Raw genomic sequence first — 1,122,164 nt, 5'->3', positions numbered from 1 at the left:
GTGGCTCACAAAAGATGGCTTCACTGAATCAGTCGGGTGGGTGCTAATTTATGTGAGGCCGATGAAATAGAAAAGGGCACTTTTGCTCTGCACGTCCCCCTCTCTGCTTCCCTCCTAGAGACGATCTCAAGCTCCCCGTACAGGCTGTGAAGAAAACAATATGTTGGATGACTTCAGTGAAAGAGTTAACACAATGTGAAAATGAAACTCTCATCGTCATATACAGGCCGCAGGGCTTTGATAAACTGATCTCGCTCCAGCACAAAGTGCAGCTTTATTGCCTTGAATGTTATAAAAATAAAAGATGTGCTAATGATTCTGAATAAGACAAAGATTTTAGTATTTAAAAAGTGAATGCATGTAACCTGTATCAACTGAAGTGGCTTGCACAATGCAGCTGAGTTGAACATCTAACAAACTAATGTCGCCATCTGTTGGTGATAAAGGGCAATGCCTCTTGGGGTGTACGCCTGAAACTTGAATGTTACCAAGATGTTTCCTTTGAAGATAGTAAATCCAGAGGGATGATAGTTTAATGCTTTTTATCTGATCAGCCTTCGAAAAATGCCAGAAACCATATCTTCAAACATCGATAGGACAGTAGGACAGGTCTATTCCTTATGTGGAGGTAAAACTCTTAAATCAGGTATAATATGTGGTATATTGTTAAAACGTAATACAAAATTACAGTGGACGTAGTCATTATTTGGCTGTAGTTTAAGGTTTAAGAGGGATTTAAATCTATGTTGTCTAAAACAAAAAAAATGAAATCATCTCTGCTGTGTCCTGTAGAAATCACTTTAATACCACCAGATGTCACTGTAACTTAAACCTGCTGCACATCTGGTTTAACACAAGTTGGAGGTTGTAGAGTTTAGTATGTGGCCACATTTCTACAGATCAGATTACTACACTCATTTCTAAAAGTTCAAATCTTTTACTGTGTATGATCTTATGAGGGCAACACCAGTCTTGTGTCAAAGGTGTCATATCTGCTTCAATGCATTTTTAACAGCAGAAAGAGGGTTACTGATTATCTGACAGACAGAGGAGGTCAATACATCCTGTAGGAATCAAGTCTAGTACATGCAGACATGCTATAAGTTTGTAAGTAATGCAGACAGGTTAGCCACTTAAGAACTGTTCGGCCACCTGAGACGATGAGTCTCAGAAAAACAAATCAAAATGATATTATACTGAACAATTTTCAAAGCAAATTAAATGTAAGCTAATATATTTGACAGATTATTGATATGGCTGTAGACTGTAATGAGAAAGAGATATTAATGTAGATATAAAATGTTCTACAATATGATTTACATTTAATATACATTAATTATTTTTGATGATCAAAAGCAAGTAAAAAGGTAGTAATATTGTGATTTGATATAGTGACATCTTTTACCAGTAGATTTTAGATTATACCCTTTTAATAGTTCAGTCATACAAATTGTTTACCTGTAGTGTGAGGGTTTAAAAAAATGTATATACTCAAAAGCTTACCCTGAAATTCCTTCAGTAAACCCTGAAGGTAAAACAACCTGTAATTATGTGGCCTATGAGGAGCTTGGATAATACATACTGTGTTAAAGTGCACTGGCTTCTAAGGGAGGCTGTTAGAAAGTAAAGAAACTCAGTGAGATAGTTGCTGCTTATCTTGTACATCTCTGGTGGGTATGTTACCACAGTGTTTGCATGTTGATGGTGAATGATGATGGTGGTTTGTCTTTCTCACGCAAAACGTGATCGCATTAGCTGTTCGAAAGTAACTGTTCAACAGAGGTTTAATGATCAGTTCATACATAAGTAGTATAGCAAGCTCCAAAAATATGTCTGTGTGTGATATTTTATGTTGAATTTGAACAGGAGTTTCACCCATAAAAAATATATATTGCATCATAACAGAAGTTACATCAGGACTTGCAAAACCAGAATCCCCAAAGTCACTGGAAGATATGAAATGTGGATGGGAATCAGACGGTCTGATATCTTTTTAATGACACCTATCTGGAAGACAAGTAACACATTTTGTTTTAATGTATGCAAACATAATGAATGGAGAAAAGTGCTTGCTTCTATTTAAACTATTTAAACTGTCCATCTATGATCAAGATATGACTTTAAACTTGTCTGATCCCACACAGGGAAACTGAAGTGTCAAAACAGCAGTAAAAGAACATACAGTATGCTTAGTATAGATGAGTAACGTTATGCTCATCTAAAACCCATCTACAACATGAAGCATTAAAAAACAAGCCACTTAATGTTGATACATATAAAAACCAATAACCAGAAGGTGTATTAAAGCTCAGAAATATTATAAATAAGTGATGAAATGAGAAAATTGTATTACATAATTTAATAGAAAAATGGCACATGAGCAGAAATTTAACTTGAAGGAACAGAATCCTGTGAAAGGTCAATTGTCTTATGTCTGCAGATAACAGTGAACCAGCAGCAACACCAAAGTTTGTCAAGAGTGTTAACCACAATGCAAGCAGTTTGATGTCGATAAAATCTGAACAAACAAACAAGCTGGCCTCTGTTGCAAGACAAAAAAAGAAACACATTTCCAAGAACATTTTGACTTAATGTTTTTATTAAGTATAAACATCATGATACTGCTAAAGTGACAGGATGCTATGTACAAAGATTTGTTACATTTAAATGTTATTCAAACAAGCTATTCAACAGCAAAGCTGTTAAGGTATGAATAAGGTATAAATGAGCAGTATTCAATGTATCTATTATGCTTGTTATAAACACACTTGGGAAATCATTGACAAAATAACATTCTCAGGTAAAATATTACTCTCTAAAAACACTAAGATTATATACAACATGGTGCATGTCTATGTAATCCAGTGGAGTATGTAACAATGGTGCACAAAACCAGAGAAGAAGATATCTGACAGGGTGAAGAAGTTGCCGTGGCAGGACTTCAGTAAGTTGAAGGGATTGTTATTATATATCCACAACATTTCCCAGAGTTCAGTTTTCAGAATCATTGAACTTTGAAGTCTGAACAAACCAGCACAGACCTAGTGTCAATTTACTTCTGAACTGACTTTATTTTAAAAAGAGCTCTTCTCTAGGACTATCAAATTGTTTAATGGAAACAAGTACAATAAAATAAAAAAATATTTATGAAGTGATCCAAAGGGAACAATGTGGATGAAGTCCAGTATTAATCTACCTCCACACTAACGAAATGAGTTCTCTCTTAACCTGAGTACAAACTGCATACACCGCTGCATTTAAAACAAGCTTAAAATCATAAAATCACATTTCAGTATTGAAGACCCTTAAAACTGTGTTATGGACAAAAATAAAATAAGATCCCCTCCCGCATTCAAACTGAGTGAACGGACACTTTCCTCTCTCATCAATCTGAGTTCATTCAGTTAATGACACAGCTCTGGCAAACAGTGGTGCTCACCACCTGGACAGGGATCAAAGGTGAGAGGGCTGCGGGGTCAAATGGGCTTGGTGGTGCTGTTGTAGACGAGATGCTCTCTGTCTTCCATTGAGGAGACTGGGACATTGTTGACGGGCACACGGTGGTGTTGTGAAGACTTCTTCCTTCCCTTCATGAAGCAGTACACCAGGATACCCAGAAGGATGGCGATAGCTACACCCAGGAGAGCAGCTATTACTATAGTGCCTGTTAAATAAATCAAAAGGAAATTCAAAAAGTTAACTTAGTGTTTGATCACTCCACAAAAGGGCTGTAAAACTGAAAAAGCAGATCACTAAATCAAATCTTGCAAAAATGAAGGGTTATATACTTAGGTCGTTTCCAGACGTCATGCGCTCAAACTCCGCCTGTCTTGCAAACACATCTTTTTCTGAAATAAGGAATAAAACATGATATTGTTTTAGAATTTTTATATGGTACATTTCATGCAAAACATGAAAAGTGTCTATTAAACATAAATTTACACTCTGCTATGAAGGGAAATTAAACCGGCAATAATTATTATTTTGTTTGAGGTTTGTAGCCACTTGGGGGCAGTAGAGAGAGGCTGACCTGATCACCTGTCAAATTGAAATGGCAAGCTTGTTAGCAAACAGCTGCCAATTTACACATCCAGCATACATGGAGCATCGTTAGCATTCATTTGGAGTCATGTTCCCCTGAAATTAAATATTCACTCTCCTTTAAGTTTTTGGTCTCCATTAACATCTGAGGGAAATATCTGCCTCTTGAGCAGTTAACTGCTTCACTACGTTCACCAGCTAGTCACTAACTATTTCTCTGAATAGATGGTTTATCAGGGGTTTTTTGTTGTGCTCAAAACAGCTGCCTGCAGTGAGAGTGAGCCAAAACAGCAAAGTTATGGGCCATTAAACCCCCCCAAAAAATATATATATATATATGTGTGTGTATATATATATATATATATATATATATATATATATATATATATATATATATATATATATATATATATATATATATATATATATATATATATATATATATATATATATATATATATATATATACACACACTCAATAGAGCTGAGTGGAGCTGCAGACTCAGGTGACAAATCTATGTGGGTTTGTCACTGCAAGTTATGGCTTTCCCATTATACATATTAATTTGATCCATTGTTATCATAAAAATATTGAATATATAGAGCGGTTTTCCTGTTTATAATTTGTTTTTTTTTGCGTGCGTGTCTGAACTGTCATCTGTTCCCCCCTGGGCCACCACAGGTGACATGTGATTTGAAAACAATCTCAGAAAATAGCCTGAGGAGGTAAAAAACGCTGGCACCTTTCTGACAGATGTAGAAGAGAATGTCAACCCAAACAAAACCACTGTATCCCCAAAGGTAAAATACCATTAAAAATCAGGAGTGGCAATTGGACTGACTGGAGAGTAAGAATGGGGAAAATGATACCATCTTCTCCACCCTCCTGTAGAGGCCTCTCACCAGTGTGTCTGGGTGATAGAAGTCTGGGATGTGTGGCATTCTGTTATTTTCTATGAGGTATATCTCAGTGGTAAAAACAGGATGGCAATTTATGAGGAGTCAATGCAAAAAGATGCAAATGTGTAAATCTGTAAAACGGTCACTTGAAGATCATTAACAACCCACCTGTTACACCTCGGCAGACTTTCATACAGGAGTCCTTGGTGTCAAATCTGTTCTCATTTCCCTGGCAGCCACCGTAGTTGAAGGGGAAACAGTCCTGTGCTACGGGGTTGTAGTACCACTTAGTGAGACTGTGCCTGCAGCTTCCCGTGTCAGGAGGCTCTGTGCAGCGTACTGTGAACAACAATAAATGAGATCGTAGTTTGTATTAACAGATCACAAGAAGATGCTACACTTATAATACACTGTAAGTAACAAATATCATCATGCCCAAAGGTTTGGAAAGCACAAATCTACAAAACACAAAAACTAAAATTTCAAATCACCTTTTTGTTCATCCACTGGAATCTGCAGCAGAATCCGAAACTTGTTGTTCACTGATAAGACATATAGGACATAATTCAAGTTAGCAAGTCTTTCGAGGAAACATTTTATCAGTATCATATCATTGCTGCATGTATAATTCCATAAGCCTCTATGAAAATGAAGCCTAGTTTGCATAGTCGCTGCTTACAGTCCTCGCATTTCTGCTCATCTGATCCATCGCTACATTGTGGGGTTGAATCGCACTCCAGGCCTGGATCCAGACAGCACCCATTCCCACAGGTGAATTCCTCTGTAGTACATGGACCATTACATTTTTCTCCTGCACACAAACACAGAGGAAAATGTCACTTGTACGGCACCGGAGCTGCTCCTTCAAAGAGTAGCTTCAAAAAAGATGTAATGATTAAAACAAATATCAACTGTTTAATGGAACAAATTGTGTCATAAGGTCAAATACACAATATTTCTACCACTAATTAACAGTATTTACATACCTGGTGTTGGAACTGGTAAACCTCTACCAGTACCCCTTTTTTCTGAAAGAAAAAAAAACAACAAAATATGATTAATATTCAATAATTTGTTAAAAATGATCAAGTTAACTTATTATTACCAGTCAAGCGACAGGGACATTCAGTGTGTCACTGGCCCAGCCAAGAAATAGTCCAGAACATAACCCTGCATAAAACCAAACTGTGCTGTTTTTACACTTCAGTTATTGTACAAATTAAACAAACAGTATATAATGGACAGAGCCAGGCTAGCTGTCCTAAGTTAAAGCTAACCCTCTCCTGGCTGTCTCTCAGCAAGAAAGTGAATAAGTGTGTTTCCCCAAAATGTCAAACTATTCCTTTAACTGATGAACATTTCTAATGTTGTAATTCCAGCTATTTCAGCAACTGTTGCACTGGACACTTTCAGGTGATCTCTGAATAAAAATGTTAAATGATTGCTGACAATATAAAAGCCAACATGAGCAGGATTTGAACATTTCTGACTTTGGAACACGCCCAAAAATACACTGTGGAAGACAAAGCGACACATACTGTTGCCTGCACCTATTCTCACGATGCCTATCTCCTTTTTCAACAAACAGAAACTTACACAAACAGTATTGTCTGAAAGGTGCTATATTTGGAAGTATGGCCTTTGTATTCCTGCTCTTCTTTCTGTAGTTTATTGAATTATTAATTGCTTTGGGTTATTTATCACCCTGGGCGGTTTGGATGGTTAACCACACCTGTCATCATAGAGCGTGTCAGCCTATTGGTGTGCATGATGTATAAATATGAGTGGGTTTTCCATTTTTACAAACATTCCGACCTGATGAAGATTGGAGTAGGATCGAAATGTTCAGATTAAATTTTGTGGCTTGGATTTAGTGCGCAGGTGTTACCTTTTTTCACTGAAAGGTGCTATAATCACAAAAAATGTATATCTAAAAATACCTGTGTTCAAATATCTAAATATCAAATATCTACAATCATTGTGGTGAAGTCATTACTTACATTCTGTGGTGAAATCATTGCTCACATTTTGTAACATATCCCCTTCAATAAAAAGGTCTCATTTTCAAAATATACATATATTCATGCTGCAAAAAACACCACAGAGCACAGATACCTCTGCCATGGCAGGCGTTGGTGCACTCATCCTTGGAGAGATAGTTGTTGAGATTTTCCCTGCAGCCCCCGAACATGAACTGCTCACACTCTTCTGAGGCTCCGTTGTAATGCCAGCGAGGGAAAGAACCGCGACACGGCCCAATCTTCATTGGAGCCATACAGTGGTCTGGTGGGACACAGAATTGAGGGTTATGTTTGACTCACAATTAATAATAGTTGCTTTGCTTTTTGATACTTCCTGGAAATCTGCAAACCCTATTTTTATATTTCTAGGTTGAAAATTTGAATGTACCAGTGCACAGCGACAGGACATTAAAATTCTATTTCTTTGTGTGTAAAGAGGGAAGAAGAAGCTATTTCTTGTTTTATACACACACACACAGACACACAGACACACACACACACACACACACACACACAGTTGTGTTTCTATCACTTCAGAGGACATCACATTGACTTAATTTCCTCATTTCCTGGAGACTTATCCTAACCTTAACCACCACATGCCTTACCGTAACCCTAAACTTACCTTAACTTTTAACCAAGTCTTCAACCTAAATTAATGATTTACATTAAGGGGATTTGCTTTTTGTCCCCATAATGGAGGCGAGTCCCCACAACATGACTGTGTAAACAACACCTGGACCACACACACACACACACACACACACACCACAGAGTTTCCACCATAGTGAGAATTCTTGAAAGTTTGAGAGTTAATGATTTAACCCTGCCCCCCACAGTGTCATGATTTGTTTAGTCGTGCAACAAAAACTCTTATCTAAGCTTCCTTAATGCAAAATCTACAGACGGGGGGGGGGGGGGGGGGGGGGAACCTGAATAAAAACATGGAGAAACAGATCATATGCAGGTGCTTCCATGCACCAGGGCTCACTGAATGGTTTGGTGATTATGAAAAGTCATCAGATATCAACCCAGTTGAACACACAATGCTCCCACCACCATCTCCATAAGACCAAATGATGTAATATAAACTTTCATCTTCAAATCTATTTAGTTTTGTCTGTCATTATCTCTGATGCTACTGTATGTGTCATTTTGTTATTCCTGGCAATGTTTGTTTTTCATTCTATCTGCTGTACTCAGGTCTATCCTTCAAAGGAGATCTTGATCTTAATGCAATAACCTGATTAAATAAAGGTTATACAGTATATATAAATGTGGGAATATGGTGTTCATCCCTCAAATAGAGTTCCACAGACTTGGCAAGGAGCACTGAAGCTCTTCTGGAGGCTTGTGGTGGCCTGACTCCATACTTAGCCATGTCATGTTGGTTTTTCCTATAATTTGTCACCATCTGTAGTCATATATATGCAAAGTTGTCTTATGTACTCAGCACACTTCTTTTGAAGTAATCACTCCAAATACATGAAAATACAGATGCACGGTGCATCAGATGACCTCATGAGAAACTTCACAATGCAACACTTGTTTCAAATCCATAAATAAGTTACCACTAACCATTAATAGTTCTGTCTCATATCTGATACCAGAGATGGTGCCATTATCTTTTGTTGTCTCTCCTATTTTTGGTGTCTGTCTCATGAGAAACAGACACTTAATGACGTAGTAAGTTACCATGTTTACTGAAGCACAACTAAGAAAAGGAAGTGGCCTGTTTCGGTAGACAGTGAGGTTAAGGAAAGCGCTGTAGTTCGTCTGTCTGCGGTTGATGATACACAATACAGATGTCACCATGGTGCAGGTGTAAAGTACAACATTTACAAATATCACATTACAAAAAAGTTCCCTGATTGCACAATTATCTAAGGGACTGAAAGCTACACTGCCATTACCAAGTTCTTATTATCTGATTGGCATTCATGACTGAGTTGGATTGTTATTCAATCCATTCATTACTGTGTTGCAAATCTGCAGCATTGACATGTAGAGGCACTGCCATACCCATGCATATTCCACTGAAGCACATTCCTAACACTATTCAGAACATGATGTTAATGGGTAACTCAACCAAAGAATGGTTAAAAGTCTTTCCCTGTCCTTCAGTCTACAACATATAAACACAGCCATAAGCAAAAGTGCTATTGTAGAACAGAACTTTAAGGCTTTCAATAAATACTGAAGAAGATCTCGATTGTGACTGGAGTCATCTTGTTTGTGTAACGTAAGCTGGAACCAGACTGACAGGTTTTGTTGAGTCGGGGGTGGAGAGAGTGGGTTGGTAGCAGTGGAGCAATAAAAGCCACACCAACTGCAATTCTCACACCAATTTTCTACAGAAACTTCAAACATAAAAGGTGGAGTGCCAAGAGACCCTCACTGTAGCTTTCTGTGTTGTGTTTCAAAGGAGGTGACCTGGATACTTGATATGACACCAGGGTTAACAAATCACTTTCCTATGAAAGAATTAAAAAAAACCCCAACTAGTTCCCTATTTCAGTTTTCGCCACAAACTGTCTTCCCTTGCAAAAGCTGAACCTGCTCTAATCTCCTTTTATCTGTCTATCTTGGTGCTGTGCCATCATTCAGTCAACAGGAATTAGGTGGACAAGCCATGACAGGTTTGATCACACAACTTAAATGGGAAGGCTCACTCCTGTGACAAATACAAAACAGTGGCGGAGCCACCATTGAGTTGAGCTACACAGAAATCTATCCTTTTAGGTTGACGTAAGACATGACGACATGAAGACATGAAGAAACACATCCTGGTTGGAAAACGATCCAAATTTCCAAATTGAGCTCTTCATGTGCAAAGCAAAAACAATAGATCAATAATGTGAATAAAAGGGAAGGAATTAGAGTCCATAAAATTTTTAAGGACAGACAGTTCTCACCCCAATCTTAACTATGTCCCAACATAAAACCCAAGACAGGTGATGGTGAATAAGCCAAAAGAAATGTCAACAAATACAGCAGACATATGAGTCATATTTGGCTGAAACTCAACTATGACTATTAAATCTACAGCACCTAACTGTCAATGTTTATTAAGTGATATCATAAAAGATTTAATTTGTGTGATATTATTGTTATGAAGTTTTGGCCTATAAGACGTAATGTTTGGTATGCATTCAAATACCAGCAGCAAAAAACAGACGTTCTGCGTACATTAATATGTTCAGATCATGTTGAGGTCTTAAGTCATGTGATTTTTGGTGAGATTCTCAATTTTCACTATAAGACACAGTTTAGATACTCACGCTCTGACTGTTCAGGGGTAAGGACCAGGACAGTGACCTTGGTTGAGTCTGACTGGCCGATGGTGTCTGTGACAGTCAGCTGGAACTTGTACATCCCAGATGTCAGATTGGACACGATAATCTGGTCTTTAAAAGTGGTTTTCTACAGGACAAAGAGAGACAAACATTTCTTATTATCAGCAAATATGACTCTCTGTATATATATCAATGCAAATAGGTTTTCAATTAAGTGACACAAATAAATAACTTTATCGTGGACATTTAAAAAGACACACAGACACAGGATCACAAATAATTCTAAACTCTGCCCTAATTTCTAAATTGCCTCAGACTGGATGCTGATTGAAATAATTGTAGCAAGAACAGCTTTGCAATACAATCTCTTTACTCACCTCAATGACAGCATGTGGATATGAGGTGAGCATTTGCCACTGGTAGGACACAATCCCCTTGTCATCTTTGCTCGCGATGCCATTCAGCGTCAGGCTGTCCTGAGGCTGGACCACCCGGTCCTGGCCTCCATTGGCCACCGGTGGATGGTCATTTTCATCTGAAATGACACCACAAGATCAGTTTATACATATCTACAGCACTTTTGAGCATATTCCAGACACAAATACAGATGCAACACCTGTAGAGGCCAAAACAATCTGAGATAGAAACAAAAACCTCTGACTACACCAAGGGCCATAATGGTTTTGGCGTGTGTGAACATGCTGAAGTGAAGGTTTCTGCCAAAAATCTGTTGCCTCACATACCCTGAATAGAAACTGTGAGAACAGACCACTAAAAAGACAGTGAAAGAAATGATTTAAGTTCACTCACAATGTTGAGGGAATACTGGATTCCCATTTTTAACAAGTAAATTACCCCAAAACATTTAATTAAGTGGTATGTGACATACATATACAGTCAAATCAAGGGTGAAACTAGACTGTAATTTCAATCTTCAGGAATGAAATAGGCCATGAATCGTATTAACTGGAATTTATCAGATAGAGTTCTACAGAAGCAGCATTGTGATACTACAGATAAGGGGTGCTTCATGAGTCTTTTTAAAAAGGGGCCAAAACTGTGATGTGTGTGTGTGAGTGAGAGATATACATATTAACTATTAGGATCTCCTGATATGCATATGAATTTTTTATTTTTTTTAAGTGTAATAAGGGGTCTGGTCTTACTTGATGGGACATCCACTTCCAGGTAACTGTCATAAACGGAGTCCAGGATGTAATTGACGTATCCCTTCTTCCTGACAAAGCGGCAGGCGTATTTCTTTTTGTACAGACAATCAAACAGAAAGCATGATTTGATGGAGCCCTCCTCCTCCCCTCTCTCCATGAAGGCGACATTGCACTTCGGATCTTTGCAGCAGGAGACCACGCAGTCCTTATATCGGTCCAACTTCGGGGACGAAAGGAACGTCGCTCCGTCTTTCACAGACTCGTCGGCATCGAGGACAAAATCCTCCTTGCCATTCTTAAACTGGTTTAAACATTCCTCACCAGTTTTCTGGCCAGCCCCGGAGTGTAGCGATACCACCAGGAACAGGAGCACTCCCAATGAATTCATTATAAGAATTTAAAGTCCTGTAAAGATTTCCACACAAATAATTTAAAAAAAACTGTCCACCTGTCCACCTGTTAAGGCAGTGACGTCTGTGGGAAAAAAAAAACTTGATAGTGAAAAAAAAGTCCTCAATGAGTGTTTAGGCCGCAAAAGGGCCAACAACACACTCTACCTCTGTTCGCAAATCACCTTTCAAGACACTGACGTAAAATTACCTTCTTACTTTCTCATAAGAAGCCAGAAAAAAGAAGTTCCAACCTTCCTCATAGGTTTCCGGGTTGATCTGATCTCCTACAACTCTGAAACTCTCACAAGAGAGTTAATCGTTTGATGTCGACAGAAACCTGTGCAATCGTTCAACCACATTGCCCAGGTGAGTCATCTGAGAGATACAGGAAGTGAAATTCCGTTCTTGCCATGCCACTCCCTTCTGGAGTCTCAAACAAACAAGCACACAGCTTTGTGTGTGTGTGTGTGTGTGAATGTGAGGCATCTTTAACACATGCAAACATATACAATATTGAGATGATAAAGATTTGACCCTTTGTTTTTCAGAGCGTTTGTCATCTTTTCACTGAGCCAGTGACCATTGTGCAACACATACTTATTAGTTTAGGAAAGCTGATATGAGGTTTATCATTATTATATGACCGTTTTTTTTTCCGTCTTACAATATTTTTCTTCTTCGTTAAAACATTATTTTGTTCAAAATAGGGACAATTTTAAGCTTTTTAGGGACTGGACTAAGGTTATTTACCAACTTCTACAGTGAGCAATTCTCCTGATTTTGTAATAATACCAATACAACTAATAAAAATGACATAAATCATTATTTCCCCCAAACAAGTCCTAAAGAAATTGTACAAATACAACTATATAAATACAAAAATCATACAGCTACTGGAGGTTAATGGAAATGGTTTCCTAACAGGATAGGATTACGAAAAAAAAGAAAAAAAGCTGTGTACAAATAAGCTTGCTAAATCCGGTTTAATACCACAGCAAAATAAAATTAATTTTGTTTTAAAGTATTTTTTTAATTTGATGCTTATAATATGGAACAAACTTAATGTCATTTCCCCATTTAAAAATGTCAAAAGTGCATTTATCTTTCTGAAACAGACATATTTCATCACATGTGTGAGTTGTGGACTTCATCTCTCAGATTCAGATGCTACCCAGCATGTTTATCTTTAACCCAGAAGGTGGCAGTATGATCCCACTTACAGCTGAAGAAGTTTGAAGAGGGGAGTTTATGATTCTTAAAGCATTGTAAAACATGTTTTATGGCAAATTCTTTCTCACACATATTGAGTAACATGGCATTTAAATTCACAAGATCTCAATCTTCTTTTTATAATAGTAGTGATACTGAGCTACTTCATACTCTGAGTCATCCAATTACAGTACGTGATGAGTCATAATACCACACATGAACCTGTCAACAACTAAGACTGGGGAGAAACAGGAAGTGGTCGCTCTGTCTTTGACAGGTAGATTAATTAATTTTGTGTTTACGCTGAATCATAATTCCAGCAAAATTAAGCAAGAGAATAATTGGCTTTTGCCAAAAAAATATGGTAATATCCACATGCAGCTACCTGACAATCTTGATGAGCTTGTTATTGTCATACAGTGAAGATAAAACAGTAGAGGTCAGGATTTACTTATTCTGCCTTCCTCTCCTCCCACCTACAACAAGTCCCTCAGGCAAGGTCTCCAGCACACGACTCCAGTCCACATCCCCCCTCCCCCCTTTTTTTTTTTAGACAACTCGGCGGTGCAGAACCAAGTAGCAAAAGATGAGATGAATGAATTTGTTTGCCTGGAAAGGTGAGCTGCTGGAGGCCACTCAATAATTCAGTGTTTGTAACAGACGGTGCATCAGTGGGTGAACACACGCAGCAGCTATAGCTGATTGATAGTCCCTGCCAAAACAAAAAACTGAACCCCATTATTCATATTGTAATAGGATCTGTGGAAACTCTGCAGCCTGTTGTCTCTGTTGTCTCAGCTGTAATAATTTGGTACTGGGATGTAACACTATGAATTTTTGACCTTAGATTATTTGCTACTGTTGATATTTGACTTTGCAAACATTAATAGGTTTCAAGACTTTTATTTGACATTTGACTTCTCAACAGCCATAAATAGTGCTTTCCTATCCATCCATTATTTATGGTAACTGAGGATGCCAATTTGACTTCAAGGCTTATTAAACGTACACCTGATAATGCCTGGTATAAAGGACGGGGCAGGTATCACACTAGAGGAACCCTGGCTCACCTGTCAGGGGGACCCAGCTATTGTTGGAAGTGTTTGCGAACACAAGAGCCCTTAGCACGTCAAACCCTTTTGACTTTGTGAGCAGATAAATACTTTAGACACTCTTACTGGGTGAATAATAAATGCTGTGTTGGTATGTAGATGTCTACATATCAAAACATCAATAGATAGGAGAACAAAAACAGATCTATAGTAAGATTTTCCTTTTTATGACGTCAACAGTGCCATGTTGCCATATTTTTAGTAATAATCCTGACTTGATTTTTATTGTCGCCCACTCACCCCAGTTTTTGTTGCTGTAATTGACCTATGCTCTCCCACCTGCTATAACACAGAGGAAGAATGCAAACAGCAAGCACACACCCTATAATGTCCATGCGCTCACACACGCAAATGCTTGCACAAGCACACATACACATAGAGGCATATCTCATTACCATCCTCCTGATGGTGCAAGCAGTGGGTGTTGCAAGAGGAGGAGGGAAGGAGAGCAAGACAGTGAGCTTTGGAGAGAGAGAGAGAGAGAGCGGGAGAGAGGACGAGGACAGGCAGAGAACCAGAGCCATCATTATATAGAGGGAGAGCACAAACACTCAACAAGATAACAGGAGATACGCGTGGGAACAGCAGCCCACTGGAAGGCAGAAGCAGAGATAGAGACAGAGAAGAGACGTGCAAGACGAACGTGTGAGAGCCTCTGTTTGTCTGTGTGTGTAAGAGAGAGAGAGAAAGAGAGAGAGAGAGAGAGAGCTCAGTGTGTTTCCACGGTTCTCCTGAGGGCCGTGGCAGCCATGGCGTCAGAGCCAAGCACCCAGTCCAGGGTGATGTTCCAGGCGACGGACAAAACAGAGGAGCCGGCGCACCGCAAGCTGGGGAAGCTGACAGTCAAATACAACCGCAAGGACCTGCAGAGGAGGCTGGATATCGAGGAGTGGATCGACGGGCAGCTGCACCTGCTGTTTGACTGTGAGGTAGGTTAGGGTTGGCTCACACACACACAGACACACACTGTGTTCGCTGCCTGAGGAGGAGGTGAGGGAAGGGAGCGAGGGAGGCACTGAACTGCTCATAGGTGCCTGTGGTGGGCTATCCATCACGTATGAAAGGGGGGAAAAAGATTACAGCCACCTAAAAGAGGAGTGGGTAGGAGGCAAGAGGCTTCGCTTCATGGCTGCAATTTTTGGCACACAAGCCCTCATGTGTCATCAAACTAACCACATCTATCAGCTGTTCGGTGTGTACCGTGATCTTTGACCATAGTGATAAGACTATTTTCCATAACGTGATGTCTGAAGTCATTAAGAAACATTTCTAAGCATGTTGCAACCTTGACAACGCAACACCTCGATCTCATTAAACATATGGTTGCCATATGGTCACATTTATATTGAGGCATTTAGAAGATGGTTTTACACTGTGTCAACTTGAAGAGCTTAGATTCTATGATCAGCAACAACCAGTATTGAGGAAGAAGAAAGTATATTCATGTGACTTCATAAGTGATAAAGTAATTATCAGTAAATGTCATACAAATAAATGCTTAGGGCAGGGTTAAAGAGGATATTTTTTATTTTTAAATGTTCTCTAAATGTTGCAGTTTTTATATCCTTGCTATCATGATGGCATCTGGGACATTATGTCATCATTTTAAGGTCTGTGTCTGTTCGCAGACATGTTCTTGTGGACACAATGACTCAATAACTGTGCATGATAGAAACTAATATATAGATGATGATTAATGGTGGTGGTAAGTAGATATTCTGAAACCCAGGCAAAAACATCGGTGCTTTAAGATACGGTGTTTATTTTAGCACAGTGCATGTCTGAGGACAGGAGTTATAAAATGGAAATGTGTGCTCATTATTTCCATTGTGTACCTAATTAATGGCCTCATTGCATAGATGATTATGTTTAATATGTACCAGGAATTACAGCTCACAAGACACACACACACACATACACACACACAAACACAACCTTCAGAACTCCGCTCCTGTACAGTGGGATACAATCCAATTATGTCAGAGGCTCCATATTGATTTGCTTGGCATTCTCCAAGGGGAAACCATGGCAACAGATGTCTCATCGCCCACGAGGCAGCTTGGAATCAGGGGTGTCTGTTCAGGAGCACGGGCATCCTAATGATGATGCAGATCAGATGACAACACCGCCTCTGTTTCATGCCGGAGAAGGTAGAGACAAAGTGTTTCTCATTTAATTCTCTAACCACACAGAGACCATTGGCTGTAGATGGCCTGTAGCCACCCCTACATCTCTGTCTGGCATCTCCTTACACTGACAAGCAGCCCTTTGTATATGGCATATACAGTACTAATAATGGAGACCATGACCATGCGTCCACTTCCATATGACAGACTAACAAGGAGCAAATCAGGTGACAGACAACTAGCATCTGCAGTTATCTCTGCTCACCTTTTTCTAAACCAATAGATGGTGCGAGCAGGCCCCAGTTGGTTTCATTTTAAAACACTTCAGTCACAGCTGAGTGCTAGAGATTTTCAATATTGTGCTATTGTATTCCTCATCACAATACTTATTTCATGAGCTTCATTCCGTCTACACCCAAAGCCTTCTTCCCTGTGGTAATATATGGTAATATGCCTGTGAAGCCGAGGGTGGAATAAATCACATTTGAGAAAACCAGGACATCCGGATAACAAAAACAGATCTCAAGTCTTTCTCTGTCTACTTTTTTGATCTTGTCCCAGAAACATACAATTATTTCACATTTGCAGTACATAGCCTTTTCATATTCCGGTTCTAATATAGTTTAACATTAGGATTAACACGCAGTACATGTGCAGCACAGATAGTGGATTTGCATGTTTCCCCAGATAGCTGAAGGATGGGTTCTCAGTGTGATTGATGAGATGACAAGAGATAGCAACAACAATAGTAATGATAACACCCGTCATCATACACTGAAGCTATCTGAGGTACCTCTTCTGTACATTTTTCCTAAGGATAGCCAGCTAGTCTGCGTCCTTTGCCCTGTGAACATGATGGTTTTACTTTCTAGTCGGGATAGACTGGATATTTGCATTAGCCACTTCTGTGGAATTAAGCATGGCCTGTCCATGTACACTGGCCAGTGTAATAAATTTTGCATGGGCTCAGGAGAAGGTTACTCTGTTGGTTCTCCGAGTCTTCTGCGTGGAAGCATTTACCATCAGTCCCCTGTGTTGCCACCTGAATTATTTAGCTGCATCTCTAATTCATACAAGTGCTGCCTTGGTCTGGAATGGCTACCTTCTTAACAAACTTCACACCTTTTGAGACATGATAAACTAAAAAAAAAAGGTGTGAAAAACAGTTGATAGACTTGAAAATGGTGAGCAACATTCAGGCCTGTGTGTGTACAGCACAGATCAATGTTTTCCAGAGTGGTTTTGTCAGTGACCGCCAGTTTAATTGAAATACATAGACTGCAGGATATTAACTGACAGTACGTTACAATAGCTTCAGATTAGTTGTGGGCTCAGAGTAATAATATCACACTTTCCTAAGTTTTAGCCCATTCTTGTATAATTAGACAATTACATTTGGATATCTTTACATTCTGTTGGCCCTCTTTAAACTTTAGTTAATGAATATTTTGATCTGCGGGCAGTTGCGCCTCTAACAGGAAAAGGGAAGGGTCTGATAAGTTTAACACACACTGGCATCTTCTCAAAACAGCTAGATTTCCTGGGCATGGTTTCCTTATCATCAGAACAGCCAAATCACAGCGTGGGTAATGGAACCGCGCTGTGTTTAATGTTTGATTTCACTGTTCACTAACTAAACCTGCTTTAAATAGTAACAGATAAAAAAAGGCTAACTGCTAGCTGCCTCATTACACCCGTGATACATAAGTGTCGGACAGACATCCTGAAGAGGGGATTAGAAATAGGTTGACTTCTGGGGATCACGACTATCCACAGCAAATTTTCAGTCTGGTTTTCAATATACCTGCCATGGATCAAAATATTGATAGAGGGGAAATTTTGACCTGATGGTGACCTGGCCCTAGATGGAAGGTCAAAGGATCATTAAAACCATACAGAATAATTTACTATAGACCATGAATATCAATACTTAATTTCATGGCATTCTGGCCAGTAGTTTGGATAAATGAAAGTGTTGAATGGACTGAGAGACTGACTAATATGCAATTTTTAGACATATATATAATACATGTATAATAAACAAGTATTTCTTGGAAAAAGAAAAATCCAACACATCACAGTGTAATAAAGATGAAGAACTACAAGTACTTGGAAGAATTATACATATATATATATATATAAAGTATAGATAGTCTTTCATATAACTACATTTTGAAAAGACACTTACATGATCATGCTGCTACTCTGAAATTTGAGTTCTTACCTCTGAGGAGTCCTAAGAGCAAAAAACAGGTCAACTCCTAATTATGATGAAATATTATGAATTATTCTGAATTATAAATTCTTGCGGAGGTCATCTTCCCTTGACAAAACTCAACTGCTTATTTAGACTGCATCTGTACTGCCGTCTGAAGCTGCAATCCACTGAGAACCACTTTGATATTCATGAATTCCAATATTAGTGCCAACATTCATTTTAGCTTCTATTGCTTTTAACTTCAAAAAGTGCTGCTGAAGACATTTCTGCCCAGAGGCCTCATTAAAATGCTATTTTCCTTTGACAATGAAGGTAACTCTGAAGCTGAAAATTATGACTAAATGCAACATGAAACGCTGAGAAGTTAATGGAAGGGTCATATAGCACTTCCTCATGATAAATGTACATGTTCTCTTACTATTCAGTGGTTGTCTGCATGGTGCTGCAGTCACAGGCAGACAGAACAGGTTTAAGATCAGTACAATTAAAGTTTTGAATTGTTCCCTGTTTTATAGTCACAGCTGACGTGGCACATATGGAGGTTTCATTTTCATATCCATCCTTCACTTGCTTTACAAGGAGCTCTAGCTGGCCAATCACAGTTTCATGTAATTAATGGAGGATAAATAAACAGTCCTCATTCACTGCAAAAAAGAGCTATTAGGCTCAGCCAAAGCTAACATGATGCTGCAGCAATCAGAGCGGTTGTTATTAAAATTTACTGTCGAATGCCAAGAGGGTAAAGAGAATACACATAATTTGGCATCAGAAATAGCAGTATATTTATCACTAAATTCTATTACAATAGCCTGCTGTAGCTTCATATTAATTTCAGGTTTTCGCAGAAAAAAGTACACAACAGTCATCTAGAAGTACTTGGACTAACCCAGTCAAGTACAAAAACCACAACCAAAAAAGTCCATCCACAGCCTAACACAGAGCTGGTAAAAAACGAAGGCCACACAACACAGAAATGAACAGCACGGACCGAAAAAGCAATGCTAATGCAGACATCAGCAGAATCGCACAGGGTCCAAACTGGCAGCATGTATCAATTAGAGGGGGCACAGGGGACTCAGAAGGTGGGCCCATCTATTCCGCCACTCAGCACTTCCACATTGATTAGCTCTCTCCTCATCCAGAAAACTGTGTGAGCCCCATCCTCACCAGCCATGGAAACTCCCCAACCGGAAAATATTCCTCTTAAAAAGAGGCCCCACTTGTCAAATATGAGTGTATACCTGCTGACTCCAGATATCTCAGTGTTCAGGATTCCTCCAGTAAGCACTCCTCCTTCCTCTGAAATTGTAGCTGAAAGCCGTGGAAAAGAGCTTGTGATATGAACTGATTACTTTGCTATATTTACTTTTTATAACTGGAGACTCTGTGCCATGTTTTACAGTTTTTACATGAGGTTGGCGTTAATCTTTCAATGTGCTGCCAGAAACTGTTTAGTTAATGCTAACATTTTTGAAAAAAGGGTTTGTATGGATTTAGAAAATGAAGAGTTAACTATATTACAGTTGATTGTGTCCTTGGGTTCGTGTTTTAATTTAGGTACAAAATGTGGGAAAACCTTTCTTAGAAGCTGAGATGAATATATTCTTTAGAAAACATTTACAGTGGAAATAATCTCTCAGTAATAGTTGAGTTAAATGCCAGCTGGGTAATCCATCCATAACATCGGCTGGTGGCATGTGGCAAGTTTGGCCTCCTGGAGCATTGTTTCCTTCATGCCTCACTTCTCTTCAGCTTTGCTCATGTGCACATTATCAATCATATCACTGTTATATCAGGAAGAAAAAGACAGTATTTAGTCTTATTTCTACCTTAGAACCAACACTATAACTCTGGCATTTTGACTGCTTGTAATAGTAAGGTGTTGACGTTTTAAAACTTAATACTAAAGTATACATTCTACTGTGCTGGCTGTAATAAAATCCATACTATGTTGCATCACATCTTCTTTTCCATCTGAGTGACTCTGCTCAGTAGTGCGGAAAGTCCTACCACTATGATCAAGGATTGGCGAGTAGCCCACATTATACAATGTTTGCATGAGCTTTTGTACCATGCAGGAATACAAACGTGGGACATATGGTGATAACTTCTTATTCCTATATTTTATTTAACTTTTATTTCTCTCTGTTCTTACAGGAGGAAGATATCCCGGAGTTAGAGATTGACATAGATGAGCTCCTGGAGCTGTCGGATGAGGGGCAAAGAACCCGACTGCAGGTGAGTGTGTGTACAAAAACAATTACATTTTACACCAATCTCTATTTATTTGTTCAGACGTTTATTTCAGTTCACTGTTTTTGCTTACTTCATGGAACTGGCACCCAAAACTGCAGCTCTGCAAACAAAGGACAACCTGAGTCCCAGGAGTGCAACATTCAGGGCAAAGAATTTGAACGTTTTAACACTTTGTTCCTACTCGACCTAGGTACATGCTTGACTATTTGCTATGTGGGCTAAAAGCTTAACAAGCACTTGACCCTTGCTGGAATCCAGTGTTGCAATGTTTGAGGTGAAAAAGCAATATCCAATGTTGTAACTGCGCCTTTTGGTTTCTTCCCTCTTTTTCTTTTGTTAGGAGTTGTTGCAGGAATGCGGAAAGCCAAAAGAGGTGAGACATTAAAAAGTTCAATTACATATGAGATACTACAGACAAGCTTAATAGAGATGAACAATTTTGCAATATTTATTTACAGAGAAAAATCATGTTATTGTTTTATTGTTTTATTTATTACTGTTGTCTTCTCTAGTTTGTAAAAGTTGCATGCAGAAAAAAATATTGTGTCCATGTTCTCTGTAGGATTTTATCAACGGGCTGCTCTACAGGATAAAGGGTCTACGCAAAATGTCAGGTCCCTTGAAGAAATAATAGGTCAAATAAAGAATTGAGACAATATGGAACCTCTTAACTTCTGATTGCCTACGTGTTAACTGTTTGGATGCCCGTACATGCGGTTCACATGTCAGTGGGACTTCTCTTCCTGGGTCAGCATCAGTCTAACACCGAGCAGTTGGGTTTTGAATGTTTTTTTTTTGTATTTCACTTTAATGTATGGACTGCTTTAACATTTTGTCTCCCCTAAACATACCAATAATGTACATGTGATAAAAGATGTACTGACTATTACTCAGACGGACTGTTTTTTTTGTTTGTTTGTTTGTTTTTTTGTGTAAGACTGTACATTTTCGGTTGAATATTTATGTACATAAATATTTTTGTTCTAATAACAGTGTTGTAGGTCAAAATAAAACTGAACATTTTCAAGACATGGGTGTTGATGTGTTTTAAAAGGGTTACATCTGATTTCACAGAAACAGTCAAGAAAGCGACTGAGTTTGATATCATCAGGTATTATTCATTCCACACACACACAAACAAATATTGACATGTCTATTAAATCCATCAATTTACAGTACCGATTTAACTACCCCATTACCTCAACTGCCCTTTATTTCTGCTCTAATAAACTGATTTGCCTTTAAAGAACGATTATGTCCTACTGCCCAGAGACAACTGTGAGCCTTTACTGTAGAATGGCGGTCAGGATATCACTCCCTAAAAGCAAGGTTTTGTTTTCTAGCGTAAATTTTTCAACAGAGTGATGGAAACAAAGGAGACGATGACATGTCATGTCTAAGAGTAAACACAGTGAAATCAGTAGCAGGAAGGGCCATTAAGTATGCGTCCATTATCCCCTTCCATTTCCTGTCTGTGGTCCGTGTATGACATGGCCAGAAAAAAGGCAAACACAGTAACGGTATCCATACAAACCTTAATGGAACAAGCCCCCGGAGGAGAGTGTAATTATGGTTTCTGCTCAGTTGGCTAGACAGTAATGCACACTGATGAAACTGCACTCTGGTCTTCTGTCTGTCATACACAGAGGGTCTTCTGGCTAAAGGCTCCATTATAGTAATTTGCTTGGTTCGCCCCCACTTCCACTCTTGCCTCTCTGACACAGACGCCATCTATACTGTAAGACCACACTTCCGACAAGGCTTGCCAGACTGCGACATTTTTTTGTCGAGTGGTGATATCTGTGATTAAAAAAAAAAAAAAAAGGCTGCAGAGTTAAAAATATAACTTAAAAAAATATCCTACACTCGCTAAAAGATGTGACACAGCGCCTAACGCTAGTGCATCCAGTTATAATGAAATTACACGCAAGGACAAGAAAGGCAATATTCATGTCAGACTCGCAGCCAAACATAGATTACAAGAGTGACTGCAGTGGCTGCCAAAAGAAAACAAAGCCATCAGTAATCCTTTTATACTGACTCCTCTGTACTTTGTCAGTCCAGAGCTGACAGTAGTCTGGGATCGTACATCATCCCAGATGAGCTCGTGATGCGTCTGCTTTCTGTATGTGTTGTCAAAATTGAAAAATAATCAAACGGTGAGAAGCGGAAAGTGCATCTAAGATGAGGCTTTGTTGCTTTTTGGGAAGTAGGACAAGTGACACAGAAAAACACTTCAAGCTTCTTATTCAGTTGGACGGTTGCAAACAGAAGCTGTGCAGTTTTATGAAGGTAGCTACACTGTCTTGCAGCCTCTGCTAAATGTACATACCTCTATTTTTTGTACATTAAAGAAAAATAAGAACTATCTTTCACATATCATACATATCGTACTACATTTACATTAAGGTTTATGTCTATGTCTAGTCTTTGCTCTGCCATAAATGTTACCCATTGTTTCTTAATTTCATCATTTTGATCAGCATTTGCAGTTACAGAAAAAAGATGCTCTTCCTTTGAATGATTGGATATGATAAGTGACGGGTTAAAATGAGGTTTTCTGGCTTGCTTTGAAGAGGAAGTAGCGTTACTGTGACACTGTTTTATTAACAATAGGTGGACGCTTCAGGCTCAAGCACTAGTTTAACAGTGATGACTGACCACAACCTGATAAGGCCGACACCAACAGCACAGTCTCACTATCATGTCTTCCTCTTCTTCTTTGGCGCGGTGTAGTTAGCGGTGCGATGCTCCATCCTGTCATATTTATCATGGCCTTCCCTGGGGAGATAATGGAGTGTGGATTGATAATTCATCACACTAAATACTTTATATTCATGCTGCTTAACAGTTTGGCAGCAGCTTGCCTGTAATTTATCTGGGTCATGGTATGCATTCCAAATCACATGCATCTTTATTGGGCATCGGAGCACAGACTTCCATGCAAAGCTCTTCTGCGAGTGGCAAACCAGAATTGCAGGTATTATTATGATGTGCTACCTGAAGCAGCGGTTGCAGTACAGGTCTCCATCACAGGTGTGACAGCGAAGGGTGGCGTCTTGGTTACAGATGCAGCACCATGGAAGTTCATCCTCATCACTGTCTGATGGCTGATGTGCAACGGCCGCTGGGGAAATCCTACTCTTGGCTGTTGGAGTCTTTCAAACACATCAGATAAACAGAGAATTATACTTAATTCTGTCTTATAACTTATTAAAAAAGTCAAATTTATTTTTTGACTATTGTTTAGTACCGGTTTCTTAGAGGTTTTTTTCTTTTCCGTGTTCCTGGGTCCACTCTGTTCTAAAGGTATGTTGTAGCCACTGGCCTCATCCAGCGCAGCTTCTTCTGAGAGCTACAACAAAAAAGATACAGAGCAGAAAGTCTTTAATTGATATTACAAATTATTAAAATGACAAAATAGCAGCCCCTTGTGGTAACCTTAAGTAGTCTCAAGATCATCTTTACATGTGTTATATGCACTTAAAAACAAATGTATTATGTAAGATGCACTATCATCTACAGTGAGGAGTTTATTTAGCCATAAATCCCAGACCTGTTTTAACACCCTCCTCACAGCTTCTTCCTCAGTCTCTTCATCACTGTCGGGATGCTTGAAGTCCTCCATAGTAACTAAAAGTGACAAATAAAGCAATGACAGGTTTCTGACACACTGAGGCATTTGCATTTCTGTTGAGGACACTTTTTTTTTTTACATTGAGTAGAAATCATCTTATCATATTTTATGACATTCCGATGTGAACATATAGATAACAAACACAGTTAAGTAAGTGGAACACAAAGATCTTTATTTTCATACTGTAGAAACATGTCAAACACAGATTGTACTCATAAAGCATCAAGTATAACTGAAATGTGTGGTACCTTTGTCTGGGTCCTGCCCTTTCAGCTGTGCCAGCCTCTTCGCCATGTGGAGGATCTGATCTTGGGAGACGTGCTCCTTCCTCAGCTCCTCCATTGCCTCGTCAAGGAGACGGGCCTTCTCAGCCTCAAGCTGCTTACTTGCATCCTGGTTCTCCTCCAAATTCTCCTCCAATGTCCCCTCCTCCCCCTTGTTGAGGTCATTCATACGACCATCTACACCTGCAGAGGAAATTATAGGTTTGACCGTATTTGGAAGATTCACATAATTGCTGAATAAGGTAAGTTTTTGGAGTCTGAATCTGGCCATAACATAATCTTTAATTACATTGTTATGGCTACACAAAACTATAATATTACTGTGTCATTAATTATTAATTGAATGTGGATGAAATCAGTGAGATGAGTAACATCTTACTGCATTCAGGATTTGATTGCTGGTTGTCTATAGCAACTTCATCTGTCATCTGGGTTATCAGATCATTGGCTTGTTCAGTCTGAGTCCTGTTGTCTGGAGGTTGGTGCACCTGTTTAGATGAACACAGTAAGCAAATATACTTGTAAGCAATTATAAAATGTAGCATATTTAGCACGTGTTTCCTTCTAATTAGCTGCAAATATGTTATGCTGTGTATCAGCTGCACTGTTAGGCCAAAGACACAACAAACAAGTCAGCAGGTGATTGGCTCACAGGTGGAGGAGCTTGTGAAGGTGGGGGTTGACCCCTTAAAGCTGCCAGACGGTCCTCCATCTCCCCTGTGGAAGGCACTGGCCGGCTAGGAGCTTTTAGAGCAGCAAGGCGAGATTCAATCTCTCTCTCAGATGGGATAGACTCTGTACAAGAGATAAAAATTTATAACGTGTAAGAATTTGTTACAATTCGTAAGATCAAACTGGTAGCTGCCAAAAATATAATGACATTACTTGGTGTAGTGTCCTCTTTCAACTTTTGAAGCCTTTCAGCAATAGCTTGATCTTCCTTACTCAGGCCTTTGGCTGGGAGAAGACCTGCTTTAGCATTTCTACTGCCTCCCTGTGCAAGAGGCTGCATCGCCTGTCCTTGTTGTTTGGCCTCAAGCGCAGCAACTCGTCTGTGGAGCGAACCATAAACTTTTTGATATTATGAAACTGCTGTGTGTGTGTGTGACAAAGGGTCATGTTTACAAATTTGATCATATACTGACTTTTTGTAATTTTCAGGAGGGGACCATCTTCCACCACTGTTAGGAGGACCCCCACTTACAACACAGAAATTAAAGACAGGTAAGAAACTATCATGTTAATAAATGTTAATTAATAATGACAGTTAGTTTAACTCCCTTAGCATGGTTTGACTTTTACCTTGTCATATTATCATGACACTGCTTGCAGACCTTCTGATGGGTGTTGCCACAGCGAGGCACCACAGCATTGAAAGTCAGACAGCTGGAGCAGAAGGAGCGGCCGCAGTTCTTACATCCCAGCTGTGAGCACATTTACAACGCAAATCACACCGTTTATTATCCGTAAAACGTTTTAACGTGCAGATATAGTGAATAGTGTTAGCCAGCAACGTCTTACCTCCTTCTTGAAGAGGCTGAACTTTGATGCACAACAGTAACAACGGTTGTCCATGACGACACGTGCCAAAAGTCATGAGACACGCTACTATAATTTCCAATATTGCAATAGCGGGTAAATATGTAAAGGCAGCTATTTGAACAATAATTTGGCAGCTAACTATCTATTTCAACCTTTCAGCGTTGACACAATCCAAACAGGGAAACATCCCGGAAGATGCGGTGTGACGTCATTTAGCGTTTTCCTGTTTACGATTCCTCCAATCAGCTTTCTCCAAATTCTGTCGCGGTCCTCGTTCAAAAATACTGAAGCGTCAACGGTGAAGCTGTAATAATCCGAAAAAAGACACAAAGGAGGTGTGTGAGCGGTATGAAAAATGCCATTTTGTTGACTCGTTGTTTTGTTTTTTAACATGTAGCTGGTTTATTTTGGTAATATTGTGAACAACGACAAAAAACGATCGAGCTAATGTTGGCTAACGTTAGTTAGCGTGTTAGCTCACCACGTCATGCGCTCACTAAGTAAGATAAATAATAATGCAGTTTACACATTACAATAGCTTCTGGGTTAAATGTTGTTATGTTAAGTAAGATGAAAACATTTTACCTCTTGGTTGTTAATTCAGCGTAACCAATTATCTTTGAGATGCAATCCCTGCACTGGTCACTTTCATATATTTCATCAAACTGGACTTTGTACATTTTACAATGCACCTCCACTGTTGCAACATTTATTGCACATATCACATTTAGGTTTTGCTCTTGCCACCTTCATATATTTCATACACTTCATTTCAGTGTACTTACTTGAGTCCATATTTCCTTTGTACAATCAATATTTCATTTCAAGTTTTATATCCCATTTCAAAACTATTATTATTCTATTATGTAAATAGATTTTGAATTTTGAATGTTTCATTTAATTTTTCTACTACTTTGTTTATTTCATTATTTTATTGTTATTGTTATTACCACCTTACACTTGTTATAATTTTATTCTTCTATGTTGTGTTTGTGGGAGAAAACGGCAAGACATTCTTTTGTATGCTTACATACTTGGCTAATTAACAGATTCTGATAAATTATGATCTAAGTTATGTACTGTTATTACACTGTAACATTTACATACAATCATATTATTGTCCTTGTATCATATGACTGCCATGACTTGAATTCTAGTCAGTTTGTTCATTCAAGCACCAATCTAAGCCCTAAATAATAATGATAAACTATATTTATATAAAAGTGCATTATGTGATGGTTTACAGCTATAGTTTAACAACCCTGATAGCTAAATGTAAAAATGATTGAGGCACAAGTAAAGCTTTTTATGTCATCCCAAAGCTTTCCATTTTAATAATGGTGCTACTTTAAGTCTAATGGAATACAATCTAAAACAACTTAGGGCTGCAACAAACAATCATTTTCATTATTGATTAATCTGTCGATTATTTTATCGATTAATCAATCAGTTGTTTAGTCCAGAAAATGTTGATCACTTTTTCCCACAGCCCAAGGTGACGTCCTCAAATGCCTTGTTTGTCCCAACCAACAGTCCACAACTCAAAGATATTTAGTTTAGTGTCATAGAAGACTAAAGAAGCAAGAAAATATTCACATTTGAGAAGCTTGAATCAGAGAATTTATTTTTCTCAAAAAATCACTATCATGTTCATTATCAATTTAACCTGCCATTTATTTCTTTTTAGGTTAATTAATTAGTCATTCATACAACACAATGTCAGTGAGAAATGTCCATTACAGTTTCCCAGAGCCCAAAGTGACGTCTTCAAATGTCTTGTTTTGTCTGACCAACAGTCCAAAATCCAAAGATATCCAGTATACATTATAAAAAAAGAGAAAAACAGCAATTTTCACATCAGAAAAGCTTGAACCATAGAATGTTTTCTTGAAAAAAAAAAAGGCCTAAACAATTAATCCATTATCAAAATTGGAAGTCAGAGGAAAGTAGCCTCCTACATAAGTTATATTCAGAGAGTGCAAGAGGAGATTTTAAACAAATTGATGAAATCAGCCTCAAAATAAATTCTGAAAAACTAACATACACCTTTGTCTATGTTTGTGTGTGTGTGTTTGTGTCTTTAGGTATCTAGTTGTGTTAGTTTCCACAATGGCAGAAGGAGGAGATGTTGAATGGGAGCTAAGCAAAGAGAACATTCAGCCACTGAGGCGGGGAAGAGCCATATCAGCCTTACACCAGGCGCTCAGTCAACAACAAGATGGGCTCAGCTCTGCCATCAACCAACAGAGACAGTATGGATGAGCTTTAAAACATTACACCTTTAATGAGGTGATAACAATTTCACAATACAACCCAGCGGTTTTCACATGTTGATGGATGTTTTGTGGCTTTTTTTTTCCCCCCCTCAGGGCCTTTGAGTCTGAACTGCGAATGTATGATGGAGATGATCCACTTGATGTTTGGGATCGGTAGGTAGATTGAAACAGTAGATTGTATGTGTGAAGCTTTGAAATCTTGAGTTTTTAAACCATTTAATCCTCCTCACATGTCTCTGTGTTTAACAGGTATATAAAATGGACAGAGCAGACCTTCCCTCAAGGAGGAAAGGAGAGCAACCTTTCCACACTCTTGGAGCAGGTTGTGGCCAGATTCACTGAGGAAAAGAAATATCACAACGACCCTCGCTACGTTGACGTTTGGATCAAATTTGTATGTGTGATTTTTCAATCAGTATGTTGCTACTTTGACAAACTGCTGCAGCGGTAATAACTTTTGCTATAAATGTGTGTTTTGCTTAATTAGGCAGAGAACTGCACGGAGCCCTTGGACATTTACAGGTACATGCAGGCTCAGGGAATAGGGATCACACAAGCATCCTTCTACATCGCCTGGTCCGAGGAATACGAGAACCAGGGCAACTGTCGCAAAGCAGACCTCGTCTACCAGGAAGGATTCAAGAAGCATGCTGAGCCGTATGATAAACTCCAGCAGTTTCACAAGTATGGATTCATCCAGTATAGTTTGAGATAGATAAAGATGAGAAGTTTGAAAAAGGAGTATTTTTCTGCCCTCAACATTTTGTTAAAATCATAATTTTCTGTGTTGTTATTCGTAGGGCCCTGCAGGCACGTGTGTCCCGGCAGGTGATGATGAACGTGGAGGAAGATGACAGCGATGATGAGCCTAAACAACCAGAGAGAATTTCTCTAGCTGACCTCAAACACAGAGGGAAGAAAAAGGCCGTCGCTCCCATCATCAGAACCGGGCCTGCAATCAGAAGTAAGCACATGAATATACAAATGAAAGGTACCATGTGGAGTTTTTGGCCACGAGAAGCAATGTGAGGAAGTGTTTTAATGAGTGGGTCCCTATTTTATTTGTATCATGCATGAGCATATGGACAACATGATTCACAACCTGTCGCTGGTGTCATGCTATTCCACAGACTGACAATTGCAAAGAAATATTGTATTGCAGCAACAAAACTAGTGAGCCAGACGACTACAAGCAAGTACAAATTGATATAAACAGTCTATGATTTAAAAAATGTTTTAAAAAAATTGGCTTTAAGTGTTCTATGGAAATGTTTAAGGAAATGCACCCAACACATTTGATAGATCTCCATGATGTACACGATGAGTTTTGGTGAAAAACACTGAATGTAAACATAACTTTTTGTTTACGATAAAACTCTACAGGGCATCTTTAAATGTGTAGTGAAAGGTGGTCCAGCAACCTTTAAATAGAAACGGTATTATTTGAAAAATGTTTTTAATTTTGATGTTTGATGGGTTTGTGGACAGGTATCTCTGGAGGCCTGCAGTCACACGGTGCTCCTGTCCTGGGCAATGCTACAAACAGTCGGATGGTCGTCTTTGATGAGAACAAGGCTCAAAGTGCTGGTCCTTCAGAGCCTAAATTTGAGTCTTGGGTAGCTCCTCCTACTGGAAGGGCAAAGGAGAATGAGAAGAGGCCTGAAAAATGGTGTGATGTTAAGGTATGAGAAAAACATCAACAAGTCATGTTAGTTCATTTAAATGTGTGTATTGTAACACGGTGTGGTCAGTTTAATTTTTTTTCATCCATTTGTGTTTATCACAGATGCCCCAGAAGACCAAATTCGGACATACTGTTACGGCCCCACCGCCTTTAAAACCCACCTTCCAACCGTTTGTTGAGGAGTCAGACCAGCCTCCGACAATGTGAGTGTTTACAAGAATCAAATCTTCGCTGAACATGTTACACACATAGTACGTTCAAATTCATGATAATAATAAGAAGTACATTCCTGAAATTTTACGACTTGTTTGGAAAAGATTAGTTACTTGCTGGTTACAACATTTCAAATGTGTGGATTTGCTGCATTTGTTTGCTTTAGATTAACAAATACAAATGATATATTTTTGTAAGCTGTCTAGACATAAAATAAAATAAAATAAAAAATTAGGACATCACTTTGGTTTCTTGTAACTTGGCATTTTATAGGATTACATTTTTTTTCAATTACAACATTTAAAAAAAAAATAGATGCTCACAAATTAAAATACTGTAGATGTTAGTTCAAACCTAATCCATGACTCATTTTATAAACAAACCAAAATGTTATGCCTGTGGTGTAAGTTTATCCTCGTTGGCCTATGTGAGTAAAGCTTATTTGATTTTCTCCGGCATCTTGCCTCCCTCAGGACTCCATGTAAAATCAACCCAGCAGTGAACACAGTTCTATCCGTGCGTAAGCTCGGCCGAGAGGAAACTCCTCTGAAGAGACTACAGGAACACAATCAGCAACAGAAGGAGGCAGAATCAGGAAAATTGCAGGAACAGAGCATGTACTGTAAAGAGCTGCTGCTCAGCGGCGCCACCGAATTCTGCTTTGAGGAACTACGTGCTGAACGCTTCTTCAAAAAGATGGCACAGGAATCGCAGGAGGTCGGAGGTCATGAGGATCAAGCCAGTGCCAGTGCTGCAGTCTGATGCATCTATTAAGACTAACAATGTGACTGCTCTTTTTTATGGATTTTTACCTTTGTTTTGACAAGATGTTATTTGAAGTATCATGTAATAACTGTTACGTATCGTTTATTATCCTGCTGTTCATATTCTGTCCATAGAGTTCAGTTACTCTGAACGTGAAAAGATAAAAGGGGTCAAGCTTTTTAGAATCCCCTTTTGAAGTGACGATACAGTGGGTTAATTGTGTTGGATTCATGAAAAATACAGGAATGCCTGTACATTGTAAAGTAATCCAGTACAAAACACCACAAGCTGCAGATGCAAATACTAAGAATAGAGTTAAATAAACATCTACACTATTTCAGCAAGCTTTATAAACTATATAGGCTTCACAGTAGTATTTATAGGGCTACTGGATTGTTTTATATTGTTGTGTCCACACTTGTATATACTGAACATGTTTGTTTAACACTGCTTACATGAGTGGTTCTCAATCTTTTGGGCCTGTGATCCCTTAAAATGAAGCAAAGTCTACCCGGGACCATTTTTCACATGTTGCACTGTCTACCAGTTAAGTTACCATTATTGTTCTGATTCATCGGTTAGTCGTTTTGTCAGAAAATAGTGAAAAATATCCATTAATGTTCCCCACAGTCCAAGTTACATCTTCAAATTTCAAATAGTTTTGTCAGACTAAGGGTCCAAAACTGAAAGATATTTAGTTGATCGTCATGTTCAACAAAGAAAAGCAATAATTTATCACATTTGAGAAGCTGAAACCAGCTTATTTATTTAATTTTTGCTTAAAAATGGCTAAAATGACTAAAATCAATTATCAAAATAGTTGCTGGTTAATCTGTCAACTGATTAATCAACTAAGCTTGCAGCTCTAGAAAGAGGACTTGTTTTATGTGTCATATGTTGTTTTTTTTTCTGTATCCTATCCTGTTCTATCATCTCTAGCCCCTTTGATTTATCTAGCGACCCCTTGTGGGGGTCCTGACCCCCAGGTTGGGAATCACTGGCTTACATTACATCTCTACTGCTAAAACCTGCTCGCATTTATTTCTACTTTCACTCTTAGTCCAGTAATTAATTTTTCTTATTGCTTTGTTCTAAGAACAATCGTTCCTTCTCAAGTTGATTTGTCTGATCAGTATTTTTTGAGCAGATGTTTTTGTACAGTTCCAGTGACGGAGAGAGTGGTGATTCAGTCTTAGTCTGATGAAATGTCCATTCTAGGCAATGTCATTGATCTTCAATAAACTTGTTAAAATGTCTTGCTGATGACTAGTGGGGGTTTTGTTTTTTTTCTCGGTTTTTTTTTTGGACTGAGGGGGATTGTAGTAATGCACTGTCAGCAAGGGGGCATGCAAGGGAAAGCATGGATTGCATTCCTGCTAATGGTATTTGGATTACTAATGGGGCGCAAGAACAGTTTAGTGCTGACTGTAATCTGTTGCTGCAGTTTATACAGTCAACACTGGTTGGCATGAGTAGAAACTACAAACAACATTGCATTCAGATGTTCATAATGTCATCATTATTACTACTTATTCTAATGAAGTGACTTCATTTATCTTTCTCACTGCATGTGATCCTTGTGGTTTTAAAGGAACCCCAACATTTATTAGACCTTTATGAGCAAACCTTTCCTTCGGTTAGCCAAATGTTAATCATTGTCCTGGAGAGGTTACCCAGAAGCCCACTAACTAAAGTGGTGGGAGTAAACCTAATCTACTGTGATGATGGGATCCACTTCACACACAGGCAGCTTGCAGGGCAGACTGTGATGAATGGCTGGAAGATAGGTGGTTGGCTCATTAGCAAGTGAAATCCAGCCTTTGCAGTTGTGGGCAGAGCAGGCCTTGGTTATCCCCTAGAGGCCACTACACTGATGCACTATGGCACAGTGTTGCTGCTTTTACGTCTGCATGGATCACTGCAAGAACTGACTTTAATGGCATACTGGAAATATGACACTGCCCGCCAAGATCCTCTCAACTGGTGAGTTCCCCAAACTGTCTACTTTGAATTTTGGCTTAGCACTGAGAGCAGCTGAAATTTAGTGATAAATGATAGGCAACATGATGCACTCCCGTCATAATAACACAGCATAACCACATCATAATGCATCCTCTATGGCTCGCTATTTGGCAGGACTTATTAAAAGCTCATCCCATGAAAGCAAGCAGCCAGCGACTCCGATAGCACTTCAGACAGAAAATCCATAGCTCCCTTTCTTGCTGCAATGGGGAGATGGTACAAGCGAGCTACCTTTCCTTAATGTGCTTTAGACAGGCCCTCAGAGAAGAGCTTTTGTCCAGCGCTGTTACTTTGATAGACAAGAACACTCAGACTCTGTATAGGCCTATGGCTTTTACAGGCAGTGCTCTTAACCTATTTGTATGGTTTGTATTTATGTGCACCAGTTAACAGAAAGTTCTCTGCCCGAGACTGCTTCACTTTCAGAAGCCACTAGTAGATATTTTGTCCAAGCACTGAGGTGAAGCCTGGCGTGGAAAGGGAAAATATTCCAAAAGTGCAGTAGCATATCATTAGTGCAATTTATTGCCAAATTCTTTAACCTTGGAAGTTCATTTCTGCCAGGAAAAGAAAATAATTGGTGAAAAGTGAGTCATGATAAAAATAAATATACTCTGAGTTGACTCACTATACTTAAAGATTGTAAGTCAAACGTGTGGCTTATTATCTCATAATTTAAAATCTTAAATACTGTTTTTTACTTTTTCTCTCATAAATTTGACGTACAATCTCATAATTTTGCCTACTTATCTCAAAAGTTTGAGTTGCTGTGTCATAAATTTCAGTTAGTCTACTAGACTATTATCTCATATTTTTGACTTAGTATGATACAATTTTGACTTTTTATCTCGTAATATGGATTTACTATCTCATAATTCTGACTTTTTATGTCATAATACTGACTTACTATGTCATAATTTTGACTTTCTATCTTATATTGTGACTAACCAATAATATTTTTATTTTCATTATGTCTAACGTCTCATCTTTTTTTTAACAATTTATTTTTTAATTGATTTTTGCTATATAAGCAAACACAAGCAATCTCTATATTAAGAGAATTATAGAAACAGTTTTTAAAAAAAAACAAAACTATAGACAAAAAAGAAAGAACCTATACTCAACCTCTAAACTTCTCATCTTTTTTTTCTTTTCCTGGTGGAAATGGGCTTCCGCTTTTATCACTTTTGGTAGCCACACAGGGAAATGACATGAGCTTTGATTCGATAGTTGTCTCACTCTTACAGAATAAAAATAGGTTTATAGGTCACCTGGAAATGTTAATGGATTTGACAAGAAATTACATTTGCTTTAGCTCTATAGGCTGAGCCCTGATAACACGCGGTGTAATCCTTACAGATTCATCCTAAACAATAGAATGAATTGAAATGCAGAAAATGGAGGCAGTATCACTTTATGCAGCCTCTGGGCTTCCTTGTTAATGACACTGTGATTTAAGACTACTATTGTCATTCTGAGCCTTTTTTTTAACATTACAAACCAGTTCACCTCTATTCATACAAAGTTTGAGTCAGTGTTTGCAGCAGGGGTCGTCAAGCCTGATAGTAAAGCTTAAAATACATTTAAATAAAGCATTTAGCCTGTGATGATCGGAACAGAAATTTAAGTTGGTGTATCATTATAATATCTCCCCATTGTGACAAATAATAAAATATTTGATTACAGAGACAATAAACAAATTATATATAGCTCACATATCCAGAACAACCAAAACAAAGAAAAAAAATTTTTTTTAATGAAAAAATAAATAATAACTTGAATAATTCCATCTTTTTTTCTAGACCTGACCTTAATGCACACCATTGTTAATAAAATGGTGTCTGATAAATAAATGAAAAGGCACAAAACTCAAGCTTGCTTTCTTCTTCAAATCAAAAATGAATTTCCTAGTCAATAGTAGAACAGGAGGACAGAAGAGTCATGCTGTCCCCTTTATGAAATATTGTGCATTTACTGTATTTATTGAAAAAAAAAGGCCAAGTTCCATCATAAGCTCTATCATAAAATCGGATGGAAGAGTCACCAATTGACCTTTCCTTAATTAAGATTTACTTCATACAGGCAACACAGAGATACAAGTGTGAGTACATAAATGGCTCAGATAGCCTGAGTAAACAGCAAAATCACCATTTGTAGCTCTAAACTCGAAGGAAATCAGGCAAATAAGTCATGCGAGGCAGTAAAATATAACCAAGTTAACATCTGTGACAATAATGCTGACAAGTGAAAGAGAGGGAGGGGTCGTGTAAGCCATACCCCCTGCAGGGAGCCTTTTTTCACTTGAGTTTATTTGATGTGTAAGGAGGAACATCATTATTTAAGCCTGTTATAGTGCCTTTGCAAGCATATCATGTATGCCCCAAATCTGGCTCACTCTGCTAGCAGTTTCTGCATGACTTGACCCTAATACATTTTCCTGCTTTGTGTCTGGTCGTAGCTGCTGTATAAATTATTCAGGAAATGATTGTGGTGAAAGGAGAAGGGAATGTTTCATTCAAGTAATGAGGATGCTGGATCAGATGTAGGACCGGGGCAGCGTTGCAACTTCAGTTTCTTGTGTCTTCATCCCCTAAAGATTTTTTTTTTGGGGGGGGGGTCACTGTGGTCTCAAAAGAGATTGTGAGGATGAGGATTCTCTACAGAAATAGCTCCACATTGTGCCCCCTCCACCCTTACACACACACACTCACACACACACAGAGATATAACTACCCCATCTGCCATCCCTGACTCTGTCATTCCATGGCTGAACAGCAGCACCCTCGTGTTCTCATGTCACCCACATTACGTGTAAAGGAGACAGAGGGTGGGGGGGGAGATGGAGGGCGGGCCCACGGATGAAAGGTATCCCACATGATGAGGTGTAGAGGAGCTCTCCTCTCCTTACAGTCACTGGAAACCAGCTTAAAACACACACACGCACACACACACACACACACACACACACACACACACACACACACACACACACACACACACACACACACACAGTAAGAGACACATGCACACGCTGCTATCAATTCCTTTTGCAAAGACAGCCCATTGAAGGAGTGGGAGGAGGCAGAGAAAGAGGGAAGTGATAAAGAGAGACAGAGAGAAGGAGAGAGAGAGAGGGAGAGAGAGGTGGGAGGAAGGGAGTGTGTGTGTGTGTGTGAGAGAGAGAGAGTGTGTGTGTGTGTGTGTGTGTGTGTGACAGAGAGAGAGAGAGGGAGAGAGAGAGAAGCCAGAGAAGAAGAGGGAGAGAGGGGGGGGGGGGGATGGAAGGAGCTGTATGGGGCCGTGATATTCTCTCCTCCTGGATGCTGCCTTTCCTCTTCATGGCTTTGTCCCTCCTTTGTACGGTCACCCTGTGTCCCCGGGAGCAGGCACCGGTACACGGACCAGCACTCAGCCACAGAACCGGGGATGAATCAGCCCCAACAAAGAGCCTTTGAGATGGCAGTGTGTGCGCCTGCCTGGAGGGAGGAACGCATCAGGCTTTCCCAGGCAAGCGGCAGCCTGCAGTGCGCGCTTGCTTGAGAGCCAGCCCTCCTCGTCGTTGTGTGCATGAGAGAGAGAGAGAAAGAGAGAGGGAGAGAGAGGGAGAGAGCGTGTGTGTCCGTGTGTGAGTGTATGTGTGTGTAAATGTGAGCGTATAATAGTGTATGCCAGTGTTTATGTGCGCACTCTCGCTTCCAATCCTTCCTGGAGGAGAGAGGCTCTCCTCTTCACTGGACGGCAAGGTAAGGGGGATGACTGATTTTTTTTCTCTCTCTCTCTCTCTCCTATAACAATGATTTATCCCTCCAAAGCCCTGTTTCCTCTCTCCACAGCGAGGAGAGTGGAGGGGGGTGAAGAAGGAGGGGGTGGTGGTGATAGGGGGATAAAAAAAAAAAGGAAAAGAGGCTTAACGTCATTGATAAAGAGCAGGCTAGTGTATGCCGTCGGTAGGCATCAGCCGTGGTGGAGGAAGAGAAGAAGGAGGTGTTGAGGCTGTGAGCAGAATGCAGTGCAGCCAGGTGTTGATGTGGGGCTGGGAGACAGAGGGAAAAAAAGAGAGGAAGACTGAGAAGGTTGCTGGATGCGTTTAGTGACTGCATCTCAAAAGAAGAGCCTTCACCTTCTGCTCACCCCTCCTCCTCAAAAATCCCCACATCCTCTCATTCCCCTTTTCTGTCTCTGTCGCTACTGTCCTCCACCTCTAATTTCAAGGAAAACACCACAACAGTCCCTGAAACATTGAGGTCGTCTTTCTCGAGATGGATCACACTTGACAAATGCAGACTGAGCCATCGCTATTGGGCACTGTGGACAGAAGCTTCCTGTTTATTATAATTGTGTATTCTGGTGTATGTGTGTGTGTGTGTGTGTAGGTTGAGTTCTCAGGTGATCTTACTGGTCCTACCACAGTGCATGAGGATTTCAAGCTGCTGTATACACACTTCAGTAGATGAATGCTGTGGGAAAACAGGCACAGGAGAGGAGAGTGACGTGATATTTTCTTAAAAACATCCACTTTGATCAGTGAATGCAATGGCTGGAAGACCTGTTGTAAAAGAGTTTGCATAAATGTAGGAGGCGATATTTGATCTGTGATCTGTTTGACTCTGAATTTAAGACATAAAGAAGCAAAAAATTTGCTCAGTGTTGTAGAAAATAGGTTTGTAAAGTCTGTCTATTCGATGCTTAATCTCCAGCGAAAATCAATGTAAGGCAAAGGTGTTTTTAAGAAGTGTATAGATTTTAGTTTTAGTCCAATGCTTTCACATCACCATTACTCTCATTCGTCACAGCAGCATCACAACACTCATGCACTTGCTACTAAAAACTACTCTTGACCCCCTGTTTTGAGTTGGGACTGTTATCCAGGCATGTGCCATATTAACAACACATCAGGGATTAACTGCTCCGTGACATTTTTGAATCAAAAAGAGTCACAGATTCAGTAGTGATCAACACAAGCAGCATCCTCAAATTTAGTGTTTTTATTTATGCATTTCATCAGTCTGATGATGATGTAACTGAGGATCTGCAAGTCTAAAACTACCATGTGTCTGTGTCTCAGGTTACTCATTGATATTCAAGGGGAAGGAGGAGGGAAAGGGTAGAGGAGGTGACAGAGAAGGTCTCTTTGGTGCACAGACACACACACACACACTCACACACACACAGACAGCTGGACATCTGCTTCACTGAGGGTGATGTGTGCACTCCTGTGTCCTCCCAAATCGTTTCATGTCGCCCATCTTCCCCGTACGCACACACAGGCTCACAAGTGCAACTCAAACTGGTAGCAAACACTAATATAAGTACAGGGACGCTGACAGGAAGTGATAGGAGCCTCACATGAACACAGCACAAAGGTGTAGGTGGTACATCATTTTCACATGCCCTGCTTTGTTCATGATTGTTTTCAGGAACGCTCGTGTCCACGTCAGCCGAAGGAGGGGACAGTGTGCATTACCAGCTTAGCGTAGCCGCCATCCGTGAGACGGCAAGCACTAAGGATTAAAACAGGCTCTGAGTCCAAATTAGGACAACATGCCATGAGTCCCGACTCTGGGCTGAAACAGCACCCATGCTGGGTGATGGAGAGGGACGGCCGAGTGGGTGCAGATTGATACCACAAAGGAATCTGAGGTTAAAAATGGTTGCCGCTTTGCCCCTGGGAGAGATACGCTGAGGCCTGGGCTGAAAAAATATAAATCAAAGCTTTCATAAGCACATGCATGTACAGTTAAGCTTGCACAGAGGCCTGGCGCATCAATAAATTAGTCCCAAGAGAGAAGAGTTGGGCTCGTACCATTGGTCCAGGCTGATCATACATCTCTATCAGCACGGCGTCAAATTGTTCAAAGCCTTTGTGAGAGCCAAGAGGATCTTTAATTAAACAGAGTGTTGGTCAGTGCTGCATCCCTACTCTCCTGACTTGGGCCCTCAGCATACATATTGTTACACTGCGTGGACAAGCATACTTGCTGAGTTAAGTGTGTGTTTTTCTGGTGATGTGTCAGCATCAATAGAACATCCCATAAAAGCCCCAGGACACTGGAAGTGTTGCTTTTACAATGTCATTATGTTAAGGTATTTGGAGTAGATAGAGACTATAGCTTTTACTGCACATTAATGCTCGCTGCAGCGCAGAGCAAACTAGTTTTCTTGTCCATTTTCTCATCCCCGAGAATCAGTGCCAATATGTCAGGTGACAGAGTGATGTATGCTCTCTGTTGATGCAATTGTCCTGTCCTCAAATCCCCTTTTACTGTGGCTTGTTTACTGCAGATAAAGCCGGCCAAGATTATGGAGAAAAGAGGTTACATCCTCAGAACAGAGAGGGCCACAACATTGTGACAAAAAAAAAGCATGTGAGACATTATTTGTGAAGGCATTGATAGCTTTTATTTTTTCTTTCTTCTGTCTCTACATCTGAGTGTCCAGACTCTGCTTTTCCGCCCCCCCACTCTTTCTCCTCCTGTCTTGACCTCTCATTTCTTGTTTCCTCCTGTCAATATTAACACAGGACCGATGTGCACTCCTGCGCAGACGTCTGCCCTTGAAGAACTGACAGCCCACATTGTTGGACGCAGACATCATATTTTACTAGACTTATCCCGAAGTCTCCTCTTACTCATCCAGTGCATGAGAAAATGACAGACAAGCTCTTTGATTGTTTACTTTCTCAGAATCGGATTGCCCTGCGTCTTTGAAACATTTCTGACTCGCACTACTTCATGCGAGGTTTGAGTGAAATCCAACACATGACGCATCGCTGTGAGTTATGTGACATTTGAAATACCCCAAGATATGTCACTATCAGTGAACTCGCTGGACGAATATGGGTCATCCCAGCTTAAGCTCCAATGTTACAGACTTAAATAGAAATACAGAATTTGGCAAGTTCATTGAATATTATTTGCCTCTGACCATTTATTAACATAATCATTCGCATACTTTCTGCACTCTAACTTCCTGTGGTACTTGGCTTGTCATGAACTATATACTGAAAGTAATCCATAACAGTCACCTCACATGCCCTTGGGTGTGCTCTACATTTTGTCCTTAACCCTTAGTGGAGCTTTTATCAGAGATACAAATTCATCAAAGACTGAGAAAGCTCCTGAACCTCCTTCAAGTTCATGCATGCCCTATCTTTAGAATGATTTACTTTTACAATGTTCGATTTACAAAACCCTGCTTGCGTCTGTGGTCACATTTTTCGCGATGTGTGACTTTACAGAAGAAGAAGTAGAAGCGTGCCATTCTCCAACATTCCTTCTATTCCAAGCACTTTTGTGTGCATGATGTATCAGACCCCTAGCATGAAATATTCATGGAAGCAACGTGTTATTCCACGTCATTGAATGCAGCTTATTACATCACTTGTCGTCTCCTATTGACAATCTTTCCATGTCTGCAGAGGTGACTTCAAAGAGAAAGCAGACATCAACTTAAATCATAAACGCTCCTGCTATTGTACTGTCCGGTCACGTCCGGCGCTTGTGTACCTTTTTTAATGCCGTCAGATGGTGTATGTGTGTGTGTGTTTTACAAAGCACAAGGAAAAGATGACCAACCAAGACCCCCCTCCTCCCTCTTGAGAGGCAGTCTCATTACACTCAAAGGGCAAAACGGTCATCATAATGAAGCTGATAGAAGAGCAATCTCTAAGCCCTCACTACTGCACTGCAGAGTCCAAAAACAGCAGTTAAGACCTTGATGCTATCTATGCCACTATGAAATAGACGTGGCCCCTGTAATTCAGTATAGCTGGATTATGCTCATACATGCATTGACAAACACAAAAAGAGGATTACCTCATTTCCATCGTCTCCCACCCTCACCTCACTATTTGACATGAATCCTGTACAAAATAAACACGTGTCTGGTGCTAGAGAGGGGGGGGGGCGTGTGTGTGTGATGTGTCCTAAAATTAGATCAGTGAAGGACTGAACACCATACTAATCCTGCAAGCACAGTCACCTGCACACTCACTCCATTTCTGCATGCACGCCAACCAAAAAGATAGAAGCAGAAATCAGGGCAAATAGGAAAAAAAAAATCGTTCAACAGAGCTGGGAGCACTAACATCGAGCAAATCCAATATCTCTCTTATCTCTCGATCCCCTCCCACTCATCCACAACTCTTGCTCGGGGTGATTTGAACATGAGAGGAAGGTGAACATGCCCTCCCCGCTTCAGTCATGTTGTCTGTGGGAAACATATGGATTGCCTGGTTGCATTTCTCCATGGCATGAGAGGCCCGGCCGCGCTGCCAGGTGAAGAAGCTTTATCCAGTTGGGGGGTAAGGCTGTGATTGGACCTTCATTTTAGCCTGGAGTAAGAATGTAATTCTGTGATTAAGTGGTGACTCTCTGCAGGGAAATGGGATCTACTGTTTTTCAACATTTGCATGCTTAATTTTCTTCTTTTTTTTTTTGAAGGTTCATGTTTAGTCAGACTATACAAGCAGACTTTTTTGCTTGTGATTTTCTGTCTTTGTGCGTTTTCAGGTCATGCATTTGGATGCATTTAATTTTTTGCTCCTGCACACAGTCGCAGAGATGGAAATACCCAATGTAGCACAATTTCGGAGTGACCTCATCCTCTTGATATCCCTGACAGCAGCTGGATGAGTTTTGCCTCAGCACTTTGATAGATTCAAGACAAGCCACTGAGGCATAGGGTCAAGTCCCTGCAGTTTCGAGGGATGTGACCAGAAAGCGTGATTATGCACTGTGTAAGTTCAGCTCTGTGCATACGTATTATACCATGGGTTTAGAAATCAATAGAATATTGTTATCAAGACAGTCATAAGCTTGGCAGAGTCAGAGGGGTCAATATAAGTTGCATGTGATTAAAGCTTGTAAATCAATAATTACATCAACTTTTCAATTCATTTCGCCGGGGCATGAATCAACAAAGTGTATGTGTGTGTGTTTCTACTTGCCTCTAGTATCACAGTGGTTAGTTTGTATTTCCAGAGTCTTCAGAGGGGAACAGTGGTCCAGAATGAATAATGAATACTGTGGTATGTTCTGTTCTCTGCTGCTTTGAACTGATGAAGCTTGATAAAGTAGCAGACAAAGCAGTCGTCCTATTTGTGTTGGTATCGCCCCATTATTGCTGGCAGTGGAGGACTGTAGCAGTTTGCATTTCGCTCATGAGTAAATATTGATTGATCTGCTTGTAAAAGGATACATGAGCGCTATGTGTAAATATTTGTTCAGGCAATGCCAACATCTGCACGTTAAACAGCTATCTAAGCAGTCTCTTGTGCAGCGGAAAAGATCATAATCTTCTGTTTTGCAGCTTGTTTTCTCAGGCGTTCGTTATTCAAAAAGCAGCCACAATTGTTGGTTAAAAGCCTTTCTGTGTCTGCAGAAAGGAAACTGGGTCCCTGTCTCTCTAATACATCCAGGTCTGACTGAAGTCTTGGCCCCAGTCCCTCGCTCCCCCACCTTCTGAGAGCCCTCACACCATAATGTCCCTGTCAGATAGAATTAAAGTCCTTCCCAGCACCACATTATGTACATACGGAGAGCACAGAGTGATACGCTTATGCAACACTTAACATATTAGCCTCGTGATTGAGTTATCCTCTCAGGGTGACATGTCTCTCCGAGCAGTGTTCCTCCCTTCCCCCTGTCCTAACCCCAACTTTCCTCAAAGAGGCAGGTATGGCTGATGTGACCGGTAGCCCTGACCTCTTTTTACCCTCTGGTGATGTTGTGGGGCCAGTGGCGTGGTTAGTCACCGATACAGCTCATAACAGGCGCCGTTGATGCCGATTAGAGCCGTGCTGGTCTGAGGGCGGAGGTGGGGAGAGGAGAGGCTGCCGGCGTGATCGCCTGCTGAGCTGCGGACAGCTGCAAAACTCATTTCCTCAACTCCCACCATTTCACAGTGCATCATGGGAGATTGTATCTGGTCCTCTCAGGGCACCTTGTCGGCCTCTGCATTGGCCACATAGAGTACGTGTTAGCTTTTTGCATGTTAGATTGTTTCTCTACATTTTGCTAAAATGCCAGGGCACTCTCCATATACAGTGAGCTACATGAAACAGTATTAATACTAATCATGAGACTTAGATGTGAGTGATTATCTCCCAGTACAGCTGTGCAGCTGAGGAAATGAGATGTAATGTATTTAATTATTTCCCTGCACTTGAATGGAAAATAAAGCTGAACATACAGTAAACCCGAGTTAGTGGCTCGCCAAACACAGGACCATCCATCCAAGGATTAAGTGGTTACCCTCCCTGCAATCAAGGACACACGAGCTACTAATTAGGATAGAATATGAAAGGGTTATAAAGGGGTTATGAAGGATATCCTGCCATAGTATATTTGTTTTTGTGTATGTGTGTGTGTGTGTGTCAAAAAGTGTGTGTTTATGTGTTGTCCTGCTAATGCACTGAAAGCCTGTGGGCGCTGGCCAGCCCTGCCGCGTGCTCATCAGTAAAAGGGCACAGAGAATGAATAAGCCTTAATTGACCAGATATCCTTCATTAGACATGTGCTTACAAATCCATCCGCCCTCCTTGGAGCCTTTCTCTCAGGCACAAGCTCATGACAGCCGGTGAGGCAGCGTGGACATACACATCTCAGATATGAAACCGCTTTCAGATGAGCCATTTGAATATTTTCTCCTAGTGTTCCCATATGGAAAGATCATCTAGTGGCAGATTTCATTTGGATGCAGCTGGTCAGAAAGTGGAGAGTAAAGGAGTGGTCAGTCAGGGGCCACATCTTTTTTTACTGAGGCAGAAGAAATTTGCTTATATTCAAATGTTAAGATTACAGTTATTTCAACATGTGCTGTATGTAATGTTGGGTGCAGTTTACTAAAGGCTGAATTCATTTCTCTACAGGGACATTTTGAAGTGGGCAGGCTGCCGCCCTTGTGGACCTGAGGATGTTTCGCAAGAAGAAAAAGAAGAGGCCTGAGATATCAGCGCCCAAGAACTTTGAGCACCGTGTCCACACCTCGTTTGATGCCAAGCGCGGCTGCTTTGTGGGCCTGCCAACCCAATGGCAAAGCCTGATAGAGAACCTGCGCAGGCCCAGACCCATGGTGGACCCTTCCAGGATCACAGAGGTGGAGCTGCGGCCAAAGAAGGTATACCACACCTTCCATTCAACTCTTGATTGATTCTCTCACCTTACCTTGAACTAATCCACTAATGACTTGCACACCGTTGACCATGCCCTCAGTTAGCTATCACAGTGAGTTGTTATTCCAAAGGTTTAGCTTTAATCTCAAAGAGATTGAAGCAAGATAGCTGCTTGTTGTTTTGATGCAGTGGAAGTGTCCCTCGGTGCTGCAGAGGGATCCTGCTGTCTCAGAAAATGCCATAATCCAGTGATGACAATGTAGAAGGCCTACTCCCCTCCCCATCTTTTTGTCTTCTTATCTATCATGGGGCTGGGCTAATGACCCTGCTGTGTACACTGACTGTGCAATGTTGAATACTCAGAGGGGCCACAAGATTTATTACTCCATGCAGGCAATTAATAACAGTCTATGTGCCTTCCCACAGATGTCAAGCAGAAGGGATAAAAAATGCAGGTACAGCAAAGGAAATGCCAGTGAGTGATAAAGCCTGCAAATCTCAGGATTTCTACGCTTCAAGAAGCATACTGTCAATGCTGTTTATGTCCCTCCAGAAAAAAAAATAGAGAAAACACAAACCGCCTTGATGTGATTGGCGCTGTGCAATATGAGAACCATCATATCAGCATTTCGGTCAGATTAATGGTTTTAATGACGTCATCAAGATGACACAAAAATTGGTTTCAGATTTCAGATCAGCTCTGATTCCAACAGGAAAAGAGGAAAAAAATGTTTGTCATTTCAAACTATTATTACAGCATCTTCTAAAATGGGATATCTCACCAAGGCCATTATCACCTGCTGTTCTCTCCTCTCTGAGAGGTGCTAGGTGAGATGTCATCTGACCTCTACCCCCTGTGCAGCTGTAATGGCACAGAACGACAGAAACAAGAGAGGCTGTTGACTGGCTGTGAACTGAACATGACTCTACCCTGAGACTGACTAATGAGCCACCATGTACTCTCTCTTAGTGTTGCAACAGTAAAACTCTATTCTGGCAAAACATCTGAAGTTTGCCTTATCATTTTCCATCAGGGAGGGTTTAAGCCCCTTGCCTTTTACATGCATGCTTAAAATGCTTACCATCTTAAAGGTTGTAGAAACTGTTCATTGTTATATATGAATTTGCAACACTGAAACAATTATAGAGGCTCTATCTTTGTAGTGTGTCTCCTGAGACATTTGTGTAGTATATTTGTCAGTGTATTGTCATAATACTGAGGAGATGATTTAAGTTGCTGTCTTTGGAGAATGACAAAGATGTCCTTTACAGATTCTCAAGTCTAAATTTAACTTGGCTCTGAGCAATGACTATGTCACCCTCATTATTCTTTTCAGTCCGAAATCTTTCTATAGTTTGATCATGGCATATGCAATGAGATGCAATGATAAACGCCTCTCTTCTTTCAGACCATTGTGCGTGGGAGCATGATCGGTCATGGAGACTACATCGCAGCTATGATCAATGATATGAGCCGTCTGTCTGTGACCAGTTCCAACTCTTTGAGGAAGAGCAGCCCCTCAGCCAGGAAGAGAGCTCAGTCTCTGGGAAGGCTGGGAGAAGTGAACGAGGGAGACACCTACCAGTATGAGGGCCTGACCCAGGACGATGAGGATGATGAGGATGTGGCTCAGGACCAGTGGAGAGACAAAGCCAGGAACATCCACAGTGAGACCAACACCCCCTACTTGGGTATGAAAAAGAGCATCACTCTGCAACTTAACGGGATCTTGCCAAAGGCCAAGTCCACCTATGAAGTCAGTGTCAGCTCCCTGGAGGGACCCTCACAACTGGCTCAGCTTCAGAACATCCAGATGCCAAGCCACGGGTCTTATATGAGCAGTGAGGTCGGCAGCCCTCAGGAGAGAGTGATATGGAAGAGAGATTTCCAGCTGCCCAGGGGAATGCCACCAAATCAAAGACCTATAGCGTGTTTCTACAGCCCAGCTATGACTGTACAGCAGCCACTTGGAGATCAAGGGACAGTCACCACTGAGCTCCGGCCCAACGTACCGATGTACATGCACCCCCAAAACAGCCCAGGGAGGCCGTTCTCCTCCTATGACCTGAAAGTAAGACTGACATTACAGCAGTTTCTTTGCACATCTTTGTGGCCATGAAGTGCACTGATAATACATTATTCATAGAACAGACAATATATGCATATCTCTGCTAATGTTATATACATTATATTATTAGTGCTCAGCCATGAATCCATTAAATACAAGTATTTTGTCAAGAAATCATTGGGGATCATTTTCACGCTTAGGTTGTGGAAACTTTATAGAAGCAGCATATTGATTGGCTTTTCACTAAAGGTGGTTAAAGTTCTGGGGTTGGGCATTTTATCTAATTCTAGCGTTAAAATATGACATATGGGTTTATGGTGCCAATGCAGGTGTTGTTAATGTTGAGAGAAGGTGTGTTTGGCAAGATCTCAGCGGGACATTCGGGTCCCTATAGCAACATCTTTACATGGGTCATATCAGGTGAAGTGGATACAGAGTGAGTGGGGAGGACTTGATTTACATTCCGTTTTAAAGCAGGTCTTGAACCCCAGGCAGGCAGCCAACTCCCTTTCAGCTCTCTCTCTCTCTCTCTATGTTCCTCACCCTTTTTCTCATATCGTACAGGCAGAGACGGCAGTGAGGTACCACTCCGGCTTCCTGCCCACTGGCACCAGCAGTCCCCTTGTGAGTGGCATCAGACCCCAGCGGACTGTGCGCTCTTCAGCTAGCTACACCCTGGGCCTGTCTCCTAACATGGGACTGAGACCCAATGGGCCGGACCCTTTCCTCAGACACTCTGGATGCCCCAATCCTCCTTACCCCCGGCAAGACAGCCCATCCCAACCTCGACCCTCCCCTACAGGCTCACTAGCCACCAGTCCTCCAGGCACCTGTTCCCCTGCCTTCAGACCGCCACAACACCCTTCACCGAGACCACCGCCAGACCCGCCAAAGGTGACCCATGAACAATTCAAAGCTGCCCTGCAGATGGTGGTAGACAAGGGCGATCCACGCTCTTACCTGGAGAACTTTGTGAAAATTGGGGAGGGCTCGACGGGGGTGGTGTGTATTGCTACAGAAAAGCACAGCGGCAGGCAGGTGGCGGTGAAGATGATGGACCTGCGGCGGCAGCAGAGGAGGGAACTGCTCTTTAATGAGGTACGGTATGCAACTAAATACAAAAAAGATACCCACAAACAAACACAAATAACATAATATACATACACACATTCAATGCTCATTTACAGCAACATATCTGAGAGTTCAAGACTGTTGTTCTTTGTGGTTTAGTCAGGGGGATCAGTTTACTTATCATAGGGACTACTCCTCAGCTGGTGTAACAGTTGTATGATGTCTTCTGTGGATATGAAGGGAGCAAATAACCCTGATGATGTCATCAGAAACCCTGCAATTCACACTGGGGGTGTTGAATTTGAAAGACTTGGGTGTTTACCATCTCTAATGAAGTCATGACATGTGACTGACAAATGTTTTGGGCTCTGCAGGTGGTAATCATGAGGGACTATCAGCACAGAAACGTGGTGGAGATGTTTAAGTCCGCCCTGGTGGAGGAGGAACTCTGGGTTATCATGGAGTATCTGCAGGGTGGAGCACTAACCAACATTGTGTCTGAGACCAGGTATGAAGAGAAAACAAGAAAACTGCATGCAGTGCATTCTGTCTGGTCATCATCTTTAATAACTAATTCAACCACAAGGGGGTAGTGTGGTATTAAGTGGTGAATGATCACTGTTGATCCAAGCAGCACAAAGACTCACAAAGGCTGTCATTCAGTCCTCTTGCACAGTACGAGCTTGATGCTTTCTCTAAGGAAAAGTAATAATTCAATAACATAATCAAATTTGTGCATGTTTAGATGCAATGTAGAAAGTTAATTTTGGGTGAAAATATGATTTACCAACACTGTGACACTGTTCAGCAACGCATACATCAAAAACAAGGGAAACATATTAACCAACAGCATGGAGTTGAAGTCTGTTGGGGTGTATTTGTTTTGAGCTGTCAATGTATTTTATATTATTAACAGATGGCTGGCTCGATCTCCATAGGATGATCCAAGGGTCAGATCTCTTGACTCAAAGGGATGAAGAATTTTCTCTCAAGCCAGATGACATATAAAATGAGCCAGCTGTCACAGCCACTGCTTGTTAAAGACTATATAAAGAATATAATCAATATATTGACAGTGCAATTAGAAATAAGACTCTTTTGCTTCATTGATTTTTCTGGCTGCACTCTGGTGTCATATATTTTTTAGATTCATTAACATCTTCCTAAATTCAGAAGCAGTGTAATTACCTAAAATTATGCAGGAAGTGTTTTTCCTAATATAGTTTTAGAAGGTTTGTTTTTTTATCTATAATGAGAGTAATGTCCTGGAGAATACAGCACTCTGTTGGGTAATTGTTACCTTGTGTCATTTTCCTTTTCAGTGGGCACCTGACCTTGCTAGCTGTTTAAAATTGGCTTTTTGACTCATGGCTGTTAATTTCTTTATGATGTACTTGTAAAATATTGAAGACAGATTAACATTGTAGAGGAATGAACATGTTTTGTTAGTCATTCTGCTGTGTGGGAGTTGTTGTTTTGAACCTTGCACTCTTTATCATTGCCTTTAATGTGCGGTGATTCATGAATTTCAACTTCCAGAGCTGTCGTAACTCATAATGGAAAAATGTAGCTGCAGAATGATGAAATGTTAATGTACAATCTGTGCGTGTGTGCATGTGTGTGTGTGTGTGTGTGTGTGTGTGTGTATGCTCATGTCTCTGTTGTCCCACAGGCTGAGTGAGGAGCAGATTGCCACAGTGTGTGAAGCTGTTCTGCAAGCCCTGGCCTATCTCCATTCACAGGGAGTCATCCACAGAGACATCAAGAGCGACTCTATACTACTCACGTTAGACGGAAGGGTATGATATGTTATTACTCAGTCTGAATTTCTTTCTTTCATTCATTTTCCAAGTTTTATCATTGTAATAAGGTGTCTCTCCTGTCCCCCTCAGGTCAAGCTTTCAGACTTTGGCTTCTGTGCCCAGATCAGTAAGGATATCCCTAAGAGGAAGTCTCTGGTGGGGACACCCTATTGGATGGCCCCTGAGGTCATTTCCAAATCACCATATGGCACTGAGGTGAGGAGGTTGCACACTCAAATCCACTCATGCTGGATAACAGTGGAGATCTCTGTCACGAAGCATACATGCCAACAGTGGCAATCTGTGCTATAATGTCATGTGAGAGCCACTTAGGCACATTAATATTTGGTGGGTTGTTTCTGTTGTGGTCATGTGCCATATATGTTCTAGTACTGTTTATCTTCATGCAACAGTTCATCCACAGTATATGTACAGGTCAAATGTATTTTCAGGATTATAGGTGTAAATGCTTGGAACCTCTGTATTCTTGGGTGCCAGAATGCAATAACATACATTTTTGGTGTTTGTGACAGTTGATTGTGCCTTAAGGTAATTTTATTGTGCTTGTGCAATAATGCCCTAAAAACATGCTACTAGGATGTAGAGTAATCTGCAGATAAGTTTGGATTGAAACGTGTTTTTGATCATGTACAACATGTAACGTACAATGTGTATAGCTGTGTACAATGTGCTTAATGTGTACATTGAGATAGTGGGTGATGATGTGTGTGTTACAGTTTGAAATACAACATCAAGTCATGGCACAGGCTTTATGTGTCTTCAAATAAATTTTCATTCAACATTTTCCCTGCCTCCTGCAGACTTGTGAGTACTCTGGGATTTAATTAACAGGTCAAAACTAAAATACTTTGCAGAGTGGCCTAGGATCTTGGAACATGGTAAAACAGCCACTATAGTCTGGTACATAACTTTACTGTGTGATGGTGCTCCAGGTGGATGTTTGGTCGATGGGTATCATGGTGGTGGAGATGGTGGATGGAGAGCCCCCGTACTTCAGTGAAACTCCTGTTGCAGCTATGAAGAGACTGAGGGACGAGCCGGCTCCTACTGTTCGAAATGTCAGCCAGGTATGTGAACACCCAGAGGGTTAGGAGCAGATACGCATTCACAGACTCACAACACTTTCTTTCTTTAAAGGGTCAGTTCACCCTTGATTACAAATAACATATTTTCTCACTTACTCACTGTGGTAGCCATACAGATGGGTTTGGTTTAGGATTTATCTGCCTGGCTTTCTGGTATCATTCACTCCAAGATATACAGTACAGTAAAAACAGTAAAGATAGTAAAAACACAGCAGCAACATTTTTCTTTTCATAAATAGCATCCATCTTGCTCTGTAGATTCCAGACACCTCGCTGAAAAGTTAAAAGTTCAGTACAGTTCTCTATCATCTCATAGTGGTGTTTTAAGTTCTTGTACAGCGTTCCTTATTTCAAATGTATCAAAATGACTGCTGCAACAATTTATGATATGCCCATCGCCCCACCCTCTGGTCCAGGTCTCCCCAGTTCTAAAGGACTTCCTGGACCGTATGCTGACTCGGGACCCTCTGGAGCGGGCCAGTGCCACTGACCTGCTGGAGCATCCCTTCCTGCTGCAGAGCGGTTCACCTCAGTGCCTGGTCCCGCTGGTGGAGCAGTACCGCAAGCGCATGTCCCGCTGCTGACCCTGTGGGGCTCCCGGTCCCCAACACCCACCTTCAGTCTGACCTGTCCAGGCCTCAGATGAGGACCAGCACCGGGGGGTTTAACTCCTCTAACACCCTAGCCAATGGGCAATCAGCTCCAGAGAAGCAGACCCAGACAGCGTGTTGCCACCAGAGTGATGGTGGCAAGGACGGCAAGTTTGGTTGAAAGACACCGCATGGTCTCGGGCATGAGAGAAGCACTTTAGGAGTGAGTTAAGGGCAGCATGCAATTTCTCACCTCTCAATTCGGTTCGATCCGAATATTGATTGGCTTCCTGTAACATTCAGTGGGATTCAACACAACACAACACGGTGCATATCAACTGAAAGTCAATATTCCACATAACTATATGTAATGAACATGTGCTACTCTGAAGATCCTTTATAGTGTTCATAGTGGGCATTATTGCTAGCCATGTGAAGCTTAAAGAGCTGGTGTTAGGCTCAAACCACAGTAGCTCATTGTGACAATATTAAAGAAGGATAATGTTACCTCTGCACAGTCACACTCCCTGTTATGGAAACTGGACAGCAACCCTGTCAGTACACTCGACAAACACAGACAGTAGACTCTTTGCATGGCCAAACGGAGGCACACCTGGCCTGATGTGAATGCTTGAATATGGACCAAACTGGGATGTGAAAGACAATTCTCCTTTATTAGCATAATACATGGGTAGATGAAAGCCCAGCTGCTATTATTGGGCTATTGGAAAATCACCAGTACCATATTCCTCTTTTTCACGTTTATTCTTTATTTCAAAAAGGTGTTGTGGGTTGTTTGTATGATGTGAAGTTGAAAATAAGGTTTCATTATTAATTATGGACTTGAAGCATAAGCAGATAAATTAATAATGTAAATAAAAACACTGAATATTAGGTCCTTATACCTGCTGATCTATTGCAGTAAATTATATGAGATGAATTCAGAATTTTACTTTCTTTACTGAAATGTGAGTGTATAGTTGTGTGTGTATGTGTGTGCATGTGTGTGTGTGTGTGTGAGAGCACATGGGTGTGTGTGATGACATCTCAGTGTTTGCTTCTGATACAACCCTCTTTGTATTGTGACAGACTTTTTAAAAAAAAATACCACAAGATGTGTGTGTTGCTCCTCATGATGTGTATGACTGTATTTGCATTTGTTTGCCTAGATAAAGCACACAGGCCTGGCATGTGATGCTGCAGGACGTCCACCTGCTGAGAAACACTTTGCACATAGTCTTTGTATTCTGACACGGATACATGTTGACATGTTTCATGTATTTCTATCTCTGTGTGGATCATTCATGAAAAAGAGAATTACACATTATTTTAATTTTGTATAAATTAATAAATGATGCATATTCGATTTCAGCTTGATAAGAATTCTTTTAATCCTGTGTTTTCCTCACTCCCACACACACACACACACACACACACACACACACACACACACACACACACACACACACACACGCACACACACACACATGCACAAATACAGGTTGAATGGGCTGCTGTTTAAGGCATTTATTAGGTATTCAGCATGAATCATACAGTGCACTGTCACTGAATATATTTAAGCAAAATACATCCATTATTTCTTATAAACACAGAAGCAATATCAAATACAATAAATTTTTGTACAATATAAATCTCATATATGTGAAACTATAATAATTATATTCGGTAGCTCGCAGACTGATAGGGTTAATCTATAAATTATTTTAAAGATAAAATAGCAAAACCTAGCTTGAAACATCTGAGTTTTCATTAATGAACATTGCAAATACCAATAAACTTAAACATAAGCATTAGTTAATAAGTATTATTATTTCTGTCAGTATATAGAATTTATCACCAAGCTATCAAACTGCATTGTCAGAATTGTAAATGCTGTAAAAGTGTCACTACCAGCCGTTTCTGTTGCTTGACATCGTCCTCATTCTAATCGAGGGTGGATTGAGACGAGCAGCTTTCAAACTCACACTTCACCCCGCTGATGCTGTCAACGCTCGGCTGGCTGTTGACCTGCTGATGTGTGTGAGAGAGAGGGAAGGTTTCGGAGCGGGACATCCTTCCTCTGCCGTTTGAAGAGCCCGGCGAGCAGTCTATCACCATCCTCATGAACTCTGGTGCGGTGAATCGACGTAGCAGTCTGGTCCCCAGGCCCATGAACCCTGGCGTGTGGCTGGGGATCTTCCCTGACTCCATCTCTCCTCTGGCAAACAGCAGTTTGTTGTGTCTGCCGGTCGGGGCAAAGCTTCCCCTCTTCTGCTGTTCTCTCCTGCTTGATGGAGCTATGTCATCAACCTCTTCTTTCTGTGATTTTACATTCTCCTCGAGCACTCTCACGGGCTGACTCTTGCTGTTTAAAAGAGGTTTCGGCACTGATACAGTTTTGTCAGCATTGTTTGTCAGGTCCCGGGTGTTCCCTTGACATTCCATCTTGTCTATCAGGCATCTCTCATCCTGTAGCGAGGCTCTTTTTAATTTGCTGGCTGATAGACTCATGTCACGCACATCACCCTGATAGGACTGCTTTCTGCTGCTCAGAAGGTCCAAGTTAAATGACTTTGCCTTTCCCCAGAAAGGAAAACTCTCTGGTGTTTTCTCTTGGAGTCCAGCGTCTCGGTTGACATCTTTCTGGCTTGGCTCAGGCAGAGAGTTCAGTGTTTTAGCCCCTCTTACCACTCTAAGCTGGCAGTTTTGCAGTTGTTTGGCAGTGAAGAGAACACTGTGATCCCCCTCGATCTGGCTTTTCTCGAGCTGAGTAGGCAGAGCCCAGCTGTGGCGGTGGTTGTCCTCTTGAGACTGGCTCCTGCGACACCTGAAGCGGTTCCACAGCCCACTGCTGTCCCCAATCTTCAGTTGTCTCTGAAATACCCCAGGCAGTTGGTCTTCATTGCTATTCAGCTGCTTGGAGAACCTCTCCAGAATGTGCCTGGGGAGCCTGTTGGGCAGCCGGCACTCTCCATCTCCATTGGTGCCAACATCAGCAAGTGGGTCATCAGTGCCTACGCTCCTTCTGCAAGGAAAGTTCAGAACCTGCACACACTGGTTGTGTCCAAAGAAGTTGGCCACCTCGATGGCTGAATGACCGGCATTATTGGTTCTGTCCAGCCTCAGTCCCAGTCTTTTGAAAGCCCGAACCAGGAACTCCAGAACCTGGCTGTGCCCAGAAAAGGCAGCATACATCAGAGCGCTGTTACCCCAGGAGTCAGAGATGTCCGGATCTGCATTGAACTGCACTAGAAGCTTGACCGCGTCCAGATGACCCATCTCACAGGCGTGGCTCAGGGCTGTGCGACCATCCTCATCCTGACAGTTGACATCGGCCCCTTTCTCCAGCAGCAGCCGGGTGAACTTGGATCTGGTCCCGGGGTCTTGTAGGCAGACAGCGTACATGAGTGGGGTTCGGCTGTTTTCTGTCATAGAGTTGATGATGCGTCCATCCAAGGCGTCTAGGATGAAGCGTGCAAGGTGAACTTTACCACCATGCATGGCATCTAGGAAAGTCTTGGTGCCAGAGCCCTGGCGTAAATCTTTTGGTCGCATCATTCTTGAGAAGCTATTTGTGCTGAAAGAAGAAGGTGACAAACAGGGAGAGAAAGTGTGTAGCAAGTTCTCCGAAGCTTTCCGTGTTGACAGTGAGTGCATTTACCTCAGAGTAAGACTCGGAGAGGAGCTGCCAGTGTTTTTATACCTCCCTCTCCACATGCCCTCCCCACGTTGCCTAGGAAACAAACGTCTGAGGACCATTCTGCAGTGGCAGCATCCATTCAGCCCAAGCACTCTCTGCCTGGAGAGAAATATATGCTATTTGAACAGAATAATTACTCAAGGAGAAAAACATGGCCAGTGTTTTTCATGTGAGGTCTGTGAGGTTAACTTAAATGCAACGTTTTCACTTTTCTTTGAGGCAAATCAACTACACTAACAAATTCCTGCTGCTGATAGAATGGGAAGGACAATCCAGCATTTTGTGAAATCAATGAATAGTGCACTGTGTTGAGTCCTATTTACATTCAAGACCATATTGTTATCAGGATTCTTACCAAAGGTTTGAGGGAAGATTGAAGTCAGTCTTTGAGATCTTGCTTCAAAGGGAAGGAGAGAAAATTAACATTTACCTTTTTTTCTCCCCAAAATGCCTTTTAAATGCTACATTCATCAACCCCGTATTTCTGCTGACAGTTTGCTTCATCCACAAATCATGATACAGTGCAACAAGTTCAAATTATGCTCCACTATTGTACCTTGACCCTCTCAAGGTTTTATAACAATGACTTTGCCTAAAGGATTTTTTTTTCATGGAAAATGGTAAATCCAATGAACTCCACAAGAAAAAGGCGAAACCCTCGTTTTTATTAGCTTCTTGAAATGAAGAGCTAAAAACATTGCCCAGCTCACGTGGCGAGGCAGCTTTTCGTCAAACAATCCAGTCTTCTCACTGACTTGGATCCCTTTTATCACTTAGAATTTATGGACAAGACTGCTATTAGTATGACAATATCAGCATGATTACCTGTTGCTTTCTGAAGCAACACAGAAAATAAATGTCAAACGCCCTTGTGATTATGAACTGTTCCTCTAAATATAACAGTTCACAGCATAAATCATAACAGCTCTGAAAATAGTGGTGCTCCTTCCTGTGCCTTGTTAAACACACAGGTAATTCTGCTCTATTACTGTGTTTTCAGGTTGAATTAAATAATTCACATTTCTTCAATTCACTTAGACCCCTCATACATTTTTGATTTTACTAAATTTACCACTATTGACCTCAAAAGCACCAAATTTAAACATTTTGCTCTTGCATGCTTTGTCAAGCAGCTGTTTCTACTCCACAAGACCAGAATTTAATTTTAATTGCTAATATAAATCTCAGCAGGACCCAAACTGTGCCAAACAGTGGAGGTGAGAGAAACATTGCCACCTTTCTTACTGTTCACCATCCGGCTTCATCAAACCCTCAGCAGGGCCTTTATACAGTAGCGAGCGCCTCATTCACTCATCCAAATATGGAGGAAATTCATCAGCAGACTGGCACATCCTCCTGCGTGTCTTTCATTGGATGGAAGCTATTCTGTAAACACAGACACATCCTTTTCAGCATAAAGTCATATCATTGCCACATCTTTTTATGACAAGGTCATATCATGGCAACGTCTCAATAGATTTAAGTTCTTATAATGCCAGAGATGCCACTCTAGATTAAGCTTCACAATGCCCAGATCCACAAGTGTTATGTCCTCAGGATTTATGCGCTGCCTTCAAAGTGTATATATCATCAATGGGAAGGAAGTCATAACTCAGCTAAAATGATAAAATGATCAAACTGAATTACTGATAGAAGAAGGCCTGCACGCTGAATGGAACATAAAACTTTGAATATGATTAAAGATTTATGAACTATATTTATATAAAACAGCCACTTTATTGGGTTACAACTGCTCACTAGTAGGAACTCTTTCCTCCACATAATCTATTCCACAAGAGAAGAGGCATATTTATAAATCAGTCAGTAAATGTATTGCATTTTTTTTTTTTACCATTTTCTGCAAAACATTCATGCAGCATTACTGTACCTTCCACATTCGTCTGGGTTGAATCTGGAGATTGAAAGCCGTTGGAGTAAACTGAAATCACTATCATGGTCCTTTTTGGTGATGACGGCTTTGTTAAATTGTGCATTTTCTTACTGAAAGTACACTTTTGAAAAATAATAGAAGTAATAGACTTTGGCCTTGAAGGGATCCATGTACTCTGTGCTGAGCTATTCATCACCATGTACATCTTCACAAAGATGGAGCCATACAAGCAATGTCAGATTCTGACTCTGTACCACCAGCATGTCATAAGAGAAGTCAGGATTTGTTGGACTATGTGATTACATTTTTTCACTTTGCAGTTGTCCAGTGTTGATGATTGCACTTTATCTATGTTTCTGATTTTGGGAGAAGATCCTGGCATGGTCATCTGCTGTTGTTGCCCACCTCAAGATCTGATGAGTTGAGCTTTCAAAGATGACATCCAACATGCTGCTGTTGCTCTGATCTGTTCATTACATTTTTTGTGGTCTTTTTTGTGGCTGTTCCCTTTCATTTACAAAATGTGTTTGATCACAGAACTCTCCGTGAAATCAGTTTCTCAGACAATTGAGCCAACAGTCGTATCACATTCAAAGTCACTTCAAACAAAAATTGAACCTCTTGGTTTGAAGCATGGATATATTCAGGCAGGGGTCAGCAATTAGGTTCAACCATGGGACACATTTTTCAGCACTATTTATTGGGGGGCAGATGTTGTGCAGGCATGGAGAGAACAGCCCTGTATGTTTTTAATATGTTAATATTTTTCTTTTTGTTTATTTCTTTAAATTCAGTCAAGAATAGAATTGATTTATAAAATGATTTTACTTTTATTATTATTCCCATTATGAGGCATAACAGAGTTACAGCAGCTTATGTTTATACTGATCTGGCAAAAAATGACTGATAAACATGAACATACTAGACATGTAATTGGCCTATCCTCATGCAATAAACAGTGGCCTGCTTCATTTATAGTTGAAGTACTGTCATTGACACAAATCTGTTCTGGTGGAATAGGCCAAATTATGCAATATTTAAGATGTCATATTTATTGGATATTACATGAGCCTTGTGCTTACATTGTTATCTACCATAGATTTATGAAAAAGGTTTGATTTAATCTATAGAAGGGAAAAATTCACCTTTCATCAGGGGGCCAAATATGTTTTTTGTAGGGAGCCAGATTTGGCCAGATTTACCTACCATTGTATTAAGGGGTATGAACTTACAGTTGATGCCATCTTTGGAGCCAGGACCTTCCAGATAAGGAGTACGGGGTGTTTCCTCACACGCTCTGGAAACATGCCCATTACCTTGGACCGACAGGAGCATTAGCTTACTGGAGACTTGGTTGGTGCACACTTTTGCTTATGTTAGCTACTTTAGCCTAATTGTGCTAACTGGGCAGGTATCATAATGAAGTTATATTAAACTTACCACAAAACTGCAACAATAGTCAAGCTCAGTGCGAGTCCTGGAGCCGGGGGGGGGGGGGGGTCAGCAGGTGAGTGATCTGTCAATCACAGTCAATCAGCACCCACATGGCACAACAAACCTACTGCAAATCTTCAAATCTTATTAAAAGAGCAATCATTTCCAAAATGACCACCAGCACACTTATTAGAGTGCCCATAATTAACAATTGAGACCATAATGACTTGTTGAAAAAGATTATTGACCTGGTATTTCTAGAGAGAAGTCAACCATTTTTGAATGGGAGTCCATTGGAGGAGCCTTTGTGGCCTCAGCCTCAAGCTGTGGTAGTTGCTGCTTAGCTGCTTCCAGTGGGCCATTTAACTCTTTAGTCTCAAGAGTTGTGTTGTATTGTAGAGGTGATGTGGTCCTTCATTTCAAACATGCATGCAAGTGCAGTTAGGTTCTTGACTGTGACTGTCCCGATGTTTCCAGTCACCTCTTACAATAATTAACTGTAGCACACTTTCCGTGACACCACACTTATGGCTGCCTCTTTCTCTGCCTCCTACACAGTGGGCTTAATTTTATTAGATAATTTTTCCAGTCTGTTGCACTCTACACTATTTCGATACAATCATAAGAACACCTACAACTGTCAGCAGAATTACATACTAAAGACTGTAAGGTAACTCTATAACAAAAAGGAGGCCACCTCTAGGATAAAACTGGTAAAACAAACATTGAGGGTTGATAACTCTCTTATCAGGTGTTCCAGTTTGAATGCTCTGAGACTTTGGCTGCTTTGTCAGAGGACAGTTCATCCAGAAATAGATTTGAGTTGCCTGGACTCCAACCTCGCAGGCAGGCCGTGAGATGTGCTTGAGTTATTGTGTTGGCCCCAAAACTTTTGGCTACTGCAGATTATCAGTATGTGGGTTGACAGTCTCTGCTAGGGCTGTTATAAGACACAGTGCAGGATTAATAGACTATCCAGATCTGAAATACTGTAGTTCACAGGGTGTAGTTGTATGAGTACTATATATACCTTTTTATCTAATCTTTATTTCAACCATATAAAAACAGAATAATTACATTTTGTGATGAATTTAATGTTTGGATGAAGTCTTTTAGCATGCACATATTTGTCATTTGAATAAGTTGCTGAGCATTCATTGTACAGCACAAATGAAGTCATTTTTATACTTTTTTTTATACTTTATTAGATTAATTCAACCCCAAAAGTGACAGTAACATTACTTAGTTATCGCTACAGTAATAACAGCATATTGTCAAAGACCTATAGAAGCCATGGTCAGTATGTCTCTGTGCATAACATAAAACCAGTCTATCATCCATTCACACAATGTGAAAATGGACTGAACAGAAATGAATGAAATGTGGGAGAAATATTCAGAATGTGAATGAGTTGGTGCCATGAGACTTGCTAATTGGACACATGTATGCAATAAAGCAGAGATGTCATGGTAAATACCTGATCTCCCATTCATTGCGGACCTGGCCCAAGCAGGAGCCACTTTGAATGCCTGATTAGAAATTAAAGCCCGTGTCAAGTTAAGGTGTTATCTGCAGCCCTAAATGTCTTAATTAATCTTTGGGGAGAATGCACTTTCAGTGTGACAAAATCAACACATCTCTCAAGGTTCCTCAAGAAAAACTTGTAAATGGAAACAAAACACTGTGCTTAACTCCCTTGGTAACCCCACTTAGCTACTAACACCTGGGACTAAATTAGTGTATAAGCACAAGGTAGGAAATGGCGTTCATGCGGGACCAGATTCAACAAGGCCCATTCATCGAAACTAAAAATGTTTCCTTACCAGTGACTCAACATGCCCTCATCCTCCATGGACTACTTCATCTTCTCCCTGCTAATTGAGCACACCTGAGAATGATGTGATAAAGGCTATCACCTGCCTTGCACTGTGAAAAACAGCATGCAACTTGTGGCGACCTTCATTTTCCGTTCCCCGAACAAATTTGGCAGCTAAGACACAATTAACATAATGAAGTTATAATCTCTAACCTGAAAAGACGTCGCCTTCCCTGGAACATGTCACCATTATAACAGACCTCTTTTGAGATTTCTTGTTTCCGCCTCATGTCCAAATATCAAATCACAACAAAACACAATCTGATTTTGTTTCCTCGCGGTTACATAACATCTTAACATAGGTAGCTTTGTCATTTGAGCAGTGGGGGATAACAACTCCTGCGGGGACAAAAGCACTAAATGGATGCATTTGTATTCAGCAAGAACAATCTTGTGTCTGTGTGCCCATTCGATTCTTCTAATGCCCTTTGATTTGATACAAGGACAAGAAACCTTAGGTTGAATGTAGATTTCACACGCCGTTCCAGGAAAAAGGCAGCAGCTGGCCTGCTGTCACAGCGTAACCATGGTGTGTTTGTATATTGTCTCTAAGGTTGAGGCAAGTCCACTGTGGTTGTCCCATAGAAGAAAACAAATGTCATGTTAAACAGCTGAATATCTTGAAACGAACTCCCAACATTAATGAAAGTCACTTGTATTCAGCGTTTGTTTTCCAGGGAAAAAAATATGCCAAAGTGGGACTTTTTCATTTCTGTAGACAGATAGCAAGGCAAACTGATGACATATCAAGGCAGAGCTGAATGAGAGAGGACAATTATACTGAGTTACAGGGTTGCAGCTGAAGACCCTGACAGCACACCAGGAGCTGCCAATCACAGGGGCCACTGATATGTTATTGGCCATGAGGCGGGTCCCTCAGTGCCTTTGCTCCCTCTGCTCTCATCAATTATTGCCCTGACTCAGACCTGCCAGGCTGACACAGCCAGATGGTAAACAGTAGGCTGTTCCTTCAGCCTTCGGATTTAGGGGGCTCTAATATCAGTTCTCAGACGGAGACATTTTGGACAACGGAGAATTAGCATCTACAGTGTGACTTGCCTGTGTCTTTTGCCACAGCCCCGGGTGGATGACAAGAGTTCAAGAGGGAAAGAACGTGACAGAATTTTTAGATCATCATAGATCACACAATTAATTAAATATTAAAAGAAAAACTGAGGGTATCCACATGCATCTGTTTTAGCCACATACACAGCAGGACTCTTGGAAAGACAATGACAGTCAGTTGATCCCACCACTTTGGCCTAGACATAAATATTTCTTTTGGATTACCATGAAATTTTACACAGACATTTATAGCTACTTAAAAATAACAAATGTCCTGACAGCTCAGGATTCATCCATACAGTAAAAGGCTGCTTTATTACAAACAATTCCACCATATGAACCTGGAATCTGTGTGTAACAGCTGACCTGTGTAGATGTGTAGCAGAACACAGAACATTAATTACAGTCAGATCCTGACCGATCTGGTGTTAATGAAGTTACTGCTGCTGTGCCGCTTTCATAAATGCACACAGCCTCTTTCTCAGTTTGGAGATGCACTTATTGTTTCAGCTGCTGTGTGATGCTGCAGCCAGCTGTGACACACAGCAGCTGTGGGCAACAAACAGAACATCATTACTGATGTTCCTGCAAAATCCTGGATACATTCAGCAACACCTGAACAACATTATTGTAAGATTTAGACATCAATCTAACACGTTTCAGACCTGCCTGAGTCACATTAATAGCTGTACTGTGACATTTGACATTTCAGTTGATTATATTAAAGATGTGAAATACTAGAGAAGAAAAAGAAGCAAAATACATGATACTTTCTTGAATAATCAGAATTTATATCATAAAGTCATAAAGGCCAGATTTATTAAGAAGGTGTTAATAAATCAGGCAAATTCAGAAAGAATGTGTTCTTTTATGATGTTTATCTGTAAACACACAACATAGCATGTCTGAGATGTCTGGTATTCACACTGGTTTCCTGCTGAACAAGAAGACTTGAATCTGTGTCAGCAATACCTTTCGCCATGCTGAGCCTCAGTGCTGTTTCCCATGAGCCACCTGTACCCCCCTCCTTAATCTATCAGGTCTGATGGAAATTCCTATCCTGCAATGATGCGGAAGAGATAGAGGGCCTGAGAGCTCCCTCTCCATCTCCCATCTGACAGGCCCTATTTGTGGCCTTGCAGGCCTGCTCACCTCTGACAGCTCAATAAATTGTACAAATGGATAACAAATGTATTTGTTTGATGGCCACATTGTGCGGAGATGGGTAACACTCAGTCGCATCTGGAGTAAAGATCTGCCATACAGTCATATCCGCAAAGAAAGCTGCAGCAAATGGCAGGTTTGGCTGGGTCAGTGGAGAAATCAAAAAAGCACCAGGAGGCTTTAAGACAATAACAGATGCCAGGTTTCATTTCACATGATGTCTCGACTGCTGATGTGTCACATCTCTTGTCTATAATGCCCTCAGTCTGTTACTTTAAACTCTTAAGTGTAAAGAAGAAGACTTCAGCTTAGAAGGAAACAGATTATTATCATTTATTTCACATAATTAATACATTTTATACAGAATGTTGAAGGATAACAACATGACCAACAGAGGAAGACTGTATCACTCAAATCTCACCTCAAGACACAAAAGCTCTGTTAATGGCAACCCTCTGTGCTCCCTGGAGGAGCTTCACTTCTTTTTAAAATGAACTAATGGCCCTGAGGCCCACGGCTATCCGTTCTCTCCCCCACATGCTCTGCCACTCACGTTGCTCAGCATCCACCTTCTAACTGCTCACACTGGCTCCTGTGGCTCTTTTTTTAGCCACACACAATATACAGTACATGTAGTTTTGAGTAAAAGCATAAGTTCTACATCAAAATGAACCCCCGGTAAGACTGTTATTACTTTCAAAAGAGGCACTTGGTGACTCACCTGTCTTAAGTGCATACCATAATGCATGTAGTCATGATGTTGTGGGTGTTACTCTGGCTCATGACCTCTCTCACACCCACCTGTCGGCTGCTGCCTCATGGAGAGAAAATGCAAAAAACAAACAAGTGAGGAAATGAATAGATGAATTGTGGAAGCTTGAACTGATGCTGCAGCCACCTGTTGTAAAATAAATGAGTTCATGGGTGTATTGTCAGTGCACATTATAGGGCAACTTCTCACAGAATGAATGTATGCTGGTTCACGATCAGCAGTGAGAGTAACAGTTTTAATTTAAAGATCCCCTCCAGACATGTATTAAGACATATAAAAATACTCTGCTTGGAACAATAATGTGTGTAATCCGGTTTTTCTACACAAGCATAAATATAATTACCAAGTTAAAAACCTCAAAATGACATCTCCATCTTCTCCCTCATTAAAAATTCAAGAATCTATGAATGTATAAAATATTTGTCTCAAAAGTTTAACTGTTGGACACAAGATGTCTCCTACTTCACTATAAAGTCTGTTCTCAGTCTATGTGGGACTACAGATGGAAATGAGCCAGTAGCTAAATCTGGTACAAAGCATCTTTTCTCTTTGTTTGAAATTTTGCATATGGTCCTAAACTAAACTAAACTAAACTAAACTAATGTTTCCACATCACACTTATATAAGTTGAAAACAGCCTTCCAGTGTCAAACTGCACATACATAACTCTGCACAGTGAAGCTCAAAAGGGGGACTTTAATTTTTAAATTTTGAGTGCTTGAGTGCTTCTATTGTTAGTTATTAGATTGCCAGCACTGCCGAACAACGCATCTCACCATTTATGAAAATTCAACAGCCATGTCTCACTTTACTTCATACCATCAACTTATTTAACACTGCAGAAACAAGTGGACTGTGTGGATTTGCAGTTCAAATCAGGCATCTTTAAGATTACATAACATTTTTAGTCAGCTGCCGGGGTTTTGATGCGACTCTCATGTCTCCATCCTCTTGAACTGCATGGTAAGACAGATGCTCTCACCCCAAAGAGATTGGGTCTGTAATGGGGACATCACCAGGCAACAGTATGTCCAAATGGTACTAGAGCCAGTGCAAGAGCAGAATAAAACACCTGACCTGGGTTTGATGGCTTGGATTTTAGCACCAAAAAACTGCTGGCGAACATGAGAGAATCACAATTCAAGTAGCCATGAGAGTGCTGTCTGGTGAAGGCTTATGTGGGTGTGTGTAATTGTAAGTGTCTGTATGACTGTGTTTGTCTAAATGTAAGCCCTGTTATCAACACACGTTATCATTTGCATCTCTGAGAAGGTAGAGGTGCCTCTCACAGGCCCTCAGTGCTCCTGTGACACACAGGAGAGGGTGACTGACTGCAGGGAGACGAGCCTCCTGAAATACTCATTAAGCTGCTAATCCCATGCCATAATCATGATTTTAATGGTATTGTGTAAGATATCCTTAAAAAAAAAGAAAAAAGAAAAATCTCCCTGTAGCATAGTAAAAGCATGCAAAGCAAGAGAGTTCTTTACCTCTTTAACTTTAGTAGTGGCATATAAAGTACAGTAAGTAAAATGATCCAACACACACACACACACCCACATACACACACACACACAGCCTGTGACAGTACAGCCTCAGCAGGTGGTGTATACTTATGTGGGTGGTGTGGGTGCTTAATATTCATCCAGGATGGCACCCACTTCAAGGCAAGATGGACTATGGATGCTGACTCTCCACCTCCTGTGGGTCAGACCTGTTTTCTCACACAGGAAACAAGAACAGGAAAAGAAACGTACTTCACTCTTCACACAGTATCCTCATTTATGTGCGTATCTGGCCAAAAGTACACTATTTCTATTTTCTGCTTAATATACTTCTAATCTTGCATGGTAAACTAGAACATTGTGCAGAATTGAGTCTTAAATTGCAGTGTTTAGTTTCTCAGTTGTTTTTGTGGGATTAAAATAGACTGACTGAACAGGCTGCAATAGACAAAAGCTTGAACTGTCTTTTCAGCTGCTGCCAAGATTCAGTTACACTGACGGCTGGCATTAACAGTTTTTATGCTTTTCATTTGTGATATTTTCTCTAAAAAAAGGTTTTCTGTTGAGATGAGATGAACATAAAGTCCTATTAGGTAAATTATATGGTAGAAAAAGAGCACAAACTATATTTTAAAGCACTTATTTTGAGGTTTACCAAGCATTTTACAACACAGTCATGCTCCATTTATTCTGTATTTTAATATTTTGGCTTGATCATCTCTTTTATCCCCACTTTTACTTTCGTTTACCTTTTAATTTAATCTCATTTTTCATATTTCTTTCTGAATTTGCATGTGGCATTCTTTTTGGACTCAATATTGAATTTTCCATCTGAACATCTGCTTTAGTGCTGTAATTTTTTTTGTGTGTGTGTGTGTGATCCATGGAGGTGTGATCAGAAGCAATTCCTTCTTCTTTTATCTTTCCCTCTAGTGTCAGTGTGCAGCCAAGTGTTGCCTGGTGGTTAAAGATCCTGCTCAGGCCATCCCTCTCCAGCTGGTATGAGAGAGAGCTGCCGGAGTTGTCTTCTTATGTAAGATTATCAGCCAAGTGATTCAGGGCTGACTAGTTTCACACTCTAGAGCTCACAGTTCATTTGTGTTGTGCATGAGATGGCGGGACTCTCAGGCACAAGCTGTGTATCCCAGACGTCCTCCACTTTTAAATATCAGTCATGTCATTTGATTCAGAAGAAAGGTGTCACAAAAAAAGGAAATAAGAGAAACGGACAGATGGCTTTGGATGGTGAGTCAGAGAAAAGCTGTGTTCATTAATGAATGCATGCACGTGTAAAAACTTGAAGAAATAAGTGCCTGTCATTGATGTGACAGATTGCCAGGTTCCTGTCATTTAATGAATCATATATAGAGCTGAAATTTAATTGGAACATATCTCAGTTTCTGAAAGTTTTTCACCCAAATTAAATGAATTTTCTGTGGTCCATGTGCCTATATCATGGCTCTGTTTTTAAAAGAGCACTTGATCCATTGCAGATATCGTATTAGTTGGAGAGGAAAAGACATTGCTATTATGTGATATTATGAGTCACTCATGCCATAATGTGCCTAATTATGGCCAGTATAGAGGTTTGATGCAATGCACAGTGAGAGAGAGAAAGGCTCCTCAGCAGTCATCATCAGTCTCCATCTAACGACTCTTTGTTCATGTTCCCACCACTGATTAAACCACTGGACACTGACACTCCAGTTACAAAATAGTCTTTTGTGCAGATTCTGCATCTCTTGTCTTCAGTTTTTGTCATTAACATGTGCTTTTTCTAATATGTACCTACTTGCTGTATTTCATGATGTTTGTGGCTTATCATTTAATAACACATTCACAAAATGAATTGAAGGAGTGATGAGATGGTGTTCTGGGGAGGAAAACAGAATTTCAGAAGAAACACAAAATTATTTTTATTATTCAGACTTCCTTCCTTTTATCTCTTCAGGCCTCCAACAGTTGGAGCAAGGAAAATCTCTCTGCAATTGAACTGTTCACATCTCAGACATGCACCGTCTGAAAAGGGGTTGCAAGTACAGTAGGCATTGGTCTGTATTAAGGTGTCACAAGTCCAAAAAAGGTTGGGGAAACAGTTTTGTTAAAGGGTATGAATGAAAAAAGAGTGTGTGAATGTGCACATTATCCTGCTTATGATCAGATTTCAGAGTAAACCTTTCATATTTTGCATTTGTAGACATGATTTCCTGGCTAGCTGCTGTACTCTGACAGAAACCTTGAAGTTGTGGCATGTAAACACCTTATCTGGGTTTCTGGTCATTCTCTGCCATGCACACAAGTGTCTGGCATGTAGAGAAAAAATCTTACTGTTGTTCTCATCTTCCGTTACTGATGTTTAGATGGAGAAGTTAGATCTAGAAGAATGATAAATACAGCAGAGTCCAGGAAGAAAACTGTTGCTGTAACTCATTTAGTACAGAAATTAGTCAAAAAAGACACACCTGCTCAGATGTAGATGATCAGAAACCTGGATATTGTTATAATCATGTAAACAGTGCTATGAATAACTGGATTTCACTGTGTTCATTGTAAACAGTATATCCTGAATTTGATTAAAACCAGACTGAAGACCAGGATGCTAAATGTACTCAGTGAAACAAAGGGCAAAACACACATTAAAGGGTAAATTAAGAACTTTTCATCACAGGAGTAAATAACAAAAATTCTTCCTGCAAAGGGAATATTAATGTATTGGTGTTGCATGTTGTGTATTTCCATGTATTATGCCTCCAGAGGACCTTTGTCCTACTTAAATTTACCTTTTTTTCTATTAAACCTTATTCAGTCACAACACACCTCAGTCTCAGAATGAATGCTCTGCTCTGGCTTTGTGGAGCAGTAGAAGCAAGTTTAAGTTGAAGTGAAGTGTGACACATCAACTCATCATCTCAATTCAGCCTGCGGACTCTGATAACTCGTTTTTGCCGCTATATTGTTCTTGGTACATTTATTCCTTCTTTTGAACTGGAAGATATTTTGGGTGTATAGCCGAATTTAGGATGTTAGCAACAGAAATAAAGTCAAATGGAAAATTGAAATAATTTCCAAATTGTCTAACCTTTGGTCTCCATGACATCTATTAAAACATCATTATAGCTTCAAACTCCAAAAGAATAGAATGAATAGCACCTCTAAATTAAAATTTCACTCAGTTTCCCTAGTTGATTAATCTTCTACAAAATGGGAAAAAGTTAGGACGGGGCTAAACCAAAGGGTCAGGGATACAACGGCACGTCTAACCCAAGAAGACATCTCCATAGAAGCCCACTCCTTCCACCTTATTGTCCCCAGCCTGGTCGACAAGTTTGGGGAAGTGAGCCCCCACACAGGCATTGACAGCCTCCCTCACCTCGGCTGGCAGAGACCTCATTTTCTGCTCGTGCTCCCTCAGGGCCTCCTGATTGAGCTGCAGACACAGGAGCCAAAGGTTAGTTAGAGGTTACAGACTTGTCGAAAGGACGGGTTGACATTTTTATAATGTCTTTTCTCCGCAAGGTGATTATCATAATCTTTAGAGGATGGATTTATTTATTGGCATGAGTAAAAGTAAAGATCAATGCTACTGTTAAGCTATAGGGAACTGGCTTGATTTATTTTAAACAAGAGTGATAAAAGAAAATGGCTCAACACTTAACCAAGTAATAGTGAAGTGATGTTAAATACATACTGCAAAGATTAACTTGCACGTTTAAAGCAATAAGATATCCTCATTTGTCACTTTATCTCTTAGCCCTCGCTTGGATTCCTCCCACTGCTTCTCTCAATAACAAATACTGTATCTGTAAGTTAATGCTACACACCATCCATCTGGCATTCACGCGTCAATGTCTAAAATATTTAACACCTCTTTTCTCCATATTAACTGCCAAGATTTGCCAAGGATAACAACATACATATTTTGGATAGGGAGGACAGACGGTTTGAAAGACGAGTGAAGGAGGTTTTCTACGTCCAAGTAAAGAAACCATCCCTTGACAGAGGAGGTATAATAGACCACTTATCCCCCACCTACAATGCTGTCCTTTCATCTCCTTCCCAGGAGATTTAACAAGAATTCACATTTGGCCCCATGTAACAACTCCAACAACTGTTGTTTACGCTTGGCCTCAGGTGACAATTCAACTCTAATGATAGTCTTTACAACAGCCAGGAGCACTAACGAACGAAGCAGTGTCAATGACCTTGATAACGACCCCACAGAGGTTGGAGCCAAAGAAACCCATTGGATGAGAGGTGAAACGTGTTCAAGTATCTACAACCAAATCCAGTTGCCCTTGATTCAACCCTCCTTGGATGCCAAGATTTCACAAATTCAAAGCAAAGCATTGTCATAAAAAGTGCTCTGATATCATTTACAGCGGTGGGAGCTTTGCTTCTACTTTCTCAATCACCTAAACAGATGACCACAGTTAACAATGTTAGTGAAAAACAGGGATTTGTTGGCGTTGATTGCATTGTAAATGCCTGCATTTGATTGAGTTTCAATGGGCAAAATCCTTTACGAGGACAAAAATCAGGTCCCCACAAGGTAAACCTTTAAAGTTAAAACTTGCCTTTTGGTTAAGGTAAGGGTAAAAGTTGGTGTTAGGCATTTTTTGGGTATGGTTAATTGATGCAATGTCCTCCTTAAGTGACAAAACCAAGTGTGTGTCCTGTTGTCAGTGTTTGTACCTGATTAGTCAGTGCCTTGATCTCCTCCAGTGTAGCAGCCTGCTTCTTGATCAGAGCCTCTTGCTGAGGACTGTAATCTGAAGACTGTAACAATACAATAAAGTTCAATACAACATGTAGCCACTCAAAAACACTATCGATTTGTAGTCTATAAGCAGTTCATCTGCTCATGTTTCCCTCTGAGAGGGTGTATGTGTGTGTATATCTGGAGAGGAATGCTCCCATGGGATGCAACCTGAGCGAGAGAATCAATACAGTTAAGTCACAGCAGGTTGGGCTTGTCCAGTTTAGTTACACAGCCCTTATTGCACAGGGCTATTCATTACTGAGGCTGTGCTGATTAAACAACTGATTGTGTTATAAATAGTTGCCGTAATTAATGGGCAAATGCTGATTAAGTAGATCGAAATGAGCTGCAATGTGACCCTAATGTGTGGAGGGTTGAGGGCGGTTTGCTGCCATCCAGACGGAGTCGAACGGAGAGGAGCAGAGTGAAATGGCCGGGTCTTTAACCTAGATACAACAGGTCTGAATCTTGATGAGCCAACAGAGGAACAAGAGCAGAGCTCAGTGAGTCATCGACCATGCATGGATTAGCTCGATCCCTGTAAACAGCTTCTGAGTAATGGACAAGCCTGGCCTATGGTCAGGGCCTTCTGCACTTTACACAGTGGGTAAAAGGGTCTGCGTGCATGTGTGTGAGTGGTTTGTGGGTGAATGGGTGTGCGTACTCACGTGTGTGTGGGTGTACTTACAGTTCGACACTGTGTGTTTGTGTGTGTGTGCGTGTGTGTCAGAAAGCAACATGTGGGTGTATTTGAACGTGTCAAGACGTATGAAAGGAAAACGCTATTACATGCATAAGGTGATATTTCTTTCATGTTTTGTTCAAATCTTTAGACATTTGCTGCTTCTTTGTAACCATAGTTACTCTGTTAAATATAATATGTGTTGGATGTTAAGTGTGAGCTGTGACATTAATACTGTTTCAGGTACACGTGTACATGGTACATGCAGTAATGCACATGAGTGTGTAGCTTCAGATTTCATTTCAAATGAGATGGGGATTTCCATGTGAATTGCCATTTGCTTAAAATGAAAAATTCTGGGAAATATGCTTAGAGTTAGATAAGAAGTTTGACACCAATCTCATAGTACGTTAGTTTATGTTAGCATAAAAGCTGAAAATGGGTTTAAACAGGTTTTTACTTTGATGTCTATCACTTTTTCATAAGTGTAAGTGGTGAAAAGATGGAGAATCAGCCACTAAATATCATTATTTATGTTTCCCTTTGTTCTCTCAGACAACTGCCAAACAGCCAGTCAAAGGCCGTGGTCATTATTCTATGTGTGACCAATCAAAGGAGTGGACTGTCTATTCTGCTCGTGCATACTATTCTGTGTGCTTGTATCATGTGTAAGCACCTGGTATGTATGTGCACAGCTTTTGAGACTAATTAAACGCCATAAGCCCGGTTCAGTCCAAAGGTAACAAACAACAAAAACAAAAAAAGAGTAATAAAATTGTTTTACTGTTACTGTTTATTGTTTACATTCTGTTTTGGTTTTTTTTGTACAGATGAAGCAAATTAGATATATCAGGGGTTTTTGTTACTTGGACAGAACCAGGCTAGCTGTTTACACCTGTTTCCAGTCTTTATGCTAAGCTAAGTTAACCGGCTGCTGGCTGTAGCTAACGTGAGAGTGGTATCATCTTAGTCTTTGTAAGACAGCGTGTGTGTATTTCCCAAAATGCCAACCTATTCCACTGACTGTACATACATGCTTGAAAAATTTCTAGATTCACTACTTTCAATGAGTTTAAAAGAGACTGGGTTTATACTTACTCCACCATCAGAGTGACTAGTCTCATCCAACAGCTCTGTACTTCCTGCCTTTTTCAGCCTGAGAACATAATTATAATTTTCAATTAGACCTCTTGTAAATAATGCCTCAAATTCATCAAATCAAGCAAATCTTAACATGAAATGCCATGTGGCAGAGGAGTAAGACTGAGCAGCTCTTCATTATTTGTCCTCTCTGTCCTCCCTATTTCTTTTGATTTCTAGGAAGATGTGGTAACTCAGTTTGAAGAACAGTGATGAATGGAAACACATAAAATCACCAAAGGCAAAGTCCTGCTGTGAACTCACTTTGCTTTCTGTGAGGATGAGAATTTTGAGAGCGTTTTCTTCTTATTTTCTTTGCTTTCACTGCAAATAAGACAAAGAGAGACAGTAAGGATCCCTACCTGATTAAAAAATTTAAAATGAAAAATGACCCTATAAAAAACCTTTTGCCTTTAAACAAGAGTTGCAGGGCTGTGTGTGTCTGATGTGACCTTTTCTTTATAGTGAAAGGAAGGCTTAAATGCGATGTTATATTGTATGTGTGGACAGGTAGATGACCGGGGCTGCCTTCGCTTCCCCACTGCTGTTTAAACACCTGTTGGATAATGGTTGTCCTGAGCTAACCATCTGCCAGCTGGGGACTTGGGATAACACACACAGAGACTCAGAACGCCATAAGCCAGCCAAAGGACACTAGAAGACCCGCACATTGAGGTGATTCATTCATTATTTGAGGTATTGTCGTTGCAAAATGTCAGATGACACACACACAGAGGCAGTGTCACACCAAAATCTCGGATTGCATAGACTCATCAAAGCCCTCTGCACTTGCAATGTGTACAGCATGTGTACAAATGTGTTGTATGTGCAGTTACACCTCTCCAGAGTCTTCAGTTCACTGGTGTGTCTCTCTGTGGCCATCTCCAGCAGTTTGGCCAGTCTCTGTCACAAAAAGGAAGTGTCACAATCACAGTCAAAATAAGCTATAAAATGAGACTTAAATGGCTCTCAATAATAATGTCGATATTGTAAATTCCCTTAAATTCAGTAGTCTGTTGTTAATTTGCATGAACTCTGGTTTTACGCTCAGCCCAAGACCTGTATGTGAGATGCTGTCACCTCACTCCACAGCACTTCTACAGTACGGTTTACACTCTGTGTAGTGAGGTGGCAACCTTTGAAAAATTACCTGATTGACCTCTCAGTCTCATGCAGATTCAAAGCTTATGCTAGAGCGCCTCAGAGCACCTGGGTCTGATGTATAATCAATAGGGCCTCTACAGTGCTGGCTGTTCGCCCGTGATCCCAAACACCCAACACAGAGAGGTAAAATGATCGCCTCCATGAGAGATGTGAATGTATCCCAAGCCATGGAAATCAATCCATGGCTATTTTGGGGGTGAATCATTAGATTTAATAAAGACAGCCCAGAGCTGGATATGAGGAGGGTGATGGTTGGATGAGGAGCACATGGGAACAGGTTGCTATAGGACAAGGAGCAGATCTTGACTTTCAGGTATTGAAAACTTTCATATCTGGATAGCATGTAAAATTAAAAGAAATGGATGATGCATTTGAGAAAAAGAACATTGGAAAAAGGACATGGTCTTCTAACAGTTCCAAAAAGTCTTGCAAGAAATGTGCTCTTAATTTGAGAAACTGTTTTCTGAAATTGTTTTCCACTAATAAAATCAGACATATAGGCCACTCATTAATGACTTTCAATGGTAGAGGAAGTGTTTGGGTCCTTTACGGGAGTAAAAGTAGCAGCACCAAAATGAAAGTATGATCAATTAGAAAATTTAAATCCTGCATTCAAAGTGTCAGTATTACCAGGAAAATGTAGCTATAAGTATCACATGTAAAACCACCCATTATGCATAATGGCCCCCTTGAGTGTGTGTTTTTTTTCTTATTCTTATTACTGATTCATTAATATCTAAGTCTAATTTTTATGTTATAGTTGATCATGGTAGAGCTGATTATTTATATACTGTTAGGTTATGTAATCTATCATTGTATTTTTAAAAAATTAAAATATGTTATGTGCATAAATATTCATCTGCAAAGAAACAGCTATAGCAGATGAATGTAATGGAGTAAAAAGAACAATATTTCCCTCTGAAATACAGTGGAGAGGAAGTTTAAATAGGCAGAAAATAGAATAACTCACTAAAATTTGCCTCGAATGACTGATTTAAACACAACATAGACATACTGTTGGCATGGCTAACATGTTAGAAATTGTTGTTTACACACCCAGCAGACATAGACCAACATTCATTTGCAGAAATGTTTCCAGCTAGTCGTTTGCAACTTTTTTGCAGAAATCCGTTGCCTGCTTTGCCTGGAAATTGAAACGGCACAAATGAGAGCCAGGAGAGTAAAACGATAAAGCTGCGGGGCGTAAAACTGAAATAATGAACTAAAAGATGCTAAAACATTTCACTGAGTGTTGCAACTACAGTGTTGGGTGATAAATCTTTCACTTCCCTTTCAAATACTGTACATGTGTAATAATTTGATCCATTGCTAATATAACAGCTTTAACTGAACCTACATTAACTGATTTTTTTGGCCCCTTGGGGGCAGCGGACACAAGCTGCAAATACAACATTGACATATAATATTTTAATATGTAATTACATATTTTACACTATGAGAGCAGTGAGAGTGAACCAAAACAGTAAAGTTGCGGGCCGGACAGCTAAACAATTAAATGAAACTTGCTATAAAGCTCCGTAAAACTGAGAGAAGCTGCAGAGTCGGGTGATAATTCTTCAGCTGTGGAATGACTACTGTTCAGCTTTATGCTCGCTGTTGCTGCGATTATTATTAGTCGTATTTCTATTATTATTATTGTTGTTATTGTTATTATTGTTGTTGCTGTGCTTCACTGTGTCTCTCTCTCCCCCCTGCCTCTTTCTCTCTCAACCAAACTAGTCACCATCCATCTAGAGCTCGGTTCTGCTTGAGGTTTCTTCCTGTTAAAGGGGAGTTTTTCCTTGCCGCTGTCACCAAGTTCTTGCTCATGAGGGAACGTTGGGTCTAAATTAAAGATATGGTCAAGATCTGTTCTTTGTAAAAAGTGCCCTTTGATAACTTCTGTCATGATTTGATGCTATATAAAAAAAATCGACTTGACTTGACTGTTGGCTCATCACTGTGAGCAACACCTTTGACATAACACATTGTCATTTGATACATTCTTATTATGAAAAATATCAGTTATAGCTGCTTTAAGTAAATGTAATTAGTTGCTCTCCACCACTAGTGTCTGTTTTCTGGTTTTAAATGGGAAACTACATTTTAATGAGCCACCTTTAAGTGTAGTTATAAACATGAACCTGTATTCTACCAACCTCTGTGGCACACTGCTCTTTCCTCTTTTTCAGCTGATCACACTGCTCCCGCCACAAAGCTTGCAGCTCAACCTGCATTTTTTCCTTCTGTTCCTGCACCCGCTCCGTCTTCACACTGGAGTCAGATGTGTTTCCCCCTCCCCTGCAAAGACCCACAACATTATTCAACACAACAGGCCATATGCAAGGGGAATAGAGTTTATCGACTAACAGTCACTGTCCCTTGATGTACAGAAATGCGAATAAACTCGAGTAGTTACTGGAAATCATACAGCAATGTTCACTCGGCCTTGAATAACACATGTTTTGTCCTGAGAGCACAAAAAGCACTACAGCCCATATTAATTTACTTGATCTCTTCATCCTCTAATATTCAGCTTCAGCTAGAAAAACACATTAGCCGAGGAATACTCTCTGTACATCTAAATATTATGTCATTAATGACACTGATCAAAACAACAACAACTTGATTAGTGTCAGTATTAATATGCTGTACTCTGAAATGATTACCCTACCCTCTTTTGTACTGTAAAACATTTTTCCTCCTATATTTCAGCTGGATACTGACTCTGAAATGAATAATGACAACAAATACAGAAAAAATAAACCGCCTTACTCTTTTTTCTTCTCTGAGGTCTTCTTCTTCATGGCCTTGAAGGAGTCAGAGTATTTCTGAATTAGATCCTCTCCTTTTTTCAGATATTTCTTTTCTGCTTCTTTCATCTCTCTCTCTTGACGCTTGATGACCTTCAGATAGTTCTTGTGCTGTGTCAGTTCTTCAGTAGTCACAGTTGAAGGCTCTACAGCATAAACACACAGGGCTTTGTTGTGAGAATCCTCCTACTTGTGTTGGCAGTGGATATGCCTTTATAATAAATCTACTCAACAAAAAAACTCTGGTCTGTATTTTCCTTCTCAGGGTCCTTTATCTATAGCGTAAAGACAGAAGGGAAGCAGTGTTGAGTGCAGCACATGAAGCACTTCAGTATTACCTTCGCTACATGTTGGCGGGTGAGATAAGTCATCTGATCCTGCAGGCTCGGGAGATGCACTTGCTGGACAGGGTTCAGCCACAGCAGTAGGCTCTCCTTGAACCTCGTCAGCCGTGCTGGCAGTTTCTGTGCACGGTTTTTCATCTGAAACAGGCTCAGGATTTGCACTGGAGTCAGTGTCCGGCTCCTCTTTGTCTTCAGGAGTTGCCTCAGGCTCTTCCTTCTCAAGGGGAACTTCTTTAGGAGATTCACGGGGAGTTTCAGATGTGGTGTTTCCTGCATCCGGTGCTACATCTTCAACAGGAGGGGTATCAGGAGTTTGAGGAGGCTCTGCTGCAGGTTGTGGAGTCTCTGGTGTGCTCTCTTCTTTAGCTTCTTCTGCACTTGTTTCAGATGGAGACTGCAATGATTGTTCATTGGCCTCAACGGGTGTTGCAGGTTCAAATGATGCTTTTTCTAGTAAAGGTGGAAAGTTCAGCAAATCAGTGATCACAGATACAGCCTCTAAACCCAGACCTGAAGCTACATTTCAGGAACCTACTACAAGAGAAATTTAAAGCTCCAAATATTTTCTTTCACAAAGCGTCATTACCTGTAGCAGGGGCTTCATTTTTCTTGGCCTTCTCAGTGGGGGTTTGTACCACGAGAGGCAGCTCATAAGGAGAAATGTAGTCAGAAGATGACTGCGTGGGCACAAAAAGGACAGGAACATCACAATCTAGCAAAGCTGGTTGTCTTCCAGGAAGTTAATTGATGCTGTTAAGGTTTTATGGAAGAACTGGGGACATTGCTGATATATCAATTTTAGTAGATGATAGCTCATGATCAGTGGTGTAAAGTAACTAAGTACATTTACTCAAGTACTGTACTACAGTACAATGTTGAGGTACTTGTACTTTACTTGAGTATTTCAATTTGATGCTACTTTATACTTCCACCCCACTACAGAGGGAAACATTGTACTTTCTACTCCACTACATTTATTTGACAGCTTTAGTTACTTCTCAGATGAAGATTTGACACAATGGATAATAAAACAAGCTGTTAAAAATACAACACATTGTTAAAGATGAAACCAGTGGTTTCCAACCATTTTGGCTTTTGACTTTGTACAAAAGCAGTGTGTTGTCCGGGTCACATTTCAGATATCTATGAGTTGTTAACAGCTCCACCAAATAGTGATTTTTCCCTCTAAACTTCTCACATGATTTCATTTCAATAAATGTTCAAATGATCCAATATTTCACCACAAATCAAAGATTAGAGAAAAAGTCCAAAAACTGAAAATAGATTTGTGTATCAGAACATTGTTTTTTCTTCTTTCCTCTCCCATCAATCATCTCACGACCCCTCAGATTTACCTGGTGACCCCTTGGAGGGGCCTGACCCCTCGGTTGGGAACCACTGGACTAAGCTTGCTAACTGTATATAGAGTAGTTCAAACTAGCTCCATCTCCAGCAGCTACAACAGTAACATGCTGCTTACACACTGATGCTTCAGTATTAATAATCTAATGATGTCATATATAATAATATATCAGTCAGAGGGACCAAACCACTACTTTTACTGCAATACTTAAACTACATTTTGCTGCTGATACTTATGTACTTTTACTAAAATAGGATTTTTCATGCAGGACTTTTACTTGTGATGGAGTATTTTTACTTTGCTGTATTGGCACTTTTACTTCAGTAAAGGATCAGAATATTTCTTCCACCACTGCTCATGGTTAAGTTTCCTTTAGCTGCTTTTTGTTACCTCCTTTGTGGTCTTTGCAGTCTTCTCTGTGCCCTTTGTTGGGTTAAATAAGGCATCTGTGAAATCTGAGACATAATCCAATATGTCAGTGCACAATAATTCATAATAAAATTTTTACCAAATTGAAATGGTTATGAAAAAATTAAGCTACCAAGCTCCACACAACCAAACTAAATCAGAATCTTGTCCCTGACTGTCACTCTGGCAAAATGGATTCAACTGCTGCAGTTTTTTTTTTTGTTTTTTTTTTTCAAAATCACAAAATGAAAAGCCAAGCACCTGCGAAGGCAGCAGGGATGTAGTCCTTGACCTCGATGTACACAAAGAGAGCAGGCAGAGTGAGCAGCATGTTGCTCTCGCTGCGCAGGCAGATGTGATGGAAGCCTGCGGGGCATAAAACCTCTGTGAATTGAAAACAGGGCAGCAGTTTCCCTGATCGACAAGCTGGCTAAAACAAGTTAGCAAACATCCTGAGGCCTTGGATGACTCAGTGATGGTTTAAATTATGTAGATGATGAAGCATCAAGGTTTTTTATCTCCATTTTACCGACCTGATTGGATAGCATCAAGAGGGATGATCCGGTGCCCCACGAATTTACCGTTTTCTTCATGGACTACAATTCTCAAAGAGGCCATTTCTGGGAGCAGAATCTATCAGTGATAACAACAACAGACATATTAAGACCAACAGCAGCAGCACAGCAGGTCATGAGCTCACACAAACACATTCACTCTTATCTGTACTTATGTGCATATTTGAACATGATCGGTGCACTGACACACACCTTCTCAAAGACAAAAGGCTCCTCATTCCACACAGGGTTAATGGCGTTGGGTGTGGTGGACCACTTGGTGCGATATTTCTTCTTGGGGTCCCCCGGCAGCCCAATCACCTCCACCTCAACCCCTGTTTTGACATTCTTGTCAGATAGAAACTGGCCGGAATAGATCTGGTGAGACAGGTGAGGAAGACTTGATGACCTACATGTACGAACTGATCAACAGAATGGACGTGCCCTGTGGATCCATGTTCAGGACACAGTGGATAAAAATAGAGCTCAGTTTTTCAGTCATGCAGAGTCTGCTGAATACCAGGAACCATGTATCAGTCACAGCAGGAAGCCTGTATTAATAATGACTAGGAGGACAACCAAGCAAACATGGCTTCACACAAACACACTTCCCACGGCTGTCTGGGATAATTTATTTATTATTATTTATTAGAGCAAAAACAGCTATCAGATATACACATATTGCCGTTTTTTATTCATCCCTACAATAGAATGCCATAAATGATAAAATTTCAATATGTGAAAAAAATAAACTGCAGCTTTAATGTGGTTATTTTCACTTTTATACTTATTTTCTTTTTGTTTTCAGTGTTGGGACTACATGTGGACCACACTTTACCACATGTTTCAAGACTCCAAGACTCACAGCAGACACACACAATCTTCTTTGCGGCAGAAGACGCGAGAGTATGCCTAAGACTCAGAAACTAAGTTTCCTTGTGCCAGCAGCTAACACACAAGTCTGCTGGCCAGTTTAACAAGTACAGGAGCCGCGAAATGGAGTTAGCTTGCCACTAACTCTACACAAAGGAGTGACCTGGGCCCTCTGCATGACTGGAGTGCTGTCTCCCCAGCAACGCCTGCATCTTTCAGCTTCAGAGCCAAAGCCTTCACAGCCTGACTCACCCATGGATTCACCGGCTACAAAGCAGGACGCCACAAAGCATCTCTTCCTTCATGAACTGGTAACAACTGGGCATAGCCTAGCAACACAGTGAAGCATAGTACGTCTAAGTAAGAATGTGTAACTCAAACAATGTACTGTACATGTATTGATTTGGTTAAGGTTATACATTGAACTGTTGTTGTGATGTCCTTGTTGCTTATAGTCAGGTTACTGCATAGCCGCACCGCTAGGTTAATGTTAGCAGGCTTAACACATGTTACCTCCAGTAACCAGGCCTTGCATGCAACTAACCTCCTTTTAACCTGGCACTTTTAGCATACACCAATTGGCCTTGAACAGAGAACCACACAGTTAAGAGGTTAAAACCTAGTTTGGCAAACTTTGGTTCAGGCAGCACATGTGGTTCAAGACACCACATGGTCTGGCCTTTTATCCCTGTAGTTCCCTTTATCAACCAAATCGTCGGCATGCCATGTGCTCAGTCACCAGCCATCTTGCTATTGTCTTCCCTACACACACACACACACACACACACACACACACACACACACACACACACACACACACACCCCTGCTCTGTAAAGAACTCCAAATCCGTCAACCATAACTAACTACTGATATGGTGATTTTGTTTATAGTTATTAAATTAATTATTTATCAAAGTCCCAAATTCATAGATTAGTACACTTTGAGACTGAATTGGCTATCTTTTTCCATTTTTCCCAGGGTGGTGCCCCGTTATTATTAATTCTGATTAATAATTTTATTGATTTTAATAATTAACGATTATCTTTGATAATGGTTAACAAGCCAAACTAGTAGCCACACCCCAACATCAGATTTCACAGATTCTTGCAGCCCAATGGTCAGTAATGTCAAGGCTGTGAACCTGCCTTTATGGTCAGCGTGCTTGCCACAACGGTGTCGATCCTGTCACAGAAAGGGTCAAACTTCTTGTCACTGCGACGCAGAACATCATGCTTGAGCAGGTAGCCCGTTCTCCCGTTGAATTCAAACAGAGCCATGTTCAGCTGCATGGGGAAATCTGAAAGTATACACAGCCCATTCATGCCCCCACCCCTCTTCTCCTCAGCACAAGGAGGAGCAGTGAGCGTTTGGGATGCAAGGCACAGACAGCAGAGGCCTGTGCTGCTCTAAAAGGTGCAACACTGACCTTCTGTGGTGAAAAACAGAAGCTCGGGTTTAAAAAATAGAACAGAACATTGAATATGTCAGATTCAAATTGTAACTAAACAGCTACTGGGAATGGTTACATCCTTGCAGTCACGTTGTATTTTATGTTACTGAAAGAGGTCATCAGTGTGCATGTCTATTTATACCCATCGTCTGGTAGTTGAGCGCCACCATCTGGCAGCCTACGTTCCAAAACGGCTGGGGACTGTAATTGGATGAGTCCATTCTTGTTCCTTTGGGGTAAATCCTACTCATCTGCCTCTTGTTGTATCTGGGACATAGTTAAAGAAGCATGGATTTATATCACTGTATTTATGTGTCTAAATATACTTGTCTGATTGTGCAAGACAATATATTTCTGATGAATTTAGGTTGCTTTTTGAACAAATTCACCCCACTTAAACATAGGTTGCCATATTGTGCAGGATGACAACATCTGCAGCGCTCTTAAAGGATACTCGACAAATTCAACAGCAGTCTTGGAAATCATTGCCTCCCCTTTAGTCTCCACAAAAGATGAGATGACGTAACTCTTGTTTTTCTCTGTGAAGGGAAAGAAGACTTTGATTTATTTACCTGTGCTACTTCTTTTTTGAAAGTACATGTTGTGAAATCTATTTGTTTTGGGTTAAATTTAGGAAGCAAAGATGTACTTCTGGCATTGTCAAAAGAGATGAATTTGTGGGGTTGGATGTAGTTGACCAGGGCTGACATTTCCTCATACGCTGTTACTTCTTGTCCAGCTGTGCCCTGTGGGGGATTGACAGGAAGTTTACTGATGTCTGAACTGTTCTGGCTGGACACAGATGATGTAAGGCTGTAAAACTGTCACCACAATTGTCATTTCTCAACCTCATCGGATGTCTTCATTTTCTCCTCATCCTGTTCCTCCGTTTCCTCCTGCTCCTCGTTGTCCTCCACAGCTGCGTCCCCTTCTGATTAAACATATAAACACAATGTCAGTAACACCTAAAATAGCTAAAACAAGCCTATTTCTGGAACTTAATCTGATTTGGCTTGAGGTTCATCCTGTTCACCTTGGTTCTCCTGGGTGCTGGGTGCTGCTGGGTTAGCAGGATCCTGGGACATGGTTTTTGGGTCCGGGGTGGGCGCAGCTGTGGCTGTGGTCTGGTCACTGGCTGCTGTGCTGGTTTTCTTAGTCTGGCTTGGCTTCTCATGGCTGCCCTTTTTATTCTTGATAAGGATCTTGCCCATGAGCTCAGATGGGCTGGGGATTTGCTGGCCTGGTTTAAGCTAAATATTTGAGACAAATACGACAAATACCTTCAACTAACTTGGGATAAACAGGGGCAAAACTATACCTGAGGACAACAAAGTCATGTTCATATTGTCTTTGTGAATGTGGGGGTTTATATAACCTCAGGAGACCTTTACATTCAACAATTAAACACAAATTACACATGGTAGTTTTTAGGCTAATTTTGATATTTCTGACTCAAAATATTTACAGGTAACACTTTTGACAAAGTTGTTGCACACCATTAAGTCTTACTGACATGTGTTAAAATATTGATGCTCAATATCTTGAACTTTGAGTCAAAAATGTTGGCAAAATAGATATATCAATAAAATTGTAAAAGAAATTTGCTGTTTCTTTACCAGACTTGCATTTCTTACAGTGTAGGGAGGGCTTTGAAACAACATTTACATTAAATTAACAAAAAGAAGACTAAGTTACCAGTTATTATCCTCTAAGGACGTTAGACATCTGTAGAAAAGGTCCTGCCAACCCAAACCCTCCGTTGCCAAGATATTTGATTAAACACCAAAAATGTCAAACTCATGGTGATGAAAAGTTAGGAGGTCACCAAAGTCAAGTGGCTTAACGCATGAAGGTCTACACCAAATTTCATGGCATTTTGTCAGACAGTCGCCCCCCCCCCCCTCCGCCCTCTCCAACACACACACACACACACACACACACTCACACAACCAAGAGGGGGTGAACAGACTTTGGCTCTTGATATAGATCAGTTAGACTGGTATGGGAACCTATGAGGGTCATGTCTAGCAGAGATAAGAAAGAGGACAAATATGAAACTTGAACTTTCCCATTTATTGCCTTCATACTAATATGGTTAGACTGCAGACATCAGCTGAGTCACACGGTATGATAAACCTTCATTTAATTAATCAGGCAAACTGTTTTGTTTAAATACAAATCTGCCACATATAAACTTTATCTAACTCTATTATTTCGACAGGGAGCCGTGTTATACTCACAGGGTATTTGTCCAGCGGGTCTGTCAGCAGGGCATCACCAAATATGGTTTTGCAGTAGTTTGCCATCTTCTCCTGCTGTTTCACCCTGAAACAAAGCACCGTAACACCTGTTACTGTCCGCTGCCAGAATGAAATATTCAATTACATCCTCAATCTGTTCCATCAATATTCCATGTGGGATAATGGCATTAGAACATTATTACATTGTGTTAATAGCATTACATGGCATGAGTTCATGGGAAAAACTCAGTCTTACGAGTCAACGTGGTTCTCAAATGAGAGGATAACAGGGTACTGTGAGGTCTTGAAGGCACTCTCAGCAATGGCCTCAATCACATCCTGTCACACATCGCACACAAAGACATTTTGTGTTTGATATAAATATTTAACCAGACTTTTAGTTTGGTTGAGATTAGGGAGGAAGAGAAGCAACAGAAAACAAAAATGAGCAAATGATGCAACAGCAAAGAGCATGATACACATACATTGACATACATATACTCACATGTTTTACACTCTTGTTGTTTATACTCTTATCTATTACTATTGCTTTTACTATTTTAAATATTTCTTTTTTTATCCCTTACTGCATTGTTGAGGAATTGAAACGTAAGATTTTTACTCTCTTATACTTGTTTAATGAGATGTAACAATAAAGAATTTGATTAAAAACACAAGGAAATCATAAAAATCCCCCCATAAAACATGAGACAAACAGACTAAGCCAGTCATGACACTTCTCTCAAAGCATGAAGAGAGACAATATGACAAACTGCAGAGCTATTGCCTGTATGCAGAGGCCCTGCAGTCCGCTCCAAACCTATCACATCTAGAGGCTGACAGTAAACTGAACTGAGGTGTTCTGTCTGGACCATTGGGACTGTGAAGCTCTGGCTGCCCTTAAATGGAAGTGTTGAGTGCGAGAGGATGACGGGGGTGACTGCTTGTGTGTGTACGTGTGTGTTTGTGTGTTACTGTGTGCCTTTGAGCTTTCACGCTCTTTTGCTCTTTGTTGCACATGAGCATGAATAAATGGGTATCAGTTAATCTGTCTTATTATGATATTTATACCCTGGAGTCAGCTGCTGGCAAGTGTTTACATGAAGATGTCATGTTGAGATAATACAAACTGTGATCACAGGAAGCTAAATGTTGTCCATTCACTAGAAAAGGCCCAAGATTTATGATAGAGGACAGAAAGAAAATATTTACCAGACATGGGTAGGGCTTAAGTCAAGAGCTGTTAGAATTTGTCTGTACTGCTTCATTTTCTGGGTTGAATTGTTTTCTCCTTCCATTTATACTCCTCAGAAGTATATATGTAAGTTTAGCTGTCCGCAAACCCAGATGGAAATGAATAGTGGAAATAGAACAAGAGGTCTGAACAGTGGGAGTCAAAATAGTATTAGGCCATATTGCAAGATTTTCTTTAAAAACTGGAGGTTATTTATATATAAGGAAGAGGTCCAGATGAATGTGAAGTTGGTTTGAAATGTCCATGATAGAAATTTAGAGAGCTTTTGACAAGAAAAAAAGTTCTCATGGCCTGTTGGCATGCACTAAAGGATGTTATTCATGCAGTGGGAGCAGGTCCAAATGAAAATAAAGTTGGCATGGAGCAGCCATGAAAAAATGAGAGAAGACTATTGACAAAAATCTGAAAAGCTTGGCCTTTTGACATGCACTTTTGAGAGTCTTTGACGCTTGTCAGCTTCACATCTAATGACAAGTTGAACAAGGTCTATGGCTTCAATATCTGATCATGAGGGGAAAAGTAACTGCAATTACCACAAACAATCTGTATCTCTATTTGTTCAGAGAGTGTTAAATATCCAAATAATGTATTTGCATTCTGAGAACACACACAAGGTGTGCCCAAACTATATGTAACCACCTTGTAGAGAATCTCAGTCGTCATGGTGAAGCCGTGGGTGATGATGGGCTCTTCATCTGGAGGTTTTCCCTTCCAGCAGTCCAGCTCCAGACACCGGCAGCCGGACAGCAGACACTGACGGTACATCTCCGGAGAAGACACGCCAGAAAACTGACCAGCTGCAGGGGGAAAGACAAGTTCTGGTGATCAGGTATGAGAGTTTGTAAGCTAAAAACAAAGGGATGTATGTAACCTGTCAGGTATGTGTTGTGGGAGGACTTGATGAAGTAGTGGGGTAAGGGCTGAGTCATGTCCTGACACTTTGCCAGCCTGTCCTGCATCACTACTGATGTCTCCGGCCCCATCAGGAAGCATAAAAGGCCTTCTGGAGAGATCAGGCCTGTAGATGAACAAGAAATACACATCGAAGGATTCAATGCAATTACAAAAGCAATGTCAAGTTTGTCGGTGCTCCATATAACAGAATCTTACCTCTGTTGGAATTAGCAGAGAGAGGTTCATATTTGTCTATTAAAGCCTTGATCTGGTCCTGCCGCAGTCGTGGAAACAGCTCCTCGTTGAGGCGGGAGTCCCTCTGTTTCTCATTGAGGAACTTGGTGAAGTTCTCCTTCGTCATGGTGGGTTTGGTGGAGCTGGAGGGCACAGTGAGGCGTGACAATCACATCACCGCTGCACTTAATATTGCTCATGCCCATGATGGCCCACTATCTGCCACCTGAGCCCGTGCCAGACAGCTAATACATAAACTGAAGGTTCAGACTGGCCAAGCATGAGGCCGGCATGATGTAATTTACACCAGGTGTCTCTGGCTTTGTGCTATCAAATTAGAATAAGCAAAAAAGCATGTTTCTGGCTTCATAACCATTAGATACAAAGTTACCTGAGTCTTTTAGAGTATTTTAGTTAGATGCCAGATGGAAGGGTTCACCAATCACCACAAAGAGAAAAATAATGATGATGAAGACAACCATAACAAAATTAAACAGATTTTTTCCCCTGATACTCTACATTTGTCCTAACACCAAGTGGAAGTGATCCCAAAGAGTTAAACGTAAAATAACATGAAACAGACCAATAATTTAAGCAGTTGTAGGTTATTATACAGAAAAACTACTGATTATTATTTAACAATAAATCAATGATTATTCAGCCATATAAGGAGGTGATAAGGAAGGCATAGTAGAGGTTGACTCACTAAGAAGTGAAGATCTCATAGATCTCAGGTCGAGGGCAGAGATTTGACAGGAAGGCCTTGAAGGCAGCTTCAGTGAAGACATCAGGCTTCATGGTGTCATACTGAAGATACATGTAACAGTCAAAGGTCACAGTACACATCATCAAGGGAAGAAGTGAATACAGAAATTTTAAAATGACCACCAAACAGCCAAAAGGTCTCATTTCTAACCTTTCCTTTGGGGAGGTGTGCTGACGCCAGGGCACTCTCTACCCTCTTCTTATCCGCAGGGAACATCTTGTAAATACTGAGAAATGCACAGTGAAACATTGAGAAGGAAATACAGAAATCTACCACACAAACAAACTACTGTGCCAACTCCAGCCAACACCTTCAGAGGGTAGCAACCTACTTTTTCACAGGGATCTTGCCATCCTTGTTGGTTTGAAGAGAAATCCGGGTGTATCTATGAGATTAAATGCACAAAAACCCACCATGATGATAACTCTGTGTTACACAATCAAATTAAATGGTATCGTGTTCACTCAGACATGATGTCATGATGCCCACTTACATTTTTTCCAGGAAGACTTGTCTGCATGCATTGTTTCTTGCAGCGTTGTAGGCAATTGCAAGGATGTCATTTGCCCAGTTCTGGTGCACATTTGATTACAATACAATACATACAAATATTATATTCAACATGAGCTGTGCTTGAAATATCATTACCCTTAAAATCATTATAAAAGCTTTTAAAAGAACACCAACTCACCACTAGAGGCATTAACACAATTGTACCTCAGGAAATGAGAGTGGTGCATGTGAAGTTTGAACAAAGCACAATTGTGATTTCATTGCAGCTGATTAAATCCGGATATTGGAGTCATGAAGTCTAATAAAGACTAAAAGGGAGAGAGAGAGCGGCTTTCTGGAGGAAGCAAAGGCTCACTTTATGCAGCTAATGTCCTGCGGGCTGTGTTTGAACAATCAGAGGGGATCAGTGACAGAAAGGGAGAATTGTAAACAGCTAGAGGAAGTACACAGCACAAATAACACACAGTCAGTGTGTACAGTGGTTTATTACCTGTGTCACTTTCTCCTTGGATGCAAAGAAGTTATGATAGGTCAGATTCACTGTGTCTGGACCTGAGACGATGGTCAGGGTTTTGGCAAGGTGGTTGCTGTCTGGGAAGTCCAGGTTGAACACATTGCGGACCTTTGAGTGCTGTGAAAAGCAAAGAAGGAACAAGAGTTAAGTCATGTAAAATATGTCTGCCATACGTTTCATAACCAATTAGATCTCTTTGGCTCATGCATTTTTAATATTTTTCAGCTATTTACTTGATTATTTTTTGTTTTTTATCTTTCTTTTTTTTTTTTAACCCTTTGTTTGCTTAAAGAAGAAAAAAAAAATCATGTCTGCAGCTCTTGTATTCTGCACTGATTGGACACCTGGCAGCACTAGCTTTATCAACACAGGCAAATTTGCTGACCACGACATGCAAACATATGCACATACACACTGAGACTCTCTCTCTGCTCTCTCTGTCTCTCTCTCTCTCTCTCACACACACACACACACAGTCATGTTTCCATCACTTGAGAGGACATTACATCGACTTACATTAACTTCCTGGAGACTTATCCTAACCTTAACCATAACCACCACATGCCTAACCCTAATGCTTACCCTAACCCTAACATGACCCTAAACTTACCTTAACCTTAAACCAAGTCTTCTACTTAAAATTGATGATTTACATTAAGGGGACTTGCTTTTTGTCCCCATAAGGAAGGCTAGGAGGCAAATTTGTCCCTGAAAGTAGCCTATGACAGACCCACACACACACACATACACACACACATATCAGATCGTGGTCACTTTTGGGGACATTACATAGACTTACATTAATTTCCTGGAGACTTACCCTAATCCTAACCATAACCACTACTTGCCTAACCTGTACCCTAACCTTAACCTAACCCTAACTTTAACCACTGACCCAAAAATCAGCTTTTTCCCAACTGGGGACACAGCTTTTGTCACCAACTGGACAAGCCACCCCCAATTAGCTGGTCTGAAGCCTGAAATTTGTCCCTGAAAGTATTCAAACACACAAACATACCCATATACGACACAAACAGCAGCAAGAACACCCATGCAGACACCTCCCTGTATCTGCTATTCTACAATCCATCACTTCTACGCTACTTTCAGCATCGCAGAGTTGACACCAGCACTGAAGCCAGCTTCCCGAAACTCCTCAGGGGCTGGAGAGTAGGATGTGCTGGTTTCCAACAACGCTCCAACTGGGATGCTGCAGTACTCTGCTCTCTCCCTGAGGGGAACAGATTTCAGATTTCACCTCTGAACCCTCAGTGAGAGATGATGATGTGTGCATACTGCAACTCTCTGCGGAGGCCAGCGAGGAGCGGAAAAAAAACCAAAACTACAACTGTCAGCTCTCGATATGAAAAAACAAACACGAGCTCGCTCACAGAAATCTCAGATCATGACTCAGTGTGTGGTGTGGTGTGTGTTTATGTTTGTTTGTGTTTGTGTTCATCTGTTTGTTTCTGCAGTGGGGGAGTAGCCTGGGTACATGTGTCCAATGCCATTTTTGCAATGCAAATATGCCTCTCATACTAATGTGCAAACTAATGGCTTGACAACCTATTTGCATGCCTGCAGAGATTTCGCACAATGAGCACACTTCTTTGACGTAATTGGATCAGAGAGGAGGTTACTACATCAAACAATATCATCATACTCACTTTGGGAAGTTTTGCATATTTCCCTGTTCTGGTATCTCTGATGGTAGCAACATCCACGAATGTTGTTTCCTAGAAACAAGAAGCAGAGAATCATCTCCATTACTGAATTCAACATGTAGGCGCCAGTCCAAATATGGATCGTGATACAAGTCATCCTTTGGCAAAGTGCAAAAACTTTGTTTGTGAGAAGAATATTTGACTGGATTGTCTTGAAATGCCATGTTGCTTTTTCATTTAAAATGCACATGAGAATTTTATAGTCCACAACAGCATGACAGCATGATTGGAACCCAGACGCTTTTGATGTAGGGTTCACTGGTTTTCTAGTGTGGCAAAAACCAGAAAGTGCCTCATTGAGAAAGAGAGAGAGAGAGAGAGAGAGAGAGAGAGAGAGATGGTGCATCACGGTTCAGCTGCTCAGTGCAGTAGGATGGTGAGCCCACATCAGCACCAATCAATAATCTCCCCAAGCTGCTGGGACCGAAAGATGTTCTTGGTTATCCCACAGCTTTGTTAGATCCAATTTACATGCACATTACACACACACACACACACACACACACGCACACACACACACACACACACACACACACACACACACACACACACACACACACACACACACACACACACACATTGTCCTAGGTAACTTTTGGGGACATTACATATTTCCTGGAGACTTACCCTAACCCTAAACTTAGTCATTGAGCCAAAAATCAGCTTTTTCCCAGTTTATCCCCGAAAGTAGCCTATGACACACACACACACACAGACAGACACACACACACTTACACACACATACACACACACACGCACACACGACTTCCTCTATTTGATATATGTTTTAATCTGTCAGGTTGTGCCATCTCTACTACCAACTGAATGCTAGTTAGCACTGATCCACACCTTTGACATATTGAGGGCAGTTTTTTTTTTCTTTTACAGACTCTTGATATTGATTACCTTGCTTTGGTTGATCCAGTAGAGATAAAACCCTTTCAGATCCATCTTCATGGTGACATGATCAGTCTTCGTTGAGTCCTTGATGGAGACAAGGGAATTGGCATTCACACATTTCGGACAGTTTAAACCCAGAGCGACTTGATAGTGATGTACTCATGTTAAATTATATAATTTATTAATTGGACATCAGTGGTTAAAGTTGATCAAACTTTGTTATGATGATATTTAAATTAAACTTCCATATTGCTCATCAAGCAACAAAAAGAGTCACTCTTGGAGTTGCACACATTTGATCTGAATATATATCAATATTTCCTTTCATTTGATGTTAAATAATCACCAGCTCTGATTTTCTTGATATATTCACTTGTCATGTCAAATTGATGGATGGCAGTTGAAGAAAACACCAGATCAAAAACTGCTTTTTGATGATAAAAATCAGGAGTCAGAGGTCCAAGCAGCAAAGTGTTCTTTAATGCCGGCAATAAAGGAGAGCAAATTGAAGGTTAAATTGAGAGGAAATCTGAAGGTTTTTTCCTTCAGGACATAGTTTTTATACCCTTGGGTCGGCATAGGTCACACCTATCATCCATCCTCCTTATTTTTGGCCAATTACACCATTATTTTTATCTTCGTCACTCGTTGTTGGTCAAAACTCTTCAAGACAGGTTTTGAGCTGTCGTGGATATGTACTGGCATATTCAATTCTTCTCCAGAGAGTATTTTTAAAAAAGGTGAAGACTTTAATGCAGACCCAAACAAAGTGACATGTAATACAAACACACTCAAATTTCTCCAGTGTATGATTATGATTCTTTGACCGTGCTTCTATACGTATGTCGTGATTAAATGTGATTCATGAGATTACAAATACATCATCAATAAGATTCTAACACACAAGCACTTATTGCTTATAAAACTTATAAAATCAATCTGCGTAGCTTAATATTGTCTTTAAGCACACCAATGACACTTAATGAAAATACACCACACACTCACCTCTGACCACCTGGTAAATCTTTCTCCTTTGACCAGATAGTCTTTGATCTCTGGAGGATCCAGAAAGTACCTTTTCTTATTCATTTTGTCCTTTTAGAGTGACTTTTTTTCCCAGTAATGCTATAACTGATGTATATCCATTACATGTACACCATGGTCGTGACCAATGACTGGCTTAACCCTCCATCTGTAGCCAAAAGATGCACTAAACTGAAGTTTAGCTGATAGACTCTGACAGTCCTCAGGAGGACGCACCCCAAGAAATATGCATTGCAAATGAAGTTGACAAAAAAAACATGTAACATGAGTAAAGGTGAATGTGCTGATGTCAGAGTGTCTCCAGTCAGAGCAAACTGAATGAGAGAAAATATTGTTTTGTTTTTTATTATTTTTACACTATAGAAAAAAACTGTAAAATATTAAATGGTTGGTTCACCCAAATAACACATTTTCACACTTATTGGAATCTGTGCATATTTGTGCATCTGCCCAGGTTGTGTGTCTGCTGCTGTATTTGCATAACATCACCTAAGTATAGAATTTCAGTGTTATGAAAACAACTAAACTATCTCCATGACAAGTGAGCAACTCCACCCGCTGATTAAGGTGACGTATGAGATGTAGTGGAAAGTTCCAGAAAAAAAGAAGTAAGGTTACCTTGTGATAAGATTTATTTATTTATTTATTTTTATTGGTAATTAGGGTGAACTGAACCTTTAAGAAGTATTTTTTTTTTGCAGTTGCTTTTCATACACTAATTCTGACTTGTAGTTTGCTATCAGCATTTCAGTCTTAGGTTTATAGCTGCAGAATAAATCATTAAAATAACTAAACTAATAAAGTCCAGATGCAGGCCTTTGACTTAAACTGTGCACTACTTGGTTGAAAGTTCACCTAGTTCACACTGTTTTATTTGTACAATATATCTGAACTGCTCCACTTACATAATAACTTACATTAACAGCAAATCACCCAGAATTAATTTGCTCATCAACTTATTATCTTATCAAATTATGCCACCACCATCTGTTCAGGGTAATAATGTGGTGTCATTTATTACTCAGAGCAGGGCACTGGCTGCTGTTTCAACAAAGAATTCTCAGTCATTTAGATGTCATCATCATCATCAAATAAACCTTCAGACCGTGCAATAACTAATGCAAACATTCAGCCAGTGAGCAGCCAGAGGAGTGACATCTGGGAAATCGGCACAGGGTCAGTTTGTAAATGAAAAGAGACAAGACCATTGCAGTGTCTGTGCAGGAATAACCGGCAGAAAACCCAAATCACAGCTGATCAATCATTTTCCTCCCGACATTATTGGCAATAAGCTGAGAGTCCTGTTTGTAGCATCGCACTGCACTACTAAAAAATACTTTTGTTACAGCCAGGGGCCATGTATTGTTTTTAGCCATCCTCTTTGTGGAGTTGTTGCAACACAGTCATGTTTATTATAAATTTATTCATATTTTATATGGATTTTGTGATACTGGAGACACAACATGATACATAATGATCCAGTGGTCGGATGCTTAGATACAGTGATGGAGGGTAAACACATTTACACGTAAAATCTTATATTAATGCTGAACACCTACATGTAGACTATATGGTGAAATAATTAGAATGAACCTAATGTAAGCCAGGCTATTGTAGGATAAATGTTTGAATAAGAAATCAAAGGTTGTGCTTTGGACGTTAGATTCATGTTCATCACCACCTGGAGGTCATAGTTTGCCATTTTTTAATTTCACACATCGCTGGTCAAATGTTGCTTCTTTCTGTCTTCACCTGTTTCACCTCCTCTGTTTCCTAGAGAGCATGCGCAATAATCAAACCCTGTCGCTGTCCATTGTGCTGAAATGACGCGCTGTAAGTCAATCAGCCAACAGGTAGGATGAAGTCAAAACTGATCCGAAATGAACCGCGTGTCTGTGACAGGATCTTGGTTTCTGGTTACTAATTCAGTAACAGATTGGGTAAACATTACATAATTCATAAATTTCGGTCAACATTGCTTAATTACTACTTTATTGGCTCATTTCTGTATCTGACACATTGTTTCCACTTGGGTGCGCACAGTGTAAGGTAAACACTTCACAGCATCACTTACGACACGTATTCATCCCCCCCTTACAACATCCTGCTCTCCATGTGCAGCACAAGCGTCCTGGTACGGAGGTGATGTGTGGGTTTTTCTTTTTTTTTTTTTTTTTTTTTTGTGGTTTCTTCTCGGGCTGCTGCACAGCTGCTGCTGCTTCTTTAAGAGCCACCGCCCGCCCCCTCTCCTGTATTTTTAGCTGAGCCAGCCACTTCATTTGCTGGATAAGACAGACAGTTGTGTGCCGTATGATCTCACTTAATCGTTTTAATAAATGACATCAAATCTTATACTGCGGATTCACCGTGGGCCTACAGCCAGCTGTTCTCTGGAAATGTCGTATAGGGTTGACATTTGTCCCGCCGCTGTCGGATGCTGAAACGCGCAATCAGCCTGTGGATGCTTGATGTCCATGATGAAACGCAATGCTGCACTGGGTACCGAATGTTAGGCGCAGTGTTTTTGAGATCAAATAAATTACAAGAAATCAATTTGGCAAAATTCTCCTGCGGTGCGGACGGTTCAAGGTGGTCCAGCATCTTTCTCCTCAGCCCTCTGCTTCCTGTCTTCTCTTGGATTGTGGATAACAAGAAGCCTTCAAGACGGAGGGGGTGGTGGAGCATCGAGGAAAAAATAGGGGCAATATGAGAGAGCGGGACTTCATGCCCAATATGGAGAGGGGCAAACCTGCTACTTATACAGGGGACAAAAAGGCTAAGATGGCTGCTAAGACTAACAAGAAGTGGGTGAGACTAGCCACTGTTTTTGCATATGTATTGTCCGTGTCCTTAGCAGCCATTATCCTGGCAATTTACTACAGCCTGATCTGGAAACCGACCAGTGCATCCTCTTCTGCGGGGAAGCCGGGGGTGCCTGGAGAGGTCACCCCCTCCGCAAACATCTCAACTAATATTTCCACAAACAGCAACGTCTCAGAGTGGAACTCTACACAGACAGGGATGCTATCTTTCAACCAGACCAGGCAGGGCACAACCCCGCACAGTCCTTGGGTCAGCACAACCGAGAGTATGGCCGTCTCCCCGCGCGGTGCTGGAGCAGAAATTGCGCACTCACAGCAGGAGGAAGGACTCTACGCATCTTCCCACGGTCACACAAGCGCGGGAGCCACAGAGAGATCGGGCACTTTGGGTAGAGAGACACATGCGTCTCAGCCCGGAGTGAGTCACTACGTGCCGTCAAGCTCCGGGGAGTCCGGCGCTGCGCTTAATGAGGACGCGGAGGCGCACAGACAGGGCGACGGGGCGACTGAGAAACACGACCCCGATCAGGCGTCTGCAGATGCTGTCACTGTTCCTCCAACATCGCCGACGAGCGGAGCCGGCCAGAGAGGAGACTGATCGGGCCTCATCCCCTCCACCACACCCCCCACCCCCCTCCTCCCCTCACACACACAAACTGATCCAACAAGTAGGCTAGTGTTTGACAGACTCAGTGCCGCAGGTCGGATAAAACACATCTATTTTGCAGAGCCCCTTATGGATGCTGAACTGCACATATGAACTGATATCCTTCTCTGAACACAAGAGGAGACCTCGCTCTGTTCCCCTACAACACTAACTAGGCTATGCTGTTTTTTTTTGTTTTGTTTTGTTTTGTTTTAGGCCATTTGTATGCCTTAAATCAATGTGTGTCTACTTTACCTCGGACAGCTTTTGAGGCCACTAACCCGCCTGTACGTGTGGACAACACTGATATTTTGTTAAATTAATCGAACACAGCCTCCAGAGATGCTTCTGGTTTGCAAGACATAAACATGTCTCACAGGCATACAGCGCTTTACATCATTGCCATTCATGGGCTGGTCTAAATCAATACTGCATTATCGCATTTTAACATAGGCTGTGTTTTCTTTCATGGATCAAACCTGGATTCCGAGTAGAAGAACCTGCATTATTGAGTTATGCTCAGGTATGTGCATATAACCATGTAAATGTATTGTGTATTTGGTTATGTACATATAGGGCAGGCATACATCTTTTTGGCCTTGATGAACTTTTAGTGTAATTATATGATTTTTATTAAAGGTACAGTATGTATAATAGGTATAACTATATCACAAGGTACTAATAAACATCCTTAGAAAATGATTCATTTCTATGGTTTTATAATAGATCTATGTAAATCATGATTTAATCACTGCCGTGTCACTGTATGTTAATAATATTTTATTTATTCAGAATTAGAATATATATTCAAATAAATGTTAGGTTTTCCCTAACAACTCACATTTTGTTTCCAAAAAGAAACGTAAATGAATTGTGGCTCACTTTTTCAGATTATTAGAGAGAGTAACTACAACAAGCAAAACCCACATTTATTGATTGATATGAAGAGGCAGGTTCAACAAAAATAACAATCATGCCAGTACAAAGAGCACTCAGTTTATGGTCAATCTTTTGATATTTAATCAAATCAAAATAATTACAGCAGGAAACCTGTGTGAAGTGTCCAGTGTGTGATCAGAGGGACTGTCTGCTCCTCATGGAAAGAGAGGCACTCATGTCCCAGTCCGCCACAGTTCAGTCACTGAAACATTTTCACACAGTCACATGTGGTGAACTATGAAGTGGAAACAAGACCAACCACCCCGTGCGCTTTCTCGGCAGCATGTGAGGGAGGTGTATCGATTCGAGAGCTCTGTTGTTGCACTGTTCAAAACAGAGAAGAACACATTACACAATACTGCTTGGTGCTATTTTGATCAGGCTTTGAGCAGGACTGTTTGGCTGAACGGTTTATTTCTCATGCAGGCGGTGACAAGCATCATTCACTATCACGCTGAAAATGAAACCACTTGATTTCCACTGAGCAGCCAGCAGCTCAGTGATGTTGCACTGTGGTGTAAACGGTGATGACACGCACTGCTGTTTTAGGTGACAGATTTTCAGAACCAAAGCCAAGGTATGTGTGTCTGCTGCGCTAAACAGGAAGTCCATTCATCAGGGAGGACAGCACAGGACACAAACATCCCCCATCACAACAGAAACCATGTGTATCGGAAAAATGTAATACAGAGTGAGCATAACACAATGAAAGGCCTGTCAATGCTGCAGTGGCCTTTGTATTAAAGGACGGCCTTGACAGATGTGTTTCCAGTGCCACTTATGGCTTCCTGTGATATATGAGAGGAGTAATGGCCGAGCTATTGATGAAGGAGTTCATCAGTTCTGACAGTTATTGCTGGGAGCTCAGGACATGGCATCTGACCTTATGACTCTTGAACCCAGTCACCCAGGCAGATTACATTATTTGATGTGAAATTAGATACATGTTATGTTAGAGTTCATCTTGTTTGTAGCTCAAGCCAGGCAATAGATCACATGCTATTTTCAAACAGGAAAGACTTCAAATAGATTGTATTTGTCGAATCATAAAAAAAATATAAAAGCTAGTTGTCATAACTGCTCATGCTGGCCTTTTCATACTGCAATTGTCTTTGTGTGGTGGGAAGTGCAGCTGTACTGGTCACTTAAATGCTCGATTTGTCAAGCAAAAAACTCTAAATTGCAGCATCCACCAGACTCAGTTTGGATGCATAAAGCAGACTGTAATCCAGATGTATTATCTGAAATGTTAATCATAAATTCATATCAGGATAACGTACAACAAACTGTAGAGAAAGGCTTTTCAGGGATAATATAACTGTCATTTGCAAGGCAAGATAAAATATACAAAAAGATGATTAAAGTTCTACTTTCAAGACATTGTTTTCCTCATCAGATTTGACAAGCATGAGGGTGACACACTATGACCAACAAGACACTTCCAACAAAGCTGGAGGAATTAAAGGCCTTTCGATATAGCATTTTTTGAGTGAGACACCGTCACAAATAGTGTGAAATATTAACATGTAGTCTTGCAATACAGGAGAACAACACAAAGGCAGGCAACAATAGCTTTTCAATGAATAAAAGGGCAAAAGTATATGAAGCGATGCATAGTAAAACAAAAGAGATGTGTGTATAGATAATCACCATGTTGTTACCTTTCAGGTAGTTTAATAACAATTGAGTTTTATTCTTTTTTTAAAAAAACACATGGCAATCAGTCTCCATTCATTGCTGGTTTTTAAAGCACAGAAACACTCAGGTTGAGGTGACTGACAAACCAATAGCTTTGTTTTTCTCAGATGCCGTGTTGCAGATGTTCAAGATGGATCTATATGCACAGAGATATGTCAAAGAACAAACCAAACAACATTGTGTTATAACAGGATCCTAAAGAAAACTAGAAAGAGAACATTAGGTCTATCTGTCAAGGTCAAAAGGTCAACAAATGGGCCCAAACTGGAACACATGAGTCTAAAGCTATACTGTGTATCTGAGACGCATGATTATGTCTGGATTATGTCTGAGCACATTTTCAAGCATCTACTGATTAAAATTTGCTTCATTAGTAAAATTAGGTCACAAGCTAGCTCTAATTTGGCTTTATTTGTACTGACATGCTTTTGACTGGGCTTATTAGATAATGCTAACAAAAAGGACCAATCCCAAATCAATATGGCAGACAGCACATGGGCACCATGTCAGCCTAGCCTCTTGTCTCCAGGCTGAGGGGAGGAAAGAGAGGGGGGCCAGAGCACAGTCTGAGGTGTGTTTGTTACATCCTGAATCATGACAGGGCTGGGGGGGAATGACGCACACACTCAGTGGGGACTGCCAACTTGTCTGTGTGAGGTTGTGAATGGGTCGCAGAGTCGGGCCAGATCTCGCCTCCACTTAACCTACATCCATCAACTGTAATGAAACACCTCAAGAGGCTCCGACTGTTACCTCGCTGTGTTTAAAGCATGGCTGACAGAATTTAGGCATCACAGACCCAAGCAGGATTTGAAATTTTAACCCAAACTAATGGTTTCCCACAGCAGGCAGGTGTCATAGCTTAAAGGCCATTTCATGAACCAAGCCATACTGCAATCAAAAGTTAACATTAACCCTAACATGGATTTATTAGCAGTATTTTGGAGCATGGATGTGAGAGAGAGCTCCAGTCCAAACATTTCAAATCCAACACATAAACAAAAAGCCTATTGTTGTACATAAAAACATACTACTGGTATTTGATCTGTGATGACAGGCCAAAGCGTCACCTTGCTTGCACCAAATCCTGAACTCTTTTTTGGATTTTTTCCTCAGAGAGGCAAGCTTCTAAAGCTTCTCTCTGCTGCAGAGTGCAGCTGACATAATCCTACACTGCACTTCAATCCTCTAACACATCCTACAGGACTTATTTCCATAATATCAACACCCCCACTGTGGTGTACTATTGCGTCAGACCCTTCAAACTATTAGCTTAGCTTACCACCGAAGTCAACCAGGGGTGTTGGGGACTGAAATGCTGGGTTTTATCATCTCATTTGCAGGAATCAAGAACTTTCAGGCTTGCGTAAAAAGATATTAACTTTGTCAGTTCATTTTAAAAGAGAGCTGCAGTGCACACTGTACAGCAAGTCTGTGGCCTCAGTGACAGAAGGCTGCTATGGAGATAGCCTTGGGAGGAGATAATTAAAATAGTAGCACCTATGGGAGGTCCCACCTGTAGGGCTGAGAGGGAGCTGTTTCCAATTCAACAGCTCAGCAGAGAGCTCATCTGAAATTAATCAAATCCAACACGAAGGCAGAGTCACTCAACCGAGGTCAAACTTCATGGGCTGTTGATGCTGCAATGTGCTCTACATTTCTGTCACATCTGTCCCTTTTCTCTCTGAGACTCACTACACTGACCTTGTGTTTTTTCATGTGGAGCCATAAAAACTCATATGCATCTGTGGTGTTATTGCAGGTGCATGGGTAGGGTAAGAGAGAAGATGACAGTGCAACAACAAAACAATGCCAGTCATGATTAGAGTCTGAAATACAGAAAAACTTTATTGATGTTCTGTATGCCTCCTTCCAAATGGTTCTACAGTAAGTTTGGCTATGTTGCACACAGATTCAAATTAGCATGAGCACTCTGAACGGTAAAAAGCTGGGATCACACTCATACATAGGCACACACAATTATTCCTTCCTTATGAGTGTATGTGAGGACAGCAACATGGAGGACAGCAGTGGACACCCAGATAGAGCAAGACAACCACCCCTTAAATTTGACATTTAAGCGAGGTGATAATGTCTAATAACTAAATTAAACTAAACAGGTGCTGCTAAAGGACAAACTGCTCTATGGTTGTAGGTCATTCTAAATTTCTAAATGTCATTTCACTAAATTGAATCCCACAAGGAATTTTAAATATTTCAGAGGTAAAACTGTTCGACCTGCTTTTCAAACAGATGTCTCCTTTACCATTAATTCAAATTCCATATATAATATAGAATATAGAATATAGAATAAGGCCCCTACTCAAAAACACATTTTCTTCCTTGATTTCCCCAGTGTGCTTCTACTAGATTCCTGATGAATTGTGTTTTATGTAACCACAGTTGAAGCTGACAAGACCCTGCTGGTCAGAGCACATCCAGTACATTCTCTATTAATGGTTACATAACTGTTTACTATACTGTAGCGTTAACAAAAGCCAAAAACATCAACATTTGAGGACAGAGTTCTTGTAAGGCTTCTTATTATAGTTGTCACTTGATACCAAAAACAAAATAATAGAATGGCAATAAATAAAAAAAAAAATCCATATATGTCACAGAGGAAAAAAATCAGCTGCTACAATGCACACAAATATTATTTTAAAACAGTTTTAGATTTGCAAAATCTTCCTAGTTAACATTCTGTTGTCCAAACGGAGAGGCAAATAAATAAAATCAATACTGATGCTGCACTGTTAGTTCAGTACATGCAGTGTAACACTATGTTACGATACAAACTATGAAATAAAGGTACAACTTCAATATTTGAAGAGGCCAATATGCAAGGCACAACAACTGATGGGATTCTCAAGGATACTTTCTAAAAATATGAGTTGTCTTTTACAATTATTAAACTGAACAAATGACAAAACTGAATTGCAGCTGAATCCCAGTGTTTTGACTGTCAACTAAATGCTGAACCCTCTTGGACCTGGATGATGTATTTCAACATCTCAAGTCAGTCGGTCCCAAAGGTGCTAAAAGCCTCAATGGTGAAAAAGGTTGAAGACTGTTCGACCCTTCTGTACCAGCAGTGTTAACACTGGCTATTTTAATACAGCAATAACAAACTATAAAAAAATAAAAGTTTCCAAAAATCCAAAATTGTTTTTTCTGCCTGTCCATTGCTTAAGTTTGTAATGTTACAACTTCATATTAAGTGCCTAAAAACATTTGATGAGTGGCCTGAAGAGTCTGAGGAAGACGAGATAACTGGGATTCAGCTGTAAAGCTGTGCTGACTTTAGGGAACACAATAGCAATGCCTTAAAGGGCAAATTTGAGTTTTTAATTAAATTGTGTTAGTGATCACTTATCAAAATTTCTTTTATTTCTTTTTCTTTTGTAACATCTTAAAGTTTTCATGCCAGTAATGTGTCTTTTACTATAAACCAACCGTTACCTGGGACTTATTTCATCAAATTTGCAACATGTAAGCTGCGATTTTCAATATTGACTAATTTTGACAAGTTTCACTAAACACAACAAACGTCATACTTCCAAGGAATACATGAGCACGCCAGAGAGGATTTGCAAATCTATATGCAGTTTCCGAGCGACAGTAATTTGTGAAATGCCACATTTTGCTATTTGCATGTAAGTAGTGCTTGCAAAATCTCTTCTATCCCCCAGTTATTTAGATTTCCTCAAAATCAAAAACATATACAGTACCAGTCAAAACTCTGAACATACTTTCTCATTCTCTTGAATGAGAAAGTATGTTCAAAGTTTATAGGTCAGTGGTTACATTTCCAAAATGTAACAATGTCTTGATCAGTGGCCAAAAACAATACGTCTCAAATGTGCCCTTTAATAGTTTACTTGTATTGATTATAAAAGGCCACCCAGACAGCATATGGAAGTGGGCCACACCAGGCAATGATGCAGCACTGCTGGCCTTCTTCTGGCCCAGACAATTTGGATATGAGCCTGAAATGGCCCACGTGTAAAATAGCAAATGTGGCCCAAATATCCCAAATCAACTATGGGCCTTTTTTGGTAAAGATGTGGTGCTCTCGGTCTCGGGTATGTGTATTCTGGATGTGGGCTAGTTCTGGTTTATGTGGTTTTTCATGGTTGACATACGGCATTGTTATGACTTGCTTGTGGCCCAGATCTGGGAAACTGGAGCCGAAGAACCATCATTCCACACAGTATGAGTGCTGGACGAAAGTGCCGAAATCGTTAAGTGTGGGCCAGCTCTGGGGTACAGCAATTATGCTATCTGGGCATGGACTGATGCTGGAAGCAGTTAATAAATAATATCTAATCACACAGTTTTGAGTGTACAAATACAGACTCTGCTGTAGGTCTGTAACTACTGTATCATCATATAATACAGACTTTATTCCATTATTGAAAATACCTCGAAGGCAGAATCAGGCACTAATAATTGGACTGTGGCAGAAGTTTATTGTCAAGGTCTCAGATAAACTAAACTAGCTAAGTCAAACTGATTAGCTAGCCTCCTGATATGTACCTTGAAAATTTCATACAAATGTAAACATTCAATGATATTGCACTCAAGCAGCATACTAAGATACTGAATAATGTGTCAGTACGCATGCTTTTATACTCATAAAGTGCTTGGATGTAAAAAAATATTTGAACAGGGAAAATGTTCTGAAACACTCCTCACCATTCTTATGTCAAATTGTAGGTAAAACCTCACCAGGTGGGACATGCCACAGCAAAATGAAACCATGGTTTTGTGTGTAAGCCATAAACACGGTATCTCAAATGAGCTACCTGAAGCAAAACGATGCGTCCGAATACAAAGAGGCGAGGCGAGGCTTTGTGTCGCTGTGTTTTGGTTTCAGTATTTACATCCTGAAAATGTCAAACAATCTTCCCGTGCTCTCTCGCCTGCAAAAAAAAAAGAAACATAGACAAAAATGAATAGTTAAAACTGTGATTTCTTTTCAATAATTTGCATAGGCAATTTATGTATCTCAGCCTCACTGCTTCTCTACAGTATATGAATGATATAAGTAGGCGGTCATATATTATCAGGCGGTTCCAGTGGTGGATGAGATGAAGAAGCTTTTTCTCATGAGACTATTTCTCCTGCACTCCAACAGGTCTCAGAGGTGGTGCCTATACTTAAACTGAAATTGGATATTACACTGCAGATATACTGCCCATCTCTCTCTTCATCCATTTAACTCATCATCCATTTGCACTTTCCTCCATCAGTCCATTTACACATCTATTGATTCCCCCATCCCTCTTCCTGTCTCTTGCACTGACCTTGTCACTGCTGGTGGAGTGTGTTGGGTGTGTTTCTCCTGACTCCAGACTCAGGACAGACAGACCGGAGTCTATTAGTTCTTCTGTGGAAGAAAAACAACATTAGCTCAGTTACATACCATCCGGATATACTGTCAGGAAAGTCAGCGACACTGAAGCCAAAGCATACCTGTGTTTGTGTTGCTAATGTTGCACTTGGCAACTTCTACAGGCTGGACAGAGCTCTCCTGTAGAGAGGCACAGGCTTTTTCAGTAGGGGGGGAGCTGGGAGCTGTGGGGGGGGTGCTGTCTTTTTTAGTACATTCAGTTTCAGTAGCCTGCTGCTGGGCAACGGGAGCAAAAGGACCATCTCCCTGATCCTGAGGACTACCGCAATCCTGCTTGGCACTTTCAAGAGGCTGCTGGGACCCCTGCACCTCGCTTTTGATTTCGCTAGGTGAGGAAGCTTTAAAGGAGCTTGGACTTGATTCTGAGCTGGCAGACTCCTGAGAGCTTGTGATTTGACTTGTATGAGCCCCCTGGATGAGTTCCTCTGAGAAGCGTACTTTCTTCTCCGAACCCCGAGGGGATGGGGTTTTTGTCTTCCCCTGAGTGGGGGTGTCCTCTCTCAAGCTAGCAGTTGACACAGAACCTGTGGATCCACTCACTTCCTCAGATGTATTCAAAGAATCTGGGCTGGGCGACAGCTTAGTTTTTGAGTCCTGATCTTTCTGATCTTCTACCTCTGCATCCGTGAGGGCGTCGAGTTCCTCCAGGAATTCCTCCAATGTTGTGTCAGAAGACTAGGGGATGAGATTTAGAACAAATAATCAGGTATTTTTACTTTTTTAGTGAAATTTATCAACCAACGCACACTTCATATTAACAACAACTCTGATTAAACCTCTCACCCGAAGGTTATCTCCTTCTTCATTTGCCTGCCACCTGAAAAATGAAGGAACTTAATTTAAGAAAAATCTAACATTGTAGAAAGTATGGGTTGCAAACATGTTATTCTTTTGCCCTTTACAATGTGCAACTTACAGTGAATTACACTGAAAGCATTAATATTTTGGGAAATACTTGCTGAGAGTTAGATGATACAATACCACTGTCATGTCTGCACAGTAAATATGAAGCTACAGTTAGCTTAGCTCAGAATAAAGACTGGAGGCAGGGAAACAGCTAGTCTGGTTCTGTCTAAAGGTAAGAAAATCTGCCCACCAACATCTCTAAAACTCACTAATGAACGCATTATATCTCATTTGTTTCATCCGTACAAAAACCAAGGAAGGAGGTCACTGCATCCAGCCAAGAAACAAATAACACCCCGCAAAAACACAGATTAAACAAACAAGACATAACAAGTTAACTAGTAAGCTCAAGAGGCGCTGATAGGTGGATTATGTTACCTTTGGACAGACATAGAGACAGAAAATCATCTGGCATGTTACACTATCTCACTGAAAGTCTATAATGTCTCACTTCCAGGTTTGTGGTCTTGTGGCTTTTTTGGATTATAAGCAACAATTATGTAACGACACACCCTGAAAGCCTCCTCGCCCCCCAACACTGGAGCTTCTTTCACAACAAAGCTAGAGGGAAAAATGGAGGCAGTGAGACATGAATGAGGCCTTCTGGGCTATTTAGTCAGCTGCCACAACTTCTAAATCAAGTCTCATGACATCTAGGGGAATTTGTACATTAGGGCACAGTGCAAGAAAACAACATGCATTCCCACATCCGTTTTTATGTATTTCATTAGTCATAGTGTGTTTTTTCATAACACTTAATTAAGGCTCTAGTGAGTCACATTCAGCATCTCGTTAGTTGAATCAACTTTAAACATCAAGCTGTTGTGTGTGCGACCAAACTAGTTAAATGTTTAGCTATTACTGACCTCCTGGCCCTCCCAGTCAGACGATCTTTGCCTTTTGCTTTACTGCTCATCACTAATACATTTTTAGCTCCCTTGTCTTTTCCTCGCTTCTCATGACCTAGAACAGAAAAATACAGAAAGTTAGGTCACAATGAAATGACATTTTACATAAAAAGCCATTACTTTTTCTTCCAAAACAACAGTGTATCTTTAAAGGGGTACTCCAGCGATTTAGTATTTCACATCCAGATTTTTAGTCTATGTCAAGATCAGAAAACACTGGATCCTACAAATTCTATAATGCAAATAATGATATGATAGAGTCATGATATCTGTCAAAATCAAAAGTTTTAGATTAGAAATATCTGTTGTAACTCAGGCTTTCTGTTATAAACTTGTAGTTTCCATGACCGGGCTGAGATGACCCTAATGACATCATCAGGGTTATTTCTTCAGACTTGACAGAGGTCTTTCAGAGCCACAGAGGACTTAATGCAGCTGTTTTCACAGGCTGAGTAGTATTCCCCCATGAATAATAAGCTGATCTTGATGTGTAAAGTCAGAGTACCCCCTTTAAGTCAAGTCAATTTTCTCTTGTGTAGCCCAATATCACAAATCATAAATTTGCCCCAGGGGGCTTTACAAACTGTACAGCAATACAACATCCTCTAGCCTTAGACCCTTGATTCTGATAAGGAAAAACTCTACAAAAAAGCCTTTAACAGGGGAAAAAATGGAAGGAACCTCAGGATCCCTTTTCAAATACAAGCACATATGCAATAGATGTTGTGTGAACAGAATAGACCAACATAGCAGATTACAGAAATACAGCACAGAAAAACTCAACCTTTCACAAGTTTCCAAATGTACAATTCTAAATTGCTGGAGTGCTCCTCCTCCTTAATCCTTTTCTCTAGATGTACCATTAAGATTAATGATCCCCTCCCCCCCCCCCCCCCCCCCCCCCACCCCCCACCCCAAATTACATTTCACACAATATCTTGTTTGAACATAAATGCATAAAATTGTGGTGCCAAGATTTTCCAGAAATCCAGTTTTGAAAAAAAAAAAAAAAATTTAACTTTTATTTCTAAAAAAGGTTTCTTTGCTTTTATAAATAGTGTGTAGTGACGTCAAGGCACTGAACAGATTAAAATATCTGTGTGCATAACCTTAAGAGATACCTCGTGAGTCAGCACTTGACCTGGGTTGGCCTCTTCTGGCATTTCGTCCGCCTGGAAATAAAAAAAAAAATTTAAAAAAAAGAATAAATAAGAGTAAAGAACAAGATACCAATAAAACCCATTATAACTGGTATCATAATGTTTTATTGTATATAGTCTCACCTCTGCTGTGAGGTCCCCACTCTCTGTCCGGGAGGGATTTATCTGAAAACCTAAAAGCAGAAGCTCAGTTTAGACAGGAACGTAAACCAACACTGGCAGTGTTTTCCAAAAACAACAGTGCCAGTGGAGATCATTTATTTCAACTTTTTGTTACCTAACAGCACATCTACATCCCATGAACAGGCCATTCTGTAACTTGAGTATCATCATTGTGCTTTTATTATTGACCAGAATTTGAGTGAGAAGTTATGCTCCATGTTTCACACCCCTACATTTCACATCCACTGAAACGGTCTCAATTGTTGAATCAAAAACACATTTCCTATTCTATTCTTGCTAGAGGGCCTTGTTTAAGCCTCACCAAATAAGGCAAGGCATTCCATCCCTTATCCCTGGCTAAAAATAGCCGTTCCTCCCTTGTCTCTTTACATTTTGATGCTTCCTTAAACAGCACATTAAATTACTCTGCAACTTGGTCACTCTGAGTACTACAGCTGGCCTTGTTTGAAATCTAGCAAACACAAAAAAATGAATGGGCTATATTTTTTCCTCCAGGCACTTTGGGGTGCTATTGTATGATTTGACAAAGCAGTGTGATATCAGGCTTTCAGATCATGTATTGTGTTCAGCTTGATGCTAAATTTAAAGTGAGCCAATTCATTTTAAAAGTAGAGGAAGCTGTGATCAAGATTTGAGTCTAACACACCCTCACATACTGCTCATACAATGATACAATTTGTCTGACGAGTAATTATTTGGTGATGCAGTCATTTTACAACATCCTGTGATCTGATGAGATTTAGTCTTGGGATCATGTGGTGAGACATGTTGTCCAGATACCTCATCTAATGGATTCTTCCACTGACTAACCAAACTGGAAAGGCATAAGCTGTTCTTCAAGGGAATTTTGTCATCTTATCGGCATCTGCACCACAAGAGAATGGATCCATTCACACTGAAACTGGACAATCTGGACGCAGTGGCAGAGAGGAGGATGAAGGACAAGATTAATGCCATCCTTGACGACCCTTCTCATCTGCTCTATGGTGAACCACAGAGCAAGACAAAGCGTTTCAGGCACTCATTTGTACCCACTGACATCAGACTGTACAAGAACTGTGACAACAGGATAAAACATCTGTGAAGGCCCACCACCACCATCCATGTATATGTATGTATGTGTATGTATGTATGTATATATATATATATATGTGTGTGTGTGTGTGTGTGTGTGTGTGTGTGTGTGTGTGTGTGTATGTATGTGGATGTGTATATGTGGTATGTCTGTGTGTATGTATGGTGCCAGTCAGAGGTTTGGACACACTTTCTTAGTCAAGTGATTGGGAGGGGAGGTGTGTCCGGACTTTTGACTGGTACTGTATATACAGTATATACTGTATGTAGGTAACACTTCTGCATATTTAATTTATTTTGTATGCATTAAATCACCTATATAACATATACATATATTTTTACAGCTACATCTACCAGAAACATTTTTTTTTTTCTGCACAAATTTTGCACAACATTTCTATTTTTACAACCCACAAGTCAGGTCATGTAGCCTAAGTATTGTAACGTGTATAATGTTTATGTGTATAGATTGAATTCCATTTACTTGACTTTTTATATTGTTGTGTTTAATACTCCTAGTTCTTATCTGTTACCTTGTTTCCTGCACTGCTGTAATATATGAATTTCCCCTCTGGGGATCAATTAAGTCTTATCTTATCTGGTCTTATCTAGAAGAGAAAGTAAGAACAAATTAAGGACTAGCAGGTGATTAGTTAATTTGCTGGTAATCTAGCAGAACACCATACAATAAAGTTACTATGTTTACTAAATATGTGATTATACCATATTCATAGTTCAATGTTTTATTCACTTTCTTGTAGAGAGTTGTGAATAGATTGATGTTACTCTCATGTCTGATTAGCTTAGCTTAACCTAAAGACTGGAAGTGGGAAATTATGTTGCCTGGCTCTTGAAAAGTGCAACTGCCAATATCAGCACCACTATATATCACTAGCTAAGACGTTATATAGGCCTATCTTTAATTCATAAAAACGTAAGTGTAAAATCAACAGTTTATGTTTTGACGTATAGGTCCTAGAGCAATTTCCTGACTGGGTACAGTGACTTCCTGTGTTTTGTCATCACCATTGGAGACCTTGGAAAGTCACTGGTCCAGCCAAGAAATAGTTCCAGCACATAACTCACGCTTAAAACACAAATCTCCATTTGTACATTTCTGTATGTGCACAGATAAAACAAACAAGATATATAACGTGTTAATTAGTGAGCTTTAGAGGTGTTGGTAGGCAGATTTTTTAAACCTCTGAACACAGCCAGACTAGCTAGCTGGCTCCAGCTTCATATTAAGCATACAGATTGTAAGTGGTATTAATCTTCACATTTAGCTCTCGACAAGAAAGCAAATCATTTCCCAAAATATAAATGTATTACTTTAAGAAAACAACCTGAGTGGAGAATATTGTCTAACAAGACAACATTATTAAATTAAATAAAGTGAGACTAGGGGGAAACATAATGAGGATATGCATCTTATTTTAAAAGAAACTGTATTACTAAGGGGATTGAAGACTAATGGTTAGGGAAGTAGATTTGAGGCTGGAAAGTCACTACGTCATGAACTAGTGGGGATAAGATGGTTGGGAAAACTGGATAAATAACACCCTGCTCTCCTTTACCAACGACAACCAAGTGGCCCTCAACAAGCATTTCATCCCCCTCTGCTCAGTGGCCGATGGAAGGATAAGTGTGACGCTTTGCAAAGCAGTGCTAGAGAAGAATGAACATGTTTGGTCAACACTCACACACAAACTTTTTAAACTAAAGATAAGAGAGTTCTCCAATGTGAAATAGTACATAGACGGAGCCAATAAATATAAATATATATAAATAAATAAATAAGTGGAACAACAGCTGTGAGAAATCTAAGACAGCAGCAGACAAAGGTCCTTGGGAAGGGTTGAGTGATGAGAAGTCTTACATGTTATCAGTTTTGTCCATGTCCCACGCCCGCCTCCACTGGCCCTTGGCGTTCTTGTGACGTGCCACTCTCTCCCTGTCGATCTGCTCACGCTCTTTTTTCCACCGCAGGTACTCCTCCTGCTCCTCTCTCGACGTGGGGATGTTGAGGTCTGTGCTGGCCTGTGGGCTCTCAGGCTCCTTTGCAGATGAAAATTCAGAGTGTTTTAGTAAATAAAAACAAGAAGCTTCCTTGATGCATGTTTACATCAGGGTGGTCTCCACTCATCAGTAATGGAGCACTGGCTTTGGAACATGGCTAAACTAAACACCCGCGCCACTTAGAGTGTCACATTATAATACATTTGAAGCATCATTCTTCACACTAATCAGAGCAGTGGAGGGAACCGGCTCAACATTAAACATGGGTGGTCATAAACAAGAACAGATCCTCATCTCTAAATGATTAAATAGCAACAGGTAAATATACAGATTAGTAGGGTTCAAAAAAAAAGGGGACAAACAAGGATTTCTCTGGTATTTTCATGCACTCTGCATTATTGTAAATACCAATGGCTGCCTCACTGTAAAAATTAATGGTTGCCTCTGGGTGTCAGCTCATTCCAGTCAGCTCCCATTTGATTACAAAAACCTTCTTGTTTGTCTACCATGATGACAGCGAGGCAACACAATCAAATTCTTTGAGATAATATTACCGGAAAAGTGCAGTGTACAGTAAATGCAATTATGTCCCCTTCCTCCGCTCCCCTCTTAACCTGTTTATTGATTACTGTGATGAGAGCATAAAGGGTTTGCTTGCTAATACTAAAGGGAGATCTGATGCAGGCTCTTTAACACATCAAAGGGGACAGAGGCTGTGTTCTCTTGTTACAAAGCCCTGGAGCGAACCAGGGCCACAAACAGCACCGTGATCCGAGGGAAATCACGTAAAAGCAATCGCTGCGAGAAAGTGCTTCTCAGTGCCTGTGTTTTTTTTATAAAGCGGGAGGGAGGGAGTATTGCTGTCTAGAGAAAAATTAAAATGGTGGGATTCTGAGTAAAGGGGGGCGGGGAATCTACGTGCTGCCTGGCATATAATTTCTCACAGCAACAGTAAAAACAGTGAGAGCCAGCAGAGTACCAGTACGACACTATGATGGGTGATGTTTTCCCCTCAGGTGTGTACCAATCAGAGCCAAGTAAACATGTTGCCTTGCTAGGTACAATTATTGGAGAACATAACATCTGTGTTCAGCCCTCTGTTTTCCACCTCCTCTCCCCTCCCTCTCCTCTGGCCCCCGGAGGACATTGGGAGCCACAAGGGAAGGCGCTTCTTGCATGTTCCAACAGGCCATCGCCTGCTGCCACCCCAGCCGCCCTGCTAATTAGCACTTTTCAATTTCTCGCCTCCATGTGGCCTCGCAGGGAGGATTGTCAATGGCCAAAGCAGGTAGGGTGGATGTTACACAGTGCTGACAGAGAGCAGGTCTTGGTGTCAAACTGTGCTTGCAAATTTAGATTAAAAGGTAAATAGTGAAAAAAAAAATGTCATGTCTTTGTTCTGGACTGCTGAGCTGCTACTTCTCATCCTCCAGCAGCTGCACTGGATCAGGCCTGAAATGCCTGAGGAGGTTTACAGTATATTTGTTAACCAAAACAGTTAACAATCCGAGGGCTGTCTGATCTCCACCTCTTATGCAACACCTAAAAAAAAGCTGTCCTTGGACACTCACTGGGCCCGTGCGGCAAAGCAGGCAAGGTACAGAGAGGCAGAGAGTCATGAGCAGCATCACTTGTGAAGTGATGTATTCGGCGGGCCTTTGAAGATCGTCCTCCCTGCCTCCCCAGTCAGCCTGTTTATCACACGCTTTATCTGTGAGACAGCTCTGAGCTACTCCAGCAACGTTAACACGCAAGCCAGCAGGAGGCAGATGGGGACAAGCACTAGGAAAGGGGGGTGTGCATGTCAATGTGTCGTGCCTGTCTGCATGTGAGTGTTTGTGATGAGGGTACAGCGCATATTTGCATTTCTCCGTGTTTTTGTGTGCTCTCACTTAGTGCCGCTGTCACATGGAAATCTTGTATTTGAAATTTCTGCAAATCATGTGGTCCTTTGGCTTACGAGTTTTCCTAAAACTTCAAGAAGAGATAGCAAGAACGTGCATGTTAATATGTTATGTGTATTAATGTAGATGTGTGCCTGTCAACTAAGGCACTAAGTACCTGGCAATGCTCTGAAAGCCTGTGATGCTCCTCAGTGTGCTTCTGTCCTTGTTTAACCTCATCCTGTCAGAGAAGAGAGATAAGAGAAAAAAGGGGAAAGTGAACACATCAACAATAAGGGTGACACAGCAACTTGTTGCCAGCCAATTAAATATGGCTGTAAAGAGTCACATTATTGCTGCCATAAATAGTACAAGCAAATCAGGGGAGTACACAGACTTGTCCACTGAGAAAGATTTAGAGGCCTACACTGCCACCAAGTGGACTAATGGTGATATAGCGTGACTTAGCAATAGAGGCTCAATTTTAAATGTGCACTGCAATGGGGTCAACAGAGCAGAGTGCAGTTTGCAGGTGGGTAAACGTCATTGGCTTGAAAATGGAGCTCATCTTATAGCAGTAGGAGAATTGTGTGAATTTTGGCCCTGATGTATTTCTGACTGCAGGTTGTGCTCCGGTGAACTCAGTGGATGAGTCATGTTGCCATTAACAGCAACACTTGCACGAACAGCCGGGGGGGAAATACAATAAGCCCTGGACAGAGTGTGCACCCACTGACAATGACACCCACATACACTCACACTCTCCTACCCACACCCAAATGCAGTCTGACACATACAGTACACAAACACAAAAGACCCTTGACAACATTGCTGCTTTTCTTCTTTCTCCTCTCTCTTCTGTCTCACACTTCTTCTTCCTCCTCTCCCTCTCTCTGACCCTCTCCTGGCACCTAGCCAGGCCTGTCTCTTTGGCAGCATAATGAGCCTTTTCAGAGTGAGAGGGCAGCCGAATGTTAATTAGATCGAATCGGCCTTTTCAGGATGGTGGGAATGGCAAAACAATCGTGCCAGAGGAGAGCAGACCACTTAAGGTTTCAGGGAGGAGAGGCTGGAAACAGACGGTGGGCTGCCAGGAGCCTCCCCCTCTTTCTTCCCCGGTTTTTTTTTTCCTCACTCCCTCCTTCCCCATTTCCTTTCTCCTGTCTCTGTCTCTCTCATGAGTGTGAACTGACAGTCTAGTCATGAAGTACTTCTGTTTCCAGGCATTACAATCTGCCTGGGATGCTGCCAGATAACCACACCCCTCTCACAGAGTCATTATTTATTTCCACGCACACACACGCATCAGAAACATATTTTAGAGGCAAGGCGAAGCTACAACATTGCACAATAAATCATCAGTAAGTTTTTCTAACACTTGCCAGATAAATATGTGACATTTTCTTCCAACGTAACACCCCTTCTCAGTGTTTTCCATGCTGCTTTTGTTAAAAGATACCAGTTATGTAAACAGCGACCACATGGAAACCAGGTCTCTGCGATTCACAGTTGACTGGTGCACTGGAGCCCTGGCTACTGTTCAAGTGCTGATTCAGTCCACATGATAAATAAAGGGGACAGACCAAGCGGGCCAGAAATAAAGGCAGGAGAACAGCATGTTCAGCCCATATATTTAGTGCACATTAACTCAGACAAGCCAGTGAGCAGCGCCCGGAGTATCAGCCAATCATTTGCGCACATATAAATACACAAACTGAGCCTCGACTGCTGTTCCCCCTGGTTTTGTGTCCAGAGACCCCTTGTGCGACCAGACTGTGTCTGTGTTTACAGTGGTGAGGATCAGCTGTCTCTGCTGTGCATCAGCATATTGATTGGGCAGCTTGTGAGTGTGTCTCTTTGTGTGTGTGAGTGTGTGTATGTGTGTGTCAGGCTTCAGACTGAGGCAGAGCAGCTGTTTCAGAGTCTCTACATACTTGGTGGAGGGGGGGCTAAGGTCAGTGACAGTGTGGCATTTCACAGCACACTGCATGTGCATATGTGTCTCTGCCTATCTGCGTTAAACATGAGATCTCACACCAACAACATACAGTAAAGCTATTCATGTTAAATGTGATATCTGCACTGTCATTATATTATCAATAACGAGGCCTTTTGTTCTACAGTTTTACAACACCTATTTATCTTTCATGGCCCTAGAGGGACTCTGTGAACTTTACAGCCTGTTCCACATGACCAAAGGCATCTACACCCAGAGGTGGAATGATTTTTCTTTAGCTAAAAATACAACAAAAGCTCCTCAGCGGGAGGAGAAAAGATAAATAACTGTCAAACCTGGGTGGGATTACACAAAGATTCTCAGTTTGTTCAATTTCGACTCTACAGAGTATCTACTCCGCCAACAGCTCTATTAGCAGCCCCCCCCCCCTCCCCTCCTCTCCTCTAATCCCACACCAGGCAGTCACAGCCCTGGTCCACCTCCTGTCCACCAGCCTTTGTGCTCCATCACTGGAGGGGTGTGGCCGGTCGACATGTCTGACATCTATGTAAAACAGCTCGGTGCAGCACGAGAGGGGGAACAAAGGGGGATGTGAGAGTGGAAGCAGACAGGACGGAGCTTTTAAATGCTTCAGCGTATGATCACCGGAGTGTTCGATGTGTCTTATCCAAACCTGAGCTGCTGTGTCTTTCTTGGTCGTGTGAGATTGCTTCTTCCCCCTTCCAGCTGACTCCACACGCCTCGCTTGTCCCTCGTCAGTAGGGCTCTTGACATCTGCAGGGCCTGGCCTCTTCTCAGGCCTCTCACTCACCACCCTCTTACCCTGGAAAGACAGTTATGTATATTGGAGTACCATAACTGCAGCAAGGTGCATTGCAATGCGTGCTGGTGCTTATCATGTCCGAATGGTGCACAAGAATTATTGACTTGAAGGTACAAATTCGTAATATGAAATTATAATTGTAATTTACCCCTGATACCTCTATACTGACCATTTATGGATAGTAGGCTTTCTGACTCCAGCTATTGGATGGATTGCCATGAGATGTGGTACATATATCCAGAGTGCACAGAGGATGTATCCTAATGACTTTTGGTGATCCTCAGACTTTTCATCTGGCATCAAATATCTGCTTTTGCAGGTATTTGGTCATAAACCTATTGCACAAATTGAAATTTTAGCCTGATGATGGTGGTGGACCAACTGACCGACCAACATTGCCATCCATTGCTGCTAGCATGGCTAAAAACCTGTAATCTAAATTCATTAAATATTAAATAGCCTTTTTGTAAAAATGAGGTGGAGTAATCTGAACTGCAGAAGCTCCACCTGAAATCTGAAAATTTTCTAACAGTGGCAAGAATGTCTAACTATAGATCTGATATATTTACAGGTCTTATTAATTGTTTGTATTATAAAACACTGCAATATTTTCAATTCACTGGCCTCAAATTTTGTCTGTTGTCTGACCTACTCCAGCCCTGAAAGAAGGCAGACTGTTGTTGTAATGTCAGCTAATGGAATAAAGTCTAAGCTGAATATCCATCACTCTGAAGTGTTCCTAATTTCTTTGCTTTCAGTTAGTTTTTCTTATTGATTTGAAAGAGGAATTGATTTGTGTCTGTTTTTCTTTCATTAAAATGAAACTACAGGTTTTGGTTTCACCTATAGTTTTCCTCCCTGTTATTTGATTCAGAAACAGGTATTGCATAATCCTTGCCATGCATTTACCTTTTTTCCAGCCATGGTGACCATTAGCTGCTTCTTGTGGCCTTTGCCAGCACCCGGAGGAGGACCTTCTCCCCCCTGGTCAGGCCCAGCCTCCTGCTGTCCTTTCCCAGCTGGTGAACCACCGCTGAATGGCTTAGTCACCACCACTCGACTATCCTGCTCCAAAGAAAAGAGCATGTTATAAAATATTTATAGAGCTTATAGCATCATTTTCTGAGAAATGACAGTATTGACAGTACTGTGGGGTGTGTTAGTCTGATGATAATCATTAAAATACAGTTCTTATGTGTGTCACCTCACATTGTCGACACTCACACTGGGTGACTTGCTGATTGTGATACTAAGGTCATCAGCTTTGCCCTTGCGGCTCTGCAGAGCCATTCCATCTTCTTCTGCCCTTTTCTTGTCCTCCTCCACCTCCTAAATGCAACTCAAGGAAAACAGAGAACTAATCAGGAAGTGTGTAAGAGTTCCAAGCTTTCAAAGGAAAGAGACATTCCCCAGACATCATGCATTGCTATATCTGATAATAACCAGAGCCCTCTCTGCCTGCAGGCACTTGCTCTTACCTTGTACCTCTTCATGAGTGCTTCATTCTTCCTGCGGAGAGCCTCGATCTTCTTGTCCAGCTCCAAGTCCCTCTCATGATCCCTTTTGGGCATCATGTCACTGGAGGTCTGTGAGGACACACATAAGATCATTAATCAAGTGGATCACTACAATAATAATTAAATTTAAATCAAATTGTGTACTATTTTTCTTCAATTCTTCATTTCATTTTCAGCTTAGGTCTGGATATCCTTAGTTGAGCACCTCTCTGGACCCGCTGCAGTTTGCCTATCGCCCTCAAGTTGGAGTCAATGATGCCATCATCTACCTGCTTCATCGAGAACAGGCAGCACTGTGAGAATCATGCTCTTTGATTTCTCCAGTGCCTTTAACACAACTACAGCCTGTACTGCTGAGAGAGAAGCTCCAGAGCATGCAGGTAGAAACATCGATAACCTCCTGGATTACTGACTACCTGACAGACAGACCACAGTTTGTGTGGCTGCGCTGATGTGTCTGAACAGGTGGTTAGTAGCACAGGGGCACCACAGGGGACTGTCCTCTCACTTTTCCTCTTCACTCTGTACCCTTCTGACTTTCAGTACAACTCTGACTCCTTTCATCTGTGGACATTTTCAGATGACTCTGCAGGTGTGGGGTTGCATCAGTGGTGGGCAGGAGGCAGAGTACAGAGAGGTGGTGGACCGCTTTGTGGCATGGTGTGGGAATAACCACCTGCTAGTGAATGCGGCCAAGACCAACACCATTTCCATTCTTGGAAAGGTGGTAGAGGGATACAGATACTGGACTGGAAGTGCAACACAGGAAGAAACAGAGCAGACTCTACTTCTTGAGTAAGCTTAGGTCTTTCAGTGTGTGCAACAAGATGTTGCAAATCACTTACGAGTCAGCTGTGGCAAGTGCAATATTCTTTGCTGCTATCTGCTGGGGCAGCAGCATCAGAGCCAGGGACACTAACAAACTGATCAAACTGATCAGGAAGGCTGGCTCTGTGCTGGGGACTCCTCTGGTTGTGGAGAGGAGAATGCTGCACAAACATCTTGCATCCCCTCCATGACCTGCTGGTCAAACAGCAGAGCACTTTCAGTCAGAGAGTTCTTTGGGTCCGCTGTCACAAAGGATGCTACAAGAAGTCATTCTTGCCAGTTGCCATCAGTCTGTACAGTGACTCTCCTCTGTGTCAGGAGAGGGGACTCCTTTGACAGTGAAGACAGATTGCTCACCTGAACTTTTGTTTTATTACATTATCCATCACATCTGTTATCTATCTATCCATCTATCTATCTACTGTTTGAAAAGTTTCAAAACTAGTGTGATACCTGAGTTTCAGAACTGAGTTACTTTTTAATAATACTATAATAATACTATAATAATAATAATAATAATTATTATTATTATTATTGTTATTATTATTATTATTATTATTATTATTATTATTATTATTATTATTATTATTATTATTATTATTATTATTATTATTATTATTATTATTAATAGATAATTAATTATCTGATCAAAGAATACATTAACAAGATTACAAATCTTGAGTTTAATCTATAGTTTAATCTATATATACATCTATATGCATATATAAACTCTAGAATAGATAAAAAGGTCTTAAAAGGTCTAAAATGATCCATAAAAGCAATACTAAACTCTAATATGGTTCATTTATAAACAGAGTATAATCTATGACAAAGAGCTGATTGACTAATTGCTGATGGATGGACAATCAGATTGAAAATGCTCTTGTGTCCACACCACTGCGTCTGCTGCGATAACGCACAACCCAGTAGCACACCCTCACACCAACAGATGGACTGTTCATTACACAGCTCAGTTACACAGGGAGAATGCATATGCAGAGCATCCTAAACATCCCGATGTGGTCAGCAGGGCACGCCTCCTCACACGACAAGAGGAACCATACAGAAAAATTCCACGTGCTCTCAAGACTATCTCTCTTTAACCTGCTATGCCAACTGCAAACATGCACAACAGAGCTGCTGAGTTGAGGGAAACTCAATATTCACAACATGCAAGATTAGGATAGTATTTCAGAATGATAGTGAGGGACCATCAACCATTTCCAGCACAGATGTCTTGCAGTAACTTAATGTTCCCCCTCTGATCGTGTCGGTCTAGTCTTTCTTGAGGTGGCAGGATGTGTGTGGTGGTGAAACTGTGGTTTCTTTAAGTGGCTGCGGAGCAAACCAAAGGGCGCATGACTCAGAAGGTGGTGAGTGAGGAACTCCCCTCTGCAGTAAGGGAGTTAGGAGAGCATGCTGCCTTCTTATAAGCACAGATCACTATATCAGGTGCAAAGAACAAAACTGTAGCATGTCAAATTTGCAAATTGCAAACAATCGCTCCCAATAATCTGCCTTCTTTAAATCAGTTGGCACTGCAATAAAACAGCTATATGGGCTGTTTCAAGTCACTCTCTTGCCAAGAGGTAGATAAGAAGATTGATACCACTCTCATAAGTGTGGTATTGATCTTCTTATCTAACTACCCGCAAGAAAGTGAATAAGGATATTCCCTAAAATGTCAAACTATTTCTTTAAATTTATGCACCATGCCATCACGAGGACTGCTCACAAGGCAGCTCCTACTCCATATGAAAAGTAACATATTGTTAAACCACACATGCCCTGGGCAAATGAGATGATACTAAAAGAAAAAAGAAACTTAGCAGTAAGAATAATCTGAGATGTATGACAGAAAGATGGTGGAATAGATAAATAAGTGCCAAAACTCTCATCCTTTCTTAATGTTTTCTTATTGCAAATCAGCACCTTACTAGAAGAGGTGTGGGAGTTTTTCTTTTGTTGTATCCTCAGTCAGATTTCATTCAGCACACAAACAGGAGTGCTCAGTCAATACTCAATGAATGACAGTCACTGTCAAAAAAAAGAGCTCTCAACTCATTTAGCTAAAACAAGTGTTTCCCCACTTTGAATCAGTACTGGCATCATCTGTTGTCACTCACAGCTGAAGAGAAGTGATAATAACGCTGTCAAATAGAAAAGTTGCTGCCGCAGCTTGTTGAAACTGTGAGAAAAAAAAAAAACAATTCAAGAAAGGATCCTGTTTTCTACACTTGGTATAAATTATTCTGAGGGGTCAAACCTTCTGGAAAGAGACGGTCAGAAGACGCGCAAAAGCATTTGTGAGTCAGTCATCCTCCACTGTTGCCCCAGTGACGACAAGAGAGTCATGGCTGCTTTGATATGATATACTAGCACAGAGTGATGACTCACGGCTAGTGAGCGCATAAAGACCATCACAATGGGTTCGCAAGAAATTCTTCCATGCTTTTTCCAGCACCGCCACTGTTACGCATGCAAAGAATGGCTGCCACTGAGATGTTGTTGAACAGTCAACTATCACTTTTTTTTTCCTGTAAGGTGTCAGTCAGGAAAGCGCAAATAACAAACATCCATGAATCCAGCTGTGACTCCAACCTGTTTCAAACCTGCAAAGAGCAAAAAGAAAAGTTGGGACTCACTCAGAAGGGCAGCAGGCTGGAAAGTAGTTACCTCACAGCTTCTAGTTGTCAGGGTATCCAAACACAACAGACCATGAGGACATACCACCAAGAATAGGCGCAAGGAAGAGAGACACGCTGCGGACTCTGAATCTCAGCAGGGCCAATGTCGGAGACTGAAGAACACCGGCCTTCACAAACCAAAGTGGGGAGACTCTGCGTGGGGACGCTACCCCTCTGGGTTTGGCCAGGCAGTTCTGTGATTGTGCAGCAACAAGGCTAACATGCACACAATCACAAAAAACACAGAGACGTTGTGGGTCTGCCAGCGGACGGCACCCATGCCCGGACAGGCAGGCAAGCAGGCAGAAGGGGAGGGGGGCCTGCAGAGAGAGCGGTGCCAAAGCTTCCTCCCTACCCAGCGTTCCTGCCACCTACTGGAGCTACAAACAGGGGAGAGAAAGAGCCAGAGACACAACTGAAATGCTGCATGTAGCCACAGCTAAAACTGCGACAGAGCAGAACCTAATACCAGAGAGAGCCGGAGAGAGTGTGGGATGAGAAGAGAGAGTGGGGGGGGGGGAGGTGGAAGGAGAGACGGCACTCACGGGTCTTTCCATGTCAGCGGTGAGAGCTGGGCTGGGTCCAGGCGCGAGGCAGCCGAGGCGGCAGAGAGGGCTGCCTGGAGTCGACGATCATGCCTTGATTACAATGAGCCAAGTTGGGCAAGCAGCCAAGACGTCTAACAAATGCACAGAGCTCCCCTGTTAGCGGATTTCACAGCACCCACCCACTTGTCCTTCCTCTCCCTCTCCCTCTCCCTCTCCCTCTCTCCCACTCTCTCTCCCCCCCTCTCTCTCTCTCGCTCTTCCTCTACCTCTCTGTCTCTCTCTCCCTCTCGCTCTCCAACTCTCCCACCCTTCTGCACATATATGCTCTCTCACTCCCTCTCTCCCTCTTTAAAGCACTTGCTCTTTCTCCTCCTCACTTATCCTCTGCTCAAAGCATGCTAGTTAAATCTGGTCACCCACCGTCACACACTCAGTGAATTTTAAAGTAAATTAGCAGTTTTGCTCAATTGAGTCTACAATAAAAATCACACAATTGATTTTTCTGTCTGTATGTAAATATACTGTATATTATCATATACTTGGCAGCCACAGTAGATCTTTCTTATTACTTAAACATTTTTTGTCTTTTTCATGTTTAAAATGATGGAATTGCAATATGATAGTTTTATTATGTCATTTATTCTTTCTTTCTTATCTGCAGCCATGTTGTTATAGATATATAAGACTATATAAGGCTTTGGGTCTGTATTTACGTTGATAATTTGCTCTGATTTCCATATTGTAAAGATCTTCAAAAGAGATGTTTTTATGTCTGTTGCTGATGCAAATGTTGGCAGGTATTAAATTATGGAGTAAAGTTCTCTGTATGCTTTCAAATCAATTCTATGCTGTGTCCTTGTGTCCTGAGCAAAAGAGAGGGGGAAAAAAAGAAGAACTGATCACAAAACTACATCTTCGAAAAGCTTCTTGAATCACTCCCATTCTGAAAGAGTCTCATTCACATCTGAGCGTGCCACCATAGAAATCCAGACGTCACAAATGAGATGCGTGTCTTGTTTGTTCCCACTGTGATTTCAACAGCTGCGTTGCCTATGAGCTCCAGACTACATGTTTGGAGTACTAAAGAATATATAAGGCTGAGAGCTAATGGCATGCAACAAACAGGCAGCCTAGCAGACAAATGCCACAGGGAGCAGAGGCAGTCACTTGAGACTCGGTGTCAGTGCTCTGCAATTTCCAGAGAATTATGGAAACAAACACATCATTGAAAGTTACCAGTCTGAGCTACATTTTTAGCATACTCGAGGCCACATAGCATACATTCTACATGGAATAATCCTGCTAATGAGCAAAAGCTCTCAACAAAATATTTTAGTCTAGGACCTTTAACTTGATTTTAAGATTAATATAAAAAAATATCTCATGGAAATATTAATATCCTATAATGTTTATGATCAGCTATGAACTCATAGCAGTTCAGGCTGTCTATCATCTGCTATCAAAATGACAATGAAAAGAATCAAGTTTAAGTGAATAGTTGCATTATGAATACGTATAACTTAATGATCATTTTACCAATTAATTCATTTTAACCTTAATCCTACCAACTTGGGTACCTGCAGACCTCAAAGGTATACTTTTTGTCATATCTCACAGGTGCTTTATTCTATCATTCCAATTTTTCATGACTTTGTCAATAAATTTGCTCCTCATGACTTCATATCATTGTTTTCTGTTTCTGTTTTAATTAGTGCCTTTAAAAATGTAAGGGGAGTCCTGGGACCCCAACCAGAAGTACCCTATTCCATTTATGCAGTTTTACTAAATGGAACTATTTATTGAGTTTATGTTTGCCATGGGTCCTAATTTAAAGCATCACAAATTATCAGGCAGGTAGGAACACTCTGTCAGTGATTTTGAAGGATTTGTGGAAAGACTGTACGTGGGATAAAAGCTGCAATTTGTATTAAAGAAAAGTATATATTTTTGTTTTACACAATACACAAATTAACTGTAACTTTCCTAAAATCCACCTGGAGAGCCGGGGCTAACCTTAAGTGGGAGATAGAAGCACGACCAGTTAGCTTCCGCTAGCCTCTCAGCTAGACCCAGCTCTCTGTTTGCAACCAGACCACCGAGCCCCAGTTTGTTATTCAGGTTAAAGTGGGAAGAAGCAGCTGAGTGAAGTGAAACCTGCGGAAGAAACACCAGGAACATCAGGGTGAAACAGTCCATAGTAAAAGTCAGTGTGTAAAACAAATTAATTTCCTAATTTTCATCAAGTTTATTTTTAGAAAAATAAAGACTTTTAACCCACATGACCTGGTCAAAGTTTGAAATGTGTACTGTCAGGTGTGGAGAGACAATAAGTAACTGCAGCTGGACACAGAAAAATACTCATATATTTGAATGGAGAGTGTGAGCGAACCACTCAGTGCTTGGGCCCTAATAAAGGAAAAACTGTAGTACAGAGCTACAAATTTTACTTTTGATTTTATTTTTCTGCAGCACTTTTTCACTAAACTGTCACTCTCACTCAATGAGCTCCATTCCCCCCCCCATTCTCTCTCTCACTCCCCCTCACTTGGAGAGGAGAATGTCACTCTTCTTGTGAAATATCCTCATAAATCCCAGGACTTTGGCCAAATCCTACATTAAAAATCACTTTTATTTTTGTAGGAAATTTTGTCGCAAATCCATTGATACAGGTTTCAAAGTGGTCAGACTTATAGTTTAGACATCAGAACCATTTGTTTGACACAAAGTTCATGCCTAGAGATTGCCTCCCCATTGGTTTACGTTGTAAGGTGTGATGTGGCACTCCAACTTTCAGGGCTTATTATATCTAAACCGTTCGAGTTATTACAAAGTTTTTAACAACTTTTGTTCAGCACAGTGTCATAAGTCATGTATTCAAGTTTGAAGCCGATACCATTAACGCCCTAGGAGGAGATAGCGTCTCTTGGGGGTCCAAAATTGGCGCAAAGTCGTACTTTGTTCTTGTTGGATTTAGGTCAGGGGTGTCAGCATATGATTTGTAGGTCTTGATGAGACAAATAATTGAGTTTTGGTTCGATCTCTCTACAACATTCCTACGGGCCGTGGCAGCCATATTATTCATTTTTACATTTTATCAAATTTTTCACCAGACCTGATATGTGTGCCAAATTTGGTGAGTTTTTGAGCATGTTTAGGGGGTCAAATTAAGGGTTGAAGTGGCGTAATAATAAAGAAAGAAGAAGAGGAAGAAAGAAACAAACACACGCCCCTTTGGAGCTCAGGCCCTAATAATGTTTTGAGAATAAATAACGTTTTGCATGGTTGTTTCTTACAGTATTTATTCTTGGGTCCCCAGGGACCCCAGTTGGTAGTCTGTGTATGTTAAATATGCTAGGATGAGGGTTAAAAATAATTGTATTCTTTATACAAATGCAGCCAACTCTTCTTCTTTTCATTATGGCACTTAGAGCCTATCCCTGCATGTATGTACAGGGGCAGGGTCCAATATAGTAAAACAGCCAAACCACTTTCTGTGAGGCAACAGCACCAGGTCAATATGCAGCCATGTCCTCCAGATGTCACCACTGCTGCGCATTTTGCATTTGGTAAAAACACTGCTGATTCAGATCTTGAAAAGGAGCATTTGAGTCATTTTTGAAGTAAATTCAGTGTGTGATTTGGGTTCAGAAGGATCAATCCAACATCTGTTCAATTTGTATGCCACAAATTATGTGTGTGTGTGTGTGTGTGTGTGTTTCCTTTTGTTTTGTCTGTTATGTTTTTGTTAAATTAACATTTTTCATGTTGATTACAATGATATAATGATTGTAATGATATAATGATATAATACAGTTTACAGTTTGCAGCTGTGAGGACAATGCAGCTTGAGTATCAGATTATGAGAATAAACTGGCAGCACATTAAATTGAGGCTGACTACGTTGAGAGGTTAAAGTAATTAGCATTTCTAGTGGTTTTTAAATAGATAGATAGATAGATAGATAGATAGATAGATAGATAGATAGATAGATAGATAGATACTCACCCCCACATTAGCTAAATTCACCGTCATCAATAAAATGCTGTTTCCATTACGTCCATTAGGTGTCGCCATGTCTTTCGTCAACATGGAGTTCCTGGTCTAGAGGGTAGGCAATATGGATGTATAATATATACATCCATAGTAGGTAACTTGTACTTGCCAGCCTGCTTTCCTTTTTTTTCTTGCTCCGTTCACAGCGTAACTGTAACTGTATATTATCAAACTTTGTCCTTATTTTGTCCACGGTCAAGAGGGGACTATGAAGCTCTACTACAAAACTTTTTTTTTTTTTTTTTTTTTTTTTACAATATTTATTTAAAATATATACTATAGTCTAGTAGTAGTACACCTATTCCATTACAATATCAGCATATTTACTTAAATCAATTATGGACTTATATTGCCCATTTTTTTAATCAGAAAAAAACATAAACTAATGTACAACAATATATTACATACGGCAATATTATCACAATTTCATATAATACATATGTACAAATATTATCAAAATGAAAACTATATTCATTTAAAAAATAAAATATACTGGAGGAAATTGGAATAAATGAAGCAATAATTCAATTATTTTTTTCAAAAAGAAAAATGAAAATGAAGCAGGAAAGGAATGAACAAAAGACAATATGGTTGTGATATATTTAAATAGCATTTGCGTTATAAACATTCTGTAGTGTCACTGTCTTATATGATCATTCATTTCAAAGCTTTTATAGTTCTCATTGTGGCATAATCTGCATACCCTGAGCTGTCCTCACCACCAGAGGACCCTGTTTACTGCAGACTGGGATGATCAGTGTCCTCTTGCAGCAGGAGACAGAGTGAGATTTGATGGGAAAATAAAATCTACATTAGTACCTTTCTGTATTTTTCTAGCAAAGAATCATTAAAAACAACAGATGAAATCATTCAACTAGAAAAGGACTGCTTGTCTTGGAAGCCTGAAATCTCAGCAGCCATCATAGTAGCAGTGGGGTGATTAGCAATGATCAACAGCAGCTGTGAGACACATATATATGTCTGGTTTACACTTTCATCAGTTTATTTCATAACCTGATTCGTTGACATTATCTGAAGTCATGAAAGTGCAATTATGTACATTATGAGATGCAGCACTGACTTTTCAGTGTCCTGCACAGTGCTTAACAGCCCACAAATTCATAACATTTGACAGTTTTTTTGAAGATAAGGCATGTAGACTACAGTTTGCAAATAAGTAAGGTATGCACCAATAACATTCAAGCATGTTCAGATGGAAACGAGATGAGACATTCCTCTGCCCAAGGCACACATATGAGCCTATATTAGCTAAGTTTCGTTGAGTTAGTGCACACAATCAAACTTTCTTTCTGATCATCAGGTTTGATATGATTATTAAGACCTAGATCAAAATATAAGAAGGTGACAAGTCACATCAACTTCAGAAAACAAAAGACAGGCCGTTTTGGGTCATAATAATTTTGGTGTGTCCTATAAAACTCCCCTTCAGTCATAAGACATCAGACATCCATTAGTCTGTCTGTGAGCACACTACCTAGATCACCTGATGTGATATTCAAGACTTAGTTTTGTTTGAATGCCTTAAGACAGTGAAAGGCATCCTAGAACTGTGATCTATATAATTACTGTAAATAGACAGACTGTGAGGGTGGTGTTACTATTGTTGCAGTGTGAACTGGTGGTGACTGGTAAAAACAAAAGATGTATCAGGATTACCTCAATTTTTTGCAAGGGAGATCTGGCCAAGATGGCAGCATAGTTACATTGAAGATTAGGATTTTTACATACAAAATATATGATCAGTTTATGAAATGTGATACTTTATTAGCTTAGCTTTGAGTACTTTTTGCTGCTGATACATTTGTGCCTCTACTTAAGTAAAATTACAAATGCAGGGCTTTTGCTTGTAACAGAGTGGGTGGTATTGCTTATTTTACTTCATGATTTCAATACTTTATCCACCTCTGTTGCACAGTGAGGATTTGCAGTTGAGATTCAACATTGCGCGTTCAATGCAGATGCTGTTGGATAAGGCTACTGTACCTTTCAGAACCTGTTTACATGAAACAAGACTGCTATGAGTCATAATCATATAATTGCATCCGTAATAATGATCCCTCACTGGTGACATGTAAAAATAATACCTGCACCTAATAGCTCACAGTGTGGGCTGCTCTTATACAGGATTTAATCAGAAAATAGATACAATAGTCAATACATTTAGTGTGTAAGTTAGAATCAGCCACCAGCACATTCAGAAACTTAACATCATGTTTTTGTTTCATTTACAGCTTGGCACTACAACACTTGTTTTAGTCTAAAATGTGATGACCCCTGTGATGTTATTTGTTGTGTGCTGTGTTTGCTATGCAGTTTATCTGGTTGCCTGATTTGTTTTGCAGGTGATCGAACACCTGAGGGTGTTGGTGTTCCCAGGTTATTTAATTCTGGGCTGCAGCACAGCTCAGTGTCTGGCTGACTCTCTGGCATTTGGCTGCTGCTCGAGCTCTCCCATCTTCCCCACAGACGCCTTTTTGATCTGGTTATGTTGCTTTAGTTCTTTGTTTTTGCTTTTATGCACCATACAACACCCCCACACACATCTGCTATTACTGATTATACTGACATCCACACCCCATATTGTAAATGTTAAGTTAATTTGTTTAATTTGATTTAATAAATTAATTTTTGTTAAACATTGACATGGTGTGCTTCCATTTTGTTGTGGCCACTTGAGTGAGGTGATAACAAAAAGAATCCCTTAAAGCAGAGCAATATATCAACATTACCTGAGACCTGAGACTAACAGCATGAAACTGTGTACTTAAGATGTTTCCCTCTCTTAGGATGCGACAGGAAAGAACCTACCGGTGGTGGAAGGGAACAAAAGCTCTGGTTCAGAAGGAGTAAGGTATCTTCCAAATGTATGCTTTATACTACGTTGCTTCACTGGTTGATTCAGTAATTTCACAGAAACCATGTGTTAGTTTCACTTTTTTTTTTAAAAAAAAGGTTTACCAACCTTTTTGAATTACAATCATACTGTTTAGTCATTTGTCTGTTTTCATATTCGTTCATTGCCCTTACAATCATTTACAGCACAAGAACAAGAGCGTAAGGGTGAACATGGAAAGGGAGGACAAGGAGGACAAGGGCACAGACATGGAAAAGAAATGAAAGGAAAACATGGTTGTGGTCCCAAATAAATAATGAAGAAATCCTTGAATAACTATTCTGTGATCATGAATGTGAAGCATTAAATATATCCCTAATAAACCAACTGAGAAAAACAAAAGACTGCTTTATTGTTTATTCACATCACTTAAGTCAGTGGATGTCTCCATATTAACACATTTATCCAAAACAGATGCATGTAATCTTTTATAGATAACTAGGTCAATGTTGCTCTCAGGAATGTGATGATGTGGGTTTGTTATGAATATTTCAGCCATGACAGCAACATCAAGTGGAAAACAAATACCTTCTCCTTCATTTTGAGAACATCTGCATGTTCTGTGCACAAACTGAGTTGTGAAATAAAATACAATAAAAAAAATTTAAAAAAACAACATAATTCGAAAATTTAGCATTAACTCACTGTTAAGTGGCTACAGCAGTGTGGTAGTGTTAGACATAATATACAATGATGGAATGAAGTTGAATAAATAAACCCAAATACTCAGTGACATAAACATAAAAGAATATAAAATATCTTAAGTCATCATAAAGTACAGGAGTCCTGGGTTTCTAGTGCCCCGATAAATAAGTTGTCAACCTTTCCCACTGACATTTGGTTTAACACCAACTGAACCACAAGACTACAGTTTTAATATGATTCTTTGAAAAACTCTACTTTATAGCTACACTGGAAAGATAATGCAGCCAAAATGACAGAGCAGGCTGTATGAAAGCCATGAATACATTAAATCCATCAAAATACAACATTGAACAATATACTACCAGCAATGGGGGTGAACAGTTGTCAAAACAGTTTGTCTACTGGAAGCCTGAATGTGCTTAAACTTCATGGTAATTTAACCTTTTGATTGTAATACCTACTGAGTTAAAGGTGGTGCAAGAGAAAAGTTCATGAAGCATCTAAAATAGAAAGAGCGCTGTGTAAGATTTAGGGGGATCAATTGGAAGATTGAAAATAATCATAAGTATGTTTTAATTAGTGTATAATCACCTGAAAATAAGAATTGTTGTGTTTTCATTAGCTTAGAATGAGCCTTTTATATCTAAATAGGGAGCGGGTCCTCTTCCATGCCCGCCATGTTGCACCACCATGTTTCTACTGTAGCCCAGAATGGACAAACATCAAAAACTGGCTGTAGAGAGGGCCATTCATGTTTGTTTCTGCGGAAAAACAGCCACCATAGGTTCTCCTGCACACTTGGAAGGGGACAGGAGGGCGAAGGGTATTCAGTTGGTTGCAATCTGCAACCTCACCATTAGATGCCACTTCTACACACTGGTCCTATGCTTGCCAACACGTTTATGCTAATTGAATTGAAACATTGTAAAATAACATACATCACTAAAGCATAATATCAACTGAACTGATATAATAAGAGCCTTAAGGGGGTTTCTGCTTTATTTTCTAATCTTGAGGCCTCCTGTTCAAATAAAGTCAAAATCTAGTTTTAAAGGAAAAGTGTGATATTTTGGGACATAGACTTATTTGCCTTCTTGCTGAGAGTTAGATGACAAAATAATATGAGCAGCCAGTTAGCTTAGCTTAGCATAAAGACTGGAAACAAAAGGAAACAGCTAGCCTGGTTTTAAAGGTGGCAAACCTACCAGCACCTCTAAATCTCACTAATTAACACATATCTTGCTTGTTTAATCTGTACAAAAAATGTACAGATGTGTCGGACTATGTCTTTGCCAGGACATAACTCCCATAAGACAGAAATTGCTGTTTTCCCACTTAATGAACATTGTAACTTCGGCATGTGTCAGTGATCAGTGGAAGCTACTTCAGAAACATACTGTATTGTGTGTGCAGCACATCTTATTGTAAATAATCTTTCTCATTACTTTACTTGGCAGTCATATGGTATATCCACCTCTGGTCAGTGTCAGCAATCCAGATGGGCAGCAGTATCCAGCTGTTCTTCTTCAAACAGTTTCAGTGCAGTTTTTATGGCAACTTGAACCACAAAGCGTGCTGTTTGTAGCAGGAAGAGCTCTCTTTCCTCACACTGTTGCTCAGCATTTTGCTCTGAGTGCACCATCCTTGCATAAAAACTGCTATCAGACGTGTCTATGTCTAAATTTTCCATAACTGCGACATTTTCTGTCACAGTGCCTGCTGGCATTGTGTTTCCCATTGGACCCATGGCATTTTCTGCAACAGCATTGTGGTGAATTGAGTATGAGTCACTGTTGAATGCTGCATGAAGTCTGATCTCATCACTAAATGTTGGATGCTCTGGCGCAGTTCTCTTTGTGTTGACATTAGGGGTGTTTATGCTTTCTCGTTGGGGTAAATTGTCCAAATTAGTCAAATGATGGCCAAAATCCTGACTCAACGTGCTATTCCGAGCAAAACGGGACTTCTCGGAAGAATGTGGGCTAATCTGATACTCTTCACTACCAATCACAATCCCACCACCATTTCCTCGAGGTCCTGCCATCACATTCATGTCATCACTCGCATGTGATGTTTCGAAAGCTTCTCTGTCTTCATTACTCATCTCCGATGTTATATCAGTCACATCTACACTCACAGTAAGCACATCAGGACATTTTATCTCATTTGGGTATGTGCTCGAGGTTCTGCTCTCATCAGTGTGTTTATTAGCCAGCACTATCATCTCCAATGGGATGTACTCCTTACTTTCTCCAATACACTCTTGGAAGAAAGGAGAAGCCTTTTTTGGTCTCTGCCTCCAACATGTTTTCAGCTGCGAAGAATTTTCTGGCCGTGACGACTTTGCTTTTGACTTCAGTTTAGTAACAGTAATGAGTGGATTGAAGTGAATTGCTTCCCTCTCTTCCACAGATGACTTATATTCTGCAGTGGTGCATTGCTGTATTTCTGTAGCTGAAAAGCCATCGACAGCTGGCTGAGTTTTTAGGTCCACAGAGTCTCTGGTGTGTGTGTTGAAGATTGTAACTGCACAATATTCACCTTCATCGTGGTCGGATTTAAAGGTGCATGTGAAGCAGTCGACTGATGTTGAGAAAATTTGCTTTAAAGCAGTCAGCTTTTGTGCAAACCGATTTTGGTCCAATTGATCAGCTTGAGGTGATTTTCTCTGACGTCCTGTTTTAACTTCTTCACTGATTTTCTCTTCACAGCTTTGTACTGAAATGTCAGTCTTATTACAGCTGTAGTTTATGTCACGGTGTCTTCCAGTTTTAATCTTTGATTTTCCTGGTAGAAGATGTGAAGGAACTGTCAGTTTTCTCCTAAGCACTTTCTTAACTGAACTACCAGTTTGAGCTTCTTTCACTGACATGGTACTTTTCAGATCATCTATGGTCTTCAACTGTTTGCCTGCTAATAGGAGAACATTTGTTTAATCAAACATGTACCCCCAAATATCAAAAAACACAATTTATATGCACTTTGCAGTTTGTCACACTGGTATACCATCCATTATTGTTTCACAGCAGCCAGTCTGTGCATCAGTGAGTCACTCTCTGTCAAAATGCTGATTAGACCTTTCTGAACACTGCTGTCTGATTTCACCTCAATGATTCATACATTCATGTATATTTATAGTCATAAAATATGTTACTTTTCAATAAAACATATTTCCAAACAGTCCAGTGTAACCTGGAGGGGCTTTTCAAAAACACACATTAATAAATCACATTCAGTTTTTTGAGGAAATATGCAAGTTTCAAATTTTCAGTTTCTATCAACATATTTCAGTTGAGCATATTAAGCTCAGTTAATAAACTGCATGCAAAATTGCTCCTTACCTGTCAGTTATGTCTGTTTATTCCTCTTATTCCACTACATAATACTGCATGTGGCACTTCTTTGAATGTGCCTCTACCCCTCAGACGCTCAACGGAGCTGTAACAACCACACGGCACACGAGTTTCCATAGTGATGCAATGAGTGACGTGTTGCCAACCACCCCCTACCCTTATAAACAGATACAAAGAAAAGAAGGAAATAAGATATTTATTAACAAAAATATTACACCATCAAAATGTCTTGAAATGCATTTGAGAAACAATTTCCTGATTCATTTGCAATATTGATTTGTCTGTGTGTGAAAGAAAAGTTCCCTGCATCAGTGTGCAAAATTAACTTTTTTGTCCATCAGCCAAATGCTCAGTGAATGTTAAAATTTTACCAGCTGCTCAATAGATTACCATTGGGTTGTTTTTGGCTGGTGAGTAAAGCAAATCTACCGGCCACTTATGTATTTTTACCAGCATTTGGCTTGTGGCTGGTGCTAATTTTGTGCCCTGCATGTAATCATGCCACACTCACCTTCATTTCTATCAACAGGTATCACTCAGTGTCTGGAGATCCACAGAAAAACAGTAACTACATTCACTCTATCATATGTTCTACTGATATTAACTGTAGAAAAAAAGTGAAAATGACTGATAGAATAATAATAATACAGTAAGAATAAATCTAAAAAAAGAAAGAGATTGATATGTGGTTTCTATCAAGGAGATTTATTTGCCAAGAAAGTGGAAACCACTGATTTACAACATCATGACAGTGTATTCTCACATCAGTGCCGATTGGTTCAATGTTATACATTGTTAGAAATATTTAATTAGAATTCATGACAGGCAAAATAGGACTTTTGACAGGAAATTAGACAAGATCACTCAAAAAAAAATTACAAAACATTTTGTAAGACAGTATTATTTTATGGTTAGACAACATTTTCTAATAGTGAATTTATCGGAAAGGCATTTTTTATTCAGTTGATTATCAATGACAGTGGACTGGAATAGATGCTCCTGATGTAATGGACACAAAATATACACAGGTAGTTAATACAAGAGTCCAGATCTACCACTTTAGAGTCATGGGGGGGGTTCTGGGATGTGAAAACATAAGCAGGGCTTGATTTTTCTGCAGCCAGCAATGTAACTAAAAGAAATTTCAACAGGATGTATAGTTTCCCCCTTGCAAAAAGCCTTTCACAGATTTGCAGCGTCAGGAGGATAAACCGTTCTGTGACTAAATTCCTTGATTTACCCATCAACAGCCCTCTGGGCAAAGCAAATCAATTATTTACAGATGTCAGTGGCTCAGTGAAAAAGAACAAACAAAAACAGCACCAGCAGATGAGCTCGAGGCGCTTCCCGTTATAACAGCAGTCCATCACATTTCATTAAGGCTCAGAAGCTGGGCCACATCTATACACTGAGACAAAGAAAACAAAAAGGGCAACATATTAATAGTTATCATACATTCCTACCAACTCCTGTGTAAGATTGATATCTGAAAGTCTTAATTCCTCTCCTTACCATCATACAGAGCAGAGCCCTGTTTTAGAAGAGCCCGTTGACCTGCTCAGTCTCAGGATCCAGGTCAATATCATAGAAACATGGCCTGGTTGGCAGACCAGGGATTGTGGGCATCTAGGAAGAAAACACAGAAATAGAAAATCTTTTTATTATAGACAATTAAACAGTATGTAATTGATATACTGTACACATTTCTGGTGACATGGAGACTCAGATGTGTGCACTGGGATGCAGTTGGATGGTGCAGAGCAGTGAAGAGTCACACCCTTGACTCTCAGAAATGACATCTTTGGCAATTCTGTGGAAAGCAATTGTTTATTCAACATAAATAAAAAAAGCTTACCGTCCCAACTAGCGGGAAGAGAAAGCCAGCGCCCACACTGGCACGGATGTCTCTGATTGGCAGGATGAACCCTGTGGGCACACCCTTCTTGTCTGCCTCGTGAGAGAGAGACAGGTGTGTCTTCGCCATGCAGATCGGCAGATTGCCGAAACCCTGAGGGGAGACAAGTAGACCAAAACAATCAATTTCATGGATCTTTTACAAAAAGCCTATTCAAGCATTCTCCGTCCAATTATGATGACCTCAACTGACAGCAGCAACCAATAAACAGGCCAAACAGTGCAGTAGAAAGAAACATATAGACTAGAAGAGATGGTGACCTGTTTGGTGTAGAGCTCCACCTTCTGCTGGGCCTCCGGGAGAAGCTCAATATCATCCGCTCCATAGATCTTCTGGGCGATTATTCGAATCTTATCAGCAATAGGGAGCTAAAATGGAATTATAAATAATATACACACTACCGTCAGTGTAGTCCTTCAGTTGATATGCCTGCACATGAGTGCCAACCAGACAAAACTTGTACACATGCAGTTCTTGATTTCAGTTTACATGGACGTTATTTTTAATTACTTATTTCACTGAGATACTGGATACATGTATAAGAGAGCATTTCCTTGTGGATAAGGACATCATTTTTTTCTTCAAGTATCAGATGGCTGATATCTTTAGTAACACTTACAGACAAAAAACTGAGAAACAGAAATAGCAATGGACTGCCCCAGTAAAGGTAAGGGCACATACCTCCAAATCATAGAGGAACTTGAAGCTGCTGGGGGCCTCAGAGGCCCTCTGGACGGCCTGACCCAGGGCCACTGCGCCGGCTCCACCCTCGGCCCAGTGGGAGCAGCGCACGGCGTCGAAGGCTCCGGCAGCTTTGGCCATGTTGCAGACCAACTCCAGCTCAGCCATGGTGTCGGTCCTGCAGGATGGGAAAGCACAATGAAAAGCATGAGAGATAAATAGACAGGGAGAATGTTCCCATACGTAAGGGTTAAGGGACATAAACCGGCAGATTGGTCATTCAAGAAAAACCCAAAAATGTCTTTACTACATATATATATATATATGACACAACACATTTCTATCACTACTTTTTGCCTTATCTATTTATTGACACAATTCCTTTCTGCCTTAAACAAAGGTTATATATTTGAGATAATAAGAAATTAGTAAATGTCATTCAGCCTAATGCATTCTAATTTGTGAGAAAAATAATTAAACAGATTCACAACCACTTTATCCTGCTTTAAACCTGAATTCATTGATGTTTGTTTTGGCCATTTGGGGGAAGCACAACAAGCTATAAACACAACATTGATCATTCTCTGTGGGTTCGTCACTACAAGCGACCCCTTTCATGTCACACAGTCATTTGATCCTTTATAAGTGGAAATATATTGATTAAAGCAGCTTTAAGTAGAATAAAGTTTTCTGTATCAATGTTTGTGGTTGTATAGTTCTTTTTAGTCTTTTTTCCTACCATATCGTCATCCTTCACTTACTTGAAAGCATTGACGGCCACCACCACAGGCACGCCGAAGTGCTTTGCGTTCTCTATCTGCTTCCTCATGTTGCTGCAACCCTTCTCCAGCAGCTCCAGGTTCTACGTGCAGGTACACAAACACTTTTAAATTAGCTTGTGAGAAAGTCGTCCACAGAAAAGTTCTATGTTGATGCTTATAAAATGTTTACTGTATGCTTACACAAAGCTGTTACACTTCAGTTGCTGTTCTGACATATTATTAAGTGTGCAGACATGGATCCATACAAACTAATAACTTAAAAGAATCTCGATGACGAGATGTTGATCTACAGCTCATCAACAGAAAACAAAATCATTTTTTGACATTTGGTTCTTCTTCATTACCTCCTCGATATATTCCTTAGGCAGAGGCATCCCAGCAGTGACCTGAACAAAAATTAGTAAACAAAAAAGTAAAATATTTCAGTTAATTTAATAAGTACGAGAATGAGCTCATCAAATCTTGCATAATGAGACCATTCTTAAGATTTTTTTCTCAGTTGTTTGCCTCACAATTATTAAGAAGCAGTGTGAAAACAGGACAGTATGAGTGAGTGATTGCTCTGTGATGTCCACTCAGCAGGAAACATAATTGCACTCCCAGCAGTGCGATGTCATTCACTGAAGGACATGCAAAGGGAATATTTATTGTGATTGTGTGAATGCTGATGTTGTGTTCAGAATTCACAGTGGAGAAATGTGACAGTAATGCAGAATCGTACATTTATGTAAAAGCATGAGTGTTTGTTTTTCTCCCTAAATTAAAGTCACTATAGTAATTATCTTGTCATTAGGAAGTAGAAGAAAACTCACCGTTGGTCCTCCTCCGTGCATCTTCAGGGCTCGCACAGTGGCCACCAACACCACCACATGGGGCCTTAGGCCTGAGTAGCGGCACTTGATGTTGAAGAACTTCTCCATGCCGATGTCAGCACCAAAGCCAGCCTCCGTCACTGGCAAAATCCACAACAGTTGTGTGACAAAGAGAACAGGAACAGAATCACAGCTATAATATCTTATATCTACTCACATGTACAATCAACACATACAATACAAGCCAACATTTACTGCAGCACTTCAGTGCTAGACCAGGCACAACATTGATTAGCATTGATTAAATAACATTGATTAAATAAAAGCTATCATCGAGCCATTTTCTCAGCTCCACTCACCTACAAAGCCCTCGGGTCCGACCAATTTCAAAGCAATTTTATCGGCCAGGATGGAGGAGTTGCCATGGGCGATGTTGGCAAAGGGGCCCGCATGGACAAAAACAGGGTTTCCCTGTGGATTTAGACGACTCACATGTGACACAAAACTCAAGACAACGTAACCTCTCTAGTACACACTTAGGTTTGGATAACGAAAGATTTAGAGAAAATCAACACTTTGACTAAAAGCTCAATGTGTTTGCTTGTGACAGTTATACCAACAACAACAACAAACAACAACAACAGTAAATGTCAAAGAACTGAGCTTTGGAACATGTGTGTTGAGTTTAACCTACCTCCAAAGTCTGCATCAGGTTTGGCTTGATGGCATCTTTCATTAGCACAGTTAGAGCACCACACACACCCTATAGAGACAACATTTTATTACACAGACAGCTTCATTACAAGTGGCATAACATGTGCGGCATATGAGTCTTTTCTTAAATTCAGAAAGTCACACTTGGAAGGAGACTCTAGAGCACTGACCAGATCCTCGGTGGTGATAGGCTGTCCGCTGCGGCTGGTGGCCACGACCATCTTGGCTAGACGCTGACGCATGTCCTCCAGGCTGCTGGTGAGGGCGAGCACTGCCATGATTTCACTGGCCACTGTGATGTCAAACTGGGCCTGGAAGACAAGGAGGTCACCGCAAAGGTATATCCCTTTATCAGCAACAGAATAGTTGTTCACATTAGGGCTGGGCAATATATCGATATCATATCGATATCGTGATATGAGACTAGATATTGTCTTAGATTTTGGTGATGCAGCAGGGCGGCTTTGGCTCAGGAGGTAGAGCGGGTCATCCACTAACTGGAAGATCAGCAGTTCGATTCCTGGCTCCTCCAGTCCACATGTCAAAATGTCCTCGGGCAAGATACTGAGCCCAAAATTGCTCCCGATGCTGTGCCATGTGTGAATGTGTGTATGAATGATTAGTTCTAACTGATGTGCAGGTTGGCACCTTGCATGGCAACCCCTGCCATCAGCATATGAATGTGGTGTGAATAGGTGAATGTGGCCTGTAATGTAAAAGCACTTTGAGCAGTTGGAAGACTAGAAAGGCGCTATATAAGTGCAGTCAATTTACCATGAAGTGATGTAATTTTATCAACTTACCAGACTGTTCTAGCTGTTCTATTATTTGCCTTTAACCACTTAGTCATTATATCCACATTACTGATCCTTATTTATCAAAAATCTCATTGTGTCAATATTTTGTGAAAGCACCAATAGTCATCCCTACAATATTGTCACAATATTGATATCAAGGTTTGTGGTCAAATATATTGTGATATTTGATTTCGTCCATATCGCCCAGCCCTAGTTCAAAGTGTCTCATTATAGTAACAGAAGCTAAACTTAAGTATTTTTAACTTTGCAAACTCCCCAAAACTCTTTCTGGGTCCTTCTTTCAATCCAATGCTTAAACCGACTAAGCGTAGAGTTTTTATGTGATTACAGCATCTACTGAATTTTACTGAATAAGAAACAGCTTTGTGGATCTTTTCTGTTACCTCTCTTGTGTATCCCTTTTCAGTAGGCGACTGGCCGATTGTGATCTTCCTCAGGAATCGATCATTGGTATCCAACACTGAATTGACACACAGAGACAACAAAAACATTTTATAAAACATACATAAAGTCTGATCAATACACTCTCATACATACAGCAGAACTACTGAGGATGAAGAGGCCTCTCAGATGTTCGTACCTCTCTGCCAGGTGACAGAGCTTGGTTCAATGTCCAGACGGGCAAAGCGGGTGATCTCTTCCTCAGTCAGAGTAGAGGGATCGGTCTTCTCTATGCCCAGTTTCTTAAAAAAGTAGAAACCTTAAATGTCAGAGGTGCCCTGTACTATAGACTGTGAGTTAAATCAAACCTGCAAGTCTATGAAGCGATTGCTTACTTTTAGTCTGTTAATCTGGACGGGGGAGAACTTCCTCTGTCCTCCACTGAGGGGAACCAAGCGATTGTACAGGGCCTAAAGATGTATACGGAAGCAAAGCTAATCGTTATTAACTTGTAAGAAGTGTATTTTTATAAGAAACCACTGACAAAATAGAGTACCCACCTTGTCAGTTTGTGTGTACTCGTGGAACATGCGGGCATCGATGGCAGCAGCCACCAAGTTGTTGGCAGCCGTGATGGCGTGAATGTCGCCCGTGAGATGGAGGTTGAACTAAAATGAACAGACTTGTTAATTCAAATTTCCTTTGTATTATTATAATAACAGTTTATAACTTTAAACAGGGATGCAGTACCTCTTCCATCGGAATGACTTGAGAATATCCACCTCCTGCGGCACCCCCTGCAGACACAAGACAAAACATAATAATAATAATGAAGATAAATATATCAGTACAGAACTAAAAATTTACATTTCAGCAGTTCGTAACATGTGCATCCTGTCACTGAGTGTACATTTTTCCAAAGATCACCTTTAATGCCGAAGGTGGGTCCCTGTGAAGGCTGTCGGACACAAGCGAACACATTGAGCTTCATGTGGGCTCCCAGCGCCTGGACCAGGCCGATGGTGGTGGTGCTCTTTCCCTCCCCCAGAGGAGTGGGTGTAATGCTGCAGACAGAGATTATTGTCAGCACTGCACATATTTACCAGTAGGGCCCAAAGTTTGGCACTATATGTGTGACTTAAACAGAGTATGTGGTGAGAGGTACACATGAGAATGGTCTTTTGTAATTTTGAGTTCTGCTGTATGACGAATTAGAAGACTTGTCCACTGTATGAACTCACTGAGCAATATGAAAAAAATTAATATTACAACCATAAATAGTGATTCTGAGTCAGTATATAGTATCTAACAGCTAGTGTGAAAACAAATCCCATTAAATAATCAAATTATTTTAATGGAATTGACCTAAAAGATAAAATTAGGTTAAGTTTAATTTTGTGAGCGATTATCTTTATTACTATTAGTAATTAGTGCTATTAATTCAAAACACTGAATTGCTTATCATAATAACTTCATACTAATTTCTTTGTTATAATATGATTCTTTATAAAGATAATAAACAATGCTATTAAATTACTTCCAAGAAATAAGCAATTGACATAATTGATAAATTACATAAATTACTCTTGGTGAGTAATTTATGTAATTTAACCAGTTCTTGGCAGGTGAGAAAAAATGATTTCAAACACTATGAGTATATTATTACCTTAAAATGAAGACTAAAAAATAGGGAATAATCAAAGAAATGCTATAATCAGAGACAACAACAGTAGATAAAAGTGCTGACAGCATACCCAGTGACCACCACATATTTGCCGTCTGGTTGACCCTGCAGGCGTTTGATAATATTCAGTTGGACCTTGGCCTTGGTCTTGCCATAGAGCTCCACCTCATCAGACAGAAGGCCCACCTCCCTTGCTAGATGGCCAATGGGCTTGGGCACACAGGAGCGAGAAATCACAATGTCACTGTTGGAGTTACAAAAGACACAAAATTACTTTTTTATCTGAGCAAAGGTGTAAACAGCATAGACTGTAAGAGAAAGACCACATTATGAGATTCCTAACATGTGATAAAGAATTAAACCGGCTCCTCTTGCATGTTGGTTATTGAATTTAACAAATCCTTCATGAGAAGTTAAAGCACACATGACTAAGAGAGGGGGAAATGTGACGCAGGAGGAGAATGAGACAAACCTTGGCACGGGCTTCTGGAGATTGAGTTTGGTGTACGAAATGTCCCACTTCCCTGGTTGATGGCTCTCCAGGAAACGCCTTGCACTCAGCACTGTGTTCTACACACACATACACAAACACAAGTCATTCTTTTATTATTTAGGATACATGAAACCAAAGAACAAAAAGCATACATTTTCAACCTTACATACTGCTCCCACCTAACATACTTATGCTAGTGATGAAAATACAAAAAAAAAAAAAAATCTTTCAGCTGCAATTAAAATGTCATTATTAGACTATTGCAGTAAATCAAGACAAAAGCATCTGAGAGAGCAGGTGTGTCCTGTGTAAAAACCAGCAGGTTCAATAAACAGTGTTTTTAAATAGCACTGATAAGGCTGCTCTGATGAACACTGCGGCATATTCAAGGAGAACTCGACACTGTCACAGAAATTCTACCTAAATGAATGCTAAAGTGAAATAAAGTTCAGGATTCACAGATGGACCTTACCGCCATCAGCATGGCCACAGTCATGGGTCCCACACCGCCAGGCACCGGGGTGATGAAGCCAGCCTGCTCCTTGGCTGAAGCATACTGGACATCACCCACTACCCGCTTCCCACTAGGTTTAGTCTCATCTGAATGACACAGAGAGAAACTTTGAGGTAAATAACATACAATTACCTCTGAAAAAACACAAGAAAAAAACCTAAAACTACAGTAGACAGAAAAGCCTGCAGAAGCAAACCTGGAACATGGTTGATGCCACAGTCGATGACCACTGCTCCTTTCTTGATCCACTCTCCTTTTACCATCTCTGCTTTCCCAATGCCGACAACCAGAATATCTGCTTTGCCCACCTGGACGAAAACAATGATGGACATGAGTGAATGCTTACCGAAAAAGAGAAAATCACTGATTCTGTGCTTGGCAGATATTACTTCTTACATGACTCAATAGCAATGTCCTAAATATTGTAATACATGATATTATAGTTTCTACCACTTAGCGGCAGCAAAGATCTATAATTGCAAGTATGCCCTCATTAACCAGTTGTTTATGGAGCACCTGGAAAAGTTTCATTAAAAATACCTGCTAATTTGTCAGAATATTCAACATTTTTTTGTTCATGATTTATTACATTATCATGTATATATTCCACCTGGTTTTATGCACTGAAAGCAGAAGCTGAATTGAGTTGAAGTCTCTTTAGTTTTTTTTTTTTACATCAGGGATTTGTGAATCCTAAAATTAAACCAACATGTCAGATTGGGATTTTGAATAGCTGCTACTTGGTGTATAGAGAAATGTAGTTTGCTTGTAAAACAACACACCAGATCAGTAGTAAAATTATAGATTTTTTAAGATAAAGTGTTATGTTTGTACCTCCCCAGCGAGATCAGCGGTTTTAGAGTGACAGGTGGTGACAGTGGCGTGGTTCCACAGCAGCAGGTCATGCATCGGTGCACCCACAATCTTGCTGCGACCAATCACAACCGCTCTCTTCCCTGCCACAGACACACCTGTAGAGAAGCAGTCGACCCATCAGTTCATTCAGACCGTATTCAAAAAGCACAGACTGCCTTTTTACTTGACAACGCAGCTTTGAGGATATCAAATTGTTGTGTTTACCAGTCTGTCTGATCAGTTCCATGCAGCCGTTTGGCGTGCAGGGGATGAAGCAATCGCCCAGGTCTCCACGAGACAGCTTCCCTGCATTTATGCTGGTCAGTCTGTGAATGGACCAAAACACACACAAGAATTAAATATTATAAATTAATTATATCTTAAAACCTAAAAGTATCCAAGTGAGATTTGTCTCACTTGGATATTTTTTGAGAATTAAAAAGGAAGCAGAGAAACACATCAGCTTGATTCAAAAGAGGAGTAAACAAACCTTCAAATGAAGATGATCCTTAACTTATGTCTTTGCTTACCCGTCTACATCCTTCTCTGGGGCCACGGCGTTGGTGACCTTCTCTGTGTCGATCTTGTGGATTGAGTCTAAGGGCAGCTGGACAATGAGGCCGTGGATAGACGAGTTCTCATTCACCTCTGTGATACTGTGAAGAATCTACAGACAGACAAACAGACAGATGACTTTATACTTTCAGGTACACGTACTTCATTGTCATTTACTGTGTTCTCCTAGTTTCAAAACATCAACCTCCTCCTCACCTCCTCCTCTGTTGCAGTCTTGGGGAGTCTCATATGTGTGGCATTTATTCCAATCTGTGTACACATACAAAGAGATTAGGTCTGAAGTTAGAAGTGACTGTGAACAAATTACAGTAGAAGTGAAGTGAAGATAAAAAAAAACAATGATTTTGTTTACCTCTGCTGCTGCCTTCAACTTCATGCTGATATAGAGATTTGAATCATCACGGTCTCCAACCTGCAAAGACAGATAGAATCACTTTGCGTGTATGTATTACAGACATGTGTCTATCTACAAAAGGGAGACTTTAGTAGACATTAATAGTAGTACACATTTATAAACTGTGTATGCATGCAACAGCACACAATAACACAAAGTCAAGGATACACAGTAGATCCAAATCCTTACCTGCCGACCATCTCCAGGGGCAAGCCATGAGAGAGTACATGGCAAAATAAGCTGATATGAAACATCCAAAAATGTTTTTTTTACCCTTTCATGTGATAGTTCCCAAACTTCCCATCTTGCACTCACCTGTAGAACCACTAGACCAGGTCTGAAGTTGGGGTCCTGCAGCTTCATCTGCTCAACTTCATTCTTCAAACGCTGCCTCACCTGCCTGAGAAAACACAATAGAATAAAGTTTTCAATAATGGTTTAAATCTCTGTGCAGTGATTGTTGTACCATTCACGCAGTTTTACAATTACTACAATAAGCTAGGATCATATGGTACAAACACCAAAGGCCCAACTCATTCCATTTCCTCGCAGTAGTTACAGACTTTGTGAACATGCCATCTGGCTATCTCATTGTTAAAATGATAATCATTTTCCAGTCCTCAGTCATAAAGCCCAGCCATCAGAGTCCCTCCAGGAAAATGATTGTATCTTTGGTCTTTGTCTTTGCTTTATCTTTACTTGTTTAACAATTTGGAGAGTGGGAAATATTCCAGTATTTTGTGTTGGGGGAACAGATAAGTCACACCTGAGATAAAGATTAGGCAAAATCAATTGAACAAATCAAAGAAAAGACAGACAGCTGTGACACTAGGTAAACTGGACTTCAGCTCACAGCAATTAAAAGTAATCTTAAGATCTATCATGTGTGTCTGAACAAAGCAAAGACCTGATTGCATTTCTTTTGTATTGTATTAACACAATAAACCACATATCTAATCTGCTTTGTTGATCTTGTCCACTGCGGATGAGAATGAGAGCAAGGCCATTCAAAAATATGTAAAGCTAGACTGATGATCTTGTTTAAAACTCTAACCTACAAAAGTGATTTAGATTAAGCCTGCATCTTCTCTGTGCATCACTTTAACTTAGAAATACACCAAGTGCTTTCTACTGATTATAGATGCATGACACCAATTTGAGCTACCTTTAAGCAACCTTAGAGTGTTTTTGCCAAAGTGATCCTGCAAAAAAGAGCTTTATATTCTCAAATCGTGGATGATCTGAAGGTCTACGAGCCCCATTTATAACATCAGGCATCCCAATTGCATAACATTAGCCTCCCTAAAGGCTACAATGGAGAGGAAACAATTATACAATACATATTTTAAATGATTTAATGATTTAGTGCAAGTAATATTAAAAAAAAAAAAAACTGAACCCGGTATTGCAATTTTGTTTTTTAGGAAAACAATTTTCCATATGGCCTGAGGACAGATTTAATATAAAGCAAGATTTGCTTTATATTTATTAAATCAGGAGAAGAGAGAAAATGAGGACTATGACTATGCACACTAGTAAATCCAATCATTATTACATATTGCATCATAACAAGAATACTCATCACATAAAGAAGCCTTTGAGACATCTCAATTCCTGGTCACTGATCAACTCAATTAACTCCTATAAACAAAAGCCATTCATACAACAAACAGTACTGTAGTAGTTATGCTCTGATTGTGATGCTTCTTAATAGAACACACTTTTGGATAACTGACTGTAGAAAACTACTTTTCCTGAAAGGCAAAGAAAACCTCATCAATAAACCTGAATCCATAAAGGCTACTTGTCCAGCACAGTAAATGGTATGCCAGATTCAGAGATAATGAGTGTAAATCTTCCAACTGAAGGGACAGCAGACCTGTGGCGAGACTGTACAGCCCCTTTGTGTTGCATGAAATAATTACCTAATGAGTTCTGTGAGGGGCAGTTAACAGGGTGCAGGCTGTTAGGTCTTGTGACAGGCACATGCAAACTAAATGTCCTGCACTTTTTTTTGGATTCAGTCAAACTTTAAAACATATTTTGAAGATTGTACTCAAATATTAAAAGAACGACACAAGTAGGGTTTTCTGAATGTCATGACTGGTGTTTGACAGCCTCATCACCTGAGTTCGGTGGAGGGCAATAGGACAAAGATCATATCACACCACCACAACTTCTTACATAATACTGCAGGATTTGTAATCATTCATGCCACAAATTTTAATGGCTGAATCATAATGGATTTTTACCAAATTTTGACAGTTGCTCAAAAACCAGCATTGCACATTTAGACTAACCTACATGACTGTCAGGAAACACATATCACATGCACCTTGAGAGGGGTATCCACTGTGATTTCTCGGCTGATTACCTATTATTAACAATGACAATTGTTGGCACACTTCATTCACGTGGCCAGCACCATGTAGGGCGAATTAATACTAAGTTATTAAACGTTTTTCTGCTGCCTGCACTGGGAAGAGCAGTTCCTTGAAACAAAAAACAGCTGCATGTAAAATGTGCATAAGGCTGGCAGACTGCACAAAAGTTGTTTTAAACTAACTCAGTTGGCTAGTTAGCTTCCTAGTTAGCCAGCACTGAGATCCATGCTTCAGGCTGGTTACGTCTATCTGGATACCTGTGCATTCATAAACGTGCTGAATAAAATGTGATACTTACGCTGAAACCTCTTTCCCACTTATGATTTGAGCTGACATCTTCGGGCCTGACAGTCTGCGTTCAAATGGTGTTTAGAGTTCGTCCCTGCAGCACACTCACTGCGTGACAACAAGAATGAGACCGCGGTGGCCACCAAAAACTTAAGTTTATTCAGAAACCCGTCAGTAGTCGAATGGGGGGTGGCGCAGGCTCCGTTCACAAATACAACACTAACGCAAAAAAATATCGTATTAACTTTCAGGAATAGCGACGAATGCGGAACGTATCCTCACCAGTGGGCATGACGACGGAGAGGGGTGGGGCTATCGAAAAACCGTCAACCCTGACAGCCAATCATATACTTCCTGTAACACATTAGTAGATTCTATCCACCAATAGAATTCCCGTTCATCTACGACACCCACGAAGGGGTGGGGAAGGGCGGAGCTTCAGTTGACGTAATTACGCTATGAGTCAGCAGGTGGCAGCACGTACACACATCTTAGCTTATCTGTCAAAATAAATAAATAACAGCAGTGTTTATATGTGCTCAGCTTGCTTACGCGAAGGTGTTATCGTTTACATATTCAATAGAAAGTGCTAGAAATACTATAATTAGTTATCAGGCTTTGAGTTCGTTGTAAGACATGAAGAAACACAGAGAGCAATGGAGAGTAGATTCTGCGTTTTGAACGACACTGAAGACCTCCAAACGCAAATTTCAAACACTGAGAACAGTTTTCACTTCGAAAGGTAAATGAATACCGGCTGCTCATGTACCGTATTAAGCTAGTAGGTTTTTAGGGGTTCAGTCTAATCTCTGGAGAGTAATTATACATTTTCGTCATTGCGTGGTTTGTTTTGTTCCTGTAAGCTAACTCAAATGCACTTGAATAGCCTCTGTTAACGTAGTGCTAAAGTAGCCGTCTTTCAAACTGGATGTACACGGTAGTCCAAGTCCAAAATCCGAAACCTCACTCACATTCAGACCACTAAAGTCTAATCCTCTGCTGACTCTTATGCATATGTCTCTTCAGGTCTAAGACACTGTTTGAGGAGATTCGTGCCTCCATCAACAACAATGACGAAGAGGACCGCTCCTTTTGGAGGCCTGTGCTCCCATGGGGCGGCGTCTTTACCATCAAGGCAGGGCGGAAGGCTATATCATGCACCCCTCTGTACGTCAAAATCAACCTGAAAAACACCTGCACCATCGATGGCTTCCTCATGATCCTGTATGTGATCCTGCGGGACAACCAGGGCTTTCCCCAGGAGTTGGCTGTCTTCCTGGGCAAGCACTTTGTGGATCATTTCCTCTACCTGATGGACTCCTGTGACTACACTACAGTCAAGATGCTGTGGATCTGGGGCAGGATGTCTAAACGACAGTATCGCTCAGCGATCCACCAGGCAGCACTGGAGATTGACTTGTTTGGTAATGAGCATGAGAACTTCACAGAGAACCTAGAAAACCTCATGTCCACCATACAGGAGAGCCTGTGCACTAACTGGAGCTGTCCATCCCGCTTCCAGGAATTCATCAAGACTACAATAAACATCAGGTATACTGCACATAGGCAGTGTAATATCCTGATGCAACCAGTTTCACCCTGTCAACATTAGCAAAGTGTCATGACTTACAATTTCAGATGTCTTTAGCTAGTATTTTTCAGTTTTGTCATTTCACTCCTTTTCACTAATTGTGAAAACAAATTGACTTATTTTTTAATTTCATTTTTTTCTCCAGCCCTCCTCATGAGCTGCCTCACAGAGACCCTATTCAGTCGGCTGTGGATGGGTTCTTCTGCCCCAAGCTCCTGCTCTGCGCAGAACTGGGGTGAGACGTAAAGATGATGGTTATCAACGTTTAATTCAGTTCAGTGTCATTCCACTTCCTTGACAAATGGATTGTTTTTGTAACAGGTGTGATGGTCTAAGAGAGTTCTCTCAGAGGGTTTTCTGCAATGGACCCCCACCCTTTGTCATTCTCAACATGCAGCAGTGGAAATCAGAGGAGCTGTCCTATGTCCCCTACCATCTAGCCCTCTGCCAGCACAGGTGAGAAGCTTCCGTAGTGGATACATCCCAATTTCCTTTTTTGATTGTTCCTCCCTCCCGGATCGTTGCTTGACCTGGAAGCCGTTTCAGTTCACCATTACAAAGGCCGTCCCAAAGTGCTTATTTCTGCTCTGAGCAACAAGGAGGGATCTCAGAGCCATCAACGCGCCCAGTTATTGGATATCAGTCATTGATTGGATGTTGTAGCCGATCAGACTGCTCTGATACATCACAACATCACTACAGTTTTATACCAGAGTGGACAGACAAACAACAGATAAACTCAAGTGTATCACTCCCAAGTTTTATATTTTGTTTTCTGATTCACCATCTAGTTCAACAGTGTATCTGTGTTAATTGTAACCATATATTGAATGTATATTGAACCATAAAAAGTTTTCTTTTCATGATCTGTTATTTCCCCCATTAACTTTTACTATGGATAAAATTAAAGTTAGGGAGAGTAGGAGAGTCTGTCTGTCAGCAAGAAAAACATTTTAAACACATTTATATTTTACATAATTTATCATCATTTCTATTTAGTCACATGTAAGGCTGAAAATTCCTGAGCATCAGGTTTGATATGAGTCACATAATTTCCAATTTCCCTGAAACATTTAGTGAAATAAATCATTTCCAGTGTTCAAAAGACACCCAAATCATATTTTGGGTTATTAAATAATGAATTCACAAGTAGAATATCAGTAAATACAGATGCAAATAATTAGCAAATAAAACAAATGCATTATGCCAGTAGAAATGGTTCAAGTGCCTCTGAGCAGAACATAGTATAAATACTGAATGCATGTGCAGGTGTTTGTTGAACAGGTAACAGGCTGCGAAGAGAAAACACTGCTGCTCCGGCTGTGATAACTGTGAGCCTTTATTAGTATTATCACAGTGCATATGTGCAAACACAAACTCCATCAAAAGTCGCTACAGCTGTTAAAGCCAACTAACAGCTGACCCAGCTGTGATCAGCTGCTGCCGTCATCAGAAACGGAAGTTGCTTCACATGACTCTTCAGAGGAAATTACATTTCATTTCTCTAGAAACGTATTTACTAGTTTCCCTCACTTGCATCTTTGCCTTGCCTCTCTCCTTGCATCTTTTAGTGGGAGGAACTAAGATGCAAGGGATGAACCCAGTATGTTTTCTTTGGTTTAGTACACAGTAGCACACTTTGGCCACACAGGGGTGCAAGTCACAATCATCTCTGCACTGACTGGTAGTATTATGGCAAGGGTCTTGTCTCCATAAATCAAGCCGAGATATAAAAACAATTCCAGAGTCATAAAAGGGAGGGCAAAAACAATAATAAATAGTCATTACATTAAAGAATATCATTAAAATTTTCTAGAAAAAATTGTAGAAGTGAAGTTTAGAGTCTATCCATGATGGCAATGAACTGACTGCCTGTTTTTTTTTAAGTCAGAAACAGACAGAATCTCAGCTGCTGTGTTTTGTATGTACAAATTGAATAAGAGAGACATAACTGAGGCAGGAAAACAATGTTGGTAGTCTAAGCAATACAAGATAAAAGCAAGATGACTTTCTCTATATCAGTCAAGGAAAAGGGAGCTAAGAGTTTGTTTTTGCAGACTTTATACCAGCAACATGAAGTATGTAGTGAAAAGTTTTTTTTATTCATTATGCTGTAAAAAAAATTCTGATATCTAAACTCAATTATCTGCAAAGTGGCTGTTATTGATGAACTTTATTTCAATATAAAATGTTTTTCTCACTAGTATTTACACTCCTGCTTGCAGTTTTCTGGAAAGTATAATGAAAATGGTATTTATAACTTTCTTCTCCACAGGTACTTACTAGAGGGCGCCACACTCTTCAACAGGGAGGAGCATCACTACTCTGCAGCCTTCCAGATAGACGGCTGCTGGATGCACTATGACGGCCTGAGGAGTGACAATCTGATCCTGTTACACAAGCCACCAGAGCTCCTGCTGCTGTCCTCTCTGGTCTACATCCGTGCCTCCGACAAGTGAACTCGTCTTATCTTAACTGGACATACAGATGAGCAGGAGTCACAACAAGCACAAGAGTGAAAGCATTCATCCCTTCCTTCCTTCCTTCCTTCCTTCCTTACTTCTTTTGTTATTTTGTCATGACCCTATAGATGGCATTACCTTAATGTAATCATGTTACTCTTCCTATTAGGATTTTTAATTAATATGTGTCAGCAGTTGCTTCCTCCGCTAGCTTTAAGTGTGCTGAGTGACACATGCTCCATTCCACCCGAAACGCTTGCAGAAAGCTTACGATGCAAAATGAAAATTACTTATTTCTAGGCATGCTTGGAATCCAAGAATATAATGGACTATAATAGTTCTGGGTTGATATGCATAGATGACAATACCAGTGAATAACTCTCAGTATAAGCACATACATCTGGTGCATTTGCTATAAAGCAGCCTTTTATAAATGGTTGTTGGGGCTTAACATTGACATGTAAGTCACATTTCTATCCAAATGAAAAACATTTCTGCATATCAACCCTTTCCTAAAATTGAACTGGTGCTTTTTCTATTTACACTGTGGTTTGAGGACAAGATACAACCATAAAATGTCTAAATCCATGTCAGGTAACTGTTTTTTTTGTTTAATTGTAGGCAAGCATTTAATCCAATGAGTGAATGTTAAAATACAAAATCCTTAAATTATATAAATGTTTAATGCAGTCTGGAATATGTCTTTTCTTACACAAGTAGTATAAATATTACCTCTTTGGCTTTCAGGACACTAAGCTGGCACTATGTCCACACAGCTCAGCATACTCCGACACAGGAAATATGTAAATCTACAGGTGATGTTGTAGCAGTTTTTAACTCAAAGAATATCACACAGTGCCTCTGCCAAGGAAAGTTTCAAAGTGAATCCTGTTGAGTCCTTGGTCAAGTTTCCAAATGCTGTTTTCTATGCAGACACTGTCTTTAAATGCAAATACAAATACATTGTAAAGTACACTTGTACTGATTTATTTTGTTGCAATTGTGCATTGCATGGACGGGTATAACAAGAGCCACATAAGAGCAGACGGTACCTTTTAAGGCAGGCATTTATTTTAAACTGGGTACAACTGCACCACACAAACTGACTAAAATGTATGTAAAATGTCTTCAATCAAAACATGATAAAATGTGAAAAGCTACTGTTTCTACACCTAAGGTTATCTTGTACTTCCAGTATTAATCCACAAGATATAAAATTCAAGATCATTACCTTACTCCAGACACACGATGGGAAATGTAAAAGAAGCAGAGTGGTAATTTGGCTAACATTGACATCAGTTTCAAAGGATTTTCTTTCAGACACAAACATTAGAGTGGCAGTCCATTCCAGACCAGGTGGTAGTCAGCCATCGGCTTTCTTTGAACAAGCACTTTGGTGAGAGTGGTGGCAAAACATGACGTTGGTTAGGCCATAATAAAAATGCGTACAAACTCAGTTTCAGCATCCCTTCTTTTTGCAGATTCACGTTTGCAGATTTTCATCAGCCTCTCTCCAAAATTCATTAAAGTAGTAGTTAGTATACACATCAGAAATCATGACATTGTATGTAACATTGGTGCTAGGTGAAACATGGCGGCAGCACATAATTACGCCTGCGTGATTTGTGCTGTGGCTGTAGTAAAGTGACCAACAAAATCTATCACAATAGACTCAAAACAGAAAACAGGAATTAGCCAACAACAAAAAAAAAAATCAGGTTACAGAACATGAAAAATACAAATTAGAATTATAAATACAAAACAATTCATTCACATCTTTCTAAAACAAAATTACATATTTGCAGAAACGCTTTGAGTTCCTATCATTTGTGTGTTACTCATTCAAAATGAACAGGAAATCAAACAGGAAAAGTATGTTAATGCAAACAATGTGCAACAAATTAGATGTCTCACCGGTGACACCCTGACCAATTTGCAAGGCAAATGTTATTAAAGTTCCCATCATTAGTAATGGTTCAGGAGAAGTAATGCTCAGTAATCATTTTACAAGCACATCAAGCTCAGACTACAAAGATAATGTCTAGTGTTTTAAGTACAAGACTTCTATGTGGTGAAAAAAAGGGGGGTACACCCCAAATTTGGCCATTCTTGAATAAATTGTGAACCATCCATTTAAATCTGCCCTAAATAAACATATGCTTTGTAAAATCAAACAAACATGCACAACAAAATGACAACACAAGATGCCTTGTAGGATGAGGCAAAGTCAATGGTACCATTTGATGTTTCATTAGACGACGACGTTACCGGCCAACAGTGTGAATCAACAGACATGCCATGTGGGGTTCTGTTACAGCAATATGAGATGCCTTGGCTTTTTAAAGAGACAAACACAAAACATAGTAATCCACAGAGGGAACGTAAGTCTTATTGCATTATCTAAATGCTATTAGCCTAAATTAAAATATATGTACAACTTACAGTATGTATCAAATAGTTTGGTAACTTCAATGCAGAGCTTGGTTAAAGTTTCCACTTGTGTGCAAACATCAGTGCACAAAGCAACTCAAACTAGACTTGGAACATGAACAGTGACTCAACCAGACACACCACACCTAGCCTTTCCTAGTCTAGTGCCCCCTCTATTGCTGTGCGTTGCTTAGCCCCAGGCAGCGGATGCCCTCACCCATCCTGGAGTCAAATGCACCCAGGGGGGTTCTCAACAGTCTGTAGGTCTGGTTTCTTTCCCAGGACACAGGACTGGTGAGAGTGGCAACTTGGCCTGAGTTGGCTAGCCGAGCCCTTGGTGCTTTATCGTCCATCTCCATACGAAAGCATGGAAGAATGTAATGCTAGTCCATTAGCAATAAGGATGAGAAGAGAATCTTTAAATTGTGGCACAAGAGCGATGCTTTTTTCTAGCACTGTGGGGGGGTGGGAAAGATGCGGAGGGAAAAAAGAGGTTATGTTTTGGCACTTCACATGAAGCTGTGAACAGTTCACCTGATTTTGCAAGCAAGACCTTGGCCACATGAGGATTAAATGTTTGGTGGCAAGCCAAAGAGCAAGTGTCAGACACACTCACTTGTTCATAGCCATGAGTGACACCTTAGGGGCAACAGGCACTGAGACAATGACAAAGCATACTCATATCCTGCAACACTGCCAATGTGTCAGAGGAGCCAGTGCTCTTGGTATCTCTTCAAAAAGGGGAAAGTTAACTAAAAACCAAGAAAAGTGCTAATTTAGCCTTTTACAAAATTATGAGGACAGAAATTTGTGGTTGTCCAACCACAGGCTTCCCTTTCAGTAGGACTTTATTTTATTGCATGCTTGGGGGGCTTTTCGATTTTACGCATTTTATGCACATAAATCAAACAACTAACATCTAACGCTGTAATGTAGCAGAGACTAAACAGAGGTTGACCTAATTGTGTGAGGCAACACAGACAAACAGCCGAATCCTGATTCCTAAATATAGCACCAGTTGGTATTTTGTACAGACCAAAGGGTGAAAAGAGGGCCAAGGTCGATTTCAACAATTGTGAAAAGTAGCAAGTGCATGACCTGACCTTAGGTAGATGTAACAGAAGCTATAACATGTTTTTTTTTTTTTTTTTTTAAATGGCTCCTAGAATGAAGCAGAGACTAGTGGCAAACAATCTCAGGAGAATTTGTCATTCACCTTTACGTTGTCCCTTGGAATCAAACTACACACACATCCACATCCGCGCACACACACATACATACATACATACATACATACGCACACACACACACACTAGTGACCCAGTGCAGTAAAACATTTACAGGCAATGCACTACAAGATATATTCATATCTATATATTTCTTTTAGACTATTTACAAGAGAGAAAAAGGCAGCCCTTTTTGAGAAAATATAAAGATTTCAACTTTTCTCTTTTTTGTGAAGCACTGATTTTGATGCAGAACTCCTGTGTCGCTGAGCCCGAGCATCAGTTCTGCACGCAGACACGAAACAAAACAAACAATCCTATTCGACATGCACATAACCCTCGAGCATACACACGGACATACACACTACATGGCCAACAACCACATATTCATACAAATACACAAGCAAACTGCAGTGTTCTACAAAATCTGAACACGGTTCTAGTTGCAGCAGGGAAATAAAAAAAAAAAAGATTTAAGTGTTAAACACAATTAATGGCATGACGGAAAACAAAAAACTATGTCTGCTAACATAACACAGAATTTTGAAACAAAAGTGACAATTTTCTCCCACAATCCTCTGGGAAATGGCTCAGAGTCCTCATTGTGGTCCAGCAGCAGTAGAGCGGTCGTCTCCTCGTGCCCGTGACAACAGCTGTCCAATCATCTTCCTCTCTTTTCTGCACAAACGTGCAGCTCTTCCTCATCTCTGCAGCCATGTCTGTGGTCCCCTCTGCCAGCCAGCTAGCCCAGCACATCCATCCACCCAGCAGGCTACTTCTCCTCTGGTGTTCGCGTCAGTGTGCAAGTGCTCCTTTGCACCTGGAGGACGAATGTGGGGGAGGAGGAGACAACAAAAAAGAAAAGTCTTTGTGTCTAAGTTCTCTTATTGGGTTCTAGCTGGCTGGGCCATGGGTCAAAGGGCAGTCAGACCAAAATTACAACGGCAATACATCATGCCGCTCGAGTCCAACCAGCTGTCTGAGATAGGGTCATAACGCTGGACAGTGTTCAGGTAGGATGACCCGGAGTGACCTCCCACCACGTAGAGGTAGTTGTCCACAATGGCAGAGCCCACACCTGCAAGACAAACATCACAGTCATGTGACCAATTACAAGCTTCACTAACTGTTTTCTACATGCAATACCAACAATAGGTTCAAATAATACAGAGTCAAAATATGTCAGTGATTATTAGATTATCACTGTTAAATTATTGAATAGATTAAAATTATTAACTGACAACACAGGAGATGAGGGGCTTGTGGTGTCAACTTTCCATAAATGCACTGTGGTTTGGGTGTAGTACTGGATTAAATCACTAGGTGGGGCCTCTGATTAATGAGATAGAGTTACAGATGTGTGTCCTAACTGTCTCTAAGGACTGCACACATGGAATAAACTGCTCTCCATAGATGAAAATGTAATTGCTTCATGCTGTTCACTGTGCCAGTGAGCTAGCTAACTCCCCAGTTGGAATTTATCGTGACTCCTCCAATATATAAAACAAACAATGGAAACTTCAACAAGTTGTTTGACAAGCTGCCCATTTGACTAGCTATCCTGAGCATGGATGGAGTATAAGATAAGTTATTTATACTACAGCACAATATACAAATTATTATACAGAACCATTAAATAAAGCCTGAGTTGGCAGATTAATATTAAGAGACTGATTATTCACTGCTCAAGTGTCTAATGTACTTGGATTTTACGACGATTAAGGGCCACATCAGTAGTTTAAATACACCATAATTATGGAATAACGTGTGCTGCCATTATTTTTTACATAACTAACCAACTAAGGTTTGTTTACACATCCAATAAGTAATTAAGGAAATTTCATCCCTACTATAGAATCTGCATACACAGGCAACTTCCACCTTCTGAAGTCCCCATGTGCAACTTTTAAGTAATTATAGCCTTTTGTCTTTCAAATTACTCTGATGACAAAAGGTTTTTGTTTGAAGAAAATTTGATGATCTAAGTGAAAGCTGTAGTATTGGTCGCTGTCAGGCCCTCATTCTCAAAGAGTAATCAGCCTGCATTGCTGTCTGCACCACAGTACCTTTTTGGATACTACCACCAAAGATTGCCAGTGTCAAAATTTTAAACCCTACGAATAGGGGCTTTAATAAAAATTTTTAAAAAATCACATAATTTCCAGGCACAATGTAAACTTACCAGTGCGCGGTTCGTTCATCGGTCGGCAGGCGGTCCACTGGTTCTGATGTGGGTCGTACCTCTCAATGCTGGAGAGGTGAGAAACTCCGTTGTGTCCGCCCACCACAAATATGAAGCCGAGCATGACGCCGACTCCAAAGTTGATCCTCTTATCTGCCATGGGGGCTACCATTTCCCAGGCATCCTTGCTGGGGTCGTACCGCTCCACACTGTGTAGAACAGATGCAGCATAATTAACATGAACGCATAAAAGTTAACAAGACTTTAGAGTTTACAGCCATGCTAGCGGCTCTGTGAGGCTGTACTTAAGACACAGGAATGCTTTGTGCTAAATCCTAACATGCTGCTGTTATCTTAGACTATGTTCATCAATTAGTGTGTTAGTATAGTAACATTTGCTAATTAGCAATAAAGAAAAAGTACAGCCAAGGTTGATGGGAATGTCATTAGTTATATTATTTAGTTATAAATCAAAGTATTGAGCAAATTTAAATGTTGATCTGATGATGGTGCTAGATTAAGTTAAGGAGTCACCAAAGTTATAACAATTCATCCTGAGGGAGACGTGTGTGCCAAATATCATGATTATCTATTCAACAGATGTTGAGACGTTCACTCTAAACCACAAATGTGAACCTCATGGTGACATACAGGAAAATTAAGGGGATCACCAAAGACATTAGGATTCCTACTTTGGGGACTGTCTGTACAAAATTGTATGCCAATCCATCAAATAATTGTTGAGATGTTCCAAAGTGGTGGACAAACCGACAGGCCAACACTGCCATCCATAAAAAATGTTCTCAGTCAACACTGGTTGTACAAAATCCTGAGATTTGTTGATTTGTTGATTTATGTTTGATTCTGAAACGGCTTGTGACTGATCTCAGATGTCCTTGAATGCACCAACGAGAGTTTTTCCAAATAGTTCCTTCTCACAACTCCATAACCACATGCCAAAAAACCATGTCCGTATTCTAAGTCATCGATTTTGCAGTCAGAGAATGAATATATATCATATGGATATACACATGATAATCGAGCAGCTACCTTACTGCTGCCAAACTAAAAAGTTTGGGAGGTAATGAAGTACTGCGGTCTGTTTACTACCAGTTTAATACTAAAGTACTTTAAACTGCAATCCCTTTGCGAACCTCCAGCTTCACACTGCATTCGAATTCAAGCCTCTAAAAGTAGATTTTTATAATGTACTACTGGAATAAACTGAAACCAATGTCTGTCTGGAGAATTTCAGAAGTAATGTTAAGTGTATTCAACTTGTATACAACATGCAAAACCATTTGTGTGCTCCTTCAACATATCAATTTCAGGGATAGAAAACCTGCTGTGAAATGGGTCAAATGAAACCCCTAACAGTCACTGGAAAACCAGCAATTTGTTTTGCAGCACGCAAGGACAAATGAGCCATAAGCCATTGGGGAGGAGGGGAGGGGGGGAGAAATCAGTCCCTGAAGATTCTCTGTCCAAACACATTCTCCTGAGGGGTTTCGGGAGTCAAGGAAACAAGCAACAGAGACGCTGCTCTCTAGAGATCCACAGCAACAACAGAGGTCTAACCAGCAGCACACAGGCTCTATGAAACTTCAGCTACCACTTCTGTTATGACTCCTCTTCACTCATTAACAGGCCCTTGGCCATTTTCTCAGCAACATTTGACATCCTTCACTTGATTGCCAGTTCTATTAAATAACTAACAGAACCTTGAGAGACACGGCCTGGTTAGGAGGTCTGAAGGGCTAGAAGCTTTTCACTGGGATATCAAAGACTTTTCCTTTTTTTGGAAGGAGGTGTGGTAGAGCACCACAACCTTATGTTACTGATGTCAAATGTCATCTGTAGGAACAAAGAAAGGTTAGGTGCATGTTTTGATCCTATGTGGCTTTCTACAGTCTTCACATTATAGAGAAACATCAGAGGGAGTGGTTACAGGTGAAGTAAAAGTGGAGTACTATAACATACATGGACAAATAAACAGACCAGCTACAGAGGAGGTATATGAATGAACAGTGAGTAGTTAATTATCAGGTCATAAACTGAACAGCATACAATATTTACTGTATGTTTGAGATGCATGTTTTCACTATTTTATAAATTACACACACACACACACACACACACACACACACACACACATTAGAAGTGTCAAATTATGTCCTTCAAGTTTTGGCACTTTCATATAAAGGCTATTAGTATCTTAGATATATAAGTAATGGAAAAATTACCCATCCTTAATTTTGAGCACCTCATATTATAAAAACCCACTAGCAGATAACATACTAGATACTAGATAAAACAATTCAGTGGTAGTACCTGTTCATATGGGCTGGGCCATAGCCTCCAATAGCGTACACCATGCCATCCAGCACAGCGGTGGCAAAGCAACTGCGGGACTTTGTCATGGGTGCCACAGGCTGCCACTCCTTCAACTTGGGGACGTATTTCTCCACCGACTGGAGGTAATACTGGCCGTCATAGCCTCCCAGGGCGTACAGCTCTCCAGCCAAGACCACCACGCCAAGTGTGCTGCGGCACTCTGCCATACGCTCCACCGAGGACCAGGTGTTGCTTTCGGGGTCCCAGCTTTCCACTGTGCTCTCGTGTCTCCTATAGCTAATGCCCTGTCTCATGTGTGTAGCGATGCCTCCCACCACATACACCTTGTGGTCTAGCACCGCCACTCCAAACTCATATCTGGGTACACTGAGCGGGGCCAGTCCTATCCATGAATCTGTCTGAGGGAAATACATTTCCATGCTGCAAGAGAAAGAGGAATGATACCCAATAAGTCTGTTTGTTTTTAAATACAGAACATGAAGAAGACAAAGACAATACAGAAGTTTTGAGTGTTGCTTTAAACTATTATCTACATAATTTTGGCATTACCTTTCTAATGTGGCAAACAGTCCAGCCTTGCCTCCTACTGCAAGCAGCACCTTCGGGGCACACCTGGGCCGTGCAGACAACACAGTCTGATAGGAGAGCCGGTGTTCAGGCATAAAATGATATTTCAGGGCCTCATTGAGCAGGTGCTTGCACGCGTGGTCATCTCGTATAAGGTGGTTGGCTTCATATAGGCGAGTGAGAAATTTGACGCTGAGGAGTGGAAGGCGCACACAGTGCAGCAGCTGAGCTAGATGCTGCTGTCTCTCAGTTACATCATATTTGATCCATGATTCCAGGGCGTAAAATACAGTCTCCTCTGTGACCACCTTAAGGCAGTCATTGGACACAATTTCATCCAACTCGGCCCTTGTCAGTTCAAAAAACTCCTCTGTCTGACAAACTTCCTCAAAGTTCTCACAGATGAACTTAGTTGCAGCCAGGCACAGATCATGACAGCCATATGTCTCTGCAAAGCGGGAGATGCCTATACAGTTCCCAGCATCCAGCTGGCTCTCTAAGAAGGAGCAGCACTCCTTAAGTACTAGCTTGACCTGGAGTAAGTTGGCAGCAGGTAGCAGAGATTCCACTGTTTCCTGGGAAATAAACACTGTGCCCGTGTAGGCATACTCAACGATGGCCTAGAAGAGAAAAAGTAATGTCATATAAACAAAAACTGTGGTACAGCAGTTAATGGGTGCACTTAATGTCTGCTGGCTCCATGCCTTACCTGTAAGGCAGTCTCGTCGATGCACTGGAATTCAACCTCAGAGGTCTCCTTTTCTGACAGGTTACCTGTGAACATGGCCTTGAAGTATGGACTGATGCTGGCCAGCACTACTTTGTGGGCATGGATCTTGGCATCACCCACACGAAGGACAATGTCACATAGTTCGTGATCCTGCCGCAAGAGCTGGAGGCCTTGCAGCAGCTGCTCAGAGTGAGGCCGTGTGAGACTGGCAAACATATAGGACTGGTCCTGCTGGTCCATCTGAGAGCAAGAATACACAGATCAGTGCCATGTTGACATTTTGTAAAGGCTGCAGCATCAGTCAAAGTCTCTTATTAACTGACATGTGACCAACAACCAATGGAAATACTGTAAATCGAGGAAATAAACGACCTGTCATCTCTACCCTGAGACAACAAGCCTGTAAAGTAAACTAAACACACAGTAGGTCTATGCAACATTACGTAAACACAGGAAGCGTACGGAAATATGCCTGGGCAGTAGTAGTGGGTTAAAAGCTATTTTGGTGTTAATCCAGCAATTATGCAGAGCCGTTCTGTTAGCAGTCTACAACAAGGCAAGCTACAGAATCATGATCTTCTTAATCCACTGCTAACGCTGCATAAAGTTAACCAACCGTACCAGCTACAAAGCATACACATTTTTAGGTTAGCCTCAAGCTGATTGCCCGATTGCTGCGGCGCGGCGGTGCTTTATGACATTCACTCACAATAGCAGTAATTGTTAGTTTGTTGACAGGGGCCTCGGATTGATTTGTGAACGGAGGACATGGCCAGATCAAAAACTCGCTAGCTACCTCTTTAGCTTCACATCAGCAGATAGCTACTGTGCTAGCTAGCACACTGCAATACCCACCAGCAGCTTGCATTTTGCATAAACATCCTCTCCACTGATGAACCTATTAACATTTACATCTGTTTTAACGTACATGACACCGTTGTATCGTCAAACAATCGTTCGTTTCCAGCAAATACTCACCACCTATTTCTGTGTCATTGCACTGCAGTCAAGCGCAGGTTAGCTGCTAAAAATAAACACGGTTACTGTGGCTAGCTGCATCATTGATTGATATACAGTAACATGGCTGACAGGTACAAAACGTGACGTTATAGCTGGCTTTCAGATAACATATTTATATCTTTAAACGTGGAAAACAAACCTGTAACTTATAGTCCGTCCGATGCGCCGCTGTAATGACCAATTTTGCAGTGGCCGAGTTCAGCGGAGACGAGTGGGAACCCCGGACGACTATCAGGAAAACAACCTACTGCCAACCAACCCAGCCACAAAGCTACAGATGAGCTCTTATAAGCACAGAGCCAGCACGAGCCAGCAGAGCAGCACACCCACGTCCGCTGTCGTCAAAGTAAAAGGGTTTTCACAACTATTTACTAGGAAGAGTCAGAGTCTGATTTATTCGCCAAGTAGCAAGTACAAGGAATTCAATGCTGACCAGATGTCAACAGAGAAAAAAGCAATAAACATGAACATTAAACAATAACCATAAAAACAAATATAACAGTGCAAGACAGAGAGGGGCAGTAATTTACAAAGTTTTTGTGTAGAGGGGGTGGACATTTGCATGCATGTTGACATGATTCAAAAAAACTGTGTGCAAAAAAAGATTATATAAATAGAAGTATAAAGACTATGTTCATGCATATTGACATGATAAAAAACTACAAAAAAAACTGTGTGCTAAAAAGCAGAAATATAAATAAAGTTTACATTTGAGTGTAAATAAACTGTGTGTGTATATATTAACAGAATATATATATATATATATATATATATATATATATATATATATATATATATATATATATATATATATATATATATATATATATATATATATATATATATATATATATGCACAGTTAGCAATGAAAAAATATCTAGATGCATCTACACAGTGCAGGACAGACAAAGACACAGTATACGCAATATGAATTTGAATGAGATATGGAGGTGAAGTGGTTTACAGTCTTTTAATGTCCTTGTTAAAGATGGCTCTTGCCTGGGGAAAGAAGCTGTGAAGGTAGCGGGTGGTCCTGGATCTGGGGGCTCTCAGTCTGAGTCAGTCAGAAGAGTCATGCCACATTCATGTCAATAAGCAAAATGCAAATGATAGTGAACTTCGCCAGTATTTTTAGACCAAATAAAAACATTGCCCTGTAGATCTTTGGGATAATAACAAAGTACATGCACCACAGTATTGTGGAATAAGTGGTGTAATGTTGTATAAAACATTCTGAAAGATCAAATTAAAACTAAAAATACCTATATGAATCCTTATTTATATCTCACTTGCATAAAACAAATGAATACATCAGTCTTACTCTTATCACTTGATTACAGTGGTGGAGTATTCAGATTATTTTATCAAGTAAAGCAATACAACAAGGTAAACATACCCCAGTACAAATAAAATCCTGCATGAACTACTTAGCTTCAGTAAAAGTGCAAAAGTAATATCAGCAAAATATATAGGTCAGGATTTTTTTGTCTGTCTCACTATGTGCTATATTAAGATGGACTCTTCTGTATTTCTCTATTTTTCTCTCTGTGTGTGTGACAGAGATTTATTGGCCCATGCAATGTTATATTTTGCATTAAATTATTACTAATGTATTAATGTGTAGCCAAAATTTTACTGTAGCTTGTCCAGATGGAGCTAATTTTAACAAATGTATATACTATTGGGTTTAACCATTAACGGCATACATAATATTTTATAGACTCATCACAAAGATTTGTATGTACAATCGTAATCTGCAAAGTATGTAGTAAAAAACAACAACAACAACAAAACAATATTTGCTTCTGAAATGCAGTTTAATAATAGTATACAGTTGCATAAATTGAAAGTACAAGTGCATCAAAAGTGCACTTAAATACAGTATTAGAGTTAATGTACTTCATTTTTACCACTGGTTTATTAAGTAATTTTACGGTTAAATGCTTTTTAGCATAAAAAACAAATAATATAAATCTGAGCCTCATTTGTGTTGTACAGCCAAGTGAACCCATGGGTGCAACCCTGGATAGAATGAAGTCATTCTGGATAGAATGAAGTCCCCCTCCACAGAAAAATATTTTCTTCTTCTTGTTCCGACACTCGAATATTTTAGCTTTACTGTGTGGATTATGTCTATGCAGAGTTTGACTCTAAAAGGCTGTTTTCACATTCATCTACTGAAAGTGGAAAATTTCTCTGTGTTCATTAAAAAAAACAGATTTTAAAGGACCAGTGTGTAGGATTTAGTGGCATCTAGTGGTGGGTTGCAGACTGCAATCAACTGAATACCCCTCCTCTTCCAAGCATGTAGGAGAACCAAGTGGGTAGCTCACAGTCTTAAAAGTGAAGCCAATGCAGAAATACCTTAAACCTGCATTCTTTCTAAAGGCCAACAAGGTCGACTCCACTGCATGCAAAAAGAAGTCCAATTGTATGGAAGTGTATGAGAAAATGACCCTACTTCTCACTTGATTTATTATCTCAGTAAACGATCCTCTAATGAGTGTATAGTTTCAATCATTTGTTTCAACTCTTCCTCAATACAGCATGATGTTCATTTTGTAAATTATGGTCCCATTTACAGTAAAATAGACAATAGTACTAACCAAGCTAGCAGCTAGCGCTAGGGTCAGCTCCACCCTCTCGTCCAAATATGGTCACTTCACATGAAAGGCCCTCTCTACAGCCAGTGTTTGGTTTGTCCGTTCTAGGCTACTATAGCAACATGGTGGTGCAACATGGCAGCCTCTGTGGAAGAGGACCCACTCCCTATGTCAATATAAAGGGCTCATTCTAAGGTAAAAAAAACAATTCTTATTTTCAGATGATTATACACTAATTAAAAAATACACATGAGTATTATATTCCATTTCTGCCAATATTTCTACCAATATAGCCCCCTAAATCTTACACACTGGTCCTTTAAGGGGCGAGTCTAACAAGCATGATTTGTGACACCACAAATAGTTTGGAAACCAATCCTGATCCAATATTCAATTTACACAAGTGTGATGTGGAAGCTTGAAGCTTCCAATGCACAAACACTGAGAATGGACTTTACACTGAGGTAGGAGACATCTTGTGTCCAGCAGTTAAACGTCTAAAATAAAATATTTATGCATATTTATAGATTCTGGAATTTTTAATGAGAGAGAAGGAGGAGATGTAGTTTCAAGGACAATTTAACTTTTTGTGGAAAAACCGTATCAGACAAATTATTATTCAAAGTAGAGTATTTTATCCATCTTAAAACATGTCTGGAGGGTCTCTTTAAATATTAATAATGTATATGACTAGAACATAGTAGCTATATACAATATACAATACTAAAATATATTTGAGCAAATATTGACTTTTCTACGTTAGAAACCCCAAAAAGCATTATGAACTAACAGAAAACTATGTATTTTGAATGATATTCATGCTATTTATGATATTTTATACATATGGGGAGTTCTAACCCAGACTACAGTGCATAAATGGAACATGATATGCATGTTACATGTAGTTTTAAGCGTGTTATATGTTAATTCGTCCACAGTGTCTCCTTTACTTTCCCTCAGTCAGCAGCTCTATGATGATGATGATGCCGCCTGCAGGAGCCTGGAACTCGCGTCACCATGGAAGCGCTCCTCAGTTTGCGACATGTATTCGCCATTTTGCTGCCTCGGTGTGTGTGTGTGTGTGTATATGTCTGTGTTTGTGTGGGCGCCCCTCGATGTGAATACCTCTGTAGCGCCCAAACATTCAACACTCCAGACACCAGCTAAAACAACCAGGAAAAATGTCTGCACTCGGAGAATAGCAACTGCCGCAGAATGACATGGAAACTTGGACGACGTTAACATTAGATAGACTCGACGAGCGTCGCCGAAGAGGACCAGGGGGAATGAAAGGTCTATTTTCTTGCTGTTTTTCCAACTTTGCTAGCCCAGTCAGCCAACACTAACCACTAACACAATTAGCAGAGTTAGCTTAGCAACGTTTAAACGATGATAGCTGCTCAAGGTTCTATGTAGCTAGGTTAACCAATTAGGCTTCTTAACGGTAACCAGTAGCAAGGGATTGATTGTAAGCCCTTTGCAGGCATTATACTATCGTATAACTGGCTAAGACTGTAACCGACATTTATGACAGTTATTTAATAGAAAGTAATGTTACATTAGCAGGGAATAACGTACAGTAGTAGAGGTTATCTGAATCGTACTGGAGATAACTGGAGTGGCAGAGAGCCACAAGTGGTTGAGTATCTATAGGCTCCATTATAAGGTAAGTTAGTTCATGGTGATTTATCATGATGTTGGGGAACAGATGAGTGCGTTTACATGCACACTGGTATCCTGGTTATGTTTTGCGCATGTAAACAGCTTATTCCGAAAAAAAAACCTGGATAAGTCCTTATCCCGGTTTTGCGAAACCTGGAAATAACTACTATTTCCGATAGAAACCAGGATACTGTGGCATGTAAACACCATATCCAGGTTTCAGAACCACTTCATAGTGACTGAGATGGTGAGAAATCAAGACACATACAGGCAGACGATCAGAAACCTGGGTACTATTACGATCATGTATACAGGGATATGAATAACCATGTTTAATGTTCCATGTAAACGCCATATCTAGAATATAATCAAAAACAGGATAAGGCTCAAAACCAGGATACTATGCACATGTAAGCGCACTCAACAAGAGACTCTCTCAGTTAAAATATGTAATGTTATGTGATTCATTGCTGTAACATGTTTACATACATTGTTACTGAAGCTGTCACAATGTCTTTTTGCTCCTCACTATGTTCATTCTGCTTCACTGTAAGCAAACGGGAATACTAAATCCTGTATCTACTGTTAATTTTCTGTCTTTTGTTTTCACAGCCTGACTAACAGGAGAGTGGTTCTCCATCACCAACCCACTCAGGATGAAAGCACATAGGAAAGAAGAGGAATATTATTGTCCTCACTGGATTGTGTTTGCTTTTTTGAATTCTCAAATTTGACCACATCCATAAGACCATCAATAATGATACTTGGATTAATCTCCCAGGAGTTACACCAGCAGCTTCTGGACCTGAAGAATTACCAGAATCGCACAAATGGGGTGGAAGAGCTCAAACACATCCTCTCAGAAGTGGACATGAAATCAGTCCCATCTGACAGTATTGAAGAGTTCATAAATTTTCTTCCCCGACTTCTGGATGACAGTAATTTTAAAGTCTTGTATGGTACCTTACAAGTTTTAAACTTACTTATTCAGAAGTTAGATACAAGTGCAGACAAATATATCAAACAGATAGTCTTAGTGGCTCTCAAGGCCCTTGGGGACACTCGCACCGTCACCAGGAATGAATATATGAACGTGTTTCGACAGATCATGAAAACTGTTTCTCCGCAACAAGTATTAGATCTTGTCATCGGCAATTTGAAACACAAGAATTCCAGGGTTCGGGAAGATGTCCTTAACATTATTATTGCAGCTATGCTCACTCATCCAAGGAAAGATTTCAACATCCCCAAGCTTTGTTTTGAGGTTGCACCATATCTGACAGACAGCAAAAAGAAGGTCCGCCATGCTGCTCTTGAGCTGTTTGCTGTTTTTGACTATTGCCTTGACACGGGAAAAAAACAGCCTCTAATGAAAGCTGTCGACATGGTTGAACTCAATGAAGATGCAGAGGGTCTTATGGGAGCTGTACAGGCGAGACGAGCAAGGCACGTCCTACCAAAACTCTCCTCAGAGGGGATAGTGGAGTATGGCCTGGTGGTGCCCAAACCAGGGCAGAGGTGCTCCCCACAGTATGGTTCTGGAGCAGATCTGGACTGGGTGATGAATGGAGGGCGGATTAGCAGCGCCAGGAGCCACAGAACTGAACCAGACTGCGAGCGCTTGTATGGCTATGGCAGTTTAGGCTCCCTCACTGATGACCCCCCACTTCAAAGGAGGATTGTCAGTGCAGGTAAAGGGAAGAACAAACTACCCTGGGAGATGTCAAGCTTCCCATCCACTGAAAATGACCAGCAACGCAGAACCCCCAATGGAAAGTACTCTAAACAGGTGGGGCCCATCACCACTGTTAACTTGCTATATTCTCACTTATCTCTCATGCTAATTATGCCATTTGGAAACATTCCTGGATTCAATATATGTTTTCACCAGCTTTATGATTCTCAGTCAAAGTAAGACATACAGCTTAGAGGGATACTCTGGGAAAGGTTAGATTACCCGAAAGAACTGATGGAAATTTTGTCCTTTTTGTTGTCATTGATCAACATTAATGAAGCAGCTATTGACTCAACAAGCTGTGTTCTCCTTTTTGTTTGAAAGGGCATCTAAAAATATTCTTTGAAATCCAAAGCAATTAGCACTTAATCAGTCAATTGTTAACTGCCTGCACAGAGGTTCTAGGAGCACTAGTGTTTTTCTCATTGACTTTGAAATTGCCGTGCATCTCGGTGGCGAGGCGGTTATGTTGATTTGCCCCCAATCACTCAGCAAGTGCAGTCATTGCAAAGAGAATGAAAGGAGTGGTTATGTGAAGTTGCGCTTGCTTTCTCTGCTTCCTTTTACTCTTGCTCAGTCCCCATTGAAATGATAAAGCTCAACCTCGGTAAGAATTCATTCATTTGAATAAATCTGGAGTCTTGACAATTTGCCATTTTAGACCTGCAGGTTGAACAGGCTGAGTCACACCCGAAGGCACCAGTCCACAGAGACAACAGAAGCACCTTCCTTTGAGACAGTTTTGGGGGAGTGGGAACCTAAATATAGCTATATCTCACATGCTGCAGTATGGAAGGAGTGCAGCAGAGAGGATCAGTTGTCCCAGAAGCCCTGTTCACACCCAGCATTAACATGTGTCTTGGATGATTCGATAACAGCTCAGTGTGTCAGTTCACACCTGGCATTAGAATGTGTCTCCAGATGCGTCTGAGTGACCGCTTGTGATCGTATATCACTTCCCCGCTCAAAATGCAAATAAGCACGTAGGCTACATCACTTCCGTTTGCAAAGACCAAATGTGTTCTTTTTTTTCTTTTGTACTGACTCTTCAGCCCAAATGGAAATCATTTGGGCCTCGCTCGGGAGAGACACAGCAGCTAACGTTTCTCTGTTATCTGTATAGGGATAGGAAAGATTGTCACTAAATGAGAATAGCTGATCCATCTTAAAAGTCAGTCCACCTTAAGGAAGGGAGCGAGTGGGTGTATGACGGTGAGGCTGGCGACCTTAAGGTCGAGTCACGAGTTTTTTACATTTTAATGCCCGGTGTGAACAGGTTCTTACACATCTTATTACACAGAGTTCAATGATGTCCTCTTCAGTCAACCAGTGTCTTATGTGCATGATGCAGCCCATAATGCTTGATAACTTTTTATTTATTTATTTATTTTACATTATTTGAAATTAATCTGTATCTTTTGGCAGAGTAACTCTGTGCTAGGTTGTGTCACTGAAATATACGGCTCTTGAATCATAAAAAAAGAGAAGGATAGATGAATAACATTGCAGAACACTCAGGGATCACTGACACTATTCCTGGAAGAAATAGAGTAGGTGACTCATTTTTTTTTTGAACAGTGACACTTTGGCTGCAAGGATAAGCTTTTGCTGTCATGAGAATTAGCTTTGTATTGAAACACCGGGTAAACATACCACTTTGTAGGGTTAAAGGATGCAATGTGGAACATGTACTATATTATACTTAATCAGCTAACACCCTAGAATAATTAAAATGAAGCTACTGTCAGCCTTGTTCTAATAATGTGCATGGATTGTGATGAGTGGCTTTGTTTCAGGAGGTATTAATTGACCATATTTTGTTCTGGGAACTATTACCAAGCTTAGAGGCTTTCATTTGAAAACCTTCTGTTTACAGCAGTGTCTGTCTCCCAGCAACCCCATTACCACACAGCACACTTATTGTAGGGGGCGTGAAACATAATTGCTAATATCACAGGGTTATGCTTGTAAAACATGGCTTATTTACAACTCTAGTGTTGATTGCAATCACACCGAGTGCTCCGCAGTGAGTGTTGATCTGATTGGCGGCAGTGGGAATAACCTCAGCCTAAGACTCTCTCAGAGGTTGAGATGTTAGCACTGATCCAAAAATCTCTCGTTACTCTCTCTGTACTTCATGTATTTATCTTAGACTAAGGTTTCACAGGTTGCACTGTGACAGTAAGACTTTAATGAGAACAGTAGACGTCATGCACATTAAGTTAAGTCTGTTTACAGTAGCAGAACATCCATCCAAAGGCCAGTTTCTCTTGTCTGAGCTATTCAAATATCTGGTTTGTTTCATGTTAGGTATTTGAACATCATCCTTTATTGTTATATTGTAATATTTTTCTGTCTACTTGTAGGTGGCCCATGAGGATTTCCTTCCCCTGTCCAGGAAGCTGAGTCCAGAGACCTACGTACCCAGTTTTAGTAAGTGTCAATACTTTGCTTCTCCGATACTCACATAAATTCCATATGAGGTGACAAGTACAGTTGAATGGTTGCCACGGTCAACTTACGCTGAACTCAAATTAGAGCAGCTTTAAATTGGATTAGCATGCTGAGTCAAAGGAGTCACAGTGCCACATGTCACCAGAAGCCCTGAGAGATGAGCAAGGTTGAAAGGTTACATGGCAGATGAGTGTCATACCAGTCTCACAACATGCCGGAAGAAACCGTTACACCATACCACCATACTCCACTCACCAAATGTTTAGTTATCTAAATTCTAGCCTGCTGGTGTGAATACTCACAGACATTTGTCCCCACACTCTTTAAGATTTTACCTGGCATTGTTGTTCTCGCATCTGTTAAGTTACAATGAGTAAGACAGCAGCATGCATCTTACAACATATCTTGACAGTTTCCTTTTTTCTCAAGTTATTTGTTCAGTGCCTAAATGAATGTATTTGCAAGGCTTTGTTAAGGCTTTAAGAATTTGATTGTTAAGATTAAGATTTTACTAGTAAATACAAATAAATATCGCATGCTCTCCATGGAGCAACTTTTCCCCGAGTGCATTTAGTAAACAGATTCAGTCCATGCCTCATTAAAGGCTAATTGTGAGAGAAATGTCCTGCCCTAAAGAGAAAAAGAAGGTGAATACCTATGGCAAGACGTCTTTGCTATTATCCAGCTTCAATAGAGAAATATGCAGTGTTACTGTTGCTGTAACTATAGAAAGGGGTCGTAGGTTTATAGCTGCCTGTCAGTGCAGTCAAGTAAAAAATCACCTGTGAGGAGCTGGTTCAAACTGACTTCAGCTGCAATTTATTTACCATCACGTCCAAGACCTGGGAAGAGTAGAACTGACCACAAGGAGATTTTTTTTCAACATTTAAAAATTAATTTTCTGTTATATTAACATATTAAGTACAAACTCTGAATTACATTAATTCCTTAATTCATTGGAACAGTCTATAGTGCAGAGTTTGTTCTCTTTTGTCATTAAATGTGTAGTAACAGTGGTCTGATAATTTTATCCAGCCATTGCACCATACAGATTATTTAACCACTGGCGGGTTGTGTTACTGCCATGTTAGTTGACTATTGTGCAACCCTGTTAACATTGCAAAAATATACTTTTCATCTAGGTTCTGCAGAGCCACAGAAGCCACAATCTTCCACTAGGAGGGAGTCCCCTGCACGCATCAGAAGAAGTGGAAGCCTCAACTTAGACCCTGACATCTTTAAAACCACCAACTTCACTGACTCAGAAAATGGTAAGGAGTTATCACCTCAAAATGATTTGCTAATTTTTCAAAAATCATAAAAAGCGTAGTCTGGATGTCTTTACATGTATGTGAAAATTGTATTGACAGTTGATTTGTGAACACTTTGTCTCACAGTGGCATCCAAGGGACGTGTGCTCCAAAGGAACCCCAGTGTTGAGCGCACGTTTTCTCTCCCCTCTAACCCCACTACACCCGGCTCCTTCCTACTGCCCTCCTACCCACTTGCTACACTCCCGGGAGGCATGCTTACTCCAACACTGTCCCGCCGTCATGCCGACTCTTCCCTCTCTATGTCGAACACCTGGCCCAACAAGAAAGAGAACAGTCCTCATCAGAGAGACACCAGCCCCTGGAGAGACACAGCAGGCACAGCAAAGGGTAATCTAGTAGAAAGATGTCAGTATATGTGAAAGGTTGTCAGCTGGATGTGAAAATGTTGTTGTGTTTTGTGTCATCAGTTTTTCTTTCTTTCTTCCTTGCCCTACCCCCTCCAGGAGACCTCTCTAGCAGATGCTCTCCCAGGCCTCTTCGCGCCTCCCTCGTGAGTTCTTCTTCCACTTCGTCATTCCGTCGGGCTCTGAGCAGCACCAGGGCAACCCTCTCTATCTCACCAGTCATCCCTCCAGCAGAACAGGCCCAGTCTCATAACGGCCAGAGGTCTAATGCTCCAGGCAGCCCTCAGAACCAGCAGCTAGAAAGGGACTTTCATCTAGACCCTGTTAGCATCAATTCAATGCAAGATCCTCAAGAGGAGGATCCTCTGGACATGCAGGAGGTCAGCAAACTGCCTGTAATTTTGTTTATCATCAATGCTGTAATGAGGGTTTTATCTGCTAGTCCAGGGTATCACAGTTTAGATTCATCAATCCTCTTTATGCTCATATGTGCCAATATGTGTCTTGCTTACAGATGCTGAACTCACTGCGCTCATTGCGCAACAGTGCTGCCAAGAAGAGGGCCAAAGTGAGCCTTAGCAGTTCAGACCCAGACAGCCCTGACTCAGCTGTGAAGTTAGACCTGGGTCTGGACTCACCATCACACACGTCTCCCATGCCTACTAGTTCAGCCAGTGAGAGTGGTCTTTTCAGTCTGAGCTCAGTTGCCAACTCTAGCTTCAATGGCATCAAAACCAGGTAAAGGATCCGTTACTTTTGGACTCATTAGTTAAATTTGCTTATGTTTCATTTGTAACGAGGACCACCATATGTTGGGGTATTAGTCAACAAAAGCCTGATATATTTCAGTCAGAGTAAATGTTATAACAGACCTGGTGCCAATGTTGAGCAGTGGTAACCATCCGGTGTTTAATAACGATGTGTTGAACAGTGCTAGGCAGTTTTCCAGGATAATTTCTCACTTGTCACATCTGTCAACAGTCCCGGAAACTCTACCTCTTCAAGAATGAAGCCTCGCATTGCAAGAAATCCTTCTGCAAAACTGAGATCTTCCGTGTCCATTGACTTCAGCAGCCTTCAAGGTATGAAAAAGGATCAAAAAGTCTTGGCTGTTGTGTTGTATTGATTTGCATCTAATTCTCGTTTTTGTTTTTGCTCTGTAAAGGATTATCTCAGAGAAACGAACTTTCACCTGAGGTGGGTGTTGTGGGACAGAGAGTCACTTACTCCAACGGAACAATCAAAACTGAGGAAGAGACCATAGGGCCCTCCCCTCCGTTGGTCAAACCAGCCTTCCGGGAATCAGTCAGAGCTCTGAAACCTGCCAAAGGTAAGCCAGTGATAACATCAAACAGAACAAGGCTTTCTCCTGGATTCATCTTGTGATTATATTTTTTGTGCTTAAATAATTAAATCAGTCCTTTCTTTTGACCTTTAGGATCTCAGAGCCACAACAGCAGGAACTCACCAGCCATGGACATGCCTGAAGGCGTCATTGGAAGAGGTCAGTGTGCTCATAAGTCATTATTTAGTTATCCAATAATTTGCTCTGTGGCTGAACTAGTATTTTAGCTCAGTGTTGTTTTACAACAGACTGAAAGGCAAAGCTTCCCAAAGTCCTGTTTGAGTTTCAAAGAAACACTACAAAATACAGTTTGTAATAACCCTCATTTAGTAATGGTCTTGAATATAAATACATTCTTTCCTTCATGATCACAGTTAAATTGCACTGTTAAAATTTTAAGCAGACCTTATTACTAATTCATTCAGCAGTTGAGACAGTATGGTGTCCACCTCTCTGGTCATACATTTAAATTATCTGCAAACACCACCCTCATGTTTCATAGGCATGTTTGAAACTGCAGTGTCCTCCAGTCGTCCAGGAGTGGCCTTGTCACTTGAGCAGGGTGATTCAGTGGCCAAACCTCCTACTGATCCCTCAGGAGGCATCTACAGCCATGCTCTCTCTGCCAGTCACCCAGACAGTGATGACAGCCCTCGTCCAGATGAGGTTAAGGTTAGTCACACTTTGTCCAATGGTAAATCATAGCACATGATAGAAAGTTTCCAGTTACCAAGTACCACTTGGTGTGTTTTCTACTGATGCATGTGCAGGAGAGGGTGAAGAACACAAGGTTTAGCCGGGATAAGATGCGGCTGCAGCGCCTGGATCAGTCGGAGGGGCAGCTTGGTCACGGGGACAACACACGAGACAAGATTCGCCACCGTGTGAGACAGATGTTATCAGATTCACCTACAGAGGAGAACAGCATGTTAATCATCAAAGGCAAGAGGCGTTTTGCATAAATTCATTTCATCATAACGTGGAGTTTCAAGTTCGAATTGTAGCCAGTTTTACTGTTGGTTGGAAATAAGCTATTCCAAGGATCCTCTTTGCCCCTTATGATAAAATAAATACATATCTTACCACCCTTTATATTTAACAAATGCAGTACATTTTTGTGGCTCAATACACATAATAGTTATTTATAATAGTTATTCATATGTGAAATGTTCAGACAATCAATAGCAAAAGAAAAAATGTTTTCAGTTTAGAAAAATGTTTAAATTTGTCTTTATTTACTGTATTTGTATTTATGTATTTTGTTTTTTGTCATAGTCTTTAAAGAAATGAAATATGAGCTTACAGTGTTTGTAGCCAGAGACTTGAAATATTTCTCTTTTCTGCTGTAGATCTGCATCTGAATGGCAACACACTGACTTCCACCAAAGCAGACCCTCCCTCTGACGAGTCACCTATCAGCCCCACCAGTCCTGTCAGCCCACCTGGCCCCCAAAGCCCCATCAAGTGCTTCACTCCGCCCCACCAGCCAAGCCCCCCCACGGTGCCCCCCAACCCCAAAAACATGTCCCGTCTTAGGAGGGCTCCTAGCCTCAGCAGGACCCGACCCTCACTGTCCCACAGCTCAGGTCAGTGGATCTGAAAGCCCAATGTTTCATCTTTGTGCACAAAATGTCAAGCTTAATTTTCTACTTTTTAAACAACCAAAGCGTGTCCATGTCACTGTATCATTATTATGTTGCTCTGTGTCTTGAATATTTAGCAATATTCCACTGCATTATAAATAGATGACCCACAGTTTTAACAAGTCTTTGTTTATAGCAATAGAAAATGTTGGAACATTAATTAGACTGTCAAAGCCATCAGAGCATGGCTGAATAAGATGTTTGCTTTGGATAATGTGCAACAATGCTTTGTTTTGACAACCTGCTGTTAATGCACCGCTGCCCACACACACTGCTTGTTTTCAGACGGATAGAGATGTAACATGAGACTGAATCTGTGTGTCTGTGTGTTGTGTGGTATCTGACGGGCCATTTAGATGAGCTGTCTCCTGGCGCTACAGGCCACAAGAAAAATCTCTCTGAGCCTCCGGAGCTATGTCCTTTTTCCAAGCCTGAGCTGGCACTGACACAGAGTTTCAACCTGCTGAGCTCAGAGGACTGGTGAGAAACATTTGCAATGTTACAGTACCCCAGTTTCACTGCTTCAGAGGAGAATAGTTTTGATCCTCATATTGATAACTCAAATCCAAGGGTCCCACAGAGGTTAATAGAATGTAGAACAAGAAAAAAATAATTAACTAATTACCAACCTTGTTTTTTTGTAAAGGGAGAAGAAGATCGAAGGTCTGACGTTCCTACGTTCTCTGGCCCACTACCACTCAGACACACTCCAGGGCAGGCTTCATGATGTCTGTCTGTCTCTCATTCAAGAGGTAGCTATTCTTGTTGTATAACCTGCCCACATCACTTTTGACACGTATTACTCTCTCTGAAATTGAACTGCTTCTTTTCTGGTTTACATATTGATATCTGATTTTGCAGAACAATTTCATTTGTCAGTGTCTTGCATTTATGCGGTGCCTTGACTTCAAAGTGCATGTGTGAACTCCTTACTGTTTTTGTTTGTTTATCTTTAATGCTGTGTCTTTAATCTACTGTATATGTCCAATGTTCTGTTGTCCACTCGCATCAAAAATGTCTTTCTTATTCAGGTGAAGAACCTGCGGTCAGGTGTGTCCAGGGTTGCAGTGTGTACACTGGGTGACCTGTACAGCCACCTGCAGAGGGCAATGGACCAGGAGCTGGAGGGGACAGTGAAAGCCTTACTGCAGAAGGCTGGGGAGACTAACGCCTTTATTAGGCAGGATGTTGATGCAGCACTGGACTGCATGGTACAGCACTGTACCCCCACTCGTGGAATCAATGCTCTACTCTCCGGGGGACTCAGGTCAGTATGCACTGGCCACATTCACACACAGTAAAGGGCTGTTTCACTAAACTTAGAATCTATCTATCTTGCACACTATCCTAAAATGGAATCGTTAAACATTTTTAATCTTTAATTTCTGAATTGGTTTTCCCTCTGCTGTTAGTCATCTCAATGCAGTGGTGAGGAAGTGCACCGCCCAGCATCTGGCCAATCTGGTGGAGAAGGTTGGTGCTGCCCGTCTCCTTTCTGGAGGTAAAGATCTCACTGACAGAATCTTACCTGCAGTCACCAAGCTTGCGCAAGACTCCTCACAGGAAGCCAGGTATGTAGAGGGATTTCAGTTATGTTTTTACAAATCTTGTATGCACAGATTTAATCTAAATGTTCGTGTTTTGCACAAATTAAGAACTTCAGATTCATTAATATTTTCTGAATAGCAAAATGTTCAACAACATTTATGAGAAGTTGGATCCACAAATTGGTACCATGAAATCCGTATTACTAGCCCATTAAAAATATATATAAAACACAGATGATTCCACTAGATTTTGTGCTTTAAACATTTCCCATCGGTCCAGATTAAAAGAAAAATAGCCAAGAGATTTGCTTGATATGAGAATACGTCATAAAATACACAAGGGACATACTGGTAGCTTAGTGGTTAAGACGCATACCACATAAACCAACTAACCAACTTTAGTACAATGCAATACAACAGTATAACCCAACATTCTGCATATAACAAACCTTTATTTAGTTTGTTCTAGTTGATATGTGTCTCACCATAACTGACATTAATATTAAAAACGTTAAATAAAATAGGGCTGTGGTCTCCTGGTCGATTAGTTGGTCGATAGGCTCTTGTCCGACAAAATTCTCATTGGTCAAATAACTGCCGTGTTACTTTCATAAGGAGAAAAGTGCTACATCAATAGCTTTCCAGGATTAATCCATTATTTCCTGCAGCAGGAGGGACAGACTAACAAATTACCTGAAAATGGGGGTGTATTCAAAACACCCCCGTTGTTTTCACAACTTTGAGCTTGCCCAACCTAATGGAGACTGCTAGGTCTAACTGTACCCAATGTTTACTAAGCGTTTACTGAATCACTATTTCTCCTATAATTATAACAACAAGAACTCCCGCCAGGCCAAAAAAATATTTTTTTAATGTAAAAAATAACACCAAATATCCATTCATTCGGAAATCAATAGTGTTTGGGAGTGTCTGCAGCGCTGTTCCATTACGTGAGTCTACCTCCGTGTCGTTGCCTGGGAAACTATCGGTAGCGTAACTCTAAGGAATACGGCATTGTGTAGTATGTTTGCGTAGCGAGCGAGAAAGAGTGAGCGGTAGATGAGTGACGGTGGATGCGAGCTGAGCAGATGAAAAGGTTAGCAGTAAGTTGTCCGTCTGGCAGTATAGTACAGACTTCAGTGTAACAGTTTATAAATGCTTATTATGTACGATTTCAGTTGACCCAAGATTTTCTTTGGTTGACTACAGCTCTAAAAGAAAAAAACAAAAATGATTGTCTTGCTTTACTAAATGCTGCTTATGGCCTGCGAATCCAAAAACAACAATACTGCAGACAAACAATAATTCACAAAGACTGTTGATACTGGCACTCAGGTTGTATATTCTTACACTGGTTCAACCCATAGGTACTACGGGCGTCGAATGCTGCTGTCCCTGTCGTCCCACCCAGACTTTGACAAGATCCTGGAGAAATATATCCCCACCAAAGACCTGCCAACTGTCAGAGACACTGTCTTCACTCTCAAGACAAAGGTTCAGTCTTTGCTACTGCATGTGAATACAATGTTGGTGTTTTTGCTAGAGTTCAAACACTGTCATCTTACCTCGAGATTGTGGGTGATTTTAGGGTCTTGGTGAGATGCCCCAAGACACCCAATCAGCCAGAGGCAGACGCTCCCTTCCAGGCAGTGGCACAGTCAGGGCCTCGTCTCTCACCAGAGAGCCACTCAACCAGACCAACAGGTGGGTGTAATTATCAACCAGTACGGCAGAGAGACCTGTAAACACTGAATTCAGCCTCAGTAGTAGAGGTGTAGCTGACATAAACTGCATAAATACATATGGAAAGTAAGTTACTAATATTTAACTGACAGGTTTATAAAGATATAACATTTAATTTGCTTCATCTACAGGGAGACCAATAGCCATTACAGCTGTAGATCTCAGACACAGAGTATTGCAGACAAGACCGAATACATCAAGCAGATCTCAGGTCTGCTGGGTTCAAAGGACTTCAGAGAGAGGATCAAGGGAATCGACCAGCTAGTGACTGACTGCCAGCACAACCCCAACATGGTCATCAATAGTATATTCCCAGTTAGTAGAAATTTTATTCTAATTACATCAATATTTTTATGTACCTTTTATCATGGTTCTTAATTTTAATCATAAAAATCACCAGGAAAACATCACTAAACTGTCTCTCTTCCACCTTTTACCCTTTGTTCTTCTCTCTCTGCTCTCCCTTCTTTCAGGTGTTTGATGCTTTCAAGTCAAGGCTGCAGGAATCCAACAGCAAGGTCAATCTGTATGCCCTCGAGTCTCTACAGAAAATCATCCACTTGATGAAGGAAAACTTGTCCCAAGTGGTCAACATCCTTGTCCCAGCGATTGTGGACAATCACCTCAACTCCAAGAACAACGCCATCTACTCTGCTGCTATTGGAGCTATTAATGCACTGATCTTAAATCTTGGTACTCATTTCCAGAATTCAGAACTTTTGATACAGGTGAAATTTGATGCTTGGTCTGATTTGAGAAATTGTATTTGACTTTTTCTTTGTTTTCTTTCCTTGGCAGATAACATACTCCTTCTCCAGCCTTTCTGCACCAAGGCTCAGTTTTTAAGCGGCAAAGCAAAGGTGGATCTTATTGAAAAGGTTGCAGGTATGTCTGTTGTAATCATTCTGAAACATGTAGCAAGTTTTAGCCTCAGCTTTTGAACTGGTTTGTATATCTGACCACCTCTTATCAATTCTCACTTTTTATATCCAGATCTCGTGACAGAGCTCTACCCTCGCAAGCCCCAGATGGTGGAGCAGAAAGTGCTGCCCTTGCTGTGGCACCTCCTTGGCACCTCTACCCACAGTGGGACCATTCATGGCCGGGGCGGCAGCGTGCGCGGCGCTACCGCCAACCTGTGCCAAGCCCTTTATGTCCAGATGGGTCCCAGCCTGACTGAGTTTGCTGCCTCCCAACCTGCCAATGTCCACAAAGGTTTAAATGAGGTCCTGAGGACTTTGTCCTAAAGGTAAAGCAGAATCCAAACACTACCAAATGTTGGAAGAGAAGAAAGAGCATTGACACAACACTGACCTTACTTGAAGACAGAGATGTTCTACATTTCTTACAGTGCCTGCACTTTTATATCAATAAAGAGAAAGTCCTTAAAGATTAGGAGCTCTTATTCTTATCTCAGTGAGATTTCCTCTGGTACAAAGCATGGACAATTGTAACATACTGACATCAGGTCTTACACGTACTCAACCTGCTCTCTTTGCACTTTGAAAAGGTAGCTCATTATCATGATAGACGTCATGAGTTTTACATTTTACCATCATATGATTGTCATCCCTTTTTTTTCATAATCTAAACATGTACTGTAGACAAATCAGAAACACTATTGCAGAATGTAAAATTGAAATGCACAAAAAGAAGGAAGAAGACAGGGATCTGAAAGGTGTATATTTTTGCTGTTTCATCATATGTGATGTGATATTTTTAAGATGTCTTATGTAGTTGTTTTAAAAGGTTTGTGAATTGAGATTAACAAGAATAGTACAAAATAATTTTGTACAGCTCAAATGTGTATTTGCACAGTATTAGCTTGGTCTGTAATCGTATGCTGTATGATGGTACAGTTAATTTATCTATTGTGTAATGGTTTAAAATCCTGTTAATGATGTGCTGAGTTTTCTTTTTTTTTTTCTTTTTTGCATGACCAAAATTTACTGGCGGGATCAAAATTGTTTATATTTTTGTTAAGGAGATATATATCTATCTATGTACACTGATGCCTAGATCAAGGTTGGTTTCGAAAGGAAAAGGAGTTCAGCTTTACTCCTGGGGTTGCCTGAGAAACAGTGAAGGCCCAGATCGATGATTCTGTCTCAGTATAGTGCCAGTCTTCAAGTAGCCTTTTAACTCATCTATTGTTAAATTATATTGAACTTGTTTGTGAACAAGAGCAAAGACAGACTGATATATATTAAAGTGTTTTATTTCTGTAAAACTAACTTGTGTGTGTGCCTCTTTCGAAATTTAGTGGAACTGGGATGGAGGGAGTTTTGTCCTTTAATGAAATTCAACAGCATATTTTATTGAACTTCCTTAAAACACATATTTCAAACTCCATGCAGCCAATTTTAAAGCAAGCTTTCTGCTAAAAAGCCCTGATGATTCCATCGGTTTTTCAGACTTTCCAGAGCCACAGAAGACATTATACAATCGTGTTCACAGGCTGTGTAGTACTCTATGTGACACGGAAACTTCATATGCAAAATTGGTGGAATCCCCCTTTATATCTTGACAGTTACATTATGTTGCTTTTCAAGATGAAAGGGGAATTCACTTCTGTCCAAAAAAACACATATTGTCTGCCTCTGAAGTTGCCAAATTTGCATTTATTAATGGGTGCAGTCAATGAATACACAAGAGAGAATCTTTAGTTTTCTCTTTCAGTTGTGCCTATGGCGTTTCCTCTAAACTCGTCTTCTGACAAACTTTCCCCTAACATGTAAAATAACAGAAAATAGCTGTGTAGGATCTTTTATATAGTGACAAGAAATGTAGCATGTCACTACAGAGGCTATCCAGGCCGAGGCCTTGGAAAAGAGGTAGGCTTAGCAAGCTGTACAAAAGAACAAAAGACTGGTATTACGTTTTTAATAACTGGATGTAAGATGCTTTGAGAAATTACACGGTACGCTTTCATTCCTCTGATTTCAACAGTAATGTCACTTTAATAGGCTTGTCTGGGATTACATATTACGGCCAAGTTTGGAATTAAAATGCAAATCATTATCTCACCCCCTGAACTTTTAAACATGAAAGTAGCTGCCATTCTGAAATCAAATTGTACAGATTTGTGCCTGCTGAATCTCTATATGAACGTGCTATTCAACACAGTGTCATGAGAGAGGAGCGGATGTCGGACTGGACAGAGTCCCCGTTGACCTACGTGTTACAGTAGGTGATTTTACAGCATTTCAGTAGCAGGGTGGACTAGCTTGTGCTTGAAGGGATGCTGCTGCTGCCCTCATTCACAAAAATAAAGATAGTCCTGAAGAAGCACTGACAAAATCCTCCAACTCGAGTTCCATATTAAACCATCACATACAGTAGCTGAGCTGCACATTTGCAAAACATCATATCAACCATTTTACATTTAACTTAATCAAATATTTTGTACACAAGGTCTCCCCCCATTGTCCCTTTAAATGCAGTTATAAGAATGAGTCTCCAGCTTTTATTAAATCCAGTTTGTTCCAGTAATAAACTTTTAGCAAAGATATAAAAATGAGGGAGTGTATTCAGAATAATAGCAAAAGTGAAAACTCCCATAAAACATCTAAGCTAACCACAGTGTTGTCGACAAGGGCCAAATATGTTTGCTACGTTAAATATGTCTAAATTTTCTGAACCTTTCCTAACAGACATGTACTACCAGGCATAACATGAAATAAGAAAACACAATATAAATTCTTAAACGTTCATGAGATGTGCTTTTTGTAATGGAAAATAGAAAACCAAAGATTATACTCACCTGGATTCAGATATTTGTTACCCAATGATGTAACAAGTAACTGAAACCAAGTTAGTCAACAATAACAACATCCTTTGACTTTTGACACAATGTTTTCCTTTCACACAACTGTTCGGTAAACCCGTCGGTCATTTCTTGTGCTATGAATGAGGGGGTTTATGATTTTGGTTGGCGTGTTCATTTAATGCTTTGCTGCTTTGAGTCACCGTGTTGTTTCCTCGCCTTCACTGAACAAATGGAAAAAAAAAATAGCCCCTCCTCCTGTGGATCTTTCCATTCTGTTACTAAGGCAGCTGGATCAATGCCATGGCAACCTGGACTGGTTGGATGTTGTGAGAAGATGAGTGTGCACGGTTGCCGTCCTCCACACCTCACTTTGTCAGGGACCAGATGTCTTGGGCAGGTCCTGGTTCTCAGCCAAGTGGAGCTTTTGTCTGAACACGGACACGTTAAGGATTCACACAGACGGACTTTGAACTGAATACAGATTATTTAAATCCAGTGTTTCCGATAAATAAACAGTCATTTGATTAGAGAAGGATACATTGATGTGCTGAGCTCCTCCAGCTGCAGGAACAAATGAAAGACACAGTCGCATGAGAGGTGTGTTGAAAATAGAAACAGCCAGAAAAAGAAAATGCTGTGGTGCTACAAGGGACTAATCACTAAATTTGATCACATTACATAACAGCCTGTGGGTGTGTATGTGTGTGCTTGTTCGGTCAATATTTGAATTCAGCTCCCATCATCCGACTACAGTGTTTACAAAGGCAAATTCTCAATTTCCCTTCTTATTCACACAAAGGAAACTCACTTCACAGCCCGTCTGCTCTGTGGCAGAATTATCCACCGCTGCTGCTGCTGCTGCTGCAGCTCGCAAGTATTCCTGGCACTCGTGTCTGTAATGAGCTGACAGCTTTTTCTCGCCTCCCTCACACATACTCTAGCGCTGCGATTTCCACAGCCAGCATACCAGCCTCAGGCGTGGGTAACTAGGAGCCACACAACAACTACAGCTAACAATAGAAAGTCTTTCAAGGCATTCTTAGACTACACGTCATTGTTTGTGCTGGATAATATTTAACATTTAAACATGCTCAGTACCTTATAACAATTTTAACATCAGTGTATGATAAATCTAATCTCAGTCTTCGTTATACAGCATTGTATTTATATTATTTTATCACAGCTAAGAGTGAAAGGGAGGAAAAAGTGGTCACACGCACTCAGTAAATCATGAGCTTGAACCATTAACAGTGCATACATGTGATAAATATCTTAATCTGCTGAACGATGGAGCATTTAAAAAGATTAAAATAAATGCACACTGTAGTGTTTCACTACTGACCCAATCATTTAATTTCCTCTTGGTTTTATATCATTTTAAAAGGGTAAATTGATAGTTTGAGCTGCTGAACATGCTGTGGATAAAAACAAAGAAAACTGACTGCAACCAGTGTTAGGAACAAGTTGGAAAATACGTTCTGGTACACAGGTGTAAAATGCCAAAATGTTCCTTGTTTGAAATACACTTTATTCAATCCATCAAATGGCAAAGGTTCATTTAAGAAAAGGGACATATGGTTTAAAATAACATACTAGTTTACTGATGTGTGTTAGTCAAAAGCTGGGTATCTGGGTTTATCTGAAGATAACATGGGGCTTCAGCCGTCTGAGTAAATCAAATAAAGTGGATATCTTCTACAGTACAAAATTCCCTTTTTATGTCTCAATTGACAGTGTTTTCCTGTTCAGCTGCAGCGGAAGGATCATAACAGAAAAAGGAATTTGGTAACTTTGAAATATATTGACTTCATTTGACTAACACAGACCAGGACTGCTGCTTTGTGCTTACATTGCAAAGGAGGTGCTCCAGGTTGTGGTCGGAGGCACACTTCCTCTGGTCCTCTGAAAGCTCCTCCACATGGCTGTCCAGGCTGAAGTGCAGTCGCGCTAGTTTCTCCTGCATCTCACGCACATGCTCCAGCTGCTCGAAGGAGCACACCTTCCCTAGAATACAAGACAGCTGTTTGTGAGTTTCCTATGGTACAAAGTGTTGTATCTTATGTCGGGGATTATAGCAAAGTCAAAAGTATTTCCATGGCAGCAGATGTGCAAAAATAGCACCACAGTAATTGATTTCAGTCTGTTTCATGTAACAAAGCCACTTTTCAACTGGCTTTACTTTAAGCCTGTAACAGAATATTCCCTCTGTGGCCTTTCTAATCAAGGTTGTCTTACCGAAAGCCTGCAGTTTGCCTGAGTGGAAGTCGTTAAGGAGGTTTAAGAGCCCTCCCTCCATCTCTCTCACGTCTGAGACATCTGTGAGAAAGGAGTGCTGCAGGGGGGAAGACTGGACTACTTTACTGGGCCCTGCTGGCTGGGGGGCCCGGGGCTTCTCCTTGTGGGGCCTGACAGATAAGAAAACAGGCAGAAAACATCAGAATCATGTGTAACCTGCTTCTGTAACTCAATGACAAATTCCAGAAAAACAGTCAAACCTTCAATCTTTTCATTGCATGCATACAAAGTATTATGTCAATAATTATTGATTATTTCTTTAATTACATTTTAAGGTGTAGTGTAAACTGCCTCGTCTACTTCTGTTCTGATAGTTTTGCAAAACTTGCCAGAATGGCTTCTGACAACATGTAAAAGACAAGTCTGATGTAGTATAATGTACTTTTTAAAGTGAGTGCAATATGGTGAGTGTGGCGTCTTTAATCCTGAGGTACTCCAAAAATTTGGTGTTTACATATTTTTACTCACTACTATATTCGCTACTATATTCAGATGCAGCTGAGTGCATTTTGTGATCTCACATTATCTAATTTGACCAGTTATCTGCATGAAAATTAAAAATAAGCCACAAAATAATTAGATGGAACCAAAAAAAAATGCAGAAAATGTTTTCAGGAGCATTTTCCTGTTACTTTAAAACACAAACCTGGTGGTCTTTGGTGGAGCTACAACGGCTGTGAACACCTCTCTGGGCTGCCCTGGTGCTCCTATGGACCTTTTGTACTTGCCTCTGTTCTTTGGAGAGGGAGGCTGCGGCAGGCCGAGAGAGAAGGTGGCACTTTTGCTGGCAGGCAGGACGGAGAGCTTGCGGGGGTTGATGGGGGGAGGAGGGGGCTGAGGGAGAGACACCTTTGGGCTCCGCTTCTTGCGTTTGTCTTCCATTATTACTTATGTTTTCTTTAAGTGAAGCTTTCTGGGGTAAGATGAAGGGGCAATTCCTTCGCTGATGACCAGGATATCCTGAAACAAAGGTAGGAAGTTCAAAACCAGCAGGTTTCCCCCTCCTTCAGAGAAGAGCTCTGCAGGATTTGGACTGTGCCAAAATTAGTCCTGCAGCTCAGGATTCTCCACTCTGCAGAAAAATAAACATTTGCTGATGCTTTCATTAGTTAAACAGCATCCCAAACTGAACACCTGCAACAAACATCCAGTGTTAGTACATTTTAGTAGCAAGTAACAACGAGGGAAGAGTACACCATTAATCTAATTAAATAGGATAGCACCCAGAGGAAAGATTTTAATAGAAGCAATTTTCTGGCTTTTTTTTTTAATGAAACAGTAACCTAGAAAGAATATTTTTAGACAAGCTTAAACTGGAGCCGTGTGGATTAATGTTTTCATGACAGTTTCCTTCCAAACAAACCAATTAAATATACTTTTTTTAAAATTCCCCACGAAAAAAACTACAGCACACTAGATTTGTATCTCTTACTGCGTGAAGAACTGAAATGCATAGACAGACATTTGATTGGTTTGCTGCACCAAGATGCACAACATGCCTCCTCAGAGGAGCCTATGTCATACAGATGGACCTAATGTTTATCACTCAGACAAATGGCTGGATGAGAAAATCAATATACTGCATTATTACTGAGACTTATCTGTGGTAAGATAGAGGGATTTAAATACCTTCTCTTATCTATTTACATTACAAAAACACTTCTATGATGCAATACAGTGCAAAACAGTGCAGCATAAATAATGTTTTAATATAAAATTAACTTCACAAAGGAACTGTATTAAATTGCATTACAATTTCTGTGTTCACCTGCTGTTTACTTGGTATTGTAGACTACAGTATTCCAGTAAGGAGCGCAGTTTTGCAGTGATACTGCTACCTTCCAACTATTACAGCAGTAGAGTGGTTGTTTATCATTATGGCGCGTTTTTATTAGACCAAGTGAGCACATTAATGCTATTATCATCTCGGGCACTGGGCGTATAACGCTTTATCCCATTACAATAGATGAAATGACTGTAATAATAGCTGTTACCTCCTCAACACTGCACCAGCCTCCGTTCAAAGTACGATCCAAAGATGGCCACTAGACGTACACAATGCCAACTTTATACGCTAAAATCTGTCTTTGTTTGGGTTTTATCAACACTGTAGAAGCTCCAGTTTATGAGCGCTATTCAAACAGGGAGTTTGTTATACCGTATGGTTAAATAAACAGTAAAAAAAATACGTGTAAACAGATTTATCGTCTACAGATGACACAAATAAGACTTACCGAATCAATTACGCACCGGAGAGCACATCTGCTGGGCGCAGTGTCACATTTCTCCTGCCGGGATTTACACACGTTTGACTTCAGAGGAATTCGCCTTTAGAAAGCACGAAGATGATGAATTATCCTTGCAGCACCGGTGTAAATGCCTGGTGGGATATAAAGCGCGGCATCGATGCGCTCGGCTTGTGCGGAGCTGTCGTCTTTATCCCCCTTAAAGGGCCAGTCCGCCCCGCTGTGCGCCAGAGAACAGCAGCCCTGCAGAAAACCTGCTGCCGCTTACTATCTGTTTACTACAGGTGCGTTGAGAAATATGCTGTGTCCTGCTCAACACAGCCGATGATAGCTCTTTGCAGACGTCCTTCTTGCATGAGGTGATTCTTTTAATCCCCTGTTGTTGAGGGTTTGCTGTTACACAGTTGGAGCTGACGATGCTGCAAACAGGCCACACGGTGACGCCAATGTTCTTCATAAACATCTCACTGATACCTCACTGATGTGTTTATGTGACTGCCGGGTTTCTAGATGGTAAACAGGGGAAATCCTCCACCCGGATGAGTGACTTTACTTGTAAGTTGAAGGGATATTCCTCTGATTTCACAAATGAAGATGATCTGTTTATTAATGACTCATTGACTTAGGACATGTGAAACACTCTTTATTAATAACCGACCCATTCGCAACTGACTCACACTTTCTGATAAGTCATCTGGTCTTAAAAGTTATTAATAAATGGTGAGTGTAAGTCATCAGGTCTGTAGTTATATTTAATTATTTATTTTAGTCATTAATGAAAATAATTAAAGTCTGCAGGTATAAATGTAATAAACGGATTTTCATCTTCCTAAATCTTCTCAAAGAAATAGATAAAGCAAATGTTATGAGGGTATAGAAAGGGGGTATTTTTCACCACCTGGCAACCCAAAAATTATGCGTATTAATGGCTTATAAATGATTTATAAAGCATTAGTAGATTATTCATTAATCATTACTTATAAAGGGTGTCCAGTGGTACTGAAAAACTCCCATCAAAGGAAGAAATCTCAGGAAGAGCAGCAGAGGAGGTGTCCTTTTGGTTTCAAAGGGAGTTATCAGAGTAAACCCTGATGACATCAGCAGGGTTATCTCAGCTTGGGTTGGCAGGTTGCAATTTTCCTATAGAAAAGCCGCATTTACAACTTAATGCATGGAGTTTAGAAGAAATGGACGTTTTCAAAGCCTGGAGTCTAATGCCACGTTTACATGATAAGCGATAGATGTTATTCATGTATTACACAACTCAAGATGGCTGCATGGTCGCAGAGTTTGTCATGTGAAGGTTAAAAATACTGTGCAGGTACAATATACACCTTTATCTATTAAACTTGTGTTTAATTACTTTAAATGACAAACTTTAGCTAACATTCAGCTAAATCAATTTCCTAGTCCTAATCATGACCTGGATGTTGACATCAGAAACTTGGAATTACTGTTGATTTCAATATAACATGAACGCATCATAATATGCTATTGAGTTGTATTATGGGAATTGTAGCATCATTGGAGCACCTATTCTCTACAATTTCAGATATCGCTGCATCAGTTTTGACCATTGTTGTTGGGTTTTTTTTTTTTTGTTTTTTTAAAAATCTGTCTATCATGCTTTATGCGAGTGCAACACAAAATTGCTGGAGAGCTCCATTAATAACGCAATATATGAAATGTCCTAACAAATGTCCTAACAACCAAGATCCAATTAGAGGCCTTGTAGTCAGACAGGACACATATTTAGAACCAAATGAAAACAAACATTTAAAGTAATACAAAAATATTTCTTTTTTTATTATGGCAGATCAGAACAAAAATGTGACACAAAATGCAGTTTGTAGAAAAAATACAGAGCTCTTAGACATGTTTGTCTTGTTCCAAAGTGAGTATGACCAATAATAACTTGGGTCTAACTGACTTTCTGGTCTGATGAGCTGTTTGAGTACGAGTATGCCTTTCCTAGGACTATTCTGTCTCTTAGAAGCTTGAAGAAGGCGTAGTAGTTACTGAAGAGAATCAAAGCCAACGATATCGTCTGATGCCATTTTTCTGAGCATATCAACGAGTAGAGCTGGTAGAATATCATGGCACCTTCCAGGATGATGAGTATGTTCAATATTCGTAAAGGCTTATTGAAGAAGAACTAGGGGGATGGAAAGAGACGGAAGCAGTCAGTCATCAGATAAATATTTGCAAATAACTGCTTCTTTAAGTACTGACATACCACAAATACCATGTTTGCTATTTAGTGACTCAAATAAAAAAGCTGCCATCTCTTTAGTCATGTTTGCTCTACATGACCTGCTCATCAAAGAATACTCACATAGAAGCGATAATGGGACACATCTGATGGCACTGCAACATTGTAGTGACCCATGGCTTTGTAGACATTCTTATTATGTTTGACCAGGACTCCCTGTGGCCACATGTACTCCTCTGTCCATCTGTGAGGAAAAAGAGGCAGCAGAGCAAGGTGAAGATTTGACTAAAACGGTCTAAATGTGTTACTCATCTAATCTGATTTTACTGGAACTACTGTGACGTGACTAATTTTGTTCACCTGACACCAATAATAAGCTGCGAGTGGTACGTACATGTGCTGAAGAACGTTGGAGCAGAGCGAGGGATCTACTTTCTGCCAGCAGCCCAGGTGAGCCGCAGCTTTGTGGAGCAGGTCACAGTAGCGAGGTGGCAGTAAGTGTCTCATGAGGATGACTGATGTACTGACTGACACAAGGATGAACAGCTCACAGGACCAGCGTTTGTCTACATACTGTGTACTCTAAAAGGAATATAAACAAAAATTAGATGTTGTAATGCATTTAGGTGATGAAGAAAACATTCTTCTTGTATTGTGGTACGTAAAAAGACACTAGTGATACCATACTGAGACAATCCAGGCCCAACGGTTTCTCACCTTGACAAACCACACAGGCACAAAGGCCACATAGTAAGCACTGAGCATTGAGCTGACCAGCACCTCCTTCATCCTCCAGTTGAAGTCCATCTTCAGATACTCCACCTCTTTGCGGATGAGGTCTGGAGAGAGGCAGCAGGCGTGCGTTGGCATAGCCTGAACGCCATACAGCTGGCTGGTGTGCTGCTTCCATGTCTCCTTCAGTACGGTCAGGTAGTCCCTTCCCCGGCTGACGCTACCCACCTCCTTGGAGCCGATGCTGGCAATGGGGGAGAGCGGACCTGCTCGCCGGAAGTCACAGCTCAGCCGAAAGAACGGAATATACATCCCAAACCTGTGGGAAAGAAGGGCAGGAATTCATATTTTACTAGACGTAAAGTCCTGCATCGACACTGCCGGGATAGTTAAGCAAATATTCTCGCTGATGTAAATTAGTAAAGCAAATACTGGTTGAGCATGTAAATTGCTTTGAGCAACTGTGTGCCTTTGTCTTATCAGATCTAAATCATTCCATGATTTACCACATCATTACAACATTGTCCTCTTTAGGATCAACATTCAACCTGACCACTGTCTGCACTTCAATGTCCGTCAACTGCTTGCTAGGTGTTACCACTGTGGCCAACCATGCTGAAACTGTTTGCAAACACAGACACTTGAGAACAGTATCCAAGCAAAATGCTATCAAGCTTAGGAAATGATGGGTGTCGTAAGTAAGTAAGTCCAATTTCAAACTGCATTAAATTATAAATATTTAATGAAGCAAACGTTACAAAACAGTGTTTGAACTGAAGCACTACACAACAATGCAGACAAACACCAAACATACCAAGTTAATAAGATTTGAATTATTACAACTGAGGAATGCTTCAGTTTAAAGGATAATTGGTTCAGACAAGTTCTTGGTAGGAGCCAAGTTTTTGCCGACCGTATCCTGTGGCAACAGCTGTTTTCCAACACATTAAACATCCAGCTGAGCGATGAGAGAAAGCACGAGATCAGACACGCCAGCAGAAACCAATAAGGTTGGAGTGATATAACACAGATAAGCAAACAACATTGAAACTTCACTAGTAAACACTGAACATATATTTTAAGTTGATTTGGAGGACAGGCTCATGTTTTAGGGTTGCTAAGAAAAATCAGGGGAACAAGACTGTGGCTGCAGCGCATGCAGGTGGTACAAATGCAACTCCCTTTGTTTCCCCCGAGGATACTTACGGGTAGCAGAGGAAAAGCAGGCTGAGGACAGAATATGTTCTGAAAAGGTAAATGAGGGAGCGGCACAGGCTCCAGCCTGTCAGTGTTAGCACAGCAAACCGCGCCATCACTAAAAAGATCGAATGAGGGAAGGACAGTTTCCCACTCTGTGATGCCTGCAGGAGATAAGAGGAGGGAGGCAGACAGGAAGAGTTATATGCATTAAAATTATTATACCCTTCCAACTTTATTCATCATGGAAACACAGAAACACAATAAAAGATGTATGAGAGAAACAAAACAGTAACAAGGTCAAAGCACAGTCTTGCACTGGGTCTGGTACCCGCAGGTTCGCAACAGGTAACCTGCAAAAAAGTTGTGTAATGGGTAAAAAATATAATTATATAAATTCACGGGCAAAAATAAACTAAATGCAGGCGGATAGCAAGTGAGAGCAAAAAAAAAAAGAGAAGTCAGAAATGAGAACAAAAAAGAGAAATCAGAAATAAAGATGATTTGCAGTATATCTAACATCTTAATCAGCTAATATTATCAAGTCTAATTAGCTGCCAGACTTTTTTTTTTTATTATTGGGAAGTAAAGTGGAGCATGTCAGTGGATTACTACTTCAGAGTGTGTTGCACAATGTTCTGAGGCATACAAGTGAGCAGTATGCAATCATTGTTGCGTGTGTGTGTGAGAGACAAACTGCTGCGGTATCTGCGATTGCATATCTGTGTGTGTACTGACGTGTGAATGTCAGTGAATGTGCAATACTGCCCTTCTTGCAGAGACACAGATTATGATTGTGCAACAAGTAAAAATAAAGCACTTTAAAGTGAGTGACTGTGCAGGCTATGTGTTTAATCAGATGGGTTTGACATGGAGATAATCGCTGGTAACGGGTCGATTTCAGTACTGAGCTTTGTGGATGTGGGTTTGCAAAATTGGACCTGTGCAGGCGTAATTGCATATTTACATATTTTTGGATGGTGTATTCACTTTGATTATGTTATTATCCAGTTTCAGCTTACCTTGGACTCGAATGTTTAAAAAAAAAAAGAAAACAAACAGGCAAGAGTATAATGAGACTTTTAGGTAGGTAGTTAGTTGAGTGCTTTCGTGCTGAAAATGTGGAAGTCAAAAATAGAATTCTTACCTCTTTAACAATTGCTGCAATTAACCTTCTTGCCAGTATGATGATTGTGAACACTAACATGTTATAATCAATCAGGTGGAAGTTCTGGAAATAATAAGAATGATTCAGGATTATTGCTTCCACCACACACACTAAATCAACAATACTTTCAAATGTGTCACCTTCTATTATTTTGTAAACATAAATAAGCAGATAGTTTGACAGTAACATCCACAAAGCAAGACATAAAAACTCAGACACAATAAGGAGACTTTAAAGACAGTGACTCTGATACCATGATACTGATATGATCATCAGTTATCAGCTAATCGCTGAGTACTCACCAGTGATGTGTGTGAAGGAGGGTGTGACGGGGGGTACCACCATACAGTCTTGTAGATGTTGACATAGTGTACAAAGAGGGCAATGAGGTGGCAGAAGAACAGATGGAGCTCGAACAGCACGTTACGATCCACGGACAGCTCTGGGATCTTACAGTGCTTCAGAGGGACCACCGTCTGTGCAGCCAGCGGGGGGCTGGACATACATGTCCCTGAACCATTCCTTCAGACAAAGCAGAAGACGCTGATTATGCAGAAAAAGCTACTTTCAAACAGTTTATTGTGATGTATATTGTTTTCATAGGGTGTATGATAACTGGGGCTTAGCTCAAAGGAAACTCTCTTACCTTGTACGAGATCGCACCCCAGTGACCGGGGAGCTGGTTGAGTGGTTGCCGTTGCTGACCGAGCCCTGCTCATTGCTTAGTGGAGGTCTGCAGTACGTGGTACGATTCGCCCCTCTCCTTCCACCAGCCATTGCAGACACACCCACGGCTCACTTCCCTCAGCTGCGTGTCTAGTTTTATATCTCTCCTTGATCTGGGACCTGTTTACATGCAGGGAGAGGGACAGTGAGGGTTGATCTGGTGCATTCACATGAAATAATATTGATTGACTGATGGATGTAAATAATTCAAATCAAGCTGTGGTATGTATAAGATAGGATAGAATTTACTGGCCCAGCATGAAGATGTGTTGGTCAGTGATTGGATTATAGTTAGAAACTGTGTTATGAAAGGTGTCAAAACAAACAGCAAAAATCAAGCAACCTCAAGCTGTTTTGCTGCCAGTCAAAATGCGTACAATGCCAAATAAATCTAATGACCTGCACTAATTCTCCCTCATAAACATGTATTACAACACATGTTTTCTCTAGCTGCATAGCATCCCCTAATATAGTGCAAGTTTTTTGCGGAAGCTGACATAACAAGCTAGCTTAGTAGCTACAACACATCATCTCTAATCGAGTCAAACATCTCTTGGGGGAGCCTTATGTGTTAGAGCCATGAGGCAGCAGGCGAAAACAACGTGGAGCTGTACAATGAGGGACGGACCCCAAGCTGTCTGCCAAGACCATGCTTGATTAAATACAAAGATTGAGGCCTAGCTCAGGCTATTTTGACTAGCTAGCTAAGTTAGCTCCCAACCAACCTATCAAACAGGTTAGACAAGAAAATGTGAGCTTACCTGCGCCAGTGTCTTCAGTGTGTGTGTGTGTCAGATGCTACTCTGGTGCATAGATAATCCGCTAAACGCAATACAATTTCAGAATAGTTACTGAAATGCTGGCGGTGTATACACTGAAATCAACGAAGACAGTCATTGTTGATGTGAAACTAGCCGCTGCTAGGGGCGCGGATATTCTTCTTCTTCTCTAGTGGTTATTAGTGGTTGGCAAACCAGCTTTCGAGGTGCTTTACCTCCACCAAGGGGCGCAGATATGTCAGCGTCCTGTGGGAGGAGAGTCGTTTTAAAGGGACATTCCGCCGATATTTCAACCATGAAGCACAGGGAAACAATGTGCTGTAAAGAAACTGTTATGTAATAGACTCAGACGTTTCACTTTCTTTGTTATCATAACAGTGACCTGATTGCAGGATGTGTTGCTGCGGTTACTAATACTGTGTGTTTACAATAATGCTTGTAGTGTATGTGAAACTAGCTTTGATGCAACCTCTGTACTAGAAATGGTCTTCTATTTGGGGAATTTCATTATTGTCCATCAACAAAGTTACTGGGATGATGTAATACCAGAGCTGCAAAGATTAGTTGATTAATCAATTTGTCGATAGACCCAAATTTAATCAACTATTTTGATGGCTGGTTAATTGTTTTGAGTCTTTTTTTTTCTTTTAAGAAAAAGACCTGGTTCCAACTTCTTAAATGTGAATATGTTGTGGTTTTAGTCTTCTATGATAGTAAACTGAGTATCTTTAGTTTGTGGACTGCTGACTGAGACAAAACAAGACATTTAAGGTTGCATCTTAGGCTTTGTGAAACAGTGAAATTTTATAGACCCAACGCCTAAAAGATTGAGAAAATAATTGATTAATTGATAATGAAAATAATCATTAGTTTCAGTTTCAACATCTACTTGAAAGCACCAGCCCTGTAAATGTTTTAGCCCATTAATTCAAATCACATCAACTGAAGGATTCTTTGGTCTTTTTGTTGACCTCAAATCCTACCTCCACTGCAGGCTCAGATAGAAGATAGTCTAGTCAAGAATATCAAATTGAGGCAAAAGAACTGCATATCAGCACCTACAGCGTCTATGGGCCTCCACACAGGGAGGTATGTAGCCTTCAATATGACACAGTCTGGTCAACACCTCATTTCATAGTTCACCTGTGTTGTATATCTCTCAATGAAATTAGCTGTTGCACAGAAACCTGCTTGTCTTCAGTCAGTAGCATGTAGTTGACAGGCACATCTGATGTAGTCTGTTTTGGCGACCTCATACATATTGCTGCATATAAAGAGTAACAGAAATAAGTGCAACAGTAACAAGACAACATACGGTAAATCAAATAAAGAATGATTAGATCTACAAAGACTGAACTGAACAGGAATATGAAAAACTGCAAGATCAGACAAATTATTCTGCTAATCCTGAGAATTCACTTTTGGGGATGCTATCACATGTTCAGACAGACTTCTTATATCTTAATAAAAAATACACAATTTAGGTACAAAACTTTATTTTTCATAAAAAGCCAGTTTAAGATGTATTGTTTAAAAAAATATCGTAAAACTGAATACATTCAATAAAAAGATAAATGATCAATAATGATACAAAACATCCTCTTATAAAGAAAAAAAAAAGATTCTTTTATCATTACAGCAATATTTCAGAAGAGCAGAGCATGTTCTCAGCTGTGATGGAGAAAGCTCCCTCTACACTGTTTTGGTCAGACAAATCCCTTGAGGGATTAGTATTGATCAAGAAGCCATCAGTCTCAGAGACACTGCAAGGCCTCTGCTGTTTCCAGGGACTTTCAATGGACATGACCTGTTAAAGACAGCGAGAGTTCATGTTAGCAGCACAATTCAAGGTTTGTGTGTCACTTTAAAAAAAAAAAAAAAAAAAAGCACTCAATTCATGTTCCAATCAATAGCTGGTGATAAACATTTTAGGGCAACATTATTTGTATGTGTCCATATGGTCATTGAGTCTTTAAATTTCATACAGAGTCAAAAAAAGCCCATCAGGTAGAAGAATTTCAAGTGATTATCTGAAATTTTTGTTCAACTGACCGTAAAAGGCCTGGTAAGCTGGAGTTCATTGTCTCAACTGCACCTACACAACTCTCTGACAACCTACGAAGAGAAAAAGAAATGAGATCTCTGACACACCAGAGCCTGCATGCACACAGTGGACAACACACATGCAAAACTAACGTTATACTACAAAAGTATCATGCAACTCAAGCTGAAGGGTTTTGTCCACCAATGGGATGTTTTAACGCTTTGAGTGCAACTACTAATTTTCAGTAATCTACATTCTACAGAAATTATCAAGATGGAAATTGGTTAAGTATCGAGTGAAATGGATGGACCATTGTTTTTATTTGAGCAAGAGTTGCATCACAACCATTTCTGATTGTTTTGTACGGCTTATTTTGCTCGGAATAACTACTGATAGCATATTTTGTACTTCAATGTTTTGGATGTTTTGGATGACTTGCATTACTTGATGTTTTTCCACATAAAACAAAACAAAAAAGTCTAACAAATGAGTGTTGGGTTAGTTTTACCTTCTTGTGGCGATCTTTAGGCTTTTAGAATCCTCTCCTCTGCGATTTTTTTCTTTTATAAAAACCAGCCAGCATGACTTTGCATCAAAGTCAAGTAAGATCCCTGCAAGCTTGATTTGAAATACTGTTGAAATTCAGTTATTTCAAGTGGCTGAAGATACATTGCTCTCTTGAGAGCTTGAAGAGATACACTAACTAAAGGTTGATGACAATACATGTTCAAGCACTATATCATTCTCAAGTCAAACATGTATTTGGCAGCACATTACTTCAAGGAATGATGAGCTTTATTTTTTTTTTTTGGAAGGTGACATTACAAATGTAATTTAGAAACGTTTTGAAGACAGACGAAGAGGATGAGCTCTTTGTCAAACACCGCTTTTTCTGTTTTTTTTTTTATAAATAACGCTGACGTATATACATACAGCTATTTCAAGCTTTGAGAAACACTGAGGACCACTTTCACAAACCGAAGGCATTCCTTTGGTACAACAAAGGCAAAATACCATGTTTAGATTGATTAAAAAGAAACTAGAAACTTTATTGAAACAACGCACTGCAGAAAAACATTTTGGGATATATTTAGTATCCTATTTAGCCAAAGGTACACAAGCATTATGCATTTTGGAGACGGCACGGCTTAAAAGCATACACAGTTTTCCTACGGTTATGTACAAAATATTGAGTTGGCTGCAGCCCTGCTCACACACAGTAAGAATTGTTAATCCTTCAAACTTTACAAGAATTAGTCGATCAATGATGATTTTGAAAGTAATGGTACGACAGATCAAAATATACCAATTGTAAAGGTGGCAAAAAGAGGCATTTTTCTTTGTCAAATGGATTTCAATAGTATTTTAGGAGACTCTGTAACTTGACACAAGACTAGATTTGAATTGTAATATAAACAAGTATATAAGACATACTTTTTGTTTTAATCAAAACAGCTCAGGGCTGTATTGAGTTTGCAACTAAATCCATTCTAGTTATAGTGAAGTTACATTGAGGCATTATGAATAATTTTTGTCCAGTCATGAAGGACTTTAAAATGCAGCCTAAGTGAGAAGAATTTATCGCCACAATCACATTTTGTAAATGAACAACTAACTGAAAGATAACCATCAAATATCACTAAAATGTCAATGTTGTTTCTTAGTTCGGTTTATGTCATTAGGACCTTGACTGCCAACTACGCAACTGAAAACAAACATTAAATGGAAACAGATAAACAATGAAAAACCTTGCGTTCATGTTCTCCTCTGGCACTCTATGATACATCCAACAAAACGTCTCTACCGAGTTTTTAAAAAAAACAACCCAAAAAAACAAAAATAAAATCAAGCATAAAAAAAAGGGAACAAGCGTGACGGGAATTACTTTTGAAAAGTTAAGTGAGTTACAATCGGAGACAGTTGCCATTGCAACTCTCTACCAGTAGCCGTTCAGTATCTTCCGTATGGATGCTCTCTATAGGACCCCTTCGTCTGCCTGGCTGGAGCGGATTTGCCTCCAGCCCCGGAGCCGGACCATGAGTTGTCCCAATCATCTTGAGCTTAAAAAACAAAAACAAAAACAAAAAACACACAACAAAAAGGACAGATAGGGAAAAAAAAGTCATCATTCTGAGTGAGGAAGAAATGAGGCCCAATCACTGCCTTGTAAGACTCTTCAGTGAGTGTGTTACTTTGTTAAAAAAAAAAACAAATGTAAAATCAAAGTCTTACCATATGGCACATATGAGGTTTCCTGAGCCTCTCCGTGTCCGTAATCATAATATTCAGTGTCCCTGAGGATAGATTGTAAAGAAATGTCAACACAGCACCCTTTACATTTAAGAACTATAAATGAAAACTGAGTCACTCTAGAAATAAATATAAAATCCATTTTGACTTACGCAGGTGCAGATTGCTGACTATAATAACTATCATATCCCTCATAGGCAGGCTCTGCGTAGGATTCTTCATATGGGGGCTGGAAGGAAAACAAATCAATGATTGTCAGTCAACTACAAAAACTACATAGCACTCTCCAAGAAATCACTTAAGTGAGAGACAAATATGTCTAATGGAGAAACCAAGGCTCAAAAAAAAACAAAACTTACATAATCGTCATAGCCATCAGCTTTGGGCTGCGATGCTGAAGGGGGAACCTGGAGCTGCTGGTGGGAAAGGGCAGAGGAGGGGAGCATCCTTGGTGCTCCTCCCGAAGGGGGTCTAGCACGGGAAGCCGAGCCACCTCTGTTAGGGACTGAAGGTGGTCCACCCCTACCAGATGGTGCACCTCTGGGAGCGCTGCCCCGTCCCAGTCCTCCCCGTGGAGCTCCACCACGCATTGCACCGCGAGGGGCCCCACGTGGCATTCCTCGCCCCCTGTGGGGAATTAGCCAGGTTGTAAAATGCAATCATAGAAAACCGATCAGCGACATATGGCGTTTGTGTTGTGTAAGCAATTTGCTACATGATAATAATGTATGAAAAGTGCTATATAAATAAAGTTATCATTATTCATACATTGTGCTGTGGCAGAGGTCAATGTCAGCATGAATATGGCTTAAGTCAGAACCACCAAGACTCCTACCTTGGTCCTCCAGCACCAGGTGGTACACCTCTGCCTCTTCCTAGGTGACCGCCACGTCCCCTGCCTGAACCGTCCTGTGATCCGTTCAGGAAGTGAGGATCCATGTACGGGTCCTGCTCACCGGGTTCCTTCAGACAAAAACAGTCTGTTAAGTAGGGGTTTGGGGTGGCTAGAGAGGAAACTGCTTAAATATCTGCAATGCAAATGCTACGTTTAAAGAGCACAATCCATGTCTGTGAATGAGAAATAAGAGTCTGTTGGACACATACGGGGATCAGGAACTTCTTGACCTCCTCCATGGCATGAGCCATGCGCAAGTAGGCTTCTGGAATGGGTGCCGTCACCTCAATGAACACGTGCAGCTCCATGGCAAGGTGGGCATATTTAGCTTCACCACCCTTCCTCAGCTCTTCTTCCTAAAGAACATTAAATGCAAATAATAATAGTCTGCCATACAGGGTAACATCCTTTGAACTGTGCAGCAATGCAAACTCTCACATACCTTATTCTTGTCCCTCATGGAACCTTTACCGAGGACTGAAATCTTTGCACCTGTGTCCTCTTGGAGCCTCTTGATTGTGCTGCCCTGAGGTCCTAAGAGCTTACCGACAAAGTTGACCTGTAGAAAGAAGTGAAGTGAAAAGAGTCAGTATTGTATTGCTTCTTTCTATTACCATTACAGAAAAGTAGAATAACAGTGAATAGAAGAACCTGGTTTCATGTCTGAGCAGACATGAAACCAGGTTATGACAGTAATATTAAGCACAAGTTCCCTTCTTGTCTCCACAGTAGGTGCGAGAGTCACTCATCATCCCACACTGCATTGTTACAACTACTGCAGACTTGCTCATGCAGAAGCTTAGTGGGGCACTGGACGCATGACTTAATTCTGGGACAGTAAAGCTGGCGGAAGAGATTTGGAAATGTACGACACGCTGTTTACATTTAAGGTCCAGCACTGAGGAAGATTACTGAAGAGTCACTAAACAGTTTTGCAAGTTGACCTCATTTGCCAGGGTGAGCCAGCTCTTGAGGAACACATACTGTGGTCAGACTCATAATCAAGAAGTAGAAAAAAGGAAATACTAACCCTTGGGTACTGCTTGGTGGGAATGAGTACTCGTTCTTTGAGTTTGAGATTCTTGGTGGCAAACAGGTCCAGATACGCCTCTTTCTCTGGTTCTTTCTTGTTTTCGCCTTTCTGGATCCTTTCAATCTCTGCAGGCGAGAAAAATGTTTGAGAGCATGATCCTACACACACATGCAGTTCTGCGGGCTAACATAAACAGCATTTGTAATGTCAATGAAAAAAGGAAACATCTCAGGTCATCCTGCAGGAATCTGCAGAGAGCCATAACAAAGCTGTTCTGCAGTTTTTAACTGAATTCCCGGCATCTTAACCATTTTCCCGCCATATAAACTGTATTTTGTGCCACATGCAACCCACTTTTCATTGCATTCGTGCATTTAATGAGCTACAACAGGTAAATGTGCCGCGAGGCGCGATGAGCCATTCAATTAACTTGGGTGTTACATAACAAGGCTGATTCATGCATAAAGCTTGAATATTTACGTATCCTATGGAACAAGCTGTCTGTCTGGTGAGTTAGATAAACAAAACCTGACACTTATAAAACCAGAGGCTTTGACCCACATCGCTAACAACCACGTGTTTAATACGCCATTGTTCAGGCCTCAGTCCGCCGCTGAAGACTCGGACAAGGAGGAAGAAAAAAGACGCTAACTTAGGCCTCACGCCGTGCCACGGTTTACTAATCTGTGTTAGCTTTGAGAAGATAGCAAACAATCTCAGTACCTGCAGAAATAAGTTTCATGGCGTGGGTGAACGATGAATCCAAGCTGTCCTTCTCAGCCAGGAGCTCCGGGAGGTATTTAGTGTCTTCCATTTTGCTTTTCTTCTGTGCGGGGCTTGACTCTACGGCGTACTCAGTTTTGTTCTTGTTAGCATTCGCCTGGCTCATAATGTGCTGGCACGGCCAGATTAAATTAAAGCTTCTCCCTAAACGAAACTGCAGCTAACTCGATAACAGCAGTTTCTGGAGTGTAGTAAAGGGTGATATTCGCAGAAAAATCCACCGGTATCTTTCCGCCGCAGGCTGCCGGGCTCTCTTCAGTGGACAAAGGAGGGATGGCGCAGCTGTATTTGAGCTCAACGGGAGGAAGAGACGCAGTAGGAGGCAATGACGTCACGACCAGAGAGCACCGGGGTCCACCAAATACTGAGCAGCAAGTGTACAGATATAAACGTAAACATAATATAGATACAATTTCTCACCTATTTTTTATGTGAAATATTTCAAACAATTTTGGACAGATCTAGAGTCTCACTTTTTTGAAGCTGCTAACTCTGTTTACTCTTTTAATCTTAAATATATTATTTGTTACTATGATAATCCAGATGATGGCGCTCTTGAATATCTGATTAATTCCATTATTCTTTAATATGTAAGGTTTTTTATTCACAAACAGATTTTCTAAATCACTGCCTAAGATCTCATATTTTCTCCTTAATTCTCTACTTAAATCACTCAACAAAAAAGTAATAAGCTATTGAAACATGATGCAACCTTTTTCACTGAAACCTCTGACTAAATATATGTTTGTATTTGTAATTGTCTTTTAATATTTTCATTTTATGTTCTTCATATGTGTTTGTGTCATTTAAATTTGATTTATATGTGCTGATATTGTTTACCTTAGTGTTTGTATATTATCCTTTTGTTAATAATAAAAAAATACTAAGCAGATTATTTTCTGTCCACAATGTCTCCCCCCAACTATTATATGGAACAATGAGTACATTATTGTGTCGTGCACACAATAGCATGCCCAGCCCACATGGGCTTACAAGACACCATAAATTCATACAAGCCACGACCCAGGGGCGGATCTAGAGAAATATTCATGGGGTAGCAAGAGGGTGGAATGAAGACTTTAAGGTGTGGCAGATATATATATATATATATAGTGCAAACTTCCAGGTAAGCTTTGAATGAGCTGTCACTGTATTGTTGACTAATATGGCATATGGCTTTTTGTTTGGGGCTATAGCAAGTAATTTTAGTGCTTTTTAGACTGGGTGCTTTTACATGTTGCACTTGCATGACTGATCTGAAATTTGGACATTTGTCTGCAGAATGAGCAGTTCCAGAGATGTTGGTAGCTGCAGGCAGTCCAGAGACACTTGTAGGCACTGGTGAATATTTGGGTTTATTCTGGTTCAAATATATTTCTGCCACTCCTTAAAGTCTCTGGATCCACCCCTGCCATTGTTCTCCTCTGGCAGTCTTTGAAACTATAACTCCAGCTGGGCTTGTGGATCTGGTTTGATGGGAGGCTTGATGTAATGAGCTGCAAGTTCACTCCTGACCTCTGGACTGATGATCACATGGACTGTAACTTTAAGCAGTAAGACACACTGGGTATTAGTGGTATATCCATGAATTCATGAACCCTGTAGGCCCCAACAAACCCAGGTCCAGCTGGGATACAAGGGCCAGCCAGAGGACTATAGGCTACATCATTCATTCCAACTTAAAGTATTGTAAAAGAACCAGAATCACATCAACCATTTCCTCTCTATACAGGCTCAATATAGTGCACCCGTCCCTGACAAATCCACCTGTATGATTTACAATATGGCATATTTCCAAGATCACAAACCTGTAATTGATTGTAGAAATCAGCTTGTTACACTTTGGCATTCAGCCAATAACCCACAAAAGAAAATGCCCTGCTCTCCCTCTGCCTCAAGTCACTGGAAGCAATCTTCGTTTTAATGTCACATATTCTCCAATTACAGTCCTTTGAACAGGCATGAACCTGCACCATCAAGTACACAATGTATCTTTAGCTTTCTGAGAAATTCAAGAGTAGAAATGTTGAATCTCTGTTGATCAGTCTTTGCAATCATTTTTATGTTTAACAGCTTCAAACAAGCCTGGTAGTTCTATATGGAATTAACAAGAGAATAGTACATATATACTCTACATTTATGTATAAGCTTGTACTGTATTGTGTTGTATTAGCATTGTATATTAGTAGTGTCAGTTTACTCTTAGAGAATGGGTTTAAACAAAAGGAGATAAAAGATCTGATGGCAATATGTGATAGTTCATAATGTGTTACACTTAAAAATGTGTCAGTTATGAATGATTTTTGGTGTTTTTTTCTGACATAACACACACCTACAAAAAATGCTTAAGAGAGACCATTCTTTTAAAGTACTAGTACTCATTTAATCAATCCGACTGAAAAAATAAATGTATATTGATTTGTTTACAATGATTAATAAGGCATCAACACAATTTCAGTTTTGTGATAAATAAGAATAAGAATTTGCTAAAGCATTTCAAGTAAAGCTGGGTCAGTAAATGTGTTAAAAACCATCACATCATTTTAAAGTGATGGTTTTGTTTTGTTTACTATTCAATAATGACCCAAGAAAAAAGTTATTTCCCTGAATCCAACGCATTTTAAGCCTTCTGAACGCATGTAAATTATGTATATGTCAATGTCATATTATTCTGCCATGGAACTCTTTCATTGCATTGTGTGCATCCACATCACTATAAATATAGAGAAATGCTCATGTTGGTAGACAGTTTAACCTACAAGTATGAAACAAGATTTTACAATTCTATAATCATTGCCTCAGATAAAAAGGCCACTTAAATTGGCCATGCAGGTATTCCAGCTCCATCGAACCAGGACTGTGATCTCCCTCTGGAGGTGTTGTCAGATATCAATGATGGCAAATATCTCTGGTTTTTCTTTATCGTGGATCTGCATTGCGGAGTATGTAATGGCTTTCACTTCTGTACCCTAGAATGACAACACAGTGCATAACAGTTAGAAATGAATCTTTTATTTATTCTGTACAGCATTATATCCTGAACAATCTTTAAGCAAGATTCTTCTTATGCATGCTGCATAAATAGACATCCTGAACCGACTTACCTGCGGATGCTTTTCCAGAGAGAATTCTTCACCCCACCTTTAATAAACAAAAGAAAAATTACCACATGAGAGAGCAGATGTAGCTAAAAAAAAAAACAAATCAAGTAGATTGTATAACTGGTTTAGACTCTTTCAGGCTACAGGAGGGCATCTGAAACCCAAACCATTTACAACTTGGTGATACATATGCTACATGAGTATGTATTTCTATAAGAAAGACAGAATAAGATTTTTTTTTTACAAAGATCTGAGACATTTTGGAAACACAGCATATGTATGGATTCAACAGTCTCACTAAAAATTTAATGAAGACAGTCAATAAACAAACAAAAGACACAGTGTGAACACCCAATGGAAGTTACATTTTCTGTATTTCAAAACATGTCCACTTCATATCTGAGGAATAATTTTAGGATCTCTATCTGCTATAACCTTCATGTTATTACTAAGAGGTACCCAAACTTACCCAATGGAGCGGATTCTGAAGTGCATTCTGTCTACATGCAAAACTTTGACCTCCTGCAACAGAACATCAAGAAAAAATAAATCATTACTAAATAATTAAGACATATAGTATATAATGAAGATCTTTACACAGTCTGCATCAAACAAGAATCCTATACAAGTTTTAAGCAGAAATGCACTGCAGTGTACAAAAACTCTCTCCCATCATGCCTCCTGTGAATGTTTTTATCACTAAATGCAAGCAATATGTTAAGCACCCCGTAACTGACTTCTGACCAGTATACTCACCCTGGGAATAAAGAAGAGATCTGCACTAAATTTGTATAACCAGTCATCTAGGAAGTGGAAGAGAAGAGACTCCATGTCTTCACCTTTTGAGAAGGAGTTAAGTTTCAGTGATTTGGTAACAAAGTGATATGAATAGGTATAGTTGAGGCGACACATCATCTGTTCTCTCACCCTCTGACTCCACTTCAACAGTATCTAAGGGCTCCACAGTCTCTGTGTCCGTCATGTAGCCAAACATGCCCATGGCACACTGCTCAAAGGCTTCCTCCAGAGAGTCTCCCCAGGAGTGGATTCTAGCAAGAGAGATCACATCAGACGTTATGATATTTGATCCCTAATGAACAACAGAGAAACATGACATCTGACACTTTTACCAAGATAACAAACCACACTCACTGTACATCTGCTGTGTGATCCAAGTCTGTAATGATAATCACACATGCTATTAGACCAACTCCGCAGCAAAGTAGAAATGGTGAGTCTGTGTGTGGCATATGTCGTTTAATTTAGATAAACAGCTTAATTTATTTCAAGAATAAACCAGGAGGGTCGCTTATAGTTAACTCGGCTGTAAAAAGAGTCATTTTTCACACATAAAGTAATGGCAAAAGAGCTAAGCTATCTATATTATTTATCACAATTTCAGACTCACATTCATATTTCTTGTTGATTGGCGGATATTTTGACTTGGTAGCTTTCTGCGCCTCAGTCAGGTCCAGCTCACGGTCGTCCATTTGAGCTGTAAGTTTGTTTAAGGTTTGAAAAAATGAAGAAAACTTTACCTTACCATGTCGCTGTTTGGTCACAACATGGTAGTAAAATAATGAGGAGGTGGTTCCGGATGTGCCAATAAACACCAAAGAAGAAGAAGGAGGAGGTGGTCCCGGATGTAGCGGTAACGGCTTCCTGTCTGTTTTGGACAACGCTGATTGGCCGGTCGTCCTTCTATGGAGTTGGCGCCATTGCGAGCCTCTCGTGCTGTGCTGTTTCCAGAGTGCTCTCCCCCAAATTACTCCCCTTTTTCATCGGTATTAGCTGTTTAACGGCGACATAATGACCGATAAAGACGGTAAGAGTGTTCACCTGTCTGAATTGGGTGGTTCAAACTGCGTGTGTGTTCTCCAGAAAGATAAAAACTACGAGTCAGGATGAACCGGTGTCAGTTGGCGCGCCAGTCAGCATCTCCTTTCATTGTTGCCAGCTAACTGTTAGCTGACGTTAGCAGCTAGACAACCCGAGTTAATTGTTATTATTAATTTACTTATTGTTCCATGTGGAGTGAGGTATCGATTAGGATTATTGTATTTTAACTCTAATAACTTGTACTCATGCCAGCTTATCAGGAAAATAAACCATAGTGCCAGTTAACAAGGAAACGACTTTGCTGGGTGGAGTATAACTTTAATGTCACCTTTAATATATTCTGTTCAGTCCAGGTTGAATTAGATGCTGCATGACATAAGTTCTGACTATCATTATAACATGGCTCTGTGTTGCTTGTGATTATTATGTGAACACAGCTGCATTTGATGATGCTGTGGAGGAAAGGGTGATCAATGAGGAGTACAAGATCTGGAAGAAGAACACGCCTTTTCTTTATGACCTGGTCATGACTCACGCCCTGGAGTGGCCCAGTCTAACCGCCCAGTGGCTGCCAGATGTCACCAGGTAGGAGGAAATCTTCTGCACCTTGACATGCGCACAAAACATGCCAGGTGATAGGTGCCTGCCTTTTTTTTGGGAATGAGTGAGTGAATGAATGAAAATGTGTGTTTTTGTTTTGTTCCTCTTCACAGACCAGAGGGGAAAGACTACAGTGTGCACCGGCTGGTTCTGGGGACACACACTTCCGATGAACAGAATCACCTTGTGATTGCCAGTGTTCAGCTCCCAAATGATGATGCCCAGTTTGATGCCTCACACTATGACAGCGAAAAAGGAGGTGAGAGATTATATATGCATTTTAAGCACTTTTATGTTTAAAGTTGTGCCCAGCAATTCGTTATACAAAATACATGAATCAATGGATAAAGTATATTGTCAATATCACATTTGTCATTATCATGCAACAATTTCATAAAGGCTGGGTGACAGTTCAGTATTAACTATTTAATTTCAGTGCAGTCATATCAACAAAAAGTTCATATATTGTGGCTTACAGTTCTCACCTCTACTAAAAGTTAAATTGGATCAAAATCTGTCACAGAATTAGATCTTTAATGCTACAATAATAGGTTTGTGTTTTTGTTATAGGTACATTTTAGGAGATTAAAATGCAGTTTAGCAACTTCATGAGATTAAGATGAATTACAGGTTAAGTTGCAATAGTAATGTTATGTGTTTGTCATGCATTGTTTCAGAGTTTGGAGGATTTGGATCAGTAAGCGGTAAGATCGAAATTGAAATCAAAATCAACCATGAGGGAGAAGTGAACAGAGCCCGCTACATGCCCCAGAATCCTTGCATCATCGCCACCAAGACCCCCACCAGTGACGTGCTGGTCTTTGATTATACAAAGCACCCCTCCAAACCAGGTGGGATTAATGCTGTGTTTCACATTCTCTGTTGAGTCCATGACAGGTACTTTTTCTGCAACATTTTACAGCACTGATGCTTTTTTTTTTTTTCATTCTAGACCCTTCTGGAGAATGCACCCCTGACCTGCGGTTGAGAGGTCACCAGAAAGAAGGCTATGGCCTCTCCTGGAACCCGAACCTCAGCGGCTGCCTCCTCAGTGCTTCTGATGACCATGTGAGCAACCTTTCAAAGCATACCTGAATTTTCTGTCCTATGTTTCTGTTCCCGTTTTACAAATGTCTTATTTTATTTTACTTTGATAATTAACCTGTTTGTTACTATTTTACTTAACTAGCTTAACTGATGTGTTGACATGTCTCCTGCTTTCTTTACAGACTATTTGCTTGTGGGACATCAGCACAGTACCCAAGGAGGGAAAAATTGTTGACGCCAAGACAATCTTCACAGGCCACACTGCTGTGGTTGAGGATGTCTCCTGGCACCTGCTCCATGAGTCACTCTTTGGATCTGTCGCTGATGACCAGAAACTAATGATGTAAGCTGTTTTCAACTTGACAACAATATCTTACAGATGACTTGTGAGAAACAAAGTTGTTGCTCAGTTTCGACTTTCTCTTGAACAATGGTGCCTTTGTTTTGGAACAGTTGGGACACGCGGTCCAACAACACCTCCAAGCCCAGCCATGCAGTGGATGCCCATACCGCTGAGGTCAACTGCCTGTCTTTCAATCCCTACAGCGAGTTCATACTGGCCACTGGCTCTGCAGATAAAGTGGGTCCGCTCTCTGTACATCTGTTACACAGCACATTACCGTCCAAGGATCTGTTCTTATTTACTCTTGTTTGTATAATGGGTTGAATCAGTGGAAGCTGACTACTTTTTATTTTTAGACTGTTGCTCTGTGGGACCTGAGGAACCTGAAGCTGAAGTTGCACTCTTTCGAGTCACATAAAGACGAGATCTTCCAGGTAAGAAGTGAACCTCAGTTCAGTTAAAGTTGTTTAAAATTAGGTTTGTTGCATAGTTATTGTTTGGCCCATCTGGAGTTATGCTGGCCTTTAAATGTTGGCTGTAGTTATAAATGGAAACAGATGATGAGTTGAAAAAGCAGGCTTTGGCTGCACGTCATAATATAAACACTCACCTTTTTGCATAACCACTAACTAGTGGCAATAGGAAACCCAGCATACTATAATTGTTACCCATATAATCAAACTCAGTAGCATCATGATGAATCCAGAGTACTGACAGAACAAGCTACAAACAACAGTCACCTGACTGGACAGATTTTAGTCTTTATGATGGTGGTTATTCATTTTTAGTTTTATGTTTGTGAATCACTCTGAAGCGAATGTGTAACATCTGGCCCATGTCTCCCTAACAGGTTCAGTGGTCTCCTCATAATGAAACCATCCTGGCCTCCAGCGGCACAGATAGGAGGCTCAACGTCTGGGACCTCAGCAAGATCGGGGAGGAGCAGTCTCCTGAAGATGCTGAGGACGGCCCTCCTGAGCTGCTGGTGAGTTGTGACAAACATGATATTTGATGCTTAAAGTTTGTGTGTGTCAATGTCAAATGTGAATATTTTCTGGTTTCTTTAGTCTTCTATGATAATAAGCTGAATATCTAATAAACTAAATATATATGTCACATTGGGCTTTTGGAAACACTGATCAACATTTTTCACCAATTTTTTTTTTTTTTTACATTTTATAGACCAAATAACTAATCGAGAAAATAATTTACAGATTAATCGATAATGAAAATACTTGTTAGTTGCAGCCTTAATTTTAAATTAAGCGTTGTATTAATATTAAGTGCCATACAAATGCCTTTTTCTCTGCTTCTTTAGTTCATCCACGGCGGACACACAGCTAAGATCTCAGACTTCTCTTGGAACCCCAACGAGCCATGGGTCATTTGTTCTGTATCAGAGGACAATATCATGCAAGTCTGGCAGATGGTAAGAGCTTTGTTTGCTACATTGTTTTTATTTAATTATATGGGCTCATAATTTTTGTAAAGCAGACAGAAAGATAAGACATACTTTAAAATTGTTTCTTCTACAGGCTGAAAACATCTACAACGACGAGGACCCAGAAGGTGCTACAGATTCAGAGGTCCAGGCATGATTCCCGTATCCACATCCCTTCCTTCGACCTGCTTGTTAAAGATGGACATATTTTCCAGTGCTGGGTGCATAAGCAGTGATGTCTTTTTAATTAACATTTTTGGCAGCAGTGTTTTTTGTAGAACATGAAAGAATAAATTGCTGAGCTGTCATCATGTTGTGAAGTATTTAAAACAAGTCTATCGTCAGATTTTTAGGTCTTTTTAGTTTTCCAAACTTCCAGTACTCAACTCTGACATGTGATGAAACCATCAAAGATGTGTCCATCATCATTCAGGTTTGCATTTTCATGGTTTTATTTCTCTCCTCTGGAATTAGTTTTCTGCAAAACATTTCTACCGAGATCCATTTTTATTAAAATTGTACATAACATAGGTTGCTTGATACACGTAGTATGACTTTTCCAGATTGTGTGTTGCGTCTCTTGTATGTCTTTTTCTCTGCATTTTTTTGTTTGTTATTCTGTGCTGCATCTGAACTCTTGTGTACTTAAATATATTCATAATAAAATATTTACAGTAAATCTGTCTGCTCGGTTTCTTGGCACAGCATGTTAGATGTTAATTTCTTATGCAATATGAGTTGATGAGAAATTGAATGAATACCAGGTTTGAATTGTGCAACATATATTAGATTTTATCTTTGACATTAAATATACATGCAATGCTGTACTTTGGTCTGGTGGAGATTCTGGTTTAAGAGTGTCCACTGAAAATAGAAAGTTAGGGATCCTCCTCTGCAGTGGTTTCACTGGGTTCATCACAGCCCCTATAGAACAAGATATCTGTTAGTCATTTCATTTTTTATCCTGCTGCTTACAGTCTATAGTAAAACGGTAAAAAAAAAAAGCCTACCTGAGAAATGTCAGCTCTGCTAAAAGGCCATCCCTAAGCACCTCCAAATCTTTCTTAGAGTTTCTTTGAACTTCAAATTCTTCTTGTAACTCTCTCAGAGTCTCTTCTAGTTTCTCCACAGTCTCCTGTAGTAAAGTGGATAACCGTCTGAGTTGGCAGTTTTATCAAACACTCCGTATGTGATATACCATATCTTACTTAGATCACTGTACCTTGTGTTGAGCAATACTCTCCTCCCTCTCCCTTTCCATCAGGCTGATCCTCTCCTCCAGACAGGACCTCTGCACCTCCATTCTCTGTATGTTCTCTCTCAGTGGCCCCAGGCTGGCCCTCAGGTCTGTCGCCTGCTCCCTGCTTATTCTCAAGGCATCCTCCACAATCTGCCTCCTCTTCAGCAGGGCCATGAGCCGAGGCTCATACCAGCCCTCCAGTACCCTCATGCTGCCGCTGAGCCGCCGCTGTAATCTGACAGAAGCCTGCCGGCACTGGCTGATGTCGCTCATGGCTCTTGGTCTGTAGGGCTTTCTGGCCTGGTCCCTCAAGGAGTTGAGCTGGTTCTGGTGGGCCTCCCGGAGCTGAGACAACTCCTGGGTCAGACTTTGAATATGGGCCTTGAGCTCCTCCTACGGACAGATGTAAAACTGATTTTAAAGAAAAAAGAAGATTCCCGATGCTGTCCACTTGGGACAGATCAGGATAAAACTTGACTTACAGCCACAACAAAACAAATAGCTCTCGAAAGGAAATACTTCTCAAACTGCAGAACACCTCACACTGAATGTGCCTCAGTAAATTAATCATCCAGGTATCACGAATCCAAAGAGGGTTACCTGTGTAACAGCAGACTGAGCCACCTCATACTCTTGTGCAGTCAGTGTCACCTGGCTCTGGATGCAGTGTCTGGCTGTGGCAAACATTTTCCTCTTCACCTGCTGCAGTTCCTCATAAACAGCGAGATAATCCAGCTGAGCCAGAGTGAACAGCCTCCGTGTGTCTAGCAGCTTTCCCCTCAGGTGCTCCACAACTCGCAGCATGGGTTCCTGCAGTTGCATGAGCTCCTGTATCAACTCGTCCCTCTGCACCTCTAGATAGGACACATGCTGGATGCAGCACTCGAAAAGTTGTCCTAAACTGTCCATGTCCCTCTGGTCTATTTGTATCATGGGGAGTTGTGTGCGCTCCTCTGTGGCGATGACTGTGTCCACTTCAGAGTCAGTATGGCTACTTTCTGTGACATTTTCAACAAAGCTGAATTCCATGTTTGAGTCTTCAGTAGATAACGTGTCATTTCCGTCCTCTGTTAATCTTTGATTGTCCATGACCTGTTAAGAAGCTAGAAGGAAAGAGAAGAAGAAAACAAGAGAGCTGTTATTTATCAAAGGACCGACAACAATTGATTAGATTGGGGTTTTAAAATCTCTCTACTCAGGTCATCCATTTCAGGTTGTTTTGCATAACAGAGAAACTTAATGTAAATGTAATCAAGTTTACAATTGTGATCGCTGTTCCCCCAAAAAAGCCATCCAAAGATCACACACAGGCAACCTTAACATCCCTCAGTCGTACACTCATCAGTAATAACTGATATTAACACATAGAGCCTATTACTACTCACTTTGTTTGGAGGTGGCAGCTCCAACAGGTACAGCCGGCTATGAACTCAGTTTGCTTTCTGCTTTAAGGATCTCTCTGCTGTGTGTCTGTCTCCATGAAAACAGAGGCACACTTTGTGTTTATTAATAACAACTGGAGTCGTGGTGGAAATACTATCTCTGAGTTCAGAGGAAGACTCACATGCCCCCACATGGGAAGACAAACTGTCAGTGCTGGGAGCAGACTGGCCTACATGCTTTGGATGCATTAGCTAACACATGTTTGGATCAGCCTGGATGCCAGCGAGAGTTATATTTATACAGCTTGTTTTTACATGCATCTAAGTAGGTAGTGACATCATGGTTGAAAATGGTGTGAGCATTAACTTTCCTCAACTTTCTACCTTGGACATTTTCCCCCAGACTACAGGCCCAGGTGGTTTTATTAGCAGGCCTGTGCAGCCTTTTCTTTTAATAGCTTCCTGCAGTATTAAGGTCAGCTACCCATAAAGTTTGCATGGTTTATATACAGTATTTGTTTGTAGTGCTCTGCATTCCTCACATACAAAACTACACTTACAAGGAATGTAATGAAGGAGATTAGATGTGAGCATCTTCAAAGAGTGAGGCTTATTTTTGTATAATATCCCATATTTTACATTAGAAATACACTAAAATACAATAACATATGCAAACAATAATGGCTCTGTTATGAATGGGCACTGTATGTTTATCTAGACTGCCTTTATGATAACATGACTGTATCAGCTATGTCCACAGCAACGTTGGACCCTTGTCACCCAGTTAGCTAAACCTCATAGTTTATGAAAATGTATGCAAAGGACTATGTGCTCCTTTTTGGGGTGAGACAATTCTAACAGTTCTTAAGCTATAAATACACAGTTTTTAAAATAACTGGAAAGCCAACAGCCCTTATTAACTTATTTATATTTTTAAATTATTATTATTATTAACTCATGAAAAATTGGTGTTTTGAAGACATGGTTTTCACAGGACAGAGACGTATATGTATTTGGTGCATATTTACTGTTGTGTATCTTCTATATTTTGCATGATTTTGTACTGTTCAAAGGTTTAAACTACTGTTTGGAAGTATTTTGCTCACATATTGTCTGCTGTGACCTGTCTGGCTTGTGCATATTTTGTTATTTGTAACTTTGCATGGAGGACTAATCCGCCCTCTTGAGATTAATTAAATTATCAAATTTAATCTAATAAAAAATAAAGGAAAAAATGGTCAGATCTAAGAAAAACATTTTGATTTAACATTCAAATTGTAATTTACATGAATGTATAGGCCTATCTATTCTATTGTCAGATATAGCTATTCATAATATACCTACTGTATCTTGTGTATGTAAAAGTGCATATACAGAAAAAGTTGGGAATCTTGATTTGCAACTTCCAAGTAAAAGTAAAAATATTTTCTTCTTCAGAAAAAGTGTTGACGTCACGGTAATAGTGACATGCAAACTAAGCGTGGAAAAAGGAAATTCCCTATCTCGCTCACTTGTTCAGATGTAGCATGTTGTTCCTGCGTCCCGCCACTAGATGTCCTCACTGCACTGACCGCAGCGCAGCACGCGTCTCGCACCTGAGCGCGCGCGCCCAGCCTCCAGGTGGGAGCTACAGGTCGACAGCAGCGCAACTTCTCTTCATTTTCCCCTTAATGCTCCACTGGAGCGTCCGCAGACAAAAAAGACAGACAGCGGGGAAGTCTGTTTAGCTGACATCCAAACAAACGGATCTGTACCGGCTGGGTACAAACAAATCCAGACTCCAGTCGCTTCCTGAAGTGTTTTTCACGGAAATGGTTCACCTGAAGTTTTCCTCCGGACGGTGAAAGTTTGGAGTTGGAGAGGAAAGACGCAGCAGGGAGACGCTTCAAATGGAGAGAGGCTGAGGGTAAATCAACCCATCTGGATCATTTAAGTTTAACAAGGTATGATCACCAGTTGTTTAGATTGTTTTGTCGTTATGTGAAGTTTTTCAAGTGTCAATGTCTTAACACATCTTATGTAATTTCCTCTTAATAACTTCTTAAACTATACGTAGACATGTTAAATGGTTGAAAATATAGTTTAGTATTCTTGCAAAAAGTTTAAATAATCTTAAAATGACAATAGAGTCGAATGAATCATCTTTTTCAAAATGTACAGAAAGTACTTTTTTTTTTTTTTTTTTTTTTTAACATGTTTTCTGATTAGTCTACCAGTTGCTTTGGTTTTAAACTATAAGATCAGACTACAGAATAAAGAAAATTGTTGCCTCATGTCTTAACCAGCGTTATCAAATCTACATGGGCGGTTTTAGTGATTTGAGGGCCCCAGGAAAACTCTGTCTTGCTTTATTTTCACCCTTTCTCTTACTAAATGTTGGTATTGGCAATAGTAAAAGAAGTACTCAAAACGTTTTCTTAAGGAAAACTATATATATCACACAGTAAAAATACTGTAAAAGTAAGTCCTGCATTAAAATTTTTTGGGGTACAATGAGTTAGAATACTAACATAATTCAATATTTTTCACATCTAAACATCATAATAAATCCATAGCTGTTTGGGGCCCTTTTAGTTAGATGTAGGGGTAGTTGCCTACTTTGCCTAATGGTAAAGTCCACCCCCTGATTAAATAAACTGAGCTGCCAACGGATGGCAGGAGATTCAGACTGAGTATAGGTATGCATGAAAAACTAGGTGTGGGATATTTGCTTAGCTTGGCCTTGAGGGATCTTAAATGAAGGTAATTTAAGACCTGTAGTGCTCCTCTCAGCTATGGAGCTTATGACAATGAAGACTATTGTGTTATTTCCCATCACTGACCCAGTGTCTGCTTGACAGCATGGTACTCTGACACCTGGTTTAATCTATTCCAGTCAATGACAGTTCGTGTGCCCTCCATAATGCTAAGCCCACTGCTTGTTTATTAACCTGACAGAGATAACGTGACCATCTGAGGACCTCCTGGGGGTCCCCCTTCCCTTTTGTTTGTCTGCCGCCTCTCCTGAACTTTGGAATCGGAAGTGAGGTCCACACTTTACTGACAACTGTGCAGTTCTTCCAGCGATCAAGGGTTGAGGGCCGTTTTTTTTAAGCACCATGGCTTCAAGTTTATCTCTTGTGCCCTCTGGTAGGTTAGCCTGAGACAGAGCCATTTGTTTAGAAAGGGTGTGTCTCATACTGGTGCTCCGTCTTCGCCGGCCCGCCATGCCAGGGCTTGTACCCATGGAGATTACAGGTGTGTTATGTAAGCACAAGAGGCAAAGCAGAACCTGGTAGATACCTGAGACTCAGAGGACGATCCAGGCAGACATCAAGGTAGAGACAGGATGATAACACAGAGGTATTGAGAGATGAGGGATATAACAGGATAAGGATTTCACTGAAAAGAGGACTGTTCTAAGGATATGGTGCATCCACCACCTGAGACAGGCAGGTAGGTAAAACAGTTTTAAAACTTTTTGCAGGACATGTTTGCTGTCAGGGATGAAGTGCCAGCTCAAGTGTTGGAGAGGTGAAAGATGCCGCTCAAGAGAGCAACAGGAAGTACAATTGATGTTGTAACAGTTAAAGACTCGTGATTATGTGTGTGAATGTTGAGTAGGCTAAATGATGCATGTGTGTGTGGGTGTGTGTTTGTCATGCAGACCTGCAGTGAGAGGAAACTGCTGGCTGATGAGTCGGCTGTTAATCAGTGGGATTAGTTTATGAGTAACTCATCAGTTTATTCTTATCAACACTTCTGAAAATGTAATCAATATCTGTAATTGGGCTTTAGTGTGAATGCAAACAGACATTTATTTTTATTGTGAGAGTTCACATAAATTCTGGTCCAAATTGAGGATTTTTTTCCCCCCACACTACATTTTTCTTTGACTGCCGTCCACTTAGGCGACTGTCAGACTGAGTGAGCTTCAGATTGAAAGGATTTCAAAGCAGCTACAGAGTTTTTGTTTTGACTGGGGCTGAGCAGAGACACTGAGATGCCAGGATGTATTTTTAAACCGCAGCGTCCAGCTGTGTTTGCCTTCGCTGCGAGACGGTCACTGCTGCCGCATAACAGTTTCTTTTTTACCCCTGTCTGACCTGTCAGTTCAGGGGTCTTAAGCTCCACAGAGGCTGCGGTCCTGGCTTAGACCCCTGGCAACCTCTGGCAGCAAAGCAAACTGTGCAAAGTCTCTGTTGGCTGCCATCTCTGAACACTGCCAGAGCAAATTTAAATTTCCATTATGTCTCCATCCTGTTTTTGGAAAGAAACAAAGGAGTAAACAATGGAAACTAAGATCATACGGACTGAAACAAAAACATTGAATGATCTGAGGGTCCTGACTGTGCATTTTATTTATTTCAGAACATATATTTAAGATATTTATCATAATAGACATTTTACACAAAATGTGTTCGTACATTTAGATCACATGTCTGGAACATGTACTTTCACAACTACAGTTACTCATAATATTAGAACTGAAATTTGATAATTGATTATTCATAATAGTCATTTTCAGGCAAAAATGCCAAACATTCGCTAGTTCCAGCTTGTTCCAGAGCAAACAATTGGAAGACCTCACCTTTAGCTTTAAGAAACTGATTGTAGAAGTATTTTCTCATATTTTTGCCATCGACTTAAGAATACATTTTAGATACAGTATGTCTCAAAATAGTCAAAATGTATACCAGCCACTCAAAATATATTGAAAAAACTCTTATTTATATGTGAAAATCCATCATTTTCCATATTTTGGTGTGCACATAATTTCCACTGAGCTAAAATATTTGTGACTCCTCTGTGAAAAGCATACACAGTGAACAATAATGTCAGCCAGTGCACACAACCACGTATTATAATGTTATCTCAAAATGACTCTCATGCGCCAGCCATTATCCGTTTTCTTTCATGGCTCGGTCTCCTAGGCCACTGAATTAGGGATGTGTGGCAGGGGAGTTGGGGAGGGGGGGGGGGGGGGGGGGGGGGGGGGGGGGGGGGGCAAGAGGAGGGGATGGAGGCGGCGATGGTGGTGGTGGGAGGGTGAAAGCAGATTTGGAGAGAAGAGTTCCTCAGTTGGTAATTATCAATCTCTCAGGAATGCAGCCGCTGCTCTTACCAGACAAGCTGCTGCATGGCTTCAGTGGCCTCGCAGCACGCCAATTTGCATTACCTCGTCCACAGATCTCTGCATGCTACCACCACGCATGCACACACACAACCTCCTGAACCCCCTGTGAGTTCAGTTACATAGCATTTTGGTTTATTTGTGTCATTATTGTCTTACAGTGTTGTTGTGTTTATGCTATGTTTATTTTTATCACTGTCATTACTTACATGGTCTTTTTCTGAAACTTTATCCTCTCTGCACCAAACAAAGGAACCACATAATGTCAGTAAGGGGTTGTCTTTCAGTCCAATTCCTTCACCACTGTGTATTTATGCTGATATGTTGGTTTAGAATCAAATTGTAGGAAACTTGTGGCCACCCTGGACTCTGGCTCTTGAGATGAAATTTTCATGAGCTATTCAGCATCATCATCTTCCCTGCCAATGCAAAAATAAGTTTAGTGTGAAAGAGGAGGCCAATTCCCTTAAGATCGGAAATCTTTCATTGATGCCTGACTCCTGCAGGGCTCAGAGTTGCTGGTATTCATTGTAGAAGCTCCTCAAGTATTTACAGTTCGTGTCTTGGTGGCCTCGTCGTCCATCACAGTACAGTTATTGTACATTAAGTGTTTGCTCATAATTGTGAGGAGTTCTAGCCCAGACAACGTTCCTTAAGTCTACTCTTGAGTAGCAGCGCTCTCCTTTGTTTGATAATGCCCAAAGAAGACGGGGCAACGCCCTGATTGATGCCTGCAGGTGCTGCACAGTAACACCAGTTTTCACAGTGCTTAAACACTTGCCATTTGCTCATTCTTAGAGTAGTTTAAAAACTTTTATTATCCAAACAAGCCGCTACTTTTCCGCTGGTCTCTGCAGGAGGACTAGAACAGATCCAAAACATCCCGTTTTTTTCCCCCCAGAGAAGAGAATATTAACCTTGTTAATCTGTTATTTCCTTGTTGCAGAGACTAACTGTATTCAGCCCGACTTTAACCTGGCTCGCTGACAGCTAAGTCATGCCATGTCAAACTCTGCAGCTCAGACGTACGTAGATGTGAACGACCTCCTGGTTAAACTGAGCCGGTCCTAATTCAAACAAAGGTGGCTGCCTGTATCACCGCCACTCCCTCTTGGCTTTGCCTTATCCCTGTGAGGCAGTGGAGTCTGCTCTGTCAGCTTCCCTGTGTGCAGTCCAAGATTCAGTTCCTGGACACCCCCCCCCCTTCCCTTCCTACTTGTAACTGCAAAATTCACATTATTTATATTTGCTGGTGTCGATAAGGGTGTGATTACACTTCATTTTCAAAATGAGTATTGTGAGAGTCCACTCAAAGGATAGGATAGTGTTTTATGCAACATTTGAACCTACTTTCTTACCACGTGGGTGCAGCTTGTCACATAAAACATTAGAGTGGGTAAGAAACTATTTCAAAGTCAACTTCAGGACAGTTCTCTAAATTATACCGTGGTGTAAATCCCCCCTTAAAGGCATTCTGTTTAAAAAATAATGACAGAGAATGACTGTATTTGCGGTTCATCTTTGACACAGTTCAGTTTAGGGTGTGGACACTTGAGTCACTTGGACTTAAGATAGTTTTCAAATATAACAACAACTGGATTTCCCTCTTTTCATTTACTCACCAGTTTGTCAAAGAAAGGTACAGTCGAGCCCAGTGGGAGATGAAGATCTGTGGTTTTTAATCCTGGATTTGGGCTCTGGCTTAGTCTGTGCAGTAACCCATGCTTCTGTGCTTTGCTTTAGGCGAGGCAGGTGTCAGTGCTTTGCGCTGATTTAACTCTGTTGACCTGCCTGCGTAAAAGTGGAGAGGAGACCCAGATTTGCGCTGGAATTTATGTCCTAGAGCTCCACGACATACAGTATAACTGTCAAAAGTACACAATCAATACCTGTCGTTTCCGGAGTCTCAACATCTATTTCATGACAGTGTGTAAACTGCTATCAGCTCCAGTTTACTTCAAGTTGATGTGTACACACAGCTGTCAATGTCAGATAATCAGTGCTTCAGGTATTGACACTGCGTTGAGGTTAACTTTGTTTGAGCTGTACCTCCTGTCCAATGTGAGAGCCTGACGTCTTTTGTAAAGGATAAGTAAACAGCATGTTGGAACACATGCTTGCTCCAGCAGGACTGGGCCTAGGCTAGAAAACCACAGTGGGTTTAGTGTGTGTGAGAAAGACAGAGAGAGAGAGCATGCAACTTTTTTGTTTGTAAATCAGCTCAGAGCTCATGACCGAATTATGTTCTTTATGATAACGTGATACACTATGATGTGGTATGGTGTAGGCGATGCTGGTTGAGGTTTTTCATCAGGTTTGTGCTACAAATCTCCAAAAAAGGTCAGATTTGAAATCCTTCTTCTGTGCGCACATTGTGTATCAACTTTTATGAATTGAGAGGTGTGGTTAGGGGTTAAGTAATTGCTGGGACAATGAAACAAGTCTGTAATTAAGTTGTTGGTGCTATAACTTTGAAACTTCTTACCCTAAAGAAACCTAAGAGATGTGAAGTTTACTTGAGTAAAGCTTTAGACAAATTGTAAATAAAAGAAGGGCACTCATCTGCATGCGTCACGTCATTAAATTTGTTTGCAAAACTGAAAATTGCAGGTTGTTATGTGTAACCATGGAAGTGGTAGTATGAGTCAACTCCTTGTGACTGGACTAGAGGGCAGTCCTCTGGGTGGTCCTCTGCCGTGTTACAGAGGTTTTAGCATTACTCTGGTCCCTCTGATGGAAATAATACGGGGAACTGCTACACTCCTGGCAGCCTGTGGGCTATAAATGAATGAACCAGCCCCCTTTTCCCAAGAGAGGCGTCTGATTATTGGCGACTGTTGCCAATACAGATGCACAGATCTTAGTCATGCCCAAATGACTGTAATTTGGAGCAGGAGAAACACAGGGCTTAGTGCAGGGAGAGGCCTTGTGCTTTTCTCTCAAGAAGATGGATGCTCCATCTTGTTAAAGGCCTTTCACTACAACTCACTCCTTGTAGTGTGTCTACTCTGTACAAGATGTGCCACTTCAGATGTGCGGCAGTGAAGAACAAGTTCAACTTGGCTACATGAATATAACAAACGACTTCAAAAATGCCCACATATGTATAATATTTAGAAAAGTATTCAAGTACTTAGAGTACTCATCTTAAGCCTTTCATACATGTGTTTGGATGCAAACCTCCCTTTCTGCAGAGGGCAGAACCATATTTAATGTTTCTTTATGTACACAGTGATGACTACCGCCTGGTCTGGGAATGATACTCTGCAAATTCCAGCGGTGAGATTCTGACGTTTTCAAGATCTGACTGATAAAAGGTTAATTTATGACTAATGTATGTCAGGCGCCTGGCTTTGAAAAGTACACATCTGTCTGAACATCTTCCATATGATACATCCAAAATAGGGTTCTCTTACTTCTCATCCCTCCCCGCCTTGATGACAGGAAGCAATTTGGAAAAGTCATGTTTGTAATCCTCGCAGTACATGACATAGGTTTCTGTGGTTTAGTTTCATATTCTTGTCTGGGGCAGAAGAGTATTCCTATAACTCTGTTGCTAAAAGATGGTTTGTTATGTTGCTCGCGTATTGCTTGTGATAAAGTTTCTCTGCATTGTTTTTCACGCATGACTGTGAAGCATCATAGCAGCCAAAAGCTTTTCATGAACTTTTCTTGACAGCGAATCATAATTCTCTCACTCTGACTCCACTCCCACCATCCTTCAGTCTTTGGCTGCTTATTTACAAGCTCTGACTCCTGTCATTCTAAGAGCCGGTTCCTACTTTTAGCCTCTGATTTGAAGATAAGTATCTAATAAAGCATGCAGCTGGAAGACACTCAGTGTAAGCCACAGATCTCCTCGAGCAAGGCTTGGAAATCTGCCTCAAAGTAGAGGACTTTAGCAAGGTGAAGGGCGGAGGAAGGAGGGAAAGGGAAGGCGATGAGCTCATTGCACTTAGACTGAAAAAAACAAAGGAAGACAATTAAACATAACAAGGAACATGAAACAGAAACTGATGTGAATGGACACTATTCGTTAAAAGAGCCTCAAAGCACATTGACGACTATTTATTTTTCCGTTCTTTAGCTCTTCCTAGTGTGTGCTGTTTTTCCTGTGTGTAAAAGTGCATGAGCCTACGGGTGTGGCTTTGTGAATTATGACTCCATGTTGTGGAATGAAGGGAGCGGTGCCAGGTCTTTCTTTGCAGAACTGTGAAGTTTGGTTTAGAGGCAGGAGGGGGTCTGTGTAGGCTGAGTGTGTAGGCTGAATGAGCAGTGCCCACGGAGACGCACAAACACAAATAGACACACATACCAAGTGGAGTGGTCTGTAGAATAAGCAACACTATGGATACGTGCATCGCTGTATTTATTAGTACAACTAGATTTGTCAGTGTTTATTTAAAGGCCAAGCATTTGCTGTAACATACTTTAAACTGGTTTTAAACCTTTAAAACTAATTTCTTTTAAGATGAACGTCACCTGGCCAAATTTGGCAGCTTCTTGAGTTTAAAAGGTTCCTTTGCAGCAACCAAATCTCCAATATTGGATGTTGTGATTCCTTTAACATAACAGCAAGCTTGGTTTTCATACCAGGCCCTGCTTGCAGCTGCACACATGACACATGACAGGATAACTTTTAATGACAAATAATACAATCAAAGTGAACATTTCAGCTGCTTGTTTTGACTTTTCACTTTGATGGACTACCTAAAGCTAGTCTTAAGTTTCTGCAAGTTGATTTTAATACTGCACTGGCATTAATTGAAACCAGTGGATGACAGTAATGATAGAAATCAATCAAATGGATCTGTTATGATCCTTTAGCAGACGGCAATTATTACCTTTCTTCGAGTGCCAGCACATGTGGTACTTGGATGATGATGACTAAAATTGTATTTCTTCTTCTCTCTCTCTCTTTTCTTCAGGTTTTAACTCCAGGGTGAGGTGGTATGTCAAACCGTGACTCGCTGGGGTTTGGGGACCTGATTCCCCAGGATGTGGTTGAGATTTTTGCCCAGGAGAAGCATAGCAAAAGGGGGCGGAAGAAGCGCAGTCACTCCCTGGGCAGGGCTTTGGGCTGGCTGAAGGGCAAGAAGAGGAAGGATCTTAGGGCTAACGGGCAGAGCCTGGGCCTAGGTCCTGCACTTGACTTGGCCTTGGATGGGCACCCTGCTGGGCATCAGGGTGGACACAAAGGAGGACATAAGTCAGGAAAGCAGGGCCATCCACAGGGAAACAGTCATGGTAAGAACCCACAGGATGCTCGATGGCCATTTTATCCCCTATAATATTTTTTAAGGGTGTTTACATCTTCTCAGTTGTAGTGTTGTTATCCATTGTTAAAGAATGACTTAGACAGTAGACTATTTTTAAAAAATGAAATGAAATGATGCCTCCACAGCAGTTAGAACAGCAGTTAACTATTAACTTGCCTATATCCTGCATATTACAAAATAATAATTTCCCAAAGCAAACCATGGAGTACCTAGATTTATTTCCCGCCTTCCAGAACGTCTTTATTTTTAATTTCACTGCAGAGTTAAAATCCGCTTGCAGTCTTGAAACTTGTTTGAGATAGTTAATCCACTACAGTTAATGAAAAATTTGATTTTTTTTTTTTTTGGTCAGTTATATTTAAGCTGTTGAAAGCAGGGTTTTGAAAACACTCTCTGATGGTGCATTTAAAACTGGGTTGACCAAATTTATATTAACCTCTTAATGAATTCTGTGTCTGCACCCATAACATAACTCAGTGAGGCAGTTTCATCAGTTTTTGGATGTTAAAGCACCCTTTAATGCATCACCACAGGGAGTTTAGAATATGGTCACTGTTGGAAAATATAATCAACTGCACAAACTTGCCAAGTGAAGCAATTTGTTGTAACAGTCTGAAACCCACCAGTGTGGTCCTGTAATGTATCATAGCAGTGAGCTCTTTGTAGGTACATTAAAATGAATTTCCATAGAGAGCAGTTTTGTTTTGTTTTGTTTAGTAACCTGACATCTAAGAGAAGGAACAAGTTGCTGGGAACCAGTTGAATATCCTGCTCCTTGGCTCCCAGGCATGTGTGTTTGTTCACTCGAGGGATGTTTGAACAGACTAACTTCCTACTCACCCTCTGACCCTCAGCTGGCTTTGTTTGCTGTGAAAAAAATCTCTGTCCGTCCTGTTCTGTGACACCATCACTTACTTACCTGGTCTTCAGGTTACATGGAGGGTAAGGGGCTGCACTGTGGCTGCCATCCACATGGGACATACAAGAAGGGGATTTTATTTTACTTATTGTACATTCACACACATTATATACACTTGAACAAAAACCCCACTCACACACATCGTGAACACATAAAAACTTATTCATAGTGTCCCAAGAAAATTGCAGCAACACTGACTTTTCCCAGAGTTGTGCTCAGCAGATCTTGTCAGAGCTTGCACATGTGCACTCATATGTCAGCGCAGTGCACAATTCCAATCCGGTTTTGTCTTTGCTCTGTGCAACAAGTTGAGTGAACACAATGTTTTTTTCTGTTCAGTTTTCAACTGTGAGTACAAACTTTAGTTTTATACCCTCATTAATCATACCTTTTTCTCATTGATGCAATCAGACCTCAAACATAAAAACATCTGACAAACAAATGAAACCTTGTCCTATAGAGTCGGCTTATGCAAAAGCACAAAAGTAGCAATGGCGTTTGGTTAAGGCTGTTTTATGTGTGTTTGTCTGGCAGTGCTTGTGCAGTCTTCGCTAATTGCTTCACAGACAGAGGAGGCTCCGCCTGTTTCTCTTGCTGCTGATTCTCCAAGTGGAAGCCCAGAGCTTGTAGTTCAGCGGGAAGGGTGTCTTGGGGATTTCCACAAGATCCAAATACATTCAGTCTCACATAGACAAACTCTACCCACAACAGAAGATGAATATGTTGAAATTCTCAGTCATATCTCTGGCTTTGGTAGATGATGAATGCATAGACAGTGTGTCAGCATCAGCTAGCGCATACGTATGTAGACTGCATTGCACAATCTTTTCCCTATATTGAGCTACCCATGGTTATTTACAACAGCAGTGAAGCTGAGAGTTTTGTAAGAAAAAGTAAACTGTGAAGAGAGATAAGGTATTTCTCCCCTGCCAAGGTTAACTTAGAGGTTGCCTCCCACATCGGGCAGAGGCCATGAATTCTTCTCCTTCACTTTTTCACACGTCCACTCAACTAGAATTACTGCAAGGTGTAAATTTCTGGATTTTTCAAAAGGTTGTGATGGCAGCCGCATTGAATATTCTTGTAAATGGAATATGAATTGCCTTAATAGGCCTTAAGGTTACAGAAATATATCAGTATAAAGCAGGAAGTGTTGGCTATTAAATGTGATTTATGTGCCAGGTATTAACGTGCTGCTATTGAGCTCTCAGCAGTGAACGTGTTGTGTATGACATGCAGATTGTTGGTGCTGGCAACAAGCACAGCAAACTCTTCGCCAGACGCTTCCTCTGATTAGGAAGAAGCTCAGCAATTCCCAAAATGCAATCAGAGGAGGTTTATTACAGGAACGGAACATGGTGCAGTGTAACACACTTGCCCAGAAAATTGAATACCTCCAGCTGAGCCCCTGATGATGATCTGTATTGATGCCAGAGGGGCCTCCTGCCTGCTAAATGCCTGGTATGGCAGGCACAGTGCCAGTTAATTAAAAGCCATGCCAGGACCGTTACAGTGCAGGAGGAACAAGGGGTTCTGTTTTTCCTGACCCCTCCGCTCACACTGTTCCTGCTGTTCCTCCTCCTCCATTTATGTGACTAGTATGTAGGCCTTGGTATCGAACCTCAATAATGAAATGTAACAAGTTCTGACTTCGAGAAACACACACACACAGCGAGGTGCAGGCTAGTGAGAACATCAATGAAAGTCCATCAAAATTAAAACACATCACACAACTCTTCTCCAAATGTTTTCAGCTGACGTGCCTTCGTCAGGGTGGTGTCAGTGGTTGTTTACAGTTTCCTGATATATAATCTATAGTTTATCAGTCATGTGACTTAAAATCAGCATAGATACTAAGTAGGGCTGCACCTAATGATTATTTCCATTATTGCTTAATCTGCCAATTACTGTCTTAATTAATTGATTTGTTGTTTTGGGGACATGGGGGGAAGAGGAAGAGGACGAGTTGCTAATAGAGACGCTGAAAGATCTGTTGGACCAATATGAAGAGAACCGGTTTAAGGCAGAACCAGAGACTCCCGTCCATTGGTTTAACCTGTGAACGAGAATCAAATGATCTACTGTGTCAAAGGCTGCAGTTAGGTGTAGGAGCACGAGGACGGAGCAGTTATCTGAGTCAGCAGCTAGAAGGAGGTCATTAGTTGTTTTTAGTAATGCAGATTCAGTTCTGTGAAGTGTTCTGAAACCGGATTGGTATTTTTCAAAAATGCAGTTTTGAGCCAGGTGGGACAACAGTTAAAACTACTTGTTCAAGGATTTTAGAAAGAAAGGGGAGTTTGGAGATTGGTTTGTAGTCATTGAGTTGATTAATACTACCTTCAAATTTTTTAAATATTTTTTATAAAATACTAAAATACTAAAATTTACATGAGAAATTTATATTGCATATTTATCAATATGCCATTTTACAACCATCTTTTCAAAATACTCTTCATCTCAACAGATCTTCATCTCCCAATGGGCTCTTTTACAGAATACAAAATTTCATCTTAATGTATCAATAAGTAAAAAGGTTCAATCTCCATTTAACATCCCTCCTTCAACAAAAGTACATACTGTTTTCAAATATTCCCTACTTTTTAGAACAAATGCATGTTCTCAGAAAACAAATGCAATGACTATAATGTGTCTATAGCACTTTATTTAAAACTGTCAAGTGCCAAAAGCTGGTACTGAATGTCTGGTCAGATTCCAAATCTTGATTACTTCTATCTTCAATCAGATTGTTCCTGATTTTAGACTGAATTTTAGACTATTTTCATTTAGGCCAAGTTCTTGCTGATTTTTAAAACTTTGGCCTCTTTTGTAGAAAACCCATTTTCATAATTATCAAAGTAAGGTACTCAAACAAGTATTGTTTTGGTATCAGTAGTAGTACTGAAATTGATCAAAGAATACCAAGCCAAACAAGTATGCGATCAGACTGATGTGATAGGTCTTCAATCATATAATAAACCAAACAAAGTAACCTGCTAATAACACATCAGATAATTGAATCTCTTCATGTGGTGTCTTTTCATTTTCATTTAGGGATGACATCTGGATTATGTTTCAGATTGAACATCCAAACTCTGTGTAGGTTTACCTTAACCTTCGCTCTTTGCTTGTTTTGTAGTAATTTTGTAAACAAGGCTTATGGAGTTTGACCAGAGGGAGAACTGCACAGTAGCAGGTTTGTAGCGATAAACTTTGGCCTTCTGGACCTTTCAGTGTGGTAAACCCACTGTCCTACTAACTCTGCATTGTTGTCTTCTGATAATTGCGATAGTATGAGCGAAAAAGACACAAGTCATTTGTCTTTACATGTTAATTTAGTTTCATGTGTCTCATACCTTTAGCAGTTAATGTGAGCCTTTCCGTACCTGTCTGACAGTGATTTATATTCTCGCTGTGCTGTCAGTTTACTCGATCCTGTGTAAAACTAGATGACAGGTCTTTCTTATGCAACCTTCAGATCCTCTTACCTTCATAATGGGCTTTAAGAGGAATTCCCTTAGTTTGGTTAAATGGAAATAAGGTGAAGAGAAGACGGATTAGGTCATGCAGTTCTACCAAGGTACCCTTTTAGAAAGGTCACCTGTTTGCTTGAAAAACACTCCCTTTGAGATTCCTCACATTCCTGAGCTTTATAAAGATATTTCTTTGAGGAAGCTAGATATAGGGAGCCCTTTGTATGCGTGAGTGTGTGTTTGGCATGCATGCCAGGTTCAGATCATACGAGCCATTTCATTTGACTTCCTTTGTCATAGACACGCAGGATTGTTAATCCTAAGTGTATTTATCTGTTTTATCTGATTTACTGTATTTTCTGTCTGTATATCATGTGGTGTAAATCTGTGTCAGTTAAAGAGGCTTTGTGTTGCATGTGGACACTGATAAACCATTGTCACATACGTTTTGATACAGTTGCAGATTAGATACTAATGCAGGTATCATCTAGTTCATCACCAGGTTTCTTTTGTATCAAATCTGCTAGATTAAGGCCCAAAGGCAGAATGCATTATAGCATAAAAAGGAAGGAGGTGTGTTTTTTTATGGCAAGTAAAGCTTAAGTTTTTCACTTTGGGACGGCAGATAAAAAATAACTTACAACACATTTGCCATCTTTAGGAAAGTGAGAGGAAAACAATCACACCAGTATGGAAGGGGATGAGGCACAAGTTACAGCATCCTTCACAAAGGAGCTTTGGGGCTCATGGGAAATGTAGTTTTTTTTTAACTAGCCATAACAAATTTCTGAAATAGAGCCCAAAAGTATTCTTTACCTTAGTTTTGTTTCTTTAACAAGTGAATCCAATGAATTGGAATTATATTGCAGCAAAAAATGTTTAAAATTTACCTTGAATAATGTTTGTAACACTGTAGTTTATTGCTTTTGCGGGACACAAGATGTCTTATTGTCATTGTGTTGAGATGATGACACAATAAGAATGAAGGGCAGGAGAACAGGTTTGAGAAGCCCGACAATAAAAACAGAGTTTCACTTTCTTCTTTTCATGGCGGGAAGTAATCAACTGCCTTTCATACACTGTCACCATGGGGAGGATTATTCCTCTGAGAGATGTTCTCATTATTTTGCCTTTACATGAAAAGCACAATGTTGATTCTATCTTGTGCTTTTTTGGCAAATTAGAGGGCCTTTGTGTAGAAAGGATGAGGTACAGTTTTGTGGTACTGGGGAAATGATTGAGAGCTTTGTCACTTTAAATGTGAAATATCTAAAAGGTAAATTCAGGCTGAAAACTCTCACAAGCATGTACATAACAAAAATGCAGGTACATGTGTGTTTTGTGAGGGTAAGAATCGAAATTGTGGGAATTTTTATAGTTTAAAACTTGACTGTATAGTAAACAGTTGCACAAATACTTGTTTATAATAACAGGGTTTTATGGGCATTTAGGAGGATTTTGTTTCAATAGGTGAAGAGTCACCACACCCAAATGACAGAGGAGATCATATTCAGGTCACTCATATGGTAAGAGAGGTTTACTAAGTGCCAGTGTGCCCTCTGGTCCCATTTGAATAATGTGTTCGAGTTTCATATCATCAAGTTCCTTTTTATTCTTTGCAATCTTCTAATGTTTGGTGTCAGTGTTACCAAACCTATCAGGACAGCCAGCAGCAACAGTCACTACTTATGAACTCATACATTGTTTCACTGTCAAGATATGCAGATATGTTACAGTGGCTTCGCACCAACTGCACAGACTATTGTCACGAAAGGAAAATGTTTGCCAACACATTGTAGCAAGTCTACAGAGAGACTGATAAATATGTGCTTGGAAAGTTTTGTGAGTCACCAGTCAGTACTCTCAAACAAGGCTGGTTTTGGGGAAATAAGACTCACAGTAGAAATCCATGGTACTATTACAAAAGATAAGTTTGTACTCTACTAGTGCAGAAAGATTCAGTAACAAAGGTGGTCACAGTGCTGGTTGTTAATGTAGTTTTCCTCTCCCAGAACACACTGTTCTTTCTGTATTCAAGGACTGAAGCATGCAGTGATAAGCTGCATTCCCTTTGTATATAATAGAGCAACTTTACATTGCACAACCTGCTGTTCTAGTGCCCAAAAGTGTGGTGATCTACCATTTAATTTATTCAGAAGATGTAGAATAAATGCTAAACAAGACAACAACTAACATATCTGTGAGACGTGCTATGGCACAGAGGTGCTTTGAGCTAAATGCTACTGTAATGCTAAAAAGCTGACAATGACAATGCTAACATGCTGATGGTTAGCAAGTATGTTTTCTATGTTCACCATTTTAGTTTTACATGTTAGCATACTAACATTTGCTAATTAGCACTTAACATAGCTGAGGTTGATGGAAATGTCTTTGGTTTATGTCCAAATACCCGCAAAACTAAAACACTGGGCAAATTAAAGGTTTCATCAAGTGTTAGATGCACAGTTAAGGGATCACACATAACAAAGTTTTGTTGTCTGTAATAACATACAGTAGAAGCCTGTAGCAAAGTTGTGCTTACATTAAACAGGCACTAGCAGGCCTGAATATTTTACCTTCTCCTGCACTGTTTTTTGATGGGATTTGATTTGTTGCTTATGGCTAAGCCTATCCAGAAAGGCCATATTGCTATGAAGCTGGCAATATGGCCAGTTTCCTCACTCCTGACCTTTAAACTGTGAAGTGACAGATGAAGGCTGTTGATGTATATATGATATATATATATATAATAACCATAAATATGCATTTATATGTGTGTGTCCTGGGGATATTTCTGGAGGTATATGATATATGCTGGTTTGCTGGCATACAGATTGTGTTGTCTGACTGAATTGGAGTGTAGCTGGGGGTGCCAGGTGATGCAGGTATATGTGTTGCCTGGATTGTTGTCCTTGTCACAACACACCTCTTCCTTCCTTTTGTCCAGCTGTGACGTTTATGTTTAATATATTGAAATCCAAGGGTGTGAAAATAGTCAATGGAGCACACCATTAACCAGGATACACTGTGTTGACTGTACATGTACATGTACTTTAACTCACAGAGTCATAGTGAGCCTGCAGCTCTTTCCCACTGTCATTGCACTGTGTTCAGTTGGTTTTGTGCTGATTAGAGAGGCTTAAGCACCTGGCAGACAGCACCCTCAGAGCTGGAGAGAATGTTTCTGCATGGCTGTCTGCCTGGTGGTGCAAAACAAGAGAGAGGGGCAAGTTAGGGCAGGGACATGAGGTGTGTGTGGGGTATTGCACCTGATTTGACTGTTATCCACCTATTGAATAGACATTATCATCACACATCTGTCCCAAACATATGGGCTAGTAGGAACCTACTAAATCTACTAGTAGGTTCAGGAGGCTGTTATCACACATTTATTTCAGTGAGCCAACGTTGGTGGAGCCCAGTAGGTGCAGAGGGCCTGTTATCAGGCATGTACTGTCACATGACTGTCAAGTTTCTCGGCAAAAACAAACAAAATGGCTGACGTTCCTTTTATTCTCAGTGGAAAATGCAATATTTTAAGATAGTTTCAGCATTAAATTGCATTTTGATAGCATTTCTAGCGTGAAATGTGTGTTTTATTTTCATAATCTTCGTTCAATGAATGTATATGATGTTTAGTTTGTCAGTTATTACAGAGTTTCTTTCAGGCTTTCTATCGTTACTATGGTGGTTGCTATGTTTACATTGTCAGAAAGGTGATAATTCTACTTTATGTTTATTATTGAGGTCATACTGGGTGGTGGTGGTGTGCCTGGGTGCATTATAATGAATGGTGTTCCTAATATTTTGTCCACTCCATTAACATACATGAGGGGGGCAAAATAATAGGAGCACTTTTCAATATAACGCACTACGTTGTTGTATTTTTATTGCATTAGATTGCATAGGTGTTCCTAATAAAGTGGCCGGTGAGTGTATCTTTTTACGACTCTTTATTTACAGCCCTACTTTGCAAACCGGAAGAACTACAACTGTGGTGCTGATTTGTATCAAGCAGCTCTAGGGAATTGTAGTTTTAAAAAAATATTAGTGTTTTTCTTAGAATTGGAATTTTTAAATACTGAGTTGAGAGTACACTGGGGAGTATAAGGGGATGGTAAACACATTTGTTTAATCAGATTAAAAGTACTTAATTGTTAATTGTGAGGAAAATACGTCCGGGCAGGTCCTCTGGTCAGTAAATCACATAGCTTCATATATATTTGGGACAGATGTGTGATGATAATGCCTATTCAACAGGCAAATAGTCAAATCGGGTGGGTATTTGCATCTGTTTGATTCCCATGAAGTGGTTCTAGGAAGAGTTGCACATCCTTGTTGTCTGTTTTGATGTGTATGTGTATGGTGCTCTATCTTAAGCAAGGGTCTCCCTTGTTACCAGCATGCTGCCCTTTGTGTTTAGTAGAGTAATGCCACTTGAGATTGTGTTGCTGGAGAACAGTAACTTCAGGAAAAAAAAAAACTGTTTGAAACTGTGTGTGCTCGTCACCTAACTTTTGGATTTAGAAAGAGGCATTTTGGTCTCAGGCAGGGCTGTAGCTACAACTGAGGACAATGATATCATGTCATTTGTCATTTTGTTATTTTTTCTGGGAATCTGGGGCTTTTAGGGGAGTTAATTTACTACGATTAAAATTGATGTACATACATTGCTATTTTGTAGGCTCATGCCAGTGTTTCTATAGATGGAATAAAGTTTTTAAAAAATCTCTTTTAGGTCAACAAAAAAATAAATGAATGATGGCTTGAAAACTGCATTTAGACCCTCATGTAGATAACATTTTTATAGTAGATGTAATCTAGATGTAATAGTTCACTGAATGGAAAAAAAAAAAAGAAAAATCCAAACAATGAAAATATTTTTCAGTCCTGGCTTGGCTCTGGTATAAGACATGCTGTGGTAAAATCAGTGTTTATGTAGACTGGTTGCACAGTTAGTCACAGCTTGCTAAATGTCAAATATGAGATAAAAAGCCAAAATATGTACTCTGATGCTCTGATTTGCTGCCTTATTAGAAAATTAATTACTCTAAAGTAAAAATCTAAATGGGGGAAAAACATAATTGGCTAGATCCAACAACAAATTCAAACATGTGATCTGGCTCCAAGGCAGATAGTTTGAGACCCCTGATCTCAATCTACTACTCCTGTACATGTAAATATATTTACACTAGTGACTGCCCTTCATCATGTGCCAGTTAAGCTTAAATTTCTGCTCTGATACCTCCTGAATAATTTCTGTGTCTTTTTTCAACATATTTTTTAAAAATCTTAATGAATCACGGAACAGTATCGCTCATCTGAAATGGGTAGACATAGCTTCAAGTTAATAAGTATTGCCATTGTTGCAAATTATAAACACTCCTCACAGCTGTCAGTTTGGCTGTTTACAGTAGTAACATATTTCCTTCTGTCTCTGTTTATTTCCAAGAATCCATATTTTATCAAAATGAAACTTGCCAACAGCTGTTTACTCATTTAAAATGTTCTCCTTTAAAGTCACTATTATTTACAGGACATCTGATAAAATTTAATCATAATTCCTTGAGCGGATTTTCTTTTACACTTTGTTTTTCCTCTCTGGAGGATGGAGTCGGCAACTTGAATAAACTGGTCACGCGGTATCACATCCATTAGATTTAGTGTGTTTATCCAAATCCGAGATGTAAACATTAGTTTGGGGTTCATACATAATCACTTCCAGCCCGCTAATGCCGCCAGCAGTCCACCAGTGACAGATGGCGTCTTTAATATGTCAGTGATTAATATGGACACAATTACAATGTGATCACAGAACCAGTGATAATTTGAGCCCCTCATTAACGTGCAGTCATGTCCCATCCACCACTCCATGCCTCTCCAGTAAAGTGTGTTCAGTCATGGTAACTAGATACTGTAAGTGTTGTCCCAGACTGATTTTACCCTATACACACATATCAACTTTCTGTCGATATCTTTAGGCTAAAGTATCCACTTTAGTAGTGAATTCTGTTGAATGAGAGATCTACAGTATTTCTGTGTGTTACTAGGTACTGGTAACACATGAGATTAATTTCTCCTCCTCTCTTTGTAAACTGCTTTTGTTTGAGTCACTCAGTTTGATCACCATGGGAATGTTTTCCATTTGTTCAGATGTCATACATTCCATGTCATGTCTGCTCAGCACACCAGGAAGTGAACAAAGCCCTTTCACTGCAGATGAGTTTGAGGTGTCCTAAATAGAAAGTGAAAAAAAGACAAAGTAATTACCACAAAGAATCTGTCCCAACATCACAAATTTGACTCAAGAACAAGTTTAATAAATGTTTGATGCTTTTACAGTTTAGAAAATACATTTCTAGATGTCAGTTCTTGATGAACTGAGAAATTAATCTCCTGTTGTCATCTGTATTCTTACTGCATAATAGCTGTTCTAACGTACTGCTGCTGGAAACAATAGGGAACATATTTCACATGTGTGACCATGTGCTGTGGAGCTGCAGGCCTCCTTTTAAACATGTTTTTAATCTTGTTTTAGGAATGAATTAGTTCAATTCACTTACTCCCCCTTGTGGCTAAATGATAAAACTAGATGTCTCTTAATGAATGAATGTGGGGTAGTTAATACATTTTCTTTGTTAGATTTCTATGGTGACAAAGCAGTATAGTAGCTATGAACACAACTCAAGCTGTGGCTCAAGAAAGAGGGAGCCACCCGTGTCGCCCTGAAATCCTTGACTACAGCTTTCTCTTCTCAGTGTTTACATGTATGATCTCAGTTTGATCTGTGTGCTGACTGACCAATCCCGGGGCGAGCATGTTTGCAGATGGGGAACAAGAGGGATGGCAGGAATTAGGCTTCTGAGGATTAGTGTCTGAGCTCTGATTGTGTATTGGCTGTTGAGAACCTCTCCTCTCCGCATGGACCTGAACAGGCAAAAACAACTTCATCAAAAAAACAAGCAAGATTATCATCTTGTCTTCAACTGTCCAGGATGTTGTTGTTTTTTTAACTGACGGACAACAAACTGTACCTGTAGATCTGACAAGACTTTCTTCAACTTCATTTAACACAACTTTAGCATAGTTTTGGTACACTTTTGGATTACTTGAAGAGATATAAGAGAAGTCATGGTGGTGCTTCTGACTAATGACCTCAGTACTAATTTCTACTGCTTTCCAGCAGTCTTCAAGAGGAAAGGTGAGTGAAAGCAGCAGTTTCTGATAATCAACAGATCTGATTGGTTTATGACTCAAACTAATTGCTCCTGTCCTGATTGTTGAAATTTCTTTGCTATTAAAGTGTGACCAGGTCAGGCTGGATCAACTGGCACTCCTAAGACGAGCAATAAAGTAATTTAAGTGTTGACCATAAAAACCACTTTCCACTTGTAGTGTTTACTCTGCTGATATATAGTGTGCTGTGATTCATATTATACCTGCTCTAAATAAATAAATGCAGGAAAATAAAATAAAGAATTTGAATTGCATATTTATAGATAATTGCTTATTGGGATTTTCTATACTAGAACAGCTCTAATGCTGTTACAGAGGAGACAGTGGTAATAATTAGTAGCGATCACTGAGCACATGGCTGTCAAGACTAATTCCAGCATGGTCTTACAGCGACAGTGTGGACAGTAGAGAACAGTAGGTGGCTAAATGTAGAGCAGCTGTCACCATTACATAAAAGTGTCTTAGCAGGTTGTTAGCCCAATGATCCCAGACTGTGGCCTGGAAATGTGAGGGCACCACATGCATTACAGAGTTGCATCACATGCCAGGTGGTCAGTCAGCCACAAAAAATAAAGTTACTGTAATGTTATCTTTTATTGCATTTTGTTAGGTTTTATTGAATTTCTTATGTGATGTTATTAAGTATTTTCAAAATTTAGCCAATATGCAAAATTTACAATAATTCTTTCTGAGTTTTGCACGTTCTAACACTGCAATATTGAAACCAGTAACTTTACTTGATTATTTATGACAGTAAGGCATAACAAGAGGTTATTCAGGTTCTCGTCATGTTTCACATGTTTTCACACATGACTGAATGCAATTTGTATCTCAAAGCAATTTTTTTTTTTTTGGCTGGTGCTCATGGTTATGACATGTTACTTCAGGTATTTTGAGTGCAAGCAGTTGTGACACCAATTTTAGTTTCTTTCTCACTGTCTAATTAAAGGGAACCTATTGTGCTCATTTCCAGCTCTGTATTTTTATTCTGGGACTCCACTAGAGTACCTTTGCAGTATTCACTGTTCAAAAAGCTCCTTATTTATATTATACTGGCCATTTATACAGCCCCTCAGTTCAGCCTCTGTCTCAAACAGGCAGTTTTAGTGCCTGTCTCTTTAAGGCCCCCCTCCTGATGAGCCCACTTTGTTCTGATTGGCAAGCTTTCAGGAAGCCTGCTGAGGGGCAGCTGTATCAGAGTCATGTTAAGTTACTGTTGATGCAAACCCAACATTTCTTGCTTTATTGCTTCATATGAAAAGCTTTTAAATAAACAGTGTGAGACTTTCATTGTGAAGAATTTACAGGAAATTAAACATGTTCCTCACTGAATTAGCAGAGCTTCATTAGCAACACTAAAAAAAGGTCGACACAAGATATGGAGATATTTCGAGCTATTTGTTCAGCGGGTCAGTCAGAAATAATGCAGGGAGGAATAGTACAAGCAGAAACAGCCACAGTGATGATGATGTTTGATGAAGCACTGCAGGCAACTAGCACACCTCCAACAGGTAAACTACTTATTTTACTTTGCTGTGCTGTGTAATGGAAAAACATTCACAGTGTGCCAGCTCGACTCGAGTCATGGCTCAGCATGACTTCCCCCAAAACAATGGAAAAATGCCATAATGTTAGCGGAGTGGAGCACTGAACTCGCGCACTGTGCGTGGAGCAGATGACCACATAAAGAAAATTGTTATGAGCTGACGTCGGCTCAAGCTGAAAGCAAAAAAAATATTGGAAACCGAGCATTCAGAGCTGTCTGAAGTGCTTTTTGCTCACTGGGATTACTTCTACATATGTTTACCTCATTATTTGACACTTTGGCCAGGTTTAATATGAATATCTGACATTGTAAAATTATATATACTGAAAATTATAAATACTGAAAATAAGGAACAACATAATAGGCCCCTGTAATACTGAGCAACCGTTGCTAGTTTTAGATTTTTGATATAACCCCTTCTTGGAAGTCATTGTCAAAGTCACTAGAGTTTAATCCTGCATGGGTGCAACTGGAATTCAGTCTTAAGGATATTCTGTTTATCATCATGCACTCACACTTTCATGTATTAACTCTCCAACATTATTTATTGTTTCTGGGCTTAAATGTGTCCAGCAGACACCTGAATGCTCTTGATCTGTCCATATGGCCTCCTTATCTACTGTTACAGTAACCCAGAGCTTTGAGTTGATCCCTGCTGATCCCCTCTCCCCCCTCTCTCTACTTCAAGCCGCCCCAAAGAGAAATGATGATGACAAGACCCCGGCACCCCCATCGTTGCAGGAGAATGTGTTCATTGAGGCCAGCAGGCCAAAGTACCTGGAGGACCTTCACACAGAGGCCCTGGAAGGATTGAAAATGATGCAGCAAGAAGGTACAAAACACTAGTGACGCAATCTTGCAGTTCAGCACTAAATTAGAGGTGTCCCATGCCAACATGTTGATAACTGTCTGCTTATTTTTAAGAGGGTGTGTACCAGAGGGTATAAACACTACTAAGAATTTTAAATGGCATTGTAAATCTGCAGAGTTAAATGTTGCTCTCTTTGCAGAAACCAATAATGGAGTGGTGTACCAAGATAATGAAAGCACAATTGTAAGTGACACATCACACCCAGAATTGCTGTTTTTTGCACACACTGCAAATGCACAGTTGGAGTGTTTTTTTATCTCCAGAAAGATTAACAGGTAATTGTATTTCTGCTTCTGCCAGTCCACAATCACAGTCCAAACAGATGGCAATGGTGAAGGGTTTATGACAGACAGCACCATTCCTGACACATCTTCGGTTGTCTCGGTACAGTCATCTGTGTCCACAAGATCCTCCCGCTCTGGACTCACCAGGCAAGGTAACTTCATCACAAGCAAAATGCTGTTTATGTCCACTCTTGGTCATTATACAACAAATGGTGAGGTACATACAAAAATGACTGATTTAAAGTGTGAGACGTACAGGTTGGATTTAGTTTAAATTTGGCATTTTAAGGATTTACCAAAGGATTGTGTTTGTAGCTAATATCCTCTTTTCTCCCCTGCTTCTGTTTGCCCAGGATCAACATTCAGGCCTTTAAACTCTGGGAGAAAGTCAGAAAAGGCCAAGACAAGAAGACGACACAGGAAGACTGTTGGGGGTATCCCACACCATGTCCAGAGAGAGCTGGGTAAGTAGCTTATGTTTTGTGAGTGTATGACTTACAAAAGAAATCTGTGGATGAAATGATGTGAGTGGGGAACATTCTATATTCAGGAATATAATGGTATCAAACAAGGTTAAGTTATTGTCTTTTGTTATTAAATTAATGTCTTATTGTGATTGTTTTATCCCAATGACCCTACACAGGATAAATGGGTGTAGACAATGGATGGATGGTTTCTTTACAAGTCCATTCCTTTAACTGTTAATTTGAACTTGTGTTAATTAGTCCTCCTGTCTTCCATCAGGGCTGGATAGAGCGGGCTGGACACTGTCTTCAAAGTTAGAAGAGGAACAGCTTTTTAATGGTGAGACTGACGACAGCACGACCACTGATGGGCCACAGATGGCAACAGAGTCACAAAAAGGAGCAAGTGCCAGCCTTCAGGACATGAAAGTCATCCAGCCCCTCAGAAAACACCAAGATGAGCAGCTCTGTGCCACCCATGCTGGTCATAGGGATGACCTGGCCCTGCTGCATCGCTTTGGCCCTGACTTGTCAGGTGGGCAGAGGCCTCGGTCCCTGGCCGTTCCCTGGATGACTACTGCCAACAGCCTCCAGCAGGAGCCGCCCAGCCCCGTCATGTCAATGTCTCCCCAGGCCGCCTACATGTCCAAAATCATTCCCAATGCTGTGTTGCCACCCTCCATCGAGGTGGTGGAAATCAGTCGTGGGCGGAGCCGCAGCAGCCTCCGCACTGTCAGCAAAACTAGCCTGCTGCTGTCCAGCCCGGCTCCCTCCCGTGCTTCCTCTAGAGCCTCTTCCTCCAGAACTACTTCCTCCAGAGCCTCCAACATCACCTCCGCCTCCCGCTACAATGCCTCCCATCTGTCCGACAGCTCTTGTTGGAGCAACTCTGAGTCCTCAGAGACCTTGGTATCCGACTCCTCAACCATCTCCAGCAGCAGCACCCCCAGACAGAAGAGGTCACAAGATGGAGATGCCTCTGCTAAGGAAGACAAAGTCAGTATACACTCCTCCATCAGCAAGGCTTCAAAATGCACCTCCAACGGCAAGCTCATTAGTAAGGGAGACAAGACTAAGAAAGAGGGGCCTTTTGTGCGTAGTTACTCTGTCATGAAGCCAAAGCGGGCTCCTCCTCCTCCAAACCGCTCCTATTCCCTTTACAATAAGATGAAGCGACGGTCACGTGATCTGGCAGAGGTTAGGATCATTTCAGGGGAATCTTCTCCTCGTAACATCTCAGCCTCAGGTGAGGAAAATGAAAAAAACAAACCTGGATCTTCTCCTGTGTCTTTGAGGATCATAGACAGCCCTGACTACAATGCTGACACCAGCTCTCTGGATGACTCTACAGGCTCTGTGTCATTCAGTCCATTTAAATCCCAGCTGCAGGCATTGAAGACGGAGGGGGCTGCAAAGGTAGAGGAATCCAAAGATGCTACAAAAGAGAAGCAGGAACCACTTCAGGAGAATAAGCTAAGCAAAATGATCTCCCCGTCCAGTGGCTACTCAAGTCAAGATGGCACATCCCCACAGCTTTCTAAGCAGACCCACAGCTCATCTCCGAGGCACAAGAGAGGCATCTTAGCTAAGCTTCAAAGGTTATTTCCTGGATCCACTCCTGCTGGTTCAGCTCCATCCCCTCTCACACAGCCAGAGGCCCCTGAAAACACAAAATCCACTGATGATCCTTCAGTCGACACTACCAGTGCCAGCCCCTCTGTAAGGGCCTTGAGAGAACTCTTTAACATCCCTCCGCCACCTAAAGTTCATGCACCTCCCCCTCCTCCCCCAGAGGTATGGGCTCACAACAAGCGCACCTTTGAGTTGCTGCTGGGACCTCCAGCCCCTGATAACACTTACACCATCATAAAGAAGAACCCAAAGGACAGGCGACAACAGAGGCAGTCTCCCTCTGCATCTGCAGCAGGCTCTGTGAAAAGCTTGGGGGGAGAAAGAAAGCAGAAGAATGGGACTATAACAGTAGAGAATATGAATGGATCCCCGCATGTACTGGAGACAAAGAAAGTTCAAGAAAGTGGGCCTTTGAATGCAGAGATTTACAAAGAGAACAATGAAAGACTGGTTGAGCAGAATGATTTGAAAGGAAGTAGCAAAGTGACAGAAAAAGATGAGACCGTAAGAGTAAGTGAGATATTAAGTGGCATGTTAGTTAAGGCTGTAGAGAAACGTGAAGAGAGGATGGCAGTTATGAAGGAAGAAGACGTGAAGAAGACATCCACACAAGCAACAGAAGTAAAGACTAATATGGATACATTACCTGCCATTTCATTAGTACGCATTTCTCCTACTCCCTCTCCTCTGGTGCACCATCCTTCCCGGCCCCCCACCCAACAGACCACAGAGGTTGCCTCTGACACAGTACAAGCTGTTGTATCCCCTGAGTTCTCCTGGCCCCCACCACCTCCAGCAATGGACCAAGTGGGTCTCAGTGGGCATGATGACATAGATTTCCCCATTCCACCTCCCCCGTTATTTTGTGAGGAAAGGTTAGTTATACCTGTGCAGGTGCCACCAGAGAGGTCAATTCCTGGTACAGCAAACATTGAGCAGGTTAACTCCTCTTGCAAAACTAGGTCTGTTGTTTCAGTTGTGAAAACAGAAGGTGTTAAAGTGACCACAGAGGCTGAAACACTGAAGACAAGTTCATCCCTGGATATCCCTCCTCCGCCACCCTATACAGCTCCCCCTCCACCAGTTAAAGCAGTCTCTCCTCCTACAACAAAAGAGGTCATTCTTCCACCACCTCAAGAATTTTCTCCTCCGCCACCTAAAGAGGTTTCTCCTCTGCCACCTAAAGAAGTCTCTCCTCCACCACCACCCAAAGAGGTTTCTCCTGTGATGCCTGAAGAGTCCTCTCCTCCCCTGGTTCAAGTCCTTCCTCCTCCTGTTACAGGCGTCTCCCCCACATTGGTTAATGTGGTATCTCCTCCACTAGTTAAAGAGGTCTCTCCTCCTCCGGTTATTGAGTGCTCTGTTCTACCTACTGAAGAGGTTGCTCCTCCATCTTGTCAAGAAAATGCACCTCAATCTTCTGAAGAAGCAGCACCTGTTAGCAAACTCTGTCCACCACAAACTATTTCACCTCCACCGCCCATTGAACCTGTGCCACCCCTGCAGTCACAACCCCAGTCAACAGAGCAAGAGATTGATGTTCCACTTGACAGCATCCCATCCAAATCTGAAACTAACCCTGTTTCCTGTACCAGTATTCTCACTCCCCCTCAAAGTATTCCACCTCCGCCTCCCTTAGAGTTTCTCTCTCCATCTCAGGTTGCACCCTCGAACACTGATGGTCTGGAAACCCAGGAGGCCTCTCCTTCACTACCACATGAAGCCTCCATCCCACCAGCTCTTGAAACCACTCCTTCTCCAGAGGCAAACATTCCTTTACCTCCACCTCTCCCTGTGCAGGGTCTTGCAAGCATTGAGCACCAGCCTAGTCCTGCAAGCACAGAAAACCAAAGCCCAGAGCCACCCTCTGTCCCTGCTGTACAAGAGGAACCCACTCCCATTGTCACCCCCTCCCTACTTCAGATGGTTAAGCTGCGGTCTGTTAATAGCAGCCCCGAGCCTCCCAAAGCTCCGGAGCCAGCCCAGGCTGAGGTCAGTATGAGGACCCAGCAGCCCAGCAATCAGGTGCCATGTCCATCTGCCAGTGGTGAGGCTCCTCAGAAGCCCATCAGAAGATCTCTGATCATGACCTCTCCCACATCCACTTCTCCACCTGTCATAATCACTTCAGAACCAGCTCTGCCCAAGTCCCAGTCTGCTGTGGTCTCATCTGCATCTTCAACCACAGTCCTCTCACCTACGAAAAAGTCACCTCCTGCCATGACCACCTCTCCTTCCATGAACCTACAGGAGGCCATCCGCCTGAGGACAGCAGCCAGATCAAAAGATAGCCCTGCATCTCGCCTCAGCCTGCACTCACCTACATCTCCAGTAGGCTCCCAAAAGTCCCCCTCCAGCACAGCGAGCTTTATCTTCTCTAAGAGCAACAACAAGGTGGCAATAGAGACCAAGCCTACAGTGGAGACCACGGAAACCTCAGAGAAGAACCTGGATGTTTCCTCCGTAACAAAGGGAGTCAAGATGCCACCACCCATCGCAAAGAAACCCAAAACAAAGGCCAAAGAGACGGAGACCAGTGAAGGGACAGAGCAAACTGCAGGACAGGAAGCACAGCCAGAGAGCATCAGGGGTAAGAGAAATAATCTACTGCAATTAATACACATCAGACTTAGACGGTAATGATGTGATGTCTTCGTTTTTTTTTTGTTTTGTTTTGTTTTGTTTAAACAAGAGCATGAACAAGGCTAAGAGTCAAGAGCCACATGTGGCTCTATGAGGCTGTACTTAGGCACAGCAGTTCTTTGAGTTAAATGCTAATGTCAGCATGCTAACATGCTCAGTGTTAACATGCTTATTGCCATTTAGCAGGTGTAATGTTTACCATGTGCACCATGTTTGTTTAGAGTGTTAGCATGCTAACATTTGCTAATTGGCACTAAACACATCTGAGGCTGATGGGAATTTGGTTTATAACCAAACACCTGCTAAACTAAGTACTACACAAATTAAAATTTTGACCACCTCACCAAATGGCAATCCATCTAATAATTATTGAGATATTTCAATCTGGACCAAAGTGGCAGCCTGTTGTCAGACAATGCCATCCCTAGAAAAATCTAATCATTCTTTTATTGTACAGTTCTCTCTGCACTCCATCAAACTAACTCTGCCTATATTCTCCAAACTTATCTTACCAAACAGATACTTCAGAGAAAACAAACAGGACAGCAGCAGGTACTGGTGAAGGAGGAGACACATGATGATATAGACTGAAGAAGACGATGACCTGGGAAGGACCTTCCAGTAACATTGACTTTGCTGCAAGTTGGTGTTCGTGTGAGAGACAAGGAACTGGATTATTTCAAAAATATTTTGAAAAGTTAAATCTGATGTTAATGGTGTGGGTCTTAATTTTCTCAAGTACACATTTTACTAAGAGTAAATACAGTGTATTTTCTTTGCCAGACGGTCCACTGAGCTTTTGCTGTTGCAAAAGATGGGAATATACTGCCCTCTAGTGTCTAACAATGATTGTACCACTTATGTCCTGCTGAATCAGAGCTTGTAGTCAGTACTCTTGACAATGGGACTTTTGGGTGCTCATCTGTAAATATAGCATACATTTGTAAATTCAACAGTAATGTCGAGTTCTGCTCTGTATTTTCCCAAAGGAGTTTCCGCACCATTTATGTTTGTTAAAAAATATTAATTATCTTAAGTTATTTTTCCTGTTACGTTCAGAGGAGGGTCTCTACAGACATACAGTGATGTCTTCTTTGCAAAGTTGATAATTAATCAGTTAATCATATCCAAATTTATGTTGTTTTCTAGAAAATCCCACATCATTCTTTATTATTCAAGGCTTTCTATGTGCACAACGATTAATGTAAATCACTGTCACAGAAATAATGAGCAGACATGTCAAGTTATACTAAAATCATTATCTTGGAGCATGTTCTCTGCTGCTTTTAGTTACTGATAGTGGAGGCTTTGCCTTTACTTGTAGTTATGGCTCAAACAGTGGGATATTTCTGTTTGACTTTAATATATTTCAAACTGGTTTCAGAGACTGTAATGTAATAAATGATCATTTATAAAAGAATAAAGATCTATGGAGAGATGAAATTGGGTCAGTGGCTGAGCAAGATCCTGTTGTCAAAAATTTCTTGTCGGTTTTATCCAGTGTTGCATTTTTCCTGACATGTTTACAAGCATATTCTTATTTCAGCCTTCTATTCTAAGATGAGTCTGTATGGCACAGTATGATACAAAGTATGTAGTTTGAGTCACTGATATTTCTGTTTTTGACATTGTTATTCTCAGGAATAATTTTGATCTGGCCTAGTTGATCATTGTCAGCTACTATTAGCAATCTTTGAAAAATTCATACAATTAAACATTTAGAAAAGACTTAGTTTGCTCTCAAGTTATGACAAAGTCCATTGACTGCATTTTCATGTTTCTTTTTATTGAAATAAGTCACAAAAGCCTTCTGTTATGAAGAGTTAGAACAGTATTGATTCATTAAACTAATACTATCTCCATGTGAAATACCAGGTCAGCTGCCCATCATCCACAACATCTGCCAGATCATCATCGTTCGTCTTCTCTACCTCAGAGGCTCTCGTGTTCTCAACCTCTTCACTTCTACCTGTGTACTTCTTGCGCTCTCCCTCACCTTCAGAGTTCAGTGGCTGTACCTCTCTCTGTAAGCCGACATGTGATCGTAACATTTGCTCCAACTGTGCCCAATTATGCAACACTACATCTTCCTTCTGATGACTCAGGTGGACCAATTGCTTATCTTCCTCTCCCTCAAATCTTTCCTCCTCTCCACTCTCTAAAAAATCCTCTTCTACTTCATACCCTGACCCATCCTCTCTGAACACCCTTGAATCCTTCTCTTCAGACTTTTTCCTTTCCTCCACTAAGACTCTCTCCCTGAAAACAGATTTCTCTAGTTCAGGTTCTGTCATCATTCCAAGGATAAGCCTTCCTCTGCTTTCTTCTTCATCTTTAAGCTCCTCTTCTTCCTCCATGTAGCCTTGTTCTTCTTCACCGTCGTCATACGCGAGTACATCTGCATTTTCCCACAGGTTCTCATGACTTGTGGTCTTGCCCTCTCTTCTCATGCTGACCAAGGAGGGACTGACTGGGAAAAAGCCATCTTCTGCTGTGTGTGGCTGATCAGAGACCAACAATGACCCACTGCTGGCAGAGCCTTGGAAAAATTAATGTCAGATGTAATTTTTAGTGATAAGAAGATTTTGAATCACTTTGCATTGATGCAACTCATTTTTTGGCTACTAAAAATATGACACTTGTAGTCTTAAGTTAAAACCACTAAACCTCCAATCTGAGTAGGAATGGGTACATAAATAAAAATGTAATAAAGGCTAAAAAAGAAATTCATAGACCTTCCATCATGGCTCTCCGGGGCTTAGAGGTCACGCATTGTGAGTCACAGCATTCACATATAGAGTTGTCACCAGCTAGGGCCTCCCACCTAGTATCATGACAGATGTAGAAATATGCTCAGTCTGGTCATATTCTGCTTATAGTCCTGGTATGTAAATTTAGTGTCAAGACTCACCTGTTCCCTCTATAGGTGCATGACTTTTGTGCAGGACCCACCTTCCCTGATGTTGCAAATAATTTGCAGTGAAGGTCAACCTAAAAATGGAGACATGATTAAGCCACAGTTGAAATTGTGTGAATTCAGAGAATCCTATAGCTACTCGACACTCACCTCAGTGTCAGGGTCAGAGATGAACTGGAAGGCCTTCATGGAGAATCTCACAGTTTTGTCTGTGCGAGAGATGAACTGAGAGGCCCCCGGGTCCCTCTTGCTGTCCAGCATACAGCTATGGATGGCAACAAGATCACACTGATCTCAGCTGATTGCAAGTCAGAACATCAAGGGCAAAACCAATAAATTTGTCCACAATACATACCCAAAATTGTCAATGATTGTGTACTTGAGGGATGATTTAGAGCCACTGGATGGTGCGGCATAGCAGCTACTGATGTACAGTTTTCCACCAGTGGGAAGTTGAGGAGCAGACACTTGGAAGTTAACTGTCTGCCCAAGCTGGTACACCTGAGACTTGACTGGTCTGCTCCATGAATCTAAGAGTTCATTAAATAGGGGCATCATATGGAGCCACTTGATTGACATTTGACAAAAATTTAATATGCTGAATTTGCTATAAATAATGCAATAGCTTTAAAACTCCACAATCCACGTCTCTTTACGCATACCATTCATCAATTCAATCTGGAAGTCATTGGGACGTCCTTTCAGCCTTTTACGCACAACAGCAGTTTGCCAGGTAGGCTGCACAGCCAGTTGGTACACATGATGGTTCCTGAGCAAGGTGGAGGTTTTAAGTAGTGGGCCAAGCCTTAAAGCACACAAGATGTTGAACATGGCTAATAAACAAACCCAACCTTTGATAACGGCATTCAATCCCGACATCAACTCGATGCGCTCTGCTTGGGAATCGTTTTGGCGAGGGCTCATAATGGAGCAAGAGTTTGTAGACCAGATAACCGTGGGTCAGCTGTCAAGAGGGGTGAGAAATTGAAATTTAAAAATGGAAGAAGCAGGTATACTCTGGGAACAAATAACACTCATGGACACAATACCTCACGCTGGGAATCGCACGCTGTCAGAGGATATGTGAAGAGCAGGTCGCCGTATGGTCTGAGAACTCCGTTGCTTTTACAGGTGCTGCCTAATTTCAACTCCGCAGCATCTGCGCCCAGCCCGTAGAAAGCTGGTTTGACCCGCACGACAAAGTCAGATGTGGAGCAGGTCACAGAAACGTCTGGAAGGGAAGCAAAGTCCGACTGGATCTTTGCATCAAGCTTTCCTGAACGCACGGATCGAGGCGTTACAGGTGACGTTTGGAAGCTGAGTTGAGACAATGGAGAGGTGCTGCTAGATAACCTCTGGCTGGACTTTCTCTCGCCTGTTGTTGACAGTTTGATTGCGTCAGGTTTGGATTTCGGAGTGCCAAGTTTGATGATCTTTTTGTTTCTAAGAGCAGATGTAGATTCATAAATGTCCGCTGCGCAGCTAAGGAGGGCAAGTGATAAAACACTCCACGAAATATAGAGATGCCACTTTGTTTTCATCGCAACAGACTGCTGCTGTCCTTCTATCTTTCCTTATCAATCTGCGCGTAAAACCACCGCTCAGTCACAGCTGGAGGTAATTAGTGGCGATGATAAATTGGCAGCCTGCTGTCAAACGAGCGAAGTTAAGCTTCGTTTCAGTTGATTTCAGCCTATAAAAGATACCACTGGTAGTTTTCCTTGGCTACAGATGTCTTTGTGTAAACATTTTCTTGATTCATGTCATAATATCTTGATATAAAGGAAATGATTTCAGACATTTTCATATTTAAATTAATTAAATAAAATGAAGAAAATGAGGTTGAATGATAGATAAATTATCTTTCATAGTAATATGGTTCATTATGGAAAAGAAAGCTGACCTTTATACCAACTTACATGAATTTAATGCAGCTAAATATATCTGAAAAATAAACACACAAGTAGTAAGGTGGAGTTTTTGGTTTTTACCTACAGTATTGACCTTTTGCTGTCTTACAAAGCAAAATGAAACAGATTTTTACTGTTTTGACAAACTTTATTCATAGACTTAAATTACAAATTTACAGCACATCATCTCTTCACTGATTCATATATTGCTCATCATGGCCAAACATAGAAAACAGTATTTACAATTTATACATACAGCAGCATATAAGTACCAAGGAGTGTGTGTGCTTCATCAGTGTGCTTCATTCAGTTTACTTAGTGCAATTTCAAAGCCCTAAAAATGAAAACTATGCAGGAATGTACTGGTAGTAAGATTTATAGGTCATTTTTGAAATCTTAATAACCAGTAAGGATTTAAAATCATTTGAGATTATATCATGTCATCTAAAGTGAGGACTAATGTCTCCTGCATAATACTGTAAATGCAGCTCATTTATCACATTACAGCACGTTGTGGTGTATAAAATCCATCATTCTGATGATCAAAATGTTTTTCACAGGACTTGAGAATCACTCGGTTGCAGCCACCAATAACCGTATACCATTCTGAACTGTTAATAAATTATTATACACATGTGCTTTCATAAGAAAACTAGAATCCCTTAGATAGTTTGTTTAAATAAATAGTTAAATAAAGCGTTTTTTCCTCCCTTGGGAAGTGAGAACATGCTAGGTGAAATGACTTCATAATGGAGTTGACTTCACTGTAAAGCACATTCAGAAGTGTATATTAAACCTGATGGAGACTGGCTGAAATGTTAAAGCACAAAAAGGTGTGATGGGAAAACCTTCGCAGTAGCAAAAAGAATAAAATAAGATAAACCAAACAAGTTTAACAGAAAATCTCATTGCACATAATTACATAAGCTGTGTTTGTAAGGCAGTAATTCAGATAACCTACATTCAGTAGGCTACATCATGCCATGAAGTGCCTTTTCCCCTTCAGAAAATTCAAGTACACTTAAAGTTGTTTGTCTTCATAATGTGATCTATAGGAAACAACAACACCTAAGAAATGTAGACATTGTAGCACAGCTCCATACAACTCCGATTAGTGAACAGTGCTGGTATGCCCGTTATATATAAGGGCTGATAGAGTATATCTCCTTCACAGCACTGTCTGAATGGAAAGTCAATCCCAGCTGAACTGGACATGGTAAACATCAAAGGTAACATCACACTGAAGTCGGCACAAGTGAAGGCCTGATCTTGTAAACCAGCAAATAAACACTTTACAGACAATAACACAAATCAAAAGCTGTGTCCCAATTGCAACCTGTTCTAACCTGGTTTTGAGTTTGTAGTGTAACCAAGTCATTGATACACCATTGTCCCACAACACAATGCACACAAGAAAAGGACTGCTTACAAAAAAAGTAACAAATCTTTGGAAAACAGTCTGCTTTCTTTGTTGAGTTTCCACCTCGACTACTGCTCCCACAAGTCTTTTTCATGGGTCTTTACAAGAGTTGTGGCTGTTGAAAATGCAAACAAAAAACATGTTCTTCTTTGTTAGATTGTTGAGGTGGTAAGATTTTACTGTCCAGTTCAGTAGTAGATACCCATTAGGTTAAAATATGGACAGATCCCAGTAGTGTGTTTCAGCTTTTTAGAGTGAACAATGAAAGAAGAAAACCTCTGTTGGGAAATTAAAAATACATGACGAACTGAAATCAAGAAGAACAGAAGCTAGCCCAGGACTTTGGCTCTACACTAACTGACCCAATAATAAACTGTGAAGATTTATATATTGTGCATACTTAGGAAATACAGTTCAATTGGGACATGGCTAGAGAGGACAACAGAAAATACTTGAGCCCCACACATGACACTTCCTGGCCAGTAGAGGGCGAAATACACCTGTGTGATCCAAGGCTAACGTGTGGGCTCAGCAAGGCGGCAATGTGGTCTGTGGTCCCTCTGTTGGTTCAGATAGCTGGTGGTCTTGTCCCTCTTCACAGCCTGTGCAAACGTATAAAACAGTGATGCTACCGCTTCTACACGCTGCTCCCAAGTGCTGAAGTTTCAGACTCAGAATCTGCTTCAGAGTCCCTGTTGGATAGAAAACAGCCAGTAGTCACAACCAAAGGACTCGGCTTGTTCAAACTGAATGAATGAATGAATTTGATGATTTGAGGATGAAAACACAAAGGCTTATTTCCATCATCCTCTGGTATAACACATAACACACCATGAGATAAAAGCAAAAACAACAGGACAGCAAACAAAGACAATACAATCAACATGTAAACAGCTGGCAGTGGGGTAGCTATGGCAACATGCTCATGTTTTCTTGGTCATAAAAAGTTAGAATTAAAATTGAATATGCTGCATGGTACTTTGAGGCCACTTTAAATGAGTCCTGTGAAACACTTTCAGATTCGTGGGCAGATTATTCCGCTGTACTGCTGCACTGTAGAGAAATGAGTTTTTGCACATTAGGCTATTGAATTGTTGGGGTGCATAATATATGCCAATACTGGGGCAAAACGTTTTTTTTTTTTTCAGGGTTTCATTTGAATTTAGCTCAGGTAAACAGAACAAAACTCAATTTAGCATCTGACTGTGAAGCATTGGTTTGTTTACTGTGGTCATGCAAGAGTCCTGCTGCACAGTAGACACAGTAGATGTCATCCTGGATCAAGTTTAAACTTCCATGTTGTTGTTTGGTGCTTGTGTGTGCATTTCACTCTCACTTACAGCATTCGTTGCAGTATTTTTTGGTTGTACTGCCTCCTTTCCTCATCGATAGGGTAGGTCTTGATTATTAACAGCCCAACGGCGATAAGAACCACTGGCACTGGAGAGACCAGCACCTTTAGGGTTGAGCTGACTGCCGCGGGTTGTGAGCAGTCCCCGGTCACATAGCCTGCAAATCTTCAAAAAAATGCAGATAAAGGGAGAGACGTTGAGCTGATGTGAATACAGTTTGGCAAGATTGTTAGTGGAAGGATTATGTGATTGTTAAACACATGACCAGTGGGCTGATGAATGAATGTTGAGCTAATCTCATATACTGTTGGAGCAAAATAGTCTTAAAATTCCTGTCTTCTGCTCTAAGATCACAGCAGACTCAGTATTAACAAAATTTTAAGGATGACAGTGAGGGTGAAAACAAAAAAGTACACAATATGGGTAGTAAAAAAAAATTAGCAGTGAAGATTAACTTACTCTAAACTGAGGGTCGAGATACCCAAGGATACTCCAGAGGCAAACTTGATAAAGAAGACATAGAAGGAGTAGAAGAGGGCTTCATGACCATGAATGTCTGGGTTCTTGATCTTAAAGTCATCCACAACATCAGGAAGCATTGACCTGTGAGCATAAAACACAACATTTGGAAGGAAAAAATTAGATGCAATCAACAAAACTCCCCCAGTGATACATCTACGTGTGGATCCAGGGAAGGACAAACTCGTGCTCACCATGGCAGGAGGAAAGCTGCTGCCACGCTCACACCTGCTGCCACCGAGACCAAGTAGGAAATGACCAGATTGCTCTTAATGGAGATGATCAGGATCATGAAGGGTACTGCCCACTATGGAGAGACAGAAGGATCATTCAATAAGAACACATTGACAGAAAATTATTCAGCAACAATTAATTGTTCAGTCAAGACAAAAAAGGGGCAAACATTCTCTGGTTCCAGCTTCTCAAATATGAGGATTTGCTTATTTTCTTTGGGTTTCAGACTGTTGGTTGGACAAAACAAACAATTTGAAAACATCAATTCAGGTGTCACACATCAAAAGCATCCTCTACTAACCGTCATGCCGAAGTAAACCGCTGTCTTCTTCCCAAACCGTGTCAGGAACCACTGCCAAAACGGGATGGTTAGAGTGCCAGACACCTGAAAAATAGTGACAAAGAATTATCAGTATTGTTATTCCATTAGATGTCCTTATGTAAGCGTTCAGAGGAGTAAAAGAACAAGGGATGTGCACAGTTAATTGAGGATTGATTATTACAATGAAAACATCTGATTCATCTAGAATGACTCAATAGCCAGATTAGCTTTTTATTTTCAAAATGAAAATATTGCTATGTGGTTGTCCATGTTCAGATGTGACTGTTTAGTGTGTTTGTAGCAATATAGATTATTCTATTCTATTATTATAGGTATATTCTATTGTATAGCTATTCATATATTATTAATAAATCCTTTGTGTTGCTGTGTTTTAAAACAGTAGAGGATAGAGATGTTCAATTCTGTAAACTTTATTTTAAGGAGCCTGCTTTCTTTGTTCCCATGTATGTATGTTCTTGGTAATATTTCAATTAAATCACAAATGAGGCAAAAAACTAAAAATAATGAAGAAACATATTTTACACTGAAAGCAGTTCTGACTAAGCCTCATTAAAGATTGTGGAAAATGTGGGAACCAGAAGAGGAGAAAAAGTGAAGTCTGGAGGAGGAGTTCAAGGGAAAAGGGCACAATATGCCATGTGGGGTCTTGACTTAACCCTGCAGGGGAGAGACAACCTTTGACCTCTTGGCCAAATGACCACACAAGAACAAGCTTGCCACTGAAACCTCAGCAGCCTGAGAAAGGACATGAGAATCAACTGTGAGCAAATACAGTGGAAAATAATTCCTTTCTCCCCCTACACTCCCACCTCTCCAAAATATGATACACGGTGCCCAAAAATGTTTCCACTCCTAATCAGAGGGAAAGGCAACAGAGCAGAAAACAGCGGGAGGAGGATGGAAAGGAGTGTGCAAGCATGGTGGCAGTTCCCATGGTGGCAGTGAAGGATTGCCAGGGCAACAAAAGCTCCACTGTGTGCCTGTCTCTCCCTTGATCTGCTGCTAACACGGAGTGAGTGTGTGACTGGGAGATAGGTTCCCAGGGGCCCAAACAACATCTCCTCTCACCCTGAAAATCTGCCCTTTCAGCCCCAGTGCCATGCCTGTCCTCTTGTCAGGAAAGGCCTCTGAGTATTGGTCGCAGATTGTACAGATGTCCTCCAAATCTCATGCTGATTATGGATTTTACAAGCAGAGGAAAATAGAAACACTCACCATGATTACCAAGAGAATATTCTGATAGTCTTTCCGATGGCCGAGGGCGTATGTGATGAAAAGGGCAAAGTTTCCCTCCAGTAGCTGTAAAAGACAAATGAAGAAAGTTACTTTTAATTATGACAACTTCAACATCAAATATGAGGCAGATAATGAAATGCAGTATTACCATGAAGGCAAGAGAGGTGAAGAGGAAGCCAATGACCAGTTTGACATACGGTCCGTGACTCATCACCACCCACAGGCCCTGACGGAAGGTGAGGGGCTCTGTTTTTTTTTGGCCGGTGTCTAGAATCAGACATGGAGAAGAAAACACAGTTAAGACAGCTGAAAATCTCTGCTGTAAGGAATCTAATACACAAAACGGAGCCATTAATGTTCAGGTATTTGTGTCATTGGTAAGTAGGAAAAACGTGTTGCACACTCTGACTCCATATGCATCTCTCTGTTATTTAGATGATGTTTCAGCCCTCAGGCCTTCTTCAAGATCAGTGGTATGGTATGTTATGTAGGCCACACCATAGTAACAAATCTGATGGTGATTAGACAATCATGTTCCACCAGGGTGAGAAAAAAAATCAAGAGGCCTTTCAGCGAAGCAAAACTCTTAACAAACTATGACAGGAACTACAGCCAATCAAATTACTTTAAACAAAGTGACAAGAACCATTACTTCTCATAACACATATAGAGATTTAAATTCTACATTACAATACTTTGGTTACTTCCAGCGGCAGTTGCCCTCAGGGATAGGTGTTAAAGTATCTTGGGTAGGTATTGATTGAGTAGGAGGTAAATATGAGTGTGTTTTTACCTGTTTTATACACCATGAGAGGACATTCTTTGAATACACCATTGAGTTAACAATCAGAATCATATATATAACAATGTTTTGCTATTATTCCCATTATCTGTTCTGCACCCTTAGAATACTCTGTTGTAAAAATTATATGGTCATTTGATTTCACTGTAGGTTAATTTTTTAATAGATCAGACATAGGTCTGTCTTAATTCTAGCAGCAGTGTCATTTAGGACAGATTTCTTGTATCCTCTTCTTGAAAGTTGTTTTTCATTTCATTCATGTTCCTGTCAAAATCATCAGTTTTCTGGCAAGTTCATTTTAATCTGCTAAAAGGGAGACTATTTTTTAACGGTAAGGGATGATCAGAGTATGCCCATAGTAAGGTATTTCTAGCTGTTTTCTCTCTAATGATTCATAAATCTAGAAAACGGATGTGTTTGTAGTCATATCCATAGTAGAAAATGAGATAGAAAATGAGGGTAAGAAAGTAAGTATTGCAGGGCCTCAATACCTCCATCTTGTGGTATGGATGTATACATAGCATTCTGTAACAGATTCTCAAGTGCTTCATGAGAAATGTTCTTAAAAGACTGTTTTGGGTCCCCTGTAAAGTTCATTGTAAAACATCTCATCAGAAAGTTGTCTTAGACATTCATTTACATAGTCAACATTACTCATGACCACAGTAGAACCCCCTTTGTCTGCTTGTTTAATGATAATAGATTAATCTAACTGAAGTCCTTATTGGCTGCCCTTAAGGAGTTGGAGTGAGATTTTGTCTCATTTCTATCTTGCAGAGACATGATGATGATGATATTTTGCAAACAATTGGAGTGATGGAGGCCAAGTGTAAGGACGACAGATAACAGACTGATACAAACTTCAAATCAGAGGAGGTACAAAATCATTGTCCCAGGTTAAGACCAAGTCCTAAATTTTGTGTTTTGAGTCCTACACAATTGATCAAGCACTCTTCACTGAAGTTTATTGCCATTTAAATTTTTATCTTTAATCATTACTTTCAAATAAACTCCAAATAAACTACAATCATTTGTCATTTCTGAGCTCAGTGTTTTGCATATTTCTGTTTTGTTGACCACCGCAGAATCATTACGTGCAAATGTGATCATCTGAAGTTCATCTGCTGTCAGGAAAATAAAGACTTGACTGGTATGGATATCTTTTTATAGCATAATATTCCATGTTTGGGCTTGGGGATGATGTGAAGTCATTCCAAGGTCAAAGGCTGAAGCTAAAGTCTGATTGAAGTCACAAGTCACTGGTGTTAAAGTGCAAGTCACAAGTTACAAGTTTTTTTAAAATTAAGTCAGACTTAAAGTCATCAGATTCATGTGTCTCCACCGAATATTATAAATATTCCACAGTGGTGTTTGGTAAATAACAACTTCTCTAATGGATTCATACCTTTTTTCTCCTTGACGCCCAAAAACAAGATTGCAGCACAGAGGATGTAGATGATGCATATCACCCCTGAAGCAATCAGGTAAGCTTGTTTCTGAGGACAGAGGAGACAACATTAGCTTGGACTAACACTCATGTACGCGCTGCATCAAACAGTTACACATATCATAATTTATCTGACACAATGACTAAAAAAAGTCTCACCGTCTCATCCAGTGAAACTCTGGATGTGTTGATTGAGGAGTTTCTGCTGTCTGGGGCATCAGGCTCAGTGGGGCAATCTTGGGTTCTACCTACTATCTGTCCCTGGATGGCAGTGCCCAAAACCGAACCGAGCACCTCCACCATCATACCTGAGAACAACAGAGGAACAGAGCGTCAACGCATGAACAACATAAGCCATGTATAACTATTTGATCACATAGGAGAGCAGGCATACGGTAAGCGGTGGCAGAATCTCTCTCTTTCTGCTCGCTGCTGATGAACATGGTGAGGGCTGAGTAGGGCACATGGAAGCACTGAAAAAGGTGCACAAACACACAGTTAGCATACACAATGGGACCAAGGGGAACAAAGTGCTGGGGAATGGTCAACATGAGGTACTAACCGTCTGCATTGACTGGAAGAGGCAGTAAAAGATCAGGTACCAGATGACCTTCCCTTCCTCAAACGGAGGCACGTACCAGATCATGAAGTAAGTCAACACAGCAAAGGGAGTAGAGAGAAGGATCCTGGAAATAAAGGAGTGGAGGATTATTTAGGACACAGACTGATGAAAACATGTTACAACTTGCAGTGTTCTCAAACAAAAAGTGTGTTTTTTCTAATTTGAGTCACTATAAGCATTGCATTCTGTGCTGTTAACAAAAAGTGTGCCTGCTGTTTCACGCCACTAAAGAGTGTGTTTACTGAATTCTGCCAACTGCTACTGTAGCTTTACCCCTCTGACCCCCCTTTACATTTTTCTTTCCTTACAGTCACTTCTTTTTCCACTCTATCCCTGCCGCTTTGTGAATAATCCACTTAATCCTGCCTTGTTAGAGCTCGTGTGTGGAGAAAGGGCTGCATAAGGAGATGAGGGTGGGCTGGTGGGGCCACTCTGGCCCACCTCGCTCTCACCCCACTCACTGTCACAGCCGTTCTGTGGCTGAGTCTCAAAAGCCTTTTTCCTCTGCTTTGTATGCCCTCCAGCTGACCTCAATGCCAGACCTCAGTGGAGAAACTGACAATACACAGGACTTCACCCAAACAGTACAGCTAAAAATCCACAATGCAGATGAGAAAATTGAAATGTTATCGTCAGGACTCGGGCATGGATGCAGAGCAGTGAGGAGAAAAATTGAAAAATATTTCCGTGCCAACAGGAAACCGTGTCTCTTGCTTGCAGTTGCATCAATAGCAAACATCCCGACAAGTGCTAGAGCTGAAACAACTTGTAGATTAATCAAGTAGGCAACAGAAAATTTATCAGCAACTATTTGGTGATTAATTAATCATTTAAGTAATTTTTCACGCAAAAAAGCTACACACATTCTCTGACTCCAGCTTCTCAAACTTGAGGATTTGCCATTTTTCTTTCTGAGTGAGAGTAAACTGAATATCTTTGGGTTTTGGACTGTTGGTCGAATAAAACACACAATTTGAAGATGCCATCTAGGGTTAATGTAACTGTGGAAATGTGTGACTTTTTAAAACTGTTTTCTGATGTTTTATGGATGAAACGATAAATTGAGAACATACTAGTTGCAGCTCGTAAGTAAAGAGCTACACTTTTTAAATTCATCCTCTGCAGCGCTGCGAAATGAAAACATAACATCTAAACCAATATTTTTGTCTTTACTTTGTTTTTGAGTTGTTATGCAGTAGAGATAAATGACGATTCTCACTGGGGGCCATACCACCAAACACAGAGAGATGTTTCTTTATTAAATGTAACACTTCCTCACTCATGCCTGGTCATATGAAACCACCTAACAGACCTTCTTGTGTGACACACACACACACAGAGGAAATAAGAAAGCCCCTCTTGGTTCCTTCTAATGTCTGACTGAATTAGGTTAATGGAAACTAATTTATCTTGAAGTAGAAGCCAGGGAGTATTTTGACTGACAGTTTCGCACACTGACATGTCTAATTGAACACCGATTACAGACTCTGTATGTGTCACATTTGGAGGTCAGTAACACACAGGAAATAACATTGACTAACATTTTGTATATGTACATAATGTTATAAATGTCTCAATAAGAAATTAACAGAGTGCATTCACAAAAGAACTGCTGTTTCTTTGTCAAATAAAAATACATTTCAAAAAAAAAAAAAAAAAAAAGCAAAATGTTCTGGTGTCCAGCAGTAATATCTTCATGTGAAATGTTTTCAGCATGAATAGACGTCTGTCTAATGACCTCAGTTGTTCTGGCAGCTGGTTGACTCGCTTCCATTTGTAAAGCTAAACAGGCCACAGAGGATCATGTACATGTTGCCTTTTTAAGAATGACTTCCATTATTTCAACCATGTGCCACATCAATGCTCTTGACCCAAGGTAACCTCTATCTGCTTTTGCTAAACCCCCCCCCCCCCAAACAGTTTAGGACATCAAACGAGCATACACACACACACACACACACACACACACACACACACACACACATCTACACTTGACACACCCCTCCTATTGGTTTGGAGCTGATGGTGTGTTGTGGGTTGGACCAATCACAGCAGAAGCCGGTAAAATCTCCCCTCCCCCCACAACATGCAGCTTAATGTGCACAGCCACATTTCTACTTTCTAGTTTCTACTATGTAAGATTGACAATATACTCCATCCTGTGAGACAATAGGAATTTGTTAGCAGAAAGATTGTGCTATACTGTTTATGTCAAGTTACGTTATGTTAAACATCTTTATTAGATCTTTGTAGTAAGATCAAATCAATGAGCAGAACATTGATGAGCAGAACACTTGTGGCAATGATTTACAGGATTTTTGTCTTAATGGGACTTAATATTTGGATTTATTGGGAGCTGCGACAATTAGTCGATTAGTCGATCAACAGAATATTAATTGGCAACTATTTTGATAATCGATTAGTCTTTCTTTAAGCAAAAATGCCAAACATTTGCTGGTTCCTGTTTTTTTTTTTCAATTGTGAGGCTTTGCAGTTTTTCTCTGTTTTATATAATTGTAAATGTAATATTTTTGGGTTTTGGACTGTTGGTCAGACAAAACAAGACATATGAACATATGAAAATTATAACAAACATTTTTCACTATTATCTGACATTTAATAGACTGAACGATTAATTGATGATGATTTATTTATCATTATCATTCACCAGATTAGCCAAAACCTTCCAGTTATTTGAACTATAAACTATTTCCACAAAATTAACTACTTTGGATATAATTGTGACGTACTATAATAGCAGATTTTATCCATTATGCCAATCAATATACACACATACAGGCAACTGAAGGTACCCTGTAGAGACTAGTAGTGCTACGGAGCAATGTTTTTATGAGTGTGTCCCCATTTTGTTTGTATTACACATGCGCTGGCGGATGCACAAACATGTGCACAACCACACAGGACACTATGGTTTCACACTATTCCACTCATCTACAGGTACAGGTAACACGCCAAGAAACACAGCAATGCACAAATAAATGCACTCATGGTTTCTGCAAGGCTCACCAACTTAAATATAAAACTTTTAAAGACCTTATTAATATCACAAGTTATTTTTAATATTTGTATCACAATCATACTGTCTGTATGCAGGCTGTAACCAGACAGCCTACAATTGAATACAATTTTTTAAATAACTAACATTACAAGATAAAGTATTTAGACTTCTGTAAATTAAATATAAGACTTTTAAATACCTTTTCCTTTTTTGAGGAAACTGAATTCAGTGGTTTTTAAGACTTTTCAAGACCTGCAGATACCCTGAGGCTTCAAGGATACACATAATGAGTTTTGGTGAGTAAGACTCATTGTAAATTTACTTACAATTTGCTTACAAGAAAACTCCAGAGGGCACCTTTAAAATATGCCTTCCAGCACACATGGCTAAACCTAAGAGTCACTTCCAAAAAATGAATAATGAGTCATAACTAAAAATTTTAAAAAGCTGGTAGATTTCATCACACATCAGCAACCAGAAAGAGGTGAAAACAATCAGCTGCTGTTTGTGCATTAGCAAGGTTACTGCTGCGGCTATAATATGCGTCATAGGGATTTCTGATGCACATATTAAATGCACCATTTCATACAGACTACATTGCACCACTTATTCTTCCTGAGTAGCCACTTCAACCTTGTTGCCAAGGTTACTGCTAATGGCTCATGAGCTGGTCATCCTTACATTTCTCTCTCCACTCAATATGCTACCCACTCATTTTCAGTATTTTCTTATTATTGCTTAATTTCTGTCATAAAATGCATGTGCTGCTTGTGTGAGACTCCTACCAGGGCATCATGCGGCCAATGCTGGTCCATCTACTCCGGCTCACCAGGAAACCCACTGTTGGGTCTGTGACTGCATCCCAAGCGCGGCCCACAAACAGGATGATAGAAGCATAGAAAGGATCCAACTAGAGGGAGAATAAGGAAAAAAGAGTGAGACATGAAGCCAAAATAAAGAGGATGCCAAATACTACCTCATATGGCACTGCTGACTGGCTTCAGTGAATGGTTCAAAAGAGCCGGAACACCAAGTAGGTTATGGGGACATTTTGAGGCTTTGTAACTGCTTAGAGTACAACAGCAGTGAACTATACAACATTGTCATTTATCTAAGAACAAAGTAGCATTCAGTGCCGCTTTAATGATCTCATTCCCTGGGCTGAATGGCCTTTATTTAAGTTCTTGCTGTGTACAGTGGAAATCTCTAATTAATTGCTAATTGAGTAACAAAGCAAAGCAGTAGGAGTTCAGGTTAATGCGCTTGACCAGCTACTGCAGGATGGAGACTGTTAAACTGATACTTGGCTGAGAAAAAAATACAAGCTTTCGCCTTGAAGCTTATCAGTGTGTGTAGCTACTAGAATAATGCAAAGATAGGAGGACAAGTTTACAACTATCTTCGTGGAATTCACAGATAACCTTTGTTTGAAAGAGTAGTTTTCTGGTTATACAAAATGTCTTTTTTGTTAGTGTGTCGAAAATGTCAAGAAAATCCTGTTTTCTGGCTTTGACAAATGACGTCCCAAAGCGTGTGTCTTTGTGTAGCATTTGTGTAGCTCTTGTCAATCACCTGGGCAACATCCAGCAGGTAGATCTGGAGGAAAAAGCCGAGAGCGCTCCCTGTGATCTGGTAGGGAGCCCCACCGATGGCATAGCACAGTTTGCTGAGCACGGACAGACGACTTCTATGGCGCGTCTGCTGGAAGACAAGGAGAGGGGAGGACGTCTTGTTAGTTTGGCTTTAAAACAGGTCGTGCATCTGTCTGTGTAAACAATGAAATGCTCATATTCCCAGGGGCGCTACGAATTTAGGTAAAGTGAGTTTATTTACTTCTATTCCTCAGTCTGAAACTCTTGGCAAGATTAATGCCGTGTTAAACAACCTGTTACTGTGAGGGACTGAGATTGGCTAAATTCCCTCACCCCACTGCTCAGAATGTCAGATTAGAGATAAATCCCCAGTAATGATGCAGTCTGGGCCTATACACCACAGTCAGAAAGTGATGTGAAACGGTGAGGTTACTGTAGTTCACACACATGCCACATCATAAAGAATCCAGCTCAGCCATTGGCTCTAGCGATAGGATGTTAGAGGTAGTCTGACATTTCATGCTGAGTAGCCAATAGCCAGCAGACAGACTGATAGACAGCAGTCCTGTCACATCGTGTGGCTACGGCTAAACACCTGTCTGATGATGTCAGCCCGCAGGGGTTTATAGACCCCGATTCACATCCGCCAAAGACACAAAAGCAGCATCACCCGATGGTGGGAGTAAAATGCTGCCTTGTCACAAATCCAGAATTATGCTGGCAATTATCATGTGAAACTAAAAATAAAACAAGGGTAAAGTTACATGAAGGAATGCACCCTGTGGTAATGGAAATCCCACACAGGGTAAAATGGATTTTACAGGACTGGACAGACAAGCTCAATGGTCACAACTACATGACTCAAGATTCAAGGAAAAACTTACAAGCAACTTTCAAGAAGACATATTAGGGCTGCAATAGGAAATTATCTTTATTATTGATGAGCCTCCTGACTTTTTTCTCAGTTAAATGATTATGTGTTTTGTCTAAATGTCACAAAATTGTGATACAAAATCCCAAAGCCCAAGGTCATGTATTCAAATCCCTGCCCAAAACAAAAATACATACAGTTTATTAAAACTGACAGAAAATGACAGGGAAAAGCTTCAAATTCTCACAGTAGAGAAACTGGATTCAGTGACTGTAATGATGAATAAAACTAGTTTTGCCAAGCTTTTATTTTTCCATGTTCTAAATAAAATCTAAAGCTGAAATTTCATGTGACCTGTTATCATAGATGTAGAGATGACAGAGAATGTATTTTCAGCTGTAGATGTATAAAATACAGTAGAGTCCCTTTTCTTTTATGAAACAAAAAAGAGACTAGAACCGTTTTTCATGTAAAAATTTAACAGCTGGTAATTATCTGTTGGTTATTAGACACACACACAGTTGCCAACTTGAATCCTCATAATGCTCTGATACACATAAAATTCACTGCACAGCCACTCCAAAAGGTTGGCTGAGATGCCTTTAAATATGACCAATCCCACTGACGAAAAAACACTCAATCTCTGTCGTCTCCCAAACCAAATGAATCATGCAGGTCTGAAGCAGCTACATCACATCTCATTACTGCAGCAGCACATCTGTCAGCATTAAGGCTGCTATGTTTGAAAATACTATACACTTAAAGTGGAGACTTTAATTAAGATGTGGCCTCTTTAAACCTGGCGTATGAGCCTCACAAGCAGCTGCTCTGAGAACAGATGGACAAGCCGGGTGAAATTCAAATATCGAGAACAGACATCTAAAGGAAGTAACCCGCTTCATCTAACGTTACCTCCAATTTATGCGGCTTATCACTCCCCTGAATAAACAGGCGCATCACAGAAACACACATTTTTACAATGAGCTAAAAAAAAATCAAATAAATAAATCCTTTCACTTACCTTTGCTGCCTTTATCTCTGTATTTATAGGTTTAACTGGTAATAGAGTCGCGGCGTACTGCTCTGCGCCCTCTCCTCGTGCCATTGTGCTTTTTAAGATGATGAAATTTAGTTTTTGTTTTTCTTTTCAAAATCAGTAATATTTTTAGTGACAGAAAAAAACCCGCTTCACATCATCCAGCTGTGTCGTGCTCTGAATTTCAGGTTCAAGTGTCTCGTGCTTTCCCTGGCCATTCATTCTACTACTACGCAGCTACGTCACCACTATACGAATGACGTATAACATGGCGTGGGCTGCTTCGTTATGTGCTGAAGGAAAATGATGCTGTCAATTAAACCCTGTGGTGGAAATAATATAAATTAAAAAAAAAAAAAAAATAGATGCATACATAATTTGTACCGCACTTTTCATTCATTGTGAAACTCAAAGTGCTACAGTGTTAATAATATAGAACACACAACATATAGAAAATAATAATAAGAGTTAAGATAATAAAAAAAGCTTTCCTTAATAGTAAGGTTTTTTAAGTTTGTTTTAAAAGAGTCTAGGGTCTGTGCTGCCCTCAGATGGTTAGGAAGGCTGATCCCTGCATGGTGCGGAGCTTAGTACTAGGGGCCCAAAGGAGCAAGCTGCTGGCAGAGCTGAGGGTGCACCACAGTGGTGAAACATAATGTGTGATGTGGCTGTGGTTTTTGTTGTTATTGTCAAAAATAGTCTATTTTTCACTCTCAAGGCTTTCTAAGAACATTATGAGAGGTTTTAAGCTTTCAAAGCAAGCATGATTTCTCCTTGACATAGCTTCCAACCTGTAGGAGGGTGTTAGAGCTGTCTTTGTCCTCTCTGATAATGTAATTGTTTCACTGTTAGAGGAAAAGTAGGTGTCAGAGGTTGACAGTCACTTTTCTCACAATAAATTCACAGTATCACAATGTAGAATAATTTAATACTTAATCATCATTCATTATGCATAAAGCAAGGGAATAACATTTGTGAAATAGGCCACAGAATACTGTAAATGAACCAATTCACCTGAATGACAGACATAAACATTTCTGAAACATGGTTAAGTTTCTTCGAGGATTTTTCCCCATCCTGCAGCAGAATTCCTAAACTGTGTGCTGCCATACAAGAGAAACTGACTACTTATGGTCAACTGCAGCCAGAAAATCAGTTTTAAAATCCACAATTTTGGCAGACTGCATGAAAACTTCCTGTCAGAAAACATTCCTCTTCCTTGATTTACTTATTTTCCAACTCGGTTCTGTGGTCCAGCAGTGAAAAAAACTATTCTATCTGGTACAGCTATGTCGTTAGATCATAGACTCAACATAGGATTTTTCCAATTGGAAGAATGACATGTGAACACCATCACTGCCTTGATAACTGAATTCAGCAATTTTGCAGGTAGAAGTAGTAAAAGCAATAAAAGTATCATGTGGTAACAAAATCTTCTCTTGCTCATGTGATTTCAGTAGATGTCACAATACAGACTGTATAAAAAGACAAGTCAAGTCCAGAGAGATAACTCGCACTTAACACTTTGTGTGTGCAACCGCAAAGCTTTTCCTGAAACCCGATGCCGCCTGTTTGCTTTCACTTCTGCAATGCATAAAATGGGTCACATTACAGCATTTTATGTAATGACAGATTTCAGTAAAGCTGTGTTTGGTTTCCCTTTCAATACTGGACTTAAAGCGGTGAATGTAAGGAGGTTAAATAGGAATTCAGTCATTAAGTTGCACAATGCTTTAATACCACTGCCTTGAACAGCACTGCATTTGATTTGTACTTTGTAGTTTTTACTTGTACCATCTTTATTTCTTTTCCAGCAAAATGTGGTGATGGAGCATTTCTCATATTGTCTCTCAGCTTGAACACTGAGCCTTGTGTCCCCTGGCTATTTACTGTTGTATTTTATTTGTTTATAGCCTCCTTTTTAAATATGACTCATTGTTCTTCCACTTTCCATGTCTTAACACATACACAAACATCCTCTAACAATTTGTACACACCCAAACATCCAACACACCTCTATTATTTACACAGCACTGCTAGCCAGAGGTAAACTAAAAAATCTTCTCTTGCACTGAGCCTCTGTGCTGATTCTCCACTGATGGAGAGACATACTGCAGTCCCCACTCTGTCCTGTAAAACTTGACTGTAGGAGGAAAATGCTATCCAGGTGAAAGAGAGTGAATATAACTCATCCAGATTTCCTCTGTTAAAAACAAAGAAAAGGGGGAATCCAGAGGAAGTGTGAGTAAAGGTTTTGATAAAACATTTACATTTATTCATTTGCTTTTGTCCAGAGCGACATACAAATTAGGACCAATCCAAGCTATAGTAGATCAAGGAGAACCCCTGAGAATAATTGACTCAACACTCGAAGCTTCACAAGTGCCACAAGGCACGAAACAACACAAGTGCATCACAAATGACAATTTCTGGTTATACCCTCTCTTGGCCATCTCAATTACCATCTGACTGGACTGATCCTGAACAACATTCTCAAAAGACACTAATAAAAGTCTGCTCCTTTAAAAGTTTTAAGCTGTTTTGGAGGATAGGTCTACTTATATCACTCTTTTAAATCCCATTTATGGCAGACTACATACTCTGTAGGCACTAAATAAGTAAGAGCATCTGTCTTTACTTCATTTATTTTTCCAATTAAAATCTAGTTTGATCTCAGTCCCATTCATCCTTTTTCAGTTGAATCACATCTCACATGAAGTCCACCATAAGTTTGACTTTCATTACATTTAAAATTTTATATTCATTCAAATTCAAGCAGGAAGGTGTTACACCTGTAACTTCTACCAAAACGCAGTTGAGTCAGATGCATTTTTGAATAACCTTACTCAGCTGTTTACAGTACATATATGCATAGGCTTTGTACTAGCAAATAACCACTTAACCTTTTTTCTCTCTTTCCCTGGGGATATTTGAATTGTATTAAATGGCAAAACCCTCACACACGCATTCACACTGCTCAGCTGTGTAAAAAGGAGTTAAATCTACTTTTTTTGTTTTTTATTGGTGGAATAATATTTTTCTTCTGCTGCCTTGGTGGCCAATTTGATGGCCCTTCACTTACTGGCCCCTGTGATACCCAGCATGTTGTAGGCCCTGCAGAGGGACTGGCCTGTGAACCCTCTGCATCCTGCCTCATGGGCTTGCACCTTGCTTGCCACCCATTGCTTTAGCATTCTTCAACCAGTGTACTTTGCCCTCTTCCTCTCATTGACCACTTCAGTGTGGTCCTCCCAGGGACTGGTGAGCTCTAAAAGAATGACCTGCTTGGATGTTTCCACCTCAGCCTGGATCAGTGAACTCTTGTCCTTCCCCTGTGCCTTGTCGTAGCGAGGTGTTAAGCTACTACCCAGGCCAGCCCTTCCATGAGACACTGCACCCACCCGCACCCTGTGCCTTAGCTGAGACTAAACAACATCCACGGCCTCTGCTGCTCTCCACTTCCATCCTGTCCTGACCTCGATGCCAGCCTGAGAGACTTAGGTTGCAGGACTCTCAGTATTGCAGCACCTTCCAAGTACTGGTCACCATAAATTCTTCATTCAGGCTGCTGATGGGGAGCTTGAGCTTGCTGCTCCGCTGTACAGGGTGATGCTGCTCAGGCTCTGAGGTAGTCCCAGACACATCATTAGGAACCTGCTGACCCTCCTCTCAAAGCCCTCAACTGTGGAGATCAGGACTTCATAGACCAAGAGTGGCCAGAGAATCAGTGGGAGGATGCCATGTTGGTATATCCAGGCCTTAAACTTGCCAGGTAGGCCTGACTTGTCCACTGCAACTAGCCAGACTTCTAGCTCTTGCTTGATTGCTCGGCTGGATGCTGTGTCTCTCAGTCTGCACTCACACACCCTCCCTTGGCTCTTCACTGGTTTCTCAGTGATTGATGGTATCTGTATTCACTGATAATCGTGGATGGATGTGATTTATGCTTGTTTTAATTTCACCAAAAATGGACAAGGTGTGATGTGGCACCTTGAGGCTGACAGTGATGGAGGAAGTAGTTACTTATAGATGATAGTCTGGATGACAAATTTTTCTGGTCTTTTCATACTTGTATGAAGTATTTGATATGGTTGATGCTGGTTTGTCTGAGCACCTGAATCTGAAACACACGTGTGTAGATGTACATTTTTCATCTTTTTCCTCAGTCAAACTAGGAGAACAAGTCTCTTCTTTTTGAGAGTCAGAGGAAAGCTGTGGCCACAGGGCGAAGTATCCTGCTGGGAGCTGATGCAGATATTTATGGGTTTGGGCATTACTTAAGTGCTGCTCATATCTCATCAGACCATCATATGTTTTGCATATAAAATGTATCTGCAAAATAAGAAATGACTTTAGCTGTCAGATAAATGAAGTAGAGTAAAAAGTACAATGTTAGCATTCGAAAAGTAGTGTAGAATCATAAAATACCACAAAAATGTACTTGAGTAAATGTGCTTAGTTACTTTCCACAATTTGCACCTGAAGAATATCTGTAGTCTGTAACCTTCAAGTAACCTGATGTTAAAACTTTCATCATGGCGCCATCTACTGGCACCATCAGCGCAACATAACCAAATACTTTGCCATAGGAATAAAAACAACTGACTGTGTGTAACTTCAGTGTCTTATTAGATAAATACCTGTGTGATTCACATCAATTTTAATCCTGGGCCTCTCTGCTGTTCATATCATGTTAACACAAGATGAGCTAGAAACTAAGGCTGAGTCTGGGTGAAGCCAGTTCTCTGATAATGAGATTTAAAGAGGAAAACCTATAAGCTGTGTGTTGTCTTTTCTGAAACAGTATAAAAATGTGTAAAGAACACACAAGCAGTAGCATTTAAAGATAATTAACAATAACATTTACAATTACAATTACAATAAATAACTCATCATTATAGAAAGTCTGCTAATTCAGGACATCACCAGATTTTATCCCAGGGACTTTTCAGGCTTCCCTGGATCCATCTTTAAAAGTATTTTTTAGGCATGTATTTTTTAGACAGTATAAATGACAGAAAATGAGAAAGAGAGAGATGAAACAAATCAAAGCTGTATTAAAACCAGAGATGTGTAGGCCATGGTCAAAATCTTATCCCCTGATCCATGAGGGCTCCTTGGCCTGTGACCCTTTGAAGTGGAACCATGTTGTCTTTTGACCTCTCAGACCAGATTGCATGTGTTTATAAGTTGGGAGCAGTTTAACCAAAGCGATTTTCCCTTCTCAGATTGTTTCATTTTAATGGTCTTAATAGGTAAAAATCATCCATATTTCACAAATTCAAAAAGTCAGAAAAAGTAAATAATTTGTATAGCAGGGAAAGATTTTTTATTTTTCTTATCTTGTTATTCATCTCATGACCTCCTCAGATTTATCTTGCAGCCTCTTGAACATCCCCAACACTAGGTAGGCAATGGTGGAAAGCAACTAAGCACATTTATTCAAGTACAATTTTGAGGTATATGTACTTTATTTGATTTTTTTTTTTTTTATTATACGCTACTTTATACTTTTCATATGCTCTTTTATGCTACCACACTTATTAGATAGCTACAATTAGCTACTAGTTACTTTACTGATTAAGACTGTGCATAAAAAACATATGATTAGCTTACAAAATATAGTGCATTTCATAGATTAAAACATTTGACAAGTAGATGAAATTAGTTCCACACCAACCAGCTACACCATTAAAATGCTACTTACTCATACTAATACATAAGAAAAAATAATTTAGTAATGTAATATATAATAATATAAAACTCACAAAAGCTGTTTTTACACAGCACAACTACTACATAACTAAAACAATTAGTTTTAGTTTAGTTTACTTCAGTACTTTTACTTAACATTTTGAATGCAATACGTATACTTACTTTACATTGTCGTGATTCTGAGCACTTCTTCCACCACTGGGCAGTCCCACAGTTAGTAGTCTGAGTAAATCAGGTTTTTACACAAAGCAAACACCAGGTGGCAGCCTCCCTCAGCCCATATGCTGCAGTGAACCAATTGTTGTATTCAGCAGTCCGTGCAGTGGAATGTGTCTGTGATTCAGCTGTTACAATCATGTTAGTACTTCACATAAAGTTCTCACTTCTCCTAACCTTTTAAAAACATGTACTTTTTTTATTCCCAGTGTGCTTTGAGTTGCACTACTGTAATGTGTTGTAAAATTCACTCTTTCATTGGACTAGTGTAAGAAACCAATATATTCATGGCATGTGCATGGCCTCTAATAATTTGTAAGTTGATACTAAGGTCAAGTCAGGAACTTAGACCGTAATCATGTTTGATAATCAGTGGTGGAAGAAGTACTCAGATCCTTTATTTAAGTGAAAGTGGCCTACCAATACAGCAATGTAAAAATACCCCACATAAAAGCCCTGCATGAAAGTAGAAGTATAAAAGTATTATGAGCTTTATGTAGTTAAAGTATTGCAGTAAAAGCAGTGGTTTGGTCCCTCTGACTGGTTTATTATTATATATGACATCATTAGATTATTAATACTGAAGCATCAGTATGTAAGCAGCATGTTACTGTTGTAGCTGCTGGAGGTGGAGCTAGTTTCAACTACTTTATGTACAGTCAGCTGGTTTAGTCCAGTGGTTCCCAACCTAGGGGTCAGGACTGTCCAAAGAGTCACCAGATAAATCTGTGGGGTTGTGAGATGATTAATGGTAGAGAAAAGAAAAAAAAAGTTCTGATACACAAATCTGTTTTCAGTTTTTGGACTTTTCTCTAATCTTTGATTTTTGATGAAAGATTGGATCATCTGAATATTTATTGAAATGAAACCATGTGAGAGGTTTAGAGGGAAAAGTCACTATTTGGTGGAGCTGTTAACAACTCAACATCTGAAATGTGACCCCGACTACACACTGCTTTTTGTAAGTCATCACAAGCCAAAAGTCAAAAGTTTCATCTTTAACAATGTGTTGTATTTTAAAAGCTTGTTACATATTATCCATTTTGTCAAATCTTCATCTGAAGAGTAATTGAAGCTATCAAATAAATGTAGTGGAGTAGAAAGTAGAATATTTCCCTCTGAAATGTAGTGGAGTAGAAGTATAAAGTAGCATCAAATGGAAATACTCAAGTAAAGTACAAGTACCACAAAATTGTTTTTAGGTACAGTACTTGAGTACTTAGTTACTTTCCACCTCTGCTAATAATCTTTCATAGCACGGACTTTGCTGAAGAGAAAATGAAAAGACAAGTCATAACATGAACAGTAAAAGCCTGATGTAATGCATTGCAGATATAGATGTTTGGTATGTGAAAGCTGTTAGCAGGTAAAGCTGGAACCCTGCTGGTCGGACTCTCATGGTATTTGGGTGGGTGTGTCTGAATATGGTGTTTTACATCCCCAAGGAGCAATAACACTTGTGTGAATTATTTATGTCTTATTGTCTTTCTAATCTGCATTGCTTTTCTCTGAGCTCTGGTTGACTGGTCCCATTTTAAAACCTGCTCCAGATTGTATCTTTTTTTTTCTTTTAGATGGGAGGAAAAGGTCAGAGATCAGGGTTAGGGGTTCCTGTGTCATGGAGGTCGTGGGGAAAAGGAGGACACCCCTTGTATAGCACATGGTGATGATTCCACAGACAGTCCCCCCAAAAATCATCCAAATTCCTTCACTTCATTGTGTCCAATATTCTTCAGGCACCTGAGTGGGTGTTGGAGACTACATGAGTACTCTGCTGAGGTGGATCCTGACCCCCCGCACCATTCTCACACATATGCTACTATAGCAATAAAGGACAATGGCGGGTACTTGAAGTTAAGCTGGGAGATGACTTGGGGAGCAGGCCATTGTTAGTGTTAAGCATTGTTACCCCAACAATGTCCCTGCTGAGGTAAAGATCTCAGAGTTTTAATGAGGGAACATAAGAGAGGAGAAGGAGGAGGGCCCGCATCTGAGTTTTATGGGACCAACGTTTCTTCTTTCTTCTCTTTGGCAGGGATGAAATATTCCTAACATAGCAGATTGAGGGTTGGGCCACTGTGTAATTATGGGATGTGAAGTTACAGGCTGTGATCATCGCTCTGTGGGCAAAAGAACTCACAATCACATTTGGTGAAGTTTTAAGTTAGCTCAAATATCTCTTTTTTTAAATGTTAGATTCATTTCAGTTTCAAAACATAATATCATACTCTTTAAAACCTCACATCTCGAGGTTTGCATGTTTTAGAACTGAGTTCATACCATGAGTCTTCCAGCAATACTACTATTTTTTTTAAAATAAAATGTGGGTTTATCTTGCCAGAGGTGGGACGAAATTAAAGTTTTGCATGTCAAAAGTAAGTCTTGAGTCCCAGGTCAAAATAGGTCAGTTCCAAGATAAGTCTGAGTCCTTGTAAACATTGTGTTTTTACTTTAGATTGTAGTTTGAGATTGAAAAAAAGGAAATGTGAATACATATAAATTTATGGTAAACAGACTTCATCCATGGAGGAAGATCTTATAATATGCTCAAAAGCTCCAGAACAGCTACTACACTAACCTTATGGTAAGACTGTTTTGTCAACTATTATTTTTCAAAGTATGACTTTCAATCTCAATCTCAACTTTTAAACCAACTTTCAAGAAAAATGGAAATATAAACGTTTCCATGTTAACATTTCTGGGCAAACTCTACCTATAAAAGAAGATGATGTGTTATGATCAAAAGCTCCAAAATTCTGCTGAATGGACCTTATTGTCAGATTGTTTTGTCACATTCAGGCGTGCTGCCAAATAAACCTTTCACTCCTGCTTGTGCAATATAATTGGCCACTGTGGAGGTGAGTCAGAGTAAAGTTGCTGTCAGGAGAACACAGACTTGATTCCCCTGCACGCTCTTTTATTTTCATCTTTTGCTATGTCTGATATGATACTGAACAAATTGATTGATGTCGCTTTCAGCACACTTCAAACCTTGAGTGGCCATGCAATCAGGGACATGTGTCTGACCTCAGGCCAGTCGCTGACAACAGATGTCCATCACTAATCAGTGTCATTAACTCGGCCTGAGTACGACCAGGGATGCTGAAGGTTTTGTCTTGTCCACTGAGAAGCTTAATTAAAGAGAAGATGTGCACACTGTGGAGCAAACTGATCAATATGTTAGACAGGGAGAGGCTTAGGCCAGAGGTGGTGTATGATTTTGACCTGGCATTGTCTGGTCATGAGACGTTGGTGAACTTTGACCTTTAGCTTGCGAGTGAACATAAAGCATTTGTTCACGCCAGGCAACACGTAGACAAATCATGTCTCTACTTAATCATTGCCTGGTTCAAGATGGTTATGTCATGTTTAGTGTTCAAATAATTAAATGTTTCAGGCCGTGGAGTGCAAGGGGGTTTTACCAGGGTGGTCTTTTCTTCCCCCTTTTTCTCTGGCAAAGCTGTTACTGTGGCCTGTAAACAGACCAAATACACTAGTGTTTGTTTGGGACATTAACTTGTTTGCTGTGGAAGAAGAAGATTACTCACTTCAGCACCACCTGCAGATGTTTCAGCAGCTGAATCTCGACTGCTGTGTGCACTTTTGTGTTAAAATGCACATCATTCAAAGATGTACCACACACTCCACCCTTCACTGTGGAAATGTTTTGCAATGAAGGCAGAGCGACCTTTAATTACCATTACCTTTTCTCTGTCAAGATGTTGAATATGGAAATGAAGGTCTATCTGCATTGAATTCCTGTCATTTGTAATACACATCGGGAGACATGCTACTGCAAATCAGCAACTTTGTACACCAATAGAACTTTGTGAAACTGCTCTACAGCTGCTTCTTCTACTGTTGGTTTGAAAATATCTGCCTACAGCTGGTTATTACAATAATGTTTAAAACCCAGCCAGATCAACGTAAACATCAGGAACTATTTCAATTAGTCAAAAACAGCCTGAATCAACAGAAAAGGGCATATTATCAGCTGGAGATATTAGCAAAAAAAGGAGGTTTGGACCCTCTTTTAGAGCTCATAGGTCTGCTGATTTTAACAGGATTAGGGGAAAGAGGATCAGCTAAAAACTAATGTTTGGCGGCAAAGTTGAGACATGACAGCTTTACCCCAGGATGAGGATCACAGTGATGTCTCTCAGTGCAGAGACTTAACGATGAAGACATCGGGACAAAATCACTTTGTCAAATGCTGAACCTGAAGACAATCTGAAATGCATACTGTTGTAAATCAAAGTATGAATTTAATGCTATGTGTTGTATCATTTGTTAATGTGTGGATGTAATTAGATTTACGTGGGTAAAAGTAGCAACCTGACCATCTCAGAAACATTCTGTTACAAGTAAAAGTACTTATTGTGCAAAAAATGGACTGTTTATAGTATCACATGTTATAAGGGCTGCAAGTAATTATTTTTTAATATTGATAAATCTGGTGATTATTTTCTTGAATTATTTATTCAGTGTTTTATCTATAAAATGTCAGAAAATAGTAAAAAAAAAAAAAAAAAAAAAAAAAAAAAAGTTCACTATCACTTGAAAACAAAGAAAAGCAGCAAACCCTGATATTTGGGAAGTTGGGAATATATTTGGCATTTTCTCTTAATAGATCTCTCAAAATTGCTGCTTGTTTAGTTTTCTGTTGATCAACTAGGCAAATCGATTGAAGCTCTCCAATTTATATTATTGGATCATTATTCCTGATGCATTTATATGTAAGTAGTGTTTTACTGCTGTAGCTGGCAGAGATGGAGCTCTATAGCATATATATATATATATATATATATATATATATATATATATATATATATTCAGTATAATATGTATCTTTGTGTGTAAAATCTTCGTATACAAAGTAATTTTGCAACCAAAGCTGTCAAAGAAAATTTAGTGGAGTAAAAGTTAAAATAGTACATTTCCCCCTTAAAGTATAAAGTAACATATAATGGTAATCGCCGATTCAAGTAGGCCTAGTTGTGTACATGGTTAATGGCTTTATTATTCAGTAACTACTACTGCTGCTGCTATGTGGAGCAATAACAATAATATTGATCCTCACAATATGTCAGTTATTGTGACCATAATTGGTGTTGTAGACGGGGCGGGGCTGAGCGCCTCCCCCCGCCTCTGATGCAAATGAAGGGGCTTACCCGGATCTACCGCTGCAGATATTTCCGAGGCTCCTCCCTGCACTTTTTTTTATCGCCTTATAACAGGATATCTCACTGGCGCGAAAAACGCACTGTGTGGCTTTCTATTACACATTGTGGGGCGGAACTAGTGCCTGTTGTTGGAGCCCCGGCGTTTTTTTTTTTGCTTTTTTTCTGCTAAACTAAAGCAAAAGTACAGACTGCGTCGAAACACCGCATCTCTGGATCCAGCAACAACTCAGACAGCTTTTATCCGCTTGATCTCCACCAGTGGACACTTTGCTCTTTGGCTGCTGAGGGATTTTCCATGCCCTGAATTTCGCATTAGGATTTTGCGGAGAGCCGGTGAGTAGTTTTATTCTAGTGTATGCCTAGGAAAGTTTCAATTGAGGAAATGGAGGCTGAACTCTCCTTGTGACTGTGAGGCACTTTTCTGCTTTTGCTTGTTCATATATGGAACAAAGCGCAACCTACATTTCAGGAGATGAAGCCATGTGAGTTTTACGCAGGATAGTCCTGCAAAACTAAGTCTGCAGACAGCCCATGTCCTCTCCTGTCTATGAATTATAGTTGACGCCTATATATATAACTAGATTATATAATAACCTTGTGTGCCTGGACAGTTTGAGTCCATCACTGCAAAGAGAGCATCCGCAAGATGCAATCAATTATTAATGTGGTCCCATTTGTAGAAAGTATGCTGTTAGAGGGATGATATCTTAATAGCCCATTAGATGGATACTAGAAATGTGATCATATCTGATAGAAACTAATTGAAGAGAGATCATGGCTAATTACTGTGATATTTCCCCTCAGGTTGTTCTTCAGAGGCCACTGGTGTCATTTGATCATTTCTGGGGATAAACTCTCGAGGATTTTATCAGCTTGAAAATGGAGTTAGACTGGTTCCAGCACTATTTTCTCGATGATTTTGACACTGAGGAGGATTTTTACAAATCAACCGCACCAAGCGAGGACATTTGGAAAAAGTTCGAGCTGCTGCCCACCCCTCCCATGTCTCCCACCCGGACTCTGAGCGGTGCTGCTCTGCACCCCTCGTCGGGAGACAAGCGGAGCTGGCTGTCCAAGGTCCTGGGTCAGGACGAGGAGTGCGAGGGTCAGTTCATTCCGGACACGGAGGAGCTGTTCGGCAACCTCAGCTCTATCATCATCCAGGACTGCATGTGGAGTAGTTTCTCTGCAAGTAAGCAGCTTGAGAAGGTCAACGGGAGGCTGTCAGCTGCGGCACAGACCAGCGTCCCTCCGGTGGCACAGATCTCCATGAGACCGAGCAAAGCGCAGTGCGTCTCGCCCGGTGGCCCGCTCGCCACCTCGGCGACAGACTGCGTCGACCCCGCGGCTGTTCTCACCTTCCCGGCAAACAGCTGCAGGAAGCCGGCGTCGTCTGGCTCCGAGTCTCGCTCTGATTCCTCTGGTAAGGAAGCAGTCATGCTCTAAATTGCCCCACCCTGCCCCTGCCTCAGGATCATATTGCCCTCTAACAATGCGTAATTTGGAAAGCTGCTCTGCTGTTGCATAATAACTGTGGTCTGTGGTGCATTGGGGTTATCAAGTGCAGCACAGTCACCTCAAGGCAGAATGTTACCCTCGCTTTGCCAAGGACATGCTTATTCTGAGTGCCCATGCAGTCTTTTAAAAACCGCGCCCCCATCACTTTTGCTTGAATTTCCCCCTTTCGATATCTTCCGTTGGCTCTGTATTACATTCAGAGTGCGGTAGAGGGGCGGGGTGACCGCGTCTTGCTGATTTATTACTACTACACCATGAGAGCAACTCTTTCAGATTTCCCAAATTAGGGAATGCCCCCTGCCCGCAGATCTCCTCATTTAAATTGTTGATGAATGCTCTGTGCTCCATGACAAAAGCTTGAATTCCTGCAGGCTTTGGCATGGATGACCACTGCTGTTAACACCTCAGTTCCTGCTCTGCCCTCCTCAGACTGGGCAATGGTGATTTGCATGCTTGGCTCTGAAATGCACTTCCTTATAGCTTCTTTTAGTTAAATTTTGATTTAGCTTGACTTTGCTCTTTCTAATGCAGACATGTGAAGATTGTGAAATATTTTGTAAAAAAAAAGTTCACGTAAAACCTTCTTCTGTATGTGTATTGATGGGTATATGGTTGTTTTTCTATATGTGATCACAGATGATGAAGAGGAAATTGATGTGGTCACTGTTGAGAGCAAGCAGAACCGGGTGCGGCTGGTGAACGTCCGAAAACCAGTGACCATCACGGTCCGTGCAGACCCCTGCCCAAAACGCTTCCACATGTCTGTGCACCGGCAGCAGCACAACTACGCCGCCCGCTCCCCAGACAGTGAGCCAGAACCTGAAGAGGAAGAGGAGGAAGAGGAGGAGGAGGAGGAAGAGGAAGAGTACGAGGAAGAGCCCCAAAGCAAACGTACATGCACAGCATCCAGTCAGCATCTGGGCTCATTGTCTTGTGTCTCCCACCTATCCTCCCCCTCGGAGACTCCTCAGAACTCAGACACAGAGGACACTGACCGCAGGAGGAACCACAACTTCCTGGAAAGGAAGAGGAGGAACGACCTCAGGTCCCGCTTCCTCGCCCTGCGGGATCAGATCCCCGGTCTGGAGTCGGCCAAGACTCCAAAGGTGGCCATCCTGACTCAGGCAACAGAGTACCTCACAGAGCTGCACACCAGGGAGAAACGGCAGCTCCAGGAGAGGAAACGCCTCAAAGCCCGACAGCAGCAGCTTCTCCGCAGGTTATCTGAGCTGAAGCGCTCTTGAGGCGCAAACGAGTGTGCTTCCAAAATAAACTCCTTTACACAGTCCAGAACTTTATTCTCAAGTTACCTGTCACTTTTGAAAAGCTACCGTTTTTATATAACAACATGCCTCATGTAAATAGCTGTGATTTTTTTTGTTTTGTTTGGAATACATTTAAAATGCTGTGGGCTTCCTATGAATTGACTGTGCTGGCCTATGAACCTGTTATTGGGGAGGAGCAGTTAAATCTCAGTGTGTTGTGTTGGTTTTTTTTAATTTGCACAGTGTTTTAGTCATGGACAGGGGTTAAATTGAATTGATTTTTTTTAAATAGCTATGACCAAGATATTTCCTGGTATGCTGTGATGGGAAATGAGAGCAGAGTGTGTTAATAGTTTACCAGTGTGGTAGTGAATTTGTAGCCTTGAGAATGGGTGTGGAGGTTGTTTGAGATGTCTTCATTTCATCATTGCACACTTACATTGGAGTGAAGTGTAAAGGCCTTGCTGTGTACATATGGGTGAGTGAGTCAGTTGTAGGTTTGTTTGTTTTGTTTTTTTTTTATGACTGACTGTTTGATGTACAAATTGTTCTGTAAATTAGAGCTTATCACTCCTGGTGAAGGAGGCAAAAATCAAGAGTTGGCACCGAGCTTTTCTCCTCCTGGATGACGTGCCACCAGGCATCAAGGAGCATCTATTTTGTTAAGAAAATAAGAAAAATTGACAAAAAAAAGTAATAAGTAGCACTGCTGTACTTTATATTCACACGTCACTTTGTGATTTCAATGCTTCTTCTGATTTTGGTTGATTTTAAAGCATGCTAATAGCAACATTAAATTTTATACCACATTTGCATACAAACCCGAATTCTTTGTTTTTTATTTAAATAAAACACACTACACTGTTGGACATAAGTTCCTGCATTTTTTTTCTGAAATAAACATCAGAACATTTTGGCCTTGCCATCAGATTGCATTTGAGCTCATTGCAAAACTACAAGTGTCTAGTTGTTTCTGTGTCAACCTAAAGAAAATTCACACCAAAGTGAAACCCTGATATAAATGTTCCAAGCAGATGTAATCACACCTCACACTGACAACGTGGGGAAGATCCACCACACGCTGATGTGGTAGGGCCTCTCTGTCACCCAAACCAGCTGTAAATGAGGGAAGATCATAAAAAATGAGCCAACTGGTTGATATCACCTCTCTGTGTCACTTTGCGGTATCTGTCGTATAAACTAGTGTCTCTTATGCGCCAGCTGCTTGTTTGAAGAAGGTTAGACAAAGCTTGTCCTTGAAATTTGCCCTTGAAGTGTGAGTGTGTGATACTGTCGTAGATCCTCCCCTCTGCAGTGGCTGCTGCATGCTGGGCACCTGATGTGCTTTGAATTAGGTTACACTCACACACACATACACCACAATCGGTATCTTTAGAACAGTCCCCTGGGTCTTGAGACAGAGGTTGTGTGGACTGCTACCTGGATCCAGTGCAGTGCTATTCACACAGGTATGCAGTCAGAGAGGAGCACTGCTGTATGCCTGTGAAGCATAAAGTGGCTGTAAAATGGCCTGTAAATGACAAAAAAAGTGAAAATCTCTAAGTGATTTCTACATTATTGGATGGGACTGCCCTTATACTCACTTGTATTTATTATGTGATGTGTCTTTTACTAGCATTTGTTGTATACTCTGCTGCTTTGTGGGTTTGCGTGCCAGTTAGATGCAGCTCCCCCAAAGAGCGACTTGTGTAACGGTGTCTAGTAAAGGCAGATTTCATTTTTGATAAATGAACTTTTGTGTTAATATAAAGATGCTTAGGTTCAACGTTTAAAACTCCCCTCCAAGCATATTTTAAGACATATTAAAATACACTTCTTTGAATAATAATTGGAGTCTGATATATATGGTATTTCCACAAAAAAGTTCAACTTACCTACTTAAAATTTCTTAAAATGTCTACTGTTTTTGTGTTATTGAAAAATTCAGAATCTATAAATTTGCAGATATTTTTCATATCAAAAGTTTAACTACTGGACACAAGATGCTTCCTACTTCACTGTAAAGTCCTTTCTCTGTTTGTGTGCACTGGAGGTTTCCACATCACACTTATGTGAGTTGCATATTGGACCGCAATTGGCTTCCAAACTGGTTGTGATGTCACAAAATCAAAATTTCTACGTACACATGTTAAACTGAGATATCAGGTAAGCACAAAGTAACTTTCCCCCTTTCAGCAAATGAATGTGAAATCAGCCTTCTAGTGTCAAACTCTGCACATACTGTACATCATTCTGCACAGTGAAGGTCGAACATCCAAGTGAAGAAACAAAAAGAAAAGCACATTTTTTTAGCAGACGCGGACTTTTAACAGTAATCCAAGAGTACACAGAAAAACGGTCTTGGTGATGACAATCTGACAGAAGATTTCCTTGTTTCATTCCCTGTGGAATTTATAACTGTCATGACAAGATCCCCACACAGACATACTGTATACTGTGGTTACCTTTACAGGCATGCCAACACCCTAAAACTAACACTAACCTGGCTTCACAGCATTTTGAGTCTGTAAGTAAGACACAAAGCCCCTGTCTGCTCCCCTTGTGGAATTCACTCTGGATAAAACTGAACTGAACGGCCTGGCATCTACTAACTTCTTGCATTTGTAATTCCTTATATAAGAAAGTGAGTTCCTGCATGATGCTGCCCTATTGATGACCTCACCGACGAGTCTCTGCAAGCCTGGATGATTCAACTTTGAGTCCTGGTTTGTATAATAAACTCAAAGCAACCATTTCGTTCAAGTAAAGCCTGACAGAGGAGCCAGGCACACCCTGAACTCCAACCGTCTCACACCTCGCTGGTGTTTGTTATGGCTGGGATTGGTTGGTGTTTGACCTGCCTGCATGTGTTCACTCTCAGGGCCCCATTTTCAGCCCTTAGGGCACTATTTCCTGGCATAGTTGTATATTTCCTTTACAAAATCAGCTTTTTCGTCTCAGGAGGCTCAGTTCAGGGAGTTAGACGATCCTAACAACAATAGATTATAATTAGATTATAGAAACTCTGCAACACACGAGCACAACAACTTTGAGTTTGGTAAATTCTTATTAAGAAATCTTTATTATATTCCTGCAGAATTCAGTGTTTTGTCATCCTTATATTCTCTTGGTGAATTGAGAGGAGTTCATCCAGCATATCAAGTAGCACAGACTTTCATGGATTCATGTCTAGTCATAGTAAACGAGTGAGACAACTCCTTCGGTTGACTTTAGCTGCAGATGCCGGGCTGTTTGCACTGTATACTACATCAGGAAGTGAAAGCAAAATGCAATCAGATATCAGGTCCTGGACCAGATAGGAGCAACCTGTCTGATATGTTTCCTGTAACCAACCAACCGCAAAATTCATCTGAAGTGATGCCACACAAGAGTAGGAAATCAATAATTAACTTAATAATGCAGTCAAGGTTCAAAGACTTTCTCCAGGAGATACACTATTAGTTGCTGGTTCACATTGGGACAATAAAATTATCCAACACCAATATGCAAAATATTCAGTCCATAGTGTGTTTCTGGGGATACAAATGAGAATATTGCTGGTGTTTGGGGAAAGATCATATCTCTACATTGTCAGTTTTTCGGGAACTAAAATAAACAGGTTTGCTTTCAAAATGCCCAGAGAGATTTCTAAAGATATGGTCGAACAATTTTCTCGACTCATAGATTGCAATTGTTCATTTGGAGTTAAAAGATAAAAATAACCAAAACTGGTATGAGGTTCTAAACAGCAGCTGTGTTTGTGTTAATGGTGACCAAAAACACTCAGTGGTCATGATGATCCTAAGTTTCAAAAAACAGGGAAGTTTTTTCCTGAAGGAAACAATGAGGTAAGAGGATCTCTTTGTCCTGTGGGATGCTCTGCTCTGCTCTGACGGTTAAACTCCACTAACTTGCCAAACCAGATTTTCTGCTCTCAAGTTCACGTCACGCCCACACAGAGCAACTTCTGAAATGTATGTGTGATCACTTTCACACACATATTGACAGCGTGGGTGTCTCCTTTTACCCCACATGTGTTTTATTCTCTCACATCTGTGGGCTACATTTCTTTTCCACTATAAAGTTAGTCCCAAACAGCTGCAATCTTGCTTTCCACTATAGTATATATCCGCTATGTAAGAGGAGATCCGTGCATGGCTGTGTCATACATATTCCCAAGACGGCAGGACGGCATGTGAGAGCTTTACTGGTGGCCAGTTAGATGTGTGCGATCAGGGTGGGACTGTGGAGAATTGATGATTTGGCTGGGTGGAGCGCTGCCTCTCTCTGATTTATACTACCTCTGTCTAAACACACACACACACGTAAAAAGCAATCACATTGATCTTTCCTTTTGTTTTTGAGATTATACTTTCCTTGGCTGTAACACTTGGGAAGGTGCGATAGCATTTAAAGTGCAGTTACCTGTTAGAATTAAGGCCTTATAGCTCACTCTTAACTAGCTATAAAGGAGCATGCTGCATTAGCATGTAATGCTGCCCAGGAATTGTTTTGATTGAATATTTAGCTTGTACGATTAATGGGCTAATTTATTCAAATTGTGTTTAACAGAGCAGATCGTAGCTGTGTAACTACGAGATAAGACAGGAATATTCCCTGGAAGGCTACTACAACACTGACTATACATTCATGTATGTATGATGGTGTGTAACCCTCCCTAATTTACTTCATCACATACAGCTGTGTGATAATTTCACCCTTATATTCCTATGACCTAACATGAGAGTGTATATTCAATGTGTTTATGCATGCATCACCTTTGGCACACACTGCATCACCTGAGAACAGTGACTCGACCTGCAAAAACTGACAATAAAAGCGGATGAGCAAGGAACACTACCAGTCATACTTGCCGCTCCGGCATTTCTTGCTGATAAAGCACCAATCAGGTCACACAAGTGCAAATCTGCAGTTTGAAAAGTGTGTGTGAAAACTGCAACTTACCTTTGCAGGCATTTAATTGAGCAACTTATGAAGTACATCTGTGTTCCTGGAAAGAGGGAGGATAAACTGTTGCAACTGTTAACATCCCCTAGCTGTCGCTGTGATGAATCTCTTACCTCTGCACTTTAAAAGAGAAAAAAACACACAGACACACAGGCACATTGAGCAATATTTCCACCATGTTAACTGGTTGGGTTCTGACTGGCCTGGCTTGTATGGCGTGTATACATTGCATGTTTACACAGTGCGGCAGAGGAGGAAACGGACCATAAACACACTGCACTGGTTTGTGATTCTAAGAGCATGGTTGAACTGGCTGCTTATCTCTGACCTACATGTGGATGAATATAGGACATATAATATAGGCGGAAGAGAGACAGGCTTATCTTATGATAACTTGTGATCTCCTGTGTAAGAATGAGCTGTAGTGGAATTGAATAATCTCCCATTAGCAGGCTTGGTTCAGGTTGTGTGAAAAGATTTTATTCAGCTACATACTCAGAGGGAATCGTATAGTCAGCTGGAGAGAAGTGCACTCACTGTCATCCCAGTCTTACTCAAGAGTGAGCACACACCCTTCCCCTTCTTCTATTTTCAAGTAGCTGACGGTCAAGGAAGATGGGGAAAACACAAGAGCGAAGGGATGCAGATACAGAAAGGACACACATCTGCTTGTGAAGGCACACACACAAACACGCTTACAGAAACTTTCCCTCATCGCAGTCCTCCATCTCTCTGCCTACTGACCCACATTCCAGCTTGATTGTGTCACTGGAACTCAGCCGGGCTTGTGCGGCTACTGTCCATCTGAACCTAATGAGGCTGTGAGCCTACCACTGAAAAAACCCACGAATATGCCGGCATGCAAGAAGTTGCATTTTTTTAACCCCCTGACTTCCTGTTCTTCTGTCTTTGCTACTAATCTCATATTTCCCTATCTTTCTCTATACATTCCCTCTTCCCTGACAGTCCCCCTCAGAAACGGTTTGCTGGCTCTTGCCCTCCCCTCAGGTACTTATCTCCACCATTTGCTGATCTAGGTCAGTCTTCTGAGCTCAGTTTCTCTCACTGTCTGTGTTGCTCACCCTCCCCATCCTAAGGCCAGTGTTACATAACAGTGATGATTCAGTGGGAACAGGCTGTATATGTTCTTCTCTCTCTGGATACATCTGGCCCCAGCTGAAACCAGTGTTTTGCTTTAAACCTCAGCCAGTCCAACAAATTGGTCTGCCTTAAAACCAAATAAACACACTAGGTGTCACTTCCTGTGCTGCACAACAGGTGCAGCACAAAGGTTTCCCAGGCATTGTTTTTGATTTTTTTGTGGTTGTCACTTTCTGAGAGCCCCTTCCTTACCCTTCACAGCTGACAGCTATCTTGTCTGTTCTTAGCTGTTAGTTAGCAGTATCTTAGATAAATTCAGAAGGGTTAGCGTGGGGCCAGGCGGCCATGTTGTGTCAGTGGAGCAGGCCTTTCAACTCGCCTGTCTAATCTGGAGCTAATCCTAATCCCGTTAGTGTAAACACCACTGCCATCTGGGCCCAGACACACTGCAGCTCTGATTATAATGAACCCATCAAAAGGTCTTCAAACCATCACAGTGCGTGAGCTGTCAGTGTCTCACACTAAACTCTCTGACCTGAGCTTATGACACAACCACGCTAAAGACGGACAGGCAAACAGTTGCAGGATAAACAAACAAATAAACAGCCAACACTGTGCATGAGCTGGTGATAATAAAGTAGGCAATTAGGATGGGTGACAAGACAAAAATAGGACACATACATTTTGTGTTGGGATCTATGGAAACAAACATGAGTAATTTGTATCTATAGGGTCTTTGGCCACTGGAGATGTAAGAGGGAGCTTTGGTGATGTAACCATAGTGCTGGTTAATGGATAAGCAGGAGGAGAGAGAGGGGGGGGGGGCCTCAGTAGTGACAACTGGTGTGCTGCACTCACCCTGGCAACCCCCCACCCTTCCCAACACACACACACACACACACACACACACACACACACAGAATGGGTGAGAGAGGGTGAGATCACTTGTGAGTAACTGACTTAAGCTGACAGTATCTCACAATATATATTTAGATGCACACTAGTGTTCTTGTTTTAATCATATTCGGGATATTGTGGTCACATTAAACATGAAACATGTTTATTGATATGCCTGTATACATGATTCTAACAGCATCCAGTTTTTGTCTGGATCTTTGCAGACATGTCTTTGACTCCTCTGTTTTCGGCCTCTCTCTGTCCTTTCTGTGCCATCTGAATTACTTCAGCAGGTGGGGATGAAGCCACTTGGTGTCTGACAGCCTGGACTTGCTGCGTTAATCTCCTTGTTGGGTTTGGCTTCGGCTTCTCTGTATCACCAGTACTGTAAGAAAAGAACAACAAGCAATAAAATTCAAATAAAAATATGCTTAAAGCTGCTTTAAACAACATTTTCATATTAACAGTGGATCAAATCACTATATGTCATGTGAAAGGAGTTGTGTAATGGCAAATTCACAAAAGAATTAATACTGGCTCTGTAGAGCCGAGGGGAGTTGTAGAGCTTTTTTTTTTTTCTGGCCCACAACTTTTCTGTTTTGGTCCACTTTCACAACTCTCGTAGTCAGTCAATGGTAGACAGGCAAGGCTAGCAACAAGCTGGAGCATCTAAAAAGTTAAGTATCACCCCATTATCACGTGTTGGTGTTGGCCATAACAGAGCTTAAAAGAGAATAGTGGACATACATACTTCAAGTGGAAACAATCCTATATGAATAATAATGTTGCTCCATGTCTGCTTGATGTGTCAATAAGCCACTGTTTGCTAACACATTAGCCAAGCATTTGAAGTGATAATATGTTAATGTTGTGTTTACATCTTGTTGCACTGCTGAATAACTATTCCTTATCTCATTATATGCTCCTGCACACACAGCAGATAGTGCTCAGAAGTCTGGACAAAGATGTTTGTATGTCAACGTATCTTGGCTATCATCTGAGATGAGTATCATTCTCAAAACTGGGGAAAAAAAGCTTATCCAGGTGTCTGAATCCAGGACATGATGTTTAGATGAACAAACTGGGATACAATTCAGCATGTTCCTAAATTGTTTTTGAATAGAATCAACTTACACTCAACAGCACATTTAAAAAGTATTTTATGCTTTCAAAATGAGGTGAAGCAATCTATTCAGACGTGCCAAAGGAAGTGATTCGAAGCCAAGTATCTATGATCTCGGAATATGTTGAAACCTGTTGCTAATGTTGGGGTTTTTATCCACCAAGTAGCAGTTTAACACGCAGCCACTGCTGCTCTCACAGTGAACTGCCAGCTTTGTCAGCCAGCAGATGTTCCATTGTTTGGCCCGGCGGTGTAAGGTTGCTTCAGTTGAAGTTGGGACACTTGCTGCATCTTTTGAATTTAGTCCCATTAAGTTCCGTCACCACCAACCCCCACCTCCTTCTGCCCCCTCAAGCTACTGAGAGAGGGGCTTTACCCCTCCCCCCGTCCCCTTTAACCCCCTGCAGACCTCATCGTTGTCGCCCCACCACCACTATAACCCCCTCTAGATCTCTCTACTTTAGTGCTTTTGCTCTTTGTCTCCCCCTCAGTCGGGCCTTGACTAATCAGCACCCCCCACCACACACACACACACACATCAAAAGCCAATTTATTGACCAATTACTGCAGTGTGAGAGTGTATATGGAGAATTCATTTGCATCAATATACATTTAAATGCTTAAAATGCAGATACACACACACACACACACACACACACACACACCCATGCAATGTGTGTTATCAGATCATCTGATATCAGATGGTGGATGTATAGTGTATAGATGCCTCTGTTTGTCCTGCATGGTTACAATTCCTTCTTTTCAGTCCGCGTCTGAATGTAACTGCTGTTGTCGTCAAGGCCTGAGTGACCACCACTGTGAAGCTTATGTAAGAATTGGTGCCCTGCTTTCCCCTTCCCCACTATGGGCCTGTGTGTGAATCACAGAAAGACAGACACTGTTATAAGGCCTAGGAAACACACAGGCAGCACACACTTCCTGTTTTTGTGTCGAACCCATTGGAGGCAGGAAGTGAGAGGAACCACTGCTCTGCCTTTTATGCTCTCTGATGAGTGAATGTTGCCTGACGAAAAGAAACTAGTGCTCAGTCAGCTGCCACCCACTTACACTAAAGATTTAGGAGGGTGGGGTGGATCTAGACTGTTGCCTCTCTGAAAGCCAATAACAACAAATCCAATTATGTCACTTGAGTGCTGTGTGGATGCCGTTAATGGTCTGTGATGCCACTTCAGCAAATGACCTTCATATGGGGTCCTTTACCATGGCGGTGGACGATTGCCAACTCTTATTCCGGAGTAGGCCTCTACTTGTGTGTAACAGCATATGTGTGTGTGTGTGTGTGTGTGTGTGTGTATGTGTGTGTGTAGCTGTGCATGGAAACTGGGGAAGGGTTCAAGCCAAAACCGAGTAGAACCCCATAGAACAAAGAATCTGGTGGTGGAAAACAAGCCTGAGTGGTCGCTTTGAAGGACTGATTAAGGTTATAGTCATCCGTCTTGCTTCCAGCCTCCAGGCTGTGTGTTTGGGGGGTGGGGCCTTGATAAGAAGTAGGGGGTAGTCCAGGCTGCTACCCTCTTTGTTCTGGCCTGCTCCACTCATGCCTGCTTTTGTCTCCACCCACAGTCTACCACTGAGAGAGCATTATCTCTCTATCCGTCTCGCGCCAAAACAGGGAGGGGGGCGTGTTGCTTTTTCTTCCTACTTTCTGTTTCTCTGTCCCTATTCTAAAGTACACTTTGTATCTGACACCTTTCTAGGGCAACCCAGTGACTGCAATTACAAGAGTAGGTGTTCAAAAGCTCATTGAGTCCAGTCAGCGCAGATATATTTCTCTATATTTCAGTGTCTAGCATTTCCCGCCACTCCAGGGTGCACGGGGAGGGGAGTGGTGTCACAGCCGGTATGAAGAAAGGCTGGCTCCTCTGAGCCTCGCGCCAAATGCCGGCGTTATTCAAATCAGCTCAGTGGGTGCGGCCCAACTGTCTCTATGTCCTGTTAACCCCCTCAGAGCTTCATGCAAGCAAGCAGAACACAAAGGCAGAGACAAGTGTGGGCTAGGAGCTTTGTTTCAAAAATAGCAAATGTTTCACTGATGTTTCACAGGAACAGCAGAATGTGAAGTCTTTACTTTCTACTGCAGAGAAAGATTAAATAATAATTTTAACATTTAATAATGTTTTTTTAGGGGTTTCTTTGCTAGTCTAGAGGCTCATTTTAGATGAAATATTTGTACATTATGTGAAGCTTTAAATCATCATTATTTTCTTTTATGAAACAAAATGCTTGTCATTCTGTACTGAATGTTGGAAATATTAAGTCTATTCTACTGAAACATTAAGTTTTTGGCTCATAATAATCCAAATTGATTATCACTGACACACCGAAAGTCCTTGTAAAAAGAGTATTATTTACTATTCCAGAGTCAAAATATAATATTCAGGATTTCAGATCAACTTCCTTTCTCAAACAAGCAGAGTTTCTCTTTCATATCCTCTTTGTCTACAGGGCTCAGAGGAATGAATGAACCAATACAACATACAATGAAAGGCTTACTTATCCTCTACTACACTCTAGTGGCTGTGAGCATGAAATGCAAGAAATGACTGAACTTTTACAGTCTTTCATTATTACTTACATACTATTACTGGGCCTATTAACTAAACATCCCAAACCATGGTGGCATTTATGAAAAGACAGACCCATTTCTCAAAACTATAAACAATACTCCCCTGTTTTCACTCATGTGCTCATTTAGAAAGCATTGGGATTCAATATCATCAACTCAAGTCACAGGTGGAACCCAATTAACACATAATTCCCCAGGTAGAAACACTAAGAGTCAAAATTGTTCACACACCAATCAGAACCTCAGGATAGATAGATAGCGGGGCTGTGGGTCAGTTCATTTGTTGTGGAACAATGGATCCACAAAGACTTGAGGCAGAATAAATGTGATTTCTTTCTTTATGTACAAACTGTTTTTCTTTTTATTCATTGGTTTATATTGGTAAATACATGGAAATTATTTTGCTGTATTTCTCTCCTCTTTATCAGTTGCATATTTTTACAGTACGTTACAGTACACTCTATGTTTGATGGCTTTTGTGTGATGTCTAAAGGTAAAGTTTAGTTTAGATGTAAGATTACATAGTTTTGAGTGGAGAGTTTGGTTTTGACATGCAACATGAGTGTGCAGTTATGCACTTGTGTTTAGAGTTTTGGGAAATGGGGCATAATTTCAAGAAATGTGTTTTAGCATTCGAGAGGAACTGTAATACCACCACACTTCTAGGAGACTTTAAATAACAAAGCAACCCAAGTGTTTTTCAGATTTAATCTAAATGTTTTGGAAAAATCCACAGGTCTTACTCTAATGCATACCTACATGTTGGTACACACTAATGGGTTTGCATATTTAATTTTTAACATATCTTATACTTAAGAGAACAGATATATTGTATGCCTCTACAGTTGGTCTAGTGCCAGACAATTTAAGCCACATAATCCTTCTTCCAGCCAATCAGTAAAAACTCTGCATCTGGTCTCTGGAGAGCCTGTGGGAGAGTGTGTGGTCACAGCCCGACAAATATTATATTATGTTGGTTACATCGACACAATCGCAAATGGCACTTGGCACTGTTGGTTTCATGTGTGCTGTCTCTAGAGGTATTGAACAGATAATAGTATCAATCCTGACTGTAATTTGGTACAATTTTGATGTCAATGCATGTAAAATATATGAAGCATCACTGTAGATTTACACTGAAAAGTAGTGAAAAGAAATATTTAACTCATTTTTTTTTTAAATGTTGGTTTCTACAGGTTTTAGCAAAAATGTTTTTACATATATAGTCTCGTCTGATGTCAACAGATTGATTTGCTACCTTTAATGCTGACGAGTATATAAAGATGATGACCGTAATGGATGTGTCCAGCAGCAGGCTGAGTCTTTAATATCCTTTTGTTCCTTGAGTCCCTGCATGGATGCCTGCTCAATATCCTCTTCCCAGAAACCATCTGCAGATGGTAAATTGCCCGTTTGTTGTGATAAAAGCATTTGCTAATATTATTTATAACGTGTAACCCTCAAAGCAACATCTACACTTTCATCTTTGCTCATTGCATTACCTGTCTCTCTGACTGATGCCATATTTGGAGGGTTATATATGCAGTCTGGTGTCTCCACAGCCAATCAGATCTTGGTGTCCCAGCCAGCCTGACTCCCTAGCCGTTGCCTGGCAACTGGGACTGCTGCTCTGTAATTCAATCCATGGAAAGATCCTGCAGGGGTTTACATGAGAAGAGGCAAGAAGAAATTATCATTAGATGCACAGTGGGACACAAATGACCAAGGATGGACTCCATTTCCCACACTGCTGAGCCGGGACATGAAATGGTATTGTACATTGGGAGTAGAGATCATATGGGATAAAATGTACCTCAACTGCTTTTGTAGTTATAAATCTAAAAGAAAAACAACAACAATCTTCTTTTTAAATGACCTATAAATGCACTGTGTGAGAAAATAGCTTTGCTTCTACGATTTCAAACTCCACCCTTGTATTAGGAGAAGGGAAGCATAAATACATTACAAGCATCATGACACAGTGGTGCTTTGACACACCGGTCTGTTCTGTCCAAAGGGTGCAACGAGCAGTTGTCACATAGATTCAATCACATGCTCTGCTGCTGCTCCAGGGAATAACACACAGAAAGGGTTAAAAAGGGGGAGGATGCAAAATGGCTTTAAGTCAGTTGTGTGCATGAGAGAGTGACACAGAGAAAGACAAGCACAGAGAAGCTGAGCGAGGAATATAATACGTAAGATGTCAGGGATTAGAAGAACTATTAACAGCTTGAATTGTATCTTTAACTGAATTACTCTCATCCCTCTTTTATTCTGCAACATCTCGTTCCTGCTCTGCTTTTTTTCAGAGCATTTAGCTGAGTGGCTCTGCAGCTACAGTCAGATCGATCCATCTCCTGAGTGCACCACGACTGAATTCAAATTGCTAATGTGCTAGAGTGAGTAAGGACTTTGTTGGGAACTCCTGCCAGAGAGAGGGAGACTACAGGGAGAGCTATCGGGGGGGCACACTGGGACTCAGTGTGGACCTGAGAGAGTTAGGATAGTGGTGAGCCAAAGAGGTAAGATGAATGTTAACAACGGTCAAACTCTGACCATTGGTGGACAGGACTTGACCAGGAATGGCAGCAGCAGTAGCAATCGAGCCCCCTGGGAAGATGCTAGGACGGTTCTGAAGCCCTCCACCCCTACCAAGAAACCTAAACCAGTGAGTATCCCCAGAGCCTTACGCAGCATCCATTTAAAGTTACAGTTTGTCTTGTCTTTATCTGAGTTGTTGCCATGAAGACTGAATTATGAATATCAGTTATTTTATTGTTATTTGGGATAAATTAAAGTCAAATTTAATCTTGTTGTCATCACTTTGGAGCTGAATTGTGATGCTCTTTCTTGGCAGTGAAAACCCTGCACACACACTTGCTTTCACTATTTGAGGTGGCTTATTTCACAGTGGCCAAGACTGATGTCACATGATAAATGACAGATGAGAGAAGACAGACACCCTGACCTCTCAACTTTATCAAAGTCCTGGTCTGGTATAACACAGCAGGTTGCTGTCTAATAGAGTTTAATTGTGTGTGTTGCAGCCTTCAGTTTAGTTAGTGAATAGAGGGTTATGTGGAAATATATTTGTGTGAAACAGGATACAGAGGCTCAGGGAGGCTTTATTGTGTCAGCTGGAAACTGAGCAAAGCATAGAGGGATCTTGTTTCAGATCAGGTGGATAGCTCTCCCTAAAGACTCGATTGGATTTCTTACCTGAAGAAAATGCATCCAAACACAAAAACAGACACAACAACGGCAACTTCAGGTCCTGGCAGGATGCATGGAGTTGTCTCTGTTGTAAGTCTGCCACAAATATGTAATACTTCTTAAGTAATTGAAGTAATTAGTCAAGTTCTGTAAATAATAATTATTTTCACTCCCAGGTTTAATGTTAAAATGGCAGACAATTTAAATAGATTAATCTTGTATCTAAAATTTCTGAACATAACTCAATGATTGTTGTTCATAAAACATGAAAATTCTCAAATAGCACTATTTTCTTATGGTTATCTGTCAAAATATGATCAAAAAGTTCAAGATTACAGTAACAATTACAGTGTGTTACATTTTGTGCCTCCAAAGAGTTAACAAGTGTCAGCCAGTTCTGGTATGTGTGTGCACTATCAGAGTCTTGCAGAGGAAAGTATTTCATATCACACTGTCACTTGTATTCTGTCACATCAGATCACTCACTTTACCCGCTGTTGTAGGTCAGGCAGTGGCATTAAAGCCTTTATTAAATTAGTCCTGTCTACTGGGAACTGTCAGAGTCAGCGAATAAGCAAAAGTTTCAATATCCTTATTCAACTGCTGCAGAATATGAATAATGTACTCCACAAGGCTTTGCTTGGTAAAAAAAAAAGGAATAAATGAATTTGAAGAACAGTTGCAACTCTGAAACCTGATTATATGACATCAACTCTTCTTGAGCTGGATGAAAATGAGACACATTTAATCTCTGATCCTCCAGCCCAAGCCGGAGAATGCCATCACCATCGCTGTGTCGTCAAGAGTCCTCTTCAACATGGAGAAGGAGCAGCAGATTTATGAGCAGCAAGGCATGGAAGAGTACATTAAGTATCAGGTGGAGCATGAAACGGAGCCTTTTAGCCCCGGCCCTGCCTTCTCCTTTGTCAAGGTCAGAGAAAAGAAGAGGTGGAGAAACACACAATCACACCCGAGCACACTCTCAAAAACTTATATACATACACACTATATCAAACCAAATGTAGAATGATTCCCTGGTGTCAGTGTTATGTGTTAGGTCGTGTTTCTGGAGGAGGTGAATGCATAATATGCGTTAAACACCAACCCACTCGAACAAACACATGCACTGCCATTCCCACTGCAGGGGTTCAGTATTATCTTTTTTTATAACTCAAATCTGTGTTTGGCTGTGTTCCCAGGCTCTGGAGGCTGTGAACACTCGCCTGAGGGAGCTTTACCCCGAGAGCGAGGAGCTCTTTGATGTTGTGCTCATGACCAACAACCATGCATACGTCGGCCTGCGACTCATCAATACCATCAATCATCACCGTGAGTTACTGATACGCAGGGACGATGCACAGATGTGCTTGTCTTTACCTTTTTGATACCTGTGAAAAATCCCTTTTGATGGATGGTGTTCATCCACTTAGAATTTTTCAAAACTGAAGGGTAACGTGTACATAAATCACAGAGTGCAAGCAACAGGATGCTGACTGCAGCTCACTTAACGGCCACCGGTGTCACTAATGAAAGGGAATTTCTGATTCTTACATATAGAACCTTTAAGCTAAATAAATGAGACTTCTCTCTCGATCACATTTTGGAGATGTGTGGTTTTCACAGGACATTGATGAAACTGCACACTTAAACGAAGACTGTACTGTAGTGGAAGAACCCTTTAATGAAGATTAAGATTAATGAATTACTAACATTTATTATTGCAGACCATAAGACTTAAAATGTGAACGACTCCTGACTCTTTATTAAATCTGCCTCTCTTATAATTAAGGCATCATATCTGCAGTTATAAATGGTTGTTAAGTCATTAATAAAGGGTGATGCTTTTATCACTTTACAATAATCTATGATATCCGCAGGATAAAGATCAATGAGGCCATCAACATCCGTTGGTGAAGAGTTGGTGAAGCTTCATACTTGGGTCAGGTAGTGACACCTGATAAAGTACATTATTAGAAATGGATGGATACCAGAGATAATAATAGATGCTTGTCAAGCATTGTTAGGACTTTGTTTTTTTTACCAAATTACATGAGATTTAAAGGATAAGTGTGGTGCTACATGTTTCTTTTTGTCATTAAATCCCAGAAAAGATCAAAACCAACAATGAATTGATTCTACTAACAAGTATTCAGATTGTTTCTCTGTGCTAGACAGCACTAGTGTATATGTTAAAGAAAAAAATTAAAAACACATGAATGAGCGACAGTGTTGTGCAGGTGACTTCTCTCTTTCATTTCAATGAACATGGTCACTGTGGTTTATCGTATTTATAGTCAATCCATCATATACGATCCTGCTACTGTAAATACTAGTAGTGTGACAAATCCACAGCTGAAAGCAATCTCCAACAAATGTGTTATATAATCTGTGACATTCCTCCCTCTCTGCCTGCTGCTTGTGTGGTTGGTTTGGATTCCTGGCTCAGGAGCCAATAGGCAGAGTTGGAGAGGACATCAAGAAACTGCCTACACCTGAATTATCAGGCCTCAGCCTACTAACATCTTTCTCTTTTCTTCCACCTAGGCCTTCGTTAGCCAGTATGGTTAGGGCTTTGTGTTTTGTTTCCATGCATCACACACTACACTCATCCACATACATTCATTGACTTAGCTTACTAACATTATTATTATATTATTTTAGCTCAAGTTGACAATAAATGTCAATTTTAGCAATTTTAGAAACCTTATTCATGTGTGATTCTGAGCCAGTCCGTGGCTCCTATTTGAGACACATTTGCTAAAAACTACTTTACCCAGAAATTTTGGAAAGTATTAAGACTTTTTTTCTTTACAAAAAAAATGAACTACATATTCATGACCCTTTTTTAATGATTTCTGTTTTGCGTTTGAACAAATGGGCTTGGGGCTCAGAGCCATAGAAAGGCTTTGGCAGTCGGAAAGTATTGGGATTTGTTGATGATTAGGAAAATATGAAACATTCCCTGCCTTATAGTTGCCTCTGAATGAACTGAGCTACTTTTTGCTGATGCAGTTCATTTTCTGACCTGTGCTCTGCTTGTGTCAAGCCATCACTTCAGCCAATGATTGTTGACACAGTTCAGTTATTTTTTTCATGCTGGAGGGTCAATTAACTGTTGATACAACTTCAAGGCTGTCCTGCTGAGTTATTTTTTTTTAAAGTCAGCAGGGTTGCCCCTTTTCATCACCTTCAAGATCAATAACAAGGCTGTAAACTGAACTGGATGTAAGCACTCTGTATGTGTATAGTGTGCTTACTTGGACAGTTTGCAGGTATCAATTCCAAAAAACTTGTGGGTTTCCATTGTGTGATCTCCTGAAACAGAGCAAGACCTAGCACAGATCCATGTGTTGGCTGGACTACAGTGTGCGGTCACTGCTGTAGACTCTGCACAGCTGGTCCTCTCTATTCCCACACTGTGAGTGACTTTATGACCCAGTGTCCCTCTCCAGGTCGCACAGACATACAAGTGTGTACATGAAGTCTACTCAATACATGTACAAGTACAAGTATCCTCCGTTGACTCAGCGAACGGAAGAGAGAGAATAAGACAAAGACAGAGAGGAAAAGGAAAGGAAAATGAACTGGCCTGTACTCTAAGAATCTCTTGTTCTGTGATGCTACACTGTTCAACTGAAGCTATTTTGTTTATTTCCTTTGTGAAGCCCCGCGTGTCTACTGATTCCCATTCAGTTTAAGGGGTCACCCTCCTCCCTGTGGATGAACAGGGACTGCTGTTGGTTATTGTGGGATCTTTCTCATGGTCCACCACATTATGTCCCCCAAGGGAAGTGATGGGAGTCGGGGATCCCACACCCAGCACCCACTGATGTAGTCAAGCCAAGCGGAAAAATCTGCACTGCCCGAGACAAGATCTCAGGCTCTCTGCTTTCACGTCACACCGGGTTCGTTGTTCCTTTCCCTGCTCTGCTGCCTAAAGCAACACACTGCTGACAACCAGTATTTGACATTACTGTGATGAATGTAAAAATAGGTGGTTATGCCCCCAGTTGCCCCTGATTCTTTATTCTTTGTTGTCATTTTCTGAAATTGCAGAAACATTATCTATCTCAAGTTGGAAGCATTCCTGGTATTTAAGTTTTATTCATCAAAATTGTAATAACAGCATTTACAGGACCAGTGTGGAAGATTTAGTGGCATCTAGCAGTGAGTTTGCAGATTGCAACAAACTGAATACAACCCCCCCCCCCCCCCCCCCCCCCCCCGTGAGTGGTGTACAAACTCTACAGTGAAACAATAACTAACATATGTGGCCCATATAAATTTCTTTAACAAAAAGTTGACCTTTTTGTGTGAACAATGTGATCAGTTGATTTCTGTACATCTTCAATTCTATGTACACTGATGTTTACTGAACTTTTGCTTCCTCCTGTCTGCAGAGCTGTTCATCGAGCGCTTCTGTATGACTGGTGGAAACAGCCCCATCGGCTACCTGAAGGCCTACCACACTAACTTATACTTGTCTGCTGATGCAGCCAAGGTTCGGGAAGCTCTGGAGGAAGGTCAGTTCAGAGTCTCATTTCACTTAGAAGCTGTAGCACTAGACTAAGGAGGCAGAAGTTTATTATAGTGTCTGATATGTGCTGCTAAGATCTGGTGATGTGTAACTGATTTTCAACAGCAACAGCTGTTAAACTCTGTCTGTGTACATGTACTGTACGATGTGTGTTTAAAATATTGTGTGTGAATCAGGTATAGCAGCAGCCACAATGTTTACCCCAGAGAAGATGAAGGAAGTATCGGAGACTCAGCTGCGCGTTGCATTTGATGGTGACGCTGTCCTCTTCTCTGATGAGTCTGAACGCATTTTCAAGGCCCACGGACTTGACAAGTTCTTTGAGCATGAGAAGGCACATGAGAACAAGCCTCTGGACCATGTACAGTATACACAGAGTGACAATTATCAGTACCACACAGCTATTGAAAATGTAGTACACCCAATTCTGGGTTACTACAATCTGGGTCTTATTACTTCTGACCATCATTTCAATCACCAAAATAATTTGTGTGATCTGCAAACATGGTGACATCGCTATAACAAAGTTTGACATGGCAAGAAACAAGTGATCAGACAAAGTGAGCACACTGAGTTGTCTGCAATAATCCTTAATTGAGCAGGAAAACAGTGTGCATGCACAACTTCATTCATTTCATTGGTTTACAACAGACAGTTTTACATTTGTTAAGTTTGTTTTTTTGTGATGTCACAGCATTGCCAGAATAACTTGGCAAGTACGATGTAATTAGGCCTGAATGGACAAGCGATGGCTATGAAACTATGAAGAAAGTATGAAATTAGACCCAAATTATCATAAGCCAAAATTATAATTTAAATTGGTAAACTACTTATGGGGCATAGTTTGCTCTCTTGGCTGAGATTCTAACAATTATATGAATTTTATGTCTCCTAAACCAAATATAAACACAGAAAACTTCCAAATGCACTGTGAGCTGACTGTCCATTATTCTCCCTTCTGTCTGCAGGGGCCATTGAAGGGCTTCCTGGAGGCTTTAGGAAAGCTGCAGAAGAAGTTTTATGGCAAAGGCCAGCGTATGGACTGCCCTATCCGTACCTACCTGGTGACAGCTCGCAGTGCAGCCAGTTCTGGTACCAGAGCCCTAAAAACTCTGCGCTCATGGGGTCTAGAGATCGATGAGGCTCTCTTTCTGGCAGGGGCACCCAAGGGCCCCATGCTGGAGAAGATCAGGCCACACATTTTCTTTGATGACCAGATGTTTCATGTGGAAGGGGCAGCAGAGCTAGGGACAGTGGCGTGCCATGTGCCCTACGGTATCGCTCAGAGAGTTGCTAAGAAAGGAATTAAAGACAAAGAGACGTCTTCAGCACTCAAGTAACCTTTTTAAAGAGGACATCACTGTGCAGAAGCAAAGGAGACTAAAGGGACATTTCATTTTGGCATTCGGCAGCTTAAGATGTTGGAACTGACGGAAAATGTTATAAGTTACCAAAACTATGATTGAAATGGGTTGAAAATGTAATAAAATCCAGTTGATGCAGTATAACTTATATATAATAATAATGTGATGTCATTACAGTAATTCACAAGTTCTTATATTAACAGTTTATGACATTTCAATTCATTCAAAGGGTAATTTTTACCTATTCTGGTTATTATAAGTTTATGAAGTGGTCCCACCTACAACACTCTTTATAAAGGGTTTATAAATTGTAACTAATGGATTAATGGTCAATAGATTACGGTCATAATGTTTATAGATTAATTCTAAGCTATTAATTAGAACAGAATTCATCTTGTCATGTTGTCAAAAATATGTTTGACTAGTTGGACCACTAATTAGGCATTTAGGCTTTATTAATGGTATTATTACTAAACAGAAAGGATAAAGACCAGCCAAAGGAATTATTCACAAACCATTCACCTTAAATCTGTTAATTAATGGCTTATAACTGCTCTTTAAAGCATTAGTAAATCATTTATAAACCATTAATAAAGCCATTGGTTACATCTTTTAAACCCTTTATAAGAAGTGTCTTCTTAGAGAGTGGTGCTCAAAACTAGTTGTGTTTAAAATCTCCATTTGCAGTGGGAAATTTTCCACACATACCAGCAATCTGTTGTATTAGCCTGTAAAATTAAGTGTATTTTAAATCAAACAGAACCAAATATTAGAAAGTGCTAAACATAATTTATTTAGATGTCAGCTGGGTTACAAATCAAACATCATGTGACTTGTCAAGACTATTTTTGATAAAGAGTGAGTCTGAATGCAGCCTGGATGTGCTAATGTGATTAAAAGCAGCATATCACTTTATGCAGAGTCATCGTTTGGATTTATACAGTTTTATCATTTTACCGCTTGTCTGTGTGTTAAACTGGTGCCTTTTTCTCACTATTGTTTTATGGATTTTTTGGCGTCAGTCATGCATGTTGGTACATGTGGTTGTTTGATTATTGTATATGAATGTATTTTAATAAATTTACAAACAAACTTAGTATGATGGTAACATTTTTAATATCTAACTTCATAATTATTTATTATTATTCTTGTAGAAGATAATAAAAATAACATATGCAGCCCTTACTGACATCCATTGAGAGTAACTTTCATTTCTGCTAGTTGTCACTAAAGTGCCGCAAATTCAGTGTCCCTCTTGTCGTCGCCTCCCTGTCTGTCTTATTGTGTCATTTACTGTAGGTGTGTTGTTATTCGTACTGTTGCTCTGCTGTTCTGTATGCATGTGAAGCAAGTTGTAACTGAGTAAGGCCAAACTCGCCATGGACTGTTATGCAATGAAGTTTTTATTGCTTCAGATCTGAAGTAAAACTGACTGTGTTAATATCTGTTCCCTGTCTTTCGCAAACAAATCAAGAATTAAAATAAAAAATTAAAAGCCAGATCCAATAATACAGAATGATCATTCCTCTCCACAGCAGGGGGAGACAGAGACCAACAAGCATTTAGTTGCATTTGTCAGCTGATTCTAACTTGACAGGAGGACGATTTTATGTAACTTGACTGAATGTGAATTTCAAGGAATGCCCTATCGTCAAAGATGGGGTCATTTTGTGTCAAAGCAATGAAAAGCAATCCACAGTTTAGCCCACATTGACTTCTGTTGTGCTGACTGCGTGAAGAGTTTTGAAAAAGTGAACTGAATATTGAGAAATAAATGTTACAAATAACAGAACTGTAACAAAAGACAAGTTTACTGTTTTGTTTTTTTAAATCTTGGATTCCTATTACCCGATCCCAAGGTAGCAACTACTCTTCTTGAGGTCCACACAAGTAAATATTACATCATAATGCAAAACAATAGTGTAATAAAGTGTACGGCAAAAGGGAACAAACAAACAAACAATGAATCAAATAACAAACATAAAGGACATAAAGGGAAACAAACATAAAGAGATCTTGAAAAAGGTGGTACAGTTAAACAGACAGTAGATCACAAGTGCACAATAAATATCTTTTATATCCATTTATTCTGAATTGAAGGGGTATTCTGGTTAAAAATGAAAATTTGTTTTTATTTACATCATTGTTGCTCTTTAGTTTCAGTTTCTCAGAAATGACAACAACAGGGTATATATAGCCTTACCCATGCATCAGGTTGTACATTACACGCCTCATCACAGGCTGATCACTCCTAAAGCTGACATGGAAGAACTTTGTGAGTATAAATGTTCCTTTGACAACACTTTTTCTTAATATTAACCAGCATAGCAAACATATCTGCTCAGCATGGATAACATGGTAACTTGTGTTTTCTTTTTGTGCTTTATTGACAGGTAAGATCCTCCTTACCGGTGGAGGTAAGATATTAGCAAAGTCTTTGGAAATCAATCAGAATCAACACAACTTGTTAAAAAGTCTTTGAGCACGTACATCTTTTACAGTTTTTCTCAGTTGCTTTTGCAGAATGTCAAATGAAAATCCTGATACTCAAAACACTGTCTGCACTTTCTGAAAACCATAGTTCATTTTCTCACATTATATTTATGTCCTGTTGCTTTCACACAGAAGTAATGCCGAAATAATGATGAAAGGACATGTAATTTTGTTTGCAGCTATGCAGCAGTTGATCGGTTTACGTTACGTCACGGTTTACGTTGACAGATGAGTTAAATGTTTCGAGAGCGTGACGTCTTTATGCAGGACAAATGAAGTGTTGTGCCTCTCAGTATAAAATGAGGTGGTGAAGTGTGTTTTAGAAGATGTGCTTAAACAATTGAGGAAAAACAATCCCTCAAATGTTATACTCTCATCAATAGAAACAAAGTGTCTTCTGCTGTGTTCTTGTCTAGCTGGTGCCTGGAATGTGTTCCTGACTCGTTCTGCTCTGGCTGCTGTTCTGCCTGTTCTTCTGGCTGCCCTGGGTTTCACCTCAGATGGAATAGCAGCAAGCATCATTGCTTCCATAATATATTATGCAAGTACTTTTGGAGGAGGCATGACATTTGGGAGTCTGGTGGAAACCTTGCTGTCATTGGGTAAACTAGACATTTTATTTATATTAATTTTCACCTCAATGAACATGTATCTTTTCATAGTAAAGAGGAGCAGTCTAGGCTAATGCCCCAACCTTTTGCTATTTTATCCTTGTGTTTTATTTGCAGATTTACATGTCAAAATGTTTGATCTTTGCTTTTGCTTTTACTGTCCTTTGTACATATGCAGGGCATGTACAGCTGAATAAATGAATGATTAAAACGTAATATGTGCTGGTAATCAAAGTGGGTGGAGGAAGCATTGGGAGTGTCAGTGGGTGAGAAGTGTTTGCTCCATAATAGCGAAAAGGGTGGAGAATAAAATAGAATGATGCTTGTAGCATTACTGGAGGAAGATAAAAATCCTGTTAATCCCCTGCAAATAAAGTTGTAAGTTATTTTACACTCTAGAGTAAAAGCTTTACTTATGGACAGACGAGTATAACAGGGAGCTGATGATCTCTTGGTATTCCTCATATGTAATGTGATCTCACTGTGGGTGTGCCTGGTCTTTCAGGAGCAGGAACTGCACTTACGCCCGTCGCTGGAGGAGTTGCAGGCTGGCTGATATCATCCATCTGTAACACGACTGACACCAACTAAAGATTTACAGTATAAATATTCACCTGATTTACTCTTTAGCAAAGGGAGACAACTACAAATGATGTTTGTGCTGTAGTGTGATAAATCTGATTCACCTGAATTAAATGTTTCCATGTGTGTGCCACACACTTAGCTTAAAACATCTTTCAAGAAGCAAGTATATATAATATGTTTTGACACCATTTAACTGACTCTGGAGGCAGCTAAAATGCTTTTGTGCTCTTGGGATATATTTATCTTCTCATAATGTCCAATTCTGATCAAGTCAAAATAAAATGCATGAAAAAAGCCACCATTCTTCTGTTATTGTTGGTGCTGCAGTAGTAACAATTTGAAACATTTTCATATATTACATATATCATATTTTATGGAGCCAAGAGAGAAGAAGCATACAAATTAATACACAAAACACAAGTTAAAAGGGAAATATTATGCACATTTACATGTCTCCTTTTTTATTCTGGGACTCTACCGGAATGTCTTTGCAATATCAGTTCAAAAAGCTCCCTATTTAACTCATACTGACCCTTTAAACAGCCCCTCAGTACTGAAACAGGCCGTCTCCGAAGATTCCACTCTATTCTGATTGGCCAGCTTTCAGAAGTTGCCCCTCAGCAGACTTACAGTAACTCTGGAGGCTATATCATCAAAGCATGAAACAAACTATAGCGGTAGTATTTTGCTACTTCTTCTTGTTCTTTACTCAAAATGGAAACTTCTCAGTACATGCTTGAGCCAAAACCTGACCTGAAATATGAGGGTGGACAACGCAAACAACACATGGAAAAACCTTAGTAACCAAGGCTATGGAACAGACAGCCATTTGTAGGTAAGTGAGATGAGCTGATGTCAGCTCATCTGCAAGGTAGAAATAAATATAACAAACAAAGCGTTCAGAGTAGGTTGAAGCCCTGGCTTTTGACTTGCAGGCAGCATTTCTACATAAGTTAACCTCAAGTTTTAGAACTTTGACCATGTTACCAACATAAATTCAACATTATAACAGTATATAAATAACAGAAAAACACAAAAAGCATAATATATCCCCTTTTAACACCTGATTTAGCAGATACTGTAACCTGTAGCCTGTAGGGGAGAACGGGGTAAATAGAGCCAGCGGGTAAAATGAACCACCCCCTTTATCTATGTAACCATAAACAAAAGTAATCATGCAACCATAAATTAACCCTTTGACCACATTCCATGGCAATCCATCCAATAGTTGATGAAATGTTTCACTTTAAAATAAAATAAACAGTGGTGCTATATAAAAAATCAGGGGATCACCAAAGTTAGTAGGATTAATCATGTGAGGACTATGAATATTTATAAAAGCGACTGACATTGCAATCTCTAGAGCCATGCCGCTAGCCTGGCTAAACCTGTGCTTGCTGTAGCTTTTCCAGCATGTTAGAAGTGTAAAGGGTTAAAAAATGTGCATACCAGATGTAAATATGCATATAGTGTAAAGGGTTAAAACAAATTTTTTAAAGGAATTAAAGATAGCATAAAAAGACATTAGAAAGTCATTGGAACTATGGTACAGTTCATTGCTAAAATAATAAGTTAAAGAGGCTTAAAATAGACACCCCTATATATTTTTTTATTTTATTGTGTCTTACATAGTGATTAAATGTCAATTACATTGTACTCTACTTGTTACCATGTCAGTGCAATACTCAAGCAGTTCACTAGATGGCGCATAGCACTTAGGAGGAGCGTAAAACCCCTTACTGTGTGTTCAGACTACCAGCGACAAAGCAAAAGGCCACAAGTCATTTTCAGTGGAACTGACACCTGACACTTGTCGCTGCGTGACGCGCTACAAATTAAAGATGACATGGCCTCAACTTTTTTCAGCACTCCAATCACGCAGTGAAGCGTCAACTAATCATGTTTGACTATTTCCTCTCCACTTTTTCTACATACAGCTACAGGGTTCATGAACGAATCAGTGGCTGGTTGAAGCTCAATGAGGACCTTGGCCTAACTTGTGTACTTTAGCTTGAGAAGGAAAAATTCCACAGGACTCCGACGTAAAAAAGGATAAAACAAGTATTTATTCCACAGTTTTGTAGTATCTTCTTCCATGAGTATTCAAAGCCAAGTTCTCCTAATTGGCAAACTGTACTACGGTAAGACAACTGTCGCTCGGTCCTTACTTGAGCCTCAACTTTCAAACCACAGGTTCACCATTCTAGTAAACACAAGGGGCCTATCTCTAAAAGCTTAAATAATGTTGCCTTTTACAAAATATCATGCTTACATCAACATGGATTAAATCAAATGATTATTAGCTGAACTTTAACAAATTACTATTAATTAACTTATTCAATGACTTATATATAACAATCACTTATGTATCTTAATTTACATAAACTGCCCAACAAAATACAGACTGCACTTATTTACTGAACTAAACATACATAAACATAACTTGGCTCCCACAACATCCCTCCCTGACACCCATCAGGCCAGGGGGAGCAACAGAAGCTGGGTAGTTGGCCTGCACAGCACTCTTATGATCATGGACATCTATTGTGCACTTGTACAGAGCTCCCAAAATCCTGAAAGACGATATTTTTTATTTTTTGGGACTTTGGGGGATCTGTACACTAGTACACCAATGTAGAAAGTAACTTTCACATACAGTAGAAAAAAGAAATGTAAGTGTGAGGAAGTTTGGGCAGTGGGTGGGTTTTTAATTTCAACACTCAGTGGTGTAAGTTTACATGGTCCTGGGAGTTAGAAAAACGATATGATCATAGTGCATCCTCCGTGTCACAATCATCAGAAAGAACCAGATGTGCATTTCTCATCTACAGAAAACTTAATTTGTCCTTGAGGCACCGACTGCATCATTGGGTACAAAAATGACCAAAAAGTAGTTATTAATAGTGTCTGTCAGTCTACTTCATGTCTTTCAGTTAATTCTAAATGTAAAACTATTAATACTTTTACTTACAGGTACAGATGTTAATTATTTCATAGAATAATTCATTTTAGGGGAGTCAGTACAAAAGATAATGTAGGGTTTATGCACTAGTTCATTGAACCAGGAATGTGTGTGCTAGTTGTTTGCTCTCTGATGTGGTGATTGCACTTGATGATTTGACAACTGCAACAGTGTTTCAGAAATGGGGTGAAAGACAATTGAGGAAAGGTGTAACCAAAAAGGTGTCTGATCAACAATAATAGAAAATTAAACTTAAATATTTAACATTTCTCACTTTAATAGAAGAATCAGAGGATAAATAAAAGATAGATACTGAAGAGTTGCTCAACCAGTTTAGTTCTGACTGCTCCTTTAAACCTGCATAAACAACAAACGTTCATCTTTACTATGTTATTGAGGAACATAATGTTTTGGCCCTGGAGGTCATCATGGCTCTAATAAGGATTTAAGTAATTGTACTCAAGTGCTAAAGTACAATATTAGGTATTTATTAATACAGGTCATACACACAGAGTTAAACCCCCTAATTATTAATGATAGATTATTACCTCAATTTAAAAAAAAAAAAAAGATAATGAACTAAATACTTTTCAATTGCATTTTATTTTGTGAAAGTCCAATACATGTTTTGCAGAAATGCCAAAACATAATCTCATAATTCATTTAAATGCATACAAGGAAACTTTTCAAAACACAAACGCTCTGCTTCATTGATAGAATTTCCAATTGTTTCCATCAAGCAAGTGTATCTATTATTTCTCATATATTATTCCTTCCTGATTTTCAGCCAATGAAGCTAGCCAGCCATCCCACTGCTGCTCCAGCCCCGCCCACAACTGCAGAGGCAGCTCCTGATATACCAGCCGCACCTGCAGTGAGATAAAGATAAAGATAAAGATAAAGAAGTAAATTTAACAATGGTACTACTGTCATCACAGTATATACAGTAGTATATTGTTATATTACATTAATATATTGTTACATTATATTGTACCTACACACTGTAGTATACTTATTTCTTTTCTGATGTGACATTATTGTTGTTTTAGGTTTGCCAGACACTTGAATAGGATGTTATGCTGATGTTGTTGCAGTTATGAAAGTTAAAGGGCATTTAATGACCCTGAGATTACTGTTCCATCAATGATCACATCACCATTAAGATACAACAGCTAAATCCACAACAAAATGTCCACTCATAGCTTTTACCTGCTGACTGCAAAGCAGCCACCACACTCCCTGCTGCCACTCCTCCTCCGTTTGCAACTGCAGCAACCGACATCATTTTAGCAGCGACGGAGCCTGCTGCTATTCCAGCTGAGGTGAAACCTGCCGCCCCCAGAACGGCAGGAGCTGCGACAATAGCTCCTACTGCACATGGACAAGAACAAAGCAGTGTACTGAGTAATCAGGCAGCTTTGAATGTAAGGAAAGGCAGTGCATTTACCAAAGAAAAGGAAGCCTCGTCTTGATATCTCATAATTACAAGATAAATCTCTCATTATTATAAGAACAGGTTAAGTTGGTTATCAATCATCACTATTTTAAAAGACCAGGTATTTAATATCTCATTGATTATAAGTATCATGTAAAATATTTTTATTTAAATACTGAGTCTATTTGTTCAATAAATCAATTGGGGGATTTCTAATACCTTTGCATGATAAACTAAATATAACAAACCTTCAGTCATGAGTAAAAGTATCCAATCCTTGTGTGATAAATCCTTCATGAGTTACATATCCATTAATTTCTGGAAGTAGGGGACAGAAATTGAACTGTACTCTCTCTGGTTGAGTTCTACAGATATTAATGCCTAAATTATGTTTCTTCATCTTTAACTAGAATACCTTTGATTTCTGTTGTATGTATACAGTTAAATGGAAAAAGAGCTAGCCCTGATACGTTAGAGAGTACATTAAGGCAATTTATAACTTCATCAACCTCTTTTTCATCCCTTAAATTCCTTTAAAAAGATAGCCATATCATCCATATCATCAGATTTGTAACCCCACAACATGAGTATATATAAACACATATAAACACACACACAGAAAACATTAAGAAAAATAGTAAATGCACATAGTTCATTAGTTCATCATACTGCCATACATAAGCTACATTTCTTCATCAAAAAGTGCAGAGCTGGTTGGGTGATTTGTTTCCAGGCAGAGCATGAAGTGTCTTGATTTTTTTTTTAGAATGTCTGTAAGTGGCCTTTGGTAGCATATGTCAGCTTTTCCATGACCAGACAACTTGAGAGGCTGTTCAACCATTGATTACAGATAGCTGGTGCTTAAGATTGTTTCCATTGAAGAGCAATGCAATATTTTACCTGTAGGATGCAAAGGCTGAGCAGTTTTACCTTCGATTTTGAACAAAAAAAGAAAAAGCTCCCCTGCACCTTCTCATGAAAAATAATCACAGTGTTTCTTAAGCTATTTAGTATTGGCAGATTTGTGCTGCTCTCTGCTGGACAACATTGAAATACAAACTTAAGCTTATGTCTTCTACTTCATTGTATGAATTTGAATAAGAACAAGTCGAGAAATGGGTCTGTACTTTTGAAAATTAGCTGCTAGCAGGCATGTTGGTCCAGCACTGCAGTAGCTCAAACTTGCCTCTCTCAAGTGCACAGCTATGGAAGGCTTGTTTTGTCATCCGAGGATGAAAAACTAACAATACAGTCATTTAATAATATACATAGTATATCTTTAATTACACAATAAGAACGTATAAAAAAGACTTTATTCTTTAATTACACAGAACCAACAAGGTATATGCTGTTCTCCTGTTCTTACTGTATAATTACCACGTAAAACAAATGATCACAGTAAACACTGTCAAACATAACAGGATCTTGCACATCTGATGTTACAATGAGGGACCCAAGAATAGCTGTTTGGTTTAGCTCATTTTGAACAGACAATGAGAAAACATTATTGAACATGATTAAATAGAATGTATGCTATTTATATCATCTTATCTATATAAACTACTATTATACAATAGAAATGTTCTATATAAATTGTACTATATAAAGCTTAAAAAACAAAATATCTTGACTAAGGAAACAAGGATCTACAAACTTTCATGGCAATCAAAATCAAAATATAGTTATAAAATGATTAATTATAGTAAAAAAAAAACCCACAAAAACAAAAAAAGAGGAAACAATGTTTAAATTGTAAATGTGACAAAACAAACAAACAAACAAAGAAATTCAGGAACTTAGTGCTTATGCTCTAAATCACCACTTCAGTGGGAGGAGTTTATCACTTCTTTTCAGTCTGTTTATTTTGTCCTGCAGCTCAGGGCAGGAGTCCACAAATCTTTTGAGCTGCTATGCAAAATCTTTTAGGGTTGTCCCTTCAGTGTAGTGGGGGAGGGGGGCACCAACGTTTTCCCCTTCTGAAGCTATATCCACCTGTTATCACAATTATTTAAGTGTATTACAGTATAGTGAAGTCTAAGACACACATGCACACAATTGTTACAGAAATATGGGTATAATATCTCTCTATTTGGCCTAGTTTTTATGCAGCAGTCTGCACAAGAACACACACAGGAAACAGAAAACATCTTATCATATCAGATTTTGCAGACAAAGAAAGAAGACTCAGAGAATAATCATCACCATATATAGTAAACAAAATGTGTGTTTTAGACTTCACTATACTGAAACAGGCTGAATAAGTGATAAACACCTCCTCCCGCTGAAGTGGTGATTTAGAACATAAGAAATAAGTTCCTGTTTTTTGTTTGCTTTTTTGTTCTACGCACTTGAGAGTGGTAAGTTTGCCCGTCACGAGCTGCTGCAGTGCTGGACCAACATGCCTGCTAGGAGCCAGTTTTCAAAAGTATAGATCCATTTCTCAACTTGTTCTGAATCAAATTCATACAATGCAGTAGAAAATATAAGCATAATAAATCTCTGGAGTGTGGGTGAAGCTTGTCTGCCAAACACCCATGCATAACAAGGAAGTTACACCATAAGTTCCGGGAAATAACATGGTAAGTAGCGGGAAGTTACACTGTAAAATGTAAGCATATCCAATGACTTTTCCACATTAAAGATCTTTAAACTTGAAAAAGTAGCTGACTCATAAAGGCTTACCTGCTCCTGCTGCGGCAGCACCAGCTGTGACTGGGACACAAGATTAAAAACAAGAATTAAGATCTAATAACAGCACAGCTGGACTTATCAAAGATATTTATGATGCTCTCATTAATCGACTGAAATATGTTACATATAAGTGTTAAAGTTCAAGGACATCTATCAGTATTGTCAAAGGAACAGATACACTCACCAGGGTCCATGTCTTTCCCTGCTCTGATGAGCCTTAAACTGGGCTGAGGTTTAAACACTGGATGATGGTTTCATTTACTGAGAAACAAAACTATGTTACCATCTGAACAAAAGAGGGCGTCAGAGAGTCACTTTCCTCAATGCATCTGTGTAATGTGTAAGCAGCAAGAGCAGGAAAAGAAACTCACATGAGCATAAATTTGTCAAATATAAACTTGTTTTGCAGAAACACCCAAACATGATCTCATTTGCCCTCAGATTCCACTTAAATGCCTATAGGTTATGTTTCATTAAGTTATCTACTTAACTGATATAACTTTTACCATTTGGAAAAAAGTGAATGTATTGTTCTTTTTAGATTATTCCTTCATGATTTTCAGCTTTGTCTCAGATGAATGCAGACAGCAATCCCACTGTTTCCAGATGCCTGGATAAACCTGTGTTATTTGTAGCTTTTGGAAGCTAGTTAGCCTGCCACAGCACTGTGTCTTCTGATCATAGACATTTATTGTGCACTCATACAGAGCTCCTTTTCTTTATTGCGAACACTAATGCGCGTTTCAATGAGAGCAGGTGGGTAAGTCATCTTTGTATTGGTCAGCTAGGGCACTTGCTGATTTATACATTTCCTCATTGGGTTTTGACAAAAGTTCTTGTGGCGTAAAAACTCAAACTTCCTTGCCAACATCTCTCACACCACAGAACGGTCACCTGCGCAATGTCAGTGTCTACAGCTGCGTAAAATACAGACACTTTGAAGTGCTCAGAGAAAAATATGGACCAGCAAAGTTTTTTTTTTAAATAGTGGTTTCATTTTTACGCCAATGTTGCCTCTTAAAATAGTCAATATCATGACGTGCACCCTAATATTATGTAACAGTTGTCGAAAGGTGGGGGCGGGGCCCCTTATGGACTGGATGCTGTGGGTAGATTACATACTTTAACCTCAAGGAATGCTGATCACTCCTAATTGACAAGGACATTGACATGGACACAGAAGAATTTTGTGAGTATAAATGTTCCTTTGACCACACTGTTTTTTAGTCAGCATAGAAAACATATGTGGTCTGTTCTAGAAAGCAGGTTTAGAAAAAAAAAGTTTGTTAACCCTGAGATGAGGGGAAACTTTTTTTTCCGTTTCAGGAAGAGAGGCAAGTCAAACTCTGGATCAATGGTGTTGGCAGAAATTGTATTTTGGGTGGGCTAATACAAAAATGGGTGGGCCATCTTTTCCTAGAAAAACTGACTGATGAAGAGTTAGAAGAAGAAAAAAGAACAAACGTCATTCATGACAGCCTACAACCCTTGTTTGGGTTATGATAGGCATTGATAGGGTTGCTTAACGGTCAGCTCACGAAAAACCAAATCTTTACATTTTAGACTTACACTCTATTCTTGAATCAAGAAAACTGCCCATGCCACTGTGATGAGAATCACCTTGATTTTCCATTTTTGGCTGTGCAGGGAAATACATACAAACTTAGCTGTGAATGTGGTTCATAAATTGTACATAAACCGGCGGGTGAACCCAAGGACATGATTTCAGTTGGGGGTGCTGACTATTAAACACCCCCACGAGCAAAAAATGTTTGAGTTTATTATATATTATATAATAAATAATAATAAATTATATATCATACTTGCAGTGATACCACCGTGGCCGAAACGATAAGTGCGTGTCCCCATTGAGAGAGACGCTGTGCGCATTTACGCACGAGGCACAGCAGTGTAACTTGATTACTTAAATCTCCCGACACGCCGAGCAGTCAGGATCTAAAACAATGATCATGTTTCATCATGAATCATTATGTTTTTTGAGCAATGACCTATTAAAAAAAGTTAGTCCTAAGGCACAACTTACCCCAAGGTAGGGGTAAAATGAGCATGGGGATGGGGTAAATTGAGCGCTCCGGGATAATTAGTGCTATATTACTTTCAGATTGTTTCAGTTTGAGCCAGAAAGCTAGCAATGCTTATCAGTTTTGGCTGGTAGCAACCTGGCTAACTGTTAGCTCACCTATGCAAGCTAATGTTACCTTACTTCCATGGTGGGAAAATGCTAATCTAAAAAGAAAAAAAAGCAAATATGCATTTTAATATCCTTATAATAATAAAACTGTAGTAGTGTAAGCGAAGTAAGTACATTTTAAAACTTTCATGTTGGTCTCACCTTGTAATTTGGGCCTCTTTGCACTACCGTTTTTCCATTTTTCCATATATATATATGTGTTCACCGTAAAATGTATTGGTCATGATCCAGCAAACTGTCAATAAACTGCTATGTAGCAGATTTGGGCATAAGGACTTGTTGCTATGACAACAGTTCCAGATTAATTTTAAGACTGCTTCAAAGAACCAGAAAAATCCAGATTCATGTCAATTCGCCATTATTCTAACCCGGATAATTTGGTTGTCCTCATATGTAGGACAGGGCCAGCTCTGGTGAATAACAATCATTTTTGATTTTGTTTTTTTTGTGTGTGTTTTATTGACAGGTAAGGCCCTTGTTATTGGCGGAGGTAAGACATTTGCAAAGTTCTTAGACTTCAATGATTTTCAACGATTAATGAAAGTTTTTGAACCCATTAATCTCATCTCAGTTGCTTTGGCATAATGTCAAATGAAAATCATGTTTCTCAAAACAGTGTGTGCACTTTCTTAAATCCATAGTTCATCATTCTCACAACACAATTCAAATGTTTAAATACAACACATTTGATTGTCTTGACCTAAGAATTAATAAAGGGATGTCATTTTTTTGGCAGGGTTTCAGCAGTTTGTACAAATGCTGTGCTTCACAGTAATAAATGATGCAGTAATTGCTATTTTAGAAAATTTTAAGTAATTGAGGAAAAAAATCCCCCAAATGTTATGTTCTCATCAATAGAAAGAAAGTTTTTTCTGCTGTGTTCTTGTCCAGGTGGGGCCGCGGCTGTGCTCCTGGCTCCTGCTGCTGGGGGTCTGGTGGCAATCCTGCAGTCATTGGGTAAACTATTATGATATTTTATTTATTTTATTTTTCATCTTAATGAAAGTCTCTCCAGGCATTACAAATAAATGGGAAACGATGGACTGACACAAATAAGTATTTCTTCACAGAAGAAAGGAGCAGTCTAAAACGATGTCCTCTTTATCCTTTTGCTATTTTATCCATGATTTTTTTTTTTGCAGTTTTGTATGTTTAAATGTTTGATATTTGCTTTTGCTTTGAACTGCTCTCATTAGACATCCTGTAATAAATAAAAGTTTAATGAATAAACAGGGAGCTGATGATCTCTTGGTATTCCTCATATGTAATTTGATCTCATTCTAGGTGCAGCTGGTCTGACAGGATCAGGAACTGTACTTACGGCTGGTGCTGGAGGAGTTGCAGGATGGCTGATATCAGCCATTTGTAATACAACTGTAACCACCTAAAGATTTACAATATAAATATTTACTTGATTTACTCTTTACCAAAGGGAGACAACTACAAATGATGTTTTTCTGCAGTGTGATAAATCTGATTCACCTGAATTAAATTTGTTTTCATGTGTGTGCCACACACTCAGCTTCAAGAAGCAAGTCTTAATATGTTTGAACCCAATTTAACTGACTCTGGAGGCAGTTAAAATGCTTTTGTGCTCTTGGGATACTTTTATCTTCTCATACTGTCCAATTCTAATCAAGTCAAAATAAAATGCATGAAAAAACCATCATTCTTCTGTTATTGTTGGTGCAGTAGTAGTAACAATTTGAAACGTTTTACATTGAGTCCATAAAATGCATCACTCAATTCAAACCAAGAGAGAAGAAGAAGCATAAAAATAAACACACAAAACATACAAGTCGACTGGAATCTCTTTGCATGATTTACAGTTCAAAAAACTCCTTATTTATCTTTTACTGACCGTTTATGCAGCCCTTCAGTTCAGCCTCTGTCTGAAATAGGCTGTTTCAGCTCCTGTCTCTTTAAGGCCCCACACCCGAGGAGCCTACTCTTCTGATTGATTAGCTTCCAAAAGCTGCGTCACGGATGACTTTTGCCAGCTCCAGAGCCTATGTCAACAAACCATGAAACAAACTATAGTGGTAGGATTTCACTACTTTTTCTCAAATACATCCATTCATGTTTGAGTCAAAATCCGATCCGAAATATGAGACTGGACAACGCAAACAACATATGGGAAATCCTAAGCAACAACCATAGCAACCAAGGCTACAGAACAGAAGGCCATGTGTGGGTATGCACCAAACCTCCAAGAAGTGCACCAGACTTTGAAGGCAATTTGACATAGTGGCCAAACCATGTTATCACAACTTCCAGGTTCAACGGGAACAAGAAAAGCTCACCTAATGAGGATGGTCACTCAGTAGACATAGAACAAATAAGCACACACTAATACTCACTGTATGACATTAACACAAAACAATGAATACACATTACTTATCGTTGATTATTTAAAAAAAAAAAAAAAAACAGCTAATAGAAAGACTGCGTGCTCTTACTTTGAAATGCGGAAATGACGTCCTCACCAGGCGATCACGCGCTATCCGAAAATGACCGTTCGGACCGGCGGAAAGTCTGTTTCAAAACTGTGTGTGTAAAAAGCAAATGCACACGTGTAGAACTGAGATCCACAAATGTTATTTGATTCACAGATAAAAACTGAGTTCACAAATGCCTGTTGGAAAGTTGTACATGTTAGAAAGATATTCACAAATGCTTTTCATTTATTTGTAAATTAAATTAATGTATTCACAGATATTTTTTATTTGTGAAAATTGTTTGTGTATTTGCAGATCCGCTTTATATTTGCAGAACATTTTTGTGAATTTACAAATCTTTTTTTGTATTTATGGAAGGTGTTTATATTTACATATTACACATTTACACACACATTGTCGATCTGTTCACACAAATCGTTACGAGACAAATCTCACTCCATAAAAAGGTCATGTCCTAATGGGGCCATGTGTGAATACAGCGAGTGGACTACAACTGCTCGCTGCCGTAAGTGCAACAATATCCGGCAGTAAGGGAGACAGTACGAGCCATTTATCAAACAACTGTTGAACAAGCAGAACATAAACTTAAATACGACATCTTTGACTTCCAGGAGTCATGCACAGCCGCTGTTTTACACATGCAGTTGGCGGTGGGTTAACCCAGCATGAGAGCTGCAATGCTTTCATTGGACCTGAACGCTCCGCTGTGAAGTTAGCAATAATGGTAGAGAAGACTTCCTGTGATCTCTCACAAAATAAAAGCCGTTTTCTTTCTGGTAAAAACCTTAAAAACGCAGTATTACAATCGCAGCGTACTTTTTGCATCACGTCCTGTCTCCTTAACCCCTCGCCTAAAGCAAAGAGTATTAAGAGTAAGTAGTAGTACCAGTAGGTGAAAACACGTCTTACACAGACAATCTCCTGCTATGTGCTACATGTGTGAAAGGGCATTTCCATTATCCGGAGTTCATATGTGAAACAAAACTATGTTACCGTCTGCACAAAAGAGGGCGGCAGAGAGTCACTTTCCTCGATGCAACTGTGTAATTTGAGCAGCAAGAGAAGAAAATGAAACTCAGCAGAACATAAACACTTCAATCAAAGTCCTTTTATTTTTTTTATGTTATGAAAGTTGGAATATTCAACAATGTGAATGTGTTCTCGGAGAAACACCAACACATCATTTCAATTGACCTCAGATGGTTCTGTTTCATTAAGTTATCAACTTCACTGATATAATGTGATGTGATGTAATGATGTTACCATTTGGTAATAGTAAATGTAATGTTCTTTTTCTATTATTCCCCCTATTATTACTCCTCCGGCACTGCCCACGGTTGTAGTGGCAGTTCCCAGCAGATCATCAGTGGATTTTATCAAGCAACCAAAGCCTTGTTCTCAATATTACATTAATGTTTCTTTCAGTTCAAGGTTGATCAGACACAAGGATTTAGTGAAACACATGGAAGAGCAGGTGAAGTTAACAGATAGGTTATTAGAATAGTTATAATTATAATTCAAATAAGTTCTCTTTCAAATCAAACATCCCAAGATATGAGTGGAAAGTATTGTTCTTCCAAATGCATATAAACTTTATTTTATTTTATTTTTTTTTTACTCAAATGTAGTTTAACCATGTCATGTGATATGCTACTTCAGTACACTTTACCAGTAAATATTACTGAGACCGCTACAGAAAATTGCAGATGAAAATGTAATATCCAGGAATTCTCATTATAGACACTACCACTGACTATCACTGTAATAAATTGGCCACAATTTCACACATTGACCATATGAGGTCCAGCCATATATCAGGTTTTGACAAGACCATTTTAGCATTTTTCAGCTTTTTGTTTTGGTTTGATGCCCACAACTTTACTGTGGCCACAAAGTGAAATTAGTGATACTTTAATTAAAAATATAACAAAGATAAAAAAAAAACAAACATTTGAGTTTTATTAAAATTGGACAATTTAATTAGGGACAGATATTTGCACAGCCTCAACATCTTGAAAGATCTAAAATGATGCTTCGGCACACATAAGTTAAAAGCTTTATGTCAAAGAAATTGGGCAGGTGTCATGGATGTGGGTACAAAATAGCAGAGCAAACAGGAGGAGGAACTAAATGCAGACACCAGAGCAGGGCAGAGCAGGTAAGGATAATCAGAAACAGGATCAATAACAGGTGGCTGGAACGCAGGACAACATGACGAAATGGCAGAGGACAGTGGAAAATGGGTGGGTGTATTATACACAGACTGGGTGATGTGGCAGAATGAGAGGCAGGTGAGAAGGCAGGGATGATTAGGGGATGAGGAACAGGTGAGCAGGTGGGTGGAGGAATCAGGTGAGATAGTCTAGTGGCATGTGGTAGACAGGTGGAGAATGGCAGGGACTGAGCCAGGCAGTTATTGTGACAGGAGTAATTTATGATTGACGACATTGCATAGGTTTATAGCTCACACCAATTCATTCACTCACTCACTCTCAGTCCTTTCTGCACAGTGGTCGACATGGATGGACTGGATGTTTACTTTTTGCCAAAAACAAGAAAAGAAAAAGAAACTGTTGGTTTTATTAGTACATTGTAAATAAAAAAAATCTATGACAATAGGTTAATAATTTAATATTGAAAAAAAATTAGTCAGTCACAGGGCCTTAGAGTCGTCCTAACGCCCTGTTAAATCTGAATCTTAATCTAAATGTTAAATCTAAATGTGTCACCAAGTGTAAAGCTAAATATTTAGAAAATATGGAAATTGTCCAGTGAGGCCTTGCCCCTTGCAGCGGCCGAAAAATGGGTAAAATGAGTAAGGGCCGGGGGTTACTCGAAAAATGGCGAAATTGAGAAAAGCGTCGGATCTTCCCGAAAATGTGAGAAAATGAATACGGGGTGGGTGTTCATGAAATTGGGTAAAGATTGGGTGTCGGCCAAAAAATACGTAAAACGAGTAAGGGCCGAGGGTTACCCGAAAAATGGCCAAAAAATGGCAAAAATGAAAAGAGCGTCGGATCTTCCCAAAAATGTGATAAAATGAATAGCAAGTGGGTGTTCATGGAGAAATGGTCATATTAGTAAGATTGGGTGTCGGCTGAAAAATGAGTAAAACGAGTAAGGGCGGGGGGTTATCTGAAAAATGGCCGAAAAAGGGTGAAAATGATAAGAGCGTCTGATCTTCCTGAAAATGTGATAAAATGAATACGGGGTGGGCACTTATGGAGAAATGGGTCATATTAGTAAGATTGGGTGTCAGCCGAAAAATGAGTAAAACGAGTAAAGGCGGGGGTTACCCGGAAAATGGTGAAAATGAAAAGAGCGTTGGATCTTCCCGAAAACCTGATAAAATTAATACGGGGTGGGTTTACATAGAGAAATGGGTAAAATTAGCAAGATTCGGTGTCGGCCAAAAAATGGGTAAAACTAGCAAGGGCCGGGGGTTACTCGGAAAATGGCGAAAATGACAAACGCGTCGGATCTTCCCGAAAACGTGAGAAATGAATTTGGGGTGGGTATTCATGGAGAAACGGATAAAATCAGTAAGATTGGGTGTCGGCAGAAAAATGATTTGGATGCGTAAGGGCCGGGGGTTACCCGAAAAATGGCCAAAAAAGGGCGAAAATGAAAAGAGTGTCGGATCTTCCCGAAAACCTGATAAAACGAATACAGGGTGGGTGTTCATGGAGAAATGGGTAAAATTAATAAGATTGGGTGTCAGCTGAAAAATGAGTAAAACGAGTAAAGGCGGGGGTTACCCGAAAAATTAAAAGAGCATCGGATCTTCCCGAAAACGTGATAAAATGAATATGAGGTGGGTGTTCATAAGATTGGGTGTCAGCCAAAAAATGAATAAAACGAGTAAGGGCAGGGTTTTCCCGAAACACGGCCGAAAAGTGCGAAAATGAAAAGAACGTCGGATCTTCAAGAAAACCTGATTAAATGAATACGGGGTAGGTGTTTTAGAGAAATGGTTAAAATTAGTAAGAGTCAGTTTCGGCCGAAAAATGGATTAAACAAGTAAGGGCCGGGGGTTACCCGAAAAATGGGTAAAACGAGTAGGGGCCGGGGGTTACCCGTAAAATGGCGAAAATAGGGAATACGGCATTGCGTAGTATGTTGGCGTAGCAAGTGGGAAAAGAGTGAGCGGCAGGAAAGTGACGGAGGATGCGAGCGGAGCAGAGGTAAAGGTTAGTAGTAAGTTGTCAGTATGGCAGTAAATGTACAGTACAGACTCCAGCGTAACAGTTAATAAATGCTAAAAAGTCACGTCTGTTGTTTCCCCAAGTGCTGGAAAAGTGAAGGGGTTAGCTTCAAAGTTAGCAACAATGGGTTAGCCTAACCTGAAGACACAAAACAGAGAAATAAAGAACGGAGAAATGTGTGACAGCTGAGTTCACTGTGCACTCTGTCCCATTACATCCAACAACAATTAATTCACCTGTTGGTTACTCTGAGCTATATTGCACATGACATGCCACTATGCCAAACTTCAATACGTTTTTAATATGGCAGTCCTGGTCATCAAAGAAGATGTGGGGCCTGATCTTCTCCAGCACAGGGCCTTTGGGAGACCCCCCAAGAAAGACAGCCTCATCAATCTCCAGACCCCATGAGTGTAGAGTGTTTAAGGCTCTGTACCCGGCACAGCCTGCATCACGGGATGTCACCAGGTAGGTACGAATGGGGCAGTTTTTGATCAGGCCTTTATTGTGCAACTTCCTCTGCAGTCTTTCTAAAACCTCCAGGAGTCCCCTGAATGGCCCCTAAGGACAGAATGGAGAAGAGGAGCAATGACATGTACTATTTTTTTTTCTCAAAACAGATAAGTTGAGAGTAGTCATACTTTAAGATAATATAAATTTATATTATAAATATATATATATATATATATATAAATATATATATATATATATATATATTATAAATATTTCTGTATTTTTAAGTATCCTAACAGATTCTCTTCTAAAACTAATACATGGTATACCATGAGCCATGACAATCTCAGTGTTACATTCATGATCACAAGGACAAGGACACAGACGGAAAGCAAGATAACAATGAAAAGAGCAAGTTGCAATATATTATATATGCTATATTATCTATGTATACAGAATATACTGTATATGTATCTGTTGTAGTGTTGTAGCCCAATACTAACTGCGTTATTAAACTGACTTGATTGTTGTGAGGTTCTTGTTTGTTCTTAGAGTCCACATGAAACATTTGCACTACAAAGATACTGTACAAGACTTGCCCCAACTCTGGCAACTTTCAAGTCTGGATTAAAAATGTAAACTGTAAATTCTCCACTGCCTTTGAACTGAAAGTATATGATTATCTGCCTTGGACTTACATCCTGAACTACCTTCTGGGTATTTCTTAGTTTTTCCTGTTTTTATTTTCTTTTAAAATAAATATTTTTGCCGTACTTCTTAATACATTTTTGCATTATATAAAGGGAAGTGGCTACTGGTCAATATAGTACAATAATCTGTTTATTGATAGTATGGAATTGTTACACATGCGTATTGGTGTGGATTGCGCAAGATCACATGATCAAATTCAGATTGTTTCAAAATGGAGGCACATTTCCACTTGCAGGTGAAAATGCCAGTCCTTCCCATGGTTTGGGTTAAAATAGTTAGGTTAAGGCACAAAACCCACTTGGTTAAGGTTAAGGAAAGATCATAGTTTGGGTCAAAACAGTAAAATGCTGTAAAAATGTCCCGGTGAGTGTCACTAAAATACCCGATGTGATGGTCAAAATGTGTGGTTAGTGGTTGTAGTGGACCTCCAAGAGGTCCAGCAATAAATTCTGGAAACTCACTTCATACCAATAGAACAAACTACTATTGGCACGGAAAACCAGTCCGGACCAACAGCCTGTGGACTACTGTCATGGAATCCTGTTCCGTGTCAATAGTCGGTATATTATTGCACCGGTTCCATAGCTGGTGCCTTTATAAAGCACTTAAAGTTGCCTTTTGTTCTAAAATTTGCTGAATAAATAAACCTGCCTTGTATGTATAGATGCAGATAATTACAGACTGCTGTTGAGGTATGTCATTCATTGAAGAAGTAATAATGTGAAAAAGTGACTGATAACTGAATTTGTCACTATCCATACTTGGTTCATTGGCACGTCAACGTTTTTCTTCTCATGCTCCAAGTACCCCATCAGTTTCCTTTCATTGAAAACACGCTGAGACTCATCAGAGAAGAGGACGGCATCACCATCAAAGACAATACGCAGCTGAGTCTCTGACACTTTCGCGATTGTCTCTGGATTGCCCATGATAGCTGCTGCTATACCTGATGCAGAGACATTAATTCACATTAACACGCAGTCATGTATGATGTACAACTATACAGAGTACACTTCACTGTTAAAGTTATTAGAGTTTAAAGATAGTTGTGTATGTTGTCACTCTGTAACATTGGCCTCATTTGTTTAGTACTCTCTTTACACTTACCTTCCTTCAGCGCTTCTTGAACCCCGAACCCTGGTTTAGCAGACAGGTACAGATGGGTTTTGTTCTTCTTTAATTCACTTACAAGACGCTCTCTCTCCATAACTAAGGGAGTAATTAGTTCTTCCAACTCTGCAAACAAGAATGAATGACAAGCCCACAATCAATTGGCCAAAAAATGTTCTGTATTTTAGCTGGTACAGTTACATTACAGATGCATAATTGCATGCATGCATTGCTGAGACATGTGAAAGATGCACTATTTATCTTCCAGTACTGTTAATTAATCAAAGAAAGATTTACATTAGGAATGAGACTTTGTTGGAAATACTGCTGTGCCAAAACTGAATTGTCTGTGTGTGTGTGTGTGTGTGTGTACTTTGCAATACTATGACCTCCAAGTACTAGCAGACAACTTGATAGATATGATAGATATCATGCACCAGGTTGATGTGAGAAAAGGAGGCAGAGTGAAAAGGAGAGTGAACCAAGAACAACTTGAAAGAAAAGTGCCTGAGGTTGTCTCAGTGTGAATGTTTCCCTCTGCCATGGTTCTTTTCATTGGGTGCTCTTTGTGAGACCCCTACAAAGTGACAGGATGAATTTCATTTAAATCTTACCGCTGCATGTCTTTCTGGCAGAACTGAACAAACAGCAAGCTTGAGTAAGGCAAATCCTATTTAAATTACTATTCAAGTAAGTAGGTCACTAATCAGACATCTGTATTTGAAATGTATTTGAGGTTTGCTGACAAAACTCCATCATCCCCGAAGTTGTTCTTGTTTGGATGTATGAGTGACTCACCTTGGATTTTGATAGTCTCGTTGAGTCTGTCTGAGTCTGATGAATGGTGGTTGATGAGTAAGACCTTAAAGAGCTCCTGACTCTCAGGATAATGCACTTTAAGTTCAGCATTCACCACCTGCAGAGCCTGAAAACAACAAAATTCACAACTGACTGAATACTTAACTGAAGTTGGAATGAAAGTTTGTGTGTGTGTGTGTGTGTGTGTGTGTGTGTGTGTGTGTGTCTATGTACAAATTAGTGGTGTATATGTCTATGGCACTCTCTGGTTTGTGACTATGTGTGTTTGTGTGTGAATAAACGTTTGTGTTGGTGTTTTGTGTGTATTGTACAGTATATACCTAAATACTCAGAATACAATCAGTAAGATTTCATACTAAATAAGTACTAGCTGTTGGGTTTGAAAGTGTATCTATGTATCTCTGCGTATGTGTTTAACTACACATGTGCTTGCCTATGTCCGAGTATGTTTCTCAGCTTTTTCCTGACATAGCATCTGACCTTGACAAAGTAGAATGCAGGGCCATGGCTCATCGATCTGCTGCTCTGCTGCTCCTTCTCCATGTTGAAGAGGACTTCTGATGACATTGCGATGGTGATGGGAATCTCTGGCTCGGACTGGAGGATCAGAGGGAACAAATGTTTGATACTTTAACAAAAATCTCACATTGGAAAGACTTGTTCTAACAGTTATTCTTAACAACATTTTGACTTACTTAGTCTGAATAACATTAGGTTGCTTTTTTTCAACAATTTCAGGTTATTTTTAAATCTTATTTTCCACAAATCCTTGAATTATTTAAAGTGAATTGTGAAAATAAACCTTCTTCATAACAAATGATTATTCAAATGTTTATTACAGGTGTTTGTGTGCTCTTCCGTACCTCATCTTTCCTTTTGCTCCTTGTCTGTGTGGACATGTTATACATGTTGGTCAATCTTGGACGTGTAATCTCGCTGGTTATTCCTGCAGTGATCAACAGCTGTCCTAGCACCTCTCTTCACCAGGCTGGCTGACAGCAGAAATGTACTGAAAAAAAATACTTTTCATGTAGGTTGGCAGCACTTTGTCTTTGTTTTATGCAGAAAAAAGTAACTTGAAGCATATGACATAACATATACATACCCTGCCAGAGTCCTAGTACAAAGTCCGTGTCATGGTCCAAGTGTGAATAAAGCGAGTGTGAATAAAGTGTGAATAAAGCGAGTGGATAACATCTGCTTTAAGTGCAACAGTATCCGGCAGTAAGGGAGACGGTACGAGCCATTTATCAAACAACTGTTGAACAAACAGAACATAAACTTAAATACGACGTCTTTGACTTCCAGGAGTCATGCACAGCCGCTATTTTACACATGCAGTTGGCGGAGGATAGCCGCAGCATGTGAGCTGTATTGCTTTGATTGGACCTGAACGCTCCGCTGTGAAGTTAGGACTAATGGTAGAGAGGACTTCCTGTGATTTCTCACAAAATAAAAGCCGTTTTCTTTCTTACAACGCATAATAATAACCGCAGCGTACTTTTTGCATCATGTCCTGTCTCCTACACCCCTCGCCTAAAGCAAACGGAGTATTTCCAGTCGGTGAAAACACGTCTTACACAGACAATTTCCTGCTATGTGCTACATGTGTGAAAGGGCATTTCCATTATCCGGAGTTCATATGTGAAACAAAACTATGTTACCGTCTGAACAAAAGAGGGCGGCAGAGAGTCACTTTCCTCGATGTAACTGAGTAATTTGAGCAGCAAGAGAAGAAAATGAAACTCAGCAGAACATAAACACTTCAATCAAATTCATTTTATTTTTTTATGTTATGAAAGTTGGACTATTCGACAATGTGAATGTGTTTTTGGAGAAACACCAAAACATTATCTCAATTCTTTCAATTCAAGGTTGATCAGACACAAGGATTTAGTGAAACACATGGAAGAGCAGGTGAAGTTAACAGATAGGTTATTAGAATAGTTATAATTATAATTCAAATAAGTTCTCTTTCAAATCAAACATCCCAAGATATGAGTGGAAAGTATTGTTCTTGCAAATGCATATAACCTTTATTTTTGTTTTGTTTTTTTTACTCAAATGTAGTTTAACCATGTCATGTGATATGCTACTTCAGTACACTTTACCAGTAAATATTGCTAGGACAACTACAGAAAATTGCAGATAAAAATTTAATATCCAGGAATTCTCATTATAGACACTACCACTGACTATCACTGTAATAAATTGGCCACAATTTCACACATTGACCATATGAGGTCCAGCCATATATCAGGTTTTGACAAGACCATTTTAGCATTTTTCAGCTTTTTGTTTTGGTCTGATGCCCACAACTTTACTGTGGCCACAAAGTGAAATTAGTGATACTTTAATTAAAAATATAACAAAGATAAAAAAAAAAACAAACATTTGAGTTTTATTAAAATTGGACAATTTAATTAGGGACAGATATTTGCACAGCCTCAACATCTTGAAAGATCTAAAATGATGCTTCGGCACACATAAGTTAAAAGCTTTATGTCATAAAGAAATTGGGCAGGTGTCATGGATGTGGGTACAAAATAGCAGAGCAAACAGGAGGAGGAAACAGGATCAATAACAGGTGGCTGGAACGCAGGACAACATGACGATATGGCAGAGGACAGTGGAAAGTGGGTGGGTGTATTATACACAGACTGGGTGATGTGGCAGAATGAGAGGCAGGTGAGAAGGCAGGGATGATTAGGGGATGAGGAACAGGTGAGCAGGTGAGTGGAGGAATCAGGTGAGATAGTCTAGTGGCATGTGGTAGACAGGTGGAGAATGGCAGGGACTGAGCCAGGCAGTTATTGTGACAGGAGTAATTTATGATTGACGACATTGCATAGGTTTATAGCTCACACCAATTCATTCACTCACTCACTCTCAGTCCTTTCTGCACAGTGGTCGACATGGATGGACTGGATGTTTACTTTTTGCCAAAAACAAGAAAAGAAAAAGAAACTGTTGGTTTTATTAGTACATTGTAAATAAAAAAATCTATTAATGACAATAGGTTAATAATTTAATATTGAAAAAAAATTAGTCAGCCACAAGGCCTTAGAGTCGTCCTAACGCCCTGTTAAATCTGAATCTTAATCTAAATGTTAAATCTAAATGTGTCACCAAGTGAAAAGCTAAATATTTAGAAAATATGGAAATTGTCCAGTGAGGCCTTGCCCCTTGCAGCAGCCTCAGCCCCACCCACACCACTGACTGTGGATCAATAGGTGAAACAAGGTGAAAGGATCCAAACATGGCCGGTTCTCTCATGCACGAGAGAGCTCCTCATCTCCTCAGAGTCTCCACTGCCCAGCGCCACAGAGTTGCCTGGTCCCGAGCAGTCAGCTGCCCTTGCCAACATCCAGCAAGACAGCAGCAGTTGGCTGTCTCTGCTGTCCGCGAGTCTATTTGCCACCCCTCTAAGTGCCATCGCTGAAGCCTCAGGTCTCAAGGTCTCTGTCCTGAGCTTCTCTGTTGACCTCCAGAGCGGCTCCACCCATCTGTCCTGTCTTCTGGTCACCCTCTGGGGTGACTACATTTATCTGCCCTGTGTCTTCCGTTCATGATTTCCAGCTCCCGGGCTGTCCACCTGAGGGTCCTTGTTCGGCCCCTGTTCTGTCCTCAGGTTGTCCGCCTGAGTCCTCATGCCCTGCTAAACACAGTTTTGACAGAAATGAAAGGCATCCTCAATTCAAAACCCCTTGGATTTGTGTCATCAGACCTGGTTGATCCTGACACTGTGACCCAAAATCTGCTCCTCATGAGGTGGCAGGATCCCCTCCCCAGGCAATGTATGATGATTTTCAAATGTGTTACCATATTTGAGGGGCAGCTGTAGAAAATCCTCCTTCCTGCCCAGTCTTAGGTGGGCGGGACTTAGCCTCAACCTAATGGGCTGAACTGATAGTTCAGGTGTGGCCTGTTAGTAAGTTAAGGAAATTGCTTTTTCTCTGTCTAATGACCAAATGAATGCTTTGATTTGATTAAGATTTATTAGAGTACCTTTGTTTTCATTTGCCCATCAGCCATTAAATCCTTTATGACAGTCAACTATTTAAGTGGAAATCCTGTGGACAAGACAATAAACTGCTGAATGGCTCTCATCTCTAATCCTCATATTTTAACTGGTGTGCCAATGCAGAGGCTCTTTAAATAACCCAGCTACCACAAAGTCAAGTGTTCTTCACAATTCATCGCACCAACTCACCAACAGAAAGGCAGCCGGATCCTCACGATCCTTACAACATGGCGCATACCCAAAATTCAACACAGCGTTGTCTTCACACTCTCTAGCACACCGTCAATGTATGTCCACTAAAAGTGCTTGTTTTTGCCACTGACAGGCTCCAATTGTTATTGTGTATAAGTGTCTGACAACAATATTGAAAGGAATATACAGAGAAATAAAACATTTTTCTTTACCTTTTGCTTGATCCGGTCTGTTTGTTATTGTGTTTAACCAAGTCTCGCTCACTGGGAAGTCTCAATCTGAAATCAAGAGTTAAGTTATTGTAGAAATCAGCTGAATTTTCAGCTGTGACAGAGTTGGAGAGAGGGGTGCCAGGAAGAGCTTGTTGTGTTGGAGTACAGAAAGCGTAGCTTAGTGTTATCTGAAAGATTTTCAAAGTCATGGCTGAATATTTAGCTGATTTTGAGAACAAGTCAACTCTCACGCCACACACAGCAACAGCAGCACCTGGAAGAAGACTGCTTGGTGTCTGTGGAGACACCCTGCTTTCTGTCACATACCACAATATCAGGTACGATGGAGTTTCCTTAACTCCTTCCCTGTTGTGGATCAAGTATTGGCTTAGAGAGTGTTTGTACAATCCAGTTGCACTTACAAAGCAGTCAGTAGCTCTGGAACGTTCATTCATCATTTGATATTATGCACAACAAAAAAACATCAACTTTTGTTATGTTTGTCCAGTTCTTCACAGAATGGCTGTCTAATGAGCTCAGAGTACAGAGAAGTGAAGACGCTTTGTCTGACCCAGAACAGTAAGGCATGTGTGTGTGTACAAATTAGTGGTTTATATATCTATGTCACTGTTATTATTATTATTATTAGTCTTTATTAAACAAGGACCATGCACAAAAAAAATTACTCTCAACTGAGAAGAAATGATTTATGACAGATTTAGCTATTAGCTCATTTTTATCTGCAGCCCCTGGGCAGGTACACAGAACAATCCCTATATACTAGGGACTACAGATGTGAATTAGCTTGAAGCTATAATCTGGAACAGTGCATCAAATGGTGACATATATGTTTGAGCTGTAAACTGTCCCTTTTAAATAAAAATAAATAATAAAAAAATAGTGCCTGACTGAAAAACACTAGAAGTTCTCTCACTTCAATGTCAGGTGTCTTACTCCTGAAATGACCTTTTAGGTGACCTCTGACCCCAATTCTGAAAACTTCAGTAACAACATATTTTTTTTAACAGCACCTTCTAGGTAGCGACATCTATTGAAAGTGACAACCAAGCCTGTTCTCCCCTACATAAATATAACATTTCAATCAGTGAACATAATCCAGGCAGTGATTACGTTCATTACATTGGATTTTCTATTTCAAAACTTCATCTCCACGGGTCATGTATGAGGATTTCTCAATTAATGAGTTTCTATAGTGGTTCTTAAATATCTCTAATTTATGTGGTTTTGTTGTGTTTTTTATTATGTATTATTTTATACTTTTTTATGATGTATCTTTTTGCTCTTCCTCCTCATTTCTTTACATAGCACTTAAAAGTTATTTACATAAAGTTATTTATTTATACTATTGTTATTATTATTATTTTTAATTAGTGTTTTTAAAATATGCCATATCAAAATAGGCACACTTTGGATTACAATGTCTTCCGTACAAACCCAAGTACCTTAGTACCACCTTTTAGTTGCACTTCTCCAGATAATGGACTAAATATGGTGCCACCCATGTCTGAAACCAGCTTAATGCAGTTCCTTTAATGCCAATTAAATGTTCCAGTCTCTGCAAAATGATTTAATGGTCAATTGTGTCGAATGTGGCACTAAGATCTAACAGGACAAGTATGGAGACAAATCCTTTGTCTGATGCAGTAAGGAGGTCATTTGTGACTTTCACCAGTGCTGTCTCTGTGCTATGATGCACTCTAAATCCTGACTGAAAATCCTCAAATAAACTATTGTTATGTAGAAAGTCACATAACTGATTAGAGACTGCTTTCTCAAGGATCTTAGAGAGAAATGGAAGGTTAGATAAGGTCTATAATTGGCTAAAATACCTGAATCAAGAGAAGGCCTCTTGAGAAGAGGTTTAATTACAGCTACTTTAAAGGACTGTGGTACATAGCCTGTTACTAAACACAGATTGATCATATCTAGTAAGGAAGCGCTAACTAAGGGCAAGGCTTCCTTAAGCAACCCCAGCTGGGATGGGGTCTAAGAGATAGGTTGATGGTTTAACTGAGCAAATCATTGAAGTTAGTTCAGAAAAGTCAACTGGAGAAAAACAGTCCAAATGTATGTCAGGATTTACAGCTGTTTCTAAGGTGCCTGTGTTTGGGGAGAAATCGGTGCCTGTTGAAGGCAGGAGGTGGTTAATTTTATCTCTAATAGTTACAATTTTATTATTAAAGAAGCTAATAAAGTCATCACTACTGAGCGCTATAGGAATACATGGATCAATAGAGTTATGACTATTTGTCAGCCTGGCCAAAGTGCTGAAAAGGAGCCTAGGGATGTTTTATTCTCTTCTATTAATGCTGAGTAATAGGCGGCTCTGGCTGGCTAACTACATTAGCTACTGATTGTATTTCCATGGTGCGGAGCCGCGCTTCCAATTCACTGAGCCTCGCCTCCAGCATTGAAAATAAACTACACTTATTACACGTACCATTATCACTAAAGGAGGCAGAGGAATAACTAAACATTTGACACACCGAGCAAGAGAGGACAGGAGAACGAGAGGGTGAGAGAGAAGCCATCGCTAACTGCTTAGTTTAAGTTAGCTGCTAATGCTAGATACCTTTTTTTGTCATACCTAACCCACTCTATTTAAATGTTTGTAATGTGTTTTATGATGACCCTGATGAAACACGTTGATCTAACAATAAAGTTGTTCTATATACTATAAGTATTGCTGCAGTTTTAACCTCTTAAAAACGTCTTTCCTTTCTCTGTGCACCTTGGAAGTAGGTAAAGTTGTGCCAGATACCCCTGCTCTGCATCTACAGTTATTACATTCACCACAGGGTTCAAAATCCCAGACAATGAAGGGTATTTTAGGAAACGACTGAGTTAATCCAGCATCTGAATGATTCGCTGCTCTTACATCTCAGCTGGCCTTAAAGATATTTATGATGCTATTATTAATTAACTGAAATATGTTACATATAAGTTATCTTTTTAATGTTATCTTTCAAAGATATGTATCAGTATTGTCATGGGATCAGTGTCGCTAATCAGGGTCCATCTCTTTATCTGCTTTGACGAGCCTTAAACTGGACTGAGGTTTAAACACTGACTGATGGTTTTGATTACTGAGAAACAAAACTATGTTACGATCTGAACAACATAGGGCGGCAGAGAGTCACTTTCCTGTATACAACCACTATGTAGTGTGTGAGCAGCAAGAGCAGAAAAAAACTCACCAGGACATAAACACTTCAGATTCATTTTATTTATGTGATGACAGTTGGACTATTCGACAATGTGAATTTCTTTTTGGATAAATTATTATTCCTTCATGATTTTCAGTCTGGTCTCAGATGAGTGCAGCCACCAGTCCTCCCACTACTCCTCCAGCGCCGCTTATGGCTGCAGTGGCGCCTCCTGACAGACCGGCCATCCCTACAGTGAGAAACACACTTTTGAGAGTTAGCCTCTATTATTGTTTCTTTTAGTTCCAGGTTGATCAGACACTGGGATTTTGTGCAACTTTTCCACTTGAGAAATAAACTGATTTGATTCAAATTTCATCAGCGATTATGTCTTTTACCGGCTGATTGTAAAAGGGCCACCAGACCTCCCGCTGCCACTCCACCTCCGTTAGCGACAGCAGCGGTGGACATCATGCTCGCTGCAATGGAGCCGCCTGCAATACCAACTGAGGTGAAACCTATGGCTCCCAGAACAAGAGGAGCCGCAACCACCGTAGTTCCTGGAGAAAAAAAAAACACCGTCAAAAAACACATCCGAGGAAACTTTCTTCACCACACTAAATAGTCAGGCCACTTTAACATGGCTCATACACTATATATTAGCATGACTTTGCGTGTTAAATTTTAAGGTGATTCATAAATGATTTCCCCAACGTCTTACCTGCGCCCAATGTGGCAGCAGCAGCGATTGTTACTGAAAAACAAGATGATAACAAAAAATGATATGTAATTACAGCTCAGCTGGCCAATAATAAAATGCATTTTCTGTCGTGACTATCATCATTAAAAGGTTAGTATGAAAAACAAGTGTAGCATATCTATTAAGAGAATATATCGGTATTGTCAAAGGAACATTTATACTCACAGAGGCCCATCGTTGTTCTGTGGAGTCTGAGAGTGTGATTGGGAGTGTGGGAGAGAGTTGTGCTTCATGTAGAGTTAGGAGCCTGAAAATTCTCGAGAAACGAAACTTAAGAATCTGAGCAACAGAGGGCGTTACAGCTTCACGCCCTCCATTTACGTAACCCAAATAAACAATATTTCTGAGATGCTAAATCATCATCGTAATCGTAAACATCAGAGGAAAAGCAAACAAACATTTAAGAGATCATAATGTTTTATTCCAGCATGCAGGACCTGCAGTGACTTTAAAATGTCCTCACCATCCACGTTCATGTCTACCAACAGTTAAAGAGAGATTCAAATCTACCATTTTGACCAAAAGTGTATCTAATTTGCAATTATAATCGTCTCATTTACAGTAAATCTGTGAAACCACCTTGATGGAATACTAAACTTTTATCAGTGGAGGGTGATATTTTACACAACACACTGTTATGAGTCCCTCATGTTATACTGAGGTGAAAATGAAGGCTTATTTTCAGATTAAAGTTAGTCATCTTTCCTCCCTTTTTTGATTCCTTATATAAAAAAAAGCAGAAAGCACCTTGTCAGGTTTCAGATATCCAAGTTTTTGGCAGGTTGACAAATGAGACATTTTCCCTCTAAACTTTTTTGTTTCATTTAAATAATTGTTTAATGCATAAAGTGGTGAAAATATCCAATATCCACCATGTGCCATCAGTCCAGCATTGAGAATTACACTTCAACATCATTGTTAGTGTTGATTCTCCCATCACAGTACAGCTCCTCATATACATAAATGAATTCAACAAATCTAAAATATGTTTAAATCATAGATTTGCAGACAGTCTGGTTATATTTTATAGTTGAGGACTCTGCAGTCCCCCCTCAGCTCAACAGACCATGTTAGCATTTTTCAGCTTTTATTAAGTTTTATTAAAATCTTGAAAAAATCTGTAAAATGATACTTTGGCACACACAAGATAAAAGCTTTATGTCATAAAAAAATCAGGCAGGTGTCATAGATGTAGGTACAAGATAGCAGATGTACTAAATGCAAACACCAGGGCAAGACCGAGTGACTGAAAAGGGGCTTTGACAAATAAATGCTTAAAAAAACAAAAAACCTCACAGGTCAACAACAAAAAGACAATTCAAACAAGCAAACGAGTGCGGAGAGCAGGACGGCAGGTCACAACCACAGGCAGCAGAGCAGGTAAGGATAAGCGGAAACAGCATCAATAACAGGTGGCTGGAATACAGGACAACATGTCGAAATGGCAGAGGACAGTGGAAAGTGGGCGGGTATATAACACAGTCTGGGTGATGTGGCAGAATGAGAGACATGTGAAAAGGCAGAGATGATTAGGGAATGAAGAAAAGGTGAGTGGAGGAATCAGGTGAGACAGTCTAGTGGCATGTGGTAGACAGGTGGAGAATGGCAGGAATGTGCACACAAACATGTGAAAAATGTCCCTATTTCCTGAGCAGTCTGATTAAAAGTTGCATAAGCTTACGGCTCATTCACTCTCAGTCCTTCCTGCACAGTGATTGACATCATAGGGAAATATTTGCAGATAACACATTAAACCTGTCATAGGCTGTATAAGTTAATTACACAATCATCCAAACTTAATTATGAAAAATACTGTTTAGTTAGTGAATCACTGTTTTTTTTTTTTTTTTGAAAGTCTAAACAATTTTAGATGCATATTCCTTCATGATTTTCAGCGGATGAAGCTAGCCAGCCATCCCACTGCTCCTCCAGCGCCGGCCACAACGGCAGTGGTAGCTCCTGACAGACCAGCCGCAGCTGCAGCAAGACAGACATCACACGTTAGATGATTCCCAACAGAGCATTAGTGGATTTTATCAAGCTGTCGCACAACAGCAGTGGTCACCAACCCTGCCCTGCATGTTTTAGGTATCTCCCCCACTCTAACACACCTGATTCTAATTATTAACTTGTTATCAAGCAGCTGAAGCTTGTCAAGATCTTTATAACAAGCTAACAATTAGAATCAGATGTGTCAGAGTGGGTGAGATACTGGCTCCTTCTCAAGCCACTATTGTCATTGCAGTATATACAGTAGTAACACTAAATTGTATCAAAACTAGGGCTTCAACAAATGACTATTCTCGTTATTAGTTGATCACAATGCTGATCACAAGCCCAAGATGCAACCTATAATATCTTGTTTTGTCCCCATCAACAGTCAACAACCCACAGATATTCAGTTTATCACATATCAAATATTCACATGTAAGAGGCTGAAACCAGAGCATTTTTCTTTCAAGAAAATGACTCATTGTTGCAACAGCTGCAGGCATGCCAGACACCATATAGTTTTATGTTGTTGTTGTTCCACTCGTCATGCACATGAAGATATAACAGTCATCAGTACAATAAAAATATCAAGGCCTGTAACCTGCTGACTGCAGAACAGCCACCGTGCTTCCTGCTGCCACTCCTCCTCCGTTTGCAACCGCAGCAGCCGACATCATCTTAGCAGCGACGGATCCTGCTGCTATTCCTGCTGAGGTGAAACCTACGGCCCCCAGAACAACAGGGGTCCCGACAACAGCTCCGACTGTACATGGATGAGAGAACACAGTGCTGATTACACTGTACACACGATACAGTGTATCCAAAAATCAGTTGAAATAGTCTTACCTGCACCCACTGCAATGGCGATAGCTGTCCCTGAAACACACACACCACACAAGATCAACATTTACAGCTGTCTTGATTAAAGACATTTGATTGGAAAAACAGATGAGCAAAAGTATCCGTATTTTCAGAGAAATGTGTCATTATTGTGAGGAACAGTGGTACTTACGAATAGCCATGTTTTCCTTGTTTTCCTCTGGTCTGACGTTTCAGGTTAAGTCAGTTCACTTGTGAATTCTCGAGAAATGAAACTATAAATTCTTCTTCTTCTTCTTTTGATCAGGCAGACTTCAAGGCGCACTGCTGCCCTCTGCTGTTTGTTAGTTGTTTCTGGAAATATCTTTTTATTGTCATCAAGTATTGAAGTCCAAGTTTATATCGTCTAATTTCCAACAGTGGTAGAAGAAGTAGGCCTACTCAGATCCTTCACTTCAGTAAAAGTACCAGTACAACAATGTATGAATACTCCATTACAGGTAAATGTCTTGCATGAACAATCCTGACTGATATATTATTATATATGACATCACTACATTATTAATACTGAAGCATCAGTGTGTAAGCAGCATGTTACTGTTGTAGCTGCTGGAGGTGGAGCTAGTTTGAACTACTCTATATACAGTATACAAACTAGGGGTCAGGCCCCTCCAAAGGGTCAACAGATAAATCTGAGGGGTTGTGAGATGATTGATGGGAGAGAAAAGAAGCAAAAACAATGTTCTGATACACAAATCTGTTTTCAGTTTTTGGACTTTTCTCTAATCTTTGATTTGTGGTGAAATATTGGATCATTTGAACATTTATTGAAATGAAACCATGTGAGAAGTTTAGAGGGAAAAATCACTATTTGGTGGAGCTGTTAACAACTCATAGATATCTGAAATGTGACCCCAACTACACACTGCTTTTTGTAAGACCTCAAGAGCCAAAAATGTTGGAAACGACTGGTTTCATCTTTAACAATGTGTTGTATTTTAAAAGCTTGTTTTATTATCCATTGTGTCAAATCTTCATCTGAAAAGTAACTAAAGCTTTCAAATAAATGTAGTGGAGTAGAAAGTACAATGTTTCCCTCTGAAAGTAGCATCAAATGGAGTAGAAGTATAAAGTAGCATCAAATGGAAATACTCAAGTAAAGTACAAGTACCTCAAACCTGTACTTAAGTACAGTACTTGAATAAATAATATATATAGAGTTACTTTCCACCACTGATTTCCAAGGGCATCTCTAAAAAGAAGGCGTAAGAGAGTCACTTTCTCAATTTAACCCAAAAGTTGAAAACAATGAAATTCATAATTATTTCTGAACTAAAGTAATCAAAAGACAGATTTTTTAAAAAGAGCTGCTAAATCAATTCAGTTCTGACTCCTTTAAAACTGCATTCAAGACAAACTTTCATCTTCACTACGTCAGTGGCTGGCTCTGATAAAAAAAAAAGAAGTAATTGTTACTTCTTGGGTACAAATTATATAATGTATTTATGTTTATAAGACAAATTATTCCAGCATGCAGGACCTGCTTTGAGAATAAAATATCTTAGCCATTATGTTCATGTATAACAACAGTTCAGCAATAAAAGTTGAAAATTGATTGAAATCTTTGAAATTATGTGGAATTACTAATAATTGTCTTTTCATTCTGTTTCATATTATTATTATTATTATTATTATTGTTGTTGTTGTTGTTGTTGTTGTTATTATTATTATTACTATTGCTATTGTTGTTGTTATGTTATGCCTATTAATAAATTATAGCGTTTGGTTTTATTCAAACAAAACAGATCATGTGACATAAAAGTCATATATTTATTTTCAAGCACTGACTATATATACAGAATTATTATACAGTCAATGAACAGTAGTTGTATTTATGAATAGAATATTTACCTCATGGATGGTTAATTTAATCATTTTTGCCCTTGCTGGGAAGATAAAGTTTTATCTATATTGAACAAACTGTAAAAAGAAAAAAAAAAAGTGGGCCTCCGGGCGTCCAGACGTTCAGCGGACCTGATCACATGGTAGTTTTTGCGCATGCGTGATGTGCTGGGGGGCTGATGGAGAGAAGATGCCCACTGCCATCATCCCTGTGTAGCGCAGGACAGCTGCAAACCGGTCATATTTACCGCAGATATCACAGACTCAGCTGCATGTTAGTAGTGTGATACAAGAAGCTCGATGTCTGTGGCAAATGCGAAACACACTGTCCTGAATCCGGTAAGCGGCTTATTATTATTATTATTATTGTTATTATTATTATCATTATTATTATTATTATTATCTACACCAGTCCTCTGATGCCATCATGCAATGATCAATAGACCCTCATGCAGCTTAAAATACAGCTGAATTGTCAGTATGTGTGTATGTGGCCTGCACACAGTCTAACTAATCAGGTTGTATCAGACGACAAATGTTTATTCTAGCTGGTAAAGAAAGTACGTTTCATTTTGGCTCCTCATGTTCGGCAGCACGTCTTCAGTTGCTGTCACAGTCAGTGTTCAGTGATTTAACGTCAACTCTCCACCTCAGGTGATCCCATACACAGGGCCCATACCTGGAGGCCTGCACCCTGGGGAGATCATCATCATCCAGGGCACAGTGGCCCCAGATGCTGACAGGTAGTTTTTTTTAAACGACGGCAGCCCTTTATAGGGATTTTTCATTAGTTTAGATTAATTTCAGCTCAGCTATGACTTTCCATTTTTGCTTGCTGTCCTCCAGCTGGAGGTCAGAGGTCAGTAGGTTTGGCTACAGAACAGGACCTCAATATCTCCCTCAAAGAAACTTAAGCATTATCAGGACCTTTCGAGAGTTCTCCAGAGCAAATATTTGCCGCTGGGCCCCTGTTGACCCTCCACCTACCACCTGTGTTATTGTATTTGTATCCTGTCACCATAAAGTACATTGAAGACAGCAGGCGACACATGACAGCTTTACTATTTGCCCCAAGACCAACCAGTGCTCCTCTCCTGGAGTAACACTGACTGCTTTTTGTGTGTCAGTTGTTGTAAATTAATTTAACACAACCCTATTTAAGAATATGCACCATGTGAGAACAATATAAACTAAAATCACCAATTTGAAGGTTCATTCTTGACTTTGGAAACAGCAGTTTGACTGAAGCTTTTTCTAGAGCTTTAAAGCTACTTAAGTCATGATTTTATTTGTCAAACTAAAATAATAATGAATGGAAACTAGATTTTGACACAGTGAGGTAATAATGCATAATGTTAGTATTGTATTTCATGGGTTCTCACTCCCTGCAGTTAATCAAATTACCAAAACCCTACAACATGTTGTCACCCTGGATCTTTTGGGGCCAGGGAACAGTTGCCCACTCTGTCCGGTTGTGCTCTTCCTGCAGGTTTCAGATCGACCTGTCGAGCGGCTGCAGCACCAAACCGCGCTCTGACGTCGCCCTCCACTTCAGCCCTCGCTTCAGAGGCTCACCCTGCGTGGTATGTAACTCTCTGCTGGAGGAGAGCTGGGGCAAAGAGGAGACGCTGCATCAGCTGCCCTACAAACGCGGGGCACCCTTCGAGACCATCATCTTGGTACATGAAGATATCTTTAAGGTGAAAGAAGGATGAAGTCATCTGCACCTGCAAACTGAAGTAATGGCATAATAGGATACTAAAATACTTATCTTCACCCACAGGTGGCAGTAAATGGTACCCACCTGCTGGAATACAAGCACAGAATCCCGCTAAACAGGGTCGACACGTTTTCTATTTCTGGGAAAGTCAGGGTGCATGCTATTGGCTATATCCCAAACTCAGTAAGTACATTCACATCCCTTGTTTCCTTTATTTGTTTCTCACATGCTGGTTAGATCTAAATCTGTGTTCCTTTTATAGATGTATCTCTTTAATAATTTCTAAATTTGACTTTTCTCCCTTATAGGCAATATATTCAGAATCAGGTGACCTGGTGAGTTTTTCCCCTTTGCATCATCTACATAAAATCTCTTTGCATAATTGTGCCCAGTGTCTTGTGATGCCACTAAGCCTGGATCACACTTCCTGAATTATTCCTTTGTCTGTGCGGTGCTGACGGTACATTTTCAGCATTCTGGACTTAAAAGATCATTCTGGTTTATTACAACTTGAGTCTCATTTTTGTGATAACATTGTACTCACTGAAGTAATTGCTGAGATTTAGGAACAGAAAACAACATCTGACTGCTCATGTTTCTTGTACCGTATGACTTCTTTTTAAACGATGATGCTGTTTCCAGAATGTGGCAAAGCTTGTAATAAACTGGAACTACTTTTATTTAAATATTCCCTTTGTCTCTGTTATTGATAGTGTACACATAATATAGTACTCTAACCTCACTGCATGCAAACTATTTTTTCCTTGCTGTAAGGGGGCTTACTCTTTCCCTGCTGCACCAGAAACAATGCATTTTACACTTGTGTGAACATCTGCAACTGGTTTGGAATAAACAGAAAAAGTTTATAGTATGTTGGGCTGTGCCTGCCCTGCACTGAGCGCCGAACATCAGAGCAATGACATCAGAGGTGTTGCTAAAAATCACTTTAAATGTACATTTTAAGAGGATGTTACAGTTATATTCTCTGACATTTCAGAGCCTCCCTTACAAAGGCAGTATACTCAAAGGACTGAACCATGGACAGCACATCACAATCAAAGGACAGGTCAGCACGTATCCTCACAGGTAAAGTGAGAACTGATGAAATTTGCCTTGACATAAAAACAATCTGATGTGCATGTCTTGCAAAATCAGGCAAGAAATTTTTTTTTTTTAAAAAAGAAAAAGATTTACCTTTTTATCCGTCTCTTCCAGTTTTACAGTCAACCTCCGCAACAGCAGGACGGAAAACATTGCTCTCCATCTGAACCCCCGCATGAAGTCGGGCTTGTTCATCAGGAACTCGTACCTGAGTGAATCCTGGGGTCAGGAGGAGCGGGAGCTGCCCTTCTTCCCCTTCTCTTCAGGGGATTACTTTGAGGTAAAAAAACCCCCAAAAAAACATACAACTAATTCTGTTGTTTTCTGCTGTCAACTATATTGGATGTTGATCTCTTTATGTGTGTAATATAAAGTTGTCTGATTGCTAAGTGGTTGTTTTTTTTGTCAGATTCTTATCCTCTGTCAGCCCCATCAGTTCAAGCTGGCAGTGAACGGCTCACACTTGTTTGAGTTCAGACATCGGGTGCAGGACCTGAGCAGCATCGACCAGCTGGAGATCATGGGAGACCTGGAGCTCACCGACGTCAAACTGTGGTGACTCGGGGCTCCAGACTTGCACAGAAGCCAGCGTTACACAGTTGTGTTCTGGTAATTGATGCTATATTAGCTTAGCCACAATGACCCAGATGATGAATGCTGAATACAGCTTTTAGTCTTACAGCAACCGCAGGTCACTGATGTTAAGCTAGTCTAGCATTTTTGGTGATAGAGGACCAGGGATACTGTAGGTCCTGCCATGGACTGAAAAGGTCCATGTTTCCAGCTCTGGCTAGAGGACTGATGCATGAGAGTTAGCTGTGTTGGAGCGTCAGGCTGTGAGCCACCATGACTGTTTACAGCTACAAGTTAGGATTGCCTTGGTTCATTTCTTATACTGTCTCTTGTGCATCTCTGCTGTGATACACCCTGTTTAGTGCACTGTACAATTAAAATGGAGAATATGTCTAAATGTCAATAAGCATTTTAGCTCTGGCTTTGCTTAAATGCCAAGATTGTCAGCAAATATTAAATAAAGAATGAAACGGAAGGTTTCCATTTTTTTAGCGAGGCCAAACTCAGACTAATTTACTGTACAGTTAATTTAAAAACACTTCTAAATATTTCTCATGAATAATTAGTAGTGGTTATCATTGATTTATTTAGAAAATTTTAAGATTCTTAAAGTGCTGTTTTCATCTACAAATTTTATAAATAAAATTGTAATTTCATTGGATGTGCCTCTTTAGGACATGCCCACATTATTATTATTATTTTAATCAATCTTTTATCAAGGTCGTAATCCTCAGGAACATCTCCATGATAACATCTCATGCATCTGACGGTTAAATCAATTCAATATGTAATGGTGCAACTGAGATCAAGCACAGTGCAGTACAGGGTTAAGAAGAAACTATTTCAATTATCTACTGTAATAAATGACATTTTGCAACCTTTATGCAAGCTATAGAACATAGAAACCATGACCGTCTCCTGTCTTGCTGCTCTCCTGCTCAGTGCTGCAATGATCCATCCTGCTCCCAAATGAAAAGAAAATTCCAGGTTGAAAAAAAAAAAAAAAAAAAACCTTTTCTTTTTCAATGTCATTGTTTTTTGAATTGTTTGTTGTAATTGTTGTAAAATATGTATGAAAAATCTTCCCTGTGTATCATAAATTATTTAATAACAAATAAATGTGTTCCCATTATCGCTTTTGTATCCATTGTTTGAGTGTGGATGGTTTGTATTTAACTTAGAAACCAGGTGACTGTATTTGTGTCTGATCATTTTATGTTTCGTTCAGATACTGTATGAAATTAAAGCTGCCATAACTTTTCTTTAGTGGTTTAATGTAATGAAAAAACTGCACCATTAACAGCAGTTCTCCTGCTCAACCACAAGGTGCCAGAAGAGGATTAAATACTGGTTGACCACCTTATACTAAAAAGACACCCTCAACAAACCACAGCCTGCCAGTACAGGGAAATGTGTTCTTTGTGGCTTAAGAAAGCTTAATTCCCTCTTTAAAGGCACATAAAAATAACTGGAAACAGGCCTCTTGTTTCAGTCTGTACATCTCCTCAAAGGTTAGTGCTTGAGGTCTCAGCAGGAGGGCAATGAATGGGAGACTAAATTGCCTAAAACAAGCCTCAACTTTGACAATATTCATCAGAAACGCTTGTTTTAAATCTGTCTCGTTTAGATCCAATGACCACAGGCGTCAGTCACAAGATAAACCTTTAAGGATATGTCATCACCACATGACTCTCATATTAGCACACATTATGTCGTCTAAACCTCAATATTATTGCAATGATATCTGATAAAAAGTAGGCGTTTTTATTAATATCCACAGGAAATATAATCATTTGTAAGATTTGTAATAACCATGGCACAAGACAACAGTCTCTTATTTTTTAACATAGAAAAAGCAGGATGATATGCAACATGACATCAACCATTGCACTGCTGAGAATGTCCAAGAAAAAAAGGCAAAAGACACTGTCCAATCAGCAACAGGCAAATAGGCTAAAGTTTGTTTTACAAAAAAAACCTGTCAGACCTGTGATCCACTGACAGAAAAAACAGCTTTTTGACCAAAAATGTCATGTACTGTCAAAACATACACTCTTTTTTTGCTTGAAATATCTGAGACTCACAGACATACGCCACATTGAAAAACTAACTTCCCTGTGTGGTTTCCAGGAGCTAATGGACTTTGCTTCCCTTGAAGTAAAAAAGAAAAAAAGAGAAGTGTATGTCTGAGTTGTCATACACACCACCACATCAGGAACCATCTCTCCCAATTCCAGCGGAGAGGTTTGGCAAGACATTGGCTAAGGACAACTGGTTTCACTTCGGTTCTGTTAAATTCCATTCAGTTTCTAGCAGCTGAATTTAAACCACAGCCTTTTTCAGTTCTCCAGTCCTGCTGAGGAGAGAAAGAAATGCTTTAACTCAGCATGAGAGCTAGCTGGTCCAAATGTGCCTCAGGAGGGTTTCAGGAATTGAATGCATGTTTTCAGAAGGGAGGAGGTGGTACATCCTATTGTCAGACGGAGCTGAGCTTTACCAGTCCTCTGACAGAGTCCTCGTGTAACGAGTCCTGGCTGGCTGGGTTGTAGAAGCCAGCCTGCATGGTATGGCTGTGGCCTAGGGGGCTGCCGCAGGGAAGCATACCCGGCGGCGAGGGCACTTCCTCTGGGGTAAGAAAGTGGTGGTGGGCCACCGGGTCCTGGAGGGGGTGGCTGTGGTTGTGTGTGTGGCTGTGTCCATGGATTGGCAGCATGTCGGTGGTCTCGTGGCAGCTGAGGCTGGGCGTGGAGGTTGGAGGGGTGGGCTGACCGAGGGGGAGCGAAGTGCACGGGCCGCCCAGGGCGAGGGAGGTGCGGCCGGGTAGAGAGCCTCCGTTTTCCGGGGAGGTCGTCAGGATGACTGGTTCGCTGCTCTGCTGCTGGAGGAGAGGTGTGGCGGCGGCCTGCAAAACGAATTTGGTGCTCTGAATGCACTGGTCTTGGTCACACTGAGAGAAAGCAGCAGAAAGCAGAGAGGAACAGGAGAACGATATGGGAGGGGATGAGATAGATCAGGTGTCAGAGTGAAGGACAGAAATAGAAACAAATAAGAGGAGAGGAAGCGTGGAGAATTAGATAGAGGAGTAGAGAAGGATCAAGGAAAATAGAATATATGAAAAGACAACAGAGGAGGGGATAGGTGATTGGATAAGGGAGAGAAAAAGATGTAGATGTTAGTACCCCTGTTAGAATGCAGAGCCACACTAAGAACCTGCACCAGCTAGTGCATCCACCCCAGAGCTGAAGTCAATAGGCAAAGTAGAAAACACAGGGTTATTAAGTCACTGCCTCATGGCTTATTGATCTCTATTGCATTGCTTTAGAATGGAAATCACATGTCTAAAACCGGAGCAGGGCAACTGGGTTAGGACGCGACCCGTTATCAATACCATACATTAACTACAGGGAGGTTAGTTTTAACCCTTTATCACCACAGAGCGACTGTGTATTAGAGACCAGTTACAGATGAAAGAGCTCTAGTCGTGCAGAGGTGACAGTAATTTAAAAGCCTCCCTCCATCCCACACCACTCCCAAAGTCTGACTGACAAGAAAATTACAGCGCAAAGATTTGTCCCGGATATCTCACCTTCCTGTCTCAATCTCACTGACCTAAAAAGAGCAGATTACAGATGTGATTTTAACAGAAGTTGAGCTGCCTTTGACAGTAAAAGAGATGTATTACCAATCCTCTTATCAGCTGTACGTATCAACTGCTCTCCACTTATCACCTTTACGGGTTTGGCTTCTGTCCAGGTTGTTGAAAAGACTAATTTGATGTAGGTTTATTGGACTAACACTCACCGCCACGTTAGCACCGAGCTACTTTACTGACACTGTGTTGGATATTTAAAAAAAAAAATAGTGAAGGGAAAGAGAGATACAGCTCTGTCCTTCCATTTCTTCTTTCTGGCCCACTCATGTTTTATAAACAGTCATAGCCAGACTGACTCAGCACTGTCCATCCCCCCATAGCAGACAGATACACACACACACACACACACACAACTACAAGGAACAATATGTACATGGACTGTTGATAGACTAACCTTGGATAGCAGGTAGCAAGTGCAGCAGCATAAGGCCTTGTTTTGGTTGGCTTTCACACGTGGCGGTGATGACACAACAAGGATAGGAGATTTTCTTATCTCTCCTAAAAACTGTAATCTTACATTTACATTTTATACTTGGCTCATACCTCAATTTCGTGACTGAGCTGTGTGCAGTAGTCAACATGACATAAGACAGCGGGTCACCAAACACAACCCATATAAATGTGTGGAGGGACAGAAATACTACATTCTCCTGTAAAGCTGCAACAATCTGCAACTATTTTGATAATTGATTAATCGTTAAGTCAATTTTTAAGCAAAATTCTCTGATTCCAGCTTGTTCAATGTGAAGATTTGCTGCTTTTCATTGTTTTTTTTAAAATCATTGTAAATGTGATATTTTTGGTTTCTGGACTGTTAATAAAACAAGACATTTGAAGCCATCACCTAGGATATAGTGAACATGTGATGGACAATTTTCAATATTTTCTGACATTGTATAGACAAAATAATAATCAATTAATTGAAAAAAACAATCAGCAGATTTATGAAAATAATTGGCGATTGTTAATTAATTAGTTAATTGACAGAAAGATAATTGCCAACTATTTGATGATTAATCATTTAAGTCATTTTCCAGGCAAAAATGTCAAATATGATCTTGTTCCAGCCTCTCAATTATAAGTATTTGATCCTTTTTTTGTATTATGTGAATATCTTAAGGTCTAGGAGTGTCAATTGGACAAAACAGTTTTCACTATTTTCTAACATTTTACAGACCAAATAGTATTTTGATAATAAAAATAATCATTAGTTAAAGCCCTTCTCTCCAGTCACTTTGAGTAATTCAAATCAGTTTGTGTAAGATTGTCCTTCACAGCTTACAGAACAATTATAGATGTGTTTAATTCAATAATTGCAAGGTCATGTAGATCATAAACACAATCTTGTACAAATAAAGTGAAATATTTCCCAAAGCTGCCACCATTTATGTTGCATTTTTAAACAACCCTTGAGATGAGATGATTAAATCCAGCCACAAGATGGGAGATTACAGCCATCTGTGTTATTCCTGACAACATACCACTGTCTGCTGTCACCGAGTGGTAATAAGTCTTATATGTATCTTATATATAAGTTTGTACAAGGTTGTTAAAACATCAGAACTTTAGATTCAGTGATCCAAGAATTTAAACTGGCCTGAGCAACACAAACAAGAAACTACCACCTTTAGTTCATTATATCATCATTAATAAAAAATAAATTAAAAAGCTCTAAATATTGATTGTCCCCATCTGTAAGAGGGGCAGAAAAAAGCATGTTGGGGATTCTGGGTGAGAGTAACACCATCAGTCATGACTGAAGTAAGTTGACTTAGTGGTGAAACTGTAAACCAGGCTGTGGGTTGTCAGTCCCTCATCACTCACTGTGCAATTATCAACAAGGAAGTGGTGGTTGATGAAGTTGTGCTGCGTGCGTCTGTGTATTGTATAAAAATAGCTGACAGCTCACAAAAGGAAAATAACAAAAACAGAGGAAGGAAGAAAGAAGACGTAAAATAGAAATATGTACAAGGCCATATGCAAATCGTTTACCATGAGGTTAAAGGACAAATTATAACAGAAGATATTTTCTCATATCCAGCCATGTTTATAGTGTTTGTTTTATTTATAATGGCATTTAATGGAATTTTGTTTGCAGTGCACCTAGATATCTACTGATCATCATTATTACTAATGATTAATCTGTCAATTATTCTATTCAATTAATTGATTAATTGTTTAGTCTAAAAATGTTTTGTCCAACCAACAGTCCACATATAATTGTTAAGAAACAAGATCAAAGCTGGAAACCAGAGAATATTTGACATTTTTGCTTTATAAATGACTATTAGCATACAAATTATGACTATTAGAATGGTTGCCTATTTTCTAAAGATCGATCATTTGAAATTGATAAATAATTCCAGTATAATCTGAAAAATCAGGACAAAAACAAACAAACAAATAAATACTTATAGAGGCAAGTGAGCAAATCCATTTTTTGTAATTTGGTTGAACCGACCCTTTAACTGAAGGATATGATGACTGCTCTGGATCACATTGTGTCTTCTTTCTCCCCTGAATCAAACCCCGAGTGCAGGTTTTTATAGTATTGAGGTATAATGTGACACCATATTACACACTGTTACCATGGCAACCACTTACAAGGCTTCTACATACCTTCGTCGTTTTAAGCTTTAAGCTTTGTGCCTCACAAAGAACCGGGCCCTTCATTGATTATTAATTCAAATGCGACCTCCACAAATTTACCAACACAGTTCTTAAAACAGTTTTTATGTGCGGCAGGCATCAGTCATTCCTTACATTTTTATCTTTGTGTGAGTACTTATCAGTTTCTTGTTGAAAAAAAAAAAAAAAAGGAAATGACCACTGTGAAAAAAAGACTATTTCTCCTGTCATCTGTAGGTTTAAAAATGTTGCCATGCACAATTTATTGTATGTAACACGTTTGATTCACTGTCTATTGATGAGGACTCTCCTTGTCTTTAGTTGACGGCAGGCAAATTCCAAGATATAAATGGCTGACCTACTGTACGGTATTTTCCACACAATCAGTGTAACCTTATATTGAAATGATAAAATAAGGAGAATAATAAAATCTAATTAAAATGACCAAAACATATGAAGTAAGTGTGATACACTTTCTTCCATTTTGTAAGTCAAACACTCTGTTGTCACTTTGTCTCCATCTCTCTCTCACACATGCGCACACACACACACACACTGACATGATGTACAATCTCACACTTTTTCCAAAATAACACCCACCCACACACCTCTGTAGTAAACAGACAAAAAGGATTGGAGACTTTTACTCATCGTGGCTTGAAAAAAGTAACAAAATCAAACCAGAGACCTCTCTAAAAAATGAACAATGACACAACATTCATAATGTGGGACTGAAAGGAGTGGTCAAGTGTGCGATGGCCTTTTAAGGCAAACAAATATTTTTACATTAATGAAGTGAGTTGTGTCGTTAGGAATTTGACAAATGGGGTGATGACGGGAATATTCAAAAATAGTCCCTCAGTCTTAATGTGTTTTATGTGTTGTCAGTGTGGCATGTTGTAGAATTTAACAAATGGATATAAACACACAGCTGACTGTGTATCAGTGTGCAGATAAATGTAGAGCAGCCAATACGACGATGTTAGCTGCTAATCATGACAGCTACAGAAAACAGATGGCGTTTATTTCTGTGTGTGCTAATGTAAGAGAATGTTCCGCTGGCCCTCAGCCCGTTACAAGTAGTCCACACATTAAGGAGGACCTGAAGACAGACGACATTCATGTTTGACATCTCTATGAGAACTTGAAGGATGAGGTCGAGTTTGGATGAGAATAACACGATGACTGTGGCCACTGGCAGGGAGGGCACCAGTGAAAGACATTTAGTGGCTGTGTGTGAATAGGTCTTAAATCTAGCATGTAATGTGTGAGGTAAACAGCTAAACTGAACAACAGAAGACTTGTTCCTGCGATTCAGGCACCAGAGCAAAACTGGACAATACAATGTCCTCTTCACAGCATCAGTTATTGTCTCTAAGACTGTAGGAGACAGTTTAACACTACAGAAAATATCTGTTTACTAACTCTGGTGTACTTTCGGTTTGTGAGACTTACTTTTCATCCTTTATTTTCTCTTTCTGGCATTTCTTTTCTTCAAGACGTGGATTGTCAGTATAATAAGAAAAAGCAACACACACAGAACCATTAATCTTAGACATCCTGATTGATGAGCAAACCCTTGAAGACTTGAGAATGACTGAAATCAGGGCTGGAGAAATCATATGGCTCAGTCTGCAATGCCACCTCAGCATAGACACACACACACACACACACACACACACACAAAGGACCTTTCCGTGCTACAGTTGACCTAATTTACAGACAACATGAAGTGACACATGCAAAATTGAAAACATCACTGACTCGCTCTTTGTAATCCAGAGCATTTCATCTGTTTCAATCTTTTGGAATGAAAAAGACTAACTGGATTTGCTTTCCCATGTCTGGATTCTGCGGTATGTTGTGTCAGAGAAAAGGGTAAAGGATTAAGTGAAGCTGCTGTTAGGAATAGTTTGACCTCATCTGGCCTTTACTCCCCTTGCCTAGGCCATGTTATTTTGGCCAGTACATACACCAATAGGTAATGTTTATCATTACAATCACGAACAATTAGACACAAAATAAAAAAAATACTCAGTTTGTGAGAGTTTTGGTTTCTGGCAAATGAGGAAAAGACAACAGCTGGAGATACAGACTGCTGTGAAAGACGCTTTGTGTCATTATATGCTGACAAGGTCTGGCCCAGTGAATCCCACGTTATGGCCTGGGTGAGACTGGGACAAAAAAAATACTGCAGCCAAGGCACTAAGGACAAGTAAATTTATATGTAGAAGACTCAAACTGTTTCTTTAAAAAGACGGTTGTCAGTTAACACTAGTATGTTTTTGCCAATAGAGGAGAGTCTAAGATAAAAGCAGCCACTCCCTTTAATCAGCGACTATTCTATTCCTCCTAAACGCCCCCCCCCAAATGCTCTGCCTGCTCCTGGTCTCTTCAAACAAAGTGAACAACACTATAAACATCTGGACTACTCTTGACGACTCAGCCTGTCTTTTTACTTGTTATAAACCTAAAAGTTGTATGTTTGAGAAAAGACAGAGAGTCGGGTCAGTGTCTTACCATGTGGCTCTGCTGAGACTGGGTGGCGCCATACATAGTGATGCCATTGGTTGGTGGTGCCAGCTGCGGTGTGTCTGATTGGATAAAGCCCCGTCTGTCAATGAGACTACTCAAACAAAGAAACAAAGGAAAGAGAAAAGCATTGTTGGTAGCCATTCATTCACAAATATTACATAGCATTAGTGTAGTGCAAGTGACCTTGTGTGTCAGTGATACCACACTGTTAAAGAGAGACAAGTGGATGTGAACATTTGAATCTATACACTCATTCTTTAACTCACACACATTCACATGCACATAAAATCACAACTTGGTAATAAATCACTGATGTCCTGCAGTGGAGTGAATCATTATTTCTCTTCTATCACTATTGTTGCAGAGCTCTGACAACAACCTGCTAAACTCTTCACATGCATATGCACGTGTGTGTGTGTGTGTGTGTGTGGTCATGGGCCACATGAATGTGATAATGGCTGTTCATCAGCTAGATAAAGGTTAATCGGACACAGAAGAGTCTCTAACACCTCAGCTGGCTGTGTGTGTGTGCGTGCGTGTGTTAAACAGTGCCAGCAGGGTAATCATTTAACAGAAAGTGTGTTGACTGTGGGTTCCAGTGGGACTGAGCTGGATTTAGGTGGAAAAGCTCCGCTAGAATCACAGAGACAAACACTAGGAATCCACTGCAGCCGCTTGTGTTGCTGGTAATGAATACCGGAATGTCTGCAAATGCGGTTAGGAGGAAACGAGCACAAAAACATGTAGGCTGATGCATTAGAAAATGTGAGTCAAGCTCTCAGCAGGGAATGAAATGCAAGAGGCTTTTTGTCTGTGTGTGTTTGGATGTGTGAGAGACAGCATTGCCTGCATAGTCCAAGGCTGAAGTGAAACATTCCTCTCTCGCTGGTAGACCCAGCTGTGCAATGCCTGTGGCCGGCCACAAATACACAAAAACAAACATGCCCAGATGGCAGCCACCTGTGCACCGAGGACTCTCCTTTGCCACCTACCAGAGTCACTGTTGGTGAGTTTTGTGATGGTCAGAGCAGGGTGCGACCAAGAATGTTGCTAAAATCTTCCATCACTGTTCTTCTTTTACTTTAAGTGTGTGTGCATCTGTGGATATGTTTAGTAACTTGAAAATACACTGTATGCATGTGCTAAACTAGAGACTGTGTGTGTCTCTAACTTTCTGTTTGTACTTGATGGTTAAACGAGTGAAAAGCAAAAGTTAAAGGCTACGACTTCCAAAGGCTGAGAAACGTCCATGAAGTCTTGACAGCATCAGCATGAGTGTTCTATTTTTAAAGCGGGTACAGTGGTCAGTAAACAGAGGACAACACATTTCTAACCAAAAAGACACCATGATGGAAGAAAAGAAAGGCCAGTTTTAAGTCAGAGGAATCAAAGTTTCACAAATGAATAATGAGAATTGTTGGGAAAAACTGTGAAGTGAAAGAAGCTGGGAGGGAATGTGCAACGTTTACTGGTATTTACAGTCACATGGAAATGAGAACGTAGCTGTGACAGTTGGCCTGTATTTTTGTTAAATCACATGAACAGCAAAAGTGTGAAATCTAATAGTATCTAGCCAACTTTGATCTTGGATTTGGTTAAAATGGGCTTGAAATCCTTTCCGCTCTTGCAGTATCTCAGTAGCTATGTATAGAGAAAAGGCTGCAGGCATTTCAAAGCAGCTCCTCACATCAAAAAGACTCTTGACTAACAGTTCTATTTTAACCCTTGGACAAAATGGAAAATTACAATGAGGGAAGAAAAAAAAAACAACAAAAAAAAACAGGTGCTGTGACCTATTACAGTGAAGGTAAAAAATGACTGAATGTGCTTTCTCAGAGCAGCGAATTATCGGGCTTATACGTCATTATCGGGGCATCTGGGAATGCGTAAATCACCTCATGAATACACTCATGCTCACTGACAGACATCATACCTCGGTGGCAGCGGTCCACACAGCGCTGCACAGCAGTTGGTGAATATATTGCCATGGCTGTAGGGGTTATAATTGTCCTTCCCTCTTTTAGAAGACCACGAACCTTTTATCTGGAGAAGACCATACAACATCATCAGTCACAGCTTCAGTAGGAAAATAAGTATCTCAAGTTTCACTATGAGACAAATCAAGATTCTGGTGACACAGAGATTGTGTTTGTGTATTGTGTCTAGTCTAGAGCTAAAAATGTTCCTAGCCCATACAGGAAGCCAACTTGCGACCATGGTGTTAATAGCACCACTCTCTAACCAACTGAGCTTACCGGCGTCACTGACACCCTGCTCTCGTCACTTTCAGTCATGTAAAAGGAGTTCAGAGCAAGAGCTGTGAGCACATGAGTGGGCAGTCCTTCCTTTTAGTATCTCTATCAATATAATTGCTAAAACCCACATTAAAAAGGTGTTGAAAAGTTGCAAACTAAAAAATAACATAAAAACAAGAAATTGCAAAAAGTAAATACTTGAATTAAAAGCCTTGTGACTATTTGTAAACCCCACAAAATAGCTGAAAGATCTGTCAAATGATTTTTATATGAATGTGCCAGAAGATAATGTATACTTTCAAATCATTTAGCTATTTTAAATCAATCAACTGCAAAAATATTTCACGTTTATATGACACAATACCTGTTGAAAAAATCACGCAATTATGAGAATGAGAATTAAATATACATTTCAAATGATTAAGTATGAACAATACAAAAATATAGTTGGTGTGTAGCAGATAAGAAAACCTTACTAAACTTAGTCAGGTCACTTGTCATGTATGTGTCAGTCTGTCTGGCATATCGATGTCTATCTGACATTCATACTCACATCTTCGTTGGTGGTCTGGTTGGAGCTGATCAGGTAAGTATGGAAGCCTGAGAGGCCCACTATAGACCAGACAGAGAAGAAACACACCACCACTTCCAGCACGGTGACACAATGAAGTCAAGGAATAAGTGACTCCCACAGTTTCTATTTCATCTATCCCTTCATTCAGTGAAACAGACAGCAATGTGAAAGCTCATGCAGAAACAGAAAACACACACATCACAGACCCACAAAGAGCCAGCTTGGACACAAAATGGTATGAGCTGTAACAGCTAGCATATTGACCTATAGCCTGGGGACTTCTGTCCTCTTGCCAATAGTTCCTCGTTACCAGTTCATTTGGCTGGGACTGCAGAACACTGCTCACTTTCTCTGCTCTACATAAAGCACTGAGATCACAAATAATAAGATGAATGCTTCTGCCTTCATAAAAATGAACTACAGTAACCCCTAACTAAACCCATGGATACTGTCTTTAGAAGAATATGTAACTCCTCAGATAAGCCATAAAGCACAATAAAGCCACTACAAACTCATTGTTTAGCAACACAGAAGTCCCTGTGGGCATTTTAAAAAATAAAGAAATGACTAGTCAGCATAATATTACATGATCTGTACAAACACCATACATCAGTGTGGAGAAATAAACTGAATATCCTCACTCTTCCCCTTTCTCTCTCTTCATCTACTTCTTCTCTTCCCAGTGTCTCCCTTCTTCGCAAGGACAAAACATGTCACCATTCACTAAGGACAAAGGACTGCTACGATACTATCGACTGCAGTTCCCCTTTATTAAAGTCCTGTAGGACAGAGGCCGTTATCAGCTATGCTTGGCACATATTTCTCTGCCAGAAAAACATTTATTGCACTCAGCCAGAGAGAGAGAGAGAGAGAGAGAGAGAGAGAGAGAGAGAGAGAGAGAGAGAGAGAGAGAGAGAGAGAGAGAGAGAGAGAGAGAGAGGAGAGAGAGAGAGAGAGAGAGAGAGAGAGAGAGAGAGAGAGAGAGAGAGAGAGAGAGAGAGAGAGAGAGAGAGAGAGAGAGAGAGAGAGGCAGGCAGTGTCATAGTCCTGTGCTCTCCACTTTACTTGTGACTCAGATATACTGTTGGGTATCATTTAGATTAGATCAATACTGATTACGCACCTGCTTATTGATTCCTGCTGTTATTGGATTGTGATTTTGATTCTTGTTGTATTATGTAAGTGACAGACCCCAAATATGCAGAGAGCACAAAACACCTTTATTTTCAGTAGTTTTAGGCTGCCATAAATAGTCAAAAAATGTTTTGGGATTCTTTTTGTTAAAAGGTCAAACACATTTCAGAACCAATAGGTCTGTTGGGGGAAAAGACATTAAATTTAAATTATGATGTGAGGTGACTGCTTCCTACCTTTACTGGCTGGATTTACAGCTAAAATCTGAGTTCAAATGGCGTGCAACCAAAACTTTACTGCGATGACAAATTATAACAGTTTGCCTGGTGTGGATTTACCGCAGGCCACATGATTTTCAATGATGTTGTGTTGAGACAATAAGCTGACTTAAAGAGTATTTGTAACAGCTGTGGCTTAAGACATCTCGCACATGCACGCACTCCTATCCAATCTCATTCACACAACATCTCTGAAGAGGGAGGGGGGGGAGTGTCAGAGCCAGATGAAATCAAAGAAAGAGTGAATCAATCGACAGAGACGGAGAGAGGATCTGCCTTTGCGTGCTACGTTAGCCCGATGGAACAGGACTAATCAGATGTGCACTAGTCATGCAAGTACTGTAACTCTGCAGAAAATGGCAAGTGCAATGAATGGAAATGGTTTGCAAAGGCATGTCATGCGAACGAATTCTGGCCTACAGAATGACCTATGTGCACCATCACTGGGCAAGTTAGTCTGTGTGAAGTTGAGAGTGAAACGTTGCAATCAAGGCCAAGCAGGGTGACAGAAAAACTATTGACACAGAATTATGTAAAGAAAAAACACGGACAGTAAGCAGCAAAAATCAGACAATCACACTTAAAATAGACAGTCTACAGTAAATACCAAATGTCAGATTTAGGTGAAAGGATATCTGGCAGGACTATCTTTAAGTGCGTTGAGAAACCCATTTTGATGGGAGCCTGTGGAAAAAGAAAGGCAGGGTTTCCACTAGAGCAACTGTGCAGTTGTGTTCACCATGGCATACATACTATCTCACAAAATAGTGCATAACAGCATTAAAAAAAAACTTTGAGTGTACAAGCTTGTATCAAACATTGGGTACTACACACTCTGGAGCCATTACCTGCTGCAGACACTTTCTTACTTAAAGTTTAAGTGTCAAAACAAGACAAAGTGAGCTAAGCAGAGGGTGCCCACTTAAATTGACATTCCAATTTAACTTCTATCTGTGATGAGTAGGAGGACGGAGCCAGGGGAAAGACCAAAAAATAAATGTTGGCCAGCTTTGCGATTGTAGGAGACATCTCTGTGGCTCCAATCAGCCAGATTGATCACATTTGTTTTAATTACAGCTGTGCAAAATCAGATGGATTCAGAGTGCAGAGTTTTGAAAATGAATGTTCAACAGAATAATTGAAATGTGCTATGAGATAAAAAGGTGAGATTTAAGAACTTGAAGTTAGCACTGTAATCACCTTTTGATTTGAAGCACTGGAAATGTCAAGCAGGTTTTACCACAATCAGTAACTAATGTTCTTTAATTTGTTCTGCTCCTCGCTGAGAGAACAAACTTTAAATCAAAGAATTCAAATTGATGTGATGTCTTTTTACCACATCTGACAGCGTTCAGACTCAATAAAAGCAACGCTGCATAGTTTAAATCAAAAACAGGACAGGAAAGGTTCAAAACAGATAAGTATTAATTATCACTACAGTCTTACAGCAGGTAATCTGAGCCCATGTTTCTTTCCCGGTGCAACATTGATACACTGACTGTCATTTATGCACACAAATAGACACACACATGCACTGCTGGGGTGCCCAACAATCCACTGCCTGCTCCCAGCTGGAAAGATGGTAACAAGCCAGAACGCTGCAGTTTTCACAACGCCCACTTACAACCTGCTGGCTCGAAACACACCAAGAACACAGCCAGGAGGAGTGTGTGTCTATTTATGTGTGTGTGTGTGTGTGTGTGTCATGCATGAGAGCACATGTCCTTTTCCCCCCGCCTCCCCTCAGCTACTTACTTAAAATGATGTGTGTGATGACAAAGGCGAAGATGAAGATGGTGAGGAAGGAGAGCGAGAGGATGAACATGTAGAAGAAACGGTAGTTCCTCCTTCCCACGCAGTTCCCCACCCATGGACAGTGGTGGTCAAAACGCTCTGCATGGACAGGGAGAGACAGACGGAGGGAGAGTAAGATAATTTTAGATACAAGGACGCACAGTTACGAGTCTTTCCTTTCATCTCACTACACTGCTCCCACAGCAGGTCATGTACATGTGCTCTAGTGGAAATCCCATCAGAAAGATTATGTAGTAGAGCTGCAATGATTAGTTGATTAATCAACTAGTTGTCCTTTTTTAAGCTAAAATGCAAAACATTTGATGGTTCCAGGTTCTTAAATGTGAGAATTAGCTGATTTTCCTGGTCTCAAATTATAGTTAACTGAATCTTTTTGGGTATGTCCAAAAAAACAAAATTTGAAGACATCACCTTGTGCTCTAGGACATTGTGATAGACATTTTTCACTGTTTTCTTATGTTTTATAGACCAAACGATTAATTGAAAAAATGATCTGCAGCTTAATTTGTTATAAAAATAGTCATTAGTTGCAGCCCTAGTATGTAGTACTTAAAAGACATCCAGGTTTTCTTGATGTCCAATTAAGGAAATCAGGTTTCTCATTTATATCAAATAACCAGGTTACTTCAGTGCATGTAAACACACAGTGCAAGTCCAGATCTGTGGGAAATTAGGGGAGAAGTGAATTGTCCCTCTGGGTCTTGGCATAATATACACATTTTTCACATAGTGCAAACTGGCTATTTATAACAACTAGCTAATAAAAGTTACTGGCTGGCCAACATGACTGTGTATGGCTGAAAAGCTCTCAGTGTCACTGTGGGACTGTGTGAGGTTGCAAGGGTCAAACAAATACTGGGTCAACAGATGAAGTGCCTCCAGTGAGAACACAATTTGAGAATGTTTGAGGAATTGTAAATGAAGACAAACAGGAGGTGTTGAAGTAAAAAAATAAGTGCTGTCCAGACTGCCGTGGGCTATCCACAGAGATCATGCAGCTGAGAACGACTGGGGTTTTCCAATATTTTAACACTGACAAGAGCCTGTCAGCTACCTTGGTGCAGAGTGTGCAACTTTGTGGAAGTGAACAAAGCATCATTGTGTAGCACAGAGGAGTGAATAAGTGAATAATTGTGTCTGGAAATGTCTGGAATTCAGAAATACTTGTGCTGCAATGTATTCACAGCACTAAATATGTATCTGAATGCAGTGTTCAGCTACTTGACAAATATATGGGAAATGCTTTCAGATTCAAATTAGTGAGTGAACACTTATCATTTCACTGATTGCTCCAAGAGTGGAGGGCTTATTGTTAGTGTGGTTATTTAGTCAGCCCTTCCTCCACAGTCTTATCTGTGAGTGCGAGTTTCTAGCTGTGCACAGTGGCAGTTACTTAACTAATTAATCAGAGCCATTATTTGTTTAGTGAGGTGAAATGACCTGCTTTTGTCTTCATTAATCAATGCCTGGTTGACATGTGTCTGGGTAACGCAGCCTCTAGTCAGAGGATGAAAGGGGACAGCTACTACTGGTCAAATATGATTATCACCACAGCCTGGTCAACGGTCACTAATATTTAGTGATCAGCAATGCTAGGAGAGGACAATAGAGACTTGGAACTTGAGGATGTGTTTTTCCACTATACCTCGAGTTATATTGATATTGAACAACTATAAGGGTTAAGTTGGCAGCTGACTGCTCAGTAGTATCTTCCCTCTGACAGTGATTTTAAAATTAAGCCAAAAGCTTGAAACAGCAACTCTCAACAGTTTTATAATATCTGATATACTCTTATTTATGTGCCAGTCTTCTTTTGATGTATTTTATTGTCTGATTATACAACATCATATACCCAAGAGCATCATCAAAGCTTCATCTGATGTCCTCTAATTAAGCACAGAAAAAAAATAATTATGACGGACCTAAGACCCCTCTAAAAATCACAACACTCTGCCCACACATAAATAAGCACCAATATTTATGATGCTGGTGTCTCAATAAAACTGGAATTTAAACATAAACAGACAGATTATCTTAGCCCACTGTATACACACTGTAAAAAGAAAAAAAAAATAGGAAGGGGACTGCAGCAGGACTGCAAGGAAAGGGAAGCATTGAGCATGTGTGTGTGTGTGTGTGTATAATAATTCTGTGCTCTTATAAGCCTCTCCCATCACTCCCAGGTGGATAACCCTCTTAAAAAGAAGTGACTGCCATATTCCTATCCTCCACATCCACCAGGGAGGCCCTATCCATTCTGGCTGCTAGCTTATTTAAGAGCTTGTTAGTTCCCTGGCATTTACAGCGCCAGAGGTAGAGAGAGAGAGAGAGAGAGAGAGAGAGAGAGAGAGAGAGAAACAGAGGAAGCACTCATACAGTAGCACCTTTTCACTGCCAATGTGATCCCCAGTTTCCAGTTTAAGAGCAAGTGTCAGTCCAAACAGTTACTAATACTGATCTCTGAAGACTTAGAAACCATGCCTAGTAACTGAACAAACACACACATCTAAAACATGGTGTTTGAAACAAAATGATGTTTGAAAAAGACCGGTTCTCTGGTGTGATTCATATAGTTTATCTCTGAATCTTCACAATGATACCCTGGAATGACTTCGACTCCAGATTTCACTGTGGGGACTGAAACCATGTTGGAGCGTGCTGGATAGTAGTTCTTATTAAAGAGACATGAGTTACAACTCACACTCATCACTCCCACCCACCTGCAGTATGGATAGTCAAACTGTGTTTCTCATTCTTCAATTCCTCCCATCTGCTTGAGTATACACTCACACCTATGATCCAAACATATTTTTAAACCTCACACTAAAGGATTTGGATTTATTAGATCACAACACTTCACTGTGTTCATGTTTGGAATGAAAATGTCTGCCAAGCATCTCCTTCAGTTGTACTGGTTTAACTCTTGATCACTTTATCCTGTCATCTCTACACATTACTATATGCATTGAGGCAGGGTATTTTCATCACAAAATGAGCCTGACCAGTTTCATATCGGAATTTGTCCATTCACTTAAAATTTGTATCGACATGCATGGCCTGTTTATGAGACTGACTGCTCTCCCATCATTCTGTTGCTCTGCCAGCCTGTCTTTCTTTCTGCCAGTGTGCATCTGCTGCATCTGATTACCACCTCCGCATCTTTCTTCCCTGTGTTTACTACTTCCTCATCTTTGTCTCCCAGGTTTTCTGTCAGATCCACTTCTGATTATGAAATGGTCACTGAAAGAAAGAGCTGCCTTTGATGGTGACAAAAGCCCCGATGAGAGAGACTCAGACACATTCGTCTCTGTTTATCTCTCTCTGTGTCTTTTAGTAACTGTCTGTCGCCGCTCTTCATTGTGTTTCCTGAGACAGAGTATGTGGTTGTGAGAAAAAACCTCAACCATTAAACTGCTGCTCATTTTGGTCTTTCTGTCTTTTCCATTGTAACTCCTCTCTCAGTCTCCTCTGTATGAGTGAATTCCTCCAGCATATGTACTGTATATTCTCTGTAGGTTTGCATCACAAACTAAATATTTAGCTTGGCTTGTGTTCTCAAATATAAATGTATTTTTTATATAAAAAACAGATGAACATGAATTATGTGACAGCATGTGTGTTTGTATATTTTGTGTCAGAAGCAGAAGTTTACCTGTTTATTGACATCTTATTGAAATACATGTGAACAGAAAGGATAGAGGATGGTCTGGACTGTTTGTGATTATTATACTAATGTATCAAAATAAATGTGGTAAAAAATTAAGAATACAAAGTACTGACAGACACTATAAGCCAAATACAACCCAAATTTCATCTACGTAAACTCACACCCAGAGAATCTTTCACTCACCCACACAGTTGTCACAGAGGCTGCAGTGTGAGGCACGTGGTGGTCTGAAGATTTTGCAGGTGAAGCAGTACTTCAGCTTGACTGTTTGGCCGTTGATGACCACCTCCTTGGTCCTGGGAGGAGGCCTGTAGCCTGTACTGCCATTAGCCACATCTTGGGGAAAGGAGAGAATAGAGAAAAAAAGAGATGTATACTGTAAGACTTAAATACCTTGGCCTTTACTTTCTGGGCTACACATTGGCACTAATGGACTCCCAAGTGCAGTACTATTGTGTTGTGTGCAGCATTGATGATGTGGGAGAATTATAAATATTCTACCTATGACGGAAACTTTCAAGTGCACAAAAATACTACCTCTTTATAAGGAGAAGATCCGGATTGAACGTAAAGACTGCAAGTAAAATGCAACATAGCAGTGAAACAAGAAAAATACCACTTAATTACAAGTATTATACAGATGTAATATATGAAAGATTAAAGTTCGATTCAAAGTTAAACACTGGTTCATGGTCAACTCAACATAAACTACTAAATACTTCAGATTATTATACAGGGATAGAAATACTGCAAAACCAAAGCATTTTGTAAACAACACAACAACTGATCCAATAGACTTTTTTGCCTTCTAAACATTTAGTCTTTATATTTTTTTTTATGAAGTGTAGCATTACTCTGTTTCTATAACAACCTGTACTTTACATACTGGTTAATGCAGCCCAAACAGCAGACGCAGTAGGCTACACATGAAGGCTACAAGGTTACTAATGGCTGGAAAATTTACATTTACATTAGAAAATGGACATTGTAAAATTCAGCCACTTTAAAAGGGTGTAAATGACACATTTCTTCATTTGTGAGTTGAAACTGGACCCATATTTTACTGTGTAGGAGCAGTACTTTCAGATTTTCAGATTTTTTAATGAGACCTTGGAAAACCTGAAATAATGTTCAAGACATCATGGAACATGGACAACCTACACAGCTCATTATTTTTAAATTACCCCACCATTTTAGCTCTTTGAGCACTTCCTATACAGAGCCTGATGCCGTGAGTCAAATTTGCTACCCAGAACAAAGCATCTGTCCTGCTGTTAACCGATTTACACTGTCACCCTCAAACTAGGGGCCCCATACTTTTCTACATAACACACATCATTATGTATTCAGTGACTAAAATTGCAACGTAGTTCAAATAATATGAACATCAGTCTGAAATTCAACATACACTTAACACCATGATCCTCAGACTATAATACAAAAAATGAAAATGGTGGCAAACTGCTCTGAAGGGATTTTGGTGGAGTAAGACAGCAGTGATGACAGGCTAAACGGTAAGGATGAGAGGAATGATAGTGATTTTCAAGCCATAAAAGGTAGAGCCCGCATCCCATTATTACTCAGCTCGCTTCAAGCACTCTCACGCACCCTGAGAGCAGGAGATAGCGTGTGTAGGAAGATCATTTACACAGGAGCCCGTAGCATTGCTAACGTGGTATGTGAATGTATATCAGTCTGGGGGGGGGATATCTAGGGAGCGAGAAGCTTGTGTGGGTGTTTGACATTTCTAAAGAAGAGCAGAGGAAATGCAGCAAGTGAGTTCTGTTCTATTGAATTCGTCTCTATTGTGATCAATGCCTACAGAGCGCTCTTCTCTCTCCTCCATACTCCCTCTGCTCCTCTGCCCTCTCAGCAGACTCCACTGAGGGAGACAACAAATGAGGGGAGTGTGTGAACAATTCGTAGCACAATTCAGCTACCAGTGTAACCCCATACAGTGGTTTTGGTATTAATAGCGCAGTCAAAGTTACAGTAATATTAGCTACTGTCAGGGAAAATAAAGGGACCTTCTGAAGTATTAAAGGAAACATCTTTGAAGCATTTTGGAAGATCTCTTACATAACACTGGTAACAATACATAATGCTGTGTTTACAACATATCGTGCAGACTGTACTTAGAGGCCACTGAGTTGGAAAAATCGTTCATGTCAGCCTCCTAGTTGTACTTCCAAAATGGAGATGTTAGGAATTTTTAACAGCTGCAATAATTCCTGCCGCCTCAGTCAGTTATATCTAAATAAAATGTAGTATTAACATTAATACAATCCTTTCAGCTCATTAAAAGCAGCTATACATGGTTTTGTTTGTATCTGGCTTCACTTGTTAATGAACAATGATTGTGACACAATAAAATTGACTAACTTAATTTCCATCTATCTGTTGTGAGTATAAGGCTAACAACAGGAGTGACTATCATGGAATTAATGTGTTAATGTTTCCACGTCAGAATAATGGGAGGTTTTACCATTCTTTCCAATTTGCTGACATGGCATAAATGCAGCATAAGCCATGTGTTGCCTTATGCTGCAGGCTGAAGGCAGATATTTGGCAGCAAAGAGATCATCTCAGTGAGATGGTAGTCGACCATAAGTACTTGCATGCTGGCCAAACGAGCCTCAAAACATTCTTCACAAAATATGTTGTATTGTAATGATACAGGAGAATCACCCCTGCTTTCCTTACAGTAGAATAAAATACTGCCAAAATTGTAGAAAAAAACCCCAAAATGAAGTAGAATGGCAAAAGAAACACTCGTACCATATAATGCAACACACTAAACACTTTGCAAAGTTGATAATGTTCCGTTTTGACCACTCCTAAAATAATATCTAAAATAATATCAATACAACAATATACAATATAATTAAGTGTATGTATGTAATATTATTGGACAGAAACATTACAAGGTCAACAACAATTAAACATTATAATATTCCCAAAGGTAAAAGTATTAATTTGCATTATATTAAACATTTTTTGTGGTTAATGTCCAATTCCTGTAAATCCATGAAGCATGAATTCCACACTTGGACAAAGATCATGTCTCATATAAGGATTATTAACTTTTTCCACCCACTAATGTTCTAAGTGAAAACAGAATCAAAACCAATGCAAACATAAAGTAGCAACTTTTAAAGAGCAGTGTAAGTTTTCACAGGTTTAGATTTTATTTTTTAACTAGTATAGAGAGTGCTCTACAGTCTCTACACGTCTCAAAGAGAACAGAAATTGGTGGTATGAAATTTGCTGGTCCATCAGGAATGTATTCTATGTACAAAAACAACAGTCTACTTTTAGCCCAACCTTAAATGCCTGACTTAACACCTGTATTTTCATACATTGTCCTGTAAGTCAACTTTGGTCACACCTTAAGTACACTTAACCAGCCCATCAACATTCCCTACAATTGTTCACAAACACCTGCAGTAAAATAATGTGTAAGCAGGGATATTAAGGTAGATAAACAAAACCATGTGTACACCTTTACATCAGTGTCTAGTGGGAGATCCCTCAGGGAGACAGGACAGACCTAAGAGCTTGATGCTAGAAAATAAGGCCAGGTAAACTGGAAAGTGATGTAACAGAACATACATACACACACACACACACACACACAAACACAAATAGACTCTGCACCCACTCACACACTCATACATAAAGCTAAATGAGGGTTCAATGTCAGCCAAACTTTGCTAGGTGTTGCCTGGTGGGGTATAAAGGGAAGCTAATTGCTATCCTGCTGTGTATGTGAAGGAGAGATAACTGGAGTTTTTTCCTTCACAGATGGAAAAGCATACAAGAATACAATGATGATGGCTGACATACAATCGTATTGATTTTAACCTGATCAAAACCACAGAGGGATGAGCATATTCTGTTCAGTCGAGTAACGGTTTCAAGGTCTTGCTTCACAACAGCTGACTAAATAACAAAATAACAGTTTCAGTTTGAACAAACAAAACACTATAAGGTGTGAATATGAATCACAAAAAGAAATATGATCTTACACCTTTAGTCTGAGGTAAATGAACTATTTCAAACAATTTTTCCCCAATGACAAATACTGATAAAATGATTAGCTCTTTCTAAACATGAAAAGACTATGTTTGACAGCACATAGGTATAGCAGCATAAAGTTGTGTTAAAGAGAAAGTTTTTAAAAACCATTTAGATGGTCATACGCCCACGTGACGTCTCTCAAAAAGCCACAGTGGAAAGTTAAAGGTGAGTTATTTTGTGCTGTGAAAGATATTTTCAAGGGACAGGCTCTCACTATGTGAAGCCTCATACGTTGCTGATGTATGCACAAAAGCTGTAAGGTGTGTTTCTAACGTCATATTCTCATCAATGGCACATCAAAACAATGACACTAAACTGCCAAATTCAAAGTCTAGCATCGTAGAACAGTCCTTTGAGAGTAAATAAGAAAATGCAATCAAAAACATCACATTTTTACCATTTATACATGATTTCAATGCTTTTATTCACTTATTAAATATAACGGATAATATGGCCACAATATACTGAGGTGTTTCAGCAGGTGCTTTTAAACAACAGACAGAGAACAAGAGAGAAGGTGAGAGATATGAAGAGAAGTGCAACAGTCATAAGAAATCTCCAGACTTGCAGAGATGCTTTTACAGATGGATCAGGCAGAAACATCTATGTCCCCATGGCGATCAGGCTTATGTTTGCATTGTCCTGCTGCTGCTGAAGTTGGAGTTGAGCAATTTTTCAACTAGTGTAGCTTCAGTCAATTTAGCTAAGCAAAACACTTTGGCTTGGGGAAAGTACTGCAGAGGAACTTCCTGTCTGCCCTCGGCCTTAAGCAAGCTAAGAAAAGTAAAACCTGTCACACAGTCGAAACAGCAGAGTGAATCTTCAAGTTAAAACTACTCACTAAAGAACTGAGTGATCAGGCATTTCCTATATAGCATTAGAGGTCCAGACCTGAACCTATAGGATGCTGCTGAGGATCTTGCACAATGCAAAGTTTGTTGGATGCCATTCAAATAAATGTATTTCTTTTTCAGAGAAATATGGGATCTATATCAGTTGCTGTGCGAACCAACTAAGTGTAACTTTTGATGTGGCCGCAATGCAAAGCAGCAGCATTAATGTAGGATTACAATTTGTGTGAAACTGCACTGTTTTCATTCTTTTTTTTTCTGATGTGCTGCTCCGTTAATATGTTGAGTAGCCTAAAATTGTATAAATATCTTTTAATAATTTACTAATTTTAATTAAGTTTTTTCAACTTCCTTTTAAGTCAAAGCTTGGCCTATAAAAATCCAACGTAGTGTTTAATACGTGAAGCAACCTGTCTGCACTGGGGCCCGCCTTAACTAGATACCACTTAGAGGCAAATAACCGCACCAAAACACACAATAGAGTGGTAATAAAATACTGCTGAATCACACTGTATAGTGCATATTTAATGAAGGGTAGGGAACAAAGGTTAATATTCAAAGTGATGATCATCAGGTAGATGTAGGGAGGTGTTAGATACAAACAATCATTAGAAAACCAGTGCTCACATAATTCACAAATGATGTGACATGTCATAATGAAATGAAACCAGGTAGTCATGTGCACATCCACCAAATCACTTTAGGATAGATGCTGGACACAAAAAACAGCTGAACTAGATACGAAGAGTACCAACACACTGAAGTTCCCTTTACTTTGTTTGCAACGTTTTGACCAACTACAGGTCTTCCTCAGGCAATGTCATGTCATAATGAAACATGAGATTAAACCCTGAACTGTATTCTGTGCTCCTTTTTTAAAAAAAAACATGAGAGGATGAAATGAAAATCCACAGCATCTCTGCATTGTACTATCCAGAAAAAGGCAATCTTGGGCTGAATGCCAGTGTCCTCTGTTTCAGACTGTGTACTTTTTCACTCTGGGCTTGCACATTGTGGCTGAGCTGAGAAAGGCCTTGGCCGGGATATGACATCTGTCTGAGTGAAGACAGACGCTGAACAACAAAGAAGACATGGTGAAGTATTGAACAAGGCTAGAATATTCCAGGAGAATACAGGGAAACACAACACAGCTGCTGCTTCACCCTGGACAAACGGATGACAAAGCCTGATGAGGTCCACAGGCAGACGGGATGGGGGAGCAGAGACAGAGAGAAAGAGAAGTGATAGAACGTTATTACTAAAGCCATTATTAGTCATGTGTTATTGTCCTTACTATTACCTATAATCCTGCAAATAGATTTTTTCAATTGAGGTGCATTAAGATAGAAGAGTCTGTGTGTGTTTATGTGTGTGTGTGAGAGAGAGATAGAGAAAGCATAATGGATGGAACAAGAGAGAGTGAATGATCAGCGTATTGGGTCAATCTAGGCCAGTCTAATTACTCCGCTACAAGTTTGTTTTTCATTGTCTTTTTTTGTCTTTTCTCTTGTGTGCTCCAATAAAACTGCTCTACAGTGACAAGTCAATTCCTCTTCATTCCTGTTCCAGTCCCCTGCAGCTCTATCATCTAATGACTATCATTCCCTTAATCAGTCTTTTTCATGTCCATGTCACTGTAAGTCTGGGGACTAGCCAGGAATGAAGGAGGATGGAGATGAAAGAATAGAAAAGACAGTTGTTTTGCCTCAGGCACTTTAAAGAGTGGGAAATGACTCTTTACAGCACACGTGATAAAAAGGACATTGATGGCAGATTGTAGGAGAGGCATTAAGTTGTAGGGGTGGGGATAAACCTGTTAATATTTTACATAACACTGCCCTGAATGTTGGGGGACTCTACGAGAAGATGCTAATGAAGAAACCTTAATTTCATAAGGGAAATCAAGATCCAGTTTCCTATTGGATAACACACACAATACCTCACACTTACACCTTTTAATTGCACATGGGGTATTAAAAACAACTGGTGTAATACAGGGAGACACAGCAAGATTAGGTTTCTACTTTAAACGTTTATCATTCTACTAGTTTTATCCAGTCGTCTACACTCCTTCTCCCCATCTGTTACCTCATGCCAGGTAGTTTCTCTCTGTGTGTCATGCTGAACTGTTAAACTCAGCCACCCTGTGTCATTCATTACAAGAGAGGATAGGCTGAGGTCCGCATAAAAGCATCCCACATATGTGAAGTTGAGATGTCAAGTGGCTTAGTAATAGAGACTCTTTCCACTAGCTGCACATCTATTACTTATTATTCAGCCAATAACAATGAAGTCAAATGTGAATGTGACCTAGGGCAGCTGGATACTCTGAAAGGGGAGGAGAGTAAGGAAGCGAGTCGCGGTGGCCGTTTAAGTACCAGCATGAATTATGATCAGACTGTCATTCAGAACAAGGTATTTATTCAGTCTTTACTGCAATGGGACGGGCATTTCAGTACTATATCAAACAGACATACAGGATATTGTCATGTTAAGGTTAAAAGGGGCTTTTACATGAGTTAAACAGTCATTGTGAGTATCCCTGAACCAAATGTATCACCAGTGTGCTGTGGCAACCTGGCTGTTTGATTTATTTCACTTTGTTAACTTGCATATGAGAACAATTTCTAGAGTTGGAGATCATCAGTAGGTCAGAATCAACAAAACCCTGTGAACTGTAAGGAGAACTGCAATGATGATACATTTAAACTGGTGCCAGCTTTTGGGAATTTAGTGGCATTTAACACAGCGATGGTCAGCACTGAAGGGATACAAATATCAAAATGGTATTAAGCAGCCATCCCTCACATCTTGTGATGTTCATGACATGACTGTTGATCAAAGGAGCCACAGTTTATTCATGGTACAGTCTCAAATTTGCCTCCAGCCAAAGCGAGTTCAAGGCTACAAGCAGACCTACAAGGTGTTAAAATCCAACGAGCATGTTTGCAGTGTCTTATCGCTGCAGGGAGAGGAAGCTGTATCTAATGTGATTAAGCTAGCTCTCATCTTACAGAATGGCTCAAGGTGCTCTCTCTGGTAATGGGATGTGTGTTTGAGTTGGGCATCTAAATTAAGTTTCTGGCAAGGATGCAGGCAAATGCAGCCGCACAAAATATTTCAACAAAAAGTAAGAACACAGGGTAAGTTAGAGAAGAGCATTATGTGGGTTTGGTGATAAGGAATATTTTAATATAATTGCCTCACCCCTCAAAATAAAAGAAAGCCGTATCTAAAGTGATTAGACAAATTCTGTTTAAAACCAAATTCACATTGCTTATAACTGGTATCATTCAGCTGAGTCCATTTCCTAGGTCACTCATTCATTTCAGGAATCATGAGAGGTTTACTTTGGTAGCTACGGAAAAAAGAATTGACTGATATGTACAATATAAAAAGAACAGGATAAATATCAACAGACTTCACTGGGGCTGGATCCCTTCCTCAGGCCTCTGAAGATTACACTGACTATCCAATGTTTTGTCTAAAGCCATGTGTTGTCTCATTTTTCTGTGCATACTTTCCAGCTTCATGTAGTGACAGTGGGCAGACTGAAAGATGACTTCAGATGAGGTGGCACATTACAAGATGTAGTTTGGTTGTGGGAATAAATGATTGTTCAAATAGCATGTACTGTACAGTGTGTTTTACACAATGTTTCAATTTCTCGCCTATCTGACAAAAGTAAACTTGCTAACTACAATAGATGAAACCATGGAAAGGAATTTCATCTGAAAGAGAGAAAGAAAAGAGAGCGAGTGAGAGAGAGTTTAGTGCATAACCCTGGTTTCTCAACAATACCTCTGTTGTTTGTCAGTCTGTCATTGTCTGAACGAGCCTTTAGAGAGGCAAGAACAGAGACAATATATATGAAATAAATGAAATAGTATGAAGTATGCATTATATTAAAAAATCCCATTTAATCTATCAATATTACCATTTTATATTGATTACAATAGTAAACTTACATACAGTAGAGACAGGCATACAGTATCATTGCATCACTCAGACAAATATCTCCAACTGCATCAGAGGCATGGACCCCGGCTTTTGTCCCCTCAGCGAGGCTCAAGCTTCGTACACACACCACACCTCTTAAAGCAATTTTCAGTTTGTTTTGACATTATACAGTTTGGCAGAGTGGAAAGAGTCAGGGCGCACTACCAACAGTGGTGGGGTGCCAACAAAGAAAAAGGTGGGTTGCACTTCTAGTCCCAAAGGTAAAACTATTTAATTAATCAAACATTTCAAGCACAAGGTCTTTGTCAGGGTATAATACCCTGTAAAGCAAACCATACTTTGACAATACCACGCTTTTCATCCCACACATACTTATTCCTGGCTTTACTTAGCATGCCTTCTATTCAGATATACTCACATGGGGAACATATACATCAACATGTACAAAAAAACAAGTACATTTTCAAACAAATATGTGCTTCAGAACACCGACATCCCCACCTTCAAACAACTGTATCGACTGCTCCTGTGGTCATAAAAAGCTTAAATGTCATTGCATCTTCCACTGATGTGCCAAACCTTCCTCCAGCAGCCTGAGCTCTAAGCCTTCCAAAATCTATTTCCTCCACTAGCCTTGAGTCTGGCTGGCAGCTTTGGAAAAAACAGTGTGGCTGCCCTGACATTCACCAGCTAGCTTGGACCATATTAGGTGGAAGGATGGAAACAGGCAGCTCTGACCATCTCTCACTCTGATTAATGCTTCAGAGAGTCTTTTAGATTTGGCATGCACTAGCTGAACTGATGCCAGCCTGTCTAGTCCTGACATATTGGGCAGGCAGGCAGACATGCATAGACATCATACACGGCACATTGAAGAGAAATCAAATGTTGTCTCCCATTTCAAGCAGGAATAAACAACAAGCTGTGCTACCTTTCCCAACCTTGCACACTTTCCCCTCCAACTTTTTTTTATAGGTCTTTATGTTATTGGTGGCATTCCATGACAGATATGACAGATAGACTGACAACAAACTGAGAACAAGTAAGATATATTCTATGTTTCATTTGTTTCACACATACTTGTACCTGTACAAACATGCCATATTTGATTTTGTTTCAGGCCACCCACTCTAATCAATCCTTTTCACAGACTGAAGGCTACAGCAGAGACATCTGCTCACAATGTCGAGCTATCAGCTTACCCTCGTAAAGTACAGGGAGGACGAGAGACCTTGATGCCACATATTGTACAGACATTAGCTCCTCTGTTGTTTAGTCAACAAATCAATAGTAGGGGTGTCCAATTTGAGCACTGTAGCACTTTGACTTGAAAACATCATCTGTTTATGAGGCTGCTTGGGTTACTGGTGGCCAGACTATTCAGGAATTTTCATTTTAATTAAGACAGCTACATAGAATACATATACACACGATGGATGCAAAATATCATTAAAAGAGTAATCAATAGGTAGTTTTTCCATTTTCAACAATTAAGAAATGCTAGCTATTCCTTCTTATTGATTAGGATTTCGTATGGAAAATGTTACTAGAGGAAAATATGATAGTTCAGCTAATGTAATGTACTGACCAAGTGCTGTGCATCCAACTACAAATCAGAAAAGCAGCAAATGAGCATATGGAAAACAAAGCCTGAAGTGGTAGGGAGCCATTACATTATGGCAGTACTGACAGGAAAAAGTTACCCATCCTCATTAAGCCTGTCAGCTGCTTTGTTATCATCAGCGTCTGCACAGTTACAAAAGGACATATTGGTTAAAAAAAGAAGTTGTGAATAAAAATGGATGCTTGCTGTCTTGGTCAGAAGAGAAGGAAAATGCTAGGAATGAGTCCTGTTAGTAAGAGAGGAGGCAATGAAGAAGAGAAATAAGGAGCACCCACAAGAGAATCTATGTGCAAACACACACACAACATGAATAAATAAAAGAGTAAACATCAGCACTGAAAGCAGATATTGTAAACTACTTTGCAACTCCAAAATGCATTTCAATCACTGCTTCAGGATAGAGGAGCGTACTGCAGGGTGAATACAAGCGGTGAAAAATAAGGAATGAAGAGAGACACAAAAAACAGGCAGAAGTGTTTTCTCCTGCAAGACATTGTGGGCTGGTTGGTGTTGGGGTTTGGGATGGGGTTGGATGATCACACTAAGAGCTAACAGATGTGCCAGTAATGTTTTGCATGTCAAGCTGCCACGCCATGGCTAGAGCCAAACAGCGCTGCACTGCACAGGTCTGGACAAGGGAGCCAGAGAATGGAGTAGAAGCATAAAAAGTGTTTGAATGGAAAGGCAGAGCAACAGAAAGTTGAGTATAGAGACAGGCAGACAGATGAAGAGAGAAGGGAGTCGGGGAGGGAGAGGCAAACACTATAAATACTGACAGAGACTGACAAATAGAAAGAGAAAACAGGAAAAAATGAGCGGACAAGAGCAATGAGCAACTGTATAAAGCAACTACATTTTAACACAGCTTTTCTCCTTTTTACTAGCAGTGGGAAAAGGCTATGACCTTTTCCTTTTATATGTAGCTGAATATACAAACCACCAGAATGAAGTATTACCTGTGTGTGTGTGTGTGTGTGTGTGTGTGTGTGTGTGTGTGTGTGTGTGTGTGTGTCTGTGTGTGTGCAAAATCCTCAGACTATTACTATTCTTCAGATTATTACAATCCGGGTTCTTTCAAATGGAAGGTAATGGTACCCATTAATGGCATTAACACTAAGGCAGTCTTTAAGTCTGCTGGCAGAATCACAATTGAATGCGGATATTTCAGGGAAAGACTACAGAGAGGGGCATTGCAAATACAAACTACGATTAAATGAGTCAAGCTTGTCCTAATTAAATCTAAAGAACCATGTAAACATTTTCTTGCGAGTGAAAATCAAAGTGAACACGATGAAAACTGTGAACATGCAATCTCTCTATCAAAGGAAGGTCTCTCTCTCTCTCTATGTAGGTGTGTCCTTTGCGCATCTCAACAACCGTTCATCCGATCAACTTCACACTTGGTAGGTGTATTGTTGAGGACCCAAGGAAGTGCAGTGTGGAATGTGAAGTTGTTTGGATGAGGGGTTCTCGAGAAATATATAAAAATACCTCATAAACCACGTTGGTTCTGCTTCTTCTTCTGTACATGGAGTCAACAAGCAGAAATACAGACAACGCCATTCCGCCATTGCAACCCACATGGTGGTCGGAAGGGCAATTACATCAGTTGTGATAAGAACTACCATAGAGAATGAAGTGAAAAAGTTCAGTGAGTTAAGCTCTACTATTCCTGTTCCTCGCATGTGGGAACTTGGTATGGATGTTCAAGACATAGTGCAGGATGTCATGTTTTGAACAGGCACTACAGTTCAACTGTACTTCAGCTCACCTTAAAATTGTAGTTTCCTGATAGTCTGCATGTGAGGCATTTAGGGAACATGGGTAAATTGTAGTGTCTACCGACAGTCTGCATGTGTGATGTTTAGGGAACATCGGTAAATGGTTGCATGTACCAATTGTCTGCATGAGAGGCGTTTAGGGGATGGGCACTGTTTTGAACAGGCACTGCACTAATGTATTCAATTCTCTGAAGTCTAAAAAGATGACACCTATGCAAATGCGCCTGTGTAAGCTTTTAATGCACACACAAACACACGCACACATAATAGCAATTAGGAAATGTGTAGATATTAGGAAATATATGAGATGCATGCATTTCATATATTTATGAACACTGGGCATTTACTGGACACTTGCATTCTGAAATCTGGTGGATGACTACAAGGTACAGTTTCAGCACAGATCTATACATTAACTCCAAAGGCACTGAAGAAATTGATAGAAGCTATATACTGAATAAGACAGAGCCCTTCCTTTGTGTTTATTATTTCCTTCTGCTTTTTGTTTGATACATTTGGTTTATTTGCATTGATATTTGGGTTGTTTTGGTTGCAGTATATTTAGTTAACAAATTATTTTGTCACCCCTATTAGTTAATAAAGCTGGAAAACTCCACCTTATATCATATGAACTCTTGATGCAGTAGGAGACTGAGACAGACAAGTCTGTTGATTTGTTTTCACCCTCTGTATTTGCCAGTTGAAGATGCCACGAGGTGGCCAGGGACTGCAGACCATCCACGCGCTGCAGCCAAAGCTAAAACAGGACTGCTCTTAACTGGACTGGACACTGGGCTCTTTTAACACAGACAATTTATTTTCCTTTAGTGATGTTTTATTTCTTCTAAGAGACTTAAACTTTTAACCTGTGTTTTAAATATGTTTGTAACTTGTGTTTTAGCTTGTAATACATAATTTGTTTTTAACCTCAATTTCTGTCTGCATGCTGCTTTGGGTCAGCAAAATGCCCCAGCAGAAATTACTTGATTTTTCTTTAAAGTCACACTCCACACCTGTGGCAAATTTTGCTTTATAATATATTTAAATTTAATGCATTTTTGTAAATGTTTTGCTCTTTTAATAAGAAGTGCTCTGTGGTTTACTACAGCCTCATGTATCCTTACACATAATACCAATAATAATAATAATAATAATAATAATAATAATAATAATAATAATCAAGAAAAAAGAGCTCTGGTATCAGCAGATCCAGATGCAAATTCAGGTATCAGAATCAGATGAGAACTGAAAAAAGTAGATTGTGTGTCTCTAATGACAATCATTTGCTGTGAACAAGAGATTCCAGTTTAGAAACTTGCCACTTGTTATGCTTGGAAATGCACAGCCCAAAAGCCAATGAGGATGAAATGACGGTAGTGAGGGGGGCAGTGTGGTACTTGGGTCAACATTGTTCATATTTTCAGTCTTTAATTTGTTTATCCTCTGAAAAAAATGTTTGCCAATATAACATGGTACTTTTGCATAGTGCTGTTTCAGCCCACTTCCCAGCTCTCTGTACTTACCTTCCCTCCAAAAGCTTTTAAGTCTCCTAATGAGATTAATTAAGCCAGTCCAGAGTTTGTTTAATGAGGCCCCAGTGGCCTGAAGCACGGAAAGGACCATCGCTGGGAAATCGGCGCTTTGCATTCCAAATAAAAAGGACCAAAACTTTAAAGGGGGTTTTAGTTAAATATTTGAGGAAAGTGGTGATAATCCATTTAACTACAGAGCAGGAGGACACTTTTGGAGGTTGGCAAGAAAGTCCTGCAACTTACTGGCTGGTCACAATTGGACTTAATTTCCAGTATAAATTCCAGTCTAGGAGGCTCTGTGTAGAGTGACCACACTCTAACCAACACTTAGTTACTTCTGTCATCGCTGATGCAGCCTCATACATTTCTGAACAAGTATTTTTTTTCAGTGCTTGAGAAATGTCTTAACATTTGTTTTGATGACAAGAATTAGCAAGCACTACTAATTAAAAAAGAAAGGTGTTTAAACAAATTCAAAATACTTCAGTCTACCATTGACTCCAATGCTGAATGCAACATACAGTATGCGCAAATAGTACCTCAAACATACTCTACATAGGAAGCCTTAAATGAGTGTTTATCTTTGTTAATGAAACAATCAGCAACATCCGAACAGTGCCTACCATTCAGATACTGTGTTGCCTGCATTCAGTTAAAATAAATAAGACACTAATTTCTCTTCTCTATGTGATGTGATGAAATGTAAACAGTGAGGCAAAATCCACATCACAAACTGCAGTCCAGGCATCGTCAGTGCTGTGATGCCAATAATTCAGTTGCACCATATCAAGTGGTTCCTAATGCACCAAAAGTTCTACCTTTCACATCATAAATTAGATTCAGAAGTTATTAAAATGGAATTTATGAGTCAGGTAATACATCAGATGGGGGGCCAATGGAGGAGATGGAGTGAAGTAAACAGATCAAAAGCTATTTGGTCAAAGTAGCACCGATGCTTCACCTCTGCCTAAATGCAGTGTCTTTAGAGTTGGTGGAAGCATGAGCCCTATTTCTCTGGCTACACCATCTCCAGACACATCAGCCAGATAATCCAGCACTCTGATCACATACTAGCTCTCCTGGATCAGGACCATGCAAAGAAGAACCATGCTCTCAGACAGAGAGGAGGAGACAGGGCTAGATGGAAGGGTTATAAATGAATGATATCGAAAAAGGATTCCTCTTTGAGATATAAAAAAAAAGAAACAACTGAAAATTGTTAGTGATGAGATTAAAAAAAAAGGTGAGAAAAAGAATCACAAAAAAGCTTATGCAGAGAAACTTAAGTTCAATAATGGGTTTTCACACCCATATTTCACATTTTAAATAATTTACTGACAGTGTTGTCTTACCTATCTGCCTCTCCAGGTCAGCAGCTTCATCTGAGGTGGCCCTAGGCAGAACCCCTGGGTCACTGAAGCTGGTTCTCAGCAGTGTCCCCAGCACAAACATGAACAGCACACCTCCTATCACTGGGATGGCCGGGGTCAACTGCTGTGCCAAGAATGGACAACTGGGAGGACAGGAAAAGATGGAGAGAGAAAGATAAATAAGCAAACAAGAAAGCAACAGACACATAGTTCTGCCTGAATAGTGATGCTTTGCTGGGTAGTAAAAACCTGAATATCTAATATCCTTGGAGATTACTGGACAAACATCAGCTGATGGCCTGAGGGCCAGGTGTCTGCCCAAATACAAACTGCTCTTCTTAGTGTAAACATGAATTCATAGAAAAACACTGAACGCCACTAGGACAAGCCATAAAGTTTAGGAAGAGGTGATACCTGCGACTTGTTGCTTAATGACCAGTAAGTGGATATAAGGGTCAGTCCCATGTTGTAATCCGTTCTAATCAGCTATTTTAGTGTAATCCCATTAAATGTCCAACAGCACAGGTGATTATTACAGTAATCACATTTAGTCCTACAGGGGTTGGACCCAGGTTACCACATCCCATTTTATTTGTTATTCTGTCTATTGGATTGGATCTTGGGAAGTTGGGGCCAGCAAAGAGGTGTCATTCCAGACGAGAGGAAGTGACTGAACATGTGGCAATCATATAATTTGAGGGAGACTGTTGAGGAATGAAAAACAATACTTTGGGGTGAGCCAAGGTTCACACTAATATATGTGTTTACAAAAAGTATCTTGTTTTTCAGTTTCATCTATTTAAATAAAGGTACCCAATGCAAACAATTTGTATCACACCTTGAAGTTTGACTTTTTTTCTTATTTGCTGAAAATATATGCAACAAATGCTCCTATCAACTGATGTTTATTAGAATAGATTTGAGAACACAAGTAAAAATAAAATTGCCAACTTGAACATTGAACCATCCCCAAAATGTCTCCTTTTAGAGCAGGAACAGGTGATAAGTTATTAGCCTATATGAAGTTCATTATTGACTCTTGCAGTGGAAGCACCATTTGTAGCAAAGAGGCTAAATTACATTGAATGATGAATAAAAAGCTGGTTGGGAGGACAGGTATTACCACCATTCACTAAGTGCAATTGACTGCACTCCATGGTTGACTGCTATTTAACAAGATTAAGAGACTACTGCCATGCTACTTAATCACAGTGGTCCTGGGAGCTAAAAACTCACACATCTTAGTTTAGCATGCTAGCCTGCTATCATTTTCCTAATTAGAAGTAAACACAAAATGCTGAGGTTGATGGGAATGTCGTTAGTTTTGCAAGTATTTGGTTATAAACCAAAATATCTGACAAATTAAAATTTCAAGCTGATAATGGCCCTGAAGGAGTGGATAAAGGATCAGAGTTATTACAATTCATCCTCAGGGGGACATGATGTGTGAATCAAATGTCATAGCAATCCATCCAATAGTTGTCAAGCCATTTCACACAAAACCTTATGGTGGCACTAGAGGAAAAGTCAGGGGATCACCAAAGTCATCGGTATTTATCCGCTGGGGACCATGAATGTCTGTACCAAATTTCATCTTAATACATCTAATAGCTTTTAAGACATTTAAGTCTGGACCAAAGTGGCAACCCGACTGACAGGCTGACATTCCTAGAGTCATGGTGCTAACATGGCAAAAAGAAAAAGAAAAAAATCAATGCAGAGAAACAATTACTATAGATCATAAACAAACTGAGGATGCTAAAGCGCCACTGATGGCTATAATAAAGTGACAGAGGTTAGCCATTGTGGTCTCCCCGTTTGTCAACCACAATAGCATTGTATAAGGCTAATCCTGCAACATTTCTGCAGCAAACACACCACAAAAGCTACATGTTTATTTACAAATATTTCACACGGTAAAACTGCTTTAAATTTACAAAAGGTAGTTTGAGCTATTTTTCGTAGTAATGTATGATAGGTCACTGATGGACATTATATCACTATCACACCATCTTGCCTTCAGATGGTAACACCTTGGGGGGGCAGTTACATCCGCTGATCTATGCCAACACCAGTTAATCTCACAAACCAAGCCAAACTATATTTAGGCTTGCCATGTTGGGTTCCACCAATGATAGTAGATAGGGAGGATATGAATATGGACCTGGATTTGCTGATCTGTGCTAATTGGGGTTCCAGCATCATCTGCAAACCCACCATGCTTTTACCTGAGCTGCTGGAGATACCCTGTATTGAGAGGAAAAGGTCAGCCAACATGTGACTCCCTAGCAGAAAACAGAAGGAGGAGGTGGCATTATCATCCTCAGGTGCTTTAAAGATACACCTTACCTATAAACCGAGTAAGCTGTGGTGTGATTTGTCTGTAAAATAAATCCAATACTTATCTAGCACAACCAGATGGAGAGGCTCTCTGGGTGAGACTCAAAGCAAATAATACATTCCTTTTCAAGCTAATATTCAACACATAAACAAATCTGAATCAGAAACATTCAGTGTTCGTGCCGTTTTGCAGAAGGTTTAAGCTGTGACAAACTCACTGTCTACCATCCATGCCATTACCCTGTCTAAGTGGAAACTAGCCAGTCCTGCTGCTCTCTACATCTGGAGTGAGACTGCACTAAGCAAAAAAACACTGGGTTGTTTGGAACATCAGCAGGAGGCTCCAGGCAGGACAACAGGGTGCAGAACAAAAATTTCTCCAGTTAAACACTTGCCTGGAGTTCCCAAGGTCATTGTACTGGACACCCACTGTGTTCACGTACAATATACAAACTCATGGTAGAGACTCACTAGCATTTAACAGCCCTCAGTACTTTGTGATTCTTCCCCAGCCTGGGCATGGTAGGGACACACCATCCAACACTGTGTCCTGCGACTGTAACCTAATACAGCATATTTTGCCATCTCTGGCTGGGGCAGTGCTGCAGTCCATCTTTTGGCATATAATCTTAGATCTGATTGCAACTGTTTCAACAGAAAGCAGCTCTGTTGCTCTTTACAACTGACATACTATCACTGCAAACATTACACTGCTCTTTGACCTCAAATTCATATGCATAAGCTACACTATCATATTCTTACTTTTGCATATCTACTGTAATAATCATTTATAGTATTTTAGGTTATACAAACAAGAAAATAAGGCTTTAGGGGTCTTCAACAGCTGTGTTCAATACCTCTTCAGTTGCCACGCTACATTACTGAGCATATTATAAGTAGATGGCAGTGTATTCTGGTTTTACTCCTTGGTCACTACAGTTCTCTGCCTTGACTGTTGCACTTGACCACACTGTAAAAAACATTTTATACCGCATCCTGTCTCATTGAGTCATTTGTTGCTTATCTCACCTGCTTTAGACAATGAGGTGCAATATCACATTACATTAATGTCACATCATGATAGGCTTGCAGTTAACTTTGGCATTTCTCAATATATTTGTATCAGTCAATATTCTCTTCAGGTGCATCCTAGAGTGGAAGAAAGTGCAACAGAAATAATTCAACAGTTACCACTGCGATTCACCTTGCAAAGACTTGAAAAAACAAAACAAAGAAAAGGACTGAGCACATTGCTGTTGCACCTTCTTGCTCTACTGCCAAGGAAGGAACAAAACTTATGTTTTGGGAAAGACTAGTTTGCTTCAACTGCCACAGAGGAAACAAATAACAAGACAGTGCCTGCAGATTTCAGACCATTTAGGCAGTGCTGAGAGGACAATTCCTTAAGACATGCTGAAAATAAATGACTACTCTAGTCACACAGGGAAAGAACTCAGCTCTTTGTTTCCTGTCTGGAGGGTTAAGTGCATGAAACATGCATCATCATCATCATCATCATCATCACATAGCAAACACAAACCACCCTGCTGTTAGTGATACAAAAGTTAAATGCGAATATCCACATTACAGCCTTCAAGATTCCCCCTCTCTTTTAAAAAGTTCAATGTGAAACAATTTTTCCATCCTTTCTCAACAAACCCCCCAGCTCTACTATGGTTAGGTTGCTCCTGTCCAACCCTTTTATTAAGGCAGCTATATCCAGTATTCATGATACACATGCATATCTAGACTGCACAGCCACACTGGACACTTTAGGGGCCTAGAGGGAAACTGTGGTGAACAGTTCATGAAATGAGAAACAGCAGAACCACATGGTTAATGTTTTAATGCATTTCAAAACACTGAAGTAACAGTTAAAACACCAATGAAGCTGCCACCAGTCAGTCAGCCTCAACTTGTGACTGTCTGCCTGCATCTGCCTCAGGAAAGCAGAAATTTTCTGATGTCATTACCCAACATTTTTTCAGCTGCCCAATCAAAGTGTCCTCTATTCTGTCTGATTGGTCACACATCACATTAATGAATCCACCAATTAGAGCTGCTAATGAGAAATCACTACAGTTGTAAAAAGCTTGGCAGACCTTGAGTGCAGATGCTACATCTGTAACAATTAACCCAAAGCCAAGACATAAATAGTTTTGAGGTAATCAATCAGAAAGTCAAGCACTGAAATGCCAAATATTAGCAAAGGTCATTTAGAGTTACAAAACCACAGAATTGTGTTCTCTCTCTCTGCAGGGAAACCCAGAACATGTGGATTTGTGATCTCTTCCATGAAAATATTAATATGTTTCAAAACTTGTCATCTGGCAAGTGGTAATGGAAATGGCTGAGAGAAAAGCACACACGACTGCCTCTGTCCTCAGAAGCCATGTCTCAATGTGTCGGACATCAGTAACATAATGAAAAGGCAGTCATGTGCAATAGTAAGTGACAGGTTGGTAGAAACAGACAGAGATTAAACACTGAAGCCATTAGAGGGGGGTAGGATAGATGCAACATTAAGCCTGCTTCTCCTATAGACATGGATCAATGGAGATACGTGGACAAGCTGCAGGTAGGCAACATCTTGCCTGGGTTAAGATCCCCCTCAAGACAATGTGAACAGAAATCAATTTTTATAAGTCACTGAACATGAGTGGCAAAGACTATGAGCCATTTCTACAACCTTTCTTTCTGTAAAGAGGAGATATTGACAAGGAACTGGACTTTTTCCAAAATTACACCATCATTTCCCTTTTAGTTTGATACCAAATCTTATATTTAACTTGGACTTTAGGGGCTTTGTTGCTATGGAGACGGACAGTATCCAATGTCAGACATGGTAAATTTCGAAAGGGAATGTGGTTACCCTGGAAACAGCCAGCTGAAGCCTCTAAGAGAAAAAAAAAAGAAACAAAGACATTCAACAAAAAAAGAGACAGCATGATGACATTCATTACAATCATTTTAAATGTCTCAACAAACCATTTGGTTGAGGAGTGTGAAGACTAAATTATTGGTGGATTTGATCCAGAAATAATGGCAGCAAACCAAGACTGACTTTGTCGCTGCGTACTGACCACAGAAGAAATTTGATTTGAGGACTCAGGTGGGTAATGTCCTTACATTTTATTAGGTCTTGGCATGCTTTGATATTTCAAAGTTTTCGATCTCCAAGACAGGGTTTGAAATTCTCTCTGGCAAAAATAAGTTCGGGTCAGCCTGTATGCGTATCTGGGCTAAACTTGATAGAAAGAATTTATTTTCATATCTGCTCATTCAACTCTGGGAGTAACAAATCCTAAAACAACAAATAGCTAAATTCACATTTAATTTGTTAAACTGTAGAGACTAAGGCTAATAATCTCTTTTATAACAAAACAGAAATTTAGGCTCTTACGACTTGCAAATTGTCCCCAAAGAATCAATATACAGATTACAACACAGAGAATCTCATGGGAAGCCAAATCTATTTTTTGTTACCATGGTATCACCTAAAATAAAGTTAACCAAACATTCAGTAAAGAAAATATCAGAATAAAACTCCTATTGGAACAAATGATGGAAGAAAAAAATTGTTGAACCATTCTCCTGAAATGCCTAGAGTGACAGGTTATCTGGTCAATTAAAGCAATAAAGGCCGGAGCCATGCACTACTTACTTATAGTAGTATATTATACTACCTAATAGTACTGATGAAACAAGTCGAGTTTAAGATGCAAGAAACTGAAGTCAGTGTCTGAGAAGACAGCTATTTGACAGCTTGTACTAATAAATTACTCCCCAAAAGGTACCTATTTATAAAACTGAACAGCTTGATTGTTGAAGACTGTGTGAATTATTGACAGCTGAAGGCAGGGCAATAAACCTATGAAGGCTAATTGCTAGGGCCGACACCATAATGATATATGGTTAATGCATCTGCAAGAGATATTAGAGCATGTCAATGCAGAGCAGAGCAGCATAATGCACAATGTGTTATGACTTTAATCAGAGGATGGTTGCAATAAGCAGCAGCATCACACATTACGTTGACATAAGGAAAACCTAATGTTTGCTTTGTATTTAAATAAGGAATCCTCATTGTTTCATTTGTTCATTCCAGTGGAGAGATATCACTGTTAAAACACTGAAGAGTAGCTGACAACTACAATGTGTACATGGTACAAATCCCAACTTTTGAATCCCAAGGACAAATTGAGTGATGAGGGACCAAAACTGGCAGTGTTGTCTTCTTACCTTGACTTTACTTGTTTAAACAGCAAGCATCCCCTGTCTTTGCAGAGCACAGCAAGGGGATCACAATGTACACAGTTTCTTAATTTTTATAATAGTTTTCCTTTTAGATTTCTGTGACAAAATGTAAACAATATACTTTCTTACTTATTTGTACAAGCATATCATTTCGTCCAAAAAGAAAATTTAGCTAAATAGAAGGAATATCTCTATTTAGAGAAAGAACAAGTGATTTCAAGCATCATTAAATTGGCCTTTGCAGTAGCTGCTTGAATAGTTGCAACAGATCATCAGGTTGTCTGGCCTTTCAGTTCAGCTTTAAAGAGAAACATTTATATTCCACATTTCAGTCTTGTGCAATCTGAAGCTTTTCCCTCATTCCTTTTCAAGAAGTTTTTACTTTAACTTTTAGAGATCCTCAACTTTTTAGTATCCTGGGTTCCTCCAGATTCCTCTGAGTGAAAAAAGGAACTAGTATTAGAAGCTCCCACTTGGGGTAGTGACATACTATTCTCTCCGTCAGCCATTACTGTGCATCAGCAGTGTTTCCTCAAATGTGACAGCCAAGTTCTGTGTGTATAATGCTTTAATTAATGGCTTCAGAGCGACATACACTGGCACATTATCAAGCTATTTAGCACATATGTTGCTGCTGTGCACCATATGAAGACGACTCTGGAGTTGGGGATTGCTTTTTATTTATCTATTTATATTTATCTATTTACTGTTGTTATGTGGGATGCAGCTCACCTTTGACAAAATCTATATAAACTCAAGTTTTTTCAAATTAAACCAATACATCAAATGAAAAACTAGAAAAAAGTAATCCAACTTAATATCAAACAGCATTAAGAGGAAAGACCAAGTTAACCCATGCACAATCCAAAAAAACAACACATATGAACTTTACTCTCTTTGCTGAAGAAAGCCAAACAAACACAGCCCTTGGAACTTTGCAATTTTACTAAACCGAAAGATAAAAGGTCACCAAGACAGTTTGGAGATGTTGGTTCAGAATCAGGTAGCTTATCTTTCAGCCAACTTTAAACAATAAGCTTCACTCAGAGCAGGAGGCATTGCACTTCTTGAACAGGAAATAGGAGAAAGTACTGTAAAGGTCAATAAATGTTTAGTATTAGAACAATTTAATAAAACTAGTCTGTATGAGCATCCATTCAATCTCTTTGTGATCAAGAGAGCTGTGGCAGAAATGAATGGACATTTGTATTACACAACTGTGTCCCAAATTACATTTTTTCACAACTTTCCTATCAGTTCATATACTTGCAGCAAATAGTACGGCAATAAGAACAAAACATATAATTCAATTATTTCAACTTGTAAACATTTCAGGTATAAATGTAAATAAATAAATGTAACTTCTATGCAAGATAATATCATGATAGAAATAACTGAAAATAAATTCTGCTAGTACTGTCACACTGATAAATTCTGGTATTTTTGGTCTTTTTTCAGCACGTCCTCAGTGCAACAGTGGGATATATTCATTATTTCCACAGAATATCAAAAGGTAATCTTTCTACCTGAATAGGGTCTCTGGAGGTTTTCCTACTCATTTGCCTCCCAAAGGGTACGCTAATCTCAACAATAATCCTATCCAGATTACCGTTATCACATTTCCCACTAAATCCTTTTATGATGCCAACCAGTTTTTCAAAACTCAGCTGGGAGGTAAGCTTGGTGACTTTCATCTCCGCTTGATGCAACCACCTGACACTCGCTCAGCCCTGTTCACTGAGTGTCCTTTCCGTGTCACCTAAGATAAATCACACCCGTTTATTTTTTTTCCTTCAGCCATTATACTGCAGCTTTGAATGCAATCAATATCCTATGATCTACAAAAAGTTCTGCCAACCACAGATCATCGATCCTCTGACACACGGTATCTTGGCATGCAATTCTCCTCAGTACCTGGAGCTTGATAAGAGATATAATTTATTCAGGAGGTTTTACTCAAAAGTGATGCTGAACAAAAGATGTGCATCCATTTAAAAATGTTTAAAACTATGCTAAAAATGTATATGAAGCACTTTGTGGTCTTTCATTTAAAGTCTCATTACTCATCTAAGCACCGTGGATACAAGGCCTTGTCAGCTTTGCCTTTTATTACATTTTGATTGCTTTTGATGGCAAGCAAGGGCAGAACATGAACCTCCTCTTAGCTGTAGGCCAAATCATTTGTCAATAAAACAAGTGAACATGACATGCTTTTGCAAATGGTTACATTTTTGCCCAGACCACTTCATGGAATCATGATTTGCCATCTTTCAGACTGATGTCAGTAGAGCACAGCGCAGTTTCAGAGGACCGTCGTGATTATGTATGCATTTGAGAACTCTCCACAACAGTTAGCATAACCTTCCAACGTTTGCAATGCACTCAATTACCCCTGGCTCAGGGAGTGGATGTGCTAGCACAGGAAAGCTGTGTGACAAACAGAAGGTGCAGGGTCGATTGAAGGCTTGGAGCTAGTCAGGGGGAGGAATCACACTACACAAAAGCAAACAGCTGGACATGATTCCTGGTTTCAATGAGCCAACGTGACAGATCTGCCTTTTGTGTCCACAGCAAAACAGACAGCAACAGTAAAGTCTGTGACAGAATGTCCTGCGAGGAATTAAGAGTCACATCCAAAACATATTCACTTTTAAAATGACCTAGATCTGGTTGGCTGATATTCATACATGGATAAAAAGTACAAGATGTACATTGTCTTTCTTTACCTGCCCTGAAATAAAAACCACATATTGTAGTAAAATAAAAGCATTATATGTCAGTGGAACTATACCAGGAACCACACTGCACTCCAGTTTTTTTATTTGATAGCTTGGTTTAAGAGGAATGCTTTTCTTGTCTTGGGAAACCACGTCTACCATGGGTGTGACTGTTCAAATCATGTGGACAAAGACTCTTTCGCAATTGCTTGCCTTATGACACTCCAAAAGCTGTCTTATTATTTTGCCCAAGCATGCAGCAAACATATTTATTTTCCCTCTGGAATACTGTGCAGAAGAAACAGTACTAGACAGAAAAGGTCACCATTGCACTGATTTCACTGCATTAAATTTGCACCACCAGCGCAGCCAAAAGATGACATGGTTGCTTAGGGGACTTGAGAGCTATTGTATTGTCTGACTGAAGTATGCTTACAATGCCTGGGTTATTCATAAAAGGGGTTTTATGGTTTTCTTTCTATTCACAGGAAGAGATGACCAAAGACCACTCAAGGAACTTGACCTCGACCTACTTGTCCTTTTACAGGCCACTTTATCAAACCAGTGAATAAACAAGATTATGTCAACTTAGGCCATATTCAGACCAAATCAGGCGGTGCGGCAAAAACACCAGTCCTCCCATTCATTTGAATGGGCGTAGTGCGTTTAGGCTTCAGGGGTTTTGGCCACAGCGGTGCTGGAGCAGCTTGTGGTGGGAAAGTTGATCCAGGGTCAACTTTTGGAGAAACGCAACCCGACGTCACACTGTGCTGACCAATCACAGCCCGGCGATCAGACTGATCAGAGCTGTAAAATCCTGCCACGAGGGAGGAGAAAGACGTTACTAGGAGGAGGGGAGAACATTTCTCTTCGTTTGATAACGTTAAAAGTAAAGTTAGGCTTCGCTGTCGGCTTCCCAACTCATTATAAAAAAAGACGAGATAGAGAGAGATCAGCTGTGGCCGTGCGAGCTAGAGAGTGAATGAAGAGAGGGAGCAGTGGTGGCGAGAAAGCCAGTGAATTAGATCAATACGTTATTTTCTGATTGTTTCACGGCAGTTGCGTTCTAAAGCACAAACACGCCCAAACCCCCACACACCTCTGGTCAAGCCTGCGGCGGTGCACCACAACGCCTGAAAAAACATTAGCGACAATGGCTCACTTAAGGTGGGCTGACCTTTAAGGTGGACCAGCTATTCTTATTTTAGTGACAATCTCAGTCACTCCCAAATAGAGAAATGTTTAGGAGCATACCACCGCCGCTTCCGCCACCCCAAAGCAGTCAGCCTAGGGGAAACACTGGGGAGACTATGGAAATTACTTGAGGATGTTTCACATCAGGCCTGGACAGAAGTTTGTGATTATTTGCCTTGCTTGTGTTTAAATCTCTCTATACGGAGTTACATGTAATGTAATTTTTTAATGTTTTGTTAGAATTATAAATTTGACAGTGGAAACAGATTTTTTGCCCTCAACTTTAAATTCCAAAAAACAATTTTCTGTCCATTCTCGGCTATGTTTTTCAGTTTTTCTTTGTGTGTTGTGTTTCTCTTGTGTGTATTTTTAGGTGCAAACAAAATACATAAATAAAACTATGACTATCAAACTATTATTTTCTCATAGCTAACCTTTACCTTGTCTCCCATATTTCACAGAAAAGCTTAATCACGCTTTCAAAAACTGCTGATCTTTTAGTCAATGTCAAAACATAGCAGACTGTGGCTTTTCTGAAAACATTTTTAAAAATACCAGCAAGCAGGAAATATGTTTTAAAGCAGAAACTTTTGTTTTGGTAGGTAAATGTGTCGGGTCCCTGAGCATTCTTGCTGTACTCTTTCTGTACAGACAACAGGGAATTTTTTTGCCCTGAATTACACCTGTCAGGCAGCACACACTCCCAGGCGGTGTACTGCTCCCAACAAACACCATAAATAAAATAGTTACAGGACTTAATGGAGAGCATAAATTAGATGAAACGAAACGTGCAGGACACTTAAATCAAAGCTTAACCCCTTCTTGTATCCATGAAATGAGCTGTAGCCTACATATTCTGATATCAAGTGGACACGCTGTCCCAATCTCCTGACAACAGTTTAATTTTAGTGGCATTCATTCAAGAAAATAAGCATATTTATATGGTAACAAGTGAATTGTAAGTGTCACTGTAACTCCTTGATGATAAGGTAGCAGTTCAGTTTTGCGAAGAATTGTACAGGGGAGAAATGCTAAAGGAAGAATTGTGAAAAAAAAGAGCTGCAAGCGACACGCACTTACTTCAGAGTGAACTCAGACCTCCAACGTGTCATCAATGTACACAACAACCTTTACTGTGCAGTTCCTGTTGTATGGAAAATAACTTGCAGCATGCTCTTATCACAGCTGCTCACAGTACACAGGGTGCAGTTAACCCAAATATATGGAAATTAGACGTAAATCCAGCCATCTACAACACCTTCATGGATGGAACCAATCTCACAGGGAGGCACAAATACTGCTGTATCAGCTTTGTGCATGTAAGTGAAGATAGTCTTTGAGTGATCAAATTCCTGGCTTAATTGATCATTTTATCGTTAACATCTCGAGTGGAGCTAGTCGGCACCATGTGTTGGTTTGTTGACATGATTAGATTCCTGCAGATGCTGACTGCAGATCCATGCGGCTTCCCTTTAATCTATGTTTTTTTTTTAATGACAAAAGTTCCTTCAGTCATCAACACTGATGGTTAGTGCATGGCACTTCATGGATTTGTCCATCTCAAATACTACTAAAGAGAAAGTGTCTGGCCTTCTCTCTGCCCAACACAATCCACTGTGGTTCTTGAGATCAATTTTCTCATCAAATAAAACAGCATAACAGAACTCCACTTCAAACATCTGCCTGAGTGAACTTTTACGAGGCATAAGGGAGAGTAGGCAACATGTGCAACAACAGCACACATGGGCGTCTGGGGGGAGCCAGCAATGGAATAATAAACAGACCAAAGTCTGCCGGTCACTAACAGGGTTTATTGTGCATGGCTGAGCACCCCTCAGACAAAGAAAAAAAAAAAAAAAAAAAACCAAGCAAAAAGAAATACGGAGATGTAGAAAGAGCTCTGGTAAACGTTCTGTGCATCTCTGCATCTCTAAACACTCGCCATCTGTTGACTCTGTCTGGACCGCACAAATCAGAACATCGGCCTGAAGCGCCATCATCTTGCAACAGATATGGACCAGGTGTCATCATACCACAGCCTAATTTAAAATACCGTAACAGGATACACACGCAATTCAAAATACAGAAGAAGCTCTCACGGACTGAATGAGCAGTTGTTCTCCACTATGCTGACAACTGGCGAGTAGGGTTAGAAAAACACATCTAATCGAAACACATTACAGTTAATGACAACAGAAGCCAATGTGCAGGTCTGCTGACTATCGCCCTGTCCAATAAATGTCTCCTCTCAGCTGATGGGTGTAGGGTGGGGGGAAAATAGAGAGAAAGGAAAGTCAGGAGGACTCAGCCAGCCTGGGGCCATGGACAGTTGAGCAGGGAGGACAGTGCAAAGCTGAAAAGTGGCTTTGTGGTTTCATGGTGTTCCTGAAAAATGTCCCCTGTAGTCACAACAAACAGAGGACGCTATACTGGGCCCAGCTCAACTGACAGACCAGTGTAGGAAATGAAGTTATCTGAGTGGGGGGAGAGGTATCATCAGGAAGCATCTGGCATCCTCCATGTGGGTGCTGGGGAACATCCAGGTTCAAATGGACACTGCAGTATGTTCAACTTCCATCTCAGTATTATTATCAACTGTTCCATGGTAAATAGGGTTGGACGTTGTAGTCTGTGGGGTCCTCTCTCTAGCGGTCTGGCCTTTGGTCATGGGTTATGTCAGTTTCTCTGCTGTGGTGACAATGTATTGAAAGATTAAGTGGTCCAGAGGTCACTGTTGATAGATGTGAAACATGTGGTGATGCACCTGTGATGGATTTCAGACACAGGGAAGCCAACTGGCAATGGTTTGGAACAGGACACACAAGAAATAAAACGTGACTGTAACTAACAATTATTTTCTTTATCAATTAATCTCACGATTTTGCAATTAATTGATTAATTATTAAGTCTAAAAAATGACAGAAAACAGTGTGAAATGGTCATCACATTTTCCCACAGCTAAAGGTGACATCTTTAAATGTCTTGTTTTGTCAGACCAACAGAACAAATCCAAGCATATTTAATTTACAACGATATAAAACAGAGAAAAGCAGCAAATCCTCCCATCGGAGAAGTTGGAACTAGGGAATGTTTGGCTTTCTTGTTTCATAAATGACTTAAATTAGTCGGTTATCAAAATTTCTGAGGATTATTACTACGTTAATTGCCTAATCGCTTAATCAGCTCATTGTTTTAAGCACTACCTAATAAAGCATATTTGATATGATTTTGATTTACTTGCCAAACCGTGGAGCAAAGACCACATTTATAGTGTAGATACCGAACAGCGGCCTGTTAGCGGTCTCTGGCTATAAAGCACTTTACCCTGATAAAGACTGTGCGATTGAGCAACAAATCTCATGATGGAGCAGGATTCTTATCTGGTATAGATGGGGTTTCTGAGATGACAGATGACAGAGTGATTACGCAGGACTAATGAGGAGAAAGACAATGTACTATCTCTTGTGGTACACTCGTGCCCTGACAGTGCTCAGGTCAGTGACTGTGTCTACACGCTGTATCATGTACTTCAGTCACAGTGGACACACAGGACATCCAGGATGAGGTGAAGAGCTGGATGAGACAGTATCGAGAACTACATGCTGTCTGATGATTACAGGTTGTTCTGCCAGTAGGAAGAAGACAGAATGCTCCTGGGGGGATAATGGGACTGTGATTAAGGGAGTGCAAGTGGCACACATACAGTAAGTGGACAGACACTATATAGTCTACTCCATAAGTCATGGGCAACTTGTCAAACATGCCAAAACTGACCTTTCATTGGAGAACTGGTTTTCTTATTTTGCTTACTTATTTGAGACCAAATTATAAACAAAGTGTAAGGTAAATTACCATAGTGTTCCGCATACAGTACCTTGCTCAAGAACACTGAAGTAAACTGTGTACATCATGCAAGGGCATGTGTAAGCCATACATGAAATGAAACAGGAAACCCACACCAATTCAAAGCAACCACTGAGCAGTTCCCATCAGCAACAGACCCTGCAAAACACACTGTTTCTACTAAACATATATATGTATTTCCAACACTTCCAAAAATCAGAGACAGCTCTGCCTAATCCCCAACCAGTTTGTCCTGACATCTCCCTGAGCCCTGGGGAGATCGTAGGAAATACACCCACTCCAGAATGATGCTGGTGACATAACTGACCTATATCTAAACTTTTTCCTCTGACAGCTGAGCCCATGAAATCCCTAATCTACAATGTCAATGTGCACAAGTAAATAGCAGATTGAAGCACAAAGAGACTGAACATACTTCCAACAATACTTACTCAAAGGTGAAGAAAAGTCCACATGTCACTAGTATGAGGACAAGGGTGAGGTAGAAAACCCCCGTCTGCTTGGCCATCATAATCCTCCCATCGCAGTAAAATTTATTCCGACCTGGGAAGGACTCCCACTTCCTCTTCTTTGGGGTCCTTTTCTTATAAGGGGTCTCCATTGGTGTGGAGCTGCGAGTGCTTATTTGGCTATACTCGCACTCTCTCATGGACTCAGACACGCCGAGATGCATCAATTGCTGATTAAAATCCCCACAGCTGAATAAATCCCCGGGCAGACGTGCCTCTGCGAAGAGAAGAAACCAGTTCAGTTGAGCAGACAGGCTTCCAGGATTCACAAGTTTTCAGACCAATGCTTGGGGCGACTGTAGGTGGAAAAAAAGTTTGTGAAAAGTGCTCAGACACACTTCCTGTTATTAATAATATCTAGTAAACGCGCACACTACATTTGTATAGCTATTCTAAAGACCCTCAAGTGAGTTTGGTAAAGCAACATATAAAACCATACAGGAAGTTTAGCTAACCTAACGTTAGCTAACTTGGCAAATAACTTCACTAGCAGCTCACTTATACCATAGCTTAACATTAATAGCGCCTTTGTTAGCAGGCAACCTGGCTAAAGTGCTGCTAAGGCTAACACGGCTAGCAAGTTGATAAAAAAAATGACTTAATGTTAGCATGTTGACCAACTTATGCAATTAAGAGCTAGCTTGCTTACTACTCACATCACCTACATAACTAACACGTTTTGACTTGGCTATTTTACTTTAAACTCTCCCACACAAGAGGAGTTAAGACGAAGGTTTGAGTGTGCTGTCAACCGCATAACATTACAGACACCATAGCTTCACATCCCGGTGTTGTGTGTGTCTGCTCCGCCGGCTGAAGCGACAGTTGAAGCGCTGCCTTTAACATTACCGAAGGAAAGTAAACGCTGGTTGTCGTGTCGGGGTGTTGTCACGTCGTAGCTACTCCTTTTCGTTATCCAGGTTTGTTGCGAGCCGAGGACAAAGGGAAGAACACCATTTTTTTGGAGAAGTTTAAAGGGTAAAAAAAAAATGAGTTTGAAATTTGCAGCTCGTCGCCGAGGAAGAAGTTCGTCTAAAAAAAAAGGGGGGGGGGGGGGGGGGCAAACCCAGAGAAAGACCACACAGCAGGGTGCTCTCAGACGAGCTCCAGCATCATGACTGGCCGTCGTACAATACGCACCGAGCAGGACCCTACAGCCATATGTCCAAGTGTTTCACAACAACAATCGGCGACTAGTCATCAGAAATCTTCACCATTCAGACACGTATTCCGGAAAAAAAGTTGCGACATTCCCCAAGAAGCGTCGACAGCCCTCCGTTCACATGATGTCCCCTCACCACACACAGTGCTGCCACCCTCGCAAACAACAAACATCAACATGGGAGCAGAGCGGAGCCTCGCAGCCTGCTCCTCCCCCTCCAACCGAGGCTGAGCTCACTCCTGAGGGGGAGCGTGAAGGGAGGACGGGCTGCTGCTGCTGCTGAAGGGGTTCCCAAACCGTAGTCCGGGGACCTCCAGGCGTCCATAAAATGGGGTCCTTGTAGCAGGGGCGTGTCCAACGATGGGTGTAAGGTGACAAGGGGAATAAAATATACACCCCACCCTCCCTCCACAAGGGTTTTAGAGGTATTTCACACCGTTAATAGATAGTGGAGCAAGGTTAATGGAGATAAGGAGAGAGACGGGAAATCAAATGCAGAAAAGTCCCTGGCCAGACTCAAACTAGGGATGTTAGAATTACATGGTCAGTGTTTTAAATCCTGAGGCCACCAAGACAACCCCATATAATACATCAGTATGACCGTAAGTCCCATCTGGGCCATGGCTGTAATTACAGAGCAATTCATTAATTGTTGTAGGGGTACTACGACAGAAATATCCCTCAGCCCAAGTGCTTTTTTCCTCATACACTGCTAAAATAAGCAAGATGTCTGTAAAACTGTTGACAGGACCCACAGCATGGGTGGGGTGTAGTTATCAGAAACTAAAATTGGGACAGAAAGGGGGAGGATTCACCATTGTGGAAGAAATCCAGGAAGAACCGCAGGAAGGTCTGGACACCGTGACAGATGATGACTACAGGAAATGTTTCCAGGAATGTTAGAAGCACCTGGGACAAGTGCATCACATCTCAAGGAGAGTACTTAGAAGGGGATTAGAAAACTGACAGATTTATGACGTGAATATTTGGGCTCATATAAACCTGCAGTTTGGAACTTTTACATATAAATGAACGCCCATTAAATTCAAGCCCTTGCCAAATGAGTTCACACAATGCTGATTAAAGCCACAGATACTCCGGAGTGGACACATACATGGACAGCTCTGTTTACACTACCTTGTCCGCTTGGGGGACATGTTCCACATGCAATAGATCGGCGTCTACAGGAAGATAGCATTGTGACCACATGGACCGGCGTGGGCAAGTTTGGCGCAACAAATTGGACGTATGCGGATGTCCGCACAGAGCCTACACATACACCCACTGATGACGAGATTTGCGTCACGCGGACCCCAGTGGACCCTCACATTTGCAAAAGGTATAATTTTAACTTAAGTTTTTGATCTGGTGTCAGGTTTGACATTCCCAATCCGGCCCGGATGAATGTGCATGCTTTATGGGTAGAGCATGTGCACTAGAGACTTCCACCGGCAAACTTGCGGTTAGCTCTCTGCTAACTTGAATGGGGAAAAAATAATTTAATCATGCGGCTCTTCTAGGCTTTCCACATGTTATCGGACCAAATTGTTGTTGTGTGATGCTCAAACCTATTTACCCAAAGCTATTTATTTATACTGTAAATACTATTTATTTACAGCCGCAACACTAGCGACTGAGCAGGCTACGGCCTATGACGTAAGCCTGTGTTGATAGTGTTTTGTAATTACTCCCACTGCCAGAAGGGGGAGACAAAAGTCCTGCACTTCAACTTTAACTTTCCCAGAGCCAAGTCCTTAAAGTTGGGTATCCAGTTCTTATCAAACATCCATGATTTGGGCCCTTCTAAAAAACTAGTCTGGACATGTCCTGATCCCTTGATCCGCAGGGGTCCCCAGAAAAATGAAAGATGGATAATTTTTTTACACTAAGTAAAAATCAGTGACAGGAAGGACAATTATTAAATGAATCAACTTGATTCAGGAAGATGATATAATGTCTGAAGGCTGACATAACGAACATCATTGACAGTAAATCATCCAGTAAATGGAGACACTATTAGTCATATTAACGTTGTTTCTCCTGAAAACAGACATGCAGTGATGTTACCACATGGCTCGTGCCTCGCTCCCACACAACATACAGTTATGATGCAATTTCCTGTTCAGCCTGCATTAATACAAATAATTGCATCATGAGCCTACCATTCCTCTGTCATCTGTCCTCCTCTTAACACCTACACATGCACAAACACACTCACACACACTCACACACAAATACATACACCTCCTCATCTCACTCTGAAGTCACCCAAGCGGTTTAGCTCATTCACTCCCACAGCCATACAATTATCCACTTTCTCTGAAAAGAACCACAAGTCTGGCTGCATTTCATGTAATGTGAGAGGACTCCATTGTTCAGACTCAAACACCATGCAGAGAGGACAACACTTATTCTCACTGTACTTTTATGTGCTGCCAATGCATTTGTTGTTTGATAGTTGGATGGAAAAAAAATCAGCAATCATAGCAAATTGATTTCACTTTAGTAGAAATGAAACATTATCAGCCCGCTGACACACACATACAAACTACATTTCTTCATTTGCAAAATTGGCTGACATAGTATTACTCAGGAAGTGGTCATGAACTGTAAGTCGTCCCACCCAAAACTTGTGGCATGCATCTGCCAGCTGACTGAGACGCCTTCACAACTGGCTGCCACTGCCGGTTATGTGAAGCTATCAAGCAGCACGTTACACTTAAATCTGTCTTAAAGCTGTGGATGTTTTCAGTGGCTGCTAATGATCTGCGTGTCATATGGCTGAGGCCGTGTTTGTTTTGGGAAATGGGCGGACATGATAGGGCCTTTGAGTTAGAATCCAAGAACAACATTGGACTCAATCACATCCTGCCAAGGCCTCATAAGCAATATTGTTTCGTTTAGAAAGCTGGACAGGATGAAAGAACAGACTGAGATCAAAGCCGTTTCAAGAGGCCACAATTAATGGATGCAGCCTGATTTGGGAAACCCACTGTTCACACCACCACTACCACACGTGTTGTAATGCATGACTAGAAAGGTCAGAGCAGTCGTGTTTTTACCCAATACTCATTCATCTACCTACGTTAGTGGTGAGAGGCAGCAGGGCAGGGTACCTAGGTCAGCAGTAACCAATGACGGGCCTGACTTCCTCACAGCCACTACATCCATCCTGTCAGAGCTCGATGACTCAGGTTCTCAGAGGCACAGGAGTGTGGGAGGCTTTCTCCTGCGGTTGGCTGCCTACGTGAAACGCATCCTCCATCACCAAAAAAGTACAGCAACCCACCTTCCATCCAAACTCTAAGTGACAGGCTGAAATTGAAAGCACTCAGAGGTATGCAGCCTAAGACTCTGTTTATAATGTGCAGGTGCATACCTGTAGATGTAACACAAATGCACCTACAGTTAAAAAGCCCAAGATGCAGTGACATATCCATTTCTCTCACCACAGAAACAAGCTTTAGTTAGAAATCAATCACCACCTATCCACCTCTTTGGAATGCTGTAATTAGTTTTAAGGTGTCAGTAAGATTTTAATAAGATGAAGATGAGTGATTACAGCTCTCTGCAGCCAAGCAAGCCAGCTAACAATCATTCTTTGAAGCCCAACCTGCCATGAGACTGTTTATTGCCTGTGTTGTCATCCTGAGGAATGTTATTATTAAAGGCAGCTTGAAATAGGACTTGATATTATGCCCACATTTCCCCTGGTAAAGGAAGGAAATTCCAGCTAAAGAGGAAATAACAATTCGGGGGGAAAACAAACTGGAGGATGCTATTTAAACACAAAAAATAAAGGATATATGGGGGCCAGATGAGCATAATTAGAAAGAAAGAGGGCAGTTGAGAGTATCTAGATTAGCCTCTGATGTGTCACGCTAGCAGATAATGAAATTGGTGAGATGAAAGTGTAGTAAATTGTAAGACTGATTGAAACTGTAAGTATCCAACCCATTCCTCATAAAATATTTTGATATTGGGAAAACACTCAATCGGGATTGGTAGCACTGCCAATTGTAATTGTTGTAATTATAATTGCACACCTTTGAATCAAAAGTTTTAAAAAGGGTGTGTGAGGAAAGACTTATGTGCATAAGGAGCAGGTGATACTGTACCTGTTATGACTTAACTTACAGATAAGTAACCTGTTGCTTATCCTCAGGCAGCACTGAAGGCAGATATAGGAGGACTGCAGAGGCAATGATTGTAGATGTCTGCATGTACTTTTCCCTTATTGGATAAGGGTGAATGGTGTCAAATGTGCAGACAAGGCATGCAGTTTTAATCTTGGCTGCAGATGGGTCTTCATCTGGGCCAAATCTGACAATGGAGCCTGGTAATAAGAATCTCTCTCTACTTTTGTCACTATAAATCCCTCTAAAAAATCTGGATTTTGTCTGATGTGCTTTGGTTATTTCCCAAATACAAGAACACAAGCACCTTCGGATTCAGGTGGGGATGTGAAGAGGAAGTGTACTGATCACTGTATGTGCTGAGAATGGTGATGTCATTGACCTCTTTCCTAATGAGGATTACACAAAAACAGATGCTCTATGAATCTGACTCTGGGGTCCCATGAGTACAATAATGAAATTGTTGCCATTCTTTATCAGAGCCAGACTGTAACATAGACACATCAGTATAGCAGTATCATGTGACCAATAAATGGATAACTAATTCATTTTTACTTTCCTTTTGAAGTCTTCCTACAGTACAAACTATACTGTACAAGGAGGCAGTATTTTATGCCTCTCTTGAAAATAATATATATATGTATAGATTGATTCAAAACTGACTAAAGTGAGACAACTGATAACAACAGGGTTGTTGAGTTTAATCTTCACTTCAACATAGTTACTAAAAAGAGGAAGTTTATATGCAGAAATTCATCAACAAGCACGAGTGACTATAAGAGTGACGTAGTCCTGGGAACAATGCTAGTTTCATAATGAATACTAGAGAATAACCGCAATATCACTTTTTTTGCAAAAATCATTAGTGGTAGGTTGGTAAAGATCAGCTGGCTTCTTAATGATGTGCTGTAACTCTTAATTTCAGTATTTCAAGTTCATTCAAATGTCTTTTAACAAAGGAATGTCATAATATTTTAGTTTTCCTTTTCATAAGATTTCATTCAGTTGTTTGTGATGTGGAACAGCCACACATTACAGTCAATACATCACCCAGTGTTGAGGGAGTACTGACCTTTTCAGTAACTTACAGCTTACATCACCTTTGTCCTGTTATTATACCCACATAGGAAATATTCCTGGACACATGATGATGCTGATTAAATATGTTGTATTTAAAGCAGCAGTTATCAACACTAGTAAAATTATGCACAAGCTGTTAAATAACCCTGTTAATGTTCTAGTGGTCATTAGAGATCAAATATAAAACTGGTATTTATAGATGGGAGGCATTTTTAATATGCATCAGAGACCTCTGAGGTCATACTAGAACAGCAGCATCTTTATCTGAACTCAAGTGTGATCAGACAGAAAACAATCAGGTCATCTTATCACGTGCCCTCCGGCTGTGGTCAAATCATTTAGAATGAAGTCAATGAGAAGCAGCCCGAGTAAGCAGTTGATGTTTGTTTTATTGGCCTAAGATTGTCTGGACATAATGCAACGTCTCTGGTGCTTAACGATGTTCATCGTACATTTATTTGTGACATGTGCAGCACAGAGTATAAATGTGTATACTGAATAAAAGAGAGACATGGAGTCATACGAAAAAAGGCAAATTTTACAATGAGCTTTCAGGACATTTTGAAGGTTCTTTTCACATGTTTCTTTTAGAGCTTCAGATTCAAAAATATGCCCATTGACATGAATGGAGGACAGTAATGAACAGAAATGTGTTCAGTTTTCTTGTGTAACCTCGCCTAGTTATCCTCTCACCCTGGCACTTCCACGTTTGATTACCAAAGCGATTGTTTTCTCAGCTATAATACAATGCATACAGGAATTTTTACATTGAAACATCAGTTACATCTGCCATGTTCAAATATTTGACCCCATTAACAAAATATGTATAATAACAATAACAAATTTTACCAACAATAAAAGCATTTTGTTATAATAGTCAGAAAGTCCCATCTCTTGCTATGCTTGATTGAGACTGAAAGAATCATGTGCGTCCATTGTACAACGGTTTATATACACAGTGATGAAAAAATACAGACATAACACAAGTGCTTAGGAAACACAAAGTTCATCTGTGAAAGTCGTTGAGGCTATGATTGATAAATTAGACACTTCTTTTGACAGATGCGCTTTTCTCATGTTGATTGGCTGGTGCAATGCTGCCTCATGATGGCCTAAAGCACACACTGCAGGTGTCTTTAAAGATTTACATCTTCTCGTTGTTCTCAAAAAGGGACAACTTGCTCTAGTCCTATTGCACAATTTATCTTCCAGCGATGGAGACATATATATTTCAATTTAAAAAGTCAGTGTTTTTTTTCCCCCATAACTGCTGGCAAAAAAGTTCAAACTACTGTACAGTGTCACATTTTAAATAAATACTCTCCATTAACAAAATGTTGATGAGTATATTATAGCATTTATAAAACTGAAAAACATCTCAACAACTCATCGACTCAAAAGGAACCACGTAATTCAGCACCGAGATCTGGTGGCAGCTTTGGCTGAAAAAAGTAAACAAACAAAAAAAACAAAAACAAATGCCAAACAAAATATCAAACGTAGCAATCCAACACCAGCAGGTATTAAATATTTGTATTAAAATGAGCTTTCAAATCCCAAACTCACTTTTTTAACAGTGCCTAGAAGCTATACATATATAGAGATATTTTGTTTATGTGGATATTTCTTTTTTAAAAAAAACAAACATTTTCTGTCATTTTGATAAATAAAAATAGAAAAACCACAGAAATATGTTGTCCGCCTTAATGTCTGCCGTGCGAGTCCTGCCTCTCCTCCTGTCATAATTTCCCTAAGTGAAAGAGAACTTGGCAAATAATGGCCACCACTCCCACGTTGAGCACTGAGGAAATGGAGATGTCTAATAATCTGCTTTCGTACAGCACAAACTCTGTCTTGTTCTCCTCTACTTTAGCCATGGCTAACAGGCCTTTAGCTGCTCTGCACATCATGTTTATACTAGGTGGGTCCATAGGTGGATGTCCCATGTGCAGCAAGCTATGAGGGTTCTGCTGGTACTGCGACATGCTAACACCGTCCTCCAAGAAGCCCACCAAATTACCCACGCTGCCCTTCTGCATGGCTATGGCACGTGCCGCTGTGGGGTCTCCTTGTGCCAGGTGGGAGAGGACTGCCACTGCCATCTCCCTGTACACCTGGGCCTTCCTCTGACCCACATAGCGGACCAAGACGGTGAAGAGTTTCTCCTGTCGGCTGAAAGGCGGCGTAGCTAGCAGGAGGTCGACGTTGCCCTCCTGGATGCTCAGCTTGCAGAGGCACTCCAGCACCAGCCTCTGAGGAGTGAGCTGGGAGTAGGGAGGTGCAGATGGGAAGGGGTCCTGGGCTTCAGCTGAAGGACACACCATCCAGTGGAGAAGCCCATCCAAGATGGGGAGACAGATTGTGTCTGGATAGGTGGAGAGATCTAGCTGGCCTGAGATGTTGGCCAGAGTGACCATGGCGTTCTCCCTGAGCACACTCAGACACTCCCACCACCACTCCTCTTTACTGCTCGACAGCCCCTGCTCCTGCTGTTCATCTCTCTGATAGCTAGGGGGCGACCTGTTTCTCTCTGGGTGCTGGTGGTGCAGCAGGAGGAGCCTTCCCAGAAGAAGAACCAGAGCAGGGTGGCGTGACATATCCGAGTCGTTCCCCGGGAGAAAGGACAGGCTCCGGATGATGTTGGAGACGCAGAGGCACCGCTTGGTCAGAGAGTCCTGCCAGGCAGAGGTTGTGGAGAGCGGTGCCTCGTCCAGGCAGCGGGGCTCATCCTCCAGCAAAGTGATGTGGTCCTGCTCCCCATCAGGATGCACCCTGAATGGGTAGGATGGCAAGGAACGTGCAGGGTGGGCGTAAGAGAGGGCATCAACCCTAGCACACAGAACATCATCGATAGTAGCAGTGATATGTTTCCTCGGTTGATTCTTCACGTCATCCGTCTTGTTTTCCTGTTTGTTTTCTTTCCTCATCTTTTCGTCTGCCCTGGCAGGTGGTTCGCTGCGGGGTTCAAAGTGTGTCTGAATGTGAGCAGTGGAGTCACCTCCACCAGCCTGCCAGTGCAGCAGCCCGCTGGTGAACTCAGTGACGTAACCTGTCATGTCTTCAATTGGATCCTCTTTGTGGACAATCTTGATGGGGAGCTTATCATACTTGCTGGCTTGTTTAGGTCTGGGTTCTAGCGCTGCGACAGGCTGGTCAGCACATTCCTTTTTACTCTCCGCTCCCTTTTCACTCTCCTCTTCCTCTCCCCCCTTTTCTCTGTCTTCTTTGTTCTTGTCCTCCTTCTTTATGCTCCCCTCAGACTCCTCCCTCTCGCCATTCACCTCAGATAACACTGGCTCTGCGGTGACAGGTGGAGCTTCCTCCGTGCTGCCCTCTGCTTGCTCTACCGGCATCTCTGGAGCCGGGGCTGACTCAGGTTCAGGTTGGACCGTACAGTCTGTTTCCTGGTCAGGGATGGGTTCTTCTTTCTGGTTACTAGTGGGGCCCAAGAGGCTTTTGTGAGCCACAGTCCCAACTTCATACTCTTCCAGGATGCCAAACATCTCAATCAGACAACGACGGAAGTATTCTACAATGAGCTCCAGGAAGCCAGGCAACTGGTCAGACAAACATAAAATATCAGTGTCAACAATGTAAGCAGAAATCAATGAGACATAAATTGACAAGGGGTCCCACATGGTGAATGCATCTTTAGAGGAAAGCTTAGACTTACTGTCTACTAACTATTTTCACATTATAATCACTTTCTTTTTGAACATTCTTGGATATCTAGAATCCTTCAAGTCAATAACAACAAGTGAGAATAGCAAAGCAAATCCTCTTAGAGATTCTTACAACAATAGAAAAGGTTAGTCTAGATTATCAGGTTTAAAGAGATTCAGAATGCTTTAACTCAGACTGTCACAGCATGCTCTAGTGGGCTAAATGAATCTGTTCTGTCAGTCATCAGTGAGCTGTAGTAAAATTAGTTTTACCTGGGAGAGGTTAAAGGAGGCCACAGTGCTGTCATCGTACAGCAGGATGTTGATGGTGTCTAGAGCCCATGTGCTCTCTGCTAGGAGTCCAGACTTCAGAGACATCATCACACGCCAGGCCTCAGGCGTTCCTGGGATTAAAACAGTGGGAGTTTTGAGACCAGGAAGGGAAAAAAAATGGTGATCAGACTTTGCCCAAATGATAAAAAGACTTTTGTAATAAAATGTACCTCGTGTTGTGGTAGTTCTACCTGAAAATTTGGTTTAGTTGTACAGCTAAAGGAGGGAAGTAATGTTGTTGTTTTAGAGCATAAAAATAATTTGCAAGCTAAATATTCAGCTAGAATTGAACAGCCTATAAATGACCAGGAAATATCAGCAATCTATTTACCAACCAACATGTTTACAACTTCTCACCTTACTGACAGCACTTTTTAAAATATTGATTGATGAAATAATAGGACTACAAATGAATGCTCTATCTCACCAGTGTCCTTGGAGGTAAGCTTGCGTCGAGGCTTGAGAGTTGGTATGGCAGCCTCCACTGATCCTGGCGGGTAGTTGAGGTCCTTCCTCAGGTTCGGAGGAAACTGACCCAGTGGCCCAGGGCCCTGTGAGCCCATCATGGCCATCCCAGGTTTAGGCATCTTCATGGGTGACATGAACGGTACTTTGCTGGGTGACATCCGGGAGTCCATGGAGCGCTGGAAGGCCCCTGGGCTGGGTGCTCTGGGCAGGTGGTTTGCCATGGATGGGGAGTTAGAATAAGATGACGGGGGCTGGCGTGACGACAGGGGAGCCATGCCGCCTGATGATGATATGTAGGGAGACTGACGGTGCCACTGCTCCTGTCCGGGCCGCCCATCCATGTCATCTCTACCAAGTGAGCCATAAGGGGGCATTTGTGATGGCGGCCCCTGTCGGTTGGGGTAGGGATAGCCAAGGTCTGTCCTGGAAGGCCACATGTTGGGGCCATCAGCAGCGTGGTTAGGTGTGGGTCCCCCACCCATCATACTGTGCTGGCTCTGCCCCGAGGGGGCCATACGGTCACGGGGGTAGGGGTAGGGGAACTGTCCCTGGATGGGTCTGTGTTCAGGACCTGAGTACCCACCACCATAGTGGTTGTACATGTCCGGCTGCTGGTTGGGGTACTGCATGGCATAAATGTCACTCTCGTGTCTCTTGGGTGGGGGCCCATACATACCATCCATGGGCCGTTTGTAGCCCTGCTAAAGCAAAGGTGTGGATAGTTAGTGATGAATTTATGCCAGTTATTGTACAATCACACGCAGCCAGATAAATTCTTATCATTCCATTATTATATGTAATAAATGTGTAATTATATAAGCATTTGCTTAATTATATGTAATTAAGCAGAAGTGCAGCCCAAAGTACTCAAAGAGTATTGAAGAAACAACAGAAAAGTGAATATTACAATAAAGATTTTTTAAAAATGATAACCAATGACAAAAAAGAAAACAGTAAAACTAAGAATTATGTTGAAAAAAAGACAAAACAAGACAAAACAACACGCATGGCTATTTTGCTCTGGTTGCAATTAATTATTCAATAACAAATTTACATGTCTTCAAGAGTTCTTTTATCCCAGTTGCAGTAAATCAACTCACTTTGTCATCAGTTCCATAAAGCTGCAGTAGTGGCCAGTTTGTGTTTTAACACTATACATTGTTTCATGTGTATATTTCTACGTTTTATATGTATATATGTTATCTCTGTGTTTTAATGTTGCTGAAGAGGAGTAGGAGTTATGAGTTATGCATGTGAGCTGAAGAAATGTCTTCATTTGCTTACAATTGTTCCAAAACTTTCAGTGTGCATTCAGAGATGCAGGAGGCAGTGATACAATATCTGTAGTTATCATCAGTTAATCTTCTGTTTGATAACATTTGCTGATATACAGTTTAGTCTGAACTACTGATTAAGCTCATTCATGAACAATGCTGTTAGTGACTGCATGAACTGAGCAAATTCAGGTCTACTCTATTTTATTAGTTATAAAAAAAATAAAATGTACTTATGTCAGAGAGGAATGACGACAAAAATGATCAAAACAATACAATAATAATGCAGCAATGGCCACTATTACCAGAACAAACAAAACTTATTTCATAGTTTATTTATCCATTATCGGTGCGTTGAACTGTGATATTCTTAGGGCTGACTATTGTAAAAGGACTGTATTTCCATCTTATAGTAATAGATTAACAGTACTGAGTATATAAAGATAATGTCTCTCACCTGTTGCTGTGGAAACATCCCAGACGGATGCATCCCGTATGGCATGCCGGGATACTGCTGACCGTAGCCGTCATGTCTGGAACAGAAGAAGGAATATTAAAAAAAGACTAGCAAAACTACACAATATTTATGTATTGGCCTGAATACGCTCACACACACACACACACACACACACACACAGGTGCTGACCTCTGCTGTGAAGGGTATCTGCTGGGAGAATACATGCTACCCTCACTGTTAGAAGGTCCCATGTTGTTCTGACTCCCGGGGGGGCCCATGCTCCCCTCCATCCCCATCACATGGTCCGGTCTGAGGACCACACAACAGGAAAGTCTTAATGCTTCTGACACATGCCACTGACATAACTTCCATTATAAACAGGTAGGTGGGCACATTAAGTAAAAACACTACAGTGGTTCTTTGTGCTTATGTTGGGAAAATTTCCAGAGGTTCACCACCCTCTTCTTCTGGCTTCATTGCTTACCTTCGGTCAAAGCCGGGCCCGTATGGGTACTGCGACCGTTGGCTCATACTCAGGGCTGACGGGGGCCGACCATACATGTCCTGTATACCACTGCTGGGCATCTGCCCCGGCATGTAAGGATCACCTCCTGCCACTGAGGAGGAAGAAAGCAAAGGAGGTAAATACATCTGAAAATATCTCATTTAACAGTGATTGAATGTAGAAAAAAAGAAAAAAAATGGAGAAGAGAATCCTAATTTTAACAGGCATTGATGTGAAAAACAGTGTGATTATGATTGTCCTAGAAACATGCAACAGAGGCCTAAATATGCTCATCATTTTAAGGATTTTGTTTATGAGCCATGTCTTCTGCTAACCAGCAGGTGGCAGCATTCCTCTATGAATATTCACCACTTTACACTATTAAACCCATTGTTCTGAGGCTGTAACTGATGTTATGCAGCTAACATCCACCATATTATTCATTCAGACTCCATTCTCCTCAGGTTTCAGAGGAGCCGCCATCCTTTCTAAAACTACTGTTTGTTCTGAAAACTAAACCACATGAGTTGGCCAAAAACAGGTGCTTCTCAGCAGGGTGGAAAGGATGAAAGGTTTAAACGAGGAGGATGAAAAGGATGAACAAAGTTAGGATGAGACGGAGGCTAAGCTACAAGAACATCAGAAGAGCTGGTGTTTTCGATAAAGGGGTGAGTGGTGTAACAAACAGTTCCCATCTCCTTTCATAGTTCTAGTAGTATAACAGACACATCTGTCCTGATCTGAGGCGACATGGTGACTAGACAATGAATTAAATCAATGAGACAGACGAAAGGCTTTCCATACATGAGTAATTTTGACAAAGAACCAAGTAAGTTTATATTATGTTTTAAGATGAAGTTTCAGGTTTCCTGGATGTCTACTGTAAGTAAAACATGAATGAAATGTCTTATATAGTCAATATTGACAATATGTATTTATAATTTGAAAATGTAACTTGAGGTCCTTTAAATATATATAACATAATAAATAAAATACTTGATTCAAATCAATTTCCTGTTTTTTTGCAACACAGCAAAAAAGTCTGGGAAATTTGGAAAATTGGCCCAGGGCTTGGTGTTTTGGTGAACGGATGCCACAGCATGTTCCTCACTTACTCTTCCTCATCCCAGCGAAGGGATCCTTGGCATCATACTGCATCCTCATCATCATGTCAGGCATGCTGAGGCCCTGCTGGTAAGGGGCTGAGGGGGGCAGGGAGGTAGCACGCTTCTGGAAGGCCGGGTCGCTCACCTCTGAGAAGGGGTCCTGTACACTCACACTGCTCCTGGACCAGACGAGGAGGGTAAGAAGGGAGGGACAGAGAGGAGAGAAAACGGGAGAAAGAGGGAGCTGTATGAGAGAGGTGGAGACCGAGGACTGGACACACTGAAAATATGGATACCATGTGCTGTGAAAGAATTCCTTAATTTTTTAAAAAGTGTTTTCATTTTGTAATTTTTAATTTTTTAAATGATGTCTAATTTTGATATTAAATTCTTCAGATACTCCATATAAGAATAAGGCCATAGAATCGTACTAGTAATGATACAGTAGAAAAGGTGGCAGCAGATTTAATAGTAGTAGTTGTAGTAGGAGTATGTTTTGCCATTGTGGGCTTAAAAATAACCAAATCTGCTGCAGTATGAATACTTCTTTCATACAGTATAAAATTATATTGCAAACATATAACTTTGTCTCCTCTCAAAGCTCTAAAGCTCTAAAAATAAAATCTGCTAGAAAAAGACTTGTTTAAAACACAACTCAAGTCTTCATAATCAATCATTAAGAAGTCAGCAGAGAAGAGGTATATTTTGCTAAAAAGTATAGGACTAAAATCATAAATAGTGAAGAGGAATAGAACACAAAATGTACTTAATCTTCAATCTCATAACGAACAAAGCCTTTTCTCATTAGGGAAACTATTAAACCTACCTGTTTCTATGAATAATGTTAATGTATCTGAACATAATTACATATGTACATAAAGATCATGAAGATCATTTTAATCAAATTCTGCTTCACGTAAGATTGTGCAATTTAGATTTGTACATCAACATCTTTCTTTCTACATACATGAGTGTCCCAATATTAAACTGAAACCTACTGCAAAGAATAAAAAGTTAATTGATCATACAAACTAAGAGCAACTAAGCAGTATTTCACTATTAATAACATTGTCATTAATAACTTAGATGTTCGCTGTGTTCACTTTGCTGCTGATAGCAGCAAAAGTAGTAATAATAGTAGCTGTGATGCTAGTTAAAGCAGTAAAACAGTATTAAAAGGAACAGAATTTAGAGGAGCAGTGGCAGTATAGTACTGTATGTCTGTGTGGTACCTGTTGGGAGGCAGTGGTGTGACCTGTCCCAGAGGGGTGGTGGTGGGAGTAGGAGGTTTCAGATCCCCTGCTGCCTCTGCTGTAGAGCTGCTGCCAGAGGACTGGGGTGTCTGAGGGCCTTGGAGGGAGCCGCCTGAATTGGCTGGGAGACAGAAATAGCCTTATTATTGTAGCTAGACGATTCACAAAATTCACAGCAAAAATGGTAACACATTCAGACCGCTGAGCTCCCCCGAGTCTTCAGATATGAAGACTGGTTTGAGTTTTAAAACGGCCATAGTGGGCTTTGGCTGCAGCAAGGTGCTGTATTAGGGAGATAACTTTGGACTTAAGGCTAAGGCACTCACAGTGATGCCCTACATGAGAACTGAGCTCAAGCAAACAGCCTACATGAGGGCAGTAAAGGGGGCCGGTGGAGGAAGAGGAGAAGGGAAAGGAGGCAGGAGCAGGAGGAGAGGACACAGCAGAGAGAAGGGAAGGATTTGTCTGAGGGAATTGCCCACTCAGGCGGTGGCAGCACAGCTCTTTATTTGGAAGCTGTTTGAAGATGGTTTAGCTAGCTTTTTTAGGTGTGCCACGGACTTGATGAGGGGTTCATGTGGAGGGCTGAGCTGGGGGACATAGTGTATTTGAATAAAATATAGTGTATATATAACTGTGTCTCTACCATTTGTGCATTGGGGAAAAAAGTCTGTGCTTTTTGCTTCAAAAAATATCCTTTAAATATGAGGGAGGAGATTGAGAAAGCCTGTGCTGATGACCGCCTCCCAGGAAAAATTCATCTCTTCACACAGTGAATCAAACTGGGGTTAAAACTGGGTTAGTGTGCTCTCTTGTTATGACACCATATTTCTGTGAATTTCTCAGTTCAGATGACTAGAAAATTATAGCAGTGCAGAGCTACAAGAGCCCGCCACACAAAGAACCCCAACTAGATAAAACCAAGGGATACAAATTCCCTGAAGCAGGCTTAATGGAAAATGTGGACTGTTCCGGTTAAAAGATGACAAAGACAGAGAAAGAGAGAATGTGAAAGTATCCTAATGAGCATTTAGCGTAAGAAGCCTTCCTCTGGAACAGCCTGAGTGGCCTTTCCCTGCACCACACGTTTCCACAGGAAAAAAAAAGAAAGACTTAAGCTTTAAAAATTCATGCTAATTCTGAATTATTCAACGATACCCCCTGCCTCTACATCACAGGAGACAGAGAGAAAGAGAAAGAGAGAGAGAGAGAGAGAGAGAGAGAGACAGGGAGAGATGGTTATCCCATGATGATGGGATGCGATGAGCAGAGGTAGGAGAGAGGGCAAAAAGGGGCAGTGAGCATTAGGGATTCTTCACTTCCTGGGATATCCCCGCCTCAGACGAACATGTGCACACACACATGCACATGTGAAGAAGTGCAAACAATGGTGGGGGTTAGCCAAGGTTAAGAGGTTTGCCATTCTTCAAGAGCAGGCGGGCAGACAGGCAGATACATAATACTGAGCGACGGGGCACGATGACGGAGGGAGGTGGAGGAGAGCGTGAACTCAAGTGCCCTCTGCTCCACATTTACAGGGAGAAAAGAATGACAGAGGAGCCAATGCAAAAAAAAAAAAAGTGTGTGTGTGTACAAGAGGCATGTGGCTGATGTATGATGTGTGTGTGCACAAGAGCCTGTATGTGTGTGTGTGTCAGTGGATGACATAATCCAGAGGGGTAGTAGTGGTTAAGGGGTTGGGGGGAGTCAGTCAGCCGAGCCAGTTTTGTGAATGAAAGGTGACGGCGAGGCCGAGTTTGTTTACATTCTACATTCCAGTCCTCATTAATCACTCCCCACACCCCACCACCACTACACACACACACATACACACACACCCTCTCCACCCCGCCACCCCCTCTAGCCCGCTGGACAAGCTCCCTCTGTGACATCATTGCGCTGTCAGTCTATATATAGGCTGGCAGGGTGTCAGTAGGACAATTTTCACTTCAGAGCAGGCAAGAATACATAGTAGATCAGGACAGAGGTATAAAGAAGAAAGGTTTTTTTTCTAGATTGTGAACCTGTGGTATTTAGTCCCATTTATGACATTACACTAAGTGTCAATTTTGAAGTAATTTTGTATATGTGGTCTTCAAAGGGATGGTTCTCTTGCAGTCGCATTTTATGATCCGATGCAGCTGCCTACAAGATTTTCTGGACCGCAAGAACTTTGTGTTACCTGCCAGTGTATGTAGTCTTAAAATCCTATATATTATGTAAAATGCGTACTTATTGTTACTTCACTTGGATGTTTGACCTTCTGCGTGCAGAATGATGTATGTTCAGGGTTTGATGTTAGAAGATTGTTTCCACATTCATCAGCTGAAGGGGGAAAGTTTCTCTGCACTCATCTTAAACCTCAAGATAAAACGTGTACATACAAGCATGATTTGTCTTAAAATATGTCTGCAGGGGATCTTTGAAGTTAACTGAAATGTAATCACTTTAATGACACTGATGATCACAAGTGTCACAAGAAAATCATACATTTCAACACACGGAGCAAGTTTAAGTATATGGGAGAAAAACATTTTACCCTAAAGGCAGATTTTTTAACCTGTTGAAGTATTTTAAATGTAATCTTGAAGGAATTTTTTTTTTTTTTTTTTTTTTTTTTACAACTTAGGTCTTATTCTTGTAGTTTTGGCCATAATTTCTATCAGTTCTGATAACATTGTACTCAACAAAGTGATTGCTGAGAACTGAGAACCAGGCAACATTACTACAACAAAGTCAGATGGGGCAAGAAACATGAGTGGTCAGACAATGGGCCTTTTTCACCAAAGACATTTTGACATGTCACAGTAGGGAAAGCACAGGTGTAATTAATAAAATTATTGATAACTGAATTTCATTTAGCTACTTTGGTTTGAGGGTCTTGGGATCGTGCATGCTGGCTCACTGTCACATGGTCATTTTTAACCTTATTAGTAACACCTGTGCTTTTCCTACTATAACAAGCAACAGTAGCCAGTTTTTCTAAACAACTTTAATTGGGGGTAAAACTGAGCCAATCACAACACCAACCCTACAGAATCATTTATTAATTCAGCCTAAGTAATAATCCCTTACTGCACAGGATATCTCACTTTCTACCAATTACTAACATAGCTCGAAAGTACTGTGTGTCTAAGTAGAAACGCTTGTCTAAGAGTTTGCCTCAGAAAGATTTGGCTAACCTGGGGGTTTATTAAAAACCTGTTTGAGTGTTTGTGTTTCTTGCCACACTGGACTACTTCTGAGCAATGTCACCGTGTTCCCTGATCTCAGCACTTAAATTGCTGAGTGGCCCAAACTACGAAAATAGGTTATAATAAACCTGAAATACTCTTTAAAATAGGTATGTGTAGCAATTGCAGAATATTTTATGGAGAAAACTCTTGTCTAACATGGCACTGGTATTTCAGTACAAGCTGTTCATAAGACCCACCAATTTTTACATGTGCAGATGATATGAAAAATATGCAAGAGATCTTAATTCAATCAAGTTTTGTAGCATAAGCAATTTACAGTTTGCATATCAAAAAGACGGTCCAAACATCACAAGTACTGACCTTTTTATATTTCACAATATAGATGCTATTTATGATTATGTTAACTCGGTACAATGGTCCCATCAGCTGATATGGGCAAAATGAGATTCTATAAAATTGAGGAGGTTAGATCCCCTTGAAAAGATGAGACGGGGCTGAATTATGAATTATAAAGTGTTACGAGCAGAACATGCATTCATTCATATGTGTTTATGTATGTGTGTGCGGCTCATGTGTACTGTATACATCTATGTGTATGCAAATGAAGGCAGATGCTCCTTTCCACCCACCAGGAAAAGCAATCTGTAGTGTCTCAGGCAGGTGAAGTGCTCCGATGTTCTATTTAAAAGCCAGGGTCACTTTTCTCATCTCCGCTGCAAATTAGAGACGTGACCTTACCGCTCTACATCGCTCCAACTCTTTCTCTCTCCTCTCCTGATCCTCACGTCATAATTGTGCATAGAGAGACGCGTGGTGTGAACAGGTAATAAACACAAACAAAAAGTACCCTTTGTGTTACAGTGCTGCATCAAAACAGCATTACTTAACCTCGATCGCACTGTAATCAAATAAAGGCAAGTCTCAGGTTTAAGTGGTGATCGTATCCTAGCTCACCTTCATTAAAGGAAGAATCATCTAATCAAAACAACGTTAATGTTTGCTCATCTCTCGTGGGTTTTAAGGTGTGTCCATGTGTTCATGTAAGATAATTTAATAATAATACTCATTGACTGTTCATGGTGGCTTGTTGTCAGTGTTTTTTTTTCGTAAGAGGGTTGATGGAGTTATCACTGTTTGGAGTATAGTGCTTTTCTTTAGCTAAACACATTGTAGTGTTACATTTGCAGTATGTTGTATTTTACACCTCATCTAGATTTCAACGCAATGTTACAACTGCAAATTGATTTAAAGACATGAGACATCAAGAACCAAATAAAAATGAGTAATTGCACTCTTGTGACACCTCCTCCCTTGTCATATTTTGTTAAATATCTAAGCAGATGAGGCCTGTTTCTGCTGTTGTAACACACTCTCTGGCGGTCCACAGCTCTATGAACTGACAGACGTAATTAGATTATGGTGTTTTTGGCTGGGAATTAATTGCTTCACTATGGACATTACTTTTTATTTCTGCATTAAATCAACTTGATATATGATCAGCTACAACCTTGCGCAAATCGAAATACTTTTCAAACTGCAACTCAGGCTTTAACTAAAACCGACACAAGGGGACAAATTTACACAGCCTGCTAATCAATGAATCCGCACATACTACATATATACAGTACACATGCTGCATTAACTAAATACATATATAAATACGATTTCTCCTGGTTCCCTGTCCTCCATAGAATAACAGTTCACTGGAAGGTTTCTAACACAGCTGCAATGCTGTTATTGTGGTGATGTTGTATGACACATGAATACAGATCACTGTTTCTCTGATGGTTCCTGACACCTGTAGTTTGATCAGTAACACCTGTTGTTTGGCTGCTGACAGATGGGAGAGTGGAGTTGTGAAAACCCCAGCGAAGCGGTCTGTTATCAGTCCTTACCAGGTGAGGGTGGTTGGATCTTGACCTGCTTCCTGTTGTCCCCTCCAGCCATGCTGCCACTGCTGCTGCTGCTGTCTGCTGGCGGCTCTTCTCCCCGCTCCATCTTACACTCATAGGCAAACAGATACTGGATGTACTGCTTCTTGAGTGAGCTGGCGGAGCTGCTGGACGTGCCCACGTTCAGGTTGGTGGACAACTCGCGCCACTTCTTGTTCTTGTTTACCTGATTGGTGTTGTGGGGTTGGGAGGATAACAAGATGTTAAGAAGTTAAATGATGGGTATTCCACGCAGTGACGACAATGATATTTTAGCTTTAAGAATCCTTTCTTTGTGCTCATGTTCTCTCTATAAAAAGTAATGTATCCCAGTGGTATATCAGCCACACACTTGTCATTTTGCCTGTATTATGGTAAACCACAGCCGGCTGAATTCAATCAAAATAATCAATTCCATGGCCGAACACTTAATGGTTTTGTACTTAGTGTAACCACAGAGTTGTAGGTCACTCAAAAGTATTGCACACTATTTTCACACTGCTGTTTTTAATCTAATAGTAAAAAAAAAGAAAAAAAGCATTTAAGACTGCACTATTGCCAAAAGTGTGTGGACAGAGGTGTTTGGGCTGGGCCTCTGGATTCTAATTATGTGAAATCTTGATGTCGCAGCATACAACAATATTTTAAACAATAGTGTTCTTCAAACTTTGTGGCAACAGCTTGAGGGAAGGCTGGTGTTATCAAGCATGATAGTGCCTTTGACCACGGGGCAAGTCTATAAAGAAATGGTTTTCCCAGTTTGGCACTGAAGAACTTAACTGGCCTGCACTGTGTCCTGACCGCAACCCCATCAAACACCTTTGAGATGAGAACTGACTTCGAGCCAGGCATTCTCTTGTGACTGAATGGGAGCAAATCCCTGCAGTCATGTTCTATAATTTTGCTGAAAGGAGTGGAGGCTGTTTTGCAGCAGATCATGATAGATGTCCAAAACTTTGGCATAATGTAATGTTCAAGGGATCATATCCACACATTTTGGCCATGTAGAGTATGTCATTTCCTCATTTCTCAGAGCTTTCTGTAAATCTGACCTCAGAACTTGCATATTGTGATATTTTCGGGAATATACTGTGGGCTCTCTAAGACATATTTCATGTATCGCATTCTCTTGAGTACATCTCTCAACATTTAGAAGCACACCATATGTCATGGTGCTTGAGTGCACATTGCTGGAGAATATTAAACAGCCGATGCACAGGAGCAGAGTGAATTGAGTTCGCTTTGTGTGAAGTTATGTTCTGCTCAGAATACTTTTTGGCTGGACCGGCCACGGACCCGAACTATAACCCCAGTTGTCTGTGTGTGAGTGAGTGAGTGACTGACAGACTGAGTGGGTGATGAAGTTACACCATTGGTTGGCCGGCCGAGCGTTGGAATTTTCCCATTGGCCGTTATTCTTTTAAAATGAATGAGTGTCTCCACTGTCCAGTGTGATGGACTCTTTGGCTGACAGCACTTTTAGCAGCCGGCAGGAGAGACGCGCCGCAGTGCGTTTGGACGTTTTCACATCACAAGCAATGAATGACAGCATTAAAACACGAGTCTTGCAGGCAAAACATGCGACTCATGTAGCTGTTATATCAGTTTAGTGTGGGGCGGCTGCTCTGCAGGTGCGCTTGATTTGACTGTAACTGCTGTAACTGGGAGGAGATAAGCCTCCTGAATTTGCACCCAAATTGCTGTCAAAACCTTCATTTACAATTTCCACTGCAGCCTCCATGATCATCAACCAAGAAAGAGGTAGAAAAAAAGACACATGGCATGAGGGAGAGAAAACAGTTAAAGCACCCCAAATAACAATCACTCTGACAAAACACTCAGTATAGAGTGAAAAACAAGAGACATTCATGGAGTGAAACAGATGAAAGAGCAGGGGGAGTTAACAGATAGGTAATTAGAATAGTTATAATTAGAATTAAAATAAGTTCTCTTTCATATCAAACATCGCAAGATATGAGTGGACAGTATTGTTCTTGCAACTGCGTTTATAACCTTTTTTTTTTTTTTTTTTTACTCAAAAGTAGCTTAACCATTTCATGTGATGCTACTTCAGTACACTTTACAAGCACAGCAATACAGTAATACACAGCAAATATTACTGGGACCACTAAAGAAAATTGCAGATGAACATTTAATATCTAGGAATTCACATTATAGACACTACCACTGACTATCCCTGTAAGAAATTGGCCACAGTTTGACACATTGACCATACACGGTCCAGCCATATACTATACTAGGTTTTGACCAAGTCTTGTTCACCTGTTATCTTTAACATTACCCCAAACATAATAACATTAAATGTGTTCCTTATGCGTTACCATAGCGAGGCCTCCTATCTCTCGAACAGCCATGTAGAGCTTCCAGAGGTCTAGTGGCTTCTTGCCCACTATTGGCAGCTGGGCTACAGGTGTTCCCCTCTCCTCCATGAAGGACAGATAGCGCTCCACCCAGCTCCGCCTCTCTGGCTCCACACCCAGCTCATACAGCCGTGTGATTCGCTCCCCACTGAGGGATGAGGAGTTAGGGTTGGCTTTCTGGCAAGAAAAGAAATTGAGGAGAGCAGAAAACATTGGATTAAACATAAGAATATGACCTTTTATACTCTACATACAAGTAATATCACCAGTATCAACCTTTTTATTGTAAGATAAAATGGTAGATGTATAAATGGGTAGATAATGTTATCATATAAACTATTTTTATTCATACCTTATACCAGACATGTGTTGACACATCATTTATACCAGTTCCTTTCTATATATTCCATTATATAGAGTCTATTTGAGTCTATTTCTCATTGCAGTATCCTTTTGCTATTTTCTGCTACAACAGCCCACTCTCCCCATGGGGATCATTAAAGTTTCATGCCATATTTACACATTCTGAAGTAGGCCCTTGGTTGAATGACCAAGCTAAAATAAACACTTCTTTAGTGCATTTTGTTTAGTGTTCAGCCTGTGTTTACTTCAGTGTTCATTCACAACACATTCATATACCTCAAGTTCAAAATCGGTGGACAAAGTTTAATCCCACACAGTCTTGGCTGGCTTCAGTCCAGGTTTAGAAACACTTTTGTTGTCTAGGAACCAGCTTTTGATCAATTAATAACACAATAATCCTTCAGTCATACATAGATCAATCAAACTAACAGCTTGTAATAACACAAGTGTCCATAAAGGGAAATTGACTTTACTTCATTGATCTTTAAGTTGCTTGATTTGGTGTCTATATGTTAATGTAATTCTTGTTCCTATTAAGTAAATGCACACATCCATTCATCCAACATAGTTTGAATTTGTAGCACTTACGGGGCTGGAAGGGGTCTTGAGGGGCCAAGGGGGGCTGCTGATGCTGTCACTATCATCTCCATGGTAGGAGGACAGGCTGGCCGGGCTGGGAGAGAGGGGGGAGGGCACGGGCAGGGCACCGCCTGGTGTGGCTGGCTGGGACACATACTGCTGGGAGCCACTGGTGCTGTTATTGTTGCTGTAGCCATCCTGTAGCTGGTAAAGAGAGAGAGAGAGGGCATGGAACTTTAATTTTCTGTGGACAAAAGCATCTACGACTGCTTTCACACACCTCCTCGGTATAACATACTGCGGTGAGTCGTAGCTCAAAGATAGTAACAGTACAGTAGGCAACCCAAATGATGTATAAGACATAAGACTGTATGTGTATGTGTGTGCATTTGTGTAAGCATGCATACATTTTTGTCCAGTGTTGAAGGCCAAGTACTTGTGTAATATTCATCCAACACCTATGAGCAATTAAATAAAAATATAATAAAATATGTTGTGTTGTTACAGATTTAACTACCTACTACTAACTAACTTTTATATTAATGCATCAGAAATAGCAGTTTAATAATATGACATATAGAGTGTTATATAACATAACACTGTGAAAGGGCCCATTTCTAATTTTACTAATTAGACTTCTGTACTTTACTTTTAAATTCTTAATGATTCTGTTTTGTGTTTAACTTTTACTTAAGGAACGGGATACTATTCCAACCTCTGTTTGTCTATGAGTGGCTCTAGAATTTCTTTGTGTACTATACATAGCCATATAGCAGTAGTGTGTATTTGAGGTTTTCCATGCATTACTGTTATTGTGTCTTAGTCTACAAATATATGTGTGTGTGTGTGTGTGTGTTTAAAATGCATGAAGATCAGTATGTATTAGTCTACATAGTTTGTCTATGAACAGTATGCATGTGCCTGAATCTGAATACAAGCTCCACTTTGTGTAAATCACTCCATGTTAGCTGACATCAGTGTGTGTGTGTGTGTGCGTCTGTGTCTAGATACATGAGTCCTTCAGTGCATGTGTACATACGTGTGTGTGTGTATATGTGTGTGTGTGTGAGAGAAACTGTAAAAAAGGGAACAACAGCTTGACAAGTGCTTCTGGTCTGTGAACAGAATGCTCATGTCAGCAAAACCTTATCTTTCTCCCTCTCTCTTCCCCTGTCTCTCTTTCTGTATCGCTCTCTCTTTCTCCATCTCCTTCTCTCTCTTGCGCTGTCTCTCGGCAGACAGATCATCTCTTTTGGGAGCACTGGGGGTCTTTCTGGCTGCTCTGACTGCCTTAAATAATTCAAAAGGCCCTACTACCGTAATCAGCAAAAGAAAAGACAGGGATTTGGAGGGAAAAGACGTGTAGTGGATGTGATGGAGGCGTGTGTGTATGTGTGTGTGTGTGTGTGTGTGTGTGTGTGGAGGGTTGTTAAGCAAAAACAAGGGGAGGGGGGTAGAAAAGAGCAAAGAGCAGAGTTCTGTTGTTGCTGAGATGAGCCAAGCCGAGCTGCAATTGCAGGGCAAAATGAGAAGTCAGCATTGTGTATTGGGACGTGTTGTGTGTGTGTGTGTATGTGTGTGTGTGTGTGTGTGTGTGTGTGGAGAGGAGGATCTGAAGAAGTAGTGTTTAAGAGAATGTGTGTGTTTGTGAGTGAGTGGAAAGGCCAATGTGTGGCTTCTCGTCTTTATGTTTTTGTGTGTGTGTATATGATCTGTGTTGGTGTGTTTGAATGTGTGTACATGCATGTGTGTACTGCAGATGCCGAGCCCTCTCTTTCGCTCTGTGCCTCTCTTTTTTTTTTGCAGCTCAGACTGCCAAAACATCAGCAAGAAGAGAGTGCTGGGGGCAAAAACAAAGTGAGGAAAACATTAGGAATGGTAAATGTTAAACAAATCATTAAATATGGCGAGAAAACAACAGAGAAACAGCCCACTGTGCTGAGGCAGCATATGCTGATCAGATTTGGTTTGCTTCATTAGGGGAGCGAGATCAAAAAACAAAAAAACAAAACAAAGAAATGAGAGAGAGAGAGAGAGAGAGAGAGGGATGTGCAAAGAAAGATGGGAATAGGAAAAAGGTCAAGGGGGTACCTTTGGTTTGTGAGGCTCGTTGGCGGGGCCACTGTCGTCTTTTACGTCGGTTTTCAGTTTCCCATCTGGGCTCATCATCCCATCTCCTGACATTCCTATGGCTCCTTAACAAACAATGACAAAACATTTCATTCAAAAGTAAATTGCTCAAAAGTTTTCGCGAAAACATTCTGAGAATACAGAATAAGAGCCATGTCAGGCAGATGAGCTTTGTTCCATGGCCATAATACAGTAATTAACATTGTCTCAAGTAAACTGATGTTGAACTCCCACAATAGGTATGCTTTCACCAAGGTAGAATGAAAAGGTATACTTGGCATGTTTTTGTGTCACGGTCGATTCAACGTGTTATAACTCGTCTAAAATGAATGGTGCTTGTGTGGGCTGAAATCCTTGGATACAAGGCTCCCTCTTTATTTTTCCCTTGTGTGCTGCAGCGCGGTGGGAAAACTAATGGCTTTTTACCGTGCCCAGGGGCAAACCAGATGAGTTTTGAGGAACCTTGGTGCTCTAATTCGTTTGAAGTTTTCCAAATGTCACGCATTCTGATATTTGGTTTTGAATAAAAGGTGCCTTTCATTTTGGGAGCCACAGTGCTCTCCGAGGTGCGTTTAGCAACAATGCATCGGGGTGAAGGGCTGAAAGAAAAAAAAAGGGATGTACCACATTAATCTTTGCTCACTGGAGGGCCAGCTCGACAGGGAAAGTAAGAGCACTGAGAAAGTAAGTAGCGTAGTAGAAAGAACTCTCTTGATTTCTTAGCCCTTTATTTTATTTATTTTATTTCTCAGCCCTTGCTTTTGCCCCCCTTCTACTCCTCTTTCTCTTTCTCTGAATGGGAACAATACTGAGTTTATTCTAATATACAGTCAACATAAACACATAGGTTAATCTTGAGTGGCTCAGTGAATTGCCAGACAGTTCCTGACATTAACCTGGAGGGCTGCTTCGACAACAGGTTCTTTTCATTTTACCAACTTGTATTCTGTACATTGCAATGCAAGATAAGCGAGGGGAGCAGATGGGGGTCATAACATCATTTTAAATCTTTGTATATCTGTTGATGGTTGGTGGTTTAGGGGTGACAGCTTGCATGAATGGGCTTGAGGGGAAATTGAGATAATTCACTCAAGTTATCTCCCTTGTCAGATACAGTATGTGTGTTTTATGAAGTTCTGTGTGGTTAAAATGCTGACATTTGTATTGCTAATGTCAGCGCCTGCTTTCCCTATATGCCTTTCTCAAATAAATCATACTCTTAGACAATATATACCAGTTTGTATTTCGCTAGTATACCTGAAGGCAGCATATTGTAGGCTGGACCTTGTGCGTTGCCCATGGCTGAACCGTTGTTGCCCGCTGGCTGGCTGTAGGGGACAGTGGTGGCCATGGAGCTTGTCTGGCTGATGCCAGGGCCTTGATAGCTGCCCTGCCTACCACAGAGAGAGGAGAAAAATGTAAGTCGGCTTGGTAGAGATGAATCCAGTTTAAATTTATGACGTAATGACAGGCTGTGGAGAGAGATAAGTGGGTAACAGAGAAAGCTGCAGAAGAGCAGAAGTCACAAAATGGTATATAGATGATATTTGGCAGTCTGTTACTGCCGTGCTCCTTTATTCTTGTATTAAAAACCAAGCAGCATGTACTATATCTGTAAGTCACAGTATAAAAGCGTAGTACACAACATATCCCTGATCAAACAAACAGCCCTTCCAAAAGATTGGAGATGAGCGCGCAGCATCAGAAAAGAAAAACTCTTCTATCCTCCCTTATCTGCTCTTCTACAAATCCCCCTCTCCCTCCCTCTCCCTCTCCCACAAGCCATAATTTAACTAATTAAGGTGTGCTTTTGGAGAGGATCATGTTATTTGTTGCCATGGTGACAGCAAAAATCAATCCCGCTCAATCTCCCTCCCTCAGCCTCCCTTCTCTCTCTCTCTCAGGCGGCTCATCACATGGTGTTGCAAGTGACATCAGAGGGGCTTATCTGCAACCTGCTGAATGCATGTCTGTCTGTGTGTGTGTGTGTGTGTGTGTGTGAGAGAGAGAGAGTGCCTGATTGAAGGCAGCGTCTATCATTGCATGCCAGGCAGGCCAAAGCCACTGACATGGGGTCTGAAAGGGAACACCATGTTAGGAACAATTTGGTCTATCTCCTGCTGACTCAAGATTATCTCCTGGACAACCATATAAAAAAGCTGTGAAAGAGAGAGAGAGAGAGAGAGAGAGACGCGCACACTTACGAGGAGAAAAGAGATGTGAGGTGAAGAGAGAGAGAGGCCTAAAAGACTGAAAGGAGCAAGAGAAGAGAAGTGGAAGCCTCAGAGTGCAGGATGAAATAAATTTAGGAAAGAAGGCAGGAGGTGGAGAGGGAGGAAGGGGTGGAGAACTGAGAAAGTCAGATGGTAGTAAGGGTGAAGTAAAGGGAGAAATGGGAGGAATGCAGGAAGGAAGGGGGGTGGGGGGGTGGGGGGCAGACCACAAGGAGGAGTATTTGTCCCAAAATGCAGCACTTTTTTATGTGGTCGAAAAGAAAAATGCTATCTGGATTCATGTCATTCAAATTCCCTCCTAACTGGCATCTTCCTCTCTTTCACACACCCGCACATAAACCCATGCAATACCTCATGCTGGAACCGATACACATAGCCTAAGAGGAGGGATCGGCTTGGTAAACCTCCCCATAATCTCATCTCACAGATGTAATTAGTCATAGAGCACGGCTGATGATACATATGTAATCCCTCTATGGGGGCCGAGGTGCACAGGGGAGCTCCATGGCAAAGAAACAAGCGTACACCAAATCCACGCTTATCTGGCCCCATTTCTCCATAATGGGGGAAATATAGACTCCTTCGTTTCCTGCCTACGTGTTCTCTAAAAAGCTCTGTGTGAGTCAAGACACAGAAATAAAATTACCTTTTGATCGTTGCACCTTCTCTCGCAAGCAAAAATGTATTCTGCATACAAACTCCCACAAAAGAGAGCGCTGATAAGCCAACAATGAAAAATAAGTTTAGAGATGCCAAATGCCTGCGAACCTCATTTATCCAAACTGTAAAACGCCCCTCACCCACCTTAAGCAATATAAGGACAAGCTCTCTTGTGAATAGTGAAATATCCAAATCAACAACAACAACAACAGTGGTTGGAGGTTTTCGACTGTGGCGCTCTCCCATTATGACTAATTCATGTCATAAAAAAGCCCATTAGAAAGCACTTGATGGAGGCACCGCACAGCGTTTAATCACACTTAATATATGCATGTGCCGCTATCGGGGAAAAAAAAAAAAAAAAAAAAAAAAAAAAGGCACAACGCATTCTTCTTGCTCTCGGGCACCTTTGTGCCGGGAAAAAAAAAAAAAAAAAGCATCCTGTTGCCGCAGAGAGAGAAAGAGTGAGTGAAGGAAAAGAGAGAAAGCAGCAACACAGGGGGAAAGAGAAGGGATGGAGAGATGGAAATGGAGGGAGAGGAAGAGAAGAAGAAAGGAGGTGGAGAGAAAAGAGAGAAGGAGGGAGGGAAATTAAGGCATGAAGAAGCCTGACTAGTGTGCGGATGAGTCCCTGGTGGACCGATGGGGGGCGTATTTTCAGCTCAGGGCCCTAGAGCTGGAGGTAATCGCTGTTCCATGAGATTGAGTCGGGGGAACACACACACACACACACACACACACACACACACACTGTCTCTCAGTAAAAAACATAGAAACATCTATCCTAACATTGTCAGGCCAGTGCATTCTCAGTATGTTGTCTAGCAGAGGCCTGAGGAGAGCATTAGAGTTTTAACATAATATTAGAAAGCTTCTTTTGTTCGGCCTGTCCAGACACCATTACGGCAGCCAAGCCTGAGTTACAAGTCATCATCTCATACAATGAGAGTCAAATTAAAGGCCTTTGAAATGCATCAATAGAAAACACACATTCTTTTATTTACCCCAGTCACTTCAAAGTGATAACTGCTACTCTATTGTTTTTCTATTCATTCTATCTAAATGTTCTGCCCTCGCTGTCCTTCACTCTCCCCCTTGTTTTTTCCCTAATTCAGTCAGTCACACACACACACACGCGCACGCACGTATGCACGCACACACACGCGCACGTACGCACGCACGCACACACACGTACACACACGTTTCTGTTGCTATTCAGTCCACATGTGTGAAGGGCATCGGAGAAGGCCACTTTCACACTGTGGGCAGAGTGTGTGTGTCAGTGTGTGTTTGAGCATATCCTTGTGTTCATGCGCAGGGTGGGCGCCGTTGCCAAGGGGATGCCATGGTTACGAGGTGCCAGCCAACCAGCTGACGGTGTCTCTCTAGAAGTGGCAGCGCCTTTGTCCTTCATTCGTGGTGACAGGCCGCGCTGATGCCTCCCAGCGCTGCTAACTGGACGAGACAGCACAAGCGCCGGGACTGCACAAGTGTGTGATGGCTGAGCGTCCCTCCCTATCGATCCCCCTGCTTTGTGTGTGTGTGTGTGTGTGTGTGTGTGTGTGTGTGAGAGAGTGTGTAGAAGAAAGCAAAAGAAAAAGAGCCAGGGAGAGGTTGCTGGATGGAAGGATGGAGTGGATCGGCTGGAGGCCATGAATTATATATGGACCCAATCTGTTCTCAGGGCAGCTTGGGCTCATAGCTACTCCAAAAGTCCTGACTCAACTCAGCACACACACTCTCACACACACATACACACACACAAACACATACACTCACACACACACACAGAGGGGAGACCAGAATAAACCCCCCACAAAAAATAAGGACAGCTTTTAACATATTAAATCCAGAGAAAAGCTACTCTTCGCTTCTCCCTCCCCTCCTTCCCAAACATCAAACAGCTCAGGATGGATGGAGGAGAAGCCATTTATTTTGCCCATCTAATGAAAGCAGAGCGCTCCGCAGCACTGCCAAGACTGCGAGCGACAAAGCGCCACAGGCAGCATCCCCCGTTCTTGACATTCAAGCGCTGCTCTTATTTATTTAGCAAATTTACTTACTAAGGAGGTCAGAAATGAATTATTTGGCGAGGATTTGCCTGGGAGCACTCTCCTCTCCTCTCTTCTTCCCTCTTCCAACATTTTTCTCCCTTCAATTTCCCTTTGATTTACGGCTCTTTTTTTTTTCTGAGCTTTGCTCTTCTTCTACTAAGTGCTTATTTTTTCGACACAGCCCGTTCCTATAGCTCCAGGAACTTTTTGTAGAGTGTCGCCGGCAGCGCTGGAAAGTCATTTGAAAAGCCAATTCTGTCCTCTGAAGCTGCTGCCAAGAAAAGCTTATACCTTTTAATACTTTCTGTTCTCTTCTCTTTTCCAAAAAATCCCCAACATCAATCCACAGCCCCTAAAAAAAATGTATAACTCACCTTTCTTACAAACAAACTTGTACCTCCCCCACACTGACAGGCTTGACATTACACTGCAATTCATCATACTGACAACTGACAGCTTAGCACCACAAAAAGTCAACTTTTCATGAGACTGATTTCATTTTCAGATTGACAAGCATCTATTTTTGAAATTGTGCAAGTGACATTAATATTTGAATTTTTCAAATTGATGTGGAGTAAATACAACATCAGAATGATCTTCAATTTCTAGATTACAAAACTTATGTGTGACTTTGTTAATAAAATAAAAGCCATATTTCACTGCTTTTAGGGCACATTTGACTTTTAGTAGAGCAACAGGGTTCTTATGTAAGTCTTTAGGCTAACCCCTACTTTACTCTCTACCACACTGACACTGCTCCCCCTCAACCACCAATCAAACTGATTATCTGATAAAAAAAAAAAAACAGGACAATTGTTTCCGATCCCAGTCAGTCAGTGGAGGAGAAATTCTTAGAGGGCTCGGGGGGGAAAAAAATCACTCAGGCCACACTTTATGAAGATTTAATCACGACCCTCGCCTGCAGCCATGGGACACCAGAAGTGGTCCTCCTCTGTTCATTTGGCATTCTTTTCAGTCAGCATAATGACGCTGGAGGGTGTCTACTGGTGTGTGAGTCAGGGGAGGATTGAGATGGGGGATGAAAGGTGGAGACGTAGAGGGATTATCGGTGGGGCTGTAGTGAAGGGGCACGTTCAAGAAAAAGAGCAAAAGACAAAGAGACCAAGCGACGACATTGCTGCTAACTAGCCCTGATTTGGAAGGTAGGGAGCGGGTGGCTGTGGCAGTTCACTCAGGGTTGATGCATCAAAGGGGCGAAACTAGACATGTGCTACGACTAACAACTTGTTTCTCAGACGGAGGGGAACTAGGTCTGAATGTTTGAATGAGATCTGGAGAGCAAACGGGGTACTGGAGCCTTTAACTACAGGTTTTCGGAGGCCAATTTTCTCCTGATCTCCGTCAGATGTTCTAAAGTGGGATCTGAGGAGGAAAAACATAACAAGGCTGTGCTGGAGACAGCGGAGAACAAAAAGCAGATTGGGAGGAAGAAAGACTGAGAGAGATAACACAGTCTGGGTAGGATAACAGAGCTGCACAGAAAGAGAGAGGGCGATACAGTTGAGAGAGTTGGGTAAAAGACTGAAACAGGTGGGAGGAGAGAGAACAGAAGCAGACAGGAAGAGATGAAAGAGGGAGAATGAGCGACAGCAGACAAGAACAACAGTGAGGGTGAGACAGGCAGCACAGAGACAGGAGTCATTCTACAAAAATCTCCATTGTAATCCCTTTTTGTTGAACAAAGTTGCTATCATTTCCTTAACACACTGAAATAGACTCCATTAAGCTTGAAACTCTTAACTATCTTAAAGTTGTTTTCGAGCAGGATTTGGGGAAGGAGCTGATGGACAGGATGTGGGAGACTGTATTGGGGCTAATTCACACCTCCTCAATATGTGTCAGACACAGTTTTATACACTATAAGATTCTATAACGCATTTTTTACACTAACTCTAGACTAGCAAGGATTATTTCCTGGCACAAATGACGCATGTCACCGTTGTAGACAATCACCTGCCGACCTGCTCCACATGTTCTGGAACTGTCCTCGCTTATTTGAATTCTGGAAAGACATCAGCCCAGTTTCGTGAACCCCCTCCCCCGACCCTAACATTCCCCTGTAACTTAATCGAATGATGTATTTTACCTCTTTTTTAGCTGGACGTCTCATACTTCTTGAATGGAAACAGGATGTATTATATTACATCAGGATAGAGAAGATTAGATTTTCCCTGAAAGTTTCACTGAGAAACTTGGACAAAAAAAAAAAAACACCTGGACACCTTTTCTGGACTATTGTAAAGACCTTAACAGTTGTTCCAGAGGATGGGGACAACTAAAGCCATGGGATGTTATATAGAATGTTTCCCATACATAGGGGTCTGTGTATGTAGTGCAGGAACCCTATTGTTATTGTAATGGCATGACTTGGAGGTTTACACAGAGCTGTATGTCTTATCTTGCCAAAATTTGATACTCATGTGTGGCCTTGTAGCTCATCGATATAAGCACCTGCTTTTAATTGGGACCCAGTACTTTGTGGTGACCGGGGTTCAGGTCCCGCCAGCGGCATAACAGACTTATTTGCCATCAAATCCAGCTTTTGCCCAATGGTGTTGAAATTCTGTATACATCATCTTTATACAATGACAATTTTTTCTTTGATCTGATTATGCCATCTGTGCGACATGTGACATACAGTGATTTTGTGTATTGCTGTTTGCAGCTTTATTTTTGTATATTTTATAACTGTCTTCTGAACTTTCCCATTACCTATTTTGTATTTGATGGTCTCCTCATGTCAACACCTCTTCCTGTTTATGTCTGCTGTGGGGACGGGAGGGAGGGGATGCATATGCACAACTGTCTGTGTCATGTTGAAAAAAACTGCAAAACCTAATAAATAGATTAAAAAAAAATAATATCCAATATTCTGGATAAAGAAGAAACCAGAAATATAACAAACGATTCAAAATATGTGAACACCACTCTGCTTGGAAGCAAATAGTCACCCAGCTGGTAGATTTTTTACACCAGTTAGTTGATAAAAGTCTTTTGTTGTTCTGAACATCCGGTGTCTGCTCAGTTTTTCCTCCAGCACGGTGGGGGGGATGCTTTGTTTTGAATAAACAGGGTAACAATTGGGAAGTTAGCATTTGTGATAACAGCCATCATGGCTGAACAACAGAGAAAGAAAACACCAATTTCTAACAGAAAATAAAAAAAGACATCACTGGACACACAGTTGGGTTGAAATGCAATCTCTGAGAACTAAAGTAAAAGAATCATATTTTTTAATGTTTTATGTTAAAGATAAAGGAAAAAACAAAACAAAACAAGGAACATATATACTTTCACTGCCAATAGTGAATCAAAATGGATCAGATGGAGAAACAGATGAAGATACAAACATATGTTTACACAGATTCGTAAACAAACCAACAAAGAAAAAGAGGGAAAGAGAGAGAGTGTCCTCTCCAGTGGCACCATGGCGAGCGACACCTCTGTGGTGTCTTAGTGAATGTGAGGAGAGAGTGACAGGCAGTCTGATTGGTCCCAGCAGTGGGGATCATGTCATGCCACTTCTTATTGACAGCCCAGCCATCTCTTAATGGCTTGACCAGCATTTGCATTGCTGCGTGTGTTTTGTCTGTGTGTGTAAGTGTGTGTGTGTGTACAGCACTGGGCCCCCTGATGCACATAATTAATCACACATACTGTCAGACATGCCTCAGCCCCCCCCCCCCCCACTCCCCAGCACACAATAGTCTGAAACTCAGTGTGAGTGTGTGTGCGTGTGTGTGTCTGTGCATCTTATACAGTATGTGCTCACTTCTTGTTGCCATTACAGTGACTCAGAGATGCCGATGATAATGATGACTACAGTGACGATGATGAAGGTGATGATAGCAATTACAATGACTCTCCTTGTTTTGCTCTCAGAGGGTGCTTGTGAGAAATGTCATCACGATCACTTTCAGTTCCGTTTAGCTTGAATGACTGCCAGTCATATGACACACAAACACATTCACATATATGCAGTGTATAATATCTAAAAACAGACACAAATGTTTTGAGGGCGGTGGACCTACCTATGGTGCTGTGAATGTGAGGGTGGCAGGATGGGTGAATGGTGAGGTCTGGGTGGAGGTGAGGGTGGTGGACGGGTGGAGGCAGGGTGGGGTGTGGGCCAGCGGGTGGAGGTGGGTTGGGGTGGCTGCATCTGGGCTGGGGACCTCACATACGGAGGCCGCCTGCAGATCGGCGTCAACAGACGCCCCCGACAAAAAGAGAAACTTCATCTGAAATATCATCACTGGCTCACAGTCTTCAGTCTGACTCATGCATCACCAGAAATGGGAATGAACACTGACAAATGTTAATCTGCCACTTCAGCCTGCAGAATGCTGGCGAGCCTGCTCCCATGATGCATTGTTAGGCAAAACCCACACTGATTGGAGGAAGCACAGAAATCCACCCTTCCTCTCTGAAGACGGCCATGTTTTCACAAGTTCCCCCGGCAGGGTTCAGCAAAAGTTTACTGCCCACGCAATCCCACAACAGCCCCGATCTCCAACGCTACAAACACTCATATATTCAAAGCTACAACCCTGATGAAAAAAATAATATCTCTTAACTCATATACCGTTATGGCATCAAAGTGCTTTGTATTTGTGTTAAGGTACTTGGTGTCACTTCTGTCTCACAGTTAAACCTGTGGTTTGCTTTTCCTTCTTTTTATGTTTTGACAGTACACTGTTCAACCCATACAAGCTTCTCACAAGCCAATATCTCTTTTTCTGCAACAAATGGCACTTGGTGTATAGTGCCAGCTATCAAAATGTCAGGCACTTTATGAGATGTGTGAAAATAGGGATAGTTCCACAAATGGCTCATAGAAGCGTGGAACCCCTGAGAATGAACTCTTGTCTGCACATCTGAAAAAACCCTCCGAAAAAAAGAAAGTCTGTGACACAGAAATCCTCTGTGGTGCTTTTCAGCAAAGCTCCCCACATATGACCCTGTAGAGAGGAGTCAGTAATCAGATAGAGAGTGATATAAGATAGAGTTGCTTGCTGGCCCCTAATATTAGCCTATCACTATTTCCACATGAAGTAAAGAAATGTCTCAGTCCCTAAAATGAATTAGGGTCATTTCTTTTGGAGAGCTGTATACACTTTTACACCATTCATCTTCTTTCTTTGTCGAGATCACTTTTAGGATCGTTATCAGAGAGTTACAATAACATGCTTATACACACACACATTCACGCACTTACCTGTTGTGTGTTGAGTTAGCAGAGCCTGGCATAGTGGCTGCTGCTGTCTCCTGGGTCTTTCGGTTAGAGGTACCCAAAGAAGGAGGGCCCATTCCTGGTCCCGCTGGCTGGGGCATACTGGGGGAGCTGGGGCCCATGGGGGGGTAAACCCTGTTCTGGTTGGCTGGTCCATGGCTGCGTCCTATGGGTATGGGTTGGCCGGGTCCTTGGCCGTGCATGGGGCTGCTAGCGTTCATCCCCAGACTGTTGGTCATGCCGGGGCCGGGGCCGCTGTAGCTGGTACTGGCAGCCCCACTGTAGTTGGAGGTCCGAGGGTAGTTCCCTGGAAAAAGACGACGTGGGAGTGAACTGACAGATATTTAAAGTCATCTGAAAATTTTTTTTTACAATGTCACTCAAAAGGTAAAACATGGATTGCTGTCACTTGAGGTACTTAACTTCCCACTTGAAGTCAATGCATTGCTTAAAAGAATGACGCAAAATGGCTGTTGTGAAATATAGTAGTCGCAGACGGGTGCTATGATTCACTTCATTTGAGCGAAATGGAGTGTTTATAAAGTGCTTGCCAGCTGATACCCTTATACCTACAGCAGTGACACACAACTGTTTCATCCATCAAGAAAATACTCCTGTGACAGATGAGGAATGAAAAATGTAAAATGCAGAACTTAATTTTGATTCATGACCTCCACAACATCTAGTAGAGGCTGGGATAAGTATACAGGGTGTGGTCTGCTGACACTTTCACAGCTGCAGGTTGCTGGATGGCCCTGAGAACAATTGCCAAGCTTAAGGCTGACTTTGTGAAACACTTGAGAGGAGCTTTAATCTGCAGTAAACGCTTTCTTGCTGCCCTGGAGTGCCACACGTCTGCGATGCCAGAAGCTTTCCTAAGGCACACTTAAACCCCTCCATTTTGGCTCTAAAAGCCCGGCTTGACTCCAGCACCAGCTGCAATAAGAGCTGAAAGAGAATCACCATGCTGTCAAAGACAACATGTACATACATTCAGGCACACTGAAAACACACCTCCTGTACATGTAAGTGCAATACACACCCCCACACACACACACACACACACACACAGAGCACATCACATTGTATTCACTCTGCAGGCATTGGGCCTTTTCCACTGTGATATTCCCTCCCTGGGACAAATCCCCTGCAAAATAGAAATGGAAAATGTGGCATCCTCCATTGTGAAGGAGGCTATTTATTTTGATTTGATTAAGGGTGCTTTAGTTGGGCCTCACTGCTTAATCCTCTGAGAATATGTCTGGAAAAGGGGATCAAGTCCCTTTAAAACCTGAAGGCTTTTCCGCACACTCAAATGAGGGAAAGTTGAATGACAATATTCCACACGGGGGGGAAAAAAACGACTCCGAAAATGGAAATGGCTTCTCAGTGTCCTCGAGCTGCTTCAGTGAAGACACTTTCCACATGACATAAGCCTACAAGTCCGACAGAGGGAAAGAGCGGGAGGAAGCAGCAGAGGGTGGGGGCGGAAAGAGAGACAGACAGAAAGGGAGGGAGGGGGGAACCCCTGCCCCCCAACCCCCGAGATAGGATTTATATTGAATCAAAATAAAAGTCTTTCCCATAAAAGTCGGCAGCTCCGGTTGAATTTGTCCAGAAATTGTGATGAAATCTACTGTGGGAGATGGGAAAAGAAGAAGCGGATTATTTCTGGGGAGGCTTTGGTGAGTCGGTGAGCTGAGTACGGCTGACACCTGTCAAGGGTTTTGGGGCTATAATAGGGAAGCGTTCAGGAAGAAAGGATGTCTGCTAACGAACACAGGAGGATACGTATGGTGCACAGTACATGAGTGTGTGTGTGTGTGTGTCCATCTGCTTGTCTGTGTGAATGCATATATAATACTTCTGAGACCTTGCAACCAGTAAAAGTCACAATTCCATGTTTCTTCCACTCATAATCAACCACCTATAACACTGTAGAAAATCCTGGGAACAGTGCCCTGCAGCCTACTTCTTCTCAGGTTGGGTAGACGGTTTGCTGCAGATGAACAAGGCCCCAGTCAGCGACCTCTCTCAGCTGTCTTTGGACAGCTGAGCCCCATGTCATGGCTGCCTGCCATATATTCTCAATAGGCTGGGTGGACACTTTGTGGTTTTTGGCCCCTATGACAGACTGAGGCTCCAGGACACCTCCCAGGGAGTTGTTTATATCACAGTCCCATTTGGACGATCTGCATTTTTTCCCCCAATTTTTGGCGAATGGAACAAAAGTCCCAAAAGTGGGAGTCAGTGTCTAAAAGTTTCCATGAGACTTTATTTGGGGGTGAGACGCAAAGCCAAATCTTACTGAAAAAAGTGTCATTAAGTCGCGTGTTGAGAGAATGTATCAGTCTTGATGTACTGCCATTCAAAATGTTTTGGTTGCAGGCTATGTTTGCTTCGGCTGACAAAAGAAAGACAGAGTAGCTGTGGGACTGGGTTAATGCTAAGCTTTCCTATGAGAGACTTGCTCCGTCCTGACAAGAATGATTCACTTGCTGAAGGATTGGTGCTGTGCCAAAGTGCTTTTTCAAGGACAGATAGCGCACTAACCCACTTTTTATAATGACTGAGAGTTAAACCCTGAAATTCTAGGTGTTTTCATAAGAGCCATTCATGCTTTCTAAGGCTTTGTAAGTGCCATTCAGAATACATGAGATGAGGAAGTTGGATTATTGCAGAAACAAAACACAAAACACATATAACTCCAGGATATTACTATATCATGTTTAAATTACAATTACAAAAAATTATAACATTCCATAAGACAAATTCAAATGTACTAAAGGCACTAATAGTGTTATAATGTGCATCCAGACCTGGGGGGCCAAAGGTGTCTTTGGTTCTAAATTTGGAAGTCAGCAGTTCTTGAGACTTCAGTGTGAGTTATTTTTTTCAAAAAACAAACTTTTTCATGGGAAGTCACAATAGTTAATGACATTTAAATCAAAAAAAATTCCCAGTCCCACTTTTCCCAGTCTGATCTTTTAGATAACTCTTAATAAATGGAGAAAAAGTTGCATGTTGGTTCTTAGCCGTGACAGTTGGTTCACATAAGGTGTTATGAGTTGAGAGCAGTTGGTGGTTTTATTGTACAAACCCTGCCTTTAAAAAACACAATGTAAGTGCTCAGAAATCCCACCTTCTGGCATTCAAACAGGCCAGGAGAAAAGAAAATATGAGTTGTTAGCTGTTAGAGGTCAGAACTCCAGCAACACTTGTAATATAAAGAACCTCATTGTGAGGTCTCACAATGAAGTTGTTCTTTATATTACACGTGTTGCCGGAGCTTTGACCTACTGTATTCAGTCTTTTTCCTCCTCCATGCACCTTGGAGGTAGGTGAAGTTGTGCCAGAAATCCCTACTCTGTTCGTTAGCTGTTATGCAGATGTTGGCATTAACATATATGTACAGAAGGGTGGCATCTACCTTATCTACTTTGTATGCTGCTCATTCTAATCCGGAAATCAGTCAAGGAGGGAGAGGATGAAAAGAGGACAAGGAGGATGTCTTTTCTTATTTGTCCCTTCGTCTGTCCTTGTGGCTCAGTGCTGGTTTCCTGCCTGCCTCTCGGACACTTGCTGCCTTTGGGGAGTTTTGGTGGTATTTATAGCGCGATGGAGGGGAGGAGAAGAAGAAGAAGAGCTCATGGTGCTTCGTTCACAATTACATGGAAATTCCCAGCACGGTCACGCATTCGACGGACGCTATATTCTGCGCCGGGTTTAATCCCTGCAGTCCTGCGGGAGAGCTAGAGTGTGACCAAGCAGATTACCGTCTACTGCTTCCTCAGCAGACTGGACCGGCAAAGTCTAACAGCCGAAGCCGTCATTCTCCCGGCTACGGTAGGGTAAGGTATGATGGTGCACCAACGCACCCTCCGGATCTGTGAACTCCATCAATAAGGAGTGGAACACAGATTACATGGCTGCATGCTTGAGCTGCCAAGGACAGGAACGCGGGCAGGCTGTCTATGTCCACATGAGGCCGAACACAAATAAAAGAAATGAACAAAAGCTTTTATTTTAAGCTTTTTTGGGGGATGTAGTAGGGGTCCAGGGAATGGTTTCAGTTAGAGAAGTGGGCATTAAGGAAATATAGCATGTTGAGAGGAATACATATGTCCTCATTTCATTCCATCTTACTTACATTTTGGACACCTCAGTATGGGTGCTATAAGACAGCATCTCCTCTATCTATTTTCCCTTCTGATGCAACTTAATGTGTTATTCAGTAAAAATAAGTATCACATTATTTTACTTAAAACTTAATTTTAACTGTTTCTGAAGCAGTTCCATCTTTTTTTAATAGAATCAATATAATGAGATTAGGCACATCAGCTCACAAATGTTGATATAATAACAATGCAGATCATTTACATTGAAAAAACTTCTTCACTTGCTTTATATGCTTTTATGAGTCAGTATTAGACTGTAGTATACATGTATGACTTGCTGGGATGGATGTTTTTTTGCAGCGTCTTCTCTTGCCTTAGGCCCCTACATCCTCTCCCAGCCACCTCAGCACCTTCCCTGGCAGGGTGTCTGAGACTAAGCAGGGCTGGGGTGCGCCTTGAGGCTGCCGAGCTCCACACACTGTCAATTTCCTCCAAAAAACTCCACTCCCTCCCCCAGGCGCTGGTTTGAGTCATGGCTTTTTTTCTTTTTTGGCCGAATTACACCGCGGCTCCGGCAAGGCACCAAGGCTTAAAAGTGCTGTCTGAAGCATGGTCATTACCAGCGGAGTGCTTAACCCCTCGAGGGGGGGGGGGGGAGTGTGGTGGAGGGAGCTATGTGATGGGTGGGAGAGAGAGCAGAGCTGAGACAGACTCCAAATCTCTTTCCTGTAATGGTATGATATCCTCCTCCCCCGTCTGTCTGTGCGTCCACTGTTCTCAACATGCTGGCTGGAACCATGTCCAAGTGCATGTCTTGAAAACAGCTGTTGGAGTCATTTGAGTTCCGATGAGAGCCTGATATCAACACACAGTGAGATCAGTTTAACTTTGGATAAATAGGGCTTTCAAAGGACAGCCATAAACATTTAGCAGTTTAAATATTTCTTTGGGAAATACTGGGGAGTCCACTCGCTGTAAGAGTTTTAAAACGCCAAAGCAGAAAAGCTTTGAACAGGATTCAACTGTACAGCAATCTGGAAGAAAATGTTTGGTTACAGTCTAGGAAGCAGATTTATCTAATCAAGATCTCTGGAAATAACTACTAAATATTTTAGCATCGTTTGTAGAAAGGCCATATCCTCCTGTATTCTCATGTATCACCGGACATGTATGCTGGATGGAGCTTATGTAGTTGACTACACAAACTGCACAATAGTCACTGGCCCCTGATAAAAGAACAGTGCTGCATTATAAGTAACCCAACAGCAGAACACCAGGCAGTTTTTATGTTCTTTGGTGTTCTATGAACTACTAATGTTGATGTGTGTGGCAAGGATTATTGCTGAAAATTTTGTATCGCACATCACACACACACACACACAGACACAACTTAAAGGCCCAAGGATTGGGTTCTCCCAGCGTAGGCAGACAGGCCAAGAAAAACAGAAAGCAGGGTTCAGGAACTTGGAGTGCGTTTCTGTGTTGGCTAATGGCTGGCTAATTTGTTAGTGCGCTGGGGAGAGGGAAGGGAAGCAGATGGAGCTTTCATTAAGAACAATGACCAGCATCTGTCTGCCCTGTTCACCCTAAACAGGCCCCTGATGAGCCCTCTAAGAACTGAGGCCTTGGCTATGTCCTGGAGGCCATATGCATGTTCTCCAGTATGTCTGGGTGGATGTAGTGTTGGGTGTAATGTTTCCATATTTCTGAGTCAGAAGTGTCTGTTTGTGTATGAAGAATTTCTATATGTGGATGACATGTTCTTGTAAGGATGGAAACATGAGGATCATTATCCACAGTGAGGACCTTTTTGCAGTTTAGGTTTAAGATTAGAACTACGATTAAGTTTATATTAGGGTAAGGTTGTGTTCTGACTGAAAAAACCCATCTCATTCATTTCAGTTAAACCACTGTGTTGGCACAGAGGGGGTGCTGACCAGAGACCAGAGAGCTCCGGCTAGAAAAACGTAGGTCAAAAAAGTTGAACCTTTCTCAACTTTTGCTGCAACAAAATATGTCAGCCGGCAACACATTGCATTGGTCAATGAAATACGTTATATATCACTTTTACTGTAAATGGCAAATTTTATCTCATAGTAATACTGGTGTTCTGTGTGGTGTTTTGGATTATGGATTATTCAAACTGAGAGTGTTTCATCTTCATGGAACATGTGGCAAAATGCCCGACTAGTGCTCCTTGCATTTTTTTGTTTTGTTTTTTGTTTTTAAAGCAGTGCTGTTTTCTGCCTGAAGGCCCACAATGGGTTAAAGTAGGTTCTGATTAGGTGAAGGTTAAAGTATTAAAAAACTGAATGTGTAAAATGTGTTGGTGTGTGTTTGTGCGTGTGTGTGTAGCAATGTAGGTGAATAAAGATACAATAGGGAGTAAAAGAGAGAGAGGTCATGTTTTTTTTTGTTCTTGAAAATGCTGTGTGCAGATACAGAAGCAGCCACTCAAGTGCCACTTTCTAGGTACTGGCTGCACTGCTGTCTGAAAATATCACAGAGTACTAATACAGACAGATACAGGTCAGTTGCAAGTGTATTAAATTTAAATGAGAGTATACACACACACACACACACACACACACACATATATATATATATATATATATATATATATGTATACTGTATTTGTGTGTGATGAGAAGACAGCAGGCCTGAGCTGTTCTTTCTGTTTCTGATGGGAACATCTCTCCTGTCATCCGAGTGAGATTTCACGCTCATCTGCCTTCAGAGCTTCTTCCAGGCTAGTCCGCCTCGCTGTCGCTCTCTGCTTACTTTATTTCTCTTTTTCTCTCTGCTTACTGGGCTGTCAGCCCAGCCAAAGTCACATTAAGAGATAAGAGTGGGTGGAGAAGGGAGACCAAATACCAAATGCATTAGGGCTATTAATCAACATTAACAAATGTGAGGGAGAGGCCGCAATTTTGGGAAAACACATGCACGGATGGGCACATTTATCAAGGTGACATATTAAAACACACATTTACCAAAAAATACCATAATGTTTCGTCTGGTGTGTCGCCAAAGGCAGAAAACGAAGTACAACAGCAGATGTCAACGTTTGTTGGATGGCCAGGAGTCGAGGGAGAAAACAAGCAAGCGCAAAATGCTTAATTATAGAATTTGATCCAAACTTATTTTTTCCAGAAATTCCTGGAATCTGTCTTCTGACTTTTTGAAAAGTTTTTTTTCTTGAGCTTTCGACATAGCTTGCTGACCATGGTTGATGAGACTGATTTGCAAACAGGCTCATAAAATTTTTATTTTATTATGTAGTAAACCTTTGTGTCAATAGTTTCAAAATATCAAGAACTAATAGATGTTATTCCCAACAGCCATATGATCACACATGACCACTGTTCTTACCACTGTGTGTATATTAGTGAATCAGAATCATTCTAAATTGACAGACAGTGCCCACTATAGGTAATTAGCATACTACCACGCCCACATTTCTCTATATGAGGAAAGCTCTGTTGCAGCGGTGCAGCAGTAAAGAGAGCTATCACTCACTGCAAAGAGGGCCGTGATGGTAAAACTGTAGAAAAACTTTACTGTTAGTAAAATGCAAACAATAGTTTCAGAAGTAGAAGCCAGATAAGGCAGATTTGGCCGGTAAACATGTCGTTGGCACAAGCGTTTGGAGCCTAATTGAAAAATCCTGTATACAGTCTGCATACCTGTTGCATCACTACCATGCAGTATGTCCCTAATAAAATAAAAAGTTTTTACATGTGTAGATCCGTGGAGTTGATCTGAATAAATCTCTACTGCTGCGCTAGGTGTGCATCATGTTTTCGTCTCTGTAGTGAAAGCAGAGCGTCCCTCCCTGTGCCACTACTGAACTGTCGGGCTGTGAGGACATTGAACAGGCTGCTGGTTAAACAGCTGCATATATCACAGCCAAATCTGATGGAGGAAATTAATCACTGTCACATTCCAATATGGAAATTCTGATATATAAGCTATTGTCATCTAAAAGTGGGAACAGGACAATTTTAATATATGAATAATTTCATTACATTTATGATGATGATTTATGGATTACAACGTTTTAGCTATTAATTTCATAATTAGTAAATAAACTGTGCATTATTAGCAATTTCACACTTTTAAACGTTGTATATTTAGGCCCCATCATTTTGTAGATAATTGTGGTTCTAATATACTGTTTACATTGAATAAATATTGACTATATCATGTTTTAAGACCATGGGACATTTATGATTTGTGTGTACGCATGGTCTAAGGCAATTCTGAATTTGTTCGCAGAGTAAGAACAAAGAACATATTGATGAATCCCAGATTTGTGCTTAAAACGTTAGTACGCATGGTTTAAGCACAGATTTGTGAGTATGTACTGTTTGTAAATGAGGCTCATTGTGAGGACTTTAACCTAACAGTTTTCAAATTAGCTACCACTATTTGGAACAACTACAATGGCCTCTTAAATAAGCAGGACAGGTTAGCTGGGCATAAAATCTATTATATCGACTGAACACCGAGGCTACATTCAGTCAAGTTAGCTACAGTGGGACAATTACAATAAAATATGAAGCAATATGCTTCTAGATTCCTGAGATACATTTGTTTATAACATATAGTCGTTGTGAATCTGTGAAATGGCAAATGTTTGATACCTTTTGCTTGTATGCTTTGTGTCTCAGGACAGAAGGACTCTCTGGTGAATCTTTAGGGTAATCTTTCAGTCCATGATACATGATGGACTGATGAATTTCAACATGCCAAACAACAAATGAAGAGCTATGACATAGACAATCGTATAATACTGGTTGCGAATAACAAACTGAGGAGAGGTGAGGCTAACATTTAAACATTAAGCCTGATGATAGGATTGGACATCATCATTCAGTAGATAAACCTCATGATGTGTCAGTCTGCCTTGTCAGTCTGGAGCTACCTCATAATCTTATCATGAGGAGGGCCAAGAGGTCTGTCCAGGGTTCAAGCGTCTCATGAATATTCTGAGAGCCACACCCGGTTTTTAATGCCCGCAGTGAGACCCACCATACAGGATGAGACTGTATCTGTGTGTGCGTACGTGTGTGTGTGTGTATGGGAGTTAAAGAAAGAGACGTAAGAGAGTAAGAGACAGACACAGAGGGTGGATATGTCTTTCAAAATGAGTCTTTTAGTATTCCTCATTAGCAAACTCTCTTTTAAATCAATGCCACTGATGTCAAGGCCCAGTGTGACTGCGAAATGGGGGCCAACAGTCATCAGAAAAGACAAATGTGGCTTTCCCGTCTGAGGCCAAACTCCTCTATAACCTGAATGTGAATGAATGATACACAAGGTATTCATTGCTCCAATAAGACTAGTCAGAAAGCCAGAAAGTCAACACAGGAAGTCAACACAGGGCCTGTTAGTGGTTTTCATGATTAATAATTCATCTGAAACCTTGAAAGGAGTCATAGCTTGTGGAAAATCGAATTCTATCACTTTTGTTTTAAATAGTCTTTCTTAAACATTCTCAGTTTCTGACAAAAAAGGGGACAGGACTTGTTTATTGAGCCTGGCTCCAAGGACTCAATTTCTAATTAGATCCCATACATAATGACACACTAGCGCTTTAAGGAATACATTGAATTAAGGGGTGGACTGACTTTTTGGTCAAATTACAAAACTAGACTCCTATATCAGCACTTTTACAAGCAGTAGAACATTTGGCTCTGGTGCTCAAAGCTCATAGCTCAGTATACACAGTATAAAAGCATTACCTCAAAAGTGAAAATCTGGCACTTTTGTGTAGAAGATTGGGAATTATGATATAAATCTCTAAGAAATAAATTAACTATTTAAGACTTCTAGAGATGAATGTATATTTGCTCACTTGAAAACTGTCCAAAAACTAATGTTACTTCACTCCTTTAAGTGTAACTGGACAAACAAAGACATGTTTTAGTGGGTGTTTAAGTAACATTTGTTCATATGCTCTCACCTTGGTGTCCATACTGTGATCCTTGAGGTCCATAAGGGCCTGTGGGTCCACTCTGGGAGTATGGACCCATCCCAGAATACAACGGGCCCCCAGGTGAGGGATGGGGGGACATGGGAGGTCCAGACTGAGGAGAGGCAAACTGGGAGCCTGCCTGGTTCCTCTGCATGTTGGACATGAACCCTGAAAACACACACGGACAAACACAAATAAAAAATGAGAAAGAAATGTCAACACTTTGCTTATAAAATACCGAAAAGTCAGAGAGTCCTTCAGTAGTGGCTGCACTTGCTCGCTGAAATCAAATGTCAACTGAGGGACTGAGCAAGGGCAGGTGTGATCACTCTCTCGCTCAGCAAATCAGGATATCAATTCAATTTAGTCGTGTAAAGAGACCCTTCCCTTTGATGAAAGCCTTAATCTTTTACCTTGGCACTGGCTCCTGTTACTCGTAGATACACATCGCTGAGTTACACAGCATGGACTGGGTATTAGACAAACCATGCACAAAAAGAACAGGCTGACATGTAAAAAGAACCCTGAGCACAAATAAACACACGCAGAGAACATTTAGTCGACTTTATCACTGGCGAAAGCACAGGTCATGTGTATACCTGGCCTGAAAGATGTATGTATCTGCACAAGCTGCACAGGTCGATATATGTGTCTGTGTATATGTGAAAGAATGGGCCTGCTTCAGTAAAAGGGGAAAAAAAAAAAAAGCCAACCATGTGCTCCACTCTCCACAGAATAAGCCGGTGATTTGACCATGGCTACTATGTTATTCTAAGCCGTTCTGTCAATAGATGTGTCAAAGCCTCTCAGGCCCAAACTCGCCTCCACCATTCAAATTGACATTTGGAGCGATTCTCGTCTGGGCTTCATTCTTTCAAGCCACCCCGCTCGTTTTTAAAACCCACAGAAAGGTCTCCCAATCCACCACGAATGGGGAAAGGTCGCTGGATGGCCATTGAGGGAGAAAGAGAGGTCTCTGTGTGTATGTGTGATTGTGTGTGTTGGTGGGGGGGATTCAGTATTGCAGATTAGGTGTAAATGGATTGGGCCCGCTCGACTGTAAACTTTGATAGCTATCCGCTTTGTTGAATGAGCGTGCACAGACCGACTCTTTAGTGAGTTTTGGGGTTTAGGGAAACGACGGAGTTGGAAAGTGCAAGTTGACACTTGTATAATTCCTTGTTTCTGCTAAGAGAGCAAGAGAAAATGTGCGGGGAGAGGAGGGAGATAAAGGTTTAAAAAAGCCACGTGCGTATTCGCTATATGCTTGCGTGCACATACATGCGTGTACATATTTGTGTTTCTGAGTGTGTGGGGGGAGATAACGGAGAAAGAGAGCAATAAACACTCTGTGTGTGCGCGCAGGAAAGAGACAGAGGCCAAGACAGAAAGAGAGGCAAAGAGAGAGAGAAAGTGTGTGTGGGAGGGAAAGACAGTGCAATGGAGGGAAAGAGCGATTGGGGCCTGAAAGTGCTTAGGCTGCGAGTGCTGGGTTTAAGGAGTGAGGACATTATTGTAATGTTTTGCTTCCATTAGGGTAAGGGGATTCTGGGAGAGGAGGAGAAAAAAAATACAGTGTGTAATACCGTACTTTAAATTGCCTGGAAAATGGATGGGGAGAGGAACATTGTGCAGACAGTGCTAAAAGCAAATAACACATTCAAGGATTTCTCTCTCTCTGCTTTGTTCGCTCCCCCTGTGCACACACACATAAACACACAGACACACACAAACCTTTTTCTCTTGCTGGCAAAGCGAATGAAGCTCTCAGCCGGACAACAACAACAGGCAGCCAGCGAAGCACGCGAGAGAAAGTGGGGGGAAAAAAGGGACATTCAGCGGATTTATGGAAATGAAGAGAGGAGAAGCTCTTAGGGAAGCAGGCACTTGAGCAAAGTGGGGCGTGTGTGTTCGGAGGTGGGGGTGAGGGGGGGGGTGGGGGTTAATCCTAGCTAGGAAAACAGCGAAAACAACAGCCAGCCCTGTTAACCGGTGCTGTGTTTTCCTGGACTGGGCTGGGGAGGGCTCAGGGTTTATAGGCATTAGAGAGCAGCATTAAATCTCCGGCTTGATTTCATCATGTTGGGAAATAACCTTTTACAGTGCCTCCCTCTCTCTCTCTGTCTTCATCCATCCACTCCCTCTGTCTCTCTCTGATGTTAACTGCTCTTTGGTGGGTGATAGAGAGGGAGTCATTCCATTAAGGTTACATCCCAGTCTTTTTTTTTTTTTGTTTTTTTTTTTGCAATGTTGTGTGGATGCTGATTTTTTTTAAATGAGCAATTCTGCTGTTTTTAGTGATACTCGAGAAGTGGCCATAATTGCTGGAAACTATTTCCTGTTTGGCCAGCACATACGGCTTGTGGGTTAGCATTCATGTTACAAGCCTTTGGCAATAAGTTGTTGCCAAACCTGAAGTGGCTCTATCGAAAGAACATGCACCCTGACTTGAACAAAGCCCAGGATAAGGTGGCTGAATGTTTACTGGTTATATTTCTACCAAACCATGTTTTTCCCATAACCCAAGTTGGCCAACAATGAAGCATAACCCTGCATACCTTGCGTCTGTGTGTGTGTGTGTGTGTGCGTGTATGCGCACCTGCTCAGCTCACACTACAACATCGTCGTCCTTTGATCTAGAATGTGTTTAAAAAGTTGATTTAGCATCTGGTGCTGTCGAGAATGTAGAGAAATATGCAAGGTGTGAAGCAGTAGACTAGCTAAAGGAACTCATTTTGGAACAGCAGGTTTTTACAGACAAGTGAAAATGTTTGGAGGAAAACCAAAGTCATGCATTGAGCCAGTCGAGTAAAAATCTTTGTTTACATCTCTCTGTGCTCCGAGTCCTCTGAGTTCCCTCAGAAAATCTTTCATTACGACAACTGTTGCTCCCATTCTCTGAGCTTTGCTAACATACCATTTCTGTTTTCTCTTTATTATGGTCTGTAATCTTCATGCACCCCTCACTGGTCTGGAATGTAAATAAACAACTAGACATATTCAACTGTGTTTCCATTTCAGAAGCGTTCGAAGAAGTTCTTCTTTAATCTGACTGTGATGTACAATTTGGAGTTTTTTTATAGAAGTTGTTTACGACACACACACACACAGAGTCTACGGTGTATGCGTGGGGTCTCTTAAGGACATGTGTGCTAAACATTTTGATTTACTAAAATAAAGATCCCGCCATAAAAACACATATGCATGTTCACAGTTTTCCCTCTAACACATACAGTATATACAGTACATGCTGTACGTACCTCTCTCCTGAGCCATAGGTGAGCGTGTGATTGGCGGGTGGGATCCATCCGGTCCGTTCCCAGAGCTCTGTGGGGCCATGGTGGAACCTGCAGAAAGAAAATCCAGAGATTCATGTGCCACCACAATGACTCAACACATTGCAGGGTTACAAAATTGTCTTTGCAACAAAAGCTGTCACATTAAAAGCAGAAAGTGTGTTGTGTGGACTGAATTCTCTTCTTTGCATGAAAGTGAGGTCAGTAGAAAATGGATTTATATTTTCTTCTCAACTGGCTTGCCTGAAAATTGAAGGAAACTGCAGGAGCTATCGCAACAATAAAGAACTGAAGGACCCACTTTTGTCTTTCTCTCTGCTTTTCTTTCAATGGCACAAAGGTTATATGGTTCAAAAAGCTTTTTACCATTTGACTGATGACATAAATACAATAAGAAATCAGGATTAAGCTGAAGGTTTTATTTTGACTGAGGCTGCCCTGCCTTTGTTTCTTGAGCAGCGAGTGATAGGGTTAGAGGGTTTGACGCCAAATGTAACCTTTTACAGACACAATGAGAGCTCAGCACAGTCTCTACACATGAAGGTGTTTGTGATTCACTATTAGCAAAACGACAAATGCACTTCCAGAGGACATATCAAGTCATTCGACCCTTTGCCACTTCCTTGTATACGCATTAAAAACCAGAGCAATCCCCTATAGAAAACCAGAGCCATTTGAGGATCATTGATTAGGTGGTTGTGGTCTTTGGGCTGCGCCTGTTCCATTGAAATCCAATAGTGAGCTGAGGGTCTGATTAGGACAATGGCAGACAGAGACTATGGTGAATTGATTTGGCCCAGAGCAAGGAGAGAGATGGCAAATTAACCTTTTATCTTTGCATTCAGACCTGAGACAATGAGGGGAGGGAGAGACAAGGGGAAAACAGTTTTTTGGGTTGTTTTTTTTTTTTTAAAAAAGTGCAAAACTGGTGGTACGTTTCTGTGGATGAGGTGAATAATTCAGTGTTTGAATTGAATGTAGGTGGAACACAGCATGACCAAACATGTGGGAAACATGACGCTATTCAACTGTTCGTGTTCAGTGATTGTCAGCGCATATTTTTACAGTAACAGTATATGATTTGACTTGCTTCTTAAGAAATAGGGACACGGTATGTGCCAAGAGAACTCATTCACTCACACTGATACATTATGAAGTACAGTTGAGGTTCTGTATTAACACAATTTTGTTGCTACAATGTCCTTAAAACTCACAATGAATATAAATCCCTTGATTATAGAGTAAACACTTCACATTATTCAATCATGCAGTAAAAAGTGTGCTGTGCAAGCATGTGTGTGCATGTGTCTGGACATGTGTGTGTGTGTGTATGTGTGATGTGTCTGTCCACGGTAGCAGTAATACATGACTGGAGGTGGCACACTCTCCACATAAACAAACCCAATTAAGTCAACATAATTGCTTTGCATAAAACTGCATAAACAACATTTCCATCCACCAGGCCGCCTACACACATGCACTCACTCACGCACGCACACACACACACACACACACACACACACACACAAAGACGTAAAAGTAATTGCACAAACAAGTGTAAATAAACACTCTCAAGTACACAAGGAAAAACACGTAAGAGCACAAAGGCACAGGATAGGATAGGATATGTGCTGAAATATTCAAATATTCTCCCTCTCTCACAGGCACACAGACACACACAGACACACACATACACACACAGACAGACCCCCTGCCTCACACATGAATAGATCCAGCGGTGCTGCTTCAAAGAGAGAATATTCGATTAGTTAGTCTGTCAACATGTGGTGGGAGGGAAGGGGAAACGTCAGTGTGCAAACGTTGAAGCAACTCTGAGATAACACTAGAAACACTACCTACATGCCTCTATGTGTTTATGTGCTAATGGTTAAAAAAAATACTAAGGTTCAACAGTGTAAATAAAAGTAGCAATACCAAAATGTAAAAATACACCATTACAACTAAAAGTACTAAAGAGTAAAAAACCATACAAGCAGTAACAGGAAAGTGTTAAATGTAAAAGTATTCATCATGCACAACAACCCATGTCAGAATGTTTGTGATGATACATATAGTATATTATTATTGTGTTATTATTAATGATGCATTAGCTTGTAAGAGGCATTTTAATGTTGTAGCTGGTCAAGTGGGAGCAAATCTTAACTATTTTACATAGTGTTGGGAGTTTACAGTTTTTCTCCATTACTTACACATTACATTTTTCTAATTATAAGCACAATTGTCAAAACACATATAGTACCTCGTGTGTCTCATCTGTAAACCAGTTCTGCACAACACTAAGCACATTTCATCCACATGGCGCTCTCACTGCAAAACTCAAAAGTCCTGTTTGTCAAATGCTAAACACAATGTGTCACATTTCTTGGCACAGTTTTGATCAGTTATTTACATGTGTTTAAAATCAATAACTCATCTAGTTAAACTCTCAACACACCGACGCCGCAGTGATCCTGCTGGTGCCCTCGTGTCTGTTCTGTAAATGTTGCAGAAAGTGAGGATATCTACAGCATGTTTTCTGTTCCCAAATCATGCTGCTTTGTAGTATTTGTGTGTATCAACTGAATTCAGTAGTAGTTCTTGCACATTCTTTACCTGTGAAATGTTACAAATACGACACATCCTCATAATGAAAGGACCACATAGGTCGATTGTACTTGCACTCCAGAACGACTTTCTATGAAGCTAGACAGTGACAGTTAAATTTTGGCATTGAAAATAAAATTTGGCATTGAAAACAAAACCTGAACTGAAAAAGGAAACATTGGCATTGAAACACTAGTATTGGAAAAAGTTGTACTGGCACTGAAACAAGGACTGGCACTGAAAAAAGTTCCACTGAAAAATAAAACATTGCCATTAAAAAAAATTACAATCCTATTATCTTATTTTTTTTCATTTTTGGAGCCGCTGGCTGGGTGAGACCAGCCGGTCATCACGCAGCAGCAGCCCGGCTCCTGCGTCGTCATCCTGGGGAAAAAAAATGATCTGATGAACTGATCTGTGCAGCTCTTTGGTGATTTACCGCCGGCTCTAATGTCTCCACAGCATTTTGATATATGATATACTTCCTTTTGGGAAGATAAATGTTGGCCTCACAGATGAAATCTAACAATTGTAGTGTGAAAGAGAAGAGAGTGTGGCAGAGCACTTGTTTTCCCCCCCCTGTTTTTTTATTTTTTCTGTTCTACTTCAATTTGTATTTTTAGGTTTCAAAACACAAATGTTGCTGACTTTAAATGTGTATCCACCGCAAACTTCCCACATACATTTTTAGAAGTTAAAAAGATATACCATTACATTACCTAAGTTCATTTTGGTGTTGAAATGTGAGGTTTAGTTAAAACGGGGTGTATAAAATGTTAATGCAGTCGGTAATCTGGGCTTTATTTTAAGAAATGTGTGTCAACAATGGAGCAAAACTGTGCAATTATGCAATGCATCATATTTTATGAGCTGATCATATTTTTTTTTTTCTTTCATATTTTTGTATGTACAATCTAAATCGGCAAACAATGGAAATAGTACTTACAAGTACCTCAAATTTGTACTGAGGTATATTTGTGTAAATGTTTTTAGTTACTTTCTATCACTGGCGTGTATGTGTGTGCGTCATTTAAAGGAAAATGCTTCCTCCGCTGTGCAACTACACCCTTGTGTGTGCTTGTTTCTGCTTTACCACTAAAAAGTTTGGACACATCTTACCATCCTCTTAAATGAGAAAGTGTGTCCAAACTTTTGACTGGTACTGTATGAATATTAACACTTCATTGTGCTGTTTATACAGTATGTGTTTATGTGTCTGACTCGAGGAGCCTAAAGCTTCTTGGCGAGGGTCGTGGCCACTTGTTGCCCGAGGGAAAGATTTTGCTGCAATACAGTTTAGGGTGGGTGGGTAGTAAGGACTGAGTATGCTAGCAGGAGTTTACTGAACCCTTAAATTATGAAAGTCAACCTCATGATAAAGGCTAGCCTTTGTGTGTGTGTGTGTTTGTGTGTGTGCAGGGATGCATGCCAGGCACCGGCTATGCTGTCAGACCCTGTTTGTTTGGATGGCAGAGTGGTGGTGGCAGCAGCTTGTACTGTATGTGTGTGTGTGTATGTGAGTGCGTTTGTTTGTGTGAGAGTGTGCCTTTGTGCGAGTGCGTGCCACTATGAAGGTATAAATAGGAAACAGTGCCCTCCATGCTCCACTACTCTCTCCACATACCCGTGTAAATTGTCACCAGAGATGAGATTAACGCAATAACGTGAGTGTGTGTGTGTGTGTGAGAGAGAGAGAGAGAGAGAGAGAGGACAAAGAGGGGAAAGGAAGAAAGACAAGAAACAGAGAGCCTTGATGAGAAAGAGGAAATTGAAAAACAAATGAGAGAGGAGGAGTAGTATAGTTGATTTTGACAAGGCCTCACCCCTCCCTCCCTGTTTCTCTCCCATGAACGAGTGAAGCTTCGAGCACTTTGTAATTATTTCACTACCAATTACTGTCCAAACAAAGCCTCTTCTCAAATCTTCCCTAGCCTTCCTTTCTCCTCTCCTCTCCTCTCCTCTCCTCTCCTCTCCTCTCCTCTCCTCACTATCATTTTTAACAAGGTGCCATTAAATAATTACGTCCAAATAAAACAAACAGGCTCCACAGTGAGTCCTGGCACGTTTAATCTGTACCATTAATAATTCATATGCTGAATCTTTGACGTGCAGTTCTCCTCCGCGTGCTGCTGAGAAGGAGAGAGAGCTAAATGTCAGCAGGAACTGACTGTATTTCTTTCCTTGTCCACAAAAAAAAAGGCTATGAATGGCAATCTATAACAAATAAATGGTATGGAAATGCTTCTGCCATCCACGTCGTCCTCCTCTGACTGGTCGTGTGTGTGCAATTCAATGTTTGTGTCGATCCATTTGTAAGCTTGTCTGGCTGTAACTATGTGCGACATGTAACTTTCCGTGTACATGTGTGCGTTTTATAAGCGTGCGCGTGTCTTTTTGTAAATACTCGTCGGCGTTTGTGCTTTGAAATCATGAACTGTGCGCGTTTGCATGTGTATGTGCCGGATGTTTAAGCGTCTTTGTGTGTAAGCTTGTCTGCTTTTCGTGCATGTGTGTGTCTTTGTTCATCAGTGTGTATTCCTTATAGTGCTAGTGTTCCCATAGGTGCTCTATAACACAATTAGCACATGTGGCAATCAGTGGCATGGCAATATCTTGCTGTCCCGTTCCCTCAGCCCGCATCTTCATCCACCGTCTGCAATTTACACCTCCATGAGCGCCCAGCTGAGGACCCACATATAAACATACACAAATAACACACAAATGAAAATGACTTTATAAAAGAAACAAAAAAAACAATCCCTGTCACTTGCATCCGTACATGTTTTAATGGGAGTGATGGTTTCCGAGCATCTACGAAGCAAAGTCCTTTTATTTCTAATTAATTGTAACAGTTGTACGCTTACTTTCTTTCAGCAATTTAGATTCAGTACCAGCATATTTTGTGATTTTTGGTGGGATGTTTTTTAAAGTGCACATGTTTGTCTTTTAACACTGACCCGTCAGAGTTCATTAGGCTTTGATGGAGGCTTGTTGATGGAGTTTTACAAAGATAGAACTTGCTGTGTGAAGACCAAGAGTTGAACAGGAAGATATCTAGAACGACGATGCTCTTTGGAATGCCACTGAAGAGTCAAATAACTGTAATTTCCCCTTTGTAAAAAGGCACTTAGCGAGCACATCCATTTTCTACTACAAGGCAGCAGGGCCAAAAGTAATGGGAGTTCATTGCGTTTTTGGAGATAATGCTCCTCGCTAAAAACCCAATACACATTTTTAAATTTCTCTTCCGCAAGGACTGTCGAGGCAACCCTGAGTCTCCTTTGAAGAGAGGGAGTGTGGTCTTTGAAGCTTTTTTTCATCAGGGTTTCAAACGCAAATGCCGGGGAAGTTCAAAGCCGAGGGAGAGTACTTGTGGCCATATTTCTGTTTTGTTTCAGGGGCCTGGTAATATTAAGCTTAGGAGAAACTGTATGTGTGTGTGTGTGTGAGTGTGTGATTGGGTGTGTAATGTCGATGAAGAAAAGCCAACCAGAGAGTCAATGAAGAGACTTTTATTAATTGCAGATGAAAGGGAGGTTTGGGTGTGCATTAGCGGACATGTGTGTGAGTGTGCGCAGATATACTGTACACACAAAGATGCAGCGATGCCTCTGCTTGTCTAAGTGCACACTCACATACACACAAACACACACACTCTCTCTCTCTCTCTAAGTGTTTCTCACAAACACAGACCCCCCTGGAGCAGCGGGGGCCATTTTTGCTAAAGTGAGGTAACAGCAGCGAGCACTAATAAACCAGCGTAGAATACAGAGAAAGGGCTGCTTCAGCACCATCTCTTAATACAACCCTTAGGCTGTAAATGCACACACACCTGCACCATCCAACACACACACACACACACACACACACACACACACACCAAGGTAATATCCCCTTCTTGCCGTGTCTTTAGGGGGAAGAGGCAGATAAACAGCGGGCTCCAATAATGGTGGTTTAGATTTCAATGGGTGCGAGTCAATGCCTCTCCAAGCCGGGGGCTAATGCCAGTTAACTCTCCCTGTAGGGGAGGAGCGCGGGCCTGCAGTGGCCCGCAAAACAAGCGCTCTCCCAAGATCCTCATTACTTCAAGCGCTGAGTAGCAACTGTAAGTAAAGCAAAACTGCAGCTTAAGCTAAAAAACAGCAAGCGGGATGCGGGGGAGAGAGAGCGATGGAGTGAGAGAAAGCAAGAAAATAGGTGTTGGGGAGGGAAAATAATTGTGCACTGTGCTCCGGTTAGGGTTTTCCAGTCGGACGGAGTTAGAATGGGATTTCTCTAAATGGCTAACGCAGCAAGCAGGCTTGTTTTTCTTTCTTTTTTTTTTTCTGTTTTGGCCGACAGTGTGCTTTGTGAATATAATGCCTGCGGGGAGGGCATTTTGCTGTTTCACTTCGAACACGAGCAGCCATCAGGAGAAGAGACAGAAGCATGTGGGAGCGGGGAAAAAGAGTGGGGTAGTGGTGGTGGTGGAGGGGATAGGGGGGGGGTGTTGATGTGTGGATGGGGATGGGAAAGAGAAGTAAAAAAAAAAAAAAAAAAAAAAAAAAAAAAGGAGGACAGAAGTGGAGAAAGAGAGCTGGAGGAGAGATGTGGAGAAATAAAAAGGGAGGAACAGAGGCAAGAATGTGGATGGAAAATTCAGCCTTGTTCCTCAGTGGGAGGCCTGTACCACAGCAACGCTCTGAGCGAAGAAAGCAGCGGAGACAAACAGAGATAGGGAGGAAAGGGTGGGGACGAGGGAACGTGAGACACAAGAGAGAACATAAGAGAAAGCGAGCACGATAAAAATAATGAGAGAAAGAGAGAGGGACAGGGACAGCCACAGGCAGTGTTCCCACCACGCAGCCTCTCAGGGAGTGGTGTGACTAGAAAACTCGCCTGGTTCCACACACTCTACACTGCAAAACACACTTGCATAAAAACTCAACCCCCATACCCTCTCCCACAGCTTTCTTGTAATAACTTTTACCACTAACAGAGGAAAAATATAAGTTTTGGTTGAGCATCCCCGCGGCATCTTTTCTGGTCCGATATTTCGCTGCTTGCAAATGAGTTCCTCTCTCTCGTCGGGAAAGTCGTTTACTGACATTGTTTTTTAGAAATGGACACATTTAAGCATGCAAATCTGATCTAAGGTCATCGCTGCGGTTCCTTCCAGGCGTCTGTGCTTGAACTTTGACCTTGTTGTAGAAAAAGACCAATACCATTGCAAACTTCTGTGGTTCTCATTACCATAATTTGAGAGAGAAATGTATTTTCTTAAATGAAAAACTTAATGCAAACCACAGGCTAGGCTGGGGGATGATGTAAAGGACAAGAGCAGATGTAAAGCGGGTTGGTGGAGATTCATAGGGAAGGACCCCTTGAGCGAACAAACTGGACAGGACCTGGCCTTCTCTCCCTCTCTGTCTCCCACCCTCTATCTATCCCTCCTTCCCCTCTCCCTCCTCCACTCGCCCTGACCTCTCTGTCCTTTTCTAGGCCCTGGAAGCACTTGAAGCGAAGCGCAGATAAACAGCTTAAACTCTCCCGAGCGCTCGCCCGCGAGCTCCAATCACCTCTTTAGAAGAAAATAAAAACTTGGAGGGGTGAGGAGAGATGAGGGAGGAGGGAGGGGAGAGAGAGGAGAGGGGAAGGAGGGAGGGCAGACAGGCGCTATTAACCGGACCTCGGAGGGCCTCAGCGGAGAGAGAAGAAGAGAGAGAAAAATAGAAGAGAGAGAGAGAGATGAGTATTTGTGATTTTCTGCAGCAGATAGAGCGAGCTGGGCCACGGAGGGGTGTGGATGTGCTCTGTGTCAATTAGTAGCTGCAAAATGTGGAAAAGTATTGCAGTTTGGCCTTCAAAGGCTGGCACGCAGACACAAATGTGTAAACACAGGCGGGCACACAGACACAGACGAAAATACCACCAAACACGGAGCAGATCTGAAAATGAGCACAAACACAGACAGTGCCAATCTAGTTTACTTTGTTTCTGTTACAGCCTTCGAGTCTAAAACAAGCACATCGCCATGGTGACAGGGACATAAGGTTACTACTTATTTTCTAAGTCGTTAAACCTGTCTTATTTTTTTTACAAAACAAAGCTTGATTGGAGAAAATTAGTTCTGATAAAATATCCTGCTCCTCTTACTCAGTTCAACAGTTTCTCATTGTATGCACAGACAGATGGCAAATTAAAAGAAAAACCTGAGTAACTGAGTGGAAAAACAAAAGCAAATGCCTCCAGAAAGGGCACGACAGGTCACTAATGGTTTGGTGATTATGAAAATGATGTGAATCATATGCTATGGCGTTGACAGTTACAAGATTTCGACCTAGTTGAACATCTATCGGAGAGGCACTGAAGAGCAGTATATTTTGTCGACGCTGAGATTTGTTGAGGGATTTTCCGTCGCACGGCGGCAGGCTGGGTGCGCGTCTCTGTGCCTCATCAACTCTGTCCTATCAGCGACGGTGAACCGAGCTGATGACAACTGGGTTTTCTGTGCTCTGTTTGTGTGAAGTTTCATTTAGTATGTGACGCCATACTGACAGGTTGTCAACCTGGCGACAACTTGTCAAACCTGCCTATGTACACACTCCAAACTCCACAAACACCATGTTATCTCCACCTAGAAATATCCAGGAAATGCAGAGTTTGGAATTCCAAACACACTCATATAAATCTGCATTTTTGATGGATTCTGTGTCTCCTGCCATTAAGACCCAGAGACTCTAAAAGCTGAACTTTTTCAAGACCTTGTGTTCGGCAGTTTGACTCTCTCTCTCCCACAGTTCACAGTCTGTGATGGAAACTTGAATGCCAGCGCTCTGTTCCGCCCCACATCCATCCGGATGAGAGACGAATGTCTGCTTGCCTTGTCCCAGATGTCTCATGGAAGGAGACAAATATTCTGAGGATGCACTGAATTGCTTCAGAGACACTGGGAGGAAGGATGTGTGTGTGTGTGTGAGAGAGAGAGAGAGCTTGTTTTTGCGTGTGTGTGTGTGTGTGTGTGTGCATACGAGGTGGAGGAAGAGGAGGGGGAGGTTGGCGGTTGAGCAATGTGATTTCTGCTCGACTGTCACAAATCTAGCGCAACAGGAAAATCAATTTGGCCCTGTGTGTGCCTTTTTGGCTCCGGGAGAGAATCCAAATAGCAAGGCGAGGCCCGGATAATGTTACAGTGTATTGGATTTGCTTCATGGAGAGACAGAGAGAGAAGGACTGAGAGAGAAAGAGAGAGGGAGGGAGAAAAGACGAAAAGAAGTGTGGAGACGAGGGAATCACAGGCGTGCCGTGCAGCTCCGACAAGATAGATTTGTGCAAGTGCATGGGTGTATGATAGGCTGGCAAAATCTGTCAGTCTTCCCCTCTCTCTCATTCTGTCTGGCTCTTTCATGCACACACACACACACACACACACACACACACACACACAAAGACACACAGACGACACTGTCACTCATCAAAGCAAGAGAGCATATATAGGTGATTTATATGTGCAACCATATAAGTGTAGTGTGAAACCATGAAATACGCAGTTTGTAAGTATGTGTGCTCATGTGCTGTTATGTATGCTTTACACGCCTTCGATGTCATTTTTTTGGTGTGTGTGTGTGTGTGTGTGTGCATGCCTGCGTGTGTGTGTGTGTTTGACAGCCAGGTGAAAGGATGACATGATGAAATTGCTCCTCTCTGACCGCTGTCAAGGGTAGCGTGTGTCCTGTGAGTGCTCAGCCGTGTGACATGTCGCATCACTCCACCAAGTGAGGCTGACCGGTGACACACATATTTACACACACACACACGCACACATACATACACACACATACAGGTACACACATAAACATACGTGTGCACACATTTTGCCATCAAAAAGATGGATTTTAGTTTGTATTTAAAGGAATTATCCATCTTGATAAACTTTAAAACTTTTGCTGCTACGACCTTACGTTTTACTTTACTGGATCATTTTGTTGTTTAGTGTATTTCTTTGGAATTTATGTGTATAATTAACCATAAAGACAATATGACAACACATTATGACTACAATTGAGTTTAACAGGAGAAAAAATGTCATTACCTAAAACATCAATGTAAACAATAGATATTTACTTCAGTCACAGGGCAGAATCCTTCGTAGCAGAGCCAGTGATACCACTTTCTCCACTGACAGTCTTATTAATGGACCATAATGCAATTTGTTATGTTTTGACTGTTTCTTGACTGAAGCTCAAAGTAGTGTGGATAAAAACTTGTTTTATTTTTCACACTAATTAATTAGCTTATTAATGTTTGGCTTGTTTTGTTGATTTAGTGGACACTGTTGTTCAAAAACTGGTTTGAATAATGAAGAAGGTGGTTCACGCAGACGCAGAGGTAACATTGGCGGGAGTAAGAAACAACACACACACACAAACACACACATAAACACACACACACACAGTGTTGCTTGCTTACTCTTTGGCTCCCTCCTCTCCTCACTGACTTGTACCGAACTAAAACGACAACATTAACTAAAGTGTCCTAACTTGTGATGAAGTGTTAGAAAGCGGAGCGTTAGTAATCAGATGTGTGCTAACCACATTAGTTCTCCTGTGTCTCTCTTAGGCTGGATGCTCCTTGATCTAATTCAAACTGATTGTAGTACAGCCGCTAAAACATGCCAGATGTTACTCACTGCTCCACGCTTTATCACCATTTATTTGGCATGGGGAATATTTTTAAATATTTTCTTATTAATCACGTCCCAGCGATCGGTTTCGCTTCCCATCTTTGCCGCCTCATTCCGGATTCTCGTCATGATTCTTGGCACGAGCGTCTGGAAAACCACCGTCCTAGTTTTTCATTAGTGTCAATCACTCTGGTAAGCGGCTGCGAGGAGAGGAAGAGGAGGTGGAGGAGCTGGCATCGGGATGGTAACCCTAGATTTGCGAAAGATCTCACGAGAGTGACCATTTTAACCCAAACCATGATCTTTCCCTAACCCTAACCAAGTGGTTTTTTTTTTGGCCTAAACCTAACCAGACCCTAACTACAGCGTTGCCACATCATAAAATATAATTATTTTGTACAATGACAAACAACTCGCACAATGAATGAACAATGCAGACAAATCTCACAAAATTTTTAAAATCTAGGGTTACCAGCTAGATGCGACCCATCAGGATCTCGCTCAAGACATTTTGCCCCACCTCGTCAGAGTGACTGACAGGTCTGAGACATGCTGATACGCCGGTCAAACGCTCAGTCGGGCAGAGAGGTGGCTGGATGACGGGGAGGCCAGGCGGGAACGGCGCGCACACGCACGCACACATTCATATGCCTGTCGGAGGCAAATCAAATCCACACTCTTTTATTATGCTCAGTGTTTATCTAAATGGTTACGTGCTCTGCTATGGCCTCGGGAGACAGACAGACACACCGTGCATTGTCTGATAATCCTGTTGGTGTCTTGTTTGGTCTGCCATATCTTGGATAAGGCTACAAATCAGATGGGAGGTCCTCCACTACCAGACAGTCTCAATTCATTAACACTCAAAGTGGAGAGGAAATACTGTCCGGATATATAAATGTTGGAAATACTTGTGCGATCCACAGGTAGAAGGGAGATGGACTTCATTAAAATTCCACTGCAATGTAGTGATGTGCTTCTACAATACTGTGATCAAAGACTTAACAAATCCCTACTATGCAAGGACAAAAAACTGTGTCAAGAAAATGAATGAGACATATTCCATGAAGTGCTCTGCACTAAGCTGTAATATTCTTCAGCAGTCTAAATTAGTTTTTGACAAGGACCAGAGATATCAAAGTCTAGACATGCTGGATTGATATTATTTGGTCTTCTGCTGCAGTGTGCACTCAGCCTCATCCTCTGTCTAAACTGGCAGAATGAAAATTGATCTGGATGGATTATACGGTGAGTTGGAGATAAGAAAAAAAAGAGATGCTATTAAAGCAGGATGTTGCCACCTTTATGTTTTGGGTCATCTGGTTGCCTCCAAAGAGGTCATACCAAGCTCAGCTTATACATATGTATAATATGCTGGGCAATCATATTTAATTAAAACACTGATTAAGAAAGAAAAAAATTAGGTTCCCCTCTGTGACCCTATTTTTTCCTGGTCTGGTTTATTTGTTTACAGAATGCTTCAGCCTAGCAATAGACGGGGCAAAACATGCACACATGTAAATGTCTGCATGTTGTTATTTGAGGAAACTAGTATACCTATTCTGCTTCAGGGTAAGTTTTTCTCATGACCTTTTTAAAATCCTCTTTAAATGCACATATTTAAAAAACAAATGAAATCAGGCTTGGGTCTTTAAATAGCAAAATAAATGGAAAGGTCAAGCAGAAATATAGGTGTGATAACTGCAAAATGCTTACAGCAGCAACAAGTTTACTAATGGTTCTCCCTCAAAGACACATAAAATATGATTTTCAAAGAGGTTATCAACACGGAATCACATGGGTCTGGCCACGCCCCAATCTGTGATGTCACAGAAGCTATTTTTCAGTAGCTGTCAAAGGTAATACACCTGATGTGACATCACTGACTGTCTAATTTGCTTTCAAACAGCAGCTCCTTGTTTGATGGCACAAAGCAATTTCCCTTTAAGCTGTAAAGCAATTTTGCCAATTTCCCAGGGAATACAACATGGTGGTACACGATGTAAAATGCAGTGTAGTGTCTGGTTCAGGCTGCAAATCTTCTCAGTGCTTGTCTTGTTTGTTTGTGGTGATTAAACTAATAAAGTTAGAACGCTACAAGTTGCACCTTTCATCAAGCTGAAATCAGATTATCATGATGCATGTGAGCATACTTTTAGAGGAACTGATGGGAACTCTACCTGGTGCGGTGGTGTTGGCAGAGGGTCCACTGGCAGGAGAGATGGGCCCAGAGCCTGATCGGGACTGCTGGGACTGAGTGGAGCCTGCAGGCGAGCCCACGGGGGAGGGAGAGGGCCCGCTCCTCTGGCTGTGGAGGTGCGGGGAGGCGTGGGGGGAGAAGGGGGACTGTCCCTGGTTACTGGCACCTCCTTGCTCCCCTTGGCTACTACTGCTGCTGCTGGAGGAGCCGCCGGTGTTGACGGTTGAGCCCAGACCAGACTCTGTCCCTGTGGGGAGGTCATCAATCGAGCCAGACAGATCCTGGAACAGAAGGATTTACAGTGAGTATTTATGAAGCTCAACCAAGCATTGGATGAGAGGCGACGTGCAGCAGGTGGCGAATTCAAAAGTAAGCTCAAGCAAGCACAAAATTTTACCGCTAAATATATCATGATAAAACAGTATACTACTGCAAACATTTCAGCATGGTTCAAATATGATTGTTTGGCTGAAACACCTGATTGTATAATATATAAAAGTGAAAGCAAAGTTTCAATATATTACCAATGCTATCACTACACGCATTACTGGTTAGTAGTTTAAACAATTATTCTGCGCGTGCACAGGGTTTGACTTTTCCGTGACCTTCTGTAATGACTGAGATAAAGTTTCCACAGTCTTAGTGACAGCGGTTAATACAGCAGAGGAGCAAGAACATTACACACAGAAGAAGCCACAACCGTACACTTGCTGCTGTGGTGAAAATGAATTGTAATGGGCTTTCATTCAGACCAAGGGTGAGTTCACATTACAGTTTTCATTCCCTGTGGTGAGAGGACGACTGTGTATTTGTGTGTGTGTGTGTGTATGTGTGTCCTCCCCCTTCTGAACTGATTCCAGGGAATCCCCACCAATACTGCTGACAGAATACTCACTGCATAAAAGTGTTGAGTGTGGGAGTGAGTGAGAGGAGTACGAAAGATGGAAGAGAGGCAGTGGTAGAAGTAAAGAGAAGGCCAGATGTGATGCGAAGTGATGGCTGCCCTGTAACCACACATTACACACAAACACACACACACACACACACATTCCCAGACTAGCGGCTGTGCCCCAGCTGTAGCTGAATATGGAGGAAGTCACCTGTGAGTAACCCCGGTTTCCTGGCTGGTGCCCACTTGGGGAAGAAGGGGAAGAGTTGCGGGTGTATGCCGGCTGATCCTACCTTCTATACCAGGCCTGTTGACCCTTCACGCCAGTCCCACCTGAGCCTTGTGCACCCATTACTGTCACCACAGACAGATATGTGTCTTGTCTGTTTGTGAGTCACCTAGAGCTTTTACTATAGGGTCTCAAAATCTAAATTACACCAACTGTACACTTCCAAAAGTATCAAACAAATGCTGTTACAATTATGTGTGCATATGTACACATGTATACCCATAGTATACGACTTTTTTTCCACTTTTTTTGTTATAGTGTTAACTTCTATGTAATTCTAACTTTATTCTAATTCTAACGTAAGAAACATGTTGTTTAACAGAAACACAATAATTCAGGCTTCAGGCCTAAATATGTAGATTCTACAACACAGGGTTTGGAATCTCTTTCATACAGGGATGGTTAAATGTATAAGAATATATATATAAGATATTGAATATTGCAAAAAAAATAAATTCAATCTAAAACTAGTGGAATCAACACAAGAAATATTTGTCAAACCCTGCAATTCTTGAATGCACTGGCTGTGACTCAAAACAAAGGATTTGTTTTGAATTGATTCAGCTCTGTCATACTGTCACTTCTATGTCAACAGCAGGCAAACACTGTACTTTTTCTCATTACCCTAGCACCGCGTTACACCGCATAAAAAGTCAGACAAGCATCTTCCATCTCCCTGCTATGTGTCCCCCATGTGGAACAGTTGATCCATGGCTGCTTGTTTTGCTTAATGCGCTCTCAACGGTGACACACAAAGCCTTTGTTTTCCATCATGCTGCTGCGAGTGCCCACCCACTCTGCCAGCCTGCCAGTCTGTTGCCTGGCATTATCTACCCTCGCTCCACTGAGCACATGGGCCACTCGCTTTCCTGTCTCTCTTTCTCACCCCTGGTACCATTCCCTGTCTCAGCCAATCGTTTCCCCCAGTAGTCTGAGCTGAGTGATGTAATACGCTGCCTCCACCAATAGGGCTGAATGTTATTTTCAACCGACCGGCTGCGTGCCATTTGACACACTGGGGTTACCATGAGAGCTGGTGTAACCATGGCGATGGCTTTTCCGAAATACCGAGAGCTAGCCTGACGCACAGCTAGGTTGTTAACCCACAGGCTAATCGTGTGAATGGATGGGAATAATTGCATTTCACCTAATTGGGTGCAGTTGCCAGCTCTTCCAGTGGCAGTTTAAGGGTGGGAAAATGCGTACCAGTAATTCGTTTAGAGGCTGTTAGGCTCATTTGGATTATACACACACTTGAGCACAGCTGTGTGGCCCAAGACCAAAATAGTAGCAGCACTATATAACATGAAAGGGTGGTAAACCTTAACACCCGTAGACTAAATGTCATTTGTAAATACCCCATTATGGTTGCTGAAACACTACCGTAAAAAAGTCATTTCACAATCGGCATAATTCATTTATGAACACATACGCCCTTCCTCCGCATGTACACTTAATCCTTGTCAAGGGCCACAGAGCGTTGTGTTACCTGGCTAACTGTCTACTATATAGTCATGTGTAAAGAATCGAAGCCAGCCAGCCAGCTAACCAGCCAGGCAGGCATGCGGTTGGAGGATCCAAACGCCCAACAATCTGGGGCCCCAATCCAAAGTGGCCCAAATCCAATTTGTTTGGCTCAGGGCTGCAAATTGCTCTGTGCATTGAGTCTCCAAATAGCTGTCAACCACTCCCGCTTGGCGTCCTGTATCGCTTAATTCGCTCCTGGAGCATGTAATTGTCATAATAAGAAAAATATTGAGGTGATAATAACCAGTTACTTTGAGATGCCCCCCGCCCGCCTCAAGACACACACACATACAGTCGCATATACGCACATAATGGGCCGAGACTGCCGTCTACACATTTCACACAACATTGGAGAGGCAGTCGCTCGTGACCCTTCACCTCACTGGTGTTGGCGCCTGCCTGCACTCTCTCCTTTAGTGTGTCTGTGTATGTGTGTGTGTGTGGGTGTGTGTTTGTGTGACAGGCAGACAGGCTGCTGGGCTGTCACAGCGAGACATGCTTGAGTACTGATGTGGCCGAGGGGACAGATGAGGCTACACACTCCCCATCCCATCCCTCACTCATACTACTGACCTGCTCTAACTCTCACACACCCACACACTCACGCACACACACACACACACACACACACACACACACACACACACACCAGCAGGATATACGGCATCAGTGCGAAGCAGGGAGCTGTCACATCCAGCAAACTGTGGGCCTTTTTCCCCTGACCATGGTGCTGATGTTGTCTCCTCTTACCACACACAGGGAATTAATCAAAGTTGCTATGGTAGAAGGCACCAAGCGTGTGTGTGAGAGAGTGTGTGTGTGTGTGTGTGAAAGTGGTGCTCTGTCTAGACAGGGAGGAGCCAATGGCTGCAGCTCCTTGTGGGCTACAGGAAAAGAGAACGACTGGAGAAACTGGCTACTTCTCTCTCTCTCCTTGTCTCTCTCACACATGCACACACACACACGCACACACACACACACACCCACCCACACACCCACATATCTATTTTTCTGTCTCTCTCTGTCTGCCCCAGTCAGAGGGATAGTATGGCTGAGGGCTCTGCACCAGATGGTTAGCAAGCTAACTAGAGCCTGAAACACAAACTCAAACACAGCAACGGAGCACTGTGAGCGGTGACACTCAAACAACCTCCCATCTGGTTTGAAACAGCAGAGAACTAAAATATGGACTTTGCTTCACAGATTTTATAAACTCAGCAGCAATTATTCACCTTGACATTTGACTGACAGGTTTCATTTATTTGATTCTGACCATATAAAATTCTCTCTGAGAGGAGTAATGTCACTTCATCACATAATAATGTCACTTTTTTTTACCACAAAGTAAAAATACATCCACCCTAATATAGTGGATGTAAATGGAATTTTATTTCTGGTGCTTGCAGCATTGAACAATGACATTTAAAAAATTCAGCAGCAACATTTCCTTCGAAACTGTGTCCCTTTTTACTCGGGATAACCCGCAGAACAGCTGTCAACTGTTTTTTTATGGGGACTATTTCTGTTTCTGGAAAAGAGATGTTGCTGTTGAATTTTTTAAATGTCATTTTTCAATGCTGTGAGCAACACAGATGGAATTCTACTCACTCTCATTGTATTAGGGTGGAAGTGGAAATATCACAGACAAGCTTGCCCAAGAGAAACTAGAACATCCTGTATTCTCAGGATCTACCCTCTGGTTCAAACATGCCCCCGTGCTCGTTATCCCTCCCAGACTCCACCTGAGCACCCACAAGTGGGCACAGCAGTGGTTAATGTCAGGGGGCTGTACGGGTGTCTTGTTGTCCTGAATGTGTGCAAGTTGCCACATGTGCTCATTTACAGTGCATGTATAGCATGAAAATATATGGGTACGATGTATTGGCTACTACTGCTATTTTCGTACGTACTTTTCTTACGGTATTTATGTTTTTAATGATGCTTATATGTCTCCACAGACCTGTGTTTTCATGGGTCAAGAATAAAATCCAGTATAATGTTACACATAGCGACGATAATGCTCCACTTCACTGTGGTACAGTGTATACAGAAATAACACATCAGTGGGCTCAGAGGCGAGTTTTATTCTCTGTTTCTCTTCTCTGGGTAAATATGATGATGTAAACTGTAATTAACTCCAATAGCTATCGTTTGTAGGCCTGAGGGACAGGTCTGCTCATGGCAGCATTACACTCATTTATCGGCTCCGGCCGCTGTGCTTTCTATCTTTATGGCGCACTGGAGACTAAGAGGAAATGCTATTACACAAAGATGTTTTTTTTTTTTTATCCTCCCCCCAAACCGTCGATTGAGGCAAAATCCAAATGAAATGCCATGCAAATGATTCCAAATGGACTGCTGAATGTGTGTGTGTGTGTATGTGTAAAAGAGGGTTTTAATACGATGCCCCATGTAGAGCAGCAACTGTAATACCCTTCAATAAGTGCTATTAAGTACAGAAAGAAGAGAAATGAGAGAAAGAGAGACTTAGTGGAGGGAGATTTAACACAACTCCCACACCATAATTTCCTTCTTTGATGTCAATCAGCTGCAATGTCTACCAAGGCTGGAATGATGATGATAATTGGTGATGATGATGAGAATTGATAGAAAATATGATGATTTAACTGCTCAACTATGAAATGCTGATCAAAATGTCCTTGTTAACACACATTTCATCCACACAACTCCTTTGGTTTTGTTTAGTGTGTGAAGGACTGCACGAACATGCCTTGACAGGGTATGTCTTTGCTAGATAATGTGTGTGTTTGTGCGCAAAGTGGCATATGTGTATGCATGAGAGTATGTGTGTGGAGATAAGAATTCTCAAGCAGAGTCTCTGCCACCTCCTGAGGGTCTTTGAGTGAAATCTTTAGTGAGGAGAAGAGGCACAAGACAGAGAGACTCCAAATACAGACAAGGGCACTCTTTGCAAACCAAGGGGAGATGTTTGGCATGCTTCCGGCTCACCAAAAACCCATGTGGGCTTTAGACTAGCACCCAGCCAGGCACTCAAATATATCTTAGCATGCAACTCATGGACCACTGTCTTCTGCCATGAGCTTGGATGCTAAATGTTCCTGTCTCAAGTACCCTAAAGTCTCCAACTGTCTCTTATTTAAGTCTGCCCGTGACTACCACAGGTAGCACACTATCTTCATGTGTGCAACAAGTCAGGCATGTAATAGAGTGACCTTGCACTGGCAGCAGTCAGCATATATCAACAGTACTGAGAATGATATGTAAGTACATTAGGTTACATTACATAACACCAAGCTCTAAGCAGGTCTGAGTGTAGGTTTATCTACTTCAGCAGGATACTGACCACTAACTATACAGTTTCAAACTGCTCCAAACTGCTGCCACCAAAAGCAGCTTATGGGTTCAGTATACTTGAAACAAACATGATGTTATATAATGCGTCTTCCGTCCATGTTTAAAGGTAAACCTGTTCACACCTGTTCCAACTGACAATACTTGAAGGAGGGGCCAAAAGGCTGCTTTCAAGGCCTCCTTTTGACTGTATCACACTACCTCCTCCTCTTTAAAAATGCACTGTTATAATAATAATAATAAACTTTATTTATATAGCACTTTTCTTAATAATGTTACAAAGTGCTTTACAAAAAGAAAATAAAACCAGACAAGGTAGATAAAAAGAAAGCAGAGACAATAAAATGAATAGCATCAAAGAAATAAAAGCAAATATCAAACATTTCCAAGTTTTTACAAAGAGAAAAGTTTTAAGAGGAGATTTAAAAGATGGTAGTGAATTACTAAAACCTCTGCACTTGATGGACTGAAGGAGCTCTCAGATGTACGTCGCTTTGGATAAAAGTGTCTGCTAAATGAGATTGTAAATTGTAAATTGTAAATTGCAGAAAGAATGCAAGGATCAGGCTGGATTTAAGACCCGATACTCTCCACCTTATTAATAAAATGAGTGAGAAATTTGTCGGACAGCTCACAGTCAGGTACAGAAAGAGAAGTGGAGGGACCGTTAATAACTGAATCAATTACCCTAAATAGAACTTTAGGATTGTGGTGGTCTCTGGATATTAATTCAGAGAAATAGGCCAATCTCGCATCCTTAACTGCTTTCTGATAAGTTAACATTTGGTTTTTAAGGGTGTTGTGAGCTATTTCAGACATGTTTACCTTCCAATGATGTTCAGATTTTCTACAGAGTCTTTTTAGTGCTCGAGTGTGATCGTTCAACCAGGGAAGGTTATTTGATTTTTGTTTTCTCGTCTTAAACGGTGCAATTAGGTCGAGGATGGATAGGCACTGATCGTTAAATGAATTTAACAGAGCATCTGGATTGAGAGGAAATAAAGTGGAATTAAAGGAAGATGAATTAAAAGCATTACAGAATTTAGCTGCAGAACCATCATTGAGAAATGTGTTGTAAGGTAGAGACTAAGAATAGAGAACTGTAGTGGAACTTTAAAAATAACAGCTTTATGGTGAGTTACCAGCATGTCCACCAAATTAAGACACTCGAGAGAGAGAGAGACCGGATGAGAGAACCAAATCTGGTCGTGTGACCTTTAGAATGTGTGGCCCCTTTAACAGATTGACTAAGGTTAAAAGAGTCAATAAGATCTAAAAAATGATGTGAGGGAATGGGAAAGATAACATACATGAATATTAAAATCACCAAGAATAAGCACCCTGTCATATTTAGGCATAACAATAGATAAAAGCAGATTTAGGAGGCCTATAAATTAAGGTGCAGAGTAAGGTGGCAGGGCCAGTGGTTAAGAAAGACTTCAAAGGAAATTACCAAAAGTAACAGGATGGCACTTAAGACTAACTTATAAAATACAGCTAGGCCAACCCCTCTTCCAGAAGACCTGGGAATGCGAGAATATGCAAAATCTGGGGGCGTGGCCTCAATCAGGGGAACAGTGTCCCCTGGTGACAGCCAAGTCTCAGTAATCATGAAGAAGTCCAGATTATTAGAAACAATACAATTAATTAACAATAAAAGACTTATTACTAAGTGATTGAAGAGGGAGTTTGAGTGTTTTGGCTGCCTGACGGAGCTACATGTGGGTGGGCAGTAAGTCTGCAGACAGCATTTTAGCTCCTGGAACATTTGGATATAGGCCATCATCTCTGAACAGTTGCCTGTATTCCCAGAAAAGGTTAAGGTTGTCAATGTAGGAGACATTATGGAAGTCTCAGGCTGTCTGTCAATGCAATGGTGTGCACTTTTAGCCAGTCTCTCCTCGAAGCCATTCATGGTGTTGCACTTGCTTGTACATCTTCATGTGTGCAACAACTCAGACATGCAACAGGGTGACCTTGCACTGGCAGCAGTCAGGACATGTCAACACTATTAAGAATGTTATGTCAGTACATTAGGTTAGATTACATAACACCATTCTCCAAGCAGGTTTAAGTGTAGGTTTATCTAATTCAGCAGGATGTTGACCACCGGTTCAGTGACCAAATTCGGTGTCTTTGTCCTCCTGTTGCAAGCAATCCTACAAATGGGGATAATGGTGTGCACATGTAGACAGTCTCTCCAAGGAATTCATGGTGTTGCACTCACTTGTACACACCAAAAGTGATGGAGGTAGTTGTGTGAAGGATGACAAGTTTGATTTTGAGTTTGAGAGATAATTTCAAACGCCGTCTTTCTTTCTCACCTGCACACGTTGGTCTAATCGTTGGGTACAGTAGGCGTGATTGTCGGATTATCTGTTTCAGAAAGTTACAAAAGTTGTCGGACACAGCGCCCTTGGTTCTGCGGTCAGAAAGGGGGTTTCAGATGCTTTTTGATGATCCCACAAGTACTTTGTTTGAAGCATGCTGAGGCCTTTATAGTACTGTAAGTGTTAGTGCTACTTCCATGATGTGTCAACTGAGCTACACAAGACCACCTTTGTGCTTTTTTTCAAATTCAGCACACTTGAAAAAGTGTAAAAATGAACAGTTGTTGTAGTTTCTGCGCAGAGAAATATAATAGCATGTAGACAGGAATTCAAAGGACACAAATGTGCACAAATGTTGGTTTGAACCGACAGCAGTTTATGATTAGAGAGGAATTATTTGAAAAACTCTACACTTTCTGGAAGGTTACATTCTTTTAGATTGTATTTTTGCTCTCTGTTTTGTTATCTGGAACAAAAGCAGCCTAAGAACAAACTGTTCAGGGCTTCCCAAAGTTGTGAGGAGGACAGCCACAGTGGCACAGAAAAGCAATTGTGCTTTTCTTTTCAATTCTGCTTCTGCACACTTCACAAAGCCCAGACAATCTCTTGATAATACCGCTGTATCTCGATAAGAGGAAAAGAAAGCACTCTTCATTTTTCACCACCAGCACTTGGTGGAATAACTCAGAGTGGTCCTGTTGTCAGGCGAGAGGGTCAAACAGTCGTGTGGACACCTGACTAAGGATTCCAATAAATTCAGTAAATCTGGTGATAATACTAACAGTAACTCCACCGTATTAGCAATTATTGCTTGTTGTAAGATAGGGGGCTCACTGAGTGATAACTGCCCCGGCTCTTAAGCCTCTCGTAATGTGGAGATATGGGGCGGGCCACTTTGAAAGGGACATTGGAGGCCCTATTACCCCTAAGCTGTTAAAGACGCCCAAATCTGGCGCTGCTTGTCTCCAAACGAGAGGGATTAGTGTTGGAGTTTCACTCCGATTCCCCTTGATAATATGCCAAGCTGTATCAGCTAGGAGTTCTTAGCCAGCAGGCTCTATTCACTTAATGCCCCCCCCCCACCCTTACTGTTTTCTGCACCAACAACAATGACAGTAAAGTGACTCGAACAACCAACCTAGTCTACATAAACATGGAGGTTGGCCCTCTTTGTACCCACAGGTATTGAAGTTGAAGATGCTGCAAACTCCATCTCCTACCGCCCACGAGTCCAACCCCTCACTTGGCGAGTTAGGTCATTGGTATTCTGCATAGAAGTGTGTATTTAAATTTGCTTTCATTTAAAGTGGCAGCTTTTCCGAGGCATGGGAGACAGGCCGAGCCCGCTTATTGTCTGAGCTGTTGAAACTTTTTTTCATTAGTCCGCAAAGGTTCTTCACACTTTAGTTTTTAATGCACAAGCCGACCACTCACTGCCTCCCCTTACGCCAACTCACACACACACACTCACACTCACCCTATTTGTTCTGCACGTATTGGTTCCGCTAATGTTTTTATTTATGGCATTCCAGCATGACATCCTGCCATCCACCCACCCCCTCCTCACCTCTCCACTCACCCAAGAGAGAAGTGAAAAAACAACGCATGACATAAAGTGCGCGATAGTGTGTATAATGTGGGTGTGTGTGAGAGAGAGCGAGACGGAAGGAGAGGAGCAAAATAAAGAAATAAATAAAGGGCCCAAATTCCTCATTTCTAATTCAGCTGCTCGTTCAGCTTAACCTCTCTCTCCTCAGCAATTAAAGCGCACGCCACATCCTTCACGCTGCGTACAGCCGAGGCTAAATAATGCAGGGGGCATCCAGCACCCGCATCCTTTATCATCCCAAATGACAGCCATTTGCATATCTCCCCAGTCAATTAGAGCGCGGCGGAATAATCAGCCCATAATTGGTGGAGAGCGTCAGTAATCACCCGCCCTGGCACACCGACAGGGCCATCGGAGGAGCGAGGGGAGGGGGGGGGGGGAGAGGTTGTGTGTGGGGTTGGATGTATGCGTGTGAGTGTATGTGTGCACGTGTCAGGGAGACAGTCCACCCGACTGCAGCCTCTTCACTTCCAACTAACACATCCAAACAACCAGTCTAACTTCTCTCTGGTCTTCCTCTAATGCTCTGTCCTCCTCCTTTCTGCTGCCCCTTCTGCTCACTAATTTGCACGTACTGGCTTCCTCACTCTATTCGCCTCAGACACATTATTTCTATTTTCTTTCATCAAAATGGGTCAGTAAGGGACTTTTAATAGCATACAAAGTGATACATGAATGACGGGTTTCATTCCAGAGTGACATTCATTCTCAAACGTTATCAAATGTTAATTGCTCGCCATTTAAAAAAAAACATGAATAATGACATCCTCTTCAGTGTTGCTGCTTTGTAAGCGAGATTCAAGGGTTCAAGATCACTAATGTCAATAATGAATTTTATTTTTAATGCCAGAAATCACTCTGTACATCTGCTAAAAGTATCAGATTTTCTGGTAAACGTAGGAATGAATTCTTCACATGCAATGCGATGTTCCGATTTCCCTCCGAATTTGTTTATTTCCTATCAACAAACATGATTGTGGAGCAACATGTTTTTTTTTTTGTCTGCCTGCAACTCTTCTGTTAGAGCTATTAAATTCATATTCCCTTCCTTTTACATAGCAACAAAGCACAACATTAAGAACAGCCAAGAACAACATGAGAAAAGCTGCCTGGACACCAGGGGGAAAATCCACTGCTTGCCCCCTTTAGATGCAGACAATCAAAGTCGTTTCATGGGAAGTTTTCTGGGCAGCTTTGAAGTACGGTAGCTGCATAGCCTCTGTATTTCCAGCTGAAAGGGGAATGGCCATTTTTGTGAAACATTTCCTTTAATACACTGTAACCTCCCATTCCTCAGATGCTTTGGTGCTGTCCTCTGAACATGACAAATAAAAGGATGACTTGAGAGAGAAACAGAGAGAGAGAGAAAGAGGGGTTGACAGTAATGGGTGCGGTGGAGGTGTGTGTATGTGTGTGTGTGTAAAGGAACATCAGAGAAACCCAGGCAAGGTTAGTTCCCATCTGCAGCTCCATCCTTTTGTGTTTCCCTAGCTGCTTTCTTTTCTCTCTTGCCTTTGTATTTACTCTACCCAATCCAGTTTAGTGTTAGCCAGAGCTGCCTCTGTGGTGTTTCAGGCCCACTGTCGCTTTGGAGAGATGAAACGCGTGCCATTCACTTTCTCCTTGATAGAAGTGGGAAGAAATAAAGAAAGGAAGGTAAAGCATTGGAGGGAGGGGATGAGGAGGGAAGCAAGGACAGCGCAGGGGATGATAATAATGATTTGTTTCGATTTAACCTCCACATAGGACTTCTGTCTGTTGCAGGAGAGGGGAAGACCAGACTAACCTGAGACCAAGCACAAAACAAAAACACAAACAAAAGAATCCTCTTTTGAAGTCAAAAGACTACAGAAAACACACGAGTGGCAGCATCCTTAAACAGCTCTCGCTGTCCGCAAAGGGAGGAAACATTGATTTCCTTTTTACTCCTTTTTTAAAGGGGTCGTCTTTCTCTGTTTAATCCCCCATTCCTCTATTCTCGGGGGATCTGTGGCATTTCCTGTCAGCCAGCCAGCCCCGTGCTGCAGAGACGTATGCATCACTGTCAAAATGAATCTGATCAAAAGAAGGGAGGGGAGGTGAGTGAGTGTGGGGGGGAGGAGGGGGGGGGGGGAGTCTGGTTTGAGGGTCTGGTTTGATCGGCGCGATGCAAAACTCTTCCCCCATTGGACGTGCCGCCTGTCAGTGTGTCTGCCTCAGTAATCCATCAACCCCTTGCCGCTGATCAATAATGTGATTGGTTGAATTCTGAGAGATATCTGGCTGTGATCTGTGTATCCTAAGAATTACTGCCCCTGTAAAATTAACGTCTGACTCTGAATGTGTCCTTCAGCTGGAGGATGTGGAAAATCTGAAAGCCTGATCGCTGATCAGCATTGTTAGCCCCCCCCCCCCCCCCCCCCAACTTTCTGCACACTTATGTGATTTATGCAATTTGTGTTTGGCTAAATGTCTCCGGCAGCAATGTGTTTGATCTACGTGTTAAGTTATTAGATGATTACCCCAAATTACAGATGTTAGTAGATGCTGAGCCACACAGGACTAATAGGAGCCTATCAGATGACCCCAGTTTTTCATTTACATGGCAAATTCATGTTTCAAGATGAAGAGAAGTGACTACAACTCACAGGAAAAACTGTACACCAGCACCAATGTTTATGTTATGTTCACAAGTAACAAAAGGCATATCATCATAATATTAATTGTAATAATTCATTTCTAACCCGTCTTCTTCCTGTCCACCGTCTGAAAACACACACACGTCATTAATATACAACATTAAAGATTACATGCATGTATATATTTTGTCATCACTGCTTCAGTTTTGGCAGGATGTTACATTCCAAATGACTTGTGAAAGTATAAAGAATTATATTGTGTTCTGCTCTATTTGTTTTCTTTCCCATCCTTCACACAAATTGTTTTGATATGCAAATATTTACGATGAATCATTATGCAAAAAAAAAAAAAAAAAAAAAAAAATGTATTACATAAATTGGCAGCCAAATTGCTGAGGATGTGTTACCTACTTTCCATTGAAATATGCTGGCAACACTATCATCTGTCACCCTGACCACAGACCTTTCAGCAGAGAAGTGTAATAGAAAAGATAATTTCCTTACACATTCATAAATAAGTATTTATATTTAAGAATCACATTATTATTCCACACATTTATGGGCGCCATTAAATTGATTTGTATTTACTTAGACCAACAGACACGTAGACAATTAGAGAATGGACTGATGGAATAATAAACAATAAATGTGATTTTCATTTGACGTTAAATCAAATCACACAAGCTGGATTGACACACACACACACACACATACAGGCTCACACACTGAAAGAGTCACACAGGGAGGCAGCAGCCCTCTCAGGACAGGCCCTAGCTTCAACGTCAGCCCACATTTCAGAGCGTTCAAACAAACTTTTTAGCGGTGAAAACAAATTGGGCTCACCATCAAAGAGACTTTTCAAAAAGCCATTTCTCTATGCCAGTTCAAAAGAACCCTGGTTGGTAAACAGGCATGGAGAATTCACAGCGCAAGATATTGTAGGAGGTACAAACGGCTGGAGCTCCACCACAACAAAGGCAGAAGAGAAGGAGTGGAGGGGTGTAATTCATCACACACTCAACAAAAGCAAGTGTGACTGACTGTCCATGACCAAAGAAACAAAACAAAACAAAAAAACTTCTCCTTAATTGGAGAAGCTGTTGTGTTTTTTTTTTTTTTTTTTCATTTCAAACCCACTTTGTCTATTGTTTTTTTTTTTTTTTTTTTCCTCCAATTTCTTGTTGCTCAGTCTGCCTGGATGCCCTTGCCCTCTCCTCCTCCTCCTCAGTCTCCCTCTCTCCTCTTTTTTTCCCTCTTCCCGCTCCCTCCCTCACCCCCTCTCCCCCTGTTTCTTCATTAAAAGAATTCACCGTGAGTTATTCTGGCCTCCAACTTAAATTAGAAGACAGACGGAGCTGCAGGAAGAGACAGAATGAAGGGAGAGGGGGCAAGAGAAGAATGGGGAGTTTAGGAGGGGAAAAAAAAAAAAAAAACCTTTGGGTCCTTTACGGCTTGTGAGATTTCTTAACAAACAGACAGAGGCCTTGCTCCGCATACCACCTCAAGCAAAATCTCATTTGTTTGGGATTCAGCGGAAGACCAGAGGATATAGGGAAAAAAGAGATCGAACGAGAGCAGCAGCAGCAGCAGCAGCAGCAGCAGACTCCAGCCCGCCCCTCCGACGAGCCATCATTAGGTATGCACAAGACAAACTGCTGACACAAAGTCACACAGCGTGCTGAGCAGGGGCTTGTGGGTAGGCAGGAGGAATCTATCCCTCCGTCCCTCCACCAGTCTATCGACATCCCTGGCTCTCACTCGTCCGCCTCCGGTTTTTGCAATTACAATCAAACGGCAGCATCCAGGCCCTGAAGCACTGACTGACGGCTTGGATTAACCGAGATGTGGAGAGGCCTTGGGATGCTGTGTGTGTGTATGTGTGTGTGTGTGTGTGTCTCCCTGCCTGTCAGCCAGTTTTCCTGTCCGTCTATGTGTGTACACTACATTGCTTTGTATGTGCAGCATGTTCCAGTGTCAGTGCGGATGTGTGTTTCTGTGTCTCTTCCTGTCTATCAGTTGATTCTGTCTGTGTATTTGTATGTGTGCGCAGCCTGTGTCGGTGTAAACGTGCGCTGTATGGCGGTGCGTCTAAATGACAGGGAAGGCGTATGTATGGAGTGGTGCATTAGCATGAAAACGAGCGTGAATAACAATGCAATTACGCATTTCAATTAAATCCCACCGCGTGGATCATTTGATTCCGTTGGCTGGATTTGGGAAATGTATCATCAACTGATTATTTTAGGGGAGGCACGTGACTTTCGAAGGCTGATAGATATTCATATGCGATTTCACCAGCAACCTAACAATTATTGACAATTAAAGAGTACGCTTGAGTATGATTCTGCTAAATAATACAGCTCCAAGAATTCCTTTCCATTCACATTTTTGTTGCAAGTGCTGTAATTTGCAGAATAATCCGGATAGTACATTTGAAAGAAATAACAAACCGAGACACAGCGAAGTGTCATGAAAAGTGACAACACAGGCAAATCAAAAATTGAGGATATGGAAAGAAATCACAAAGCTGTCAGAGAAGAAGAGCAAACCCACACATGCGTCTTCTGAATTAACTTCACTGTTGCACTGCTGCAATTGAGCAAGCCACTTCAAACATGCAACCCAACACAAAACCGTCCCTCAGAAGGCAGCGAATAAAGTATGATGAACAAAAACACGTCAATCTGCTTTGTCCAAAAGAATTTGAGCTGCTCTGCTGTATCTTCTGTGGGGACCGTTTCTTTAACTCTTCCATGCTAGATACCAATGTCATCCATCAGAGATGACAAATGTGACATGACAGCTCTGCTTGGGAAGCAGCGGTGACAAGACAGAGAACTACTTATGGGGGAAGCTTGTCAAGACAAAACCAGATATTTGAATCTTCTGTTCTTGTTGTGTCCACGATGTCCCGAGAAAAAGATCTGCCAGCTAAAACATCTTCAACACTGACGATTAACTGCTTTTTATTTGATTTTAGTAACTCAATTTTGGATGGAATCCAAAGATTCTAATGTGGGACATTTTGATCTTAGAAATATGTCGGCATTGTAATATATAATTCAATATTTTAGCAGTGACTCATTATACAAATTGCAAAATTCACACACTAGGCCCTGAGGACATGTGAAACTTTTTTTTCCACAGATACCCTTTTGCTGCATTCCCCTTCACCACAGACAGCAGAGTTCTGCTTGATGAAATGTCATGTTTTCTCTTAGAAACCCAGAAACCTGTCTGAGCATTTTAATAGGCCGGTTTATCCTGCTGTACTGTATGTTTTGTCCTAATGCAACAACATGTGATCTGTGAGTTGAAACATTTGGCATCCCCGAGTGAACTCTCATCCTCCTGTGATAAGGAGGAGGATGAGAGAATTGCAGCACATGGCAGCTGGAACATCAAATAAAATTTAAAGAATACATCTTAATACCATCTATGAATAAGCCAACAACATACACTCATTTTGATGCACCTTTCATATCAGTCAACCATCCAGTTTGCATATTCACACTGTGATTTGAGCTGGAAAGTCGTCCTGGATGCCCTCTCCCTACCCGGCCTGACGGAACAGAGACCGGCTAACCAACCAGAACATCCTCGCGGAGCTCATGAGCCAATGGTCGCCTGGGCTGTGTGTGTGTGCAAGGGCGTGCGTGCGCGTGTGATGTAAGCACAGGGAAAGGAGAGGTGACAGCGGCGCGAGGCTGATCTAATAAAAGGAGAAGATGAAACGCTGTCAGATGCCGCGGCGAGCAGCTCAAACGCCAGCAACGTTTGGTAAAACACACACGCGTCTCCTCCCAGACAGTCTCCTTCACTCACACTATCTCTCCCTCACACACACACACACACACACACACACATTCAGACACGCACATTTCTGTGTGATAGACAGTTTCATAGTGTCGTAGCTGAGGTGTTGGCCTATAAAAAGCAGTGCTGATATGATTTAATGGGCGAGTCTTATTATAAGACTGTCGCTGGGCCAGTGTAATCTGGCTAGCGCTCCAGGGCACAGCGCTGAGACACATGCACTACAATACTCCCCAGCAGATAATATTGCTATGTGCTACATTGCTATTATAAGATAGAGCCATTTGCCACACTAATACGCCGTGTATAAGACTGTCATTTGGGAAGGAGTGATTTATGACTGTGAGGCACGAGAATAAAGACAGATTATTTTTATTCATGTGTCTTTAGAGGCCAACTTCATTTCTTTTTTGTTTGTACTGCACTTATTTTTGTACTGAATCAAAGGCAAATCGTGTTCTGTGCAAAATACACATAACACCATATGGGCTTTGTGGTATTTATATAAGCCCTGTTGAGTCCAGACCACCCACTCAAAAACTGCACAATGTCACTTTGACATAGATTCTGAATCTGCACTTAATAGAACAAGATCCCTCTGTTAGCTGTCTTCCAATTTTTGCTGGGACTAAATTGCTATTAATTATAAATAGCGGAGCAGCTGTCTCAAAATATATGACATATCTACTAGGGTATTAGACACTGTGGTGATATTGCCTCTCCTGCCACTTTTAATATCGGCACCCTGGCTCCAATCACGGCCTAATAATGGCTTCTCATTATGAGTTGTGTGTGTGTGTGTGTGTGTGTGTGTGTGTGTGTGCGTGTGTGTGTGTGTAGAGGGGGAGGGGGAGGCTTCAATTTCACCACTTAAAAGCCACAGATGACACCTTGTAAAAAGTTAATTTCATTTTAGACATTTACAGAATAGGGCTGTAAATTTAAGCTCTCGAGGTGTGCCGTGAGGCTATCAGCTCTGATAATTGAGATGTTGAATAATTAGATGTAAGCAATTCATTACCCGAAAAAATGCAAAGCAGGTGTAAAAAAAAAAAAAAGAAAAAAGAAAAAAAAGTTGAAACTTTATTTGAGAAGAGTGAGAGAAAAGTGCCTGCGTTCACGTGAGCTGCTAGTTTACAGAGTGTTTGGTTGGACGGAGAGAGAGGGCCATTGTTGCCTGGGGTGTAATAGCGGGTTTGGACAGGAGATGGCGCTGTGCTTGCTGTGAGCACAGGAGAGCATGTGATCAAACTATAAACAACAGAGGAGGGGTGCGTTCAGGATCAGGCAACATTGCTGACTGTTTCCTAAAGTGATTCATTCTAGCTGACATAACTGTATTTTAAATGGGCAATTACTGCAACATATAACATTTAGAAAAACTAAAAAAAGGCAAGAAAATCATTAACATATTATTATCATACACTTTATGGATGTTTTATGTCATATAATATCACTACAGTCTTCCTAAAATATTCTCTTTTTGTTGTAGAATGTGTATAGCATGTGTCCAACATTTTATAATGGGATATTTTTCTTTGACAGGGGATTATATGACGCTTGTAGTAAATCACTTCACATGAACACTGTTTCAATTCACCCATTTGTGTAAACACAACCCCGCACATCACAAAAAAGGCATCTTCACACAAGCACAAGTCCACGGTCATTATAAGACAAGAGAAAATCTCCTTTTTTAGGAGTCTCCCTCTCCTTCTCTGTCTCTCTTCCTTGTTCCCCAAGCCTTTCATTTCTGGGATTGTCCCGTTTTTTTTGTTTTTTTTTTAAATGTAAAAAGGCGACAAAGGGACTCGCTGCCAGATCTATCTTTAAACTGCTTTAATTATTTTCGGTCAGATGAGATTGAGTTCAGTGACAAGAGAGAAGAAGAGGAAAGCTTCCACCTGACTGTATAAACTCCCCTTCTCTCACACTCACACACCATCACATCTCTTTCTGTTACTCCTCACCCTCCACCTCCTGCATCCAGACCCCCCCCCCCCCCCCCCCCCCCCCCCTCCCCTCCCCACCAAGCCCTCCTTCTCCTCCTTGCTACCCCCTCTCCACTCTCTCTCCTCTCTCATGGCCTCAGTCTTAATTTCACAGGGGAATCATTTGACAGATATTGCCCTTGAAGAGGCAGCCTGTGCCTCGCCACTGAGAGCAATGGGGGGTTGAGGGTTGTGGGGAGGTGGGAGGAGGAGAATCTAGGGGGGGTGATGGAGGAGAGGAAGCGACAGAGAGTGAGAGTGATGGGGAGAATGAAAGGGGGGGGTGGAGGGAGAGGAGGGAGGAGTAGGAGTGGGGGGAGTGGAGGGTAAAAAGTTATTAAGTGGATGTGAAAATGCAGCGCAGCCAAAAAGGTTAAGTCTGGAATAGGAAATTAAAACTTGCATCGCTTTTGGCTTTAAATAGATTTGGTTTCATTACGGGCGCCAAGGCCAGTTAGAGTCAAATCCCTCTGGAGAGAGAGAAAGAAAGAGAGAGAGAGAGAGAGAGAGAGAGAGAGGGGAGGAAAGAGAGAGAAGGAAGAGAGATGGTGACATGGGAACGGAGGCTGGCAGAAGAATAGGGAACAAGAGGAGAGAGGAAGGAGGCAGACTATCATGCAGTTCACATTCATTTTCAATCTCAGCCTGTTTTTCCCCAAACCTCCTTCCACAGTCAAGCGAATACCAATTCTACATACCATTACTGATTTAATACTTAGACTTTAAGTGGAATCCAAGGCTGCCGCAACGCATGAATACAAAGAACGCGAGCGGCATTGGCTAACAGGTGTGTGAAAACTATTTTTCTCAATCCCTCTGCTTTTATTTGCATTGACATTTTATGAGTCTTTGGGGACTTGAGTTAATTCTTTGACCCTGGAACGTAAGAAGCCTGTATATGCCTGCCTTTGGTTATTTCAGCAGTTTAAACACACACACACTCACACACACACAAACAAACACACACACGCGCACGCACGCACACTTGCACGGGTTACACAGGTTACACAGCCTGACCCTCTCACAGCTCTTGTTATTGCCTTCGTGGTCTCCCAGGGAAGGACAGAATAGAGAGAGAAGCTAGATAGATTGCACTGAAAATGTGAGAGAGAATGGATGATACAGGGGTGGGAAGACAAAGGAGAGAAAGTAAAAAGAGAGAGAAAAAAAAGAATGAAAGGAAGCGTGATGAAGCCAGTGAAACAGAGACAGAAAGAAGAGGAGGCTGTGAGGGAATAAAAGAATTAGAGATGGATAGATAGACCAAGAGATAAAGAGACGGTGAGGGAAAAGGGGGTAAAGTGTGTGTGTGTGTGTCATTTGCCACCTCTGGCCATGCAAGTAAACAACAGAAGTGATGAAAAACAATATGGTGCACACATGAATAAATGAGACGTTTGAGGCATTGTAAGACATATCAGGCCGGTAATCGTTATGATCATAGAGGGTCAGGTTGCTAACTATAGCCTACTTAGCTTAAACAGGTCACAACATGTCACCTGCGGAAAAGGGAGTTTAATATGAGTAAGTCAATGATCTCTTCACACTTCTGCATTAGAATGATACACTTTCTCGTTATTTTAATCAGTTTATACCAAAATATGGGCATAAAATAACACAAAAAATACATGTCAGATATGACCCACGCTACCTGAGTGCATGTTTACATTAATTAACGCATCAATTTACATGTAATATTAACATGTGAACTGTATATGGATAAGGAACAACGCACCTAATAAGTTTAAAGGTCCCCTAACTCTACGTCTTCCTGCCCATACAGCGGCATTGATTCCTTTGACCTAGGACGTGCCGTGTTTGTCGACCAGCTCCTCCCGCCTCAATATTTGCATGTTGAGATCTGATCACAATGCGGGCAGAATCGAGATAACAAGAACACTTATAAAAACAAGGTGTAAATGCAAAGTCTTGTAATCAGATGTCATTATCCGAGTGCAGATCGAATGTTAAAATTAGATGCAAATGTGGTCAGTTTTGTGCATATTGTGATTAATACTGTTTTTTTTTTTTTTACCTTTGAATGGTAGTAGTAGGTGAAAAGTGTCATTGATATAGTGTTAGCAGTAATAACAGGAACACTTTAAATTTTAAAAAATCTTCATCAAAAACACTCAATACTACATAAAAGGTATCAGCTATGGGAAACTTCTAATAGCAGTAAAAGTAACACTTCAGCTATTAGTCTTGCAAAAACCCATCAAACAAGCCTTAATTGGAAATGTGTAAAAACACTGAGACGCAGGAATAGAGTGAAGTTAGAGGAAAACAAACGAATGACTCTAATTTGAAAAGAAGCCATTTTTCCTGTCTCCCACCAGCCTCTTCTCCTCAGAGAGGGACAGCGAGCAACAGCATCTTCGCTAAAAGAAAAAAAGAAGACGGAAAGAGGACAAACTCTCCTCTCTGGCCTTCTCTCTCTCTGTCCGTCCCTCTCTGCCTCTGTACACCAGATTATGAAAATGAGGTGGCCCCACAGCTTTCATTGTATATTCGGGGGGGGGGGGGACTGGAACGACACACTCCGGATACTAATAGATTAAAAAAAGAGAGACTGAGTGTGTGTGTGTGTGTGTGTGTGTGTGTGTGTGTGTGTGTGTGTGTGTGTGTGTGTGTGTGTGTGTGTAGAGGGACAATTTAAGACACAATAAACTCTGGCAGAAGAGCCACACATCCTCACACCCCCAGTTTGTCTGATGAAAGAAAAAAAAAAAAAAAAAAGAGACAGGAAATAGAGAAACCTCCGTAGCTAAAATAGAGACACTGTCGCCTTAATAAGAAAAGCAATTTACAATTCATCCTCTCTAAAGAATAGGCGGTAAATACTTGATGAGAGCAATGCGTGCAAATCTAGCAGCAGCAGTGCATGGCTCAACGGCATAACACACACGCGCCTTATTGTTTCAGCGTGTGAAATAAGTGGTTCACTACCACACAGTAGATCAGTGAATGTAGCAACTGCTGTCGTGTAATTAAAGACGTGTTAAGTATATGTGTGCACACCACGCGGAGTCCATGTTTGACTGTATATTAGAGTGTGAGAGCGGGTTTGTGTATGCGTGCTCTTTCTCTGTCTCTTCCAGTCTGTTGTCAGTGAGGCGTCTCTGTGGCGTACCGCTGGGTAGCTAGCTACGCTGGCTCATTGGCAAACATGAGCCGTGCTGCCGTAAAAATCTTCTTTCTCCAGACAGGAGGTAGAAAGGAGAGTAATACCTTGTTGCACAAGGGTCGACAGACAGTTTCTGTGTGAGTGAGTGTCAGAGAGAGAGAGAGAGAGAGAGAGAGAGAAAGCTGCTGAGACAGAGAGAGTGAAAGAGTAGCTGACAGCAGACCATAACACATAATTTCTTTTCAAACTTGGCTTGACTGACTGACCAACTGACTAACTTGCACTTTACACTGCTGCTATGAATCCAAACTTTTCTTTCTTCATTTTTTTTTCACTGAGAGACCCTTCATGAACAGGTAGCTGTGCTTTTTTTTTTTCAGCAACATCCTGCTTGGCAGTTGAATGCTCTGCTATGCATGAAATTAGCTAAATGCTAGCTTGGGGCAACTCAATAGGAAGACTAGCAGCAGGTGTATAGGTGCACACTGAAGCATGTAAGGGGAGCGTTTTCAATTGTTAGATTATTACTTCCAAAGTTGTTTTAGAACACAAGATCAAGATATTTTTGATATGTCATAGTAGGAAAAGCACAGGTGTAACTAATGACATTAACAATGGCACTAACAGTGTGACAGTGGGCCAGCATGCACGATACCAGGACCCTGAAACTAAAGCAGCTAAATAAAATTCAGCCTTCATTAATGTTATTATTTACACCTGTGCTTTCCTCACTGTGACATACGTCAGAATGTCCTCAGTTAAAAAGGGATACTGAACAGACTTAACGTTTGCAATTTAAAGGGCTGGTTCATCCAGACTGAAGGCTCTACACAGCCACACAGGTGTTTTCACTTACTGTGCCTGATTAGACCTGTTCTCAGGTTTGAGTGGGCGTTTACAGACTGGGCTTGTCTGACATTTCCCTCACACTCTGTTGAGCCAGGTATACACTGTGCAATTTTGGGCTGTCCCAGACAACAGATGACCGATATGAAAGAAACGTGGTGATATCTTTGGTCGATGGTCCTAGGTCACACTGTGAGAAAGGTTCAAAGACAGCATGGGACAAAATTCTGACAGTGTCAGAAATTTAGCATAACCATCTCACAATGTGACTGCTGCTACGACCTATGTCTACTAACCAACCATTAGGAATGCAGCATGAAATGATGCACTTAGCAATGCAACACTGGCACTAAACCCAACGCTGGAGGTAAAACGAGCAAAACGAAATGTTTGGGATTCCAACAAAGAAGAAAATCTTGTTGAGTTGTGGCAGCAGAAGCCTTGTTTGTATGATGTGTCCTCCAGCTGTTATCATGACTGTGCCAAGAAGGATGTAGCATGGAAAGCTTGATTCTTGCTTAGCTTCATTGTTTACCAGATGCAGATGGATGAGGCACTCTGATGACATTTTCTTGTATATTGACTTGCGTCATAGTCTACGATTCAGTAGGTGTGATCATCGTAGTCTACATACATCAAACTTGATGTCGTACCCAAGTTCCATGTCTCACATTGTGGCTTGCAATAAACTTATAAGATTGTTGAAATCTCACAGTCTGTAGGCACCATTATCTTATCTTGTTGACCTCACATAATTCCCAGTATAGCTCCACCCAGCTTTAAAATGAGCAGGTGTCTGTGCAGGTGTGCAGGGCTTTTTTCTCACTTACCTCTAGTAGTAACAAGCCATGCAGAAAATTTTGGTTTTATCTATCCAGGTTTAAGATATCAGTCTCTGAGGTTTCTGCCTCCATTATTTTTGTCAGATAGTTTCGACAAAGCTTCTTAGCAAAGATTCTTGGAGCTTTGAATGAATCCTTGTCTACAATGTCAACTACAGATGCTATGAAATGATCGACATATTGGATATTTGTCTTTTGTTTTTTATTGGTGGCATTGTTTTTGATATATTGCAAATTAGACATTAAAAACTATAAACCTTGATCAAGGGCACCTCAACAGGAGTTGTTGAGCAAACAGAGAGCTTTATTCATCAACTCTCGCCTCAGATTTTCCAGGATTCAAATTTGTGACCTTCCTGTTACACCTAGAGGATACTGCTGCCTCTTAGAAGACTTCAGACGAAAATGTGACTGAATTCAGTGAAAAAATGAATAATCTTATCATGCAGAAAGGTGAAATCTGATGCTTTAAATGCGAAAAGGAGGTCTTGTGATGTTATACATATCTGCAAACTGTATTATTTACAGTGAGCATCACATGCTCCTTTCTAGCATTAGAGCAACATTTATACCCCTCAGCATTATCTGGACACACACACACACACACACACACACACACACACACACACACACACACACACACACACACGCATGCATACACAAACAGTCAACTCTCTTCACTTAGTGAGTGCTTCTCTCGTCTCTTGGCATCAGGATGAAGGCCAAAGCCAAACTCTAAGTGCACAGCTTTCCATTTAGGTCTAAAATACGACTCTTCTTTTCCCCGCGAGGGAGGACAGCACTGTAGCAACGATAGTGCACAGAGAAAAAAAAAATCTGGTGAGGTAGTGTGTGTGTGTGTGTGTGTTTGTGAGAGAGAGAAAGAGCAAGAAGGAGCACAGGGTAAAGACGGTAAGATGTGATGGGCTGGCTGGCTTTCAAGGCCTACTTTGTACCCAGTGAGCTGAGGCTGGGATCTGTGCTAATGTGTATGTGTGTGTTTCTGTATATACCACGCACTTGTGCGTGTGTGTGTGTGTGTGTGTGTGTGTGTGTGTGTGTGTGTGTGTGTGTGTGTGTCTGCGTGCGCGTCTACCTATACGCCCCTCACAGCCGAATGGAGAGAGTGAGCACTTCAGCAATGACAAGTAGGTAAACAAAATCATCCATGCAGAAAAAAGAGAGACAGAGATGGACCACTGAAGAGGGAAGATAAGGAAACAAGGAGGAAGGATGGAATTTATAAGAAGGAAGGATGAAAGGAGAGGATGTATGACAGACATGTAAGGGGAAGGAAATCATGAAGGATGGGGAAAAGAGAGAAGTGAGATGCAGGAAATTAGAAACAGGGAAAGAATGAAAATATTAATAGGGGAACACTGTAAAAAATGAAAGAAAAGCAAATGACGGGATTTAACGTCTATGCAAATACTGCAGGGGGGCTAATTTTTTAAAAATGTCCTTCACTACTATGGATACGGGTTTGAAAAATAAATTGAAACTGGAAAAAAAGAGCAAAAAAGAAAACTAGAAAGGAAGAAGAAAGGATGGAAGGAAAGCCAAAATGCCTTGATGAAGAAAGAAAAGAATAATGATGGAAGGGCAGCAAGAAAGAAAGAAAAAAGAGGATTTTTTAAAAAAGTATTCAACATAAAGTAGAGGCTAGTAACAATTCACTATCACACTGTATAAATTATACAGGACACTGCTCCATTATGCATTTGCAACCAAATACAACAAAACCACAATCACCGCCCCTCTGCGCTTGAAACTCATCTCTTTGCATGACAGATAGCCTATACGGAGAGCAGTGGCATTATGGGAAATCACCTCATGTCTCTGTGTGACCAGGGACCGCTATGTATGTATGGACGACATTGTTTTCTGCTTACGCCGTCATCAACAGTAACACGAGCCCAGTTACTAATCCAGCCACTCCAACAAAATCACACTGGAGTAAGTAGATCGTGTTCATGAATACTGACAGAGAAGTGTGCACGCGTTATTATGTTTGAGCATGTTTATTTTATGTGTGTGTAGCATGTGTTGTGTGCGGGTGAGTCTTTGAACATCTGTATGCGTCCCTGCTCCCCCTATTCCTATTCCTCCTCCCTGTGTTTCCTCTCCATACAGCTCTGCCATGATGAAGTCCGTCGCAGGGTCCCCGACCCAATATCCAACGCCTAATAAACTAATACATCATTAATGAGAGCGAGGGAGGGAAGGAGAGAGGGATGGAGGGAAAGAGAGATGCACTGAGTCCACTGCCAGGCTATAGCGAGCTATTGCTCCACAGCTCAATAGGCTTTCTAACAAGGCTCTGTCCTTGAGAGAGGCTGCATACTAAAAACTTCTCCATCGGCCGCTGTGCCAAGCAAGGGGAATTCATAAACAGAGGACAGGGGAAGGGGGGGGAGGATGGGGGGAGGGGAGGGGAGGGGGTGGGGGTAAAGGAGGACAGATGAGAGAGGTTCTCAGAAACAGGAAGGAGGGAGAGGGAGAGGAAGGAAGATGAATCATGTTCTGCCTTAATTGTCCTTCTCTTATCTTACTGTTTGCTTTGGGTCAGACTGTCTCTCTGACCGACTCACAGTAATGACACATGATCAATAACCAGTTTATTAGTTTGTTTGTCTGACTATTTCAGCCTGTACTTGGACTCTCTCCACCAGAATATGTGTGTGTGTGTGTGTGTGTGTGTTTAGAAGAGAGAAGTCCCATGAGTATAAGTGGGTAGTAAAAAGAGGGTGCCACTTTACTTTACAGCATCTCCATTAAAGTGAGCGAGGGAAGCCCTGGATGCATCCTCTCACAGGTAGACACAGCTGGATACAATGTTTACACATATGCATAAACGCTCATACTTCACTGGACACACACACACACACACACACACACACACACACACACACACACACACACACACACACACACACACACACACACACACACAAACAGCATAAATAAGTAATTTGGAAAGAGAAAGACAGAGCTGAGAACCACTCCTGTCAATTGGATGTATGCACACACGTGCGCACACACACACACACAAATTGGACGTCTCTAAGCAAATACCGCCGCAGGCCTCATTTGAATAGAGATAATTGAAAATCAGACTTGTTTATCAGGCTAAATAGAATGACAGACACTCACAAAAGGAGGCAGAGAGAGCGAGCTTAGCGAGTATTAGCATAATGTTCATGGCTGAATGATTTCTAGGTCCATTAGGCCAGGGAAGGACATTCGAGAAGTTCACTTTTCATAGCTGGGGCTAAATGCTGAAATATGACTTCATTTTGAGGTGTTACTTTAAAATGATGTATTGGCATTTCAATTCTGACGCGAGGTTGCAGAGGGGGGCTCAGGGAATATGCTCGATGAAATTAAAAGAAAAGAAGGAGAGAAAAAGAAAGCGGCGGCGAGAGAGGAGGAAGGGGAGGCGGAGGGTGGTTACAAATGCTCAAGAGAGATTTGGGAGACTGTCCAAGACTTTCATTATCTTTGATGAAAATGATCAGACCCCCATAATTAGGCCTCTCATATCACTCTCTCCCTCTCTCATTTCTTATTTTTCTCTCTATCTTCTAGTGATCAATGAAACACAGTATGGGGTGGAGAGGAGTGTTGTACCCCTCTTCTGGTGTTTCTCTCGGGGGCCTCTGGCATGGCTCAACGCCTGGTCCTCCCCTTCAGAGTAAATCTATGTCTTATAAGAACCTGTTCAATTAGTCTTTAAGAAACATCACACAACCATAGGCTCCCTCAATATGAAACCACACGGCAGAGTCAGAATTTGCTTAAACATATTGTTGTGAAGCATGAAAGACACACACATTGAGTTTAACTTAAACTGTCAAAATGTTGGGAAACACAAGCCGGAAAGGACGGAGCATAACAAGATTTTTCAAAATGAGAACCGACACGCTGACATCTGTAAGAGTATTATCAAAACACACAGAAAAATCCCTGGTAATGTGTGCAGATCAGGATTAGGCCACTGTTCCCCTCTAATTCACATCCAAATAAAGAGACACCAAATTCCATTATCACTTGAAATCCAGTGCAACCCCCGTCGATCCTATCACCACAGAGCTTTGAAGCAGTACAAGGAAAATATAGCAAACAGGAGGAATCCTCAGGCCAAAGCCCACATTGCCTCAGGACAACCCTCAGACGGTACAACACTGCCCTTGGCCTTACAAAATTAGAACTACACAAATAAAGGAAAATTACGTCACCTGGTAGGAAAACCACAACAAAAAAAAAAAATCTGTTTGGATGCGTTCTGTAGCTGAACTGGAAATGATACTGTGTCACATAACAAGACAACAGCGGAAAATCTGAAACTTAGTTAGACACTAAATACAGAAAAACAGACACAGACAGGCCTGGGCTCTGTAAGCTGAAGAACACATCAAATATTCTCATAAGGTGAGTGCTGCAAACACTCAGAGCATGAGTTACTCCTCCAGAAGAACTGAAAAAGACTTTAAAAACTAAGCATATGTTGGCAAAGTACAATATCTACCAGATGAGTTTCCAGACATCCTACTTTGACAGCAATATGGCAAAATATGCAGCTTAAGTAAAGCAGGAACATCAGAGCATGAATTAAATTTGAACTTTTGTTTACCTTGAATACATTTTGATTATATAACCTCTTTTTTTTTTTCCTCATAAATGTTTGCCATCTAATTACCTAATACTGTCATTCTCTTTCTCCATATTATAATTATACTACACATATGACATCTATTGCACGTCTGTCCGTCCTGGAAGAGGGATCCCTCCTCTGTTTGTTGCTCCTACTGATCCCCTTCTCATCCCTATGATAGATTAATGACAGGATTAGTTGTCTTTGTGGAGGAAGAAGAGCGCTGGGAGTCACCCAGAGGACTTGCTGTTCTGTCTCTCTCTCTCTCTCTCTCTCTCTCTCTCTCTCTCTCTCTCTCTCTACTCATTCTCGTTTCCGATATTTATAGTTTATTAGGTTAAAATATGGCTTTAATCAAAACAAGATTTCAGAGGAAGCGCTCTAAATATGACAGATTCACAACACAAATGTGAGCCAGATAATATATACGCGGAGGCAGTAGATCAAAGAAAAAAGCACATTTATCCGAGTTAATATCCTGACTCGCTGCCCTTGTGTCAGGAACAGCCATCCGAAGGTAAAAGTCAAAGTCAAGCTTCCCATTTCCCTGGTATGATGGGCTGATTAGCAGGAGGAAGAAAAATGGCAGAATGGAGAGATAGATGAAGTGATGGAGGCCACGGTTAAATGCTAGTATCCTGGTGCAAAACAATACATGGACACACATTTAAGACATTTTCAAACTATTTTATCATAAACCTGAAGCTGATTTTGAAGCCAACTGAAAAAAATAAATAAATAAAAAAGCAAAGCTGGTAAAATAAGCCAATTTCTGACTGGAGTTAGCTAATTAATATTCTTTTAAAGTAGCAGCACAAGGTAAAGCCAACCAGGAAATTAACTGAAATAAAACAGACATGAAAAAGTTTAAGATAAGATTAATTTAAAAAAATGTCCCATTTTTCCTACTACTTATGCATTTTAAGAATATTCCTGTATGTGTGTGTGTGTGTGTGTGTGTGTGTGTGTGTGTGTGTTGGACCTGTGGAAAACCTTGAATCAGCAAAGGACACATACATACACAAACACACACAGACAAGCCAAGAAAAAAAAAAAAAAATACTGTTGACCTCAAAATGCCTTAACCAACAGCAAGCTTTCCCTCCATTAATGTGTCCGTCCCTGGAACCACAACACATGGAGATAAGGCAAAGGACACAGGCGGATGAAGAAATATAAAGACAGAGGGAGGAAAAAAAAAAAAAAAAAAAGCACAATGACACTCTACCTCCTTTGGGAAAAGGAGGGGAGGCAGCTGAGAGGAAGATGAGGAGAGGAGGTTGGGAAGGAGAGGAGGAAGAGGAGGATAGGGCAATTTGGTTTCCGCTCTTCTCTAATCTAATATGTGTAACTGTGACTGATTCTCTGTCCTAAACCAGGACCCCAGACACAGGGAAAGGGCACCAAACTTCTCTGCTAGCCTGAGGGAGATGAACCAAGGAGGGAGAGGAGCTAGAGAGAGGGAGGTGGAGAGAGAGAGAGAGAGAGTGCAAGTGCGAGAAGGGCAAAATAATGTGTCAGCTCTGGTGAAAAAGAGCAATAGAACCAATTCCAGAAATGGGAGAGATATTCCCAAAGCTTGTGTATTATTGCCAGGATGTTGGACAAAGCAAATATCTAATACAGCGCAGTAAATCCTCCGAAAGGTGTTGACATGTATGTGTGTGTGTGTGTGTGTGTTTGCGAAAGAGGACCAAGACTCCACAGAAAAGCACCAAATCACAAATTTTTCACACCACCACAGGAACACGCTGACTGTAAAGCAAAAATATGTGTGTTTCTCCCTGTGTGTGTTTGTGTATGTGTGTGTGTGTGTGTGTGTTTCCGAGTCTGAAAGAGCAGCAGCTGTGGTCCTGTTTGGTGACTCCCACTGCAGCAAAGCTAAGGTTAGCTATTTGCTCTTTTCACACCTCACAGGGTAAAAAAAGACTTGGAAGCAATGGGGAAATTCAGCTATTAAGACTTCCCAAATCCCTCTTTCACCGCGGGGCAATATCCAGTATGGCAAGCCCCTTGCTTTGAGACACTAATACCTAACAAACTGACACACACATATACCTACACCCACACACACAGCCACAGCCACAGTCCTGCATTCTCCATTAGCTTATTGATTTTGGGAGAGAGAGGGTTTAGGGCACGATCTCTCTGCGGGGGATGGCTCAAAAGACAAGGTCAGCAATGCACTGAGTTAAAAAAAACAAAACAAACACACACACATGATTTCTCATATTTTTGGACTTAAAGACATAATTCACACAATGTTCATATAAATAAATGCCTATTTTATCTGTCAGACAAGATGCAAGGGAGGCTTCGGTCTTATCATTTATGCAAAATCCACCTTGAATTGCTCGAAATTTTAATGGAATCTTTCACACAAAGGCGTCTTTTTTAAAGTTACTTCATCACTGACTATGAATGAGAGAGAGTGACAGCGTGTGTCTTTCATAGAACACAGGCGGCTTCACTAAAAACAACACAAAAGAAAGGGACTTTTTTTTCTCCATTTTTTGGAAAAGTGGGTAGACCAAAATCCTTAACTTTCCAGAAATACAAACAAACAAATATCTTCTCACGTTGCTGACTTCAAACACCAGCAGAGCATCCTGCATTATAGTCGCCCATCAAATGAAGATTCAGTGAGCAGCAGGGACAAAAAAAAAAACTATTACATGAGCAAATATTTCTGTTGTTTACCAGAGCTGTTTAGTGTTTTTATTTACCCTTTTTTTCAGACAGGTTTTTGACAGGTTTGACAGCAGAGAGCTGTGTGTGGCTGCCTCTATCATGGAATTTGAGTCTCTAAATTAATAAGTGCAATTTGTTCATGCACAAGATGGTAAGTTTTTGTTTACTTTCGGACACGGACGGATTAACCTGCTAGGGGGCCCTGGGGCAACAATTTGCTGTTGGGCCCTTGTATAGCTTGTGGCGATTGATCAAAACATTGTTTAGAAAATGCACCTAGTAAAGTAAAATAATTAAGTTGATAAAAGCAGATTTTGATACATGGCCCCTCTACGAGATGGGGCCTCATTACATAATAATGCAGGAACCAGCTGATATTGTACTTGCAAATTGCTTAACAAATTTTGCAATTACTCAAACACTAATATCCAGCTGATACGCAGTGAACCTGCGGCTTCTGGGGCCACTGGGGGTCGGGACCCCGGGGCATGTCTTAGGTGACACTAAGAATTTGGAGTCTTCCAAACCAAATCCAAGGTTTTATTCAAAACTTAGGCCTACACATACATTACATTTTATACATTTTTTGAGTCAATATTCTTAAATATGACTGTTTTTAGGTCAATGCATTCATTAAAATAAAGTCATTTGTATCCTGGCGTTGTAGAGAGCTCTTTGAAACATCTCAACATCAAAATGAGGACCTAGCAGTCGCCACTTTGTGACACATGAGCACATTCACATCTCACTCTTCCACAAGTGGCCAAAACACATTCTTAATCCACGGTGGCACATGACATCCCTATCTCGAATGCAGCTCCCACAAATGTCCCTTACAGCCACTCTTACATTCTCACAATGCGTTCTCAATGTCAAATCGCAGAGCCATTCAACCGTACGCCTCTGAAGAGCACAGAGACGGAAGCATTTAGGCATTTAGTGTGAATAATGTGGAGACGCACTCTCTTAAGTAACTGTGTGTGTGTGTGTGTGTGTGTGTATGTGTGTGTGTGTCCCAGCACGTGGTGAACATTCAGTGTGTCAGAGATGAGTAGCCATGCACGGCTCTTAGATAAGGCCTGTTACGGGACCCTCAGAGGGACAAGCAGAGCGGGGGAAAGAACATCTGAAAAGGCACATTCTTCTTCTGTGGCAATCAGAGAAAGTCTCATTCAACACAGCCGTCTGGATCTCTCTCTCTCTCTCTCTCCATCCCCTTCCCACTTTCTTTTTCTGCTCACTTTCTTTTTACCCCAACCTTTTTGACGTGTTATTCTTACTTCTACAATTTATTTTATTTTATTCTTAAGCCTCCGGTCTTTTCAGGGCTGAAAGCGCTGTATGATATCTTCATGTATGTACTTTCTGAGATTTATTTCCTCAAGTGTTTGCTGTTTTTACAGCTAAGATGAAGGAAATATTAATTATAACGCAGCTAACTGAGTTAACATTGAGGTTCTATGTCTTGATGTAAATAGGATGGACTATTTTTCTCGTTTCTTCATCAATAAACTTATTTTTTTAAAAATCACTTACCTACATGATGAAGACGCAGCACAACCAACAGCGACAGAGACATAGAGGAGGAGAGAAGGCCATAATTATAATACGATCAGCACTATGATATCACTGTAATTACTCATACATTCCATAGCATTTGCATATAATTATTTCCATGCAAAAACATGCAATTCATTAATTTTACATGGCTGCATTACAACAGGCGTTTGGCATATAATTACATATATTCCCAGGAATGTTTCCCGACACTGGTGACACTTTACTTTGTGAGTGTGTGTGTCTGTGTGTGTCTGTGTGTGTCTGATTGTGTGTGTGTGTGTGTGTGTGAGATGCGCTCTACTTAAGTGGTTGTTGGATCATTAGTGCTTTTAAGATTCACAGTAGATTTCACAGTCTTATAATGACTGTGTTTGCGCATGACAGAGCGAGAAAGAGAGGGAGAGAATTAGTGTTATTACCATAGAAATGGAGGGATGAACGGAGTGATAGTGAATAAAACGGAGCAATATACAAACACACACTGAGAACTTGAACTGTATAATGAGTACTTAAACATGAGAGAGGGGACAGGAAAGGAGAGGAGAGGAGAGGAGAGGAGAGGAAAGGAAAGGAAAGGAAGCATACTGATTGGCTGTGGTGATGACAGGCATCGATCTTGGCCAATGGTGCGACAGAGGCCCTATACCACTACCTCAGCATGCATACATATGAACACGCACGCCTTTTCTCTCCTGTCTCCTGCCTCTCAAACTCTCCCTTTCTCTCTTCGGCTCCCCCCTTTTGCTCCCCTCTCCCTCCCATTCTCTCATCCTCCTGTTTTCAATCTCCCTGCTCTCATTTTAATTACCCAGAACAACGGCGAGGAGCCTGCGCGAGAAATTAAAAAGGAAAATGGAGAGCAGCGAGGAAGGGAGGGAGGGAGAGAGGGAGGGAGTGAAAGGTAAAGAATGGAAGGAGGGGGGAGGTTTTGTAGCTTCAGATGGGATGATAAACAATCTATTCCTTTAAGTGAATTAGAATTGGAGTGGGGGGGTTTCAAATGGATGAGGAGGGAAGGGTGATTTTTATCACGATGGCAGCAAAAAAACACCACGAGGTCAATGAGGTTGAAAGCTAGTGAAGTGGGATGCAACAGTCAATGCAAGTGTCAATTCTTCCTCTATCTCCTCTACACACACACACACACACACACACACACACACACACACACCTCTCAACTGGAGATATCCCTTATGGGTGTTGAGGAACCACAGAGATACATTTATACATTTTGACATTTGCTTCTAAATTCTATTTCTCTAGAGTGTGTGTGTGTATATCTGTGTGTCTGTGTGTAGTATAAGAGTGCATGTCCCTTTGCTGTGTCTCAAAGGGATGCAGTAACGCAGTAACGTGTCCTTTTTCAGTCTCCCAGGGTGAATGTGTCCCTGCTGTCACACTGTGTGTATGTGTGTATGTGTGTGTGTGTGTGTTTGTGTTTGTCCCTCAGAGCTTTGCTGCTAGCCTTTGGATTTCTATCGGCACATCTGTGTTGCTGCCACCGCTAGCCAGGAGTGTAACACACACACACACACACACACACACACACACACACGCACGAGCACACAAACACACACAGCGACAGGAAGGAAGGAAAGCAAAGCAGAGAGGGGAACAGGGACATGATTTCAAAAGCGCTGAAACGAAATCCTCCAGAGTTGAGATCACAGAAACACTGAAAAAGAGAGAGATGAAAGCGCAGTCGCTCTCTTTTTGAGCTTTTTTAACACACAAAACATCGCCCGTGCCTTCGTTTTTTGGAAGGTAAAAACTCCGCCATCAGTACTGCGTCTTCCCGTTTGGAAACTCTGTTCAGCTAATACTTTTTTTCAGTTGGTCCTCTTCCTCTTGTTGGAAAATGATTCGCCGCTCTTGTCCCCCTAAAGACATTTTAATAATTCTCTCACTTGCCGTTCCTCACTCCCTCTTTCTTTTCCTCTTTCTCCTTCTCTCTAGTCATTCGTTCCTCCTTTTCCCCCCTCCTGATCCTTCATTTCTTTCACTTTGTGGGCTGCTTTCCCTCCTTCATTGGTTTGTAATTTAAATATTTTTGCCTTATTTAAGTGCAAGGACAAAGTTATTATAGTCAGATTCTCTTTCCCTGCTTCCTCTCATTTCCCCCATCCTCCCTCCTGCCTATTTGTGTCTGTGTGTGTGTGTGACAAAGACAGAGATAATGAGTGATAGAAGGATATAAATAAAGAGTAAAGTTGATCCAGAGTGAGAACAAGAGAGAGGAAATGAGAGACAGAGAGACAGTGATGTATACAGAAATGAAAATAAGAAAGTCAGAGAAGAACAAGATAGAGGGACAGGAGCCGATCAGAGCTTTCGAGGAGGGATTAAGAACGAGGACGTCGTCTTTCTGTGAAAAATGTTGACAAGCGTGGATGAGATTGATGCAGCTGTACGAGCCGTCAACTTGCATAAATAACTGGCCTATTTGTCCAATTGATGGAAAAAAATGTAAGTTAGCATCTGCTTGGTAACCGCTACCACTAACCGATTCTGTGTCTACTGAAAATGACAGAAACGTTAATCAATACTGATTGGTTAGTGCAAAGCAACCCTGTCTCCTGAACAGAAAACAGATAACATTAACGATATTATTCTACCTTCACTGAGCGTTGATGTTCTGTTTGGTATCAACAATGTCAGACTGAGTATGATGATGATGAAGAGACAGAGAAAGAAGTCACAATTACAGAATTTTGAGCATCAAAAGGTGATGAAGAAGGAGACAGAAAATGTAAGAGGGAGATTCAAATTGAGTTTATTTGGATCTCTTTTAGCTCATTGGCTAATCTTCCAAGAGTCCACAATGACAATCAATGACAATCAGGAAGAGACGGAGACAAACAGAGGAATAATACGAGAGAGAGAGAGAGAGAGAGACAGAGAAAGCGAGCGAGTGTGTATGTATGTGCGGGCTGCAGTGTGTTGGTTGCTCTGTCTGAACGCAGCAGGAAACTCAATGGACTGGGGTCCTTCATTATGCAGGTCAGGCACGGCTGACTAAGGAGCTGCCTGTTTAAACAGCTAAACCAAAACGCATACTCGACTTGTGTCATACCGCCTGACACACACATAAACACACACACACACACTTTCTGTGAGTCACACGCACATTCCAAGACAGCAAGCCGCACACACACAGGTGCTCACATGTACAACTGACCACCGGAGAACACAACCTATGCATTCCTAGTATGAGTAGATGTGCACATAAACACTCGTATTGTGTTTACATCTACACACACACACTAAGACCTGAACTCAAATACACACACGTATATACACACACACACACACTTAAGTATGCAGAATTAAATCTCATAGTAAAGACAGCTGCGACATCACTGATACATTTTCTTTCATTCTTTGTTTCTTTAATTAGAGGGAGAGAAAAAAAGACAGAATGAGCCAATGAATGAAAGGAGGAGAGGGAGAAAGAGAGACTGCATGTTGGAAAACCAGACAGAAAGCCGCTATTGCAAAGAAGGGGTCAGACATCATTAGGAAGGGCAGCACGGCGTAATGCAAAGACCATGCATTTCTTCTAATAAAGCTGATTATGGTAAACATGTGTATGTCTGAGCCTGAGCCGCGTCTACTTCAACAGTGACGGATCTTTTTGTCTTCAAATTCACGGATCATTTCCCAAGGAGCTAATAGCAAGATGAAGAAGAATAAACGGATGCTTACACGCCTGCGCTATGCCGACAAACACACACAGACGACACACACACACACACACACACACACACACACACACACACACACACACGAACGTGACGATCAACTCATGACATGACACGTGGATTTTTATAGTAGGAGGTGGGGGCAGGGAAAGGTGGTGCTCACACAACACGGCACATATGGATATACGCACACACATGTACATGACGAAACACAAGATCAAACACATCTATGCTTATGCGCATGAGTGCAAAGAAGGGACAATTTAAGAAAGACGTACACACACATACACATATAGAATATGGAAACCTATAGAGCCTCCATTCATCTGGTTTACCTGCTGTAACACTGCTCACCTTCCAGACAACTCAAAGACTCTTTCTAAATAAAGAGACCTCTGACTGGACCTGCCTGCTGACACTATTTACTTGCTGCAGGCGTGTTGGTAGCATTCGTGCTGCTTGACTTTATAAAGAAGTAAACCTTCCATAATAAATGGAGAGCTATTATAAAAAACTGACTGTGCACCTGTCACCCTTCCCATGATTCAGGTTTAGCTTTAGGTTGAACTCCTGTTCTTTTTTTTTTTTTTTTATTCTCTCCCTATTTCTCTCAGTTTTGGAGTTTTGCTGCTAACAGTTAGCTTGAGGAGGACGTAGGTAGCCGTGTGCCTCCTCCTATACACCTTTACCTCCTACTTTCCACCTGTCAGAGAGGACCTTAACTAGCATTATTTATAACTAGTAATATTTTTTATAGAATGTTCTAAAACAAAGTTTACAGAATATATAACAAGTAATTTCCAAACACCAGAAAATACATCAGCTGAAGACAAATTTATTCCAATGGATTTTTTTAAAAATAACTTTAAAAAAAAAAACTTTCGTCTTGTTTACATATCCTAATCCTTTAGATATAGCAGGCGGTGCGGCTGAGGTTTGGTGTGTCTCTGCGCTGGTGGATGTGTCTAATGAGCAATCCTTCCCTTCCAGCGCTCCCAGTATCAAACGTCTCCTTCCACTCCGGTCGTTTACCCGGGGACTGATTCTCTATGAAGTCGATGCTACTGCTTGTTCCAGCGCTTCGGCTTCAAAAGCTGATGTGCCTTTTGGGGCCGCGCACATATCTGCTCTCTTCCTCTTCCTCTCCTCCTCTTCCTCTCTTTCCCTCTTTTTGTTTCCCTTTTCAAGTCTTCCCAGGCGTCTGTGAGTCTTTGTCTTTTTCTCGCTTTCTTCTTTCAAGTCAAGACAGGTGGGAGCAAACAGCCTGGCAGTTTTCCCTTTCCTTTTTATCCACTTTCTTGTTTTCTTCTCTATCCCTCTCTCTCTATCTCTCTGTTTCTCCAAATTGAGCTGAGAGAAATGTTTGATCTACCATTTTGAAGGAGGGAAGTCAGGTTTAGCATATTTTTTACACACACACAAACACACAGCCTCATGGATTTGATCTACTGTACATAGATATCTTGCTTCACAAACAAATAATGTGATTAAAACATATTTAATCACATAAACACTGAGTCACGCACAGTCATATATGTGAAACGCGCACAAACTCACACACAATTTTACTGCAAATATCGACAGACGTGTTGCATATCTGAGCCGTAGCATCCACCGAGGACACCAAGGTCGCGACCTTGATATTTCCTCTAGGAAATATGGGATATCATCAAACTGAAGTACAATTAAAATCTCAAATAGAAAGTTAAAGATGAGTTTGTGAGTGGGTTTTTAAAGGCTAGTGGATAGTGAGCGTTTATCCTGGCGCACCTGTTATTTTCCTAGAACTGCCTAGATGAAGCCGTGCACACGGGCATGACAGTGTTTGTGGTTACTTTGAACCAACATGGTTGTGCATAATGTAACCACAGTGGATCACTGTGTGTAAAGGCACTTTGCTTTGACGCGGCACCTGTTTATTTAGATTATTTATTTATGTAATTATTTATTAGAGGGTGAAGATGTAACACATATGTCTGTCTTACTGCTTTCAGATCATGGCAGGGATTTTATTTGTTTTTATGTGGTCTGTTAGCAATTGTGAATAACAGACCCTAGCAAAAATGCAGCTTTGTTACAAATCACATTAAAGGAAACTTCTGGTTTATTAACAATTGGTCTTTTTATTGAAGGTTTGGCCATTAATTCCATCTGTTATATGGTAATTACTAACTACTGTTCACCTTCCTTTTCCCTTCCTGTTAAGTTTTACATACTGCAGGTTTGTTTTAAACTTCCAGGTATGTTCTTTAACTCATCTTTTTTTAGTAATCTCTCTGCACTCTCAGATCTCAGCAATTAACTTGGTGAGTAGAATTGTATTCCTGACAGCATGGCTAAAACATTACAAGAAGACCAAAGTTATACGCTACAGGAATTTCACTTTAATTTTGTGTTTCTCACACTGATCTACTAATTACACACTGTTACACTCAAGTGTTTCTTTACATTCAGTAAGACTGTGCAGCTAATGGAATCAACAAATAATCAACTGCATGAGACTGAGTTGAAAATAGATCTGGTCCTTGGACATCTACTCTCAACATGTACTCTCTTTTCACTAAAAATACCAACAGTGTGGATTGTGTGGCCTCATTTGCTTGAAACTCCCCGTTTGTTTGCACCTCTCTCCGCTTTGCGCCACACACGCTGCACTACAGTACAGAGAGAAAAGCACTTTTTCAAGGTCAGGAAAATAGCAACATGTCATAGCATTGCTTGTGCCAGACTTTGCACTGCTAAAAGAGATACAGCAGGTGTTTTTAGATTTGACTTTTCAAAATCAACAATAGAGTAGAATTAAAGAGATTGGATAAATAGATAGAGGTATAGATAGATAGATAGATAGATAGATAGATAGATAAAGATATAAAGAGATAGATAGATAGATAAATAAAGCAATTCAGTATTTTCCCACCAGAATTTTATTCCTGGCAAAGTGGAGAAGCCTCTTAGAAAATTACATTTGGACTGTGTGGATTAACTCTGGGACATGCTGCATTTAATAATAAAACAAACTAAAAAAATATAATTGAACAGTGAATGGTCAAAGAGCAGAATCGGCCCTACAGGAAGAGAGAGTCAAGTTAATTTATGAGCAAAAATCCTATTAGCATGTGTCTAGTGGCATAAAGCCATCAGAAATAAACAGAGAGAAGAAAGCTCAATTTAAAATGAAATGCTGTGTGTGATGGGGGGAAAAAGGCATTCTCTCTCCCTTTCTCTCTCTCTTTCTCTCACTGCTCGCTCTGAATCTCTTTATTACTCTTCTCCAAAAATCACCCCAATGACGGAGCTAATTTTAGCCTCCAGTTTGCCGTGTGTTTGTGTGTTTTTACCTTTCCAATAGATCGGAAAAGGGGGGGGGGGGGTTAATGCAGCAGGAAGAGGTCGAACTAACTAACCTTTGTTGGCTTCACACGGCTCATAACAGCCTGGAACACAACTCCGAGCCGGATAGCGTGTGTGTTTGTGTTAGAAGAAGGAAACGAGAGAAAAGGAGATGTAGCAGCATGCTTGTACGTGCTCTCCCCGAAAATGTGTGCGAGAGAGAAGACGACAGCTTGCATGAAAATCCCTACATTTGCGATTGTGCGTGTGTATGTGTGTGTTTGAGCTTAGAGCATTATGTTGTGGTGTGTTTTTGAGTGTACACAACTGCCAAAATGTCATTCCAGTAACACAACGATCATCAAAGCCCGCGCCATCTATCCTAAAGACCATCTAGTGATATTCATAAAGAGCATAGCAGATAACAGCCTTGTCATGTTAGCTCCTCCATAATCCAGACGTCTAGCCTTTCATCTGCACCAGTGTGTTTGTGTGCGTGTGCGTTAGTGTGTGAGAGAGAGAGAGAGAGAGAGAGTCAGAGTGAGGATGATCATATATGCTCCTGTTGTTAAGGCTTATCACAGAGATCAGAGTGATGTCAAAACAACTGTGTGCTGGCAGGTGATGACACATACACACAGGTGCACAATACCGCGCACAAGCATGCGCGCATACACAACCGTATAATCACTGAAAGGATTCACACGTGCGCACATCATGAGGACACACACACACCTCTAGTCGGAAAAACGCAACCGTGTACAACCGCATGTCATCGGTGAGGACACACGCTTATTCACAGACACGTACGGTACATTTTTAAGAAGACGAGGCACCTACGCGCACACACACACACACACACACACACACACACACACACACACACACACACACACATACACATACGCAAAGTTTTTCCCTCCAGACAAGTGTAGTAGAGTCAGTCCAGGTATTTGAGCTGTTGTAGCACAGCCAGCAACAGCCTCAGTGTAATTACCTCTGGGACGCCAACATCACGCCAGTAGCAAAGCAGGTGTGTGTGTGTGTGTGCGCAAGAGACAAAAAGAGAGAAAGTGAGAATCATGAATGTGTATTTGTCTCTGTAGGCGCTCCAAATTGAAATGTATTTTGAGAGAGAAATGTTAATAAAAAACTTTGATCAATATTTCACAAACCACAGCTGATTTTCTTGTTAACAGCTTCTCCAGTTTGTACCCAAAGGTAAAAATGCAGGGAATATTTCTGACAGTAGCTTCCTGATGTGGCACTTTATTATAAATACATGTCCACTGTGGGACCCTGTTATAACTGCTCGCTGATACCGAGCTGGTCAAAGGTTTGCTGTTGGACACACCCAGAGCTACTGATGGTTAGTTCCTTCTTGTGAAAAGCTCTCAGCTCTCTAAAAGTGATGTGTTGTAGCTTAGCGGTTAACAGCAGTAATAGCCAAAACAGAGACGAAGGGAGAAAAGCCAAGGAAGAGAAGCATCACAACAACACGCAGTTTGATTTCCCAAGAGATCTCTGGGAAGTGCAGTGCAGAAACACCACAACAAGGAAGATGTCCAAAAAAAAAAAAAAAAAAAAACCCCATCCCTTGCAGGTTACTGTGTTGGAGTGTTATTAATGTATTTTGTATGCGCTGCTTCATGTTTCTGTGTGTGTGTGTGTCTTGTTCCCCTGTTTCAGCGTTTCCATGGGAGATCAGCAGCAGCATCCCGCCCAGTCCAATCAATAGCTTGTTACTGCAGCCTAATGTCTTCCACCAAGAGAGCAGACACACACACACAGGCAGATGAACACCAGTGCACAAGCATAAATTAACATGCACACAGGCCAAACACATCTATCAACATGCATTGGAGCAGAGGAATGGACACACACACACACACACACACTCACACATTTAAGCACTTAAAACATAAAAACTAAACCTTTGACAATGAGTTGTCTACTTCGCCTTGTGAAACATGCTAATCTCCAAGTCTCCAGTAAACAAATAGCTCTCAAGAGGCAGCATTTCAACTATACAGCCTAAACTGTCAGCCCAGAGGAGAACAAGACCAGGTTTCAAAAAAAAAGAAAAAGTCACGATGAGAGGAGAGGAGGAGGAGGAGGAGGAGGAGAGGAGCCATTAATATATAGAGAGAAACCAAGCAGGAAATGAAAGTTTAGATTCCTTCTTTCATCTGCCGAGATGGGCTTTATGGCTAAAACCTGTTATAGCAATTGGATCTGTCATTTTATTTTTATGGTGCTGGAGAGATCGTGCTAAACTGATTCAATGATTTCTTTTTGTATTTTACCTTAAATGGCATTCAGAGGACGTGTTTACAGACAGCGCAGGAGCAGAAAACCTCTAGTTCCTTAATTTAATAGCTTGTTGTAAAAAGGTCAGAGGTCAAAATCTTTTTATAATATTGCTGTAATCATTGAATGATCAAGCAGTGCTGAGATAAGACATACAAACTTCAGAAATCCTGACAGCATTGTGGTGTTTTTGGGAGCAGTTAAAGTGAGTTTTCTCCCATAACAGCAGATGCTGAGCGACTCTGCTGCTCTGACTGGACTTATAAGTTAATATCTTTGCAGTAAACAAGGTAAAGCGAGGCTGTGTCTACAGCAGCTGTCCACCATTCACTGCAAGATGAAGACTTACGGCAGAAAAGATCGATTTGAGTCAGATATGTCTACACCTGCCACGTCTGTCAGCACATGTCAAAGAGAAGGGGTTTTCTAAAGACGGTTTGTGAGTGGACAACCGCTGCAGCAGCGTGAAATGCATGCTGGGAAACATGAGGTCAGATGGATAAGTTTTCATCCCATATATTATCACATATGATCACTTTTTAATCCGCTGAGATTGATAAACAAGGATCCTGTTCTGGTCTAATTGAGTGTTTCTTCTCTCATCAGCTCAGTGACATTTGGCCCTCCCCTGCAGCCAGCCGTGGTGGTCTGCAGTGTGCTGGCGGGTTTGTGGGATTGTACAAATACAGAAGAAAGCTCAAACTGAAACACAAACACGCCCACTTCAAACATACATCCACTTTTTCCACTATTTCTAATTCCACTCCTGCACACACACACACACACACACACACACATACACACACTAACAACAGCACAGCATCCTTTTGTTCGAGCCTTTGTTTCGCCGTTTCTACTTTTTCCCTGGCTGAGGGTTTGAAAGTGATTACCAATGCGGTCCACTTCATTTGCATGAGAACAAAAACAGCGTGGGGAACACATTATCACTTCACAGAGAAAGACCGAGAGCTGTCTGCCCGTTTGTTTACGCCGTTGCGTTTTGGACATTTTCTCCCAGCGCCGCCACTGCTGTCTCACGAGGACGGCGTTTGTGCAGGAGGAAGCAGCCGGGAGGGGCAGGAGGATGCATAGAAGAAAACACCAACGGATAAAGAGGCAGACAGAGATAGAGGTATAATACTGTGATATGTCTTATGCAAAACCAAGTGCGTGCATCAGTCATGGTGTACGTATCATCTGCTGTTCATTCCTGAACAGTTGAAACTTTATTATATCATCAACTAAGCACAAAGTGGCTTGATTTATAGTATTATAGTTCTAGCGATAAAGAAAACAAAATGTGCCAAAACTGTTAAAATGTTCTTTTTGCAAATATGCATGTCAAGAATATCTTACTCTGTCAACCCTGCTGAAGTGTCCTTAACACTAAAGGCATCAATATGCTCCAAACAAAGTCCTTGTTGGTCAGACAGGGTCTCTCCTCACACCTTTGCAACACTGGAATTAGCAGAGTTGCCTCCAACAATTTTTATTAAAAAAACGAAGTACATCCACTTCACTCAGGTGTGTGCGGAGGTGAGAAAGTTGAACTTATCTCTCAAGTTCTCTTTTTTAATTCTTCTCTTAACTACTTCCGTCACTTCTCACGTGTACAAACAAGTGCACGTCATGCAGGCCTTTGAAAATCAACTGTCTGACCGTGTGCACCACTATCCCAGTTTTTACGATTTGCCCTCTATATGTGGTCTGCAGTGCACATTACTTGCACTAACATTTCTCGCGGACGTCAGTAGAGAAGCAAAAACCGGAAACGTAGAGGTCGCTGCGCAAAAAACGCACACGCCATTTAAAAGATTTTTTGTTACAGTACAGCATCATGGTCAACATAATCCTTTTTCAAATCTCAGGTGTGATTATTTCCCACACAACTCCTTTAATCCTTCTCTCATATTGTATGCAAATGAATTCATGTCACGTCACATTGCAGGAGAGTGTATATCTGGCAGTTCCATTGATTACTTTGCACTGTTGATGTGTGTGTCATGTATGGGGATTTACATTTAAACTACTGTACTTATGCTTTAAGATATATCAGCTGGCAGTATCTTAATAGTATTCTGACATCACTGTATTCACTGCAGAGAGTAATAATAATTACAGGTACACTGACTATGTTTACATTCACAAAATATTCCGGGTTTTGCCCTATATTACATTCCAATATTCCAACTAAGCTGTTTACATGGCTAATGAAAATGAATATTCCACTAATATTCCCGTTTACATGCGGAGGGTTTTCAGGGTTTCCCTCTGCTCCAGTGGGAACAGGAATCACAAGATCTCCACAGGCAGTGAGGTAAACCAGCGAAGTGAAAAACATTTGTGATCTGCTGCCTGATATTTAGAAGTGATTTTTGATATGATTGATATTATAAATTTATGGTTACAGGCGCATCCAGTACCTTGGTTGTCCCATGATGTTAACTACAATGCTGAGTGTGTTTTTGGTGCATCACACCGAGTCGTCACCGTCGGTCCATGGCTGCATGTCAGGATAATAAGCAATCCCCTCCGTCCCCGTCGTGGAGAAGGCACGCTCTGTTGTTCCGGCCTGCTCTGTACAGCTCTCCGCTCTCCTCTCATTCCTCTGCTCTGTCTGCCTTCCTGCTCCAGTGTATGTCATTTTGCCTGCGCAGGGGTGCGTTACACAACCAGCCCGTCATGCATCTCTATCCCGGCCTTGCAAACTGTTGGCTAGTTGGTTTGTTTACAACGCGCAGGGCTGACCGTAAACAGGCAAGAGGCCATGGGTCGCAAAAACTGTGGCAAAAACCCCAATTGAGACGCATATTCCGAATGTGCTGTCAACATGTCCAAAGAATGCTTATAAAACCTGAATAATATCGGCATATCCCACATGTCTTAATCAGAAAATGCTACAATCGGGATAAGGCTTAATTTGGAATACCCAAATGGAAAATGCTGTAGTGGAATATTAGTGTAGTCACTGTTCGTAGTCAGGATTTCTCCGCCTGAGGGGCTGCTTGCCTGTTCAAGAAACCCACAGAGAGAGATACCTGACATTTATTTCAGAAGGGTTCAGCTGTCTACACTGTATGAAGGCAAGGAGTATAATAGTAGAGAGTAAAATCTTTATAAAATAGTCATTCTTACAAAACATGGAATTTCTGGTGAAATACAGTAAAATTAAATGATTCCTTGTTTTGCCAAGGGCCCTCTGGAGCCACATGAAGGACTCATGGGAGACCCTGAACCACAGTATGAGAACCATTGGCCTTGTAAACTTCCATTTTAATCCTTGTCCTTCATCCATCCTCTCCCTATTTCCTTAGCTTGGAGCTAAGGAGGTAGATGTGCAGGTAGAAAGGAAAGAAAAATAGAGCAAACACTGTAGCGCTCCAGAAAAAGCTATTTGGAGCTGGTTGACCCGGGGGTCAGCTGGCTGGCTGGTTTCCTGGTTAAAGGGGATTGGTGGGAAATGAAGGCAGCTCTGGTTAGCCAATCGCAACCCGCGGCGCGGAAATCAATGAGGTTCTGCAGAAAATGTCAGTCGGGACTGACCTTTTTGGAGGCTACAGCCTCCTGAGTGTGAGAGAGGAGGAAGAGGAGGAGGAAGAGGAAGACAAGAAATAAGAGGGGATGAGGTTGAAAAGGAGAGAAGAGATCAGGATGAAAGATAGTGTGGAGGGAGGGATAAGTAGAAAATGAAATGGGACAGAGGTGAGAGAGAGAGAGGAAAGGGAAAGGAAGGGTGCGGTACAGAAACGATAGAGATGGAAGAAAAATCTTGACTAGAGGCAACAAAAGAGGTAGAAAAAGCCTACTGAGTTCTTTATTGACTATTTCTTAGTTTTTATCGACTGAATTTGCAACATTACAAAATTTAATCATTTAAAATGTACAATATATTATTGTCATTATGATTTTTTATGTCCTATATTTTATTTACTTTATTTAAAGTTAATTATTCTAAGGATTTATTTGATCTTATTCTGAAAGCATTTTGTAAAGACAAAGTATAAAGTAAGAGGTCTGAGAGCATTACTTTAAACCCAAATCTTTTTTTTTTATTATTTCAGACAGAAGCTGTGATAATAAAGGAGGCTACAAGTAAATTAATGTAATAACTGCTGTGCTTTTGAGTGGTAATTACACTGTAAAAAGTGATGCGGATGCACTTTCAGAGTAAAGATTCAGGACTTTCCTTGTCTCGATTCAACAATCTCTCTCTATTCTGACGCCAAGCTGCAACATTTCTCCCCATAAGGGAGCCAGAATTAAGTTGGCCTGAGGAGTTTGAGTGGAAATCATTTCAGAGATGGAAGGAAGGATGGAGGAAGAGAAAGATGAGGTGACCTTTACTGTCTGCTGCCCTGCCGCTTCCTTGCCTTAAACCAGCCTCTGTGGGACCCAGGAGGAGCGAGCAAGCATTGGATAGAGAGAGAAAAAGAGAGAGAGAGATCGGGGAACACTCTCTCTCCATCTGGCTCAGTGACGAGGATGTGAATATTTCTTCTATGCAGTCCAAATGTCTCTTGTCTGGCTCCTTTTCTGTGTATCCTCTCCTCTTTATTTCCCAAGATCCTTAAATCTCGGTATTTCTTACATCATTTCCTTTCCCATTTCATTCTATCCTTCCTTCTAAAAAGAGCACTTTAAAGCTCCTTTTTTGATGCCCTAGAAAAACATATTTATTTTATTTCTTATTGCTTTCATCTATCCTTCCTTGCTTCTTTTTTTGCAGTTCATCTTTTCCTCTCTTTTATTTCCTTTCTCCAGTCTTGTCTGAAACAGAGTCGAACGAGACGTGCAGGAAAAATTAATCACGTTTGATTATCCGGTACAAAAGTCAACTGCGAATATCAGATATTGAACGCTAATCAAAAGCTGTCAAATGCTACCAAAAGGTGACCTTTAGGTCAAATGCTCCAATAAGATCCCAAATGTCCTGGTGTAGGAGTGTTTGTGTGTGTGTGTGTGTCACTGTGTGTGTACAAATATACATATACGAGCTCAAATTCGAATGCATGCACACACGGGAACATACACAACCAATGCAAACACACAGGATGTGCACTTATTCTGTCACACACACGCAAATACACTCTTTATAGTATTAAATTAAAAGAATAATAAAGACATACAAAAAATTAAACATCAAATAACTCAAAAACACACATCCATGCACACACACACACACACACACACACACACACACACACACACACAGCCACTTCACGATAATACAAAAGACCTAACGATAAAAGGCTTCTAAAATAACACTAGTCACAAAATGTTCCACTCCAGCTCAAAGTGGGAGGCAATGAGTGTCCCTTGATTAAAATTCCCCCGTGGAAAATGGAGCACTGTTCAAAGGTTCCCACCTCTGTTGTTTGCCTGTCCTGCTATTCCTCCCATCCTGAATAGTAACAAGGAGGTGAAAGGTCACTAAGGCCCCAATGAGAACTCTTCTCTGTCTCTCTCCGACATCACCATACTTCTGTCTCCCCCCCCTCCTCTCTATCTAAGTTGATTCACTCCATCACTTCTCCTTCTGTCACTCCCTCTTTTCCTTCCATTTCCTTCTCTCTGTTGACCTTGTCTCACCCTCTCCCTCCCTGCTCCTTCTCCTCTGTCCCAGGTTGTTTTTAATTGGGGGAGGGGGGGTGATGGGAGAAGGACGAGTGCTCCTCTAAGCCTGGCTGCTCTTTGATGGGGAAGGATAAGGGGGTGGCGCGATGTTAGAGGAGTGCAGCGGCGGGTCTTTCTCTCTTTCTCCCTCTTTCCATCTCAAACCCTGCTGTCATTCCTAACAAACACACACACACACACTTACACACACACACACTGACACACACACACAAGCAGGCATTTCTCTTTGAACTGACTGCTGCAGTGCGTTCAAAGCAAAGACGAAGGCAAAAATACGGGGGTGGCGAGGGGAGCGAGAAGGACACTTCAAGGTGAATTTGATTTCCACATCATTTTAACCCACACATACACACATCCCTAACACACACACACACGCACACACATGTGCTACCCAAGCCAAGCCTGCAAGTAAGCACATGCTTGCTGAGGTACCTCCAAGCAGCCACTCGTATACAAACATACAGTGACTGACTCACACACACACACACACACCGACACACACTAGACAGTTCATTTGGGTGTGTGTGGATGTGTGAGCGCGCACATTACAATCTCTGTCTTATACATATTTATGAATGTTGCTCATAACGGAGGATCACCTTTAAACTTTTCCCTTCTCCGAACTGTCTGTTTGTATATGTATACATGAGTGTGTGTGTGTGTGTGTGTGTGTGTGTTCGTGCGTGCATGCGTGTGTGTTTACAGAATATGCATATGATTGTGTAGGAGCAGAATGACTCATGCAAAGTTGAACTGAGCGGTGTAGAGTCCCACATTTGCTGGACAAAATAACACAACAACAGTACATTTTGGAGCAACCATTGCACGACATAAACTGCTTTAACCCTGTGTGTAAGTGTGTTTGAACTTGTGTGTGTGTGTGTGTGTGTGTGTGTGTGTTGCGAATGTGTCCGCCCAATTAAAGCAATCAAGTCAAGTGCAATCCGCCTACCTTGCTGCATATTGATAAGGCTGGGAGTACAACAAGGCAACCTGGGCCACCGTGCCAAACTACTCTGACCCGTGTGTCCACTTCCACCGACGCCAACCAAAACCACGGCGTAAACACTTTACACCACTTAGCTCTGCCGCAGTTAACACACACACACACACACACACGTGCTCTAGACGCAAACACGGGCTTGACAGTATGACAAATATTGCCTTCCATCCAGAACGAATGAGGTAACGACAAAAAAAAAAGGAAAAAGAATCAACGGCTCATTAGAAAGACAAAAACCTCCCAAAGCCCTGAGGGTGAAAGAGAAGGGGCTGCAAACCAGAAATGAAAAAGAAGAGAAAGACAAAGACTTGAGAGACGACAAATCATAACAGCTGTAACTCAATTCGGAGGCCCTGCCAGAGACAGCTTTCTTCATCTCTTTCTCTCTCTGTCTTTCTCTCTCTCTTTCATCCTGGCTCCTTGGTAATTTTTTCCCACCGACCAATAAGCCATTATGTGGCAGTAATATGGCTGCTAATGGATGCGCCGACCTGGGAGGAAGCACGCGGCACGCCATTAGCACAAATGCTATGCAAAGCTATCACAAGACTTCAAAATTACCCCGACTGAGGAGTGTGTATGCATGTGTTAGGTTGTGTGTGAGAAACCTGCACTGTCTAAACGGGACCGATCTGTTCTGACTTTTGATGTTTGATGTTTGGTTGGATGAATGGATGAATGGATATCTGTCTATCGGACAGTGGTCAAAAAGTGTTTAGTTTAAAAGTTTAAAAATAATAGTACAATATTGGGGCAGGGGCAGCTAAGTGATTGAGTGGGTCTTCCATTAATTATAGGGTTGGTGGTTTGATGCCTGTCACCTCGTGTCCACATGTCAAAGTGTCCTTTAGCAAGAAACTAAACCCCAAATTGTTCCCCATGTGTGTATACGTAGGTGGAAAGTAATCTGGACAAAAGCATCTGCCAGGAATGTAATGTATAAAAATACTCCAATACAAGTAAAAAGTCCTGTGTTCAAATTTTTTTAAAGAAATATTAACATCAAAATGCAGTAAGTATCATGGCACTTAAGTTATTATTATGGAGAATAGGATATAACAAGCACATTTCCCTCTGAAAGGCAGCAGAGAAGAAGCATAAAGTAAGATTGTAAATACTGACATACAAAAAAAGAGTTACAAACAGCATTTTCTTTCACAGTCATCCTCACACATAGACATGTGCACCTTTTAAAAAAAATCACCATATGCCCTTACCTCCAAATAGTCATGTGTTATTTGTTTTAGATGGACTACTACATACAGTATTTTTTCAAACTTTCAACTGGGTTTTTAGGGGTGATGTGGTCTCAGGGGGTCTTAATACACAATGAAATAATTAAAACACTTTAAACATACTCAGTCCATAGAGAAACAACAATTAAAACTTAATAAGAATCAATTATAACAACCAAACCCTACTCAGTACAAACAGAAACATTTCTAAGAATTAGAGCTCATAAAGAATCCATTAAAAACAAGATTATTTTCACTGAACAGAAGGGATATTGTTTCTTAATATCCAGTTCGGTACATCCGTCTAGTGATGGGAGTTTTGTTTCAGCAAAACAACAGAACGGACAAACACACGATCACACACACACACACACACACACACACACACACACAAGGTGAGTTTTCATGTGTCTTGGAGGTCACAGGTTTCTGATATGTGTGGAGATGCATCCCACACACACACAGCTTTTTCCAAACTGGGGAGACAGCCTTTGTCCCCAATTGGACAAGCTGTCCCCAATCAACTAGTCCTTAGTCTCAAATTTGTCCTGAAAGTAGCCTATGACAGACCACACACATACACACACACACACACACACACAGAAAAAGAGAAAGCGAGAGGGAGGACTTGTTTAATCGTTTGGCCAAGTCTGACAGATGGTCGTACACTTCCAAAAGAGCAGTGCGACTGTGAAAATGGGCCTTTAGTGACCCTCACGGTGTGTGTCTGTGTGTGTGCTTATGCATGTATGACAGCGTTACAAAAGCGAATGTTACACAAGTATTGTTTCAGTGCCACTGTAACCCACTGCCAAGCCCTGATAGTAATCAAGCTGGCAGGACAGTAAACAGCTAAAATGGACTAAACAACAGGCATCAGTCAGGGCTGAAAACCCCTCCGCACCTCACTGCCTCCTTCCTTCCCCCTTTTCCTTCCCAGCCAAAACCCTTCTCCCCGCCTCCCTCTTTCTCCCTCATTCTGTCTCTTTCTTCTTCTATACCCTCTTTGACTCCCCTGCAAAACCTTCCAAGACACCGAAGCCTTTTCCTCTCTTCCGAGCCGTTTTTTTTTTCTTTCTTCCCTACCTCTCCTTTTCCCCCCCTCTTCATACCATTAATAGTAAAGCAACCGAGTTTTTAACGATGTAAACTTGGCCGAGCCAAACGTGGGCCTGCGCAAGCACAGAAAACTCACCCGCATACACACACACATGCATGCATGCAGGAATAAATTAAACACTGTACATATAATGCATACACTGCTGGGACAAACACTTTGTAACATAAGCAATTAACACAATATTGAACTGGTCTTGACATGATAATTACATACAGATTACATACAGATAGAGGAAAGGATCATGCACAAATGGGAACACACAAGGGTGCAAACAAATATAAAGCAATTTGGCGCACACACACACACACACACACACACACACAAGCACACACACTGGCTGGCGTCCAGACTGAGTCTTGTTGCTTGTGTCTATAAAGCCCTGAGCACCATATCGACAACTGTAATAACTGTGGCTGGCAGGAGAGAGCAGATTACAGCAGCAATCATAGGCCCTGCATGTACACACACACACACACACACACACAGACACGCAAACACACACACACACAGACACATCTTCCCTCTGTCAAAGACCTGTTTCTTTTCATCAATGGTACAGATACACACATTTCTGGTTCCATCCTACAGTCTGTAAAGCTCAGTCTCAGCTCCACTAACACTGCAACCTACACAAAGACACACAGTCAGTCAGGGCCATGCAGGGACATATATAAGTTGTCTTTGAGATGACATGCTGAATCTTTCATCATATTTTTAAATTACATCTGGATTTTTTTTATTTTTACAGAACTGCAGATGCAACCATTTTACTTCAGCTATTCCAACTAATTGTAACAATGCTAAATTCTGCTGTAAAGTGCAGTTATGGCGTTTAATTAGTTTCAAAACCAGTGCACATAAAAACCAGGCGTGTGCATTTGATAAAAGCGCGCAGAATAATGTACACGAGCAGAAAACCGTCCTCGTGAGGGAGCATTTCTGGTCCGTGTGCACTAATGCGGTCCGGTGAGCACGAGGCTGTGATGAGCACGAACTCGACCCTTCCTACGTGCTCACAACTGCTCAACACTCACTCACTTGTCACAATTGACTTTTGAGACTTTGGAGGCGGGGATGGAATAGACAGTCCGCTCTTTGATTGGTTACTTAGAATACTGACCATGACCTTTGATTGGCTGTTTGGTTTGATCATTGACACAGCATAGATGTATAAAATCCGTGTGCAGGATTTGAAACTAATTAAACGCCATATGCAGTCTGCTAAAGTACAAGATGACTGATTTTAAAAATGTGCACTCGTGCGGTTGCATTGAGTGTTTTCAATGCATGTACACACCTTCAAATGCCATTCAATCTCAAGCCAGACTTAGACAGGAAGATCATTCTTCACAGAAACAAGGAGCAAGTGGAAAACCAGGCAGTAAACCAGTCATCGTATAAGTAAGCCAGTCAGTCAGTAAGGGTCTGTAATGGCAGTGCAAGGCCACCGGTGGAAAATGAAAGTGCGCTATATTGGAGTGGGCTAAGATTGGGGTCAGACCTACATGGTGCACAGGCCAAGGAGAGGAAATATCAGGAGGAGGAGGAGGAGGAGGAGGATGAGGAGGAGGAGGAGAAGGAGGAGAGGAGAGGAGAAGAAAGGAGAGCTACGAAAGTCATTGGAATAAACTACATGAATAAAAAACATAGTAAAAAATATCACAAATCAGCCTGCTAACTAATTCTACTACACATTACTGTTTTTAATATCTTTTTATTTTTCTGTTGATAAAGTTTCAGATTCCATAGGTGGCGATTTTCCTTTCTCTGTTGAGCCGAGGTAGCCACTCCAAGCATAACAGACACATAAAACCTCACTTTTTGTACAGGTAGGCTTTTTATATGGACAGTGGCACCTGACATTAAGTGTGAAAATGTTGACTATAGAATGGCGAAATGAATATATGTCACAGATTGTGACATTTTTTTCCACATTCAATATCTTGTTGGCAGCCAGTTGGACAGTCTACAGTAAGTGTAACAGACATTCAAATATTACTGTAGATACCCATCCACCCATGTAAAGCATCAGTAGCAAATTACATTAAAAACAGTGCCAGAACTGCATTACATACATGTATATACAGTATAGAACAAGGAAATTAATTGACAATATTCTGGTCATAATAACTGTTCATATTGTGGAAGAACACCACACCTGTGAACTACAATGGAGCCAAAACCACTGCTTTTATCCCCTGTATTCCCTACATCCCTTTCAATCATCCTTCTGTATTTCACCTCTCCTCATTTCTGCATTGTTCTCCTCCTCTTTAACTTTCACCCTTCTCTCTCTCTCTCTCTCCATCGGCCCCCGACCAAGGAGAAGCGATTTGCAGCAGCAATCCGTCGCTAATTCTCGCTCAGCGTTCATGAAAAATGTATAGCAGGCAGACTGTGGGGAGATGCAGATTGGCGCTGGGCCCGCAGCAAGAGTCTGGCTCTGCATTAATGGAACATTATTTTCAACCTCTCCATCCCTCCATCTCCATCTTTTCTCTCCCTCCCTTCTTCTTTTCAGCTATACTGTCTTATGCTGAAACAGAATAACCTTATAGTTGGCTGTAGGAATGAGAACGAGGAATGCTATCCATCCATCCATCTATCTATCTATCTATCTATCTATCTATCTATCTATCTATCTATCTATCTATCTATCTATCTATCTATCTATCTATCTATCTATCTATCTATCTGTCTATCTATCCATCTATCTATCGAGCTACACTGACTTTTAAAAGGCTCTTCTCCTCGCTCTCTCAGAGTTTGATGAAACAAAAGCCATACATATTCCAGGACTCAGTGGAATATTAGCAGCTCAAACAACCCAAACACAGCTATCTACAATCTGAACAACTCTGTGTGTGTGTGTGTGTGTGTATGTGTGTGTTTTTGAACGTGCACTTGCATTTGCCTGTGAGCGCAGTGTGCAGCCAGCTAAACCTTCTCAAAGATAATAAGAGGAAAAACTTTATCTTAATCTTTAAAAGGCACAACATGAAGTTTGAATCCAGCTGTGAAATGGGTCGTGTGTATGTGTGTGAATGCATCTTAGCATGAATTCACAGATATGTGTGTGTGTGTGTGTGTGTGTGTGCGCGTGTGCGTGTGGATGTGTTTAAAGCACAGGTATCTTATGAGAGTAGATTAATAACAGCACTGTAATGCCATCAGGACTAGTCACAGTGTGGATCATGCATAATAAACCTCCCAAGGAGTTTACACACACACACACACACACATGCACACACACTTTCTGTCACTATAGCAACGCCGGTGGTGTTGCTGTCCCTAACTTCAAAGTCAGATGTAATTTCAGCCTCCCAGCAGCCAGAGGGAGCCATGGTGATGACAGAATATTCCTCCTCTAATGGCTCCTTCCTCCCTCCATCCCTCCTCCATTCCTCCACTTTTCTTCTCCTCCATTCCTCTGCTGGCTCCTTCCTTCATTCCTCCCCTGCCTAGCCAGCCTGCTCAGAGGCCAGGCATCCACGACCAGACTTAAAAATAAACCCAGAAAGGTTAGAAGTGGATGACTGAAGCTAAGGAAAGAGGGAGTGAGAGGAGAAGGGGGGAAGCTAAAACAGACGGAGGAAGGGCAAAGGAAGGAGTCGGGGAGAAGGGAAGGAAAGTGGGAGGGAGATAAGGCGTAAAAGGAAGGAGGGTGATGTGGTCTACAGCAATCCAAAAGGTGGACTGTGAAACTACAATATCAGCTGCAAATGTTACTCATTTGTTATGGTAATCCCACCGAGGAAGTGAAATATCTCCGGATTCATGTACTGAAAATTGAATTGACAAAAGACGGTTCCCACATCAAAACTATTCATGTTCCCAACCTTCAGTTCATATCAACTCAATAACATTTGAAGTAGGGCTGGGCGATATGGACAAAACCACGATATTTTTGAACAGATACCTTGATATCGTTGCAACAATATTGTAGGGATGACTATTGGTGCTTTCACAAAATATTTCCACAAGGAGATTTTTGATAAATAATCATCAGTAATGTGGATATAATGACTAAGTGGGTAAATGCAAACAATAGAACAGCTAGAACAATCCGGTAAGTTCAGACAATGACATCACTTTACTGTAATGCAGCCTTTAAACCAGGAAAAGACAACACTTTGCCATATCACAATATTATGATATCTTAAATCTAAGACAATATGTAGTCTCATATCACAATATCGTATTATATCGATATACTGTCCAGCCCTAATATGAAGCCATTTTAACAGTTAATTTAAATAGTATATGTAGTAACAGAAAATCATCATTTACAATGGAAAGCTTACTGCCAGAAGGGCATATCAGGCATTAATGATTGGTGAAAATGAAATCTATTGATATCAAGTATGCACATGAGATCTATTTGGTTCTTAACTTTTCTAGAATCAACATGAATGAGTGTTTTATCAAAGCAAATCCAAACTGCACTTTGAACTGAATGAAGGTGATGTCAGGCCAATACCCTAATCACACTTTAAGAACGACACACAATGTAACACCTCGAAAGGACAAGACAAACTGGTAAAACACGCAGTGTGTCATGTTCATTTACTCTGTATATCCAACATCCCGATATAGCAGCCTCAGCTTTCACACACTGTCACCCTCTTGACTGTCCTGTGGTAGAACAGGGAAGACAGTTAGGAAGGTGTTGATGTGTGTTTTGTGTCCCATGAAAAAGAAAGAAAAGGTAATGCATACGTACACACTGTTTCTCTGCCACACGCAGAAACAGACACACACAGGCAAACACAAAAACACATATCAACACATGCACACACTTATCCAAACACATATAGTCATCCACTTTCCATTTACATCATCTACTTTTTACAAGGTGTTTATGCAGAATCCTGCTTTTCACTGAACTACAGATGTGTTGTGTGTGTGTATGAGTGTGTATGTGTGTGTGTGTTCAGCTGTATTAATGGAAACCTACAGCCATGAGCTGCCTCTCCTTCTCTGTCCTCTTTTGTCCTAAATTTGAACTAGTCTTCCTAATCTGTTAGAGACACGAGGAAGAAATAAGCTTTGACAAAAGACACCAGCCAGAGGAAAAGAACTGATGGGCAAAGGATAAAAAAAGATGCAGACAGGAACATTTCTCTCCTTCTAGGGTCAGTCCTCTCTCCCTCTCCCCCTCCTTCTCCTCCTCCCTTATCTCCCCCTCCGTCTCTCCTCCTCTGTAGGAGAGGCTGGTGGAGAGGCGCCAGTGGAACTGGACTGGTGTTTTCTTAACCAAGTTCATCCCTCTCCATTTCCCCTCACTCTCAAATCATAAAGCCTGTCACACACTGGGGGTGTACGCATGTGTAAGCATAGAGGTAGGTGAGTGTGTAATAGTCACATGCACGTGCACACACACACATTTATCTACCCTTCACTCTGCTGCGCTAGGCTTCAGTCAGCCAGCCTGTCAGGGGTGGTTGGGTATAAACATGGCCTCCTCTGCAGCTGAGGAGCTTCTCCCCCGTCTCTCCACCACTGCTGCTCAGCCTTGTGTTACCAGTTTGCTTTAACAACCTACACTGGGCAGCATAGTTCCCAGTAGGTAGAACAGTGTGTAGCCATCAAATTTGGCCACAAGATACAACTAAAAGCCTTCAGGCAAAAAATACTTTATTGATCCCCATTGGGAAATTCTCTTTTGGTGTGTCTCTTCTTGGCAGGGGATAGAGTGCAGTGTCAGCTGAGGAGGAGTGCTGGTGGGGACTCAGTGTCCTGCTAAAGGACACTTAAGTAGTGCAGATGCTTGACAGCAAGGAGGTTCAAACTTTGGTCTTCCAACTAATGGCTGGCCTCTTTTCAGGTGACTTCAGTAGTCATCATTTCAAACCTGACATGTATCACTGTAGCCTTGCTTGAAGACAAATGCTAAGACATTTGCTTAAAGACAAATGTTAAGACATATGTTTGAAATTCAAAGTGATTTCTCATGTCACTATTCATCTCAAGGATTTGCTGATATTTCAGCTGTTAGAAATAACATTCTAAAGAAGCTAAATATAACTGGAGACACAGCTGTGAAATTGCAGCAGAATGCCTATGAATCTAATTATATTTCAGACATGATCACAGGTGAATTCTCTAGGTTTAAAGGGATGGTGATGATGTGTACAGATGAAAGGCGCAGAGAAATTTCTCCACAGATCAATTCCGCTTCCTGCGTGTCTGCGTTTTAGAGCCGTGGGGGAACAAATAGTACGGCCCCAGCAAAAACACGTGTTCCTGGCTCTTGAGAATCAAAAAACTATGCGTGTACATGAAACTGTGTGTGCGTGCTAAATGATTCATGAGGAGCAAACGAAAACAGGCCGGCTTACACGCGGAAAAATAGCCCGTCTGCATTTGAGATGAAGGCGGTGTCCTCAGACCCGCTGTGTCATGATATCTGGGTCTTGCGGTGAAACAGGGCAGAGGTGGAAACATGGATTATGTGTGCAGTAGAAAATTTGAGGAGGAGTTCGGTGTGTAGCTGTGTGAATATTAGGGAGTAGTGTAAGTATTTAATACGTACAAACATCTCAAATTATACGGCAAGTTATAAAATCATATGGAGCAGATATGAATTAATAACTTAGGTCTACAAGTTTAAGACTGTCTGGTTATTTGGCATGACCATGAGCATTCCACTATACCTCAGAGTGTGAAACTGGCTTCAGATTAGCTGTCCTATTCTCAGAGCCGCTATGTGTTCATAGCAGTGGCAGGGAGCTGCTGTGGCCTTCAGTGCTGCTGCCTGTTCTAAGAATAGGCTAGCAGGGTCCAGAGAACATCTAGTCTCCGAGTCTCCCTGCCTCCCTCTCTCCCTCACATACTGCAAAATATATAAAATATATATATATATTTGAAGTATGTGTCACATAAAACATACAGAAAATATAGGCAGCAGTTAAAGTCCTACTGATATAACTGATAATACATTTAGTCAGTGTAATTTGAATGGTTTCCCAAAATATATATTCAGATATAAATGGGAGATGTGTTTTTCTTTCCACATGGGTCTTTCCATTTTTCCTTTCGTGTCCTTTTCCTCCTCGCCCCCCCCCCCCCCCCCCCTCCCACCCCACCCCTCTATTCCATCCCTCTTCATCTCCCCTGCATTTTCTTTGCTTTCTTGACTCCCTCTGCCTCCTTTTCTGCTCTCCTCTCCTCCCCCCTGTGTGCACTAATGTGGAGGCTGAATCTAACCCTGCTGGATGACATTACTCTGTGCTGCCTGCTGGCCTGTCTGCCTGCCTGGGGACTCTAAAATAAAACACAGCAGTGGAGAGAGCCAGAGTGAGAGCACATACTGTATAGGCAGCCTGACTGACATGCTCTGATAGAGCACACGCACACACTCGGTGTGTGAAAACGGCACGCAGAGGACAGAATGTGTATCAAAGCGCGCATGACCGTGTGTTTGCGAGCAAAGTGGTCCGTGTGTGTGTGAGTGTGTGGTTGTAGTGAGGGAGAAGGGAGGGGAGCAGGCCTCTCCAGCTGTGCCCTGTCAATCATTCATGACCTAACACTCAGAAAAACAGAGGAGGGCAAGGTGGACAGGAGTGAGAGCGAATAGACAGCGAGGGAGAGATAGTGTTTCTGAATTTTCCCTTTTGTCTGATGGAAAATAAGTCAAGGAGGGGCAAATGAGCACTGAAAGACATACAAGAATATTTTTGTCCATGTTAGTGTGCGTGTGTGTGTGTGTGTGTGTGTCTGTGTGTATGTGTGTTAGTGTGAATAACATGCCGCTGCCGGAACCCCATAGCCTGAATTCAACATCCCTCACCCTGAACAAGTGACAAAAAGATAACCACGTTTCACTTCACCGCTTCACGCCCTCTCTCTCTCTTTCTCTCTCTCTCCCTCTCTCTCTCTCTCTTACTCATTCTCTTTCTCATCCTGTTCTTCCACCCCCCCCACCCCCCACCCCTCTCCCTCCGCCCCTCTCCTCACCTCACCCTCCCACCCCCAGCTCTCTCTCTGTCTTTCCACATGGCTGGCCATCCTCTCCCATGTCCCAGAGGATGGGAGGCTGTGCGGCAGCTTGGCAGGCTGTCAGGGGAGCGCCGGAGAGCAGGGAACATGTAGTGACTGGAACGGGGGTGGCGGCTATGTTGGGGAGGGGGGGTGCCGGTGGGTATGAAAGCCCTGGCTCCTCACCTCACTGTGAACCTGGAAGAACTGGCTCGGCTTAGCGACGTTAGGCAAAAGATGCAAAGAGCTGAGGGGGCTACAGAGAGGAGAAAAACACAGAGCTCTCACTCCTATTCTATTTCCACGTACCAGAAACATCACTGCCACACGCAGCAGGGAATAACAAGGCAGCAGTCAACATGTCATCCTGTGGCAGTCATGCAGTCCAGCTCTGTAACACTCCGTCTGTAACCAACATGTCACCTTTTGCTGACCTATAATTGACGCATCTCCCCTGTGGAAATCAGGGTACTTTCAAAAATGGCACAACTCATTCCTTCAAGTTTTCACACAATCTATTCATTGATATTTCAGGTATTACATGTGGTGAATGAACAGAGGATGGAAAGGTTATGTCAAAAGTTATGCCCTTCTGTTACAGATGCAAATAGTAGCTAAATTTACTTTTACATGCAAACCAATAGCAAACAAGAACTGATGATGGTTGTTATGCATTTGACTGTAACGTGCAACAGCAAGAGAGAGAAAATAGATGGAGGCTGCTGCTAACTTTTTCCAAAAATGTTTCGCTATTGAGTGGTTCAGCTTCTCAATAGAAGATCTTTGCTCTAACTCCTGACTTCACTATTGTGTAGAACTGGAGGAACAGGCTCAGCTAGACCAGTGCAAATCTGAAGAGGCTGAAAACGCTGTAAGAGGAATACTGTGGTGTTAATGCTAACCCTGTACTGAAAACCAGGTGGTGAATGCTGATGTCATTTTAAAAATGATACCCTGAAAAAGATGCTGGTAAACATTAAAGTAAATGCAGACTGCTGACGAGAAGAAGCAAGGCTTCTTTGAACAGATAAGAAATGACAAAATGTTAAAACTCAAAGGTATACAATGAAAACACCGTTCAATCATTGATTCATTCATGAAGAGCACTGTGACAGAAAAGCAACAAAAATCAACACTAATGCAAGGCTTAAACTAGGGCTGCACAATCAATCAAAATACACAATCTTGATCTTGATTCAAGGCTCTATGCGATTAGATTTTTATGTGACAATAATTCTGCGATGTTTGTATCAGCGGGAAAATCCACTGCCCCAGCAATGGTTAGGAAGAACAAATATATCTATAAACGCTGTGCTTGTACTGTAAAATAGCTGTGTGGAACTGCTTTCAAAGATGATGATGACAGTCAATATTGCCTGTGCTACTTTTCAAAAGTAAATTCATACAACTACTTGCAGAACATTAAAAGACTACAGAGGTAATGCTTTACCTAAGTTAACCAAAGATATGGCTCTGGTCAACACCGTGAAACAAAAGATTAATGCTTTGGTAAACAAACGCTACTTAATGCTTTCCTGCAACTGTTATGTTTATGTTGTGCCACCTAATTTAAGTGTCAAGCAGAAGTTGAGGCAGAAATTGAAAAAAAATATCATTTTGAAGCCATGCTGGATTTATGATCTAGCTAAACTACGGAATCATTGTCATGTTTGGATGAAGACAATATGGATTGCAATAATTTCATTGAAGAAATGGTGCCCCTAAGAATCAGGGAGAAAATCGTGATTCTCCTTTTGACCAGGATCGTGCAGCCCTAGCTTAAGCACGTAACATGAAGTATAGATGGCTGACACCAACAACAATGCTACACTGAAAAACTAATGGTGGGCACTTACTTTGTCTTATTCCAACTGAAGTATTTTAGTGATTTTATTTTAACAGCAGTGTTCACAATAGAAATACTGTATAATGATATGGAATACAAGGCATGCTGTACCTCTGATACATTACATTTTAAAAGACCCAAGGGGCACTGTGACTTGCATTTGTGATAAGTTACTAAAGCACTTTTCCCTTTGGTCTCCCTTCAAAAATCCCGCCACATCACACAGCAGACTCGTCCCAAAACAACAACATGACACTTTGCCGACCCGCACTCCCTCCCTCCTGACAGAGAGAAAGAAAAAAAAAAGATGACAGCAGCTTTAGATCTGACATCAAACGCCGGCGAGAGAGTGAGAAAGAGAGAGGGGGGAGAAAAAAAAACGGTTACATCTCTGGCGTGACAGCTTGCTGGAAGAGCCTGGCAAACGCAGAGCAATTTCTCTCTCCTTCTCTCTTTCTATCTATCCATCTCTCCCTCTGTGTCTCTCTCTCATCAAAACTTGCCGCCGATTAGGATCGCGGCAAGCCATGCGCTTTGGATGGGATGTGAAAACACACGGAGAACCCAAGGGGTAAAACGCCAGGATTAAAGTGGTGAGGGAATATGGGGTGATAGTGGCGGTGGTTCAAATAGATCGGCCCCCGCGACTGCAGTGGCTCCTCGCCTCGCCTTGCTCTCTCGCTCTGGATTCACACACTGATACATCAAGGCCATTTCTCATTATAGCACGAGGGGGAAAAAAGCTTTCATGATGCTACTTTAGAGAAAAAGACAGAGAGGAAAAGGGAAGGGGGGGTTGAGGGGATAAAGAGTATGGGAGAATAAAAGTGAAAGAAAAAGGAGAAATACCAAGATAAAGCAGATGACATACTATTAGTATGTTACAGAGGAAAGAACAGAGAAGGAGAGGATGTGTGAGTGTGACTGTGTGTATGTGTGTATGAGGAAGTGAAGTTATAGGAATCACTTGGAAAACTGACACACAGCAGCTGATTTGAAACAAAGCAAAGTCAAACATCAGTGTGTGTTGAAAGACAGAGGACAACCAATGAACACAGACTAGAAATGTATCAGTATATGAAAAATATCATCAATTCATTAAGGGGGACCTATTACGCCATATATATAATGACCTATTAAGTCATATATGTAATGTCACAACGTCGGATGTTCATGTTAAACGTGGGAAAAGTGTCAAATTATGAGGTAAACATATGTAGAAGTAATCCCTGTGAGCAAAAAGCTCAAGCTTCAGACTGCTCTGAATGCTCGGTTTCCAATAGTTTTTTCTACTTTCAGCCTGAGCTGATGTTGGCTCGTGACAGATTTCTTTATATGGTCATCTGCTCCACGCTCAGCACACGAGTTCACTGCTCTGCTCCGCTAACATTGGCATTTTTCCATTGTTTTGGGGGTAGTCACACCGAGCCATGACTCAAGTTGAGCTAGCACGCTCAAATGTTTTTCCATTACACAGCACGGCAGTAAAATAAGTTGTTTACCTGTTGTTTACCTGCAACTCTTCATCAAACATCATCACCACTGTGGCTATTTCTGGTTGTACTATTCCTCCCTGTATTATTAACTGATCTGCTGAACAAAGAGCTCCAAATATCTCCAGATATTGTTGTTTTGATGTTGTTGGTTTTTAGCGATGCTAACGAAGCTCTGCTAATTCAGTGATGAGCATGTTTAATTTCCTGTAAATTCTTCACAATAAAAGTCTCCTGTTATTTAGTCATTAAAAGCTTTTAATATGAAGCAGTAAAGCAGGAAATGTTGGGTTTGCAACGGTGGTAACTTAACACGATACTGATACTGCTGCACCTCGGCAGGCTACCGGAAAGCTGGCCAATCAGAACAGAGTAGGCTCATTAGGAGGGGGGCCTTAAAGAGACAGGAACTAAGACTGCCTGTTAGAGACAGAGGGTGAACTGAGGGACTGCATAACGGGCTAGTATAAGATAAATAAGGAGTTTTTTGAACTGAGAATCATGCAAAGCTACTCTAGTGGAGTCCTAGAATAAAAATATAAAGCTGGAAATGAACATAATAGGTCCCTTTTAAGAGTTTGTACACTTTAATTTAGCTTTTCTCGCAGTTCATTCCTCCACTCCTGTTCCAAAGTGTCTGGTAAATTAAACGGCACACACCTCAAGGAGTGCCAATATTTGCGGCCATTTGCAAATGTCTATTTATTCTATTCTTGAAAGTGCTGAGGAGCTGTAAGGGGAGAAATGATAGAGAGTAAAAACCGATTAGTTTAGCCAAAAAACTGAAGCAGCCCACATCTTTCTCTCCCCCCTCTCAGATCAGCCTGTTCTCACCATTTCTTCTCAATTACTCCTCCAGTCAACCTGCTTAACGATTTTTAGCTCGCCCAAATGCCAAGAGGCAGTACGGGTGGGTTTGCAAGAATGTGTGTGTCCACGCATATGTTTTTCTGTTCGTGTGGGTGTATGTGTAAGTGAGTGCATGATGCTTTGACCACGGAGCTGATGCATGTGGCCTTTTTTCGGTATGGATGCCAGTCAAAACACAGACATAAGCTATGAAGTAAGCAGTCAAATCCATGTTTCCCCTGGGACATGAGATAGAGAGGACGGATGGTGGCATTTGATTGGACAGAAAAGCTTAAAACTCAGCATCAGACACCATGCTGGAAGTACAGGAAGTGGAGGAAGACAAGGAAGCAAATGTTTCTTTGAGGCCTTAAGCTGTGTTTTTATGTCTGTCTCTCACACACACACACACACGCGCACACACACACACACACACACACACACACACACACACACACACACACACACACACACACAGAAAGCATTTTCAAGCTGTGATATAAAAAGTTTCCCTAATGTGCAATGGTGTATTTAACTGTTTGTGTCACATTTAGCATTTAACTCATTGGTGGACAGAACTGTCACTAACTCACCGGCAGACTGGAGGGGCGGTCCTGGGAGACACCATCCTCATTGTTGGCCTTCCCAGAATTCCCTTGGGCTGGACCCCTGGTGCTGTAGCTCTCTTGCTGGGCCTCCTTGAAAGAAAGAGAGAGATTGCTACTTGAATCTATGATCAGCAAAACAGATCTATTTCACAGACCCCTCTAATACATAAGTAAATGAAAAACATTAAAATCCTATATATATACAATATGTAAATATGTATATTACCAATATTTTAGAGCCCTAAAAGTGAACGCTAATTGGGATATCAGAAATATATATTATTTTATGAACTAAAAAAATTACAGCCTATAATGCAGTCAAAGTGCTTGAGGTAAATTCAAAACAGTGTTGATACAGTGCGCTCTGTCCCTGAATATGTTAAGAACATTTAGTTCATGGTTCAGCTGTAAAAGACCCGGCCTCAAGGACACATTTGTTACAACTCTACCAATTTGAAGGCTCCTTGCTAAAAGAAATGCTTTTATGTATTTGTACAAAAACAGTAAACATGCTGACATTTGACACTGGCACAAATGCTCAGATTTTTTTTAATTACTTTTTCTGCAAAACATTATTATCATATTGTCTCAACAACACTCTTGCATTACGATGAAAAGGTTCTAAATGTGAGTGAGAGAGATGAGGGAACGAGTTGGACTGTTGAGTGTGTCTCAGGTTTGCGGCGCTGCAATAAACACTCTGATTCCCACTTAGATCAAGTCACAACACAAAGAGCCACATTGCACAAGGAAATACACACACTCTGATACAGTACATGTAGACTGAAAAACATCCAAACACGCACCCATCAGCACACCATACCAGCCAATTCATTTCAACTAAATCCCAGCCTAACCATCCACTAATCCTTGAAACATACACACACATGCAAACACACACCAACACACACACTCAGTCCTATTGTTCAATCTAAGTCATTTTCTTTCCCTCTGTAATCACAAGCCTATCTAGTGTAAACCAATTTTCTCCCCATTGTCGGAGGTGTTGCCCTCTCCCTCTCCCTCCCTCTGTATCTCTCCCTCCTTCCCTCTCCCTCTTCTTTTCATTCACCACGGAGGTTGTTCCTCCATCATGTTAAGCATCGGCAGCACAATGGCAACTTGTAAAAGAGCTCTGAGTGGAAGGATTAGTGATAACTGATCGGCGAGACGTGGCGAGAGATCACACACGAGTGCTTGCAGACCATACACAACATACGTACACGCACAGCCACACATTTATGCACACACAAACCGGGAGTCTTCACATTTTTACTTTCAAAATCAATTTTCCCCCCACAGAGTTTGATTTCTTATCTGTTGTGTGCTTATACTGTAGAAGGTGGGCAATATTACTGTCAGCCAGGTGATATAATTTTTATAGCTGAAGATTATCCTTCACAGCAAGAAATGTATCATGTGAAATGTATCTATTATAAGAGCATTAAATGTGTCATAATGTGTGCATCAGAGCTGAATGATATAAATTTGGTACTTACTAAAGTTAATTTCTTAAGAATATACCTGCAAAGTTACTCTGCACACACAGTTTGCATGCTGCTTCAACAGCTGCACACACACACACACACACACACACACACACACACACACACACAGACAAAAAGTTAATGTATTCATTCATCCATTATTAAGAAAAGTCAATGTAATGACCTTAAATGCCCTAGAGTAGTTCCTTCAAATCCACATTTCAATTATCAGCCAATTAAATCGCTGAAGCAGTAATTTCTAAAAATACAGCACATTTTAAATATCTTACTTTTAAATACAATATATACATGTTACATAAAATGCCAGTTAAGGTGTTAAATGTTTTCTAAATAGGTATTTGGAACACAGTTACTCAAAGTACCATTTTTAGCATCAAGTGAACTCCTAAAACATGTGGCTTGTGGCAATGCTGGTGCAATTCTCCTAAATCTGGTGTGTCTTCATATGTTTATCTGTTTCATATGTTCCAATATTCATTATTACTTTTTGTCATTGAGCCCTCTGCTAAAAGGTCTTTCAATTAACTTAGTATTAATTAATCGTGATTTTAGTTTTCTTAGTTAAAGGAGAAAAGGGGCATGTCAGCAACATATAAAATCTTTTGCAAATTTTGCATTTTGTTGGTGTCTTGCTTGCACAGTCTGACATATTTATGATTGACACATGGAGAAAAACATGATATATATATATAGAGAGAGAGAAAAACAGTTGATTGTTCTGAAATGTGTGATGTTATCGATGGATCGAAATTCTACTGTTACACTATGAAGTAGCTACTCTCTGTCCCGTACACATCCAAATGCACTACTGCAACATAGCATAGTCAATTTACAATTACTGGATCATCTGATCCACTTGCACAACTGAACTTATGTATATTCTGTATTTCTGTATTATAGTATATCAGCCAAATATATATATATCTATATGTAGCATTGAACTGAAAAGTATAAATATAACTGTGGCAGGATGACAATAAAAGTCCTTGTATTCTTGTATCCAATGTATGGAGTTTTTCTGTGGGTAACTGTAAGTTTAAAATTTTACAACACACATTTAATGATGTGTTTTTATGATCAATAGGCCTCCTGCAAGAACATTTTCATATTTTTATCCTAAAACTCTCTTACATTTGCTGGTACGACTGTTCCAAGTCGGATTCAACAAACTCTCTTAACTGCCTGAACATGTTGTAAATCGCTCGTTTCAGCCTGATGAAAGCCACCTGTTCATAAAAAAGTACATGTTCATCAGATGTGATCATTAGCATAATCCACGCCCATAAAATTGCCATATAAGGCTCTGTGTTCTGCTCTGTTTGTGGGTGAGTTTCATTCACAAAATGTTCTCAAAGAGTAAAAACACTGCACAACTTCAAGTCCTGCTTTCAGTAATCATTAGACAAATATTAGAAGTGTCAGTAGTACAAGACCCAAAAACAAATGGAAAATATGAATCCAGCTAACATGTCATCAGAACAGCTCTGCACTGTGACAGAAATAAAGAGGGAATGCTTTCATTTAAAGTTTTAAAGATGCTAAAATATGTCTTTCTAAAGCAAAGCGGCCGTGATGGGAAGCGGTCATGTGACAGTCACAGAGATATTAGAGGAGAATATTATAGTCTACAGGTGATGTTAGACTGTCAGCTCTAACACATGATGATACTGGACAGAGACCTGCAGGGAGACACAGAGGCAGCTGTCAGAGTGAGAGAAGTTTCCAACGACTACTGAAATGTAGAAGTTGCTGTGTCAAAATATGCCAATAAATCATAAAATCTAAAAAACATTTCAGTTCATTGGCTGCCATGATGATGAAAATATGGTAAACAGAATATTAATTTTGCTTTAAGTTTGTTTTGGTGATATTTAATTTTTGTTCATTTAGGTATCACATTTAAACTCCAAATTAATTCACATTAGGGCATTATAATTGTAAATAAAACAAGTGTTTCTTCCCAATAAAGAAAGGCAGAGATGATTTATTCCTGACACGTATGACAGGTCTAGACTACTCGTAAATCTTGTTCGTGCCTAAGAGAAAATTCTAAGGACAAGAAAACAGATGAATGCCACAAATGTTCTTAAATCACTCATACGTACATCTTAAGAATTAATCTGTGAGTATGAGTGCTTCTCGCACGAGGCCCGTTGTTTTTAAACAGATGCATGTCATTATTATGGGAAATTTATGAATCAGGCTATTAAATTTTAGTTCAAATCTTCACAGTGCAGTAAGTGAACAAAAAGAAGAAAAAAGAAGTACATATAAGATGTGAGAAAAGTACATACTAATAAATTTGATTAACTTTGTTCAAATAAGTAGTTAGAAGATACTCATTCCTGCAGGGAACTTTAAAGTTCCACTTTCTGATATTTTGAATAATATTTTGATTTTTGTTTTAATTAGTTTGTCTGTGAGTGATAACTGCTATGTGTGACTGAATTGTCTTATCGTGATGTTGTTTATAAAGTATATAATTTGTTCTCAGGTCTCTCTTTTAAAAGAGATCTTGATCTCAATTAGACTTCCTGAATAAATAAAGCTTAACTACGTATGTCATTTTTGCCTGCAAATAATAAGCACAATGAAAACAGTCAGCCAAATAAATGAAACATCAAGCCATAATCACACCACAAAAGCTTCTTTATTCTAATCCTAACTTAAAATATAAAAACCACCAACATCCCCCCCCTTACCACATCTAAAAGCCAGAGGGAAAACCCCGTTCATCCAGATGTGGTTCACAATCACTGGATCACATATCATCTCATAAGGCCGTGCTATTTTTAAAAACAAAGCCATGGTAGTTTCCTTGTCAGGGTCCTGGGCAAGCCCTGTGTTTGTATACACAGCCTACCCCCCTCCCCACCCCCCCACCCCACCCCCATGTTTATCAATGGGAGCCTGGATGCACGCCAAACGTCAGGTTTTTATTACATGGTCGGAAATGCTTCGTTTGAAGCAGAAACCCGGCTTATATACAAATACACCTCCACAGGTAAATAAAGGCCTGAGAAGGGGGGAGAAGGAGGAGGTGTGTGTGTGTTCTGAAAATAGGTGGAGGAGTGAGAGGACACACACACACACACACACGAGCACAGTTCAGTTCGCAGACAAAAATGCACACATAGACAGACAGTTGCTCACACAGTGAATTGAGAACAGAGGAGTGGCTGCTGACCCAAGTCCAATATTTACTCAGGCATATGAGTCTGTAGTGTGTGTCTGTGTTAGAGTGTGTGTGTGTGTGTGTGTGTGTGTGTGCATACTTGAGGGGATTTCTGTTTTAAGTGGGTCAAAGTGAGGTTAGCCTCATACTACTGTTTACACTCACGTTCTTACATCATCACTGTCAACTATAATATGGACGGAGAGGGTGAGATAGAAACAGAGACGGGGAGGGGGGGAGGGCAGGAGGCTGAGAGAGAAATACAGAAGGTGAGATGCAAAAGAGATAGAGAGAAGCAGGAGAGCAGAAAGAGAGAGAGAAGATGAAGAGAGAGAGGAACAACGGTAAAAAATAAAATTAAAAAAAATGGAAAGGCGAGCGCAAGAGAACATCAGAGGCAAATGAAGAAGTGCTGCGAGTGCATCCTTTCATTTGAGTTTTTTTCCAGTCCATTGTCTCAAAATCCCATTTCCCAGCTAATTTAGAAGCTTCTAAAATACACTCCACTCCATACCTTAAGCCTAAGGCCACAGCTAATCCTGTCTCCACACACACACACACACACACATCACATACGCGCACACACGCACAGAGACACGCTCATTCATCCTCCTTGCTTTTCAAAAGACTTCATCTTGGCATAGTAGAAACGAATGAAGGATATTGAAGGCAAGCGTTTGAAGTACATGAGGGAATGCAGGAATCAAACTGTGAGTTAAATGCTATTAGACAGCTGTGTGGAGAGGCAGTGTAATATTAGATTTGATTGAATAGATGACTGCTGAATGTGGTGTAATATATAGAGCTGGAGAGGCTTTATGCAGACGTAAATCAATAATGCAGTACAACGTCAATCCCAGCCACTCAACAATGGGAGTCTGTCAGTAAGTGGGAAACATCGGGAAAGCAGAAACGCGGCGATGTTGCGTGCAGACGATCGTTTGGAATATGAAACTCGTACGTACCCGCTTTCAAAAGTCCACCTAGTGATTTGATCTTTCGTGCTGTGTCAGTATGATGTTAGATTTTGTTAATCCCAGAAGAGAAATTTTCATTTCCTCACAGGAGAGGTCAAAGGTCAGATTGTGTTGCAGAACAGCGCCTCCTGGAGCTGTCTGGCATTTCAGTCTTCTACTTTAATCTGCTTTAAAAATGGTGAAAAGCAGAATTCTGCCTCAAATAGCAATTCCAACAATCACACACAGTGTTTTTTTTTTTTTTTTTTTAGCTCGCACCTAATTTAAGAAGGTTGTTCTAAGGCTTTCTTGGTTGGTTGCACTGCACACTTTCTAACTCTATATTCAAGCAGGGAACAAGGTGAAATGTTGCCTCGCTTTTGCTCGTATGAGTTTGATTGGCTGTCTTTGAAAATAAGCAATGAAGCTAGCATGACAGCAAGCAAGCACATTTGATGCCACCACTTGACACAACAGAAAGCAGCCAGAGCTAAATTCACAGCCGTTAAGTTAAGCTGATTTTGGCTGACATGTGTCTTGATCTCTTTTTTTTTTTTTCTCAACAGTGAGGGAAAAAAAAATGTGGGTTACTTCACACTATACAGCATTTTTTTTTAATTTAACATGCTTGCATTTTAATCCTTTTTTCCACTGCCATTGTCTGCTCTGGGCTGTCTTGTTTTTATAAACTTTGCGTGCAGAGTTTTTGTCACACATCCCTGATAGAATAGGTGTCCTGCTTGAATCTGATTGGCTCTCAGTTTACAAAGTCAACTGAGCAAACCTTTACTGTTTTTTTTTGTCTTTTCTGTGCTTTTCATCCCTTTTGTCCTCGTTATGTGTCCGTATATTTTTTGCTCCAACAGTCCCTCAGCATCCGCTCTCTCCTCTCAGTCCTGACTGCTCCCTCGCTCTCCATCCTTCCACCTCTCTCGCTCACCTCTTCCCTCTTCCCGTTATTTTTCTTGCTCTCTCCACACCTCTCACATCCCTCATCCCAATCCCTTTGTCTCCATCCATCACTCTTCCTCCTTCCTCTTTTTTTCCTATCACCCTCTCCGTCCCACCTCCATCCCTTTCTCCACCCTGCTCCTCTTCTTCATCAATACCACCTCCACCCCTCTCTCCCTCAATCCCTCCCTGTCTCCCCTTGCTATCCTCATGACTACCAAATGAATTAGTCATCCCCCTTTTTCCCCTGCACCTTGGCAGATGCACATCTCCACAAAATCTGACGCTAATGCCATTAATATTCATTAAAAATTAAGCTTAATTGCGTGTCTTTAGGAGAGGGACCCATAACCCCCCCACCCCCCCACACACATACTCCTTAACCATACACACACACACTCCTTAACCATACACACACACACACAGAGCATGAAAACCAGTGCATTTGGCCACCTCCCACTGCCCCATTTCCCCAAGGACAGGGACACTCTGATGTCCATTGGACAAGACCCTGAGAAGCATGTACACACTCTGTCTTTCTTACACACACACACACATACACTGTGTCAGTCACTGGGAAAAGATGTTGTGATGGAAGGGTCTTACAGAAGTAAAAAACTGAGGTAGTGTTTTTCCTCAGCACCGTAGCTGCAGTATCTCTTTGTCTTTATTTATGTGTGTTAAAAGTGTATGCCCTGCTCTCTGCCAATAATTACTGTTGAAAGCCGTGTTTTTAACTTTCATTAGGCCACCAAGCTGCAAGAAAAAACAGCTTTTAAAGAGAAAACACCAGCACATGCACACAAAGCTTCTACGCATCAGAGAGAGGCAGTGGTGGTGGTGGTGATGGGGGCAGGACATCCATATTCAACACCCCGCGTTCACACACAGACACACACACACACACACACACACGCACGGTGGTTCAGACTTGCAGAAATGTACATGTGCTCACACCAATCAGAGCAACTGAACCATAATTGAAGCAACAATCAGCAGTGAGAGCGTGCTACACTGTTCTGAAGAATGTGACAAATCAACACTTGGTTATGATATGCTTGTCTTTTTGTGTGTTCTTGACACTTTTGATCCATTTTAGGAAAACATTGCGGTTACATTCTGATTATTTCAGATGCTGTATATACTGTGTATTATAGGGCAGACCTACTTTCATCTGCTGCGACTGCTTTTTAAAACAGTGTGCTGGTTGGACTACATGTAAATGATGGCCATTTATTCTAGGATATAGCCTATTATTATCATCACGAGAAAGGTGACCATTAGAATGGAAATAGCTGTTGTATGTGCATATTTGTGTGTGAGGATGCCTGTGTGTGTATGCCTATATATCTGTGAGCGGTATGTGTGTCTGCATGTGTGTGTGTGTGTGTGTGTGTGTGTCCAGCCTATCTTAATAGGTCCATTTGTAGCAGGGCCTGTTCTAGTGCCGTGTCCTTCAGATTGGATTCTATCTCAGCAATCCCCCTGACCTTTAGCACAAAGAGACTACAAGAGAGGACCAGAGCTCTGACACAGGACACACATATACTCTCACACAGCTTGTATATACACACACACACAAGTATTTATTCTTGCCAATATAAACAGACACACACACACACACACACAGACAAACACATAAGCAGACATAGAAAGATATGGACAAACACATATCCATACAGACACACACACACCAGTATGTGTGCAGGCCTTCCCTTAGGGATGATGTCAGATGTAGCTAACAGTGTTAGCTGCAGATACCGTTGCCAGGGCTTTCATTCTCATTCCTCTACACAGGCTAATCAAATAAGAGCGAGTCTTTGTACCATCTTCACTTCACACACTCTTTGCAAGTCCCTGTCACCACCACCCCCATCCGCCCATTCACTTCAATTGCTTTGGCTCACAGTTAAAGAGGACATCCACCCAAACTGGTGTACACCCACATGACTTTTGCTAAAGCACGGAGGAACAATAGCGGTGTGTTGGCGAGCTCGACTTTGACTGTGACATTTTTTTTTTTTTTTTTTGGGGTGTTTTTTCTTTTTCTCTCTGTCTGTGAAGTCTGTATCCAGGAACAAATGTAGCGGCATTTCCTAACAAATGGCAGCTAAATGAGGCCCCTAGGGTGCTGTGCCGCTAACTACCGGCCCTCTTTTTTTCTGAGCCATTATGATTGTCCTAACCGTTCCAAAAACACCTCTCCCGTTCTCGTTCATTTGCATTTGAATTGCAGCAGGGTTGTACAAAAACAAACATAAATCAAAAAAGGGAAAAAAGAAGAAAAAAAAAACAATGGCGGATTCTGGTCGAGCAATTAGCGAGTGTCAGTCAATGTGGAGGTAAGAAACACACTAAATTAAAAACATTGTCTGAAACACATGCAGACACACTTTCACACACACACACACACACACACACACACATACACTCATACACACAAACCTATATATATATATATATATATGTATATATGTATGTATGATTTTTTTTTTTAATTTTATCGTTTAGGTTTTGCTTGAAAACTCATCAAGCTTAAGTGCTTGTCAGCGGCAGCCAATCGGAGTGTGGCAGGCCTAGGGTTGCCGTGGCGATACGCGGGGACATTTAGAGGACTCCGATAAACTCTGCCATTTAAAAGGTTATGACAATTAACGCGGCTCTCCGCAAATTACCACTGCCAGACCTTTACCCACGGACGTCTCTCTCTCCCTCTTATCACCCCGCGCCCAGCCTCTCTCTCCCTCTCCTGCTCCTTCTCTCTCTCTCTCTCTTGCCATATGCCCTCCATTTCCGTAGCCTGTCCTCCCTCCATCCCTCGCTCCCTCCCTCTTTCTGTCCGCCCCCTTCCAGCCAACAGCACTTTTATTATCCCGTTAATTAACAGAGTTCTTCACTTAATATTCAAATGGTGACCAATTAATGACATTGAACTTTGGGTGCCCCACCCACCCACACGCCGTGCCCCCTCCGCACACACACACACACACACACATCTTTCCCTCTACTTTCACCACATGCTTTTCACTCTCTCTCTTCACACGCACTCCTTCCTGCCTTTCATTTCCTCTGTCTCGTCCCCTCAACCTCCCCTCCATCCCACCTCCTCCTCACCAAGGTGAGCTCCAATTTCCGTGTGAGAGAGTGTGTGTGTGTGTGTGTGTGCGTGCGTGCACGTGAAGGGAAAGGCATGGTGATTGAGGCAGCAGAGCAAGTATACAGCGAGGGGGTAATAAAGCCAGGGGGGCAGGCCGCAGAAAGGCTCCACGGCCTTTTAATTAACCTGGTGTGATTAAAAGCGGGGGTGGTGGAGGGTGGGGGAAAGGGCCTGCTGCTGCAGTCGTTTGGGGCCGGAGGGGTGACAGACAGGAAAAAGGAAATGACACACTGGAAGTAGTGAAAGGGTAAGGACCCAGGTGATGTATGTGAGAACTCGTGGTTTATACAGTTACCTCTAGTGAACGACAAAGAATTATTTACTCAAAGAAAATGATTTCACACTTACAGCAACTAGAATACAGAATGGGAGGGATAAATAAACTTAATTCATTTTGAGATTGAAAGTTATTTCCTGGCCTTGGAAAACATTCTCACCACAAAGTCCATTTAATAGCTGTCCTTTAGCTTTCACATCAAGAATGAATTGTCAATCTTAACTTTCCTCAGTGACATTAACAAAATGTCCTTAAAGCGTACAGAAACCTGAGATTTGAATATCTACAATTTCATGACAACTGGGCAACTCCATCAGCTGACAATCATATAATATGATCAAAAGCTCCAGAGCAGCTACTAAATAGACCTTGTTTTGTTAAAATTAATTTCCTTTATGAGAAATGTTTGTGTATCATCGCTGTCCAGTGAAAACAATGCATCTTAAAATTAGGTGGTTTTGAATTGTTCATTTTGACTAAAAGACTAAATTTTCCTTTATGGACTGAGACGAAAAAAAGCACATTTTTAAAAAACCACTGGACTAGCTGAAGCTAAAAAAAGGGCTGTTTGTCTTACATTTTGGAGATACATGTTTTTCACACAGGACAGCAATAACCTGCCAGAGTTTCCCAGCAAAATCTTCCAGCGCTCTGAGCATTTCTCTCTGTCAAGCAGCACTGCTTGCTACAGTATGAGTGGAAGACATGCATGCAGCAGTTACCATCAACAGTATTAAAAGCATTGCCCTGCCAGCCTGATAACGCTCATCCTAGTTATTTAGTGGGCACCACATGGTGGACATGTAATATTCTGCTCATGAGCACCAACTAAGCTACATCTAAACCAATGAGTCGGCTTCCTTCCATGTAGGTCCCTGTAAAGTGAGCTTGTCTCCTCCAATCAGCTGAGAGCTCCCGTGTGCCAAAGCACTGCTCCCAAGAGCCTACTCTCGGACAGGAAGAGGAAATAGTTAAGGCCAATAGAGGAAACAAGCGGTGGGATCAGTTTCACAGAGGAGAGTGGAAAGGTGGGTTTTACTACAGAGAGTAAATGTCACAAGGAATGACTTCCTTCTTCAAAGACCACGAGTCAAAACCCGACAACTCTACTACACAACCAAATACCACTCTGTGGCATATTCACCATACAGTTTATATTATACTAAAAGAGGGCTGGGCTCTATTATGTTACATGTAATTACTCTACAAACATAAATTTAACACACTGTTTCTTGGTGGAAAATTAAATAGTGGGTGCTCAATGGAATTGCTGATCAAAGCCGGTACCATGTTCTGACAACGTTATGAGTTTAAGTCTGGCAGCTGGCCAATGTTGCGTTTCACCTCCTTTTCTCTCTCCCCTCAGTCTAACCTGTCACACTCCACTGTATACTACCCAATAAAGCAAACATGCCATAAAAAATAATCTGCAAATTCTTGAAATTACAGCTCTCTCTTGCTTTTTTATGAGGTAGAAAGTATTAAGACAGTAACAAAATATCATGCACTTCATCTGTTATGCATCAAGTGTAATATGGTCAGGAAGAGGATGAAAGGGCACCAATTTTATCCTTTTAAGCGATTTGTCTCACGCTTGGAACTGAAGCCAACAATCAGACCAAATACATTAGGGTCATGATATTTATAGGGTCTGTTGAAAATATATTTCCAGAGAAAGGGGCCCATATTCTATGGCTTCCACATACAGGAAAGCAATTTGACACAGCAACAGTAGTGAGCTTGAGTCGAGAGAATTTGGAGGAGAGTGACATGTTCAAATACAACTATTAAACTCGGTAGTGTATGAGGTCGAAAAGTCTTTTCAATCAATTAAGTTAAAGAATATCTGAGAACTACAACTCACAATCATCAATTTTAAAATATATAGCGTTCTCAAAAACCCGCAGTGCTCAAAAACCACCAGCACAATACGCGCATTTATTTTTTCAAAACCTACTTCTTCTCTGTTGCGATATTATAGTTTTTTTATTTTTTGTATCAGCCTTAATGTCTTAGAAATGTCTTTTTAGCCTGTTCTGCTGCTTGCAATCAGATGAGGTCACAGCAGTGCAATAGACTCAAAGAAAGACGGCATTTTCACTTCGATTTGTTACAAAACCAGCTAATAGCGGTCGGTTGCAGAGCAAATTCTGTGTCAAAGGCAGCTGGAATGGTTCCATCAACTGGAGGATGTCCTCTGGCTAGGGTTAATGGGAGTGGAGTGGGGGGAAAGGAACTGCGGAGAGAGCCGGAAGAACAAAATAAAGAACTTTTCAGCTTGGATTTCTCCGAGTAATGCAGGGTCAAAAAACAGGGGTCAAAACCACAATGACATCCTAATCTGGCGTGTGCTTGCAATTGTGTGTATGTGTGTGCGTGTAATCCGTTCCGTGCGGCTCACATCATGTCTCATTTCAGCCCAGAATCACAGACAAAGGTCACCATTTGACCTTTTCACAGCTCAGAATTGCTGCAGCACACTCGGCTGATTAGTGTACACACAGACACACACACACACGCGCGCACACACACAAAAAAAAAACTGATACAAAGACGCACACTCACTCACAAAAGAAAAATGAAAGTAATACAGCACTAAGCTGAAAGCACACCAAATCCTCTATTTGTAATCTTGGCCAAGTGTACTACGTAAGTTCAATATCCAAGCATGTTTACTCTTGGATCCGAAATCAAAGAGAGGGACCTTTTTTCTTTGTTATTCAAATTTATTCTGGTATTTTCTAGAATTATTTCTCCTCTAAATTTCTCTCTCACTCAATCGATGGACAATTAACTTTGTCTTAATGCCAATGCACAGCCTTGTTTTTGTTATGTGTAAAATGTCATGTTTTTTAATGATCAATATTGCGTTTTTTCAGCAATTACTTGAACATAAACTGTTAAAATAAAAGGAGCGCTTGGAGCGGGATTTTGCATATGTCACACGGTGTAGCTGAGTGCAAAGTGCACTGACATATATGCAAAAAACCCACCTCTGTTTCAAGGAATAGTAGCCTGTTACATCTCCACTAACACATAGTATATGCTATATCAACCCTGTTATGTTTCACATGAATTGGGCTGCTACTGTACCTGTCCATAGCTGGGTTTCCTGACAAAGCTCATTTCCCATAGAGAGCCAAAAATGTAAAAATGTAATGTAAAAGAACAGGAGGTGAGAGCTTGTTAGTCGGTAGAAAAGACTGGACTTAGTTGGGTCTATAGTTTGATGGCGAGTACACTGGAACAGGGAGGTGTCAACATATTGCCTGCTGTGTTGCTGGGACATAAAACGCTACTGCATAAAGCTCTAACACATAGGAAGGCTTTCTTGATTACAGGCAAGGACAGCGGGATGCAACGTTGATGCAAAGGATAGTGAAGGTATTGTGGCTTTTATGCGCAGTTAACAAGCATGTGTGCTGATTGAAACATTTTCGCTTAAAGTAGCGTGCATGCATAACAATGACAAACAGAAGGAAACCGGCTCCCTGGTCACCACAGCAGTTGGCATAGCAACCAGTGTGAGACCAATCAACACAGGTGAAACAAGGCTTTGGCCAATCAAAATGCTCAGGCAGAACTACCTGGTGTATAAATGTCATCGTGGGTCAATTGCCGTCACATCATCAGCGATGATGAAAACACACCATTACTGTCACAAAATGTCAACCTGGCCATGGATCTCAGCCTCTCCTAGTTAGAGTGAATAATGTTTGTTCAGTAGGCTGCATGAGTCTGTGTGTGTGAGCATGTTAAGTGAGGAAATAAGAGTGTGTGTTTTTTTTTTCTGTGTGAGACAAAAGGCATGCTGGCTGAAATGTTCACTCAATATGAAAATTACTATGCTAAGACTAACGATTTCCTTTTTTTGACAACCTGCTTTTGTGTTCACAATGGCTTTTTGCTTGGCTGTTTGTCTTGTTGTGCTCAATATTCAAGGCTGTCTAAAGGAAAGGTTTAACTACATCTCAGTAAATCACAGTATAACTACTTCCACAGACACAACTACATCACTGCCAAATGACATCAACTTATGCAGATGCTAAATAAGTCTGTTCACATTTGTGAACTACTAATGGCCAATACACTGTCTGGGCCAAAAAAAGCATTTGTCCATATGGCATGGTTCTGTTCCTTGCATGAATGTTTCTTTAATTGTTAGAGAAAAGGATTGCAAAAAAGTTTTTTTACAGAAGGAAATCATTTTGGGCAGGTGCACTGATTTGTGCTGCATTGTATGTAATATTCTGTATAGTTATATCCTGCATGTGTGAGCTGTCAATGTGGAAATCTTTAATGAAACAGTATAGGTAAGTGTTGAAGTGCATCTAGGTAATCCATGTCAATACACCATATTTTATGACCTGCTTATATTGTTTGGATTTTTTTTTTCTTCTGCAAAGTGACCATGAACGACAAATGTCAAATACATGAAATGTAGTGGAGTAAGAAATACAACTTTTCAGTCTGAGAAGTAGAGGAATAGAATAGAATTGTTACTTTACTTCTCTGCTCCAAACTGCAGTTGTTTTGCAATGCCTTGCATTCGGTTTGGATATAGACTAGTATAGGCTATATTGATGAATTAAAACATGCTTTCATCAGCTGCGATACAGATGTAGCATAATGGCTCAGGGCATTCCTACTTCAATCATCTGTCTTGTCCTACTTGGCTTCATCCTGTCTTCTCCTTACCTTCCCTGTCCTGTCTGATCTATTCTTTCCTGTCTAGTTTCTGCTGTAATCTCTCCCGTCTCATTCTGTTCTTTCTCCCGCTCCATTTTGTTCTGTTCTGTTCTGGTCCAGGCAGGGCTGTTAGCCAGAGTCACTCAGCGCAGGCTGATAGATCTCTCTGGCTGCAGAGTGGATGGGAAACACATGGGCAGCCTTCACTCAACTCAAAAACAACTGCTTGAACCCAGTTTCCCAATGGAAAACTTCTACAGAACATCAGGCTGAAACTTGGCAGGACAAGTCTCAATCCATATGTTTGGAACAGGCCCTTTGTTGTGCTGAGGATTGGGTTTACACTGGCAGGTTTGTGTGCACAGGAAATGTACAGTATGTGTTTATACGCTATGACTGTCCAACCTGTGAGCTTGTATTGCATTCACATATCCTGTTCCTGTAAAGTGTGTGTGTGTGTGTGTTTGTGTTGTGACATTCATGCCAATAAAGCGAATTTGACTTTGAAGAACATGAAAATATCCAGAAACACAGAGGTTGAGATTCACCTAAATTACCTCTCATGAATAATGCGACCCGTAGACCAGGCATGTTGGACCAGAGGCACACCACACTATCGTTTACACACACAAACACACACACACACACACAGTTTATCCCTTAAAATGAACTCTCCAATGTCAGCACCACAAGAATATTGAGATACAATCCTTGGAAAAGATTTCAATGAGATACCTTTCCTGCTGATATTCAAAATTTTATTCTTGATGTTATGTCTGATAAGTGACATCTGCATATCTATATCTAACTGATTTATTTATTCATATTTCTATATTGAGTTATGCTAATTATTTCCATTTTTGCTCACGGCATGTAAAGGGGTCTTAATAAGAAATTTAATTTCCAGCATTGGTTACAGATGAAGCCAGTTTTTTTTTCCACACAGGAAACAGCACAGTGTGCGTCTGGGTCTGAGTGTGATGAGTATATGAGCGTGTGTGTTGGTACCTGTTGCGGCGGTGGTCGTGGCTGTAGGTAGGGCTGGGTTGGGCCTGGAGGGGTCTGCTGAGGGGGGCTGAAATACGGAGGGGTTCCCTGCTGCCCCGTCTGCTGCTGCTGCTGCTGCTGCTGCTGCTGCTGTTGCTGCTGCTGCTGCTGCTGGCTGTAGCCCCCCATCCCCTGCTGGCCATACGGCGCCACCTGCTGAAACAACCAATCACACAATGGTTAACGGGGTGACTATTAAGGTCAAGGCTGAGGTTGAAGCAAAACTTTCATTTTCAGTTAAAGGCAATGCAGAGAGGCTGTCAGGTGCAATTAGTAGCCAATCACAGCAGGTGCCAGTTGACGTACTGTAGCAGTCAATCCCATAAAAGTCAGAGAGTCCTCAAAACCCACCATTCTTCTGGAACGATTTAGAAAAACATGAACGACAGCAACCCACATGGGCCTACACAAACGAGCTTTTATCCATTTTCCAATTAATCTGATCGTCCCTCAGCTAAAGCATCTTAATTTAGCTCAGACCAGGCTGACACCCATCTCACAGCAGTCCTCTGCCTAATGAACTCACACTGCGGAGAACTCTAACTTTATGTCCTCTGGCTTGCCAAATGCATCCTCCTCTCTACATTATCTCCGTCTCGGTCAGCTCACAGATGGGATGAGGTGTGTTGGATATTACTGCAAGCCCGTCCCAGGTCGTAACCCTAATGAGGGACACATGGATGAGCCGGGGCATTCCAGAGCAGTACAGTTAAAAACTAACTCGCAAGGCGAAGCCACGCCAAGTGCCGTTGCTGCATTACACGGTGGTTATGAGAGAGAATGTGAACAGGGAGTGTGTGTAACAAGCTGGCACCAATACAAATGTAGTCTTAATCCCTCCTTGTCGTTTGTTATGACTACAGACAGCGCCAGGTGCTTCTCACTCCTCCAAGGATTTCCTATGGAGGCTGGGGTTTTCTCACAGACACGCACATACACACTCACACACACACACACACACACGCACGCACACAAAAGCCAAGTACTAGACAGACTATTAAACAACATTTACGACTGCTGGTGAAGCAATACGACAGCACTTTTCATGTCATATTTTTTTCCCCTTCATGTCACGTTGCTTTTTTTATTCCATCGTTCGCGATGACAGCCAACAGCCCTGCCACAAACTCATTATACATGGCACTAAGGCTGTCATTTGCGGCACGTGCAAAGCTCATAGTTCAGTTTGTCCACCTGCTTTCGCCCAGAGTTAAACTTTGAAATGCCCCTTTAAATCTTCTTTGGCAGTTTTGGCAAAGAGGAAAAAAATCTCACAAACTGAGAGTGATTTATATCTGGAATGACTGTGTTATAGGGGACTCCGGCATGACGTAGTTACTACACTACGGCCTTGTCAGATCAAAAGCAAAGAGCACACATCCAGAGTTTTTACTGTGACTGTTAATAGCAAGAAAACCCACTCATAAAAGCCCTGTTGAAAGTGATGTCTACTCTGGTGTAAAATATAGTGAAATCTGATCTGGTCGTAGAGGGCCAGTGGAGATTAATACATTTGAAACAGTTTTGAAGAGTAACTTTCTTTGAGTGGGTGGTAAAAAAAAAAAAAAAAAAAAAAGAAAGAAATCTTCTCTCGATACCGGCAGAAGCTTTTTGATGCTCTGAATAGAGATGATTGGACGATGTAGAATAGTTTTCACTTCAATGGAAATTTGATTAGAAAGGACAGGTTTGTGTGTGTGTGTTATGCTCAGAGTGTGAGAGTGTGTCATTAGGCCAATGAGACAGACAGACGGGGTGAGATCAGTCTAGCTGGCAGAGAGGTTAATAGCATGGCCCTGCTCATGCCAACATCACCACTGGATTCATTACTGCAAGCCAGGGCAACACGCACACACACACACACACACACACACATATACTTACATACCAACACACTCAAATGAATGCGCATGAATTCAAGTTGTCTGTGTGTAGGGATTTGTTAAAGTAAGAAAGACAAACAAATGCTCTCTCTTTCTCTCTCTCTCTCTCTCACGCACACACACACAACATTAGATGTGGATCAAAGCTGCTCCGATAAAACAGAAGCAACTCTATCCAGTGATCAGCGATGGCAGGCTGGTGTAACACAGTGGGTCTCAACTGGAACACTACTGTTCTGGGATTGGTGAGGATTAGGTCGCCATGGAGATCGAGACCAGACAACCGTGGGTGGGTTCCTTTCTCAGACAAATACAATGACAGGCAGACAGACAGATATGGGCAGACAGTGACGGATAGACAGAGGAATAGATAGATGTAGGCAAGAGACTCAGACAAAACACACAAAAAAGGAGAATGGCTCTTTAGGTTTGTGCCTCCAAAAAAAAAAAAAAAAATCTTGGTGCTATAAATAACTGTGTTACAAAGCATGAAAGGCTAATGAATAAATAATAAACTACACTAGTTTCTGTTGTCTTTAAAATTGCTGGTTTCATTTGCTGAGATTTCATATGTGAAAATACACCTGGGACACGGCAACTGTGCTGGAACAAAAAAAGCTTGAACACACCAATGTTATGTTTGTTGTCTTTCTTTGCTTTCTATGAGGATATGAGGACTGACTGGATGGGTAAAAATAATTGTGTAGAGCTCATTGTATAATGTCATGTTATATTATTCCCTTTCCTAAATTTTCAAGGTCACAAAATCCAGTAACTCTTGCTACAATCTGGGGCCACTGATGAGCAAATTTCCCCTGCACACAGTTTTATTTTTTCACAGATTATAATTAGTATTGTTCAACAAGATGATTTTAACTTCTCTTTCTCGTCTGATCCGAGGAGGTCTATGATTACAGGCTGTTCTTTTTCCATATACCTCCCTCTTCCTCCCCCAGCATCAATATACATTTAAATGCAAACAAAAACATCGCCTTTCCATTACCATACATATGTACTACTATATGTACAAGTGCATGCGACAGCGAATCTGTTTGCGCACTTGGTGCTGGTGCATGATCATGAAATGGACCGGAACATAAGACACCTCCTCAAAACATGGGAGGTGACCCTTGATAGGTGACAGAGGGAGGCAGCGGGTGGCTAATAACAAATAATGACCAGCCTACAGTAGATCACTTAACATTACTCTTCCTGCAAAAACTGTCCGATAACAGTTCAAGGAACATTTAGCACACGCAGAACTCCGCAGGTACGTTTTTATAGGAGAATGATACATACGCCTTCTACAGTACAACATGAGGTAGCTGTTATTTTGGTCAAACGTGATTCAGTGTAGTCCTGAATCTAAGTTTATTTTCTCCGGATTGATCACATCTAGCTCTTTTTCAAGCTGCCTCTAGCTACTTTGTGATGAACGGCTATCACATGGGACCCTTGAAGAATGTCCATCTTTAGTGTACTCACTCTGACTGATGACAGGCAATCAGGTAAGTAAGCAGAAAAGACAGACACAGAAACAAACAAAAAAAAAGACCGCCAGTCAAATAGGTACAGAGACAGCAGGCAGACTAAAGGTCTAACAAGTGTAAACCTGTCACAGTGGCTTTGGGAAGGAGGAAAGAGTCATTCATATGCAGCTACTGTTTGATCACTGTGGCAGACTGTATGCATGTACTGTACCTACTGAGTACACACCAGCTCACTGAAACCTGATTCTCTTTGACTGAGAAAATGTTCAGTGATAAACAGACTTGCTGTGCTGCTGCTTATACCAATAAAAATAACTGCTGGAAGTAGAAAATAAGACCACCTTTTCCTTCCACTCAGGTGTGTGGAAGCAGACAAAATAACAGTGTGATTTATCCAGAGTGTCTTGGCAGGCACACAGTGTCAAATAAATGTCTAATGAAATGACAACAGATGTGAAGTGCTGTAGGGAGAAATGACGCAGAATAGACATCCTGTGAAGCAAATAATTCACCATAAACTGCAGAAACAGTGTGATGAAAACAAAAGCCTTGGCGGCATATTAAGATACAAAGACACACACACACACACACACACACAAACACACACAAACACTGAGAAGAACTCAATCAAAAATCTATCAAAACAAGAGCCGTGTGAAAAGGCAGACAGTATCTTCCTGCTCTGCAAATGGAGGAAATAAATGGCTATACTAACCCCAATCCAAGGCAGTGGGGTGTGTGTGTGTGTGTGTGTGTGTGTGTGTATGTACGCGCACATGTGTGTGTTCCTCAAATCAGCCGTTTAAAAGCCTTGCACGGAACAAGGCACTGCTTGTAATTCAATTGGGCCAATGAGCAATAGACAGGAATTTTCATAATTCTGTCAAAGTGGCGATACAGGTCGCCCATTTTGAGTGACAGATGGGCTCAGCCAACCAGAGTGCTAAGCAGAGCCAGCCCACTGACCCTAAACACACACACACACATACGCACACACACACTGACAGGCATGACAGGCGCACATACACAGGCACCACATTAGCGAGCTATCATGCTAGATGGCCACTCCAAACCACAGAGGTGCCAGCTTGAAATAAAGAAAAAGAGATAGAAAGGGTTATAAGTAACAGGAAGTCAAATGAGTTGACAAAAAAAGAGAAACAGAAGAGAGGCGACATTAAAAAAGCATGCTACATTCATGGTAAGAGATACCGAGTCAATGGCAAACAAAGATGTTTAGAGAGACAGAGATGGAGAGATAGGCAGAAGGGAGATAGAGGAAGGGTGTTACAGAGTGACGGAGATACTTAAAGGGATGGATAAAGCGATGTCTCACATGATAAAGACAGAGAGAGACAGATAAAGATGGTGGTGTAGACCGAGAGATATGTGAAGAGAAAAGGGGCGAGACAAGTGTAAAAGAGAAGCAGAGGAAGCAAGAGCCTTAGAGGAGAGACGGGGATACTGTGAAATAGTGATGAGGAAGAATAGAGAGAGGAAGAAAGTGTGAAGAGTCAGATTTTTTAAGTGGATCATAAATTAGGCTACTATTATACTGACATCATTTGAGGAACAAATAGAGGCAGGATAGAGAGGCTGCGAAAAATAAACAGGTACATACTGTACAGACTTGTCCTGTACTACAGATTGACAACTGGAACACCAGATGAAGGTCATTAATTAATGACCGTTAACGAGCTGGTTGGATGGAGCAGCAGCAGTATGGTCCTGATGACCAGAAATGAGAATCATTGGCTGTGTCCCAATTCTATTCTGCATAATACTAAGCAGGTTTTGAGCATGTAGTGTGTTCACATTAGAAATCTAAGTAACCTTAAAAGTATGCATACTAAAAAATGGTTGATTATTCAGTGTGATGTTGATGCGCACTATTGTCCCACAATGCAATACACAGAGGAGATCGAGGTGGTACTCAAAGCTGCAAAACATTTAAATACATTGCAGAAGGCTGTGAGACAGCTCCAGAGAGAACTATTTGTTTTTATTAAGTTGCTGTTCAATTGATGTCCAACAGTGTACGTGTTGGATCATTTTTGTTGGTATCAAGTATTTAGATTTCTTGTATACTGACTAGAAAAAATAGTTAATATAAAGATTAGTATTTAGTACATACTGTATAAAATTAGTATGTAGTTACATGGAGCAGAGGAGGTGGAGCCAAATGCAGGAAACAGCAAACAACAGGAAATGAAGAATTAATATTTATTTCAGCACCCGGAAACAGGACTCAGGAATACAGACAGACAAAACTCAACAAAACAGATGATCCGACAAAGACTGAACTGAACAACAGGACTTAAATACAAACTGAACTACTGAGGGAATAGGGAACAGGTGACTAGACAGGAGAACAGGCAAGGAGCTGATTGGCTGGGGGAGGGGGGACAATGCGAGCAGGGCAGGGCTGACGAGGCTGATGCAGGGCAGGTGTGGAGAGAAAAGGGACTAGAAGAAAATAACACAATAAAGAGAGGAATGAAAGGACAGTGACAGTAGTATGGATTTAGGGACATACCGATTTACACCTAATTTAATTATAACATACCAGTGATGTCAAGTCATAAGTCTAGTGTGTCTCCAATCAGAAAGTATAGCTTATCACTGAAATCACCTGTTCTGTGTCCCATTTCCATACTACATACAGTAATAATAGTACACAGTATCCTTTGACACCATCATCAGCAAATTAGTTTTATTTTTTTCCAGTTAGTATGTAGTATACAAGTGGGACACAGCACTGTTGTAATCTTTGGCTAGAATGAAAGAATACATAGCTGTTGTCCCTCTATAGCACACGGTTTGACACCCCTGATCTATACAGCTGTAAATCAACTAAACAGGCAGTTAATAATAATAATAAGAAATAATCCAACATCTCTGCAATGACTGGAAGGCACATTGATGATAAGGAAGGATAGAAAACACTGTTTGCACTACATATTTATATTCTGCAAAGTAATTGATGGTGGGACCATATACCCGCAATGCTAACATTAGCATACATTACACTAAACGACCAGTGTAACGGATTCAAACTGACATTTTTTATATGTAATCCCCTTCAAATTTCATTAAGCAACTTGGCACCGAGATGAACATATCTCAATTTTATCTTACTGCTTTGATTTAATCATACAAGGACAGATATTGATCAAGAACTTGTTGTAGTTAAGTTAGGTGTGTTTGTCCTGTTGGCAGCCATTTCTCTTCTGTATTTTTTGCAAGCAGCAATAACTCTTCTTCAACATCCCTCTAGCCATTTTGGGTGCGACAATTAAGGATGTAAGGTGATTTAGGGGCAGTGAGAGGCCGAGATGTTGACAGCATATAACTGTAGACTTACATACTGTACCTTCTAAAATGCTTACTGACAGACTACTGCACTTTTAAAATAGAATTACAGTGACAAAGGTTAATTGCAGCATTGCTGGAGGGATGGGTGTTAATATGCAAAAGCCGGACACATTACATTATTTACATTATTTAGATTTGTAAATAAGAGTGCAAAAATGAAACCTAGATTATTTTCACATTCAGACTCTAGCAGTTCAGTAAATAACAGCGAACTTAAAGGCAGATAATCAAAGGAAATTTCAGCAAGGGAGCACAGCAGGGAAACAGTAAGGTAGAAATGGCAGTGTTGACAGATCTGTCAGTCAAAAGAATAAAAAAGTATACCGCTATCAAAATAACTCTGACAGCTGTGGCAGTTGGCTCATCTTTTTTTTTTTTTCTTGAGCTTATTTGCCATATGTGATTGAAGCCTTTTAATTTAAAATGATCCAGCCATAATGTTTTTTAGTTGACCTGCTCCTTCTCAGCTCCTTATTGCTGTATGATCTATCACAACTTACAATCTCTGCCTGTAAAAAAAAAAAAGTGAGAAAAAAACACTTACAAAGTGACACAAAACCAACAATTACATTTTTTTTTTTTAATTAATTTGAAGGATCCTATAAACGTCCACTACAATGTCTGATTAATTCCTACATTCCTTGCCGATGAAACGTTTCCAGGCTCACTGGATGAAATCAATGATGTATGATTATCATGCAACAGGGACATTTTTCATTGTTCCTTGTTTTCATTGTTGAGGACAAAGCTTTCATTCATGAATAACCTATCTGTTCAAGTTGTTCTGTTTTTCAGCAGAACAAGAAAAAAAAAAAAAAAAATCAGATAAATTTTGTGGGAAAATTGCATTCAATCGTGACTATCTGTGACTTATTGTCAATTATTGTTTTCTTAGCCATAACTGTGAAACTAATGTGGACAAAGACACACACGCACACACATTTCCAGGCCAAGGTAAGCATGTATGTACATTCACCCTTTCTGATAGTAATCATGACATATGTAAGTCTTTGAATATAACAGACAGCTTGAGGATTGATGCACTTAAAGAGTTGTCTCTTTTATTAACTTTTTAACCATTTAACCACCATAAAACCATGTTAATGAATCAAAAAATGTGTTGCATACTACATTCAATAAGCTTTCTAATGTAGTTCACATCAAGATGTTTGAACCATAGGATTACTGTTAAAAATCCTGCAGACACTTTGCAGCAACACGCTGCAACTGCATTGATGACAGCTAAAAAAGGGACAACTGTTCCGATCTAATAACACAGGGCATGTGTGCCGTTGTTGGGGTCGCTGGTAATATGAAATATCCGTTCTCTCACTTTTTACAACACATAAAGTAAACATACACATTAGTTTTTTTTGTACTGACACAGCTGACAAGAGGTTATCATTACACTCAGGAACAAAACAAACACAACCAGCTTCTTCAACTCAGTGTGGTGATAAGATCAGTCGCTCATACAGCAGCCAATACCACGTCTACTCATCTCTTGTATAGAGAACTAGATGGGAACACCATTGCTGGCTTGTGAACTGCAGGCGAAGGTGAGTCCCTTAATGAAATGCGAGGCATCTGAGGAGAAGGATCAGCATCAACAGGCTCATGATTAAACATAAGGAGAAGAGGAAAGGAAGAGGGGATGCATCACCGTACTCGTCATTGTCCTCGAATCTCTTACCCCAAGGTGACGGCGCTCTCGACGCACTATACCTCTCTTTGATCTCTCTTTCGCTCCTCCCCCTCCTCATACATCGGGAGGCCCTTGACACCTCAAGGAATGAGCTGCCCTTGGAGGAGTGAGAGAATGAGAGCGGCGCAGAAAGAGTGAGGGACAGGAGGAGTGATATACAGGACTCTCAGACGTGGCATGAGAGTAGCCTGAGCCTACATGCTGTTAACGGACACGAGGCAGAGGTTATCAATCCGAAGCCTAATAGAAAAAATATAGGTAACGCAGTCCCATGCAGGCAGCGAAGAAAAACAGCTGAATTTGCTGGTGAAGCGTGTTATGATCCAGTTTTTTTTTTTCCCCCACACAACTTCATATACTGCAGGTTTTTATCCCAAAATGAAAACACAAGCCTGTCTATTCAAAGATGGTGACTTATCGACCCGGTGATAACATCAACGTTGCACTGATGGCAAGTGAAAGCAAGCACATCGGCAGCCATCGACTGATAGACACGCAGGCCTGTTTTTCTATACTTTCATCACAGATCCCTTTCTGAAGACTGCCAAATGTTGCACTCTGCCCCCCTGTCTGTCTTTCTTTATTTCTCCCTCTCTCTAATTCTCTGTTTCTGCTCACATCAATTGATGGAGAATAGAAAAAAAAAAAAAACAAAACAAAACAAAGAGGCCGCTCATCTCAGGCGTTTTATTGCCGGCTGGCTGCGATGAGCGGTGGCTGTGTGTTTCCAGGCAGAGCTATAATGGAGACATTTGGAGAGGCAGAGCAGGGCAGGTTAATGCTCTCTGTAATGTGTGTGTGAACAGCGATTTATTTATTTTATTTTTTTTTTTTTGTGTGAGAGGCTCTGGGCCCCGTGCCACCGGCTCCAAATGTTTTTCCCCTACTAAACTCCTGACCCCAATCTGAGGCCAAGACAGACAGAAGAGAGAGGGGAAATTGAGAAAGAGGGAGAGAAAAAAAAAAGCAAATGTGATTCATTGAGGGGTCAAAAATGGATCTGAATGAGAGAAGGGAGGGAGGGAGGGAGGGGATGAAAAGGGTTTCAGCTGCTGATACTGAAGGAGTTTTAGCAGGCTTTCCCAGAGAGAGAATGTAAGAAAGACTGGTAAATAGATCAATGATCACCTGAGATTTTTCTTAACACGGAATTTGTCAACGTTATACATGGTGTTCACAAAGAAAATTTAGTGGGAAAAAGGCCACCTAATGCTGGATCAAAAGTAGACAGATAGAAAATGATCATTATTAAATTACAAAGAGGGAAAGAAGGCTTGTGACACATGTAAACATCACAATTCAGCACAAAATAGCCCTAAAACATCTTTCAGATCAATCATTTTGGAACATGGCGGATTGGCTCATTTTTTCACGCTGTGATGACAGGCTCGAACTTGTGTAGGAGTCATGTCAATTACATCTGAACGGGGAGGGGAGAGGGGGTGTGGGGGGTGGGGGGTGGGGGGGGGGAGGTGTAGCAGGGGGAAGGCTTCTAGTTGAAACATGCTTGTTCACCATTAGCAGTTGACATCAGCACAGGAGATTTTTACTCATATTTTACATCCCCCTGCTGCGAGGCTGTCTTTCTCGTTGGCTGGCGCTGTGTTAAATGACATTGACACGATGAATTGTCAAGTTGCTTCAGGTCAGTGCAGATACTGTACAGCGTGTCAGAGATGAATGGGATGTTGGCGATGTGAGGATGATGGAGTAAAACGGTTACAGGCAGGTAGGCTTATGTTGTCCATGACACCTTTGGAAGGATCAGCACCTCACACGTCTTTGTACCGTGCCTTTTTCCTGAGTCATCACCTAGGCGACGTGAATCGATGCTGAAGTGCTCGTGAGCAAAACTCTATATTCTACAAGCTTTTTCTGCAGCTTTCGGTTACTTCTGATTCAAGTGAAATATTTATAATTGATATTTATTCAATGCCGTGTAACCCGACATGAGTAGAATTTGCGATGTGCATTGAGTTTAAAGAGATAACAGTACGATCACTGAACAACAGCACAATCATCTCATCTGTGATATGGCATCATCTTGACCTGTAAGATCTATAAATCTGTATCTATTGGCCTGAATATAAGATGATGTTTTACACTAAAAAATTCGACTCTTTCACTCTCTGTCTTCATTTCTTTCTCCATAAAAAAAACCTGAAAGTAACTGCACAACAGCTTCCAAGACTATAGATGACACTTGGTTGATACTAATCCACTGATTAATCCGGATTTTCTTGAAATGGTGAAATGGAATTTAAAATATTTGTTGGATAAAGTTTGTTCAATTCTTTTAAAAAATAATTTACTCATATTTACTGTATTTATCTGCCTCTTTTTAACTTTAATCTTCAAAAACAAGTATCGCAAAATGAAGAGTGATCTTAAAATTCAAGTCAACCTATATTCAAGTCAATACTGTATGTTAGACAGACTTTGAAGTTGGATAGTCTATATAACTGAGCTCTGACTTCATCTTCTCTCTTCATACTAATCTAACAGCAACTAGATGGATGTGAGGAATATATACAGCACTGGGTAACACCTTGATCGTACCAATCCAAAGCCTTCTCAGATCTGTTTTCAAATGTTGATGGTGTGTCACGTCTCTTCACTTCTCCTTTTCTACAAATGAAGCCCAGAAACTAAGATGCGGGAGCAGACTTGACCTGCGTAAAAAAAAAAAAAAGAGAAAAAAAAAAAAAAAGAATCTATCTGTAATCTGGATGAAAACTCAGATGAATTCTCGGTGAGCCAATTAGAGCAGCGACTAATCCCCTTGTAACTCGGCGAAGACGTAAAGCATCCCTTTCTTTCCTCTCTCTTCCTCGCTCCCTCCGTTTCGCTTCTCTTTCATCTCGCTGCTCTTTTATCTTATCAATAGACAGAAGCGCTGCAGACACAGAGCGCCGAGCCTGGATCTTTCAAAAACATGCCGTTTGTGACGTTTTACACCGCTTGCCTGCATTCAACACTAAATTATATTAAATTCCAACATCAATTCACCTGCCTGAGTGAGTGAGAATGATGGAGTTTGCAGCTCATACGACTAATGCAACAGCAAGGCAGAGCAGACAGCTGGGTTTGTAATTTAACTAATGGTTTCACATGAAAACTCATAATCCACTGGGTCCTATCATATATAGTGGGGTCCAAAAGTCTGAGACCACTTTCCCATTCATGTTCTCAGACTTTCGGGCCCCGCTGTATATCACCATGTAGTTTTATAAATGAGAGTGTGAGAGTGGATGCCCTTCCTGTCCTGAGTGGGCAAAAAAAATACAGGTCCCCTCTGTGTTTTGTTATCTTCCCTTATGTTAGGTCTAGTGTATACACGATGTGCATTGATATAATTGATAGCATCACTTCAAACAGTCTGTGAAATGGGAGGGGTTTTCTCCCCCCTTTCCAGTTAATGGCCACGTAGCATCGTCTCCCCGTGGCGTCTGATTGGCTGAGAGCCACTCCACAGCAGCAGGGTAATAAAAGTTACAAATGAGAGCAGGCTATTAGAGCCATTGACATGCGTAGGCTAGCTTGCTAATTAATTGATCCTGAAACTTCATCTATTCTGTAGCCAGAGAGGAACCCTTAATTAATCAGCCTTTCCATATCATTGTCCTCCTTTCTTTCAGTCCTTTTCTCTCTCCTCTTCTAACCCCACCTTCTCTCTCTCTCTCTCCTCTAATGTCTTCTTTAAATGTGAGGTGAAAACGCCCAGGGTCCCATGTGTTGACACGGAGTGCAGGTCTGAGGTTGTGAGGGAAATAGTGTGGATAGAAGTGTGTGTTGTGTGGGATTGTATCTGCGGGGATGAGGTGTGTACTTTGAACAGCGAGCCTCTGAGTTTTCAAGAGCCTTTCAAAAAATGAGGGGCGTGACGAGGCTGGAGTAGTCCCCTTTGTACCTCCACCCCTCCTCTCCCTCCATCTTTCCTGGCAGAGGGGCTGATTTATTGGGGCTTCCCAGCCATCCGTCAGAGCCAGCAGCGCTGGCTGCATTAACCCCAGAGACAACCCCAGCACCCGGGGCCCCTAAGTGCTTCCAAGTGGCCCTCGCTCTCCCCACCGGTGAGGAAGCCCCCTGCCCAAGCTCAATCAATGTCGTAAATTACCCATCTAACTCCCTAAAGTCGATAGCCGACAAGATGATGTTTGGACAGACAAGGATTTTTACAGCTTTTTGTTTTAATGGAAAATTAAAAGTCCAATCAGTATTTGAACATATATACTACAGGTTTATTCTTAGACAATGTTGAAGAGTTTTTAAAAACCTGCATGTTGTGTGTTTCTCTACTAATAATGAAAGTTTTTTTTCCTGTGTTTACAAACACATGCGTATGAAACCGAATGTTTTCCACCATGAGAAAACACCTCAGACTTGATCCTTGTATTAAAAGACCTGGGAGTGATAACAGACTCTGTAGTGGGACTACCCTTTGTTTATATTTGGATCATGAACAGTAACTGTCATTTAAAAAAGGAGTTTCTACAGTAGCTTCATGGTAAAGATGAGGAGAGTAAAGTAAAAGAGCCGTGGTAAAGTTTTAAAGACACATTTCTGAACTAAGCCCTCAAGCCCTTCAACAACTCTCCTCCCATCCCCTCCTCTCTTCTGCTACCTCTTTTCTTTTTGTTATCAGTTATTCAATAGAAGAATACAATCTGCTTACTATCAAGAAAGAACACGTGGGCTTCTCAAAACAACTGTGAAACAGATGTTTAAGTTCTCTGTCCTCATTGGTCTAGATCCCAATCTCTCTAATTAGTCACCTGAGGACAAAATACAGTATATATACGGCTCACAGTTGATGATGTTACTGTCTGTGTGTTTATAAGTTAAACTGCACTGAACTTCAGCACACCTGCTTTTAATAAAGCACTAATTAAGAGTTCAATCAGGACATCAGAACTTGCCAGTTAATGTTTACAACATTTACAACATTTCTCAAGAGGCTTACGCTTATTCCTTAGTTATTTACGATAGGATGTTTATAATAGAAAAAACACTGATATAGAGGGCAGTGCAAATATGAAAGCAATAGCCAAAAATCATAATTCATACTGGTCCTTATGGATTACTATTTTCTACGAGCAATAAAATGCTTAGTTGTCAACTGCTTCACACTGGTTTCATTTTAGCGGTTTCAGCTGTTCTGAAAACCACCGTAAAACATGTTGTTTCATTTTATAAATTAAACACACGAAGTGAATAAACAAAGAAGAGCCATCTTAGTATACTGCTTATTAATTAGGAATATACACAGCTGTTGCCCATGATGTCTTTAAAAGGAGTAGGACTTGATAAAAGGTAGACAAACCTGCCAGAGACGGAGGGCTTGTGAACGGGTGTTGTGGTTTGTATGGACTGAACAGGCAGCAGGTCAGCCACATTTCCACTTAACTTTAAATGCTTGGCTTCTATTAAGTTGGCCCGGTGTGTAAGGAACAAACAGCCAACACTGGTAATGGTTTCTGCCTGACTCATTGACACATCCAACCCCCTACACACACACACACACACACACATACACACACACACACTCCTTCCTTTTTCTCTCTCTCTCCCTCTTTCATTTCCCAAGATATCTTTTTTTTTTTTTCCTCCTGCTCTTTCTCCCACTCCATCACCCCTCCCCTCTTTTCACATCAAACACTAATGTTTCCTTCAAATTCCTTTTCCTCTCTGTCTGCCAACTTTGACATCACAGGAAATTACGCTCAGAATTGGCGGCGTTTTTTTTTTTTCCGCTTTCAACTTCATTCCACTTCCCAAACAGACGCTCCTCTCATGTGGCCTGTCATCCCCGAGACACCCGCCTCCTTCTTCTACTTCCTCCTCTTCCTCTTCTTCTTTTTTTTTTTTTCTTCTGCTGATATGTTTGTTCTGGCTCTCTTCATTCCACACACAGTCTCTTACACTCTTTCACACGCACTCTCTGTCTCTCCCCCTCACTGACACACAAAACTGTCTCTCACACGCAGGCATGCAGACTCAGCATGATGCTAACAACACCTAATGCAAGTTCTAGGCTTATTTGCTAGAGGCTGGTGGGAGAAGACATCGACGGTGAGATCGGTGTCTGTGCTTGCCTCTTATGGCTGGATTAAGGAAAAAGGAGCCACGAGCGTAGTATTTAATTGCTAGTGAACTGCTGTGTTAAGAATGTGTCGGAGCGTGTGTGAGAGTTCATGTGCGATCACGTTGATGATGTGCGTAGGTCTACTGTCTGTGCAAGCATGTATGTAATTGTACGTGTGTAGAAGAGACAAAAAAAGACCTCCAGACATTAAGCTCGAGGGCCTGAACAGGTAAAAAAGGTTCCCCAGAAACGATGACTCGACCTGGTGTAAAGGGTCAACCGTAGCCTCCAGGTTACACACACAGTGAATACGTTTACACGTACACCAATAATCCTTCCACTGTGAACAACCTGATTAAGATACCGGCTCAGTCAAGGTGTTTACATAAATTATAGCTTCCCACCTCTCTTATATATGTGTCTATATGTACTGTAGATCTAAGTGTGATTGTATACATGCATGTGAATGTGAATAGAGATTATATATTTACATATCTGTATATTTTAATTGGCAAACAAATGGTAAATTAAAATAATGGTTGACATGATTTTTAGGTACACACATGCCACAGAATTTTTAAAAAATGCTTAAGAATCAAGATCTGATGGCAAAGTTATAACTATTGTGTTCACTCAAGTTACAGAACCAGGTTATGGTGTTTAACTGCTGCTCTAATCAGGTTAAAATTGAATTATTAGAGTGAATGTGCAGTAAGTACCTACCTAATGTACACTATGTCCAAGATGTTAAAGATGAGTTTTGATGCCAGGTTTAGTTCTTACATAAAGGACAAACCTGAGTCCCTACACATATCTCATCCCTCCACTGGATGAAATGTACATATAGCTGTGGAATTCTTATTTGTGAGAAGTGAGGCTCAATTTTAGCAGGATTTAATTATAATGAAAAGCAGACAAAAAGGACCTTTTATTCCTCTGTTAAAACTCCCTACACACACTCACTCGCTCTCAAACACACATACACTTGCTCAGTCCCGGGGAAATCACAGAGATAGACGTATATCTTTGTAGACGTCACGTTGCCTGGCAACATCCCAGCATGTTTGGTTGTCACAAGCTGAGGTCTCAGCCCTGAAGCGCAATGCATCATGGGGGATATTGTGTGTGTGTGTGTGTGTGTGTGCCGCGTCTTACATCACCCACAATCCTCCTTGCTGATGCAGCCCCAGTCGAGACGGTGAGATTGTTCTTTGCAAGCTGATCCTGGGACGGTTTTGCATCATCTGAGGTTAAGAAAGAGGGCGGGGTGGCTGATTTCTCCTCCTCCAGACACAGCTGCAATCATGTCTATCTTAACTGTGTGTGGTGCATCTTTTGAAATGTAATTAATAGTCACTTTAAGACTCGATATACAGCATACACATCTGGAGCATTGGCTTTTTTTTTCTAGCCCTCCCTGTTTCTCCCTGATCAGACCCCTGACCGCGTTTCTGTAGGTGAGGCTCATTACCCTCATCTGAGAGTGTGGAATTAAACCTCCTCCGAACTCATTACTGTGAGCTAGATTTCACCGGTTACAGATAGGCAATGCGGTGGTGCTGCTTTTAAAGCCAGAGCCAGATAATTAGAAACTTTAGAAGCACAGTTCCCATGGCTATAGCCAGAGTGAACAACTAATTCTATTTGAACTAATTACGTTCCATAGCGCTACGCTGTGATTGCTACCCTGACGCTCAGCCTCCCCTATGTAATACGCCCGAGGATTTCATCACTAAACAGTACCAGGGATGTATTTTTGTGTGTGAGTGACTGTACGTCATTATGCGTTGGCATTACTCTCTATGCACAGCATGTCTTAGCATACACTCCCCCGCTTGCTCCCAGCTGTGTGTCTTTCGTACCGCTAACCCCCTGAGCAGGCTCCATAATGCTCAGTTTGGGAGTGTGTTGACATCATCAGAGCGCGTCAGAGGAGGTTTAGACCTGCAGTTTGGGTAATGAAGTCTCAAATGAAGTCTCGCTGGTCACAGTGAGACAAAAATGAATATTTGAGTACGTTAGCGGTTGAGCGTATCATTATTATTATTATTATTATTTCACTATTATTAACACACAATGCCTGCGCACCACAAAACCAAAATATCCAAAACGTATTGCACGCAGACATTTTTATTGGACCCCCACTGACTGGTAAACAATCAAATTTTTCTCCACACCCCATGCATGTAACGCAGGCTTTCCCTTTATTTTTTAACTTTAATATTTAACGTCTTTAATATTTTAAACATCAAACCCAATCTGAGATAACTCTGATGAATCATTAGTTATTTTCTCCGGCTCTACAGTAGTCAAAACTTTTTTTCACAGGCTTTACAGTCCATGATGAGTAATCTTCATGTGTAAAATCAGTGGCATGTCCCTTTAATTATTTGCGCATTTCTTAGTTTACCTCTAGATGATACAACTTATGTCGTCACTGTATAATGTGAAAGAGTGTGTGTGAGCCTCTATACGCGTACATACACAAGCTTTACACACTGATTTTCTCCGCTACTGCATGTACGCACGTAATATTTTTAGACATTACAGGAAGTCTGTCTGTCAGTCCATCTGTGTTTCCCTCCTCTTTCCATCTCTCTCTTTCTCTCTCTCTCTCTCTCTCTCTGTGGCCTTGCTATGTGTGGAAGCTCGCTCGCCCCAGTGAGAGGTATCCAAGTCCAGAGCAACAGGCCAGGCTGACTAAATATAGCAGGCAGTGACAGCAGGGGAGACTGTGCTCCCCTCTCTCTCTCTCGCTGTGGCGCTTAGTACTGCTGTTTCACTACAAACTACACTGATGGAACTACACTGTCATCAACGTACACACACACACACACACACACACACACACACACACACACACGCACACACACAGACGAAGTTCGTGTCTGCCAGAAATGTGGGACACACGCATCATGCACACAAACACACATATACAGTAGACACAGATTAATACACATGCAAACTTTCTCTCTATCTCTCCCTCTTTCTCTCACACACACACACATGCTTCAAGACCAAATGGGATTTATTTAAGACTCAATAAAGCAGACAGAAGCACCATTGTCTTCAACACAGGCCTATTGTGTAGCACAGAGAGACTGTGACATGGGTTGGCTGTGCTGTCTATGTTTACTACGCAGAGAGCATTGCAGTACACACACACACACACCCATACACATACACAGGCACAAACAGAGACGTGTACAAAAAAAAAAAATCAAAAAGCAAGACGGTAATGCATGCACACACACACATACGGAAACATATAGAAATACATAATCAAGCATACAAGCGCTTCATCAAACAAGCATAAAGAACGACCACACATACCGCACATACCACATACACACACACAGCATCAAACCGCTCCAGTGGGAGTCTGAGGGGAACTGAGTGATGAACAGGAGTGACACCACCACATGCCAGGGTGTGAGATGTGCTGCCTGGTATTTTAGGCACCGTCTCAAATTGAACATACCAAACCTTCAGGGGAAAATCGCTGGAGAACATTCATGACGAGAGGCAAATGTCCCACCGCAATATCAGCTTCTAATACCAGCTACAATATCTGGAATGGCACTGCAGAGGGAGCTGACTCATTCACGAATCACTCTGAGACACACACTCGCACGTACATACACACATAACACACACACACACACACACACACAGATGCTGTGTTTTGGTTTGTTGACATACCTGCTGTTGAGGATACTGCATCCCGCCCATGCCCATTTGGCCCCTCCCCTGCATGCTCATTGGATATCTGTGTGGAGGAGGCGAAGTGTATGGCTGGCTAGGAGGGTAAGGTCCGCCCCCTGGCTGCTGTGGAGCAGAGTAGGGATTATTGGCCATGCCGTACAGCTGTGAGCGCTTCATAGCCATGAAGTCCATGGAGGACACCTGTGGAAGAAAAAGAGGGATCAATGACATATCTCCTGCATGTTTCTTGACTTAACATCCATTCGTTAGTGGATTGTGATTGGCTGAGAGACATGTAAATGAATTCATCCACCATCTGCCAAGTTGGAACCCCTGACAGAAGTCCATTTAGTGCACACACTCTAAACCGCAGCCACCATTGATTTATTTTTTAATTGCACAGCGAGTGGAAGCTTCAAATGAATGCGCACAGGTCATAAATGAACTACAAATGGAATTAAGTAAGCTAAGATGTTTATTGCACAGCTATTGGGAGCAAACTTTGCTGGAGGAGGGCCAAAATAAAATGATTTAATTAAAACCTAAAGCTTGTATCTTTGTTTTAATGTCTGAAAGGGTTTTTAAAGTGTTGTAAATGTTGTTTAAAGCGGTGAGAAGCAATAGCAATAAAAACTCGATGGCCTTGTTCCCACAACCACAGCCCAACGGTGCCAATAATCACCGTACAGCACTCCCTCTCGCTTATTGTTGCTTACAGCAAAATGGCAAAAATACTGATTATTACATTTGAGTTAATTCTCTTATAAATTCAAATAAGGGAACAGGTAAGGGCTGGCTCCAAGTGACATGGCAAAGCTATTCAGGTTTGCAAGTTTGAATCCCAGGAGGGAATACAGGGCAGTCGAGTAGTCAAAGTAGTCTCTAAAGCCACACCTTGGGAGTTAGCTTCTTAAAGGGGCACAAAAATAAAAATCAAAGAGAAGAAAGAGAAGGTGTCAAGGGCGATTTATTCCATTGTAAGTATTTCAGAGCCTTTTTAGGGGTTGTTTGGGGTCTCGGTGAGCCACTGGAAAATTCCGGTACAGTGCGTCGGGCTAATGCTAATCCGTCACCCGTAGCGGCGTGTTTGTCTGTCTGCCCGGCAGATAATGTGGAGTTCTTCTATCTTCCCTCTCTCCTCTCATGCTTTCTCCCTTTGTCTCCGCCGTGTAGGATCATGTGTGATTTATGACATTTTGTTCCTACTGTTTCATACACACACACACACTTTCACTTCTCTCTCATCTCCAACTAACCCCCCCCCCTGCACCCCATCCACCTCCTCCTCCTCCTCCTCCTCCTCCACCACCACCACCACCACCACCAACTCCCTCCTCAGTTTCCTCTCTTCTCCCCAACTCAATATCACCTCGTCTAGTGTAGAGGAGAAATTGCCGCTGCCTCATATTGCCAGGCTAATATCAAGAAGACATGTCAGGGGATGGGAGCACTTTATTCAGCAGGTTACGTGCAGACGGTTACGGCGGTCTGGCTTTAAAGTGGTTTTGTCTACTGAGGCATGTGCGTGAGTAGTTTGGACTATTCCACAGAGCGGGGAGGAGAGAGACAGAGAGAGAGAGAGAGAGAAAAAAAAGTGTGTTTGGGTAGTGAGAGAGATGGAGAAAGAAAGCTAGAGAGAGAATGATGAGTGCTCTTGGGGGTATAAAAGTTATTTCACAGCATGGAGGTGGATGCGAGTGTGTGTGTGTGTGTGAGAGAGAGGGGGGTTATCCTGCAAAGGTCCGCTTCACAAGGATTTCAAGAGTCTAACACTGAGAAAGAGGAGAGGGGGGAGAAAAAAAGCCTTTTTGCCATGTGTGTTAATGCGTGTTTGTAGTCCTGCTCATGTACTGTAACCACTCATTGTTCTTTACTTTGCCCTCCTTCATGCATGAAGCTACTAATAAGTCCATCATTCCCTACACTGCAGAGGCTAAAGTCACACAGTGCACCAGCAGTACAGATCCTAAAATTAAATATTTAACCACCAGACAAAATGGACATCTAATATGACACAATGATTGCTAGAATTAGAGTAAAGCACATTAGGGAATAATTAAAGTTATGAGCCATCGTGGAGTAAAGCTGTTCAAAAAAAATGTTACTGATAGAAAAATCATTTGTATTTTTGAAATACTGACAGATGAACCTCAAGCTCGAGGAGCATAATTTGTCGCCGATCGGATCTTCGTGGAGAGAAAACCTCGATTCATGGTATAATTCACCTTTGCTTCTTAGTGGCCTGTGGATGAAAAACTGACAAAGTGCTTGACTGAACAAGAACAAGAGATCTAATAACTTCAATTCAGAATGCAACTAAAATAGATTTAGTCCTTAAGTGCATCTGGACTGTGTAATATACAGAGTTAAAGCAACTGAACCTCAAAGGACAGATTTATTTTAGAGTACTTTTTGATGTGCTAAATTTGACGCTGGTCATATGTTTCTAATGTAGCGATAATGGTGTTTTCTCTAGAGTGGAGTGCAACACATGACCTGCTTAAATGTTTGTACACTCAGAACACACCACGAGCCACTTGCACACGCACACACACACATACACACACAGGTCTACTAAGCAGTATCTGCCTTGAAAGGGCGACGCTCTCGAGTTTCTGAAAATCCAGGGCACTGTGCCACTCGTGATATGGGACACACACACACACACACACACACACACATACACACACACACCCCCTCCCCAACTCCATCCAGTTCACCAGTCCATCTCAAGAGGTCCTCCGTTTGCCAAAAATGCTGAGTGCAACATAAGTAAATCCCCTCACACGGCTGCCAAGTGTACACACGCGCTTGTGGAAAGAAAAAAAAAAAAAACGTTAACTGCTGCACTTAGAAAGGCACTGGACACAGAAAACAACTTCAGAGTTTTCAGAATGGAGAAGTGGATGCTCGATTAAACACACACACACACACACACACACACACACAGATACATTTGTATTAGTAGAATCTTGTTCTGGCTCTCACTGATCTCTCTCATCTCTCCCACTCCCTCACACACTTGAGGGAAATTCTTAAATGAAAACTGCAGCAATAAAATTACATAAAGCTATCAGATACATTGGTCCTATCTTCCTCCACACATGACATTATCCACACCTGTCCATAGAGGCAAAAAAAAAAAAAAAAAAAAAAGAGTATTCTCCGCCTCCCCTCACAGAGCCTCATATCTGCTCTCATGACAAGTTCCACTAAATGAGATTTCAGCCCACTGCAGCCTTTTTCCTTGAGATATGCCCGCCATTTCCCTCACACCACCAGGCACAAAAAAAAAAAAAAAAAAAACGACAACAATTCTTGACAAATTGAAACATTATTTTTTTTCTCTCCCCTCAGAGAAATGGCTGTACTTAGGAAAAAAATTATGAATATGACACGAAGTGAATTGTGTTTGTGCCAGGAGGGACAGCAGATAAAATACTAGTGGGAATACACAGAAATTGTTTTTTATTTTCTTCAAATGTGTTTTTCACTTTTGTTCATCTGGGCATGCCATTCAATGAAGGAGGGAGGGGAGGAGGGGGGGTGAGTGGGGGAGGGGAGGGGAGGGGGGGCATGGGAGACAAGAGTAATTCAACTGCTAAATTTAAAATTCAATTTATGAACTCCTCTCCAGCGTTCTGACTCTCGTGAGCTTTTTTTTTTTCTCCTTTTTTTTTTTTTTTTTTTTTTTTTGCAAAACAAAGCCATTAAAACAAAACATGGGTGAAATTACTGTGGGGTGAAACCTGCTAAATTGCTTTTCTGAGCTCAATCGACAACATTTTTATGTTGCGAAAATGATTTTACTCCTTCTCGCTTTAATGTGCTAAGTTGTTAATCAGAAAGAGACAAAATGCTAGACACAAAAGGCTCGGTTTTTGTGGATTATGAGACACACACTGGGATCAAACAAACATAAAACAATATTGGTAAATGGTTATTATTCCAATTTCATTTTGAACGCGGGGAATTATTTTAAAGAATCTTTTGTTTTATCAGCCGTGGTCGCTGAACATGTTGGAGAAGACACACACACACACACACACACACACACACACACACATACATACACATGTCCCTGTGGCTATTGCTACCCTTGTCCTTCACACTAGATGACCAAATCATCACCTGTCTGCATCAGCCCTTCATTTCAGTTATTTACTATCCACACACACACACACACACACACACACACACAAACACAGAGGCAACAGTGAAGGACCGCACAGAGACAGGCTCAGACACTTGACAGGTAACAATACTGTCAGATTAGTGTTGCTATTTTGTAGATATCAGTCTTCAGGGCTTTAGTGTTTCCACGAAAATCCTCTGTTTTTTCTGACTCTAAAAGCATTGTGGTCTTCACATAACCAATACTGTAATAAAATGTTCCTTCATATGTTCTTTATAGGCTACAAGCCGCATTATTGAGCGACAGCTACTTCAGAAATTGTTTGAACTTCAAAAGAGAAATTCAATGAACGATTATGATTCCTTATATCACCTGGAGGTTAAATATTGTCTACAACAAGATTTTTATTGTTGCTCTTTCTATAGAACCATTTCAGGCTCAATGAACTAGTAGCTAGTGTTGGTGCTTTGCAGCTCTGAGCTGTACAGTTCGCTACTTAGATCTGTTGAGTCTTTAATGTGATGTATGACAAAAACACTACAACAATATTTTTCCGCTATGAGGTGTAAAGACCTATTTGGCGCTCGCAACGCGCAAATTAGTGCCATGGTAAAATAGTTCTAAATATCACCTTTAACAAGATACACCAAAATTGATTAGCCCCATGATGCTTTTTTGGTATTGATTATTTTCTCTTTTTCCTGGAAAGACTACTGCAGAAATCCAGCTTTTATTCCTGTGTAATGAAACCATTTTAGCCTGTGTGAATTTCTGAGGAGAAACAAATAAGGATAATTATTGTCAACGGATCCTCTTTATCCTCTGTGCCGCATCTGTCTCTGGAGAATCAACATGCTGCAGCCAGAGCTGGTTGGTCTGCTGGGACAATCAGCCTTGTCTTTTATGTTATTTATTTATACCATGCAGCAGAGCACTCTCCAATTCCTATTACACTGCGGGGCCCGGCAATGCCTCGGCCTCCAGAACAAAGCTCTGCATTTCAGGCTTGAAACCCTGTGCATTTGGGCCTACTGTTTCAAACAGGGGGGGGAGAAAAAAAAATAGAAAGGATGGAAAGAGAAAATATGGGAGAGGAGGAGAGGAGGAGGGAGAAAGAGGAGAAGAGAGACTGCAGCAGTGGGCGAGTACAGATCGAGTTCCATATTAATGTGTGCAAATTCCCCCGCTCCTGCTGACTAAGATTAGAAAAATTAATTTCATGGATGCAGAGACAATACTGATGTCATCAAGCGGAGAGGAGAGGAGCAGCACGTTGTTAACTCCTCCCTGCCCGGCCTCCGTGAGGAATAGATCACTCTTCAGTAACGGTCTATCACTTCACTTTCACTGCCAGGAATCAAGCTAGTTAACTAAATACTGACAACAACACACAACACTAAGCCCTCACAGATCTATCAATTTATCCCAATTTAAAAAAAAAAAAAACTTGACGCCGTCTCACAGTGAAGTAGCTCAGCTGTGTGCATGATGGTGTTCCCATGTGACTGCTGCATCGCAAAGGACCGAATTCAGTGAATTATGTCTTGAAACACAATCTCATCCTACATCTCAGCATGCATGCCTTGTTAGTAAAAAGTCTCGTAACGAATGACAGTGTGAAGAGTAGCACTGGTCCGCAGGGAGCTGGGTAGAGCCAAATTGCCTTTCCTTAGCCCAATATGCCTGGATGGCACAGGCATCTAGGCATGAAGGCTGGCTAGCAATGAGCAGCATGAAATTATCTGAGGAAAGAGAAGTGCAGTGAATGACGGCCACAGAGGAGAGACGGGTGGAAATGTATACGTACACGGCAGATGTTTGGCAATGATGTGGTGAGTTGAGAACGAATGGCGGACACAGAGAAGAGGCTATTGTAACGCGGACAACCGGCGTGCTTTTGTGTTTGGCGCAATGCACATAATTGCTCTCTCTTCTGCGTCGTCCTCGGAGCTGGTGATCGGTGTTGCCCTCTGCGTTTGACACCAATATTTACACCACACACAAACACATGCTCACACACACTGATAAGGGTGCTTAGAAATACACCCACCCCTTCCAACCCCCCCTCCCCTTCCCTCCCATGTGCATCAGGAAAAGTTGCCGAGCGTTCGGTTCGTCACGGCCAGCACAAAGACGTCATTAAGAGAGAGGGAGGAGGGGGGGTGGAGAAGAAGAGGGGAGAGAGGAGGGAGGAGGATAGGAGGTGGGGGTGTGGAGGGGGGGGGGGAGAAGGAGAGAGGCTGCTTCATCTGTCTCAAGTGAGATTGGGGTCGCAGGGTCGCCGGAGCCCTTTTCCTTCACCGAGGCTGAGAGCTAGAGAAGCAGCAGGGACAAAAAAAAAAAGAGAGAGAGAGAGGAAAAACCTCAATGACAAAACGAGATGCGGCTGACATGCCTGCGACACGCCATTAAAGAATGAAAACAAATAAAATGCAATCGTCTCCAAACAGTGTAGAGGAAACACGTGTGGAAGAGCACGGACCTCGAATTTGCCAGTAAAATCTCCTTCCTGGATGCAGTTTCCTAAGACTGAATTCATACAGATTTCCACTGTATTACAAGTGATGATAGCCTCATGGATAAAAAAGATAAAGAGGTTCTAGTTAGAGCGAGTGGAGCACATTCTGTAGTGTTTTTCATATCTGGTCCAAGATCAAAATTCTCTGTACTCTTCTCTTCTGTCAGGTTGCTGTTTTTACATGTGCTGAGCGTGTTTTTAAATCATCGTACAAACTTTGCTACAGATCAGCAGTGTCTACCCTTGCAAAAGTTTCTCACTGGGTAGAAAATCCATTGAAAAGCCTTTAGCTAAGACTGTGCTATTGCTAACTATTGCTTTGAAACTAATGCAAATGAAATGCTTTCAGGAAATAGTGGAGGCACCTCTTGCAGCACTGTCTGCCTATTTCCATGGAATCTGTTACTGATGTGGGGGAGTGAGAGTCTTGCTACATTCCCAGTCTTTTCTTGTCTCGCAGTCCTGTGTGCTTCCTGCCTGCCGCGACCCTGGGACAGAGGAGGGCCGCCGAAAAAGCCCATTTCATCTAAGGGCCGTGGTGGAACGAGAGGAATGTGCTCCTCTCTAACTTCCCCAGCCCACAGAACCCCATGGAGAGATGCTGTTATACAACCAAATGAAAGAGAGGAAAAAGGGGCAGGAGGGAGAAAAATAACAATAACTCCATCTGCCCCAAAGAGAGAGAACAGGCTATTTGAGTAAATGTGCTGCCCTTTTGCTTCCCACATCTCGTGCAGCCGAGCCGAAATACTGGTATTAAATATGCAGGCTAGATTCCCCCCTTATTCATGGAAATCACCACCTTTGCTAATGGAATGGTATTGGAGAGGAACTGCATTTCTACAGCTTGGATAATTATGAACGATGTCCCGTATCGCCAAGTGTGTTTATGAATTAGCAATGGTTATTCATGATATTGTGCTCAGAGTAGGGTGAAAATACATAAGTGAATACTAAGCGAGCAGACCAACAGAAATGATACTAAAAGGTCCTGAGGGGGCTTTCTCTGCCATCCATTAGTCTTCCCTGTAAGGCAAAGCTTAACGAGCTCCTCAGGCTGGGAGGCTGGCCATTGAAGGAGAGGGAGAAGAGTAAATTATGAATGCGAAAGCACTATCTAAAGCAAGACCACAATAGGTCCCCCTTCCAGTTATTAAGCCTTTTTCCACCTGTCCTCCTTGATTTTGTTTGGTGTGCCAGAAATGCAGGTGTAGTATCCTAATAAAAAATATCTTTCATCAAGGAATTAATAAATAGAAAATGTACTGTATCTATAAAAAGCAAGTTGTCAAACTAGGTCACACCCGTGGTGCAGTTAAAGAGGCTCCCAACTAAAAACAAGGATTTACATTCAGGCAGTTTGTTTTGGAGCACTGCCCAGTCCTCCAGGGTGGAAGCATCCATATTTCTCCTGCAGGTGATCCATCACTTAAAAAAAAACAAAAAAAAACTCACAAAAACACAAATAACCAACAGATATCCTGACCTTCCTTCCTCAGGCGGATATTAGATACTCATTAAAAGTCACCTGAAACAATTTGAACCAAATTGATTTCATTATCGGACTCGGCACGACACACAAGGCCCCCATGTCTGATAGCTCAGCGGGAAATTTACAAAGTTAATTAGAAAAAAATTGATTTTCATATAATTTTTTCCCCCTCCGCTCAACCGTCGTAAAGTGACATGGAGAGAGGCTTGTTGATGCACGGCAGCGGTAATGTTCAGTGTGGATGGGAACAGCAGGTTAGAGGCTTGAACATTGTAAGTGGAGTCATAAAATGTATTCCAGCTTTCGTGTGTGAGTGTGTGTGTGTGTGTATGGCTATGATAGATTGTGTAATAGCATGTTAAGGCAGTGTTCTTTCCCCCCAAACCCCCATGCACCAATATCTCTTAACCTCTTCACCTCTTGCATGCATACACTCAAACGCACACTCCACCATCACCCCACCTTGTTGTTCCCCACACCTCCATATAACGGTCACGGCAGCAGCAGCGCTGTAATGAATGTGAGCCTCTACTCTTCCACCCCGCTGTGAAGGCTTCCCCAGAAATGGGCTCCTCGACCTGGGTTAGGGGCCCTGGAAATAGGCTTCCCTCCCCCCGCAGCCCCTTTAGGTCACCCTCTGGGAGGCCCCAGGCTCTGTGAGCCCGAGCCAGGCCTCCCATCTCCTGGGCCCTGACTGGGAATCAATCACTGAAGCTGGCTGGGGAACATGAGGTGGGGGAGCTGGGTCGATCAATGAGAGGCTCCAGGCCTGTGGGAGCCCTGATGCATGGCCTGACTGCACATACACAGATTTGACGCACACTGAACTCCAGCATTCACTCCCATTATTGCTAAGCCCCAGGGCAGCTATGTTTACGGTGGACAGGCTATGCCAGACCATATGAATAACATATGACTGAGAAAAATTGAGTGATATTTGCAATTAAAGGTACTTAATTTGATTTGGACATGATCACACTGAAAATGTGTGAGTGTCTATAGTATGTACATCTCCTGTATCATCTCCAGTATTCTTTTTCATCTATTACAGGTATAAATGCAACATGAGTTTCCATCAGCCTTATATGTTTTCACTAAATGAAAAAAAAGAAACAATTGCTGATACTTACTTTTATTAGTTAAGCATTTAGTAACAGTGTAAACACATACTGAATCTATATCACAGCAAGCCAGTATGTGGCCAGAATAAGTACCCTGATCATGAGTTGTTTTACACACCAACCCCTGACCGACCTTTTATGTTCAGGTTTTTATTAAAGGCCAGACATATTAAAGGGAAGCACATATTTCCCAGGAGAGGCGACAGATCTTTTGGCTGCAACACAGATTTCACCATGTGTCCGATTCTGTGGGAGAGGGTGTGTGAGTGTGTGTATTTACTGTATGTATTCAGCCACATGGCAAAGTGTAGTGTATGCGATTTTTACACACTACGAGTGCGAGTAAAAAGGATTTTTAAATCAATATGTGAGTTAATCTCAACTTTGAGTTGGAACGTTAAATCACTTAACCATCCAATGAAGCGTAAAAAGGTATTTACACATTTAAAACAGCTAATATAGATATTGCTTTCCTTCAGGAGACCCATTTATGTATAACAGATCATTTTCGAATAAGAGGGGGATGGGCAGGACAGATATATCACTCCAAGTTCCACTCAAGGACTAGAGGGGCAGCCATATTAATTGATAAAAACACACCATTCACAATGACAGGAGTAAGTCTGACCCCACAAGGCGCTACGTTATTGTGGTAGGTCCGGTCATCTTGGCCAATAGTTATGCACCAAACTGGGATAACTCTGTATTCTTCTCCAATCTTTTCTCTCATTTACCAAACATGACATTGCACCAGTTCGTAAGACCTATTCAGAGATACTGGAGCTGGATAGGTATATAGACATCTGCCCTCTGCAGACACGATGACAAAGCCTATGTCATTGCAGGCTGAGTTTGATCTCCTGTCAGCACGACAGGCTGAATACCTTATCTCTAAATCGCAAAATGGGTGCTATGAACATGGGGAAAAGGCTGGATGGATACTCGTTCATCAGCTGAGCAAAGAACTGCCAATCAGACCATTCCTATAATAAACGATGAGCAAGGCTCAGAAAGCACAGATAGCCTAAAAATTAACTTCTGTTTTCAAACAGTCACAATCAGTCATACACCTCTGATTCATTAGTAAGCCCTGGTGCACTTGAAGATTTTTCTAAGACCCTGCGTGTCCCTTCTATAGACCCTGGGATGGCTACTGGATTGGCGGAGGACATCTCGACCGCAGAGATAGCATCAGCAATCAGGTCTATGCAAAGTCACAAATCTTGGGGACCAGACGGTTACCCAACAAACTTGTTCAAAAAATTCTCAGACCAACTCTCACCTTTATTACTGACAGTCTTTGAAGAATCACTTTCATTAAAATCCCTTCCTCCAACCATGTGTCAGGTTATTTCTTTAATACTCAAGAAAGACAAAAATCCTCTTAAGTGCAGCTCATTCCGTCCAATTTCTCTCTAAACACTGATGCTTAAATCCTTGCTAAAGTTCTGGGGTGCTGCTTGCAGGAGGTTCGTCCTTCCATCATATTACCTGACCAAATGGGTTCTTTAAGAATCTTTTTTTTAACATTAGACGCCTTTTGAATATCCTTTATAGCCCCTCTCCACCCGGTGCACCAGAGGTAGTGCTCTCACTTGATGCTGAAAAGGCCTTCGACTGGGTGGAGTGGGGCTATCTTTTCAGTACACTGAAGAGGTTTGGATTTGGCCATAAGTTCATGTCACGGATCGAATTTATATACATCTTTGATGGCTGCCATGTGCACTAACAATAATCTGTCCACCTGCTTTGAGCTCCAAAGCAGCATGAGACAGGGGTGTCTTTTGTCCCCACTTCTATTTGCGGTTGCAATGGAACCACTTGCTCTAGCTCTGAGGCAAAATGCTGATATCAAGGGAATTCAGTGTACAGGATTTGAACATAAAGTTTTACTTTATGCGGACGATATGCAATTGTACATATTGTAACCCCTTAAGTGTCCCTAAGTTAATAGTTTTACTTACAGAATTTGGCAAAATATCTGACTATAAAGTTAACATTCAGAAAAATGAGCTGATGTCTGTTGGAGCTGGGACTAGTCAAGGTCTAGTTAGGTAAGAAATTCAGGTACTTATGGATATGGGTTACACATAAACATAAAGATCTATATGCAGCTAACTATCAGCCTCTATTATCTAATCTGAGGCAAGATATTGAGCGCTGGGATGCCCTGCGTCTCTCTCTGGGTGGAAGAATTAATACAGTAAAGATGAACGTACTGCCTAAATTTTTGTATATATTCCAGTGTCTTCTAGTCTTTTTAACAAAATCACTCTTTTCCAAACTAAATAATCAGATCCATCCATGCATCCATTTTCCACTGCTTATCCGGGACCGGGTCACGGTGACATCAGACTAAGTAAGGAAGCCCAGACATCCTTCACCCCGCACTGCCCTCCAGCTCCTCCTGGGGGATCCCCAGGTGTTCTCAGGCCAGAAGAGATATGTAGTCCCTCCAGTGTGTTCTGGGTTTGCCCTGGGGTCTCCTACCAGTTGGACGTGCCTGGAACACCTCCAAGAAGGAGGTGTCCAGGAGGCATCCTAACCAGGTGCTCCCAAACACAACATAAGAGCATTGCTATGCTGGGTGAGGAACGATGTCACTGTCCCTGATTAGGCAATTCTGGAGGGGGTGTCTATTGGGACCATTTCTCTAGCAGCCTTATTGTGTTCTAAACCGCCATTCACACAAAATCAAAATCATTTTCAATCAAAACCTGGAATCATTTTAGAAGATCCTTCTCTCTTCTCCCTTTATGGCCTATCGCAGGCTGCGCCAATTGCAAAAGACCACATGTTTGTCCCATAAGTGATGGATAAGGTTTTTGGTACCTGGTCTAGAAGGGGTATGGTCTTGTGTTTGATCTCTATATTGACTGCAATTTTGCCTTTTCAAACATTTAGTGCAGAAATGTGATTCCCAGATCACACTTTTATTGGTACTTGCAGCTCCGGAACATTGTAGCCTCGAACCCGGGTTGCTTTCCATCATGCTCTCCCACTTCTCTGTCAATTTTTTACCGTAAATCGGTCCAAAAACAGGCTATAAGCATAATTTACGAACTACTCAACACTTACAATTTGACGCCTTTAGACCTCCTTAAAAATAAATGGGAAACAGATTTAGACGAACCAATTTCAGAAGAAACTTGGCACAAAATAATACAGGGAATTTTCTCCTCATCCATATGTCTTAGGCATGCTGTTATTCAATTCAAAATTGTGCACCGTTTGCACTGGTCTACAGTCAGACTTTCTAAGATCAAAGCCAACATAGATCCCACATGTGATCAATGCAGGCAAGCTGCAGCCACTCTGCTGCACATGTTTTGGACATGTCCAAAGCTTTACACATTCTGGCAATCCATCTTTGAGACCTTCTCTCCTTCTCTCTAGGATATTTGGAAAAGCAGTAGAGCCGTCTCCATTCATTGCACTGTTTGGTGTGGCCCCAGTGGGAGTCCCTCTTAGTAGGTGGGAAATCAGCATGTTGGCCTTCTGCTCTCTTCTAGCCAGGAGCCTGATATTGTTTAAATGGAAAGACCCTATTCCACGAACATATAGTCATTGAATCAGGGAAGTCATGTACCATCTTAAATTGGAGAAGATTAGATATACTGTCAGAGGGTCTACTAGGAAATTTCATACTATTTGGCAGCCTTTTCTAACCTTTGTTGAGGATATGGTAGCTGACAGCATGACAATGTAACAAATTTTTCTGTCATTTCATTTTATTTTTGTTATTTATTTCCTTTCACAGATGTCTGGTTATGTATAGTGTTTGTATGTGTATTTCTGGTATTTGGGGGGTTAAAGATTTGGTTAAGTTTCTTTTTCTGTTGGACTTGTTTGGACTTGAGAGATAATGTGAAAGACCTTGATCAATATGTGAGTTAATTATGTTTGTGGATATGAATGTGCATGAGGATGCATGTATAGTTACACATCACTATATTAACCAACTGTATAGGTACAGCATGTCTATGAACGTCTGCCAGTATCAGTAAAACATGTGTATTTGTATTGTGTGTGAGTGTGTGTGTGTGTGTGTTTAGTGTGTACCATCTGTGTCCAGATGTTGTGTAGAGAGCAGGCTGCGTGGACAGCCAGACAGTTGGCAGGTCTTCTGACAGGCCTGTGTTCCTTATTGATAGAGGGATCACAGAGACAGAAGAGTCAGCCGTGCTCAGCTCGACCACAATATTGTCCTCTCTGCTGTTATTCATCCCAGTCAGCCAGGAGAAAATAGGATGTTCTGAGCCAAGTTTATAGCTGTCAGATCTGGGCCAAATAGGAGTTGAATACGGTTCAAACATTTGGAAAACAGCATGAGGAACGTTTGATTTGTCATACAGATGCAGCCAGATTCTTGTGCCAGAGCTAAAGAATTTCATTGTATTTCAATTCTGACAAGGATTTTAATACAGACGACAAGAAAGCTGAACCTGGAGTGCACAGCCCAGTGCATCGGGGCAGACGGCAGCATGGGCCAACATGTTGGCGGAGTGGTTAGACTGGTTCCTGTAGTGTTTGTGGAGGTGAGATTGAGGCACAGTGCACTGTAACAGAAAATACTTCTAGCTATTTGAATGACTGCAACTCCATGTATACATAATCCTGGAATCTCTTTGTGCTTCTGAAGCTGATACAGTAAAAGGTCAACACTGAGCACATCAATAAAATCAAATACTTTAAATATCTGAAGCCTTTATCATAGTTATATACAAACATACTGTAAAATGAAGTAAATTTGCCAATATTGATCTCAATGAACAACATGACTATGACAATAAGAGTTTATAGCCTATACCTTGAAGCAAGGGCTTAAATTATCCTGCAGATAATCCCAGTTCCTCTACTTTTTAGCCTTTACCAAAGGCATCTGTTGACTGCTTAGTTTCCATTATTGCCTTCCTAAACTGTCTCCCTGACCCTGCACCCTGTGCCATCTTTCTTCCCTGGCTCCTGCCAGAGTTATGGAGCAGGGCCGACGTTTATGGAGGGCAGACCCTTTTCCCAGAGCTTTGATCCAGAAAGTTCTATAGCCTATAGTTTTTGCAGGGGTCATCCAGGAGGAGCCATGTGGGCAGCAGTGTGTGTAAGTGAAAGCACATTGAGCTGCTTGTTTTAAGCAGAGCCTCGTTGAGGAGGCTAGTACGAAAGGGCCTTGGAGGATTTGAGGGGTTATAAAGTGAATGTTGGGTGTGTGCATGTGTCTGTGAAGGCTATGTTCTACCTACTTGCGCGGGTGTGGGAAAGGAAGAGATACACAGCACTAATCAGCGAGAAAAAAAAAAACACACAGAAATGAAAACAAGTGCCAGAAAACAGCGAATCGGAGGCCAACCCAAAATTTCATCAGGCAATATCAAGGCTCCCATATCTGTCATCTCTCTTTCATCAAACCCCTCCGTCCCCTATACAAATTATTCATGCCAGCAGCTAAATGTATTCATACCATTCTGTTTACTTTATTACTCCACTTTTATTCTGCTCTTTTCCCCACATTTGTTTACAAGAATAAAAGCCTACTCTGACAGAATTATCCCTCTGCACAACAAAAATAAATCACAGCGCTTGCACACACATCATTCACATTCAAAGAGCACAGCTAAATTATAGATGGCCCCTTTCTCCCCAAATATGCATTTCATTAGCATTTCCTTCGCCTGTTGTCTTTTTTTTCCTTCTGCCCGCCTGTGCGCATGACCCACTAATGTGTGCGTGTGTGTATGACTGGAGAATGGGAACAGACTTGCAGCAAAGCAGGACGCGTCCCCTTTCCCAAGCCTAATTTAGGATTCAATTACAATACTCTTTAAAAAGCGTCGACTTCGCAATTAATTATTTTAAGATTAGCCTGACAGTAATGGGCCTCCCACCGACGCCAGCCAGCGCAAGACTAGCCGCCTGCACCCCAGGACCACTCTGTCTCTCTACACACATATATGTATATATATATATACACACCTTTCTCTTTTCTTCCCCTTTATTTTCTACCTCTCCCTTCACATTCCTCCCCACCTTTTCTCCATCATCCTCTCCTGAGGAAACGAGATAAATCTTCCTCCACCTCACCTTCACATCCCTCCCTCTGTCCTTTCTTTTTTCCACCTCCTCTCATTGCTGTGTTTCACTTTGTTTCTTTTCTTGTTGTTGTTTTTTTTTCCCTTCGTTACTTTGCGTCGTGCTCTGATCTCCTTGGCGGTTGCAGTTGATATTGCTTCAGTACAGCGGGCTGCTTTTTATGAGCCACAAGGGCCTTCTCCCACGTCCTCCTGCGTCCCCAGGAAACGCTGACGGATGAGCCCCACGACAGTGTGCACACACGCACATAAACATTCACACCCATGCACACATGCGCATACACAACCGTCTGTCACTGCTGCTGCCAGGCGTAAGCGAAAAAACACGCCGCCTGCTTTGATTGGAGCCAAGCGAAGCATTTTTTTTCTCCCCCTTCCTCTCCGCTGCTCCTGCTTTTCCTCCCACCCTACACCACCACCAACCCACCCACCCAACCCTGCTTTTTTCTTTCCTAGTTTCGGAAATGAATGTCATCATCCATCCCCTTCCTCTCTCCGCCGCAACTCCCCCCGTCACCCCCAGGCAAACCGCAGCCGAAGCCCCTATTTCTGTTTATTTAAATATTTAATATGTAAGCAGTCATAAAATAAATGTCAGAAGAGGGAAAGGGAATGGATATGCGGGGTGTGGGGAAAGAGGCCATTATGGGTAATGGTTTCTGATGTATGCCGCGGCCCCCACAGTGTAACCCCCCCCCCCCCCCCCCCCCCCCCCAACCCTACCATACAGACAAACCTGAACATGACGGAGCCGAGACACATTGAACCAACAGGGGAATAGATGTAGCAGGGGCATGTATAGTCTGTATGTGCGTGTGTATGTGCCACGAAGGCAGAGATGCAACAGCTACACACACACACACACACACACACACACACACACACACACAGAGTGACACACTTGTTCGACTAGCGATATGGAAAATAGGCCCTCCCATGCACAATTGACTTCTAATACATTGTATACTCCTCAAACCATCCATTTACCAGGCATTGCAATTTCAGGGGCCCTGAAAGCAGCACTTTGCCAGCACTTTGCAAAATACCTTAAAAAATCCTCAGCCTTTACAAATGCTCTCTCACACTAACTGCCAATTCTAACATGTCTGTTAAAGTGACAACACAGCCTTGTCTCCTGGTGTATTGTACATCGCTTTATTAACTTGCCAGGTCTTCCATGTTGGACACAAGACCTGGTGCTACCTACTGTTTAGACGCCCCACCGCCAACCATTACAAACACACACCCATCTCTCCAAGTACGTGGCTCACGTGTAGGTCTCGCAGCTAGTGGCACCCAAAGGATTACACGTCTGTGACAATTTCACCCAAGAACTGATAAAAAAAACGGGAAGTAGGTGGGGTGAATAAATCAAGCGCAGCCACTGAGAAAGAGGAAGACAGTGGGAGAGTAAGAGAGTCTCTCTCTGAACAACCTTGAATTTCACCTTGATGCTGAGATGCTAAAATACTGCAGATCAGCACAAAAAAAAAAAATCCCCAATTAAGAACAAAAATCATCACAAAATGTTCATTAGCGCTGATGGTATATTGGCTTGGCATTTCAGGGCCTTTTCTTCTCAGACCTTTTATTCTCAAGCCTAACAAGCTCCCTGGCCGCACCAAAGGGCTCCAGGAGGGGGAGTGACATCACATCAGGGGTCAAGAGTCTAAGAGAGGTGTTGCCGGCTGTTGACCCTGTCACCTCCAAATGCTCAAATGTGCCGAATCCCCTGGTGATTTTCCCATCTGTCAGCACACAGGAATGTCTGCAATGGTATACACCTCCAGCTTTGTCTTATAATGTACATGCAAAGATACAGATAGACACCTTAAGGAGCAGCTGTGGCTCAGAGGTAGAGTGGGTCGATTCCATCCCTGGCTCCTCCAGATACTGAACCCCAAATTGCTCCCGAAGGCTGTACCATGGGTGTGTGAGTGTGTGTGTGTGTGTGTGTGAATGATTAGAAACTCCTCCCGATGAGCAGGTTGGCACCTTACATGGCAGTCTCTGCCATCAGTGTATGAATGTGTGTGTGAATGGGTGATTGTTGGCATGTAGTGTAAAGCGCTTTGAGTGGTCAGAAGACTAGAAAGGTGCTATATAAATGCAGCCCATTTATCATTTATTTAAACACTCCATAAACACCCCTGAAACCCACCTGTAACCTTAATACTCATATTCACACACATATAACCACATTCCCATGGTATTGATTACACATAAACACACACTGAAACACTTAAAACGACCTACATTCACAACTACACATTCCTATTATATTGATATCATGTACGTACATCTAAATTCAACCCCCACACATTCTCACATTGATCGTCACACACCTATAACTGTCCCCTCCCGCACACAAAAATACAAACCTTCCCATTACATCAATACACATACACCTATAATCATGTATACATTTATGTACACACACGCGCACTTTTTTTTACGAACATATACCTAAATCTTTTCCACACATACACGTGCTCCCTGCTCCCCTCTGCCCCCTCCAGAGTCCGGGTCAGGGTGCCCTCCAGAGCGCCTCGCCCTCTCCGCTGTTAATTACCGCTAATTGGCCCCGCTCGTTTTTTCCCCCTGCTATAATGGAACCATTCATCTTTACTACTTAATGAGTAGGCACTGTAGTCACCAGCCAAGGTCACCCGCAACTAGCATCCAAAAGACAAAAAAGACAGAGACTTGGAAACAATTGGGGAAAAGAGAAGGGACAGAACAGTACAGAGGGATGGAGAGGTTGTTTATCCTCTGAAATACAGAGGAGAAAATGTGAATAGGCAGAAGTTTCCGCATGACTCCGCTTTTTGGAATGTGGCCAATGTGTAAAAAGTTGAGAAATGTCTGGGAGCTGTGGGAGTCTGCAGTGTCCAACACAAACCACAACACACACAGGGAATTTCCAAAGACAGACTAATTAAAATACCCGTTATGCGAGTGAAAACAATGAATCCCTCAAAACAATGCTGAAAGCGCAGTCTCGCACAGTCAAACCGAGCTGTAAATATAAAATGTATTTTTCATAATGCGGTAAGAGCCTCTTCTCCAGCTTATGCACACATAATTATCAAAACAATCACTCCGACTGTCAGCACAGACTCCAGCCCCAGTGGGTGAGAGGGCAACATGTTAGCCGCCTCCACTACCATAAAACATCTAATTAACACTGAATGCTTCAAATATTAGTTCAGTGGTTACTTACTTTGTATTCATTACAGTTGTGATTCCCAAAAGCAAGCAAGACTTTGCTTAGAAAATAAATCATTTGGCCTTAGTGGTTAAAAAAATTAATAAAAATTACAACTACATTTCCTTCTGAATTGCGGATATTTGGATAAGAAAATGCCCTGGAGAGCCATTCTCAATATTTTTTTTTTGACACTGGAATCGCTCAGGAGTGAACCTCCGCATAAGGCTCTATGTTGGTCTGATTCCAATACTTTCTTGCTGAATCTAATAAAGTCTCTATCCACTCAATTAGTAGGTGTTCTCACGATACACGACAAAGTGTTCACACGTGCACCCTGGCAAAACAACGACGTCTTCGCATTTTCTACAGCGTCATAATTTGTCCTGACGAGTCATGCCAAAATTTGACAACTAGCCGTCTCCCTTGTGAATGTATTTCTGTTAGAGGATCTTGTTGTAGTTACTCCATTCAGTACTTATGCAGCGTGGCAGAAGCACGAGCAGTCATGTGCTCCTGCGGTGCTGTGGCGATCAGCCTGGCATGGCAATGTTTGTAAATGGGACAGTTGTCTATGGATTATGTTAATGTGGTATTCCACACTCCCCTCTGGCATGTGTCTGACATTACAGTAACCTTTGCATGTTTAGCCAACAGTAACTATGGATGTTCATTGAGTAGGGAGACACACACACGCGTGCATGCACTTGGAAACACACAGGCACACAGGCGCAGGGAAATTAAGTGTGCACAGCGTACATCTGCGCTTCCAGATGTATTGATATCCTTTGGAGGAATTAACATCTTAAAGAAATAAGACATTTAAACTCTAAAATAAAGTTCACTTGTGTTGTCGATATTTAATCCAGTTCATCCGGTTTGTTTCAGAGGAGTGGTTGGAATGTGGCACACAAGTCTGGCCATATCAGAGATGTGCTTAATGCGAGAAAAAGAGACAAATACGAGGGCTAAATATGCCTTCACCCAGTGCGACACATCACAACCACATTTCTAACATAACATCTTGCGTGTGTGTATCCACTCCGTATATGTGTTTAGAGGGGGAAGTGGTGTGAAGTTTTTTCCTAAATTGCTAAAATAAAATTGATCTAAATGAGGCAGCGCTTAGCCAGGAGTGACCACTAGTGTCCTGTTGTGACCGGTGTCTATAAATCACCAATATATCCTCACACAAGTTTTGTTTTCTCTCTCTCTCTTTCTCACACACACACACTCGCAGTAAACTGTAATGGACAATCTTGTGTTTGGTAGGAAAGGAAAAAGATGACAGGAACGTGTTGTGGCTGGGAAAATACATGGTTGACCAGTCAGCACTATAGACAAGAGAGAGAGAGATGTGCACACATAAGTGCATGTGTAAGAGTGTGTGCATGTATGTGCGTGTTTGTGTTGTCTATATTTGTGTGACAGAAAAGGATGAAGAAAAAAAAAAAAAGAAAGTGTGACTCTGAGAGAAAACCAAACGACCTGAAGAAACAGACAAAACTCATTAACAGAAACTCGGTGCGTTGTCCGTGTCCCATCGTTTTTCTATTTTTGTCTCTCTGTGCTTCACAAACGACAGACAGCGCCTTGCTGGTGCTGTTTGGTTGTATTCGTTTTTTTTCTTTTTCTTTTTTTTTTTTTTCTACTGAGCAAATGGTCCCACCGTGCCAGCGCTGATTAGGATCAACTCAAACCAAACAGCAAGACGTGTGACTGGAGTGCACAGTCTACAGTCTGGAAACAGAGAGGAGTGCAGAGGCTTTGATGTGTAAAGTGACGGATGATGGTGATGATGATGTTGATGATAATGATGATTTTCTCACAGGCTGGTAAGAGGAGTGTAGGATGGCAGCAATTGGCAGTTCATACATGAAGTCTAGGTGAACAGACATTTATATTTTTACAACTAATTTGACAAAAAACACAAGATTATGCAGCAGGTTGTCTCAGTGTTTTGATGTTGTGCAGCGACACTGTAAGAACCAATGAAACAAAAAGGACTTAAGTGTTACCAAAACATGACTACCTCCATCTGACAGTCACATATTTTTACTTTCTGTGATATAAAACATATAGCTAATGAATCAAAAACTACTGAAAAATTCTTTTACCATCCTTTTTTCATTTCCTGAACAAAATATAAAAATATAAAAAATACAAGAGCCTGAATTAACAAAGAAGAAAAAACTCTGTCTTCAAATTCTTAAAAATGCTTTCACCTCTAACTCTTCATCACCTCACTTCAAGTTTTATTTCTACTGTGCTCATTTTTTTAATAAGCAGAGTATTTTGTCAGCGAGGCTAAACCAAAAGCTCAAGGTAAAAGAAATTCTAAAATTATACAGTGTTAATAATATAAAAAAGAATGTGCATCACAAATCTTCTAAATTCTTAAATAGATAAAACTCCCAGGGTAATCTGCCAATTATCCTGCTGTCTTCTCTTTTTGTAGAGCTGAACTGTCAGGCCATTAGCTGTATTATACAGAGAGGAAGGAGATCAGTTGGTACTTGAGAATATCATGCTGACTTTTTGAATTTGGATTATTTGCTGCAATCACAAAAATGCTAATTTCTGGAGAGACTGACCTGAATGATTCACATTCCCTCTTGTTGCAGGGAAGGCAACATTAAAGCAGGACAGGGTTTCAGTCTAGTGGCCCACAGATCTGTTCAGTATGGTGTATAAATATTCGATAGGATATGCTGGCTGTCTAAATACCTCTGAACTGACTGCTGGTCCCTTGGGAGACCTAGCTTGCTACTGACAGCCAGGGACAGAGAGGCAGATGAAAGACATGGAAAACACAAACAGAGACAAAGTGAAAGCTATCTGTGTAGAGGACCATCTGTTTAGAAAGTATATAGTTATGTGCCGTACATTTCCTTCGCAAATACACAGAAAAATAAACCCACGTAGGGAAACAACTGAGTAAGAGTGGACCACCTGAGTAAGAAAGACCACCCCTCCTCTGGGATAGAGGAGGAGGAGGAGGGGTGGTCCTTTCATTCAGCAGCTCCACATGGCTAATTAGCATATGTGAAGGTCAGGGTGGTGGCGATGGCGGGGTGGGAGGGGGTATGGGGCGCCACCGCAGCACCCACCACCATGAGACCTGGCACCCTGCCAGCCACACACACACACACACACACACACCGAAAGAGGGAGGAAACCCAATATATGTGTGTGTGTGCGTGTGCGTGCATGTGTGTGTGAGGCCAACAACTCGTAAATACTTCTTTTTCCTCGCATCGTTCACAAAGCTGAAGCAGGGTGAGATCCAGAGGGAGAGGATATTAACTATGCTGACATTTGCCAGAGTTCAGATACTGATGCTCTCTCTCTCTCTCTCTCTCTGAACTCGGCCAGGCCCATTTCTCAGAAGTCAGCAGCCCTCCATGTGACTCACTTCAAATATCGCCTACATTTATACATCTCTGGCCTTCCTATATTCTCTCTCTCTCTCTCTGCTAACAGAAAAGACAGCAGCCAGATCTCCATCCAAGTATGTTTATGTAAATTATGACCTATTGAGATAGAAAAGACAAATGAAAATTCAATAAAATGATCACAAAAAAATGGGAAACTGATCAAATTACACTTGCTTGTGGTTGATTTTTTTTTTCTTAGATAAATATGTCTGTGATAAATATCAATGTGAGTGTATTTGTTAGATAAATCATGACCAAAGCAACAGTGCTGCTGCAAAACCTCCCAGAAATGTCACACAAAGCTACTTGAAGAAAAGCTTAGTGTGTGTGTGTGTGTGTGTGTGTGTGTGTGTGTGTGTGTGTGTGTGTGTGTGTGTGTGTGTGTGTGTGTCTGTGTGTGTGTGTGTGTGTGTGTGTGTATTGAGTGCAAAATTAAAGCCTGTTTCTCCACTTTAAGTCAGCTGAGAGTGAAAGAGTAATTTATGGTTTTCTTCGCTTGGCACACGGCCTATAAGGTCCATTACATCCATGTATAGTTGTATCTTACACCATACATACTCTGATAACTCCTACAAATCCCAGAATGCCAGTGGACAGTTTGAGCTCTTCATACAGGGTGATCATGAGAAGAAGTCACCACTGCCGAGAAGGGCTAAATAAGGTGGATAAATGAAATTGAAATGACTATCAAGTCAAATCCAAAACCCCTCGTACTACCTCCATCCACACGGAGAAGTCAAATTCTCCCATATGGACAATTAACTTTCTTCCCCAAAATTGCTTTGGTTTTGATTTCTCTGCTCCCTCCTGACACCAGCAGCTCGGATAAGACAGAGCTGAGAAACAGCTGACACCAAATCAACGCCTGCTCGCAGTAATTAAATCCTTTCTTCAGGGCGTTTAAACATCAACCTTTGACTCCAGGGGATGTTATGAGTGCACAGTGGGCAAAACAAAAAACTACAATTATTTTATTAGCCGGCTAATAATACATGAGTTTGCACCCAATGATGCAACTGGACAGTTTTTTTTTCTATTATTCTTATTTTTTTTAAATCAGAATTAATTGGCATTTTGTGGAAACCACATGCAGACCAGGGATAACCCCGGCCTGCCAATTACCTAAGCAGGCTCTGTGTTTCATCCACGGAAGATGAAAAACGCTGCGCGGGGCCCTTATCGGACGCAACAGAGCAAATTAAAATTTCACTCTAGTGTTGCTAATCAGCACTGCGCTGGCTGGCCAAGACAGAGATGTAAACAAAACAACATAAACAAACGCCTGACGGGCGGGGCAGAGAGCGAGAGATGGAGAGAAAGAGAGAAAGAGAGACATTGTGAGAGGGGCGGGGTTGAGTTTGGACTGCTTAGTGCTGACGAAGGGGCTTTAGCCTGTTCCTGCCTGCACCCACACACAAACAGAGAGAGACAGAGAGAAAGACACATACTAAAGGATGAACTCAGATAAACAGACATCATAGATGCACATCCCAGCATATAGTGAAGCACCTAAACACACACCTGTGTGCCCATTTCCTGATCAGACCCCATGGGCTGTCCGTCCGATGCAGGACATGTACCATAAATTAAATTCCAGCAGCCACAGTCAGGCCCATCACTATGCACAAGGCTCCCTGAGATAGCCGCATAATACAATGTGACATTGATGCATTGCTCCCATTATAAAGTCTTTGTTCGTATCACACTAATAATTCATAAGAGAGAAATGTAAACAGTATGCACTGGAGAGCACTGCGAGCAGGGATCATTTCAAGGTAAGCACATTACCAAGGATGGGATTGGGTCTAGTCTTTGATATGTAGAACTACTGAGCTTTGATTTCAATTCTAAAAAAAACAAAGGCAAAACACAGAGCATAATAGTGATAAATTAGTGGATACTGTAGATATCCATTCATTCTTGTTTTATTAGGTCAGATTTTAAATGAGTTGCTGCTGTAATTATATAAACAACAACACTATTTCCAGCGTACTAGGTCCCCATTATTATCTACTAATTACTTTTATTGTTCTCTGTGTGTCTTATGTCTGTTCTGATTAGTGGATAACAGACGGATCCTTGTTACACATATAGCATGACACAGAAAATGCTGTATCATTCATGATGTACACTTAAGTAAGTCATTAGGATTGCACATATGTTGTTGTACTGCTGCTATAGGTACATACTGTAACAGTCTGGATTTGAAGCTGTTGATGTGCAGACAAACAGGCAGACACACAGTCAGACAGAAGGTCACAAATTGAACACTGAATATAGTTCTGTTTTCCCTCAGTCAAATAGGCCAGGGTAATTTGAAAAACTGGGACAACGTCATTTTGGTGAGAGAGCAGGTTTGACAAACACCTCTAAATAACATATCCTCCATATCTCTGATGTGTGTGCACAAATACACAACACATACACACACAGTGGTGGAGCTCTGTCTTCATTTTGGTGAGTGGCCAGACAAGTGAGTGTGAGGGAGGGTGGTGGTGGGGGGGGGGGACAGCGGTGTAAATGAGGTGCACTCGTTTCGCTCACAGCTTGCTCCTGAAGAGAGGCAGTGGGGAGGGAAATTGAATTTGAAAGAGGGGAAACTGTGCCAACAGGTGACAGAGGCGTGCTCCGACCAAACGCGCTCTGAAGTGAAGCGCAGTCATATCACGGGGCCAATTTGGAGGCAGTATTATGCACTACACCAGCTCGCCTTTCTCACACGGCCTGTCAGTGCACAGGAGAGCGGTGCTGCCGCTCCAAATATGAATTAAACATAGAAACATAGCTTTTGTAGCGTGAATATACTGCTGCTGAAATGCTGGTAGAGAAAAAAAACACAGTAGCACATGCACTTACTCCTAAAGTAGAATACTGAGAAATAATAATGTTAAATGTAAGAGAATAGAATAGCATAGAATAGAACGACTAATAAACTGTTTGAGGTTATTATATATATATATATATATATATACATACATATATACATATATATATATATATATATATATATATATATATATATATATATATATATATATATATATATATATATATATAATACCCAATCCATGCATAATTAGCACTGATAATTGTAGAAAGGAGTGAGATTATTGTAGGTTTCTGGTGACCATTCTTACCGGTGCATAATTTGCTACAATCAATACCACAGTAAACCCTCCCACACTAAAGCCTTCATTTCATTTCCCCAGCATCCAACGCAAATTGCCTTTGATTGAAACAATGTAGGCTAATGAACTGCTTTTGTTTTGCGAGAGACAGACAGTATAAACTATGCTCAACCACCTTGCCCTCCAGTCGTCCAGATGTGCCATCCAGCAGTGCGCATAATTTAGTGCATCAAAAAACAACCACAGAATAACGGCTCTTCTAGAGAAACCCTGTGATGTTTTGTGGCTGAGTTCTGAGCTGGCAGCTCCTACTTTCCCTGGCTGTAGGTCTCCACGCTGTTTACACCAGCAGTGTTTCAACACGGGGATTCCCAAAGAGTGTGGGATTCAGGGACACCCAGCGATCCTTGACTGCAGTCCCCAGAAACAGAAGGAGGAATACTTGAATAATTAGTAACACTTGCTCCCCTCCCACCACTGTTAGACCTAGAGCAAGGCATTCCACACCCAGCTGCAGCAGAGGAGAAGTCAGCTTTCAGGGGCTGTTGTCTAGAACTGTGGACATGAATATGTTTTTCTCTGGAAAAAAGCATTTGTGTGTTTCCTTAAATTACAAACAAACAAGCCTATGTTTTAAGATGCATTCATGTCACATGGAAAAACAAATGTTTGGGGCGTTTTCTCTGAATCCTGCAAGGATGATACTTTTATCTCAGATAGAAAAAAAAACAAAACTGGAAAATTATCCACATATAATAAGCAATTTAAGATTAAAACTCATATGACACTAGAATATATAATTAATCTACTCTTTATCACGTTGGGCTGGCATTGCAGTGTTTTTGTATGTCTGTTCGGTATGGAAAAATATGAGAATAATTATCAGGAGTAGGCTAAACCTTCATTAAACAATTACTGCATTGGACGGCCTCCAAATAAGAGGAGTATTCCCATAAGACATGAATGCAGCATCACTACATCGCCATGGCCAAAAATCCCTGTAAGAATCCTCCTTTTTTTTGAATGCAGTCTGCCCAGCGGGGCCACAGGGAGCCAATCAGATGGCAGACTGGATGTCAACTGTGAGCCAGGAGTACGGAGAGCTTTTAGGCAGTTTACCTCCACTATTCAAATTCCTAACAGAGCTGCACGGGAATAAACGAGGCGCACAGAAGCGCTCCAGCTCAATGCAGAGCGCGCGGAGACGGACAGGCGGTCTTTCGACGGCCGCAGTGTCCGTTTGACTTTTCAAACCGGTTACATGAGAGAGGATGGGAAGTATTTTATATTATTGGCGTTTATTGTTAGTATTTATATACGTTTTCGAGGGGGATATTTTACTTTGCTCGACGAGCGCCTCGAACACAACACGTCCTCTAAATAGGGCGTTTCGCAACGTGTCTGAGACCACGTCGGCAGAGGTGAATCTCAACATGAATGTTGCCTTTTATCTAGCGAATAAAACTAAAAACTAAATAATAAGGAGAATACACGACTGGAATGTAAACTGTTGAAAGCTGAGGATAAGAACAGTTTCCGATTTAGCATATTAATCCGTGTAATTAAAACAGTCCATGGTCCATTTTTTAAAAATAAATAGCCAACATTTTCTCCCCTTTTTCTGTCATATTAAAGCTCAAGTACATCTAATATTTAAAACGTTTACACAAATCTGAATTACTCGCGTCATGGCAGTTGCTCTGCATTAAAATATCACCCCATAATATTCCTATAATTCCTATATTTCCTCCCAAACTTCACAACACACGTCTACATATACCTTGTCCGACGCACACAGAGCCTGTATTTGTGCTCACCGCACACAACACCTGATAATTATGAGTGACACACCAGCGCTGAGAAACTAAAGTTGACTGATGCACACCGCAGCATCTGACTTAAGTTTCCTAAACTTACCTGAGTCCTGCCGAGGCCTTGCCCTCCGTTGCCTGGACTCATTGAATGCGGGTGGTTCCTCTGCTGTCCTCCCCAGCCGTGGGCCGAGGTGGCTCCATACTGGGGCCCCACGTCTTTCCCCAGGCCCATGCCCGCTTGCTGCTGCGCCGCGGGTCCGCTGTAGTCTTGATAGGCACCACCATAACCCCGCATCATCGGGCTTGGGGACGTCAGCAGCTGGTTTAGGGTCGGGGTGGCCCCTGAAGGATGCTGCTGCTGAGTTTGCCCCGGGAACCTTTGAAAGCCACCCGAAGCAGCTCCCAATGTGGACTTGCCGTGGCTTGCTGAGGAGTTGCTGCTCATCATCATGTTCCCTGGTTGCCGGCACCCCGAGGGACCCATCATCCCGTAGGCACCGCCGCCGTAGCCCGCCCGGTATGCCGGGTACTGGTTGTACTGGCTGTTGTGGTACCCTGCTTCGTGGGAGTTCTCCATGCTGTTATGTGCCGAGGAGTGCGTTATCCCCATCCCACCGCTTTGTTGCTGCTGTCCGCCATGTTGCTCATAACAGGGCCTTGGAGTGTAATAGTTGTTACTAAACTCGGAGTTGTTACTAGTTGGCCCCAAGTTAGAGTGTTCATACCTGGTACCCATCATCCTCTCCGCGGGTTTACAGGTGAGGTCCCCCTCACCTTTTCCTGGCATGTGCTGCTGCTGTGGCTCCCCCTGGCTCCCCAACAGGTTCTCTTTGCCACCGTGGTGTTGGTGATCCATACTTCTGTCCCCACGGGGTCCCTGGCCGTTGTTGTTGGCGATGTTGTTACTTTGGATCTGTCGTTGCTGATGTGGCGCAAATTGTCCGAATTGCGGCGGCGGCTGCTGCTGCGGCGGCGGCTGAGACTGAGGGGGATCTCCGCTCCCCACACATTTCAGCTTGTGGTTCGCGATCAGACCCGTTTCCATCGAGGAAGTGGTTGAATTAGTCGACGCCGAGGCGGACGTGAGGTTATTCCCATCCTTATCGTGACCGTCCGGAGCGTTGTGGGTCGTGGAAGTTGAATGGACCATGTTGAGCTCGTTTCGGCGTTGATGGTCTACATTATTCAGAGTCCCATCTCCGGCACCCAACATCGGTCCAGTTCGCTGTGCGTTCCCTCCTCCTCCTCCTACTCCTCCTCCGGATTTCCCCGAATTGAGCTCCGGACCCAAACCGCTGGATAATTTCTTATTTTTATTATTAGTTCTGGTCGGAGCCGATGCCACTTGCGCAGCCATGGTCACTCCAACATCTCAGCGCGCAGTGACAGCGAGCCCCGACCAGCCTTGCACACAGAAAATAAAACAAGAGGGGAAGAAAAACACAAGCTGGGAGGTGAAAAATATATTCAGTGGAAAAGCAAGCTTTGTTCTAGCGCTGGTGTTGTTGTGGTGGTGTTGAAATGGTGCGTCTGTAAGGCTTCATGTTGAAAGTTTCTCTGCCAGGTTTAAACGAAACTTTTTTTTCTTCCCCCCTCCGCCTCTCCTCCATCCCGGTTCTCGGTAATATGTAGCAGCGTCTCCCGGAGCCCTTGTGGCCCAGCATGGCATGAGAGAGAGCGGGCTCTACCAGCTTATCCACCTCCAGGGCTCCGACGCGCCTCACATGGAAAATCCGGACTGGAGTAGAGAGCCATTACGCAAGCTGCATTTTGATGTTTCTGTGTTTATCGACGCTTTATAGGTTGATTTTACAACAAAATAATAAACATTAATGTGGCAGTGATTTGACTTGCCACACAGTCCCATACTGACACCATTAAAACAAGATTTCTTGCATAATTACACCTCACATGGTCGAGGAATGACTCCTTCCCTTCAGTTTCAAGTGCACATTATTTTTATACAATTAATAACCGGAGAAATTGTGCATCTCCAAAGTACACGAAATCATTGCTCCTCCAATCTGCGCAGAACCATCAAATAAACACACCAGCACATGTTAACTTTGCCCGAACGAGTTTCTACTCAGTTATCCAGATCTGATTTTCCCTTTTTCCATCATCTCTGTCCCTCGGCTCAAGCCAGTTCTCTGCAGCTCTGACAGGAGTCGGACACGCAACCACAAGCTGTGCGCAATAATGTTGCCATCGGAATAAGAATGTAATCACACTTCATAGCAGCTATAATGTTGTAATATCCACTGAGTTTATCCCCTAAACGCTCCAATCAGTTCTTTTCAGCCAGAAAAAGAGTAATGTTCTCCTTCAACAAAAGAACCATAGCAATCCTGTGATGAAAGGGAAACCATAGACATATAACATACTATAAAATATATAATTACTACAGGACTATTCTGTGTAATACATTAAAATTACCATTAAGGTCACTATAAACTCACTGCAAGTCTCCATAGGAATGTAATATGAATATTATGAATATTAAAGCCATTCTTCATTAAGATCTTATTTGAATAAAAGGCTACATCCTTTAATTTCCTTCCTTGGATTTACTTTGTCAGAGAGGAACTTCTCTGAACTGATAATGACAATTAAAAAAAAAGAAAAAAAAAAATCAACCCCAGGCTGCAGTGTAGGACCACACAAAACCAAAGTCTACAAGATATGCTATCCCATCAGTGGTATTCAAACATGAATGTAAAATAGTGCTTAGTAAAGAAGCCGGGATGTCTGTTGGGACTTGAATGAGCAGAGGGTCCGCTTTGATGAGATCAGATGCATTTGATCAACAGAGGGAGCTGTGGATGAAAGAGGGGTGGAGGGGAGAAGGGAGGGTGGGAAGGGAAGGATTTGGGGATGAGAGTTGTGCTGAGGATGGCCATGATAATGATGATGACTGGTGGTGGTGGGAACAAATGTGATGACGATGATGATGGTGAGGTCAGTGGTGGAGTTTACAATGACCGTAGTAACAGTGATGACTGTAGGGGTACTGATGACCACGTTTTTCTTAGAACTAATTGCTGCTTTTGGTCACACAGGCCAAACAAGGAGGTACAGTTCACCCTGCCTGATACTTTATGTAGTGTGTAATTTCACCATGAAGCCATGTCCATGACAATGGGAAGACCCCTGCTGGAGATATGTTGTTAGTACAAGTTAGAGCCTCAAATAAATAAATCTATAGAAATACAAGCAGAAATATAGTCAGCCTTATGTTTCAGCAGGACAGTGCCAAGCAAAAAGGTAAGAAATTCTCATGTAAGATAATCTCTAGATAGACAAAAGATATATTTTGCTTAACTACTGTGTCACATAACATACATAGAAAAAACAAATTCAAATATTCAACATTGACAGCAAGAGGCTTAATTTCCAAATGAAAGCTCACTCATTGGAGACGAATAAAAGCGACGACATCCCTGGAAACCTTTCCCAGCCGTTTGCCTTTATGAGCCCATATGGCAGAGAATAAAAGCCATAACATTGTTATGGTCCAACTACAAAGTCTCCATGGTGTTTACCATTCTCTATGCTCAGGCCCAGCCTATAGCATCAACAGGACCAGATGGCTATTTATCTATAGGACACCCCACGAAGACATCGCATTTACATCATCTGTGTATGTGAGTGTGAGAGATAGAAAATGTGTAGGTGACAGAAAGTGACGCTGTTGGTGTGTGTACGAGTGCAGACGAAACTATACATCCTTAAATTTCTACATGTTAAGTGTCAAACTGGAGATTCATCACTGGTTATGTGCACCTTTTCTAATTAGAACAAGCCTCATCCACACCCTTCCTGCTCTCTGTACTTTGCGCACATGACGATTCTGGCTCCCATCAGCGTCCCAGATCAAAGCCTCGGCTCTGATCTCATCTAGAGCAACACTAAGGCTGACAGTGAGAGGACCTGGGGCATTAGCATATTCTATGATGGCGCCCGGCTTTTCAAGCCGTTGCCTCGGCTGCAGCTCTGGGTGTGCCGCGCTGTGGCTTTGCAACTCTAATTTGCCTCTCTCGCTCATTAAAAAAAGCCCACTGTTCTCCTATTAATTCGCAGACACACTGATCTGTTTGAATGGCGAGGACGGGTGTGTGTGCGGGAGGAGGGAGGTGGAGGAGGGCAATGGCTCAGCGCATTTGCATTTATGTTTAATTTATAACCTTCAGGGGCCCCCTGATGCAGCAAGATTGAAACAATAACTCCAGACAAACACGGGGAAGAGAGGAGGAGGAGCCGGAGGAGGTGGATGGAATTAAAAATATACAGATCTGGGATGGTATGTGCTTTGAATATGTGTGTGTGAGAGTGTGTGTGTTGGTGAGGATGGTGTTACTGCATGTGCACCCATGTGCATGCATTTTTCTGAGTAGTCATTCGAGCATCTGCATCAAGGTGTATCTGAAACACACACACATACACACACACACACACACACACACTGACAGAGAGGCAGAGGTCTCCAATCCACGGGGGGATAACATGCCACGGTGAGTGTCTGTCAGGAGGAGAGCTGGAGTCTGTTCCAGGGGAGTCTGCAGGGATCTCCCCCTAGCAGCACAGCACAGAACAGCACAGCAGACAGCAGCAGCAGCACAAGCCTGGCCAAGCACAGAAAGTGGGTCAGCCCAAAACACACACAAACACACACATGCACACACAGAGAGAGACACACACACACACACTCAGCTCAGACGGATGCAGCCCTGGTGTTACACTGTTTGAAAGAAAAAGAGAGAAAGAGCGTGCAGAGAGAGAAGGCATCCATGATGGTTTGTGTACGTGAGAGAGAGCATGGTAGTATAATTTGCATTAGCGATGTTGAAGGAGGGGGGTCTTGTTTAAGAAGAGGAGTGTAGGGCTAAGGAGGAGGAGAAAAAAAAACAAAAAACAGCCATCCATTGTGAGCACACCCTATGGAAGTGCATCAAATTGATCCATAGTCTTTTCATTTCAGGCTTGGGTAAATAACAGCATTTGCATTGATCAGTCTGCAAAACCAGGCAACAATGGGCTTGGGAGCGTACGGTATGTGCGTAACAAAACACATCTCTTATTCCTTTCTGCTCCTTGCGGAGACGAGGGCCTCACCAGAGCCCTACAAACGGCTATGATGGATAAAATGTTTTCAACAACACTTGAGAAGAGTGGATGCTATTGTGTCCGCCTGTATACTGAAACACAGAATCACAGAATTCCCAGGACGCCTCATGCTCTATTTATGTGTTATGAAAAACATGACTCAAAAGAAAACGGAAAACAGCTATGCTCTACTTTCACTGTCAGCTATCATGTGAAGTGTGAAGAGGAGGAAGAGGATGAGAGCAAGACACAGACAGCGAGAGGAGAGTGATTTTCTTCATCCACAGATCCTATCCTGATGGTGACAGGGGACTGGGCTCTCAGAACCCCTACACCCCCACCCCCCACCCCGAATATCTCCATCCCCTCCTCCCCTCTGATGCCTGTCACTGCTCCTCTCCTTCCCTCCCTCCCTTCTCCTGACTGGAGGAGTGTGTGAAGTGTCCCCCGAGAGGCACAGACTCAAAGACGGTATTTACAAGATCCACACTGAGCCCACTTTTAACTGCCTGTGAAGAACTTCTCCCGCCGCCTTTGATGTGCCAACCTAATGGGGAAGAGCTCGCCGGCAGTCATTGCATATGTTAGCGAGGCAACGTGAGCTAATCCGCTAGCATTGCAAGGTACACTTCATGCTGCTTGCAGTAAGTGAACACTTCAAATGCTGTATAGCTTTGGTGCATTGCTGCCCTTGGAAAAATCCCCGTTGGCAAACAGACGCTGACACGATGCGTCAACTTTTACAGCAAATTAGTGGCACCAGCAGCAAAAGACGAGCACTTTACTTATTTCATGGTGGAGTTAGCATATTCATGAGTTGATATACAGAAGCCTTCTGATGTGATCATCGAGACTATAATCAAAACTCCATGACATATGCAAAACGTAAAACTGGTGATATGATGATTTATCTAGTATACAGTAAGTACATTAGCAGATCCTACACTCATTCTTTACTTAGAATAAAATTTGGTGCAATAAATCCAAAAGCTTTTTGATTCCCCTGCCATTTGACATTTCTACCCAGATGGTATGAGTAATATCAAGAAAAAAGTCAGCTGACTGAGCTTTCCCAGCCTGTAAGTTTGCTTAAAGCAGTTATGCTCAGTCTGGTTCCAGGTATATGTGGTCTTGAGGCAATGAGGACTGATGCATCAGAGCAACTTGCACCTCCTGCTTACTCTCAACAGCAAGGTCAAAGGTCACATGACACATTTAGGGACTTATTTGTAAAAGCACAAACTCGCTCTCTCTCTCACGCACACACACAAACACGGGCAAATAGCGGAGGTAAAACACTGACTCTTGTCCAACTTAGTTTTATCTTTAACAACGGCTCTGAGAAGGAAGGCTTTCATAACAAACAGAGGCATTTGGAACGATTTTGAATTAGGCTAATTAGGTTTGTGTTTTGTTTGTTGTTCAGGAGGCATGATCAAAGTGATATTTCACCAATTTGTGTCAGCTCCGGAGGAGAGGAGGAAGAGTTTGGAGAATGCTGCCTATTAATCTCCTCAGGTTTGGCGCACTGTGCGTTAGGGATGGTAATCAAAACAAGAGAATTATGAATAATGAAAAGTGTTGATCAGAAATGAAACAAAACAGTAGATTTGTGCTTTATTAGTGGCTTATTAGTAACAGGATTGGACTTTACATGTCCCCCTCCCCGCCGCCTCCCCCCCACTTTTTCCTGTTTTCCAGCTCTTTAAAGGGGGGTCTTCAATTTCAATGCATGCTCCATCCTCTCTGCTCAGCCTGAGTGGAAGAAGAAAAATCAAAGGGATGTGGATGGCTTGACCCAGGAGCTCAGAGTCTGAGAGCAACCGGCTGTTTTGATCTTATCTAATATTTATGAATAACTTCCTTGATATTTCCTTCGCACCATGAAGCCGTCCGCTTTTACAGTGTTACACAATGATGTCTTAGAGGGACTATGACGGAGATCAAACGGGGCTTGGGCTCAGAATACAGAGCGCGCTCTCTCTCTGCGTAGCCTGGGAGGAAACTCAGCAGCAAGCTATCTAACGCTGTGTGATTGAAATACAAGCTCCACTAGGCTGCAGCGTGCAGTGTGATGATATTTGTATTTGTGTCTCTGTCAAAGGAATAGGCACAGAGAGGGAAAACACTGTCACTGTTTGAGCAGAAAGACGCATGAGTGTGGTTTCTGCTTGTGATTGCATCCTATGCATCTTTGCCCATGTATATGCGTGTTTTCTGCAATGGAGATGATTCCACAGTCTGCCTATCCGTGGCTTTCACAGAGCCAGCCACCACAGAACCATTCAAGGCTGTTTGGATCAGTAATGGCCTCAGATGCTTTTCACTATCTCTTCACAAAAGTCAAGTGTTCTCAACATGTTATTTGCCCAAAGTGGCCTTGTTCCAAGGCTCTATTGTTAGCCTAATGGAGGCTAGACGACACTAAGACTCTAATTATGGACACCAACGATCAGCCCTGATAATATTGCTAGCAAAGTGGGTAATTTGTGGCTGTTGTGTTGAAGGGTTGAGGGGAGGCGAAGAAAAAGGGAGGGGGTGGTGAAGAGAAGAAGGGAGGTGGGGAAGTTGTTTTCTTGTGTCATCGCCCCATCGTCCGTCACCCTAATCATTCCCCCAGAGCAGAGAGCCAAGACGTGGGCACAGCAGGAGAATATTAATGGACTGTGTGACATTATGGTTCCCGCCTATTCAAAAGGAATGTTCTATTACATTATGGGCCATCAACAGGTGATTTCTCACCGCTCACTAGGCTTCATCGAAGTATACTCCTATTTCATAAAGTGCCTGCACGGCACGGCTCAAGTGCCCATTCATCTTATTTAATACAGATATTATACATACAGTAGAACCATGCTTATAGATCAATGGCTTGTTTGTCACTAAGCACGCTGTATAGATGTCCTCATGTCTACCTGAAACATTATCCAATAAAAATTGATTGACAGTCAAGATGTGATTGAATGGAGTTTTGCTTACAAATCCAAATGGGTGGAGCAACAAGAAGTCATCCCAGCATAACAGAGCTTTCTAGTAACTTAATTCCCCCAACAATAGCTACTGTGAAAGGTTGGACAAAGGTTGGCCTTTAGCTTAAGTGCGGCCTGAGGTAAACAGCCTGTAACAATCAATACAGTGCAGTGCCAGAACTGGCAGGCAGACACCAAAGCAACTCAGCAAGCCTGTGCCTATTCTGTCAACACCCAAAATCAAAGCGCCTCTCCCTTGAGTGATCTGTCCAAACAATTAAAATGGAACCTCTTTGTACCATCACACTTAACATGTCAGACAGAAAAATGAAAGGAGCCTCGTGTATTGGAGCTGCATGCCGTGACGCCTCCTGTGACAAGCCCCACGGAGAGAGCGGCACGCCGCAGGAATGACGGCACTGTTCAAATTTTAAATATGTTTTGACACAAAATCAAAAGTTGCTCACCATTATGGGGGAGAGATTCCCCGTTTTCTGTGTGATCACTTATTAGACCCCTAGGTGAACTAGGCAGAAATACTGACACCTGAATATTCTCTTTGCACTTTCTTTGACATTTTTTTTAGCACATCTGGGAACCATTTCACATTGTAAGATATCATTTCATAGTGAGATTGAAGCTCTGATCTCTCAACATCTGAGGCTCATGGAAAGCCACCGATGATCAATGAGGATTCCTGTGTGAGTTCCTGGGTTTTCTCTGCCTCACATTCTCCCTTCTGGTGTCCAAAGCTAGGCTTGCCGCTGTCCCATTTCTGATGGTTGTAATATAGAAGATTGACAGCTTTGCTGTTGCAGCTCTGACAGCAAATGTTGGGCTATTTCTAACAATCCTGAACTAGAATTACCAGGATTTTTCTGTCCGTTTGAAAGCTGACTGGCTTGATGAATTTGATCCCCGAAGCATACTGATTGGACAAGAACTAATCAGCCGACCAATCCCATCAATCAAAATAGCTGCCATCTGACATCTTTTTGTCATATGACAATGGTCTTTTTCAGAATAATACATTTTCCTTTCACATTAATAAGCTTGAGTGGCTTTAACCATAATGGAAAGCAAGTCTATTTCATGGGCTTTCACTGTACTCTATACATAATCCTGAAGATGAAATTCCTAATCTTCTACCAAACAGGGAAGAGGTTTTTTTAAAGCAAGACCCCAATTATGCCCAGCCACAAATTAGCATGTTTAATGCAGCAAAATGTTTTAATAAAGAATAAAAGCAAGGCAGCAGAAAACAAAAGCCAACTGGGTAATAAGATTATCTCTGCCAGGCGCCCAGTGCACATCATTGTAGTTCACACAAATGGAAGAGATTATAAGTCACATTCAAAACAGCCTAATCCGTGAAAGACTCCCGATATGATTACTTTCTATTACGTTTGGTGACTGAGTGCAATGGATTTATCTTGAATCCTGAGGAGTCTTTAAAGTACAGTTGGACATAAAGGCAATGAGCCAGTTGAAGATTAGTTGAATCCATCTGTGATAAGCTTCAGCAGTTTGGCCACAAACACAGATAAACACAAATCTGACGACCAGATGATGTAATACACATTCGACAGCTATAGATTATCCCTGCAGATCGGAAATGTACATAATGTATCAAAGGCATTATCGCTTTCCAAAATATATTATTTACTCATTCCTATCAAAAACTGATTTTTAAGTTTTTAGTAAGTCCCCTTCTGTCTCACTGCTGTCTTCACTGTTGTTTAGCATGTTACTGCATCCCCAGTCATTGTTGTAGGTGTTCCCTCTACTGCGTCCCATCTCTCTTGGCCGATTACAACCTCCTTCATCCCTGACCTCCCCTTAGTTCCTGACAAGGTCAAACGTCTCCCATTAGGGAGAACCAGGCCTTGCCTTTTGCCAGACAAGTATCCAAGTCGTACATCGTGAAGGTCAGGGGCTGCATAATGAACTGGAAAATGTCAGTTATATTACTCCCCATTTAAATAGCGGATTTTCCGGCACCAGGAACAAGGGTGATATTTACCCTTTTTCCTGCGCAGGCCCGGAGCAAAGAGTCCTCTTAATCCAGCTTGGGGTGTGAAATTGAGTCGTATGTGTGAGGGAATGTGATTTCCTGGTTCCAGAGATGAGCGAGTCTGCAATGTACTACACTACAACCAAGTCTTCTTCACCAGAGGAAAAACATGAGGAGAAAAACTGTAATACCTTCTTCCTTGTGCATTAGTGGTGTCTACAGTTTTCAACAGACAATCACAAGCATCGCATACTGGATGCTAAAAAACAGAAAAAAATGGCAGTGGACATAAGAGGGAAAGCAACAGCTAAATAAGATAATACATTCATGATTGATATTCTTCCAATGCCAAAATCTATGCCCACTGAAGTGACGGAACAATTACTAATTATTAGTCTGATTATTCACATTTCCCAGCACATTCACACACCGACAGGAATGTCAACGGCTGCATAAATTAGCGTGAGAATAAAACAGGAGAGGCGACGCGGCTGAGATGACAAAAGGGCATCCAAAGGAGAATGTTAATAATGATTCCTCTAAAACAATTTCCATTAATTTTCAGCCATCTCGTCAGGGAGTAATATCTACATGCCCGAGGCAGGTTTAAATTGCATAGTCTGCCTGAGAAAGGAGACAAAGACTCCCCAGTGTCCAGCTGCTCTCATCAGAACAGGAAGACTCAAGGAACACCCAGGAGACAGCACCACTAAAGTGGAAGCTAAGCTATTAGCACAGCGTCAAAACCAGGAGAGAGACACATTGGATACTGGATATGAGAGACATGTGTGGCCAATGCTCTTCTTCACTTGATGTTTAGACACACTAACTCAGGTGGATAGTACTGCCAGATTGTGGCGCTATCTGTGTTGCCTGGTGCACAGCTAACAGACAATGTCAAAGGTAGGACGTGAATAATACGATAATTTCATATTCTGACTCCCTGCCAGGGAATATGTCACTTGGACACCGGGTCACATACCCAGTCAGCATGTGAAGGCAGAGCTGGGGCCGTGAGCTTTGCAGAGATGAGAGGGAAGGCAGCCAGCTAATGTCACACATACCAGCATCAGGGATCCTCTCTGTCCCCCGCTAAAGTTATTCTGCAACCGAGCTGGCATCTCGCCTCTCTTCACGGCCAGCGTGAGCCCGCTTTGCTTGGTGACACCGGGCATGTCTCCTGGGTATGGGCACACCTGGCAGACTGTCAGCGGGCACAGGTTTTAAGAGAGGGCAAAGAGGGTAAGACAGGGAGGGGTTGGTGTACTGGGATATCTTCAGGCAATACACGACAGTGGGTTATAAACACACAACAGCATTTGGAGAGCCAGTCAGCCGCCTCTACTAGCATTTGACTGATTTTTAAGACTGATAGAGATACTGACTGAAGTTTCAGACACCGGCTGATATTCAACATGCTTAAAGATACATTTTTATGCAAAAAAACGAATACAAAACATAACATACACATTCTGCACATGCTCAGTTAATTATCACTTGAGTTAAATAGTCCTATTGGCAAAGGATGGTAGTGAATGTCTGTTTGACTTTAAAGCCACAATCCACAGTTTTCTGACCACATGAATGTGGAGTATATTCATAAACATAATTTCACAGCTTGACTTTAGGGTGAAAAATCTGCCTTTCAGTTGATTGTCTCAAATCAGTTGATTTTCAATAACTAATTTATCTACCAATCAAAAATAGGACAGTTTTCCTGTTGTGTTTACAAACATTCCTGTACAAACCTTTAACATAATTAGTTTGATATTCAGTCTAATTTGCCATTTCTGCTTCACATCATTATTCTTTTTGAATCTCTGAGAAAAAAAATCTATGATGCGGCAATTCATGGTTTGGAACCGGGCTATAACAGCATCAGAAAACATTAATAACTTAGTTTGTATCAAATAAGAGTGACAACAGAGTCATTTCTTGTGTTTTGTTTTTGGGTTTTTGTGGTTGTGAGTTGACCGTTATGTTTATATTTGGAGCATGAATTAAGCCTAAAAATAAAAAGCCAATATCTGTCAATTATATTCTTACCCTATTCTCCACAATATATTTGATACAGAGAGCTTTATTTAAGAATTACTTTTAAAACATTCAACATACAAAATAACTTAGCAGCACCATGCCGTTCAGCATCTCCTCCCCTAGTCACTCACACAAGACCATATAATGAAAACAAAGTTTGCTCCCCATAAAACTTTTCTAATATCCTGTCCCTCGCCTGCTTCTCTAAGAGGTTGGATGTCTCATTTGCAAGTGAGGGCCAGGAGAAGAGACGGCTGCCCACCAGCCTGTCCGTCAGAGGAGCTCACTGGGGAGAGTGTGTGCGCACTTGAAGGAGAGTGTACGTGTGTGTGTGTGTTGATTAATATCAGGAGGGCAGGGCAGTGCTCAGGCTGCGGCTGTCGGGGAGAAAGAGAGAGCGAGAGAGGACAGTTCTTTTCACTGCCGCCCAGGGAGAAGTCTGCTGGCGGAGGGGGTAATGAGCCAGAAACAGGCTGAGAGGAGAGAGGAGAAGGCTGGAGAGGAGAGGAGTGGAGGAGGCACAAGGACAGGCTGCCACATTCTACCCCCCTCACCCACCCTCCCTCCCCACCTCACACACACACACCCTTCACTCAATCTCTCTCCTTCCCTTACCCTGCCGTCCCTCACCAACCCACAGCAAGCCAAGCACCATCAAGGTTCCCCTGGATTTTTTTTCTCTTTCACAATTTGACACTCATTCCCTACTTCCTTCTGTCTGGCTCTCTGTCTGTTCTGCTCTACATCACACTCTAACTTGGAAAATACATTTGTATGTGCTTGCATGCACACAGTCTCAGGTTAGGCACACACACACATATCCTTGCATTTCTATTCATATGGGGCCTTTTCATTGTATAAGGTTTCATGACACAATGCACACTACGACCCAATTACTGTGAATAAAGTAGCAGTTCAATTAGGTGGTTAAAGCATTCAAATGATTCAAAATAACCTGATTTCACTAATAACACAGCAATGTATTTTAAAAAGGATAATTTGCATGTTTGCTGTCTTACCAAGAGTTAATACTTAAGCCTAGCCTAGCATAAAGACTGTAAACTGAAAGAAAAGAAAAATGGAAGTTCAAAATTATATTTGTTTTGTTTTTAATCCTGCATCCACTTCCTGAGAGTCAAATTTAACTTAACCCAAATCCTTATCTTAATCAAGTGTCTTCAATTTAATGAAGTTCATAATTTCCTCACTCCTTCCGTCTAAAATGTAAACAAGCAAGAATACGCTGTCATTCAAAAAATATATATATCCTTCTCTTATAATTCCATAGTGTTGCTGCCAGACTCCTCCAAAGCCCTGGAACAGGTACCATGCTTCACCATTACGTGAAAAAATATATATTTCAAGGTCCTGTAAATCTCTCTGTCTACACCAGCACTTGGACAATGCTCATAACAGCGATGGCCTCAGAGCAGTAAGCCATAAAAAAAAGACACAGCCGCAGGAAAAATGGGGCAGCATGTGCCTTTTCACAGTGGCCAGAGGGCGATGAAGTAAACAAGAGGCCATGGGTGGGGATTAAGAATGGACACTCAGTGTTATGGTGGGGTCGTGGTGTCAGGGGCTAGTCGTGCTGTCTGAGAATATTACCCTCCGGATGAATTTTTGTCTTTTTTGTTTTTTTTAGAGCACTGGCCACTGAGCTGTGTGCTTTCTGGATGGAGGATTGGGCCGTGTGCGGACTATCTGCGGAGAGAGGATGCATCCATCCACTAAGACTTATAAGGGAGAGCTGGGCACGGGGGATGAGGGTTGGGGAGGGGGCAGGAAATAACATGAGCAATTTCATAAATGGAAGGGAGAGGCTGTGACTTCCTAAATCGTCTGTGAAAGACAGAGGGAGGGAGTGGTGAGGCGGGGGAGATGGTGAGTGAAGGGGACGACAGGGAGAGAGATGGAAGGAGGCAAGAGGGAGCGTGACGCAAAGTGTGAAAGAGAAAGAAGAGAGGGAAGAAGGAGAGCCGGGGCTTGGTGGTAAATGGATATAACTGGGTGAGGGAGGCAGGGGCAAAGTGAGAAAGAGAAAGGCTGGAGAGATGAAAAGATGAAGAGGGCAGATTTCCCACCAGCTGAGTGAGCACCTCTATTACCCTTCCTCTCTCTCTCTCCATGCCTCCCTCTGCCTTCTTCTATCTCTTTGTCCTATCAGCCTCAGTGTGGCATCCTCTCACATCAGATTAGCTCCAGCCCAGAGAGACGGTTAAAACTCCTCTGTCAAAGTTATTTAAAACACATCTGACGCTGAGGCCGTGCTCCCTTCTGCTCCCTCCCACCATCTTTCTTTTTCCGTGTTTGTCCTTGTCGTGGCCCAAACTTAGGCTAAGGCTGGAGCTCCAGCCTCGGCAGCTCAGCTGGGATACACATCTCCCCATGGCGTCGAAAGTCACTATCAATCAAACATGAGGGTGCGGGGGAGGACCTAGGTGTGGCAGGAGGCAGGAAGGAAGGGAGACTGCAGGAGACTTGCATAAATCACCAGCCAGGGGAAAGATGTCAGAGATAAACATGACCTGGATATTCTTATTCATATTTCCTCTTTGAGCACAGATTAAAAAATGGCCCCACAGAGGAAACACCATTTAAAACTCAATTGTTTTTTTGTCAGCAAGACAAGTTACTTCTACCGAGGAGCATAACAGCATGCTTGCTATCCCTTTTTTATGATTTCTTTTTTTTTTATTCCCAGCAAATCAATAAAAAACATGTTAGGTGAGAGTAGAACACTGCAATCCAATAGAGCAGTTAAGGGAAACTTGGCTTTATAGAGGCATGACTGTGCATTGACATTGACCAGCAAGCTATGGATGACTCCTGTGAGTGAGTGGAACAGATCACACCATGAGCCACTGTGTCAAGGCTTCATCCCTCCTGATGAGAGAGGCCAGTTTGGTATGGCACGGCACAGCCCGGTGCAGCCCATTTTCTGACAGAGACGGCTGTTTGAGCTCTCCAGTCATGGCCTCAGTGATGAATGGCCTCCGCTGCCGGGGAAAGAAAAGAAAAGGGGGTCTGGGAGCCCTCCGAGGATCAATACGTACGCACAGGAGGACCTGCTTCGCATGTTAAAAACCCTGATCCAGCCCCAGCCCCCCTACCCGCACGCTCCGCTGTCTCCTGCATCACTGACGGACAAGCCTCTGGGAGCGAGTGGGCGGGGAACTGAGGCTGAAGTGGGAGGACTTCAGTGTGTATATGTGTGGGTGCATGTGTATCTACATGAAGTGTGTCAGCAGGTTTCTAGAGGGGCTGGCATGTCAGCAAACTCAAGGTCGACATGGTGCACACAAGCATGGACGCACACAGACACACACACACTCTCACAACTCTGCAAATCCGCCCACTGTTGATGCTGTGAAAGGGGCCACACTGTGACATGGTAATTCAGAGGTGTCTAAGGCGATGGATATCCTATTAATGAGCCCAAAACAATGACTAGACTAATGAGCTTATAATGGGAATATTGAATGCATGGGAATGGGATTGGGCCTTGTGTGAGCCAAGAAGGGGGACCATTGAATGAGAGCCAATGCACAAGGGCTAGAGGGCTAAAAGCTTGAGACGAATACAAACTGCATGGGGCGTAGCAGAGGTTGTAGAGGTAGGGCTGAGTGGAGGGGTGCACAGTCGACCCAAATCAATACACCCCTACCCGCTTTGCCTCGTTGGATTTGTGATATATGAGAGCAGGCGGCTTCTTGAGCATAAATAAAACATGAAAATGCAACAAATTATCAGGCCGAATGGACAGAGATCTATTTACTCAGTAATGCTGTATTTTTTATTTGTCAGATCAGTCTGAGGTGGGAGGGACTGATTGTTACCCTGCGTCCAATTTGAGTAAACCGAGCACTGAGATGTGATTCAGCTTCTGTTTGTGAATTAATGAATTAATCAAAGAGCGGTTGGTCAGGGGTGGGGGGCTAGGGGTAGACGAGAAGCGAACCGAGCAAACGAGTGAACGGCAAGCTGTGACGGCTAATAGCTGGGAAAGGAATTACAGTCCAATTGCTCTGTCTTATTCTGGCCCTAATGCTGCCGAGGCCTTTTGCTGCGAGCCGGGTAGCCCCTCCGTGTGATTTGATTCCATTTGGAGAGCCTTATTTTCCTCTTGATCTCACACATTAAGGACCTTGCTATTCACCAGAGCAGGAAAAAAGGGGGAGGACAGTCAGAGCAATGGAATGGATTAGCACACAGCTGTTGAGACTGGGCAGGTCAATGTTTTAAATCTCTGGCCCTGTCCGGTTAAATCTGTTGGCCTGTACTTCACAGACACACATGGATCTAAAAGGGATGAATAGCTCTCAGCAAGATGGTTGGGAATAAAAAACACCGGTCTAGGAAAGGGTGAGGTGGTGCCCTAGTCAAAATGGGTCTTTAATTGCCAAGTAAGATAATCCTTAGAAGTGGTTTGAAAACAACAGAGGCCACACGAAAATGATCCTAATGTGGAACAGCTGACTGGTCCATCCACTCAAACCTTAAAAGATAACCTTACTGGACTCTAACTCACTCTTCAATGGTGAATGCTCTATAAATGCATTGAAATTTTTACTGTACAATAAAAGCATGGATTTCGAAAACATCCTCAATTTCAAAACACATTTGAATCACTAAAAGACTATATTATTACTAGCTTTCAGTCTTACCCCATCCTCTTTCATCAGATATATTGTTGACCTTCAGTGGACAGATTTGTTTGTTGTGTGTGTGTGTGTGTGTGTGTGTGTGTGTGTGTGTGTATGATGCTGAGGTAAGGGATGGAACTTTACCAGCAGTGCTTGTCTGCCCAGAGCACAGCCGGCCAATTATCCCTCTTAATTATCTATTGACGAGATGGAATTGATGTTTTTGGAGCGCTGATTGGATAATCAGGAATGTTGGCCACAGTTATTCTCCTTGGCTGGTCTCACTCATCTGTCCAATCTGGTCTCCTTGTTTCAGTAATCTGCTCAGTTGCACAACATATTCCTGCTGAACAATAATTTATGATCCCAGTGAAAAGCATGGGAGATGTTTCATTTTGATAGTGAGGTTACCATGAGAGTATGTGCCACTGTGCATAGGTTTAGGCATCGAGTTTTTCCCACATCACATGGCCTTTCTCACAATGGGCCAATGTTTTCAGGAGCACGAATGGCGACCTTTTCTATTCTGCTCTGTTCATTAACCTCCACCTTTATCTGCAGACAGGCCAATGCTTCTTATAGGGCTCCATTTCCAAAACAGCCCGCTTCTGAACAAAGGAACTTAGCTGCATTAATTTCTGCCCCCTTTCTCTTCACACATCAGCAGCCCATTTTCTTTAAACTCTCTTGGAGAGCGAGCTGGCACAGGACCAGGAAGGCACCGGGAACAGGAGAGCGCAAGAGTGGAGTGACACTGATTGTGCCTCCTCTAATTAAACCCTACCTGACCCCGGTGTTGGGACATCATTAGTTCTCCCTCGTAATCATCACACAGCAGCAATTACATTCTGTTTGGCCCCATTTGCATTTCACAAGATTTCCCTGAACAATCAAAGACGGATTGGGAAAAAAAAAGGATGAAGCCAAATAAAGCATGGAAGTCTTAAAAAAGCAGCTAGATTCAGTTTCACAACAGTATGCTGCAACAGTTTGTTGCAAAGGAAAAAATGCCTTTTAGCAGAACACCATGGGAGTATCAAGGATAAAGGTTAAACATGTTGAGTCTCAGTAGCCAAAATTGTAGTCTGAGATCACTTTCCCATACAGCATTAATGCTATCCTGATGTTCTCTGTTGGGACAGGAAGGTACGCCCCATTAGACAAAAAAAATAGATACACCATAATAATCCTAACCAGTACAAAACCACTTCTTCAACCCCCTAAGTCTTAGTCTTTACATTCTACCAGGAACCAGAAATGGTTTTATCGCAGAGATGCCTGCCTCAATTTGGTAAAAGAATGAGAAAGGGACAGAGAGAAACTCAGACACTAAAAATAATCACACTCCAGAATACTCAACTGCAGCAACCCTACATCTCCCCACTTGCAGAAAGTACACTACACAGAAACACACACACACACACACACCGGTGCAGAATAGAGCCATCTATGCGAGTACATACTTCAGGGAAAGTGCACAAGGGCAGATGCTCCATCTGTATTCTGGGTGACAGGAGCGTTGTGCTGGGGTAGCGTTTCTCTCCCCGAGATGCCGTCTACACAGAAACAGTCATACGTCACAGACATGAAAGAGGCCCCTTTGAAAGCTCATACACACAGTTGGCATTCGAACAAGACTTTTTCCTACCAGCTTCTCTCATGCGTCTGCTGTTACTAAATCTGACAACAACAGCAGAGTAAGGTCGTTGGTTTAAGAAGAGAATTATGCTGGCAAATACCCCAGGGGCCTCCCGCTTTCTAGGCAGTAGACGATCGGACGTGCGTTCTCATCTCCATACTGCAGTAAATAGAAAAATTGTCATTAGGCGTGAGTCAACTACACAGATGCAAAATAACGTGTAGAAAATATACATAAAGTATCTGCTGCAAACTAAACAGGCGACAGCTGTGCATGAAACAAACAAAATAGAATCTCAGATTTTTGTTTTGCCATAGATTAGCACATATATCTTGAGATCATTTTTAGATGAGTGCTAAACATTACCATATGCATTGTTCAAGAAAAATAAACCCTTTCCTCATGATGAAGAAAAGCCAAAGGGGTGCTACATTTGCATTATCAACATCTCAGATTATTGTCAGTTCATTGATACTGTCGACTTTTTATCCCTTCCCATGTGACACCCTCAACTGGCTTTTTTCTCTCCTAAACCAATCTCCACTCAAGTGTTTCTAATCTCTGTTGAGAGAGAGTGTTGTGAGATGCACTCTTAACTGTGACTTGAAACAAGATTATATGGCTGAGATATGGTGAGGTGCATTCATTTGTTTTAGTGATGGAGTTTGAGCTTCCAGATTTATGAAAAGGTTATACTATCATACAACGATACGATGAAGCTCAATTGGAGAAAGGCTTACTGACCTTCTATAGGGCAGATCTCAGCAGGTATTATTAAGAACTGCTGGGGTGAGCTGCACTGACAGTGTACTATTCAGTCAACAGGGCATAATTACATGTATGAGTGACTCAAAGTGCTGAAAATCACTTAGGGTTTATGTAATAAATGTGTCATGTACAGATAGACAGGCATATGTAGATCCATATGCACACATTCAAGGACTGAGTGTATGGATCTGCTATACATACATTACAGCTTAATGTGCTCTTGAAAACATGTCTATTCACTGGTGGCTTCCAACAAATCTCTACCCTTCAGCAATAAACTAAGTTTGAATCCCAGTTAAGAGGCCTGGGTCCCTTTTAGACTTGCATCTAAGGATTATTTTCATTAACAATTAATTTATCAATGATTTATCAACTTTTAAATGTAAGAAAATAGTTTTTTGAGGTTAAAACCAAATAACATCTGGCATTTTCCTTCAATTCAATTCAATTCAATGCTGGTCAGTTCATTTCACCAGGATAATCCACCTGATATCAAAACTGCTTTAAGGGAGTCATGGGTAGATATACGATAAAACAAGAAGACAATTAAAACAAGGTTTTAATGATATCATCTTTGATATTAGGGGCGGATGTGGCTCAGGAGGTAGAGCGGGTCATCCACTAACCTCAGGGTGCCAGTGCTATTAGGGTACAGAAGATTGAGTAGTGAATGTATCACCGCTCAATGCTCTGTGCCCTAATAGCATTTGATTGTCTTTGCAATACATTAAGAAAAATGAACTAAACAACAGCTTAGAGAAATGAACCTCTAACCTTCAAAAAGATCACTAATCAAAGACTTTCATATTTTCAAAATTTTGTTTGATGAACATCATCATGAATTCTGTCTTTATATTTTCACTTCACTGGCCAACAATAAGCTATACAATAAAATGAGCTTCTTTTTGAAATTGCAATTACTTTCTGAGGAAATTAATCATATAAAAGGAACAACGTGATAAGAACTGCTAACAGGTTATTACAGCATACCGTGTTCATCATGGCTAAAAACTTACCTCATACCATCAGGAGAGAACAAAGTGCATTCTGGAGCCAGATTTCACATTAAGGCAATTTAAAATATTCTAGACTGCCTAATTTAGGGGTCGGACTTCTGTGTAACTTAATTCGACAAGATTAATTATACAATTAAATCCAAACTTCTCTCAATTATGTGGAGAAATGCTGCCTGCCTGCTCGGGCCGACCCTTAACCTTTACTGAGGCGAGGTACCTGATAAGCATAATTTCAACAGGAGCAGAAGAAATTGCTGCCTATTTTGTTGCCGTGCTCGACTCAGCACATTATAGTTCTTAATTGCTGGCAGACTTTGTAACTATGCCCTTGACATGGAAAGGCAAAATGTTATGCCATTCACTCACACATTAGTGAACCTGCAGGAGCCCTTTCCTGATTGACAGGACAATCCACTGAAACAAAAGACTTAATTGTATGTCAATTGATTCTGTAATTACAATTGGCAGGCTTGCCACTTCAGCTTCTCTGATTTCTCATCTGTGACAGTACCTAATGATATAATACGGTGTTAGCTTAGTAGTAGTCTTACCTCCAAAAATATGTGGTTACTGTAGTTTAGGAAGCTGACCTACTGTATTTCAATAGGCCTACAGTTTGGTGAACAGGCAGTTAAGGGGCAGAAACACACCAGGTAGTGTTTATGTCGTCTAAGTAAAATGTATTCCTTGAGTGCCCTTTCACAGAATAAGGTACCCTTTACAGATGTTTTAAAAGGGCCAGTGACAACCACAATGCAGGACCACTACTAACCCTCAATTGTGTTCCTTTCATATTTATGTCAAGGCTATGAGCTGAACCAGCAGGACTAGGTTAGAAAGAGCAGGTGGGCTCATCCTCCTTGACAAGCAGCCATTATCAGCACAGTTCTTGGAGTGAGAGAGGAAAACCACCGGGGATGGATGTAAAACCTCTTTCAAAGACCTTCAAAATCCCAGTTTCTACCCTCGCTCTCTCTCTCAATCCCTCCCTGTCATCATTTTATTCGCCCTCTCTCAGCTGCCTTCAGAGGAGAAGGGAAAAAAAGAAGGGGGGGGGGAATGGTCTACTTGACCTTAATCTGCCCAGTAGTGAGTTTCAGAGAGATGACATGCAACCTCAGAGGTAAAGGGCAATTGTTTCTTTTTCCCTCTTCTGAGAGCCAATTTACAGCCCTCGGGGATTTTTTTTAAAAGCTGCGAACTATTTCAGGTTCTGCCACATTGTTTTTGACTCACTCAGCTGGAAGGGGCTAAAAGAACAAGCACCTTCTCTTTTCTTATTCTCAATCATCCCCCAGCCCATTAAATTCCATTCATACCTCCTGTAACAGGAGGGCATACAGAGTGGTATTTGCATTTCATGGACCATTGTATGTATAACCTATAATGGATTTTGTGCTTTCTGCAATGGCTATTAGAAGAAGTCAGCAATGACATTAATCTCATGGAAGCCCAACAACTTTGAATTGAGCATAAAACGCCAATAGGGAAATAAATCCCATTGGTAATATTCTGTACGCATACCCTGAGTTAATGAATGAAAAGTGTCATCAGCAGCAATTGGCCTAAGGGCTGGATATAGCCTATAGATTTTTGCAAATCAGCATCAAAACCAAGATATCCAGGACAATCTGGAATGGCCATATTGATTTTATGAACAGGGAAGCAAATAGACTAAAAATAACAATTGCATTCGAAAATCTTTCCCCCGTATTACCTTCACCTTGATAGGCCAAATGTAATATCCAAACTCTTTCAGGGTTTTTCTGCTTTGTCTTATGACAATCGTTTTCAACTTCAAATTTCAAGTGGAATGACTGATTAGTTGATAATTTCACCTTCAAACAGTTAGCACCCAGCAGGGGATTGATGTAGAAAGAAACATCAAAAACATAACCTATGATTGCTGGATTGCGAGGGGCTCCAATCAGAAAACCACCTCATTAACTCAAACGTGAGTCGAAGGAGGCAGTTGAGGACCTTTTTGCCTAAATGACATCCCCTCCCATAAGTAGTCTACTGCATCAAGCTATACCCTGTAGCCCACATCGGCATAATGCACAGAAGAAAGCGCATCCATTTCTCTAGCTATAAACAAAACATTTGTTGAGACTAGAATATTTAAATCAGTATGTCAACAGACAAAACTGCAGCTCAGATTTTCTAATAAAGCTCTGACAGATTTGCCAAGTGCTCATATAGTATAGTCAAGAAGTGATGCATATTTAACAATGTATAAAGGCAGAGAAATTAACCACGAGACAAGTCTTGCTGAGCCAATGTGAGCCATGAATTAATAATTCAGAGTGAAGTTATTAAGTTATTTGTTAACAGTAAATATTCTGTATGTGTCCCTGAGAGCATGACTTTTTAATAATTCGGAATTTTTAAACTTTAATGTTTAGCTCCATTCTGGAAACAATGGTGCTTAGCTGTAATTGATTCTTCCGGCGTGGAGTAATTATGATGGCTGTGTTGAAGTGAAGCCTGATCCACTTGGCCCTGGGTGATGGGAGAGAAAGCGAGGGGAGAACAGAGAGATTTAGAGACGAGGAGGAAAGACAGCGCGGAGACTCAGGTTTGGATATATCTCTTGACAGACAGCCAGACTTAACTGGAGGCAGAATACAACACACTGGTGGGAATATAGCCTCCAACCCTGTGCTACCCATCTTGCAATCCTCATTTTTTTAGGCCTAGTCACTTAAATGCTTTATGTCCACCGGTCTTGTTTATTCAGATGGTTTAGAACTGATAAACTCTCTCCACATTTCTTTCCATCCATGTTACTGATATCACTCTCTTCGCCACTCTTGCTAACTTTGCCCCTGAAAGTGTCTTGTTGGTAGCAGGTCACTATGCTAACAGCAGCAGACAGGGTCGATCTCAGCAGGCTAGTATTTAATCCATCAGGGCTCAGTGTTAATTACTCACACAACCACAGGGCTGTGAAGTGAGGCTGGGTTTGACGTACCCTGGCACTGCTCTTTCAAGGGAATGATCCCACAACCACGAGCAGAGTGCTTGTCTCCTTACCTTGGCAAAAATTATTATCTAAAAAGTCAAACATCCAAAATGCCAGCCCAGACCAGCAATGCCCACAAATACATCCTTGGAAGTACAGGGCAGAATGGAGCAGAGTAAAACAAATACACAAGGCAAAATTCCCCCAGGTAAAGGTGCACGGGATTTCCCAAAGGTTAGTGACACACACCGCTTCATGGGAACCGCCAGGAGAGAAATGCCAGTTGTCTCGTGGGTTAAGTCTCTATAGCCAATACACAGACATACACGTACACGCACATACGCAGGGTCCTGTCTAGAGTGGCATAGCAGGCCCTGGTCACAGCTGCTCTCCCCCGCCTCGGGAAGAATTGCTTCCATTTGGCCTGTCACTTTGGCCAGGGCCACTGTGGCTTTTCTCATTTGTCAGAGAGCAGGGGCAATCCTCTGGCTCTCATGGCTAATATGCAGCTGCAGGCTAGCGGAGACGTACAAACATACACTCACTTCTCTCATCTGACTGATACAGGCTTTGGTTCACAAGGGTCTTTTTACTCTTTCCGTTCAGCGGGGGGAAAACAAGGAGGAGACGGAAAGAGAGAGATGTCAATGGTTTCGAGGTCAAGGATAAAATCTCTCACGGAGCTCCGTTTGTGATATACACGTTATTTACACAGGCTGGATGATGATGAGATTATATTCTCACAACCGCTGCAAAATCCTTTTTCGCTGTTGACTTGAGGAACTGCAAACAGCACACAAAAGTAATTGGACATGGTTCTAGTAATTATCCTCTGATGGAGGCAAAAAACATTGCTCTAACTGTAACACCGAGGAGTCTCAGTTCCTCATTCGCTTACATGCATGAGCGCTCAGTTAGCACTTGATTAGGAGGAGGAATGATTCAGTGAGTCTCAGAGAGGGATATCAAGGTCCAAATGAACATAAAATTGCCTGTATTCATAAATAGATGTACAGAATTCCTTGATATCAACTTTGTCTTGCTTGATTTTATTACAGTATATTGTGAAATAATTATACCGTAACAGCCAATACTGGCTAGTAACATTTTGCAGCGCTGAGGGAACGGAGCAGTCCAATTAAAGAGCTGTCACACAAGGCTTTGAGGGAAACGTGGCCAACGTGCTGTGCCACAACCAATCCTATCATTAGAGGCTGCCATCGCTTTGAGGTACAAATACTTTCAAGTCTTTCTTTCAGTCAGCTTCCGCTGCAGTCAACAGGTGATGGCTCTACTTGATTATTCTGTCTGTCTTAAATCTACAATATCAATATGCAGTTACCTGTGAGATCTATATTGGAATGAAAATGTATTCCTATGATCAAAGGCGGTTCAAAATTGGTTTGTCTCTAAAGATAAAAACAAGTAAGTCAAGGTGCTCCTGATGCTTTTAATATCGAGAGACAAATAGGACAATTCCTCAGGCAGTGTCAGTGCAACATGACTTAGAGCTACAACACAAAAAAAAAGCTTCTTTGGAAATAAGTTACTGAAAGAAGTTTATGACCTGACGATATCACTTGGTTAGTCTGATTTTTATCTTCTGAATATAATGAAAGGGCGATAGAAACACTAGCAAAAGCATGCATTTAATATGTATATACTGTATATCAAACTATCAAATTGAAAATATTGTGGATTATTTACAGTAACACACTAAATTTAAATACCACTAAACATAAACACAAACACATGTACATATATCTCATTTGTTTCTGAAACTGTGTAAATGGAAAATAAATAAAAAGAATAATTTGGCAAAAATTGAACTGATATGTATCAGGTAGTCAGTCACCTGCTAAAAAAGGCGAAGTCTATCAACACTGTGACTGTTCTGGTTTGTCCCAGACATTTAAAAATACATGATATATCTCACTTTAAACATACAGAACATACACATGCTACTTCAAAGATGTATCTTGCGAACACAATGCGTTGTTACAAATACTGCAGAGAAAAGAAGAAGCCAATAAATTGGGGTACCTGTGGATTCATGGACCTGTGGCTCCTCTCGCCATCTCTTGAACTCTGGTCATTTTTAAGAAGTAGAGCTTGCAGCAGCTTTTGCCCATCAAATGCTCTGAAAGAGACGGGTGTTAAAACACAGAAGTTAGGTCCTCACGACTGCAAACTCTACATGGATGCTGCAGTGCATCCCATAATAATAATTTAAAAAAAAACATAGGTGATCATGTAACTCCTTAACTATCCAGTTTAGTTTCCCACACATTGATCAAAGTCTCATCTTTAATTTACGTCTCATTGCAAAACATATTAGAGAAAACATCATTTGAGTGATGGTCATAACTTTTTAAGTATTTCTGACAACCTTAATGTATTCCCAAGTTTAATTATTTCTTAATATTGACATATCTAATTAAGCAACATAATTGGAAAGCCTGTGTGCAGTGGCAATCATTTCTGCGGCCACTGAAAAATTAATATAAAAATTATTAATGAATACTACCGCTTTTAATTGCTGTGTACCCATATTCATAATTGCTGCAGCATCCTCCTTGAAATGACATGATGACAAATACAAGTGTCATGTCAGCGCTTTCCTTCTTCATCTCACACCTCAATCAAAGCTAATCCATTTCACCTCAGCTATGAACACTGAAACAAATTAAAGTCCCATTTCATTTTCCACCTTCATTAATGCATCTTGTTTCCAAGGTTACAATCATTTAGTAACTGTGGAACAAACAAATTCAAAGAAGCGTGCGCTTTGATATTTTGAGAGGAAGACGTGGATGGAGCTTACTGGGAAAACAAATCAGCACCGAGTTTTAATCCTCCAGCTCCAAAGTGTTCTGCACATGTTTATCACAAAACAAAGCCTTTTTCATCTGAACAAACATTTTAATATTAGACTTTAGAAGCTTATGCCCAGAGAATAATGCTCATAATTTAAACTTTGCCTTGCCAATGTTATACTAGTAAGTATGTCCTGTATTTAATAGTCCCTTTCCAAATGCTGACATGAGACGGCATGAGCAGTAACTGCACAATGTCATTATGTTCGTAGTGTTCCCTCCTGTGGTGTGATGTGACAACGCCAGACACAATGACCCAATTTGGCTGAGTGGCTATAGGGGGGTGCCAATGGTAGGTTGCACCATAAATACATGTACAAAGACCCTCTTAGAGGCAATAATACAATTTCTTTTATGTAATGAAACACAGCCATATAAAATGTCATATTTTGAGAGTGTTTACACACTACATTTTCTTCTTTCCTCACATATAAAGAAAAAAAAAAACAGAGCCTAAAGAAATGCGGGGCTGGGAGGTGGTGGGGGCAATGATGAGTTCTCAGACTAGCCTCTTTCGCATGCAAATCATATCTGAATTTCTCATTAGCATAAATGCATGAGCAACTTTAAATGCTTTTAATTTTCAATCTCGCCAAGCAGAGGAGTAATTTGTCACTGTCAGGATGGGAGACTAAAAGGGGGGGACCAGAGGGAGCCAAGGACTCCACGCTAAACTGGAATCACAGAAAATTTCTGATTTACTAATTGACTGATGTGCAGTTCAGTCGAGTTGCCTTGAAGGTGTAAATAATTCTGTGTATATTCAAATGGCAAAAATGAGGGAGTGCGGGGTGGATATGGAAAAGCACATTACATGATGCTTTTCCCCAGGCCATACTTTTCTCTGGTGATTCTAATTTCCAGCTTTTTACATTCTCACTCTGTCTCTCTAAAGGGGTGCAAGTTTGCTGTTTTAGTACATAATCACAGATAATCAACTGGAAATTCAAACAAAATGTCATTTTTTTTTTTTTACATCTCTTTGCCATTACACAAAAAGAGGCTGCTCAAATCTATTCAGCAGCTAAGCACAAAAACATTCCAACAGCTTATCACACAACCAGTTGTAACTCATTTAAAATTTTATCTTCATTCTTTCAAGATGTAAGATCAATTGACACCGCACTCTGAAGTCTAAACCACTAATGCCTCTTTTTTTTTTTTTTTTTTTTGAACAAAGCAGTTCAGATTGAGACAGACCTTGTTAGCTAAATTTAGCTGTAGGTGAAAATAGGGGGAAAAGATTTAACACGCTCCCCATTTAAATGACTAAAAGCAATTATGCAAACATACTGTAATTAGTATTCCGTGAGAAAACTAAAGACAACTGCAGTATGGGGCTGACTGCTTACCTCCAGAGTAGGCCCCATCAGACAAGATCTTGGTGGATGTATCCGTCTGTTTGTATAACTGTTCCATGGCAAATGCAATACATGGTCTTGCCTCATTGGTCACACCAGATGATCACATCCCCTCAGTCTAATCTTTTCAAATTTTTTCACGTCCAGAAGACTGTAAGAAACACTAATAAGCTGGACACCAGATAATCATTTCCAACTTCACACCTCCTGTAGATAGTTGTGAGCAAGACAAAAGGGAGACAGTGGAAAAACTGATGTGAGACAACATTCACTGAAATGGTAGGTCATGATAACCCACTGAAGAGACTTATGCCTAAAAAGAAATTTATGCAGCATTTGGAGTTAATGCCCAGAACCATTTACAACATGACAAATAATTTAGTATACCAAGTCACAGAGAGTGAAATGCAAACTAGACTCCACCACATCCACCGATATGATCCAGTATATTGTGTTATTAATTCCACCTGTGCTTTTCCTGCTTTGACATGTCAAAATTTGTCAGCATTTGGACAGCAACTAATAAGATGAAAATGTCTCCCTCACTTCACTGTGGAAAAAAAACAGCCATCCCAAATATAAAGGAAAAAGCATTTTGGTCACTTGTAACAATATGAAACTGTGGTGACTAGCTGCATTTTAGCTGCTACCTAGTTATTATCTGCTATTTATATTTAAACAAGTTAAGAGTTTTGGCACAATTTTAACAATTTAGCTTACCTCTAATGCTAACATAACTTACCATTAACTATGTTTTTCAGAGCTTTCAACTGTATCTCAAGGTCTTCATCAGGTTAACTAGCTAACTGGTTTTGCTTGTATTCACAGTCACAAACACGTCTACCTGGTCTTCCTGGTAATGGAGTATGGCTTCTGGTGTTTTCTGTGTCTGTTTAAAAAGTTATTAAGCTATTTAAGTGCGTCGTAAACTGGTAATAGGCTACCTAAAGCTACTTGTTAGCTAATGCTAATTTGTGTGAAAACCGCGGGGATGAACTTCAGATGCACTGAGTCAATGAGCATGAGGCTGTCAATCATCCTGGCTCCATGGCAACAGGCTGACGTACTTTGGAGTTCACTTGATTTAATGTTGATTTAAAGTTGCATCAGTCAGCTTGATATATTGTTTAATCTGAACAGACCTGTATTTAAAGTATATTTAAATCTAAATTGAACTACTCAATTGAGCATATATAAGATATATATAAGTTTATAAGATAAACTCATTTTAATTTTGAGGGGGGAGAAACACGTCTAAAGATTAGGCTCTGTGTTTGAATCAGCTGCCAATCATAATGAAGAAAAATCTATATTTATAGATTTAATGAAAACGACCAAGAACACAAATAACTGACAATTTTGTAGAGCATATTCTTTTGAATTAAGTGATATACCAATTTGTCTGACAGAGTACAACAGCTTCATAAATGACAATTTCCCTGTGTGCCATTTAATTAATCATTAGGTGCAGTAAATGATAGGCAGCGCAGAACAGAAACATTCCTGGCAACTGCTTAATCCATCCAAAATGGAATATGAAGTGCATTTAAGCCTAAATAATTATCCAAAGATGGTTCAACAAACAAAATAAATGCAAATGTTTTTTTTTCATATATTTTGTATTATTTAAAAAAAATGCATATTGGATTTTCCACCTCAAACAAAAATATTCTGATGCAAATTCACAACTGAATCAATGACACCTTGATATAATAGCTGACTCTAGCACCTAATTGTAACTTTATTGTGTATGCACTGTTGTGCTTTAAATGGGCTTAAGAGAATTAAAGTCAATTAAAGTTCATTTTGAATGCTGTGGCCTGCATTTTTTTTGTGAAATGACAGACATGTACACTATCATTTGACCCATAAGAAGCACAAACCAACTGGGTCACAACTGAAACTGTATGAGGGCCAGCTATGGCCCATATCTGTTTGTTGTATGGAAAAATACAGTCCAGTACGAATTCTATACTACAGTGTACCTGGATGGAAACAGTTGCAGCAGTGTCATATTTGTTCTTTACATCATGCTCACACTGCCCTCCAGTGTTGGAAGAGTGAATATAATGAGAAATGCAGTGAGTGGACACAACAGCGTACACTGTGTCTGCAATGTAAACCAGTTCAATATAACAACCCTGCAATACACACTCCTTTTGTGAAGAAAATGTACACTTCCGTGGTAAGTTTTGAGGCTGTGGTGGTTTTGTATTATATTTGTAAATTAATAAATGAAAGAATTAATCTATCTAGCACATTCCACACCACACAACCACCCTCAAAAACTGGATCAATAAATTCAGAGGGAAACTGTTCACAGTGAGGTCTGTGGATTATTCAAGGTAACAGGTGCATTGTCTCTGAAAAGACGTTGCTGAATTTTTTATTTATTTATTTTTTTTAAGCATTATAAATGCAGAGCACCGCAACTTCAGTTTAAGAAAAATCTGTTTTTGCTGTGTTGGCTCATTCACTGTGTGAAAATATGCAGATGTATTTCCACCACATTCGCTTTTATCATTACTCAATGCACATGAGGGTTTTGTGTTTTTTTTTCAGCAAGGACATCACCTGACATTTCATCACTTCAGAGATACGACAAGGTTGGAGTTTTGATGAGGTTTTTTTGATGTCTGACCAGGGAGAATATTACAGCAGTTGTGGTGTGAATGAAAAACCTCTTTCTTTTCACCACAAAATAAATGTAGGTGTGAAGTTATGATTTGGTATGCTGTATTGGAAAAGTGGGTTTCTTTTTCGTTTGTTTTTTTTTTTTTGAAAATACACCACAATATTGAGCCTGTATTCAGCCCTCCAGCGACAGAGCAGCGTCAAAACTTACAAATTCACTCAGGAATAGATGTAAAAATGAGGAAACGTGTCACCTGTACAAGCCTGTCTCTTATGAATTACATACATGTGCAACTTTTTTGCACATTATTATATGTATGCTCACAATGATTTAGTTGTTACAGGGAACCAACAGTAGGCACAGTACTTGGAAAAAGTAGCAAATGTAGCAAAAGTGATACCTAAAGGAAAGTGCGTATGTGTATGTGCAAACACACAAAAAGGTTAATATATACATTAATAGAGTTTGGACCTTTGTTTCTCACCTGGAGACACGTCTGTTGTTTCTTGCCACTGGTCCCATTCCAATTGCTGTCAATCAGGTCACCCAATGATGATGCCTTAAAAGCAACTGAACCAAGAGAATATTGGGAAATGAAGGCAAAAACAATTATCCTGACATTGCCACCTGTGCCCCCACAGTGGCCACTGTTCAGTAAAGCTTACAGAGCATGGTCTTGCTTTAAAGTATAGTTTGGGTTCTTCTTTCACTCGAGCCTTTCATGGATGCAGGGATAAAGAATCTGGAGTCCTTTTCCATCTGAGTGCCTTGATATGATATGATAGATCTTTAAAAGTAGTATCTAACTCTTAAGCCTGGCTTTTAATTTGAATGTTTTATGGCCTTATTTATTTTATTTTATCCTTTATTTTATTGTATTCATGTTTTAATTTTTTTCAATCTATTTTTTATCTATTTCATTGGTTTTCTTATTACTACATTTTTATTGTATTTTATTTGTCATGTGTATCGAATTGTTTTAGTTTTGTACTGTCTTATTATCAGCATGTCAGTCATAGTGAAAAGCAATTTGAATCGCATTAACCTCTATGAAAGGTGCTATACCAATAAAGTTTGATTGATGGATTGATCAAAGTCTAACTACAAAACCATTTATAGTTTCAGGATAACAACAGACAATACTCAATGTACCTGCCTGTTTTTGTCTTTGTGAATACAGACAAAGTATAAATACAGCTATTAATAATTCTGCAGCCACATCTTTTACTCTAAGTTATGATCTGTTGTTTTGTTTTCAGTGTTTTGCTGTAACCTGTGACTTCTCACTCAATATCAATATCATCAATATCATTAAATATATTCACTTGCTATCCTGACATCTTAGCCTAACAGCAAATGTTTCAGATATCGACTGTCTCTGACTTCCTGTAAACACAGTGGTAGACCTTCATTTCCACCTTAACACACGTGGTTCTAGACTGTGTAGGCTTTACTGTCACTGATACCTTTCATAAAGCAGGAAAATATCACCCGTCAGTGATTGAAGTTGCATTAAAGTCTTGTCACTGAATTTGTAGTAGTTCAGCTTTTAAATGAGAAGATGTGGGCTTGAATAATTATGGATTTGCACATTAGATATGCCTTGACTCAAAAAAACCAGCTCCCAGTAAATCATAATGCAACAGTTTAGTAATAATTTTTTCTTAAACCTTTTCGCCACAGTTAGACTACCTGTCATAATCATTGTTTCATGATTAATAATCTCTCAATAATTTCTCATAATTATGACCTATTTTATATAATTATCTCATGACTATAAGTCATACTTACAAAGAAGTTTTCAGAAAGTTTCTCCTAATTGTGAGATACTATCTGTATTGTGGGAACACTGTGATCGTATCAAAACTAAGAGATAATTATGACATACTGTATGACATGCAGAGATATTGAAAAATAAAAAAAGTGCCGATAGAAAAACATAATTATACAATAATAAGTCATAATAAGTAAAAAAAATGGGCTTCCATTGGTTTCATATTTCTCTCATATTAAATACTTGGCTGTTGATCTAGTGATGGTGCGTGTGATTGGCTTAATTAAAGAGTCCTTCATCATATGAATGCACTCATTGCCGGGCTGGCAGTTAAATGAGCAACCAGCTTTGTGATACATGTTGATGGACTGCAAGAAAACCTGATTAAAGGGGTTTTGGCACAAATGAAAGATAAATTAAATACATTAAAAGAAAGATTTGCTACATGGGTAATTACATAAGTCTTCATTCATGCAGTATAAGCCTTCTGACCTTGAGTTTCACCTAAGTACTACTATAACAATTACTAGTCCTGAACATTTACTGGCAAGGTAAATACAGTGAAGTCATAAATGTTTTGTAGGGCATGAGCTAACATCTGCATGGCAGTATCACTGGGAGCTGTTCCAGTCATTATCCACTAGATGGCGGCTCTGATCCAGGTTTGGCACAACAAGCCAAAATGCAGAACACGTGGACAGGAGACCAGATCCTTTTCAGACACAAAATATTTTATTTGAAGCACTTAGTTTTGACTGATATACATTATCCAACAACTAATTTGTTAGCTCACTCCAAATGCCTTGAATGGGAAGCTTTTGTCTAGCATTGCATTACTTTACTGTCCATCACAGCAGCAGATCCTACACTAACCAAATCCATACAAAAATTCACAAAAATACAGATGCCAGCCAGCGAAATATCAAAACCACATCCAGTTTGTCCGAACCACATCAACTGCTTGGAGACACTCATACAAACATTATCAAAAGCAATTTGTTCCAAGAATATATCAGTATCAGCTTCCATACAAAACTCCCACTGTGTTATTGCAGCAAACAAACAAATACTGGATTTTGAAATGTCTAAAATAAGAAAAATTTTGAGCAGAATTGGTATTGATGTGCACTGACACAAAAAGAACACGGTTGGTATTGATGTTTACTGATGCAAGAAGAACATGGTTTATTAGTGTTATAAGACCAACGATTCTTGTTTTTGTCAGCAGTGAAGCCCATGGACTAACCATATTGAAGCACTGCAGCATCTAATTTGACCTTTGACCTGAAGAAGGGGCTCTAGCCAGTGAAGTAACCTAACAGGGAAACATAAGAGAAGCATCTTTGTGTATTCTGAATGGCTGGCTTTCCTTAACGTCCCAGAAAGTGCCTGTTAGCAGCAAACGTGATGCCCTTCTCCTACAAAAACAGCTATTGCTTTAGTTTTTTGACATGACTGTGGTGCTGCACAGGATTGCTGTTTATGAAGAACTTAATCTACAAAAGATGTGAAAAATATTTGTCAGTTTGATAGCTGCACTATAGCCTGACTGACTAGTTATTTCTCTTTGGCAAATGTGCTAAATGTAAGAACTGGGACAGCGTAGCAAAATATTATACTCTGAATCTATTATTAATATATATTAATATTAATATATATTCTGAAAATGATGAATTTGCTTGGACTGAAAAGGTCCCCTGAATTACATTAATAACAATACGCTCCTCAAATGCATTGCGAGGGGAATATCAGTGTGGTTTAGAGGACAATACAGCAGCTTTTTCCACTAATGGTTATGTGACCTTGTTTTACAGGGTCAATTCAAAGGCAGTGTAAATGAGGTTTTGAAGAGTATGGTACTCTTTCCGGTCAAATTGAAATAGCACAGCATTACAGCAGACCCACCTGTATTTTCTGTTTCATTTGCATAGAACCTGTGTTGCATCGTTCATAGAGCGCACAATAACTGCTTCCATCCATACTTTACACTATTTTCAACAAAACACTTGTTTTGTTACCAAAGTCACCAGTCAACTAGTTAATATGTTCTAAATAACATCTGTTTCTAACTACAAAAGTGCACCAAACAAAACTGAATACAGGAACTGCACAAAATAATCTACTGTCACTTTCATCATGTCATTATCTACAGTCGGATACAAATATTGTTGCATTCATTCAGCACTGAAAAAGTTTTCCTTTTAAGGCTTAACCCTGTAGACACATTGAATTGCCATGCAAATACACACATTCCATTGCAAGCAGGCAATGAGACACTGAGATAGAAAGCTGACATTGAAGAGTGTATTTAAGGTCTTCTGCTTATTTCCAGTTTTGCTATGACACATCGTTTCACCCTGGATCACACCCCCTATGTGACTTTTTCAGGCTTTTCAGGCAAAGTGAGAACAAAAGGAAAAAGAATGCCTTTTGCCTCCAAAGGCGCCCTCAGTGTCTCCTCAACAAAGTAAGCATTCTCCTCCTCCACTATAAACTGAAGAGTCTGGGTTTTGTTCACACAGTAGATGCAATTGCCAATAACTGCACACCTAAATGGTAAATGGCTTCCAAGCCTCTGCGATGCGCAATCGTGCCACATTTTCACTATTGTGTTGTACTTGAACACGTTGATCCCCTGCTCGCGGTTGACGTCAAAGCGGTAGATGAAGCTTTTCAAAGCCACCATGTCTGTAGACTTCTTCCTGCTGTTGTTGTAGGGGCACTCCTGCCACTCGTCCCTCTTAGGGTCGTACTTGAGAAGGCGGTAGAAGAGAGAGCCCCCGGAAACGTACAGCTCTCCGCTGCAGGTGGTGGCTTCGTGGGCCACTGCAAAGGCTCCTTTGGGCAAGGGGGCCACTGTGGTCCAGCGGTCCATACGAGGGTCATATTTTTCCACTGTAAACAAACACTCCCCTCCGATGGCGTACAGGTAGCCATCCATAGACACGAGTTTTAGCTGGGCACGAGCCTGGTTCAGAGGGCGGACCTCGGCCCAGCGGTTGGTTATGGGGTTGTAACAGAAGACCTTGTCTGAAACCTTGCCCTTGTCCCCGTAGCCCTTTATCCCCCCTGCCACAAACAGGTAATTATACATTGTGCAGATACCACACCCTTTAGTGTTTACGTCCTCAGGCATCACAGTCAAAGGTCTCCAGTCATTTGCTGTTTCGTTGAAGTAGTAAATCATGTGGTTCTCCTCAAAAGACCCCACAGACAAGGGGCTCTGTGGCCGGCTGCCACAGCGGCTTGGCGGCCGGCTCCCAACACGATCAAACACATCGTTTATCTCTGAAACCATCAGAGTCTTCCTCCCCTCCATTCTCTTCTTCAGGATCAGATCCCGCTCCGATCCGGTCAGACGCCCGTACACTGAGGGGTCTTTGAGGATCTGGAGGAAGTTGTCGCTCATGAATCCATAGGCGGTCTCCTTCAGTTCACTAAGTCGCTGCTTCTTTGCGATACTCAGAATCTCGTAGCAGTTCTCTGCAGTGATTTGTTCCGACATGGAGTCCATGGCCGCCTGGACCGCACAGGGGATCTGCAGGATTTTAGCCCCCGTGATGACATCTACAACATTGTCCTTAGAAACATTCATCTGACAAGTGTAAACATAGTCTATCAACGTAGACAGAGTCTTGTAGCTCACCCCCTTCACTTTCAGGATGTCTCGTGACAGCCGGGCTTTGAAGTAGTCACTCTTCTCTGCCAGGACAGACTTGTGAGCGTTGATCGTCTGCCCGCCGACTTCGATGACTAAATCAGGCTTTTTTTCAGACTGTGTATTTTCAGCTTCCTGGCTGCTGTCCCTGCGCTCGAGGTTCGATTTTAGGACTGACCGATCAGTTTCCTGTTTGGCTTGGCCAGACAAGCACACAGAGGAATCTGCACTGTAAGACACTTTAGCTCTGGCACCATTGTGGATTTCACCGCTCGCACAACTTGGCTGCATGCCAGCAATGTGGTTGGACACAGTGGAGTCAGCATGAGGAAGGAGGTCCATATCACCCTTGTCATCAGAGAGATGAAACTGGTCAGCTCTCGAGATGTACGAGCCGTTACCTTTCTGGTGATCGATATGGTTATTATCCATCAGTCTTCCATCCAGGAGGTATTCCTTCTCGAACACAGTAGGAGGGTTGAAATCCTGGTCGTCCTGCAGGAATCCCTGGACGTAACGTGGACATGAATTCTCATCTTTGTCAAGCTCAGGGTTCACGGCATGGAGGATGACAGTAGCCTCAACGGTGACGGCTCCTCCTCCTTGCCTGCGGCCCTCGTTCATCTTGACGTGCTCACTGGTGTCGGAAGACAGCCTCTTCACTGATCATGCTGAGTCGATGGACGAACTTGCCTTGGACTCTGTTTTCACCTACATGGCGGGAAAACAAGGAGGGAATTTAAATCAAGACCAAACGTAGGAGGGAAAAAAAATGAACCTTGAAGCTGCAAAGACTTATCTATTCTCTGAGGGGCGCCCTTTCTCTAATTACAAACAGATTGAGCAAATTACTCTTTGCTTCCATTGCCAACTATGCTGTGTATACTCCTGTATTGATGTGTCATCATTTCAGTCAAACCTATAGAAGCGACACTGACGTTTAACTGCATGTGCAACATCTGTAACAAAGAAACGGCACATGCAGCTTCTCGTGGCTGTAAACTGCATGACCTACTGCAATAATCACTCTGCCTGTCCATTATTTGTTAATCTGGAGGCATTCCGAGCGCATGCGCAAGGTGTTGCGTTCATGGAGGAATTAATCTCTAATATGACGGGGAAAGGGCGTTTTTGATCATTTAAAAAAAAAACCCTCTTATCTAACGCATTTCATTACATGCCGGTCAAACGATGAGAAAACTATCATTCAGTCAAATTAAGAAGATATATTTGTGTTTTAATATAATTATAACCACATTTGAATGCACAAATGAATATTTACTTCCATTATCAGTTTATTTTGACCTACTTGCGTGTCCTCGTTGTGGTTAAACAGCTCGGCAGCAGCAGTTTCCCTGCCGGTCCCTTCCACAAAGCTCCGTTACGTAAGGCAGGCGCAATCCTGACGAAGCAGCCGGGCTGAGTTTACTTCACCGACAATACCATCAGCTTTCTCCCATCCGTTCACCTTTTATCCATCGACCCTCTGAAGTGCCGTTTCATCCGCTCCTGAGCTGAAATGTCTCCGGTTTCCGAGGCGGAGGCGAGGCAGAGGGACGATCAAACAGTCACCTCAGGTCGCACCTCCTTCAGATCGTGGCCAAGTCATTTCCTCCTTGTGGACGTGTGGAGAGCTGCTGCGCACACCCAGCGCCGTCCCTGCAGGATCTGGAACTGTCCAGCATTGGCAGCGGGGCTGATTTTTGTTGTCTTTTTTTTTTTTTTTTTTTTACAGTTGACTACAGTGAGGCGGTTATTATTGATCTAAACCACGCCCCCTTCAGTCGGTATTAACCCTACACTCAACAGCACGAGGCTCCATCTGTTGGGCGCGCGCTGGACGCATCCCAGATATGCGACATTCCTTTACGCATCCTTTACGCATCATCCTTATCCTGGGTACCACGACGGCTGGGGGTCAGGGTTTTGTATATATAGGAAATCCCCCTTCCCTCCCAATTTATACACACTGTATATATCAACCCCAATCTATAATTTCATCTCATTTTGTTGTAGAAAAAGTGACCCTTTATGTAAAAGGTTATATTGGATAATACTATTTAAGTTTAAAATGTAGATTAAAATACCAGGCATTCTGTAAGTCTCCATTGGGATTTTATATTACAGTAAAACAATTTAAAAATCAATTAATGTTCCATTAGTACACTCCACCTGTTTGTACATGAGACAGTGCATCACACTATCTGTACAGCTGCTCTCTGCAGTAATTTGTGTTTCCTTGAAGCAAGTTTAACCCAAAAACAGCTTCACAATGCTCTGAAAATATGACTCACACGTTCCTTTTGGAAATAATCCAACACTTCTCCTTCTATTACAGATACAGCATTAAAAAAAAATCAGGCTGCTGCAACACTCATATGTATGTGTGTATGCAGTATAACTTGTATAACTCGTATGGAAAATGACCTTTGAAGTGGAAATGTCTGTGTGTGTGTTACTCCAGTAACACACACACAAAGAGACATGTCAGCTATGTACACACTCAACATGTGAAAAGGCTTGATTAGAAAATAACACAACCTCAGAGAGCAGCAGCAGTAGCAGTAGACGGTCTTATCCAGGGTCCGTAACCTCTCCTCTGTGGAGACTGTGCGTCTTAACAGCTGGCCTTCAGATATAAAAATAAAGGGGCGCCAGCGCTAGGGCATCACACAACCATCAGCCCCGTGAGATTAGAGGACATTCAGCTGGGAGGTTTTAATGCCAGATATTCTGAGAACAAAGACTTGCTGAGGACTGATACACACACACACAAAATGAATGTGTCCATGGAAACCTCTGGGTCAGAAAGAAAACAAAAGACTTCCAGTTGCAAAGCTGTCTTGGCAACCCCCAGCCAGACAAACTGATAACTGGGTTACTTTTTGTAAGATCTTAAGGTGAGACTGAGGCGTTGTCGCATTCTACTTCTGGTTAATAAATACAAGTATGTATTCAGTTACAGGAGTTAAATATTATCTTAGGTCAGCATATTATATACAACCCCAAAAATCTGATCTGATAATATTTGGGATCAGCCCAGGGTGCCGTGGACTGTAGCATGGGAACAACTCCAACCTGAACTCGTCTATTTTTGTTAGAACTGATAATGTAGTGAAACATGGTTGTGCAACAGTGGACGTGGGCGTTACAAGAGAGAAAATGCCTTGACCCTCTATTCAGCAGTAAGAGAAATGAGCAGTGAAATCCAGGAAGAGCTGTATCAGGCTCAGTTCCTGCGGCCCCCTCAGGCACATTGCTAGTCCCGGCATGTACTGATGGCTGCACACAATCGCAGCAGAGTAGAAGTACAAGGTTAGTTTGAGTCAAGAAAAACTGACACACTGACTCTGTTCCTCCCTTCCTTTATCTTCTGAAACCGCTACTTGTTTTGAATATCTGTTAGCTTTTGGTGTTTAACCAACATGTCAAATCCTCTGCATTATTTTCTTGTGCTGGAAACTTGCCAACACTGCAGAAAAGTTGCCACATGGTTGAAGTGTTTTTACCAAAGAAGACTACTGGTAGATAATAACTCAAAATAAGTGGATATTCTAATGAAAAATGCTTTTAAAATCACATGAAGTACACACTGTTGCTCAATAAAACAATGTTTATGGATTTGTTAATATACATAGCAGAAGTACAGTACATATAAATTGTGACAGTATAAAGCTTTTTATCTTTTTTTAAACATCCTTAAGTGGGAAACGAAGATGCATTAGGGCTAAACAAAAAAAAAAATCCCTCCAGGTGATAACATCTCTTTCATACCTTTCATATATATAGAAACCTGGCCAGCCAGGGATCTCATCAAACCTTTCCAAACTAATTCAGTCATCAATAATTCACCTTTTATCCCTTTTCTCTGTTAACAGAATGCTAGGACTAGTTTCAGTGGTCCAGTGATAAAAGGATAGTTCCATATAAACATCCTTTGTCCGAGCCCAAAACACATACACATGTAATCCTGAGTTGTCATACTTCATATTTACAACTCTGGCCATGACAGATGATATAAAAATCTGCCCAAAACCTAACCCTAATCTGAATAAAACATTTATGTAACAGATTCAAAGCCCCATCGTTACCTTACACTCCTTTCAAGCAGTCATCCCTTACACCCTAAAATAATTATTTTCAACACTGATTTAAATACTGCAGTCCTGTACAGTCAACTTGTGTGACACAAACACTGGAGAGTAATGTATTAGTTAAAGAACAACAACCAACTTTATCGGAGGGTGAAATTAAAGACATTTCAGTGTTTTCATCCTTAAGTCTTTTTGACTGGTCTGTAGGCTGGTCTTTCGCACTGTCAAGCATCATTATTGAGTGGTTATGTTGATCCTTTGTTTTGTTTTGTTTTTAAATGGTAAGAGACATCATCAGAAACATCTTGGGAATACTGTGGAGTGCCTGATGCAGGTCTGGTTTAAATAAGACATTTAGTTGTTTTGATTGATGCGAAATATTCAGTAAAGTGGTACACCAGATCTCCTTGTGACAGTTTCAACCTGAAAAGAGACAAGAGACATACAGTAGGTAAGATCCTTATATGTTGTGCAATTATATTTTCTATAGGTGAGTAGTAAAAAAGTTTTTTTTTTTACTAAATTACCGAGGTGGTGGTGTGTCACATATTGAGTAAGGGGATCTGCCAGATCATGATGGTAGAGGTGGTGTCCTCATGGCGTGACTGTTTGGTTTTTTTGTTGACCCTGCGGTGGCCTGAACCTCCGGATACCACCAGCAGAGAGCTAACGTCAACCTTGCTGGCCCGGCGGCCCCTTTGGTGGTGGACTGGATCATGGAGCACGTCATAAAGCGCCCCGTCCTCAGGTCCGTGCTCCAAAGAGCCCTGGGACTGTGCTAGGGAGCCGCAAGAAGAGGAGGACAGGGAGTCCTGGAGAGCCATAGTGGTGCAACCTGCCTCTCCCAACCACACGCCTCGTCCCCGAGGGGGAGTCAGAGCTATATCTGAAGGGGGCTGAATGCTCTCTCCATCCTCTGCCTCTGTTGGCTGGACCGAGGTGGGAGGGGTGGAGGATGGAAGGCTGGAGAGACGGTTACACACAGCAGCTGCCACACTGAGGAACTTGACTGGACCGCTGTGAGCGTGCAGGGACACCATACCCCGACCTGAGAACAAGTACAGCCACTTAAAAAGTCATTTATATTTTACATATTTGTTGTGTATTTGCAGATGTATATATCTGAGTTTTGAAAGTAATAAACAGCAACTTTTTCAAATGTCTGATTTGTTGCTGTTTTTTGCCCATAACTGTACAATAATAAATCACCCTTTAATCGGTTTATGAAGTCTTTTCATTGGGAGTTTCGAGTGTTAATATATACTAACTGAAAAGAATAATATTATAAAAAACTTTTGTTGAAACTCTTAGGAATGAGAAATACTAAAATAGTGATTAACTACAAAGGTTGACTGAATACAAACTGCAATACTCTTGCTAATGTACACATGTAAAAACATCTGGATATGTGATTGTGGTGATGTTTCAGCGTTACCTGTGACCTTGGGGATGCCCTGCAGCCTGGGGACAGAGAGGGCCACAGTCACCCCCAGGTTGGTTCCTACAAGAAGTAGACCATGGCAAACCAGCAGACTGCTCACTGACACTCTCTGGTTCCCTATGGAAAAACATAAGCATAACATTGGTTTAATCTTACATAAATTGAATGTCTTTCTAAAGTAAATCTATCAACATTTTATTAAAATGTAGAAAGACACAGCTAATGAATGTAAACACATCCTCCCACCCTAAGTGATTTACAGTATGAAGTATGATCTATTGGACCTCACATAGACGCACTGTGCTTATGCACACTTGTGTCTCCTGGAAAATTAGAAAACTGCGCAGTTAATGGGCCACTTCACCACGCTTGAATACAGCGCGGTGCGAAGGAGGGAGTTGTATCTTTTCAGCGAGTCGGAGCATTTCAGCAGCGATGATTTTTAACGGTTATTTGTCTCCAGGGCAACGTAAAGAGGAGCCTGGATGAAAGCGGCTCTTTTCAAGTGTCTGAACACAGAAAAATGCACCATTATAGTCCGCTTTGAGTCAAACAAACAAACAAATACAAAAGTGTTATGTAAGAGTGAGTGAAGCGTAATGCTGTAATTAAGCAAGGAGCTTTGCCTCTATTCAGCAGCTTGTGGCAGCTACAACAGGACAATCTGACCTGACCTTTTAGTTTCCCTCCTGGTCAGAAACATCACTGCAGTGCACTTCGGACAGTAAAAGTGGTGATTGTTAAGTTAACAGCACCTTTCAGCAGAGAAGGCAATAAAGTCAAGCTTGCTGACAGATCGTGTTAGGTGACTTATTATGTGGAATTTGGCACTCATCTCAGACCATCCCCCAACACGAGCTTTGTCGGGAATAAACTATGCAACAAATGGTATCTGGTCAGACATTTTTATCATCATTTTTTACGATTGTAATAAGAATCTGGGGCTTTGCAAAAACAGTCCTTTCAGTCCTGCTATGTGGGAGGCAGGACTGTCATGAGTCATTACTGCTATAACAGCTTGACTTGAATTTCCTCCCTCAAAGTAATCCTCTTGGGCTTTAGGGAAAAATTACTGCCAGTCTCTCTGCCTGACCCCCCCCCCTCAATAGAGGTGACCCTTTGCATGGGGCACACACGCCATACTGCCATACTTCCAGGAATCCTGCCAGATAGGCAGCCAGGTACACTCCTCTCCTTCCAAACCACAGATGAAGACAGGGCCCTGAGTCTTGCCCACATGTGCTTCTAATGAGGGTCCAGAGTGAGCAGAAACACACAGACTGCTGGTTGGGGGCCTTGCTCAACTTCCTCCTTTCATAATATTTGGAGTTCCCCACCCAGAGGGTGAACTAAAATAAACCCAGAGTGAATGTCTACACTGACCAGCTTTGGCCCTGATCCTACACCAGAGCACCACTTTGATCTACACTTAGTCCTGACAATCAACAGCAGGAGGGAGGAGCAAATCCCATACATTACAATAATACACTATATCAGTCATTCAATCAGTCTAGAAATAACTCATATCAGCACAATGTGACTAATCATGGTTTCAGTCTTTATGAATGGAAGCTAACTCCCCCTTTATTACTCTAATTATAAAGCTGATTAAGTGTTCAACGTCTAAATTCAGATCAGAATTCTCACTTGATGACCAGGGTGTTATATTTCTATAAAATATAGCTCAATACCATTGTGGCTGATATGTATGGCAAGTGAGCCAGAGAGTAAATTAAAGACCCTGTCACACATATAATTTCTATTATCATATGTTATACCTCATTAATCATGAGGAATCCTCTTTCATTCCCACATGAATCTTTCACCTTTCACAGCAGAAGGCAAGTTTTAACTGGAGCTACTTCATAGTGCAGCTACAATATATTATCCAGGCTTATCCTGTCTATCCAGTCCTTGAATCTCTGAGGGATTGCATGCTCATTCAGGAATAAGTGTGTTATCCATGTTGGGAGGTGTGCAACAATAGTAGCGTACAAACAAAGACGAGCTGGAGGTGTTATTTACCGACCCCCCCCCCTGATGTTTGTCTCCCATTAGGCCGTGCATGGCTGCTTATTTAGGTCACAGAGCAGCAGACATAAGGCAGACTAGACCCTCAGTGCAGCAGCCACCAGTCTGCTTTGATTAAGGACCACTGCCTTTTGAAGTCCTTATTAAGGGTGTTTTTTTTTAAAATATGCTAATTTTAATGAATGTTTAACTGCTTTACACAGTGTTCTGCCTCACATTTACACACATATTTTATTTAATGTGACTTTATAGATTGTACATTACAGCTGTTGTGCTGGTCGTGATGTGGATTCCTTGTCCTAGTTTACTTTAAAAAGAGATTCAGTAGGACAAACCAGGTCAGCCCAATCAACTACTAATAACCCTAAATTACTTTTAAACATGAACTGTGCAGGATTCTTATAGTAACACTAGCTGTGAGTTACAATGAAAATGACTGTTATTACAGCATATTAAACCACTGTGTGTTTAGTGCTTGGATAAGAAACTCCTGTCTGAAATGAAGGGAGTTAGCAGAATTGCTCCAACATGCATGAACATGAGAAGAAGAACCCCACCTAGAGCACCTCCTGCATTCAACATGGCACCATTCACAGAAGCATTCACACCGAAGACAACGCCCCACGTCTCTTTCCCCTGCGCTGATATTGTTCACTAGAACAATCCTGTGTCTGACTGTGTGTTCTGTATATAAGCCAAAACTGCATTAGGATCAGTAATCTAATATTGCTTCATAATAATGTGGACTTCCTGGATAACAGAGTAATGCACCAACTCATCTCTCTACATCAAATACCACAATAATGTAATTTCTTGCCATTTTCTGATAAGCCGTCATTACTTTTAGCTTCTATCTCAGTAAATAAACATTTTTGGAGGAAGGGATTGCAGATGGAAGACCCGTCACTCTTTGCCTCTAACACATCCATTGCAGACAGTGCCTTATGTCCAATCAGTTTGGCTGGCAGCTCCAATTACATCAGAGTTTGTGAAGAAACAGCAATTTTTTTTGGCCTCATTCTGTTCCACGGCAGCAACCAGTGCTGATAAATGATACTGTGGAGCGTTCTGGAAAAGTGAAGATAACAACAGACCAGAGAAATAGCGCCAGACAGGTGGACTTCATACCACTGTCCTATTAAAGTATCCACTGTGAAAAGCAAGCGTGCAACGTCTTAACAAACCACAGCTAGAAAGACTGGTTGGTAGTTCAAACTTGGATAAAAACTTTTGATTTCCATGCTGAGTGACAGACTAGGCATCCACTGTTGTTATCAGAGGAAGTGAGCTCTTAACGGCGAGGCCTGGAGAAGGAAAGCTTTTATGTGTGGTGGTCTGTCCCAGAACCAGCTTCCTCTGTGGTTGCATGGATCCTATTAGCTAATATGGGCAGTGAGGTCCCAAAGCAGACTGCTTTTATCATTCACATCTGTCTGACAAAGAGGCCTTCCACTTTGTAACTCTAAACACTGGGTATCAGAGTGAGATTCTCAAACAATATCAAGTGAAAGTGGGTACAGTACTCCAAGCAGTTGGTCGTCTCTCACACTTTTACTTGCAATAAGGGATACCCTTAAGACAATGTGTAAATCGAGTACAGTCCTTAAATCTGATTTTCCTGCATTCATAAGCGTGACGCTTCATAAATGCTGTTTATCACTGTGCTCCAGTTAACAACTTGTAGCCATGGATACAAATAGCTGTGATGTGTGGATGGCTCTTTGTTGCAGTTTGTTTTGCTCCCTCCACAGCATCAGATCCTGTCTTTGTAGCAGCTCCAACAACTGAATAACATTTACAATAATTTCTGGAGAGCTCATTACATGAGATCTGACATTCTGCTGATTAATGCCTGAAGTAGAAGAAATGCCTGATTGAAAAAAGCTACCCCGGCTCTGACTTCACAAAACATCCACACATCTTCTTTTATCATCTGTTTGCCAAGTATTTCTGATTTCTGGATGTTATTAATACTTTTCTGGCAATAACAGAGCAACTGCCCTGAAGAGTGTACTGTACAAATGAAGGCTGAGCTGGCCAAATGACTGTATTGTACTAATGATGCTGAAGCTGAGATGCAGGTTAGTCATTAACTGCATTTCGTATAGATTAAACCACAGCTGTCATCACAAAACACATATGCAAATATCAAAACTCAAACCCCATTTAAGTAGCCAAATACTGTACGATCTGGTTTCAAGTGGAAGGCAAAGAGTATATTGGCAAAAGACATTTATATAAAACTTCAAGACAATATTACAAAGAATGTTTCATGCAATGCACGCCAAACCACAGCTGTCCTTATCACTCAGCATGGAGGAAAAAGAGATTAAAAACAGCAGCGATGGACTACACAAATACGGACTTCCTACCAACATAAGCAATCTCCCCTCAACAAAAAACTACAATCATCCTTTTAGGCAGTGCGTTTTTGGGTCAAGGCTGATGTAACACAGCAGATTACAAGATCCAAAGCAGCACGCTGCTCTGATGACTTCAGCCTTCACAGTCATTTGATTTGACTTGAACATCCTCAGCGACAATGTTTGGCTTAAACCCACATGAGAGGAAACTGTCCTTGTTTCACTACCCACTGCTACGTGCTAAATACAGTATCATCTCCTGTGTTGACAACAATCGCCGTAGTAACAAAATAAGTGTCACCAGTGCTAAAGGACACATGCAGGAATGCAGAATCAGAGTTAGGTATGATGTGAACACACTAGTTTTGGGCACACATTGTGTGTTAAATGATGATGAATAAAGTTAAACTTTAGAATTCTTCTTCTGCACCTCTAAAACAAATATTTGCTCTCTACAATAACTCATCTGGTGTCAAATCATCTGTGATCTATGGCTCATTTATTTCACCTCTGACATGGTTCTGCAGATACTACGACCAACTAATGACAAGTTTACTACATCTGCAATGCCTTACACAATCACAGATCAAAGGTGAGCCACAGCCATTACCGAGGAATGATGTAAGTAAAGTGAACTGCTCCTCAAAACAGGTAGAAAGTACTTACTAGTGATGCTATATTATGTTTGTAGAAGGGAAAAAAAATCAAGCTTCAGATACTTCTACATTGTTGTTTATATTCAGTCTGTGCATTAAAGTTAACATAAATTAATAAAACAATATTTCCTCACTCACACTTCATGGTGTCAGAAGATTTCTGCATTCATCCCAATAACAATAAAGGTGAATGGAATTTCCATTTGTGATGCTCACAGAATTGAAAAATTACACTTAAAAATTTCAACAGCAACTGTTTCCAATCTGTTTCTAGAAAAAAATGTCCCCATCGCTCAGATAAACACAGACTGACGACAGACAATATTAACAGTTTTGTTTGGGACCATTTCTTCAGTAGAGAGTAGTTCATATAAAAACTGTGAGGATTGTGTCATTATAGTTAGTATGTACCTCATTCTGGTAAAATTGAGGTTGCTTGTCAGTGGAGATATTGTTATTTCTAGCTCAGCTGCAAGTATCCATATCTTAATGTGTCATAACTACTGTTGTCTGTCTTTGGCCAGTCTATCAAGAGCGCGTCCCTTTATATGTTTTTAAATAACTGTTCAATCTGGCCTGAATTCTCCTTCAACACAGCCCATTCCAAAGCACACACAGTTACCTTAAAACTTGACTTGATGAGGTCAAATGTTTTTATGTAACACTATAAATAGAGACAAAATGAGGGGTTCCTAATTCACTGTTTAGACTGGAGGAGCCTTTGAAAGAGGACGAGGGTGTGACAAACCTGCCATAACAAGAGCTGTCTGGATGAGCACCTGGACTGATGTTACCTAATTACTGACAGGCACCAAGTAAGACAGCACTTTGAAAACATGAGGTCATAGGACCTGCACACCAGTCCACGAATGCAGGGCTGTATTTGAATAAGTACTGTATATGTGACTGGATGATCACAAGATCAGATATCAAAAGAGAGAACAACTATGCTTTGCTGTTCTTTGTCAGACAGTTTGACACTCTCTAAACGGTTTCCAGTCTCGGTCGGTTATACTGATCACATTACTGAGTGACATTCAAGGGCGGGAAAAGGGAACTGAAAGCTGGTGGTTGGTGAAGTGATAAAGGTGGTACGACTGCAGGATCACCATGACTTAATCTTAAACCACAAGGTTGTGCACAGAACAAGAACTTCACTTCAGATGACAAAAACCTCTGAACATGTCTACAGTACTGCAGTATAGTATGTTTTGTTATTAGTTACAAATTACAGTTTTTAAATTTGACTTGTTTTTCACCACCTACATGAATAGACAATTAACACCTAAACTCAAGATTAAGCTAGAAAATGGAATGATATCTTACCAGGCAGTATATTGTGGACAGGTGTGGCAATGTTAATGTCTTGCAGGTGCTCCAGGGTCTCGGTGTGGAAAAGGCGAAGAGTGGAACCAGAGCTGAAGGCAATCCAAATGCCCACGCCGGCCACCACCATGTGGGACACCACCATACCCTCCTCCTGGTGGGCCTCCAGCTGCCTCTGGATGGAGGAGATGGGGGAAGGGTGACAGAACTTTGGCATTAGTTACTGCACATTCACAATAATTTAAGTCTAAGGGAGGATGTACATTATATTGCCAATGTTAGAATAACCTTTATTAAGAGCTGATTTAAGTGAATAGACTGACATAGAAGACTAGTTTTGCAAGAGTGAACATGAGACCTTTGACAACAGTATGCATGACAGAAATAATCTCCTACAGTAACAGCATATCAACTTTTTAAGACTTTTAAGGTTTATGATATGAAAACTGAGAGTTTAGGAACTTAAACACATTTGAAAGAGTATAAGACTTTTATAGGACATATAGAAACTCAGCTATGTGATTCCAATTTAGCAGCTAATTTACCAAGAACAAATTTTTGCTACACATGCAATGTCTGCCACCATTTCTAGTCTATTTGTCTGTACATCTATGACATTGGTTTGTTGCATTGATATGCGAAATCTTAACAGTGTTTTTGATTGTCCTGTGTTGGTTGTGTGTGACTTCAAACTGGAGAAAATATATTTCAACACAGAAAGTTGGTTTCATTGTCTGTTTAGACTACAGCAGCCCAGGCATTGTCACTGATTGTTATGCCTGGAACCCTGTGATTATGCTTTCCCAATGAAATGAAGAATCACATTTCCACAACAGACAATACAGTGTATTATAAAATAGATTTTTTTGGCAAAATGTATGAAAGATGATTATTCATAAACAATGCCAATATTTCTAAACATAATGAGCTTGTCAGATGTGGTCAAAACGGGGAGCAAAAGGAAGGCAGTATTTACCACTGTTTACTAAAATTTGGTTTATAAATCTCAAATTACATCAACTTTATAAGCTCTTTTTTAACTCTAGATTTCCTTTTCGTTGATTAGTGTGAGAGACAGTAGTTTCAAATCTCTGCAGAGTGTAAGTTTGAAATCTCTCTGCACACAGACCGATAAACTGGGCTTTCTCCATCACCACAAGTTACATAATCTCACCACACATTGCTCTATGTGTAGGTGGAGTTATATTTGGCCGAGGAGAGTCCATTCACAAGTGTCTTAGTACAGGGCTCTGGTAAAATGTGGCAATAACAAGCATGAAACATAAATGTAATGTCCTGAAAGTGTAAACCCTTGTAATTTATAATGTATCTACTATTAATTATTACTATATTATGTGTTAAGTATCCCATTAATTTGTAACTGTCTCAACATTCCTTCCTCGCTGTCTGACTTACAGTCACTACTATGGACTAACTGTAAGTCCTCAGTGAGAGAAAGAGCAAGACAGGCAGGTGGTCCAACGTAATGAGCTTAATGAGGCTAAAAAGATTATGAGTGAGTGCATGACAGAGGAAGGTTACTATTCCTGGCCCCATGGCAGGTGCTTCCATTCCCTAAACCAGACCAGTACACACACACAGAGAATACCATCCATATTCCAGGATATGGAAAGAAGAAGTGGGAGGAGGGTAAAATAAGGGACTTTATGAGGGACTTTAAACTTTACTGACTTCACACTTGCTCCCTCTTAGAAAAATTCAAACAAACAGTAACACATAATACTCATTACAACATACTCTTACCTTGAAGTTGGCCTCTCCAAACTATGACTTTATTTTTTTTTCCTAGTCTGACTAACTCTTAAGAGAAACAAAGATTTTCCTACAGACTTCACAAACAAATAGGAGGGTGAATAACTTTGTCATCATCCTTTTCATTAGAGCTTGTTTCCTGTGTGAATTACACAGGCAAACTGGGACAGATACACAGATAACAAGAGATGTGCCGAGGGTTATTCACTCCACACACAGACAATGAAATGCTACACTGGTCCTTTTAGGATGTAGACTTGATATGTAATAGTAGCATTACGGTATCAGAGGTGGGTTACATACCTCCACACAGTGTGTGTGGGTGCTGATGATGAAGACTTGTCCACCTGATGAAGCCCAGAGGTGCTCCTCCACAGCCAGCATGGACTTGACTGGGAGGACTCCCAGCTTCAGCACCGTGGGCTTGTCACAGCTCCACAAACCATCTGTAGTAATAGACACAACACTGACAGCTCAGTATTGGACTAGACAGAACTCATGATATAATGTGATTTACAAAATGCAGTTTATATGCCAACAAAGAATGCATGTCTGGTCAGGATCAAATCTCTAATGCAAACTTCAGTAAATTGCATACAGTAGGATGAGACACTGACTAAAACAAAGCAACATACCAAGTAGAACAGTACTGTACATCTTTTTAAAATGAGAAATAGCTTTGTTACAGCCTCTGCACTGGTATTATTGCATTCTTCTGTACAATGTAAACCTCTAGCAATTTTCCTGTAATTGTTAAAGAAGAATGGTTTGTGTGGAAGATATTGTGGTAGTGTAAATGTCATCTGTAAAGGTCATCTGCATTTATAACTCTGCTATTACTGGTGGAGTGGCCATTGATGGTTTTCACAGCCTTCACTATGAATATAGATGGGCTATGAGGCATTAGTCAGAGCTGAGCTCTGTCCCACACACACCTCCTACACACTCTGTTCTACATGTGCTGGCACCTACAGTGCCAGCTCTGCAGCAATCCAACACCCCATGCAGTGACTTTATACATATCAACACATTAGATTTCTGCAACAGTTACATCCACTTGTTTAGATGTAAATTACTTTGGTCATAAAATGGGAGGAAATGTAGGTTTATTGGAAAGAAATACATTGTGCATTTGATATATTTTGCACACCAAGATGGGAATGTGCATAACAGTATACGATGGCATTTATACTTACAAGTTCAGTTAGGTTAAGTTGAGGAATCAGCCTGGCACACTTTAATCCAAAGAGTGCTTTGTTTTGGGTTTTTTCCCCCTTTCCTTCTTTTCTTCTACTGTGTTATTTTCTACATATCTTAAAACGATAATGTTGATTGTATTAGATTTGTATATGCACTAATTACCTTTATTTTGCAGATGTATATTCACCGATTACACACATATTTGTATATTCACTAATGATTTATGCATACTGGATTCCACTCTCAATAAAATGTTAAAAACTAACTCACAGTTATGTACTAGCTCACAGGTTTATACTAGAAGGGCCCAGTGTTCAATATGAAGTTCATTTCCTCCAGATACCACATTCCCTTAGCTAATCTAGGCCAGGAAGTGAATGAGGCCTCACCAATAGTGTTTGTTTAAGAGGAGGCACAAAGGCGGCTATTGAAGAGAGAGGTGCCACGCAGGGAGAGATGTTCTTTCAGAGGTACAGTAATGACTGGGGAAGTAGGTGTAATCTCCAAACTAAAGGAGCTAGGTGGGATTAGCATTCCAGCAATGCACTGTGTATATTATTGTAATAATCACACTGTGTAGGTGTATGTGCATGAAAAGAAGAGAAAAGGAAAAAGGAGAGGAGCAGTGGAGGAAAAGCAAAAAGAAAAAAAAGACAGGACTGCCAACTTGCAGTCTTATGTAAGTCTTCACTGCTGAGGTGAGTCTGCCCACATCTCTCACTTCTTAAACTGCAGCATTCTTTCATGTCAGTGCAACAAACTTTTCATCATAACGTGCGTGTGTGCAAACAAGCATATAAACCTGACAGTGAGAGCTGATTAAACAAGCCTCTTATTTCTTATTGTGACATGATGTACAATACTCGTAAGAGGAAAAAGTAAGTGATACAGGATGGCAGAATGGAGCACAATAGAGTTTATGTTCTGTCTGCCTGGCTATGACGTGCGACCTTTGCCGAATCATTGCCTCCCTCCATCTCTCGCACAGTCTGTCACAGAGGAAAAAAAGCAAGCATGGCAGAATGAGGCTGACTGGCCAGCTTCAGACACACTGCATGTACTGCAGAGAAGCATTTCCAAGCAGGATACCTCAGCACCGAAGGCTTTAAAGACAAAGAAACTTTGCTGTTTGTTCCAATAGTTTTTGATGTCTCGTCACTATTCACTGTCCCCTTTGATCAGCTGACAGTTCATCAAAGAATATAAACTGATCATTTCTCCTAGTTCTGCCTGCTTGCTCTTTACAATGTAAACCATGGGTCTGCTTTAAATGTTAATGGCCAAAGCCAGTCACTGTGGCAAAGTACTTGAGTGGCATTACAATGGTGATGCAGGGAACAGTTTCCCTAACAAATTATGCAGGATGAGTCATCATTTTAGCATAGAGCGTCATGTTCCAGTGACGGTGACAAGAGCTGTTGATGGGAAAAAATCATACAAACCAGACTGAAAATATCCAGGACCAGGATTTCCTTCTGGGAGTTAATTTGACACACTTGTGGTGATGAATGATGAAAAGCTATTGCAACTGTTGGCACATTCAGTTACACCAAAGGCTGGCGTTCACTGCAACTAATTGTCTAACAATTAGTGAGCGGAGAATGAAGGGGGGAAATATGTGACATGTGCATCAAAACAAGGTATAATGAATAGCCTAAAAAACATTCCTGAACAGTTGCATATGGATGGTATGTTTTTTCCAAACCAGGCAAAATGTAGCTTGACTGAGGGAGGAGCAAGAATATTTTCCCCTCTGTGTTTCTGTCCCCAGGCCATCATCCATATTCCTCCTGTCTCTGTTTCTATTTCTCTCTTTCTAGATAGACCAGTTTAACAGAACAGAAATAGTTTCTTAGAGGCCAGAAATCAGATTTGAATCACATGAAGAAATGCAGCGAAATGAATACGTGTGACTGCGGTTAATAAAACAAGCCTCTAGCAACTGTGGCATCAGAAGATAGTGATACGCATACTTATATTTGAAAGCCAAGAATCGCAAGGATTCTGTTTACTCGTGTTCTGAAATATGTGTTTATCTTTACCCAATTTACATGAGATGGTGAAAAAGCAGACAAAAGAAAAGAAAAAACAAAGAGGCACAGACAGAGGGAAGCTCTGAGACCCTCTGTTTGCACTGCTATGAAAGCCAGTATGAGATGGAACAAAACACAGAATGTGAAAGACTGTGAGAAGAGTGTGCAACCTAGATCATTTCCTCTTTCCCTGTGCTCGTTTGGGAGGGAAGAGATTAAATAGGTCAGTGCACATTGGCTTCTCCTAGACAACCGAGCAAACGGAAACAGCACCTCAACACAGAGCAGAGGAGATCCCCTGACCCCGAGCTACAGAGCGAGCCTCTGACTTACTAACGGCAACCAAGTGACTAAGGGAAAGAAAATAGCAGTTGGACCGATGGACCGCAAAACAACAACATCTCTGAGCGCGCTCTACCAGGAAAAACCTTTTTCATTCAGTGCCAAATGTTTTTGTAGACTAGGAAGTCTCCACATGACATCATACAGCAATTTTTAAACCACATATTATTATCACCATATATAATCTATAATCTTATCTCTCCAGTTCCAACACTTAATAGAGGAAGCTGGGCCACGCTTTGTATGAGCCCAGTTTGTTATAGACGAACAGGTAGCCACGCCAATTTATCATCAAAAACTTAAAGGAATAGATTAAATTTGATGTCTATAGTTGGTAAAAGTCATGTTGCTAGTTGCTTTTAGTAAGTAATGTTGGCTGTTGGCAGAAAGATCTGTAGATCTGTAGAAGGAAGTTGCTAAATCTAACAACAAAGTCACCAAGTCAGCAACAGAGCTCTTATTCATGTACATGGCTAATTATGGTTAAGGTTACCAAATTCAGGGCTAGTGCAGACTAAATATTTGAGAAAACACTGTTAGCCTGCACAGTTTAAAAACCAAATCTAATTAACCCAATGAATGCATTTCTGTTTTGCACAATAACAGTGATTTAACCTCATGATTGCCTCAATTATAGTCATTTAAGAGCATCAACAAACAGTACAAAGGTAGAATTCTGAGAATATAACAAAAAGAGACACACATATTTTACAAGCCCCTCCCCTCCTGAAACACATACCTTGTGATCTGGAGTAGATCGCCACAGAGCCGCTGACCAGGCCGGCGTACAGACAGTGTTTCTTATAGACCAGGCTGGTGACGGTGGATTTGTCTGGGGTGAAGAAATGCTGCAGGCGTACTTTTTTGGACCGCTGGCTACTTTTATACACAATGATGCTAAATAGGACGAGAGATTATTAAATTGGAAATTAGAACTTCACATAATACAAAGTGCTACTTTTATATGCACTCCTATCAGCATGTTATCAAACAACATTTAGCAGTAGAGACAGGTAAAAAGAATAATGACTTTAGTCATTACAATATTGTCATAACAGTGTGAATCATTTGACACTATGTATGATATCTGCAAGTTTTAAATTAAAGTCTATTATACCTTTCTGATGCCAATTCAATTTAAATGAATATACAGTATTTTGTAGCTGCAACAAGTGAAATGTGCGATGGTTGACTTCTCAACAGAGGAAAATTGTGCACTGCATTCACTGACTTCCTACAATTAATACAATGATTTTTGACAACTTGTAGGAGAACATGCAGGCATTTTGCATGCAGTACGTACAGATGCACACAGCAATGGCACTAATGAATGCTACACTGCATTTTGGTCTACTGAGATTAGTGCAGCTGGACAGATACCGTCATTATATGATCTGATATTTATGGATGAAATAATTAGAAGACTGTCTCCCTTTAAAAAGTAACATATTGCATGGCGTGGGTACACTGTATGTAACCATCTGTACCTGCCCTCCTCCATGCCCAGACAAACAGTGGGCGTATCGCTGGCCTTCGCTGGAGGGACATTGTTATTTTCAGGGACCTTCTCGCCATTCTCCTGGGGTACTTCAGCGGGGACGTAGGTCATGCAGAGGATACGGGACTCCACATTGAAACACTCTGTCACCTTAGGGTTGCAGTTCTGCATGGCCACTATGGCTATCTGGCCCATTTGGTTGGTACAACTTGCAACCTGAACAGAGTAAGAAACCTTAGTGTTCTGTGGATAATTTAAATAATTGATGTAGATTTATTGTTATTTATTCTGTGTATAAATTAAATAGCACAGTTAAGACACAATTAAGATACCCAGCCAAGAAAGCAGACTATGAAAGTAAGAAAGCAAAAAAGCTGAGCCCTCAAGACATTACTTATGAGAAGAGAAATGTTCCTAACAGTAACAGTGTTAAGTATAATTACATAAGTGCACATCAAAATCATGTCAAAACTGTATACAAAAAACTATAAAACAATATTTAACTCCTGAGACATTCAATTATGTTAAAACAACTAACATCTAACTATTTTAATTCTCCTATTTCAGTTCAACATAATTTAGCGGCAGTTTATATATTACCTCACTATGAAAATAACCCGCTAGAGTGGTGTTTATATCTTTAACAGTTACAAGGTTTTCCCTAATGGTCAAAACACTGCATTAGCAGAGATTACCATGGTTATCACTGTCACTGTTTATTTTGAGAAAAAACTCAAGTACTCAGACATTAACTTTTAAACCCTGATTATCTTTCTCGAGGAGAAATTGGGCATTTTAATAAATAACCAACAGAAGCTTAGCATCTGGGAGCTACACAGCTCTGCTAAGAAAGTATAATGAAAAACAGTCCTCTAAGGCTCACTTACAAAAAAGTGGTTAAGTTTAAATACTGTTGCTCCTAAAAATAAAACGGACATATCGGACTCTAGATGCTTAGAGACACCTGATAGATACTTTTTTTGTGTAACTGCTGAAATACAATCCAACACAGTACTTCTTGTCTGAAGGATGCGAGGAAAATGTCTCACCCAGACACAGCCGTGGCCCACGATGGGGGTGTCTGCTGTGCTCTCCGTGTTGATGTGGGGTTCTGGGTTATGAACAGCGCACTCCACCTGCCACAGAATAGGAGGAAATCGGAGAAGGTTATAAAAGAAATAGGTCAGATGAGTACTCGGATTAAGCCATTATGATGGATTTCACAGAGTACATAAAACACATCTCTAGTGACCTATTAGTTTTTTATTAGTGTGAAGACTAGAATCATAAAAATCTCTATGAGTATTGGAGCCTTTTTTTTTTTTGAGCATATTTTGGCCGTAGTTGATTGGCTGAGACTGATACCAGCCAAGACGTAGTGTACATGCGGTTAATTGAACCAGGTGTGACAAAGGAAAGAGACGCTGCAGAGAAACAGTTTTTCAACCGCACGCTTCTGGGTTTGTTGATTATCTTTTATTAACGTTTTGTTGTTTTGATACTTTGAATTGGTATGAATAATTTTCTTTAACTCACTTACTTTGATTTGAACTTGATGTATGGATACACATTTACATAACATATTCAAACATCCATTCACCTCATCTGTACAAAGAGAGGCCTACAAACAAAATTATTTGACGGTAAAAAGATAAATATGCGTGTTGGAAGTCTATGGCGTCTGACCGGCTTTAGTTGAAAGCAACGTCGAAAGCCAGAACAATGAGGTTCAGTCCTCCTGAAATAACCAGCCCAAATGAGCTAATCAGCCCCAATGCCCTTTGACACAAGTTTTCTACTTTAGCTCCGTTTTGACCAACAGTTCCAGGCACTTTGGAACCAGAAGAACTAATCTCAGGAACTAAACTTGGGACTAAGAGTCTCTGTTGTGCAATCCTGTTTGTGTTTCCACCGCATCTGAGGAAGCAGGTAGACCATGCAAATTAGACCCATGAGGAACAACGATCATCCCTGCAAATACCGCCCAGAAGTCTCTGTACTTTTGCAAAGTACTATAACACTGGGGAAAGTTCCTGCTGTGGAAACTCAGTTTTTGCTAGTCAACAGGTATGGAGGAGGGGACAGTCAGAGAGAAAGAGTACACATTACTGTCACATTCCTAGCATCCAAGAAGTTCACTCAAATCTATGATGAGACATTTTTACTCAGACCAACAGACTACTGCTGAGTGGCATCTAATGTGAGTGTATATTCTCAAAAGCACATGGCCCGTACGGGGATCGAACCCGCGACCTTGGCGTTATTAGCACCACGCTCTAACCAACTGAGCTAACCGGCCCCACATTTAAACATAAAAGCTGTTTTTTGTTAACTCAATTGATTAGTCAATGCTGACTAACCAACTGAAAATTGTATCTGAAGTCAAACTATCCTACAAATTCACCAGATGGACACAAGGACAAACCCAGTATAAATCCTAAAAAATACAAATGTATACAAACTACATTTTCATTGTGATCAGCGGAGAAAGGATATCTCTTTTATAATGAGAGCAGAGTGGTGTAATACGAAGCAAGATTAGTGGGATAGTGAGGTATGTTGAGCCTTAAACCAGGGTTTTCAACATCACGAAGGTGTCTCTCTTAACCTGGCTAGATCACCATGGAAACTTATACTGCAAACTTAACTTGGTCTGGAGCAGGTTATATTCTGAGTTTCGGCTTACATAAGCAATAAAAGTGCCGACCTTTCACTACCACCTGATTTGCTGCCAAGTCTGTTTAACACTGTTGGTACAGCAGCTCAGTGTTTCCCCTATAATAGTACAGGCCTGGCAGGCTACCAGGCCAACGAGAACCTCCACCAGGCCAAAAGATATTTTTTCAAATGCCAAAATAATGCCAAATATCCATTCATTCCCAAACCAATAGCGTTTGGGAGCCTCTGAGCAGTGCTGTTAGAATTAGTACATTAACCCAGATTACATTGGCCATGTGTCAGTTTAATGAGAACCCAATGTCTTTTTAAAACACACTGAATACAATTGCATATGTTATATCTGAGATAACATTGTCAGAATTAGTACATTAACCCAAGTTAAACTGGCCATGTGTCAGTTTGATGAGAACCCAGCGTCTTAAAACACACGTGGCCCGTACGGGGATCGAACCCGCGACCTTGGCGTTATTAGCACCACGCTCTAACCAACTGAGCTAACCGGCCCCACATTTACACATAAGAGCTGTTTTTTGTTGACTCAGTTGATTAGTCAATGCCAACTAACTGAAAATTGTATCTAAAGTCAAACTATCCTCTAAGTTCACCAGATGGACACGAGGCCAAACCCAGTATGAATCCTAAAAAATACAAATATATATAAACTACATTTTCATTGTGATCGTTTTCTACCCAGTCCATGGTTTTCAGCCAAAAGAAATAAACATTTGAATACATAAAAACTGCTAGCTCTGATTTGCTTGTTTACATGTTTTTCATTGGAGAAATGATATCTCTTTCATATACAGAGCAGACCACTGAACACAATTGCATATGTTATATCTGACATAACATTGTCAGAATTAGTACATTAACCCAAGTTAAACTGGCCATGTGTCAGTTTGATGAGAACCTAATGTCTTAAAACACACGTGGCCCGTACGGGGATCGAACCCGCGACCTTGGCGTTATTAGCACCACGCTCTAACCAACTGAGCTAACCGGCCCTGTATGTACACAACAGAGCTACTTTTTTGGCGTCTGTGTTGTATGACAGGGAAGAATGTGGCATTTGTGAGACTTACTGGTGGTCACACACACCCACCCACACTCAGACAGTTGATTTGAGGTAACACACTCACACAAACCAATTAAAACAAACAACTATTTATCTTGTGCTCATTCCTCTCTGCAGAGACAAAAAAATGAAATAAGAACTTTTTGGTCTGTTTTATGCTATTAGAGTGAACCTGAAGTGGAATAGACAACGGCAAGGTTTAGGAAAGGATTATTGGTGACGTAAATACGCATAGATGAATGAGGAGGTTACATGTTTAATCTGAACCCAACATTTCAAGCCCCCAAAAAAATCAACACACACACAGAAACATTTGATATTGTTGTCTGCAATTTGCTTGTTTCCTTGTTTATCAGTGGGGAAAGGATGCTTGCTCAAGTCCTCTGACCTTTCACATCAGCAGCAAATCATTTGCAGTGATAGCATCTCATATGTTAAGTCTCACTCAGTTAGTACGACTCAAGTCAAGTGTTACCACTATGATCACCACTCAAACTCTCTCTAAAAGCTCCATGGCCGGTACAGGGATTGAACCCACGACCTTGGTGTTATTAGCACCACTCTCTAACCAACTGAGCTAACCCGCCAAAAAAACAATCACATGAACTAGTTTTTGCAGCAGTTGACCAATGCTGGCAGACATGGAATAATGTAGTATGACATACAGTGTATTTTTCCTGGAGAGAAAGCCTGTTGGTTGTCTGTTGTTAGGCACATTGTAATTGTATCTAAGCTCAGGCAGTCCTTATAACAGTGAACTAGAGGTGGAATAGACCAGTGTTTCCCCTATAATAGTACAGGCCTGGCAGGCTGCCAGGTCAAAAAATATTTTTTAAATGGCAAAAATAACGCCAAATATCCATTCAATTGGAAATCAATAGCGTTTGGGAGCCTCTGAGCAACGCCGTTTCGAAACGCCAGTCAACATCTGTGTCGTTGCCTGGGAAAATACAGGTAGCGTAGCTCCTTTTAAGGAATAGGGAAGTACATAAGCGAGTGAGTGGTTTAGCAAGAGAGTGAGCGTCAGAAAAGTGACGGTGAATGTGAGCAGAGCAGAGATTAGCAGTAAAAGGCTGTATTCAGACCAAATCAGGCGGTGCGGCCTTTAGCCGCAGGATCGAGTGGAGGTGTGTGGGCATGTGGGCGTGTTTATTTGACCTCCGGAACATAACTGATGTGAAACAATCAGATAATAACTTTTTTTAATCTGATTCATCGACATTCTCGCTACCAGCACTCCCTCTCTTCATTCACTCTCTAGCTCGATTGATCACTGCTGCTCTCTCTCTCACACTTTCTCTCTCTCGCTGGTGCTCTCTCTCTCTTTCTCTTGTCTGTTTTACAGTACAGACTACAGTGTGTCAGTTAATAAATGCTGCAGCTTGCGGGTTAGTCCCCAAGTTAGCAACAATGGGTTAGCCTAACCTAATGAAACTAAACAAAGAAATAGAGAACAGAGAAATGTGTGGCTGCTAATCAAAGGAGAAAAGATATCTCTTCTATATCCATGAGCTGATCACTGAATACAATTGCATCTATTATATCTGACATAACATTGTCAGAATTAGTACATTAACCCAAGTTAAACTGGCCATGTGTCAGTTTGATGAGAACCTAATGTCTTAAAACACACGTGGCCCGTACGGGGATCGAACCCGCGACCTTGGCGTTATTAGCACCACGCTCTAACCAACTGAGCTAACCGGCCCCGCGTACACAAAATAGAGCTATTTTTTGCACCCACTAAGTGTAGTATGACAGGGAGGAACATGGCATTTGTGAGACTCACCAGTGGTCACACACATACACAAAAAAATATGTATACTTAGACAGTTGATTTGAGATTAAAAAAACTCACACACAAACTAACTAAACCAAACAACTATTTATCTTGTGCTCATTCCTATCTGTACAGACGAAAAATGAAAGAACTTTTTGAGTATATGTCTGTTGTTAGGCAAACTGTAACTGTATCCATGCTCAGGCAGTCCTTATTACAGTGAACTAGAGGTGGAATAGACAATGGTAAGGTTTAGAATTGGATTCTGGGTGATGGAAGAATCAACAGGTCACATGCTTACATAGTATAGTCTAACTCCAGTCCACAAATCAGCATCATTTAATGGTGTTAAGCCAACAAAAAAACAAACTCGCGACCTTGGCGTTATTAGCACCACGCTCGAACCAACTGAGCTAACCGGCCCCACATTTACACATAAGAGCTGTTTTTTGTTGACTCAGTTGATTAGTCAATGCTGACTAACTAACTGAAAATTGTATCTAAAGTCAAACTAACCTCTGAATTAACCAGATGGACACAAGGCCAAAACCAAGTATAAATCCTAAAAAATACAAATATATATAAACTACATTTTCATTGTGATCATTTTCTACCCAGTCCATGGTTTCCAGCCAAAATAAATAAACATTTCAATACATAGAAACATTAGAAATTGCTGGTTGTGCTTTGCTTGTTTACATGTTTATCAGAGGAGAAAGGATATCTCTTTTATATGCAGAGCTGATCACTGATTGCAATTGCATATATTATCTCTGACATAACATTGTCAGAATTAGTACATTAACCCAAGTTAAACTGGCCATGTGTCAGTTTGATGAGAACCCAGCGTCTTAAAACACACGTGGCCCGTACGGGGATCGAACCCGCGACCTTGGCGTTATTAGCACCACGCTCTAACCAACTGAGCTAACCGGCCCTGCATGAGCACAACAGAGCTATTTTTTGCACCCACTAAGTGTAGTATGACAGGGAAGAATGTGGCATTTGTGAGACTTACTGGTGGTCACACACACACACACACACACACACACACACACACACACACACACACACACACACACACACACACACACACTAAAATAGGTACACTCAGGCAGTTGATTTGAGGTAACACACTCACACACACTCACCAGTGGTCACACACATACACAAACAATGTACACTTAGACAGTTGATTTGAGATACCAAAGTCACACACAAACTAACTAAACCAAACAACTATTTATCTTGTGCTCATTCCTATCTGTACAGACAAAAAATGAAAGAAGAGCGTTTTGGTCTGTCTTTCACTATTAGAGTGAACTTGAAGTGGAATAGACAACGGCAAGGTTTAGGAAAGGATTATTGGTGACGTAAGTATGCATAGATGAATGAGGAGGTTACATGTTTACATCGTATAATCTGAGCCCAACATTTCAAACCCCCAAAAAAGTCGACACACACACAGAAACATTTGATATTGCTGGCCGCAATTTGCTTGTTTCCTTGTTTATCAGTGGGGAAAGGATGCTTGCTCAAGTCCTCTGACCTTTCACATCAGCAGCAAATCATTTGCAGTGATAGCATCTCATATGTTAAGTCCCACTCAGTTAGTACGACTCAAGTCAAGTGTTACGACTGCGATCACCACTCAAACTCTCTCTAAAAGCTCCATGGCCCGTACGGGGATCGAACCCGCGACCTTGGCGTTATTAGCACCACGCTCTAACCAACTGAGCTAACCGGCCCCACATTTACACATAAGAGCTGTTTTTTGCTGACTCAATTGATATGTCAATGCCAACTAACTAACCGAAAATTGTATCTAAAGTCAAACTACCCTCTAAGTTCACCAGATGGACACGAGGCCAAACCAAATATAAATCCTAAAAAATACAAATATGTATATAAACTACATTTTCATTGTGATCGTTTTCTACCCAGTCCATGGTTTTCAGCCAAAAGAAATAAACATTTGAATACATAAAAACTGCTAGCTCTGATTTGCTTGTTTAGATGTTTATCATTGGAGAAATGATATCTCTTTCATATACAGAGCAGACCACTGAACACAATTACATATGTTATATCTGACATAACATTGTCAGAATTAGTACATTAACCCAAGTTAAACTGGCCATGTGTCAGTTTGATGAGAACCTAATGTCTTAAAACACACGTGGCCCGTACGGGGATCGAACCCGCGACCTTGGCGTTATTAGCACCACGCTCTAACCAACTGAGCTAACCGGCCCTGCATGAGCACAACAGAGCTATTTTTTGCACCCACCAAGTGTAGTATGACAGGGAAGAATGTGGCATTTGTGAGACTTACTGGTGGTCACACACACACACACACACACACACACACACACACACACACACACACACACACACACACACACTAAAATAGGTAAATAGGTACACTCAGGCAGTTGATTTGAGGTAACACACTCACACACAAACTAATTAAACCAAACAACTATTTATCTTGTGCTCATTCCTATCTGTACAGACGAAAAATGAAAGAAGGAATTTTTGGTCTGTCTTTCGCTATTAGAGTGAACCTGAAGTGGAATAGACAACGGCAAGGTTTAGGAAAGGATTATTGGTGACGTAAATACGCATAGATGAATGAGGAGGTTACATGTTTACATAGTGTAATCTGAACCCAACATTTCAAGCCCCCAAAAAAGTCGACACAAACATAGAAACATTCGACATTGTTGTCTGCAATTTGCTTGTTTATCAGTGGGGAAAGGATGCTTGCTCAAGTCCTCTGACCTTTCACATCAGCAGCAAATCATTTGCAGTGATAGCATCTCATTTGTTAAGTCCCACTCAGTTAGTACGACTCAAGTCAAGTATTACCACTGCGATCACCGCTCAAACTCTCTCTAAAAGCTCCATGGCCCGTACGGGGATCGAACCCGCGACCTTGGCGTTATTAGCACCACGCTCTAACCAACTGAGCTAACCGGCCACAAAGACAACCACCTGAACTAGTTTTTGCAGCAGTTGATGCTGGCAGACATGGAATAGTGTAGTATGACATACAGTGTATTTTTCCTGGAGTGAAGGCCTGTTGGTTGAGTATATGTCTGTTGTTAGGCACATTGTAACTGTATCCATGCTCAGGCAGTCCTTATTACAGTGAACTAGAGGTGGAATAGACAATGGTAAGGTTTAGAATTGGATTCTGGGTGATGGATGAATCAACAGGTCACATGCTTACATAGTATAGTCTAACTCCAGTCCACAAATCAGCATCATTTAATGGTGTTAAGCCAACAAAAAAACAAACTCGCGACCTTGGCGTTATTAGCACCACGCTCGAACCAACTGAGCTAACCGGCCCCACATTTACACATAAGAGCTGTTTTTTGTTGACTCAGTTGATTAGTCAATGCTGACTAACTAGCTGAAAATTGTATCTAAAGTCAAACTAACCTCTAAATTCACCAGAAATTCACCAAGGCCAAACTCAGTGTAAATCCTAAAAAATACAAATGTATATAAACTACATTTTCATTGTGATTGTTTTCTACCAAGTCCATGGTTTCCAGCCAAAATAAATAAACATTTCAATACATAGAAACATTAGAAATTGCTGGTCGTGCTTTGCTTGTTTACATGTTTATCAGAGGAGAAAGGATAAACTGAATACAATTGCATATATTATATTTGACATAACATTGTCAGAATTAGTACATTAACCCAAGTTAAACTGGCCATGTGTCAGTTTGATGAGAACCCAGCGTCTTAAAACACACGTGGCCCGTACGGGGATCGAACCCGCGACCTTGGCGTTATTAGCACCACGCTCTAACCAACTGAGCTAACCGGCCATACACACATTCATAAGAACAAGTTTTTGCAGCAGTTGATCAATGCTGGCAGACATGGAATAGTGTAGTATGACATACAGAAAAGAATGTAAATTTTGGAGATAGAGGAGACACTCATTTTATTTAAGATAACATTTCTACTGATAAATGTATTTTTCCTGGAGTGAAGGCCTGTTGGTTCAGTATATGTCTGTTGTTAGGCACATTGTAACTGTATCCAAACTCAGGCAGTCCTTATTACAGTGAATTACAGTGGAATACATAATGGTTAAGTTTAGAATTGGATTCTGGGTGATGGATGGATGAACAGCTCACATGCTTACATATACATGTGGTTCTTGAGAAATAATAAGCAATCCGTCTGTTCCGAACAGGCACATTTTGAACAGGCACTGCACTAGTAAGTTAAATTGGTCAACTGTCAGTGCTATAATGTTGACATAAACTCTCTAAAAACTCCACAGCATGTATGAACTCAGAACTCTGAGAATTTGCCTTCAGTTAAGAAAGGTTTAGGAACAGGTCAAGTCTCACCTTGAACTCCTGCAGTTTTGACATGACCACAGGCATTTGTCGAAGCAAGAGTGGGTGTTTCTGCTTTTTGATCTGATTCCCATCATCCTCTGCAAAGAACCAGCCCTGCAGGTTGTCCTCCTCTGTTATAGAGCACACACACACACACAGTAAATACCACTTGAATCAATAATGTACAGTATGCTGTTTTTTTTTTTTTTTTTAAACAGGAAGTGATCTGTTTCTGTTTGTCAGAACAAGAGACTCCAGAGGTAACTTTGTAAATCTCAAACAACAGTGAATTGGTTAATCACGAGCAATGTTTTCCACAGACAGATATATCGACAATGAGTCGTTACAAACAACGATCATACTGTACAAATGCAGGCATGCGCACACAATCAACATGAACAATAATTGTGCAGCTGAGACAGTGCAAGTCTATAGCCAAGCAGTGAACTGTACCTAGAGCCAGCTTGGCCATCTGCAAGTTACTGATCCATGACTGTTTGATGGCTGGGTTGAGGGTATTGAACACTGCACTGAAGTAAGTGGGTTTACCCGACCTGCCAATAGAGAGAACAGAAAAATACACTAATGATGAGAAAGTTAAAAGAAGATTCCTACCTTGGATATTGTTGTATCTCAATTCTTAACTGCAGAATGCTGCACTTTTGATGACAGTAGACAAACCGTGTGCTGCCCTGTGCTTGTAGATCACAGCAAACCAAGAAACACAGGCAATTTCTGTTTATTATAAACACAAGACATAAACTCACTTCCTGAACACGGCTACAATTTAACACCAGTGTGTCACAGATAAGAATAGGCAATTTTGAAGAGTGATCTAAGCTAAATGTTTCAGTAATTCCTGTAGGAATCAACAATGACACTGGTTAAAGTTGAAAGTTAATTACTATATAAAAGTTGTTACATACAGTTTGGAAAATATCAAACTGCAGAATGAGTTACTTAACTAGTTGTGACATTTTTGGAAAAACATATGAGCCAAACATCAGAGATGTTTTTAACAAGATCTCATCATGCTGAATGATGAATGTACTGAATGATGTGTTGATGTTTTTGCAACCATAGGGACTGAACTAGCATTAGCATTTCTCTAAGCAGTCATGATAATGTTTGAATATTCTTGCATAGACACCAGTCGACTGATTAGAATCTTTTTAGATATCCAATCAAAGGAAAATAATCTGTCTGGGTGGAATCCCAGCCGAGGGGGCACAGAAGTCAATTCAGTGCTGACTGAGTAGACAGACTGTGGCAGAAATGCAGTCGCTGACAATTATCGCTTTTAGCAGCAGCTCATGTAGCAGCAGCTTGTGTGAGTGAGTGTTTGTGTGTGTGTGTGTGTGTGTGCGGTAGGGTGCACTCCTGTCAGTGTCTGTCCTGTCGGTGCACTCCAGTGTTGTGTTTTGTGTGTTTTGCGATCACGGGATCAGGGAAGGAATGACAGAGGCACAGCTGTGTTTCCAAACATACCCGTGGATAATCTTACCAGCTAAGTGCAGCAGTGATGAGAAATGAAATGAGGTATTAAAAGACAGGGAGAGAGAGAAAGACAGAGAGAGGGAGAGTGAGAATGTAAAAGAGAAAAAACAAGGTGCACCCTTGGGGCACCACGTGCAGACTATAATAGTGTGTGTGTAAATGTGTGACATGAGCATTTGTGTTCAGCAGCTGCAGAATTGGGTAGACTTTGCTTGCAAACACTGATGCACATTTCCTCCCTTGTGATTCATGCCTCAGAAAAGGGCTGGTGGAAAAACTTGTTTATCCAAATGTGCGCTAATATTCTCTCCTAAAGCTATAGTCATACAGGAAGCCTGGGAGAATGGAAGTAGAAAACAGGGTAAAAGCTGGAGGTGGAGGGCAAGGACGGAGATGGTGAAAATGTTGTGTGTGCTGCCTGAATGAAAGACCAATGAAGCTAAAGAGGTGTGTATATATTGTACATAGGTGTAAAATACAGACTTGTCTTGTTTGCCAGGCAGCTGAAGCTGGATCCTACATCGGTCAGCTGCCCTAATCTCCTCCTCCTTCTTCAGAATTAGCCTCTGGAGACCCGATACCCAGTCCTGGGCCACTGTGGGGTTTACATTCTATATACACAAGGATAGTTGGAATGATGAACATAAAAAATAGAGAGAAAGAGAGGTTCAGGGATCAGACAGAACAAAGAAGAGGAGAAGAGAGAAAATAACATTCACACATATATATAGAGAGCATTTCAATATCACTAAATCATAACTACATTCATGGCGAGACATTTAAGTAAAATACCATACTGTTGATACTGTCAGATATACTGTCATAATTAAATGCAATACAAAAGTCCAGTAACAAGTGCTACCAAATGCAGTCAAATCTAACTTTTTTTTGCAAGAGAAAGCAATAGAGTTTATGGGAAATGTGGTCTTAATTTAACAACTCGCAAAACCTCGCAAAACTTTCAGGATATATCTATAGTTAGAATACTGTCAGTATCATTTTGGTAATGAAATTTATCGATGAGGGAAATGCTTGGCTGTGTGGATAACCTGCAGTGCCTCTTTCTTTCCTTTCCTCTTTCCATCAATCCCCCCCCCCTTTCCTCCTTCCCTGGGACACATGTCTCTCTGAGAGCTTCTCTGTTACTCTGCCTCCCTCACTGCTTCTGACAGACCTACCAGCACAGCACAAACACAGCTTCACACACTCATGCTGTGCTCTGCAACCTAAACCTCTATCCCAACAGCACAGACAAGCCTGTGTGTGTGTGTGTGTGTGTGTGTTGCCACATTATATGACAGGTTTGCATGGTGCAAATCAAGACATAAGAGACTCCAAGTCTCTCCCGTACAAATTGTCCACGTTGGCACATTCCACAGCTTAAACATTACATGCCTTCAAGACAACCCAGCCCTTACGGAAATCTGAGGATGGAGGTGTGTAAAAATCTTGAGGTACAGTCTACGACAACTTTATGTTTAACTTTCAAGAATATTAACCATATGATATTTGAAAATACCATATATTTAGCCAAACAATATAATTAAACTGATATTATTATTCATAACAGAATTCAATTTATACATTTGCAAATAACAGTAATATTGCTTCTTTGCTTTGACTCCTTATCAATATCCTTTCACACATAATCAGCTGATGCTTTTGTGGTTGATTTTTATTTTTACATCCATTTGAAAGCAAAATCCCTTCAAATGGAAAGTGAATAACATAAATGTATTGAATTGAGTTGGTATAGGCTAACTTGAACTCAGTGCTTGTGATCAGTGCAGTCATACAATACCTGGTAGTTGCCTTTGAGGCTGCTGATCATGCTGGCAATCTGGTTGACCAGGCTAAGGTCATGGATTAGATTTTGCAGATCTTGGTACAGCTGACCCGGGCCCATGTATAGCTTGTCTACACAGAAACACACAGGGGCAAAATGTTCAAAAAAAGAAAAAAGAAAAAAAACTTTATTGACTGTCTTAAACCCAACCCAAAATTTAATGTTTTTTTTTAATTACAAATCTTTAATTAACAAATACTGATGCAGTGAGTTATATCCTTGTTTTTAACTCATAAATTGCAGTGCTTACCATCCCCTATAAAAAGGGATGTCCTCATGTGTGGAAAAAGGGGTAAAGGCACACTAAACTGACAGGCAGCAAAGAAAGCTGAGACCTTAACAGCTGATGTTTCCAAATTCCCTGTACATTCAGTACAAAAAGCAGACAAGAGTGAAGCCATTCTGATGAGAGAAGCAGTTAAAATTGTACTAACAACGTCAAAGATCAATAAAGGGCAATCAGTCAAGTTCCCACAGGGAGCGGTGACAGCTCAGCAAACTTGGCTGTGGTTCTCACCCCTGTGTTTGTTCGCTCACAAAAGCTCTATTATCTAATGTTAGTGTTCAGAGGCCACACAAATATGTTTATGCAGCATGTCGATATAAATATTTTTTTCTGTTCTTCACTTGTCTACCTATGTATGTATGTATGGTTGTAAGTATTTGCCTTTCATAATTTTTGCACTTGTCTTGTGCTCAACATATCAAATGCGATGATCCTACTGGATGTGATGTGATGAAAGTGGTTACTGTGCTGTTGTTCGGTATAAAAAAGGAAACAACGGCTCGCTTTGTATGTAAACAAAGCACTGCTGCACAGAACAGGAGCGCAGAGCTCATCAAAAGGTCTGACAGCCCGCGAGTCTCTCCCACTCTCTCTCACTCACACATAAAATCATGAAGATAATCATGAAGAATAGCCTGTACAGAGCACAGGGGGAATGCTTGTCAGTTGGCCAAAATTTCCAACCGACAAATTGAGGTCATTTGATCCAATGGCTAAATTAATGAGTACAGTGCTGATAGATTTTAATTTGATAGACCCCTAACAACAACATTTTAGAGGATCAGATTTTATCCTGGGCACAACATCCTTTTCAGCACATTGAGAGTGTATACCGGGGAACAAAGAGTTAAACTGCATCAGTCTCTGGCACAGAAATGCTTCGTGCTTCGTTTGCTTCTGCCATTCTGCTTTCTTTCCCTTTCCTTCTTTCTCCTCCTCTTCGTCTTCTTCTACAATAGCTACCAAGTCTGCCTGGTGCTCAAACTCCATGGCAACCCAGGCCAGTCCTCTACTGAAGGTCTTGCTGACTAGGCATTCGGGGGAGATTTTACCCTGTTTGTGCATTGCCAAACTTCGCAGCCGTAGGTGGTCTCTGAGAGAATGCCTCTAAAATGTCTCCCTCTGAGTTTGTGTACAAGAGGCTGCTCACAGACTGAGAAATTATTTGTCATCCTTACACATGCATGGGCACCCCTACAAATAAAAGCACAGGCAGGACACAGCAGGCCTACAGCAGTGTGTGTGGGTTTTGGGTTTCATTGACCCCCTGTTGTATTTCATTCATTTCACAGGATCAAACCATAGCCACCGGAATACATCAATAGGTTAACCATTAATAAGATCGAATGAGACATCAATTGTTGGAGTGTGTTATGTACTTTTGTCACTGTGTGTGTTTATCTGAACTAACTGCCTTGTGTAAAGGACCTGTATGCAATTTTCATGGCTCATCTGTCTACAGCAAAGGCTGAGACACAGGGGGTCGAATTCAGGTCAGGGCAGAAATGCTGAGTAGACGTCCCTTGCTTGGCCTGCGGTGTGTCATGTTAGAAGCAAGTGCAACTATGACAGTTCATTTACAGCCAGCATCACAGTATACTGTCATTTTAAAAGTCACTAAATAATACTGGCATTGTTGATAAACAGAAATGATTTGACTTTAAATCAAACAGGCAATATTGTGCTGCGTTAGCCTTGCAGTATATTACCAAAATAAAACAAACATAAAACAAAAGCTGAAATGTCATCATATAAATCCATATTGGTACAATATCCTTTGTTTTCAATATTATCAATAAACAATAGTATAAACCATAGGACTCAAGGAAGAACAGCATTCTACAATCACTAAAGTGACCGGTTCTATAGACTAGACTGCCACTGTGTAACACTGGTCCAACTCCTGAATGGCTCTTTGTGAGAGTGCCAAACACTACGGATTTTCTAACAAAACAGGCCCTGGGACAATCTTCAAAAGCAGGCCAGTAATCCCAGCAATTACAATATGTCAACAAATTACATATTGACTGTAAGAACAGCAGGAAAACATAACTTGAGATGAAAACTCTGCATGGTGGTCTGATTGCTATGCAGTCTAGAGAAGAGATGAACTGAGCAGAGAGACATGCAAAGAGGTGACATCATATGCTGGAGAGTCTTTTCATTGCCTTCTAGCAGGCTGGTCAATGAGCTGCTTTTTGCTGAACACAGTGGACTGAAAAAAGAATTGTTTCCACTTGTTAAATGTTCCTAGACCATGTACACATACACATTCCTAAAGGCACACACAGAATTGACGTTGGTTAAGGAATAACTACATCAGAGTGGGGGAACTGATGTAATGTCAGTAAATTATTAGTGACTAAAACAGTGCATTAATTCAGTTCTGTAAAGTGAGTGTGAATTCCATTCATTGATACTTTTTTGATGCCCACAAGAAGAGCTGGAGCCAAATCATCCTCTGAAAATTAACTTCCAACACATCCAAATCAATTAAGTACTATTAATGAGAATAAACCAATACAATGAGACCCATATGGCCTTCCTCCAGGCTTGAAGGAAAGTGTCACATCAGGTTAAGAAAAGGCTGTGAACCTGCCTGTCAGTTACAGCCCTACCAGCACCCTACAGCCAGACCAGATGTTACGCAGGTCTGTCTTTGCCATCTGTTACATATACACTTATGCAATGGCTGGACAGTTCATATAATGTAGATTAGTGAAGTATCAGAGGCAGACAGGTGGCCTTGCAGGAGATGAGTGCAATGGTGAGCTCACCACATGTGGCTTAAGTGGAGGTAAAATGAAGAGAGTATAGTAAAAAGCAGATAAAGGAAAGAGTGAAATGTTGAAATGCAGTAGAATAGAAAAAAAGTGTGGGAGTGTGTGTAAGAGAGAAGGAGAGAGAGGGGGCGAGAGAGTGCAGTGTGTAATTCAGTGGTAGTAATTCCAGCCCACTACCATTGGCAACTGAAAGAGTGAGCCTTTCACCTCAGCTTGAGTACATATAACCTTTGACAGATCAGGGATAATACAGTATCAAAGCACTCAACCAGCCCAGCAATGCTGACCATTGGCTCGGCGCAAACACATACACATATACAAAAAAAATCAAGGTCCTTGAATAAAAACTGCAGTGCTGCAACCAAAAAACCATAAAGTCTTGTTATGCCTCATGTTTGTCTGATCTGGGCCTTTTAAAGTGGCTGAGCAGCTGTCTGTGACAGGGAAGAACCCAGTGGAAAAACTGAAATCATTGGATGAGGCAGCCAGCAGACCAGAGGATTGCAGAAGGAAAAAATACGCACTCAGTGGATAGATGTGCTGTGCAAGACTGATTGACCATTTTAGAAATGTCTTTAAATGTCCAGAATGAGACAACTATCTATTCATTCTCTATATATTATGTAGGAGACATATAATTATTTTAGCTTATTAAAATTGTGCAGGTCTATAACTAGTTATGTTCAATCAAATCAGCACAAACAGAGATGTGTTTATCTTTAGCTCCCACTAAGAATGTCATTAAGCATTTATCAAGCACAAGCAGTTAACTGACCAGTAGTTTTGGTTCTGGTCCCCGATCAACACTCAACTCCTTGGCACTCTCTAACCAACTCAGCTAAGTGAAATTTGGTACCTTTCTCTCAGACCTTTTGCCCTCAGTTTACATAGAGAGGAGTAGAAGCACAGATAGACAGACAGGCAGACTGCTGATTCAAAATAACAGAAAGTGACACTGTGGTCCATACTTGGTTTAGCGTTGATGACCACCTTCTCCCCAGAATGGGGTGCCTGGTAACGGGTGTTGTCAGCCATGTCCTCACTGGATCCGAATTCCAGCACTTCCACGAAGCTCAGAGGCACGCTCCACTTTAGAAGGAACCTCTGGTCGAGCGGAGCACTGCCACTGCCGCTCCCACTGCCATCCTGACATCTGGACGGAGCAGAAAGAGTCGAAGGTTATTTGTCATTCCACTAAACAACATACAGGTACCTTCTGTACTGTGTGATGAATAGTTATAGCAAAGCAAAAGTGAAGGTGGGAAAAGAGAAAACTTAATATTGTCAGTGGAGAAGGTCTGGAGAAGGATGTCATGTTTGAAAGAGGAGGTGAATGCTACTCATCTAGAACAAAAATGTTTTGCACAAGCCAGTGCACGTTTCCCAGAGGCAGTGCATGGTGAACAGCAAATGTTACAATTACAGCACAGACGCTGAAAATCCCAGGAATAGTGCTCTCTATCATTCTTGGTTAAACTCCAAGGCACAGTGGATGCATATGAATCCAAACCCAGATACCCAGTGTTGTAAGAAATGACCCCAAGGACAGCAGTTACACACCGTGTTCACAATCTCTCTTCAGTTTAGTTCACTCTGAGACAGACTAGTGAAAAACACTAGTTACATTATTATTCCTTTATTCAATTCAATTCAGACTTTAAGGAAACAGCTCATGAGGGGTCCATAGAACAATAAAATACAATGAAAAATAAATAAATACCCAATATCTACTTTACTGTAGGCGGAGTGAATTATACAAAACAAGAACACTGCAAAAACATACAAGCAACAATTAGTTTCTAAAATTATAAAATGGAAAGAGAATACAGGATATTGTAACCAAGGACAGGAGAAGGTGCCAATTAAGGGAGAGGTTAAGAACAGGTCTTGTTTGCGGTCACTCTTACCGGATGTTGGGTGTGGCACACATGAGAACATCATTGAGCAGGAAGAGTCGTCGCTCCTTTGTTTTGATGATTTCACCGCGCTCATTGTAGACCGTCTCCACCATGTCATCTGAGCGGATCAGGTAGCGGCTGCCATTACTCAGAAGCTAAGGGATGGGGATGATAAGTCAGAGTGATATTAAGTGAAAGTAGGAGTATGGATCTCTAATAAATGTAATTAAGTACTTAATTAACAATACCAGAGACAAAGACATGTCACTAGGCTTTATTGGCAAGAAAATATTACTGATATATTTCAGTCTATACAACGCAAACGGAGTCTGGCTGGGACCCATTGTCACATCATCTCACTATTCTTTCCTTGTTTCCTGTCAGTCTCTGTCTCTTCTGTAAAACTGTCCTCTGTGGGTACAGTATATAATATATGGCTATCATATGTGAATCTGAGCAATTAAAGGCTACGAGGAACAAAACTCTGTCTCATGCAGGGAATATTGTAAACACATGTCTCTACACAGATGCCACAGTGGGTGGCTGTAGATAGACAAATAATTATACCTTGGGGAAAGCTGGTGTTGTGTGCAAATGTCGTGCTAAGCCATGTGCTAAAAATATTCTATTCAGTCAAGAGAATACTTGGTAGAAAATGTGAAGCTCAAGTGCTTGATGGCCACCCACACTGGGACAGAGAGAAATGCCACAGCATATGCTAAAAAAATTTGAACATTAGCCAATAATTTGAACATTGACTGAGCACTGAGTTAAGTAAAAACGAACTCTAACCATTTTCTCAATCAGCATGTAAAAATGATGTAAAAAAAATCCATTAAAAAACTGGAGAAAAAAAATCCAATGTATTAGGGAACACATATTCCAACAAGCAATGGCTATGGTATCACATGATTCTGCTACAAATAAGTACACACTCTGAGCAGTGAACAGACCTTGTTGAGGTAGCGTTCGTTCATGGCCTTTGCAATGTGACGGATCTCGCAGCGCTGGTCGGCTTCCCTTTTCTTTTCATTGAGCTTTTCAGCCAGCGTCTCAAGTTCAGTCAGGGCCATCTGCAGGGGCAGACGGTCTGCATGACCCACAGGAGTGTTTTTCAGCATGTCCTGGTGAGGATGCACACAGAAGTCATACATTTATTGGTCAATTGTTCATAATTCAAACTGAGAATTGAGCCACCAGTGTGTTTTAATAGTAAATTGTGATTAACTCTGATATGTATGTGTTTCTGTTATTCTACCTGTTAGTTGTGCGCTATCACAAAAACTCATGTCTCCAAGTCATCTATTTTTCTACTGATGAGGATTTAATAGCAGAATAAATGTACAGTAAACTGACAGGTATCTTGGATAGTCAAGCTATTTTGAGTATTTCTGAGTTTAATACTTATGGTCTTTTCTAATATACTGCTGTTCTACATGTTTTATATCATATTTTTTAAAAAGTGTGTCATATTATATCTGAGCTTTGCTGCAAGAGAGACAGTAAATGTAAATATGTCAGGGCAAATTAAAGCAGGATTAAAAGAGATCAGAGGAAACCATTTCCCCTCAGTGCATTGCCCTCGCCTCCCCTGGAGGTTAGCACTTTGAAAAACATCAAGTACCTTGATTCATGTGTATGGGACTCCCTCTGCTGGTGAATGTATATACCACACTTCTATAAAATGCACATCAAGCTGAAAATCACAATTCATTATACCTGCAGGAGCAGAATGAACTGTGGGAATCTCTGGATAGGTTTCATCATCAGGCCATACAAAGTCATTCTGTCACTGCTGGTCTCCTGACGGTGCTGGGGATGTAAAAACAGACAATTATCCACAGTTAAGGGACCTGTCTTCAGAGTGTAGAGTGCAAACAATATTCAGGTTAGGATGCAAACAATAGTCAGGCAGGACAATAAAGCATGCCAGCGGGATACAGATATGTATTTACCTGCAAAATTCATGTACTTCTGAGTATCTGAATTAATGCAATTATGTTACCTATCCTGTCTTCATGTTGCATTTGCAGCATAAGTAGCCAGCTTAAAAATATTTTACTCTATGAATATAAAAAATGATTAAGTGTAATCATTTTCCTACTGAAAATAAAAATTATGGAACTGTGAACAAATGCAGTCAAACTTTTCCTGTAACAAAATAAAAAAAATGCCTCCTGGTCTATAAAATAAAATAGATCCCAAGAACAATATTCCTGACACTGCACTGTATTTCCAAAGTCAGTTCAACATTTTGCATTTGTACATTCTCTCTCTAACCTTCAGGAACTCCAGGAAGCCGGGTTTAGATGTGCAGGTCTTCCTCACCACTGCCATTGCTGTGCTAAAGTTGTTCACATACTCACTGTAGGCATCCAGCACCATGGATTTTGAAAACTGTTGAGAAACACAGATGTATAAACACAATGCTCACATGCAGTAACATAAACTACATGCACATGTGGAAAAAATACAAGGTTTAGTAAATCAGATTATTATGGAACCATTTTAAGGTGAAGGGACTTTCCTGATCCCCAAATAAACTGTTTTTAAGTACTGTTGTTTTATGATGAGATGAGAATTGTGAGGTCAGGGAGGGCAGTGAGCAGATTTTATATGGGTGTGACATGGGTCTCCTTGTTTCTCTGATATCATGCCAGAGGTTGCCACTTTGATTTTCTCACAAAAACAAGGAAGTGTAGTGAGCAGGACTGTGGGAGAATTAGTCTTTTGTTTTGAAGATCCTTGCGTATGAGTTGCTAGACAGCCAAAGACAAGAGGAGGGTGGAGTGCATACTATAGAGAGAGCAGAGCACGTGTCTTTGACAATAAGTAATAAGGTAGGAATGGGTGAAGTCTGGCTGTGCTGCATACAATCATCATAAATACCATAAATGATAAACAGATTCAAATAACAGGTGGATTCAGGGATACTTTTGTCTGAGGTACCACATCTAATGTAGACAATTTATCTTTAACATATTGGTACAGTTCTTGAAAAAGGTTTTCAAATTACAGGCCCAGCTCACCGATGCCACAAAGACGTCACCAATCATCTCCAGGCTGTCCCACTCGGCCACACGGCTCGCCAGAGCGATCTGGAACAGGAAGTGGCACTGCAGGATCTCACGCACTCGGTAGAAGGTCATCTTCAGTTTCCTGTCACTCAGTAGCCTTGGCTCAATCTGGGATAGGGGCTTCTCATATTGCTGATAAAGCAGACAATGTGAACTGCAATAACAAACACTTCAAAGTGGATTTGGTAATTACTGCAGCTGTACTTGCATACCTCTAATATCCTCTTTAGCGCCTCGAGATAGTTCTTCTCACTCTCCAGTATAGACCCCAATATACATCTTCTCACCAGCTGTAGAGCAAAAATGTTAATGCAGTTGACTCCAGACCAATTGTTTGTTTTCTTTATGAGCAAATTGATAAAGTTAAGAGTCAAAGAATCGAAATAAAAGTTGAAGAGTATATTCATTACTTGTTGCTGTGAAAGGCCCTCTGGGACTGGACCCAGGACTGGCTCAACATTGAAACAGTCCACCTCAATGAAGAGTTCAGACTCTTCATCCTCAAAGCAGGCTGACTTCCTCTCTAAATCATAAAGATGTAAGACAAAGTAAGGTATTTAAAAAGGATTGTATTTGAAGAAATACACAGAAAAAAATGCTGTATTTAACAGAAGACTTCAGAAGACAATGTGTATAGCTACAGGGTCCTTTGAAGGATTTACATACCATGACAGAATGACTTGGTTTTGATGAAAGAGCGTCCCTTCTTCACTGCAGCTTTGGTTTTCTCAAGGCCATCTTTGGTCCCTTCCTTAGCTGCTTTCACCAGCTTTTGCATCTTTGAAGAGACAAAATACACTATAATCCATATTACAAAAGTAGCATTAACTGCTATCTTTTCTCTCCACTTGAGAATTTCCCTCCAAGGTGAAGTTTAGTATACTTAGTCTAAGCCTATGACTAAAATGCTACTGAACTGAGCTACGCAGGACAAGAGCAGTGTTAGAGTAGGGATGAAGACAAATGGCAGATCATGTAAGAGCAGAGCTGAGCAGAGAATGAGATAGTAACTGGGACATCAGCTAAATGTGCTTCCACTATACTTCCAATTTTTTTCTGTTGATATAATTTTAACAGGTGTCTCTGCACTGTATAGATGGTGTTATATTCTTTGTACAAACATAGAATGCTATTGTTTTCAGCTACTTTTGAAACATCTTAAATCAATGGCTATTATCCATCTAATAAGAGCTGTATTGCTGGTGTCTCAGTTACAGTAACTGTAGAATAAACAAATGTTACTTAGGAATATGTCCTAATCTTTACAACCTCCAATGCATGAACATATAATGAGACAGGTCAGTGCAACAGACAAGGAGACAAATGAATTGTATGCAAACCCATCACCAGTACCACCACCACAAGTCATTCACATCATAGCAGGATGAGGGTACTGAGTCAGTAAGAGACACCCAGAGTGAAGTTAGCTAGACTGAGGGTAAAGGGTTGGGACTACTTTGTCTAGCACAGGCAGGTGAGGTAGTTTACCTTCTGCTCGTGTTTCTGTTTTAGCTGCTGCAGCTCTACCGTTCCCACTGTATTTGCCATTAGATCTTTCATCTTTTTCTCATAGTGTTCTTTCAAGCGAGTCAGATCTTGAGAGAGCTAAACAAAAGCAAAGCAAGCATTATTGGTTATGGTTTTGGAGTGAGAGTTTGGAGTGACAGCCACAGCAAACCTACTTCAAATTAATATGTGTTTTGCTGGTTTACTGACTCTATCTTTCCGGATATTTGTTTTGCTTAAAAGTTTAAACTGGGAATCAGGGCAAGAAATTAACTATTTCATAGCACAATGCCTTGTTCCCTTGATCTGATGTTCATGGGCATATTTTTTTGTTTTTGGTGGCCAATGAAGAGTGGAACCATACACTTGCACCACAATTGGAAAATTAATACTTAAATTGTATCACTAAGATGATAGATGATTAAATTGAAATATCATCACGGTGCCAGTTTCTCAATATTGTCTGTTTTTGTTTTATTCACTGCAGAAGTGTGTTTGAAGAAAATTTGACAATAGTTGCATCCATATTTGTCTCACCTGTACGCATTACATGTTAATAGTACAAACGCAGTGATAAATTTTAAAAAATAACTATTGGAATACTGTTCCTCAAATACTGAAGCAATGACCATTTCATTGGCAATAATTACTTTCTGACCTTTGTATACAGCAAAATAAAGTGAAGCTGAATTCTCAAAACCACAAACCAAACCATTACATACAGAGCAGGACCTCCCTCTCAGGTCTGTAGAAGGAAATAGACAGCTGATTTCAAATCAAACATACAAATGGACTGTGTATCATTGAAATCTTGATCCATCAATATTTTTTCCAGAAGTTAAGAATTAGTGCAGTAAAAGGAATTCTTCTAACCAACAATACAATTTTATATAAACAAAGATATAATCTCCGGTGTCATGAGCTTCAAAAAGGGTTTGTGGAAATCCTGGCAGAAAATACAACTTCCACCTTCCAAAACCTCTAAAATAAAACAACAAACATGAATTCCTGTTTCATCCACTACTACCATGATAGTGGTAAAGCATAGTAAAGAAGTTGGTTGCTGGCTGTAATGCTGACAGAGGGATGAGAAATAATTGTAATACACACATGGGTCTTCCTCTGGGGCGGCTTCCCTCTCATGAAGGCGTGGGGCAGGCCATTCTCAGGGCGACCTTCCCCGTCGCTGGCCTCATCGTAGCTTTCAAACTCGCTGGAGCTCCAGCCATTGTCGAGGGAACTGTTGCAGCCACCCTCCTCGCCAAGCTCCACATCATCATAGATCATCTCATCTGGCTCTGTATGAATAGACAGGACAGACATAGAAGTGTAAATACTATAGTTTGACTATACCCTTATATAAATAATGGAGCAAACTAAACACTGTATAGGGTTATTCCATTAAAAAAATTGCAGAATATACCTTAACTTGTATAATGGATATGCAGATAAACACAATAACATTAAAGAGTAACCCAATACAATAACCCTGAAATAAATGATCAGTTGATTTTTGATGCCATAACTTGTGGTGTTGTTGTATAAGACAGCATTATATCATAAAGTGTGCCTTTTATCTTGTTAACAACAACAAAAATCAAACTTTTTTCCCCAAGCTTCACCAAGGGTAGTAGTATTTGGATGGCTATTACATTGCATTGCAAAATAAAAGACATCCAGTAAACCGGTAAAACCAGGCAAACACTGTAAATCTAGACACATAACGATTAATGACACTTTTTCATGCAACAATCTTAAAAATACAATTCAGCATTCCAGCTTTTGAAAAAACGAAAACAGAACAAAACAGGAAACAAGAAATAAAAGTGAGCAGAGCAGACAGGCTTTAGGCTACTGACAGGAACTAAAATACTGAATCTATGACATGAAGGAATGAAAAAGAAAGTTTACTCACCTGTGTTGGAGTCAGAGTTCTCTCTGGGCACGTCATCGTAAATCACCTCGTCTGGATCTGAACCACAAAAGGAACATTTACAACAGCTAATGCAAAAATTCTTACTTCATACAGACAAGTTGTTCACACAACAAACAGGATGCAATGTAAGAGAGATCTAAAAGAGAGGCTGCACACAAGGGTCTGCTTCCTCAAAAGAATAGGGAAGGAAATGTCTGGGAATTCAGTTATGTAAAGAAAAAAAAAAAGACAAACCAGATAATAGTACCCTGAAGGCAGACACTGTGTGTGTTGAGTACAGAGAGTTGAAACAATGATAGTGGTCTTTCCATGGAAATTACATGTGTCTCTATTAGATGAGCATTTGTTGTGAATTTCACTCCTTACTTTCCATCCATGCAGTGTTTGCAGGATCAGAGGCCCATTTAGCCAAAGCATCCTCTTCTCTAATAGGTGGATACTCTTCACTGAAAACACTTCAACAATAAAAACAAAAACAAACAAAAAACCCATGTAAATAAACAACATTGTAACTTTAAACATATTTGACTGTCAGTATAATTTAAGAAAAACATTCAAATTAATTATACGTTTTGTGTATATCTTAATACAGTGATATTGATCGAAGTATTATCACAGATGTGAGGATAGTAATCTCTCATAATATATTGATGAGGATCAGATACAGAATTTTATTATGTCCTGTAACTGGTGTGGGGGTAAGTGGGGAGTGAGAGTTATGCTTCCTTAAGATACTGTAATAAATGTACTAAATAGGGATGCTCTAGCTATGTAGTATGTCACACACCTGTCAACAGAAGTGCTGCCAGTCCCGACCACTGTGACTGAGGAGAGAAGGAGAGAGAAAACATTACACAATGAAAACCTCTAACACATGGTTTCTAAACAATTGCTTGTCTGTGATCTCATTTTTAAGTCCCAAAATTCTCATGACCCATGAGTTAATATGGTTCATGAGCTGTGAATTTGAGTATGGCATACTATTAAAGACTATTTCTAACAGCATGGAGGATGTTCAAGATTGGTAGATGATATACTTAAAAACACTGATATATTTTAACTGAAAAAGAAACAAAAATCAATACATCAGTCTTAGAAATATGCAGGCAGCATGTCAAGCAACTCCTCAAGACCTCCCAGTCTTAAGATTGAGACTGCTGTAATTTCTTAATACGCCACCAGATGTCACTGATGACTCCATGTCCCCTACAGTATGATTAAGTTGAATGTCACTTGACACATGTAGCTATTTTAAAATTCTATGATAAGATGAATCTTGTGTTTTCCTTGGAAAATGTCATGGCAAAAGTGATTGCTGCAGTAAAATGTCCTTGCTAAGCATACCATGGCTAATGACACTCAAAATGAAAACACTGCAAAAGGATAAATAATTTTCTACATCATCACACGTATGACTTTCCAAACCCTTTTACTTAAACATCTGGGTATTTCAGCCTGGTGCAACCTTGGTTAGATAATTACAGTGTAATCAGACTCCTCAGCGTGCCAGGCCACAGGCTGGGGCTGAGCTACTGCAAGATTTTAGGGAAACCGGAAAATCCTCACAGCCAACACAGATCTTTGGGGAGGACTAAATTTAGTCCTTACTTCCTCGTGGCAAGGCTTTAGGAAAAACAAGAGAAAGAAGAAAGGAGACAGGATAGACGAGCTGAGACAGCATTCATGTGTCACAGCACTGTATTTCTAGGCTTGTGTGTTGGGAGAGGAGACGGAGAATTTCACTTGAAGTTTAGAATAAACAGAAGCTTGACAGTAGAGAGATGACAGGAAATGAGGGGAGATAGAGGTGGGGAATGACGTGCAACAAAGGTCTGTGTCTGGACACAAGCTGGGGACTTTGCAATTCATGGTCAGCACCTTAAACCCTTAGGCCACCAGGGCAACCCAGATATCCACAGAATTTTATGTTGGTTTGGGTATTAATTTAATTATCGATCTAGATAATAATTTAGAAAAGCATTTCTCTAGGATTTCCCCCTGCTGCAGGCTCTATTTTACCGTCCTCATCCACGGATAGGTGTCGAATGATGACGGGTGTGGTGTAAGTTGGTGTGATCAGCGGTACACCAGAGGGGGTTGCATAGCCACAGGGCACCGGCACTGAGTAGCCTGCGGTGATGCCGCCAGGGCTGTTGTGGAAATCTTGGGCCTCTCCCTCTCGCTCCTTGGGCTCCCCTGGGGAGGAAGCGGAAGAGGAGGGTCCATGCTGCTGCTCAAGTTGCTGCAGCTGGAAGGGAGTGATGTCAATCACAGAGTAGGGGTTGACCTTTCCCTGGGGGGAGGTCCTGGGGACAGCTTGTGGGGGGTGCAAGTCATTGCTGGACACCTCCTGGCCTTCACTCCCTGGTGAGAGCAAGCAGATAGAATTAACTTATACAGTTACAGATATGGTCAGAGTTAAAGACCTGAGCAAACATGCTTTATGCAGATTACAAAAGATGAATCCCTGTGACTGAGTCTTACAATTTTATCATCATCCTTCCTTCTCTGACTCTATGGACTTCTATTAACGCAAAATTGTATGCTATCTAACGTGTCAATAAAACAATCACTTATGATGTATTTTGTCAACATGTTATTATCATATCATTTTCAAATTTAGATTAGACAGCATGGTTGCCAGCGGAGCACATTTCCACTACTGTCACTTCCATGTACTTAAGTCGAACAAACAATGTCTGGGCAATGTCATCTGCCAGCTGTTTGCTGACAAAACTGCAAGCTGATAGTTATGTCAGTTTTCATTAGTACACTTTATTTGTTGTGATTCCTAAGAGAGTTGTTAATTTATTTCCTTATTTTCCTTAATTATATACTGATAATGTTTTCCTGAGTGGAGAAACTTTTCCAGCGTGGGGTTATTCTGGATGAGCCTCATTTCTTTAAAGGAGCTTTGGTTAAGACTACAAAGTTAGGTTAAGTAAGATTATACATGTAGTGGTAATTAGTGAATTTGAGAAGCTAGAATTAGGGAACATGTAATGAATGTAGCTAATGAGGGATCCTCATGATGAAATATAAGGCATATTATGTGCATGCTTTAAAAGGGCCAAAGCTGAAGTATCAATGCAGTGTGGACATCCCTTCACCAGAGTACTACAGAATGAGTGACTGAGAGAGAATAAGCAGAGCCTAGCCTGCTGCCTGTTGCTGCTGTCACGACTGTCAATGATAAAAACCAGACAACCTCCAGCACCAGGCAGCCTGACATACAAGGTGCCATGAGAGAGACAGACTGCCCCACTTTACTGCCTCACTTTAGCCTGAGTTGAAGCAGCTGGGTTTGAGCCAGACAATCTACACAAAAGGAGAATGTGGAGAATTTTTGATCACTGCCAGAAAATATCTGACATATTCAAAGGATTATTTACGGTCAATCAATATCCGTGCATGACCTTAGTGTAGAGGAGCTTGTGCCCCAAGGAAAGGGAAAAATTGGCTCTCACTCCCGTTGAGCCGACAATTAAGCGTCAACACTTTTAGGCTGCAAACCTGTTCTTCCAGGATCTGTCTCCGCATCATCATCAAGAGGAGGGGGTGGAGGTGGAGGTAAATCTGTCTCCTTGTCATCAGTCCCCTCAGCAGCAGATGTCTCCTCTCCTTCTGTTGTTGCTTCACCTGCTGTGGAGGATCTGCTCGTGGCAACTGTTGTGTCTGCTGATGATGGAGCTGTGTCGGATGTGGTGGAAGGTGCTGGGGGGTCTGGGCTGGGGAGATGACCCTCGGGGTGACTGGACACAGTGTTGTTCTGGCTCTGATCCTTGCTGCTAGGGGCTGAAGGAACTGGAGGTGCAGGGGGTGGGCGGTCAGCCTCGGGGATGTCATCACCACTCTCATCAAAGTCGAAGGCTTCCCCCTCATCTTCATCTGCAAAGGCGACGTTGTCTGCCAACACTGGAAACAGAGATATTAGATATTAGGGCTGCAAGTAACAATTATTTTCATTATCGATTCATCTGACAATTAATTTCTCAATGAATTTATTCTATCTATTATTCACTGGGTCTATAAAACATCAGAAAACTGTGGAAAATGTCCATCACAATATTCTAGAGCAGAAGGTGGCATCATTAAATATCTTGTTTTGTCCATTAAACAGTCCGAGTACCGACATATTAAATTTACAATGATGTAAGCAGGAAAGGGAGCAAATTCTCTCATTTAAGAACCTGAAACCATCAAATCCTTGAAATTTTTGCTTAAAAAAACTACTTTAACAATTAACTGATCAAAATAGTTGCCCATTAGTTTTCTGTCAACCAACTGATCAATTAATCCAGTAATTGTTGGAGCTCTATTAAATATTATCCCAAGAATATCAGATTTACGGAATAATTCCAGAAAAGTTACAATATCAAGATATACATTGCTATCATAGAAACAACATTTAGTACATACCAGAGAAGATTGTATTCATATCACCTACCCCTCGTAGATGAAATGGAAAAAAAACAAACACCATTTCAATTGCTGGAATAATGGTAAATAGTGGGATTACAGCAGAACCAAATGTAGCACTGGCCTTGTGTCAAATGCCAATTACTTTTTCAATGGGCAGATAAATCCAGGAGGATTACTTGTGACATTGGGGTGCTAACTAAAAGACGATTACAACTGAATCTCTCAGTTATATCGCGTCTTTGGGTTCCTGTTGATCACTACGTGCCATCAAACAGGTTGTTGTTTAGCTACACAAAGCAGTAATGTCTAAACTTCTGAACCACTGCAATGGCAAAGTGTTAGGTGTTACGATAAAGAAGAAGTCAACCTGTTGAAGACCGAACAGATCAGCAAAAAGTAATAAAATTAAGTTAAATTCAAAGTTAATTAAAAGTTTCAGAGATGACAGGCAGGATAAGTCTGGCTTTTCCTTCGAGGCCAAAAAGAGACTTGTTGCTGCCACCATTATGTCTGTGCTGGGCTATGGCCATGTTATATACATGCATGCATCTTCGCAATGCCTACACACGCTAAATAAATAAATTTTAAAAAATCATGATTTCACACTGTATTCCATCGAGGCTTTAGCAAAACACAAGTTAAATTTAGGTAAGATTTAACACAATAATCATATTATTTCACTCAAAGCCATTTACAGTTGCACTGTGGGTGGCACTAGTTGTCCTTGGGCTGTTATAAGTTAAAGCACTGAGCCACATACAGACTTATAATTAAGGGTGGGGTCTACTACAGCAGTATGTTTTCTCACAGACATTTTTACATTAAGGTTTTACACCAAAACAGCACATCATCTGCTCTACTTTATGGCAAAAAACAAACTGGGGCAAAGCTACAAGATATATAGTTAACGTTCAAAGGCGTCACGTTCACATCAGAGCACACACTTGGCAGCAGACAGGAAGGGAACAACAAATGTCTTTCCAGTTTCCACACTGCAATTAGGCCAGCAGGAAAGAGAGCTGTTACTCCCTCCAGTGAGTAGTACAGCCTGAGTTTATACATTATTTCTGATCACTGTGGGGCTCAGTCAGCGAAGCTCAAAACAGAGCAAGAGAGAGAAAAAGGATTAGGAATGCACAGGCTCAGCTTTCATCAGCAGTCATGTTTGGCCCAAAGACCTGAATGTTTAAAAACTGGTATGACAGTATTTTAAGTTTCATTCGGTTGTGTAGTGAAAGGAAAAAAAGAATTCAACCTGAATTCAATGCTGAGGAAAATATTAGGTAATCAAAAAAACAGGGTTCACAGATAATAAACTGGATGGATAAACTGGGCCAGAACCACAAAGGCTGAATGGAGGGAACTCTGACTCCAACGACTGAACCCTTCACCTCTCCTGCAGTGATGCTGATTTTCCTATAGAGAGCCAACATGTGGGAGGTCCCTCTAACTTCTGAGAATGATATCCTATCTTTGTCATAGCTTTGCTCGCGAGCATACCACAGATTCTTTGTGAACAATTTTGTCAGTAGTCACAGCTTCATTGTATTAGCTTACAGTCTAACGTCTTACTCTCATATCCTGACTGTGACTCCCAAGGAAAACACAGAACTTCAAGATTGTGTGAGCCATTTCCACCACAAGTCTGTGACATGTACCTCAACAACGTCAGTTGCCGAAATAGCTCAGTTGGGAGAGCGTTAGACTGAAGATCTAAAGGTCCCTGGTTCGATCCCGGGTTTCGGCATTTTGACCTCTTCCCTCCCCCAGCTAGTTCTTTGTAACATTCCTCCACAACACTTTCCTTTAACACCGAGACTACACCTTTTCCTTTTGACACAATTGAATATCTGTAATGCTTTACTAGTCACAGTCTGACTCAGTCAGCTGAGACATTTATGTAGTCCTTTGAAGTCTAGGTGATAACGTTAGTCTGTACACACAATTACCACAAATTGAACCACGTTCAGTGTTGCAACATGCTGTGCCTCCATGCCTGAGCGGTCTACTGATAGTGACCAAGTAAATCTTAACTGAAACTGAAACTCCCCTCAGCAAACTGAACAACTTTGAAGTCCCTCACGGCAACGTACACAGCTCTAAATCACCAGTGCCATTCCCTCGGGCTTTGACAGGTGGTTGTTCCACCCTGTAGTCAGTGTGTTAAGGAACGTTCTGTGACTAATGTTGCAGGTCAACACTGTGACCCCATGTCCATCTGCACCGGTGACTAAGGGTGCATAAGAAAAGAGGTGCAAAGAGCAAACCTGGAAACAGAGATACTATCTGTCTTTCCCATCTGTGCAATAATAAATTGTGTGGGACACAGAGATAAGGCACAGCTAGCTAATATTCTGTGGTACTCCAGGACTGTGGGATGTATATTCATGTGTCAATAATTGCTCTAACGTGCCCTCTGATCCTCTCTCTGTGGCTTCAATGTGAAATACTTGGCTGTTCTGAAATAGAACAGGACTTGATTTAATTGGATTTGGCCAGATGATGAGTCCCAATTGGCCATTCAATAGTACATCTGCAACTATGTCTAGATGAGACCATTGATAGTTGGCTGTGTGGGTTTGCATGCCTGCAGCTTAATTATAGAGACTATGCTGCATGTTGTCCTGAACTTTACAGCACACACACACATACACACAAACCATTCATGTGAGAATCGTCTAACCCCTCTCAACTACATTTATACCCCAGCCCTTAACGCACATTACCAAAATATCTCCACTTTTTCTTAACTTATTATCCTCATAATGATGCAAAGTACAAGATCATGGAAAAATAAACGTGCAAGTGTGTGCACACACATGCACACTGACACACATGACCTAGCTGAGGTACCCATTGTCAATTCATAATCACAATATGGATTCTGTTCTGTGGGCCTATCTCTACTCTGCTGCATAATGGTCTGCTCAAATGAGTCACCGGGTTACGATCCGCTCCAGCATCGCCCTGGCAACAAAGCAAGCGACTGGCCAGCTGGAGACGAAGCATTTCTCTGGCCTGTGTCTATCCCCGGAGGCTGTGTGTGCGTGTGCATGTGTGTGCGTGCTGCTGCAGCAGTATTCAGCCTAATACTGAGGCACATTGTCTGGTATTCACAGCAGCACAGCACATTTCACTCTCCTTACTCCCTCGCTCCTCTGCCCACACACTCCACGCAGCGGTGGAGGAGCAGAGGAGGAGCGGAGGAGAGGAATCTGTGTTGTTTACTCATGCTGTCTAGCTTCACTAGCACTGCAGGAAGTGATGCAACCACAAGATGACCTACAGAAGCTACCAACTGATATCTTATCTTTCTCTTGAAACAGGCAATCAAAAGATATGTGACAAAGTTACACTGTCAACACAAAGCTGTCTGGAGTTACAGGGATGTCTTGAATCTTAACACGGAACTGTGTTGACCTTTAGAATATTAGAAATGAGCTAGATACTTTTCCTCCCTGTGTGCTAATCCATCCTTTCATTGCCATCACCTGTTGCTCAGGTGCCTCAGGTGTTATGACATGAAGTGAGATCAATAAATATCCTCTAATACCCTATGTAAAGTGACCTTTAAGTTATTCTGTCTCCCAAATCTCCACTCAAAAACGTGGCCCGTACGGGGATCGAACCCGCGACCTTGGCGTTATTAGCACCACGCTCTAACCAACTGAGCTAACCGGCCATGTGGACACACATCCACATGCATGCATGTCCAACTGTTCTTCTGCAGCTGCTACTGTGAGCTGAGAAGTCTCAGATTTTTTGACTGTTTTCTCTCAGAAACATAACCCTAAAAAGAAAGTTGAAGTAGAGGCCAAAGTGCATAGCATGTGTGAAGGACAAAGATTTGTTGACTTTACTTTCAGGAGGCGGGGGAGGAAAGTCTTCCACGTCCATGCTTGGCGCTCTTCTCCTGCACAAGCTCTTCAGACGGCAGCATGCAGGGGATCAACTACGCCGACACACATTCCTAAAGGAAAAAACACATACATCATAATGTGGCAAAAAACGTGGGTGGATCCACACAGTATTTCCAAATTAATTCAACACTGAGGAATGTTTCCATACATAATGATGTAAGCACTGCTGACTTTGTGTATGTAAGCCAGTCTCCAAAAGTCCAGTTATACACCTGTTATTCCATATTACTCAATCACAGCAGCACTTCTCCAGCTGAGGAAAATGGCTATGTTGTGGTCACAGTCTGGAACCTTTTGTGTCAACCTCAGAATCTAAACCAAAGCTAATTCAGACAAATAAAGGCATGAATGAAAACAAAAGAAACTCTTGTAGTGCTCCTGAGGAGTATTGACTCTACCACATGTTGCAGTTTACACAACGTACTCATATGCTAATTGTGGGCGTGTGTAATGTCATGGATATAAACAGGTTGACTCCGTGGAGTAGCCTTCTTGAAAAGAAGGGTGGCGGGGGGTTTCTTTGGCTAAATCAAAGTTATTCAAAGCAGGTTTGTGTTCAGATTACTTATGTTTATTGTGGTGATCTGGGTACTACGTAATAGATACAACGTGAATCAATAGTAAAAATGCACCCCTCCTTTAGTTTACTCAGCCGTGGCTTTATCAAATTAAGCAAATTTACTACAGGCATTAAAAAGTTGTGCACACTTTCTTCAAAGAGATCAAATACAATCAAATGTAGATTAGACAACAACACAGCTAAAAGGCACCACTACTTCTACCACTTAAAAGCATGTTTGTTCAGGGCCAGAAAAAAATTTGCAGAATCTGCAGCTTCATTATATAAAAGGTTACAGTGTGCCACAGGCTACAAAACATATTTAATATTAACAAACACCCAAGCATGTTATCATGTCTATAGGTTTATGTTTTACTGCCAGACTTGACTAAAATGAAATGAAAAACAATATAAACATTTAGGGTTCAAGGGTCACTGTGACATTTTAGTAGCAGCCACACATTTTGGCCCAGGGAAATGTCATTAGCATGCTGAGGCAGGAGAGACCTATGGACCTGCATGGGCATGAAAGACATTGCATTCCTCACCAGCACAGCCTTTGTTTGCTGATGTACAATTCGTATCCAGAGGTGACAGTTTCTGTCAAAAGGCCTCCTCTAAAAAAAAAGTTCTATTAGCAGACTTCTACAGCTTCCTAGTATCCTCAAGAGCAGATGACAGAGCCATGACATCATGGTGTAGCATAAAGCAGCCATTGTCGTGGTATGTATGCTCCATATTCTATTCATGAAATCACTATAGTTCAATACAAACCACAACAGAAGTTCACAACCATCCACTTCTGACTAAGACAAACCTACACCACAGTCTTGCAGCAACCAAGAACCAAAGGATAACTCATTCTGAGCCTCAAAGCTTGTTTTGTCTACAAATAATGTGAAATCCTCTGCTTCTTTGTCCTCCACCCTATTCACAGGGCACAAGGCCAGAACAGTGGATGTGAACACACTGAGCCAGTGTCTGCTGAATGCAGCGCTGCTGACAGATAATGCTAGCGCTAACAGAGGCAGGTAGAGTATGCATAGCCTGAGGAAAAATAGTCGGCACAATGGAGAGGAAACTAAAGAGGCGGACAGAAGCAGCTATGATGTTACACGGCCAAACTGACGATGAGGCCTTCTTTAGGTATTATACTGCGCAGTTTGACAAAAAGTGATGTATGAATACGAAACAGGTAGTTACAAGGCACACACAGCTGTAAAGTGACTGGCATACTGTGGCGTGAGAAGTAACAGCCCGGCTCTGACAAGATCTTTGAATAGTGACTCATCTCTTCCTTCGAATGCAAGGTTCAAGGTCTAGGACAGAGGTAAAAGGAAGGAAGGGAAAAGACGCAAAATATTCAAGTGTGCTCTTTATGATGCAGCGACAGAGAAGAGAGAAGTTACACTGTCTGCTTCTTTTCTTTGTCTTCTCATGAATTTGTAATACAAATTAAGCCAAAATGATGAACTTCATTGTCTTCAAGAACAGCAGGGTCAGTATTTGATCGCAATGTCACACATTACAGCACTAAGTCAAGAAACGTAGACAGCCTTTCTCACTCCTGCTTTGAAACCAATCTGCAGATTCCTCAATAGCTATTCTCTCTTGCAATTACTCTGCTTTTCGTCTTTTTACTTGCTTCTTAGAAAAAACTAAACACACCTTTCCACAAAATTACATCCTGCCTGGCCTGTGGTGTGGTTTGACTTCAAATGTGCTTTGCACCATTCAAGCACCTGGCTACCCCATGGAGATGACCAACTCAATAAAAGCACTCCCTACATATGTAGCATCTGTCAGCAACCTGTCTATACTGCAACATTGTAAATAGTAATACATTTACAATGTGCAACAAAAGCAGGCAGGTGAGTAGAGTGTGGTTTACAAACCAGCATAGAAAGGAAAGAAAATATTCCCCCTGATTTATTTATAATCACTCCACCCCACTAATCTGATCAGTGTTTAGACTAAATAAACAGGTACTGTCTAACACTCAAATGCGGGAGCAGTTGTTGAGGACAGAGCGGAAGACAACAGAAAGGTAAATTCAGCCCCATAGTTGATGACAGACTCAACTGAGCATGTCATTACATGTTGGGGAAGGCTGAGCTGTGCTCCGCAGACAGGAAAACAGTCATCTGCTCTACTGGTATAATACAAACAATTTGCTAACATGTGTATTCCTAATAACCTATGTTAAAGAGCAGGCAATGACAAGGATCAAAAAACATGTCAACAATAGGTATGGTACATATTCCATAGTGTAGAGGATGAATTCACACTTATGTTCACTCAAACAGATAATTCAACAATTGCCTTTGGGATGGCACTTTGAATGTAAAGTGCTTTTAAGGTTCTTGCACATTTCTCCATATCACTACTCTATATTACATCTTCAGGCTAACACATAATTCAAATTCCAAATCAAAGAAATCAAGGAACAATGAAACCTACATGCACAGCATATGATGACCAGACAGAAAACCACCAACACCTAAATAATTACTTTTTCGTTTCTGGTCATTTAAAAAAGTAGATATACTTTTCTCTGTGCTTTTAAACACATATTTCATGTAATTTCCATACAGTTTCTAATCAAGATTTTAAAAAATCTGAGCTTTTGTAAATTTCCTTAGCATATACTGTAACTGCTGGCCTGTCACTTTAACCAATGAGAAGTCAGTCGAAAATTAGTTGTGTGTGTTGCTGAGAGCTATCCTACATCAAAATATCTGCATTGGTAAGGGGTTTTGATTCTTCTGTAGAGTTTTCTGGAGCGCACTTAATGACAAGTGGCATTCCACACATGGGCTGAAAGTCATAAACAAAAGCCTGGAGGAGAGGGTGGTATGAAGAGAGAGACTTGTAGTCTGCTGTGAGTATCTGTCTTTGGCTTCACAGCTCTTTGGCTGGCTGTTTAGTGTGTCCCAATCTTTTCCTTCTGCCAGGATTACAGTAATCAGACCTCAACCGAAACAGCAGATCCCAGGCCTACAAAGAGTGGATGGACAGGCTTAACAAAGTAATGTATTTGTGGGAAGGTTCAGGAGAGGACAGGACAGTACCCTGCAGCATACTAAAAAGGAAAAAAAGGTAGCTTACTCTCGCCTCTTCACAATCAGCATTCAAAAGTTGAAAAACAAGTGTCAAATAAGTGAAGATTGTTTCACTATTGCATCATTACATATTGTTTATTAGCCTATATAGTTTGTTTCATTTGTTGGCACTGCTGACCACTGGCTAAAAAAGATCTGTGGCCCATACAAGAATCAAACCCTCATCTTTGGCATTACTTACAACAAGAGCCTAAATGATCAATCGATCAACAAAAAAGAATCGGCAACTGTTTTGATAATAAATTATTCATTAAAGTCACTTTTCAAGCAAAGATGCAAAACATTCTCCAATTCCAGCTTCTAAATTGCTGAAAATGATTAATCAAGAAAATAATCAACAGATTAATCAATAATGAAATCAATTATTAGTTGCAGCAATAACAACACACTCAAACCAACTGAGCTAATCAGCCCAAATAACCCATGACTCTGACTGTTCTCCTTCCTTGGCCTGACCTGAACAGTAGTGGGAGAAAGTGGAGAGGGCTGTATGGTGGCGACAGAGATGCACAAAACAGGAATCAACTCATAAACTCAGACAGTACAGCTCCAACAAATACAAGCATCCATATTTGTTTTAAAAATCCAGCAACACTTTGACAATTAAGTTGAAGCGGAGCTGGTGGAATTATGGAGGGAGAATCAATGTTTGTTGGGCATTTCAAACAGAGATTATCACACTCTCAGATGGTTTACTGTGGAATAGCCAAGTTGTGTATTGTGAACAACATGCCAACTATGTGGTATTTATCCACTGGTCCATTATGCCAGGTAGTGCAGCCTGAGCAGCAACAACGACAGCCTTTAGTTCAACCTGTTCTCAACTCAAAAGCTCTGAGGCACATAAAGGGATCAACCATAAAGTATCACAGTATCTGGGCCAACCAGCTTTGACATCATACCACCCATCACCACCCACCCTGACCTCAAAAGGGGAGGGGAAGCTTGTGGAGTTCAGCAGAGCAAAAACAGACGTAAGCTAGCTCACTTTAAAAAGTGAATCCTGACTCTTGGTAAGTGGAAACTGCAGATTAGATCAGCAAAGGACAAATTGGGCAAATAGTCTTATATTCTTAGACATAAATATCATAATGAATTACAGCTAAGCAATTCTCCTCATAATTACATCTCCTTTTGTTCTTGTAGCAGCAAAAGTCTTCTCATCTATGGTAGAGTTTATGCCTCCACCAATCCCCCACTCAGAGTAATATCACATGTTGTAATATAACATGCTGAACAATCTATCAACATAGTCTGAAGACCAAAAGATTAGCGTGGTATTTCACATCAGCTACTAGTTATAATTATAAGCTTAACAGGTGTGGATATTAGGGAATACACTTCAATAGTGCCTGTGGGGCTGCAGTATTTTTATTTGATGCCAGAGGTGTGATCTATTGGACCTATGAGGGGATTGCATGACTGGATTTAGCCACAAGCTCTGAAGCCATGTTTCTAAAGTGAATGTGGTCAAAGCTAAACTACCTCAATGATTCAGAACTGCATGGCATTATCCACCACATAACAATGTGTGATGTAACCATTATGATGCATCAGTTAGGCATGATACATTACACAGAAGCTTTGCCCACCACAAAGAGTAACATTATACTCCTAGTAACGTCCCTACTAGTTTATGTTTACTTCTTATATTGACCTTAACTTAGAGGCAATAAACAACAAAATTCTGACAGGGCCCTCCCGGCTTAGGAATCACTAACCAAAATGAAAAAATGTAATATTTTAAATGTGATGTCCATTTGAAAACAGAGGCAGCCGCAGTCTTGGCTGTCACTCCTGACTGGTCCCCACCCACCCAGTGAGCCACACCAAAGCACTGTGAGAGCCCAACATGTCACCAGAAGAACACTATTTAGTGTGTGGTGAGCAGTGGATAAGCGGCTGCTTCAAAGAGCTTTTGTGGAGTGGTTGGGTGTAAGCTCTGAAGGCATTTTAATATGAATAGAGCAACTCAGTCAGATTACAACGAATGACCGCAGGAAGCTGCAATAATCTTGATCATCGGAGTAACTGGCCATTGCACTGACTTCAAAGAGTGGAGACGGTTTCTGAAGCCAAGATTGTCAGTGACCCTCTGCGGAGTTCTCATCTATAGTTCAATGCATACAGCATGGTGCTTACATTTGAATAGGGGGCTCAGTTGTGGCAAGGGACCTTTATCACATGCCATCACCCTCTCTCCCCCTCCCCACTAATTTCCTGTCTGTCTATACTTTCTACTGTCAAATAAGGGCAAAAATGCCATAAAAACAATCTTTGCAAGACTGCAATGTATCATTGTATCAAACCCTACTGACTTTGACAATGCACTAAATTTATCCGACACATGTTCCCAGATGCTAAACAAGTGCGTGGTATGCAAGCAATTTCACACATCCACCTGCACAAGAGATGCGGACTTTCTTTCCCAGCTGCTGCTAAAGTATCTAAGTTGCTAATCCATGTCCTATCTCAGTTGATCCTCGGTGGGGTTGTGGGTGGACAGTGAGTTCATAACTGCCTTTCTAAAAATGAATGGTATGCTCCTCAGCTCAACCGCTGTGTACTCTGGCACCCCAAGCTTAGTCATGGTAAATAGAAGGCATTTCCATGAGCCGCTATTGGCAAAGTAGAGTACGTGCCTCGTCACAATTACTTTAGCAATTAGCGATTTCTGGCCTCCACTAAACTACATCTGTGACAGGAGAAGATACTGCAGTTTGGTCATGTTTTCATGCTGATGATAAAAGAGTTTTTTAGATGCAAACATGCATCTACTCAACAGTCATGACAAACAGCATTAGCATTGATTGCCAGCATCCCTTTCTTCAGTATACCAATGACAGCTGTCGTTCATTGGCTTAAATTAGCTACAATAACAGTTTTATCTAAGCGGTGTCTGAAAACATCTGCAGGGAAAGCAGCTGTGGCTTGATTAGAAGGACGTGTCACACAGAAGGGAACCTGTGTACTCACGTGAGTGCTAACAGAAGGAAACTACAGTGAATTTGAGCAAGGAAAAAATGATTTGTACTCCCTGGACAGCCTTCACTAAGTGTTATTACAGTGAGGTGAGGAATTAAGCATCTGTATTCGCAGCCAGGCCACCCTGGCTATTTGCTAAACAAATTACCAGTGGAGACTTTTGTGTACATGCATGTGTGTGTGACCTCCTCAATGTTCCAACTCACACTTGTACTGGCCGAGTGAACTGGACACGCATGGCACCAGACAATACAGATGAAGATCAAAGTGGTCTTTGTATTTAAACCATATTTTAGAGGATTGGTTAAACTTTATAGATTCTTAGAAGCTCTTGCCTTTTGCTGTGCGGAAAGGGAACTTCTTAGGAAACATTTTAATTAAATTATGGTTTTACTACCTGTTTAGACTGATCTTCCAGTTGACTGGAGCTAAGCAGCCCTTTCACTGAGGAATGCTATGCATGACTACTTGAATTTGTAGTTGGGCTGACTGCTCCAGCTCAGGAAGACTTCCACACTTATAAATGATTTTAGATGCATAGAAAGTGCACATTGACTCTTATGTTTTCTTTTTATGTGTTGTATGAATTACGTTATGGTTATTATCAAGGTTGCAAACTTGGCATGCTGTTAATTCAGTGTTATTAAAGTAAAAGGCTATCTTGCACCTGCAACTGCATCCTTGAAGAGGGACAGAGAGGTCAGAAAGTATGAAGTTGTGCTCAACATTGACATATCCTTCAAAATTTTACAGGGTCAAAGCCAGTGGATACAGATTATTGTCCTGTCTCGTTAGTATGTCAAACAAAATGACGCAGAAAAAGTTGAACAGAAAAAAACACAAACTTCAAGTTTTTATAACAGTTGATTTCGAGATTAGGATGCATTAATTAGCATACATGTGCAGAAAAAAGGAGTAAATGTCTAACTTAATATTTGAGGATGTTATACGTTAGCTAGTTGACTGTGTTGGCAACTTGGCAAAGTTAACTGAGGCGCCACGTTATAGCCATCACCCAATACACTGTTTTAAAAATAAAAACATACTTAAGCCACTATAACACAAAAAGAGAAATATATTACATGTTTCTTATCAAATAAAGTAGCTTAGCGTTTCTGCTCACCTGAACTAACAGTTAGCAAACCAGTTAGGGATATTTAAAACTTTGTCAGAAACAATGAAAAAAGTCCTCAACTTACCATTTTACGACTTTTACCAAGTGAATTTCTTTACCCCTTCGCAGTAATACTGTTTAAGTGTTAAACGTCATGCATTTCTGACTTCAACACAACTTTAAATACATCAAAACACATCCAGTTTTCGTCTACTGTCCTTCTTTTAACTTCACTCTCTGCTATGCAAGCTGACTCCATCCCTGGAAAACCCTCTACCTCCTGTTAGCAACTGATTGGCCGGCGGGTGGACTCGGAGAAGCTCTGATTGGCTGCGAGAAACGTCAATCAAGTATCCAACGTCTTCTCCGGTAGGATCGGACAGAGCGGTTCCAATCTGCCCACGTGACGTGTGAGGTGGCTCCCCATCTCAACAGCTGTCCGGAGATGATGTTGGAGGAAAGTTTGTCTAACTGTACGGAGCATGTTGCTAGTAAATAAACTTCCAGTTTTGCTGTTTTGCACAGTACCCTGTGTATTATCCCTTATAATTTATTAATTTTTAATGGTAATATACTCATAAACTGCACCAGTTTCTCTTTATTACACTTTATTGAAATAGTAACATTCTAAACAAACGTTAAATCAAATTATTGATTGATGTACACATAGTGGCTTTGAAACTTTTGTTTCTTCAGGCTTGTGTTTGAGCAAAAAAAAAAAAAATGGGCATATTATAAGACAACTAGGAACTTGTAGTTTAAACAACTCCTTCAATCACAGTTAAACTGAATAGCATTTTTAAATTTAAGACCTTACATAACATCTCTGACATTCACACTTCAGCACATTTTGAAATGCTGTGTAAAATAAATCTGTAAGGAGGGTGGTGTTAATCCTTTTGGAAAACTAAATCAATGTTTCGCCAAATGGGAAAAACTGAGTAAACATACTTAAGAAATAATTATTCCTATTCTGCCACCTACAGGCGGATGTTCTATTGCGCAGGCTTAAGATGAAGTATGAACAAAAACAAGGGACACAATATGTCAACAAACATTTTATTTTATGTCAAAGTCTCAAAGTCAAATAAACTCAAATTAACACATTTCCCAACAAAAACATGACGTTGAATATTTTGGCCTAAGACATAAAACTTAAAAGGGAAACCTTCACCCATCTCATAAAGTTACTTCAATGTGGTCATGACAAATGAAAGCTATAGGAAAATCCAACACAATCTGATATTAGTAATTTTTGTAATAAATGTTAAACTGTTACTAAAATAATGACAATACTTCTAGTGTAAATACACTTATTGTACAATGCACCAGACAATGTGTGGTTTCATCTTAGTCGTCCCAAGACCTGTTTCATGAGGCAGGTTTAGAGTTATCTTGATTATGCTGCTGAGTCAAACTCGACAAAGTTCTTTATCAGTCCAGATAACTCAGGAAATCTGCTTCTTAGAATAAACAGTGAGTAATAAAATGGCCCTGCAAAGGCTTTTTTGAATATCTTCAACTGTTCATTAACCTTACCAGTGAACTCATTTATTTACTACGCCGGATAACTTCCCTCAGCCCCAATTCCAGGAGTTGAAATGTATCCTACAGATGCAAAAGATTAATCTAGATTAATACTAATGTTTAAAATGGAAACATCTAAAATTGTAGAGTTTATAAACAAAATTAGATGTGGGCTACAGTAGCAATGTTAATTCTGCAATGTTAAAAACACACAGTGAGAAATGGGAGAAATTAAAAAGAATCTGAAAGTTTGCAGCTGAGTGACAATCAGATTCAGGCAATGCTTCCAACATACTCATCCAAGCAAACAAAAACATCTTATGCCAGTTATATGACAATGAACAAATCCAACCCTCATTTCCAGAACAATGTGGTCAGTGTGTGAAAAAAACAAACTTAAGACATTTTGATCTGACATGAGTAGTAATAAACATCTACTAAACACTATTAAACACTTCTAATTTAAAGTAACTTGATTCATAATATCAAATAAATCATGATCGAAATGTTGCATGGTAATACTGTGTAACACTGCCACAGTTTCATCACATTGCATCTCCATTTTGGACAATAGAGCCTTTGTAAAGTTGACCAGTCCTCAGTGTTCTTCTGTTTAGAAATTTCTTTCATGAAAACAACCATGATAAACATTTCCCTCTGTGCTGAAAGAGGATTCATGGTCCAAAAACTACCAGTGTGACTCATGAACTGACTTATCGAATTGTCCACTTAGCATTTAATAGCTACAACTACTAACCTGTAGAACCTCAGTCTTGACCCAATTTTCTAGCCTACGCTGCCCAATCATTGCTGATTAACTATGTTGCAACAATGGAGCTGTGCATGACCAAAGTCACATTCTCGATGTTGCTTCACTTCAGAGTTGTTCTATGACCACTGAAAACATAACCTCCTCTGTTTCACTCATATCGTATCCTCAAGCAAACAACATGTTACTATAAGGTTTCTTTTACCTGCAACATAAATAGAAACAATCTGTCAATAGCAACAGATTAACAGAAGAAGCTGTGGGCAGACAATGCAATGCTTCTTTAATCGGGACAGGATGTAAATCTCTACATAAGGTAGGTGTATAGTGGCCTCACATTTTGTTGTGTTGCTTTCAACTTAAAATTCAAAATATTTATGTCCACAAGCTTATTTTTGCTAAAACAATGTTTTAATTTGTGTTTTTGCTTCTGAATGGTTCTTGCAAGAACTGCTCACATGTATTTTTCCTTATTGTGAATAAATAACCAATCGCAGCGTCCTCAAAATGATGCAAACAAGCAGCTTCCCATTCATACATAAACAACCACACCTACCTATTAAAAGCTACCCAGACGGAAAATTAATATTCTTTCCTCTGGACTGTCAAATACTTATCGGCATGATAACTGTCTGAAAGCCTGATGGAAGACAATGTAATCTCTTTTTGTCTAGGTCATACCAGACAACTTTTAAGAGCTTTTTAAATAAGTTAAGTCCCAATACCACAAGGACTTAGGGTCCAAATGTGTAAAAAAAAAAAAAAAAAAGTCTGAATCTGATAAAATAAATCTTAAAACACTCAAGGAAAACAAATAAAAAACATAGCATCATTCAGACAGGGAATGATCTCCTTGGTAGCCTTCAGTTAGCATGGGGTTTGACAGAAACCTCGGACTGGCCCTGTGTGGATCCACGGGTGCCGGTTTGTTTCCAAAGTTCCAATCCACAGGGTTGAGCAGCTGCATGGTCTTTTTGTGCGTCCAGATGGGGTTGATGATAAATGTGAGCAGAGCCAGGCCGGAGAAGAAAAGCAGGATTTGGGGTAGGGCCACATGAGTAATGAGCTCTCTCCAGTGGGTCAAACTTACCCACCACATGTAGTAGGTGAGCACCATGCGACAGTGGAACATGTGGATCATCACCCACTGGTTGGTTCGCCAAAACAGGCTGCGGGCCCAGCCGGCCTATCAGGAAGGAAGAAAGATAGATTGAGACAATGACGACTGAGGTTTTTGAAAGCAATTTTTAAATAATGTTCAGTAAACAGCAATCATCTTTATTAGTGTGAAGATCTTAATGTGACATATAAGTGTTTTATAACATTACATAAAGCTATTATTTTAAACTATATCATCATTTTACGCAGTCAACATCTTTGCATTTTCTGTGCATTCAAATCTGTGGGTAGGAGGAACAAAGAAAGTTCAGGTTCTGGTTCAGTCTTTTTTTAATAGAACTTCCTCTTTCAAAGAATACCAAAGTGTAGCTGTTGGCAACCATAAGGTGCACAAGACCAAAGAGGAACTGAAACATGTTGACACTTTGAGAAATTTTCATGATAGTTGACAAGAACCTGTAAACAAATAGATGATCAACCAGCAGCATCAGATGCTATTAGTAAAGCCCTGAGACTTTGGTAAACAAATAAAGATTTGGTGACTGCAGTTACTGCTCAAATGTGGTAAGGGTAGATTGAAAGAAACCATTTGTAAGATATGTATAGAAACATGTGGGGACAAGTCGTTTCACTCTAAACAATAGCACTATGAAGTCCCTACCTTCAGTAACATCCAGGATATACATGTGAATGGTGTGCTCATCTCCAGCAGCAGCGTAACCATCGGCAAGAAGTGGCCCAGGGAATCCCACACCACCGCCCCTGCGTATCCTGACAGGGCGAAGAAATGGTGCGTCGCCAGTGGGAGGTCAAATGACCAAAATACCACACTGGAGGCATGCAATGCTACATTCTCAAACAAAAAGAAACCCGTGGCTGTGAGGACATTGAACCATGACCAGTCCTCTTGTCCCCTCACTTTGTCTCTGGTTAATGCAGAGTCCTCAGTCAATGCCCTGAGACCAGCTACAGTACTCTGGATGCCGAATGCTGCCCGAGTTGCTGCAAGGTTCCAGAAAACCTTCTCTTTAGCTAGCAGGGACCTGTAGGTGCCGGACAGTGCCACAGACAGGAGGTGGGAGAGGAGAAATATTGCTGTATAGAAGGTAAAGCCGAGGCCAATAAGCTGGAGGCGATGATCCCATGAGAAGTATTCTGCACTGGGCTGGGATGGGGCACCAGCAGGAGGCAGATGGCTGGTCTGCTGCTCAGGATCCATGGTGTTTGAGGGAGGTTAGTGGAGCTCAAGCTGAGGGGAGGCTCAGCTGCAGGTGTGGCCCTGAGCAGCGCCAGGCACATGCCTGTGGGTCACCTGCAAAACAAATGAAAGCCGCTGAAGAGAAAAAACAAAACAAAAGTACTGACAAGCTCCACTGCACACCATCCCCGAACATATTACTCTTGCTATATTCACATGTACAGTTTACCCAAACTCCATTAATTTACATGTATACCTCGTTAACATGTTTCACTTAAAATATACAGCCTATTGTTTAAAGTTGTGTCGCGTTAAGAGTATTTGTCAGCGTCTCGGGTTAATAGCGTTAAGACAACTTGTAACTCGTGTTAAGTAAAAAAAAGCTCGACACAGAACCAAAATATCGTGTTTCTCCATTTAAGCCAAAACTTTTATTGTCAAGTCCTCCAAAAACGTGATGAGTCAGTGTCAAACTCAAGTTAGCTGTGTTGTAAAATTAGCACCAAAAAAACACTACGACGACGAAATGTGAGACCGACTAAAACTAACACAATGGTAAAAAGTCAAAAGCAGTAATTATAACTTACCACAAACTAGCTAACAGCCCTTTAGTACATACTGTCCAGTTTTAGGAACACTGTGCTGATTTGTGAAGCTTCAACAGGAAAATTCACATCATACGACTTCAATTTGGTCATGTGACCCTAAAACAGGAAGTAACGCCCATTTTAAATTTCTGGATATTCCATTGGTCGGCGCCGCTCACATTTGTGTTAGCATCCCATCCTATTGGTTATTGTCAGATGTATGCAGACATATATGAAACACAACGTTACTAAATGTAATAAATGCTGCGTTGCCAAATATGTCTCAAACATATGATTAGATATAGCTACCACAATAGACATACACTGTAAAGACGTGTCAGTGGAGAATTTAAAAGTATTATGATTTAATATTAGTGATACAGTATATTTGATAACATGGAAAATTTCATTGATAACACGTTGTGCAAAAACTTTCATTAGATTAAAATTCCATGTATACCTGCTTATCCTGTGCAATGTCACAGGAGTAAGTGTAGCCCTACACAGCGTGACTCTGAACTTCTTCCCTTAGGAAAAAAAAGACTGAGGTCTATAAAAACCTCTGCCAGCAGACACAGGAACTGTTATCAAACTGGACTTTACATTTCACACACCTGTTTTAATCCCTGCACTGGCCACTTTCATATGGTTCATCAAACTGGACTTAAAATTGTACATTGCACTCAGCCTCCACTCTTAACATCATCATGTCACATTTAATTTTTGCACTTGTCACCATTTCTTGGTCCGTAGCGCAGTCAAGTTTTATATCTCATTTCGAAGCTATTACTATTCCATTCTGTAAATAGATTTTAAATTTTAATTTTTCATTTAATTTGAGTATCACTTAATTTCATTTCATTATTATTATTACCTTACTCTTGTTATAATTTTATTCTTCTATGTTGTGTTTATGGGAGCAAACACCAAGACAGATTCTTTGTAAGCTTGCATACTTGGCTAATAAACAAATTCTGATTAGGTCAGGGGCTAGGTGCATGCTATGATCAACAACTCCACACACATACCATCCAACAAAAGTATATGGGCTGCTGGCAGGAGAGAGTATGCTACTTCTTAGACCGTACCTGCAATGAATAGGTGATCAGCTGTCCACTGAAACGAGCTACCAACTACATATTCTCCCACAACAACAGTAACAGTTATATTCAGGGTTATTTAAAGTCTTCATGAATCTCATGAAGTTGAACCTCGTGTATAGCCCTGAATACATTACTAACTGGAGAGATGGTGACTTCCCCACAAGTCGGAAATGATGAAGCGTCCTGTGATATATCATGCCATAATAATCTGAGCAATTATCTAAAAATGTATAACTTGTTTTATTGGCAACTGGGAAAGTGAAGCACAGACAAATACAACTGCAACTGAACCCATGAATTTATTTCCTTGTCCAACAGGGGGTGACCTCACCTCATAGATTTGACATGATATGACAGGACAGGAAAAGGAGCTTAAATTGAGTTCTAAAAGGTTTATATATATATATATATATATATATATATATATATATATATATATATATAAAGGTAACCTAGCCCTAATCCTGAATGCTGAATGGATGAGTTTTTCTACATGTCAAGAAAATATACACATTATGTACAAGAACATGTAAAAACAAGCAGATCAGAAAAAAAAGTAATACAAATGTTGCATGATCCTACATTTAAAGGCTGCACTCTGAGAAGAAGTCTAAACAGCCAGAATATTATTGTTATGTTGTTAATATTATTGCTTATGACTAACAATAATGTGGACGTTTGATGATGAAATTTGAAAGTAGTCATAATATAGCAGAACTCAGTCAAGTAATTCTCAGTTTTAAATTGGATATAATTTTTAAACAGATATTTGATCATAGGACACGTAGATAGATGTAATCTCTATTTAAATTAATGTCAGACATGATTGTTTGTCAGCTACACCAAATGTGGCAATGGTGCCAATTATGCCTATAATGCATGGAACCTGCTCATGGGATTAAATTAGATTAACATTACAATAGTAAGCTGCCCAACATCTGCATATCGTCACAATGAAAAAATGTCATAAATTCTGTTCACAACCAACTTTCTGTCTTGACTTGAACTTTAACAATGTTGCTACTCAGGCCAAAATTTCATGTGCAGTCTGCTCTTAAGAATTCACACATCAGATATTAATCATTCTATAGTGTAGTCCACCTAAAAGATATTTTTGAACAACATAGTTTTTGGAAAATCAGATCTGAATATTATATGAAGACTATAATGTGCATTTCCTGAGGAAAACGTGTGTGATTACTGCTAGCTAATTAGACTGCCAGCTGCTGCTGCAAGCTGCTGCTCTTGCACCAAAATCTTTGAATATTGTATATATTGTATTTTCATCATGGTTTGAATTGTTTTAATGTTGATCTCAGAGAAAGCCATCTGACTCCTCTGACACACATGTTTACAAAGACACACAATGGCCTCCATTGTTGTCCAGAATGCATGCTGGGAAGTATATTCAAATAAGCTGACAATTGAAGTTTCTAAAGAGCTTCATTTGAAGAGAAGAGGAAACAAGGTGGACTGTTTGTGTTTGTCCCAGTGCGTGCCAGTAATCAACAGACTGAAAGCATCTGTCTGCATCTGCATTTTTGTCACCTTCAACTCTACTGAGTGTTGCCCTTAGCAGGGATCAAACTCACAACTTTGGAATCTAAAAAGGACACCAAAGTGACAACATCTTTAGCCACTGGACTATTTGGATACACAAACACATGAAAACAACAGAAGATTTTCTAACACTGATGGTTCATGTTGTATCTCCTGTCAGTTGTTACAATGTTCACTTATTATTAATAATTACAATAACAAAATTGTTTTATCTCCTCTCAGCTGTTACAGTGTTCACTTACTATTACTATTACTACTAATAATAATAATTGGAGGTGTCTTCAGGCTTTGAGCTTCAGTTCCATCAGAATGAACCTGAGAACAAAAACAAACATTACTTTTGTCTGATTTAACAAAAAAAACACTTACTTTAAAAACTCGGAGAAAGGGTCTGAATGTTCAAGACATAAGTAAAACTGTCTCCTTAAACCCCTGTGGAGACGTTGACGCTGCTACACAGTGAAACTCCAAAACTGTTCCAAACGTCCCCCAAACTATCAAAAACATTCTCCAAAACTATCCAAACCTTCTCCAGACAATTCCAAACTAGTGAAATCTCTACATATCATGACACGAGTCCTGCAGCAGTGTTTTACAGTGAACTCTAAAAAGATAAAACTGTTTGTATAGAGTCTGGTGAGAGATGGATTAGTGAGGCTGCAGCTGAGTAAAAACAGAATAAAAGTGTTTTTTCTTTGTTAATCAGTGAAAACATGCTTATAGTCTGCAGGCTGAGGGACGACTGGACGGACGGATTGAAGTTTGACAAACTGCGGATGTAATCTGATTACTTATGATACCTTTTGTACTTTTGGAGCAATTTACAGCAGTTTTCAGACCTCAGTGTGTGACATCATCAAGCACAGGGGAGAGCAGAGATATTTTCTCACCAGGAAAAAAAAAATGCAAACACATCTCACTCCCACAGTTTTAACTCTCTAAGCACATATCATACCTCAAAATGTTGCCACAAGCCTCCTCTCAAAATGTAAATATATTTCCCAGAGGAGTTATAGTGTTTGAGATCTAAATCTTAATTGATAGAGAGAGCGCTGTCTGGCTCTCATTGACTGCAATACAAACTGCAAGTGGTCCCTCCAGACATTATCCTCATTCTCAGCTAATCCTGCTGCCACTAATGATGTACAAGTCTCTGAGCTACAAGCTTTAGTTTTAGGCAAATCAATTTCTCCTCAACAAAATGGGAACTTTTTCTTCACATGCCAGGTCTAGTTTGCTTGCTCAGTGGTTTAAGCTCTGTTCTCATGGTCAGTTTCCCTATGAGATTCCAAGGTTGTGGGTTTGATCCCTGCTCCTGGCAAGACTGTTCTTTTTAAGGAAATGTAGACACAGACACAGCTGGTTCCAATCAATCTATTGAGATTCTCTCTGTCTTCCTTTTAAGTGTTAGTACATTCAAGCCTTCAGTGGTTTCAGGTTTCATTCACAATCCAAAACTGTTTCAGTCTCATGCACCCACACACCCACACACACACCAAAACAATAGATAGAGAGACACACTACATACATGCTTACATACATGTTTGTAAGACAGCAATGTTATGCACGTAGCAAATATGTGACACAGCATACAGTAAACATAGGGACATGAGAGTTAAAAGGAAGAGATAGAGATAGGTTCAATCAGCTGAGTAGAACCAGCTGTGTGTCTGTATGTGTTGCCAGGAGCAGGGATCAAACCCACAGCCTTGGAATCTCATAGGGAAGCTGACCATGAGAACAGAGCTTAAACCACTGAGCTGGCAGACTAACTCTGACATGTGAAGAAAAAGTTCCCACTTTGTTGAGGAGAAATTGATTTACCTAAAACTAAAGCTTGTAGCCCGGAGATTTGTGCATCATTAGTGGAAGCAGGACTAGCTGAGGATGAAAATATATAATATATGTACACAGTGTTTGGGACCACCTGCAGTTTGTATTGCAGTCAATGAGGGACAGACAGTGCTCTCCCTATCAATTAAGGTTTAGATCTCAAACAGTGTAACTCATATGGGAAATGTATTTCCATTTTGAGAGAGAGGAGGCTTGTAGCAACAATTTGTTAAAACTGTGGGAGTCAGATGTGTTTAGAATTTTTTTCTGGTCTAAAAAAAATGGCAGCTTCAGCCTCTGACTGATGACGCCAAACACTGATAAGATCTGAAAACTGCTGGACTTAAATTGCTCCAAAAGTACAAAAGCTATCACAACACAGAACACACTAATTAGTGGTTTTTAAAGCCACTATTTTGGTCTGTTTATAAGAATCACAGACGAAGATGAGTGGATTCACGTAGGGTTTTTTTTTATAGAAGCAGCAAAAACAAACTATTCATAAGTGACATTATATTCCAACCATAATGTAAATTTCAAGTTACTGGTGACCTTCTCGACTCACTTGACCAAGAACAGTTAAAAGTAAATGCGCCATTTTCTTTAACAGATGATTCAGAGCTTCCCCTCATCTGTATCTATCCATTGCTATTTTGGTAGGCAGGCATACATATATAAAATGCATGAAATGTCAAGAAAGGTTTGATACATTTATTGAGCTTTCCTCCTGTGAGCTAACATCCTGCCAATGGGAATACTGTTATTAGGAGAAGCACTGAATAGTTGTTTTTGCTTTCCTACTTTGATGGATATAATGTAGTTTTCTGTCTGACAATATGAAATAAAATATTGTAAATTTATGTATAAATTCAGAACACTTTACTAATATTAACATTTAAAAATAATTGGCACTGCAGCAGAGGCTGAATTACTAAGTTTACATTTGGATTATATTTTCAAAGTTAACAGGCACGACACAGACAAACTTTTCCAAACTTTTTCTCCAAAAATTTAATTGCAGAATTATTTACACTGGATGACCTCAGCAATGACCAAACTACTCAAAGAGGCAAAATCTTTCAATAGCTCAGCTAGGAAAGAACAGAGGAAAATGCATATGTTGTTGCAAACTACTCAAATAATACAAAAAATAACCCAATGATACAATAACTTCTGGAAATATAGCACTGAAATAACACACATTGAGAAACGCATATGTGATCAACTTAAATAAATACATAACAAATGTACATCAGTGGGACAGTGTCATAATAGTAACAAAAAATAATAAATAAGCCTACATTCAGAATCAGTATTTCGCATGCCATCATATCAGCTTATAAAATAACCATAACAAAGTAAAAATGACAACAAAACATGAGCAAGAGCAGAAAATAGTTATGTTTCAATGAAGCATATATTATATATTTATATATCTATATATATTTCTTTACAAATAATGAATATTTGGCATTATATTCATCCTCACTATAGATATGATATACAAGAGATGAAAATAGTTTTAGCTAAACAACTACCTTTTTCATTTTGTCTAGTAATTATAGAGTTGTTTCACATTCCAAGTTCAAGGAAGTGTTGTATCAGTGTATCTCAGTGAGTCTGACACTCTTTCCACGGCATGGTTTACGAAAAAAGTCCCCTTGAAATATTTCACATCATGGGTTCTAGAGTTAAAAGCGGATAGACAGTCGTAGCAGAAGTGAGGCCACAGATGTCAAGGAACTGAAATGATAGAAATGTGTGACTGGAAATGGGGAAAGGTACAGTAGGCAATGGCAGAATTGCTAACACAAAATCGATGAAGGATGTGTGGCTGTATAGAGTAATGATTTTACAGTATGCTGGATAAGTCAGAAAGATGGCACTTGTAGTTAATTGCTGCCCTCACGACATTAAATGTGACACTGATTGTGACACTTGGGGTTTCACACGGTTTTGGTGGGTGACTGTTAAATTACCTTATTTTTTTTAAAAGAAAATCACCCCAGTGACTTCCTGACAAGTGGAGAATCCTCCAGTGATCACAGTATCACACACACACACACACACACACACACACACACACACACACACACACACACACACACACACACACACACACACACACAACACAACACAAGGGTGCATCAGCCAAAAGGATCCAACATAAAATACTCACTGGAAACGCTTCAAGGCTTCAATACAAGAACATTTTGTATGTAACAGGCCTTTACAAACAGCCCACAGCTGCTCATCTCAAAGTCTGTACATACCTATTTGGACAAAAACCACTGAAAAGGTTAAAAAACTTTTAATAGATGGGAAATGATTTTTTTCTGGGAGACAAACTTGACCCAGCCATTACAGCGGACAGATTAACTTTATAGTTTAGAAAATGGCTCAGAGAGTCTCAGGGGTATCAAGGTAATATATTTTTTCCAGAAGGGGAATGACTCTCAAAATAAATGTATGATTTTTGCAAGCACAGTTCTCACTTCTAACTGAAGCTGTAAAAGAAGTCTGTGCCTGTATTGCACAAATCCTTTGTGACTTCTGGCACTCTTTTGTCTTTGCTATTTGAGATGGTCCATTCATGGCCAAATAGAAAAATGGTCTCCTAATTATGTGAATGCCTCTTGGAGGAGCAAGAGATATGTTTTAAACTGAAATAATGCGGTGGATACACTTCATTTTGTTCACAGACGAGATCAATTTGCATAAGGGAAAAACACCTCTGTTGTTTCAATGACAGCTTTCAGTGAAACTAGCTGAGTAGACTTTGATAGAAGCAAATACATGTAGTGCTGATGCTTAAGTTCTACAGTATAGGCCACTATTCAGCAATACATTTATCAACACAAGCTTTGAAGGGCCTTGGAGGCTGTTTGCTTGATCTCACCAAGGACCCAAAATCTTACATAAGCTGCTTTGCTTAGTCAAAGGCAGACTGAAAAATACCCAGCGCAGTGACTCACGATCCTCACAGAACAGCCTCCCAGCTACACAACAGCATACAACACCAGCAGTTTGGGGCTCTATGCGGAGCTCTCGTCTCCTCTAAGCCAGCATATGTCAGGCTGAGTCTGTCTCTCTCTCTCTCCTGTCTGCCTGCCACTGTGGCAACAGCAGGGGATCGTCTCTGCTCTGCCAAATGCCTGGCATCACAAGCCCAGACGATTTCCAGAAACCCACTGTTGTACAGTTACAGGTCCCTGCCATGGCACTGAAAAAACAGCAGAATTATACATGGGTGTGTTTTCTTAAAAAGTGCAATGTAACACTCAGCCATGGGCTACTATAAGCCCAGTCTGTAGTTGAAGTGTGGAACTACATGTTTGAAATACACACCCTACGGCTGACTTTGGCTACATAGTGATTTGATGCACTTAAGATAGTTACTTTATACTAATTATTGTCTGAACTTTGTGAAAATAATTAATAGTTAAACAATGTCTCACGCATTCTGATACAGCAGCAACTGAGATTCAGTTCATTTAAAAAAATTGGATTGTATTTTGTCAAAAAAAAAAGGATTGTAAAAGAAATTTTATGACACGCTATCACATTGGTATCTAAAATATATTTCAACAAAATGCTGATGACACAGGGAACGTGTGTGTGTGTGTGTGTGTGTGTGTGAGATGCAGGTCAGGCCACAGTTGGGTAGTAATGGAGAAATCAAGTCGACTCAGACAGACACTGACCCAATATTTCCACTCTCATTTCGAATATGTCAGCATTGAGGTACAAAAACAAGATACACAAGCATCAACAAAACTCAGCAAAATACTTTTTTTGTTACTGCCATATGAGAAATCACCCTGGCCCTCTCCATTATGAGGCCAGGCACACTAGCACAATTACTCAACCAAAAAATTTCAAGTCATAAAAATAGATTTTTAAATAAAGTATCGATCAGCTGACAGCGCATTGTGTTGCATTGATTGTTTGTCTAGTACTGTATTGATTAAATAAAAAGCAGCACCATTTTTAGATGGTTGATTATCCAAAGTTTTACCAATAGACTTTAGTCCTACAGTTGATTCACTGGCAACGCAATGAAGACTCAACTTCCAAGTAACCTCAACCAAAGTTTGAGCAGCAGGATTTTAGCTTTTGCTCTGGTTTATCTTTATGATTTACTTATAATCGCCTGCAATTCAATTCTATAGTGACGGGAAAACTCTTATCCAAGGCCACCATAACTGGTTTTCCACTTTCACATCACAGCACCAGCTATTCCTTAATTCCTTAAAGTTTGTGTGTAAAGTGAAGTACTTAGTATCTAATAGCTAGTTTCAAAAGAGATATACTAAATCTGGTTGCACCATTAACATTTAAGTAGTATCTTAAGCTGGTAAAACCTTTAGCAATGTGTAAATTAGCACTGTCCAATCAAAAGCAATCAATTATGAAAACAGTATATCACATCACTGTAGCATCACAAGCTAAAACACAGTGGCCAAAAATTACTTTTTATGGTTTCAGAGTTGATGCAGAGTTAGCATGCAGTTTAGAGTGAGTTGGACCTATCTATCTATGCTAACCTAACCAAGTCATTCAGTTGTTATTGGCATAACATTTTGTACTTTGAGGCATATTGCATTACTTTCAGGAAATGAAATGAAAATTATGCCACTTGACATGATTATGAAACAGCATTTTAAAGAAGTACCATATTTCATAACTCTTACTCTTCTAAATGGGTCATATATTAGCAAGCTAACGTTAGCTTTGTCAGTTGGTTCAGTCAGCTACAAAACAGTTACACCTGGCAGTTAGTGTGTATAAATATCTGGTAATGACATGGCATAAACCCATTTTAATTTAGTGATATCTATCTACTTCCACTTAGTGAACACATAATGTATAACTAGACTACTTGAATTTATGAAGATCTGGTGCAACCAGTGCATCTCAAGCTAATATATATCTAGCTACATTGTTTTGTGAGAAAATACCACATAGGCCTGCATAGCCACATCATGTAAATATCCTATTCCTCATGTACTGCCTTTCAACCAGAGACTAGTTATGTGGGACTTGCTGCTTGTATCCATTTGGAATGCCTTTGCCCCAATTTTTCATAATTTCTGAGCTTTTCCTAGAGGGAGTCAGTGCACTTATGATACTGCTTAGGGAGACTTTCAGCAACACAGAACGTTTCAAGAAATATGATAATCACAAAGCATTTCTTGGATTAAAGTAACTAGTATGCAGATATTTTGTTTATGTTTTGGAGGTTTTTCTGTCACTCCTCATTAACGGTGGCCGAGGGCGCTACTTGAAAGGGCCTGAGAGAAGTATATCAGATGAAAACACAGCAGTATGATTTTGTGTGTGTGAACAAGCCACTGTATGTATGCAACAAAACCAGATTTGCCAAAAGCAATAGAGAGGGCAGGCAGGCAGTGGACATGGGGAAAAAATACACAATGAATATTCTTTCTGCTTACAATTCAAAAATACAGCAGTACTATTGTGAACTTGGGTATATACACTTCCCTTGGAAATAGAGAGAATTGTAATAAGTGCATAAGTGCATTTGTCTACACATTTTGATCTAAGGAGTTACACAAACCTTCATAGTTTTTTTCTCTACTGCATTGACATAATGAAAAATGTTGGCACAAGACTTGCATGTATTCAGCTTCAAGTAAATGTCAATATTTGAAAGTTGGCAACAGGAACATGAGATATATAGGAAAAGTTGTGTGAAATGTGCATGTTGATGAGCTGACAGATGTCATTCTTCCACCAATCCAGATCATGAAAAATGTTTCACTTACTACAACCAGATTGGGTAGAAAGCTGCATTTTTCAACACTGACCAGTCCAGAGCTTATGAGGGCTGCCTGAATAACCTTGAATGGGTGATCAGTGCCACATGCACATAGTTGAGGTATTTCAAGCATTGGCACTTTTCATAGTTTGAACTTACAACAATTTTGTGATTTTTAGCTCATAATCAACATTTATCCCGAAAAAGAAACAAAAAGAGCAAAAGTGAATCTAAGTCATAATGTAACCTAAATTATTGAAAAATACTGAAGGGTTACTAACTTTGAACATTTTTGAACAACTTGAAATAAATACATCTCCCATTTACTCTTTTTTAGCTCAAAGGCCTGGTTGCTGGTAGGTTTTTCAAAGCTGCACTTTTTAAATGGCACTTTGCAAATGCTGAAAAACTACGGACGCACCCATCCAGGACTTTGGATGAGGTGCGTGTAGGCTGGGTGTCATGATGACCAGCAAACCAACAAGAATCCCAACCAACCCATGTCAGGCATACATTACTGCTAACACTTATTCTGGCAATGGGAGAAGAGGTTTGGCACATCCTACAGACCAATGGTGTTGGTGATGGGCGCTGAGGATGGCTATCGAGATCAGACAACAGATGGATAAAGGAAGAGTAGAGAGAATAGCAGTCTAGAAAAAGGCTAGTTTTAAAGTAGTTTGAATGTGAGAGCAGGGTGACACGTTGGCCCCTGACCCTATCTTCTCAAAGTCTAGTCTGAGCCTCAGGAATATAGATCTCAATGCTGTCCGCTCGCTCCGAGGCTGAGTTCTGCCGAAAGGAGGCTGCCCGCTTGGCTGCCATGAGCCGCCGCCGAGCCTCCTGCCGGTGCCTGTCTGGGAGGTCCAGGGATTTCTCCCTTGTCATCATACTCTTCTGTCGAACTGTCTTCTTTGGTACGGGAGCTGGTGGCTTTAAGAAGAAGGGACAATTATTAAAAGGTGGTTTTACAACCACAAACAACAAACAAAAGTGAAGCAAACAAACAAACAAACAAACCCAGCAATGGCTTGGGTGTGGAATTCATTTACAGATAATTGCAGGTATTGGATCAGTTTGTGGTGAGCTTTGTGGATGCGGGTTACAGGTTTCCAGTCCTGTGCAGGACTGTGGTCAGGAGATAAAAACGGCCTCATGCACACAGTATGTAATTTCTGCCACTAGACTAGCACCAGAGAATTGCATAAAACCTGCATTTGCCCTGTTGCTGGCTTTTGGACTGCTAGATGGAGCCCTGAGGCTGTCTGGGCCTGAGCAAGAGAGGGCAGTGCCAGAGGGACCCCTCACCTTCTTCTCAGGGCTATCTATGGGCCTCCAGTTGTTGTTCTTGATCTGCTGCAGCTGGTCAAACTTCATGGTGACATCGTCAATGGAGAGCTGCAGTAGGTCCCAGAACCCAGCCAGGTCCTGAGAGGTGGGCCGCGGCATGGCACTGGGATCCTAGGAAAGGCAGAGGTGAGAGGAGTTACTCTGGTGTAAGTTATTGGTCAGATAGTTGGTTTAGTGCCTGTCATTCAAGTACAAGCACAAAATATACAATGATGGCACACATACAGGACATAGGTCAGTCATGACCACACTGGTTATTGCACTTCAGCCAAGATCCACTAGATGTCCTCATCAGACTCATGAAAACAGGCATCAACACCATTTTTCGGCTTTCATTTGAAATAATGGATAACAACTTGTGATGTGGACCAATCTTGTCAGATTTCCATGAATGAGCTCAGAAATAATGAACTGCCCCTGTCGGTTTAGTCCCATTCATCACTCCAATCCTGAAATGAAAGGAGCATAAAATTGAGGGGCGACTAATTGTTTAGTAGCTGGCCTACAGTTGCTGCAGATTTTCTGAGTCATGAGGGTTTGTGCCAAGACTTGATGTTAATATATAGTCCACATCTTCGTCTTAGCTTTGGTCTTTTCTTCCATTAGTTGAGAGTCTGTGTTACAGTCCTGCTGTAAAACAACCCTGCTCTGCATGTTCATACTTTAAAAGCCAAAACAATATGTAACACAATCAACCTTACTGCTTACATAGGAGTACAGATATGATAAGAAAAAGCAGAAAACACATGAGCTGTTTTTGAACTATAATACACTAACACCTGAGAACACCCTCAGTAGATGTTGACTGTAATGAGTCGATATAAAGATGTCACTATGAAACTCGGAAAAACTACACTTCATGCTCATGCTTCATACTCTCACATAAAGTTTACAGGTAACTGTCATAATGTAAAGAAAACGCTATTACAATGTGAACATTTATAGCCCTAAAAGTATTTAAGCTGTGGACTTCCGTGCCACATTTCCAAATAATTTTCCCCACAGGATTTTCTATCCCACAGAAAATAAGGTCTTTGATTCACATTTTGTTCTACGACATAAATTACACCCATTAATGTCTCACCATTAAACATTAAAAGTCTACAATTTAAGCTTTCTGTTTATTGCATGTATGGCTGTAACATGGCAAAATTAATGTTGATTTGTGGAAATTAATTATCTATAATAAAATATACACCTAACCATTGATCACCACTTCTCAATTGGTCTAAAAAAATCCCTGCTGGACTGATCTATGCCACTGGTCCTAAGGAGACATTTTTCTTGACAGTGGTCTCATCATACAAGGAGCTCCTTACACAACATCCTGTACATTTTATTCAGGACTTTTAATATAACATGGTGCTAAAAATACCAAGGTCATCTGCTTGCTTTCTGTATGAACAAAGAACATTTAAGAAGCAACAATGAATATGTGAATGACTGCAATTTTTTCACTGTGATTAAGAAACAGAGTATTGAGAAAGCTGTGCATTAGCCTGCAAAGCTGGTCAAATGTTCCGGATTAATGTTATTAAAACCCATTTCAGATCTCTGGGTGTATTTCAGTTAAGCTAAGCATCTGCCAAATTTACAAAGATCTTTTCCTATGTACCTACCATAAATTGTTTTTGCTCATAATCCCGGTAATGCTTTGATTATAAATGCAACAGATCTGCCAGCCTGCTGAAAATTGTACTTCAAAATTACAAGCAATGCTGGACTTGCAAGGCTTTCAGATTATACAGATTCAGCCATCTGACTTACTGTTCGCTGGTGGCATGGTTGGCTATTGGTTTATATTTAAGGCAACTTGCTGTATGAGTTTGGTTCCTGATCTCCTGAGCAGTCTATAAACCAGCAGAATTGGCAGTTCCTTTAGTTTATTATTAATACAGTTTGGTTTTCTTAAGCCAGCAGTGTTAGACATATGCTGAAATTAGAATACATTTATGCAATTTTAATTAATGTTAGGCACTAGCAATAAGCTGAAGTGCTAATACAGGGTCGTGGAGGCAGTTTTTGCTGTGACAGCTCTGAGATCCCACAAATCACGTACCTATTTGATAACACATCTGTGATGGGACGTGTCGACTTACTGTAATAACCCCAGAGACATTCGCACACTCACACTCTAAGCCCTGTGACATTTAGATTCGGTGGCTGGTGAAGGGTGCAGCTGTCTGATGATATAGTAGATTTACAGTGCGGTGGTGGTGCCAGGTATTCTCTAGACTGTAGGTGACTTATTATATGATTCTTTGATTGTTTTGTTTTCCTTCCTGCATTACAATTTGGCATTATGTCCTTATGTCCTCATTAGGTATCTTGTTTTAATAAGAAATACATCGTAAGTATGACATTAAACATTCATGATCTTATAAAAGCAAGATGTTATGGCATCACAAGATGAGATTTCTATACAAATTAGTTTATCAGATAACTTTAGCCAAGTTGTGCATCACTTTATTAATCTGTGTCAGTGGCAATAAGAGTTTAAATTTTACAGTAATCATATTTTACTTTATGGTGTTTTAAAAAAATCTCATGATTGAAGGTGTGACTAAAACACTAGATACATCTGCATAATATCCAAATAAGATTAGTATCATTCCTCTAAAGAAAAATACATTATCAAAATTACTTTGGATTTTAAATATAGCATCTAGCATATTAGGTAAGCTGATCTCTAATTACTGAGGGACTGTTTCAGCAATTCATCAGCTTTATTTTGAACTCCGAACTTGTGATGTTCTTCAAACTGTCTTGAAGAAGTCTTTAAGGCTTCAAAAATCTCGAGCTGGCAGATTTAGGAGGAGTCAGGGAGTTTTTTAAGCCCAGTGTGTCAGTGTGTGCTTTTAATCCTGGAGCTCCTCCCAGAGAAGTGCTGTGTGCACTGTTAGTCTCTTTTTAGAGAATTTATAAGTCAAGCTTTATGAAAGTTGATCCAGGAGGTAGAGAGAAGCAGGCTGATAAAACACAATTAGATAACTCTTTAAGCTTCTAATTTGTGGGTATTTATTTCACAAAGAAAGTATGAAGTGAATGTTTTCCAAATGCATTTGTCAGGACGAGAAATGTTGCAGCTTTTTGTAATTAAAAGGTTATTGAGTGAACTGGCAAAATACTGTCCCCTTCAGAGGGAAAAGACTTGAGGCCAAATCTACAAAAGGATTGCTCAGCTTTTGCAGCTGCTAAACCTGCGCAAATGAGACAAAAAGATAGCGAGTAATTCACAAAGCACCTGCAAACTACGCTGCCAAGCAAATAGCGTCATGGTGCACCTGTGCCATTTGCATGTATGTAAATTAGGTATTATTCATACATTTGGTGCAAAACGGGCCCCTTTCTGTGCAAATAAGCCTTGTTGCAAAAACAGTCTAATTCACAAAGACCAGCGCTAATTGCAACAATTAGGGTGGAGTTATTAGCATCTTCAGACAGTTGGTGTTAACTGCATGCATACTCACTCCTCACTCCCTCTCTGTCTCTCTGTCTCTTCTAATCTTCAATCTTGTGAGGCTTGAATGATATTGAATTGATATAGAATGATATTAATGGTGAAATCTACGGTCAGACATGGGGGGATCAAGTGGGGTTGTGAGCTTATCTCTGATTTAAAAATAAAAATAACAGCTCTGACAGAGCTCAGGATTCATCCATACAGTGAGGGGCTACTTTATTACAAGCATTTCCACCATATAAACCTGGAATCTGTGTGTAACAGCTGACCTGTGTAGATGTGTAGCAGAAGACAGAACATTAATTACCATCAGATCCTGACCAATCCGGTGTTAATGAAGTTACTGCTGCTGTGCCGCGTGCGTAAATGCGCACAGCCTCTTTCTCAATTTGGAGATGCACTTATTGTTTCAGCTGCTGTGTGATGCTGCAGCTAGCTGTGACACACAGCCAGCTGTGGGCAACAAACAACATCAGTACTGATGTTCCTGAAAAATCCCGGATACAGTGACACCTGAACAACATTATTGTAAGATTCAGACATTGATCTAACACATTTCAGACTGAGCCTGACTAACATTAATAGCTGTATTTTGACATTTCAGTGGATTATATTATAGATGCGAAATACTAGAGAAGTAAAAGAAGCAAGATGCATGAATTTCAGTTTGTGATTGTGGAGAGCTCTGTTTGTGTGCACCTCTGCTAATTAAAGATATGCAATTTGAGACTTTTGTGCTCTCTGCAGTTTTCATTATGGACCAATCTGTGTGCTGAAATGTGGAGAAAAGCCTGAAACACTGGAAACCTCTCTCTGCTCTGCTCATTCAATCAGACGCAAAAAGAGGGAAAATTTCACTCAGCTGCAAAACTTTGTGGGCATGTTTGCGCCATCATATCATTAGTGCAAAATCTTTTGTGAATAGGACCTTAAAACGGGGCAGATTGTGGGTGCAAATGGTACGCAATTCACGGTGCTATTAGTGGGTGCAATCCATTCTTTGTGGATTTGGCCCTTGGTCTAAAACGCTGGTTCACTGTATCTAATCCCAGTGCAATTACCATTCCCCCCTGAATGAGTAGTTTCTGCTGCACATTGCAAAAACAGCAACACTATCTCTCATAACTCTGCACCAACTTTATTTGAAATATTGGGTTCTTGGCTCAGATCAATATAACGAGTTGTGAGCATAGCAAGAAAAAACGAGGCAGAAATCCCTGACCTCTGTGTGTTCCTACACTGGATGAGCAATAGAGCGGCTGCTGTCTGGGTATTTAGGTCTATTTAAACCCAGGTTTGGCTCAGCCTTCTGTTCTTCTCTTCTCAGGCCAGAGCTGCATCACCAGAATACATCCAACCATGCTCATGTATTGTTCAATTCAAAACGTTTAGGTCACATAAATGTGCTAGACACCTATTGATTCTGAGTGTTGTAGCTTCACACAATCAATGACATTCAGGGAATTTTGATTCAGTCTGTTAGTGCCGGCTAAAGCATTAAATGTGTACTGAAGGTTGGTGAACAAAGGTTGAACAATTGAAGGTTGCAAAGGCACATATAGGTGTGTGGAACTGTTTCCAGTGGCAAAAGTTAATTTTATAGCGCAGATGTTTCTGTTTTCTTTTATGTGTGGAGTCCAAAACAAATTTGCTCATGGGGACAAATAAAGTATATCATGATCTTGATTATGCTTTGTTCACACTGCAGCTGTGTGCCCGTACTATTTCATCCTGCCTGGACGTGTTCAAATGTAATGTTCTCTTATAAAAAGTTGCATAAAGTCATATTATTTAAATTCTGATATGGACAAATATGGGCTATAAAACAGGATGGGACCTACATATGACCTGAATGATACATTTATGTGTTACCATAAAAATAATTAAATCTGACTTTTCTACTAAATGATTTATACATTGCAATATTGACAAATGGATGATATATTGGTCTGGTTGAACTGGTTAAACCTTTTTCAACTTCTTTCCACCCTTTTCTTTTTGTTGGATGCTTTACCATTCATTAATAAGAATATGCAAATTATGTAGAGCTGGATATAGATTTGTTCTCCCTAGTTTTAAATCAATGTGATATGATGGAACCTGGCAACAGTGTTGCTGTTTATTTTGTTGTTACTGACATTTATAAAAGCAGTAATACATTTTTACTCATATTTTTTAGTTGACATATGCTCCCAAGTATATTTTAACATGGAGAGGTGTTGTCAAAGGCTTCTGTGACTCAGGCTCATTGAACAGCCTGGCAGCAGTACAGAGACTGTGAGCTCACGGCTGTCAATCAATAAGTGAATGCACTTCTGGCCAACTACTCCTCTCATACCAAAGTTCCAATCAAGTATTAACTGCTGGAAGACATTGATATGGCATAGTCACAGTACTTTTGACTACACCATAACTTGGCTAAGCTAAGTTTACATGAAGGACAATGAAAAACATCAATGGAAAGAATGCAAACAGTATTATTGAAGGGTAGTTGGAAAGACGAATCAATTCAGGCAACACACACACACACACACACACACACACACACACACACACACACACACACACACACACACACCCATACACCTGCTTCTTCATAGGTTGCTTACCAGATTTTGCTGACAGAGCCAGTAGAATTGCTGGAATTTCTGAGACATGAGCAGCTGAGCGCTTCCCACTGCACTTCGGATTTTGCCAAGGACTGAAACACATTCAGCATACAGTGCAAAGTCCTAATTTGTACCACCACAATCCAAAACATTCAGTACAGTAAAAAAACCCCAATGTTATGTTTCAGTGCTGTCTGTACAAAAGCAACCTTAGATCAAATATATGTGTAGTTTTCAGCAAACACTCACTTTCCTCTGACAGGTCATTCTCTTCCGCTTCTGCCTCCATCTCCTTACACCATCCCTCCATCCTCTTGGTCTCTGTGTGAAGCAGTTGCATGAACCAGCTCCCATCTCTCCTCAGGGAGGGGGAGGCCCTGCCTGACTCGCCTGATGAGACCGCACTCTTCCGTGGAGAGGGGGGTTCCAGCTGCCAGGTGGTCTCGCTGGTGGTCTCCCTGGGGCTGGGGGGTTCAGCAGGGGTACGGTAATCCTCGCGGTAGCTGAAAAGCCCCTGGGTGCGAACGGTTCGCACCGCTCCATACTGGGTCGGCGTGCTGGGCTCTGAGTGACGCTGGAAGCCCCCTCCGAACTGCAGGCCTTTGTCCTCCATGGTAGGGAAGCCCTCCAACTCCATGTCAGCCTGCACAGCTGCAGTCACACTGTTGGAGCGTTTGAACCTGCCCTGTCTGAGAGGCAAGGTAGTAGAAATGCACAGATGAATGTACACATACATTCATACAAACAGGCTAAAATGACATATAAAAGCAGTGACAATGGTGCTCTTGTTTATAATAGCGGGAGCAAAGATTGAGCTTTTCTACTGAGGTTAAAATCATTATCTTACCCTTTCTTGTCATCCTCCACCTGGATACCAACAGAGTGGTATTCCCGCGAGCCTTTGCTTTCAGATTCAGAGTCTGTGGCTGCCTCCACCTAATGCAAAGAAATGATACCAAACATCAGTGCTTCTTATCATGTGAGCTAACATTCCCCAGTGCTTCTGGATTTATTGGTTTGGGACTAGACAGAGCAACTTAACTGTACACGGCCTGTCAGAAAGTAAACATTGTATAATTTATGGAGGTTGCAAAGGCAACAAGACTGAGGAGGTTTTCTGGAGAGGTTTTTGGACTTCTGTGGAAGTTGAATTCTTAAAATGAAGGTGGGATATTATAAGGCACACTATATCATGTCCTATCTTAAAACTCATTTTTATTCCTTGGCTTTTAACTCAGTGTGTTAAAACCAAGAAATGTCTCTTTGTCTGTTAAACTGGTCTTTGCGTCTTAATTGTGTTTTCATGGCCTTTGTTATCATGATTGTACAGCACTTTGGTCAACTGTGGTTGTTTTTAAATGTGCTTTATAAATAAATTTGATTTGATTTAATTTGAAAAAGAATTATCACCCGACTCTGCAGTTCCCCTTCAGCTCTACAGAACATTTTAGCATCTTTAAGCTCATTGTTCTAGTTATATGGCCTGCTACTTTACTGTTTTGGTTCACTCTCACTGCTCTTATCAGTGTTGTTGCCAGACTTAGCTGTTTTTAGTGATGAAGCTCTGATAAACCCACTGTACACTACCTGCCCAGCACCAAACGGTAGACTGACAAAGTTAGCAACTAGCTGGGTAGCATAGTGGAAAAGAACAGACCTTTTTTTTTTTTTTCAAAAGTTGGTTTAGACCCAGCAAAAGCTAAATGGGGAGTGAATAGTTGACTTATATTCATTAGGTGAACACAAACATTGAAATGAATGCAAATGTTGCTCTGTGTCTGCTGAATGTGTTAATTGTTAACTATTTGTTAACATGTTCACCACATCAACTTCATCAGGTGATAATATATCAGTGTTGTGTTTGCAGCTTTTTGCACTGCTCCCAAAGGCCAAAAAAAAAGAAAAAAAAAGAAATCAAGTTGTATCTATTGACTTCCTATTTCAGTAAAACAAATAACTGGAAAAATCCACAGGACAAATTTAGAAAAGTTAAACTGAATGAAAAGTATGGATTGGCTTTTGTCAAGTATGACCTGAGTGACCACAGTTACATGGTGACAGATAGGGCAACATTAGTGGATATTATGGGATGGGAATGAAAAATGACTGATGATGATCCAGCCTGCCCCTGCATGGCTGTGATCCTGATCCAGGAGACCGGCTTTAGAGACTCTTGCTGCCTGCACCACTCCCAGTAGCCCCATGTTTTAGTGGCTTTATGGCAACCCTGTCAGTGCTCACCACTTTATCTGCACTTTCCTGTCTGTCACTTTCCTCTTGTTGTTCCATTTGCTCATCTCTTTCTTATCTAATTTCTTTGCTTTCACTTCTCTCATTGTGTAGCGTTCACAATTTCCTGCTGGCTTACTGTCTTTTTCTTTCTTTGCTGTCTTAAGCCTCTTTGTCTCTTTGTCTCATGTCTCTGTTCCTCAGTGCCCACTGAGACTTATTTCCTTGTGACTGTACCAGAAATGGTCTGCAAATCAGAAGTTTGATAGTACAGAGTGGCCAGTTTTGGCAATGTGCCATTTTGTCTCTTTGCCCACCAGAATTCACTTTTCTATGTCTGTTGCTTTGTCTGTGTAATAAGAAAATATGTGTATAATACTATGATTAGATCATCATCCCTGCCTTTGCCATTAGAATGATGTCCATACTAGGCCTTTAGTCTCTAATCTTCAACTCAATGTAGTATTATTACTATGAGAATAATTCAAAGGCACTGTTGAAAATGGGGTGTTCTTCTGTTGCAGAGAAATGTCAACCCCACCTTTGGTGAGAAGTGGTCAGTATTAAAGCTAGGGAGTGACATTTTTGGAAAGCCATTTTGCATTCTGTTAGGCCATTTGGGAGAAGCTGTTAGCAGGGAGGAAATGAGTGTGGAGCAGCTTGCCGATGTGACCTCCATTACTTTGTGTTAGAAACAGAGCAAAGTCCACCTCATGAAAAGAGAATGAGTTTCATGTCTGTGATGGATGAGGGCTGAAGGAAGACAAAACATCTAGGAGGCTGTGAGATTTATGTCCACTAGGCTTACTCTGAAGATGCTTTGGTATACGTATGTAGAGATAAGCAGGCGCACACGCACATACACACACTGCATTGGTAATCATAGTGACAATGTCAGCACAGGTGTGGAAACTGTGAGCATCAGCGAAAAGTTGCACAGAGCCACTTTGCCTTCCATCTAAAACACACAAACACCACCTGGTGACTCTTCCCTGCCTGTGATTGTGCTTAAGGTTAAAAGCTTTTCACCTCCTCTTTAAACAACCTCATTATGGCTCCAATTAAAACTATTTTTGTAAATAAATCAATCAGCGCTTTAGAACACAAGCATGTCTAAGCTCTCAGATAGCAAATGTGTAGCTACTGCAGCAAAAAAGCGGTCATTAAGGACTACAGGACGTCAAGACAATACCACGTCCACAAGGTCAAAGACTACAAATCATTGTCATTCTCTAAGATAAGGGTGTAAAAAAAGCAAACAGCAAATCAATACAGAGGAAGGCTAATTCAGGTTAATTATACTCCCAATAGTAGACTGATTGGTAATATGATATGATGTTGAGGTCAACTGAAGCGGTCAGGAATATGATGAAATCAATTTTAAATCCCAGTTACCTGCTGCAAAAAACATAATTGCCATCTGATGTAGCCACTGAAAAGGTAGCTAATAACAAACAATGTGGTCTTGTAGTTAGAACAGTCTATGAATGGGGAGCAAAGGTAAATCTAAAGCCAATTCAGGTGACTGTATGAATGTTAATTACATGTGTGCAGGGAGGTATTTTAGGAACACTGAGGACATGAGTTGAGGTCCCCAAAACACACACCCAAGACACCAAGAAGAAACTTTCTAAAATGTTTTAATTATTTGGATTTTTGATGTTTTATTTATTTAGTTAGAAATTCAATTATATTTTCTGTTGCATTTCAATGGAGTAGCTCTTTCAAGCAATTTCCTCTTGAAATAAATAATTGCTTACAAACTCAAGAAAGTAAACTAATCACACACAACTCACAACATCGTCTAGCTCTGTAAAACATAATATTTCCCAATATGAAGGCCTTAATGCTCTTTACATATCTTCTCCACACTGCCAGGAGAAAAAATCTGGGGGAGATTTTATTTTTGTTGATCTAAAAGTAGTCAAATTTTGATATACCGAGCCTGAAAATAGCCAACATCTGTAGGTTTTTGACTAGAACTCTCCAGGTTGATAAAACACCAATTTCCCAGAAACCCCCCCCCCAAAAAACTACTGCAATCATGACCTCAGTGTCCTAAACATTAGCTATGACTCTGCGTGTGTGAACATGTGAGACAATAACTCCTTGATGTTCTGGCACTTTAATAGACATTTAAATGGGTGGTGGTTTGAGGTCAAGGGGTTGGCTTGCATTGAAAGGGAGTTTCTGGGACAGTTTTTAACTAAATGTTGTTACCAGACAAAAGCTGCCTTCCTCTGCATTGTAGATGTTTCTGTAAATGTAAACCTTTACAGCACCTGTATTGCTAATTGAAAGTGCTTATGGACTTTCCTCACATCACTGGAGCCCATTTGAAAGCCAGTATAACTCTCTGTCACTCTCTCACATACACACAACTTGGCTACTCTGTCCTTAAATTCACCTTCACTTCATCTCATCCTTTCAAACAGTTATGACTAATGGTGTCTTGATCTTTTTAGTCCTTATCTTATCTGTCTACAGTATTTGATCTGTATCCCCTCTGTTAATAACAAATGAGCTAAATCAGTGCCGCAAGTGTGCTGATGTGGAAAGACTATGTGTGTGTGTGGAAACTGACTGTGTATTGCCCACCAGGAAGTTTGGTGAGGCATGATGATGTGATTTTGATGTTGGAGTTCAGCTATTTAAAATTAGCACTCATAAGTGTGGTTAGGTGGCTCGATGATCCCTGTATGACCAATTTGTTGGTCTATGCAAACTCAACCCTGCCAGAGAGCAGGTAGGGGAGGAGGAGGGGGGTTTCTATAATTTTTTATGAGTGAGAGATTAGAGTCAAGCATGCGAGTGAGTGAATGAGTGAGTGAGGATGTGAATGAAAAAGTAATCACACAAGTGAGAGAGTCAGGGAGTGAACTAAGCCCCCAGCAATAGTGCTGAGATGTGAACAAGTGGGTAGCTACCGGTCTGAAAAGTGAAGCCAATGCGAAAGTGCCTTAGTCCTGCATTCTTTCTAATGGCCAGCAGGGGGCGACTCCGCTGGATGCAAAAAGAATTCCGATTGTATGGAAGTCTATGAGAAAATGCCCCTACTTCTCATGTAATTTATTACCTCAGTAAACACTTTCCTAATGAGTTTATGGTCCCAACCGCTGGTATCAAGTTTTCTTCAATACAGCATGATGTTCATTGTAAATTATGGTCCCATTTAGAGTGAAATAGACGATAAAGCAGTGTATGCTTCAGTGTGTGGCTACGTTGTGATTGACAAGTTGCTACCATGGCGACAACGTTGATTATGTAACGTAACCATGGCGTAACCCCAGATTCACAGAGTATAGGTGTAGCTGCTGCTATTTCACAGTGTGTTCTCAGTTCAAGTTGTAACATTTTGGTCGCCGAAAAAAGTCTTGTTCAACGTTTGGTTGTGATAAAAGATCCTCTAGGGAACTGGATGTTCAGTTTTTCCGGTGAGTACATTTTGTTTTTATGGTTTTAGGCCTGTTTTTTGCAAGTGGAAACTAGCATTAGCATTATCACTGTTAACCATAGATTGTTAATTCACTGTGCTAACCAAGCTAGCAGCCAGCGCTATGGTCAGCTCCAGCCTCTCATCCAAATATGGTCACTTCTGGCTCCAAAAATCAAACATGGTGATGGTCAAATCCAAGATGGCAATGGTCAAATCGTTAAACTCGAAGCTTCAAAACTGCAGTCCACAAACCAATGGGTGACGTCATGTTGACGACGTCCATATTTTTTTTACAGTCTATGGATGTGAACAGATTGTACTGTAATGGTGACACTTGGTATTGTAGGATCACGTGACGCACAATGGCCAAAGAATACTTTCCAATACATAATCACTATAAAAGGAGCGACTGTAAAATGGTGAATACATTTTTCTGAGAACGGCCCATCAACTGTGATCAGATTCTGATTGAAATATTGTTACATTCTGACTGGTGCACTGAGGTAGGTGACACACACAAACTTCAAACCAGTGAGAAAAGCACAGGAAAAAAAGAAAAACAAACAGAAAAACAGAAATCTCTCTCTGTGAAATAACCCAAACTGCTCTAGAGGAAAATTGTGTGTCCATCGGCTCATAGTAAAAGGCTGATCTTAAAAAAGGTTTTTAGTGCCTTTAATATTTTTATATATTTTGGGAAGGGCAATACAAATTCTATCACAATGCTGCCACGGATACACATTGCCTTAAGTCTTTATTCATGCACATGCACACAAAAATTCCTTTTGGAGATATAATGTCTTTATGTGTTTACCTGACCAGCAGGTTCAAGTTTCCAGAAATTTGGTTGTGTTTTACTAATTCCTTACCCTAATTAAGAAAATCAATTTCCTTGTTTACATGAAGTTTAAAGAATCAGGTTACTGCAGGAGGGAGACAGTAACTAGGTTACTTTAACACACAGAATACAGTTTAAATTACAGTACATCATTTTAATAGGCTGCTAGAACTAATGTGTTGGAGGCTATTTTTAATTGCTCCCATTTACACATAACAATGAAATGTATTGTCTGGGCAAAACTTTCAGCTGGATACGCTAAGGATTTGGATGTGATACAACGCAGCGAGTGTAGCAGGATCAATTGACTTTGAAGGGATCATTTATTCGCTGGCTGACTCCCCAATGGCAACATCTGACAGTCGATGGCTTCAGTGTAATTTGGGAGTTAGACTAATCTCCAGCCAAAGGACTTTCCTAATATCACCTGAAAAAAGCACAGCAATTACCCTTTAAGGTGTGCTTGATTTAATTCGTGAGAAACTTGAGCAACACCCAATGTCATTCAAACACCTTCAAAATGAGATTAATGATGTGGTCGATCTGCTTTTTTCTTTCAAATATTTGAAAGGTTTTCAAGTTCAACTTTGCATTGGCCTAAACAAATTGGACAGTCTGCAGAGAAGGGAGTGAGCTTGTGAATGCATAGATTTATGTGTGGAAAAGAGAATAAAGTCAGTGAATGGCAAAAAAGTACACTAAAAAGTACACTGGGGAAATATTAATACAAAGACAGACAAATATAATGTAGCTGAGGGGAAATAATGATGATAAAGAGGGGTGTGAGGGGTAAAGAACTGAAGTATTTAAGGCGATAAGATTACAGAAAAGCAAACTTAATACTCTCCATACACAGAGCAAAATCTCAAATTCACCCAGTAACTGATTTTCTGTTTTGACAAAAAATACTATGAATGGCCCTGAGGTGATCATGTGAGTCACCACAGATTCCTCACTCCTGTGCAGCAGACTTGTGATCTTAAGACTGCAACTGAGAATCTACAACAGCAGAACCTCAGCTAGTATCAGAGAAAGAGGGAGTCAAATCCAGTGTAAGGCAATGGGAGGTGGAGAGAGAAAGAAAGAGAAGGAGGTAGAGAAGGAGAGAGGGGGTGTAAAATGTATACAGCAAGTGGAGAGGCAGTGATTGAGCCATGGAGTGAACCACCATTCACTAAAACCTACTATAGCAAGAGATGAATCTTAATTGATGGATTGCAGTAAGATGACTCACTCTTGCTATTTTTAGCTGCTGAAACGAGAGCACTGTTTCTGAGTTGATGTATGCATACAAGTATCTTAGTATTATGCAACCATGCATATAAGGGCTGTAAAACTTTTAGCATTAAATGAGGTTCCAGTGAGATGTTTTTATCATACACACTCAAAGTCATGACTAACCTGTATCCCTATGGAGGATCGAGGCGTCTTCAAGTACTCCTCAGCCTTGGACACCAGGATGGCCTTGTCACAGGTGAGCACTGAGCTGTGGCTGTCTGTGGATGGGTGTCTTTTTCCAGCAATGACTCCGGCTGCCTCCATGGCTATAGTCACGGCCTTGGCGCTGTCCAGGCTGTCGACGGAGTTATAGAGGGCCCTGCCGGAGTTCATACCCAGGCTGAGGCCGTCAGGGGCCCACATCCCACCATGAGGATGCCTCCCCTCGTGATAGGCATCCTGGGTGGACTCGGTGCTGCTCTGGGCCGTGATAGAGATGAGGGGTTTGGAGGTGGTGCGGGGCGGGACTGGAGGAGGGGTCTTCTTGTAGTTGGGTGTGTAGGTGATGGCTGGAAAAGGTAGTAGGACATAATATTTTAAATATTTTTTCAAAATATTTACATGCAACATCTATATTATTATGGGTTATTCCCATGATAAAATTCTGTATGTACTGTAGGAGTAGATTTTTCATGATCATTATATCCCACAAACATTAAGCCCAACAAAATTTCATTTTTCCAAGCTTTCATAATTATATTCCGGAGGACTTATTTGTGCACTGATGGGGGGTTATGTGCCTGACTACTTTGTGGTAGGGACCAGTTGCTAGGCAACCTGTGGAGAATCCAGGAAGTTACTGGTCTCAACCACAAAATAGTCTGGTACATAATCCCCTGTAACAGTGATTTGTCATTTTTAATGATGGGCTTCAGTGGTGGTGTTAAATGTTGTTACCTTTGGACAGAGCTATATGTTTCCCCCTCTTCCCAGTCTTAGTGCTAAGTTAGCCAGCTGCTGGTGGTAGCTTCACATTTAGCATACAAACATGAGTGTGATGTCAATCTTCTCATCTAACTCTTAACAAGAAAGTCAAATAAGTGTATAACCCAAAATCTTAAACTTTCCTTTTAAAGAGTGCAGGCTGGCCACATTGTATACCTTAATTACTGTCAACAAATTCAATGAAACAACCAAAACTTTCTGACTCCTCTACCCTGTCTGTGGCACTCAGCTCCAAGCCCATTTGTGTCTACTGAAGACATAAAATCTTTAAAAAACAGGTCACAAATTTTTTATTTAAAAAAGTATAAACAGTTTCCTAAAACAGCTGGGCACAGCTGGGTTTTTAACAAACATGACTCAAACAGGAGTAAATAGTGCATTTGTTGGGGACTATTTTCAGCCATGGATTAATCCACATTTAAAGCTCTAGTGAGTATTTATTTTAGGATGGTGTATGTGGGCTTGACTCAAAATAAACAATTGCCATGTTTATTGTAATGAAGGAACACTGGTGTGTTTTTTAAATCGTTTTTGGACAACAATGTCACAGAGGAACACACTGTATCAGACTTTTGTCTATGCAGGCAATAGGATCAAATCATTGTTGAATTTGGTCTTTTCACTGAATTTCTTGACAATAAGAAAATTATGGAATATCACCAGACTTTTGCTTTTAACATCTCTCTCAACCTGCTGATTGCTCATTAGTATTTTCCTTGCTTGACTGTTCAATTAGTAATAAAACCTACTCTGCCCTCAGCTACCAGTCAATCACATGATAAAGCTACATGTTCCTACTAGACTGTTCTGAATCTGCACATGCATGTATGTAAACATTTCTCTCAACACAACATCTGAAGATCCATACATGGCAGAAACATCATACAGACACAACATATTCCTCCCCATTTATTCAATGACAACAAGCTGATTAAGGTATTTTCCAATGTATTAACACTTCATATTATTGCTTTATTAACTTACTTTTGTAACTTATATACCTCATTATATTAATTACTTATATCATTTGTTGCATAACTTGTTACTGTGGCTGGTTGTTCAACATGTATGCGCATAAATTACATGTATGGCAAACATGAATGGGTTAAACTTAGAATTTTTAGATAGTGGGTTTTATTTTTCGGTATTTTTCTGTTGTTGCTGGTCAGCTTATTGATCTAAGCTCCTGGCTGACTGACAAGTCTGTTCAAGAGCAGTGTGCTCTTTTGTTCACCCTCAGTGCTCAGATAAAGCAGCAGAGAAAGGTTGAAAATGTGGGCATGATTTAAAAGTTACGAATATATATATATATATATTTTTTAATAATGAATAAGTTGATAGAGTAAGAGGGAACATCAAAGCCTACGTGACATGAGACACTCATCATTCCATGGATGATAGTGGAAAAACCAGAGGTAATCAACAGTTCTCGTGTGTGGAAGATCCTGGTGAGTAGGTACTGCTCAAAGAAGTCTGACAACTCTCATCTTCTTATTCTGTCCATGTCATGACAGAAAGAGGGGGGATTACTTTCTTTCAAGTGCAAATGAGAATATGGACTTAATCCACAGAGAGATGGACTGAGGAGTGGGTCATGAATGCCTTGTGGGTTTTGACGTGCCTTTATTTTCAAGCAAGTCTTCGAGAGAAAAGCTCGCTCAGTGAAGTTACAGGCTGAAACATCTGAAGCACAAGCAGCTGTGTTTAGCACGTTCTGATCAAAGCTGAGAGGTACCTCAGAGCCAAGAACAGAAGTAAGACAGCAAAGAGGAAGAACAGCGAGTCAGGCAGCAGGTTAAGTTATGGGTCATCGTTTTCCTTTTCAAGGAGGCAAACTGTGTTGAACTCTGTGTTTCTGTTTCTGTCTTACAAATGCTTACATCACACAAAGCAATTAAGGAAGTCCTTATGAGACTAAAATCTGATCTATTTTGAGTTATAATGAGCTGCACCCTCAACACAGGCCCCCAAAAGTTCTGCCGCAAAATTAATAGCATTTCCCCCTAATTACATTATAGCCTGAACAACACAATTACCCAACTAACACATTGTCGTCTAAAAAACAAGAGGAAGATTCTCTTTTTGTTTGTAGCCACTTTTGCAGAAAGCATCATTTATGATGAGAAGAAAACCCAGGGCTTCACCTCAAACCTGCTACACCACCTCTTCACCTCTTTCTCACCCATATTTCCTGTGTGTTTATAAATAGCTGGAGACGTCTAGTCTGTGAAGAGCGTTCTGCTCCGGGGGCTTAATGACTCATGCTGCTGTCCATTCACAAAATAAACTCCTCACGGCTGGAGAGATGCATTAGTGAAGAACGAGAAAAATGGGGAGAGAATAAAATAGAGATGTAGAGGTAAGAGAGGAAGCGGCAGGGAGGTTAGAGAGAGGTTTTGTGTGTGCGCGTGTGAGATAGGGAGCAAGGATAAATCAGGGAGTGAGGAGAGATCAAGGGAGGAAAGAGATGACCCATTCAGGGGGCATGATTCAGCAGGAGGACCAAAATAGAGCCATTATTAGCCAGCCAGTCGTGCAAAGGGGAGTCATAATTCTTGCTCCCATCTCGGCAGTGGCAGTATTACTCAGCATTTAGATCTCATTTGACGTGAACACAGCCAGTACACTCACTCAGTCACTCACTCCCTCACTCACTCACTCGCTCACTCTCTACCCTGCTTGCAGCAAATGCATCGAACAAAGCCATCAGCAATATTATGTGCCTTGTACACCACTGTAACATCAACAAAATTATTCACTATAATTATGTTGAAATATGAAAATGAAGCAGAGTGTGGAAGGCTGAAAGCATAACCACGAGAGGTGTGTGGGCTACAAATGAAGCTCATCAATTTTAATAAAAGCCTTTTTACATCACTGTAATGTTTAGCAGAACATCGTGGCTTGTACCAAGCTAGACTATTAGTAAAACAATGCAATGGTCAACCAAGGCTGGATTATCAACCGGGCAAAGCGGGCTACTGTCTCAGGGCCCTAGACCCCCAAATGCTGCAGGTTCACTGTGGTGGTATGCAATTTAATTTCTAATTTTTAATTTCAGAATTTGCACCACTACAGTAGAACTAAAGTGGGGCCTGCATCATAATCTAATCTTGTGTCTCTATCTTGTAGAATAAAATCTAGTTTTCACATGACTTGTGGGTAAAAATGTGGAGTGAGTCAGACTTATGAAGGAACGATTCATTCAGATTCACTCAGACAGTAAAACCACATGCAAAGTAAAAGATGGTCAAGATAAGAAAGAAAAGAAAAACAAATGATGTTCATCCAACAAACACGTCACTTAAATCTGACATATGACAACATCTTTCTCTCAGGCTTGGGTCTTTTATTTGCACAACCAAGTCATGACAAACATGCTTGACAAGAGAATTGCAGTTCATGTTCTGGTATTTCAATAAAATTCAACTTGGCTTGTCAGATTTCTAGTTTTCATTTCTACTGTAAATGTTATATGAACAGCTGCACTGATGGCAGCCTAGTGGGGAGAACTACTGGTTTATATCATGCTCACATGAATAATATATCTATATAAAGTTGTGTTTAATAAAATAGCCTACAACTTGGGGCGATTACTAGTTAGTTTCTGGGTCTCTGTGTACACTGTGCCAACCACAGAATAACTTATTATGTAGTATGCAAGAATATAGATAAACATCAGTTTGGATATTAAACCATTCAGGATCTTCACAATTGTAAATATGCCTTTCCAACTTTCTAAACATCTCCATGACAGCTCTCGATTTCTTTGCATGTTAGGTAAGGTTTGAAAAAAAACCCAGCATTTATGGTAAGTACAGTGCAAAAAAAGGTATATCAATGATAGAGGAACATTGCCGTCAGAGTCAGCTAAATGTATTCAGTATGAACACTCAATTTAATCTCCCCCTCTCTCTCAAACACACAAGCACAAACAACCACCACTGTGCCAGTGAGGCTGATTAACGTGAGACACAAAAGCAGTGATTCAACCACTCCATCTCTGTTAGGACCTCTCTATCTATCATGACTGGCTTGTATGCTAGCATGGGGCTGTGGGTTGAGTGACACGTCATTAAGAGTCTTTCTCTTCGATTGGATTTTCACTGTAAAGGAAAATGCAGCAGTTTGTTTTGCAGCAGGCTTTTAAGGATATGTAAATGATCTGGAGGGAGAGAGGAGGAGATGGATGGTAAGCTCCATTATTGGCCCTGTCACAAGTGTTGCTGACAGAAACAATAAAGAAATTCATATAAAAATAGCTAACAATAGATAACAAAAACCAGATTGAGTGAATCATTATTTGAACTTCATCAACCTTAGATGGTTTGTGAAAGTTCAAAAGTGTCCTGAATATTATGATGGATAACTGAGAACAAAAACACTGCAACCCCCCCCCTGTGGCAGCAAATTTAGTCATTTCATGGCATGGTCCTCTTGATCTGTGGATCAAGGGCGTTCTGTTGCTTGCCTGATGCCTCAGATGTTGTCCTGCTGTTCAAGTCACACAGTTTGTTCTGTCTTTAATTCTAATTTAATGGCTGCTGCAATCTGTGATGGAGACACTCCCTTGCTCCTGGAGGCATACTGAACAGCATGTGCATGTCGGCAGTTAAATGCATGAACACTGTGGTCTTAACTCTGCCTTCGGTACAAATCTTCTTGCCAGCGAGATGCATTATTATATACAATGGAAGCTAATAATAGAAACATTCAGAGGGTGGTGTGTTTGCATGTGGCTGTTTGCTTGTGTGATATTGCACACTTTGGGATAGAAGGAACGTTGCAAGGCAGGTTACAGAAAGTGATGAAATCATAAATATGTCAAATGACTGCAGAGAAAGCACTCCCAACAATTGAGAGTGTGTTAAGACTGCAGTTTCTCTCAATCATAGGAGGATAGTTTACAGTAGGGGTGTGGTGCAGATGTAGTAGAGAACCTGCAATTTCCACTGATATTAGTCTTTGATGAATAAATAACAGATAATTGTGCTCAAATAGCTTATTGATAATACTGGTCAAGTTTTAATCAAAACAGAAAAACTGCTCTAAAGTTAATTGTGATTCTTCTTACTTGTGATTAGTTGTTTTATCCATTAAATGTGTGTAACTTGTAGTTCATAATACATATGGTAGGCTTTGATGAGGTCCACACGTGTCGTCTTTGGCTGTGAACAAGTGAATAACTGCAGATACTCTATTAGTATACTATTATGCAAAGTGGATTTTCAGGGTAAATCCATTTTGTCTGTTTTATCCACATGTACTCAACAGCAACTTGCCACAGGACAACTCATGTTTCATTAAAATACTACCTCGCACATTAATATGGAGTAATGGAGGGATGCCCCAGGTAGCAGGTTTACCTGGGGTTTGCTGGGGAGTCCGATCAATGCTGCAGGTGGAGGGGAGGCAGAACTGGATCCCTGAAAACAAGGGAGTGGGGTGGATATTCAGAGGAGTGGGCATATCTGCCCAAACATACAGTATAATCCATTAACTTTACACAAGGCATACTCAAGAGCGGATCCAGGGAGGGACTGCAGGCTATGAGGATCCACCTGCACAGTGGGATGTACAGCAAAAATCAATCATTTTAGCAAAAACACTGCAAAGAAACCAAAAAAAGCCTTCACAAGGGAAGCACATGGACTGGTTTAAAAACAAAGTATTAAATGCACCATGTTTCAGCAGAGTGTGACCACAGCATTTTGGATAGGATATACATTATTGACATCAGTAATCAGAATTCAAGTTTTTTTAATCTTTGAATCTTTATTAGGCTTATACTTTACTGATGTTTACTGTATACCGTTTTCAGACATATGCAATGACCTGTGTTGATGTGAATGGGTCGACACAAACCATCTGACCTGGCTTCATGACCCTGCCCCCAACATGGTTTTACCACTCACCTAAAACTGCTCAACTTTTTACAAGCTGACCAAATAAAGAAGATCCATAGCAGTCTGGTATGAAAGAGGTTGAATGCATGTTCATTATTTTATGTCATACATGCTGTTTGTGATTGAAAGTAATGATTGTGCAAGCACGTTACAAATGTGACTACATTTTCTTTTTTTAAAAGGCTAACAGTGAATTGTTTTTTTCTATTCTATTTGTATTCAAAACACTTAATATTCTTTTAAATACTCTACCCCCTATTAACTTAAGCAGCACTTTGGACATCCTTTTTCTGGCTTTTAATAATTTTGCCATTGATTAAGAGGTACAGTGATCTCTTCACTTGCCCAGATTTTGTCTGAAATCAAGACAAAAAAATCTCTCAAAGCATTTTAACAATAGAAACGACTGATCCTGGCTGGTTTGAGTTACAATCTAGACCCTGTCACCTGACATCTATATATAATGTATGTAGCAGGTGCTTGGTGAAAGTGGTCATGGTCTTTTTTAATTCAGTAATCAGAGGAGATTTCTGCAAAGGTTACCACCCTACTAGACTCCCATTAAGATATAGAAAGATCACAAAAGATCAAAGTGGATGTATTAAAAAGGCAATTCAAGCAATTACGTAAACTTGGGCAGTTCACTTCTTTCACATGCCATTTAGATTATTGGTTTATTTGCCTATTTTTAACACAGAATATCCTATGATATGACAAACACAAGGTCAGCCAGCATGTCTCTGTTTTCTCTGCAAAATCAATCAAAAAAAAGAAAGGCCTATTATTATACACTAACATCTGTAATTGCTTGACTAATTCTTGATGTTGCTTTTTGGATAACAATTTTGCAAATTAAAAGTTAAATATGGAAAAGGCTCAAGGAAGAAAAGGGTGGTGTGTTTTATGCCAGTGAAATGAGCAAAATGAATACAACCTAATTAACTTTCCACCCTTTTGAAAACCTTTCTGATTCAGCCAATTTAGCAAACTTTCATAAAGTGCTCTGCACATATTCAATTCAAAATAACACACGGGAAAATCCTTTTCTGGCTGGTTACTGATGTTCGGCTGAAAGATTCTTTTTTGTTCCACTGCACTTTATTGGAGCACCGACTTCAGTGGGCGATTCCATATAGAGCCTGTTAATTGGACAGATAGCACAGATATATCTTGTGATTCGCCTGGCTTTTTAGCTGTTCATTGCTGGTAACAGAATTCTGCGTCTTCGGTGGTATGTAGGCTCCTTTCATTGCTCTGAATATCAAAATGAAACTATGAATAGAATAAAATGTCTACAGTGAGGTACTGCATATGAAATGCACAAAATATTGAACCCATCAGTCATGCGCTATTACAACATAATTGTCATCATCCAGTGTCACACGTATTAAAAAAATAGCCACACAATTATGATGTACACCTCTTTTCAGGAAAAAACACAGTTCAACGTCATTACACTTTTGTCCCAGTGGTATTACATTCTCAGTCTTTGATTCCTGAGCATTAAGATGATATCTTACTGTAGAAAATACAATATCACCTCTCAACAAGGCCTTTTATTACTGTAGTCAGATTATCAGACACATTTAATCACAATTTATTGTGTATTTTTAAATAGACTTATTCATATATTTATTGTCCAGCAAAGATATGTGTGTGTATATGTGCTGTATGGTTTGTAGCAAAATGTCTGAATGTAGGTAACATGGTTGTGTGTACATAGAGGCTACATATAATTACTTTACTGGTTTGTAATTATATTTGAGCATGAGTGTGAATGATGCAAGTCATTTTCTGAACAAATTAATAGTACAGTATTCTAGCTATGTCTAAGATTGTGCAAACATCATTCCACAGCATCATTTTTCTTTTTTCTTTATAACTGCAGAGTCCATCTAACAGCTCACATAGTAAACAGTATGTCCTTGGGATTTATAGTTATATGATAACTGCCAAGATTTATTTCACTCCACTCTGAAGTGACAATACACAGAGAGCTCAAAACAAGTCGAGGGAAGGAAAGTTTCAATCATCACTGCAAGGATTATCAAGACCTCGAATACGTTGGACAATCTTGTCTGTAGTCTTAACAGTGGTCCAAAAAAGTCTCTGAAAACAGTTGTGTAAAATGTCTTGTATTTATCCACTGACTGAACAAGAACATTCATTACTAGTGTATCCAATGATTAAAAATGGTACACTTTACTTGAAATGAGCAGTACTTTCCTGGAAGATAATTCACATCAGTGGTGAGAACCGCTTTAGAGAAGTTCATACTGTTTTCAGTAAATGCTTTTGATGCATTATTGTTCTATAAATTTGTCACCACTGAAGGTTCATAAGATTCTTGCAGTATGGTGCAATCCATTACACATGATTCTTGCTGCTACTAATACCAATGTCTTTTTTCCTGGAATATTACTGCAGGTTTGTGTATGAGGAAGTGCTTGCTCTGAATGCCAATGATCACATGACATTTAGATCTGCGCATTGCTCTACAGTACACTGGCAGCTACAAACCATGAGCTATAAATATACTTTGAGCTACATTTTGTCTGCTGAGAATGAGGTATGAGTTCACAAAGTGAGAGATACGTATGTGATTTCTGCACTGTTGTACTCGTATCTTCCACTCCACAGTTCCACACTGGCACTCCTGTGCATCGATTCTTTTCTCTGACCTCTCCTTTGCCATCTGTACCACAGAAAGGCCTCCTCACTTGATGACCTTTCCAAACCACCTGGGATCTCTTCTCCCATAAGCCCCCCATACTCCTGGGATAAGGAGATACATTCAAATTGTTCTGCTATTATATCATCTGGCTCCACGTGTGCCAGATCCAGTGATGGTATTGGGTCTTCGAGATCAGGTGGCAAGGGATCTGTATCTGGTGGAAGAGGATCTGGTTCTGGACTTGTGGGTCCAAAGTCCATTTCCAGTGATGTATCAGGAGATACTGAACTAGGAGGGGATATTGTGACAGTGACCTGTGGTAGTTGGACTCCATGTAATTCTGAGGCTCCACCCTGAGCTTGATCCAAACAGACAGCTTCCATCGACTGTGAAGGGCCCATGGGGCACACTGCAGCAGGGTCAACAGTGGGTGGTGGTGAAGCTGAACAATCTGATTGGTAGAGAGGTGGATCTAAATCCTCTGTATTAGATGGAGAGTCAACACTCAGGTCAAATGGCTCCGGTTCAGGGTCCATGAACACTGAGTCAAGATCATCTTGATCTAGGGAAGTCAGCATAACTAAGTCAAAGTGGACCAGATCGGCATGATATATAGGGGTGGTATCAAGTGGTTCTGGAAGGGGTGGCCACTCTGAGTCTTGGATATCTGGTTCAGTGTTTGGTTGAGTGGGAGCAAAAGTTGGGTCTGATGTCATTTGCTCAGGGAGAGGATCAGAGGGATAATCTGGAAGGGTGATAATGGGATCTGCATTTGTGTCGCTGTCAGTTGGACTTGCAGGGGGGTCTGTGTCAAGGTACTCTGACACCACAATGGACGGACATCTGTTGTCTGTCTCCATATTACATGGTGGAACAGTATCAAGATCAGGTGTGGGTGCATCACAGCCTTTATCAATGTGGTCAGATGAAGACACCATGGGTAAGTCTGATGGTTTACTTTCTAATTCTGTTAGTTCTGTGGAATCTGTATCCTCTAATCCTGAATATGGTAAATACACAGTTGTAGGGTCTTGAGACACTGGATCTGGCTTGTCCTTAATGACAGGATCTGCAGACTCTGAATCTGATGTGATGTCATAATCATGTTCCTCTGGTGGAGACACAGTAACTACAGGGACAGGATATGGTAGGTGCATTTCATCTCTTTCAATGAGTCCTGAGTCTGAGGATTTCACATCATTGGGGTGAGGTGGTTCAGTATTCAAATGGTCTTCATTAACTGGTTCTACATTTATTAACTGTGGAGTGATTATCATTTCTTGTTCCACTGTCACTGAATCTTGAGGACTCTCAGGTGCTATTTCTAATGAAAGTGGCACTGTGCCATGAGAGGTGACTGGCTCATTAGTTACCATATCACATGAACTCGCCACATCATGGTCAGGCAGCTCCGCTTCTGGTTTAGCTCTGGAGGGCACAGCAGTCAGTTCCAATTCCTCTGGCTGAAGTGTTCTAGCAGAGCCTGGAAGTATTGGATCCAAAGAAAGTGGTATAGCACTTTCCACATACATTGACTGTGGACAGGCAAGAATGCTTGGGTCCATAGAGAGCTGCTTTGGCAGATTTCTGCGGGACCCTTTCTTGTCATCCTTTTCTTCTGGACAATTGACAGCTGCATCTGCAGTGCTTTGTCGAACCAGGAGCTTGCTTCTGGCCTGGGTCCCCACAGACACTTTAGATACTTGGGGTTTTTTCTCTCTAGCTCCCCTAGTGCCTGTATCTGTCCCAGAGGTCCCAAGTCCTCCTGCACCTACCCCTGTCTCTGCCCTTGCTTCTGTGTCTACCCCCACCCCAACCCCTCCACCTAAACCTACCCCAGCTCCAGCTGCCATGTTACCACCTTGGGGAGACCATGTGTTGTAATGCTGTGTAAAAGTGTTGAAATTACTGTTGAAAGCACGAAGCTCTTTACAGAGGTCCCTCCTGAGTTCAGCCAGCTCTCGACGCATGGCTGAGACCTCTTCTTTCCACTGCATACTGATAGCTGCAGCCAAGGTAGCTGACTCTTTGATACTGGCCTGGATGGCTTTTGGTGATGGCCGTTCTGGAGCACTAGATCTGGGGGATCTGAAGAGGCTTGGAGACACAGGTGGTCCAGACAGAGGTTTGGCTGTAGCCCCCATGTTATCTTGATGGTAAAGCCTGTCTCTTCTGATGGGGCAGCCTAGATCATCATGAGCCAAAGGGGCCGTGTCTGCCAAATCCTCATGTAAACTGGCCTGGTCGGGTAAACAACAGTCTTCCTGCACATAATTTCTGTCTGGAAGACAAATGTAAATATGTATTTGTAATATGGCCACAGGTGTGAGCAGCTGGAGAGAATGTGCTTTTGATTGCCACAAAGCAGTAACATCAAGTCATGCACTGAATGCCATGAGTCAAAATAAGATAATGGCAGAAATCTACATCAATTAGGTGCTAACGTTATAATTATTACTGCAATTTGCTCATCTGTATTGTGATGTAAATTCAAGAATTTTCATATTAGAATTTTAACACTCTGTAATATGATAAATTACCAGTGTCTGTTTAATACCAGCATAACACTGACAAAGCACTCCCATTTTGACTCATTTCTGTTGATGGTTTACACTGCCTTCTCAACCTTAATTTGTAGCATGCATTCTTAACATCTTTTCAATGCACAAAGCTGAAACTCCTAGCTCCTGGAACACATCACAGAGAATGGATAATATTTCTAATAAATGAGGTGTAAGGACAATCCTTGCATGCTTTTCTGCTTTCAGTCGAGATAGAGAAATGTGTACTTTGTGCAATGAAAAGAGGCAAAGATGAGCAAAGCTTCCAAACCTTTTCAATCAGGAAGTATAGTATGAACCCTATTGAAAATGTGAGGTCCAGTTTGACCGATTCATTCCAAGTACAAATTGCCCCATGTCCAAAATATTGGCAAAATCCATCACATACTAAAAATCCTAAAAATGCAAAAATACTCGAGTTTACTGAGAAAGCAGTGTAAGCAAACATTTATAGTTATGAAGAATTGATCATAAGCACATCTCCAGATGTCCACACCTCTAACCCTCCCTATTATAGTCCAACTCATGTTTGTTCATGAATGTACTGTGGAAAGATGTGGAATCCACTCAGACTTCTTGTCCAGACACTTTTTCTTCTTTTGTTCCCCCATTCTTCATCTGTACATGGACGTATCATTTCCTGCGTGAATCCAGCAATCATGGGAATTGTTGAAACCACCAGCAGCTTTCAATTTATAATCAAGGCTCAGTATCAGAAATAAACGCATGTGTCAGCTGAGTAGGTTTAGATTTATTGTAGCAAGTGTGCATATGTGACATATGCAACTAACCAGTGTGACAGTTCAGATATGGGTATATTCATTGTCAGCTTTACATTATCCAGGTCTAGACACAATTGTGTGCAGTTCTGTAATGTCATCTCATTGTGTGTAAACATGGGCTTTGCAATGAGACAAAATAATTTGTTAAGAGAACAATCTGTTGGCGAAGAAATTTCATAGTGTATGGCGTGACATTTAAATGTCTGCAGCACTGTGTAAATTGGGTTTACAAGTAAAAAAATCCATATGGCATTTTTAAAGCTGTGTGTTCATATGTGTCACCATGTGGCATCATAAAGAAAGTCAGATATCCAAAATGTAGTGGAAAAAAGCAGTTATGTCCTCATTCTGACAGGATTTTTTTTTGTAAGACAATTTCCTTTCATGATTTTCAATAGGGTTCATAGCTTTACTCTTTGATGCATCCACTGGATGAGCAGATGAGGCACTGTATCCAAAATACAGTAGGATGAACTGGCACAGCTCACAAGTTGTAGCTACGGTAATCATACGTCCATAAAAAACAATGGAAACATACAAGAGTGATTCATGCAAGGATATGAAGCTGTTTGACAGTACAACCAGTTTACACCAACTGTTTTATATCCATCCATTACCACACGTCAATGCCAAATGTTAACTTCTGGTGTCAGTTTGTCAGTACATAAGCAAACAAAAAGACCAACATCCAGGATGTTACATATTGTACTGTGCAAATTAAACTAATCTCCATTTGCCCTTACCTGTGGTGGATCTGATGGTGGAGGTGACAGTGGAAGCCATAGGCGGGATGCAGTCATCATCTTGGGAGTAGCCAGCTTGGATGGCTCGCAGGTAGCTGTGGCTCCGGGTTCGGAAGCAACCGGGCAAGTCCAAAGCCTCCATGGCCTGTGATTCCACCTCACTGAACACTGACTCGCAAACCGATTCAAACTGGCCATTTATTTCCGTTTCACTCATCTGTGAGAAACAAAAGCCATGAACATACTTTCTCCATCGTTAAACAAGTGAGGATATTCTTTGTTATTTTGGAGAAATAAATTGTTTGATTGTAAAACCTGATATTGTGTTCTCTGTCATTTTCTCAGAATAAAAACAAGGTTTGCTGCTGAAATTAAATGGACTGTATATGTTTTAATAGGCAAAAGGGCAAAAGACAGCAAAGAGATCAATGAAAATTTGTTCTTGTAATGCCACAAAAACTGTTTTGGAAATCTTTGTAATTTTTCCACACTATTAGATGATCTGTGGACTGGTTCCTTTTTTTTCTTTTTGCTGCAGTAGATCCTATTTTGTGTGAATACAATTTTCATGAAGCCAAGGTCATATTGTGTCCGAGTGTAGACAAGAACTATTTCTGCTTTATGTTCCAGATGTATCTTGTAATGTCTTTCATATCGACTTGTAACAAATGGTTGTTTAGCAAGTAGAAATTGTTTGATGATTATTACTCCACTCACATTTGGCAATATCAAGAATCAAAGATAAGCATCTTGTTCTATTGGGATTTAGAATTAGCAGGAGTTTACTTGAGCTTTTAAGACTCTGAACAAATCAATATGCGTCTCTTTTAAGAGAGAGATAAATATCTCAGCAACGCGCCGGTTGTGGTCCTTTACTCTATTTAGATAAACAGTATGCAATGAACTGTCATAAGAAAAAAAGTAGGTTACAAGTAAAATGGAGTCAATAAACGTTGGGTACATTAAAGTCAATAAAGGATTTTTTTTGTGATTAAAAAAAACAAAACAATATCTAAATGCTGTATGGTAAAACAGTCACAGTGAGAGTTAAAACCCATGAATAAAAGAGTCATGCTCTCTATCTGGGTTTTAAATGAAGAATGCTGTAGTGATATTAGTCTCTTTCTAATTTTGCTGGAGACTCCCTGGGATCTCCTCAAGGTATCTTATCAGCCTGCAGTGTAAGAACTACTTCCATCCAGTACAAGGTCGGATTTGAAAATCTTTCCTAACTGGAAAGGTGCAGACTCACCTGGCTCACTTGGCTAACACAGCTAGCCTGACTGAGGGTGCTGACTGCTCGCATATAGCTCTGGTTCCTGGAGCGAAACTTGGGAGAGTTGTAGTTGGCAGAGGGATCCAGTGCAATGCTTGGGTGCATGTCCCTGGTGGCTTGCAAGTGGTAGCTCTGACTGAACAGAGAGAGAAAAAGACAAGCAGACAAGGAGTGGGACTACAGCCTTTGTGATGATTTTTTAAGCAAGTAAATTAAATATAATTTAACTAATTATCACGCAGGATGACTAGTGGCTACAGGTGACAAAAAAATTTAAATGCTAGTTAGGGCACTGGGCTTCCTCTGGACCACCTGAACTTGAGAGGGAGACTGGTTATGACATTGCTCCTCCAGAGAAGAGACCCTCTCTCTGTCTCTGTCTGTTACTCTCCCCAATTACATTGACGTGCACACCAGTGTCCTTAAAAAAACAGTTCGATTTCTGTTGTGCTGAAACATCCAATCAATGCTTGGAAATAAGGGAAATGCAAATAAGGAGCTAATTAGTGAGCAAGCACTTCAGGGAGCACCCCGGTGTCCAACAGGTCAATTAAATGTGCAAACCCAGCAGGGCAAGAGAAATGCCTGGTTAGAAATATGCTGGAGAGACATAAAGACATAAAGGAAGAAAGGCGTTTCAAATAAACCAAAGAATACTATGTGAGTCACATTAGGAATACAAAAGTGAGGCTCCCTCTGCCAGATCTATTTCTAGTGGCAGGCAGGGATGAGTAAGCAGTTTCTGGGCTTTTTATAGACATAAATGCTTGTGTTTGGCGGTGAGGAAAATGCCAGTGTGATTAAAAGTCTACCAATCTATCTTGTCATGCTCTAGCGAGGCCTCATGCATTTGCAAAGTAATAGCAATCTTCTAAAAAAGACATCGTAGAGCAGAAATATGTAGTTATTAAGTCTGAATGAAGTGGTAAAAGTGAAGAAGCTGTAAATCGGAAGAGGTCATATCTCTTAAAACATACTATGTTACTATGCTGCTTTCATTTTTTATATAAGAAAGTCATATAGGACTATCAATCAAATCATATCTATATTGTGTTCAACTGTGCCTTATGCTGTGGTAGTATGAGCAAATTGCCCCAGGTGACCTCTCATTGACTGGTTTTGAGTGTTTGCTCCGTGAGGCGACCATATTGAGTATGTCAGCAGGGCAGCATGCCAGCTGGCTCTGACGTTGGACCACTGCAACATGGCAGCAACAGAGAGGTAAGGGGAGGGGGAGGCACTGAGCCTGTATTCACCTTAAGTCTGCAGCAAAATTGGTGATGTAGTTACGCATGTCACTGTTGATTTTATCCAGGCGGTAAGAGCTGTGGGTAGAGAAGAAAACAGAGTTACTGGGTCCCACAAGTGGGAGTTGGATGGATGCGACGTCACTGTGCACAAGTCCAATGGAACTGGCTCTATATGGGATTTGTGGTGCATTGAATGTTTGCTTGGGGGTTTTCACCAAAGTGCTGCAAACATTAGGGTGATAAAATATGACCGATAAAATATGGCCTTTGTGTGATGATAAAAGTGGGAGAATGTTATAGTTGCACTTAGTTGGCAGAAAATATTGCCTGGTCAAGGCAATGTCCTCTAAATTAAACATGTACAGACACACAAGCCACGCAATGAAGAGTGTATTATGAGTTTAGTCGCACAATAGTTGCACACACACACTGTCCACCAGCACTAACCAAAAAAGTCTAACTAAGCACTTGGAGTGTAATTGTTTTTTGTGTGCAGCATTTCATCTTCATCATAAACCACAGATTCTTTCTCTCTGTGGCAAATTAGACTAGATTAATTGAGCCAAATGAGGATAAAAAACCAACTACCTAGCATCCTTCCCTGAGCAATGAAACTTAGTCAAGCTTTTAGCTGACAAGATCAGATGTAAGTGCATCAGCTGAGGCTGTGCTTCACCCATCCTTTTCTGTAGAGATGTCTGTTATCATCAGTTGAGTGAAGGGAGGCTGTTTTGAGAATGCGTTGGCCCTTTATCAAATCATGCCAGAGCATATTTCCTCTAATGTCTCTGATTGGTGCTAATGCACTTCCATTGTTGGCCAATATTAAGCTAAGGGTTGATGGGAATCTCACACTTCCTGTCTTTTCCTTTCAGTGAGTGAACATTTTGTTTTGTGGTTAAATAAAGTCCAGCATTGACAAAAGCTGTTGTGTGTGGGGAAAGGTTCAATGTAAAGCATTTGATTGAACAGTACGCACAGAAAAAACAAGGACTGAGGACAATTCTGAAGCATGAGAAAACGTTGCTGCAGGAGAGAAGATTTTGTAAGAACGGTGTTAACATATGTAGAAACGAAAATACAATCTTGAGAGCAAGAGGATGAGACCACACAACCAGGCTCAGGGGAATCGTGTCTTCTAGTCCAAAGTGTGGAAATCAACAGAAATGTTCCCCTCTTGATAAACAAACTGCATCTCAAAGCCCCGGGGAGAACAATCACATCCACTCAATGGTTTTGTCAGTGGGGTGGAGGATAACAAGAGGAGTGAGACTGAATATTATCTTGAACAGGAAACATGGAAGAGGTGAATATTTGAAAAGCAGATGTGTTTAATACATTGCAATCACTGTATTTACATTCTCTCTCTCTAACACACAACATGCACTATTTTCTCTATGTGAGCCATGTGCCAAAAGATCAAGAGCTGCATAAATTGGTTGCAAACTTTTTGAACGAGAAATCAGGTAACAGGAGACCAAAGTGATCTGTCTTTGCCATAGTGTTGTGTTATATTCACAGTGATGAAAAAAAATGTTGAGAAAAAGGGCTTGAAACAGAAAGTAGGCTAACTCCTATGCATGACACGTCCCATGCAGGCACAAATCAATGGATTGGAATTCTGCTTTGACCTTGAGATCTGAGGGAGAATAGCTCATACCCAATGCTCTCTGAATGAGTAATTACTTTATGTTGAATCAGGAATTATCAAATGCTTTGCCAGTGTTAGCTTTGATTAACTGTAGTGGCTAAAGAAGCTAATCATGGACTGGGGGCAAATAAATGTTAGTTATTGGGAGGGATTGATTGGCTTGTGATGTTTAGACACAGGGCCACGGACATTTAAAGAGAAGTTAAGTTGCTGGAGACAAATGTTAGCTGTTGGTATTCTTATGTGCATGTGTCATTGTGACCTGCCATCAGATGTGACATATCATTACTGATTGATGCAGTGGCTCATTATGCTAATGGCACATAGCACAATTTGCAACGTCATTCAGTTCCCATCATCACAAATACATTATTTAAACGTCTTTGGCAGGTCCTACTATGGCACAAAAAAGCTGATTCATATTTAATTTATCATAGCCGTCGGCTCTGCAGCGTACAGGACATACAGGACCTGAGGGTGAAGTTGTAATGGGGTTGGGGGCTGGGGGGATGTAAATGATTATTAATTAAAACAATCAATGACATCTAACTTCCAGTGCACAGGCTGTTCCAGCTGAGTGGGCCTGTGACTGTGATGTATTCTTTATTGCTGAGACAATCAAAGAGGCGACCCCGTCAACCGCAAGAGCGACAGAGAGCTTGAAAGAGGGAAAGATGGAGGGCGGTGACACAACCTGACAGCCTGTTCTCACTTTAACATGATTTGCTTCAGGGAGCCGCTGCTGTCAAATTTGTATTTGGCCCATCTGAATGCCCCCGTGAGACATCAAATTGCTACAAGTGCAGAGGAAATCCTACCTACGCCATGTCTGTCTTGAATCCAATCTAATTCCATCCCAACAAGCCCAATGAACCGTAATAGCATGAGAACTCTCATGTCAGGTGGCACTCGCATCGGTGGTGCCTCTTGTGTTTGGAATCAAAACAGTAACAAATATGGACCACAGCACCGTGGCAATAAGAAATGAATATAATCTCACTTCTGAAAAATCTAATAATACACAATAAAATCCAAACTGGACATGATTTTTATGCAAACTGTGCCCAAAATAAATCCATGTCAGGTTTATATAAAGTCAAGAATAACTTTGTCCGTATGGGTGATTTAAACTGTTTGCTAAACCCATCAACCAAACAGTGATTGTCCAATCAGTGTTGAGCAACTGTAGGCACGGCGGGCCAGGGTTCTATCTTTTCAAATTGCCTTTCCAAACCAAAAACAAGAGCAAAAGTGTAAGGAATTATTATATATATATTAAACTGTGTATTTATGTGCGACAAACATAACGTTAATTGCAAGGCCAAGGAGCCTATCATCAGCTAACTACATTATTATGTTGTTTGTAGGTTATGCTACAAAGAGCCCTGTTCAGGATGGACGCATCCACTGTGTGGAAGCTGAAAGCTGAATGATACTATATCAAAGCTTGGGTAATGTTAGCAGCTCTATACTGCTCTTTATTGAATTTAGAGAAGTTTTCACTTGGGCAAACCCCAGCCAACATTACCTGAGATAGTGTGACATTTGCCAAACTTGTTGGTTAGTCATTCTCAAAGCGTCCTCTCTTGTAAAAGTGAAATTTATTGTTATTTTTGTTTTTCTTTAGTAAGTGTTCACAAAGGGTCGTGTTAGAATGATATAACAGTCTGATCTTACATTTTTACCTATCATACTGATCCATAAATCTAGGGCTATCTAGCTATTGTGCAATGCAAGACCAATGTTGCTCCTTTTTTTTGAGTGTCATGGAGACACTCATAAGTTTAGCTCCAACCAATTCATGGAGCTAATAAGCTACAGCTGATAAAATCTGCCAGTGTCAGTTGTCATTGCAGCCGGCAAAACTGATGGTCGCCAGCTTGAAATGAGAAACTTGCATTTGTCCACTTCTGTCTTAAATTGAGGACATATTGTTTAAATCTTATAAATCTGCCACCATTATCATTGTAAAAAAAAACTCTATTCATGCCATACTAGTAAGGAAAGCTAATTAAGGGGGACAGGGCTTCAATTGAGGTTAAAGCTAAAAACATTTCCAGCTTGAACAGTATTCCACATAAAGCTCTGTCTACTGAGACCAAACTTCTAACAAAACACAGTCTCAATTTGTTACCATCAGAGAAGCAGGATATTTCAGAGGTTGCACAAGAGCACAGATACAGAACAGAAAACTGATCTCCATTTCAATCCAGGAGGAAAGATACCACATTATGGCATTCTTAGAGTGGGTTCAGGGGAGTATCAGGACTCTTCGGTAATGACACCCTTGGGGACACTCCTGGTGTTTGAAATGAATGCAACAACAAACCAGCTCCACCAGACCCAATAACGCTGCCGCTGCTGTCAGTGGACTCAGAGATGGGCCACACAGCCTGATCCATGCTGGTCAATATCTTCCTTTCAGCAGAGCCCAGTACACTCTCAGTGTAACCACTGAGAGAGCCATTATTCAGAGGGGCCTTGGAGTACAATAACTGCAACTGATAGCCCTTGCTGCTCTTGCATCCTTATAAATCATTCACCATTTACAGCCATTCAAAATGGATAGTCAGGGGAAGTTTCGCAAGATGTGGAAAAAGGGAGAATACCTCACCGTGGCTGCCTCATACATTATATCTTATTCTGAAAGAGCTGTTAGAAAGGCTAAATGACTGCATCTTCTGTAACAGATATCATTATGACCCTGCCTGTTCACAATCCATAACATTCGATTTGTCATTATATATCCCCTGTGATGAATATCTGGTTTATTATGTAAGCATGCAGGGGTGCTACTTGTTGCCCTTGACTGTAAAAGCTGGATCTGGATCTCTGCTGCCACGCTCCCTTCTCCTGTCATCCTGCAGAGAGATGTCACAAAGACTCTGCCAGAGATACTCATCATTAATTCTGTTTGTGTGTACGTGTTTTCAGCAGGGTCAGGTTGACAGCGGCGATGTGTATTAGTAGATTCTGTGGGTGTTGCCCACCGCGGTTTCCGTCCTTCCAGGAAAAGAAGCCGCTGTGTATGAGAGTAACATTTGAAAAATCACTGCTGAATGGCAATGAGCAGGGCTGGAGGCGTCAGAGACAAGGAGTGAAAGGCAAGGCTATTATGATAAGAGTGAGAGAATTATCAATGTTAGTCAGTACGTACTTTATATCACTGCGACTGTCTGTCATTACATACTGCAGCTATGTGTCTGTCACAGGCCACACTCTACACTGAGGTCAGACACAAGGTTATCTTTGCATAATGTCTACAATTGAGCTCATGCAGACCAGGAGCAGAACAGAGACACAGCTTGATTTATTCAGAAATTGCAGTGGGGATGTGTATTTCTGTAGTCCAGCAAACCTTCATGAGTAAAAGACACTGCATAGAAGAGAAATGAAATAGGCTATACCAATACACATTGTACAACAGTTGAAGCGTGTTGTCTTTAGAGAAACAATTTTAACAGTCAGTGCTTCCTGTAGTTTCCCCCTTTATATTATCAAGTTTTGCAATTACATGGATTTATTAATAAATCATAAATTATATTAATATAAATTATTTTCAGGCACAGTTGTGACTTTAATTGGACAATCACTGTATATATCTAGTCATTAATTTCTTTCTCCCCCTCAGCCTATTGCCCAAACATGTACTTAATGTTTAATCCTACTGATATTTCAATAGCTGATGTAGACTGAATAATGCTGCTTCCCACTTTAGCCACTTCAGCATTATCTTAAAGTAATGTCAGCTATCCAAGAATGACTTTAATTAAAATAGTGTCAGGATATCCAGAGTTGTATGAGCCCTATATTTCCCTTCCTACAGTAATATGAAACTGACAGTTGAAACACTGGAGACTTTGTCCATCATAACCAATTTATCAATGAAAAAACAGATTTGGATTGATTGAAACATTTCTGTAATTTTTTGTTTTTAAAAAGTTTACACTCTTGATCTCAATGAGATTTCCTAAATAAATAAAGCTTAACTAACTATTGAATAATTTGGGTTTGTAAAAAGGGTTGATTACATCCCACTTTAACTTTTTCATTATCTACCTTCAGTGTCTTATTAATATTCAATGTGATAAAGATAGCATCTTCAACACAAGGCATTAGTTAAGTTTTTGGTGAAAGTTTTGTGGCATACCCAGACTATTATCTTTAGTGATGCACTTATCCAACTTTTTCTTCTTCCAGTAATGATTCTAATCCCTCAACTCAGAGTGTTTGCTAATATCAAGCATCAATGTCAGTGCTTTCTTTTTCCCAAATTCCAATTAATTTCCTAACCCTAAACTGAACTCAAGTCTCTTTTGATTCAATGAGATTTCCTAAATAAAAAAAAAGCTTAATGAGTCATTAGAATCATTTTTGTTTAACACAAGGCCAGGAATTGCTGTGGCACTAAATATTGAGTTTGTTACCCGCCTTGACTGAATGAATGTAACTTATTTTTGAATTTTTGCAATGAAAGACACTGTATTTAGTGTGGAGCATTCACGTCATGGCTGATACCCATTCTGCTCAATAAGATCAGTATCGGTCCTGATATAAGTGCCAAAGTGCTGTGACATAAAGCACAGTGATTTTAAATAATGGGAAGGAAAACAGAAGTGGAAGGAAAACACAAGATCTAATCAGTCATAAATTAAGTGAGGCCCACAGCAAATTTTAAAAGTGTATTCCTCCTAATTCAAACTTTACTTAAAACCACACCACAGTTACCTCTGCATGACTCTAGTCACACAGCTACCAGAAAACAATTGTCTCTCATCTTGAATGCACCGTTATCAAACACAAATAGAGGCTCTGGGTGTCAATTCAAGCACAGTGTGAGTTTTCTCAAAAAGAAATGGAAAATAAAGGGAAAGACTATGTTTAACTATCTAAAAAGTGAGAACATAAACCCTGCCCTTTAAGTTGCAGCTGAAGGCCTTTAATGGAGACCATACTGAACTAAAACCATGACTGGTTAAAGTACTCACTGTACAAGGCAGAAGCAAGTCAGAAGCAGATAAAAAGATTGGGTTTTGAAAGAGCAAGTCTGGGATATTCTTATATTAAAATAGACTCATGAATCCATGCTGTAATTACTGCTTCCACATTCTGTTTTGAACAAAGAGGAACAGGTTCCTTTTGAAGGAGGAACGAAAGTGAATTTGCTCTCTTGTATTGCCAGCTTTTAAAAATGACTCTGGAAAAGATGAATCTGCCACACAGAATGCAATAATTTGCTGTCTGAATTACAACAATAACAATGAAATTTAAAACCACAATAGACAATAAAATAAGATGATAAGTAACATTTGAATAGTTTAACTTATGGATTTGTAATTGAAAAGTGCACATGTAAAAACTGCTGGAAATAAGGAGAGAAAAGGCTTTTTTACAACCTCTGAGTTGTGAGTAGGTGAAGGCAACATTTTCTGTATACGTGGTTGGTGTTTACCCAGCTGTAAGTGAACTGGGATGGAAATGAGGGAAATAAAGATGGAGACAGGATATGAGGTACCACAGAAAGTGAAGAAAACAGAGGCAGTCAAGACACATAACACAGACAATTGACTTAAAACAGCTTCAGAGTAATTTCTGCAGTATATCATTGCTTTAACATCTTTACTATAACTGGCCTTGTACACATAAATATTGAGAGGTAGATGATTTTAATATTAATGTCAGTATAACACAAATACCATGGTGGAAAACCTGACTTCTTGGTAATAGCGTTACTGCGGGTAAGGCTTCATTACTCTTTTTATTTGGTGTGAGTAATCAAATACAATATTAGTAACTCTCTTTGTATCTCTCCATAACATAGTTTATGGAGTTTATTTTCCTGTGACATTGTCTCCAGCTTGTCTCATCATGTAATCCTCTTATGAGTACTTTCTTCCGCCGCCGAGTTACCAAAGCAAAAGCCCTCTGTTTCCCCACCATTTACTGGGACACATCCCAGAACAACACACTGAACACTTTCCTTCAGTTGAAGACCCTGATATGAATACCCATAAAGAGATTTTAATGAGCACAGGGTTCAGCTATCGAGTGCTTGACACTGACGTAGTAGTGGGGCACCACCACAAGAAAACTGCCAACACTGCTAGTCAAATCCAACCCAACCGGTCAAAGCAGATGGCCGCCCACCTAGAGCCGGGTTCTGCTTGAGGTTTCTTCTTGTTAAAGGGGAGTTTTTTCCTCACTGCTGTCGCCAAGTGCTTGCTTATGGGGGAGTTGTTAGGTCTTTGTAAATTAAAGAGTACAGTCTAGATCTGCTCTATGTGAAAAGTGCCCTGAGATGACTTTTGTTGTGATTTGGCGCTATATAAATAAAATTGAATTGAATTGAATTGAAATGCAAATTCTAAAATGACACATAAACTACATATCTGAAAATAGGAATGAAGAAAGAGGCACATTTGGAAAATAATCCAGTGCATTTCATTCCATCAAATCACAGTGTTTCAAGGATTTTCAGAGGGTATTGACATTGATTTTATTGTAACATTTCTATATACAGTGGAAACCACATATCAATAAGTATCAAAAAACTCGGGACAGAATCATTTCTATACAAATGCTGTTTTTAAATTTTATTTTACTCCCATGATACATGTATGATATATAATTTGCGGCTGTGGCACCATTATTGCCTTGTGGTATTCCGTCTGCTTCCAGCTGGCTACCTGAGGCTGGTGCTGTGTGCACACTGAAATCATGACAGGAAAAAGAAAGTAATTTTCTCTCAATGAAAAATGTAGTCTCCTTGAAGCTTATGACAAAGTGCCAAAAACGAGCCAACGAGATGCAGTAGCAAAACTGTTGTGAGATGCAGTAGTGAAACAACAAGCATTTGAAACAGCTGCACTGTATTTTGAAACAGTCAATAAAATTCAGTAAATAGCGAAGCTGTCCACTTCATTACTTTATATTCATGTAATTAATATACAAATGTCAATTAGATGGTAATCTGCATGAGAAATAAAGTAAAAGAAAAAAAATTGGTTATAACAATCATCCACTTATAGTGATCAATGTGACCCGGACAGACATGATCACTATAAGTGGTTTCCACTGTATTTTCTGGAACAGACTGAACTGCTTGGGAAGTTCAGAGAATTACCTCACTCTACCGGGAGATTTATGTACTTAAATCAACAATACATAGAATTTGAAACTTTGCTTTTGGCACCCCCCAGTGGCAGTTTCAAAAAGACAGTGTGCAGGATGTGTAGGAATACGGGAGTTCTACAGTTGAGAAAATGTAGTGCCAAAGGAAAGGGCTGTTTGAAAAAGGCAAGGTGAAGCAGTGAAAGTATTCTAAATATAGCATACACTAATACTGATATTGATTTTTTTTAAGAGGGCCTCCATTTGGGTGGTTAAAATATGTTTTGCTGCTGGCTATGTCCACAGCAGTATATTGCTTAGCTTCCATCCCAATATTCCCGTCTGCTTCTCCAAACTGGAAGCGTGCTGACCCAAATCTACTGCAGTTAATACACTGACTTTGGATAACTACCTCATACAACCCCACTTCAAAAAACCCAAACTATCCCTCTAAGGCACAGAGGTGCTCTGAGCTAAATGCTAACATTGTCATGCTAACATGCTAATTTTGAGTAGGTATCATGTTTACCATTTTCACCATCTTAATTTAGCATGTTAGCATGCCAAGATTTGCCAAATACCACTAAACATAAAAATTATGCCATTATGGGAATGGCATAATTTTTGCAGGTATTAAGTCATAAACCAAAGAACTTGACAAATTGAAATGATCCCCTGATGACGCCAGGTGAAAAATTAAGGTATCACCAAAGTTATTAAAACTTATCCTCATAGCAGTCCATCCAATAGTTGTCCAGACATTTCCCTAAAAATAAAAATATCAACCTCATGTACCAAATGTCATGGCAATCCATAGAGTAGTTGTTGAGATATTTCAGTCTGGACCAAAGAGGTGGACCACACATAAATATCCTACACATAGTGGCTTTAAGAACACAAGACAAAATATGAGATTGCAAGCTGTTAAGATGGATATTCTTTGCCTTTTGAAATTGACACCAAATTCAAAGTGAAGATATTAACAGGATCATGCAGAAAAAGAAAGAACTATGAACTACTGAAACCTTTAAGTTGCATGTGTTTTACCTCTGAGAGTCCAGCAGATCCCTGGGTCTGATGATGGCCTTGACCAGGGCATCCGGCCGCACCATCTTCTGAGGCGATGTTTTGGGGCTGGAGTCCGAATCTCCACTCTCCTCGTCCCCCATGGCTTTAACGTAGCTGCTGCTCCGCATACGACGACAAGGAATCTCGTCATCCTTTCCGCCGCCAGGGTAACCCCCCCACTCATCCTGGGGCACCTGGGTGGCAAGGGCACACATATTGGTTGGTTTATGGATATATAGGTAATCACTCTGAATCTGATATGAGTCTGACGGTGTGCTTTGCTGACATAGTGGATGCATTCTTAGACAAAATATAAGCCTAATCCACAGACAAAAAAAATAGTCAATTATAGTTTGAATCTGTAATAATTGTTGATTGTTCACTAGGGGGCAGCACAACAAATTGTAGACACAACTTTGACATATTAACAAATAAAGTTATGGTCAACATGTTAGGAAACATTTGGAGCAAGCTTTGTTTCATTTGGGATCATGTTTCTGGCCACCTGAAGAATGTCAGGCTAATATTAACTCTACATGTAGCTGTTTTTGTCCCCACTGACTCCTGAGGGAAATATTTGGCTCCTCAGTAGCTAAATACTCCACTATATTCACCAGCTAGTCACTAACTTGCCATTCGTTGTGGGCAGGTAGCATACAGTGGGTTTTTGAGTTTTTTTTACTGAGTCTGAAAATTATGCTGATGAGAGCTGTGACAGTTAACCAAAACATTTAAGTTGCTGAAAAACCAAAACAATGAACAAAGACTCTAAAATGCAAAGCTAAAAGGAACTGCAGAGTCAAGTAAAAATACTCTGGATTTGTCTCTATGAGTGACACATTTCACAGTATACTGTACTTAGTAATTTAATCCATTGTTAAAGGATAGATTCATAGTTTTTCAAGTCTGTCTTAAAGCAACAGTCAGTCAGTGCCCATATAAACACCAAAAGAAGTTTTGCTCACTGTAATCATTCCTCCCGTTCATACTGGCTAAAAGATCCCATTCGAATGTGATTTCAGTATAAGTGATAGAAATTCACAGTGTATCCAGAGTCATTTTGTGCAAAAACGTATTTAAATGTTTATCTGAAGCTTATATGAGGCTTCATCACTCATCATATCAGTCATATCAAGTGGATATCTGCCACATTTACAGTCTTTTTAGCATCAAATTCCCTCTTAGTGTTTCCGTGGACAGTGTTTCCCTGTTGAGCTGCGGTGGAAGTATAATAACAAAAAGAGGGACTTCAGCACTAAAAAGACTGTAACATTGAAAGATATCTACTTGATTTGACTCATTTGGATGGCTGAAGCTTCTTATTATATAGATAAACTTTTAAATACATTTTTGCACTGGAGGACTGTGGATTTTGCCCCCCATCACTTACACTGTAAGTGCATTACAAAGGGATCTTCTAGTGGCCAGTGTGAACAGGATGAATGATTATGACAAGAAAAACCTATTTCATCTATATTCCACTTTCATTTAGGCACCTGACTATTGTTTTAATAAAGACTTGAAAAATTGTGAACCCGTCCTTTAATATAAAGGTATTGATTACAGCAGCTTTAATGCTTTTGTAAAACGTATAGCTCTTTATTATAAAGTAAGAACATTCAACAAGAGGGCTTTTTCTTCTGGTATTGTACTACAATATATTGCATGTTGCCTATATTGTTCCATCATCATTATTGTGGGTAAAAGCCACCTATAGACCTTAACCATACAATTGTCAGGGTTATTAAAGTACTGAGATTTTTCTTAACTCCTAGAGGACAATGTAGATCTAAATGGAGTGATATTAAAGCATTAAACCATAAAAACCAGCATTATAACATTTTCACCTCATGAAGCAATGCAATGATGGACACTTGAATTGAACCCCTACCTCTGGTACAGTTAGTTCCATCCATTTAGCTACACAGGACCATTTTCATGATGAGTCAACACACATTAAAGCCTTCACGGAGCTTCCACAGCTGCTTAGTTTTTTGTTTTTTTTTTGCTTTTCTTCAGTTTGGCCAGGTTACAAACTGCTAAAAACCTTGACTGAGATACTGTTATAAATTTGGCTGTGATGTTAATCATAATTATTGGAAGAAAGAAACCTTGGAAACAGAGAAAAGGAGCTATTTTTGTGGTTGTTGTAGCTATCGCATCTGGAGACATGCCATCAAAACAAGCCAGGCAGTTTACGTGTTGCAATTTTCTTCCACTCGTTAAACCAGGTAATTGAGTATCCAGACGACGGCATCACTATTATTCCATTTCAAGTGAGAACAGGGTGTCTCAGTAGCGCTTGCTCCGAACAAGCAGCACCATACTAAGTGGAGGTTACTGCACTTGACATTAGTCTTGCCTGCTTTGCTCAGAGCACATGTAACTCATGTAATAGTTATAAGAGACTTGGTCAGAACATTTGTGAATACAGATTTTATGTGGAGCTAAAACATTTTCAACTCCATTACGGTACATGCCATTACACAGCATGTAGAAATATTATTATACTGTATGATCCTAATGGGTTTCTGTATTGAAGATGGTTGTGTAACTTATTAAAATCTGCTGGGCTAACCTCACCCACTCATGTAATGAACTGATGATGATTGTTCACAAGCTCATTACACACAATACCTCTCTCTCACTTTCTCGCTCACACCCGCACACACAAACACACACTCTCATTTTGCTTTAAACAGTACAACAGTTCAATTACTGTAACAGTAGCAGCTGAGTCAGAGTCTTTGACTATTCTACAAACAAACACACAAAAATGCACACACACACACACACACACACAAGACCCTCCAAAGCAAAAACCTATTTTGCCTCTTTCTCTTTGTAGGCTTTCCATGTTTTCTGTTTTCCTTTCAGTTTTACCATGTTGCACTCTGCTGACAGTGTGCGACGGTCAGAATCTTTAGCTGGACATGCTTTTACACAGTCAATGATTTGCGCTCATAAAATATGACGTTGTCAGTAATCATTAAATCCTATGTGGAAGATGAAGGCTTCTCCGATGCTGTATCCATCTGTCACTTTAACATCCTGGCAGTCGGATCAGCCTCGGCGGAGTGCCAGTCCACCCAGCTCTACATTTCATTAGGTTAAATCTGACTTGGATCCATATTTCTTTGACTTTACAGTAATGCTGAACCTGAGCTGCAGTGAAGAAGAGTTTTAAAATAGCCTTTTGTAAAGATAAAGTCCTCTCCCAACCACTAGTAATGATTAAAATATTGGATTCATGTGTGATCGTACTGATAATACAGATTGTGTGTTTTTTCAGGGATGACATGAAACTTTCATCTGCCAAAAGAAAATGACTAAGTCACTACTCACAGGTTCACAATGAACTGTGAGATAGCTGACTGGCTATGGCAAATGTCAGGAGGAGATAGGCTGCATCCAAATGTCACTAATGCGTCAGATGCATGACTCTCATCGTTTTCTGATGCAAATGTTATCTATTGGAAAATAACAATTGAAATATTATTACATTTCATATGGAAATAAAAACAAATCTTTGCCAACAATGGAATGTCAAAAATAAAAACATTTTTAGTAATATTGGAAAAAGCATTAAAAACACCTGGACTTCTTAACAGTGAATATGCAGACCTTTATGAGACAGCTATGAAGGTATCCATTCATTGTGTTTATGTCCTGGAATTAAATGACTTCCCTATGACACTAATTCAACTAACCTCTGGCATCAATGCACGCCCACCCATGATTACCATTCTAACAAGTGTCACATCAAATCAAAACGGCTTGAATAATTGATCAATTATGGCTTTATTAAGTCCCACTCTTTGTTAATCACAGCGAATGCTGGATCAAAGCAGCCTTTGACTCTTATGTGTCAAGTCAGCATGGGGGATGGTGTGATTGATGGGGATTATGGATTGAGAGCGGTGTGTCTTCTAGGTTTTTAAAGCTCGGTAGAACATTTCATTGTAAGTATGTGGTGTTACAGAAAAAAAAAGGTACAGGCGGATGTAAATGCAGTGCAAAAAGACACACAGAGACACACAGATGCAGAAAAGGACATATAGAATTTATAGGCTTACTAATGCCTTTTAGCCAAAATATGCACAGACACAGTCATGCACGCACAGACACACACTCACACACACTCTGATAAAAGTCATTCGTCTCCCCTCCAAAGACAGGCATGCACAAGCTACCAAATGGAGTCGATGGGTTAATTAAGTCTTGGAGGGGTTTGATATTTTTAGACGTCTAATTAATGAAGGGAACGCCAGAGGACGGGCACAAGCTGTGGTGAGATTTGTTTAATTTGGATTCGCTGATAAACTGAATAGATTGTAGGGTGTCTCCCTGTGAAGATAAAAAACAGACTAGGCAGCAGTGTGCTCGTATTGACTGCTGTGAAAAACACACGTGGCATCCCCAGCATGCTTAGTGGAGCTGAAATATGGATGCTTGTCAATGCAGACATTCATCTTGACCTAAAGATCCCACTAAGGGAAGACATGGGATTCAAAGGTTAGTGTGCATTCACAAACCCACTCATACGCTGTGAAGCAGACAGTTTCTAACTATGATATTTTCATGAAAGTTTTGATGATTCTTCTCCTAAATAAACATGTCACATTTATGGTGTTGATGTGGAGTTCTTTGTGAATATGTGAACCAAGGTTTGTGAGAGCTGTGTGAAAATTCACAGCTCAGGTGTGAAGATTCATATTTTAAGTTACATTATCACAAAAAACAGAACTTTTACCTCCTTTAATTAATTGGATTCTGCTCAATAAGGAACAGACATGCCTTGTGTAAAATTGTTTTTTTCATGTACCGCCAAATATGATAAAATGCTTTTTGATGTCCTGTGACCAAATCCTCTCACACATACTGTTTTGGCATTTCGACTGCCAGTAAATAGCATTGATGAAATGGATCTAACAGGATTGTGCAGACATTGGCATATAGCTGTGAGTGTCTACCTTTTCTTTCAGTGCTTTGATCTTTGGCTCTGTAGGAGGCCACAGGGAGTGTGGTGTGTGTGTGTGTGTGTGTGAGAGAGAGTGTGTGTGTGTGTGTGTGTGTGTGTGAGTGTGTACCGGGGTGGTGGTGGGGCTAGGTAGGCCTCAGCCAATGCTCCTGCAGTGCAGCAGTACATTTCATTGATTAACTCTGCGGCTCTATCTATACACAGTGCCTCCCCCACTAAGAAACATAAGTCATTGCCATTAAGTAAAGAAATAGAGTGAGATAGACACAGACAGAGAGAGGGTGGCAGGATGGGACGGGTAAAGTCTAGAAAGATGGAGAAATAGAGGAGAGAGAGGAAGGAAAGGAGAGAGTTAGAGAGTTCTTAAAGGTCCAATCATTGGTAATCCCATCCACCAGCCTCCAGCCCCTCATTTCCTCCCACAAGATTGCATGGATACGCTGTGTGTGTTAGAACAGGTGCTGTTTTTTTTTCCTCTCTCTCTCTCTCCTCTTCCCTTCTTGAAGGGAGAACAAATGATGAGTGATTACTTACCTGAACAACTACCACATGTCCACTGCCAACTCTTTTTTCTCATGCCACACGTAAGCCTACACATGCAACTGTGCACAAAATTCATTCAAAATCTGCATATTTACTCTTTCTTTATGATGTTTATTTACTGATGCTACATTCTAACTGATGATTTGCATGGACATGTAAGTAGACATGCCTAATGAAAAATGGAAAAGGAGACAGGCACTAAAAGTTTTGTAAAACATCCAACAGTGTACAACTTTCTTTCCTCTACAATCTTATGCTTCTGATCATGTAAACCAGTATTCTTGCAGCATTACTATGAACTAAAACTAATTCTGAAACTAAGCGTAACACTAAACTTGTTCTTTAAATAGCTGAGAAAAGGCAAAATATCTAATCTCAGTAGCCGTGTTTCCATCTCATTGTCAAGCGAATTTTAAGCAAACTTTTGAGACGTCGCAAAAAAGAAAAAATCAGGCCAATTAGGCCTGTTTCCATCAGCTTGTTTGGAGCAAATAAACTAGGCTATGCAAAGCATAGTTTTGTCAGAACTTGACGGTATAGGCTAAGTTATACATGGCTGTAATAAATAGAGTAGAAGAAGTGGAGGTTGAGAACCAGAAATGAAACCAGTTGCCTCGGCCATCGACAAGAGCACAAGGCTAGGTCAAAACCTAATATATGGCTGGACTGTGTATACTCAATGTGTGGAATTGTGGCCAATGTGGTACAGGGTTAGTCAGTGGTAGTGTCTATAATGTGAATTCCTGGATGCTCATCTACAATTTTCGGTAGTGGTCCCAGTAATATTTGCTCGTCTTGTCCTATTCCTGTCGATAGCTGGGCAAAAGTAGATATTGTGACATGGCTGTGGGATATTTCCAGTGCTTAGTAAAAGAGCTGACTTTCCCTTGGCTTGAAATTCTTCCTGTCTTCTTAGTCTTACTATCACTGTCAATCTCGCTATTTCTGACTACATTTAAAACTCACAGCTGAAATATAAAAATGTTCTCTCTGGGTTATCAAAAGTCAAACTGACAAATGCAGGAAGTCACAAAAGAATTTTAAGTGGATGAAGCAGGCTGAGGTAAAGTGAATACAATAAAAGGGCAGTTCTACACTTTATCACACAATAATTACTAAATAATCATGATGATGAACTTAATTTGTAAGACATTTTTATTCAACAGAGTTCAAATTTATTATAAAATAATGATAGGCCAGGAGAAACTAATTCACTCAAGTCACTTCAAGCCCTTCACCCTAGTATTGTTAAGGAGAGCTGCCTCAAAAGGCCAAGGAACATCCAAAAAAAAAAAAAAACTTTCCCCGAAAGATAAAGAAACCTGGAGGATGACTCCAGGGGCAAACCCACTCGAGGGAACAGATCTCCCAGCAGGCCAAGCAGTGCCTGGAGTTACTAGAACCTAAAGTCACAAATATTTTAAAAATATTTTTACAGTAGCTCATGAAATTTCCCTATTGCTCAGTACTGTATTTATATATTTTGCTTTCCAAATAAAGGAGAAGTCAAAGTTGAATAGTGTCAGATTAATTCACACCCAAAACACAGCCACATCAGGATTGCTATACCCGGCAATTTTTATTTCAAGCTTCTTTACTCCATTTTTGGCAACTTGGTGGGAGGAAAACATCAAAATAAGCTGACCATAGTAATAGGTTATAATGCTGTTACAGCCAATGTCTTGTCAAACAATTGCCTATTGCTAATTGCTAATTGAACTCTGTTTTGGTCACTATGAACCCTTGAGTAAAATATCTGGTGCCTTAGCTTGCTGGATGTTTGAGCTGTATGGAAAGCGGTTCAGGTATGACGCAGCAAGAGAACACATCACAAGAAAGAAATAACGCATCAAGGTTAATACATGACTGCACAGAATTCCCTCTATTCAACACATTCTCCAAACTTAGACCATGAGACACTACAAGGTCAAACTTATATATGTGACTGTCTGTGGAGCATGTGGCATGAACTGTTCTGTTAAAAGACTCCTGCAAAAAAGAATTCCTGGCAAAAAAATGCTATGAAAGCAGCAAATATTGATATTAAACCCTTGGAGAATTAGTACACTATTGCTTTGGCTTGGAAGAACAGTGTCAGATACAAAAAGGATACAAGTAAATGTGCTTAACAATTGACAATTAAACAGTTACAGCTTGTTAACCTTCTTGTAGAATCAAAGGAAACTTCAGGCTTGAGACAGTAAAACACAAATACGAGCAGATGCTTGCCGACACGGTGGTAACCGCGAATCCACCCTGTCGCCTCAGGCAACAGAGATGAGTAACATTTAGCTACAAACTGCTGTCTGATCCCTGGGTTCCTAGGACAAAATCTTACTAAGTAGTAGTTCATGGCCTGATAGCTATCTGGAAGGCCCCGTAATAAAAAAGTTAGGGAACCCCTGTCTGTCTATGTGTAGGCGGTGCACTGTGAAGCTTTCAGTCACAGTGCCAGTTTTGTTTCTGCTGCTTTGCACTTCCCTTTTGTATTTTAATCAGCGGCCTTTCTGCCTCTCAAGCTCCACCTTTGGCAAGCCAACATGCCAATTAATTGGCTTATTAAATCCCTCTGCAATGCCCTATCAGCAAAACTATCAAAGACTAATCCTCCCTTTGTATTACAGTACTGTATGCAGGAAGAGAACAGACTTTCGTTTGCTGAAGCAGCTGACTTCATCAAGGCTGAGAGTTGTCAGTAAGACAAAGTTATTGTGCTGTGAACCTATGAGCTGGAGGCACAGATTACAGCTGTTACTGCAGCCCAGGTTTATTTACATATCTAATTTGTAGAGTGTGTGTGTGTGAGAGAGAGCAAGGGAGGGATGGTGGCCCTAAAACCTACAGTAGATGCATATTATGCACAACTTGAAATGCATCCAGGTGATCCTGTCGCCAACAGTAGATGGATGTTTTGCCACAATCACCTCCTTTCATTTATTTCAAGCTCACAGTCAAACTCATGAAGGAATAATAAGGTGTGTGTGTGTGTGTGTGTGTGTGTGTGTGTGTGTGTGTGAGTGTGTGTGAGTGTGTGTGTGTGTGTGTGTGTGTGTGTGAGGGGAGGGCTAATTGGGGCTAATTTGTGAAATGACTTAGCCAAAGACAGAGAGCAATGGCTAATGCCAGGTCTGATTTCCCAGCATTTGTCATTTCAGAGAAAGAGCAGCCAATATGAATCTATCTCTGTCCTCCCCAGTGTCCAGTTAATCGATCTCTCATACATACACATGTGCTAACCCACTCACACACAAACATTCACACACACCTGCTGCATGCACACACGGAGGATAAGGCTGGTTGATTTTCTATATTTTTCTCATTGTCAACAAATTTCAATGTGCAGAGCAAAACCAACAATGAACTCATGCTACTTACAAGTATTGTGTGTGTATCCAAAATCTGATATATTGTATCCCTCTGTGCCATAGACCTCCGTTGTCCAAAAACTATTAACCCTCTGATGCACAACATATTCAAAACCTTTGCACAACATGGGTCAAAAATGACAAGCACTAGTTTTCAATATAATTTGATACATAGCTGAATGTCATTTTTCTGTCTTGCTTAGGCTTGTCTTGGATGAAATATTGTCCCAGAAATAATTGCAATAAACAATATTATTTCATTTTAAGACCATTTTATGCCACAGTTGCAGTTAACATGGTAACACTGGTTCAGATAAAATACTATTATGAAGTTAAATAAAGTAGTTAGAAAAAGTAAGAAAAATATAGAATATCACCAGCCTTTTCCTTTAACATACAGACTCTTCTGTAAGACAAGTCCTGCACATCTTTCTGTTTACTGTCTTATACTTTAGCACCACTTTAGAAGTTTTTCCTTCACTCTGGCTCCAACCAAGGACGCAAACAAGGTGTCTAGCGCATCATCAAACCATCTGGTGTGTGATAAACATCCCTCCGCACACATTCTCACTCACACATGGACAGGTAATCAGTACACACACTCCCTGGACACAGTTTATGTTGTTACAGTGCAGACAGTTGAGGGTGATACCAATTCAGTGGCAGCAGGAAATGAGAGCTTCTCAATGTGACCCCTCGGTGTGTGCAGGGTATCATTCCTGACTATTGGCTCTGTCTCTGCCTGACTGCTCCTGGTGATGAGCAACAACAGTAGCCATGGGGAGCGAAAACAGCCATCTTTTTTTGCTGTTTCCTCCCCTCCGATTCCTGGAGCATCTCTCACACACTTCGCTGGTGTGTATCTTCAACCTTCGCTCCTGCTCTTCTTCGATGGATCTCCCAGCTCTCTGAGAGGGCATTGATTTTCCTCTGGGGAGGGAAGATGTGTCACCCTGCACGGATTGGATTGATAACGCTAGGCTAAATATAGCCCTGCGGCAGGAAGCAGGAGAAGAGTATATTTTTAGAAGTGTTTATGGTGCCACGACTCGGACACTACCTCAGCTGAATGGCCAATCGGAAGAAAGGGATGGGGGCACTAAACACTGCAGATTGCTGCACTTAGTGGAATTGTAAAAAATTTGAGTGGATGAATGCACTGTCTGTCCAGTTCAAAATGATCATCAGTTATGTTTAAAAATATGCTAGTTAGAGTTAGCCCTGAAAACCATTTTCTGTTGACGTCAGATTAGATTGAGTGGGTTCTTTGGCTCCACTGGCTGATTTGAGTAATGTATTGGCTTTCTGTTTACAACAGTCTCTAATCCATACAACACGCTCTGCTTAGAGCTCTGAGTCTCCAAGTCTTCTCCCCCCAATGTGCTGAAGTGCTCGCTTTATTTTTGGCTGCAGGTGGTACTTACATGATGCTATCAGATATCACATTGTTGTATATTGAGCAGCGTTGTTACATAATCTATTTTTCCTTGCTTGGATTTGCAATTTGGGATATATAAGCATGCTCTCTTTTTTATATTCCCTTCAGCTTGCATATATAACCCATGTGGTACTTCTGCGAAAAGTGCTGACTCAATCTTTATTGATCCCCGAGGCACTATGGGGTCTCCTGCAGAGCCAATCATGGCTCAGTGCAAAACGCTAACCTTTTCAGACCTGAAACCTATGCGGAATCGAAGCAAACAACAAAGTAGAAATCAACATTGATCTCTGGTCTTTCATTCTCATACTGCCGACTCTTCCCCTCCGGTGCAGATCATTTATGGAGTTAATTGATTCGTCCCGCTGTGCTTGTCCTTTCTGTTTCCAGCCACATGCTGAGCCATAGGACAGGTTCATATTGTAATATCCAAGGCAGCAACAAAAAACGTCTTTTAGATCAATCACAAATCCAGCTGAGATGAGCAACTTTTATTCTATTGGCCAGTGATGTCTACAGAAAAAGAATGCTTTGTGTTGTACAATGCAGACTTTAGTTTTGGGACTCATGAATTTATGAAATTATGAAAACACATTCAATCACTGTAGTGACTGAGAGATAAAAAGAATGTTTTGATCATCACTTCAATTGCTCGTCGCTATCAAGTCAGACATGGCTCCATCCAAATCATCATCTTCTCCTTTTACCAAACCCTCCAAATACCCTTCATCTATCCATGAGATCCATGGATTCAAATGAACACAATGTTTATCAGTATGTCAATTTCTCCAATCAAGTGCATCAAACCTAATGTGCACGAAGGTTTGTGTGATCAGTGAAATTAGTAGCTGCAGTGTTTGGTTGGAAAAACAGCATATTCACAATAAGAATAAGACAAACTCACCTGTAGATAGTGACAGGGCCTGAGGTTGGGCTTGAGGTCAGTTGGCGTCATGGGTTTCTCTAGGTTGAGTGAGGACTTCCTGTAGGCCTCCTTGGCTTGGCTGACCGTTAACGTGGACCAGGAGCTCCTTTTCATGAACTTGCCTTCTGGTGCCATGCTTATGCTCTCGCAGGCTGAGCACTTGACGTCGTTATTACTCTTAGATGTCTTTAGAGACAGGTCTCCGGCAAGGTGTGCATGCACTGAGTCAGGGTAACAGTGGCTGATGTGGTCCACAGGATGTCGTGACATGACACTTGGTGTTCGGTATGTGCTGTCACTATCCAGGTTGTCATCCGAACTCCACCAACCTCCAGAGCGTTGCTTCCCACTACTGTCGGCTTTGCGTTCTTTGCTCTTGCTGCGTTTGCTGTGTTTGTGGTGGCCTTGATGGTGGTGATGATGGTGGTGTGAGCTGTCCCGGTGTGAGTCGCTTTTGGTACCATTCATCTTGGAGGAACCTTCTAGAGAGTGTGACTTTGTGAAGAGCTTCTGTACCGAGTGGACTAAGTGACGTATTCGCCCGGGGCTTTCGTTGCGCTGCTCTGTAGTTGTGGTTGTAGTGGAGGTGCGTTGGTACTGCAATGTGTGGAAGCCATCCCTGTGCAGAGGCATCTGCTTCTCAAATTGGTCCAGAAGGTTTGCTGGGATTCGGTTCATTTTGCTGCTACCACCATGCGAGGATGAACCACCGTCATCTCGGGATTCCCTGCCGCCAGAGGTGTTGCCACCGCTGTCCCGCGAAGCGCTGCCATAGTGCATGCGGGGGAAAGTGCTACTTGAGATGGAGTGGTCGGTGGCCGACATGGACACCGGCATCACCATGCAGTCGGAGTGGATGGAGCTGCGCGGGGAGCAGCGGTGGTGACCCTCAAGGGGGCAGCTCTCAGTGGGGCTGAGGAGGTAGGAGGGGGGGCGTGAGTCGCCATAGTGGAGGTGGTGGTCCAGGGAATGGTCACATTCAGCCAGGCCGCAGGTGTGGGCTGAGGTGGGAGAGGTGAGCTGGAGCTGGGCAGGGCGGCCGCCGGAGAGACCCTTCATGTTCCTGGGTGGAGGGGAGTGGCTGTCCTCATCGAAGTACTGCGAGGGCGACCATGAATACTGCTGGTCTGAAAGCAAGAGAAGGAGAGTATTAGATCCCACCCAGGGTAAAAAAAACTTTTTCCCAGAAAAAGAAATGCATTTCACACTTAATGAGGAGGAAAAAAGCCTATTACTAAATGACATGACCTAAACAGGTTGGTCATTATCCACCATACTCTCACTCTCGATATCCAGTACAAAAGGACACGAAAAGCTCAAAAAGTAGCTCATCTGAGATGCAAAAAAGAAATTAACACATTGCACAGACAAAATCTCAGCCCTCCTACTTTTCCCTTCCATTCAGGTGTGTGATGGTATACTGCTAGAGAGACAAGGGAAAAAAGACAGAAAAGGAAGAGAAGGGCAGGCGACAGGTAGGAGCCCGCATTGCCATTTATCCAATGCAAAGTGAAATAATAGCCTATCACTCTGTGGTTCTGGTGTCATCCGTCAAAGCCCTGAGGAGAGAGCTTGCGAGGCGTACGGCCTGATAGGCGTCCTTGGGAGGCGATCACCAAACGCACCCTCCCTCCCTCCCTCTCTTTCTGTTGGCCATGTAGCCTTAGATTAAAACCCAATTCTGTGTGATCAGTCACCAAGGGCAGACGTCCCTGCACTCTATTCCAATGTATTTAACTTAATCAGAGGGAAGGTTTACTTTATCTTTATGCCTCACCATTGTCTGCTCTCACTGTAATTACAATGCCCTTCCTTTGAATCACATCATGATGAGGATTAAAATTCCATATAGCAAGAGTGCTATGTCATGAATGACACCATGATCGTTTTCCCTAATGTGACTTTATTTAGGAAACAATTAAAGTCTAATATATCCCAATGCAGTCTGAAGGTCTTCATATCAGTACCTTTTTTTTTAGTTTATGAGGTTTGAATGAATGCTAATGAAGTCACGCTATAAAACTTAAAAGTGTACATTTTATGAATCATATGTATTATAAGTATGCTGTATTTCATAAAATTATATTTCTTTTGCCACCCCTTTTTTTTGGTTTTCCTCATTACCTAGTTCTCCATAAAAAGCTGAATATTGTAGCAGAAAAGCTTGCCCAGGTTATATTTCAAACTTATCTGCACCCTGTCTTGTGAAATAGGAAACAAACAAACAAAACGAAGAATAACCATATCTAAGCTTGCTTGCCTGCCAATGATACGCCTCATAAACCCCTGCACTTTCACTCCCACTATAACCCCATAAAATGAAGGAGAGTTTTTACGAGCTACTGTGATAGAAGAGAGAGTGAGAAGAGGGGAGTTTTAGGCCAAACAGTAGCACTTTTAAGTGTACCAATATATTATCAAATCAATAATTTTTTACAATATTTGCATAAACTTAATTCCAATTCATTGAAAACAAACAAACAAACAAACAAAAAAACAAAACACAAGGACAATGGGGACATAAGAACCCTGGGTTTGGCCCCCCTCATGTATGTTAATGGGGTGGCAAAATATTAGGAACACTTCTTCATATAATACACTCCAGTACACCACCACCCACTATGACCTAAATAATAAACATATTATTATACATATAAATTATCAGCTTTCAGACAATGTCAACAAAAACTGTAAATGTATAAGCTTTTAAAAGTAGAAAGTATGGCAGAGCTGTTGTAATGGGTTGCATTAGATTGCACAGGTGTTCCTAATAAAGTGCTTGGTGGGTGTATATTATAATGAAGTTCATTTCCTAGGAAATAAGTGGAGGAATTTGGATATGGATAAAACAATAAGGAATATCTGTTTCTGCTTAATTCTGCAAATTAAATACTAAACAAATCAGGTAATTTTATTGCATAGATACAAAAATCATCTATCCAATATTGCCATAAAGCAGTCCTGCTCACTGAGTTGAAACATTGCCTACAATGGCCTAAACCAACCAGATATTTGAGGATTAGCTACTGCAGTAGCAGTATAAAAATCCGTGATGAATTTAAAACTAATTTTTGATGTTTCAAAATATTTATTTGAAGCGTCTGTATTTCAATACTACTGTAGAAACTTCACATCATTGTAATATAAAGGCTAGAAAGCAGACAGTGTGCTCTGTAAAAGACCTCTGGGTTCTGTCACTGCATCCAGAAGATGTTTGTCATTGGGTATATTGAGGATTTTCCTCTTGATTATTTCATCAACAGCTCACAGAATCTCTCAAAAACCTGTCCAAGATCATGAGAATGACTTACTGTGCTGTTAGTGAATTGTGACTAAGGGTGGATGTTCCTTTTCATCTTTCAAATTGCATCAAATTTATTCCTTTCAAACTTATTTTTAATGAGGTCTAAGATGTCAACCCCTGAGGTGCAGCCCTGCTCTTCTGTTGCTGTCGTCCTCCATCTGTCGAGATGAAAACAAATTCTCGTTGTTTACCAGTCTTACATGAGGATGTCTACTTGGCAGCCTGATGTAAAATTAATCCAGGCTACTCTAAGCATGCATGAGAGGGGGGGAAAAAAAGATAAGACATTTTCCCTCGGGAGCAACTGTTTTTGTAAGGCTGCACATAACGGAGCAGAAAATGCCTATCAAAAACGTTACTAGAATATAATTCAACAGCTAGGCTAAATCAGGTGAACTTGCTTGGTCTGAGTCAGTCCGGTTCACTGCAAGCTAGTAATTGCAGCAGGAGGATGATGGTGCATTATTGATTAATGTGATGTTACATTTCTGTCTGAAGTTATGTCACTGCCTTACTCTGAGGCCTTTCTCTGATTGCTGCGTATTCCTTGAGGTATCTCAGGGAGCTGCGCTGAATACATTATCTACTGGCAGAGTTGTAGCATTTCCTGGCATTATATAGTAAGACAGATGACATCCGCCCTCCATCTCTCTTTCTCCTTTTCACCTCTTCCTCTGCTGATACAGAATTTAAGTTTATCTAAAGGAAAGAAAAAAAGGGGTCAAAAAGTAAGTCTTACAAAACATTCAGAAGGTTATTTACACAAGGTGGATTGAGGGAAAGCAGCCCTTTCAGTGAGTGTGCATCCTACTGGCAAGTGCTCTGCCAACAGGGAGACAAGTATCTGTGACATCTGTGGACAGGGAGAGGGCTTGTTGTTTTTACACTGATATCAGCAACTGCCATCGCATTATCGGCTTCCTGGCAAGTGTGCCAACTGCATAGAATGACTGCTAGGATGGAGGGTGAATTTAGAAAACGGATGGGAATTTAATGTCAGCGCAACATACAGTAGCAAGACAGCATTTTCCTCGAATGTTAGGCTATCACTTTAAAATGTTGATGGGTGATCATAATGATTATGCAGATGAAGACACATAAGAGATGTGGCATCTTATTGTTATGGGCTAAGACATTTCCTGAGAAAAATAAACCAATCACATTCTGCAATCATCCAATCATGTCTGACTTAACACCTGAAACAATACCCAGCTCTATAATGCTGTCAAACCTTCTTCTTGACGGCGTTAAACACACCTTATATCTGACATGAGGTGTGGAGGGAAGGGAAATGGAGTCGGAGGAAGAGGCTCATTTATTAAGGGCTTCTGTTTTGTGCTGCTGCTCCGCCTGCGTGCAGAGTGTGAGTAAAGGTCGTTTTGCTCCTCTTAACACATTAGCATTTAAATAGCATTATATCTGCACTGAGTATCACTGACAGCTCCCACTCTTCCACTGGCTCAGACCCTAACCGGAGTTGAAAACAAAGTTAAAAGATAATAAAGCGCCGGACTAGACTGAGAGATCAAAGGCATATGACCTTCAGACTTGGCAGTGGTTAGCATCATGGCTAGTAGTCACAGCACTATTTAAGAGAGGATTGGGATGAAGGCAACTGTGTGGAAGCTCTCCAGTGTTGAGGCAACACATGACAGACCTGTAGTTGCAGTGTTTAATGTTTTTTTTTATCAGAAAAAGAATCAGTCATTTCTGAATGGTTTGGCTTAAAAGCCCCAAACTGCTTCAGTACTTTAATTTGGTTGCTTATTTAAACTACTGGTCTACTGTTTTATACGTATCCATACCACAGAAAGATGACAATGTCAACAATATTTAAACAAGCATGTATATATCAGATGTTTAATTCTAACACTCATATACCATGTATGAACTACATGCATGCAATAATGTCAATGGTTTCTTTGAAAGGTCTGGTGGACTACACAAATATCTGGCATCTTGTATTTCTGCAATCACAGCTTGTACTCAATCTATACATCATTTTTCTAAAAAAAAGTTACAATATTTGTAGTGTCCAGTAAATGTCAAAGAAAGGAAGAAGCTTTTGCATTTTAGTAGCAAGAACAAAAAGCAAAACAGCCTGGTCAAGCTACTCTGGCAGAATCCCTTCCAAATGGCCATAGTAAAGGCACACCCCTTATTTTCTGAGCAAAACAAATCGATAGAGCTGCTTTCTTGCCCATCTCCCAAAGGTTAAATGCAGTCTCCCTAGAATTCTGGCCTTTCTTTAGAAAATCAAAGGAAGGAGAATTGTGTCCTCAACCCTCGGGGCAAATTAGCAATGGTCTGAGCTATTAGATTTGAGAAGGAGCCAATGGGAAAAGAGGCAAAGTAGCAAATCTGTCAGCTTCGCAAGCCTCATGATATCCACCATAGCGGCTCTGATCAAAATAAGGCTCCAGCTTACAGCTTTGGCATACATCCTGCTCACTTGTCCATCTAAGTGACAGCACAGGACGATTCATGCATACATTTCAAGTGTGAGCTGAATCCACAGCATTTTAGTGTGCAAATGCAAACTAACTGAACTGTTTCAAACTGCTGCAGAAATTGGAAGCCAATCACTTGTCACTGATATTTTTCTTCATAAACCATCTGTCTCTGGCTGAGCATGACACCTAAAATGCCAGAAAAAACACTGTTCCTTTCATGTTCGCTGCTATGACTGATACTTAATGCTGAGACATGAGATAAAAAAAAGGGTCGGTTACATTAATGTGTGCTGAGTCCACACTGCATGTGTCACATGTGGACACATGGTTGCTCTCACAAACTCACACAGCAGGGGAGGACCTGCTCTCCCAACTGGCTTTAAATCAAACTAGGAATTCACACTGGGGTGATTTATAGAGGGGTCAGATGAACATATATCACAATAATGACTCAGGCTATTAAAAAAGATCAGCAGTCCACGCGCCCGCTCCTGAGAAATACCAAGTGACATGCTGCTGTGGAAGCTATCATGAACTTTGTCACCAGTGTGAAAACAATGTATTACACAACATCTGTTTCTCTCAGTCGACACCTGAAACTGTCACAGTGACTGTCATTATTTTGGAAACATCTGACTAAGGGTCCCATAGCAGCAGGAAAGATGTCATAGTGAAGTGTTGTTGTTCTTCCAGACGTGGGTGCATATCTAAGAACATGCACTGGGGTTTGCATGACAGGGATTAAAATCCTGATATTTACTGGAAAATGTTGTCAAAATCTACTGCTTTTTTTTTTGGAAAATTACCTGCATTGACCTGGGATTTTTTTTAGCTTGTGTGTGCCTGCCTTTCTATGTGCACCTGTGTGTTACTATAGTGTCACTATTGTCCAGACTATTATATGTACTGGATCAAACTTCATTAATGCTACCACGCAACTGCTGTAGCTAAATAGCATGTCCAACTTTGAATTACCATTATTACAGCAATATAATGTAGGATATATATGAATTTAATATTCTACAAAAAAGTGGTACAATTTGTAAAAGTGACACCAAACATTTCAATAAGCATTTCATGATTTATTATCTACATTTTCAAATAATTACATTTATGCTGAGAAATCCTGGAAAGAGTTATATATTAACAGGTAAATATCCAATCCTAACCTGCACTCAGTGGTGCACATACTTGTGTACAACTGCACAGATGTGCATGTTTGGTGTCTTCCACTTCAGCCTCTAGCTGTTGCACCGAGCTGCATGTGGTTATACTTACACACCTGAGAGTGCTGTCTGGATGTGAGAGATGACACAGTGAGAGACCCCCCACAGTAATCAAAGCTGACACACCACTATCTCTCTCCCAGCAGGGTGGAGGTTTGCCTGCGAGCATGGAGGGATAGATTAGAGCAAGGAGAAGCTAGCGGAGATGAGGGGGTATATTGTCCATTGAGCCTCTGTAAACAACAGTAATGATTACAAGAAGACAGTTTGTGTGTGGCGATATGTTTTGGGAGAATCTGGGGAGATAAGAGATACAGGAGACTGTAAAATGATACTGATACAGTGTGAACATGAACCATAACAGCAGATACGCATATTCCTGTAAACCCCCAAAGAGCTCTGCACACAAGTATATCAGCTTCAATACTAATCTCTTCAGAAATGATTAGGCTATTGGCAGGCTGTCCCAACAAAATGGCAAAATGGCAATTTCTCCTCCCTAACACCCAATTTCACCAATAGAGTGGCAAGCTGAAGGCAGCCATAGTATTTAGGTGCAGAGAGATTATGGTGGCCAGATAAAGAGAAGCTGCTGAATGTCTGAATACTTATCGTGAGCCCGCTAATGATGAAGTGTGTTATCTGTGCTGCGCTCAGCGCTCCTCCTCAGTCCCCCCCCCCCCCCCTCTCTCTCTCTGCCAGTCAAACGATAGGTGACAGAAAGGAATTCAAGTGTCAGGATCAGCGTTCCTTGTTCCTCCCAGTATGACAATACTTGAAGCTTTTGTGCTCCCCAACTTTCTGATTACTCTTTTGTATCTTGGAATTGAACACAAAAGACTGTAATGTCAATTGTTAATGGCTACGCCGAAAACGCAAAGCCGCTCTCATATTCAGCCGTGGTAATTTCATCCCACACAACATCACAACAGTGGCAACGCTGTCAAATTATCTTGCTATCTTTGAATCATTCCTTAATCAAGCACTGATTTTCTAAATCTAAATCTTTTCAAAACACCCCTTTTTCATTTACAACAGCCACAGAAATTGACTTTGAGTCCAACAATGCCCCTGCGCAAACTCTTGCCAAGTGTGGTAGATTGCATGGGCTTGCATTTACATGGTGGAATCATAAATCCAGCGCAGCTATCCAGCTATGAATAAATCATGCTGAATGTGAAATTCTGCCACAGGAAAAGCCCTGTGAGTGTGGGAGAGAGAGAGAGAGAGAGAGTAAGTCACATCTTATGTAACAGCCAGGACTGCATTCCCAGGCAACTTGTTAAAGGAAGCCTCAGAACAGTTCCTGGTTGCTGTAGCAACACGCTCTGAAGTTCCCATCCTTTGCTGTCGTTGCAGCCACTGAGGACTTCAGCTGAAAATGAGATATAATTTGATAATGCCACACTGTTATTATTTGCAGGGATGACGAATAAACACACGTCAAAGGCATCCTGTTGACCAAGAATCCACGAGTTGCATCAAATGTTCTGCGATGCTCAAGTAAACAGCAAGTTCATGACAGCAAGACCTTGTCATTCATTAACACTGTATCAACTATTCAAGACCCAGTTCATGTTTCCTGGCAGATGAGAAGGTCCAGACCAGCCATCAGTCCACAGACACAATCCCATCACGGATGTGATTTTAAAAACACGACATGTCCCCAGGGCTTGCAGACGTCCACACTCCTCAGAAGAAGACAATTGAAATCCTTTAACCTCTAATGTAATTTTCCTCCTGGCTCCAGCAGTCTCTCTGCAGACCACAGCAGCCCAGGTAGTGGAGGGTGGGGGCCGGCCTTAATGACTTTTTGGAGATGGAAGTGATACCGACAGTCCGGTTCAGATCCTTGTCTCTCACTCGCCTTTTCCCCCAAAGTCAGCCAGAACATTAGAGCTACAAAGTCAATCAGCGTGTTAAATGATTTGCTGTGATGTTAATCGGGACAAAATCCGATCAGAAACATTAAGTGTACTGACAACATTAGAGGGTGGAAACAAGCGATACTGATATGCAAAGTCTTTGTTGCTGTAAAGATCACATGATATGTGATTGGAAGAATTAAAAGACTGAACCACAGTGCTACACACCACAGCGGCACCCTCTGTTGATTTGGATGGAGGAAGGTTGCATGTCGCTCTAGGGAGTGGAGGTGATCCTGGACACATCTGACAGTAAAATGTAATTAGTGTAAGTGCCTGCCCCATTGTTTTACTGACATAATTTCACAGCAGTGAAATGAAAGAAGTGCTATTGACAAAGCCCCGGGTGCACTCTAAACACATCATACAATAACTATTTACCAGCCAGTGCTGGGGAAGCCAAACAGCAGATTTAGCCACTTCACAAGGCTTGTGCTGATAACCTTGCTGAGTGATGTGCTGCAAACAGCTGCCACTATTATCACTAATATGACTGTACAGCATGTGTGGTGATTGCTACATTACATTTTCCTCAGTCCCACTGATAATGTTACATGTTATGTTAATAACATTAGATACTATATTTGGGGTGCAACTAATGATTATTTTTTTTATTATTGATTAGTCTGCAGATTATTGTCTTTATTAATCAATTGATTAGTCTACAAACCTCAGAAAATAGTGCTAAATGCCCAATATAAGTTCCCTGAGGCCAAGGTCACATCTTCAAATCACTTGTTTTGTCCGACCAACAACCCAAAACCAAAAGATATTTAGCTTATTATCATAGAAGACTAAGAAAACCAGCAAATATTCACATTTGACAAGCTGGAACCATTTTTGCTTCAAAAATGACTGAAGATAATTTAATAGATTAATAAAACACCAAAATGCTTGGATTTTCATTTTCTATCAATCAACTAATCAAACTCTAGATACTTCTAAAGGACCAGTGTGTAAGATTTAGTTGCATCTAGCAGTGAGGTTGCATCCAACTGAATACCCCTCCCCTCCCTCTCCCCTTCCAAGTGTGTAGGAGAACGTATGGTCGTCGCAAAACTTGCAAAAACACAAAAGGCCCTCTCAGAGCCAATGTTTGGTTCGTCCATTCTGGGCTACTGTAGAAACATGGCGGTGCAACATGCCGGGCTCCATGGAAGAGGACCTACTACCTATGTAGATATAAAGAGCTCATTCCAAGGTAACGAAAACACAACAATTCTTATTTTCACATGATTATACACTAATTAAAACACACTTATGAATATCATATTCTATTTATGCCAAGTCCATTCTGCTAGATGCCACTAAATTCTACACACTGCACCTTTAAATTTTATTTCGAAAGCATTTATGGCACTCGTAAAAGTGTAAGCTGTTCAATATTTGACATATATAACATGAAGACAGACAGTAATGAACATGAATTAATTGTTGATAAAATGTAACAGTAAAGTTACAGTGTATGTAAAGATACACAAAATGTATGACAACTATTTTAAATAAATATAGTTCTTTTGGATTTACATAGATTGATCGTGTCTGGCAAGTTTCAGCCCATCAAATGCCTCCTTAAAGTGCAAGCTGATGCTCAAAATTACCCCCAGTAAATTGAGCACCAGTCAATAAATGACCAGAGGAGGTCCAAAAATGACCTTTGTGGGATGAGCAAGGTTCCAGCGCAGAAAGGTCACATAACTCAGAGCTGTCTTACATTTTGCATTTTGGATGCTAATTTACAATTTTCTTAAATATTTTCAACATGTCTTTAATTTCACACTTCTACAGTAAGTCATATATGAGGGCTATGCTATGGGTATGTGATATGGGTAAGGCTGATGTGGCAGATTTGGCAAAAGTAACTAATGACACCTGTTGCACAGGAGCTCTTCCATCCACAGTACACTCATCACATGACGCTGTGTTACACAGTCTGAGTTAAAAGCGTAATGTAGATCAGATATGTGCACTCACGCTGCTTTCATAGTCAACATCTGTGCCAAGGCACTCTTATGGGGGCAGTCTAGCATTCATTTGCTTCCCCAGGCAGTCACTCAAACCACATGATTCTGGTAATAATTCAATGGAGTGAGAGGGCTGATTTAGTTTCCCCCCAAGATCCAACACAAGTAGCTGTAATGGGATAAAAGGCGGTGTGGAAAACATGGATACAGGCTCTGAGAACAGTCAGACTGGATCAGATTTAAGGCAGCTGTCACCTGTTTGATGCTGAAATGTACAACAGAAAGGAGGACTCAAAGAAACATACAGGAACAGAGAAAACATATTGACAGCAAGTGTTGAAATTGATCGGTGACGGGCTAAACTTGTAGCCGACTGCCAGTTGACATCCCTGCTTCACAAGCCTTTCATTCTCATTCCCAGGGGTCTGACCGCAGCCTCTTCAACTGAATCTCGTCTAAAAGCCATTTTTGAGCCTCTGTTAGGTGAGCAGAAGTAATTTATAATGTCAGACTGGTTAGCACACATGTATTTGCGTATGGGAATCTGTGTGCTGTCAGATCGAGAAAGTATGTGAAGAAGAGTGGCAGGCATAGGGGAGAGAAAGAGGGTGAAAGACAGGCTGCTATGCAGTTACACCAGTGCAAAAAATTTTGTCAGGAATACTCACTTGGTGTAGTAAATGGAGGTGAAAATGCAATTTGACTCGGAGGTACAGTATGACTGTACTCGTGGGAATGCTTTATGCTGTTGGAATACAATATATCACAGCGATGTGAGAAATAACTGACAGTGAGCAATGCAAATAATCCTTCAGTGGGATATATAGCTAGTATAGCTTTCCGGAAAAAATATACTTTTTAGTATATCATTCATTCTTATTGGGAGCCTCAAAATATAAATTTATGAGCGTCTGATAAAGATGTTTGGAATTATGTCATAGGTGGGGAGCTAAACAACCCAACTTCTGCTGAATTTTAACACTGCTCTTGAAGAAACCTGTCATCACTGCCTCTAAAGCAAACCCCTTAAGTGGAACCACTACCATGACAAACATCAAATCCCTCCATCCACCCACCCCATAAGAACTCTACAGCAACTCTCCTTGTTCAATCCCTTCAAGCTTTGAGCTGGAAGTTGCTGAGAAACAAATATTGAGCACAGCACAGCCAGGACCAGGGTGTTAGTCTTTGCCTGGGGCAACATACAGTGCATGGAGAGATGTGACAGTCACAGCAGTCACTACCTGTGTCCCAATTCAGGGGCCTGACTCTCTGAATTTTGTGTTTCTAGACTGAATATGTCATAACATTCTGGAAAGGCCATTCCCATTTCAAAAGGCTCTTCCAAATATGGCTGAGAAATTACACATCTCATGTATCAGTACCCCATAATCCAATGTGTACCTGCCACTTGTTTAATGGTGTGTTCAGGAGATCATTAACTCGTAAAGTCTGGAAATATCACACAACCTCATCAAATTTACGAGGTTAATGTACTGTATATCACATCAACAAGACCAATGAAAAAGCCTGAATAGCAGGGTTTAAGTAACATAAACTAGAGATCAAATTTGTTCTTGTTAGCATGGTGCAACAAAAGAAATGTTATACCTCAGGTAACTTATTTGGATATACTTACAATTATAAATATAACACACACTGTAAAGTGGATTATCTAAAACTTTGTCTCAGTTTAATATTTACATTTTGTTGGCAGTGTGAGGGCAACCTCCCAGTGATGAACTTGAAAATGTTAATAAAGGACTAACAAGGAAAGTCTGGATGCTCCATTAGCTTTGGTCTCCTTGAGGCTCGACTGTCTCATTTAGAGAGGAAATGATCAACTAGTCAATTATGCGATTAGTCAATTGACAGAAAATGAATCATCCACTATATTTTGATAATTGGTCAATCATTTCTTCTATGATATTGAACTGAATATCTTTGGTATATTGGTCAAACAGAACACAAACTATTCATCAATTAATTGAGAAAATAATAGTTTAATTGATACTGAAAATTCTTGTTAGTTGAAGCCCTAGTTTCATTTGGGGAGGAAACACAGGTTCAGCGTAGCCTTCGGGTCTGCTAATAGGCCATGGCTGTCACAGAGGTGGAAGATGACAAAACAAAATTCCATATTTGTGTTAAATAAGTGTTCATGTTGTGCCTCAAACAATGAATATTGTGCCAATACAATGAAAGCAGATTTGAACATGTTAGATAAAAGTCTTACTGTATAAAAATTGTGCCAGGCTTTAAAAAGAATGTAACATCGCTGCTTTACACTGGTTCCATGTTGCAAAATATCCGTCAACATACACTGTTGAAAAATCTAATCAAGAAGAAAAGGCGGAACAAATGCTGGATGTGCATGCTTTGTATCACGAGCAGAGGAGAGCAATTTAATATGTCCTTGTCCCTTCTCTGGCAATTACATCACTGTAGATCATTAATGACAAGCCTTACTGTTACCATCATTTTTCAATTATGCAGGAAAACATTCTCCCAACAAATTGTGTCGTGCGATTTTTCAGTATTTATTAGTATGGATATTGAAATTGCACGACATCTGGGTGGTCTGTTCCTCTACAGAAATCAATTAAAGCGCCTGTGATATCCCTCCCACTCTCATCTCCATATCCAACAAGGCGAGCCCCTGAGGGTAACGACCGCATCGTTGCATCACACTGCTTCCTGATTGGCCCTTTAATGCATGTCCTTGAGGCCTGAGCTTTGAAAAAACTCCCCTATGCGATGTGTATGCACATAGCAAATAAATGAGCCCACAACAATTACTTCACCATGAGCACGATCACAATCGAAAAAAGAAGTACAAAACAGTTTGGGCAATGTAGCAGGTACAACCTTTTTTTTTTTTGCCTGCTGCTCCTCAGAGAGATTACACAAATCTGCGAAAACACAAATTACCAAGTGTTCAATATTTGCAGGTGTGATTCAGAATCAACAAACTGTTCAGTGAAGTCTGCGCTAGAGTATGTGATCCTACTGTAAATAAGAACGAGTGCTGCGTTCTCTCAGATCATTTTGTGTTCGCAGAGGAAGACACGGAGGATAGGTGAAGAAGAACGGGAGCCAAAGAAGAGGATGAATTAACATAGAACCAAGTGAGAGAAGGCGACGCATGCAGCGAAGAATGCTTATGATGGATTAATGCTGTTTTGCATGAATTAACAGGGAATATATGAAACATGCTGTGAATCCGTTTCACCCAATGGTCAATTTAATACCTAATTATGTTTCGCTTGTCATACTTTAATGCCGCCTGAACGTGAACAATGAGAGGTGGTGATTTAATTGATGCTGGTCCCCTCGTTCAACACTGATAATGCAATGGGTTTTGTCAATCTGATAAAGGCTATAGATAATAACTCATTACCTTGAGTTATTAATGTTGTGTACTCTCACTGAGCACAGGGCATCACTCACTAAAACCTATTGGACTGCTTAGTACAAAACTTGATCACAAACAGATTAGGAGGGATGGAGGGATGAATACGTAAACACTGGCTATGGCTCCATTACATTAACAGGAGGGAGGTTCACAGTATATGAGGATATAAAGTTAAATGGTACCGGGACTAATGGAAGTGTTTATGTTTTTCCCATGAGACTGAAGAGATACTCTGGGGTCGCCTGATTAGCGAGGAGTCAATAATGAAAGGTCAGTATGTCTTGACCTCAGCTGCTGCAGTTTCTCTCGACAGCGCAGTTCACAACATGAGATTTTGTATTAAAAGGAAGGTTTGAAATCAAATCAAATGTTGTAGCAGATTTTTCAGCCTGAGAGAATGCTCTGAACTCTCTTAAAATTGTCAGCACAATTTTGCAATTAGTAATGGATCATCAGTAGAATGCTACATGACCGCCGGCACGCTCGCGTTTGTGTTCCTCATCTCCTCATTTGCAAAAACTATTCAGTGGGAGGTGAAACTCATGAAATCAATGTTGCGGTGTGGAATATCTTCCACTTACTAACAGAGTAGTGCCTTAGCAAATGTCAAAGTTATACACACTACTTGAAATGGTCCATGCACTACTACTACCACATTTACATGCACAATACACACAAACACATTAGTGCTGAAACAAATTAAACACCAACATTCTGTAGTTACAGCTTCTCCAGTGTAGGGATTTGCTGTTTTACTTTGTTTTATATTAGTGTTATTTAGGTTTGTGTAAGTTTTGGAGTGTTGGTCGGACAAAACAAGACATTTGAAGTTGTAATCTTGGGCTCTGGGAAACTGATGGACTTTATTTTCCAGACATTTTATAGATAAATGGTTGATCGATAAATAAAACAAGACATCCATGGATGAATTGATCATGAAACTATTCTTTAAGCGCAAGAGTACAGAGAAAGCAAAGTAGATGTTCGAGCATCCATTGAACTCTCACTGTATGGCAGTACCACAATACCATCCACCCGTCTCTTTACCTCAGTGTTGATTAGAACAAAAAACCAAATCAGCTTCCATCAAGCTGCTGTCACTGCAACCTTGCAGCTTGTGTCACCCCACACCTAAAAAAACATGAATCAAAGAAGAAAGACAGCATCTAGAGAGGAGAGATAGAAAGAGATAAATGCAAGAACTGGAGAACGAGAGGGAGCATAATAGAGCTCTCCTCCATCCAGACAGAACATCTTGTTTAGCCATCGACATGTTTGTTAAAAAGTACTCAGTTGTCGGCTGGTGCTCAGTGGTTGCAGCTCGGAAGTTGGGCAGGTAAGTGGCAGCGTGAAAGAGATTTTAACAGTTTAGAAAGGTCTTCTAGGTGCCAGGAGGAAATACCGCAGATTGCTTAACCTGTAGAGAAGGTCCTGTGCAGCCGACAGTAATGGATTGTTTGGTTTTTAGAATGAGCATTAAGTGGCGCTGGCTGTCAGAGTGTGCAGTGTTTTAGAGTGAACCCAAATTAAGTATCTTGTGTGCTCTTTGAGAGCACTTCAGCTGAGCTCAAAGGTAGTGACCCCGCTGCTACAAAATGTGCATACTATAAGATTGTCACTGCTGCCTGTATAATTTTTAATTCACAAAAAATGCAAAAAACACACTTCATTCCACCTCTGTATGATTCTTGACCCATAATCCGAGACCTCTTGGCCACAACTTATGTGACTAATGTGTAAGTAAGCAACAGGGTGTATTACATTTCAGTAAAACACATCTGATTGAGGGCCACGAGCCATGGCATGCATCCATCATCCACGGCTCCACAGCCCAGCTTCCTGCCATAAAGATTAACCCAAAGTGACCTCCACTAAGGCTGGGTGAGGAATTAATGTTTCCTAGGGCCCACATCAGGCTCAGGCATTGAGACGTTATGAGGACCCCTCAGGGAAGTGGGGGCCTTTAGGGTGAGGACACAGTACACACTATTAACCCCTCTGATCTTGGATTATTGCCACGTCAGACGAGTGCTAGTTATCACACACAGACCGGACCAACAGGGTTGGCTATTATGTCCCGAGGTTAGTTTGCCACAGGAGGGACTGTGATTGAACACAGCCAGCGACAACAAAAGGCTCACACATTCCTCTTTTCAGACGCACAGAGTGAATTTCCTGGACAAAGAAGCTAAATTTGAGGCAATTGCACAGCTACGACACTATTTGCGGTGATTCACATCATCATCAGAGGCTCGCATTCAGTCCTAAAACCAACCCTGGTAGTTACCAGGAGGATGTCTACGCAGTATCACCAATAAATCATTTCTGAACGAAGACTTCCCAATAACACTTCTCCAAAACTTGTGTGGGAGGAGAAATCATTTGTGTGTGAATCAACCTCACTCATGGATGATTCAAATGTTCCTTGATGGGGAGGGGAGTGGGGAGGAGGGGGCTAGCCCAAAACTGACAGAAGTGCAGTTTTGTCATAATTGTTGCTGAAAATAATGACAGTCCCCTCCAGCAGTTCATGCTGTGAGCACTGTTCCTCCTTTTTCCCTTATTTATGCTGTTTGGGTATGTGTTCCCTCTTGAAATCCAGGATGGAGGAGCGTTGGATGTGTTTATTTTTAGCAACAAAAAGTGTGTCTCCAGCACTAGGGCTGCACCTCCGAGGCACGCAGACACGTCTGTCACGAATAGGAATGAGCCGGAGCGTTAAATATTTGTGTTTAAACTGCTCTGTGTAATTAATAGGGGACAGTATTTAATGACATAAAAAGAGGGAATATAATGTGAATTAAAAGTTACTCAAAAGCAGGCACAATGCAGCTTATCAGCTCAAGCGCCATAATGACAAGAAAATTAGAGACCACTGTCTGTTATTGGCCTGAATTATTACATAAGGTTTAATACTGCAGGATCCAGTTTTGTTGAGTGATAATGATGATGCCAATTCCTCAGTATCATTTAATTTTCCAAACTAAACTTTTCGGTCCTCTTCTTATGTTGCTACTAAGTCTTTGACCAACTGGAGCCAATGAATCTTGGGCCAGTGGGAAATCTTTCTGACTGCTGTGTTCACCTGAATTGCACTGAGGTTAATAACTAAAAGAGCAGCAGATAGAGTGGTCACTGAAGTACTATATCAATTTCCAATTTCCTACATAGTGGATGTGCATGTACCCAAACATCATTATGAAAAAGGTGAAAAATAATATTTTGTACATTACAGGTGATGGCGACATCAGATATTTACATTGTAATGAGTTTTCACACAAGCTGCGAGGTATGCCTACTGACATTAGGAAAAGCAGGGCAAAAAATAACCCTTATTTCCTGCTGGCTGACATGCTTTCAAGAAGCCAATTTTTTTCCTCAGCACCACTGAGCCAAATATCTGGCTAAATGAAGAGGCTGCAGAGCATGATAATGTGATTTTGGTGCAAGCACATGAAGTAGAGAGAAACAACACAAAGTGAGAAGTAGTGTTTGGCAATGAAACCAGCACATCCTTAAATCGAGTGAAAAAAAAAACAACAACTCCAGTGTTCTACTGTAGGATGTCTGTGTTGTATTCATTATCTCCCATGTCATGGTGATTCAGTGTCACTGAAAGACTTACAGTCTGTCATAGGGCACAGAGGACTCAGTCTCCCTGCTAGGTAAAGGGATTGTGCTTCTGTGACCTCAAGCTGTTTGAGCTTATCAAGTAGTAAACAATGCACCACAATAGACTGATGAGCACAATGACATCAAGCTCCTTGTTTTATGAGCTGCTCTGGTGGCACAATGTCAAACAACAATGACGTCGGTTGAAAACGAAAAGACTCAACCTTTCATTCCTAACTTGGAAAATAATACAGAAAATAAAACGGTGGTGAAAAAGAGACAACTGTTCCAGCAGGAAATGTTCAAGAGGTGGAACATTATGTGGAAATTCAGATGGGTGTTCATGATTCACCCATGCTGCAGCCTGACAGTAGCCATCAGTCTTATACTCTCCCAATCCATTCTTCTGAGTGCACTAAGCCTATACATAGCAACAGTGTGCTCGAGATTCAGTAGCAAGCCAGTGCATCATCTGATATCTCTGGCCCCGTCTGACGCTTGGCTAGCAAAGCAATGCATCTGAGGAGCTCTCATGAATAAAAGTGCGGCAATACACTTTGATTATAATCAAAAACCGATGCAGGGCTTAAATACGGCGAGTTTGCGGTGCTCTGTAATCACAAGCATCTCTAAGGTGCCATCATTTCAGAGAGTAATGATTAATTTCTTTGGGGCTCCATCCACACGAGGCCCTTGATCATATACTGTAGGCCAGGGCTGACTAAAGAGAGAGAGAGCCAGCAGGGAAAAAATGTGAAATGATGACATTGGTGGTTTTGGCTAGGGAATTATTCTTATTACCGTAATTGGTTCTTGTTGCTGAAAAATCTGAAGAGCTCATGCCTGACTGGGTGGAACAAACTGGAAAGAAATACCCACCTATGCCCCTGTGTGTGTGTTTAAAGAGGAAGGGAAATAGAGAGAGAAAGAGACAGAGGTGGTGAAGGAGAAAGAGAGGCTCCCAGAGGCCAGGTTGGGGGTTTTAATAAGGAGCTCTGAAGAAAGAAGCAGTGCCTGGAGGGAGAAGACCTCTGCACTGATGACCACAGCAGTGCAGGCAGTGGACACACTCACAGAAAGAGGAGGACAAAGGCAGCACAGATGGAAGAGAATGATAGAGAATACCTGCTCAACAGAAGGCTGCTGTGTCTATATTGGGCATGGGACGATACGAAAATTTCACGTCACGATTATCCTGGCCAAAATAATTGCGATTCACGATATTACCCCGATAATTGGCAGTAAAACATACTGGAATCATATTTCCTTATGTTTTTTTAAGAAACTAATATTTTTTATTGCATCACAGATAGGAAACGTCATTTTTTAGTTAACATTTGGTGAAAAACAAACAAACAGTGACTGGAAAGATTCAGGCTCCTCCTTGTGGCAATTCAAAATAAATCAAGAAATCAACATAGGACTGTATGTTAGACAGCTTTTTCAAATCATTCATGTGAGGATATTCACAATTATCCCAATTCATGATAATGGATATCCTGACAATGGAAATTCACCACGAGCAACTTATCCTGAGTGTTTTTTATCCTAAATTGCAATAAATCTTTTATCCTCCCATCCGTAGTCTATGCACTTACTTTAAAATGATTTTTAAGATCTGCTGTATTTGTTTTTTTACCAGTTTCAGTATACTGAAAACATCAGTGGGTGTTACTTTGTTTTCCTACTTTGAATAAGTAGACAATGGTGAGATATTTGCCAGCAATTAGATATTTAAACTGCCATCTTGTGTCATATAATGTGGTGATAAAATTAACAGACTGTAGAAAACAAGAAAAATGGAACCACAAATACGGGTCTACAGGCAAATCAATATGATTTGAATACATGTTGAAATGATGATATAACTGTTGTATGTCGAGATGCAAGCTTTCATATATTGCTGTGTACTCTGTGATGTGCTTTTTAGAGAATATTAGAGTACAAGAAAGTGAAAGAACAAGAGGAGGAGAGGAGAAGTGAGAAAGTATGACAGCGTTCAAGGTATCATAATCATGAAGGACTGGTGCTCCATTAAAGATGATTTTCCTTCCTGAATCTAAATGTTAACAGTCAATTAGAGTTGACACTAAATTTTGACCCTTTGCCCCATTTTTACAATCTTTGAATTAATGTTTTTATATTGGCCATAATATTTAAATCATAGTCAGTTTTCTGTGTCCATCCTGTCCATTAGCCTAGCATTAATATAATGGACCTTTATGGTATCATATAATATATCTGCTTTGTTATCAACTGCCTTGCTGATTGGTCTGTTTGCTAATCTAAACAAAACAGGAAACAAATATAATCTGGTGAATTTGATCAATTTTTACCAATCAATTTCATTAACACCCGAACTGAACTGTTCCAACAATTTGTAACAAAGGTCTTCCAACAAACTGAAAATGTCAACAATTCCCTTGACCTTGAGAGTCCCCTTTTGTACTGCATGTATCACCATCATTTTCACCTTTTTCCACTGTGGTGATGCTGTGATGTCAGTTCTCAACGCTGACCAAATGGTTAACTTATTGGATATGCAATGTTTTGACATTTTTCCAAATCAACCTATAACTTCAGCTTGATGATAAAATGTTTAGCCTGGCAAACCCAGACAACACTACTCAAGCTCAATTATCACTGAGATTTAAATCACGGAAAACATCTGTTGAGAATCCACTGAGCCTAGTAAATATGAAGGGTGATCCTAAAATTCCCCAAAACCATCAATAGCATGGGATTAGGGTGTAGTTATCGGATTTGCAACTAGGTAGCATAAACCTACAGTTTGGTGAAACTGAAATTGGGACTGAAAGAGAGAAGATTCGCCACCATGGAAGAAATTTAGGAAGAATCACAGGAGGCTCTGGACACGATGACAAATCATGACTACAGGAAATGTTTACAGGAATGGGAGAGGTGCCTGGAGAAGTGCATCGCATCTCAAGGAGAGTACTTTGAGGGGGATTAGAAGTAGGCAGATGCATAGATAAACATAGATAGAGAGAAAGTGCCCCATTTCTGGGGTGTTTTTTTAATAAATAAATTCCCGTTATTACTGCTACATCCAGCATGAAAAAACAATATACTCAGTAACTCATCTTGTTTCTGAGTGTAGCTGTCAGAGAATTTATATTAGTATATGTTAGTGTTAATAGTTTACCGCAAGGTAAAGTGATGCAAAGCAGGTATTGATACTGTCATGTTTCTCCAAGTTGTTTAAGTTAATTAAACAGTTGTGAAAAAGGTTTGCATCTTTATCCCCCACAAGCTACAAGATAAGGATGATATGATACACTTAAGAAACATGACAAAATTAAGGATGTTTTTCTCCCTTCTGTAACAAGTAGCCAGTAAGGTGTGTTCAATGTCAGCTAAATTAATCTGACTTTCTAACGTCAAATTGATTTGCATGAACTATAATCAACAGTGATGTTGTCATTGTGTTTGTGTTATTAATGCCAGACATTAAAGTAATGCCTAATGTACAATTATATGTACAATAAACATACATATTTCCTTTCTTTGTATTTTATGTGTTATGTTTGCTCAACAGGTGAATATGTGTATAAGGACAGTGAATGCAGCTACATTTACATGAATGTTGAATTTTAACTGTTTATTAAATGTCTTTATATATTTAGGCAAATAGAGAAGTTCAAGCAATTTTTTCAGTATTTTTGGAGGGAGAGAGGGAAAAGATGAAGGAATGTTAACTGTTAAAATCTTTTATAAACCAGTGTCTAACTCACCTTATCTGAAGCTTATGTATTGCTTTTTAGAACTGTGACTTAAATGCATGATGTCTCCTAAACCTTAGTATTATGATATGTGAATTAGGTAAGAGTAGGTAAGAGTTGGGCTGGTTAACATGTGAGGAGAATTTACTGAAATACACTTCATTTCTTTGCATGTATTATTAATTAACTGCCATGTAGCAGTGTTTGAACCAACCTCAGTCATGGGTTTGTTTTAAATATATACATTTTAATATCCCTTTAACAGTGTCACAAAAGTAGTCATTCAAGGCATATATTTATTTAATTATTTGCAAAAATCACCTTTTATGAATGTGGGCCCCTGCCCCTCTAACATCCTCTGCACATCCCTACAGAAGGGTTCTACTGAAAGATTGATAATGACAATTTTTTTTAACAATTCCGGGGTTTTCTGGGTATGTTTTATACCAGTTTTATACCACTACGAGGAGTGTTTGACATGACTTGCCACCTCTTGAAACTCTCAAACTAGAAGCAACAATTTAAACTACGCTAATAGATAAACTATGTGTTTCCGTGCAAATGCATGTCAAATTTATTCAGAAACTGATCATGTACAGTTTAGGAAAAATATTTGAAAACATCTCATGTGTTTGCCCAATGTGGTGCAAGACACATTCACGTTGATGTCTGAGTGAAGGAGAATCAATCATGGACTGTGCAGAACTATGCAGAATGATGTCTCAAGCAGATGCCTCTTGAGCCTTGTAGAATGAGCAAATTGTGGGCTGTTTTTGATACCAATATTGTTGACAAACCAATAGTGACATCATGTCTTATTTTGTTCCTACCATTGCATATGCCTATCCAAATGATCAAGTGCAGTGTTTGGCATTTAGCCCCCATCATCAAATGGGAGCTGAATGATGTCTGCACTAGGAGAACAGTGATCACACCTCCCCCGGCCAAGTTATACCCCGGGCCCTGGATGCTTTCCTAGTAATGAGACTATTTCCATGCTGACGGTCAGTTGCTCTTGTCATCACCCTCAGAGCCCAATAAAACCACATGAGCTACAGTGAGGTTAGAGGCAGCAATGAATTCAAAAGTATCACTCTCATTTTATTGACTCTATTCTGCTTCGGAACATGATGCTTATGGGCGATAACGATACAAATATTTGGAGATATATTCATCTGTGAGTCATCTCCCTGAAAAAAAAAGAGTATTGCAATGTTGCCAACAATCTCTCACTAGGTTTTTTTTTTATTTTTTAAAATGAATCATAAATGGGAGCATTCACAAAATGCTCATCCAAGGCATTCCTACTGAATTGGTTCAAAATTTCCCCTGATGTGTCTGCTGCTCATCAGTGTTTTGCCTGGAGTGATATCAAGCTTTCCTCTCACTTTTCCCAGGACTCTCTGAGCAAGGCTGTTCCGTATGCAGTCCCCTGCAGCCATTACAGCCAAACCCGGACAGCTGCTCACCTGGGAGACACAAACACACACCTACACACAGTCGACTATCACCTGCAGCCTGGTTTGGGAGTAGAGTTTCTCATGTAACATTGCCGAAACAGAATATTGATGCTGGTGGAGAGAGAAAGACGGAAAGTACCTCTGATTGGAACTTTTGCTAACTGCTGAAGGCCTCTCACCAGCTCTCTCTGGTACGGTTTCTGTATCTTTGCCTTCTCATTACTCTAGCTGCTGATTTTGGCGTTCCTGGTGACTCAGAGGCAGACAGATCAATGGCAGCAGAGTGTGGAAAAAAAAGAGGTGTTCCATTTCAATCTCCAGAACAGATACATCCCCACACATTTGTCATGCCAGTGCTCAAATTGAAGCTAGAGTAGATGGCATGTAATATCGGAGGCAGTGCCAGCTATCTGCCAAAACTTTCTCCTTGCAGCCTCCATTATTTTGCCTGATAATATTTTATATGTCTCAAACTGGAAGGCTCTCTCCTTGAGCCATTAAAATTCATTTTAAAATGTACTGGACGGTAATATTAAGTGTAAAAATATCAAAGGGGGGAAGGAAAGCTTCAGGAAAGTGTGTGTTGAGTGACAATAAGTGGTGGTTTGGTGGTACTCTCTATGTGTGCGCGAGTGAGAGACGGAGAGACAGAAAGAGAAAGAAGGGTTGAGAAAGCTGAGGGAGCAACTTTGGCTACTTGATGATAAGCTCAAAAGATTGACTGCCTGCTGCACTTTTCCTTGCCGCCTGGTGAAGGGAGAAAAATTGCTTGCAGTTTAAATAGGATGTTTTCTTAATCCCACTTCACTGGGCAGCTGCAGGCAACCTTTAGATGTTATATTTTCTTCTTACTCTCTCTGCTCTCTCCCTCTCTCCTTCAGATGGCTGTTAGTGACATAAAGCTGCTGCTTTGCCATCCTCTCAAACACTAAGCCCCTGAAATGTTGTGCGGGCTTCCTAGGGATGTGAGCGGCGCTGCAATCCAATGTTGCACTGTTGGCCGTCAGGATGCTTGGCTCCTTGACTGTGTACAGTACTGTGTTTGGAACACAGCCAGATCTGCTGGCAAAGGCCAGTAAAGCTGCAGCCCAATTAAGATCTAAGATGAGAGACATGATTTGTCAAGCTGAAGGCCAAAGGTCTCAGAATATGCCAACTCAAACATCAAAAGCAAAACAAGTAGAGTCAAAGCTACCGAAGCTATTACAGTTCCTATAAATCCAACTTCTAGAGGATATGACTTAAAAAGCATTAAAAAGCACCTTTCATTTTGTATTAAACAGACAGAGTGCATATGGAGACTGCATTATTAAGGCTGTGGAGCCTCTCTGTCATATAATGCACAGCATCAGTACTAACTCCCCTCACGCCTACCGACAAGCCTCTTCTATATTGAACACTGACCTTGGCCAGTGGTCTGGCATGCATCCTATTTGTCTAGCCAACATACAATGTAAATGGTTTTCTGAAAATTAAAAATCCATGCTGCCCAATTCAATATAGGACAGTTTCTGGGCACAAGGGGGATATTAGGGTGTAATGATATTACCTATGAGTCCAAGATGCCCACCCACCTCCCTCTGAGGAAATAACAGGGGCCCTGAATACATATAATACTTGAATATGGAGGAGTTGTGCAACACCACAACATTACCATAAGCCATATTCAGTGCTGATATATGGGCCCTATTTTAACCATGCAAGTGCAATGACAAGCGCAAAGTGATGGGTCTTGGGCGCAATGTGTGACAATGTGGGTGTCGCACCTGCTATTTTGGTTCATGTATGTGCAGCAGCGCAAACTGCAAAAGGGCTGGGTGAAGGTGAATATAGATCAGCGGGTGTGGTGATTATTAAATACTTTCTCAGCCAGTATCATCACGGATCTCATAACTCTGAAACAGCTGTGATAATCACAGTGGTGCATGATGACAGCTCAACAAACAAATGTCTGGATGGTTCAGAGCACCACGGCATGAATACACATCACCACAAATCTGCACCCACAGACAGATGGAGTAGGATTTTTTCATCAGACCAGTTACTTTGATAATGATAGAAATAAAATTTCAAAAAGAATCAAAATTTATTTTGGTGAAGCTGTTTATATATATATTAATGTATTTCTAGAATAAAACATAAAGTGCTACTTTTGCTTAAAAGAAAGATGGAAGAGGTAGAGAGAAGAGAGAGATGATGAGCCCTGGTAATCTGACGTCTCCTTCACAAAAAGGCAGAAAATCAAGTTTTAACCTATCAGTCTGATATGTGTAGAGGTGTATGTGGTTATTCTGTAGCAGCCTGATGTCGTTTTCAGGCGATTTAATGAAGGTGAACACAGTGAAGGGCCGTGTGTAACGGCACTGTGCTCTGGCGCAGCACTTCTCAGAGGCTGCAGATTTATCAACATATCAGTCCTGCTGGCGTCAGATGCTGCAGAGATTTAATGAACTGAAGGAGAAGATTTTCATACAGTATAAAGCAGCTGTGTACAACGGATACTGTAAGAATCACCCACATTCATTATAGATCAATGCAGACTGATTTTCTGATGTTCCTGCTTTAAACACATTAAGTGTTATTTTCGTGCTGATTTCGGTTGTGGATTTTGGAGTGTTTAATTGAAATAACATTTATATTTCAAGCATTAATCTATTATTGCAGCATGTTTGCAGCGAGTATTTCGTTTGCTGTTGTTGATAAAATCACCAAAGCAGCAGCAGATTGACATTGCGCCAGAAACAGACGTGGTTCTGAGACGTCTGTTTTCAGAGCAATGTCTAGGACCAAGTATCAACCAAAATACAACAACTCACTTTGCGCTGCTTCATTTGAATGAACTTCCCACCTGTTTGCAGCTCTCCTCCTACCTGTGCACTATGCTCTCTGCACTGGTCACCAAAATACCACACAGACAGGTAAAGCCAGTTTCAAGGTCAGGAAAATACCAAACAGTCGGAGCGCTGCTTGCGCTGGTTGTTGCACCTCCATGAAAATAGGGTCAATAGTACCATTTGTGGCACAGGCTGGATATATACAACACCAAAGAGCTTAGTGCTTAATTGTTACAGTTCAGTGCATTGACCTATGTAACATGTAGATGCTTAGTTGCCAGCAGTATGTCCAGTAGGGTTTTGGGAGGGGGCTCTAGGAAAAAATGTAAACACAAACAGCAAAAGATGGCCCATACACTGACCTGAGCAGTTGCCTTTTGTCTCAGACAGGATCTTCTCTCATTTAGCAAATTTCTTCCTCCCACTCACCCTTAACTTTTGTCTTTCTCCTTATCCATCCTCCCTGACGTATCCCATAGCCTTCACCTCCATCTACCCCGCCTCTCTCTCAATTTATTCCCTTTTTTTTCTCTCCCTCCTTTTCAGTGAAGTTCAGGGTTTCGGTGACGGTTTGGTTAATGATGAAATGCTCCCGCTCACATTTACACCTGCTGTAGGTGAGTAAACTGTCCATGCACCAGCTGAAGGACGAGGCTCTTATTTTGACTAAAAAACAGCTGTGACTTCCTTGTCCTCACATGAGTAATGCAAAATGAGACTGACACCATATGTCAGACCTTTACTGAACTTATTTGAAAGCTCATTAAGGATATTATGTATGCTACGTGTGGCTCTTCCTAATAAGTTCAACTTGGGATTTGAAGTCATGGAGTGTCTCTCAAGGTGAATCCAGTGACTTAGACTTTCCAATAATGTTTATGTTTAAGACCACCCCATCTATGAAAGTGTCACCCTGTCCTTGTTCTTTAATAGCTCTCACACAGACCTTTGATTTCTCTCTTGACAGCAAGAATAGCTACAGACACAGCTGAGTAATGTCTTCTCATTTTTTGCCTGTGTTTCAAAAAAAGTCTTATTTTATGTCACAAAGCTTTCCTGTTTGGGTAGCTTTTTCCTCTCCACTGTTTGTGAGCTGTGTCTTCTTGTATTTCATTGCAAATTTGGGGCACGGTTTCACCCAACAACCCAAGGAAAAATGATAATTGGTGGTTCTTTAAAAGTATACAGTACAATACCTTTAGCTTTCCTGGATGGATAGAAACATATAAACACAAATACTCTTCAAAAGTTATTCAGTATCTTCATTGAGCAACTATGCTTTCAGCATTTCAAGCTTTTTGTGCAGATTGTGCACTGTATGATAAGCACCTGCTTGGAAAAGACCAAAGGAAGATGCTGCTGCATGACCAATTACTTCCAAGCGCTACAAATTACTCTTACTCAGTAAAAGCATTAAAAGAAACAAACTAGAAAAAAGACTAGTAACAATCACTTACTGAACAAAAGCAGGTAACAATACACATAGTTCTACCATCTAAGATTGTGTCCAATGATCTTTTTTATGTGTTTTTGTATTATGTGGGATATTATGAGGTCCCAGCAGGGCATGTTGCCCCTGGCTCAGCATTCACACAAAGACAAGGAGACAAGATGTGCAAATGTGCATGTTTGCACTTCAATCTCTCTCCGTCTGTCTGTCTCTCTCACAGGACAAAAATTACCTGCAGGCAATAAGGCCTTGTTGGCCTTGTAAATGCACTCCATTCTTCTCTGATGATCTAAAGAGCAAACACTCAAATACAGAGATTAGGGCTGGGAGTTGTATGTACCTTTTCTTTGCTAGTATTTGAGTTTTCATACCAATAAGAATACAATCATACTGAGGAATTTAAAGCTGCACAACCAATATTTTAATATTAACTATGGCTGAAATGTCAGGGGTTGGACTTCAGTTCCTCTTAGCTCTACAGGGCATTTTAGTGCCTTTCAGCTTAGTGTTTTGGTTTTATGCCTTGTAACAGTGTTTTGGTTCTGTCTCAACATTGTTATCAAGTTTCTAGTAGCAGCAGCAGCAGCAGTTTTCAGCCCAAAAAACTCCTATTAACCTACTGTACACTTCCAACCCAGCACCAAACTGCAAAGTTACTGACTAGCTGGTCAACACAGTGGAGCATTTAGTAGCTAAAGAGCCAGGTATTACCCTTAAAAGGAATGCTAATATTGCTCTGTGTCTGCTGGATGTGTTCACATGCAACTGTTTGCTAATATGCTTGCCATATCAACTTTATGAGCTGATAAAATGTCAGCATTTACAGCTTGTTCTGCTGCCCGAGTGGCTAAATATCAACTAATGCTGCTTGTTTGATGTTGTCCTGACACAAAACATACTGTAAAAGAACTTCACGTAAATTTAATTACCGTCTAAATTCAGCAAAGTTGTGATTAAAATCAGGAAACAGCTAATGGAAGAATGCTAACAATGCTAAGAGTCTAACCAGGCATGCACTGAATGCAAGCATTCTGTGACTGACTTTTAGATAGTCAGTGCTATGAACACATTTTGGTCAGTACACAAATTATTGAGGTTGGTCACCCAACTACACTATTCTCTATCTGTATTTCTTTACACAACCATTCTGAGTCAACCACAGCATACGCACAAACAACTCTCTCTCCTGGGCTGGTCTCCCTGTGGCTCTGTGGCCTTGATGCCCTGTGCAACATGGAGGTCCCTTGGGAGTTCCCTTCTACCCATCTACACACACACACACGTTTGCACATATGAAATACTATACACAAACACATATTCCCCGTCCTTCCCTCAGGCTTCTCCTCCCTCCTCTTTCTTCCTGCCTCAGTGGGAAGGTCACAGGCACACAGTTATCGTGCTTGATTTGATTACGTCTTAATCCAATCAAGCAAAGCAGAGAGAGCGCCATTGATTTTTGAGACACAGAATAATGCTTATTGGGCTTAGAGGTACATGGCTAAGTCCTGGACAAGGTTAAGTCCAGGAAGAAATATCATATCTGCCACTGAGCTTGTCACTGAACATGTTTATGGTTTTCTTTTTTCTAGCTTCGCCCTTCTTACTGAAAAATGCAAACAAAGCTGTCAGATCCTGGTGTATTCACAGGTCATTGGACAGGATTGTCAGTAACAGCAGACTTCCATTCAAAATCCAACAACAGATACAACAGCTGAAATGCCAGAGCAATAATTACCAGCTATAACTGTGGAGATGGATCAAAAAGGATTGATCACCCCTTAAAATATAATTCATGCAAAGAGAAGGACTCTAGTTTAAGAATGAAATAGACAGAGACTTATGAGAATGATTTGCAGTTGGAGATGGAGGATGAGACTGCGTCTGTAGCATGAGAAGATGCCTGAATAAACAGTAGTGAGAGCTAAGCAGCTTTCAGTCATTCAAATACATCTGAAGCATGTTGTACACACACACACAAACAAATAGACATGCGTATGGAGTGCATGGACACTCATGAAATCACATGTGCACACAAAATGTAACATTTAATGAGATGTGAAGCAGAAGCAAATGCAGTTAGTCAGCACGCTGAAGATTTGTCCTTCAGCCTTCATGCTGTCAATCAGCCAGTTAAGAGTAACCTCAAGTGCATAAAGATAGCTGCCTTCTGGAATTATACTTTTAATGTTTGAAACGTGCAGGGCAGTCAGTAGGACATTAAATGGAATCGAAACCAGGAGGACGCCATCTTTATGTGGTGATTTTTTTTTTTTTTTGAGCCTAAAACCTGCAGCACAACATTGCTTTGCTTAGATGAAGACTGAAGAACATTGTGCCTGCAGCAAAGCGTCGCCCCCGCTGCACTTCTTCCCACCCTCCCCAAAACAGCAGACAACAAGCCGGAAGATGACGATGACAAGAGCTTTTGGGGAATGGCGAGGCCCACTCACCTTCTGGTTCACCACACAGTGTGCACTGTGATTCTAAACAAGGACCAAAGAGAGACAACAGGAGATTGATTAAAAGAGGCAACACATATGTGAAAGTCTATATTTGTGCATGTATGTGTGGGGACAAATGTTAGCATCACGGTCCTTTCTGTGAAGTTGTTAACAACCGCTATGCAAGATTCAGCATCCCTCTCTCTCTCTCTCTCTTTCTTTCTGTCAGAACTAAATAAAAACAAAATAAAACAGAACAAACAACACGGAAAGCAACAACGCTTTTTCGCTCCTAATGTCCTTGCAGAGCGGTACCCATGTGCAACATAATAGAAAGCCAGCCACCATGCATAATATGACCATCAGCCACATGCGGCTGCATAAAAAGACAAAATGATGCAGAGACAGGCGTCAAAAGGCAAAAAAATAAATAAATGAGAAATCATATTGCTTCAATTCATCACTGCCATGTGCAATAGATACAGCGTGCCAAAAAACAAACAGGCAAACCTGGGCTGGACTCAAAATTCAAATGAAAGAGAGAGGGACATTGATTCACGATTGCACGCTATCCATCATGTTTATTACTCACATTAGGAATGGTCCTTTAATTAAAGTTTTACAGATATACCAAGCTTCACATGCATCATAGCCCTTAATGTAAAACATGGATGAAAAGTTGCTATTTTCCTTTGTTAATCAGCTCTTATTTCCATGCAAACATAACAGCAAAGTGTACTGTAAGCCTCGGAATCTAAATCAATATATTGAAATTACTGTTAACGAAGTATCAGCCTTTCCCAGGAGCCAGCAGAGTGTAGGCAGCCTCCAAGAAGTGCTCTGAGATTATTTTAAAACAAACACGATTATTAAATGGGTTTGTTTTGCAGAGACAAGACACTGGGCATAATGAACAGAATGATGATAAAAATGAGCGTTATGTCCTTAGGCATTGCTTTCCACAGACGGCCCCAAAACAGCTGTGGTGTGTCAGTGTCTGTCTCTTCTTTTCTGTGACATAGCAGTGGCCAAAAGAGACCATGTTATTTTGATGGCGAGGCTCTCCCTCATCTAATCACTGCTAATTAGTGGCTTAATTAGATCAGCAGCAACCTTGGACTCATGGCTTGTTGTATTTTGGCGAAAAACAGTGAGGCGGCTCTTTGGATAGTTTGAATCCCTATAGTCAAGGGGATACACACACACACACACACACACATACACATACAAATAAACGTGTCCATAAATGCTCAAACCACCAAAGTGCTACCATTTCTTCCCTCCCTCTCTCTCTCTCTCTCTATCTCTCTCTCTCTCTTCCCCCAGATGACCTTGCTCATGGGCAGAGTGCACTGGGGACAGTTTGGCAGACCAGTGGATGAATCAAAGAGCACTTTTAAAGGTTTGTTGTAGCTGTCAGTCTGGGCAGGTTGTAAAGTGTCACAGCCTTGTGGCCTTCTCATCACAAAACTGCCTGCTGGATCTTGCCTGCGCACCAGCTGCATTTGGCTCAAAAGTCTTGTCTTGTCATTGCTTTTTCAGAATGTCCCTTCCTTCTCCTAAATGCTTTACTGTATTTGTCTTTTAATTAGGATCTTTTTCTTTAACATTTGCCTGTATATCCAATGAGATAATATCGCACAGTGCAAACATCATAAGAGTGTCTAAGGACTGTACAGACAATTCCAATGAGATAACCGAGTTGTTATTGTCACTTTGCAGAAGTAAATTGCGTTGTGTTGTATCTTTGTTTGGATCCCTGTTATTATCGCAGTGCTTTTTCAGGGAGATGGCGTTTGAGGTCTGTGGGGTTGAACCACACACAAACAGTATGGCCGGCAGTGCAGTGGTGGACAGCTGAAGCCTGGAGAGAATTTACTGGTTTAATTAGTCCTTTATACTTCCCTCTCCCTACAGTATAATTCCACAGAGTCAAAGCAATTGGCTCTATTAGTTGGTCCTGCCTGTTTAAATTTAAACGGTCTTGAATTTCCCTGTGTGGAGCTCATATTGATCTTGGTCAGACTGTTTTTACAGTATGTGAAGTGCTCTTGGGTAATTCTCATTTGCTTTCCAACTGAAGGTGTAAAGTAGCTGCCAGCTCTTAGTCCTCTGCTAAACTTATTGCATCACTGCTTTTGAAGATAAGAAAAATGTGATGCTAATTTGAGTCACTATGGACTATAAAGTCAGAAAGTTATTCATTTGGTATCCTTTCATCTCTACCTGTAATCTAAACAGACCTTGAAGGCTCTGAAAACCTATTTCTCAATCAGATTTTTGTCCTATTAATGGAAGATTCATAATTATCTGCCAAAGTTAAAACAATACTGGTTATTTCACATGACATATGTCTGTTTTTGTTGTTTGTCTGTGCTTTGGTCATTGATTTGAAGTGGGTGGATGGTATTTTACACATATTTCTACTTACAAATCAGAATTGAACAATATGGGAATCAGAATCTGAGTCACAGTCCTTGTATTGTAACCCTGATGATGTCATCACCCACACTAAAAGTTCAGATATCTAAGTCTCTGCTGCCTCGATTTTGACTATTCTTGTGAGTCCCCTAACTTTATGGAAGTGCATACTAAATCTCTGATCTTCCCCTTTAAAAGAGAGACTTCATACTTACTTACTCAATACTTTAAACCAGTTTTTCAGGGTCTTTGAATTACAATAAGAGACATCAACAGCAGTCCAAATGTAATGCTGGGAATTAAATGCAACTGAAAAGCAAAACAATAACAAAGGACTCATCCTATGGCCTTGTTACTGTAGGATGTGAAAGCATGGTCAAATGAAAGGTCTCTCTATTTATGCATCCTAAGACACTACAAAAGGTTTCCAAGCAACTGCCTAGACTGCACAATCATCTCTTATAAGGAGAAAATAGATAAGAGGGACAGACTTAAAGAATAAGAAAGAAACAGTGACAGAATTGGTGTGTTTACATCAGGCCAAGCACTGAATTTTTCTTATCAATACTGCCTTTATCATTCTTCATGGGAGGAGAACCACAAAAGCATATCAATAATCATCTATGTAACACTGTTTAATGATGGATGTAAGCCTTGCTCTGATAAAAACAGTATCATATCAGTATCATATTTATCTTAATTTAAATCCAAACACACATGAGATGGCTTAAAATCAAACATCAGTCTACTTTAGCATGCTAGCCTCAGTTAGCATGCTTCGAAATTGGAGCAAAACCCGAGGCTGCATGTGAGTAAACGAACACAGAAATTCACAAGGGTGTGCGGTGCACGCTGGTATCAGCCCATCTCCAAACATAACATACAAGGAGAGCAAATCCTTAGCCTTGATCTGATAATGTATTCATCCATAATTAAAGCCTTCATTTCCATATGAGCGCGGCTTACTCACACCTTTCCCGTTGGCTGATCTCTCTTTTACCCTCACACTTTCTCACTCACTCCCTCCTTCTCTGCTTCGTTTGAGGTGTGAGTGATACAGGTGATAATTAGCTAGTGCTAAGGCTGTTCTTGGTTTTTTTCGCAAGAATGCTGCATCCCTGAGAAAACACACAAGGTTATATAAAGCAAGGTGAGTTGGGGCATGAAAACTGTGTGGTGTGATACCACAGGTGTGAGGGCATAACAACTTTGTTCAGGGAGTTGGTGCATTTCTCAGTGACTTGGAATTTAATTCAAGGAATGGCCCATAAGCTCTGTTTGTTTGGTCTGAGCTGGTCAGCACACAGCTTGTGAGAGACAAGTCGAATAAAGGCTTGTTTATTGGGGCAGGGTCAATAGGCGGTCAATAAAAGGAAGTACACGGTAATGTACAGCTCATATAGATGTGCGCTGACACCAACACGTTTGTGTACTCACAACCATGACCCCACTAACACATAAACTGACTCACACAATTATACTCAAACAAATCACAACAACAACGACAGGCTCACATGCCCTCAGCTTCTAGCCTCATCTATGTGGACGAACACCAATTTCAGTTTACGTTCCCTTTGACTGGCACAATCCATCTTCAGCTGGGTCCCCTGCGTATATGTAGCCTCCCCTTGGAGCTGATCTAGCACTTCTCAGGAAGAGACGCTGTGCTGAGCGCAGGGCTGGAGGAGAACTCATCAGCCTGGCAGTATAAGCTCCTGCCTTGCCTCTTCAGGGGCTAATAACACTGCATTGTCACACACATTCACTGGGTTTACTGCATACACACACATTATACATTGTACAAGAAGAAGCTCACGCCCCCGGGTGTAAATATGAATGTACACCATGCCAGTAATACTTCGTGGGGTCAATATTTATGAATCACTAGGGTCTGTTGCTTAAATTAAAGGAATTATTTGACATTTTGGAGAAACTGCTTTCTTGCTGAGAATTAGATGAGAAGATCAATACCACTCTCATATCTGTCCATTAAATATGAAGTTACAGCTGGGTGATGGTTAGCCTAGCTTAGCATAGCTGGAAGCAGGGGGAAAGCCTAGCCTGGTCCTGTCCAAAAATAAATAAATCTGCCTACCAGCACGATATTCTAAAGCTCACTAATTAACATGTTATATAACAACAAGAATTTGTGGTTGTATTGGAGGGGTTAGTCTCCACCAGTTGCTCATAAAATCACAACGTGTCATTTTTACACTTAAGACTTTGTACAGATTAAACAAAGGAGATATATTGTATTAATACGTGAACTTTAGAGTGCTTGTAGGCGGATATTTTCACCTTTGGAATGTTGAACAAAGCTAGGACAGCTGTTTCACCCTGTTTCTAGTCTTTATGCTAAGCTAAGCTAACTGTATCCTGGTGGTAGCTTAATAATTAATGGCTCGATATGATAATGCTTTTGATCTTCTTATCTAACTCATGACAAGAAAGCCAACAGCCTAAGCTTATTTCCCAAAATGTCAAACTATTCCTTTAATTTAACATTTATACCATGAAGGTGAGGAGGCAGAGTCATGATGAAATATTGTATAATTCAGATAATGTACTACATGTACCCAGCTCTGAATGCCACTGGATTTATCACATTATGGTGTAAAACATTACACTAAATGATCATTTGAAAGTTTGATTGTTCATTCAATCAGTGCATTCATTAAAATTTCAGATTACCATAGGTTAAAAAAACTCTGAATCAGTAAAAGAAAAACACAATAAAAATATTAGGATAGCATATTACAGATCAGAAAACTACAAATCACTTCATAAGAGCAGACAGTGAGTCAGCACCTCGATGTACTGCCATAACAAGGAGCTCCTTGTCAAAAAATATTCATAATATGCCCTCCTTAGATGGGAAACAGCAGGCATCTGACATCAAACAGAAAGTGTGTGAAATCACGCCAGCTGTTGTAGATGTAGATGCCATGAGAACACTACAAACAGCTTTACCGATGTGTGGAGCTCCACAACAAGGTGCATCAGAACAAATGGTTAAAAAAAAAGGCTTTTAGAGGGCTCCTGCGACTGTGTATAGAAGAAGTGGGCGGCTTTTTGTGATGCAAGTGCAGGGATCTAAGCATGACCTTCAGTTACAGACAAACACTGTCATTCTGTGGCGAGTAAAAAGTCATCAAACGTCAAGATGCATCCCCTGTCTATTCAGGAAATCTGTGCGGTGGGTACATGTGTGGCTGTGAGGCCGTTGATGCTTGAGGAAAGCACATGAGAGATTTATAACACTGCTCCTTGGATTACTGAAGCTGCTGAGGATTTCTGAGAGTTTATTTTGCGTTCGCTAGTAAATACTGTGTGTGTCTTTACGAGTGAATATTATTTTCCCCTGTGGCCCTGTGTAGCTACTCTAGGGGTCTGCAGATGGTTAGGTAATAGGGACTGGGGACCATGTCTGCTTTGGGACTAAAGTAGCCCCCCCTGTGGATAAGGAAATCACCCCTCTCTCACATCTATGTGAGTGTTTTCATCATGTGATCATGGTGCACTAGGCAGAAACCACATTGGTAATGGGTGCCTGAAATAGAAACAGTGACATAATTTACTCTGAATGAAAATTGTTTAGAGGCAATCATCATGGCGCCCCTGCGTTCTGTGCATAGCATCCTTGCTAGTGTGATTTTTTGTTTTTCTCACGGTGCCCTCAAAGGTTGTGGTTTAGTCTAATCCACTTTTCACATCTTGTTTAATCTTTCAATATTTGTAAATTATAAATATCTTAACTGAAATTCAAAGAGTTTTGTTATGTTGGGTTTTGTCAGCTACCTTTCAACCTGAAAATTACATGAGCACCCGAAGATACAAAATGTCCATTAAATGTGTCTGACACACTGAAATAACATAGCCTTCTTACATTTGCACACCATATTTTACACAAGCTACTTGCTCCATATACCAGAGGTGCTGATTCAGCACTATTCATGTGACATGCATTACAGATTAACTGGGAATTTCTGATGACTGAAACTGACATGAGACAACTAGTGAGAGTGTTTCAGGAGAGAAGACTCACCACTCTTGGTTGGTATTTTTTAACTTCAAAAACGGTGGTGCTTTTTTGTCTAACAAACAAGGAACAGGCTTGCAGAGAGCACAATATTCAAAAAGTTTCACTTTGGCATTTAGGAAAATTACTTAAGGAACAAATAGTAATTCTCTACAGTTGATATAATCAGCAACTGACGACATTTGTCATTTCAACTAGTGAAAGTGAATGCCAGCATCAGTAAAAAATGAGAAGCTTGCTGCCTAAATTACATTTCTCATTGCTTATAAAAAAGGATGGATAAAAGATTTGATAAGGGATTTGTTCATCTCAGAGTTGAGAAAATTCAGGTAGTTTACCTGCCTGGAACCAGATTAAACATGAAAATACCTATTAGAATACATCCCTGTATTTTATAAGACTGGTGTGTAATGAATAATAATTAGAATAAGAGTAGAAATAGTGTGTATATAAAAATGTAAAATGTAACTCTCAAAATATGTTAGAGCTGATGTCATGATCTAATGTTTTTTAATTGACAGTCTTTATTAACTTCAAAGTTGACCTTAATAAGTGCATAGCTGAATATACCTTTTTCAGCTTTCTGGTATGTTTGAGTGGGTGTGGAACAGCCATGTAGTGAGTTAAATCCTTTATATTTGTTTTTCACAGCACTTCATCTATAAGTAAGTAAAGTGCAGTATATGGATGTGAAATTGCATATACAGTACATACATATATGGACATATAATACGCATGTACATGTGTATGCATATATACACATTGTGTGAGTTTGTGTCTGCAGCTCTGTGTAAACACATATGCACACTGCACTGTAGTAGAGTGTGTGAATGGACACACCGTGTTCACACTATGGGGGTTTGCACATATGAAGCAACATTTCGTTTAGCAGTTTGTTTCCCATGTTGGTCCCTGAGCCTCACACATGACTGTGAGACTGACTGTCACGATAAAAAGGAGAAAAGCAGACAGGGGGGAGGATGGGAAGGATGGATTTGGGTGGATGAGGGGAAGAGAAGGTCTGTAGAAAGAGGAGGAGGTAAAATGTCCCACCGTTTTTCCATCAACCCCAAGGGCCCGAGGTCAGATTTATAGGTGGCTTCTCTCACCTCCTGGGAGGCAATAGGAGTTGAGAGGAGGAGGGAGATAAATATTTTAGGCAATGGAAGAGGATTGAACGTATAAGTCTGAGACTGTATTTGAGTGATTTGCTGCTTCTAAATGGTGCTGAAGTGTGGATGATAGGAGAAGAGAGGTGGATGTGTGAAAGAGAGAAGGACAAGCAGGAATGGACAGATGGAAAACGACAGAAGGCCAAAGAGAAAGAGAGATGTGTACAGACAGAGAGACTTGTGCAGAAAGGATATTGATGGCCTCCTTCACGCCCCAGCAGCCCTCTGTTTTACTGGGGCATCTATCAGGAGCGCTCGGGGTGTAGATGACCATATTGACACCTGCTGATGGAGAGGGTGTAGCCATCAATGACACGTCCCTCACTTCTCCTTCTCCTACAAGTGCACGTCCTCCTTCGTCACCCCATCCTCTCATCTCCCTCTCACTTATCATTTCTTCTCAACTCTCTCTCAGGTCAGAGCTGACAACTCTTTGTCTGTGTCTTTGTATTTGTGGGAAACGACAACATGATCCCAGCTGGTTATTTATAACAGTCCACAGTGCAGCCAAGGTCAGCAGATTGTGACGAACGTGCGCATGTGGGAGTTGAAGTGGGCTCAGGGTCTTACAACTGAAATTCCTTGTGGGTTTGCACAGGTTTAAAGCCTTTCACTTATAATCAGAGAGTTCATCCAAGTGTAAATTAGACTAAACTGAGTGTGACACATGGGAATCAGTCATGTTTGAGCCGCAGTCAATTTACATTTTTAATTACATTTAACCCACTACTCGGTGTAAAATTCAAACATAAATCTCAGATGAAGTGATGGGAACCTGCACCCATCTCTTCACCTTTTATTACATTGCTACTAGGTAAACATTTTACAGGAACTGTGTTACATGATGACAAATCACAAAAGACAACAAGGGAAAAAAGCAAACAGCAAACAGAGAAAAGCTTTTTAACAGATGGCAGAATGAGGAGAAAAGAGAACGTTTTAATACAGATGTGAAGATGCTCTATGGTATTATTATCGCATTAAGCATTATAATTAATTTCACAGTGTTGTATTGTTGTTGCAATGCAGTGTATCAGCATGCACTGTATTATCTATATAACTGATATGAGGATTGTTTTCTGTAGCAAAAGCTCATCAGAACGTAAATAATCAAGAAGGATTAAGAAGAGGATCATTTGAAAATCACTCCATTCATGAGAAGCATTTTTTGCTACAATTCCCTCTTCCACAAACAAATCATTACGACTTGCTTTACTACAAATGTAATGAATTACACAAGTCAAAATCAGGGGTTGATGTCTATTATATGTTATCGCTTTTAATTAGTATACTGTATGTAATCACTGTCAAGATCTATTGCAGCTCATTGCCTCCTACGTGTGTATGGCATTGTGCTCAATAACAGTGTACGAAGAAGCAGAAAAGAGATTCTGTCAAGCATGAAAGTAATCAGCAAGGTCAGTGACAGTGGTACTGGGGCTACTGTCTATTATTCTTATGCATTCAGACATTTTAGTTTTGTAGATACAAAGCAATCTAGACACACAGAAAGGACAAAGTGGGAGAAGGGGGAAAAACACAGAGACAGGGAAGTGCAGTGTGTGTGTGTGTTTGCATGGAGTTCTCTGCAGGCATGTCTTTTTTTCCCCTTCTGAAACTAGAGAAAAATATTTGTTTCAATACAAATTTCAATTATGGAACAAGGCAGAGTAATACAAATCACCTGCATTTGCATAAGAAAATGAGACTTGAATGAAGTGAATCATTTGGTTTGAATTTCAAACTCAGAATTTGTCAACTGTTTTTAGAAAAATCTGATTTTCAGGTGCAATACTAGAACTGACTCATTAAGACAGATGTTTTTTGCAGTTCGCACTTCATCGACTGTATCATAATTTCCACCCCGTTGTTAAAATGTGTTTATATTTCTCTGTGTAGAATATTGAAAAAAAAAAATCTTTCGGTATTGGTACACAAACACAGGTCAACTATCCTATCAACACAAACATTTCAAACACTACACAGCCCTAATCACAATATATTTGACCAAATACCTCCATAGTGATAAACAGTATATCAATTTTAAGCTAGCCTATGTAGGTTTTACTGAAAAGCAGCTACTGTGGCCATGAGCAACAATTAGTGGATAACGGTGAATGTTAAAATGTAGTATAACAGTAGCACAAGTAGAGAAGAATCATAAGGTCAGTATAATTATGCAGTAATGTCTGTTATATAGCAATTTCTAACATTTGCTAAGGTTAGCTGACACCATAAGCTAGTGGTCACACCAGATCAAGTAAGGCTGTGGTGGTAAAACCCCTGAGTGTATTGAATTGAACAAAGTTGCATTTATTTGCTTATGGATTCAACTTTTCCTTTGTATGAGGAAGAAAGTGTTATTTCCTCTTTAAAAGTTACATACATACTCTAATGTGATGTGATGCAGGGATGACTCAGAAGATATTTAGACACCAAAGAAAATCTCTATTCACTGTTTATTTCACCCAGTCTAAGTCTGCCCACTCAGACATATCTACTGTCATCACAATATAAATACACAGAGTAACTACTTTAAAGCCAAACACAATGCCCTTCCACATCAAAAGCCCTCAACGTCCCACACACACACATACACTTTCTCATTGTGCCAAGACCTGAGAATGGAGCTGGGGTTTGTGCAAATATGTATGAGAGTGTGTGTCTGACTCAGAAGCAACGACACAGTGTCACCACGCTCAATCTACTCGCTCTCCCTAAGGATGATGTCATTGGCACCGGACCTGGCTGGTGGCCCACTGGACTGGGGGGACCAACTCTCATTATCTCCCGTCCAGATTAATAGGGCTGCCGTGCTCGTATTTTACACTGAGGGACACTGAGGGGACAGAGGGACGGTGGGGAGGGAGGGAGAAAGATGGAGAGACGGAGAAAGTGGGAGCGACTGAGAGCATTCACTGATTAATCACCCCGCCTGACTATTCACTCTTTAAAGAAAACTCTTCTGGCTATCAGCACTCTCAGCAGCATTAGATATCTAATAGTGTGTGTGTGTGTGTGTGTGTGTGTGTTCCTCTTTAGGCACCATATGCTAGCACTACAGACACAATTCACTTTGTAAAACTTCACACAGTGGAGACATCCGAGGTAATGACATGCTATTTGATTTCTGTTTATTTCTTTCTTTCTCACACACGACTTCCAGAGGCACACCTGTGCAGATGAGTTGTGAGTCATCCCGTACGGTAAACAAACACACTCTTACACACTTATCCATTCCCTTGCTCACAAACCCAACGTCTCGCCAAATTCCATCATATCAAAAAAGATCTTCAAACAGCCAAACTCTTTCTGTGTGTTGGATGCAGATGTAACTGAGTTCTTGGCATAGCTATCCCCTCTCCCTCCTCAAAACTCCCCCTGTCTCGCTCTCCATGTCACCATAATGTCACAACATTGTTCCACGTGATTGGTTGTCTGTGTAACGATGAAAGATTGGCACCCGGCATCCCCGCAGCCGCAGATTTCAGCAGCCACACACCTGCTGCCGTTGGCGCAGACTGCTCCACCTGGGACTGGTACACGATGCAGATGTAGTAGTGCATGTGTTTGTGTGTATATGCATGTGTACTTTAGGAGTACTGTCCAGAGTATTGCATTATGCTCCATCTCCTGGAATGGGTCTAATGGGCCGTGAGGAGAAAGCAGACGAAGCAGGCCCTGAGGCAGCGTACAATGTGTCTAACACCTGGTCAGCCATGTCACTGGATGGCCATATTGGATCTGTGCCGGGTCCTTCTGTCTCTGTGTTAACTAGGAATAGCCATGGAGTACTGGCAAATGGCAAATTCTTAATCCAAATGACGTGCCTACAGAGAGATAAACTGTTATGCAAGATGACAAACATATTTTCCTTAAGCTACAAAGGCCTTAAGCTTGGTGTGACTGGTAGGTCTTTCCAAAATGTTATTTCAGTTTGGTGCTGTTGTTGTTAATTAGTTATATACATTATATTGTGCTTTTCTTTTTCTCATTTTTTCTTCAATCTCTTTTTTGGGCCACTAAAGGGCAACACAACGAGCTGTAGACACAACACTGACATCTTATTAAGTTGATACAGCGAACATGTTAGCAAACATTTGCCTATTTATGACAAATCCAGAGGGAAATATCTGGCTCTGTAGAAGCTATCTACTCCACTAGCTAGTAGCTCACTTTGTCTATATGCTATTTGGCCCTAGCAAGTAGCCTACAGTAGGTTTTTAGAGCTTGTTTTTGCTGAAAATAGGGGCCTGCAGTGGCTGGAAGCAATGTTTATGAGAGCAGCGAGAGTGAATCCAAACAGTGAAGTTGCAGGGTGTGAAATCAAAACAATGAGTTAAAACGCTCTCCAGAGTTGAGGGTAGCTGCGGAGTCAAGTAACAATTCACTATGGTCCTTACCACCGATGCTTTTCATATAACAGGTGATAAATTTGATCCATTGTTGACACAAAATTATTGATTAGAGCAGCTATAAACTTTACACACTGAGACACGTGGTGAAATACTGACATAAGGTAAATTTGTGACAGGGAGTTGAACAAAGACACAAAGCAACAGAGAAGTACCACTCAAATAATGTGATAAAGACAGGGCGGGACGCTCTCTTAAGGTCATAAATAACAAATTCATTCAAATTATGAAAGCATGATGTTTCAGTCTTAAGAACTTAAGAACTTCACCACTAAATAGATCACAAATAATATAATACATACACACCTGCACAAGATCAACATAAAATTGACCTAAGGAAGGCAGGGAAAAGGAAAAAGGAGCCTAACACCCACACATAAATCATGCTTGATGGTCCAGAGAGGTCTTTGCTTAAACCATATTGAATGCATAAGAATGTGTTTCTACGCACTGAAGCCTGGTGAATGAATGTAAACACTGTCATGCACACTATTTGCTGGGCCTTCCCTACAGTGTGACGTTAGTTCCACTGACCTATTATCAACACACTGCTTGATACCACCTCCCTCCTTCTGTCCCACACTGTCAGTGGAGCTTGAATCTGTGTCACAGCAGCTTGACAGAAAAACAATATAACTACCGTTCTCCATGGGATATACCCAATAGATGCTGCAGGGGTGGCTTACAGGGGTAAATGCTTACACTGCAAAAGCCAAAGGGCTAAAAGAAAGCTGACACGGGCTTGGCTCTGTTCATCTGCATCCGCTTCGAAATCAGAGTCAGATGGGGAATACCTGGCAACTGCAGGACAGCAAGAAGCAGAAGAGTTTTTTTCCTTTTTTAAAATATGGATCACAATGTGATGGCTTCAAAAGCTCCATAATGCTAAAGACCATACATTGTGACAATTCATAACAGAGGAATTCTTCAGAGGTGCTCCTTGTCCCTCTGTAGCCTAGCAACCACAATACAGCTCTTTTTTGCTCTGCAGTGTTGTATGTTACAAGGAAGGCAACACTACACAGTCACGGAATGAGAAAAACAACGGCAACATGCCTGAGAGATGAGAGAGACTATAAGAGCAACTATTTTTTCTCACAAACAAGTCAGGGTGCATATGTGTAACAGAAAGTGACACAAAAGCAGTGAGGGATGAAAGGAGAGAAAAGAGGGATTGAAAGGACTCACAATTACTAAAAACAACAGATGATCCCAAAACACAAAATCTTGGAGACTTGCAAATCCTTTCACACAGGCCTTTATGATACACACACAAAGCTAACGTAGTTAAGTGAATACAGAGACATAACCGAACCTTAGCTCTCCCATGTTTGAAGACATCCCGTTGCCATGACGATGGGCGAGGAGGAGGAGGCGAGCGAGGTGTTTGCGGAGTCTCCTTCCTGTGCAGAGTGTTTTCCCTCTCACTCTCTCACTTAGAGCAGATGCATAAGCATAAAGCTAATCTGCCGTCTCCACCAAGGCTGATTTAATGTGGCCCACTTCCATTGCAGATAGGAAGGCGCCACGGAGGGAGGATGCTAACGCTCTTTACTCTATTCAACCTGTGGCCCTCTCTAGGATCTGGTGATTATGCTTGAAGTCAGAGGTTGAAGCATGAGGAAGGGTTTATCTCTGACAGAAAGATGAATATTACATGATGTGAGGTCATCCTCAATAGATATGCTTATGAGTCATGGAGTCATAGCAGAACTGTATTTGCAAATGCGATAAATATTACATCGATGGCCTCTTTTATGTCCTCTTTACAACTTCATAGCCCTGGCCATCTATCACAGCGTGTTATTCCATTTGTAGTCTGATGGCGCGAGAACCGCAAGAGCTTAAATCATTGACTTATTCATGCGGTCATCTATTTAGTTTAATCTCCTTGATTTGAACAAAGCGTGTGCTCCTCCGGAGCAGTGGTAGGCTAGTGATAAATGTGGGAATAGTACGCCGATGTGCAGTCTGCCCTATGAAAGTTCCCACAGTTCCCTCAGACGTTCTCTGTGCATTGATTAGAAGGCCCTGTGGATAGATGGGCAGTGGTGTGCAAAGGAGTGGATTCACAGATGAACCCCACCCGCCCACACAACATCACCACTTAGACATTCTGGATACACAGTGATATACTAACACATATTAGCACCCACATACCAAAGCAGGCTTACAGTACGCATGCAAACATATAAACATTCAGGCACTTTTTCAACCCCCCCACCCCCCACACAAATTTATTCGATGCATACATTTAAATAGTGGCGGTCCATTGTAGCAGCTCTGCTCCTTAATAGACCGAGAGCACTCTGAAATGACTTCTGGGGTATATTAGCCCTGACCTTGTATTCAAAAGTGCCTGGGTTAACAAGCTCTAACTAGCTGGCTGACAGCACAAGAGTACATCAGAGCTGTCTTTAAGTAGCCATGACTAAGTGGTAGCTGGCTCCAAATGGGGCCAGCTCAGGTTTTAGGGGACTCTGCACTCTCTACTCTAAAGAGGCTGAGAACTGCTGACACCCTGTAGTGAATCAAGCACTTAAAAAAAGCACAGGCACGTCAACATCTTTGCCAAATGAGTTGTGATGTGCATGAGTTGGAATCAGGAAGAGTAGGTGATTTGGTTTTAAATGGAATATGACGCACCGGCACTTGAGGTAAAGCATCATAGCACAAAGAGCTGCTAAAGGCATACCATTCCCATGAGAAATTACCTAAAAAAAGGTTCCCTGTCATGCACCCTGAACACTCGTCACACATACCTCACATGAATAACAGTAAGCTATCATGCTGCACTTGCATTCGTTGATTAAAATAAGCTATAGTCAGTGCCGCATCACTTACTGCCCTGCTCTGGCTTTTATAGGTGGATAAGCTGGCAACTGTGACCACCTGAGGGTGTGTTCACACTATTCTGATTTATTTTAAAATGCCACTGCCATTTTTTTCACTTACAAGTCAATAGGGAGTGGCCGTAGGCGGAGAGATGATTAAACAACAAAAAAAAGAATTGTGCCTTCTTTTCAAAGCAAAGTGGAGCACTGCACTTCCAAAATTTGTGCAAAATTTTAACTTTAAACTTTCTGTATGAAAGCACCTGAAAGCAACTTCGTGAGTCAGTGAGTTGTTGCAATAAGAGGCGAGGAGTCACGACACAGTTGATGGGTTTGACTGATGACAGGTAAGTGATTAGACTGTTGCTTAAGTCAGGTGATCACAGAGCTTGTGTTTGCCATTGTAACTAAAATGACCAAACAGTTGATTAACTGATCGACGAATTGCCCGAAAATATGACTAATCTTTCCAGTCATTTATCAAGAAAACATGAACAGTTGCTGGTTCTAGTTTCACAAATGTAAGGATTTTGTGATTTTCTGCTTTTATACCAATATTTAAAATGAACATCTTTGTTTCCTAATATCTTACAGACTAAATACTATATTAAACAATTTAGATTGAGATAAATGTCAAAATATAATGAACAGAGCATCAGATAAAGTTGAGGCAGAATGCACATAATACAACCAATTTCACTAATATCAGTAAAAAATGCATTGTGTTTCCACAAATACAAAGTATTATGGTGTGAACACAATCGAATCCCATGACTGAGTCACTGAATGACTTACATAAAAAGATAATGCAGTAAGAATGCAGAATGTATCTAGAGATAATACGTCTCCACTTCATGATGTTACTTTGTATCTAAATTAAGTCCTATTTAAGAGAAAATGAGGCCAGGATTTGAGTAATGGTTATTAACGAGGGCTACATCTGACTAGAGGTTAAGGTGATGAGAGGATTATAAATGAGTTTATGAAAGTATAGAAAAAGAGCAAAGAGTCAGAGTAATTGTCCTCTTTGTGCTTGAAACAAGAGCGAATCAGAGAGAACCGCCAGACTCACATCTCTAACACGATTTAGGGTCCCTGATAACAGGTGGAGAATCTGGCAAAAAATGGATTTGCATCAGTGTTTCACAGATGGTTCGCTTTTGGGTTCACGTTTAGTGGCTCAGACATCAATTTCACTGGGAGAAAGAGATAAAAAATGTTGAGTCTCATCTCCATTAGTCAGTCATCCCTTTGGAGACAGCAGAAAGAGATTGATGGCATGGTGAGAATAAACAGCTGGAACTTATGGGAGCGGTCTGTCTGTGTCAGGACGAGCCTTGAATTCCCAAGGATAAAAGTCAAGTCACGACGTGGCTTGTTAAGGCCAAAAACGTGTAGTGATACATGGGTTTGTCGTCTGATTTGCAGAGCGACTCTGGGATGGAATATTAACTTTAGGATAACTGGCTAAGGTGATAGGTAGTTATTTCAAAATGACAATCATTTAAATGCAATTCATTTGAATGCAAAACAAATGACACATTGATGTGCACTGATATGTGTGAAACTGCATGGCAACAAACCAAGGAGCTGGTTGACGACATAAAATACACACATGTGAATATTGTTCTGTGGCAAAGAGACATGAGGTGTAAATCATTGTGACAGCTCTCCATCCAATCAAAGAATACTCAGGAGACAGGCGCACTTCGCTTAGGCGTCATCTCCAATTTTCCCCACAATGCTGGTGATTTACGTTCCTTAAATAAAAGCCATCATCTACTAGCAGCCTCTTGCTCAGTGTGATTTAATTAATGGCGAGCACATCAACTCCCATATGTGGAACATGCCTGGGAGTTTGGTTGTCAATCAGCATCTGCCGCCCCCTGCAACAAAATATGATTCCAGTCAATCCTGCAATCGCTCAGAGGCCCTGGACCTAATCAGCCTGGCAGGAGCCAAAACATTTGAGTGTATGTGCGCATGTTTATGTATAGTCATGGGGAATTATTTCCGTTTTTATGGGTCTAAACCAATCTGGTAATCTGATCAAGGATGTTTCTATTCTAAGAATTGAATAGTGTTTACCAATGCGCTGGACGAGACGGCTTACACATGAATAATAAAAATGCCTTTGTTGTAAGCGTAAATAATACAAGCATTGGAGACCATGGGGCAGTAAGAGGTGGGGGAAACTGATGTGTGCACTTTGGTCTGCTCTTAAATTATACCCAGGTCACACATGAAACACCACAGGATAATGGTGAGAATAAAAAATGTAATATAGCATGGCTGAGATGGTTCAGAAATAAAGCCCTTTTGTACCCACTGGTAATAGCCAGCTACTTTTGGATTTGAAACAGACCAACAATGTAGATTGCATCCTGGTGGTGAGATCACAACCTTATGGATGACCAAATTATTCAGATTGGCACAGCGTAATGAAAATCAATCTTGTCTCCCTTCTATTCATTAAGAAAAGCTGAACTAATGCCCAGTGAGAGAACTTTCTACTGTGTGTAAGTGCTCGAACTCTCTGAACTCTCTAAAGTCTTCATGGTGATTCTCTAGTATGTAGCAGTGAATATTATCATTTGAAATTGTTCAATATACTGTACATGCCAGAACAATGCCTGAGTGTTATAGAGAAGATGTGTCAGGCCTTCTAGTTGCCAGTCTGAATGATATCATAAATGCAAGCTTTCTAAAAAAAAACCCGGTGGACACATTGAGAGCTGGCTTCATATGCCTGCTAATGAAAAAAAGACCAATGCCCATCTGTACAGTGCATCTGTTCCCTGAAATCACTCATAGACAGTTCAGAAAGCTGACACAGCGCTCCCCATTGTCACTCACAGAGCTGGTTTAGTCTTGCATTTGGCAGGCAAATCGAGATGTAGCCAAAGAGCTGTCTTCGTCTCACGACTCTTAGATCACACTAAGAGTTGTCCTATTTGTCCCTAGAGGATCCAGATAAAGTTTGAGTGCATGTTTGCGGGAGGCTGTCTCCATCAACACCCACCTGGTGTCACGCAATAGCCAAACTGGCACGCAGGAGGAGTAGGACATAGAGGTCTGGGGACTTAAGAGGTGAGTCAGCGCTAAAAAGCAGAACTGTATACCTGCCAAGTTTTAAACCTGAACTACTTCTATAGAATTTGTCAACTTTCTTGAAGCGTAGCATCATCTTGTGCCTCTAATGTATTGCCATTCCATTCAAGTTACAGAGCTCAGCATCAATTTATATAATAAACACATGATCTTTGAAAAACCCAAACACTTGCAACTTTTCTGAAGATATTTCCACAATTCTCAAAGATTTTAATCATCTGGAAGAAAAAAATCTTGTCAGCTGCATGAGTTAAAGTTTTTTACCGTTTCATATAATGAGACTCCATTTCCTAACCCAAACAAAGATGGTAGCCATTAATGAAAGTCTGTACTTTGTTCAACATGCCAAAATTGAAGTTTTATCAGTTATATTTGTCTACATTGATGCTACTTTCCTATTCTTTCATTTTTTAGTTAAAGTAAAACTGTTTATATTTTTCATGTGTTGTGCAAAACAAAGTAGACGAGACCTGCTAACAGAACAGGAAGTAGAACTGCAACGTGGAAAACTGGTTTAAAATACTTAATGATACAGAAGACAAAATACATTTTCATCCAAATGGTTAGTAGAGTCTTTCAAGATTATGGAAACATCTTCAGAACGGCAATAAGTGATGCGGTGAGAAGCTTTCATGACTCTCTGCAGGGCTTTGCGGTCCTGCAGAGAGTCATCAAAGCTGCTCAGCGCATCACCAGGTCTGAACTACTATCCATGCAGGACCTCTACATCCAGAGGAAAGCTGGAAAAATCATGGAGGACCCCAACCACTCCAGCAACAGACTGTTTTCACTGCTGCCATCAGGAAAGTGGTATATAAGCATCAGAGCCAGATCCAGAAACAGCTTCTATCTGCAAGCCATTAGACTGTTGAACTCTGGGACTCTGGGAACACACTTAACACAAACACACACACACACACGTTGTCTTAGGTCACTTTTGGGGACATCACATAGACTTACATTCATTTCCTGGAGACTTACCCTAACCATAACCACTGACCCAAAAATCAGCTTTTTCCCAATTGGAGACATGAATTTTGTCCCCAGTCAGACAAGCCGTCCCCAATTAACTTGTCTTTAGTCTGAAATTTGTCCCCGAAAGTAGGCACACACAGTCTCCCTCTCTCACTCTCTCTCTCTTCCTCTCCTACCCAACCTCCCCCACACTCTTCCCTACTAGGCAATATTTTTATTTATGAGAAGTATTTATCACATACCACTTATGTGCGATACCGCACTTGCACACTGGTGCACAAGTAGAAGTATATCTTCCCTGTGACAATAAAAGCTCTTGAATCTCTCTTGAATCTGTGTTGTTAAATGACCTGGATTTTTTAAAGATCTTTGGGAATCCATTTTTCAGAAAAACGGATGCTTAGCTCTGTGATTTGACTGTAGTGGTAACACATGAGAGGCAAAAACTGGGGCCAATTAAGCCAGTGAAAGAATGTTTTTTTTTTTTTTTTACACCATCAACCTGCTTGGCTTTCAGAAGGGTAGATACAATACCGTCACATTTAATAGCTGTACAGACAGTACCCACGACTCTTACAGCTACGAAGCAGTCAACTAGGACAACTGAGGTATTTTCCTCAGTGCCACAGCAACAAATAGTGAGATTCAAACTAAAAACCAGTCACACGCCCACCTCTCTAACCTTTCAGCCAACACTGGCCTCCAAGAAGATACCATTTCCAGTGCCAGTGACAGTACACGTGATAACAGGTGACATCTCGACTGTATTTTACTGGAACAATGATTAATGATCTGAGTGTGCTAATCTATAGTTCTGACTGTAGGTGTTAATGCCAAACATGTGCTGCTCAGTGGGTATCACAGCGGCACCACCTGGCCTAATGACCCTGCTTCTTACCAGTCAGCAGGTCTCTGGCTCGGCCTGCTTCAGATCAGCTGTGAGGAGGGAGTGGGTGGGAGGGAGTTGTGATGCTGATTGTGGATGTGTGTTGCTTTAACACACACGGACCTGGAGATGAAGGTGTTAGATCGCCATCACATCATCCCACAGGTGTCACACATTACTACTGAGCCCACACTGAGAAGGTGTAAATGTGAAAATTGCGGTTAAAAGGGAACCATGTGTTTTTTGAAGCATGTTTCTTACAAGCAGCATAATTGTGTTTATTTAATGTTTTTCATATTGGTGGGACTGCCGTTATTCCCCATCTGAATAAACCCTTTTGGACACATTATGTTTGAAACCACACTCATGCCAAAGCTATTTGATTAAAATTTGGCAGTGTGTCATGAACGTGTCACATTGATGATTTATCTGTAGCTATTAATAGGAGCAGTGGGGGAGTGGGTGTAATTGCATTCTTGTGATGACTGACTGTGTAATGTGGTGAGCAAAATAAGTAGATGGCAGCGAAGTGACACATATTCTACGCTACTGTAGCTCATGGCAGGACATTTGGTCATTTCATAAACAAAATGATCAGCGATAATCACTCTTTTGGTTATCTGATCTCTGCAGAAGTTCTGATAGTGTAGAGGGGAGGGGGTCTGCCACATCAGAAGTTACTGTTGAGCCTTCGGGTTGTATTGAAGGCTTATAGTACTTAAGCAAAGTGTCCATGAAAGAGGGTACACAACTTGATAATCACAGTAACAAAATCGGTCTGTTTATTTTAAGACCACATCTGGGCTCTTCTCGCTTTTTGTGACGCAACTGCCCGCACCTGCTGTACTGTCTACTGCACCTGCCTCTCCCTGCAATCCATAAAGCCATAAAGAGCTCAGCCTGCATCTCTACTCTGTTACAGTTAACCATCATGTTTCCCCAAATAACTTTTGAGTCCTGAATGAAAAGCTCTATAAAAAGATTCCCATTAATTCCATCTTGACTGTGACAAAGACATTAACTATTTACCAACTGTAGCCAAACAGTAGTTTGGTGCATGTGGTGCGAGCTACAGAGCACAAAACACGAGGCTATCCAGCCTGCCCAGTGACTGTGCATTACAATGTGACTACCAATGCCCTGGAAAAAAACCCAGTGCAACAAACATGTTGCAGGGCTTGTGGGAGCCACAGTCGTGACCACTTTGTGAAGCCCTCTGGCACAAACTTACCACATTCATCCAAGTAACCTACCCAGAAAAAGCATTAGGAATGGTGACATCAGGTCCTGTATATTGGTGATTGTTACACCTCAGTGCTCAGTGAGGTTTGTTAGCTGTGCAACACATCTGATTATGCAGCTCTGACGAGTTTGTTGGCACAGTATTGACATTTCTCATATCCTCACACAAAGGGTCATCTATAACGTCTTAATAGCAATCACAGTTGATAACACTTATTCGTCATAGCATTATGACATAATACATTCATATGCTGTACAGTTTGTAAGAGGAACAAGCTTTTGGATTTACTTTCAGTGCTATAAAAGATCACCAAGCATTAAATACAGAAATAATACAAGGCTAATGCAGATAAACATTTTTGACCCCAGGAAAATGTTGCCAATGCATATTGCCCTTGAACGCAACTACAGCATGGCAGATCATGTTTTGCCTTCCACAATGAACCTGCAATTGTTGGGACAGGCCAGTGTTTCACACTGTGTCTCAGCTAAGTGATGTGACCGCAGCACCCATTGTTCTCATTAGCAAGCAATAGGTCTAGTCCAAAACCTGGCACTTCAAACAGTCCTCAGAAGGTCTCTAAAGCACTGGCTGAGTTTTTAACATAGGGTTTGTGAAGACACGGGCAGAGAGACACCAGCGAGACTTGTGAGAGAATACATTAATACCATTGAAGTGATCTGGATGATTTGTTTGTGCAATTTGGTTTCTGGTGCTGTTGAAACTGCACACTTGCAGCAAACGGACTCATCTCTGCGCAGAAATCAGACAGAAAGAGGGTAAGTGGGAGACGCTGAGAGAGAATTTACAGCAGTGAATCCACACTTCTTTCAAAATGTCCAGAGCAATATTAAACTTTGCTTGTGCTTATTCTGCAGGAAAACACACTGAGTAAACAAAGGAAAGAGACTCAGGACTCGGATGAGAGAATTTGTGTGTACCTTTGTGAGTGTGGGTGGATAAGAGAGAGATACAAAGCGAGTACAAACTTAATTTGGAAGGAAAAGAGTGTTCTAGGGAGGGAGGAAGTAGAAAAGGTCCTCTTGTGTTTGGTATGCTGCCACGCTAGCCTCTTGGCCATGCTACAGTCCAGATTCAGAAGCACACTGTTCATTATGTACACAGTATTTTGGATACTAGCTCTCTCAACTCATTTGTGATTTAAGTAGCTTAAAATCTGCACCTGAATACCCCTGTACCAAGAAACACACAGGCTGCCTCTCTGTGGTCTCTTGCCAATAATTGATTTCGGGTTATTCTTTCGGTTTATGTAGGAACAAACAATGTCTTTTGCTGCTCATGCGAACCATCCAATTTGTCTCCCATTTATTCAGAACTTACTGCTGCTGGAAATGTAAGACACATCATGTCCAGAGGATTATTCTCAGGAAAAAAAAAACTACCAGACTACCAAAAATTACCAGATACTTGAAACAGCAAATCAAAAGGATTCACGATATAGCAATGAGCTTAAATTCTATTATGTTGTGTCAATAAAAGAAAAGCATCCAAACAGCTGCAACCTTCTTCACTTGGCCATTACTGCCATTTGACATGGTCCCACTTCATCATTCTCTCTGTCTGTATAATTCTCAAAATCTAGCTCTGATGACTCAATTTTTTTGCCATGACTATGCAGTCTCACCTTTGACCTTTCTGCCCTGGCTACTTGCCTTGAGGGAGAACAGTGTGTCCACTCTACATCAGAGGTCATGTCCGTCTGTCACAGATATCGGCATCTCCGCTCACTCTACACCATGACCCTTTGTGATAGCCAAGCATGCCTCATAAAATTTTCACTAGCATCCGTAATGAGTTGGGCGCCCCCTAAAATTCACTGAAGACATGATACATATTTAAAGGTCCCAGAGTGATGGATTTGAATTCTCATGCAGAGCCACAGCACAATTTTCAAGAACTCCTGGCCTTAGAAACAGAAATCACAGTGACATGAAGCAAAGGATAACATAAATGATTATGGTAGAAAAACACTTTTAAGGCAATCACATATCATTTTGTGTCATTTTACTTTAAAGTAGTGTATGGATGGAGTTATGATTCTGAAGCACTAGAGGGAGGAAGGACTGTTATATCTGGATAGTAGAGTAGAACACTGAGCAGTAAAATTATTCTTCTGCACTAAATCTAAATAGGAGTTGCGTTTTTTTGTTTTTTTTTATTTTTAAATTTGCACCTTTCATCATGTGGATTGTTTTGTACAACAATGTAACCTATAAATACAGCATTTGTTCCAATACAGCCAAAAGCTAAGGGAACATTATGTTTTCTGTTAGCATGCTATTGACAAGTGACAACTGTACACCACCAAAATCAAACACAAACTCCTGTATGTCCTTTTAAAATATCCATCACTGATTAAATCTAGGACAGAGAGAAGATATGTGACTATCATTAATACAGAAGTGAGTGGTAAAGACAGATAAAACCTGCAGAGAGAACTGCTTGAATGATGATGATGGTAAAATAATCAGTGAAAGCACTGAACACTCACACCGTGGGCCTTTATTGTCTTTGTTACTGACTCCGTCCACACACTCAGTGGCCAAAGATGTTCACCTCTACATTCCATCACATGACAAAATCATCATGATCCAGCCAAATCAGCCAGCTTTCCTAAAATGTACCTGAGCTTGTCAAACCTGAGTAATCAGAAGGCTATCTACTGTATAAAGCACAAAAGCTTCTTAACTTGAAATATTACAGCATTAATCATGCATACTTTTAATTGAAATCAGTCGTGAGCAGTGTCCAACTGTGACATCTGCTGACCAAAAGCAACAGTGCAACCAATCGAGCATCTCACTGTATCAGTGGATCTGTACAACTTTAGACGTTAAAGCTGTAATATCACAATGTTTTCAAACTACATTCAAACTTGGTGAGTCATTGTAGCATACTGTACTGTTGCATAATAAGCAGAGATGTCAGAAATCTCTTGGTGAGTGTTACGTATGTTGATATGTAAATACATTTGGATTCGTCAGTCACTACCACTTTGAGCCAACTCCTACAGAAATAAGACAGAAAAAATGAACAGGAGCACAAACAGGTGTGGTGGATTAAGATAAATTAGGTCACTCACCAGATTTATATATAGTATGTTATAGAGATTAGTTCAGCAAGCGTTCAGGTGACAAGAAGTTAATTTTCTATTGATGAGTGACTAAATAAGTCCCAATTTATTTATACTGCACTGTATAATGCATCAATATATGTCTAATCCTCCTTTGCAGGGATGTAAAAATCATTAGACTCATTATCAAACTCTCATGTGTGATAATAATGAGTGAATCTGGATTTGGCATCGTACTGGCTTCAATTGGCTTCAGCAGAGGCTTGAAGTAATGCAGTGAGAAGCCCCTGAGAGAGGGTTGCAGGGATCAAACTGAAGGCAAAATAAGCTGCACTGTTGCGGCATCCCTCCACCCACACACTCACCCTGCTCACTCACTCACGCGTACGCACTCTAGTCGTCTCTGCTGGAGTCTGTGTATGTACTGTATACGTGCGTGTCTCCATCATTCATTCCTCTCTTTGTCGTTATCTCCCCCCTCTTCGTTTATTCTCTCAATCCCTCCCACCTTGTTTTGATCTCTTTCTTCTTTTTGCTCCCACTCGCTCTCAGTCACAAAAAAACATGCACATGCACGTGCACCCATCTATCCACCCACACAAGCAGTTGGCACGGGCGAGTCCCCAACAAGCAGCGCGGTTTGGCGTGGGGTTATGCAAAGAAATACAAAAATCGGTGCGGCACCACTGCCTAATGGTGTCTCCATGGCAACTAAGGGAGCAAGGCCCTGTGATGCGGTGTCAAACAAAAAAGGATTTTAAACCTTACAGTAGCAAAGAAATGAGCTGTGTGTGGTGGTGGTGATGGTGGGATGGGGTCAGTTAAAAAGCAGGAATAAGCTTAGTCCACATTTTTACCACATTCAGTGAATGCAGTTTGTGCTACATACAGTGCTACTTTCACATTAATCCCTTTTAACATCCAGTTTTCCCCTTTGGCTTCCATTTAAGTAGCTCTGAGGTTGTTAAAATCATTGTTTTCGACACTGTCTGGCATTATTATATTCTGCATCAGCCTGTTCCAACTCTTCAATGCACCTATACGGTGTTAACAATGAGTGAAATATTCAAACACACACATGTTTTAATAGCTGCAATTGTCATCCAATGGAAACATTCTATAAGGCTTGTGCATCATTTTCTACACATTTTCCCCTAAATTATATACTGTATATCACATATCATGCCTATATTCTCCAGAACAAAATAAACAATTTAATCTAAAAGACCAATACACAAGGTGATTCTTTTTATTGATGCAGAAGAAGCACACCTGTTTCCTCTATATATTTGGTAACTTTGGTAACTGGAATCTCTCTAGAATTCAAAGTTCTTTGGGTTGCTTGGTTTGCTTAATTTTATTAGAACATTTATCATAGTATGAATTAGTCAGAACTAACAGCTGCTCTTTTAATTCTATTGTCTTCTGCCTCTTCTGTATGGGTACTGCAAACTACATTACAGAATAGTTTGTGAAATGTGATGACTTATTAGGACTCGAAAGAAAATGACATACAGTATGTCAAGAAAATCTGAGATTGTGAATTCCTTCTTGACATGGAAACAGTTGACAAAGTAATCTCATCATAAGGTCTATTCAGTAGTTGTGGTTGTCATGTATGCATGTTCAATATTTCTGAACACTTTTGGCTTTAAAAAAGTCATAATTGTTCATAGTAATAATATTAGCATCCTTATTGTATGTATCCTAGCACCTTTCACATACAAAACATTCCACGTTCATTACATGGACACAGCTATACTGCAGAGAAAAAGCGCATTTCCGTACACACATATGCCGATGACAACACAACACAAGGAAGGGAAGGCAGTCTGCCAAAGCACACCACGGCTTATCATCCTGTGACCTGGTGTCTATCAGAGGCGTTAAGGTGTGTCAGCAAACTGCTGGTGGAGGTAAAGAGAAAAAGCATCCCAGCTGGAGCAGCTTATTCGAGTGTAACTTTTAAGAAGTGGGCCCGAGCAGTGCTTTCAAGTAGCAAAGAGGTTGTTCTGTTTCAGTGCATGAGTCATTTGGCTATAATACTTTACCTGTGGCTCAGTGAGCTCTGGCACTGGCTGAGGCTGCAGTGCAACCTATTGACTGCCCAGAGAGAGAGAGAGAATAAAAAAAAAAGAGATGAAGCAGAGAGAAAGAGGGAGAAAAAGAGGGCTAGAGAGGGTGTGCTGGTGAGTGACAGATTCACAGAGAGAGAGAGAGAGAAGGGGAGAAAGATGCTGAAGCAAAAAGAAGAGAGGGCTTTCTTCTCTTGTTTTTCTTTTGGGTTCAGTTCAAGATTCCCCGTCGGGAGAGAAGCCTGCTCTGAAGAGGCGACTGTTCAGAACCTCAATGGCATCCCGCATGTTTGCTTGTGTGTGTGTGTGTGTGTGTGTGTGTGTGTGTGTGTGTGTGTGTGTGTGTGTGTTTTCCAAAGAGAGAGAGGCTGATGGAGTCAGTTGGACACTGATTGGAGTCAAAAACATTATCCCAGCAGACAAATTGTGCACTGACAGTTGCTCTACGTTTCGCACAGATACACACATGCACGTTACAAACTGACACATCTGACACCAGCGGCTGATCTACAGTGAGTGGGTTCGCTTCATCCCACTTTTGAACAACAGACCGGTGACTTAACGTAACAAGCCAGGGCCACCACCTGTGTCCCCCCCCCAACAGTTCATGCATTCACCCAGACCTGTGAACAGAACGTACCCCTGCCACAGCTTCCATTCATGTCAGCTGGAGAAACAATGACCCATGACAAAACTAATTAAGCTATCTCCCATTTCTAGCTCATTCTTTTCCATTTCAAGCACATTTCTTTGCAGTAAAGTTCCTGGGGCTGCATTTTAATAAATCAGAAATAAAGACAGTGTCTTTTTACTATATATATGTAACCATTTTTCAGTATGGTTCCAGTAGCTGCTCCCCATTGGACTGTGACAATATGCTTCCTTAAGCTGTGCACATCTACATGAGTGGCCCGCAAACCATGAAATTTGAGTTCTGCAAACATGATTTGATCATTGTTGCAGAGAGAGAGAGTTTGAATCAATGTCATCCAGCTCTTCGAAAACAACTTCACTTCTGCAAACTTTCACAGGCTAGCATCTTTAAGATGATTGGCCTTCCTTTTACTCACTTTAAGATGTGAAACCTCTTGCAAACGTTGGCATAATTATCATAGTTTTTATAGATTTTTCCATCACACATATAAATTATGTGCGGTTATACAGATTGGCTTTGCAATATGCTGATGGCAATATTACATTCATTGTCTCACAGTCTTCATGTCAAGATACAGAGCGATGATGGGCTGTGGAATTCCTTCAATGCTGTTTCTTGTTCCCTCTGATTTGTTTATCGCTGACGGCTGTTTTCAATGTTTGTGAGCTTCAGTGTTGAGCGTGACCGTCCATGACTGTTGCTGTCAAAAGCTGCTGTGAGATCATTGTCCCAGATATCCAATGTGAGCCGCCGAGAACGCTCGCAACGGTTCTTCCATCCGTGCATTCTTCGAAGAACTGATCCCTGTGTGTGCACGTCAATGCAATACCAATTTGTCAATTTCTCATTTGCTTCTTCTGAGAAACACCTGCTTAATTCAAGAGGCACATTAGAAGTCTGCATTAAACGGATATGGAACAAACAAGTTTTGTGGTTAGTCCACTTAAATGTAGCAAGGCCTCGACCAAACGAAACATGAAACGCACACACCCTGTTAATCAACCTAAGGAAAACATTATGTGAGCAAGCTGTTTGTGCAATCAAATACAGCTGCCACTCAAGAGTAATTCATCTTGCTTGAAAGTAAATGTGACAGCAGCATTTCAACGGGCCAACAGCTGTATCTGTTGCACTCCTGTTTCATCCTGATTCTCTGTCAGGCTGGTAAAAGGGACAAGCCCAACAGAGCAGGTGCCTGACAAGACAATCTATATCCTGTCATTGTCAGCCAGGTTAATAGACTCTGTATATCTAGATTGCTAAAGTTTGGTGCTCAACTACAACTTAATTGGCAGGTGACTACAAAGATAAGTAATGGTAATGTAGATAAGAGGATAAGAGATAACAGGTTTAGGGCTGAAACTAATAATTAGTTTCATTATTGATTAATCTGTTGCCTATTTCTTGATTAATAGATTAGTTGTGCATGTCAGAAACTGGTGAAAAAAATGTTGATCTCTGTTCCCATAGCACAAGATTCAACCTAAAATGTCTTGTTTTGACCTGACCAACAATCCACAACCCAAAAATATTCAGTTAACTATCACACAGGACTAAAGAAACCAGAAAATATTTACATTTTTTACATCTAATTTTCTGTCGATCGACTAATCGATTAATTGTTGCAGGACTTAAAATGAACACCAACCCACTAAATGTGGAAGAAAATTGGTTGGTGGTGTCATCAAACTACCAGCTTGGTTGGTGAGAATTTAATCTAATTCTAATACAAAGGTATAGCTGCAATGACCAGAGCAAAGGTCATGTGTGCAAAGGCAATGACAGTGTCCAAGTGCACCAAGTGTCTTAATTATACCTGCAGCATGCTAGGTGAAAAATAGTTGTGAAATTAGGGTGGTGATGAATCTCAGTAGTAGTGCTGGTTTAATACCTTTTTAACAGACGTGTCAATCACAGTAGCCCGTTACACAAATGGCTCAACCAAATGTGATGGAAGTGCTGATAACCTTCTCTAAGAAGTTGAAATGATTTTTAGATTGAAGGTTTGAATGAAACCACACAAGACACAACTAAGCAGCATGTGATGTGGCATTGTAAGTTGAATTTGTGTTTGTGTGCTCTAGAGGTTGAAAATTTGGTCAAGATATTTAATGTTAGTATGCAGTTTCATGTTCAAGGTAATCATATCTGTGGTTACTGTAAGAGGTTAAAAATATATGTACATATCAGATTGTTTTGTCAGCTGTTTTTAATTTTTCGACATTATTGGTAAAGTATCTAGCATTTACACTCTAGTAACTAAAAATTAATCAGTAAATTGCACTATTTCTGGACATTAATAATATTACATTTTAAAAAATCTGTTTCAATTTTATACAAATAAATATGGTGAAATGGATGCAATGAGTCATCGTGTTTAATTACAGCAGTTTATGCTAAAAGACGGTCAGAGTAGCTACTAACTTTATAGTCTAGTACCCATTTGGCCCAGTCTTCCAAAAAGTTTCAAGGCCCTCCATACAGTATGTGTTCATGTGAGTGCTCCAAAGATCCATGTACAAATTTATGAACACTTTCACCTCCTGACTTATAACTGAATTAATCAGGAGAAATATGACTATGGAACAGGGACTGAAATTCACCACTTACCCAGAGCCGTGACATTAGAGTGGTGCTATGCCTCTTGTCCCTTGATTTTTTCTGAGTAATACAATAGCCATGTTTTTCCTCACACGTGCATATGAAGGCAGCTAAACATTTGTCATGTGAGAATACTCACAGGTAGCGCTGCGATATTACACCCTTCGAGCTGGTGGGGATTCAGTGTCCTGGCTCAAAGACACTTCAACAGGGCAGATGATTGCTGTCACTGTGATTTGAACAACAGCTTGCCTTTTAACTACACAATCTGGCTGCCTACATGTAGAGCTGACAGTATGATACTCAGTACAGTGCAGGATGCATGTAGGGGGAAGTTCCATTGAAATTAAGCCCTGCAATTTTCATTAATGAGCACCACTTGGGAAGGACGGAAGGACTGCGGGGAACCGCTGGGGGTTGATTGTTGGTGCGTCCAAAAATATGCTTGTTGCTGGAAAACAGTTAATACCTCGAAATCCCTGATTTTTCAGTACAGTGGCATAGTGACACAGTTGTTCAAGCACGCAAATGATAATGCTAGACTTTAATTCCCATCAGAGAGGTCCACCTGCACCTGTAAATACACCACCACACAGACTACTGAAAGATACTTCGGATTACAAGCATCTGTTCAAATATGGGCCGATAGATGAAGAGTCTCTCTAACCAAGCCTACGCTGTCTGTGGCTGAGTAACACACTTAGCTGCTTTGGTGGGAGAGATTCTGTCTGCAGTGCAGCAGTGGACATGAACATCCACAGCAGCTCCTCTAACTGGCTGCGGTGGCTGTGTGCTCCACAAAGCAGCCAAGAACCCGGGAACCCAGGGTGTAAATCGTCAGCAGGTCACCACCCACAGTCCAATGCCACCCAATACCTGATGAACAGACGGCACTGTACTGTAGACGAGTATTTCCCAAAAGTGAGCGTGTGCTGCTGACGTCTGAGCTCAAAAGCAGGCAGGGGATGAGAGGCAGTTGATAGTGTTGAGGGAAACACACACAGTGGAAACAGGCGTGCACACACGCACTCTTTCTCCTTGAATGCAGACAAAAAGCACTTCATTCACAAAACGACGCACAAGCAGCCCACGCAAAGCTTACCCTTCCATGAGAGAGTTCACATTAGACGCATACAGCTGCCCACACACCCGCATGTACAGTAGGCACTTACACACATACACACAGTGTAGTAGTCTCCCTCAACAATACTGTCATAGAGTCTCCTTGTTATCTTTGCTGCACTGCACTCCACATACAGTACCTCTTCAGGGTTTGCCTGAAAAGAAAAAAAATTATGCTGTACTTTTTTATAGCCCCCCCCCAAATTAAGATCAGATTACAAAAGATCAGCATGTGGAACTGTAGTAGTTACAGTTCAAGTACAATCCTGCCTTGATATTTTAGAAGAGCTAACGATTTCAAGTTGCTGCAGTAGAACAGAATTTATTGCAGAGCTCTTTGGCAAAATGATGGAAGCTCAGAGAGACAGCAAGTGGTCTATCATAAAGCACACACACACACACACATCACTGCATGCCATATGTCAACTCTACCCTGCGTTGGACCTGTTTGCATACAACTTCTGCCAAAATAGCATCTCCTCCTTAGAGCATGTCAACCCCCGCCCCCCCCCTTCCACCCCCCCCCCCCCCCCCCAAGGGAAACAAGCGAAAGGCGCTCCTCTGTCACCCACTACATCAAATGCAGAATAAAAGATCAAGCCAGAGAGAAAACTTACCTGGCACAGAGTCTGAAAGCAGGAGGCATTTAAGAGCACAAGCTTCTCTGTCACCCGGAGACAGCAGAAGATCACACAGTCATATGTGCAAGAGATGTTGGATTAAAGACTTCCTGAGCTCTTCCCTTCTCTCTCGTCTTTCATATGACTTTTCCCTTACATTTATCCAGGCCCTCTGACGATAGGTGGGTGTGAGGGTGGTGGGGGCAAAAGAACGAGGGTTAAAAGGGAAAGAAGGGTGGGAAAATGACAGTGAGATGCTCAGATCTCCTCCACTGAGACGAGTTGCGAGCGCACCGTGAGGACCATCCACTGCAGCAGAGCAGAGTAGCGCGCAGCGAGAGAGGGAGAGGAGAGAGGAGAGAGGAGAGGCAGGCAAAACAGGCATTTGCTGCTGCTGCTGGTTCCAACAGCATGGCTGGAGCAAAAATGTGGGAGTGGAGTGCGGATCCTGGACTTCGTAACTGAGCGTTTATCCGAACAGATGGAGAGTTATGGAGAGAATGGGAGAGAGATGGATGAGAGAAAAAGAGCAGGAGATAGCGAGAGGCACCAAGCAGACTCTTCTACTCGTATGACATCTAATATTTTTCCCTTCCTCGCTCTCCTACTGTATATTTTCACCACTATTCTCCAGCTTCTTCCGTGTCCTCATCTACAGTGGTTGCTGTGGATAAAGAGGACTTGCTGATAAGCTATTAAACTGACATCACATATAGAGCTCTTTCCAAACATGGAGAAGTCTTTTTTTCCTCCAGTGTGATGCCATCATCACCACTAACAATAGTTGTCTTATTCTTTTCTTGTGCTGTCTTTGGCAATATTAACATATGACTAAGTGCAAGCAGAGCATTGTTTGTTCACCCACATCTTTAGAATTTTAAGTAAAAGGCATATCATCTAAAAATGTATTTATAAAGCACTAGTGCATTTTAGTTACATAACTGTCATAATTATCTATATAGAGCATGAGTACCAGACACCTAGGTGGATATGCATATTAAAAGCATGTTGAATTTTAAAGGGAATACACTCCAACAATGTGGCACATTTAGCCATCTATCAATCTCTGTTATGGAGCAATCGGAGCGCCTGACTGAAGTGCCTCTTACTTGCTGTAACAGGGGAGCGGGCTTTTAGTTAGAGTCCTTCAGCCCCAGCAGGGCTCAAGGTCGCTTGGCAGAGCTGCTTGCCGGCAGCCCAAATCCTTCAATGATTAACAGCGGCAGACAGGATGGAGCAGCTGTCAATCTAGATCTATAGTGTCGGCCAAGAGAGTGGGCCGGTCGACCACCGTACATTCTAACGGAGCTCAACCAGGTAGAGGGGGAATATATGAGCCTATTGAAAAAATTAATTCCCCCCTTCACCTGAAAGGTGGGCACATGCATAATATTGATATTGTTTCCTGCCCTGCTCAGGTAAAAAAAAAATTAAAGGGAGCAGAGGACGAGATGAAGGAGGGGATGGGCTGTCTGGGATTCATAATGAGGCTGTGTCTCAGTCGGATAGGTTGATAGGATGAAACTTAATGGAATAATATTTACACAACAGTTTTTGCTCTTATGCTTTAAATCACTTGTCAAGATACTGTTGTCTTCTTGAGGTAATTTTCATTTTGATGTACAGTTTTTTTTGAAATTCTTTATAAGGGATAACCCCTTGAGATCTACCATATCATTTTCGAGGGGCTCCTAAACAGTAAAACAATATAAGGACAATTAGACAAAATATTTAACAGAAAACAAAAATTACTACAAGATAATTAAATGATACCAAATGTGACAGACACACATATCAAATAATAAGACATACAAATCAGGAGATCATACTCCAAACAGGGCTCATTCATTCACAAAAAAAGTATTTATGCCAGTAATAGCATTAAGTTAAAAAGTTAATAATTATAGAGGTGGTATTATGAACATGTGCAACTGATCCCATAAGAAGAAGACAGGCCATTTCTGAATGAGTGGAAAGATGATATGGATCAAATATTTGCAGGTAGCTTATTCAAATCAGATGGAGATTTTATCCCTGGTGTAACTAATTGTCTGTATTATATTTTTATCTCATTTATCTCCTTTAACTAAAAGCATCACAGAAAAACAGCATCAGCTAGTTCTCAGCTTGTTTGTCTACACAGGATGCATTCAGGCACAGTGTAGAGTGTAGGTCCCCCACAATTTGTAGGCACTCAGAGGCCAAACACTAATACAAAACACACATTTACAGGTATATAGCACTGTTACGTAGCCTGCGTAGACAGCTGTATTCATTATAACAGAAGCCAATCTGTTCTGTCAGATGTGTGTGAGACTGACAATTGAAAAACATGGCTGAAACGCTTTCTGTGTAGACACAGTGTGAGAGACAAGCTATTTCTGCATCTGCTGCATCCGTTTTCACTACTACTCGGCTGGTAATGGCTGTTGATTGGTTGTTCAGTCATCCACTTTGGTCCAGACTGAAATATTCCAACAAATACTGAACAGATTGCCATTTTGTAGACATTCAGGACTTTTCCCCTAGAGCCACCATGAGGTTGACATTTTTGGTTTTTAGTTAAATATCTCAGCACCTATTAAATGGATTGCTATCCATGCTTCCCAGACAATGAATCCTATTAACTTTGATGACTGTGGCCCATATTGGAAGATGGTATCTACTTCTCTCAGTACATCCATGGCCAGAAAGTAACTTCACCCAGCCTATCCAGCTTCATCACCATAAGTAAAACATCTGTACTTTCAAGCTGTAAAAAGATAGAAGCAAAAAATGTATAATTCAGTACTACTACTACTGAGTATCTAATTTATCTACTCATGACACCTTCTACCACAACACTTCTAAATTAAAGCATGACATATAAATCATGCATTGGAGCTTTAAGAGAAAAATGTATACCAATTAAGGAGTGTCACAACACCTAATGCACATTTGCACAACTGAGAGTTGTGATACGGATTTCAAACTTTTAAATGTAGTTTCTCAGTGCCGAGAGTCTAATATTTTCAATCAAATTAAAAATTTAAGCGTACACTTTCAAATTCTCCAAGTAGTCCTATGTAAGCCTTGTTTCAAAATATCTTTATCCTTGCCACATCTATATTCTGTCATCCTTCCAATCCTCTTCATCTTCTTTATCCTGCCCTCTTTCCTCATCTCTTTTCTATTTCTCCCCTTCTTTTTTCTCAGGCATTATCATTCTCTGAGCTCTCCAAGTCCTGAACATACAACACAGCTACTCTTCTGTGTCGGGTGTTTCTCGGTCGGTTGGAAAAGCAGGCCGCTCTCTTTGTGTGTAACAAATCTCATCTCACAAAAATATTCATTTCACGGGTCGCTGTCCCATACAAGCCAATATCCACGCAGGGGAAGGCATTAAGCATTATTCCCTTCTCCATTCAAATTGGAAACAGTAAAGTGGGGCTGTGCCAGAGATATCAGCCTCCTGCTGTATGCAGTTTGTCCTTGTAATGAGGTTGCAGCGACTGCTAACTATTCATTCTAGTCATTCACCAGCCGGCCTTATCATTGCTCTCCAATGACTTTGGCTAAATAAGGAGACACGTCTCACCTGTCTTGTTGTGTTGGACTGATGTACTCTGAGCAGTTTGTCATCACTTAATGATACACATTACAAACGCCATGGGGCCCGCTCACTGTTCAGTTTATCATACTTGGAGGGACAGGGAAATTTTTTTTTAAGATTGGAACTTTTTTCTTAATTTTAAATATTTTTTGTATTTCAGAAAATACAGTTTGTACACAGAGCATCATCATCTGGTTTTACACAATCCACATCTCAACTTTGTCAAAAATAAGTCTCACTCCCATTTTAACTGCATCTGTATAGTAAATGTGTGATATATATATATATATATATATATATATATATATATATATATATATTTTTTTTTTTTTTTTTTTTTTTTTTTTTTTTCTTTAATTTAACACATCATTATTATTTATTCATTATCATTATCACATCTATGTAGTAAAAAACTCAAATGATCATTGTATGATTGGAGATGCTTTCACTTTGCTGTTATGAAATTTTAATTATTTACTTGTCCTGGCTAAACAATGCTGACAAAACTAAAAAAAATCTATGTGTTTGATGTGAAATGTCTTTAACTTGGTTGGTTAATGGTGTTTTAAACTCAAACAAACACAATTCAAACAAAATAAGCCACATAAACACACATAAAACACTTCATAAAAAAGCCTGCAACTGTAACATCCAACTGGAGGAATAAAAAAAACATTTTTTTGAGTGGAGGGAGACTTTGTATAGTATTGTAAGTTTGACTAGATGGCAGGAGAGGAGAGTTAAAGGATCACCAAAGTTATAACAATTCATCATGAGGGGGACATAAATGTCATGGCATCCAATCGTTGTTGAGACATTTCACTCAAAACCACAAATGTCAACCTCATGCTGGTGGAAAAGTCAAAGACATTTGCATTTGTCCCCGTGATCATGAATGTCTATGTCATGGTGGCTCTACGCATTGCCATTTCTTAAAAAGAGGAGTTAAAACTGACTCAGACATCCTGACTCTTAAACCCCAGCATAGGTCAAGCTCCAAAAGCCTGGATCCTACACCTCCCATAATGCCACTTGATAGCATCTTGAGTTACACCGTCCCTGCCTGGTGTTCCAGCTCCTTGCGAGGCTTTCTGTTATAAATTTGTAGTCTCCAAGCCTAAGCTGAGATACTCAAGTGATGTCATTTTTATAATTTTCTCAGACTTGTTAAAGCTCCTTCAGAGCCACAGAGGACAGAACTGTCTTCACAGGCTGCGTAGTGCTTCCTGTGAACAGTAAATTGACTTTGACATGAAGAATAAGCGGAGTGCTCCTTTAAAGTAAGATGGCGTTTTACCCGTATTCACCTCTTCATCAAGACATCTCTAATATTTCTCCTATTCAATACATCTGAACAGCCTGTTTACCTGCCAGAGGCAACAACAAATTCAACATTTAGAGTTCATCAGCAATACATTTCAATACCTAGATGCTGTTTTACATCAAAGTCCAACATCCAAAACAAACCAAGCCAACACACATACATTACTTTAACATACTGTATGATGTCAGTGGTAGTAGTATGTGGTACTGCGTAATGTAAAAACTGCTAAACCACTGTGACATTAAATGTATCCAAGAGGAAATATCCAAGTCTATCAGACAAATCAAATCCTGAGTTAATTTAATAGTGTGTCTGTATTCCTGGCATATCTGTTTCTGCTTGCTGCTGGGATAATGGCTCCCCTAGTTTATCTGCTCTCTCTGATCTCATTTGCCGTTACGTTTTGTTTGTGGTTTGTGTAAATGGTGTGTATGCGTGCGTTATGTAACCACCGAGCCTATTGCTAAACACAGCTGCAGTTGTTCAAGGTGATATCGCCCACAGTATTCACAAGGATTTCTCACACAGGAAAACCTCACAACCCACTACATTACAGTGCGGTGCATCGATCCACATCTCAGCTAGTCGTACCACTCTGGGGAATAAAGCAGCCACAGTGTGTCTGAATGATTTTCAGCAGTTGTATGAGACGTAAGCATTTTTGATGGACTGAGGCCTGTCTAGAGGGGTTTGTCATATTCACAACATCCTCAGGCTATGAGGAGGGTTACCGCAAAGAGTATTATATGACCACTTTTTTTTTTTAATTCTCTTTTTATTGACATAAATATTCACATGTCCAAACATTATGTTGCCTCTTATATATTTTCTAGTTTCAACATTATCCTGAACATATGTCTGTCTCCAAATCTTGTAAGTCCTATGTTCGTTTTCCCCAAGTATAATACCTCAAATGTAAGTGGAAATTCTACCCTCAATGTTTTCTCCATACATTTCTTCAGCTCCTGCCAGTAAAGGCTAATAGAGGGGCAATCCCAGAAGACATGGAAGTGAACAGCTTTATTTGCTCTACATAATCTCCAACACCTTCTATCTTGATTTTTTTTTTCTGTGCTGGTGTTATAAAAAATCTTGTAATATTTTTCCATCCATATTCTCTCCAAGATAAGGAGCAAGTTGTTTTCCACTGTTGCTCATTAATCTCTTCTCATTCGTCCACTGATAATATTAACTCTATTTCTCCCACTTCTCTTTCATACATAATATATCATTTCCTTTTAAATGTTCCACTCCTATATATATTTGAGATAAACTACCTACTCGAATCTGATTCATATGCCGAGGTAAACATTTTAATCATTTCTAACTCCAACCCATCTAGATTCTCCCTTCATATTGTTTGTTCTAAATAATATCTCAGTTGCAAACATCTATAAAAGTCATGATTGGTTAAGCCATATTTATCCTTTAATTCTTGAAAGTTTTTGATTTCCTTCTTCTTTAAGAGATCCCAGTATATCGTGGGTCTCCTTTCCCAGGTTTTAAACCTCTGGTCTGTTCTATTTGGTGTAAACTCAGAGTCATATACAATCCATCATAAGACCGTACTATGTGCTTTCAGGCTATTCATTGTAATTATTTTGAACCAGATCTTAAGAGATAGGTCCAACCATGGATTCATCTCTCTGGAGGTGTTTTCTCAGCTCATTATCACCTGTTATAGCCTGTATAGGAACACCATCTGTTGTACTACCTTCAATTTCTTTCCATCTCGTTGAGTAGGAGGGATTGCACAGATTCAATTTTTATTTGTGCAGCTTGACAATAGCTCTTTAAACAAGGGAGAGCTGACCCTCCCTTAATTTTGGGTATCTGGAAACTTCTGTACCTGGTCATCGGTCTCTTTCCTTGCCAAATCTTGACATTTTGAAGTCTGTTACCTCCACTGGTAGAGTCTGGAACAGGTACAGCTAGCATGGCTGGCTCTCCCACTAACACGACAGGCTCTTCCGCTAACTTAGTTTGTTTACTGTCTCGATGTTAGAGTCCACTTTTTTAGCCGGTTTCCTTGGTTTTCCTCTTGTCACAGTTGACACCCTTTCTCCCAAGATTCTACTATGTCCAACACTTTTTAAACTATTGAGTATGCAGGGCTTTTGTATCCCAATGTCGCTGACCTCCCTTTCTATGCTGCTGACATGTTGGAGGTGTGCCGGAAGTCCTCACCACATGTACTTTTCATGTCACTCCCTCATTCATATCCCCAGCCACCTGTGCATTGACTGGGTCAGCACAGGGCCTGATGAATGACACCTGGTTAGGCTCTGAGAAAAACAATGGCCTCATGCATGAATGTTTTTTTTAAAATAAGAAAATCCTATGTGGGTTTCAACAACTCTCTGAACTGCCTGAACTTGTCATAAATTGCTCGTTTCAGCCTGATGAATGCACGTTTGTGAGAAGTGATCATTAGCATAATCCACTCCCCTAAAATTGCCATATAAGGTTCTGTGTTCTACTCCGTTTGTGGGCAAGTTTCATTCACAAAAGTAAGAGTAAAGAGTAGAAACAGTAAAAACACTGCACAACTTCAAGTCCTGCTTTCAGGAATTAGAAGACAAACACATAACAAATTTAAGAGTGACAGTAGGAGACCCGAAATAATTAGAAAATATGAATCCAGCTAACATCTCATCAGAACAGCTCTGCATTGACAGAAATAAAGATTTGATGTGAAATTAAATGCTTAAAAACATCTTTCTAAAGCAAAGCGCTCCATGATGGGAGGCAGTCATGTGACAGTCATGGGAGATATTAGAGGAGAATGTTAAAGTCTATAGTTGATGTTACACTGTCAGCTGTAACACAAGATGATACTGGACAGAGACCTGCAGGGAGACACAGAGGCAGCTGTCAGAGTGAGAGAAGTTTCCAACAACTACTGAAATGTAGAAGTTGCTACGCCAAAATATGGTAATGGTAGTTTGTTTACATATTAAATTTTGTTCATTTCTGTATCATATTTAAACTTAATTCAGATTAGGGCATTATAATTGTAAGTCAAACAAGTGTTTCTCCCCTGTGAAGAAATGCAGAGATGATCTATTCATGATACGTACGACAGGTCTAGATCAAATTTCATTAATACCTAAGAGAAAGTACGAGAAAATTGAAGAATGCCACAAATGTTGTTAAATCACTTGTACGCACATTTTAAAAACAAATCTGTTCGTATGAATGCTTCTTGCATGAGGCCCATTGTGCTGAATATGCCAGGTCGTTCGGTTTGCAGTTTAGGAAAGCACAAGAAATGACTGAGCAGGTGATTACTTGGCTGAATTAAGCAGTGTGATGGATTTTCTCGAAGGTAATAACACTCCCAACTAAGACAAATGTGTGAGCAAAAGCACTCAGACTTCAAGTGCGTAATAAAGAAGTAAAACACACATGCAAACACACAGGTGTACACATCTGATGAAATGAGGAAACCTTGTAGTGGAAATTAATGGCTGAGCGATTTGATGAAAATGTTTTCATATTTCTTTTATGTGGCTTAAGCCTTTTAGTCTATCTGCTCTCCGTTACCGTTTACTTAGTGTGATTGCCACATTTGCAGAGTTTGCCTTTCAATCATTTAAGATTGAATCAACTTTGTGCTCCCCTCCCCCCCCTTCTGAAAATTGACAGTTAAGATTGTCGTGTTTGGTCTTGTATTGTAAAAACAGAAATGTCTGACATTTCCAATTACATCCCTCCACTTACAGTCTCTCTCACTTCCTTAAAGCTAATACATGATTTGACGTAAACTGAACGGGTGCAGAATAAAACCTCATTTTCTTCCTCTGTGTGATGCCACATATCTGACTGCCACTGTGATAATGATAAGCACCTACGGTCTAATTATTCCCACTTTAAAGCTCCTTTCCTTTGTGGGCTCTTATGGAAGGCTTATTTTTCCACATTTAGGGAATCCGTATGAATGTAAAAGCGGGATAGAAAACAATGCAACATCAAATCCATCCCACTCCGGACTGCTTGATCAGAGCCGGACATCCATCTCGAGGCCTGCATCTCGTGCAGTTTGTGATGAGCTTCGTAAATTATTTGTTTGCCTATTCACAGTCCTGACTCAGCAGGCCACTTTATGGCAGTATCCCAGTAGAAAGGAGACCTTCAGCAGTTTGTCTCTGATTCATCTAAATCATTAGTTCTTTAAAACACTGTGGTAGAGGGTGAATTTTTACGACCAGGAAGACATCAAAAGGTGTAAATCAGGGATGGCGCCGGCCCCTCCCCCATGGCTTCATCAAAAATATGATAAACGATCAGCACATTCAGGAAAAGTTTCTCATTAGACAGCCATTTTACAGCTGAGGTCACAGCAGTTCATCTCCTGTGTATAAAAGTTGACAGGAAATGAAACAATATATGCAAGCATGCAATGCGTTATTTCACTACTGACGTGCAATTATGGTTTCATCTTTCTCAACTTTATGGTTCAATAGAAAAGAGATCTTGTTTCTTTTATGCACAGACTGAAGAATGACCTTAATCTTATTTTACAAGGACCGTAGTTTGAAATTTGACTCTTTTTTTTTTTTTTTTTTTTTAAATTACAGCAAATACTAACTTTGAACAATTTTGGTCAAAGGCAATACACTTATAAAACCTCTGTTACTAAAATGAGGTCATACATTCCCCCTTCAAAACTAACATATGTATGTCTGAATTACAGAGGTATTAGCTACTCAAATTCACTTCCATCCAAATGCTTGTTTTTCTCTTCACCTCTGTATACTCATAGACTCACACAGTTATATATGTAATGTACACAATGAAAAAAAAATTGAAAATTGGCAAAAATATAAAACGAGTACATTAAAAATTGCACGCAAAAAGGCACAAGATTGTAAACTACATCTATATAACAAATCAAATTGCATGAAAATTGCTTGCCTTCAGTAGTTTGCTGTGCTAGGGTCATGCACATATTAGGTGACATAACATACAACATTGTTTTATTTCCCAAGAGGGAGCGGGGCTATCATTAGTCACATCCAAACATTTTCAGGTTGAGGAGACAGCAACATGGTCCCATAGCTCCAACCCTCTGGAGATGGTAGTTAACATTTGGATACATTACTGATGAAATTAATGAATTAAAAAAATACTTTTTCCACAAGGTAAAAACATAACCTCTACTCATCTGTGCCGTGATTCTGTGAAACAGCATATAAAATACTCATACAGCCATATCACTTGATTTCAAGTGCATTCTTAGCTCCTCCAAACTTTCAGAGGTCCACCTTGTCATCTGCAAGTTTGGAGGCCCAGAATGTGCATTCTCGATGACACTGTGTCACCAATTACTTAATCTGACATGAACCTTGGAAAAGGACGCTCATAATGGTGACAAAAATATCTGTCAGGAGGTGTTATTCTGTTCCTGGAAAGGGTGACAGAGACAAATAATTTCACACCGCACAAAGTGGAAAGAGAAAAGGGAAATGAGATGCATTAGAGAGTGAGTAATGGCGATTATTGCAGTGCCCGAGCTGCGGTGGTATTTGTGGAACAAACGCTGGACTTAATGAAAAGAAGGCAGCAGATGAAGAAGAATAGCGCTTACACTGAAATTCATTATCACTTTATGTTCACAAGCTGGAGCTTCCACGCGGTACTGTATAGATTGTAATGATTGTGAACTATCTCATTCAGATGCAAAGAAGAATAGTGAGCTCAATAAAGAGCAAATCAGAAAGATTATGCACATTGGGTCTTATGCTACTACAGGTTTGAATTATTCGCACTGGCTTCAAGTCCATAATACCAAACATCTCAGATGAAATGAACTGAATTGATTAGGAAAGTGACTTTCAATACCTGGCTCATTATGGCCACAAATGTGAATCAAGTCACAAAATTCAGGAGTAAGTTATTAGATATATACCCCTGTTATGTTACAAAAGCCTTGTAATGCCATGTAGGGTTGAGTTAAAATGCTGCAAGGCATACACAACTATATTAAGAAAAAGAAAAATGGTATTAACCTACATGGTTCATAAAACAGAAACCTTCACTTATAGTATTTTTCTCACCTCTCTGCATCCAATTAGATAGATAGATTTGAGGAAATGCACCTACTGAGGAAATTCTTTTCCACAACAGGTGCATACATAACACAAACAAGTATGACAAGTAAGGTGAAAGATTCCTATCAGAGCTGCAATTATCTTCTAGTAATTAGCATGTGAGTCATTTCACAGGCCCTCTTAGAGAAAATGCTGCGTCCACATGTTCATCCCTGCATCTGGTGCTGTGGCAGAAAGACAGATTAAGGGTCAACGGCTGATGTTCATTTAAGAAAATTAAAACAAAGTGCGCTCTTGTTAAATTAGCTTGGCCCAGAGTGGCAGAACTATGCACATATGTGGCTTCTATACGGTCGGCTTCCCTCGCGGCGCTGTGAAAGGCAAAACACAGCAGCAACACGCCAGCTGGCCTGATAGCAACAGAGGGATACGTACACAAACACACGTGTTCTCCCATGAGCTGGAGCTTTTTGTTAAGATGTGTATCTGCGCCGTTTGCAGAATTAAGCTGCCTTTCAGCTTGTGACATGGGAAATTATTTCTACTGAGAAGGAAAACTGCATTATAACACTGGACCTCCATGCTGATCATTAGATCTATTTATCTCCAAGAGGGCAACATATCACCTTCCTCTCTGCTGAACACAGCAAATTTAAAGAAAAATGAGGATGTCTATTATGGGCTGAAGTCACTGCTGGTAGCCACATTACAGGCAATGTATATGCTTTGTGTTTCTATATAATCCTGTGCTGCAACACACAGAAATCTCAGTCCTCCTATCATGGTAAATCTTGTGTATATTTTTAGGCCTTTTTTTTAGGCAACCAATGCATAGTGACTCCTGTTTGTTTCTAGACAGCCTCTTTTCTTTTCTCCAGAGGAAAGTTCAGAACCTGCATATCAATACTCCACTGTTCATCCATAATTCAATGGCAATCTGACAGACTTTGTGACTGCTCGTCTTTGAATTTCAGCTTTTCTCTCAAAGTGTGCATTACCTTTAATATTCGCTTTCCACACCACAAAAAGGAAAATAAGGTTTTAAAAAAAGCTGAGGGCGCTCTCATTAGAATATGCTACAGATAAATACCTGTGGCGGGTAGATTAAACAAAGAAATGTCCAAAAATAATGCCATTCTCACAACAGTTTCAACTAAGACAAGAAAGAAATTATGTGTGCCTAGTGTATGATTCAGATGTTGGACGACATGAAAACCTGCTCCTAACATTTATCAGTGTATTACTTCAAGCCTTCTATTCCTAAGACTTGGCTGTGAGAAAATTCAGCTTTGGGGGAGGGGAAAGCCCTGTGAATTCAGCCTGAGTTTTATCAATAATGCAGAGCTTCATAGGGGTGAATAAGGACAGAGAGAAAGAGTGCAGACTGTCATCAAAGTTCCCTTGCTCCTAATTCTCTCTGCACTGTGATGAGAAGACAAAAACAATTGATTTTGAAGCACAGGTCCACCACTCCACTCCACTGCTGCAGTTTCTGAAGATGAAGGTGTTTACTTGTGCGTTTTCCAACACAAACGCATGAGTTGAGGCTGACGTCATGCTTTGCTATCGGCATTATGCAACAAAGGCCTTTGCTATTCTGTCTATTTCAAGAATAACATTTCTAGGGTTTCACCAATGAAATATTCAAGGTTATCCCATTTTCACTACAGCCTGGCCGATACGTCTGTTGTGCTGACACTGTTGTCCAATTTTAGCTTATCACAGATGTGTGTATGTTGGCCGATAAGTCACAAGAAATTGCAGTACAGAAATTCCAAAGATAAAATTTCAAAAGACATTTTTCATTCAAGTTTACTTTGTTAATATGAATAACGGATGGAAAAAGCTTTCCTGCAGCTTGCATCACAGAGACAGAAACAAAACAGTACCAGTAAATAAAATGGCTAGTAACGATGTACTCATTATTTTAACTAGAAAAAAATATGTAAATTTAATGTTATTTTTGCATTTTTATTATAGTTTAATATGGTTCTGCTTGATTTTTAGTTTCATTTGAAAATCAGAGGGGAACCCTCTGGGCCTTCAATGTATTCAGTGAAGGACTAAAAAAATATTGAATGAATATTTTTACCCCTAATAAATTTTGTTTTTAAATTATTCTTATTCAAAATGATGATGTAATCATTTCTAGTCCATCATTATAAACTTGGACTAAAATGTCTTGGCAAACAGTGGGTTAATATAACGGAACAGGAAACGGACTAATCACAATATTTCTTCTGATGGTATCTGGGTGAATCAGTGACTCGCCCCTGCCAGGACCTTCAGTAGCTGTAACAAATGCCTGTGTAATTCAAGTCAATGTGGGCATGAATTTGATTTTGACAGTTGTCTTAGCCAATCATATTTTGTTGAGTTGTGGGAGGGACAATATCCCAACATCTTCCAGGCATAATTTTTGCTGTTTGAATTTATGTTGGGTATTGCAGTGTTCAGGCACAGAAGTCAGTATTAAACGGATAATTTTGTCATTAATTTTCCTATAACTAGCTTGCAGTCAAGACACATTTCAGTGACAAATAAACAAATTTGTTTATCATTTTTATCATTTGAAAATCACAGTTTTCTATGCAATTGTAAGAATTATACTGTAAACCTACAAATCTGAAATGGCTGGCTGAACAAGTGCCTTTTCCTATTTCAGCTGAGAAGATGTTGGCTGGTCTGTATGAATCATCTGATATCTACATTTAACTTGTTCTCATGGCATTGCTGCCTTTACTTCTGGCAGAGAGATATTAAATCTACACTGAAATTCAAGTACATCTAAGCTTAAACAAACACAAAAACACTGGATTAGCATTGGATCCATCTTTAGTTGTAATGATTATTCTAGATATTTTACTTTCATTCAAGCAAAACAAGTATACTGTCTGAAATAAGTCAATGTGATTTGCTTGTTTCATTTATTTTCACACAATAATATTGGTCTAATTATTTACATGTCATTTAAATTTAGGGATGTTATGATTAGCTTAATGTGACTGGCTTTCCAGAATCACCTTTGTGTGTTGTGAAGCCTGTTAGGGCAAAACAAACCTTTAATATGCTGAACTTCCATGTGACAGGGCTCTGGCTATTATTTTTATCGCTATGTTTGATGTTTTATTGCCACATGTGGTCCTATTGAAGGCCCGGGTTTCAGGGCCATGGTTCGCCACTGTATTAGATCCTCATTTTTCTTTCATTTAACTTTAATATGTTATTTTATTTGTATTGTTTCTTATAGTTATTACTGTTTATTGAATATTTTTTCAACTTGTTCAGTTCAGTACATTTATTGGTTCATTAATAACCAATTTAAAACATAGATCCTAATCAAAAACGCTTGTGTTTATGTAAAAAAAGAAAAAAAAGAAAACGGATTCAGGCTGATATATTGTTGACTTTTTTTTTTAACTTTCATACATTAACATCACTATCAGAGATGCAGTATCGGTGCAGCTCAAATCCCATACTGTGACATACCTGTAATATTCTTTGTTACTCCTTGACATATTCAATTTCACACAAATGATCAATACCACTTTTATTGACTGCCAACTTTGATACTGCTGGTTCTGATTTTAGTTGAATCTGTGTTCACAGATGATCTGATGCAAATTATGAAGTGTCTCCCTTGATTGCTGCTCAATCTCTCTCTCAGCCTGTTCGCCTAGCTACCATCTAACATGCTGGGCTGTGCCTGAGAGGTCTGCCTTCCTCCACACAGTCTGTCTTTGCTTCTCCTCCTCCTTCCTTTCAAACTCCCTCTCTCTCTGTCTCTCCCCCCCTCCTGTGCTCTCATGCCGATCCGCCTGTTCATCTCACAGCCCAAATGGCAACAGGCAAACCAGACAGCATGACTCCGACCATATTACGACACAACAGGCCATTTTTGTCTGAGTTCTGGCCGGTGCGGTTTTAAACGAAAGATTAATCTTTCTGAAGGTCTTGAGAACTGAGGGCAAGGGCTTGAGCTAAGATCTTTAGAGAGGAATATGAACCAAAACATGAGGTAGTGTACAAATGTTGTCCTCACAAAACACCAGCATTTTCCATCCAAAAATGCCTTTACCTCTGCAGTGGAGACACATTTCCCTTGGCCTAGCCAAAGTCAGAGGGATGCTGAACTCCATAAAATAGCAGTGGAGAGGACATCCATTCTGCTAGGACTGTAATCCTTCAATTTCATATTTTAGCTGGCTGCGATAGTGAGGCCACTCTATCTGCCACACACTGCTGGCACTGTCAAAAAAACAAAGACACGCGGTCAAAAGATCACTCTCCTGCAATTAAGATTTTCCTTCGGGGGCAGATGTAATATATGTGAGTCTGTGAGTGTGTGCTGTGTGTCAAGTTGTAAAATACAAAAGCTGTAAGGGAACCAGTATAGTAGTTTTTTTTTAATTCCGACGTGGCTTGGAATAAGAGATCACAGCTCCCCCATGAGGAAAAGCGTTGGCATAAAATAACATGAAAGTACAAAAAAATAAAAAAGTTTAGAGGGACATAAAGGAGGCTCATTTATCTGAAAGCCTCGCCATGCATTATGGATGAATTTTCTTAACATTGTCAAAGTGTGACAAAATCTGGGATCCATTTTAGATGTCTTTGCACTGAGGCTCTTTCAGTGTGTATATCTAAACACAGCAGAACTATCTAAATGGGAAAAGGGACAGTTGAGTGGCAGTATATGTGTAAATCATTCAGGGTGGAAAAATTTGAAGTGACTGAGGGAAAGGAAGTGGTAGATAAGATGAAAAGCAGAAGTGGTCCCGGAAAAAAGCAATGATTTGGAAATGGGTTTTGGCCCTGGCGTATTACTGAGGTGTATCATGCTGTGAAAGGCGTTGTTTTTTATCATTTCTCCCAGAAGAAATAGATCTACAGTACCTTGCCAGACAGTTCTTTTCTCTCCCAAAAACCCACGCAGCCAAACCAGCACTTTTCATCCCTTGTCTCCCCCCCCACCTCTCTCTCTCTGGGCCTCTGGCCAGCATGGATGAATGGCAGCTACAGTCTCTAGCATCCTCATGTTCCCCCTGCATGGAGGCTTGTTCCATTACAAAAACTGGCTGGAGATGATGTGTGAGTGTTTGTCTGCAAACTCCTCTTCCTAGAATAACTCTCCACACCTCAGCAATTTCACAAATTCCTACACCGGGGGCAGACACAACACAACACCTGATTGGTATAGCGAGATGAGCCTACGGGATTAAATCAGAAAACATCCGTGTTTCTCTTATCAGTGAGAAAACAAAATATATATATATATTTTTTTTTTTCTGTAGCGAAATCTGTAGCGGATTCAGACACAGAGGATACTACAAGGTGCACCTCTAATTACCTGGACTGGAGGAGCACCTATGCTGTTAACACTCTGGCCTCTATTCTTTCCACTGAACACCAGGAGCTTAAGTGTAAGACAGCTTATTAATAATTAAAGCATTTAAATGGGCTTTCATCGATATATGCTGACTTGGGTCACTTCTTGGTACAGCTTGACGGTAATAAAGGGTGTCCCCACCATGATTAATTGCCAATTTTGCAAATGGTCCAGGTACACCAATATTGAAAATTCTAATGTGTGGTCAAAACACTATGAATAATAAATAGGACGGTGAATATTATGTAGGAACACTGATTGTTACAGTAGAAAGTACTGCACAGTAGACCTAGATGAGTTTTCACAGGGCAGATGAAAGAAGACTATGATCTGTGGATGCAAGAAACATCATTAACACTCTCAGATACAGTCACATTAAAAAAAATGCACCAAAAACAACCCTTAACCTAAAGTTAAATTTGTTACCCCTCCTGCCTTGTTTCAATCATTCCTCCAAGCCTTCGCACTGAACTGGCAGCCTGTTTAAATTCAGCCTCCAACTCTGCTAGTGTTGACCTTGCAGTGTTTAGGCAGGCTACTAAAACCTCTCCAAATAGTCGTCTGCGTGCACGGCTGGTAACAGGGCCGAGGTACCGAGCTGATGCGTTGTGATGGCACACAGATTGAATGCTTCACGGGTCCCTGGTCTGCTCTGCTAGCCCGCATCCCCGGTGCCATTTTCACCCAGTGCTCCATACCGTGAGAAAGTGATGTAAATCTATTGCAAAGGCCTGTTCGCTGCAGCCGGAGTTTCACCCCCCTCAGTCGTGCAGACTAAAGATAAGCTGACTCACAGTGCACGATAGGTGAATGCTAAGCAGTATGGGTGAATATTATTACAGGGCTGAAGAGGGAAGAAATGAGTAAAAAGAGTATTTCAAAGCTGCAGCTCGCTATGTCCTTGCAAAGTTACGCAACTGCATCAACAGCCTCTATGGCTTCATCAGATGCACAAATAACATGAAAATCACAGATCTCTGTGCGTTAGGCAGAAGTAGTGAACATGAGTTAGAGATCAGTTATTTTATATGCACCATGTGTTATAGCATGATGTGTCTTTTTTTTTGTCTATAGCAAAGATCCCAATTTAGGCACATAGCACCATCTTATGGTCTCACTCAGAAATTCATCTCTAATCAGTGTGAGAACACAGAAAAGCTATGCAAACAGCACTTGTACTGATGTATTTTTTGCAGTGACAAATAGAGTTTAACAGTACGCTCTGGCAAAACAGATAACGTGCCTGAATCAGAACTGGCATTAGCTGAACTCCAGTGTGATTTAATGTAAATATGCTCACAAGAATCCTCACATGCATGCAACTAAATGTTGGCCTTTCCAGACCAAATCCAAGAGGTAAAATGTTCCCCAACCTGCTCAAGTTTCATGAAAGCTGTGCGAGCCCCCTGAGTCATTGGTTAATTCAGTGGCAGTGGGGGGTACCATCAGTTGCAGTGCATCCCCTCCTTTTTCATCTGAATTGTAGAACAGCTGAGCAGGATTTCACATTTCGATTCAAACGCTGGAGCTGGGCAACATCTTCAGACGAGCTTATTAATATTAATAATACTGTTATATATTCCACTACCATCCTAAATACTTTGAAGCATTATCAAAGCTGAAAGCGGACTGTGCCGGCGCTGGCGTGAGACAGCTTTAGCAGATACATAAAGACAGAAGCTACACAACTAGATCCATTATTAATTGCTCTCACTCCTGTTTGAAGTGAGGCAATGCTGCAAAGTCATTTAACAGCAGTAGGTTCAAATCGTCTCAGATGAGGATGTGGCTGGCTATGGGATTACATAATCTCCCTGACGCAGACTGAGGTGGTGATAAAATGTCGCTTTCTGATGAAAATAGGCTCAAGTTGAACTTATAATACTGTAATAATGCATAGGTTGGTGGTGCAGAAAATTGATTAAATGCAGCTTTATGAGTAGAGAGTAATGCATGGACTGCAGAAAAGGAATGTCAAATTTAAAAAAAAAACACTATTTATGAAAGTAGCTCTACACTACCTATAGGTCTCATTTCTGACAGTGTGAGTGTGTATGAATGTTAAGTGACTGCTCAGCATGTAATCCATATCTACATTTATCCCTCAACTCTCCATCACCTCCATCTCTCACACTTTAGCTTTTGATTATGACAACAACCATATGCCAGACTGCCTGTTGTCTACGCAGTCCAAACAGAGCAATCAATCCTCCAGGTTGGATGTAATACCTGTCGATGCCAACCACAGTCGACCTTAAACACCTTATGATGCATGAGCCATTTACCTGTCAGCATTAACAGCAAAGTTTTATTAGCATCCTTTATGCAGATGCTTCCTCAAGATGTCACCTCACCTGCATATATAGCTACTAAGTGCAATACTGATGAGCTATGATGCAGCGCAGCAGGCAAACGAAAGCTGTGGATCAACACTAATGGACTGTGTCTCTCTTGCAAATCCACATAACATTTTGCTGAGGCAGGTGTATGATGCTGAAACACCATTACCGCAGTCTTAATGAGAGCCCTGTGTGTATTTCCCCCAGTGGTGGTCCCAGCAGGGCCTTATCTGGGTCTGCGCCGTCGGACACGCTAGATGGCCGAGATAACCTCCATCTGTCTTCATGACTGTCCGGCCTTTATTGCTTTAGGAGAAGTGTTGCTTTCACAAGCTCTTCCTCTGCTCGGCCAGGAAAACCAATATTTGTTTCTACGTGTGGGCCGGCGTGATTTGTAACAGGGTGGCCCTACGCTTCTGGTCCTGGCAAGGTAAACATACCGTAATGTGTTCATTCTGATGGAGGGCAGGGTTCAGGAGAACACGCATCCAACATCCTCAGCTTATCATCAAGTACCAAATATTATACTGTGCTGTGAACAAATCATCTTGGAGGTATATTAACTTATATTAATTTTGTTTCTGCACTTTAGGACAATTTGTATTATCAGTCTTAAGACAGTACGTGTGGCCCAGAAATTCAGCTAAATATACAGCATTTGTCCTTCATTACTGGTGTACTCCTGGCCCCTTTTGGGTTTCTTTGAGTTGATTAGGCATCCTTTTTGAATTGGTCTGGGTGACAGATGCTCTGATAACCTGGAAAAATGCCACATTTCAAAATAAACCAAAGTAAAAAAGGTGTACCTGGAGGACCCAAACCCAAGCCCCCAAATGAGAGAGCATCCACCTTATGCTTATGATCCTTGCTCAAGACACAGTGAACATATCAGCTCTAGAAAAGCACAAGAAGCACATTAAGTTCTTAATGTCATTATAATATCAATTAAGAACCACTAAATATGGCCATTTCCTGGTTTAACGTAATTACTTTAACATCTCTGGATAAATTAGTGGAAATGTAATGAAATGTACCGCAGGAATCAACAGATTTGCCAGTGTAATCATTTTAGTTTGGATGACTAACAAAGTACAGTCACTGAACTGTTTACCTTTTTGTTACAAAAAATTGTCAGTTTCAGCACATTGAGGTTACTGAGGTCCCGTCCCCGTGACCATTTATTTTAACCTTCTTGTGACCTTGATTTGTTATAGACTGAAGCATCTTGACTGATAATTAAAGCTGGTTCATATGTATCATTCTTGCAAACAACCTTTTGTTTGCTTGCAGTAGGTTTATTAATTCAGTGGTGAAATAATAAAGATACAAATACAGCCTGTACACTTTCCATACTAATTAAGAGTTTAAAAGATGATTTGCATGGTGTTTTCTATTGTTTTGCTGTCTTTGGTGACATTTTAAGTCATCATGTTATTCATACCCACTGCTCTTTTGTCTTTCTTTTTGTAGATTTGTTTGACGACTTTTGAGTGTCTGTATTTCTGTAAGGACATCTGTGAATATGTCAGCCATTATTGTTTCTGCTAACAACTCAGCTCTTCAATTATTTTCAGTTGTTAAAGCTGCATAATATATTTCTCACAACCTACTTTTTTCAGCTGAATGACAGCTTTGAAATCTGTGGCTTTACAAAGAGCGTCGTTTGTGCGAATAAATTTGCTGTTCATAAAATCTGAGGAAAGAAATGTCTCATGTGTAAACTCATACTCACACACCAACGTTTTTGTAACCAAAATGACTCAACAGGCTGTAATCAAATTATTTTTGGAACAACAAAGAGCTGAACTTAATTTCCTTCCACTTCCCAGAATTAATTTGTTGCTTAGACAGTCAAAAACCAAAATAACAGCCCTGAAATTTGCCATCCACATTAAGCGAAAGCATTTATCATTTATGCTGTTCACCTGTTTGGATGTTTTTAACCTGGAGGCTGAGAAAAGTCAAGCTGTCAGTAAAAGTTTCATATACAAAATTCATGTAGATTATATGATCAATATCTTTTGGAACCAACCAAACCAAAAATGATTTGCATGTTTGATTAAAAGAGATTTTAAAGAAGAAAGCTTCCTGCACATTTCCTCATCACTTATACTCACATCGTTAATTCAAAATTTAATTTAAAAGTTATCTAAATGTTAATTTTTGTTACTATTTAGTTATAATGCTAACTGCCTTCAACCCACATAACTTTCAAAATGAACAAGATATTTTTCTTTCTCCTAGATGTAATTCTTGTCTTGAATTATGCAGAACGTCAGGCATGACTGACAAATAAAGGTACCTGCATCTTTTACAACTGCATGCCAATCTCACTTTCCTGTCTCGTCATCGTTTCAAAAACTTTTCAGTGCACGTTCTGCTTGTTCACCCACCTGTCCCTGCAGGGCTCCCTCTCAGTGAGTCACACAGCAGTTTGGACGAAGGGGGAATGAAAGCCCGTTGTCAAACATCTGTCGAATCACAGCAGTAAAGGAAGTGAATTTGCTGCTTCATAATATTGGCCCAATAATCTCTCCCAGTGTATGAATAAACCATCAAGCAAGTACTCAAGTAGATTTACTACCAAATGCAAAGTGATTAAGCTCAATGTGGCCTCTGAACTACTGAGAGCTTGGAACAGAGCAACTGGTGTCGCTCCTCTTTGTCCTCGGCGGTGCTATAAAAAGGTGCTCAATCATAATTCTGACATTAAGAATGTTGACTCTTAATGTCAACTTTACTCTTTGAATGTTAGGTTATAGAACAGTAATTCAATATCCTAAATAAAATCTAATTAACCCTTTAAATGACTGCTCGTATCTCACCATTTTTTTAATTCAGAGCTTTTACGTTTATTTTACCTCTGAGTAAAATTAAGTGCTTTAATCTCATGTGTTTGAATGAGATTACAGAACATCAAACTAATAACATATGTCAACACTTCTTAGCTTCATGGGATAATGCTGTTGCTTGTAATAAAATCAAAAAATCTTTTAAACATTCTTCTGAATAAACATATCCAAGCTATGCAAAGAGAGAGAACTAATCAAAAATTATAAGACAGCTGTTTTCACAAAAGGGTGGACTTTATTAATTTAATCATTAAATTTGTCAAGGATTTTGGGCTATTTTAATCCTATAGTTCCCTCTGTCTCTCCTGTTGTTACTATTGTCACTTTCTCTTACATACACCCACTAAACTTTAACACTGAACAGTGAATCATCTTGATGAGCTGTGGAATTAGGTTGACACTGGTTGTCTTTTATCATCTGCAGCTGGAGGTCTGACTCTGGCAATCAGGCAGACAGGACATCACAACAGAGGCACAGAGTGACATTAGGGCTGAAACGATTTGTCAATTCATCAATTAGTGAATCAAAAGAAACCAATTTGATAAACAAATAATGGTTTCAGTCATCGAAAAAAAAGAAGCAAACATTCTTTGGTTCACCGTTACAAATGTGAAGATTTGCTAGTTTTCTTCTTTCATATATAATAATAAATAAAAAGTAAAGGTAAATGCAATGCCCTGTGTTTTTAGTCACTATCAAGCTAATACCGAAAAAACAGATGAAATACTACATGAGGACAACCGTGTCAAACGCAATGACACTTTACACTTGTCTCCTCCTCTCCTGGTTGATGTCCATCACTAGGAGTCAGCCTTTGTGTCTGAGGATTGTATTTCATCACTTCATTTCTAATCTCCTCAAATAAACAGAAATTGGCAATCCACTCTACCTGCAACCTTGATAAGGGGATTTGCAGAGGATTTCACAAAAGAAGTAAAAATGCCAATTTGTGTGCAGCGCTGTGAAAAACAGACAACAGAAGGAGCAGGTCACTCCAGAAATAACGATTTCCCCTGACAAAGAGTAGTAACTGATGACTCATCAAGAAAAATGTGAGAAATTCTTTGAAAAACCTGCAATAAAAACCTGAGTCAGTCATGACTTCAAAGAGTGCTACTGTATAGCTGATGTCTCACTTTCTCTGTCCTTGAAAGAAAGAGGGAAGCAAAGAATCTGCCCATGCATGTTTCTTATTAGTGAACCATTATCACTATTGGCCAAAGGACTGTTAATAAACAGTGCGAGGGAGGATTTCCATGCTGTTTTTATAATGATCATTTTGAAGAATGTAGAGGAATAGCCTGCCAGTCCCTCTGGGCATAAACACATTCAATTATATTCAACAAATGGTGGTTGGCTGGACGTGGAGACTGGTGCCCTGATGCACAAACCCAACGAAAACCTTCTGGTCTAAGAGATCAGAGAGGCAAAAGAAGCAACGGAGAGTGGCAAGGACAGATGGTAGCATCTAGTGCAGAGTATGGTTCAGACCAGTCTGCGAGAGGTCAATGACAGATAGGAGTCAAACAAGAGAAAGTTTTCAATCCCACAAAAAAATCCAAAGTATGACAACTAGACTTTTTGAGAGACATACCCTGTGGATATCACAATATGCTGCATCTAACTGCCAATTTCAAAATTCTCCACAGGACTGAGCCTGATAACAATATTAAATTGAAGCAGTGATACCAAACACACATCCAAAATGGACACGAGTGAGTCAACAAATCCCTTCCTCAATACCAAACGTTAGTAGTACTTTACTTTTACATGCAAGCGGTGCCTGCTGAGTTAAGTGGAAAGATAAACGAGGCAATGTCGAACTAGTCCAAACACAAGTGTTTCCATCTAAATTTGCATTCACCTCTTGTAAAAAACAAACAAAAACACTTTTAAAAAAGCAGTTGTAGCATTGTTTGTCTTTAACCTCACCTACCAAACTCAACCCTGAGCATTTGATTGTTGTGATGTGTTGATGCATTTATGCATTTGCAAATAAAAAGCAGCCATTGTAGCTTCTTGACTTCCTTGATGTTTTAATTAATATTTGATACTTTTGTAACTTAAATTTGTACATTACATAACATGTATACTTACAACACTGTGTCTATTGTAAATGTATTTAGATTTAGAAAGAAATGTGACTCAAGATCACATTTCCTATAATTTACTGGTCTCTGGTACAAAACATTCATCTACAACCATAACATTTCAATTCTCACTTCTTTGTTTTCTCTATTCGACGCCAGAGAATCAAAGTCATAACAAGGCAGGCTGATGGTATTCGACTTCCCTCCTTGTATTTGTTGTGGCTGGGATCCTGGCTAATCAAATCATGACTAGCTTCTCCAGACAGCCAGTTGCTGACCCGCCGGCTACAGCCCCTCCACAGATAATGTCACTTCCTTTGAAAACAAACTGATTTTGTTACCAGACATGGTCACTGTTATCTGTCACAGCAATAGCACACAAAAACATCTAAATCTGAACTGTGGTAAATATCACAAAGACAACAATTCTGGCTGACAGGCAGAGAGAATGTTTCTTTCAGTAAGAAGTGATGGCGTGAGTTATCACCTCCCTTTGAGTACCTGCATATCTACAGCACAAATAGTAAGACAAATGTTAGCATTGAGAATGGCCTCTGCTAGGTTCTGTTTTTTTATATATATATTTTTATACGATGATAGCAGTGGACACATCTGCATGTGTGTGCATGCATGTCAAGAGAGAGGAACACACAATGATAAATGTGAGAAGACAACAAATAAAACATGCTGTGCATGGAAGGCAAAAAGACATACATGCCTGCAGCATGTTCAGACAAACAGGTGGAGCTCAGTTAGACTCTCCTTGTCAGGTGTCGGAGAGCTCTAGGCTGCCAAATGGGTGCCATCTATTCAGCATAGCTTCTGTGCTAACAGTGAGGGCTGAAATGAATGATGTCACTTAAGTGCAATTTCTGCATTGGGAGAAACATGTTCACGACAATGGGTACAACAACTTGATGGGGTTCAGGGGAGTTTGAAGGAAAACAGGGAGGGGTGGATGGAAGAGGAGTAAAGGAGTAAACTCATGTGTGATGTAACCTCCATCTAAGGTTAGATTAGGCTGCTTTTTACATTGGCAAATATAGTATAGTGTAGTTTTAAGATAATGTAGAACTTGATAGACCTTAATAATGAGCTACACTGTGCTATGTGTCACACGTGCACGCAAATGCGTTTACTGTACACAGACTGAGAAAATAAACAGTATCTAGCAGTTCCATGCTTTGTAGTATATTTGCTGGCTGTGTGGAGAAGTCTGCATGTTGCATTTGCTGACATACAGTAAGCAAGCCACATAAAAGCCCAAGACTCCATGACAGGTAATTTTTTACTTAAAAGCAAAGACTCCAACTTCTTCATGTTCACAGAGACCATTTCTGACAGGTACAACAGTTTTGGATGACACTATAAACAGACAGTGTGAAAGTAACTCTGCAGTGAGTTTCAACACACTTGACACTTGAGACCATTAGAGCATAGCAGACAGCTCGCCATTTCTCACCATCACCTTCATGCAGTGCACACACGCACGACACACACATACACATAAGCACAGATGTTGGTTGACTTTGTTTGGGCTATCTAGCTGGTCAGCCACTCCACAGATTTCAGATGAGCTTTTACAATCACCCCCCTCTGTCACCTTGCAACCCCAATTTTATCTAGCTATTCCGTGGAGGCAACTAGTATTAACATGCAGGGAGTAGGCTACAGCTTTCCTCTCACTTTCTTCGAGGGAAAAAAAGTATACACCTATGCCTCTCTTTCACAGTACATTTATAGTCACTTGCATACATTAAATTCAGCATTAAAGGTGCTATGTGCACCAACGTAGCATTAATAGGATATTGATCATTTGAAACAGTAATAACCAAAACCAAACATTAGAGGTAATGGACTGGCAGCCCACAGTATGCCGGAGCACCGCATTTAATGGTTGTATGTCAGATCAGGTTTTGCAAGATGTCTGCTAGAGGTACAAAAACACAAGAGCACTGCTGTTCCTGCAGAATTGGAGCTGAAGCTTCCAGGGGTTTCTCATACTTCAGAAAATCTACTGTAAATCAAAAGAGAGAAGCTTGACCAAAGAAACAAAGTACAACCAACATCCTGTTTGTAACTACAAGGAGTAAGGTGTCCATGCTGTCAGGCTGCAACAAAAAGAGAGCAAATAGAAAAAACAGAAAGTCAATTTCTAACCATATGGAACAATAAAAAACAAGGAAACCTTCACATTTAAGATACTGTTAATAAGAAAATGTTTTGAATTTGAAGTGATGGCTACAATGATTAAGTGATTATCAATACTGTCAGTTTTTCTTTCTTCTTTTCATTACCTATTTCAGTTCGTTTGTAATATGTTTGTAATTGCACATCAACAAGTATCAATGTTCTACATGTTTAACATGTCTAATAACAAAATATTTAAACAGACTGACTTTTCATTTCAGCTCTACTACTTTTTAGCCATGTTACAATTATGTTTAAATTGCCACATGTGGCACCTTTAACACTGAAATCCTTCCAAAGTCTCTGTAGTATCATTTTCCATTTGTTCAATCATGGTCTATCATTCCCCTTGTGTTTCTGTATCTCTCTTTGCTTTACTGTCATTCCAGTTTCAGCAAATGAGGAAGATACTCATTCCTGCTCCCTCATACAGAGCAATCAGTATTAATATAAAGGATTAAAGCTAGCTCTAAATGTCTGGATGGAGTCCATAGCTCTTCAGCATGAGAGCGAAATGGACCATCTATGTCTGCCATTAGTAGAGATGTATAGACTGTGAACTGATTGCCTGCTGATGAGTGCACCATCATGGAGTGTGTGTATGTGTGCCTGACTGCTGATATAGTATGGAGGAGAGAGGAAGGAGATGAAAGAATTAAACGGAATTAAAGGTTTGTCAACACAGCAACAAAAACTGGGACCAGCTCCCATTTCTTTCACTTCCTGCCACTGCCATTCATCCATTAATGAGCAGCTTGGAATGGAGTGACTCAGCGGTAAATCAAAGCTTACTCCCAGCTCGCTCATTATGTCAGGGACAAGCTGAGAGAGACAGTCCACAGAGACCAGCTGTCCTCCAGTCAGACACTGTGTAGTTCAATGACAGGAGTCCCCACAGAGAGATGAAGCACATGTGGCACCTGTAAGGAGATATTTTGTAATACCTGCCCAAATCCTTCTAACGTTATGTTTATTTCTTGTTTAAAAGTTAAGTTTCATATACTACATGCGCAGGTGGCAGAGTAAGCTGTTGGGGCATTAATGCAGGCTATATAGAAGAAGACTAGTGTCAGTTGATAGCCTGAGCCTTGACAAGCATGTGCTCGGTGCTGTTGTACTGACTAGCTTATAAGTTTTGTTGAGTCTTGCCCATGAAGTAATAAAAGCGAATATTCTTCTACACCACTAATGTTCACCCTGTCTAAATGGTGTAACACACAAATACGTTCATGGGCAGGTAAGTGTGCAGCACACTTGCAAACACATACCTAGAGTAACAACACTTTTGGATGAAGTGGATGAGATATTCTCTAAGGTTCACAGGTGTCAATACACATGTGCCCAAAGTTGGGTGAGTATTCCTATGGAAGCCCAGTATCACTGTTAAATGATGTTTTGGCCTTGCAATGGGTATCAGACTACCATCATAAATCTACTGGGCCCTCTGACAAGTGACGCCATTCTCTAACCCTGCCCCAACATACCTCTAAACTGCCCTATCCTCACCAAAGCAGATAGCAGATACTTGGCTGCTTAATTAGGCCTTATTAGGCTACATTGGGTCCAGTCACTACCAATGTTTATGTAGTTTTACTGGTCTTACATATAGCCACAAATTAGCAAACCTTCTGGTATCAGAAACTTGTCCATGCATGAATCATGTCCCTTGACCTGTTGTACCAAAGAAGAAAGAAAATTGTTTCAATATGAAGCTGTGTGTGAGTGTAAGATTGCAGGGAAGTCTACCAGGTTGACACCCTCTCAATAACTGGTGTTTTGTTGAGTTGGGCCCATAGGAAGGCTCAACAGTGTGTTCCAGCATCCCATATGCTGACACCCTGAGACAGAAGCATAGTGCCATGTCACCTTGACCAACGTGTCCTGTTTTAGAGATCTCTGATTCTGCATGGGAGATTTACAAAAAAAAGTATCGCTCCTCTAATCCATTATGCTTCTGTGTCATATTTGTTTACAATCAATTTGGAGCTGCTGCAGTCGGTTTGCCACGAGACAGAGGCCTAGAGCAAGAGGCCATGTTTCAGAGCTACCCACTCTTGTAACAGTTCAGTGGGTACGCCTTGGCGGTGCTGGAGGGAGGAGGAAAGCGCAGGAGAGAGGGGGGGAGGCGAGTGTCTAGGGTACAGAGTAACAGTAGAAAGTAAGAAGGCTGAGGAGGAGAGATAGTGCAAGACTCATTATCAACTACAGCAGTTGAGAGTTTAGCAGACATGAGAGCTCCTGAGGGCCACCAACACAGACATGCACACCACACACACCCATCCGCAATCTCCCTTCACTTTACTCTGTCAGCTCTCACTCGTTCTCCCATCTTTCTGTTTTTCACAGTCATCCTCTTTCTTTTTCTCATGCAGCAAATACAGTAATATTTATGTATGCTTTGTATCTTTCTAATACAGTCTCCCTTTCTCTCTGAGTGTCTCTTTTGGTGAACGGGTATGAAAAGCATACAGAGTTGGCATCAAGGCCTCTGAGAGCTATCAGAAAAAGACAGACTCTCCCTGGCTGCCTCGCTTTGCTGCAGATTGATATCAAGTGTGCTGGAGGATACATTGTGTGTGTGTGTGTGTGCACTGATTGCGTGCATGTTCATAAAAATGTGTGTCCATGTACAATGTCTGTGTATGCGTTCACAAAAGCAGGCTGGACACACTCCGAGAGAAAGCGACAGCTCGTCCGTTAATTGCACAGGCTAATAGAGCAGCTGCTGATTCACTCCCACATCAGTGAGGTTCATAGCGGGACGGGGAGGCTCAGGCAGACATGTGAAGCATTAAGATGGACGGCCTTTGACTCTGGATAAAGGCTAAGGAGGTAAAGAGAAGAGCCATTAGACTGATGTAGTTCAGAGACTTCAGCTGTCTCTGGACAAGGACATGTCAGAAACTTTCAGACAGTGGACACAGGCAGGATTGAGGGTGCTCTTAAAGGTCCAGTGTGTAGAATTTAGCGGCATCTAATGGATCAGACTTGGAAATAGAATATAATATCCATGAGTATCAGTGTATAATCCCATGAAAATAAGAATCATTGCATTTTCATTACCTTAGAATGAGCCCTCTATATCTACATATAGAGCGGGTTCCCTTACATGGAGTCCGCCATGTTTCTACAGTAGCCAAGAATGGACAAACCAATCACTGGCTCTAGAGAGGACCTTTCGTGAGTTTCGCAGCCACGGTAGGTTTTCCTACACACTTAAAGGGGGAGGGTGAGGGTGAGGGGAGGGTTATTCAGTTTGTTGCAGTCTGCAACCTCACCACTAGATGCCACTAAATCTTACATACTGGTCCCTTAAGATTAAGTTTAAAAAGTTCCCTAACATGAAATGTAATGACGTTCTGAAAGCATAAGTCCCCCACATTTTGTTATGACTTTCATCTAGAAACTTCTCTTGGTTTCTAACTAAACTGTTATTGGCTGGAGGCTTCACACCCACTGCCCAAAGGCTGATGCCCAGAAACGTCCCAAACACAGCAAAATAATAAAAAAATGAGAAAATACAGGCAGAGGGAAGAGTCTCTGCAGATAAGTACACCGCCAAACTCTAGAGATCACAAGTGATGATTGAGAGATTACTTTTGTTTGAGTCTCTTCATTGTTTTGTTTTGTTTGGAAAATCCTGCATAGTATACCTTTAACTGTCATTACACTTGTTTGATCTGCTTGATAAACAATACCGATTGGAAAATTTTGTGCTGGAATACCACTGTGCACTTTTTACCCATCATTTAAATCTTTTCATGACCAGAAATTTACCAAACATAACTTTAATTTATATCAACTTAAACAAGGCCATTAATTATTGTTTCTGTTGGTTTCTGGTTGTTTCTGAATTCAGTTCTTCACATAAATATTATGAATTATGCAATGACTAAATAACCCACATGAAAAGAACTGCAGCAACTATTCTTATGATATGCACACTGCTATAAAGCTCAGTCACATGTATCAGATGCCATGATCAAAAATACTAAAATTTTGAACTTAATTTCACATAACAAATAGAAGATAACCGCATGCCCATCGAATGTAGATTTGCATGCTCTACCATTTACAAATCATGTATTCGAAAACTTAAAATGTTAACTACATGCTAACATACAACCTGACAATATCAAAGACATTCTCCTAACTGTGAAAAATGCAAGACGACATATAAAACTTTGGTACACTTATTTGTGCACAGAGTACAACACGAGGGAAATGGGAATTAGAAATGGAGGCAATGGGTAATGGAAAAGATGGCTGTATGCGCAGGGTGATACTGTTAGAGGTGGGTTGTAAGACTCAGGGGAGAAAAAAAAAAATCAATGATGATGTAAGGCCATGAATGCAAAACAGAAGTGTCCAAATACTGCAAAGTATTATGGAAGGGTTTCCCAGAATGCGGCAGTCAGCATGTCTTTACAGTGTTTCACACTTATGGTTCAATTGTGGCATAAGCAATGTGAGACACTGTAAATGTAATCTTAAAATGTATTTTCAGTCAGAAACAAAACCACCCTGATACTCATTCAGTGGATATGAACATGTAGTCAGTATCATAACATACCAATCTTCCCGAGTTTGTTAATTTTTTCCAAAATGCTAGAGCAGGAGAGTGCCTCTGAGCCAGGGATAGGAAGACATGATAATAGGATGCCAGAAATTCAGCATGGACATGAAAAATGGCAATAGAATGGTGAAATATTCACACGCTAATTAATGTCTATAAATAGAAATAGTCTGAATTTGTGGCATAGGAATGCTGAGTGCTCATCAGCACAAAGGGTCCCGCTTACGGAGTACATTAGGAGCGGAGGGACACGCTGATAACAGAAGGAGTGTACGATTATGATAAGCCTCATCCCTTCGCTTTCTATGCACAAGCCTTTCAATCTGAGAAATATAAGCCAGAAGCAAATGAAGGAAATGTTTCTGAGAAAGAGGTGGATTTGTGAGTGCTGGGAAACTGCCCAGGAGAGGGCGCCCCTCACTCGATGGTATACAGTGGAGCAAAGGACATGCACACAGACATGGACACACACACACATACACACACACTGCAGTGTCTTAATCATATTCACCAGCAGGAGATACAAATCTTTTTGCGGCCATTACTTTCAAAGTCTCCTCTAATCTTACTTGCTTTTCATCATTTTCCAGATATTCCAGCCCTCTCACTCTTATCCTCTCCTTCAAGCTTTACACCACATTTCAAACTCATGTCTCTCCTCATGGCAGACCCAGGCCTGACTCAACACTACTGTAACCCACTAATAAGCATCCTCATCCAATGTCAGTGTTAATTCATGCCATGTGTTTAGCATATGCAAATACAACAGTTCTATGTTATCCAATCAGTAGAGAGAAGTAATACTTATTAAAAATGGACACACTGCAGTGTTTCCATCTACTGACAACACAGGCTGTGTTGCCATGGAAACAGGATGCCAAGGTAGACATTATAAATAAAGAAACTACTGGGGGCACTGAGGTTGTTAGTGATTGTGCCAAAGTGCGTTGCTGAAGTTACTCAGCAAAAGCTCTGACTTGAGTGATGATAAATGAACTTTGGTAGAAGTGGTTTGATGAAATCAAAGGTTTGTCGATATGTGACTGCTGAGTATTCAAGAGAGGTGCCATGTAGTGTGTCTTCATGACAGTGCAATATATCAGAATAAAGACATTTTCTGAGAAGAGCAAGTTTTTTCAAAATGAAATGGAATTTGTAAGCAAGTGGAGTCAAACTGATGATGCTGTCAACTCAAAATTTACATGCATACAATGTAGCCTACACACAAATTTACACACATGCACAGATGCAAATATTAGACATTAAGACTGCAGCTAACTCTGTCCCAGACCAGTGTCTGATGAAATCTCCTAAGAAAAAAGTTTCAGAGCGTCCAACATCCATATTCATAAGGTTGCTATAAGGTTATTTGAATAAGTGTCCGTTCTGTCAGAACACCTTGTTCTAAGACCAGCCGAGAGGTGCACCCTTGGGTCCTGCATATTCATAAAGTGACTGCCAGACACCTCAACTAAACACCACAGCAACTCATCCTGCTGGGAAAGTTACGTCTTGTGAAATATTTCCAAAAAACATGAGCTAACATTTGCAAATGCTCTTCACAATCTTCTCTGTAATTGATTACACTTGGCCCAAAAAGTGGACCATAACATCAAGCCCCACCCATATGGTACCATTGAACAGAGAGAGGAATAGAGTGGATTGGTTTAAAATTTGGCCCAGGTCTGGCTTACAGAACATTTATACACAAAATAATACTAAAACTGTTTTATCAAGTTCCTTATCTGCTTAAGTGCAGATAATCTCGACTATATGCCCCATCAAACATTAATTTCACGCTGCAGGATGCCCCAAAGTTATAAGTTCCAAGCTCTAACAGCTAAAACTCATAACAAATTTCCAAGTCTCTATCACCAAGGTTGCTGCACCCTTGCTCTACTCAGCATGTGTCTCACACCTAGGAAGGGTGTGCAGTTAGCTTTCTAGCCATGCGTCTATGAAACGAAACCTTCTAAAAAGGTAGACATCAGTCTGGCACTGTTTGGAGGACAAAAATGCATAACAGAGGACTAAGTTCACTGCAGAAGGCAGTTATTACTAAGATGACAAAATGGCCATGAGACTGACAAATGAGCAGACTACTGCATAGCCAATACGCGTCACAGCTTTGCAGCATTTAGTGAGGTTTTGTTAGTGGGATGGATGGTGTGCATGCAGTCTCGTTGCAGTCCGGAGGTTAGAGAGGTTCAGTCGTCAAAAGTTAACGCACAGGGAGGTAGAGAAAGTCATTACTGTGAGGACTGCGGACAGGTACCTGAGTATATCTCCCTGCTCTTCAATTTCATCAGCAACCTCTTCACACCTGCAATGATGTGAAGAAGCCCGTCATCACCACAAGTTTGCAACAACTTGCCCCAAATCTTTTCCTCCCTCTGGAATATAAATGAGAAAGTTTAGGCCACAGAGAGAAGCCCATACAATTTTTGATCCTTTTGGAATATGTTAATTTTCCTATAAATAACATTATGTGCAAAGAATAAAAGATTGTAAAAATCTGAGTGGTTAAGTTTGTGGACAAATAGTAAAGAATGGATGTTTCACTTTATATCAAAACTGTAAAAAAAAAAACAAAAACCATCAGTCAGGAAGAATGCATATACAGTAGCCAGTAAACGAGGCATGAGCTTACAGATGCACAGAGCATACACAAACAGGTAGACAGACAAATGTGACCCACCCACTGAGCATCCATTCCCCAGCATCGCCATCCACTCACTATTACCACTGACTGGCTCTCTTTCTTTCTGTCATAGCACTGTGTAAATGGTGTGTTTTGTGGAGAGGGGACATCGGTTAGGTCCTTACCTGTGTTCCTGTCTGGTAAGATACAGCAATGCTTCTGCAGTATGCCTGGCAACACCTTCAAAGAAACAACAAAGGATGAAGAGAAAGGGGGGGTGGGAGGGGGGAAGAAAGACTTAATATCACAGCAGCTCAAAGCAGATAAATAAGGTGGAGCTCAGAGGAAAAGCACTGAGCCATGCTATGACCCACAATTACAGAGTAGCAACAGACACCCATTTCTCTCTCCATTTGCATCAAAAAGAACTGCTCCCATATTTATCTAAGACCTTTCTTCCACACGCTGATCTGAGCAGTAGAGCACTAAATGATGCACCCAGTGTGGATATGTGGAGGGTTCATTTTAAACTGTATCTCTGCTCCAATCTACAAACAGTCAAAGGTGGGTTTAATGGTGTGTGAAGAATAAATATGATATGCCAACAATCCATTGGGATAGGGCAGCACAGAGATAAAATATTGCTCATCTGAGATGGGAGAGGGGGTGGCACCAGTCAATCTGTTGTGGTCATGTCAACAGGCCAATTTTAGAAGCTTCCTCTGCTCCATCAGCAGCTTTGCTATGCCAGGAAGTTGTAGCAGCAAATACAACAGCCAATTATTGCACTGTTCACAAGCCCGGGGTGGTCATACTAATCAATAATGCATGCTTACAATCTATCTCATAAAAGGATCCTCTAAAAATTTAATTGATCTAAAGTTGCATCTTAGCCGATAATATTTTGCTGTCTTCACCTGTATGTAGATCTGAAAATGTCTCATGGCAGAATCAAAATATATTTCTCAGAAATAAATCACTTATTTAAAAAGTGGTTGTGCAAACCTGAATATCAAAAAAAAAGTATCCTAGATGGTTTTATTTTCTTTGTATTACAAAAGCATTGTTCGGCCTTGCTGTGACACTGAACATCATTAGTCCTCAGAAGTCACAAATATGCAAGATTTCTACTAGAAAGAAGCCCAGGGAACCACAGCGGAGGAGGAGATGTGGAGGTGGCTCAGCAGGTGCTGTCAATGCGTCTTTGTCCTTGTATCTGACTGACAGGCTCATTGTTGTCAAAATGACTTTGGTAATAAAGACAGACCTCTGCTTCTTTCTCTCCGTTTCATTTTCCCTTGTGATAGTGTTAACATTCTTTTACATTTGCACTTGGTGGTAACCTCATTTATTTTACTTCTCTCTGGGACTGAACAGGACGGATCAGATAAGTGTCCCTTTTAATTAAAGAGTGGAGCATACATTAAAAAGGTACCTCTTGAAAAGAGAGAAGACCAGACATGAAAAATAGAACCCTAATGAACCCAAATGGCTCGTCTCAGGAGGACATTCAATGAGCTATCAACCCACTACATCATTTCTACCAGATGAGGGCCTCCAGCTCAAACACTCTTGTCATGTAGTCCCATTTTCTATTTTACCAGTAGCATATAGAGAGAAGAGGTTATCCTCTAAAGTATAAGGAATTCCATGAGGGTTTGTGCAAATAACATGCTTATTTTTGCCTTAAAACAGTCAGTCAATTCAGTTCAGCTTTAGGTCAGGACATTTACTTAAATAACCAGTTCTGGAGCCATTCTAGGTTGGCCAAGCTTTGACTTTCAGACTGATACTGTAAAAGCTTTTCATAGCTTTTCCTACTGATGTGTAAAAGTTCCCTCAATATTTATGGTTGCAGTGTCCTACAGACTTGATAAATCTTGAAGTGAACACCCATATGACCCAAGCTATTGCAACCAAGGGTTATAAATTAGAGATTGTGGTCATTCACACATCATAGTACTATTTTCCATCAACATTTTAGCAAATATACATATGCTCACAACATACTGCGCATATTAATAAATATCATCTCAGTATTCACAGCTACACTAGAAGCATAAACATATTTGGTTGTCTTTTCCACACTGTCACATTCTCATTTTAATTTCACCTTTTCTCTCATTCAGGTTTACATTCAGTTACAATTGACAATTTTCATAATTAAAACAACCAACACATTTTTTTCTAGATGAAACTCACCCATTTAGTTCATTTCTTTCAACTTAAATTCATCTTTAAGTTGTATTAATATCATAATCTTTCTTTTGAGCTAGCTTGCTGCTGGTCCAACCAGCCGTCCAGTCTGACCTCCATCATATAAAAGATTGACTGATGCAATGAGCATTGTTAAATACCTACTCCTGGGCCCTGGACTATACCAAACTCCTGCCACAGCCAGAGGGGTTTTGGCAAGAGAATCTTTTGTTTGTATATTCTACAGTTAATATTGTTAAGTTTAACTATTTTGTTTATATGGTGTATTGAGTTGGAAGCAAATTGTCCATCTACTGTTCATTTGTAGTTAATTTTGTTATTGTGTTTCGTCCACCCCTCATGTCTGTTAAATGTTTTGGTCAGCCTATTGATATGTTCCCCTCCTGTGGCATTAATTACATCAGTGTTTTTTCTTTGCAATTTACTGCACAACACTCCACTCTGGTCCCTTAAGTGACGGTAATGCTCCTGTAAGCTAGATTGCCAACCGTCAATAAAACTGGAAGTTTAATTACGTCAGTCTTTTTAGAGATCAGTTAAGTTACTAAGTTCTGTTGCTGTATTCCGTTTAGTTCTGTTTTTGTTTTTTGTTTTTTACCTCTGTTAGGGCTCGATTTAGTTATTATTCACTTTGTTTTGTTATTTTGGGGGTAAATAAAAACCCACTTTTTCAAAACCAAACAACCTGCGTCCTTTGCTTTGCTGTTCAGCCCTTAACAAGCGACAGTCCAGAAGTTAAAGGATAAATAATTATAGCCTATGTTCAACTTGATTGCATAATAACTGATTGGTTAAACACAGATAAAAACCTAAACTTAAGCTAATGGTCAATCACTAGTACATCACAGTTGCAGCTGTGAATAAAACATTACTTTAAGATAATTATATTTTGTTTGATAGAACTCATTCAAATTGTTATGGATCATTTTTGAATGTGTGCACTATTGTACTCAGCAGAAGAGAAAAATATGCTGAACATATGGACAACAAAAGCAAAAAAAGTAATTTTGTTATTTTAGTGATTTCATTTGGGAACAATTGGTTGGACTAATGCACATCTTTCTGTCTCATATGTGATGATCCTCATCATCCACTTTAGATGAAATAACTGACTGCACGCTTGCCCTGTAATCCAGGACCTGCAACACATTTCTATTCAGTAAACAAGTGGATAAGAAAGCTGAGTGCATGGACAGCTTTGCAGAGATGAGAGATACAGCAATTGGATTGTAATGACTCAAACAGCTGCATGATGTACAGTTATAATTGATGCTGACTAGCTGGCTGGCTGGCAGAGACTTGTACTGGAGGAGTGTGGAAAACGAACTGTCAGGGACACTCTTCAGTGTTTCAGACACACAGAGCTGTCACTTGCCTTTCATTAACACTTTAAAAGGATTGGAGTCTGGAGGCAAGGCATCTAATTTCACAAACTTAAATGCATATGTCCATTTGTTTGTCTTTTTAAGCTTATCTTGAGATGAGCATGAGGATTTATGTCACCATGTTTTAACAAGACAGATTTACAAGACACACAAGGACTGCTCCATGGACACATATAACTGGGACAACTGGACTACAAAAACAGTCAAGAATCAGGCTTGATATTTTGGGTATTTCTAAAGGTTTGTTTTCTCACATTATTCATGGATTTGAATAACTGATTCATTCAAATCACATTTTTCAACTCTTTCACACCAACACGAAATAAACAACCTTGATTATATCAAATCGAATTCATTATCTTCATCCATTAAAGCCAGTCGTTTGATTTAGCAGTTTTACAGTTTTTGTCACCGTCAATGGGGATGCATCAAAAGACAAATTAGATCCTGAAAGACAATCCAAAGCAGAGCCCTCAGGACTATACACCCAATTCTGTGAATGAGTCTTCAAACTCTATTGAGTCAGTGAGTTCATAAAAGGCTCCATTTGGCAATGTTGTAACAGTTTACCATCATGCTCTTCCAATAGGACTGGTTGCCATTCTCTTGTGGCCTGAAGCTGGAGGAAAAGAGATCCTGTGGGGGACGTCATTAAAATCAGAAAGTAGTAGATGTTTGCCGGAACTCTCCAATCTCTATTTTATCACCCTGTTAAATCTGCATTTCTCTTGACATGTGGGCTGGAAATGCACATAAGACATACAGTATAGTGCTGTTTAATATTTTAATCTTATAGCAAGTGCACAGTGGTATATGATACTGATTCTGTGAGTGCAGAATAAGAAGTATTTACTTATTTTCTTTGTTTCAAGCATTGTAATATTTGTTTGGGAATGTTATAAAGCCAATTGAAGATACAGTATAATGACCTGTCAATGTAATTTCATTATACAGTATGTCATTCTGCATTATAGTTTACACATATATCCACTTCAGCCACTTTTAGAATGGCTCATAAAATAAAAATGAGATGGCTGAGCTTCTAGGAGTAGCACATGGAAACTTACAGCTGCATCCATTTAAGTTTTACAGGAGGTGCTGGTGTTTTTTTCTGAGAATCAAAAGAAAAACAAGGTTTATGGATGTTTTTTCACAACTTTGTGGTTGTTCGCTTAAATATAGTAACATGTCTTGACAAAAGCAGGTATTGAGCTACAGTACACCCTGCCTCTGACAGGGACAAACAGTATAAGAGCACTTAAGAGAGACAAACATGAAGACTTTTGAGGTGGTCCAGGAAGAAGAGAGAAATAACTAAATGCATGCTCATTAACTGATATGAACAATCAAATGGGCCAACTCAGGTGAGTCACACACCATTTGAGTCCATAAAGAAACTTTTCTCTTTGATATCAGCTCTGAAAATGAGCCCTGATATAAAAGTACTGATTACTTTCCCACTGAAAGTCCATTTGTCTGGAGATTGTTTTGTCTACTGTTTGATGGAGTCTGCCTCATGAGACTGGAGAGTGGGGATCAGAAATAGCCTCCATAATGTAACTTGTGCACAAGCTGATGTTCATAAAAGTAAAGTTATGACATCAAAAAGTTCAAGTAAATGAGTGTTGGTTGTTTTTGAACTTCTAATTTTTCTCCTAGTAGTGACCACTATGAGATGTGCGTCAACCTTGTCAAACTAGTTGCACTGGACTTTGGTGTAAATGCATCCAAACAACTTAGGCTCCAGTGCACCAGGTTCATTTAATGGTTCTGCACACGGTCAGGAGCTTGAGGCAACATGGTCTAGTTTGACCATGGCTGTGAGTGGTCAACAGGAACTTCTCTTGTCCCAGTGGTCTTTCAGGATGCTCACAGATCAAATACATGTCTATACACAGTACAGGGCACATGCACACACACACACAAACATACACCCTCACTACGTATCTCCACACACTATTACTTCTGGGTCCAGGCAATTATCACAAGTGGCAGTGTATAATAGGATATCTTTCCGCCTCCTGCTGAGGGCTAGAGTGCAACTCTCCGTGAGCTAATGGAGATCTGAGAGGATGGACGGGAAGTGGAGTCACTCCAATGCATTTCAAAGCTCTTCCTGTCTGCCTTAAGCACTGTCTGCTCCCTTCTTACCCAGTCTAGCTATCAAATGCAGTAGTGTACAGACTGGGCAGAAGATAAGGCACTGTAACCAGTCGCCCTAGTAATAGCTACAAGAGATGCAACATACACAAGTGGAAAAATATTAGAAGCACTTTTCAGTATAATGCAGTTTAAGTGATCAACACCACAGTCTGAGGCCACAAAAATCACCATAGAGTACAATTAACACTTCTCTGACACAATGTCAGTAATAAATTTAAATTTGGAAACCAACTTCTATTCTGCCGATGCCTACCCATGCTTACCAATAGGTATATGTAAATGAAAGGGAACTGAGATCCCCTCCAGATGCTCATGCATGGAGGTGAGTGATGCATCTGGAAAGTGCAGGAATACATTTGCAGACGTCAGACAGAGGTCAACGCCTCACATGGGACAACATTTGGTGACACTTTTACTTAAAATGCAAGGCTGCAACATAAAGGCATGGTCTACAGGAATGGTCTATAAGGCAGAGAGACCAACAGAAATAATACACTACACTGAGGAGAACAGAGTAAATGTGCTACATTAGCAGCCCACAAAGTCTTCAAACTGCTCAGAAAATGTGTATATTGCTTCACATCTCTCAAATTTCTTTAATCTCTCCTTGGTGTAAAGAGGTTCCTAGAATTAGAGCTATGTACATTTACTGCAACCTAGCTGCAAATGTCATTATCAATATCATGAGTGCCCTTCCTACAGCAGGGATGAAGGCAGTTTTCTCATACGTAATAACTTCACCACTAACTAACTGATTTCTGACTTTTACTGCAAAACCATGTGATGTGGACTATTTAGCCCTTGAACAATACCAGTAGGTTACTCTTAGAGAGAAAATTGACGTTAATATTAAACAGTTTGACCATATTAGTACGATTAAAGCACAAAATAATTCTCTGGAGCTCAACCAAATCTCTTACACCTGTCCCAATTAAAAAATTCTGCCGCCTTGATGATCCTTCATTAGAGAGAGCTATTTTATTAAGCTGATATATTCAAGTTCAGAGCAAGCTTTGAAGGGTCTGGTAAAGGCTTGGTTGTAAAAGAGCCGGGCCTTTCGCCAACAGTAATGGTATTAGGACTTATGCTCTACAAGGGAGACCTCAAGTACACTTGTAACTGAACGTCTTTTCAGGGGTCTTGCACTTGCATTAGGATCAAATCTCACATTTGGACAGTGTTAACACAATGAACCTCAGGGGACAAATTTATAATTGCTTTTAAACCATGAGTTAATTTACCTTTGTTTCCTGTAAAAGAGTTTCAAAGGCGTACAACTGACAAAAGACACTGATAGTTACGTCTGCTGTGCCAACTTTCAAAGGACAGCTGCTGTTATGATGAAAATGCATCGGCCTGTATGATACAGGCAGCCTGGTAAAATCATCATAAATGATGACATTACAAACTGGCATCAAACTGCCTGTATTTATGACTCTATTAGAATAGAGGAAAGGTTACACATAGTATCCCAGCTTACTAATGGACCTTGTAATGAGTCACATCAGACTTAGGGCTATGTGGCAACACTAACACTGGGAGAATGCACTGACACCCACTTGCAAGGCAGATCTGTGCCTGCCACAGCCGCAAAGGTGGTTGACTGAGGAGTCACAGACACACAAACATGTGCATACTGTATATACACACACTTGGCTCTGATGCATTATTAGATTCATAAAGCTGTATCCAATCCATCCCCTTCATTCCTTCTGCATCCCCCACTGAAGCCAATCTATTACAGATGTATGGGGGCATTCATTAGGGGATGAATAGAGACATAAAAAAGGGAGAGAGAGAAGGCGAGTGCATGGCTAGGTAAGGTAAGACAAAGTATTAAGTGAGAGAGAAGAAGGACATGGAGGGAGAGAGCAGAAACGCATCTGTAATGGTAAGTAAATAAGAAAAGAGCCTGCTGAATGTTTCAACATTTACTTTTAGTCAGACTAGTCGACATTCACCGCTGCTCCTCTCCCCTGTAGACCAAAATGACATCACCACTCACATAAATGTAGCCTTTTAACTTTGCTATGCATCTTCAAACAGATTATGAGAGCCTTATCATGTCACTGCCAAGTAGGAGAAGTCCTTCCCATTGACAACTCTGGGAGTATGTTTGTGGGCATGTATGTGTGTGTGTGTGCTTGTGCATGCAAGCAAGCAATTTGACAGCAGTGTCAAAAATATTCTGAGACAAGCTACCTTCAATTCCCAAGTGCTTCTGAGGGGAAACGTCAGTTTTCTTTCTTTTTTTTGTTTAAAGAAATTGCCTGGTAGGATGAGTAAAGAAGCAGATTCCTCCATCTCGTTTGAATCATCAGGCTTTCACTGAAACCATGATTAGTCGTCTGGTTTAAAGCAGAGGTGGTGATGTAGATGAGGTGAAAGGTGAGGTCCCCTAAAGCTGGTAAGTGACAAGTAATTTATTTCTCAGTCACATAAGAACTTACAGGGGTGACATCCATTTATCACCAACCACCTGGCACCTGTCCACCCACAGATTCCCTCTCTTTTATGTACAGACTGGCTGCATACATGTTGCACAGGCACAACCAGATAATGTATACACACAAATCCACAAACACAAAGATATTGTCAATTATCATCCTCATTAATTTAAAGTAATTACATTTGCTCCAAACCACTTGCTGCCACTACCGCTGCACTATAGCACTTCTCACTACCTGCATAATGAATGAACATGGGACACTTTGCTAGGACCTGAAATAAAACATGCTTGTTACTATGGCAGAAAATGCACAGCTGTGCAGAGTACCCTGTGTCTCAGAGACAAGAAAGTGGACAAGTCAAATCACCAAAGCAGTTGCATGTCATTGAAAAAGGGCTTGCTGACCACTGCTGTCTAAAAATAAATACAATTGCTATTATTGTGCAGAGCACAGCATAAAGGAGTATTTTGGTAAAACTTCTAGCTGTGAGTGTGAACAGCAATAACTCCATTGAGCTTCCAAAGCATTGCAATGAATATGATCCCTTATTTTTAGCACCTCTATGATTATGATGTCTGAATATGTGAGTGCTGGCAGCCAGCACTTTGTCACTCACAGTATGTGCCAAGTACCGTGTATTTGCTGTGGATTCAGCAGCAGTGCTGAAGCAGGCATTCAATACAACTTCCCTTCTTCTAGTGTCGCTCAATCATGGGAATCTATTGGAGCTGAGACATCAATACTTGCAACTGCACTGAATCTTAAACAATTCAATGTGTCAGTGTATAGCTGACAGAGATGACAAGCTTTTTTACACAAACAGGGGGTTAACGATTTCTACTCTTGCAACCTTCCAAACAGCAAAAGAGGCTTGTTTCATACACCGGAATACTGTACAAGTCTCACTACTTGATTCATCAGTAGGCTTGTGTGCATATGCTGCTGCTGTGCTCACTGCAAGGTGTTATATAACATGTTTGCACATGTCTGTGTAGTTTTCTTGATTCTTACAAAAGCTACAACTCATCCAATGCCTTCTTTTGTTAAGCTGTGTGAAGCTCCACTCTCATTGAGGATTGCCAGTGCTGGGCTTGTGTCATACACTGAGCTTGGGCTCTGTCATACACTGTCAGCGAAGCTCATCCACCCACAGAGACTACAGTCGGCATGGTACATACAATAGTACGTGACAACAGGAGCAGGCTGCGGGAGATCAAACCTGACATAACATCCATTTAAGAAGTTAACCTTGTACTAAGAGGGCTTTTTTCTGCCTGAAATGCTCTTCATCCACGCCTCCTCCTCACGGATAAATGTAAGTGGAGGAACAACATCCATAAGGAAAAGCAGAGGAGTGGTGAACGAAATTCATGTGCATGCAAAAATGATGCAAAAATCATTTATATTTAGTTTATTGTGATCACTGACCATAATTAAACAAATTAGCATTTTGTTACTTCAGACAGTTAAATTAATTTTTACAAATACATCATTTTGAAAGAGCTAACAGTACAAAAGTCTGATTACTTTACACAACTAAGAAAAATCCTGCAACCACAACTGCTTAAACACACACCCATTTTTCATTACTGCATGCATCATCTCATTTACTGTAAGCTGATAAAAATACAATGTTTGAATCCTGCACATTTCATTTTTTAAGAGTTAAATGTGTGCTCAAAGATTAAAATAAGAGAGAGAGGGGGGGAGGGGGATTTACCTTCTTCAGAGCTGACATTCTAGGTGGATCCTCCTCCTGCAAAGCCCGTTCACATGCTGAGGTCCCAAGCCAAGTTTGGAGGGTGCGCAAATCCTAACTCAGACCGGTGCTGATGCTGAGCCATGAGGTGCCTGTTTAGTATTCTCATCTCGCCTCCACCCCGTCCTACAGCTGGCTCGGTGTGCGCACGCACCAAACTGCTGTTATTACAGGATTCAAACACACGGGGAGCTCCAGCCTGATGCATCACACACTGACACCTGATGAGGGAAAGTTGGCAGTTAAATCAGCCTTGAATTTTTCTGATAGTTAGTAGTATAGATAAGTATTAGGAATCATACTTTTTTTTTTTAGATCGTCCTATATTTAACATCTCATAGGCAGTTTACTTCAGTGATATCAAACTTATTAGTCTGCTCGGACTTTTTCATCAAAACACACAGTAGTCGAGCTGTGTTGTTTACATATTGTATCAAACGTCGCTGATTTATAGGCCGATTTAAAGAATGGGTTCGACTGATTAAGACCATATATTGGAAAATGGTATACAGGCTATACAGTTTTTCTGACACGTTAAATTGCTATAAATGTGTATGTAGTTTGGTGCGACTGGACCAAATGCTCATCTCCCTTTGCTGTCAGTTCCTCTGTGTGTGAGCTGGTGGGAGGAGTGCAGCTGGAAGAGAAACACTTTGAAAAGCTTACTTGGTTTTAAGTAACTACTCTTTTAGCTAACGTTATTTTTTTAACATGGGACGTTACAAAGCTCGGTTATTTAACTGGTGTGTGTGTGATATGAACCCCTGTTAACGCTAAATTTAAAAGCTAGCATACTAGCTAACCTAACTCATTCAGCTTGCTAGCATATTAGCTATAGCTGCCTAGCCACCTGTAACAGTAGTTTGCGTTTTTTCCTTGCTTCCAGTCATCTAATACGTGTCGATATGACACACAGGAAAGAAGGTGAGCACCCCATTGTCGTCAACACTATCATTATCTCATACAAAACACGTATTTGCATTGTATCTAAGTAGCTAGCTAACGTAGCTAGCTGGCTACGTCTCGCGTTAGTAGGTCTCTAGCTATGCTGTAAACAAATACACGTGTTCCTCTGTCAAACGACAGCTGGACTGTTTTCACACAATCCATATAGAAACGTTTCTAGATCAATGTATCACACTGTGCTCCGATACCGATGTCCAATACAAAGTGTAATGTGTCAACAGCAGTTCTGCTGAACTTCTCTTTGAAATTCAAATCCTGTAAAACATCATGTGATTTCTGACAGTTTGAGTCTTTCTAAATTGTACTGCAAAGATAATCAAATATAGACGAGTGATAGTAATAATAAGAAGCTTTATCTGTTTGTTTCATATATTAAATGAAGCTCAAACCTAACAATAAAAAATAAAAGAGCAGACAACAAATCAAATATAAAAATACAGGAAGGAACTAAAATAATAGGACATTTTGCCAGTAGGGTTTTATTATTGTATAATATTGATAATTGTTATTATCAATATTATACTAATAGCCTACTATAACACACAGGACCCATAAATCAACACCTCCTTCAAGTTGGTTCATCTTTTGACTTCTTCATCCTGTCATTCTTTGTTGATTAGAAACATTACATGTGGGGTTGATCACTGTCTGTGCAAATGAAGTCTACTACCCTCCACTGAATTGCATTGTGAAACTGATTAGGTGTCTGTCAATAACAATAAGATTAACAGATTATATTATATCTGTTTTTGTCACTTGTGCATTGTGTCACTCAGTATTTCAGTCAAAGGTACTCCAGAAGCTTTACCCTGCAGCTCCCAAATTGGAGAAGGATCCCAGCCTGCCACGCATTGTTGAAGCTTTAGCCAAAAAAACCCATGAGAAAAGAAAAGCTTCTCAAGGGGACACTGCTAACAGTAAGAACACATTCAGTTTGCCGGTGAAACTGAAACTGCTTACTAAAGTACAAAGACTTTTCAAAATACACACATACCTGCACACCACACATGCAGAAGTGTTGCTACCCTCCTGCTCTTTTGGGGTTCATAGCCTTCTTTTATTTGCTGTTTTTTCTCAGGAGATGCAGGGATAACACAGAGTGCAGCCAGTCCAGGCAGGCGGATGTACACGGTCCTACCCCCTCCCGCAGACTACAAGACAGATTCAGAGAAATCCGTCACGCTTCCCCAGCTAGAAAACATAAATAGTGCCGAGAACCCAGCTGGTAAGACGACCATAATCTTACATTTATGGACTTGCGCTGTGCACCATAAAGCTAGGAGAGATTTACAGCATGGGGTTTCTCCAGGTTGGCTCTCTCAAGTATTAAAGTCACTCTTCTTGATTGTCTCTGCTACTCTAGTTAAGGGAAACAGACAGTGATAATCAATTGTCCTCCTGAACTGAAGAAACCTTGAATGCAGTGGAGTTGTTGTTTGAGCCTGGGTGATTCTGTTTTCACTTTGATCTGTTTCTTGAATTTGTTGATTGTCAGAATAAACTTGAATAACTTTTTTTGGATATTCTTAACCTTTATTGATGCCATCTTTGAAGCGCAATTGCGAGTGGATGTAATACCAAGTTGAAATGCTCTTGACCTGTGAGTTGGATCATTAGGATAAGTATAAGTCGCATGTCCAGCAGTTGACTGATGGATCATTTAAAGACCATTTATGTTGTCTGTGCTGTCTTCTTGCCTCCTCTTGTCAGATTGTAATAACACTCCTGGCTCATCACACAACTCTCTGTGCTCATCATCTTCCCTAAAGTCCAGATGAAATGGCATTTCGAGAGTATCTAACTTCCATATCATGACGTCTTTCTGAGTGAAACAGGATAGACAGGCAGGACATGATGTTGGGAGGAATTTGATTTGAACATTGAAAAGTGGGCATGTCATAATGAATCTTCGCTCTGTGTCGCTAAAAGTTGAAGAATGATTGATGGGTGGATGTCATGATATTATTGGTTGGAATCGGTTGGTTCAAGCCTACATAAGCACTCATCATATTTTGTTTTACAGGAAGAAAACATGATTGGAATTTGATGTATGAATACAAAGAAATGGATGGGTTAAAAAGGCATTTTTCATTTCATCTCGACTTTAATGCAGACCTCCTTCCACCTGACAGGCTTTACGTCGGTGTAAGGGAAGAGATTTGTTGGCTCAGACAGTGCAACGTCTTAAAGGTGCCTACTAGAATAGATGATGAGGTTAAGTTTGATTAATTGCACTTGTCACCCTAAAAATGCCTTAATTGAACATGTTTTTGATGTAGTAGACAGTAAGTCTGAGCTGATTTTGTGTTACTGGGCCTGCTGTAGGTTGCAGTTGTTATCTTTGGGTTACCAGTGAGAAGCTTCTCTCATCCTCTATGCAGAGAACACATTGACATGAGATACTTTGTTTAATTTTTAATCTACCTCAATAGGACAGAATTAACAAAAAAAAACATTATAAATATTACATATTTTTCTAAATGCTCTGGAAAAAATGTGACTCAGTGCACTTGCATGACTGCAGACAGAGCTGCACAGATGGTAGCATGAGTATCTGTCAAAGGAGGAACAATATGACAGCTACTTTAAGTCTAAATTGATGTGCATATAGTCACATTGGGATTTTAATTTGTCATGACTATAATCCACGTTAGAATAAAATTACTTTTCAGTTTTGTGGTCATTGTTGCTCTGCCACTTGCTCAGCTGCAATATGTCCTGGCTGCTTGCCAGTCATTTACTACTTGCTAGTGTGAGCGGGTCACCAAGAATTCGATTGAAGCTGGTTTCTCTGACCTGTCGGGGCCTCTTGAGTTGTTAAGGAGAGCGGATGTGCGACGAGGTGGAGAAGGAGCTGCTCAGCTTAAAGGAGTGCCGTTTCTGCATGGACTCACATCAGACTGTAGTCGTTCTTGGTTATGTTTAAGGTTATACCCAGTAATAAGACATAAAGAAGAAGAAGATAGATTTAAAGGGAAACTTTAGGATTTTTCAACCTGGACACAATTTTCCCATTATTTTGTGTCTAAGTGACTAATAGGGAAAACAATTTTTGAAATTGATCCTGTATTGAGAGAGAGTGCTTCAGCCAGCATCTGCTAAACAGGCTGCAGTGTAATCCTTTTAGGGCAATTGCGCCCCATCAATGTATGTCCAGTAAAAGTCCTTGTTTTTGCCACTGACAGGCTCACATTGTTATAAGTGTCTGACAACATTATGGAAAGCAGTGTTTCCCCTAGGTTGACTGCTTTGGCGTGGCAGGCTGCCAGGCCTGTACAATTATATGGGAAACACTGGAAAGGATCCCTACAGAGAAATAAAACTTTTTTTCTTTGCCTTTCACTTGATCAATCTGTTTATTATTGTGTCTGACGAAGTCTCGCTCAAGGAGAAAGTCTCGTTCTGAAATATCGCAAGAGTTTGTTGCGGAAGTTGTTGCAGGAAGACAATGGTGGAAACATGAGTGAGAGTTGGAGAGAGCAGTGTTGGAGTTTGTTGTGTTGGAGTACAGGAAAGAATAGCTTAGTGTTATCTAAAAGATTTTCAAAGTCATGGCTTAATATTTAGCTGTCTTCCTGCAACAACTCAACTCTCATGACTTCTTTTTGAGCAAGACTTGGTTAGGCACAATAACAAACAAGCTGGATCAAGCAACATCACACATACAGTATACTGATTCGACTGTACTTTTATTAACCACCTGTGGTCTCAAGTTTTTTCTATGCAAGGCTAAGATTCAGCAGGTTTTTAGAGTATCTAATTGGAATCAGCAGGTGCAGTAATTGGCCGGAAGGGAAGCAGAAATCTCTTGGCCCTCGTTGCCACGATTTTGGACATTATTGAGACTCAAAGCCCCTACTGGCTTCAGCTTGTGTGTAGGCATCTTTTACACTTTGTCCAGGTTGCAAGTGAAACCTGGTGAAATCTGCTCCATCCCAATATGTGACACAGAATCTATTATATTAACTGTGTGAGCCAAATAATCTGATGTTCTCACTTCTGATTTAGGAATCTTTTGCTTAAGTGTAGAGGTGCATATGAAGGCTGTAATGGATTAATGAAGTTTAAAAATGTTTTGAAATTAATCAAAAGTCTTCTGTCTCGTTACCCACAGAGGAGAGCGTCCATGAGAGCAACGAAGATCTCGACCAAGATAAAGAAGCAGAGGAACAGAAAAGAAGGAGGAGAAGAAGGAAGAGGAAACCAAACTTTCATGAAAACTCAGGGAAAGATGGAGCACCTACAATGAGTGAGACCTGTATAGGTCAAGGTCAGACTCCTGTGGATGAGGGAGGGGAGCGCATTAGCAGGAACAAGAAAAGAAAGCTAAAGAAGAAACGGCACAAAGAAAAGCTGCTTTCCATGGGTCTAATGCCCCAGGCATCTGCCCTGGAGTTCACATACCAAAAAGATGGGGAGGAGGAGGATGAGAGGAGAGCTGCTGAGGTGTCAGACTTTCTCAGGACAACAATGGAAATCTATATGTCTGATAGTGAGTATTAAGCCCAGGCTGCTTGCCTGTTTTCAATCAGGACTCTTATTCGTAATGTACTAAATCTAGACCAAAGAAAAGAGTGATTTTTGATTGCTTTTAGGTGCTGTGATGCTCAAAGCTGGTGGCATTCTGAGATGTAGTTTACAAACATGTAATTGAATGCTGCCAAATGCTGAAAGCATATTCATGAGAACCAATGACCAGAACTCACTGCACTTAAGCCATTGCGTTTTTGTGCTTTTTTGAGACATGACGTGACAGACAGTGCCAGCATGAACTAAACAGACGAGTCATTTAAAAAACCAGCCGGTAATTGGATGAAAGTGTAATTGCTAAAATTGCAGTGCCATTAAAATTTAGTAGATGGAGAGACAGAAGCGCCAGTCATATCTATATCTGACTGCTGACTGGTAATCATCAGCTACATCTTTGATTTATTTAGTTAACATTTCTTTTAAAGAAAAATAGGCTAAGATAACATAAAAGTTACAAAATTTGAAATTATAAAAGTTATAAAAGAAGTCATGTTTAATATAGGGATTATTGATGGCAGGCACACAATGCAAAATCCAGCTTACCTAAAGCAATTGCACTCTCTGGTCACAGAGTTTTTAATCAAGGCTCTGAACTCGCCTAGAGAAACAAGTTCATTAAGCTGCAGTGTGTGCTGAAGATTAGGCCATGAGTAGTGTGCAGAAAGCTCCTTGGTCCTCGCTACCTGGTAAAGCAGCCCTGTAAATGAGTGAGAGTAATAATAAATGGCGAGACCACACCAACATTTTGATTTTATACAATTTGTAAAATGATACTAGTGATGTTCTCTCTATTTTGATGACACAGAGTCTAGACAGTAAAGTGAAGAGGAGGCAACAGTTATATAAGTAAAGAAATAAATGTTATATAAAATGTTATATAAATTAACAATGGCCACTGTAAATATGGTGCAGTTTATAGAGGTAAATTTAATGTGTCACCTTGAGATGTATTAGATACAATACTATATTATGCACAAACCACCTCTCATGTCTTCTGTGCTTCACCAGCCTCGTTGCATGTAGACAAGCTTCCTCACTTATCTGGGATGGTGGACGACCTTTTGAGCAGCATAGCCAGTGGAAACAAGCCCGCCTCTCTCCTAAAGCAGCTGTACAGTCTCAAGGCCTTTGTTCAACAGAAGGAGACAGACAGACTAGCAAAAGCACTGGAGGAGCTCTACAACAACTCCTCCATGTCTGGAGGTCAGTGATCCATCAATGAGAAAAATGTATTTTCCCAAAAAGTTCGGGTATTAGTGTGTTTAATGTTGCTCCATGCTTGTTACGTGCTTTCATACATGCCCATTCCTGTCCATACTGGCCTCTTCTTGCTGGGATCTGCCTCAGGCACTTCACTGACCTGTCCCTGCAAGTTAATACTTGCCTCTGTCTGTCTGTGCATGTCTCATGCTGTGCACTCTTACATACGTCTTTATTGTTCACCTGACTACACCTGCCCTTACTTGCCCTTATCAGTCTTCACCTGTACGTACGTGCCCTTAATTTGCAGTACTAGAGCCGGTCCCATCCACGTTACGTCTCACACGCAGGTGACCTGCACCGTGAGTTAACTAACATGTTACAACTTGTTCGTCTTGCCTTAACTCTGTCAAGAGCCAAAACATCTCAAGCCCCCAGACATGTTTTCACCTGTAAGCGTGTGCGTGTATGTGTGTGTGTGTGTGTGTTGGCTACCTGGCTGCATAATAGGATCAGCAGGGACTTTGCTGCTGTCACGTACATGCTTGTTTGTGTATGAGAAAGAGAGGAAGAGTGAAAAAGAGATTCAGGCTACTGCCATATTGCTGGCCACAAAGTGATGCTTGTCTCTGTCTGTCCTTGACGCCAAGACGGCATCATGTAAAAACCAGTTTGCTATCTCGCGAGCAGAGCCCACAATAGAGCCTGCCTTAGTTGCGCCTATCCTCTCCATGCACCTGCTCCACAGCTGCCTGAAAGCTTTTCTAACCCCCCCACCCCTACCCCACCAACACCACCACCACCACCACTACCACCACCACCCCACCCGCCTCACATTGTATGAGTCATGCTTCAATTCACTGTTTTTTTTAATGCTGCTGCTTTTAAATGCAACTCCACCAGCACATTGTATCAAAGCAGCAAAGTAATTTATCTAACTTTAGCCCAAAGCAGAATTCTTTGTTTTAGTTAGTAAAGATTCATTCTGCTTAACTCATCTTTGCTATGTGAGCATTTTATAGAGAAGGCATTGGCACTCTTGCTGTATTTGACACATTTATGAATCGCTGCAATATGCCAATATTTTAAATTATAACGTACAACTTGTTAAAGCAGCATATTGCCAGGCAGGAACTAATCCATGTGCTTGTGGAGAAGTGTGTTTTTTAAGTCCTTCAAGTGAGTTCACTAAAGCTCTCCTCACTCTATCTACCTTTGCAGTGGCAATCAGTTGACTGCAGGAGTAAGTCTAAAGCAGATTTCCTGCACCCTGGAGTTCCTCTCATGAATGACATTGGCTTGACTGCTTCCCTTTTTATACTGTCCATTTTATGTTCTGCATTGATTCACTAAACTGAATTCATTTTTTTTCAAGAAGAAGTAAAAGAAAGATTCTGTATTGGGTGTGAGACAGATGTGTTAGGATGAATCACTACATGCAGGAGGTAGATTTTAGCACCGGCTGTAGATTTTGTTCTATTATGCCCAAAATACAACTGCAAATAAGTCTCTTTGGTGAAAGCACTGACTGTTGCTCTGGTATTGTGTTGTCAGCAGTCTCAGCTGTAACTGAAATGTTTTTCTGTCTCTTTGTGTTTTAGACGAAACCACTGCGGTCGTTTCACTGTTCCAATACTGGATCACAGACATTCTTCCCTTGCAGGGAGACAAGAAGACAGATTTTTCTACAACACACCCATGAGACTGTCAATCACACAAACACAGTGACAGTACTGAAGGATTATTTCCACTGTGTTTCATCATTTTAAACAAGAATATTCTTGTTTTTTTTTTTTTCTCATATACTGCATTTCAAAAGTGTTGGGCATACCATGATGCTATGTGAATATTTTTATTAAATATTTTTGCCTTTTTACACTTTTGTCTAATCTTTTTTTATGCCTAATATCTCACAAGAAGAAAACAATCCTGAGCTAGGCCTGCCACACAGCATGAATAAGCTTGACGTTGTCATTATCGACCGAGCTGTTACTTACCTTCCTGTTTGTTAGAGTTGTTTCGTATTTGTTTTTTTATGTAGTTTAAAATGAATCAAACATTTAATTGGTATTAACATCACACCCATCCACCTTTATTTAATTGCCAGCAAAGCAAATGTCAGCTCTGCCGGTGCTCCAGTGTTGTTTGCAGATGTTATGACATTTAAACCCAGTCGGCTAACCTAATAGCTCTTCAATTATCTCGACTTCCTACAAATCAATTTCTGACCAAGCTGCTATTCCATATGCCTTTTCAAATTTACTGTTTCACCTAACTGCACTGGATAGATTGATTGTCATCAGGAAGGCAATACTAATGAGAATAATGATGTCCCTGCAGATATTACTTATGAGGGTAAATGATTAAGAACAATAACTAGTCCTATTACGTGATTCCCACAAACATTTGTTGCAGTTATCTAACCGTATGCTCAGTATAGTAACACAGCATGTTGTTGATGGGCCTTAGGAAACCAGTACCACCCAGGGAGCCTGTAGCTTAACCTTCAGCACCACCATACCTGTCTACAGCTCAGGTAATCTATTTTAATACATTTACCCGTAGCTTGTTGCCAGGGGATGAGTTCAGGAAAAGGGTAGAGAATTAACTCGGCTTGGATGCGCCATTGTGATGACATGAGTGAGCGCTGTCTGCCACATAGCAGCTTCAGAGGAATTGTTGTCTTTCCAGAACTAGGATGTGCCAGTAGCCACCAGCAGTTTATACTGTACAGTGCAACAAAAAGCTCTGTGCGTAGGTGTATACTATTATAGTAGTGAACAATTAACATGAGGGCTGCCATCTGTGGCCTCCATTCATGGATGGACGCACCAGGTGCTGTGTCTGATGGAAAGTCATGGGCTTATGCTGCTGACATTAGCCAGAGATGACAATAAGGACAAAGACCGCATTGCCTATCATTCTTATATAAATGATTTTTTAGTGGTTATAGTGCTTTGTGTTTTTTGTCCTCCACACAGTAGTTAGATATACTTTGTAGCCATTCTAGCAACATGGCTCTAGGGATGGCCCTGTTCCAGACTGAAATATCTCAAAAAATATAGGATGGATTGCTATGAAATTGTGTACAGCCATTCACGGTTCCCAGACGATGAATTCTTCTGACTCTGGTGAGCCCTGACTTTTCGTCTCACACCGCCAGCAGATCAAAGTTTTAACTTATCTAGTTAAATAGCTCAATATCGACCATCATGATTGGGACAAAATTTGGTAGACGACACGGTTCCCAGAGGATGTATCCTAATGACTTTGATGATTTCCTCTAGTGCTCTAGCACCATCATGAGGTTGACATTTTTGGTTTTGAGGGAAATTACTCAACTATTGCATGGGTTGCCAGGCATTGGTTAAGACATAATTGGGGATCCCCTGACTTTTTGTGCAGTACCAGCATGAGGCTAATTTTTTAATTTATCCAATACTTTGGTTTATGACCAGATTCCTGCAGAACTATTGACATTCCTATCGAGCTCAGCCAAGTTTAGCATGCTAACACTAGAAACATGGTAAACATTATACCTGCTAAACAGGAGCATGTTACTATGCTGATGTTAGCATTTAGCTTAAAGCAGCACTGTGCCTAAGTAGTCTCAGAGAACAGCTTGCAAGTCTTGTTAATGTTTGACTTCACATTGTTTTATATTTTGTACCACTGAAGCCATCAATGAGTTTAGTTTTTTACTTTCTGTGTAATACCTGAAATGCTGTATCTTGACATGCATAACACAAAACATCACAAGTTTCTGTGGTGTCATGAGTTTGCAGAATAAATGCCAGTATTTAAGATTATTCATTGATGCATGAGTTGGGAGGCAAAAATGAGCCCTATTACCAGAGATGAGAAGAAGGTCATTGCTGGCTGCACTCACTGAAGAGATTTGGTTTCTTGTCCACCGAGAGACGTTATCAGCACAGCTTCCTCATTATAAGACCTAACTCTGAGTTGAGGACCCTGGGGCCAGAAAGGATATTAAAGCTCAAAGAAAAATGCTGACATGGCAAGAGGAGCCTTTCTAACATCAACAGAAAAACATCCAAATCAACCAACCTGGCACATTCAGATGGGTTCTAGTGGTTCTGACTTCAAATAACTTAGCCCCATCTGTTCAAGGCTATTAAAGGAACTGCTGAAGTCAGAAATCAGTTACACTAGATGCTAATGTACTTTACTAGAATTGGTTAAAAACTTCTCATTCATCATTTTTCACTTCACAAACAGAAATCATCACAATCCTGAAAATGTTCTGAACAGACTCCAAAACATCGAAAATAAAGTGTGTGTGCAAATGACAATATTAATACAAATATTTTATATTCTTATCACAGTGTGGCAACTATATGCAAGATTACATAGAAAAAAAACTTTTTTTTTAATGCAATGAACTGCATTTCACTTTATGTTACATCAGACAAAACTGCATACAATAACTAAGCATACATTTGATTGAAGTTAATTTCAACAACAGAATTTTGTAAAACAATAATACAGAATAATAATTTCAATATGATTCCACTAAAAGTTGATACACTTTAATATTAAATTGTCACCCAGCCCTATACTCTATTCAACCTTCCTTCTGTCCAGATTGACTTCTTTGTTCCTGTGTGCCAACTCCTGTAATCCCCTTAGACACACCACCTGCAGACGGCCTCTTACGTAAAGACAGGAAGGAGACAGTATAAGGGCTGACCAGACCATCCTGAATCAGAGAGCTGAGTACAGGTTGAAGTGTCCACACACACACACCCGGACAGACCCTCTGTCAGTGGGTTTCCCGTCCTGGGAGTCCAGGAAGAGGAGCTTGAGAGAACCATCATCTGTTATTTGTCATCTTGCCTTTAACTCATTCCTCATCTAACTGAAAAAAAAAACAGAAGGAAACTCTAAAATGTTTTTCAGAATCCCAAGACTGACTCCAGGATACATCAGATTTCTGCAGGTAAGCCATTTAGTTTTTTAAAAGTTCAGTTATCATTGTGAACATTCATGAAATCAGGTAAGATGTGCATAACTGCTGAGGAATGAGGAATTACAATGGTTTGGATTTTTCGATGTCACTTTGTTATAAAGTTGAAGAAGACACAATTCACAAAAGATTTGGAGCCAAGCAGAAAACAATAAGTGAACCACCTACAGCATAGTTTCATGTGCTGTGATTCTTACTCTCAGAAGCATAGTGACACTAAAACTGTCAGCACCACTGGGAAGCAGGAACATGCTGAGTCATTAGATTTTACTTGCCTATGATCTCAGAAAAAGTGGATTGCCATTAATTTGCACCAGGCAGCTTGTTTTGATTTAAGACATTTCAAACAAAGAGGCAGAAAGCCCTTTTAATATCTTGGAATTGAAGTTTAGATTACATGTTGCTTGGCATGCTCTGTCTCTACTGGTTCTTAAAGGAGTAGGATGAAATAACTTGTCAGTTCTGAGCAACCACTGAGGGGAAGAAGTGTACTGGTTTTATAGGTATATACAGCGGTTTATAGCCAGAGACAGTGCATACGGCAAGTTTGTTTCACTAAGCTTTATACTGACATGCAGCCATTTTTTTCAGTCAAGTCTCTCAAGATGCAGCTGTGACAAGATGATGAAATACAATACTATCATATTATACACACACCATCCACAAATATGAGGTCTTTCCATGCTACTGTTCCAGTAATTGCAGATGGCTTTTGCTTTAGCTCACAAAACACAATCACCTATTTGGTGGAGTTTGCTACAAACAATGGAAAAATCCAAACTTGTGACAGTCCGTTGCATTGTAAATGGAAATGGGAAATGGGTGAGTGAGCTACAGGAATGGCTTCTTAACTGCCTGTGACGCATCTCCATTAGAAACTACGAAGTTTCTATTATTTGCTCCTCAATGGTCTTTATTATTGTCAAGGGCCCACTGAGGAAATTGCCCATGTCGCAAAATAGATGAGCTTTTTGTTTGTCAAAAGAGACAGACCACCATTTGGTAAATGAGAGAAGATGGGTTTTTAATCTCTTGTGGATTGTTGGGAGGACTGGATGGGGCGAGGGCTGAGGTGAGCATATTGTGGCTCATTTGATGCACACAATAGTTTGGGAAAAGGCTAACAATACATGCTGTCCTCCTGTGCTGTGCTCCTTAGGCCTGAAGTTAATCTCTATCCATGCGTATCCTTTGGACATTAACAAATCAGAACTCTGGCTGTTGTTTGCTTGGCAGTTGTTCTATTTTTGGACTGCCTTGATACCATGTCACAATTTATTTGTCACTGAACCATTGAAACCAACATCCAACATTCCCCTGATCATATTTTATCTAAACTTTCTTCTCCTTTCAGACTCAAGCCTACCATAATGTTCCTGTGACGCCTCCAGCTGAGAACACCATGCCTGGTATGGCAATGCTGCTGGGGGCCATGGGGATCGGGATGTGTGGCTACAGCTCCAGGCAGTTGGCCCTCCACCACCGGCCCTCCACCCGTGTGCTGCAGTGGGTTGGCACACACACTGACGCCAGCATGGTGGGCACAGCTGCTCATAGGACCCCCTTACTGGATGATACTCGTCGGGCTGGTGCCCACCAGGAGATCCCACCTCCCTCCTTTGTGGGACACAAGTTCCCTTAAAGTAACTTGGTTGAATATAGATTGGCCACCATCATAGGTTGAGTTCCAGTAACTACACTTTTGCATGTTTAAGATCGTAGCTATGCTGGCCCATTGCATCAATGTGGCCCATGTGCTCTCTGATGATATGCGAGTGTGGATATCTGACTGATCTCAACCTGTGTGTTGGCAGGAAGTTGGATGTGATATCCATGTGTTAGCTAGTGTAACACATGCAAAAATAGTTTGAATTCTACCGGATTGTATCAATTAGTCACTAATATTAGAGTCCTTAATGCACTGTGTGGGCACTAAGAAATATGAATGATTGGATGAGTATGTAATGATGCTGGAACCTCCCAAAGACTGTTGCTGAATGCAGCTTGAATGAACTAACATGTTTAATTTGGAGACATTGTGTGTCTTTTTGAGGCTTGGCGTAAAAAGGGACTGACGCTTGGCAGTGCCCCTCTGTACACAGATGGTTGGTAAACCTCTCTCTATGCCCCCCTCCTTCTCTCCCCAGGCAGACAGCCATGTTTAAGTGCTTGAGCAGCCCATCCCTGCCCATGACTTTAATTGATTTCCTCTGAGGAGGAGCAGGTGCCATCCATCAACGGGCCTTGGCGTTTGCTGCCGTAGTCTGGCAGTGACTGTCAATCAGACTGTGGTGGAAGACACAGGTTGGCTTTGTGGCTGAATCAGTGACGGGTGCTTCCTGTTTTCAAAACAGTTAAACTTTCCAAAGGTTTGATCAGGGTAGTGAAGAACAGCAGAAAGTGGCAGGAAAGTTTTGTGGATAGAAAGTGTCTTTCAGAGTAATAGAAGAAAGTCATGCACAATTGATATTAAGACCTGAGTCGTGTAAACAATGCTTATAAAAATACACCTTGCTGGATTACTAATGCTTATTTACCTGGCTCAGACAGCGATGGCGACAAGCAGGCAGGGTAGACTGGTGATTCCCCCAGGATAAGCCTGTGTCCTCTGAGGGGATTAACCCATGTGGAAAATCATCCCTGGCACACACACTCATTAACCTAATCTGGTATTAGAATCAAGGACTCATGAGAGGCAGACAATCCTGCGCATCCCTACTTTGTACCATTCCCCCTGCAGTGTCCACCATTCATCCTAATGTCACGTGTTCATATGGAATTGGTGTTTCCATTTGTGGTTACACCAAAAATGTAGCAGTGAAAAGGGAATTAAAATTTGGCGAGACACTGAGTGTGGTTGAGAATGTGTGCCGTGCCTTACAGGGAGCACAGGGTCATAACTGTCTTTATCCTCACTGCCTCCTAGTATGGATATGTAGTCATAACACGCCATAAAAGGGAGAATTTTATTTCTCCATGAGCAGGACACAGACAGAGGAAGTACTGTAGTATTCTGCTAAGCTGTGAAAAAGGAGGATGGTGGGAAAGTTGAGTGTTTCATCACGTAGAGGTCAGCCAGACCTTGTAATCAATTTTTTTGATGCTGAAGAGCCAGCCTTGTCTGTCTGCCAAATTGGACCAGCGGCTAGTTGTGGCAGGTTGGGAGTTTTTTAGAGCCCCAGTATTGGACCTTCAGAGCGCTAGCTCAGTAGGTCACACACAGAATGGTCGTAATACACTCAGCAGAGGGGCTAATGGCTCCAACTGGCATCAGACACTGAACAATTGGTCACCTTACTCTGGACAGAGACTGACACCATAAAACAATTTCATAATGGGGTTGTAATGGTCTCAAAACAACAGGATACTCTGTGTTTTTAAGTATATACCACTGAGGGGAAAATATATAGGTATGTTGGAGCTTTTTTTCTGAGAAATAACAGATTCATCTCAGGCTCTCATATATGTATGACTTGACGTGCTTTTCACCTGTTCTTACATCTAGGTCTGAAAGTATTGTCATGCTGGCACCGAACTGCAATGCATAGTCATGTTTGGGCATTGCACTCCCATGAGTGTGAAATCAATATGGGTAAGGGTTGGAGGTTGTGTAATGCACCTGGCTGGTTTTGATGGATTCTCTCTTTACTGCAGTGGTGCACAGTGAGCACAGAGCACTGTGAAAACCTATTGATCTCAATCATAGAGTTGGAGAGAGCTTGTCTCCTCACTGCAGCAAACTTCCTGTTTCACTCAGCATTGCACAGTTTATGAGGGGGTACTGCCAAGACAGTGCACGGACAAAAAGGAATATCTGAAAACATGTTTACTGTTAAGAATTGTGTGTTGGACTAAAATACAGGGAATGTTTGAAAGCACAGTATTGCTCTGTTACCTTGCTTGTGGGTGTCACACCCCAGTGCTCATCTATTTCAGTCTGTGAAGGTGTACAAACTTGAGTTCAGCTGTGCATGATAGATGACAGATTTGTTCTGTTAGCAATATAATTAATATTTAATGAATAGATGTTGGAAGAGATTTATGAAATAAAAGCATTTGGCAAACATGCTGCTCTACTGTTGCACTTTAGTTACACCTGTGGGTCAGATTGTTTTTGTACCGTGTTGTGTGATGAAGTTGTCTTTTTTTCAAGAAATAAAGGCTTCTAGTCAATGTGAAATTTATGCTGTTTTGCTGTAGTATGCTTGAATAGTTTGAGTCAAGATGAATTATTATTAATTGTTATTAAGATAAATAATTTCTTAATTATACTTTGAGACAATAATTACTGTATGGAGAAAATAACAATCCTCAATATGTAATTGACTTACATGAAGGATATGGTAAATATATATTGTAAAGTAAATAGGTTTGGGAGGACTCAACATATTTTGACATTAAAATACACAATTATCTAGAGTGTTTTTTGTAGTTTTTGCCCTTAAAATATTTAAAAAAACCAGGTAAAAACAAGTTGATGTCAATCCATACTAGATCTTCATGAGTCTGAAAAATGTCTGCTGAACCTGAAAATATTAGTGACCATACAACCTGCACCACCTGCCTGTTTACAACTGTGCAGATGCGGGAATCACCAATGGATATTTTACATCTCAGTGCCCATAACATTCAGCAACAATGAACTTAAAAATATTGGCACAATTGTTTGCTTTTATTCTGTCATAAATAACCTACACATACACCAAATATTCACAAAAAATGAGAAGAAGAAAACCAAAAGACACAAATTCAATCTAACATGAGACCTGGACACGCAGACACAAAAATATTAATATATACCAATACTGTTGCTGCAGACTCCATCAGATAAACAGTGTACAAAGATGTGTAGTTAGTTATTTGCATAAATTGAAGAGGTTAGAGTGATGGGTTTTACAGCATTGTAAATCCCAAACAATAATGCTAAGGAGTAATCAGGCAAGCCACTGAATCTGCAGATGCAGATGCACTGAAACTAATATCTTCAAATTCTGTAATATAGAAGACAAACAACCTTTCAGGAGGTTTGATGTTGGTGCCCACCAGGGCAATGTTGAAAATATGTGTAGAGATTGACTCTCTCTGGAGCTGTCTGGTACTGTAGGTCAGTGGGTCATCAGCCTGTGTGAGCCCATATCCATAATAGGTGAAGAGAAAGGTGAAGCGGGGCCGCCACATCCCAGAGGCAACAGGTTTTTCATACTGCAGCCTAACTGTGCCCTCCAGTGGACATATCCAACGGATAATCCGTGTCATCAGTCATCGATGTTGAAAGTTTTTGCTCTTTGCTTCGCTGTGCGGGTTACAGTCAGGCCTCGTCTTCATGTGAAGATGTTTCCTCCAGGAACATGTAACGCGAATTAAACTTTTCTCAAAGAAAATGCAGTTTCATTTCTATGTCCGCCACTCGCTCTCCTCAGTGAAGACACGGCGAGACAGTGCGCATGGTTGAGCAACGCTGGAGGAAGCAACGCGTGGAGTAGAGTTGACCAAACTCAGGACAAAAGGATTTTGGATTTATTTGTCCGCTTTTAAGGGTTTGTAACGATTTCTTTTTTAGTCCTTTCCAAACTAGAGGTACGGCGTTTAAACGAACTGATTACAAAGTTTCGCAACACGTTTTCAAATTGTTGGATGTAGACTTAATTCAAGCTCCCGTCTAAAAGTTTGATTGGGCGTTTAAGTGTATGCTGTTAGAGCGAAATTATATGTTTATAAATTATATGTTTTATCAACATATGATCTAGAATCTGTTTTGCCAACTCCAGTTTTATAGTTTTCGATGGCGCTGTATGCTTGCTTCTGTGTTGGTTTTGGCGCATTCCTCATGCGTACAGTTAAGATGCTTTTAAACCAAACATGCTACTAGCTTTTGTCACATGTGGTCACACTGGAGTGTCCTTCTGCGGCTGATCCATGTTATTTAGCCACATTGTGTAAAGACATTGATTGTCTTATAGGCTATCATTCAAATGTACAGCATAAGTTCCCTGTAAACTCACTCAGTCTATCATAAACCTGAAGGGGATCAGTTCAGGGTTGGTTCAGACTTGTAGTCACTGTATATGTGTGTGACTTCATCCATCATCTTTCTGGATATGTGTGTGTGTAGGTCACCTCCACAGTGCCACATTGGTCTAGGTTGAGTGAAAGAGCAACAAGCACCTGCGGGGCCGCATCAGTGGCTGCAGTATGGGCAACTTTTCCAGCAAGGACAGCCATGGACCCACAGGTAGGTCAACACATACACACACTTGAGCCTGCACTTGTTTAATTAATTCGCTAGCTCTAGTAAAGTCACTTTCTTTGACTCTTCTTTGGTCTGTCTCTGCATTCTGAAGTGGATTTAAAATGTTTGCAACGACACACATGACTGGCAGTGTGTTTTGGCCTCATGTTTAGAGACTTTTTATTTTTTAGAATAAAGGCATCACACCTCAAAGCTCTCATACATGTAGAAGAAGAGAATGGTAGAGGGAAAAGGAGTGGTACAAGAAAAGTGAGTATGAAGGAGAGGGGTGGATGAGGGGTAATCTGGAAACTGAAGGCAACAAAGGGGGAAGCAAGCGGAAAGGCTAAGTGTGTGTGTGTGTGTGTGTGTGCGCTGAGCGGCAGCAGGAATCTTGGCAGCCCTCCTGTGTGTTGCTCAGTGAGTGGTCATTCTCCTTGCGTCCCTGTGTGATTCGTTCTGGCCCCGCCGGGCCAGCTGTGATGAATCGGCAAAATTCCCCGGCTCAGCACAAGGGCAGCAGATTAATCATAGGAAGCCTAATGCTATCTGACACACACACACACACACACTCACCTACAGACCTCAGTGGACGCACACACACATACTCTCTCTCCGTTAGTCAATCTGCCACCCATGCGTATGGTTGGACGAGCACATTAAGGTTTGGAATGAAGAAATAAAAAGCAGGGGTGGCATGAGAAAGTTATTAGACAATCCTGTCATTCTTTTCCAGTGATTATGCCTTACAGCAGGTGGTGCATAACTGCTGCTCTTACAACATAAAAAATCAGTCATTTCAGTGAGGCTTTTGTCCAAACAAGGAAAAGGAGGAAAGAAAAGGAGACATGACGCCCAGTAGTTCCCATAGCTTCTTAACTTATTATTGGTGGCATGCTGTGAGGGGCAAGGAACGCTGAGTTTAAAAGTGGAAACTGCATGTGTTATTGTTACCATGTCAAGCTCAAATTTATTTGCGGCCAACTGCTGCAAATACATCTATTTGTCTTCTGTGTATGTGTGTTCCTGAATTTGGGGAATGAATGTCGCAGCAGCATCATGGATGAGCAGTCCAAGAGGAATGTCTCAATTAAAGTATTCATCTCTAGGGGCATGGCCTGGATGATTGCTGACCAATGAGGTCCTTGCTGGTCTGGTCACCTCACTAAATAGTGTTTTGAATGTCAACATGCCAGACTAGTGACCACTAAACTGTTTTCTTCCTTAGTTCTGGCCATGATTCAGTTGTTCAGGCAGTTCTTTCAATCTGTTTTGCTGTGTTTCTCACAATAATTCAGAACTTAAAGTCCCTCTCAACTCAGAATAGGTCTTGTTTATTTATACTTCTCTTGGATGTTTGAGCTTCACTGTGCAGACTGATGTATGTGCAGAGTTTGACACTATAAGGCTGTTTTTCCCATTAATCTGCTGAAAGGAGAAAGTCTCTTTGTGCTGTAACACATATGCCAAGAGTGGACTTTTCAGTGATGTAGGAGACTCTTGCATCCACCAGTTAAACTTTTGAAATCAAAAATATTTGTATATTCAGGAATTTTCAGTAAGGGAGAGGACTTAAAGATTTTTTAACTAGGTAATTGATCTTTTTGGTGGAACATCACGCATCAATTTTCAAAGCAGCTTTACAGTTTTTTTATACATCTTTAAACATGTCTGATGCCGGGTCTTTAAAGATGTGTTTGCCTTGCTTATTTCATCTGAATTCGATGAATAATCTGAAGTTGTTTTTTTTCTAGGGGCCCATGTGGATAGTTTCCACACTCCTCCTAGTTCTCCACAGAATGACCTGCCTGCTGTCCCCCAACTCTTCCCCCCTACCTCACCTCAACCTTCCTCTGCGGCCCCGATTTCATCCCCACCTCCGGTCCCTGTCCTCACATCCAGCGGGAAGAAATCGCAGCCAAGCACCACCCCGACCTCTCCCGTTCCCCCTCCTGATTGGAGGCCTCATTCACCAGTCAGCTCAAACAGCTCCACGATTGGTCCAGGAGTTAGCCCAGTGCACGACAAGCCAGGAAGTACTGTGGCAGTGAAAGGACAAGTTGCTCTTGGGAGGAATGGGGGTCCTCCTACCTCTACCCCTCGGACTCCAGTCGCCCAGGGGAAGTGTGTGGCTGTAAGCCCCACAAAGAGCCCCTCTTCTCCAAGTAGTTCCTTACCTATTGTGCGTAGCTCTTCCAAGCAGAACTGGAGAGAAAGGGACAGTGGTCTCAGTCAGTCTCTGCTGCCGGGTCAAGAGGCTGGGGACAGCCAGGATGAGGAGGTGGAGAAGCTGCTGGAAGAGTGTAGGACAACACTGGGTATCACAGCCAGTCAGGATGGAGCCACAAACACAGCAGGCAAGAATGATATGTCTCTCATTCATGGTATTATAATGTCCAGTGCATTCCCCCTCTCTGTTTCCTCTCTACTTATGAATAATATTCACGCTTGCAAAGTTTTGTATGAGTGTGACAACATTTAATTTCATTGTGGGCCCAACATTTCCCTGTTTTCAGAAGGGCAAATCCATTTCCTTGACATTTTTTGTGTTTGATATGCATGTAATGTCCTCTGACATTTCCGTTTCCTTCCCTCAGAGATACTGAAGTGTCTACTGACAGAAGTGAAGAGTCTGAAGAGTACTTTACAGGTGAGATGTGCTAGAAAAGGCTTTTGTTTCTAGATATGTTCTGTCCTATTCTTTTTTTTCCAGTTATTGGCTTCATGGTGTGATATTAATGGTAATTAGGGGTCTCTAGTTTTTAGTTTTTTATTATGAATTTCAAAGGTTTGTGCAATTGCACCTCGAATATACCTTTTTCCTGTCTTCAGTCCTAGTTTTCCACACATGCAACGCTAGAAAACACTAAAGTGGATAAATATAGCTACATAAACAGGAAGTGACACACTCCAATTATATATGTCAGTGTAGTGCTTATGACCTTTCATCCAAAAGATAACACCCTGTCAAACACTAACCCCCCTATCACAATAGGCTCTGGAATGGGCCCTGCTCAGCCCCCTGGGAGCTGCAGATCCTCTAATGGAGGTCTTCCTGTCCTCTGCTTCTCCTGAGAGGCCCAAGAGAGGAAAATAGTTGAGGTCATCTTCTGTTCAAGTGTCTCGTAGCTCATATGTGTAGAGATCAAAGACAGTTTCATAAATTGTGGATCCTTTTTTACAAAAGGAGAACATCAGTCTTGAATGTTAGCAGGACACCTGTTGCCTTCATTGTTACTGATTTAAAACATGAAGAGCATGTTTCAGAAATGTTTCATCCCTAAAGTTTATTCACTTTTTATCCGAACCAGGCACACTATGTTTGTCTAATAGGGGACCTACCAGCTATTTTGGATTGATCCATTATTTAGTCCCTGACTCCATTTATGACCCAATAAAAAGTCATCATTAGAATAAATATCTGCAAGCGTTCCACAGTCCAATTGCTCAGGCGTTCCATGCTCTTATGAGGATGGTGATATTCTGCGGTAATTTCCTGTCAGTTGGTCTTTCCAATTCCTGACCCTCCCTTATGAGGATTGTAGCCTGAGGCTCCCAGCTTCCTCTAGATCTGCCACAGATTACAACAGCTGGAATATGTCCTACATTATGCCTCCCTCAACCCCATTTTTCTCCTCTTTTCCTCTCTCAGTGACTGTCCTTGTTTCTATTATACTTTTTACAGTGTATTTGAATCAGAATTATTAGAATTGCATTAAATTGCAAGCAGGTGCTAATCCGACGCACGTGACCATCTTGTAGCCTGCTCATGTTCCCTTCTACTCATCACACCTCCTTCATGTCACCTTTCTCTCTTCTTGATATTCTAACCCTCCTCTCCCCTGTCTTTCCTTCCTCTCTTTTCCACTTTCCCACATCCCCATGAGGGCTTGGAAATGTGAACCTCGCATAGGCCAGCAAAACCTCAGAGAGACTGTGGTATAGCACTGAGAGGTAGCCATGTAGTAGAAATCACAGCAATCGAACACTGTGTTTACATGGGCCCTCGGTAGGGCAATATAAGCTAGCAAAGCTCGACTTTATGAACCCTCTCAGTCTGCTCTGCTGTCCTGGGAGCCTTTTTTTTGTGGAGAGCTGGAGAAGTGAAGAGAAGTGCGGAGGAGGGGGTTCACATTGAGCCGTTCAGGAGACAAAACTTGTTTTGTTTTGTGCAGTGTGGCGAGGAGGGGGGGATGTGGGGGGTGAGGGCTGCAGCTTGCAGTGACTGGCTGGCCATGTGTTTTTGTGTGTGTGGTGCACGTGAGACGCAAGACTCGCAAACATGTACAGATGCATTGAAAGTCTTGGCGAGTGCAATTGGTTTTGTAGGGAAGCCTCCCCCCCCTCTCCCCTTGCTGTGCCTCTCTGCCTTTTCTTCATTCCCTCATTCTTTCTCCATCAGAGAGCTGACCACTCCTCCCTGAGCACAAGAACTCACACTTACCCTACAACTTTTGCTGCAATGCTCTCCTCTATCTCATCCCTTGCTTCCTCTTTCTTTCTTCTCCCCACCCCTCTTTTATCTCATTTCCTCCCCTCCTAGTCTGTTCCTCCACTTCCATCTGTCTTTTCATCTGACCCCCAAGTTTCTTAAGCCCTTTTTCTTCAGATCTGACCTCCTGTTTTTTTAAACCTTTTTTCTGTTTTATTTAAGTAGCCATCATTCATCCAGTCACATTCTGTCAGCTAAACCTCTCCTCTGTGCTTCTTCATCTGTCTTCATCACAGTGTTCCCAATGCTCCAGTCTGTCTTCTACCAACCAAACAGTTGTAATGTATTTTGGATGCACTGTATTTAAACTGAATGCTGAAAAAAAAAAGATGATTACCCAATGTGCAGTGAACTCCTAAAGATGTTATCCCATGTGCCATCTGTCTGTGCTTATGTGCTCCATCAGTCTTCAATTGTCTTAACCAACAAAAATGAAAACACTCCATTCATGGTTGGGTTGTGGGTGTGTGTGGGTGGCTAGTCAGATTTGGTTACCTACTGGAGATTTAGTCAATCTTAAAGCCCTGCTTTGGAATCAGTTCCACGTGAATGCTGCCGGAGATTTCCAGGAATGATCTCTAGGTTCCCTCTGCTCTCTTTCTCTCCTCGCTAGGCTGCTCCAGCAACCCTGCCTGGACTCAAAAAGGCATGTATCTTGAGGCTACAGTGGCTGTTCAAATTTAGAATGACGATTTGTGAGTTTGGTTGGATTGGATGAGGGGGGGCTGCATTGTTGAGTGTTCATGCTGTGCTGAATTTGCAGTGCAGAATAAATTGCATTGACTTGTGACCCTTTTATTTGATATCAGTGGACGTTTGGGAATGCAAATTGTAAGTGCCAGTTGGGGGGAATTTTTGACATTTTGTATGTGTGTGGGTCAGCTGTAGAGGGATGAAATATCTCTTAATAGGTGTAAAAGTGTGTTCAACAGGCTGTGGAAAGCTGGAGAGAGGAGCCATTACAGAGTTGGGATGTTTCTCAAGTATGTATTAGAAAGACTGGGTGTGGAGGTGAACTAGGGACAGATGGTTTGAATACACACACACACACACACCCGCGCACACATACACTATCTCCAAGTGTGCTGGACCCTTTCCAAGAATCGTCAGGAAGTCAGATGTGCACAGGAGTATAGACGTGTGTGTGTGTGTGTGTGTGTGAATGCTGGATACCACATCTGGTCTTGCAGTGGGGCACTAGGTCAGCCCTTTAGGGACAGAGTGTGTGTGCGTGTGTGTATCTATAAGACTGACAATCCACTCCACCCTTATCTCAGTGTGAACTGAGGAGCGCCCCTTCCTGTTTCCTTAAACAGACACGCTCCAGTTGGAGTGTTCACGTCCAGATAACAAAGGCTCTGTGAAGACAAGATCCTTCGGGTCCAAGTGGGTTTTTAGTATTTCTTAATATAGAACGTCTCTAAACAGGGACCACTATCCTGCTATTCATTGGACATGTTTCCAGGGAAGAGTGTATTCCAACTTACAGTGAAACTGTGGATGTGTGTGTGAGAAAACTTAACAATGTGGTTTGGTGGTGAGGTAAAAGAATAAGGGAGGTGTATGTGTGGGAGAGAAAAATGGAATATGATATGTGTGTGTGTGTGTGTGTGTGCATCCACTGTAATCGGGTCCAGCTGTGGTCTTGAGTCACTGGTCAGATGAGGGAGCAACTTGGCTCAGATATCGCCTCCTCCTCCACATCTCCATCCATTCTTCATCTAATTACTAACCTTCCCAGCCCCCTCCGTTCCTCAGCCCTCTCTCACATCTCTCTTGCTTACACTTCTCCACAGTCTCTGTGCTGCCTCCATTAAATCTGTGCATGATTTCAACCCCTTTTATTGTCCTTCCTTTCTCCTTTCCCTTCTTTCTCGTTCCGTCTCTCCTTTCATGATGATGGTTGCTAAACTTTTTTTAATGGTCTGGTATTATTTACCTTTTGGCTTTGAATACTTCTTTTGTTGTGTATGTTCCATATCCACAGGGGCAGTGTTTGCATGTTTGAGGCTAGGATACTTTCAGTAAGTCAGCAAACTGAAATCTTTTTTCTAAATCAGACACTCATCTTCTCAGATATGAAACTGAATCTGTTTCAGACGATTCTTATCTCCTTATCTGCTGCTCATTCTAATGGCTAACGGTGGATAACAAGGAAAATACCTATGGAGATGTAGCGACAAGGTTGATGACACAGAAAGCAGTTGCATTAATATCTTTGGCCTCACTCCAAAAATGTTGCTCGGTACTTTTTTGTGTGTGAGCAAACTTGTTAGGTGTCCTTTTTCCTGGAAATTGTGCAAGTAAACACATATTCTTGTTTACTTGATGTCAGATGATATCAATAAAACACTGAGTAAAAATGTTTGGCACATGATTCATTTAGGCCTCATTACAGTTGACTCGCTAGCTCCACTCCCCTCTGCTTGCTGAGGCTTGCCACTCAGTTCAGTTCAACTTTTAGTCTCCTAATGAGGGTCAAATGGATATTTGATTGATTAAAGTCATTGTCTGTTGAGGGTTCAACAATGTTTGCTTTTGGCAGTCGTATCCAGTTTAGGTTTAAAAATGCCAGTTTTAATCCTTTTAGTCATTTATAAGTAGATGTTTGTTGAAGTGTAGTAATCTGACCTGTCTGTTTATACTGTAATAAAACCACAAGCAAAGTGCATTGATCTGAACCCAAAAATAAAATTAAATAAATATCTGTCAAAGCATTTGTAATAGTCCATGTTTAGACATGATCTATATTAAATGCACAATATGTGATTTCTATTGCTAGGGGTCTCTAAATCAAAACAATAACAAAAGATGGAGTGTGATGACGTTGTAAAGTAGCGTGGGATCATGGGATTTGTTGTCTTCATTGTTAAACAACCAGCTTCTCCCATCGTTCAGGAGATTTTTACCGGGATGCACTCTGTGTGAGCCGAGCTGCTGCTAACATTCGCTCTGTTGTTTCTCTGGTAACTTTAGGATCCAGATGTTCAATGACTAAAATCCTTCATCTGGTTAAAAGATATACCAAGATCTAAAAAGTTTATCATGAAAATGTGGCTTAAACTGAATAAAAGTCAATTTATGACAGTTTCTGGTCGACAACCACAACGCCGACGATTATCATCTTGTGCGTGTATACTCTTAGGTAGAGGAGGTATGACGCTATTGACAGGCGACCAAATGAAACGGACCGTTACCTTGATTAAAATGATGGATTTCTCTAGGTTTAAAAATTGTTGGAAACATTTGGGATAATCTAAGTACATAGCTCAATAAAATATATAACATAGGTCTAGTCGCTTTTAGACATTTTAATGCGGAATAGTTACATATTATGGCTTTAAAGCTGCTCTTATGATATTTTTTTTATTAACAATGGATTAAATGACTACATTTAATGTGGAGGGAACTGCTTGTAGTGACCCTCCGACAGTGAATTACCACCATCTCTGCTGTTTCCTCAGCTCTACAGAGAGTTTTAGTCTTTCAGCAATTAGTTTTAATCTTTGTTCGCTATTGCCGCTTTCATCACCCGTGTTTGCAAACCCACTGTATGCTATCTGCCAAGCACAGCTAAGTTTGCTACTGGCTGGTGAATCCAGTGGAGCACTTATCCACTAAAGAGTTTATTTATTTATTTCCCTTAAGACAAAAAAATATTGGACTTGAATTCTTCAGGTTAACTGAAACACAACCCCAAATTAATGTTAATGTTGCTCTTTGTCTGCTGCATATGTACATGTTTTCTAACATGTTAGCCATATCACTTTACAAGGTGATATGTCAGTGCTGTATGTGTTTATAGCTAGTTGCACTGCTGTTGCAGTCAAAAATGAATTAATGAGGGTTTAAACAACATGGACTTTGCAACAGATCCACATCTTTATGAATCAGAGTTTTGACTTGCAAATGAAAATAAATGAAATGACAACCCATGTGTTGCAGTTTGTGTAATGTGTTTTAAGTACACTCTTTATTTCCCTTCCAGACGGAGCGTGGGGAGTGGTTGCAGTTCCAGGCTGACCTACAGGTGGCGGTGTCAGTTGCTGACCGTCTACGAGCCGAGGCTGAAGAAGAGTTGACTGCGCTCCGAACGGCCCAAAAGGACGTTGAGAGGGAACTGGCTGCTGCCCAGCAGAGACAGAAGGAGGCTGATATGCAGCTGGTCACCCTGAGAGGGGAATTGACGGAGAGCAGACAGAGACTGGCTACTCTGACCCAGACTCAAGGCAAAACTGACATCCAGGCTCCATGTCAGGAACTAGAGAAGCTCAACGGTGAACCAAATAACAGCAAAGAAGGGAACCAGAGGGGCAGGGAGAGGGAGGTGTACAGGTTGGGACGAGAAGCGTTGCAAAGTGGGAGTCAGAATGAGGGGATGAAGAATGTCGTCAGCGAGGAGGCCAGAACAGACTGTAAGGGTGTGACTAAACGTTGCCTGAGAAATGTGACCAATGAGGATAGGAGTGCAGAGGAGGTGCGGTCTAGTGAGACACGAAGGACGGTGACCACAGAGAGGTCAAGGTGAGATTAACTGTTTATAATAATGCTCTGAAAACAGTCTATTTCTATGTTGCTGTCATTGCTGAGGCACTATTTGGTGGCACTGTAATGTGTTCAGACAGTCAAATATTTCAAAACAGTCTCTTTAATGTCTTGCACATTTTCTGCGTCTGTCACAAATGGATAACAGTCAATAAATTTGGTAAGGGTTGTGATTGTGGTTTCCTTTCAAAGTGTTGCAGTCAATCCGCAGAGCTTCACAAGGCCACTTGAAGACAGTTTTAACTGTTAAATTTACAGCTGGAGCCGAGAGGAGAAGCTGTCTTAGAAAAAATGCTATTAAAACAGTCTAGTTCATCAATTTTGTTCTGCTAATTTTGTATTGTAATGCTACAGAAGCTTGTCCAGATTACCCGCATCCTCAGACCCCCCCACATTGCAGAATGGAACCTCCCAGTCCAACACTGCCACAACAGCTGGATCTACAAACAAGGTGAGATACTGTATCTTGTTTCTAAGAAAATCCTTCATAGAGTTTGGTTGTTAGCAAGGAAATTCTAATGTGCTCATTCGGTTTTGTTTGCTGTGCATTTAATGGTTTTGACTTAATTTAAAGGAATTTTGTTTGTTTTCAAGAATGTGGGGCAAGTTAGAGGGCGAAGAAGTCTGGATTGGCAAGACAGCAGGCCAAACACTGATACAGGTGTGTGTGTGTGTACAATATGGTTATGTATTGTGTTACAGTATGTATTTGTGCTTTATGTGCTTGTTTTTTCACTTTACCATATACTGTAGCTTATATGGAAAAAATATTTTTTTTCCAAAGATTATTAAAACTGCACTAATCTTTTTAACAATGGCTCAAATGACTAATAATATGAAAGGGTTAAAATAGAGCTGGGTTACAACTCATGTGTAGCGGCACAAACAGCCCTCTTCAGGGTGTGACAAGGCTGTTTGTGCCACTATGCGTGGGTTGTAACCCAGCTCTATTTTAACAAGCACAAGTATTGTCTATGTTTTTAAGAAATTCTCCGCCAAAACACACCTTCATCACACTTGTTTGAACTAATGAGCACTTTGGACTTTCACTTTATGAAAGGGTTAGCTTGTAGTGGTGAACCCATAGATAATTATTACCCGATTCTGCACTTCCCCTGAACTCTATGGAGTGTTTTACTGTCTTTCAACTCATGGTTTCAGTTTTACGTCCTGCAACAGTATTGCTTTAGTTCAGTATCCCCATAGAGCACCTTGCACCGAAAGTGAATATTGGACTTACATTCATCAGTTGGACACAAACATTACACCAGATGTATGCTAATGTTGCTCTTTGTCCGCCGGATGTTTAAACAGGCAATTGCTCACAAGCATGTTTGCCATTACACTCTTTATGTCGCTATGAACAGCTAAACTTTCATGTTTGCCTGTTTAAGGGTTATATAACTGAACTTTCCGTAATCATAACTTGTTAGGAAATACAGTATGGTTTCTTTTCTTTACAGGAAAACGTGAGGAGTCTTTAAACAAGTACAACTCTGCCCTCACTGAGCTGCCGCCAACCAAGTGAGTACATACACACACAAGCACGTGCTGACAGACAATATTGTCCTAGGGACAAGCCTGATTGTTACATCCTGTTACACAATCTCCAATCTAATTACTCTTTTCAACCCATGTGCATTTGTCTGGTGAACTCATAAAGCACAGTATTGGGGCCAAAACACCTTTCTTGAATCAACGTGTTAATTCAGTTTCCTTTTCTATAACTGAGTCCACAGTGTGACAAGATTTTTTGTAACTCAACAAAAGCTCAACTTATAACAGCAACTCTTGCAGTGTTAAAACAAAGAAATTGGAGGCTCTCAGCAGTTTTTTGTCTTGTTGTTGTCAGGTCCCAGGATGGTTTCAACCTGCTGCTGCGTCGCCATGGAGGCTCAAAGAGAAACTCGCTGCTACGCTGGTGTCAGAGCCGAACCCAAGGCTATAAGGTGATCCTGGATATGATTTAGTATACATGTCTTTCATAAAGCTGCACAAGACTGTATTCTTATTATTGGCGCTTTTTACAATAGCTCATTAGCACTGATAATATTTGACAGTCATAGCTTAGTAAAGTTCGTTCAGAATGTTGTGAAGATTACTGTATATACACATCTTGAAAAAATATGTTAAAAGCTGTTGTATTAATAGTGCATGCTGATTTGATGTGTGATGACTACAGGAGTAGAAAGTCAGAATTTCAGTTTACCAACATCTGTTGAATGCATCATGATTTCTGGATTTTATACCTTGATTATATTATAGTTATACAGGTGTTTTAAAGGTGTATTAAACCATTGAAGCTCATGTGATTCCATTCTCCTTTATGTTGTAACTTTCCATGCAGAATATTGACATTACCAACTTCAGCAGCAGCTGGGCGGATGGTCTTGCATTTTGTGCTGTCTACCACACCTACCTCCCCTCACACATCCCTTACAGCACCCTTAGTCTCGAGAACAAGGTAGGAAAGGTGCCTGGTGCCTGTGTAATGAATAGGACCTGGTTATTTATGGCGTTAAATGTATTGATTATTCTATTCTTTGTAGAGAGAGAATCTCAGTCTGGCATTCAAAACAGGAGAGACTGTTGGGATTGCACAATCTCTGGTAAGCCTTAGTGTGTTTTACAAATTGAATAAATCATTTTACTGTACAGCCTCATCTCATTTCTCTATGACAAACACAAGGTTGTTTTTGTTTGTGTTAAGCCTGTATATTTGGTTGAAATCTTTGTTTAACAGACTGTAGTGGAGATGCTGAGAGCAGGCGGTCCTGACTGGCAAAGGGTCCTGAGCTACGTCGAGAGCATGTACCGTCACTTTGAGATGTGACTGCTGGAGGTACTAACAGTCAATCCTATCGTGGATCCTTAAGTACTCATCACACACTACAAGTTGTTTATAATGATGGCCCCCTTAAAACTGTTAAACTTAATAATGTTGGGTGTCTGAAAACTGAAGAAGCTGATGTTCTTCTCTCAGCAAGAAATGATGTTCAAAGCTACAATCTGCAACTTTTTGACATTAAATAATATATTGCTTGACCTTTTGAAGTGCAGCCCATCTTAGCAACAACAATAATAAACGCAGAAATCCTTCAGAAACAAAAGACGTAATGTGACGTTATGGATGCTGGCTGATGCAAATAAAAAGGTCTGTGTGTGAAGAGATTTTGCAAAAACTTACTGTATTTACTGAATAATATGTACTGTTAGTGCATACAATGTATAATCTAGAATGAAGCATGCATCATGTTTTACATCCAATCAGATTTTCATATCCAAGTGGATGACTGTTCATGAAAAAAAACCTTTTAGGTCTTATATCATGAAATAGTGAGAAAATATAAATTTTTACCTGATACCTGATTTAAAATGTCCAAACATAGCCGTAGTTAAAAATCCTTTATGGAGCAATATCTTGGCGTAAAGGAACCTTTTTTAAAAAACTACATTTTCAATTTAAGTGTAGTTTGACAAGGTACGTTCTTAAGAAATGAGCAAAGAATTGGTTAGTTATCATTGGCTCCACAGTCATTATTTAATTCCTTATTGTTTGCATTCTTATATATCTTACGAAGAATTCAGACACAGCTAAAATAGACAGCTTAGTTTGAGTGAGGTGGGAATCTGACCAATCTGTGAATACACTTCCTTTTAATACAAAAAGTCACACATTGTAGCTTTCAAATAAAGACTATCATTGACCACCATGCTGCAATTCAGAATATCCAGACACACCTTTGAGGAAGGTAGTGTATGTACAGGTTGAGTTGCTGTTAATGTCTCCACACTGGTACTTCACTGGCAGAAAGTACTGTATTACATCATGATCTTCATTAAATCTGTAAGCAGTTCTTAATCTGCATTTGGTTTTATCTGCCAATATGTTTTGCCTTTTAACCTTGTACAGCATGTGATGCTTTGCAAAGATTCTACTTCTTCCTGGACATTTTAGCACTCTTCTTAATATGCACTCATGTCAGCACTTTGTTTGTGTAAGAATGTATTAATGTTAGTACAGATGTTAATGAACTGCTTTAGTCTTCTAATGGCTCAGTAGATGTTCGATAGCAAGGCTGCAGTCCAGCTGGAAATGTCTGTGAAGATTTGTCCAAGATCAAGTTTCTCTTTTTGAATAACAAATGATGTTTTCTCACAGAAAGCTCATTCACATACAGCCATGTGTGGCAATGATCAAAATCTGAGTGCCTCTTTTGTGTGTATGCCAGTGCTGTTAAGGTGTTCAGGGATGTGCATTACAGGAGTGATATATAGTACAGCATAAAGGAACTACAAGCCTACACAGGCTTGCACATCCGGTTTCAACATCATTTCACGCAATGCATCCTCACAGATGTACAAACACACCCTCATTACTACACCAGCACTGAGAAACCAAATACCTGGTTTTGTTAAGACATATTTAAAGCTGAGTTTGTACTCTTATGTTGCCAAAGTTGTATGTGCTGAATATTTTTGACAAATATACCTTGTAAAACATGTTTATATGTAACTAATGTGGAAAAAAAGTGATACCAAAGAAATAAAATGGTGATATGAAGCAAATAATACTGAGTGAGTGTTGTGTAACATAGCAGATTTCAAATCTGCTAGTATTTCCAAGAAAGCTTTACATTTAACAGTAGAAGGAATCAAGTATCCATTTATGGGCACTGAACCAAGTAAAGTATTCCCATCTCTTCAGGATTCATGAAGGTTCTGATTGGGTTGGATGGAGCTGATATTAGAAGTGTCTGTTTAGCCTTGTCTTTACTTCCACCTGCTGGTAAGAAAGATTTATTACAAGACTTTTATTGCACTGGATCATCATGACTCTCAGTGAACATTTTAATTACTGTTTAGTGGCTAAAATATGGTCAGTGTTCCTCCCATAATGTCAGATCATCTCCTCCATGCTGCTATTTTTACTACCAACTCTTTGTATAACCTGTATTTTTGTGTCACAATGACCATGCAATGCAAAACATAGTGTATATGACATTGCTAGTTTTTTTTTTTTTTTTTTTTTTTTTTTCCCAGTTCCCAAGTACCCAAGAGCAATAGTAGTTGCTGTTTTGTATAGGGAGGGTGAAGTAAATTGCATTTTGGCCACTGATGAGATTTTACCCAACATCTCTCTAACACCCCACTGTTGTCTTGTCACCCTGTGTAGCCACAAGGTAATTAAATTGTCAAACCTGTTTACCACATACCTGAAGGTTGATTGTATGGATTTGTATTCCAGCGAGAGCCCTATAAAGTAATGTTTAAAGAATACTGATTATAATAGCAGCCCCTTGATTTAAGTATCTTCCTTGGTTGGTGGTTTTGTGTCATATAATGCATGCAGGGTTGTATTCCTGCTGACATTCAAGACGGATTTTCTTCTCAGTATGGATACTGTAACACCAGAGTGTCGCTGTGCTTTGGACAGGACTGGGAATTGTCAGATTCTGAATAGACAGACGAGACATGTCCCCTGGGGCAAAGGCGTTAGGAGTGTATGAGCACCCCCCGCCCCCATTCTCCACTTATCCATTGTGTGTGACAAAGAATATATGTGTGATAATACGTGTATTCATCCTTGTGTGTATGAGCATGTGAGTGCAGCTCCAAAGGACATTGGTTTGGGGACAGGAGGTGGGGTTTTGTCTCATGCAGGTCCAGGTCAGTTGAAGTGTCCGCTTTCAGTTTGAACCAAAGGAAAATCTCGGATGTGTGGTGAAGCCAGCAGCAGAAACATGGATTGGATCTGGACGCTTGCTGTGTGTTTGGGAGTTGTGTGTTCTGCTGTGCCGGGTTTGACTCAGGAGTCATCCAAGTAAGTTGTGTGATTTGTTCGAATCATTGTTTGACACTGGAAAAAATACCTAAATACTTCTTTTATATATTGATGCAATATTTACCTAATGCCCTTATCTCACCATTCAATAACAACCAATTCTTCCTCTTTCTATCAGGACATTGTTTCTGATCTCAGGACCAGAGGTGTTGCATGCTGAGACACCCACTCCGTTGGCTGTCACTGTCCTTGCTGACTTCTCTGGTAGGGTGGAGGCTGAAGTTGAATATGACAACAACAACAACAAAGTATCCCAAACGGAGGACTTCCAAGGAGGTGACACTGATATTACTTTTTTGCATCATGACTTTTTGAGTTTGAGAGGGCTAAAGCATCATTCTACTTTTCAGGTTTGACCAGGATCCTCTCACTCCCTCCTGTGAGTATGATTTTCCTCTTATTTCTTTTAAAAGTTGAGAAAATGGTTACTTCTGTCTTACAGATGAGTGAAATGTTTGCAATGAATAAATAACTTGTTTTTACCTGCAGCCATAGCCTGATATCACATGTATATGTTACTGACAACACTGTCTAAAACCGCTCCAGATTCCTGCCTCTATAACCCAAAGTTCCCTCTTAAACTTGACGGTGAGGGGCTACAAGGGGGATGATCTCATTTTCACCAACACCACCACCCTCAGCTTCAACCTCAGGAATGTCTCCAGCTTCATTCAAACTGACAGATCACGCTACCAACCGGGGGATACTGTTAACGTCAGAGTTGTGTCTGTCCAGTTAGATAATCATCCATACAAAGGCAGAGTGGATATCTCTATGCGGGTAGGTCTCTGTTTTCTGTGTGAAAGCACAAAGCGAGAGGAGTGTGAATAGATTTAAGTCAGGCATTGTGTGGTGGTGGGAAGATTGATTGACGTTCTTTTGTCATATGCAGGATCCCGGTGGGAACACTGTGGACAGGTGGGAGTCCACAGGGAATCTGGGGATCGTGTTGCGGGAATTCAGTTTATCCCAGACGTCTCCTCTTGGACAGTGGGCGATCACAATCACAGTGAATGTAGGGATGAAATATAACATTTTATGCACCTTTGTATGCCTGTTTAAAAGACTATTTGAATTAAACGATATAGATTTTAAAAAAGCATTTACCTATTTCACCTCCCATCCTCTTCACTTCAGGGCATGACTGATGAGAAAACATTCATTGTGGAGAACCATGGTAACTGATATGTCAGTTTATTACTATATTTAAAAAAATAAGCTTAAAGATTAGGTTTGCATTGTTTAAAGGTTTATCTTGAAACAATACTGACATGCCCACAGATTGCTACAGCTTCATTTTAGCTTTGGCTGAACTGAGGAATGCATATTTGGACCAAACTAGTACTGTGGATTTTGTCCCTCATAACTTACACTGAAATTGCTTTAAGAAGAGATCTCTTTACTTCAAGTATAAAGCAACAAGTACAAGCAACATTTACAGTGACCAGTAACTCCTTCAATGTACACATTGGGATGTGAGTATTGTATGAAGGTAGACTTGGAAAAAGGCAACCTATCTTTTTAATTACTGTCATGCCTACATCTTTACTGACTGCTGTTCTGCAGAGCCTCCTCACTTTGAAGTGCTGGTCAAGACGCCACCACAGGCCCTGGTTGGAGATGACATCTCAGGATCAGTGAGAGCCCTGTAAGTTCAATGAGATAATGCAAATCAATGTTATCACATTTGCACATATGTTAAGTATACTGTAGTACTTTGGATTTTTCTTCTAGTTACCCCAGTGGACAACCTGTACAGGGAACACTGGCTGTCTCACTTACTGTGGCTTCTGCTATGGACAATTCAACCTCTGCATTCAAGCTAACACAAACCAAAGAGGTGAGGTTTTATCGTCACTGTAGTGGACCCTATTATTTTAGCCAGTATTTAAATGTATTTGCATTCTAAATTGAACTAGCTGTCTTTTAACCCTTATTTTTCAGATTTATGGGTCAACACAGTTTTTCTTCAACAAGGGTCAGCTTCAGGCCCTGCATGCTTCATCAGGGATGGATGATGATGGCCATGTTGTTATACATGTTACTGCTTGCGTGAACTCCACCGGTAAGATATGCATCATTATATTATATATGCATTTCTGTTGCATCCTCAAATCTCAAACTATTCTGTTATATCATGTCTTATCACTTAAGGATTTAAAGTCAGCAAAACTGTTGAAGTCCATCTTATGAAGAATACATTCCAGCTTGAATTCTATGAATTTCCACTTTCACTAAAACCGTCTCTACACTTCTCTACAAAAGTGAGTGAATTATCATTATTATTCATTTTATTTGACATCTGTTTTAAACAGTTCCATGAGCTAACTAGAAACTTCCCTTCTCTGCTTGAAATCCACAGCTTAGGGTCTCTAGATATGACAGAAAGCCACTGAGCTCACTAGATCGATTGTACTCTGCTTTGGTTGAAATCACTCAGAGAACATCCATGATGGATGCTGGACCTACAATTGTGACACTTCCAGTGCCTGAGGATGGGAACGTCCACATTAAGTTTAAGTTACAGGCTCAAGTAGAGATGCTTTTTATTCGGGTGAGTATTTTAATGTACAGTGCCTGGAATGTTGGTCCTCTGGGAAAAGTACCTTTTAGCTGTTTGTATGGAAGATGAGTAGTTTCAGTACAGTAAGATTACACACGTTTGCCAGAAAGCAAAAATTTCTCACTAGTTAAAAAAATCGTAAACATCTAAAAGCCTAACAGATTTGTTCAGATGATGTTTAGTTTGTTTTAAATCTAATAGCCAAAATTATTGTTTTATCCCCAGGTTTATATGTATTTTTTACATTTTGTGTATATATTCAGGCCAGATTCCAGTCCAATGAGGAGACCCTGAAGGTCTACAACAACTACTCCTCTCCTAGCAGCTCATATATTCAGATCTCCTCAACTTTACCCGCACAGGTACCAGTAAACATGTATTTTGTAGCATTGTGGTACATTAAAAATGAGTGCATATAGTAAACATGCTGAAATTATATTGTTAATTATGAAGCCAAGAAATATTTCATATTACATTTTTAATTTACAGATTGGATCGCCTCTTCAAATAGATGTGGAAAGCACCTTTCAGCCAGCTGAGCTTCACTTTGTGGTATGTTTGGTCAAACATATGAAGTAATCCATGCAAAACATTTGCAAAAAGTATAATTTGCCATTTTCTTTTATTGACATATTGTATCTGTAAGAATTTGTAGTTACACAAGTCACACAAGTTTGTAGAAAATCAATCAAGGAAAAGTCAGGGTTGATTACAACTTGACTGCACACCTAAGAAACAAATGTAATTCTGGCAGAAATGTAGTTTTTGCAAAGAATGATTTGTTGCCAATGTTTGGAGATGGATTAGCTTAGCTTATATAACGCGATGCTAAAATATGCTTCAGAAAATGCAGCTATAGATTATCATGGGAAATTATGGACATCAATGTGCTTATTATCTTTTTAAACAAAACACTACAGCATATTTAAGAAAGTTTATGGTTAAACACAAATAACAAATACTTTGACAATAGTTTGACCGCTGGATGTAAAAAAATAGCAATGTAAAAAGATTAAAACATCTGCACGATTATTTCCATCGCACCCAGTTAATTATCTCAAAGTCCTTCAGAGCATAACATTGCCAAATACAAACAGAACCTCACAAGCAGGAGTGGTCATCAAGAGCATTATATGAAAAAATGCTCACAAATGCATATTCATGTTTGCGTTAGAATGATGAAACAAAAAACATATAGCATTAGTATCAAAGACATAACAGAGAAGTGTAAAAAACTGCCCACAGATGTGAAGAAAAATTCAGTGAATAAAAAAACATAGGCTCAGTAACATAAGTCACAGTTTTACCAACACAGATTTTTTCCAAAGGCATTTTAAGATGTATCTCACATTCTTGGTGTAGCAGGAGATACATTTTTTTTGTCCGATCTTGGATGATAAAAAATGTTGTTTTAATGGAAATCTTACACTGGGTACAATTGCTACATGGAACAAACTTTGATGATAAATCGGGTGCAATAGAGACGTGTACATATGTTTTTTTGTTTTTCCATTATTTAAAGAAATCCAAAAGGTGGTGTCTCAGCTTTACTGCTTTTAATCACCATTCTCCCCTTATCGTCGTACTTGCAGGTGAGCTCTAGAGGTCAAGTGGTGGCTGCTGGGACAAAGACTTCCTCATTTTTTTCTCTGGTCCCAACAGTGTCCTGGTCTCCTGAGGCCTGTGTCACTGTCTACTGTATCCTCTCTGATGGAGAGGTCACCAGCGACACAGCACACATACCCATCAACCAACACGGCTATGTACAGTAATTTGTTGTTCTTTCACTGTAGTCATGTTATTCTAATAAATGCATAATGTTGCTGGACATACCCCTGTGACTTTCTATGGTTTTGCTTGTCCAGGTATCTCTAAACTGGAGCAGTGACAAAGCCCAGCCAGGTGAGCAGGTATCGCTCACAGTAACTGTCCTCGAACCCAAGTCCCAGGTGGGAGTCATAGTAATGGGGATGCATGATGAAACTCCGCAGGCTGACCTAGATTTAAAAGTGGAACAGGTATGACAACCATTTACATTTGCCAAAACCTAAAGGACAGCTCCTTTTGAGGTTCAAAACACTGTGATTAGCTCATTTGTTGTGATTGGGATTTAAAGTCACTCAATAGGAGCCCAGAAGCTACACTAAGCTGTAAAGCCTTGGCAAAAATCTTTCAACAAAAGCCCAAAATATAATCTCTGAAACTGAAACTTCTGTGAACCTCCTTCAGAAAGTAAAAAGATGACCGTCAGTTTAGATGCTGTCAGATTTACTTGATTTCTCCTTTGTCCAACCACACAGTTTGATCACAAAGCACCAGTACACCCAGTCTCCTAAATCTATTGTAAAATCTTCTTAGAGTTGCTTTTCCCAGTTAGTTACTGTATGAGTATTCAGAGTGTGACCACTAAACCGGTTACTCTGGATGTAACCTATCTGTGTGCTTTGTTAGAAGCTGACTCTGCTGTTTCTAAGAGCTGGTAACTCTAGTGTGTTGGATGCAGAGTTGTGTGCCCAACCTGAGGGTTATTCATGGATACATGATGGAGGAAACAAAGCTATGCTACAGTTGGCTGTCTTAAGATGACCTTCTCTCATCTCCAAAGCACTGGCGGCATGTATTGTGTCTTGTAGAATAGACTTGAGATCTCCTAAGGCATCTACAAAGCTCAGACCGTTTTACACCTTACATCACCCATCAAGACCTGACCCATATTTAATGGGCTTTCACACTAGTGGTGTATCATTAATGACCTTAGTACAGGCTTTCCTGTTGAATCTCAATAATAATCTAAAAACAGTTTATAGCTGTATTTTTTGCAGCTACAATTACAGATTTACCATTATCATCTTTTGTTGTGTCTCCCACACCACAGAAATGTAATATTAGGATGCTGACCAATGCCAGACTGTATAAGAAAAAGCAGCCTGATGGACTTAAAGATGGTGAGATGATAAATCAATGTGAGCCTTTTAATAGAGCATCTACTTTCCACAAGAGTCCCCCTTGTGGTCATTTAGCATATTGGATTTCTCTCACAATTACAATACTGGATTGATTCTCCAGATATGAATACATATTGGGCCTCTGAATTCTTTCCCTTTTCTTTGTGTTTTCAGAGGTAGAAGTTCTTATGGTGGAGAAGTACAGGAGCCACTGGCTGGATGCCACTGAGTCCTTTCTGTGGTTAGATGTTAATGTTAGGTGAGTGCTGAAAGGTGCATGTGCTGGACATGGGTAGCAGGGCAAACTAAGTAACAGATAATAATTGTCAAAAGTGCAGTATAAGCACAGGTAATCGTATTTAGAACAAAACCTTCTACATTCAGTGTTTCAGTGCTTTTCTCTTCCGTTTCTGTCAGTGATAAAACATGGACAAGTGGGAAAATAAAAGTGCCAGATGGTGTTACTTCTCTGACAGCTGTAGCACTGGTGATGTCAGATAACCTCAGTTTGGGCTTCACTCCTGTGCCACAAAAGGTAACTAAATACTCAATATGTGCCTCAATATACTTGATAGTTTCTTGATTTCGGGATATTTCGCACAAATCTTGTTTCCTTTTGCACAGAGGATGTTTTGTTTTTTTGTCTGTACTGAAAAGGAGACATGAGCAGTAATATTTACATCTGATGTTCAGTCCTTCCCCCTGCTGCCATTGTGAGACACATAACCTGGAAAAAATCTTTGTGCCCTAAGCATTGCAGCTTTAACAATCTTTAATGAAATCTGACTTTTGGCCATTTTGATAGTGATGGTAATTTTTATTTTTATTTTCTGTGGTAACTATAATAATATCAGAACAAGTCTATACAGCCATCCTAGCGGCTTTGTGAGGCTGCACTTAGGCATAAGCAGTGCTTTGAGCTGAATGCTTACATCAGCATGCTATGTTCACCATCTTATCTTCCATCTTCACCAGTTAATTGGCTGCTGAGGTTGATGGCAATGTCATTAGTTTTACAGGTATTTGGTCATAAACCAAACTACTGGACATATTGAAATTTTGTTTTGACGATGGAGCCAGAGGAAATGTCAAGGGACCACCAAAGTTGTTAAAATTCATCCTGAGAGTGCCATGAATGTGTGAGCCATAGTTCTGATTCAGCAGACTGACATTTCCATCAAGCCATAGGCTATACACCACTAGCATGGCCAGAAAAATAAGTGGCCATTATATCAATGTGACAATGACACAACTCCTGTTTTAAAGAAATCTAATCTAATCCAATTTACAGAATTTAAATGCACATGTACATAAGTATAAACGGTGTGACTAAGGCTGTAACCCTACTGGTAAGAGCCCTGTTCCCTAACTTTTAATACTCACTGCTAACAATGTTAGCCAAAGTCTGTTTTAATTTTTGCTTAACAACCCCTCATTCACAGTTGACAGTGTCCAAAGATTTCTCCTTGTCTCTCGATGTCCCATCATACCTCATCAGAGGAGAGGAGATGGTGTTGGAGGTGAACATCATCAACCATTTAGAGCGGGACATAGAGGTATGGAGGACTACACTTGAGGAATATTCTGCTGAAAGAAATTCCCTCACGGGTGATTTATCAGTATCTTCCAATAATAAATATCTCTCACTGTCATTTGTGGCTCATAGAAGATGTTATATTCTTTGTTTAAAAAGATCATGCTTTCTCCACATATTTTTCTCTCCATAGGTCATGCTGCTGCTAGCACAGAGTGAGGCCTTTGAGTTTGTTTTGGCAGACAGAGGTGACGTCTCTGTCGTAAATGCCCAAAAACTCACCTTAGGAAGTCACGTCTCTGCCTCAGCCATGTTCCCTATAAGGCCTGTGGCTCTGGGCGAGATGGAAATATCTGTGGACGCCATCTCTGCAGAGGCCTCAGACAACCTTGTTTGGAGAGTGCTTGTGAAGGTAATGCATGATAGAAACTTTGGATAATATCAATTAATTTACTGTGTGTGTGAAGTGTAACTTGGGTTGTTGGTAAAGATTGCTGGTTCAAATCCCCCTTTTTTTGGCTGAGCAGCTCAGCTACTGTACTGTATATGTCCAGAAGCTACTTGAATGTGAAGCAGGAACTTGATTGGTGAATAGGAAGTAGAGTATAATTTCTCATAGGACCTTCATTGTAGACATGATGTTTCTGTACAAGAAGTGTATTTAGATCTAAGGATTCAGTATAAAATGCAACATGCTATGTGGCATAGAGTTAATCCTGTGCTAACTGTGAATTATTCCCATGTTCCTGAAGCCTGAGGGAGTTGAACAGTCCTTCTCAGAGACTCTGTTTCTGGAGCTGGCACCAGTGAAGCACAACAATTCTAGATCCGTCTCCTTCTCCTTTCCACCAGATGTGGTACCGGGCAGCCAGAGGGCCCATGTGGCCTTGGTTGGTACGTCTACCATTTGTCCTCCCTGTTTTGCCAGTGGCAGTTCCATCTGAGTGCAGTTTGTTTATTTTTAGTAAATTAGACATACGTAATGTGCACAAGCATTTTCCTTTGTGTTTAGATGATGAGCTTGGGTATATGGGTATCAAACTGAGTGCTGTCCTGAAAGTATTTAGGTACTGAAAAATGGAAACGATGGACATCAAAAAGGAATGTTTATGGAGGGCAGATTCTGAACAAATGTCAAGATGTTTGGCTTGGCTCCATCCATGTTTGTCATGGTAGAAAGGCAATCCTCAGTATTTATTTTCCTCAGTTGGGGCCGAATTTGTGGTTTCTGTGCTTGTCGTGATAGTCAGCTTTATTAAACATCAGGCAAATGTGCAGAACTGTAGCTTTCTGCTTGTGATTGTATTTTATAGGTTTTTTTACTCCATCCTTCCATACCTCATAACTTAAACTCTGCCCTGAGTTTCCAAGTGACCACTTCAAAAATACTGTTTTATGCTTTCTCTTATATTATGGTTTTATGCTTTCTTTTATATACAGGTCAATAGCTGGCACATTTAGACTAGTATTTTTTGAAGCTCACATTTTAAGATTTTCCTGAAAGCATTCATTATTATAGTATATACATAGTATTTCCAACTGCCTGAGGAGTGAAGAAAAGATACAGATTGAGCAGAGGTATAAGAAGAGCTTCTTGTTCACACCATGTCTTTGGTGATGGTGACAGTGAAACTCTGGAGTGTCTATGTTTCATGCTATTTCCTCCTCTTCTGCCAGTTTTGCTCCTTGTACTCAGTTCTACACTTACGAGGTTCAATTTCCCATCTGGAACCTTTGGTGGGTTTTTGCAAGGCAATAAAAAAGGCATAATATCAGGTGTGAAGCACAGACACTTACTGTTCCCCTTTTAGGTCTGTCTGGTCTGAAACCTGTCCCTGTAATTACTACCTGCAGTATTAGTGAACATGTTGCGCAACAGTTAAATCCTTCCTCCTTCTCTCTTATATTGTTTTACAAAGGTGATATCTTGGCCTTGTCCATCAACAACTTGGATTCTCTGATTCAGATGCCTCTTGGATGTGGGGAGCAGAACCTTATCCACTTTGCTCCAAGTATTTATGTTCTCCAGTACTTGGACAAGTCAAGTCAGGATGATCAGGAGATCAGAAGCAGGGCTCTGGGCTATATGATGGAAGGTATGAAACCTTTACATGATTCATTGGCATCACTGTATTACAGTAAATGTACTGTGTACAGTATAATGTACAGGCAAGGTTGTTTCAAGTGCTATTTAGATGTAACAGAGCATCTTCTGAGTGATAATCCAGCAGATAAAATTTAGGGTTCTTGTAGGGGTTTGTTATAGATTTCTGCATCACTGCATAGTAAATTTACTGATTGAATATCATGGCAAACATGTTATATTTTCTTCTTTTAGGATATCAAAGACAACTGTCCTACCAACGAACTGATGGTTCCTTCAGTGCTTTTGGAGCCAGCGACACCTCTGGTAGCACATGGTAGGTCATCAGTTTAATGTTAAAGATACGAGTAACACGCATTTGTTTACAAATCAGGTGAAATATTCTGTCTGTGTAGCAGAGAGAGTTTCATATTTTTAATGCAGTGTTCACTTGAGAATCAGGAGTTTTGGGGAAAATACTCTGTCTTGAAATGTGTCCTGAAATAAGCATAAATTAGGTTTGAGTGGCAAAAAAAGCAAAAATATCTAACTCAGTCTTTTTTGTTTTAGTACTTATTGTGGGACAAACTGGGGTTTGAATTCACTTTGTCTTGTTTGCAGCTTTCCATCTTTTAAATCTATATTAATTAAATCTCTCTGCCTCTGTTTGGGTTCACAGGCTGACAGCCTTTGTGCTAAGGTGCTTCCTCCAGGCTCAACCCTATATGCAGATAGACCAGAGTGTTCTGATCAGGGCCATGACCTGGCTCTTAGGCCACCAGGGGCCCCAGGGAGAGTTCAGTGAGGTGGGGAGGTTGATACACACGGAGATGCAGGGAGGGCTGGATAATGGTCCTGTGGCCCTCACTGCTTATGTACTGATGGCACTACTGGAGGACAACACCTATGCGGTGAGAGTCTCACATGGGGAATAACCTAAAATTTTTAATTAAAGTGCTGTCATGTGAAATATAGTATAGTCAACCGACACTAATGATGTTTTGTCTGGTTACTTTGTGTGAAGAGCATGTTCCCAGCCAATGTGTCCCTGGCCCAGAAGTACCTGGAGAGCAGAGTATCCAGTGGAGTGGTCAGTAACTACAGCCTGTGTCTGGTGGCTTATGCTTTGACTCTGGCCAACAGTCCTGTGGCTGGCACTGCTCTGGCTGAGCTGAGCAGGAGAGCTTACTACAGAGGTAATTTAGTGAAGATTTTCTGCTATTTTACTCTCAGGAATTCACAGGATCACCTGTCAACTTAAATGCACTGACATCAAATGTGCTATTTGTTTGTCTTATTATTTTTGTCACAATTTACTTTTTTTTTTAAGTAACATTCATCCTGTTATCAAAGATGTACAATACAAGATGCATTACATGTTTAGTTGAGTTTAGTTTTGACCCGACACATATTGAATTAAGAAATTAAAGATTATTATTGTAGCACCACCTTCAATGGAAATGTACCATAAATTTGATATGCTGAAGTAGGATGGTGAAATAACCAATATGTCAAGGGTAAGGGTGTAAGTATAAAAGTGAGCCTGAGAAGCAAAAGTTTTCTATCACCAATGATTGAAGGCCTAAATGTAAAATTTAAAAAAAAATGTTGTTACAGATACTCCTTCAAATAGAAAGACTAATCATTATGAAGTCTTACAGGCTGAAAAGATACTTTTGTTTCAATAAATTTTTTCCATGTCATTAGTCAATTTGCATGTATTGCACCACCATCTGGTCAATTTTTAGAACTACTTTTCCCCTAAGATCCACATCCACAGAAGAGAAACAGCAGCAGCAACAACAATAAAAAGCGATATTTCAGCACTTTTTATGTGGTTAGATTCCTGGTGGTGCTCATGGAGATTTTCTTTTCATTGTGCAGCATGATGAATCTGTGGACATTACTGGTTATTGATTACATTGTCATGTCATGTCTAAGATGGAGTCATGATGTGGAGATCCTCTGCTGGCCTGGACTCACATGGCTGGCAGCCGCACTCAGTGCAGATTGAGATGGCCTCGTATGTGGTGCTGGCTCTTTTTCGGCAAGGCAACTTAGTGGAGGGCATTGCACTCATCAAGTGGTTAAGCAAGCAGAGAAACCATCTAGGTGGCTACGGGTCCACACAGGTACAGTAAGGCTAAACCTTTTTTCTGCTTTTCACGGAACTTATGTTTAACTATGTAACTAAAAATACAACACAGCCTGTTTGGTCCAAAGGACACTTGGACTTATTTTGGGGGCATTTTGTCTTCCAGTAGTGTTCTTGTGTTTAAACTGGAACTGCCCTTGACTAGCCTATGCTCTACTAGTAGTAAAAGCTCAAGGACTCATGATGAAATTTACAGATGCCAATTTTATTAATATTCTGTATGCTAAATAATAAAATGCACAATTTATTATTTCATATGTAAAAATAGCTGCAAATATTCCCCAGTTCTGCACCAAATCATTTACAGTATATCTATCTGGTCATATAATCCGGATGCATATATTTATTTTGACCTTCAACCTTTTTTTATATCTCAGGACACAGTAGTTGCCCTCCAGGCTCTGGCTTACTATGCTGCTTTTAGTGGTGCCAACGCCATTGACCTCAGGCTGAATATATCTGCCCCAACGTCTTCGTTTGTGTCAGCCTTTCAAATCAACTCCACCAACTATCGGATGTATCAGAGCCGAGAGGTAATGGATGACCAGATGTGGGTGGGATCCCATGCTTCTTTCCTGATGCATATATTAATTGATATTTTAAATGGTGCTGTATTTACTGTATCACAGTTTAATTTATCATCCTGGAGTTAATCTTCTACTTTTCTTAGATTAATGCTGACAAAGATCTACACATAAATATATACATGGAAGGAAGAGGATTCGCCATATTTCAGGTAATTGTACAGTACTGTTGTTTTATTTATTTTTTTGATCACTAAGAGATCCCTGCACAATGCACTTTCACTCTAAGTGATGGGGGACAAAATCCACAGCCCTACTTCTATGCAAGTGTATTTGAAACTAATATGAGGCTTCAGCCATCCAAATTAGTCAAATCAAGTCAATATCTTCTAAAGTTAGGCTTTTTAGTGCCAAATTCCCTCTTTCTGTTACTACTCTTCTGATGCAGCAGAACAGGGAAACACTGCCAGTCGAGACACAAAGGTGGATTTTTTTTTTTTTACCTCAAAGACTGTAACTATGGAAGATATCCACTTTATTTTACTAACTCAGGCAACTGAAGCCTCATATTATCTTCAGCTAAATGGATAAATACATTTTTGCTTAAAACAAGGGCTGTGGATTTTGCCCCCCCCCCATCATTTACATTCTAAGCACATCTGGAGAGGATCTTCCAATGGTCAATATGAACAGTAGGAATGATTACAGCAAACAAAACCAGTTTCAATGTTCATATGGGCACCTAACAAAACAAAAAAAAATGTGAATCTATCCTTTAATATGAATTCCGCTAAGCATCAATATTACAGGAAAATATTACACCACAACTCCAAAACAACCCCTCACAATGCGGTAATGTTTCTGTATATTCAGCATATTCATCTCAACATAAAGTATAGTTTAACAACCGGAGCATGACCAGAATAAATTGAACACAGCAGCTGTGCATGATAGCGTCACCCAGCACAATGTGCTGCATTGTAAATGCCAAGCCAAAACAGCTAAATGCATATGTAGCAGGATAATAGACTCCCATCAATTAACATCTGGAACACATATTGTAGCTTCATGTCCTGTCTGCGTTTAGTATGTCCAGATAATATCACTTAGAGGACTATAGTGGAGGTTAATTGTTTTACTTTGTTTAATTTGAAACCTGTTATCTTCTGTTCCAGCCCCCCTCCATCATATAACTTTTTTACTGCCTGTAATTCAGTACTTTAAATGTTGAATGAAGTAAGCAAACGCAGAGATTCAATCTTTATTTTGTTTTTGCTTTATGGGATAGTGGGTTTTCTCAAACATATACTGTTTTTGGGGTCTTGAGGCATTATCCACTTATATAATCTCAGGCTGTGGTATCAGGAGGTAAAGTAAACAGTAAACCAGGGCTCTTCACCACTAAACCTAACATTCTACATTTTTAAAACCCTTCCATGTATCCATCCAGATGAATATCTTTTACAACCTGGAGAGCAAAGCGTTTTCTCAGAATCTCCAGCACACCACAGACGAGGAGGCTTTCCTATTAGGTGTGAACATTACTGAAGAGAGAGACCACAATCACATGTTGTTATTTATATGCACGAGGTAAGCAGCATGACGCAGACAGGCACATATGTCAAGCTAATTTTAGCTTTTGACATTTGGCATCTTTTTCATGTTCCAGGGCTCTCGTATCTTATGACCTTTTGCTTTTTTTCCATTCTAGATTAAAGAACAATCAGGTGATATCTCAAACAGGAATGGTTATATTGGATGTGGGCATGCTCAGTGGTTTCAGTCTTTCCCCTGAAGCTGCTACCCCAACAGATCTTGTCAGAAAGGTGGAGATACTGCCTGAGAAAGTCAGCCTCTACCTCGATTCAGTAAGAGTTTCACAATCATGTCAAGCTTATGAATTAGAGGCAGATTGTTGTTGTAGTTATACAAAACATTTTTCCAAAATAGAGCCCCTAGAACTTTTTATTGGTCTTGTTAAATCTTCATGGTAGGAGCCATATGACACAGGGCCATAGCCAGAATTATAAATCATGTGTCCAAATTCTCCCAGAGCAACCTACATTTTTTATGTAATTTTATTTCCCAGTATGAAGGTTTAAAATCTGTTTAAAAGTCCTCACCACATCGCCCAGAATATATTTCTTTTGGAGGAATACTGAATCCATTCACTTAATTTTAATCTTATTTATTGATGTGTTGCATGAAATCAGTTTAGTTCAGTCTAAATATATCAGAATTAGCCTTCAGAACCCACCCTGTGTAATTTGTGTGTAAATGTAGAATATAAATTCCTCCTCAGGTCAAATAACCACAGTTTTCTTATAAAGTACCATTAAAGTACAATTAAATTCATTCTAGAGGAGAAGGATAACATAAGGTGTAGTGCTGTCGTTGATAACTAAAAAATATGTTAAGCTACAACCAAGGTTAGCATTTTGGCTGAAGTCATTAAACATACATCAGGTTCACAAATATCATGTCACGGTATTTCCATTATTCTTGTTTACCAGTAATGTTTGCCAGTTGGCTAACTTTGGCTCTGCTCACTGCTCAACTTCTACATGTACTGTAGCTCTGCTTTTAGAAAGATTAACAATAAAGACAGTGTGTTTATCAGAAAAGGACAGTCAACTAAACAGACAATCCTTGTATAAACTGGCGCATTTACAGTATGTTGTTCTATTTGTTTCTATGACGTGGCCAAAGAGGTTTGTTGGCACTTCTTACCAGCTTTAATTTACAAAAAAAGTAGAGGCAAGGTAGATCACAAATTACTTAAGAATTGTACAGACAGTGTATCATCACTCACTTGTCCGGTATCATTTGCAGCTTACCAAATCAGAGGTTTGCATCGGACTTCCAGTCATCAGAGATTACAAAGTGGCCCATGTACAGGATGCTGTGGTGCAGGTTTATGACTACTATGAACCTAGTAAGTACAGTGGACAACAGTCTTGCTGTAATTTTAAAGTATGTACACACATACAAAATGAAATGTACAGAAAGTCATGTAAGTAGAGATCACTCAACATACACATGGCCATTATAATTTTACAGTGAAACACACAGAGAATCACATCATAATGTCATCATGATCATAGTTATCTGATTATTTCCCCTGTCTCACAGCGAGAAGAGCAACAAGGACATACAACTCAAATATCCTGAACAACATGCACTCCTGTTTCTTCTGTGGTGAAGGCTGTGATCGCTGTAGGCCAGGTATCACCATCACGGTGTCGTCCCCCCTCTCATCTCACTCAATACGCAGCTCCACCTACAGCCTAAGTTGCCTGTTTCTTGGAGTTGCTGCCTTTTTCACTATATTCTAATTAGATTTCATTTTTAAAAGCTATTATTTTAACTAATTAGAAGTAATGAATATACACTGAGATACATAGATTTGGGACTGTATGTGCACACATGTTCATGCACTGGATGCAATTTCAAGTGTTTTTTCGTTTTTTTTTTTCATTTAAAATTTACAAAAATTTTCTTGACCAATGATTGTAACATTCAGAGGATCTGTGACACGATCTTTTGTTTAGTGCACTTGTGCCCTCTACTGTTTACCAATTTTTCATTTGTGTTTTATTTTGACAGAATGTAAATCAGAAATTACTCTTTGAAAATGTTGTATCTGTTATATTTCAGTCCATATTTTTGGTTTCATACATTAAAAAGCAAATTTAAGAATTTCCTCACTTAATCAGCCTGCCATTCTCTGTATGATTTCATGTGATGACTTGATGAAAATGTTTTATACAAAACTTCTGTATAGATCACAAAACAAATGAAAATGATTTCTCAGTTCCACATGTGTCCTGTTGTCACCATTTTGGCAGAAAATGGAGACACATTAAGCTGCCTGAAGCAATATTAAGGCTGAAAATAAAGGCTCATAAGATTTACTCTTCCAGCTCTACTGTACTTTCCCAGCAAATGGAAGACTTTATGATGTAATATGTTTTCACTCGTGTTGATATATAACAGTCCTGCCTGAATGCGCTTGACTTTATTGTGTTAGTGTGTCATAATGGCAAAACGTAGGTAAATGCCTCATAAGGTGGATTGGAGGGAGATAAAGTGCACCTTACCCCTCTGCCACGTCATGTAACTCTGAGCCAGAGGAATGCAGACTGACCTGCAGAAGTATGCAGAGTGAACACACACATGTAACTCATCACTGAAGAGTAATCAGATTTGACAACGCTGACGTATCGCAAAATATGACTGTTATTTCAAAGATTTCAGCCTGCTGTGCTCAGTCCATGACATATTTCACTTTGCACAACATAAAGAATTTACAGCATGCTCACCTGAACATAATTAATTTCTTGTTCTAATAATCAATAATCTCACACTGGCAGCATTTTACTTTGAAGATAACAGCAATAATATTGAAATATAGAGTACGATGACTCTCTTACTTTATTCTGTATATTTATATTTCTTCTCCACATACTGTAAATTGGAGCATAATGTTAAAACTGTTAAGATATCAGTAGTTTATTCTTAAAGAATCCCCAAAATCACACATGTGGAAAGCTATATGTGTAAAACCAAATTTTAAATGTAAATCAAACCTGTCTGTCAGCAAGTTACTGAATCCCACGAGTGTCAGAAGGAACCTGCTGAGAATATCAGTTGTCACACAAAAAGCAAATATATATTTCATATGCACTTAAAAACATTTGAGCCTTTAACTTTTGGTGAGAGATGAAAAACCTGCTGAATCACAGCAAAGACAGTTTGTACTCCTACAGAACTTTGATACAGTGAATATGTTGGTGTATCTCAAAGTTTGACCATCTGTAACCACACTGTCATGTGCTTATTCTCCTATCTAGTCTCCACAGCGATCACATATGTTATAGTTTTAAGGCATCACCTTATATAAGCATGTTGCTCTACCTGTTGCTGTGCACCAGAAGCTTACAGGAGTTTAAGCAGTTTCAGGAAAAAAGGGAGACACTCTCGCATACATATACATGCACCCATGCACACAGACCCCCAAAGTCATCATGTGTGAATATAAACACATGTAGCTGCTACACAGTCCCCAAAGCAGAAATAAAGCTTGTAAACTGATTCCTTTGAAAACAGGACATCTTTGCTGCATACTTACATGAGTTTAACAAAAAGTTGAAAGGCTGCAGTACCAGATTCACAAGCACTAGATGGCAGGCTTGGTATCGTAATAGGGATGGTTTCAAAGTTTATATCACAAAGTTTATATCACAAACAGGAAATACTTTTTGCCTGCACACTTTACACGAGCTCCACTCAGTAAGAACATTCCTGTTACTAATAAATACACAGCATATGTTTACCATGTTAGTAGGATATGTGAAATAGTTTACAGCAAAGTTTACAAATTTGAACAAATTTGAGAAGACTCACAGAATATGTTGCTTTTTTGTGATCCATTGAAGAAGTTGCATCCTGTATGTTGCCTTAAAACTTACCTGTAAATAATCATGTAGGGTTTTTTTTTTTTTACACTTTTCTGTGACTCAGAGTATGTATTTATGTGGGATAACGCCATACATACACATTAAGGTCATGACAAATGACCCTTACTAACCAGGGCCTTGTTGTGGGTCAGGCTACAAAAACAGACAGTCAAGGGCATAAGCTGGTCATGATGTCATGCATTTACTATGTCAGTGTGGCTCTTCAGAAGGAGGGCTAATAACTGTCCAATGCAGTGGCCTTAACTGACAGAAAGCTTAGTTTAAGTGTAGTGAAAGTATTAGGAGTTCAAGATGAGTTGAAAGAAACTTCCTTCGCAAAGATGTATCTCAGAGAAAGAGATTAATGGAGTTACAGAGCATCTATCTTTCAACACTTTTGTCATTTAGTTGTGAAAAGCGACACATGGTTAAAAATAACAAAATCTCTCAAAGTAAAGCTTTAGCAGTCTTCTCTATTTCTGCAGACTGTCTGGAGCTTGTGGTTGTCTCATATCATGCCCAGAACGACACTGAGGTCTAAAATCCTACATCAGGGCCATTGAGTCTACTGACATTTATTAATATTTGCTCCCGTCAATGTGGCTGTGAGAGGAATAATGTTGGAAGCAAGCCTGTCACCCAGGAGATGCAGAAGGGGTAAACAAACTGAGGGATATGATTATTTATGAGTTTCATCTCCTGGTGGGAGCCATTAGTGAAACATGCCGTATTGTTGTTGGACTCACTGTGACAGATGGCAAAATGAAGTGTGTTTTTTTTCAAATGAGCAATTCATATTGACAGCAGGTTTTGCAGATGGATCTTCAAAATGGGATGTATTGCATTACTCAAAGAAATCTGTCTCTTGTTGAATAGATTTGATCAAACACACTCATCAAAAAGGAAAGTTCAAATAAAGCTCTGTATTTTTCTGTGTATAGTGTAGTACCCTTGTAACTTTCAATACTTAGCAATACTTGGCATGATATGTTAGAATATTATAATGATAAATTGCGTAATAAAGACTGTATAGTTTACGTTCTGTAACCACAGTCATGTAGGGTAGGTTAGATGAAGTGCTTCTGGCAAGTTGTGTGCTTTATTTCAGTAAAACATTTATTCCAAAAACAGAGATATGAAATTGCTCCCCATGGCCCTGCTCCAGATGACATCAGTAGGAAAGAATCACCATCACAACAAATAACCACATCATATGGGAACCCAATGCTGTTGGTGTCATGACAAAAATTGAGGGTGGCAGCATCAACAAAGATGAATCGAAGGGAAAACTTCCAACTCCCCGGTGATGCTACCTAAATGACTCCCTATGTCGGCCATTGGGAAGAAGATGATGCGTTTGTTTGGCAAGGCACGCTCCATTCACCGGGGCGAGTCATGGAAAATCCCTTTGAGCTTCCATCCCACCCAGAGTGAGTGTGTATTTACACAACCCCCAGGTGACCCTATGCAGGCTGGCCCAGACAGTCCTGCTAGAGGCGGGAGACGAATCCATCCCAGACAAAGGGGACTCCAGGGAAACAAAACAGAGCTGAAGGCCCACTCAGTCATCTTACTTGAGAGAAGCCATCCCTAACATTATCACTATGCTATGATCCTCTCCAGTAGAGATGATCCCAAACTCAAGGAGTCTGGTTCATTCTTCGTCACAACCGCAGACCATATTTGGATGATTAGTGTCTGTGTGTGTGCAGGTTTATGCTATTTGTTTATCTGAGTCACTGTCTCTTGGTGTGTCAGCAGTCCTCCAGATACATGTGATTGTATCTGAATCACTGTTATTTCTATCAGTTGATACAAGCCCAATGAGACATAACACCACAGAGCCCAGATCCAAAAACATGTGATGAAACATAGCATATGTTCAAGCAGAGCACTGAAGTAGTGCTTGTAGTTGTTGTTTAGTATCAGTTGTTTTATACAGTATATACTTCGCAAACATCGGCTCATTCACTGTTGTGTGGCTAGTAACATCCAAGCATATTCATGCAGGTGTACAGTACAGAAATCATAGCCTGACACTTGTCACTCGTACTCTGCTGATTACTACTGTATGCTCATGAGAGTACTTAATATTTCTCACATATCAGATAAGAAGGGCTCTGCTAGCATTCAAGGGGAATTACCGTACAGCATGCTTGTTGCTTCACTCAGATTAGGTACATTTAGAGTAGAGTATTTCCCTTGGATTGGGATACTTTTAGTATCACTATCTCCCAGAACTTGGAAATTTCAGTCACAGATCCGCTCGTAAAATCTGTTAGTGGAAGAATGTTGAAAATACGAATTCACTGGATGGTAGGAAAGTTTCTTTGCGACCTTGAAGCTGGGAAAAAACAACCTCAGACAGGTTAAAGTTAACAAAAAACACAATTTATTCCAACAGAGACAGGTCTCTTCCAATAAAGTTAATAGATGTGTCCTAAATCCATACTACATACTATATTCTAGCAGGTTTTGAGTATGGACTGAAAAAGTGACCCAAAAAAAGTATTCTGAAATCTTCTTCTTTGAGTATACTGTTGATGTGCACTATTCTCCCACAATGTAATGCTCAAAGGAAATGGAGGAACTGCTCACAGCTGCAAAAAATTTAAAGTAATTGTGGATGGTGGTGAAACAGCTCCAGGAACACTTCAGAAACAAAAAAATGACTATTCAAGTTTTATAAAGATATTTTGCTGTCTCTTAGTAAAGTTTATTTTCAAATTGTGTTGTGGCATTTTTAAAGGCACAGTTTGAATGACAATACGAGTATTAATCAATTCCTGTTAGTACAAAACAGTTTAGAACAATTTCTTGTATTCTAATAGCAAATAATAGTTTACTGTAAAGACTGTTTTATATAGTACTGTGTGAAAATAGTATGTAGTATAAACACACCAAGTGAAAACAAAGATGGTGCAGGACTGCTTCCTTGCCCATTGATTGGAGTGTTGCTCCGCAGCAGACCGGTAAGTTGGTTGATGCCTGAAAGCTATATTGCAGCTATATAGTGATTACACAGTAATCTCAATCAGACATCTTCTGTCCACCTGTGGCAGCATTGAGGTTTCTTCTGCAGAGCAGCAATGCAGTCAGTGAGCAAAGAAGCAGTCCAGTGCCATCTTTAATTGTACATGGTTTATATAGAGTTTAATGGAAGATACCTCTCTCTGTAGGAATAAATCACGTTTTTTGTTATTTTCATTTTTCATTTTTTCATTTTTGCCCTAGCTAGATTTCTCTCAATTCAATGTGTTTTATTATCAGCATTCTTCCCATGACAAATTTCATGTGCAGATCTATGACAAAAATGTCCAAAGTCTGACAGACAGCCATGCAGGATTGTGAAATGTAGGATACAGTTCTGGATCAGAGCTGAATACCAAACAGTTGTGGCTTTCTCCAACACTCTTCATTTCTCTTCCTCACATATTTCACAGCTATTTCCATTGCAATTCCATGTATGTTTCCTTATGTATGTTTCCTTTAAAGCCCCATTGAGGTCCACTTCAGCAGAATGAAGCCATTTCCATTGTGTTGAAAGGGCATCAATGGGAAAAGGCTTCATTGATACCAGCTCTTGGAGTGTGATTGATTTATTCTGGTTTCAGGATGGTCCATTGAATCATCGCCTCTGTGCTCCGTTTAACCAAACTCACACTGTTTGGAATGACTCAGTGAGTCAGGCTTTGGGGTTCTGTTGAATTTGTGTGTATGTGTGTGTTAAAGAATGATTGAGAGAATGAATGATTCACAGTAGGGGACAGACTAAACTTAACTTGCACACATACACACAGGGTGCAAACCCTGACTCCAAATGCCGCTATGACTTTCTCACCTAGGTGCTCGTCTAGTTTTCCACTCATTTTTCACCAGGGTCAGTTTTTCTACCCCAGATTCAGCTGTCACACATTTCCTCAACCTCACTGGCCAATTAGAGTAATCAGGAACAGGTGGAAATAGGTTTACACCACTGCTCCTGTATGTGTATTGGTGAATGTGTTTGTACTGTATGCGGACATAAGGGAGAGTTGGACAGACAAAAAAGAAGAAGAGGAAATCATAGCAAGATTATTTATGTATGTGAATGGCAGGGGGAGACTTATGAAAGCACAGACATATCTGACTGACAAGGGATTATTATGTGTCTAAACCACAGAAGGAGTGGGAGTTCCTGAAGTCTGATTGGGACCCAAACACTGTCTGAGTCGTCTGGATTCGTGTGATCAACTGCTTTGATTACTCTACATGGAGAAAACACACAGGCCCTTGCTTCCCTCAGTTAAACACATGTGACATGAGGGTTCATGCAGTAGCAAGGATCACGGGATTGATGAATGGAGGGAGCTGTGCAAATAAACGCTCCTGCCCTGTTATTCCACTGACGTATGGCTCGAGGATAATGAACACTTTAATGGTGGACCTGAATGCTGCTGGAAATACCTGAGTCACAGTTGAGGTGGAGTGTACAGAATAAGATATGAGCTACCGTGTCTCGTCTGGCAGCAGCTCATTAATTCAACTTTATCAGAGGATGCAAGCCTGCTCTGACATTGTATTATAAATCACAGATTTGAGGGAGGAGAAATATTGTATTGGAATAAGATCAAATTAACAGCAAGGTGATGTGGTGATGGTTTTCCACCTGATTCAAATTATCCTTCAGACCTCATGGCGGTGTACTTTGCCATGTTATATAAACAGGAAATTATACAACTTGCAATGTCAGAAGTTAGTACTATGAATGCCACTGAAACTTAAAGTTAAAGGCATAGTATGCAGGATTTGTCAGTTACTGTTTGTAAACAAAACATTTAAAGTTGGCCTCTCCTCCCTGGCTCAACGTCTCTCTCCTCTGCTCTCTGTGTCTGTATGCACGAGGGCAGGGCTGAACTCCATGGACAGCAGTCTGCTGCAGAGCACAGAGTCCACAGAAGACAGAATGAAATGGACTTTACTAGAGTCAACTACGACTGCTTGCTGCTGTAAGTGCAACAAAATCCAGCAATAAAGGAGACAGTTGTATGAGCAATTTATCAAACAACTGTTGAAGGAGCAGAACATTGGCATCCTAGCTTCCTCTTGGATGCATGCTTGCAATCTGGCAGGGTAAATGCTAGGTTGGATGGTCACTATGTTTTTATACACTCACACCCTGCATGCTGTTATTGGCTGGTGGCTACATACCCACTGCCCAAAGGTTGCAGTCCAGAGGTGTCCCATACACAGCAAAATAATGAGAAAATAAGAAAATACAAGCAGAGGGCAGGGTCTGTGTAGGTTCACCACACACTTCTAGTGGGCCATATGTGATGATTGAGAGGGATTACTTTTGTATGAGTCTATACATTGTTTTTTAGAAAAATTCTGCATAGTATACAGACATGGCCGAAAATATCAGTACCCTTCCACCTTTTTTAAAAAAAAAACAAAATTTTCTCTGTATTAAGTTGAAACTGACAGAAGTATAGGGTATCCATCAATTTTTATTTCACATTGAATATAACTGAAACTTTGCTTTTTATTTACAACTTAACATATACAATAAAACAAATGATGGTCAAAAATATTGGTACCCTTAGCTTAATATTTTGTAGCACAGCCCTTGGAGGCAATAACTGCAGTCAAGCACTTTCTGTAACTCTGAATAAAGTTCCTACACTTCTCCACTGGTAGTTCGGCCCATTCTTCTTAAGCAAACTGCTCCAGTTGTCTCAGGTTTGATGGGTGCCGTCTCCCATCTGCAAGTTTCAGCTCTTTCCACAGATGTTCAATGGGATTCATATCAGGACCCATAGCAGGCCACTTCAGAACGGTCCAATGTTTTCTTCTCATCCACTCTTGGATGCTTTTTGATGTATGTTTGGGGTCATTATCCTGTTTGAAGACCCATGACCTGCGACTAAGACTCAACTTTCTGACACTGGGCTGTATGTTTGATTCCAAAATGCCTTGATAGTCCTCTGATTTCATTGTGCCCTGCACAGATTCAAGGCACCCAGTGCCTGAGGCAGTAAAACAACCCCAAAACATCACTGAGCACTGAAGCTCTTATTTTGTTTCATCAGTCCCAAGCACATTCTCCCAGAAGGACTGTGGCTTGTCAATATGCATTTTGGCAAAGTCCAATCTGTTTTTTTTTTTGTGTCTCCTTCTTAGAAGTGGGGTCTTCCTGGGTCTTCTACCAAGGAGCCCATTTTCATTCAGACAGTGATGGATGGTGTGACTGAAACTATTGTATGTTGAACTTGAAGATCAGCTTGGATCTGTATTGAAGTTTTCCTAGGTTCTTTCCCGACCATTTGAACAATCCTTCGGTTCAATCTCGGGCCAATTTTCCTTTTGTGACCACATTCAGAGATGTTGGCTACAGTTCCTTCTGCCTTAAACCCCTTAATAATATTGGCAACAGTGGTCACAGGAATGTCAAGCTTTTTGGAGATGGTCGTGTAATCTTTACGTTGACCATGCTTGGCTATTACCTTTTTTTCTAATGTCTTCAGACCACTCTCTAGTTTTCCTTCTGTTTTCAATGTTCAATGCAATGCACATAGTGGCACAAAACAGAAGAGTGAGTAATTTTCTCCCTTTAAACTGGCTGCATGAGTGATTATAAGATTGAAAACACTTGTAATACTAATTAGAACACAATAGTATCACTACAAATCAATTATTTCTTACAACTTCTAAAGGGTACCAATAATGTTGTCCAGGCTATTTTAAAATTTCTTTGTAGAATAAGCAGTTATTTTCACAACTTTTTGTTTTGTTCCACTGCAAACCAAACATAGACATGCATTGATAATAAAATATCTTTTAATTTCAACACTGTTCAGGGTGAATGGAATGAGCTCCGTGCTGCATAGCACAGAGTCCACAGAGGACACAATTAAATGGACTTTACCCGAGTTGACTACAACTGCTTGCTGCCATAAGTGCAACAAAATCCAGCAGTAAGGGAGACAGTTGTACGAGCAATTCATCAAATAACTGTTGAAAAAGCAGAACATTGGTCCTGTGTCTGCCATTTTCGTAGCTTCCTCTTGGATGCATGCTTATGATCTGTCACGGTAAATGCTAGGTTGGGTCAGCCGGAGGGTTGAGCTCTCAAGTGTGGTTAGGGTTAGGGTAATGGTTTGGGTTATGTGCACAATAAAGAAACACAAGGCGTACAAATCTCGTGAGCATTTCACAAATCGTCCCTCTGGCTGATCCAGTCTAGCACCAATCATCTGGCACCTGGTCACCATGTTTTTATACACTCGCACCCTGCGTGCTATTGCTGGCTGGTGGCTATACACCCACTGCCCAAAGGTTGCAGCCCAGAAGTGTCCCGGACACAGCAAAATAATGAGAAAATGAGAAAATACAGGCAGAGGGCAGGGTCTGTGTCGATAGACCACACACTTCTAGTGGGTCATATATGATGATTGAGAGGGATTACTTTTGTATAAGTCTATACATTTTATGAGTATTGTTTTTTAGGAAATTCCGGCATAGTATACCTTTAACAATGAGAAAGCTAAATATAGTATGCAAAATTTCTTTATACTGATCAATATAACTAAGGCTAGAGTATAAACATAAATATTTATTGTCTAAAACATATTATTTATCAAGGAAAATCATTTTGATTTTCCAAGATGCCACAAAACTTTGTTTTGACATCATCTTTCTATTTGTTCGATTGATTCTTATTGTGAAAAATGGCCCCTACCAGTTATACATATTTATAGATCATAAATAATAACAAAGAAAAATTAAAACAGCACTTCACAAATTTTATACATCAAGACTGATTTATTGGGAAAACAGTTGTATATTGACATCTGCAGCACTGGAGGAGCTTTCTACAGTAAGTCTAAAACGTAACCCTAGAAATGGCATCAAGGGGCCTAAAGACTAACAATTCTTTAAAGGAAAGCCTGCATTACAAACTGGGATGTGGGCTTTTGCATTATGGGAAATCTAGGATCCAGTTATTTGGTGCTGAACTCAGGTTGTCTCAGCCTCTGCTGCACCATCTTTGACCATTCTTTTTGAAATTTGTTACTCCCAATTCCCTCAACTTTATGGAAGTGCAAATAATAAATTACTGGAGTACCCCTTTAAGATCACAAACAATTTTCATGATAAGAAAGGAACTGAAAGGCTACAAGTAAGTAATAAGGAAATAATTGAAGCTTAAGTCAGAACTTAAAGGACACAGCTCTGATAATGTCTATTTACAATGTTTTTAAAAAAGAATCATCTTGTTGCAGACTAATATGCCTTGCTGTATGTGTAGTAAAACATTATCATGATACAATAATGGGACAATTACCATGCCATAGTCTGTTCCTCTGTTTCTCTTTATCTGCCCACAGCTCTGTCTGGTCCCATCTGTCCTGTGATTTCAACAGAGCTGATCTTGTTGTCTAAATATTTCCTGTCACAGTTTAAAGAGTTTTGCAGGAGGGCAGATGGTATAAAACTCAGAAGCATAATATTTCCATTTTGCTACTAGGCTGCGAGCCACTTTAGGCCCACTACAATATCATGAGTGACAGAGTTATAGGGAAGCACCATGGGTAGACACAGGCAAGATAACCAAAGCTAACTCTTCCAGGTGTAAACCGTTGCCACTCCATTACCATTAATGAGCAAGGATGTATTTGTGTGTGTACATGATATTAGGTCTACACTCAGCCATGGCATTCAGAGATGTGATATTGTGTCAGCAGGTTATAAATCCAGACCATAAAAAGCATGCAGCCTTGAAACTTCCCCTTTACAAATATATTTTACTTGTTAAGATGTAACGTTCATGTAATCAGAATGCATAAACTGAATTTAACTTACACAGTCACCTCAAGCTGGAATTCAAGTTGTTCACCCTCACAGTCATGGGCTCATAAACTTTACAGCCTGGACCCTGGTCTCAGTCTAGTGAATGAGGTCACACTGCTCCTTTTGTCATGTAAAGACCCAGCAGCAACATTGAGAAACTAGGACATTTCTTAGAATTTTTTGAATTTAAGAGTCTATCCAGTTCAGTTTTTCCAACCGTTAATGGAGCTTGTAATGATTTCCATGATCCTTTTAAACAACTCAGATTTTCTGTCCCATTAAAATGTATTTATTGATAGCATAAACACTTGATCTGTTAAAGATTTAGACTGTTCTTGTGCACCGAATGCCATTGTATTTATAAACATGGATGATGTATTTTCTGTTTTCTACTGGTAAGGCAATATGAGAAGTTTATACAGTACTTATGCAGGACTGTTGCTTATTAACAAGGGAAAATCGTATAGGATTTTTGGCAATGGCTGCATGTGATATGTTACCCCAGATGTACACACAGATACAGTATAATTCTGCACCCATACAGTCATACAAAATTCCCACATCTGAGTTTCAACCATTGTGTTATTCTTTTGAAGGTGTGCTGCCGCTTTGTGACATCTACGGTTTTTCCAGACAGCATCTGTATATACATGTACTGTATGAATGAGTGAACAAGCACTCCACCCATGTGAAGGCGGCTGACACATCAAACACCTCAGGGGAACACACCCAATCTGCTCTTGATTCGTACAATTAATTGTAAATCCTCCCTGTCAGTCTCATAGTGTTTGGAGACAAGCTGAACTCTTGCTGCGGCAGACAGAACAGGAATGTCTGTCAGGACGACATATGTGACGGTCTGGAAGGAAACCAAGTGAGGGCTAATGGACCGCTGTAGGCTGCAGAGCCAAAAAAAGAATGATTTCTCAGTACTGCTGCACCACACACATCTCTTCAGTCACCTACCTGAAGTACATGCACAGTAACATGATATGTGATACTGTATCTGCTACGATATATACATGTTATATTCCAGGGAAAGTAAATATAAATACTGATGACTGATGTTGCTACTCACACCTTTCTGTTTGCACACAGTGTTAGCTCTTTTACCACAAATTATGTACTTCACACTTTGCATTTGCTGGTCAATTTTGACTGCATGCAATATAGTTTTAAAGTTTTCGATGTATTTTTACTACCATTCCAAGCAGCCACAGGTTTCCATTCATTTATGAGACTCAGTTAGCAGACTCTTTAAACTTGCTGGCTTGAGTTGTGTAATCCACCCCACTGAACATTGAGTCTGCATTAGTTTTTGTTAGTTTCACATTATCATTGTGTGGTGCAGTTTCAGTGCAGATTGATGTGAAAAGTCTGCACTGCATCACTTTGTAACAATAATGAACTAATATTATGCAGAATTGAATGGATAACCAATTGATGCATTAAACAGTAGATAAAATACATTTAACGCTCTAAAACATGGCAGAATTGTTTACAAAATGATTACAGTGATGTAAAATACTCATTATTTGTACCAAATGGGCAGAAACATGCAAAAGTACTGGTATACGCTTTTAATGATGTATAGGAATGGTTTGACAGGAGATGGTTAGCTTGAGCCGGACTATATCTTGGCTGGGAAACGGTGACTTCCTTAAGTCTTTTCATCACCATGAGGTTGCCAGCTAGCAAGCTGAGATTATGTGTTAAGTGACCTTTGTAGGTGGTGGTGGGTGGATTTTTATTTTGGACATATTTATTTTGGACAGAGCCAAGCTAGCTGCTTCTTTTAATCTTTTAGGCAGCTTTGTCTTCTGACTCTACTTTCACAGTGGTAACAGAGCATAAAAGTAAAATAAAGGGATGATTTGGACTGCTTATCATAGACCTAGACATTATCTAAATGCCATGATTGTCATCATGACTTCATGCATGCTTGTTAGCCAGGGTAATGCTGTTAATCTAAAGCCCCTTAATGTTGACAGGGAGACCCCACACTTGAATCAGGACCATTTATATCTCTGTTTTCCCAAGATGGATGGTCCCAAGTACACACTAGTACCATAACCCCTCCGTGCCCTCATTCTCCACATCTGAAATGACCTGTCTGCTGAAGTCTTCACTGACACAACTGTCAGCCATATTGTTCCCTATTGACGACTTTTGATGTGTTCATACCATACCATTCACTGTCAGCCTGCTGCAGTGCGTGTTGAGTTATTGTTTGTACTCTGTGGAATTTTCCTTTTCTAACAGCTCACTTCAAACATCTGAGGTCCACATGAGGCTGGACAGTCATCTGCTGCCATGGATCTTCTCCAGCATTGGTTTTGTGTAGCTGCCTATGTATACCTGGAAACACGTCCAGTCCAGCACATCCATGCACACACATTTGATTCACGGCACACTGTATATGAATACACACAGAAGAACACATTGAAAGGATTTTTCACTTGGAATAAGTGAGATGGAAATCATTACAGTTCAGTGCTTGGGCACAAGATATCCATGACGGTATTCTAGTATTGTGGCAAATTATGGTAAGTGATGATTTGTTATGTGATGCATTGTATACTTGGCTATAAATGTAAATAATTTGTCAGAGAAAAAGTAGAGGTAGGCTGTATTATATTTATGATGTAATTTATTTCTTAGTAGTTGAGTACCAAGAAATAATCAAAAATACACCAGTGATGACTAAAGGTCCAGGAAGGTACTGCATAACTTCAAGAAAATAGTTTGTCATTTATTTGCTTTCTTGTCGAGTGTTGGATGAGAAGATCGGTACCATTCTCATATGTACGGTAGCTTAGCATAAAGACAGGAAACAGAGGAAAACAGCTAGCCTGGCTCTGTTACAATTGTGTTACAGGGGGATTACTTGTGTGTTATCACTGTGTTGCTAGGAAATCACCGGTGACTCCAGGAAATCACTGCAACTGGCCAAAAAAGAGTGCAGGACATAATTCCCTGTAAAACCCTGTATTATTTTTACACTTTGGTTTTTGTACAGATTAAACAAACAAGATACATGTAATGAGAACATTGGCAGGAAGATGGGTTTTTTTTTCCCTTTGGACAGAACCAGGCTAGCTGTTCCCCCTGTTTCCAGTCTTTATGCTAAGCTAAGCTACCTTACAGATATGAGAGTTGAGTGGTATCGATCTTATCTCACTCTTGGCAAGAAAACAAATAAGCTTATTTCCCAAAATTTCAAGCTATTCCTTTTAAGTTTTCCTATCCAATCAATTTTTGTTAAAGGGTCCATCATAAAAGGTGCTTCACCCCAGATTTCTCGAGTCAACATGCTCAGTGGTGACAAGCAGTCAGTGTGGATGTGTGGAACTTGACGAATGTCAAGAAGGTGTTACTTAAAAAGAACACACATGCTGAGCAAACTTCCTCTGATATTTAAAATTAAGAAAAAAAGTTTCCATTTTCTTTTCTGTGTTGTATCATTGTGAAGACTGTCCTCCTTGTTTCCTGTAAACTATGTACCATACATAAGGCAGAAACATCTATTGGATGGAGACAAATGGAGTCAAGGCACTCTGAACCCCCTAAACTGCTGAGACAGGGAACAAGGGTTGAAACGTAATAGCTCTGACCTAAATAGATTTTACAGCCGCTCCTTCCGCGCTGGGGGAGCCAACATATGCAGAAAACATCAAGCAGAGGTGAGCAACAGCAGACATTATCTTCCTCTTTGCACAATCTGGCATGAAATATAGTCGATCGGGTCAAGCTCAGTGCCATGCGGGCCACAGCCTGCACTGTGGGTATGAGCTGAGAGAGGCAGTCATGCCAAGAATTACATAACCCTGCCCAGACAGGCTGTTTTCCAACTTGCTCAAACCTGGTTATCCAGGTAAGCTGTACAGGCAATTTTCCATAGAGAGTTTACTTTGTTGAGAGCGAGACAGTTAATTGCTGCTGCAGTGAGAGAAAGCAGAGAGAAAGAAAATTGGGAGGAAAGAATGGGGGGAGAGAAAGGTACTGTACAGTTAAGGATGTATGGGAGAGAGACGTGAGGCTAGAGAAGACAGAAGATAGTGAAGATTGATGGAGCACTGGGCAACAGAGGCCTCCATTTCTTGTCAGCATAGTAAGAGCCTTTATGTTGTCTAGACTTCTCCTGATGTATGATGGAAGCCTGAACCACTGAACCCTGGGGGACTGGAGGATGGACATCCATCTGTATCAGAAACCACCATCTCCCTGTCTCAGGCCTCTTTCCAGGAGACGCTGTGGAGCCTCCATGGTGAACACTAGAAGCTGCTGAGATTAAGTCATGGAAAATCTGGGCCCCAAAGCTTGTAATTGCTTAATTGGATAGCCTCACTCCCTCAACTATTTCTCTTTCCCTATCTTGATACACACATTGATGAGAACATAAACCAGGGAGCTCTGTCTGTGAGGTGTGTATGCGAACGTGCCTACACGTGATTGTTGGAGCTGAGCTTGGCTGCCTGTGATTTGTGGTTCTCTGATTTAGAACCATTTTTTCCATTTCAAACCACAAGGCTCACATGCTGGTGCGCTGGTCATGGAGAATACAGCTGAGGAGGGATGTATCAGTGTGTGTGTGTGTTTGTGAGTTGGAGGGGGCTGGGAGTGATTTGTATCTTGTCTCTGGTGAGTCAGACTGTCAGCCTCTCCGCCCATTGACCAGCAGTAAAAGTGAAACATGGGGTCCAATGAGCACAAAAAAGAAACCGATCAGAACAGTTTCTCTTTGTCCACACTTGCTGTGATTTTATCTGTATCAGTGACAATAAATCTTCTATATATTGTCTTATAAACAAGGCAAATTATAATCCTCCAGTACATTGATATGATTGTTTGTCATCTATGTCAAAGTAGCGTTAAAAGTGGGCCATGTTACTTTTAAACATCCTATATTTGCTTTTATAAACCCACAGAGAGAGGCCTAGCCCAGTATGAGCCCACTATACAGTATACTTTGCACTACAGAACATGGGTTATTCACAGCTCTCGGGGGCCACACTTTTACCGCATTTACAGTAATCTTAACATCAGCGCTTGCTTTTCTGGCAGAACACCCAGGTGAGTGTTTGCCTGGCCAAGTCGTTATGCCACTTGAGCTCTGAAGCGCTATGAAAGTCAGCAGACCCTACGACCCCAGAGGGCCGAAGTGAGGGCCACCCTGATACAGTAGAACGGTAAAGAACCAAAACAGAAAGGAGAAATATTCAAGTTTATTGTCCTATTAGATCTCATGCTATAAGATGACTTGTTCTCAAGGACCAAGGCTTGCCAAATGGTATGGTTCTGAGATCAGTCTTCTCTGTATGTCTTAATGTCTACGGTGTTTCTTTGTATATACAGAAAATGGTGCAGTGCAGACTTATGAAGGGTTTTCACCACTGATATAATATTCATTCCTTAAAGACAATAATCAAACAGTTTCGAGTGTTCTCACTCAGTCTCAGTTGTCCACATGAGAATATTAGAAGTCCTTGGCTGTCTGATAACACAGCAACACACTCATTCATCCATTCAGCTGAACTGTTGAACAGATGCACATCAAGTCAAAGGATTTCCTCTTGTCCTAAATTTCTGCCATCCCTGTCAGTATGCAGAAGAGTTATGACACACGTTGGTGCTGATGTCATTATTGTGTAAAGATTTAAACAACAGATTGAAATACCAGCTGTGGACAGAGAGCAGGCCATTCTTGAGCACGTATGACTTAATTTCATAGAAAAATATTTTGATTCTCCTTCACTGTGGTTTTGACTTGACTGAAGCTTTAGAAACAGGCTTACCTCAACTGAGCCTTTTCATTTAAAGCACAGGACTTGGTAACTGTTGGATGCACCTTAATGGGCTCTATGAAGTAGTAACTCTTACCATAAAATCACAATTACTCTCAAAGCTGCTCAACAGGAGAGTGATAATAAGGCCCTGCGTTTCAAATTAGTAATGACACATTTAATGTCATCATGCTGCAGGTTGTAAAGCTAAGAATTTTTTTTTTCCCTAGAAAAGCCAAGACAACATTATTCTTGGTATAAAAGTGTCGCAATTGATGTCCAGTATTTCCAGACTGAAATGGTGTGGTCATTTTCAGCGTAGACAAATTAACATTTATTCTAGGAAGCAAGGTGACTATCAACCAAGTCTGAGGAATTAAATCTAAATTAAAAGCTCATGCAAACAATGATTCCAGTTTTGATAAAACAAGGAAGTGAACTATAATTAAAACAGAGTTCTGGTGCTTCTGTTCAAGTGTGGTCTGAGTTTTCTCTGCATTTTTGGCAGAAAAAGATGCCAGACTAAACAGAAACAGCTCAGCAGTGTCAGATACAAACAGGATGCTTGAGCCATGTATGTGTGTGTTTGTATCTGGGTGTTACAACAGTTCAAATGGGCTGAAAAATCACTTCCTGGAGTTATAGGTGGGTGGAGTGAACGTGGTAACATAGCTAAATAGCTGCTCGTTGAGTTGTTGAGTTGTTGAGTTGTTTATACATCTTGTTAAACATTTTTTAACATTTAACACAGGGAAAATTAAGGGGAATACTTGAACCATCCAGTTTAATGTCCATGTATGGTTAAACTAAGAATTTGTTAGAACTCTGTGTGACTGCTCATGTTGGTTCCACTAAGGGATTCATTGTAAAACAGTGCAAATTTGCAGTTTAATTTAAGCTCGGAAAGGACAGGCTTTAAAGAAGATAGCACACTGATAATCAATAAGGAAAATATTTTGATATTATTCATTCTTGACCTTGGAAACAGAAGTTGGGAAAACAATGTCACCACAATGTCCATTTAGTAGCTGTTCTGGCTTTCCATCACATCACATGATTTTCATCTTCAAATGGAGCTTTACCAGTTGTCATGGAATTGCAGATTGCAAACACTCCCAGAGAAGTAAAAATACTCAGAAAAAAAAAGAAATTTGAACATCTGAAATTCCATGGCAGTTGCATCCGCTGATGAAGATCATTTGATTGTTGATCTTGAAGACAGCCTGAGGGCCAAAACGTCATCTGAGTAAAAGACAAATGCATATGGAGCCAGAGTGTGTGACACTTTTTTCCCACTCTCAAGTCTATTTCCAGTGATCAGCACCTCACTACAACCCTTGGTGTGCGTTACTTTTCCATTATACTTAATTGACCTTAGCCAGGCTCTATAGTTTTACCACACAGATGCTTCTCTGTATAGTAACTGATGATTGTACAATATCTGGTCCCTATTCATTTATTGATAATTTAATTAAACGGGTGCTCTGAGACAGCTACAGGGAGTAGGATGTTGAGAATCTCCATTCTGGGACATAAATAATTCACATGTGTAGTGATGAGGAAGTCAATGTAATTTCTCTCAACCACTGTATTCAAAACTGTAGCAAAGCTCTGGTTTAATCATGTTGTTACAATAGGTCTGGCTGATATATGAAGTGCTTATGACCATTGTGGAGGGCTTCGAGCAAAACATCAGCTAGACAGAGGAATTAAAGGTCACCAGAGTCAGAAAGGTGTTTATTCATTGAGACTCAACCGAGTCTCCTCTGCAGGCAGTCAAACAGGCAGATGCGAGGCTGAGACATGGCATCCTAGTAGGCTCTGTGGCAGGGACCATACAATTGCCGGTAAGATCACCTGGGCAGAACTTTGGAAGTCAGAACAAGCAAGATTCAAGTTTCTGATCCAGTCAGTGTATGATGTCCTTCCAAGCACATCCAACCTGCATTGCTGTGGTCTTGCCAATACCAATAGCCAATAGCCCACTGTGCCCAGAAAAAAGGTACCTTGGAGCACATCTTGAGCTGCTGCCCGAAAGCCTTCGGAGAGGGGAGGTACAGGTGGCTCCATGACCATGTGCTGATGGCAGTAGCTAACACCATTTGGACCGGAATCCAACAGAGCAAACATCAGCTCCCAACAAGGCACAACATCGCCTTTGTCAGGGTGGGAGAAAAACCTCAAGGGGAGTTCAGGGCCTCAACTGGGCTGCAAGCCTCAGCTCGTGACTGGCAGCTGAAGGTGGACCAAGGGAAGCAGCTGAAGTTTCCGGAACACATTGCAAGGACGACACTCAGGCCAGATTTGGTCTTAACATCTGACTGTTCTGAGCAAGTGGTTATGTTGGAACTCACAGTCCCCTGGGAAGACCGGATAGGGGAGGTCCACGAGTGTAAGAAGGCCAAATATCTTGAACTGGTAGAGGAAGTTACATTCCTCTACCATAAATGTAGCTTCAGATTCTCAATTTTGAATTCCGGACTTACTCCAGACCAAAACGTCTTAACTGGATTTACTGATTTTGAGCAGTTTTCAACCCAGCGTAAAGTATGTTGATAGTGGCTGGTAGGACAGTGTTACAGTCAACTAAACAGATTCTTCTCCGCAACAGGAAATATTGTATTATATCAAATGACAGCAAGTACTGTATAAAACAACATAAAATGTTGCATGTGCTGCATGTCAGCAAAGGATATCAGTATTTTTAATACACTTTCCAGACTTCCTGTGCAATATCCAAACCTCAAGATCTGGAAACAGTCCATTTATTTTCCATATTTCACTGTCCACTTCTGTTTGTAGTTTACTATCTGCCCACAATAACAGAACTTAGTTTACCATTTAATTGAACATAAATTATAAAAAAACAAATTAGTGAATAACTGTCATCCCCCTCAAACGATCCAAGCACCCTACCATGTTGTGCTAGAAGGTTTAGCTATGATATAGGGGTCAGCTTGTTACCAGGATTAATTTGCTTTGAGTAATAGCTGCTGCTTATCTCCAAATGTGGCCTAATGATCCTAATGTGATAATGAGATTAACAGCCTGTTGTTTTCTTATTTTCTTGCAAAAAACAGGAAAAACGTGAAGCCATGACATCAGTTAAATTCCCCTATTAACAATCTTTGCGTCTGACACAATCCGTCTACCAGAAGAGTGACCTCATACTTAATTAACACATGGTGAACAAACCTAAGTGGAGGGTGCTGATGACAAAAGTGTAAATGATAAAAATTACCTAAAGGAAAGTGATGCATTCACTGCACCAAATGAAGTCATGTAACCATCTCTTTCTTGATACATGTGCAAAAACGTGTGCTGAGAGTAGCTAATCTTGGGAATTTGAGCCTCCATTGACTATGGACAACACAAGGATTCTGTCTTTTCCAGCGCCCACTGGGCTTCATGATTAGTTTCCAAGCCTCTCATGCAAATTCAGCTCCCAGGCTTCATTTTCCGCTCATTAAAAACAGGCCCTCAAACCCCGGTTCAGCACGACAAATCTCTCCGGTCATCACATTTCTCCACTAAAACAATACAACAGTGTGTCGACTCAGCACTTCCTCCTCTTCCCACGTTTGTTGTGGGAGTACGCCTGGTTCTCAGGCTGGACCATTTTATTGGCTGTTGGAGAGAAGATTCAGAGGTGCGCAGATGGTGACTCACACACAAGCGTGCACACACACACACACACACACACACACACACACACACACACACACACATACACACATACAATAAAATGTACATTACATCACCATGGTCCAAAGAGTTTATATTTTCGACCAGTGAATTTGTGAATTGAATTTGCGACTTGTGTTTTCTGTTGTAGCTTTTATCAAGGTTTCTCCTCTTATCACCTGAAAGTTGTTCATTTCCCAGGTTCATAATATCCCAGTCGTGTCAATCTTTATAGTTGTGATAAAACTGAATAATACTGCAGGAGACTTTTTGAATGTAATAGCAGTGTGAAACTAATGTTTTTGTGTGCAGGGACACCACTGATTATATGTGTAGAAATAATTACCATCTAGCAGGAAATGGTGTCGCCTGAAACAGGTCTGATCATTACTTAAAAGCATGACCTCATTTGGCTCTGGCCAGTATAAGCATCATTATGAGCTCATGAAATGGCTTCTGTGAATTATTTGTAGCCTAAAGCACCAGGTCACCACAAAATTTAGACTATCCCAGACTGGCGAGTCATGACTGACACTTCACCCACTTCCCCACTTCTCACAGGTCAAACACTTGTATAATGTGATCAATTTTACCTTTATAGTAGGATGTACAAACTTTTTCAGCAATCCATAGTGAGGGACTCATTCAGTGGCTCAATTTTACAGGAATAGTGTGACATTTTGGGAGTTTTGCTTTTTTTGCAGAGTTAGATAAGAAGATCAACACCACTCTCATAACTCATATCACTCTCATATCTGTGTGTTTAATAAAAAACTGGAGCCATTAAATGGTTAGCTTAGCTTTGTATAAAGACCAGTAACAACAGGTCTGGCTCAATCCAAAGGTGACAAAATCCGCCTACCAGCACCTCTAAAGTTTGCTAATATACATGTTATATCTTGTTTGTTTAACTTGTGTAAAAAAAACAGTGTAAAAAGAACAAGTTGTAGTTTTACAGGGGTCAAGCAGACAATTTCTTGGCTGGGCACATTGACTTCCTGGATTGCATATCAACTTGGTGGCAACAAGACTCCAGGATACTTAACCCCTGTAAAACCACAACTTTTTGCACTTTGATTTTCTTTCATTTCTTGTAAGGAATTAAAAGTCATAACAGACTTTTTAGGGATGGCACATTTGAACAATTTCCCAAGGATAGTTATTTAGGCATACAGTACTGGGATGAGGTCTCTGTTTTGGAACTCTGGTATAGGTCTGCAGTTTGTTTGTTTTTAATTAATGTGGACAAAAAATAAGGAACTCATTTTTATTATTATTTCTTCTTATGTTACTGTCAAAGATTTGGCAAATTTAGTGTATAAACCAGCAAACCAAAGATGAAACACACACTTTATAGGTTATTTGAATATTTATATTTATTTATATTGTATTTTGTTCTCTTTTTATCCATGTAATTTAATGTTACTTGCTATGACTGATGTGAGTCTGAGGACAAATTTTCAGCTCTGGTTGGACAACAATATCTCCGAAATGCCAAAAGAACCTCAGGACCTGGAACTCCTGCTTGCTGCAGGAAGAGTTCAGCTTTGTCATACATTACAGCAAATCTTCAACAAAGCCATGCCTAAAGTCTACGCTGCAGTTTCGGAAACAAAAAAGCAATTAGCATCATTCAGTCAGAATGTGTGTTCACCATAATTTCAGCTGTGGAGGATTTGTTGTAATCTGTGACCAGAGGCTGTCTGTAGTCTGCTTGCCTCCACGCAGAGACTGTAGCTGCTAAGCCTTTCTTCTCTCTTAAGGCAGGATGTCAATAAACTCACTGAAGCTTTTGGTCAAGCCAGACAGAGGAACTGCTCAGAGGCATTTTATGGAGGATCTCGTAAGTTCAACACACAGATGTTGAGTATATTCTGAGGGTGGAGGGAGAGCTGGAGTTGAAGAAGGAATCTGCAAAACTATGTATATTACACTCAGGGGTCAATGCTGTTTCGCAATACCGGGACTTTAAACCTCTGCAGAATATTTAGTATTTTAAGAAATAAAGGAAAGTTGGAAGATTAGCAACACATCCGGTCTCTCTTTAGTCATGCATGTGGCCAGTCAGCCACAAAGGGGCCACAATGTGAACAGTGAATCCAGCCAGAAGAGCAGTCACTCCGTCTGACTGCGTTCCATATGTAGGGTTACACTAATACCAAGAAGCAGGGCAGGACGCCACAGTGAGTAATGCACTACTTAACAGGGCTTTTATTTGTTATTCTTTGCTTCTTAAACCTTTAAAGGGGTCATGGGTCAAAGTGACTGCCTGGGGAGAGATGTAGCCAGTTGATTAAGTAAACAACACGGTGGTAATATCAGCTGAGCGCAGAGAGACGGAGAGACATCGCAGACTCCTCAGGGAAGGAGGAGAGGACCTGGATCTAGTAATAGGATCCAGAGCGAGCAGTGAAGGATGATGTCATGAGGAAAGACAGGCGGGCAGCCAGGCCGGTCAGTGTGTGGATAGATATATGGAGCGACAAAACTGCAGACAGATCACAGATGTATCACCAACTCTGAAGACATTTGGTCATGTTCAACTGACTTTGTAGCATTTAGTTGTACCTTCTCCTCTTCCTGGTTATGATTATTTATCCATACATGCTGGATGAAAGTTGGTAAATTTGAGTAAAAGCATCAAAAAGGAATAGTGCTGCAAGATATCATGTTCATATGTATGTACTTTTAAAGAAAACAATTCTGGCCTACGTGGGCATGGAGGAATGGCAAGCAGACTTCTTTTTTATATGTGGTCTGATTTATGAACAAAAAGGCGTGTAATCATTTCAGGGAATTTCGGTTTGCAGTTTTGTGCATTTACATGTATGAACCCCAAAAACATTGAAAAGGTGTTCTTGAAAAGTCAGTTTTACACCATAAATACTTTCTGCAAAGTCTTGACACAGTTTTAAACTTCTGTACTCAAGAAGCTCATGATGATGGGGATGATGTGTAGTTATCCCTTATCATGTTAACAGAGGTGTGAAATTTAGACCAGGAGAACACATGGTGGGCCTTCAGTGTGGGTGGGGAGGGGAGGATTTAACCAGCAGGTGTCACTGTTCATCTTCAGCATTCAGAAAGAGATGCAGAGGGTTCTGCTCAGATAGCATCAAAGCCTCTGATAACATATCAAGTCTCTGAACTCTTGTCTGAAAATCTTACTAGTCTGTGAAATATTCCATCCTTTAACTACAGACACATGCAGTTATCTTACTGTTTACAGACCCCTCCAAGAATACCTCCCCCGAACACCCCAGGCTCAGGCTGACCCATAGGCATGTCTGTTTGAGAAGTGATGTCAACATGTGAGACAAAAGTTGGAATTCTGGTTTGTTGAGGGTGTGGATGTGGTGTGAAAAGTTGTCTTTAATGTTGTTGAAGACAGTATAAATGGTGTCTCAACTGAAGGTGTCTCCTTTTTGACTTTTATGCCAATTCATCACATTCTTTAATTGTCAAAGGCAAATGACCACCCGGGGTGCTTGTTTATGGAAGGGTTCATTGATTTACATTCACAGTATTTGTAACACTGAGATCATTTACCAAAGTATATATATGTTTGTTATTGATTCATAAAAACACAGTAAATGATTTTAAGAAGCATAATTTAATATCAAGGATCCATTGTGAATGAATTCAAATACATCTTGTTTTTGACTGCATGTAGTGAGTGGAGTGACATATAGGCATAACAGAGACTTTGTTGTTAGTTGCTTAGAAGCCTCAGAGTTCCTCAGACTGAGCAAGAAGTTCACTTTGGTCTTGTCCCCTCCTAATCACTTGATAAGATTTTTCAATCATGCAGCAGCAACTATAGTTGTGTTGCTGTTTTTAAAGCTGGCATAGATATTATGACAAGAAAAAGGATGCATACATACAGATGGAATAAAGAAAAATGTATTCCTTATAATACCAGAGAATTACTGGAAATACTGGGTTGTAAAGACTTCAGAATTAACTGATTCATTCTTCCCAACATTTCTACGGTAGTTATGTCATTTGGTTTCATATGAATTTAACTTGAATGCATTTTATTACACGCAATAAAATTAAGTGCATTTAGGGCTCCTCAACCAACCGCTGGGTTGCACCACTGCTTTAAATCTCCGTCATAAAAATTACAATGAAATGCAGCCAAATTCTTGATAGGTGACATACATGGATACCACATTTGACATAACAATGGACAACCTTAAGTGTGAATTTCACTTCAGTGGATGTTAACAGTTTCAGTTAAAGAAGTGCCTTGTCATGTCTCATGCTTATGATACTGATGGTATTCATTTAAATTCCCATTCACTGTGCATTGACCCTGCTGGCTATCCAAGTCAGGATGGTTATCAAAAAGATGGATCACTGAAACACCAGGGGACGCATATTTAATAGCTAACTGCTGACACAGAGCTCACACAAACGCTCATGGATTTTTTTAATGCATTATGAAAACATTAGATCCTCAATGATGATTGCGGCTTAATTCGGAAAGAGTGCTGTTTTGGAGCAGATTCCCAGATGTGATCACCTGGCATTTGGATGAATCATTTTCACCATTAGTCGGACCCCTGGCAGGGAGCTTTTTTGACTATGTTTATATGCAAAAAGTTCCATTCACAGTCTTTTGATCTCATGTTGCTTCCATACAGTCTCCATTGCTTTCAATCAAAATGTCTGTGATCTCTCTGATAATTTGCCTTTTATCATTTGTTCTCTGTGAATCTGGGTCTTTTATCAACCATTTTCCTAATCCTCTTGTCTCAGGGGGTTTCAGTGTAAAGCTGTGGGACACTGCACTCTGTCTTGTATAAAGATCTGTGAACAGATGAGTATTTCTCTCTCATCTTCAACCATACCACAGGCCTGTGCCCCTGAAACACATCTGCTGCATCTGGATGCTGCAGGATACACCCACACAAACATACATACATATACTGTCACAGATGGCTGTAGACACAAACACATGTACACACAACCACAGGATTCCCTTATTTACTTCATATGTTCTCACACAAATGTGTACAATTTGAATCGTGTATGTACTGTCTTTATGAGGTCACTCCTGTAAAATGTCCTGATTTTTAAGGAGGTTTGATCATCTTTCTGGCCTTAAAAGGAACTTTGGATCTTTTCCTAGTATTCTTCTGTATGCCATTTATTTATAATTTATATACTTTTCAATCTCTCTGAGAAAAATTCAAAACATAAACCTCAGGATGCAATCTTCTTTAAATCTTCCTGATGAGAGTGGAATCCATTACTCCAAATTCCCAACATACCTAAGAGCTCATTGAGACTAAAGCTTGGATAACCCCTCCCTTCCCCCAAATAGTCCGGTGATAAGTTTAAAGACCTCTAATGACTCTTAATTGGCCAGGTCTTTGAGTGGTTGAGGGTACCAGAGGGATGAACAACATGTCATCAAGTTTCAGATTGCATGCCTGAACATGAATGGCAACCAGTGAGTTGGTTAATGATTGAACACAACCACAATAGTCTAGTCATTGAGTTTGTTTCTAATACAGCCATTATAGTGTGTGTGTGTGTCAAATCTGATCACTGCTCTTGGGTAGTAAACAAGAACACACAGTCTAATTAAGCCCTGGAGAACAGAGGCAACAAGGCTGTTAGAATGTAATTAAACAATCACATGTTGGATGTTGCAACATTTTCCAGAAACTTCCTCAAAAAATGAGAAAGTTTTTGCCTTTGCTGTTTTTCCCAGAGAATGACATCAAGGTAAAATTTTGTACTGAGTGATCCTCCAAATATCCACCAAATATGAGCAAAAATTCTGATAAAAAGGAATTGCAGTAATTCCAGAAGTCATCTGTCAACTATTTCCCATGGCAGTGTGTCACTGTTTAGTCATGTGCGACAATTATATAGCCACAATTCCTTCCCAGTATCGAGTCATGATACCAGTAACCAAACACCAGTGCTAACGCCCTTTATTTATCAAACTCTGTAATAATGTCCAAAGTGAAACCCCTACTCTTTTTACTGGCTTCTATATAGGGGACATCAATCCATACAAGCAACCAAACCAAAAGAGATCTGTGGCCATCCAGCTCTCAGTTGTGGCACTGGAAGGGGTTTTAGTGATCCCTGATCCACAGAGTGAAGAAAAACCCTGAAATTTGCACCATGTATGTCTCTCTGTTTCTGTCGGCCCAGCAATTTAGTTAACTGTTGCAGATGCTTGGAGGGCAATGGACCAGATTCCATGTGGCTTGCAGTCACTCGGATGCAAAATAAAATTCTTTATGTTCTGTTAATTCATTGACTAGAGAGAAGTTGCTCCTTTCGTCTGCTCTTGGATCAGTTTTTGCATGTTCATTCATCGGGGTTGCGGTTTGGATGGAGGGAATGTAAGGTGATCCTCAGTATCTAAAAAAGACAATTTCTCACTGGAGTCAGGGGATCCGGGCCATACATGAGGTTTGGCTTGCTGAGGGAGGTTTTCCATTCCTCTGGACATGGCAGGTCCAGCTGCTCTCTTGCCTGTTTTGTATAGGCATCACATACCCACATAAAAGCCCATCTCATTTTCACAGAATCATGCAACCCCTGGAATTTAATGGTCTCAAATCAAATGTTTTATTTGGGGTCATATTGTAATGCCAAGGCAAACCTCAAGGTCTAAATTTAGCATGTCACGCTATTTAAAGTTAATTAGGTGTTTACTAGAACAATAGATGCTGTATACACTTATTCTATCCCTTATTTTTATCCCGGATTTTGAATTTGTGATGATTTTAACATATTTACTTGAAATGTGATTCAAGCTCTACCTGCATTCTGAATTGACCTTTGAAATTAATAACTTTTCTTTGAATCAACATACTTCTTTAAAGCTGCTATTATCAATATTTTTAATGGACCCCAAAACCACCTGTAATGTGAAAGAAGTAACTCATAGTGACAAAACCACTGAGAATGATTACCTTACTCTGCAGTTCCCTACAGAGCTTTTTAGCCTCTTTGAGCTCATTGTTTTGGTTTTACGGCCTGCAACTTTACTGTTCTGATTCACTTTTGCTGCTCTCATCATCCAGAGCCAGATATGTCTCTGAGGTGTTGGTGGAGACAAAAACAGAGCTAAAAGAGGAGTGAATATTGGACTTACATTTGCCATATATATGGCCAGAAATATAACTCAAAGTGAATGCTAATGTTGCTCTTTTTCCACCAGGTATGTAAATAGGCAGCTGTTTGGTGACGCGCCATCTCAAGTTTGTGAGGTAATATATAAATGTTGTGCTTAAAGCATAGACTGTATATAAGGATTGATGTAGCGAGGTGTGATGTCACCCAAGTTGCAGCTCATGGTCGACGCCATCTTTTATGTTTGGAGCCAGGACCTTCCAGATAAGGAGTGTGGGGTGTTGCCTTTCATGCTTTGGAAACACACCCCACTACCTCGGACCAAAGCGAATGCTAGCTTACTGGGAACACCGAGTGCTGCACACTTGGGTTAACATTAGGTACTTTAGCTAAATTGTGCTAACAGGGCACCTATTGTAATCAAGTAACATTAAACTTAATGACATATTGCAACAATAGTCTGACTCAATGTGAGTCCTGGAGCTGGAGAGAGCAGCAGTTGAGCCAACTGTCAATCAACACCCACATGGCAGACTTCAAAGCTTACTATAAGTCTTCAAATCTTACCAATGGACCAATAATTTCCAAAATGACCACCAGCACACTTATTAGAGGGCCTGAATTTTGCAATTGAGACTTCAATGAGAGAAGTTGGCACCTTTTGAATGGGAGTCAGCTGGAGCCAGGGATTTTTTGGGAGGTAGTATCTAGTGGCCGTCAGTGGCATTGCACTTAAATGTGCATCTGCATTGGCTTTAGCCTCCAGCTGTTGTAGTTGCTGCTTGGTTTAGAGTTTGTTGCACAGCACCCATGTGCCCCTAAAAAGTCTATGTATGCAGTTTTAGTTAAACGTGATCACTTCTTTTTTCTGCTTTAACATATTCCAAGTAAAAAGCACAAACTGAAAATACCTCAGCTCCCTGGAGGTTCATGAAACAGGATGCATGGGAACATGGACTAAATACACTGTCTTGTATCAATATGGTCTTTCATGTCAGGAAGCTTTACACTGCTAATGATCTCTTTTATACATAATCTACCAACACCATTAGCTTAGCAAGTGGAGTTAATCAAACAACAATCATCCAAACTGCTTCCCATGTTCACTTAATCATTCAAGGGCTGGGATGTAAATACAATATTTAAGATTTATGAGTTGCTGACTGAAGCTTTCCATTTTCTTGTCCTCCTTAAATGACAAGGCATTTCTTACTGTATATACTAACACAATGGAGCTAATGTAGTGATTTTGGGAGTGGATACCCACAGACATTACAATAACTGCAATGTGGATTGTTCTCACATTATTGGCAAGTGTTTCTCAAGGTCTCCAAAACTATTTCTCCACGACAAAGAGAGGATTTATAACTTGCTATAGAAAATAAGCTATGTTGTGGTGGTGGTTCTTTGTATGAATACTAAGGGCATGTGCCTCCAAGGTCTTTTGCTATTCAATTACAATAAGTTTCTCAATGGACAGATATATAGCTGTCTCTACAGTTATCAGACCTTTTATGAATAAAGTATATTGTTATTGTTCATATTGTTGTGGTCTTAATGAATATTTTCACACATTGAATCCGTAGGAGCTTTTTATTAGTAGCCAGGGGCAATAAACAAGGGAAGGCCTTATTTATTGCAAATAAAAAATAAGGAAAAACAAATTTGAGTGCTCACTCTCAAGAACAATAAACTGTATTTATTGTAATTGGTCACATCTGGGCACATGGCTGGGTAAATGTCTGCTGTGGCAATAAAAGCAAAACAAGCAGATTAAATGCAATCACTCAGCAGATGATACAACCGTCATGTTGTAATCTGAGATATTGTGAAATTTGATTTTTAAGCTCCCAAAGCTGAAATGCACTAAATGTTTGGAGTTGGTGTAGTCAAACCTGTCACTCAAAGCCATACTGTTTGATCACAGCGGGAGTATAAAGTAGCTCTCCATCTTTTATCCATCGAGATGTGGCAACATGTGAACAGAACAAGAGAAGTTTTCATGGCAGACCAAATAAATCATCTGATGAGCACTTGTAGGCTTGCCATTAAATCATTATAATGTCATCGCTGCAGTGAAATCTGTACTTAAAAACTCAACGTGTTTAAGATTTAATTTCGAAATATCTTATGAATCTCATTTACTTTTAAAGGACAGTCAGAGGAGTTTAAATTCATTCCCTCCTCATACCTCACAGTCATACCACAGAAGTTCCAATGGTAAGAGTCCATTTTGCAGACCAGATCTAAGCACTTGCAAACCCTTCATTGTGTACTTAGCCATTTGGATTGCATTTAAAAGAGTCACTTGAGGAGAGGCCCTGTGGGAAGGTGATACAATAATTGTCAGATCAAATGTCTTTGATACTATTTCAGCCTAACTTCAGATCTTCACAACTGTTGAACTGACTGCAGAGCAGAGAGTGAGAGCATAGCTCACTCAGAACAAGCTCTGTTCATTTCTTGTTTTGAAAAGCAGAATGAAGCGAAAAATTTCTATTCAGAGGTTGTTTGCATAAAAACTAACATTAGGGATTTTTTTAAAAGACTTATGTAGATTTATTTGACTGCTTCACCTGAAGATGTCACATTTATGAAAATAATCCAGCACAGTGGCAGGACTTGATTTAATATGCATTTAATGTATATGTCAAAACACTTCAATCCCCTCTGTTTTGCCAGTTGCACACCAGGCTTTAACAAGTGTGCCCAACATCATTTTTTCCTCTGTCTGATATGTGGAGTAAGTAAAGCCTCAAGCAAAGTGACTCATTGTTGTTATAGGAGTAGCAGTGAGTAACATGTTCTTTTCAATTCAATAAAATGACATTTCCTAAGTGATTCAAGTCAAATTAGATGTAGCTGAAAAGCACACAGTAAAATATTGCTATGACTATTGTCTGTAATGAAGTAATGAGAACTTAAACAGCTGGATTCATAAATCCATCATTAAGTTTGGGTGCAAAGTCCATCCAAGGTTCTTAGTACCTACTAGCCAGTTTCAAACTGACTTACTTGATTGGGTTGCACCTTTAAATTTTTGATTTTATTGTGTTGTTCATTGGTTGCTAGGAAACCTCTGTTGCCCTGTCCAATCAAAATACTAAACTATGTAAACAGGAAGTCACTGTAGCATCACAAGTTGTAGCATAACTTCCAAAAATTGCAGTTTTAAGGGGGCAATGATACATTGAACTGAACTACTAATCCTTTTTAAATGTAGGTGTTGCTTTATTTTGTTTGTAAGTGTATACATGGAAGAAATATGTGTTTTTCAGACTTAGTATTCATGTAATTTAGAATGTGGAAAATATCCTACTTACTGTATGCAAAATGTTGTTTGCATAATGTTTACTAAGAGGTATGTTGAATTTAAAATCTTAGTAGTTTACACAATAGCTTTATAATCAAGTGTCATGCCAAATATATTGACCATATTTCTTTTCAATTGAAACAGGCCATATATTATCCAGCTAACATTAGTTTTATCTGTTGGTTTAGTAACCTAGTTATGTAACAGTTAACAACTAATCTTTATGTAAGAACTAGATGTGTGAATCTCCACTTAATAAACATTGAACTTGCGAAAAGCTGGTGCAGCTGCTTATAGAAGCGAATATTCCAACATCTTTTGTCTTTGAGAGGCTTCAGTGTGTGGTAGGTTTGTAAAATAGATGGTAATAAAAGTAGATCCAGGAGCAATAAAGTTAAAGTAGGAGAGAAACACTTCTGCTAAAATTATATGATCATGGGGCGTCTTGATAGCCGAATAGTTAAGGCTCATACCACATATCCACTATGTGATACCCCTGTCTCTCTTCATTTCTTTCCTATCTGCCTCTATATTTTCCCATCCAATAAAGGGGAAAATGCTAAAAAAAATAAATAAATAAATATATGTAATAATATGTACATTTTCTGAAAGCAGCACCCACTTTATACCACATTCCCCACTGCGACAATTTACACAGCAAGCGTTTGCCACATCACAGGAAAGAAAACGTCAGTGTCACCATGAGCAGCATGTCCACAAACATGCCAGACCTCTAACCCGTCATGTGATTTCTATCAGTGCTTCTGGAATTGCATATTGGCATATAACACAACATGGCTGTCAGCAGATGTTGGATGGGATAACGTGAGAACGTAATAAGGAAAACATGGTTCCACTTCATCCTTGTTGGTGGGCTCTGAGTTCTCCCCATCCCTCATCCTTTAATCTGTTTTGATCATGATTCTTCTTCTCTTCTCTCTCTACAAGGCCCGGACGGAGGAGATGTCAACAGTGTAGAACAACTCAACTGTCTGCATATTAAGCCGTATGACTCCCCGAAACACCTGAATCTTGTTGTTTCAGCTGCTTGTGTCTCCTCACGTGCACGCTGCTTGGTTGCTCTCTGATGTGATCCATGGCTGTTTGCATGTTCGTCAGCGAGACAGAGAGCGAAAAAGGGCATTGTGCATTAATGCATAACTTGTTTATCACAAATCAACCATTTGCGGGTTTCACATTGGATGCAAAATTTTACATTTTTGAAGTGGACTCAGCTTTTCCACATTACACCTCTGCCAGTGTGTCTGACCTCAGCTTGTTCGCCTGTCTTCAGTTATAAACTCAAAGCAGGTTGTTGTTGATGGTGGAGGAGGAAACACAAAATGCTGCAATCCCCCAATGTTTTGCTTCAGCTAGATGGGATTGTGACTGTCAGTTGTCATTAAACAAAGACTGAGAATCACAAATCCCTTGAGCTGATGAATGTTGAAGCATAGAGTGTTTCATCTGTGCTTAATTACACTGAGAAGAGAGACATTTATATTTTAAAATTTCTACGCTGCTTCATATGGAAACAATGAGCACATTTGACAACAAGTTATCTTTTTACATTCGTTGGAGCTGACCATCAGTGAATATTTGAGAGACTGTATTTAGACACCAGTGCAAGAGAAATGTGTTCATTATTCCACAGTTTCATAACACCATCGGCCTTTAATTTAGTAACTGGCAATGCAATATTGTAACTGTAAATGTATGTAATCAGTTCCATGTATCTACTGTACAAATGCTACAGTAATTGATGTTGCATGTCCCCCTTCCTCTGCTACAGCTGTAAGGATGTATGCAGTATTTTTAACCATCCAGATGTGACTGTTTAACAACCATCTGGACTGAAGTCCACATCAGCTTGTCCATTCAGTAAATACCGCTCAGGAAGTGCAGGTACACAGCTCTTCACATTAGTCTGTCCATTGTCGTGCTGAAATAATTCCCATGGATGTCTAGGGAACATGGGAACAGATGCAGAACAATCCATGTAACACAACATGGCATGAAGCACTTTATTGAATTAGTGGGCTTTTGAAATCTGAAGCTAGCTGGATAACTTGAACAAAGCACAGGGACATTTAGCAAGTCCACCATTTGGAGCGTTGGCTATATGACGAATGTTCACGCAAGCATTGCACTACATGTGCTTTGATTTTGAGCCATTGAATTATATCTTTGTCTATGAAGACCATACAGACTATTCAATACCATACTCAGCTGTGACAATCTGTTGCTGGTTGCATAGTGTTCAAAGATCACTGAGTTGTGGTCGCGCTCATCTAACTAGAAACACACTTAGAAACTGACTTCCCAGAATATTCAACAAAAATAGCTCAATATTTTTATAACTAAATTATAAACTAAGCCGTGACTGTGGCGTTAACTGGCTGTGAACTTGGATACTCTGACCCTGATCATGTGTGAAGCAACTTTGTCAGTATTTTAATTCTGTCCCTGGAGAATTCATATTTGGGAACCGCTAAATGCTCTCCACATGCAAATCTTGCAATAATGAATTAATCATTCGTTATTATTTCCACATTGAACCAGATGTAATTAGCTCCCTGTCCTCAGATGGTTTTGTCCTTCTTAAACGAGATCAAATAAAAAAAAATTATGAAACTGGATGAGGTTGATGGTGAGCTTACACGTTTTTAGGGGTTGATATAGAGCATCGCTATTTGTATGAAATAACAAATCGTATTGTAGTTTCCTTTAATTGACTATTCTTAAAAAAGATAGAATTGAGTCCATAGATATAGCAGAGAAGCAGAACTGCAAGTGCAAGCCGTTGACAGTTAAATTGAGACTGAATGAGCATCACTTTAAGGTTAGCATCATATTATATTTTCACCCTCCAAATATTCACTCCGTCTCTCATTCAAATCTATTAAAACTCAAACGACAAACCATGAATTTCTCCATCACTCGTAATTCATGTGTTTCCTGATGGAAACACTGATGCACTCTTTTTGGAAATGGAGATGGTTATTATTCTGGCATCTTTCATCACCATATTTAGAGCATTATCACATTACCAGACTACAAACTGTAGCATCAATCTCATACACCGTTTACAGTTTGTGATGGCTCTGATCTATATTTATTAACCGCCATGTGTCGTGACATCACGTCCTTTTTTGTGGCCAAGTGCAGGGCAATTTTATTGAATGAAAATGTAACATTTAGTTCTATTTAGATAATGAAACCTGTAGCTACCACCTAAAACCAATCACAAACACTGTCTGAGTTTTCATTTATTCTGATATTGACTGGTTTACAGTTACGTGCTTGTGTGATATCACAATGATGGAAAAACTCTGTCCTGTTACTTCCTGTCACTGGTTGTAATTTGAAAGTTGAGATTCAGCAGTATTTCCCTTTAAAGCCTGTGGGTAAGCTATTAATCAATCCATAACTATGCCTAAGAAAAACAAACGCTAAGTCCAGCCATGAATCATCATGGCAGAGTAGCCACACTGACTACACAGTGCAGATTTATGGAGTAATTAATGCCTGGAGAATTTCTCCAAATGTAAGTACACAAAGTGTGCTGCTGTGCTCTTCGCATCAAGTTTGAATTCACGCCCTTGACCAGAGAGGAGTGCTTCCTTTTTATTGGGGCGGCTGTGATTCAGGAGGTACAGCTGGTCGTCCACTAACCACAGGGTTAGTGGGTCGATCCCGGCTCTTCCTGTCAATGTGTCGAAGTGTCCTTGAGCAAGACACTGAACCCCAAGTTGTTCCTGATGATCAGACCAGCGCCTTGCATGGCAGCTGTGTGTGAATGGGTGAATGAGAGGGAAAAATTGTAAAACGCTTTGTCCGTTAAGGTACTGGACTGTGCTATATAAGCATTTACCATTTGATATTATCCACAGCAGTTGGTGGCTTTAAAGTATAAGGCTGCCAACAATCTACATTTTTCTTAGTGTAAACAATTCCCAAGAAAAAGACCAAAGCAAACAATAAAATTATCCTTCTAAGAAGTATTGCCTGTGTGACCAAAGCCCTATAAAGCTTTTTCCTCTGTGTCATAGGAATCCATTGCGGTCCAAAAACTATTAAAAACACACGAATGAGCCATGCTGTTGCACTGGTCGATATGTTTCTTTATTACAGTAACATTCATTTATTTTGAGTCAATCCCATATGTCCCCTCCTGCTGCTGAAAATACTCACCAGAACACCAAATATAGTCCACAACAAGTACACTGTGTACTCCAGTATGAGTAATCTTTGCTGAAAACTACAATGCCCAGCTATGTTAGGAAATTACTGAGCCCTTATTAAAAATGATAGTACATGTTTGTGGTCTGTTTGAAAGATTCCTGTCTTCAATTAGACTAAATAGGCCACAGACAGGGTAATGAAATCAGCAAGTTTTGAGAGACGGACTAACACATTGTTGGTTTTGGTCTTTTAAAGTGATTTGTGGACAGTAAGAAAAATATAGAACAACCCTAAACTTATCCTTTGAAGAAGAAAGTTTAGTGTCCATTAAATGTAACTGATAATTCACCACTGGAAAAAGTTCAAGTAAAGATGTATTTTCTAATTCTCTGTGACAGCTAAGAAAACATATCAAGTCTTTATTTTCCCCCCAATCTGCCATTACTCGACGTGTGATGTGTATTAAATGGGAAAATGTCTTGGCTGAGCTGTAAAGAAGAATACACATTATCTTAAACAGAGATCAGTGTGGCCTGAAGGGGAGAGAGGGTACCAAGTGTGCTGCTGAAAGGTTTATACAGCCAGAAATTTGGAGCCGTTTTCTTAATGCCATTGCATAACAAGTTGAGTTATTCCAGACCAGACTGAGAATAATGGAGTTTTTGATGACAGTGCCATCTAAAGTTATTTATGATGGTTTGTGTTGGACAAATATTATGCGAGAGTCATTTGGATAGTAATGAACCTGTCATGGAGGGGAAAATCATTTTTGTTTCTCAGAAAGAATGTGGGCCCTCACGGCTATTTAAAATAAGACTTCTCACCTCCGATCAGTCTGGGGGATAGATTATGGGAAGTGCCCATACTCAAAGACTAGTGTAGTAACCAACATTTCATAGATGAAGCAACAGTTAACCTCATTAACAGCTGCTATCATACTCTGTCTGTCTGTGTCTCTACGCATCTCTAAAGAATTTTCCAGCTTCAACAGCTTCTACAAAATTCTAGTAAAGGGACCAAACTATGATCTGTCTGGTTCTGTCTGTTGCTGTTGTTACGCCATTTCCAGGATCCTCTCTGGAACAATAAATTAGAGTTGACTTCTTTTGCAGTTCAGAAGTAGATAGGTGGCCTTGTTGAAAAAGTATTTTTGTCCTCCCCTTCTCACGAAACACAAAAACTGTCACATGGCTCAACATAAATTGCAAGTGAAGTATTCGCAACTGCTTCATTTGTAATGCAGCCTTATTTTATCTACCAGAAATACACTAAAGAGTCAGATGAGGGATTCACTGACAAATGTTTCAACATTAATTTATTAACCCCATGAATTTCACAAGGTTTCATTTAAGCTCGAATCGGAGCTGCTCACATTTATTAAAGAATTGTAGGCCTGCAATGAATGTGCTGTATGGCATGTGGGTTGAATTAATATATTTTTATATTTTCCTTTTTGGAAAAGGTCCATTTCCTTCATGCTTTGCTTCACTGGCAGCAGAGAGACAGATGATCTGATGCCAGAGAGGATAACTTCACCCCAGTGTCCAAACCCTGTGAAGATTAGATTTTTTTTTTTTTTCTTAAGAAGTCAGATCATATATTGTCAATGATGTGAATGTAACCACATGCCAAAATATTACTTCATTAAAATATTTTAAACAGTCCTGTTTGCATGTTAGCAGAGGTTAGACCTTGTCTTAACGGAACAGTTCGACATTTTTGGGAAAGACGCTTGTTTGCTTACTTGCCAAGTGTTAGACAAAATAGGTTAGCTAAGCATTAACACTGGAAATGGAGGGGAACAGCTTGCTTAGCTCTGTCCAAAGGTAATGTAGGTGCATATTTATTGTGCATGCATCAAAGTGGTATCAAACGTCTCATCACACTCTCTGTAGGAAAACAAGAGAGTATCTTTTCCAAAACTATAAGTCCTACTTTGATGACAAAGTTGGTAAGATTTCAGTTAAATATGTTTTTGGAATTTTTAGAACGTGTCAGTTTTTTTTACACACTTGCAATTGAAAGTGAAATTCAAAGTCTGAGATGGGAAACCATAAAGAAGAGGAAATGTAGTTAAACATGTACAAATGTGTGGGCCCTGTTGTAAGCTCTGTACACTGTAATCAACAAACATCACAGTAGTTATATTTCAGGTTGACTCCCAGCTCGTTTACTCATGCGTTTCAGCTGCAGAGGCAGAGCAGTGTTTGTTGTGGGGGCTCTTCATCCCCATGCAGACAGCCCGTTAAAGTCACTAGATGACTGACAGCCAGCAATCAGAGAAAGCCAGGGGGCCCGTCTCTGTAACTGATGCCAAAAATAAATGCGTCAAGCATAGCCGAAAGAACAACAAATGGAAAGTTGTGCAGGAAAGCTCACCACACGATAACCATCTGAAAATAAAAAGGAAGGAAACCAATAATTACATTTAGGCTTTAATTTGATGTTCTGTTTAGTTTCACAAGCATCCACCGCTTGCACCTGCCAGAGAGCAGACCGCCACAGTCCCCTTCATGACATCACTATACGTGTCCTACTTTGCACCTTTCACCAATGAACTCCTTTCTTGACGCAAAATGTCTATACTTAAAGCCTGCCAACAGATTTTTTTCAGGCTTTATTCCTTTTAGAAGAGGCTCTAAAATCCCCATCATGCATCCAAAGAAATGAGCAATAAAAATGGCTGTCATCACATTCCTCCATCTTGGATTTGACCGTCCATGACCTGTGCATGGCATCTCTGCCAGGACTCCCAGAGGTTGTGAAACAGTAACACATGTCAGCATTATGATGAAGGGAATCCCTCCTTTGGAAACACCTTCCCTGGTCTTCTTTATCTGTTTCTCTTGCTCGGTATGGATGTACTACTTTTTATTTCCTGCAGAGGCTGTGGAAGAACACAGCATCTCTTACAGAACATGTTTGAACTTGAAAGAAGATAACTTGATGGGAGTTTTATACTGGTTACATCTGAGAAGTGAGGAAATGAAAACCTCTTCCTTTTAACTGTGTTATTACAGGTATATTTACAAGTGCTGCATGTCAGAGTTATTGCTTAAATGCCTCCATGATTTTAATGACAGATTTCCTCTTTATGGTAGCTGTTAGAGTTTATTATGAAAAGCTACTGCTGCAATGACATTTGATGACTTTTCAGGAAATGAAAAAAGGTTAAATAAACTTTTAGGATTTTTAACTCCATAAAGTCACATGTGATCATCCAGTTTATGTTAAAATCACTGATGACTGGAAGTAACATTGAAGGTAGACAAGGCTGGATTACCAGCTGTTCAAAGTATGCAACTATCCTAGGGCACCAGAGGCCCTTACTTGCAACTAGACAACCAAAGTATTGGAAAAAAAATTGTCCTGATGGGGGCGCTAGATAAAAAAGTCGAGAGATAATCTGTACCAAATGTCATGGATCTCCATGGATATCCATAATGGTTGTTGAGACATTTCACTCTAAACCACAAATGTCAACCTCATAGTGGCACTTGAGGAAAAGTCAGTAGGATTCATCTTCTGGGGATCATGAATATCTGTACAAAATTTCATGGCAATCCATCTAATTGTTGTTGAGATATTTAAGTCTGGATCAACTGACCGACTGACTGACCCACATGCTGGCATTGCCATTCATAGTAAGGATCCTGAGTCGGCTCTTGCATTTTTACTCGATCTTGGGGTTCTTTCTTAAAGAGGGGGCCCCTGTGTTAAAATATTGTCTTTCAGTTGATATTATGCTTAAATGGTACATTTCCTTCAAGAAACAAACTAACTTACCTGGGGCAGAATAGTACTCCAGTTTAGAAATACTGGTTTGCTGTCTGGGACTGGACTGGATTGGAGGAATGTTTCTGTAAGGGGTCAATAGAGGCCAACAGTTAATTTTTGCCCCAGCACCCCCCTAACAGTTTCTCCAGCCCTGGAGTTAGGAAGTATCACATGACAACTATGATGTGTCCTTATAATATTACAGGAAAAGCTACAAAGAATTCTTGTTACTTGTATGGTGCAATCCACCCTTAATGGCATGCTCAGGTCAGATGTGTGTTTCACATAATTGAATTCCAAAGGAAAAACACTAAAGTTGGTGATGATTTATTTCAAATAAAAATTGAGTCTGGATTTCATGAATTCTGAAAATACTTCAAGCTGTCTTTGGTATGAAATAGAAATATATTCCATCCCTTCAGAACGTTGACCTACAAAATACAGACCTGAGGAGCAGCAGATACCAGGCGCTCCAGAGGCCTCAGGGGTAATTAGCAACAGCCGCCAAACTTTCTGCTCATCACTGATACAGTTCTGCCTGAAGCGATGAGGTGAACAACATAACTTCTTGCCATCTAAATCATCAGAAGCATGTTCAACAAATAGGGAAAGTTTTCTCAAGTGTTACCTTTTAAAACTGAAGAGGAAAGCTGACAAATAGTTGCTTCATTTCCCATCATCCTCCCACTGGTCCCTGTTCACAGCCGCAGAAACACACACACACACACACACACACAAACACAAACACACACGTGTCATTGCTAAGGACTGATAGCCAAACAGGAGGAAAAAAAGGGAAAAAGAGAGGGACTGAACACATCTGCAACTCTTAACTGTCCACATGAAAATCTGTTGAAAACATTATTTTTTCCTTTTATTTGTTCTTGCAACCAGTGACTCCTCACTTCTTTGAAACATGGAAAATTTAATGACAGAGTTGCGTTATTGACAAAGCTTTTATTTATAAAAAGTGAATTTATATGCACTTTATTAGTCTTTTGTACGGTAGAAGTGTAGGATTTCTTCTAACACGTTTCCTTTAAGAATGAAGACGGCTGCCTTCATCCTCCATTCACCAGAATCTTGGCAGCAATGAGACAAATCAACAGGGATTCTTTTTGCCCACAGTCTTTTGAGCATCTGCAAAGCGATGCAGATCGAGTGATCTCAGCCCGGATGAAAATGTGTGAAAATGGTCAGGGGAGATTGGTGCACTCTGTTCTGGTCAGGATCAGGTCTGACTGTTGGCTGAACGGTGCTGAGGTGCACGGGGTGTTTTGATAGGAGGTAAGTGACATGATGCCCAAAGCCAACAGTGGATTATATATCTCACACATCTGTAGAAACTCTTAAAGAGACTCACGCACCAAGCATTTTGGAAATCCCGAGAGTTCCCAAGCACTGAGGCCAAACTAAGCCATCTAGTTGTGTTCTACACCCCTCACTGTGAATATTATGTCCGATATGATCATTGCATGCATTTTAAACTCTGCCACTGAGGAGGATTCCTTAAAAATGATGATATAAAAACACCAAGCAAACATATTAAATTGCAGTCAGTTTTACAGCTACATCCTGAGATAAAAGCAGAAATTACTAGACCAAAGGTGCTGTATCTGTGTGGTGGAAATTTCAAGCTTTAAATCACAGAATATTTTCCTCAATACCCTGTAAAAGAGGAAGATGCAGCCATTAGCTAATATTAAGTTTATGCTCCTGTGCTGGAGAAAATAGCTGGAAAAAATGGAGAATGCCAAACCAAAAAACAGGCACCACAAGCACGAAGTGCAATAAAAAGTGCAGACATGCGATGGGCCCTGGAGGCTGAAACGTGGGTATTTGTGATAGTGATCTGATGTATATCCATGATGTCCAGTTAAGATATTAGAGCCAGTGATGCTGATTTAATTTTTTTTCTTCTTCATTTTCTTCACTCTAGGCAGAACTATGTAGGACTCCAGTTTAATATTCACTAAACAGCTCTCATTTCTATGTCAGCATGGTTCTAAAATATAATAAAATAAGTATTGTTTTGTTAAAAAGTGTTAAAACAGGAAGAAAGAATGACCAGTTGAGTCAGTTTTATAAAAAAAAAATTCGCCAGCTGCAATTATTTTAGCAGTAAATTGACACCAAAGGTCAGGAGAATGATTGAGCCATAGAAATAAAAATACAACCATTACACGATTATGTTATTATACATTTTAATTTTGTACTTTTTCTGTAAATAGATAAAAACACAAGTTTCTCATCATTTCTAAAATGTACAATATTGGCACAAATTAGAGTAATGCAGAAGGAAATAACTTAACTGAAACTTTCGTCTTGTGCTCAAACAGGTAAGAACTGACCATTCAGTACATGAGGCTTCGAGCCAACAATGCATTGACATTACTTTGCTTTTAAACCTGGCTACTCCTCACAACACACTCCAAAAGAAATTACCTGGGAAAATCATTAAATTGTCTTGTTTACCTTGGATGACTCAGAGAAAATCTTTCCTACCATTCTGGCAGGAGACATAAACAGGGACTTCCATAGCAGCAAATCCGTCAAATAATATTATCATACTTCATCCAATTTGTTTACAGTGGCAGCGGGGTTGAAATTAAGAGATGGTCAATAAATTTGGGGGGGATATAAATAATAAAAAGCGCCAGAGGCTGCAATAGCACAGGAAACCTTCTGTTGGTATTATCAGAGGGACTTACAGACTGGTGGCCGCAGAAAGTCTGAACTGTGATGACAACACGGACAAAGTGTAGTTTACTGTTCCCTTTCCAGTGCTTGCTAGTTTTGTGTGAAGGTCTAAGAACAAAACAGGTTTACAAAGGCCAAGAATTTGTGATGTTCTGTTTTTATTGGTGTGGATAAAATCCGCAAACCAAAAATTTTAATGGATCACTCTGTAAAATTGTGATAGTATCTGGCATTCTTTATGGCGCCTAAACATCTCCTCCTTCCTTCCCAGCCATTTTTGCCTCTGGTTCGTGGGACTTTCTGCTGATTGTGTGCATTCGCCCACCGGTCTCTGATTAGGCTCCAGCTTAATTTCAAATCCAGTTGAGGTGTTTCCAGTGTTTGTTCGAAGCCTCAAACAAATCTCCTGGAAATACAAGCTTTCCCATGAACCGCAAGACAGAAAAAGGAGGAAAATGTTTCAGCACATGGCTGGATTGAGATGGGGAGAGACTCAGACAGTAATATATACTCTGTTTGGGTGATACTGCCAGAAACCACTGAACAACAAAAAATTTATATTATGTAAGACTACTGGCTGACCGTCCTTGTACACATCTTTTTGTACCTACGGTTGTGGTTGCTGTAATGAGTCTGTTTGTGATATAACAGTAAAATTGTTTCACTGCAGTTAAAATGTGACTGAAGGTGTATGGGGACTATATACAAAAGCACCTATGCTCTAAAATGTAGTGCTTTACTGTCACAGGTGGGATTTCTGACGGACAGTGTGGTTATCTGTTTTTTTCATGGTTAAATATTACCATTCATTAATACCACTTAGGATGAGTTGATTCAAACTACACTTACTAAAAACCAACTGAAATTATCTTTGTTGGGACTGTCAGATGCGTTACATGGGAAAAGCTTTTCTTGGATATAGCCTACTGTATGATAGGGCTGCCAACTTTTGACTTAAGCTTAGAGTGAGATTTGTTCCTGTGTGTCTGTGTGGGTGCGTGTGTGGGAGAGGGGGGTATTTTAGAAGTACTTATTTTTGTTCATAATAAAATGAGCATGATATGTGGTTAATGGATGTCACTCTGGCCTTGTTTAGTGCTGAAATAACTTTACTCCTATGTAGGTCGGCTGTACAGTGTTACACCAACAGATCCTGAGTAACACCTGATGAATTCATAAAATTAGACAAATGACCATTGTGTACCTGTCAAGTTAACATGACTGAAATCTGTGAGGTCAGTGATTGAAATCCGTGAGCAACCCCCACCGCTCACACATGAAAAAAGACAACACTTGCAAGCATGGGTGCCTTGTAATTTAAAATAAAATTGCTGCATTTCTACACCACCTAACCTCTTGGATTAGGTCAAGAAACAGCCACCTGCACTAGTTTAGATTAGTTAGATTGAGAGTTCTATGAAAACCAAGAATGCATCAAGAACAATATATAATGGGGTGGATCAGGGCAGGAAATGATTATGAAGAATGGCTATTTCAAATTTATGGCGCAAGAAGAGAGGGAGAGACGCTGTGCTGCTGCCAGAAGAGCCGCTGACTGAGAATGCATGGGAATAAATTACACTATAATAGAGTTGTGTATATTTCTTGCTTTTATGCTGATGGTCTGTATAACTTGCTGCTGTTGTGCTGTGCTGCTCTGTCTTGTCTGTCGGTGCGCTGTCAGTGTCCTCTTTTTGCACTGTGATGTTATCAGTTATGAATTTGTTTTTCACAACGTAAGAAATGGATGTAAGAGCATCTGAAAAGTGTCAAGTGAGTGAGACATGAGTCTCACATTCAAGCATTGGAAGCCCTGCTGTATAATTAGATAAAGAAGTCGATCAAAGGTAAAAATGCTAATGCTAGCTACACTGTTTGAGGTCATGGTTGTAACACATTTGTCTTTTTGTACTTATGTGTCACTATGATATAGCTACCTAATGAGTTAATCATGTGTTTTACTGTAGTTGACAGGATTATGATATTTTTAAGGTATACTTGTGAATTAAGAGGTTTCATCAGCTGGCTTGCTAGCTATTAGCCACAAATATAACTAACTTGCTATTTGTGAAAAGCACAAAACCACTAATGTTTCAAAGCACTACAGTATATTTTGCATCACCCATTGTCTTTCCTTTTGGAAGAGTATTGATATTGCCTATTTAAATTTAATAGGACAACTGATTTTTGTGTGACATCATTATGAGGTAGGCTGATATAGTTATCACCAACATGGAGCAGCCAGAAACATCCATGCCCTTCCCTGTGCATCTTTAAAATGCAAAAAGACAGTACAAAATAAACAAAAAACAAACACATGTCTGCTATGAACAACAGCTAATACAATTTCCAGATGTTATGCCTGAACATGCCTGAAGGATCGCCATTGAATCAAGGTCAACAAAAACATTTTCCGTCCAATCCAGTCTCCTAAATCTAAATTGAGTATGTAATCTTCCTGGTTACAACATCCCAGTGGAATAAGGTAATTCTACTTGGCTCGATTATCATCATTAATATTCATTTGGTGCATGGGGTGTAATGATATGGCCAGATGAAGGACTGAGTGGGAGTTAGTGAGCAGGGATTCTGGTCCAGGGCCCACTACCAGTTCAGAGAGATCACACAGGTCTGGCCATGTTAAGTGCATTTGTATGAGCATGACTGCACATGTACTGTGTGTGTGTGTGTGTGTGTGTGTGCTGGTATATCTGCTATCTGTTGCCTAGACATTTTTCTGCCTCTGCTTATTTAGCAAAATGTACGCACAGAAGAGGCTGTGATGTTCCACTTTCTCGTACCTTGATCTCCACTTGGCTGGCGTCACATCACCACATCCAATCCCCAGACTCCTTACTCTCCTCTGTCAGAACAGATATCAGTTTTTGATTAACAGTTTTGGTCAAAGTGGTGGTTGGGAGATCAGCACAAAGTCCTTGCCATACCACAGGGGGAAATACTGTATATTTGATTTGATTGATTGTTAGTTGGGCTGAGCTGTCAGATGATAAGCCTTGTAAAAAGATAAAGTCAAATAGACAGGAATTTAATATTAAACACATTTACTGTACCAGTGTCTGAACTACATACAGAATATCTAAGCTGATAGAGTGATGAGCTCTGCTAGTAATCACATGTTCAAAGCTTTGGCATCTGCTAACTTCCAAAACTTCATTGTTGGATAGAACTCTCATGGAAAAAATCCTCTGGCAGTACCTTATACTATATGTTTTATGTTTTTGGAAGGAAAACTTTTACTCTTTTACTGAGTAGTGAGCAAGAAGAGGACAAAAGAAAGAAAAACAATGGACAAATTACTGCTCAGGGAATGCTAATTGTTTTAAAAAGGAAAGTGACCATCTCTGAGCAAGCTACAACTGAAGTGAACTTTATAATTACAAAGATGAAAGAACTCAAAGATAAGAAGGGTTGAGGAGGAGCCTTGCAGATGTGACTCTTAAACTTTTGGAAGGCATTATTTTGAGTGGTGAGTTGTTATACTGGTCTACGCGTCATAGTATAATACCAAAGCAATGGCTTCCTATAAACAAGAGAATCACCAAAATCAAGTAAAACAAACTTACTTTTGAAATTTAATTGATTTTGAATAGTAACCTGTCTTGATGCACACTGACTTCAATGGGTTAAAAGGTGTAACGGAATACACATCAGTCTTTAAAATGGCACAAATCCTATGGAATCACCGTGATCAGTGGATTCGCTCACAAGGTGAAGTAAATAAGTACAAATGTTTCACTTCACAATAGCAAGACATCTTGGCAGGGCAGACCTTTTGAGGAACAGACAGCCAGAGATTCCAAAATGGAGGTTTGCAGACAGGATTAGATGGTACAAATATGCCTTTTGAATTGAACTTACTGTACCGTCACTGACTAAGAGAGATTTCCTCAATAACACTTTATTGAACACTAAAAACATTCACAGATCTAAAAGTGTAGGTTCACAAAAAGTATTAATGCATCAATATATCAAATACATGACTTACACACTCTTATCTATATGCATGACATACAAAATATAGTCTACAAAGCTGACATGTTAACACTTGTTATTCTAATTACTTTAAGCTTATTACTCAATATATGGCTCGGTTTAAAAACCAACTGAAGAAATTGTCACAAGCAAGCAGCCAGACCTCCTGCACACTCATTCACTAATCACACAACATCAACAGGTGACTGAACAACCACTCAATTAAAAACTGGATTAATTCCAAATGAATGAGTGAGTCCAGACAGCTCACTGTAACTTCAACAAGCAAACTACCACAGCACATCATATGATCTCTGCTGCATTTTGGTTAAGGAGATAAATTCACACAACAACCACAGAGACATTTAACCATCAGAGATGAAATTAGCAACCAAAGAGACAGACAGAGAGAGAAGCTGTATCTGACTCACGTTATCTGACGTCTTCTTCTTTCTATCATGGAGATTAAGTATTCACGTCATAATGTCCATTTGTGGCTGTTGGTCATCTTGTTTGTTAGTTAACAGAACTTTGTGGCTGCTGGTTAACCAGTCTGATATCATTAGCAACAATGACAAACAAGCTAACTCTCCTGGTTGATTCTCTGGTTGCTTCTCTCTCTGGCCTCCCTGGCAGCGTCTTGCCGCTGCTGCGCCACACAGTCCAGATCCATTCTCCCGTTAGCTTAACAACAGTTCTTAACAGTCCATCCATGGATGTATAAAGAGTCCTTCAGGCTGCTACAAGAAGCTAACTGTTGCATTGGCTAACACAAGGAGCTATCTACTGCTCTTATCCACTGTTGCTACTTTGCCTTACAGTGGAGAATTGAAGATGAAATCTGGAAACTATCATTGGACCAACATGATGTCAATATTGCATTCTGGTTGTTGATTGGTTAGGGAAGACGTCCTCACTTGGAGTGTCATTTTACGTGTCTTTGCCAATCATAGATTAGCATGAAAAAAAATGAAGTACATTAAATCGATGTAAGAGATCCCGCCTTGAGGAGGACAGGAGGAGCCCGTCCTCCTCTGTCCCCCACTCACCCTCACTGCCCCCCACCACCACTTTACACACGCTGCCCTTTCTCCTCCTGCCCTGCAGGTGTGACTGTTGAAGCATTTTAACCAGAATTTCAATAATGGATTTTTTCCAAAGAAGAGAGAAAAAATATTTTATAAATAATACTGAGATTTGATAATGGTTTAATTCAACCAAATATTCTTTTTTATATTTTGATCTTCCTCTTGTCTCTCAATAAAAAGAGGAGGAGCAACCTCCTCTGCCTCTATGGACCAACCTCCACTGGTTAGAAGCTATTTAGACGGTGTGATGTTTAGATGTTGCTCTAGACATCTAGTCTACTGTGCAATTCGTTGCGTCTTTCTTCTGAGCTCTAGATGTGAGTTTTTAATTTCTCACAGCAATGGAAGGCAGCAATTGACGCAACTTGCGGGATGTAGCACATACAGGTTGCTGTAGTAATACTACATGTCACACAATGGTCAAATTATTGTACATTATAGGACTTTTGGCATTATTGTGATTGTACATCATGCAGAGAGCAAAATTATCATACAAGTAAGATAATTATCATACATCTAGCAACACTGCTAATAGTCCACTGTACTGCACAGAGCGTGCAAAGAGCATGTAGCCTCCACCAGTTGGCAGCACAAGCAAGATTATTATCCTGGGTGTATTTACTCTATAATTTTAATGTCTGAAATCAAATGGAAATGTGCAAAGTGCATCTATTACAAATTACCCAAAACAACAGTCCAGGCAAAGTAATTACCTAATTGTTCATTATGGCACCCCACTTTTTTCTTCCATCCCTTTAACAAGAACAGAACAATCATGCAGTTTCCATTCACACACATTAAGCATTTTTTTAGTGAAACAGCAGATCAATCTTATCAAATACCTGCATAACTTCTCCAAAAATCTGCAGCTCATTTGCTGCTAATGTGGTTGCTGTGTTGATTTGTTCCTTGAGTATATTTTGTTTCCAGTCTGTTTATCATCTGCATAATTCTTTGTACATGACCTCATAACTGGCACAAAACAACCTGAGCCAAGCAGCTAATGAACTTTGATTTTAACATTATGCTCCATGAGCTGACAGCCTTCAAATAGCATAACCAAAGAGTGTTGCACAGAAATGTCATTAAAAATATCCAGTGTCTTACATTCCTCTTTCTCAAAGATGATTAAAAGTGAAGGAATTGATTCTCCAAAGGGGTATAGTGGTTAGCTCAGTATTTCACGGTCAGTGTAATGTCAGGCCCAACATCAAAGATTGTTTGTGTGTATTTTTTTTGCTTACAACAATGGGCCAGGAACAAAAAACAGAGTATAAGAGGACAATATTATTAAATCTACCACACTGTGGTGGACTATGGTTTTCTGCTACAGATATTCCCAGACAATCTTTCCCTAAATAACAAAATTCAATCCTCTGTGGTGCAGAAAATTATGAAAAAAAGCCCAAATGTGAGTGCAAATGGTTGTCTGTCTCTGTATGTCAGCCCTGTGATTGACTGGTGACCTGTCCAGAGTGTACCCAGCCTCTCGCCCAATGTTAGCTGAGATCGGCTCCAGCTCCCCCACGAACGTCTAGAGGATATGCAGTAAATGAAAATGGATGGATGGATGGAAAAGAAAGGCAGGTAAATGCCAAAAATTAAAACGTAATATGTGTTTGAGCCTGCGGTTTTGTGTGAGGATGTTAGCGCTCTGATCCTGCAATGATCAAACTGCAGCATAGTTTCAAAACTGCACACAGAATTACTGCAAACCACAGCTGGTGATTGCTGACGATCAAAGATAGGTGTAGCTGGTTTGCTGATAGCCTTAAAATCCCTTCATTGTTTCGTCTGAGAAATTCAAATCAGATTTTTCATTTCAAATCCAGTATGTTGAACGTTTTATTTTGAGAACCATTAGAGTTATATGGTGGCTGCAGTTTGATGTAACAATAGATCGAGCAAATCCTCATTTGTCATTGTTTTAAAAACAAAAACAATATTGATTTGTGGCTGGAAATGGGAAACAAATAGCAATCTCCCATGTTCAAGTCTGATGTTTTGTATTAAATTTAACAAATAGTCAAATGTTCAGCAGCGGAAACCCACTCATTTAGACTTCCACAGTAGGCTACTTTGTGTTAGTTTCAGTTTCAGACAGACTTTGGATGGAATCAATTGAAATACAAGGACACATTGTTCTTATATCTCTCCTTTCAACCAGCCGCTCCACTTTCCCTCTCTGCAGTGCTTGTTGTGCACATGCAGACTGATTAGAAACCCAGTTACCCGTATACATGGCAATACATGGTGTTCTCCAGGAGAAATCTACCTTCCTCATGGAAAATCTGTCTTATGGGCAAAAGAAGTTGAAATTTTCCAACTTGAGTGCCCCCAATAGAAATATGAAAAACTGGAAAACAGCAATGAAAGGAATTACACCCTTGCAACTTGCTGCCACAGATTTGACCTGGGGACCCTGAGATTGAATTTGGTGAAAGCAAAACATAGATTGAACCACCCTTCACCAAGATTGCTTTACTTTTCAACAAACAAAAACCTTAATAAAATCATGTAGTATTTCCTCTTGTCACTTCATTATATATCAAGAGAAACCTTGGCTAAATAACTTCGCTATTCACAAAATATAGGAGTTGGACATAAAAAGAAATATACCTTAAGTTTAATACACCAGCTATGCAGTAAATACCAGTTTGGTGAAGCTTGTGATGCTGGTTTTTGTTTAGATGTTGATTCAGCTTGATGTTTTTTGCAGCTATAGTTGGTTTAGTGTCTGTTTAGTGTCAATGTAAGCAAGGGTGTACTTGTGCATGTGTTTGGCATATGTAGTCATGAGACTTTTCCATTTTGCAGTTTGAGCCACATCAATTCAGGCAGCAACTATCTGCCTTCTTTTACTGTACTTAACCTCTTTTACTGTAAATTGCCTCACATTGCCTCAAAACTCAAACATGGTGACTGTCTAACAAAGCTCATTCACTTTGTGTGGTTTAAGGTAGTTTCTGCTTTTAGTATGGGTGCAAGTCACAACAAAATCTGAACATAATAAACTTCACCAAACTGGTATTAATTGTAGGACTATATGTATATTTGTGTGTTGTTTTTTTTTATTTCGTCCACCCCTTGTTCATCCAGAACAAGAGAAGAAAAGAGCCACTAACACTACTGTAACAATGTAAAATAAACAACAGTACCTTATTATTCCATTCACTCCACTGGATAAACTGTGCAACTTCAGTTAATCTGTGAAGGAAGAGTGCTGCATGAAGCCCTTCGTCGTGACCACCCTGTTGGACAGATTAGCATACTTACAGTCAGCAGCAGTCAGGCGGTAATACAGACTGTCAGCTGCGGCCAGGGCACATCTCTCTTCTAATGCTGAAGGATTATCAGTGACTTATGGACAAACAGAGGTAAATGAAATCATAATTGCCTCTGCAGCTACATAATTCATCTGTAATTGTTATAGCTGCGATGACTATCGCTAATAGCGACAGCTGTTGGTAACATGGTGTATAGTGTCTGCAGGATGATGTCATTGTTGAAAAGAAGCTGACTTCAGACAACACATAGTGGAGTTATGGTTTTAATAATGAGAATAGTTGTAACTTTAAACAGGTCTCAAGAGGGGATAAAAAATACAGACATTTTTGGATATTTCTGCTTTATGTGAATACACTGGAAAGATAAATGACAAGTAATGAAGACAAAAGGAAGGATGAGTGTGTGGTGATGGAAGCCAGCTTCGCGTGAACTCGCGGTGTCACACATGCCATTCAATCAGGATGCTTGACTTGTGGTAACATTTTAAAGAACGTTTAATCTTCACTTAATAAAGCAGGATTAAATGCAGTAGCCACATTAGTCTATGTCTCTCCAGCTCGCAGGCTTCCTCCTCTCAACTCTCAAACACATGTGTTGTGAATTAGCCTGCTGGCAACAGCCGTAATCTGGAGTCTTCCTCCGATGGATGTGGCCCAGGCAGACTTTTATTCATCCCCCGCTGATAGATCTTAGTGGAGAGTCTGTGTCCAGTTATGCTGTAAAAACACTCAAAGTCCAAACCTGACCAGAGGTGATCAGAGAGAGAAAACGGGTCAGTAGCAATGATACCATCATGACATCAGTATACGAGTATTAGCACTGTTATTGTACATCAGTGCCTGAGGGGAAGAGAGCTGTCCAAATCAACTCTGACAGCTCTTCGTCTTTATGACGTACATTGAATCATTTCACTCGAGTTAAACTGCATCTTCTCACACACTCTAAATCTGATGCCCATTTTTCTAATCACTAGCTTGTTATCGACACTAGTGAAAGCTAGATTATTCCCTTGTTAGCTATCACAACTTTTGCCTGATCTAAATGTCAAAGCGCCTCATTAATAAGAGCTCCTTGAGGCATATGTTTTCAATTATACCATTAATCTGGAAGCCACTGAGGTGCATGATGGGGTGTCTTTGAAAATTCAGTGACAGCTTTATGACCACGTTGTGAGATGTGCAAATGAGTTGGTGAGCGACTGTTAGAGTAATGACAAGTATGTTCAAGCGCACATCCCCTTTGCAGCCTCCAGAAGATTATGGCCTCTCCTGACACCTGCTGCTGCTGATTCAGCGTTTTTGAAAGTGCTGCTTGCCAGAGTCCATCTAATTTGCACACAGAGAAGATAAATGGTGACTATAACCAGTCAAATGAGTAAAGAATTATACTGTATATTTAGGCGATGATCACTGGAAAGAAAAGGATCAGTAATCAAATGCAATTGTGATCTTGCAACAAGGATTATTTTGTCTCTCGCAAATTACTGTCCTGCTGTCCTTTGGGCCAATTAATGACGAATATGTCACCTTCTTTTGAAATGAAATTGTACGAGCCCCCTTGGCCCAATCACTGCATGTTTAAAAGTCTGAAAACAGTGGCAGCTGAAATGTTAAGGAATGCAAGGCCCTTTACCCCCCACTGATGCTGATGGGGGTAAAGGACCTTGCTCTAGGGGAAAAGAGCTAACAGATCAGACTTTGGTTGTACTGAGCAGGCGTGAATGTGTTTAGTTGTGTGGATGTGAGTGGGGTCCTCCTGAGAAAGACTGTATTGCTCTCAGCAAAACACATAAACATAGCTTTATTTATGTAAGCAAACTTTCAAAGTGAGATATGACATACTGTGCATCTTGCATATTTCAAGCATATCTGCCTTTTTAGTGTATTACAATCACACTTTACATACGTACATGTGCTCAGTAACAGAGTGGTATTTGAATCTATCCCAATTCAAAGAGAGAACCAAACATTAAATGAAAAAGTAGACCTCAAACAGCTCACGTGTCGAGACAGCAGAAGGTACATTACACAGTGTGCACGATCATGTCAGAATTGATGTCTCCCTCACTGGTTTCCTCGGTGGCTGTAACACAGAATATCCAGCCTGGCAATCACTGCAAGCAGAATGGTAATTTCATTTCTGAATCTTATGGCAAACCACAAAGCAGAAACTGTCTATGCTTGTCTGCAATTCTCCTGTTACATGATGGTTGCTTGATGTCTACATGGACATGTGGCAACACTTAGAGATCTTTTTCCACTGGTGCGAGATCTGTCATGTGTTTTTTTTTTCTTTCCACTTCTATGGAGTTCAAGGCCCTCAGGTTTACCAAACATTATGGAAATGTAAACCTGTGTATTTTGAATATGTGTTGTTTACAAAGATGCAGTAATTGCAGCATGACTTTAGAGTCAAGCAGACATAGTGTCCCTGCAGGAACCCCAGACAGTTCAGTGATGGATGAAGTTATGTTATGTCTCTTGAAGTCACATCAATGAGATCTAAGCTTCCTCTCACAAGATGGCTGCTCCTCTACTGCCCTCTTCCATTTGATTTTCATTTACTCCTCTACTGTCCCCCCTCCCTAAAGTGTTTGGGTGCCATGGTTTATCCACTTTTTAATCCAAAAGTTGATTTCTTACTTTACGACTATCACAGCTGGCCAAAAGTGAGAAGAATCTGAAAGATAAACTATGTACGAACTCTTTTTTTGCCCTTTTTTCTTAGTGATATGCTCTGAAAATCCTGACTAAAAGCAGATCTGTGTCAAATCTCTTGTCGGCACTGTAGAAAAAGTTTATTGGCTCATGTGATCATTCTGTAACCTCCCAGCAGCTGTATTTGATGGCTCTTGCTTCTTACATTGTCCCACTTTTCTTGCCTTCTCTGCATTATTTATTGAAAAATAAGAGAAACACCCATTGCTCATACTGTAACAGCTGCAACAGTGAACTACCAGAAGAACGCTTAACTGTGAAAAAGCCCTCACAACTTCTTCCCCAATATTGTTTTTCATAAAAGCATCTCATGATAAAGTGTATCACCAAATGCCACTTAATGACTGGACTGAATATCCATTGTTCTTTCAGTAAAAATCACAGAACAATGCTTGATATTAGAGAAAGCAGACGCTGTGAGACATTGTAAGTTTAGATACACTGAAAGCAAGTTAATGCAAAGAGAACTATCTCACATTTGAAGTGTGTCTGCATGACTTGAGCGAGTTTTGACTGGCACTTTGAAGGACTCTCTTAATACACATAAACAGCAATAACATACATTATTAACTATGCTGCAAATATTATGGTGAACAAAAGTGATTCACAGCTGGAGCTGTTTATTTAAACTCAGTGCGGTGTTCTGCCTGCCAATATCATTATATTCAAATACACATTCATTTTAAAGCATTTGTTTGGTTAAAGTTGCCTGCATCCAGACTTTTGAATTCGCCCACTCCACTCAGTCGAACTGACTGATTATGTTGGTTTGGCATCATAATAAACTTAGAAACAGTGGTTTCTCGGTTCAAAAAGCGATCAATCCAATGAACACCATGGAGGGGGAGGGGGTTAACGATAAGCCAATCAGTACCATGGGTGGGGCAAATGCTGTTGTCAAGCTGTTGTCAAGTGTTGTCAGTGTACTGTTCAGCTGTAATATGAGAAAGTTTGTGACCCAGCTGCCATGTTGAAAACAGATGAGCCAAAACCACCCAACTTGCAGTACCTCGCCCATCACATCACTACCAGCCAGAGCGTTTAGTGATGATCAAATCGCATCCCCTTCCCCTACGGAAATCGGTTAGAGTGGAGGCAATGTCAGACCAAAGATGGAAACAGAGTGTAACGAGTTGACAATTCTGTCTGATATCAGGCAATGGTTAAAGTCCTACTTAAATCACATTTATTCATCACTCTTTGCAGTCAAAAATAATGTCAACATGTTTTTTTAAAATATATTGGTGATTGTTTTGTATTATTCGAATTACGAAAAAAGGTATTTTTGGAAATATCAAAAATGCTCCTTTTTGTCTCAGCTGGCTGGAGGAGCGTCTCTGTGTCTTGTTTGATTGACATTAGCTGACATGCTACCGGTGTTACCTTAGGAAAGTAGGGAAGTCATGGATAGACAGTGTATAGATTTTGAAAGCAATGACCAAACGAACATCTAACTTGAGTAAAGGGACATTTGCAGGTATGTTTACATGCTGTTTAATGTGCTGCACCTGAGCAGCTAATTAGTTATCTAGCATGCTAACTGACATTAGCTGTGCACTTTTCCCTGGTGAATGTTTTGTTTGGAGGCTTGTTCAACAAGCTAAGATGCAGGACAAGACATGTATTCATGTTTGTAAGTTAGATAAGAGACTTTAGCAGGAAAGCTAACGTGGGTTGTTGTTCAGGGTCTGTGGCTTTTGCGTTGTGTAGCCAGATGCTATCAGGCTCAGTGTGACCATCTGCTCTGCCTATGATAGAACACCATGTTTTTGCTTCATGCTAGATTTGATTTGCTGTATCAAAATAAAGTCTAAATCTACGTAAGAGGATTACAAAACGGTATTTCATCAAATTAATACAAACAGGGGGCACCATCATGAGACCAAAGAATTCAAAAATACACATTTCTCTTTCTTAGTTCACAGCACAAGCAATTTACAGAGCAGATACAGTATGTATGCTGTAGTAGACAGTAAAAAATGCAATTTAATCTCAGTTGGACTTCAAACTAATACCACGTCATCTAGGAGTTAGTAATTTTCCTGAGCTAACAGAATTTTAAATGACTAGTTTAACAGCTAGTTTAGTTTCTTGTTCACACTTTTTATATGGATTAAGCAAACCATAATGTGTTAATTGGTGAGCTTTAGAGGTGCTGGTAGGCAGATTTTGTTACCTTCAGTCAGAGCCAGGCTAGCTTCCCCTTCTTTCCAGTCTTTATACTAAGCTAATAGGCTGCAGGCTATAGTGTTATATTTAGCAAACAATTATGAGAAATGTATCAATCTTCTCATCTAACATTCAGGATGGATTCAATGGATAAGTATTTCCAAATTTCCACTCCTGGTATCAGCAGTGTATTGACTGTGTGGGAGATAAGTATCATAAAAACTGTAGTTTGTGTTTCCTCTAGTAAAAAGACAAAAGTACAAATACAGTTTAAATTTTAGGACATTGTTATATGCCAACAAAGATTGCTTTTGAAATTTATAGTAGCTTCAAGAAGCTTGCAGAATATTGATGTTGCTGTACATGATGATGTCTTCATATCTATATATTATGCATGTATAAACTGAATAAACTAAATTCAGCTTTGAAGTCATGCACTACTGTAGGTGCTGTAAAGCATGTGCATAATGATTTAACAGCCCAGCTATGAATGTGTGTGGAAGGCATCTCAGCTGTGGACATTATGAGTCACGATCCCAGACGGCCCTCAGATCCTTCCTCTACAGGTAGTGGGGCCCAGTAGTGGCAGAAATGGCTGTCTGGGAGTTCGACACCATGGAAAGTGTGGTTTTGTGGTTCATTTAAAAGGACAACAGTGCAAGGCCAACAAAAGACACCTTTAGTTTTACTGCTGCTTTGCTTACAGAACACTTATAAGAAGTCTGAGCATCTTTATCCTGGAAACCCTTCTTTGTTACTGTATGAACATCTGATAGATTTTATTCATAGGTTTTGATTCATGACATGACATGATATTGTTATGTATTTATTGTTTGTAATCAATGAATCAGCCAATGTATTTTTCACATCATGGTCCACAGTAGTAAAATAGATAGATAGATATCACATATATTACAAATCACATACATGGCAAATATACAAAAGCGCCAACAATTTAATTAAATTTAATTAATTAAATTTAACTTAACATTTTTAATTTAATTTCTAAAGTTGTGCCAAACTATGCCCACAAAGTAACAAATTTTACACAATGTTGCACCACAATTGAAATTAAGTTGCTTTTTACAGCTGTGCGGTTTTCAATCAAATACATGAAGGAAAATGTTTATATAATTTCAGTCATGGTTGCAATCATAAAGTTAACACCAGACAACACAGAAATAACTCACTGCTTACAAGTTCTCATTTCTTTTTTTTATGAAACAATTTCCATCCATAAAACCAAGTTCCAGGAAACAAAAGCATTGTTTGGAGTCAATGAATCAGTGGAATATGAAGCTTTACAAGGCTGTGCACCATAACACAGAAAGTTGACCAAAGTGGAGTAAATGTTAATACACAATGATGACCCATGAAATGTATTCCTTTAAACATCCATGTGTTAAAGTATTTACATGTCATATAATATATGACAGGCATTTTGCTATGTTTACAAAGGAATTTTCAGTACAGTTAGAGTGCATATTAATCATCTTCCTAGTGCAAGCTGCATTTGTTTTTCACATAAAGCAAAGTACTGTATGTTATGAGACATATTCCCATGAGTCCTTAAACCCTGATATTAGGTCACCAGAGAAAGCTGTCACCTGCACTAATTGAAATCATCCTTTAGCTTTAACACAAACTATGACAGGTCTCATTAATCATCTTCTTCATGTTACTACTGTATTTATTTAGTCTTTTCATTTTAAAGATCGAGTTTAGAAGCCATATCCTGTTCATTTTTCCTAGAGCTCTAGGGATTTAGGCCAGTTTCTGTCTTTCCACAGTGCTGTCAGACTGTTGCTGATAGTTTACTATTGTACATTAAGTAGTAAATGGACCATAATTAGTATTTGTACAGCATTTAACATCAATAATAATCACTTAACACCACTATTGGACACTGTGCTGTACCGGAAACTGCGGTGTCTCCATCGTGAGCCTAGAACTGTTTCTACTTTGTGGCTGACAACACCTAGCCTTCAAGGACACACCATGTCATAGATAAGGCAATGAATGTATGAATTAATTAATTAATATTGTAAATGTTGAGTTTTCTGGTGCCAGTGTTTCAGAATCAAGCCTCCTCTAAAAAAGCACCAAGAATTAGCTAAGGAGAAAGGGAGAAATCCCAACACTGAAATGAGTAGGGGGCATATCCCCTAGTAAGAAAATAAATGAAAACAAGCATTGTTACTTGTTTCACTTTTGTCAGAAGTAAGTTCTGGGAAATGTAGGGAAGCACAAATTTTAAGTAAAAGCAGTGGAGACAGTGGAGTAAGAGGGTTCACCAAAAATATGACAATACTTAATCCCAAAGCTATTTCCCGTAAGGCAAACACAGTAACTGTTCCGGGAGTGTATTTTGACTTCGACATCTATTTCCCATTGAGCTCACAACAAAACATTTAGCACAGATTCAGCACAACAGATGCTAAGATAACCTTCAAAGACCACACTGTGTAAAACTCAATTAAGAAATCAAGACTAGACATTCCTCTAACCACAACTCAGGGCAAGGAAGCTGGTAGTGTTTGCCCTTGACTTAAACAGAAATTAGACCAGTCTGTGCTATTTTCAGCATTACAAGCTCCTTCCTAATGTTAAATTAAAGAGTGAGTCAGGATGTGCTATTTACGCGGGATAATGAGAAGCATTCCCCGACACTGTAGCTGACTGAGAGCCAGCAGACTACTAACCACACTCTGAACGTACACATGATGTCATGAAGGGACGGATACAATAATCAGCCTCTGATGCTTTAACACTGCTCCTGCAGCCTCTGAGCAGATGAAACATTTGGTCATTTAGGCTGTTCAAGCATGTAAACCACAATTACAATTACAGCACTCCTCCAAATTGCGATAACAGGAGATGGTATTAGAGTTTACTGCCTGTTACGTTTAGGCCATGTACACACTGAGGAGATAACTCTGATACCAGAGCTCATGACAGTGAGTGCAAACTCCTTATCTGTGTCACAAAATGCAAGCGCAATGAGGTGCCGACACTTCTGCAAAACCTATAATATCATGGTTGTCATGCTGTTGAGCCTGCTGTGTTTCATCCAAGTTTCTTTGTTATTACAGGACCTCAGATTTCCAAGTCTTTTGGAAATTCTTTTAGTTTTAGTAATGTAAGATGATGACTTCAAACTGTGTATGTAACAAGGTAAGAGTGTGAAAAGGTCAATGAAGAATTGGGCTCAGACCACCAACACAGCAAGGGGTGTTCTTTGTTGAGTTGGGTAACTTCTGTGGCCACCATAACCATTAAACCCTGAATACGAGCTACAACTGCCCTGAGGCTCACATATTGCTGAGTGGCACTTTTGTGGTTGTGGTTAATGGGCAGACAGTGTTTAGAGAGAAAAGAGGATTGGTCATGCTTCTCATTCACTGTGTTGGAGCCAGAACACCAGGGATTCCTCTGTCCTAGGTGTAATGGCTCTCATTGTTAACTACAGCCAAAATGGCCTGTAATTGCATTCGTGACAGATTTTCCTATTGTTTAAAAGTGCAGCCTGCCGAAATGACTTGAATAACTCAACACAAATGTAACCTAGGGCAAAAATGTACTAATTCTTCGAAAAATACAAGGCAGCCATGCACGTATTCCTAGTCACATAAAATAAAACAGTTCACTTAACGGACTCCTCTCCACCTACAAATCATCTTACTCCTGTGTCGGTTTCCCATTATTATTGAGGTTATAAAGTAGTGGCAGTAATAATGTTTATGCTAAGTTGATAGGATGTTGAAGACCAATTTAATCCAGTTCCCACTCTCAAATTATAGGGACTAAGTAGATTTGATGGTTGGTTGATATTAATATCCATTTGTACTGTTCCTTAAGGATTTTTAAAAATAAAATCAAATTCTTATTCTGATAGTGTTTATGGCTGGCATTTTTTAGCAATAGCCATTCAATGTACTTGCATCCTGTAATTGCTTCTCTATGACATTGTTTTAACTGTTATTGGTGGAGTCCGCCTTTCCTGTTGTGGTTAAATTGCAGTACCGACACACATGGGATTCACAGAAAATAGCACATACCAGTATTGGACGTGATATGGAAAACAAAAGCCCCGTGATGGTGTAATTCAAGCATGAGTTCAGTATTACGGTGCTGGATGACATTGTTGACTTCTGCTGATCTTCTTAAGTCTTCTTTACTAAAATAATGGGATGCAAGATGCATGCAACAAATAAATATTTGCCTCACGCTTCCTCTGTTGCATTTCTGACAGAGTAGCTATTCAAGGTATGTTTGCTGCCCCAAGTGGTTGATATGTCATGTTGAAAGGAACTCTGTGACCTGAATTGTTAAAATGCACTTTTATATTATATAATAATAATTATATTTTAATTATATATAATATCATTTGCCATCACGACCAAGCTGGACCCATGAAAGAGAGAATATATAATTTATATAATTTGGGAAGAACACAGCACTGAGTGAACAGCTGAGCTCAGCAGGCGTTGAAATAACATGAACGAAAAGTATAGTCAGTGGGAATCAGTGACAATGTTAGCAAGCTAAACTAACTAGTTTCAACTTTCTGAATGGAAGCTAGTTAGCTAGTTAGCCAGCTTTCTAGCTTCCACTTTCCAAGTGGAATACAAACTTGCCAGCATGAAGGTTCCTTCCAAATGTTGAACACTGTAAAGGGACAGATGCCTTGTATCCCTAATGGAACATAAGCATGAATATGTGTTCCTGTTAAAAAAGGGAAAAAAGATATCTTGTATCAACATTCATAGGCTATATATGACTATTAGGTGCTCCAAACCACGAAAGTTGACAGTGCATCTTCTAGCAAATGCTGAAAAATGTGCACAATAGCTGCATCATTTTAGTTTATATTTCCTTACTCAAAAAGTATTTTATATTCAAATTTCAGTTTGACTTTAAAGACATTTACAGTTTTGTGTTAATAAAGATTTGCGGCTTCATATTACGTCCAAAATATTAGCTACAGCATGAAGATCGTTTAACCAATTCTAATCTCATGAACTCAGCCTGTCATGGACTCAGATAACCTATTGCCAAGTCTTTGTGTTGAGTGATATCAGTACGAACTTAAACAAGACTAATTGTATAAAAGGACCAATTATACAGGTGCTATCTGTTTCATTTAGGAAATATAATGCATGCAAGCAGTTGAGTTGAGCCTTGGATCTATTACTATCTTGGAGGCGGTCCTTTTTCCCTGTTTCTTTTTCCTTTTCCTGTTTCCTGTGAAAGGTTATTGGAGTGCCAGATCTGCTCAGAGAGCAACCTCAATCCCCCGCCTGCGTCATCCCTCAAAAAGAAGTTTAGCGTAATTAGGAAAAAATTCTGGTTGTCTCTTGCTTCTGTGTGAAACCATTGAATGGTATTGGCTTGGAACAATGTGATCTTTCACCCTCTGTTCAATGTTGCTTCAACTAATTTGGGAAGGAGAATAGCAGAGCATTATGGTCTGAAACAAAAAAAAACATAATCCTGATTCCTGGCAGTGATTCTGGGAGTGTGGGTATTGTACCCCCATAGTTTATGGTGTAATGCTGGGGTGAGCCTTTTAATTTTCCATCAAAGACAAACCCCAAATGTCCAGGGCCATTGCATGCAACAGGAATTGGTTTCCATGTAAATACCCACAGGAAAGTTCACAGTCTCTCTTCTTTTGCATCACTGCTATGTTCCCAGACCTCTAAGTACAGCATTAATCATCTACTGCACGGGTCAAACAGTACATCGAACCCTTACCAATAAAATCTGTAACAGCATGAAGGCTACACAAAACCACACTTCTCTTTTGTCCCTACCTTCTACATGCTTCTTTTACCTGTGTGGTCTTGAAAGTATTAATCTCTCGTATCTTTATTCTGTCAATTAAAGTATATGACTATTTATGCAACAAATGATCCAGTATCCTTTGGCATAATGTCTCTGACAAATATCATGTAATTAAACCCAAACTTAAATTAGCCCTAAACACAACTAAACCAAGCACGGGATATATAAAAATCTGTCTGCAATGTGTGTGATCCATATGAGAGTGATAGTTAAAGGAACCAAAAGAGCAGAATAAATAATGGCCATTCTCCCCATGGTTCATTTGGTACCATGCTTTACCGAAACCAGACCCAATATGATACAAGTTTCCCGGCCCGGTTTGACATCATGATGTAAGATCGAAGCCAAAGAAAAATTCACTCTTCTGCTATTTCTGGTTTCCCAAAAATGGTTTTGGAAAATGACACAAGTCTTAACAGTTTCCAGTGATTCATGATTTCTTCTGATGCATAATGTGATAGATGGTAATTACAAGGCATCTATAAATGAGCACTAAGGAGATGTTATAAGAGGGTGGAAAGAGGGGACAAATGCTATAAAAACGTGAGCTGCACAGCTGTGCTTTGTAAGGATATATGCAAATTTGGGCCAAGAAAAATCACAGTTTTCTGTAAGTAACAGAAAGACCTTCAAACTTCCTAACTTTATGATGAATTCCAGCAAGAACTCACAACCTAGAATAGTGTCAAAAGCTAATCAAGCGTCGGGCCATTTCAGAGTTTTGATATTAATGAGTTCTAACATTCAGGTTGATATGTAGGATTCAAAAATGAATACAGCATCATTATATCAACTGACAGATTGCCTAGCCTTTTTTCCTTCTACCTAAATAAAGAGCAAAAGAAAGAACTCCCTGCTCCCTGCTCTCTGGGACTTAAACTTTCATAGCAGATGGAAAATGTGAGTGGATGAAGAGCAAACAGTGGAAAAAGTTCCGGCTATGGTTTGAACATTTCTAATTGAAGCAGACAGTGCCTGACTGCACAGACAAGGATTTCATTTTCTGTACATACTTCACAGCAGGCATGGCAGACTTTCAGCCCATGAATAAATAAATCAATAACAACTTTAAGGTGTAAAACCTCTGCAGAGCGCCAAAGCAGACTTTTCACAGCCACCTCGTTTAATACAGAGCAGACATTACATTTGACAAAGCATCCTATTAAATGTAAAAGAAAAAAGGTTCCTAGAAGCACCATTAGTGCCACTTCTGTGGCCTGCATGATGGGTAATTAATTGGCTAAGTGACTGTTTTTCCTAGCTTGGACTTTCCTTTCTCTCAGGTGAACTTTTTAAAAAAAATATAATAAAGTAACAGTGCAAACAATACAAAATTGTGAGTATTAACTAAGGAGTGAGTGTGGAAGAAATCAGGAATGGTTTGATATTTGACAAATCAGTAACAGGTAGTTCCTGAATAACTCCGACTCAAGGACTATATAGTAGATAATTATTAATAAGTGAAGAACAGACTGGGAGATATTATACTAATTCATCATTATGTAATGAATTGCCCATAGATACATGTGAATCCACACACTGTCCACTTTCTTCATGAGTCATTCCTGATTAACTCTGAATCAGCCACTGAACTGCACAACACGAGCAACAACTCATTCATTACTGATTACTTAAGTTTAGTTATTGTTTTTGTGCACCCTCGAATAAAGTGGTACATTATACTGAGAAGATACAAAGAAGTCATTATTATCTTACTATTACTTACCCTTTTTGTATCCCCCCCCAAGTAAAATGGTGCTTCATACCAAAAAAAAAAACAACTAGCGACTAGAATCCACTAAGTTTATACTGGGGAATTCACAATTATATCCTTAATAACAAACCAGAGACAAGAGGATTCACAAATTTGCTCCTCTATTGTTCCTTAGTAACTACTCACCATTTTTTGGACTGTTTTGCAAAGTGTAACCCATAACAATTCTTTCCATCATTTATAGTTGTGTACACTTTAACAGTGTAAACCTTGTAATATCAAGAGTGTCCAAGTGGGGAGTCATTTAAGGCCTATATTTTCTGCTTTATTTTAACTACAAAACCTAATCTTCTTAAGTATGAATTGGGTTAATATTAAAGGTGGGGTACAGGACTTTTGTCTCCCCCTTTGGGTAGTGAGAGTAATTACAAAAACACTGTTGACACATGCTTACGTCATAGGCTGTAGCCTAGTCCATCGCTACTGTTGCGGCTGTAAAATGGTGGATAAATTGTTTTGAGTCACACAACCTCCCACGAAATGACTCATTTCACTATCATAATTAGATCCATTTAGTCTGATAACATTTGGAAAGTCTGGAAGAGCCACACAATCAAAATATGTTATCTCAATTCAAGTTAGCAGAGGGCTAACTGGAAATTAGCTGCTCAGCTGGTGGAAGTCTCTAGTGAACATGCTCTGCCCATAGAGCATGTGCAGTATGCATTCATCCAGCCAACGAGGGAATGTCAAACCCGACATCAGATTAAAAACTCCGGTATACTGTGAAATACAAAGAGATTTACCTGGCGGTGATAGGCTTAATCAGCTTTGTGTGAACTCATTTGGCAAGGGCTTGAATGTAACAGACATTCATTTATATGGAAAAGTTCTGCACTGCAGGTTGAAGAAAGGCACAATTCAGTATTCTCAATCTGCAGTTGGAAATCATTTTTATTTGATTTAGCTGAATTAACAGTGCACTGGAGAGATTTCAGTCTTACTTTATACTTTCCAAAAACACTTACTTTTCCAACAAAAACTACTGATCAACAAACCAGGCCAACACTTGTATGTCACACATTTATACAGCACTACTTTTTCGGGATGAATGATTACAGATGTAGCACATTAGACCCATACACTAATAAAGAGAGCAGTAGGGAAAGCTAAAGCTGCTGTGGGTAGGCTCATTTTGAAGATAATTTTATACAACTTTCATCTTCCTCTCTTGTCACTTTATCCCCATAATACCTCCAATGCAGGTTTAAGTGAATTTCTGAAATTTCTGCAAAATAATATTTGAATCAGTGTTTTCCATTATCTACCTTTATGGGCATATATTCAAGAGGACATGCTTCCCACCTGAGATGGCATTTGCATTTTCTCTCTTTTTTAGTGATTTATGAATTTGTATTTTCTGATCGATCTGAAAATCTGATGTGTTTTTATTAATGAAACCAAGGGACACTGCAGTTACACACATCCCCTCGACAGTATAATAAGCCCATCTACAAGAAATGTATTTTCTGACATATGTCTCTGACAGAAATCGTGTAATTAAAACCAAACTTCAATTTACCCAAAACTATGAATCCTCTGCGATCTGATTTTCATGAGAGTGATAATTAAAGACACCAGAAGAGCAGAATGAATGAGGACCATTCTCCAAGCAATTCAAATATATCATGTTTTACCAAAACCATACTCAAAATGAAAAAGAACCCCAGCCAGGTTTTACGTCATGAAACATTCACTCTTCTGCTGTTCTGCTATTGCTCTAAGTGAAAATCTGCAAAACACAGGTGGATGGGAACATACTGTACCTATTTAGACTGATGCATTCATAGATTGTTTAATAAAAGTCACAGCTGAGGCTTTTATGACCCTGTGGGGTTTTTTGAGACAATAGTGTTGGATGAAAGACAAGACCATGTATGTGACCAATCTTTCTTTCTCTCTTTCTCTCTTTCTCTCTCTTTTAGACACACACACACTGGCTGACTGGACTTTCCATGTCGCTTGGAGGCAGCACTGTTCCTCTAACAAGCTGTGTATCAGTGGCTGTCATTGTAAACTTGGACTTAGTAGCCCAAATAGTGTGGCTGGCAGCCAAAGGATCACACGCTCTGGTGGAAGTCCGCCTGCTGACTCACTGTTGAAGGACACTGAGCAAATTCTCAGTCTTGACTCTGAGACAAACCAACCAAGGGGTCTCTCTGCATCCATGTTAGAATCCAAAGAAAGCAGCTGCAAAAATTAATAATAATAAACTATTTGTTACAGAGATTAAGGATGTCTGGATAGCGTAGTGTATCCAAGGACCTGACTTCAGGTCACTTCCAACTTACAGTACACATGGCGTAAATGCTCCTAAAAGATCAGTGTGAGTCATAGTCAGAGGACTTTTTGTTGTTTTAGATTTCGTGCGGCTGTTTAACATCAATCTGGCCTACAAAAATAATTCTTAAGAGAAAATTGCCCATAATTTGCTGTCAAATTATTGCCATGTAACTGCAGTAAATTACAGTAAAATCCAAACATTTGCTATCAATTTCCCTGCTATCAAAGATTAATATTAGCAGTAATGTAATTATCATGATATACTGTCTTTAAGTCTTAATGAACTTCAGAACTAGATGTTTTTGTTTATGTGTGTTTATATGGAGGTGGGGAGTTCATCTGAGGACTCCATAGTTGTAGATCAGGCACTTTTGGATCTTTTACAGAAAGTTTTGTTTGTTTTTTTTTCTTTTTTAAAAAGCCCCTTTTTTAATCTGAAAAGTTCATGGTCGTCCCATTGAGACAGAGAGGGCATTTGGTTGAGATGAGAAAGATACAGTCTCTTCAGCGTCACAGTCAGCCAACAGATCACTACAGTTATTAAATGTCTTTGAGGACAATATATCACATACAGCATCACATCATTGTTTAAAATAGACTATGGGAAGATGCTGCTGATGGTCTGCTAACGTAAGACTGTCATCATTCAAATAAGAGGATCCTTTCTTTAGCAGAGAAAAGCTCACAACAGAAGATTTCAAAGGCACACGTCATTCTTCTACTTTTATAAGGGTATGATGTCTTTCTAGGAAGACAAACAAAGTGTTACGGAGTGCTAGGAACATTTTTATCATGATAACTTTTTAATCTGCAAGCAGGAAAATTGAAATCACCTTGTCCTGAAGCAGGATCTCTGTGCAGGTGTTCTTTGTAAAATAATATGGGGGGCGGGTTACCTTGGAGGAATCCCCAGGATTAGTCTGGAACCACCTTCAAATCACGCAAGAGACTATTATTGACTTCCCCTGTCGGTCTGGGAGAAAAGTGATTATTATCTGACTGTAAAGAGACCCAAGTGAAGCCAGAAGGTGGAGGGAAATGCTATACATTTCCACTGCACTCTTTCTGATCTGATCCAAACTGTTGTGCACAGTAAGCCCTTGTGGGTGGATGGAACTAAGAAACAAAACCAAAGACATCTGCTGAAACCTGGCTGGACCTTCAGTCACATCATTGAAATACTACAACTAGCCTTCAGTAATGGAGAACACATGGGCAGTAGTGTGTTTTCATAGATAGGTGAAGTAAATATGACAGTGGATCCAGTACATTAATGATGAATGGGAGGAAAGCTGGGTGCCATGTATTTAGCACTGTGCTGCCTGTGACCAGCTCTTACTGAAGGCTCAATCTGTAATGTTCTGGCTGTCACCGAAACAAACTAAGCCCAAATCTGAGTCATCTTTGCCAAAGCAGAGAGGTTCTAAAACACACCCTTAACAATGCAACTGCTGTTACTGCACTGGCAGGTCCCTTAACTCCTGAATCCAATCAACAAGCCTTTATATTAAAAATCTGTTATGTACAGTGTTTTGGATATAAGATGTAAGGGTTTTATACTAGTTGTACTTCATGGCATAAAGTGCATATACAAAACATATATTTTAAAGGAATAGTTGGGAAATGCACTTACTCGCTTTCTTGCCGAGACTTAGATAAGAAGATTCTCATATGCTCTCATATGTGTGCGTTTAATATGAAGCTACAGCCAATAGCTGGTTAGCTTAACTTAGCACAAAGATTGGAAACAGGGGGAAACAGCTAGCTTGGCTCTCTCCAAAATTGGCCTATTGAACAAGATAAAGTTTGTGAGCTTTAGAGGTGCTGGTCGCTGGATTTTTATATGTTACAATGTCCAGCAAACATAGCTGGTTGTAGCTTCATGTTTGTACAGACATGACAATTGTATCAATCTTCTAAGGCCCATTTCCACTTGTGATCAAGTGTCTCATATCCGGATAATATCCAGATGAGATCTAGGACAGTTTCATTAACACTTGGCCACATATATGCATCTCTGTTGGCCAGATCACAAATCTGATTGCAGTCCATCTTGGTTTTCCCGGGCTACACGCAAATAAGGGTTGGTCCTACTCGAGTCCAGAGGGTGGTAATGCAGCTGAATCTGTTTGGTAACTGCCAAAAATGGCAGAATAACACAACTTCACTGATGTCAACTTAGCAATTTTGTGCTAGATTTAGCAACTTTTCAGACTATCCTGGCAACTCATTTTTCAAAAAGCATATAGCAACAAATTTAGCTGCTTTTAAAATTCATTTGGAACCTTTTAGGAATTTCCCAGTATGAACTCACATGAAATGACACAAAAAGGATTTTCTCTGTCGCACACTCAGAAGCACATTAAAGTGATGAGAAGTGACAGCTTCTCTGTCACACATTCAGTCACAACACATGGTCTGTCTGCCTGGCTGCAAAACTGCAAAGAGGGCTTTTAATTTGAAATGACGGATACAGGATTTTTTTTTCCCAGGACAGCAAAGTCATGACCTGCCCTACTCTGCCTCTGATTGTCTAGAACTCACTGCCTTAGTTGGTTGGGTTGGTTAGGTTTAGGCATGAGGCGAGAGATTGGTTAGGGTTATGGTAAGAATATTAGGGTAAGCCAATCCGAGGCAGAGTAGGGCGGGTCATGACTTCACCAGCCTAGGAAAAAAACATTGCTGAAGTGAGTGTCTCTCCCTGTCTGTGTGTTGACCAGCCAGCCTACTGTATATGGTGAGTAAATGGTTAAGTAAAAGATACGTTACTGCTAAGAAGCTTTCATTAACATCACTAACTAGAGCCAGAAAATATGGTGTGTTTATATTACTTTTACACATAAAAATATGTGATAATAAACAAACTAACAAATTTCAAATCATATTTTTTGCCAAGATGGCCAGTCAATTCAAGTAATGTCATCATGTATTCTATGTCATCATGCAATGACAACACAATGTGATTCAGCAACAAATCAACCTACCTATAGCAACTTCCCCAGAATATTAGTTGGCAACAATCGTCAATTTTAGCAGTTTAGCTACAACAATAACAGTTTAGCTGGTATTAGCTAGCAAATAACTATCCATAACCTAACACCAACACATGGATAAACCATATTTATCAGTTAACAGTGAGACAAAAATTTAAAGTTTCTTCACAGGCTTCACTCTCGCCGCTCCCTCACCCATACAAATCAGTGCTTTCTCACGCAATTCAGCAGGGATCAAGTAGGTTACGTATGCGTCTCTGAAAGACAGACGCATTTGCAACTCTTTTTTGAAATGCGTTTCTATTGGATTTCAATTAATCTTGAATGCTTCTTGGATGCATTAACTGTACACTTAGCTTTTAGAGATCGGATCCACCTTGAAGAGTAAATGGTTCTAACTCTTGACAAGAAAGCAAGTAAACACTTTTCCCAAAATGTCAAACTATTTTATCTTTATCTTCTATTTAGAATATGGGTAACACTTTACAATTATGATACATTAATTAAGATAAGCATTAACTAACAGTTAATGAATAGTTAACTAATGTGTCTAATAATCATGGTTAACTCAGATTGCCAGAACATTGTTTCTGCTTCCTGTTGCTGTGTTACTGTGTGTCTGTACTTCGTGTCTCCCAGCTTTTGACTGTTTCGCATAAGACAACTGCTTTTGGATTTCAGATCTTGGATTGGCTAATTGATATATCTTGGATCTGACCAATGCCTGGACTGAGAAAATGATTGAAGACCACAGACTTGAAAGACCAAAGACAGTAAGCCAGCAAGTTAGCTTAGCATGGTCGTACACTGGACCAAAGTGACCAGACAAACATACTTCGTCAATCTTCGCCTGTGTGTAGCAGGACTTCTGACTGTCTGCGTTGGGATAGATTCCTTCCTTTTGGCCGGATTGATACCTATACCTTGAACTTGGTCCTTGAACAAAAGAGGCTGGTGAACCTGCCAGCTAGCCTGGACTAGTTAGCCTAGCCTGCTATATGCCAGCTTGATCCTGTTGCTGCTGGTAACCTAGCAGCGGTTGAAACTTTATTTTGGACTTGCTGCACACACTGTCCGGTCCTCCATGCATGTATTGCACCGGGCAAACAGGATGGGACCAAAGAGGGTAAGCACAATTACAGAAGATGAAGTTGAAGACATAAAGAATTCTCTAAACTTTATGTTGAGATTGCAAATATCTCAGAACAACAGAAACTGATAATGGACTTGATGGGAGAAATAAAGGAACTGAAAAGACAAAATGTTGAAAAGGATAAAAAAAAAAAACATATTGGAGGGCCATGTGGCAGACCTGGAACAATACTCCAGGATGAACGACTTAATTGTCAGCAGCTTGGAAACCAGGTCCCGGTCATACGCCAGGGCTGTGGTGGTGGATGGAGAGCCCACTGAGCCTGATCTGGACTCCCTTAAACAGCAGGTGATCACCTTCCTAGTTAGCAAGGGGATAAAAGTGGACAGCAGAGATATCAAGGCGTGTCATCATCTCCCCCCAAAAAACTAAAGCGTGAAACCAGTTATAATAATTCGATTTGTGAGCAGAAAACAAAAACAGCACTGCTCAAGCAATAGAGAAAACAGAGGGGAACCAACGTGTATCTCAACAAGCACCTGATGAGGAAAAACGCTGACATTTCCAGACAGGCACACATCAAGCATCTTGAGGAAACAAAACAGGATTCAGGTAATAAATCTGCAAACCATGACAATCACAACCCATGACAAGCTATGACAAATGTCATTTATCTCCAACTGGAGATATTGATCAACAACAAGAAGTGACACACTTCGGACTGAAAACCTTTGAATTCACTGAACATAAAGGACATGGTATGGAAAAAGATATTGACCCTGAGAACAATTTCTACATCAACACACAGAGCCACTGTGAATACTATACTGAAGAACAGTTTAACAGAAATTTAAAAACAAATTGAGTAATATCAATTATACATTTGAATAGTAGGAGTCTGAATTCAGATTGAACATTTTTTAACACAACTGAACAAGCAATTCACTGCAATAGCAATCTCTGAGACTATCCTTAATGAGGAACAAACTGCCATGGTTGAGATAGAGGGATATGAGATGTATTTTACAAATAGAAATCAAAAAAGGGTGGAGGAGTTGCCTTATACATCGACAAAAACTATAAAAGTAAATCTATTAAAAGCATGTCACAAGTAGTAGACAATATCATGGAATGCACCACATAGAGATAGAAATAGAGAAATCAAAAAACATACTAATAAGTTGTGTATACAGAACACCAGGATCATGTATTGATACATTTAGGGATAAGCTGTCTGGGATGTATGAGAACATGTGGGGACTTCAATATTGATTTGTTAAACCCACTTGAACACAACACCATTACAGAATTCATCAATTCAATGTACAGTATGAGCCTATACCCCTAAATTACACGCCCAACCAGAATAACAACACACAGTGCAACACTAATTGATAATATATTTGTGAGTGACCATCTGTCTGTTTTCGGTCATTCAGAGCTGTACAAGGACAAACAAAGATGTTACAACTTAAAGAATAATTAGACAAAAAACAGAAGGGGCAATTAATTATTTAAAAAAAAGATCTGATGACACAAGATGGGGACAAAGTCTATTTGAAAGATGTAGACAAAGCATATGACACATTTTTGTCTATAACAACTGCTCTTTATGAAAAAAAATGTCCTCTAGTAAAGAAAGTAGTAAAACAGCTGCTGAAAAGCCATGGCTAACTAAAGGGATATTAAATGCATGTAAGAAGAAAAAAATATTATATAAAGACTTTTTAAAGAAGAGAACAAAAGAAATGGAACAAATATTAGACATATAAAAACAAACTGACAAGAATTATGAGAAGCAGTAAAGGGGATTACTATAGTAATTTACTGGAGGACAACAAAAATAACATAAAAATACATGGAAAGTATTTAATGACATTATTAAAAATAGACCTTGGAAAACAGAATACCCAAACCACTTCCTAACTGAAACTAATAAAACTATTAATGATAAGGCCTTAGTTGCAAATTGATTTAATGAATTTTTTGTTGGTGTTGGTCCTGGTTTGGCAGGAAAGATTGCAAACATTAGCAGTAGAGATGAAGTGGAAAGTAAAAATGTACATGTGAAAGAATCAATGTTTTTAAAGGGAACAGATGAAAATGAAATTATTGACATTGTTAAGGGAAGTCTACAGACTGGAATGACACTGATATTGTCACATCCTGCCTGGACTTTGTGTTTTTGTTCTATTGTGTTTTCTGGTTTCCCTGTGTTTTCTCCTACTGTGTTCATGTGCTCCTCCTCTCACCTGCCCTGCATTACCCTCGTTAGCCCTGTCCTGCTCTGTGTCTTCCCCACACCTGCCCTGCTCCCTGTTTTTCCCTCAGCCAATCACTCCCAGCCTGCCCTTGTGTCTAGTCACCTGTTCCCCATTCACTGATTGGTTTGGTTTGTATTTAAGGTCTGGTTTTGAGTTCAGTCTCTGTTGAGTCATCTGTGTTTATGCCCTGTGTTTCTGGATGACTTTATCACAAAACACAATACACTGTGTGATCAACAATATGGATTTAAAAACATTAGGACTACTTCATATGTAGTCATGGAATTTGTGAAGAGGATAACAACTGCTATAGACAATAAAGAATATGCTGTAGGAGTATTCCAAGATCTGAAAAAAGCATTTGATATGGTTGACCATGACTAATTATTATTATTATTATTATTATTGTTATTATTATTATTATTATTATTATTATTATTATTATTATTATTATTATTATTATTATTAAAACTTCAAAAAAATATGGAATCAGAGGAGTAGCACTCTCTTGGCTGACTAGTTACCTAGAGAATAGGAACCAATATGTGCAAATGAATCATGTTAAATCAGAACTACTGAAGGTTAAGTGTGGGTATTTGGGGATACAAACTTGTATCACAATAAAGGGAGTTAATCTATGGAACAACTGTAGTGAAGAAATGAAAAGATGTAGAACATTAAGTAAGTTAAACAAATCTTTAAAATTAACATATTGAACAGATACAGAATGGATGAACAAAGAGGTGGACTGGAATAATATGATTTGGTACAGTGTGTCTTTTTGACTTGCGTTGAACTAGAAAAGTTCTTTACTTCATCCTATGCCCTTTTCAAACATTGAATGGTTATTATTTTTGTTGTTTACTGAAGGCTTGCTGTTATTTTTATTTGTTTTGTTTCGCTGCCTATATATTTTATTTTGTTATTTTAACAAGTTCAAAATAAAAAATAATCAATCAAAAAATTATGTATGAATTTATACATTATTTAATAGTTAATAAAGATGCTATTAGCATTCAGTAATACGGAAATAAGCATTAACTAACAGTTAATTAATACAATAATAAGCATTAAGTAACTGTCAACAAATTTCTCTTAACATTTATTAAAGGTACTTAAGCTACTTAAAAATAAAAATGTCCTGACAGCTCAGGATTCATCCATACAGTAAAAGGCTGCTTTATTACAAACAATTCCACCATATAAATCTGGAATCTGTGTAACAGCTGACCTGTGTAGATGTGTAGCAGAACACAGAACATTAATTACCACCAGATCCTGACCAATCTGGTGTTAATGAAGTTACTGCTGCTGTGCTGTTTTCATAAATGCACACAGCCTCTTTCTCAGTTTAGAGATGCACTTATCATTTCAGCTGCCGTGTGATGCTGCAGCCAGCTGTGGTATCACAATTATTCTCTCTGAACCCAGTTTCTATTACATGTATAATAGTTATATATTTACAAGGTAACAATTTAAGCTTTGTGTTATTACATATTGTTACATTGTATTACATGTTTATTTATGATCCTTACACATCACAAGCACACTTTTTTGAGTACAATGTAACTACCATGTCATTAAGCGTTTCTGTCTTTGACAGTTCTCCTGTTTCTAATTGAAGAATAAAATGTCATGTTTTAGTTAGTGACACTATGGAACATATGGTACAAGTTAGTCTGTATTATACATACATACATAATACATAAAGACCTGGGTGTCCTGCAATTTTCAGCTACTAAACTCAGACAAAACTGTAGTAATTGTGCTTGGCCCTAAACACCTTAGAAACACATTTTCTAATGATATAGCTACTCTGGATAGCATTAAGCTGGCCTCCAGCACCACTGTAAAGAATCTGGGAGTTATCTTTGATCAGGATATACCCTTTAACTCCCACATAAGACATATTTCAAGGATTGTCTTTTTGCACATCCTGTCTCAAAAAGATGCAGAAAAATTAGTCTATGCATTTGTTACTTCTAGGCTTGATTATTGCAATTCCTTATTATCAGGCTGTCCCAACAATTCTCTAAAGACTCTCCAACTGGTCCAGAATGCTGCTGCATGTGTACTTTTGCTTTTAGCTTCTTTGCATTGGTTTCCTGTAAAATCCAGAATAGAATTTGATATCCTTCTCCTCACCTACAAAGCCCTTAATGGTCAGGCACTATCATGTCTTAAAGAGCTCATAGAACCCTATTACCCAACTAAAACACTGTGCTCCCAGAATGCAGGCTTATTTGTGGTTCCTAGAGTCTCCAAAAGTAGAATGGGAGGCAGAGCCTTAAGCTATCAGGCTCCTCTCCTGTGGAATCATCTTCTAGTTTCAGCCTGGGGGGATAGACACCCTCTCTACATTTAAGAGTAGGCTTAAAACTTTCCTTTTTGATAAAGCTTATAGTTAGGGCCAGTCCAGGCTTGCCTTGGACCAGCATCTAGTTATGCTGCTATAGGCCTAGACTGCCGGGGGACTTCTCATGATGCACTGACCTTCTCTCTCCTCCTCCCCCCTCCATCTGTACACATTCATGTGCCATTAATGCATGTTACTAACTTGGCTTCTTTCCCAGAGTTTTTGTGCTTTCTCACCTCCAGGTTCTCCAGCTTCCATGGACTGTGGCTGCAGGAACACCGTGCTTCTGTAGTCCTGCCTGGTGCTCACGCCTGCTATAATTATTATCATTATTATTATTATCATTATTATTATCATTATTATTATTATTATTATTATTATTATTGTTATTATTATTATTATTATTATTATTATTAGTCATATTTCTATTATTATTGTCATTGTTGTTATTGTGCTTCTCTGTGTCTCTCTCCACCATTCCCCTCTCTCTTTCTCTCTCAACTCAACTGGTCAAGGCAGATGGCCATCCACCGAGAGGTCGGTTCTGCTTGAGGTTTCTTCCCGTTAAAGGGGGGTTTTTCCTTTCCACTGTGGCCAAGTGCTTACTCATAGGGGAATGTTGTGTGTCTGTAAATTAAAGAGTACGGTCTAGACCTGCTCTATGTGAAAAGTGCCGTGAGAAAACTTCTGTTGTGATTTGACGCTATGTAAATATAATTTAAATAAATTGAATAAAATTTTGGAATGAATCATGTTGATAACAGATGTTTCTCACGATGAATTGATTTCCAGTTGGAAATGTTTCACTAATATTTAATAGCTGTGTGCTTGTTTTAAATTTACAAGGGTCACAAAGAGTATTGATATGAAGTGTTATTTGAGGGATACATGTTTTCAACTTTATAATAAGGGTCATAGGTTTGGCTATAAGTTAAAGAATGTGTACATGAAGATAATGGAACAAGCAAACCTCTACATTAAGACCATGGAGTGTGTCCACTGATCTCAACCAGAAATAAGTCATAAGTTGGAGGATGGACAATCATTACCCTTATATATACATATAATGGTACAATAAACATTTATAAACACAGTTTTTCTCTTAATGAAATGGCCTAGCCATGAACATTATGACATACATATTAATTAACATCTTTATCAACCATTTACATACACATTTAATAAATGTTAATAAGATGCATTAGTTAACAGTTACTTAAAGTTTATTACTGTATTAATTAACTGTCAGTTAATGCTTATTACTGTATTAACTTATGTTAATAGCATCTTTATAAATTATTAAATAATGTATAAATTAATACCTTAGTTAGCATGAACACCATCAGTAAATGATTACTAGACACATTAGTTAACTGTTAATTAACTGTTAGTTAATGCTTATTACTCCATTAACTAATGTTAATTAATGTACCCTTATTGTAAAGTGTTACCAGAATATGTAGAATACAAATTTGGCTTAAGATGGGTGCTGGAAAATTGGATTTAACAGTAATGTAAACATGTGGCTTCAACCTACTTGATCACTTTTTCATATCTTTGTCTTCTTTAGCTCATGAGAACGATACAGAAGAAAGGGGTAGCTGCAGCTTATATCATACTGCCTACAAGTAGCAGCTGAACAGGCCTACAAAACCACAAAATAAACTTTGTGGAGGAAGAAGGTCAGACCCATGAAACTGTGCAGCATGTTACCTAACCACAGAGCACAGCCTCTTGTTGTTACATGAACATGAAGATATCTACAAAAATAATCAGTTGTTATGTTTTTTCAACATATTACGATTATTAGACAGGTCAACTTAGAGAGAGACACGAAAGATTGGCAGGTTAAATGATATACTGGATGCCCTGAGCCAAATTTTATACCTTAAACCACAAAGTCACCAAGAGAAGTTGAATGAGTTTGGATCAGTTTCAGTTGGCAAGTTGTGTAACAAGCCTCTGAGATGGAATTGCAGTGAAGACGTTTTAGTGAAGCGTTAAATCTATAAGCTAAACAAAAGAAGAGTGGGAGGTTTGCAGACAAGGAAATCACTTCCTCTGTTGGGAGTCTCCAGTGTCTCTCGGCTGTAACAAAATTCTGCCAGAGTGGAGGAAAGTTTGAACCTATAAGTTCCAAGTAAAAAACTCAATATCTATACAAAAAGCTAGTAATAAGCCCCATGAACCTAAACAAACCCCAAACTACAGTGCACTTTGGCTCAATGTTCAATTCATCATAGATATACAAAGTGGAAATAGATAAATTTTGACTGACTAATGGAAAAGCCAGAGGGATTGAGAAATGGAAGGCCATCAAGTTATCTCAACGGTCAGTTGGCACCAGTAATTGAAGATCTACTAGAAAGACTAAAGATAATCATTTTTAATTCAAACTAGATTGTGCTTCAAATGATAGTTGGATGAATTGTCTATACAGTAAATGCCTATTGCCAGATCATAGTCACCTATACACTGGAAATAGATTTAAATGTAAAGGTAGAGCAAATGTTTCATATGAGAGAATATACAGAGAGAGAGAGAAAATAGTCACATATTCAGGGATAAGGCTGATGCCATTCTGTATTTTTCTTATTGTCAATAAATCTCATGAGAAAAAAACAAAGACAACAATGTCTTTGTCTCTCAGTACTTTCTGACTTCCCTACCATGTCTTTGGCATTCAGTCTCAGATCATTTTGTTCCTACCAAAGACATAAATCTTTAAAAACAGGTCATGGTTTTACTTTTAGAAAATAAATACTTTCATAAAACAGCTGGGCACTGTAGTTAGCAAACATTACTCAAAGAGGAGTAAGTAGTGCATTTGACAGGGACTATTTTCAGTTGCGGATTAATACCCTTTTGGTGCTCTAGTATGTATTTCCAGCAGCAGTATATGTGGGATTGACTCAAAATAAACTAATGTGTGTGTGTTCATGAAAGTAAAAGAGCATGTCACTCAGTGTGGCGCATTTATGTGTTTTTAATCGTTTTTTAAAAGTTCTACATCATCATTTCCTTTCATCTGACATCCTGTAAACAAATTAAAGTAGAGTAAAATTCACTAAAAGCACGCCAGTACTAATGGCAATATGGATCCACTCTAAAAGCAGATTTTCTAATCTGGCAGATACCCCAAGTCATTCATTTTACAGTACAATATTTTGTTGTGTTTTGCCATTTGAATACATTTGAGGGCAAAACCAGAACCGCCAAACCACCAAAACACCCTCTTAATCACCAGTCAGCTGACAACCAGGGCTGAGGATGAGACCTAAATTGCAAACTTCATCAGTCTCAAAACCCTCCATTCATGATTCATTCTAAAACCATAATGAGATCACACAATGACCCGACTATTTTATTCAGCAGCAGTGCTAAAAATTTCAACAGAAAATTTGATTAACTCTGGCAAAATGGACAAACTGCCAGTAAAAATGACGTAGTGCTCTCAGCCTTAATCAGTTTAAACCAGTGATTGAGTTTCCATTAGGCTGCGTTTTTCCCAGAATCATGTAAAAAACCTCAGCATGTGATTTGCTAAAAACAAAAATACAGCACTGTGCCCTAACATTGTGAGACAAAGTGAAGAGAAACATCAGGTTATACTTCAAGCAAATGGTTTTGTTCTCATAAGACACAAAAACACAGAATTTTTACCAGCTTTATATTAAACCACATCTGCATCTTATTTGTCAAACTGATTCTGATTAATCTTGATTAAGTTTGTTATTAACATAACTGCAGATAATTCTGAATTGACTCTGATGTGTGCTTCTCTAGAACTGGGACGTCTCTCCGAGCTGTAAAACCATATGAAGAAAAGACCCTTGTTGTTCAGATGAAGATTTATTAAGACCATTAAAGAATTAATCTTCTTTCAAAAAGACCTGCCCCTAATTGCAGTGGTTAGAGTAAATTGCAGGGACATTATGCTGTGATTTGGTATCAGTGTTCACCTCAAACTGAAACAGGAAGCAAAGATCATGATAATATAGGGTGAACTAATTAAAGTAATTAGTAAAGTATCAGTGGTATATCCATACTTTTTATTTGTTGCATCAAGTGTTTCACTAATGCAAACAAACAAATGATAAGCTATAGTAATTTAGAACATGATTAGATGTTGTTTCAGTGTGAGTACAATTTGGTTGTATTGCCTCTTCAAGACATACAACATCTCTGTTTTACATTAAAACACATGTACTGAAACATTGTCAATCTTTTAAATTCAAAACAGAACCAACTGCTGCCACCACACATTATTTGGTGAAGATGTATGTTTTTTGGGAAGCCAAGGAGGGGGTGGAAAGGGGAAGACCACAACTCCTCCAGTTGTCATCCGGTTCCTCCGTAACAGCACAGCAGTGAACACAGAGCAGAGCAGACAGTGATTGTCTGGGAAAACCATCATTGATAGGAACAGGATTATAAAACCTCCGCTATCATCCACTTGGAATGTCCCTCCCACACGAATGAAGACCATCAGGCTTCACAGCAGCTCCATCATGTTGCCCCCTCCTCCCTACATTTCTGAGGAAGAAATTACTCATAGTCACCCTGCGGGAGAGTTCAAAAGCAGGAACACACAAAAAAGATAATGATTCATGTAACAATTTCAGGTGTTTTATCTAATAACACTCATATACAAATCTTACAAAGACATTTTTATGATTTTACATACATCATTTAAGCTGTTAGGTGCATTTCTTTATGGTTACAACTTTAAAAGCTGTGATGGGAACACCAATGCGATGCGTCATGATGAGCTGTATGTTCTGTAACCTTAAACTAACATGTTCCACCGAGACGCTCGACAATGACTTCAGTGTGAAACTGTAAAATGCCTCCAAATGACGAGCGAGGGACACATGGCTGCTGCCCCTGCTCTTTTGTTCCACTGGCTGCTTACTACTTGTTAACTGCAGCGTTATGGATGGAATTAGGACTGTTTTCTCAGCCTTATAGAAACATTTTGGAGTCTTAACTCAAGTGTTCTGGTCCAGTATGTTAAGGTTTCCCACCATGAGCCAGATGAATGAATAGGAAATGAGTGATAATTCAATTTAGACTCAGCTGTGGACTTCAGGCTCAAATTAAACCGATGTTTCAGCTGATCCTTCCCAAACAGACACACTTGCACAGGATAATTTAATAGTATGCACTATTGTGAGGTATACTGTAAATTTTTGCCAGGATGATGGCTGGAATTGCGTAAGGATGCTGATGGTAACTTTATCCATCCAACACTTAAGTCTGAAGTAAATATTATTATGAAATTTGGTATGAACAATTCACGGTCCCTGTGGATGAATGCTAATGTTTTTGGGTACCCCCTGATGTTTCTTTAAGCACCATTGTCAGGTTATATGCCCCCCAACCAATTTGGCACATAACAAAACTTAATAGCCCTATTTGCATGAAATCTGCTGCAGGCTTTTGTGAGAAATCCTGGTTTTGGTGGCCTTTCCTCTAGTACCACCATCAGGCCCAAATAACAAAACCTGACCAGATTGCCATGAAATTTATTGTGCAGATATATGGTCTCCAGAAGATGAACCCTGAAGGATGACATTTTTCACCCTTTGTGGTCAGATTGTCAACTTTGTTCCCAAGACATCAAAAACTACTATAATGGCTGGATTTCCATGAAACTGGCTGTGGATATTCACTATCCCCAGAGGATTAATCCTAATGTTTTCAATAATCGCCTGACTTTCCTCTGGCACCTACATCATGCGGAAAAATCCATTTTCACAAGATGTCTTTATGGTATACTGTATATCTTAAGAAGATTTATCATAATCTAATAGGCAGATTGTCTGTTTGAGGACTACATTCATTTTCATAAGGGAATCAACCCATTAGATTTTAATAACCCTTTAAACTTTGAGGCTAATGATTAATAAGGTTTACAGATGGCAACATTCTCAGTACATTGTAGATGTGTCAAATACTCAACTATTAAAACTGTTGCCATGGACAATATGATTATAGTCAGAATAATCAGACCGACAGTGGTTAATTTATACAATGTGGAAACTTTATTTACACAGACATTTGCATTTACATCTTACATCATTGATGAAAACCTTACTGTAAGATTAAACCTTTACCTTGGAAATAGTACTTTGACAAAAAATTAACTGAACAAACTAGTGCTTATTAGTTTTTTCAGCACTTTTAACTAAATCTCATGGTCTTCATCAGCTGATGACGACTGTGAGACATGGTGAGATAGCTCAGATTGTACAATTGAAGCTCCAGAAAAAGCTAGTAAGTGGACACTGGATTACAGTAAGAGTTGTTTTTTGTAAATCAATCAACCAAAGTATTTTCCATAAGATCTCCATGTGAGACTGTGAGAGTTGAAGTTGTTTTGGTTAAGTAATCAACCAACACTAATCTAAAATTTAAAAAAATCCACAACTGAAGCAAAACTTAACCAAAATGGTGACATTTGGTGTTCATTCCATTCTAGATCAATGAATAAGTTCATGTCTACAGTATAAACCCAGAGTATTTGTTGTCATATTGAAACATGTTTAAATCCTAATTTAATTGTGGTATTATAATCTCTCTGTGAGTGGAGCTTTAACATCAATCGCTCTTTCAAGTAGCTTTAGACCATTATCTGTAAATCCTGAAAATAATGTTTAGTTTATGCTTTTTCTTTTAAAGGACAGAATGAAAATATGACCCACTCTTACACATATTTTCTGTCTCTTGTTTTTCCCAGAACAGCAGGCCTTTTTCCTCCTCTCACTGACATTCACAGACGCCTATGGGAGCTGAGTCACAGAGACTCTTCCTCCATTGGGGGTTCACGGGTCATCATGACGGCTGCTCTGACAGCTGCTTTGGCCTTGACGGGAAACTGGAGGGGATTTTCTCAAAGTTGCTCTGCGAGAAAAGAGTGACACAGCACTACATTGACCCCAAGTAAGCGTTTTTCCTCACTGCCCTCTGGGGAGCAAGGCACTAGCTGTCCAGGCCCACACACCATCACCCACACAAATGTCTGAATGAACTCAGTCTCTAATCTCTTTGACTCACATGGTTTCCTTTCTCACATAATCCAAACTAATATTTCATTTTTTTTAATTTGGTCAGCTATTGTCTATTGATAATATTTCATGATGTATTTAGATCAGTTGTCTCTAACCTGGGGGCCCCCAAGCAGTATCGGGATGTCACAGAGGGGTCACAAGATAATTGAAGGGACAGAGAAAAAATCAGTTTCAATAATTAGTCATTACTTCTCTCCATTTTTTGCTTTTTCTTGTGAAATACTGGATACTTTAAACCCCTTAAAATCTCAGTCTCTCCAAAGGCTTCTAAAAGTCCCTAAAATAAGTAAAACACTGGATACTTTCACTTTCTTCAGGCCTCTGAAAATACTTTAAACAAATTAAACAATTCAACAATGACCATACAGAGGCCATAACCTACAATGAGGGGTCATGAGAAGACATTGCTTCATTTCAAGGGGTCAGAAGCCTATGAAGTTGGGAGCCACTGATTTAGACAATATCACACCCAAGACTTTTGGCCCACCAGAATCAAACTCACTTTGAAAGAAACCTTCTTTCCTGATAAAACTGATGTGTCAAAATGCTTTAATAACAGTTTTCCTATCTCTGTAGAGAGATGTGTAGCACCTACTGGATGATATCTGTTTATCACTTAGTGCTTGTTTATAGGAGCATCCTGTCCTGAGTATAAAAAGTATGACGTCATGTGGTTTTACCTGACCCCAAAACTGACTTTTGCATTGCACTTCATCTTATCTTACATTCAGCAACTGATTGCATGACTACACATGTCCAGTTCCACTTCAGAGGAGAGACATGTCAGCATGGCACAAACTTTAAAAAACAACTGTCCTCAGTCCTCCCATGAAATCAGTGTTTCTGTACTTATGAGTGGTTGGTAATTTAATCAATACAAGCTGACACTGATGACATCTTCCCTCCATGTTTGTCACACCCAGCTGCACTGGGATGTCCAATATCTTTAGTGGGAAATGCTAACTAGAGGCACTGTGTGCTGCCACGTTTGATTTCTGCATCATTTGGCTTGTAATACTGTAAAACCTCACTGGGCTTCAAGTACTGGAAAATAAGGCTGAAATAAGTGAGCTCTAATAGAAGCAGATGGACCATGTCAAAAGTTGGAGATGACTTATTCCAATAAAATATTTCACAACTGCCAGGGAGCTTTTAAACAGCCCCCAAAAGGGAAGAATAAACATGTAAACTGGTTAACATTTGGAGGAGGAGAATGTTGAATTAATCAGATAAAAGGTTCATTCACACCTATGCTCTTGGATGAATGGAGGATATAAAAGGATGTTACTAATAATGATGTTACACTGTCTGTCTGTGACCACTGTCTTGTGTTCACAAATATCCCCCCGATGAGTTTCACCTCATTAGCCCTCCAGTCACAATAACAAAACATCCAAGACCACCCTCATCTCTCAGTAAATATACACCATCACAGCTCACTCCCCGACAAGGTCAGTCATTTTGCAAACATCGGTGAAGTCTTTTGTGGGATAGGCAGAGGAATCAAAACACTGGTTGGCCTTCAACTAGTGATCTCCACAGCTGTGCTCTCCATGTGATGTTTCCTACAAAAGGGTGCAGGGCTGTGAGCCGTGTGGTGGAGTTTCAGTGACGCTCCTGCCTTGCAAAATATACAACTTAGGCTAAAAAGAGCCTACAGCCACACTAGCGGCTCAGGTTGCATTTATGCTAAACACAGTGGTGGTTTACTTAAGTTCAAAATAGCAAAACCACACTGTGGAAATACTCTGTTGCAAGTAAGAATCATGCATTCAACATTTTACTTAAGTAAAAATACAGAAGTATTAGCAATAAATTGTACTTTTTTAAGTTTAAAAGTACTCATTAAGCAGAAGAATTGCTCCTGTCAGTGTTATATTACTGTATCATATTTTTCATTGTATATTATATTATCATATATTATTATTCCTGATGTATTAATATGTAAGCAGCATCTTAGTGCGTCATGTATCATTTTTAAACTCTTAGATTTCCTGTGTAACACTTTAAGTAACAAGTAAATATAGCTGTTAGATACATGTTGCAGGGTTGAAGTATAAAGTAGCATAAAATGGAAATACTCAAGTAAGGACAAGTACTTCAAAATTACACTCAAGTAAAGTACTTGAAGAAATGTACCTAGTGATTTACCACCCTATAGTTTAGCCTGTTAGCATGCTAATATTTGCAAATTGGCACAAAATCCAGCTGAGGATTTGAGGAATGTCATTTTTGCAGGTATATGGTCACACAATTAAAAATTAATTTGTAACTTAAATTACTTAAAGGACCAATGTGTAGGATTTAGTGGTGGTGAGGTTGCAGATTGCAACCAACTGAACACACCTCCCCTCGAACCCCTCCCTTTAAAGCGTGTAGGAGAATTTACGGTGGTCGCGAAGAATGTGAAAGGCCCTCTCTAGAGCCAGTATTTGGTTTGTCTGTTCTGGGCTACTGTAGAAACATGGCAGTCAAACATGGTGACCTCTGTGGAAGAGGGCCTGCTCCCTATGTAGATATAGATAGACAGATAGGGCTCATTCTAAGATAACGAAAACACAACAATTCTTTCAGGTGATTATACACTAATGAAAACATACTTATGAATATTATATTCCATGTCTGCCAATAGATCCCCCTAAATCTTTAACACTGGTCCTTTAAATTAAGAACTTAATTACTTAGTTACTTAAATGTAAATTTTGACCTGACACTTTAGCCTGGCTAACCACTATAAAAAGCATTATGGGCTGATCAAGCAGCCACTAAGTTTGCAAAGTTTCCTTGTGAGAGTTATATATTACAGTTACAGAAACCGGTGTCTCTCATTAGCAATTTCACATACCATAAGCATTGGTAATGTGATTCATTGGAAGGAATCAAGTGTGATTTTATCTACAGTATAAAACATTGCATAGTTCCTTTTTTCCCCCCTGCCTGCGGGCACACAGGTGCAAATGAGGATGAGTTCTCAAAGAGGAGCAATTCACAACCAAAGTTCCTTTTTTCAAGGTCAGCTCGAGAACTATTGGCTCTCCTCCTCACACATTTAAAGGGGAGTGCTGCTCCGCTGTTGCTTTTGGCCTCTCAGTCAGTGGAAACCCACTGCTGCATACTGATTGAATATTGCCCTTTGAGGAGTCAACCCCCCTTAAAGTTCAAACGGACTTCTTCATTCCTTCCTTAGGTTTTGGTTGGCAAGCCAAGAATCAAAGCCACTCTGTTCTAATGAGTGGCTGCTTCGGGGGATGCAGATCATATACTGTACATTTGTGTCTGGTTTCCTTTGTGCAGTCAGTGATTCCCTTTCTAAACACTGAAGCCAAGTTGAGCTTAGATACAGTGTGATATGATAATACTGTTTACAGGAAGGCTATAACTTGCTATAAATTGATGTTATTAAATGTTTGATGTGATTTCCATTAATAAATGATTCTACTGTATTTTCATGGAAAGTTGGAGTGTCACACAAAGACTTGTCCATGCTGCCAAAAATAAAATTCAGGGGGGGGGGGATTTTTTCGCAATAAAAAACTTGGCTTGGATCAAAAACATAAAAAGCTTTATTATTATTGGTCTTCAAAAACCCATATTGGTCAACCTCTCTTGTTATCCCATTGTAGGTTTTAAACCTCCACTCAACTGTATGAAAGCAGTATTTTTACCGATATATTATTTTTGATATATATCATTGAATGTAAAATGCTTTAGTGGACCTGGGTTAGGGTCTGTTATGTGTCCACCTTGTTGAAGTGTCCTTTCCAAAACTTCGGATTCCTACAATCTTATTTCAACACTTTGGGAAATACAGTTATTTGCTTTATTGGCATGAGTTAGATGAGATGTAAATATATATATACTGTAGCTTAGCTTAGTACAAAGACTGGAAACAGGGAGAAATAGCTAGCCTGAGTCTGTCCAAAGTTTTACACAAATCCACCTACCATCACTTTGAAAGCAAAAACCAAAGTAGTTTTTACACTTTGTTTATGAACATATTAAACAATCAAGATGTATGTTAATTAGTGAACTTTAAAGGTGGTAGCAGTCAGATTTTGTCACTTTTGGACAGATCTAGGCCACTCTTTGTGCTAACCCAAGCTAATTGGCTGCTGGCGGTAGCTTCATATTTAACTTATATTTATTTTGCCCTTCCCTTGTCTAGTCTCTATGTAAGGCCTGGATCATAATGATTAATGTACTGTGCAGCATGTTACATGAGCAGAGCTATAACATGTTTTTATGAAAATATGAAAACTTTCCACAGGTTTCTATGTTCCACTGCATGTGATCTCAATTATTAAGCTGTCCCACCAGTTCTCATGCTAGTGCTTTCATAGCGGCCCTAAAAATCCAAATAAAATTTTATTTTTCAATCATTCATGATTACTTTTCAATACCAGGCTCATTCCTCTCATGTCATCCAATGCCCATCCAAGGTTCAGTTCTGGCATTAAATTCCTTAAGAAACGCTGTGCAAGAATCCACCATAAATTGGGCTGCTTGTTCAATGGCATGATATGAATAATAAATTGTTTAACAAAGATTCAAGAGAAATGTCTTGCAGATTTCTTTAAACTTTTACTCAGTTACGCAGCTCTGCTGTGAATCAAAAACTGATGAATTTCTGTGGTGAATTTTGCTTTCTTTGAACCTCAGTCTGTGTTTTGACGTGCCAAAGCTGATATCACGTCACATGGCTGATATGAATTTGCTGCTGCCATACACTGTGAGAAGTTTCTACAGTTTGACAATCTCTGACCTTTTATAACTGTACATCAAAGCATTTTAAGAAATTGAGCAAAATATCACCTCTAATATTTATGTTTCATCATCCTATTCCATATTTATTTCATTTATTGACCATATGGTAAGAGTTTGACATTGTTCTCAGGTTTACCCTTTTGACGGGTGGCTGCCTTCAACCTCCAGTTGTCCTTGATTTGGTCTGCACTTTCACATAAGCAACTTTTATTTGATTTGGAAATATCCAGATAATTGTTTAAACAAATTATTTGACATTTTGGTAAATGCGCAGATTTGCTTTCTTGCTGGGAGTTAGATGAGATGATTGATGTTTCTACAGTGAATATGAAGCTACAGCCAGGACCAAGTTATCATTAGCTTAGCATAAAGACTGGAAACAGGAAATAGTCCAGCAAATAACCAAAAACCACAAATTGTCATTTTTACACTTTGAGTTTTGTACAGATAAACAAACCAGACATAGTGTGTTAATTTGTGAGTTTTGGAGATGCTGGTCAGCAGATTTTTTTCTTTCGTTTCCGGTCTTTGTGCTAAGCTAAGGTAATTGCCTGTAGCTTTATATTGAACAGATGTGAGAATGGTATCAATCAACTCATGTAACTCTCGGCAAGAATAAGCATATTACTCAAAATGTCAAACTTTTCCATGAAACGTTATTTTGGGAATTAAATGCTGCACAAATCTCAACAGTCGCCGCTGCTTTGTAACAGACATTTTGTCTGCTGTTTGTGAGGGGGCAACTGGAGATAAAACAGGGAGTTTGTTAAAATCTGTAACAACCGCAGACTCTGGAATAGCCCACTTTAAAATGATGCCACAAAGTGATCACAGATGCACGCTGGATTGTCAACAAAATCAGCATACAGAAACCAGACAGGGTAGCAGTGAGGAAGGTATCAGGCAACACTGAAGTCAGTTTTTTTTGTGAGGTTAGAGAGAAGCACTGTATGATTGGTTGTGTTGGGGGAAAAAAGGGGACTTCAAGGCAAATAGGCTGTAGGATCGTCTTGGACAAAAGTTCTATGTTGAGACATAGTATGAAAAGCTTATCTCATAACAGGTGTGAACATACAGTATTTCAACCTGGGCAGCATGTCTCAGAGAGTGCTGGTCTGTAAATGAAAAGGGGCTTTACAGTTAAAGAAAGATAAGTGTGACAAAAGCCATGGCTGATGGTTTTGTTATCTTCTCCCATATATGACAATGCACTGCTGGAGGGAATGTTCTCTACATTTGTTCTCATGTAGAAGTACTTTTACAGACTTTCCTCCTTTATGACTAACATGAACCAGCTGCTTAGGCGCTCATACTTTACTTTGCCTGCAAGAATTCCCAGCCCTCATGAAACATAAACTTCAATAAAAATCTATTTGAGGTTTCAAGACTAATTGGAGGGCTTTTGCAAAGGTGGCTGAGATGTGTAGCATGCGCTCATCAGGAAATACGAGTAAGAAATTAATGGGTTTCCAAATAGGAGCTCTCCCATGTCAGCTTGTGGAGGTGATCTCGACCTTGATACCTCGCCTCCCCGGTTAACTTGATCTGGTTCTCTGGCATTTGAGCAGAACTCCTCCTCAGATATATTAAACTTTTCTCACAATAAATAGAAATGGCTTCAGTTGTTACCTCATACATCGCTTATTTCGCTTATTTTAGATATGTTCAATGAGTGGAAATCTATGAGTTTTTCCAGGACTGATATCTGCCCAATCTCATCTGCATTGTTGCCTCATGGAAATCTATCCATAGTCATTCAAACCTGATAAGATAAAAGCTAAGTGGATGCATGTAAGAGACTGTGAAGCAGCACACATGTTGGAAAAGTTAGGTATCATGGACTATTTGTTTTCACACTCACTGCTTTCCTTTCTTGTTGCCCTGACATGAACTGACATTCTGGATGGCTGAAAATATCTTTGGCTGTCAAAATAAATAAAGGTTCAAACTTCAAAGCATTTCCCTCAAGGCCTAATGTTGGGAAGAACAGGTCATGTCACTCAAAGTCAAATCTGTTTCCTTCAAGGGAATTTAGTATAAAAAATCCTGACCATTAGGCTCAGTCCTCAGTATCCACCTACAGAGTTATGAAGCTGCTTTGAGAGTAGCTTTCTAATCCATATAGTTTTAGATCTATACACCATGTACAGATACATTATCAAGTTTCATCAGCAAAAGACCAAAATAACTGGAAAACTGAAACAAATGCTACATTTTCAGTAGTTTTATTGAAAAATGCCTCTTCTGTTTCAGAAATAAATAAGAAAATAAGGCTGTGTGGAATTCACAAAATGTGCAGTTAAAACATGAGAAAAGCAATTCTATGTCCATAGTCTTGCAACCAATCCAACTGCATTGATAGAAAACAACTATATTCTGACTTAGAAATCCTCAGTAAATATACAACACAACATGCAATTCCACATTTGGTAACAAAAAAAAAACATTTAAAAAAGTTTGGTTTGTTACAATAAGTCAGATTATCATTTGGTTTACAGGCCTTACAGAACCATCACAATGAACAAACCTTTGGGGGTAAAATTAATCGTCTGTTTTTTTTCCCAATGCAGTACCTGAAACAGCTTTACATACTGAAATTTGACAAAAACAACATGGGTTGTTGAAAATGCTGAATATGTTCAAAGACATACATACTGTACTTTCTGCTGGTTTTCACATGATTAGTGCATTACACATTGGAGTCCGATAAACACTTGCAGTTATATTACAAGCAGACACTTAGCAAGCACACAGGTTTGTAATGAACGAACATGTAGGTTTGTATTTATCTTGCTAAACTTTCTCATGTCAAAAAAATATATGTTCAATATAGCCACGGGTATCAAACCCATATAAGTACTAGTTTTGTTCTGAATATCACCTCACTTAAATGATCATGGAAATCATTTCATTATTACACTTTCTGAGAACTCCTTATTGTAGCTATGATGCTAGTGTTTCTTTATTGTCTGTCGGTAGTGATCTCTTTCCCCGTTGGTTTCGTGAGTAACCGGGTGATTGTATTGTCTCATACTCTCCAGATGGCTCCACAGGTATAGACACTACCTCAGGTTCAGGCTCGTAGCGGTTTGCTAGGAAATATTTAGGACGGCCAATCAAAAAAAGTGTTCTTTCTACAACTTTTCACATGCACAATTTAAATTATATTCCAAAATGGACTTCCAAAAATGTCCTGTATCAAACTATTTGCTTTCTACTTTATGCAGGAAGGACTTTCTTGCTCTGAATGAATGAAACATGTATAAACACTGATTGAGAACTTTCAAAATGCTGTCATGACATTTACAATAAAATCCATCAAGCTATCAGATAATAAGACGTAGTAAAATAACCAGCTGATACTACAAAGGACACAAGGAAAGGACAGGAGCGCAACATTTAGCACCAATTTTGCCAACATACACAAAGAACATGATGATTAAACAAATGGAACATGCTTCAGTCTGCACCAGAGCAGTTTAAGTTACTTTAAGGCGTCGTAAACAGAGGTTATGCTGGTGGTAAGTAAGCAGAGGGTTATGAGGCACAAGCTCAGTGTTAACTTGATTTTTAGTGAAACATCCTGGTTCATACATCATTTACAAGGCACAAAATTAGTTTTATTTACACATATCACCTCTACATTAACATTGCTTTCAGTTATGAAATCCCCTTTGTTAGTAGTTGTTTTGGGTGGTATTTGTACATGCTCCTTCCTTCGTAGAAATGCTCTGTCTCTGTATTTTTTTTCCCAGCGGATTGTGGTTCAAGATGCAAACAGGCCAGCAGGTTGCCATCACTGTAGCTTGTAGCTGTGAGATGATGTTAGTGCCAGTCCACTCCATTCTGTTTTTTTGGCTTTCGTAATGTTTGTTTTAATGTTCAATAATTATGTCCATGGTGATTATCCTTACATGCCCCATAGCAAATGGGAAAACATCTCAGAAACAGGACCTCAAAGTGTAAGTGGCACAGGTGACTTTAGATCGTTTACTATGCCAAACCTGAAAATAGTTCAAAGAGGGTGTGAGTTTTCTCTGTGGAACAAAGTTATTAGCATCTTTTTTTATTTAATGCAATGTCATCATACACTGCTAGCTAGAATGCTTTACATGCCAGTTTCAAAATTGTACATCAAATGTATAGAGGTAATGGAATATAGTGGCTCCCAATTCACTGGTCTCTAAACCCTGCCCCCCAACAGTGATTGTCTAATTCTCATTTAACAACCATAATGAAGCTTTGGATTTCTCTACATGCTGAAGCATTGCACATGAAGCTGTAGTAAGAGCAAGGTGTCTATTAAGCCTTTCCAAAACCAATAATACAAGAGCAAGATTGCACAGAATAGATTAAACAGTGCTCTAATGTAACATGCAAACATTAACATTCCCAGCTAACAGCAACTGTAGCTACTGTGTGGAAGCTGGTTCTAGATGCTAGGCTAATGTTAGCAGTTCTGTCCTGCTCTATTGGATTTGGAGATGTAGACACTCCAGAAATTCCAGCCAAAGTCATTATCCCTGAAAATTATTATTACTTTTGTCACAATTGTCGAAAACAAAAGTCTCATACATTGGTTAGTCCCCATCCTATAAGCCTTTTCTTTTTGTACGCTAAAAGTGAAACATAGCTATTTGAAAAGACAAACAGTAAGGAATAAACCTAAATTTTAATCTGTCTTGCTTGTCCAAGTCTTCCATGAAAAAAGGGTTATACAATAAAAAGTCTGATCTTACATTTTCCCTTATCATACCTATTACCAACTATCATACTACTACAACGTATTGTACTAAGCTTATTATCTCAGTACTGCAATACAAGAAGCTGTTACTTTTTGCCTACAAGATTCTTGTTTTAAAACAAGTCAGCTTGATTGTTTTCAACCAACTCATGGAGCTGACATTAGCTTCTGTATAGAAATGAGAAGTTGAATTTTACTACCTCTGTCTACTAAGACTGCATATATGCCATGCAAGAACTAAAAGCTTGACAGGCGTAGCAGCAGAAACTAAGGGGGACGGGGTTTAGCTAATTTCTTATAGAAATAAGTTTGTTTTCAATTAAAAAATCAATACTTTGTAACACTTATATTCATACCTCAATACATTATCAAAGAAAGAAGTAGTGCTGAGTTGCAAATGTAATTAGTCTGCATACACTTAGTCTTATCTAATGTAGTACACTACCATGCAGGACCTAGACAGCGTTGAGTGTACCTGTGTATCCTTGTCCATTGTAAGGAATGCCAACACACTGAGAGGAGTCGCAGTATCCAGTAGGTCCTGGTGGTCCCCTCACCCCAGGAGTACCCTGACGACCTGGAGGGCCACGAGGCCCAGCGGAGCCAGAAGGACCTGGTGATCCTGTTCTCGACTCGCCTGGTGGCCCTGCAAGAGGGAAGAGAGAAGGTGAGGCCAGTTTGAAAACAGGGTCTTTGGAGCTCACAAAAACCCTCTGACATCACCCGTAAATCTTCAGTGGAAATGGTGGGGGTAACACGGGGTTGCAGCACTGTAATTTAAATTTTTCAATGGCTCAATTAAAAAGCTTGACCAAAAAAAAAGTAGTCTAGGGCTGCGTGGAGTTACACCCCCGGCCCCGTCTGTCTAGACGGTAAAAACTCAGGATGGAATTTTCCCCCTCTCTCTTTTTCTCTTGCTTAAGTGAGCCCATGTGTTGTCAATGAAGCCACCAAAAAAAACTCATTGTACAACAATCTGATTCTCTCTCTCTCTCTCTCTCTCTCTCTCTCTCTCACTCACACACACACACACACACATACACACACACACACACACACACAGGAGTGAGTCATCAGTGTGGACTTCCTGGTCTTCAGTTGTTTCTCACTTCATTCACAGAAACAGACATATCAGTGTTTAGTGTTGTGGGCTAGACATCAATAGAAGGTCCTTGTTGTTTTTAAATAACTTCCTTGGGAAAAGGAAATCTTCTGAAGTTGTGAGTTTTTTACAAAAAACATATTGGATATCAATTGCAACTGAGGAAAGGCCACAACATTTTCCAAACTGACAAATCAGCCTAATAACAACTGTTATTAACTGTTTCTAGACTTGCATCATGACCTTGACTGCAGACTGACTGGAGATTGCCTAAACTCCACACACTGAGAAATCTCTCTTTAATGATGAATGCAAATACATTCCATTTACTTTATAATATTTCAAATGTGCACAATGTTTGGAGAAGCTCAATATCCACAGGACATAAATTCTACAGGGAAGAATTGGGAATATGTTTGGGGTCTCTCCAAAGAATTTATGCAGTGCAGCTGACCAAATGAAGGTGCCTGAAACACAAATACTATAGGTAAATTCTGGCCTCTAGCGGGAATGTGTCATTTTAATTAGACTAACGGGAGTACTCTGTGTCCTTGAAAAGGTTCAAAAAAAGGTTGAAAAAACTATCAATGTAAAACTGTGAAAGATAAAGTTGTAGGACACAGTGGGAGACCAGCAGACTGTCTGCAGCTGCTGGAGAACAATGTTCAACAAAAAAAAAACTGATTGCTTATGTTCCTTGCCTCATTGAGATGGGAGATTCAACCATAATGGACTTTTCCACCCAAGAAATGGAGAAAAGAAGCAATTCTGTTACCTGGTGGCCCACTTGCACCTCTTTGTCCTCTGATACCATTTCCTGGAGATCCTCTCTCTCCCTTCTCCCCTGGCAAACCTACATAAAACAGTAGAAAGAGGAAATCATTCTCACAAAAATAAAACATGTTTTTGGAAAAATCACCAATTGCCCATATCCTGAAATGAGTAGGAAAGTAAAGAGCAGTATGACACACTGGAAGAGCAAACTTTGATTGAATAATATTTTGTAAGGTTAACTTGAATCATGTGTAGACTACACAAGGTAATGCAGTTATGTCAGTCAGCACTCAGCATTCAGTTATTCCATTCAGCACTGCAGTCTACAGTTTCAGTATTAGCATGGCCTTAATTATTTCATTGCTCACCATTTGCTTATTATTCTCTGCTTGCTGCTATGTAACACTTCCAAACATTAAAAAGATGAAAGCATTTAAAGTACCTCTCTCTCCTTGACTTCCAGGTAAACCTGGGCTTCCAGGGAAACCAGGTCGACCTGATTGTCCAGGCTCTCCACGGGATCCCTGATTGCCAGGTGGGCCAGGAGGGCCGGGTGGCCCTGGAGTGTTGCTACGATATCCAGAAGGAATCTGGTTGAGCATCATGTCAATTCTACTCATCTGACCTGCAAAAAGAACAAAATCAGTTGGATTGGGGTTGTATTTTAAGGTCAATAACATACCTTAAGGATTATGAGAGGTTTCACTCACTGTTCACAAGCTGTTCACAAACTTGTCTGGCAATGGAGCGCATCATGTTTTGGGATGCAAAGTCTCCCTGGAAAACAAAGAGTTTCATGAGGAGGTGACATTTCTTTTCTCCTTGATGATGTATGATAACTCGTGTTTGATTCATTTAATTAAATTTAAAAAAAATAATAATTAAATAAATTTTAACACAATACATACCCTCTCTCCTTTCTCTCCTTTAAGGCCAACAGGTCCCTGTTTAACAAAAAGAAAGTTAACAGTGACTAGATGTCAAAACGAAACTGAAAACGAAAATGACCTTGATCTTCCCTAAATACTGTCATGTAACCATTAATGTGAAGCTCGTTATTCAATACATACTGGATTTCCTGGATCCCCTGGTTTTCCTGGTTTCCCAGTAATTCCGGGTACACCTGGATTTCCAGGGCTTCCCTGAAAAAAAGAAAAAACACAGAGGGAGTAGTGTTTATCTTGAATTATGGCACAGTAAACATAATTGCAACGTTTAACTCCTGCTCCCTGTTAACTGTTGTGTAACAAGCTTTAATTTGGGATCTATGCTTTGACATCTGCAGTGGGGGTATGTGGCATATGCTGCCAAGAACACTAAAGAGGAGATGGAAACACACATGCACAACAGCAACAGGGATAGGGGGCACGCACACACACACACACACACACACACACACACACACAGACACAAACACCAGCCACTGCTAATAGCTCTTGGAGCAGTCATGACGGTATAGTGCATGTGAATTCTATACTGGCATGATGCTTGTTGGCATCATGCCATCATCATCACAGTGGAGGGGCCTAAAGACTACAGTCTGCTTTTTTATGTGCTGTTCCAGCAGAGTGCAACTGTGGAGCCAGAGGAGTAATTGTTGCAGATATATCGGGATGTAAAGCTTGCTCCAAGGCATATGTATTTGGCTCTTTTCTGCACAACACAAAGACATAAAGACAAACACATACATACTCACCATGGGCCCTGGTGGGCCTCTGGGTCCAGATTGTCCCTCCTTTCCTGGTGGCCCCTATGTAGAAACAACATACAATCACACATGGGTTAGAACACCCTGGGGACCATGTCCATGCAATACATCAGTGTCATGACTTTATATTGGTTTCAGCCTTGAGTCTGTCATTTTAAATTACATTTTTAAATAGTGGCTCAGTTATTCTGGCTGACGCAAGTGAGAACATGCACTGCACGATAGTATTTCTGAGTGTGCTGAGTTGAGTGGGTGATCACATGCAAAACATGTGTTTAAGTAAGTGTTGGATCCATTTGTAGGCTTTGAACACTGTGTGTACACTAAACAGGCCAGGAGGTAGATCTTACCCGTGCTCCGCTTGGTCCAACGGGGCCCAGAGGACCACGTGGCCCTGGAGGACCCTGGGAAAAAAACAGACACACTTAATCAAATGCTAATGATCAGGAACAGCACGTTTACACAGCTCCCAAATGCCTCTGTTGAACTAGGCTCTGAAGAAAAAAACCCTGCAGTTTCCCAGTTATGAAGCCAAAGATAATATATCATCTCGCTACTCCAAATCTCATATCTGTCTGTTGACACATGATTTCAAGTAGAAATGTGCATAGACAGCTCTGTTACAATAAGCTTTATTGTACTAAGTAACCAACACAATGCTGCCAATAAACTCCAACAAAGATCCAAGAAAGGGACTTTCTCCAATGTCTGAATCCACTTATTCAAAGGCCAGAATATGGTTGAATGGTGGGAGTGGGTTGAATGACCTCAGTTGGATGAATGAACGGTTCCTCGTCCAAGAGATGGCTACGTAATGCCAGCTCAAAAATGCCCTTCAGCTATAGAGTTTCCATGTAATGTCACATGTGTTTAGCTTTAAATCTGTAAACTTCCATCACCTTAAGACTTGATAAAGCAGTGATACAAATATTTTGAAGAACCTCAGAGAAGTTTGAATGCTATGATGCAGTGGTGGTGAAGACTGGTTTTATTTGACTTCACTTTTATCCAAAAGGTCCCCAGTATGACACCTACTGTATGTCAAAGACGTTCTAACTTTTAATAGACATGAAGTCTTTACCAAGTTGGGATCATCCTCAGTTACAAGGCTGGGGAAGAACATGTTCCATTCCATATTTCCCCTTTGGTAACATGAGTCTATGTTTCATAATAATTTAACTGCAAAACTGGCCTTCTACCGTTTGTCAGTCATCGTGCTGATTTGAGAGTGTGGGTCTCCCTAAGGATGGCATGGTAAACCTCCCACTCTGAGTGTGGTTTCAATTGTGCAGTGTGGACTGAATCCAGGCTCTAGTAGCAGCACTACTCTCTATGGATAGTCTCCTGTTTCCTGTTCATGAACCACAAAATGAAGGGGGGAGTACTTACTTGTAGGCCAGCCAGGCCTGTGTCTCCAGCATCTCCCTTTGGTCCGGGGCGACCCTGAAGGCGGAGGAGGAAAAGACAAGTCAAGTCAATTCATTTATATAGCGCCAAATCACAACAGACGTTATCTCAGGGTACTTTTCGTATAGAGCTGGTCTAGACCATACTCTTCAATTTACAAAGACCCAACATCCCCCCATGAGCAAGCACTTAGCAACAGTGGCAAGGAAAAACTCCCCTTTAACGGGAAGAAACCCCGAGCAGAACCGCACTCTAGTTTGCCTTACTGCTTTGTTTTATTGTTTTAATGTGTGATTGTTATTGATTTCATGTTTTGACATGAACATCTGTAGGTGAGTAAAATCAAGTAAAAGTAAATAAAGAAGCAGTCTAGCTGCCTGGCTTGGAGTAGTAAGGTTTTTAGGAGTGTAATGCATCTTGACTTGAGTTGCAAATCCCACTCACTGGTGGATATTGAGCAGAGAATATTTCAGCCATCCCACAATTTTCACACACTGCAACTTCATATCACCATGAGCACTAATCATAAGCGATAGCGTCTGTCATATATGTTAAAATCCATCTACCACTGTACTGATGATGAACTCCTTCTTCCCTATGATTTGTGCTTGAGTTTTATATTGTAGGTGAACTTACAGGTTCTCCAGGTAGAGACAGTCCGTTAGGGCCTTGTGGACCTGGTGGTCCCATTGGGCCTACAAGTCCTTGCTCACCACGTGGACCCATTGGACCCTACAGCATTACAGTGACACACAACAAAACTGTTTCATAGCCACACTCTTTAAAAAAAGAATCCTCAAGACAATCTTAATAAGACTTTTTACTACATAGATATGGAAGATGAACCCTAACAGTGTTGAGAAAGGGGCCTTTAAGTTACTTTTTGAAGGGCCTCCTTTAAATCAAGTTGAGGAAAAATATACAGCAGTATTCAGTAACTGAATTCAGATGTGTGCAATGTGCTTTGTCTGATGGCGCAACTGATAGCACTAATTGCTCCTGGCATACCATGGCAATTAGAAGTTGACCTTTATTATCTGTGGTTTTAGCATTATTGATATTGTCAGCAAGCTTCATTGGCTACCAACTGGTTCAGTTTATTTGTCTAATGTACAGTAAAAAGAGTTATGCATGTAAAAAGCTTGTAAAAACATAATTTATATGACGCTTAAAGTGATGTAAGGTTTGACTCACAGCGTTGCCTTGTTCTCCTCTGTCTCCTCGTGGTCCCTTAGAACCTGGGCTGCCCTGGAAAAGCAAGGAGCCAGAAAGACAAGTGTAACAACAGGAGCAGATTCCAAAAGCCCTAAAACCCAGAGCCATATGAAATCCTCGCTGGGGCCTAGTGAGGTTACCAAGCATACATATTCCAGACTGTTGTTTTTCCGACAGGCATTTATCTTTTGACACCTCTCCCTAAGCCCACATTTCATTGTATGCCACTGGTCTCACCCTCAACTGCTCCCTCCAAAGGAAAAGAAAATACCATTCCTGATGCGAGGAACTGTAAAGCAGGCTCAAGTAGCTCTTTATTGCTGTACTGTCATTAGTATGTATGGTATTATTATTATCATCACCAAAACACTTCTGAGGAAACCATTTTATCGGACAGACAGAGATAGAGTAGGTGAAGATAGACTGGGTGGGAAGAGGGATGGTGGGATGTATAGTGTCGTTACCGAAGGTCCAGGAGGCCCCTGAGGGCCAATGCTGTCCTGTGTGCACGTACAGGAGTGGGGAAGGGACGGGCACTTGGCCTCATCTCTCTGAAAAAGAAAAAAATTAGATACATAAATTAGAAAGAGAAATAAGTGTACACACTCACCTCAGGGGAGTATTGTTATTTCACACCCACTCATAATTGAGGACATGTCTTGGCAATCTACAAAATACAAGGGCTAGAAAAGAAAATCCTTGAACTAATTTTGTGACAGTATCCTGGCAAATTGTGTCTTTGACTTAGGTTGGAGTTTAAGAAGAAGAGACAGTTTAGAGACCTGGCAAAGGTCATGATGGAACAGTGGCTCATGCTGAAATGTGACTGGAATCAGGAGAATTAGCGTGGGGGTTTAAGACCAAATGCTCAGTGACAGCTGCAAACCTTGTCCACATTTTTGGAAATGACTGTTTGACAAAATGAATTATATAACAGTGCAATCATTGAGATGATGTATTAATAACTGTTGCAAATTATAGATGAAATGCTTATAATTGTCTAAATGTGCATGCATCCGGTATTTTCCATACTGTATCAAAATAAATGTGATTTATTGTCTGCTCCATGATCTAAAGGAGCACTTGTTTTCATGTAATTGGAAGGTCATACTGGAAACAGTCCGATTTGCACAATTACACAGGATACAAGGTTCTATTCAGTTCAACTGAGGCACTTTCTTTTTAAACAGCAGTCTAGTGATCAGCTTTCATTTCACCAAATGACTACATGTCAGCATACAAATGACCTAGACTGTAAATCACCAATAAGGCACATAAAAACATGTGAAATAGTACATCTATATAGTGCACATATAAACAGCCTTTTGACTTGCTTTGGTTATCAAATGGCACCCCCCGTAAGATTTTGAAATGACACTTGTTCTTACTGTGGCTGGCAGATCGCAGCATCTGTCTCGGCTGATCCAGCTCAAGCTGCAGATAATATCAAACATCTGGAGCTGGAACTACACAACAGAAAAGGGGAAAAATATTGAGAGGTGTTACAAATGGCTCCCATTCATGATGATAATGCACACTGTTGAAAACAGACAACACACACAGACAACCCTCACAGAAAAAGAAAGATACAGGCTTTCATCCTTCTAGCAGTCACTAGGAGCAGTTAAAATTTAATTGTGCATCTATGTACAAGAAGGTTTGGGGTATTCATTCTTTGGAAAGTTGTGAGATGCTCTTCCAAACGTGTTTTTCCAAGCCTTTTGCACTTTTAACAAGTCTGAGTTCTTTTTCGCTTACTGTTGCAGACTGCCTATTTCCGCCTCCAGACTTGGCCATCTTGCCAAGCACTTCGTAGCCATCCAGAGAGATGTTGTTGGCCTCCTTGATGGGCTTCTCTGCCACCTCCTGGCAGTCCAAGTGGAGCTTGACTTTCTCTGGAGAGATGCTGATGTGGAGCTGGAGCATGAGAAAGAGGACGGAGAGAGGGCACCATTAACAAAACATTTTTGTCTTCTTAAAACTTAACAGCTGCCAACTTTGTTGCAACACAATTACTTGGCAAGGAGTACTAAGAACTCTGGAGATTTTGAAAAGCTGGGTTTGGCATTAATTTCTATCTGGAAGGGGCATGATTGCCCTTTAAAAGAGAAGAGAAACTATTTAAGAAAATGCAACCATAAGGATTGGAACAACCTCACTGAACCTTCCTAAACCATGTTGTCTTAAACTTATAAAGATGCTGATACTCTGTTCCACATAATTGCTAGATTTGAGAAATTGTTTAGTCTTTGCAGAATTGTGTTAATTATAGATTCTGATATTACTGAGTGGTTACTGATTTGGCATACAGCTTCTGTTTGATGCCTCTACAGACGAATGGACCATAAAAAAGGAAATATACAACAGTGAGCATTTCCATGCAGCCTTAAAGCTGTAGACAGAGATTGTATAACAACACAGAATGACAAAGTGCCAGATTTTGAAGTTTCCTGTCCAGAGAACCCTGCTCCACATCTTGAAACAATATCATTTGCGGTGTGCCATCAAAAGTACTACACTTTCCATACTTTTCCTTCACAGATGCACATTTTCCCCAACAGTCAGACAAGCTTTCTTTATGTCAGAAAAGGCAAGCTACCATTTCTTCCTACAAAGCCATACCAACCACAGACTAGGCCATAGTTCTTGGCAACCAATCACAAAATTACAGTTGACTTCCTTGGCAACAGAACAAACTATCTGGTAGACCGCAAAAAGAGAGGGGTGTCGTTTATCCCAGGATCCTGGCATGGATATACTATACCATGATGCTCTTGAGGGCTTACCAAAACTACTTTAGATAATATAGTGGGATGGCAAATAATGAGCATGTACTGTATATATTACCTCACTGACCAATAAGTAAACACAATAAAAACACTTAAGTCACTTGAAAATAAGGTCTCGAGAAAACTAGCTTTCTATTGACCCCTGCTCCTTCAGTTGATGGTACTTGAAGTCATCTGGTCCTAGTGCAGGGAAGTGTTGACAGTCGAACAATTTTCATTCATCAATTGTTAACACAGAGGGTTTCACTGTGTCAACACTCAACAGTCTGAGTACATATGGTAGGATTTCAGTCTGACATCCATGTCCACTCCAACACACTTGACATATTTCCATGATTTCTATCAGATTAAATTTTATTGTTCTTGGCTTTGTCCAATCTTTAGCCTTGAGGACCACAGGGCCTTCATTTTGAGCATGTACTAATGAGCAGGTGTGAGTCTTCTTTATAAAATTGTGTCCAAGGTTAAGTTAGCTTTTATTGAGAGTAAAAGGAAAAATATAATCAGTATAAAGTCTCCATTAGATTGGTGTGTCAGTGCAAACAGTGCCGAGACATGATCACAAAATCCCCAGTTGGGTTGGATGGGAAGCGCTTTTGTCTGATCTGTCACATGTGAACGGACAAGGCACCGTGGATTTATTTGGTAAGAGAATACGGTAATTAATTATAATTATAATTTCCTGTATTTCTAGTGGTTTCTTGGGTCATTAAGTCTGTTTGTCCAGGCCAGAGAAATAAAATAGTCAAAAATGAAGAGCACAAAGACTGCAGTCAAGAGAGCAACCATCATAGAGTGCTTTGGCTTTGTGGAGATCTCCATTCGCCTCCCTCTCTTTCTTAATTACTGTATGCGGATATTGGCACAAACCTCCTAACCAAGTCTCTGAGAGGAAAATTCAAAGGACTTAGTTCAAGGCTTATAAGGCAATACGTTTTGTCTATTTTTCAGAATGGAGAGAAACTACAGTACACTGCTCTGTGGCTTACACACTCAAACGTCCACCAATGTAACTCTGAACACAAGAGTAGTCACTATGACTTATGGAAAATGTCTTTTTCACTTGGGTTGACAGGAAAGTTCCCTCTATGGACTCCCACCCTTCGAGTGTGGGAGGGGATTCCCTAGTGAGCTAGTGAGTGGCTAGCATCTGCTGAAGTCATCTAAGTGAGCTTTCCCACATGTTCAACTAGTGGCAGACCACGACCCCTCCAGCCTGGGTTACTCTTTATGAACTAGCCTGAGGAGAAAAGCCAAATCTGCAAGCAATCTCTGACCCAGTGCTGTGGTATAAAGGCTCATGAAGTGCATCTAAAAAAACGAAAAACGGCAGTTCAAATGAGAATATATTGGTTGTAAGGAAGTAGATTTACGAAGCATTTGACACTAATCCTCAATGAAACTCCTACAATTTAACGACTAGGAAGCAACGTACAAATCTTAGAGTTGAGGTTTGTGCAAGATTCTGTCAAACTCAACTACAAGAAAAGAAAAGAAAAAAGAAAAGAGCCATGATTTAAACAGATGATCAGTATCAAACACTAGTACTCCATAAAGATATCATGTACCGGTGTGGTTGGTAACAGAGAGGAAAGTATAAGTAGATGAATTGATTATGCGACCGACAGAAAATTAATTGGCTATAATTTTGACAGTTTTTTTTCTGATTTTCTCGATCTTCTGTTATAATAAACTGAATGTCTTTGCACTTTAGAAAAACAAAATATTTGTAGAGAACTTTTTTACTATTTGCTATTTTAAAGACAAAACAATTAATCAAGAAAGTAATCTGTATATTTCTGTATATTACTATAGACAACAGAAGTAATGGTTGGTCGCAGCTACTGTTGGTTAACTTACAACTTAGACTTTAACCTGTGATTTTATTGTGTTTTTGTTTTGTTCACACATCTGCAATCTGGACAATAAGCTCAACTGCCATTTGTGACACACCTCATCAATGGTCACTCACACACACATACACAAACACACAAACACACACACTGAGGTCATTCTCTAACAGCCATGGACAAAGTGTTGGGAAACCACTGACAACATGTAAACACACACCACCACAGCAGTAGGCAGTGGCACTTACTCAGCAGACCAGTAAATAAGCAGCTAGGTAGACCGCTGCAGCTCATGGAAAGGCAACTACTGTACCACAAACTAGCCACCCAGTGTACATTCAGACTACAGTCTCCACCACGGCCACAGACTGAGAGAACATACACAAATCTATCCACGCACACACAGATCAGGCTGCTGTCCAACTAGAACAGCGGTGATGTCATTTACATCCTATCCTGACCTAACATTTTCCAGGGTCCCATTCATTCATGAAGCTACCCTACAATTAGATGTGTAGATGCTAAATAGTCAAACTGAAGAGCCATTTACAGTACCGCTCTGATCTCAGGGCCAATTTATTGCTTTCATCAATCAGTTCCTCAGTTCAAAAAACTGCTTTCTGTAACATCAAGAAATGGAGGAACTTTGATGTCAGATAAGATCCTGGAACATTGAAAAGGGTCATTCACTTTGATTACCTTGGGAAAAAGGGGACCTGTATATTAAATAAGGGCCATACTGTCCTTGGAAACAATCTCAATTGCAATTGGACATGACTTTGAGTACATTGGAACCAGTTGTTTCTCCTCAGTGATGAATCTAGCATAAGTAATTCCAGGTCGGTATGAAAATATACTGTCCTTCGGTGTTTTATTCTCTGCATCCTACTGTGTGGAACATAACAAAGGATGTTTTACATTCGTGGTTACTTTGAGTTGGATGTGAAGGCATTTGATGTCTCTTTCTACCTCTTGCTGTTGGCCCAAGAGACTCCATTCTATACAAATGCTGTTTATCACGGTTGTTAGCTTGGCATGTGAGCCTGATGTAGTGGTAAAATCCCTGAGGAGGAACAAAGGGTTTGCACAACAATAATACCACTGTGGGGGGTTATTTCAAGTTAGATGAGAGGTTTTGTGAGATTGTTTGATGATGAGCAGTTCATGTTAATGACTCTTCTAATAAGCACTTTCCTACGGTAGTTCAAGCTTAACTTCTTGCATAAAAAACAGGGCATGATTGCACAGATCTGTTTCAGAATTCTGTGAGAGTTCTGCCTCAGTCAAGATTAGAGTCTAGATCAGGGGTCGGCAACCTATGGCATGTGTGCCCACGGTGGCATGTGAGGCCATTAACACGGGCACGCAGAGCAATTTAATAAAAATATATATTTTAAATATACTGTAGTTATATTCTTTTACTATATATGTATATATAAAATATAGCCTAATGGTGGCCTAAACAAACAATTTGGTTTAAAATAATACTGAAATCATTAATTAGTCTCAAAATACACCATGGTTTTTGACAGCGAGGGAGCCCACACATTTGATGTGGTCTATCATACCCCTCCTGGAATTGGAGTCAGAGTTCTGTGCCAGATTTCAGGACTTCCAGTAACACGGCCCATTGTTTTCTTTTTTGATAAACTCAGAACACTTGAAGGAGAACAGCATGTCCCTGTAACAGTGGATAGGGATTGAGGAGTTCGAAATGCAGCAGATAGAACTCAACGCATCCTCACTGTGGGTATCTAAATGCACAGAGCTGCACAAAACACTGGAAGCTGCCGACATCGATCAAGTTTGACCAAATATTCTCACATATGAAGTTATTTTTGCGTCCCATATGCAGCCAAACGACAACGGACCATTCAGAGGCAAGTGTCGAACTGAAAGTCTTCAAATACGGACTAGAGATCACACAGCTCAGCAAAGAAAAGCAGGAACAAGGGTCGCACTATATCGGTAAGACTGAATTAATTTTCTTTTGTGCCCTGATAATTTTCATACTTGTTTGCACAAATAATGAAGTCTGTGTGTCTAAAGCACATATCTTTTGGCATGCAGAATCTAGATGGGGGCAACAAGTGGCAGCAGTAAATAAATAAATAAATAGATAAATGTGCATTATGAAATAAACTGGCACTCAGGTCTGTGATTTTTTTTAAACATTGTAAAGTGGCACAGAACATCCAAAAGTCTGCTGACCCCTCGTCTAGATAGTGGGAAACATCATGATTCAACATTTAAAGACATTTTTGACTTTTTTTCAGCCAATAATGTGCATGCCCCCACAGTTAGTAAGTATCCTTAATCCATTCTTACATTCTTACTCCTTCAATTACTAGAGCTCAAACAAAAATGTTAAAGACAAACTGTGAAGTTAGCTTATTTTGTAAAATAAATATGCAGACTTTAGGATGTATTCTTTCAATGCCTCATGCCATTTCTGAAACCAGCTTAAGTTAAATCAAAGAAAAATGGATCCAGTCTCCTGACTGGTGCTTCAGTTAGGAACAGACTGGTTTGGAATTCACTTAACAACTACCAGGATAGTCTCCAGTCTTGATGTGGTCAGACCTCCATGGTTAACTGTAACAGTTTGCACATTATTCTGTGTCACTGAGGTATCAGAATTTCTCTCCAACCTCTCTTTGAATGTATTTATAGCCTCCACAGCTCATCTATCAAATTAACTGCCCCTGGTCCAAAAAAAAAAAACTAAGCTTGATGTCAAATCATAAAAAATGCCAGAAGACCACTTTGACATTAGACCTACATTGTAAGATTGATAGCACGGAACTTTTTTGACAGGTTAAATGATACACTTACATAGCATTGGCTGTTTGTCAGATCTTCACATTAAAAAGTAATTCAGCCAAATTAAATGAGGCGTAAAAGTCCCACAAAGACATATAAAATGATTTAAAAACAATATACGTGAAAGGAATTGAAAAGAATGAAAACAATACATTGCATGTAAAAGGATATGAAAAGGATAATCTTCCCACAGGTGACCACAAAAGATTCTTAGGAAGACTAAAAGTCAGTCCTATTAAAGCCAAAATTTAATAATATCACTATGTGGTACACACAGTGCTCCTCTCTTTAAGAATTTTGCATTGTGTTTACCTTGTGGAAGCTCCCATGGAAAATCCGCTTCACTTGCTCCTCATTAAACGTGGCTCTCTGGGTCTCTCCTCGGGTGTCCTTGTTGTAGAACGTGATTGTTTTGCTGGAAGCTGAAAAGAGAAGAACCTTTGATGAATCCCTGACAGTGTGTTACAATGTGATGGCACGCAAGGCACAGACAGGACTATAGAGAACACATGGTTGTAGAGAGAAGAGAGGGATAAAGAGAAGGCTAGGAGGGATTACGTCCATGCCCGTAATTATTTGCATGCATTTACCACGTGTGTAAGCGCACATTTGTAAAAGACACCTACTTAAGAATAAAGGCTTTCAATCATAGAGTAACAAAGTCAAGCCAAATCCAAAATCAAAATCAAATTCAGAGTAGTGGACCGAAGTGAGTCATATTCATTTCAACATGCTTCCACTGTCTTCTTTGTGCTGCTTGTAATATCTGACAAAGATCAATTAACTTTGCCTGTCTGTAAATAAGTTTAGAGTTAGAGAGAGGAAGAAAGCAGCTTAAATTGTTAAATACAGATTGTACAGCTGTGTATACGTTGGGTCTACTACAGCAACTTCCCCCTCCAGCTGAGGGCCAAAGCATGATGGGAGGCTTACGGTTGAGGGTGACCCCGACCTCGGGGTTGTTGTTTTTGTCTGCAACCTGCCAGATATCAAAAGGTTCAGTGGGTGTGTCGGGCAGGAGGCGGAAGAGCAGGATGATAGTGTACGAAGGTGGAAGACCCTCCGGATGGATCTCTCTGTTGGTGTTGAAAATCATACAGACATGAGTCATGAGCCAGAACTGTGCCCTGACTACAGTTAGAACATGCTAGAAATTCAACAATGATAGAAACACAGCACTAAGACCATCAAGTCTTTCTACAATGATACAGCATCCAGTCTGTCACATACGCTGCAGAACCTGTAAATGATTGCCAGTATTGCCTCTGGCCTTGAAGAAATTGCTCACATATTGAAAGTATTTTCTGTCCCCTCTCCTTTGCTGCAGTTCGAAGTGTTTCCATTTGCGCGCATTAAATCAGTGGCTGTATCCACGCACACAAAATATGCTCCATTATAAACATATTAACAAAGTATGCTGAAGAGGTTTGGATACTTGAGCAGTTCAACAGTTGCCTAACAAATATAGAGACAAAGATAATAAAGAGACAAAGCCCTTGACCAAGGGGTGATTTGTTTGCTTCCAGTATGAAATAGGTGGGAGGAGGACCTGGTCCAGCGAGTTTTTAATTCTACAATAGATTTTTTTTTTTTGCTAGCACCTCATATTCCACAAGCTGCAACAACATATAGGGCTAGCATGTGGGCTTATTGCCAAAGGGCACTAGGGAAATCCCTTTTACTACAGAGACTATTGAACGTCGACTTAAATAATGGCTGTGGGCTGTGCAGCATTATAGTGCACAGGAGATAAGGCTGGGAATATGCACACTCCCTCTAATTGACACACACAAATACAATTAAGCCTCAGCTCTTACTTGGTGGGCTGGTTTAGGAAGGAGTCCTTGTGCAGCCTGTAGGCGATGTAGCTGTTGAACGAGCCAGGCTCCATGGACACACCATTCATGCCAGCGAAAGTGCGGTCTGTGATGTTGAAAGCCTCCAGCATCCTGAATCCTGGAAGGGATAAACAACAGAGTTGTGAGCATGAAAATACAAATGGAGAAACCATCTCACACTACAGCATAATAGCATTTTAGTTATGCCAACAAGCTCTGTAGGGATTAGTGTTTCCACAGTGATGCTGTATGCTTACCAGGTGTGGTGAATCCATTGATGTAGATCAGGGGGCAAGCTAAAACAAGACGAAATGTTATAAGGGGTTGGAAAAACAGATTAAGGTTTAAAGAATGTGATCTCTGTTTATACATTTCCTCTGGCAGATCAGATTACGTGAATGAGTGAACTTCTTGCTACCTCTGCAGGTGCACTAACCATAGAGATTACAAAATCATATTCAAAAGAAGTAAAAACAGTAAAAACTAAACTATAATCATGTTTTAATGATACATTAATCTCTGTCTTACTGGAAGTGGCCGTTTCACAGATGAAGGTGATCAGGTTGTCTTGGATCTTGGCGAAAGCATCGTAGTCATCAACCACAAACACATGTCTTTCACTGGGCTTGCTGCCGATAAGTCTCAGCTCTGTCATGTCCACATCGGCCACACCAACCACAAACACACTGTATCCTGTGGGGGCAAAACACACACAAAAACAAAGAGCATTGGGAAGCTTCCATTAACCACAAGCAGTTTCATGATTGTAGGGATTATTACAGGAGTTTATTAAATCTGCCACAAATTCAGATAATTCAAAACAGTTCCACTATTATAGTGTACATATGTATTGTGCATACAATGTAAACCAAAACACACATGACAATGATTAAAAGTTCCACACATACCAGAATGCTGCAGTTTTTCAGCACTCTTCTTGACCTCATCCTGGGAGCGTCCATCTGTGACCACCACCAGCACCTTGGGGACGTTCCGCCTCATACCACTGTCGGAGGTGAATACCTTCTCATAGACATGCTTCAGAGCAATGCCTGAGTGAAGGAGAAGGATGGAGAGGATGAGGACAGGACAGAAAATGTCAAACCTTAGCAATTCATCTTCTTCAGAGCAATCACTTTGCTAGGGATGCAGCTCTGATTTCAACGCTGTACCTGTCTTGGTGTTTCCTCCTCTGTAGCGGACAGTCTGTAAAGCTGATAACACTATGCCCTTGTCATGGTAGGAGTTCAGCTTGAACTCAGTCTTGGCATCATCACTGTACTGCACAAGTGAAACCTGTTCGAAGAGAACAAACATGTCAAGACTGTGAGTATGACTGCCTTACCAAATATACAGAGAAATAAATATTAAAGACAGCACCAAGGTTTATGCTGACCTGCATGCCGCTAGGGCTGATGACATCAAAAGCTCCAGTCATGCTTGTGACAAACTGGATGACCTTGTTGAAGCTCTCATCTCCAATACTCCAGGAACCATCAATGAGGAAGACCAGGTCAGCCTTGGCACCTTTGCACACTGTGATGCAGGTACAATGATGTTATTCTTAGCTAAACTACAGGAATTACTATCTTAGCAGACAGATACAAATGTTGAAGTTCTCCTCACCATCTAGCGCAGGGGGGACTGTTGCTGGAGGAGGAGGGGTGGGAGGTTCAGTCGGCACTTCAGTGGGTTTGACCACTGAGATAAAATAGAGATATAAGCACACAATTGAAAGTGACTTAATATTCTGTGGCTGGTGAGAGAATCTCATTGTGTCCTGTCATACATTAGGTTTAAACTGACACAGAGGATGTTATCTTACATGTCCTCTCCTTGATGCTGACTCCAGGTCCCTCTAGGTTGGGGGTTTGGGTGAACACAGTGGCATTGTAGAGAGTGTCGGGGGTCAAGCCATCAAAACAGTAATGGCTCTCTGAGCCTCTGACAGTGATCTCCTGAGCTCCACTCTTGGAGGCTGGATGGGAAGAAAAACAGTGGGAGAAGGAAGAAGAGAGAAAACAAATTCATGTTGCAATAATCTAACAAATTCCAAGTCAAATTCAACAAGGCTTCTTTAAAAATAACAGTAATGCACTCACTGTCAAAAGGATTGACTTTGAGTCTGTAGGAGGTGGCTGCTCTGTGAGGGGCCCATCGGAGGCAGAAGGAGTCATAGCCAACATTGTAGGTGGTCAAGTCTGTCACATTCAGGTACACTAAAGGGAAGCAACATTCTTAGTCTACTTGCAAGACAATGGGTTGTAACATCTGCCAGTCAAAACTGCAATCATGCATTTGAATTGTGCACATAAGTCTGTAATAAATAATAGCATTATTAACTTACATGTGGTGCCTTGGCCAACTAGGGGTTCACTGAAGCCTGTGTTGTACTGTGCCAGCACCTTCAGGTCATAGGTGGTTCCAGGTTTCAGGTTATGCAGTTGGTGGGAGGTCACATCTCCAACAAACACCTCCATTGACTCATCAGAGCCTGAAAGGACACATAAACATTTTAAAAAGTCTCCATGTGTGTGTGCATTAAAAAGAAACTGTATTGGTAAATGTTCCTTGATTAAGTATACCATGTGAAACACACATTCTTTTCTCGCAACTAACACCACTCTATCTCCATAAAGACATGTCCGTACCCTCAGGCTGGTAGATAAGCTTGTATCCGTTAACCCTGGAGGGGGCGGGGTCCCAGGACACCCTGAAGCGGGTGTACCACTCATCAGAAACACGGAGGTTCCTGGGGCCAAGCATACCCACTGTGGGAAACAAGACAGTAAAGCACAGTCAACACAGGCTGGGTTCATTGCAGTGGGATGCAGATGCTCAATATCTCATCATGATATTTAAGTTAAATATCTCACTGTGTGAGGTGGATGATAAATGCAACCACATCAGAAGAATTGGGAAAAAAATAAAAGTCGTCTCAAGGAGCGGAGTGCTATTACAAAATGGAATAGGGTTTCTTTTGTTTGAAGGGCAAAATTAGGCAAGACACTGGCCGACGCTGCAGGCATGAGATCTCCCTGACTGGAGTACAGCCAGTTCATAATTCCCTGGCAAAGACTCTTGGTGCTTTTGGCCTGTGTGAAAAGTCAAGAATTTCACTTATTCCACTTTTGCTACAATGATTCAGGATCCTAATCAATGGATCAGTCTATTCACATTTTCTGCCGTGTATTCCATAATCTAGAGATTGCATGTGTGTGTGCAGTACTGCATTATATCCTTAATACGTGGTGACCGTATGCTTAATTTCACGTCCTCAAATGCTCCCTGCATCAGGTTAATAGATACACATACAGTGCAGCACAGTGAGGCACACACACCCATGTGGTTGGACGGATTTAACAGTTTATACCTGTGCGTCCATCTCCCTCCAGCTCTCCTCCTGGTCCATCAGCATAGATGGCAGTTACTTTTATATTGTAAGGAGTGTCTGGATCCAGGTTCTGCAGGATCACATTGTTTCTGTTCCCTGGTACTGTAGTCTACAAGACATAAGGCATATCACATTAAGAACCGGATTAATAACAGAGCAAATCAAGAGCATATTAGTAGTAACAAAGATACATTTGTGATTTTATTTTGGATTGATGAGATTCAGTTCATCAAGACCTCAAGACAGTGATTCAAAAACTGGATATTTGTCACTCTAAAAAGACTGAAGAAAGACAATTGATGATGTGGACATATACTTACATATTCCTCGATGGGGTCTCCTGTGGTCTGGGCATAAGTGATGCGGTACTGCATAACAGGACCTTCAGCATGCTCCCAGCTCACAGAGAGAGTTGTGGTGGTGGGGTCATATACACGCATGTTCCTAGGACCACTACGGGGAACTGAGGGAGGAAAGGTAGAGAAAAACGTGTATGTGCTATGGACAACACCTGAGGCTAGTTATTAATTGCTAAAATATTTATACTAGTCCTGCACTCATACTCTAAAAGGTGTGATATGGTCATAGGGATATTTTTCCTACTCAAGCATTGTCTTTAAACACATTGGCCCAGGTTCTTACGTGTTTTGCCACTGTCACTGATAGCGGGTCCTTCGCCATCGCTGTACAAGGCAACCACTCCAACATTGTAGTCAGTGTTTGGGAGCAGCTGCTGCAACAGGGCTGTGGTGGTGGTCCCTGGTACCACAACCTGCACAGAAACACCAAAACATTTCAGGAGTCAAAATTTTTTGGAGAGTGTCAGTGCAACATGTTGTTTTTTAAACATGGGTGTGTAGACATGACGCAGAGCCCCTGCCCAACACACACAAAGACCTTTCCCCTCTCTTCTGACAGCTGCTTGTGTTGTACATTCCCTCTAACGCCTCCCTCTTACTCAACAGCCCCTTGCTGTCAGCACTCAGTGAAAGGAAGAGCCAAATATTCCTTTGATGTTCAGAGGAGAGGTGGTAGTGCTAGGGGGGTTTGACAGCCGGCACCACTGTTTAACCCAGGGGCCACATCCTCCACACTCTCTCTTTGTCTGTGGGTTAGCTGGACACAGTAAGGTCAGTGCTCCTCGAGGGGGCTCTGGCCTGGTGATAACCTCTGTGAGTGAGCAAGGAAGGGGGAGGGATGAATGCTTGGGTACGAGAATCTCTACATTGAAAGCATGTTGCGTGAAAAAGAGTGTTAGACAAGCAATTGGGAGGGTGAATCTGCTTACATGTAAATGCAACAAAAATGTCCCATTGTCTGTTTTCGCTCTATTTTGATTGCATCATTTTTAGTCTGCTCCCATCTCTCCTGGTCAAAAATGTACTGAAGTGCTTGAGAGTCTCAGTATAAAATAATATTACAGACGACGACTGGTAAAGCTGGTAATTTGTGCTACAAATCTCCATCTGGCTTTAAATTTGATGGTGCTGGCTGAAAAATGCCACATCGCAGCTGACGCACATCATTGGCGTCAGCCACGGAAAAGGCTTGAGACTGCCATAAATGTGCTAATGAATAGGGATAAAGGCAAAGTGCACCTCTCTATCAATAAACTGGAGTATTCCTCACTGTTCAAAGACCATGTTACTCGGGTCGCAGTGAAGAAACCAAAGTCTTGTTGGTGCAGGCTTTCTGGCAGATGCTGGAAAGAGCTAACCATGCAGCGTCAAGTAACATTTCCAAAGTTGTTTGTGGATTCTTTAGGCAGCCCAGAAATCCTTTCCACGTGAAGATGTGGGCACACTGGTGCCAGATGCAACATACCGTGCAGAGAATGGGAGTTGCAATTAACGGATTTCTGCTTTAATGAACACAGTCTTGGTTTAAGACTTAAACAGAATTCAACAGGCAGTAACTGCAGTACAAACACACCATTTGGTGACCAGACTGATAGTTTGCTTTAAACATTTCAGGATGAGGCTGTTTCATTCCTAATGACACATGGCATACCGTAAATGCGGGTGAAAAATGGGTTGTTGCTTTGGCCACATGTACTCACACCTCCACCCAGATGTGCTCTGATTCTCCTCGTTCTTAGTCAATTCAGTGTTTGTATGTGTGTGTATGATGTATGATTTTAAGGGAATTAGTGTTGAGATGTTTGCTTGCAAAGTAAAGTAAAATATTTTTATTTAAGGGTGCTATGGTACACTGACTATAAATGTCTTCTTTTTGTATGCATAAATGCCATGCTACACTTTTTCCCACTTGCTGATGAAAACTCACCGATTCAGAGGGTCTGGTGCCAGTCAGAGGAGCATAGACCACCCGGTACTGCTGGACTGGGCCTGTGGCAGGTTCCCAGCGAACATTCAGAGTGTTTGTTGTAGGGTTGAAAACCTGGATGTTCCTGACTGGGCTACGCTCCACTGCAGAGCCGGGAATGTTGGGTGTTAAGAGGGTAGTTTAAGGCAGAAAGACAGATAAGCAAGTGAAAGGTGAGGGTCAGGGTAAGGTAAAATAAAAAGAGAGTGCAGAGTAGTTAAAAGAGTGATGACAGGATGGTTATACAGAGAGTAAAGTATGATGACAGGGTGAGGTTAGAAGGCAGCAGCATAAGTGGTTTGTATAGATTGGAAGGATAGATGGAGAGAAAGGATGAGATAAGGCAGAGGAGACAAAAACAGACAGCTTGTTTAGGTCAGGTACTTATAAGTGGGGAACGGACAGTAAATTCAAGGATAAAACAGACCATTACACATACACAATACCCATAGTACCGCTACACAAATAGGCAGGCACTAATATTTGAAAGTATATTCCTATTCTTATTTGTGTTACAGTATACTTTGGTTTTATCTTAAGCAGCATAATGGAGTAGATTCACTAGTGTCTAAATGACATCTCCTAAATAGTGGTACTGTAATTCTGCCTTTGTCTCAGTTTACAAAACATGGTCTAGACTAGACAGAAAAATCCAATGACTACCTGAGAACATTTCATAAAATGTGAACAATACTGCCCCGCAACTAACAGAGACAAGTTTAAGACATCATTTAACAACACTTCTGTCAACAGGACGCTTCCTGTTAGTGCCCTAAAGGTTAATGAAAAAGATAGATGTATGTGAAGCCCTGTGTGGAGCTTGTCTTCTAAAAGGCAAAGCAGATGTTTAGAGGCTTTGTGCCGCTCTCCATTATAACCTCATAAACGCAGGGGGGAAACACAGTGGGAAAAACACAGTGAGAGAGCTTCCGTTCTTTAAAGTTTCACAGACCAAAGCCTGTTGCCTAGAAAGTTGCTTTGAATTTTAAGGCACAATAAACAGTTGAACAATGTTAGCTCAAAGAGTGAGAGCGGCTCCTTCTTTAAATTCAATAAGATGAGAGTAGATTGAAGCACTGCAGTTTGGATTTATGTTAGACACTGATATGATGATATGTCTACAAAGCTAACCAAGTTACAAGGTTTTTTAGCAGTGTGATCTGATATACTGTACAAACTGTAAAGGAGTTTGGTTAACATGTCTAAGAAAAAGCCACTGATCATCAAGGACCATTGCTACAGAGAGGAAAATGGGGGTAACAGTAGCAGGCATGGAGGATGACCTTAGCCAAGTTGAGAGCCATAAAACATATAATGCTCTCCATTCATTTCTACCCCATTCTGTTTCTTTTTCCCAAAGGAGAGCCAATTACTCAGTATATCCCTTCCCCCATTCCCCAGCCACACCATTATCCTGACCACTACCCTTCATTCCAACCTATAAATGGACAATATTACGGTAAATAGAGAGGAGACACCATTATAATGTTGCCAACCCGGAGGAATTCCTTCCTACGCAATCACCCCACAAAATGCTGACTCATTCCCAGCAGAGGTTGGTGGTTTAAAACTGTGGGAGAAACTGGAAAATCTGTGTTATCCGAAAAAGTTCAAACTAAGCTGTATACTGTCATTTTATGTTATGTTTTATGTTACATTTTATATGTAAGGTGTGAATTGCATATATTCTGCTCTTGAGAAATGAATGACATTTGATCAGTTTGGCTTGGCTTATAGATTTTAAAAGGCTTTGGAAGATACTATGAAACAAATCAGTTATAACCGGCTGCCTAATTGAAGGTCCCTGACATACAGTAACAGCAAGCCAGCAGCTAAGGCCAGTAAGTTCATTCTGGACAGACATGAATGGATTCCTGGTCTAGTAAAAAAAAAAATCCCATCGCTGTCATGTGGTATGTCATTCTCAGAAGTCTTCCTCAGTCTGCATGGCCTATTCTAAACCCCGAAAGCTGTCTTCCAAGGATTTAATAGCTGCATCTAAACTTCCCTGCAGATCGCCATTGTAACTTGCTCACCTAAGGTGTATATTCCTTTCACCTTTCATGTTCATATAAGAGTAGTGCTTACATGTTTTGCCGTTCTCAGACATGCGTTGTCCCTCTCCAGCAGTGTAGACAGGAACCACAGTCACTGTGTAGACAGTATCAGACTGCAGGTTCTTCAGCACAGTGTTAAATGTGTTGCCTGACACCTGTACCTGAGAGAGGTATAGCAAGACATACATCAGGTTGAGCTCTGGCCAGTGGAGGTGACCTTCTTGTGATTGCAATGAGGAGAACATCTCACTCAGTAATCATTTTGTGGTGATTTTACAGCTTACCATCTCTTCCTCTCCTCCAGCTGCAGGGACATAGAAGATCCTATACTGACGCACGTTGCCCTCAGCAGCTTCCCATAGGACATTCAGGGAGCTGGTAGTAGGGTCAATGACTCGCAGGTTCCTAACACCACCCAAAGGCTCTGGAGATAAAGGTATGATACACTTAACACTTGTCTGTAAGCTCTAATGGTCTGAGAAAATGTACATGAGTAAACTACGTACAACACATACAACATTTAATATACATGTCATTGTTAATATGTGTCATTTGGGAGCAACAAAAGTGGAAGAGAACTTACTGGTCTTTCCAAGGCCGTTCAGCTCCCTGCTGACTCCCCGGGCGTAGACCGCCACCACGCTGATGGAGTATTCAGTGTCAGGGGTCAGCTTGGGAAGCAGGACAGTAGACTTCTTCCCTCCAACCTGGGTCTAATTGAGGAGAAGTAAATGTTAACTACCTTGGCTTATATTTTATTACAACAAATAAAAAATATGACTGTTAAATCAGTCACTGATGCTGTCCAATGTTTGCATACCCAGGGTGATCATATTTAATGTTGACATGATGGATTTAATTTCTCAAACAATAGCTGACTAGTTCAGCAGGATAGATATTAACTTGGAAAGTTGTTGTATTTTCTTCAATAATTGACTACAATATATATCTGTCTTGCAATATCTTTAAAAACAACCATTTGCAACTCTAGTATCCGCTGAAGGAAAAGATATTTGATCTGTTTCTAAGATGGGATAAAGAGTTTAACAACTCTCAATGGGTTCCTTAAATTGATGTCAATAACCCGATGGAAAGAATTCTACCTACAAAATATTAGACTGTCAATATATCAGAGGAGGAATGTTTTGAGTGTTTTTGGCCAAGATTAATACACAGTCCACTAGCCAAGGTAAATTTCTACTCTGATGACTGAAGCAGTCGGATGTCTTATCATAACAGTCATGACTGGTGATGAATTTACTACAGTTCTTTTGGCTTAAGTTATAAGGAGAGAGGACATGGAGCTATGAGAGTGTGTTTGTATATGGATTTAATTATGATACTGTATGTGCCTGTATGTTTACATCTGCTTTACTCTTTTGTGGATTTCTATAATCATTGTAGAGCTCTCTGAAGCTTTCCCAACTAAACGGCTGAATCTTTTATCAGCAAAGAAAAAGAAAACATAACGAAATAGGTTTTTAATCATTTGGCACTGTGATAGCTTTCTTGTACATAAGTGCAGAATGTGCATAAGATATTTCCAAAAACAGTCTTGTTGCCCCAGACAAAATAATGCAACACTCCCTGGGCTATCCTAACAGTGAACCAAGACCACTTGGCCGATGTTTGCTGGTTAGCTTCCAGTTTTCCATCAACCCAACGTGATATCACCCAGGCAATCAGCGCAACTAAATTTCATCAAGTGCTAAAGATGAAAACATTCCAACTTGTGTTAAAAGGGAAACTTATGGTCAACAAGTGATGTAAGTAAAACCAGCTGAGTTAAAGCTGTATTTCTCACAAAACGTCTGACAGGGTAAATTATAAGGAAAGTATAATTTTCTTCAGAGTGACAAATGTTGGATGCCATCTGTGGCGTACTTAAACAGGTAAAAAACAGTGAACTAATAGTTGGGTTTGTGAGCACAAATAGTTTTGTGCAGCACTTTAAACACATCTACTGTATAATATATGACTCCTGTGGCAGAGTACTCTCTCATGACACAAACACTGACCTGGCTGGGCAAGTGCATTCTATTTTCCATTTACACACACACACACGCAACTTGCAGATGGCCAAATAGCACACAGTGCAAGTGAATCCATCACATCATAGTGCAGATGAATGTTTAATCTCTCAAGTATCTGTTCAGAGTCTCCCCATAGAGCTGTTAAATTATCCGCCCTCAAAATGTGTCATGAACTTTTTACAGTATTTAAATTTTATAGTTCTCTCTTGAAGGTCCAGTGTATAGAATTTAGTGGCATCTAGCGGTTAGGCTGCAACCAACTGAATACCCTTCCCCTCACCCTCCCCTTCCAAGCGTGTAGGTGTGTAACCTATGGTGGCCGCAAAACTCACGAAAAACACAAAAGCCTCTCTCTAGAGCCAGTGTTTGGTTTGTTCGTTCTGGGCTACTGTAGAAACATGGCAGTGCAACATGGCGGCCTCCATAGAGGGGGACCTCCTCCCTATGTAGATATAAAGGATTCATTCTAAGGTAACAAAAACACAACGATTCTTATTTTCATGTGATTATACTCTAATTAAAACATACTTATGAATATTATATTCCATTTCTGCCAAGTCTGTATCACTAGATGCCACTAAATTCTACACACTGGACCTTTAAACAACTCCTCACATCCCATAAATGCCAAGTTGTGAGGAGGGAGTATTTTTACAAAAGTTGGTTGGAACACTAAATAATGATTTCAGGGGTTGTTTCGCAACTTATCAGTGTGGGTATCAGTCTGCATCCTTGTGTATGAGCTTGTGCATAAGCACCATTTAGCCTCCCTTGTAAGTCTTGCTTGTGGAAGCAATGAGAAATGTCTGACAGTAAATTCAAACCAAAAATTAAAATGTCATCCAAAAAGGCTTGACTGCCAAAAATGCATGACACACAGTCTGCAGTGTCGGGAAATGTTGAGAAAAACTAGGAAGGGTTTTGTCCATATCAATGATGCCATTTCCAAACAACAGAATAAGAGGTTTGACTTAGTATGAACTATAATAATGCAATACCAGTGGCAGAGTTCTAGCTATGCACATATATTTCTTGGAGGCAAAGCTGCTCTGGAGGAAAAAATAAATCCACTGATTGAGTTAAAGCTCAAGGAGCCATGAACCACAGTTTGTCTAAGTAATGTTAGCATTAAGAGTAAGGAGTAAGTAGCTAATATTTTAAAGCTTAACTAAACCTTCAGTCTTCAATCAAGTACACCCTGTGTATTGGTGCATATGTTGGTTGGTCTGTTGTGTGACTTACACTCTGGCTCCTGCCTCCAGAGGTTGGGACATAAGTAATTTTGTAGTTCTGGACACGGCCTGGGGGTGGAGTCCACCTGGTGTTCAGACTGGTGGTTGTTTCGTTGAACACAACCAAGTTGGTGGGAGGTGCATTAGGTGCTGGAAAAGGCATATGAAAATTACAACCATGTCAATATGTATATCCATTACATGTAGTAAGAGAAGTTGCTCCATGGATTTCCTCAAAAATATCTTTTAAAGATGCAGTCCTTGATATACTGGTCAGCTCATGTTAAGATGACTACCTCAGTATGTCAAAGATTTTTTATATTTGACTGAGAGTTACGCATTTGTTATAAAAATATAGGTTAATTCACTAATTGTGATGTACTTGTTTCAGCTTATGGTAGAACAAAGCAACTCTACTCTGTCACTGATTTTTATCAAGGATTGCAGCTTTAAAGAAGAAAAGACAATCCAACTCAGGGACTTTGTCTTTTCTGAAGCAGGGATGGATTCTCATCAACAGCAATGGATTGATGGGAAGGTGATTAATGGATGAACTGATAAATGCATCAATAAATGCAATGGATGGATAGATGAATGGATGGATGGATGGATGGATGATGGATTGATGGAGGATGGGAAGGCCTTCAAATATAGGGATAAACATCCCTTTGTTGCAGGGCATGCATATTTGAAATCCATCTTCAGCCATTTTGACTAAGAACAAACTCATGAACAGCATTGGGATGAATGGCACAGACAGTGAGACAAACACAGACAAAGACAGACAAACACTCAATATAACTGGCTGTATCAGCTGCAACACAGCACCACTGGAGCAGTGGATGGGTTAAGTGCCTTGCTTGATGATGTAATGATGGGTGACCAATGAACAACAGGGCTGATGATTGGGCAAAAATACAAAACATGCTTTCACCACTTGAAAGAAAAAGCATCCTCTTGCGTTACCACACATATACTTACTTGGACCACCTCTCATGGACACTACAGAGGCAGAAATAGAAAGGTATAATGGGCACACCCTTTACTTAATGTTTCACTCAGCATATTTCCAGAAGGTAAAATCAAACGGTTAACAATTCGTCTAGCCTTTGGTCAAGATTCTTTCAAGCAACTGAAGCAAAACAGCGTTAACTGAAGTGATAGTTAAGTTGTCATCGCAGAGCTGCTGGGGGTGTTCATCTTACATGTCCTCTCAGTGCCTAGCAGGTCCTCGCTCTCTGATTCATCTGGATAGATTGCAGTCACAGACACATCATAGGGAGTGTCTGGCTCCAGGTTCTCCAGGACGTAGGTTGTCTCATCACTGTTCAGAATGGCCTGATGAGGAAAACACAAACACAGCATATGGGAAGGTGCTTGACAAAAAATGTAGCCAATACAAACCAAAGACAAGCAACATAAGATCCATATTAGAGTGATTATAATTGGATTGGTGCAAAAATCTGTTTTCTAGATGTTCTGTAAGTCTTTTTCAAAGCATTTCTGTAAGAGTCATCAAGAAATACATACATGATTTATTAGAAATGTAAACATCTTGGACAGCTGTTTTTCTCTTACGTATTGGAAGTTTCTGTCTACACTCTTAGCCCAGCCAATGCGGTACAGAGCCACGTCAGGGGCTCCATGCTCCCAGGTGGCTCTAAAGCTGGTCTGGGTAACCTCTGAGAATCGCAGGTTCTTCGGGGCAGGAACCACACCTACAGAGTAGAAGGAAGGAAGTTAAGACAACCAAACTAATGTCTTTGATCGGTGTGTTCTCTATCTCAGTAAGAATCAAGCAAACGAGGCAAGTGCCATTATCCCAAGTGTCATTATAATGATGATGGATTTTCATTCTTACCAGTGGTTGCTGTTCCCAACATAGGCTGTCCAGGACCCTCATCATAGATCGGAGTAACTGCCAGGCCATACTCAGTCTGTGAGATCAGGTTGTCCAGTTGTCTGTTGGTCACACTTTCTCCCACTTCCAGCTGTAGAACACAATTGAACACAACTGTTAAATATCTTTGCACAAAATCAACACAAATATAAAGAGCTTTCTGAATGAATTTTCACATTTTGCCAAATCTTGCAAAATTTCAATTCTGTTTCCAGAAATACTGGCAACAGCAGATCTGCACACCTAGTAAGACTGGTTGGAAACTTGACCTTAAGGCAAAAAACTGAGGTATACAGAAACAAACAAGACAGACACTCAACAAACATAAAAAGCTACAAAATTTGACCAAACATCTGGAATAGTTATAGGAAATACAATACTGTTTTTATTGCTCGTTATTCCATTTAGTTTTATTAGCTGAACCTCAAGAAACTGAACTTGAGGAATTCATTCTGAATATCCATTAACTTGAAAACACAGTTGCTCTATGTTTGCCTGAGCTTTTGCATTTTCATTTTATTTATAAGTCTCAACAGACACTTTATTTGAACCATAAAGGGACTTTGTCTTGCCATCTATGTTGTGAGTGGCATGCTGTCACTTATTGGGTTCTATCACATGATCCATAAGGTCAGTAAAATATTCTGCTACTTTCTGGGCAGCAGGCTCTTCCTCCCCACGCACTACATTTTTGACAATCGAATCCTCAGCCCATGAGTCACTTTCACATGTGTGTTTCCAACAGAAGAGCTTTTAGGATCACCTCCACCTGGTTTATAGCTAAGGAAGTAGAAAACAGCCGACCACAGAGTTCGCTGCTGTAGGCCAAGAACTCCCAAAAGGGGACATGCAACCATAAAGTATCCATCCAATCCACACCACCATGACCACCCCTTGACCCCTGCAAAACCATGTTCGTATAGTTTCATAATCTTTTCATTGGACTCCAGAACGTTCTCCAATGTCCACACAACCAGCTGCAGTCTCCATTATGTTGTCTAAGCCAATATATTGAGGGATCAGTTAAAAATATCAATATAAATTTGTCACCATCAAATCTAATGGCTCAAACAGACAACAAACTCAATGCAAGTCCATGAGAAACACATAAGAATAGGATTGGTGAAAGTATTGGTTGCTAACATCTTGCATACATGTATTCCATGGTGTATGTAATGCCAGAGAAAGCTAAAGATTGGAACCAAACTCACCTCCCTAGCCTCTCCATCCTCAGGCTTGTAGGTGACAAGGTACTTGCGAACAGGACCAGGAGCAGCATCCCAAATAAGCCTCATGGTGCTGTGGGTGACATCATCAACCCTCAGTTGGCCCGCGGGAGGCCGGGGGACTGAACAAGGGACCAAAGGTTAGTGTTAGTTTCAGAACAAGATTATAGTTAGGCATAAATAAGAAGATGCTGAGTCCACAGTAGTCCCCAGTAGACTTTCTGTCCATAAGGTAGACACACTGCATATTGAGAGACATGGTTGTTCATGTTGTTTATTAACTGACCTCACCTTGGGGCAAACGTGCATGTAGCTTCTAGTCTGATATCATCACTAACACTAAGCTAGATCAGTTTCATGAAATAGGTGCTGCAATATTGAAATAAAATTGTTATTCAGCTACTACATACGTGTAACTCCCTGCTGGGTAAGTGGTTCACTAGCTGACTCTCCATGCAGGGCGAAGAGGGAAAGTGTGTAGGCTGTGTTGGGGAGTAATTTCACCAGCTGGACGTCAGTTGTATCTCCTCCCACTCTGATCTGCAGGGGGACCAGACCAAACAAACAACATACGGTCAGAGGGGAAGCGGATGAAAGGGACTCCTCAGTGACATAGATAGAGACATTTGGATAAGAACAATGGAAAATATATTCCGTTGCAGCGCATCTGCCGAATCCGGTTTTGACCCACTGGGTTTGACACCTCATGAACAAATGATGATGTTCCCTTGGCCAAGTGAGCTCATGGTGCACCCACCCCTTTGTGACTAACAATGTTCCTCTGTATTTTCCCTTTGTCCTTGTCTGCTGAATGATGAGGCAAACACTGGTAGCTTTGTAAAATGTTATTTCACTGTGTGACATCTGTATTTTGTCAAAAACTGCTGATGGTAAGTTGAAGTATTTGGTCACTTCTAGTGTTAAGCAATGTGTGTGTGTGTGCTCGGTCCATATGAGTCCATGCAAGAATGTGCGTTTGTGTCCACCCATAAACACATGTGCATGTGGTAATTTATTCCTCGTCCACATCTGTCATGTCCACAGCTGACTGGCTGCATGCCCTTTCATTCACTCACGCTGTGTTCTCAGCATTCTCAGAATGACTCCTACCTCCTGTTCAGCAGTGGGTTGGGTGGCATTGATGGCACTGTAGAGCAGCATGTAACCTGTAGCACCATCCGCTTCCTCCCATCTCACTCGCATGGTAGTGGTCTGCTCATCATAAATGTACATCCTCCTCACAGCACTCAGGGGCACTGGATAACCAGGCAGTGATGTGAAAGGCAACAGTAATTAAGTGACGCTATAATGATTTCCTACATTTGTGAATGCATATACATACTGGCACACATGTGACACAGACAGAACATCCAAATATACATACATGCTCACAGGGATATGTAGACACACACATTTCTCTTTGCCTGTTTCTTTGATTGCAGAGAGAGCTTCTCAGGCCTTTTTGTGTGCCACACTCAACGATCAGTGCAGTTTTATATGCGCTTTTATAGATACAATATAATGCTATTAAAACTCTGCTATTGTAGAGAGCGCTAATAAAACAGCAATTAACAGCAACTTAAAAGAAACAAACAAAGAAGTCCAGATTGTGCTTGAACCCCAGTGTAATCATTTAAATTGCCACTGAATTTGCATTCCATTAAGATTTACTTTTGCTATCTCTCTGCAGCCACATATGGTTTTATAAACAAGACAAAGACATATATATTACCTTTTGAATGTTTGATTAATGGAGACCACACAGGAATCACAGTCACTGAGAGCAGTTAATATGCTTTATGCAACTGAGCCAGAAAGATTCATTTATGACGGCTGACTCAAAAGGAAATGCTCTTCATAAAATTAAAGGCTAGAAGTTCATTAGTGCGTGAGAGCCTGCTGAAGTTGAGACTGCTGTTCTCTGACAACCGCATTCATCTTGGTTACCTAATGTGGAACAGTTTCTAAGTATCAGAGAATGCTTCTTTCATTAAACATAATATGGTCAAATTTACGACCAGTAATCAAAGCTAAATCAGCCAATAGTGTTGTGTGTAATCTGTTTGTAATTTGTGCTTAGATGGTTTACATTCCCTCTGGCAATTTGTACCATACATGGATCTTTAAAAGTGGACCTCGGGCCAAGAAGTAAGCCAAAAAAACAGAAAGAGAAGACATACGTGTGGTCTCAGTTCCTTTTAGGGGCTCGCTGCTGTCCTCTCCCACCACTGAGTAGACATTGACCAGGTACTCTGTCAGAGGGTTGAGCTTCTGTAGAACCACTGTGTTCTCAGTACCATCCACCAACACCTAATAACAGAAGGAATAGTTAGAGGAAAGCAGCTAAAGGAATCTTCTCTCAGATTCTTGATTTTTGGGGGGGGGGTTTTGCAAAGCCTTCATTGCTGAAGTATTTCACTAGTGAGTCAAAAACCTTTATTGAAACACGTACCAAGGTTGTTTTACCATACATCAATTATCAGTTTAGTGTCAAAACAATATATATATCAAGCTCAGTGTGTTTACAGTACAGAATTGACTTGAGCATTTTGTAAATCTTCCCAATTAAAACCAGAAAACCCTCCGGACAAATCTTGACTTGAGGAAAAGTCAGCATGTGCTTCAATTTCAGATCCATAAACAAAAATAAAACCTTGTCCACTATGTTCACTGTCAAACAAAACCATGGGAGCTGGACAAAAACAAACATATCCTACATGTAATTAGATTCAGACACCAAAATGCATCTATTCCACACATTGTGGAGCCAAGACCCTGCCGGCCAATAGAGCTATCACTCCTGGAGTCAATATTTGCTTTCTACTCCTCTAAACTGAGAGCTGTGTGTTTTTGTTTCCTTGCCCTATGTCAGATCATAATATAATTAGACACCCATACAGCAAGAGGCCAACACAAACAGGAGGCTGGAAATAGAAGTTTGAGTGGAGATTCCCATTAGACTCAGAAACAGTGGGTCAGGATACATTTAAGCCAACATCCACTCAACAACCACACAGGGAGATGTGTTACACTTACTAAAGATGTTAGTGTGATTGAATTATTGACAGTAGAGATGTTTTTGGTGTATGGCAGGTATACCTGTAGTGGGCTCCCAGACACAGTCATGTACTCAACACGGTACTTTTCCACTGGGCCTTCAGGGGCTGTCCATGTGGCTCGGAATGACTGGTGAGTCACCTCTGATGTTATCAGATTAGTGGGTGCATCGGGTGCACCTCCTTTTCAAGCATAAGCATAGAAAGAGAATGAGTATAATATGGTCCATCACAGTGAACATTATACATCATCGTGCAACAGTATGCCTAGTTGTTTCCTTCCTTTATGTTAGACTGGTAATCATTGATTAAGAAGTAACAAAGGTTTTCAAAACCCACCACTGGCGCATTCTAGTAAACTTCATTGTTACTGTTTAATATTCACCATTTTTTTGATAAAAGTTATATTTTATTGGAAAGAGTGGAACAAAAACAACACATGGGAACAAATTAAAACATAGCATGCCTCTGTAGAAACAAGTCCTAACAAAACCAAGTACACAGCACAGTACATATTAAGAATGTAAACTCACAACTTCCCCAAGAACTTCCCCTATAGTATCCAATCAAAGCTCTGGAATTTGATTAAGGAGCAGATGATTTCCTATTCCAGGGAGGTAGTAAGAATATTAGGGGAAGAAAAAAAATAACATATCTGCAATAACTACCAATGGGTTGGCTGGTTCTCTGCTTCTAGTGTTGTCTTCCATGGTGGGCCAGACATGTAACTGCCTGCGATGCTCTACACTATGTTTATACTACTTATTAACTTTGGTAATGGAGCAGTCGGCTTAGACTATACATGGTTATTACTATCATTTTTATTTGTAAAGTAGACATCTGCCTTGCAATCCAGAGCACTCTTCTTCATTGCTTCCTTCACTTTGATCACTCAAGTTTTACTCTGTAAACTCATACACACCTGGTCCCTTCACACTGTTACAGAGGTTGTCAGTAAGATTGTCCACAATGTCCAACAGGAAGGAGAAGTCAGCCACGTTGTACATGTGAATATCATCCGGATCAGTAGCAATGGACCTCAACTCAAACTCATCAGCATTTTTGACACCTTAGGAGCAAGAATGAAGTCAATGGTCATTAGTAGTTTGAGAATTCTATTTCATACAGTGAGTCTGGCAAAGCAATATTTTTTTGAACTGCTCTCTGCTTACCGATGGCATAGAGCTCAATGCCCTGATCACGCAAGTTCTGAGAGTTGCCAATGACATCATCCTGGGACTTGCCGTCAGTGATCAACACACCAATCTTGCGAGCCTTGGGCCGCATCCCAACATTCTCTTTGAAATTGTTCTGGAGGATGTAGTTCAAAGCCAGACCTGCAATGAAGACATGGATGTTCATTTTTCATCCCAAATGCAACCTCCAGTTTTCAAATGACTCTCTGGGGCAAGAAATGATTCCGGCAAGAAATGGCAGAAAAATACACAAGGGTAAAATTTTAGAAACACAATATAAATCATCCTACTGTGTTTTGTGTTTGTACATAAATATATAAATTTAAGTACCAGTCAAGGTGTTTCCTCCTTTGTAGGGCAGGTTAGCCACAGCATCCAGGAGAGAGTCCCGAGTTCTATGTGCGTCCAAGTGCCATTCAGTCTTAGGGTCTCCACTGTACTGAGCAAGACCTGAAGACACCAAAAACCTTTATTAGACTAATGCACAGACACATTTTTTGCTTTTATTAACAATGACCAGTTACTTTAATTGTGCTTATTCTGGCTAGACCCACCAATTTGGACCCTTTCGGGGCCAATGTCAAAGACTCCCACCATACGGGCGATGAAGGCACGAATGGTCTTGAAGTTGAGACGCCCAATACTCCAGGAGCCATCAACCAACAGCACAATGTCAGCCTGTGCTGTGGTCTTACACATCACACCTGAGAGGGCAAAAAATGTAATGTCATGATTGGACAAAAGCGAATATGAGATATAGTTCCATGTTCAAATGTCATGTACACAAAAATGGTGTGTAGGGTGAATTATAATGATGTAAGAGCCGAGGTGCTCAAAGAGGTGTGAGAGGTGAAGGAAAGAAAGAGAGAAGGGTTCATGACATAAAACTGAACAAAATTAAATGACATCCAAACAATTTTCCTAAAAATCAACATCTTCATGAGCAAGTGGTACAGTATTACACCATTTCTGCATTTTTGAGGAAGTTTCATCGGTGAACTTTTATTTTCCAGGTGTTATAATTATCGTCTTCTTGTGTTGTGGCATGTCGAGGCAGTATTTCTCTTGGTTGGATCCGTGTGCTAGTCCCAGGGGCAAATCAGTAGAATATGCCTTTAATGGCCCGTGACATATCAAAGGCCTTCAAGGGAGAGATTCCTGTGCCCTTCATAGCAGCAGGGTAATATTCAGATCTTGTTTTCCAACACCTGTGTGATGAGGAGGAATGCATCTGATCCTCGGCACCTAAAAGAGGGCTGCAGATGTGCAACTGGAATAGGCAGATGTTGCACTAACTGCCGCTGTCTGCAACTGAAAACAGGTTACATATTTGATTTACAGACTGGTCATTCCGCCCCCCCCCCCCTCCAAAAAAAAAAAAAACCTCAACCCCCTTGACAGACAACCAGTTGTGAAGCTTACAATGAGATACAGAGACAAGGAGAGAGCTAGGGACTAAAACAGGTATATACTGTAGTCAAAAAAATAAATTATAATATATAATGATAAAGGTAAAAGTGGTACAAGAGTGGGGAGCTGTCACTGTATTTGCGTCTGCCTCCTTAATAGCACCGGACCTGCAGCTGAATGGTCAAGCTGACCTTTCAAGTTCCTTCCAGCAAACACAACAGTTTTCCTCTTCTCACACTTGCTGTCTGCTGCACTCTGACTCACGAGGTAGTAAAACATTTTATAACTGCAAACAGATTATACGCTTATGGCTCAAATCTACACTGGCTGTACTTGGATTTAAAATAAAAAGCGGAAGCCCAGTGTGACACCATGAAGAAAGCAAGAAAGGGCAGCAGACAGATGGAATTGCCATTACATCTGTTATTTCGTGAGACAATTAGCTTTGAGGAAAGTCATCTAGAGAAACTTTTTAGCTTTTATGGGGCATGGGTTTAGAGTGTATGTTCCTAAGCAAAAATTTACTGTGTGATACAGACTCCAATGTTTGACTGTTGCTGCCCAGAGACATAACATACTGGAAACACTGCCTTATTGGTGATGAGAGGTGGAATAATGGAATGACTAAAACCATGTCAGCTCTTTGTATATGCTTTTCATTAAACATGCTAATTAGTTTGAACATCCAGAATGTTCCTCTGTTATTCTTACAATATTTTCTCCTACAGTATATGTGGGTTTTATTGTAAAATATAGTAGAATATTGGGTAACTTTACCTGGTGGCGCAAAAGGAGGAGGCTCAGGTGCATCAGAGAGTGTGGTTTTCTCCTCTCCAGCCAATGGCATACTCTCTCCTCCATCAAACATACCAAACACATTCACTGAGTATTTGGTACCAGCTCTGTAGACCAAAAATAAATGATTTTCAGTATTTTTCTACATGATATATTACAGAGTAAAAAGCCAGAAATATATACTACATCAGCCTGAAGACACACCTGAGCTCCTCTAGCACTACAGTGTTGTCATAGGGGCCAACCAGGAGTTCTCCCAGGTCAATTTCATTCTCTACGGGGTGGAAAGTGACTTTGTAACCCTTAACATCACCAGGAGCATGGTCCCAGGTTACACGGAAACTCGTCTTGGTAGGTTCTGAGGTCTGGAGGTTCCTTGGACCTTTGTATGGTGACACTTGAAAGGAGAGAAATGCAAAGATGGACTAAATAGGACAATACTGAATGATGTACATATACTGTTATATTTCTTGAGATGGTTATGGTTGAGTTTTTAATGGATAGTCAAACATAAAAAAAGTACTATTGTGGAGTGGTAAATGATAGACCAACGTACGTGTTGTTCCTTCTCCTTGCCTTGCTTTCCCTTCTCCGGAACGATAGACTGGCAGAACAGTGATGTCGTAGGTGGTGAGGTGAGAAAGACGTCTCAGCACAGTGGAGGTATTCCCACCAGGAACCTTGGCTGCTAGCTGGCGCCCTCCTGACTGTGGTTTATAAGTAACACGGTAGTTGACTACATTTCCAGGTGCCGGTTTCCATGTGACCTTCATGGTCTTCTCCGTCTCATCAGAGACAACAATTTTTCTGCTAGCGGCTGAAACTGCAAGAAAGAGAAAAAAAGGAATAAAGGTTAAAAGAGGAAAAATGATGAATGTATAGTCTGGTGGAAAATGTAGACTTTGGGCCTTGTTCAGATGAGAATCTGTGCTAAATGTGTGTTTAACTGCCTATGTTTTCAATATACCTTTGGAAATATAAGCAGCATGGCTTTCCTGCTGGTAAGTAAACTAAACAGTAACACGCTTGGCTACCTCGCAGTCTTTCATCCGGATATCTGCTCAGTTTCCACATGCGAATACAAACCCACCAAAATATTTCTGATTTTCAGAAGTATACATTAAACAGGCCTGAATCTACATGATTGATCGTGTTTAGTTGGTGGGTTTGGGAGCCAGGCTTAGGTGCCTCGTGAATTTGAGCAAACCCATAGTTTCTCTTTCATCGTTTTTCCATTGTGTGTCCACAGAGTGTTTCTTATTTTCAGAGCAGGAAGGGCAAGTGTGAATTGTCAGAGGCTTCGAAACGAGCTGAGGAAAATATTTAGAACGTTCTACTTCAGAAGGACTTTTATTAACGGAAAAAAGCAGCGCATCCAAGTTTGCCGTGTGTGGTTCAGCCCAAAGAGACCTGTGATTTCTGTGGAGCACAAGAAAAGCAACAGATAGTGGGTGCAAAGTCAAGGAAGGAATGAGCAAAGTGAACATTTAAGTCTACAAAGCTGCCTCGTGGTTGTGTTTGGTGCATATACCACCTTCCCTGCTTGCCAGAATCAATAAACACTAATGATGGTTGGAAATATTTTTTTTTCCTTTAGCACATTCCATTTGACTGGTGGACAAATTCCCTCCCAATTGATGCGAGTTTCCGCTCAATATGCTTTTCTAATCCAACCATGACTGTAGTCTAACAAGGCTGGTATCTATCTGTCTTGTATCTCCCATGAAACCGGGTGCAGGTGTGCTGTACATTACGTTATCTCTGTACATACATATAACACACATGCACACTCTTTAAGATGTGCACGCAAAGACTATATGTGATTACAAAAGTGTCTCTGTGGCCCTCTAAATGGTGCAAGTGAATGCTATGACGATATCACTCAACTCAAAATAATGGGCTGTAATTGTTGCTGACAGATCCATTTCTACATAACACCAATTGGGACTCACAATGAAAATGTGTTTCCTGGATCATTTTTAAACCTGCGTCACTGACCCAGATATCTCAGTGATGATCTACTAAATTCTATTTCTAACTTAACAAGCGTATGAAATTTTAAGGCTTAAGATGTGTTTATGACAAGAAAGTCTAGACCTGCATTCTTGGCTTTTAACGTGATCATCTTAACAGTTACACACCACACAAAACAGAAAACAGAACAGCTGTCCCTTTGTGGTTATAGTGCTTTTATAGAGTTACATCACACTTACCTAGCTGTACACTTTCTAGGTAACTATGACAAGACATCCAAAAACTCAAAAAAAAAAGTACAGAAGTGTGAAACCAGAAGAGAGGAGCCTAAGAAAAAACGAAGAAAAAAAGAAAGAAGGGAACAGATGTTGAAAGAGGGAGAGAAGTGAAGGATAAGGGAGTAAGTCTACGGTAGGAGAGATAAAGCAGCTAAAGTAACTTACTATCTGTGGTTTCCTCTCCAACCAAAGGCTGGCCCTCTCCACGGCCATAAACAGCAAACACTGAGACCTGATAACGTGTCTCTGGGGTTAGACTCTCCAGGACTGTGGTTGTGGTGTCTCCTGGTATAGTCTTTTCTCCAGTCTCATCAGTGTAGAGAGACTTCCACCTGATCCGGTACTGACGAACATTTCCCGGGGCCGCAGTCCAAGACACAGCAAAACTGGTGTCAGTGACGTCTTTGGTCACCAAGTCTCTGGGTGAACCAAGTTCTGTGGAAAAATGAGAAGAAACAGCATTAGAAACAGAGGTAGACGTATTACATCGGCCTGTGCATAACTAAATGGAAACTGAAAATAAGTAGTGCTTCAGATTTACTTTTGTTAACCTAAAGAAATTTCTCTGTTTTTTCTTTGTTTTAATTCTGTCAGGTGCATAATAATAGGACTAAGATGATGGTGTTAGTGCAAAGGTACAAAAATGCCTCAGGGAGCACCAACCCACTGATGGTTTTGTCCAGGTGGTGTTGATATCTAATGCAGATATATGGAGGTTTGAGGAAGTGAGTGAGACAGAGAATGGACAAAATGAACAACCCCGGCGATAAAATCACCAACAATCACTCATCTGTCTCCGCTTTAACCCCTCAGGATCTGCTTGAACAACCCGATTTTCTCCCTTCATAATCAGAGACTGCTGGAAAAATCTCTGCAAAACTAATCACAAATCGCATATCCCCAGCGCCTCTCTCGGCAGCACTTTCCATTGAAACAGAGGAAACATGATCCACAAAAGTGTGTTTGCTACAATTGCAGATGTTGCGCTCTGCCTTTCTCTCCCTCACTCACTTTTCCTGAAAGATGATCATGAAAGGAGAGAGGCACTGAAATACAGTGGAGGGAATTTTGTGGTGGTGTTTCCTGATGAGCAGCCAACACATGCCTGGCTGAGAGGGATGCCCATGATGAGATGGACTATCAACACTTGTGTCTGGCTGTAGCATAGAGGAGCTGTAGCTACCAAAGGAGAATAGGCTGCCACACAAAGTCTCCCACACAAACTCCGGGATCCTGATCCTGATTCAAGCCCCTAAGCCCCTACATGCCAGTGCCTAATGACAATATAATCACAGGCAGAGCAGTGAAGCTGGGTGGTCTTTCAAACCTCATTCATCAAACCTCATCAAACGAGGTTTAATAAAAAAGCCAACTGCAAAGAATGAGATGCAATACAAATCTGCCACAAGTGCAATGCATAATCTTATGGAAATGTTAAGCGACCATACAGCGGAAAAGGCATTCACTGTGTCTATATGTCACCCTGTGACTCCTTCTCAGTATCAAACCATAACGGAGGAACTGGAAACTGATCTGAACAGAAGTAACAGCAACGGCAGTGCCTGCCAAGCACAGCGATCTGCACCTTGAGAGCTGAGGCCAAATATGAAGAATAATGACCACGACCACAAAACTAATGAAGAGTTACAGATTTTGGAAGGCCATGAAAACAGTGAAGGCCACTTATATACACCCGGATCATTACATCAAAAGGTTTGTCTTTGCCAAGCAAACAGGAAAGGATGAACTTGACTGACTTTTCAGGCTGTGTTTTAACCAAGAGCGAAAGGATTGCAAGATAATGACTTCTGCAGGCAGAGGTAAAGCACGCATACATGAAACACATGGTCCACAGACCTAGCAAAAGCTGCATAGAAATGTAGTTTGAATGTGACATAAACATATATATATACATATGTATATTAATTTCCCATTCATTTAAGTGAATGGGAAAGTGGTCTCAGATTTTGAACCCCATTGTGTATATATATATATATATATATTATATATATATATATATATATGTGTGTGTGTGTGTGTGTGTGTGTGTGTATATATATATATATATATATATATATATATATATATATATATATATATATAAAGTTTATCAATTTCACATTTGGTTAGATAGGGTTATACACATACACATCTGAAGATCAACTAAGAGATTTTCTATAGGGCATGTGCTGACATAACCTTCACATCTGCAGCCAAAGATGTCTGAAGTTTAAATACATGACTGACTGCACTTGTAAAAAACATCAAAATGCCAGCAGGTCAGCAAGTGAGCAAAAATACCCAGGAAGCACTGAAAATTATCTTAATTATTTTACATAGCTCACACCATTAGACCACTGTATATCTTCAGCCTTGGTATTGGATGGTTAAACAACTCAACTAAGTTCAGACTTACTCAGACTTTGCTCTTTCTGTAAGCCCCTCAAAAACCACTCCCTCAAAGTGCCATCTCAGCACTGGCACCCCACTTCCAACTTCCTTTACTTTATTGCTCTTGGTTAACTAAGGAACACATCTGAGCCACAAAGATGAAGCGCCCACTGTTAATGTGCCAAGGTTGCCTGTCTCTTGGCCTTTTACCTCAAAGAACCTTTAGAGTGGTGGAAAAAAACAGCCTGGTAGTGCCACTGACAGAGCCTGACACGCCAAAGGCGTCAGTGTGAGAGGAAAACAAAACAAGACGCGACAATTCCCTCTGGTACATGCAAGAGCTCACACAGTTTGCTGTGTCATGCAAGGAGTTAATTATTTGAGAGATGTCTGCTTCAGGGGCTGAACATATGACCTCTCAAGTTATGGGCTGGGCCTTCTATCCACCAGGCCACCCTGAAGCATTCTAGTTCACATTTTGTGAGTACCCTTTTTTCTACTCATCCTTGTCCTCTTTCTCTGCCTCTGCCTGTCCTTCACTCCACCCTGGAGGATGATGTACAGACAGTTCTCCCCAAGACGAGACAGACAGCTCACACAGCTTTCAAGGAGCTGTTAGGTAACAACTTCCACATGATGAATAAAACTCCCTCTTCTGAAGTAAATAATTTAGCCGTGTTTGTGTAAAAATATCCATATTTAGGGTGTTCATCTAAGCATTTTCTATGACATCTTCCCAATACTCCCCCTTAGTCATTTCAGGATGTTATAATTCTGTCCTACTCAAGGCTTCTGTATTGGCTACCATCCACCGTTAGCCACAAGGGATGGCTTTGTGTGAGCCACTCTCTTCCAGTTCTCGCCTACATTGACTTGACAGAGAGGGTCACTCAAAGCTAGTGGCACTCAAAACAATGAGATCAGTGTTGAGGCATGCGGACGTCATGACAGCCTAATAGAGTTAGCTAAACAAAGTGCTTTGTCATTGGGCTTTTTCCTGTGGGGGTGTGTGGTTGATGACAGTACAGAATCGACTTGTGGGAACTAACTCTATAATCAAACTAAGCCCTTTGTGCAATGTGGGAACGGCGAAAAAAGGAAACACAAAAACACAGCAAAAATACAATGTCCTTCAAATTCTTGCATTACAACATTTATTATTCCAGTTGCGTATTCAAAGTGGAAATTTTATTTCTATTGGACACAGTATTAGCCGAAGTCTTCACATTCAATCTAGTACACAGGTCCCTGTGGTCTGCAATAAATGTCCAGTACCACACCCAGCACTGGGGACCTCACTACTGCCAGGAGCACAAGGAGGTGACATTAAGAAACAATAACTCCACATTTGCCGTTATGATGAAATGAATACCTTTGATGTGTCCGTGGGCTTAAACTGCTTTTCAAAGAAAGGTCCTTTTCAGGATGAGCTAAGCTTGGACACCATTAAAGACTGCCTCTGCACCGTTTTACACAAAAGTTGAATAAAACACAGTCCCAGTTTTTCAGTACTTCTGCACCAGTAACTAAAACAGTAACTTTAAGCATCCAAAAAAGGAGGAGTGGTCATGACTGAAACTAGCCAAGCCTAACAACTTCTTTCTGCCTTTTAATAGTCAGTTTAACCAAAATAACAATGCAGCTTCTGTGGCATTATCTTTAATCAAATCAAATTATCCCCATTGTAATCTATAGCCCAGTTCAGAGACTACATTCTATCCAATACAGCACAGTCAGGCTAACTCTCCACTGTAATGTAATGCCCAGCGAGGTAAAGTCTTCTGATTTTATATGTAGTTTAAAGTTGAACTGACTAAAATCATTCTCCTCTGAGGGACACAATACCTTGGTTGTTGTTGATTTGCACCCCCAGCAGTAGGACCTCCTACCCCCCTTCTCTCTCAAAACAGATCCCTTTGACTTCCTTTCCTGTGGTGTGACACTCTAAACACAATCTCTCCTTACATTCTGTGTGAAATCAACAGAGGACCTGCCTCCTATTGTGTCTCATGCAGTCTATAAACTACAGAAAAAAGATGCACCAACACAGACTTGTGACATTGCCTTCAGCAAACCAATGAGTAAAATGTGATGATGACTTTTATAAAATGAGCTAAACTGACAGAGCTATGGCCAGCAATCAGCAGCAATTGTTTACAAATAGAATAGTGTAGTATCTGGGGTTTATTATGAAATATTCCCCATATGTCTTATAAACCACTGTAAAACAATAAATCATATGTCCCAGACAGGCCAAGATGTAAAGGTATTACCAGACAGGCATGTGGCTCTCAAAGTCTGTTTCAAGCCATTCCATAACATTTCTAGGTTTACAAGCATCCCCCACCCATTTCCACCTCACTGCCTTCATGGGCGGCAAAGCCACCCTAACCTACAGTCTGTGCCAAAAGAATTACATCAAGTGCCACATTCCTGTCTTTTCCTCTCCAACCACATGCTATATACTCAACCAACCGTGCAAAGTAAAACTCAACTTCCTTAATTCTGATGTTGTTGCCTGTGAGAAATACCAGATGCTACATTCTCGGAGGGACTTGGAGGAAGACAAACTACTTAAGTTCAGCAGTTTTACACCATGCAGGATCTCATAACCTTGAAAAACTATAAAATGAAAAACAAAAACAAAACAAAATCTCCCTAAATATGCATGCCTAAGCCTCAATATTTCTTGCCTCTTGAAAAGCTGAACATAATAATACATGTCTACTCAGCAGTACCCACTTGCTGAGCCTACAGCCACAGGGCATGCTTCATATGTCACACATTAACTACAGAAATAATGGTACCATGCTTCAAAGGTTTCAGATTAGAGATTAGCAATGTCACATTCTTCCTTACCTTCTAAGGTGGTTCCTATGCCCAGAAGAGGATCACCCAAACCAGAGGAATAGCGAGCACTAACAAACAACTCATATTCAGTGGCTGGTTTGAGGTTCTTCAGCATAGCCTGGGTGTTATCTCCCTTGACGGATATCTCCTTCCTCTCGCCTCCGTCAGCAGGTTTAAAGGCAATACGGTACTGAACAACATTTCCTGGAGCTGCCTGCCATGCCAGTTTCATTGTAGATATGGTCTCATCAAAGACGCGAAGGTCACGAGGAGAGCCACGGACTGAAAGAAAATACAAATGTATAGGCCACTGATTAATATTCACTGAACTGAAACCCAAGCTTCACATACCTTTCTGCCATTTGCAGTTAAAAAATAACTTCTTAATGTAATTTTCTTGACTCACCTTCCTTAGTGGTACCATCTACTTGCATCTCAGCCCCTGAGCCTGTGGCATACTCAGCAAACACAGACACACGGTAGGTGGTAATGGGGAACAGCTCCTGGAGAACTATGGTAGTCTCTGGTCCAATAGTTTGTGCCTCTAGTACTTCCCCAGCACCACTAAGTGGTACGTAGGACAGTCGATACCTGATCACCGAACCTGGAGCAGCTAGCCAAGACACCCTGAAACTGTTTGTTGTCTCCTCTGTAACTCGTAGGTTCCGTACAGTCCCTTGCTCTGAAAAGGAAAAAATATCATCGATGCTAAATATTCTCATTTTGATAACTATTACAGTATGGGTCAGATCCAAGTAAATCTCTCTTACCTTCAAGAGTTGTCTCTTCACCAGTCAACGGGAAACTGTCTCCTTTTTCGTACTGAGCAAAGACGTTGACCTCATAGGCCGTGATGGGGAAAAGGTGGGGCAGAACGGCTGTGGTAGTATCGGCAGGCACTGCCAAGGAAATGTAGTCTCCAGTGATGTCTTCAGCCTTGCGGAAACGTACCAGGTAAGACATAACTCTGGCTGCAGGAGCTGTCCAGGTGGTACGGAAGCTTCTGGAGGTGATCTCAGAGAATTCCAAGTTTTGGGGTGGAAGCAGACCTGAAAATAAAAACTTGCTTGTTAAAAATGTCTGTTATTAAAAAGGCAGTGCACAGGCCCAAATCACATTAAAGTTGCAAATTAGTAATAGCATGATCATAATAATTGTAAGTCTGTGAGATTTATAGGGCAACTGTAGCTCTGTTTTACTCCTTTTTCCTCTCTGTCCATTGCCCTTCATTTACTGGCAACAATGAAAAGCTATGCGTTGTTGTAACCTTGTTGAGCTAACAAGGTTTTAAAAAATTAAAGTTGCCAAGCATGGAATGCAACACTTACTAATTGCTTTGGGACTGCAGGCTTCAGTATCAATAAGCATAGTGGGTGGTGTGATATCATTCTACCACAGTGTGGAACAGCTACAGCTCTATTCTGTCTCAGAGTTGGGGTGGCCTTTTGTATTAAAATTACTATCAAGTCAAAATAGCTCTGTTCCTCCAATCGCTGTAGTGTTTTTAAACAGTAAGTGATAATAAATGGTGTGATAGAGCTCATTCAAGAAGCACGGATGTGGTTTTGTGGTATGTATGGTTAAGTGACTTGATTAAATTTTGCCTGTGCCTTGCCTGACAGCAATTTACACAGTATTATACTGCTATGTTTCAACTTTTCTTGATTGCATTGGCTCCTTGCCATTATACCCACTCATAAAGACCTGGCCAACTGACAACAGATGGTATAGTGTCTAATACAGGATAGTAGGGACCACCATGACGGTGCTCAGCAAATGGTAATCATCCAAAAGAAGAGTAAAACCAAAACTGATGCCAAGAAGTTTCTGGTGTATTATTTGGCTACACTCCACCTCAACTCTAGCATGTTTATTGATTCTGTCCTCCTACTTACTCCTCTTTTTGATGTTGAGCAGCTCCTGTTCAATCCTCAGACAGATGGACTGAGTCAGCTCTTTGGAGATCCTCTGGAAAGCATCAAAGTCCTCCACCTCGTAGACATGAGTGTCTGCTGGGGGGTTAGCAATGGCCTCCAGCTCTGACCTCACTGCATCCTTCACACCAACGGCAAAGATCTCCACATCAATATTCCTCAGGTTGGTTGCTGCGTCCTTAAAAGAGTCTGATGACTTTCCGTCTGTGATCAGGACCATGACGCGGGGGACGTTTTGTCTTGCTCCACGGCCAGGGATAAAGATCTTCTCCCTGACATAGGTCATGGCCTTGCCAGTGTTAGTGGAGCCTCCACGGTAGGGGAAGGTGCGCACAGCTTTGACAACAGCATTAATGTCATGGTGGGTGTTAAGGGCAAACTCAGTGTGTGGATCGCGACTGTACTGGACCAAGCTAATCTGGACCTTGTTGGGTCCAATGTCAAAGGAATTCACCAGAACCTCCAAGAAGGCACGGACTTTGGCAAAGTTTTGTAATCCAATACTGTATGAGCCGTCAACCAGTAGGACCACATCAGCCTGCACATCCACTCCCAGGGAGCACTCTAAAAAAGACAGAAAATCATAGGTTACTTAAAGACCTTGTAGCCAAAATTTAACATGAGGTTGTAGTGACATGAATAAAAGTGAGGTATATCTAACTTTAAGTATATCTAACATAAAAATAGATCAGGAGAGATGACAGGTCATGCACAACAAATCACTTTACCTGTTGACACCTTGACAGGCTGGGTCTTCTCCATAGCCATGATGGGTTCACTGGGAGTCAGACCTTTGAGGGCATACAAACTGATCTCATACTCAGTCTCAGGAGAAAGGTCACGGACATTTATGGATGTCTGAGTGGCTCCCATGTACAGCTCCTGCCGTTTCATTCCAGGTAGCATGGGAATGAGGATGAGCTTATAGCCTGAGATATCGCCCAGAGAGGGATCCCACGTCACCCTCATTGACTTAGATGCTATTTCTGTGACCTGCAGGTTAGCGGCTGGCTCCACCACTGAGGAAAAATGGTAGGGATTGAGAAAGTGTTTGATTGGATAATTAGATTTCAAGATGTATGCAGTATCAAAATCTTTGCTTTGCTATGTGGTAGGTAGGTTCCATGTAGTAACCATAGCACTTCATACAATGTAACACATTTCATAGAAGATCTTTTGACTCACTTTCTTCTCCGCTGACCAGAGAGCTGAGCTGCTCATCAACACCAGAGCACACCTCTGTGATGATCTTTTTCTGTACATCTTGGATCATATCAAAGTTACGCACATTGTACACATGTTTGTTGTGAGGTGTGGAGGCCATTTGCCTTAGCTCATCCTCATCTGCTCCTTTGATACCTGAGTGGGAAAATGTGAAGTACAACAATATTAAGTCATATGTTTTTGACTCTGTGGCTGCATCACAGATGTGGTGAACTATTGATGGTTGCAGAGTATTGCGTATGATGGAGGAAACAACAGTAGTTGACTTCGACCAAGTCAAATATAGATCTTACAATGAAGAATAAATGGAAAATCAAGTGGTTTCCAAGAACAGGCAGACTTTCACACGGGAGAGCACTATTCAACAAAACACTGAATAATAAACCATACCTAGGACAAATATTTCCACTCCAATGTTCCTAAGTCTTCTAGCATACTCTTCCACTGGGTCCTGGGATTTTCCGTCAGTGATGATCATGGCTACCTTTGGAAAAGCTTTCCTGGATCCAGCTGCCTCCGTAAAGATATTTCTCAGCAGGTAATCTATGGCATCACCTTAAGACAGAAATGGATATATATGAGTGTTTTTGCATGTTTGTCTTGCATTCCTGCATTGTACCGTATATTCAAATTCATGCTATAAAATAACATAATGGTATTATTCAGAATGTAGGCTTCTGAACTTATTACCTTAACTTACTTCCAAAATCAGGGAGCATCATTAAAAATGATCTGAAAATAGCTAAAAAAAATAGCTAAAATAGCATTTCATCTCATAATCAATCACAGCAGACTTTGGACTTTGAGACTGAAATCTGCATATTTCTACCTTTCCATCCTTGCTTCTGGTGAACTCCTTACCTGTCATGGTATTTCCCCCCTTGTATGGCAGCGAGTTGATGGCTTGGAGCAGGTCTCCTCTTCTGTTGTAACGGGTGAGAGGGAACTCTGTGCGGGTGTCTGTGCTGTACTGAACCACGGCCACTCGGGTCTTGTCCTCGCCAATGTCAAAGGCCCCTGCCAGGGCTCCGATAAAACTACGGATGTGCTTAAAGTTCTCTCTGCCCACGCTCCATGAGCCGTCCACCAGAAAAACCAAATCTGCTATTGCACTGACCGAACACTCTAGAGACAGATGGTGGAGAAATAAAACAGTCAGGAATAAAAACTTATGTAACAGATTTTGATTGATCCACTTTAGGAACATTTGGGGTTTTACAACTAGTTAATGATGGGTGTAAAAAGTTAAAATGCAAAAAAGCACTTTATTTATTTCTAAAATTAAACCAATTTCCAAGTCAAAATTGAGCCAATAAAGGTATGGCAGCAACAGCTTGGTCTTGGAACAATATTTTTACATTGGCCCCTTTCTTCTCCTGTCTGTCTAAATAAAATAAAATCCCTGACAGTTAGCTGGATGGCTCAGAGATATGCATGCTGACATCAAAGGAAATATCAACCAGTGCCAAACAGTGGGCTGGTATAGTCATTCCAGCAGACGGAGGCAAGAATGTGGCTTTATAGACTAAACATTTAGCAGAGGTTCCACCAGCAATGTTCACTTTTATACTTTCTAATCCTACAGGTCTTTAAATCATGTGAAATTCTCTGGAACTTTTAAGATGACTCTATTGAAATAATTGGCAGGGTTTATATGGATGGACTTTAATCCCCCTTCCCCCAGTTCTCATTGACTCATAGTTCTGTTCCTTTTATCTCATAAACCTCCTTCTTAAAATGACATCTTTTTTATTTAAAATTTTCTGACCTAATGTTGAAAAGAATGGAATCAAAGCAGAGGTTTAGTCAAACAATTTAGGTGGTTCATTTTCTTAGAGAGCTTAACCATAAAAAGGGTTTAGGAGAATCTGGAAGTATGGGTACAGTTTCCAGAAGAATCAACAGGTGGGGGAAAAAGTTTAAGAGACAGCACTTGCTTCAAGGTGGCACAATGAACACGTCATTGCTTGAAAGGCCCCTCCTGCTCTCCTCTACTCCATGACGCATAACAGAACCCTTGTATCCTAGCTTCAAGCCTTCCTTTCCTTTTTTCTTGATGTGCAGACTGGTTTCAATTAAAGGAATCAATGTGCGCATTCCCAGTCACTGTCGGATCCCTGTCTGCTTACCCGGTGAAAACCCGACAGAAGGTAAAATGTACGCCTGACCAAATTATTCCACGGGAAAAAAATATGATGATGACATGAGGGGAAAAAATATATTTGAAAAAAAAAATTTGGAAAGCTGCATGGAGGACATGTCCTGTTCGGATTTTGGTTGACACTACAGTAAACATACTCACTGATTGCATCTGACTGTGGCCTCCTGACTCGTCCGCTGGTGTTACTGGACTGGACTGAAACACAGGAAACACTTGGAGAGTTAGCACCGCACATTGTCGCCCCTGTCTCACTGTGTGCTTTTTCACAGCGGAAAAAGGCAAGAAAATCAACACGCCATAAAAGTTGGTCAACAGAATCAAAACCACATGCACACAAACACGTATCTTTATGCTGCATTAGCTACAAACAGTGAGTGATTCAAAAGTCAGTAAGCAGATGTGATTTCTCCCTACTTTCCTACGTCTCATGTGGCAAGATGAAAATGCAATCAAGAATAAGTTTTACTCTTGTAATAATATCACTTTCCCTAGCATATCACTAGCATTCAAATGTTATCCCTTTGCTGTAGAAGATGGTCTTTAATATTATATTAGTGCAATTTCATTTCTCCAAACATTCTAAACTTACTGGTCAGTTGTCCAAAGATGGGAATACTCTCCTCTGATCCATAATAGGAGTTTATGGACACTGAGTAGTCCAAGTCAGGGGTCAGGTCAGTGATTGAGGTCTTGGTGGCGTATGCATCGAGGGTTAAGTCTCTGGCCGCTTCATCTAGGATAGAGAATCAAGCAATAAATCAGCCACTGGGGTGCAGTGTGTGTATAAACTGTATTTTGGCATGTTCATATCAATGACAAAAATGCTAAGTCCTTACTGACCTGCATCTGATACAATTTGTATTCTGAAGCCCTCTATCCTTGATGAGGGTCTTGTCCATGACATTTCCACTGAGTTCTCATTTAGAATTTTAAATTTCAAGTCTGAGGGGGGTTCCACTGCAAACAAGAGATGAAACATTGTTAAATCACAAAAAATAAGGGTATGTATGATTATGGTTATATATTTGATCAAATCTAAGTGATGCATTTTTTAAACCAAGCATTCACATTGATCCCAACGACAAACACTTCATGACTGAAGTCAACTTGTTCATTGTTGGGGACAGACACATAGCACTGACGTCCATTTGTGAAGGTGACAAGTAAAGAACACGTGACAACATTGAAGAAGTGTGAGAAGCCATTTTGGAGCAAAATGGCATTTGTTTGAGTTGCCCAACCAAGGTGGCCAGCAACTCAAGCACTGGCATACATAACATGTGCACAACTCCACACAAACTTTACCAAAGTGCAAACATTGAGTGAACCATCCAACACATGCTGAGTGCAGTCATTACAACGCATGCCCCGACCACAAACTAAACTCCTCTTATGATGGGAGTTGATCTCAGCATTACAAAAATACAACAGTGACTTCATTCTCAAGTTACTGATTATACAATGGAATCAAGGTTGCCATGTAGTTGTTGAAGTAACACTTGACAAAATTGAACACCATATGTTATATATACATCGTATATAAACATATTTCAAAATGAAAAGGTTTGTTGTTTATTTGGTTAAGACTCTTTACACAAGTGAGTGGCACACATCCATTGCAAACCTTTTAAAAAGAATACACAATTTGTCGCTGGAGACTCTTGTGTACTTTTTCATTGACAGCATAATGCATAAGAAGGCATGGGAGAACAAGACTACTTTAGACACTCAAAAGACAGTTCAGATGTACTATAATAGAGAAAGTGTGTCATTAAAATAATACAGGAAAACATATAGAGTGTGACAAGAACACGCGCCTTTACAACGAGCTGACTTGATCACAGCGTCATGCATCATGTACATGAGAAAGTTGTTTGACTCAACAACTTTGATTGACTGGACGGTAGTTTCCATGTACAGTTGGGACCACACAGACAGAGATGACAAACATATTTTAAAATGATATTCTTTCTTGCAGCTTCTAGGCTATCAGCCCAGAAAATGTTGAGTAAAGGAAGTGCGCTATCATTTAGTACGTGTCATTTACATGCATAAAAGTCACATAAAAGTATTTGAGGAGTAAGAAGCGCTAAATTTTCTTTTTATTAACCATGTTATCCATTTTTATTTTTTAGTGTCATACAGTTAGTTTTAAATTTATATCCTTATCTCTTCATTCATTCATTATATAACTAAACTAAATTCTTGATGTTACATGCAACTCTGCTCAGAAAGTTATTACATAGAAAATGAGCGAGTGACGAAAGTGCTTCATAGTGACATGATGAATAATTGAAAGAGAGTAGAGAAGACATGATGAATTAAATTAATTTAGTGAAAAAATTCAAGACATTAATGAGGTTAACACTGAAATTTGCACTGACTTGTAGTACTTGGCCAAGCCCTAAATTTATGCACAGCAAACCATGATGGGGAAAATGTGAGGTAAGTGAGCATGCATAAGACTGTAAGGCAGGTACTAGCTGTTAATAAGAGTGCCATGGGAGGCAAGAATATCATTGTAAAATACACTTTGGAGGAGGAAGCCATAGCTTGGGACACACTGAATGCACAGGCAGATGACAAACAGGAGCCCACCAAATACTTAAAAACTATGATTGGAGGATCACCAACCTGGCAAATCAACTCAAGGAGCCCCGATGGACCGTGTTCCCCCTCATTTCTCCACGAGTACTCATCTCCAACAATGGTAAGGGGTGTGCAGTGTGTTTGTGTAGATGTGTAGGTGTGTATGAGTTGGGGGGGCTGGATAGCAAGTAGCAAAGTGTTTGATGGTGGATTGAAAAATTCGCAAAAAAGTTTTAAGCGGACTTTCACTTGCATGAGCAACACACCTGACGGTCATACATTTGTTCATGGCAAGATGGTGCAAGCATGTCATTTCAATTTGTTACAATTTCTTTGACCATATGTCCTTCTGGTTTTAATATTTACTGGAGGAACAAAGGTGGTTTTGTCAAAATAACGATCTCTGGTATGTTATTTGGACCTTGTGGTTATTCTTGTTATATGGATGTCTGTCCCATCACTTCCTAATAAAGGACACCTCTGGCTCCCAAGGGCCAGAGTCTGGCTACTGTTCTGCTATTAACCTCAGTCTCCAACCAGCCAGCCAACCAGCCAGCCATCCTGGCTTGTGCTACAGCCAAGAGGAGAGACCAAGTAAAGGAGGAAAGAGCACCGACTCTCCCAAAGAGGCAGGACAGATGCCAAAGTAATTCCACAACATGTGCTGACATTAAACATTACTGCATATTAACTTTCCATATGTATTGCAACTCAGCGTTTTTGCGAATGCCCGCAAAGAAGCCCTAGAAAGGCTCTTTGTCTTTGTGCTGTCTGAGGATTAATTTGCTATTCTCGTATTTCATCTTTCCATTCCGTTAGTGGAGATATGTGAGAGTAGACGTTAGACTCCTCTCACCCTGCCAGAGAGCTTTCAAGGGGAAAAAAATCAAAAGGTTTCCATACTATATTTCCATATCTGCCATTATTTTGGACTAAATGTTTGCATATGAGATTACTTTGAATATTATCCTGTCAAAACTACTGACAGATTGTTAACAGTCTATTACAAATTAGCTTGTGTGACATGTACAGCAAAAAAGCATATAATTACTTTAAAAACAGTAGTATACAGTATCAGCACAAAATCAAAGTAACAAAGTTATTTAAATACAGCACTTCAGTACGGTTTTAAGCACTTGAATCATAGTGGGATACTCTACCACCCAACCACCTCTGGGATAATTTACTAGAATAAATTCTACCAACAAAATATAACTACTGCTTAGAAGTGAATGTATCCATAGGTACTTTTGATACTTACAATAAATGCATTTTCCGACTAAAACTTCCATACTTTTGTAAAATACTGAATGCAATTTAAACTTTTTTTATGTATTTTAAATCACTACTTACACTAGTGTACTATTACCACTCTTCCACAATTAAAGTAAATACTTAAAACATTGCATTTCCTTACTGCTGCAACCACTAAAACCATTGCAGTGAGATTTACACAGGTTTACAAAATACCATAACAACGTCAACATAATCATAATAACTTCTGCAACTTGTGCAGAGACTTGCTATCATAAAACTGAAACAGCAACAGACCTGCTAAAACATTTATGGGGAAACGTTAAGCCATGAAATTACTTTTGTTCAAGCCTTAGTATGTGCCCTGTTGTTCAATAACATTAAATTAGAAATTGGAAATGAAATAAACTTTACTATACTTAGTTTCTTACATTTGCCAAATCCAAATGAGAAAATGACCCCTAGAGTATTGGTTTAAAAGCATGTAAATTACAGCTTAAATACAAGTAAATGGGGATCTGGATTTGGATTTGACATCAAAGGCTGTAATAAGTCTTGACAGATAAATCAGACAAAATATGCTGCAAATGAGGAATAAAAGCATGACAGTCATCAAAGAATCATTCAGTATTCCAAAATTCACATAGTCAAAGAGCATACACATGAAATAAGAAGAGCTTTATTCACTTTATCAATACATATAGTGTTTCCATCTGACGACTCTCTGACATTCCAGTAAAAGGCTAATCCCTGTAACATAAACAACCAATGGAGATAATAGGTGAAAGAAGAGAAGAGGAGGAGATAAAGAGACAGTGGGACAGTGTATGTAAGAGGACAGATGCCAGGTGGTTTCATTTACCTTGAGCATCTATGGAGGATATCAGAGCTGCAAGCAAGGCAGCCGTGGCTAGTGACAGCCCTATCTTCATGTTTACCCCTAAAGGATCAGCAGGGCATCAATCAGTCTGAGGAAAAAAAAGGGAGGAAATGTGTTAAAGCTGCAGATGACGAGTCTATAACTCAGCTAGGTTTCTCTGTGTGGTGTGACTACTCACTACATGCAAGGTTGAACTTACTGCTGTGTCAGGATAGTTTATCCCGCATATAAACTGAAGGTTTGCCTCAAGAATGAAAGGAAATAATGTATATGTGCAACATGCGCAGTGGTCTGAGCAGAATTGTTGTTCTTGTTTGTTTTTACATGGAATCCAGATTGATAGCTATTACTTAATCATTACTTTCCACTTATGTTGTCAAAAACTGCAAGATTCATCTGGACTCCCTTACATAAGACATGCCACACCTTGCTGCCTAGCAGCTGGCGCCCGCACCCTGAGGTGAATATTTAACACTGTGTGTATTTAGTAATGACAGACTGAAAAGAAAAAAAAACATTTTACCACACTATAATCTGGTTTGATTTTTATATTCATAAACTAGAAACACATTATTTTCTAGCTGAAAAACGTCATTCATTTTGATGGCTGACTAACCAGCTCACCACAAACAGTCTTACCATGTAGTCCTCACTCACTTTCACCCTACAAGGACATGGTCTGGGTGACCTTTTAAGGTCATTAAAAAAAGCATTTTCCTTTGGGACTTAAGACTTTACTACAGTTCACTAATTGTGAGCTAACAAATATAAAATAGGGACATCTTGATTGCACAAACCATACCTTTTTATACCTCATATCTTTTAAGTGCTTCTTTAACTTCTCTCCTTGTCTTGTAACTGTTAGATTCAATAGATAAATGAGGGAAATCCCTTTTACTTGGACTCACCTCGCATTGTAACTGACCCTGAAAGTTAGTTTTCTGCATTTATGAGTTTCTCTTAAATAGAATAATCGTACGCGATGGAGTAAGTCTCTCTTTTGAAGGATTACTCTCTGCAAGGGGACTTGTGCTGGCTCCCATCAACGCAGTACAGTCTAAATTCAGCTTCTTTAAGTTTTACCACGGGCTGAGCGCCCCGCCTGGTGCACAAACAGCTAAACTGCAGTTACAGGAACCGAAATGACTCTCTTGGCCCCTTTGACACAAGGCGCTCATCTCATCAAAAATCAAAATTAGACATAATCCACAGTAGCTCAGCCAGCCCTGCTGCTGAAACACTGAGTGGTCAAAACACAGAATGACTCTGCTTTATCCCCAGACTGCAATCCAAAGCAGTGGCTTGTCGCTGCATTTTCATTCAGTTCACTTCAATAAAGTGGTTGAGCTTTTTTTTTTTTTTTTTACTTGAAAACTTCATCTTAAAAACTTTGTTAAAAAGTTATTATAAACTATGTCAATTATCTTTAAAACTTTGACCTTAAAATGCATGCAACACGGAGAGATCAAATTATTGCAAAACAGTACAAAACTGCGACAAAAATATTCTCTATTGTGTGAAATAGCCTATAGATTAGTTATACTTATTGTTAATTATGCCAAAATAACTCATTTGTTACACGGTCTACTCACTTATTCAACTCCCCAAAAGATGAACCGACCAAATATCAGAGCAGCCTGCTTGATGCCTCCCCCTCTGGAAAGTAACAGAGAAATTTCAGGAGCTGCGGCAGGACCCCTCTCTCCTCTCTCTGGCTACTGGAAGCTCCGCCAGCAGATGTCCAAGAAGGAAGAGCCTCTTTCCAAGTGGGAAGAATCTTTCCACCATCGGCTACTTAATAGGGGGGCAGTTCCCAACTCTCAATTTACCCTCATTTGGGCTTTTCTTTTTTTTACGAAACCCCAGCCTGCCAGTTGATGTTTGTAAGACCGATCCATTCTTAGGAAATTACATTTTTCCCTGCATTCCTTTGGTCTGGCGATCTAATGAGTTTCCAATGCCAATGTGACTTCGCAGCAGGGTAACATTTGGCCAGACAACACTTGAGGGGGAAGTGTTTTATATGTGAAACAGGCAACCTGATACAATCTATTTGTTCTTATGTCAACTGAAATAATAGTTGAAATTTTCACTTTTCACAAGAAATCTATTGGCTCTTGGTATCATAACATGGCTTTTCTCTAATGTGATCAAAATGCTTAAAGTAAAACAAGCATGTATTATCATATTAATACATTTAATTCGCCCGTTTACTATAATGTGGGTATCAATGTAAAATTAAGTTTAGTTAGGAGTGGCCAAGTATTTCAACTACAGCCTAAACTGCGTCTCACTGCCACAAAAAGAGTTGCGGATTGATTGTTTTAGGGTGCCCTCTAGTGCTCAAAACAAAGACATACCCAATTTGGGGTTGGTGAAAGAAATCCAATGTAGTCTGAAAAAAATAAACCACTTATAAACTCTCCTATTTGACACCATGTGAACTCAAATTCTGGTGGAATGATAAAAGAGGGGTCTTGACATATTTTCCAAAACATATAGACTGAATATGAAAAACTTGTAGCAAAATTTACCAAACATCTACAGCAGAAATCAAGTTTAAAACAGCGACACATTTTATTGAGATGTTTATTTAGTATATTATCATATGCAGCTCATGTTCTCTACAATCAATAAATACTGATCTCATGTGTTAAATATACTGATATTTTAGATAGGATATAGGTCTCTGCACAACAGAGAGTTGATGAATTACATACAGCATGCGCATGATTGCTTCATCAGACAATAAAGTACCATTTGCCAAACATGTTTCACTGTGGCTTCTTGGGCATTGCAGCACTAAAAAGCTCGTACACAACAAATCCAGCCCCTGTGAAGAGAACAGAGAAGTATTACAGATGTGACTGGGATACAGCACAGGCTAATTCAGCCCAACTTCAAACAACCCTTGATGATGTATCATCAGCTGGCAGTAATTTCAAAGTCAGTTTTATTAATAACATCAGAGTCACATTACTGGCATGAAATGTGTTTTGTCCAAAAAACACAGACTGAGACATCTGAGGTGAGCCTGACTCATCAAATCTCAGACGAATACTGACATACCAAACACAGTGAGAGACATTGTGGCTCTGTAGAGTAGAACGTCCTTTGTCCCGCCCTTCAGATGGATAGGCATACCATTATCCTCCTGTTCAAAGAATGAAGGCACATAGTTATTTAAAAAAGACAGCCCTGCTTCAAAGGTATGTGAAGGATTTTTAGCTTCATATGTTTCTATTTCTATGGCATTTTAAGTTGTGTTGACTAATAGAATGTATGTAACTTACATTTCAAATAAACAATATTATATTAATATTAACAATATTATGATCAACATTTTTTCCAAAAACACAATGTCTACAGTTTGCTGGCAAAGACCTCATGTCTGGTTAACTATAGCAATTAAGTGATGGCGTACACTTCACTATGCAATGAAGCAATATTTGCTCAAGGACTTAGCAACAAGGGTAGGCCATTTGTCAGCTGTGGCTACAGTCATTTCTAGCACTATGCAAGGATCAGTAAAGCCTGCCTCATTGGAACATTGATTTAGCGATGGATTTTTAATAAGCAACTTGCATGCATAATTAGTATACAGTAACTACAGCCCCAGCTACAGCCAAAGGTCATTTAAACAACCCACTAACACATACTTATCTGTCAGGCTACAAAGAGGATAAAATCAGATTCTATCTCCAGAACCTGGGAATAAAGTAAAAGCTTTAACATTATCATTATCAGTATTAAAAGATGTCATTCTTTGTCTTACTTAAACACTGACAAATGAAAATAAAGTTCAAATATCAAGTCAAACAGGCACATATAGTACTTATTGGTATTTTAACAACTAACTAAACTGGACTATTTATACAGACGGATATAATAAGTTACACTGGCATCATGATTTCAACTCACATTGCTAAAACTGTTTTACAACAATGCTTTGCCAATTAGGTAATTTGGTATACTGTTAACAAGAAGTTAATTTATCATACAAACTTTACTACTCCTGTGGCTCATATGAGTCCCATCTTAGCTTCTTGAACAATGTTACAAAGCTGAGATGGTATATTGATGGGAGGTAATCATACGTTTACAGATGCCGTCATCCTTCTTTGAGATGAACCATACCTGAAACAGTTTCTGTTTCTCCTTCACAGTGTTTTCAATCTGTCTGCGGGCACTGCTGGTGATGGTCCTCCTGGAAAGCTGCCGAAGGCCCTGGTGGTAAAAAAAAAAAAAAAAGAAAGGCTTAACTGGGGATTTAATAGTTTTGACAGTTATGATTTAAACATAACAAACAGTGGATAATGATGTGGACTGAAACAGAGTGAGAGTGGAATTGATATGTACAAAGGTGCTATGATAGTTTAGCAAGCTCACTTCAAATTGTGATGGTAGAAACTAATATTTGCCAACTGAACCAGTTTGAAGCAAGTGTGCTAAAAATAGTTCCTTATCTCAAAACGTTTGATGCAGTCAAAATGGTGACGTCTGCTGGCCAACCCTTCATATTACATTTGCAACATAATCAATTCATTGCTGTTATCTTTGATATTTTATTCAATAAAGGTTACATTACAAAACCTGATAATTAATAGGCTACATGTCAAAAAAATACATGATTACATTTTTTAATTGGGCAATATTAATATTGTTACAACTATACAATTCTTCTTATTATTGCCTGTCTTAACTTATTTAGAATCTTACCAGATTCAAACTTTGCCTGCCTTTTTCTCACTGAAAACGTTGTAATCTGCCAACATCTCCGTGATTCTGACAAAATATACAAAATATTGTGGCAGGTGGACATGCACGTCGCATAAATATTCGTGACGTACCGACACAGCTTTCGTAAATTCAATTCGTAGCGGTCAATAGCGGTCAATGCATCGAGAGGTACATGAATAACATGTGTGCCTGGCTGGTGTTGTGTCGAAGTCTGTCCCCCCGTCAACATGTGTTCCCCCTTCTCCCTAACCCCAACCAGTCGTCTTCTGAGGTGCTGAACCTGACCTCAAGTTTACCTCAACCCCAACCAACTATCTCTGCTACACCCAACTATAACCATAAAGCAAGTCCCAACTCCAACCGCGGAGGTGGTGCTACGAGAAACACAATTTTAACAGGAGGGGAACATTATTCGACGGGGGGGGGACAGACTTCGACACGACACCTGTTTCCTTAAATGTTGCTGAGCTCGTTGCTTCTCCTTCCAGGTAGCCGGTGTTCTGTCAAACAGCTACTGTGTTAGAAAGACTATAAATAGCCAATAACAATGTAATATAACAAAAATAATACATTTATTTATTAAATGAATTACCTTAATTGCATATGGTTTGCTCTCAATTGGGTAAACTGACTAACGTTAGCGTTGGTAATTTAAAGTTAATACGTTATACCGTTATACAGAATCAGCAGCCTAATGAAACCTAACGTTTACGTATTAAGTACACCATAATATCACGACAGTAACATTTTAATCACAAAACTGGAACGCTTTACGGCAAACAAACCGCTGTCTTACCATAAGTTGTCGGTACATGGTGGCTAATGTGTATTTCGTTAAGTTGAAAAGTCAGGGGACTCCACAAGGACGGACACGGACAGACTGACGTCCCACAATTCCTTGGTGGAGCTGTCATATCCGGTCGCATGACATTATGATTATGGCTATGATTATTATTAGCGAAATAATTTAAAAAGACGGCCAAGAGCAATACACAGACAGTTAAGTGGCAGTAACGTTAGTATTTGTATAATAGTACTTGTGTGTCTACAAGTGATCTATAATAAAATCACAAATGATACCAATACATTGACCAACTTCTTTAATTGGACCCTACAAACTTTATAAAACCTATAAATTTCAAATTTAAACAATTAACTGAATTTACCAATAATGCAATGATGTAACAGAGGATGGAGTGAAACAAAGGGGACAACTTAACAAATGAGACACTTTTAAAGTGCATATAATTTGGTCAACATTGAAGAAAGCAAAATAATTTAACACTCAGGCCAAATGCTCATATTAGCCAGGGAGATTGCCCAGAGACTTATAATTAAGAATACTGGATATCACATAATGATCCCATCATTTATAAGCTTTAGATTGTAAGAGTATCTTAAATAATTTTTAAAAAAATGGATGTCTCATGACTGGTTCAGTTTCCTTTAAAACCAGTCACAGCTGAGGGTAATCACACTTGTGGTACTATTTGTCATACATATTCTATGACTTTGCAAGGGTAAAATACTTCTTATTGAACGTCAATGCTTACCATAAGTAACGGCACACAAGCAACGATCATCCCATCCTATATTCAAGGTAATCTCAAAAACCACAGAGGTATGTCAATGAAATATAATGGTACATTCATCAGCAGGACATATTGCAGTGCATAATATGGACAAGAACGTGCGTTAAAAATACATACATCCTTCAATAATTAAGCCATTCGCAAAGCACTGCTACAATGAAACACAAACATTTTGATAATGTATAGATAAATAGAAAAAAAATGAAGACAGGACATGACATTCTCAGCAGCCAACTTGAAGCTATATGCACAGAGACACAGACTCTAGCTTCCTCTTTTGCCTTAGTTGTCCTATACATTAAAACAACTTTTGAAGAGACACAGGAGACACTACTGCTCTTACATAAACACACAACAGACATTTACAGTGTATTCACACTAAAAATCAACAAGCAGTCCAGAAAGGACCCTTTAGGATCATCCAGGAATGCAGAGGCGGGAGAACGCCATACAAGAACTGTTTAGTTGGGAATATCTGCACTGTTGCTGCGAGTGTCATATTTGTGGTGGATGATGAGCAGAACAACGCCCAGGAAGAAGCAGATGGAGCCCACAGTGATGTAGGCGATGCCCAGGAAGGGGTTCTTTCCTCCCATCCAGGAGATGGTGCTCAGGATCATCCGCTTGCGACCATCAAAGCTGAGCACTGGGTAATCTGATTACATGTGGTTAAAGAAAAAAGACTGGAGCTTCTGGACTGAAAGAAAATTACATTTTACAACAGGGCTTATCAATAGTCTACACGTCAACTCTTCATATACTCTTAATGTACTGAAAAAGCATTAAAAACAGGCCAACAATATTAAGCAGCTTACCTAAAATAGTGTGAATCTTATGCATTCTTCAAATATAGCAGTACATAGCTACACTAGCCAAATTTAGCACAAGGCAATATGGTTGAAGATCATTTCTCAGCACAATTCTGCTGAAAGTAATGAAATGATTAATTGAATTATCACTATTTTAGGTACATATGACTGAATGCAAGCCACACATTTTCAGTTTAGTTCTATAGAGTTATACACGTCTTCTTATAACTGTTTACTTGTTTTTAGGAACTACAGGAATGTCTTTGCACATCTTTGGTCTTGTAAGCTTCTACATTTGAGGTCTGGGTCAAGAAGCTGGTTTACTGAGTTATCTGGGTAACTTTGCTGAGTAAAACCCAGAACATATGCTGATGCACAGTAACCCAGATAACTCGGTAAACTTGTTTCTTGAAACATCTCCTGGCATGGACGCTGTTAAACAAACAGACAAGGAGTTGAAGTGTGTATACTGGTGTTTGCTCTTAGCACAGCATTTCATGGCAAGCTGACAACAAGCTAAATTTAGTTTATTTTGAAGTATACAGCTGACCGAAGAGAACAAGGAAGGCAAAGGCAGAATGTGTGTCCAATTTTCTTTAGACACGGTGTTCACTTGATGTTGTTCAGAGGTTTTGTAGGTTTAAGTTTGACACTCTCTGTGGACACAATTTCCTGTCAGGGCCACACAGACTACCACATTCTATTTGTGAATTTACAGATGTGTTTAACACAGAGGACATTTAGACATGTCTCAGTAGGAAAAGCACAGGTGTAAATAATAACATTAATGAAGGCTGAATACCATTTAGGTTTCAGGGTCCTGGTATTGGTGCATGCAGGCTTGCTTTCACACAGTCATGGATTACTAAAACCCTTTAACAGAGTGGGTTCCTCCTTAAAGTGTGCTTTTGCACCTGTGCTTTTTCTACTAAGACAAGTGGAAATATTTGCTGTGAAAAAGGCCTATGAGTGTGTTTTTACATAACAATCTTACCTTGAGAAGCTACATAAGGAAATACAAGAAATAAGTGGCTAGCTCTAGTTTTGACTGAGCTATAGTTTCTGGATGGAATGTAAAAAGGATACTGTAATTGATATCCAGGACATATTTGCCACTGGGTAGAGTTGGGGTTATGTTAGTCTTGTGGATGATGCGATAGAGCTTGCGAAAAGTGGGCAACGCAGCCGTGCGCATCCACACGATGAAGTCCTCATTGATAAAGCCATTGTTGTCAGGATCTGATGGGTCCAGCTCATACACTGGCTTTCTCCAGTTCACTGGCTTGGTTGTGTCTGAGATAGAATGAGACAAGAGCAGGTTAGCCACTGCAGCTAAAGTGTTTAAAAGCCTTAAAGATCATCTGCAGTTTGCTTAAATCACCTTGGAAAGCTACAGTAAGGTTGTTGTTTCCACCAGGATTCCTGAACTTCACATGCTTGTCCGTCCACCACGCAATGCCCTTCTTTACAAGAGGAATTGCACTTTTGTTGCCATTGGAATCGATACGATACAGTTCCAAAGTGTCTAGAACAGAAAAACATTACTCACAACATTTCTTCACGTCATAAAAGGGTCATTAAGTGCAGCAAACAAGCAGAACCTATGCACTGAACTGATAAGTGACGACTTTTGTTCTGGAGTGAGCTTATAGCAGGAATTTCAATGGTCAGATAAGACTTGAGTTGAACACGAGTAGCAATAAGTGAAGTTGTTCAGCATGTCCCACTTACCATTAAAAAGGCTGTTAGCTATGGCCCCACATGGAGCAATCGGCATTTTATCACTCGTACGGTACGGCTCACATTCTTTGCTGGGGTTCTGTAAACAGCGGCAAATGTTAAGCAGATGCAAGAGGGTTTTCTTGAAATCTCTGCATGATGCAAAAGTACAACATATCCATGATTATACCGTCAAAGCAGACCGGTCACCATTCAGTTGGCTGTCATCCCTGGACTTCACATAGCGTCTGTGGTTCTGATAGAAGTTGGATAAGCCGTAGTACATGAAGACATTGCTCTGCAGGGAAGGGGATATTAATATAGACAGCGTATCAGTAAAGGCTAAAAAAGTACCTCAGTGATGTGAAACCTACTTCTAATGAAAGGTCGATGTGTACAAAATATGGGTCTCTGTGTTCTCAGATAAGATAGATGTTATTTTACCACTGTTTTATTTTAGTCGCACCTAAATATTGCAATTAGGTTAGGTTATAAAACAAATCTAGGTTGTGGTAAATGACACTGGTTTGTCTTATCCGGAAAACTATTGACTGTTGAAAATGTAAGTGGCTGAGGGCTTTTATAAGTGATCAATAATACCCATCTAAAAGTTACCAGACTGCATATTTTAAAACTAGAATAATCAATGGTGATGAAGGCTCAGGCCAAACCTTGAGTGTCCCTTTCTTTGGACTCAAAATAGATCTTAATGGAGATTCAGTGCCAGGAAGCCTTTTTTCTTTCTTTAATTGCATTTCAAGCAATGCTTTATCAATTTCGGAGCTCAGCACATATATTATTCATTGGGTCCACACAATGTAAACTGGTGCAGGACCTCAGCTCACCTCAAATGGCTGCTCCAATGTGAAGGTGACAGAGCAGACGCATGGACTTGTGCTGTTCCAGCTGTAGTTTTTGGCACAGCTGTGGCATGGACTGGATATGTCCACACCAGTGTAATCAATCTGAAAATTAGACAGTTAGTTAGCAAACAGCAGAATTGTATATATTAAATACACCAAGGTAAAGCTAATGCATACTTTCCCATATATATATATATATATATATATATATATATATACACACACACACACACACACACACACACACACACATATATATATATACACACACACTTAGTAACCAGTTTATTAAGTACTCCTAGCTAAAACTAATGTTGTCTGATACAACTGCCCTGGAATAAACTACTTTAGGTAACAATATGATAGGGCTCCAAATGACTTTATTCTCATTGTCATTCTCAATTAATCAATTTGTCATTTGGTCTATAAAATGTCAAAAAATGGGGCAAAATGTCAATCTTTGTTTCCCAAAGTCCAAGGTGGAGTCCTCAAAAGTCTTGTTTTGTCCCAACCAACAGTCCACAAGATATTCAGTTTACTATCCTACAAGACTAAATAAACCAGAAAATATTCACATTTAAGAAGCTGGAATCAGAGATTTTGGCCATTTTCTCCTAAAAAATTATTCAAAACAATTAATTGATTATCAAAATAGGCAATAATAGGCAATTAATTTTCTGTTGCTTGACTAATCAATTAATCGGCTAATCGTTGCAGCTCTACAATACTCAGTTTTTGTTGAAGCTGTTTTTGAGAGGTGTTGATTCAAATTCAATTTTAAGTTGATTTCAGGGGCTGTAGTTTGTGGTGATGTTGAATTGTACTGCCTTACACTGAGAGGTTTTGATCTAACCTATTGATACAAATGGGGTGGTTGACTAAAGGGAGTCTCCAATAAGTATGTCTACACTCACTGATATAAATGAGGTGTTATACTGCTGATAGGTGTTTCTAATATTTTGTCTACCCTGATCAATATAAATGAGGTATTAGCCTATACTAACTGGTGTCGCTACACCTTTCTCTACCGTGAACACAATTTTGAGCCAGTTTCAACTAAAACTTAAAATAATCTTCAAGAAGGTAAGGTTTATTGCGTTGCTGTTGACGACTGCATTAGTTTAACTTAGCTTGTTGTAAGTTATGCAAGGAACGGTCAACTCGGTTTTATTTATATGGAAATATTGAAAAGGTTTTCAGAAACATTTCAACAGGTTCCCACAGCTTGCCGCCACCTCTGTAGTGTCTAGTAATCGTGGTTGAAATACACAGTGTGGAAAAACCTAGACAAAGCTAGTCAGTGGTCTTAGCACCAGTTGAAAACAGGCAGACATAACTGTACGTTACCTCGAACTCTTTGATGTTGTTTGATGTGACATATAGGCCGATGCCGATGGGGATGAAGATGAGACCGATAACGAAGAAAGCAGGTAGCACGGTTCCGGCTGTCAAGATGGGCTGCCAGGCAGGTAGTCTCTGCTGTTTGAACGCTGTGTTGTCCGGCTTTTTACTTTTCACAGCGCCCGGGCCGCCGTGACTCGAAGCACCGGAGTGGTGTCCGTCCTCTTCCTTAGCGTTGTAGCTTGACGCCATCATGGCTGCAATCCGCTTCGAGCAAAATAATCCACTTTAGTTGACAGCCGACTGTTCCTCGTTTATCCCACACGACAAATACGAGAGAAAACTTTGAGCCAAAGAACAAAACTGTGTAAGGAACGTAATTTTCCCTCAACCTAATCCGAAAAACTACTCATCGTAGTATTGATTTTATCAGTCCTGTTAATCTCCCCCAAGAGGAAGAAGCCGGAAGCTTCTGAGCCAATAATATGTTGAAACGTAGTAGTTACATCATCACTGAAAATGAAGACGCCCCTTTCAGACGTCATGCAAAAACATCAACATTTAATTTGTACTGCCATTCATAGTGAAACTCAAAATGCTACAGTATTAATAACATAGAACACACAGCATAAAGAAAATAATAAGAGTTAATAATCTGATCGTTAATAATAATAATAACAATAACAATAATCATAACAATAATCATAATAATAAATACATATTCATTTATACTGTATTTTTCATTCGCAGTGAATCTCAAGGTGCTACATGCTACGGTTTTAAAAACATACAACACACAACATAAAGAAAATAACAAAAAAGCCTCCCTGAATAGGAAGGTTTTTAACGGTAAGATCTCTGCCGAGTTGCCAGGTTTGTTTGTTTTCTGCAAAATAAGTGCGCTATTAAGATAAAGAGTGAAAGAGCAGGATATGGAGGATACTCGACCTGATGATCTGGCAACCATCAACTTCAAGCTGTACGCATTGCTGACAGCAGTAGCCCGGCAGCAGCAGTAGTAGAGTCAGTGAGGTTTGAAAACTTTACAGCAGCTAGTTACAGAGCAGCACATTACCTACAGGTTTCTATACATTTATTTTATTGTAACATTTATTGTGACAGTCTATGATATGTTAATTTTAAATATTAATTTTGGTCGCAGATTTTAGTTAAGTAGTCTATCGATAAAATAAAATGTAAAAATCAGAGAAAAACTCTTGATACAAGTCCGGTTTCAGGCAAGTCAGCAAATGCATATTCAGTAAAGTAAATATTTTTGCAGAGTCAGGCTCTTTGTGTGTGTATGTGTGTGCGCATATGTGCCTATGAAAGAGAAAAGATTGTTAGAGAGCAAGTACACACACAAATACTTTGGCCGTCCAACAAAAAATGTTCCTACCAAAGTTAAAACCAAAAACTACACCCTTGGACTTCGACCTGTTTGCAAAGATTAACACACTTTTTTCTCTGTCTTTTGCTGCATGTTTGTGTTGCTTATTTTCCAACTTAAATGAGCACTCCCTTTTAAAATCAGTTTTATTTAAAATACTTTTCATTACAAATCCTTTACAGAAAAAAATAAACATAATTTACATTAAAACAAATAGCTTTACCTATCTTGTGTCAAATTCCTTATGAAATATATGAACAAACCCATTATATGTGAGCTGATCACACAAAGCAAGAAGCAGTTAGTAGCAGCATATTCTGATATAATATTTAACCCAAATCCCCACCTCAATACACACTAAATAAAAGTATTTTTTCCATTTGAATGACAGAAATGGATATGACATAGACAAGTACAAAAGAAAACAAAAGAGTTCTTTTACAAAAAGAGTTTACAAAAAATTACAAATTAATTGCAGATTTTAATAAAACAGCATTTCTAGTTACTGAATTGCATCGGGACACTTTAGATTTTCTTTCTTATTGTGGCTGTTGTCTTATTGTCTCTGTAGCACCATTTTTAGTTATGTATGAGTACTTTGTCATTGGACATCAATCAGCCTTTTCCTCCATTTTGAAAATTATTACTATTCACAGTGGTTTTCTTCACTTCTATCCTCATAGACTGACTCTCAGCTCGTGACTCCAGCTTCACTCCACTTGAGATCCCCAGGGATCCAAGCACAGCCTTCCCGGTCTTCAGGCTCTTGGACATTGGGATGCGGGTCAGCCCTGTGCGAGGTGCCTGGGCATCATGCCCAGTCTGTTTGACAACAGGGAGAGAGTACAGTTTCTCAGACAGGGGGACATAAAGAGTGAATAATGGAAAAAGGGCAAAAACCCATAACAGGAATTCCAAATTCCTGAACAATGTAACTGATCATATGCACTATAGGTACTGTGTGAATGAAAAATGTGAATGTTTATTCATTCTTTCACTTCAAACCCAGTGAGTGAGCAGTCACCCTGGTGAGGTTTCAGTGTGCTGTTACTCGTGCAAGGCTGTTTTGTGTCAGCCAGAGGGCACTGAGCCCTGCATGGCTGTTTGTGAATGTAAACAGTGTGTAACAACTATAAATTACAGCATGACTGTAGCAGGGTGGCAAAATGCCACATCATTAGCTTTGCTGTTCTGGAGCCAGCCCACAGGGCCATTTCTGTCACGCTATCCATCCGATCCACAAAGAGCATATTTTAAGGTCCACTGAAACACCAACACAATGTTGATTCCTCAATCATCATTGATTTGTGTGTAGTGTAAGATAAAGCTGAGAGTTAACTTATTTCACCTCATAAAACATCACGTGTACTAAATATGTAAGTATCAAATAGTAAAATATTTGTTCCCCCAAATTACAAAAAATATATTTCCCTATTTACCAACAGTGGTATCTGATCATGCAGATAGTTTTAGTTTTATTTGTGCAGGCTTTAAGATGCCGCCCACCCAATACAATAGAGGTGAATGAGAATTTTCATTGGAAATACCCTCTGCCAAGGGCACTTTGTAACAAGTTCTTACAATTACATCTGTTAAAGGTAAGGTCCGTCTAAGCAAAGTAAGGTCTGTGGATTATTCAAACTAACAAGGACACTGTTTCTGGTGAGACACATTGGTGTGGAATACTTTAAATGTACTGTAAACACCACAAATGAAGTCTCAGAGGCAGATATAGCAAGACCTGGACGATTTTACCAGAATCATATCAGGAAAAAATATGTTTTTCGCATTAGAGATGAACTGAATCTTTAAGTAAAACTTACCATGCTTTGTGTGGGTCTAGTAGTGGTAGATGTAACAGGGGAAATGGTAATACTGCTCATCACTTTGCTCTGGGTGCTCCTGGTAGTGGTGGTGGTGATTTGGCGGGGGGAGCGTAAAACTGTCCCAGTTGATAAGGTCATTTCCTTGTTCTCTGTTACAGCAGTCACTGGCCTGACTACCATCTTCGGGGTGATGCTGTTGCCTAGATGAATATGGATCTTGTTATCATCAGTGGTGGTGATCATGCTAGTGTTGTTGTGGCATTTCCTTATAGGCATTGGGACCATCTGCTTCTCAGGGGTAACCTTGAACACAGCCCGGCCCATAGTCATCTCCTGGGGTTCTGGGGAGGCAGATTTATCAGGCACGATGGCAGTGCTGACTGTCATAATGGAGACAGGGGACAAGGGCCTTGCTGAAGCACAGGAGGAAGCTCGGCTGCTTTCTGGAGACTTGGCTCTGGATATAGTTGTGATGGTGACTGGAGACTTGGCTCTTTCGGGGCCATGATGTCCAGTGGTGGACTTCCCCCTGTGGTTTGCAGCAGAGTTGGTGGGAATGATTGTGATTCTGGATTTAGGATGAAATGCATTGGGGCTGAGTGGAGCTGAGCTAGAGAAAACACCCTCAGAAGTGGGGCTGCTGATCTCAAGGGTGGCCATGTTGTTTTGGTGGTCTGGTGTTACTCGAATGTGTAAAGGCTGCCCTTGCTTTTGGGACATGGTGAGTTCAGAGGGCAAAGGATCTCCATTAATGTGCAGAGGTTTTCCCAGGCTGGTCTCATGAGAGGTATTGTCCTTTTTCCTCATCCAGGGAATCCAGGATTTCTTCATACCTAGATCACTGCTAGAAGAAGGGCACCGCTCAATGGCACCAGTCTTCTCTGTTGGCTTCTTCAGGCACTTCTGTCTTATGTTGTTCATGATGTGATTCTCTTCTTGAACAGACTTCCTGATAAACACAGCTGGGGTATCCTCCTCTCCTGGCCCAGACAATGCCTCTGTCTGTACTCCAGTGGATGTCACAGCAACATCCACCATTCTCCGCCCATTCACACTTGGCCTTAGTGCTCGACTGTGACGTTTTGCTACTTCCAGCTCTTTGGTAAGATGGAAAACCTCAGTGCCCATGTTCTTGGCTTTCTCCTCCTCTTCCAAGAACCTCTGCTGTAGGACAGAGTAATCCACTTGCAGTTGAGAAAGTTGGTCTTCCTTGTTCATCAGCTCATGGATCTTCTCCTTGAGGGCTACAACATCAGCCTGCAGTTCTCTGGTTTTGGCCTCTTCTCTTTTGCATCGCTGTTGGAGGTCTTCCTCCTGGCTTTCCTCCTCTCCTTTCTCAATTGCTTTGTTCCGCGCTATCTGACTCCTCATTTCCTCCACTTGCTGGGAAAGAATGTTGGCTTTGTCCTGTTCAGTTATGAACCTTTTCTCCAACATGTCATACTGATCCTCTGTCTTGATCAAATCTCCCTCTACCACTTCAAGTTGTTTGAGACGATTTTTCAGGCGCTCAATTTCAAAGGTCAGCTCTTTAACTTTGTTGTCTTCTCTTTTAACGGAATCAGACATTCGTCCCAGCTCACATTTCACTGAATTCTTCATGGACAGCTTTTCTGCTTGCTCAAACCCATCCAATCTCTTTTTCATTTGACTGACCTTAGAATTAAGGTCCTTAGTTTTATCAATTTCGTATGCTAGCTTAGTGCCAAGCTCCCCCTTTTCTATTGTTAGAGTCTCTACTTTGGTTTCCATCTCTGATTTCAACTTCAAGAGCTTTTTGCTTTCCTCTATCAATTTCTCAGTGACCTCCATAACCTTACTCTGCTCAACTTTGACCATCTTACTCAAATCCTCCTTTTTCTTCTCATCTGATTTCATTCTTTCCATCAGGGTCTTCCGTTCATCCATCAAAGCCACGGTCAATGACTTCAGCTTACTCAAGTCATCCTTAAGGCTCAGCTCAGATTTTTCTAACTTGAGTTCAGAAGACTCTAGCTCTTTCATTCGTATCCTGAGAGCTATAACTTCATCAGAGAGCTCTTTGGTCAGGCCCTTCTCTTTTTCCAAAGCAGTGTGTAACTGTGCACACTCAGTCTTGCTTATGCTGAAGGCATCCTCAAGTTTCTCTAACTCCATCATTCTTTTCTGGAGTTTCTCCACCTCCAGCCTGAGGTCTTTACTTTTACTGTCTTCTTCTTGTAACCTCTTCCTTAGGTCCTTACACTGATTTTCAGTCTTGGTAATCTCCTCATCTTTTCCTTCCATCTCCAGAACCCGCTTCCGTAAATTCTCCAGCTCAGCAATTAAGTTGGAGTTCCCACACTCCCCTTTGCTAGTCTTCTCCCTCAACTCCTGCAGTTCGTCCTCAGATTTACACAAAACCTTGTTGCTCTCCTCCAGCTCCTCCACTTTATGCGTAAGCCCTAAAAGTTTTGCATTGAGTTGACGGTTGTGGAGCTCCTGACTGGCCAGTTTGGCACTCATCTCCTCATGTTGTTGGGTGAGCTTGGCAGATTTTTCTTTAAGCTCAGCTTCCAGGCTCAGTACCCTGTGGCCATCCTCCTGAGCGTGCTCCTTGGCTTCACTCAGTGCCTGCTCCCGCTGCTGTAGCTGCTGGCTGAGTTCCTGGACCTGCTGGCTCTGTTTGTCCATTTGCTCCAGGTGCTGTTGGCGCTCATTAACCAACATCAGGGCAAAGGACTTCAGCTTGACCAGCTCCTCTCGCACCTTGGCCAGACGTTTAGAGTGCTCCTTCTCCTTTCTTACCTGGTAGGCTTTCTCGTTCTCAAGCAACCTCTTTAGTCTAAAAGTGTGAGTGGGAAAAATAGCAGGGCATTAGTTTAGTGTTTTATTAATTCCAAAGTCACTACTGTCACTGTGCTTGCTTGCCATTGTGTAATTGGAAATATGAGTTACTTTTTTCATTTAAGGATGCAATGTCCAAGTTAATCTTCAGTCATCTTCTGTAACTATCCTTAGTCTATTCAGACATTTCATACATTTAAAGTTTTTCTGCATGTCAAAGTTTTCTGTATTCATGGAAATTATAATGTCAAAATAAACTGCCACAAGAAACACATTTTTCAGTCAAACTTTTTAAACTTTCACTCACAAAAATCCAGCAATTCAGCTACATTTTACCAAACAAAATGTTATATTTGGCTGCAGGAACACTTTACACCAGTTCTAACTACAGTATCTAGTGTAACACAATATTTAATTGATCATATTGTGCAATACAAGAAAGATTATACATCCAATACTTTACAATACTTTTATAAAGAGACTCATGTCTCCTGAGGGAAACTTTTACACTACAACAACTCTGCTATTTACATCCCTACTGATGGGACAGATACTAAGGGCACAAACTGCTAGTGAAAGTTTAACTAACACCGCCTCACCAAGTGGTCTTTTCTCTTAGCTCCTTTCTATGCTGCTCATGCCCATTCTCATCTCAGCCTCCAACAAAATGCATGCAAAGCAGATCGAATGCAAAGTTGTATTTTCTCCTCTCCACTCCCAGGAACACACTGAAACAAAATTCAACCTGAACATTTTTGCAATGCAAAAAAGAAAACAAATTATAGGCACCAGGGAAACAAGGAAGTGTGTGCATGTACAGCTTAAATTACATCTAAAGGTTCAAAGTGAGCCTCGGTCACAACATATCCACAATTGTGGACGGAGTCCCAACACCCCAGAAACAAACCCCATTCTGAACTTACCCACTTATGGATGCTCTACAGGCAGCTCATGAGCATGTTTGCCATTATACAAAATCCACTTAGAATGCATGAGAAGTGGCAGGGGCCTCCTTTTCCACAAAGTATCCACAGTCACATTCCAAGCATGTTATCAGGACAATGAAAGGTGAATAAATACACTGGAGCCCCACCGGACCTCTACTGAATGATGGCACCTCATCCATATAAGTCAGTAATGTGTGTATGAGAGTGTGTGTGCTGCTCTACTTTGGACAATGTGAAGGGGGTGGGATCATTGCCACGGGAGGAGTGTTTTGCAAAACTCAACCCAATTTTCATGCTTTCATAAAACATGGGCATTTTTGAGGGAAAACAATTATAACCAGGTTTTCAAATATCTTACAAAGATCTGCTGCTACTGTACATCCTGTATATTTTACTATTAAAGCATGTTCACAGCAATATAGCATCTTTTTAGAGAAAAGCTTTCTCAGACAAAATCAGGTTCAGTGCATGTTCGATGCAAATCAAGTTATATTTCCATTTTTGAAAGTACACGGACCAGAAGCCATAATCTCACTGGTACAAGACACTGGAGAGAATGTCTGCTGTAGTTCCATTTGGGGGGAAGCTGGACTAGAACTGGGTTCCCTGCAAAGTCTACATGTGATGAGGAAACCAGATATGGATGAGTTGGATGTCTCTTGAGGGGAAGAAGATCTGGGAGGATGAACGTAGCCATGACAATAGGTTTATGAAGTGCTATACCGAGACTGTTGCATGGGACTGTATAGCTACAGCTACAGTAATCATGTAACAAACCACCGTTTTCACAACATCTCTGCAAATGCACTCAGTTTGAAATTCTAAATGCCAATTCTCAATTTGTAAATGGCAGTAAATATTTACATTGATTCATTTTAGCAGCAGCCTTTATTGCCAAGTGAGATTAATGGTTCTGGCTACTGTACTAAGGAGCCATCCAGATCTCAGAGTGTGGCTCTTAAAATTTATACTTACACAGTCAGATGTCATTGACACTCTAGGAATTGGCACTCTAAAATTACAAAGGTCAAAGTCATGATGTCAGTGGTATTTGGCAACGATGTTCAAGTCATGTAAGAACTATAGTTGAGTCTTTCAAGACTGTTACTGAGGAAGATCCAAGAAGAAATAACTATGGACACATTGGCTGTGTACAGTATATCCAGTCCTAAGTGGCAAAAACAAAGGCTTAGTGATAATCCACATGCTTTATGTATATTCCAACATACATAAAGAAAAGCAGATTAACTAGAGAAAGGCACTCCCTAAGAAACATGTTCCTATTATTATGTGCACAAGGTGCTATAGTGTTATTTGCCTTAGTTTCAACATTTTCAAGCGCATTTTAGGTTTAAGAGAGTTTTTTAATGAGTTTTAACTTCTTTGGTAACTCAAATGTGTGTGTATGAACTAAAAACACATTTGTTAAGCAAATACACAGGTGCAGTACGTAAGCCAAAAACCATGAGAGAGCATTTTTTTCATCATGGAACAACATTTCATCCCATGTTTCCTGGGGAATTTGCTCAGAGGCACTGCAGCCCCTCTGTGTCAGGAGGCTGAGGATTGAAGCAGACATGACCTGCCAAAAAGCTGTCAAAACACCTGTGTTGTACAGTAACGACCTCTCTTGACAGAGAAAAAGCATTGACTGTTAAGCAAGAGAGTCAAAGTGATAATGTACAGTACATTAGACTGATGTGCTGCTAAAAGAAAGAAATCAGAAGCAGTGGACATTGGACTTTTTAAAGACAACCACAATAAGTCTACATACTGTATATACAGTATATGATTCATTGACAGATGGTTGAATATTGTAGATTTTCTCATAAGGTCTTAAAATGACAAGAAAAATGTCAGTTTAGTCTTTAATTTCAATATAATCATCTTGAGATCTGCTGCAGGTGAGCATTCCATTTTGTGTGCGTGACTTCACACCCTTTCAGACTCCCTAACTGTTTCTTCCGTTAATCATTGAACATACCACCATGCCACTTAAATATTTTACCTTCTTGACATATTAATTGCTATGTTGTCTCAGAGGGTGCTAATGGCTCATGGCTATCAGTGAGAAACAGCTTATTTGGTGCCCATCCTTTGCATTCCTGCAGATGTTTGGCACCAAACCTTTGACTTCGCTCTCATCACTCTGGAGGACATCAAATTGATAAGAATGAGATGATGACATATTGTATTTCCATCTGACCCGAGAAAGAAAATGTCAAAACAGAGCGGTAACAGACATGGCAAATTTTCTTACATCTGTGCTTGTGTCTGTTTAGGTGTTGGCGCTCATATATTCGTGCAAAGGTCTGTTCATGCCCTTTTGCATATATTTATCCACAGTATGTTTACATTCATATGCATGTCTGTATTTTATGTATTGGTGTCAACTTGTCCATTCGGCCATGGTTTACTTCTTCTCCTGCCATTTTCTATTTATATATCCTTCGTTGTGTCCTTATACGGCACAGTTAGGACAATCTGGGCTTTACAGGTGCTGACAGAGTGAGACCTATCATACCTCAACTCCTTCACCCTGTTCATGAGGTGACAGAGGATAACTTGGCCATGGAAACTGCTGGCATAGGAAGGAGGTCACCTCTTATATGCATGTAAACCAAGTATCAAATGAAAGTAAAGCACTGGTCAGTTTGGCTATGATTTGTATCACATGCTAAAAACTAAAGTGTAGGCCCTCTGTTCCCAGTGTTTAAAGGTTTTGATCCTGATAAAATCAATGCTATTTTTACTAGCCATGCTAGCAATATGGCTCTAGAGATGGGAATGTCAGTCTGTCTGCCTGTCCACCACTTCGGTCCAGGCTGAAAAACCCCAACTATCAGATGAATCACAGTGAAATTTTATAAAGACGTTCATGGTCAACAGAAGATGATCCCCTGACAGTTTTGGGGGTTTAGTGAATTGTCTTTACTATTGAATGGATTGACATGAAATTTGGCAAAGACATTCATGGTGATCCCTTAACTTTTCATCAAGTACCATCATCGGGTCAAAATTTTAATTTGTTCAATACTTATATATGTAATTAATATGACCAAATTTATTGTAAAACTAATGACATTCCTTTCAGCCTCAACTGTACTTTGTGTTTAGTGGCTGCTAGCATTGTGGTTTGTCTTTAATTCACCACTTCCTAAAGGTCCACCTGTGCTGTCATAACTACTTTTCTTAATATGGCAAAATGCACAAATTTACCAGCACAAAAAAGTAAAAAGCTTAACTTGACTTTCATCTCATGATTCTATCTCTGTTTTACCTCTGTACTCATTCATGCATGCACTTTGTTTCAGGTTAGATGTGTTTGGGAGTCAGGCTTAGTCAGAAGTCAGTCAAAGAAAATCCTCAACATAACATGTTCAGCCTTACAATTCTTAAATGGTGTATTTTGCACACATAATTCTTTGATGCCCTGGTTTGAAATCCTTTTTCAACCTGTTTGATTGCAATAATAAACTTCACTCTAGATAAGTACACAAAACGTTGTTTCACTTAAGTAAGCGTGCACATTGATTTACAATCAGTAACATACTTAAGTGTGAATTCTTTATTGAAATGTTTTAAATCACGACTACCTTCTGCCCCTGTCTCCTGAATCCAGCTAAAAGAGTATATATAATACTAAACTGAAGTATGCTCCTTTTTTCCCAACCTTCTCTTCAGAGTGTGATAGCAGCTCTGCTGTCATGACTGTGATTTAGTTTCCATGGTCTATTTCCTGGGTCCTGCAGTAAAAGCTTAAGGAAGACAGGTAGTGTGTGCCTCCACTGGGTCACTGCTGCAAATGAACTGTTTGAAGTTTTGACAGTTCATGAAATGCAGCATATAAGTGGTTTCTGGTCTGTTCTGCAGATGACCAGCTTTATATACAGTATAAAACAGATGCTGTCTCTCCTGCTCTGCCTATCTCACACATGCTATTATGCCTGTTTGTTAAACTACAAACATAAATAGTGGACCACATATTAACTATACGATAAATATTAATACAATATCCCCATCATCTATTGTGTGAGAGGGGACAGTGATGTGTTATGGGAATTGCAACTAAATTCATTCCTCAACAATCAACAGCCAATTAAACTCTTTCATCTGTGAGTACTTTAATTAGTAGGGCCTCCTTTCTCATACGCATTCAGTGCACATTAACACACTCACAACCAAGCGTGTTTGATCTCTGTGAGGCCCTCTACACACACGTGATGTAACCATCCTCTCTCTGATGTTGGAAAGTGTGCGCGTCCCTCTTTCTCTGTCTCCTCATGACCAAAACACAAGGTCGCAACCTCAGCGATGACTTCACTTCAGAGATGATGTCATGGGAGATTTGTCCCTCTGAAATGTCCTTTATTCCTTCAGTTGTCTTTTTCCTCCTGTCCCTCCACCAGTGGCCTCGTCTCCTCCCCTCTCTGTTCCTGACCTCCCTCTTTCCCACAGCAAAGAGCCATGACCCCTTGCTCACCTACGATTTCCACTCCGCCCTCCCTCCTCTCATTTCCACTCCACTCAGCTCCGTGCCTCTTCCCTGTCAAACCAAGGTATGTGAGGTTATCACTTTAGTAAGCAACTCCCTGCTCTCCTCTTACCTCTCTTGTGCTTCACTGGGTTGATGAGGCCATCTTTAACACATTCTCCGATGTTGCTCCTTTGCTCCACTTTCCCCCTTGGATTCCCCCCTCCTCTTAAACTGAATGTGTTTCACATTGGTTTTAACCAAGTTGGCACTCAAATTCAAGTTTTCAGTTACACCCTCCTCCCCCTCCTCTCTTCCTCTCTTCACCCCTCCCCTCCCCAACCTGTTTCCTTTTCACTATTCATCTCTCTTTCCAGCTAAGTCTCCATATGCAAAACATATACTGTATGTATTATGTTAGTAACTGATCAAACTTGCTTGACTTATATGTATTTTAATGTGTTTTGATCTTTGTTACAGAAACACTATTTTCTTCATTTTGCTTGCTCCAGTTTTTCATTTCTCCTGCTAATAGATATTATTTGTTCTTCCACATTTGGAAATAATAGGGGTAAAGATCAAGCAGGAACTGCAAGAAACATTACATCAGAAGAGCATCGAGGACTAATGTGCATCTGAAAAAGGGTTAGTTTGGCAACCTTCTCAAATCATTTTCCATAGATACCAAATGATCCTGTCTTTTCAACAACCAGTAAGTACTTCATTGAAGAATAGGTTTCCATGTTTTAACTGATATCTGTTGCCCTATTGTCTTAATCGTGGGGTCAAATTTTATGCCCCACAGCTTCCTCTCCTCACCTTTCTCTCTCCTGCTCCAGGAGGTTGGTGAAGTCGTCACTCTTGTTCATGTAGTCAGCATGTTTGCGTTTCTCTGTGTCTAGCTCATGGACGGTGCGGCGGTGGCACTTTTCAGCGAGCAGCAACTGCCCCAGCATCCGCCGGTATGTCTCCTTGTGCTTCTCTTGCAGCCGATCCAGCTACAAGAGGCAAACACACACACAGAGCAATACAAAAACTATATGATTTCACTTGGCTTTAAGGTTTAGCTGTTGTTTGTGGTTTTACAAGGTGTCAGGGCCATCAAGAGTTTAGAAAACCCGTCAATAAAAATGTAATCTTCATAATCCCTAAAAGTTTGACTTGTTGGACATTTTGCGAACAACAGAAACATTGCTGTGACTGACCTCAACCATAGGCTTTTGGTAGACACTGTCATTGTGTGGCTTGGTGCCAGTGATGAAGCTGTCCCTCTGCAGGGCTTGGAGGGCTGAGCCAGGGACTGCAGAGCCATACTGGGATTCAAGGGTCTCTGGGAGAGCTTGTTTGGACTTTAGCATGCAGATAACATCTTCTCTGGCCTGAAATCACACAGATATACAAAGAGAAAAATGTTACAGCACATTATGGCTTGAGCAGGGCTTCATACCTGTTGCTTTGTCCCAAAAATGTAGAATTAAAAAAAAATGCATTAAAAATAGCCTCATACATGTTGTAAATGTGCCATTTTTCTCAAATGTCATTGGATAGAACCCCCCTTTTTAGCTTTTTGGAACCCCTGTAGCATTTTTGTCATTATTTAGCAATAGTCATTTGCTAAAAACATAGCACATTTGCCTGTTTTCTCTAGCATGTTGAACTGCCATTTTCAACCACAAGATAGAGCTATTGTGCAAAAAATTACAGTCTAACTCAGTCCAGCACAAGCATTGGCACTTTCCATTCCATCTGACTTTGCGTTCATCCACAATACATTTCACTGGCATGAACCATGCATTATTGTACAGATAACAGCAAGTCAAAGGTCAAAGACATATTATATCCCAAATATAATTGACTGAGATATACACTGTTTTAATCCAGTTTCTGTAACTTCTGTGTGAAAAGTGATAAGGGAAAATTCCTGCAGATCCTGGCCAACCTACCTGAACCTCTCCTTCCATGATTCCCAGCAGTTTCAGCAGATCCCCTTTGGACAGATCCATGATGTCCCCTCTTTTTTCTCCAGCTTCAGTGGAATCAAACAGCAGCTTCTCTTTGTCAGAGATCAACTCCACCTCTAGCTCATCCTCGCCTTCCTTCTGCTGAACTTTGGCCTTCATGCTCTTCACAGGTAGACCCACTTCCTGGTCTTGGCTGATGTCATGGTCACCCTGTGGAACCCCAAGCACCCCATTGGCTTGGTTCTCCACCCCACTGCTCTTGGACCTCATCTTCTACCTGGAACAAGGACAGAAGAAACAGGATAGTTTTAGAAGAAATAGTACCATTCATGTGCATGTTTTGTTTTTTTTAGCTTTGGCACTTTTTTTTGTTTCCAGAATTTATTATTCAATTCTGGAAACAAAAATTCTAATTCTGAAATTGCCTTCTATCTTTCTACTGCAATGCTTCAGATTGTGATAGAGCATGGTCGCAACTTACAGTGAGTTTTATGACTTTGGCCTTGAGTATCTTTCCTCATCTCACAACTCCCCATTCACTGCCTTCCTGACCCACTTTTACCTATTGATGTGTACACTCACACAAAAACACACTTACAGTACACATACACAGAATTACAATTCTTGGAGAAATGGCAGTCCTAAGCACAAAGTGTAAGGTTAGCTATTAGGAAGCTCAAAAATCCACCAAATCCTACATCTTTGTCTAAATTTTTCGTATGTAACATTCCTAATCTGGAATAAAGATCTACAATTACCCACTACTGTGTGTGTATGTTTTCATATTATGTGGTTGTGTGCATTCCTGACACATCCCGGGTTGTGTATCTCATTCTGAGTGTTGACGGTCTGGAAGTGCATTTGTGGCACTCCTGAGTGCTTTAACCTTCTCTGCTGGCATTAAAAGTCTGAGTCAAAACTTTTTATCCAGATCCTGAAAATAAATCAGTTGATGACAGGCTCTCAATTTAATTTTGCTACATGAATCACTTACGACGACACCAGTCATGCGGAGGTGACCTGCAACATGCTTGCATCGTAACCATGATTACTTTAACACAGACAGAACGGGGCTGGAAGAATGTGTTGCTCACTCTTACTTTGCATTAAATGGTCAAACACCCACTGTACATCAAGAGAGAAGTCTACATAGTTACAAGACATGTAGAGTGTGTGGCTAAGCTCTCTAACAACAGCCTTGGGATAGCGAGCAAGTGCACTCTTATTTTTGATTGATTTCAGATATGACATCACCCTCACTTTTTAATTACAAACAGAAAACGCCCCCGGCCCCTAAAATCCCCTTTGTATCACCCTGTTGATGTCACAGCACCCTGATCTCTGAATCATACATTGAGACATCCTGTACAAGCTCGCCAAAATGTCATGAATTCTCTGTTAAGCAGATGCAACAGCGCACACAAAACAAATAAACTGTGCATTCATACATATTGTATTTAGGAAGGAATCTCTTTATGCAATCTGGGAGGTCCAGGATGGTAACATCAAGGCCCATTTGAGTCTGTGTAACTAGATTAAAATAAGATGTTCAAAGCGTACTGTTATAGAAGAGGAATTAGAATTAGACTATATCCACTGTAGAAAGGTTTGGCAGGGAGTCTAACAAAGGTTTTGGTTCATCTGAAAGAGGAATGTTTATCTTTTTCTGTAAGAGTGGTCAGCAAAGTTAAGAATTCTAATGATGCTTGAAACCAACCTCTTTTAAATCCCACCTGTTTCCAGGAAAAAAGACCCAAGCAAATGAGAGGGAAGAGCGCAAGATAGCAGCGTCTGCATCTCGAGGTTCAAACAGAAAAGAAAAAAAAATCTGACAAACCAACACATTAAGTACATTCCTTATCTTACAGTACGTCTCGGAGTTCAGTGAGTGCACGTTGGCTCCAGAGAGAGCTGGTTCTCAACTGGAGATTAATTGCAGTGCCTTCTTTCCTGTCCATAACTATTAGTTTCAGCTGTGGGCTCACTATCATAGGGTCAAATGTTGTAGTACAGCGGTGTAGACAAATGCTTACAGTGTTCATGCCACCATTCAAGCAGTGCCAGCGAATTTGAATGAGACATGAGAAATGCCCAGGGGTGGAGGGCATTCAAACTGGCACAACTGGCACATGAGAGTGATGAAACATGTGTAGTGCTATGACTTGGGCAGAGCTCCTCAGTACTGGCGACAAAATGGTCGACACTGAGTTAGGCACTCAACAGTTTATTTTTAATTTCTGGGCTGATGCCATGAAAATCCAATGAAGCTACTGTATGTGCTTACCTCATTTTGCAGCATCTCTCCCTCCTCAACAGAGCAAGCTGGAGAGTGTGGGGGTGTTTGTAGTTATAGCTGAGAACTGTATGACTATAAAAAGTTATAAAAATACATTTCCACAGTAGCCTGTACACTGTCAAATGAATTTCCTCTAAAATGGTCTAAAAACAATTCAGCTGTTAACCTCAACTTCTCTGTTTGACTCAACACATTTTTCTCTATGTTGGGCCTCCTGTGGTGACTGAACTATTCTATTTGAAACTCCATGACATGTAGTAGTTTACTTGAACTTGCCTTAACTAATAAAGTAACTAAAGTTGTAAACACAATGCGGACAAATTACCATTTTATTAAACTGATATGGTGAACATGTTAGCAAACAGTAGCCTATTCACATATCATAAAGACATGGAGCAATGTTAACATTCATTTGGAGTCATGTTTGTGTCCACCTGAATGTACGTCCAATATTCACCTCCTTTTAGCTCTGTTTTGGTCTCCACCAACTCTTCAGAGACATAAACATCTGGCTCTTAAACTGCTAAATACTCCATTTTATTCAGCAGCTAGTTGCTAACACCGTCTGTTTGATGTTTGGTGCTGGGCAGGTAATGTTCAGTTGATTTTTAGAGCTTTTTTGCTGAAAATAGCCCCCTGCTTTTGCCACAGAAACCACGCTGATGAAAGAAGTGAGAGTGAATCAAAATAGTAAAGTAAAACCAAAACAATGAGCTGAAAGATGGTGAAACACTGTAGAGCTGAAGAAGGGAACTGCGAAGTAATGTGATAATCCCCTGTAGATTTATCACTATGAGCAACACCTTTCACATTACACATTTATGTGATCCATTTTAAGTATAAAAAATAGATTACAGGAGCGTTGAGTTCCATCTAAATTTACATGGATTGGTTAATGATTTGTACAAATTTCCTGGACACCTGTAGATCATAGTAACAATAATTAAAATTTCACAGGGTCTACGGGTGACAGGATTTTGTTTGACAAGCCTTTAAAGGCTACTGATGACAAGTATTTGTCATCAATATGATGTTTGATCCACCTTGATGGGTCACTGCCGTCTTGATTGTAGTGAATTCTCCAGAGCAGCAAATAGGAATTCCAAAGTCACGTGACCTGCATTCCAGTCTGGCATGCAACATTCCCAGTTGTCTTTATGGAAAATAAAGGATATGGGCTGTCAGACAATAAGTCTTTACTCTGAGGTCTGTGCCAACTGTCACAATGCCCACACACCATCAGCACAATGTTGCTAGCACAATGTTAGTTTGAAAGAGCGGTGTAATACCCAGCGAGGCCCAAGTCAAGGCCTGAGCCTAAATTTAAAGCAGGACCCCAAATCTATTCCATGGCTTTGGGCAAGTCCAGCTGTCACATATATGAGTATTTATAGGCCCCACCAAAACACGTGCCTTCACTCCAAAGTGAAAAAAGGGGCTATAAAATCTTGTCAGTGATCAGCAAGTCAGAGGATACCACTGGTGGTCACTACATGACTTTTATCTCTGGTTTGAAATTCCATTTACACACAAGAATTAAATGCACTTCAACAGCCTCTACATTGGGACATAGGTAATGTAACATATGCCAGAGATCATCAGTGATGGACACTCTGCTTAACAGTTAAAATAATTAGTCAATTTAATCGATTAGTTGATCAACAGAATATTAGTAGGCAATATTTTAATAATATAAGAGATTAACTCAGGTGAAAAGAAAGAAAAAATGGCATTTATTCAATGATTTCAGCTAATCAAATGTGAAAGATGCACTTTTCTGGGTTTCTTATTACTTTAATTTGAAAATCTTTGGGTTTTGGACTGTTGGTCAGGCAATTTGAGGACGTCAAGTTGGGCTTTCAGAGCTTGTGAGGGTCATAATTTCATGAACAAATTGATGAATTAATTCATCAACAAAACAATCATTGTCAGATTAATCAAAAATGAAAACTAAGGGACAAAGGATGGGTGAATGTTAAAATGTGCACATAGTCTGGATTTAGACGCCTGCTGGGTGTGTTCATGTGCAGACATTCCTGTTACAGAGCTCTAAAACATTAGACTGTTATTTCTTCAGTTAGTATCATTTCTGTTCCTGTTTACATACTTTATCTTCAGTAATATCAGGCCACAATACTAGTGAACAGTGTGCTTGTCTGTGATGAAGTGAGAAAAATTGAAGAAGGGGAGAAGGTCTAGAGATTAAAGTCTGGCATGTAGCCAAATTCATTTGCCAGAGATGAAGGATGAGGATAGCAGCTGCAAATAATGTAACAACACACTATAGGAAAATGAATTGTTTAATTCGCAGAGTTTGATATATTCACAGCAGAAACCCAATGTGACTAAATAAGGAGTGGGAAATGTTCTTCGCATGCAAGCGTTTGGCAACTTGTTCTGCCAGAGGACACTGATAAAATGTGGTACGCTTGAGAAGCTCGTCCGTCCTGACAAGAAAAACACAGTAGCCCGCCAAGATATGGGAATTTCAATCAAAACTGTAGCTGTGGCTGAGATTGGAAGCTACAAGTCAATCCGTATGATATTGAAAGTTTTGTGAGCACCTACAGTATTTCCCACGCAAGGGTACAAAGCTGCAGTCTGTTCCAGGATTTTGATGGACAGCGCGTTCCAGCCTAGACAGCCAGCAACCTCTTGGGTCAGATTTTACATAACAGCCATGTTCTAGGAAAATAAAGACACTGTAAGCAGAGAAGGATGACAAGCATTCTCTGTTCAGATAGCTACACCAACTACAGACATGAACAGATTCTACTTTTCAGGAGCATTTAATACTAAATTGAACTGTCAAAGAGCCTTAGTGGACAAAACTCAAGCATTTACAGCTTGTTTTGCTGTAGTGATGGCTATAAATACTTTATAGCGACAATAATTCTAACGTTGGCATGTCATACCGGAGCAAAATGTCAGCATAGGTGATGGGTTTCATCTTGTAGTATTCTCCTGATGTCACATTAACCTGATCCTCTCACTGGAGCCTACGGTAGCTTCAGCAGTTAAGGCTTCACTAATAAGCAAATGAAGAGGAATGTAGCATGTTCTCTGCATATTATTGTCCACATGAATGACTTCCTTGCTGAGAGGACAAACACAACAGTTCTCAGGAACTCAGGTAGTTCCTGAATCAGTCACTTATAAAATATGACATTTGACACATTATGACACATTTATGATGTTGTGCTGGTTGGCAGTTTGTCAGATATTCCCTTTGAGTATTTGATGAACTCATATAATCCTTTTGTAAATCCACAAGAGTGATAGAAAAATCTTTTACAAGTTGAAACAGGCTCTAATTTGGATCATACATTATGAACACTGGTGTGTGAGAGACTTTGATGTCTACTGTGTTCAGTCTCACAACATGCCAACCCCAATGTTCTTAGGCGCCATACTGTCAACAAGCATATGGATGAGTGCAGCTGGAATCCATGACTCACCTCCATGTGTCATAATTAGTTGATTAATGTACATAATAGGAAACAAGAGTGCAGCCATTATTCTTAGGAGCGAACCATGTTAAGTTGTTCCCTCAATATCTGCAGCAGTTCCCGTAGCAACAGCATTTATTCAATCTGTTGAGAGAATCTATAAACCAAAACCGCCTTATCAAGCACAAGATTCTTCTAGACATGGCATGACTGGATATCATCTTTACGGCATGGAGATCAAGGAGGAGATCAAGTTCTGGTTGTTCTATGAATAGAAACAGCGAGACAACATATGGATGAAGCAGACTCAGATATTGTACAATGTCATGGGCTCAGCCATTTGTCTGAGGTCTCGTCTAAACGCCTGCTAGATCAGAATTCCACTGACTGAACTTGGCTAGAAATCCTGTGTTCCCTCAAAGGAAGAACTAATCAGTTTCTTTGACTGCCAGTTTTTGGGGTCCCAGTAATGAGTTGGGCCATTTGGCTCACCAGTGTTGAGGTTTTCCTCATTTAAATGCATTGTTTTGAGTTGAAAGCCCTGCTCTCTCCATGGCACATTGTTCTCTGGCATTTCATTCATATTGTAGTTATTACTGAGTAGGTTTAGAGAACATTCCCCACATATAGTGGAGGCATTTGATTGCATTTGTAGATTAGAAGAAGCTGTGACACTGTAGCCACACTGGCACCTTTGCACTATGACAACCCCAAGAGTTGAATGACTTTATTAAAGTTAGGTTGTCACGAGCTAATGAAGCTTGATGTCATTAACAAGGCAGACTGTATATAAATATCTCTATATATAGTCTATGGACACTCAATCCTGCCTTTCAAGTAGCTGGTAAAGATGGTAATAAAATATTTTGGCATTAAGTATGGCCACCATCTACATAATCAGCTTTTCAACATTTCCTTCCCAGGTTTCAATTTTTCACTTTCTGGTGCAATAATTTTCTGCAGTTGACCATATTCGACCTAAAAATGGATTTTGATCAAACCCAAGTTTCAAGTTGCATTAATTAACATTTTGAAAATTAGTCAAATTATTACATGTTTTGAATAAGCTGCTTTCAGTGGGCAATATAGCTCTTTTTTCACAGCAGATATTTTGATATGTCATTGTAGGAAAAGGACATTCATGATGGTTGTATTCTTGTAAGCCATTCAAGTTGATTTCATTAAAAAAAAACTCTGCTAAGCTGACTGTACACCTAACCAGCACTGAACAGCAGACAAAGTTAGCAACTAGCAGGTGAAGAAAGTTAAACATCTAACTTTTAAAGACCCAGATATATTTCTCGGGAGTTGGTGGAGACCAAATCAGAGTTAAAAAGCAAGTCACTGTTCATTTTCTGCTGGATGTCTAAATAGGCAATTGTTTTCTATTAGCCAGAATAACTTAACAGGGTGAAAATATGTTAAGCTGTATGTGTGAGTGTTTGTCAGCTTGTTTTGGAGTTTCCCCAACCACTAGTAGCAAAAAAGAAGAGCAGTGTCATCATCCCCTGCAGTGATTGGAATGATAATATAATATTTGACTAACCACACTGTTCCAAATTTTCATCACCACCACCCATTTAAGTTTTATAGGTAAGTTTTGCATTGTTTTGTTTTGGTATTGTGACTGGATTGTTTTGTCTGTTGTTTCCATCTTTCTCAGAGGACAAAAACTAGCTATCATAAAAACAATGAAATGAATTGTTGCAGGTGGAACAAAAATAAAGAGTGAAATAGCAGGGAACTGTAAAACCCATTGTCTCACTAACAGTTGTGTGAAATTACAGTGTGGTGTTTAATCTTCGGCGCAGAATAACAATCAACCACAGAGACCAGTCATCCATATCTCAATGCTTTTTCTCAAAGTCAGTGACATCACTGACAGATGAGCTCTTTGATTGGCTGTCATCACACACCAATCCATTGAAAGTCATGATTGTGTCGTCCAACTTCCAATGAGAAAAACAGGGAATGGAGTGGGTGGATCTTAATCTTTCATTAAACCAAAATAAGTTTTCCTGCTGAGCGAGATTCAATGGTCCAACACATGATTAATGAGCTGGGCTAGAGATGGCTGGAAAAACACTAGTTAGTTTATTAAGTTGTGATGGACCTGAAACATTTGCAACACTAGGGGTATTTTTATGTGAACTTAATGAATGACCTTACTAGTTCTAATATTATTCCATGTCAAGCACCAATTAACGTTCAATCCACTGTTTATACTGTTAAGTATGCTTTGGCATCTTGTGCACAGCATACAGTATCAAATGATCTACAGAAGATCTTGGGTTGCTATGGAGTTTCAGGACTTATTTTTAAACCAAGGGAACATGAGTTATAAGTGCCACTGTTCTGCGAAATATCCAAATGTGTCTAAACTGCATTTTTGGAATTCAAGACCAGAGGCCCTTATACAACTGGAGCTGTGCATGTGTCAGTGACAGCTGTTGTTGAGGCCCACCAGACCTATGGGGAAGACACCGACTTCTGGCAGTGACCACCAGCTCCACCTCCTTCTATATTGTGTTTCGGTTCATGCACATTCCCACACATGAAAGCCTATATGCACACATATGCATGCTTACACACATGCATAGTAAGATAGGAATGGGGTCACTAAGTTGATAAGGCACACGAGACTTTAAAAGTGTCAAGGAATAATAAAAATAGTGCACTTGAAGCATTTTAAGGCACATGTTCTCCTCTTTAATGCATTTTGTCTTGTTCTTGCAACTCTTACATGTTTAGATTTGATTCAAATGATTTCATTAGCTATTTATCCTCTTATTCTTTTTGTAAAAAGCAGTTTCTGTGTGTTAAGTGGTAAGCAATTCTTCAGAAACCCGCTGCACATGCCACAAGCAGTTCATGCAGGAGCACAGCATTACCTCTCATCTTGTGCAGGGTCAAAATCCAATTTTAGAAGTCTTGACCGTCCATTCATACTGTGCTAAAGAGGTTAATGTTACGGTACATCTAACCGCTAAACTATGTCATCTTGTGCATGAGAAACAACTCTCGTGACATAGGGCTAAAGTAATGTCATGAGGTAAGCCAGTGATACATTTAGTGTATCTCAAATCAGTGCTGCTTTGGCAAACATCCACACTAAGCCAACTAGGTTTCAGTTTAAACACATTATTGATTTACAGTCAGACTGATTCATTTACAAGCTGGAACTGATAACTGTTCAGTCTACATTCACAAATTTGCCTTTTTCAAGTGGACATTTGGCTGATTTAGCTCCAGAGATCATGTGCCAAGCCAGCAAAGGATGCGCTCAGATAAAGCTGGAGCAAGCACAAAAATGTTAATGAGCGCTATCTCGCCACCAGTTCTCTTTGTCATGTGTCAGTGGTGATATCACTGAGGCCGCATCAGCTGGAGAGGGTGGGAGGCAGCGAAAGAGGAAGGGTGAGGTCGCACGGAGCCCCTGGACGCTGACAGAATGGATCTTTGAGAGCAGCGTGAGCCACACCTGCACTGGAATCCCACACTGAGAGTGAGATACATTTTTCTTTCCAGTTTACTGAAGTGATGTGCGTCTTGACAAATAGACAACGGTTAGCAGGAGCCATGTCTCCTCCAAAAAGGCCGATGACTTCATGTGGATGAAATGGAATTCATTCTGGCATCGTTACAATCCATAAATACTCTGGATGAAAGATGTCATCATGCTGCAGCTCGTGAGGGCCCCCAGATCTTCTTCAGCAGTGTGTGTATTTTGCACTTGTGTACTGTATTTGGTGCATGTACAGTGAGTGGCATAGTGAGAGCTACAGGGTGCTGCAGTGGCACCTGTAATGAGCGTTGGCAGCTGTGGGAGAAGCTGAGGGTAAAGGTTGTGTGTGTGCATATCATTCCCAAACATGACCTGATAAATGATCTGGATTAGCCTCTCTTTCTCTCACATTCTCAGTGTCTCAGTGCATCATCCCTTGTTGTCTGGTGAAATGGTGGGCTTTTCCTCCCACATGTGACGCACAAAACTACTACACACTAAATGGTCTTATTCATACAGCAACATAAGATGTAATTCATTGAGAAATGTTTGATTCATGACTCCCTTGTCTCAGTGCCAAAGCTGTATTGCTGTTAACAACACTAAGAGGAGTCACATGTCTTCTCATGGGCAAGTAACTAATGCAAAATGTAGAAATCCATATTATTTGAATGTATAAAAAGTGAGCTGAATTAATTACGCATAAGGGAAGAGTTCTTTCATTCATACAGTGCTGACTAGCTCTAACCGCAGCTCAAGTGAAGCCAAGAATGTGGATTTCTTCCTAACACTGCTCTTTATTGGCTTCATAAATTGATGGCAGCTCAATGGCAGCACCTGTACCTGTGCCTCTTCATGTATTTCAGTCTGACAGCACTAAAGTGGAACAGCTGATAAACTCTTCTTTAGCCAGACGTACATGGTTGTTTTTGGCTGTTTCCCATACAAGGGCAGGGAGAACAGGAATGCGTTCATTATAAGAATCTTAGGAGACTTACCTGTTGTTGTGTTGTCCCCAGGTTTGGGCAATTAGTAGTCACACCAAGGGTAATCCTAGCAGTAAAGTATCCACTAATATCCTCTGGCTCGTGTGGTCCACTTGTGGTGTCTGCTTGCGCTGGCTACTGAATGGTACAAAGAGCCATCCTCTGCTCTCGTTCTCTCTCCTTTCAGTTCTTCAGGTCAGCCAGGGAATGGTAGAAAGCAATAACAGAGCACTGTAACTTCCCTCTCTCTCACCCTCCCTCCCTCTTTCCCTCCCACAGCCTATCCAGTTCTGCTCTGCGTAGCAGTCTAAAACACACCTCTCATTTTCTCTCCCTCCTCTCCTTTCTAGAAGTCAGTTGAAGAGTGTGTGAGTCTCAGAATAAAAGGGAGAAAGGGGGGTGAAGGAGGTAGGCAGGGACTATTCTACTCCCTCTCAGCAGTTGAAAGCCGTTGCCCAGGAGGAGAAAGGCAGAGGTGCAGTGTGATGTCCTTTGTCACAGAGCCAGATCTTTTCACTCGGCCACTTCTTCCATTGTCCCTCTCTACTCTTTTTTGACAACAGTCACACAGGCTAAAAAAGTATAGCTCTATATTTAACTCCTTCACTCTTGCCAGCATGGGCACTGTTAGCAGCTGAGGCTAGCTGAATGCTAGATGTTTTGGCTGGCCAGCTATAGAGCTACCTCTTCCCACTGACCCCTTGGTGACAGCTGAACCATGCCATTCTCCCATGCTGGGAAAGTCCAGTGGCAGCAGCCACCCAAGCCCCAACAGTGGTCCAAGGAACCACCAATTGCTGACTTAGAAGGGCTGAGTGTGGCCAAACTCCACAGGATTTTGGCAGCTACATCGCCTTTTTGGCCCTGCTTGTTGAAAACAATCTAAATTAGGCCAGCAAACTAAATCTGAGGTACAGTAATTGTACTCTGCATCAATGGGAATAGTTAACTCTCCTGCCAGGGATGCGGTAGAAAGTAAACACACCTAAACTTGGTTCACAAACCTTATTATTTGTGGTATACTGTACTTTATATATATGTATTATAGCACCAGGTAAACTTTTATGGTAAATTGACCTTTAACCCATAACAAAGGGGCATTAAGACCGGCAGGTTAGATGTCTAACTCATAATTATAGATCCCATTAAATGGGGACTGCTGCTTCCCGGAAAACAGTGCATCTTCACTGGTGACCTCATCCTGCAATAGTAGCCCTTGGTCACCAAGCTACAACCACATTTCCCCCAAGATGTGTGGATGAATTTCACTGTGCCACTGGTGTGACTCAAACACACAACATCATATCAAGAGAGTAATAGGACAATTTATTGGGAGCTTTAATCATTTTATGTATACAGGTGATCAGTTCATTAATTCTCCCTGCAGTGCTGGTCTTCAACAAGTATATACTGTACTTCCAATAGCTGACTTTGACTTCAGATTTAATACCAAGAAAAATGAAAATGTTCTTATTATAAAAGAGAGTAGAAAGTTGCTGTTTCTTGAATGCTACATGGAGATGATCTTAATGTAAGCAGTGAGGTCAAATAACTTAATAATACAATTTTACAGACTTTAGATATGAAATACAGTATACAGTATGTTGACAATTTCAAATTAAATTCTCAGAGTGACATGTCTCTCTTTTACTTAACAAACACACACAGAAGACCCAATACAACCATTTTCATCTTTGCCAAATGTAGGTTTTACTGCATGATGCTTCACTACTATTTGATTGGTTGATGGTGTGTACCAACTATTTTAATAATTGCCCACACTGACAAGGGATGAACAAAGAGAGAAATACAAATTGTCCAATCTCTTTGTTTCCAGGCTGACCCTTGTATCTGTCACTGGTTAATGTTTAGCTTGTTTGTGGCTCATGAATCTCTTACTGTTTACTATTTAGTTCTATACTCCTGGACAATTGAATGATTTTTTAATGGTATTTGATCGAAACCATAGTTATATATGAAGCACGAAAAGCCATAGGAGTACACCACAGTCTGCATTTTACTACAAAAAGTAAAAGTCTTGTCTGTCACTGGAGGGAAACGCCTGGTGAGCATAATGTCACTCTTATCTCTAGGTGGAAACCAAAGCAAACAAAAGATACAGCAGCTAACCAGTAGATAAATTCACTGAGGAATTATGTCAGATGGACATTCACTCCCTCTTTGTTAGTTCTTCTGTGTTGCAATGCAGATCTGACCCAAGAGCAGTTTTATTCACATGTAGCCATTGTCGAATTAGGTGGGTGTGGGGCTGATGTAATGTTTTGTTCAATCAAATGAAAACACCCTTGAGCAGACACAAATGCATAGATAGACACACACTGGACAGGCCGTCTGGTTAACTCCTTTCATTCCTTGACTCTCAGTTATCAGTTTATTCACTTTCCAAAGCACTGCTGGATACCTAGAGATACAAGGTCACTGGAGGGTTCACCAGCTTTGGAGCGAAGACATTTTTACCTTTTTGTTATCCTGTATGTGCCACTCAAAGTTATTCAGAGCAAAGAAAAACTCAAAAAACAAAGCACATTTGTTTGACAGACGCTTTCCTCCCCACATATGATGTCATCTCCCTACATGTGGTATCGAAGAGGAAGATCTATCCAAACTGAGGTCATGAGAAGTGTATTTTGATTGAATGCCATAATTCCCACACCCAAAGTGAAGTCATGTGGTGGGATCCAGTGAGGAAGAGGTTTGTTATGATTTCACTCTGTATATATAATGCCCACAGGACGGTGGTCCTGTCTGGGCCCATCGGGGCTGCGGTTGTTATGAATCATAGTAGAAATATGGGCTGGTTGAAGACGCCGCCATTCCCACACTTATGTGATCAGAATGAATAGTGCTCACATTTAATTAATACAAGATGGGTGACAGCTTCAGTGCATATCTTTGTAACCCACATCACCTTTGCCCTCTGTTTGTCTGGTCTCAGATCATGCATGCAAGAACACATACACATACTGTTATACCTTCATTTTTCACTGAGGTCTCTCACGGTTGTTGTAAGCTCCCCCCCAGCAAAGTAACTACAAGAGTGAACTCTGAGGTCCCATCTAACCACCGTGTCTGTCGTCAAAACACTCCTGCAGCATTAGCAACCCTCTGGTCACTTCCACTTCTTCGGCTCAGACATCACCTCAGTTCTCCCGGGTCGTTTTTTTGCTTTGGGCGCGCTGACAGATGCTAATGAGCTGTCCAAGCAGAGTGAGATTAGACTAGGCCTGGGACAACAGGGAACATGGTGTTCCTGGCCTAAAGCCATGAAGGGACCATAGAGGTTTTCGGCATGAGAAAAATTATTACTAAAAAAGTCGTGGATGTTCAAACACAGGACAGGACATAGATCTTTTTACCAATGTTTATGCTTTTGGCCAAATGTATCCATTTGCTGTTGTTGAGTTAGATGACAAGATTGATGCCACTTTCATGTTTGTGTGGTAAATATGAAGCAGCAGTTAGCCTAGCTTAGCATAAAAACTGAAACCAAGGCCCAGTGTGTAAGATTTAGTGGCATCTAGTGGAACGGACTTGGCAGAAATGGAATATCATATTCATAAGTATGTTTTAATTAGTGTATGATCACCTGCCCTTTATATGTACACAGGCACCAGGTCCTCTTCCATGGAGCCTGCCATGTTGCACTGCCATGTTTCTACAGTAGCCCAAAACAGACAGACCAAACACTGGCTCTAGAGAGGGCATTTTGCGTTTTTTGCAAGTTTCATGGCCACCGTAGATTCTCCACATGCTTGGAAGGGGAAGGTGAGAGGAAATGTATTCATTTGGTTGCAATCTGCAACCTCAATACTAGATGCCACTTAAGGGCCCTATCTTACACCCGGCGCAAAACAGCGCCAAGCACGACGCAAGTGTCTTTGTTAGTTTAAGACCAACGCAGTTGTCATTTTCCCATCCAGCGCCCACATTGTTTAAATAGCAAATGCACTTGCGCCCATCAGATCGCCCATGAGCATGTTGGTCTTAAAATGAGGTGTGGTCAGGAGCATTGTTGGTGCATTGCTATCTTGAGGCAGCAGAAAGCGATTGCGCTATTGACCAACAAAAACCTAGTCTGAAGTCAGTGGCACAGTGTTTCACTGTTATTTTAAGGGCGCATTATGAAGATAGTAATATGCAGCTTCATAGGCGGGTGCACAACATACACTCTGCTTGTTACACACACATGGACACATGGCAGCACACGGACATTCAAAACATTACAAATAAAAGGATTACAATGTGAAGGATTATTATTGTGTACATTAACATATTTTATAAAAAAATACATGTCATAATGCTCAGTCATAATATTTATCAGAATAAACTAATCACAGTAATGACGGATAAAATTGTCTAATTATTTGACCAAATCATGGCAACACATGTAGGTATTTAAACAGATGGACAACAACTGATCAGACACAGATCGTCTTTCTTGCTACATCAATACATGAAGACATGAGGAACACGTGAGGAAATAAATAAGGTGAAAACAATGATTAAACTAAAGAAGGAAAGAACTCTGGACTGCTTCTAGCTGCTGCCAGCAGCAGGATAAGCACCTTGGAGAGCTGATCAAGCCCTGATAAGTGTGTTGATCATTATTAACATGATTAAAATTAATGATTTAATTTTTTAATATTTAACAAATATTCTTTAACATTTTTGAGGGTACAGTGATCAGGTTTCCATACTTTCAGCAATTAAAACCTTGCTGATTTGACCTGCTACTCCATGACTGAACAAAACAATTTTAAAGAGGCCAAAGCTGTAATAAAAAAATAAACCTTTTCAAAAAACAAACAAAAATACATTCACAACAAATTCATGAGCAGGACCTTAAACTGGTGGTCTGGGGCCATGGAAGGGTCCAGGAGCAGCAGGGGCCAGTGTGCTTGTTATGGATCATGCGCTTTCACTTTGCACATGAGCAGATCTGCTTCCTCTGCAGAGAAGTGCCCTTATTACTACTTGGCAAATGTGCCATTATAATAGCAATCCGCCAAGGTGCAAGTGCACCTGGCTCTTAAAGGGAATGGGAGATGACACTCTGATTGGTTTATTGCATGTTATGCCAAAAACACACCCATGATTAATTAAGAGACTATGGACAACCCCTTTGAACCATGTGCCTGGCGCATCAACCATTTTTTCCGCCGTTAAAATAGCAAAAGTGGATTTGGACACATCCTAAATGCACTTGCACCATGCACTTCAGACCGTCTGCTTTAGATCGTTAAAATAGGGCCCTAAATCTTATACACTGCATCTTTAAAACAACAGCCAGCCTAATTCTGTCTTAAAATAAAACTAATTTGCCTACCATCACCTTTAAAGGTAATTAACGTATTATATCTATAACGGTATATCTGTAGTGGTATACAGAGTGGCCATTTTACATGGATATGTGCCGGACTATTTCTTGGTTGGTTTCAGTGACTTCCTCCAGTTCCTTGTCTCTGTGCTAAGCTAGGCTAACTAGTTTCTGGCTGTAGCTTCTTATTTAACAGACAAACAAGAATGTGGTATCAGTCTTCTAATGTTAGCTCCTGGCAAGAAATAAGTGCATTTCCCAAACTATTGTCTAACTACCACAAAGTCTCTGCAAGCCAACTATTGTTGATTGCTTTCCTTGAGTCATGACTGACCAGATCTTATCATTTGGTATTATTTATCGAGACACACAGAACACAAGAAACATTAGTCATATTTGCTGATTCTTTTGTTCAACAATGTCAGACTTGGAGTCATGTTAACACACTAGTGCCTCAGAACACCAAACGTCTCATGGTAAATTGCCCTAACCACAAAAATACCACAATACATGTATCACAGGAACACAATGACTACCACAGGAATTCCAATGCTGAAATACCACAACTTCTTTTATGTGGTGCTGTACTATAGGATTTTTTCTTTTAGGTTGACAGACAAGTATGTCTAATTAGGGTTTGTATTTTCCACTTCCGAACACTGTAATAGTGTCCCGTCCAAAATGATAAATGTACATAATTTTGTGTTTATAAAAAGAATCAAAATTACAACAACAATTTTACTCAAACAACTCAAAACAAGTGCTCCACCATATTCATCCTTCATCCAAGACTTCTTGAGCCACTTTCCCAAGATTATATACATTAAAACTTTAGTATTGACTGCTGGTTTAGATATATACAGTAAACTAATGACCACATGTTTAAAACTATTTATTGGAGTGTCAGCAAAAACATTAGAATGTAAAATATTTCTATTAAACCACTAAAACCTGACTTGTAAAAAACTTCTCAGGTATCAGAATGTAAAACAAGATCAATTGCAGAGATAACCTACAAAACAATATGATACTATAATAACATGTATCACGTTTAAACATCCATACTGCAGTCTTTCTCAAACTGTTCTTGTATTTGATTAGGACAAGAAAGTTTTACAATTATTATGTGTTCAGTGGAATACAACATTGCCATAGTAAACACTAGAACCAAGTATATTCATAATAGTATATATCTGGTTTCACTTTTTGGTCAGTTAACACCATTGGACTTGTTACAACATCCACAGAAGATCCAGCAAAATACCAGAAAATAATAGTGACTCAACTTTGAATTATCATCATAGCAGACATTATTGTCGAACACACTGTAGACATTACATGTCTTGTGGTTTCTCTGTTTATTGATGTTAGCCTGTTAGTCTAAATTGCCTTGGAAATTATATACTCTTAAGTATTTCTGTTTTGTGTTTTTCTTCTGATGTTCCAGTTATAGTGATGACTTGCCATCCCAGAAATGTTAATTAAATGTTAAAAGTCATTTCCTCTCCTTTCTGATCACACTATAGTGTTGCATGGTGGAAGTGACTCTCTAATGCCATCCTGTGTTCACATGAGAACATTGATTTGTTTCCAAAGACACTATACCAAGCCCTCATTTAAAGCCAATGTAGTTTCAAGCGACTCAGATTATCATTGAGATGCATGATCACGCAGAGCACAAGGTGATGAGTCTTGTAATTGTGATGCTCCATTAATGATTCTCTGGAGTATATCTAAAGTAGACTGATTTATACTAACTAACTAATTAACTTGTCCATAGCGACAGACTCAGACACTAACTCAACCATGCCAGTGGTCCCCCCCCCCCCCCTCTTTTGGGTCTGAAGCACTATCCCAAGGTCAGCAATAGCAGGAGCAGCAGAGCTGCCACTCATCTGCCAAACCCTGCAGGGAAGAGTATTTCCATCTCAAGCTCCTACCCCTGTGACCCAGAGACGGGAGACCACAGGGCCACAAGGATCATTCCAGACAGCAGCTGTGCATCATGACAATGAATGTATGCCCTGCAGTGTACCATTGGCATGCAAGCTGCTCATCGATTTAAACTGAGGGGTTTCACTTAGTTCAGAGGGATGATGATGTTTAAATCTGAATTTATAGCTTAATGACAGTGGAACAAGGGGATGTTGTGTGTTTACAAGCCTGAGTGGGGTTCATGCTTAAGAAAGGCTCTTTACTGCTGTTTTTTCAAAATATGAATATAAATGTGTTGATTTCATAGTGTTAAACAATAGCCGTATTGTTTACTTTGTATATGCCTATTATTTAGCTCTTCTGTCAGTAGTAGGTGTCTTCAAGCTATGTTGCTTAATATCCAGTGTTTTTCACAATAATACAATAAGGTTCAATTAAAGGAAGTAACATCATGGATTGTATGCAACGATACATCTACCAAGAGTGATTTTTGTAGTTTCACAGTAAATAAATGTCGCCCTCTCCTGGCTGTAAAGCATGATTACATCAACAATAAACGTCTCTTCAAGGGCAACGCAAAGATCCGCCTACTGCCACTTGATTGGTTTAGGTCACAATTCTCGCAAGCTCATTGGATACGCGGACATCAATTAAATGACGAATAGGGAAATGTAAGGGAGGAAAACGGTACTGGTGAGAAACGTGGGTTTACTCTTGTATATTTTCTACTTTGTGTCCTCATTGTATTCTGTATGCGGTTTGTTTTCAGTCTTTTCTCGGTTTTCAGAAACAATGTTGAAATGTTCTGTCTAAATTCACAGTCCTTTTCCCGCTAATGCTAAAGACATTATGACTACAAGCTAACGTTCGCTGCAAATGCTAACGACTGTGCCTGTTGACAGTGTCACAGCTCAGTTAAATGACTTAAATATGAGTTTAACGTATTTATTCCAGACTGAGCGTGCTTGACTGCTTCCTGACTGGTTCATTAACCTCACTGTATTATCCAGCCAATGTTACTTATGTGCAGCAGTGATTAAATGAGGATATAATGTTCTTTACTCTAAAGTAGATTGACTGGTTCAAACACTTAAAACATAAAACATCTTTAACATGGACGTGTTTTCATATTGTGAGGTGAAAGAATAGTTATTGTAGATTTTATCTAGTTATGTTTGTCAAGTAGTTTTCTGTTATATGACCACTAGGTGGTGCAAGAGATCCCTTTATGAGACCATAACATTGATACAGTCAGCTTTCAGGATGGACATTGAAAATCGATCCCAAGAGCTGATAAAGAAGTAATTGGAATCGATAACAGTTTGCCATAATAGACAGAAATCCATAGATCAAGACTGTGCTGTTCCACAAACAATAATATTGTTGAATTTGCCAGTTAAAATAAATCCCACTCAATCACAATTGTAAAAGCACAAGCCAAAATAACAAAATACCTTGAACACATAGCCATTCACTTCAATTCAAAAGGTCACCCCTGACTTAACTTCATATCAACTTTGGAATACTATTACTGGGAGGTTATTATGACCCGTGTGACCTCAGTACATTACCATGTGTTGCCCTTTTCAGTATTTTTAGACATTTATGCCTCCCAGCCTCTGAATCACTGTGCTACTGAGGAAACTGATCAATCATAGTTTCTCTTACCTTGTGTGTGTGTGTGTGTGTGTATGTGTGTGTGTGTGTAGGTGTGTGAGTTTCACAGTTTGAACCATGACTGCCTCAAGGAAACTGGCGTCCTTCCGCCTGCCTCCCATGCCTACTGTAGGTGAGCTGATAAAGCTGTACAACCTGCGAGCTGAGAAACAGCTGTCCCAGAACTTTTTGTTGGACATGAAGCTCACAGGTCAGTTTTACGGCTCAACTCTTTTCTTTCTCTTCCTCCTGCTCTATCTGCATTGCACCAATACCTGCTACCTCCTATTCTTTGTTACTGTGTCTACACTGACTGAGGACACCATAGTGTGTTTTTCCAGTTCACTTGATTGCACAGCTCCACATAGCCTTGTTTCTAGGCATTGAAACCGACAGGCTTCTCTGTATGGGTAAGGTTGGGTAGATCTCCTGCTAATGTGAATGGACCGAGTCAATTGTTTGCAGCCCTTGCGGTGCTCCTGCCTTAATATAATTATCAGTGATGCAGTGCAGGTCTGATGTGCTCTCTTGTCCTTGGACAAGGTGACTGTTAGATTAATGCATCTCATCTTTATCACACAGAGGCAGACAGGTAGTGCTACATCACACACTATTAATCTCAATTTAGAAACCCAAGACTCTGATGAAGAGTATGGTGTAATATGATGCATGAGTTCAACTAAGTTAGTATATAATTCACTGATTGTATACTTTTGTTGTATAAAAATATCAGTGAAAAACATCCCCATCTTTGCAGACAAAATAGTGCGTCAGGCGGGCAGTTTGAGGGATGCCCATGTGTGTGAGGTGGGTCCTGGGCCAGGGGGCTTGACCCGCTCCATCCTGAATGGCGGTGCGACAGACGTGATTGTGGTGGAGAAGGATACACGCTTCATTCCTGGGCTAAAGGTAAACTGAGCAGCCACATTGAGGTTGGCTAAATAACAATGTACAAGGTTCTCAAGGTCATTGGGCCATTCAGGAGAAAAAGATAAAACACCTCCACCTGTCAGTTGAATGAGACCAGTTCATCTATTTTTAACTGCAGTATCATTAGCTACCTGGAGAGTGACTGATGACTACGTAGTTTTTCTGAATGCTCGTTTATTTTTCTAATTTAATGTTGTATCACCTCTTTTTCTACAGCTTTTGTCTGAGGCAGCACCAGGCAGGTTGAGGATTGTCCATGGTGACATACTTACTTACAGAATGGACAGAGGATTCCCAGTAAATATCTCTAAGCCATGGGGGGAAGGTGAGAAGATGTAATTATACAAGCTGTTACGATGGTTAGAGTGTAGTAAATCCATGGAACTAAATTGTGTGTATTGTGTATAAATATGTGTTTTTACAGATCCACCAAACCTTCACATCATAGGGAACCTACCATTCAGCGTCTCAACCCCCCTCATCATCAAGTGGCTGGAGAACATGGCCAACAGAACAGGACCCTTCCTCTACGGACGCACCCGACTCACGCTCACTTTTCAGAAAGAGGTTGCAGAGGTATGTAAACACTGTTACATAGTGTTAGTCTTCAGGATGTGTATCTGTCAGGATGCAGCACTCTCAACCAGGAACCAAGAATACAAGCAGGAAAACCTGCCTGAATTAAGTTTCAGTTGAGTTAAAATAACTGTGAAAGTTGAACAAATCCTCAATACCCTTTTGCATTTTAAGCATGAAGTCTACTCATGGTTTCACATTGCTCTTGTTCAATGCAGTCACAAATGTATGAAAATATTGTGTAATGAATGACTAATTTTGTTAAGATTAAATATTGATTTCTTGATCCATTATTAATGACAACATGAAACTAAAATAAATAAAACTGGAATATTTTTTACATATAGCCCAGGCAGTTCATTCAGAGCAGGATCTAATGATGGTTGCTTTATTATTAACATTTTTTAATGAGGATATATTCATATTAGAATACATCTAAACACTCATTTTGTTTCAGTTTGGTGCCTTATCTAATACATTTACTTTACTAGACATGTTTGGATAATACCAAAAGCAACATTATGTGACCTCAACAAGTTACCTTGTCTTTCTGAATATGTATTAGTGAGTACTAATTTGTGGTAGTTGTGCTCTCCATCCAGAGGTTGACAGCCAGCACAGGGAGCAAACAGAGGAGCCGCCTGTCCATCATGGCTCAGTATCTCTGCACAGTCCGCAACTGTTTCACCATCCCTGGACGGGCCTTTGTCCCCAAACCAGAGGTAAGAGTTAACTTTGATCATTTCCATCATCATGGAAATAATAAAAAGCAATTAGTCAGTGTGTTAAAGCTTAATAAAGCAATGTTGGCACAGGGATTTTGATGTTTTTGTTTGTGTTAGCAAAGGATAGTTTCATATTTTGTTCCTGTGACAGTTTAATTAACCAGATAATCTGGGGTTCAGTTCAGCATGTGCTGGACTGCTCGAATTGAATTTTCTGCTGGCTTTTGGAGTGCACTGGCAAGAACTATATTATTATGGTCTATTCCAAATCATCTTCCTCTTCCTTTTCCTCTTGTTTACCTACACATAAAAATACACACTCCTGCACCCCCTGGGGGTTTGTTGAAATAGGATTTCAACTTTCAGAACACATTTAGTGAAATCATGAAATGTTAAGAAAGTTTCATGTTGATTTCAATCTTTAATACCAGTGTGGGCAGTCAGGACACCACTGGCAGATGGACACATTACTATTTCACAGTTTTTACCATAGGACAGCAGCAGTACCTCGACCTCCTCACATCTCCTAATCTCTGCTCCTCATCTGGTCCCATGTTCCCCTCACAGTCCCTCATCCTGTCACCATCACTCATCCCTCCCTCACTGTCTTTGCTTCAAGGCTTCATTAAGGCTGTGTTGAATCAGTGTTGTCTCTGTTCTGTCTTTGGACCCTTTCTAGGTTGTAATGATGCCTGGTGGGTATTTGAGATGTAGCACCATCACACTGCGCCTTGTAATGAGGGCCTAGTTCTTTTTTAGGCCCAATTTCTCTCCCCGTGTCTTTCAGCCCGTGTGCGTGTATCAGTGGCGAAAGAAAAACGTTCACTCTTACATAACATGAGAATGCAAGGGGTTTTTTTTATTTTCAGGGTGAGGATTTATAGTAGGACTAGGGGGCGCATTAAAAAATAAAAGTACTGCTGCAAAATTTGAAATGTCAGCGCTGGTTCGTAGACCGCTCCACTGAGATATATTTTGAGATTACGGTAACACAAGTCTTTTGAAAGACTCAGGAGCTCCCTTACATCCCTGTACAAATGAAACCATGTTTTTCTTTTCCTGAATTAAAGGATAGGTGTTAGGTTGATGTCGGAGATGGACTGTTGGTCCCTTGAAGATGTCGTGGCTCTTTAGGAGACCCACTATAGGTAAATATTTAATCTCCTATGAGGAGAAAAATGCAGCAGAGTGAATGGGACCAGTGCTGATTGTTCATTCTCTTAGAAGAGATGGTTCCCAATGATTATTTCATCACACTCAGCTGTCTTTCTGTGCATTTTTTTTTCTCCCTTGAGTGTCTTATTTTTGTGTGTATGTCAAACCGTAGCTTAATGGATTTCGGCGTGTTTGCCCTGCTGTAAATGTGCACAGATGTGTGCATGCGAGTGTGTTATCATGAATGTGGTATGTATAAATGTGAACAGAGAGGACTTCACAATGCATGCACATACATGCACTGCAGATGAATCAGCACCTCCCACATGCCCACAAAGGCCATCTATCCCCACTAAATGTTTTAATGGGCACTTGGTTGAATTGATATCATTAAGAGAGATGATGGCTGTTTGATGAGCAGGCTTCTTGCTGCTGGTGTCCTATAAAAGATCAGAGAGCACAGACACTATATTAATGCCATCATGCTCTCTGCATTGTGCATGCCCCCTTTTTACCAGTATGTCATGTAGTATAATTCATAAAAAGCTCTATGGCTCTGAATTGTTTACTGCTGCATGCAAGGGTAATTACGCAGAATTGCATGAACAATAAAAATGTCCTGTCTGATTTACAGGACAACAACAAAGATGGCAGGAGCAGAGTATTGAGGTTGTGACATACAGGAATATAGACTTCTGGCTAAAAGCAGTCGTTTGTCTGTAAACTTGACCTATATATTGGTGAGAGAGGCAAAATGAGTAACTGTGTTTGTGTGTGTGTGTGTGCGCGCTTTTTCAGCAGGTGTGTGTGACTGTGCCATAACTATAGCCAATAAATCAGCTCAGTGGTCTAATTGTTGGTATTATCCTGTTCCCTCTGAAGCTTTGGGATCACTGATTGTGTTAATGAAAAGGGATTGTTTAAAATGAAGCACAACCGGGATTTCTCATTGTCTGCTCCTGGCATGTCTTTGTCATGTCTGAACCTGAGGCTCTTTGTTTTGCTGCGAGTGACTGAGATGTGTCTATCCTGGAAGACCTCAGCTCAATCATATATTGATAAGATATTTCTGTAATTATGAATATTTTACGTGGAAAAAATGGTACTAGTTGGTCAGCCGCTTTTAGGAACCCTTTCCACTTGTGCATGCACACACACACACACACACACACATATATATATCAGATCACGGTCACTTGTGGGGACATTACATAGACTTACATTCATTTTCTAGAGACTTATCCTTACCCATAACCACTGCTTGCCTAACCCTAACCTTAACCACTGGCCTTTTGGGGACACGGCTTTTGTCCCCAATTGGACAAGCCGTCCCCAATTAACTGGTCCTAGGTCTGAAATTTGTCCCCAAAAGTAGCCTACGATAGACCACACACACACACACACACACACACAAACTCACCGCCAATGGCAATTCTCATACAACCACAAAATATGCAGCAGCAGGTGCTATACTACACATATGGCAATTACTGAAGTGTTAAAAACCGTCTGAAGTGGCTTGATATTGTGTAATCAAACAAACAACGAGCCACAGAAAAAGCAATGAAATTACTGAACCTTTCCAAATAACCATGATGAGAAAATAGCATCAAATAAAGGCAGGGGAAAGGGGAAGTGAAGCGATGATTTGAACCTATAGGAGCTAACCAATGTAGGCTAATGGGATAATGCTAAAGGAAATGTTGGATCCATTTTGCATTAGCAGCTGCTGGGGCTGTTATTGACGTGGGGTGGGCAGATAGGCTCTTATCCTTGCTGTTTAATCTGCCTGTCTTGTTCTTCTCGCCCCCGGACTGCACCTCTCTTGTGTCACATTGAGTGACTGAGATTGTCCTTGAAGGTTTCTGAGAGCAGCAATTGGCTGCTTTGATGGTGTTCCCCCCCAGGCTCAGTGCGCCCTACGTCTGTCCTGCCACAGATCACACCTGCCTCCCTAGCCTTATTAGTCACACTCCTCCTGTTCATTCTCACATAGACAGACAGATTGAGTGATCTTTAAATTGCTTCTGTCATTCACAGCAAGAAATATATCTGAAAGATCTTGTTTTTAAGTAGTCATTTGAGATTATAGACAGCTTTTCTGTTGTTGCTTTAGTAATCATATGCATTTCTAATTTATATTCTGGTCAGGGGTCAAGGAGGACCATCAAGGCATCTGTGTCTTCAACACGTAGATCCAGTCATCTTCACTGCCTCTCGACATAGAAAATAGCTGATTTGCAAAGAGTAAAGAGCGTGTGTTGACTTGCACATCTCTCTTCCCCTGCCTCTCTGCTTCCTGGTAGAATGTAATTAAAATCAACTTCTGTCCGTCACAGGCAGGCCCATACATTAAGTCACGCAGTGGATGCTACATCACGAGCAACCTGCTGTCATCCTCTGGAGAGCTCCTATAGGGTTCCACATTTTGCTAACAACTGCCTTACTCAGAAAAGGGGAGGAAGGCAAAGTGGGAGATGGAGTAATGATTGCAGGCAAGTAGTAGGGAAGATATGAAATTCAGAAAAATGGATCGATAACTGTGTTCAGGTGACACAGAGAGAAAAACATTGAAACTGGACTGAAACCCCAGTTAGATAAAAGAATAGAAGCAGTTGTTTGTGGAAAAAGAAAAGACAATTATTGAGTGGAAGTGAATGGAGAGATGTATATAGGCTGGATCTGATATAGAGAACGAAACAAACACTGTGAAAAGGATGTAAACGCTGCAAAGCCCTCCTGTACACGAGCAGAGAGTGCCACAAGACAGATTCATGACAGAGATCGATCTGGAAGTAGAGTGAGGCGTACCTCCAGCAGATGGTTGTCTGGGCCCATTGTCAGCCCGCTCTGAGTAATGGCTGCATCAGCCATCACCCACCAACTAACTGAGCCTCACAAGAGGAAAGCCCTACAGATGTTCGCCTTGTACACAATCGTCTACCAAGACCACAGGCCAGATGAGCAGAGCCTAAATTAAATTTGTTAATGCTGCATTGAACATCCATTATGGCTGGCTGTTATCAGGGAGAGTTTGGACTCAGGCAGTAAAAATCCAGCAGACACATTCACCTATATGATATTTTTAAAATGTCTTTTTGGTTTTCTCTCATGCTAAGCTGTCAGCTGGCGTGTCAAGTATCAAAATAATGATGTCCTTTGAATTCAAAGGGGTGTTTTTAGTGTTGAAAGTGACCCACCTCAGTCCACTGTAATGCCGTGGCAGCCACAGTGATGGATGTCTAGGCTGTGACCCGAAGTGGCCCAGCTCTCGCCTCAAAACTAAGAGTTAGAATCTACTCAGAGGGACTGCACTGCTTTTCCACCTCCCGTCACACACTCTACAGGCACACAATTCATCCAGGCCTATTCCTATCTCGTAAACGGGGTCAAACACGGCATCAAGAGTATCGGGGAAAGTTATTTCAATGACTCGTGCGAGCACGGTAAACGCCTAAGGGCTTGGTCTCAATACATCACAGACCCAAGGTAAAGAAAGCTAAAAATACTCTCCTCCCTCTTCCTCCTTAAACAAAATGCAGAGGTTGGCAGAGTTGGCTTGTGAACATCTCCAGAGATCTACGGCTCCTCCTAACAAGAAACCGTGCCGAGGCTCGCTCAGAGTCAGCGTTCAGAGTTTAGCAAATTCAGCTCTGTTTGTTTAGTGAGCACACCAAGAGTATATGCAGATATTTTGAAGAATAATGCCGAAACTCTGGCTACACACCAAGGAAAGAAGGTCAGCTTCCAATAAGTATATCACTAGACTACAATGGGAGGCATCATTCTATAAGCTGTTAACGTTAAGGGTTGTTTGAACGCTTCAGTTTAAACTTCATGCACTGTGATTTCATGACTTCACTTCAGGCTTTTCAGAGCGACTGAAGTTGTAGGTTGGATTTTGTGTTCATTAGGTTTTGTACAGGTCCAAGCTGAAAAAAAATTCAAAGCTAATAATGTTTGTTTCAGCTAAATATTAAAAAAATTCTTTGCATATGTGAAAGTAAAAGTACTGTTGAACAGTGGCGTAGGTTTGGTTTGAACTTTTATAGGGACATTTTTTGTCAGATGGCCAAAACATTTGTGTATGTGTACTTGCTCTTTATCACTCTTTTCTCTTTCATAGGCACATTCAGTTTGCACACATAGGCACACAAGGAGCCTGACTCCTGTTTTACTGTACTGGATATTCATTTGCATTTTATTTTATTGATAGACTACTTAACTATAAATCTGAGACCAAAATTAATATGTAAAAAGAACATATGAATATTGCAAGAAAATCAATGTATAGAAAGCTGTAGGTAATATGCTGCTCTGTAACTCGCTGCTATAAGGTTTTCAAACCTCACTTGAGATTCTGTCCTGCTTTCAGTTTGTTTATTTGGGCAAAACAACTCAAGAGTTTCATGACAGACTCACATTGAAACTGATGCTCAAACTTATCTTTAAATCATCTCAGAAACTTCTATTTGCTACTGCTTCTGTAATAAAATGATGCCACACATTCACAAACAGATCAGTTGGACAAGCTGTGGCTAATTTAGCTTATAAATAATGTTCATGTCTTCATGATACATATGCAATAATAACTCTGCTCTCCTCTCATGGAAAAGGAAGAGATGGCATTAAATAGTAAATATTTCTCTTACTAATTTCAGAGATTAATGTTTGGATTGATTATAGAATATTCTTATTAGTTAAGCTCAACTGTTTGACACTTTGATTCTTTTTTGCAAATTAAGACCAGATGTCTTAATTTGCTTTTGGGAAGAATTTTCACCAACAGTAATGAAGTAATTTATTTAAACAACATGTCTGAGCAACGGTCACAAATTAGCTAACAACACTTAACGTCTGAAATTAAATTTAATATCAGATGATCTTAGTTTTGTCCAGTGAAGTCGTTTTCAATTCTGTGAAATTTGGAGCTTTTAAACTATAAACACTAACCGCTTCACTACTGCTGCTGCTTTCGGGCTGCTGCTAGTCAACAATGCGTATAGCTTGAAGCTGAGGGGTTGCCAGATCATCAGGTTGAGCAACCCCCATATCCTATTCTTTCACTCTTTCACTCACGCAGAAAACACACAAACCTTTATAATATACGAGATCTGTAAAAATATCGGGACAATCCAGCAACACCTTGATATTGGTAGGAACATTGACATCTATATTTTAGCTTGTACTTCTCTGTTATGCAATAGAATATTCTCTACCATAATCATTTCCATCAAGACTGAAAAAAACACACTCTTCAACCATTAGCCTCCCTCACCTTCAGCTCACCGAATACTCCATACCCGTGCTCAAATCTGAAATATTAAAGGGCCTCCTTTGAACTGTCAGAGTGTATTGTTTTCCTACAAACGCTCCTTTTGTCATCTCCGTAGCTTTTACTGCCTTTCTCAGCAGTTTACTGCGCAAGCCAAGGTCGTTGCTGTTATTCCCCAGCCTCATATGAGCACTGGGACCAGAGGAGAGCAGCTCCAACAAAGGAAGGTCATTCTTTCTCAGTGTTGATGACCGCATTATATCTCCAGTATGAACCTTCATGAGCATAACGGCTGTCCAAAACAACGAGCCGTGCATTAAATATGGTGACATACTAGAGCAATTTGAGCGCCCACTGTGTTTTGAGCAATGTAGTGAACGTTAATGGAGTTTTGGTGACTGATGGCATTACAGCTCCTTAACACGGTCTGATATCTGTCTCGCTCTTTTCTATCTGCCAGCCTGACTGGTGGAGTGTGGTAACGCTCTTTGTGTGAAGTCATCGCCTCATTGTCTTCCACATTTCCCGTTTTCTTTTTTTTTTGCGGTTGATCTTTGGAAAAGGTTATTTGCTGGTCATGAAGGTCAATAAAATAATCACTGAATTGGACGTGGTGGAGAAGTTCAAAGAAAAGCCTGACGCATGATTAACCCCTGCCTGGAATTGACAAGTGCTCACCTCCCCTCATCTAAGCTCACATTCCAGATCTGTCATAGCGGCAATACAGGGTGAAAGCCTTTGATGGAAAATGTAGGTTAAATACACAGAGGAGCAGATCTTATTAGCGTTTCCCCACGAGAGGAGTAGTTATTTGATCTGAACTCTTGTTGCATAACCAAGAGGAGTGGGAGAATGAGAGAGAGCCTTGAATAATCCATGTTTGTTTCAGGAAAGCATATTCTCACTCAGTTTGCGACTAGGCTCCAATCAGCTGTAATGAGAGGCCAGATTCTCTTGGAAAGTAACTATTTAATAAGCATTGCGTCTGAAGTGTATACTGTGGGCTATGGGACACAGATATTAAAGCTGAAGAACACGCTGTGCAGTATTCTTATATGAAACAGGCTCTGCTTAAGGCAAATGATATCTTCATGTAGAAAGTCGTGCAAAGGTTGATAATGCAGAGTAGAAGTTTTTGTAGTTTTCTACATCTTGGCATTTCTCTTTTTATAATAGCCTTCTTTGCAGTTTTATTTAGAGATTTTATTTGTTCGTGAAGCCAATTTGATGAAACACATTTGCATTTCAAAATGTACTCTCGCCTTCCTTTATCATTTTTGCTGTTCTATGCGTTTGCATGTGTCCGGTTTCTCAGGTTTAGTGATTCATGTTAGTGATAAAATGCAGATGTCATCTGTTTCGCCCTTAGGTGAATGTCTGTCACACACACCCGAATCAAATCAAATTTTGAACTTTATTATACAAAGAAGGAAATTCAGTGGTTTGAGATGAGAAGGAAATTACTCAGGCGTTGAACAAAAAACAAAAAGACAACAAGACTTTTTTTCATAAAAGGAACAAAATCAAAAGCAGTGACTGTATGTGTTACCTTTCTTTTGTCGTCATCGTTCATTATTTTTTATTTATTTATTTATTTAAGACAGGCAGGAAACAAAGGGAGTGAGAGATGTGTATGACATGCAACAAAGGTCCCCGGCTGGATTCAAAGCAGGGATGTTGCGGTTTTGTGGCATGCGCAGTAACCATTCGGCTACCGAGGTTCTCCATCGTTCATTATTTTTAAGTGGTTAAACGAAAAAAGACAAATGGAATCCACCAGCTGTACTTTTCTCCTCCCATATAATTGCATAATGTCAGCAGCTAGTCTTCATGTTATCATTAAATTCATGACTTTGCGTCAGATGAAGCGGAAAACTGAGATAACTCTCATTCCCTGAAACTCCCAGGGATGCTGTTTCACTCATGTATTAGCTTATACTATCATCTCAATAAGGAATAACTGGAAGGGCTCGGGTGTGGTATTTAAAGGAAGAATTCCTTTTTCAAAACCCATTTGCGCAAGGTAATGTTTTATAGATGTGTATTTTAGTTGGACTGATACTGCTGTATTCCTGGGCGCTGCGTATGAGCAGCCTGCCTGCCTACACTCAGCACAGCCTGTACTATCCAACAATCTGTACATTTGGCAGGAATATGAATGCTGTCTTCATAGTTATGGGCCACACACACATACAAGCACTCAACAGACTACAAACGGTAAGCATGTTGCTTTCACAAAATAGTTTTATTGGTAAAAAATAGAACTACTTGCACAAGCACATTGAGACAACTGTATCAGAACTTGTGAACTGTTCATCATCACAAATATGCTCTGGCAAAGTAAGAAGTGCTAAAGCATCCACAAAAATAAGCTGCAGTTATCAAAATGATAAGTCAACATCTTGGTACAGTATATGCAGGAGAGTTGTAACTCTTTAGACTTTTAGGACCTAGTCACTTTGCACTCTGGCCATTTATAAGCTTATGAAATTGCGTGCTGATGATCAAGCTGCACAGCCACAAAAAAGAGAAATCTCTAGCTTCTATTTCCCTGCTGAATTCTATCGACCATTCCCTTTTTTTTTTTTTTTTTTTCCAGAGTGCCAGTTGTGTTTTGTATTTGTACTGGTCCAAGGGAGCTTGAAATGCTCAGCCATTTGAAACAAACTGCTGTCAAATAAAGTAACACAAGCAAAGGTGCATTTGCGTAGTCTTCTTATAAAGAAGATATGGTATGAACATGGTATTGTATCTTATATTGAAACAATCCAAGGGAATCCTGATCCCTCAGTACAAACAAACACCTTAAAAGTCTAGATACTTGTGTACAGTTCTCACAGACTAACAGTGAACCGGAGTTCCTGAAACAAATATTTTTTTTATTTAGAAAATACACTCCAGTATTCCCAATGAAACACTCATGCCTAGTGAAGTCTTGCTGTGCTGTGGGAAATGAGGAATAAAGAGGATTTAAAATAACCCTTGAAAGCTGCACTGGACTGTACACAAGCATCTAGTTGACTTGAGACTTAGTCTGGCAGAACAAATCACAAATCCATAAAACATTTGCTAATGTATAATTCATGTACAAACAACGCAATAAAAAAATAAACAGAAAGAACTCCAGATAGTATTAAAACGTGTCATCATGAGACGATTTTGGCACATTCTCGAAACACATAACGTGTCAGTATTAGTTGATGACATGGCACATTCTTTACTCTGTTTATTGCATTGGTTATGGTGCCTGGGCAGTGAGTTATTGTCAGGAGGCCAGCTCTGTTGGCTATAGTCTGTGCTGGGCAAGATGGCTAGTGGGTGGGGCTAGAAACCTGGGCCTAGAGGGCTGCCAGGGCCGGAAGTGGTGCCCACAGAGATGCCCGTGGCGTCCCGGTAGCAGCCTGCAGGTGGCGAGCTGGGCTTAGCCATCTGCTCTCCCCCAGGAAGCTGTTTATGAGAGAGAAGGAGAAAAATGTGCAGTTCTACACATCACTACCAAAGGCCTGTCTCAAGCAGGAAAACAATATTCCTCCAATCCTCTTCCCTCAGAAAAGAGTAGACACACTGGAACATGACTGTGTGAAAGCGTAACAGCGCTACTGACATATGAGTAGGTGGGAGTTCTGTTTATGTGCGCCCGCTGCCGTGCGCATGTGTGCGTGCGTGTGTGTGTTGGGGCGGCCATGCTTTCAACATGCATCAGCATTCTCTTGTCAGCGATCACATCCATGTGACATGTGACACAAGCAGGACAGAGGGAGGTGGGTAAAATGAGAAGAGACTGACAGGTAGGAAAGAGAGGAACGGTGGCGTAGTCAAGTGGCTTCTATTTAAGACACCGAGACCTTCCGCAGGTGCAGACTGGTAGCATATGCGCACTGCTGATGCACTTGGAAAACAAGTCACATATGGAGAATGACTCAAACCTTTTTTAGCTGCCTGCCACAAAGCTACCCAGTCAACCATGACTCAAGAAGCTTCTCCCTCTCTCTGCTTCGGTTTTGCTTCTCTTGCCACTGCACCATTAAACATCTCTTCATGCCCGTGAAAGTAGTTGCACGGTTAAGACACCATAGCAGCTGACGGTAAAAAAAAGAACATTTTCTAAAAAAAAAAAAAAAAAAAAAAACCTCTGACCACATAACACGGATGCTGCTGCCTGTCACTAGCTAATAAAGGGGATTAGTCAGAGTAGTGTGAGCAGAGGCTGTGATTAAAGCTTCTGGAACATCAGCAAGACAAAAAGATGCCCCCCTAAACAACTTCAAATCACTGACTGACATGCACCAATCCCCAGACAATAAAGATACTTGAATGCCGAATTCTGTTTCCATGGCAGTGCGGAGGAGGGTGGCAGGAGTGAAAAGCACATGCAAAAAAAAAAAAAGCCGGCGTGTCTGAATGTTTACTGTGTACATAAAGACACACATGAGCATGTGTAAGTGTGTGTGGGGGTGTGCATGTTTGAGGGCGTGCTGGTGTTTTTGTGCCAGGAATGGGTAGATGGATTGGGATGGGTTAGCTGCTACTTACAGACAGGTTGTTTTTTTGTTGTTTTTTTTTTGGTTTAGATGAGAATATTAAAAACAGCATATCAGAGAGTCCACTCTGCTGAAGGATTGAGTCTCCTTCTATCAGTTTCTCTCCATCTCTCTCATATTTCCACCCCGCAGAGAGAGAAGCAGGCATCTGTTTGTCTGCATTTTCTGTCTCACATCCAGCCCAGCAGCCCACGTCTACTCCTCCTGACAGTCCTCTTTGAACAGTTACAGCAGGGTAATGTTTCTACAGCTTTTCAGGCACAGGCATATTGTGTGGCTATGTCTCAGTCTTCTACCAGGCATTCCGCTGTATTAATACACAGACAGGCTCCACACAGCATGCTTTAGAGGCAAAATATCAACGTCATTCTAGTAGCTAACAAAAATATGACCATTTATCTCAATCAGTTCCACATAGCATTCTAGTGGATAAGTATACGAAAAACTACAATGGCTTGCTATGGGGGGGGTAGGGTTTCCACCTACTGCTTTCAGGCATTATATTGCCTATTTTGTCAAATGGGAGGGTTCCAAACGATTGTAAATAGCAGCTAAATGATTGCTTTTTTCTTTTAATTCAAACCTTTGGCGAGGAAAAAAATCTACACGGAAGGCTTCCTTATTTGCTTAATCCATTCCCCAGGGAACTCTTTCTCTGATTTACTGATGAAGGATGTCTGCATTTGGTTAGCGGCTTCCTTCGATTCTGCAGCACCTTATCCTGGCTCCTTACACATTCACACTGTTTGTTCCAAGGCGCTGCTTCGGGAATACCTCCACTGCTTGTGCTTGCAGAAAAGAAAAAAAAGAGAGAGGAGCAAAGATACAAGAGAAGGGAAAAAAATGAATTCAAAGTTGTTGCCCTCCTCTCTCATTTTTTCTCCACCTCCATCTGGAGTAGAGCCTTGTGTCTAGCATAAGCCGTGATGGTTTCCCCCCAGGCTCCTCTCCCTTAAGCTGAAGCGTACACAGCGCTGCTTTATTACACATAGTCCTGCAGGCTGTAGCCAGTCTTATTGTCTAATGGGGAGAGAGAGCAGTACTGGTGCTGGAGCTCCTGCTGCTGGAGCAGCTGTTGCTGCTGCTGCTGTAGCAGCAATTTGTCGGGAGGAGGGAGCAGGACCAGGTCCTGGGGGCCATGCCTCTTCCCCGAGCAGGACATGCAGAAGATGGACCCCCCCATTAAGAGGAATCCTGCCGAAACAAAGGCCACGTACACAGCACCCCCAGGCTCAAACTTATTGCTCTCTGGCACACTGGAGTCCAGGAAGTTGGTGATGACCTCGTTGGTAAACCAGGAAGCAGGCACCAGACACAGAAAGCCTGCAGCGACAAAGCAGCCGCCACTGGCAATTGCAGCATGCCGTTTGGAGCGCCGTCCACCTCCCCAACGTGTGCATTTGAGTCCCAGGGATGCAAGGCAGAGGCCCATGGCAGCCAGTACGCAGCACAGCACCATGGTGGTGCGGGCAGTCTGCAAATACGCAGGTAGTGAAAGCACAGAATATTTAAGTGTGCAACTGAACATCCCTGTACTGTACCATGTGCAGTCCATCCACAGTCCCTGCATCTGGGAGATCGCTGTGATGATGTTGGAGCCCACATCTGCGCTGACCTTCCAGTTGGGCAGCAGAGTGGCCACCATGGCACCCATGATGCCCAACAGTGCCAGGACAAATCCAAATATCTGCATGCCCGTGGATGCCATGCTCCTTTACAAGATGATGCTGCCGCTGCCGCCTCAGCCCTTGTCCTCGCCAGGCAGCATTCACCCAGCACCAGCCAGGCTCGTCGACCCCACTGCCCAGCCGCCTCTCTCCCCTCCCTTGGTAGTTTACCAGCTGTCAGTCAAATCCTCAGTTCCTCAGCTCTTCAGCTGCGGCTCCACCGGACTGGAGGAGAGAGATGAAAATGAGAAATTGAATTGAGTGGGTCCCCTAGCACTCCCTCCTTCTTTCTCCCCTCATTCACCTCACACACAAGCACAGACTTTTCTGGCTGGAAACAAAGGACAGCATGAGACGAATAAAGGGGGGGGCTGGCTCTGGCTGACTATAGGTAAGCAAAACACTGGGAGTTGTTGTGCATGTGTGCTGCCTTCTCCTTTGCCTTAGCGGAGCCCCATAGAGCTGTTATTGGAGAGGGAGAAATGAGTTTGTGGTATTTGCAATACTCAATAGCTATGTGGACTTAAAGCTGCAGTGCCCTCACCCCACTCATATACTGTATTTTCTATCACTTTGGTTTCACTGCTGTTTACCTAATAATCTGAGCCCTTCTTTTTAACATTTATACAACGTTATACTCAGCTAGAATACTAGTTATAATCTAGTCAGTCACTAATATGTAACTTTCTTAATGTACAGTTCTTTTATTATCATTATGTCGGACTTCTAAGCCGGCGCATCGTGATATTTTAATCTAAATAAATCGGTCGTTCTCGCTTTAGATAAATAATATAGAGGCTCAAGCTAATTGTTTATTGTTGTTCTATGTTAAAAGAAGAACCAAAAAGCGATGTTAAAATAATCCCTTACCCCGGCTGGTGCAGAGCTGTCGGTGACGCGTCACGTTGTTCGCAGTGATTCCTGTAAACACACACAGTCACACACTGAAAGGGAAATTCAGCCCGGACCACGGATCCATTCAAGTCATCCATTTCCTTAGCAACAGTGTATGAGTGAGGACATCCCAGCTCTATAGACCACACAGGCTCGACCGGAGCCTGGGAGAAATAACCGTACTGCTCTCTCTCTCTCTCTCTCTCTCACTCTCCTTCTCTCTCTCTCTCTCTCTCTCTCTCTCTCTCTCTCCCTCGCCGGTGTGTGTGTGTGTGTGTGTGTGTGTGTGTGTGTGTGTGTGTGTGTGTGTGTGTGTGTGTGTGAGAGAGAGAGAGAGAGAGAGAGAGAGGGGAGAGAATAGCAGTGTCTGCCTCGCAACTTCAAAAACAGCTAAACCTCACTCTCCTGCTCCCTAACTGCTGCTGTACTACCGTCACCTGCTCCTTTCATGTCCACAACCAACGTTTTTTTAACCGTTAACAGTAACGGATAGTACTCTTTTCTTCATACGCGTTTCAGAAACACTTAACTATTTTACTTTAAAGCTAATCAGGCTACTTGCTGCTATCTCATCCTCATCAGTGTTTACTGTATAATGGTATTTACCTCATGAAATTCGTTTTATTCCGCCGCGAATGATCTGAATATATATTTCGTCCTTTTGTGGCCATAAAATCCAAATTAAAAAACGCTTTCTGATATTTCCATGAAGGTGAAGCTAATTTCGTTTCACATGAGTCATTTCAGATGATAAACTACTCAGTGCAATGAAAATAACGTGGGGAAAAAAATCATCAGAAACTTCTCTTATCTTTCCAACAAAAACGTCTGAGCTCCTCGAAATAATCCACAGAGATTTACCAGTGAACCGTTTTTATTGGAACTACTTTCCACCAAAGAAATAGTCCCTTCAACAGTTGCTTTATTCAGGGGAATAATCTGTATTTATCCGGAAAATTTGCCTTTTGAGAAAACAACATGGAAATACAAGAATATTTATGATGAAGTTCTGCAGGAATTTACTGCTCAACTGATAAGGTGCCTCTTGAGAGAAATACTGTTTGTCTCTTTATTCTGGATGGAGAAAACTCTTCCTGCTGTATAATTTAAACGAACTAACAAATTGAAATTGAATCCATCCCATTTTTTTTCATTGAGCTGCTCTGTAATCGTAATGCAATACCGCTGCTGTTAAAAGATAAGAAACTGCAACGATGCAATATCTAGATAAGATTTCCAAACATAGCCCCGCTACACAACTGGGAGCTGTAATCTAATTAAGACAGAATAAAAACCTGCTATCATTATGACCAGATGAGCTGGTCAGACTTGTGTCTCACGAAGCTTTGTTTGGTTATGTTATGGTCTGGAGGCCAGAGGAGCATGTGTACCCCACCATGTCAAAAACTGACCCTCCCCTAGGCATCATCTTCATCAGGCGTCAGTCAGCAGGAGGCTAAAACTCACAGCTGCTACCCTGTCTTTCCTCTGCTTTCTGTAGAGGACATACAACAGGAGAGGGAGTGGCTAGGACGGCCTTGATTCATGAATGACAAAGAGGACAAAATGAGAGAAAGGGGGGGGGGGGATCAGTCAGGACTAATAGACCTGATACCCTTGGAAACGCAGATGTGTGTTGCTATTATTTTGCTGCATGGGCAAATCAGCAAAAACAGTCAGCTGTGGGAAATTATTTTGCCATCCCCCCCCAACTACAGTAAAACAACCAGGCATTGACCACAGTGATGTGCAGCCATTACTTGTAGAAAGGTTGGTAGCAATTGATTTGTTTAGCTATTGATCTGTTTGTTTAATATGGCCCAATGTTCTCTCCAGCCCCATTGTTTTTCCCATAAACTACCCCTAAGAGACCCTTTCTTAGAATGAGATCTGGCCGGCATGCAGGGACGGTGCACACTATATTACCTCCAGTGTGATGTTGGTGTCGAGCGTCAACGCTACATTCTCCGGGCTCCTTGTGGGGATACCACTGCAGCAGGAAGAGAATTTTTTTTTTATTCTGCAGACACACTACAGTATGGCGTGTGTGACCTGTCTCCTCGTAACCGATGAGATCCCTAAGTGCTGATGCTGGTGTTGTTCTGTGGGGGGAAAAAGATAAATAAATAAATAGATCATAGAGGGGGATGGATGAAAGGAGAGAAAAAGATGGAAGGAGAGAAGAGCAAAATGTAGTTAACATACACCGGGTGAGTGCAAATGTGTGACGTTGTGATGTGTGAAGATATTGCGGGCTATTATAAGCATGGTCCCCTTTATTTTATCACCTCACAGCAGAGCTCTCTAGCCTTTCTGCAGCATAGCTCTGAGGCACAGCCGGACCAGCCACGCTCCTTTTTGCCCACATGATGGGCTTTTATCGTTCAATTTGCATTTTCCTCTTTTATGTCCTCCCTTGCGTAATTGGTTTTCGTGCTCATCGTCCTGCAAAGGCAGTTTGTTCACAGTGGAGACATGCAAGTGTGATAGCTGTGATGTCGCTGTCAATGCAATCTTGTTGTGTCGCAGGGCCTGGGTCCAGTTTCACCGTACATAATATGTGTAAATCTGTCTAAGGCAAAAGACTTTTGACATGTTGTGAATTTATCGACATTGCCTGGGATAACGAGTCTGTTATGTTAACTTTGTTAAGCCTGAACTCCCAAGTACACAATGTGGAGTGGCATTTAGTGAGTTTTTAAATATCTCACCAAAACTATTTTCCCATGTTGTCCTTATCTGCTGTTCTGCTGGTTTTAATTCCACATTTCTGAGCAAAGTTTGAGATTTTCTATGACGAAAGCATCTCTCCAAGGAGCTGATCCTGTCAAAGAATAGGGCAGCGGTCTTGGTTGTCTTGTGTTTGTGCCCTGGGCGATCCCATGGAAAGTACACTGGGCTGCCTGCACAGGAAGCCAAAGCCCTTCCTCCCAAACCCCTCGAGCAACTTCAGCTTAGTATATTCAGCGGCATTGACTGCTGCCTTCTCCTCCTTGAGAGGCTGTCTCCCTCCACTGATGTAATGGAGGTTGTCTTCTCAAGGTATTGTCATGATTAATGCAGTTCTTCCCCTTTGGTTGCAGGATCTCTGCGAGCTTTTCTCTCTTGTTTTCCCGAGCTGTATATAGCTTTCATCCATCCCCCTGCTTTTTCTCAGAACCTGCCATTATGTAAGCACAAGTGTTGGTGGTTCAGGTAGCGCAGTGGCTGGTGCCCCAGGGCCCCTGCCATCTCATCTTGGTTACGCTTAGAGGGACATGACAAATTACTGCTCACACGCCATTGGGCAAGAACTCACTAAGAAAGAGACATTGGAGGAGGGAATGGGAAAGGGGAGCTGGAGAACCACAGGGCAAAGCTGGAGTAATAGAGTTCCCTACTGAGCTTTGGGAAGGTCAAACACATGAAATATCGTAATGCATAAGTGTGTTAATATGGATGTGTGACTATTGTGTTCAAGTGGGTCAGAAAAGGTCTCGAGTTGCGGACGAAAGCAGACATGTGACTTTTAGATAGAGATCTTTTATATTTTGCCCTTTTCAAACACTACCAGGGGAATTGTCAGTGTAAGGCTGCCTTTTTGCAATATATGGAAATGCAAGGTGTCAGGGTTGGTTTATTTGGTTTATCAGATTATTTAGTATACCATATGCAAGGGTGAGAACTAGGTTCAAAGTCTGTGTAAATGTTTGAAGTCTTTGTTTTCAGAACCTCTGATCAAATTAGGCGGATTTCAGAGTCAGAGCTAGAGGAATTTCCATGAGCTATAGATCGTTACATAACAATCTAATTTGGAGGCCAAATCAGTGGTAATGATTCACTTATTTTTCCTGCTCTATGCGATGGTTTGCACAAGCCTACAAGAAATGATTACATTCAGACCATCTCCAGACTCTGTCTGCCCCATATGTATGATCCCCACCTCCACCCTTGTAAAGAAAGAGGGGGGGGGGGGGGGGTAAGGGATAGGAGTCTCAATGAGGGAGAGATGAAGGTTGTCAGATAGGGTCAATATAAGTCAGTCTGCAACCCCAGTTGAGGATCTCCCAGCATATGCAAAGTATTTTCGGGGTTTGGGGGGAGGGCTGGTGGGTAAAGGCATGTTCATAGCATCTCAGTGGAGGGCCCAGGTGACAGTGCATGATTTAAGATGGAGTTTCCTTGCATGTTGAGGTTATCAGGGGAAGGATTAATGGCAGGGAGCGGGATATATTACAGTGGTGCTACCTAGTGAAACCGTGTAGCAAGGCCATACATAAATCATAGCGGCAAAGTGACTTGGACAAGCTGATGGCTGAAATGCTGCTGCCTGTATAGTCCCAATATCGACTTTTCCCGTTGCTCCTCTCTTAAATCATGAAGTGCAGAATATAAATGGCCTAATTATTCCAGCAGAGAGTGAAATTAAAGACGTTCCTTTTTATTGCTCCTTCCCAACAGATGGTGGTCTGATCTTGCATCACCAAAGCATTGGTAGATGCATTTTGTTTTTTCCAGATTTAACATCCCAACCAGAATTCCTCCTTGCTGATGTGACGGTTAGAGGAATTGATTCTCATAATACCTGTTCCAAAGCAAGTGATGTAGCCACAGCTCCAAATGCCCTTGACACCACCTGCCACAAGGCCTTTGTATTTAAAATGCATAATCTGAACTAAAAGGGTTAGTGTATTAATAATAGACTTATCAAGAAGAAACCAAGGCCATTACTGCCTCTACCTATAAACTATGAAGTCATAATACATTGTGTCAAACATGACAAAAATCACCATTAAAATTAAACATTAGATTTACCCTAACAGCTGTACAGTACGTGCACTTACGGCGTGAACTCATAACATCCTTCCTTCCTCCATGTAATGCTGCACCCAGGAGCTTTCTCTGCACGTAGCTTACAGGGCTGTTGAGACAAACAGGCTCCACCGCCGCTGTTCTGTTAAACGCCACTGCGGCAGGAAGCTCAGCGGCAGCCAGGCATCTCCGAACTACACAGGGATCTATAGATCTGATTAGAGATAGAGCTGTGGTTTACAAGTGCCGCCAAATTCTACCACAGTTTGTTCACTGAAAAAAGGGAATCTTAAACATCTCATTAGAAATCCTTCGCGAGTCCTTGGACCACTTTAGTTTTCCTCACCTAATTATCGACGCCAGCCCCCGGCCCAGGAAAGGCAAAAGGCAGCTGTGAATGAGAGTGAGTCACACAATCCAGAAATACAGGCTTCAAGGATGCACGAGGAGCTCTGCAGGGCATGTAGTCTCAACAGGAGGGCTGTTGAGCTGAATTAGATGTCCTGTTATTTTACTTCTATGTACGTGTTTGCATGACTAAGAGGGAGAGCATGTCTGTGGGTGTGCTTAAGTGTTTTTTTTGCTTGTATGTCTTTTGGATTATAATTACAACTAATACAGCTGATGTTTCTTCCACCATTGTCAGTCTGCTCAGCCAGTCAGAGTACAGTTCTTCTCAGTGCTTCCTCACTAGGCTACTACCAACTATGGAAAGACAGACAGGTGACTGCTCTGCTCTGCTGCCCACTGTCTGGCTGTGCCATTGGTCCACACACAGTAGAGTGTACTCTTGACTTTGTGGTAGCCCCTTACGCTATAAAATTCAAGCTTAAAACTATCAAACACTTGTAACAGCTGATGGCCTTTTTTCTGCTGCAAACGCAGCGATCCAGAAATTCTGAAATTGTCTTTTAATGTAGTTCGGTTTCTTTTGATCCCAACGTGGTGTTCAGAAGATAAATAGAGTATACTATCCTTTCCATGAGCACAAGTAATTGGAGAGAGTGTGTGTGCATGTATATGTGCGAGGGAGCAAGGCTCTGCTGAGTCTGGCACGATTACTTCACCAGTGTGTCATGTCAGCTTAGGGCTGACACGGGAAGGATCGAGAGGCAGCAGCTATTGAGGTGGTACTACAGCCAAGGTTCTCACTAACACCAGCACCACCAGTCCTCCACTTCATACTACATTTACATTTTTACATTTACATTGTTGTCATTTGGCAGACACTTTTATCCAAAGCGAGGCAAGACAATCGAGGCGTTAGAAGACAGTTACTCACGAAGAGTCATGGTATAAATTTTCAAGGGTACAACTGCAAGAAGAAAGAACGCTAGAAGTTTTTTTTTTTTTTTTGAAGTAAGAAATAATTGGATTTAGACAAGTGCATGAGAAACAACAAGAAAGTAGTGCAACAATCAACAAAATGCTCAAGGCTAAAAGGTGATTTCGTACCAGGCAGTGATGGTTTCTACCAGATGAGGACTAGTTCTGCTAAGGTGACCTTCAAGCTGTCCACCTTATTAATTCCTATCTCAAAACATACTCAATGAGCTCAGTTTTACAAAGTGAAGGTATACTGAGAATAAGTTTATCCATGACTTTCTTTAATGATTGTTTTTCCACTGAAGGAGTTGAAAGCAGGTATAAGCTGTAGCACCTATGTTGGGTGAGTCTGCCTTAAAGCAGGATGTGAGCTCTGTGGCTGCCTAACGCACCCATCACTGGATCTATGTATGTTTGTGCTCCGTTGGTTTCACCCTCAGTGGAAACCGTAGAGCTGGATAGACAAAAGACAGCATGATGAAGAGAAGAATGCTACAGTGAGTCAGGCTTATAGGTATTAAGAAACTCAGTGGTGATGCAGCGACAGGAAGAGAGACAGGAAAGAAAGAGAGAGGCTCAGTTTCTATGGTCCATCGCACAGGTGTTACTGTGGCAACTGGAACCGGCTCGCCAGCCAGCCATGCTGCGTCATCTTCTTTTCTGCCTTTCCTCTTTTCTTTTATCCCACTGTGTTGATCCCTCTACCTCTTTCTCTTTGTCCATCGTTGTATCTCTCTTGCCATTTGTCACTCAACCTTTCTCTTCAGCATTTTTTCTCTACACTTTGCATTCTGCTTTCTCCTCACTCTTACCTGCTCTTCCTCGCCAGTTTTTGCCCGTCATTCCCATGAGCACACTTTATGCAATTTAGTTTTAAGGTCTGTGCTAACCCCCTGCTGTTTGGATTTCTTCATGCTGCCTGTGTGTATGTATGTGTGTGTGTAGGTGGATGTGGGAGTAGTTCACTTCACCCCTCTGGTTCAGCCCCAGATTCAGCAGCCCTTCAAGCTGGTAGAGAAAGTTGTCAGGAACATTTTCCAGTTCCGCAGGAAGCACTGCCATAAAGGAATAGAGTAAGTACTATTATACAACTTGATGTGTTGAATGTTTTACATTTTTCATTCTCTCTTGCCTGACAGCGTCGTCTTCATCTCATCATTAATTACAATGGTTTCTGATTTGTTTTTCTTTCCCTCACACTGACAAACGAAGACACAACTTTCAAGGCTTCTCTAACCAGAGTCTGAACATTGGAACATCCTCAGAGCTCTGTTAAAAACCACTAGCAACAAACCCACACACCCACGTGCATGTGCACGCTGCCCATCGCCCCCATGCCTGTTAGAGAAAACTGTATGTAGGCCCAGATAACAAAAGAACACTGGCTGTGTGAAAGAGAGCAGCAATTATGAGTCATTGAGGTGGCATAGGAAGACGAGGCAGCATATTTTATGTAACTGCAGTGGGTTGGCGGCAGCAACAACAACCTGGAGAGGAGGCACCAGTGCTGAAGCGCCTAAAAAGCATCTGTACTGCAGAGTGTGTTGAATTGGCTATTACTTACTAACATGCAGAAAGAACACCTGGGGAAAGGCTTTTTAAAGGAAAGGGCTACCTCTCTGCGTTGGATATTCTGGGGATCTGCTCAGGGTGAAAGCAAGAAAAACTAAATGAAAATTGGAAATTTAAATTACAGCTGTGTGCCTGAGTATTTCTTCTTGTGTCAGTATCTAACACCCCTTCACTGTGTAGCATGGCAGTTGAACAAATTAACAATTCATGAGCAGTTCTAGCCCTTTGTGTGATTTCAATTAACTTCACAGATTTGAAATAATTGCTGAGGGATAATTTCTTTCTGTTTGAACTTTATAATGCCATTAAACATGCATGATCATTAAGATATCAAAGCGACCTGAGTGTAGGAATCTGTACTATCATTTCTTCACTTTTTCTCTTTTTTTATTCCCCCCCAGAAAGTTGTTCCCTGAGGCGTGCCGTGTTGAGCTGACACAGGAGATGATGCAGAAGGCAGATGTGGACCCCACTCGACGCCCTACAGAACTCACTATACCCGAAATAAGGGCATTAGTGGATGCTTACGCTCATGTGTGCAACCATGAACCCAGTTTCCTCAACTATGAGTTCAGAGAGGAGCTCCGACTGAAGCACCTGGCTAGGCAAAGAAACATGCCAATGGACGCTTTTATGGACACGCCAACCGGCACACCACCAAGCCCCCAGCAACCCTGCTGAAACAAAAAGCACAGAAACCAAGAGAAGCCCACTAATAGCCTCTGCTAGCAAAGAGAGACAACAGACTGCTCTTAGCCTTGACATTTCCACCTGGCATAAGCATGCATTTTTAAAACGTTTTTCCCTGCACGCAGGGGCAATACAGTAAGGTAACTTGGTATACATGAAATCATGGGACAAAAACAAGAACCACAGAGGACATAAAGGTCCTGGATGGGTTGGATCAGCTCCAAGACTTTGTTCCAGGATAGACAGCTCAGAGTATAATCATGTGTTTTTGGAGGAATGACAAAAGCATGTTAGTAACCCACGATAGCTCTTTAAGAGTATTGCTGCATAATGCTTGGCTGAGTCCTCTCTTTATGTCCCAATTCTTACTTCAGATCCAACTCGCACCTCGTCCTGTGGGACCTGAGACACGTCAGTGTTTTCAGTGTGATTTAGAGAATGGGAACAACATGGCAGCACCAAATCCAAGCCACTTTTCCCTTCCACTGTGTATCACATAGTCACTTGGGAGACAGAGCTTAAAGGGAGGAGGAAAGTGGTGGGAATTTTTCAGTTCAAGAAAGATATATTAAAGAAGAAGGAGTGCACTGTTGAATGTTTCTATTATCATGTTTTGATCGTGAGATGTTGTAATCTTTGTTTTTGCTACCACTGTACATATTCATCTAAACACTGTTCAACTGGCAAATGAAGAAAAATATTCAAATCTCATGTCTCGTGTTTTTGTTCTATTTAAATAAGAAATATCAATTCAGGTATGTCATTATCCATATTCACTACATTTCTTGGACAGAATATGATATATACGGCATGTATGTTAAGTAAATTTGATCCTGATTGTAGCATTTAAGGTTTTATATCGATAAAAGTATACAAGTTTTTAAAAATTCATCTGTCAATACTAGAACATATTATCACCAACAGAACATTGCAGGGCTGTTTCTTGCCAGTGTGACAGATGGTATGCTAGGGTTGGCTTGCCAGAGAGAGAATTCACTCAGTTTTGATGATTGGTGGCTGTTAATCTCCAACCACATCTACAGATAGGTGAGCAGGACTGCTATTTTGGCAGCCGAGGCGGTGTGTTATAAAGACAAGTCAGTCATGCCAAGAAACATGGTGTGGTTTTGTATAACACATAAGCTTTTATTTTTGGTAGATTGTGTTGTAGATATGTAGAGATTGGTGGGTCTGAACTGATGTCACACATAGGAAGGGAGGTAATTAGCCACTGATGCAAAACACCTGCAAGGTTTCAGTGAAGAAATGCTGTAAAGATGTTGAGTTATTTGGCCCACCGAGTTTGTTTGCACTGTTTTATTCATTTTATCCCTAAGAAGTGAACTGCCAACATCAAGAAAAGAGTTGGCTGACCCCAAGACAGAAGAGGCCTAACCACTACCGTTGCTGCCAACCCAGGTGTGTGTGACATTGAGTCCAGCCCACAGCCACTGGTGAGTCAAAACTTTACATACTCACATCAAATAGGCATGTAGACATGTGGTATTTCACTCTGAGCTGCCCACAAGCCAACAATTGAGTTTTTTAAATTGTAAAAACATTTTTCTCCAAGTTAAACCTTCTTCTAAATTTGTCTTTCCATTAATACACCATTTATACCTGAAATGTACCAGTTACTGAAACACAGGTATGTGAGTCTATACATTTTCTTTTCCTCATATTCTATACTTATTTAACTGTTATAAGCAAATGTTACAATAATCTAAATGCTGCTTTGAAGCTACCACAATAATTCTAGTGGAGAGAAAAATCCTGTAGTATTCATGCTTTTGGTCTAAAACTGTCAAGTTAAAGAATTTTGACAATAAACTATAACTGAATCAGGCTTAAAATATCTCAACATGTGATTTCTGCATTTAAACTTAAAGGTATATTTTCAATAGCACCATGTTAAAAAACTATTAAGTCCCGCATTCAAAATTTTATGAAATGTTAAGTTTATTCAACAAAATGTATCAGTAAGTAAAATAACTAATTATGCACATTGTTTTTTGCTGTTTTATTATATTTATATTATTTATATTACATATTTAATTATCATTATTGATGAGCATTAAGGTATGAAATGTAGATGGCTGAGTTAATTTGAACTACTTAATGTACTGTTGGACAGTTTATCAGATGATCATTTTGTATAAAACAGTTGTATAGCTTAGTTTAAAATATTAATATGCAAAGCAACCATGGCTGTCAAATAAATGTAATTAAGCAACAAGTATAATACTCTGAAATGTTGTGAATAAATAAGTATCAAATGGAAATGCCTAAATGAAGTACAAGTTCACTTTCCACCATCACTGTTAGCGTGCAATGTACTGTTGCATAACAGTTTTTTGTGGAAATCTGCATGTGTGGTCAGACAACTGTGATGCTAAGAGGTGTGCTGACTAAGGGGGAAACACTGTGGTAGGTGAGGGGTGATTTCAATCATTTCCAGACATGGCAAAGTTTTTGCCAAAATGAAAGTTGCACTAAGCAGAGAAAAATTGACCCTCGGCCTCCCACAGCTGTCTGCATAGTTACCTGATGAATCTCACCAAATCTGAACCAAACACAACTGTATCCTTTCAGCTGGATTCACTCCCACTGATTCGTCACAGATTGTGAAATGCAATGATTCTGAAGTTGTAAAAGAGCACAAGCTAATTCCCTTGTTACTCTGCCAACATTACCTGTCCACACATATTTAGATGCTTTGTCATCATCGTGCTTGGTTGGCTGGTTGTCCTCCACATCCAGTACCACATCATGAAATAATCCTATGTGGCTCAGTGTCAGATAATACTAGGAGCAAAATAAGAATCCTGGTCATATAAGTTACTCTGTTCAGCTCAATGAAGTAGATCAAGTCCCTTGAAAGTGCAGTTAAGCTAAAACACTAAATTCTCCCAATGTCCATTGCTGAGCAGTTTTTCAAATCTCATTATTCAGTGCTTTGAGCCCTACAAACTTAATTCAGTTCACGTCCCAAAACCTCTACAAATAAAATGGGAAATATTTGCATGGCTAGTTGCTACTAGGGCTAAGTGGCAAAATGTTTTTGTGATTTGAGTGAACTCATCCATTAAACAATGAGACAGCATTAACAAAATGCTTAATTTTATGGCAATTAAAGCATTTTCAGTCTGCTGGCCTTTAATATTTAAGAGAATAAAGAATAGAAAAACACACTAATTGTCTTTGTGGAGACGCCCTGCTGAAACATGCTCAGCCATTGGAACATTTCATATGCCATACTTGTCTGTATATAAAACCAAAGCAACCCAGTAAAGCTTTTTCTGCGTCTTTCGTCATGTAACTGTGCCCCACTTATGTCAAATAATCATGTATTCTATGGAGGATATAGCTTTTGTTTCCAATACTAGGATATTGAATTCTGCATTTCTTATGACAGCTAATCAGGGACTGGTGGCAAGTCCAGCCCTGGGACTGATCCTGAGATAAGACACTTACTTCGCAGCACTGCTTTAGCTGTCAACAGATCTAAAGGATACTCAAAACTGAATCGACAGACTCTGAAGGGCAAGTTGAAAGCATCGTTCTCCAGGTGTCACTCACAGATAAAACTTTTATTTATAAAACAGTTCCATAAAAATGGGGCATTCACATTCATTGGTATGCTAGCATTAAAGGCATGGTAAAGTTGAGCTGAGAAGGTAAAGAGTGTACTGTAGTAGTGGTTTGCCATTTTATAGTACCTCAACATGTACTTTATGCTGTAGCAAACAATGTTTTACAAAAATATCAGCTGAATTTATTGCAAATTCCTGCCTTGTTTCTTACCTGTACAGTGTCAAGTATGTATAAGAGAATACATAAATGTTTAAAAGATAGAAAAGATTATATATACAGGACACATATAAACATAAAAAGAAACATTGGGTTTTAAAAATTATTGCAGTTTAAAATCATTCAATTAAGCAGCCATATCTCAAAAACACTTGTACATTCCAATGTATGCACTGGAAATTACAATCTTCAGCAAAAAAAACAACCAAAATCCAGTAGGCTACATTTAAAATTAAGTGAAAAACCGTCAAGCTGTATTGCTTTTTTTAATTTTTTTTTTATTTACTTGTGGACCAAATCTTTAACGGTTCAAGCCCTCACCCAAAAAGTTACTTTGATTAGATATACATAATCAAACCTATTAATAAATAAAAAGCATTAATAACATTAAAACCTGTACAGATAAAAATTTCAAATATATAGGCAAACAGTGTACTTTAGTGCACAAAATACAGCAAAAAGGCTTTGTTGCGCAAGTCAGTGTCCTTCCTGTTCAACTTAAGCCAATATCATCTCTTCACAGGAAGTATGACTTGACTGCAGCAGGTCTTTGGGTGAATTTTATCAATCTGCGAAAGCTTACACTCACTCCTTTTCCTACAAAAATTTATAATAAGCGGTGAGTGACCTATAGTATTTGCTTCTGTGAAACCACAGAATGCATACCCTACCAAGCCTGAAAACATGAAAGCCTGCTGCCCAGCAAACTGTCCTAAAGCACCAGTGTGGTCGCCCAAGAAACCTTTAGTTATTTTACCTCAGTGTCCCATGGCTGTATGCACAGTGGACTTCTCTTTAACTTTTGGGACTGACCAGACAGACAAATGACATTCTCCCCCATTTCTTCACAGAAAAGGTCAAAAATTGGATAAAAACTGCAAATCAGCATGAGCTGCAGGGAAAACTTGGATGGAATACGTCACTGAAACGGTTTGCAGGGAGAAGGCAAGGCTTAGAGCAGAGGAGACCCGAGGGTGCGCATCAGTGCTTAGCAGATTCATTGCAGTCATTATCACTGGGACAGAAATCATCTCGCTTCGCTTCTCCAGGGGAGGAAAACCGTGTCTGTCAGCCAATAGGCTTCCATCAGAATACATCATTTACACCTGACCTTAACTAGGCAGGTGTGCGGCTTACTAAATGGACTTCCGTGTTGAGACACAGCTTCATAGCCACCTTGTTAGAGCCTGCAGTGAGTCACAGGGGTTTCCCCTCTAGTGGCACAGGGGCTTTAGTCAGCCCCCCAGACTGTTTGACCACTAACTTGTTGCCCTGGTATAGTATAGTCTTGTTCTGCTCTGTGTACACCCTTAGGAGGAGGGGGCTTGTTCAGAGTCAGTGGCACAGCTCTCAGCTGGATCATAGAAACAGTCTTCATTGACTACTGAAGTAAGACTTTGGACACTGAACTCCCTGTCCAGCAGTGTGTTGAGGTCCACCGCCCCTGAAGACGACACTGCATCGGTTTGGCTGTCTAGTGACCTGCTGTGCTCCTTCATGTTCAACAGTGCACCCTGGCTCCTCTTGAAACTGCTGTTTTTTCTCTTTACAGCATTGAAGTGGCCTCGCATCAGTTTGGGTTGGATCTCCGGAGTGTCGCCCACTCCCTCCGGTTGGACGCAAGGGGCCGGTGTACATTTTAACGCCGCGTCCTCTGAGAGTTTAAGTTGGAGGAACTGAGCCTCAATGGCGCTAGTCGGGGAGTTGCTGCCTCCACTGTCCCTCCTCGTTCTCCCCGTCTCGCTGAAGCCATCGTCCTCGTCACTTAAAATATCTGACTCCTTCACAGAGATGGAGGGAGGTTGTGAATTACACTCAGGTGTCTGAGACCAAGTCTGCTGGACCGGGAGGATATGCGAGTCAGAAGAGTTGCAGGGTGGAGGAGGCCCAGACAAACTGTAGGTTCCACTGCTCAGGCTTCCTTCATCTGAGTCTAGTCCAGGCTTGGGATTCCCAGCCTGGGCGTGGAGATCTCCAAGTGGCTGCTTACACAACCAGGAAGCTCTAGAGGAACCTGGTATGAAGGTAGAGATGGAAGTCAGAAATGTCACTCTTATCTGTAAAAAACACTTGCACCATATTCCCCACATTTTATGACCTTAAAAGCAAGATATGATCATCTGTAAAGTACTTAGTATTATACAGTTGATGATTTTTAAAGCCAAATGACCTTAAAGGCTAAATATCAGTCAACAAGAATCACCCCTATGCCCTATGTGGATATGTTTTTATAGGAAACTTTCCCAGGCTGCAGTTGATGTACTCAAAGTAGAAATGTCAATGGTTGCTCATGTCTGTCCTCCATAAAACATGCAGAAATATTTTTCGTAAGAATCTTGCTTAACACTCACCTAGCTTGGCGGAGGCAGGCAGGGTGTTGCGCAGGGGGACCATGCGCTCCTTACAGTTCCTCTCCAGAGTGCCGTCAGTCCTCATGTTCCTCCTCGCGTTCTCCCTGAGAATGGATCGGATCACCTTGATGATGTTGACCTTGCTTTCTGGCACACTGAGGAGGACACAGCAGAGGTACCATAGTAAGATGAGCACAGCGTATGTTAAACTTGATTTCAAAATATCTTCTAAATATAGATTAAGAAGATTGCTGAGAGAGTTCCAGTGTGTCCCTGGTGAAATAGGCGATTTAATTCATTAGGTGTGATCCCATTTTCACAGTGCGCTATGAGACTTCACATTTTGAATGCAGGCTTCACTCTCACCACAAAGTAGACAGATTACACTATTAAATGCTACAAAAAACATCAGCAAACAGGGTCCATGGAAAGAAATATCAACTCAATAACCTGTCTTTTTTGGGGTCGGAGACAAAATGAAACATTAACATATTATTTTAGTGTTGTTGCCATATTTCCCAGATATCAGTGTTTGACTACAATAGTAGTGAACCCTAAAATGTCTATGTATAATGGGTATAAATGACTTTGGAATCTTTGCATCTGTCCCAGAATTAATCATCACTGATTCCAACTGAAAGTTTAATCTCTGACCTGCTGCACAGCTGGAAGACTGTCTCTGGTCTCCCTTCCACTTCAGACTTGGAGTGAATCAGCTCCCAGATGCAGCTGCTCTCTGTGCCTGTTCCTGGGAGAGCGGGGGTAATAAAGAAGAGGCTTTTAATCACACAGTACAAATATGGTTTATGGTTTCAGTAGAAGATAAGGAAGGAGGGAGTGAGCTGAATAGAAATGCCAGAAGACGTGTGTGTGCGTGGAGAAATATGATGGCGGGGTAAAGAACAAAAAGGATTTAGTGGATTTACTTTGTGAGTGATTTAGTGGGGATAATGTGGCAGTGTGCCGGCCTCTTACCTGCAGTATTTCCCAGTCTGACCTGCAGCGCAGAGAGTGGGATGAGCCAACGGAACTTGAAGGGATCTGAATCTCCGTGAGAATGTGCTGAACGAGGGTTCGTCTGGTCATCACATAGAAAAATGCCACATGAGAAAAGAGAGAAATGCTATGTTTCACACCAAGACACTGTTTGTGGCACGTGAAGGTAAATGAGCACTACAGACGAAATACTCACCATCTTTTTCTTCAGCTTGTTGTGTTCCCTGTAGACCAATATCACCGCTTTCTTGAACACTGGAGAGAGAGAGAGCACATCACCATCTTAATTTTGACTGCGAATGCCTCTTGGGGAAAGCTGTCTGAAGGAGTGCAACCCACAGAGGCATTTTAGATGCCAGCTTGAAGCTTTAAAGCACATCTCTACAGCTACGGATATTGAAGTTCACTGAGAACTGTTTGAGCGCTACTCCAGACACAACTCTGCATGGCTCTACAGCATACCCAATACACTTGGTTTGTACTGATTAAATTTTAACTGCAAACATTAAATAAAATAATTCATGCAACAGTGGCAGGAACAGTTTGCAGACTCACCAAACACGGTCATTTCGGGGTCTTTTCTCATGCGGCCCAGCGATGGATGCGGGTTGAGCCAGACCACCGAGGAATGCAGAAGAAACTCTCCCATAGAGATCTCTGTGACCTGAGCGAGAGACACAAGAGACAGGAGGTGGTTTATGAGAGAGCGGAGGCAGAGGGAGCGGAATAACAAACCAGGCTGTTGGCTTTTTTGCTGTAGCATCCTGCTGTGTGAGATACATACTAAACATCCATGTCTGTGAATGGAGTTCCACAGACACCGCAGACTCTGATCTGATTTTCACTTTTATCTGGTTTTTCATTGTGAGCTGTTTAAACACGCTGCAATGTTACGGTGCCCTAGACAACATTATTTAACATTCACTTTGAATATTTATACTGCAGTGCTTACCAACTAAATATTCCATCAATTTGTAAATGTATTCAATCCCCAGAGGCAATGCACAGAAGATGGCATAAACAGCATAAGGAGCTAAACAGCTCCACTCTGATGTCCTAATAGTTAGCTGGGTTGAAGTAGTTCAAACTGATTGTGATAAGTATTTAGTATTTTTAAATTTAACTTTAATTTGTATGAGAAGGCCTGGAGAAACTCAATACAATATTAATGTAAGGCAGCTTTAAATGTATTTACTATAGAGCTGAAACAATTAGTTGATTTATCGATTAGTCAATCAGCAGAAAAAGAACTGTCAACTGTTCATAATCAATAAATCAATTTTTCAAGCAAAAATGCAAAATTTTTCGATTTTGTTGATTTGCTGCTTTCTTTGTTTTATGTGATCTTGGTGTTTTGGACTGATGGATGGACAAAACAAGCAATTTGTTAACATCACCTTGAACTTAAAGATAATTGTCATCGGCATATTTCACTGTTTCCTGATATTTCTGACATTTTCTAATTCGCTACAGACTAAAAGATTAATCAATAATGAAAATAATCGCTCCTTGCAGCTCTAATTTACCACGCTCCATTAATCCGATCTGAAACGTGCATCTACCTCTTTATCGTGGCCGGTCTGCTCAGCAACCAGTTGATCAAAGACGGAGCCGTAATCCTCGTAAATCTTCTGCATCTCATTGATGTGACTAGCCACTTTCTCCATGGCTTTCAGGGCCTCTGCAGGGACAAAAACAGAACAAAGTGTAAACAGGGATCAATTCTTGGCTGTATGTGTGGGTATTTAGCATTAAAGTAGCAGATTTGACTTGCTCATCGTGTTTATGCATTGTGTAAGAAAAAAAAAAAAGCCTTTCTTATATTCCGAGAACTGTCACTTAATGCGCTCATGCATGATAGCATGACAACGTGACGCTGAAATGACAAGTGTGAACATAGATTATATTTTTAGCCCGCCCTCCCCTGTGTGTGTGTGTGTGTGTGTGTATGCATGTGTTTTTGTAAATGTATATGTATGTCTCTCCCTACCAGTGAGGTGGTAGTGCTCTTCGCTGTCAGCATCAGTGAGGGAGACCAGCTCCCTGAGCAGCAGGGGGTACTTAAGCACCCTCTGCACCGGTTTAATCAGGTAGGACTCCAGGGTGGATGAGTGCTGCTTGGTGGGGTTCCTCGCGTCTAGGAATTCCTTGAAGGCCTGATCCGTCTTAGCTGAAAAAAAAAAAAAAACAACACATACTGAATTAATATGGATCATTCAGCAGTTTGCTTTGTTTGTTTTTGGTGTCAAGTGTTTTGCTGATGTAATCTTATTCTCCTGTTGTTTAGTCTACCTAGTGAGAACAATTTGTGGCTATATTGTATAACCAAACTCAGATCTGACAAAAGATAAACGTTAGCTCTCTATTACAGACCAGTGAAGAATCATGGTGCAATAACATGTCTCCAGCAGGGGGTAGTGTGGGCTTCTCCTCAACCTACCATGACCACTGCAGTCTTCAAATGTAAATATCTGTTGATGCATGTATTAGACTGCGCATCATCTCTGTGCATCATAATTGAAGATGAGGTGTTTTCACAAATGCAAAGGGCAAAAAAACAGAATCTAGCAGATCTGTGTTGTGTGACTTAAATGCTTAATAAAGCTGTCTTATTTTTTAATGTGGTGAAAAAAGATCAAGAAACGTTTAGTGTGAAATGGTAGGTATAATACAAAATGTTTCTTCTGTAAAGGTGATGACATTTTCCCTGAGCAGTATGCTTCCGTGATGCTTACAGAGGGGGGCCATTAGAGTATTAATTATAGCACTCCCAGCTGCAGACAGGCAGCCGCATCGACACCTCCCAGAGTAATTGGCAGGCAATTAACGAGTCGACAAATAAACAGAGAAACTAAGGCAACCCAGGGCCTTTGGCATGATGGGGTAGGGAGGGGAGTGATGAAGATGGCAGAGACGGGCATATAATTACTTATAGGGTTGAAAAACGCCCACAGATTTCTTCAGTGTGTCCTTGAATCAGCTGGTTGTGGCCGGGCTGCGCTGAGTGCTGTGTATCATGCTGAGCCAACTATAGACTCGGTGTGTGCACTGTGCAACTATCGCCTTGTTTTACTTGGCTGTTCTTATCTGTACTGTGCAATTATTGAGCTACATGTTTGTTCTAATATTGGTTCATGTGCACCAACTATGACAGTGTACACCCCACTGTTTAAAGCTTTGGTTAAGCTTTGGATAGGGTGTATGATCGTGGTGAATACTGTTTGAGTCTGGCATCTTTTCCCTTCAATCAGACATTAGGATCCATTTTGCGCCGAGTTGGCAGACAGAAGCACTTCAGAATAATCATTACGCTAGCATCACAGGTGCTATTTGAAAAGCACAATCAGTAATTTTTGACAGTATAAATTGGAGGTATACTCACATTTTGTGCATAATTATTTCAAAAAAAAAAAAAATTGAGAGATCGGAGATTTTGTTTATATTTAGATCACAGATTGTGCCTTTCAGCTTTTTTGCATCTTTTGGTGCATCTATAAAAGTAGTATAAAAGAGCCAAGATAGCCTGATGGTGGCAAAATCTATAATTTTCATGATCTTTCAAAATATTTACTCAGTACAGGAAACTCTTTCATGCACCAGTGTTGCTTTCATAACCATATTTACCACACTTTATTCTCCTCTAGGTAAGTCTGACCCATCTGAGACTTTTCTCTGTGTCTAAGCCTATTTAATATCCATCCTGTTGCTTACTTCGAGGAATATCCCATGCAATTCTGGTAATGGGGCAGACTCCCCCCGCCCCCTTCCCTCTCTCACACACACACACACACACACACACACACACACACACACACACACACACACACACACACACACACACACACACACACACACACACACACACACACACACACACACACACACACACACACACACACACACACACACACACACACACACACACACACACACACACACACACACACACGTTGGCAAAGAAGCCAGTCTTCCTGCATTCCTCTCTGTACTGGGCAGCGTTCCCAAATACTGCCAGAAAGGCCGGCGTCTTAGCGGGCATAAATCAACTTTAAAATTTCTACTCTGTCACATGCTGAGGGAGACGCGAGGAATTATTAGGGCTCTCAGCTTGTCACGGTCGCATATCGGCTGTTACTGTACAAGGTTATCCAAAGTCTGTATCAATAAATAAACGTATTTGTTTTAACTTCATCTGTTTGTAGAACAGCTAGTAGCTCTGAATGTTTAGGAACCATAGATCATAAAATAAACGGAGAAACTTCCTTCTTGCAAAGCTAATATTTTGTGTGTACATCTGTGCATGATGTTGGAGAAGCAGTTGAACAGGGCTTGCAGTAAATTGGAGAAGTATTCACCTCACTTCCATCCACCGTCCCACTCTCGGACATTTACTTTCATACATAATTCATTTGTTTCCCAAAAAGAAAAGGCCAAACCCTCAACAGTGAGTGCTGTGAGGTGTCTCTGATGCAACACAGGTGCAAGGAAGCTGAACATAGCAGGTGTGTGGTACATTTGGGATTAGTATGTGTGTGTGCACATTTATTTACTGTGTGCCAATTCTGAGTCTCCATTTCTCTCTGTGCAGTAGGTTACGTATTAAGACCATGCCATGTACTCTTCATGTGTTAAGGTGCGTGTAGTACCTCTCTCCAGGACCTTCTGAACCTTGATGTGATTGGCACAGAAGCCACTGTAGAGCTTGAAGTGGTCGGCGTAGTAGAGGAACGAACCCCCAAGAGAAAACAGCAGCTTCTGTAAACAGAGAGGATGTGAGAGAAAGGAAAAAAAAACAGAGAGAGTGAGTGTTGCACAGAGATGGAGAGAGAGAGAGAGAGAGAGAGAGTGATGGCACACAGAGAGAGGATGAAAGAGTGTGAACATGTGAAGTCGTGACCGGACCACTCTGTCCTCCCTCTCTCGGGAGACTATTCAGACGCCCCCTCTGTCCTTTCTCTCTCGCCTAACCTCTTGAGTACACTAGCTTTCAGCAGCTCACAATCCAACAGGCGAACCGCCGCCTCAATCAATAGACCCCACACCTTGTCATGTCAAGCCTATATATCAGCCCGCGATGCTCCTGTCACAACACCGCAATTATTTATTAACCTCAAGATCTCAAAGATCAAACATTTCTTTGGATTGGTGGCTAAAATCACCTGAATGCAGAATAATGCTCCATATACCCATACTCATCATGGAACCTACACTGATTCTTTGGGCATTTAATCAATAGTACGATATGTTTGCGTATCTCACCTTGAACTGTGAGGGGGTCTCAAGGGTGCTGAAGTCAGGTGAGGAGGCGATCCTCTCTTCCAGTGTCTGTAGGAAGACTCTCTGGAAGTCCAACATCTCTGGAAGGCTGCCAAACAGACTCTCCATCTGAGAAGGAGAATGAGGGTGGGGGGGGGGAAGATAGTGAAATAATTGATAGAAAGAGGTGCAGAAAGTGGAGGTAGTGTAGAATCGTGTGGAGGTGATGGATTAGGATGTATAAGGGGAAAAAAGGAACAGGAGTGGGGAGAAGAGAGTGAGTGAAGGAATATGAGGTTATGAGAAAAAAAAAAAAGCCAAGAGAGCTTGTAATTCATAACAGTCAGTCAGACAGGCACCCTGGAGTGTTATAAAACTTCCACTCTGATGGCTACATTTCTGACAAAGGCACTTAGGAACAAGCTATGGCTCTGCTAGAAATGCAGCCCTTCATTAAAAGCCATTCAAGGGCTAACATGCCCTTGTCCATTTTGTGTCTGGACACGTCCCGCTGTCCCATAATGGCCTTTTAATTTGCCCCAGTGCTCAGTGGCCTATCGACTACTGCGTCTTGGGAGAGACGTCCTGTGTTTGAGGTCACGACTGGCACAGCACTGCACACAGGGCTGGAGACTGCAACACCGAGGTCATTAACATGCTGCAGCTACACTGTGTTTTCAAAGGAACACATGACGACAAGTTTAATTTAATGTGTTTTTATATGAAAAAAAAATCCTATTTAATGAAAAAGGTGCACTGAAATTAATAGACAGCTATACTGTGGTGTGTGAGTCTGGGTTGAATGCTAGCCGTTATTGGTGTGTCCCTCTGGGGATGCTACAGTAGAAGGTCAGTGTAGGGGAATGCTAATTTGTCCTCCAGGCAGTCACAGTGGTAATGAGGGAGATACGGCCCAGCAGAGTTCATCGACGTCACCTTAGGATAATAAACACTCAATGAATCCCATGTCCTATATAGCCTCAACGCCTCCCAGGACACACCTCTGGACACTCCACCTGTCTCACACACACACACACACACACACACACACACACACACACACACTCGCCACCTACCTCGTCCAGTGTGAGGAAGGTTTCTTTCTGCAGAGGTTTCAGGTAGATCTCGAACAGACACGCCAGGTCCTACACAGACACAGAAAAACCAAAAGAGGGTGAGTGACAAGGAATCAAAACAGCAAGAGTAAACATTATCTCTTTACCTGTCTCGTCCTTTAAACCCCTTACATCATCAGATCACTCCTTATTTCTCCTTTTATAACCTCCAAGTCCCTCCCCCCCACCCCCCAACTACTTTAATGTGGCTGTGGCTTGTCTTGGTATCAGTGGGGATATTCTCATTAGGTTGATTTATGAGCTGCTTCTTCCTCCTCCTCCTCCTCATCCCTACAGTGCACAGATAGGGGTAACTGGCCTGCGTCAAGTCACGCCGGGAAGACAGTCTCTTCCCTCAATTATAAATCAGCGGCAGGTTGAACAAGAGGGGTGCACTGGGAAAGGGATTTAATGAAAAATGAGTTGATGAAGAAGAAAACAAAAAAATGCCAGCCATGACAAGTGTTGCAGAGACAAGAAGATCATGAATGTGGCTGTTAAATGTGTGTCAGGGAGGAAAAGGTCATATCGGAAAACATGGGGGCAGCAAAATGATCGAGTGGGAGGAAGATAAATAAGGCTAGACAGGAGGAGGGAGAGAAGGAGGAGCTTTGTCTATACATGGGACACAAGAAACGGCATCTTCTCAACACTCGCTTTTTCATGCCTCGTATCTCTACTGTGCACAATGTGTTACATTAAAGGCCCTCAAATTCTATTTTCTTAATCAGCTACTGACTATGAGCAATGGGTTTCTACATGAACACAAGGTTCTCTGAAAAACAGTCAAATAAAGTGATGTCACATACGTCCACCTTCATCACAGTTTCGACATTTTTTTGAATCAAAACGTAATGACAGTTTTGACAGTTGCATGTCTGTTGCCGGCACTGTCAGTCAATCCACACATAGTGCCTGTCATGGTCTGTCTTAGAGTTATGAATTGGGTTTTGTTGAGAGCAATTACACATACTACATGGATATTCAAGTTTGAATATCTTTATTGGATATGTTTATTTATATAGTTACTGCACATGTGATCATGATTTCCACTATATTTGATATGCTGAATCTTGAATATGTGATCTTTATAACTGAGGGAGCTTCAGCCTAAAAATGTGAACAGGGAATAAGGCCAAGGCCAAGGCCAAGGCCAAGGCCAAGGCCAAGGCGCAGATAAGGAAGTGTGAAAAAGTATTCAGGCCGCTGCTCCCAACAGGTGTAGAAATGTATTAGAGGCCTCTCAGCAGATGGACGCGGAGGCAGAAGAAAAGAAACACTGATCAGTAACAAACAAAGGGCTAGCTGTTGTATTTTCATTGCTTCTGACAACAACGGAATCCTTTGTAGTTTTCATGATTGGTGACTATATCTGTGTTTCACTTTGCCTTTTTGCTCTTTGTCTAACACAGACACTGAGTCCGTGTGCACACGTAATGCTCAGAGCTTTATTAAAATGTGACAATATTTTAAGAGATTTGTCTCGTTCCTCTTTGTCAGAGCGGAATTGCAAAATTGCCACGACAGTTTCAAAAGGGACTATGGCGGTTCTTGTTTTAATAAAAAGGAAAAAAGAAAAAGTTTAAAAATTAATAGTTTAATCAAATATTCATGTTAGCTTCCTAGAGGAAATTCTCACCTTCACATAGGATTTCTCTGTGTCCACCAGCTCCTGTATGACCTTGCGTAACCTCTCAGTGCCGCTCATGTGCTTAGGGCAGGGCCTGAGCAGAGCGGCCTCACCCCTGGGACCCGACCCTAACTCCCCTCCCTGCCTCACTGGTGGTTCTTTGGTGTCGTCCATCAGACCCCCAGAGCCTGAGCCCGTCCCCTCCTGGAAGGACTGGTAGAGAGTGCACACTGTGTCCACGCTCTGCAGGGGGGGTGACACACGGAGAGAGGAGGGTATTTAGGTTAGGCAGCACAGGGATTATGACAGCCAGCTGGATAGAATGAGGATCACACACACACACACACACTCATGCATGCATGTATCTGCAAACAAACATATTCTCTAGATTCCTTTAAAATACATTTAACAATCTTCAGTCTTTTACCTTCCTCATTTAACCATTCACCACTAATGACTCCATAGCTGTATAAAATAATGATTATATATAATTCTGCACTGTGCATAGCCAGTGATTCCCCTGGGTATACTAGGAGCGTTATGGAGATTTAGTTATGCACTCTATGCTAATTGGCTTTGCATCAAAGACTTTACGGTGAATCTGAAAGCCTAAACTGGATATCCCGGCAGATAGTATTATAGCATATTACATTATTCCTCTAAATCCATAATGGACAGCTATGCAGCTTTGTGACACATCAATTACAGAGAATTTGACATGCCAGGAGATCCCAGGTGGCTGTGTATTAGTTTGTAGTAGTTTGTATTAGTGGGAGTGGAGGAGGGCTTTAGCATCATCTTTTTTTTTCTAAATTTAGCTGATAAAACCTCTATTCACGCACAAGAGTATAATTTCCTAGAGCCTGCTTTGTAATTCTTTGATAGGTGGAACCCCATGAAGAACTCAGAGTAACAGCTATAACAGAGGTGCTCAACAGAAACAGATAATCTGCATTACTTCATATTGGACTGTATTGCCTGGGGTTGGGAAATTAATATCAGCCGTAGGCACCATATTGGAAAGTCTTGCCTGTGGCGGGTAAGAGTTTGTACTCTGAGCAGCTGTGGCAAAAAATGAACGATTATCAGTCTCTCTGTTCTGTTCCCTAGGACATAAAAAATAAGCAGTGAGGGAAAAACTCTCTACATTACACAGTGAGTGGCACTGTTTTGCCTTTCTAATATGTGCTTTACAAGTACTGCATCAAATGTATATACACTTCATCAAAATCCAACCTATTTTCTTACCTGACAAGCTATTCATCAACTGCACCAAGCTTTGCTAGACTGTAGTGCGCACACCATCAATTATGCTGTGATTTCTATGCCAAAAATAGCGTCATGATGACCAGTCCCCCCTATATTCCAAGTGAATGACACGATGTAGAATTATAATCTGCGGCCAGTCACTGGAACCAGCAGAGGCTGATAAATGCCAGTTATAGCAGGTTCCAATCCGCTGCACAGCAACACAGCACAGTGGGACGGCCATCATGCCAGGCAAAACAGCTGCTCAGCACTATCCGCCTTCCTGTGTGTGTGTGTGTGTGTGTGTGGGTGTGGGTGTGCTGGTATTTAAAATAGCGCATGAGCAAGCATTCAAGTGCAGCTCACTACTAAAGACTGTACAGCAACACACATAGATCGATACACCCTTCGTTCTGACACTGCAGATGTCGATACACATGCATACACACTTCTCAAAGTGTGTGTGAAAGCTTGTCTGAGTCATTCAGCTCAGATAGTGGTGTGAGCTACCACCCAAACCCCCCCACCCCCATCATTTCCCAGGGAGCCCACAGACAATCAGGGCTTCCATTAATAAGCCTGCGACTCATCAGCTAGCTCATTATAGCATGGTCACTCCAGAGACGGCCCTCCGATGCTACAATATAAAATGTGTGTGTCTGAGAGTTACAGATTGAAAGAGAGAAAAGAAAGAGAGAGGCAGAAGGGGAAAATGCCTCTCTGTGTCCTCTATGTATGTCTGGGCTAAGCCTCTTTCAAGTGATCCACCACCCACAGCAGCGCTCCTCTCTGGAGCTGTTTGAATGTGGGCTGATAATTATGAGGGGACTTAATGTCTCCCTTTGCGCTGGTGGAGGGATCAGAGTTCTGATTGAAGAGCGCAAGACACATAAATGTACTGCAAACGGACACCTGTACATAAAGACACAGTAACTGGGCTGACAACAAACCATACTCTCCATTAACCATCATAAGAGTTGTCAGCCATGCTAGCAGCTCTATAAGGCTGTACTTAGGCACTTAATGCTAACGTCAGCATGCTAACATACACACAATGACAATGCCATTCACCATTCTCACCATTTTAGTTTGGCATGTTACCATGCTAACATTCAGCAATTAGCAATAATCGCAAAGTACAGCTGAGGCTGATGGAGACGTCATTCATTTGGTCATGAAGTATTGAACAAATGACCCGATGATGGCACTAGATTAAATAAATAAAAATATAACACTGTAAACCCCGTGAGGAACACAGATGTCTGGAGCAAATGTCACGACAATCTGTCCAACAGTTGTCGAGAAACGTCAACCTCATAATGGTGCTGGAGGAAAAGTCACGGGTCGCCAAAACCCTTCTTTGTCTTGGCACCATGAATGTCTGTATAACAGTTTTTGTCAATATGTGAGATATCTCACTGGATAAGTGCTAAATGAATGGTGTGGGATCATCAATCTCATTGTGCCTTATCTTCTAGATCATGTCTGTACTAAATCTTACAGATTTCACAGCAACTTATCCAATAGTTAAGATATTTCAGTCTTTCAGGGCCGAAGTGGTGAACCAACTGACTAACCAACATTGCCAACCCTAAAGCCACACCACTAATGTGGCTAAAAAGGGCTGGGTATGCTCATAATTGAAGGTTGATCTAGTAATCAAGTGCTACTTTCTCTGGTTGGAATATATATATATATTTGTCTACAATCATCTACTTCAATGTCTGAGCTGATGGGAAACCTTTTCCCCAACATGTATTCTGATTGTGTGCATATAAATATTCATGTAGTAATCATATAAACACTTCTCCTCAAGCACAGGGAATTCATAAAAAAACCTTAGGATATCGTCTTCGTAATCACAGCCACTGACAAACTATTTCATTAAAGATCAAAAAAATCTGCCTCAGACGATGACGCTGCCACACACAGCGCCAGTCTGACTTATTCACTGATACATGCTGTGGGAAAACTCCATATTGCGCCAGACAGGAGGGCAGGGGAAGACTGCCTGAGGGAAACACAGAGGTTGAAGGATATCAGAGCGACATATACATCAAATAGCCCAGTAGTTGCCCCAGACAGGGGAGAGCAGCATTGTGGAGACAGATAACAGTCATATCTGCTGTTTATTCCAGCTACAGGCGCCCAGAGGAAAAGGGAGGCCTGCTCGGGTCTTTAGAAACATGTGTGCCTGGTAGCACGCTGTAGCACACACTCTCAAGAGCTGAGTTAATTCTCACACTCACATGCTGGAAGGAAATGGGCTCATGTTCACCTTGTATGCACACAAATGAGATGATGGAGGAGCCACAGAGCTGGGGGGGGAAAAAAGAGTAATATGCTTGATTGGAAGCTCAGGCACGCATGCACAGGGAACCACACACTTTCACCTCTCATACAGCTCCCTAACTACGATTTTCATCAAGGCTAAATTGCAGATACCTGCATTGGAGCGTGACAAGAAGAAGTGGGCAGACAGACAGAGGGGAGGGGGGTCCAACACACCGCCATGACTCAGGAATTGTGATTGCCTCACAACAATCCCACCGACACAGCCTGACAGTTCACCCAAATAACCAATTAAGAGCAGAGGACAGCAGCCAGCAGAGGCGGGGGGAAAAGCCTGGGAGCGCCAGGAAAGACTGTGAATTCCTATTCAGGTTTTCTCGCTGACAGCTGTCAGCTCCGGATCATGTTTCTACCTATTCCCGCTGTTCATGCCCTTCAGTCAATTTAGAAAAGAATTCTTAGTCAACGTTTGCAGGTAAAACACATATAATCAAGTGAGAGGCTGTTGAGTCATTTTGTCTTTGTCTGCTCTGGTTCCTCCTGACGGTGTCTTTTCATTTTCAGTCATCTGACACACACATGTACATAATGTCCAGAAGTTAGACCCCCCCGATTTAAAAGCAAAGGGTTTGGGTTTCATTCCAAAACGCTATACTCTTCATGTCAAGAACAAACATTTATTTTTATATACTCACATTTTCATTCAAAAGTGACCAAAAAAATCCTAATAACACAAATGAAGCTACACCAGCATTCTCATCACTCTGAAATTAAACCACATCTATTGAATCCAGAAAGCCCTTATGGGAACCTACTCACTATCAGGAGCTGTCGGGGAGTGCTAATGACTTTCTATCGTCTCTCCTGATGAGGCCCCTTCAAAAAACTGCCATCAAAAATTACAATATAAACAGCGTTAATCTCTAAATATTAACTTCCTCTCCCAATCCTCTGCTCACCATGAAGAGCAGTCTGTAGAGCAGCCTCCATGCTGCTGTGGCCTGCCGCTGGGTCCTTCGGGCCAGTGAGCATCCCTTCCTACGCAGCCTGCCTCCCCTGGATGCTGGCATGGTGGCTCCACAGACAGCGTGTACAGCTGAACAGCCAGAGAAAATAGTTTTCAAAGAAGTGAAAATCTGGCTTGACCACCTTGGAGATTTGTCTTCTTGCTGCGTCCACCACTGATTTTCATCTGATGGTCAGTCAATCCCCTCTTCAACTTTTCTCACCCTCCTCCTCCTCCTTCTTCCCTGCTTTTTCATTAATGTCTGCTGCCCGTCTCTCTGTTAGGCCCGGGTCTAAGGCCTCAGTCTCCAGTACACCTATGCCTCTGGGGCGGAGCAGGCTTTGATGGGGATCGAGCCATTGATCCTGCGTCCAGCCGTTCTGTGAGCGTAGGCAGAGAAAAAGTGCTTGCTGCCCGCTTGTTTTGCATATCAATCAGGAGTGGACGGTCTGGTCACTTGGCTTGTGCAAATAGAGGGGAATTCTTCCCCTGGCAACTATGTTACTCTCTTACTGTCTGTCTTTTTGCATCAGCACTGGTCCTCCTACATCTCTACCTCCACACCCCGTCATCCATCTTACTTCCCTCTGTCCATTTGCCTCCAGATATCCCCATCCCTCCTTGCTCTTCCTCTGGTTCTTCCCCTCTCTTTTGGCTCCATGTGACCTCAGTGTAATTTCCAGAGAGCTGAATGGAGAGGCCGGGGGCTGTATCAGTGTCCAGTCTCTCAATAGCGGCAGTACAATGTAGACTGTTCTGGCTTGTTACCTCCACACACAGAGGAATGGCTGACTCAAAAAATGGGAGGCTCTGATCCAGTGGGGGGGTAACAGGGTAGGAATGTTAACTATGGCCTTGCACAAGAATAAAACGTGACATGTATCTCTCATTGCACAGGGTATTTTCGCATGGAATGAATAAATAGAAAAAGACTATCCATGAAAACTGAACAGGTTATCCAAATTGACCTAATACAAGCAGATTTTAAGCATACATTACATATATGGACAGCCAGTTAATGGAATAGATTACAATTTGTTAAGCTACCCATAAGAAAACAATACAATGTCAAAGTGTATTATGTCAGGAATGACATGCAACAAAGGTCCCCAGCTGGATGGGAACTAGGGATGTTGCAGTTTATGGTCAGGGAAAGCTCAGGAAAGGCTTTTCTTTTTAAGACAGCTGGAAATGTTTTCTATATCACTGGAAGGTATGATGCAATTGTCGTGTCGGTATTGAGAGCAACCTCACCTTTGAAATCACTGTGTGACAGGAAACGTCTGGACAAAGAGGTGTGAACTGTATCAAAAACCACAAGCCAGGAGCTACCATACCCTGCTGAAATTTTTACACCATTCGACTGCGGAAACAGGGACACAACAACCTTCAAGAGAGATCTCACTTTCATCTGTCATATTTTAAAAAGATTCTTTCTGATAGTCTCTACATTTGTGGCACTTGGTTGAACACTCAAAAAAGTGACAAAAGCAGTTGTGTGAATAATGAAAAAAGGCAAGTTCAAACTCCACCAACATTTACACATCCACACCTGGCCAGTCACTGTGCAAAGTTGGAATAATTGTTGGATTGTTTGTTTCAGATCCAACATCAGAAGGGTAGTTAAAGACACTGTTAGACAATCCAACAAGCAGTTTTAGTCCCTGTTTTTAGCACATGCACACACACAATAGTTAAGAACTTACTTAAGTTCATAAAGCAAGCCACTAAATGTTATTCCATCTCATTTGTTTCACATTCCAATACTTAATTTTTCCAAGTGTTGGGTGTAAACAAAAAAAAAAGCAGCTCAGTTCTGTCAGTCTGGAAGGTTGCAAGATAAACACTAAACACTGTCTCCATCTCCCTTTAACGCTCCAATGGAGTCATTATGTACAGAGCTCAGTCTGCTCTGCAGATGAAACACTGCTCTAATCAAAGGAGAAGCCTTGTGCTTCACCAGCGGAGAAATAAGAAATAAACAAATGTGGGGAGAAAGAGGATAAAGAAAAGGGGATGAACAGGCATGCCTCCAGGGCTGGCTTTACCCATCCCTCACAGGAAACAGCCTTGTCATGACACTATGAGAGAGAGAGACGGAGAGAAGTGGCCCGGTGGCTGGTAGGCAGGCCAATGATTCATTTGCCATGTTAGTGGGCTATAGTGCCACGATGCCATCTCCTTTTCAAAGCTCAATAAAAGAAGACGCGCCCTCATAAATCACAGAGTGGAGGGGAGGAGAATGGAAGATGAGAGGGAGGGCTGGTCCCGTCGCGCTCCACTCCAGCCCATTTACGCCTTTTATTATTCATCCTAAACAAATATTATTCCGCCAAGTCTCGGAGGACTTTGGGAAGAAGAGTGTGTTTTAATAATGAAGCCAGCTTCTGATTAAAGCACCCATTCTACTGAGTCCCCTAGGCTTTATAGATCCATTCCGCTGCATGACTGCCAGTACAAAGCCAAAGTAATGCCAGCATTACACGTTATTCTTGCTCCACCAAGATGCCTAAAAGTAAATGAGAGGTTAAGTGGAAATGCTTGTTGCCAACATTAAATATAGCCTGATGTCTAGTCTTTGGAAAAACTAATGGGAAAACCTCTGCATCCCCTATTCCCTTTCCTGACATGGAAAATGCTAAATCTGGGTGATTAAGAAGCAGGGGAAGAAACCTGAACTATCAACGCCATACAACTGCCAAAGAAGACATGTTATTAACAGATAACAGACCCACTGAGCACACAAGGTGACCGTTTCAGGGTGAATACACGTCCATAAGGACAGTCACTGCGAGTCAAACCAGTACAGTTAATTCTAATAAAGTGCATACTGCTGAGATAACAGATAGCAGAAAATGTAAAAGTTAACACCATGACCTTTTGACCTGATCCTATCTGCCTTCACTATAAACCTTACACAGTCTAATTAAATATCACCATGTACGGCGCAGTGCCAAATAATTCATGTACTCTACACATAATACTGTGCAGGCATGCTGGAATTCATGAGCTAATCTAAAATGCTAATATAATGCTAATAAAAGGCCTATAAATTCTCAGACTTTGTGAAGATATTTTTACCAAATACACACAGAGGACTGTATGAGTTGTGCGAAAACTTGCAGCTCAAATGTGAAGACTCATAGTATCACCCAGCTCAATTAAAACCTTCTACAGTTGATAATTACCGGTTGTTTGTCCCCTTTGGTGCCTCTCTGGCAGGACAGGCAGTCAGCCATATACTGGGCCAGGCAGGCCAGTTTGTCTTTAAGTGGCCTACCAAGGCTGAGCAGTGCAGAACCCAGGAACAGGTCCATCTCCTCTGCCTCACTGCAGGACGGCCAGAACCAGCACATAGCCAGCAGAGAGCACAGGGCCTGGGCCGGCGACTGGTCCCGCATAAAGAGCTCAACTAAGGTGGTGAGGCAGAGGCACGGCCGAGGGTCGTCATCGTTCACCATCGGGGTTACAGCTGGTGCAGCTACAGCCATGGCCGTGCAAGGCTATCCCTGTGTAGTCATTCGCTATTTCTGGGTCATGGTGGATCCGAGTCCCTGTTGTTCCCTCTGTTTCCTCTTTCTTTTAAAGGTTTCTCCAACCTTGTCTTCCCAACTTGTTTACAGTGGGGTGGACTGACAAGTGCAGGCTAGTATTAACTGCGCTGACAGCAGTAAGCCCAGATTATTAGCCTGCTCATGGCCAGATGGCGGCTGATGGGCTTAGTCATAACACACCTCGACAAATTACCCCCCACCCAACTCCCATCCTACAGACAGACAAACACACGATGGGTAAAGGAGATTCTTTAAAGTTTGGAGAGGGGATGGTTGTAGCTCCAAGGAAGACGGGATCATGTTTGAAGAAGATGATACAGCCCAATATCCGTAGGCATCTACTGTATCTTTTTGAAGTCTTAGACCCATGATAAGAGAGGAGAACTTAAACTGAATAATTCAACTTTTTCTTAGTCACACATTTTTTAAAAGTGTTAAAACACCTCTCAGACTCTCCAGTCCACTGAGACACATAAAGAGGCAGGATTTAGACTAGAAAAAAAATAGGAGGAGCACATCCACTAAATGTATAGAGGACAGCTTCTCATTAAGAGGCAAAGTCCAATAACAGCACCATTTGTACTGGGGGCCAGACAGACTCCAGTCATAGCTCTATTCATAAGTCCATTTAAATGCTCTTACTGAAATGTCTGGTCTGGACAAAGAGGCTTAATATGTCTGTCCACTGTTTAACCTTTGGTTTAATACAAGACATGACTGACTACTATACATTGTGTCAAACATAGAATGGCTACTGGCTATAGAATAAAATGAAATTTAGAGTTATTACAATATAATAGAATTTAACATTAAAGTATATCTGGAGTCATGAGTGATCATATGTAATGAATAACAGTATTATCATGTCACAAAAGTCATGAAATACTAGATATATGAAAGTGTTGTTGTACCAGAAGATTATTTACATTAATAATTAGTCTGCTGGTTATTTTCTCCATTATTCAATAAATGTTTTGATTTATAAAATGTCAGAAAATGTTGAAAAATGTGCATCACGATTTCCTAAAACTGAGGTTAACATATTCAAACAGCTTGTTTTGTCTAATTAACAGCCCAAAACCCAAAGGTATTGAAGTTACTATAATAGTAACTAATTAAATGCGAATAAAATATTCACATTTAATTATTAAATGATCAAAAATTTTGCCAATTCATTTTCTGCTGATCAATTATTAATTTTATCTACTAATTGTTTCAGCTCTACATTAAAGCAATGGACGGAAAGATTTTGTATGTGTTGTTCCCTACCATAGAATGGTGCAATCACTTCCCATGTTCCTCCATCTGTCTATTAAGATCTCCTGGTATGTTATAGATGTGTGCATTCACATGAATGCATGAAAATGTGTTGATGACCTGCTCCCTGACAAATCCCCAACAAGCTTCTAACTCAAACCTTTCAGTTCCTTAACTAGTACAGAATAGTTGAGGCATGAACAAAAATGGACGTCTTTACAACTGCAATACCTCAGTGAAAACCATGTCAAATCAGTTTAATTTGAGTTGCCTCGTGGGAGTTATCCAGGACCAATTCAATTGACTTCTGCAATCGATTGGTTAAGCTCATAATGGTAGCATTACATTAAACCAATTGCTATGGTGCTCACACTATAGCCAAATATATCATTAGGTAACTCCCAGGTGCAGGAATTACAATCAGGATCCCGATGGTAAACATCACTATCAACTCTGCCTAGTAAGCACTTCACCTTAAACATACACCCACACACGCAGATCTCTCTTGTGTAATAAGCTCAAATTGGAATGCAACAGACCAATTAATCAAAAGTAGTCAGTCTAGTGAGGCGGCCGATTACAAGGTGTGACAAGAAGCTTGAAATTGGTCCTTCCCTTCCATCCATCTCTATTGACTTTCAGAACGGCGTGTGCACGCATGTGTGCGCCTATATGCTGATACACGGCTGATTTTCTACCCGGTGACTCGATTTCTTTCTCCCCGCCCCAGAGAATAAACTGATGGCTGTGCTGTGATTAAATTCCGCTCTTCGTGACAGCAAAAATCTGATTTACCAGCACCAATATCTCACCCTGTGTTTTTTTTTTTTTTTTTTTATTGCCTTCACAGTGGCTGGCTCTCCCTAATGGAGGCAGAGGGCTTTTTCTCCTTGTGTCTGAAATGTGCATGTCTGCAGTGACATAAGAACACACATAAACCTGTCTCCCCCCCCCCACACACACACGCACACACACCTATCTTCCTTTCTTCCATTCAGTAAAAGACAAATGTCAGGGAGCTGAGCATCAGCAGAAGTGGTGCAGTGCAGATCCCAGCGCAGTGGGACTGACTCATGTCGCCGGGCAAACAAAAAGACAGACAAATAGAGCGAGAATAGAGAGAGGAGAAGAGGGCAAGTTGTCCTCTCTAATCCACCTCCTTGCTGACCTCGGGTCAAATGCTGCACGGCATCTTCTGACACGGGCTATTAGAATAAAGCCATGACAGCCACAGCAATTAACGATGCTTTCTGGATATTTGGCCTGGATTTACTATGAATTAAACACTGATGTAATGAGCACAACACTCCTTTTTTTCATTTAGCCATATCACATTATGAGCAGGTTGGTAAAAGTTTGCCAATCACACATTCCCAATGTTTAGAACAACTACACTGCTTTAAAAGGACATTAAATATCTGCTGCATCAATGAACTCACACACATGCGCTCTCAGGCTGTCAGCCACGTCTACATCATTAACACATGGCTTTTTGTGATGACCGCGCACACTCATTACTGCTCTCAATAAACACCAGCACACTGATTCTCCCCATATTACATTATCACAGCGCTGAGGCGTAATTCCCAACGGGACAGGTTCACACTCTCTTTAATGACTTCAATAAAGTTGGTTTACATATCAAAAACCTGACCGGATATTCAACAACCAACAGGACAGAAATAGGCGTGCCATCTGCCATTATTCATGAGGGACAAACCATTTGGCATGTTTACAGAGGAAAATATTCTTTAAACTGGTTTGAGAGGGAATTTGGGAGTTGTTTCAATTGCAGAGTACCTTTATTGTGTTTAAAACCAAAGCCAGGACTGCCAAAAAATATTAAAAATATGATAGATGTGTATGTTTGAGTGAGGTGAGGATAATAGAAGCATATTGGTTTCTTCTGAGGGATTTGGCTTTGCATCTGGGTATGCAGGTCGGCGTGTACATGTATACTTGTGTATGGGAGTGTGTGTGTGTGTGCGTGTGTGTGCGTGTGTGTGTGTGTGTCGGGGGCGGCCTCTTCTCTCAGTCTGCATCCTGCATAAAGTAATAATCTGTGTTTATACCAGTGGCTATGATGGAGTATTGTAATTATGGTAATGTCGAGAATTGAAGCTAGTCTGGTTTCTGACAGCCCTGCAGCTGCCACTGTGAGTGGGCACAAACACATACACACACACATACACACACACACACAATGTGCACACTTTTATTCATACAAACCTAGAATTGAAGCGAGGTACGGTATGTGGATTAATACTTTTTTTTTTTTTTTAGCACAAAGACACACACTCTAACCACTCCTACCTTGCTGTGCTGTACAGTCCTGTGTGCGCAGTGCGAGTGACCATTCTCCAGTCCTACACACAGGGACTCGCCACCATCCACTGCAGCACACACATCTGGAGAGAGACAAGAGAGAGAGGAGGAGGAAAGTTTTATCTTATGCTCGTACCACCCATCACTGCATCTGTACAACAGTGGTTTCTGCTTAAGCACATTGTTCTACCGACCACGAAACACAAACAATGCTGGCTGGTTTCAGTCTAAATCCGTCATGGGTGCCTGCCAGTCGCACAGAACTTAAATATGTCTCCAATCTGAAAATGGCAATGGCATTCAGATGTTCCAAAAAAGAAAAAGAAAAAAAAACACTTGGCAATCCTAATTAAAGACTCTGTTATCTCTGTCCTTGTTTGCCTGGGAAAAAACCCTAAAACGGTTTTGTAGATAAAGTTCACTGCTGGTTTTCTTAAAAATCCCTCTTAATGAAATGTACATTTGCATATGAACTGTCCTGAAAGGATGATATTATCAGAATAACTGTTTTGAAAACATTTCTCTGATTTTGCCTACTTCTCATTAAATTCAAGGTCCTGAGGACAAACCCTCTAGCAGTTGGCACATGAAAAGACTTTATTTGTAATTGTAGCCTGGGAGGCAGGCCAACGTGACTGCAGGAAACAAAAGAAAACTTCTGGACCTCCCGTGGAGCTGAACTTCTCCTTTCTGAGCTGGCAATCATTTGTCAACCAAATGTCTGACTGCTAGAGCAGAGTCACTAAAGATATCTAAGCATCTGATTTCGATTCTCTTTTCTTATGCGTTTGTATAAGGCTGAATGAATCAAGATGACAGACAGTTTCTTTTTAGGAACGCTTTCATGAAATTGTTTGTGTCATTTGTGTCAGACAAGTGTTAATTCCCCCACTGTTGGCATTTACCTCACTGCCTCCTCATCAGCCTGCCTGGGATCCTATGCCCTCTAGAGACAGAGAAGAAAACTGCAGGGCACTTTGATCACGCCACTTACTGTAATGAGGCCTGCAAGTCATTAATCCCTTTGTGTTCAATTACGGCTGTAGTGGAGGAAACGATATACTAATGAATTATCATCATCACGATGACCCTTTTTTTTGACCGTTTTTTTAAATGATAGAAAGTCATTTAAAAAAAGCAGAAATTGAGGATGTCAGCTGCACAGTTCTGGTAAAGTTTTGTAAATTTAATTAGAAAAATCTATTCTATTAATAAGGTCATTGCTTGCTGCGTGGGGGTAAAGTGCATAATGTGAACCCACGACATCCTGTTTTCAAATCTGCTCTCTGAACATTTTGCAAGTCATACTCTTTCCTAATTTACATTCTCATGTTGCTTTACCATTATTAGAAAGCTTAAGTATTATGAAAATAACTATTTAAAATATAAAACTTTTACATTTTGCTCTTTTTTACTTATCTATTAACTGACCATGGGTAATATTCAATTTGTGTGCCTGATCCGACAGAAAATTAATCATTAAATTAACTGTTTTAAGATGATCAAATTATCGTTTCAGTCGATCTTCAAGCGTAAAAGCCACATGTTCACTGATATCTGCTTCTCAAATTTGTGGCTTTTATTTGTCATATATGATGAGCAAACTGGATATTTTCGGTATGGATTGTTAGTCAGATTTTTAGAGGCAAATTTTTCATTTTTTCTGACATTGAATAAATAAACAACCAAAATGATCAGATATTCGAGAAAATAACCAGCAGATGATTCATTGATGAAAAAAATTGTTTCAATATGTCCTGTTATGTCATAAAAACCATCCATTTCTTACAAAAACAGAACTGTACTAAAACTTCACACACATTTAACGCATCAGTGTACTTCAGTTATGTATCCCTTACCTTTAGGACAACTCTTGAACAAGGAAACTATGTTTCTATCAGCTGGGTATCAGCTGTGTTTGTCCGGCGACAGGAATGACCTTACTGTTCAGCTCTGACACCTCGCATCCACAGTGAGATTAAACCGAGCTGACAGGATACTTATACATTCCAGCAATAATGAGCCCTCTGCGGTCAAAAGCCCCTCCTGGCCTTTCATCTCCCTCAGGACATACAGAGCTGTGAAAACTTCATTCGGAGCTTTCTACCGCTTTTTTTTTTTTTTTTTTAACTTTTGACAGTGAAGACCGATTAAGTCTCTTTTGAGGAAGTAGAGCTGTGAAAGATCTTAACTGTAAGGGAAGTGTTGTGATGGTCTTGTGGTCGGGGTGACAAACAAACTACTTTCTCAGTAAAGGTTTTTTTTTTTTTTTAGGTTTACATGAATCCCATTCCCTTAAAACTATATCACGTACACAAACTTCCCAACATATAACTAATCACAAAATAAAAAGATGCAATACAGCAGGCAACAACATAAAACAGAAAGAGACAGAAGAAAAACTGGTCTTTAACTTTAAGAAGCGGCAGACCAATGTGGTTGTTTGCAGGACTGACACCGCTTGCTGATGGTGTCACTTACTGAGAAAACTGTACACATATACAGAAGAGAGAAGCGTTACCCCGATGGGTGTGCCGAGTTGTCGCTTATCAAAGGAGATAAAATGTCTTTCGTTGTTTGTTTGAATGCATCTCTCTCACACACACACACACACACGCAGGGTCCCATGTGAAGCTAACAAACTAGATCTAAAGGGTATCATTATCTACTTCACTTTCAATTTCACTGTTGAGTGTCATGTGAAAATATATAGCCTCTTAGTTCAAATACAGTCTCGCTGATGACTAAATCTATTTTTCTCACTAGTATGAGAATTGTGTTGTTGTGAGTGCATATGGATTTAAGCACCTGTGGAGGACTTGGCTCGGTGCTTGTGTTTGGGAGCCGGGTGGTTGGATGCCACGTTTAGAGGCAGCGGCCCGTCCCGCCTCATGCTCAGGTGGAGGGTCTGCTCAGCAAACAGCGTCTGGATCAGTGCCAGGTCCAGCCCCGACACACAGCGGCCATTCAGCACTAGGATCTCATCGCCTGGACGCAAACCTGGGAACGCACATAAGCATGTTTCAGCATATACCGCACACACGTGATTTCAGGATTATCTGTGTCTATCTTAGGCGTGTTGGCACCTTCACTGAAGGCCAGTCCATCAGGGAGCACCTCACTGACAAAGATCCTGCTGTTCTTTTGACTGTCTATATGTCCTGTTACTGCGAAACCTGGTAGGAGGAAGAGAAAGAGAGGAAGTTAGACTGATAGGCACAGAAGCAGCAAGATCAAATGAAGGATCATGAGAGGTACATGAAACTACAACCACAACATCCATGTCTGACTCACCAAAGTCTCCAGTGCCACTCGGCTTGCTCATGTGCAGCGTAAAAACATTAAGTGGGACCACCTCCAACTGATCATTGACCTACAGGGTGATATCAAACAAATCAATAAACAAGAAATAAAGAGCAGATAATGAAGAGCACTCTGTGTCAACATGCAATTGTTTGGCCTCCTCACCACATCTCGGAGGAACTCGCCAGGAGCCACGTGTCGAAACTCCACGTCCGGTCCCACTCGCCTGTGCAGTCGGAGGCAGTGCAGACCCGGGTCCAGCTGTTTCACCTGTTTATACAAGAGTCCCTAATGTTTAGCAGCCCATATGCACACAATCATCGGACATGTTTCACGCACCAACACTTAAGTCTGACAGCTGCTGTATGGCAGAGGCGTGAATTATTCACCGACTTTACAGTCAATGATGAGTAATTTTGCGGTAAACAAAATAGCTTTACCCAGGGGATTACAGAAAGTGTGTGTGAGAGTGTGTGTGTGTGTGTCCATCTGACTGCAGTCATTCTTAGGGTACTGTGTGAACTCGGACACAGGATGGATAGGTGTGTTATTTCAAGCCCATGGGAGAGTAATACAACAATATCTGCTGCTACAGATGCTCCAACAAAGACCATTTTACCATTAACAAGACTACACCTGATGTAGCTGATCATTTTTAGAGCAGCAACTTTCTATTTACACATGACAACTAGCCAAATTACAAAAGTATGAATAGCAGGATTATGTACAAAGACTAGACAACAAAATCCAAATGACATCACTGATTTTGTTTGTTTTTATGCTACAACCGTCAGGAATATTGTTCATTCATTGCGGTGTCATGTGATCATTTATCTGTAACCGGCTGCCAAACCAACCTTGCAGGCTGCAGAGAGAAGGTCGGCAGCTGTCTGGTCTCTTCTGACGGGAACTTGGACTGTCAGGCTGTCTGGCATGTAGACACACGTCAGCACGTCTGTGGCACCACTGATGCTGTCCCACACACTGCCCTCAGGGGGCGACATGGAGTAGATGCTGGTCAGCACATCCAGCCTCTGTATCGGAGGAGAAGGGGGGGGGAAAGGAAGATAAAAGAGAGAAGGGGGGATGAGCAGCATGAGATGGAGGAGAGTGAAAAGGAAAAGGGGGGGAAAGGAAGTAAACACAGTGGGGGTGAGAGAGAGCAATAGACTTTGAGTAACAGCACACAAATCAATACAGTTCCATTAGTCTAAATGCTTGGCTGTGGATCAAGCATTGGAGCAAAGATGTCATACAATTAGCCTTTCAGAAATTCATTTGACAACGCAGACGGTAGTTGCTTCACATAATAGTCACCGTAATGACCGTGTACACGAGAGAATTAGCAGGGGTCGACTGGCAGGTCTAGACATCCAGATGATATCTGTGTGTGCGGTTCCCCAGGACTTATTTACTTTGGAACGCCACAAGAGTAATTTTGAAGTGATATATAATTTATTTCAAAATCAGTCAAACTTTCACATCACATAATTATTTGTTGGTGGCATTAACAGTGAGGTTTGAGCTGGGTATTGAGGCGGGGAGTTAGCCCACCACCCGGCCTCACAGGCAGCCATTTGGGGGTTTTGGTTGCGACTTTGTGTCTCTGGAGGGAAAAGCGCCACTGCTGTGTTGTGGGGCTGTGGGAGACGCCAAAGTGCAGCCTAAGACCACAATTATCAAGGCTCTAGATCTTGAGGAAACGCTCAATCACACCAAATGTACCAAACCTCATGGGCTGAAGCAGTT

General features: G+C 40.6%; 44 protein-coding genes, 4 long non-coding RNA genes and 11 other non-coding genes across 113 annotated transcripts in view; 19 read left to right on the top strand and 40 right to left on the bottom strand.

The window, feature by feature from the left end:
* Positions 1-2,581: 2,581 nt before the first annotated feature.
* spint1a (serine peptidase inhibitor, Kunitz type 1 a) lies at positions 2,582-12,222 on the bottom strand. Of its 3 annotated transcripts, none has more exons than XM_044375887.1 (11): positions 12,028-12,222; positions 11,425-11,832; positions 10,636-10,793; positions 10,244-10,385; positions 7,057-7,224; positions 5,928-5,969; positions 5,621-5,752; positions 5,433-5,483; positions 5,110-5,280; positions 3,789-3,848; positions 2,582-3,664 (listed from the first exon to the last, which is right to left on the bottom strand). In XM_044375887.1, the coding sequence occupies exons 2-11, from the start codon at positions 11,813-11,815 to the stop codon at positions 3,477-3,479; spliced, it is 1,503 nt and encodes a 500-aa protein (XP_044231822.1). In that variant the 5' UTR covers positions 11,816-11,832; positions 12,028-12,222; the 3' UTR covers positions 2,582-3,476. The 3 variants fall into 3 exon arrangements, with proteins under 3 accessions (XP_044231822.1, XP_044231824.1, XP_044231825.1); XM_044375889.1 differs by having other exon boundaries at positions 12,036-12,222; XM_044375890.1 differs by having other exon boundaries at positions 12,071-12,222.
* Positions 12,223-13,597: 1,375 nt separating this feature from the next.
* On the top strand, positions 13,598-22,229 carry ppp1r14d (protein phosphatase 1 regulatory inhibitor subunit 14D). 2 transcript variants are annotated; one of them, XR_006407415.1, is made up of 4 exons: positions 13,598-15,069; positions 16,158-16,290; positions 20,642-20,722; positions 21,081-22,229. XR_006407415.1 is itself a non-coding variant. In XM_044375249.1 (4 exons), the coding sequence occupies exons 1-4, from the start codon at positions 14,890-14,892 to the stop codon at positions 21,369-21,371; spliced, it is 363 nt and encodes a 120-aa protein (XP_044231184.1). In that variant the 5' UTR covers positions 13,598-14,889; the 3' UTR covers positions 21,372-22,229. The 2 variants fall into 2 exon arrangements, 1 of the variants encoding a protein (XP_044231184.1); XM_044375249.1 differs by lacking the exon at positions 16,158-16,290 and having other exon boundaries at positions 21,081-21,113; positions 21,303-22,229.
* zfyve19 (zinc finger, FYVE domain containing 19) lies at positions 20,825-26,386 on the bottom strand. Of its 3 annotated transcripts, none has more exons than XM_044375248.1 (12): positions 26,183-26,386; positions 25,964-26,085; positions 25,807-25,860; positions 25,547-25,713; positions 25,314-25,456; positions 25,041-25,149; positions 24,626-24,844; positions 24,297-24,373; positions 23,994-24,095; positions 23,741-23,898; positions 23,402-23,521; positions 20,825-20,840 (listed from the first exon to the last, which is right to left on the bottom strand). In XM_044375248.1, exons 1-11 carry the CDS (start codon positions 26,234-26,236, stop codon positions 23,443-23,445), a joined length of 1,284 nt encoding a protein of 427 aa, XP_044231183.1. In that variant the 5' UTR covers positions 26,237-26,386; the 3' UTR covers positions 20,825-20,840; positions 23,402-23,442. The 3 variants fall into 3 exon arrangements, with proteins under 3 accessions (XP_044231183.1, XP_044231182.1, XP_044231181.1); XM_044375247.1 differs by lacking the exon at positions 20,825-20,840 and adding an exon at positions 21,165-22,540; XM_044375246.1 differs by lacking the exon at positions 20,825-20,840 and having other exon boundaries at positions 22,955-23,521.
* A 55-nt stretch (positions 26,387-26,441) lies between these two features.
* bub1bb (BUB1 mitotic checkpoint serine/threonine kinase Bb) lies at positions 26,442-31,638 on the top strand. 2 transcript variants are annotated; one of them, XM_044375244.1, is made up of 9 exons: positions 26,442-26,538; positions 28,288-28,455; positions 28,573-28,632; positions 28,729-28,873; positions 28,967-29,163; positions 29,280-29,443; positions 29,968-30,161; positions 30,266-30,366; positions 30,850-31,638. In XM_044375244.1, the coding sequence occupies exons 2-9, from the start codon at positions 28,313-28,315 to the stop codon at positions 31,136-31,138; spliced, it is 1,293 nt and encodes a 430-aa protein (XP_044231179.1). In that variant the 5' UTR covers positions 26,442-26,538; positions 28,288-28,312; the 3' UTR covers positions 31,139-31,638. The 2 variants fall into 2 exon arrangements, with proteins under 2 accessions (XP_044231179.1, XP_044231180.1); XM_044375245.1 differs by having other exon boundaries at positions 26,459-26,549.
* Positions 31,639-36,449: 4,811 nt separating this feature from the next.
* LOC122997734 (serine/threonine-protein kinase PAK 6) lies at positions 36,450-52,231 on the top strand. Its single transcript, XM_044373919.1, has 9 exons — positions 36,450-36,906; positions 44,034-44,281; positions 45,686-46,348; positions 46,910-47,443; positions 47,791-47,924; positions 49,089-49,215; positions 49,309-49,434; positions 50,172-50,306; positions 50,741-52,231. Exons 2-9 carry the CDS (start codon positions 44,078-44,080, stop codon positions 50,906-50,908), a joined length of 2,091 nt encoding a protein of 696 aa, XP_044229854.1. The 5' UTR covers positions 36,450-36,906; positions 44,034-44,077; the 3' UTR covers positions 50,909-52,231.
* Positions 52,232-52,411: 180 nt separating this feature from the next.
* On the bottom strand, positions 52,412-60,366 carry LOC122998474. Of its 6 annotated transcripts, XM_044375390.1 has the most exons (6): positions 59,763-60,366; positions 59,417-59,468; positions 55,851-56,000; positions 54,970-55,011; positions 54,576-54,713; positions 52,412-54,491 (listed from the first exon to the last, which is right to left on the bottom strand). In XM_044375390.1, the coding sequence occupies exons 5-6, from the start codon at positions 54,671-54,673 to the stop codon at positions 52,859-52,861; spliced, it is 1,731 nt and encodes a 576-aa protein (XP_044231325.1). In that variant the 5' UTR covers positions 54,674-54,713; positions 54,970-55,011; positions 55,851-56,000; positions 59,417-59,468; positions 59,763-60,366; the 3' UTR covers positions 52,412-52,858. The 6 variants fall into 6 exon arrangements, with proteins under 6 accessions (XP_044231325.1, XP_044231324.1, XP_044231327.1 ...); XM_044375389.1 differs by lacking the exon at positions 59,417-59,468; XM_044375392.1 differs by lacking the exon at positions 59,417-59,468 and having other exon boundaries at positions 54,970-55,007.
* Positions 60,367-66,221: 5,855 nt separating this feature from the next.
* Positions 66,222-90,074, bottom strand: plcb2 (phospholipase C, beta 2). The gene is made up of 32 exons (XM_044376093.1): positions 89,918-90,074; positions 88,919-88,996; positions 87,956-88,024; positions 86,265-86,405; positions 85,755-85,834; positions 85,593-85,646; positions 85,412-85,487; positions 85,202-85,302; positions 84,478-84,638; positions 84,239-84,385; positions 84,007-84,164; positions 82,369-82,451; positions 82,113-82,197; positions 80,906-81,122; positions 80,721-80,803; positions 80,522-80,618; positions 80,327-80,411; positions 80,015-80,139; positions 79,568-79,719; positions 77,762-77,926; positions 77,528-77,627; positions 77,256-77,360; positions 76,977-77,041; positions 75,810-75,900; positions 75,218-75,673; positions 74,842-75,025; positions 74,226-74,367; positions 71,741-71,805; positions 71,167-71,226; positions 70,861-70,918; positions 69,014-69,097; positions 66,222-67,748 (listed from the first exon to the last, which is right to left on the bottom strand). The coding sequence occupies exons 1-32, from the start codon at positions 89,999-90,001 to the stop codon at positions 67,578-67,580; spliced, it is 3,822 nt and encodes a 1,273-aa protein (XP_044232028.1). The 5' UTR covers positions 90,002-90,074; the 3' UTR covers positions 66,222-67,577.
* A 7,809-nt stretch (positions 90,075-97,883) lies between these two features.
* On the bottom strand, positions 97,884-118,249 carry LOC122997991 (coiled-coil domain-containing protein 9B). Of its 5 annotated transcripts, none has more exons than XM_044374434.1 (14): positions 117,968-118,249; positions 113,869-113,976; positions 113,600-113,719; positions 113,300-113,455; positions 112,241-112,390; positions 109,789-109,851; positions 107,588-107,766; positions 104,575-104,624; positions 104,413-104,463; positions 103,250-103,346; positions 102,261-102,294; positions 101,540-102,152; positions 101,371-101,453; positions 97,884-100,986 (listed from the first exon to the last, which is right to left on the bottom strand). In XM_044374434.1, the coding sequence occupies exons 1-14, from the start codon at positions 117,977-117,979 to the stop codon at positions 100,960-100,962; spliced, it is 1,743 nt and encodes a 580-aa protein (XP_044230369.1). In that variant the 5' UTR covers positions 117,980-118,249; the 3' UTR covers positions 97,884-100,959. The 5 variants fall into 5 exon arrangements, with proteins under 5 accessions (XP_044230369.1, XP_044230371.1, XP_044230372.1 ...); XM_044374436.1 differs by having other exon boundaries at positions 113,615-113,719; positions 117,968-118,245; XM_044374437.1 differs by lacking the exon at positions 117,968-118,249 and adding an exon at positions 117,381-117,909.
* An 11,375-nt stretch (positions 118,250-129,624) lies between these two features.
* On the bottom strand, positions 129,625-142,391 carry mthfd1b (methylenetetrahydrofolate dehydrogenase (NADP+ dependent) 1b). The gene is made up of 28 exons (XM_044376109.1): positions 142,237-142,391; positions 139,870-139,954; positions 139,513-139,572; positions 139,356-139,409; positions 139,115-139,251; positions 138,810-138,910; positions 138,564-138,700; positions 137,926-138,037; positions 137,688-137,815; positions 137,195-137,292; positions 136,793-136,966; positions 135,966-136,102; positions 135,789-135,835; positions 135,599-135,706; positions 135,434-135,508; positions 135,238-135,340; positions 135,041-135,117; positions 134,010-134,150; positions 133,820-133,888; positions 133,485-133,596; positions 133,126-133,265; positions 132,658-132,699; positions 132,293-132,393; positions 131,532-131,709; positions 131,111-131,218; positions 130,791-130,943; positions 130,448-130,561; positions 129,625-130,343 (listed from the first exon to the last, which is right to left on the bottom strand). The coding sequence occupies exons 1-27, from the start codon at positions 142,272-142,274 to the stop codon at positions 130,472-130,474; spliced, it is 2,805 nt and encodes a 934-aa protein (XP_044232044.1). The 5' UTR covers positions 142,275-142,391; the 3' UTR covers positions 129,625-130,343; positions 130,448-130,471.
* A 205-nt stretch (positions 142,392-142,596) lies between these two features.
* Positions 142,597-148,343, top strand: c15h14orf28 (chromosome 15 C14orf28 homolog). Its single transcript, XM_044376113.1, has 5 exons — positions 142,597-142,968; positions 143,253-143,777; positions 143,963-144,052; positions 144,139-144,273; positions 146,093-148,343. The coding sequence occupies exons 1-5, from the start codon at positions 142,883-142,885 to the stop codon at positions 146,274-146,276; spliced, it is 1,020 nt and encodes a 339-aa protein (XP_044232048.1). The 5' UTR covers positions 142,597-142,882; the 3' UTR covers positions 146,277-148,343.
* On the bottom strand, positions 146,881-157,122 carry LOC122999034 (kelch-like protein 28). Of its 2 annotated transcripts, XM_044376112.1 has the most exons (7): positions 156,929-157,122; positions 156,748-156,793; positions 155,749-156,009; positions 155,022-155,659; positions 154,449-154,892; positions 152,118-152,326; positions 146,881-151,013 (listed from the first exon to the last, which is right to left on the bottom strand). In XM_044376112.1, exons 3-7 carry the CDS (start codon positions 156,007-156,009, stop codon positions 150,850-150,852), a joined length of 1,716 nt encoding a protein of 571 aa, XP_044232047.1. In that variant the 5' UTR covers positions 156,748-156,793; positions 156,929-157,122; the 3' UTR covers positions 146,881-150,849. The 2 variants fall into 2 exon arrangements, with proteins under 2 accessions (XP_044232047.1, XP_044232045.1); XM_044376110.1 differs by lacking the exon at positions 156,748-156,793 and having other exon boundaries at positions 156,929-157,120.
* A 3,226-nt stretch (positions 157,123-160,348) lies between these two features.
* On the top strand, positions 160,349-175,434 carry LOC122998265 (TOG array regulator of axonemal microtubules protein 1). 2 transcript variants are annotated; one of them, XM_044375057.1, is made up of 23 exons: positions 160,349-160,686; positions 161,668-162,844; positions 165,157-165,223; positions 166,387-166,515; positions 166,642-166,905; positions 167,022-167,302; positions 167,437-167,660; positions 167,904-168,004; positions 168,088-168,252; positions 168,361-168,426; positions 168,788-168,939; positions 169,038-169,209; positions 169,617-169,853; positions 170,267-170,390; positions 170,557-170,662; positions 170,942-171,177; positions 171,323-171,481; positions 172,825-172,951; positions 173,046-173,161; positions 173,332-173,515; positions 173,674-173,893; positions 173,999-174,085; positions 174,194-175,434. In XM_044375057.1, exons 2-23 carry the CDS (start codon positions 161,813-161,815, stop codon positions 174,445-174,447), a joined length of 4,503 nt encoding a protein of 1,500 aa, XP_044230992.1. In that variant the 5' UTR covers positions 160,349-160,686; positions 161,668-161,812; the 3' UTR covers positions 174,448-175,434. The 2 variants fall into 2 exon arrangements, with proteins under 2 accessions (XP_044230992.1, XP_044230991.1); XM_044375056.1 differs by having other exon boundaries at positions 168,770-168,939.
* On the bottom strand, positions 175,116-182,087 carry ccdc28b (coiled-coil domain containing 28B). 3 transcript variants are annotated; one of them, XR_006407378.1, is made up of 7 exons: positions 181,499-182,087; positions 179,911-180,224; positions 179,205-179,374; positions 178,819-178,973; positions 177,778-177,955; positions 177,508-177,530; positions 175,116-177,397 (listed from the first exon to the last, which is right to left on the bottom strand). XR_006407378.1 is itself a non-coding variant. In XM_044375059.1 (6 exons), the coding sequence occupies exons 2-6, from the start codon at positions 180,144-180,146 to the stop codon at positions 177,343-177,345; spliced, it is 639 nt and encodes a 212-aa protein (XP_044230994.1). In that variant the 5' UTR covers positions 180,147-180,224; positions 181,515-182,064; the 3' UTR covers positions 175,116-177,342. The 3 variants fall into 3 exon arrangements, 2 of the variants coding, with proteins under 2 accessions (XP_044230994.1, XP_044230993.1); XM_044375059.1 differs by lacking the exon at positions 177,778-177,955 and having other exon boundaries at positions 181,515-182,064; XM_044375058.1 differs by lacking the exon at positions 177,778-177,955 and having other exon boundaries at positions 181,499-182,063.
* A 1,198-nt stretch (positions 182,088-183,285) lies between these two features.
* Positions 183,286-188,544, bottom strand: tmem39b (transmembrane protein 39B). Its single transcript, XM_044375839.1, has 9 exons — positions 188,307-188,544; positions 187,466-187,665; positions 187,122-187,341; positions 186,799-186,882; positions 185,661-185,815; positions 184,440-184,773; positions 184,117-184,304; positions 183,846-183,966; positions 183,286-183,665 (listed from the first exon to the last, which is right to left on the bottom strand). The coding sequence occupies exons 2-9, from the start codon at positions 187,594-187,596 to the stop codon at positions 183,432-183,434; spliced, it is 1,467 nt and encodes a 488-aa protein (XP_044231774.1). The 5' UTR covers positions 187,597-187,665; positions 188,307-188,544; the 3' UTR covers positions 183,286-183,431.
* A 1,259-nt stretch (positions 188,545-189,803) lies between these two features.
* khdrbs1a (KH domain containing, RNA binding, signal transduction associated 1a) lies at positions 189,804-195,642 on the bottom strand. 2 transcript variants are annotated; one of them, XR_006407386.1, is made up of 11 exons: positions 195,270-195,642; positions 194,544-194,671; positions 193,956-194,072; positions 193,723-193,869; positions 193,454-193,581; positions 192,978-193,245; positions 192,771-192,847; positions 192,601-192,662; positions 192,254-192,428; positions 190,377-190,439; positions 189,804-190,131 (listed from the first exon to the last, which is right to left on the bottom strand). XR_006407386.1 is itself a non-coding variant. In XM_044375100.1 (9 exons), the coding sequence occupies exons 1-9, from the start codon at positions 195,433-195,435 to the stop codon at positions 192,319-192,321; spliced, it is 1,203 nt and encodes a 400-aa protein (XP_044231035.1). In that variant the 5' UTR covers positions 195,436-195,642; the 3' UTR covers positions 191,262-192,318. The 2 variants fall into 2 exon arrangements, 1 of the variants encoding a protein (XP_044231035.1); XM_044375100.1 differs by lacking the exons at positions 189,804-190,131; positions 190,377-190,439 and having other exon boundaries at positions 191,262-192,428.
* A 2,045-nt stretch (positions 195,643-197,687) lies between these two features.
* zbtb8os (zinc finger and BTB domain containing 8 opposite strand) lies at positions 197,688-200,028 on the bottom strand. The gene is made up of 7 exons (XM_044373918.1): positions 199,839-200,028; positions 199,583-199,607; positions 199,358-199,479; positions 199,187-199,269; positions 198,900-198,952; positions 198,434-198,470; positions 197,688-198,298 (listed from the first exon to the last, which is right to left on the bottom strand). The coding sequence occupies exons 1-7, from the start codon at positions 199,918-199,920 to the stop codon at positions 198,212-198,214; spliced, it is 489 nt and encodes a 162-aa protein (XP_044229853.1). The 5' UTR covers positions 199,921-200,028; the 3' UTR covers positions 197,688-198,211.
* Positions 200,029-200,106: 78 nt separating this feature from the next.
* Positions 200,107-204,379, top strand: LOC122997730 (histone-binding protein RBBP4). Its single transcript, XM_044373914.1, has 11 exons — positions 200,107-200,255; positions 200,707-200,854; positions 200,983-201,128; positions 201,547-201,720; positions 201,822-201,937; positions 202,099-202,259; positions 202,370-202,496; positions 202,616-202,693; positions 203,110-203,244; positions 203,578-203,688; positions 203,795-204,379. The coding sequence occupies exons 1-11, from the start codon at positions 200,240-200,242 to the stop codon at positions 203,855-203,857; spliced, it is 1,275 nt and encodes a 424-aa protein (XP_044229849.1). The 5' UTR covers positions 200,107-200,239; the 3' UTR covers positions 203,858-204,379.
* An 86-nt stretch (positions 204,380-204,465) lies between these two features.
* Positions 204,466-213,179, bottom strand: LOC122997731 (syncoilin-like). 3 transcript variants are annotated; one of them, XM_044373916.1, is made up of 5 exons: positions 213,058-213,179; positions 205,541-206,043; positions 204,923-205,333; positions 204,711-204,835; positions 204,466-204,624 (listed from the first exon to the last, which is right to left on the bottom strand). In XM_044373916.1, exons 2-5 carry the CDS (start codon positions 206,027-206,029, stop codon positions 204,579-204,581), a joined length of 1,071 nt encoding a protein of 356 aa, XP_044229851.1. In that variant the 5' UTR covers positions 206,030-206,043; positions 213,058-213,179; the 3' UTR covers positions 204,466-204,578. The 3 variants fall into 3 exon arrangements, with proteins under 3 accessions (XP_044229851.1, XP_044229852.1, XP_044229850.1); XM_044373917.1 differs by lacking the exon at positions 213,058-213,179 and adding an exon at positions 207,834-207,922; XM_044373915.1 differs by lacking the exon at positions 213,058-213,179 and adding an exon at positions 206,326-206,467.
* On the top strand, positions 207,945-237,222 carry si:dkey-157l19.2 (uncharacterized protein KIAA1522 homolog). Its single transcript, XM_044373912.1, has 8 exons — positions 207,945-208,265; positions 216,364-216,682; positions 230,574-230,717; positions 230,896-230,939; positions 231,057-231,192; positions 231,394-231,504; positions 231,785-235,726; positions 236,299-237,222. The coding sequence occupies exons 2-8, from the start codon at positions 216,388-216,390 to the stop codon at positions 236,355-236,357; spliced, it is 4,731 nt and encodes a 1,576-aa protein (XP_044229847.1). The 5' UTR covers positions 207,945-208,265; positions 216,364-216,387; the 3' UTR covers positions 236,358-237,222.
* Positions 237,223-237,544: 322 nt separating this feature from the next.
* On the bottom strand, positions 237,545-240,313 carry si:ch211-67f13.7 (uncharacterized protein LOC565426 homolog). The gene is made up of 8 exons (XM_044373913.1): positions 239,746-240,313; positions 239,548-239,660; positions 239,359-239,465; positions 239,052-239,226; positions 238,847-238,961; positions 238,691-238,770; positions 238,515-238,603; positions 237,545-238,318 (listed from the first exon to the last, which is right to left on the bottom strand). The coding sequence occupies exons 1-8, from the start codon at positions 240,235-240,237 to the stop codon at positions 237,633-237,635; spliced, it is 1,857 nt and encodes a 618-aa protein (XP_044229848.1). The 5' UTR covers positions 240,238-240,313; the 3' UTR covers positions 237,545-237,632.
* A 420-nt stretch (positions 240,314-240,733) lies between these two features.
* Positions 240,734-255,341, bottom strand: LOC122998781 (sodium-dependent lysophosphatidylcholine symporter 1-B-like). 2 transcript variants are annotated; one of them, XM_044375773.1, is made up of 14 exons: positions 255,085-255,341; positions 253,173-253,301; positions 252,386-252,510; positions 248,522-248,645; positions 248,354-248,432; positions 248,119-248,267; positions 247,918-248,008; positions 245,859-245,977; positions 245,690-245,773; positions 244,433-244,516; positions 244,092-244,204; positions 243,838-243,981; positions 243,367-243,543; positions 240,734-242,718 (listed from the first exon to the last, which is right to left on the bottom strand). In XM_044375773.1, exons 1-14 carry the CDS (start codon positions 255,166-255,168, stop codon positions 242,664-242,666), a joined length of 1,557 nt encoding a protein of 518 aa, XP_044231708.1. In that variant the 5' UTR covers positions 255,169-255,341; the 3' UTR covers positions 240,734-242,663. The 2 variants fall into 2 exon arrangements, with proteins under 2 accessions (XP_044231708.1, XP_044231709.1); XM_044375774.1 differs by having other exon boundaries at positions 253,173-253,298.
* A 10,911-nt stretch (positions 255,342-266,252) lies between these two features.
* On the top strand, positions 266,253-269,870 carry LOC122998908 (protein L-Myc-1b-like). The gene is made up of 3 exons (XM_044375978.1): positions 266,253-266,546; positions 267,018-267,636; positions 268,368-269,870. Exons 2-3 carry the CDS (start codon positions 267,093-267,095, stop codon positions 268,973-268,975), a joined length of 1,152 nt encoding a protein of 383 aa, XP_044231913.1. The 5' UTR covers positions 266,253-266,546; positions 267,018-267,092; the 3' UTR covers positions 268,976-269,870.
* An 11,907-nt stretch (positions 269,871-281,777) lies between these two features.
* On the top strand, positions 281,778-290,521 carry LOC122999000 (cytosolic 5'-nucleotidase 1A-like). Of its 3 annotated transcripts, XM_044376060.1 has the most exons (7): positions 281,787-281,867; positions 281,982-282,340; positions 283,649-283,816; positions 284,085-284,214; positions 287,286-287,408; positions 287,599-287,783; positions 288,391-290,521. In XM_044376060.1, the coding sequence occupies exons 2-7, from the start codon at positions 282,200-282,202 to the stop codon at positions 288,760-288,762; spliced, it is 1,119 nt and encodes a 372-aa protein (XP_044231995.1). In that variant the 5' UTR covers positions 281,787-281,867; positions 281,982-282,199; the 3' UTR covers positions 288,763-290,521. The 3 variants fall into 3 exon arrangements, with proteins under 3 accessions (XP_044231996.1, XP_044231995.1, XP_044231997.1); XM_044376061.1 differs by having other exon boundaries at positions 281,778-282,340; XM_044376062.1 differs by lacking the exons at positions 281,787-281,867; positions 281,982-282,340 and adding an exon at positions 282,720-282,975.
* Positions 290,522-290,957: 436 nt separating this feature from the next.
* LOC122998868 (interferon alpha-inducible protein 27-like protein 2A) lies at positions 290,958-292,764 on the top strand. The gene is made up of 4 exons (XM_044375906.1): positions 290,958-291,061; positions 291,180-291,203; positions 291,696-291,881; positions 292,396-292,764. Exons 1-4 carry the CDS (start codon positions 290,992-290,994, stop codon positions 292,479-292,481), a joined length of 366 nt encoding a protein of 121 aa, XP_044231841.1. The 5' UTR covers positions 290,958-290,991; the 3' UTR covers positions 292,482-292,764.
* Positions 292,765-296,021: 3,257 nt separating this feature from the next.
* On the bottom strand, positions 296,022-299,828 carry LOC122998829 (interferon alpha-inducible protein 27-like protein 2A). Its single transcript, XM_044375862.1, has 4 exons — positions 299,748-299,828; positions 299,555-299,584; positions 296,647-296,808; positions 296,022-296,306 (listed from the first exon to the last, which is right to left on the bottom strand). The coding sequence occupies exons 1-4, from the start codon at positions 299,755-299,757 to the stop codon at positions 296,221-296,223; spliced, it is 288 nt and encodes a 95-aa protein (XP_044231797.1). The 5' UTR covers positions 299,758-299,828; the 3' UTR covers positions 296,022-296,220.
* A 73-nt stretch (positions 299,829-299,901) lies between these two features.
* Positions 299,902-303,441, top strand: LOC122998830. 2 transcript variants are annotated; one of them, XR_006407516.1, is made up of 5 exons: positions 299,902-300,319; positions 300,627-300,752; positions 302,242-302,265; positions 302,667-302,732; positions 303,060-303,441. It is a non-coding gene; the product is annotated as an uncharacterized LOC122998830 (long non-coding RNA). The 2 variants fall into 2 exon arrangements; XR_006407515.1 differs by having other exon boundaries at positions 299,902-300,752.
* Positions 303,442-308,653: 5,212 nt separating this feature from the next.
* Positions 308,654-312,971, bottom strand: LOC122998319 (cytosolic 5'-nucleotidase 1A-like). 4 transcript variants are annotated; one of them, XM_044375145.1, is made up of 8 exons: positions 312,638-312,971; positions 312,396-312,541; positions 312,013-312,129; positions 311,512-311,638; positions 311,328-311,366; positions 310,711-310,839; positions 310,365-310,549; positions 308,654-309,000 (listed from the first exon to the last, which is right to left on the bottom strand). In XM_044375145.1, the coding sequence occupies exons 2-8, from the start codon at positions 312,438-312,440 to the stop codon at positions 308,683-308,685; spliced, it is 960 nt and encodes a 319-aa protein (XP_044231080.1). In that variant the 5' UTR covers positions 312,441-312,541; positions 312,638-312,971; the 3' UTR covers positions 308,654-308,682. The 4 variants fall into 4 exon arrangements, with proteins under 4 accessions (XP_044231080.1, XP_044231081.1, XP_044231079.1 ...); XM_044375146.1 differs by having other exon boundaries at positions 312,396-312,524; XM_044375144.1 differs by having other exon boundaries at positions 312,396-312,520.
* A 6,216-nt stretch (positions 312,972-319,187) lies between these two features.
* On the bottom strand, positions 319,188-320,154 carry LOC122998320 (interferon alpha-inducible protein 27-like protein 2A). Its single transcript, XM_044375149.1, has 4 exons — positions 320,053-320,154; positions 319,849-319,881; positions 319,526-319,687; positions 319,188-319,377 (listed from the first exon to the last, which is right to left on the bottom strand). The coding sequence occupies exons 1-4, from the start codon at positions 320,060-320,062 to the stop codon at positions 319,292-319,294; spliced, it is 291 nt and encodes a 96-aa protein (XP_044231084.1). The 5' UTR covers positions 320,063-320,154; the 3' UTR covers positions 319,188-319,291.
* Positions 320,155-324,750: 4,596 nt separating this feature from the next.
* On the top strand, positions 324,751-330,152 carry LOC122997799 (galectin-8-like). The gene is made up of 8 exons (XM_044374038.1): positions 324,751-324,939; positions 325,255-325,343; positions 326,090-326,300; positions 326,384-326,503; positions 326,629-326,655; positions 327,318-327,406; positions 327,536-327,701; positions 327,831-330,152. Exons 1-8 carry the CDS (start codon positions 324,901-324,903, stop codon positions 327,978-327,980), a joined length of 891 nt encoding a protein of 296 aa, XP_044229973.1. The 5' UTR covers positions 324,751-324,900; the 3' UTR covers positions 327,981-330,152.
* LOC122997797 (palmitoyltransferase ZDHHC14-like) lies at positions 329,738-378,113 on the bottom strand. 9 transcript variants are annotated; one of them, XM_044374037.1, is made up of 11 exons: positions 377,826-378,113; positions 376,534-376,828; positions 361,713-361,873; positions 346,716-346,868; positions 342,806-342,943; positions 341,686-341,734; positions 339,618-339,720; positions 338,743-338,852; positions 336,795-336,900; positions 331,581-331,603; positions 330,747-330,896 (listed from the first exon to the last, which is right to left on the bottom strand). In XM_044374037.1, exons 1-11 carry the CDS (start codon positions 377,950-377,952, stop codon positions 330,845-330,847), a joined length of 1,317 nt encoding a protein of 438 aa, XP_044229972.1. In that variant the 5' UTR covers positions 377,953-378,113; the 3' UTR covers positions 330,747-330,844. The 9 variants fall into 9 exon arrangements, with proteins under 9 accessions (XP_044229965.1, XP_044229964.1, XP_044229967.1 ...); XM_044374030.1 differs by lacking the exon at positions 331,581-331,603 and having other exon boundaries at positions 329,738-330,896; positions 377,826-378,111; XM_044374029.1 differs by lacking the exon at positions 331,581-331,603 and having other exon boundaries at positions 329,738-330,941; positions 377,826-378,110.
* A 5,301-nt stretch (positions 378,114-383,414) lies between these two features.
* Positions 383,415-592,295, bottom strand: LOC122998064 (AT-rich interactive domain-containing protein 1B-like). Of its 8 annotated transcripts, none has more exons than XM_044374640.1 (24): positions 592,000-592,295; positions 591,249-591,464; positions 589,064-589,160; positions 536,922-537,125; positions 518,643-518,837; positions 502,907-503,011; positions 439,671-439,971; positions 426,189-426,275; positions 422,917-423,096; positions 412,816-413,137; positions 411,629-411,790; positions 403,886-404,022; positions 402,590-402,693; positions 400,508-400,702; positions 399,518-399,733; positions 397,140-397,362; positions 392,027-392,168; positions 390,804-390,973; positions 389,668-389,800; positions 389,373-389,492; positions 389,184-389,259; positions 387,412-388,153; positions 386,925-387,055; positions 383,415-386,546 (listed from the first exon to the last, which is right to left on the bottom strand). In XM_044374640.1, exons 3-24 carry the CDS (start codon positions 589,073-589,075, stop codon positions 384,729-384,731), a joined length of 5,775 nt encoding a protein of 1,924 aa, XP_044230575.1. In that variant the 5' UTR covers positions 589,076-589,160; positions 591,249-591,464; positions 592,000-592,295; the 3' UTR covers positions 383,415-384,728. The 8 variants fall into 8 exon arrangements, with proteins under 8 accessions (XP_044230575.1, XP_044230576.1, XP_044230577.1 ...); XM_044374641.1 differs by having other exon boundaries at positions 592,102-592,295; XM_044374642.1 differs by lacking the exon at positions 591,249-591,464.
* Positions 592,296-596,376: 4,081 nt separating this feature from the next.
* On the bottom strand, positions 596,377-601,113 carry LOC122998849 (kelch repeat and BTB domain-containing protein 11). Its single transcript, XM_044375885.1, has 2 exons — positions 600,634-601,113; positions 596,377-600,035 (listed from the first exon to the last, which is right to left on the bottom strand). The coding sequence occupies exon 2, from the start codon at positions 599,946-599,948 to the stop codon at positions 598,038-598,040; it is 1,911 nt and encodes a 636-aa protein (XP_044231820.1). The 5' UTR covers positions 599,949-600,035; positions 600,634-601,113; the 3' UTR covers positions 596,377-598,037.
* A 1,810-nt stretch (positions 601,114-602,923) lies between these two features.
* Positions 602,924-659,197, bottom strand: arhgef10 (Rho guanine nucleotide exchange factor (GEF) 10). 2 transcript variants are annotated; one of them, XM_044374190.1, is made up of 30 exons: positions 659,025-659,197; positions 651,100-651,209; positions 646,331-646,732; positions 644,837-645,181; positions 643,605-643,641; positions 643,184-643,272; positions 642,797-642,853; positions 641,992-642,179; positions 640,864-640,980; positions 640,042-640,153; positions 639,786-639,898; positions 639,588-639,665; positions 639,328-639,507; positions 638,579-638,695; positions 638,018-638,110; positions 637,252-637,422; positions 636,308-636,453; positions 635,369-635,553; positions 631,287-631,402; positions 629,969-630,096; positions 628,442-628,542; positions 627,998-628,119; positions 619,131-619,217; positions 618,071-618,297; positions 617,323-617,480; positions 613,312-613,454; positions 611,236-611,410; positions 604,854-604,976; positions 603,946-604,466; positions 602,924-603,841 (listed from the first exon to the last, which is right to left on the bottom strand). In XM_044374190.1, the coding sequence occupies exons 2-29, from the start codon at positions 651,134-651,136 to the stop codon at positions 603,961-603,963; spliced, it is 4,353 nt and encodes a 1,450-aa protein (XP_044230125.1). In that variant the 5' UTR covers positions 651,137-651,209; positions 659,025-659,197; the 3' UTR covers positions 602,924-603,841; positions 603,946-603,960. The 2 variants fall into 2 exon arrangements, with proteins under 2 accessions (XP_044230125.1, XP_044230126.1); XM_044374191.1 differs by lacking the exon at positions 640,864-640,980.
* trnai-aau lies at positions 620,307-620,380 on the bottom strand. The gene has a single exon. It is a non-coding gene; the product is annotated as a tRNA-Ile (tRNA).
* On the bottom strand, positions 621,191-621,264 carry trnai-aau. Its single transcript has one exon. It is a non-coding gene; the product is annotated as a tRNA-Ile (tRNA).
* On the bottom strand, positions 621,691-621,764 carry trnai-aau. The gene has a single exon. It is a non-coding gene; the product is annotated as a tRNA-Ile (tRNA).
* On the bottom strand, positions 623,470-623,543 carry trnai-aau. Its single transcript has one exon. It is a non-coding gene; the product is annotated as a tRNA-Ile (tRNA).
* Positions 624,479-624,552, bottom strand: trnai-aau. Its single transcript has one exon. It is a non-coding gene; the product is annotated as a tRNA-Ile (tRNA).
* Positions 625,290-625,363, bottom strand: trnai-aau. Its single transcript has one exon. It is a non-coding gene; the product is annotated as a tRNA-Ile (tRNA).
* Positions 625,796-625,869, bottom strand: trnai-aau. Its single transcript has one exon. It is a non-coding gene; the product is annotated as a tRNA-Ile (tRNA).
* Positions 626,525-626,598, bottom strand: trnai-aau. The gene has a single exon. It is a non-coding gene; the product is annotated as a tRNA-Ile (tRNA).
* On the bottom strand, positions 627,390-627,463 carry trnai-aau. The gene has a single exon. It is a non-coding gene; the product is annotated as a tRNA-Ile (tRNA).
* Positions 648,914-648,986, top strand: trnaf-gaa. Its single transcript has one exon. It is a non-coding gene; the product is annotated as a tRNA-Phe (tRNA).
* Positions 650,848-650,921, bottom strand: trnai-aau. Its single transcript has one exon. It is a non-coding gene; the product is annotated as a tRNA-Ile (tRNA).
* A 787-nt stretch (positions 659,198-659,984) lies between the features above and the next one.
* Positions 659,985-664,245, bottom strand: cln8 (CLN8 transmembrane ER and ERGIC protein). Its single transcript, XM_044374192.1, is given in 4 exon segments — positions 659,985-662,145; positions 662,148-662,421; positions 663,016-663,666; positions 664,140-664,245. Coding segments are annotated over 3 exon segments (879 nt in total). The 5' UTR covers positions 663,574-663,666; positions 664,140-664,245; the 3' UTR covers positions 659,985-662,098.
* Positions 664,246-669,661: 5,416 nt separating this feature from the next.
* dlgap2a (discs, large (Drosophila) homolog-associated protein 2a) lies at positions 669,662-831,023 on the bottom strand. Its single transcript, XM_044375200.1, has 15 exons — positions 830,911-831,023; positions 821,161-821,215; positions 820,610-820,657; positions 726,818-727,965; positions 715,566-715,780; positions 705,764-705,832; positions 704,484-704,643; positions 703,232-703,448; positions 695,932-695,991; positions 689,744-690,129; positions 682,687-682,775; positions 682,089-682,528; positions 681,840-681,931; positions 675,726-675,878; positions 669,662-675,350 (listed from the first exon to the last, which is right to left on the bottom strand). Exons 1-15 carry the CDS (start codon positions 830,926-830,928, stop codon positions 675,144-675,146), a joined length of 3,357 nt encoding a protein of 1,118 aa, XP_044231135.1. The 5' UTR covers positions 830,929-831,023; the 3' UTR covers positions 669,662-675,143.
* Positions 831,024-831,235: 212 nt separating this feature from the next.
* LOC122998355 (glutamate-rich protein 1) lies at positions 831,236-839,521 on the top strand. 3 transcript variants are annotated; one of them, XM_044375203.1, is made up of 7 exons: positions 831,236-831,453; positions 831,836-831,873; positions 832,692-832,832; positions 832,994-833,140; positions 836,030-836,407; positions 837,454-837,648; positions 839,247-839,521. In XM_044375203.1, the coding sequence occupies exons 2-7, from the start codon at positions 831,855-831,857 to the stop codon at positions 839,345-839,347; spliced, it is 981 nt and encodes a 326-aa protein (XP_044231138.1). In that variant the 5' UTR covers positions 831,236-831,453; positions 831,836-831,854; the 3' UTR covers positions 839,348-839,521. The 3 variants fall into 3 exon arrangements, with proteins under 3 accessions (XP_044231138.1, XP_044231137.1, XP_044231139.1); XM_044375202.1 differs by lacking the exon at positions 831,236-831,453 and adding an exon at positions 831,487-831,692; XM_044375204.1 differs by lacking the exon at positions 831,236-831,453 and adding an exon at positions 831,488-831,625.
* A 2,676-nt stretch (positions 839,522-842,197) lies between these two features.
* Positions 842,198-846,812, top strand: zgc:193593 (uncharacterized protein LOC564090 homolog). Its single transcript, XM_044373959.1, has 2 exons — positions 842,198-842,605; positions 843,987-846,812. Exons 1-2 carry the CDS (start codon positions 842,555-842,557, stop codon positions 844,272-844,274), a joined length of 339 nt encoding a protein of 112 aa, XP_044229894.1. The 5' UTR covers positions 842,198-842,554; the 3' UTR covers positions 844,275-846,812.
* Positions 846,813-847,358: 546 nt separating this feature from the next.
* si:ch211-195o20.7 (cytospin-A) lies at positions 847,359-862,414 on the top strand. Of its 2 annotated transcripts, none has more exons than XM_044375648.1 (12): positions 847,359-848,169; positions 848,745-848,864; positions 850,616-851,218; positions 851,459-851,511; positions 857,342-857,877; positions 858,256-858,349; positions 858,493-858,559; positions 859,362-859,422; positions 859,751-859,847; positions 860,246-860,362; positions 860,448-860,507; positions 860,642-862,414. In XM_044375648.1, the coding sequence occupies exons 2-12, from the start codon at positions 848,825-848,827 to the stop codon at positions 860,729-860,731; spliced, it is 1,818 nt and encodes a 605-aa protein (XP_044231583.1). In that variant the 5' UTR covers positions 847,359-848,169; positions 848,745-848,824; the 3' UTR covers positions 860,732-862,414. The 2 variants fall into 2 exon arrangements, with proteins under 2 accessions (XP_044231583.1, XP_044231582.1); XM_044375647.1 differs by having other exon boundaries at positions 847,364-848,169; positions 858,253-858,349.
* Positions 862,415-863,642: 1,228 nt separating this feature from the next.
* Positions 863,643-864,517, top strand: LOC122997750. Its single transcript, XR_006407265.1, has 4 exons — positions 863,643-863,722; positions 863,862-864,019; positions 864,094-864,122; positions 864,290-864,517. It is a non-coding gene; the product is annotated as an uncharacterized LOC122997750 (long non-coding RNA).
* On the top strand, positions 864,518-879,259 carry LOC122998540 (CD109 antigen-like). Its single transcript, XM_044375471.1, has 29 exons — positions 864,518-864,523; positions 864,636-864,758; positions 864,881-864,920; positions 865,310-865,391; positions 865,478-865,583; positions 865,688-865,808; positions 865,898-866,007; positions 866,106-866,297; positions 866,570-866,668; positions 866,796-866,858; positions 867,899-868,069; positions 868,172-868,324; positions 869,182-869,251; positions 869,426-869,510; positions 869,669-869,786; positions 870,694-870,807; positions 870,979-871,197; positions 871,538-871,679; positions 872,705-872,881; positions 873,124-873,205; positions 873,548-873,779; positions 873,893-874,064; positions 874,810-875,000; positions 875,401-875,556; positions 875,694-875,759; positions 876,998-877,137; positions 877,259-877,415; positions 878,380-878,482; positions 878,680-879,259. The coding sequence occupies exons 1-29, from the start codon at positions 864,518-864,520 to the stop codon at positions 878,880-878,882; spliced, it is 3,693 nt and encodes a 1,230-aa protein (XP_044231406.1). The 3' UTR covers positions 878,883-879,259.
* A 37,101-nt stretch (positions 879,260-916,360) lies between these two features.
* LOC122999010 lies at positions 916,361-923,250 on the bottom strand. Its single transcript, XR_006407558.1, has 4 exons — positions 923,189-923,250; positions 918,316-918,381; positions 917,697-917,770; positions 916,361-916,797 (listed from the first exon to the last, which is right to left on the bottom strand). It is a non-coding gene; the product is annotated as an uncharacterized LOC122999010 (long non-coding RNA).
* A 5,771-nt stretch (positions 923,251-929,021) lies between these two features.
* Positions 929,022-933,840, bottom strand: LOC122998650. The gene is made up of 3 exons (XR_006407463.1): positions 933,650-933,840; positions 930,757-930,869; positions 929,022-929,497 (listed from the first exon to the last, which is right to left on the bottom strand). It is a non-coding gene; the product is annotated as an uncharacterized LOC122998650 (long non-coding RNA).
* Positions 933,841-966,298: 32,458 nt separating this feature from the next.
* Positions 966,299-1,024,286, bottom strand: col12a1a (collagen, type XII, alpha 1a). Of its 5 annotated transcripts, none has more exons than XM_044374097.1 (66): positions 1,024,091-1,024,286; positions 1,022,481-1,022,586; positions 1,018,616-1,018,732; positions 1,018,365-1,018,508; positions 1,017,917-1,017,970; positions 1,016,476-1,016,739; positions 1,016,005-1,016,169; positions 1,015,576-1,015,749; positions 1,015,119-1,015,409; positions 1,014,352-1,014,954; positions 1,013,227-1,013,505; positions 1,012,863-1,013,138; positions 1,012,466-1,012,738; positions 1,007,381-1,007,650; positions 1,005,520-1,005,786; positions 1,005,168-1,005,360; positions 1,004,946-1,005,070; positions 1,003,313-1,003,462; positions 1,003,089-1,003,208; positions 1,002,735-1,002,899; positions 1,002,485-1,002,631; positions 1,001,606-1,001,745; positions 1,000,687-1,000,816; positions 999,617-999,762; positions 998,917-999,046; positions 998,492-998,628; positions 997,242-997,371; positions 996,959-997,098; positions 996,586-996,718; positions 996,362-996,382; positions 995,391-995,530; positions 992,699-992,828; positions 992,400-992,539; positions 992,147-992,276; positions 990,020-990,162; positions 988,376-988,505; positions 988,054-988,196; positions 987,713-987,842; positions 986,991-987,110; positions 986,687-986,833; positions 986,442-986,558; positions 986,165-986,317; positions 985,966-986,040; positions 985,736-985,875; positions 985,512-985,635; positions 985,248-985,391; positions 984,868-985,032; positions 984,597-984,635; positions 984,319-984,457; positions 983,435-983,577; positions 982,814-982,923; positions 976,798-976,956; positions 976,428-976,505; positions 975,504-975,590; positions 975,019-975,072; positions 974,461-974,556; positions 973,807-973,860; positions 972,768-972,821; positions 972,406-972,459; positions 971,780-971,851; positions 971,618-971,653; positions 971,420-971,486; positions 971,152-971,334; positions 970,711-970,788; positions 969,309-969,479; positions 966,299-967,181 (listed from the first exon to the last, which is right to left on the bottom strand). In XM_044374097.1, the coding sequence occupies exons 2-66, from the start codon at positions 1,022,548-1,022,550 to the stop codon at positions 967,033-967,035; spliced, it is 9,348 nt and encodes a 3,115-aa protein (XP_044230032.1). In that variant the 5' UTR covers positions 1,022,551-1,022,586; positions 1,024,091-1,024,286; the 3' UTR covers positions 966,299-967,032. The 5 variants fall into 5 exon arrangements, with proteins under 5 accessions (XP_044230032.1, XP_044230033.1, XP_044230035.1 ...); XM_044374099.1 differs by lacking the exon at positions 966,299-967,181 and adding an exon at positions 967,849-968,093; XM_044374098.1 differs by lacking the exon at positions 996,362-996,382.
* Positions 1,024,287-1,025,051: 765 nt separating this feature from the next.
* LOC122998337 (cell cycle control protein 50A-like) lies at positions 1,025,052-1,034,048 on the bottom strand. Its single transcript, XM_044375171.1, has 11 exons — positions 1,033,569-1,034,048; positions 1,032,204-1,032,323; positions 1,031,549-1,031,656; positions 1,031,371-1,031,458; positions 1,031,021-1,031,164; positions 1,030,726-1,030,932; positions 1,028,035-1,029,485; positions 1,026,636-1,026,725; positions 1,026,158-1,026,206; positions 1,025,568-1,025,652; positions 1,025,052-1,025,331 (listed from the first exon to the last, which is right to left on the bottom strand). Exons 1-7 carry the CDS (start codon positions 1,033,815-1,033,817, stop codon positions 1,029,292-1,029,294), a joined length of 1,110 nt encoding a protein of 369 aa, XP_044231106.1. The 5' UTR covers positions 1,033,818-1,034,048; the 3' UTR covers positions 1,025,052-1,025,331; positions 1,025,568-1,025,652; positions 1,026,158-1,026,206; positions 1,026,636-1,026,725; positions 1,028,035-1,029,291.
* A 1,040-nt stretch (positions 1,034,049-1,035,088) lies between these two features.
* On the bottom strand, positions 1,035,089-1,057,430 carry LOC122998597 (filamin-A-interacting protein 1-like). The gene is made up of 6 exons (XM_044375534.1): positions 1,057,214-1,057,430; positions 1,046,948-1,047,242; positions 1,046,210-1,046,383; positions 1,045,824-1,046,002; positions 1,036,776-1,039,581; positions 1,035,089-1,035,774 (listed from the first exon to the last, which is right to left on the bottom strand). The coding sequence occupies exons 2-6, from the start codon at positions 1,047,233-1,047,235 to the stop codon at positions 1,035,568-1,035,570; spliced, it is 3,654 nt and encodes a 1,217-aa protein (XP_044231469.1). The 5' UTR covers positions 1,047,236-1,047,242; positions 1,057,214-1,057,430; the 3' UTR covers positions 1,035,089-1,035,567.
* A 7,649-nt stretch (positions 1,057,431-1,065,079) lies between these two features.
* tfb1m (transcription factor B1, mitochondrial) lies at positions 1,065,080-1,090,983 on the top strand. Its single transcript, XM_044374659.1, has 8 exons — positions 1,065,080-1,065,176; positions 1,066,184-1,066,341; positions 1,066,888-1,067,039; positions 1,067,277-1,067,385; positions 1,067,485-1,067,636; positions 1,068,239-1,068,358; positions 1,088,956-1,089,083; positions 1,089,984-1,090,983. The coding sequence occupies exons 2-8, from the start codon at positions 1,066,209-1,066,211 to the stop codon at positions 1,090,261-1,090,263; spliced, it is 1,074 nt and encodes a 357-aa protein (XP_044230594.1). The 5' UTR covers positions 1,065,080-1,065,176; positions 1,066,184-1,066,208; the 3' UTR covers positions 1,090,264-1,090,983.
* Positions 1,077,018-1,085,868, bottom strand: LOC122998072 (claudin-20). The gene is made up of 3 exons (XM_044374661.1): positions 1,082,500-1,085,868; positions 1,081,870-1,081,920; positions 1,077,018-1,081,224 (listed from the first exon to the last, which is right to left on the bottom strand). Exon 3 carries the CDS (start codon positions 1,081,038-1,081,040, stop codon positions 1,080,315-1,080,317), a length of 726 nt encoding a protein of 241 aa, XP_044230596.1. The 5' UTR covers positions 1,081,041-1,081,224; positions 1,081,870-1,081,920; positions 1,082,500-1,085,868; the 3' UTR covers positions 1,077,018-1,080,314.
* Positions 1,090,984-1,093,841: 2,858 nt separating the features above from the next.
* tiam2a (TIAM Rac1 associated GEF 2a) overlaps positions 1,093,842-1,122,164 on the bottom strand; it is a 92,258-nt gene continuing 63,935 nt past the window's right edge. For all 3 annotated transcript variants that reach the window (XM_044374656.1, XM_044374655.1, XM_044374657.1), the window contains 18 exons: positions 1,121,273-1,121,449; positions 1,120,581-1,120,685; positions 1,120,407-1,120,485; positions 1,120,199-1,120,288; positions 1,119,921-1,120,112; positions 1,117,101-1,117,195; positions 1,105,440-1,105,673; positions 1,103,762-1,103,830; positions 1,102,689-1,102,814; positions 1,102,076-1,102,184; positions 1,099,420-1,099,599; positions 1,098,992-1,099,110; positions 1,097,985-1,098,093; positions 1,097,626-1,097,684; positions 1,097,409-1,097,511; positions 1,097,088-1,097,181; positions 1,096,434-1,096,588; positions 1,093,842-1,096,096 (listed from right to left, as the gene is read on the bottom strand). In XM_044374656.1, coding sequence (XP_044230591.1) covers positions 1,095,393-1,096,096; positions 1,096,434-1,096,588; positions 1,097,088-1,097,181; positions 1,097,409-1,097,511; positions 1,097,626-1,097,684; positions 1,097,985-1,098,093; positions 1,098,992-1,099,110; positions 1,099,420-1,099,599; positions 1,102,076-1,102,184; positions 1,102,689-1,102,814; positions 1,103,762-1,103,830; positions 1,105,440-1,105,673; positions 1,117,101-1,117,195; positions 1,119,921-1,120,112; positions 1,120,199-1,120,288; positions 1,120,407-1,120,485; positions 1,120,581-1,120,685; positions 1,121,273-1,121,449 — 2,799 coding nt within the window. In that variant the 3' untranslated portion in view covers positions 1,093,842-1,095,392. The remainder of the gene's footprint in view (positions 1,096,097-1,096,433; positions 1,096,589-1,097,087; positions 1,097,182-1,097,408; positions 1,097,512-1,097,625; positions 1,097,685-1,097,984; positions 1,098,094-1,098,991; positions 1,099,111-1,099,419; positions 1,099,600-1,102,075; positions 1,102,185-1,102,688; positions 1,102,815-1,103,761; positions 1,103,831-1,105,439; positions 1,105,674-1,117,100; positions 1,117,196-1,119,920; positions 1,120,113-1,120,198; positions 1,120,289-1,120,406; positions 1,120,486-1,120,580; positions 1,120,686-1,121,272; positions 1,121,450-1,122,164) is intronic.

The sequence above is a fragment of the Thunnus albacares genome, chromosome 15, assembly GCF_914725855.1.
Source record: "Thunnus albacares chromosome 15, fThuAlb1.1, whole genome shotgun sequence".
In the NCBI taxonomy this organism is placed as follows: Eukaryota; Metazoa; Chordata; class Actinopteri; order Scombriformes; family Scombridae; genus Thunnus; species Thunnus albacares.
This window is presented reverse-complemented; position numbering and strand designations above follow the sequence as displayed.

Coding starts and splice junctions, on each gene's coding strand:
- spint1a (XM_044375887.1), bottom strand. CDS start 11,815: ATGAATTCATTGGGAGTGCTCCTGTTCCTGGTGGTATCGCTACACTCC. Junction 10,794..11,424: donor GGAAGTGGATGTCCCATCAA/GTAAGACCAGAC, acceptor GTGTCATTTCAG/ATGAAAATGACCATCCACCG. Junction 3,665..3,788: donor GACGTCTGGAAACGACCTAA/GTATATAACCCT, acceptor TTTATTTAACAG/GCACTATAGTAATAGCTGCT.
- ppp1r14d (XM_044375249.1), top strand. CDS start 14,890: ATGGCGTCAGAGCCAAGCACCCAGTCCAGGGTGATGTTCCAGGCGACG. Junction 20,723..21,080: donor GGCAAAGAACCCGACTGCAG/GTGAGTGTGTGT, acceptor TTCTTTTGTTAG/GAGTTGTTGCAGGAATGCGG. Junction 21,114..21,302: donor AATGCGGAAAGCCAAAAGAG/GTGAGACATTAA, acceptor TGTTCTCTGTAG/GATTTTATCAACGGGCTGCT.
- zfyve19 (XM_044375248.1), bottom strand. CDS start 26,236: ATGGACAACCGTTGTTACTGTTGTGCATCAAAGTTCAGCCTCTTCAAG. Junction 25,150..25,313: donor CTTCACAAGCTCCTCCACCT/GTGAGCCAATCA, acceptor TCATCTAAACAG/GTGCACCAACCTCCAGACAA. Junction 23,899..23,993: donor AAAAAACCTCTAAGAAACCG/GTACTAAACAAT, acceptor TGTGTTTGAAAG/ACTCCAACAGCCAAGAGTAG.
- bub1bb (XM_044375244.1), top strand. CDS start 28,313: ATGGCAGAAGGAGGAGATGTTGAATGGGAGCTAAGCAAAGAGAACATT. Junction 28,456..28,572: donor GCCATCAACCAACAGAGACA/GTATGGATGAGC, acceptor TCCCCCCCTCAG/GGCCTTTGAGTCTGAACTGC. Junction 28,633..28,728: donor CCACTTGATGTTTGGGATCG/GTAGGTAGATTG, acceptor TGTGTTTAACAG/GTATATAAAATGGACAGAGC.
- LOC122997734 (XM_044373919.1), top strand. CDS start 44,078: ATGTTTCGCAAGAAGAAAAAGAAGAGGCCTGAGATATCAGCGCCCAAG. Junction 47,925..49,088: donor AACATTGTGTCTGAGACCAG/GTATGAAGAGAA, acceptor GTTGTCCCACAG/GCTGAGTGAGGAGCAGATTG. Junction 49,216..49,308: donor TACTCACGTTAGACGGAAGG/GTATGATATGTT, acceptor TGTCCCCCTCAG/GTCAAGCTTTCAGACTTTGG.
- LOC122998474 (XM_044375390.1), bottom strand. CDS start 54,673: ATGGTCCTCAGACGTTTGTTTCCTAGGCAACGTGGGGAGGGCATGTGG. Junction 54,492..54,575: donor TCTCCGAGTCTTACTCTGAG/GTAAATGCACTC, acceptor TTCTTCTTTCAG/CACAAATAGCTTCTCAAGAA.
- plcb2 (XM_044376093.1), bottom strand. CDS start 90,001: ATGAATAAGAAAAGGTACTTTCTGGATCCTCCAGAGATCAAAGACTAT. Junction 85,647..85,754: donor CAAGTCTTCCTGGAAAAAAT/GTAAGTGGGCAT, acceptor TTAATCTCATAG/ATACACCCGGATTTCTCTTC. Junction 77,361..77,527: donor TCTTGATGCTATCCAATCAG/GTCGGTAAAATG, acceptor TATGCCCCGCAG/GCTTCCATCACATCTGCCTG.
- LOC122997991 (XM_044374434.1), bottom strand. Junction 104,625..107,587: donor ATGGACAAAACTGATAACAT/GTAAGACTTCTC, acceptor TTCTGCTTTTAG/GTTTTCAGATAAATCCCTCC. Junction 102,295..103,249: donor CTGACTGGGAGGGCCAGGAG/GTCAGTAATAGC, acceptor TTCATTTTTCAG/GTGGCAGGCAAATGAAGAAG.
- mthfd1b (XM_044376109.1), bottom strand. CDS start 142,274: ATGTCAGCTCAAATCATAAGTGGGAAAGAGGTTTCAGC. Junction 135,707..135,788: donor AAGTCATTCCGATGGAAGAG/GTACTGCATCCC, acceptor TGTTCATTTTAG/TTCAACCTCCATCTCACGGG. Junction 133,266..133,484: donor CGGACCCGAGGGCTTTGTAG/GTGAGTGGAGCT, acceptor GGATTTTGCCAG/TGACGGAGGCTGGCTTTGGT.
- c15h14orf28 (XM_044376113.1), top strand. CDS start 142,883: ATGGAGAGTAGATTCTGCGTTTTGAACGACACTGAAGACCTCCAAACG. Junction 142,969..143,252: donor AACAGTTTTCACTTCGAAAG/GTAAATGAATAC, acceptor ATGTCTCTTCAG/GTCTAAGACACTGTTTGAGG. Junction 144,274..146,092: donor CTAGCCCTCTGCCAGCACAG/GTGAGAAGCTTC, acceptor TCTTCTCCACAG/GTACTTACTAGAGGGCGCCA.
- LOC122999034 (XM_044376112.1), bottom strand. CDS start 156,009: ATGGACCAGCAGGACCAGTCCTATATGTTTGCCAGTCTCACACGGCCT. Junction 152,327..154,448: donor GGCCCAGCCCATATGAACAG/GTACTACCACTG, acceptor TGTTCTACACAG/TGTGGAGCGGTACGACCCCA. Junction 151,014..152,117: donor GATGAACGAACCGCGCACTG/GTAAGTTTACAT, acceptor TTTGTCTTGCAG/GTGTGGGCTCTGCCATTGTG.
- LOC122998265 (XM_044375056.1), top strand. CDS start 161,813: ATGATACTTGGATTAATCTCCCAGGAGTTACACCAGCAGCTTCTGGAC. Junction 166,516..166,641: donor CTTCACTGACTCAGAAAATG/GTAAGGAGTTAT, acceptor TTTGTCTCACAG/TGGCATCCAAGGGACGTGTG. Junction 167,661..167,903: donor TTCAATGGCATCAAAACCAG/GTAAAGGATCCG, acceptor ATCTGTCAACAG/TCCCGGAAACTCTACCTCTT.
- ccdc28b (XM_044375059.1), bottom strand. CDS start 180,146: ATGGAAGACAAACGCAAGAAGCGGAGCCCAAAGGTGTCTCTCCCTCAG. Junction 179,375..179,910: donor GCTCCACCAAAGACCACCAG/GTTTGTGTTTTA, acceptor CTTATCTGTCAG/GCCCCACAAGGAGAAGCCCC. Junction 177,531..178,818: donor TGGAGCACCTCCTTTGCAAT/GTAAGCACAAAG, acceptor TTGTTCCTGCAG/CTGGAGGAGCTCAGCACATC.
- tmem39b (XM_044375839.1), bottom strand. CDS start 187,596: ATGGCTGGTGGAAGGAGAGGGGCGAATCGTACCACGTACTGCAGACCT. Junction 185,816..186,798: donor TTGCAGCAATTGTTAAAGAG/GTAAGAATTCTA, acceptor TATCTCCTGCAG/GCATCACAGAGTGGGAAACT. Junction 184,305..184,439: donor TGCCTGTGTGGTTTGTCAAG/GTGAGAAACCGT, acceptor TATTCCTTTTAG/AGTACACAGTATGTAGACAA.
- khdrbs1a (XM_044375100.1), bottom strand. CDS start 195,435: ATGAGCCAGGCGAATGCTAACAAGAACAAAACTGAGTACGCCGTAGAG. Junction 193,582..193,722: donor TCAAGAAGTTCCTGATCCCC/GTATGTGTCCAA, acceptor TTTTGTCTGAAG/GAACCCGGTGAGCAGGACCC. Junction 192,848..192,977: donor CTGATGGCTATGACGATTAT/GTAAGTTTTGTT, acceptor TTTTCCTTCCAG/CCCCCATATGAAGAATCCTA.
- zbtb8os (XM_044373918.1), bottom strand. CDS start 199,920: ATGGACGACCGTGAGCTGGACCTGACTGAGGCGCAGAAAGCTACCAAG. Junction 199,608..199,838: donor AATCAACAAGAAATATGAAT/GTGAGTCTGAAA, acceptor TTATCATTACAG/ACTTGGATCACACAGCAGAT. Junction 198,471..198,899: donor TTCAGAATCCGCTCCATTGG/GTAAGTTTGGGT, acceptor TGTTTATTAAAG/GTGGGGTGAAGAATTCTCTC.
- LOC122997730 (XM_044373914.1), top strand. Junction 202,694..203,109: donor ATAAAGACGAGATCTTCCAG/GTAAGAAGTGAA, acceptor TCTCCCTAACAG/GTTCAGTGGTCTCCTCATAA. Junction 203,245..203,577: donor ACGGCCCTCCTGAGCTGCTG/GTGAGTTGTGAC, acceptor CTGCTTCTTTAG/TTCATCCACGGCGGACACAC.
- LOC122997731 (XM_044373916.1), bottom strand. CDS start 206,029: ATGGACAATCAAAGATTAACAGAGGACGGAAATGACACGTTATCTACT. Junction 205,334..205,540: donor CTCAGTCTGCTGTTACACAG/GTAACCCTCTTT, acceptor ATCTGTCCGTAG/GAGGAGCTCAAGGCCCATAT. Junction 204,836..204,922: donor AGAGTATTGCTCAACACAAG/GTACAGTGATCT, acceptor ACTTTACTACAG/GAGACTGTGGAGAAACTAGA.
- si:dkey-157l19.2 (XM_044373912.1), top strand. CDS start 216,388: ATGTCAAACCGTGACTCGCTGGGGTTTGGGGACCTGATTCCCCAGGAT. Junction 230,940..231,056: donor AAGATAATGAAAGCACAATT/GTAAGTGACACA, acceptor TGCTTCTGCCAG/TCCACAATCACAGTCCAAAC. Junction 235,727..236,298: donor ACAGCCAGAGAGCATCAGGG/GTAAGAGAAATA, acceptor CTTACCAAACAG/ATACTTCAGAGAAAACAAAC.
- si:ch211-67f13.7 (XM_044373913.1), bottom strand. CDS start 240,237: ATGAAAACAAAGTGGCATCTCTATATTTCGTGGAGTGTTTTATCACTT. Junction 239,227..239,358: donor CCAGATTGAATTGATGAATG/GTATGCGTAAAG, acceptor ATGAACTCTTAG/ATTCATGGAGCAGACCAGTC. Junction 238,604..238,690: donor TGCACCTATAGAGGGAACAG/GTGAGTCTTGAC, acceptor TCATGATACTAG/GTGGGAGGCCCTAGCTGGTG.
- LOC122998781 (XM_044375773.1), bottom strand. CDS start 255,168: ATGGCACGAGGAGAGGGCGCAGAGCAGTACGCCGCGACTCTATTACCA. Junction 248,646..252,385: donor ATTGGCCGCATGATGCCCTG/GTAGGAGTCTCA, acceptor CTTTATTTCCAG/GATCCTTCTCTCTACTCCCT. Junction 245,774..245,858: donor TCACCTCTCTTGCCTTCATG/GTAATACTGCAT, acceptor TGTCTTTTACAG/CTACTGGAGGGAAACTTTGC.
- LOC122998908 (XM_044375978.1), top strand. CDS start 267,093: ATGGAGTTAGACTGGTTCCAGCACTATTTTCTCGATGATTTTGACACT. Junction 267,637..268,367: donor GTCTCGCTCTGATTCCTCTG/GTAAGGAAGCAG, acceptor ATGTGATCACAG/ATGATGAAGAGGAAATTGAT.
- LOC122999000 (XM_044376061.1), top strand. CDS start 282,200: ATGAATGTTAACAACGGTCAAACTCTGACCATTGGTGGACAGGACTTG. Junction 282,341..283,648: donor CTACCAAGAAACCTAAACCA/GTGAGTATCCCC, acceptor CTGATCCTCCAG/CCCAAGCCGGAGAATGCCAT. Junction 287,784..288,390: donor AGAACAAGCCTCTGGACCAT/GTACAGTATACA, acceptor TTCTGTCTGCAG/GGGCCATTGAAGGGCTTCCT.
- LOC122998868 (XM_044375906.1), top strand. CDS start 290,992: ATGCATCAGGTTGTACATTACACGCCTCATCACAGGCTGATCACTCCT. Junction 291,204..291,695: donor GATCCTCCTTACCGGTGGAG/GTAAGATATTAG, acceptor GTTCTTGTCTAG/CTGGTGCCTGGAATGTGTTC. Junction 291,882..292,395: donor GGAAACCTTGCTGTCATTGG/GTAAACTAGACA, acceptor CTGGTCTTTCAG/GAGCAGGAACTGCACTTACG.
- LOC122998829 (XM_044375862.1), bottom strand. Junction 296,809..299,554: donor TGCTGCCGCAGCAGGAGCAG/GTAAGCCTTTAT, acceptor GTCCATGTGCAG/TAGGAGCTATTGTCGCAGCT. Junction 296,307..296,646: donor GGCTGCTTTGCAGTCAGCAG/GTAAAAGCTATG, acceptor ATCTCACTGCAG/GTGCGGCTGGTATATCAGGA.
- LOC122998319 (XM_044375145.1), bottom strand. CDS start 312,440: ATGTATAACATGTCCACACAGACAAGGAGCAAAAGGAAAGATGAG. Junction 311,639..312,012: donor CTGCATTCTACTTTGTCAAG/GTCAGATGCTAT, acceptor TGTTGTTTTCAG/GCTCTGCAGGTGGTGAATGC. Junction 311,367..311,511: donor CGAGACTATCAAAATCCAAG/GTGAGTCACTCA, acceptor GCCTTACTCAAG/CTTGCTGTTTGTTCAGTTCT.
- LOC122998320 (XM_044375149.1), bottom strand. Junction 319,688..319,848: donor TGCTGCCACATTGGGCGCAG/GTAAGACGTTGG, acceptor TTTTTTCTCCAG/GAACTACGGTGGTTGCGGCT. Junction 319,378..319,525: donor GGCCCTTTTACAATCAGCCG/GTAAAAGACATA, acceptor TTCTCACTGTAG/GGATGGCCGGTCTGTCAGGA.
- LOC122997799 (XM_044374038.1), top strand. CDS start 324,901: ATGTCTGTGGCAAATGCGAAACACACTGTCCTGAATCCG. Junction 326,301..326,383: donor TACATGAAGATATCTTTAAG/GTGAAAGAAGGA, acceptor CTTCACCCACAG/GTGGCAGTAAATGGTACCCA. Junction 327,702..327,830: donor CTTCAGGGGATTACTTTGAG/GTAAAAAAACCC, acceptor TTTTTTTGTCAG/ATTCTTATCCTCTGTCAGCC.
- LOC122997797 (XM_044374029.1), bottom strand. CDS start 377,952: ATGTTGATGTTTGTTGTTTGCGAGGGTGGCAGCACTGTGTGTGGTGAG. Junction 346,869..361,712: donor TGACCTGGAGAGGCAGATAG/GTAAGACAACAC, acceptor CCTTTCCCCAAG/ATGTGGCTAATGGCAGTACA. Junction 330,942..336,794: donor AGTCTCAGCAGAGCCACATG/GTAAGACACTGA, acceptor GCTTTCTCTCAG/TGTGACCAAGACCAGTGCAT.
- LOC122998064 (XM_044374634.1), bottom strand. CDS start 565,220: ATGGCTGCGCAAGTGGCATCGGCTCCGACCAGAACTAATAATAAAAAT. Junction 537,126..563,966: donor AAGGCCTCGGCAGGACTCAG/GTAAGTTTAGGA, acceptor TTTCTTCCACAG/GTGTCCTCCATGGACTTCAT. Junction 518,838..536,921: donor TGCAGTATCCTCAACAGCAG/GTATGTCAACAA, acceptor TGGTTGTTTCAG/CAGGTGGCGCCGTATGGCCA.
- LOC122998849 (XM_044375885.1), bottom strand. CDS start 599,948: ATGAACGAGGGCCGCAGGCAAGGAGGAGGAGCCGTCACCGTTGAGGCT.
- arhgef10 (XM_044374190.1), bottom strand. CDS start 651,136: ATGGACGTGGAAGACTTTCCTCCCCCGCCTCCTGAAA. Junction 639,666..639,785: donor AGGGCCTTTCACAGCAACAA/GTAATGAATATA, acceptor TTTGCTCTACAG/CTGGTGAGAAGATGTATATT. Junction 636,454..637,251: donor ACGAACGCTACCTCAACAAG/GTCTGTTCACTG, acceptor CCCATCCCTTAG/CTTCTGAGTAATGGCAGCCG.
- dlgap2a (XM_044375200.1), bottom strand. Junction 705,833..715,565: donor GATCTGCTGGACTCTCAGAG/GTAAAACACATG, acceptor CTCTACCCACAG/CTCTTACCGCCTGGATAAAA. Junction 704,644..705,763: donor AATTTTGCTGCAGACTTAAG/GTGAATACAGGC, acceptor CTCTCTGTTCAG/TCAGAGCTACCACTTGCAAG.
- LOC122998355 (XM_044375202.1), top strand. CDS start 831,661: ATGGGACGTTACAAAGCTCGGTTATTTAACTG. Junction 833,141..836,029: donor TAGTGCCGAGAACCCAGCTG/GTAAGACGACCA, acceptor CGTTACCCACAG/AGGAGAGCGTCCATGAGAGC. Junction 837,649..839,246: donor CAACTCCTCCATGTCTGGAG/GTCAGTGATCCA, acceptor TTTGTGTTTTAG/ACGAAACCACTGCGGTCGTT.
- zgc:193593 (XM_044373959.1), top strand. CDS start 842,555: ATGTTTTTCAGAATCCCAAGACTGACTCCAGGATACATCAGATTTCTG. Junction 842,606..843,986: donor GATACATCAGATTTCTGCAG/GTAAGCCATTTA, acceptor TTCTCCTTTCAG/ACTCAAGCCTACCATAATGT.
- si:ch211-195o20.7 (XM_044375647.1), top strand. CDS start 848,825: ATGGGCAACTTTTCCAGCAAGGACAGCCATGGACCCACAG. Junction 851,219..851,458: donor TGGAGCCACAAACACAGCAG/GCAAGAATGATA, acceptor TCCTTCCCTCAG/AGATACTGAAGTGTCTACTG. Junction 857,878..858,252: donor GTGACCACAGAGAGGTCAAG/GTGAGATTAACT, acceptor GTAATGCTACAG/AAGCTTGTCCAGATTACCCG.
- LOC122998540 (XM_044375471.1), top strand. Junction 865,392..865,477: donor TCAGGATCAGTGAGAGCCCT/GTAAGTTCAATG, acceptor TTTTTCTTCTAG/TTACCCCAGTGGACAACCTG. Junction 877,138..877,258: donor TTGTTATTTATATGCACGAG/GTAAGCAGCATG, acceptor TTTCCATTCTAG/ATTAAAGAACAATCAGGTGA.
- col12a1a (XM_044374097.1), bottom strand. CDS start 1,022,550: ATGAAGATAGGGCTGTCACTAGCCACGGCTGCCTTGCTTGCAGCTCTG. Junction 988,197..988,375: donor CAGTGACAGTGGCAAAACAC/GTAAGAACCTGG, acceptor TTCCTCCCTCAG/TTCCCCGTAGTGGTCCTAGG. Junction 976,506..976,797: donor GAAATAGGCAGTCTGCAACA/GTAAGCGAAAAA, acceptor TCTGTTGTGTAG/TTCCAGCTCCAGATGTTTGA.
- LOC122998337 (XM_044375171.1), bottom strand. CDS start 1,033,817: ATGATGGCGTCAAGCTACAACGCTAAGGAAGAGGACGGACACCACTCC. Junction 1,031,657..1,032,203: donor CATTGGAGCAGCCATTTGAG/GTGAGCTGAGGT, acceptor CCTTCCCTGCAG/AGCAATGTCTTCATGTACTA. Junction 1,030,933..1,031,020: donor CCTTACTGTAGCTTTCCAAG/GTGATTTAAGCA, acceptor ATTCTATCTCAG/ACACAACCAAGCCAGTGAAC.
- LOC122998597 (XM_044375534.1), bottom strand. CDS start 1,047,235: ATGAGGTCCAAGAGCAGTGGGGTGGAGAACCAAGCCAATGGGGTGCTT. Junction 1,046,384..1,046,947: donor TCATGGAAGGAGAGGTTCAG/GTAGGTTGGCCA, acceptor GTGTGATTTCAG/GCCAGAGAAGATGTTATCTG. Junction 1,039,582..1,045,823: donor CTGGAGCAGGAGAGAGAAAG/GTGAGGAGAGGA, acceptor TCACACTTTTAG/ACTAAAGAGGTTGCTTGAGA.
- tfb1m (XM_044374659.1), top strand. CDS start 1,066,209: ATGACTGCCTCAAGGAAACTGGCGTCCTTCCGCCTGCCTCCCATGCCT. Junction 1,067,040..1,067,276: donor GCTTCATTCCTGGGCTAAAG/GTAAACTGAGCA, acceptor CTTTTTCTACAG/CTTTTGTCTGAGGCAGCACC. Junction 1,067,637..1,068,238: donor TTCAGAAAGAGGTTGCAGAG/GTATGTAAACAC, acceptor CTCTCCATCCAG/AGGTTGACAGCCAGCACAGG.
- LOC122998072 (XM_044374661.1), bottom strand. CDS start 1,081,040: ATGGCATCCACGGGCATGCAGATATTTGGATTTGTCCTGGCACTGTTG.